The sequence below is a fragment of the Saccopteryx leptura genome, chromosome 2 (genome assembly GCF_036850995.1).
Source record: "Saccopteryx leptura isolate mSacLep1 chromosome 2, mSacLep1_pri_phased_curated, whole genome shotgun sequence".
Lineage (NCBI taxonomy): Eukaryota > Metazoa > Chordata > Mammalia > Chiroptera > Emballonuridae > Saccopteryx > Saccopteryx leptura.
The window spans coordinates 172,796,460-173,949,892 of NC_089504.1; the positions used below are offsets into that span (position 1 = coordinate 172,796,460).

At 37.6% G+C, this 1,153,433-nt stretch overlaps 1 protein-coding gene and 2 pseudogenes across 2 annotated transcripts; 2 read left to right on the forward strand and 1 right to left on the reverse strand.

Annotated features, from left to right (window-relative positions):
• The first annotated feature begins 121,461 nt into the window (after positions 1-121,461).
• TAFA2 (TAFA chemokine like family member 2) lies at positions 121,462-663,146 on the forward strand. 2 transcript variants are annotated; one of them, XM_066369326.1, is made up of 6 exons: positions 121,462-122,425; positions 236,583-236,744; positions 492,923-493,029; positions 622,204-622,356; positions 623,376-623,500; positions 661,858-663,146. In XM_066369326.1, exons 2-6 carry the CDS (start codon positions 236,737-236,739, stop codon positions 661,867-661,869), a joined length of 405 nt encoding a protein of 134 aa, XP_066225423.1. In that variant the 5' UTR covers positions 121,462-122,425; positions 236,583-236,736; the 3' UTR covers positions 661,870-663,146. The 2 variants fall into 2 exon arrangements, with proteins under 2 accessions (XP_066225423.1, XP_066225424.1); XM_066369327.1 differs by lacking the exon at positions 236,583-236,744.
• LOC136393210 (Y-box-binding protein 1 pseudogene) lies at positions 421,784-425,308 on the forward strand (annotated as a pseudogene).
• On the reverse strand, positions 459,408-460,191 carry LOC136393932 (heterogeneous nuclear ribonucleoprotein A1-like; annotated as a pseudogene).
• Positions 663,147-1,153,433: the final 490,287 nt, after the last annotated feature.

The following is a 1,153,433-nucleotide window of genomic DNA, read 5'->3' on the forward strand; positions in this document are numbered from 1 at the left end:
ATTTATCAGGTCTAGTAGTTTTTTGACTGCGACTTTAGGGTTTTCTATATACAATATCATCTCATCTGCAAATAATGATAGTTTTACTTCTTCTTTTCCAATTTGGATGCCTTTTATTTCTTTTTCTTGTCTGATTGCTGTGGCTAGGACTTCCAGAAGTATGTTGAATAAGAGTGGTGAAAGGGGGCACCCCTGCCTTGTTTCTGCTCTCAAGGGGATTGCTTTTAATTTTTGTCCATTGAGTATGATATTGGCTGTGGGTTTGTCATAGATGGCCTTTATCATGTTGAGGTATGTTCCCTGTATTCCCACTTTGCTAAGAGTTTTGACCATGAATGGGTGCTGGATTTTATCAAATGCTTTTTCTGTATCTATTGAAATTACCATGTGGTTTTTCTCCTTTATATGATGAATCACATTGATTGATTTGCAAATATTGTACCAGCCTTGCCTCCCAAGAATAAATCCCACTTGATCATGGTGTATGATTTTTTTCATATATTGCTGGATCCGGTTTGCTAATATTTTGTTGAGGATTTTCTCATCTAAATTCATCAAGCATATTGGCCTATAATTTTCTGTCTTTGTGTTGTCCTTGCCTGGTTTTGGAATCAGAATTATGCTCGCCTCATAAAAGGAGCTAAGAAGTCTTCCTTCCTCTTGAAATTTTTTGAAATAGCTTGAGAAGGATAGGAGTTAGTTCTTCTTTGAATATTGGGTAGAATTCACTTGTGAAGCCATCAGGCCCAGGACTTTTCTTTTTTGGGAGTTTTTTGATAGCTGTTTCATTCTCATTTGTTGTAATTCGTCTGTTTAGGTTTTCTGATTCTTCTAGATTATTTTTTGGAAGATTATATGTTTCAAGGAATTTGTCCATTTCATTTAGTTTGTCTAGTTTTTTGGTGTACAGTTCTTCATAGTATTTTCTTACAATATTTTGTATTTCTGTTGTTTCAGTTGTTATTTCTCCACTCTCGTTTCTAATTTTATTTATTTGAGACCTCTCTCTTTGTTTCTTGGTAAGTCTGCTTAAAAGTTCATCGATCTTATTTACCTTTTCAAAGAACCAGCTCCTGGTTTAATTGATACTCTATATTGTTTCTTTAGCCTCTATGTCATTTATTTCTGCTCTGATCTTTATTATTTCTTTCCTTCTACTTCCTCCGGGCTTTACTTGCTGTTCTTTTTCTAGTTCTTTTAGATGAAGGGTCAAGTTGTTTATTTGAGCTCTTTCTAGCTTCTTGAGGTATGCCTGTAATGCTTTAAATTTCCTTCTCAGTGCTGCTTTTGCTGTGTCCCATAAATTTTGAGTTGATGTATGCTCATTATCATTTGTTTCTAGGAATTTTTTAATTTCTTCTTTGATCTCATTGTTTACCCATTCATTATTTAATAACATGCTATTTAGTTTCCAAATGTTTGAGTATTTTTCAATTTTTCTGTTGTGGTTGATTTCTAGTTTCATGCCATTTTGATCAGAGAAAGTGCTCGATACAATTTCAATCTTTTTAAATTTGTTGAGACCGCTTTTGTGCCCTAACATGTGGTCTATTCTAGAAAAGGTACGATGAGCACTTGAAAAGAATGTATATTCTGCTGTTTTAGGGTGAATGCTTCTGAAGATATCTATTAAATCGAGTTGATCTAATATGTCCTTTAAGTCTGCTGTTTCTTAGTTAATTTTCTTTCTTGAGGATCTATCTAATGATGTTAATGGGGTATTGAAATCCCCTACTATTATAGTATTGCTGTTGATCTCACCCTTTAAATCTATTGAAGTCTGCCTTATATATTTAGGTGTTCCTATATTAGGTGCGTTGATATTTATAACGGTTATATCTTCCTTTTGGATTCCTCCCTTTATCATTATGTAGTGATCTTCTTTATCTCTAACTATAGTCTTTGTTTTAAAGTCCATTTTGTCTGATATAAGTATTGCTACCCCAGCTTTTTTTTCATTTCCATTTGCGTGAAATTTTTTTTCCATCCTTTTATCTTCAGGTTATATGCATCTTTTGATTTAAGGTGTGTCTCTTGTAGACAGCATATGTATGGTTCCTGTTTTCTTATCTACACAGCTACCCTGTGTCTTTTGATCCGATCATTTAATCCATTTACATATAAGGTTATTATTGACATGTAATTGTTTATTGCCATTTTATTCTTTAAAACTGTATTCCTCTTTTGCTATATTCTTTTTCTTCTTTGATCTGTTTACAACAAGTCCCTTAGCATTTCTTGCGGCTTTGGTTTGGTTGTAGTGAATTCCTTGAGTTTTTTTTTTTTGTCTGTAAAGCTTTTTATTTCTCCTTGAATTTTAAATGATAGCCTTGCTGGATAAAGTAGTCTTGGTTGTAGGCTCTTGTTCTGCATTATTTTGAATATTTCTTGCCATTCCCTTCTGGCCTCAAGTATTTTTGTTGAGAAGTCAGAAGTCATTCTTATGGGGGCTCCTTTGTAGGTGATAGTCTTTTTTTCTCTAGCAGCTTTTAATATTTTCTCTTTATCACTTAGCTTTAGTATTTTAATTATGATGTGTCTTGGTGTTGATTTCTTTGGGTTTCTCCTTAATGGAGTTCTCTGTGCTTCCTGAACATGAGAGATGTTTTCCTGCCTTAATGGAGGGAAGTTTTCAGCTATGATATGCTTGAACAAAGTCTCTATCCCTTGTTCTTTCTCTTCTTCTTCAGGAACCCCTATGATGCGGATGTTATTTCTCTTCATTTTGTCACAGAGCTCTCTAAGAGTTTCCTCAGACTTTTTGAGTCTCGTTTCTTTTTTCTGCTCTGCTTCCGTGCCTTTATTTATCATGTCCTCTAACTCACTGATTTGATTCTCCGCTTCATCCATCCTGCTTTTAATTCCTTCCATTGTGTTCTTTATTTCAGATATTGTATTTGTCATTTCTGACTGATTCTTTTTTATTATATCAATGCCCTTTTTTATATTTCCTATTTCTTTATTTAGGTGTTCGTAATGACCATCTATTGTTGTTCTAATATCTTCAAGCATCCTAACAATCATTATTTTAAACTCTGCATCTGGTAATTTGGTTATATCTGTTTCATTTAGGTCCTTTTCTGGGGATTTCTCTTGGTTCATTTGTGTTGCATTTCTCTGCCTCTGCATTTTCTCTGTGTAAAGGAAGGTTTTGGTGACTGGAGTCCAGTGGGTATGGCCTCTGTTCCCTAGGTATTGTCTGTCTGCAGGCCCGCCACCCCCTTTCTGTTGCTGCCTAGGGATTTTGGGTTTGGGCGTTGCTGGTGCCTGCCCACAGGGGCTGTTGCTCTGGTTTCTACCTCTCCTTCATGGGAGTGGCTGTGCTCACATGTTTGGGTGCACAAACCTTGGTGGCCTTGGCTTTTGCCCCGCCCCCCCATGGGTGGTGTTATGCTCTGTCCTGAGGGCACTGGCAAGCACCTTTGCTCAGCTTCGGGTCTCCGCCTGTTTCCGGGCTTTTGCCCCACCCTTGCAGGTGGAGTGTCTCGTGGAATGGCTGCTAGACTTGGCTCCACTGGCCGGGTGGGACTGCGTGCCCATGGTCAGCTCAGTAGCAGAACTCCGCCTGTTCTGGGCTTTTGGCTCCACCCTCGCGGGAGGAGCCGGCTCCTAAGTCAGGCCACAAGCCTCGGTTCCAGGGGCGGGGCAAGGTTGTGCTCCTGCGCCCTTGCTCAACGGCTGGTCTACACCCTTTCCTGGGTTCCCGCCCTTCTCCTGCAGGCTGGATTACAGGCAGCCCTTAGCTGGGCTTGACCGCTTTTGCACGCCTACTCCTCCCCAGCCAGGCAAGGCTGAGCTCACACGTGAGCCCAGTGGCAGCCAGCAGGCTTCTGCCCCTGCCGACAGAACTGCGCGTCTGCATCCCGCTGTTGTCTGCCCTGGGGCAAGCCCTCAGCCATATTGGTGGGGGTACTGCAACTCAGATCCTAACACTCACTACTGTAGCCTCGAAAGCTCCCTTCTTCTAAGGAACTCTGCTCTCAGTTCCGAAGGGGAGATTGTTTGACTGCTCTCCTGCTTCCCTTTGCTGGTATTGCTCTTTCCAGGGGAAATATTCACTTCAGATTTGGGGAGTGACTCGACCCAGGGGTTAGGGTGGCTGTCTCCCAAAATGTTTCTCCCTGTGCCTCCTAGATTACACTCTCTTCCTGCTACTCTGGTATTCTCCTCTCTTCCCGTCCCCTGAAGCCCTGGGTGAGTGGTTTTGAGAGAGGTTTTCTGCGCGGTCCCTTTAAGAAGAATTCTGGGTCTGAGAAATCAGGCTCTTTCTCACAAACAGTATCCTGACTTGTTTCCAGCTAAATACTGTCCTTATGCCTCTTTTGGGCTGAGGCTTTGTTCCTGGGGCTGAGGACACTCCCCTCTCTGCTAAACTCACTTCCTGCCACGCGAGTCTCTCCCAGCTGCCTTTCGCTCTGGGGAGCTGGGCAGCCCTCTCCATGTTTCTGCTTTTCCTACCAGTCTCGGTGTGGCTTCTTCAGTGTTCTTTGGTTGAAAAGTCCTCTTAGTTTTCCAGATGTGGCTTTTTTGATGGCTCTTCTGGCTCACAGAGAAATCTTTAATAAAAAAAAATAATGTTAAAAATATAAAACATTCTCATGTATTACAATCCATTCATTTCCTACTGATCATGTTCATGTTTGTGGGTGGCTGGAGTCAATCATAGCTGTCCTCCAGGACAACACCAAATTTTTATTGGATAATGCATAACATACACGAATCGTTGTATGGCTCTCATGAAATTACATTTTAAAATATGTGGCATTCATGGCTCTCTCAGCCAAAAAGGTTCCCGACCCCTGATTTAGTCCATAGCAATAGGTTAAGTTACAAATAAGTTGCAATGAAGAAACAATTAATATATTGAATTCCTGATCTGAGAAAATCTCCCTTTATTAATTGACTTTTGCCCTGTAATCAACCATCCATATACTTGGTGTCTTTCAGCAATTAAACTTTCATTACTTTCTTGAGCATCTATTGCTACTGGAAATTGGCAGACCTAGTTTAGACTCAGCTAGCTTTGACTTTAAGGTGCAAGTTGAGTGCAGGTATGCTCTACATTTCTGTCACTGTAAGGACCAGTGGCTACCTGAGGCATGTTATTCTGATAGGAAAAGCTGGAGTACAAGAGAGAAGGCCTAGCCACGCAAACACACTGCAAGCCTTTAGTCCTATCATATCTATTAACTTCCTATTGGACAAAGGATGCAATATGGCCAAGCTCAAAATCAAATAGTGGGAAAGTATATTTCTCTCTGGAAAAGAAAGTGGTGGGAAGGACTATTTATTGAACTATGTGCCAGGGTCCAGCCCCGGGGGGGAATCCAAGGGTCCCACAGGAGGAGACGGCGTCGGCAAAAATCGAGTGAGAGAGCTGAATTCTTTTCTTTCTCTTTATTCTCTGGTTAGCATTTACTCCAGGCATCTCCCTCAAATGCTGGTCTAACATTACTTTTTATGCACACACACTAAGTTACAATCACATGGTATTTTGAATACATTATTGTTTTAGTTTCACTATGGTTACATATTTCCAGATAACAGTTAATTCATATCTATAAGCTACAAGTCAGGTGGTAAGTTATTCAAAGTACAGTTATACAATAACTTGAATAGTAATAACAATATCGGTACAAACTTCTAAAAGATTAGTACTAATTAATAACTCTATTTTACTGTTGTTGTGAGTCAAGGGCACAGAGAGAGATAGCAGACAAAATTATCAAGGACTAGCAAAGGACCACCGCTTGCTCAGACAAATAGCCTTGAGTTCATGTAGTGTCCTAATTCTTTTCTCACAAGACTACAAAAGGCTTGCTATTTAAGAAACTGACATAGTATTAAGAGTAATTTTTACTTAAAGATACATAGAGTGCACCTGCAAGATAGCTAGTAGCAACATAATATCAGAAGGCATTAGTTGCTATTGCTGCTATGAATCCCACCACCTTCCTCTCCTTATTCTTGGAAAATACAAAAATCTCATGAGAATGTTTTACTGAGAAAAGCCCAGCAACTGCCTTCAGTGACAAAACAAGTCTTTTAACAAAACATTCTTTACTAGCCAGCTGCACTCCTATCCAAGGCCACGCAACAGGCCACTCCACTCCACTTTACCTAAGATTCTAATGTCTAGTTAAACTTTATTTATTTACTATATTCATATACTAGCTAAGTTCTAACTTTATTCTTTCTAACATGATTAATAAGAAGAAATTCTCCTACAAACTTAACCCTTTATGAGGGATATCATGGCCAGCCTCTTATGTTTATGAGCCCAGTTCAAGGGGCTTACAGGCTTTTCTGTGGAACTTACACCTTCTGTCTCATTTCCAAAGAAATTATTACAAATCTACAGGGAAAGTACAGTACTATTATCCCTGTGCCATAAATAATAGCACACACCCAGAAAAGGGGGGATATAAGGCCAGATTAATTCAAAAGATTAAAGGGGGAAGTATCGTTGTGCCTTTCCTTTGCGGTGACTTTGTCAACCCGCAGCTGTTGGTCTTTACTGCGGTGACTCTATCTTCTTTTGCTGTGACTTTGTCAACCAGCAGTTGTGGATCTTCTCCTGCTGTGACCTAGTTAGCCAGCATTAGTGGATCGGCTCCCGACAACTATGTTTTAAATCTACTTTAGTATAGTCTGTCCTTTCAGTTGCAAATATTTGTTCATCAATCATATGTAAAATACATTTACTCCCATTTCAACAAAACCTCAAAGTTTTCTTTACCTCAATCATGACATCAGATTTAACCTTTAGAATCACATGATTTATATACAGTATTTCTTTGTGATTCAAAAATTTATAAAAATAAGGTATCAGTTCTCACACATTTAGTATATGATGGTAGAACAAGGATATAATAAACACTCCCATTTGAAAAGGAGAACAATGATTTAAATGCAAATTAAAACCACAATGAGATATCACTTTCCACCTGTCAGAATGGCTAACATCAATAAATCAACAAACAACAAGTGTTCATGAGGATGTGGAGAAAACGGAACCCTCCTGCACTGCTGGTGGGAATGCAGACTGGTGCAGCTACTATAGAAAACAGTATGGCATTTCCTCAAAAATTAAAAATAAAACTGCCTTATGACCCAGCAGTTTCTCTTCAGGGAATATATTCAAACAGACCAAAAACACTGATTCAAAAAATATATGCACCCCTCTGTTCATTGCAGTGTTATTTTCAATAGCTAAGATTTGGAAGCAGCTCAAGTATCCATCAATAGGTGAGTGGATAAAAATAAGCTGTATATATAGATATATGCAATGAAATATTACTCATCCATAAAAAAGAATGAAATCTCACCATTTACGACAGCATAGGTGGACCTAGAGGCTATTGTGCTAAGTGAAGTAAGCCAGTCTGAGAAAGACAAATACTATATGATTTCACTTATATATATGTGTAAATATTTTTTTTAATTCAGAGGAGTGGAGGCAAAGACAGAGTCCTGCATGTGCCCCGACCGGGATCCACCTGGCAAGCCCATTAGGGGGTGATACTCTGCCCATCTGAAGTGTTGCTCTGTTGCTCAGCAACCAAGCTCTTCTTAGCATCTGAGGCAGAGGGCATGGAGCCATCCTCAGTGCCCAGGACCAACTGGCTCCAATTAAGCCATGGCTGCAGGAGAGAGAAAGAGAGAGAAGTGAGAAGGAGGAGGGATGGAGAAACAGATGGATGCTTCTCCTGTGTGCCCTGACCAGGAATTGAACCCCAGGACATCCACATGCCAGGCTGATGCTCTACCACTGAGCCAACTGGCCAGGGCCTGTATGTGTAATCTAATGAACAAAATTAACTAACAAACAAAATAGGAACAGAGTCATAGATACAGAGAACAGAATGACAACTTAGGGGAGGGGATTTGGGGGCTAGGTAAAAAGGTAAAGGAATTAAACAAACAAAAAAACAAACTCATAGACACAGACAATAGTATGGTGATAATTAGAGATAAAGAGGGTAGGGTAGGTAGAAGAGGGTGAAGGGGAGAATAAATGGTGATGGAAAGAGACTTGACTTTGGTGGTGGACAAATAATAAAATATACAGATGATATGCCCTGGCCAGATAGCTCACTTTGTTAGAGCATTGTCCTGAAGCTCAGAGTTTGCCAGTTCGATCCCCAGTCAGGGCACACACAGGAACAAATCAATGTTTTGTTTTTTCTCTCTCTCCCCCTTTCTCGCTAAAATCAATCAACCTATATACAGATGATATATTATAGACTTGTACAACTGAAACCTATATAATTTTATTTAATCAATGTCACCACAATAAATTCAATAGAATTTTTTTTTATAAATTTTTATTAATGTTAATGGGATGACATTAATAAATCAGGGTACATATATTCAAAGAAAACATGTCTAGGTTATCTTGTCATTAAATTATGTTGCATTCCCGTCGCCCAGAGTCAGATTGTCCTCCGTTACCCTCTATCTAGTTTTCTCTGTGCCCCTCCCCCTCCCCCTAACTCTCTCCCTCCCTCCCTCCTGCATCCTCCCTCCCCCCACCCCTGGTAACCAACACACTCTTGTCCATGCCTCTTAGTCTCGTTTTTATGTTCCACCAATATATGGAATCATGTAGTTCTTGTTTTTTTCTGATTTACTTATTTCACTCTGTATAATGTTATCAAGATCCCACCATTTTGCTGTAAATGATCTGATGTCATCATTTCTTATGGCTGAGTAGTATTCCATAGTGTATATGTGCCACATCTTCTTTATCCAGTCTTCTATTGAAGGGCTTTTTGGTTGTTTCCATGTCTTGGCCACTGTGAACAGTGCTACAATGAACATGGGGCTACATGTGTCTTTATGTATCAATGTTTCTGAGGTTTGGGGGTATATACCCAGTAGAGGGATTGCTGGGTCATAAGGTAGTTCTATTTTCAGTTTTTTGAGGAACCACCATACTTTCCTCCATAATGGTTGTACTACTTTACAGTCCCACCAAGAGTGGATGAGAGTTCCCTTTTCTCCGCAGCCTCTCCAACATTTGCTATTACCCGTCTTGTTGATAATAGCTAATCTAACAGGGGTGAGGTGGTATCTCATTGTAGTTTTGATTTGCATTTCTCTAATAACTAATGAAGCTGAGCATCTTTTCATATATCTGTTGGCCATTTGTATTTCTTCCTGGGAGAAGTGTCGGTTCATGTCCTCTTCCCATTTTTTTATTGGGTTGTTTGTTTGTTTGTTGTTGAGTTTTATGAGTTGTTTGTAAATTTTGGATATTAGGCCCTTATCTGAGCTGTTGTTTGAAAATATCATTTCCCATTTAGTTGGCTGTCTGTTTATTTTGATATCAGTTTCTCTTGCTGAGCAAAAACTTTTTATTCTGATGTAGTCCCATTTATTTATCTTTACCTTTACTTCTCTTGCCATTGGAGTCAAGTTCATAAAATGCTCTTTAAAACCCAGGTCCATGAGTTTAGTACCTATGTCTTCTTCTATGTACTTTATTGTTTCAGGTCTTATATTTAGGTCTTTGATCCATTTCGAATTAATTTTAGTACACGGGGACAGGCTGTAGTCGAGTTTCATTCTTTTGCATGTGGCTTTCCAGTTTTCCCAGCACCATTTGTTGAAGAGGCTTTCTTTTCTCCATTGTGTGTTGTTGGCCCCTTTATCAAAGATTATTTACCATATATATGTGGTTTTATTTCTGGGCTTTCTATTCTGTTCCATTGGTCTGAGTGTCTATTTTTCTGCCAATACCATGCTGTTTTGATTATTGTGGCCCTATAATATAGTTTAAAGTCAGGTATTGTAATGCCCCCGCCTTCATTCTTTTTCCTTAGGATTGCTTTGGCTATTCAGGGTTTTTTTATAGTTCCATATAAATCTGATGATTTTTTGTTTCATTTCTTTAAAAAATGTCATAGGAATTTTGATGGGAATTGCATTAAATTTATATATTACTTTGGGTAATATGGCCATTTTAATTATATTTATTCTTCCTATCCAAGAACAAGGAATATTTTTCCATCTCATTGTGTATTTTTCTATTTCTCTTAGCAATGCCTTGTAGTTTTCATTATATAGGTCCTTTACATTCTTTGTTATGTTTATTCCTAGGTATTTTATTTTTTTGTTGCAATTGTGAAGGGGATTATTTTTTTGAGTTCGTTTTCTAATATTTCATTGTTGGCATATAGAAAGGCTATGGACTTTTGTATGTTAATTTTGTATCCTGCAACAATAAACTGTATTGGTTTATTATTTCTAGTAATCTTTTTGTGGAGTCCTTCGGGTTTTCGATGTATAGGATCATATCATCAGCAAAAAGTGATACCTTTACTTCTTCTTTTCCGATATGGATGCCTTTTATTTCCTTGTCTTGTCTGATTGCTCTGGACAGAACTTCTAGCACCAGGTTAAATAAGAGTGGAGAGAGTGGACAACCCTGTCTTGTTCCTGATTTAAGGTGGAAAGTCCTCAGTTTTACGCCATTTAATATGATATTGGCTGATGGTTTATCATATATGGCCTTTATCATGTTGAGATATTTTCCTTCTATACCCATTTTGTTGAGAGTCTTAAACATAAAATTGTGTTGTATTTTATCGAAAGCCTTTTCTGCGTCTATTGATAAGATCATGTGGTTTTTGTTCTTTGTTTTGTTGATATGGTGTATTACGTTAACCGTTTTACGTATGTTGAACCATCCTTGAGATTCTGGGATGAATTCCACTTGATCATGATGTATTATTTTTTTAATATGTTGTTGTATTTGATTTGCCAGTATTTTGTTTAGTATTTTAGCATCTGTATTCTTTAGAGATATTGGTCTGTAGTTTTCTTTTTTTGTGCCATCCTTGCCAGGTTTTGGTATGAGGGTTATGTTGGCCTCATAAAATGTGTTTGGAAGTATTGCTTCTTCTTCAATTTTTTGGAAGACTTTGAGTAGAATAGGAACCAAGTCTTCTTTGAATGTTTGATAGAATTCACTAGTATAACCGTCTGGGCCTGGACTTTTATTTTTGGGGAGGTTTTTAATAGTTTTTTCTATTTCCTCCCTGCTGATTGGTCTGTTTAGGTTTTCTGCTTCTTCATGACTCAGTCTAGGAAGGTTGTATTGTTCTAGGAATTTATCCATTTCTTCTAGATTGTTGTATTTGGTGGCATATAATTTTTCATAGTATTCTACAATAATTCTTTGTATATCTATGATGTCTGTGGTGATCTCTCCTCTTTCATTTTGGATTTTATTTATTTGAGTCCTGTGCCTTTTTTCCTTGGTGAGTCTTGCCAAGGGTTTGTCAATTTTGTTGATCTTTTCAAAGAACCAGCTCCTTGTTTTATTGATTTTTTCTATAGTTTTTCTGTTCTCTATTTCATTTATTTCTACTCTGATTTTTATTATCTCCTTTCTTCGGCTGGTTTTGGGTTGTCTTTGTTCTTCTTTTTCTAGTTCCTTAAGGTGTGAAGTTAAGTGGTTTACTTCGGCTCTCTCTTGTTTGTTCATATAGGCCTGAAGTGATATGAATTTTCCTCTTATTACTGCTTTTGCTGCATCCCAGAGATTCTGATATGTTGTATTTTCATTTTCATTTGTCTGTATATATCTTTTGATCTCTGCGCTTATTTCTTCTTTGACCCATTCATTTTTTAGAAGTACGTTGTTTAGTTTCCACAATTTTGTCGGTTTTTCCCCCTCTTTTTTACAGTTGAATTCTAGTTTCAAGGCTTTATGATCAGAGAATATGCTTGGTACAATTTCAATTTTTCTAAATTTGCTGATATTGTCTTTGTGGCCCAACATATGATCAATTCTTGAGAATGTTCCATGTACACTAGAGAAAAATGTATACTCTGTCACTTTGGGATGAAGTGTCCTGTAGATGTTTATCATATCCAGGTGTTCTAGTATTTCGTTTAAGGCCACTATACCTTTATTGATTCTCTGTTTGGATGACCGATCTAGAGCCATCAGCGGTGTATTGAGGTCTCCAAGTATGATTGTATTTTTGTCAGTTTTTGTTTTAAGGTCAATAAGTAGCTGTCTTATATATTTTGGTGCTCCTTGGTTTGGTGCATATATATTAAGGATTGTTATGTCTTCTTGATTCAGTGTCCCCTTAATCATTATGAAATGACCATTTTTGTCTCTGAGTACTTTTTTTGTCTTGTAGTCAGCATTATTAGATATGAGTATTGCTACACCTGCTTTTTTTTTGGGTGTTGTTTGCTTGGAGTATTGTTTTCCAGCCTTTCACTTTGAATTTGTTTTTATCCTTGTTGCTTAGATGAGTTTCTTGTAGGCAGCATACAGTTGGATTTTCTTTTTTAATCCATTCTGCTACTCTGTGTCTTTTTATTGGTAAGTTTAATCCATTTACATTTAGTGTAATTATTGACACTTGTGGGTTCCCTATCGCCATTTTATAAATTGCTTTCTGTTAGTTTTGTATCTTGTTTGATTCTTCTCTTTTGTTTTTCTATCATTTGTTTTTGTTTGTATTCCATACTTCTTTCCTCTGTTGCTACCTTTTTTAAGTCAAGTGTTTTTGTGGTGGTTTTTTCAAGGGTGGTTACCATTAAGTAATGAAAAGGGTACCTACCATATTCATTGTAGTACCCTATCTTATGAGTATTTCTGCGCTTCATCGTCCTTTGCTACTGTTAATCTCCATCCTCTCCCCCCTTTTTTTCTTTTGTTGTCACAGTATAAATTTGGTTTTATTGTGTTCTTGGTGGAGCTGTTACTTGTGGTTTTGTTTTGTTTTGTTCTATGAATCTGGTTGGAAAACCCCCTTTAGTATTTCCTGGAGTGGGGGCTTTCTGATGATAAATTCTCTCATCTTTTCTGTATTTGTGAATGTTTTTATATCTCCTTCATACTTGAAGGATAGCTTTGATGGGTATAGTATTCTTGGCTGAAAGTTCCTCTCTTTCAGGGCTTTAAATATTGGGGTCCACTCTCTTCTAGCTTGTAGAGTTTCTGCTGAGAAATCTGATGATAATCTAATAGGCCTTCCTTTATATGTTGTACTCTTCTTTTCCCTGGCTGCCTTGAGAATTTTTTCTTTGTCATTGGTTTGTGTCATCTTCATTATGATGTGCCTTGGAGTGGATTTGTTGGGGTTAAGAAAACTCGGTGTTCTGTTTGCTTCTTGAACTTGAGGCTTTAGTTCTTTCCACAGGCTTGGGAAGTTCTCATCTATTATTTGTTTGAGTATATTCTCCATTCCATTTTCTTTCTCTTCTCCCTCTGATATACCTATTATTCTTATGTTATTCTTTCTGATGGAGTCAGACAATTCCTGTAGGGCTTTCTCATTTTTTAGTATTTTTGAGTCTCTTTCTTCTTCTCTCTGTTGTGCCTCAAGTTGCTTGTCTTCTATTTCACTAATCCTATCTTCTATCTGGGCTGTTCTATTAGCTAAGCTTGTTACCTCATTTTTCAGCTCGTGAATTGAGTTTTTCATCTCTGTTTGATTTGTTTTTATAGTTTCAATTTCCTTGGTAATATATTCTTTGTGATCGTTGAGTTGTTTTCTGATTTCCCTAAATTGCCTTTCTGTGTTTTCTTGTATATCTCTGAGTATTTTTTTTTTATCTCTGAGTATTTTTAAGATTTCTATTTTAAATTCTCTGTCATTTGGCTCCAAGGCTTCCAATATGTTAAATCTTTTCTCCATAGATTTTTTCCACATCTATTTGTGTTACCTCTCTATCTTTTGTATCCATAATATTCGATTTCCTTTTTCTTATTGGCATCTGAGGGTGGTCTTGTTGATAGTGTTAATTAGAATTAATAAAGAATAAAAAGGAAAAAAAAAAAAGGAAAACACTCCACAAAAAAAAAAGTAATAATTTATTATTTCCCCCTTTTTTCTTTCTTCTCTTCCCCTCCTCTCCCCTCCTTAGGGAAATATCGTGATGACCTGTGAATTATATTATGCTAAATGGAACAAAAACTGCCTATAACAGAGGGCCTGATTTGGGGTGAAGAGTTCAAGGGGAAAAAAAGGGAGTAGGGACCTACTAAATGCAAAAAAAAAAAAGGAGAAAATCTTAGACAAGCATAAAATGATTTGCTTGTAAGTGATGGTTGACTAAGAGATATAATGAGAGGGATAAGAGGGAAACAGAAAAAAGGAGAAAAAAAAATAATAATTAAAGAAGAAAAAAATAAAAATAATAAGTAAAAATCTGTTGTATTAAGTGGAGCGAAGACTAAATACAATGGAGACCTTGGGTTGGGAGGAATGCTAGTGAGTTAAAAAGCAATGTAAAAAGTACCCAAAATGCCACAGAAACAAACAAATAGAGGAAAACTAAGAACAAAAGCAAAAAAAAAAAAAAAAAAAAAAAGAACCAAAAAAAACAAAAAACTTGAGTCCCAAATTAAATAATTTGTTCGTGATTGAGGATTGAATGGGAGGAAAAGTAAAAGGAGAAAAGAAGAAATTAATAGAAAGGAAAAAATAAGAAAAAGATAGAAATGAAGGAAGAAAAAAAAAGAAAGGAAAAAAAAAAACAAAAGGGGAGAGAGTGAGAGTTAAGGGTTTTGGAGTGTAACCCTAAAGGAGAGTAAGGATGAAGTAAAGAAAGAAAATGTAACACTCATGGGTAGTGTAGTTCAAGAAAAGGGAAGCATAAGATGGGAAGAGAATAAAAGGACCAAGGTGGAGGAAATAGTAATAATAATAAGGGCAATAAGATAGAAGAAAGAAACAACAACAACAAAGAATTAGTGGAACAAGTTATAAAGTCTGTGGATTTTTCTTGATTTTGAGAGGTTAACTTCTTCCTTTTTCTTTTCTCTCCCTCTTCCTGGTCAGTGACTCTGTACCCCAGGCTCTGCCCCTGTGTCATGCTTAGGTAGGGATTTGATGGGATTCTATGGCAATGTCATATAATTGGCTTTAGTCTCGCTGGTAGTCAAGGCTTGTTGGCGTTTGCAGAGTCCAACAATGAGAGAGTTTGCTTTCCTGGAGTCTCTCTCCTAGTTTCCCCTTCCTGAATTAGCAGCCTGGTGATCCAGCTATGAGGCTGCCACTGCTTCTGTCTGGGGAGTAAGAGGCTCAAAGAGCTGGGAAATCCCCACTCTATCCTCACTCAGCGCAAGGCTCTGGGTAAGGCTCTGGCAGTCAGAGCCTCCAGCGTAATCAGGTGGGGCTGGGAGTCAATTGTTGTCAAGGTGACTGTTCAGCGCCTATCAATCAGTTGGACCACTCAACCCAGGCTTTCCACACTTTGTAGCCTGTTTTGGCTGGGAAGAAGAGGCACTAGTCGTTGCTTGCTGTATAGATCTTAATATCTGCCAAGTCCCTCTTGTTAGCATATATCCCTGAATATGGAGGCTCTGTCAATCAGAAGTTGCCCCCGCCCCTTTAGCGAGAGGCACTGAAAAATATCACACCTCTTGTCTTGGATCACTGAACTGGGAGAGATCTTATCAATTAGAGCTCCATGGGTGCTCAGATTTCGTGGGTTAAGCTAATTTCAGTGATTGGATCCGCAGCTGTGCTCCAGAAAGTATTTCAGGCTGCCTGCGCGCCCCTCCCCCAACGCTTGATTGTTAGCTTGAATGGCTGGGTGAGGTGCCCCGCCCACGGAGAGAATCTCCCGATTAGGGAAGACAACCTTGGCGCCCCTCCCGGACCGTGGCACGGGGCGCGCGCGCGGTCTCTCAGGGCACACCGGTGGCTGGGGACTCTCACTTGCAGTGTGCGGGCCGCTGGGGATGCTGGCGGTGCAAGGGGCTCTGCGACCGGACCGCAGCACGGGGTGCGCGCACGGTTTCTCACGGCATGCCAGCGGCTGCTCGCAGCGCCCAGGCTGCCGCTCCCGAGTGTGGGCGGGCAGTTGCACGCATGGGTTGACTCACCACAGGCGTACTCCCTCCTCGGCTTGAATGAACGTCCGTGCGGTAGTTAGCTTCCTTCACACCGTCAGCTCTGACCCGTCTCTCAGATTCAAGTGATAACAGTCCTTTCGCTTTCAGTGTGTGTGTGGAACTCCGGAATGCTCCGAGGATAAATTTTTCTGTTTCTAGTTGATAAATTTGTTGAGATTTTAAGGAGATCTGTCGGATGCGCTGCTCACCGCGCCATTTCCGTGACGTCACTCCTCAGTCTCAATAGAAATTTTTTAAAAAGAGAAAAAAAAGAAGAATGGATACATATAGGTCCACAGCAATTCTGAAATTTTGCTAGGCAAATATCTCCAAGCCCCTCCACCTTGCAGTATGAGATATTCCTTGATCAAGTCCTAGTTCTGTTTCTTGGAAAACATTTTTCTTCTATGCTTATTCATGGCTCTTTGCTCTGCCCTATTATGGGGAGGAAGCATCTTTCCTTTTTTTTTTTTTTTTTTTTAATCATCCTCCTTAATCTTTTCTGAAAAGAGCTTTTCTAAGTGGTTAAGACATTTTTTGGTTTGGCTCCTGTCTGTAGAAGTTTGGGGCCCGAGATTCTTATTATATTTTAAGGAGTCTCAGTTTTTTTGTTTACTTGTTTTTATCTGAGGCCTGTAGTGCTTTTGCTAGTATAGTTTTCAAACAACATCATGGATTTTCTATGTGTTTTATTACACTCAATGTTACATACCAAAAGCCTCACACACAATTCTCTTTGAGATATGGTTATATCACTTTATAGACTTAATTACAGATAATTTGGGTGCATAAAGATTCTGTTGGATTATATCCTTAATCTTTCTTAGGTGCCTTTTATTCAGGTGAAAAGATCTAGTAGATAATGTCAATAGTAGATGCTCTCTACTTAAGCTCATACCTATGGCTACATAATGGATACCTTATGACTAGTTTATAATAAGGAAAAATAGTTGAGGTTTATTTATAAATGGTTCATCCCAGTATGTGGGTATAAACCCAAAAAAGGATGGTGTCTATACTATAGATCCATTCATAGATGGACTTTGATTGGCACACCTTGTCATCTAATCTGCATGGAAAGACAAATTTGGTTAGCGACCTGAAAGAAGAAACACTGTTAGAGTGAGGACTGGGAAAGTTACATAGATTGTCTTAGGGGTATAGACAGAAGTATCAAGACTTTTGCATATGGCATGTGAACTCCACCTATAAAATGTACACTGCAGAAGAGGTATTGAACAAATAAACTGAATGACTCTCCAACAGTTGGCATCAAGTAGCCTCTATTCCCAGAGCTGGAACAATGAGTGCATGAATGGCACAGCCACAGTGGCACAGATGGTAGCTATACAGGGGCCCCACAGCATGGGCTCCAGCCAGAAGTCCAACCTGCCAGGAACAGAAACTAATGCTGAGCCTTTGATATGAAAGCATCCCTAAAAGAGAAACAAATGATGGCAAGTTAAATACATTGGGCCCCATTCTGAAAGAAGCAATAATTTATCTTGATTGGAATTGACATTACAACTATGGATTTTCCTTTCTTATCAACAGTGCCACAACCTTCTCCACCATTACAGGGCTTACAAAGAGTTTTATATCATAGGGTCTTTTATAATATAACAAACAGAGGGCAACCATGCCTAGGTGATAGAAACCATCTAGTTTTAGTGGGTCGGTTGAAGTCTTCTTGTAAACGCATCATAGCCTATCTTCCTTCTCTGCTCATTCTTGCTTACTTTCTTTCTTCTACAGGTGTTGATCCTGAGAATACTTCTTTGCAAGTTAATCTCCATGTCAGGGTCACTTTTATAGCACTCTGACCTGCAATACCACCTTTATCAAAGGGTGTTGCAGTTATAACCCTGATTTGATCTTTACCCTGTGGTCATGTGTTACTGCTAGTAGCCTAAATTTGCTTTTCTCTGAAATTGGGATTTGGTGATAAACAAATATACTGCTCACAAAAACTAGGGAATATTTTATCACTTTATATTCGTTTTGAAATATCCCTTAAGTTTTGTGAGCAGTGTACTTTCATTTGTTTTATTCAACATTTCATTTTTAACCTTGCAAGTTTCAGAATCTCTGGACCCTATATTCCTTCTTGACTCTATTTGTAATCTAGGCAATTCTATTTGAGTTTATCTCTTTCTTATGCCTTTTCAAATGCAGCTAGCAGAAGCCAGCTTTTTAACATTCTGCTTTAAAGTCACCTCATTGAACTTCACGAAATTTTTAAGTACATGCTCTGTTTTCCGTATTATTGCAGGTGACAATTTTCTCAAATGTTTTGCCACTACATAATACTGCTGCCATTTTTCTACTCTCCTAAGGTATTATTGCTTGCTACCCATTCCCAAGGACAATGCAACATATTTTAGGATTTTGTTATAACAACACTTCATTTTAAATACTTTTTTCAGTCAACTTTTTCTATGTTTCAAAACACCCAAAAGCCTAGTGGGAAACAATCAAATACATATATTTCTTATTCATGCATTTCTGGGACACAACTTATTTTCAAGCTGCAGGTTGTATCCAAATCTGCTTAACATATATGTTATTCCTTTCAAGCCAGAAGCTAGTTGAGTCATGTTTCTCATGCAAAAAACATGACATCAAAAGACAAGCCCCTGCCCTGGCTGGTTGGCTCAGTGGTAGAGCATCAGCCTGGCGTGTAGGAGTCCCGGGTTCGATTCCCGGCCAGGGCACACAGGAGAAGCGCCCATCTGCTTCTCCACCCCTCCCCCTCTCCTTCCTCTCTGTCTCTCTCTTCCCCTCCCGCAGCCAGGGCTCCACTGGAGCAAAGTTTGCCCGGGCGCTGAGGATGGCTCTGTGGCCTCTGCCTCAGGTGCTAGAATGGCTCTGATTGCGGCAGAGCAACGCCCAAGATGGGCAGAGCATCGCCCCCTGGTGGGCATGCCGGGTGGATCCCAGTCGGGCTCATGCGGGAGTCTGTCTGACTGCCTCCCCGTTTCCAGCTTCGGAAAAATACAAAAATACAAAAAAAAAAAAAAGACAAGCCCCAAATCATAAGCAGAGAAATATATCTATCCTGTGGAGAAAAGGGAAGTGAGTGTTGAAAAACCTCTAATCTACTATATTACCAGAATGCATAAGAGAGGATAAAGTATTGAAAATATGAAAGCACAATTAAGACCCCAGCCAGTTGCTCAGTGGATAGAATGTTGGCTCATCGGGCAGATGTCCCCTGGTCAGGGCCCAGATGAGAAGCGATCATCTACTTCTCTTCCTCTCCCTCTCCCGTTCTCTCTCTCTTCCCTCTTTCAGCCAGTGTCTCAACTGGTTTGAGCATCGGCCCCAGGTACTGAGGATGGCTCAGTTGATTCGAACATTAGACTCAGATGGGAGTTGCTGGTGGATCCTGGTCAGGAGGCATGCAGAAGTCTGTCTATCTCCCCTCCTCTCACTTAAAAAATTTTTTTAATTAAAAGAAAAACAATTAAGACACACGAAAAATGGACAAGACCCAACATAGGTCTAGTAGAAGTTCTAGAATAAAAAATAAAAAATATTCAGAGATAATGCCTATACTATTTTCCCAGAATAAAAACTTCTTCAGATTTAAAAATTAAAATAAATTTGATGATAAGAAAACAAAAACAATTCTTCATCTACATATATACATACATACTTTCTATATACATACACATCTATATGCACTGAAATTATGAGTTTTATAAGAACAATAAAAATAAACAAATCCATATATATACATGCATACCTATAAATACCTAGACCCATTTTTGTGAACATAAAAATATTAATCTCAGCTTCCAATCAAGATGGCTATATAGGTAAATGTGGTACTTGCATCTTCCCACAACTACATCAAAATTACAACTAAACTATAGAAAAAACATCATTCAGAACCACTAAAATCTAGCTAAACAGAAATCTTACAACTAAAGATCTAAAGTAGAAGCCACATTGAGACTGGTAGTAGGGGCAGAGACTTGGTCCCACATCCATGTGTGGCAGATAAAAATTGAGAGAGCTATCTCAGCTGCAGAGGGCCCCCCTGAAGAACAAGGGGTCCCAATCCCATGCCAGGCTCCACAGCCCAGGGTTCTGGTGCTAGGAAGAAAAGTCCCATAACTTCTGGCTGTAAAAACTAGCAAATCTCTCAAACAAGTGTCTGGCCTTGGAATGTCCTGTACCTTTTGCCATGTGACCCCAGGCCTGATGCTAGTGGCAGCTGGCCTTGCTCCCAGCTTAGACTCTCCTGGGCGCCTTCAAACCCAGCTCAAGTAGCAGCCGTCTGAAAGATTGCTCTGTAGCTCATGCCAGAGGTCCTGGGCAGAAAACAACCTATGGCTGATCTTGACCTGCACCTCCCAGAAGACTCCAGAGCCAGTGGACACAGTGGTTAGCTTCAGACCATGTTGAAGAATCACCCGATTACCTCCACTAGTAACACACTCAAGGGTTGGATTCAGTGGGCACCAGAGCTTGACTGAAGTCCTGCTCCATGGAGTGGACCCCTGAACAGCTGACCCTCCATGGTGGTCGCAGCCAGTCTTTGAAACCGATTGATGTGGGAGTAAGTTCCTCCCATTGATGTGACAACAGCAATCAAGGCTCAACTACAATAGGAGGGTGTACATAGCCCACATGAGGAGGGGATGCATACCTGGAGTCCCATTTGGTTCAATGGGGAGCCGTGCCGCTGGACCCTACAGGACACCTACTACATTAAAGCACTTTACCAAGCTGGGGAGATGTAGTAGTTCTACTGAATACATAGAAAGAAATACAGCAAGGCAGCTAATGAGGAGACAAAGAAACATGTCCCAAATGAAAAAACAAAACAAAACTCCAGAAAAAGAATTAAAATGGAGACAAGTAATGCACTAGATGCAGAGTTCTAAACACTGGATATAAGAATGCTCAATGGCCTGATTGGTGGTGGCAGAGTGGATAGAGCATTGACCTGGGATGCTGAGGTCCCAGATTCAAAACCTTTAGGTTGCTGGCTTGAGCACTAGCTCGTCCAGCTTGAGCGTAGGGTCACCGGTTTGAGCGTGGGATCGTAGACATGACACCATGGTTGATGGTTTGAAGCCCTATGTAGCTGGCTTGAGCAAGGTGTCACTGGTTTGGCTTGAGCCCCTCAGTCAAGGCATGTATTGGAAGCAATCAATGAATAACTAAAAAGTGCTGCAACTATGAGTTGATGTTTCTCATCTCTCTCTCTCTCTACCTGCCTGCCTGTCTGTCTCTCTCTTGCTAAAAAAAAAAAAAAAAAGGTGTGAGTTCAATGAACTTAGTGAGAACTCCAACAGTATAAAAAGGACATGGGAACCATAAAACAGAACCAGTCATAAATGAAGTATACACTAATTGAAGTGAAAAAAAATTTATAGGAAGTGAACAGTAGAGAAGAGGAAGTTGAGAATCAAATAAGTGATTTTGAATATAAGGAAGCAAAAAATAATATATTATTGTGTGTCAACTAATTGAAAAATAAAAAATTGTTTAAGAGTTATGGATATCAGAAAAGTCTTAAATAAAAAAGACAGTTTCTTCTTTAAAAATAACATCATCAGTTATAGTATATGCAAGAAGATATTGGAAGAACATCTTTAAAGTGCCAAGCAGAAAATTACCATTAACTTAAAATTCTGTATTCAGTTAAATTGTTCGGGATGAAGGGACACAAAGAGGTTTTAAGGAAGAGATTGAGTTTATAACACACTGACCTTCTCACAGGCTCTCACACAATGTACTCTAGGAAGATGAAAATTGGACTTAGAAGTTAGTGAATCATAACAGGCAATTGTAAACAAGGAAATAAATAAATATGACCATTGAGTTAGACCAATTTTTTTTTTCTGGCAGAGACAGAGAGAGTCAGAAAGAGGGACAGATAGGGACAGACAGACAGGAAGGGAGAGAGATGAGAAACATCAATTCTTTGTTGCGGCTCCTTACTTGTTCATTGATTGATTTCTCATATGTGCCTTGATGGGGGGGGGGGACTACAGCTGACCGAGTGACCTCTTGCTTGAGCCAGTGACCTTTGGCTAAAGCTGGTGAGCCTTGCTCAAACCAGATGAGCCCATGCTCAAGATGGCAACCTCGGGGTCTCGAACCTGGGTCCTCCACATCCAGTCTGATGCTCTATCCACTGCTCCACCACCTGGTCAGGCAAATAGACTGATTTTGAAGGAGTGATGTTGTTAAGAGAGGTTGTATGTCTTAATCTCTTCTACCTTTTTCAGTCATTCCCCAAAATCCCCAGCCATCTGGTGACCATCAATTTTTTCTCTGTATTATGAGTTCATTTTTTTAAAATTTCATTTATTCATTTTTAGAGAAGAGAGAGAGAGGGGGAGAGAGAGACAGAGAGAGAGGAGAGAGAGACGGGGGGAGGAGCTGGAAGCATCAACTCCCATATGGGCCTTGACCAGGCAAGCCCAGGGTTTCGAACCGGCTACCTCAGCATTTCCAGGTCGATGCTTTATCCACTGCGCCACCACAGGTCAGGCATGAGTTCATTTTTGTTTTGTTTGTACATTTATTTTGTTTTTCAGATTCTACATATAAGTAAAATCATATGGTAATTGTCTTTTTGTTTTTTACATATTTCACTTAACATAATGCTCTCTAGGTCTATCCATGTTGTCACAAATGGTAAGTTTTCATTCTTTTTTATGGAGTAATATTTTATTGTACATATGTACTATACTTTTATCCATTTGTTTATCAATGAACATTTTAGGTTGCTTCCATATTTTGGTTGTTATAAATAATGCTGCAATAAACATACGGGTGCAGCTGGTGTTTGCCAGTTATTAAAGTAGTCATGGGATGTAAAGTACAGTATAGGGAATATAATCAATAATATTGTAATATCTATGTTTGGTGTCAGATGGGTACTAGACTTATTGGAGTGATCACTTCATAAGGTATATAAATGTCCCATCATTATATCATACATCTGAAATTAATATAATATTATATGTCAACTATAGTTGAAAAATACATTTTAAAAAACTTGTATGACTAACCTTTGAGGGCATTTTGCTATATGAAATAAGCCAGTCACAAAAAAGACAAGTACTATAGGATTCCAGTTTGATGAGGTACAGAAAATGGTCAAATTCATTGACAGAGAGATTATAATGGTGGTTGCAAGGTGTGCGGGCCTGACAGAAAGACCCAGGACGTGGACTCTGGTTAACAACATAGACTGCAGAGGCTGTCCAGCTCCCATGCTTTTCTGGGCAGCAGTCCTAGCTCCTACGCCTTTTAGGGCTGCCTGACTCAGCAACTAACAATATTACCTCACTGATGTAATATTGACCTCGTACCACTATTATTCCTAACACTATTGTCCTTAAGTACTATATCTACTCCTCTGGCATTGCTAGGTTAGGCCTAAAAGACTGCAAGACTGCAGGAGTGAGGACTAAGGAATGAAGGAATAAAGCATTGCAGCATTTCTCATCTCCCTCTGGCTCCTCGTGCCTTCTTTACCTTGGGGATCTCCAGGCCTGAACCATCCCTCACAGGGCAGGTGGGCTTATTAGACAATTGGCCTCAGGAACAGGATGTGCACTGACATAAGGGGCTGGGCAAAGGGGGAGGCAGGGAGTTGTTTAATGGGTATAGATTTCATTTTTATAAGATGAAAAGAATTCTGGATATTAAGTATATAACAGTGTCAATGCAATTAAGACTACTGAGCTGTACAATTAAAATGATTAATATAGTAAACTTTGTTTTGTTTATTTTACCTAAATTAAAAAATTTTAAAAAGAAGTGGAAGGGAATAATTTTAACAAGTACAATAAATGGCAGAAGCATAGAAGTTTCAATGAGCTTTAGAAATTATTAAGATAGGTATGTTAAAAATTTAAGGGCAACTATTAAGCAAAGAAAAAGAAAATAAAAAACTTTAAAAAGATTAGAAAAGAAAAAAATAATATTGTAAATTAAGACAATTTAATAGAAGGCAGCCAAGGAGAACAAAGATAACAACAGTAGTGAACAGGGGGGAAAATAAGAAGAAATGCATATAGGCAGCATAGCATATATGATATATGGTATTAGAAATAAAGCAAAATATATTCATAATAAATAAGTAGATGAATTTGATGCCTTAAAAACCAGAGGTTCTTATACATAAGTAAAAAACCAAAAAAAGCCTTAAGCTCTTTTTAAGAGGTACAAAAACATAAACACATAAAAAATTGTTGAACATAAAAGGATTAAAATAACATGCCATGAAAATACCAAAGAAAGTTGTTTGCTGGTTAATATAAATCTATTTTGAGTTTTCTTAGCATCTAGTGTCAATAAAATGCCAACCAAGGTGGATGTTGAGATAAAACAAACAAACAAACAAACAAACCTAAAACAAAAACCTTATTCCAGATGTTACGGTTTCCTTATAAACTGTTTTTTAATATTAAATAGTAACTTCTTTGTATCTAAATGCATGAACTCAAAATATATACAGTAAAGCAAAAAAGCTAAAGAATCATAAATAGAAATTGCATAACTCTTGTAAAAGCTGATAGATCAAGCAAAAATCAATAAAGATACAGAATATTAGGACAGCATAATCAACAAGCTTGATCCAATGATTATATATACGGTATTTCCCCATGTATAAGATGAACTTTTGTTAAAAAAATTTGGGGTCTAAAAACTAGGTGTGCTTTATACAGTGGTTGTATATATATATATATATATTTTTTTTTTGTATTTTTTTTTTCTGAAGCTGGAAATGGGGAGAAACAGTCAGACAGACTCCGCCATGCGCCCGACCGGGATCCACCCGGCACGCCCACCAGGGGCAAAGCTCTGCCCACCAGGGGGCGATGCTCTGCCCCTCTTGGGTGTCGCTCTGCCGTGACCAGAGCCACTCTAGCGCCTGGGGCAGAGGCCAAGGAGCCATCCCCAGCGCCCGGGCCATCTTTGCTCCAATGGAGCCTTGGCTGCAGGAGGGGAAAAGAGAGACAGAGAGGAAGGAGGAGGGGTGGAGAAGCAAATGGGCGCTTCTCCTATGTGCCCTGGCCGGGAATCGAACCCAGGTCCCCCACACGCCAGGCCGATGCTCTACCGCTATGCCAATTGGCCAGGGCCTAGATTTTTTTTTTTTACTTGCATTTCCTGCTTTTTTACACTTGTTTTTGTGCTCATTGTTGAAGACAGTGATTCGTCATCAGACACAAATGAGGACAAGCTAATGGATGAAAGTTTTGACAGTGATGAGGAGTTGTATGAATTTTATGATGTGTCTTATACATAGGAATGTCTTATACATGGGGAAATACAGTAGACACTTCTGCCCAATTAAAGCATACAGATTATTTCAAACAAGAATAAAACATTTCCAAAAATCAAATAGTACAAAGCCATAAAATAATTTTTAAATACCAAAAGTGACATGTCATAAAAATCTCCTTTTCTGAACAAAATCAGAAATGTGTAAGAAAAGAAAGCCCCCAAATACTCTGTGTTTGAAAATTAAATTAAATAGTCCATGGTTGAAATAAATCATAGTTGCAAATGATATAATAGTTATAAAGGAGTAAAAACAAAAATAGGCCCTGCCTTGTTGGCCCGGAGTGTGGAAGTCCTGGGTTTGATTCCTGGCCAGGGCACACAGGAGAAGCACCCATCTGCTTCTCCACTTCTCCCCCTCTCCTTTCTCTCTCTCTCTCTTCCCCTCCCACAACCAGGGCTCCACTGGAGCAAAGTTGGCCTGGGCGCTGAGGATAGCTCCATGGCCTCCACCTCAGGTGCTAGAATGACTCCAGTTGCAACGGAGCAATGGCACAGATGGGCAGAGCATCACCCCCTAGTGAGATTGCTGGGTGAATCCCAGTCCAGAGCATGTGGGAGTCTGTCTCTCTGCTTCCCTGCTTCTCACTTCAAAAAACAAAACAAAACAAAACAAAACAAAATAGTTTGGTGCAAAAATAGAACCAAGGGCAACACACAATTTCTCAAATTCATATCATAAAAAATGAAAATAAATGAGCTAAAATTTCATGTCAGATATTAAAATAATACAATAGGATAAACCACAGAAATCAGTAAATGAGAAAATAGAAACAGAAAGAAGGATTTAAAAATAACCAATATCTGTTCCTTTGAAAATACAGGGATATTTTATAAAATGAGCAGAAAGCTGCCAATGTGCAATGAATACTAAATAATAGCTGTAATGATTAAGATAAGATTGTTGCTGAGCCATCATCTCAGATTTTTGGATTTACACAGTATAATTTCTGCTGGTTCAAGTCCCTGGCATTTAACCACACAATAAAACAGATAATCAGTTCATAAATGGTAGACTTTACAAATAATCATGGGTCTATATTGTTGCTTAGCTTAATCAACTGAATAATGTTTTTTGAAATTACTTCACTTACTTGATAAGCTAAAATGGCTAAGGGCTTCATTCCATCCTAAAGGTATATGATATGCATTTATAATTATGGAATAATGCAGCTATTTTTAAAACATTTTTTAATGTTTATTTTATTGATTTTAGAGAGAGAGGAACAGGGAGAGAGAGAGAGAGAGAGAGACAGAAACATCACTCTGTTCCTGTATATGCCCTGACAGGGGGTCCAACCAGTAACCTCTGCTCTTCCAGACAATGTTCTAACCAACTGAGCTATCTGGCGAAGGCATGCAGTTCTAAAGCCAGGTTTGCTAGTGCTACATTGCAGGTGCAGCATCACGAGTACAAAAGCATATTCTTGCCATGCGTCCTTTATCAGTGATCTCACTAAGTGGAGCAGCTTGACATTCAAATGTAGTCTCTACATGAAAATATATAAAGAAAACTAATATTCTGATAATCTTTCTTGTTATGAAAATTTTTCATAACTTTGGAGGGGTTATTTTCTTAATATCTTAGTATTTAAAATCATATTAACCTACTTAAAACCTTAATGTAGTCTATAGTTTTGCAAAACAATTTTATATAAAACACACATTTGTTATCTACTTTTCAGGTCAGTGACTCATTTAAAAGGAGTTTTAAATGAAAATGGCTTTTGAGAAGAAAGTTGCTTATTTTTAAACAAAAAGTTTTGATGAGAGTTTTACAAATTGGTTAGTTCCTATTACTTATAGATTATGTTTACATAGGGTATGTTCAATTTATGTGAATGTTACTCCAAAAAAAGTAGCTTATTTTCTATACAAAGAACTCATAAAACTCAACAACAAACAAACAATCCAATAAAAAAATGGGAAGAGGATATGAATAGACACTTCTCCCATGAAGAAATACAAATGGCTAACAGATATATGAAAAGATGCTCATCTTCTTTAGCTATTAGAGAAATGCAAATCAAAACGGCAATGAGATACCACCTCACACCTGTTCGATTAGCTGTTATTAGCAAGTCAGGTAATAGCAAATGTTGGTGAGGCTGTGGTGAAAAAGGAACCCTCATACACTGTTGGTGGGAATGTAAAGTAGTACAACCATTATGGAAGAAAGTATGGTGGTTCCTCAAAAAACTGAAAATAGAACTACCTTATGACCCAGCAATCCCTCTACTGGGTATATATCCCAAAAACTCAGAAACATTGATACGTAAAGACACATGCAGCCCCATGTTTATTGCAGCATTGTTCACAGTGGCCAGGACATGGAAACAACCAAAAAGCCCATCAATAGATGACTGGATAAAGAAGATGTGGCACATATACATTATGGAATACTACTCAGCCATAAGAAATGATGACATCGGAACATTTACAGCAAAATGGTGGGATCTTGATAACATGATACGAAGCGAAATAAGTAAATCAGAAAAAACCAGGAACTGTATTATTCCATACGTAGGTGGGACATAATAGTGAAACTAAGAGACATTGAGAAGAGTGTGGTGGTTACGGGGGGGAGGGGGGAATGGGAGAGGGATAGGGGGTGGGGAGGGGCACAAAGAAAACAAGATAGAAGGTGACAGAGGACAATCTGACTTTGGGTGGTGGGTATGCAACATAATTGAACGACAAGATAACCTGGACTTGTTATCTTTGAATATATGTATCCTGATTTATTGATGTCACCCCATTAAAAAAATAAAATTATTAAAAAAAAAAAAGTAGCTTATTTTCTTAGACTAAGAAGACTATTTGTGAATTTGTAGTAACAGATGAAGTGTCTGTGGAAAAATTAAATTTAAAAATTTTAAATATTTTAAAATATAAAAAATTACACAAGGTAATAAAACATACACCTGTGAAATGACCACAAAGAATCATCAATAGTAAACATTGTGCTTAATCTTTTATAATATAGTGACTTAAACATTGAGGATAAGGTTAAGCCTTTGCCCCCCAGTCCTAGTACCATTTCCTTCCCCATTCCCCACAAATTTAATGTAGGTTCTACCATTCAAATTTTATGGTTTTACACATATGAAAATATATTCAGAAAAAATATTTAGTATTGTTTTATGTATGAAACTTTACTTAAATGAATTCACCCTGCATAAGTCATTTTGAATTTGCTTGTATTAATCAGTATTGTTTTTGTGATATACTAAAGTTGAAAATATATAGATAGATAGATATAGATATATAACTAATGAAATGTTTTTATTTGCTATATGGTGTTCTATCACTTAAAGATGCCATGTTTTATTTATTTATTCTCCTTTTGATGGATATTTTAGTTTGGCCAAAACAAACACATTTCCCTGTAGGGCCTGGAGAAACTCGGTTTTTTTGAAGAAGAGGACTTGGGGATCTAATTACTAACTGTACAGTCTAACACGCAATCCCCATGTTCCCAGCCCATTTCTATATCACTGCCTCCAATTCTTGAGTGTTTCTAGGGTCTGAGAGCTAAGACACCTTGCTTCTCTTTGTTTCTCCAGGTATAGGCGAAAATGTACTTTGTGTTGCTGTTTCTTGTTCTCTTTGTTTCTTTGAGGTAATTTTCAAATGGGGAAACAGAAACATCTTACCTTCCTTCTACCATGGATGGTTCTTCCAGTGACCCAGAAATTATACTTTCAGATTCCCAATAACTGCTGTGGCAGCAGTTGATGGAACTAATTAGGAAATTGACTGTTACGTCTCTAAATTTGACTTGAAATTACCTGAAAAAAAAAAAACTAAATAAAATTTCTCCATCAGGCAAGGTAAGGACTTAATGTTGGAAAATTAAATAAGTGGTAAAAATTGATAAAAGAGTAGTCCCTTTCCAACATGGAAAAGATTTTTTCTGGCTTCTCCTTCTGAAAAATCACCTCAAAACAATAAAGAGAAGAAAAATAATAAAACCAAATATTTACCTTTGATGCAACTAAGAGACATTTGTATTTCCAAACCACAGTAAATGAAGACAAGAAGTAGATCAAATATAAATGTTTAAAGTGCAAATACCAAGGTAAGGCAAGTTTGCTGGATGATATGACCCCAATTCAACTCTTTAAATTTATATTTCAGTACTTTCTTACATGTTCAACCCATTTAATCCAAAATGAATCCTTCAGTTTCCCAAAATATATTTTTATCTCATACCTTCTTGCTATGCAAAAGCACATGCTATTCTCTCTGCATAGAAAAATGATTCTCATCCTTGGCTTTTGTGTGTCGGATGGTAGTGTTGAGAATTAAATATTCTTCTAGTAATCTTGTATGCACTGAGGATGAAAAAGAAACACTGTCTGAAATATCCTCACCACTCCTTTTCTCTTCTGCTCTTAGACTTCTCTGTAGCCAAATTCTACTCATTGTTTCTGATCATCTTAAAGACAGCATTAAACTCTTGCTCCTCTTCATCCTCCATTGCCCTAATCAGGTATCATTTCTGTCTCCACTAATCCTCTGAAGTTCTTCATTTGTATACTTTCTATGGCACATAGTATATTATTCCACATGGAGTACTTATACTTATTATTCATTTCTGTCATCCCTAGACTATAAATCCCTGAAAAAAGTGAGCCTCAATTTATTTATTTTTGCATCTCTCAAAGCACCTAGACCAGGGACTTACACATAAGTGGATACTCAAACATTTGTTACATTGAATGATTCAAAACCTTTTGATGAGGTTCTTGTTTTCAACTAAGAAAACTGAGATTTGAAGTCCTGTGTCAGAAAACAACTCTCAAATGAGAGCCACCTAGAATTATTATAGATCTTCATATTCAATAATTAGAGAACCAATTAAGTAGTATTTGTCAACTAAGAAATTACACAACATTGGCCCTGGCTGGTTGGCTCAGTGGTAGAGCATCAACCTGTGTGGCAATCATTGGAAAATGCAATCTTCCACAATGAGGATGGAAACTGAAGAAGCCTAAAGAGCTAATTTTCTTTCCACTGTAGATTTAATAGTTAGGACAAGACTCTGAGGGAGAGATGACTGAAACTGATACAAAGGGAGAAAAAGACAGAAAGCAGCTGCTATGGAAAGAAGTCTGAGAAAATTTCCAAGGTTTTCAAAGAGAATATGGAAGAAGTTTTGCTTTCCATTTCTTAAAAATCTCTCTACATAAAATGTTACCAGAATTGGACTTTTATTTTTTGGAATAGCAAAGATGTATTGTAATTGGCTTAAAGAAAGATTCAGGGACAGGGCAAAAATGATCCAAAGACACTCAGGTCACATTCAGGATATATATAAATATACCAAAAATATACCTATATACATAAATTCTATGTACTATAGTTCTGCTCTAAAATTCCAAATATAGCTCACTGTAGATTGGATTTAGATCAGCAAACATTAAACAGGTTCTTAGAACATTCAGCCAATGCTAGTGCTAGTGTTATAAAGATGAATAAAACACAATCCCTGTTCTAAATCTAGTGGGATGACTAGATTTATAAATTGGGAGTTTCAATTAATATCCTTGAGAATTAAAGATTGGATTGAATTTTAGAACCAAAATGCCTAATTCTGGGAAAGTTACTTATCTCTTAAGCCTCAAGTTCATCATCTATTAAATGGGAAAGTAATAGTTCCTACCTCAAAGAGTGGTTGGGGTGATTAAATAAGATAATTTGGGAAAAACACTTAGCACAATTCTGCACTACCAGAACACAATGTACCAGGTATGGAATAATAAAAAATGAGGTGGGGGCAATGGGTTATGAAAGCCTTATGTCATGCCAAATAGTCTCTAGGCTTTAACCCAGCGGTAGTCAACCTTTTTATACCTACTGCCCACTTTTGTATCTCTGTTAGTAGTAAAATTTTCTAACCGCCCACCAGTTCCATAGTATTGGTGATTTATAAAGTAGGGAAGTAACTTTACTTTATAAAATTTATAAAGCAGAGTTACAGCAAGTTAAAGCATATAATAATAATTACTTACCAAGTACTTTATGTCAGATTTTAACTAAGTTTGGCAGAATAAATCTTTATAAAACAACTTACTATAGTTAAATCTATCTTTTTATTTATACTTTGGTTGCTCTGCTACCACTCACCATGAAAGCTGGAGTGCCCACTAGTGGGCGGTAGGGACCAGGTTGACTACCACTGCTTTAACCTCAAGGCAATGGGGATCCACTGATGGATTTTAAGCAGAAGGTTGACAGGCTCAGTTCCGAATTTTCAATAGATTGCCAAAGTTTTGATAGCCTGATTGGGGGCAAGGCTGGACACAGGAAGGGAAGTTGTTTAGCTGTTGCAATATTCCAGGTTAAAAAAGATAAAAGCTTGAACTAAGCATCAGTATCAAGGCTACAGTGAAAAAGTCAATTTAGGGAAATGTTTAGGAGGTAAGAACGGTACAATTTGATGATTGGCTGTGAGTGAAAATTGAAAAAGAGGGAATTACTGAAGATGATTTCTATAGTTTTTGCCTTGGTAATTTGAGAATTTTGGAAATATAAAAGAATTATTTTGGGGGAGAAATATTTAGTTTTAGATATTGATTGTTTGAAGGGTTTAGGTAACACATAGGTGACTTGATGTAAAAATCTAAAGATGGGGGTCAATGCTGAAGATTTAGGGAGCATTAACATATTGATAATAGTTAAGGTAGAAAGAGGGGATGATTTTGCTTCAGAAGTGTATATCGAAAGAAAGATGTGGAATTCTAAAATGCAATAGCATTTAAGGGATGCGTGTCAGAAGAACTAATGAAGGCAAATAAGAATGATAGGTTAGATAGGAAAAGGAGGTGCATTAGGGATTCAAAGTTCAGAAGCTAAGGCATTAGAGAATTCAAGGCATCAGGAGGACTTCTGGATTGAAGATGGTGGCATAAATAGTTGGAGTCTTCCTTTTCTATTTCTAAAAACCATCTGAAAGCACCGAGGGGAATGAGAAAATAAAAGAGCACAAACCAGAAAACAGCTAAAACTCCAATCTACAAAGTAGATGGAAATGATGGCAAAACTTTTAGAAATTAAGCAAAGCTATTTGTAGGAGAAATCAGAGAATAACTTGTTTGGGAATGGATTGCATGTTGGTAGTGTGAAATCACCTGTAAGACAAGTTGCTATAAGTGGAACTGCTGAATGAAAATGCACGGCCTGACTTGTGGTGGCGCAGTGGATAAAGCGTCGACCTGGAAATGCTGAGGTCACCGGTTTGAAACCCTGGGCTTGCCTGGTCAAGGCACATATGGGAGTTAATGCTTCCTGCTCCTCCCTCCTTCTCTCTCTCTCTCTCCCCCTCTTTCCCTTTCTCTCTCTCTCTCTCCTCTCTGAAAATTGAATAAAATATTTAAAAAAAAAAAAAAGAAAATGCACGAACTTGGAAATTGTTGATAAATCCTGTTAAATTATTCTCCACAGATTTTAAGCTCAATTACACACCAACAACTAATATATAAAAACATCTGCTTCTCTATGTTCTTGCCAAGAATGTATTGTTAAACTTTCTGACCTTTGCCAAACTTAGAGGTGAAAACTGATATTTCGGTGTATCTGTGTATATGTTTCTCTTCTTGGGAGAAAGTCTGTGCATCTTTTCATATTATTTTCCAAGAATCCATTTTTCATATTATTTCTATAATTCTGATTTGGAGAAAATTTTACCCTGTAAGAGAAGTAATAGTTTTTCCATAAATAAGTTGCAATTGTTTTCTTGTTTTGTTCTTTTTCAAAAAACTTTGGTGGATTTTTCCATGTATTTAAAAAAATAATTGTAGTCAAAATCAGTCTTTTCTTTTAAGGCCTTTTAATTTGGAGTCACACTTAGAAAAAATTTCCTCATTTCATGATCATAAATTTTTTTAATTTATTGATTTTAGAGAGAGAGGAAGGGACACAGAGAAAGAGAGAGAGGGAGAGAGAGAGAGAGAGAGAGAGAGAGAGAGAGAGGAAAGGGATAAAACCCACGACCTTTTTTTTTTTTTTTTGTATTTCTCTGAAGCTGGAAACGGGGATAGACAGTCAGACAGACTCCCGCATGCGCCCGACCGGGATCCACCCGGCACGCCCACCAGGGGCAAAGCTCTGCCCACCAGGGGGCGACACTCTGCCCCTCCGGGGCGTCGCTCTGCCACAACCAGAGCCACTCTAGTGCCTGGGGCAGAGGCCAATGAGCCATCCCCAGCGCCCGGGTCATCTTTGCTCCAATGGAGCCTTGGCTGCGGGAGGGGAAGAGAGAGACAGAGAGGAAGGAGGGGGTGGGGTGGAGAAGCAAATGGGCGCTTCTCCTATGTGCCCTGGCCGGGAATCGAACCCGGGTCCCCCGCATGCCAGGCCGACGCTCTACCACTGAGCCAACTGGCCAGGGCCCACGACCTTTTTTTTGGATATTGCTCTAACCGAGCCATCTGACCAGGATAAGATCATAAATTTTTTTTCAGATGGTTTTTTCTATTTTCTTTATAATTTGTATTTGAGTCTTTGATAAATCTGAAAATTTTCTTGGTATAAGATGAGAATTTTATTATTTTCCAAAAGGCTACTTATTGTTCCAAAATCATTTATTAAATAATCCATCTTTACCTACTGACCTAAAATATATAAATTCTCATTATATTTTATCAGTTTCTGAACATTCTAGTTCATTGCTTCCATTTGTTGGTCTATTATTTTCCTAGGACCAAACCATTTAATTAATTGGTTGAACTCATTCCTTTTCTTTCCTTTTTTTAAAATTAATTTTAATGGGGTGACATGAATAAATCAGGGTACATACGTTCAAAGAAAACATCTACAGGTTATCTTGTCATTCAATTATGCTCCATACCCATCACCCAAAGTCAGATTGTCCTCCATCACCCTCTATCTAGTTTTCTTTGTGCCCCTTCCCCTCTCCCTCCTTCCCTCCCCCCCTCATAACCACCACACTCTTGTCCATGTCTCTTAGTCTCGTTTTTATGTTCCATCTAAGTATGGAATCATGCAGTTCTTAGTTTTTTCTGATTTACTTATTTCACTTCGTATAATGTTATCAAGATCCACCCATTTTGTTGTAAATGATCCGAGGTCATCATTTCTTATGGCTGAGTAGTATTCCATAGTGTATATGTGCCACATCTTCTTTATCCAGTCTTCTATTGAAGGGCTTTTTGGTTGTTTCCATGTCTTGGCCACTGTGAACAATGCTGCAATGAACATGGGGCTACATGTATCTTTACATACCAGTGTTTTTGAGTTATGTGGGTATATACCCAGTAGAGGGATTGCTGGATCATATGGTAGCTCTATTTTCAATTTTTTGAGAAACCACCATACTTTCTTCCATAATGGTTGTACTACTTTGCATTCCCACCAACAGTGGATGAGGGTTCCTTTGTCTCTACAGCCTCTCCAACACTTGTTATTACCTGTCTTATTGATAATAGCTAATCTAACAGGTGTGAGGTGGTATCTCATTGCAGTTTTGATTTGCATTTCTCTAAGAGCTAGTGAAGATGAGCATCTTTTCATATACCTGTTGGCCATTTGTATTTCTTCCTGGGAGAAGTGTCAGTTCATGTCCTCTTTTCATTTCTTTATTGGATTGTTTCTTTGTTTGTTGTTGTTTCCATTTAATTAATTGGTTGAACTCATTCCCTTTTTTATTTTTATTTTTTATTAATTTTTAATTTATTGTGTTTACATGGATTCAAGTGTTCCACTGAATACAACTCCTCACCCCCACCCCTGTGTCCCTGTTTATGCCCTCTTTGTCCCTCTCCCCCTAACTCCTCTCCCCCCTTGCCTCTAGGATTTGCTGTCCTGTTATCTATATCTCTGTGTTATATACTGTATATAGTTTCACTAATCCCTTTGCCTTCTCTGATTCCATCCCCTCATCCCCCTTCTCTCTGACTGCTATCCCTCTGGTCCTGTGACCTCGCCTGTCTATACTATTCCTCAGTTCACTTTGTTCATTAGATTTCACATATAAATGAGATTATATGATATTTGTCTTTCTCTATCTGCCTTACTTCACTTAGCATAATAATTTCCAGGTCCATCCATGCTGTCACAAAAGGTAAGATTTCCTTCTTTTTCATAGCCACGTAGCATTCCATTCTGTATACGTACCACTGCTATATAATCCACTCGTCCACTGATGAACACTTGGGATATTTCCAGATCTTGGCTATTGTGTATAATGCTGCCATAAACATGGGGGTGCATTTCTTCTTTTCAAACAGTGCTATGGTGTTCTTGGGATATATTCCTAAAAGTGGTATAGCTGGGTCAAAAGGCAGTTCGATTTTTAATTTCTTGAGAAATCTCCATACTGTTTTCCACAGTGGCTGCACCAGTCTGCATTCCCACCAGCAGTGCAGGAGGGTTCCCTTTTCTCCACTTCCTCGCCAGCACTTATTCTGTGTTGTTTTGTTAATGAACACCATTCTGACAGGTGTGAGGTGTTATCTCATTGTGGTCTAACTTGCATTTCTCTGATGTTTAGTGACGTTGAACATTTTTTCATCTGGCTATTGGCCATCTGTATGTCCTCTTTGGAGAAGTGTCTATTTAGTTCTTTTGCCCATTTTTTAATTGGATTGTTTACCTTCCTGGTTTTGAGTTTTAGAAGTTCTTTATAAATTTTTGTTATTAACCCCTAATCAGAAGTATTGGCGAATATGTTCATCCATTGTGTGGGTTGTCTTTTTATTTTGTTCACAGTAGCTTTTGCTGTGCAAAAGCTTTTTAGTTTGACATAGTCCCACTTGTTCACCCTGTCCTTTATTTCAATTGCCCGTGGAGAAAAAACAGAAAAAATACTTCTCTGAGAGATATCGAACAGGTTACTGCCTATGTTTTCTTCCAGGATGTTTATGGTTTCACAACTTACATTTAAGTCTTTTATCCATTTTGAGTTTATTTTTGTGAATGATGTAAGTTGGTAGTCTAGATCAGTAGTTGGCAAATCGCAGCTCGCGAGCCACATGCGGCTCTTTGGCCCCTTGAGTGTGGCTCTCCCACAAAATACCTAATGATTAGCAAAGACCAGCTTGGGAGTACCCCAATTATGTTAATAACAATGTAACTACCCATATAGTTTAAAAAATTTGTCTCTCAAAAGAAATTTCAATCGTTGTACTGTTGATATTTGGCTCTATTGACTAATGAGTTTGCTGACAGCTGGTCTACTTTCATGTTTTTTTGCATATACTCATCCAATTTTCCCAACATCATTTATTAAAGTGCTTGTCTTTACTCCATTGTATGCTCTTACTTCCTTTGTCAAATATCAACTGACCATAAAGGTGTGGGTTTATTTCTGGGTTCTCAGTTCTGTTCCATTGATCTATATGCCTGTTCTTATGCCAGTACCATGCTGTTTTGAGTTCCATGGCCTTGTAGTACAACTTGATATCAGGAAGTGTGATACTTCCAAGTTTATTCTTTATTTTCAAGATTGCTGAGGCTATTCATGTTCTTTTTTGGTTCCATTTAAATTTTTGAAATATTTGTTCTATATCTTTGAAGTATGTCATTGGTATTTTAATAGGAATTGCATTGAATTTATAGATTGCTTTTGGTAATACTGTATACAGTATGGACATTTTAATGTTTATTCTAACCATGAACACGGTATATGCTTCCATTTGTTTGTATCTTCCTTGATTTCTTTTCTTTTTTTAAAATTAATTTTAATGGGGTGACATTGATAAATCAGGGTACATATGTACAGAGAAAACATCTCTACATTATTTTGACATTTGATTAAGCTGCATTCCCATCACCCAAAGTCCAATTGTCTTCCGTCTCCTTCTAACTGATTTTCTTTGTGCCCCTCCCCTCCCCAACCCCCTCCCTCTCCTCCCCACCCTGTAACCCCCACACTCTTGTCCATGTCTCTGAGTCTCATTTTTATGTCCCACCTCTGTATGGAATCATACAGTTCTTAGTTTTTTCTGATTTACTTATTTTGTTCAGTATAATGTTATCAAGGTCCATCCATGTTGTAAATGATCCAGTGTCATCATTTCTTATGGCTGAGTAGTATTCCATAGTATATATGTACCAAAGCTTTTTAATCCACTCGTCCACTGATGGACACTTGGGCTGTTTTCAGTTCTTTGCTATTGTGAACAATGCTGCCATAAACATGGGGGTGCCTTTCTTCTTTTCAAACAGCGCTATGGTTTTCTTGGGATATATTCCTAAAAGTGGTATAGCTGGGTCAAAAGGCAGTCGATTTTTAATTTCTTGAGAAATCTCCATACTGTTTCCCACAGTGGCTGCAGCAGTCTGCATTCCCACCAGCAGTGCAGGAGGGTTCCCTTTTCTCCACATAGTCGCCAGCACTTATTCTGTGTTGTTTTGTTGATGAGCGCCATTCTGACTGGTGTGAGGTGATATCTCATTGTGGTTTTAATTTGCATTTCTCTAATGATTAGTGATGTTGAGCATTTTTTCATCTGGCTATTGGCCATCTGTATGTCCTCTTTGGAGAAGTGTCTATTCATTTCATTTGCATATTTTTTTATTGGATTGTTTGTCTTCCTGGTATTGAGATTTACAAGTTCTTTATAAATTTTTGTTATTAACCCCTTATCAGACGTATTGTCAAATATATTCTCCCATTGTGTAGTTTGTCTTCTTATTGTTCTTATTGTCTTTAGCTGTGCAGAAGCTTTTTAGTTTGATATAGTCCCATTTGTTAATCCTGTCTTTTATTTCACTTGCCCGTGGAGATAAATCGGCAAATATATTGCTGTGAGAGATGTCAGAGAGCTTACTGCCTATGTTTTCTTCTAAGATACTTATGGTTTCATGGCTTACATTTAAGTCTTTTATCCATTTTGAGTTTATTTTTGTGAATGGTGTAAGTTGGTCTTCTAGTTTCATTTTTTTGCAGGTAGCTGTGCAATTTTCCCAACATCATTTATTAAAGAGTCTTTACTCCATTGTATGCTCTTACTTCCTTTGTCAAATATCAATTGTCTATAGAGCTATGGATTTATTTCTGGGTTCTCTGTTCTGTTCTATTGATCTATATGCCTGTTCTTATGCCAGTACCAGGCTGTTTTGAGTACAATGGCCTGGTAGTATAACTTGATATCTGGAAGTGTGATACCTCCCACTTTATTCTTCCTTTTCAAGAATGCTGAGGATATTCGTGTTCTCTTTTGGTTTCATATAAATTTTTGGAATATGTGTTCTATATCTTTGAAGTAAGTCATTGGTATTTTAATCACTATTGCATTGATTTTATAAATTACTTTGGGTAATATAGACATTTTAATGATATTTATTCTTCCTAACCATGAGCACGGTATATGCTTCCACTTGTTTGTATCTTCCCTGATTTCTTTTATCAATGTTTTATCATTTTCCAAGTACAAGTCTTTAATCTCTCTGGTTAAATTTATTCCTAGGTACTTTATTTTTTTTGGTTGCAATGGTGAAGGGGATTGCTTCCTTAATTTCTCTTTCTGACAGTTCATTATTAGTGTATAAAAATGCCTCTGATTTCTGAGTATTAATTTTGTATCCTGCCACCTTGCTGAATTCATTTATCAGGTCCAGTAGTTTTTTGACTGAGACTTTAGGGTTTTGTATATACAATGTTATATCATCTGCAAATAATGATAGTTTTACTTCTTCTTTTCAAATTTGGATGCCTTTTATTTCTTTTTCTTGTCTGACTGCTGTGACTAGGACTTCCAGAACTATGTTGAAAAAGAGTGGTGGTTGCCGGGCGTGGTGGCGCGTGCCTGTAGTCCCAGCTACTCGGGTGGCTGAGGCAGGAGGATCGCTTGAGCCCAGGAGTTCTGGGCTGTAGTGCGCTATGCTGATCGGGTGTCCGCACTAAGTTCGGCATCAATATGGTGACCTCCCGGGAGCGGGGGACCACCAGGTTGCCTAAGGAGGTGTGAACCGGCCCAGGTCAGAAAAAGAGTGGTGGAAGGGATCACCCCTGCCTTGTTCCTGATCTTAAGGGGATTGCTTTTAATTTTTACCTATTGAGTATGATGTCGGCTGTGAGTTTGTCATAAATGGCCTTTATCATGTTGAGGTATGTTCCCTGTATTCCCACTTTGCTAAGAGTTTTGATCATGAATGGGTGCTGGATTTTATCAAATGTTTTTTCTGCATCTATTGAAATTATTATGTGGTTTTTCTCCTTCCCTTTGTTTATGTGATGAATCACATTGATTGATTTGTGAATATTGTACCAGCCTTACCTCCCAAGAATAAATCTCACTTGATCATGGTGTATGACATTTTTCATATATTTCTGGATCCGGTTTGCTAATATTTTGTTGAGGATTTTTGCATCTAAATTCATCAGGGATATTGGCCTATAGTTTTCTTTCTTTGTGTTGTCTTTGCCTGGTTTTGGAATCGAAATTATACTCACCTCATAAAAGGAGCTCGGAAGTCTTCCTCTTGAAATTTTTGAAATAGCTTAAGTAGGATAGAAGTTAGTTCTTCTTTGAATATTTGTTAGAATTTGCTTGTGAAGCCATTAGGCCCAGGACTTCTCTTTTTTGGGAGTTTTTTGATAACTGTTTCAATCTCCTCTGTTGTAATTGGTCTGTTTCGGTTTTCTGATTCTTCCAGATTAATTTTTGGAAGATTATATTTTTCAAAGAATTTGTCCATTTCATCTAGGTTGTCTAGTTTTTTGGCGTACAGTTCTTCATAGTATTTTCTTACAATATTTTGTATTTTTGTTGTGTCAGTTGTTATTTCTCTACTCTCATTTCTAATTTTATTTATTTGAGTCCTCTCTCTTTGTTTCTTGGTGAGTCTGCTTAAAGGTTCATCGATCTTGTTTACCTTTTCAAAGAACCAGCTCCTGGTTTAATTGATACTCTATATTCTTTCTTTAGCCTCTTTGTCATTTATTTCTGCTCTGATAGTTATTATTTTCTTCCTTCTACTTCCTCTGGGCTTTACTTGCTGTTTTCTTTCTAGTTCTTTTAGATGCAGGGTCAAGTTGTTTATTTGAGCTTTTTCTAGCTTCTTAAGGTATGCCTTAAGGTATGTAATGCTATAAACTTCCCTCTCAGGACTGCTTTTGCTGTCTCCCATAAATTTTGAGTTGATGTATGTTCATTATCGGTCATTTCTAGAAATTTTTAAATTTCTTCTTTGATCTCATTGTTAACCCATTTGTTATTTAATAACATGCTATTTAGTTTCCAAATGTTTGAGTATTTTTCAATTTTTCTGTTGTGATTGATTTCTAGTTTCATGCCATTGTGATCAGAGAAAGTGCTCGATATGACTTCAATCTTTTTAAATTTGTTAAAACCACTTTTGTGCCCTAACATGTGGTCTATACTAGAGAATATACCATGAGCACTTGAAAAGAATGTATATTCTGCTGCTTTAGGGTGAAAGGTTCTGAATATATCTATTAAATCAAGTTGATGTAGTATGTCCAATAAGTCTGCTGTTTCTTTGTTAATTTTCTTTTTTGAGGATCTATCTAGTGATATTAGTGGGTATTGAAGTCCCCTACTATTATAATATTGCTATTGATCTCGCCCTTTTTAATCCATCAAAGTCTCCTTTATATATTTAGGTACTCCTATACTAGGTGCGTAGATATTTATAACGGTTATATCTTCATGTTGGATGGCTTCCTTTATCATTATGTAGTGACCTTCTTTATCTGTAACTATAGTCTTTGTTTTAAAGTCCATTTTGTCTGATATAAGTATTGCTACCCCAGTTTTTTTTTTTATTTCTATTTGCATGAAAAAATTTTTGCATCCTTTTATCTTCAGTCTATGTGCATCTTTATTTTTAAGGTGTGTCTCTTGTAGACAGCATATGTATGGGTCCTGTTTTCTTATCCATGCAGCTACCCTGTGTCTTTTGATCGGATCATTTAAACCATTTACATTTAAGGTTATTATTGATGTGTAATTGTTTATTGCCATTTTATTCTTTAAAACTGTATTCCTCTTTTGCTATATTCTTTTTCTCCTTTGATATGTTTACAATAGGCCCCTTAGTATTTCTTGCAGCCTTGGTTTGGTTGTAGTGAATACCTTGAGTTTTTTTTTTTAATCTGGAAAGCTTTTTATTTCTCCTTCAATTTCAAATGATAGCCTTGCTGGATAAAGTAGTCTTGGTTATAGGCTCTTGTTTTGCATTACTTTGAATATTTCTTGACATTCCCTTCTGGCCTCAAGTGTTTCTGTTGAGAAGTTGGAAGTCATCCTTATGGGGGCTCCTTTGTAGGTAATAGTCTTTTTTTCTCTAGCAGCTTTTAATATTTTCTCTTTATCACTTAGCTTTGGTATTTTAATTATGATGTGTCTTGGTATAGATTTCTTTGGGTTTCTCTTTAATGGAGTTCTCTGTGCTTCTTGAACTTGTGAGATGTTTTCCTGCCTTAAGGGCAGGAAGTTTTCAGATATGATATATTTGAACAATGTCTCTATCCCTTGTTCTTTCTCTTCTTCTTCAGGAATCCCTATGATCTGGATGTTATTTCTCTTCATGTTGTCACAGAGCACTCTTAGAATTTCCTCAGACTTTTTGAGTCTCTTTTCTTTTTTCGGCTGTTTCTGTGCCTTTATTTATCTTGTCCTCTACCTCGCTGACTCGATTCTCAGCCTCATCCATCCTGGTTTTAATTCTTTCCATTGTGTTCTTCATTTCTGATATTGTATTTGTCATTTCTGACTGATACTTTTTTATTATTTCAATGTCCTTTTTTATATTTGCTATATCTTTATTTAAGTGTTTGTAATGACTATCTATTGTTGTTCTAATATCTTCGAGCATCCTAACAATCATTATTTTAAACTCTGCATCTGGTAATTTGGTTATATATGTTTCATTTAGGTCCTTTTCTGGGGATTTATCTTGATTCATTTGTGTTGCATTTCTATGCTTTCTCATTTTGTCTGTGTAAAAGAAGGTTTTGGCCACTGGAGTCCATTGGGTGTGTCCTCTGTGTTCCCTAGGTGTGGTCTGTCTGCAGTCCCACAACCCCCTCTGCTGTTGCTGCCTAGGGCATTCAGGTATGGGCATTTTCAGTGCCTGCCCAATAGGGCTGTTGCTGTGATTTTTGCCTCTCTTACATGGGAGTGGCTGTGATCACGTGCTTGGGTATACAAGCCTTGGTGAACTTGGCCTTTGCTCTGCCTCCACGGGTGGCGTTATGCTCAGCCCTCAGGGCAAAAGTGAGCATCTTTGCTCAGCTTTGGGTCTCCACCTGATTCTGGGCTTTCGCCGCGCCCTTGCAGGAGAAACCCGCTCGTGGGATGGCTGCAAGCCTTGGCTCCACATGCCAGGCAGGACTGTGTGGCCAGGCTCAGTAGGGGGACTCAGCCTATTCTGGGCTTTTGGCTCCAGCCTCGTGGAAGGAGCTGGCTCCCAAGTCAGGCCACAAGCCTGGGTTCTGTGGGCGGGGCAAGGCTGTACTCCTGCGCCCTTGCTGAATGGCGAGTCTCTGCCCCTTCCGGGGCTCCTGCCCTTCCCCCACTGGCTGGATTGCAGGTGGCCTGCAGCTGGGCTTGACCAGTTTTGCACACCCCCCTCCTCCTCAGCAGGGCAAGACTGAGCTCACACCTGGGCCTCAGTGGTGGCCAGGCGGCTTCTGTCCTTGCCGACAGAACCACGCTTCCGTGTCTGGCCACCACCACCCGCCCTCGGGCGAGCCCTCAGCTGTGTGGGTGGTGGCGCTGCAGCTCAGACCCTAACATTCACTACTGTAGTCCCAAAAGCTCCCACCTTCTAAGCGACTCTGCTCTGAGTGCCACGGGAGAGCTTGTTTGGCTGCTCTCCTGCTTCCCTTTGCTGGTATTGCTGTTTCCGGGGGAAATATTCACTTCAGATTTGGGGAGTGACTCATCCCAGGGGTTAGGGTGCTGTCTCTCAAAATGTTTCTCCCTGTGCCTCCTAGATTACACACTCTTCCTGCTACTCCGGTTCTCTCCTCTCTCTTTGTCCCCCGAAGCCTCGGGTGAGTGGTTGTGTGAGAGGTTTTCTATGCGGTCCCTTTAAGGTGAATTCTGGGTCTGAGAAATCAGTCTCTTTCTCACAAATAGTATCCTGTCTTGTTTCCAGCTAAATACTGTCCATGCGCCTCTTCTAGGCTCTGGGGCTGCAGGCTAGGTAGGGCTTTGTTCCTGAGACTCAGCACCCTTCCCCTCTGCTAAACTCTCTTCCCACCATGCGAGTCTCTCCTGGCTGCTGTTAGCTCCGGGGAGCTGGGCAGCCCTCTCTGCGTTTCCGTTTTTCCTACCAGTCTCAGTGTGGCTTCTTCAGTGTTCCTTGGTTGAAGAGTCCTCTTAGTTTAGTCCAAAGTTGGTTTTTTCAGATGATGGTTCTTCAAATTAGTTTGTAATCCACTTTGGTTCTGACAGGTGGGAGTTGGTACATCTGCCTACTCCATCACCATTTTGTCTCCCTTTCTTGACTTCTTTTATCAATGTTTTATAATTTTCCGAGTACAATTCCTTTACCTCCTTGGTTAAATTTACTCCTAGGTACTTTATTTTTTTGGTTGCAATAGTGAAGGGGACTGTTTCCTTAATTTCTCTTTCAGACAGTTTATTGTTGGTGTATAAAAATGCCACTGATTTCTGAATATTAATTTTATATTCTACCACTTTGCTGAATTCATTTATCAAGTCTAGTAGTTTTTTGTCTGAGACTTTAGGATTTTCTATGTATAGTATCATGTCATCAGCAAATGATAATTTTACTTCTTCTTTTTTCAATTTAGATGTTTTATTTCTTCTTCTTGTCTGATTGCTGTAGCTAGGACTTCCAGTATTATGTTGAATAAGAGTGAATGGGGGCACCCCTGCTTTGTTCCTGATCTTAATGGGATTGCTTTTAATTTTTGCCCATTGAATATGATGTTGGTTGTGAGTTTGTCATAGATGGCCTTTATCATGTTAAGGTATATTCCTTGTATTCCCACTTTGCTGAGAGTTTTGATCATATATGGGTGCTGGATTTTATGAAATGCTTTTTCTGCATCTGTGAAATTATCTTGTGGTTTTTATCCTTTCTTTTGTTTATATGATTAATCACATTTGTTGATTTGCAAATATTGTACCAGCCTTGCCTCCCCAAAATAAATCCCACTTGATCATGATGTATAACTTTTTTCATGTATTGCTGGATCTGGTTTGCTAATATTTTGTTTAGAATTTTAGCATCTAAGATCATCAGGGATATTGGCCTATAGTTTTTTTTCTTTGTAGTGTCTTTACCTGGTTTTGGAATAAGGATTATGCTTACCTCATAAAAGGTTGGTTGGAAATCTTTTGTCCTCTTAAATTTTCTAAAATAGCTTGAGAAGTATAGGTGTTCTTTGAATTTTTGGTAAAATTCATCTGTGAAGCCATCTGTTCTAGGACTTTTGTTTTCTGGGAGTTTTTTGATAACTGTTTCAATTTCATTTGTTGTAATCGGTCTGTTTAGGTTTTCTGATTCTTCTAGATTGAGGTTTAGAAGATTATATGTTTCTAGGAATTTGCACATTTTGCCAAGGTTGTCCAATTTTTTGGCGTACTGATCATCATAGTATTTTCTTACACTCCTTTGTATTTATGTGTTGTCAGTTGTTACTTCTCCACTTTCATTTCTAATTTTATTTATTTGAGTTCTCTCTCTTCTTTTCTTTTTAATTTATTGTGTTTACATAGATTCTAGTGTCTCCTCGTTTTTATCCCTCCCTTCCCCATATTTCCCTCAACATCTCCCTTGCCCCTGTTCCAACTGCTCCCTCCCCACTTCCCTTCAGGTTTCATTTCGTTTCTCAGTTCACATTGTTCTTTGGATTTCTCAAATGAGTGAGGTCATATGATATTTTTCTTTCCCTGCCTGGCTTATTTCACTTAACATAAAAATTTCCAGGTCCATTCATGATGTTGCAAAAGGTAATATTTTCTTCTTTTTCATGGCCCCATAGTATTCCATTGTATATATGTACCACTGCTTTTTAATCTACTTGGCCACTGATAGACACTTGGGTTGTTTCCAGATCTTCGCCATTGTGAACAATACTGCCATAAACATGGGGGTGCATTTCTTTTTGTGAATCAGTGATATGGTGTTCTTAGGATATATTCCTAAAAAAGGGATGGCTGGGTCAAAAGCAGTTCCATTTTTAATTTTTTGAGGAATCTCCATATTATTTTCTACAGTGGCTGCCCTAGTCTGCATCCCCACTAGCAGTGCAGGAGGGTTTCCTTTTTCTCCACACCCTTGCCAGCACCTATCATGTGTTGTTTTGTTAATGAGTGCCATTCTGACTGGTGTGAGGTGGTATTTCATTGTGGTTTTAATTTGAATTTCTCTAATGATTAGTGATGTTGAACATTTTTTTCATCTGGCTATTGGCCATCTGTATGTCCTCTTTAGAGAAGTGTCTATTCATTTCTTTTGCCCATTTTTTTTTGTGTTTTTTGTCTTCCTGATATTGAGTTTTACAAGTTCTTTATAAATTTTTGTTATTAACCCCTTATCAGACATATTGTTGAATATGTTCTCACATTGTGTGGTTTGTCTTTTTATTCTGTTCATATTGTTTTTAGCTGTACAAAAGATTTTTAGTTTGATATAGTCCCATTTGTTTATCCTGTCTGTTATTTCACTTGCCTGTGGAGATAAATTAGCAAATATATTGCTGCGAGAAATGTTGGTGAGCTTACTACCTATGTTTTGTTCTAAGATGCTTATAGTTTCACAAGTTACATTTAAGTCTTTTATCCATTTTGAGTTTATTTTTGTGAATGGTGTAAGTTGATGGTCTAGTTCATTTTTTTTTTTTTTTTTTGCAGGTAGTTGTCCAATTTTCCCAACATCATTTGTTGAAGAGACTATCTTTACTCCATTGTACGCTTTTACCTCCTTTGTCAAATATCAGTTGTCTGTAAAGGTGTGGGTTTATTTCTGGGTTCTCTGTTCTGTTCCATTGATCTATATGTCTGTTCGTATGCCAGTACCAAGCTGTTTTGAGTACAATCGCCTTGTAGTGTAACTTGATATCAGGAAGTGTGATACTTCCCACTTTATTCTTCTTTTTCAGGATTGCTGAGGCTATTCATGTTCTTTTTTGATTCCATATAAATTTTTGGAATATGTTTTCTATATCTTTGAAGTATGTCATTGATGTTTTTTTTTTTGTTTTTTTTTCTGAAGCTGGAAATGGGGAGGCAGTCAGACTCCCGCATGCGCCCTACCGGGATCCACCTGGCACGCCCACAAGGGGGGATGCTCTGCCCATCCGGGGCGTAGCTCTGTCGCGACCAGAGCCACTCTAGTGCCTGGGGCAGAGGCCAAGGAGCCATCCCCAGCACCCGGTCCATCCTTTGCTCCTATGGAGCCTTGGCTGTGGGAAGGGAAGAGAAAGACAGAGAGGAAGGAGAGGGGGAGGGGTGGAGAAGCAGATGGGCACTTCTCCTGTGTGCCCCGGCCAGCAATCGAACCCGAGACCTCCGCACGCCAGGCCGATGCTCCACCACTGAGCCAACCGGCCAGGGCCTCATTGATGTTTTAATTGGTAGTGCATTGAATTTATAAATTGCTTTGGGTAATATAAACATTTTAATGATGTGTATTCTTCCTAGCCATGAGCATGGTATATGCTTCCATTTGTTTGTATCTTCCTTGATTTCTTTTTATCAATGTTTTATTATTTTCCGAGTACAAGTCTTTGACTTCCCTGGGTAAATTTACCCCTAGGTACTTTATTTTTTTGTTGCAGTAGTGAAGGGGATTGTTTCCTTAATTTCTCTTTCTGACAGTTCATTGTTGGTGTATAAAAATGCCTCTGATTTCTGTGTATTAATTTTATACCCTACCACCTTGCTGAATTCATTTATTAGGTCCAGTAGTTTTATGACTAAGACTTTAAGGTTTTCTATATACAGTATTATATCATCTGCAAATAATGATAGTTTTACTTCTTCTTTTCCAATTTGGATGCCTTTTATTTCTTTTTTGTGTCTGATTGCTATTGCTAGGACTTCCAGAACTATGTTGAATAATAGTGGTGAAAGGGGGCACCCCTGCCTTGTTCCTGATCTTAAGGGGATTGCTTTTAATTTTTGCCCATTAATTATGACGTTGGCTGTGGTCTTTTTTTTTTTTTTTTTTTGATGAGTCTGTTGAAAGGTTCATTAATTTTGTTTACCTTTTCAATAAACCAGCACTTGGTTTTATTGATCTCCTGTATTTTTTTTAGCCTCTATGTAATTTATTTCTGCTCTGATATTTTATATTTTTTATTCTACTTCCTCTGGGCTTTATTTGTTTTTGTTTTTTTTAGTTCTTTTAGATATAGGGTTAAGTTGTTTTTTAGAGCTTTTTCTTGCCTCTTTAGGTATGCCTGTAAATGCTATGAACTTCACTCTCAGGACTGTTTTTGCTGTGTCTCATAAATTTTGAATTGTTGTATGTTCATTTTCTTTTGTTTCAAGAAAATTTTTTATTTCTTCCTTGATCTCATTGTTAACCTATTCATTATTTAATAACATATTATTTAGCCTCCAACTTTTTGAATATTTTTCAGTTTTTCTATAAGTTGATTTTTCTTTAAGTTGATTTCTAGTTTCATGCCATTGTGATCAGAGAAGGTGCTTAATATGATTTCAATCTTCTTAAATATATTAAGACTCGTTTTGTGTCCTAACATGTGGTCTATCCTAGAAAATGTACCATGAGCTCTTAAAAAGAATGTATATTCTGCTGCTTTGGGGTGAAAAGTTCTGAAGATATTCGTTAAATACAGTTAATCTAATGTGTCATTTGAGGTCACTGTTTCTTTGTTAATTTTTTGTATGGAGGATCTATCCATTGATGTTAGTGGCGTATTAAAATCCCCTGCTATTATAGTATTGCTGTTGATCTCACCCTTTATGTCCATTAAAATGTGCTTTATATATTTAGGTGCTCCTATATTATATATTTACAATGGTTATAACCTCCTGCTGGAATGCTCTTTTTATCATTATGTAGTGACCTTCTTTATCCCATACTATAGCCTTTGTTTTAAAGTTGATTTTGTCAGATATAAGTATAGCTACTGTAGTTTTTTTTCCATTTCCATTTGCATGAAATGAATTTTTTCCATCTCTTCACTTTTAGTCTATGTGTCTTTTGTCCTGAGGTGGGTCTCTTGTATGGGTTCTGTTTTTTATCCACACAGCTACTCTATGTCTTTTGATTGGAGCATTTAATCTGTTTACATTAAGATTATTATTGATATGTAGTTGTTTTTTGCCATCTTATTCTTTAAATTGACAATCATCTTTTTCTCGATTTTTATTTCTTTTCTCTTTTTACAACAGGCCCCTTAGCATTTCTTGTAGCATTGGTTTGGTTGTAGTGAATTCCTTGAGTTTATTTTTGTCTGGGAAGCTTTTTATTTCTCCTTCAATTTTAAACGATAGTCTTGTTGGATAAGGAAGTCTAGGTTGTAGGTTCTGGCTTTGCATCACTTTGAATATTTTTTGCCAATCCCTCTGGCTTCAAATGTTTCTGTTGAGAAGTCAGATGTCATCCTTATGGGGGCTCCTCTGTAGGTAATTAATTGCTTTTCTCTTGTAGCTTTTAGCAGTCTTTCTTTGTCTCTTAAATCTGACACTTAAAATATAATGTTTCTTGCTGTAGGTCTCCTTGGGTTTCTCTTTAATGGAACTCTCTGTGGTTCTTGAACTTGTATGATTTTTTTCTTCATCAATTTAGGGAAATTTTCAGCTATAATTTCTTCTAAAACAGGTTCTCTATTCCTTGTTCGATTTCCTCTTCAGGAACCCCTATTATGTGGATATGTGGATATTGTTTCTCTTCATGTTGTCACAGAGCTCTCTTAGAGTTTCCTCAGACTTTTTGAGCCTCTTTTTTTATTTTGCTGCTCTGCTTCTGTGCTTTCATTTATCTTGTTTTTTAAATTGCTGATTTAATCCTCTGCTTCATCCAGCATGCTGTTAATTTCTTCTAGTGTAGTCTTCATTCCTGATATTGTATTTGTCATTTCTGACAGGTTCTTTTTTATGATTTCAATGTCCTTTTTGGTGCTTGCTATCTCTTTATGTCCATTTATTGTTACTTTAAGATCCTTGAGCATCCTCAGAATCAATATTTCAAACTTTGCCTCTGGTATTTTGGTTACTTCCATCTCCTTCAGTTCTTTTCCTGGGGATTTCTTTTGTTTATTCATCTGGGTCACATTTCTCTGTCTGCCCATTTTGTCTGTGTATTAGGTAGCACTGACTTTAAAATATTTGTGTGGTCTTGCCTGACCAGGTGGTGGCGCAGTAGATAGAGCATCAGACTGGGATGCAGAGGATCCACTTTCAAGACCCCAAGGTCTCCAGCTTAAGCATGGGCCCATCTGGTTTGAGCAGAGCTTACCAGCTTGGACCCAAGGTCACTGGCTCGAGCAAGGGGTTATTTGGTCTACTGTAGCCCCACAGTCAAGGCACACATGAGAAAGCAATCAGTAAACAACTAAGGTGTTGCAATGAAAAACTAATGATTGATGCTTCTCATCTCTCTTTGTTCCTGTCTGTCTGCCCCTATCTATCCCTCTCTCTGACTCTCTCTGTCTCTGAAAAAACAACAACAACAAAAAATATTTGTGTGGTCTTTATGAAGAAGATGGGCTCAATGGTACTGTCCTTCAGGCTACTTGTCTTTCTTGTTCTAGGAATGCTTCTTGAGAGTAGTAGTTACCCTCCTGTTGTATATGAGTATTGAATGCAGTTGGTCCTTTCTTGGGCCTGGTTATTCCTTCAGGCTGGCTGGTTCTAAGGGTTAACCTTGATCATGTGTATTATACACTGTGCAGTGTCTGTCCTTTTGGGTGTACTTATTCTCCACAGTGTCTGGTGCCTGCTAGACTCCACCGTTGGGTGTGCTGCTTATGTAGGTATTAGAGTCTAGAGTGGTGCTGCCACCCACTACCAGTAGTGTTGGCTCTAGTTCTTCTTGGGTTGACTTCAGCTGTTGTTTGTAACCTGCTGTGGGCTACCAGTCTGAAGCTACTGTACTTTTCACTGTTAGTGTCTGCATTTTCTGTGTCTGGGTACTGTGAGAGGGCCCAGCCTTTGTATAAAGATAAACTTCCTCCTGCTTAGAGATGACAATAGCTCCATAAAAGCCCCAAGCTTTGTAAGATTTATCTCTACTTTTCAGCTTCTCTTCCTCCTCTTGCAGCTGCCCGGTCTTTCCAGAGAACCTTCTGTAGTAAGACTGTAGTGTGGGCTCAGGTTGGCCTCACTCAACCAACCTCTCTACAGTTTGCACACTTGGTGGGTTAGGGCAGCTTAGGTTGTGAATACAATGTTTGTGGGACCCCTTACTTTAAGAATCTCTTGGTCAGGAGCTCAGTACAGGGAATGTGGCCCCTACTCTAAAGCTTGATCCCTCAGCTGTTGCTGGATACTCAAATTTTATTTTTCCTCATCAAGGTGAGCAGTAGGTTCAGACCAAGTGTCGTTGACAGTCCTCTCTTCAGAAGTTCTTTTAGCTGTTGAGACCCTGGTCTCAAGGAGAAAGACTGAGAGAATCCTTTCCTGGGGCTGACTGTGCCCCTCCCAAAGGTCTCTAAGCCCCTTGACCAGATCCAACAATAGACTCACAGGGACCCACACTTTAAATGTCCATACTCCAAGCCTCTCTCCCTTCCCTTTGTGGAATCTAGCCTAGCAGGACAGAATATTCAGCACCCAGGCTGGCTGACTCTGAAGCTCCACCCTATCTAATGCACATGAGCTGCTGTGCCAGAGCTGATCAGAGAGAGCGCCTCATCTGGCCCAGTGTGAGAAGCTTTTTTTTAGGATACCACTCTAGCAAGGGTTGTTAGGTCCTGAACCAATGCTTTCCTCAGCTGGCCCCTGGATGTGCCAGCCCTGGGGCTCTGAAGCAGGAACCCAGTGCAGACCAGTGAGAGACACTGCCTGTGACAGGTGCTCAGCAAACTTCTTGGAGCTACAAGCAATTCAGAGTTTGTGGCTGCCTTTGCTGGGCCTAGATGTATATTGAAATACCAGTTGCATACCTAGGCTGGCTTTTACCCACTCTGGTCCTGGGGGAAAGTCTGCTCAAATGGCCAAGTTTCCCTGAGTCTCACCTCCTGAAGTCTGTCTGCTGGCTGCTTGTTGGGCTTCGCTACTAAAAAGACCTCTGCTATAGTCTAGAGCAGGGGGTCTCAAACTCATGGCCCACGGGCCGCATGCGGCCCGCCGAACAATTTTGTGTGGCCCGCAGACTAATCCACGAAGTTCAAATTAGTCTGTGGGCCGCACAAAATTGTTCGGCGGGCCGCAAGTTTGAGACCTCTGGTCTAGAGCCTGTGGCAATTCAGTGATTACGAAGGGTGGTGAATGTGGCTCTGCCCCTTGGCCCCAGTTGTCATCTCTCCAGACCTTTTTCACAGACCTCAGTAGGGTGTGGCCCCAGGAGTCTGGTGGATGTGGCCTCTGAGACCCAGGGGTGTGGTCTGCCCTCTCTGGATAGTTTCAGCTAAGTCTCTTGTGAGGTGGAAGCACCAGTCATAGACTTGGGAGGGTATAGGAGGGAGCTCTAGTCTCAACACCAGAAAACTGAGTCACTGATGCACCCCTGCTTCCTGGCCTCTCAGGATGACCTGTCGCCATCCCTAGGGTAGGAGAGACTCCAAAAAGTGGAGCAGCCGCTTTTCCCCAGGCTGATGCCACTCAGAGGGGATTGTTCCACCCAAAAAAGATGGCAACTGAAGTACTGGAGGATAATTCAGCACAGGGGTTCCAGTGGCTGTCCCCCACCATGTCTCCCTCTGGGCCTCCAAATTTACACTCTCCTCTTATAACTCCAAACCTCTCATCTCTCCTTCACTGGGTAAGTGGCTGTGAATGAGGTTTTCTGTGTGTGCCCTTTAAAACAGAGTCTGTATCTGAGAGGTGTGTCTCTTTCTCTCGGATAGTAACACAGCTCTTTTCACAGCTGAAGGCTGTTTGGGCACCTCTTCTTGGGTCTGGGGCTCTAGGCTGGGGCTCTGGGCCTGGGGCTGAGGATCCACACCTCTTAGGGCAACCCACCCCACCCTGAGGGTCCCTCCGGGCTGCTGCTAGCTTTTGGGAGCAGGGTAGCCCTTTCTGCATCTCTTCTCTTCCTGCCAGTCTTGATGTAGCTTCTTCGGTGATCCTTGGTTATAGATTCCTCATAGTTTAGTCCAAAGTTGGTTTTTCAATATGATTGTTCTTAAATTAATTTGTAATCCAATTTGGTCCTGAGAAGTGGCTGTCGGAATGTCTGCCCTCTTCTTCACCATCTTTCTTGTCCTCTCATTCCCTTTTAATGATCTTGTTTTTCAGAAATTTATTGGCTAGCATTGGTTTATTTTTTAAATTTAAATTTAAAAATTGTGATAAAGTATACATAATATAAAATTTATTATTTTAATCATTTTAAAGTGTACAGTTCAGTGACATTAAGTACTTTTCTATTGTTGTGCAATAGAACTTTCTCATCTTGCCCAATTGAAACTCTGTACCTATTAAAGAAGAACTCCCCAATTCCTCCCTCCCCACTGCATCTGGAAACTATGATTCTACTTTCTGTTTCTATATGTAATACAGTATTTATATTTTTGTTATTGGCTTATTACACTTAGTATTATGCCCTGGAGATTAAAATATTTTTAGCATGTATCAGAATTTCCTTTATAAGGCTGAATAATATTTTATTGTATATGCTTTCACATTTTGGCTATTGTAAACAATGCTACTGTGAACATGAGTGTACAAATATCTGTACTAGTCCCTGCTTTCATCTCTTTTGAATACATATCCAGGAGTGGAATTGCTGGATCATATGGTAACTATTTCATGTTTTGAGGAATCATTATAATGTTTTACAAAGTTGTAATTTTTACATTCCCTTTTCACTCTGTTGATAGTGTCTTTTGATGCAGAAAGTTAAAAGAATTTAAATGTTATTAAATTTATTGGGGTGATGTGTATGAATTTCAAGTATACAATTCTATAATACATCATCTGTATATTGCATTGTGTGTTCACCACCCAAAGTCAAGTCTTCCTCCATCACCATATATTAAGAAGTTTTAAATTTTGGTCAAGTCTAATTTATCTATTCTGTATTTGGTTTTCTGTTCTTTTGGTGTCAAATCCAAGAAATCATTGTGAAGTTCAGTGTTATGTAACTTTTCCCCTATGTTTTTTTTCTAAAAGATTTTAGTTTTAGCTCTTGTGTTTAGGTCAAGACCAGTTAAACAATATTTAGAAAATATCTCACTTATAATAACAGTAAAAAGATAAAGAACATTTAAGAATATATTAAATAAAAAGTATTAATTTAATACTTTTTATAGATGTATAAAGACTATTAAAGTTTATATAAAGACTATATAAAGACTATATATAAAGACTATTTTTAAATACTATTTAAGGACACAAAGAAAGACTTTGTACCACCCAAGAAAGATGGCATCCATAGTATGGGAGAAGGACTCAGCACAGGGATTCTGGTGACTGTCCCTTTAGCTCTCTCACCTGGAGCTACAAACCCCAATCTATCTTCACATGACTCTACTCCATTCTGTCTTTCATCTGCTGGAGCCCAGGTGTGAAGAGGATGCCATCCTGTTCTTATATGACTTGAAGGCCCTTTATGCAGGCATAATTCAGAAGCATCTGATAGTGTAACCTACATGACTACCTACATGTTCACCTATCCGGTACTCAATACTACCCAAAATGTTCTGGACTAGCTATTTACTAGGAGCTGTTCAAGAAGGTGGTTCTCTTTTTCTGGTTGGGCTCTACCTTTTCCTGGTAGGACAAGAGGAGCAAGGAGCACCTGGCACCCACTGTCTTACCATCTTTACACAATCTAACAATGTGGTCAACAGAATCATCACCACCTACCTTGGGGACCCAAGCTCAATTGCTTATGACAGGGCCAATATGGTGGTGTTCTGGATCAAAGTTGCCAAAGAGTGTTGAGGCCTCCGAAACTTCTCCTCACGCAACTCCTTCCTCTGTATCCTGAAGAACTCATTGTTAAAGACATGGGGACAACGTCCCTGCTCTCCATCAGAGCACCATTGTGACCACAGACAACCCCCAGCATGTGGTTGGCAGTGTCCCCTCAGTCAACTGGGATCTCCTGGGAGGCAGCAGACTGAAGACAAGGACTGACCTTATTGTGGGCCTCTCATATTCTCTGGAACTTTAGGTCACTGGTTCACTTCAGGAATCAGTGACATTAAATGTCTGACCCTGAATTGATCCAAGTTGGAGATTTTCATGTCTTTCCTTTGTAGCAAGAGAACTTGAAATTCAACTGAAACTGACACTGGTCAAAACAGATATGCTGAGTGGAAATGAAAATGGAGGTTCCAGATAACACCAGAAGAGCCCCCTTCCCAGTCTCATGAGACCTCAAAGCTCAGAGTACCGACTGAAAACACTCATGCAGACTCTTTGGATCTTCAGGATTCTCAAATAAAAAGGATCCCCCCCAAAAGAACAACTTAAATGAAGAAGCACAGCATATTCTTGGTTAGAAAGACTCAACATCATTAAGATATAAATGTTATGTGATCCCAATAAGAATATGAATAATATTTTTAAGTTAGCTAAGCTTATAGTTGCAGAGAACAAACTGCTGGTTGCCAGAGGGAAGGGGGCTTGGGCAGATAGGTGGAAAAATTTGAAGGGATTAAGAAATACAAATTGATAGTTACAAAATATTCATGGAAATTTAATGTCCAGCATAGGAATATAGTGAATAAAATTGTAATAACTATATATGATGTCAGATGTGTTCTTAAATTATTGGGGTAATCATTTTGTAAATTATATAATTGTCTAACCACTATGGTATACAGCTGACACTAATATAAAACAGTATTGAATGTCAACTGTAATTGAAAAATAAAAAATAATAACAAAAATAAAGCTAATATGTTAGAATCATGTCTATTTTAATAACCTATTCAAGGAGGAAGACTCACAGAGATAGTTCTAACTTAATGCAAGGACTCACAGTATTTATGTACTGGGTGGGTCATTTATAATAAAAGCAATGAGGTTATAGTTAGTTATTTAATTATCATTACTTTGGTGAGAAAATTCAATCCCTGTGACAAAAATTGCTTACATCTAGAAGTGAACAAAAGTTTTTGTTAGCAAATATTAAATGTTTCAAGTCAACAGTCTTGAGAATTTTACTATTAAATTAACTTAGAATATTTTAGAACAACTCTTTGTCCTTGGTATACAGAAATTCCTGTTAATATTGGTTTAGATAAAACACAGATTTAATTTATTTTGTAGTTATTGTATGTAAATATTCTCTAACCTTCTCTTGTATCTAATGCTTTGCATTTTCAAAAGCTCTTGGGTTAACAACCTCTTCATATGAAGCGTTTTTATAAAATACAAATAAAATTGTGACCTACCATGTCAGTAATAATTTTTCCTAAATGTAATTTTCTATTTTCATACTTTAAATAACTAAAATAATTTCTTCCAGTTCTGATTTTGAATTCTTATATATAAATTTACATTTTTATTTTCAGAGCAGTAGCATACTTTTATTGATCCATTTACAGAGAAACATCAATAAGAGAAACTTTTGGATTGTATTTTTCAAAAATGTTTTTTCATTGAAAATTATTCTTTTACTATACTCACATATCTTTTTTTTTTTCCAGGGATACAGAGAGTCAGAGAGAGGGATAGATAGGGACAGACAGACAGGAACAGAGAGAGATGAGAAGCATCAATCATCAGTTTTTTGTTGCGACACCTTAGTTGTTCATTGATTGCTTTCTCATATGTGCCTTGATCGCGGGCCTTCAGCAGACTGAGTGACCCCTTGCTTGAGCCAGTGCCAGTGACCTTGTGTCCAAGCTGGTGAGCTTTGCTCAAACCAGATGAGCCCGTGCTCATGCTGGTGACTTTGGGGTCTCAAACCTGGGTCCTTGGGCATCCCAGTCTGACGCTCTATCCACTGCACCACCTCCTGGTCAGGCTATACTCACATATCTTATACTATACCTCACTTATTGAGTGTCAGGAATTAAAATGTTATTTTGTCCTCATCTTTACTCATTTAGTCCAAATCACAGTTTTCATATATTGCCATTTAATCCCATTATCTGAAGTTCAAAATGCCAAAATATCTATCTAGCTGCTTTGCAAGTATGATACTGTTGAATATCCTATGTAAATGTGAAACTTCTTGAAAAAATGTCTTTCAGCATTTTTTATTTGATAAATAGAAAATTATTCTAATTTAAATGCCCTTTTGATATCTACTCTGATTATCTTTGCTTTACTGACTTTGTGAATTGCAAAGAGGAATCAACAAAATGTAAAAGAAAAGAGGAGAATAAGTGTGTAGGAATAACATTATATCCAAGAATATTTGATACATCTATTTGATTCATAGATTTATAAATGTACATATAGCAAATAGTACTATACTATAGAATATAGAATAGTGCTTGACAGGCCTGACCTAGGGTGGCGCAGTGGATAAAGCATCAACCTGGAACGCTGTAGTCACCAGTTCAAAAAACCCTGCACTTGCCTGGTCAAGGCATAGATGGGAGTTGACACTTCTTGCTTCTCCCTTTTCTCTCTCTCTTTCTATCCTCTCTAAAATGAATAAATAAATAAAAAAGTTAAAAAAAAGAATAGTGCTTGACATATTATAGGTGCTAAATAAATATTTATTAAGTGAATGAATAAAGTTCAGACTTTTCATAGAACGCTAAAGACAAGTACAGTCTGAGTTAACATATTTAGCTTTTCTGAATAGCAAATGGCAAACATTATCCTCCACTTTAGTAACCTGAAAGTGAAGCCTACCCAGTTGACTATATAACATTTCAAGTAATGGGGAAATGTTGAATGTGTCAAACAAAGGGGAGTCTCTTTTACCTCTCCTGTACTTTTCTCTCTTCCTTTCTTCTACTATTTCTCTTTATAAAGTAGAAATCAATTCAATTCAGATTATGAAAAATCCAGAAGTAAAGCTTCTTTTTTTCCTTCCTCCTATACTTTTGCCTAATTCAGTAGAATTTTGGTATGTATCTTTTAGGTAGGTTGGCTTTGGAAAAAGATCCCCAAATGTAGATTTGTTTGCAAGAAGTATAATAGACCATGTATTTGGGATCACTCTCTATGGAGGAGCAAAAGGTGTAAGAATGGCCAGAGGGAGGACCTGAGCTGTGATACAGTTGTGATAATGGCCTCAACCATCTCAAGGTGAACTCTGGAACTAGTATGACCCTTCATAGTTGTTCTATTTTGAAAGAAGTGCTGGGCCTTTATACCCTTGCACCACTGCTGATAGGTAGGTCACAGGGAAAGTGGTTTGATCTTGGCTAGATGACTCTCTTGAGCTGATTTAGAGGAGGTCTGGACTAAAGGTGGGATGGAGAGAAAAGGGGGGCAGAAGATAAAACACATTCATGGTGGGCTTTGGAGAGGAGAGGAGACAAACCTGGAATAATGATTTTTTTCTCCACTGAACTATGGGGAGGAGGGAAGGTCAGCCTCTTTGGATTTTGTCTGATAGGTACTGAGAGGGAATCTCAAAGTGATTGGGTCTCCTGCCAGGAACAGCAGTGAGACAGAGGGGCAGAGAGAGAGATAAACCAAAACAGCCAGAGTGCAGGATCACGGCCAGAGTTCCTGTGGTCTGCCTGCAGCTGGCACTTGGCAGAGACATAAAAAACTAAAGTGCAGCTACCAGACTCCCAGATCCTGCCTCCCTCACTTCACAGTACAAAGAGGGGCAAAGACAAACCCCACTGCTAGCTTTCCAGAGCCACTCTCTCTCCTGAAGAACAGAGGTGCTCCACATCTGGTTTCCAGGTCAGTAGAGACATGGGAAGACATGGAAAGGAGCACCCAGAAGCATGAGATTGCCATTGCTGTAAAGCCAGAAAGCCAAAGCTGTAAAGCTGAAGCCATACAGCTCTCACAACACACTCTACCCACCAACATGACTGCGGCCACGCATACATCATTGCAACAGTAACATCTCAGCAGAGGACAACCCAGGAACTTCACAGAGCTAAAAGTTGTAATATAGCAACACTTATTGGAAGAAACCTGTCAAAATGAAAATTTATTTTTTCTTTTTCCCCCTTTCTTCGTTCTTATTCTTTTTTTCTTATTTCTCTTTTTAATTTCATTTTCTTTAATTTTTATATTTTTTTATTCTTTTTTTGTGGGTGTTTTGATTTTTTTGTTTGCTTTTGATCTTTCTTTCTATGGTGTTTCCTCCTGTCATAATTTTTTAAATTTTAATATTTTTTATTGTATTCTTTTTTAATTTCTTGAATTTTTAAGTTTTTCTTTTTTTTTGCTAAGGTTCTTAACACTACCATTCTCAAATGCCCTTAAGGAAGAATAAATTGGATACTATGGCTACACAAGATGAAGATGTAGTTCACAAAAAAAAAATCTCCAGAAAAAGACCCTCAATTACCTGGAAACTTTGGAGTTAAATGATAAAGAATTAAAAATTGAAGTTCTGAAAATGAACTTCAATGAAGTTCAGTGAGATGCGAGAAAACACCAATAGACAACTTAATGAGCTCAGAAAACAATGAACAAAATGAATATCTCACCAAGGAGATCGAAAAAGAGATGAAGAACTCAATACATGAATTGAAGACTGAGATAGCAAGTTTAGCTAGTAGAACAAGCCAGATAGAGGAAAGAATCAGTGACATCGAAGAAAGGCAACTAGAGATGCTACAGAGATAAGAGGAGAGAAATTCACAAATTAAAAAAACTCAGAGAGCTCTACAAGAATTGTCAGACTCCATTAGAAAGAGCAATATAAGAACAATGGGTATATCAGAAGAAGAAGAGAGGGAGAAGGAAATGGAGAATCCATCCAAACAAATAATTGATAAGAATTTACCAAACCTATGGAAAGAGTTAAGCCTTGAATCCAAGAAGCAAACAGAACACCGAATTATTGCAACCCAAAATGACCTACTCCAAAGCACATCGTAATAAAATTGTCAAAAATCAATGACAAAGAAAGAAACTTCAAGGCAGCTAGGGAAAAGAAGAACATAACATGTAAAGGAAAGTCCATTAGGTTATATTCAGACTTCTCAAGCAGAAACTCGACAAGCCAGGAGAGTGGACCCAAACATTCAAAGTACTGAAAGAGAGCAATTACCAACCAAGAATATTATACTCATCAAAGTTATCCTTCAAATATGAAGGAGAAATAAAAACTTTTACAGACATATAGATGCTGAGGGAATTTATCACCAGAAAACCCCCATTTCAGGGAATATTCAAGGGGGTTATTTGACCAGATACAAAGAAGAAAACAAATCAAAACTCCAAGTAAAAACTCCAATAAGGTCACAATGAAAACAAGGGTAATCTGTGACAACATTAACATAAAAAGGGAGAGGATAAAGATCTGCAGTAGCAAAGGAGGATGGAGTGTAGAAGCACTCATAAGAGAAAAGACTCTTTTACATATAAACATTTTTCTCTTCATAACATAATGATAATGATTCATGAGAAAGCCACTACAGAAACAATCAACTTAAAAAGAGAAGAAATGGGAAATAAATATGGAATACTACCACACAAAAACAACTGAAAGAAACAAAAAAGAGAAGAATCAAACATGACACAGAACTACCAGAAAACAAAACATAAAATGTCTATAGGAAATCCTCAAGTGTCAATAATTACCTTAAATGTAAATGGACTGAACTCACCAATTAAGAGGCACAGAGTAGCAGATTGGATCAAAAAGCAAAACCCAACCATATGCTGCCTTCAAGAGACACATCTAAGCTGCAAGGACAAAAGTAGACTCAAAGTGAACAGCGGAAAAATGATTCTCCAAGCAAATAATATCCAAAGAAAAACAGGTATAGCCATACTCACTGTCAATGCTGACTTCAAGACAACAAGGGTAACCAGAGACAAAGATGGACATTTCATAATAGTAAAGGAGACATTGCATCAAGAAGACATAGCACTTCTTAATATATATACTAAACCAGGGAGCACCAAATATATAAGACATCTACTAACTGATCAAAAAATAGAAGCAGACAAAAACACAATCATAATTGGAGATTTCAATACACCACTAGTGGCTTTATATAGATCACCCAAACAGAAAATCAATACAGAAATATCAACCTTAAATGACACACTAGATGGAATGGACATAATGAACATTATAGGACATTTTATCTCCAAATGTCAGATTACACATTCTTCTCCAGTGCACATGAACATTCTCAAGGATAGACCATATATTGGGCCATAAAACTAACATCAAAAAATTCAGAAAGATTGAAATTATACCAAGCATATTTTCTGATAATCATATAAGGCTTTGAAATTAGAATTCAACTATAAAAAGGAAGCAAAAAACCCCACAAAAATTTGAAAATTAAACAACATAATTTTAGAAAATGACTGGGTCAAAGAAGAAATAAGAGACCAAAAGATACATACAGACAAATGAACGTGACAACATGACATATCAAAATTTTGGGGATGCAGTGAAAGCAGTAATAAGAGGGAAGTTTATATCAATATAGGCTTATAGCAGTAATAAGAGCGAAGTTTATATCATTAAAGGCTTATACCAAGAAATAAGAAATATTCCAAGTAAACAACCTAACATCACCCTTAAGGATATAGAAAAAGAAGAAGAAAGGCAACCCAAAGTCAGCAGAAGAAAAAAAATAGTAAAAATCAGAGCAGAACTAAATGAAATAGAGAACACCATCACCACCACCACCACCAACAAAGAAAACCCTATAGAAATAATTAATACAACAAAAAGCTGGTTCTTTGAAAAGATCAGTAAAATTGATAAACCACTGGCTAGACTTACTACAGAAAAAAGAGAAAGGACTCATATAAACAAAATCCAAAATAAAAGAGTAGAAATTACCACAGATATCACAGATATACAAAGGATCATAGTAGAATATTAAGAAAGATTATATGCCACCAAATTCAACAACCTAGAGGAAATAGATAAATTTCTAGAACTATACACTCTTCCTTGACTGAGTCGTGAAGCAGAGTAAAACCTAAATAAACTTATAAGAAGAGAGAAAATAGAAACAACTGTCAAAAATCTCCCCCAGAACAGAAGTCCAAGACCAGATGGCTACACAAATAAATTCTACCAAACATTCAAAGGAGATTTGGTACCTATCCTTCTCAAAGTCTTCTAAAAAATAGAAGAAGCAGTGCTCCCTAAAACATTTTATGAGGCCAACATAACTCTTATACCAAAACCTGGCAAGGACAACACAAAAATAGAAAACTATAGACTAATATCTCTAATGAATACAGATGCAAAAATCCTAAACAAAATACTAGCAAATCAAATACAATAACAGTAAAAAAAATAATACATCATGATCAAGTGGGATTCATTCCAGGAGCACAAGAATGGTTCAGAATATGGAAATTGATCAATGTAATACATCAACAAAACAGAACAAAATCATATGATTTTATCAATAGATTCAGAAAAGGCATTCAATAAGATACATCCCTTTATGTTTAAAATGCTCAATAAAATAAGAATAGAAGGAAAGTACCTCAACATAATAAAGGCTACACATGACAAACCATCAGGTAATATCATCCCAAATGGTGAAAAAATGAAGGCTTTTCCTCTAAAATCAGGAACAAGACAAGCTTGTGTCCTCTCTCCACTCTTATTCAACATAGTTTTGGAAGTGTTAGCCACAGCGATCAGGCAAAAGAAAGAAATAAAAGGCATTTATATTGGGAAAGAAGAAATAAAGATATCACTTTTTGCAGATGAAATGATCATGTATATAAAAACCCCAAAGATTCCACTAAAAAACTATTAGAAACAATAAACTAATACAGTAAAGTTGCAGGATACAAAATCAATATACAAAAGTCTATTACTTTTCTATATGCCAATGATAAAACTTCAGAAAATGATCTCAAAAAACAATTTCTTTTACAATTGTAACAAAGATAAAATACCTAGAAATAATATTAACAAAGGATGTGAAGGACCTATATAGAGAAAACTACAAAACATTATTGAAAGAAATTGAAAAAGACACAATGAAATGGAAAAATATTCCATGGTCATGGATTGGAAGAATCAACAGTTAAAATGGCCACATTATCCAGAGCAATATACTAATTTAATGCAATCCCCATCAAAATCCCAATGTCATTTTAAAAAGAAATATAACAAAAAATTACCATAAAAAACTCTAAATAGCCTAAGCAATCCTGAAAAAAAAAAAAAAGGGATGAAGCTGGAGGTATCACACTACCTGACTTCAAATTGTACTATAGAGCCACCATAATCAAAACAGCATGGTATTGGCAGAAAAACAGACATACAGACCAATGGAATGGAACAGAATGGAGAGCCCAGAAATAAAACCACATATATATGGATAATTAATCTTCGACAGAGGAGCTGAAAACACACAATGGAGAAAAGAACGCCTCTTAAATAAATAGTGCTGGGAAAATTCAAAAGTCACATGCAAAAGAATAAAATTTAACTGCAGTTTGTCCCCCTGCAAAAAATGGATGAAAGACCTAAATATAAGATCTGAAACAATAAATTATATAGAAGAAAACATAGATACTAAACTGATGGACCTTGGCTGTAGAGATCAATTTATTAATTTGACCCCAAAAGCAAGGGAAGTAAAGGCAAAAATAAATGAATGAGACTATATCAAACTAAAAAGCTTCTGCATAGCAAAAGAAATTGACAACAAAACAAATAGGCAGCCAACTAAATAAAAGATGATATTTGCAAATAATAGCTCTGATAAGGGGTTAATATCCAAATTATATAAAGAACTCACAAAGCTCAGCAACAAACAAGCAAACAATCTAATTAAAAAATGGGGAGAGGATATGAACAAACACTTCTCCCAAGAGGACATACAAATGGCCAACAGATATATGAAAAAATACTCATCTTCATTAGCTATTAGGGAAATGCAAATCAAAACTACAATGAGATACCACCTCACACCTGTTAGATTGGCTATTATCAACAAGACAGGTAATAACAAGTGTTGGAGAGGCTATGGAGAAAAAGGAACCCTCATTCACTGCTGGTAGGAATGCAAATTAGTACAACCATTGTGGAAGAAAGTATGATGGTTCTTCAGAAAATTAAGAATAGAATTATCGTATGATCTAGCAATCCTTCTACTGGGTATCTACCCCCAAAACTCGAAAACATTGGTATGTAAAGACACATGCAGTCCCATGTTCCTGGCAGCATTATTCATAGTGGCCAAGACATGGAAACAACCAAAGTGTCCCTTGATAGAGGATTGGATAAAGAAGATGTAATACATATATACAATGGAATACTACTCTGCCGTAAGAAATTATGACTTAGTGACACTTACAACAACATGGATGGACCTTGAGAGCATTATATTGAGTAAAATAAGTAATCAGAAAAAGCTAAGAACTATATGATTTCACACATAAGTGGGATATAAAACTTAGACTCATAGACATAAGTAAACGCTAAGAGGTTACCAGAGGGAAGGGGATGTGGGGAAGGAAGTAGGGGAGAGGGTATGAGAAGGGTGAAAAGAGGGACAAATATAAGGGGACAGAAAATGATTTGACTTTGGGTTATGGGTATACAAAATAATCAATAGTTCAAATGGTTTCTTGAAACCTATATGCTGTTATTGCTCAATGTCATCCTGTTAAAGTTAATTTTCTAAATAAAATTTAAAAATTAAAAATAATTAATTATTGTATTATTTTCCACACAAACAACTATATACCTATTTTTGCTTCCTGTAAACATGTCTGCTTCAAGTGAATACAAACCATTTCTGACCTTTTTAATAGGTATGAAAATGACAAGTTCATTAGATCAATGATTGTATACCACGAACCTGAGGCCATGATAATCTGCTCTAGCAAAGAGGCCACATTTGGTACAGAAGCTGCAACTGGATTACTTTCTAATAACGTTACTTTATTGTCATCCTCCAAAATACTCCTTTTTTTTGTTTGTTTCAGGTCCAGGCTGGTTAATTAATTGGAGATATGATGAGAAATATCACCATGAATCTTTAAGATCTTTAAGAGTGGCACTAATCTCTGTCACTCCTTTTACCACTTGCTTCAACCCAGGGATTAAAATATTTAAAAAACTCACACACACAATTAAAATAGCAGGAGAGAAGTTTTAGAAGCTTTTAATTGGCTTTCTCTACTACCTAGCTCTTATCCCATAGTCCAGTGAACCAATATAGGGTTCTGTGAACTACCAAGTAGGTCCATTATAATTATGCATTTATGAGCAGGATAACTGACCACTGGATGGCTGTGTGGACCCGCTGTTAGTAGAAATTTGGCCTGGCCTCCATTTATTACTTTACCCTCAGATGCTGGTGCTCTAACAGGGGAACATGATGATGCTTCAGTGTCAATTCAAACCCTGTGTCCAAAAGCCTTTGAAATGTGTGGATATATTCTTAGCTGAGTTCAGGCATTAAATCAGGTCCCTTTGGGGAAGGATTGAGGGCACTGTTAACATCTTCACTTTGCCTGGTGATACAGGTCCTTGGGACTCCCTCTCTCAATGGTTAAAGCCCACTAGTCTTTAGAAATAACAGTTCTTATATAATTTTACTTAATGCTCATCACAATCTTGTAATTAGAATAGCTGTTGTTATATAGGGTGCCCTCTCTCTAAGAATCAAAGTTCAAGGAGTTTAGGTCACACAAATAAGTTACAGAACCTGTATTGGTATTGTGAAACAATGTTCCTTCTCTTAAGCAAAACGCCATCTTGGAAAGACTGTGTCTGTGTAAATTTTTCCCAAGTAAGACTGTGTTCAGATAATTCCTTGTGTCTGAATGCAAAACTGAAAGGTCAAAAAATAGGTGAAAATGTCAGTATATCCCTAGGCTATGAGATGTGCTAGAAATTTTGTTATTTTGTATCCTATAACAACCTGGCCTTTTTCCATCACAGGGTATTCCTGCTGTTAGGGCAACTACTGAGGTAGGAAGGTTTGAATAACTTAGGTATAGGACACATAAAGATTCTTTTGGTGATAGCACATCTGCATGTAATTAATAAATACTTTATGAAAAACTGACATCAATAAATTCAAGTATAAGCAAGTAGAAACTGCATTTTGTTCCCCAATTCAATAATCCAAGGGTATGATTGTTTTGGAAAATTTCACTCTCCTATGTAATATAAAAACACATCTGATGCAAAAAAGATGATTTAATTTTTTAGTTATGTGTCTCAAGTGAGAGTTCTACAATTTCCTTCCTTTTCTATATATGCCCCATTTTTGTCTTGAATCAGAGAAGTAGGTCTTAGCACTGGTGTGGTGGTGAGAAAGTGTGTTAACTTTTCACCATTGAGTGTGGCATCAGCTGTGGCTTGTTGTATATGGCCTTTGTTATGTAGAGGGAGGTATATTCTTTCTATGCCTAATTTCTTGAGAGTTCTTTTTTAATTTATTTTTTTATCATAAAAGGGTGTTGAATTTTTATCAAATGCTCTTTCTGCTTTTATTGAGATGATCATATGATATATACTCTTTATTCTGTGAATGTGGTGTATCACACTTACTGATTTGCTTATGTTGCATCCTTGGGATAAATCCACCTTGATTATGGTGTATAATACTTTTAATGTACTGACGAATTCAGTTTGCTTGTATTTTGTTGAGGATTTTCACATCTGTATTTATAAGGGATACTGGCCTGTGAGTTTCTTTTTTTGTAGTGTCCTTGTCTGGCTTTATAATCCAGGTAATGCTGGTCTCATAAAATGAGTTTTAAGGGTTACTTTCTCTTCATTTCTTTGAAAGAATTTTGGAAAGATTGGTACTAATTCTTTAATGTTTGGGTAGAATTCACTAGTCTAAGCTGTCTTTTCTTTGTTCTTACCTCTCCTCAAGTGCTATAACTAGACTGGTTTCCTCAGTGCTCTGAGGGAGGTGAGACAGAAGTAGGATTTTTGGGAAGTGCCCTGAAAGGCTGAGGATGCTGGATAGACACTTAGATCAGTATTCCCCCTGAGGGAGAAACAGCAGGCTGAGTGAATTTCTTTCAGCCCTGAAATGGGTGACTTGAGGGAAGGGGTAATCTGGATCCAATAAATCTCATTCATTTCAAAGTGGATTTTTTCGATTTTGTGCTCCACTGCAGTGTTGTAAATTCTTACCTGGATTCTGAACATTTTATAAAGGTAATTTGGCCCAAGTGTTGTTTCATCAACATCTCTATAAGGGGAACAAGGACTGAGACTTCCTATTCCACCATCTTTCTGATGTCACTCGAATGTCTAGATTAGACCTTCTTAACCTGATGTGCCTGAATGGTTCAGGGATCACTGGAATCTTTGAAACAGTTTTTAGAATTTTAGAAGTATGACCTTTCATCAGGTTTTCAATGTTTTCCCCAAAGCTCAAGAGTACAAATGGTGCTTATATGCTGGTAGTGATGTCAACCAGGAACTTGATTCAGTATCTCTGTGTTTAATGTTTTTTTCTATTTAATTTTGGTGCACAGGTCTGGGTACCTAATTTCCATTTTAATCATTGTTTCCATGGGATGAGGTCATTCTGAGTTTATAATAACATATAAAAGTTTGAAAGACATCCCATTAGTAAATTAAAGTTACCTACAGTTGGGATAAAGAATTTCAGTGGGTGATAAACATTTTTATTTTTTAGCTTGAACTATAAATTCTAAAAGACCAAACCATGTGTGTATTTACAAAGCATAGTACCACACACAAGAGCACCTTAATGGCAACCTGTACTTTTAATAATTATTAAACAAACGAACTTAAATTAAGTAATCATCCAAAAAACCAGACAGATTGTCCATAAACAGAGCATAGCTAAGGATTTCTCCTCTGAATTCTAAAACATTGCTTTAGAACTATTCTGTTCCTCCTTTTTACCATTTGTGTGACTACGTTCCTTACTGAGTAAGGAGGGATTGAAGGATGTATGGTGATAAATCCAGATCTAAAGGATGTTTCGTCTCAACAAGAAGAGAAGTCAGATATTTAAAGTGGCTCCTGGAGATATGAATTGATTCTGAGTAAGGGGCCAAATTTGTGGCCTCAAAGCTTCCTGGGTTACTGGTATAAGTTCTACTAATAAAATTATTTCACAACTTTTAATATAATTATTTCCATCAAAGAGAACAAAATATATTATTTGTGGCATTTGTTTTATATAATTTTATAGCTGCATTTTTAAAAGTTTTTTCTATTTTTAGGCACTGTAATATTAAATGTTTTAATCTTCTGTAAATCATTTTTTACCTTGGACTTTACATGTCTTGAACTCAAGTGGTTAGATGTGTTTTTAAATTCTCCTTAGCATAGTACAATAGTTAGGAAACCTACTGTATCATCACAGTTGCAATTTATTTTTCTATTGAGAGTTGGATTACACTTTTGATAATTTAGAGTGTCAAATGAATAAAAGAGAAAACATTTTCAAATATCTTACCTTTATTAGTACCTATTTTTTGAGGATAGAGGATATCTCAACTATCTTGACAAGCTTTTAAAGGAAAGCAGTTATATCTGCAAAGGAAAGAACTGATGTTTAGAGAATGGTTCTTAATCAGACAGTAGTAAAGTGACTTTTCCTCCACAGATGTCAGAAGACTTGGGTAGGCTCAGCTTGAATAACTTGCCAACTTACAAGCATCTAATGGTGGCAGAGAGGCAGAGAGTTTTCCTAGAGAATATCCTTGGACAATATAAAACTTGATCATAAGAGATAGAGACTATTTTATTCAAAACCTAAAGAAGACAAAACTGAAAGAAACAGGTTTATTGTGAAATAGAGGGCTCAACCAAGCACCTTCAAGTGGCTTCTTGGAGAAACTGTTATATTTTCATCAGTAAATATACTGCTCACAAAAATTAGGGGATATTTTAAAATAAATATGAAGCAATAAATTATCACCTAATTTCTGTCAGCAGTATATTATTAAAAGAGGGAGAGGTTTTGGGTCTGAGATAGTTTGAGGAAAACTTTTAGAATAAGGGAAAACTGAGTAGTTTTTAAAATTCTTTTCTAAATTCCTTTTTGAATACATCAGATCTCTTTCCATCCACTTTTTTTTCTGATTTGCTCTATGCCTTGAATCACAAGGGATACTTAAATTATATCTTTAATAATATTTATTGCTTGATTACTGACCTTATATAATTGGTGATTGGCTGTGAAATAGGCCATTCATAATAAAGTTACTATTCATAAAGCACTGAACTTTGGTGAAGTATTTATTTTGAAATGGAAACTGGAAAGGTTATCCCTATAATTATATTTTATAATTGCCTTTATTTATTTATTTATTTATTTATTTATTTATTTATTTATTACAGAGACAGAGAGTGAGTCAGAGAGAAGGATAGACAGGGACAGACAGACAGGAACGGAGAGAGATGAGAAGCATCAATCATTAGTTTTTCATTGCGTGTTGCAACACCTTAGTTGTTCATTGATTGCTTTCTTTTTTTTTTTTTTTTTTTATAGTTTCTTTTTTTTTTTTTTTAATAAATTTTTATTAATGTTAATGGGATGACATTAATAATTCAGGGTACATATATTCAAAAAAAACCATGTCTAGGTTATCTTGTCATTAAATTATGTTGCATACCCCTCGCCCAGAGTCAGATTGTCCTCCGTCACCCTCTATCTAGATTTCTCTGTGCCCCTCCCCCTCCCCCTAAATCTCTCCCTCCCTCCCTCCTGCGTCCTCCCTCCCCCCACCCCTGGTAACCACCACACTCTTGTCCATGTCTCTTAGTCTCGTTTTTATGTTCCACCAATGTATGGAATCATGTAGTTCTTGTTTTTTTCTGATTTACTTATTTCACTCGGTATAATGTTATCAAGATCCCACCATTTTGCTATAAATGATCTAATGTCATCATTTCTTATGGCTGAGTGGTATTCCATAGTGTATATGTGCCACATCTTCTTTATCCAATCCTCTATTGAAGGGCTTTTTGGTTGTTTCCATGTCTTGGCCACTGTGAACAATGCTGCTATGAACATGGGGCTACATGTGTCTTTACATATCAATGATTCTGAAGTTTTGGGGTATATACCCAGTAGAGGGATTGCTGGGTCATAAGGTAGTTCTATTTTCAGTTTTTTGAGGAACCACCATACTTTCCTCCATAGTGGTTGTACTACTTTACATTCCCACCAACAGTGTATGAGGGTTCCTTTTTCTCCACATCCTCTCCAACATTTGTTATTACCCGACTTGTTGATAATAGCTAATCTAACAGGGGTGAGGTGGTATCTCATTGTAGTTTTGATTTGCATTTCTCTAATAACTAATGAAGCTGAGCATCTTTTCATATATCTGTTGGCCATTTGTATTTCTTCCTGGGAGAAGTGTCTGTTCATGTCCTCTTCCCATTTTTTTATTGGATTGTTTGTTTGTTTGTTGTTGAGTTTTATGAGTTCTTTTTAAATTTTGGATATTAGGCCCTTATCTGAGCTGTCGTTTGAAAATATCAGTTCCCATTTAGTTGGCTGTCTGTTTATTTTGATATCAGTTTTTCTTGCTGAGCAAAAACTTTTAATTCTGATGTAGTCCCATTCATTTATCTTTGCCTTCACTTCTCTTGCCATTGGAGTCAAGTTCATAAAATGTTCTTTAAAACCCAGATCCATGAGTTTAGTACCTATGTCTTCTTCTATGTACTTTATTGTTTCAGATCTTATATTTAGGTCTTTGATCCATTTTGAATTAATTTTAGTACACGGGGACAGGCTGTAGTCGAGTTTCATTCTTTTGCATGTGGCTTTCCAGTTTTCCCAACACCATTTGTTGAAGAGCTTTCTTTTCTCCATTTTGTGTTGTTGGCCCCTTTATCAAAGATTATTTGACCATATATATGTGGTTTTATTTCTGGGCTTTCTATTCTGTTCCATTGGTCTGAGTGTCTATTTTTCTGCCAATACCATGCAGTTTTGATTATTATGGCCCTATAATATAGTTTAAAGTCAGGTATTGTAATGCCCCCAGCTTCATTCTTTTTCCTTAGGATTGCTTTGGCTATTCGGGGTTTTTTATAGTTCCATATAAATCTGATAATTTTTTGTTCCATTTCTTTAAAAAATGTCATAGGAATTTTGATGGGAATTGCATTAAATTTATATATTACTTTGGGTAATATGGCCATTTTAATTATATTTATTCTTCCTATCCAAGAACAAGGAATATTTTTCCATCTCATTGTGTCTTTTTCTATTTCTCTTAGCAATGCCTTGTAGTTTTCTTTATATAGGTCCTTTACATTCTTTGTTATGTTTATTCCTAGGTATTTTATTTTTTTTGTTGCAAACGTGAAGGGGATTATTTTTTTGAGTTCGTTTTCTAATATTTCATTGTTGGCATATAGAAAGGCTATGGACTTCTGTATGTTAATTTTGTATCCTGCGACCTTACTGTATTGGTTTATTGTTTGTAGTAATCTTTTTGTAGAGTCCTTTGGGTTTTCGATGTATAGGATCATATCATCAGCAAAAAGTGATACCTTTACTTCTTCTTTTCCGATATGGATGCCTTTTATTTCTTTGTCTTGTCTGATTGCTCTGGCCAGCACTTCTAGCACCACGTTAAATAAGAGTGGAGAGAGTGGACACCCCTGTCGTGTTCCTGATTTAAGGTGGAAAGTCCTCAGTTTTATGCCATTTAATATGATGTTGGCTGATGGTTTATCATATATGGCCTTTATCATGTTGAGATATTTTCCTTCTATACCCATTTTGTTGAGAGTCTTAAACATAAAATTGTGTTGTATTTTATCGAAAGCCTTTTCTGCGTCTATTGATAAGATCATGTGGTTTTTGTTCTTTGTTTTGTTGATATGATGTATTACGTTAACTGTTTTACGTATGTTGAACCATCCTTGAGATTCTGGGATGAATCCCACTTGATCATGATGTATTATTTTTTTAATATGTTGTTGTATTCGATTTGCCAGTATTTTGTTTAGTATTTTAGCATCTGTATTCATTAGAGATATTGGTCTGTAGTTTTCTTTTTTTGTGCCATCCTTGCCTGGTTTTGGTATGAGGGTTATGTTGGCCTCATAAAATGTGTTTGGAAGTATTGCTTCTTCTTCAATTTTTTGGAAGACTTTGAGTAGAATAGGAACCAAGTCTTCTTTGAATGTTTGATAGAATTCACTAGTATAACCATCTGGACCTGGACTTTTATTTTGGGGGAGGTTTTTAATAGTTTTTTCTATTTCCTCCCTGCTGATTGGTCTGTTTAGGCTTTCTGCTTCTTCATGACTCAGTTTCGGAAGGTTGTATTGTTCTAGGAATTTATCCATTTCTTCTAGATTGTTGTATTTGGAGGCATATAGTTTTTCATAGTATTCTACAATAATTCTTTGTATATCTATGATGTCTGTGGTGATCTCTCCTCTTTCATTTTGGATTTTATTTATTTGAGTCCTGTGTCTTTTTTCCTTGGTGAGTCTTGCCAAGGGTTTGTCGATTTTGTTGATCTTTTCAAAGAACCAGCTCCTTGTTTTATTGATTTTTTCTATAGTTTTTCTGTTCTCTATTTCGTTTATTTCTGCTCTGATTTTTATTATCTCCTTTCTTCGGCTGGTTTTGGGTTGTCTTTGTTCTTCTTTTTCTAGTTCCTTAAGGTGTGAAGTTAAGTGGTTTACTTCGGCTCTCTCTTGTTTGTTCATATAGGCCTGAAGTGATATGAACTTTCCTCTTATTACTGCTTTTGCTGCATCCCAGAGATTCTGATATGTCGTATTTTCATTTTCATTTGTTTGTATATATCTTTTGATCTCTGCGCTTATTTCTTCTTTGACCCATTCATTTTTTAAAAGTATGTTGTTTAATTTCCACAATTTTTTGGGTTTTTCCCCCTCTTTTTTACAGTTGAATTCTAGTTTCAAGGCTTTATGATCAGAGAATATGCTTGGCACAATTTCAATTTTTTTAAATTTGCTGATATTGTCTTTGTGGCCTAACATATGGTCAATTCTTGAGAATGTTCCATGTACACTAGAGAAAACTGTATACTCTGTCGCTTTGGGATGAAGTGTCCTGTAGATGTCTATCATATCCAGTTGTTCTAGTATTTCATTTAAGGCCACTATATCTTTATTGATTCTCTGTTTGGATGACCGATCTAGAGCTGTCAGCGGTGTATTGAGGTCTCCAAGTATGATTGTATTTTTGTTAGTTTTTGTTTTAAGGTCAATAAGTAGCTGTCTTATATATTTTGGTGCTCCTTGGTTTGGTGCATATATATTAAGGATTGTTATGTCTTCTTGATTCAGTGTCCCCTTAATTATTATGAAATGACCGTTTTTGTCTCTGAGTACTTTTTCTGTCTTGTAGTCAGCATTATTAGATATGAGTATTGCTACACCTGCTTTTTTTTGGGTGTTGTTTGCTTGGAGTATTGTTTTCCAGCCTTTCACTTTGAATTTGTTTTTATCCTTGTTGCTTAGATGAGTTTCTTGTAGGCAGCATATAGTTGGATTTTCTTTTTTAATCCATTCTGCTACTTTGTGTCTTTTTATTGGTAAGTTTAATCCATTTACATTTAGTGTAATTATTGACACTTGTGGGTTCCCTATTGCCATTTTATAAATTGCTTTCTGTTAGTTTTGTATCTTGTTTGATTTTCTCTTTTGTTTTTCTATCATTTGTTTTTGTTTGTTTGTATTCCATACTTCTTTCCTCTGTTGCTACCTTTTTTAAGTCAAGTGTTTTTGTGGTGGTTTTTTCAAGGGTGGTTACCATTAAGTAATGAAAAGGGTACCTACCATATTCATTGTAATACCCTTTCTTATGAGTATTTCTGCGCTTCATCGTCCTTTGCTATTGTTAATCTTCATCCTTTCTCCCCCTTTTTTTTTCTTTTGTTGTCACAGTTTAAGTTTGGTTTTATTGTTTTCTTCGTGGAGCTGTTACTTGTGGTTATGTTTTCTTTTGTTCTTTGAATCTGGTTGGAAAACCCCCTTTAGTATTTCCTGGAGTGGGGGCTTTCTCATGATAAATTCTCTCATCTTTTCTGTATTTGTGAATATTTTTATATCTCCTTCGTACTTGAAGGATAGCTTTGATGGGTATAGTATTCTTGGCTGAAAGTTCCTCTCTTTCAGGGCTTTAAATATTGGGGTCCACTCTCTTCTAGCTTGTAGAGTTTCTGCTGAGAAATCTGATGATAATCTAATAGGCCTTCCTTTATATGTTGTATTCTTCTTTTCCCTGGCTGCCTTGAGAATTTTTTCTTTGTCATTGGTTTGTGTCATCTTCATTATGATGTGCCTTGGAGTGGGTTTGTTGTGGTTAAGAAAACTCGGTGTTCTGTTTGCTTCTTGAATTTGAGGCTTTAATTCTTTCCACAGGCTTGGGAAGTTCTCATCTATTATTTGTTTGAGTATATTCTCCATTCCATTTTCTTTCTCTTCTCCCTCTGATATACCTATTATTCTTATGTTATTCTTTCTGATGGAGTCAGACAATTCCTGTAAGGCTTTCTCGTTTTTTATTATTTTTGAGTCTCTTTCTTCTTCTCTCTGTTGTGCCTCAAGTTGCTTGTCTTCTATTTCACTGATCCTGTCTTCTATCTGGGCTGTTCTATTAGCTAAGCTTGCTACCTCGTTTTTCATCTCTTGAATTGAGTTTTTCATTTCTGTTTGATTTGTTTTTATAGTTTCAATTTCCTTGGTAATATATTCTTTGTGATCGTTGAGTTGTTTTCTGATTTCCCTAAATTGCCTTTCTGTGTTTTCTTGTATATCTCTGAGTATTTTTAAGATTTCTATTTTAAATTCTCTGTCATTTGGCTCCAAGGCTTCCAATATGTTAAATCTTTTCTCCATAGATTTTTCCACATCAATTTGCGTTACCTCTCTGTCTTTTGTATCCATAATGTTCGATTTCCTTTTTCTTATTGGCATCTGAAGGTGGTCTTGATGATAGTGTTAATTAGAATTAATAAAAAATAAAAAGTAAAAAAAAAAAAAAGAAGAAAAAAAGAAAAAAAAAAGGAAAACACTCCACAAAAAAAAAGTAATAATTTATTATTTCCCCCTTTTTTCTCTCTTCTCTTCCCCTCCTCTCACCTCCTTAGGGAAATATCGTGATGACCTGTGAATTATACTATGCCAAATGGAACAAAAACTGCCTATAATGGAGGGCCTGATTTGGGGTGAAGAGTTCAAGTGGTAAAAAAGGGATTAGGGACCCACTAAATACAAAAAAAAAAAAAAAAAGGGAGAAAATCTTAGACAAGCATAAAATGATTTGCCTGTAAGTGATGGTTGACCAAGAGATATAATGATAGGGATGAGAGGGAAACAGAAAAAAGGAGAGAAAATCTATAATTAAAGAAGAAAAAAACAAAAATAAAAACAATAAGCAAAAATCTGTTGTATTAAGTGGAGCGAAGACTAAATACAATGGAGACTTTGGGTTGGGAGGAATGCCAGTGAGCCAAAAAGCAATGCAAAAAGTGCCCAAAATGCCACTAAAACAAACAAATAAAGAAAAACCAAGAACAAAAGCAGAAGAAGAAAAAAAAGAACAACAACACCAAAAAACCCCCCACAAAAACTTCAGTCCCAAATCAAACAATCTGTTCGCGATTGAGGCCTAAATGGGAGGAAAAGCAAAAGGAGAAAAGAAGAAATGAATAGAAAGGAAAAAATAAGAGTAAGAGAGAAACGAAGGAAGAAAAAAAGGAAAGGAAAAAAAAACAAAAGGGGAGAGAGTGAGAGTCAAGGGCCCCGGAGTGCAACCCCAAAGGAGAGCTAGGATGAAGAAAAGAAACAAAATGTCACACTCATGGGCAGTGTAGTTCAAGAAAAGGGTAGCATAAGATGGGCAGAGAGCAAAAGGATCGTGGTGGAAGAAATAGAAACAACAACAAAGGCAACAAAATAGAAGAAAGAAACAACAACAACAAAGAATTAGTGGAACAAGTTATAAAGTCTGTGGATTTTTCTTGATTTTGAGAGGTTAACTTCTTCCTTTTTTCTTTTCTCTCCCTCTTTCTGGTCGGTGACTCTATACCCCAGGTTCTGCCCCTATGTCACTCTTAGGTAGGAATTTGCAGTTGATGGGATTTTATGGCAATGTTATATAATTGGCTTTAGTCTCGCTGGTAGTCAAGGCTTGTTGGCGTTTGCAGAGTCCAACAATGAGAGAGTTTGCTTTCCTGGAGTCTCTTTCCTAGTCTCCCCTTTCTGAATTAGCAGCCTGATGATCCAGCTATGAGGCTGCCACTGCTTCTGTCTGGGGAGTAAGAGGCTCAAAGAGCTGGGAAATCCCCACTCTATCCTCACTCAGCGCAAGGCTCTGGGTAAAGCTTTGGCAGTCAGAGCCTCCAGCGTAATCAGGTGGGGCTGGGAGTCAATTGTTGTCAAGGTGACTGTTCAGCGCCTATCAATCAGTTGGACCACTCAACCCAGGCTTTTCACACTTGGTAGCCTGTTTTGGCTGGGATGAAGAAGCACTAGTCGCTGTTTGCTTTATGGATCTTAATATCTGCCAAGTCCCTCTTGTTAGGAATATCCCTGAATATGGAGGCTCTGTCAATCAGAAGTTGCCCCCGCCCCTTTAGCGAAAGGCACTGAAAAATATCACACCTCTTGTCTTGGATCGCTGAACTGGGAGAGATCTTATTAATTAGAGCCCCGTGGGTGCATAGATTTTGTGGGTTAAGCTAATTTCAGTGATTGGATCCGCAGCTGTGCTCCAAAAAGAATTTCAGGCTGCCTGCGCCGCCCCTCCCCCAACGCTTGATTGTTAGCTTGAATGGCTGGGTGAGGTGCCCCACCCCCGGAGAGAATCTCCTGACTAGGAAGGACAGCCTTGGCGCCCGCGCAGCACGGGGCGTGCGCGCGGTTTCTCAGTACGCCAGTGGACGGGGACCGCTGCACGGGGCGCGCGCAGTTTCTCAGCACGCCAGTGGACGGGGACCGGGCACGCGCGGTTTCTCAGCACGCCAGTGGACGGGACCGCGGCGCGGGGGTGCGCGCGGTTTCTCAGCACGCCAGTGGACGGGGCCTCTCTGGATCGCGGCACCAGGCATGCGGTTTCTCGTCACACCAGTGGTCGGACCGCGGCACAGGGGGCCGCGCGCGCGCGGCTTCTCAGGGTATGCTGGGATGGCCGCCAGTGCCCAGGCTGCCGTCCCCGAGTGTGGGCGGGCAGCTGCACGTGTGGGTTGACTCACCACAGGTGAACTCCCTCCTGGGCAACAGTCCCTCTGCTTTCAGTGTGTGTGTGGAAGTCCGGAATGCTCCGAGGATAAATTTTTCTGTTTCTAGTTGATAAAATTGTTGAGATTTTGGGGAGATCTGTCGGACGCGCTGCTCACGGCGCCATTTCCGTGACGTCACCAATGATTGCTTTCTCATATGTGCCTTGATCGCGGGTCTTCAGCAGACTGAGTAACCCCTTGCTGGAGCCAGCGACCTTGGGTTTAAGCTGGTAGGCTTTTGCTCAAACCAGATGAGCCCACGCTCAAGCTGGCGACCTCGGGGTCTCGAACCTGGGTCCTCTGCATCCCAGTCTGACGCTCTATCCACTACACCACCGCCTGGTCAGGCTATAATTGCCTTTTTACTCACTAGTATGAGCTATGCTTTTGTTAGTGGGAGAGAAAAGGCTTATAGGGAAGAAGCCAGAGATTTTGAATAATACTGGTATATTTATGAGAATGCTTTTCATTACACATCTGGTAACTGATCAAAATGTGGAGAGCTACTTATCTAATTTACAGCCTTGTACACTTGGGCACTGTGTTGGGGCCAATACCATAATAGAAATAGGATTTCAAATAGAGGCTGACCCAGAGAGCCCAAGCATCAACCCTGAATAATTAAAAAAGAAGACCTAGTACCATTAGAAAGTCTTTCCTTATACTCAGAATTCTAGGATTATTTTTCTACTTTTTAAATTTAAAATAAATATATACTCTATAGCAGTGGTCCCCAACCTTTTTTGGGCCACGGACCGGCTTAATGTCAGAAAATATTTTCACAAACTGGCCTTTAGGGTGGGACGGATAAATGTATCACTTGACCGAGACAAGCATCAAGAGTGAGTCTTAGACGGATGTAACAGAGGGAATCTGGTCATTTAAAAAAAATAAAACATCGTTCAGACTTAAATATAAATAAAATGGAAATGATGTAAGCTATTTTTTCTTTCTCTGTGGACTAGTACCAAATGGCCCACGGACTGGTACTGGTCCGCGGCCCAGGGGTTGGGGACCACTGCTCTATAGCACATCTCTAAAAGTCACTCCTCTTTGCCATTTATGTAATTGGATTAATGAGCAAATAGTTTTGTTTTATGGTAACATCATCATTTTTGCTTTATTAGATTATGCTTTCCAAAGGGCAGGTACTATCTATGTATAAATCTGCTTAAATGATGCCCTACTGGATCTCTTCTTGCATGCTGTTCACCTATGTTTGTCATTACAACTTGGTGGAACTTGATTTCTATAGGTTTCCATCACTTGTTTAGCTAGAGATTTTGCTGAATAATTTCAATATTGGCAGTTTCACTAATTCTTTCTGTGGCTCATTACACTGTCTAATTAACTTCTATATTAAAAAATGTGCGAAAAAACTCTGCATATAACTCTTCTTACTTTTGACTTTCTTACATATGATTAAATGTTATAATTTCATTTCCTTTTACTTCTTTATTTTTTTCTAGCATTTTGGAACAGGCACATCTTCACTTATGCTATTTATATTTATCATTTTTAAAAAGTTGGCTCCTCATTTTCATGAGCTTCTTTCTGTTGTGGGAGTATGTTCTGTATGTACAAGTTTACCACTGAATAACTCCAGAACCTCTTTCATGATTTATTTTTGTTGCTGTAAAAGAGAGTGTAGTATTATGCGTATCTGTAGAAACGTTTAGCATCTGTCTGCAGTTGATCCATTTTGACTGGGTGACTGAAATCCATAGAGAATTTGAAACTGTTAAACTTCCACAGGCACTAACTTGATTATATTGGATGACAGAAATCATCCTATATCATACTAAAAATGAGAGAAAATTTTGTACAGGAGTCAGAGATTTTTTTTTTATAAATAAATTTTTATTTTAATGGGGTGACATCAATAAATCAGGGTACATATATTCAAAGAAAACATGTCTAGGTTATCTTGTCATTCAGTTATGTTGCATACCCATCACCCAAAGAGAGATTGTCCTCAGTCACCTTCTATCTAGTTTTCTTTGTACCCCTCCCCCTCCCCCTTCCCCTTTCCTCCTTCCCCCGCCCTCTGTAACCACCACACTCTTGTCCATATCTCTTAGTCTTGTTTTTATGTCCCACCAATGTATGGAATCCTGCAGTTCTTGTTTTTTTCTGATTTACTTATTTCACTTCATATAATGTTATCAGGATCCCACCATTTTGTTGTAAGTGATCCGATGTCATCATTTCTTATGGCTGAATAGTATACCATGGTGTATATGTGCCACATCTTCTTTATCTAGTCTTTTATTTATTTATTTTTTTACAGTTATTAAAGCCTTTAAGAAAACTCTTGGCCAATACAGCAAGAATCCATAAAAGAGTGGTGTCCTTAACATGTTCACCAAGTCCAAGTTGGCCCCAACACCATGCCAAATCCCTGAAAAATGCAACCCAACACCAGTTCAGTCTGTTAGGAACTGTCACAAGGAGCAGGAGTGCAGGAAATGTCCACATCCAGGAAAAGTCCGGATGGCACTGGAATTGTTGTCACAATTCTATACTTTGCAGCTCACGTCCAAGTCCCAATGACTGATGCTTCTAGCTGGTAATGATTCAGGTAGACTGGAAAAGCCATCTGCAGCATGCGTGGATATGGAGCTTCTGTTCTCCTCTGCCTGGAGAGATGAGGCCAGGGTGCTTTTCCCTGGAGCTTTGCAACTGTAGCTTGGTAAAGAGAACCTTGGGATACACTAAGCTGGGTGGCAAAGGTAGATTCATAAAAGAAGTTGGCAAAAGGGGTAAAGAGAGCTCTAAATTAGGAGTAGGTCCCAGCCTGAAATATCAGTGGGGCATTGAGGTAGGAGGAATAAAGGAAACACTATATATTAAACAAAGCAGCAGAAAATAGGACTATCAACACCCACAACAGAGATCTTCGAGGGAAGAATAAAAAACCTGACTATTCAGGCAAGACATAGTTAAGTGGCCCTTGTGCAAATGAGATCAGTTTACCTGCTTCTTGGAAGAAATACCCTAGGCTCATCCACAGTGTCGTAGATGGGGCCGACGGCCCTGGGCACCTTCAGCCTTCAGTGGCAAACCCCAGCATTCTGGGCAAGGTTAGGTCATAGGTGGCTGGAGCAGCGCTGGAAGAGACTGAACCCTCCCTTAGAGGAGCGAGGGGAAGCCTACCTTCCAGTGTCCCTGTTTCCTCACCGCAGAGGTGTGTAAGTCTGGCAGGCTTTAGCTCAATGACCTTCCTTTCCACTATTGAAGCAAGGCCCAGATGGCATCCTATGAGACCCCTTTGGGGTGTTGGAGCCTTTAAGGGTGTATCCTAAAAGCTGGTAGTTCCCCTGATCTCTATTGGGCTTTTTCTGCCTCTAGTTATCTTAAAAGCCATGCTCAGAAGATCTTGCTGAGGGGTTTGAGGATCCCCATCTGCCTATATAAATTTTTTCCATTTATCTGGAGCTATTTGAAAAAAGACAAAACAGTGTTATTAGCTGGATCAAATAAAGAAGGTAGTAGTTTGCAGGAGAAAAAGATTTGGCGTCTCCTGTTCATCAGCATTCAAAAGAATTTTAATTTTTTTTTTTAAGTAAAAAGCATGATATGGTAGACCCGTAGGAGTTCCAGGATATGACTATCCCCTTTTACATTTTTTTTTAAATTGACCTTAAAAATATTTGCTGAGTGTACTTTGATTGTAAGAATGACAAAATACAGTAAATGCTTTTGCTCCATATGCAGGAGCATTTTCAGTTTAACCAGTTTAGGAAATCCAATAATAGAACAATGCATATAGACAATGAACTATAACATGCTTAGTAGCCTCTCCTGTTCTGACAGAGGTTACTATAAATCCAGAATATGTATCCACTGTAACGTGGACATAGGACTGTTTGCCAAATGAAGGTATATGATTAACATCTATTTGCCAAAGTTGTCCTAGTAGGGGTCCTTGAGGGTTAACTCCAAATGAAGGGGCAGATTGTAGTATAGGACCCCTTGGACAGGATTTCCCAATCTGCCGAGCTGCTTCCCGAGAAAGTTGAAACTATTTACACAGAGCTGCAGCGTTCTGGTGATGAATAGTATGAGACTGAATTGTTTGATTTGTCATGGTTGCTCCAAATAATTTTCTTTTGGGTAGCTTGATCAACAAAGGCATTCCTAGGCCCTGGCTGGTTTGCTCAGTGGTAAAGCATTGGCCTGGTGTGCAGGATTCCCGGGTTCGATTCCCAGCCAGAGCACACAGAAGAAGCGCCCATCTGCCTCTCCACACCTCCCCCTCTCCTTCCTCTCTGTCTCTCTCTTCCCCTCCCGCAGCCAAGGCTCCACAGGAGCAAAGCAACCCCGGGCGCTAAAGATGGCCTCGTGGCCTCTGCCTCAGGTGTAAGAATGGCACTGGTTGCAACAGAGCAACACCCCAGATGGGCAGAGCATTCTCCCTGGTAGGCGTGCAGTGTGGGTCCTGGTCAGGCGCATGCGGGAGTCTGTCTGACTGCCTCCCCATTTCCAACTTCAGAAAAATACAAAAAATAAATAAATAAATAAAAAATAAATAAAAAAAAAAGAGGAAAGAAGAAAAAAAAAGGGCATTCCCTTGTGCTAAAGCTCCAGGGAGCATGGAGGCAGCTCAAGTATGTCCTATGAATCATGGAGCTCTATGTTGACATACAAGTCTTTGAAGAAGGAGGAACTGCTGAAATAGTTCATCAGCATTTGTCCCTAAGACAGCAGTCTTTATAGTGGAAACACCATAAATAAATATTTGCTGTCTGTATATAGACTAAAGGGGGAATATGGCAAATGCTGAAAAGCCATGATAATGGCATATAATTCTAGACTTTGAGCTGATTTTAAGTTGACAATTTCAGTATAAAGTTGTTCATTGATTTGCAAGTGATTTGCCATTTAGTGGAAGTTTCCCAGAGCCATTGTTGTTGATCCTCTGAAAAACGGAACAACAATAATTTTGAGGCTCAAAACCTATAAGCTGTGAGGGTCACCTATGCCCCTTGATAATCCAGGAGGCAACAAGATCAAAATATGGAAGTGTATTCCATGGGCTATTAGATGGATCAATATGCCCAAGCTGTAGCTGCTCTTGTACCAATTGAGCAGCTGCCCTAAGTTTCTCCTGAGAAAGGGGCCATTGGTCTACCCATACAGGATTATCTGATTTACAAGTAATTGGGTCTGCACAGTGCATAATTGAGGTAGCAGGAGCTACCAAGGCCACTATGCTAAATTTTAATATCCTAATCCACACCTTCTCGTACTGGGTGCCACTTCTATGGGGGTGAGAATTCCTTGCTGTTCTTTCCCTAGACCCTTGGTAAAGAAAAATCCCCAATCAAGCATCTGAGTACTGACAAAACCATTAGGACTGACAAGCAATAATTCCCATATTTTTCAAAACATCTCTACCTCACAAATTAATTGGCCATCCAGGGAGCACCTAAGGCTTAAAAAATCCAGAATGACCTTCTTAGTCTTCCCAATGTAAAAAACTTGAACTTTGTTGAAGGGATTTACTCTGCCCTATACCTTGTAATTCTGTGGCTGCTGCATGAGTGGGCCAGGAAGGAGGCCAATGTAGCTTAGCAATAACAGATACATCAGCTCCAGTATCTAAAAGTCCTTTAAATTTATGCTCATGTATCATTAGTTCCATTTCAGGGCGTTCCTGACCTATTTTTTTTTTTTTAATCCAATTGGCAAAATCAGAGGAGCCAAATCACCAATTTTCTTGGGGCCCCTTTTGCAGGATGTGGCCTGAGAAGCAGAATTAGCATCCTTATACTATTCTTCTAACTGTCTGAATTAGCCGTGAGACACATTCTTTTTTTTTTTTTTTTTGATTAATTTTGATGGGGTGACATAGATAAAATTGTCTTCTGTCATCTTCTAACTGGTTTTCTTTGTGCCTCTCCCCTCCCCCAACCCCCTCCCTCTCCTCCTCCCCACCCTGTAACTGCAACACTGTTGTCCGTGCCTCTGAGTTTCATTTTTATGTCCCACCTATGTATGGAATCATATAGTTCTTAGTTCTTTCTGATTTACTTATTTCGCTCAGTATAATGTTATCAAGGCCCATCCGTGTTGTTGTAAAAGATCCGATGTCATCATTTCTTATGGCTGAGTAGTATTCCATAGTATATATATACCAAAGCTTTTTAATCCACTCGTTCTCTGATGGACACCTGGGCTGTTTACAAATCTTTGCTATTGTGAACAATGCTCCCAGAAACATGGGGGTGCATTTCTTCTTTTCAAACAGTGCTATGGTGTTCTTGGGGTATATTCCTAACAGTGGGATAGCTGGGTCAAAAGGCAGTTTGATTTTTAATTTCTTCAGGAATATCCATACTGTTTTCCACAGTGGCTGCACCAGTCTGCATTCCCACCAGCAGTGCAGGAGGGTTCCCTTTTGTCCACATCTTCGCCAGCACTTATTCTGTGTTGTTTTATTGATAAGTGCCATTCTGACTGGTGTGAGGTGATATTTCATTGTGGTTTTAATTTGAATTTCTCTAATGATTAGTGATGTTGTGCATTTTTTCATATGCCTATTGGTCATCTGTGTGTCCTCTTTGGACAAGTGTCTATTTATTTCTTTTGCCCAGTTTTGGATTGGATTGTTTGTCTTCCTGTTATTAAGTTTTACAAGTTCTTTATAAATTTTGGTTATTAACCCCTTATCAGACGCATTATCAAATATAGTCTCCCATTGTGTAGTTTGTCTTTTTATTCTGTTCTTATTGTCTTTAGCTGTGCAGAAGCTTTTTAGTTTGATAAAGTCCCATTTGTTTAACCTGTCTTTTATTTCACTTGCCTGTGGAGACAAATCAGCAAATATATTGCTGCGAGAGATGTCAGAGAGCTTACTGCCTATGTTTTCTTCTAAGATGCTTAGGGTTTCACGGCTTACATTTAAGTCTTTTATCCATTTTGAGTTTATTTTTGTGAGTGGTGTAAGTTGGTGGTCTAGTTTCATTTTTTTGCAGGTAGCTGTCCAATTTTCCCAACACCATTTGTTGAAGAGGCTGTCTTTACTCCAATGTATGCTCTTATCTCTTTTGTCAAATATCAGTGGTTGATAAAAGTGTGGGTTTATTTCTGGGTTCTCAGTTGTGTTCTATTGATCTATATGCCTGTTCTTATGCCAGTACCATGCTGTTTTGAGTACAATGGCCTTAAAATATAACTTGATATCCGGAAGTGTGATACCTCCTGCTTTATTCTTCCTTTTCAAGATTGCTGAGGCTATTTGTGTTCTCTTTTGGTTCCATATAAATTTTTGGAATATGTGTTTTATATCTTTGAAGTAAGTCATTGGTATTTTAATTGGTATTGCATTAAATTTATAAATTGCTTTGGGTAATATAGACATTTTAATGATGTTTAGTCTTCCTAACCATGAGCACGGTATATGCCTCCACTTGTTCGTATCTTCCCAGATTTCTTTTATCAATGTTTTATCATTTTCTGAGTACAAGTCTTTAATCTCCCTGGTTAAATTTATTTCTAGGTACTTTATTTTTTTGGTTGCAATGGTAAAGGGGATTGATTCCTTGATTTCTCTTTCTGACAGTTCATTGTTAGTGTATAGAAATGCCTCTGATTTCTGAGTATTGATTTTATATCCTGCCACCTTGCTGAATTCATTTATCAGGTCTAGTAGTTTTTTGACTGAGACCTTAGGGTTTTCTATATACAATATCATCTCATCTGCAAATAATGATAGTTTTACTTCTTCTTTTCCAATTTGGATGCATTTTATTTCTTTTTCTTGTCTGATTGCTGTGGCTAGGACTTCCAGAACTATGTTGAATAAGAGTGGTGAAAGGGGGCACCCCTGCCTTGTTCCTGATCTTAAGGGGATTGCTTTTAATTTTTGCCCATTGAGTATTATATTGGCTGTGGGTTTGTCATAGATGGCCTTTATCATGTTGAGGTATGTTCTCTGTATTCCCACTTTGCTAAGAGTTTTGATCATGAATGGGTGCTGGATTTTATCAAATGCTTTTTCTGCATCTATTGAAATTATCATGTAGTTTTTCTCCTTCCTTTTGTTTATGTGATGAATCACATTGATTGATTTCTGAATATTGTACCATCCTTGCCTCCCAAGAATAAATCTCACTTGATCATGGTGTATGATTTTTTTCATGTATTTTTGGATCTGGTTTGCTAATATTTTGTTGAGAATTTTTGTATCTAAATTCATCAGGGATATTGGCCTATAATTTTCTTTTTTTGTGTTGTCTTTGCCTGGTTTTGGAATCATAATTATGCTCGCCTCATAAAAGGAGTTTGGAAGTCTTCCTTCCTCTTGAATTTTTTGATATATCTTGAGAAGGATAGGAGTTAGTTCTTCTTTGAATATTTGGTAGAATTCACTTGTGAAGCCATCAGGCCCAGGACTTTTCTTTTTTGGGAGTTTTTTGATAGCTGTTTCAATCTCATTTGTTGTAATTTGTCTGTTTAGGTTTTCTGATTCTTCCAGATTGATTTTTGGAAGAGTATATGTTTCAAGGAATTTGTCCATTTCATCTAGGTTTTCTAGTTTTTTGGCGTACAGTTCTTCATAGTATTTTCTTACAATATTTTGTATTTCTGTTGTGTCAATTGTTATTGCTCCACTCTCGTTTTTAATTTTCTTTCTTTAAGTCCTCTCTCTTTTTTTCTTGGTGAGTCTGCTTAAAGGTTCATCGATCTTGTTTACCTTTCCAAAGAACCAGCTCCTGGTTTCATTGATCCTCTGTATTGTTTCTTTAGCCTCCATGTCATTTATCTTTGCTCTGATCTTTATTATTTCCTTTCTTCTACTAGCTCTGGGCTTTACTTGCTGTTCTTTTTCTAGTTCTTTTAGATGCAGGGTCAAGTTTTTTATTTGAGCTTTTTCTAGCTTCTTGAGGTATGCCTGTAATGCTATAAACTTCCCTCTCAGGACTGCTTTTGCTGTGTCCCATAAATTTTGAGTTGATGTATGGTCATTATCGTTTGTTTCTAGGAATTTTAAAATTTCTTCTTTGATCTCATTGTTAACCCATTCGTTATTTAATAACATGCTATTTAGTTTCCAAGTGTTTGAATGTTTTTCAGTTTTTCTGTTGTGGTTGATTTCTTGTTTAATGTCATTGTGATCAGAGAATGTGCTTGATATGATTTCAATCTTCTTAAATTTGTTGAGACCACTCTTGTGCCCTAACATGTGGTCTATTCTAGAGATTGTACCATGACCGCTTGAAAAGAATGTATATTCTGCTGTTTTAGGGTGAAAGGTTCTGAAGATATCTATTAAATCGAGTTGATCTAATATGTCCTTTAAGTCTGCTGTTTCTTTTTTAATTTTCTTTCTTGAGGATCTATCTAATGATGTTAATGGGGTATTGAAATCCCCTACTATTATAGTATTGCTGTTGATCTTGCCCTTTAAATCCATCAAAGTCTGCCTTATATATTTAGGTGTTCCTATATTAGGTGCGTAGATATTTATAACGGTTATATCTTCCTTTTGGATTCCTCCCTTTATCATTATGTAGTGATTTTCTTTATCTCTAACTATAGTCTTTGTTTTAAAGTCCATTTTGTCTGATATAAGTATTGCTTTTTTTTAATTTCCATTTGTGTGAAATATTTTTTTCCATCCTTTTATCTTCAGGTTATATGCATCTTTTGATTTAAGGTATGTCTCTTGTAGACAGCATATGTATGGGTCCTGTTTTCTTATCCACACAGCTACCCTATGTCTTTTGATCGGATCATTTAATCTATTTACATTTAAGGTTATTATTGATATGCAATTGTTTATTGCCATTTTATTCTTTAAAACTGTTTTCCTCTTTTGCTATATTCTTTTTCTCCTTTGATCTGTTTACAACAGGTCCCTTAGCATTTCTTGCAGCCTTGGTTTGGTCGCAGTGAATTACTTCAGTTTGTTTTGTCTGTAAAGCTTTTTATTTCTCCTTCAATTTTATTTTATTTATTTATTTATTTATTTTTGGTATTTTTCTGAAGCTGGATACGGGGAGGCAGTCAGACAGAATCCCGCATGTGCCCGACCGGGATCCATCCGGCACGCCCACCAGGGGGTGATGCTCTGCCCATTTGGGGCATTGCTCTGTCGCGACCAGAGCCACTCTAGCGCCTGGGGCAGAGTCCAAGGAGCCATCCCCATCGCCCGGGCCATCTTTTGCTCCAATGGAGCCTTGGCTGTGGGAGGGGAAGAGAGAGACAGAGAGGAAGGAGAGAGGGAAGGGTGGAGAATTAGAATGGTGCCTCTCCTTTGTACCCTGGCCAGGAATCAAACCCGGGACTTCCGCATGCCAGGCTTACACTCTACCATAGAGTCAACTGACTAGGGCCCAATTTTAAATGATAACCTTGCTGGATAAAGTAGTCTTGTTGTAGGCTCTTGTTCTGCATTACTTTGAGTATTTCTTGCCATTCCCTTCTGGCCTCAAGTGTTTCTGTTGAGAAGTCAGAAGTCATTTTTATGGTGGCTCCTTTGTAGGTGATAGTCCTTTTTTCTCTAACAGCTTTTAATATTTTCTCTTTATCACTTAGCTTTGGTATTTTAATTATGATGTGTCTTGGTGTTGATTTCTTTGGGTTTCTCCTTAATGGAGTTCTCTGTGCTTCCTGATCATGTGAGATGTTTTCCTGTCTTAATTGAGGGAAGTTTTCAGCTATGATATGTTTGAACAAAGTCTCTATCTCTTGTTCTTTCTCTTCTTCTTCAGGAACCCTTATGATGTGGATGTTATTTCTCTTCATGTTGTCACAGAGCTCTCTTAGAGTTTCCTCAGACTTTTTGAGTCTCTTTTCTTTTTTCTGCTCTGCTTCCATGCCTTTATTTATCTTGTCCTCTACCTCACTGATTCGATTCTCAGCCTCATCCATCCTGGTTTTAATTCTTTCCATTGTGTTCTTCATTTCTGATATTGTATTTCTCATTTCTGACTGATTCTTTTTTATTATTTCAATGTCCTTTTTTATATTTGCTATCTCTGTATTTAGTTGTTCATAATGACCATCTATTGTTGTTCTAATATCTTTGAGCATCCTAACAATCGTTATTTTAAACTCTGCATCTGGTAATTTGGTTATATCTGATTCATTTAGGTCCTTTTCTGGGGATTTCTCTTGATTCATTTGTGTTGCATTTCTCTGCCTCCGCATTTTCTCTTTATGGGAGTGGCTGTGATCACATGCTCGGGTGCACAAGCCTTGGTGGCCTTGGCCTTTGCCTCGCCCCTGTGGGTGACATTATGCTCGGTCCTGAGGGCACTGGCGAGCACCTTTGCTCAGCTGTGGGTGTCCGCCTGTTTCCAGGCTTCTGCCCTGCCCTTTCAGGAGGCTCCCGCTCATGGAACAGCTGCTAGCCTTGGCTCTACTGGCTGGGCAGGACTGCGTGCCCACACTCAGCTCAGTAGTGGAACTCCCTCTTTTCTGGGCTTTTGGCTCCACCCCTGCGGGAGGAGCCGGCTCCCAAGTAGGCCACAAGCCTGGGTTTCACGGGCAGGGCAAGGCTGTGCTCCTACGCCCTTGCTCAGTTGCTGGTCTCCACCTTTTCTGGGGTTCCCGCCCTTCTCCTGCAGGCTGGATTACAGGCTGCCGGCAGCTGGGCTTCACCGCTTTGGCATGCCCCCTCCTCTTTAGCTGGGCAGGACTGAGCTCACACCTGAGCCCAGTGGTGACTAGCCAGTTTCCGCCCCTGCCAACAGAACCGCGCTTCCTTCTCCCGCTGCCACCCACCCTCCGGCAAGACCTCATCCGTGTGGGTGCAGGCACTGCAGCTCAGACCCTAACACTCACTACTGTAGACCCAAAAGCTCCGTCCTTCTAAGCAACTGTGCTCTGAGTGCCACAGGGGAGCTTGTTTGGCTGCTCTCCTGCTTCCCTTTGCTGGTATTGCTGTTTCTGGGGGAAATATTCACTTCAGATTTGGGGAGTGACTCATCCCAGGGGTTAGGGTGGCTATCTCCCAAAATGTTTCTCCCTGTGCCTCCTAGATTACACTCTCTTCCTGCTACTCTGGTACTCTCCTCTCTCCCTGACCCCCAGAGCCCTGGGTGAGTGGTTGTGAGAGAGGTGTTCTGCGCGGTCCCTTTAAGAAGAATCCTGGGTCTGAGAAATCAGACTCTTTCTCATAAACAGTATCCTGACTTGTTTCCAGCTAAATACTGTCCTTACGCCTCTTCTGGGCTCTGGGGCTGCAGGCTGGGGCTTTGTTCCTGGGGCTCAAGACCCTCCCCTTTCTGCTAAACTTACTTCAGCCACACGAGTCTCTTCCGGCTGCCTTTTGCTCCGGGGAGCTGGGCAGCCCTCTCTGCGTTTCTGCTTTTCCTACCAGTCTTGGTGTGGCTTCTTCAGTGTTCCTTGGTTGAAGAGTCCTTTTAGTTTAGTCCAAAGTTGGTTTTTCCAGATGATAGTTCTTAAAATTATTCTGTAATCCACTTTGGTTCTGGGAGGTAAATGTTGGTACGTCCACCTACTCCAGCACCATCTTGTCTTCCCTGGAGTCAGAGATTTTTAATGAAGAAATTTTAGGGTTTGAATTTGAGCACTTGTCTGGGAACTAGGAGACATGAGTTCTTGTTTATGTTCTTGAGTAAAAAAATAAATCCAATTATAATTCTGGCTACCCTCACTTTTTAACTGAATTACTTGGACAACTTACTTAATCTCCAGGTTTTAGTTTATAAGTCATAAAATGAGATAATTTCTACCTTACAGATAACATCTATTATCTTAGCTAATATCTTATAAAGTTATTTTGAGAAGAAAGAGATATGTATTAGTTTATTTCTTATTTTTATATTACATTTTTATTAAAAAATTTATAAACATTATCCTCTACTTAGCTTCAGTTAAAAATAATTTTTAATGTGTGGCCAATCAGATCTCACTCCTCTCTATTTTATCCACATTCTGTGGGTAAACAAAACCAGGGATTGTTAATTATCTATTTAGTTAGTAAATGACACAGAAAAATTTGATTTTGAGCAAAAGGCTAGGAGGACCTAGCCTCTTACGTATGGTACTGAAAATTCACTTTCACCTTGATCTTTACCTTTGGAATGCACCCTGTTATGTGAAAGCATTAGTTCCCTGCAAAAATTACAATCTGTCTGCTTATACAACTCTGCTTTGGGGAAGTGAGGAAGGAAAGAGGGCAAAAAAGGACTGAGGGGCCAAAAATAATCTAACTACTCTGATAGATCAGGCAGGAAGAATGAGGATTAGGAGATATATTAATTTTATATGATTATTCCAAGCATGACAGTAAAGAGATAGGTCATCTGGAGCTGGTAGTGCTGGCAGGAGCTGTATATCATACCTCCAGTGGAGACCGAAGGGGGACCAACTCTGGGTGACTTATGAAAATCTTATGAATGAAGACAGCTGATGAATTAAATGAGGTAAACCTGTTAAAGACCCTGGACTTCCTACCTCAAACCAATGGACATTTTTATTTCTGATGGAGGAAGGATATGGAAATTAAGACATCTTCAACTCTGATGTTCATGCCCTCTAATCTATAATGCTGAGACTGGTATATTCATTGTATATCATTATACATTTAGATCATTAACTTCTTGTAGATCTGGATTCTGTTTCTGCGCAGTCCTAGCCCTCTGCTAGCTGTTCATAATAATTTTTTTTAAATAAATTTTTATTAATGGTAATGGGATGACATTAATAAATCAGGGTACATATATTCAAAGAAAACATGTCTAGGTTATTTTGTCATTAAATTATGTTGCATACCCCTCGCCCAAAGTCAGATTGTCCTTCGCCATCCTCTATCTAGTTCTCTGTGCCCCTCCCCCTCCCCCTAACTCTCCCCCTGTCCTCCCTCCCCCCACCCCTGGTAACCACCACACTCTTGTCCATGTCTCTTAGTCTCATTTTTATGTTCCACCAATGTATGGAATCATGTAGTTCTTGTTTTTTTCTGATTTACTTATTTCACTCCTTATAATGTTATCAAGATCCCACCATTTTGCTGTAAATGATCTGATGTCATCGTTTCTTATGGCTAAGTAGTATTCCATAGTGTATATGTGCCACATCTTCTTTATCCAGTCTTCTATTGAAGGGCTTTTTGGTTGTTTCCATGTCTTGGCCACTGTGAACAGTGCTGCAATGAACATGGGGCTACATGTGTCTTCACGTATCAATGTTTCTGAGGTTTTGGGGTATATACCCAGTAGAGGGATTGCTGGGTCATAAGGTAGTTCTATTTGCAGTTTTTTGAGGAACCACCATACTTTCCTCCATAATGGTTGTACTACTTTACAGTCCCACCAACAGTGAATGAGGGTTCCTTTTTCTCCACAGTCTCTCCAACATTTGCTATTACCCGTCTTGTTGATCATAGCTAATCTAACAGGGGTGAGGTGGTATCTCATTGTAGTTTTGATTTGCATTTCCCTAATAACTAATGAAGCTGAGCATTTTTTCATATATCTGTTGGCCATTTGTATCTCTTCCTGGGAGAATTGTCTATTCATGTCTTCTTCCCATTTTTTTATTGGATTGTTTGTTTGTTTGTTGTTGAGTTTTATGAGTTCTTTGTAAATTTTGGAAATTAGGCCCTTATCTGAGCTGTTGTTTGAAAATATCATTTCCCATTTAGTTGGCTGTCTGTTTATTTTTATATCAGTTTCTCTTGCTGAGCAAAAACTTTTTATTCTGATGTAGTCCCATTCATTTATCTTTGCCTTCACTTCTCTTGCCATTGGAGTCAAGTTCATAAAATGTTCTTTAAAACCCAGGTCCATGAGTTTAGTACCTATGTCTTCTTCTATGTACTTTATTGTTTCAGGTCTTATATTTAGGTCTTTGATCCATTTTGAATTAATTTTAGTACACGGGGACAGGCTGTAGTCGAGTTTCATTCTTTTGCATGTGGCTTTCCAGTTTTCCCAACACCATTTGTTGAAGAGGCTTTCTTTTCTCCATTGTGTGTTGTTGGCCCCTTTATCAAAGATTATTTGACCATATATATGTGGTTTTATTTCTGGGCTTTCTATTCTGTTCCATTGGTCTGAGTGTCTATTTTTCTGCCAATACCATGCTGTTTTGATTATTGTGGCCCTATAATATAGTTTAAAGTCAGGCATTGTAATGCCCCCAGCTTCATTCTTTGTCCTTAGGATTGTTTTGGCTATTCGGGGTTTTTTATAGTTCCATATAAATCTGATGATTTTTGCTCCATTTCTTTAAAAAATCTCATAGGGATTTTGATGGGAATTGCATTAAATTTGTATATTGCTTTGGGTAATATGGCCATTTTGATTATATTTATTCTTCCTATCCAAGAACAAGGAATATTTTTCCATCTCATTGTATCTTTTTTGATTTCCCTTAACAATGCTTTGTAATTTTCATTATATAGGTCCTTTACATTCTTTGTTATGTTTATTCCTAGGTATTTTATTTTTTTTGTTGCAATCGTGAAGGGGATTATTTTTTTGAGTTCGTTTTCTAATATTTCATTGTTGGCATAGAGAAAGGCTATGGACTTCTGTATGTTAATTTTGTATCCTGCGACCTTACTGTATTGGTTTATTGTTTCTAATAATCTTTTTGTGGAGTCCTTCGGGTTTTCGATGTATAGGATCATATCATCAGCAAAAAGTGATACCTTTACTTCTTCTTTTCCTATATGGATGCCTTTTATTTCTTTGTCTTGTCTGATTGCTCTGGCCAGAACTTCTAGCACCACGTTAAATAAGAGTGGAGAGAGTGGACAACCCTGTCTTGTTCCTGATTTAAGGTAGAAAGTCCTCAGTTTTATGCCATTTAAAATGATGTTGGCTGATGGTTTATCATATATGGCCTTTATCATGTTGAGATATTTTCCTTCTATATCCATTTTGTTGAGAGTCTTAAACATAAAATTGTGTTGTATTTTATCAAAAGCCTTTTCTGCATCTATTGATAAGATCATGTGGTTTTTGTTCTTTGTTTTGTTGATATGGTGTATTACGTTAACCGTTTTGCGTATGTTGAACCATCCTTGAGATTCTGGGATGAATCCCACTTGATCATGATGTATTATTTTTTTAATATGTTGTTGTATTCGATTTGCCAGTATTTTGTTTAGAATTTTAGCATCTGTATTCATTAGAGATATTGGTCTGTAGTTTTCTTTCTTTGTGCCATCCTTGCCAGGTTTTGGTATGAGGGTTATGTTGGCCTCATAAAATGTGTTTGGAAGTATTGCTTCTTCTTCAATTTTTTGGAAGACTTTGAGTAGAATAGGAACCAAGTCTTCTTTGAATGTTTGATAGAATTCACTAGTATAACCGTCTGGGCCTGGACTTTTATTTTTGGGGAGGTTTTTAATAGTTTTTTCTATTTCCTCCCTGCTGATTGGTCTGTTTAGGCTTTCTGCTTCTTCATGACTCAGTCTAGGAAGGTTGTATTGTTCTAGGAATTTATCCATTTCTTCTAGATTGTTGTATTTGGTGGCATATAATTTTTCATAGTATTCTACAATAATTCTTTGTATATCTATGATGTCTGTGGTGATCTCTCCTCTTTCATTTTGGATTTTATTTATTTGAGTCCTGTGCCTTTTTTCCTTGGTGAGTCTTGCCAAGGGTTTGTCGATTTTGTTGATCTTTTCAAAGAACCAGCTCCTTGTTTTATTGATTTTTTCTATAGTTTTTCTGTTCTCTATTTCGTTTATTTCTGCTCTGATTTTTATTATCTCCTTTCTTCGGCTGGTTTTGGGTTGTCTTTGTTCTTCTTTTTCTAGTTCCTTAAGGTGTGAAGTTAAGTGGTTTACTTCGGCTCTCTCTTGTTTGTTCATATAGGCCTGAAGTGATATGAACTTTCCTCTTATTACTGCTTTTGCTGCATCCCAGAGATTCTGATATGTCGTATTTTCATTTTCATTTGTCTGTATGTATCTTTTGATCTCTGCACTTATTTCTTCTTTGACCCATTCATTTTTTAGAAGTATGTTGTTTAATTTCCACATTTTAGTGGGTTTTTTCCCCTCTTTTTTGCAGTTGAATTCTAGTTTCAAGGCTTTATGATCAGAAAATATGCTTGGTACAATTTCAATTTTTCTAAATTTGCTGATATTGTCTTTGTGGCCCAACATATGGTCAATTCTTGAGAATGTTCCATGTACACTAGAGAAAAATGTATACTCTGTCGCTTTGGGATGAAGTGTCCTGTAGATGTCTATCATATCCAGGTGTTCTAGTATTTCGTTCAAGGCCACTATATCTTTATTGATTCTCTGTTTGGATGACCGATCTAGAGCCGTCAGCGGAGTATTGAGGTCTCCAAGTATGATTGTATTTTTGTTAGTTTTTGTTTTAAGGTCAATAAGTAGCTGTCTTATATATTTTGGTGCTCCTTGGTTTGGTGCATATATATTAAGGATTGTTATGTCTTCTTGATTCAGTGTCCCCTTAATTATTATGAAATGACCGTTTTTGTCTCTGAGTACTTTTTCTGTCTTGTAGTCAGCATTATCAGATATGAGTATTGCTACACCTGCTTTTTTTTGGGTGTTGTTTGCTTGGAGTATTGTTTTCCAGCCTTTCACTTTGAATTTGTTTTTATCCTTGTTGCTTAGATGAGTTTCTTGTAGGCAGCATATAGTTGGATTTTCTTTTTTAATCCATTCTGCTACTCTGTGTCTTTTTATTGGTAAGTTTAATCCATTTACATTTAGTGTAATTACTGACACTTGTGGGTTCCCTACTGCCATTTTATAAATTGCTTTCTGTTAGTTTTGTATCTAGTTTGATTCTTCTCTTTTGTTTTTCTATCATTTGTTTCTGTTTGTTTGTGTTCCATACTTCTTTCCTCTGTTGCTACCTTTTTTAAGTCATGTGTTTTTGTGGTGGTTTTTTCTAGGGTGGTTACCATTAAGTAATGAAAAGGGTACCTACCATATTCATTGTAGTACCCTATCTTATAAGTATTTCTGCACTTCATCGTCCTTTGCTACTGTTAATCTCCATTCTCTCCCCCCCCTTTTTTTTCCTTTGTTGTCACTGTTTAAGTTTGGTTTTATTGTGTTCTTGGTGGAGCTGTTACTTGTGGTGTTGTTTTCTTTTGTTCTTTGAATCTGGTTGGAAAACCCCCTTTAGTATTTCCTGGAGTGGGGGCTTTCTCGTGATAAATTCTCTCATCTTTTCTGTATTTGTGAATGTTTTTATATCTCCTTCATACTTGAAGGATAGCTTTGATGGTATAGTATTCTTGGCTGAAAGTTCCTCTCTTTCAGGGCTATAAATATTGGGGTCCATTCTCTTCTAGCTTGTAGAGTTTCTGCTGAGAAATCTGATGATAATCTAATAGGCCTTCCTTTATATGTTGTACTCTTCTTTTCCCTGGCTGCCTTGAGAATTTTTTCTTTGTCATTGGTTTGTGTCATCTTTATTATGATGTGCCTTGGAGTGGGTTTGTTGGGGTTAAGAAAACTCGGTGTTCTGTTTGCTTCTTGAATTTGAGGCTTTAGTTCTTTCCACAGGCTTGGGAAGTTCTCGTCTATTATTTGTTTGAGTATATTCTCCATTCCATTTTCTTTCTCTTCTCCCTCTGATATACCTATTATTCTTATGTTATTCTTTCTGATGGAGTCAGATAATTCCTGTAGGGCTTTCTCGTTTTTTATTATTTTTGAGTCTCTTTCTTCTTCTCTCTGTTGTGCCTCAAGTTGTTTGTCTTCTATTTCACTAATCCTATCTTCAATCTGGGTTGTTCTGCTAGCTAAGCTTGTTACCTCGTTTTTCAGCTCGTGAATTGAGTTTTTCATTTCTGTTTGATTTGTTTTTATAGTTTCAATTTCCTTGGTAATATATTCTTTGTGTTCATTGAGTTGTTTTTTGATCTCCCTATATTGCCTTTCCGTGTTTTCTTGTATATCTCTGAGTATTTTTAAGATTTCTATTTTAAATTCTCTGTCATTTAGCTCCAAGGCTTCCAATAAGTTAAGTCTTTTCTCCATAGATTTTTCCACATCTATTTGTGTTACCTCTCTTTCTTTTGTATCCATAATATTCGATTTCCTCTTTCTTATTGGCATCTGAAGGTGGTCTTGTTGATAGCACTAATTAGAATTAATAAAGAGTAAAAAGTAAAAAACAAAAAAAAAACAAAACAAAAAAAAAAACAAAGGGTAAAACACCCCACCAAAAAAAGCAGTAATAATTTATTATTTCCCCCTTTTTTTTTCTTTGTTCTCCTTCCCTCCTCTCCCCTCCTCAGGGAAATATCGTGCCTATAATGGAGGGCCTGGTTTGCGGTGAAGAGTTCAAGGGGGCACAAAAAAAAAAAAAAAAAAAAAAAAAAAAAAGGGGAGTAGGGACCTACTTAATGCAAAAAAAAAAAAAAAAAATAAGGAAGAAAATCTTAGACAAGCATAAGTTGATCTGCCTGCGGGTGACGGTCAACCAAGAGATATAATGAGAGGGACAAGAGGGAACCAGAAAAAAGGACAAAAAAAGGAATAATAAAGAAGAAAAAATAAAAATAATAAGTAAAAATACGTTGTATTAAGTGGAGCAAAGACCAAATACAATGGAGACCTTGGGTTGGGAGGACCCAAAATGCCACAAAAACAAACCAACAAGAAAAAAACAAAAACAAAACCGAAAAAGAAAAACAAAGCCAAAAAAAACCTTGAGTCCCAAATTAACTAATTTGTTCGTGATTGAGGATTAAATGGGAGGAAAGTAAAACGAGAAAAGAAAAAACGAATAGAAAGGAAAAAATAAGAAAAAGAGAAAAACGAAGGAAGAAATAAAAAAGGAAGAGAAAAAAACAAAATAAAGCAAAAAAAAAAACAAAAGAGGAGAGAGTGAGAGTTAAGTGTCCTGGAGTATAACCCCAAAGGAGGGTGAGGATGAAGAAGAGAAATAAAATGTAACACTTATGGGTAGTGTAGTTCAAGAAAAGGGAAGCATAAGATGGGCAGAGAATAGAAGGACTGAGGTGGAGGAAATAAAGGCAATAAGATAGAAGAAACAAACAACAACAATAACAACAACAACAACAACAAAAAACCAGTGGAAGAAGCTGCAAAGTCTGTGGATTTTTCCTGATTTTGAGATGTCAACCTCTTCCTCCTTCTCCTCTCTCCCTCTTCCCGGTCGGCGACTCTGCACCCCAAGCCCTGCCCCTGCGCCACACCCAGGCAGGGACTTGCAGTTGATGGGGTTCTACAGCAATGTCACACAATTGGCTTTAGTCTTGCTGGTAGTCAAGGCCTGCCGGCGTCTGCAGGGTCCAACGACGAGAGAGTTCGCCTTCGTGGATTCTCTCTCCCAGTCCCCCCCTCCCGAACCAGCAGCCTGGCGATCCAGCCACAAGGCTGCCACTGCTTCTGCCTGGGGAGTAAGAGTTTCAAAGAACTGGGAAATCCCCACTCTATCCCCACTCAGTGCAAGGCTCTGGGAAGGGCTCTGACAGTCAGGGCCTCCAGTGTAATCAGGCGGGGGTGGGAGTCAAGTGTTGTCAAGGTGACTGTTCAGTGCCTAGCATTCAGTTGGACTTCTCAACCCAGGCTTTCCACACTTTGTAGCCTGTTTTGGCTGGTAAGAAGAGGCACTAGTCTCTGCTTGCGACTAGTGTGGTATAGATCCCATTATCTGCCAAGTCCTTCTTGTTAGCGTTTATCCCTGAATATGGAGGCTCTATCAATCAGAAGTTGCCCCCGCCCCTTTAGCGAGAGGCACCAAAAAATATCACGCCTCTTGTCTTGGGTCGGTGAACTGAGAGAGATCTTATCAATTAGAACCGAGGGTGCGCAGATTTCACGGGTTAAGTTAATTTTAGTAATTGGGTCGCCGCTGTGCTCCCGAAGGTATTTCAGGCTGCCTGCGCACGCCCCTCCCCCAACGCTTGATTGTTAGCTTGAATGGCTGGGTGAGGTGCCCCACCCGCGGAGAGAATCTCCCAAGTAGGGAATACCGCCCTGGGGCCTCTCCCGCTCCCCGTGCGCAGGCTGCTGGGAAAGTTAGCGGTGCTCGGTCTGCGATGCTCGGTCTGCAACCAGACCGGGCGCGCGCCAGCAGCTGCTTGCCGCTCGCTCTGCAACTGACCCGGGCGCTGCTCGCGGCGGCGGCTGGCGGCGGCGGTTGGCGGTGGCGGCTGGCGGCGGCTGCTGCTTGCGGCTTCCGAGTGCGGGATGACTTACCAAAGGCGCACTTCCTCGCGGCTTGAATGAACGTCCCTGCGGTAGCTTCCTCCACACCCTCGTCTCTCAGATTCGAGTGATAACAGTCCTTTTGCTTTCAGTTTGCTCCGAAGATAAATTTTCCTGTTTCTAGTTGATAAATTTGTTGTGATTTTGGGGAGATCTGTCGGACGTGCTGCTCACGGCGCCATTTCCGTGACGTCACTCCATAATAATTTTTTATTTTTATTTTTCTGAAGTTAGAAACAGGGAGGCAGTCAGACAGACTGCTGCATGCGCCTGACCAGGATACACCTGGCATGCCCACCAGGAGGTAATCAATACTCTGTCCATTTGGGGCATTGCCTCGTTGCAGCCAGAGCCATTCTAGCACCTGAGGCGGAGGCCATGGAGCCATCCTCAGCACTCAGGCCAACTTTGCTCCATTGATGCTTTAGCTGTGTGAAGGGAAGAGAGAAATAGAGAGGAAGGAGAGGGGGGAAGGGTGGAGAAGCAGATGAGTGTTTCTCCTGTGTGCCCTGACTGGGAATCAAACCTGTCATAATGATTTTATAGTGGTGTCTGTAAATAGTTTTGGTTTTTTTTGTATTTTTCTGGAGCTGGAAACGGGGAGAGACAGTCAGACAGACTCCCGCATGCGCCCGACTGGGATCCACCCGGCATGCCCACCAGGGGGCGACGCTATGCCCACCAGGGGGCAATGCTCTGCCCCTCCGGGGCATTGCTCTGTTGCGACCAGAGCCACTCTAGCGCCTGGGGCAGAGGCCAAGGAGCCATCCCCAGCTCCTGGGCCATCTTTGCTCCAGTGGAGCCTCGGCTGCGGGATGGGAAGAGAGAGACAGAGAGGAAGGAGAGGGGGAGGGGTGGAGAAGCAGATGGGCACCTCTCCTGTGTGCCCTGGCTGGGAATCGAACCCGGGACTTCTGCACGCCAGCCCGATGCTCTACCACTGAGCCAACTGGCCAGGGCCTGTAAATAGTTTTTTGTTTTTTTTTACTGCTTTATAGTACAGAAGTGAAATGTTCCAAAGGCCAATATTCATAGAACCTACTGTTCAGTACATTAATAAATGGGTAAAATCCATTGACTGCAATCAAGAAATAGTTTCATTTTTCTCTCATTGCCTTGAAATCTTAGGCTACTACCTTGTGCAATGGCCACTTGGTCCATGGAACCAATAAGTCTTTGGACCATGAAATGACAGATTTGCCTCTTGACTATCATATGATCCATATTTTTAACTACTGTTCTTGGTCACTTAAGCCTGCCTCCCACTTTGAGAATTTTTCAGACAAGAAGAGGCACTTCTCTCTTATTTCACATTTGTCCCCAAACTACTGAGAAAAACATGATTGATTCTTTGAAGGGCTCCTTTCCTTTCTGGTCTCCACAGCATCTAGCTAGATGGTGAGATCAAGATTTCCCATCTTACATCATCACTGCCTGTGGCTGACCTTTGTGTTCATAAGGGATGAATATGTCTAGACACTAGTGACCTGAGCTCAACCCCATATCTAAGTTGTCACAGGAAAGGACTTGTACTGGGTTTAACATAAAGCTGATATTGGGTCTGTTCTTTACCTGGCTACTCTGGTAATATGGTCACACTTTGGGAAAAGGTCTATCTGCTTGCAATTTAAATGAGTTGATCAAAAAAGCGGGGGCTTCTGGACTCTAGGGCTATATTTATTTGATCTTGAATTGAGTAAAACATTGTGGAGAAGTGGAACTTCCCTTGTATCCTAGGAATCACTTTGGTTCAGCTATTGGAGCAAACAGTATTTCAGTTACTATTCTAAAACGGGGCTTAATGCTAAAATGTGGAAGCAGTTGAATGTAGGAAATAAAAACAAGCAGGTGAAGCTGTGGTGGTCAGCAGGTTAAAAGAGACCTTAAGGAGTACATATGGGCTTCTTCTCTGGTGTCTGTGTGTGTTTGTGTATGCATGCAAAGACGACTAATTTCACAGACTGTCAGCATTCTTCAAGATTGTGGAAAGTCACTTGAGATCTAACATTTAGATAAATGTAATTCTTGTGATCAGCAGGATGGAGGCTTGAAGTCATTATTGTTTGATATTTAAATAAATGTGACCATATGTTATCCCATATTCTTGTGAATTGAAATATTGACTATTTATCCATCATTCATTCATCCATTCATCCATCCACCCATTGTAATGCTGGTGGTTGAGGCCAGGCAAGTTCGCATTGAATTCGGGAAGGTGGTAGAGGAACTGCAGAGCTGAAAAGTGTCAGCCATATCTGTTTATTGGAGGCTTGCAGAGGCAGGCAAATGAACAAACAAAGGAAAACCTGCTTTTTGCAGTGGAGGGCAAAGAATCAGAAAAACCACCCCTAACGGTGGCAGCTGAGGGAATCAGGAATGCACCTCACAGTGGTGGGAGAGTGAATTGGGACAATTGCTCCTGAGGGAGAACACCCACAGCTTTTCATAGAGACACACATGTGGCTTTCTGCCACGTGCTCATGCACTAATTGTGCAAATTCCTTGTAGCCAGGAAACCAGTGAGCAAACCTAACACAGCTGTTTTCCCCACATTCCACCCATTTAAGGTTGCTTGCCTCACAATCTACATAACAGGTCTCTTCTGCGATGGTTCCAGGCTGAGGAGTGAGGTACATTACATTACATAAATATAAACAGTACAGACTACAGCAACAGAATTACAAAAACACAAGCTATGGGCAAAACAAGAAAGTTGTCAGCAGCACCAGGAGAGGCAAATCTTTCCCTTCTGGCAGAATACAGGCCAGAGTTCTGTCTACAGATAGCACAGTAGCTGGTACCAGAGGCCACCCTCTGCAGGTGTATCAAACCTTATTGTCCTGTATACCAGGATCTGCTGGTTCTATGTGCAACAAAATGGGAGAACTTGCTCCGAACCAATGCAGCTAATAATTCCAGGTCCTGAGTGGGAACAGTGCGGAATTAAGAAAATAGGCTTAAAGAGAAAAAGGATGGGATTGGGATGCCTCTGCAACGCTGATGGCAAGAACAGAGCACATTCTCCACTCATAATCCTGCTTTATTTATAGGGCAAAGTGAGGCTATTAGCAAATCAAAGAGATCATTAAAACAAAGTCACATTTCCAAGGCATCCCAAGAATTCTACCAAGTGCAGAAACCCCCATCATACATAACATCTTAATTTCACAAAACAAAGGATAAAAAGGAAATTGCCTCAAGTCTTTCCGAGGGACATGGGGGATAGGACTAGTATAAACAATCCAGTACCATAGCTAACATGAAGGTGTAGAAAAAAATAGCCGTTAGCAACTTCATAGAACAAGTGAGGTGGGGGGTTGGGCAGACTGTCAGCTTACTGCCAGTTTCCTGCACCTCTGTCCCCCAAAAATATAAACTGCAAAGACCCTGTTGGCTTGCTGTCCCCACCAAGAACTCATTATTGGTCATAAAGAAATTACAAAGCTGCCCTTCATAATGCTGTCTCCCTGAGCACTCAAGGGATAATACACTTCTATCTAAGGTAGCCAGGTGCTGGTTGCCCAGGGAGTTAACTGGAGGTCCACCTCTAGCCCCCTACCTCACGGCCCCAAAAAGGTGAGGGCCTGTACAGTCCAGGACAATGTCCATTGAAGCTGTTGGCCTTTAAGGAGGGCTGTTAGGGCAGGCAGGAGTACATTGCCCTGCTGTCCAAAGCCCAGCTTGAGTAACTCATCCTTGGTGCATATCTGCAACCAGATGGGAGCAGCTGCCCGGTGCAGGAGGGTCTTCACTAGAGCTGCCCCCCCCCCTCCCGTCAAGGTCTCTCATTTAAAATCTGAAGTACCATCCACAGATGATGTGTCAATCTAATAAGGGAGCTGGTGTCCCCCTTCTGTCACAGTCCCTGCTTTAAGAGTTCATTATACCGGCCCTGGCCGGTTGGCTCAGTGGTAGAGTGCCAGCCTGGCATGCAGAAGTCCCGGGTTTCATTCCCGGCCAACTGCACACAGGAGAAGCGCCCATCTGCTTTTCCACCCCTCCCCTTCTCCTTCCTCTCTGTCTCTCTCTTCCCCTCCCGCAGCAAGGCTCCATTGGAGCAAAAGATGGCCCAGGCGCTGGGGATAGCTCCTTGGCCTCTACCCCAGGCGCTGGAGTGGCTCTTGTCACAACGGAGCGATGCCCCTGGTGGGCAGAGTGTCGCCCCCTGGTGGGTGTGCCGGGTGGATCCCGGTCGGGCACATGCGGGAGTCTGTCTGACTGTCTCTCCCTGTTTCCAGCTTCAGAAAAAATACAAAAAAAAGAGTTCATTATACCACTCAGTGATACCAGCAGCCTTTGGGTGGTAGGGAACATGGTACTTCCAGTCCACCCCCAGGTCTTGAGCCCATTGCCTCAACCCATGAAATGGGTACTGTTGTCACTTTCAAGGACCAGTGGCTGCCCATATGAGCACTCAGGTGGTCCCCAGCCTGTATGGCTGCCTTCTGGGTTACAGGTGGGGTAAGAAGCAAGCAGATTGGTGGCAGTATCTTCAAAGGTGACTGCATAGTGGTACCTGTCTGACTTTGGTAAGGATCCAAAAACATCTATCTGCCACTATGTCAGTGGAACACCACCTCTCTGGGTTTGTCCAGGTGATGCCAGTTGTCTCCTTGGAACACACAGCACATTGCTCACAAGCTGCAAGTACCTCTGCATAGGACACAGGCAAGTTCCACGCCTTAACCGTAGCGCACATAGTTTTCTGTCCCACATGGAACAGACGCTGGTGGAGCCACTTTACCATGTCACCTGTGGGCACAGTCTCCAACCATCGCACCCTTGCCAAGGTATCTGCCTCATCATTCCCAGGATAGGCTAGAGGGGCAAGCCCTGTGACATGATATACTGTCACCTGCTTCTGGTGTCCTGTTTCTCATAAGTCCTTCCACATGGCCTGATCCCATAGTAGATGGTCAATTTCCATACACTGGTTAGTGTGCCAAGTAGCAATTCAAAGGGTCAGTCCATGATAGATACCCCAGCCGTCAATGCAAATCACCAGAGGTGAAGGTTGATTATGGGCAACTAGCCATATGGCTCTTAATTTCACCTGTTGGCTGCTTTGGCCTGTACCTGTATCCATCCAAATAGTCTCAGTGGCTGGATGGAAGGCTCTGTCCATCCACTTGGCAGGTTGGCCCCTGCTTGAACCATCAGTATACCAGGCATCCTTGGGGATGGGTGTCTGACCTTCCTGGTAGGGACCAACTTCAGGTTCTGTCTCCTGAGCCCCAGCTGCACCTGACGCTAAGGTCACCTAACTGACTGAACCCAAGAGTTCCTGCAGTTCAGCTTGCAATGGGCTAGTGATAAGAGCACAGCATTGTTGCAAGTATGCACCTTACTTGGCCAGGATGGAGGTTTGAACTTTACCACGATGTGGTTTGGTTGCCCAATCTCTCACCCATCCTGCAAAAGGGTATGTTGTCTTAACCATAACTAGAGTTGTGGTTGTAATACTCTCAGTGGCTTGGAGGGCAGCATACACAGCTGCCAACTGTTTCTCCACTAAAAGAGTAGTGAACTTTAGCGCCTTTCAGCAATTGAGACCAAAACCCAATAGGTTGTTATAAGGGCTTTGTCTGTTGCCATAAGCCCCATTCAAACCCCTCAGAGGTTACATGGCCAACAAGCTCACAGGGCCTGGCAGGATCAAACACATTCAAGGCCTGTGCCACCTTGACAGCTCTCTTAGCTGCTGCAAAGGCACCATGTGCCTTCTCAGTCCAATCCGAGCAATCCCCCTTCCAAATAAGGTTCTATAGGGGGCACAGTAACTGAGCCAAATGGGGTATGAATGCTCACCAATACCCCGACAGAGCTAGGAATTCCTGTAACTGTTTTACCATAGTGGGCACAGGGTATGCTTGGATCTTATCTATAACTGCATCAGGGATAACTCTGTCTAACCCGACCAGACAGCCTCCAAGAACTTAACAGATAATTTCGGTCCTTGTAATTTGCCCTTGTTGACCACCCAGCTACACGTTTTTAAATGGGATGTCAGGGTAGGGACTGCTTGCTCAAATTATGCAAGAGAGTCATGGTTAGCATAATATCATTGATATAATGGTACATACAAACCACTTCTGGTTATTTTATGTAGTCAGGTCAGTAGCTACTAGCACATGACACAAAGTGGGGCTATGCAAATAGTACTGCAGTAACACTGTAAAGGTCCATTGCCGCTCTTCCCCAGATGAAAGCAAATTGGTCTTAACTCTGCAGCCAAATCAGTAGAGAAAAAGGCATTAGCCAAATCTGCAACAAAGTGATAAGTGATATGTCCCCAAATCATGGCTTTGCCAATCCACCAGGTTAGCTATTGAGGAAACAGCACCGTGCAAAGGGGGAACAACTTTATTAAGTTCTCTGTAATCCACTGTCATTCACCAGGTTCTGTCTGGTTTGCACACAGGCCATATCGGGGAGTTGTAAGGGCTGTGCACTGGCTGGATGATCCCGCCTTTTCTAGTTTGAGGATTATCCCCGTGATTTCTTGCTAGTCACACACTGAGGAATGGGTAAATGCAAGGGGGAATGTGCTGCATGCCCCTGCAACACTGCCTTCATGACCAGGACTCTCAGGTGAAACTCCCCAGCTGTGGTTTCCAACCACAGTTCTTGTAAGATATATACCTCTAAGTTATTTAGGAATAGGAAATATATATATACCTTGTATGGCTTAGAAGGCAGTCTTTCTATCCCCAATGGGATAGTTATTGGCTTCCCTTGCATTGTTTGATCCCCATAACCATCAATGGCCAGTGGGGTCATCTGCTCTGGATTCCCATAGAGGACGGGACATTCTGCACCTGTATCCACCAAGGCCAACATCCATTGTACATTAGAAGGGCACCAGTGGATTGTCAGTTCCATGTGGAGCCTCTGGTACCTGCCTATCCCTGTTAGGCAGGTCCCTCAGCCTTCCCTCTATTCCAACTGGAACAATGAGTCTTGGGAATCCTCCTTTCCCTCAGCTGTCTCCATCATATAATCTGTATCCATGCTACCTGTGCACCAACCATTTTATTGGTAGCTGCTAGGGATCTTCCCTTCAGTGGCTGGAACTTCTGTTCTGGTTTAAGATGCTGCCAAAGCTCCAAAAGAACTTTATTAGACTTGTCATATAATTTCTCCTTATCTTCCCTGGCTGTAATCAATTCTACACACATCAGTGTCCAGGTAACCTTTACAGGCCCGTTTCTCTTGTTAGTTGATGGGTGGGGGCAGCAGGGCAGCAGCCCTCACAGCTTTATGATTCCATTCTGCCTCCCCCTCACCCAAATCTTCTACCATCTGTGTAACCATTTTGATGGGCTTCATCACATAGGGGCTCAAGATAGCCACTAGTGACCTAAAATGGGCTGATGAGGTGCTACAGAGAATAAGGTCTCTCATCCCTGTTGCAAACTCTACCTCATCTGGGCCACAGGACCACAGGTTAGAAGTAGCATTCTTCATACCTAGTTCCTGGAGGACTCAGGGAACCTCTTTATATGTCTGCCACTGACTCATTGCCCCTGGCAAGTCTCCAGCATTCCACCATACAAATGGCAGCCATCACCCATTCTAATGCAGGCACCCCTAAACTATGGCCCATGGGCCACATGCGGCCCCCTGAGGCCATTTATCCAGCCCCCCGCTGCACTTCTGGAAGGGGCACCTCTTTCATTGGTGGTCAGTGAGAGGAGCACTGTATGTGGTGGCCCTCCAATGGTCTGAGAGACAGTGAACTGGTTCCCTGTGTAAAAAGTTTGGGGACCCTTGTAATAGGGTATGGTTTTCTGAGTTGTCCTGGCAGTTCTGAAGAAGGTGCACAGGCAGCAGTGTGTGGTAATGGCAGTCAATTACTCCATCTCTGTTCTGGAGAGCATGATACCAACCACCCCCTATGTCCCACAACCACAGCAACCAGGTTGCCAGGGGCTCATTGGGTTTCAGCCTGTATTTTGCTCCTAACTCCATCAGCTCTGCCTGGGTGTAGGGCCAGACCACAGAGCACTCTACTACCTGTGAAGGAGGTTGTGCCTGCCTCTGAGGGATTTCTGGCTGCTGGGTTTTTACTTTCAGATGACCACTGGCCAAGCTCTGAGTCTATGGATGGCAGTTAAAGCCTAAACGTCCTCCTCAGAAGAGGAGGAGTTGGAAACACCTGCTCCCACTGACTCAGAGCCACTCCACTGGCAGGGATACAGCTCCTTCTTCAGTGCCTGCTTTGGCTCCTGAGGCTGCCAGCCTTTGGCCTGAAGCTAAAGCTCGAGCTCTTAACAACTGTCACTGCTAATGTCTAATTTCAAGGACGATTGCAGCTTGTGAAGCCATAATTCTTTCTCCAGTGACTGTTACATTTCCTGGCACCATTGGTGCCCAGCTTGCATCTCACACTGCAGCTCTCAAGAGCAGTCAGCCTCCATCTCCAGCACTTGTTCCAGTTCAAGCCGTCACTGGTTATCAACCTGTAGCCTGTTCTGCAGTTCTCAAATTGCAACTCTTTCTCCAGTGACCGTTCTAGCTCCTTCTGTTATTAGTGCTAAGTCTGCAGCTCATCTGGAGCTTTTGACCTTGGGCAGCCTCTCACACAGAGCTGTGGTTTCTTCTCAGAGGGCTGTAGAAAATACCCAGCCATAGTTCCCAAGGACAGCTATGGGGAACTATATGCTGGAGAAAAATGACTACTTCTCTGCATCACCCTTCAAGGGTATTCGTACCTTCATACTGATCTGATCTAAATCCTGTCCATAATGCTGGTGGCTGAGGTCAGGCAGGTTTGCACTGAATTTGAGAAGATAATAGAGTAACTGTGGAGCCAGAAAGCATCAGACCATATGTGTTTATTGGAGGCTCACAGAGATAGTTGAGTGAATAACAAAGGAAAACCTGCTTTTTTCAGTGGAGTGCAAGGGATCAAGAAAACTTCCCCTCATGGTGGTGGCTGAGGGAATCAGGGAACCACAGCTCACAGTGGTGGGAGAGTGATGTGGGAGAGTTGCCAGCAAGGGAAAGCACCTATAGCTTATCATAGAGACTCACACATGGCTTTCTGCCACGTGCTCACGCATTAATTGTCCAAAGTGTTTGCAGCCAGGAAACCAGAGAGCAAACCTAACATAGCTGTTTTTCCCACATCTATCCATCCACCCGTGTCTGCAGCTTCACTAGGTGAGAACAAAGACATACACAACCACATGCCTTCAAGAATTATATGATACAATCTAATGTGGGATAATCTATAAAAAATGAGTCAACTATAATAATGTAATAAATATTAAGAGGAGGAAACCAACAAATATTTGGGAGCATAGGAAAAACAGTACAGTGGATCAAGGAAATTGTAATGATTTCTTAGAGGAGATAATTGTTGTCTTGAGCCTTAATGAATGAGATGGAATTAACTAGGTAGAGATTGTTACAGCTATGGTGTGGTGGTACCAAGGGTTTCAATCAAGTCCATTTGGGAAGCCATTTCTAACAGGTGTTATTTATCTCAACTCTTTGGAACATGGTAAAAAAAAAATCAGGAAGTAAGCCAATAAAGTCTATGAATACCCAAAATAGATGATGTCAGGTCCGTGCACCAGAGATGACATAACCATTGCCACGTACACATTGCTAGTGATTTCTAGCTTAACAAGTCATATTTTATAATACTGATAAATATGAATTGTAAAATAAAGCCATGGGATTAATTCAAAGGCTAATGTGGGAAGTAGATAAAATTTATGCTGTCTATGAGACAAAGAATTACAAAGACATGTTCCATTGTACTGGTGAAAGTTGTTGGATGGACTACATCTTTTAACCTGATACAAGGAGTGAGTCTGGAGACTTGATAATCTGGACAAACATCTTGCTCTTATCCAAGATAGGTGTCCTCTAATTTGTGATGAGAATGTTCTGCTTTACACAGGTCAGCCTACAGGACACCTGCTGGGTTCAGCCATTGGTGGGTTAAGTCTAGCAAAAAGCTAGACTTCTCGGATAACTATTATACTAGATTGCAAAAATGAAAACAAACTCTTTCCCTGTACCAGGTTATTGAATGTATTTTTGTAGCTCTACTCACTAAGAGCCTTTCTTCACTCCTTGAGTGTGGGCTGGCCTAATAAACTGCATAGCCAAGGGGGCTGTAGCAAACACAGTGTAGGCAGAGACTTGAAAAGTGCTTGGGTATTGAGTCTTCTCATGTTACAACCCTTGAAAACCCAGTGACTGCCACTATGTTTAAAAGCTGGACTAGCCTGTTAGATCAGTGGCCCCCAACCCCCAGGCCGCAGACTGGTACTGGTCTGTGGACCATTTGGTACCAGTCCACAGAGAAAGAATAAATAACTTACATTATTTCCGTTTTATTTATATTTAAATCTGAACGATGTTTTATTTTTTTAAAATGACCAGACTCCCTGTTACATCTGTCTAAGACTCACTCTTAATGCTTGTCTTGGTCATGTGATACATTTATCCGTCCCACACGAAAGGTCGGTCCGTGAAAATATTTTCTGACATTAAACTGGTCCGTGACCCAAAAAAGGTTGGGGACCACTGTATTAGATGATAAGAGGTATGTGGTCTAGTTAGCCCCCAAGACTCCAGTGTCCAGTCAGCCAGTTGTCAGACTATAAGTGAGGCACTGTTGGGTTCGAGTTCGAAGACAAGGGTCAAAGGCTGCAGGGGGAGTGGGCCAAGAGCTGGAAAAAGATGCACTGAGCTTTAGGCAGATAGGACATTAGCTTATTGGCAATGGCAACCGTGTGCAGTGAGGCTGCGGCAATATCAACAGCCTGACGCAGTGTGTACGCATTTCTTAGTAACATTACACAAAAGTGGCACCAAGCCATGATTACAAAAAGGGGGGGGGGATAACACCAGTTCTATAACGTGGGCATGCATGCATTCCGTCCCCGGCCTGTTTCCCTTAGTCATGCATGGCCGGATCTGATGTAGCTGACCTGTCCACATTGACTCCATGTTGGGCAGGCTGTTTACCAATGCTGGGGAGACCAAGTTCCCCACAGGCACCATACTGCCACTTGGTCTCAGATACATAAGAAAACTCAGCTGAGTCCAGAGGAACTGTCCAGCTCAGCCTAACTGAGCTCAACCCAAATTGCCAATCCATAGAAATGTGAACTAAATAAATGTTTGTTCTTTAAGTCACTAAATTTGGGGGTAGTTTTTTCTACTTGTCTACCTGCTACTTGCAGGACTTTTTTTTTTTGCCTCTTACTGTTCTGTGGAGTAGTTCTCTTGATTTATTTCCATTTCATGTGACTGTCACTTGACCTGTTTGGTTTCCTGATTACTGACCATAAAGTATTTATAGACTATTTATGGTATGTTAGGTACTGTGCTACGTGATAGGGATACTAAAAGTTAATAGCATGCCACCTTGGGTTATATGGAATGAATTCTTTACTTCCTTCTCTTCACATAATTACATGAAAAACACTTAAAAGATGAATTGGACAAAGATAGAAATAAGGTTGTTAGCACCAAAGAAACAAAGCAAGAGGGTACAAGTGGGCTGAGTAGCTCATGTGTAGTCTTAGGAATCAGAATTTCATTCATTTGTTTTAATACCACCCTACACCCTGGAATAAGGGAAGTTGCTGTTAATATTTTTCTCCCTGTCTTTGTCACTAACAACCTCCATTCTATGCCCTGGCTGGTTGGTCCAATGGTAGAGTGTCGGCCTGATGTGTGGATGCCCAGGTTTGATTCCTGGTCAGGGCACAAAAGGAGAAGCAATTATCTGCTTTTTCACTCCTCTCCTCCCACCTTTCTTCTGCTCCTGCAGCCATGGCTCAATTGGTTTGAGTGAATTGGCCGCAGTGCTTCGTGGCCTCCATTCAGGTGCTAAAAATAGCTCCATTGCAGAGGGAGCAATGGCCCCAGATGGGCAGAGCATAACCCCATGGGGGGCTTGCTGGGGAGATCCCAGTCAGGGCGCATGTGGGAGTCTATTTCTCTGCCTCCCCTCCTCTCACTTAATAGAAAACAAACAAACAAACAAAAACCCCACAGAAAAAAAAACACAACTAAAGCTTTATTCTATTATGAATGGACCCAAGTCCTCTGGCTAAGGCTTTTCCATATCCAGGTGTACATCAATTTCAATTTTTTGTAATATAAAAGATTGCATGTTTTAGTGATGATGCTGGGTAAGATAGGGAAAAAAAATCAAAGCCAAAATCAAGCCAAACAAAAAACAAAAACTGGTTTTAGATTTCAGTACATCTGGTTTGAATCCCAGTAGTGCTATTTAATGACGGTGAAATTGTCTGTGTTTTTCATATGTAAAATGTGGTTACGCCATCTACTTTATGAGATGTAAGAAATTGGGGTAAGGATTTGAGGTCACACATAAAACCTCTAGAAGAAAGCTTGAAGTGCTCCAAAGTGACATTTTATTAAGCCCTCAGAATATGGAGAGCTACACATGGAGTTACGATCCAGGAAGGTTCAGCCTTCAAAGAGATTATTTTTTACTGCTTAGATGGGAGGGGGCAGTGAAGATAAACAGAAGCAAAGAAATATCATCTCAAGCTTTCTTACAGATGAGGAAGGTATTTGCCATTTTTTTTTTTTTGGAGGGAAAAACAGATTTTGTTTTTTAAAGTCTAGGAAGTGCCAGTAATAGGAATATCTTGATCTAAAAATCACTGGGAATTATTTATCTGAATATTTATAAAAACAACAACAAAGGTTATTACAGAATTTGAATATTATATGACTTTGGATAAGAAATTCTAAATTTTGCAATTAATTTATACATATGTTATCTTTACTAACTTTTAAACATATTTTGTAAAAACTGGGTTTCATTAGGAAAATGTTACATTTAACCAACAGAAATGAATGTTTTTTGTTTTTCTTTTTAGCTTGAGAGAGAGTGAGAAAGACAGAGAGAGGGACAAATAGGGACAGACAGACAGGAAGGGAGAGAGATGAGAAGCATCAATTCTTCGTTGTGGCACCTTAGTTGTTATTGATTGTTTTCTCATATGTGCCTTGACCAGGGGTCTCCAGTAGAATCAGTGACCCCTTGCTCAAGCCAGTGATCTTGGGCCCAAGCCAGAGACTTTGCACTATAGCTGGTGAGCCCACGCTCAAGTTGGCAACCTTGGGTTTTGAACACAAGCCAATGCTCTATTTACTGCGCTACCTTGGTCAGGCGAAAATGAACTTTTAACAATAGGATAAAATTATAGTTTTCCCCACAACCACAGAGAACTAATGAATTAGAAGCTAAAAAGATTATAATTCATGTTTTATATTTCTTATGGGAAAGGACGGCCAATGTTCTAAAGTGGATTTGTAAATGGCTATTCTTCCCAGCACAGAGCCTGGGCTTCCAATGTCATTCCTGTTTGGATTCCGTCCCACTACTTAACATAGCAGACAGAGAATTATTGTTACATTTGCAAAGAAATAATAGTGCTTGGTAGTTTAAAATGTAAATTTTACTTCCTGAGGAGATAAGTTGCTAGTTAAGAGGAAGAAAATAAAAATTTTTGATCACATGACTTGAGATTTTTGGACTGTATGCTAAACTGATTAGATTTAAATCAGTAGATTTATTATTTTTATTTTCTTTTATTTTTTTAAAAAGTAATTTTATTTTTTTAATGGGGCGACATCAATAAATCAGGATACATATATTCAAAGATAACAAGTCCAGGTTATCTTGTCGTTCAATTATGTTGCATACACATCACCCAAAGTCAGATTGCCCTCTGTCACCTTCTATCTAATTTTCTTTGTGCCCCTCCCCCTCCCCCTTTCCCTCTCCCTTTCCCCCCTCTCCCCATAACCACCACACTCTTATCAATGTCTCTAGTTTCACTTTTATGTCCCACCTACGTATGGAATAATGCAGTTCCTGGTTTTTTCTGATTTACTTATTTCACTTCGTATCATGTTATCAGGATCCCACCATTTTGCTGTAAATGATCCAATGTCATCATTTCTTATGGCTGAGTAGTATTCCATAGTGTATATGTGCCACATCTTCTTTATCTAGTCATCTATTGACGGGCTTTTTGGTTGTTTCCATGTTCTGGCCACTGTGAACAATGCTGCAATGAACATGGGGCTGCATGTGTCTTTACGTATCAATGTTTCTGAGTTTTGGGGGTATATACCCAGTAGAGGGATTGCTGGGTCATAAGGTAGTTCTATTTTCAGTTTTTTGAGGAACCACCATACTTTCTTCCATAATGGTTGTACTACTTTACATTCCCACCAACAGCGTATGAGGGTTCCTTTTTCTCCACAGCCTCTCCAACATTTGCTATTACCTGTCTTGTTAATAATAGCTAATCTAACAGGTGTGAGGTGGTATCTCATTGCAGTTTTGATTTGCATTTCTCTAATAACTAAAGAAGATGAGCATCTTTTCATATATCTGTTGGCCATTTGTATTTCTTCCTGGGAGAAGTGTCTGTTCATGTCCTCTTCCCATTTTTTATTGGATTGTTTGTTTGTTTATTGTTGAGTTTCATGAGTTCTTCGTATATTTTGGATATTAGGCCCTTATCTGAGCTGTTGTTTGAAAATATCATTTCCCATTTAGTTGGCTGTCTGTTTATTTGTTATCAGTTTCTCTTGCTGAGCAAAATCTTCTTAGTCTGATGTAGTCCCATTCATTAATTTTTGTCTTCACTTCTCTTGCCTTTGGAGTCAAATTTTAAAATGCTCTTTAAAATCCAGGTCCAGCCCTGGCTGGTTGGCTCAGCGGTAGAGCGTCGGCCTGGCGTGCGGGGGACCCGGGTTCGATTCCCGGCCAGGGCACGTAGGAGAAGCGCCCATTTGCTTCTCCACCCCCACTCCCTCCTTCCTCTCTGTCTCTCTCTTCCCCTCCCGCAGCCAAGGCTCCATTGGAGCAAGGATGGCCCGGGCGCTGGGGATGGCTCCTTGGCCTCTGCCCCAGGCGCTAGAGTGGCTCTGGTCGCGGCAGAGCGACGCCCCGGAGGGGCAGAGCATCGCCCCCTGGTGGGCGTGCCGGGTGGATCCTGGTCGGGCACATGCGGGAGTCTGTCTGACTGTCTCTCCCCATTTCCAGCTTCAGAAAAAAAAAAAAAAAAAAAAAAAAAATCCAGGTCCATGAGTTGAGTACCTATGTCTTCTTCTATGTACTTAATTGTTTTAGGTCTTATGTTTAGATCTTTGATCCATTTTGAGTTAATTTTAGTACAGGGGGACAAACTGTAGTCCAGTTTCATTCTTTTGCATGTGGCTTTCCAGTTTTCCCAGCACCATTTATTGAAGAGGCTTTCTTTTCTTCATTGTGTGTTCTTGGCCCCTTTATCAAAAATTATTTGACTATATATATGTGGTTTTATTTCTGGACTTTCTATTCTGTTCCATTGGTCTGAGTGTCTAATTTTCTGCCAATACCATGCTGTTTTGATTGTCGTGGCCCTATAATATAGTTTGAAGTCAGGTATTGTAATGCCCCCAGCTTCATTCTTTTTCTTTAGGATTGCTTTGGCTATTCAGGGTTTTTTATAGTTCCATATAAAACTGATGATTTTTTTGCTCTATTTCTTTAAAAAATGTCATTGGAATTTTGATGGGAATTGCATTAAATTTGTATATTGCTTTGGGTAATATGGCCATCTTGATTATCTTTATTCTTCCTAACCAAGAACAAGGGATATTCTTCCATCTCATTATATCTTTTTCGATTTCCCTTAACAATGGTTTATAGTTTTCATTATATAAGTCCTTTACATTCTTTGTTATGTTTATTCCTAAGTATTTTATTTTTTTTGTTGCAATCGTGAAGGGGATTATTCTTTTGAGTTCGTTCTCAATTGTTTCATTGTTGGCATATAGAAAGGCTATTGACTTCTGTATGTTAATTTTGTATCCTGTGACCTTACTGTATTGGCTTACTGTTTCTAGTAGTCTTTTTGTGGATTCTTTGGGGTTTTCGATGTATAGGATCATATCATCTGCAAAAAGTGACACCTTTACTTCTTCTTTTCCGATATGGATACCTTTTATTTCTTTGTCTTGTCTGATTGCTCTGGCTAGAACCTCTAGTACCACATTAAATAAGAGTGGAGAGAGTGGACAACCCTGTCTTGTTCCTGATTTAAGGGGGAAAGCCTTCAGTTTAGTGCCATTTAATATGTTAGCTGATGGTTTATCATATATGGCCTTTATCATGTTGAGATATTTTCCTTCTATACCCATTTTGTTGAGAGTCTTAAACATAAAATTGTGTTGTATTTTATCGAAAGCCTTTTCTGCGTCTATTGATAAGATCATGTGGTTTTTGTTCTTTGTTTTGTTGATATGTTGTATTACGTTAACCGTTTTACGTATGTTGAACCATCCTTGAGATTCTGGGATGAATCCCACTTGATCATGATGTATTTTTTTTTAATATGTTGGTTGTATTCGATTTGCTAGTATTTTGTTATATATTTTAGCATCTGTATTCATTAGAGATATTGGTCTGTAGTTTTCTTTTTTTGTGCCATCCTTGCCTGGTTTTGGTATGAGGGTTATGTTGGCCTCATAAAATGTGTTTGGAAGTATTGCTTCTTCTTCAATTTTTTGGAAGACTTTGAGTAGAATAGGAACCAAGTCTTCTTTGAATGTTGGATAAAATTCGCTGGTATAGCTGTCAGGGCCTGGACTTTTATTTTTGGGGAGGTTTTTAATGGTTTTTTCTATTTCTTCTCTACTATTAGGTCTGTTTAGGCTTTCTGCTTCTTCTTGACTCAGTCTAGGAAAGTTGCATTGTTCTAGGAGTTTATCCATTTCTTCTAGGTTGTTGAATTTAGTGGCATAAAGTTTTTCATAATATTCTACAATAATTCTTTGTATGTCTACGGTGTCCGTGGTGATTTCTCCTCTTTCATTTTGGATTTTGTTTATTTGAGTTCTTTCTCTTTTTTCCTTGGTAAGTCTTGCCAAAGGTTTGTCAATTTTGTTGATCTTTTCAAAGAACCAGCTCCTTGTTCTATTAATTTTTTCTATAGTTTTTCTGTTCTCTATTTCATTTATTTCTGCTCTGATTTTTATTATTTCTTTTCTTCAGTTGGTTTTGGGTTGTCTTTGTTCTTTTTCTAGTTCCTTAAGGTGTGAAGGTAAGTGGTTCACTTCGGCTCTCTCTTGTTTGTTCATATATGTCTGAAGTGATATGAACTACCCTCTTATCACTGTTTCTGCTGCATCCCATAGATTCTGATATGTTGTATTATCATTTTCATTAGTCTGTATATATCTTTTGATCTCTGCACTTATTTCTTCTTTGACCCATTCATTTTTTAAAAGTATGTTGTTTAGTTTCCACTTTTTTGTGGGATTTTTCCCCTCTTTTTTGCAGTTGAATTCTAGTTTCAAGGCTTTATTATCAGAAAATATGCTTGGTACAACTTCGATTTTTCTGAATTTGCTGATGTTGTTTTTGTGGTCCAACATATGGTCAATTCTTGAGAATGATCCATGTACACTGGAGAAAAAAGTATACTCAGTCACTTTGGGATGAAATGTCCTGTAGATGTCTATCATATCCAGGTGCTCTAGTGTTTTGTTTAAGGCCATTATGTCTTTGTTGATTCTCTGTTTGGATGACTGATCTAGAGCTGTCGGCGGTGTATTGAGGTCTCCCAAGTATGATTGTATTTTTGTCAGTTTTTGTTTTAAGATCAATAAGTAGCTGTCATATATTTTGGTGCTCCTTGGTTTGGTGCATATATATTAAGAATTGTTATGTCTTCTTGATTCAGTGTCCCCTTAGACATTATGAAATGGCCATTTTTGTCTCTGAGTACTTTTCCTGTCTTGTAGTCAGCATTATCCGATATGAGTATTGCTACACCTGCTTTTTTTTGGAGGTTATTTGCTTGGAGTATTGTTTTCCAGCCTTTCACTTTGAATTTGTTTTTATCCTTGTTACTTAGATGAGTTTCCTGTAGGCAGCATACAGTTGGATTTTCTTTTTTAATCCATTCTGCTACTCTGTGCCTTTTTATTGGTGAGTTTAATCCGTTTACATTTAGTGTAATTATTGACACTTGTGAGTTCCCTATTGCCATTTTATATATTGCTTTCTGTTAGTTTTGTGTCTTGTTTTATCCTTCTCTTTTGTTTTTCTATCTTTTGTTTTTATTTGGTTGTATTCCATACATCTTTCCTCTGTTGCTATCTTTTTTATCTCATGTGCTTCTGTGGTGGTTTTCTCAATGGTGGTTACCTTTAAGTAATGAAAACGGTTCCTACTCTCTTCATTGTAGCGCACTATTTTGTGAGTACTTTTGCACTCCATCGTCCTTTGCTACTGTTAATCTCCATCTTCTCCCCCCCTTTCATTTTGTTGTTGTCACAGTTTAAATTTGGTTTTATTGTGTTCTTGGAGCATTTACTTGTGGCTTTGTTTTTTTTTGTTCTTTGTATCTGATTGGAGAACCCCCTTTAGTAATTCTTGGAGTGGGGGTTTTCTGATGACAAATTCCCTCATCTTTTCTGTATCTGTGAATGTTTTTATTTCTCCTTCATATTTGAAGGATAGCTTTGATGGGTATAGTATTCGTGGCTGAAAGTTCCTCTCTTTCAGGACTTTAAATATTGGGGTCCACTCTCTTCTAGCTTGTAGAGTTTCTGCTGAGAAGTCTGATGATAATCTAATGGGCTGTCCTTCATATGTTGTATTCTTATTTTCCCTGGCTGCCTTGAGAATTTTTTCTTTGTCATTGGTTTGTGCCAATTTCATTATGATGTGCCTTGGAGTAGGTTTGTTGGGGTTAAGAAAACTCGGAGTTCTGTTTGCTTCTTGAATTTGAGGCTTTAGTTCTTTCCACAGGCTTGGGAAGTTCTCATCTATTATTTGTTTGAGTATGTTCTCCATTCCATTTTCTCTCTCTTCTCCCTCTGATATACCTATTATTCTTATGTTATTCTTTTTGATGGAGTCAGATAATTCTTGTAGGGCTATCTCATTTTTTAAAATTTTTGAGTCTCTTTCTTCTTCTCTCTGTTGTGCCTCAAGTTGCTTGTCTTCTATTGCACTAATCCTCTCTTCTATCTGGCCTGTTCTATTAGCTAAGCTTATTACCTCGTTTTTCAGCTCGTGAATTGAGTTTTTTATCTCTGTTTGATTTGTTTTTATAGTTTCAAACTCCTTGGAAATATATTCTTTGTGTTCATTGAGTTGTTTTCTGAGCTCCCTAAATTGCCTTTCTGTGTTTTCTTGTATATCTCGGAGGATTTTTAGGATTTCTATCTTAAATTCTCTGTCATTTAGCTCCAAGGTTTCAAATATATTAAATTTTTCTCCATAGATTTTTCCTCATCTAGCTGTGTTACCTCTCTTTCTTTTGTATCCATGATATTCGATTTTCTCTTCCTTAATGGCATCTGAGGGTGGTTTTGTTGACAGTATTAATGAGATTTAATAAAGAATAAAAAGTTAAAAAAATAAAAAATTGAAAAGAGTTGTTCTTTTAAAAAAATTAATAATGAAATAAAGAAAAATTAAACAAAATTAAAATTAAAAAAAGGAAATTATTCCCCCCTCCTTTTTTCCTCTCCTCTCCTCTCCCCTCTTTCTTGAGAAAATCTTGTGGTGAACTGTGAATTATATTGTATTAAATATAACAAACAATGCCTGTAATGGAGGGCCTGAATTGGGGAAAAGTAATAAAGGGGCAAAAAAAAAAAAAATAGAAAAAAGAAGGGGGTATGGACCCACAAAAAGCAAATAAGAAAAAAATTTGGGTCAAGATTAAAATGATTTGCTTTTAGTTGTTGGTTGATTAAGAGTTATGTTGAGAGGAATAAGAGGGAAACAGGATAATGGGGGGACAAATTAAAAAGTTACTATTGTATTTAGTGGAACAAGAACTAGATAAAATGGAGAGCCAGGGATGGGAGCACTGCTACTGAGTTAAAAAGGTGAATTAAAACCCCCCCAAAATGGCCCTGGCTGGTTGGCTCAGTGGTAGAGCGTCGGCCTGGTGTGCAGAAGTCCCGGGTTCGATTCCTGGCCAGGGCACACAGGAGAAGTGCCCATCTGCTTCTCCAGCCCTCCCCCCTCCTTCCTCTCTGTTTCTCTCTTCCCCTCCCACAGCGAGGCTCCATTGGAGCAATGATGGCCCAGGCGCTGGGGATGGCTCCTTGGCCTCTTCCCCAGGCGCTTGAGTGGCTCTGGTCGTGACAGAGCAATGCCCCGGAGGGACAGAGCATTGCCCCCTGGTGGGCATAGCGTCGCCCCCTGGTGGGCGTGCCGGGTGGATCCCAGTCGGTCACATGCGGGAGTCTGTCTGACTGTCTATCCCCGTTTCCAGCTTTGGAAAAATACAAAAAAAAAAAAAAAAAAAAATAAATAAATAAAAAAACCCCAAAATGCCACAAACATAAGTTTGAGTCCCAGATAAGATAATTTGTTCATTATTGAGGTTTGAATTGTAGGAGCCATACAGGAGAAAGGAAGAAACTAATATAGAGGGAGAAAAGAAAGAGAGAGAGAGAGAGAAAAAAGAGGGAACCACTAAAAGAAGAAAAAAGAAAAAAGAGGAGAGAGAGAAAGAGAGAGAGTTAAGGGTTTTGGAGTGCAACCCTCATAGAGTGAAAGGAAGAGGAAAGAAAAGATAATGGGAGATGTAACACTTATGGGTAATGTAGTTCAAGGAGAGGAGAGAGTAAGACTGGCAGAGAGTTAATCGACCAAATTGGACGAGGAAAAAGAAAATATCAAGAATGAAGATAAGAGAAACAAACGAACAAATATAATAAAATGGGATAGGTTATAAAGTCTGTGGATTATTCTTGATTTTGAGAGGTTATCTTCTTGCTTTTTCTTTTCTCTCCCTCTTCCTGGTCAGTGACTCTGTACCCCGGGTTCTGCCCCTTTGGCACGCTCAGGTAAAGGTTTGCAGTTGATAAGTCTCTATGGTGATGTAATTTATTGTGCTTTAGTCTCATTGGCAGTCAAGGCTCATTAGCATTTATAGGCTCCGACAGTGAGAGAGTCCGTGTTCCTGGAGCCTTTCTCCTAGTCTTTCCTTCCTCAATTAGTAGCCTGATAATCCAGCTATGGGGTTGCTGCTGCCTCTGCCTGGATAGTAAGAGGCTCAAAGAGCTGGCACCTCCCCACTCTATTCCCACTCAGCACAGGACTCTGTGTGAGGCTCAGTCAGTCAGAGCTGCTAGCATAATCAGGCGGGGTTCCCGCCCACTCAAAGACCTCTGGCTCTGCCACTCTGTCTGGTAACACGGGTGGGCGCCCACTCCCAGGGCGCTTGGAGGAAACTCTCGCTCACTATCTGTGCGCGCAGACCAGGATATCAGGCCGGCCACCTCACCCTCTGAGTGAAACCCCCACCCGCACGGAAAAGTTCCAGCGTTGGAATTAGTTCTCGCTCCCTCCCCATGCGCAGCTTTTTAAGGTGCTGGGGCGGTCCAGAGATTCCGCTTTCAGCCCACACAAAGGCCTCTGACTCTGCCTCTCTGTGGGATAACACGGGCGCCCACTCCCGGGGCTTTAGAAGGAATCTCTCGCCCACTATCTGCACGTGCCGACCAGGGGATCGGGGAAAATGGCTGCCCCACTTGTCTTTCTTTGGGTTTGGCGCGAGTGTTAGCTTGTATTGCCCGGGTTGCCACAAGGAACAGTTTTTCCTCGGCTTGGATCTCCGTGCTGCGGCCTGGATCTATTCACCCCCTTTGCCCGCCTTAGTTTCTATATTCTCAGTTCCCAGTGAAAGCCGCACTGTTTAGGTTAGTGAGGAAGGCAGAGCATTTCTTACTCCCTATTTCCTTCGGGGTTTGATTATATATTTAGCCAATTTTTCGCTCGACCATACTGTCGGGTGTATTGCGAAACATCTGGAGGGTCCGAGGATAGGTTTTTCTGTTTCTGGTTGAAGATCTTGTTGAGTTTTGGGGGCGATTTATCGGTATCGCTTCCTACCCTGCCATTACTCTCTAAATTAGTAGATTTAAAATCAGTACTGTAGTAGATTTAACTATATAGTACAAATAGCTAAATTAGCAAAACTTACATGATTTACCTTTGGCTCCTTGTTTTAAATTATTTTAATCAGTATCAGTTACTTTCTTATAAATTTTTTTCTTTGAGCCTATATGAAATTAGATTAATATAAAATAGAATGGCTCCAAAAATTCTGAGTGAATGGTGAATGTGAAGGACTTTAATCATAACTTTAATACATATTTTACAATTTGTAAACATACAGAGACATTTTGAAAGCAAACTTTTAAATAGTAATTTCATAAAATCTAAATATTAAAATTACAGATGGGACCTAGCTTGAATTTGACTAAAGTAACAAAATATTATAGAATTTGTGGTACTATCTTTTATTACAATAACCACCCAATCTAGTTAAAATAATTTATGCCTTTTAGATACAAAATATGGTTGAATTACAAAGCATGTTAAGATAAAATCACTAAGAAGGGAAACATAATTCATATTTCTTTGTAAATATGATACCTAGTATTACTTTTATTTATAACTGGTGGAGAGAACATGTGATACCTATTTTGTCAATGATTTCAGTGAATCAGAGCTATAAAAACATAAAACTTTAGAGTTGCAGGAATCTAGTTACCTTGACAATTACTAGTCTAGTTGATTAAGACGTATGAATATTGGCTCCAAAGCAAGATCTTTGCGACATTCTTAGCTGTAAGGGACTTGTAAGATTTCCTGGATCAGCATCGTATTTCTTTGCTTCAGACATTTTTTCTTTTTCTAAATCCATTATCAGTACTTATTCATTTTGCATAATCTTCTAATCACTATATTAAGGTTTTACTCATTGTCAAAGCGATCATAGTGAGCCTAAGAAGACCCTTTTTTTGAGCTTATATGCACATAGCTTAAACCAAAATCCAAACCTGTAAGGACATGACCTTCCAGAGTCTTACTATTAAATTTCTGTTAAATAGCACAAGGTTCTTTTATCGAGGACTATCGTTACATAGGTCTGCAGAGCAAATTGTCTCTCTAAATCCTTCAGAGGTTGGAACTGATAAAAATACAAAATTCCCTGAAACTAGATACTGTTTTCTTTCTCTTTGTGGAAAAATCGCGATCCTTGTTATAGTCAGCGAAGTTTTCTAACCCAGTTCTTCCACTAGAGGGAGACATCGTCCAGCTTTTAACCAATTGCAGCTCTCTCTCCTTTTTTACTGTGTCTTTTTCTGCAGGACCTCAGTTTGCTCTCAGCAGCAGCTGCGGCTGCTAACAGAACTGGCTGATGGAAGGGAGACCGAGGGAGTCAACGCTGCCTGGTCCTGCCATCCCATTTTATTGCTTAACTCAACCTGGAGTGTTGAGACCTATTCTCTCCCGGAGTTCTCCTTGCACTTTCCTGGGAGGCCAGTCATTCTGTACTCCCTTGGACAGCCAGGCTGGGTGGAGCGGGGGTGTGGGTGGAACAGGGTATTCTGCCCTTTATGGTGACTTTTTAAAAGCTGCCATCGGTGTCTTTTGACAGTATAGCGCTTAGGAGAAGAGGCTTTGATCACTAAACCGCTTACTTTTTTTCCCTTTGGTAATTTGGGTTTGTTTCCTTGGTCCCGCCCCTCTCTCTCCCCTCTCTCCCCTCCCTCCTTTAGCGAAGTGACACAGGCAACACTTGCTCGCTCGTGTTGGTGTTGGAACTCACACCTCGTCAGTGACCGTGCCAGGTACTGGGTAGAGTGGGACAGCAGCGATTTCCCCTCCTTCCAGCCACGATGCCTATAGGGGCAGCGGTTGGGCTGCACGCGGCTCAGCCCGCAGCACTTCTAGGCGGGATTGAGGCGCTGCACCTGCCTAGGAGTTGCTGCTAATTGTACTCGGCGCAAGTCTCGGAGAGGGCATCAGCTGGGACCTGTCTGCTAACAGCGGGAACACGGGCGCCTGAATCCAGGAATCTGGGCAGCTTGCAGGCGGGGAGCTCCAGAGCTCAGAGACTCTCCTTCTTTCTGCCCCGAACCTGTCCAGCAACTCCTCCACGTTGGAGACCCGGGACCAGCGAGAGCCAGGGAACAGGAACGGTACGTGGCAGAGGCTGATTTCCTGAAGGCGAATCGTTCCGTCCAATTGCCTTTCCCCAGAGAACAAAAGGGAGGGCGGGAGAGAAGGAACAGAGAATTAGTGAGTGTGTGTGAGAGGGAGAGACGACGTGAGGCGAGAGGAAAAGTCTGTACTCGGCGTTAAAAGCAAACAAATCATTGATGGAATAAGGGCGGTAACTGCTGCAAGACCGCCTCGATTCTCGCAGCAGGGGGAGCTGAGCGCACCGCGCGCATCGGGCGAGGACAGCGGGCGACCGCGGGAGCTGGCAAGGGCTCCGGGACTTAGGCTTGTCCGCGGTAAACACATCTTTTGATTACTTTGACACTGTGGAATAAAGAGAGGGAAAAGAGACGAGGTTTAGCACCACTTTCCATCCGATTTAAGGGAATTCCAGTGTAAATGTCAAGAGATTCCTGAGCCCACTTTGCCCATCAGAGAAGGAAATACACAGTCGCGCGCGCGCGCGCGCGCGCATACAGGCACGCTCCGGACCTCACTCACAAGCCCTCCACAAGCACACACCACCAGACTCGGGTTCCCTATGCCCCTGAATCGGGACGGCGGATTGGTATCTTGGAAGCGATGCAAGAGCGATAAGGCTGGCGCGGGCCCGCGGAAGCTGCAGGAGCATCGCTAGGTGTTGCCGCCACCAGGAAGCCGGGCTGCAGGTAGGTGCGAGCTGTGCCTCCCGCGGGAGCTGGGGACTCCGGCAGCAGCTCTAAGACCCATGCCCGGAAGCCCCCCCCCCCCCCGGGGGGTACGGGGCTATAGGGGGCTCCCTGTGGAGGCGAGAGGTGCGAGCAGATGCTGGTTGGGCAGCCTGTATCTCCCTCACGGGCATCGGGGTAGGGGCGGGGGCTGAAGGGCGCGGAAAAGGGATCAGAGCACACAATCGAGGTTCTGAGAACGATGTCCTCCCTCCTTTTCTGCCCCATTTCTCCTAACATTGCGAGCGACCCGGTCGAGGATTAAAGTGGGTTTTAACTCGATCCCTCGATCATATCCGTCCGGGCTGGTAACCATTTTGGACTCTTAACTAGGAGTTGGGGGTCGCCTGCGAGGCAGGATCAATGAGATGTGTTAGGTCGCCTTTCTGAAATCCCTACTTTCTGTCCACTTCTGATTAGTTAATTATCGGGCCTGTCGGCATACAGTGGGCGTTTCAATAAGGTTCTTCATTTCTCCGCCGCTAACTATTCTCATAAAGAATCATCGTGCTAAGTTCCAGAGCCCCTTCTATTTAAAGACTGATTTCGATTTGGGAACAGACGCTTTATTACTGAATGAAATAAAGCTTTGATAAAAGGGTACTACAAGAGTGCTTTAGGAAAAGTATCAGTTTACGAACAGCGTTCAAAAAAGACAAAAACAGAACTGCTTCGAGAAACTAATTGTTTTTTATTTTTTTATGAATATAAGCCTCCCAAACGGTTTTTCTGCCTCGTTGCTTTGCTGTCCCTTCTCCCCTTCTGTTCTAAAAGGCCGGTTTCCTCTCTAGAGGTGTTTCCTAAGCTATTGATCTTCCCTTGCCAGTGGGAAACGTGTTGTTTCCAGAAACCGTCTTTGCAAAGGAAAGTTTGAGATCTTCCGCCCGATTTCTCTTCGAACTGCAGGCTGCGCTATCTAGACTCCACTTGAAAAGGAAGAATTGTGGGTTCTTGCAGAGGCCCTGGATAAAAGCGACGCTTTCCTGTTCAGTATTCCCCTTCTGACCAAGTGTTAAACAATTGCCTGAAGCGTTTGGAATCAAATGTGTAGTTACTCAGTGGCTCGCTAGCCTCTCTTCAAACGGTGCTGAGGGAGTTTAGCGTGACAATGAAACAGAAAAGAAAATATCTTCGTTTTGTGAGTGTTAATCCTCTCTTGCATTTTGCCGAAATCGTTTTTTGAAAACAGAAACAAAACTATGCAACCCTTACTCTAAAAAGTACCGCTAAAACAGTCAGTATATGAGTCCTTCATGCAGGACAGGGTGAATTTCAATAACTATTGACTGAAAGATAGTTATCTGGCCCCTCCCTGTCTTCCCAGCTACATAGATTGTTTGAGACATTAACGTTCAAAGTGTTATCAAGTAACACATTAAAACTGATTTATTAGGCAATGCAAGTTAAGACAATTGAGTAATTAATTTAAGATTTCTGTGCTAAATGACAATAACTTGCAAAGAAGATTGAAAACATTTCTCAAGCCTTTAAAAAGCCAGAGCATTAAGATTGTATTTACTTCCAGCCGTTCTATGTTTCTACATGTATTCCCAGACTGTTGAATCTTTTACAATTTCAAATTCGGCACCTAAAAGCCTTAAAAATGATCAAACACATGTAATTTAATTTTCTCTTTTTTTTACTTCATTATGTTCTGGTTCTCATCCTGGGTCAATTGTTTGCATGTTGGTCTCTGTTTAGAATCCTAATCTTTAAAGTCATCAGTAGCCATTGAAAGGCCATTGGTAACTACACTGGGCTTATTTTATTTTTGTTTTCTTAATTTTCATAAAAAATGCATTGTATTATTTATAGATATAATACTATGACAGCAGTGTCATGTTAACGTAATGCTTAGGCATGGTGACTCTTTTAAGAGGCAGAGCACAATTTTAGCATGTTGCTTTTTATTATGCATTTTTTAGATTAAAATTTTGATTCTTTTTGCACCTTTAATAAAATTTTGTAGTTTAGGATGCTTAAACTTATTTATTAATATAGTGCCATGATACATGTCTCTTAAAGAAGAGCCCACATTAATGCTACAAGTTGTGCTAAAGAGAATTGAAGCCTTCTGAGTTTATGTGATTTTTAATCTGAAAAATATTAGCTATTTTCACAATGACAAATTGGAGAATGAGGATTTATTGAGATGCCCATGGATCTATGTCAAAAATGATACATGTTGCTTAGAGACTGAATTATAGTATTTACTAACCACCAAATTATAAAATGTGATGACACAGCTGTAAAATGTCTGTTTTTAGACAATGGTTACTTTTCCTTTTTAAGAGTTTATAAAGAGATGAAACTTAGGGGGTTAATACAAGATTTTATTAAAATTGTTTTGTGTATTATCAGAAAATTTTAGTGGTCCTGGATCCAGTATCTGCAGTGGAGCATTTCAATAAATGGTTCTTTTACAATGTGTTTTTGAACATTGAAATGTTGAAAGTGTATTTTAGGGTTGATTTATCACTGATTGCAGGTTATGGATTGCCCTGTACGAGTAGGGTAAGATGTGCCTCTCCAGCATTTTCCAGGCATTTCTTATCATGGGCCTTAATAGAAGGTACTGCCCAAGTTCAGCTGTGGCTGCAAACTGATGAACATTTGTCTCTCTAATGCATATCTTAAACTAAGAATGTTCCAAAGTGTCACAGTTATTTTTAATGTATTTGAGAAGATGAAACAACCAGAGTGCAAACAGTTAGTGCCCATGCTTTTACTTCTGCAGTATTTTATTAGGGATGCCTCATTAAGTCATATTATTCTGCAGCTGTTATGTTCATTAAAGATTCAAGTAAAAATAAGGAATTTTACTGTGCAATGCAGTTTTGTTTCTTTGGTAAAAAACCATAAGTTGAAGTAAAATAAGCATGTAACAGTCCCCCTTTGATCCATGCCTGACATTTACAAATGTAATTCATCAACTTGTTATTAGTAGGGTTCATAAAACTACAAAGAAACATGTTAACATGGATGCTGGTAGACATGAAGGCCAAAAAGCTGAACCAACCTCATATCTGGTCCACATATTTGCACAGTATTTCCCATGATAAATTTGCATATAAAGCATTGATTTTTTAAAATGCCATGTAATACAATGAATTTGCCATTTTATTCAAAAATTCTTTGGTTAACTTTATTTTGAGCTATAGTATTTGGAGCATATTGAACCATACCACACTGGAAGAAGAGGAATAATTTTATAATGAGGTACCATAAGTCTTTTTAGAGACAGTTTTACTTTAGGTTTGGAGAACAGACTGAAACACGGAAGGAGGAAAGATTGGCTTGGCAAACAGAGACCTGGAAGTTAGTTTTTGTTTTTTTAGTTGTCATTGACCACTGATTTATTGGGTCATTTTTAGAGAGTCTGATTCTATTCATTTGGCACAAGGATTCAGTATCCTTGTCAATGAACTATAAATAAAAATTGTTGTCTTCTGCCCTGGCCGATTGGCTCAGTGATAGAGTGTTGGCCTGGCGTGCGGAAGTCCGGGGTTCGATTCCCGGCCAGGGCACACAGGAGAAGCGCCCATCTGCTTCTCCACCCCTCCCCCTCTCCTTCCTCTCTCCCGCAGCGAGGCTCCATTGGAGCAAAGATGGCCGGGCGCTGGGGATGGCTCCTTGGCCTCTGCCCCAGGCGCTAGAGTGGCTTTGGTCGCAATAGAACGAACCCCCCCCCCCCCAGGAGCAGAGCATCGCCCCCTGGTGGGCGTGCCAGGTGGATCCTGGTCAGGCGCATGCGGGAGTCTGTCTGACTGTCTCTCCCCATTTCCAGCTTCAGAAAAATACAAAAAAAAAATCTGTTGTCTTCTTATTCTTAACAGAAATTTTAAGAGAAATGGTTAGATTTTTTGGAACATAAAAAAATTACTATTTAAATACATATCTCTGCAATATCTATCTAATATCTATATCTATACATATATATATGCAAATGTATACTTACAAATGCTTTTAAGGCACTCATACAAAATGCTAGTTTTGTATTGAAGTAGGTAAAAACAACTTTAAAAAATGTTTCCATTTTTAGGTATGTAGTTTTTCACTATTTTACATGATTTGACCTACACTGCAGCTGTATCCATGGCTTAACAATGTTGTTTATAATTGAGTTTTATTGTATGAGCCACTGTTAAATGCAGTGTATTTTTCCTCTTTGGTGTTTCTTTTGGAGGTATTTTTCTTTTTAAGATTTTTTTTATTTATTGATTTTACAGAGGTGGGGGAACAAGGATCAACTCATAGTTGCTTCAGTTTCGTTGTTCCTTGCTTGAGGTATGTGCCTTGACCAGACAAGCCCACGGTTTTGAACCAGCAACCTCAGCATTCCAGGCTGATGCTCAGTCTACTGTGCCACCACAGGTTGGGCGGAGGTATTTTTATTAATGGTGAAACATCATCAGCATGTTATTGGACTTCCATTTGACAACCTCTGTACTTAAGTTCTGGCTAAGAAAGAATTCAAAGCCAAAACTCAAAACTCAAAATACAAGCAAAAGTTAGTCACAGAGGTAGAAGAAGTGAGCCATGAAGAACTGGGGCAGCTGGGCTGGGTGGGCTCCGGAAACAAGTTATAGAAGCAAAAGAAGGGCCCTCGGAGCTTAAGAAAAAGAAAACAAGGATATATGTGCCTGAGGGATAGAAAGGGGGGAAGGTTCCCTGTGTGATCAGAAAGAGCTGAAGCTTGGGATAGGGGGAAGTCGGGAAAGGGTCAGGGTCACAGCCTTTGCTAATTGGTTGGTGCCAGGGCGTTGGGGAGGGGGTGGTCCTTAGTCATTGCAGCTGGTCCTGATGTAGCCATGGCGTCACCCTGTCTATCTCTGTTGCTTTTCTGGGCCTGGAGATGACACACAGCTGAGGCCTAGATGTTATCCCTAGTTTGACCGAAACTCTCTGTGGTCAACTGACCTGAGGCTTTGTTCCTAAGATTATTTGATCCAGGTCAGAACCTCATTGTCCTGAGGGCTTAATGCTTAAGGGAGCGGTCATGCAAGGGCTTGTATGGAAGTCATATGAGGCTATTCCCTGGCTCCCGTGTTCCTCCTCTAACGGGCTCTACCACATGACTGGTGACATATCGGAGGAGGCAAGTTCAGGGGAGGGTCTGAACCACATGACCAACGATATGCTGGGGAGGAGGAAAGGTCACTCTGGGGGTGAGGTTCCAGCCTACAATTGTCCCTTTCTAGGTACCCAGGGCTTCCTGCCCTGTTATCTAATAAGCCCCGCCCACTGTCCTTGCTCTGATCATACCTGCCTACTACATTTCTATTTGTTAGGCTAGAAATGCAAAAATCAATTTTGTCTTCTGTGTAAGGATGCTTTGGGATGTGTTTATTGACACTGTGACTAGGAATTTCAACACATTTTAAACACTGGGTATATGTGTATGCTGTCTTTATTAAATACGCACCTCCACAGTGAAAACATAAGCCATGCATTACATTAGAGCATACCATTCTGGTTTGCAAATGATATTGACATATTTTCCAGAAACATATTGATATTATACTCCAAATTTATGTTAGATTTCCAAAACCCACCCACTTCCAATGTGTATACCACATGTATATGTTGGATTTCATCCTGTGCTGTAATGATAGGCAATCTAGTCCCTGAAATCAGTGAAAATCTGGCCTCTTTAGGCAATTGATTGTTAAGACTTGGGATTCAGATAAAAAACGAATATATTAGCTATAAGAATAACATTCCATTTTGTTCCCAGTGATCCACATGGGGTATGAGCACTAACTAAAAAATCAGAGCTTGTAGTACCCTTTTATTAGATAAAGCCCCTTTCATCAGTTCCTTCAGTCTCCTGAATACTCCATTGTAGCTGTAATTGTTTTAAGATTTCCTCTGACTGACCAGTTAGTGAAGATTTGTCTGTCTCCCTTCCCCCTAGCAAAAGTACAAACATATCATTCAATTAAATTTATCTTTATTTTAGAAAGTCTACACTAAGATTGGATATTGTGATAATGTTGCATTTTTAGCAATTATGGTGGTAGGCTGAATTTAGTACTTTGACAAGATGGGGACAAGAAGCCAAACAAATCTCTTTTCCTCCTTTAATCTCCTGTGCTCTGTAAAGCTAACTCTTCATATAAAGCCTGGAGAGTGCGAAGTAGCTTTTGATGAATGTAAGCTTTGTTTTACTAAATATTTTTATGTTTTTTTTTTCTTTTATGACCTAGTGACTGTATAATTGCATGCATGTGAATGGGCAACTCTGTTGTCCTTTAAAGGTCATGCAAAGATTCTCTACCCTTCAATTTACAGTGTTAATTGCCTATGGCCTCCTGTTGCTGCATATGGAACTTTCTGTTGAGTTTAATAGTAAAGTCTAATGCTTTGGCTTTGTGTGGTGGATTATGCAGCTCTCTATAAACATATTTATAAAGGTATGTGTTAGTAGGCATTATGATAGAAGATTTTTGGAAAAGATTATTTATGCTTTGGAATTTAAGAAGGGCCTGGGCTGTGATGAGATGGACAGATTTCTGGAACAGAAAAAATTTATTATTCAACATTATTATCTATATGTAAAAACTGTGCATAGTTTTATTTAATCCTGGCTGAATTTTTCATTTTTAATGTCCTTCTTGAAGATTGCAGAAAAATTGTACTTAAATATCAGAGGAAGGAAATATTGCTTTTTCTCTCCTGCTCTATTATGAAAAATACCATATGCATGATCAAAGCAAGGTGTGTTGTTTGTTCCAGTCTGCTTTTTCTGGCTTCATATTCTTTGTCTTCGTGGGTTGTAAAGTAAGCAAAAGCAGGGAAGTAAAAAAAGGGTTAATATGGTTGTAGGAATCCTAACAAAACCTCAAGCTAGTAGTAATAGGACACAGAAACTCTGTTAGAATATACTTTTTGAGAGGGCAGGTTTTCTTCAGCTCTAAAACTTGTTCTAAAACAATAGAGCTCTATGCATTGATACAGTGAATTTGTGACTGCTCAGATTAGTCAAGAATTCAGAAATAGCCCATAAAGATTGAGGAAAACAGCATAAACACATTTTTTAAAAATTCATATTAGCTTATGTACAGTTCCAAATTCATTTAAGGTGGACAAACCTGGTTATTGTTACCACTTCTTTTTAGTTTAGTTTTACCTTGTTATAGGTGTATAGTGAATGGCACGCTCACATTTGTTGGTTCTGGAGAGTTCAGTAAGTTTCTTCTTAGAATGACTAGCAGATGTGTTAATATCAGTGACCTGGTTCTGTTTTGTTAGTGTTTTCTTCAGAGAGTTGAGTGGAATTGAGCGAAAGAGTTCTAACTTCAGCTCTTCTCTTTTATGGCATACAAGGAGAAAGGAGGTCGGTGAGCTATCTTTCAGTCAGGCGGTCCGGAGGCCAAGGGCAGAGTGAAAGGGAAAGGCAAACCATTTTGGATGGTTTTAAGTTCAAGAAAAATTTCCAACCTAATAATTTTTTTTCAGCTCTAGTTCTTGAAATGTTATATCATTATAGTTTGCTGCTAAAATACATATTTAGCATTCTTGAAAACACCTTTTAGATTGATTGATGGTGCGTTTGTAAGTATGCTAGAATTGGGTCACAATTTAGATTTTGCGATTTGAGGATATATTTGCTCATCCCATCATTTGTTGAGTGGTTAAAATTAATTGGCTTGCATTTTGGTTAGTAGATACATTTTGAAAATGACTATCATGAAACCAGTGTGGTCCAGTGGCAAGAGCTCTGATGATTTTGTAGTTCTAATAAAGAACCATGTAACCACAAAAAATCACCTCATTTCTCTGTGCCTCAGTTTCTTGGCAATTTATTTTTTTGGTTAAGTTTTCAAGACAATTAAAAATATTTTCTCCTTTCTTTAGCCCTGCTAAGGATCATGGCATGGAAGGTACAGTCATAGTATTTAAGGCATATCTTTTAGTGAGGAAGTCAAGGGACATCTAGCACCTGGTTCCTGGCACATCAGTAAATGTTTCATAAATGCTTTTTAATAAGTGACTCATAAAAGTTGTCCAGCTTTATAAGATTGGGATGATGATGATAATGATGATTATGGTGATGACTAAAGACTATTGATGTGGGAATGTAAAATTGAATCAGACTAAATCTTATAATTCAGTTTAACTATCTTGTCTAATTTGTATCATGTTGTTTTGTTGCAAAAGAAGTTGTGATGTTGTTAAGTACCTGTACCTCAATTTTGCGGGTTTACGTAGAGACACCAAGTCCAGATGAATTTTGGAGAGTTTTATTAAAGGAGGAGATTTATTAAATATGCTGGCCACATATGGCTTACATGGGGCAATTGCAAACCCAGATCATGTGCGCCAAATACATTTCAGGGGCTGCTTATATACCCTTGATCACACACGGGCGGGGGAGAGCATGACATCATGGCACAAGCTTACAACATTTGTTTAGGGGATACACAGAAACATTAAGATTTTTAAGGTAACACAATCAAAGATGTTTACAAATCTTTTAGGGTTCCTCTTCCCTCCTTTGCCTAGGGGTATGTTACTCTCAAAATTCCAGGGAGGGGGAGGAATTACAATCAATGTAAGGTGGTATGTTAATTCTGTCTTTTATTGAAAGAGAAGAAGTTTCTAGGTTAACCTTTATTTTAGATTTAAAACTAAATGACCCATTGTTCTTGCAAGCCAGAAACTTCTGTATTCTTCTCCCTCCCCTTCGCAAAGTTAGGACAGACAGAAAAGCCTGACCTTTCCTTCTAGAATATTAATATTATTTTTTCAGCTTTTTGGTACCTTACTACAGTAACAGACCATGAGCCTTAAGCTTTTTAGGGTTACATGTCTTTTCTTTATTGATGGTTTCATAGTCACTGGAATAAAATAAACAATCAAAATAGAATTAGGCTATCTTCATATACCCATTGACAGTTAACACATGCATTCAAAATCTGTGTATGAATTTTTGAGAATTTATAATTCTTGGGAAAAGTTTGTTTGTTAAGTATTTATTGAACAATTTCAGGGTATTTGAGATCTCTCAGTAAATAAAAAAGACAAAGACACCTGTCTTCTTGTTTATAACTCTGAAGTACAGTTCTGAAAAGAAATAGTTTAAATAGTTAAAATGACTGAGTTGGAATGAGTTGTGTAGGAAAATAGCATAGTATATATTTAAAATGAGGTAGTGTGTAATTCAGTGGATTGATTCCCCTCACAAGGTCTATGATCAAACAGTAGCTCCTTTTCCTCAATTAGACACATGAAAGAATAAATTCAGATAGGCTGAATGATTCAAGATCAGTGACATGATGATCATAGAACCTCTTAAAAGGGTGGCAAATTCAAGCGCTAATGGAGTCAAGCTGGGAATGTGAATGGGTGAAGCACATTAAATTGAAGATGACAAATGGCAGCTGACACTCAGCCTCAGCTACAGTGTGAGGGAGACCATAGGGAGTGGTGGAGATGCCGGCCAACATCTATGTGGGACAGCTAAACCTTGGCTCCACTTATGGCCATGCCAGGTGTAGGTCTGGTGCCGCCAGATTTTCTGATTTGTAGAAGAGAATTTAGATATGCCAATTTTTTTGATGTGAAAGTTCCAGATTTATAAATGATGGTATTGAATTCAAAGTTTAAAATTTTATGTGGGCCAACAGACATATCTGCAGGCCATATGCAGACTGAGGGATATGAGCTATTGACAGAGGGAGATCTGAAAACAGCTAGTTATGGAGATTTGTATATGCCTGCCGCTGCCATCTCTAGCCATAATCCTCCAACCCCACTGGCATGTGGAGTCAGACTGGTTGCCAAAAGGAGCAGTTCAATCTCATCTCTGTTTTTAGTTTTTTTCATATGGATTCATTGTGCAATTGCTGCTGAACCCACCTTGAAGTTGGTGGTATCTTAAAGGGTTTAAGAGATACAGTGGGAATGCAGAAGTTTAAATTTATGCCAAATATTTGGAATGTGCTTTATAGTTCTGTAATACCTTATTTCTTTAAATTAGTGCTTCTTAAACTTCAAAATGGTCACAAATCACCTGCGGAAATTTTGCTAAAATGCAGGTTCTAGATTGGGCCCTGAGAGTCTGCATTTCTGTCATGCTTCCAGGTAAAGCGAATGCGTTTTGCCCATGGATTAGTTTGAGTTGCAAGGTCTTAGAGAGTTTTTTTGCCTTTAATTTCCATCCATGCATGCAGAAATGTAGGAGGCCTCCAACTCTTACCTTTCTGACAGGTTTCTCCCTGTAGTAACAGCCTAAACCCGGCCACTGGCTCTAAACACTTTTCTGAAAGGCTCTTTAAGCTGAGCACAGAATTTATAAGGGCTGTTGCTTATTTTTTCTAGCCTTTTATTTAGAGAACATCCTTTCCCCCTGAAGTATTAGTCAGAAATTGTCTGTTCCTCATATATTAAGGCAAGGCTGATTTACTTCCCACAGCTTGATGAAATAAGTTTATTTCTTAACTAAGGCATTATATTGTACATGGATATATTTTCACATCCAAAGTCAATTTTAGTTCCCTAAATCATTTTTTTGTAATTTCAACAGTTATTTCCTTCCTTTTAAGACTTAAATGTCAAAATTTTGGCCACAATGTCTAGATTTTTATTCTACTTAAGTAATTATGAGTGGGTGAGAGGATAGATTGGGGAAAAAAGATGGTTTTCCTATGTGTTTAGTGGGCTTACAATTTTAAAGTGAGTATCTTTTCTTTCTTTTTCTTTTTGCTCTGCTAATTCTAACTACCTTTCCACAACTGGCCTCTTTGACTCTGCATAGTGAGTTATTTTCATGCTTGCTGACCCCTGGGAGTGAGTTTTTTTTTTCTTCAAAAAATGAAATTAGTTCCAGTTACAATTGTCTTAACTTAAAATCATGTTTGTTAGATAATTAATTTATAGAAACAAGAAGAACATACATTTGACTTTTTTTAATGTTGCCTTACACGTTTAAAATAATTTTTTTTTATCTCATGCAATTCTCACCTCCCATCTGTAAATCAAAAAGTATTGTTATTAGCAGAATCTCAAATATGTACTTGCATATGATGATATTTTTAGGACAATTTATAGGTAAAAATTTATTCCTTACATTTAAAAATTTTTCGAACTGTGGTATTCCTCAAAACACAGATGCAGCAAAGTGGTTAGTTATGTTCAATGCTCATCAATCACCCTGTGTGCCTCCGTTAACGTCCTTTCTTGTAGCACACTGACATACGAAGCATTTTGGTTGTGTCATCCTTTGAGGCTGTTGTAGGGACTGGCTTTGGGAAATGACGCCCTGAAAGACGAAGGCTGTCTCCTACTGACGATGGTTGGCCTCCTCTGGGTGATTTCCTCTCTTTCACAAACTCCTCCAAAAGCTGATCAGTGAGCTTCAATCTGAAGTCAAATAGCCGTGGTCTTCCTGTCTTCATCTGATACACAGTGTATGAGTTAAAAACAGCAATGTAATTTCATGAAAAAAGGGTGTTATATACCATTTCATGGTTTTTCTTACATTTCCTGTGAAACTTATTTGCATGTCAGCCTTGTCAGTCAAACCCATATTCTCATTCTACCTGACCACACTTAGTGGCTTGGTAATGCTTTGCCCAGTAGTGCAATCACTTTTGCCAGTTTCAATCATCAAGTCCTCATGAACTGTAGTTAGCATGTTGACCTCTCTTTTGTCACGCCATTTTTGAGCTAACATGATTTTAGTATGTCTTGAGATGCATTCACCCTTTTTTATATTCTTAGGAAACTCACGCATTCCCTTTTGATTTTTTCCAGTGGTTCCACAAGCACCAGTTCTGTTTTCATGTAAATATTCAAACAAATTAGGACTTGTATACCAATTGTCAAGGTAGACATTATGGTTTTTTCCTGTGTAAGGAGTAAGTAATGTATTCACCATAGAACCTGAGACTCCAACTTTACTGCTCCAGCTCAAAGTTTAAAGAAGTACATGTACGATCATACTCTGGATGGTCAGGAGGCACGAGGACGTACATGAACATTTGTACTACTACTCAAAGGGGTAAGATTGAAGACATAATGACATATTTTGGGGAGTTTTACTTATATATCACTGGCATTTTGTCCCCTATACCAGCTTTACTTATGCCAAGTGTCACAGCTAGGTCTGTGACTCTATTGTACCGCAGTATGACTGGGTTTCAGGTCACAAGCTCAATTCACCAGGTAAACTATTGAATATTTTATTGTCAGTTTTACCAATGCCCTGGAAGTTCTTATGTTTCTTATGCTGGCATATTAATTATAAACTGAGATTGGATTTAGACAGGTCAGTCTGAGGGAGTGAAGCAGTTTGGTTGCAAGTTGTATGATTAATATAGTTTGCAATAGTAATGCTTTTAAATCTTACTCAATTTCTTTTGTTTAAGTGCTTAGAAGTTTCTGTTATATAAAATAACTTGGCTTAAATCTGAGTAATGATATGAATTCATTGTACTGAGTCTGTTTGATTGTAAGCTCTGTGAGGTGGAACCATGTTTCTATTGATTCCAGTGCTGAGCATAGTATCTGTCACATAATAGGTATTTGATAAATTTAATGGGAAGATGATCAAGAGTTGATATTGATAAAATGTCTTTTTGCATATTTCTTCAATAGGTAAGAAAATATTTTGTGAATCATTGTCATTTATTCTGTCTAACTGTGTTTGTGTTGTGTCTATGAAAGAGAACTTATTGGACAAGAGAGAGATGAGAGAGTGAGAACAAGTGTGTGAGCGATGGAGAGGCTATTTTGAGCTACACTTGAAAGATATTTTAGCATTAAAAAAGTGCACGTATTCTGGGCAAAATATCAAGGACAAAAACAAGGATGCTGACCAATAATCCACAACTTATTGTAACCTGAAGGTTTAGAGCCTACATTCGCTTGTGATTCTACTTTTGTATAAGTGAAATAATATTTGTCTATGTCAAATTATGTGTTGCTAATCACATATGGAATATACTTTACTCTTGTCAGTGACTTGACTCATCATTCATAAGGGAATTTAAAGCCATTTATTCTTATCTACATAATTACCATTTTCATAATTTAACATGAACCAAATTTACTTTTTTTTTACCTTCAGGAACACTTTTGACTGTGATAGCATTGTTCTTGGCTTTAATGATATTTAAAATTATTGGTGTTCTAAATTTTAAATGCTATTTAGTATGGATAGTATGCATTCAAATATTTTAGTTCCTCTGGGTCAAGTAAAGCTTTTAAATGCTTTCGGCCATAGAAGATCTTACAAAATTAAAACTCTTTGACTATATTTGATTATTAAGGAAACCCATGTGCATAATAAAATGAAAAAATTCAACTCATTAGAACATTAAAAACTTAGTTGAATTTTTTGTCTCCTTTATTTTAAAAGGTTGAGCTAAATTGTATAAGCATCCTTATATGCTTAAAAAAATTCTTAAGACCCTTGAATATGATGTCTTCTTTGAAGTATAACAGGTATTTTTGGAACTCCTCATGAGTCAAAAGACAGACTTTGAATTGAATGGACCTGTTTTTTCCCCTGTATTGTCTCAGAACACTGAGGCATATATAATTAAGATTTAAGGTTATTGGGCTAGGGCTACTGTGGAACTTAATGAAAAAGATTTATTTTTCTTCCACAACTCAATCCCAAATATAAGATTAATAAAAAATTTAGGGACTTTATAGTATTGGAAGATTTTCAGAATCACTCAGTGGAATTAAAATCAAGTTATTATATATTGGTGATTTTTACCTTGGAGTAAAATTTCTAGGAGACTGGGTGCCCTATGGTTTTTCCTAGCAGCTGATTATCTCTAGTCTTTAAGGTGGACTTCAGGGTTTGTGGCCAATACTTCACTTTGTATTTTGTGCAGTCTGTTCAAATTCACTGGTAAGAGGTTATGGCAGACTTGAGTGAAATGAGAGAAAAAAAAAGGAGTAATTGGCAGTCAGGGGTTGAGAAGGTTTGTATTTTGTAGGATATGAATGAGAAGAAGATTTAGGTTGGGGGCCAGATGGAGTGACAGGGAGAAAATAGAGGTTGGAAGGGCTGTTTGTTTTGGCTAGCATTTTTTACATAAAAAAAATACATAATAAAAAATAAAATAAAATGAGAGAGAGAGAGAAAGAGAAAATTCTTGGCCTTTGAGAGAGGTTAGAAGTTAGACAAAGAATAAGTCTATTGCAATTCTTGGGGAATGAAGAGGTGAAGTAGCACTGAATGGAAGTAAGATTATAGAGAGAAAAATGCCTGGTGCCAAACCAACATTTCCCCCTGGTCTTATAAAAACTTTATCGGGGAATAAGGAATTTTTGTCAAGGCATTTTACCAAACTAAAAGTCTGAGAGAATGTTACTAAACATTTTTGTTATCAGTTTCTCATTGGTAAGTTGGGTTTAATGATTATTTACATCCCTCCAAGCTCTGTGAGTCAACGATGACCCAAGATCATCCTTCTATGCTTCTGTTCTGTCATATCAACGTATCTTAAACTCTGTCCTTTCTCTCTGTTTCTTCCCTACACTGAAATTTTTTAGGTCAGAGAATCTGTTGTACTCTTCACCATGGACCACCCAAGCCTAATCTAGACATTTAATATGTATTTTATTAATTTATCCTTAATTTTTTATTCTAAAATTCTAAATTATTTTCATCTTTCATTTCCACAATAAACAACAAAGTGTGTCCCAGAAGCATACATAATAACTATATTTTCAGAGTGCTGTATTGTTTACAAAAACACTTTCATGCGTTTAATTTCATATACTGTGAAGTAGTTGTTTGTTGGGGATGAATGATATCTTCAATTTTGGGTGAGGAAACTCTGGTCAAGAGTGGTAAAAACCATACAGGTAGTGAGTGCCAAGAGGCAGGTTTGAATATAAAGCCCGTCTGCTGGAAGACAATTCTCCATGGGTCACTCAAGACATTAACTGCCCTTTTGTTCCATAATATCCGTTTAGGGATGTTTAAAGAGTGAACTCACCACCTTGGAAGATAATGTCTCCCTAATGTCCAGCATAGCCAAAACAAATTCTCCCTGCAGGACAAAGGGAGGTCAGCTTGTAACCCATTATAGTATATCTGGGTTCACTTAGCTAAAGGTTCCACAAACCAATGTGTGTACAACATCTACATGAGCTGCTTTGCATTACACCTGTGGGTTGTGGGGTCAAGGAAACTGACCAAAATATGATGTTCATGCTATTTGCTGTGCAATGAGGAATAAAGCCTTTTGTTTCTGACCAGGAGTCTCAGGTCTTTTGCCAGCAACCATAAAATATGGTAGGCTAACTTGTAATATTGCAAGCAGGGTAAAATTCTCAAACAGTTCTAGGAAGTATATATTTCTGTCACATCAAATGGTGTCTCTTTTTCTTTGCTTAGTTTATGTCCACTTTCATAGCTATCCTGAGTTGTAACAAAAATGAGTGACCTATTTTACTGCTGCTGGGCTTTTAGTACTCCCCACTGGGATTCCTCTTGAAACCCATCCTCCTCTGATATTTAGAAGGTTCCTTAAGTGGCAGTAGAGAGGACAGGTTCCATAGTGGGTGGAATAGATAGCCAGGAAGACCAGCGAGAAAGGCATTTTAGTGATTCTGGGGAGAACTGGAAACAATTTGAAGAAAAGAGTTGAAGAAAAGAGTTGAAGAAGGAAGGAAAAAAGACACAATTCAATTCAGATGTGGAAAACGGAGCCAACTGGTCTTCGAGACCAAATGTGTGGGAGGGAGAGAGAAAAGAAGTCAAGAGTAGGTCCTGGCTGAGGTGATTGGTGGTGTTCATACAGGAAGATCCTGAAACCTATTGTAGTCTATCTAGATCAGGGGTCTCAAACTCGCGGCCCGCCCACCAATTTTGTGCGGTCCGCATTTGTGGATTAGTCTGCGGGCCGCACAAAATTGGTGGGCGGGCCGCATGCGGCCCGCGGGCCCGAGTTTGAGACCCCTGAATTCTAGATGAAGACAATAGGTTTAATTTTAAGCGTTTTGAGTTTGAGAGGCCTTTGGGATATCCAAAAGGAAATCTAAGTAAACAGTGGTAAATTTGAGTTTGGCATTCAGGATGGAATTATGGGTTAGAGATAGAGGTTTGGGAGTCATCAGTGTACATATGACAATTGAAACCTTCTAACTGGGTGAGATATCCAGAAAGAGTGTGTAGAAAACACCAAGAAGAGAATCCTGGGGAACATTAATATATATATATATATAAATCACGGATCTACTTACTGCCGAAAGGAAGAGTCACCTTTCTCTCTGTTGTTCTCTCTCTGGGTTTTTGCCCAGTTTGCAGCAACTTGACCTCGTAAGCCATGGAGTCCACCTTTTCTGCAATGACCTGCTGCCTAGAGAAGCTGGTGGCAGCAGGAAGGAAGAGCAATGGACAAGAGTGGGTAGCATGCTCAGAGTTCCCTATTTCCTTTTCTCTTTGCTATGCCCTGAATATTATTATGTGCTAAGACTGTACCCCTGTTAGCTGTCACAGACAAGACCACTGTCAGGGGACAGAGACTTTTTCCCTTTGGTTTTTATTCTCCACAGAGCTCTATAGACATTTAAAGAGTTCAAAACTCAAGCATTTATAATGTGCCAGCCACTGTGCTAAGTACTTTACATGAATTATCTCATTTAATTCACTCAGTAATTCCAGAGAAAGGTATTACTGTTAACCATGTTTTTATAAAAAAGTGGCCTGAGCAAGGTCACACGGCTTATAAGAAGTGACAAATTTTGAATCACATCCCTTGCCTTAAAGTACTGCATCTCAGTCATGCTTGTTGGACAATGAGACTCATTCTGCTGAACCGAGGCTGGTAAGAGAATTACTTGTCTTGGTTTAAATTATTTACATGTAGATATCCTAAGTATGTCTTGTTTCTTCAAGCTTAGAATAATACCATTCAAGTTATACTATAATATCCATAGCCTTCTTTGAATATGTCACAGATTTCTCATAGTGTCTTTCTATGACTCTCCTATTTCATTTGATAAAAAATTTTATTTAATAAGCTATAGAACTAGCATTCAAGAAAATTAAAAAAATTATATACTCAAGTATTTACTCCTTTGACTTGAAAAACAAAACAACTCCAACTCCTAAACAAATGTGAGCTAAAGTATCAGGAATTTAAATTCAGGCTGAAATAATTATTTTCACTTATCTTACAAAAATCTCTTGGTCTCTTCACTGTATCAGAAATGGGAATCTCGGGAGCAGGGTGGGAACAGCCTGTGCAGCAGCCCTGTTGCAGAACTCAGTTGCATTTGTAGAACATTGATGTAAGATACTCAATGCTTGCTGAGTATCGAACATTGCAATTGTCTAATATTCTAATTAATGACACAGCCTTACAAAATCATTCATTATATTGACAGAATTCAGACAATCTTTTTTGAGTAAACAGTAAATATATCTGTAAATGAACGTTTCCCCTAATAATATTACAGTATAATACAGGCAGCAGACATTCTATGGTAATGTGAATAGTAGGTTCCTGTTCTTGAATATTACAGATGTTTTTAATATGATGACAACATCCGAGGAGGAGTGCTATATTATAGCTACCTTGTATTTTTCTTTTGATTCTGTCTTTAGAACTCAATGTTGGAAAAGAATGGGAACAGACTTTTTTTTTTTTAAATGAGAGGTATAATATAATGCCTCTGAATATATATATATATATATATATATATATATATATATAAATATATATATAAGTAAAAATATATATTATATGCTCTTTGTGTACTTGATTTCACTTTCTTGGTCTGAATTTTAGTTGTTGCTTATAGAATGTAATAGTAATTGGTGATAATTTGTCTAAATTAGCAATAAGTTAAGTATTACTATAGATTGTACTTTAAAATTATAAATGGAAACAAAACTTTCTAGATAGGGCTAAGAGAAAGGCCTTTGTGAAGAATAAGATTTAAAATCATAACAACTATATAATTTCATCTGAAATTTGTTGAAGATGACAGGACAGTTTTTTTTAAATGACTGAGGAAATGCCGATGAAAATGTATAAAAGGCGTTTATGGTAAATATAGAATAACTGGAAAAGAAAAATGTGAAGTTTGAAGCAATGATATAATTAGAGCAGTGAGTAGACATTTCAAATATTTTTCTTTATACATTTTATTATAACATCTACACATGATTTCCCCAACCCAATAATCTTACAGTTTTGTTTTTTTTTTGTATTTTTCTGAAGCTGGAAACGGGGAGAGACAGTCAGATAGACCCCCCCCCCCCATGCGCCCGACTGGGATCCACCTGGCATGCCCACCAGGGGCGATGCTCTGCCCACCAGGGGGCGATGCTCTGCCCCTCCGGGGGATCACTCTGCCGCTACCAGAGCCACTCTAGCGCCTGGGGCAGAGGCCAAGGAGCCATTCCCAGCCCTGGGCCATCTTTGCTCCAATGGAGCCTTGGCTGCAGGAGGGGAAGAGAGAGACAGAGAGGAAGGAGGGGGGGTTGGGGGTTGGAGAAGCAAATGGGCGCTTCTCCTATGTGCCCTGGCCGGGAATTGAACCCAGGTCCCCCGCACGCCAGGCCGACGCTCTACCACTGAGCCAACCGGCCAGGGCCCAATAATCTTACAGTTTTACACTAGGAAAATATTTTTGGAGTGTATGGAATCCAAAAGTCTCACTCCGTAAATGAGGTCCTGATTCCCCAAAGTAGCCAGATTTGCTAAAGAGCAGAGATGTTGGGCAGACCCAGATCTGGAACCCAGGTTCCCTAGTTCCCAGTGGGATGTTTCCACTACAAATCATCTTTGTAGTCAAAGTTTTTCATGTAGTCAAAGTTCTGGAAGGGAGTTTGAGAGGCACCTAATCTATCCTGCTTTCTTACACTGATTTAGAAAGTTACACGAGTATTGATCCAATTAAGGAAAAAACCCCAAAGGGAAAGGAAAGCTACAATTTCATTCAATAATTTATTTTAGAGTTTAAAACCCTGTTTATCAATATACTTATTCATTTAATTTTTATTTATGGAGCACCTACTATGTGTCAGGCGCTGTGATGCAGATAGTAAAGCAGAGCGTTTCCTTGGAGTTTATAATTTAGTGGGGGAGACAGCCAATGAACAAATACACATTGCTGTATGTATGCACCCAGATATGTTTGTGGATCAGGATAAGTGGTATATCAAAATTTATCTTAGAATATTTAGAAAACAGTGTTTATCAGTTGACAGACATACAAGAAAAAAGATTTTGATTCAAAATGAGAGAAAATTTGTAATTGTTGGAGCTGTCCAAAGATTGAGAATTTTAGAAAATGGTAAATATCTAACACTGGGAGTGTTCAAGAAAGTGCAGCTTGCCAGCTCCCAGGAGAGCATAATTTGGGGGGCATTAAACATTAGATGGACTCTTTTGTTGTCTTTCTTTGAATTTCTTTATGAGTACATTAAATTATTTATCCAGTGAATTTTTTAGGTCTCATTTTATTTAATTTCTCTGACATTTTATCTAGAGATAAGCACTCTATTTTTATTTCTCCAACTCAACTCCCCTCTCCTATGGGCTTATTAAATAGTATTTATGATTCTCTTCCTACTTTTATGATCATTTCTTTAGAACCTCTTTTGCTGGCCTTTCCTCTTTAGCCTTTCCTTGAGTTACTGATGTTTTCAATACTTTGTTCTTGTAAACATACTCATATTTCATGTTGATCTCATTTACTTTCATCACATTACTAGTGCCTATGTGTTGATGGTTTCAAACCTGAGATTTTTGGCAAGACCTTTTCAATCTGAAGGTGCCTCCATCTGTAGGTCTTAGAGGAATCAATCTCAACACATCACACGTTGAACTCATTCCCTACTCTTTCAAAATTCTTTTTCCTCTGGTCATCAAGTAGTATTTAAATCTGTCAAAAGAGTAAAAATTGTTTCAAAAAGTGGTATATTTCCAACACTGGAGGTTGTTATGGGTGCTTATCATCCACCAAGTCATTTAGATCAGAAAGTTGAGCACAGGTTGCCCTGGCCAGATAATTCAGCATCGCCCCGAAGCACAGAGGTTGCCAGTTCGATCCCCAGCCAGGGCACATACAGGAACAGCTTGATTTTCTGTCTCTCTCGCCCCTCTCTTCCTGTCTTGCTAAAATCAATAAGTTAAAAAAAAAAAAGAAAGAAACTTGACACAGGTTTCAAAGACACTGATATGGGACATAATTCATGGCATGTGGTAGATACTTAATAATTGTCAAATGAATGAATGGATAAAGTTTATGCTTGACACTGATGCCCCTTTCTTTCCTGCTTTCAAGGGAGATTAAATTCTTTGACTAAGGAAAGTTGTGAAATAACCGTTTCCACATATTTTCAGTTGAGAATATCTTAAAAGGAAATTGATGAGAAGAAACTCCAAGATTTTTTTCCAGATAGGAAATCTTATTTATTCCATATATTTAATGAGGACTAACATTTATTGAGTATCATATATTGAGCCAAGCTTTGAGTTAGGAACCTTCATATATACTGTATTAAATTTATTTATTCCTCACAATGATCCAAGGGTTCATGGGATTAGTATCAATATCCTCATCCTCATTTTATGACTCACCAGTGAAATGTCTAAGAGGTTAGGAACCCGCCTAAAGGCCACTAAGCTTATTAAGTAATTAAACTCGAATTTGAACTTAGGATATATGAATTTAAAGGCAAAGCATTCCTCCAGTTTTTATGTATATTTTGTTTATATTTTCAACTTCTAAGGTCATTGGCATTTTAATTTTATCTTTATATGTGGAAATATTTTGTATGTTTATCTAGCTTTGAGTGTATAATTAGTATGTATTAAACACCTACTTTGTGTTTATAGTGAGTATTACATGCAGTAGGAGGATGCAGAAGTCAGCCCTTGACTTGAAAGAACTTTTGACATATTGCCTACAGTCTCCCTGAGCATGCTGTCTGGTTTATCATGAAGGTTGTAGAAAACATTTTAAACTAGTCAGTATTCAAGATTAATGCCCGGAGCACTTCATTTTTTCCTGCTGAATTGTAGTTACATGATCTTGGAAACTCTTTTTTTGGTTCACTGATGAATATATCATTCAAGCAAGCAATGTCAAGAGAATCTTCATTCTAGATGTAGCTGTTGGGTCCTTCTTTTGGTCACTTACACAACTTTGATTTATAGCTATTAATCCATCCACCTTGTTGAAATGGAATTACTTGTTTGCCTTAGTCACTAGATTATATGATTCTTGGGAACAGGGACTGTTCTTTTCCTATTTCCTGGCACTTTGTTGTCCCTTAGTAAATGTTTGTTGGGGGATGAAGAAAGAAAGGGAGGGGGAAAAAAGCATCATTGTCTTCTAGTTCCTGACCCTATGGTTTTGTCAAATAAGAATATTAAGCTTGTTTGAAATGTTTTCTAATTTTAAGGAATGGTTATTACTATATGATCTATACTGTTTTTCTTTTTGACAGAGATTTTGTGATTTGCTTCAGTAGGTTTCCAGTTACATTAAAGAATATATGAGTGACAATACAATTACATTTTGATCATCTTCCTAATCCTTTATAATTTTTTTAAAATGATAGATGTGGGTCTGTGGCCAATTTCTTAGTAATATAATAGATTTATATATTTGTTTTTACTTGATATTAGTATTACCAGTATGCAATGCATTAAAAGGGAAGAAAAGACATCCTGTAAAATATCTTGTAAAATTTTTTGGGTGTTCCTTTTCTTGATGATTCATTATCTAGGGAATGTCATGCAGCACAGGTTTTTTGTTATTGCTGCAGCTTTGCTCTAGTCACAGGTATAATTTTCTTTTGGTATGGGCAGAGTACAGGGCCTATGTTTCAGAATTTGGAATTGTTCTGTAATGTAAAATTTTAGGAGAGTGGAGCTCCAATATAGCACATGGAAAATTTCTCTTGCTTATGTCCTCTTTTTTCCCTTCAAATATATATTGTCTGCATGAATTAGATATCAGAGAAGTAATGACTAATAAAATATAACAGTGATTAATACTAAAATAATAGCACTAATATTACATATAATTAAAGAGATTATATGACACCTTAAATGTGGTGGGTCATAGCAAAGTGAATAATCGAATGTTGTGAGGTTGCAAACCACTTACTGGTTCCAAAGTATTGATCGATCAATAAATGCTACAGTTGCCTAAGTATTAAACTAAGAATCAACAGTTTAAAAAATTGTGGATATAAAATGTTCTCAACCAGAGACACAATGACACCCAATAGTAGCTAAGATAGTCTGCTACTGATAAAACCCATATTGCAGTTGGGGTTTATAGCTCTCAATGGTCCCAATTTAGTAAATCCTATACAGAAGTAATAAACAAATACATAACTCTGGTAGAGCAAACTTGGAAATAGAAGGGCATAAAAGCAGAATGATCTATCTCAGGAACCTGGTTGACTTGATATACAAGTTGGACAAATTTCAAAACCAGTATTTCTCTTTCATGTCTTGGCAACATTTCAGAGGGAGGGACATTTTGACACTAGCTGCCTCACTAGGAAATTTCTTTCCTTAAAGAGATTGTCTAAAGTACTCACCCAGTGTGACACTAATGTCTTAACATAAGATTCACCTGACTTAAAAAATACCTTTACTTAGAATTATGATGATGATAACACTGGACTCTGACATAAAGTTTCTTTTGTTCGGCATTTTAAAAAGGGATATCAATTATTTTAGGCCTCAAGGGTACTGTTTAAGTCTTGCCCTAGAGTTCTTGGTACTGCAATTTTCTCTTCTGGCTTCATAAATCTCTGGCACAACAAGATAAACAAGTTGACAGTTATGGTTCTTGTGAAGAACTTGGAAAACCAAACAAGATATGCATTGTCTTAGAATCAATTTATTTTTAGATATGTGCTTATATTGTAAGCTTATTTCTATTATACACCTCAGAGCCATTTATATTATATAGGTGTTATTGATTATAAATATAATATACTAATAAAACACTTAAAAGAGATCTACTTATTTAAAAATATCTATTTCTTGTATTGTTTTCTCATTTACCACTTATCTAGTTGGCTTTATTCTTTATTATAATCCACATGCACTTACAAAACTTTTGCTAAATGCTTATTTAAGGCACAGAAAACCCTGCAAAGCTAATCCACTAATACCTGTAGTACAGGTAGTCATTAATTTATAAAAGGTTGTGTGCAGGTGTCTGTATAGTACATTTGAGAAATATCTCAGTGTATCAGTTGATCATAGACTTTGGAACTAGACAACTAAGTAATTAGAGTTGTAGCTCTGTTGCTTACTAGCTGAATGATATTGGCCAAATCACCTAGCTTTCATAAAACCTAAAGCTTTGAAATTCTTATGAATTGGGTAAATGAGGAAGGAAGGAGAAAGTAAACCCAGAAGGAATACTGGAAAGATAGGAGTTAGCAATGTGTGGTCCCTCAGGGTAAAGGTGATGATATTGAATGTAGCCAAGAGGCTAAAAGGAGATGAGAAAAGAATGTGAGAAAAAACCAAACTCATTCTGAAATTAAAGTTCATCAGAATGGAAATTGAGAATGCTTTCTACCTGAAGTTAAGTGAAGCCTAGCCCTTCTATATAAGGGTATTTTATATGACAAAATAGCTCATTATAATTGAAAAACATATTTCCCTCAAAGTATTGGGAAACAGTATTAGACTTGTTAGGTGGCCTGCATTCCAATTTTAGCTCTGCCACTAACTATCTTTGTTTATAACCTTGGATGAATCATTTAATTTCTCTGGCTTCATCTGTAAAATAAAATGTTAGGTGAGGACAAGGGTACATGATTACCATTGTTACAATTACTAATACACTATTAAATTGCCAGCTATTGTTCATTGAGCCCTTTGTGCCTGGCCATGTTTTAATCACTTTATACCTATTCTTTCATTTATGTGATACTTAATGTTCCTTTTATCTAGAATTTCATGATTTAGTCAGAAATACTCAGAAGCACTACTCTGAGCTGAATTAACCAAGATTATATCTAAAATATTTTTCAATTAAAATTTTAAATTTCCAGTGGATTAATTACTGGGAAGAGTTAAAAAGTAATTATTTTAAATCTTTAGTGACTCATGTGTATATTAATGTCTAAGACCTGAACCATGGCTAAATTTAAAATTTCTACCCTCCCTTGGGAAATAGGAACTGTATTTTTTGGCATATTTCTTTCACTAAAGTCAGACATGCTCATTAGGAAGCTAAATGAAATATTTTTTTAAGAAGAACTCAATGTCTCAGTAAGTCTACCTGGCTTATGTCTTTAAGTTTCAGCACATTGATGTTTTGGGTATAAAATGTATCTTAAATTCTTTAGGAGCAAGATAGATGCTCTCAGGTTCGAGAGAGAATTGTTGAAAAACTAAGTGAAACTTTGGCCGCCCTTCAAAAACCTTAGGTTTACTAAATTGCAGATCAATGGATACAGCTTTTACTAAAACTTCTAAGGGAGAGCATTATACAGAAGGATCTATGATTGTCATAAGCACAGATATTCTTGTGAAAAACCAATTAAATACCATATTTCTTGTTCCACTCTCTTTGATTGCCTGAAATAAGACTATTTGTAACATTTTCATTCTCTCTGTTTTTCAAAAATAAATTAGATCTCAGTACTGCTTATAAAAGCATCTGTTGAAGTGAAAATTCCTTTAATGAAGTTATGAGAAAGATTTAAAATGCAAACCTTTCCTGACTTCTTGTTCCCAATCCTTGGGTTTTTAATATACCCATCAAAAAATGTGACATGTTAATCCAAATGGTTATTGCTGCTGTCCATTTCTCACTTTGCTAGGCTTTTTGAAGATCCATTGCAATTATGGTAGGCCAGTGAGAGATTTACATTACTTGGAAAACAAATATATTTGCCATACTTAAATAACAGCCTCTCTCTAAAAGCATCTGTCTTTGAAAGCAGATTTTACAAATGAAGGAGGACATTCTGTGGGTTCTTACATTTCTGTGATTGCTCACTTGGTTTCAACAAATCATCTTTAAATAGGTAAGAGCCTCCCTGAAGATGAGAGGGAAGGTCAAAGAAAAACTAGAACCACTGCTATTAGCCACTGTGAGAAACAGCATACGAAAAGCGAAAGAAGAGATTATTTCTGTCCCAGAAGATAAGGAATTGAGAGCAAAAAAGTGGTTCTTTTAAATAGCCATGCCATCTTAATAACAACCCCCTGAACTGCTGTTAACTGTTACAGAGATAAAATAGGTAATTGTGATCAGATAAAAGACGAGCTTCTAAAAGCTAGGAAAAGTTGTGCATTTTTTTTCATTCATTCATTCATTCATTCATTCATTCATTCATTCATTCATTTATTGGTGTTGGAGATTTTTGAGTGGAAATGAGGCTCTTTTGCGCAGAATTCTTTTGTTAAGGGAGTGTAGGACTGAATACACCCTTTCATATTTTTCATGAAAGATCGTTGCTAATTCATATATGTTGCTTCTTTTAGAGACAAGCTGGGTCTATTTTGTCTGTTTAGAAAATATTTTAACTCTTTTTTTCTAGCATTCAGATATCTGTACTATTGTCCTAATTTCCACTGCTGATTCTGTCTTCTAAGCCCCGACACACACTCAACATTTTAATGTGATTAGACGTCTCAGTTGTCATCATTTTGCTTTTCCTCCCGTGCTTTGTTTAACCCGCATCTTCAATTGCAATGCCACGTTTTTATTTCCAACTTTGGAGAAATCTCTCCCTTTCCTAGACCTTTGTAAAAAAAAAAGCTGGGCTTTTTTTTTTTTTTTTTTTTTTTTTTTTGTGGAATGCCACTTAAAGACATTCATATAATTGATGGAGAATTCTTTTAGGTGACATCTAAATTCTTTTCAAATTAGAAGATTTTATTATTTATAACTTTAGAAACCAAGGCAGAATCCCAGCCAAATGGACGAGGCATATTTATTTGCTGGGGCCAGAGAAAGGCTGCAGCAGTGCACTAGGCATCTCAGTGCCCAGAAGTCACTTAGCACCCTACTGGGGAATAATTAAAAATAACATCTCCTCTTAATTTAGAAAACCTTTCCACAAAGAGGAGAAAGAAAAACAGTTTTGTTATTTAATAAGCATTAAATTAGAATGCAAAGCTCATCACAGGCAATCTGCTATGAGATTGCGAAGACAGAGATCTCAGTCTTTATGGCCAAGCAGACACGAATCATTATGTACACATGCTCCAGAAGAACAAGAACTAGTCCTCAAGTAGGAGGACTTGACAGCACCACTTGTCAAGTACAGTCCATCCTATGTTCACCTGATGATTGCAATGCGCATCTGTGTTAGCTAATTGGTTTTATTGGGAGGAGAAGCAAACTTCTCGTCTTCCTGAGAGGAGGTAGTTTTGCAACTTGGCAAAAAGAACCCACCAAATTAGGTTCCTGCCCTCCCACAGACACTGGGAGATGAGGGCACTATCTTTCTTGATGTTGAATATTTCAGAGACACAGCTCCCAGGTCCTTGATAAAGGCATTCCTGGGTCTTAAAGCCAGCAAAAGGCTTATTTAGCTTTTAAAAAGATTTACATATATTTCAAAAAACAGAAAAACTTACAGTTACAAGTTTTCTTAAGTAAATAAGAATAAGGATGGTGTGGGGAAAAGATGTCTCTTCCTTTATTTCTTCTATTTTCTTTTTATAATTCTAAGATGTTAAACATTCTTTAGTATACAGAAGAGTTGATCCTTTCACTGATCGTGCTGTTGCTGTACATATACATTCAGACCATCATCACTAATTTTCTTTTCCAGTTGTATTTTATACATCAGAATGTTGACTTTTTTTATTGTGGTAGAATACACATAACATAAAACTTACTATCTTAACCATTTTAAAGGGTACGATTCAGTGGATTCAAGTGCTTTCATACTGCTGCTTAGCTATCACCACCATCCGTCTCCAGAATTATTTTCATCTGGCAAAACAATCTCTGTATCCATTAAATAATGATTCCCATGATGTCCTCCTCCCAGCCCCTTCCTGGACACCACTTTTCTTTTCTTTTTCTTTTCCTTTCTTTTCTTTTTTCTTTTCCCCTTCCCCTCCCTCCCTCCCTCCCTCCCTCCTCCCTCCCTCCCTCCCTCCCTCCCTCCCTTCTTTCTTGCTTGCTATTTTTTTTAATCTCCCATTTTCTCCCATGGCCCAGCCTCTGGTAACCACTATTCTACAATCTGTTCTATGAGTTTGGAATATATATGCAGGCATACATATATGCCTGTATGTGTATATATATATTTATATGCCTGTGTGTGTGTGTGTATATATATATATATATATATATGTATGTATCATATAAGTAAGGTCATGTAATATATTTCTTTCTCTGATTTACTTCACTTAGTATATAATGTCCTTCAGATTTGTCCATGTTGTCACAAATGGCAGAATTTCCTCCTTCTTTGAGGCTGAATAATATTGCATAGTGTATGTGTAGTTGTATACCTACTGTCTATCTGTTCATTATTTCAAATTTTTATTTTTCCTTTCACTACCACCCCAAGAGCAAAAAGATTAATTTCACACACCCATCCCAGGTGACTAAGGGCCGCAGAATTGGTTAAAACCATACCCACAAGAGACAGACCTGCTTCCCCAGTCATTCGTTAGTACTTGCAGCTGGTCCTATTAAAGATGTCAGAAATTGGCAGGAAGAATTTATACCTTTCTCTTAAGACACATTGCTTTCTGTTATGTGTTAAGTTATTTATCATCTCCATTGTATGACTTGAAGTCTCAGATGGCAGAGAGAAAACAATTTCATCTTATTTTCTAACTCATTCATGTTTAGCAACATTTATTCAGTACAGGCAATCCCCAGGTTACAAACAAGATAGGTGCTGTAGGCTTGCTCTTCAATTGAATATGTATGTAAGTTGGAACAGGTACATTTACCTATTAAGTGCAACTGAGACAGATGTTTGTCTTAACATAGTATTCATTTTTACCTTTCTGAGCATATAAATATTCAAACATTTTCAAACCTATAGATCCTATCTCTTTTTTTTTCCCTCTCCCTTTCCCCCCTCCCCCCGTAACCACCACAGTCTTATCAATGTCTCTTAGTTTCACTTTTATGTCCCACCTACGTATGGAATAATGCAGTAGAACCTATCTCTTTTATAAGTCGAGGACTGCCTGTATTTACCATGACAGGTTCTGTGTTAAGGCCAGGGGTACAGAGATAAATATGGAGAGATCAGAGTTTATTAGAAGATACCAAGGAATTGCAATGTAACTGGCCAAGGCCTTTAAGAAAAGTATGAACAAAATGCTCTGGGACTTTAAAGAAAGGAGTGGAGTGAAGGATTCTGGAAAGATTTCCTTAGGAGTTATGATGATTAATTGTATATGTCAGTTTAACTTGGGCTATGGGATACCCAAGTTAAACATTATTTCTGGGCATGTCTAGGAGGGTGTTTGTAGGTGAGATTAGTGTTTGAATCAGTGGACTCAGTAAAATATGTTGCCTTCCCCCCTCAGTGTAGGTAGGCACCATCCAATGTGGGGCCTGAACAGAACAAAAGATAAAGTAAGGAGGAATTGTCTTCCCTGCAACCCCACTGTTTGATATAGAACATAACATCTCATTTTCTTCTGTCCTCAGACTGGGATTTACCTCATTGACTCTGCTGGTTCTCAGGCTTTTGGACCAGCTTGAATTATACCACGGGCTTTCCTGGGTCTCCAATTTGCAGCTTGCAGTGGATCGTGGGACTTGTCAGCCTTCATAACTGAATAAGCCAATTCCTCATAATAATTCCCCTTTTATATCCTATTGGTTCTCCTTCTCTGGAGCACTTTGACTAATCCAGAGGTTACACTGAACCTTGGTAGAAATATCTGTCAACTGCCTACAATCACACTCATAGACTTAATGAGTTTTTCTTGTACCTAATCATCTTCTGGGATCATAGTGCTATTAGGGAGAGAAGAAGACCAAGAGAGACATCCCTGAAGGGGGAAAAGACAATGGCATGGTCAGAGTCCCTTGAGATTTTCTTTTTCTTTTTTTTTTTTCCCCATGAGATTTTCAAAAAGGATTTTAGATACAGGCTCAACACCAACAATTTTGCCTTTCTGAGGTCTAAAAATACAGGACCTGTCTCAGACCTGGCACACAGAGTATGTTCAATACTTATTTCTTGAGCTGAATGACTTGTGTAAGGTGGGAGAGGTGAAAGGAGAAACTTGAAGAAACAGAGCTCCCAGGGCAGAGCATCCCAGAAGTGCAGGAAAGCTAAAAGCATCAAGCACTGTCTCTCTCTACTACTTTGCTTTATCGCATTGAGCTTAGCTTGAAAACTGGGACTTGATTGAAAATGCAAGCATTATATTCAACTTCTACCATAAAAAATATTAACTGTTGTTTTCTATTAAAACAACTTGGAGTTTGACACTCAGAGGACCAGACTGTTCATTTTAAAATATTTCTTTCTGAGTTATAATTTCTGGATGGGGGAAATGCATCTTACAAGATACTTAAGAGTTTTATGCTTTTCATTGAATCACCAAAGTATACTCAGTTTATAGTGGCAGTTCTTCTGTAATGATAGATTGAATATTTTTATTAATGGCCATTACATTGAATGTTAGTTTCTTCAGAATTATTAAAATCTTTGTTTAGTTATTTTGTTTTTGTTTTATTTTTCCCTGATCCTGCTTTTTGGCAATCCTTCTCTTAGTAGACTAATACCATTAGATTCACTCTAACACCATATGGGCCAATACTTTAAGGAAACAACGTAAGCATTAAAAATGTCTTTTATCCACATATAACACATTTAAAGAAACAGAGGAGTTCTTTAGTGCTATGTCAAGTTACACCATGGGACAGTAGGAAATTATCTTTTTTTCTATAATGAGTCTTTTGATAGCCTGAGCTCTAATAATTTCTTTTACAACTCCATATTGAATTAATAATTCAGTTGGCATATCTGTATAATATGTAAAGTTATTACCCTTTATTTTTAACCTGAAGTATTTCAATTAAATATGAACATTTCCTTTTTCTTGTATTAAATAAATTGAATAAGGAATCACATGCTTATCTTCCACTGCCTTTTCCTTTTCCTTTGTCTGGGTCTTTAGACTGTGATTGGAAATACGTGAACCTTGTTGACGTGATGGAGACAATGAAGGAGATGAACATTCGGTTTTTCTTTTAACTAGATATCTTACCTTCAACATCCTGTTTTGAAAACTAAAGGGGAGACAATAGTCATTTATTGTAAAAAAAAAAAAGGAACATTCAAAATAAGATGTTATATTATCACAACAGCATCTAAATAACTGGGCTAGGTAGGAAGAAACAGAATTTTAGGGACTGAGACCTTGGTCTAAGACGCAAGATGCAAATTTTAGGGGATATAGCAATTCAAGAGTCCTTAGTCTAAGCAATTTAGCTTATAGTTCTGAGAAGACTTTACTTTATTTCCGTGTAGAATTGACAGTCTCTGGAAAAATATGTCCTTAAGTGTTAATAAATTGTGAGGAACTCCCCAGGAAAATGTCTAGGTGAGCTCTTCAGTTGTTTCCTTGAGGTATTAGAATCCTTCTCTCAGTAGACTAGTACCAATAGAATGCTTTAATGAAATAGTATATGAAAAAAAATTAGTATTTACAATTTGAGATACTACCTAGTATATACACCTGTATGCAGCAGCTTAGTCCTTTCCAATGATCTTTTGTTACTCTTTCATAGTTACAGATGAAATATAAATCAAATTTGAATTAATGCAATTCAGCCATTAATTACTAAGATCTAATATGTGTCAAAATTCTGTTTAGGTTTTACTAAGTATAAAATGTTGCTCGTAGTTTAAATAACTTATTTGAGATAAACCTTAAAAGTATTACATTTTTTTTTAGAAAAGTTTATAGGAATACAGTTTAACTTATCAGAGCTACTATATCTGTTTTTCACTCAACAAATATTTATGGGGCACTTGCTTTGTGATGAACCCTGTTTGAGGTACTGGAGATAGAGCTATGAACAAGACACAGCGCTCCTGCTTTTGCAGAGCATATTTTGGTTTAGTAGGAAGGCATAGGATAAACAAAACAAATGAAATATGTCAGATGATTATAAATGCTATGAAGAAAAAGCAAGGTGACAGGAAGTGAATCTCAAGGTCAGGATGTTCAGAGATGGCACCTCTCTGGAGGCAACATTTGAATCAGCACCAGAATGATGCGGACACAGCTGTGTGGAGAACGGGGGAGGTGATAGCACATGCAGAGCCATAAGGTGGGAGAGAACTGGGGTGATTCAGGGAGGCAGAGGTGTAATGATGGGCAGGCCTGAGCACAGAGGTCCTGTTGGCCGTGCTAAGCTGTGGGTAGGCGTAAGTGTAGATGTATGGAAGGTGTTTTCTGAGGCCTTTCAAACAATCTGCTCCTTAGTATCATTAATGATTTTAACATTATATATGTTCAAATTGAATTTTAATGTCTATTTGTACTCTTATGTTTAATAAAAATCAAGTTACTTTGCCAACTACTTCTTCACAGAACACTGTTGTTATTTTCTTACTGAGGCAGAATATTTTCCTGGTTCTTTCCTGAATTGAGATTTTAATTATAAAAATCATTTTTTCCAAACTATTTCATAAAACATGAAAGATTCATAGACTCTTGAAAGGAAAAATACAATCTATTATGGTTTAGGAAACCAAAGATAAATAATTTTAAAATTTGTGTTTAAAATTTTTTTATAGTTTTTTAATTTTTTTTGAAGGAGAGCCTAGTGCTTCAAGACATTTTAATTTGGAAACTACATATTTACTACTTAATTTTATCATATATAGAAGAGGTAAAGGCATATGTAACCCATTCTTAGAGCAAAAAATTGAGTCTTCAAAGGTAAATATTAAAAAAAATTAAGCAGAGTTAAAAGTTTTATAGTTTGCCTTAATGTCATAGATCATAATTGGATCACATATGTTTTAAATTTATATTGTCTCAAATACAAAAGGAAAAGAATTTCATCCCTCCAGTTTGTTTCAGGGGGGTTATGTGCACATGTGTGTGTGTGAGAGATCTGATGTGCTATATATTAGGAAATATACAGTATTTATATATTAGTTAAAATATATATTTTATCTAAGAGTCCTTTTCCATAATGTTGGATGTATATGAAAATAGTATAACATTAATTGTACTTAAAAATCAACTGGGGTTAATAAAACACTTTCAAATATCTTATCTCATACAATGCCTTAAAAATTTTTTTTATTGATTGATTTTAGACAGAGGAAAGCATTCATTTGTTGTTCCACTTAGTTGTGCATTCATTGATCGCTTCCTGTATGTGCCTTGATGGGATCAAACCCGCAACCTTGGTGTTTTGGGACAAAGCTCTAACTGACTGAGCTAAACTGGCCCAGGGCTCATATAATTTTTTTTTTTTCTTTTTTTTTTTTTTTTTTTTCTGAAGCTGGAAACGGGGAGAGACAGTCAGACAGACTCCCGTATGCGCCCGACCGGGATCCACCCGGCACGCCCACCAGGGGCGACGCTCTGCCCACCAGGGGGTGATGCTCTGCCCCTCCGGGGCGTCGCTCTGCCGCGACCAGAGCCACTCTAGCGCCTGGGGCAGAGGCCAAGGAGCCATCCCCAGCGCCCGGGCCATCTTTACTCCAATGGAGCCTTGGCTGCGGGAGGGGAAGAGAGAGACAGAGAGGAAGGAGGGGGTGGGGGTGGAGAAGCAAATGGGCGCTTCTCCTATGTGCCCTGGCCGGGAATCGAACCCGGGTCCCCCGTACGCCAGGCCGACGCTCTACCGCTGAGCCAACCAGCCAGGGCCTCATATAATTTTTAACATTAACTCTGAAAAGAAGATTGAGGCAGACATTTCTAGTTACCTATTTATTCCATTCTCCCCTTCTTTACTAACATATTCCTGATTTTAACTGGACTGGCAATGTGTCCAACTTCAATAAACATACATTTTCAAACCTCCCTTTCTACCAGTGGCATGTGACACAATTCTAGCTAATGAACTATAAACAGAAGTCTTAATTGGGTCTAGAGAACTTTGTCTCTTCCAATAAAGTTTCTGTCCCATTCTCTTGATCCTTACCTGTTTTTCTTCCTACTTTTATCACAGAAATAATTGTTAGAGCTGTCTCAAATTTCTTGGGACCAAAGGAAAAGCCTAGAGAACTCTGGTGACCATGATCCTGACATCCTTAAATCACCAAACTAACTTCAGCAACTCCATACATCTGGACTTCTTGTTTTGTGAAAGCAAATGACCCCTACACTGTACCTGCATGCAATATGTTACTAATAAAAATATATTACTAGTATTCTCATGTTAGAGATTCAGTGACTAAGAGCACACAGCACATAATTGGCAGTTTTTGGGATTAAACATAGGTCTTTATACTCTAACACAGTGGTCCCCAACCCCCGGGCTGTGGACCGGTACCAGTCCGTGGGCCATTTGGTACCGGTCCACAGAGAAAGAATAACTTACATTATTTCCGTTTTATTTATATTTAAGTCTGAACGATGTTTTATTTTTAAAAAATGACCAGATTCCCTCTGTTACATCCGTCTAAGACTCACTCTTGACGCTTGTCTTGGTCACGTGATACATTTATCCGTCGTACCCTAAAGGCCAGTCGGTGAAAATATTTTCTGACATTAAACTGGTCTGTGGCCCAAAAAAGGTTGGGGACCACTGCTCTAACATACACTCTTTTGCACTGTACTATGTTTTCTAATTAGAAACCTTGTCTAATTAGAGTATTTTCTAGAGCAGAGATTAACATTCCTCTTTACCTGATACAGTAATGGGATGTGATAGGGTAGGGCTCAATGTGTCAAACAAATGCAGCAGTAGCAGATAAATCAATTTTTGTTGTAGTCACCACTCTACTTTGGACAGCACCACCATCCACCTGTCAGAAGAACTATAGCTGGCCCTTCTACCTTTAAATCCAAGCTTTTTAATTTTAATTCTAAAAGTAAGTACAGGAGGTCTTCGGGTTATGACATAGTTCCAATCCTATGACAGTGACATAAGCCTGAATTTTGGTGTAAGTCGAAACACACCCTAGCCTAAGCCACTTACCTCTCCTAACACACTTGTAAAATCATAATCTAGAACATAAAAACACAACTAAGCCAGAGAAAAAGAATACTTACTCTTCCACTGCATGCAACCAAACTAATTTGCCCATGTAGTCCGTAGGTACGACGCTAATGACATAAGCTGAATCTCTCATTCCTCAATTTTTTAAAGCTTTTATGGGAGTGACCATCATAAACTTGAAACATCTGTTGAGACTGTCATAACCTGAGGACCCCATGTAGTTGAATGCATGCATTATAAATAAAATGATTGAATAATAAACATTAATAGATTTTTACTGCAGTGTATGTGGTTAGCACCCCTCTTGTCTGTCATGCTGAACATCAATATATCATAACACTTGGGCACATTTTGCCCTATAGCAAGGGTTCAACACATTCTTGAAGCTTGATTAAAATTAAAACATGAATATTTTCTGGCTCTATTTTTGTACTATAATTTGACACTTCAGTGGCTTTTAAATCTATATCTCTAGAGCCACAGTTATGCTGTCGATTTGGGCAAAAACGATTACCCATGCAAGTAGCTGCAGCTGTGTACAAATAACCTAAAATTATTCATTGCTCCTATCAGAGCTTTATGCCTCCCTTTTATGGGATAGTGACCCTGAATTTAAGAATAGCATAACACAGATCCTTAAACAGAAGATGAATTATCACGCAAAGGAGAACATTGTCAGAATGTTCATGTCTATCCTTCATATCCAGATAAGGCAATTTTGGGTTCCAGGTTTTCAGAGTACTTGGGACCTCTTTATGCCACAGGCAATCAAAAAATAAGTAAACTCTCTAAACAGTGAATAATTACATTTTAGTGCAATCATTTGGGTCAAGAGTGAATTCCTAAGTTTGAAGCGTGTCAATGTGCCTCATCTTCCTGGGGATTTTCTTACTCCTAAGCAGCTTTATCTGTTTAAGGCACTGACATCAGTTCATATTTTCCCAGTAGTTCACAGGAAATCATATTCACTTTAAGTTTTTCCTCCACATTGTTCTCTGTGCATACAAATTAGTAATCTGAGGATGTGAATGTAATTAAAAAATTCTCTCTAATGAGCATGGCAGGAGGAAATACCTTCCAGATATCATTTTTCCCCCTGTAGATATACTTGACTGCAGTATAAGTTGCTTGTACATTTTCCAAAGCAATATCATTCAGCTGTGTATTTTACGGATTGGCCTGCTGGTGCTGAGGAATGTACTAAATCAGAAATGTCTGCTTTATTGAAAATATTTTGCACTACAGTTTTGCATAGTGTTTCCTATTTCTCCCTAGAACCATAAACATCTTAAAGGCTAACATCACTTTGTTTCACTTGTTCACTGGGTAACTCTATCTGATAACTAAATAAAACATAACTGAAGAATTTATTTCTTGAGTCTTGTTATTATTCCTAACTCCATAAATATACTTTTCTAAATAATAGTCTATTCTAATGTATGGCATTGAAGCCCCATTGGGCTCAAGCGTATATAGAAATATAATAGAGATTTCTCTTCTATGTACAAGATACACAAATCTGGAGGAGTAAGAAATTAGCTTACTAACACTTTTATGGTTAGAAAAGTGAAAAAATTACAGTTGAAATCAGAGTAAACTGTCTAAAGGGTTTTCCTCTGCAAGACAATATATAATTGCGCTACGAAATTGCTACTAATGTCTTACCGTAAAGTATCAGGTCTTTTCTACATGACACTAAATATCCATACACACATCAGATACTGCAAATGGGACATGTATATTGTCATTCTGGGCAATTTTCTGCATTTAAAGTAAAGAAGACCTTTTTTTTAAAATAGAGAAAACAATACATTAGAATATTTTTATTTATTGATTTTAGAAAGAGAAGAAGGGAAACAGAGGGAGAGATACATCGATTTGTTCCACCCACCCATGCATTCTTTGGTTGATTCTTGCATATGCCTCCCACCTGGGATAGAACTGCAACCTTTGCATGTGGGGATGATGCTCTAACCAACTGAGCACCCAGCCAAGACTATAGAGTACACACTATAGGCTTCTCTGCAAGTCACAAAATCTAGGAACACTATCTTTCTGTGTGGAGGCTTTCAACTAAAGACTAAACTGCAGGGGGCAGCAAGAGGAATGCACTTATGGGTGGTGGACAGCCACTGTGGACGGCCTTCAACGCTGGCTCATGGGCCTGTGACATGCTTCACAGGGGCACCACGGAAGGAAGCTGAAACCAGCAAGATGATGCTGACTGGCTGCCAGACCTTGGACCCTGGTTTGCTAATGTCGTTGAATTTGTAAAGGATAAAAAGACTACGTGGCCTGCCTAAAAGAAGGAAACTCATCTGCGTCTCTAGGTACCTCTTGGAGCCCCTCTGGCTCTAGGAGTCAGAGTTGAGGCATATCTGAAAATAAAAATAGAAACTGCAATCAGCCCTCCCCTCCCCTTTCGGTAGTGATGGTGACATGAGTGTGCACAAACTTCTGAAATAAATAACCTGCATGGTGGTTATACAAGGTCCCAAATGGGTAAAGGTAAGTTGGACTTTAGGTGAAAGCTTGCATCATGTCTGTAGTCACTGTTCCATCTATCTATCATATCTATCTATCATCTATCTATTATCTATCTATCTATCTATCTATCTATTTATCTATCTATCATCTATCATCTATCTATTGAATATCTCTTATCTATCTATCATCTGTCTATCTATGACAGGCCTTTAGTACTTGAATGTGCCTATTTCAGTCTAGGATGGATTGCCCAGTTCTAGTCCTTCATAAGTACATACAGGGAACAAAGGTTTCCTATTTTCTGTGACAAACTACCTCTGACTTGCAACTTTTTTTTAAATTTTGAGGATAATCTGTGTGGTGTGGCAATTAATACTTTTATATAGATGAATGACAGGATTAGAAAAGGCCTATTAGGAAAATTAATCTGATGATTATAGGATGGGTTCAAAGAGAGGGTCAGTCTTTGAGATGATTTTAGAGGCTAAGAGAGAAGAATGTAATTTGTTATTGGCTCCTCTGGGCAAATTTAAATCAATGCTCTTTCTAGAACATACTAATTCAATTCATTTATTTACCTATAATACCATATCTGTTTTCAAAACCAAGTATGAGACAAGTTACAAATAAATGTAGATATACAGAGAGGTCAGGAAAATAAAATGAAAGAATAGGAACCATTAATTGAGTTCTCTTTTAGGGATGGCGTGATGTTTTGTAATCTTGGTACTTACCGCAGTGCTTGGCATGGAAGTACTCAGTTAATGTTGGCTGGATTTAATGGAGAGTGGATGATAACTGATAACTGGGCAAGAAAACATAGCATCCTGTATATAGATCCTTCCCTCTAACCTTGTGATTTCAAACATCAAATTTAACTTTCAGTTTACTGGCAGCCAACAGCAAACCTAAATCACAAGTTCCATGGCATCTTAAGAAAAAGAAAATTTAGAAGATTTTTCTATGTTTTTCTAAGGGGGAGTTTATTGAATGTAAATACAATCAGGAGACTTTCTTCAGATGATGAGACATTATGGGAGGCTCTTCTACAGGAGGGCCTGAGTATTTTGAGGGGATAACAAAGGCTGCTCCTCTCGGAAGACTGTGGGATTATACTAGAGGGAAGTGGGAGGTAATATAACACGGTGTATCCATCTCTTGCTGAAAACATTGTTAGGTACAGTTTTAAAGAGAACACTTTTTAGGTTTCTTTAAAGCAAAGGAATCTGGAAAGACAGATCTGTATGGCAAGTGGTCTCTAGCACTGAATGCCTGGATTTAAATCTTGGCTGAACCCTTAGTCACAGTGTAACTCTGAGCATGTTCTTTGACTGCCTATGTGTTTCACTTTTTCCCACTGGAAAATGGAGATACTAGTAGTAGTTATATACTAGGGTTGTCATAGGGATTGAGTAGTACGAACGTTCATGTACATCCTCGTGCCTCCTGACCATCCAGAGTATGATTAATTTATTTTAAAAATGTGTAAGGCAACATTAAAAAAAGGCAAGTGTATGTTCTTCTTGTTTCCATAAATTGGTTATCAAACAAATATGATTTTAAGTTAATAAAACTGTAACTGGAACTAATTTCATTTTTTGAAAAAAAAACTCCCAACAAAACAACTCACTCCTGGGGTCAACGAGCATGAAAAAAACCTCACTACTCAAGGAGTTAAAGATGTTAATGCACATGGTTAAAACACTGCCAAGAAAAGTTACAATTCAGTAAATATTAACTATTTAAAAATTATCTCAGGAACTCTGCCTTTACAAAAAGTGGATCTGTGTAATTGGATTTCTTTGGGAATCCACCTAAAATGTAAAGGGGATTCTAATGATTTAATTATAGACTGTTCTAGCTTCTTTCCGCAAATGTCATAGGTTTGGACTGTGGATTTTATGGAGTGGCCTGACATGAGTAGGACTTCTACTTTTTTCTCAGCTGCTCTGTACTATTGGGTAGTGGAGCATGGAAGACACTCTGAATTTCCATTGTGGTATGTCTTTAGTTAGACTCCAGATTGTTCTGGAAGCATAACAGTGCATTTATCTGAAAAATGATACAGTGCAGTGAAAGGAATTTAGGCATTTGGAGACTGAGAGACAAACTTGGAATTCCTGGCCTGCTACTTACCAATGTGTTACTCTAGATAACAGTAATAGGGCAGCCATTAGCCATGGTTTGTCCTAGTTGGTTTTCATATGGTATTTACAATTCTCATGACACTTAACCCTAGTGCCTTTCACTTAGACAACAAATGCTAATTGAAAGCCTAGTGTGGGCCTGGCAGAGAGCACTAGGGGAGTGGGCAGTATACCAGACTCTGGTAGTTACTATTGTTTTTCATTTTATATACTCTAGAAATGGCTTGGATGGGTGAAATACCTTCCCTAAGATCACAAGTGTATAAAGTGGCAAGTTACTTAACCTTTATGCACCCTCATTTCTTCTTTTATAAAAATGAAAAATAAGAACTACAGTGGTCCCTCATCTATTTCAGGGGGTAGATTCCAGAACCCCCTGTGATAGGCGAAAGAAAATCTGAGAAGTAGCGACCTTATATTTATTTTATTATTTATATGTACTTTAAGGCTTTTTTTCGATTTAATATTCTTTTAATGTTTTAATTAAATTTTTAATATATTTTATATTGTTTTCAAAATTTTAGGCTAGAAAATGCTATTTTACCGCAAAATAATTAAGATAATAAATATATAAAAATGCCTATATACCACAAAATCCCATGATACAGCAAAAAATCGCGATACAAAATTAGATATACAGTATATAATCTAAAAATCCGCAATATAGTGAGACCACAAAAAGTGAACCGCGATATGGTGAGGGATGACTGTACCAGTAGTTAGCACATGTGGAGATAAAAATGCTTCTTTTGTTGGATGGTGAGGATAGTGTTAAAGCCTGGTTTTCATGGGCACTCAATAACTTGTTGGTTATAACAATGGGAATCTAGTATGAAGGCCAGTTTCAAAGCATTTCCACAAGAAAATTTTCTCCTAAATTGGCAGAATCAGTGATGAACATAGTTCTGTCAATTTTTCTTAGCTGAGTTTAGTGTTTACCTAGGAGCTTTTTAAGGGTATAGCAAAGGTCTATGCAGAATTAATTATAGAAAATAAGTGATTAGTTTCTTTTGTTTGGAGCATGCCTCTTCTCAAAATTGCTTTGCTTGCATTCTCTTATTGTGTACAGTTAAAAAAATTTAAAAACCAGGTAAGTTAGAGCCAAATAAAAGAATTATTTATGGAAAAAGACAAAACCATTTGTGGGGAAAACAGCTGTGTTAAGCTTATTCGCTGGTTTCTCGGCTGCAAGCACTTTGCACAGTTAATGAGTGAGCATGTGGCAGAAAGCTACATGTGTGTCTTTATGAAAAGCTATGGGTGTTCTCCCTCGGGGCGATTCTCCCAGATCACTCTCCCACCACTGCTAGGTGTGGTTCCCTGATTCCCTCGGCCACCACCATGAGGGGAAGTTTTCCTGATCCCTTGCCCTCCACTGTAAAAAGCAGGTTTTCCTTTGTTTATTTGCTCACCTGTCTCTGTGAGCCTCCAATGAATGGGAATGGCCGATGCTTTCAGCTCTGCCGTTCCTCTATTGTCTGCCTGAATTTAATACGAACCTGCCTGGCCTCAACCACCAGCATTACACCATTAAATTGCAACATTGAGAAAAATTTAAATAATGAACCAGCAGTCAAAGGGGCAGGATTTTCTTGTTCGATGCCATGAATATCAAGTTTTAGGTTTATCCTCAAAGTGGGGAGTAGAGGCATGTAAGATTTCAGGTGAAACTTCTGAAAATTGAAGCTAGATGAGATACCATTGAACAGCACTAGAAATTGGATCCTTGTAGGCAGGCTTCAACTGAACCACTTCAGAAAAAGGCATACTCATTATCTGAGCTAAGTAAACCCCAATGCCCACAGTGTTCCTGGTCAGGCTAAATGGAACACACAGGTGTCAAAATGCTTTGACTTTTTCCTCCCGAGATGCTCAGGGGCTTTAATCGACCTTCTGTGGGTGAAATGAGGGCCTTTGTTCATTGTAAAAAAAATTCAAGCATCTATGATGAAGTTGGTGACTGTGAACAATTTATTTAGCTTCTCTGAGGCTGTTCTCAAAACTGTAAAACTGGGATGACTAAAACTTACCATGAGAAGTTGATCATAATAAAACACGAACAGAGGGTTCTCCCCTGCTGTCCACCTCTTGGGCCGTCTGGTCTCTACAGTCAAGGCTGTTTTCATTTAACCCCGTGTGCTAACTTTTTATTCAACATGAGCAATGCCTATAGTCTTTGATCAGCTAGTCTTTCCATTTCCCTGTCCCTACAGGAAATAACCTATTTCTGACTTGACTTGTTTACAGTCAGCACTGGGAAACTGGTCATAGTATGAACTGGGCACCATTCAAGGTTGGCTGAAAGCTGGTTGTTAGTGGAGGACATATGTTGTAGTTTGGATTGAGTGGAAGCAGTCACGGGGTGGGGTGGGGGGCAGATATTTATTCATGATCAACACCTGTGAAGGGAAAGAGGAGGAAGGAGGATTGGGTGGAAGGAGAAGTTAAATTGTGATGGAGAAGTAACAAAGCCTTGCTCCCTTAGCGATGCCTCTGAATCAAGTATTGTTTGTCATAGTTGTCTTGCATTGGCCAAACTGTCCCAGTTTATATGCACCTCGCTTGGACCCCAGATGTGGGTGGCAGCAGAGGGCTTGAGCTCCGGCAAGGCACTTTTCTGCAGGTGAAGGGAAGCCAAAGGAGCTGACAGCTGAAGCTGTTCTTTCCTGTTGGGCAGGAGGAAGCCCTTCTTGGAATGTCGACCATTATATTCTTTAATAAAGAAAGCCATCATTTCTGTTACAGGCTCTCCCTCACAAAATCTCTTATAATCTACAGACATCAGCTTGTAGAGTCTGGGATAAAAATTTGATCCCACAACTAAATAATAGGAAACTGCTAAAATATTTACAGTAAAATCTGCCAAGTTCCTAGGACAAATCTCTTCATAAAACACATTACCCAAGAGCACATCATGCTCTGGGGAAATAAAATCCACATGCTGCTCTGGTATTGTCTTTCTAAAGTCTTTATTGTAAAGAAATACAAATAAACAATAATAAGTGACAGTGTCCTTTCTGTCTTTCTTCCTGCTGCTGAAAAGAAAGGAAAACCAATATTTATTGAGTACCCACAATGTAGTACAAAGATGATTGGGTTGGGGTTTAGGAGACTTTATTTTAGTCCTGGCGCAGTCACTGTGTGACCTTGGGCAAGTCACTCAAATCCAAACCTCAATTATCTTGTCTGTGTAATGACAAAATTGGCTAGATCCCTTCCAGTTCTGGTAAGACTGTTTTGACTTTTTTTTTTTTTCATTTTTCTGAAGCTGGAAACAGGGAGAGACAGTCAGACAGACTCCCGCATGCACCCGACCGGGATCCACCCGGCACGCCCACCATGGGGCGACACTCTGCTCACCAGGGGGCGATGTTCTGCCCATCCTGGGCGTCGCATGTTGCGACCAGAGCCACTCTAGCGCCTGGGGCAGAGGCCACAGAGCCATCCCCAGCACCCGGGCCATCTTTGCTCCAATGGAGCCTTGGCTGCGGGAGGGGAAGAGAGAGACAGAGAGGAAGGCGCGGCGGAGGGGTGGAGAAGCAAATGGGCGCTTCTCCTGTGTGCCCTGGCCGGGAATCGAACCCGGGTCCTCCGCACGCTAGGCCGACGCTCTACTGCTGAGCCAACCGGCCAGGGCTGTTTTGACTTTTAAATAATGAGAAAGCCTCTTCCCAAAGTGTTGGATCCTTAGTCTTTTTATGACATGCTATGTGATAAAGCATTTTATTACATGCTATGTGCCAAGCAATGCTTGTTACTGAGATGTATGTCTTTGGTATAGACATTGACTAACATCCATCTTCCCCTCCCCAATCAAGAGAAAATATATTAATTCATTCTTTGAACTGCTATGTTTAATTTTATATCAAATTAATGTGTAAAGTACTATAGAATAGTAAGCATAATCTTCATATTCTATCATAACATTTTGCATTTTGTTTTTCCAGTAAGAACAACTTGTAGTGCTGATACTTTGGGGTATAATGTTTCAGTTTATATCACTTCTTTGTAATTACTATCCCTAAATAGGGGAAATGAATCCTATAAAATACTTAAGAATTTTATGACACTCAGTAACTCAATGAAGAGGAGTCCTTTTATAGTGTTGGCTGCATTGGTTGTGGTAGCACCAAGTAATTAAAATAATGGCTGTCTTGTTTACTGTTAGTTTCTTCAAGAGCATTAAGCACACTTGTACCCTGGCCAGGGAGCTCAGTTGGTTAGAGTGCTGTCCTGGTACACCAAAGTTGCAGGTTGGATCCCTGGTCAGGCACATAGAAAAATCAACCAATGAATGCATAAATAAGTGGAACAACAAATCGATCTCTCTCTCTCTTTCTCTTTTTCTCTTCTCTCCTTCCTCTTTCTCTGAAATCAATAAATAAAATTAAAAAACCACATATTTGCTTACTTATTTGTATTTATTTTATTTTCCCCAAACTCACCTTTTAACAAGTTATTGACAGACCGCTGCTTAAGTTTGTATTAAAGGCTAAATAGCTTTTGGAGAGTGCCCCCTTTCACCCTTTGCCATTTAAGCACATCTAATAATTTCATAAAATCATATGATTTCTTTGTTTATATGTCTCATTACTCCATGAGCAAGGACAAATTATTTTTTCACCCTCTTGCTGGTCTTTGGGTGGCATGATATGTATGAATTCTTTTGGCATTCATTATTGAATTAAGGATTCAGTTGGCAAGCCTGTTTAAAATGTAAAGCTCACACCTCTTCTGAAAAAGGTCATTTTAAATTAAAATGAGTGTTTCTGTTTCCATTGTTTTAGGTGTCTTAAGTGGTGCACTGAACTGAAAAGAGGATGTGAAGCAGACATTTGGTTATACCAGGGGAAACCAAACTTTGCTGAGCACTGCAAACACACGCAAAGGCTGCATTTAATTGGCATGCAGTGCAGTGGAGCATTGCAGCAGCCATCATCCAAGTAGGCTCTAGAAGACTGAATAGGTCATTGTCTTCTGTTGGTCTTCCACCTGAGACTTGAAGTAACAGTGACCATTTCCTCATTCATTCATTCATTCATCTATTCTTCAAATGCTGACTGTACACCTACTATGTACTACTTGGCATTGTCTTAGGAACCAGAACTCCAGTAGTAAACTGTCAGACAAAAAGTCCTGTCTCTGTGAAACATATTCTGCAGGGGGCAGAAAACAGAACACAAGCAAAAAGTAATATTAACAGTATTTCAAATGATAGTGAGTGCTATGGGGGAAAATAAAGGGTAGGTGAATAAGGAATGTTGAAGTAGGGGGTGGTGTGCAATTTTAAATAGCATGGTCAAGAAAGACCTCACAGAAGGGTGGCATTTGAGGAATAGGCTTAACAGATATTCAGAGGTTTATGATGGGGAATCTGGGGGAAGAACATTCCAGGCAGAGGGAATAAGCAGTACAGAAGTCAAAAGGTCCTTCAAGGAAACAAGTGTAGCTAGATTGGAGTGATCCATAGGAAGGAATTGCAAAGATTCGTGATAAAATTAGAGAGACAGGTACAGGGCTTGATGGAGTTGGACTTTGTTGGCTTTTCTAAGACATGCAGTTTTTATTCTGAATATGTTGGGAGCCACTGCTGGATTTAGTGTAAGAATGATGTTCTAAGGGTCTATACTCTAAAAAGATCACTTTGGTTGCTGTGTTGAGAATAGAGAATATGGGGGCAAGAATGAGAGCCTGGAGACTGATGAGGAGTCTATTATAATAATTCTTATAGCAGGGCGATTGCAGTAGAGATGGTGAGAAAGGGTTGGGATTCTTTTGTATAGATTAGGTATGTAGTCCAAGAAAGAGGCCCTGGCTCTGACTGTATTCCTAGCACTATGAGTGATCATGCTATTAGCTCTGGGGAAGTAGGATATAATAGAGAGAATGGGCTTTGGAATTAGAGAAATCTGAGTTAGAATCCAGTTTCTATCATCTACCAATGGGTTGACCCTTTATAGCCACTGTTTTTGAATAGGAATGTTACAGTCTGACTATTTGTGTTTCCCCAAATTCAAATGTTGAAATCTAACCTCCAAAGTGATGGTATCAGGAGGTAGGACTTTGGAATGTAATTAGGTCATGAGGACGGAGCCCTCACAAATGAGATTAGTGCCTTTATGAAATAATGTCCTCCAGAGAGATTCCTTGCTCTCTTTCACTTGTGAGGACATACTCAGAAGGTGCCAGCTATGAACCCGGAAAAGTGCTCACCAGAACATGTCCATGTCTGATTTCTTCACTTGACATGCCTTCACTTGACTGTCTTACACTGCTGGTGCTTTAATCTTGGACTTCCCAGCCTCCAGAGCTATGAGAAATAAATTTCTGTTGTTTATAAACTACCCAGACTGTGGCATTTTGTAATAGCAGCAAGAATGGACTAAGATGGAATAATAACTAACTTCTAGGGTTTTTATGAAGATGTAATATGGTAAGATGGTGAAAACAAGTTGTAGAAGGTTTAGCATATCTAAGTGCTTCATAAGTATTAGTTATCTTTTATTTCTCATTAGGTTAGAGATGATCATTTACAATGTACATTCATTAGATCACAGCTCCTTTGTCCATAAACCATACATTTGTTCCTCTGACTCTTTGGGCAGAGTCTGTGCAAGGCATTTCCTAGTACATCTGTCCTTGAGGAAGCAGGATGAGAAAGAGGAACTTTTTTTCAAACAGCTGCAACTGTGTTGAAGACAGATTCCTAATTCAATGCTTTTTTTCTTTAAGTTTCAGTCCTACATTTATGGTGAGGGCCCTCTCCAAAACAGAGACTTCTACTGAGGGATGAGAGGAATTTACAAGGATAGATTTAGAGACTCGGGGAATTCCCTCAAATTTTATAAAAATGTTGTGCATTAGCATATATTTTTTCTGGAAATAAGAAATTGAAGATGATAAGATTCTTAGAGGTTCATGAACCTTAAAACATTATCAACTGCTTTTCTAGAAAGTTTAATGGTATTCTAACACCACTCCCTCCCACTCTAACCCCACATAAGAGAAATTGTTGCCTACTCTTGCTAATTCTCTTAACAAATATTTCACCACAAAACACTTTGTGGTTAGAGGATGTAAACCTGGCTTCTTATATTTCTCAGTCTGTCAATATCTTCTGTCTTCAGCTCTCCGGCCACTGCTAATTATAAACCTCTGCATATATACTGTTTACAGAAAAAGCTTAGGATGTCTTTATATTTTACACTTATTGTTGTGAATTACAAGGATAGCTCATTTTGTGTGTGTGTGTGTGTGGACTGTTTCCCCAACCCCTGAGAGGGGGAATCATATTCTGAAAATGTTTGTCCTCTGCTACTTGAATTTGTTGAATATTGGAATAGAATAGAGTGTTATAGAGGGAAAAAGCAGATAACTTTTTTGAAAATTATTAGGGTTGACAGAAGAATCACAAAGGAGATGAAAACTGCCACATTCTGTCTGACTCATGATTTATTTCTAACCCACCTGTATCCATGCTTATATTAAATGATTTGTAACAATTGTGGATTACTGTATTCAATAAAATAAATTTGAGATTCTTGGATCTTCTAAACTGATAAAAAGAATGTATATTTTCTCCTAATAAAAATCTCTATAATTAAGACAAAAACCTTGTTAACTAAGACTCATACCCCAAATACTGCCATGTGTGCAAGCCAGTGAATACAAAGTTGAACAAGTGCAGGCAGAATAATAGTCATAAGTGTCTAAGCAGTGATGAATCAAACATTGTTTCATCCACATTCATCATAATCCCTTGGCGGGAGAAAAAGCATTCTTTTCCTGAGACCCATGGAGAACAGAGAAACACCCATCAGGTATGCATTCCTTTTTATACGTGCATGATTTCTCCTGAGATTTACATTGTTTATAAATTCACATTACAGACCAAGTAAAATGCTCATTTTTTAACTGGCTATTGACCAGTCAAGAGATAAGCTCTTCTAATGGCACTTTATTTGGTTTTTCAGTTTATTGTACAATGCAAACTTTGTTACCAACCTAAATGAGCTGATGGTATCCATAAGTGGAATAATTCAGAGGTGGTAAATCATCCTCTAAACTTGCTTACTTAAAAAAAAAGCTTATTTTCTTTTTAAATTTGGCTGTTTTACTATGATATATAAAATTTATTTTCAATACATTTTTTTCTAATGTTTATTTTTATTTTCAGATAATCCTTTGTTTATATCTGTAGTAAATTTTCCAAATCTTACCTGTAGTAGTAAAACTGCTGGCTCTATAACCCTGTGATAAATAGGTTTTCCTTCTGATGAGTAGTTGAGTTTCCAAATCATAAACTGGATGACAGTCTTGTGATGCCTGTCACTATAGAGTGCTAAGCTATTGAACTACTCAGTTCTTCAGAACTGGAATTTTGCTTGCTATCAAGTTAGATGAGTCAGATTTTGCTAAGAATGTGGCTTAGCTTGGGTCATTTGAGAAACAAACAACTGGCTCCTCTTCTTGCTAGCAGTCTTATTGGATGCAGTAGGAAAGGGAATAGGCCTTGCTAAACAACTACTATGTGCCTGTAACTGTGGCCAAAATATAGTCCTTCCCTCCATAGAGCTTACAGTTTGCCAGAAAAAGAGATAATTAAATTATTGTTATAGCTATCATTATCATTATCATTAATATTATGACATAGCATTATTGCAGTGGGTCGTAGGAGGGTTTAACCTAATATTTGGGATCAGGAAAGGCCTTCTGGGTGAGAATGATATTAAGATAAGACCTGATAGAACAGTAGAAATTAAGACAGATGAATGAAGATGGGATCTGGAAGAACTGCAATGCTGGGATGGAAGAAGATTTCTGGCAAGAGAAATAGCATGTACAAAACATGTTGGAAAGAATTAAAATAAGTTCAGATAGCTACAGAACATAGAGTTTGAGTGGCACTAGGTGAGCTGTGAGCTGGAGAAGTAGGGACCATTCATTTGAAAATTAAGTGGTAGGTGCTAGTAATAGATGAATTACATAGACATGCTTTTTGCCCTCATCAAGTTTACTTTCTAGTGAAAAGGACACCTGATAAATAAGGAAACAAATGAAAACCCAAATTAGTATAGATTGTGTTAAGTGCAATGAAAGAAATTAAGGGTATGTAATAGTGGTGTGAACACGGCTACAAGGTTGTCAGGGATGACTCGGTGGAGGAAGTGACACTTACATTGCACCATGAACCACCAGGCAAAGCCAACTCTTAAGAAGGGGAAGAGAAAGAGCATTCCAACAAAGGGAATAATTTTTGTAAAGATTATCTGGAAAAGAGGGTGGGACATTTGAGGTTTTGCAAGAAGGCTAGTGTGGTTAAAGCATAATAATCAAGGAGATATAAATTGTAAGAGGAAGATGAGAGGTAGGTAGGTAGACCTGTCCACAGTTTTACAAGTAAGGAATCTGAGAGGCTATTTGCCTAGGGTTATCCTATGTAATGAATGTCAAAGTTTTGAAGGCAATGCAAGCTTATAGACTTCACATTTGTTTTTCCAAACCTGTGTTTGTTTATTCATTCAGCTAAACGTTTATTGGAAGTCAGCATGCTATGCTCTTGGGACACAATATTGTATTAGATACTCAAGATCCTTGCCTTCAGGGGGCTATGTTTTGCTCTTTTCCCTGAGATGTGTTACATTCTTGAAGGGCAAGGGGAAGACAAGAGAGTTTCCATCCCTAAGTAGTGGAAAAACAAAGGTCAATATAACTTACATATTAAAGGAGAATGGTTTGCTTGTGTAATTAAAATAAGGCTTCCAGGATGATTGAGTAAATCTTCATTTCTATTTTTTTTCCTACCCTTTTCTTGATTCGGTTTTGCCCAATTCCAGATTTTGTACCCACCTATCATACTGTCTAAAAAAAGAAAGGATTCCAGAATTTTCATCATAAGGTTTGAATTTTGTGTTGATTTTATTGACCTTGATAGAACCAGGAGAACATTCTCACTGACTGGCTTCCGTATTTATTCTTGAACAGTGTGTTAAGGATCTTCTTAATGGGGAGTGATACTGAATGTTGGGGGTGTGTACGTGGAAACTTAGGGAAAGGTGTGCAGAGAAACTCAAGTAGACATTGTGTTATCACAGTGAAAGAGGGGGCAAAACAGAGTTATAGATGTGGGCCAGTGATGTTAGAGGCCTTTGATGTGTAGGACAGGCCTGTACCACAAAGAAGTGTCCCACATTCTGTACACCTTTTGGATGTTCTTCTGTACAATATATAGCTGCAAAATTTCATATAATCATCTGAAACTAGAACTTAGCTCTTTCACATTTAAACACTAAGTGAGTTTTTTTTTTTTTTTCAGGGACAGAGAGAGAGAGAGAGAGAGGGATAGATGGGGACAGACAGACAGGAATGGAGAGAGATGAGAAGCATCAATCATCAGTTTTTCGTTGCGACTCCTTAGTTGTTCATTGATTGCTTTCTCATATGTGCCTTGACCATGGGCCTTCAGCAGACCGAGTAACCCCTTGCTCGAGCCAGTGGCCTTGGGTCCAAGCTGGTGAGCTTTTTGCTCAAACCAGATGAGCCAGAGCTCAAGCTGGCGACCTCCGGGTCTCGAACCTGGGTCCTCCGCATCCCAGTCTGATGCTCTGTCCACTGCGCCACTGCCTGGTCAGGCAGCACTATCTTAATATATACTGAATTTTCAGTAAATGCAGTTATTATTTATATTGTGAGAATATTGTACATTGTTCAGAATTTTTTTCAGGATTTGTTCACCCATTTGAAAAAATATTATGTAACAGTTGGGATGATGCTTGGATATTTGAATTGTGTATGTAATACACTTTATTACCTGCATCTGTAGGTGTCTCATTTCATGGTGAGTCCATGTCAAGCTGTAGGCATTTGACTACATTTTCATGCCTGCATATTTATGTATTGAAATACATTTGTTTTATAAATTACTTTTATTTCTTCTTTATGTTTTATTTGGAGCATTATATTGATTTTTGAAATTATGTATGGCAATAATTATATTTACTTATGAATTTCAGTATAGTAGTAGAAGGGATATTACAAAATATTTATTATATGTAGAGGCTATTGAAATTACTGGTTTCATCAGAGCCCACCCCTGGAGTTGGGGATGGGGTCAGTACCTGCACAATGTGGTTAAAATACATTAAGGACATGGTGGAATGGATATTGGGGAGTTATCACAACATACTAGACACTCATTTATTCTTAAATATCAGCTTTTCTCAAGACAGAAATGACTAAAAGTTAATATTTTTTTCTTTTTTTTGTGACAGAGACAGAGAGAGACAGAGAGAGGGACAGATAGGGATAGAAAGAGAGAGATGAGAAGCATCAATTCTTTGTTCCGGCCCCTTAGCTGCGGCACCATAGTTGTTCATTGATTGCTTTCTCATATGTGCCTTGATGGGGCAGAGGGGCTACAGCAGAGCGAGTGACACCTTGCTCAAGCCAATGACCTTGGGCTTCAAGCCAGCGACCTTTGGGCTCAAGCCAGCGACCATGGGGTCATGTCTATGATTCCATGCTCACGCCAGCTACTCCATGCTCAAGTTTGTGAGCCCACACTCAAGCTGGATGAGTCCATGCTCAAGCTGGTGACCTCAGGGTTCCAAACCTGGGTCTTCTGCATCCCAGTCTGATGCTCTATCCACTGTGCCACTGCCTGGTCAGGCTAAAATTTAATGTTTTTAATGTTACATATGCACTGAGGGAAAATCCAGATTAAGGCAATTTTCTGTCAATATGGGCTCACATTGTTTATTTTTAAAAGCAAGTTAACCTGGGATGAAATGCAATACAAATTTCATTTACATTGCAAAGTTTATCAATGTAGACTTCAGGTACCCTTTTTTCACATAATTCAGTTTTGTGTAGTCATCTCTCATTTGTTCACTGCTTTAACTCACTCTGTCTAATTTTAATATTGTGAACTAAATGCACACCTCCAGCATCAAGAAGGGTTCTTAAATCTAAAACATGACTTGTCCATAAAGTTGTGAATGGGAATGGCTGAAATACTAATTCCTGGTAAAAAAACCATCATATAAACAATAAAAGTTAGAATAAAAGGTAGCAAATGCAGAAATGGAGAATAGTGGTTTGGTTTATTTAATAGGCTGAATTGTTGGAATTATAACTCATATTGGAGTTATATAAACACATATAATTCCTTCAAAGCAAGGTGTTAAAAAGAACATTGGGAAAATGGCCATTTTAGATGTTGGGTATACATTCTTTTTCTATTGCTTCAAAATTCACACACCGTGAACTCTTTATCTATTTCCTTGAAGTAAACTGAAAACCTAAAAGGCATTTCTATTGCTTTAGCTGTAATGTATCTGGTGCAGAGCACCTCTAGCCAATGGGTGCTCCAGGAGCACTGTGGAGAGTCATTTGAATTTTGCAGAGGGATTTGTGGAGGGATACTAGTTAACACTCCCAAAGCTCTTCTTTTCCAGGACTTATTACTCAGTTTCTATAAAATAACTGACTTACACCCCAAACCTTTACATAGGTAGGAACTAACTATCTATTGCTGTTGAATCAGCTTCTGTGCATAGAGAAAGTGCAAACATTCCCTGTTTTTGCTTTCTCCCTGTGTGGATGCCACCAGAGTCCTTACAATTTAAGGGGTGGTAGGTGATCTTTTTATGTTGCAATTACTTACCAGAGTACTGACTCTTTTGTCCCCTAAATTTCCAGCTCCTCTAGTGAACTGCAGTACATGTTTTTGCATTGCTTCCTGTGTGACATTCTTTCCACAAAGGCCAATGAGCTATACAGCATTGTCCCTTTTCATTAGTGAGGTTTTCCATTTTAACATGTTACTTTATGTCAGCTGGATTTTTTTGGTTTCACATCAACATTGTAATCAGCTAATGTTTTGTTAAGCAATTTGTTGATGCTTGTCACTTGTCAGGTTTTCAGTTTGCTAACTGCTGACATGATTTTCCCTTTTCTGTTAAGAAAAGGATTTTTACAGTTTAATAAAATATTGCTCGGCATACATTTTTCTCTTCCTTCTCTTTTCCCTTTCTTAACCCTATCCTTTCAATTGGTACATCTCCCTGAAAGAAAACATATTATGTTTGAAAATATGAACAATTAAAGCATATCAAATATGGGTCAGTGGATTTCTAGTTCTACTTAGAGAGAAGAACATTATGTGGAGGGTGTCATACATCTCTGTGCAGAAATGCTTCTAACCTCTGTCAACATCCCTAGCATAGTGACTGCCACTTGGTGGGTGCTCAGGAAATGTCAGGTGAGATAAAACGAGGAACACATTCAAATAGTCACTTTCTAAGTTTAAGTAAAAGAAACTTCATTTTCCACTCATTTTCCTACTACAGTATATCTTAGAGCATGGGTTAATCAGTAAAATGTCATGAACTGGTTTTACTTTATTTGCAATATTAGTTACCTATTCGTTTATTTCTTATCCCCTTAAACTGTGTACTTCATTTTTATCACTTTAATTTTGAGCTGAATGTAGCGTTTTCTCCTTTGTGTGAATTTGAGCAATTGTAGGAGTAACTCTGAAGGCTTGTTGATAGTAGTTGAAAAGTTATGGATTACTGCGTTTACTGAGGGTAAAAGAAAAGTTAATGGGGGTTTTATGTGCCACACTACAACCATGGTTGTATAGTGCCTCAGGTTTCCTAGGCACCTGGGACAGTGGAGGCAATTTATCAGAAGCAGTCTCCCCTGCCTTCCAATTTACCGTTAAAAATAGCTGTTATGCCTGACCTGTGGTGGCGCAGTGGATAAAGTGTCAACCTGGAAACGCTGAGGTTGCCGGTTCAAAACCCTGGGCTTGCCTGGTCAAGGCACATATGGGAGTTGATGCTTCTTGCTCCTCCCCCTTCTCTCTCTCTCTCTCACTCTCTCTCTCTCTCTCTCTCCCCTCTCTATAATGAATAAATAAAATCTTAAAAAAAATAGCTATTAACATATAAGAAAGTTAAGTTCATAAATAGAATAAATACTTTGGACTTACATTTATCATTTTTTATAAAAAGGAAATGGGTTTATGGGTTTATCTAATATGATGGTTATTGGAATATTACAAAAGCCTAACACAGAAGCTCCTAGTTTACCCAGAATGGTTGGGGAGTGGAATATTATAGTTTTCTGGATCTTCAAGAGTTGCCATGCATTATACATTCTATAGCAGTGGTTCTCAATTGGGGCAATTTTGCCCTCTAGGGCAGTGATTTTCAACCTTTTTTGAGCTGCGGCAAATTTTCACATTTACAAAATCCTGGGGCATACCACCTACCAAAATGACACAAAATGATACGCTAACACAGTACATATTATACATATAGTTAATAATATAGTTTCTAAATGTATTTATACTCACACCTGACCATGTCTCACGGCACACTAGTGTGCCGCAGCACACTGGTTGAAAAACACTGCTCTAGGGGATGTTTGGAAATACCTGGAAACATTCTTGATTGTCAGAGTGGTGGAAAGAAGAGGTGCTACTAGTATTTAGTAGGCAAAGTCCAGGAATCATACTAAGCATCCCACAGCGCATAAGACAGTTCTCACAAAGAATGATCTGGTCCAAAATGTGTGTAATTCTGAGTTTTAGAAACTCTGCTCTGCAGGTTAGCCCTTTTTATCAAGTTAGAATTCAATGATGTTCAGTTAAACTTTAAGATGACAGCCAGCATTTTTGGTGATTTAGAATTTTAGTTGATAATTTAGCATCTTCCAGAGATTTCAGTGTCTTTATCAACATTAATTACCACCATATCGGTTGAATGTAGAAGTGTAGACTCCTGGTTAAGAGAGATGTTTTTCTGTGGTACAATTATCTGAAGAGGATTAATTAATTCTTATGTTTTAACAGTCATTTGAGTTAAATTGCTACTTTTTTCTTATAGAGAGGATTATTTACCTTTTACATTACAATAGAATTGAAATATAACTTGATCTTCATTAATGAGTTTTAAATATATGTTAAAAATAATAAGTGGCATTGTCTTGAAAGAATACTTCTGTCAACACAGCTGTTGTAAGAACACCCTATGCCTTTATTTTAAGCCCATGGAGGAAACATAAGAAAATAGATTTTCCTTTTACTATTTAGATAAAGTTTATTTGTGTGCACAGTCCAAGAAAAATACCCCCTTCTGAGTAGAAAACCAAAGGAATCTGTTTATTTATTAGTCATTGAATTAAATATTTATTGGGGACTGTCTCATTCACATGCTGGGGCTAATGCAGTAAATAAGGTAAAAGTTTTTATGATGTCGTTTACTGAATTATTTGGAAAATAATAAAGGTTGAAAGCTTGGTACTGAATTTAATTTTATGTTTGTAATAACTTCTTACACACATGAATTCAGTTGCAATGTATGATATTTACAACTATAGAGACTTAATAGAAACCTCCTATTGTGTGACCCTAATCTCATCCTTAGAACCACTCGTTGAGTTATGATGTGATTAAGTAGCTTATCTCAGTAACTGGGTTTATGCAGTCAAGGATTCCTTTTTTACTAAGCACATGTTAAACATCTATATGTGTGATGCTGTTCTAGGAAGAAGGGACATGAGAATGAATCAGAAATAGTCCCATCCCTTCTATGCAACTGCAGGAAGAGGTAGGTGGTGGGGACAGGGAACAGAGGTAGGGAGGGGGACTATTGAGAGGACTGAGTGGAACGAGAGCAGTGAGATGAGTCATGGGAATAGTAATGTTATAAATGGTAAAAGAGGATGAACAAAGCATGGAAGGCATAAAATTGGTCACTTACACCTGTGCTGACCTCCTGTTCTTTACCTGGATTTGTTTTTAACCCTTTCTTTTAGAGACTGTTATTTCCCATCTGTGTTGAATAATTGGCCTTGGGACAGGCAGAGTAAACACAAGCTTAATTTATGATTGTTTCACAACCTCTGAGTTTCCAAGGAAATGAATTATCTGAGGGCAAACTCAGTGCATTGATGAGCCACACTTAACAATCACAAGGATGTGGCTTCCAAGGCCCTTTCTCTGAATAGATTTCACATTGAATAAAGAATAAAAATTCTTGAGCCTGCATTTTCTGCAGTTTCTATTTCAAAGTATAATCCTAATTCAACTTTTAAATATTTTTTTTTTGTCCTAGAAGACAGCAATAAAATTTGTTCAGTGGCCTGAACAAACCGCTAAGATAGAAGAAAAAGGAATGTAATTCGGGCACCTTAATCTCAACATGTCCAAAATAGAATGCATTATTTTCCACCATATTCTTGCTTCTTACTCCCTAGCCTTTGTTTCGTACCTTGTTTATGCCTCCAGTACATTTCTTTCTTGTCAGTCTTGATACCTCATTGCTGTCAGAGTGGTCTACGAAAACTACAAATATGAAGGGAATAATATTACCAGATATAGCCCTGGCCAGATAGCTTGGTTGGTTAGAGCACTATCCCAAAGCACAGAAGTTGCTGGTTTGATCCCTGGTCAGGGCACATACAGGAGCAGATCAATGTTCCTGTCTCTCTGTCTTTCTCCTATCCTTTCTCTCTAAAATCAATAAAATTAATATTATAAAAATAATATTAGCAGATATTCAACTGAGCACTTACTGTGTACTTGGTCTTCTCAGTGATCAATATTCAGTAACTCCATTTTCACAATAGTATGATGTCAGAACTATTACAGTGGTACCTTGAGATATGAATTTAATTCATTCTGTAACCGAGCTCATAAGTCAGTCAACTTGTATATCAAACTGCCGATACTGGACCCGTGTGCCAACGCGCCAACTAGCAGCAGCTTCTCGTATCACAACTCGTACTCGGAATTTTGCTCAGATCTTGAACAAAAGTACAGACCGAGTCACAGCTCATATCTTAAAAAATTTGTATGTTGGTCTGTTCATATCTCAAGGTACCACTGTATTACCTTTGTTGTACCGACAAGAAAATCATGGCCCAAGAAGAAACTTTCTCTGGGGACATACACTATGTGGTAGAGCCAGGATATAACCACGGTATTCCGTCTTGGGAATGCTAGGTCATAACTGCCATGCTCTGCTCTCTTGGCTGAGACATTTGTTGTTTTCTCAGAGCCTACCACAAAATATAAAGTAACTTATCTTTTATTTAATGAATAACTTATTTTCTTTAAGATAACCTATAGCTAAATGAAAAACTAAAAGTAAAAAATAATTTATTAAGTTTAATGAGAACAATTATAATGAGTTTCATCCCAGTTTAAGAAACCTAAACAGTTTTCACAGGTAGAAATAGAGCAATTCAGCAAAGAAAACAGGTTTATGTAAATAATAAAAATAAACAATGATTGGAAAGTAAAGAAATCCAATTTTTATGTAAAATAAACATGTATTGTACTTGACCAAGAAGGAAGAGAAGTGTTGGGAGTGGGTGGGGAATGGCGGGCGTGGAGTGCCATGGAATTGGACTCTGGAAGGTACAATCTTCTTTATGTCCTACTTTCAAGGTTGTATTCAAGGTTCACTTTATAAGTGATAGCACAAAAAAACAAGTTTAGGGCAAAAGAATGTCTAAACCCAAGGCCACATCTAACTCATGAACCCATGATGAAACTAGAGCACACATGCACACAATAACTAATGCCATTTCTTCACCTCTCTTTAAAATTTTTTTTGATTCACCCAAATGTGGTACTTCATTCAAATGTATTCCATAAGATACTTTCCGACTAAAAATCAAATTAGTCAAGTAAGTTGGTCAGTATATCTCCCTAAGACAGGAATATCTGTATATCATGGCCTACAGTGTATTTATTTAGTGGGTACTGGAAAACAAATGTTGTTCTATTGAAAAGATTTGTTAAAAAATGGCGTAACTTTCAAGAGCCACAGTGGTGAAAAAGCATTAGGTAAACAGTCATCATGAAATAAGGTTATACGTGGCACCCAGTCCCTTATCTTTCCCCACTTCCTGTTTCACGCCTTACTTGTTGCATTACTGCAATATTTCTAGTTGTGTGTTCGTACGCTGCTGTTGCAGACCTCAGTTCCCTTGCATGAAATGTCTACTTTCCCCTCTGTACACACATGGTAGGTTTGTGGCACAACTAAAAAACTGTAAAAATTGGAAACCTCAGTCTTTTAAAAGGGCTGCTAACAAACTTGCCCAGACTTTTCCCTGGAAAGACAAATTATCTCTATTATTCTGGTCAGAAAATTAATTTGCCCTCTGCCCTATACAGAGAGATACTTTTATCTTCCAAAGCTGTTTGGTATACAAACATTCCTGAACATTTAGTCTGAAACAAAAGATCTGTGAATGTCTTTTCTCAGAAAGCGCAGAAACTAGAGAGGTCTATGGAAAGTCGTTTACTTAGCACATTGTATTAAAATTATTCTTTTAAGTGTCTGGTGAGCTCACTTACAGCAGAAATTAAATGAATAAGTAAGTAACTTAAAAATTCTAGAGCACGTGGGGCAATACCAAAAGTTATTTTATATAAGATAATCCAATCAACCACACTAAGCACTACTGAAGTTTAAATGCTGGGTAGTTCATAGACCACTAACTTTTTTTTCATGACTCAGACTCTAATACAAATAAAAAATTTCTTATATAATGATAAAACCAAATCCAACATTTATTACTGTATTTTTACTCCATAAGATGCACAGGCATTTTCCCCTCCACTTTTTGGGGAAAAAAGTGCATCTTATGGAGTGAAGAAAATGGTATTTTATTAAATATTTTAACACACCATTTGGTTCAGAATATTTTTTTTCTTATTTTCCTCCTTAATACCCTAGGTATATCTTATGGTCAGGTGCGTCTTATGGAGCGAAAAATATAGTATGTACCATCAGGGGTCTCAAACTTGGGCCTTCCACGAAGTTTGATTAGTCTGCAGGCCGCACAAAATTGGTGGGCGGGCCGCATGCAGTCCGCGGGCCGCGAGTTTGAGACCCCTGATGCACTGAGTTAAACTCTTTAAAAGTAACGGTTTGGCCCTGGCTGGTAGGCTCCACAGTAGAATGTTGGCCTGGCCTGTGGAAGTCCTGGGTTCAATTACTGGTCAGGGCACACAGGAGAAGTGACCATCTGCTTCTCCCCCCTCCTTCTTCTCTCTCTTTTTTCTCCTCCTGCAGCCATGGCTCAAATGGTTTGAGCAAGTTGGCCCCAGGTGCTGATAATGGCTCTATGGCCTCACCTCAGGTGCTAAGATAGCTCAGTTGCTGAGCAACGTAGCAGCAGCCCCAGATGGGCAGAGCATCACCCAGTAGGGGGCTTGCCGGGTGAATTCCTGTCAGAGTGCATAAAGGAGCCTGTCTATCTGCCTCCCTGCTTCTCAATTAAAAAAAAAATTAATGCTTCGATATACAGGGGGCCCTTGGGTTACTACAGTCTTGACATACAATGTTTTGAGTTTACAATGCTCACTTTCATAAAAACTTAAAAAATTGAGACATGAGTCATTTTTTTTCTGTTACTACAGTACAGTGTATAGTACAGTATATTTATGTCCTTTTTCTTTTTCTCTGGCTTAGTTGTGTTTTTATGTTCTAGATTATGATTTTACAACTGTGTTATGTTAGGTAGGTGACTTAGGCTAGGGTGTGTTTCGACTTAGACCAAAATTCAGGTGACATCAGGGATGTAGGAACGGACCTGTGTCGTAATCTGAGGACCCCCTGCATTTCCATAAGCAGCCCTATGAAGTATTAGTATTATCTGATATTGGCAACAGAGACTCAGAAAGGTAAAGTAACTTGTTCAAAGTCACACAGGTAGTCAGTTGCCTTGGCAGTATGGCTTGGTTTGTTATAGCACTATCCCGATGTGCAAAGGTTGCCAGTTTGGTCCTAGGTCAGGGCACGTTCAGGAACAGATCGATGTTTCTATCTGTCCCCCCCTCTCCCCCCTTCCTCTTTCTCTTAAAAAAAGTCACACAGGTGGTCAATGGTAGAAATGGGGTTGAACCCAGGTCGTTTGACTCTGGTGGTTGTGTTTTTAACCACTTAAGTTATATAGCCACTCACAGGAAAAGAAAAAAAGATGCGTTTGTTATCTTAGATTCTTTCAGAAGATACTCTGTCTCCAAAACCAAATTTGGATAGACAGAACAAAAATATACCCTATTAAAAGGTTCCAGATTGCATTTGGGGCACTAAACTGAGCCATATTGTTTTAGTAAAGATGTCTTTGTCTTGCCAAGAAAATTCTGTGAGGATGGGAAGACAAGGTTAACATTTTTGCCAGTGAGTGCTGGGAATGAAGGACCCATGAAGACATCATTATTGCTAATCTCCAGCTCACCCAGGGCTAGAGCATGCCAGCTTCATGGGTGTGTGACCTATGCAGGCTCATAGGACCTTACACTTAGAAGGGCTGTGCTTAAAAGGGTTTAATTGGTTGGTTTCCTGCTCTGTTGTCGCTGTCTTGAAAATTTTATTCTGTTTGAATAAGGAATTTTTAAAAATTTGTCATGGGCTGAAGTCTTGGTTAACCCTTTATGGCAGCTCATTATTTGGAGAAGGGAAGTAGACAGGCAATACCAGAAATGCTGCTGGCAAAGGTTTTCAGTAACCTGAAGTTCTGCCAATATCCATACTGGAATCTGGAGAGATACTCAGGTCTTGACTTTCTAGGCTGTAAAATATCCAATTCCCTGATTATTTGGTTGATTATATAAAATCACTTTTAAGATATATTAAGGAACTGATTTAAGATATTTATTGGCAAAATATTAGTCTATCTTAAAGGAAAAAATATGTTACAGACAGTGTTGTTTTCCAGATTCTTAAAGGTCTTAGATTGATTTTCATTCTTTATCCTAGTCTGAGAGTTTGTTTTATGTCAATCTAACCATTCTCTTTTATAATAAGCACCAAATCAATTAAATAAGGAGTAATATTTCCTTTTAACAGGAATCAATATCTACCATTTTTTTGTTTTTGTTTTGTTGTGTAAGTTACATTTCTATTATCCTAAGTAAATGTACTTCGTGATTTTAAGGTTTTTTTTTTTGGTTGTGTGTGTGTGTGTGTGTGTGTGTGTGTGTGTGTGCGCGCGCGCGCTCAAATACTCTATTGCATCAGGTTTGCCAGTATATAATGTTGATAACAGTGATACCAAAAACCTTGATATTTAATACTTCAGTAATATTACCTAGCTGCTACTGTTGCTTATTTCTCCAGAAACCTCTTTTAGAGACTTCATATGGCCTTCAGTCATATTCATCTGCATTTGCTTTTGACAAACATACATAGAATACAGATTTTGTTGATGTGATTTTCTTTTGCATAGTTCACATCATTTCTGTAATCTTTGAGAGCTCCTGCTGAGTTCCGCCATTCTACCACAAATGAAAATAAGTGGGGGAGAAAACAGAGATTTGTATAATAGTTTCTGAAAAACCACTTGTCTTGACTTATTGTTACTATATTTTGTTGGATATTGAGTTTAATTTTAGTTAAAACAAATTCTGTGGGGAATGAGTTCCATAACCTCCATTTCTGCAGAATTATATGTTTTACTGCTGCAGATCCAGCAGAGGGAGCCGAAGTTAATCAAGGAAACGAGCTGCTTTGATGATTCAGAACCAGTAATTCATAGTCAAAAGGTGATTTTTGGGGGTGTGGATTAGGGTGAGGGGAGTCAGGATGTTTCTGTGTGTAAGTAGGTGTGTTAGAGAGAGTAGACGGAGGAAGTAAAATAGAAGGGGCAAGACATGGAAATTTTAAGATGCACTGAAAATGTGGAATGTATATTACATCTTTGAAGGAAAATGACAGAACTGACAGAAGTATTTGATTTTTCAGATCCTGAGAAAGTACTTTAAGGCTAAATGTATAACATGACTTTTTCCCTTTTCCAGTTAGCCAGTTTTCCCTTTAAAACTGTTTTTAGATTGAATTGCTATATATTTCTGTTTCTTGTGATTTTTATATTTAGGGTAATTTCCCAGTGAAAGTTTTTTGAAAATTTCCTCCTTCAGTCCATCAGCTCACTGGCCTGCACATCGTGTCTGCATGTATGTCTGAGTGTTGAAAGTCTTGGAGAGTGTTTAAATTTAGGTGAATATTTATTCAATAGATTAATCAATTACTCCACTAACTAGCCAAACAGTATTTATTGAACTTCTAGTACCATATGAGGTGCAGAATGTGTGTGTCTGTGTATGGAGGGCAGCCAGGAGGGGGGATCTAAACTGTATTCTGTTCTCAAAGAACTTACAGGTAGCTGAGTGAATAAATACATTTGGTTAAAACGAAACATCATGTAGCCAAATGCTAAGCTGCAGTTCAAAGTCCCCCAAAGTAAACCGAACATAAAGTAGGTGTTCATAGAAGAGACATGCTGGTCTGTGAGGTAGCTGAAGAAGTCCAGAAAGATTTCAAGGAGGATATGGCTAGGTCTGAATGATGAGTGGTTTTGTGAATGGTGAGGGGAGAAGGCAGAAGGGCTTTCCTTGGTGGAGAAGCTGCATGAAAAGACTGTGAGCCAGAAAAGTGTGATTATGATGAAGATACAGGGTCAGTGTGTGGAATGATGCTTTTTGTGTACTGTAGACCCCTGAGGGCTGCCATTTGCACCCAGTCTAGGTCTGTGGTGCTCCTGGAGGCACCCAGAGCCTGAGAGCAAGTTCTGGAGTTACTGTGGTTACGGTGCATAGTGGTTCCTTACCCTTTGTATATTATAACTATCAGTCACTCTACTGAGAGGAATCTGTAAAGAGACAGAAGAGCACAGCAGATATAGATTGGACTGTATAATCAGGAAGCCTGGATTTGAATCCTGGGCACATCAGAAAATAGATGTGTGACCCAGGATACGTTTCTTAATCTCTTTATGTCTTATTTCCTTCATCTATAAGATGACAAGATAATAATAGTACCTACTTCAAGGAGTTGAAATGGTTAAATGAGGCAGAAATATCATCTGCTTAAAGCGGTGTCTAAAGCCTAGTGAGCTCTGAGTGTCACTTGTTACTATCAAAGAACTAATGTGTCACTCAAACAAAAGAAAACAAATATTCTACTTTTTTATATCTATTTTTTTAAGTGTAGAAATATAAAATTTCTAGGTTTTGTCTAGACTATTTTGTTTTTTGCTGGTTGAAAATGAAGCAGATTTTATGGTGTAAGATTACTCTGAAAGATGTGGTACATATATACTATGCACTACTACTCAGCCATAAGAAATAATGACATCGATCATTTACAACAACATGGATGGACCTTGATAACATTATAATGAGTGAAATAAGTAAATCAGAAAAAACTAAGAACTGTATGATTCCATACATAGGTGGGACATAAAAATGAGACTCAGGGACATGGACAAGAGGGTGGTGGTTTCCTTGGTGGGGGGGGGGGGAGAAGAGAGGGGGAGAGGAGGGGCACAAAGAAAACCAGATAGAAGGTGATGGAAGACAATTTGACTTTGGGTGATGAGTATGCAACATAATTAAATGTCAAAATAACCTGGAGATGTTTTCTCTGAACATATGTACCCTGATTTAATAACATCACCCCATTAAATTAATAAAAAAAGAGATTACACTGGTTCCACAGGCTGATTTATGGAAGTAAATCAGTATGGCCTCGTTTTTATAAAAAACAATGACACTCATTTCAGTAAGAGTCATGCTTACCTGGCAGTTCGGTGGCCCTGCTTGAGCTTGCAATGTTTCCACATTTCCCAGCTGTTTTGAACCATGGACAGAATCAAAGTTCACTGTTGTATCTTCTGTGCCTGGCATTGACTTTTTTCTTTTTTTTTTTTTTTTTTTGATGAATGGGTCAATGATCAAATGGAGACAAAATTTTGAAAATAATCCCTGTCCTCTCCTACACATTTGTTGCAGTCCTTTCCTAGTGCAGGTGGAGTAGGCATGTCTGCAGAATGTCTTGAGGGCTGTCTAATTAAATATCTTCCCTGCTGGTTTATCATTGACAGAAAATGAAAGTCACTTCTATTTTAGATCACTTTATAGTTTACAAGTACTTTCTTACACTTCATGTAATTTTCTACAGCATTCATGTGAATTTGTTATTATTTCTTCCATTGAATAGACTGAGTAATTTACTAATCTCAGTGACTGGCTTAAGTCTCATACACAAATTATTGTAGACTTTAGATTTGATCCGAGGTCCCTTGACTGAGGATTTTCTTTAGGTTTCAGTGATAACGTACTTTTTTCCTACATGAATTAAAAACCTTTTGATTATATGTACTCCCTCAGGAAGGATGGGGCCTCTCTAAATTTTTCATATTGGTGTACAGTATGTGTGAGGTTGGGTTAGAACTGCTTTGGAAGATACCCTGAAGTTCAAAGAGGAGGTAATACTGGGCAGAACCATGAGGTGAGAGAAAGAGTGGGTGGAGTTAGAATTTACCTTGAGTAGCTCATACTGGTAATAAGCAGAGACCTGGATGTGATGCTCCCCTAAAGTTTCTGAATAAAGGTAGTGGGAGTGTGGGAAACATACAAGACAGTGAAGACTAGCATGTCGAGAACCTAGAGCAGGTATTACAAATCTTCATAATTTTATGCAGAACTGATTTTACTGTTGGTGCAGGTGGAAACCTAAAGCCAAGTAACTGAGGAGGCCGGAACTCTCGGCTCCGCACAGAAGACCCGCCTCTTCAGTGCTTCCTCTTGTCTCTTGAGTTTGGATAAAAGCCTTCCTCAAATATGTTGGCCACATTCACCATCTTTTTTATTTATTAAAATTTTTTGTTATACTTTACATTTAATATTATTTTGTATTTCTGGCATAGCATCATCTTCTATGTCAGTGTTTATGTTATGGTCTGAGGCGTCCCTATAAATAGATTTTGCTTAACAAATTTTTCTACTGTTGACTGTTTCAATCCTAAATTTCCAACATTGTGAAATTACTAAATAAACTCTAAAAAGAAAAAAAAAGCCTATTTAATGAGACCATTGAAATGGCATATTCTCGTATGTGCTTAGTAATTACGTATAAACGTAATCAGATTCACGTATAAACGTAATCAGATTCAATCAACATTTGTGGGTACTTCTATTACATATGTTATCATAGTTAGTCCCATTTTAAATTTATTTGTGGCTCCCAATTAGTGAGCAGACTTGTATTCTTTATATAGTCTAGTGCAGTGCTTTGCTATATTAGGTGTTTAATAGATGTTTGTTAAGTGGATTGGAAGTTAAACTCTTTTACTTCTATAGAGTATAATGGAGAAATAGAGAAATAGGAGCTCCTCTGAGATAGCGGAGATTTGGCAATTAACTAACTTTTTCAACATGCCATTTCTTTCTTTGTGAACCAGTTACATATAACGTAGAAGTTAAGTCAATTTCATTTTAGAGCAGAATTCAAAACACTAATATAAAAAATGATTGTAAGACAAATTAAATCATAGTAGGAATGCAAAATGAAAATGGAAATTGATATGTGGAGCAATGGTTACACTTGCCTTTTCTTCACTGCCATTGTTTTCTGTGTGTGTGAATTTCTGTGTGTTTCAGTTAGTCAAAATAGATTTCTAAAGTGCTATGGTGAAGGGGTTGGGAAGCTTAGTTGTCAGAAAAATTATCTTCCTGTTTCTCTCCTTTTTATAAGTATTCTTATTGTATGTGATGGAATTAGCAACCTCAATTTCTACTGTGCAAGATTTTCTTTCATTTGCAAAAGTACTGTATAAGTAATGCATATATCAGAATTTTGGGATAGTTTATTTTAGAATCATGTAATAGCAATTTTCTGTAACTAGAGATCAATACCTGAAGAGTAAATAGTTCACTAAGTGTCAAAAAATCATGGTTAGATCCTTACCTCACAGTATATAAAAAAATCAACCACAGATGGATTATGGATTTGAGTTTCAAAAGCAAAACTTTGAAAAAAACAGTAATAATTATAGATAAATTTATTTATAGATGAATAAGTATAGATGAATATAGGGCTAGAAGTAGGAAAGTATCCTTAAAGAAGACATAAAACATTGACTATAAAAGGCAAGACATAAATTTCACTATATGAAAATTAAAAACTTTAATTCACCAAGAGTCCACTTAAAAAAATGAAAAGTCCATCATAAACTGGGAAAAGATATTCACAATATATATAACTGTGAAAGGTTTGGTGTTAAAAGCACAGAAACATCTCCTACAATTTAGTAAAAAAATGGGCAAAAGTACTTAATAGACATTTCACAGAAGAGTAACTCATGACCAACAAACATATGAAGATATGTTCATCATATCACATCATATCCATTAGTGATCATGGAAGTGCAAATAATGACAATGATAGACTATTATCACTTTACATGCTTCTTTTAGAAAAAAATTAAAAACCTGATAATATTAATTGTTGGAGAGGAAATAGATCCACTAGATATTTACTGCTGGTCAGAGTGCAAATTGGTACAATCATTTTAGAAAACATTGAACATTTTTGGAAAAAATTGCATATTCATATATTTTGTGACTCAGGAATTTCACTGCAAGGTATCCCATAAAATTCATTTATAGGTACAACAGAAAACACTTCCTTTCCGTGCTACTTAAACAACTACCTGGAAACAATCCAAATGCATGTCAGTGGGAGAGTGGATGAATAAACTGTGATAGAGTCACAATAAAATATGACAGTATTGGATGAAGTGTACAGCATTTACAAATATGAATGAATCTTGGCAATGTTATACTAAGTAAAAAAAACAGCAAGGACAAAATACATGTTGAGGTCTTGATGATTCAAAGATGGCAACAAAGTAGGCGGATATTCCAACTGCCACCTCCCAAGACAAAATTGGATCGCAACTTAATTTAAGTACAATCATCTTGAAAAACCAACTTTGGACTAAATGAAGAGGAGTCCATAATCAAGGGTCACAGAAGAAGCCACACCAAGACTGGTAGGAAGGGCGGAGACATGGAGGGGACTGCCCTGTTCTAGGAGTGAGTGGCAGCTGAGGGTCCGGAGGGACTCTCACTGCAGGGAGGGTTGCGCTGAGAGGGGAGGGTCCTAAGCCCTAGGACTAGTGACCCAGCTTAGAGCCTCAGAGCCTAGAAGACATGCTCATACAGCATTTAGCAATGAAAAGAGCCAAGGTTTCTGTTTGTGAGTAAAAAACAGGAGCTCTAAGAGATGTGGGCTTCATCTTAAAGGACCAGCATAGAAAATCTCAATCACAACCACTTACCTGGGGCTCCAGCAGAAGGATGGCTAAGAGGACTAGATGACCTGAGGAGAGTGTGAAGTTGGTGGCCCAGGGAGAGACACTAGGGGATAGCCCCTGTGCTGAGTCATTCTCCTACTCTGCAGTTGCCATCTTTCTTGAGTGGAGCAGTCCCCTCTGAGCAGCATCAGCCTGGGGAAAGGAACTGCCCCATCTCAGGAATCCCTCCTGCCCCACCCTATGGAGACTGGGTTGTTCTGAGAAACCAGGAAGCAGGGGGCATGTCAGTGACTCAGTTTTCTGGCACTGAGGCTGGATTCCCCGCCCCACCCAAGGCTGGTGCTTCTGCCTCATGGGAGACCTAGTAGAAACTCTCTGAACTGCAGGCAGACCACATCTCTGGGTCTCAGAGGCCACATCCACCAGACTCCTGGGGCCACACCCTATGGAGATCTGTGAAAAAAGTCTGGACACTCACACCTGGGGCTGAGGAGCAGAGCCACACCCACCACCCTTCCTAATCCCTAAATTGTCCCTGGCTCTAGACTTTACTAGAGTTTTTTTTCGGTGGACAAGCCCAACAAGCAGTCAGCAGAGACTGCAGAAGGTGGGGCTCAGGAAACTTTGGCCTTTTGTGGACCTTCCCCCAGGCCCAGAGTGAGTAAAAGCCAGCCTAGGTGTGTGGCTTGGTATTTTCATGTGCACATAAGCCCAGCAGAGACAGGCAAAAACTCAGGATTGCTTGTAGCTCCAAGAAGGTTCCTGAAGGCCAGTCATGGGCAGTGTCTCCCACTGGTCTGCGCCAGGTTCCCTCCAGGGAGGTGCAGGGCTGGCACATCCAATGGCCAGCTGCAAAGAGCATCAGTTTAGGACCCAACAACCCTTGCTAGTTGTGTGTTCTGAGGAAGGGTTCCTCACACCTGGCCCAGCTGAGGTGAATTCTGCTTTCTGTGATCAGCACTGGCACAGCGGCTCATGTGTATTGGACAGGGTGGAACCAGGCCAGTCAGCTGGCCCAGATGCTGAATATCCTGCCCTGATGGGCTAGGTTCCAGAGGGGGGAAGGTAGAGAGAGGCTTGGGGAATGGATATTTAAAGTGTGGGTCCCTGCAAGCCTATTGTTGGGTTCAGTCGAGAGGCTTAGCCACTTTCTGGGGGGGGGGGTGCAGTCAGCTCCAGGGGAGGACTCTCTCAGTCTTCCTCCCTGAGACCAGGGTCTCACAAGCTGTAAGAAATTCTGTAGAGGGGACTGTTGGCTCCATGCAGTCTGAACCTGCTGCTCATCTCTCTGGGGAGAAATAGAATTGGAGTATCCAGCAATGTCTGAGGGATTAGACTCTGGAGTAGGGGCCACTTTCCCCATACTGAGCTCTTGACTAGAAGATCTCTGAAGTAGGGGGTCCCACTAACATTGTATTCACAGCCTCAGCTGCTCTAACCCACTAAACTTGCAACCTGTAGAGGGGTTGGTGAGGTGAGGCCAATCTGAGCCCACACTACAGCCTTTCTATGGAAGACTCTGTAGGAAGACCACATAGCTGAAAGAGGAGGTGGAGCAGTTGAAAAGTGGAGGCAAATCTTATAAAGCTTGGGGCTTTTACAGAGCTGCTATCATCTCTAAGCAGGAGGAAGCTGATCCTTATATATAGTTGGCCCCTTCCACACTACTCAGGAACAGAAAATGCAGACACAAACAGCAAACAGAGCAGTAGCTCCAGATAGGTAGCCTATGGCAGGTTACAAACAATGGCTGATGCTAACCCAAGAAGACCCAGAACCAACACAACCGGTAGTGGGTGGCAGACAGAACTAATGCTAGACTCAGCTAGCTACACAAGCAGTACGCCCAAAGGAGGAGTCCAACAGGCACTAGACACAGAGAAAAATAAATACACCCACTAGGACAGACACCCCACAGACCTAATACACATGATCAAGGTTGACCCTTAGAGCCCACCAGCCTGAAAAGATAACCGTATCCATGAAAGGACCAACTGCATTCAATACTCACATACAACAGGAGGGAATTAGTACCCACAAGAAGCATTCCTAGAGCAAGGAAATCAGGTGGCCTGGAAGAAAGTACCACTGACTCCATCTTTCTCATAAAGATATCACAACAAATTTAAAGTCAGACAGCACTAACTAATATACACACAAAATGGGAAGACAAAGAAATACAACCCAAATGAATCAACAAGAGGAGAGAAGACTTCCAAGCTCCTTTTATGAGGCAAGCATTATCCTCATACCAAAACCAGGTAAAGACACTACAAAGAAAGAAAACTATCGGCCAATATTTCTGATGAATATAGATGCTAAAATTCTCAACAAAATATTAGCAAACTGAATCCAGCAATACATTAAAAAGATCATACATCATGATCAAGTGAGATTTATTCTAGGAGGCAAAGCTGGTACAATATTCATAAATCAATAAATATGATTCATCACATAAACAATGAAGGATAAAAATCACATAATTATATCAATAGATGCAGAAAAACATTTGATAAAATCCAGCAACCATTTATGATCAAAACTCTGAGCAAAGTGGGAATACAGGGAATTTACCTAAGCATAATAAAAGGTCATATATGACAATCTGACAGCCAACATCATACTCAATGGGCAACAATTAAAAACATTCCCCTTAAGATCAAGAACAAGGCAGGGGTGCCCCCTTTCACCACTCTTATTCAACATAGTCCTGGAAGTTCTAGCCACAGTAATCAGACAAGAAGAAGAAATAAAAGGCACTCAAATTGGAAAACAAGAAGTAAAACTATTGTTATTGGCCTGACCTGTGATGGCGCAGTGGATAAAGCGTCGACCTGGAAATGCTGAGGTCGCTGGTTCGAAACCCTGGGCTTGCCTGGTCAAGGCACATATGGGAGTTGATGCTTCCAGCTCCTCCCCACCTCTCTCTCTGTCTCTCTCTCCTCTCTCTCTCTCCCTCTCTGTCTCTCTCCCTCCCTTTCTCTCTCCTCTCTAAAATGAATAAATAAAATTAAAAAAAACCCCAAAATAAAAAAAACTATTGTTATTTACTGATGATATGATATGATATACATAGAAAACCCTAAATTCACAGTCAGAAAAACAACTATACCTGATAAATGGATTCAGCAAGGTGGCAGGAAATAAAATCAATATTCAGAAATCAGTTGCATTTTTATACACCAATAATAAACTGTCAGAAAGAGAGATTAAAGAAAAATCCCCTTCACTATTACAACAGCAAAATAAATAAATAAATAAATAAATAAATAAATAAATAAATAAAGTACCTGGGAGTAAATTTAATGAAGGAAGTAAGGATTTGTACTCGGAAAATTATAAGACATTGAAAAAAAAAATCAAGGATGAAGGTCACTGGCTTGAGCAAGGGGTCACTTGGTCTGCTGTAGCCCCCTGGTCAAGGCACATATGAGAAAGCAATCAATGAACAACTAAGGTGCCACAATGAAGAATTGATGCTTCTCATCTCTCTCTCTTCCTGTCTGTTCCTATCTGTCCCTCTCTCTCTCTGTAAAAAAAAAAAAAAAAATCAAGAATGATACAAACAAGTGTAAGCATATACTGTGTTCATGGATAGAAAGAATAAACATCATTAAAACATCTATACTACCCAAAGCAACCTATAAGTTCAATGCAATTCCTATTAAAATACCAATGGCATACCTCACAGATCTAGAACAAATATTCCAAAAATTTATATGGAACAAAAAGAACCCAAATGGACTTAGCAATCTTGAAAATGAAGAGCAAAGTGGGAGGTATCATACTTCCTGGTATCAAGTTATACTACAAGGCTATTGTAATCAAAACACCTTGGTACTGGCATAAGAACAGGCATACAGATCAGTGGAACAGAACAGAGAACTCAGAAATAAAACTATGCCTTTATGGTCAAGTGATATTTGAGAAAGGAGGCAAGAGTATACAATGGAGTAAAGAAAGTCTCTTTAATAAATGGTGTTAGGAAAATTGGACTGGTACATGCAAGAAAATGAAACTAGACCACCAACTTACACCATTCACAAAAATAAACTGAAAGTGGATAAAAAACTTAAATGTAATTTGCAAAACCATAAAAATCTTGGAAGAAAACATAGGCAGTAAACTCTCTGATATCTCTCATAGAAATATTTTTGCTGATATATTTCCAGCTGTAAGTGTAATAAAGGTCAAAATCAACTAATGGGACTTTATGAAACTAAAAAGCTTTAGCACAGCAAAAGATACCATTAACAAAATAAAAAGACAACCGCACTATTGGAGAACATATTTGCTGATGTGTCTGATTAGGGGTCAATAACCAAAATTTATAAAGAACTTCTAAAACTCAACACCAGGAAGGTAAACAATCCAATTAAAAAATAGAAAAAGGAACTGAATAGACACTTGTAAAGCCAGCAGGCAGGGCCGGGGCCACTAACACAGCAGCCCGGCCCATGCAGGTTCGCATTTGATTCGGACAGTCGGTAAAGAAACCATGGAGCCAAAAACTGGTGGGCCATAGCCTTTAATCCTACCTTGCACCCGGCGGGCAAGTAAAAACATACACTGGGCTCCAAACCCAGTCACACTCAGTGCTCACAAAGCCACTGACTTATCCGAGTTTCCTAGAATCAAAGGTTTCTAGCTCACCAGCCTTCTTCTCCTCAGTTCCCCATCTCCTGCCTTATCCCAGATACAAACTCTGTACAAACTGGCATCTCACTCAGCACTCCGCCATCTTGGCTGCTTCTCCTGGCCTCCTCCATGTGGCCTCCTTTAGCTGCTGGCTCTACTCTCTCCGCTCTCTCATGCTAACCTCAGGAACCAAGAGCCCCAGCTCCCGTTCTACCCCTATTTTATAGTGTAGATTCAAAACCCTTAATCCAATATACAAAATAGGGAAGTCTCTAATATAAAGTCACTTTCTGAGGCATGATTGGATTGTACCACCCCACATCAAAAAGGGTAGGAAAGGCTTAATCCCAAAACCAAGCCCCAAGCTACAAGGATTCTACCTGCCTTTAGCCCGCCCCCAACACATTAATATCACCTGGGCAACGGCCTCCACGTGGGCAGCGGGCACCATCTTTAACAAAGTGAGCATAATACATTTTATCCGCCCAACAACACTTTACCAAAGAGGACACACAGATGGCCAACAGGCATATGAAAAAGTGTTCAGTGTCACTAATCACCAGAGAAATATAAATTAAAACCACAATGAGATACTAACTTACACCTGTCAGAATGGATCTCATTAACAGATCAACACACAAGTGCTGGTGACAGTGTGGAGAAAAGGGAACCCTCCTGCACTGCTGGTGGGAATGCAGACTGGTGCAGCCACCATGGAAAACAGTATGGTGCTTCCTCCAAAAATTAAAAATGGAACTGCCTTTTGACCCAGCTATCCCACTTTTAGGAATACATTCTAAGAATCCCAAAACACTGATTCAAAAGAAGATATGCACTCCCATGTTTATTGCAGCATTGTTTACAATAGCCAAGATCTGGAAACAGACCAAGTGTCCATCAGTGGATGAATGGATAAAAAAGAGTGGTACATATACACAGTGGAATACTATACAGTCATGAAAAAGAAGGAAATCTTACCTTTTGCAATGGCATGGATGGACTCAGAGGTTATTATGCTAAGTGAAATAAGTCAGGCAGAGAAAGACAAATATCAGATGATCTTATATGTGGAATCTCATGAACACAGTGCACTGAGAATGGAATAGTGTTAGAAGTGGGGTCACAGAAAGCAGAGGGACAGCTGTCAGTAGGAAGGGGAGGAAGGGATGAGATTAGAGAAGGTAAAAGAATTAGTGGAATTATATATACATAACATGTTGATACAGATAACAGGACAGCAAATTCCAGAGGGAAGGGGGGGGGTAGGAGGTAGGGGGAGGGATGCAAAAGGGATAATGGAGGCACATTGCTTGGGGGGTGATGGTGTTGTATTAAGTGGGATTCTTTTTTTTTTTGTGTGTGTGTATTTTTCTGAAGCTGGAAACGGGGAGAGACAGTCAGACAGACTCCCGCATGCACCCGACAGGGATCCACCCAGCACGCCCACCAGGGGCTACACTTTGCCCACCAGGGGGCGATGCTCTGCACCTCCCGGGCGTCGCTCTGCCGCGACCAGAGCCACTCTAGCGCCTGGGGCAGAGGCCAGGGAGCCATCCCCAGCGCCCGGGCCATCTCCGCTCCAATGGAGCTTTGGCTGCGGGAGGGGAAGAGAGAGACAGAGAGGAAGGAGGGGGTGTGGAGAAGCAAATGGGCGCTTCTCCTATGTGCCCTGGCTGCGAATCGAACCCGGGTCCCCCGGGCATGCCAGGCCGACGCTCTACCGCTGAGCCAACCGGCCAGGGCCTTAAATGAGATTCTTGAATCCATGTTAACATAGTACATTTAACATAATTAAAGAAAAGCAAGCTAAAAAATGATGTGCAATTTATCATTTTTATAAAGTTAACACAACTAAGATATCTCTTAAAATATAGATTGATATAATAATTCTGTATAACAAGGAAGTTAAGAAAATGATGAAATGCAGTATCTATTGCCTCAGATCTGGGAATCAAAAGGAATGTCATATGAGGTTGACCATGTAGCTGAACATGGGTCGTGTGTGATCAGAGTTCTCTTATTTCTTTTGAGTTGTGAAATTTGATTCCTTATTACATTATTAAAAATGGTTAAATAAATGAATAATTACCAACGCTGAGAGTATGTTTTGATCCAAGGACTTTGATTAATTCAATTTTGCTCTTGGAGTACAAAGGGAAAATCCCAAAATCTATGAATATTAAAGAAATTCAGTATTTAACCATATTTTAAGAGTTGACACAGTAGGCTATACTGTGCTATTCTTTTGATATTATTTATAAATGTAATTTTATATGTTATGAAAGACATTTTTAAGCTCATTTTTACATTATCCATATCTATCACATAAAAAAATAACATAAGAATGTTCTCCACATTTTTTGTGCTCATTTTAATTATATTTATTTTTCATAGAAAAATTAAGGCAGTATTTGAAACAAATTTTTACTGCAAAAGTATTTAGACCTCATGAAGATGAGAAATATCAGAGATAAATATTTTATTTCCTAAATATACAGTTTTTTTAATATTTAGAGAACAAAATTGGAAGCAGCATAGAATTGCAAAATTAAATCTGTTGTGAATCATTATAAATATAATACAATACACATGATATATGCAGATTCAAATAAACATAAGAACTGATGAGCAGCCTAACTAGATGGTGATGCAGTGGATAGAGCATCGGGACACTGGGGGCCCAGGTTCGAAACCCTGAAGTCACTGACTTGAGTGTGGGTTCATCTGGCTTGAGCACAGGCTCACTGGCTTGAGCGTGGGATCATAGACAGGACCCCATGGTCACTGGCTTGAGCCAACCAAGGTCACTGGCTTGGCTTGAGCCTCTCTCTGGTCAAAGCACGTATAGGAAGCAACCAATGAACAACTAAGGTGCTGCAACTATGAGTTGATGCTTCTTATCTCTCTCCCTTCCTGTCTTTTTCACTAAAAAAACAAAACAAAACAAACAAAAACCAATCAATAAAAGGGCTAGAAATTTCATATCACAAAAATAACTGGCAGTTTTAAAAATAGGAAATCCTATTTTTAATGAAATTCAAAATATTCATATTTTTATTAGTTTGCTAGGGCTTTCATAAGAAAACATTACAGACTGGATGGCTTAAACAGCAGAAATTTATTTTTGAAAGTTCTGGAATCTAAAAGCCCAGGATGAAAGTGTTGGCAGGGTTGCTTTCTTTGGAGACCTCTCTTCTTGGCTTGCAGATGACCACTTTCTCTGTGTCCTCACATAGTCTTCCTCTCTGTGGCTCCATTTCTAGCATTATTTTTTCCCTCCTTATAAGGACACCAGTCTTATTTGATCAGGGCCCCACCCAATTGTCCAGTTTTATCTTAATAGCCACTTCAAAGACTTTATCTCTAATACAATTACTTTCTGAGGTATTGGAATGGGAATTGCAACATCTGAATTTTGGGAGAATGCAGGCAGCCCACAACATCATTTTCTGTGACAGATATTCTTGTAGTGAGTGCCCATTTTTCACCCTCTTCTAGGTGTTGGGGGTATAGCAGCAGTAAAGCTTATAGTCTTTTCACAATGGGTATAACAAAGCAGCAGAACCCAAAAATGAAGGGAAAATTTTAGGATATTAAACTTGCAAATGGCATTATCCCCATATCCCTGTCATTTTTTTAAGGGCTCCTCTACCTTAATTGTTTGGAAGAATTAACCACTGGAGCATCCTGTATGGAGTTAAGCACATGAGAATAGCTTAACTGTGTAAGTACACCCACCATGATTAGGTGCACCTGTCCTTGTGACAACTGATTATAGACTAATATTTGGAACCAATGTGTTTTCTCTGCTGACAGATCTTGCTCTATACCTGAGGTGTGTCTCCTCTAATTGTGGTCTTGGGGACCTTTCCACCATGGTGTTAGCTGCTCTAGGAGTCAGCTATCTCTCTCTTTTGAGGTAATCCTTAGTCCCTCAAATGGAATTTTGATTAAGCTACATGGCAGAGATATGAAGTCAAAAGGTCACAGGCAGGCCCTGGCTGTGGTTGGTTAGAGATTTTGCAAATGACAAGATCTCTTTTTTTATGGCTGAATGATATTCCACTGCATCTCTCTCTCTCTTTCTGTGTATGTGTATCACAGTTTCTCCATCCATCCATCCATCCATCCATCCATCCATCCATCCATCCATCCATGGACACGTAGGTTGTTTCCATATCTTGGCACTGTAAATAGTGCTGCAGTGAACACAGGAGTGCAGATATTTTATTGAGTTAGTATTTTTGTTTTCTTCAGATAAATACCCAGAAGTAGAATTGCTGGATCATATGGTAGTTCTATTTTTCATTTTTTGAAGAACTTCCATAATGTTCTCCATAGTGGCTGAACAAATTTATGTTCCCACTAACAGTGCACAAGGATTCCCTTTTCTATACGTCCTCACCAACACTAGTTATTTCTAGTCTTTTGGATATAGCTATTCTAACAGGTGTGATGTGATGTCTCATTGTGGTTTTGATTTGTATTTTCCTGCTAATTAGTGATGTTGAGTATTCATCTACCTGTTGGCCATCTGTATGTCTTCTTTGGAAAGATGTCTATTTAGATATTCTGCTCATTTTTTAATTGGATTTTTTAGATGTTGTGTTGCATGAGATATTTATGTATTTTTGATATTAGCTCCCTATCAGATATATGATTTACAAATAAGCTGCTTTTTTTAAAAAAATTATTCATTTTACATAGGAGAGAGAGTGAGAGAGAGAGAGACAGAGAGAGACAGAGAGAAGAGGGGAGGAACAGGAATCATCAACTCCCATATGTGCCTTGACCAGGCAAGTGCAGGGTTTCAAACCGGCGACCTCAGCGTTCCAGGTCGATGCTTTATCCACTGCACCACCCTAGGTCAGGCTAAGCTGCCTTTTTATTGTGTTCATGGTTTCCTTTGCTATGCAGAAGCTTTTTAGTTTGGTGAATTCTACCTATTTGTTTTCACTTTTGCTGCTTTTACTTTTGATGTCTGGTTAAAAAAATTATCACCAAAACTTATGCCAAGGAGTTTACCATCTATGTTTTCTTCTACGGGTTTTATGGTTTCAGGTCTTATGTTCAAGTCTTTAATCCATTTGGTGTTAATTTTTATGTATGGTGTAAGATAGTGATCCAGTTCCTCTCTTTTGCAAGTGGCTGTCCAATTTTTTTTAACAACACTTATTGAAAAGACTGTCCTTTCCCTGTATATACTTGGCTCCTTTGTCATAAATTAATTGACCATATATGTGGGATTTATTTCTGAGCTCTCTATTCTGTTCTGTTAATCTATGTGTTTGTTATGTTACTATCATACTATTTTAATTACTATATCTTTGTAATATTGTTTGAGATCATGAATTGTGATGCTTCCAGCTTTGTTCTTTTTCAAGATTGCCTTGGCTATTTGAGGTCTTTTATGGTTTTATACAAATTTTAGGATTGTTATTTTTCTGTGAAAAATGCCTTGCAATACCTTCCAAATTTTGTGAAAATTGGCTCAATTATTTTTCAAACACAGACAAAAAGAATAATCTTTAATTATATTTTAAAATGTGGTTGGATGTGATTTTTCTAGATTAGTTAATACACCCTTCCTCTCTCTATACTATTTTCAGTTATTGCCTTGACTCTCCTATATTTGGGAGACGAGGCCATGGAAGGATGCAGAGAGCAATTGAGTCAAGTGACTTTGCTGAAGTTGAGTCCTGGAGAAGTGATGGGGCTACTGTGGATGAGTGTGAAGGAATACCAGGCAATAACGTCCATGGGCCAATGACCAAGGACAAGAAAGGAAGCTGGATGCCTAAGTGTATACCATTGCAGATAAATGGCTTGATCACCTGAGTTGATGGTTTGTGATGTGGACCTGACACTGTCCTTTCCTTATTTTCAGGTTAGTTACAACAACCTCTGCTGACAAGGACTGAAAAAGATTGAGCTGTAGCATGGCTTGATCCAAGGCTAGAGATCACAAACTGTGAAAATCTTACTATAGCTCTTGTAATATGTGGTCATAAATTGAAAAAGAAAAACCCCACATCAGTACAATGTAAAATACTGGCCTTCTGCAGCAGCATGAAGTTATATATAAACTTGGAAAATGGAGATCTGGGGAGAAAAGCGTACACAATCTTGGTGCAAGTGAGAAGTTAACTTGTTAGTCTTCAGTTTGATGATGTTCTGGTTAGATTGAATTTATAAGTTTTTCTTCTAGACTTGAAATTAAAATAAAAATGGAAGATAGCCAAATTACATGGATGGAATTACTCAAAGGAGATCAATAATTTGAAAAATATTTAAAGATAAAGGTGTTGTATTAGTTTTAGAAATTAGCCTTGGCCTAAAAGACCCAAATCACACTGCATTTCAACCAATCCATAATTAGATTAGCTCATGTTTGATTAAATGATACCCTTGAATTAGACTATATCTTGTATCAGAACTATGACAAAATTGTTAATAAATAAAGTTCTTGGAGGACTGACTCTTCAAGGACTTTTAGAGTTATGAATCATACCAAGAAAAATAACCTGTACAATTGCAATACTGACAATAGATATAAATATATCTGGTAATGTTAAGTAGTGGTTAAAATTTTGGGCTTTGTATTCAGGTCAACTCTGATTCAAAAGCTGGCTCTACCATTGAGTGTCTATGTGAGCATGGACAATGTACTTTGTCTTTCTGTAAAATGGCGGTACATTTCAAAATTCCATAGTATTGTAGACATTAAATATGATCATATATTTAATGTACCTGGCAGTTCTAATTTATGTTATTATTAAAAATTTTACTAATTGGAGGTTTTTAGCAACCTGACTCTAGATATAAAATGTTGTTCTTTGTTGGTTTAACCATATATATTTAGTTATTGAGACATTATGATTCTGCATTTCCTAAATAATTTATTTTTGTTACACAGTATAAATTACTGATACATGATAAAATTTTTCTGATGGCTCCTCACAAAAAATCTATGACAAAACAGTGAATAAAAGAATTAATTCTTTAGGGCAATACTCTTTAAGGCTTCTTAAACAAAATAGGCAAAAGAGAAGAAAATTTTGAGGGCCTCTGGCAGATATTAATAATTATTATGTAATAAATGCTACAGTAACATATTCTATTTGGTAGCATTCTAATTTTAGTATTTCAGGAGATTATAACAAAATAAACTGGTGAGCTTTTGTGTCTAAGTGAGGAAAGAGGAGGTTGCTATGAATTTGTCTGAGGGAAATATAAATGCAGAAAAATGAAGAAGTCCATTAATATTATCCTAATGAAATAACTCCTTTTTCAGGCCTCCTATTTCAGTTTCTTCTTTGAATAAAAGCTTTATGGAAGTAATTTAAGTTTCATTAAATAAGAATTCTGAAAATATTGGGATCCCATGACTAAAATGAAGAAAACATGGCTTAAAAATTCCTAAGAGTTCACTACTTAATTTTCACTTTTGAGACAGAATATGGCTTATATGAAAAAATAACAAGCAAGCCAAATTTAGGATTCTGGTAGCACTTATTTGACATTCTCTGTACTTATTCTTCCTTCATTGTCTTTTGCCATTTTGAGAAAACAATGTCTATCTTTTATTTATTTATTTATTTATTATTTATGATTTTAATTTGTGCTTCCATAGATTCAAGTGTCTCACTGAATATATCTCCCACCACCCCCTTATTCCCTTCGGTCCCCCCATGCTCCCTCTCCCCAATGCCTTCCCCCTTCAATCTTTTTTTTTTCCCTAGTAGCTTTATTAATGCTGATTGGTCCCCATTCTCAACACCTTTTTTTTAAAAACACATAGATAAAGAGAACAAACTCATCCACAGTAGCCCCATCACTTCTCCAGGACTCAACTTCAGCAAAATCACTTGACTCAATTGCTCTCTGCATCCTTCCATGGCCTCGCCTCCCAAATATAGGAGAGTCAAGGCAATAACTGACTCTGCAGATGGGAGGAGGTTTAGAGACTGGGTGAAAAGTGGGATTAAGAATTACAAATTAGCCTGACCAAGCGGTGGCGCAGTGGATAGAGCGTTGGACTGGGATGCGAAGGACCCATGTTCGAGACCCCAAGTCGCCTGCTTGAGTGCGAGCTCATCTGGTTTGAGCAAAGCTCACCAGCTTGGACCCAAGGTCGCTGGCTCGAGCAAGGGGTTACTTGTCTGCTGTAGCCCCTTGGTCAAGGCACATATGAGAAATCAATCAATGAACAACTAAGGTGTCGCAGCGGAAAAACTGGTGATTTATGCTTCTCATCTCTCTGCGTTCCTGTTTGTCCCTCTCTCTGACTCTTGCTCTGTCTCTATAAAAAAAAAGAATTACAAATTAGCAGTCACAAAATAGTCATGGGGATGTAAAAGCACAGCATAGGGAATAGAGTCAATAATATTGTAATAACTAAGTATGGTATCAGAATTATAATGGCAAACAGAGGTTAGACCTCGGTCCTTGAGTTTTGGCTAAGAAAGACTTTAGAGCCAAGGCTCAAATAGAAGCAAAAGTATATTTTTAGAAAGTCACAGAGGTAGAAGTGGGCCATGGGAGAAGTGAGCCAACTAGGCTGCGTAGATTCAGGAGACGAGTTACAGAGGCAAATGAAGGGTCCTTGGAGCTTAAGAGAGAGAGTGCAAAGGTGCTCACCTTAAGAGAAGAAAAGGGCAGGCTCAAGAGAGAGAGAGAGCAGAAGCTGTCTGGGTCCTTGTTTTAAGGGCTTTTATCTAGAGCAGTGGTCCCCAGCCTTTTTTGGGTCACGGACCGGTTTAATGTCAAAATATTTTCACGGGCCGGCCTTTAGTGTGGGACGGATAAATGTATCACGTGACTGAGACAAGTGTCAACAGTGAATCCTAGATGGATATAACAGAGGGAATCTGGTCATTTTTTAAAAATAAAACATTGTTCAGACTTAAATATAAATATGATAAAACAGAAATAATGTAAGTTATTTATTCTTTCTCTGTGGACTGGTACCGGTCCGCGGCCCGGGGTTGGGGATCACTGATCTAGAGGTCTCAGTGGAGGATCTTAATAGACTATTCATCAGCTTTGCAGGAGTGTCTTCCCAGGGTCATGGTCTCTACTGATTGGTGGTGGTGTCATCCTGCTTGGACTGGATGCTCTTCTGGGCCTGGAGCTGGAAAATTGAGAGTCTTAGATGTTATCTCTAGGACTTAATGCTTAAGGGAGTGGTTGTGGAAGGGCTTGTAGGAGAATTGTATGAGGCTATTCTCCAGCCCCTTTGTTCCCCCTCTAAGGGGGTCTACCACAGGACTAACAACATGCCAGGGGAGGAAAGGTCACCCTCGAGACAAGGTCCCAGCCCAGTTTTGCCCATTGCTAGGCAACTGGGACTTTCCATCTGCCCTGGTGACCTCCGGCCTATCATTTCTACTCTGTTCATGTTTGTCTAACTGTCTACTATATCAGATGGGTACCTGTAAAGCCAGGAGCCACGGCCAGGGCCACCATCACAGCAGCCTCCTGGCCCATGCAGGTTCGCATTGGATTCAGACAGTCGGTAAAGAAACAACGGAGCCAAAAGCTGATGGGCCATAGTCTTTAATCCTAGCTTGCACCTGGCGGGCAAGTAAAAACACACACTGGGCTCCAAAACCCAGTCACATTCAGTGCTCACAAAGCCACTGACTTATCCGAGTTTCCTAGAATCAAAGGTTTCTAGCTCACCAGACTTATTCACCTCTGTTCCCCATCTCCTTCCTTCTCCAGCGTCAAACTGCACAAACTGGCCTTTCACTCAGCACTCCGCCATCTTGGCTGCTTCTCCTGGCCACATGACCTCTTTCTGCTCTCTGCTCTGCTCCCTCTGGTCTCTTATGCTAATCATCTCAGGAACCAAGAGCGCAAGCTCTTGTTCTGCCCCCATTTTATATTGTAGCTTCACAACCTCTAATCCAATATACAAAATAGGGAAGTCTCTAATACAAAGTCTCTTCTCTGAGGCATGATTGGATTGTACCACCCCACATCAAAAAGGGTGGGAAAGGCTTAATCCCAAAACCAAGCCCCAGGCTACAAGGATTCTCAACACACATTAATATCACCGGGCGACGGCCTCCTCGTGGGCAGCACCATCTTTTTTTTGTTGTTGTTGTTGTTTTTTTTTTTTTGTTGTTGTTGTTTTTTCTGAAGCTGGAAACGGGGAGAGACAGTCAGACAGACTCCCGCATGCGCCCGACCGGGATCCACCCGGCACGCCCACCAGGGGTGATGCTCTGCCCACCAGGGGGCGATGCTCTGCCCCTCCGGGGCGTCGCTCTGCCATGACCAGAGCCACTCTAGCGCCTGGGGCAGAGGCCAAGGAGCCATCCCCAGCGCCCGGGCCATCTTTGCTCCAATGGAGCCTTGGATGCGGGAGGGGAAGAGAGAGACAGAGAGGAAGGAGAGGGGGAGGGGTGGAGAAGCAAATGGGCGCTTCTCCTATGTGCCCTGGCCGGGAATCGAACCTGGGTCCCCCGCACGCCAGGCCGACGCTCTACCGCTGAGCCAACTGGCCAGGGCCGGCAGCACCATCTTTAACAAAGTGAGCATAATACATATTTTATCTGCCCAACAATCCACCCCTATGCTCACTTTACTACCCACAATCTATACCACTGGCATCCCTGTGCAAGGAAATTAGGTACATTACACAAATTATAATTTCAACAATTACAAAGGTACACTTCACCAGTCTCTGAGCACTTTGCCCAAAGTGCAAAATGTCCTCGGCCTATGGGAAAAGCTTCCCGGGGCAGGGGAGTGCTTCCAGCAAAGCCACCCCCCACCCCCATCAGGGTATTTCACATTGTCCAAAATCCATAATCTGTAAGTCCATCCAACAAAGAAGCCAATGCCCACTCCGGTCGTAGTCCAGGAAATCAGTCCACACACATAGGGTGTTAGCCACCCCCCTCATTCCTGCCATCCTGGCAGGTCTTACACTGTCCCAAAGAGGAGCACATGGCAATGGCAGTCAGCATTTCCATCTTGGCTCTGAAGAGCATGATAACATCCATCCTATGTCCCCAAAATCGCAGACTTACCAGGGCCATAGTAGATGCTGCTTCCAGCTGGGCTTTCACCTTCTGGAGACTGTGGATTGCAACTCCAGCCCGATTATCCTCATCTTCCAGAGAGGAACTGAAAACACCAGCTCCTGTTGCCAGTCTCAAGCCCCGGGCTGCTGCAGCCTTCTGCTCCGCAGACCTTGCAGCTCCAGACCCGGCCTCAGCTTCAGCCTCAGCCCCGGCCTCCCGCCGCTGCTGGCTCTCCACAATGTCCAGTGCAATCTGCAACTCATGAACCTGTGAATCCTTCTCCAGTGTTTGCTCCATTTCCAGGCGAATCTCGCAAACCTGGTCGGCCTCCTCCTCCAGTGCTTCCTCCAGCTCCAGGGTCAGCATCGGTTTCTCCTGCGTTTGCTCCAGCTCCTTCCACTGCTCGGTTTGCAGGTCCCAGGCAGCCTCTTCCACAGAGCTCTCAGTTTCCTCACGCATGGCTATAAAAGTCAGCCAGCCTACGGTCCCCAAAAGGACAGCCATGGGGAACCATAACAGCAGCCAGTCCTCTACTCCACCACTCAAAGGTGGTAGTGGCTCCATACCGACCTGTATTGAATCCTGCCGACTATGCCAAATGTAAAGCCAGGAGCCACAGCCAGGGCCACTATCACAGCCACCCGGCCCATGCAGGTTTGCATTGGATTCGGACAGTCGGCAAAGAAACAATGGAGCCAAAAACTGGTGAGCCATAGTCTTTAATTCTAGCTTGCACCCAGCGGGCAAGTAAAAACACACACTGGGCTCCAAAACCCAGTCACATTCAGTGCTCACAAAGCCACTGACTTATCCGAGTTTCCTAGAATCAAAGGTTTCTAGCTCACCAGCCTTATTCTCCTCAGTTCCCCATCTCCTTCCTTATCCCAGATACAAACTCTGCACAAACTGGCATCTCACTCAGCACTCTGCCATCTTGGCTGCTTTTCCTGGCCTCCTCCATGTGGCCTCCTTCCGCTGCTGGCTCTACTCTCTCTGCTCTCTCATGCTAATCATCTCAGGAACCAAGAGCGCAAGCTCTCGTTCTGCCCCCATTTTATATTGTAGCTTCACAACCTCTAATCCAATATACAAAATAGGGAAGTCTCTAATACAAAGTCACTTCTCTGAGGCATGATTGGATTGTACCACCCCACATCAAAAAGGGTGGGAAAGGCTTAATCCCAAAACCAAGCCCCAGGCTACAAGGTTTCTCAACACACATTAATACCACCTGGGCGACGGCCTCCTTGTGGGCAGCACCATCTTTAACAAAGTGAGCATAATACATATTTTATCTGCCCAACAGTACCAAACTTATTGGGATGATCAGTCCCTAAGGCCGTGATGGCGAACCTTTTTATAAAAACCGCCCACTTTTGCAGTGCTGGTCAACCTGGTCCCTCCCGTCCAGCTTTCATGGTGAGCGGTAGCAGAGCAACCAAACAGCACCTAAGGTATATAAATGTTTAATAACTATGTTGTATGCCTGAAGCTAATATATTGTATGTTAACTGTAATTTAAAAAAATAAAGAAAAGAAAAAAAATACCGGCGATATTTTACACTTTTGCCTGAACTATAGCATGACCTTAATTTTTGTTTTACTTTAAACTTTTTATGAATTAGTTTTATTACTGGTGATTTTTAACAGTATAAGAATATGAAAGCAACAATCAGTGCCTGAGGAGTATTAAGAAAGCAGAATGTCTCTTGTTAAGGATTTTGTCTTGACTTTTGTCAATGAGGGGAGCAGCAGCGAAGGAGATAGTGAATAAGTAAAGAAAGGGTATCATGGTTTTAGAGAGTCTTTACAGACGTCAAAAGGTAGTGCTGGTTCTTTGAAAATAGAACATCTATGCAGTAAAGGAAGCTCTCACAAGTCCCTTCATTGCTGCTGCTCCTCCTGACAGTGAAGCTATTTTAACTTCTAATTTGCTGAAATGCAAATAAAAGCAGATGTCTTCACAGTAGGAAGTTAGGGGCAAGTGTAGGAGAAACAGCTTCTTCTTTCACGTAAATTAAATGAGAATATACTAGAGAAAAGTTTGCTGTTACTCTCCAGACTCTCAGAAAGCAGGTCAGCGTGTCATCTTTAGTGATTCTTTTAATTTGCCAAACACATCAGATCTGAGGACAGGTTTTAGAATGACAGCATTGAAGCATCCTTTTTTTTTTTTTTTTTGCCTCTTCCTCTACTTTTCCAAACACTGAAAACCAGAAAACTTTTTGGATGATGTCTGAATTTAGGATTCTACTTATTGTTTTCATTAAGCATTTATTCTTCTCTTTGTGACATTCCTTTTTATCAAAGCATTTTCCTAGAAGAATTGAAGCCCATGTAGCAAGAACTAAGATTGCACCTATTTTTTCATTAACTAGGAGCTATGTTAGCATCTTTGTCAGTGTTGCATGTGATCTACTAATGGCAACAGCGTCTGGATGATTCCTTTTGATGTTGCCCTCTAAAGGTCTCATCAGAAAGCATTACTCTGCATTATCCCCTTCTGACTTTCTGGTGGTTTTGTTTTATTTGGCTATTGATTGGTATTACACATCCCTCTTAATGCTAACATTAGATGATGCTTTATAAGAGCACTTAGTGGAAAATTACCATAGATAGGGAGAAATTTCATGAGATAGTTTGAACTACGTGTCTGGGATACATCATCAGCCAAATATATGTTCTAACTATAGGACTGATTGGGAATTTTGGTAAGTTGATTCATTTAATTTATCTCTGTTATACTTTTTGTCTTTTGTAAGGTAACATGCATTATTTAGATGAATGCAAAACTCCCCTTTGTGCTCAATATAATACATTTTTAATGGCTAATGATTGTATAGGTAATCTCATACAGGGGAGCAAAAGCGCTTCCTTTTGGTTATCATTATAAATTTACCCTTGAACAAATGAAAAATACAATCATCATTCCAGTTAGAAATCGGCAGAAAAACAAAGGCTTATTAGGAATTTGTTTTCCCCTTGGTGAAATATATTACCAATAATCATTGCAGTCCATAATGCATGTGGTTTGGCATGATGTATTAATTTGTGCTGATTTAATGGTTTGGAAACCTTTTTCATTTTACTCTGATTTTCTGGGGCCTTGCAGTCATCTCATATCTTGTGTGAACAAGTTTGTGTTATGGTAACCACAGTGAACCTGGATGGTGTTAGGATAAATACAGATTAGGAAGTTCAGTTCTCCCTACTGAAAATAAGGGAAGAGATGTCTCCTCCTGATATTTTCCTAGAGCATTTATTTTAGCAAGCTTGTGACTTAAAGTACTTTCTCCTTGTTTTCAAATGTATAGGAATCCTAAATACTGGCTAGGTCTTTCCTTAGCTTCGTGACCCAGAGATGTTTTCCTCAAGGACCGGGGAGCCATTTCTTTGAAATGTCATCCTCAAGGAAGAAAGTGTTCCTGTCCTGCCTCCCTTGTGCGTGGGAAAGGGTGGGGCCTAATGTGGTGGGAGCCTTGCAACAAATTGCAAAACTACCTCTTGTCCTAAAGATGTGAGAAGTTTGTTTTTTCTCTGGATAAAGCCAATTACCAGGTGCATTTAAGATGAACTGTGTGTGACAAATGATGCTGTCAAGTCCTCTTACTTGAGGACTGGTTATTGTTTGTCCTGAAGGTATGTACTCAATGCTTTGTTTCTGCTTGGCAATAAAAAAGAATGAGATTTCCTTATATCTTTGCAATCTCTTAGCAGATTGCTGTGATGCGCATTACATTCTGGTTTAATTCTTTCTCAAATATTGAACTTTTTTTCCCCCCTGTTACCTTTGGGGAGAGAACTTCTGAGCTTCTCACAAGAAGATTTTGTTTTTAGTTATATTTCCCCAACAGTGGTCATCGACTATTACAGAAAGTTAACACTCTGGCCAATTTGTGCCTTTGGTTGTGCTGTGTCTTTTCTTCTTTAATCACATGTTCAATTCAGAGAGAACCCTCTTGGCTAAAAAGCTATGAGGATTAAACAGTATTATGTAAAAAGTAAACAAGATATTCATTAGCATATTTTTTAAAGCAAAAGAACAGCCTTTCAAATTCCACTGTGAAAGCTATTGTGCAGATAAACATTAGCTAAGTGACACATTTGTCACTTTTTCTTTTAATTATTACTTAATAAATTCTCTTTAAAAGTCTATTTTTAGGCTAATTTTATTCTTTTAAAGTTACCAATATTGATTTTTAATATCACTTGCTTTCAATTATATAGTTTGTAGAACCCTGCAAAATGTTACACTTGGCATTGCTAACTCAAAGGTGACTTGTGGCACAGGAATGATTTATGCTGTGGAATTGCAGAGGTCTAAAAATAGGGCTTGATGTTACATTAATAGGTACTGTGGTGCACGGGCACAATAGGGTCAGAGGAGGATGGAGTTTCATTCCTGGCTCGCACGGCTTGCTTGCTTTTGTCTCCGAGTCTGAGCAGCTCCGGAATAATTTGACATTGCTCATTTGTTATTTGTATAATTTCCCATCAGTGCATGCCATCCTGCCCTGCCAGCTCCCAGGTGTTTACAAGGAAGCATGTAATCTGTAAATAGCCATTCTGCACAACTCTAGTTGCTGCTTAATTTAGCGATACCCTTTGTAGATTGGACTGGACAATAACAGGCCGTTTCTGCTGGGTTCTGATGGGGTAAGTATGTGACTTGGACCTTAGGATGAGATCGGAAATGAAAGTGGCCAGCTAGATTTACAGCAAATTATAGATTCCAAGAAGGTGTTTCTGTTAGCAAGGTGAAAGCCAGCAGCTCTGGACCAGTGGCATTTCTGAGTGAAAGGCAAACATTTTGGTCAATGTTTCCTCTAGTTGGATACTTCTAATTTCAGATGTAAAGAGTGTGAGATGCTGGTGCTGACAGATGGTTGTGTTCAACCTTTCTGAGTATGCACTCTAATCAGATGAGAGGAAGTCATGTAATTGAGTTTATACCAGGGGGTCCCCAAACTATGACCCACGGACTGCATGCAGCCCCCCTGAGGCCATTTATCCGGCCACCAACTGCACTTCTGGAACGGGCACCTCTTCCATTGGTGGTCAGCGAGAGGAGCATAGTTCCCATTGAAATACTGGTCAGTTTGTTGATTTAAATTTACTTGTTCTTTATTTTAAATACTGTATTTGTCCTCGTTTTGTTTTTTTACTTTAAAATAAGATATGTGCAGTGCATAGGGATTTGTTCATAGTTTTTTTTTATAGTCCGGCCCTCCAATGGTCTGAGGGACAGTTAACTGGCCCCCAGTGTAAAAAGTTTGGGGACCCCTGGTTTACACGTTTGTCAACAGGGCTATAGGTTGCATGAGCATAAGGGTGTGCTGTACAAAAAGAAATCAAGGTTAGTACCATCCAGAATATATACAGGTGACATAGGAATGGGGTAGCTTCTCTTCTTGTTGGATGGACTGTTGATACGACAGAAAGGTGATGGAGAAACTATGCTCAGGATAGCCCCCGTGCCTTCTTTAATGAAAGCTATGAGCACTGAGCATGGTAGCTGTAGGTTCACTTAAATATCAGGAGTTGCTAGCTTAGTTTTCCTCTCCCAGAATATATTTGATTATCTTACTTTAGGTTGATGAGGCAGTTGGGTCCTGTGGGTATATAACTGTCCTATAATAAAGGAATTCTTTAGATTTTGGTGGTAGCTCATAGCTCTAGAATTCTCTAAAACCATAGTAATTTGGAACATTTATGACACTGTTGTTCAATAGCTCAGCTCTTAGGAGTTTACTGGAAAAGAACTCAGGCATCACCATCTCAGCAATTTTTTTACATTTTTGTAATGGCTTCCATGTTGCTGTGGTGTAACAATGTGAAACACATCATACTAGTCACCAGTTTCCAATTTAAATACACACTGGCAAGAGTAACCTAATTTTCAGGGAGTATTAACGATTTTAATAAATGTTGATGTTTAATTTAATTGTGACCTTTAAGCTATACTTTCTGAAAAAAAAAATGGCTCATGTTTTTACAACATAAACTATTGAAAAGTCAAGATACAGTGGCTATTTTTAAAAGTGGACTTAGAAAAATATTTTAAATACAGTAGCAGTTTCTGAATGCAGCTCGTTCCATTTTATCCAAATTAAAACCTCATAAATCTGCTCTGATTACCTACTTTATATTCAAAAAGATACATAATCAAAGAAGGACAAAGCAGTAGTTATAGTGAGAGCAGGAAGGAAAATTTTCTTTTACAGTTAATTATGAAGCAAGGAGAAGCTTGTTCCCACCAGCTTTACCTCAGCTTCTTAACCAGGCAAACTCCTGCTTGTCCCTCAAAACCCATTAGAAATGTTGGCTTTCTTTTTTTCTTTGACTTTTTTCCCAACCTCCTGTTCTATGCACAGGCAAAGATGGTTACTCAATCAGTGCTTTGTTCACATTTTGTTAGCACTGTTATACAGGTTTGAGAATTTTTATTTTTTTCTGTCCCTTGATGTCCTTGAGGACCAGGGACTATTCTTTATTTATTGCACTATACCATTGTCTAATGCTAAACCTAGTATGTCAGCCATGTCACTGTATGGGTCAAGTATGTCAGCCATGACACTGTATGGGTCAAGTATGTATTGGCTCTTGGAGACCTCAGGTAGACATGGAGTATTGGTCAAGAAAGCTGGCTCTTTAAGTTGCCCTTATATATATTTAAGGGATTCCTTAGAGTCCTCAGGACTTTCCTGGCCTTTGTTAATTTTTAGCACGCTTGAAAAACTGACACTGATTCACATTTGTTATTGGATAATCTGCTGCTAACTTGGGCCATTTCTGCATTGAGTGTTTGGACATGTGTGGGTGTCTTTGAGTGTCTGCATGTATGGGTATTGTTTTATGTCAGTTTAGGCATTCATAACAGAGTACCATAGACTGGGTGGCTTCAACAACAGCCATTTATTTCTCACAGTTCTGGAGCCAGGACATCTGATATCTGGCAGCCAGCATGGTCTAGTTTTTGGTAAGGGCTCTACTTTTGGTTTAGTTTTCTGGTAATATCTTCACATGGCAGAGAGGGAAAATGACAGATTGCCAACTATTGTGTTTCTTCCTATAAGGGCACTAATCCCATTCATAAGGGCTCTGCCTTCATGACCTAATTATTTCCTATATATCTCACCTTCTAGTACCATCACCTTGAAGGTTATAATTTCAACATAAGAATTTTTTAGCCTATAACAGATATATCTTGAAGTATCACAATTTAAGTATTCCATAGGAAACTATAGGATGTAGTCTATGATAGTGACTAAGACCTCTTTTTCTAATCTAGTTCTATCACATAATTTTCAAAGCCTCATTTCCTTTGGTTTCTGTAATAATGGCAATCAAAGTAGTACCTACCTTTAAGCCCCTGCATGAGTTAGGCATTGTCCATTCCCAAAGAGCATCATTCATATTGTAGTCTATGTGACTAGCATCCTAAAGTGTGAAGAGCCCAGCGAGTGCAGCCACTACTGGAAGACCTGCTTGGTTATGAGAATTAATAAGTTACAGCACACAGACTGCTTAGCTTAGTGCTTGGTGTCCAGGATGTGCACAACAAATGCTGACTTTCATTGTTATAGGAAGGCTTTCACTGTTCTTTTAAGAAAGCTGGATAAAATAAGGGATGACATGGGCTATCACAAGTGATATTTTATAGCAATGCAAACAGGTGAGTAAAGGATGGAATATATAATCCATTTCATAATCATTGCTAGAGTCTATATTTAGAAATCAGCGTGTTTGTTAGAAATCCCAAACCAAACTATATAAATATATAATTATTATATTATATCCACATTTTATGTATTTGGAGGTGATTATCTCTAATCCTGCTTTCTGAGACATCAATTCTTAAAATATAACTTTTATTAGAAGTAAAAAAAATAAACTGAGGCCTTACCAGGTGGTGGTATAGTGTAGAGTATTGACCTGGGGCACTGAGGGCGCAGGTTTGAACCCCCAAAGTCGCTGGCTTGAGTACAGGCTCATCCTGCTTGATCATGGGCTCACCAGCTTGAGTGCAGGGTCACCGGCTTTAGTGTGGAATCATAGACATGACCCTATGGTCACTGGCTTGAAGCCCAAGTTCACTGGCTTGAGCAAGGGATCGCTGGCTCAGCTGAAGTCCCCACCCCTTGATCTAGGCACATAGAAGAAAGCAATCAATGAACAACTAAAGTGCCACAACTATGAGTTGATGCTTCTTATCTTCCTTTCTGTCTGTCTGTCTGTCTCTCTAAAAAAATAAACGAGAATAAACTGAGGAGGCCTCTGAAACAGTGATTTCAAAGACCATATTATGAAGACATGGACTTGACTTTGAGTTCTTCTAGAATTTTAATGACTCTTAATAAATTTATAATTATTAAACAACATGGTCATTTTGTTTTCCCATCCCAAGAAGACCGAAAGACCAAGTCTACAGGTATGCTGTGTGTGTGTGTGTGTGTGTGTGTGTGTGTGTGTATGTATGTATCACTCACATATATGTGTGTGGAGAGCTACTATTATGAAGAGGCAGTGTTTGTGGTGCATACAATACACAATGACAGCAAATGGAATTATTAAAAGCTTGACCTGAAAGGGTAAAAAAGAAAAATTAAAGAAAAACTCTGTATTGATAATTATCCCTTAGATATTACAAAAATATGTTCAATATTTTCTATTTTAAAAAGACAGTCACATCTAAAATTCACTCCCACTTTATGACCAAATATTAACTAAAACATGATCTACATGAAAAAAATTTGGTAGCTAAAAGAAGGCAGCATGATATGGTGAAAACAGGAGTTGGAGTTAGATTGGATTAACATTTCATCGAGATTCACCTACTTCTAATGCCTAAGGGATGTGGGCAGGTTAGTTAATGCTGTGAACTTGGTTTTCTTATCTTTTTATCTACAAAGTGGAAGTGATACTTCCCACCATGTGGGGGTGCTGCGAGGCTGGGGTGATATATGTCAAGTGAAGCCAGCTAGGGCCTGACATATTGCTCCCTCTCAATATATTATTTGCCTCTTTATCTGCTTGATAAAATTTATTTATCTGAAACATCTCATTCTCAATGAATTTTACTACATTACTATTTCTCTGACTGGAAACTAAATTTATAATGCACATCTCAGGCAATAACTGGTCATTGAACTCAATAATTAGGAACTTTGAGTAATCTAGATATGGCTATAAGCCTGCAGGTATGAGTCTGTGGTAAAGTGTTAAGGGTCTTAAAAGCATTTGTTTTGTAGTTTTGTGAGGTTTCTGGAATGTTATAACTCTCTGTTATGTATGAAGAAGGAAAGATAAATTTTATTTATTGCCAGTGCTACTGGAGTTAAGAAAACTTATCACATTCTTATGTTAAATGCACTTTTGATATAGTTCGGATAATGGTATTGGGCTGAGTTATAATTCACCATATTTTTAATTTACTCTTAGGTACTTCTTGTCATTACTATATATCTTATTAATTTGGAGAATATTCTAGAAACTTATACTATTGATTAAGCAGAATGTTTTTTATATTTTGTGATTTGGCAGTTTTTAGTCTTTTATTATCACTAGAATCAAATTGAAAAGACCTACAGATCCTTCTCTGTCCTAGAATTTTTAATCTTTTATGACATATACAGGATTAAAAAATTTTATGAAAGCTGCCTAATTCCTTTAAATTTATCTAAAGTATGCCATCTGATTTGTAACCTCAAGTCTTCTTATGGTTTATTAAATTTATTACACAAATATTTAATGTGTAAATATAATTTAATAAGCTTCCCACAGGTGTCCAATTAAACTTTAATTTCTGCCACTAGAATTAAATCCAACAAAATGTATGTAGGTCTCTAAGTCATAATAATATCTCTCAATGTTAACTGGTCAAATACAAATTTGTATTTTGGTTTAATTTTAATTTTAATATCTTTAAATCTCTGATGGATTCTGATATCATATTATTACATTAAGGAGATAATTCTGCTTTTGGGGGTTATTTTCAAAGCTAGGACTGATTCTGTTTCAAGTGACTGAGAATTCCAACTCCAGCTAGCTTAACAAAAAAGAATTGATCAGCTCAACTGACTTGTAAGAATACTTGGAAGAACTGGAGAAAGAGAAGAGCTAGTGCCTTAATGAGTGGATTTAATGATGGCAGAAGTCTCTTTCTACCTATTTTATTTACCTTTATTTTTATTTCTTTCTACATTTGTTCTATTTGGGAGGACTTTTCCACGAGGTTAGGGGACATGGTCATTGCAGCCCACACTTAGCAACTCCAGTGTAAACACAGCTTCTTTCCTCTCATGTTCATTTGTCAGGGCCAGGGGGACTCTGATTGGCCAGGCTGGGGTCATGTGTCTATGGGGGTGAGGGCAAAGCTTGCTAGGAACAGGTGGGTTAACCCTAGTCATTCAATCTTGAAACCTACTGAAAATCTGGAGAGAAAAATCTCTAAGTACAAATGGATCGATGTATTTGCATATTCTCTCAGGAAGGTAGTTTATAGTTTCTCCTTAGGGATTTATGGAGTTCAAGTTAAGGACACCTGTGATAAAATGTTAAACATTATTCATCATTGAAATAAAATTTGGCAAATGTATTTTCATTTCCAATTTAGCAAATTCTTTGTTAAAAAATGTGTGTGTGTGTATCTCCAATAGCATTCAAGGATGTAACTCCTTATAATATAAGGGAATGTATAGACTTTATCTGGGGATCAACTGCACAAGCTTAAATCATCAAGTTTTAATGACAAAGCTGCTTCTAAGAACAGTGAACACAGCTGAGAATACCCAAAACTGATTATTTGATTTGCCACATAGAAGAAAAAAGGGATCTCAGTGTCTCTAATAAGTAAAGCTTTATCTTGAAAAGTCAGAGTGGAGTGTAAGTGACTGGTGGAAATAGAAGAAACTGAAAAGAAGTAGGGTCCACCTGGACTACTGAGCACCCCTAGAATGGTCTTCTACCTTCCACTCTTGCCTTATTGTCAATCATGTCAATACTGTTCACTGCCAATCCTTGTGCTAAAAATACTTAATGTGACCTATAGGCCATGGATCTGGCTCCTACTCTTCTCCCTGCTGATGGTATGCCAGTTTCACCTTCTCCATTGACTGGCCGTCTTTCTATTCCTTACATGTGCTGACCTCTTATTGTTCTTCACCCATGCTGCACTTTATTCCTTGGGCATTATTTTCTCCACTTTTTTTCTAGGCTCTGTCCTATTACCCTTTAGGCCTTGATTTAACTGTAACCTATGTGTACATAAAGTCTTTTCTGTTCTTCCCCCAATATTATTGCATTACTGCAAAATGTAAGGATATATATAATTGTTTATGTAATGTCTCTCTCCCCTTTGTATTATAAGCTGTAATACTGGTGGTCGAGGCCAGGCAGGTTTGCATTGAATTCAGGCAGATGGTAGGCAAATGGAGGAACCAGAAAGCATCCAGCCATTCCTGTTTATTGGAGGCTTGCAGAGACAGGCAAGGAAATAACAAATGAAAACCTAATTTTTTGCAGTAGAGGGCAAGGGATCAGGAAAAACACCCCTCATGGTAGTGGCTGAGGGAATCAGGGAACTGTACCTCGCAGTGGTGGGACAGCCATCTGGGAGAATTGTCCCCAAGATGGAGCACCCATAGCTTTTCATAGAGACACACACATGGCTTTCTGCCATGTGCTCACTCACTAACTGTGCAAAGTGCTTGCAGCTAGGAAGCCAGTGAGCAAGCCTAACACAGCTGTTTTGCCCAAATTCCAGCCCTATAGGGTTGCTCGCCTCACAATCTATGTGACGTATTTTTAGCAAATGCTTCCTGTGTGAGGACTGAGGTACATTACATAAACAGAAACAGTATAGATCAGTGGTGGGATTCAAATAATTTAAACAACTGGTTTTCTGCCTAATGACTGTTTTAAGTATAAAAAAATGATATACTGAAAGGTAGTTTATTATTTCATGCATTTAATAATTAAATAAGAACAATAGAAGAGGTACACAAAACTAGATTATAAGAAAGAGTTTTAAAATATTAATGAAAAAATATTAAGTAATTCCTGACAAAAACCAATAAACTGTTATTTAGGATATTTCCATACTGCTTCTTGATTGTCCTACTCACTTGTTACTTTTTTCACCTATGGATGAAATGAACATTACTACAGGTACTTAGAATGCACTGTTGCAGCCCTGTCTGGTTGACTCAGTAGTAGAGCGTCGGCCTGGCGTGTGGATTTCCTGGGTTTGATTTGCGGCCAGGGCACACAGGAGAGGTGCCCATCACTTCTCCACCCCTCCCCCTCTCCTTCCTCTCTGTCTCTCTCTTCCCCTCCCGCAGCCAAGGTTCCATTGGAGCAAAGTTGGCCCGGGCACTGAGGACGGCTCCATGGCCTCTGCCTCAGGTGCTGGAATGGTTTTGGTTGCAACAGAGCAACCACCCAGGTGAGCAGAGCATTGCCCCCTAGTGGGCTTGCTGGGTGGATCTTGGTTGGGTTGTATGTGGGAGTCTGTCTTTCTGCCTCCCTGCTTCTCACTTCAGAAAAATACAAAAAAGACCCCAAAACCAAAACCAAAAAATAATGCGCTGTTGCGCAGATGAACATTAAAAAAGAGTAAGGAATGTAAATTTGTGATTTCCACATTGGGTGACTGCCCAGGTGCCCACCTTAGAGAGAACTATGATTACAAATGTCACTTTAAAAACAGGTTTGCCAAACTCAACAAAAAATTAGGTATCAGTTCTGTCGAACTTGTGCAAACCGGCTGAATCCCACCAGTGGTACAGACTACAGCAACAGAATTGCAAAAGCATAAGCTATGGGCGAAATGAGAAAATTGTCAGCAGCACCAAGAGGGGCAAATCTTTCCCTTCTGACAGAATACAGGCCAGAGTTCTGTTCTCAGACAGCACCGTAGCTGGTACCAGAGGCTGCCCCGGGCACATATACCAAACCCTATCGGCCTGCACACCAGGATGTGTTGGTTCTCTGAGCAGCAAAATGGGAGAACTCATAGGCCATAAAGAAATTACAAAGCTGCCCTTCATAATGCTGTCTCCCTGAGCACTCAATAGATAAGACACTTTTATCTTAGGGGACCAGGTGCTGGTTGCTCAGGGAGTTAACTGGAGGTCCACCTCTAACCCCCTACCCCACGGTTGCCAACACGGTCACCTATCATAGGTGGGAGGCCTGTACAGTCCAGGGCCATGTCCATGTAAGCCATTGGCCTTTAAGGAGGGCTGTTGGGGCAGGCAGGAGCACATTGCCCTGCTGTCCAAAGCCTGGCTTGAGTAATGCATCCTTGGTGCCTATCTGCAACTGGATGGGAGCAGCTGCCTGGTGCAGGAGGGTCTTTACTAGAGCTTCCCCTCCCCCATTGAGGTTTCTCATTCAAAATCCAAAGTACCACCCACAAGCAGTATTCCCATCCTGTAAGGGAGCTGGTGCCCCCTCCTGTTGCAGTCCCTGCTTTAAGAGTCCATTGTATTGCTCAATGATACCAGAAGGTGGTAGGGAGCATGGTACTCCCAGTCAACCCCCAGGTCTTAAGCCCAATGCTTCACCATAGAACCAATTAAATGGGTACTGTAGTCACTTGCAAGGACAAGAAATCACCCATATGAAGCACTCAGGTGGTCCACAGCCTATATAACTGCCTTCTGCTCAGTTACAGGTGGAGTAAGCAACAAGCAGACCAGTGACAGTATCTTCACAGGCGACTGCATACTGGTACTTGTCTGACTTTGGTAGAGTCCAATGTCTGTCTGCCTGCCACCTTGTCAGTGGAACATGATCTTTCTGGGTCTCTCCAGGTGATGCCAGTGGTCTCTGAGGTGCTCCTTGGAACATACTACACATTAATCACAAGCTGCAAGTACCTCTGCATAGGACACAGGCAAGTTCCACGCCTTAACCATAGCCCACACAGTTTTCTGTCCCACATGGAACAGACGCTGGTGGAGCCACTGCACCATATCACCTGCAGGTGCAGTCTCCAACCATCATACCCTTGCCAACGTATCTGCCTCATCATTCCCAGGATGGGCTAGAGGGGCAAGCCCTGTGACATGATATACTGTCACCTGCTTCTGGTGTCCTGTTTCCCATAAGTCCTGCCACATGGCCTGACCCCATAATGGTTGGTGGATTACTATTCACTGGTTAGTGTGCCAAGTAGCAATCCAAAGGGTCAGTCCACCATAGACTGCCCAGCTGTCAGTGCAGATCACCAGAGGTGAAGGTTGATTATGGGCAACTAGCCATTTGGCTCTTAATTTCACCCGTTGGCTGCTCTGGCCTGTACCTGTGTCCATCCAAGTAGTCTCAGTGGCCGGATGGAAGGCTCTGTCCATCCACTTGGCAGGTTGGCCCCTGCTAGAACCATCAGTATACCAGGCATCCTCGGGGATGGGCACCCGCCCCTCCTGGTGGGGACTGACTTCAGATTCTGCCTCCTGAACCCCAGCTGCACCTGACGCTAAGGTTGCATAGGTTCCTGAACCCAAGAGTTCCTGAAGTTCAGTTTGCAACGGGCTGATGATAAGAGCACAGCATTGTTGCAAGTATGCACCCTACTTGCCCAATTTCACACCTATCCTGCAATAGGGTATGTTGTCTTAACCATAACTGGAGTTGTGGTTGTAATACTCTCAGTGGCTAGGAGGGCAGCATATACAGCTGCCAACTGTTTCTCCACTAATGGATTTCAGCACCTTTCAGCAATTGGGACCAAAACCCAATAGGTTGTTGTAAGTGCTCTGTCCATTGCCACAAGCCCCATCCAAACCCCTCAGAGATTACATGGCCATCAAGCTCACAGGGCCTGCAGGATCAAACACATTCAAGGCCTGTGCCGCCTTCATAGCTCTCTTAGCTCCTGCAAAGGCACCATGTGCCTTCTCAGTCAAATCCCAGCAACCCCCCTTCCAAATAAGGTTCTATAGGGGGCACAGTAACTGAGCCAAATGGGTTATGAATGCTTACCAATACCCCGACAGAGCTAGGAGTTCCTGTAACTGTTTTACCATAGTGGGCACAGGGTATGCTTGGATCTTATCTATAACTGTGTCAGGGATAACTTCTGTCTAACCCGAACTGACAACCCCCAAGAACTTAACAGATAATTTTGGTCCTTGTAATTTGCCCTTGTTGACCACCCAGCTACACGTTTTCAAATGGGATGTCAGGGTAGGGACTGCTTTTCTGGAAGAGAGTCACTAGTTAGCATAATATCATTGATATAATGGTACATATGAATCACCTCTGGCTCTTTCTGTGTTGCCAGGCCAGGAGCCACCAGCTGTGACAGATGGTGGGGCTAGCAAATAGCCTTGTGGTAATTCTGAAAAGATCCATTGCTGCCCTTACCAAGTGAAGGCAAATTGGTCTTGACTCTTTGCAGCTATATCAGTAGAGAAAAAGGCATTTAGCCAAATCTGCCGCAAAGTGGTATGTCCTCAACTCATGGCTTCAACCTGATGGATTCATCAGGTTAGCTATCAAGGGAACAGATGCATGCAAAGGGAACAACTTTTTAAGTTTTCTGTAATCTACTGTCATTTGCCAGGTTCCATCCGGTTTGCGCACAGGCCATACTGGGGAGTTGTAAAGGCTGTACACCAACCAGGTGATCCCCACCTTTTCTAGTTTGAGGACTGTCCCAGTGATTTCCTCATAGCTGCCTGGCAGGTGGTACTGCTTTGTGCTAGTCACACACTGGGGGAATGGATAATTGCAAGGGGGGAATGTGCTCCATTCCCCCATAACACTGCCTTCATGACCCAGACCTGCAGGGAGAACTCCCTGGCTGTGGTTTCCAACCACAGTCTTTATAAGATATCTACCATCAAAATATACTCAGGAATAGGAGATACATATACCTTGTATGGGTTAAGGAGGCAGTCTTCCTTATTCCCCAATAGAATAATTATTGGCTTCACTTGAACAGTTGGCCCCCATAACTGTCAATGGCCACTGGGGTCCCAGAAAACCCCTTTGGGTTCCCATAGAGGAGGGAACATTCTGCACCTGTATCCACCAAGGCTAATACCTATTGTACATTAGAAGGGGACCAGTGGGTTGTCAGTTCCACATGTGGCCTCTGGTCCCTGCCCATCTTATTTAGATGGATCCCTCAGCCTTCCCTTTATTCATACTGGAACAAAGGGTCTTGGGGATCCTCCTTTCCCTCAGCTGTCTCCATCATATAATCTTGTAACTGTGCCACTTGCACACCTATTGTTTTATTGAACCTGCAGTTGTTTCTCTAACAGCTGTCACTGCCAATGTTCATCTTCCAGGGCAAATTGCAGCTCAAATCCATAACTCCTTCTCCAGAGATCATTCTAGTTTCAGGCACTGTTGGTGCTCAGCCTGCATCTAACACTGCAGCCTCCTTCTCTAGCACTCATTCCAGTTCAAGCTGTTGCTGGTTCTCAGCCTATGGCCTGATCAGCAGTTCTCTAATCTGCAACTATTTCTCCAGTAATTGTTCCAGCTCATGCTGTTGTTGGCACTCAGTCTGCAGCTCATCCTTGAGCTTTTGACCTTGCGTAACCTCTTGCACGTAACTCAGTTTTTTCTCACAGTGTTGTAAAAAGTACCCAGCCCATGGCCCTAAAAGGACAGCCATGGGAAACCATATGCTGGAGAACGATGACCACTCCTCTACCCCACATTTCAAGGCTGATGGCAGCTCCATACCAGTCTGATCCAAATCCTACCCACTATGCCAGATATAATGCTGGTCACCAAGGCCAGGCAGGTTTGCACTGAATTAAGGCAGATGGTAGAGGAACTGCAGGGCTGGAAAGCATTAGGCCATTCCTGTTTATTGGAGGCTTGCTGAGACAGGCAAGAGAATAAACAGGAAAATTTTTTTTCACAGTGGAGGTCAAAGGATCAGGAAAACTGCTCCTCACGGTGGTGGCTGAAGGACTCAATGAACTGTACCTCTCAGTGGTAGGAGAACAATCTGGGAAAATAGCCCCCAAGGTAGAGCACCCACAGCTTTTCAGAGAGACACACATATGGCTTTTTGCTGCATGCTCATGCACTAATTGTATAAAGTGCTTGCAGCTGGGAAACCAGTGAGGAAGTCTGACATAGCTGCTTTTCCCACATAAGCGCTATGCAATTATGTATGTCTGTTTTGTTCACTTGGTGCCTAACACAGTGCTTGGGACAATATTCCTTTTTATATATAATTTTATTAATGTTAATGGGGTGACATTAATAAATCAGGGTACATATGTTCAAAGAAAACATCTCCAGGTTATCTTGTCATTCAATTATGTTGCATACCCATCACCCAAAGTCAAATTGTCCTCTATCACCTTCTATCTGGTTTTCTTTGTGCCCCTCCCCTCCCCCCTCTCCCTCCCTCTCCCTGCCTCTCCTCCCTCCCCCTCCCTCTCCCTGCCTCTCCTCCCTCCCCCTCCCTCTCCTCCCTCCCCCTCCCCCTCCCCCCTCCCCCCATTGCCACCACACTCTTGTCCATGTCTCTTAGTCTCATTTTTATGTCCTACCTATGTATGGAATCATGCAGTTCTTAGTTTTTTTCTGATTTACTTATTTCACTCTGTATAATGTTATCAAGGTCCATCCATGTTGTTGTAAATGATCCGATATCATCATTTCTTATGGCTGAGTAGTATTCCATAGTGTATATGTACCACATCTTCTTTATCCAGTCATCTATTGAAGGGCTTTTTGGTTGTTTCCATGTCTTGGCCACTGTGAACAATGCTTCAGTGAACATGGGGCTGCATGTGTCTTTACCTTAATATAAGACCTGAAACAATAAAGTACATAGAAGAAAACATAGGTACTAAACTCATGGACCTTAGTTTTAAAGAGCATTTTATGAATTTGACTGCAAAGGCAAGGGAAGTGATAGCAAAGATAAATGAATGGGACTACATCAGACTAAGAAGTTTTTGCACAGCAAGAGAAACTGACAACAAAATAAACAGCCAACTAAATGGGAGATGATATTTTCAAACAATAGCACAGATAAGGGCCTAATATCCAAAATATACAAAGAACTCATAAAAATCAACAACAAACAAACAATCCAATAAAAAAATGGGAAGAGGACATGAACAGACACTTCTCCCAGGAAGAAATACAAATGGCCAACAGATACATGAAAAGATGCTCATCTTCATTAGTTATTAGAGAAATGCAAATCAAAACTACATTGAGATACCACCTCACACCTATTAGATTAGCTATTATCAAGACAAGTAATAGCAAGTGTTGGAAAGGCTGTGGAGAAAAAGGAACCTTCATCCACCGTTGGTGGGAATGTAAAGTAGTACAACCACTATGGAAGAAAGTATGGTTGTTCCTCAAAAAACTAAAAATAGAACTACCATATGACCCAGCAATCCCTCTACTGGGTAAAACACACAAAACTCAAAAACATTGGTACGTAGGGACTTAATTCTTAATAAGTAAGTGCCTTTGAATAATCAGTGAAGAAACAGAAAGGGAATAGAGATTAGAAACAGTTGCAACAGCTAAACACAAAGCTTAGAAATAGCAGTGGGGTGGTAAGCAACAGTAGACATTGTGATGTCAAAAGAGAGCAATACATGCAAAAACCCACAGAACAGCTTTGGGGTCTGGGCACAAGGCTGTGTGATTTCAGGCACGTGTCCCATGAAAACCTGCCCAGGCACATGCACCTCATACTCAACAGCCCCTGAGTGAGTCAGTGTGACATTTGGGAGGCCTGGTAATCAGTACAGCTTAGCAGCCTGGGGAATGGTTTGCACACTGCCTCTAAGTGACGAGCTCAGCCATTTGTGCCTATTGTTCAACACGTGCTTTTCTGCTGATTTGACTTCATTGGTAACATTGAGTTATCATTATTGAAATATTGGAAATTACCTGTACATGTTAGAGGTATTTTCATTAAAAATAATTTACCTTTTTCTGGAGATTTTTACAGAAGGGAAGACTCAATTGTAATCAAGGTTATAAATTATAATAATAATATATGGTTACAATAATAACCGTCACCCAATTTAGTAAACCCTTTTTAATAAAATGAATTTCTGCTTTTATGTTAATATTTTGCATTTTTCTATTTATTAATAGGATCACAATGTGATGGGCTATGTCGTTTTATCTCAGTTTTTAAAAACCCCTTTCCTTTAAAAGTTTTTTTAAAATGTTTTTTAATTGTTGTTGGCATAGAATATTATATTAGTTTCAGGTGTACAACATAGTGATTAGACATCTATCTAACTTATGAAATGATAACCCAAAAGATCTAGGACTCACCTGGCACGTATTACAATATTATTGACTATATTACCTGTAGGGAAAACAGCTATGTTAGGCTTGCTCACTTGCACTTTGCATAATTAGTGCATGACCATGTGGCAGAGCTATGTGTGCATAGCCTATGTGAGGCTATGGGTTCAAGAACTTGGGGGACATCATGGATCACTTGACTGCCACTGAGAGGGGCCTTTTTGCTATTTGTTTACCTGCTGCCATGAGAAGAGGTTTCCTCCCACCATCGGGAGACTCTAATAAATGAGAATGGGCTATTGCTTTCCGGCTCTGCAGTTCCTCTACCACCTGCCCGAATCCTGTGTGAACCTGCCTGACCTTGGCCACTGGCATTACATTGCCTATGCTGTACATTGCCATTTGCAGGACTGGTTTTATAACAGTAATTTGTAGAATTACTCCCCCCTGTACCCCAGCTTCCCGTACATCATCCAACACCAATTTGTTCTCTGTATCTATGAGTTTTTCTGTTTTGTTTGTTCTAAATGGTTTTTTATTTTATTCAGATATAGTTAGAGCAGAGATCCCTCACCTTTCCCATTTTCTGAGTAGTAATTCTGTGATTTTAGTGTTTGTATTAAATATTAGTGATGTGTGATTGCTTGACTTTTGAAAGAGTACATCTCAATCTAAGCAACAACTTTAACATCAAAGATAGGAGTCTTTGGGTCCAGCTGGTGAGTTGGGCTGTGCTTAAAGATATTAAGAGCCCACCAGCAGATAAGAGCCCAAAGAAGAGAACCAAAAGCACCCCTCTGCTTCTTTTGATAACAGCTTTCCCACCTTACTGTGGGATGCTGGCTTCATGGTAGCGGGAAATGGTAATGTAAAAAGGTATTAAGAAAGATTTGGTAATGTGAGAGACATTTGCCAAAGAGCAGTCTTTATAAAAGTTTACTCTTTGAACCAGATCTGTCATGTTCCTTTTCTGGAACCTTTGCATAACTAGCTCCTTTTCAGCTTTTAGATTTCAGGCTAGACATCACATCCTCAGAGAGGCTTTCTGAGGTAGGCCAGTTCTCAAAGACTTGGTTCATACTTGTGGATTGGCAGAAAAGGATTCTTCATCTTTGAGCAATGTTAGTTTTCTTTTGCATTACTATGAATCAGAAAATAACCAATGCAAGTGTGCACATGGTTCCAACAACACATGGGTGAAGGTGTTTGTAGATTCCTGCAACCTCCTGTGTTTCTTAGAGCTTCACCCAAAATTAAGTCAGGTATAAAAGGCCCTTCCAGTAAAAGAGCTTTTTGCCTTTTAACCCTTTTTAGACTAGTTTGAGTGTTGGGCATCTCAACTGATGGGGATCTGCCTTATTAAAATAATTTCATTTGCACCATGCCACTCAGACGTGAGTGCTGGATTCATCATTTTTCTTGCTGTGGCACTTCTGCATTGTACCCACTGCTGTACTGTCTGGCTTATAGGGCTTCAGTGTGTTAGTCCTGACTATGGTTTCCCAGACCTCTCCTAATTGTTCCTTGACTTCTACCACAGAGGCATGCTTACTTCCCTCATAAATATGAATAACAGTCATTTATGTGATTTGTTTACTTGTTTCTTGTGTGTACCTCTCAATCTGTTAACTCCAGCAGGGTGGCAATGAGATCCCTTCTCTGAGGTGCAGCCTAAGTGCTGAGCACAGAAACTGACACTTAAGGACCTTACATTTCATACCCCCATAGTGTGAGGCTTATGATGTTCTTGTCGCATCATGAAGTAGGGAAGTTTGCTAAGAGTATGCAAGCTAGACAGTTTCACTGCATCACTCAGAAACCTTAGCTGGGTCTTATCGATAAGGTCCGGGCCCTGGGATTTGGGGGTAGGTAAGTAGGTATGATGATACTATTAGAAACTAGGCAATTAAGGAGAATTTGCTGAGGATGAATGTTTTACTATTATCTTTCCCTATTTTTGCAAAGTTTAGTACCTCTGAAACATACATTTTTCTAATTTGTCATGATAGTTTGGCCAATATTCTAAGCAGTATAGTATTTCAGAGAACAGACTCTGATCAGATCACCTGTGTTCCCTTCACTGCTCTTCCTCTTTTGAGCTATGTGATACTTGGTGGTTTCTTCATACATATCTTTGATCTTAGTTTCTTTATTTAAAATGTGAAGGTAATTATAGTATATATTTTACAAGGTTCTTGTAAAGATGAAATGAATTAATATGTTCCATGTGTTTAGAACAGTATCTGGAAGACAGCATGCAATGTTAGCCAAAAGAAATAAAAAAATAGACAAATAATTCAGGGATGTAATTTAGATTTACATTTATTCTATTGTTTTCCCTATGAAATGTATCCATTTGAAAATTTAAAAGGTAAACTATTTCTTCCTAAAATTATTATTGCTTTTTGAGAGAGAGACATGAAGGGAGACAGAGGGTGAGAAGCATCAACTGGTAGTTGCTTGCACTTTAGTTGTGCATTGATTACTTTTATGTGCCTTGGGTGGGGCCAAGCCTGTGTCCCTTTACTTAAAACAGAAGTCTTGGGCTTTTCATGCCAGTGACCTTTGGGCTGAAGCTGGCAAGTTTTGGCATTGTATGGATGACTCCTTGGCTCAAAACAGTGACCCCACACTAACGAGCCTGTGCTCAGAGCCAGTGACCTTGAGGCTTAGAACTGGCAACCTCAAGGTTCCAGTTCCCCGTTTATCCACTGCACCACCCCTGGTCAGGCTAAAATTTATTCTTAGTAAAGCCAAGAGCCACTGTAGTGTATCAATGATACAGATACTTTTTAAGTTAGGAGAATAATCCTGAGAAGGATGGGGTGCTCCTAGGTACCAAATTTACAAATATCCAAGGAAGGAATTTTAAAACACAAAAGTTCCTGAATATATAATCAAAGTGATTGATATTTCTCAAACTATTCATCCCTGGAGGCAGCACACCATTCAACCCTGCTGCAATTGCTTAGTTTATGTTAAAATCTCCTCTTTTGGACCTGCCTTGGGAACAAATTTACAATCCCTACAAGAACATCTGCACTTTTAGTTTGTAGTTAAATCTTGTTTTAGATTCCACATAGTATTACTCAGTTTTATCATTCACCTGATTGGACTTGACACCAAATAATTTCGGTTGTTAAAATAAATCCTCTCTCAAAGTATGAACATGTGATCCTCTGAGGATTAGCAAAAGAGTGTGATGTGGGATTTAGTAATGTGTTTGAAGGCGAAGTTCCAAGAAACATATGGCACTATCATTGGAATATGGTGCAGCCTTGTAAGGTTATCATTTTGAGGAGAAAAAACACATATTTGGATGTATAAGTTCTAGCAGTCATTATCTTTATAGTTAAAAGTTAGACTCCCTGGAGAATTTTGTCAATTTTTGCTTTTAAGATATATAACAACTTTGAAGCCAAAATTCATTTGGGTGTGTGAACTCTACTAGCTAGCAATGCCAATATGCAATCTATTTTTTTTGTCATTGTTGGATCTTACCATTAAACATTTATCATTTTAATTACACATTTTTGAAATCTTCATTTTCATCATCAATACTACCTTAATAAACCCACAGCAGGCACAGAAGAGTGGCTTATGTTGAAAACATATAAATGCATTCAGTCATTGATTGGTATCATAACACATTCCTGAAAATGATTCTATAAAGCAGATAATATTTTCCCAAAGGAGCAATATTGTTGGAGGTTTTGCTCCTGGCTAATGACAGAAAATCTGATAAATCCAATGTGGCATTAATGCATTATAAATGCAAAATTATAACAGCCAAGCCTTGCTAATAGTTTAAAATAGTAAAGTTGTGTACTAAGTCATATCAAATGTCTAAAAATGTACTGGCTATATTGATTATAAAGAGGATATAAATGGACTATCAAGTTATTATATTGCAAAGAAAGCTATTAATGTGTGAAGTTGACTGGAAACTAATGTCTGAGCAATAATAAATGGTAATTATTCATTTAATTATAATGGTTTTTAAAATTATATGAAACTTGGAGGGAGATGATTTGGAGGGCCCATGTCTCTGAAACTGTCTAAGGAAATTTAAACATTATACCTTTTTTTCCCCTGAAAGAGTATTCCTACAAAGAAGCAGATATGTAAAAAAAAAGACAAAACAAAATCATACCATTAACCTTGGAGCCATCTCTTCACCTACTTTTGTATATTTTCAATACTTTGTCAATGAGATTGACTGCTTTATTTATTCATTAATTTATTGATTCAAGAGATATATATTGAACATCTACCATGTTCAAGGCTTTGTTCTAGTCATTGAGGAGTTGAATAGGAATCAGTTAAGGAGGCTAAGAGTGAGTGAAAGGAAAACCAAATGAACATTGTATTGGCGAAGTCAGAAAAGCATTTTAGGGTAACTGAGATGACTATTTTTGTCAGGTTATATGAAGAATGAAAACTGACCATGGAATTTATCAAGGTAAAGAGTCATTTATGACCTTGATAGGGGTGGGTTCAAAGGGAATGAAAGCCTGATTGGAGAGAATGGGAAGCTAGACATTGGAGATAGGAGTTTAAACAACTCCTTTAAGGTTTGCTTTAAAGGGTTGGAGAGAAATGAGGTGATTAGGAGATGAAGGTACCAGGGAATGGGGTTTAGGAAGTTTTCTTTCTTTTTTTAAAAAAATAAAATGGGAGAAATCACAGCCTGTTTGTATATCTGTGGTAGTGATCTAGGAGAGGGCAATCTGCTTATGTAAGAGTGAGGGAAGAAGAGCTGGATCAGTGTTCCTAAGTAGGTATGAGGGGATGGGACTAGTGCACAATGCAGGGTAGGGCTTGGCTTGGAGCACAGATGACTCCATATTATCAAGAAAGAAGGTAGAGTATGTGGACATAGATGGTTGGATAGTTGTAGCAGTGAGTATTATTTATCCCTTTAAAAATAATTTTAAATGTTTGAAAGATTTGTATTGTTGCCCAGTATCCCACCAGTTAATGATCAGCTAAAATCCATACGTCATGCAACTTGATACTCAGTTGACAGTCATTACAATGCTTTACACTTCATTGGAAGCTCATTAACAGCACTTAATTGCAACTCTTCAAATGGTGTTTCAAAATCTGCTTCCTAGAGCAAGCAGGTCTGAGACAGTTATGGAAAGGTACTGTGCTTGAACTTGTCCTTTTCCTTCAATTTGACAAGTCATTGAATATGAATAGGTGGGGCTATTAATTTGAGATCTACAAATAATTGCACTGGAGATATGGGTAATGAAGAAAGATCTGAATTACTGGATCAGACTTCCAGTAATTCTAGATCAGCTCTTCATGGGTAGTTTGGTGATCCTCCTCTTCTACACCCTCTAGTGGTAGAAAGATTATAAAGTACACGGTATAAAAATGTGAGGCCTGTGTCTGGAGAATCATTATGTAATGTGTTTCGTGTATTTATGTAAGTATATAGTACATCATGTTAAAGAAGGAGGCAAATTAATATTTGTGTACTGTATGCTAAGCATGTAACAACCTCTGTAATGTTATTTAGTGTCAAATGAACATTCACTGCCTTGAATTAAAAGGAGAAATATCAACATAAAAACTATAGTTGCTTAGAGAAAGAAAAAAAATCATGATAGACTGGAATATTTGCAGAAAAGTTGGATGAGAAATGTCATCTTACTCTGGGACTTTAAGCCAAGTTTTTGTCTTGGCACCTGAGATAAGAAAAAAATGTATCTGTACCTAGCTAAATGTTTGACATGTATTGAGCACTTAACATGCCTGTATGATTAATTTTGTTATATTATGTATGTGAATATTTAAGTATTTTGTTCAGATTGCTTCAAAATGTCAAAACAATGGAGAATAGGCACAAATGTCTGTATGTATGTAGTCAAGAGTCCAACTTTGCCAGCATTATTCAGTCTTAATTAGAAATCTAATTTAGGTCCAAACTGGCTATCTTCTGGATTTGTGAAATGTTTTTAACAAAAGTGGCAGTTTTCTGGAAAGGCCTAAACAACCAAAGAAGAGATTCCTTTGCTCATTTATCTTGATCTAACTGGGAATATTTTCTCTGGAAAATGAAAGTTGCAATTGGAATTATTCATTTTTTTATTTAGAAAAATATTTGTTCAACAAGAAAAGGGAATGCTTAAATGATTTTGCAAAAGGGGTAGAGAATAGACTAGTTTTACAGTTGACCTTGAGGCTCTAGCACTTGGATTAGTGGTGACTCTTTCCAATTTTTCTTTGTTGCCAAAGGAAAATGTCTTAGTCACAGCATTGAAGCAAGCAAGCTCTTTCTCTTTCTAAATCAGCAGTTTGCTCTAAGTGATGCCTACTGGTCTGTTCAAAAACCCTACTATTCTTTAAGCTGTAAAAGTATGCTTCTATTTTCCAAACCAGAAACATATTTTATTTTCTATTTTCTTGGATTTTGCAGTAAAATTTTGATAACTTTGTGGGAGAATGTGAAAATATTCTATTAGATTATGCATGTATAAATGACTGCCAGGAGGTTTTGTGCACAGTCCGATTTTCTATAGCTCATCCCTTATTTGTAGAGAAAGCTTTCGAATCAGTCCATTAAGTATCATTTTTAAATAAATTCCCCAAGAGTTTAACTCTTCCAGACTAGACATTAGAGACTATTTTGAAGTCATGTTGAAATTGAATCCACTGATGAAGCCAAGATCCAAATTGGAACTGAAACAAAGGAGGACTCTAATGTTAAGTAAAATGAGCAGTCACTGCAAGGGCTTGAAGGTAGCTATGTGTGGAACACAATATTTAGGCAGCCTTGTGAAAATTGATATTATTTAGGTAGCACCTAACTCCTAAAGGATAACATCTAAATGATATTTAGCTTAATTTAGAGTACAGGGTACAATGATGTGTGAGGTTTCTGGAAATATCTGTGATTAAAGAACTCTGTTAAGAGAATAAAAGCAAGACAGTGGCAAGTTGAGAGAGATTTGCACATAGGCAGAAGCCTAATTCAATGTACCCACAGCTGTTGATTTGAAAACCTGAACAAATAGTGGACTTCACCTAACTTTCAATTCTCATGTTTTTTTAGCAATTACTTTTTCAGTTCAGTGGTTTTTAAAAGATAATTGGGATACTTCTGTGAACCATATATATTTAAAAGATTGAACCAAGTCCACAGGAATGTAGAGTAGATTCAATTAGCCTAAAGGGATTCATACTCTCTCTTCTTCCTTCCTCCTCATGATGTTACAGCTGAATTTAGACTTGAGTTAAGTCCTGCTGCTCTTCAATCCTGTTTGGCTCATCCCAAGGCTATCAACTGACAAAACCAATTACCAAAATTAAAGAAATCAGCATCAAGCCCTTGGGCATTGCTAGGGTTCTTCCATTTAGGGTAATACTGGAAATCATAGTAGGTGGATGGTTCACAAAACTGAGGCTTAAAATAGTCTAAGAGTTATGGGTAACAGTTGAAGTGCAACAATTCCTTTTGAAACACAACTAATCTTTCCATTTGCTTCTTTACCTGGCATGTAAACTGACAGTCTCCGGTCAATTATCCATCATAGTCAATGAGCCTGTATATATATATATATATAGGTTCATTTTATAGTAAGAGGTTTTAATCTTAACTGGCTTTTAAATATTAATAAAGGGAAATGGTTCTAGTAGTAAACTTTGGTGTTAATTTGGTTTAAGAATTACCTCACAGTTGGTTTGAAATTCTCTTTTGGCCTTGAGGAAATCTGTTGAACTTTAGAATTAAGAAGAAGCTGTGGAGGATTTTTTTTTTCCATTACTGCTGCTCTCCTTTGGATAAAGGGGGAAAAAGCAGTAGCTGTGTGTGTGTGTGTGTGTGTGTGTGTGTGTGTGTGTGTGTGTAGAGAATAGATAGTAGTTATTTATTCAGGCCACATCACCTTGGATTTTTTTCTCAGAATGCAAAATCATATTAAATCTTTCATTTCGTGTCTCAGGAAATGACAGCTTACAAATATCCAAACACATTTCTTGACTTCTAATTTACACAGGGCTATCTCCATCACTTCGATGTATCTAGACATAAGATGTTCCTGTGCCATTATCCTTCTTCTAAAGAAGAATTCTTATGTAGCCTTTGTTCCTCACTTTTAATGTGTGTGTGTGTGTGTTTTAAAAACCCATGACCAGTGCCATGTTTTGTGGAAGCAAAGCAGTTTCTATTTAGGATTCTTTCCCCTAAGATTTTCCCCGAGAGTCTTACCTTCTACTCATTTAGTAGTACACACTCATTGCAGACTCCAGGCTAGAGCTCATTCTTACAGCCTTGCCCGACCGAAGATTACTGTCCATGAACTTGATCACCACATGAACAGAAGTACTAGGGGGCATCATGATATCTACTCCTGTACATGCTGCTTCCTCCTGAAAATGGTTCTCTTTTTCTTAATTTTCTGGCCAGTTACTTGAGCTATCATTTTTTACTTGGCTATTTAATTTGCCTTATTTATTTTTTTTCCTATTGAAGTTTTGAGATGCTTACATATCTACTGAATTGAAATGGAAGGAGGAATATGGTACTGATGACTGTGAACACAAAAGAGTCATGAGTATAACACGGGATACAAAGTTCTGACTATATTTTATCCTTTTTGATACTGTTAATAGACCATCTTTGAAACAAATACCATAAACTTCTTGTTACTCAAGCTGAAGAGTCATTTTTGAATCTTCTTTTTTATTTATTCCCCAATAGCCAGGGCAACTCTGTGATTTATTGTTCAAACTGGGGTTATGTTGAGAATAAAAGAGCCACTAACTCTAAAAGGCACTGGGACAATAGACAGAAATCGGTTTTGTCCCAGGTGAACAGGCAACGTATGACTACCCTATCCATAAATAAATCAGAAAATTTTGTTGGCTTTGCCATCCAAACATATGAATATATATTAAATAAATTCATTTATTCATTTATATTCATTTGTCTTCATTTCCACTGCTAGCATCTATTCTAAGCCATCATCATGTCTGCTCTATACTAACCCCTAATGGATTCACTTGATTCTTGCCCTCCTGTGATTTGTTTTCTACACAGCTGCCAAAATAATCTTTTACAAACAATTACATCACGTAATTCCCTTTCTCTCAAAGGTATCAATGTCCTTAGAAGAACATTTACTGCTTTTCTGGCCTACCATACCTTACCTGTTGGCATATCAATATATTCCTAGGACGCCCTCTACTGGGCCTTCTTTCTAGTTATTCAGATGTGACCTCATGTATTTGTTCTCTCTGTCTGAAATGCTCCCCCAGCCCCAGGTCTTACCTTTCTGAGTTTTATCATCAGAGATCAGAAATATGTCACATCTTCTGCGTATTCCAACTTATTTTAATGCTGTCTTCATCCTTTCTCTTATCATTTTGTCATACTGTACTATTTTTCTTTATAGCCCTTCTCAATATCTGAAATTATCCTACTCTATTTTTAAAGGTTGTGGTTTTAATTGATGTCGACATGTCTTTAATATAACTATTCTGCCTTACCTATGTTTTTTGAAATATGAGATTTATTTTTAACTTTACAAATTATGAGTAAAAGAAAAAATAAATTCTCTGAGTGGTTTTTAGAGTGTTTCTCAAAGCTTTCCATTCAGATATGTGTCTGATATCTCTACTACTTCTTTGTCCAGTTATTACCTCTAGGCATGAGTGTTTATGATAGTCTAAGCATGAGATTAGCTAATTATGAAGGAAAAATTCACCAGAAGTAAATGAACCACTGGAGGAAGAACTTGCCTTTGACTCTTCCTTTTCCCTGTTTGGGGAACAGAATTTCCCTTCTCATAAAAATTATTGAAGACTCATGCCCAAGACTCTCAGATTTTGGAAAACATTTTTTTTTCTTTTTTCTTTTTATATTTTTCTGAAGCTGAAAACGGGGAGAGACAGTCAGACAGACTCCCGCATGCGCCCGCCCAGGATCCATCCGGCACACCCACCAGGGGCGATGCTCTGCCGCGACCAGAGCCACTCTAGTGCCTGGGGCAGAGGCCAAGGAGCCATCCCCAGCGACCGGGCCATCTTTGCTCCAATGGAGCCTTGGCTGTGGGAGGGGAAGAGAGAGACAGAGAGGAAGGAGGGTGGGGTGGGGAAGCAAATGGGCGCTTCTCCTGTGTGCCCTGGCCGGGAATCGAACCCGGCCAGGCCGACGCTCTACCGCTGAGCCAACTGGCCAGGGCCTTGGCAAACATTTTTAACTGTGCATTAGTAAATATGTCAAGAGACCTCTCCCACTTCTTGTGACTATGGCTTTGCTCTTTTCTATTCAGCCTCATTTATGTTATGTCTCTACCTTTGTACTGTGCTATTATAATTAGAGAAGAGCAAATGGAAAAATGTTAATGATTGTCATAATTGGGTTCATTATTTAAACAAGTATTAGATAAGCTGTTAGGTATTTAAGTGTTAAGCATATAATTGTAAAGTGGCTTTATGCTCTCCAAAGCTTTCCTGTAAATTTGACTTGAAAATTGTTGGAGGGAATGGAACAAAGAAAGCTGAGAGAAAATGAGAAGAATGTAGCGCAGTTGCCAGATAGTTTTGTCTCTCTTTGCATACCCAAGTACAGAATTTGATGAAAGGTTGGCTTTTTGAAAATATACTCTGTACTCATACTTAAGCCATAAATCTCTTGAATTTAGTTTAGTTTAAAGATACCATGGGAATACTGATGCATCTCTTCTTATATATAAATATATTTGTTTTGAAGCACACACACACAATGAGAATAAAACATTCTCCAAGTATCAGGCAGCAGGTGGGAAGAACTGAAATTAGATGATAAAAAATAAAAAAGGTCAACATAAACTCTAAGACTATTAAAGTTGAAATGTTCTAGATATTTGGATGACCAAGATAGTCTGTTGAGACTCTAGTACACTAAAGATACTTCTACGCTAGTTTCTCCACTATCTGGCCTTTGCTACATAAAAAGAATCTTTAAAATATATACCACATATTTTTCTGCTGTATGCTAAAACTGTGGGACACAAACTAAAGTTCTTAAAGGAAGAATACATTTTTATTTGTAAAGGATGATTTTGGTTTGCAGTTATAAAAATATTGTTCAAACTCAGATAAACAAATACTCACCCCTACTTAGGTTTGCTTGGCTTTGAAGGTGGGGAGAGGAGGTATTATTTAAAGACAGAGGTTTGGAAAGATAAAACCTGCTATATTTGGCATGTATCCCAGAGAAAAATTTAATTTGATTTTGATTGGAGGGGGGTGTCCAGTAAACATTTTTTCTATTTTATGTAACTCCTTTATAAATGAAAACTCTCTTATAAATAGCAGGAATGTTAGGAGAAAGAAGCAGGTACTATCACTGTGAAAACTGTAGAAACAGTAACAGTGCATTTTCTATTCAAAGATACGATTCAGATCAGATTGTATCATAGTCATATTAGATCATACTAGGTTTATATCAGATCAGATTACTGCTTCAGTTTATAACATTCATTAATAAACATAAAAAATAAGTTCCCAGTGCCTTGAATTTACTTTTTGTTTTTTTAAATTTTATTTACTGATTTTTGAGAGAGAGAAAGAGGGAAGAAGGGAAAGAGAGAGGGAGGGAGAGAGAGAGGGAGAGCAAGCGATATTGCTTTGTTTACTTATCTATACATTCCTTAGTTGATTCTTGTATGTGCCCTGACTGGGTAGTAACATGCAACCTTGAGATATTGAGACAATGCTCCAAACAATTGATTTTGGCCAATTTTCTTCTTTAGTTTCCTCAGTTTAAAATTGATAATAATAATAGCACCTAAAGATTTGCTGCAGGGTTAAGTGGAAAAAAACCATAACTGTAGAACATGGTGGACCCATAATCACTATTATGTGTTAACTTTTTAGTGAGTAAGTGACCCAAATTATTCTCAGAGGCCATATTTTAAAATTATATTGGCTATTCTTCAGAATTCAAATGAAATGTTCCACTGTGATGAATTTATGACTGGTTATTATTTCAATATATGATGTAATTACTGTCATTGCTTGACTCCATAGCCCACGTCAGGACTGTTTGTTCTTGGGGGTACAGCTGTTCCCTGGAGACCGAGTCAGAAGTCACTGTTCTCAGAATTAATATCAGGACTTGATAAGCTTCATGCGAGCAGGGCTGTGTCTTGTGTTGGGGCGGCCCCAGCGCCCCCTCCTGGAACTGTGTTTGTCATTTGGCAGTGTTCAGTGTCTATCTCAACAGCAAGCATTGGCCATGCTATGCCCTGTGCAAAGCAAGGGAACCAAGATAGGATGTTTGTACACTTAAAACAAAACGGTGTTTCCTAATAAAGATTATGTATCAATCGTGGAATAGGAAGTACCTCAGGCCAGAAGAAAAATACACTGAAATCTGGTCTTGCTTCTGTTCCTAAGTTGTTGAGGAAAAAATCATTTAACTTTTCCCAAACTCAGGTTTTTTTCCCACTTGTGTAATGAGAAACGTGATCTATGCTCTATCTATTTTACAAGGATTTTTAAAATTATAAAATTAATGTGACTGTAACTTAAAAAGTTAAAATGATAAAATATTTGCAAAGATGTGATAGTAATTCTACAAATAGAAGTAATACTTCAGAGAAGGTTTTGATGCAAAGAGCAAACAGACCATTTGTCAAAGACGTAGGAGTCTGCTTTTTCATTAACTGGTTGTAGAGGCTACTATTTGTGGATATTAACATGATTGAGACCATTTCCCCCCCTTTTCTGTCACCTAGTAAACTTTATAATATAAATATGTGTGAATGTGTGGTCATACAAAGTGAGAATCATTGTTTTATAAGTTATGAACCTGAAGGCCAGAGAAGTTGAGAAATTCAATAGTTGCACATTGAATGCTGTGTAGATTTTAGAATTTTGTCAAGTTCACATACGTGGCAAATGAAAGAAGCCATTACAGTTGCACACATTTTTCTTTCTCCCCATGTCTGTTGTTCCTTTTTCTAGTTTTTCCTCCTGTCCCTGACCAGGGCATAATTCAATCTAGTGCATGCTTTTGTGATAGGAAAGAATTGTTATAAGTAGGAACGGTAATGTGGTAGACAGAATTTTAAGAGGTCCCACAGGATTTCTCCCCTCTGGTGTACATTGTTAATTCCATCTCTTCAAATGTAGGCCTGAACTATGAATATAATGGGGCTTTAAGAAAAGGCTGTTATCCTTGGTGAGCCTGCTCTCATCAGGGACGGCACTCTTTCTAGAGAAAGATTCAGAGTGAGTGGAAATTTTTTTTCTTTTTCTTTTTTGACACAAGCAAGAAGATCTGTTCCTTGTTTTAAATAGGAAGAGGGCCATATGGATAAGAATGGGAGTGGCCTCTAGGAGCTGAGAGCAACCTCCAGCTGACAGCCAACAGAGAATTAGGAAGCACAGTCCTACAACGGCAGCGAGGCGTTGAATTCTGCCACGTGGTCTTGGAAGAGGAGCTGAGCTCCAAATGAGAAGGTGAGCTGGCTAACACCTTGATTTTAGTCTCTGTGCAGCCTGAACCTTGAAACCAGTGTCTTTGTGCTTGGTCTTCTGACCTCTAGAACTCTGAGCTAATTAACTGGTATTGTTTTAAGCGGCCAACTTTGTGGTAATTTGTGATGCAGCAGTAGAAAAGTAATGCAGGGAGATTAATTGGTTTTGTCATTAGTGTGCTACTTGATTTACTTTTTGTGAGCAGCTTCTTCTGAAGAAAGTGATTAAATTGGACCAGATTAACTTGAATATCCTGGAAGCATTTTGAGTTTGGAATACTAATTTTAGATCATAGATTTAGCAACATACTGTTAAATATTTATCAAGCCACAATTTTGACCCTAACCCCGTAGACCTTTCAGAAATATTAAGTAATTGAAAAATTAGTTGATAAAGTGTCTGTTTATAAATTTGGACATTTTAATTTCATATTATTTTTCTCATGTCGGTTTCCTGCCTGCCTCTGTGACAGTGACGCAGGTGAGTGAGAGATGATGGGAAATGCGAACTCCGAGTTTGCAGAGGACTATGTGGCTGTGTGGCTGTGTGGCTGTGATGGTTGAGATGAAATAGATTCAGATTTATTTGGGGGTCTGAGGCCAGAAGTTCGCCTAGGCTTCTGTTTGCACGAACAGACTATTTGGAGAAGGTGTTTACAGAGAAGATGTCAGTGTCTGGTTTCTGGAGACCGGCAGTTGCAAATGAGGACTTGGCGTGGGGAATACAGCCTGACTCAGACTACCTATGACCCCACAGAGAGCAAGGCTACCATTTTTAAATACTTGTGAAATATGCATATAAATTGGGCTTCATAGATCTCCAGAGGCCAAAGTGAATTACAGTGGGGGATGTTAGGGTTCTTGCCTCCTTCCTCGGGAAGCATGGCATTGCTTTGGTAATTGTAAGGCCATGGGTACACATGGATGTACCTACAGCACTGAAGGAGAAGAAACCATTGATTGAGAGAGAATGCAGGAGGGCCAAGTGATTATTTCAGTGTGGGGTAGGAATTAGAGATAATAAATTTGGAGCATGTTGATTTTGAGATCCCTGTTACATAGAAAAAAGGTTTAAAAAATATGTACTGAGATATTAGAATGAGGTTTATGTTGAAGATGTGACTTTGGTAATTAGCATATTGGTGGCAGTTGAATTCATGGGCGTGGATAGATCATCTTGCAGGGGTATATGGGATAAAAGCTCTGGGGACAGGCAATACTGCAAAGTAATGATAAATAGTCTAAGTTTGGAAGAGAATTGGAGCGAAATGGGGTCCTGGCAGCTAAGGGAGAAATGAGATGTATATTTTGATAAAATTTCTTCATGATTTGTAAATACTTATTTCATAGCTTCAGAGAGATTTAGTGCTCCAGTCATTAAAATAAATTTCTTCTCAAAAATGAGCCACACTCGATACTGATCCTCATTTCTTCAACAACACAATTATTTTCCTTTAACATCACAGAAAGAAGTTATCAAGCATTTCCTCTTTTGTAATTAAACAATTATTACTTGCTAATTTAAAAGGAAACTTTAATTTTTAATTTACTCTTATGTAAGATAGCTTATACAATGACTTTGAGCCAAAATATCAGTAAATATTTTTTTTTTCAGTTAATGAAAACAGAGCACAGAATAAAAGCATCTCCTCACACCATGTTCCTGTGTTTTGTAGCCTCTGAAATCACTAATGTCAAATTAATTCAAAGAACTGTCTTCAAACTGTTGGTTTTAAGGAGAGACCTAATCAAGTCAGCCAACAATAATTTTCTAGGTTGCTGATTAATAAATTTAATGATTTAGCTAGTGTTGAATAATTCCTTTTATGGTGGATGGATTCATAAATAATTATCTAGGACTTGAAAAATATGCAATATTTTTATTTATATTAAATATCTCAGAAAGTTAATTATCTAAATCTAGACTGATATATTGGAAGAATCTAAAATTCATTGAAGTTTTATTTCTAGCAGAATTGCACTTTTGAGCTCTTTTTTCCTCCTTGGAGGTTCCAGTTTCATATTATTTTTTCCCAGAGACTTTGATGCTGCCCTGAGCAACTATTTACATCTTTAGAGCCTCCAGAAAAACTATCTCATCTGAATTCTAGCCCATAAAGATACTTATGGGTATAAGAAATAAGTTATATCTTTATTTCTTCAGCCTTTTGTATTGTATAGCATAGAATAGCTGATTAATTCTGTGGAATAAAGAATTGGGAAAAGTTCTTGTTTTACTTTCATCTTTTGGGAGGTAGGAAAAATATTGTTTAAATATGAGATGAGATTGGTGAGGAATGCTTCTGGCAGGTTCCTGGCCAATACACAGAGAATTATAAGTGGCCTCTAACCTTAGCAGAAGAAGAATTTGGAAGAGTTATAAGGAGAATCTTGGATTTTGTTGAGGAAGATACCTGGAAAATCCTAAAAAACCTTAGGAAGTAGAAAAAATATAACTGTCCCAATTGTTAATAATATAGTAATACAGTTTTTCTGAAATCCAGGAAAGAAAAGTGATTTTCAAAAAAGTTATACATTGCCTGACCAGGTGGTGGCATAGTAGATAGGCCTGGGATGCTGAGGACCCAGGTTCTAAACCCCAAAGTCACCCATCTTAAGCTCAGGTGCATCCAGCTTGAGCTCAGGTCACCAGATTGAGTGCAGGGTCACTGACTTGAGCATGGGATCATAGACATGACCCCACAGTTGCTGGCTCAAGCCCAAAGGTTGCTGACTTGAGCCTAATGGTTGTTGGGTTGAAACCCAAGGTCACTGGCTTGAGCAAGGGGTCCTGGCATGGCAGGAGCCTCCTGGTCAAGGCACATACGTGGAAGCAATCAATGAACAACTAAGGGGCTGCAACAAAGAGCTGATGCTTCTCATCTCTCTCCCTTCTTGTCTCTCTCACTAAAAAAAAAAGTTGTACAGATTTTGCATTGGAAATATTTATTTATTTAAAACATCAATTTCTATTTCTAGTTCCTTAAATCTCACTGTATTACCTTGCTTACAAAATCTAAGAATTTTTCCTAAGAGACTTTAAACTTGAAAGTTCTTTACTTTTCTTTGCATATTTCTTTACATACCATATTTCCCCATGTATAAGATGCCCCATGTATAAGACACACCTTAATTTTGGGGCCCAAAATTTGAAAAAAAATGTATTACATAAAGTTATTGAACTCAAGTTTCATTCATCATAAAATACATACAACTCTTCATCACTGTCAAAACTCCCATCCATTAGCCTGTCCTCATCTGTGTCTGAGGCCAAATCACTGTCTTCATATACTGCCTTGTTCTCAGTTCCATCTATGGCATTTGAAATGCAAACCACTGTATAAGATGCACCCAATTTTTAGACTTCAAATTTTTTGAAAAAGGGTGTGTCTTATACATGGGGAATACAGTAAGTCTGGTGGGGTTTTCAGAATAATATAAATTATAGACACAGACAACAGTATGGTGGTTACCAGAGTGCGGCATAGGGGTGGGAGAGTAGTAAAGGTAAAGGTGATGGAAAAAGATTTGACTTTGTATGATGGACACACAATGCAATGTACAGATAATGTAGCATAGAAATGTACATCTGAAATCTATTCATTTTATTAACCAATGTCACCCTGATAAATTTAATTAAAAACAATACAAATACACCAGGTATACTCAACTATATGAATGTAGGAAAGTTTGATCTTAGCTAATTTTAATAAAAGAACACCAGGCAAATTCACTTTCTTTTGAAATTAACAATACAAATTAGGTGAATTTATTGAGTCAGACATTAGAAATAGCAGCCAAAACGTGCCCCAAAGAGCACAGATTTCTGTGTAGTGCCTTCTGTGTCAAATGAGGGATCTGTACTAGTTGGCAAGTCACTTCACTGCTCTGAATTTTATTTTGTGATCTAAAAAGTTAAAGGAGTGTAATGAAGATTAAGTGAGAATATTTTTGAAAATGTTTCATAAACTATAAAATTTTAGCTCAAAAATATATAATTGCAATATTATCGTCATTGACCATATAATCAGAAAACGATAGTTTTATTTGCAGCTCATGTGGGTGTTCTTGGTATTTTGGTCTGTACTTACTCTTACAGAACTTAATAGATTAATAAGCCTGCAAAAATTAGAAAAGATCCTGGCGGTTGTTGACTATAAAATGCACACATATATATATGTGTATGAATGAATATACATACATACCCACGAATATATGTGTGTACACGACCTTTTAGTTAAAGTAGGATAAGCTGCTACAACAGATAGACATAAAAATAGTGGTTAAATAACAGTCCTAAATTAAATGTTTCTATCTGGTTGGCAGTTCTGCTCCTTAAAGTCAATTAGGAACAGAGCTGAAATGGCCATTGTAGCTATAAGAAGGGGGAGAGTCTAATATAATATAGAATCTGGATCCACTAATTTTCACTCAACAAGTGAGGTGGAATTTTCACATATTGCTTCCACCCACACTCCACTGGCAAGAGCTTGGGTACATGGCCACGTTTTCAACTGCAAGGGAGCCTGGGGATATACAGTGTCTACCTTGGCATACATGCCCCGTCTCAAACTATACTACTACTGGAAGAACAACTGATTTTGGTGGACAGCTAGCATGTCCACAATGATGGCCGCTGCTTTTTTCTCATTTCTCTTTTAATGGAATAGTTAGCACATTGACTGATGTACATATTAAGGAAGATACATACAGATAACACATTTGTGCCTGGCATATAGTAAATACTCAAGTGAGAGATACTATCATTATACAAACATTTCATTTTATAATGATGAACAAGAATGTTGTAGTCTTGGTACAGTCCTTGATAGCTAAAAATATAATAGCACATGTCCATCTTTCATGTGTGGCAAGTTTCCTGTAGTCATTAAATATTTAAAAATTATGTAGATAAAAGGATTCTGGATGTACTAAATGTGAATATTGCATATATAAGCTTGTTTAATGCTATTTGTGAAAATAAATTGATGATCAAAAGATGTGGTTTCAAAAGCAAGAGGGAAGTAGAATTTCTTATTTTCAAAGTGTTCTGTATCTATTGATAGTGATGAAACAACTTTGTCAATATATAATGTCTTACTGAAAATGCTCCCAAATTAACAAACTTATCACCATCTATAAATTTTCATGAATTATGTATGCATTCAGAAGATATATTTCCCAAACAATTAAATTGCATTAGAGACTAGAATTTGAGGGGATTAAAAAATTCTTTCTTTTAAATGAGCTCTTCTATTTCAAAATTAAGCAATATTAAGTATGATAATTTTTGCAGTGCAAAAATATTTACTTAATAACATATGCCAGAAAAATTCTACACCTGTGCTGGTTGGAATGTTGTGGTGCCTAGTGGTATATATATACTACCTGGGTACAGAAATCCAAAGTTAATCTTGGCTTTACCATATAACATATTTCTCTCTCTCTCTCTCTCTCTCTCTCTCTCTCTGCCTCCCCCAACCCCCTTTACACTCTGTTAACTCTAGGAAATAAATGGGTAATAACATAATCTCTAACCACTGTTGCATCTACTAATTGTACATTTAATGAAAAGTAGGTGTTACTACAAAATGCTCTGCTAGCCAAGTCAATCAAATGATAACAAGTTTGCACTCACCAACCCAACCTCACATTCAGCAGAAACATAAAACATAGACATAAAAAAGTGTCTATCATAAACACATAATATAGTTAAGACATAAAGGGACCCAATTTGTTTTAGCAATATGCAAATATGAGGGCTGGTTTATATCAATTTAAACAGTCCTTGCTTTATCACCAGTTTATAGGAGAATTTATTCTTGTCTGTATAGTCATGGTACAGAAAGATCTCAGTGCCACTGGAGTCCACCTATCACTTTATAAATGTGGATAACTGAACATGTATACCTGCTATGTAAACAGAAACGTATTTAATAAATTAAAAAAAAAATAAGGGTGCTGACATGAATTGAAGTTAACAGACTTACAGTCAAATCCTGGCTCTATCACTTAACTGTGCAATGCTACACAAGCTACCTTCTCTGGATTTGAGTTTTCTCATTTATGAGATATGCCTTTCTCACTGAGCTGAGGTGAAGAGTAAATGGAAGAAGAGTAACTTTGAAAAACGTCTGGTACATATAAGGGACAAGACTAGAGTAATGGTGAAATCGGCAGTCAGGAGTGTTTAGGCTAAGGTCTTGGTAGTATTTTGTGGTTGTTGTTGCTCAGATTTCAGTCTCTATTTTTTTTTATTCTGTCCACCAATCTACATTGCTTGTCTTTGTTTCCCATAATACCACAGTTGGGATGTGGCACTTCCTGGTATCAAAAGCAATTTCTTGGCTTAGTTATTTTAGCACTTGCCTTGTGCTCTGTGCTGTTCTGGTGGGAGAGATTGTAAAGGACTCAGTGGCTTCAGATGGGAACAAGAACACCCAAGAACTATATTCTCCACACTGATTTCTCTTTGAAACTAAACAGTTTCATCACACATAAATGACCTGTGCTAGGATGAAAGTCAGCTTGGTTGGCTGATTTGGGGAATTTGTTCTTTTTACATTGGTAGATCTGTTTTGCTCAGTCAGTATTTTCATCTGGAGAGTAGATCATTTTTAACATTAAGTGTATAATGTTACCTTTCAGTTTACCCATCCCTCTCCAGAGATGCAACTTTGTCTCAGCCAGGATGCTTAGAGAACAAGTGTGATAAAATGTTGGCTAAAATGTAATTAAAGAAGTTTAGTCTCACTTTCCTTTAATTTTCATAAACAAGAGGGTAGTGAATTATACTGCTTAATAAAACATCAAGAACTGGTGTGCCTAGGCATCTTAAACAAAACATAGTGTTGGGCAGATAAGTTAATTTATGCTCACCTCATTAAAGATGGCCACTGCCAACGTTGGGCAGCTGATTGCCTTTCTTGCTTGGGAAGGGAATTAGTTATGCTAATGTGTACTGGAAGAGGCGGTTGTCCCACCAAAAAGTTTTAAAAGGAGGAGCTAGGAGACCATTTTGGAGAGAGAGATCACGTTGTTCCAGAGGAGAGAGAGTGACCACGTTCTTATAGAGAGGAAGAGCCTGTGGGGTAGCAGGGCAGGGAGATCACGTTGTTCCAGGGGAGAGAGAGAGGCCATGTGGGGGAGAGGAGGCAGCCAAAATGGAGGCAAAGAGGTGGGAGCCTTTGATTCTAGAAAAACTTGGATGAGTCGGTGGCTTTGGGAGCCCTGAATGGAAAGGGAAGTGTTTCCCATTGTGTGTATTTTCTCACCCACTGGGTATGACCTAGGATTAAAGGAAAATGGACCACCAGTTTTTGGCTCTAAAATTTCATTACCATTTTTCCGGATCAAATGCAAACCTACAAGAGCCAGGCATCTGTGATAGTGGCTGTGACCACTGGCTTTACATTTGGCATAGTCTGTGGCATGATTCGGATCAGATCGGTGTGGAGCCTCCACCACCCTTGAGTGGTGAAATAGAGGACTGGCTGCTGTTGTGGTTCCCCCTGACTGTCCTTTTGGGGACTGTAGGCTGGCTGGTGTTTACAGCCATGTGTGAGGAAACAGAGCTCTGTGGAAGAGGCTGCCCAGAACCCGCAAACCGAGCTGCGGAAGGAGCTGGAGCAAGCGTGGGAGAAAGAGATACTGACCCTGGAGCTGTAGGAAGTGCTGGAGAAAGAAGACCAGCAGGTTGGAGAGTTTTCACCTGGAAAAGGAGCAGCTGCTGGAGAAGGAACCACAGGTGTGTGAGGTGCAGATTTCCGTGGAGATTGTGGAGAGCCAGCAGCAGCAGGAGGCCCGGGCTGAGGCTGGAGCTGGAGCTGGAGCTGGAGCTGGAGCTGGAGCTGGAGCTGGAGCTGGAGCTGCAGTCCACAGGCTTCATAAGGTAAATGGTGGCGGCTGCAGTGGAAGGATGGATGGATAGCCCGGGAGCTGGGCTTGCACCGCCGAGTGACTGCTGGAACTGTGGGGAGTGCCTGCTAAGCCGCTGGTGAGTTTGCTGAGATTTTGGGGCAAAGGAGTGAATACTGGCCATACAACATGGCCAAAATAAAACTCTGTTAACCCACACCCACAGTTACTTCTTCTAATCTTCCCCATTTTAGTACTAGCGCTATTATCCTTGATCTCCACGTTATTTCTATCAGCCAGTTATGATTAACCCCACATTCAAAACCTATTCCATATCTGTCTTTTCTCTTTCTCCTAATATCCTAGTCTAAGTCACCATGATATCTCTTTGGAATTCTTGCTTGAATATCTCCTTGGATTGCTGCTACTCAATGACTTATCCTCTATGTAATATCTAGAGTAATATTTTGAAAATATAATGAAATCATGTCACTCCCTCTCAAAGTTCCTCATGTAGCATGGGACAAAATCCACTGTCCTTATTGGGGCTTACAAAGTGCTACTTGACTTGCAGACATCTCTGAGCTTATTTTGTGTTCCTGTTCTCACCGTAACTCACTTTGCTCTAGCCACACGCCCAGCTTATATGAACTTAAAGCCTGTGCATCTAGTGTTCCCTCTGGCTAGAGAGCTCTTCATCTTTATCTTCATAAGATTGTTTCCTTCCTGACATTCTCTTGGCAGCCTAAATGCCACCTTCTTAGAAAGGACTTTCCTGCCTGACCTGTGGTGGCGCAGTGGGTTAAAGCGTCAACCTGGAACACTGAGATCGCTGGTTTGAAACCCTGGGCTCGCCCAGTCAAGGCACATATGGGAGTTGATGCTTCCTGCTCCTCTCTCTCTCTCTCTCTCTCTCTCTCTCTCTCTCTCTCTCTCCCCCCCCCTCTCTTTTTCTCCTCTCTGAAAAAAGAATTGAATAAATAAAGTCTTTAAAAAAAAAAGAAAGAAAGGACTTTCCTGTTGCTTTCCTTCACATTGCTACTTTTAGTCCTTCGATAGCATTTCTCACCCCCTGACCTGTTAGGCTTTACGCTTCATGAGAGGGGCTTGACAAGTTTTCTTCATCACAGGACTTAGAATAGTGCCTGTCTACAACAGATTTAATGCACATTTATTGAAAGACTATTGTCTTTTGCTTTTTACTTGAGTATAATTTTTTGCAGTGTGTATCTTCAATCAGACTTAACTTCAATTAATTGTATAAAGACACTAACTAATGGTAGGTTTTGTCTGTTTGTTTCATATGTTCATATTTGTTCACTCTATTTGAAATTTGGTATAGCTGAAACATTCATGTTTTATAACCAAGAGAAGGTTGATGAGACTAATAAATTATACACTGATCCCTGCAAAAAACCCACTAAAGGGTATACTGACGCCTCATGATGCACTAAAATGATATTCATGGTTATTTAAGCTCTGGGTCAGGTAGTCAGAGTCCATGATAATAAGGGGATTTTTTTTTGGTATTTCTTTTGAACTACAAATAATTTCTGAATATGAGTTCAGGTCACCCTTAACTCATTGGTTACTACTAGTGTAGCCCTAACCACTACAGGTAGGTAGAGCCCTAACTACTCACAGAGGCAAGAGAATGGAGCTGTGCCTTCTCCATCAGTTAGAAGGCCATATAAATTCCCTAGCCAGAGGGGTGCCACCAACAGTCTGAATTTTAGTTAAATTAGGTGAAATATCAGATTGTTGAGTATATTTGCTTTTATGGTTAATGCTCTTGGTTGGCATATTTTAAAGCCTACTTTAAAATAGGTATTTGGTGAGTTTTGTAGCATATTCTTTCTGTTTTGTTCTGTCTCCCCCTGCCTCATTTTTCTCCTCCTCCTCTCTCTCTCTCTCTCTCTCTCTCTCTCTCTCTCTCACACACACACACACATACACACATACACACACACACACACACACACACACACACACACACACACACACACACACCTTTATGGAAAGAATTATATCCTTTGAGGTTTGCTCAAAAAAGGAACCAGTTCTGTCAGTGTTTGAAAGAGATTAAGAAACTCTCTGCTGTCCATTACTAATTCTTATATATTATTTAATACACCTTTTAAACTCAAATTTTCCCATAATATTCTAAAAATAAAGCAGCACAAGAACAATAATATCTTAAAATGAAACTGACTTTTTTGCCTTTGGAATTCCCTCTAGTTTCTTGCTTGGAGCTTCTCTCTGATGGCACGTGAAAGAATGCATGGATGGAAAAATTAATATCACTCCTAATACCAGCAAGCGTGTAAATGTTTTTAAGAAGTAAGGCCACCTTGCAACACTATAAATATTAGAAAGAACTCTACATATGTGCTATAATAAGCATGATTCTTAATACAGATGAATGTTTTTTAAATGTGATAGTGAATGTTTTCAAAGTTAATGAGGAATGCAATGGACATGCACATGGAAGCTGAAGCCATGTCCGTGTTCACTGTTGTGTTGTTCTGGACGTGTGGAGGAACTAGAGCTCAAACATCCAGGGGATTCCCAGATGCCTGCAGAATGGGTAGAAGATACACTTTCATGCTCCTGGTGTCAAGCCAGACTTACAGCTAAATTATAAAGCAATCGACCTGAATAACCAACTGCAGTTTAGCTGAACTGAAATAGTATAACCAAGGATTTACAGAAGAGCCCACATAGAGACTGGTAAGAAGGGAGGTGATACAGAAAGTGCTGGCCCCCACACCCATCTATGGTGGCTGAGAAGTCAAAGGGATATCTTGGCTGCAAAACTCTCTCCCTGTGCAGGAGTGTGGTGGGGTCTCAACCCCATACAGTGGTCCCCAATCAAGAGCAACAGAGATGGGAAGATGAGCCCACATAGCATCTGAAGGGTGAAATTCAGTGGGGATCTAGTCTGCTTGGGAGAGAAGAGAGTCTGCTAGAGACCCAGCATCACCTTCCCAGGGTTGAGCACTCCTATTGTTACAGCACCAGCCTTGTGACACCACTCTGCCATGCCTGGGTCCTGCAAAAGAGTCTGCTGGCTGCACCTAGGAGGGACCTTTGAGGTGCTCTTTTTATGAAGAAGCTCTTGGAGCAAACTCAGACAGTGATTGAACTGTGTAGATTTGGAAAGGGGACCATTCTTTTCCACCTTGAGTGCATAACCAGCGCACTTCCCCCTCACCTGTCAAATCACTTGGCTGCTCTTCCACTCCCTGTGGCCCTACCCTGATGAGTTCAGTCCCTGAGGGGAGCAGAGTGCCGTGCAGAGCTGGGACTTTGTGATGTTTCTCCCCAGGATGCTTTTGTCCAGGAATCAGATGAGTGAGACCTGGATTGTGTGGCTACATCATGGGGTTGGAGGGTCACTCTTATCTTCCCTGTGAGCTCCACCTGTACTGTTCCCCCAGTGGGAGACATATTTGGCCTGCCTTTCAGCAGTTGGGGACCCATTCCTGCTGAGCTCAGTCCTGCAGGGTGATCTGAGAGCTGCTCATAGTTGCGACCTTCACCTTTTGTGCATGTTGCAGGCTTTTGCCAGGAAAAGGGAAGAAGCGCCTGGCCCCTTCCTACAGGCTTGCTGGCACCACTCCCAGTGAGAGACAGTTTGGATCTGCCCTCCCAAGTCCTGGTGGCCCTGCCCTGCTGAGCTCAGCTCTAAGAGGGGGAGGGAGAGCTGCTTGGAGCTAACATTCATGGTGTGTCTCCCTCAGAGGCTATTGTCTGGGACCAGAATAAAGTGCTTGGACTCCTCCTGCAGCTTTGGTCAGCACAACCCACATGGGAGACTCTTTTGATCTGTCTTCTTCTATCCTGCTGACCTTGCCCCTACAGAAGGGACAGCTGGCTCCACCCAACCTGAACCTGTGTCATGTTTCTCCTGGGAGAGGTAGATTGGAGACTGTGGCAGAGACTCAGTGGTATGATTCTAGGGTTGAGGTCACTTTCCCCTTGTTGAATGCCTGACCACATAGCCTCCAAGTAGGAGACCCAAGAGCCCTTTCCTCCAGATTCATTACAGCCTGCTCTAATAAACTTGTGACTTGTAGAAGGGTCTGTGGGTTAGGTCCAGCCTGGGCGCACCCTAGAGTCCTTTTTTTGGAAAGCTCTGGAGGATGACCAGGCAAACTCAGGGGGAGGCAGAGTAGCTGACTGGTGTAGGAGGACCTCAGGGAGTCTTGGACCTTTTATGAATCTTCGCCAGCTATAAGCTAGAGGAATCTGACCATTTTATACAGATTGGCCCCTCTCACACATACCCAGCCCTGTTAGATGCACCCACAAACAGTGAAAAGCAAGGTAGCTCCAGTCAGGTAGCCCAAGGCTGGTTACACACAATGTGTGATATTTACCTGTACTTGAACCTCACCCAAGTGTACCCAGAATCAACACAACCAGCGATGAACTTATGTCCATACAAGAGCTGGACCCAACTAACCACAGAAGTGGCACATCCAAAGGGGGATGCCAATAGGCACCAGATCTTGCTGGGAACAACTCAGCCTTGGAGGCAGCCCCTAAAATAGTAACTCCTACATGGTTATTGAGGTTTATCCTTATAGTCTACATGGTTATTGAGGTTTATCCTTATAGTCAGACTGACTGGAGGGTTAACTCCACTTATGAAAGGGCAAACAGCATCAGGACTTAACTACAACAAGTGTGTGCATATACACATAAGAAACATTCCCAGAGCACTGAGTCAGCTGATCTGGAAGATTGTACCACTTTGTCCAACAAATCACCCACACTATAAAGCCATCCAAATAATTTTAAGAGTAATATCAGATGTACCTAATGTACAGAACAAAATGAGGAGAAAAGAAATATTCCTCAAATGACAGAATAACAGAAATCCTTAGAAAAAGAATTAAATTAAGTGGAAACAACCAAAATACTAGATGTGGAGTTTAAAACAACAGTTACAAGGATGCTCAAGGACCTTAGGGGAAGAATGGACAATTTCAGTGAGAACTTAAACAAAAAGATAGTAAGCACTAAAAAGAACATAGAAACCATAAAAAGAACCAGTCAGAAATGAAGAATATAATATCTGAAATGAATACACTGGAAGGAATCAACTGCAGGTTAGATATAGCAGAGGATAGAATCAGTGATTTAGAGGATAACTCTAAGTACCCAAGCACAGCATCAGAAATAAAAGAGAATTTTTAAAAATGAAGAAAGTCTAAGGGACCTTCCGGACAACATCAATACATGACAACATCCACATCACATCAACAGAAGAGAGTGAGCAATGGATAGAGAATCTGTTTGAAGAAATAATGGCTGAAAACTTCTGTAACTTGGTGAAGGAAATAGTCACACAAGTTCAGGAAGCACAGAGATTCCCAATCAAGATGAACCCAAAGAGGCCAACACCAGGACATGTTATAATTAAAATTGCAAAGATTAAACACAAAGATAGAATCTCAAAAGCAGCAGGGGATACACAGTTACCTACAAGGAAGCTCCCATAAGGCTGTCAGCTGATATCACAAAAGAAACATACCTCAATATAATACCTCACCATAATAAGGCCATATATGACAAACCCACAGCCAACATCATACTCAATGGGCAAAAACTGAAACCGTTTTTCTTAAGATCAGGAACTAGACAGAGATGTTTGCTTTCACCACTCTTATTTAAGATAGTACTGGAAGTCTAGGACTTCCACCAATTTATACCACAATAATCAGACAAGAAGAAGAAATAAAGGCATCCAGATTGGAAAGGAGAAAGTAAAATTGTTATTATCATCATATGACATAATGTGGTACATAGATAACTAAAGACTCCACCAAAGAACTACTGGATCTAATAAATGAATTTGTCAAAGTAATAGGATGCAAGATTAATATTCAGAAATTGGTGGTATTTTTATATACCAATTTTGAACTATCAAAAAGGAAAACTAAGAAAACAATCCCATTTATTACTACAACAACAACAAAAAATTAAGATACCTAGAAATAAATTTAATCAAGATGGTAAAAGATGTGTACTCAGAAAATTATAAGATACTGAAGAAAGAAACTGAGAAAGATACAAATAAGTGAAAGAACATGTCATGTTCATGGATAGGAAAAGTTAACATCATTAAAATGTCTATACTACCCAAAGCAATCTACATATTCAATGCTATTCCTATTAAAATATCAACGTGTATCTCACAGATCTAGAACAAATATTCCAAACATTTATATGGAACCATAAAAGACCCCAAATAGCCTCAGCAATCTTGAGAAGGACAAAGTTGGTGATATCACACTACCTGCTAACAAGTTATACTATAAGACTACAGTAATCAAAACAGCATGATATTGGCACCAGAACAGATATATAGATCAATGGAATGGAATAGAAAGCAAAGAAACAAACCCATGCTTTTATGGTCAATTAATATTTGACAAAGGAGGCAGGAACATGCAATGGAGTCAAGACAGTCTCTTCAGTAAGTGATGTTGGGAAAATTGAACAGCTACACACAAACCCCTCCTCCGCCCTCAAAACAACAAAATAATCTAGATCACCAATTTATACCACATACAACAATAAAATCAATATGGATTAAAGACTTAAATATAAGTCATGATACCATAAAAATCCTAGAAGAAAGCATAGGTGGCAAAATTTCAGACATTTTTTTTTTTGCAATATTTTTGCTGATCTATCTCCTCAGGCAAGGGAAACAAAGGAAAAGATAAACAAATGGGACTACATCAAACTAAAAAGCTTTTGCACAGCAAAAGAAACCATCAACAAAATGAAAAGGGAACCCACTGAATGGGAGAACATATTTTCCAACATTATTTTGGATAAGGGGTTAATTTCCAAAATAAAAAAAGAATTTATACAACTCAACACCAAGACAAATAATCCAATTAAAAAATGAGCAAAGGGCCTGAATAGATACTTCTCCAAAGAGGACATACAGATGGCCAATAAACATGAAAAGATACTCACATCACTAATTATCAGAGAGATGCAAATTAAAACAACATGAGATATCATCTCATGCCTGTCAGAATGGCTGTCATCAATACATCAATAAACAACAGTGTTGGTGAGGATGTGGAGAAAAGGGAACCCTTGTACACTGTTGGCAGGAATGTAAATTAGTGCAGCCAATACGAAAAACAGTAAGGAGTTTTCCCCAGAAATTTGCTTAATATGGAAAACAGTTTGGAATTCTCTAAAAAAATTAAAATGGAACTTCTGGGAATATTTCTGAAGAAAACCAAAACACTAATTCAAAAGTATAAATGCACCTCTATGTTCCCTGCAGCATTGTTTACTATAGCCAAGATCTGGAAACACCCTAAGTGCCTGTCAGCAGATGAGTGGATAAAAAAGCTGTGATACATTTACACAGTGGAATACTATACTGTTCAGCTGTAAAAAAGAAGGAAATCTTACCTTTTGCGAGAGCATGGGTTGATCTGGAGATTATGATACTAAATGAAATAAGACAGTCAGAGAAGACAAATATCATATCCCATTTATATGTGGAATCTAATGAACAAAATAAACTTATGAACAAAACATAGCATGGATACATGGACACAGACTGTCAGCTGTCATAGGGCAGGGGAATACTGAGGGGCTAGATGAAAGAAGGGTGAAGGGGTCAGGCAGAAATTCCTACACACACACACACACACACACACACACACACACACACACACACACACACGGGTATATATGTGAAAGGGGGATAGGGTGTTGGTGGAGGTGGGCAAAGTAGGATAAATAGGGACAGAAAGAGACTTTGCTTTGGGTGATGGGCACATGATACAGTGTGCAGACGGTATTTTGTTGAATTGTACACTTGAGATCTGCCTGGTTTTGTGAACCAATGTCACACCAATAAATTCAATTAAAAAACCCCCAAACATCCAAGGTTGGCAATCGGGTCCTGAGAAGTGATATGTTATTTGGTTTTTTTCAAGTATAAGAAACAAACAGTTGAACACAGCGTGTGTATGTTTACACGTTCTCCTTTCACTTAGAAACAGCTCAGCATGTTAGCTGGTGTCGTTAAATTGTTTAAGGCATTTCTTGTCTATTGTTTGTTTTCCTTTGGAAGTTGTTCATGCTATTAAAACACATTTTGGGTGAACTCTTAAGGCATGTAGTTACTGGAAGTGGCTACTATAAAACCCAGGAAGGTGTAGTTCAGCATGCTCTTAATTTTGGTGTTATGTGTGTATAGTGTAAAGAATTTGTTACTATCCCTGTCCCCTTGGACTCATAATAAGAACTCCAGATGAGTGATTTCTAGAAAATAAAACAAACCTTTAAAGAAACTTGTGTTATTTTCTGCCCCTGTGCAACTAGCGATTTTTTTAGGTCATAGTTATACTACAAAGAGTAACAGGCTGTCATAGAGCAATATGAAAAGCAGTCAGACTGGAGAGCAGGTGGCCAGTGTGGAGCCCAGAGTCCATTTAATGATGGGCTTCCAATAATGTAAGCTAATCCTTTCTGTGAAAACTGTGATATAAAATCACTCTACTTATTTTGTGATTGAAGTTTTCAAACTGGTTTGTTCATTTCTAGGGAGTACATACTTTGTGATTTCTCTACACAAGAAAACTTTCAAAGATGGAGATAATTGGTGACATTCAGGCTCTCACAGTTTCTGAGTAGTATCTGTGTATTAGTGTGGGCACTGATGTTGGGAACACTTATGACTTTACTTGGTAGGAATTCATCATTTCTATTTTCAAATGATTACCTATGAGTATCAATATTTCTGATGGATGCAATATGCAGCCTGCAGGTTCACATTTCCTGGTGGCTCTTAACAATGAGTGGTACAAAACATCTGAAATCCTCTTTGTAAAGTAAAAGATAATATTTGGCTTGCTGAAGGAGAAATCCTCTAAATTGAATTTTTTGAATAATATTTGAAGTCTGAATTTTTCCATTTCTGTATTCTTACAGAAAATGAGCCCATCTGATGATTTGACTGACATGATATATGAGCCCCTTGCTTACCTATTGTAAGACTTATTCCAAGGAGGCAGGTGGAAGATGGGATAATTGCTCTTAGGGTACCAGCAGAGGAAATAGCTTAGCTTTGATATTATTCAGCTTTTCAAAAGCGAGCAGAGGTAGGCTTTGAAAAGAGAATTCCATCTCATCTCTTTCTCCTACTGCTTCCTCCTGCAACTTTGTTAGTGCCAAAATGCCTATGTGTGGATTCACACAAGTGACTGCTGACGTGCCACTGGGATTAAATAGAGGCCACTGAAAGAACAAGTCAGCTCTTGTTGGGGTATTTGTAATTTAAAATTTTATGAAGCTTCACTTTTACGGCTTATAGTTTCTTCCTTTCAATTGCTATTTACAAGGACATCACAATTGTTTATCACAATGTTTCCTGTATTAAAATTGAAATTAAGGCTCTGACCAGTTGGCTCAGTGGATATAGTGTCAGCCCGGCATATGGACTTTCTAGGTTTGATTCCCAGTCAGGGCGCACAAGAGAAGTAACCATCTGCTTCTCTCCCCCTCTCTCTCTTGCTTCTCTCCCTCTTCCCCTCCTGCAATGAGTGGCTCAATTGGTCTGAGTGCCAGCTCTGGTGCTCAGAATATCTTGATTGGTCCGAGCATCAGCCTCAGGTGCTGAGGATAGCTCAGTTGATTGAGTATGAGGGTTGCTGAGTGGATCCTGTTGGGGTACATATGGGAGTCTGTCTCTCTATCTTCCTACCTCTCACTTAAAAAAATTGAATAAAAATTTGCACAGAGATCTGCTTGAGTTGTTTGTAGTTTCAAAGTGAGGGGGATAAATAAGCCATATTATTTCTATTTTTCTGGAAGCCAAGAAAAAAGGAATTATTGTCCAGTGGGTATAGAATTGAGCCACTGTGGAATAGAGCTTGTAGAATTGAAGATCTGATACTTATCTTCCTTTCTATTCAGAAGAACCTAAACAAATCAAAAAGTAAAACCAAAATTTATGATAAGGATAGTAGAAAAGAGACACCTAGTCCAGTTGAAATGAGTCAATTTTTACCATTAAAATGCAAATCTAATTGAGAAGTGTGATGTTTTATTTGACTTTTCAATGATACCTAGATACTTAGAAGAAACCTGAATATTTCTTGGAAGTACCTTGTGATATTCTAAGGAGAGTAATGTTTTGTCTGATGCTCTATCATTTTAAAATTTTTGGATATTTTAGGAAAAGAAAGGGTTATCAGCTTTTATTTGTATGGGGAATTCTCCTGTTTTTACTTTGCAGTTATAATTTGCAGTATCCTTTCTCTACAAAATTACTGTTCCTAGTCAGATAGAAATGATAGGATTTGGCCCTGGCCGGTTGGCTCAGTGGTAGAGCGTCGGCCTGGTGTGCAGGAGTCCTGGGTTCGATTCCTGGCCAGGGCACATAGGAGAAGCACCCATGTACTTCTCCAACCCTCCCCCTCTCCTTCCTCTTTGTCTCTCTCTTCCCGTCCCGCAGCCAAGGCTCCACTGGAGCAAAGTTGGCCTGGTCGCTGAGGATGGCTCCATGGCCTTTGCCTCAGGCGCTAGAATGGCTCTGGTTGCAACAGAGCAACGCCCCAGATGGGTGGAGCATCACCCCCTGGTGGGCATGCCGGGTGGATCCAGGTTGGGCACATGCGGGAGTCTGTCTGACTGCCTCCCGGTTTCCAACTTCAGAAAATACAAAAAAAAAAAAAAGAAATGACAGGATTTTCCTCAAGACTTTTTACATACATTGGCGTTCCTTAGATTACACTGACATTAATAATTGCAACCAGCTGTTTTATAAAGGGGTGTGGTTCTGGAGGATTTTGGTGTGTTTGTTAATGACATATAACGACTTTTTAAAATAAATCATTTTGTGGATGAAAGGCTGAGCACTGGTACAAATTATATTTGAGATGAAATCTCATACATGCAGAACTCAGAGTTCTAGTTTCATCCCTATCAGTCATAACTCATGCACACGCGCACACACACACACACACACACACACACACACACACACACACATACATACATGGAGGTGGGGAGGAGAAAGAAAGAGAGAGAGAGAGATTGAAAGAGATTTTTTTTAATCAGCATAAATAATGCTTCTTGCTTAGTCATGCTGTATGATTTTAACAGTTGACCACACCTGATAGGACAGAGCTTTCTGGGGCCTTTATATATATATTTTAAATAAGGGCACTAAACTCTTTTGGATGATAGAGGCCAACTAAGAATAAAACAAACAAAAAAAGTTTTGTAATATATGAACCTCTAGGCCTTTATCCAGATAGTATGGTACAGTTTTCAGTCTGAATACTATTTTTGCAAGTCTGGATAGGATTGGAGTTTTCTTTCTTTTTTTTTAAATTTAGTGAGAAGAGGGGAGGCAGAGACAGACTCCTGCTGTGCCTTGACTGGGATCCGCCCAGCAAGCCTATTAGGAGGGAATGCTTTGCCCATCTGGGGCCCTTGCTTTGTTGCAACCTGAGCCAGTTTTTTTAGCACCTGAGGCGGAGGCCATGGAGTCATCTTCAGCGCCCAAAGCCAACTCGCTCCAATCGAGCTCTGGCTGCAGGAGGAGAGAGAGAGAGAGAGAGAGAGAGGTGAGAAGGGGAGGAATGGAATAGCAGATGGGTGCTTTTCCTGTGTTCCCTGGCCGGGAATCCACTAGGGACATCCACATATGGGCCGATGCTCTACCACTGAGCTAACTGGCCAGGTGGTTCAGAATTTTCAACTTCACCATTTTTCAATGTCGTCATGGTATTTTCATTGGTAAGACTAGGTAGAAAAGAAGAGCCTTTTACATTATGATCAGTGGTTGCTCATAGAACTTTAGTTTGGAAAAGATTTCTGGGTATTTGATTTTTTAATTCAGAAATTCCTATTTCTGTTTACTCACAATATAAATATTGTTGATATTTTGACTGCTGTGTGGTTGGAAGTGAGGTGTATCACTTTAATGAGGCTTTCTTAGTAAAATATGTATGTTTTGTATTCCATTATGATTTCATGCAAAGCTTGTACTCATTATGAAAATAACTTGCAGAAAATGTTTGTACCATGATTGGATTTGGGAACTCAAATCCTTGGAGGAAAAACAAGGCTGCATGATTTGCTAATCTTGAGGGAGTGCTTTTAGGCATAGTATTAAAATATAGCAAAAACAGCTATTTAAAATAATATTATATGTAGCATTCAACTATGGTGCTGAATATTGTTAGTTAAAATAGTAAAACTGATATCGATGATGGGAAAATATAGACAACATAAATGAGACTTCTAGCTTATAAAATTGTATAAATTCAATAGAAGACATCATTGTATGATAGTTACCGGAAGTTCTGTGAATTATATGGAAATCATGTGCACTTATAGTTGTGATTTACCATCATTTTGTTTCAAGTTTACAGATGGATCAGTATATAGTGAACCAGTATGTATTTTAATATCATTTATAAGGGGATACAATTTGGTGACATGAGTCAGTTTTTTCTCTAAAATTGTATTGTATATGAAACACATGGAAAACTTAATGATTATATTGAACAGAAACATATTTTTATTTTATCTGGATAATTTTAGTATTGGCATTCTCTCTGTTGAGTCTGCTGAAGGCGTATGTGGAAGCCAGAGTCCAATGGATTTGGGTGCTGTATATTTTTCCTTTTATTCTCCTTCTATTGCTTTTGGCTCCCAAGCTGGCTCTGGGCTTCCTCTTACTGTTGTACTGGCGATCTGTTAATAAGAAAGCATAGGTAAGCTGTTTATTATCTGACATGTAAATGTTTTTGTCTATGTGTTCAGTGACATGACATGGAAAAATTATGTGTTCTAAAAGTACAGAAAATAAAAGTATCTTTCCCCCAGACATTAAAGAAAAACAGTGTTTTCAACTGTCAGCTAAAATTTTTAGTGAACCTTAGAAAAAGCATGAACTTTGAACTCAGACTCAGTTTCAAAAATCTTAACTTTTACACTTATTTGTTATTTGACCTAATGACCAGGTGATGACGTAGTGGATAGAGCATTGATAATTGATTCTGGGAATGCTGAGAACCCAGGTTCAAAACCCCAAGGTCTCCGGCCTTAGTGTGGGCTCATCTGGCTTGAGCGTGAGATCATAGATATGACCCCAAGCTCACTGGCTTGAGCCCAAGGTTGCTGGCTCTGCTGGAGCTCCAGCTCAAGGCATGTATGAGAAGCAATCAGTGAACAACTGAAAGTGCCAAAACTATGAGTTGATGCTTCTCATCTCTTTTGCTTCCTGTCTGCCTCTTCCCCTGCTCTCACACACAAAAGAAATAAAAAATGTTGCCCCTGAGCCTGTTTCCTTATCTCCAAAATGGTTTCATGACGTAAATAACAGGAGTTGTAGGGAATGTATTAATAATGTATACAAAGCACTTAGCACTCTCACGAACAGAGCAAGTGAACAACAGTAGCTCTCATTCTCGCTTTTCTACAAAGTTGCTTCGCTTTCTCTTAAACATTACAAATACCCAGTCGACTTTGTGTGTGTGTCTGGTCACCTTTCCTAGGTGTGACAACAAAAAACTATTGGTTTCCTTTGTATTTGTATTAATTTCTGGGATTATCAATGTCATTAATGATGATTAAATTTGGTTCCTAAAGGTTTTTCTTTTTTTTTTTGTATGTTTTTCTTAAGTGAGAAGCGGAGAGGCAGAGAGACAGACTCCCTCAGGGGCAATGCTCTGCCCATCTGGGATGTGGCTCTGTTGCAACCGGGGCCATTCTAGCACCTGAGGTGGAGGCCATGGAGCCATCCTCAGTGCTCGGGCCAACTTTGCTCCAATGGAGCCTTGGCTGCAAGAAGGGAAGAGAGAGACAGAGAGAAAGGAGAGAGGGAAGGGTGGAGAAGCAGAGGTCCCAGGACTTCTACATGCTATGCTGATGCTCTACCACTGAGCCAACCAGCCAGAGCCCTAAAGGTTTTTGATTACAGTAAATCTACATGTTGTATTAGCCATATTTCGGTATATTAAAATACCTTATACTCATTTGGATAATGAATAATTTACTATGTGAGTTGCACTCATTGGCCAAATAGACAGAAAAATATAATCTAATTAACTATTCTGCCTTTCTATCAAAGGTGTTGTTTCTAGGACGCATTCTGAATGGATTTCATGGCTATAAAAAGATCCCAAGGGCATTGACTAAAGGTTAGCCCAAACTATATGTGGAATACATTTTTTTCCCCTCAGATAAACTTTAGCAGATAACTGAATAAGGATTTTATGGTAAGTTAGGACTCATGGATTTATTCATAACACAAAATGCACACATAAATAGCCCAATTACTATATTGACTTAGCTTAGCACCAAAATTTGCAGAAATATTTTGTGTTAACATTTGGGGAAAACTTTAATAGTCAGAGATTATAATCAATTTTATTTTCTATAAAACAACTCTCATAAAAAGACTAAAATGACTAATTCTGAAAAAGAAATTAATCTTCTAATGTGTATAAATAATGTCCTCTGAAATAAAGAAGAACAGTTTTAGATTTTTCATTTCAAGTTAAACGAATAGGAAACATCTGTATCACAAGAAAAGACAATTATCCTGACATGATAAAGTATCGCAAGCATACACCTAGAGAAAGAAACAAAACAAATATATTATCATTATTAAAATTTTTATGGAAACAAATAATATTTCCATATTGTAACATGGTGTGATATTATAGATTTGGATTATTTTTGTTTCATAAAAGCATTTTAATGATATGCAGTGGGAACTAAGTAGTACATAGCTTACAAAGTTATTGTTAGTTCTGCCCAAAATAAGAGTATTCCAATAAAAAGTTCTATTTTAGTTACTTTAGGCAGTTTATTTCCTTCTTTGAAACTTTCTAGAATTGCTTTTTTATAATAGTACTTTATAGCAATTATTTGAAGCTTCCCATATTGTACTATGCATGACAAAAAGAAACCATTAGTAAAACTTCTTCCCAACCCAGCCTCTGTTTGTAGCCAATATAACCTTTTTGCTTAAGGACTATCATGGAACCAAGTCCTGGGCCTGTGTGGTATGCAGAATAATGGCTCCCCAAAGATGTCTATATCCTCATACTCAGAACCTGTGAATATGTTGCCTTATATGGCTATCTTAGTCAGTTTGGGCTGCTTTAGTAGAATAGCATAGACTGGGTGGGGCTTATAAATAACAGAAATTTATTTCTAACAGGTCTGGGGGCTGTAACTCTGAGATCAGGGTGCCAGCATGGTCAGGTCTGGAAAGGACCCTATTCCAGGTTGCAGATTACCACTTTCTTATATCCTTACATAGTGCAGAGGGTGAGACAGAGCTTTCTGGGGCATCTATTTTAAGGGCATTAATTCCATTGATGAGGGTAGTGCTTGCATGATCTCATTACCTCTCAACAGGCCTCACTTGTTAATATCATCACATTGGGAGGTTAGAATTTCAACATATGAATTTTAGGGGTACACAGACATTTATTCAATAACAACGACAAAAGAGACTTTGAAGATGTGGTCAGGAATAAAGACTTTGAGATAGGAGATTTTACTGGGGTATCTAGGTGGACCCGGTCTAATTACATGAAATCCTTAAGAGTGTAACACCTTTCCTTGCTGGGTCTGAGAGATGAGATGGAAAGAAGAGGAGGACAGTTATCTAGTGTGAGAGGCACTCAACCTGCTCTTGCTGGCTTTGCAGGTAGAGGAAAGTGGCCATGAGCTAAGGAACATGGTGGCCTTTAGAAATTGGGAAAGGCCATTTGTTTAAAACCAGCAGGAAATGAAGACCAAGTTTTACAACTGCAAGGAACTGAATTTTGTCAACAAGCAAGAAATGGCGTTTCCTTTCCTGTCTCTAGGAAAGAATGCAGCCTGCCAGGGCCTTGGCTTTTTGATGCTGAGATGCAGAACTGTAAGGGAATATGTTTTTGTTTGTTGTAAGACACCATGTTTGTGGTCATTTGTTATAGCAACAAAAGAAAATGAGCGCAGGTGGATATACCTCTCCACACCATTTTGAGCAGAGGGCCGCGGATTGGACCTCATTAAATTTAACTTCAGCATGGAGAAGGCTGAGTTGGCCTGGAATCTGTCCTGCTGAATTCTTGAGAAGTCCCCCACCGCAGGGGCAAGATCATGGGGAAACTTGCAGATGAGCTACTTTGATGTAGTAACTCCTTTTGTTAGTACGTATAAATTTTGGCTCCAATCCACTGGTCCTTAAATTGGACTGGATTGTGCATGAACTTCCAGCACCCCATGTCTTTCTGAAAAAAGGCCTAAAACAATGCCACTGTTCTTCTTGTCTGTCTCCTCCAGCTCCACACCTTGCACTTAACCTTTGAGGTCTTACCCCTAACATGGTATGAGGTAAGTAAGGAAAGGTGAACCCAAGGAAAAAGGCATCACATTCCTTCCAGAGGTTTAGAGCTACAGTGGTCTACTGGCCGAGGGACTGGGCGAGTGGTCCTCCTGACTAAGCGGTCTGAAGACTGTCTCTCCACTCCCAACTGCATGGTAGCACACATTTAGAATAAGACTTAGAGTCAAGATAGAAATAGTTTTAAACAAGAAATTCAAAGTGTTAAGAGTAACTCTATGCACAAGAGAAAAGGCCTCTAACTTTTCAATTCACACTGTAAGTCTATCTCTATCTCCTATTGTTGTTTTATTTAATGTATTTAAACTAAAATAGCCCCCCAAATAACAATTTACCTATTTCTCTCACCCTCCAACCTCCTGCCTATGGCAACCACGAATCTGTTTTCTGAATCTTTAAGCTTGGTTTTGTTCTGTTTTAAATTATTATTAGAGTTTTACATTGAAGATAAAACATATATTTCTCTTTTCTGTCTGATTTATTTCACCTAGCATAATGCCCTGGTGTTTCATCCATGTAGTTGCAAGTGATAAGATGCCATTCTTTTTTATGTCTGGATAATATTCCAGGATATGTGTGTGTGTGTGTGTGTGTGTGTGTGTGTGTGTGACATACCATCACACCATAGTTTCCTTATCCATTCATTCACTTATGGACAGTTAGGTTGTTTCCATATCTTGGATATTGTAGATAATACTGCAGTGTACATGGGGGGTACATATGTCTTTTTGAGTTAGTGTTTGTGTTTTCTTCTGTACTCAGAAGGGGGGTAGATGGATCATTTGGTGGTTCTATTTTTAATTCTTTGAAAAAAACTTGGGGTGTTTTCAATAGTTTTCCATAGTGATTGCATTAATTTTTATTCTCATCAATGGTGTATAAGGGTTCCCTTTTCCCCACATCCTTGCCAATGCTTATTATTTCTTGTCTTTGATCACAGTCATTCAGATAGGTGTGAGGTGATCTCCTGGGGTCTGATTTGCACTCCCCTGGTGATGGGTAATGTAGAGCACCATTTCATGTACCTGTTGCTTAATCGGAATGTTGTCTTTGGTAAAAGACCATTTTTAATCAAAATTTTTTTTTTGCTATTGAGGTGTATGATTTCTTTATATATTGATATTAGCCCATTATCAGATATGTCATATGCAAATATTGTCCTATATTCAGTAGGTTGTCTTTTCACTTTATTGATGGTTTTCTTAGCTGTGCAGAAACTTTTTAGTTTGATTTAGTCTCACTCTTTTATTTTCCCTTGTGTTGCTTTCCTTTTTGGTGTTAGATTCAGAAAGTCATTGCCAAAATCTATGTCAAAGAGCTTAATAGCTAGGTGGTTTTATGGCTTATAGTAATTTTATGGTTTCATGCCATGTTTAAGTCTTTATTTTAAGTTAATTTTCATGTATGGTGTAAGATAGCATTCAGTTTCATTGTTTTACATGTGACTATCCAATTTTTCCAACAATGTTGAAGAGATTGTTCTTTTCCCATTGTATATTCTAGACTCCTTTGTCCTAAATTAATTGACAACATGTGTGTGAGTTTATTTCTGAGCTTTCTATTTGTTCCATTTGTCAGAAGAGATAAGAATTTAATCTTATCATCCTTCAGTGCTCCCCATCCAGATGCTAGAAGCGTGAGTTCCCCTTACAGGACATAGTCTGTTATTAACAGACTTAGCAAGCATTTTAAGATGGTAGATTTGATCTTGAAAATGAAGGGTCTGATCTTATTCTAAGTAAAGTGCCAAGTAGGAGAATTTTATGTTTTATATTTCTTTTTTTCTGAGCCTCCTTTGGGCTTCTTGGTACCACATCTTTCCCACCTTTACAAGAAATGGCTTAATGTCTTTATGCTTACTAAACTCTTTACTAGATTGTAAGTTCCCTATGGGCAAGGAGCTTTGTCATTTAGATTCATTGATGTATCACCAAAAGCTAGAGAATTGTCTGATTGGATATCTTGTAGGTGCTCAATAAATACTTGTTGAGTAAAATGAATGAATGAATTATGTCATGTTACTTTTTTTTTGAGATCGAATAGCTTTTCATTTCCTGCGGTGCCTCCAGTTTCCAAAATAAATCCTATACTTCATAATGTGAGTAACTTCCTAGTGAAAATCTGATTAAATTATGTGAAAAGGTTATACCAAAATGTAGCATTTTTCCCCCTCACAATTTATGACTGCCCTTTCACCACCCCAAAATAGGATACATTTAATACTTACAACATCACTAGAGGCCCTGCTTATAGGAACTTCTTTTTGATGGCTTCTTAAGGGAAAGGACAGGAGACGAAACCCAAGGCCCACTCAGAGTGGGCAGTTTTAGAAACCAAAGCAGTGCATCCTCAGTGAAAGAGTAAACCAGTCAACAGCCACTGTGCAGAAAGACAAAGCAAGAAAAGATGCTTGTTTTGACATGGTTGCTGGGTAGTAGAGAGAAAAGAAATCCTTCCTGAGAATTTGTAAAACAATGTGGCTCTCATGTTAGTTTGAAATTTGAATTCTTGCCACTCATGTGGTTCATAAAAACCCTTAGCCAGAAGCTAATTCAATGTGTTCTCAATTTCTTTTTTTCCTGAGAACAGGTAAAAGTAAAGCTATATCTTCTCTAGAGGAGCTTTCTTCTATTTATGCCTCCAAGAATTTCCTTAAGCAAGGTAACATAAAAATAACCTCAAAGTTGGAACAAGGCCTCATTTGAGAGAACCAGCCAAAATACAGGTATTGATCGACTTATGACCTATGCAACTTAGGACCATTCGACTTTACGACCACAATTGCTAGCCACGACTGCCCCGTGTCTGGCAGCGCAAGCGTTGCCCAGCTGGGCGTATGACAGTGCTGGCCAATAAAATGTTTCGTACATGTTTATATATTTTGATATGTTTTGCAATTGGGAAAATGTTTCCTATGGTATTTTTTACACTTGTGTTTTGTATTTTTGTATGCACCTATATTTTGTAATTTTGTATGTTTTGAAAATATTAAACCAGTTGTACTGGTAATACAGTGTTTTACTTAAACCAGACGAATGTAAAAATAAGAAACAAAATGGTGTAGAGATGATACAAATGGCATAAAATTAACAAAGAAAATTATGATATATAACAATAAGGAAAGAAAATTATGATAAAATATGACAAAGGTTTTTATAACATCATTTCACAGTACTGAACATATACCAAATTGTGTTTGACCAGTCTGTCGGAACCAATCGTGGTCGTTAAGTTGAGCACTAGCTGTAACAGGAAACAGAATCAGAACCAGTGGCAGGCAGACTGGATGTGACCCCGTGACCCCTGCTTCTCAGTATCCACATCCTCGCGTAGTCTCCTTTCCTTGACATGAGTGGGGCCTGTGACTCTTAATCAGTAAAATATGGCAAAGGGGATGGATTGTCATTTCTGTGATTGTGTGCATAATATTATATTGTACATCTTTTGAGGAGACGCTTTCCCTTAGGGCCTTTGAATAAGCAAGCCTCTATGTAGCGAGGTATCCTCTGGGGAAGGCCACAGGGCAAGAATCTGAGGGCAGTACCTAGCAAAAAGCCAGCAGGAAAGGGAGACCCTCAGCCTGGAAGACTGCAAGGAACTGAGTGCTGCCAATACCCATGTGAGCTTGGAAGTCGGTCCTTCCCTAAATTGAGTCTCAGATGAGATCACAGCCCTGGTTCCCACTTGGTTGCAGCTTTGTAAGACCCTAAGCAAAGTACTCGGCAAGGCCGTGCCCAGAGTCCCAACACTCAGAAACTGTGAGGTAACAAATCTGTTTTATTTTAAGTTACTGCATCCTGCTATGCAACAATATATAACTAATCCTCAAAATGTCAGGCATTAGAATTATCAGACACAAAATATATAATAAATATGTTTAATATAGTTTGGAACAATAAGTATGGGATTAAAGTATGAGCAAGGAATAAGGGACTATAAAATGATTGAACAGATTTAAAAAGTAAATAGAGCTTCTAAATGAAAAATATAAAAATTGATATGAAAGCCTTAATGGACAGCCTAAAACAATGGATAGAACTGAAACTGGAATTAGTGGCCTATAAGGGAGAGCTGAAGAAATTATTCAAGATGAAGCTACGTTGGCTCTTGCTGTTTCTTCTGCCTGGAATACAATACTTCAGATGGTTACATAGCTGCTCCTTGACATCTTTCAGGTTCTTGCTCAAATGGTACCTTATCTGGGAGGCCTTCCCTGATGACCCATGATAGAAGAGCAGCTCCTGCTTGCCCCTATATATCTGCTCTCTCTTGCCATGCTTTGTTTTCCTTCATAGTATCTACTATTCAGTGACATATTATTTATTAACTTACTTACTTATTTATTTATTTATTTATTGTGTGTCTCCCCATATTCTACCCAATACACTGATCTTTATGTTTAGTATAGCAACCCTGGGACCTAAAATAATGCTTGTTCCCCAGTAGATACTTAAAATTCTTCTTGAATAAATGACAAAATGAAAGGGGCACAGAGGGAAAAAGTGAGAACAACACATGAAAAGTAGGCTACGAGATGAAAAATACCTTATCAGGCATACTATAATGTAGTTATTTATTTACTGTTTGCCTTGACCTCTGAGACTTCGAAGGGCTTTGAGTATGTTGTACACCACTGTATTCCCAGTGCCTAAGACAGTGGCTGGCACCTAGTGAGCACTTAGACACTGCTTAATGAAATAACAAATGAAAGCTCTAACATCTGTCTAGTCAGAGTTGTGGGAGGAGGGAGGAGAGAGAATGAGGAAGAGGCAAATTTTGAAGAATAGGAATTTTTCAAAACTGATAAAAGAAAAGAAAATTGCAGTTCTTTCTCTTTCAGGAACTACATAGAAAAGCCCTGAACAAAATACTAATTTTATTTTGAGAAAGAATTAGAAACCATCTCATTCCCTCCCCCCAGTCTTTCGTTTAAGACATAAACTTTGCTTCTTTTGTTTTGTTTTGATTTGGGAGGATTATATTTGAGGTTTAGCCCCCTAGGGGCGAACACATGAGTTGTCTCTGAGGTGGTTCTTGATTTTCATTTTCCCTGGATCGTCAAACATTTGTGACCTGAATGTTTTTGGGAGATTGTGGTTAAAGAGTTAGTTCATCCCCAGGTAATGAGATCTATCAGGGCCAACGAAAGTGTCCAGTGGTGCCTTAGCTCAGCCCTAGAAAGAGACGTGGATTGCTGCGATGAACTCCAGGAGAATGAATATGTTGTGAGAGAAGTGAGGTGGGTAGGGGAGCCTGTGGACCACAAACTCCCAGGTCTCTGAAGTTTTAGAATAGTTTTTTTCTGCTAATACACGATCACTATCAGTGACTGCTTAGACCAGGCACTACAACTACTACTGATTATTATTATTCATTAATTATTATATGCCACACACCAGGTTTATTTTTCTAAGTTATGTTCAGGGATTCTGTTTACTTTTATAGAATGATATTCGAAACACATTTTTGAAAAGCAGAGGGAGTACTGATAATTACAATAGCATATTGCCAGACTGAAGAAGAGACAGTTTTAAACTTTCAGGAAGCAAGCAAGCAAAATCACATGTGGGTTGCCTTTTGCTCTTCCTGTATCCTCTCTCCCCACCAACAGCAAGATAAAAAAGGAGTTAGAAGTTAGAAGAGGAAGGGGGCAGAGCAATGAAAGAGAAAATCTTTCTTTCCAGTTTTTAAAAAATGTAAATCATAATATCAGGATTAAAAATTTGAACTTTAATGCATGGAATTATTTTTCTATGTTTGTTAGAACTTTAAAAAATTTTTTATTTATTAATTATAGAGAGGAGAGAGAGAGAGAAGGGGGAAAAAGCAGGAAGCATCAACTCCCATATGTGCCTTGACCAGGCAAGCCCAGGGTTTTGAACCAATGACTTCAGCGTTCCAGGACAATGCTTTATCCATTACGCCACCACTGGTCAGGCCTGTTAGAACTTTATTTTATTTTTTATTTATTTATTTATTTTTTAATTTTATTTTTTTAATGGGGCGACATCAATAAATCAGGATACATATATTCAAAGATAACAAGTCCAGGTTATCTTGTCTTTCAATTTGTTGCATACCCATCACCCAAAGTCAGATTGTCCTCTGTCACCTTCTATCTAGTTTTCTTTGTGCCCCTCCCCCTCCCCCTTTCCTTCTCCCTTTTCCCCCTCCCCCCATAACCACCACACTCTTATCAATGTCTCTAGTTTCACTTTTATGTCCCACCTACGTATGGAATAATGCAGTTCCTGTTTTTTTCTGATTTACTTATTTCACTTCGTATAATGTTATCAAGATCCCACCATTTTGCTGTAAATGATCCGATGTCATCATTTCTTATGGCTGAGTAGTATTCCACAGTGTATATGTGGCACATCTTCTTTATCCAGTCATCTATTGACGGGCTTTTTGGTTGTTTCCATGTCCTGGCCACTGTGAACAATGCTACAATGAACATGGGGCTGCATGTGTTTTTACGTATCAATGTTTCTGAGTTTTTGGGGTATATACCCAGTAGAGGGATTGCTGGGTCATAAGGTAGTTCTATTTTCAGTTTTTTGAGGAACCACCATACTTTCTTCCATAATGGTTGCACTACTTTACATTCCCACCAACAGTGTATGAGGGTTCCTTTTTCTCCACAGCCTCTCCAACATTTGCTATTACCTGTCTTGTTAATAATAGCTAATCTAACAGGTGTGAGGTGGTATCTCATTGCAGTTTCGATTTGCATTTCTCTAATAACTAACGAAGATGAGCATCTTTTCATATATCTGTTGGCCATTTGTATTTCCTCCTGGGAGAAGTGTCTGTTCATGTCCTCTTCCCATTTTTTTATTGGATTGTTTGTTTTTTTGTTGTTGAGTTTTATGAGTTCTTTGTATATTTTGGATATTAGGCCCTTATCTGAGCTGTTGTTTGAAAATATCATTTCCCATTTAGTTGGCTGTCTGTTTATTTTGTTATCAGTTTCTCTTGCTGAGCAAAAACTTCTTAGTCTGATGTAGTCCCATTCATTAATTTTTGCCTTCAATTCTCTTGCCATTGGAGTCAAATTCATAAAATGCTCTTTAAAACCCAGGTCCATGAGTTTAGTACCTATGTCTTCTTCTATGTACTTTATTGTTTCAGGTCTTATGTTTAGATCTTTGATCCATTTTGAGTTAATTTTTGTACAGGGGGAGAGACTGTAGTCCAGTTTCATTCTTTTGCATGTGGCTTTCCAGTTTTCCCAGCACCATTTATTGAAGAGGCTTTCTTTTCTCCATTGTGTGTTGTTGGCCCCTTTATCAAAAATTATTTGACTATATATATGTGGTTTTATTTCTGGACTTTCTATTCTGTTCCATTGGTCTGAGTGTCTACTTTTCTGCCAATACCATGCTGTTTTGATTGTCGTGGCCCTATAATATAGTTTGAAGTCAGGTATTGTAATTCCCCCAGCTTCATTCTTTTTCTTTAGGATTGCTTTGGCTATTCGGGGTTTTTTATAGTTCCATATAAATCTGATGATTTTTTGCTCTATTTCTTTAAAAAACATCATTGGAAGTTTGATGGGAATTGCATTAAATTTGTATATTGCTTTGGGTAATATAGCCATCTTGATTATATTTATTCTTCCTAACCAAGAACAAGGTATATTCTTCCATCTCATTATATCTTTTTCGATTTCCCTTAACAATGGTTTATAGTTTTCATTATATAAGTCCTTTACATTCTTTGTTATGTTTATTCCTAAGTATTTTATTTTTTTTGTTGCAATTGTGAAGGGGATTATTCTTTTGAGTTCGTTCTGAATTGTTTCATTGTTGGCATATAGAAAGGCTATTGACTTCTGTATGTTAATTTTGTATCCTGCGACCTTACTGTATTGGCTTATTGTTTCTAGTAGTCTTTTTGTGGATTCTTTGGGGTTTTCGATGTATAGGATCATATCATCTGCAAAAAGTGATACCTTTACTTCTCCTTTTCTGATATGGATGCCTTTTATTTCTTTGTCTTGTCTGATTGCTCTGGCTAGAACCTCTAGTACCACATTAAATAAGAGTGGAGAGAGTGGACAACCCTGTCTTGTTCCTGATTTAAGGGGGAAAGCCTTCAGTTTAGTGCCATTTAATATGATGTTAGCTGATGGTTTATCATATATGGCCTTTATCATGTTGAGATTTTTTCTTCTATACCCATTTTGTTGAGAGTCTTAAACATAAAATTGTGTTGTATTTTATCGAAAGCCTTTTCTGCGTCTATTGATAAGATCATGTGGTTTTTGTTCTTTGTTTTGTTGATATGGTGTATTATGTTAACCGTTTTACATATGTTGAACCATCCTTGAGATTCTGGGATGAATCCCACTTGATCATGATGTATTATTTTTTTAATATGTTGTTGTATTCGATTTGCTAGTATTTTGTTTAGTATTTTAGCATCTGTATTCATTAGAGATATTGGTCTGTAGTTTTCTTTTTTTGTGCCGTCCTTGCCAGGTTTTGGTATGAGGGTTATGTTGGCCTCATAAAATGTGTTTGGGAGTATTGCTTCTTCTTCAATTTTTTGGAAGACTTTGAGGAGAATAGGAACCAAGTCTTCTTTGAACGTTTGATAAAATTTGCTGGTATAGCCATCTGGGCCTGGACTTTTATTTTTGGGGAGGTGTTTAATGGTTTTTTCTATTTCTTCTCTACTAATAGGTCTGTTTAGGCTTTCTGCTTCTTCTTGACTCAGTCTAGGAAGGTTGTATTGTTCTAGGAATTTATCCATTTCTTCTAGATTGTTGAATTTAGTAGCATATAGTTTTTCATAGTATTCTACAATAATTCTTTGTATATCTACGGTGTCCGAGGTGATTTCTCCTCTTTCATTTTGGATTTTGTTTATATGAGTTCTTTCTCTTTTTTCCTTGTTAAGTCTTGCCAAGGGTTTGTCAAATTTGTTGATCTTTTCAAAGAACCAGCTCTTTGTTCTATTAATTTTTTCTATAGTTTTACTGTTCTCTATTTCATTTATTTCTGCTCTGATTTTTATTATCTCCTTTCTTTCGCTGGTTTTGGGTTGTCTTTGTTCTTCTTTTTCTAGTTCCTTAAGGTGTGAAGTTAAATGGTTCACTTGGGCTCTCTCTTGTTTGTTCATATATGCCTGAAGTGATATGAACTTCCCTCTTATCACTGCTTTTGCTGCATCCCATAGATTCTGATATGTCGTATTGTCATTTTCATTAGTCTGTATATATCTTTTGATCTCTGCACTTATTTCTTCTTTGACCCATTCATTTTTTAAAAGTATGTTGTTTAGTTTCCACATTTTTGTGGGATTTTTTTCCTCTTTTTTGCAGTTGAATTCTAGTTTCAAGGCTTTATGATCAGAAAATATGCTTGGTACAACTTCGATTTTTCTGAATTTGCTGATGATGTTTTTGTGGCCCAACATACGGTCAATTCTTGAGAATGATCCATATACACTGGAGAAAAATGTATACTCAGTCACTTTGAAATGAAATGTCCTGTAGATGTCTATCATATCCAGGTGCTCCAGTGTTTTGTTTAAGGCCAATATGTCTTTGTTAATTATCTGTTTGGATGACCGATCTAGAGCCGTCAGCGGTGCATTGAGGTCTCCAAGTATGATTGTATTTTTGTCAGTTTTTGTTTTAAGGTCAATAAGTAGCTGTCTTATATATTTTGGTGCTCCTTGGTTTGGTGCATATATATTAAGAATTGTTATGTCTTCTTGATTCAGTGTCCCCTTAGCCATTATGAAATGGCCATTTTTGTCTCTGAGTACTTTTGTTGTCTTGTAGTCTGCATTATCAGATATGAGTATTGCTACGCCTGCCTTTTTTTGGATGTTATTTGCTTGGAGTATTGTTTTCCAGCCTTTCACTTTGAATTTGTTTTTATCCTTGTTACTTAGATGAGTTTCCTGTAGGCAGCATACAGTTGGATTTTCTTTTTTAATCCATTCTGCTACTCTGTGTCTTTTTATTGGTGAGTTTAATCCGTTTACATTTAGTGTAATTATTGACACTTGTGAGTTCCCTATTGCGATTTTATAGATTGCTTTCTGTTAGTTTTGTGTCTTGTTTGATCCTTCTCTTTCGTTTTCCTATCTTTTGTTTTTATTTGGTTGTATTCCATACATCTTTCCTCTGTTGCTATCTTTTTTATCTCATGTGCTTCTGTGGTCGTTTTTTCAATGGTGGTTACCTTTAAGTAATAAAAATGGTTCCTACCCTGTTCATTGTAGCTCACTATTTTGTGAGTACTTTTGCACTCCATCGTCCTTTGCTACTGTTAATCTCCATCCTCTTCCCCCTTTTTTTTTGTTGTTGTTACAGTTTAAATTTGGTTTTATTGTGTTCTTCTTGGTGCTTTTACTTGTGGCTTTGTTTTTTTTTGTTCTTTGTATCTGATTGGAGAACCCCCTTTAGTAATTCCTGGAGTGGGGGTTTTCTGATGATAAATTCCCTCATCTTTTCTGTATCTGTGAATGTTTTTATTTCTCCTTCATATTTGAAGGATAGCTTTGATGGGTATAGTATTCGTGGCTGAAAGTTCCTCTCTTTCAGGACTTTAAATATTGGGATCCACTCTCTTCTAGCTTGTAGAGTTTCTGCTGAGAAATCTGATGATAATCTAATGGGCCTTCCTTTATATGTTGTATTCTTCTTTTCCCTGGCTGCCTTGAGAATTTTTTCTTTGCCATTGGTTTGTGCCAATTTCATTATGATGTGCCTTGGAGTAGGTTTCTTGGGGTTAAGAAAACTCAGAGTTCTGTTTGCTTCATGAATTTGAGGCTTTAGTTCTTTCCACAGGCTTGGGAAGTTCTCATCTATTATTTGTTTGAGTATGTTCTCCATTCCATTTTCTTTCTCTTCTCCCTCTGATATACCTATTATTCTTATGTTATTCTTTCTGATGGAGTCAGATAATTCTTGTAGGGCTATCTCATTTTTTTAAATTTTTGAGTCTCTTTCTTCTTCTCTCTGTTGTGCCTCAAGTTGCTTGTCTTCTATTTCACTAATCCTCTCTTCTATGTGGCCTGTTCTACTAGGTAAGCTTGTTACCTCGTTTTTCAGCTCGTGAATTGAGTTTTTCATCTCTGTTTGATTTGTTTTTATAGTTTCAATTTCCTTGGACATATATTCTTTGTGTTCATTGAGTTGTTTTCTGAGCTCCCTAAATTGCCTTTCTGTGTTTTCTTGTATAGCTCTGAGTATTTTTAGGATTTCTATCTTGAATTCTCTGTCATTTAGCTTCAAGGTTTCCAATATATTAAATTTTTTCTCCATAGATTTTTTCCTCATCTATCTGTGTTACCTCTCTTTCTTTTGTATCCATGATATTTGATTTTCTCTTCCTTAATGGCATCTGAGGGTGGTTTTGTTGATAGTATTAATGAGATTTAATAAAAAATAAAAAGTTAAAAAAATAAAAAATCGAAAAAAGTTGTTTTTTTAAAATTAATAATGAAATAAAGAAAAAAAAATTTTTTTTTTAAAATTAAAAAAAAAGGAAATTATTCCCCTTCTCCTTTTTTCCTCTCCCCTTCTCTCCCCTTCTTCTTGAGAAAATCTTGTGGTGAACTGTGAATTATATTGTATTTAATATAACAAACAATGCCTGTAATGGAGGGCCTGAATTGGGGAAAAGTAATAAAGGGGCAAAATAATAAAATAAAATAAAAGTAAAAAAAAGGGGGGTATGGATCCACAAAAAGCAAATAATGAAAAAATTGACTAAGAGTTATGATGAGAGGAATAAGAGGAAAACAGAAAAAATGGGGGGACAAATTAAAAAATTACTATTGTGTTTAGTGGAACAAGAGCTTGATAAAATGGAGAGCCAGGCATGGGAGCACTGCTAGTGAGTTAAAAAGGTGAAGTAAAAACCCCCCAAAATGCCACAAACATAAGTTTGAGTCCCAGATAATATTATTTGTTCGTTATTGTGGTTTGAATGAGAGGAGACGTAAAGGAGAAAGGAAGAAACTAATATAGAGGGAGAAAAGAAAGAGAGAGAGAGAGAGAAAAAAAAGGGGGAACCACTAAAAGAAGAAAAAAGAGGAGAGAGAGAGAGAGAGAGAGAGAGAGAGTTAAGGGTTTTGGAGTGCAACCCTCATAGAGAGAAAGGAAGAGGAAAGAAAAGATAATGGGAGATGTAACACTTATGGGAAGTGTAGTTTAAGGAGAGGAGAGAGTAAGACCAGTAGAGAATTAAACGACGAAATTGGAGGGGGAAAAAAAAAAATCAAGGATGAAGATAAGAGAAACAAACGAACAAATATAATAAAATGGGATAGGTTATAAAGTCTGCGGATTATTCTTGATTTTGAGAGGTTATCTTCTTGCTTTTTCTTTTCTCTCCCTCTTCCTGGTCAGTGCTCTGTACCCCGGGTTCTGCCCCTTTGGCACGCTCAGGTAGAGGTTTGCAGTTGATAAGTCTCTATGGCGATGTCATGTATTGTGCTTTAATCACGTTGGCAGTTGAGGCTCATTAGCATTTATAGGCTCCGCCAGTGAGAGAGTCCGTGTTCCTAGAGCCTTTCTCCTAGTCTTTCCTTCCTCAATTAGTAGCCTGATAATCCAGCTATGGGGTTGCTGCTGCCTCTGCCTGGATAGTAAGAGGCTCAAAGAGCTGGCCACTCCCCACTCTATTCCCACTCAGCACAGGGCTCTGGGTAAGGCTCAATCAGTGCTGCTCACATAATCAGCCGGGGCTTCCGCCCACTCAAAGACCTCTGGCTCTGCCACTCTGTCCGGTAACACGGGCGGGTACCCACTCCCGGGGCGCTTGGAGGAAACTCTCGTTCACTATCTGCGCACGCAGACCAGGATGTCAGACCGGAAGTCTCGCCCTCTGAGTGAAACCCCCCCGCCCGCACTGAAAAGTTCCAGCTTTGGAATTGGCTTTCGCTCCGTCCCCGTGTACGGCTTTTTCAAGGCGCTGGGGTAGCCTGATATTCCACTTTAGGCCCACACAAAGGCCCCTGACTCTGCCTGTCTGTGGGATAACACGGGCAGGCACTGCCGAGGCACTCAGAGGAATCTCTCGCTCACTATCTGCGCGCAGACCAGGATGTCAGACCGGAAGTCTCGCCCTCTGAGTGAAACCCCCCGCCCGCACTGAAAAGTTTCAGCATTGGAATTGGCTCTCGCTCCGTCCCCGTGTGCGGCTTTTTCAAGGCGCTGTGGTGGCCTGAGATTCCGCTTTAGGCCCACACAAAGGCCCCTGCCTCTGCCCCTCTGTGGGATAACACGGGCAGGCACTGCCGAGGCACTCGGAGGAATCTCTCGCTCACTATCTGTGCGCAGACCAGGATGTCAGACTGGAAGTCTCGCCCTCTGAGTGAAAGCCCCGCCCACACTGAAAAGTTCCAGCATTGGAATTGGCTCTCGCTCCGTCCCCGTGTGCAGCTTTTTCAAGGCGCTGGGGCGGCCTGAGATTCCGCTTTAGGCCCACACAAAGGCCCCTGACTCTGCCCCTCTGTGGTACAAAACGGGTGCACACTCCCAGGGCTTTGGAACGAATCTCTTGCCCACTATCTGTGCGTGCCGACCAGGAGATCAGGTAAAATGGCTGCCCCACTTGTCTTTCTTTGTCTGGGTTTGGCGCGAGTGTTAGCTGTATTGCCCGGGTTATCACAGGAACAGTTTTTCCTCGGCTTGGATCTCCGTGCCACAGCCTGGTTCGGCCGTTTGTGCCACGGCCTGGATCTATTCACCCCCTTTGTCCACCTTAGTTTCTATATTCTCAGTTTCCAGTGAAAGCCGCCCTATTTAGGTTAGTGAGAAAGGCGGAGCATTTCTTACTCCCTATTTCCTTCAGGGTTTGGTTATATATTTAGCCAATTTTTCGTTCGATCATACCTTTGGGTGTATTGTGAAACATCTGGAGGCTCCAAGGATAGGTTTTTCTGTTTCTGGTTGAAGATCTTGTTGAGTTTTGGGGGAGATTTATCGGTATCGCTTCCTACCCCGCCATTACTCTGACGTCATCCTTGTTAGAACTTTAGATGTCATAGAAGTATATTAAATTCTTGGGTTTGTGTGGGAAGTAGACCATATAGATAAATTGTAAGCCAGAGTAAAGAGTTTTACATTTTACTTTTATACTTACATTTATATTCAATACATAATAGCTCTCTATTGATTTACTAAGTTTTCTGGCAGTTACTTATAATAAACAGATTTTAATTACAATTGAATACACACACAAATACTCTTGTTGATGAAAAATACATTTTATGAAAAGATGCTCTTATTGTAAATGTGATAGACTTTAATATTTCCATTCTTTTCTTTTTTATTCTATCATTGAAGTTAAAAATGCAGGTTGTGAACTACTAAATTGATTTGGGGACACACTACTAGGTCATGACTTACAGTTTTAAACATACTATCTAAACTCTAATTAGATTGCTAATATCCATCTCTTCAGCTAACTATTAATCTATATTATTGAAAATTATTTAAAGTCAATTGAAGTATTGTTTTTTGCTATCTTTCTAGTTTGTCATAGAAATGGTGGCAGAACAGTGATTGTGACCCACATAACACATAATTGTCTTTGATAAGTTTAATTTTGCTGCTGAAATTTGTAATTAATCCCAGTGGCAACTGCATGCAGAATATCTATACTTATCATTGTAGTAAGTGGTATGGGGTATGTTCAGATAGAGGAGTTCTTTTCTTTCTTCCTTTAATTTTTTTAGGTGAGATCAGGGGAGATAGTGAGGCAGACACCATATGTGCCCTAACCAGGATCCACCCTGCAACGCCACATGTGGACGATGATTGAATATCGAGCTATTTTTAGCACCTGAGGATGATGTGCTCAGACCATCCAAACTATCCTCAGTGCCTAGCAAGGGCCATGCTTGAACAAACTGAGCTGCTGTCTGTGGAAGGGGAAGAAGGAAAGAAGGGGGAGAGGGAGATGATTGCTTCTGCTGTGTGCCCTGACTGGGAATCAAACCCAGGAAGTCCATACACTGGGCTGACACTTTATCCACTGAGCCACTGGCCAGGGCCGAGGGGCTCTTTTCTATTGTAAGTAATTTTTTTTATCATTTTGGAATATATAGATTAAATATTAATTGCAACAATGATCCAGGAAAACCTATTATATACATGAAAGTAACTTTTGTACCTTAAATATATTTAGAAGATAAAACTGCTATTTTAAAACCATGCTTTCATACTTTGAATTGTGACACTGTTTTATAATTTAGTTACAACATCACCAATAAACACAGGTCCAGAAAACAATGCATTTTAAAGTGCCATGAATCGTACCTGAATGTTAAATGTTAAGAACCCAGCTTTCTACAATAGAATATTGTTTTATGTAATGTAGGAGCTTTTCCACTTCAAGTGTCTGGAAGAGCTTTATAAAACAAAGCATTTAGTGTGAACTGCTCATTTTTATTCAAAGTTATGAGATTCCAGAAGTACCATTATATTGCCTTTTCTTTAAAATGCAGTTCACTCTAAAATACACATTCCCTTTCTTTTAAAGTAAGGCTCAGTGAGTTAAAGCTGTAAGTGACTTGTACCTTGAACACACTTCCTTTCCACTGAAGACACTGAAGATACTCAGATTTTGCAAGGTCTAAAACTTAGATTTATGTGTTCTGAAACTTTATTTTTGAAATGTTACTTTGATGCCAACACAATGAGGTGGTCTTTCTATTAAATCTAAGGCACTAATGATAAAAGTGGCTGAAAAGGCACTGTACAAATCTTTTACTATCACTGTCATATTTGAGTTTGTGTGCATGCAGACACGTTTTCTTATTTGAATTGTCGTTGTTAACCATAGACTCTGTTACTGTATGCAATTTTGCTTTTAGGATTTCTGGTCTGCTTGATGTCACTGGCCCCAACTGGCTTTGGAATGCTGCCTGCCCTACGCTAGTGCCACCTGGAAGCCACTGTTGCTCACCAGAGGTGCACAGCTGTGATCTGGTGTGTTTCTCTGGTCCAAACTGCTTGAAGCTAATTTCATTTTTTGTCTTTATATGAAGCTATAGTTTCTTGTTTGTCATTTGTGAGGTCAAGTTTTAGTAAATAAAATGATATAGAACCAAAAAAATGAGCCCATTACCAATGGCTAATATTTAGTCTACATTTTCTAAGTATTAAGCTCTATTTATAGTGATTATAAATATTATCTCAGTTAAGTCTCATATCAGTTTTATGAAGTAGGTTCTAATATTATTCCCATCTGATAGCAGAGCAAATTGAGACCCAGAAATGCTTAAGTAATATGCTCAAACTCATTAAGTTACTAAGTGATAGGACCCAGAATTTGCCTTGGGGAATCTCAGTTGACTGTGTAGTGCTGTTTTTCAATTTGCAACTAAGTGAAAAAGGATAAAGAGTCCCATCAACATTTTTCTAATAAATTAAGTTATTATACCTATATTGTTAATGTTTTGGTTTATTTTCTGTTAAAATACATTTCTTAGTAAATAGTATTTTAGATAGGATCATATCATGTAGCAGAAATTACAAGTTTTATAACTTAATTGATTTTATTTCAAATTTAGTAAATTATGCATTTATTATATTCATATCCATAAAACAATCTTATGTATACACTGCATGTTAGTTTTTCTATACAGGTTTTTTAAAAATTTTCCATGTGTGTAAAGGTACTCTTTCAAACTCACAATGGAAGGATAACTAAAAATATTCTGAAAAACAGTATCTTTTACTGACCAAACAAGTAAAAATCTACTACTGAGGAAATAGTAATCTGGGTTGTAATAATATATGTGAGAGTTGGAGAGAGAAAAAATTATGGATGATGTCAGAGTAATGGCGGCATGAGAGGTACTCCTGATCTCTCCCTTTGAATTTTCAACAAATTTAACAACTATAACACATTCTCTCTACTCTTATTCAACATAGTTCTGGAAGTTTTAGAGCAATCAGGCAAGAAAAAGAATTATAAGACATCCATATCGGGAAAGAAGAAGTAAAAGTATCACTTTCTGCAGATGACATAATCCTGTATATAGAAAATCGCAGAGACTCCACCAAAAAACTATTAGAAACAATAAACCAATATAGTCAAGTGGCAGGATACAAAATCAATATACAAAAGTCTATTGTTTTTCTATATGATGACGATGAAATATCAGAAAATGAACTAAAAAAACAAAAAACAAAACAATTCCTCTTTCAATTGCAACAACAACAAAATACCTAGGAAGAAACTTAAGAAAAAATGTGAAGGACCTACATACTGAAAGTTACAGAACATTATTGAAAGAAGTTAAAAAAGACACAATGAAATGAAAAATATTTCATGTTCATGGATTGGAAGAATCAACATAGTTAAAATGCCATATCACCCAAAGCAATATACAAATTTAATGTAATTCCCATAAAAATCTTATGTCAGTTTTTTAAAGAAATAGAACAAAATATTACCGGGTTTGCATGAAACCATAAAAAGCCTTCAATAGCCAAAGCAATCCTGAGGATAAAGAACGAAGCTGGAAGTATTACACTAACTGACCTCAAATTATACTCTAGAACCCTGATAATCATAACAGCATGGTATTGGCAGAAAAACAGACATAGTGACCGATAGAACAGAAATGAGAGCCCAGAACTAAAACCACTTATATATGGAAAAATCATATATAAGTCCAAAGGAGCCAAAAACAACGATGGAGAAAAGAAACCTCTTTAATAAATGGTGCTGAGAAAATTGGAAAGCCACATGCAAAAGAATGAAACTTGACTACAGTTTGTCCCCTTGTACTAAAATTAATTCAGAGTGGATCATAGACCTAAATATGAGAACTGAAACAATAAATTACACAGGAGAAACATAGGTACTAAACTCATGGACCTTGGCCATAGAGAACAATTTATGAATTTGATCCCAAAGGCAAGGAAGTAAAGGCAAATATAAATGAATGGGACTACATCAAACTAAAAAGTTCCTGCACAGCAAAAGAAACTGACAACAAAACAAATAGGCAGCCAACTAAATGGGAGATAATATTTGCAAAAACCAGCTCAGATAAAGGGTTAATATCCAAAATACATAAAGAACTCACAAAACTCAGCAACGAACAAATAGTCAATTAAAAATGGTTAGAGGGCCTGAACAGACACTTCTTCCAAAGGACATACAAATGGCCAACAGATGTATGTAAAGATACTCATCTTCATTAGCTATTAAGGAAGTGCAAGTCAAAACTACAATGAGGTACCACTTCATATCTGTTAGATTGGTAATATCAACAATACAGGTAGCCTAACCAGGCGGTGGCGCAGTGGATAGAGCATTGGACTGGGATGCAGAGGACCCAGGTTTAAGACCCCAGGGTCGCCAGCTTGAGCTCAGGCTCATCTGGCTTGAGCAAAAAAAAAGCTCACCATCTTGGACCCAAGGTTGCTGGCTTGAACAAGCAGTTGCTCAGTCTGCTGAAGTCCCATGGTCAAGGCACATATGAGAAAGCAAGCAATGAACAACTAAGGTGTCGCAATGAAAAACTGATGATTGATGCTTCTCATCTCTCTCTGTTCCTGTCTGTCTATCCCTATCTATCCCTCTTTCTGACTCCCTCTCTGTCCCTGTAAAAAAAAAAAATTTTAAAAAACAATACAGGTAATAACAAGTGATGGAGAGGCTGTGGAAAAAAAGGAACCCTCATTCCCTGCTGGTGGGAATGTAAAGTGGTACAGGAAGAAATTATGGTGCTTCCTCAAAAAATTAAGAATAGAACTACCATATGACCCAGCAATCCCTCTACTGGGTATCTACCCCCAAAACTCAAAAACATTGGTACACAAAGACACATGCACCTCCATGTTCATTGCAGCATTATTCACAGTGGCCAAGACATGGAAACAATCAAAATGTCCCTTGATAGAGAATTGGATAAAGAATATGTAGTACTTGGCTGACCTGTGGTGGCGCAGTGGATAAAGCATCAACCTGGAATGCTGAGGTCACTGGTTCAAAACCCTGCACTTGTCTGGTCAAGGCACATATGGGAGCTGATGCTTCCTGCTCCTCCCCCCTTTCTCTCTCTCTCTCTCTCTCTCCTTTCTAAAGTGAATAAATAAATAAAAATTAAATAAAAAAATAATATGTGGTACTTATATATAATGGAATACTACTCAGCCTTAAGTAATGGTGACATATTGATATTTACGACAACATGGATGGACCTTGAGAACATCATACTGAGTGATATAAGTAAATCAGAAAGCTCTAAGAACTGTAGGATTTCACATATAGGTGGGATATAAAACAGACTCATGGACATAGATAAAAGTGAAGTGGTTACCAGGCAAAAGGGGATGTGAGTGAGGTTTGGAGAAAGGGTATAAAGAGGGACAAATATAAGGTGACAGAAAATGATTTGACCTTGGGTGATGGGTAGACAACATAATCAACAGTTGAAATGCTATAGAATGTTTACCTGAAACCTATGTACCCTTATTGATCAATGTCACCATGTTAAAGTTAATTTCCAAAGTAAAATTTAAAAATTAAAGAAACAACAACAACAAAAATATTGCTTGGGGTAAATGTACTGTTTGTTTTTTATATTTTTTCATCATTTTGATTTAAATGACAATGAATTAAATTAACTCTGATTTTTGGAAATCTTTATGATGCCATCAATGATGTGTTTACTACTCCGAGGTGATTAAATTTTGAATCTTTGCAATGTCTTGGTTTATTGCTCAATTAGACATTTTTGTGCAATAAAAGACAGACACTAAACTTCGACCTTTTCTCTCCATCATCTTTTGCTTCTCATAAGAGCCAATGCTTGTTTACTTAATTTATGAAAAAGTCAGAATAAACTCAGTAAACTTTCTGAATAAACTTTCAAATAATACCCAGCCTGACCTGTGGCAGTACAGTGGATAAAGCGTCGACCTGGAAATGCTGAGGTCGCCGGTTCAAAACCCTGGGCTTGCCTGGTCAAGGCACATATGGGAGTTGATGCTTCCAGCTCCTCCCCCCTTCTCTCTCTCTGTCTCTCTCTCCCTCTCTCTCTCCTTTCTAAAAATAAAAAAAAAAAAAAATAAATACCCAAATAACTTACTTTATTTTATTTTATTTATTTTTTGTATTTTTCTGAAGCCAGAAACGGGGAGGCAGTCAGACAGACTCCCGCATGCGCCCAACCGGGATCCACCTGGCATGCCCACCAGGGGGCGATGCTCTGCTCATCCGGGGCGTCGCTCTGTTGTAACCAGAGCCACTCTAGTGCCTGAGGCAGAGGCCACAGAGCCACCCTCAGCGCCCAGGCCAACTTTGCTCCAATGGAGCCTTGGCTGCGGGAGGGGAAGAGAGAGACAGAGAGGAAGGAGAGAGGGAGGGGTAGAGAAGCAGATGGACACTTCTTCTGGGTGCCCTGGCCGGGAATTGAACCCAGGACTCCTGCACGCCAGGCCGACACTCTACCACTGAGCCAACCAGCCAGGGCCTAAATAACTTACTTTAAAGACAATCTTGTTTTAAGCCTGTACTCTCTATTTAGGAAGTAGTAACCACTAGTGCTTGAATACAGTTTTCATTTGTAATTAATAGTCCCCACAAAAGCTGCTTTTTTTTTTTTTTTTTTTTTTTGTATTTTTCTGAAGCTGGAAATGGGGAGAGACAGTCAGACAGACTCCTGCATGCTCCCGACCGGGATCCACCCGGCACGCCCACCAGGGGGCGATGAAAAGCTGCATTTTTTTCCCTTAAAACCTACTTTGCATTTATGTCTTGATTCAGATCCTGAACTTCTAAATTAATTACAAGTTAGGTAGAGCAGCTTTCATCATTTTAGTAGAACCTATAGAACCAATTGCCTGTACTAAGGTCCTGCTATGTGTTTACTCACTGCCAGGTGCTAGGAAGACTGAGAGAGGTGAGATTAATTTATGAATGTGTGTAATCACCAGTTGCTGAGAATGCACATTAAGACAGTCTTCCCTGACCCTGGCTGGTTGGTTTAGTGGCTGAGTGTCAGCACCACATGTGGATGTCCTGGGTTTGATTCTCAATCAGGGCAGACATGAGAAGGCACCATTTGCTTCTCCACCCCTCCCCCTCTCCATCCCCCCCCCCCCCCCCCAGCCTTGGCTGGATTGATTCAAGCATGTTGGCCTAGGGCACTGAGGATGGCTCTATGGCCTTGTCTCAGGGCCAAAATAGCTCAGTTGCTGAGCAAGGCAGATTTCCCAATAGAGGGCTTATGGGGTAGATCTCCATCTGGTGCATGCAGGAGTCTGTCTCTCTGCCTTCTTGCGTCACACTTGATGATGATGATGATGATAATAATAATAATAATATAATAAAAAGACACTCTTCCCTGAATAAAGAAAAGATGAAACAAGGAAATATTGGTAAATGTCATAGGCATCTATGAAGATATTTGAGTCAGCTCAATTTTCAAAATTGAAATTGGGTTAGGCAAAGTATGGCCTACAGGCCACTTCTAGCCCACTGCCTGTCTTTGTAAATGGCGTTTTATTGGAGCTTGGCATGCTTGAGAGTTTACATATCATCTGTGGCTGCTTTCTTACTACAAAGGCAAAGTTAGTTGTTGCAACAGAGACCATATGGATGGGAAAGCCTAAAATATTTACTATCTGGCCCTTTTTCAAAAATATTTGCTGACTCCTGGTCTAAATTTTATATGAAAATTATTTGCAAGTTCCCTTCTAGATATTGTATGTATGCATATAAATGGATATAATTATCCTGCAGTGTGAGTATTGTGGTTTGGAATTAAATCTTTAAAAAATGTCACACTGAATAATTGTTAAATTATTTATAATGTGAGAAGATATGTTCAGGAGCTATCTTTGGAAAATGTATTTTTTTTTTGAAAATGTATTTTGTGTTACTGTAATTCAGCTGTTTTAAGAACAGATTGTTGTGTATTCCTTTGGATGAAATGAGCTTTTGTTTTGTATGGAGATTTAATTCTTACCAATTGGATAGTTCAATTATGTTTTTTTTTTTTTTTTTTCTGAAGCTGGAAACGGGGAGAGACAGTCAGACGGACTTCTGCATGCGCCGGACCGGGATCCACCCGGCACGCCCACCAGGGGCGAAGCTCTGCCTACCAGGGGGCAATGCTCTGCCCCTCCGGGGCGTCGCTCTGCCATGACCAGAGCCACTCTAGCGCCTGGGGCAGAGGCCAAGGAGCCATCCCCAGCGCCCGGGCCATCTTTGCTCCAATGGAGCCTCGGCTGCGGGAGGGGAAGAGAGAGACAGAGAGGAAGGAGGGGGGGCGTGGAGAAGCAAATGGGCGCTTCTCCTATGTGCCCTGGCCGGGAATCGAACCCGGGTCCCCCGCACGCCAGACCGATGCTCTACCGCTGAGCCAACCGGCTAGGGCCTAGTTCAATTATGTTTTAATGAAAATTGAAATATTAAGTTTCTTTTTATTTTGCTTATGGCATTTGTTAGTGGGAGTTAGGATATATTAATTTTCTCATTTACAGAAGATTTTAGCTGGTCATAAATTACAAGATATCAATTGAATGTTGCTTTGACTTGGTAGCAATCTGTGGTTTTAATGTGTGACTTACAGAAGTTTCCTGTTATATGAAAGTCATTAACATTGCAACATACGTCTAGTAGTTGAAAGAGAAGTGCTGTGTTAGAATAACTGGTTCATTTATTTTTGAAGGGGACAGATAAATATTTTTGAAAGAATGCCAGCTTGCATATGTTTTGGTTTTATTTAATTCATTTGATTATTTTTTTTTTCCTGGCCATATATGATGCAGTTCTAAGAACTGCTGAGTGTTATACTGCTGAAGTTATACTGCAGTATAACTTCACTGACTACATGTTTGCCTCTCTCACTGTATCTCTATTCTTATGAACAAATGATAGGTATACACAGTGCTTGGCTCACTGTGGTCACTAAATAAATGAATTGCATGGAATGGAATTATCCATGTAATGAGAAGTTGTACACTTTTGAAACTCCAAATGTTCTTTGCCATTTTAACTCTTATTTAAAATGCAATGTGAAGCAGCCACTTGTGTGTCTGTTTGCCACACTTGATCTTGCAATCGCCAAAAAGAGGGACTGTGCTTGATCTATCTTTGTACTGTAAGCACCTGGCACAGGGCGTGGAGTGTATATTTGTGTGGCGAGGTTATTCATCATATGAGTGGCATTCCATATCATAAAACAGTGAGCATCTGTTTCTGGATGTGGATCAAGTCCTTTTGCACGAAGCAGGCAGGAGTAGGAGGAGTAAGGAGTAATCTGGTTGCCTCACTGGGTTGAAGGTCTAAATAGTCAAGGATTGCTGAAGGATGAATGCAAGAATGGTAGTTAGACTCCTGGCTGTCAGGAAGCACAGAACTGAAATATTAGAGCAGTTCCAAAAGCTGATTTAGCAAAAAAGTATTTTCTTTCCTGTGGTGTAATTTAGTAACACTAAGGATGCTGTTCAGGTATATTCCCTTGGAGGAAGTGAACTTTTGGACTTGAAAATGTTGGCATTTTGGAAATTCTGGAAAACTCTTCTAGACAGAGAGGGAAAGTCTGCTTTTTATAGCATTGACACAAGGGTGCTTATCAATCATAGTCTGATAAAGCTTTAACAGCTGTTCTCTAGAAGGGGACAAAAACTTTCCTTTGTGGTGTCTTCTAGTTATGTGGTATAAATACTCCCACCATGACTGAGTTAAGCTACTGATTTGACATACTGAACATGGAACAGGAGAGAGATACATACGTTGACTCTGTGGAGTCAGCGCTGGCCAACTCTAGTACAAAGCTTATTAAAGTAAATTTAGCCTTTGTTGTAGGGGTTCATTGCCAGTTTACCAGGAACTATATGGAGATGTTTCATGTTATTAACTAATAAGTTTAGATGTGACCATTTGTTTTACATACATGGGTGAGTGTGGAATTGTGAAAAGTTTGTAATAAACTTTTGTTCTTTTTATTTTTGTGACATATTGGCAAGAGATGCAATTATAATTTCCAAAATTTGCATTTCAGGGAGGGCAGAGGGCATGGTCTCAGGCATTTTTCCCTTTTAAGTATTGATAATGGTAAAGGCATTTTAGACTTGTCTTTCCGAAAGAATGGACTACCTCCAAGGTACAAGAGTAGACAGCTTTGGGAATATTTTCTCTACTCCGCAATGAGCCAGGATCGTGCATTTGCTCTAGCCAACATTAGTTTGGGTTTACACTTGTAGATCTACACATTTTCTGAAGATAATTCACACTTAACTAAATTGTTCATTTTTGACATTCAGGTGGCAGCTTGACCATTTTTCAAAACTGCTTTCTTTGACAGGCAACTGATAACAAAGCTTCCCCTCAGCACCTGTTTGTATATTAGGCATGGACGGTTTGCCTTAGTCCTGCAGTTTCTTGGTAAGATTCTGACTTACTCCTTTTTGTTGTCAATAGGTTACTCAAGAAACTTCATAGCATATGTGTATAATATATATAAGTTGACTTCATGTTGCAAACCTGCATTCATAGCCTCATGTTTCCCATATATGTTAACTTTCTTCTAAGGTTATTTATGACATTGAAGATGAATTAAAACATTTCTTCATAGTCAGTTTTTGTGGAAAAGGAGTTTACATTTACCTTGTCTTCATAGTCTCCATTTCCACCTGAACTCAGTGTGAGTTGGCTTCTTTGCCTATTATTAAACTAAAAATGTTTCATTTAAGGAAATTCTGTCATCTTCTCTTTGTCTGCTGGTTCCCAAACTCATGCATGGATATGGCCGCTTCCTTTCTATTCTCACTATTATCTATGGAGTTGGGTGCAAGGTATTTCTTGCCTGGGTAACTGCAGGTATCTGCTAATATCTCTCTGTGATTTTAAGTGTCTCCTCTCCAATCCACAGTTCTGCCAAAGTGCCCCAATCTAAAATGAAATTCTGATCATGTTAGGTGGTATCTGGCTGCCCTGGGAGGGCAATAATTTGGTGCCCTTTCTAGATATTTCTATTTCTTGCCTAACCAGGTGGTGGCGCAGCAGATACAGTGTTGGCCTGGGACTCTGAGGACCCAGGTTCAAAACCCCAAGGTCACCAGTTTAAGTGCAAGGTTGTTAGCTTTAGCATGGGATCATAGACATACCCCATGGTTGCTGGCTTGAAGCCCAAGGTTGCTGGCTGATCAAGGAGTCACTGGCTTGGCTGGAGCCCCCTAGTCAAGGCACATATGAGAAGCAATCAATGAACAACTAATGTGACACAACTATGAGTTGATGGTTCTCATCTCTTTCTTCCTTCCTGTCTGTCTGCCCCTGTCTGTCGCTCTCTTGATTTCTTTGTCTCTTTCTAAAAAAAAAAAAAAGAAAAGAAAATTCTATTTCTTTAGTCAACAGTTGTTTGGTTGGGTGCCATGGGGGATGTGATGGTGGGAGGAGGGGAGTGAGGGTGGGAGGAGGGAACCCTAGCGTACTCAGTGAGTTGTTACCTACATCTCTAAAAGCTGTAATTCCAGAGCTACAGTATTTAAATAGTTCCACTGTGGGATATACCCCACCTCATGGGACTCATTGAAGTATTCTTTTCTATAAACTCACTGAGAAAACTTTGTGTAAATATAATTTCCTTCATCTTGTTACATTTCTAATGATAGTTTCTTAATAACATGAGCAACTGCATGACTACTCAGCTTGTTAATGTGGTTCTGTATGCAGGCATTTATTTGTATTATTAAATCTTTGGGTGATATATTCCTCCCCATTGGCTTTTGTATGTCCAATGTGTATGTCATGCCCAGCTGAAATATTCACACTTGCTAATGGGCATTGTTCTTCACTATGAAATAACTCATTTCTGAGAACAAATTTTAGGCTTTGAGTTATGCAAAATAATTTAGTTCTTTGTTTTGTTAATTCTATTATTTGGACAATTTGCATATTGAGTTTACTTATAATACAGCTTATTTATAATAATATAATGAAATTTTCAGGGGCAAAAGTAATAATAAATTTTATATAACAGTATTATGGTCAGAGGCTGAGCAGTAAATAAAGAGGGGAACTGATGACAAGTGAAGGTGCAGAATTAGGGAAATATAACTGGGAAAAGTGAACTGCTAAGGAGATTCTACTTTTCAGTATCCTGAGGGTACTGCTATTATCTTATATTTTTTTTTACTAAAACTGTTCAATGCAGATATTTGAGAGATAATTTTCCTGATTGAAAGCAAACTCTAATTTAAAGTGATCACCAAAATTATTTGAAAAAATTTGCTTCAGACATCACTTTATCAGCATACATTGTTTTCTCTAAAGCAGGTTTGGTTTTTATATTTTCTTGTGATATTTTGAAGATCTACACACCAAAGACTTGCGAAGAGGTCTTGTTCAGGAACTTTCTGACTGAAAAAACAGTTGTATAGTTTCTATTTTAACCTCGTAGCATTTCAGGAAATCAAGAACTAGATCATTCTTGAAGGCCAGGAGGCTAAGGTGAGACTAATGGGTCATTATTTATTTATTTTAACAAATCATAAGTAGTAGAATGACAGTTTCTTTACATTTGTGGCTATGTGTATGTACCTCAAGGAAAAAACCCAATTTATTGATTATTTGGGTAAATAAAGTTTTTCTATTTAATAGGGATTTTATTTAAAAAATGCCAACTAACACTTTGGATAAAAGTTTGAAAAATCTACACTGGAAATTAAATTAATGAAACTTAACAGTACTCTGTGATCAAATAAACCCAGCACCTAATCGAATTTATTCTTTATTATTTCTTATTGTTTCCTCTGTTGAGCTGAATATTGGTAGTAGTAATAAATTTATATTATATAGGGCTTTATTATTTGTAAAATAATGTCACTTACACCATCTAATTTAATCATCATTATACTCCTGGAACATTAGTTGAACTTATATGTTAAGGGAAAATTAAGTTTTAGAGAGATTATGACATGCCAAATATTATACCATTTATAAGTGGAGGATATAAATCCAGGTGTTCTGACACTTGGCCTTCCTTTGTACTCTCTTTCCTCTTTCCCTCCCTCCCTCCCTCCACCCCTGCCTTATTTCTGTCTTAAGAAGATTACTATCACTGAAATGATCAAAGACTCTTGCTGAGAAAAGGTTTATCACCTATTAATAAGTCAGCATATTTGTTGATGCTTCAGTTTCTGACCTAATTATTATTATTGCTATTTTACTTTACTATCTTTTAGATAATCTTAGTGTTCTTACATGTATTTTTCTATTTGTGTTAGCCTAAGGAATAAAAATAAAAGTATAATTTAAAATTCCTGGGATTTTGCAGATATTATGTTGAAGTATTAACATCCTGTCATGAATCTGTTAATTATTGGAGCAAGACAAATCCCTCAATCCACATGGTATTAGTTATTCAAGTGTTATTCTGACCAGTGCTCTTGATGATTTTAGTAAGGTGTAGGCAATTAGAACAAAGTGGCCAAATAACAATTTTAGTAACAATATTTACTCAATTTTGTACAGTATTTTATACTTACATAAATGTTTTTTATTTACATAAGAATATCTCAATATTGGAATGTTTGCTTTATGTAGATAGCCAAAGTAAGGCATTTTTACATTTATTTAAAAAGTATTTTTATCAGTTGGATAACAATACACCAAAATTCAGAGGAAACATGTTTAAATCTTAACATTTGCTTTTTTCCTCTTACCACTTGCAGTGATTTATAACCCATACTAAATTAGGTTCTGCATACATATCTTTATGTGTAGTTGGTTTTGATAGAAGATTGTAGAAGTTTTAGCCTTTATAGTATCCTTTTTTCCTTTAATCTTTGTTTCTGATCAGTGAGCTGAAAGCTTCCTAATTGGATGGCAATAAATCACTGCAGAAGCTGACTTATCTTGACTCATTTTTCTAGCTCTGATATATAACAAACATGGGAGCAGGTTGCATTTGGGGTCAAATAGTATAAGAAACACACTATATCTTTTAGTGCAGTCTTAGTTTTTAAAGAGCAAATTGCAGAATTGTTGCTTCCTGAACTCATCATTGTGGCCATGGGTTACTTTGACCCTGGCTATCTTGTGTCTCTTATTTCTCTAGCTTGTTTTCTTCATTTCAGATTTCACCATTCATCTTGTTTTCCTTCTGATTTCCTTTGTATCACAGTTCTTGTTCTTAAATCCTTAGTCAGTTGTCAGATCTCTTGCTCTGGTCTTTTTTTTTTAAGCAATAGAAAGAGAGAGATATATATATAGAGAGACAGGAAGGGAGAGAGATGAAAAGCATCAACTCATAGTTGCAGCACCTTAGTTGTTCACTGATTGCTTCCCATACATGTTTTGAGTGTGTGTGGGGGGGTGGTTTCAGCCAACCCAGTGACCCCTTGCTCAAGCCAGGGACCTTGGGCTTCAAGCCAGTGACCTTTACATTCAAGCCAGCAACCATGAGGTCATGTCTATGATCCCACGCTCAAGCTGGCAACCATGTGCTCAAGCTGGATGAGCCTGCGCTCAAGCCAGTGACCTCAGAATTTTGAACCTGGGTCCTCAGCATCCCAGGCTGACCCTCTATCCAATGTGCCACTTCTTGGTTAGGCTGGTCTTTCTTACTGTAAGCATTTTGCATTCTTTCCTGTCTTTGGTTGACTCTCTGCATGCAGTGGTGGTTTGGGAAGTCTTCCTGTTGTTTGCTATATAGGGTTGGCAAAAGTAGGCTTACAGTAGTTCATATGGAAAATAATATAGTAATTAATAAATAATACAAGAATAAATTCTGTAGTTTGCATAGCCACAACTTTAAACCTACTTCTGCCCCCCCCCCCCATGTGTTGTGAAGGATGAGGTTTCTTATGTTTTCCTGGTAGCCATTATAATTTGATTGCTTTTGGAAAGGGGTAAGGTAAAAAAAATTGTCATGTTAGAACCTATTATATATAATATTTCTCAATCTCTAAAAGCAGAAACATTTAAAATGGTGCCAGGTTAATAGCTGGCACCTCAGCATAGGTTGAAGTTTTCTAAAGAAGACATGACAAAAGTTTGTAGAGTGTAATTCTGAAAGAATAATATCTTTACAAATAAATATTTTTCTTACTATATATTTTATTTTTGGCTGTAATTTTCACAATCTGCATTGCTTTGAAAGAAAGGGATAAGCAGCTTAGTTTGAATGGTAGCATCTCTTTGGGGAGTATAATGTGTGCATTGTATGATGAAATCTAGATTTGTCTTTTATAAGTTATTCCTAGGAGAGCATGAAAATATTTTTATCATTTGGTTATATTCCAACTAGAAGTATATAGTATTTGATGAATAACTAATACAGATAATTAACAGATTAAGAGAATGTGTGAGCCCAAGCATGAACAGAGAAGTTGGGAAGGTGGTTATCAGCATAAAAAAAAAAAAAGGTGAAAATGAAATGAACAGTACAACTGGAGCATGCATAAAATCAATTTAATTTGTGGGAACTCATACTTCCTTAGAATTATATTCTTATTTCTTCCTCTGTATGACCTAGGCTGTGTCTACATTAACTAAAGAGCATCCATGTCTCAGATGTCTGCCCAATGGGCTAGTTTAAGACACTCAAAAAGAAGAAACCCAGGTCCTGGCCAGTTGGCTCAGTGTTAGAGCATTGGCCTAATGTGTGGAAGTCCTGGGTTCAATTTCTGGTCAGGGCACATAGGACAAGTGACCATCTGCTTCTCTACTCTTCCCCCTCTCCCTTCTCTCTATCTCTCTCTTACCCTCCCACAGCCATGGCTCCATTGGAGTGAGTTGGCCCAGGTGCTGAGGATGGCACCATAGCCTCACCTCAGGCACTAAAATGGCTCCAGTTGCAACAGAGTGACCACCCAGGTGGACAGAGCATTGCCCCCTAGTGGACTTGCAGGGTGGATCCCAGTTGGGCGCATGTGGGAGTCTGTCTCTCTGCCTCCCTGCTTCTCACTTAAGAAAAATACAAAAAAAAAGAAAGAAAGAAACCCATTGCTATCTTGGATGAATGGTTAGTCTGTTCTTCCCTTTAAAACGAGTGTCATCTCTGGTATGCAGGACCTTAAAATGTCAGGCACAGTGGTTCTCAGAGGCTCAGGAACACAGGTGGAGACCTTTGTCTGCCAAATGTGGGAAGCAAACATCAGCCTGACCATCGTAAGTTTTGTCCTGTTTGCACATGGTTTGGAAGCTTGAAGGAGATGGACTGCTTGCCTTCTCTTTCCATTATACCTGGTGGAGATTTTTAGGCTCAGCTGATCAACCAGCATTTGAATAGCAATACCTCAAAAGGATGAAAAATAAAGATAAAAGACTCTATTTCTCTCAGACTTTTCCAAAACCAATTGGCCTTCAAGATGCTTGACACATAGAACAATGTCTGCTAAGGACCGATGATTCACTAGCAGGTAGGAAGCAGACACTGGAGCCAGAATAAAGGAAGGTCAGGTCTGAGCTAAAGACCACTCGCCACTTCTATGTTTATTAATGTGTGGTGTGCTGGTCCTGGTGATGCCTACCTGCTGTGAACTGGAGTCCAGTTATTCAGGAGTTCCGCATTCCTGGTAAGTGCACCTGATTGGCCTTGCTTTATCCCCAGAATCTGGTGTCCTTTCTTCTTTTTTTGGTGGCACCTTTCCCCAACTCAGATTTCTGGTATCCTCCTGATTTATTTCCTCTCATCACCTTCTGTATCTGCAGAATGATTGTTATTCCAAGTTATGTGGACACAATGGCAGCTTTAAAGTGTTAAAATTCCCCAATTATTGTCAGTTACAGTAGTATTAAGAACTTCAACTAAAAAGCTTTGGGTAATTCAAACAATAGGAAATATATGAGGGGAACTGAATTTGGAATCTGAGATTTCCTGGCACTTCAAAAAAGGGAGGGGGGAGCCAAACTACAGCTCTTCACACCCGCTCTCCTCAGAAGAGAGAGACCTCCCTGTGGGATCACACTGTCCCTGGGTCTTCAATACCTTGGTGTCTGTCTCTGAAAGTGTGCATTTCAAAGATGAAAAAGTTTTGCAAATTGTTTAGAACATTACAGGTCTCATGAGTCATTTATAGAAGATTTTTGAATTGAGGAGGATTGTATTTGATTTAGAATGTTAAAACAAGCTCCAGTTGTTACTTTTTAGTGTTTATTCTTTGTTCTATTTTTCCAAAGTGATTAACATAATTGTTAATACTGCATTTAATGTGATGGCAGCAAAGCTTTTACCAATCTTAATGTTCCACTGTGTGGCTTAAATCAATGTGTAGGGATTTATGGATTTAATATGGGATGGATCTATCACATGTTATATGTAAGACAATATAGACCTTTCCTTTGAAGAACTTAGACTCCCTTCAAGGTACTTAATATATGACACATTTCTAACATTATTTGAGGCAAAACAAAACACCAGCAAGTAAAGATTTAAAATATATGAAATTTAATTATTGAGATTCAATTACCATAACTTTAATTAATTACAAATAACATTTATCTCACTGAAATAAGGCAGGATCTAAAACATATGTTGAAATATTATTAAAAATGGCATATTTTAAATTTCTATTTTTAGAATAAAAATATACTACTTATAAATATATGTTACTTCTGCCTTTATCATTTATGGCTGATGGCTCCATCTTCCACCTCCCTCTTTTTTTTTTTTGAGGTTCTCATTTTTACTAAAACATTGAGATCAGAAATTCTGAAGTTTCAATGATGAGGACCCTAAAGGGGAGGTAAGACAAGGTTCTGATAGTTCTGTATTCGAGTGGAGCCAAGAAGTGGTCACCCCAATAGATTGTGCTCAGGATTGAGCTGGGTTAGCACAATTAACCTTGGCAGGGCAGAGTATACTTAAGGCAACTCTACGATAATGTGTGGTTCAATATAGTTAATAAGATGCAAAGCCCTTTATAAAAAAATATATTAGCAAAGTATAGGCTCAACATGGAGTTTTAAGTATTTTCATAGGTAAGATAATATAATATAATACAAATACTTAGGAGTCCAGGCAGACCTGTAGGCTGGTAAGATCTGAGAATACATTCAGCTGATTGTAGGTTTTCATCCACTAATCTTGAATTCAGGGCAAGACTCTCTTCTGGAGGGAGATGAGCTAGATGAAGACAAAATCACGATTCTGGGGGAGTACGTGCACTATGTATGTTATAGAAAGAAAGACTTGAGTGCAGCAGAAACTAGAACTAAATCCAGCTGATCAAAATTGAGCCATGAGCACCTGAACTGAGATAGCAGCCAGGGAGACTTAAGCTGATTCTGTTTGAACCTAAGTTTTAAGCTGGAATTGTTCATAATGTTCCTCTTTAAGATCAGGATTGGCCTGAATACTGGGGAAGAGTTGAGACTTGAAGTACTCTTGGTTGTAGGAAAGAGAGAACTCGGGGACAGGTAGAACATCCCATGAAGGAAGGACTGCCTCTGTCCTGGGAATTTCTTTTAAATGTAGAATGGACTTCATGGTGGAGGCAGCTGTCTGAGAGACTTTTCATCATGATCATTATCTAACACACACACACACACACACACACACACACAAATATATATAGGGTATTAAGATTACATAGATAATTAAATGCCTCTTGTATGTCCTTTATAACTCTGTGATTTTGAAAACATTTAATACTAAAAAGAATGCTCTATCATTTTCTCTTCTACATTCTTGGATTTTAAACAATGTTGAAATCTTCTTTCAGAACGTATAGAAAAAAATGCCTTAACATGAGTATGATAGTATTAGAAAATAACGTTCTAGGGCTTATGAGAAATCTTTATTAAAGCATAAAAGCTTTATTTGATCTTCAGTGAAGTAAGAAAGTATGCTGTTGTTAAACATGCTTAGATTTCATATCATAATGTACCATATGGTTTTTGTCTTGGGCTGATTTTTCACTCTTTATAAAGAAGAATAAGTAAGTGTACACATGATTCTGGAAGTAACCTCTAACTTCTACTTTGAGATTTCCTAACTACATAGCCAGTTAAAGTCGTTCACCTGACCAGAAAGGCCTTAACTAATGCACATGGGTGGGGAAATAGATTTTATTTTGGCAGCAATAAACTCTGATTACTTCTGTGTGAATGGTTTCTTCAGCTACTTTATGCATAAAGGTCTTTCAGACGAGAGAAATATCTTTTAACTATTTCGGTGAAGTTAGGAAGCTATAGTTTAATAAGTCCACTTTCAATACCTGTCTTATTTTAATAACTATTTGCTTAGCAGTCCACATGGAGGCTAGTTATCATGTATACTGCTCACAAAAATTAGGGGATATTTCAAAATGAATATTGAACAATAAAAAAAAGAAGCATTTGATTTTTTATTTAACAAAAACATCAGAAAAGCAAATGACAGGTCAAAGAAAGTTTTTTGATTATGCAAACAAGATGCAAAACTAACTTTTATTTTATTGGTGAAAATGCACCATACAAAAGGCTGAAAGTACTGGAGTATCTGCATGTTCTCTGATCCCCTAATTTTTGTGAGCAGTGTAGTAGAAAGAGCTTGAGTTTTGGAGGCAACAGATACAAATTTGAATCTTTTTTTAACCTCTTACCAACTGTGATTGTGGACAGTTTACCTAATATTTCTATGTTTTCTGACCTGTGAAAGTTGGATAAGTCACCTCCCTCAAAAGCTATTGTAGATATTAAGTAAGAAAACATTTAAGATAATGGCTGCACATTTGACAATTTCATTTAAAGTTTAATTCCTTCTCAGCCTCAGCCCCCTGTTTAAACAATGGAGACAGTGTCCCCCCTCATCAGATTGTTCTGAGAATTAATGATAAAAACATTTTGAACAGTAAGGTACTATAGACATGCAAGGGGTTCTTCATTATTCTTTGCTACTAACAACTGAAATCTCAAAAATGTTTTGAGATTTCTTAATCACATGGCTAGCTAAACTTGTTCACCTGAGTGGAAAAGTCATTTTATAGAGAAAAGAATTGTTTAAGTAATTTCTATTAAATTCGTACTTGTTTCTCTTTATTTAAATTCAGTTTGACTTCTTTCCCCCTTGGTCCAAGAATGAAGCTCTCCTCCTCATTTACAGTGGCCATTTAGCCTCTGAAGCTGGCACTTCTTTTTGTTCCACTGAATATTGGTGTGTTGGTTTCCTAGAAATGCTGTAAAAAAGTACCCTAAACTGAGTGGCTTAAACAGATATTTATTGTCTCACAAGTTGCTAAAACTTCAAAATAAAGATATCTGCACTTGCGCTCTTTCTGCGGCTCTGGAGGAGAACCCTTCTGTGCCTTTTCCAGCATCTAGCAGCACTGGTGTTCCTTGGCGTTTCAGTCACTCAGCCATCTTCTCCCTGTGTCTTGACATCATTTCCCCGTGTGCGTGTTGTCTCTGCATTTAAATTTCCCTTTTTTATAAGGACATCGTTTATATTGAATGAGAGTCCATCCTAATCTGATTTTACCTTATCACCTTTCTAAAGACTATTTGCCAATAAAGTCACATTCTGAGTGACTGGGGGTTAGGAGTTTAACATAACTTATTTGGAGGGGGCACAACTCGACCCGTAACAAATGGCATTCTCAAGGGTTCTAATCTCAGCCCCTTTTGGGGTCCTTTCTTTGTAAGTAATTTCATCTTCTCATGACTTTAATGACAACTGTGGTGTAGTGAAATAAATATGGCCTTTGGATCCTAGCTATTTTACTTTCTAGTGACACTAGCAATCTAAACATTATATTTATGGAGGTCTGTTGAGTGACATTTTCCTATTCTGGGTTTTTACTGGGGAAATGCAGGATCCAAAGTGCTATAATAAAGGCCAATTCCCCAGTGAGGTTGCTTTCAGCATTCTTAGCTTACCAAGCTAATATGTACACCTAGAAACAACCCTGAAGAATAAAAGCAATCAGAAAAAAATCACTTGGAGGAATGTCACCTAAGGTGTGGTCCAGAGACCAGATGTATCTGCGTCACCTGGGAGAGCTGACAATGTGAAAGCCTGGGCCCGCCTCAACCTAATGAATCAAATCCTCTGGAGGTCGGGTTCTGGTATCTGTTTTAAGAAGTTTTGTAGGTGATTCTTATGCACTTTGCAGGTTGAGAAGTACTGAATTTGATTGAGTTAGAGGACTGGACAGGAGCCCTGGTGATGGTGGTGGGCTTTCTGAATTGATTGTACTAGTGTATATGCATCTCAGGACTTTAAGCAACAGGTGGTGAGGCCACTCTTCCCCTTTAATTCTCTTCCCTTGAGTTCTTAGCAGCACTCCCTGGCATACTAATGGAAAAGATGGCATTGCTATCAGGGCAACTGTAACGTAAATTTCATCTGAGTCACTTGTAAATGTCCTCTTCGAAGCTCCATTTGGCAACTGATCTGTCTTAACATTGCTTAATGCTCTGCTCTCAACCATCAAGTTTCTGTTTTACACTTGCTTGTCCAGGGAATGAGAATCAGTAAAAGGCATTTCCTTTTTTTTTCTTTTTTTGAGGAAATATGTTATGCACATCAGCCTCTTATTATCCTGTTCAAGGGAAAGTGTGCCACATAAATTATAGTGATTTATTAGGAAGGAAGAACCTATTCTCGTGGCCTTACTCAGCAGTTTTTATGGAGTATTCTGTAAGTAGAAAAACATTTGTCATTTTTTGGACAGATTGCGAATAAATAAAATAGAGAACTAGTGTAAGGTGCATAGAGTTTTACCTTCAAAATGTTTGAAATAATGTTGTTGCCAGCATGTACTTGCATAGGTAGGCCTGGGGTGCTTGTTTCTGTATTGAACATGGACAGACTTTTTTTTTCTTTCATCAGTATTCCCTAAGGAATATTGGAGAACAACTATTTAGACAGCATATACGTTGTTTTTGATGTTATAAGTAACCTAGAGATGACTTAGAGTATATGGGAGGCTTTTGTAAGTTATATGCAAATACTGTGCTATTTTATAGAAGGGACTGGAGCATCTGTGGATTTCAGTAACCACAGGGACTCTGGAACCAATCTCCCTCAGATATGGAGGGATGGCTGTAATCTAATCTTTTCCTGGGAGTTTTATGAATTTTATGTATAACATGGCTTATTTTCATATCTTTTAATAATCAAGACTTAAAATGCACTCAGGTTAGAAAAGATGGGTAAGAGGGACATAGATTTTTTCCTGGGAACCTGGTACATTGCATTTTCTTACAGAGCATTTCCAAGTGATAAAATGAATCAAAAGGTCCTGGCATTCATTTTTTTTCTTTTCCTTTGTGCATGTCTAGAATTTCTTATGTAAAAATAAAGTGAGAAAACTGATGAAAGTGGGTATTTTTGTATGTAGATATGTATGTATTCTTTTATATAAAACACACTGAGCACTTGCTGTATAACTGGATCTGGGATACAGAGGTGATTAAGTCATTTTGTTTCCTCAAGAGAGATTTCAGTCCAGTGGAAGAGAGGGTGAAATCATCTGGAGTAAAATAAATTTATGTTCTGAATTATATTTAGCTATCTCTGAACAATTAATTAATTATATGGCCACCAGTAATTATTGCTTTAGTCTATAAAGTAATTGTTCTTGAATTTTAGTGTACATCACAATTTAATGTGCAGGCTGTTTTTGGAATTTTGTTGAAATTACGGATGGTGGGCCCCTATCTCTCATTAGCCGTGTTCTACAAGTCTGTAGTAGGGCCCAGGTAGTGGATTTGTAAAAGGCAGTGCAGGTAATTCTGATGCCTACTACAACTCAGGAACCACTGCTGCAGGTGCTTAGAAGCAGGCCCGTTAGACATTGTTTACTTGTGGCACAAGTGGATTAAGAATCATGTGGTTTTGTAAAAATCAGGAAATTGCCTGGAATTTGAGTCAGAACTCAAGTGAGAGCAATTTAATAACAGCTTTGGCTGTTGGAGACTTTTCCTGGTTCATGGGTCTGAGGACTTCCACTGGCAGTGTTTTTCCACTTCAGGATGCTTAAGGACATTGGCTATAGCTTCTTGGTTATTGGTTGGAATGGAACTCATCCTGCACAGATGGACCATGGATTATGAGGCCGGACAGAGAAGGAACCACAGGTTCACTGACAGAACCAACACATGGAAAGAGGAGGAGAGAAAAAGACAAAGGCTGGATGTAGAGCACGGAACAAAATCCACATCCACCTGGTCATTGTAAAAAATGCTCCCTTCTCGTAATGTATCTTAATAAGGGTGTGCATATAGCAAGTTAGAAGCTCATCCAGATTTCCCTTATTTATGATCTTTAAAATTATATAATAAATACCTTCCAAGCTTTTATTTAAATAAAAATAACAATGGAGCAGAACTGAAGCAAAAAGAAACCACAGTGACAAATTACATGTTTTTTTCCTAAAGAGCAGAAGGAACTGAATTAAGGATGGAAACAGTTGACTGACTTTCTGTTCTCACCAATATAGGTCTCAAGTAGTGGAGTGTAACATGGAACTTCTGAAAAGAGAATGAGTTATTCTGGTGGTACGACTTCTTCATTTTCAGTATTTGATACTTTCTTTGGTTTTGAGACTTGAATATTTTTCTAGTTTTGTTCTAACAATACAGATATGAGGATATACTTAAAGGAGCATGAAATATAACCACTGCTACATAGTCTATATCTTTAAACTCTTCATCTACAGTTTATTCTTTATATTATTTCTTTATCTAACCACTACCCACTCTCACTCCCAGTTTGCATATCAGAATTCCAACAGTTAATTGACAAAGGTTTGTTTAGCAAACAGCATGTAGAGCATTAGTGCCAGGCTGTGTGGTGAACACAGATGCACAAAAGGCCTGTAGGTCTAAGTCTTCCAGATAAATAAGTGAACACTGGGGAGAGTAGAACCAGTGGCCCGTTCTCACTTCCAGTGCGGCAGCTTTCCTAATTCAGAACATCGTGGGAGCGGTCGGCGACTCTTCCATAGGCTTAGACAGCTTGCATTTCTCTGGCAGCTATAGAATTTCAGTCTTTTAATTATTTTTCTCTTGCCCTACACAGATTGTTTGAAAAATCACTTATTTGCATGAACTATTCAGTGTCTTGTTGCTTTTAGGACAAAGGCCAGTTATTAACATCACCTCCAAGGCTCGATGGCAGTGGTTCTGAACTGGGGATGATTTTGTCTCCAAGAGGACATGTGGTAAAGTCTGGAGACATTTTTAATTCTCATAAGGCATCTGGGGGTGGGTAAAGATACAATTGGCATCTAGTGTTCAGAGGCCAGAGAGGCTGTTATACATCCTTTTTATTTATTTTAGTTTTTGTATTTTTCTGAAGTGAGAAGCGGGGAGGCAGAGAGACAGACTCCCGCATGCGTCCGACTGGGATCCACCCGGCATGCCCACCAGGGGGCGATGCTCTGCCCATCTGGGCCACTGCTCTGCTGCAACTGGAGTCATTCTAGTGCCTGCGATGGCGGCCATAGAGCCATCCTCAGTGCCTGGGCTAGTTTTGCTCCAATAGAGCCTTGGCTGTGAGAGGGGAAGAGAGAGACAGAGAAAGAGAGGCAAGGGGGAAGGGTGGAGAAGCAGATGGGTGCTTCTCCTGTGTGCCCTGGGTGGGAATCGAACCTGGGACTTCCACACGCCAAGCTGATGCTCTACCACTAAGCCAACTGGCCAGGGCCGCTGTTCTACATCCTTTAAAATTCAGGACAGGTCCTTACAAGAAATAATTATTGATCCCAAATGCCAGTAGCATTGAGGTTCAGAATCATTGTTCTATGGCATCTGGCTGCTGCTTGCTTCACCAGCCTCATCTTGGGCTACCCTCCCTTTGCTCTTTCCACTCCAAGCACACTGGCTTCCTTTCAGTTCTTTGAATAGCTTCTGCTGCTGTTTTATTTCCGGGGATTTTGTATTTGTGATTTGCTGTACATGGACACTCTTCCACTTCTTTCATTTGCTTACTCCAAATCCTTCCGAGCTCAGCTAATAACACTCAAAGAAGTCTTTCATCCCTCTCCCACTAGGTTAGATTGCCTTATGCTTCAGGAACAACATGCAGTCCTGTGCCTTCAGCCTCAGTGACACTATAATTAATAGTTTATTTTTTAATTGGTTGTTCATATCTTACCCCCCCCCCCCATTAGAGTATAATCTCAAAAGGGCAGGTCCTGTTCACTTGACCAACAAAGATTGTTTGAAAAATCACTCATTTGCATCATTTTATCCCCTGTGACTAGAATGGTGCTTTGCACTTGGTAGTCTCAATGAATATCACCTGAATGAATGAGTCATCAGATAAAATAATGACAATGATTTACCAAGAATTAGACCTATGACTTTTTGACATATCATCGGGAGGTGACTTCTTACTCTGAGTCTCTAAGGAATTTTTATTTAAACCAGTATCTGGTATTAACCATATGTGGTTTTGTATACTAGTTATAGACAAACTAGGATATTTTGGTTGTGGCTTTTTAGATGTCATTTTGATACAAGTGCCACGTCACCATCCCTTGCTCTCCTTATTCTACCTCTTTCATGCCAATTATAGATAACTTTCAACTTCTACTTTATTTTTGCATTGTTAAACTTTTAAAAAATGAATAAATATTACTTTTATATACAGAATAATGATTAAAAATTAAAAATTCTATTGGAACTGGATTGGATTCTGAGATTCTATAATCCATTTTCCGACACTATAATAAATAAGAGTATAATAATGTTAATATAACATATAGATACTATTGGCTATGGGAAAACCTGTGGAAAATTTAATTAAAGATTAACAGTGCAATTTGGAGTTGAGAATAAGGGATCCTGTTGTGATCCAGCATCCTGCTTGGCTCACTAATATATACTCAGTCAAATATGGCTAGTGTAAGTAAGCAGTCTACACAAAGCAGAGGTGTTCATCCTCTAGATTCTTCAAACGGGAAACAGACTGAATATCCTTATTAAATTGATTAACCCATTTATTACCTGAAACTAATTTGAATGAACATTACAGCTAAAGAGAATAATAAGAAAATTTGAATTATAGATCATTTATATGAATAAATTCATAGTGAATGAGCTGACTCTGGCCCTTCATGATGTAGGCCAGTCTAGTAAACATTTGACTCACATTTATGTGTTTTTCTGCCAACTGACGCCTTGCCTTCATCCTGCACCTGTTCAGGCTGAGGGGTTGGTATAGGGGGTTGTGCTCAAAGAAAGGTGAAGACGTCTGCTGCTTACATTGCTTGATAATTTAAAAATGTGTGCTCTGGTTTTAGCTGCCCTTAGCATAAAATTGTTGCTCATAATGTCATGTGCCTATAATACACATTTGTGTGTTAACTGGATGTGATGATCTGTAAATACACACATATTTGTTCCCAAATTTCTTCTATCTTATGCTATTAAGTTAATTTTTTTGAATAAATGTATCAGTTTCAACCATATAAATTGTCAATATTCAACTGTTTTTGACTTACAAATATGACATTTTTTATTTTGTTCTGTTTCATATAAATGAATGAATAGATAAATTTTGAGTTTATTTTTCCATAGAAAAAATGTTCTAATTAAGAGTAAAACAAATTTGAGGCCTGGCTGCATAGCTCAGTTGATTAGAGTGTCATACCGAAGTGAAGAGGTTGCTGATTCGATCCCTTGTCAGGGCACACACAGGAACAGAATGATGTTCCTGTTTCTCTCTCTCTCTCTCTTTCTCCTTTCAACTCTCACTAAAATCAAGAAATAAAAATTAAAAAAAATTTTCTGTCTCTCCCTAAACCCACCGTATCACTTACATCCAAAAAGATTAAAAAAAGAGTGAAACAAATTTGAAATAGCACTATTTGTACTTTGTTTAGGTACATAGTGGTTCAAATAGATTTTGACAGGCAAGCCGGAAAAGCTAACCATAATTTAAACCATTGATTCTGTAGAAAAATGCATGTCAACCACAAAACTCAACTTAAATATGAACATTTGGTACACATTATATTCATAGATTGGTGACATAAATCATAACACCTGTAGGAATTACCTTCGTATTCTGACAGAATATTTGATCGAAACTTCTTTCCTAGATGTTTGGTTTAGGGCTAGCAGTTAGGGATGGGTAGAGAATTAGGTGATAATCGTCAGTGTTGTTAGAGTCTGTGTCCTTCTCTTGAGGCATTCATTCATTAATGGAAACCTTTGACACTAGGGAACGAGATCTTTGGTATCTGACAAAATGTAGGGAAAATGTGCAGAATCATACAAAGCAAACCTTTTCCCTAGGGTCTGCTATATTTTCTATCAGTGATCTGCAGTGAATGAGGGTGATTTTTCATCATTATCTATTTTCTGATCTTAGGCTTTTGGGAATTCCTTAGCTCATGGACTTTTAATTTTCCAGACATGCAAGAATATATGAGTTTTCGTGAAAAACCTCACGATGTGAGTGGGCATCTGGTAGTGTTTCATAAGGACACACAGGAAGGGTGATATTTCTGCCAAAGGGTGATGTAATCTACCATAATGTCAGCCTTTGAAAAGGAAGGGTAACAGCTGAGCTCAGTCCTGCTCCACGGAAAGTCTAGATAGATAAACTTTCCAGGTGCCGGTCTGACATGGCTTTGGGGGCTGGTGGTCCGTGTACATGATTTCCTTTAGGGAAGGTTTTTAGTTGGGGGAGAGGTCAAGATAGAAGTTTGGGTCATAAATTTTTATTTACTCTTTAAATCCCTTGAAGATAAAATAATAACATCAAAAATAATTTTAAAAACATGAAGAAGTCAGAATTATTGTGAGGGAGAGGATATTCTCAGGTGAGAATGTTGCTTCCTTTTTGGATTTTATTTTTAGATAAATAGAGGAATATAGAAACATCCACACACTATACTCTGTTTCTGTTTGTCTGATTAATATAAAGCAAGAGAATCTAACAACTCTCTTGATGTTCATAAATATAAGAAACTCCAAGCAGGCTTGTTGTTTTTGCCTTGTTAAAAAGAGACCGTGAGATTTTATTTATTAATACATCTAAAAGTCTTATATGAGAGATTTTTTTTAAACAACCATTAATACTATGGAACCTAAATAATTAAAAAAACTAGTTAATGAAAAATATGATGGCCAGTGTCAGGGAGTCTTGAGACTGTAAATACCATATTGGTCAGATTAGAAATAATACTGAAATTATTATTATATTTATAAATATAATGATAATATAAACATAATTCTTTTTATTCCTTATAACTCTTTCACACACATTGAATTTGCAAAATAGTTTCAGTACTGTTGTCATAGATATTAGCACAGTTTGATTAAATCTTAATGTTCTATTCATGTCAATTTGTGTTATTGGATTCAGCAGTGAAATTTTGGGTTGAATGAAATTGGGATGTGTTATACCACTGAAGTTCTGGCCTGAACCTTCTCTTGGGCATGGTTTTTTTCCTTCCTGCTTCATGTGTTCAACATCATTTTATTTGTTAAAATTACCAGCAGAGGTTTTTGTAATTGGTCATTCACCACTGATCTCTTGAATTAACACTTGCTTTGCATTTCCAGGTTAGTATTATGCCATAATAACTGCTTCTTAAGTTCACTTTTTTTTTAAGTTTAATGTTACTTAGATTATGGACCATATTTCTTAATCTGACAATAGAAGGCAAACACGGTCTAATTAAAATCTTTGCTAATGATAAGAAGAATTCACTTTTTGTTTCCTTAAAATATTCTTCATACTATATTGGCTATTTTTTTTTAATCAAATAAAAAATTAAATTGGCCTGGAAAATTCATCCTGATAATATTAGAATGCACTCAAAACTAAATAAGATTAATAATAAAGTCAGCCACTATAAATATTTGAATTATGTTCCAAATGCTGAAAAATCTATATCATCAGAAGTGACATTATTTATGCTGGACCATGAAGATCTCTGTAAAAGAGAGAAATTTGTCCTGGCCAGTTGGCTCAGTGGTACAGTGTCAGCCCAGTGTGTGGATGTCCTGGGTTTGATTCCTGGTCAGGGTACACAGGAGAAACACCCAACTGCTTCTCCACCCCTCTGCCCCCCTCTCTATTCTTTCTCTTCTCCTCCTGCAGTCATGGCTCAATTAGAGTGAGTTGGCTCCGGGTACTGAGGATGGTTCCTCTGCCTCAGGCACTAAGAAGAGCTCAGTTGCTGAACAACAGAACAATACCCCAGATGGGCAGAGCATCACCCCCTCGTGGGCTTGCTTGGTGATCCTGGTCAGGGTGCATGTGGGAGTCTGTCTCTCCACCTCCCCTTTTCTCATTGAACTAAAAAAAAAAAGAAGGAAAGAAAGAAAGAAATTTATAGTGTAGACAACTAGTAATCTTTTATTTCCCAAGCTCTCAAGGTATATATACATTCTTTATAATTTTTTATAGATTTATCTGGCCTCCAGGACCTCGGCAGCTAAGAGGTCTTGGCTCTGTTACACAGGTGCCACCCCTTGATCTCCACTCTGCATCTTTCTCTATGTAGGTGAAGATCTCTCCTTCCTAAAGCAGAGAAATGATAGTCCATGGTTCATTTGTTCTGGAGCTTTAAGAACAGAGTAGAGTCAACTCTATTATTGAAAAGTATTAAAATGAGATTGACAGTAGTACCTCATATCTAGGTCCATAGTGAGGACTGGATGTGCACTGAGACTAAGCCCAGACCTCCCTATTCCTTCTACCTGCAACACACATAGCTTCACCTTCACCATCTGCTTTGAATCTATTGGGACAAATCTTTTGTTCTTAATCTTAAAACAGTCATAATAAGAACTTTGTCTCCCAGGTCACATCCCATCATGTCCCATACTCTAGTTATTTTGGTGTCTGTACATCCTCTATCCTGTTTCCTATCACCCTTCCCTGCCTCCTAAAACCCCTTTCTTTATGCTTTCTAGAGCCTATGGACTGTTAGTAAAATCTGCGATAGTTTCAGATTTTCCTCTGAATAATTGGCGGTTCCTGACTGCCACTTTCAGACCGTGCTCCTGCCCTTCTCTTAAGCTCCTTTAAAATATCCTTACTTGTTTCTTTTTCCTACCAATCCTGGGTCTTCTCTCCTCATTTCTTAACCGTTTCCTTTTATGGCTCTTTCACTTTCTTCAGCACAACCCCATCTTAATTACATACTTTCCATTGAGATAAACCCACTGATGACTCTTCCAATACCCTGGCTGCTCATTTCCTGAGAGTCTACTTCTCCATGATCTCATCTTCCAGTCTCAGTCACCCACTTACACACTCATAGCCAAGACCTCGTTTTTTCCTTTAATTGCAACTCCTCCTTAGTCTTTGGGTCCCTAAGAATTTGAACCTCTCTGAGCTTCCTCTTTTCAACAGTGAACTAATGAAAATGAGAAAAGGGTGGAAATAAACATTGGGAATTTTCCTGTATGTTAAATTGTGAACCTTTATGTTGCTAAAAGAAAGAATTGTTGTGATTACTCTCTATTTACATGAGGGGTCAGATGAAACCTCAATGGGAGGTGAACGAAGTGCTGAAATAGTGCCCTGTGGTAATTCTGAGGATGTTTATTTTGTCACTTTTTTCTCCAGAAAATGCTATGCTGATGCTACTGCTATGTTTATGCTGATTCTCTAGAAACTTTTCTAGATTACTACATGGTGTGTGTGTGTGTGTGTGTGTGTGTGTGTGTGTGTGTGTGTTTAGTGAGAGAGAGAGGCAGGGAGGGGAGACTCTTATGTAGGTTCATCTATGTGGCCATTATCATGAGGGGGCTGGAGTCAACTTTCCTCACCTGGATTCATTGTTATTCAAGAGAAATCTTGACCTATGCTTAACTAATGAGGTGATTTAGAAGTATGCATTGATTGCACTTTCTCTTGCCTTTATAGTCCACATTTTGATGTTTTGGCTTTCTTCTTTTTTTTGACGGGGTGGGTGAGGGGGAAGAATAATTTGTCCTGTTAATCCAGGTTGCTTTGCTGTATTGTCTGATAACTTAGGCACTTTCTCATAAATTTAAGTTTGTAGATATGGGACATTGAAACTATATAAAACATAGTTTACTGGAATTGGAAACTTTGCAAGCAGAAGACTAGCTAATTATTAGTTGTATGACCTTAAATGAGTTGCTAACTTCTCAAACATACAATTTTTATCTTTAAAATGGCTCTGATAATACCTCTTTAACAAGTATAATATTAGTGTTACAAACATGTCATACAGGTGAACTTGTCTAGCACATCAGAAACTTGCTTTGTTTTCCATAATTTGATAGTTTTAAATGCTTTAAAAGATTTTTTCCATTAATTTCAGAGGAGAGAGAGAGAGAGAAAGAGAGACATAGAGAGAGAAAGAAAGAAATATCAACTCACTGTTTCATTTTGTTGTACCACTTAGTTGCATACTCATTGATTGCTTCTCATATGTGTCCTGACCAGGGTTGATCCCATAACCTCTTGTTTGTGAGTCAGAGCTTAATCCACTGAGTCACCCTGCCAGAGTTGATATTTTTCTTTCTTCCTGTCATCTCACTGACCACACAGTGCTGCCACCAGGTGTTTCCTCTGTAGATTAGAAAGCCTAACTGAATGGTTTGATATAATTAGTCTGATTTCATTTAGCATAAAAATATAAAAGGATTGTTTGAAACCAATTAGTGGAGGGTAAATGTTCGGCCAAAATTTTAGTTTAAAAATTAAGTACATTGACAACATTTTTCATTTTCAATATATAACATATTATTTGGTCTTTAAATATTCATTTCTATAAAATTTCTAATGTATATTTATTTATTACACATTAAATACTTAGTTTTAATTTTTATTTTTTTAGCGAGAGGGAAAGAGAGAGAGAGAGAGAGTGAGTGCTAGAGAGAGGTACAAACAGGGACAAACAGGCAGGGAGAGAGATGAGAAGCATCAACTCGTAGTTGTGGCACTTTAGTTGTTCATTAATTGCTTTTTCATATGTGCCTTGACCAGGGGATTCCCGTTGAGTCAGTGACCCCTTGCTCAAGCCAGAGACCTTGAGCTCAAGCCAGCAACCTTGGGCTTCAAGCCAATGACCTTTGGACTCAAGCCCAGTGACCATGGGGTTATGTCTATGACCCTGTGCTCAAGCTAGTAAACCTTTGCTCAAGCAGATGAGTCTGCACTCAAGCCAACAACTTTGGGTTTTCAAACCGGGTCCTCAGCATCCCAGGTCGATGCTCTATCAACTGCATCACCACCTGGTCAGGCTAAATACACGTTTTAAAAGAAAATATTTATGCTATGGGAGCACATTATTGTTATTACAGTGTGAATAATAGATGGCAGAGACTCCTGTATTAGATGTAGAGGAGCATTGAATGAAAGCAACCAGGAACTGGGAAGTAGTTTGGTCCATAGTTTGTCCTTTGGGGTGGTTGTACTGGCTGATGTGGCAGATGTCCTTTTTCCTACTTAATAAACTGAGTTGATTTTACTCACATTTATTCTTGGCTCTTACCTCACAACAGGTGGCCAGTAAGTCTTCAGTTGACTCTGCAACTGCTAGCTGTCACGAACTTTGAAAACCTTCTATTATGATTAAAGCAATAGTTTAGAGGAAACTTAGGAAAATTAACTGAGCTGACACAAATTGTATAAACTAATTTGTAAGCTGAGGTGGCTTCTAGTGACTCATGTGATACTTTTTAAAATTCTGTGTTGGCATGTTTGGCCATAGATGGATCTAGAATTAGCCATGTAGTAAGCATTCAGTAGTTGGCATCTGAAAACTATATCGTAAATGCCTGTGCTTTGAGCTTTTGGCAGAAGAAGTCTTTTTCAAGGCCTACTAAATTTCTCTTTTTGCAGACACTGAGATTTAACCTATCTTTCAGAGGTTAAAGACAGGGAAGGAGAGGGGTGAATCACTGTGAAGGAGGGGAATAACTGTCTTCCTGCTCCTTCCTGGTCTAGCTCTTGGTAGATTGACTAGGTCCTTGAGCCCTGCCCAGCTTGCCATAGTAGAAGACTAGACTAAATCAATAGAAAACAAATATACTGCTCACAAAAATTAGGGGATATTTTATCGCTTCATATTCATTTTGAAATGTCCCCTAATTTTTGCCTTTGTACACATTTCTTGAGAACTTGATATAGTGCTAGATTAGCAGAGAAATATTTTGGAAATTTTCTCTCTTTAAAAAATGAAAACATAAGGGGCATTGTTTTCCTCAATCCATAACATGGCATCATGGGATTTGAACCCAACTAGTCTGACAACAGAGTCTGCCTCTACAGCAGAAGAGTTAGGAACTAAAGACAGCAGAACTCCTGAGCTAGTGTTACTGTTCTTCAAAGAAACTGTTGATGGAAAAGCATTAAAACATGGCAGTTAAGCCTGCTAATTCTACAGGTGTATACCTGGATTAGAATCTCTGCTTTACCATTTTTTACCTTTCACAAGTGGGAAAATTAATTAACCCTTGTGTACTTAAATTTATTTATCTCTAAAATGGGAATAGTATCTGCAACATAGAAGAGTTAGAATAAACTTCAACCCAGGGCTGGCATATGGCAAAATAGCACACATGAGGTTATTTTTTGGGGGGGTGTAAGTTCTGTAAAGTAGGATAACATTGATGTTCTGTGCAAGAAAAGAAATCATTAGATTGCTCTGCGATTCTTATATAAAAATGCTACAGAATTATAAATATTATTTATCATTAACAATGACAAAAAACTATGAATACTTTCTTACTTTGCTTATAGCAATACATTTCACTTCCTTAGAAACTTTACATTTATATAACTTCTCTTAAAGATACTTTTCTCTAGTAGATTTTTTCTTCCTTGCTCATTTCCCCGTGAACAACTTTATTAATATGATAGAATGTAAATGCTCTCCTCTTAGCTCCTATTCTGTGTCTAGGGCCATGCCAAAAGCCGTGTGCTACATGCTCATTCTTTATCTTGAAATTACACAAAATTCAACTCAAAATAGTAACTTATACGTAAGTCCTGGCCCAACCTAGAAAATTTTCACTTCCTTTTTTTTTTTTTTTAAGCGAGAAGAGGGGAGATAGATAGACTCTTGCATAGGACCCGACTGGGATCCACCCAGCAACCTCTGTCTGGGGCCGATGCTCTGCCCATGTAGGGCCATGCTTGCCACCGAGCTATTTTCAGTTGCCATCCTTAGTGTCCAGAGCCTATGTGCTGGAATCAATCGAGCTCCAGCTGTAGGAGGGGAAGAGAGAGAGAGAGTAAGAAGGGGGAGGGGGAGGGGTGAAGAAGCAGATGGTTGCTTCTCCTGTGTGCCCTGACCAGGAGTTGAACCCTTGACATCCAGATGTGGGGGCCAGTGCACTCCCATTGAGTCTGCTGGCCAGGGCCTCATTTACTATTTCAAATTAGTCTGCTTTCATTTCAATGGTTTGGCTTATACACTTGAAATCTATCTAATTTTATTAACCAATGTCAACTCAATAAATTCAATAAAAATAAAAAATTAAATAATGACTTATGTTGCTTAGCTAAATTTAAGAATTAAAAGTAATTATTATAGAAATCGTGCCTTTATAAATGTCATTCTGTGAACCACGGGAGTTATTATTCAAAGAGAGAATTCCTTGGGAAAAAAACGTAAGTTTTGAGCAACTGGTTTTTAGAGGAAAGACCCTAAAATTATTATGAAATTAGATAAATTAGGACTATAATTTCAAGCTGTGTTCTGATTTATCTCATGCTGTTTGATATTGCCACATAAGTATTGCCAGCATGGTCAAGTGTTCAAATGAAAATTTATAATTCTAAATGCTTTCCTATGTTGGAGGCATTTTATATAAGCTTGAAATCCCCAAAAGATCTATCATGATTTTAAATACTTTCTGAAATAGAAAGTGATTAAAAATAGGAGATGCAGAGAATGAACTGAATAATAGCATTATTCTCCAAATTCAAAACATGAGCTATCTCCCAGGCTCTGCAACAAAAATCAAGTTGAAAACGTGAGTACTGTCTGCCAGAGGAGAGAGGAGCTGGATGTGTTTGTGAGACAAAGGAGGACATGTGCAATATGAAAGGTCAAGTCCAGCGTGGGCTAGAAGAAAGAACAAATCAGACCAGTAAGCTGACCAACCTGCTGTAGTGACAAGGGATGTTTCCAGCTTTGCCAAGAGACTGGAATTTAAGTTAGTAAGAAAGGAGAAAACATAACATGGGTTTACCTTGGTGCAAATGGTGGGGAAGCCCGGTCAGGGGCTTTCAGGTTCCTTTCTCTCCTCTCTGTGTGCCTTCTTTGAATGGTTACATCCATCTACTCAGGTAAACCTTCTTGAAACAAGTGAACAGTGACAACGCACACAGATGGACTACCTAAGCCACCTTCCCATTCTACTAGTGATTTATCAGAGGTCAAGAGGGTTAGAGAAAGGCAATAGACTAAATTTAATTAATCTTCTTCATGGTTAGAGCTTATGTTTATCAAAAAAGGATGATAGGAGCTTCTCCATTATGACATTGTTAGTAGATATTTTTCCCCTTGGAATATAAATTAGTAGTGGTTCTCATTGAATGGGTTCCTGCATTCAGTGAAATATGCATTATATAAAAAAAATGAAGCAGTTGACTATTTGTCATGTTGATGTGTCTTACCAGTTAATTTAGAGTCTTGGCTGGACGACTTATTTATCTTGGGTTCTTGAGGTGGTCAATATTATTTATTAGAATTTTTTCTTTAAGTGAAAGAGCTAGTTTGCATTGTAATTAGGATGAAATAAAGTTTAAAAAAATCAAAACCAGAAAATGAAATTTGAATTAGGCTATAATTTGTCTCATAAAAACATATTCTTTGCTATTAGATGCCTTTAAAATGCAATGCTTCGTATGCTCCACTAAGTATGATGCAAAACAAGTTAAAAAACAGATTATTTTTTTTACAATAAACAGCAACGATAAAGTGTTCTGGCCAAATTGTACCTGATTGCTTGTCTGTGGATGAGAAATATGTAGAAACACTTTCCTGTAAGAGTAAACAGTCCACGGTAACATTTTCCAGCTTCATGTCACACTGAGAGAAAGCTGTCGAATATTAGTTGTCATTACGTAGATATCAGAATGGTTTCTCATCTGGGACGTTAACTTTAGCTGCAAAGTGAAAACAGCCTGCAGAGCCTGTGCTCTCATCAAGCGGTGGGCCCCTTGGACTCCATCACTGAGTCATTTTAGAAGGAGTTATGCATGATGAGACCCATAGTTTTTCCTCGACAACTATTCATCTGACTCTCCAGAACTATTTATTTTTCATTAGCATAACACAGTCTGGTTACTTTGGCTATGTGTTTTGGAAGTTTGTATTTCCAGTAGTATATACCGGGCTTTGCAGAAAGTGAAGGAGAGTGAATGCTGACACCATGGACCTGTTTGTTGACTTTCCCAGTGGACCCAAGGATGATTATATCAAATTCTGGTGTGGTGGGAGGGTGAAGGGGGTGGGGGGACCTGCCTGATGCAGAAAATATCTCCATATCAGTAGTGGGCAAGAGAAATAGAAACAAGAGAAATAGGAACAAAGAATCTCTTAGCAGTCAGGCAGCTGACCTTGATACTGGAAAACTTTTCTTCACATCAGACACAGAAAGATACTTGAGCATTAATCAACACTTCTGACTTTTCACAACCTTAACAAATGTCTACTTAGCTCTGCTAGAACCCTTCTAATGAGGTAACAGGTTAGCCACCCGAGATGATAATGTGCAGTGAGGAAAAAAAGTTGAGAGAGAGGTAACTATTTGTGGGAAGCTTTGGGGAGAGACCTGTGGGAAAGACCCTACCCAAGTTTTTCCTCTTTCCTTTTTCTTCTTCTGTTTGACCATAGGTCAAGTTCAGACTGTAAGGAGTGGATGTAGTAGTAAAGCTGTCCATCTCAGGGGAATTGAAAAAGCACAGAGTATGAAATGCTGTCATTCCCTGTTGGTGCTGTTCTAGTGAATCCAAACGGAGTGTTGCTGCTGTAGGAAGTTGAGAGGAAATTCCAGGTACACTTGACCATTTTTGTTACCAAACCATGGTTTCTAACCATAGTCTTGGTTTGTAAATCTTGTGTTGTGTGCGTAGTGCTCCAATAAAGTGGTAACTTCCTTGTTTGTTATCTGATTTTTATCTTATTTATTGTAAAGTGATTAAGCCTAAAAAACATTGCCCTGGCTGGTTGGCTCAGTAGTAGAGCATTGGCCCAGCATGTGGAAGTCCCAGGTTTGATTCCTGGTCAGGGCACACAGGAGAAGTGACCATCTGCTTCTTCACCCTCCCCCATCCCCCTTCTTTTTCTCTCTCTCTCTCTTCCCCTCCCACAGTTAAGGATTGACTGATTCAGTACATAGGCTCCAGGGGCTGAGGATGGCTTCATGGCCTCACCTCAGGCACTAAAAGAGCTGGGTTGCCAAGAAACAGAGCAATGGCCCCAAATGGGCAGAGCATCACCCCCTGGGGGGCTTGCTGGGTGGATCCTGGTCAGGTCACATGTAGGTGTCTGTCCTGCCTCCCCACCTCTCACTTAAAAAAAAAAAACCCAATAAAACACTCTATCCTATAACCTAGATGTATTATAAATTTAGATCTGAACTCAAAAGCAAATGGATTTACATTAGCAAATATTTAGAGTTTCTTCCCCTTTTATGGTATAATGAGGTAAACGCTGCATATCACCAGAGTGAGGCCCACCTCTTCCTTGCAGTACAGTGTTCACCAGCCCCACCATGCCCATTCCTCTCTATTCCTAAAGTAGTCACCCCAGATAATATTCCTTGTTATTTGATCACTTTTGCTGTTGGGAAACAGGCCCAATATATCATGTATGAAGCATTGATTCCTGTTCTTTTTGGCTTTGTTCTCATCACCAATGCTCATTAATTCTTTTTTTTTTAATAAATAAATTTTTATTTTAATGGGGTGACATCAATAAATCAGGGTACATATATTCAAAGAAAACATGTCCAGGTTATCTTGTCATTCAATTCTGTTGCATACCCATCACCCAAAGTCAGATTGTCCTCCGTCACCTTCTATCTAGTTTTCTTTGTGCCCCTCCCCCTCCCCCTCCCCCTGCCCCCCGTAACCACCACACTCTTGTCCATGTCTCTTAGTCTCATTTTTATGTCCCACCAATGTATGGAATCCTGCAGTTCTTGTTTTTTTCTGATTTACTTATTTCACTCCGTATAATGTTTATCAAGATCCCATCATTTTGCTGTAAGTGATCCGATGTCATCATTTCTTATGGCTGAATAGTATACCATGGTGTATATGTACCACATCTTCTTTATCCAGTCTTCTATTTTTTTTACAGTGATTAAAGCCTTTAAGCAAACTCTTGGCCAATACAGCAAGAATCCATAAAAGAGTAGTGTCCTTAACATGTTCACCAAGTCCAAGTTGGCCCCAACACCATGCCAAATCCCTGAAAAATGCAACCCAACCCCAGTTCAGTCTGTTAGGAGCTGTCACAAGGAGCAGGAGTCCAGGAAAAGTCCACATCCAGGAAAAGTCCGCATGGCACTGGAATTGTTTTCACAATTCTATACTTTGCAGCTCACATCCAAGTCCCAATGACCGCTGCTTCTAGCTGGTAATGATTCAGGTAGATCATTAATTCTTTATCTCTGTTTCTGTATCTCTCTCCTTCTGTCTTTCTCCCTTCTCCCTTACCAGAACATCTACCCACAAAACTATTTAGAAGGTGGATGCTTTAATAAGGATTTTAAGGCTTAGGTGTGTTCAACGGTGTAATCCTGGGTTGATGGATGACTGTGTTTCAGCTGTGAGATTGACTGTATGCTTGCTTTCCCCATTCAGCTGTTGTAACCCTCGGACTGGAAACTCCTTGCTGGTGTACACACTGCCTCCAGCAGAGTTCCTGAGGCATGACAGACCCTTAGTGCATAGTTGTAGCTGAATGAATGATTACTTAAAAAGCTGTCTTGTTTGACAAAGGGAGTTAAAGTTATGCTACAATTATTCAATATATTCACCTAGAAGCAGAGCACTCATTTAACCACTAGGAGTGTTTTCATCCAGAAAAAAGGTTAAATCACATTGATCACATTGCTTTTTGTATCAGGTTCACCACAAATAACTTGCACAGGCCATATGAGTGAGGACTGGTGAGTTAATACATTGAAAACACTTAGCAAGTGCTGGACACACTGGAACCCTCAAAAAAGCTCCAGCTGTTGTTGTTCGCACTTTACTAAGAGAGAGAAAATAAATAGGAGAAATGATTGCCTGATAAGAATCCTCACAAGGCTCTAGCTGGTTGGCTCAGCAGTAGAGCGTCGGCCTGGCGTGTGGGGGACCAGGGTTCGATTCCCGGCCAGGGCACATAGGAGAAGTGCCCATTTGCTTCTCCACCCCCCCCCCCTTCCTCTCTGTCTCTCTCTTCCCCTCCCACAGCCAAGGCTCCATTGGAGCAAAGATGGCCCGGGCGCTGGGGATGGCTCCTTGGCCTCTGCCCCAGGTGCTAGAGTGGCTCTGGTCGCGGCAGAGCGATGCCCCGGATGGGCAGAGTGTTGCCCCTGGTGGGCGTGCTGGGTGGATCCCGGTCGGGCGCATGCGGGAGTCTGTCTGACTGTCTCTCCCTGTTTCCAGCTTCAGAAAAATAAAAAAAAAAAAAAAAAAAAAAAAAGAATCCTCACAAGTTCTTCCCAGAGCAAATACTCCTTATGCCCCAGTGCTGTTTGCTGTGCCAGAAAAAGGCATAGAATACAAGTAGATATGTTGCCATCAGGATGGTTGTCTTAAAAGACAAGACTGATTATGTCATAGGCGTTCTGAAAGCTAGGCAAAGGCTTATTACCATTGCCTTCATAACTAAATCTTAAGTTTTCTGCACGACATGTAAAGCTCTTTAAGATTTGATCTCCTAATTTAATCCAATTTCATGAACATTTCACAGTCCCTTGCTACAGTTTGGGCTATGTGGCCTATGTGCTCCTACAATATTCAGAGATTCTTTGTTCCCCAGTACTTATCACACTGAGTTGTACAGATCTGCTTCCTTCTTCTCCGCAATGAGACCTCATTTTTTTTTGCCATCATCTAGAACAGGGATCAGCAAACTTCTGATAGCTTAGTGAATTCTTAAGGCTTGTTGTAAGTCAAAAGCAGTCATAGACAATATGCAAAGAAATAAATGTGACTGTGTTGCAATAAAGCTTTATTTATGGACATCAAAATTTGAATTTTATATAGTTTTCATTTATTATGAAATAGTATTTTTATTTTTCATTTATGTAACAATGTGAAAGTTAGTCTTGTTTGCAGCCATACAAAAACAGGCAGTAGGAAGCATTCGGCCCCTGTGATGTTTGCAGACCCCTGGTCTAGTAAAATGCCTGGCATGGAAATGAATGAGGGAGTGAAGAGGTATGTTTTCCCTGGAATCAGTTTCAAAGGGAACAGATGGGGAAAATTAACGTGACCAACTGTGGCCTGTATTAGAGTCTGAACTCCTTAGTGTGACATTTCAGAATCTCTGTACTCTGGTTGGTAGGCAGCTGATCTCCACTTTGATCTTAGTATCTGACTGTCCCTTAGGCCCCCTTCCCAGTGTCACCTATGCTGCAACTCACTGAGATGACCAGTTGACACTCTGAGACATTATGCCTCTTTCTACCTCTAAGCCATGTGTCTTGCATCTTTCTTTACTGGGAATGTCTTTTCTTTTTTTTTGTATTTTTCTGAAGCTGGAAACGGGGAGAGACAGTCAGACAGACTCCCGCATGCGCCCGACCGGGATCCACCCGGCACGCCCACCAGGGGGTGACGCTCTGCCCACCAGGGGGTGATGCTCTGCCCCTCCGGGGCATCGCTCTATTGCGACCAGAGCCACTCTAGCGCCTGGGGCAGAGGCCAAGGAGCCATCCCCAGCGCCCGGGCCATCTTTGCTCCAATAGAGCCTCGCTGCGGGAGGGGAAGAGAGAGACAGAGAGGTAGGAGAGGGGGAGGGGTGAAGAAACAGATGGGCGCCTCTCCTGTGTGCCCTGGCCGAGAATCGAACCCGGGACTTCTGCACGCCAGGCCGACTCTCTACCACTGAGCCAACCGGCCAGGGCTGGAATGTCCTTTCTTGTTTATTGTTTGTTTGATTGAATTTTCTGCTTAGTGAGCTATTGTTTGCTCTTCAAGATTCAGTTCTTCAGATGTGGGGACTGTCATGAGCGCACATTTCTCTGTGTTTTTATGGTGCTTGTATATACCACTAGTGTCACATTTTCATATTGTATTTTAATTCTTATCTTTGTGTGCTGCTCTTTCTCACCTTTCTTTCTGAAGTCTTATCATATGCTTAATTCCAGTATAGAATTTGGCTTTGGTTGTTTAGTAACAACTTAACAAAATAAAATATATTCATGTAAAAGTAAATTCTCAATATCCTGTTAGACTGCTTTATATCAGTCTAATGCAAAACGATGAGACTGTCTTTCCATATTTATGACGAGGTACCCTCAGTATTGAAGATGGAAACAAATGCAATTAAAATGGAATAAAAATGTAAGTATTAAGAAATTGTAAATAAATTGGAAACACAAGAACTATAAGCATGTAGTATAAAACATCAGCTTTATAACTTAATTTCAGGTTTAAATTGAAATCTCTAGATGTATTTAAAAATACTGTCTTTAAGCCTTTGCCTGGTTTCTTGTGGATAAATGGTCATATCCTTTACTCATATATATGTATTGATATTCTTTCTTTTAAGAATGAAGAACAGTGATAGTACTAGAGATTTCATGGTGAAATGTAATGGATTTGGAGTAATGATTATGATATTTTAAAGTTAAGTGCTTTCAAATCTGCACTCTGATGGCATTTACCTGGAAGAGGTAGGAGGCATTTGTAATGTGTATTATTTACTGTGTCAGATATTCTGTTAGTATAAATTCTTTCAGACATTTTATATGTGCTCAGTACTTATTTACTGCAGGAATACCCAGGATCTTATATCATATATCACCTTATTTCCCTGGGGAAATTTCCAGCTTTCTCCTAAACTATAAAATTTTCTATTGAGATCAGTGTTCTGGGTAGATTTCACCATAAGTATCTTGGGAAATCTCACTAGGAATTGAAAGCACATTGCCATGTGAGATGAATAAGAAACTTTTTCATTATCGATCATTTTTTTTCATTCATTCTGATAATTACAACAGCTAATACTGAGTTTGGATGATGGTTTAGGTTGCTGTTATAAGCAGAATGTCAGAATGCTGGCTGCTTGTCTTTCATTGAGGGAATTACCTATCAACGATTGGAAATCAGCATATGTTCAGCTGGTACAGGTGTTTATAAAATATATGGCATGTTAATATGGAAAACAAGAGCAGCCATGCTTGGGTGAACTTATCTGGTCTGTAACTTGTAGAAAGCCCTATTTCACAGGGGAAAGGTTATCCGGCAGTTATGGGACAAAATAGTGATGGAGATTGTAACAGAATACACTCCCGAATAGGGACACTTCACACGAAGCCCTAATCTTTAGGCCGTAGGTTAGTTGCCTTAATTTTAAAATAGAATATATTTTCTCATAAATTCACTGGATTGCAAACACCCTAATCATACAAATCATGTCGTATATTTTTGTGTACATTGCAGTGCTTGGTACAGTGTCTTGTGTGTAATAGGAACACATGTATTTGTGGAATTAAATTGTATTTATAAACAGTTTAGACAGTATGTTTTTAAAAAAGAGTGGTCTCTAAAATGCTTCTCTAGAATATCTTTTATAAATATGTGCTATTTCTATGAGCATATAACAATTATATGATGGTATCAGCATTTATTCCTTGAGAGTCCCAGGTGTGGGGCGCATGCGGCCCGCTGAGGCCATTTATCTGGTCCCCGCCGCACTTCCAGAAGGGGCACCTCTTTCATTGGTGGTCAGTGAGAGGAGTACTGTATGTGGCGGCCCTCCAACGGACTGAGGGTCAGTGAACTGGCCCCCTGTGTAAAAAGTTTGGGGACCCCTGGATGGTATCTTAGTTATTTTTTACACATAAAATCATTTAATTTTCCAAACAATGGTATGAGGTTTGTATTAATCCCTCTTCTCTGCACCCCACCCCCACCCCAGGAAACTGAGGCTCGGGGAAATTAACTTGAGTTTATGTGTCAAATAACAGTAGTATTTTTAGAGTTTGTAAAGATTAACTGGTATTATAGACTGAACTTCCTGGTGTGTGGTAAGCCCTCATTAATTTCTCTGTTATTATTAAGGTCATGCAGCTAAAATGTTGTAGAGTTGGGATTACACCACCCATCTGTCTCACCCCAGGGCCCGTGTTCTTCTCATCATTGCATTCAACTCCCTGGCCAAAATATATATTGTACAATGCCAAATATATAATCCCAAAACAGCATTGGCAAATATATATTGTACAAATCATTACACTTCCCATTATGACCTCCTGAAGAGCACAGGGTAGGACCTTTGGGCCATCTACTAGTATCCTGGACACACAATAATGAAAGGTGACAGCCTGGCTGGCTTGGTAGTGAAGCTTACTGGTTTATATTTCGGTATGACTGATTGGTAGGACTGTTGATTCTGAGATGGACTCAAAGGAATGTTACAGTATGTATTACATTTCATTTTGATAATTGCTTTTTTTTCTTTTCCTCACTAATATACCACCTGCATCTTGGTTCTAAATTTTGTTTCTCTTGTGCCTGTGTGAACAAGGGACAGAAAACAGTGGGAGTATGCTGGCAGAGTTACCATTTCCAATGAGCTTTGCCAGTGTTTCTCATTTCATCCCGAAGTCATTTCTCGTGGTCACTCCTGAGAATTTTCAAAGTAAGGCTTTTTCACTTGAGGAGTAAAACTTTGTATTTTGGAGATGAGAGATTTTAAAAAACAAAACAAAACAAAACAAGAACCACTGAGTCTCTTAGCTCTGGAGAGCTTCCCGGAAAGGGAGTTAGAGGAGAAAATGATCTGTCCTTGAGGTTCCTTGCTAGTTGCATAATGATGCCTCATTTATCAAATTGGTTGTCTTTTTTTATTGAAGCCCCTGCTGTTGATAGTGTGTCTCCAGACTTGTGCATGTGTAACTCTATAAAATACTTAGGACTAGTAGTTTTGTACAAGGTGCTGAATGACCACTATCCTGTTAGAAGGTATAGTTGCCTTTTGTGACTCAAGTTTCTTTTTTTCGTAGGTTTTTATTGTGTAAAGTATAGCTAACATAAAAGTTACTGTTTTGACTATTTTTAAGTGTACTGTTCAGTGATGTTAACATTATTATGCAACCATCACCGCTATCCATCTTCAGAACATTGCATGCTTCCAAGCTGAAATTCCATGCCCATTAACCAGTAACTACTCATTCTCTGCCTGCCTCAGCCCCTGGTGACCACTATTCCGCTTTCTGTCTCTGAATTTGACTGCTTGTGTTTCAGTTTTATAACTCCATGATTTATTGGTTTAAATTGAGGTCTACTATCTTCTGTTTTCCCTTGTTGGGTTATTATCCAATTACTGAGATTCATGTTCCACTGCTAGATCTATGCGAGGATGTGAAGAACTTAACGCAGTTCTCTTGCAGTTAATATTCTCCTTTGCTTCTCTATAGAGTAACCCCTTAAATTTCATTACTATACCACGAGGGCAAGAACTGTATCTGTTCTTTCTCACCACTATGTCACCAGGGTCTGGTACTTGTTTGCACTTTGTAGAAGAATATATATAATATATATACATATATACTAAACAAATGCTGCTGATCCTTATCTTCATCACTGAAAAAATTATTTATGTAAAAAAATCATTTAAACATATTTTACTGAGATTTTCTATTATGTAGGAGACCAGCTCAAACAGGAACTTACTCTTCTTCTGTAACTATCTGTTAGTTATGGTGTTCTAAACCAAATGACTGTAGGATTTTCACCTCCACCCCATGCCAATAATTTCTGTTGTTTTAAATGTACTAACCCATCAAATGTTTATTGAGTACCTGCTGTGTTTCAGGTGCACTAAATGGCCATGGTCCTTTCACTCTTGGAGAGAGACCTAGTGGAGAACACAGGCTATAAAAAAAGTGGACACACCAATGACATAGTCAGTATAAATTTTTTGAAGAAAAAGCTGGGATGCTACCAGAAAGACTGATCGTGGGTGAACAACTTTAAATTGTGGTTGGTTGAGACATGATAACCATTTTCATGTCTGTAAAGAACTGTGCTCTCACATCAGAGAGCAAAAGGGCTTGCTTGACTCAAAGAGGTAGTGCGACAGACATCTTAGAACATAGATTCTGGCTAATTACTGAAGAATTTGCTGGTAGAGCTCTTCAAAGATGAAATATATGCCTTTTCCAGGTTTTTTGCACTACCACTGGAGCTGGTTGGACAGAGCATTGTGAAGGTACTGTACTCTAGCACTGGCAGGTCATCAGAATCCCAATTTATGTGGAAAGGTCCAGCCCAGTGCTTGGTGTTTAATAGTTCTGCTTAATAAATACTAGTGGAATCTAACTTTGTGTTGATTTTTGGTGCATTTAAGAATGGCATCCAAGATTAAAAGTATTGGAAAACTGAAAATTATTTTTAGCCCCTGAACAGAAACATAATGACTCAGCAACATTGGGTAATACACTACCTGATTGGGTTTAATGTTGGTATCTTGATGTCACTTTAGTCCTTTAATGTGTACGGTCACATGGTACCTTGAGGATGCTTTCTAATTAGTTGCTTCTTGATGTGTAACATAGAATCAAGATATGTGATGTTATTAGGGCCTTTCAACTTAATATATGTTTATAGAACCTAGTGGAATAATATGTATGTGAAAGATTTGGTTAATTTATTTCACAGTGGCTCTCTCAGGTATTAGTCAACAATCAGATATAAAGTATTTAAGAAGCATTCATTGTGTCCCAGGCACTATTTATGAAAATTAGAGAGACTGGTAATTTTCACTCTGCATGTATTGAGACCAGTCGGGTAGGCTTTGTAAGAGAACCTGTTGGCATTGTATCAATTAATGTGAAAGTGCAATGGTGTTTTAGCAGTTTATTATGCTATATTTGAGGGTGATTTTACATTATTGTTTAACTTATAACTGATTTGTCATAATTATATATTGAATTTCACACCATGCCTAGCTGTAGATAGTCAAGATTTGAAGATTGAAGAGTTGAGTGAATAAGATAGGCTATTAAATGAAACAACCTGGCTTCAATATATTTTACTGAAAAGCAATTTCATATCATTGCAGTTTGTTAAGTGATCCTATACAACTTACAATGCAGTTCATTACTCACACTGTGGGACTAGGCTAGTCATAGGGTGATTTTTATAATAGAGTAAGTCCAACAGAGCTACCATGCTGTGTGATGATGATGTGAGTTGTGTTAAATATCTAGGTGTAGTGTTTGCCTGAAAAATTAGATATTGAAATTATAGACTTACTATGAACTTAGGCCCCAAGTTGCACCTTTTAGCAACAGAAAGGTCTTTTTTCCTTGTTGTGTGTTTATTAATACATGTACTTTAAAAATACGTTAACCAGGACAATTGTGTTCTATAATACTTGACCCTGCATTAGTGCAAACCTGTTACTATGCTTAGAGATCTGTGAGTAGGTAGTGGTAGGAATTGGTTTCTATTGTGATACCTTTACCCATAAATACCATGTTTATAAGCTACAAAGGTTGAATTTATCTCACTGATTTCCATGTAGAAAAATTCTATCTCATTTATAGTCTGATAACCTAATCCTTCTCAAAAAGAAATCCTTCCACTGAATTTACTGATTTTTTTTTGTCCTTAAACTGCAAATGCTCAATAATAGGCTAAATTTGCATGACAGCATCTGCAGATAATCTAAGTGTTCTTTTTGTGAACCTGCAGGATTTTAAATATGGGACTATGAATGCTTCTTGGGCAAGGAATTAATTTCAAGCATTTTAATAAGGAGGATGTGTAAGTGCGTTGAGGCTCTGAACTCTTGTGAATGGGGCAAATTTCAGGGAGATGTTAGTCTACAGCATGAGTGCACTTACATTATTTTCTGCAAACTGCATTTCCTTCAGTATTTAGATTTAAGATATTTTTTTTCTAACCTTGCAATAATCAGAAAAAGAGGATTTTATTGTTTTCTCTTCTGAGTGCTTTTCATTGTGCAATATTACAGTATCAAAACATACTGATTACTTTTTTGTAAGGTTAAATTCCAAGTACTGTGTTTTTTTTTTTTAAAGGTAAGATTTCCTTTTTTTTTTTTTTTTTTTTCAGGAACAGAGAGAGTCAGAGAGAGGGATAGATAGGGACAGACAGACAGGAATGGAGAAAGATGAGAAGCATCAATCATCAGTTTTTCGTTAACGACACCTTAGTTGTTCATTGATTGCTTTCTCATATGTGCCTTTACTGCGGCCCTTCAGCAGACCAAGTAACCCCTTGCTTGAGCCAGCGACCTTGGGTCCAAGCTGGCGAGCTTTCTGCTCAAGCCAGATGAGCCCGCGCTCAAGCTGGCGACCTCAGGGTCTCAAACCTGGGTCCTCTGCATCCCAGTCTGATTCTCTATCCATTGCGCCACTGCCTGGTCAGGCCCGAGTACTGTGTTTTTGATTGGATTCTTATTTCTCATTAAACTTCCAAATATTTGTTTCTTGAGAATAATCTTAAGAATAAGAAAAAGAAAGGCTGAGATAATATAATTCAGATTGTTTCACTCCTGTAGAAATTTCTCTACTTTTGTGCTATGAGAAAATTCAGTAAGAGTAGAAATTACGGAAATTGGAAGGTACTAATAAAAATGGAAAATATCTTCTTTTTGACCACAGGCACCTTTGTGCCTTCACAAAGAGTCTATAGACATTAAAAGGACAATGACAACAATACTCTATTAGAAAGCCAGTTTGTTATGTTGAAAATGCTGAGGTATGGGAAAGATGATGTGTGTGCTCCTACTGGTTTCAATATGGTACATTCATCTCAAGGAAAATAAAAGTATTGAAATAGAGTTTATTTTTTACTTTTTTACACACAAAAAGTTTTTTTTATACTTGCCTTAAGAGAAGTATAGACTTATCAACTTTTAATGATGTGACAGTCAGATAATTAACATTTATTGATGATTCTCTGTGTCCTGATGTATATCTGTGGATTCTTACTCTCACTGCTAATTCACTTTTATTTAATGTCTACTGGATATGACTACAAAATTTAGGCCTTAGAGAGTCTAGGTTTCTACAGATTCTAACTGTAATGTTGAGCATGCACTGTGAATAACTTAAGAACACTTGGAAATCACATAAAAATGTATGGTTTATTTAGCATTCATGTACTGTGAGCTTCACCAAGCATTTTACAATGTGGTAGTGGGTACTGTCTCCATTTTACAGATGAGGGAAGCTGAAGTTTAGTGAAGAGCTCAGTACAGTTGCTGGGGTTTTAACTCTGGTCTATATAATGCAGGCCCAAGAGCTCACTGGCTGTCTTATACTATAGTCTCCAATTAATGTTTTCATATAGAAGTTTTGAATGCTGGAAATTATACTAGGAATATCTAAAAATTAATGGAGAATTATGTTTCTAAGACTTACAATGAAGCTACCTTGATTGGCGAGTCCTTTATGCTTTTGTGGCACTGGGAAAAGTATTTGGGGGACAGTTTCCTTTCCTTTTTCCTCCCCCTTCCCCCTCCCTCCTCCCCTCCCCTCCCCTCCCCTCCCCTCCCCTCCCCTGCCCTCCCCTCCCCTCCCCTGCCCTCCCCTCCCCTCCCCTCCCCTCCCCTCCCCTCCCCTCCCCTGCCCTCCCCTCCCCTCCCCTCCTCTCCCTTCCCCTCCCTTCTTCTCTTCTCCCTTCCTTTCCCTTCCCTTCCCTTCCTTCCCTTCCCTTCCCTTCCCTTCCCTTCCCTTCCCTTCCCTTCCCTTCCCTTCCCTTCCCTTCCCTTCCCTTCCCTTCCCTTCCCTTCCCTTCCCTTCCCTTCCCTTCCCTTCCCTTCTTCTTTTTCTTTTCCCTCCCTCCCTCCTTTCCTGGAAACTATGAGAGAAAGTTTATTTAGAAAGTCACAGAGCTAGAAGAAATGGTCTCAGGAGATAAGATACTGAGGCCAACCAAGGGGAGTTTAGGAGAGACAAAGAAACCGCCTGTGTGGGGAGGGGGAAGGAGAAGGGGCTGTTGTGTTCCTGGAGTGAGAACCTGGAGGGAGAGCGCTCTGGGTCCTCAGTCCTCAGGGCTTTAAGGGCAGGTAGTTTAGGGAGGCTCCAAGGGAGGATACAGTGGAATATCCTCAGTGTTCCAGGTGTGTCCTTTCAGAGTCATGGTCTCTACATACCATGTATCAGGGTATCAGAGCATCAGGGCAGGGGATCCTTAATCAATGCAGGTGGTCCTGAAGTCAGCATACAGTGGTTTGTCTGGTTTTGCTGCTTTTTTAGGGCCTGGAGCTGCAACACAACTGAGGTCTGGCCTGTTGTCCTTTGTCCTTGCTTTGGTGACCTTCTGTACCTGGCCCATCATCCTTGCTTCGCTCATGCTATCTAACTGCCTAGACATTCCCCCCCTCAGGGATCTTGGATCTGAATTCTTTCAGGGAAAAGGGGCACAAAGTTTCTTGGGGGCAGTTTTCAAAGTGCTTTGAGACTTACTTTAATTACACTACTTTGTTACTAAGGAATTCCTATCGGTGTTTGGAGAGGGAAATGGAAGGAAGATTAGTTTGTTTTGTATGGTCAGATAAATTGTTATACTAGGAAAAAGCATGGGCTAGGAAGTAACAGACAGGAGTTCAGATCTAAGATCGGCTCTTTTTTTGATGTTGTAGAGGGTCACAATTTTCAGAGTATTGGTTTCCTAATCTTCAAAACAAGGCATATAATTCTCTTATTTCCAGAGGTGATAAATGGATAGAATAACATAATGTATCATTTCTGATGACTCAATCATTTGAAATTATATCAGACTTTCACATGATTGTATTTTTTAAATGTCTGGAATGGCCAAATGAATTGCTCCATTCTAATGTTTAGTCTTTTTTGGCTTTTCTTTGGGAGCTCTTCATAATGGTCCCATTATCCCTGAAATCTGATGTTCTCTGCCCTGTTATTGCTTCTGTCAGCCCCCAAACATTGAGACTGTGTATCATTTTTATATTCCCAGCAGCCTTTAGTTCCTGACACATAGTAGGCACTTGTGGAATGCTTATTTGTGAATAAATGAAGAACTATATCTAAGGAATTTGAGGGTTTCCTTTGCTTTTTTATATCTCTATAAGAAGAATGGGTACCAGCGAACATGAAGATCTTATGATTAAAGGGACCTGCATTACCTTTTGGTCTTTGATGGTTCTAAAATTCATTTAATTGATTTTTAAATAATGTAGTACTTCGCAAAATATTACAGATATCTGAAACTCTTCATTCAATATGATTTTTCTACATATGACAAGATACTGAAGTTCCTATGGCTTTACCTTTTGTTCGTTTAAGCTGATTATACATGCTACAGAATTCCCCCTTCTGTAATATAGACTTTGGTGGGAGATTTTTACTGAGGAGCCCAATTAGAAAACATGAACTTATTGATTAGAAAAGTTGGTTATTTGAGAAGATGATCCAGATATAGCTGCAACCACAGAGTCCTTTCTATCTGTCTCTGTCATTTTATGTTTCTCTATTCGACTGCACAATTTTCTTTCAAAGGTCAGTTCTCTCATCAGGTGCAATGTGGGGCCTAAAATGTTGGCAATAAGATGGATAGTGTCAGGCATTTTTCAAAACACCAAATGACTGCAATCATTTTTCTTGTGTGTAATCCTGATGCATCTAGACTGACAGCCCTGACAGGAAACCAGCTCAGAATATTTGGACATGTTGACGATTTCCTCAATTTGCCAACTCCTTAGTGGTTCCAAGCATATTTGAAATGTATTTATTCCTAAAGTTGGGTTTTTATAGAGTATAATATTTTTATATATATATTTAAAAGTATAATATTTCTTTAAGATGAATTCTAGGCATATTATTTTTGAAAAGATTTAGAAGATGATATAGAGTGTCATGGTAGTGTGTTAAAATACTTCTATTTTAATAAGGCTTGGTAGTGTCATAATAAAAAAAGGTAGGTACTAGCATATGCTCCCACATTGGAGTTTTATGTCTTTTTTTCTGTTACTGCTTTTTCTTTTTTGTTCCTGAGAAGCATTATTATATGCTTAATTTTAAAGAGTAAAACCTGTGTGAAATATTTAACATTTAACCACTTCATCATTTTAAGGAATGTGGTATTTTTATAGCTCTTTTGGGTTGTTCTACTCTGTCCTCAAATGCTTGATCAAACAAAAAAGATGGCAATCCAGAAGGAAAATATTTTACATCGTAGTGCATTTAAATTTTTAAGGACTTCTGAAAGTACTGTCTTAGTAACTAACTAGAAAATCCTAGGGTCTGTTGATGTGCAATGATTTTAATTATAAAATCTCAGGATGGGGCTCTAGACGTCACTGGACCACATTCTTTCATTCAAAGCAGAAATGACCTCTCTAATATCCCTCATAGTACATTTATTTATTCATTCAGCACATACGAATTGATTGCCTTCTATGTACCATGTACTCTGCCAGTCAGTCACTGTGAATGGAGCATAACCGAGTCAGCAAAGTCCCTGCCTCACAGAGCTTGCCTCCTCATGGGAAGCTGTGGGCTAGAAACAGAACAGAATCCCCGTAATAACAGGCAGCAGTGAGTGCTGGGAAGAAAAGCAGGGTAAAGGAATTGGGTATATAAGGTGATCAGGGAAGATCCTTTTAATGTGGCTGTATCTGTAAAGAATGCTACAGTCAGGCGGTTAGCAAGTGTAGAAACCTCAGGGACATGGTGAGCTTAGCAGAGGCTCAGGGTGGCCGTAGCAGAGGAGAAGGGCAGGAGATATTGCCAGGTGACAGATCACATGGGACAGTCATCATCATAGCATGTCTCTTATGCTTCAGGGGCAAGACCTCTTTCTCAACACCTATAATAAGGAATGTATACATATTTTCATTTAGTTCACAAAACTACCTTAGGAGGTTAGAAAAATTATCCTAAGTTTATAGCTGTCAGTGTAAGTAATTTTCCCAAGTCCAAAGCATACACTAATAATGAACAGTGGGTGGTCAGTTGAGGATCTCTCTCTCTCTCTCTTTTTGCTCTCTCTCTCTCTCTTTTTGCTTTGCAAGCAGATATTAAATAGGTTTGTGGGGAGTTATAGAACACTGATTGAAAATGGTTGGAGAGGCCCTGGCCAGTTGGCTCAGTGGTAGAGCGTCGGCCTAGCGTGCAGAAGTCCCGGGTTCGATTCCTGGCCAGGGCACACAGGAGAAGCGCCCATCTGCTTCTCCACCCCTCCCCCTCTCCTTCCTCTCTGTCTCTCTTTTCCCCTCCTGCAGTCGAGGCTCCATTGGAGCAAAGATGGCTCAGGCGCTGGGGATGGCTCTGTGGCCTCTGCCCCAGGCGCTAGAGTGGCTCTGGTCGCAACAGAGCGACGCCCCGGAGGGGCAAAGCATCGCCCCCTGGTGGGCGTGCCGGGTGGATCCCGGTCGGGCGCATGCGGGAGTCTGACTGTCTCTCTCCGTTTCCAGCTTCAGAAAAATACAAAAAAAAAAAAGAAAAAGAAAATGGTTGGAGAGATAATATATCAGTCACCAACTTTGGTGACTTCCACTAAAGGACAGTATCAGTGCTTGCAATCATTATTTTGTAATTGGTAAGCAATTGAGTTTGCTTGGCAAAGTATGGTGGAAAACTGGAATGGCTCATCTACGTGACAGTAATTTTACTTTCTCTTTCTAGCTGTAGACTCTGTTAGACTTAGTAGTAAAGTAAAAGTAATGTCAAAATAAATTTAAATTCTGTGATTCAATTTGTTTTCAGTATAAAATTAAGTGTTCATATTATAACATAACTATTATTTTAAAAATTAATTATTTGTAGACTCCTATATTTTAGATCTTTAGGTAATACCAGATATTCACATAATTCACAGGATCTCTTTGGGTAAAGTATGACATTTTCCTCTTTTCACCAGCAGAGGGCACACTACACAACCCTGTTTGCCTTGGTCAACAAAAAGCAGAGATGAATTAGAAAGGAAGGTTAAACAAAAAAACAAAACCTTTCAGAAACAATAACCTTACAAATCCTCTGTACCTTGTTTACAAAACAAATGGAAAGTCCATCATGTGCTATAAAAAAATGGAAGGGAATTTAGGATCTAGTCAATACTCCTATTATCAGGCTAGATTTTATACTGGTTCAAACTGTTTTTATAAATCAAAAGACGAAAAGTACAATAATAAATTCTTGATATGAGTCTTAAAAAGCAACAGGTTTATTTTGAGAGAGCTTGATATGAAAATTATAAAATGCATTTTTTTTTTTTTAATTTTTTTTTTTTTCTGAAGTGAGAAACCGGAAAGCAAAGAGACAGACTCCTGCATGTGTCTGACCGGGATCCACCTGGCACGCCCACCAGGGGACGATGCTCTGCCCATCTGGGGCGTTGCTCCATTACAACCCGAGCCATTCTAGTGCCTGAGGCAGAGGCCATGGAGCCATTCTCAGTGCCCAGGCCAACTTTGCTCCAATGCAGCCTGGGCTGCGGGAGGGGAAGACAGAGATAGAGAGAAAGAAAAGGGGGAGGGTTGGAAAAGCAGATGGACATTTCTCCTGTGTGCCCTGGCCGGGAATTGAACCTGGGACATCCACAAACTAGGTTGATGCTCTACCACTGAGCCAACTGGCCAGGGCTAACATGCAATTTTTAATAAAATGATCCAAGATTAAATGGCTCATGGTTGTTCCTCTTTCAGACATGATTTGCCTTGGGCAGGTGTGCATAGAAGGAACATTGAACTTGAGTTGGGCTGCTTACTCTTTGTTTAGCTTAGGACACATTACTTGTCCACACTTCACTTTCCATATTTGTAAAATGCACGTAGAAATGCCTGACTGATTTACTTGTGTGGATTACTGGAAAGAAAGCAGCATGGGCAGAGAGGGAGCCTGCATTTTAGGCTCACTTTGTGACCTGAGACAAATGATTGGCTATTTCTGGACTTCATTTTCTTGTTCTTAAAACAAACAGTTTGAACCAGACTATCTACAATATAGATGGTATGTGATGCCTGAAAATAGTTTTGATACTGAAATTTCACATTAAAAAATGGCTAATAAACTGGAAAGTGCTATATAAATGTAACTGACTGTAAAATCATGTATTCGCCTATATGTATTTGAAATGAACTTATATTGTATGTAAATTTTCAGAAATGTCTGTATTCACAATGATCTGTATTTAAGATTCTATTGGAAGGAGAGAAAGAAGCAAGTCTAATGTGGAGACAATGCAAATAACATTAGAACTCTTAAAAGGTAGCCAGTATGACTGACCAACAGAAATATAACACCACTTCTGGCACTTTTGTTCCCAGAGTGAAAGCAATCCTAGAGTTATATGAACTTATGAACTCATTCACTATTCACTGATTCACTAATTGAACAGTTATCTTGCTCATTCTGCTTACCCAAAGGCAATTTACACACTGTTACATTTTCCACCAGATTTGGAAATACCCCTCTACCCCCTTCTACTCATGTCTAAGCTGAGAGGAGATTCTCCTTTCTCATTTAAAATACACTTATTTTCAGCTCAAGTAATTTTCATTCTTTTTACACCATTTTGTTTTCCTCTTTCCAGCTGTTGTCCAGTAACATCAGAAACACCTGCTCTCCACTCTTTTTATTTCATTTTGATGAGTTGAAAAGACCCTTTAAGAGCAGTGCTGGTGATCCACTTTTAAGAGGGAGAAGGGAAACCATGCAGGAAAAATAGACACAACAAAGAATACATTTCTAGTAACCTTGAAAGAGCCGTGAGGTCCCCTTCAGTGTTGGTGTAAAAGATTTGGTCTTTTTCCTCTCTTTATTTAATTAAATATAGCTGCTCTTAAGTTTTGGTATTCGAGATAGAATCATACTTTTCATTATTTGTTTTGCTTTTTAAAAATCAACTTTATTAATATATAATTGATGTACAAAAACTGCACATATTTCCTGTATTTCCTGTGTGCAATCTGATAAGTGTGGACATAGGCCTGTACCATGACACGTTGCCACGATCAAGGTAATAGGTATAGTCAGCACCTCCCACATTTTCCTGTGTTTTGTATTTCTGCTTAATTAATTGATTTTGAGGTTTAATTCATTGTTATTCTTTTTCAATAGGTAATATTTTAGATAATTAAGTTAAATATAATTTTATAGACTGACTTTGGGGTTGACAATTAAAATATTTGATACCTATGGGGGAAAATGTAGAAATGAACTTCTGGACAATAACATATGGGTCAATTAGGAACTTTCTATTCTTTTTGAGCCCACTTCTTATAGAAAGATTGCAAATGAGGAATCTGGGAGTTTTTACTACAATCTAGTTCTGGTTCTATTGAAGTCCAGCAAGTCACACATAGAGAAATATTATGTTTAATTCTACCCTATACTAGGCATTGCTCTAGGTAGTTGGCATAAACAAGCAAACAAGACAGATGTGAAGCCAGTAGCCAGGGCTACCATCACAGCAGCCTGGCCCATGCAGGTTCTCATTGGATTCAGATAGTTGGTAAAGAAACAATGGAGCCAGAAACTGGTGGGCCATCATCTTTAATCCTAGCTTGCACCCGGTGGGCAAGTAAAAACACACACTGGGCTCCAAAACCCACTCACATTCAGTGCTCACAAAGCTACTGACTTATCCGAGTTTCCTAGAATCAAAGGTTTCTAGCTCACCAGACTTATTCACCTCTGTTCCCCATCTTCTTCCTTCTCCCTGCACAAACTCTGCACAAACTGGCCTCTCACTCAACATTCCACCATCTTGGCTGTTTCTCCTGGCCTCCTCCACGTGGCCTTTCTCTGCTCTCTGCTCTCTAATGCTAATTTCAGGAACCGAGAGAGCAAGCTCCTGTTCTGTCCCCATTTTATAGTGTAGAAATCAAAACCTTTAATCCAATATACAAAATAGGTAAGTCTCTAATACAAAGTCACTTATCCATGCATGATGGGATTGCACCACCCCACATCAAAAAGGGTGGAAAATGCTTAGTCCTAAAAGCCTTAGTCCAAGCCCCAGGCTACAAGGATCCTGCCTGCCCACAGCCTGCCCCAACACACATTAATATCACCTGGGCAGCAGCTTCCATGTGGGCAGCGCCATCTTTAACAAAGTGAGCATAATATATTCTATCTGCCCAACAACAGATCAAAACATTTGTCCCTGATGGAGTCTGAATTCTAGTGGTAGACAGGACAAGAAAAAGGTAGCCAACAATAATTAAGTTATATCATACAGTAGACAGTTAAAAATACAATGGTAAATAGAAAAATAGAGCAGGGTATAGAGGATTGTGAGTTCTAGGCTGGGGTGGGGATTTGCAATTTTAATCAACTGTCATATGTGTCTTGACCAGGCAAGCCCAGGGACCTCAGTGTTCCAGGTCGATGCTTTATCCACTGTGCCACCACATGATTTGCAATTTTTTTTTGTGTGTGACAGAGACAGAGAGAGGGACAGACAGACAGGAAAGGAGAGAGATGAGAAGCATCAATTTCTCGTTGCAGCACCCTAGTTGCTCATTGATTGCTTTCTCCCATGTGCCTTGACGGGGGGAGGGGGCTACAGCAGAGCGAGTGACCCCACCCCTTGCTCAAGCCAGCGACCTGGGGCTCAAGCTGATGAGCCTTGCTCAATCCAGATAAGCCCCTGCGCTCAAGCCAGAGACCTCAGGGTTTCGAACCTGGGTCCTCCATGTCCCAGTCTGATGCTCTATCCACTGTGCCACTGCCTGGTCAGGTGGGGTTTGCAATTTTAAATAAGATTTCAAGATAAGCCATATTTAGAAGCTGAGATCTGAGCAAAACTTGAAGGCAAAGAAGAAATCAGATTGATATATTGAGGACAAGAGTATTCTAGGCAGGGCAGATAGTGCAGAAGCCCTGAGACAAGAGTATACCTGGTGGGTTTGAGGTAGAGTGGGCGGACTAGTGCTTTTGGCCTGGACTGGGTGAAAGAAGAGTAGTGGGAGGGGAAGCCAGAAATAAGATAAGGGACATGGATCCTAAGTAGACTTGTAAGCCATCACTTGACTTTGAATTTTACTCAGAGTGAAATGGAAGCCACAGAGAGTATTGAATAGAGAAATGACATGACCTCATTTACATTTTTAAAGGACCCTCCTGGGTTGAGAATAGATTATCAGTGAATAAAAATAAAAGCTAGGGGAACTGTTAGAAGACTAAGGCAATAATGCATGTGAGAGATGATTGATGGTGGTGGGAGAGAAGAAGAGTCAAGGATATATGCAAAGAAGTGATTATAATGTTTGCCATGGAAAGGGTGAAGGACAGTGAAAAATTAGCAGGATTAATGTTCTGCCAGTCCCTGCAGGGTTTAAGCTTTGTTGGAGGGAACTGAGGTACTGGAAGGAAGGAGCTTGAAGGAGGACTGGTCAGGAAGGGAGATGTGTGGAGTTTAGATTGTGGAGGGCTGGTAGATAAGTAACAAGGTGAGTAACATGACTTGAGAGCCAGTAACTAGGATAAGGTGTAAGACGTGATTATTAGTGGAGAGAAATTCAAGAAGAGGCCAGGTGTTAGAAGGCCTATGTATATATGAATTAAAGAAGACAAAAATTAAGATAGTAGTTGAATTTTACAAAATCATAGTGAATTTTATAAAATCATAGAGCTTAAATTGTCAGACAATGAGTCGGAATGACCCTGGTATCAGTAAATGACAGCAACAGTGAGGGCTTGGTGGTAATATCTGATGAGACTCTAGCTAGGACAGTTTATGGAGGAGAGAGGAAGGATGTGATTTAATATAATGAGACTAATGTGAGAGGGAAGCTGCAGTGAGAGGTGAGGAGCACACCTACCTCATCAAATGTTTTTTTTGTATTACAACCTCTTCACAGTATCTTCACTTAGCAGCTAATTGTAGCTCTCCATAGTTTTTTTCTGATGTTTATATATTTTTTAACTAGTTGTCATCATAATATATTTTTGTGTTACTTTTCACATACAAAGCCTCATTATGCATTGTGCTGCCCAAGGGATAAAAGAGATCATTTTATTTTTTCCAGGTGAGTGAGCACAGAAAAGTTTAGCAACTTGACTAACCCACAGAGTTAGTTCAAGAACACAGCAGGTCCCCAAAGAAGGTTCTATAGGCCAGTGTTTTTGCTGTGATATTCTATTCTCTGTCTTTTATAATTCCTATAGAACACTCATAAATTATCGTGATTGCAACAGGCAGAGAGAAGAGAGCAGTGGAGTACAGTGATGTTGGTCCTGAGGCTTTTTATTTACAGAAATTATTATTTTTTATTACTAGTATCTAAAAGTCTCTCCTATGTTCTTTTCCCCAAGGCTTTTATCTTTATACATTCATTATACCTGTTTTTACCTTTATATAAATTGAATCATAAATATGATCCTCTTTGGGTCTGGTTTCTTTTGTTTAACATTATGCTTCTGTGAGTCACCATTTTTGATATAGTTTAATTAGAATCCATAGTTTATTTTCATGGCTTCACAGTATTCCATAATATAAATATTCCATAATTCATATATTTATTGTATCTTGGAAGACATTTAGATTGTTTCAGTTTTGGATTATTCCATACAATTCTGCTTTGAACATTTTGTGCATTTTTGTGTGTGTGCACATATTTATGCATATTTGTTGAATATGCTCTAGTAGTGGGAGTGCTGTGGCATTAGGATTTGTGTATGTTCAGTTTTTGTAACTACTGCCAAACACTTTTACAAAAGTGGTTGTTCCAATTTTAACTCTTTCCTATAATGCATGTGAGTTCCATGTGCTCATCTTAGCCAAGGCTTGATATAGAGTCTAGCTCACAGCTACCATGGTCTTATCAAAGTACTATCTACTATGTACTGGAAATTTTAGCAAGCATTGTAGGGAATAAAAAAGAAAGTAGATCATGTAGCTTCTGTCTTTGAGCTTCTAATCTAGTTGGGATAGCTAAAAACCTGTGAAGAAACTGAAGGACTACATAGCCAGTATATAATAGAATGCTAATAGGGTTAGGATAATAATGGCTGCATTAATTGATTTTTTTGTGATTTAGTTTTGGTTCTTATATTTGGTTTTCTTTTTTGTTTAAGTATAAGAAACAAGAAATGATGATGTTATTAATGGAAAAATGAACTAGTTTGTTAATCCAAACATTTGATCAAATGTATTTTTGTAAAGCTCTTTCTTGTTTGTCAGATTTTTTTCTAGTAAATACCATATTTTACCATGTATAAAACACTCCATTTTCTAAAAACTTGGTGTCTAAAAACTGGATGCGTCTCATACAGTGGCTGTAGATTTTCTTTTACTTGCATTTCCCGCTTCTTTGCGCTTGTTTTTGCACTCATTGTTGAAGACAGTGATTCGTCATCAGACACAGATGAGGACAAGCTAATGGATGGGAGTTCTGACAGTGATGAGGAGTTGTATAAATTTTATGATTGAATAAAACTTGAGTTCAATAACTTTATGTAGTACATTTTTTTTCAAATTTTGGGCCCCCAAATTAAGGTGCATCTTATACATGGGGCGTCTTATACATGGGGAAATACAGTATATGAAAATTTCTGAGAACAGGCTTTTTTTATATCAGCATATAGGTGTTAGATGGACTTACATTAATCAAGATGCTATCTCTTTATATAATCTCACAGTTTTGGCAAGAGTTTTATCCATCATTTCTGATATATGTCATCTAAACTGTGGTCCCCAACCTTTTTTGGGCCACAGACCGGTTTAATGTCAGAAAATATTTTCACTGACTGGCCTTTAGGGTGGGGTGGATAAATGTATCACGTGACCGAGACAAGCGTCAAGAGTGAGTCTTAGATGGATGTAACAGAGGGAATCTGGTCATTTTTTAAAAATAAAACATCGTTCAGACTTAAATATAAATAAAACGGAAATAATGTAAGTTATTTATTCTTTCTCTGCGAACCAGTACCAAATGGCCCACAGACAGGTACTGGTCCACGGCCCGGAGGTTGGGGCCACTGATCTAAACCAGCTCTCCACCCTTGTGGTGAGAGGAGCTCAATCATTATTAGATTGGTCTAATTGTAGTTTTTTTTTTCATTTTTTTGAGAGAGTGACAGAGATAGACAGGGAGAGAGATGAAAAGCATCAACTCATAGTTGTGGTATTTTAGTTGTTCATTGGTTGCTCTCTCATAGGTGCTTTGACCTGGGGGGCTTCAGCTGAGCCAGTGATCCTGTGCTCAAGCTGGGAAGCTCGCGGTTTTGAACCTGGGACCTCAGCATATCAGATTGATGCTCTATTCATCGCGCTACCACCTGGTTAGGGGCAAAGTTTTATAATATTTATTAAAACCCTTTGTGCAAGGCACTATGCTCAATCCTGGCATATAATGCCTCATTTAATCTTCATGATAATTCTGGGATATAGGAACTATATAGATAAGGAAATTGATGCAGGTGGTTAACTAACTTGCTTGGGAATTTCAAACGGTTCTCTATGGACCTCTATTGATTATTATGGAACTGGGCCCATGTCAGGTTTCCGTAATCCAGCTCAATGATTGATTCACTTTCTGTGGACAAATGAATGGTTTGCTCTTCACTTTTATGGAGCCATATCTACATATCTTCTCCATGTTTCACCTACTTATGTGATCCCGTGTAAGAAATTAAAAAAAAAAAAGATTTTATTTATTGATTTTATAGGGGATGGGAGAATGATAAGTATCAACTTATTGTTGCTTCACTTTCAATTGTTCATTGGTTACTTGCCATATGGGTTTCAAACCAGCAACCTCTGTGGTCCAGGTTGATGTTTTATTCACTGTGCCACCACAGGCCACTTATGAACTCTGTCCTTTTGCTTCTTTCTTTAGCAAATGCAGATACTAATATCTGATGAGTCTTCTATGTTGGATTTTTATGCAGTTAAATATGGGTACTGTAAGATAACAGTCATTGTTTATTTAAAAAGTCACTGCATTATTTTAGTGTGTTAAGGCAATTGCATGAATCTTGGGAATGTCCAGGTCGATTTCTTGAGATGAGAGCTAAAAGGCCCTTTTGAAGAAGAGGGCATGCTTTGGTGAATGGTATTTTGAATTTGTCATTCAGTTAAGTTGGAGGGGAAAAAAAATGCCTATAATTAAATAGAATTGTTTCCTCTTATATTAAGATCCTCTGATGGCAAGGGAATTTTCTCAGTCTTAAGTGAAATCCCCTGGAAGAAGTAAGGAAGCCTTGTATTTGAAACCAGATCTTATTCACACGCTGCTGAGTAAAAATCCAGCTTCTTGGGCACAAAGCCCTGCTGTTATTATGAGGCAGGCTAGCACTTGACGGCTACAGCTGGAGGAAACCCTCAGAATATGAGAAGCTGCCTCTGATACAGGAGGTGAATCACACTTCTAGGAGAGATGTTTGACAGGATTAGAAAATGTCACTGGCGTCTTCCCGACATGGTAGAATTAGCTTTTGAGGAGAGATATGTATCTTCAGCCCCTCAGTCATTTTTTTTCAATAGCATCCTCTAGGTGCTGCTTTCTCCACCTCCTAAACCAAGCTGCCATCCATACAGCCCAGAAAGAGGTGATGTGAGCAGTGGTCAGGAGCACAGATCCAGACTTCCTGGGTTTGAATTTTTGCTCCCAGCTGTGAGGCCTAGGCCAACACATTTAACTTCTCTGGGGCCTCCATTTCTTCATCTATAAAATGGGACAAATAATAGTACAGTACATGCCTAATATAGCGGTAAGAATGAAATGCATTTATGTATGTAAAGCACTTAGAACAGTGTTTAGCATATAGTAAGTGCTATTTATGTGTTGGCCATTAAAATATGAAGTTTTTGTTAAAGAAAGAAAAAGACACCTATGTCATAAGAAGAAAAGTACTGTTTGCATTTTGACATCTGGGTTTAATCTTTGTGCAAGTGCTGTCTTTTTTAAGATGTAAAAGGAGGAGATAAGATAAATGAACAAGGAAAGAATGTCTCTAAAATACATTTTGTGGAAATAGTTTTAAAGTACGCTCTTTACATTTATTAAAAAAATCTGTAGATCTGAAATCTTACCATTTCTGTTGAAACCTCTGATTCCCACCCCCCCCCATGCTGATGTCCTTAATAACAAAAATTGGCAATAATACTTTTAAGAAAAATTTCTACTCTGCTTTTAATTGTGCTGATTTATCCCTCAAATTCCTTGGTTACGGGAGAGCCTAGGATTTCTTTTCCCTCCTGAAGTATGTACTTTACATCTGACCTTGTACTTCCTCCTGATTGTGACTGGCTGGGTGGAGGGGAGTCTGTTCTAAGTTCACTCCTTAAAATAAATGCTTAACAAATAAGACTCTGCTTTTCTTTGTAAACACTACAAACACCATGTAATATTGCCGAACAGTTTTATATTTTCTGTAAAAAATTCATTTAAAATTTACTTTGGTTAAATATGAATAGCTTTTGTCAAAATGTTAATTTGCAAGAAAAACAGTGCTTCAGCAGAGCTAACATGTTTACTTTTCTTCCAGGTGCTTGCTTCATTTGAGTACTTCCTCCCTCCCTGTCTCTGCTCCTCCTGTCATACCTCTCTCCGGTGACTGTTACAGCTCATGGGCGCCTCCCTCCCTGCTTCCCCCTCTGCCCTCCCGCAGCCAATTCACCTCACGACTGCTAGGATGATCTTATAGAAATGTAAAGTCAATCATATCCCTGTCCCTTTTTAAAACTCTCCAATGTCTTCCTTTTGCCTTCAGAATAAAATCGAGCTTCTGTCCCTGGCCTTCGAGAGCCACTCTGCCTGTTGCTTGCTCTTCCAACCCCAGGTCTGCTGCCTCGTTGCTCTCCTTTGAATATATCAGCTTCGTTTCTAACTGCAGGTCTTTGCCCTGCTGTTCCATAAGCCTGGGACAATTTTCTCCAGGTAGTTTTGGGACTGATTTTCTCACTTCATTCAGATCTCTGCTCAAATATCACTTTTTTTCAGAGATTCTTTCTGTGGTTGCAATCTCTTCTCATCATTTGTTACCACTTCACTCTGTTTTATTTTTTATTATACCTCTTATCACCACCTGGCATATCATATATTTACTTGTTTATTATTTTTTTCCCACTAGAATATAACATTGAGAGAGTGCAAATTTTGTTATGTCTACTGCTGTATTTCCAGAACTTAGAAGAGAGCCCGGTTTATAGTGGACAATCGGTATTTAATGAAGGAATAAATGATTTTGAATGAATTAGCTTGGCAAGTGTGTAGACCTAAGCAGAATTTATGGCTATTTTATTTGATTGACATTATCCATTCTTTGGATGCAGAAGATTTGGTTCCTCTTGTTTAGGTGATGGGAACAGAGAAGCAGACTTTGTAAATTGCTTGAAACTGAGGCCCCTTTACTTTCCCAAAGCAGAACCTGAAACAAGGGCTTTTCCAGGTAGTATATTTTGGGAAATAATTCTGGGACAGAAGTGGAGCACTTGGAAAAGAGAAGATGGAAGAAGTAATGGCCTATCCAACATACATTTCTTAGCTCTTTACTGCTGTGGACAATTATGACTCATTCCCACTGGGCAAACTTTGAGAAGTGATATATAATAACCCTTGAGAATTGTGCACATAAGACACAGGAGAATGGATATGTATGCATCAGCTCCCCTGTGGTCCAGGCTTATTCTAGTTGTTAACGCCCACCTACTTCAGCTTTGCATGCATGTTGGAATGGCTGAGCAGTTCTGCAGTGCCCCCTGTGGCTTCCCTGCTGGAAGCTGTGGGGAGAAGTCCTTAGGTTACATCTGTATACTGCTAGTTGCTAAAGCAGCAGCTGGAGGAAAACGGGTAGAGGAGAATGGGAGATGGGCTACAAGAGGTTTCTGATACAGTGATCCTCACTATTATCATCTTAATCGTCTTAATTGAGATTAAGTTGGCTCTTCAAACTCTTGAAGGACAGGGTGGAGGCATTTTTCTTCTTGGTTACCTCTAATACCTTGCACAGTTTATAGTAGATGTTGAATAAATACTTCTTTGTTATTTGACTGCCTTATTAGCACTACCTGATATTTATTTAATTTTGATAGTACTCTTAAATGTTATAAAAATGAGTAAAATATAGGTTAGTATACATCATTTATCAAAATGTAAAAAAGCCCTAAATCAGTCAACCAATGGATTAATCAAATGTATTCTTTCTTTGGGGGGGGGGGGAGTGAGGGAACAGCATTATTAGTACATGATTCATATACTGTACAATTCACCTATTAAAATGTACAATTTAATAATTTTTGTACATTTGAAGAATTGTGCAACCATCACAAAAAACCTCTCCCAAAAAGTCCTGTACTCTTTAGCAGTCATCATTCTTTCCTCTCATTGACCTCAAGCCCTAAGTGACCACCGACTTTCTGTTTCTATTGATGTGCCTATTCTGGATATATCCAATAAATGGAATCATATAATTTATAATCAAATGAATTTGCAAGTCTTGCACATACATATTCATTGATTCATTAAACACATATTTCCCAAGTATGCACTCTGAACCAGGCACTATTCTAGGCATGAAGGGGGCACAATGTTGAAAAAGGCAAATCTGGTCCGAGCCTACATTCTACTGGAGAAGACAGATAGACACAAATAAAAGACAAACACCTAAACAAACAGATAAAAGAATTACTGGGATAAATGCTGTAATGAAAACGTAGTATACAAACAGAGAAAACTAATGGTGGGGAAAGTACTTTGATTGAATTGTGAAGTCATGAGAAAAAGTCTCTAAGCAGGTGACATTTCTGCTGAATATGATGGAACTGGCCACATGGAGATGGGAGAAGGGCAGTCTATGAAGTGGAACAGCATTTGTAAAGGCTCTGCTATGCCAAAGAATTTAGTTTATTTGAGGAACTTAAGGTAGACTATTGTGACTAACAAAGCACAAAATATATGTATTATGTGCATATACAACTAATGGAGTTACCTAAAAATGAGCAAATTTATTGGCCTAGAGTCTTAGTTACACAGTTATGGGCCATCAGTTTGTAGGAAGTAAGATTCAGTTGTGAGGAGTTTTCTGTGTTGAATTGAGAAGCCCAGACTCCATTCTATAGGTAGTAGAGAACTGTGCAGAGTTTCATAGGAAGGCGAGTGATATTAGGGAAGTGGTGTTTAAGGAACATGAGTTTTCCACCTGCCTTCAGTGTAGATTTGAAGTGAATGGAATAGAAACACTCAAGAGGCAAATAAACATTCTGGTAACACATACACTGTAGTCTCTGTGTTGGAGAATTATTTAAGCTCTGTTTCAGTAACTGGACCTAACAGTGACCATTTGTGGAGTGCCCTCCGTTTACAAATGGGGAAACAGGTTTAGCAGTACTAGAGAGAAAATCCTGATTGATGAAATTTTCATCTGTCTGAGCAAATGGGGATCTACTGTCTGTGATGGTCTGTCCCCTGATAAGGATTTTTGAAGGCATCAATGACGTCTGTAGCTTCTCACATCTAGGTACCTTGTACTCTTTTACATATGTATTTGTGTGTCTTTAGGTTAATACATCACGTAGGAAAATTCTCACTGGCCAATATATGAGGCAGAACTACATGGTAATGAGGTAGGTTTTAAAATAAAGTCCTGAATTGTATTTGTTTGGGTGGATAAAAATAACACAAACAAAAAAAAATTTAGAAAATTATGGAAAAGCTTGTATATTTGAGAACATTGTGGTACTTCATAAACTTTAAGCATTTTAACCCTAGGAATGGAAACAATGATACAAATTGAGATGGTTGATATGGATAAATGGAATGTTGAAATGAAAAGGAAATTACTAAGAGAAGACTGATTTATAATAAAAATCTGAAATTTAAGGTTGGAAGGCGACTTTCCAGATATGGTATAGAAGTGATTGTGGATTACTTAGCGAGTAGAGGGGCCACATTAAAAGAGCACAGACTCTAGTTAAAATCTCAATGATGCCATTTTCTAGCTGTGCGACCTGGAACATGAAATATAGCCTTTTGGGATTTGGCATCCTCATCTGCATTATAGGAACAGTAACGCTTGTCCTCAGAGTTTTCGTTGAAGGTTTAACATAGTGTAGGCATTGAGCTTGGCACTCAATATGTAGGAAATATTGTTTATGGAACAATAGAAAGAGCAATTCATTATTAGTTCAGTCAGTTCTTTAAATGCATATATGAATGTGCTAGACACTCTTCTTGGTTCAGAGTATACAGCAATTTATAAAACATATAGTTTTTCCACTCATGGAGCTTGTATTCCTCAGGATGGATGTATGGTGGGAGAAAAGAAAGGGAAGTGCAGCTGAAGTGGCTAAAGAAGGTTGAAGGAGTTGGTAAGGAGTTATGGATGAGGTCAGAGAGGCAGCAGTGGCCAGATCATACAGGGCTGTAGTGAAGGCACTGTGGAGGGCTGTGGTGAAGATAGTGGATTTGACTGAGTGGAAAAGGAAAGCATTTAGATATTTTTAGGGGAGTGGTGTCATAATTTGATATATGTTAAAGGCTCACTCTGGCTGCTCTATTGGAGCAACCAGAGGGAGACAAAGGCAGAAGCAGGGAGGATCTTGCAAAAAGTCCAATTGAGACGTCAAAAGGGCTCTTGGGTAGGTAGCAATAAAGCTCTAAGATCCGGTTGGATAGAAATGTTGCCAACAAGGAGTCAACATAATTTGCAGACAGAGAGGATATGAAGTGTGAGAGAAACGATAATCAAGGAAGACTTCTGAATAGTTTCCATTTACTGAAACTAAGGAGATACAGGTCATGGCAGGTATGAGAGGAATAATCGAGTTCTGCAGGACATATTAACTTTCAGACCTTTGAGGCTTTCAAATGAAACCAACAAACAGAAGCTGGATGTGTGCCTAGTTTTCTGGAGAAAAACCTGCACTTAAATAATTAAAAAAAATTCAATTAGAATAGATCCAACAGATAATGCAACAGGAAATTTAGACAGCAATACAAATAATTATTTCAAGAAATTTTGCTATAAAAGAGAGCAAAGAAATGAATTAAGCAAGTTTTAACAGTTTTTTAATGAAGGGGAGATACAGTGTTGTTGTGCTCACCTAACTAGTGTGTCTCTCCATTTTTATTCTACAAATTATATTTTATTTATTATAACTCATGCTATGTATATCATTGTACATGATTTACGTATTTTATGTACAAATTCTGCTTATATTCCTTTAGACCCCTTGATGTGCTGGTTAGATGCAGATTGAAGCATATTAGAATGCTTTTTAAATAATAGTTACTTCATAACTGTACAGTACTTTATTGTTTATTAAGAACTACCACATAAACAATTTCATTTCTTACAACAACCCTGTATGTTAGAATAGATAAAAATATTGTCCTATAAACAAATGAAGAATCAGATTGATGGGAATTGGCACGGGGTTTAGCTCTGAGTAGACACTTAACAAATAGTTGAATAAAAGAATAAATGAACAAATGGTCCATAGTCATAGGATTTGGAAGAACAGAGCAATAATAGAAAGCTGAGACTCCTGACCGCCTGGCCAGGGCTTTTTTCATTACACTGTGGTTGTCTTGAATTTTTTTAATCCTCATTTTAAAATAAAATACTTTGGCTTCCAAGTACTAGAAGATAAAATATAATCAAAGTGTTGAGATGGAATTCTTAACTTGCTGTATCTCAATTTTGAACTGGTTTTTGATTGGAGAGTTGTAGTGATGCGACAGGTAGCAGATATTTTTTTTGGGTCAATATTCAATTAATCTCTCAGCAGATTGCTAATGGAGACTGAGTTGTAGGGAGTGCTGATTTAGAGGTGAAAAAAAAACAAATAAAAAGACAATTCTCAATTATGGAAATTATTAAAATATTGGGGGTGATCATTTATACATTTAGGGTGTGTTAGTTATTTGAACTTGGGCATACTCCAGCCTGGATAAGTGGTATTTCTCCTTTATGTATCCTTCTCTTCATTCATTTTAATTGGTTATAAGGGCAATATGCTTTCTGGCAATCTATTTTGGAGCAGTTCTTTACATTTGCTTCAAATTATTAGATCTGCCAGATGCCACTCTTGAACTATGTCTGTTCTGAGGGTGGGTAAAAAAGCGTAGCTTCTCACATCTGTCTTCTACCACAAGCTACGAATTGGCTCTGGCTTCTTGTCTCTGATAAGGTGGGCTGTAATGCTATTTTTGGATGAGAAAGGCATTTCTGTGGTGGTGCTGAAGAGCTTGGTAAAGAGAGAGTGGGAAGCTCATATTTTTATACTCTTGATTAGCCAGGAATGATTCCACATAGCCAAGTAACTGTTGGAATGTTATGGGAATTTTCAAAGCCAATGCCATGTATGATTGTTAAACTTTTGCTCTGTAGGGGAAAGTTCAAAACACAGTGATCAAAAATCAAAAAAACAAAATTAGAGCACCCACAAAAAATAAGAATAAAAAATATAAAAATTAAAGAAAATGAAATTCAAAAGAGAAAAAGAAAAAAAGAATAAAAAGAAAAAAGGAAAAATAAATTTAAGTTTTGAGAGGTTATTAAAAATAGGTGTTGATGTATTACAGCTTTTAGCTTTGTGAAATTTCTGGGCTGTCCTCCACTGAGATGTTGCTATCACAATGATGTAGGCTGAGCCACAATTGTCTTGGTGGGTGAATTATGTTGTGAGGGTTTTATGACTTTGACTTTAAGGCTTCAGCTTTCTGGCTTTCTGGCTCTAGCAATGTCAATCTCAGGCTTCTGGGTGCTCCTTTACATGTTTTAACAGACCTGGTAACCAGACATGGAACACCTCTGTTCTTTAGGGGAGAGAGTGGCTCTGGAGAGCTAGCTGTGGGGTTTGTCTCTGCCACTCTTTGTATAGCAAAGTGAGGGAGGCTAGATTTGGGAGGCTAGGGGTCTGCAGTTTAATTTTTTTCATCTCTGCCAACTGTGGGCATCAGGCAGTCTGTGGGAACACTGGCCATGATCCTGTGCTATGTTTGCTTTGATTTATTTCCTCTTCTGCTCCTCTATCTCAATGCTACTCCTGCCAGAATGAGACCCAGTCACTTCAGATTTCCTTCTCTGTACCCCTTAGACAAAATACAGGCAGCCTGAGCTTCCTTCCTCCCTGTAGTTTAGCAGACAACAAATAAAACAAAACAAAAACTTACTCGGGTGTTGTCTTTTCTCCAGAGCCCACCGCAAATAAGTTTTATCTTCTGCCCCCCTTTTCAACCCATGCCACCTTTAGTCCATTCGGTGCATGGATCTTTCAGGCACACCTGTGAGCCCAGTTTGAGATTCCTTCCCTGCATTATAGTTGTTCGATTGTTAAAATTTCAAGGGGAGAGCTCAGGAGTATCTCTCACACTGCCATTACTCTGAAGTCATTCCACATTAGATGGTTTCCTTTAAAATAAGGATGAAAGCTGTATTCCTAAGTATCAAAGTAGAATGTCTACATCAATTGAAAACTTGTCCTTCCACATAGTGCAGCACTTAGCTAAAAGCCCTTGCTTGCATAGACTGCCTCCTGATGAAGCCCTTTCTTGCAACAGTATTTTGAGAAACATTTCAGTTCAAGGGACACACTAACCATTCAGTAAATACTGAATAGTCTCTAAACAGTGTTGCTGGGGTTAAAGTACATCACCAGAATACAATATGTCTTCATTAAAACTAGTTTTCAGATAGAATGTATTTTGAAGAATATAATTAAATGTTATGTCCTTGGCTTTGGTCAGAGGCCAAGTTGAGTAACTGATTTGAAGAATATTTCTTAAACAAAATTGCAGAGTACATAGCAGAAGCTTTCAATAAACAATTGTTGACTTAATAAATGATGAAGATATATGTACTCTGCTTCTTAGGGTTCCCCACAAGAAGCATCATGTGAAAAACTCCAAGGTTTATTACCGGGAGAATTTGTCTTTTCATATGGGTTCACATACTTCTCCCTAAATGGGTTCACTTCCATTACTCCCTAAATGGTTTCTGATTCATTTCAATTTTTAACTCAGTTTAATATCTTTTAATATTATAAAAAATTCTCTAGATTCTAAGTCTTGGAGCATTTTAAAATTCATTTAGCCGGCCCTGGCCAGTTGGCTCAGCGGTAGAGCGTCGGCCTGGTGTGTGTGGGACCCAGGTTCGATTCCCGGCCAGGGCACATAGGAGAAGTGCCCATTTGCTTCTCCACCCCCCCCTCCTTCCTCTCTGTCTCTCTCTTCCCCTCCTGCACCCAAGGCTCCATTGGAGCAAAGATGGCCCGGGCGCTGGGGATGGCTCCTTGGCCTCTGCCCCAGGCGCTAGAGTGGCTCTGGTCGCGGCAGAGCGACCCCCTGGAGGGGCAGAGCATCGCCCCCTGGTGGGCAGAGCATCGCCCCTGCTGGTCGTGCCGGGTGGATCCCGGTCGGGCGCATGCGTGAGTCTGTCTGACTGTCTCTCCCCGTTTCCAGCTTCAGAAAAATACAAAAAAAAAAAAAAAAAATCATTTAGCCTTTCACTATATCTGCTGCTTGAAATGCTTCAAATCCCATTGAGGAATGAAGAGGGCATATATGATAATAAAAAAGAAACTAACAACAAAATAGTTTCCCACAAACATCTCCTTCAAGAGAAAGAGAGCGTTCCATTGAAATCTGTGAATGAAGGTTCTTCATTCAGTCTGGGGCACAGGATTGGGCCATGTTGGCACCAACATATAAACTCCCCCCAAAATTTCAGGCACTTTGAGGGCAATCCTACAAACTGGCCATAACCCAGTGTATATATCAGAAGCACCAGTTCATCTACTATGGAGAAGACTAATTGAAAGAAGGGTTTATTATGATGATAATTTATAATCTTTGACTTATTTTATGTGATTTAAGCCTTAGGGGAAATTTATTGATTTTAGTTTGCTTCAGCAAATATTGGTTGAGAATCTTAATTTAAGTTGGGCAATTTACACGAGCAGATCTCCCCCCTGAGCTTTCTGAGTACACGATTGTGGGGCAGCATTTCTGGGTTTATTCACTTTCTTCCACCAGAGAGACCCTTCATAAGATGCTACATTATTTTATTTATATATTTTCATCATTTACTTTAGGTAGAGAAGCAGCCAGAATAATTTAAGTGCTTTTAGATTAGCATATGCTGGGTTTAGATGTTATTGTATTCTCAGAAGTACAGCTTTCAACATGTCACCTGTAATTTAGGAAGGTACAGATTTTCTTGAACTCTTCAGGTTAAAGGCTTGCAGGAGATATTTCTTGTAAGTTTTTAACCAAGACAATCTAAATTTTGGATAAGCAAAACACAAATTATGCATGATATTCAGGTGGTGCAATAATGGTACCATACCCAGAGAGGAGTACATTAGAGCATTGGCTCAGTGATGACATGACCAGAACTATTTATTCCTTTGTCCTGGACCTTGATGAATTACTGGCTTGAAATGCAGGCAGAGATCTGTAGATACAGCACTCATGCTAACAGAAACCACTGTTACTATTGCTCACCTTTACTGCTTTTTTTAATTCAGCTACATGTAAAGAGGATGCTGCAAGGAGGCACATTTGGTTTATGTCTTGTGGAGCCTGCTGTATTAAGATTCTTAAAACCATACTGCAAACTTGTTTCCTTTGAATTTTAAAAAGAAAAAGAAAGATATTTTTCTCTCCTAATTTTTAAAATTGTATGCTTAAAAATTATAGCAAAGTTATGGTTTTAATGACTCAGTTTGTATTTCAAGGAGCAAATTCAGCTATATAAGATGAATTGCTGAAAGGAAATAATTTGTATGTTTTGTTTGAAACAATTCCCCATGATGTGGATCTTCTGGAGTTTATTTTCATGACCAAGACATTCACTTTGTAGCAGATTATGGCTTTAGTGGTGAAGAGTATTGCCCGTGACCTGAAGACCTTGTCTTCTCCCTGGTTTTACTTCTGTCGAGACCAGTTTATATGTCATATCACTATGTAATTAATTCAAAATTTGAATGATTTTAGTTTTCAACCATAAAAGAAAGTTGATATTCTTTTGACTCTTATACATTTATAAATATACTTGTTGGAATTTTAAAAAATTTAAAATTATCTCTTGTATATACCCTTGCTTCTAGAAGTCTGAGAGAAACAACTGTGATGAAGAGAAAGGTAAAAATTACCAATACATTTGTGTTAAGTGTTTCACCAGAACTCTATTTCTGTAAGGACTTTATTTGATTTCTACTTGAATGAATACCATGTACCGAAGATCTAATTAAATTTGTGGTTTCATCACTATTGACCAACTAACTACATACATACAAACATACAAGCATGTACACACATTCTTTCATATGATATAATAATACCTTTTATTTGATCCAGTGAGCCCTGTTAAAAAGCTTCCCGTTGAAGAGGTAAAGTAATTTTTTTCCAGGTCTCAAGACCAGTAAGTGATAGACCATTTTGTAGACCTTAGATCATTTGACTTGGATCCTGTTACTCCTTCACTTAGGAAATACACTAAACATAATCCAATAGATGGTGCGTCATGCAGCTACTGTGTGTTCTCTTTAAATAGTAGTAACCACGGAAAGCCATTAGATGATTATTATCAATGCTGACATTTATTTTCCTTAAGAGCTCAGGATTAGAAGACTGTGGCCTAATACTTGGTCCTTTATGGCTCTCAGGAGATGAAGTATACAGGGAAAAATAAACTTCTAGTGAAGATTATTTGCAAACTATTTCTATGTTCTTTCATTCACTCATATTTACATCACTAGCTACCATGAGCAAAATGGTATCAAAAGTTTATGGATTTAGGCTGAGTTGGGGAGGCAAGCTGGTAGGCTGAGTTAGGGGGAAGCTGGTAGGCTGAGTTAGGGGGGAGCTGGTAGGCTGAGTTAGGGGGGAGCTGGTAGGCTGAATTAGGGAGAAGCTGGTAGGCTGAGTTAGGGGGGAGCTGGTGGGCTGAGTTAGGGAGAAGCTGGTAGGCTGAGTTAGGGGGGAGCTGGTAGGCTGAATTAGGGAGAAGCTGGTAGGCTGAGTTAGGGGGGAGCTGGTGGGCTGAATTGGGGGGAGCTGGTGGGCTGAGTTAGGGGGAGCTGTTGGGCTGAGTTAGGCGGGAGGTGATGAACATGCTCAGTGGTCCCTGTTGTCTGTGATTCTAGTGCGTGCTCCATTCAAAACCAAACATAACCAAGGGGTATGCAGATTTGTCTTTCACATCTGAGTATAAATATGGCAATCAGAAAATAATTTTATAATCATAACACATGTATTTAATCTAAAAAAGAGAAAAAAAACTCCTTTGTTAGTTCTGAAAATTATATATGGTGGAAATAAGTGCAATTGATTCCTTTATCCACAATGCAAAATAGGAGCAGTAAAGGAGAGAGAAACATATTGTTAGAAAGTTAAAAATATCAGGAAAACTTCTGAAGAGGAAGGAGCTTAATGGTGTTTTAAGTATGTAGTAACTTATTCTATTTTGCGTAAAAACAGGAGAGGTTTGTGACTCACAAGTAAATAGAGAAATCTGAGGATCTGACTTTTTACCAGGAAACATTTCAATTGAGACTTTCAAAACAACTCATGGCTGGCTGGTGGGGAAAATAGAGAGAGGTTGGTAAAGGGCAAAAACTTTCTAAGATGAATAAGGTCTAAAGATCTAATGTATGATGTGGTGACTATAGCTGATAGCACTGTATTGTATAAATTAAATTTGCTAAAGAAGTAAAACTTAAAATATTTTTACACTCTCTCTCACCCCACAAATCCAGATAAATATGTGAGATGATAGATGTGTTAATTAACTGGATGGGGGAAATCCTTACAAGGTATATATACATATACAAATCATCATATTATACACTTTAAATATCTTACAATAATTTTATTGGTCAATTATATTTTAATACAGTTAGGGAAAAATGAAAGGTTGTAAAGTATTTCATTAATTTTCATATTGACAACATTAAATTGATAAAGGTTTGGATATATTGTGTTAAAGATATGATTATAATCAAAACATAAATAAAAATAATTCCATAATTATACAGAATACTAATAACAATTCAGTATATTTTATAGTAATTGTGCAAAACTAACTGATATTATTTTCCTCACTTCAAGAGTTTAGGATTAAAAGACTGCTGCTTAATAGTGTCTTTTATGGTTCCCAGGAGCTGAAGTATACAGGGGAAAATAAATATCTAGTAAGGATTATTTTCAAAATATTTCTATGTTTCTTTATTCATTCATATTTAGGTCAATATTATACAAGTCAAAATAAGCTCAATATTCCTGCAGTCCTAGGGTATGGATCCCTAATCTCTCAGCACAGGAACCAGCCTGTTTAATTGGATTTCTCTCGTGTCAGACCACATTGTCAGTCAATGGGAATGAACAGAGGCTTCTAGAGAGTAAATTGCATGATCAGCCCAACTTCACATTCAAAGCAACTTTCACCCTGTATCTTTCTCTCAATTAAGTTCTAGGACGATGTTTAAAACTTCAGTTCCTTTCACTTCCTTCAAGTTTAGTTAAGGAGAGTCTGGCTTAAAATACAAAATAGAATATTTCTACTCCAATGTATACAGACTGAACCTTTATGTTTTAACTTGCTTGCTAAACACTATCACAGTTCTAGCAAGAGTTGGTAGATAACTGCTTTCATTCTGTTAGAAAAGCAGCATCATGACTTAATGAGGACAAGTTATATAACCATTAGAATATTTCCAAATTATCAGTTCTGTACCCATTGTTAAACTATACGTAAAGTTATGTTATGTGTAAATTTATGGCATCGATTAAATCACTACTGTTATAATTTATTAAAAAATCTAAAAACTATTTCATATATAAAAAGTACAACTTAACGTACAGAAACCACTATAGTTCAGAGTTCAGTGTCAAGTTCTGAAGATGCTGCTCAAAGGAAAAAGTGGGGGAGCAGCCTCTTGGAGTAATAGTTCTGACAAGAAGTCTCAGGGTCCCAAAGATGGTGGCACTGAAACATGGGTCAGACACATTCTGTGCGAAAAACATGGAAAAATCATGGAAGCTTTGGAGAAGTTAAAATCTGGAGTGAGAGTCAATGAAGTGATTGCACAGTATCATGAAGATAAAGCCAGGCAAGTGGGCAGTTTGGGGTGGATGACCAGAGGGTCTGTGATGAGACCATCTGAAGGAGCAGCATTTGCCTTGCCTGTTAAGTGGGCTGAACAGCCTGTGTTTATTCTGCTATTAGTATTGAAGGGAGAAAATTAAATTGTATGGAAGCAGAAAATAATGCCACTGAAAATGCTTTCAGAAGACTAAAATATCTGGAGAACCCTCATGGCTACTTCTGTGGCCTCTGATCTGGATGGGTCTCCAACAAAACCAGAGAAAGGCTTTGAAAATACATGATGGAAAAAGGTGACTCACTCGAAGTTTCAGCTTTCTTTCCTCATGCTTACTAATGCCTTCTCTTAGCTGCTTCTAAATAATTGAATGCCATCTTTTGTACCTTGTTCTGCATGGCACTGGAAAGAGCTGAGACAGAAGACCTGAGCTTTGCAATTTTTACAGCCTATTGGTCTGTTCCCCCTACAAGAGTGTGAACTCCAAGCAGGCAGAGAATGAACTCTTTTTTTCATTATTTGACCTTCAGCATCTCTCATAATCTAAATTGATTTGATCTACAAATATTTAGGTACCTTTTTGGGCCAGACATCATTCTAGATGCTGGTAATAGTATAGTGAAAGAAACTAACAAAATCCTTGCCTTGATGGTGTTGATACTCCAGTGGGAAGATTGAGATTAAGTGCTTTGAAAGATAAAAGAGCAGAGTGTGAGGTACAGTGCTACAAAGAGTGGTGGGGAAGCCCTTTCTGCTAAACTGGCATGGGCGCAAAGCCAGGGGTCAGCCATATGAATATGTGGGGATAAAAAGTTCAGGGCACAGTAAGAAGCAAGAGACCCTAGGATGCTTGATGTGCTCACAGAATAATAGTAATAATAAATACAAACAAAATGAATACGCCTGAGATCATAGAAGTGTTTGTATCAGGATTTGGAGCTGTTAACTTTGTCTATTTAATAGTTGGTTTTAAGCTTGTTTTCAGCCTCTGATACAGGATATTGCACTGACTATGCTGGTTTTTAAAGGGGCTTCAGACAGATTTCTATAGGGCTGATGAAAATCCTAAGGACCTAAGAACTCAAATTTTACCCTCCCCAGTTTTTATTACTTGATAATAGCGGAAAGTTTCCCAGGCTGAGTCAACAGATCTCTGAATGGGAGATTTTGTTTGTTTTCTGTCTCAAGGGTGTCATTTTGGATCACACAGGGTACCAATAGCAGAACCGATTTGTATCAAATGTAACTGATTGTGAAGGAAAATAGTGTGTTCCATAGAAAACATATCATATTCCAACATTGTATCTTTTAGCTTTCCAACAGTCTATTCCTTGGCTGAGCCTTTGTAAACTATAGCATATTTTATCTCCTATTCTACCCAAATTACTACATTCTGGCTGTTGACCTTGTGCTTTCTAAAATAAGCCTCCTTTCCTTCTTCCTTCTCCTCCTTCTTTTCTCCTTTTTAAAACTTAATTTGAAGAGTGTTGATCTACAGGGTGGGGAAGAGAGGTAAGAACTTCTAAATATATGAAAAGTACCTGGGACAGAAAAACAACAACAAAACAACAACAAAACACCCAAGCACTTTTTTTCCCTCACTCATTTACTGGTGGGAATATAGTCATTTTGTAAAGCAATCTGGTAGTGTTTAGTGAAATTATGTTAGCATATGCTCAATGACTACTCATCTCAGCCTAGGTATACCCCATAGAAAAACTCTAATGAAGGTAAAGGAATAGATTTGGTAATTATCTTTCTCTGTCATCTTTCTATTTTGGTGATGTTGGGAGTGTACTTGAGAGAGGCAACAAAGATGTCTGACTACTAAACTGAGTAAGTGTGCACGATGTATACTTAACAAGAGTACTTCAAAGCAACAAAGTAAATATAAGTAGAGCAACATGAGTAGATATTAATAACTCAGTTGGTTAGAATGTCATCCCCATACACCAAGGTTGTATCCAGTTCAGGACATTAGTAGTTCAGGTCCCAGTCAGGGCACATATAAGAATCAATCAGTGAATGCATAAATAAGTAGAACAACAAATTGATGTCTCTCTTTCCCTCTCCCTTCTTCTCTTTTCCCTTCCCTCCTTTCCCCCTCTTCCTCCTTTCCTCCTTCCCTTCCTCTTTCTCTCTAAAATCAATAAAAATCAATAAATTAAAAAAAGAACCTTGATAGATGTTAGGAAATTTAAAAAAGAAAATATGAGATGCATAGTATAACACGTTTTTATAAAATGAACACATTCATACAAGTTTATTATTTTTATATAGATATGGGCATATTTAAGGACGTATAGCAAGCAGTTTAGGAGTGGGGGACAATGTGACAAGGGAGGATTAGAAATAAATTGGAATTTAAACTAAAACAAGAGAGAGGCTTTACAATGCTATGAACTGAGGAATATAATTAACTCACTTTCTTGCACCTAAGGTTCAAAGACAAGGGAAAGTCATGCTGTATTATTTGGAAATTAGAGTCTTTTCTGATGCTACAATACTCTATTGTGATTCTAAGGACATATTTCTATGGAAGAAAGAGTAGCTGGGAGTAATTCACAATTCATTAGCATGAAATATCCTGTAAAAAAAACACCTATGAAAGAAAATGACAAACTGTTTTCTAAATTAGCATTATAAATCATGCTGCCAATCAGTGTGGCATTTAAGATGTTCCTTTATAGGGTTGGTTAAGACTTGTCTGTGGGATATGGGGTAGGGATGGACATACAGGGCTATTAATTTCTCCTATTTATTTATTTATTTATTTATTTATTTATTTATTTTCATGATGCTTCCTTTGGGAGACTTCTCTTCTAGTCTAGTTCCCCAGGTCTACATCTTTAGCTGGTGTTGCATCCACCGGGTACGAGAACAAACGTCGGAGACTTTCAGGAGTTTAGATGTTACTTTATTGGCCAGTTTAACCTGCGCAGGGGCAAACTCCTAAGATGTCTGGAGACACTGTACTCACAAGGAGCTGCAAACGAGAGTCACACCTGGTGTTTACAGCTAGGTCCTTATATATCCTAAGTGAGCAAGCAGTATACAGAAGCAGATGTGGCAGTTAGCTATTCGCTAGGGAGGTCGCACGCAGCATAATAACAGGGGCCGAAGCATAGTAACAGGGGCCGGGTTTAGCTTAGTGGCGAATTTCAAACATAAACTTCTTTGTTCTCAGCCTCAAAGGGGCCCTATCAGCACTCCCTGTTCCTGCTCCTTCAATAGTTACACTCTGGCAGCCACAGCACGCCTCCCTGAATCTAACATTCCCCCATCTCTTTTGAGCATAAATCAAACCCCTGATTCTTCATCAGTGGGGAGAATGGTGTAAGGTTGGGACAGAACCATTAACTTTACTACATCTACCCTCTTCTTTATGAACGCAAGGAGCTTATTAAGGATTATTGGTCCAAAGGTAAGAGCCAATAAGAATAATAGGAGGGGTCCAGCAATTGCAGATATGAGGGTAGTTAACCAAGGAGAAGTCTTGAACATAGAGGCATACCAGCTAGGGCTGTCTTCTTCTAGGTTCCTATTCTTTAATCTGTTTGCAAGTATCTTGATATTCTCTCTAATTACTCTAGAGTAGTTAGCGTAAAAACAACATTCTTCTCTTAAAGCAGCACACAGTCCTCCTTGCTCAAGGAGGAGGAGGTCTAGCCTTCTCCTATTCTGAAGGGCTACCTTGGCTAGGGAGTCTATTTGCTTCTCGAGGTATACTACCTGGTTTGGGAGAAGCACAATATCTTTGGAGAATGTCTTGGATAGCTGTCTGAGGGTAAGTTCCCCTTGAATGAGGGATTCTGTCCCTACTGCTGCTGACCCTACAATTCCTATGGTAGCTATGATAGGGATAAGGAGTGGAGCTCATTTTGCCCACCTAGGGGGAGCAACAAGGAATTCGGGCTTTCCCCTATACAGATATACCTGTGGAATAATATAAGCACTTACACAAAGTTCAGGATGAGTGGGGGCTATACACTTGAAGATACCTTGAGTGCACACAAACTATAGTCCTTCAGGAGCCTTTGTTACTTTTGGGCCTTCTAGGGTGGCAGGTAGGGTTTCTTGGTTAAGGCAATAGTCACTGTAATTGGAATTACCTAAGGTGAAATTTGCCAGGAGGTAGCAGGTTCCTTTCCTAGATGTTATTCTGTGCTATAACTGTGCTATCTGCTGTCCTGATGAAAACCTATTCCTGCAACTCTAGTCCCTTTCTAAGTAAACAATAAAAGGTCATTAGTCCTAAGTGGAGGAGAAGGTGAGCTTTAGAGGCTCTCCAGGGGTCTGCTTGACTTGCCATCTCCAAGATCCTTCTTTGGGTGGTTGGGCCGGCTTCACGTGGGAGAGGTGGACCCAGTAGGGCTTTTCAGCTATCTTAATAGCTGTGGGTGTACTCAGGGTCACCTGGAACGGTCTATTCTACCGCGGGTTAAGGTTGCCCCATCTGTGGTTGAGAATCCACACCTACTGTCCAGGCTCCGGTGGCTCCGGTAGTCGGGAGCTGTGTTTCGCATTCCATTGAGCTGATCTCTGGAGGGCCTGCACCTCACTTCTGATGTGTTGCAGGGCCTGCAAGGACTTGAGGAAATTATGATTAGAAATCTCTAGTTCCCCTCTGGTCAATCGAGGTAAAAGGGGCACAGGTTGCCCAAATAAGATTTCATAAGGGGTCCATTTATTGAGATAGGGGGTACATCTGGTTCTAAAAAGGGCGAAAGGGAGGAGCTCAACCCAGTTTTCACTGGTCTCCCCTCTCAGCTTAATTATAGTTTCCTTCAGAGTCCTGTTTATTCTTTCTACCTGTGCTGAACTTTGGGGCCTATAAATGCAATGCAATTTCTAATTAATACCTAACTTAGTGGCTAATTCTTGAGATATCCTGGATATGAATGCAGATCTATTGTCTGATCCTATGGGGGAATGCTATATCTAGGTATGATTTCCCTTAATAAGACTTTGCAGACTGTGGAAGCAGCCTCTCCTCGCATGGGGAATGCTTCCACCTATCCTGAGAAGGTGTCTACTAATACTAATAGATACTTATAACCTGACTTGCCAGGAGTCATCTCTGTAAAATCTATTTCCTACAGTTCTCCCGGAGCTTTCCCCCGATACCTCACAAAGGGGGGGTAGCTTCTTATTCTGCGCATTTACTCTGGCACAGATGCTGCACCTCGAGACAATGGAGTGGACAATATCCCTGATGTTGGGCCCTACATAATACTTCTTGATAAGTTGTTCTAGCTTGTTTTGTCCTAGATGAGTACTAGTATGAATATCTCCTACTATTTCTCTTACTATTCCCTGGGATAAATACAGCTGGGAGTCAGGAAACTCTATCTATCTCTGCTGATTTTTCTTCCCTTTCAACTGCATCCCTTCCTGCTCTTCTTCTGGGGAATATCTAGGATCCGGAGGTAGTGTTGGCTTAGGCAGCAATGGCAGAAGGCTTTCTTGTGGCCCAGTGGCTGCCTCTCTTGCAGCTGAGTCTGCTAGGTTGTTACCTTTTACAATAGGAGAGTCCCCTCTCTGGTGTCCTTTGCAGTGAATGATGGCAACTTTGGTAGGTAGACAAATGGCGTTTAGGAGGGCAAGAATTTCATTGCGATTTTTGATGTCTTTTCCCCCTGCTGTCAGTAAGCCTCTCTCCTTGTATATGGCTCCGTGGACAAGGGCAGTGGTGAATGCATACCGGCTGTTAGTGTAGATGTTGGCAACTTTTCCCTCTGCTGTCTGTAAGGCTCGGGTTAGTCCTATTAGCTCCGCCCTTTGTGCAGATGTTCCTGAGGGTAGTGCTTTTTGCCACAGGACCTTATTTTCCATGGTCACTGCTGCCCCTGCATGTCGCTGTCCATCCTTAATAAAACTGCTCCTGTCAGTAAAGAGGGTCAGGTCTGCCTTCTGTATGCTTGATCCCTTAAGTCCAGGCGGGAGCCAGTCACTGTATCAAGGATTTGTTTGCAACTGTGGACCGAAGTGGAGTCCGGTATTGGCAACAGGGTCGCTGGGTTCAGGGCAGCAGTTTTGAGGAACTGAACAGATGGAGGGTTCAGCAGCTGAGCCTGATACTGCATTAGCTGCGCATTAGATAGCCACCTGTCAGGAGGTGCTCGCAGCACTTGCTCTACATAGTGTTCCCTAATGACTTTGATGTCCTGCCCTGAAGTTAATTTACTAGCCTCCTTGACTAGTATGGAGTTGGCAGTAAGTGCCCTCAGACATGTTGGCCATCCCGAGGCTACAGGATCAAGTTTCTTGGACAGATAGATGACAGGCCTCTTCTATGGCCCAAGTTCCTGGCTCAGTACCCCTAAAGCTACCCCTCCCTTTTCTGCTATAAATAGCTGAAAGGGTTTGGCCAGATCTGGCAGAGCCAAAGCTGGGGCAGTCACTAGGGCCTCTTTAAGCGCTTGGAATGCTTGCTTCTCCTTATCTGTCCATGTGAACTGCTCTTCATTACCCCTGGTTAGTTCGTGTAGGGGTTTAGCTAGTTCTGCAAAGCCCAATATTCACAGTCGGCAGTATCCTACTGCACCTAGGAATTCGTAGGCTCAGGGATCTGCAAGACTGTCTGAATTCGCTGGCTGGACAATGTCCTTTGCCCTCCCTGTAAGTTATACCCCATATAACTTACAGTTTTCGTCACAATTGGGGCCTTCATGGCAGAGACTCAATATCCCATTCACCCGAGATCTTGTAGCAGGTCTGAGGTAGCTTCCTCACACTCTCCTTCATCCTTGGCAGCTATAAGGATGTCATCCACATACTGGAGCAGTACGATCGATGGATTGGAGCGGAAAACCTGCAGATCTTTGCTGAGGGCTTCATTAAAAATGGTGGGGGAATTCTTAAACCCTTGTGGTAGTCTGGTCCAAGTGAACTGTCCCACCAGTCTATTACCTGGGTCATTCTATTCAAAGGCAAAGATCTCTTGGCTCTGAGGCGCCAGGGGAATACAAAAGAAGGCATCCTTCAAATTCAGGACAGAATAATAGGTATGGGTTGGGGGCAATGAGCTTAGTAAGGTATACGGGTTGGGCACCGTGGGATGAATAGTCTCTACCTGCGCATTCACCTCCCACAAGTCCTGGATCAGATGATAGTCTTGTCTTCCTGGTTTCTGGACAGGAAGCAATGGGGTGTTCCAGGCTGATTGGCACCTTCGAAGGATGCCTGCCTCCATCAGGCATTGCAAGTGCCGGGCGATTCCCTGTCTAGCTCAGGCTGGGACCGGGTACTGCCTGATCCTAACCGGTCTAGCAGTGCTAAGCAGTTGCACTAGGACTGGCGGTTGGTGAGCGGCCAAACCTGGGGGGTTGGTTTCCGCCAAAACCTCAGGTACCTGGGCACGCAGGGTGTCTGGAACCCCTTCCTCAGCCTCCTTACCTTCTAGGATGGTGGCAGGTAAGTGTTCTTCAGACAGTGGGACAGTTACTTCCATGCTGACCTCTGCCTCTTTGTTCCCCATAGGGCTTTCATCCCATTGGAAGGTTATGGTGGCCTGAAGTTTCTGCAATAAGTCCCTTCCAAGCAGTGGGTAAGGGCAGTCTGGAATGATTAGGAAAGAGTGGGTGATGGTGCCTCAACCTAAGTCAGTAATTCTTGCGGTAGCCCATGGGTAGGCTTCTGCTTTGCCTGTTGCCCCATTATCTTAGTAGTTGCCTTCTGCATCTGGCGCTGTGGTTTCTTTAGGACTGAATAGGTCGCTCCCGTGTCGACTAGGAAGTCTAATGGTTTTCCTTCGACTGTTAAGGTGACCATGGGCTCCTGGGAGCCGACGGGAATGGGGCCCTGGCCCCGTCAGTCTAAGGTTTAAAGCAAGACCTCTGGGGCTTGTTTTGGCCTCTGGCTGTCGGCCCTCAACTTTGGGCACTCTCTCTTCCAGTGCCCTTTCTCCTTACAATAGGCACATTGATCCTTGTCTATTCGCTGTCCTTGGCCCTTCCTCTGCCCCCCTTTTCCTTTGGGGGGAGGTTTCTGAGCAGCAATCAGGATCTTGGCTACCTCCTTTGCTCTGCTAACCTCCGAATCATCCCTGTTAATATATACTTTCTGGGCTATTTCTAATAGCTTACTCCTATTCTCTCCTTCAAATCCCTCTATCTTCTGAAGCTTATTCCTAATATCTGAAGTGGCCTGAGTCACAAAGGCTATATTTACTAGTCTCCTGTTCTCTTCTGCCTCAGGATCTAGAGGGGTATATACTCTATAAGCCTCTATGAATCTTTCTAGAAAGGCTGCCAGGGATTCCTCTCTTCCCTGGATGACTTCACTTACCTTGTTAAAGTTGATTGGCTTTCTAGCTGCTGCCTTGAGCCCCCTCAACAGAGCCCGGCGATACTGGAGGAGCGTGTCCCTTCCCCCAGCGGTATTAAGGTCCCAGGTAGGAAGTTGAGATGGGAGAACATCTTCTATTTCCCTTCTTCCCTCCCGAGTTTCCCTTTCTTCTCCCAATACCGCCTTAGCAGCTTCTCTTTATTATTCTGTCCCTTTCTTCTGAAGTGAAGAGGGTTTGTAAAATCTGCTGACAATCGTCCCATGTGGGCTCATGAGTCCTAAAAATGGTCTTAAGGAGAGATATTAGTCCCTGAGGTTTCTCGGAAAATGGGGGATTCTGATGTTTTCAATTGTATACATCACTAGTGGAAAAAGGCACATAGATGAGGCGAGGAGGTGCCCGTGGGCCAGCATCTGGTGCCGGTGGCACCTCCCGGAGAGGCAAAATGGCTGCTCCTCCCAGAGAAGGAGGAAAAATGGCTGCGCCTCCCGGAGAAGGAGGCAAAATGGCTGTATCTACCCACACATCCAAATACAGGTATTGGGCTGGGTGGGGAGCCCTGGGTGGGGAGCCCTATAGACTGTGGCTCTGACAGCAAACAAAGTTGGAAGGTCAAAAGTGCCCTCTGTGGGCCATCCCACATTAAATGTAGGCCATTCCAGCTGGCTCAAGGTCTGGAGGAAACCTGGACTCGGCTGCGGACCTCCGTACCCCTGAGCTCTCTTCTGGAAATCAGAAAAATTCTTCAACAGGCACTCAAGCGGGGATCCCGGCACAGACTCCTGTTGTCCTATCCTAGATGACTCAGGAATAATGAGAAAGGGTAGGATACAGGCAACACACACTATTAACACAAGGAACACACTTGTCTCTCTCACATTCAACTCAGTCATTCGAGCTCAGAAAAAACGCAGCGCAGCTTGGCGCAAAAAGGATTCTTAATGTGACCGGTCACTCCTAAAGTTAACAAATCCAAATATCCAAATTTCAGAGAGCGGCGTCCCGCTTCTTAAAGCCCTGGGTAGGTTACCGGCAGCGTCCCACCTACTACCTCAGGATTGTGTGCTCCGGAGCCCAAAAGCCAAACCAAATGAGGATCCTCCGTGAATACTTACTCAGCTCGAGCTGTCCTTCTGGTCTCTGACCCAAAACTCCGCCAAGGGAGAATCCCGGGCGAGCCCCCAAAAATGTTGCATCCACCGGGTACGAGAACAAACATCGGAGACTTTCAGGAGTTTAGATGTTACTTTGTTGGCCAGTTTAACCTGCGCAGGGGCGAACTCCCAAGATGTCCGGAGACACTGTACTCACAAGGAGCTGCAAACGAGAGTCACGCCTGGTGCTTAGAGCTAGGTCCTTATATATCCTAAGTGAGCAAGCAGTATACAGAAGCAGATGTGGCAGTTAGCTATTCGCTAGGGAGGTCGCACGCAGCATAGCAACAGGGGCCGAAGCATAGCAACAGGGGCTGGGTTTAGCTTAGTGGCAAATTTCAAACATAAACTTCTTTGTTCTCAGCCTCACAGGGGCCGTATCAGCACTCCCTGTTCCTGCTCCAAAATGTTACACTCTGACAGCCACAGCATGCCTCCCCAAATCAAACAGCTGGCCTCTGTCTAGCTGCTGTTACTAGAGTGATGAAACTGCCCTGGTGGGGGCACTGTTGTGCTCTTATTTTGTCAAAATAGTGCTTTTGTCTTTGCGATTGGTTTTTCTTTTCTTTCTTTTCTTTCATTTTCTCTGTTATTTCCCTAACTTTCTCCACAAGAATAGTGCTTCTTTTTCCAATTTTGCTGACACTTTATCCAGTTCAGGACATTATCTGGGCAGTACATCAGTGAGTTGCTGGAACATATATGATCTCCCTCCCGCATTCTTCCTATGCCTTAGCTCAGAGGTCCCTAAACTTTTTACACAGGGGGCCAGTTCACTGTCCCTCAGACTGTTGGAGGGCTGGACTATAAAAAAAACTATGGACAAATCCCTATGCACATGGCACATATCTTATTTTAAAGTAAAAAAAAACAAAATGGGAACAAATACAATATTTAAAATAAAGAACAAGTAAATTTAAATCAACAAACTGACCAGTATTTCAATGGGAACTATGGGCCTGCTTTTGGCTAATGAGATGGTCAATGTGCTCCTCTCACTGACCACCAATGAAAGAGGTGCCCCTTCCAGAAGTGCGGTGGAGGCCGGATAAATGGCCTCAGGGGCCGCAGTTTGGGGACCCCTGCCTTAGCTATATAGAGTCACTTGGATTTTAGCACTTTTAAAATAGAAAGGTGAACTTATGCTGCCAGCTTTAAATCCTGAAATGATGATATGGTAGCTGAATCAACATTACACTAAATGTTCTCTCTTTGACTTTGTTCCTTCTTTATTCAGGTGATAAAATATAAAACCCATGACTTTTGAGATGTTCTTCAGTGGCTTAATTATAAGGCCTTCACTGAAGGTCTCCTTTCCTCGTTTATCCAGTAAGGCAGCTCTTACTTTTACCATATGCAAATTGTGCTTAGTTATTGGTTCCTCAAACGATAATTACTATTTATTTAATTATGTGGTAAGTGCTACACAGTGTCAGCATAATTAAACAATGTACAATTGCATAGTAACTGTGGTATTTTGGGGGAGTTTGTGTGACCAGAATTCATTTTAATGATAATTCATTTGATACTAAAAGAGAATAGCATCAAGTTATTTGTAGGAAAATGGCAAATGCCATTTAGTTTCACATTATAACCTATCATAGTTTAGCACTGAAGAAGCAAAGTGTATTCTCCCGTGAAAATGAATTTCACACACTTGCCTGATCACTGGAGAAACCAGGCCCTTGGTTTTTCTGACCTGGAAGGAGGCAGTTGCAAGTGTTCAGTGAGGAAATATTGATCACCTCCATGTATGCCCAGTTTGAAAAGCAAGGCAGATGTAGGCAGGAATGGGCAAGATTTAGCAAGCACACAGCTCATGCTCACTTGGGACATCAGTTGTTATAGTTTCTTGAAGTTTGGTACATGGACTACTGGCCCCAGTCTCTGGGGGGACTTGGAGCATAGGAGGGGGTTCTTGTCAAATGTCAATTTTTGGGCTCTACCTCTTTCCCCCTCAAGAGGTTCTAACTCAGTCTAGAGTGAGGCCCCCAAATCTGCCTTTTATCCATGTAGACTTGAATGTCTGCCAAGTGAATCCAATGCATATTTAAATTTGAGAGATGCCAAACACCTAGAGAACCCTCAGGCTTGATGTGTGTGGTGTATTTGGACACCCGGGGGCTGTTTCTTCATTCCCCTCACCTCCAAGTACTTCTGTCTAATATAGGTGTGTGCCATCCCCCTTCTCATATAGTTATCTTCCTCCTTTTCAATTTCAAAACACATTTTCATTTTGGGACTTATTAAGCCCCCAATTCAAGTACTTGTCACAAAATATTGAGACATCAATAGGTGTGTATGTTGAAATGTGGAACGTGATGAATATGATACATATAGATAAGGATCTTGGACTCACCAAATTCATTTGGAAGACATTTGGAGAAGATGCTAGGTCTTTCGGAGATCTTCATTCAATTCTGCTTTCAAAATAAGTGTTAATTTAATCGGGCAGTTACTCAGGTAGGTCAAGTATTTTATATTCATTATCTCTTTTACTCCAACATCTGTTAGGTCATTCTGAGGAGGAAGCCAGGCCAAGCATGGGGATAAAACAATTTATTGGGGCATCTGCAAATAGCTAGGCTGAGACCCTAGTGGCGTCAGCCCCAAGTATCCGGGGATTCAAGCCTTTATAGGGTTAGTGAACAAGACTGGCTGGGTGGTTAACCTTGACGGGGAGTCCTGGGACAGGGTGATAGGTGCTCACTAGCAACAGGGTATTTAGATAAGTGAGGGGAGGAGACGACAGGAACCGCCTTGGAGCTACGTCACATCAAGTTTCTCCTGGCAAATTGAGGCTTTGATAAGGGGCCCTGGGCCTGAACCTGACAACAGCCTCCTTTAGTGAAAAAATATTGTTACTTATTTTTACATAGGAAAATGGGTCTCAGAGAAGCTATGTAACTTTCCCAAAGTCACACATACTTCATATATATCATTGCTAAGCAAAATCTCAATAATTCTGCTGTGGGAGAGGAAGAATAATTTTTCCTCTACCTTTCTAGGTTGTTGGCTGAGACACCCACTATAATAAAAAAATGGATTGACAGATGAAAGACTAACAGAAGTTCACTAACATATATACCTCTTGCATACATATACATGCAAGATACCCAGGAAAATGGAGTAACTCCCCCAAATGGCCCAAGCCACCACTCTAAATATTATCTCTAGCTAAGGGCAAAGAAGATGTTGGGGAGAGGGTGGGGGGCTCCAGTTATGAGGGGTTACCAGGCAAAGCACACCAATCAAGGATATAGTTGTTATGCAGACTTAAGTCCATGCTTTCTCCATTGATAAGAATTTCTAGCAATTTAGAGTCCTCTTCCAAGCACAGAGAAGGAGGCACTCTTATAAATGGAGATTTTCCTATAAACATAACTTCTCAGTTTTCAGAGCTTTCCTTATGTCTACTGTTTATTATAATTCATCAGCCTAAAATAATCCTTATGCCAAGGTGACATATTTTGGGGGCAAATTTTCTCTCCTTCACTGCTTCTGAGGACTTTGATCAATGTCCAAGTTGTAGGAATATTTTCATGATTCTTATAAACAGAATTATTCATCTAAAAGAAGGCAAATCTTTAATCTGTTGCAATCTGTGTCATGATTTCCTTCCTATCCTCTTTCTGTTCACCCCTCCCCCTTCACCCCCCCCCCCCTCCCCCAGCTAAAGGATATCTGAGAACTGATTGAAGAATGAGGACACCACTGTGTTTGCATTATAAGAGCCTGGCTGAAAGAAAGACAGCTGTTTGCAAAAGTGGCTATTTTGCTTTGATTTATCTTATGGTGAGAGACACAAAGAGGAAGAATGGCTGCATATCTTGGGAAAGGACAAGGACCTGTAGAATGAAGTGAATACAACAAAGAGAAAGCTAGGCTTTTAAACAGGAAGACAATTTTACTTCATTGGTTTACCACTGTAAGACATACAAATGTAATTTTATTCTTTTAGAGGCAGGTACATGGGTTACTAAATGAGTTTTACAAAAGAGGAGGTTTCAGTATGAGAGGCCTAGCTGACAGCAGCACATCTATTATCTGATCTTAGCAATGGAAACCACCAAATTCAGCATACACTTTATGAACAGCACCAAATAGGAAAGTCAAACAATAAGGTATCTTTGTTTCATAATTTGTGAGAAAACTCTATAATATTTCTAGCATGAATACAAAAAGCATAGACCATCTTTCAGGGAAATATTTTAAAATGTGAAGACAAAATATGTTATTTATCCAAAATTCTTACTAAGAGGAGAATTGAAATGCTGATCACATCAACCATTTAATAAGGTTTATGCAGAAGAGTTTACTTGACTCTTTCATTTGGGATTTAAGTATATGTAGTTGATAATGCAAATTAATGTGAAAAGTTGCAAAATGTTTTGTGCTTACAATGATTTTTAACTTATCTTATTTACTTTATAATTGGATTATAATACCTATTGCTGACCACTGTGAACGAGAAGAAAAATTTCCTTCTTGTCTCTCTTAGTTCTTCTGGCTGGTCTAATAAGCAAATTAACATGAGACTTATTAACAGGAGAAAATAACCAAATTTAACTACATATGTACATGTGTATATACATAAGAATTTGGGACCCAAGGACAGTTGAGGTTTTTATGCCATTCTGGATTAAGAAGGAGGCAGGGGTCTGGGACTTCAAAGGGAAAGCAGTAATTAACAGGTAAATAAGAAAGAGCAAACATTTGGTAAACAAATTCTTCCTGGACCATCCAGAAACAACTGACATAGAAAGGAATCTAACAGACTCTATATTTCTCCCTGTCTGCCACACTTGGGTCATGTCACAGAGGACAGCTTCCTTCTATGAACAGGTTTTTCTATCTAAATACCTTTAGGCTGGTAAGGAGGGAAAAAAAAGCTCTTCTTGAATTTGTTGTGGCCCTGGCAGGTTGGCTCAGCGGCAGAGCATCAGCTTGGCATGTGGAAGTCCTGGGTCGATTCCCAATCAGGGCACACAGGAGAAGTGCCCACCTGCTTCTTCGCCCCGCCCTCCCCCCTCTCCCTCCTCCTCCTCTCTCTTCCTCTCCTGCAGCCATGGCTCAATGGTTCAAGCAAGTTGGTCCCAGGCACTGAGGATAGCTCCATGGCCTCACCTCAGGTGCTAAAACCCAAGCAATGGAGCAGCGGCCCCAAATGGGCGAGCATCGCATATAGGAGGCTTGCCTGGTGGATGCTGGTCAGGTCGCATGTGGAAGTCTATCTGTCTTCCTTTCTGACTCTCACTTAATTAAAAAAAGAAAAGAATTTGTTGGGCCTTGCTTGTCTCTAGCTTGAAATAATCCGCAGCCATTGTGGCACATTCTGGGGGGACTAACCAGCTTAAAATAATCAATATCCCTGGAAAAGCTCTTCCTCACCAGATTTAGAGTAAAAGCTGATATAGGTGATTACTGTGTGATTCCTAATACTTGCTAGGAGTACAGATTTTTAAATTTATTTAATTATTTTTTAGAACTTTTCAATTACAGTTGATATTTAACATCATTTTATATTAGTTTTAGGTGCACAGCAGAGTGGTTAGATATTTGTATAATTTTCAAAGTGACTCTCACCTTCCCCCAACAAGTCTAGTACCCAGCTAGCATTATACATAGTTATTTATAATATTATTGACAAATTTTCTAGGCTGTGCGTTGTATCCCTGTGATAATTCTGTAACTACCAATTAGTACTTCTCACTTCTTTACCTTTTTCACCCAGCCCCCCACCCTCCCTCTCATCTGGCAACCCTTAACCTCTTCTCTGTATCTAAGAGTCTGTTTCTTGTTTTGTTTGTTTGTTTTTAGCGAGAGAGATAAACAGGGACAGACAGACTGAAAGGGAGAGAGATGCATCAACTCATATTTGTGGCACCTTAATTGTTCACTCATTGCTTTCTCATATGTGCCTTGACCCGGGGGCTATAGCAGAGCCAGTGACTCCTTGCTCAAGCCAGCAATTTTGGATTTCAAGCTAGCAACCTTTGGGTTTCAAGTCACAAGTCAGTGGCCATGGAGCCATGTCTATGTTCCCATGCTCAAGCCACTGCACTCCAGCTTGTGAGCCCACGCTCAGGCTGGTGACCTCTGGGTTTTGAACCTGGTTCCTCAGCATCCCAGGCAATGCTCTATCCACTGTGCTACTTTATGGTCAGGCTGTTTATTTTCCATTTTAAAAAATGAAAAGAGTTCTGGGAATGGATAGTGGTGATGGTTGCACAACAATGTAGGTGTACTTATTGCCACTTAACTGAAACATGGTTAAAATGGTAAATTTTATCTTTCATTATATTTTATCACAATTAGAAAAATAGAGTAAATATTCTCTAGAGCCTGGAGGAGGCCCTGGCTCTCCATTCATCAACTGAGTGACCATGAGCACTCTTCTTAAATTCTTAAAGAACTTGTTCCCTACAATGAAAACTGGTTCTACACATGAGCTGCTTCTGCAGTACCTCCAGGGTACTGTGCTCAGGCTGGCTTCATGGCTAAGCTAAAGGAAGGAGGGCAGAGAAATGGTGTCACTTCTAGCTACTTTAGCAGAGACTCCAAGAGTGTGGTCTGCCAGGTCCTCCAGGCCCTAGAGTGGCTGAAAATGGTGGTATAGGACCAGGTTGGGGTCCACAAACTGACACGTCAGATCTGGACAGAATGTCTGGACAGGTGGCAGTTGCCAACAAGAAGCTTTAGAACAAATGATACTGGGTTAATAATTTGCCTCATTCCTTAAAAACACTGTTTTTATGATTTTTTAATTTTCAAAGTTATGTGTGTTAAAAGTTAAAACATATTAAACATTTTGAATTTAATTGAGCAATAATCAGTTCTAATCTGTTTATTGAACTAGAAATGATTAGGAGTCATTTATTTATGATTTCACTTATATGTGGACTTTAATGAACAAAATAAACTAACAAAGCAAAAACAGACTGAAAGATACAGAGAACAGGCTGACAGTTGTCAGAGGGGAAGGGGGCTGGGTGAAAAAGGTAAAGGGATTAAGCCAAAGAAAAAGACAACCTCATGGACACAGACAACAGTATGATGACTACCAAAGGGAAGGGGGTGGAGGGAGGGAGGAGAGGACAGAGGGAGGATCAATTGGGTGGAGGGAGACTGGGGTGGTGAACACATAATACAATATTCAGATGATGTATTATAGAATTATACACTGAAACCTATATAATTTTATAAACCAATATCACCCCAATTAAAAAGAAAGGCTGAAGGTATGGAAGCAAAGAAAGGAAATTATTTGATTGGCTATAGCTTAAAGCCTAGTTGGCTATTTGTGATTGGCTGTCCTGAGGTTTTGTTTTGTAACTTGAAGGTATTTACAGGCTTAGATTTGAGTCTGCTTACTTATTCCACCATAGCCTTGGAGCAGGGGTCTCCAAACTATAGCCTGCGGGCTGCATGCAGCCCCCTGAGGCCATTTATCCGGCCCCCACCACACTTCCGGAAGGGGCAACTTTTTCATTGGTGGTCAGTGAGAGGAGCACTGTATGTGGCGGCCCTCCAACGGTCTGAGGGACAGTGAACTGGCCCCCTGTGTAAAAAGTTTGGGGACCCCTGCAGAGCTGCCAAAGTCTAGTGGCCTCCTTGCTTAATTAATTTAACAGTAACAACTCCAATTGTTGGAAGAAGCATCTTGCCTTTTGATTGGGTAACTGGTGAGTCCAATAGTGGCTCAATGAAAAAGTTAAAAAGAGACATCATCTTTAATTTTTTCATCTATAAGAGAGTATTCCAAGCCAACAAAGAGGGAAAGTGATTTTTAAAGGTTTGCCTCTTGATTCCCTCTTGATGGTTAGGGTAAGACTACCAGTCTAGAATTCCCCTAAGTCTGCATTAGAAAATCTGTGGATAATTTTGAAATCTGTTGATACATCTGGCTTTGGCATTTGTAATAACTATACTGCTCACAAAAATTAGGGGATATTTTATTGCTTCATGTTTATTTTGAAATATCCTCTAATCTTTGTGAGCAGTATACTATATCCTCCCCAAATGATTGGCTGTCTAGATGTTTGCACGTAACTTTGTCTTAAGCATATCCTGTCAATTGGTAGTGCATGCTTAGCTGTTGCTTAGATGAACTGGTGATAACTAAGACATTTTTTTTTTTTAAACTAGGCAGTCAATTTGCAAAAGTAAAAAAAAAAAAAGGGAAATGACTTTTTCTTTATTTATGTAGCACACAGTTGTTTTTTTTTTTGTATTTTTCTGAAGCTGGAAACGGGGAGAGACAGTCAGACAGACTCCCGCATGCGCCCGACCGGGATCCACACGGCACGCCCACCAGGGGCGATGCTCTGCCCACCAGGGGGCGATGCTCTGCCCCTCCGGGGCATCGCTCTGCCGCGACCAGAGCCACTCCAGTGCCTGGGGCAGAGGCCAAGGAGCCATCCCCAGCACCCAGGCCATCTTTGCTCCAATGGAGCCCCGGCTGCGGGAGGGGGAGAGAGAGACAGAGAGGAAGGAGGGGGGGGGGGGTGGAGAAGCAAATGGGCACTTCTCCTATGTGCCCTGGCCGGGAATCGAACCCGGGTCCCCCACATGCCAGGCCAACGCTCCACCGCTGAGCTAACCGGCCAGGGCCACAGTTGTTGTTTTTTTTTTTTCACCACAGGTGTAATGCTGGTGGCTGAGGCCAGGCAGGTCCACATTGGATTCGGGCAGACGGTAGAAAATCTGCGGAGCTGGAAAGGGTTGGGCCATTCTGTTTAATAAAGTCTCAGAGTGGGGACAAGCACACAGGCAGGGGAAACCTCCTCTCAGGCAAATGAACAGGAAACTGGCCCCTCACAGTGGTGGGCAGGCAATCTGCGAATCAGCCATCCCCCTGAGCGCAAGCACTCACAGCCTTACATAGGCCACACACACGTGGTGCTGCCACATGCTCACGCACCAATCAGGCAAAAGGCTTGCAGCCGATAAACCAGTGAGCAAACCTAACACAGCTGTCCCACAACAGGAAACTGCATTGATAAATAATTTAAATACTAGTCTCTCTGCAAGTCTTTAATCACATGTACTGTGATTACATTCTGCTGTGACTGGATACATTCTGCTGCGAGATTTGCTACTGTAACAGTGTGAATTGCACTTTTAATTTGTCTTCCCATCTGACAGCACATCTAATTATACTTTATAAAATATGTTTTAAATGATACTTAAACCATTGAAAAATATTTACAGAATAACAAAGATTAAATAAATATTTAAAATGATATCGGCTGACCAGGTGGTGGTGCAGTGGATAGAGCATTGGCCTGGGATGCAGAGGACCCAGGTTTGAAACCTTGAGGTCACCATCCAGCTTGAGCACAGGGTCTCCAGCTTTAGCATGGGATAATAGACATAACCCCATGGTTGCTGGCTTGAAGCTCAAGGTTGCTGCCTTGAGCAAGGGTCACTCACTCAGCTGGAGACACCCCCCCATCCCCGATCAAGGCACTCTTGAGAAAGCATCAATGAACAACTAAGGTGCCACAACAAAGATGCTTCTCATCTCTCTCCCTTCCTATCTGTCCCTATCCGTCCCTATCTCTCCCTCTATCTCTCTTGCTAAAAAAATATATATCAAATCATCTTAATTCAGCTACCCTTTGGGTTGCATTTGAAATGTAATAATCATTTTGTTCTTACTGAACTAATCTTCAACCAAAGCAGAATGGCTAAGAACTACTGATTAGAAAGGTAGTGAGAGATGAGAGATGACATAACCTTTCCTTGCTTTGAAGTTATTCAGTCACTTAATTTACATATTTGAGTATTTGGAAACCTTTTTCTACCACTAAAATTCTTTCTGAATTTTCTCAATTACACATTTGACAATAATAGTGAATAGGATAGGAGCATATTCTGTTAATGATACAGAGATGGATTCAATCGCACATCTCTTAATGGCAATAGGTTCCAATTCTTTTTCTCCCTTTGTCTTATTTAGTCTTTTTCTGTTTCTGCCCTAATTTTTAATATTGTTAACATAGTAACTGATCTACTTACTAAAGCATCCTTATCTTTACATAACACAGTTCACATTTTTTTCTTTTCTCCCTTATTTTTATTTCAGCTTTAATACGAACTTTTATTGTAACAATGAAATTCTTCCAGACACATAGTGATTTTGATTACTATTACAAACCATCTTCTCATTTAAAGCATTGGTTCTCAAACCTGGAGGCTTAAAAAACAGTTTATGGCTGGCTCTCACCCCTCGGAGATTGTAATTTAATTAGTCTGGGGTACAGCTGGCTCTTACCCCTCAGAGATTGTAATTTAATTAGTCTGGGGTACAGCTGGGGTCTAGGGATTTTAGAACTGCCCAGCTGATTCTGATGTGTATCGCAGTCTGGAAATGCTGTTCTCCAGGGCAGGGCAGGTTTCCTTTAAAGAGTTCTCTGTTAACACAGTAGTTGCTCACTAGTCTGCACATTGATATCACCTGAAAGCTTCAAAAAATAATGATGCTTATTACTCACCCACAGAGGTTGAATAGCTCTGGATTTGGAATTTTAAACAATCCACAGTGGTTCTAATATGAAGACAAGTTTGGAAACTACTGTGTTAACCTATAATATAAAAAATAATCTGAATGATATTTTCTAAGAAAATCAGAACTCATGTGTTTGCAGCATGTAGTCATCTATGGAGGATGTGTACTTGATTAAATAAGATATGCAATATTCTTTCCTCTAGACTGTTAATGGTATATAAGTAATAGGATTAGAGGCACTTATAATATTTTTGTAGTGCACTTTTAATTTGCATTCATGTGTATGCTTCTTGGCAGAAGAAATGGACTCCAATGGACAGGATCTATAATCTATCTGTCTTTAACAAAAATATGAAAACATGCATTTTCAATGGTTTGCTATATGTCTGAAAAGGAAAGAACAAATTGTTCTTTTATACAGTTCACATGAATATTTTTTATCGGTGTGGTAGTATGGTAAATGTTCTATTTTCTGGTACTAGTATTTGAATGGGATATTGAGGTATGTGGAAAAATTAAAGAAAAGAATTATTTGATTGGGTCAGTAGACTTTTGTGTAAGGTAGATTCTACTTCCCAATTATGTTTTAAACTTTCTAATCTAGTTGCCCCAGTTTTATGCTTACCTCTGTTCAAAAACGAAACAAAACAAAATTCAACTGAGTAAATTTAAAGATTAAATCGGATTTATTGAACGATTCGTGAATTGGGCAGTATCCAGTCTACCAAGCAGAAAGCTCTGAGGTGCTGTACAAAATGAAGGGCTTTTATAGGCAGAAGGGGGCAGAACAAGAAAAGAGTGGATTACCTCATTGTTCTCTGGCAGATGGACAGGAGTCTATGTGGCACATTACCTCTCTAGTGCTGACTGGTTAAGATTCATTCTGCACAGAGGCTGAAGCTGCAGTTAGGTTAGGTATTAAGTCTTAGTTTGGTGATTTAGGCTTAGTATCGGTGATTCCAGTTAGGCCTTATTTTGTTGTTTCTTTTTTTTTCCTTTTAATACCTCCTACTTTCCCTAAGATAGTTCTTGAATGCTTCTTTCTTTTGGCTTCTCGTCTGCTGCTGCCTGGCTCCTGCTCCAGATGATTTACTGCTGCAGTAATCTTAGTCTGTTTAAACTGTCTTCACTAAGTAGTTTTTTCTTTTTTCTTAGGTACAAGTCATTTGATATTTTAGAAAAGTTATTCCACTTGTTGTTCTTCCTCTGTTACAGATGCTTTCTCCTTTCCCTTTCCCATATCTAGCTTCCCAAAGCTTTTCAGACCCACACTCTTATACACTGCCCCTCAGGCAGGGTGTCGCCAAGAAAACAGAATTCACTCTTACTTTCTATGTGTGGAGACTTTAATACAAGGACCGAGAACTCATAAGACTTTGGAGGGCCTGGGAAAGGGAAATTACCACCACTTTGATATACCTCCTAATTAAAATAATTTGATCAGTTTAATTTTCCTTCTCTATGGGCAATGTTGATGCCTTAGTTCAGCTGCTTGACCTTTTACTGGATATAACTTCTATTCCTCTATTAATTTCTCTTATTGTGAGAGCATAACAGACTTTGAATAGATTCAAGAGTATTGCATAATTCACCACTTTCTTTTTGTATATTTGACTCTTTCCCATTATTCAAGTCCCAGATAACTTTCCCTTCCACTTCTTTTTTTTTTTTTTTTTTTTTTTAGGAAGTTTCTGATCACCCTTTTCCATGTAGTTTTGAATGTGTGTTCTGTATCTATTATCTTTGTCTTTGATTTTCACTCCTTATTTCACCTTGCTTTTTATATCATCCTATTGTCTTTTCTTCTTTTAGGTTCATAATGGCATGTTTTGTTATATCCAGGGACTTTTTTTCAGTCTTCGTTTACCTAGAACTAATGAGTCACTGGATATTGTGGGTTACTATCTCATTTTTGAAATACAGGTACACCAGAAAAGTATCCTTCAGCATGCTATTTTTTTAACCTATGTAGAATGAATCAGTGAGGACCCTTTTTCATCTCTTAAAATGCTCTTTGAATTTTTCTACCTTCCATTCCCAATGCAACCATTATATTGTGGGTGTTCATGATGACTTTTGTAGGAGTTTGCCAAATGATGCCTCTTAACTTCTGAGGTCACTTCTCAATGACCCCTCTCTACTGATCCATGGTAGGCACTCACTGCATGTTTGTTAACTAATAAATTATAGTAAGTAATGAATAGTGCTTCTGTTGTATCATTTTCTTTCAGAAGAACATAGTTTTTGTTATTGCCAAACTTTCATTGTTCCGAAGTTCTTCAGACTCTCAATTGATTTTTTTTTTTTTTTATAATTTTATTTTTTTAATGGGGTGACATCAATAAATCAGGATACATATATTCAAAGATAACAAGTCCAGGTTATCTTGTCGTTCAATTATGTTGCATACCCACCACCCAAAGTCAGATTGTCCTCTGTCACCTTCTATCTTGTTTTCTTTGTGCCCCTCCCCACCCCCTATCCCTCTCCCATTCCCCCCTCCCCCCCCGTAACCACCACACTCTTGTAAATGTCTCTTAGTTTCACTATTATGTCCCACCTATGTATGGAATAATACAGTTCCTGTTTTTTTCTGATTTACTTATTTCGCTTCGTATCATGTTATCAAGATCCCACCATTTTGCTGTAAATGTTCCGATGTCATCATTTCTTATGGCTGAGTAGTATTCCATAGTGTATATGTGCCACATCTTCTTTATCCAGTCATCTATTGATGGGCTTTTTGGTTGTTTCCATGTCCTGGCCACTGTGAACAATGCTGCAATAAACATGGGGCTGCATGTGTCTTTATGTATCAATGTTTCTGAGTTTTTGGGATATATACCCAGTAGAGGGATTGCTGGGTCATAAGGTAGTTCTATTTTCAGTTTTTTGAGGAACCACCATACTTTCTTCCATAATGGTTGTACTACTTTACATTCCCACCAACAGTGGATGAGGGTTCCTTTTTCTCCACAGCCTCTCCAACATTTGCTGTTACCTGACTTGCTAATAACTGCTAATCGAACAGGTGTGAGGTGGTATCTCATTGCCGATTTGATTTGCATTTCTCTAATAGCTAAAGAAGATGAGCATCTTTTCATATATCTGTTGGCCATTTGTATTTCTTCCTGGGAGAAGTGTCTATTCATATCCTCTTCCCATTTTTTTATTGGATTGTTTGTTTGTTTGTTGTTGAGTTTTATGAGTTCTTTGTATATTTTGGATATTAGGCCCTTATCTGAGCTGTCGTTTGAAAAAATCATTTCCCATTTAGTTGGCTTTCTGTTTATTTTGTTATCAGTTTCTCTTGCTGAGCAAAAACTTCTTAGTCGGATGTAGTCCCATTCATTAATTTTTGCCTTCACTTCTCTTGCCATTGGAGTCAAATTCATAAAATGCTCTTTAAAACCCAGGTCCCTGAGTTGAGTACCTATGTCTTCTTCTATGTACTTAATTGTTTCAGGTCTTATGTTTAGATCTTTGATCCATTTTGAGTTAATTTTTGTACAGGGGGAGAGACTGTAGTCCAGTTTCATTCTTTTGCATGTGGCTTTCCAGTTTTCCCAGCACCATTTATTGAAGAGGCTTTCTTTTCTCCATTGTGTGTTGTTGGCCCCTTTATCAAAAATTATTTGACTATATATATGTGGTTTTATTTCTGGACTTTCTATTCTGTTCCATTGGTCTGAGTGTCTATTTTTCTGCCAATACCATGCTGTTTTGATTGTCGTGGCCCTATAATAGAGTTTGAAGTCAGGTATTGAAATGCCCCCAGCTTCATTCTTTTTCTTTAGGATTGCTTTGGCTATTCGGGGTTTTTTATAGTTCCATATAAATCTGATGATTTTTTGCTCTATTTCTTTAAAAAATGTCATTGGAAGTTTGATGGGAATTGCATTAAATTTGTATATTGCTTTGGGTAATATAGCCATCTTGATTATATTTATTCTTCCTAGCCAAGAACAAGGTATATTCTTCCATCTCATTATATCTTTTTCGATTTCCCTTAACAATGGTTTATAGTTTTCATTATATAAGTCCTTTACATTCTTTGTTATGTTTATTCCTAAGTATTTTATTTTTTTTGTTGCAATCGTGAAGGGGATTATTCTTTTGAGTTCCTTCTCAGTTGTTTCATTGTTGGCATATAGAAAGGCTATTGACTTCTGTATGTTAATTTTGTATCCTGCGACCTTACTGTATTGGCTTATTGTTTCTAGTAGTCTTTTTGTGGATTCTTTGGGGTTTTCGATGTATAGGATCATATCATCTGCAAAAAGTGATACCTTTACTTCTTCTTTTCCGATATGGATGCCTTTTATTTCTTTGTCTTGTCTGATTGCTCTGGCTAGAACCTCTAGTACCACATTAAATAAGAGTGGAGAGAGTGGAAAACCCTGTCTTGTTCCTGATTTAAGGGGGAAAGCCTTCAGTTTAGTGCCATTTAATATGATGTTAGCTGATGGTTTATCATATATGGCCTTTATCATGTTGAGATATTTTCCTTCTATACCCATTTTGTTGAGAGTCTTAAACATAAAATTGTGTTGTATTTTATCGAAAGCCTTTTCTGCGTCTATTGATAAGATCATGTGGTTTTTGTTCTTTGTTTTGTTGATATGGTGTATTACATTAACCGTTTTACGTATGTTGAACCATCCTTGAGATTCTGGGATGAATCCCACTTGATCATGATGTATTATTTTTTTAATATGTTGTTGTATTCGATTTGCTAGTATTTTGTTTAGTATTTTAGCATCTGTATTCATTAGAGATATTGGTCTGTAGTTTTCTTTTTTTGTGCCATCCTTGCCTGGTTTTGGTATGAGGGTTATGTTGGCTTCGTAAAATGTGTTTGGAAGTATTGCTTCTTCTTCAATTTTTTGGAAGACTTTGAGTAGAATAGGAACCAAGTCTTCTTTGAATGTTTGATAAAATTCGCTGGTATAGCCGTCAGGCCCTGGACTTTTATTTTTGGGGAGGTTTTTAATGGTTTTTTCTATTTCTTCTCTACTGATAGGTCTGTTTAGGCTTTCTGCTTCTTCTTGACTCAGTCTAGGAAGGTTGTATTTTTCTAGGAATTTATCCATTTCTTCTAGGTTGTTGAATTTAGTGGCATAAAGTTTTTCATAGTATTCTACAATAATTCTTTGTATATCTACGGTGTCCGTGGTGATTTCTCCTCTTTCATTTTGGATTTTGTTTATATGAGTTCTTTCTCTTTTTTCCTTGGTAAGTCTTGCCAAGGGTTTGTCAATTTTGTTGATCTTTTCAAAGAACCAGCTCCTTGTTCTATTAATTTTTTCTATAGTTTTTCTGTTCTCTATTTCATTTATTTCTGCTCTGATTTTTATTATCTCCTTTCTTCGGCTGGTTTTGGGTTGTCTTTGTTCTTCTTTTTCTAGTTCCTTAAGGTGGGAAGTTAAGTGGTTCACTTGGGCTCTCTCTTGTTTGTTCATATATGCCTGAAGTGATATGAACTTCCCTCTTATCACTGCTTTTGCTGCATCCCATAGATTCTGATATGTCGTATTGTCATTTTCATTAGTCTGTATATATCTTTTGATCTCTGCACTTATTTCTTCTTTGACCCATTCATTTTTTAAAAGTATGTTGTTTAGTTTCCACATTTTTGTGGGATTTTTTTCCTCTTTTTTGCAATTCAATTCTAGTTTCAAGGCTTTATGATCAGAAAATATGCTTGGTACAACTTCAATTTTTCTGAATTTGCTGATGTTGTTTTTGTGGCCCAACATATGGTCAATTCTTGAGAATGATCCATGTACACTGGAGAAAAATGTATACTCAGTCACTTTGGGATGAAATGTCCTGTAGATGTCTATCATATCCAGGTGCTCTAGTGTTTTGTTTAAGGCCACTATGTCTTTGTTGATTCTCTGTTTGGATGACCGATCTAGAGCCGTCAGCGGTGTATTGAGGTCTCCAAGTATGATTGTGTTTTTGTCAGTTTTTGTTTTAAGGTCAATAAGTAGCTGTCTTATATATTTTGGTGCTCCTTGGTTTGGTGCATATATATTAAGAATTGTTATGTCTTCTTGATTCAGTGTCCCCTTAGCCATTATGAAATGGCCATTTTTGTCTCTGAGTACTTTTCCTGTCTTGTAGTCAGCATTATCCGATATGAGTATTGCTACACCTGCTTTTTTTTGGATGTTATTTGCTTGGAGTATTGTTTTCCAGCCTTTCACTTTGAATTTGTTTTTATCCTTGTTACTTAGATGAGTTTCCTGTAGGCAGCATACAGTTGGATTTTCTTTTTTAATCCATTCTGCTACTCTGTGCCTTTTTATTGGTGAGTTTAATCCGTTTACATTTAGTGTAATTATTGATACTTGTGGGTTCCCTATTGCCATTTTATATCTTGCTTTCTGTTAGTTTTGTGTCTTGTTTGATCCTTCTCTTTTGTTTTTCTATCTTTTGTTTTTATTTGGTTGTATTCCATACATCTTTCCACTGTTGCTATCTTTTTTATCTCATGTGTTTCTGTGGTGGTTTTTTCAATGGTGGTTACCTTTGAGTAATGAAAAGGGTCCCTACCCTGTTCATTGTAGCGAACTATTTTGTGAGTACTTTTGCACTCCATCGTCCTTTGCTACTGTTAATCTCCATCTTCTCCCCCTCTTTCTTTTTGTTGTTGTCACAGTTTAAATTTGGTTTTATTGTGTTCTTCTTGGAGCTTTTACTTGTGGCTCTGTTTTTTTTTTGTTCTTTGTATCTGATTGGAGAACCCCCTTTAGTAATTCCTGGAGTGGGGGTTTTCTGATGATAAATTCCCTCATCTTTTCTGTATCTGTGAATGTTTTTATTTCTCCTTCATATTTGAAGGATAGCTTTGATGGGTATAGTATTCGTGGCTGAAAGTTCCTCTCTTTCAGGACTTTAAATATTGGGGTCCATTCTCTTCTAGCTTGTAGAGTTTCTGCTGAGAAATCTGATGATAATCTAATGGGCCTTCCTTTATATGTTGTATTCTTCTTTTCCCTGGCTGCCTTGAGAATTTTTTCTTTGCTGTTGGTTTGTGTCAATTTCATTATGATGTGCCTTGGAGTAGGTTTGTTGGGGTTAAGAAAACTTGGAGTTCTGTTTGCTTCTTGAACTTGAGGCTTTAGTTCTTTCCACAGGCTTGGGAAGTTCTCATCTATTATTTGTTTGAGTATGTTCTCCATTCCATTTTCTCTCTCTTCTCCCTCTGATATACCTATTATTCTTATGTTATTCTTTTTGATGGAGTCAGATAATTCTTGTAGGGCTATCTCATTTTTTTTAATTTTTGAGTCTCTTTCTTCTTCTCTCTGTTGTGCCTCAAGTTGCTTGTCTTCTATTTCACTAATCCTCTCTTCTATCTGACCTGTTCTATTAGCTAAGCTTGTTACTTCGTTTTTCAGCTCGTGAATTGAGTTTTTCATCTCTGTTTGATTTGTTTTTATAGTTTCAATTTCCTTGGACATATATTCTTTGTGTTCATTGAGTTGTTTTCTGAGCTCCCTAAATTGCCGTTCTGTGTTTTCTTGTATATCTCTGTCATTAGCTCCAAGGTTTCCAATATATTAAATTTTTTCTCCATAGATTTTTCCTCATCTAGCTGTGTTACCTCTCTTTCTTTTGTATCCATGATATTCGATTTTCTCTTCCTTAATGGCATCTGAGGGTGGTTTTGTTGATAGTATTAATGAGATTTAATAAAGAATAAAAAGTTTAAAAAAATAATAAAAAAAATCGAAAAAAGTTGTTTTTTTTTAAAAAAATTAATAATGAAATAAAGAAAAATAAAATAAAATAAAAATTAAAAAAAAAAAAAAAAAAGGAAATTATTCCCCCCCTCCTTTTTTCCTCTCCTCTCCTCTCCCCTCTTTCTTGATAAAATCTTGTGGTGGACTGTGAATTATAACAAACAATGCCTGTGATGGAGGGCCTGAATTGGGGAAAAGTAATAAAGGGGCAAACAAAAAAAAAAAAAAGAAAAAAAAAAGAAAAAAGAAGAAAAAAAAAAGAGCGTATGGACCCACAAAAAGCAAATAAGGACAAAATTTGGGTCAAGAATAAAATGATTTGCTTTTAGGTGTTGGGTGTCTAAGAGTTATGATGAGAGGATTAAGAGGAAAACGGAAAAATGGGGGGACAAATTAAAAAATTACTATTGTATTTAGTGGAACAAGAACTAGATAATATGGAGAGCCAGGGATGGGAGCACTGCTAGTGAGTTAAAAAGGTGAAGTAAAAACCCCCCAGAATGCCACAAACATAAGTTTGAGTCCCAGATAAGATAATTTGTTTGTTATTGAGGTTTGAGTGAGAGGAGATGTAAAGGAGAAAGGAAGAAACTAATATAGAGGGAGAAAAGAAAGAGAGAGAGAGAGAAAAAAAGAGGGAACCACTAAAAGAAGAAAAAAGAAAGGAGAGAGAGAGAGAGAGTTAAGGGTTTTGGAGTGCAACCCTCATAGAGAGAAAGGAAGAGAAGAGAAAAGATAATGGGAGATGTAACACTTATGGGTAGTGTAGTTCAAGGAGAGGAGAGAGTAAGACCGGTAGAGAGTTAATCGGCCAAATTGGAGGAGGAAAAAAAAAGTATCAAGAATGAAGATAAGAGAAACAAACGAACAAATATAATAAAATGGGATAGGTTATAAAGTCTGCAGATTATTCTTGATTTTGAGAGGTTATCTTCTTGCTTTTTCTTTTCTCTCCCTCTTCCTGGTCGGTGACTCTGTACCCCGGGTTTTGCCCCTTTGCCACGCTCAGGTGGAGGTTTGCAGTTGATAAGTCTCTATGGCAATGTCATGTATTGTGCTTTAGTCTCGTTGGCAGTCTAGGCTATTAGCATTTATAGGCTCCGACAGTGAGAGAGTCCGTGTTCCTAGAGCCTTTCTCCTAGTCTTTCCTTCCTCAATTAGTAGCCTGATAATCCAGCTATGGGGTTGCTGCTGCCTCTGCCTGGATAGTAAGAGGCTCAAAGAGCTGGCAACTCCCCACTCTATTTCCACTCAGCACAGGGCTCTGGGTAAGGCTCAGTCAGTCAGAGCTGCTAGCATAATCAGGCGGGCTTTCCGGCCATTCAAAGACCTCTGGCTCTGCCACTCTGTCCGGTAACACAAGCAGGTGCCCACTTCCGGGGCGCTTGGAGGAAACTCTCACTCACTGGCTGCGCGCGCAGACCAGGATATCCGGCCAGCAGTCTCACGCTCTGAGTGAAACCCCCAACCGCAGGGAAAAATTGCAGCGTTGGAATTGAGTCTCGCTCCGTCCCCGTGCGAGAATTTTGCAAGGCGCTGGGGCGGCCCGAGATTCCGCTTTGGCCCACACAAAGGCCCCTGACTCTGCTCCTCTGTGCGATAACACGGGCGCGCACTGCCGAGGCACTCGGAGGAATCGCTCACTCCTTATCTGCGCGCGCAAACCAGGATATGAGGCCAGCCGCTTTCCCTCTGAGTGAAACACCCTCCGGCAAGGAAAATCTCCACCGTTGGAATTAGTTCTCACTCCCTCCCATGCGTGGCTTTCCCAGGGCGCTGGGGCTGCCCAGAGACTCTGCCCTCGGCCCACAGAAAGGCCTCTGACTCTGCCTCTCCGTGAGGCAACACGGGCACTGACTCCTGGGGCCTAGGAAGAAATCTCTCGCCCACTAACTGCGCACCAGCCAGGAGACCGGGTAAAATGGCCGCGCCGCTTGTCTTTCTTTGTTTGGGTTTGGCGCGAGTGTTAGCTTGTATTGCCCGGGTTGCCACAGGATCAGATTTTCCTCGGCTTGGATCTCCGTGCCACAGCCTGGTTCGGCCGTTTGTTTCGCGGCCTGGATGTATTCACCCCCTTTGCCCGCCTCAGTTTCTATATTCACAGTTACCAGAGAAAGCCGCCCTGTTTAGGTTAGTGAGGAAGGCGGAGCATTTCTTACTCCCTATTTCCTTCGGGGTTTGGTTATATATTTAGCCAATTTTTCACTCAATCATACCTTTGGGTGTATTGCGAAGCATCTGGAAGCTCCAAGTATAGGTTTTTCTGTTTCTGGTTGAAGATCTTGTTGAGTTTTGGGGGAGATTTATCGGTATCGCTTCCTACCCCGCCATTATTCTGACGTCATCCCTCAATTGATTTGCCATTTAATTCTTAACACTATAACTTCTGAAGAAAAATTTTATTTTGGCAAAACTGATTTATTTCTTATATCCAAGATATGTTAACCCTCCTTTTTTTATTTAAATTTTGCCTATCTTTTTAAGCCAGTTTTCTTATCATATACAGTGTGTCCGTAAAGTCATGGTGCACTTTTGACCGGTCACAGGAAAGCAACAAAACATGATAGAAATGTTAAATCTGCATCAAATAAAAGGAAAACTCTCCTAGTTTCATACCTATTCAGTGCAGTTCTATGTGGGCTCACACACAGATTTTTTACGGCTCCTTAGGTAGCTATCCCGTATAGCCTCTACAGACTCGTCACTGACTGATGGCCTACCAGAACGGGGTTTCTCCACCAAACTGCCGGTTTTCTTCAACTGCTTAACCCACTGAGTAGTGTTATTCCTATGTGGTGGTGCTTCGTTATTAATGCGCATATATTCATGTTGCACTTCGGTCACGGATTCGAATTTAGCAAGCCACAGAACACACTGAACTTTCCTCTGTACCGTTCACATCTCGACTGGCATGGCCGTGGGCTGCTTCATTATATACACGGTGTTACATCATCATCTGCACATGCACACATACTGCCACATCATCCTACAGAGACTGGGAGGGTTTTCCTTTTACTTGGTGCAGATTTCACATTTCTGTAGTCTTTTGTTGCTTTCCTGTGACCGGTCAAAAGTGCACCATGACTTTACAGACACACTGTATAACAAATTACAGCTTCTGACATTGTGTTTTTTCTAGGTGGCCATTTTTTCTAACAGGTCCAGTATTTGGGGATCATATAATATTCAGATATAAATTTATTAAGAAAATTGGGTTCTTCTATCAATTTTCAGTGTTTGTAAATTTTATCATGTGCCATTTTAGCCATTGTCAGTTTTATTCTTATTTGTTAACTACCGGTGATTTCCATTATCAGTTAAATGATTTTAAATTATTCTTTTTTATTCTTAGTCTCAAGATAAAAATAAAAGACATTGTATCATATATATGAATGAAAAAACAAAGGCACAGCAATTGAGTGTACGACTGGGTTAAAATAGCAGAATATAAATATTCACAGGATGAACGGCAGAGTGCAACTTCTGCTTTGACTTTATGCTTCTAGCCTGGCTGTGAAGGTCTTTAAGGGTCTCTGACTCTTTGTTCCTTTTCTATCCTATCTCAGACCATACATCTTTATTTGCCTTTTAATTTACCCATGGATTTTTTGACATCCTCTGAACATATTGCAACATAATTTTTTCATGCGTTTATGCCTCTGTCCCCACAGTGTCCTCTGTGTGAAACATCTCTATGTCTCCTTTGCCTTGTGAATTGTACTATTCTATAAGGCCAAGTTCAAATCTGTGTGGAGTTCTAGATTTCTCAAGCTTAGTGACTATCTCCTTCCTTTGTGCTTTTATATCATTATTTTTGTATCGAAGTATTTACCACATTATGTTGATACATGTTTTCTCTACTAGACTGAGTTAATCAGGATACATCTTGATTTATTTTTCATGCAATAGCTAGCAGATTTTTTTAGCAGAGGTGCTTATGGATGCATGCTTTATATATCTTACACAATGCATAAAATTAGAATTTCACAGCAGACCAGGTCCTATATATTTTTAAAAGTAGTCTAATAGCCATAAACTGGGCTGGGATTCTCCTCTTCAGTCATTGGTTATGTCTCCAGACAGTGTGTTAAATAGTCATTTTTCATATCATTTGCATAGTCTTGCTAACAGATAGTAGTGGACTCCAAATTTAGGGGAATAAAGAGTTTAAAGTAGTTTTGAAAAAGAATCTTTTTAAAATCTCAAAAATGGTTAGTATATGAATATATATTTTTTTCTTAATAATAAATGTATAAAGAATTTATTATTTGTGATAGCACCATTATACTGGAAATACTACAGTACACCATTGTCATAAAGATATTTCTTGACTTGAAATGCTTCCAATTTACTTGAAAAGAAAGGGGAAAAGAATAATTTCTAAGTGTTTACTGTATGAGAGTCACTTTCCTTTGTATTTCATATACATAGTTCTTGTTAGTATTCATAATCATATTATTTCATTGCTAAAAAAATGTTTCTCAGGAGGATGATGTCAGAGTAATGGCATGGTAGGAAGCGATACCAATAAATCTCCCCCAAAACTCAACAAGATCTTCAACCAGAAACAGAAAAACCTATCCTTGGAGCCTCCAGATGTTTCGCAATACACCCGACGGTATGGTCGAGCGAAAAATTGACTAAATATATAATCAAACCCTGAAGGAAATAGGGAGTAAGAAATGCTCTGCCTTCCTCACTAACCTAAACAGGGCGGCTTTCACTGGGAACTGAGAATATAGAAACTAAGGCAGGCAAAGGGGGTGAATAGATCCAGGCCATGGCAAAACGGCCGAACCAGGCTGTGGTACAGAGATCCAAGCCGAGGAAAAACTGTTCCTGTGGCAACCCGGGAAATACAAGCTAAGACTCGCGCCAAACCCAGACAAAGAAAGATAAGCAGGGCAGCCATTTTCCCCGATCTCTGGGTCGGCGCTCGCAGATAGTGGGCGAGAGATTCCTTCCAAAGCCCCGGGAGTGGGCGCCCATGTTATCCCACAGAGAGACAGAGTCAGAGGCCTTTGTGTGGGCCGAAAGCGGAATCTCCGGGCTGCCCCAGCGCCCTGAGGGAGCCGCGCATGGGGAGGGAGCGAGAGCCAATGCTAACACTGGAACTTATCCGTGCAGGAGGGGTTTCACTCAGAGGGTGAGGTGGCTGGCCTGATATCCTGATCTGCACACACGGAGAGTGAGCAAGAGATTCCACCGAGTGCCTCAGGAGTGGGCGCCCGTGTTACCCCACAGAGGGGCAGAGTCAGAGGCCTTTGTGTGGGCCGAAGGCAGAATCTCCAGACTGCCCCAGCGCCCTAGGAAAGCCGCGCATGGGGAGGGAGCAAGAGCCAATTCCAACGCTGGAACTTTTCTGTGCGGGAGGGGTTTCACTCAGAAGGTGAGGCGGCTGGCCTGATATCCTGGTCTGCGCGCACAGATAGTGAGCGAGAGATTCCTCCGAGTGCCTCGGCAGTGCGTGCCCGTGTTATCCCACAGAGTGGCAGAGCCAGAGGTCTTTGAGTGGGCAGAAGCCCCGCCTGATTATGCTAGCAACTCTGACTGACTGAGCCTCACACAGAGCCCTGTGCTGAGTGGGAATAGAGTGGGGAGTTGCCAGCTCTTTGAGCCTCTTACTATCCAGGCAGAGGCAGCAGCAACCCCATAGCTGGATTATCAGGCTACTAATTGAGGAAGGAAAGACTAGGAGAAAGGCTCCAGGAACACGGACTCTCTCACTGGTGGAGCCTATAAATGCTAATGAGCCTCGACTGCCAACAAGACTGAAGCACAATACATGACATCGCCATAGAGACTTATCAACTGCAAACCTCTACCTGAGTGTTCCAAAGGGGCAGTACACGGGGTACAGAGTCACCGACCAGGAAGAGGGAGAGAAAAGAAAAAGCAAGAAGATAACCTCTCAAAAACAACAATAATCTGCAGACTTTATAACCTATCCCATTTTATTATATTTGTTAATTTGTTTCTCTTATCTTCATTCTTGATTTTTTTTTTCCTCCTCCACTTTGGTTGTTTAACTCTCTGCCAGTCTTACTCTCTCCTCTCCTTGAACTACACTACCCATAAGTGTTACATCTCCCATTATCTTTTCTTTCCTCTTCCTTTCTCTCTATGAGGGTTGCACTCCAAAACCCTTAACTCTCTCTCTCTCTCTCCTCTTTTTTCTTTTTTCTTCTTTTAGTGGTTCCCTCTTTTTTTCTCTCTCTCTCTTTCTTTTCTCCTTCTATATTAGTTTCTTCCTTTCTCCTTTACGTCTCCTCTCATTCAAATCTCAGTAACGAACAATATCTTATCTAGGAATCAAACTTATATTTGTGGCATTTTGTGGGGTTTTTACATCACCTTTTTAACACACTAGCAGTGCTCCCATCCCTGGCTCTCCATTTTATTTAGTTCTTGTTTCACTAAATACAATAGTAATTTTTTAATTTCCCCCCCATTTTCCTGTTTCCCTCTTATTCCTCTCATCATAACTCTTAGTCAACCAACACCTAAAAGCAAATCATTTTATTCTTGACCCAAATTTTTTCCTTATTTTCTCTTTGTGGGTCCATACACCCTTCATACACCCTTTTATTTTTCTTTCTTTCTTTTTTTTTGCCCCTTTATTACTTCTCCCCAATTCAGGCCCTCCATTACAGGCACTGTTTGTTCTATTTAGTATAATATAATTCATAGTTTACCACAAGTTTTTCTCAAGTAAGAGGGGAGAGGAGAGGAGAGGAAAAAAGGAGGGGGGGAATAATTTTTTTTTATTTTTATTTTATTTTATTTTATTTTTCATTTCATTATTAATTTTTTTTAAAAAAACAACTCTTTTTGATTTTTTATTTATTTTAACTTTTTATTCTTTATTAAATCTCATTTATACTATCAACAAAACCACCCTCCGATGCCATTAAGGAAGAGAAAATCGAATATCATGGATACAAAAGAAAGATAGGTAACACAGCTAGATGAGGAAAAATCTATGGAGAAAAATTTAATATATTGGAAACCTTGGAGCTAAATGACAGAGAATTTAAGATAGAAATCCTAAAAATCCTCTGAGATATACAAGAAAACACAGAAAGGCAGTTTAGGGAGCTCAGAAAACAACTCGACAAACACAAAGAATATATTTCCAAGGAAATTGAAATTATAAAAACAAATCAAACAGAAATGAAAAACTCAATTCATGAGCTGAAAAACGAGGTAAGAAGCTTAGCTAATAGAACAGGCCAGGTAGAGATGATGATTAGTGAAATAGAAGACAAGCAACTTGAGGCACAACAGAGAGAAGAAGAAAGAGACTCAAAAATTAAAAAAAAATGAGATAGCCCTACAAGAATTATCTGACTCCATCAAAAAGAATAACATAAGAATAATAGGTATATCAGAGGGAGAAGAGAGAGAAAATGGAATGGAGAACATACTCAAACAAATAATAGATGAGAACTTCCCAAGCCTGTGGAAAGAACTAAAGCCTCAAATTCATGAAGCAAACAGAACTCCGAGTTTTCTTAACCACAACAAACCTACTCCAAGGCACATCATAATGAAATTGGCACAACCCAATGGCAAAGAAAAAATTCTCAAGGCAGCCAGGGAAAAGAAGAATACAACATATAAAGGAAGGCCCATTAGATTATCATCAAATTTCTCAGCAGAAACTCTACAACCTAGAAGAGAGTGTACCCCAATATTTAAAGTCCTGAAAGAGAGGAACTTTCAGCCACGAATACTATACCCATCAAAGCTATCCTTCAAATATGAAGGAGAAACAAAAACATTCACAGATATAGAAAAGATGAGGGAATTTATCATCAGAAAACCCCCACTCCAGGAATTACTAAAGGGGGTTCTTCAATCAGATACAAAGAACAAAAAAAACCCCCTAACAAAGCCACAAGTAAAAGCTCCAAGAAGAACACAATAAAACCAAATTAAACTGTGACAACAACAAAAAGAAAGGGGGGGGAGAGGATGGAGATTAATAATAGCAAAGGACGATGGAGTGCAAAAGTACTCACAAAATAGTGCGCTACAATGAACAGGGTAGGAACCCTTTTCATTACTTAAAGGTAACCACCATTGAAAAAACCACCACAGAAGCACATGAGATAACAAAGATAGCAACAGAGGAAAGATGTATGGAATACAACCAAATAAAAACAAAAGATAGAAAAACGAAAGAGAAGGATCAAACAAGACACAAAACTAACAGAAAGCAATCTATAAAATGGCAATAGGGAACTCACAAGTGTCAATAATTACACTAAATGTAATTAAACTCACCAATAAAAAGACACAGAGTAGCAAAATGGATTAAAAAAAAATCCAACTGTATGCTGCCTACAGGAAACTCATCTAAGTAACAAGGATAAAAACAAATTCAAAGTGAAAGGCTGGAAAACAATACTCCAAGCAAATAACATCCAAAAAAAAGCAGGTGTAGCAATACTCATATCTGATAATGCTGACTATAAGACAGCAAAAGTACTCAGAGACAAAATTGGCCATTTCATAATGGCTAAGGGGACACTGAATCAAGAAGACATAACAATTGTTAATATATATGCACCAAACCAAGGAGCACCAAAATATATGACAGCTACTTATTGACCTTAAAACAAAAACTGACAAAAATACAATCATACTTGGAGACCTCAATACACCGCTGACGGCTCTAGATCGGTCATCCAAACAGAGAATCAACAAAGACATAGTGGCCTTAAACAAAACACTAGAGCACCTGGATATGATAGACATCTACAGGACATTTCATCCCAAAGTGACTGAGTATACATTTTTCTCCAGTGTACATGGATCATTCTCAAGAATTGACCATATGTTGGGCCACAAAAACAACATCAGCAAATTCAGAAAAATCGAAGTTGTACCAAGCATATTTTCTGATCATAAAGCCTTGAAACTAGAATTGAATTGCAAAAAAGAGGAAAAAAATCCCACAAAAATGTGGAAACTAAACAACATACTTTTAAAAAATGAATGGGTCAAAGAAGAAATAAGTGCAGAGATCAAAAGATATATACAGACTAATGAAAATGACAATACGACATATCAGAATCTATGGAATGCAGCAAAAGCAGTGATAAGAGGGAAGTTCATATCACTTCTGGCATATATGAACAAACAAGAGAGAGCCAAAGTGAACCACTTAACTTCACACCTTAAGGAACTAGAAAAAGAAGAACAAAGACAACCCAAAACCAGCCGAAGAAAGAAGATAATAAAAATCAGAGCAGAAATAAATGAAATAGAGAACAGAAAAACTATAGAAAAAATTAATAGAACAAGGAGCTGGTTCTTTGAAAAGATCAAGAAAATTGACAAACCCTTGGCAAGACTTACCAAGGAAGAAAGAGAAAGAACTCATATAAACAAAATCCAAAATGAAATAGGAGAAATCACCACGGACTGTAGATATACAAAGAATTATTGTAGAGTACTATGAAAAACTTTATGCCACTAAATTCAACAACCTAGAAGAAATGGATAAATTCCTAGAACAATACAACCTTCCTAGACTGAGTCAAGAAGAAGCAGAAAGCCTAAACAGGCCTATTAGTAGAGAAGAAATAGAAAAAACCATTAAAAACCTCCCCCAAAATAAAAGTCCAGGTCCAGACGGCTATACCAGTGAATTTTATCAAACATTCAAAGAAGACTTGGTTCCTATTCTACTGAAAGTCTTCCAAAAATTGAAGAAGAAGCAATACTTCCAAACACATTTTATGAGGCCAACATAACCCTCATACCAAAACCAAGCAAGGATGACACAAAAAAAGAAAACTACAGACCAATATCTCTAATGAATACAGATGCTAAAATACTAAACAAAATACTAGTATATTGAATACAACAACATAGTAAAAAGATAATACATCATGATCAAGTGGGATTCATCCTAGAATCTCAAGGATGGTTCAACATACATAAAACGGTTAACGTAATACACCATATCAACAAAACAAAGAACAAAAACCACATGATCTTATCAATAGATGCAGAAAAGGCTTTCGATAAAATACAACACAATTTTATGTTTAAGACTCTCAACAAAATGGGTATAGAAGGAAATTATCTCAACATGATAAAGGCCATATATGATAAACCATCAGCTAACATCATATTAAATGGCACTAAACTGAAAGGTTTCCCCTTTAAATCAGGAACAAGACAGGGTTGTCCACTCTCTCCACTGTTATTTAATGTGGTACTAGGGGTTCTAGCCAGAGCAATCAGACAAGACAAAGAAATAAAAGGCATCCATACTGGAAAAGAAGAAGTAAAGGTATCACTTTTTGCAGATGATATGATCCTATACATCGAAAACCCCAAAGAATCCACAAAAAGACTACTAGAAACAATAAGCCAATACAGTAAGGTCGCAGGATACAAAATTAACATACAGAAGTCAATAGCCTTTCTATATGCCAACAATGAAACAATTCAGAATGAACTCAAAAGAATAATCCCCTTCACGATTGCAACAAAAAAAATAAAATACTTAGGAATAAACATAACAAAGAATGTAAAGGACTTATATAATGAAAACTATAAACCATTGTTAAGGGAAATCGAAAAAGATATAATGAGATGGAAGAATATACCTTGTTCTTGGTTAGGAAGAATAAATATAATCAAGATGGCTATATTACCCAAAGCAATATACAAATTTAATGCAATTCCCATCAAAATTCCAATGACATTTTTTAAAGAAATGGAGCAAAAAATCATCAGATTTATATGGAACTATAAAAAACCCCGAATAGCCAAAGTAATCCTAAAGAAAAAGAATGAAGCTGGGGGCATTACAATACCTGACTTCAAACTCTATTATAGGGCCACGACAATCAAAACAGCATGGTATTGGCAGAAAAATAGACACTCAGTCCAATAAAACAGAATAGAAAACCCAGAAATAAAACCACATATATATAGTCAAATAATTTTTTTTTTTTTTTACATTTTTTTGAAGCTGAAAACAGGGAGAGACAGTCAGACAGACTCCCGCATGCGCCCGACCGGGATCCACCCGGCCCGCCCACCATGAGGCCACGCTCTGCCCACCAGGGGCAATGCTCTGCCCATCCTGGGCATTGCCATGTTGCGACCAGAGCCACTCTAGCGCCTGAGGCAGAGGCCACAGAGCCATCCCCAGCGCCCGGGCCATCTTTGCTCCAATGGAGCCTTGGCTGCGGGAGGTGAAGAGAGAGACAGAGAGGAAGGCGCTGCGGAGGGGTGGAGAAGCAAATGGGCGCTTCTCCTGTGTTCCCTGGCCGGAAATCGAACCCGGTTCCTCCGCACACTAGGCCGACGCTCTACCGCTGAGCCAACCGGCCAGGGCTTATAGTCAAATAATTTTTGATAAAGGGGCCAACAACACACAATGGAGAAAAGAAAGCCTCTTCAATAAATGGTCCTGGGAAAACTGGAACGCCACATGCAAAAGAATGAAACTGGACTACAGTCTGTCCCCTGTAGTAAAATTAACTCAAAATGGATCAAAATTCTAAACATAAGACCTGAAACAATTAAGTACATAGAAGAAGACATAGGTTCTAAACTCATGGACCTGGGTTTTAAAGAGCATTTTATGAATTTGACTCCAATGGCAAGAGAAGTGAAGGCAAAAATTAATGAATGAGACTACATCAGACTAAGAAGTTTTTGCTCAGCAAGAGAAACTGATAACAAAATAAACAGACAGCCAACTACATGGGAAATGATATTTTCAAACAACAGCTCAGATAAGGGCCTAATATCCAAAATATACAAAGAACTCATGAAACTCAACAACAAACAAACAAACAATCCAATAAAAAAATGGGAAGAGGACATGAACAGACACTTCTCCCAGGAAGAAATATAAATGGCCAACAGATATATGAAAAGATGTTCATCTTCTTTAGTTATTAGAGAAATTCAAATCAAAACTGCAATGAGATACCACCTCACACCTGTTAGATTAGCTATTATTAAGAAGACAGGTAATAGCAAATGTTGGAGAGGCTGTGGAGAAAAAGGAACCCTCATACACTGTTGGTGGGAATGTAAAGTAGTACAACCATTATGGAAGAAAGTATGATGGTTTCTCAAAAAACTGAAAATAGAATTACCTTATGACCCAGCAATCCCTCTACTGGGTATATACCCCCAAAACTCAGAAACATTGATACGTAAAGACACATGCAGCCCCATGTTCTTTGCAGCATTGTTCACAGTGGCCAGGACATGGAAACAACCAAAAAGCCCGTCAATAGATGACTGGATAAAGAAGATGTGCCACATATACACTATGGAATACTACTCAGCCATAAGAAATGATGACATCAGCTCATTTACAGCAAAATGGTGGGATCTTGATAACATTATACGAAGTGAAATAAGTAAATCAGAAAAAAACAGGAACTGCATTATTCCATACGTAGGTGGGACATAAAAGTGAAACTAAGAGACATTGATAAGAGTGTGGTGGTTAAGGGGGGAGGGGGGAGAGGGATAGGGAAAGGGGGAGGGAGAGTGGCACAAAGAAAACTAGATAGAAGGTGACAGAGGACAATCTGACTTTGGGTGATGGGTATGCAACATAAGCGAACTACAAGATAATCTGGAGTTGTTATCTTTGAATATATGTATCCTGATTTATTGATGTCGCCCCATTAAAAATAAAATTATTAAAAAAAGAAAAAAAATGTGGTTCAATGTGGTTAATGAACTCAATCAGGGCAACCTAGCTTGTGAGGGGCAGAGAAAGAATTTGAAACCACTATCTCTAAAGCCAGTGCTCTGTTTCCAGATACCATCTCTATTAAATGTGTGAGTTTATTGTAAATGTATGCTAGGGCAAATTTCTTAACTTTTTTCTCTATTAGTTTCCTAATATTGTTAATTGAAATACTTATCCTCATGCCAACTCAATGCATAGCATTGTTTCAATGATTGACTAAGATAATATGTGAAAAATGATTAGCACATTGATGGGGACAGCATAAACTCAAAAACTAGAAGCTATTGTGATTATGATCATGATTTATTTAACCAAACTGCCTCTGAAAAAAGAAACAAGCCAAGCAGACCTGTAATAGCCAGACAAACACAAGGAGCTTGAAATGCCAAATGTGGGGCTTGAAATAGTGATGCTGAGGTTGAGGCCCATGCTGAGTGTCTCATATTTTTGTAGAATGGTTTTAAATGAGCAAGCAGCTTTCATGAGCATTACTAAGGCAGGCCATGATGCGTCTGAAGCACAAGCTTACTATACCACAATCTATACTGAGAGTTCTAACGGAGCTCAAAGAAAGTGGTGCTGGGCTTGGAGAATAGAGCGAGTTAGAGAGAATTAGCATTACTGACAAGGTTATCATGTAAGTGCTTACAGAAGATAGGCTTTGTAAGTAAAATCGCATATTGAGCAGGCACTGGAATAAACAAGTTGTATATGGAAGAAGTCAATGAGATCAGCACAGCAGAAATGAAGTTTTGAGTATTGTATTTTCTAAGTTTTAGCCATCTGTTCTGCCACTTAGAAGAACAGCTAATATTTAATATTACCATTTAAAATGGAAATGATATGGTGTGATGATGTCCATTAAGTGAGGAATATGCAATGAACTAACCAGGAGACCTTATTAATTAGTGGTTGCCCATCATGACATTACCAGGCCAGGACCTAGATTGCAGACATGTGGGACTGCAGATCTGTGTATAGGCTTCATTGCTTGCGTATGTATCATCTATGGACTCTTATATTCTTTACTGTAGAGTGGATGACTGTGGTGAAGAGATCATCTTTATCTTCTCTCCCCATTGATATGCTACTACTCCGAAGCAGGAACTCTGGAAGTTCTGGCTTATCAGTTTACTTTCTTCTGATATATTTTTACACCTCCTGCCACTTCTTGATTGCTTTTCAGTTTTTGAATTGAAGTGTTTGGTATTTTAAAGGACCAGACTCCTGTGAACTTTGTTTTGAGTGATTCAAGGTGTTGGTTCATCTTTTACTTCAGTTGCCAACACCGTGTATTATTATAGATTGAAAGAACCGTGCCAGCCTGTCAGTACTTTTCAATATAATGTATGTGTTATGCTGCACGTGTTCCATTGACCTAAAGAAGGAACAATGGGGGTTTAGTGTGTTCTTTAGAAGCAAATTATTGCACTAGATACATAATGGATGGCCACTGGATTCTCTTCAATGTGTTGTTTACATTTAATTTATGGCATTTGAGAATGTTGAACTTCCTCTGGCACTGGACCTCTGTAGACCATGGATGGTTATTTTCAGTGTCTATGTCACTTCTTGGGAGCAGGTCAAGTTTCTTGGGTTCTTCTTTATAATTCATTGGGCCTAGCACAGTTTTTAAATTTAGCAGGTGATTAATTAGTGCCTCTTGATTGAACTGTTGCCTAGTTACAGTAAAATACAGATGCTGCTCTAACTACTTAATGCAATAGAAAACACATACAGAAAGTAGTTACGCTCAAAATATCACCTCCTCACTGAAACCTGACACACTGAAATGATCAGGACCCCCTCAGCAATTCTTAAATTTGAAGCAATTTAAAATTTATTTGTAATATACTAATTAGATATTCTTTATCTCATGTCTACTTCTCATACTTACTTAATGCAATAGAATACACAGGTAGAAAAAGATACATAGGAAAAAACGACTGTTTCATAGATGTGCCAAAACATAAGGAATTTCTATTTATTTTTTTAAATCTCCCACTCTAATGTTTTAAATGTGTCCAGACAGTTTAAAACACCTCAAGTGAGAAAGTAATAGGATAGAAGATGTGTTAGAATAACTGCAAGTGAGAACAAAATGGGCTGTACTCCAGCCCCCTTGAGATGGAATTATACCGTATAATATGCATCTGTTTTCCTTGGATGCTACTGAGCTGAGCTCTTTTCCAATTAAGTTTTGTAAGTATTTATTAAACATTTACTATATGCTTACCCATGGTACTTTCTGATGTGGATTATTAATTTATACCCATTAGATTAAAAAAAATAACCAAAAACAAAATAAGAAGTGTTAGTGAGCATGAGGAGAAACCAAAACTCTTGTGCAGTGCTGATGGGAACAAAAAATGGTGCAGCTGTAATGAAAAACAGAATGGTGGTTTTCCAAAAAATTGAATATAAAGTTATCACATGATCTAGCAATTATATATCATGGAATATATAAAAAAATTGAAAGCAGGGTCCTGAGATTTTATACACCATGTTCATAGCAACATTTATAATAGCCAAAAGGTAAAAATAACCCATGTCCATCCATCAATGAATAAACAAAATGTGGTATATACATGCAATGGAATATGATTAAATCTTTAAAAGGAAGGAAATTCTGATATATACTCTAACATGGGTGACTTAGGAGGGCATTAAGAGGCTGAGGGGGTGAGGGGATGAAGGGAATAGGGATTTGTTATTTAATGGATCTCAAGTTTCAGATATGTAAGATGAGGAGTTTTGGAGATTGGTTATGCAACAATGTAAATGTACTTAACATTGATGAACTGTACACTTAAAATAACTAAGATGGTAGGCCTTGGCCAGTTGGCTCAATGGTAGAGCGTTGGCCCAGCATGTGGAAGTCCTGGGTCAATTCCCAGTCAGGGCACACAGGAGAAGCACCCATCTGCTTCTTCACTCCTCCCCCTCTCTTTTCTCTCTCTCTCTCTCTCTTTCCCTCCTGCAGCCAAGGCTCCATGGGTTCACAGTTGGCCTGGGCGCTGAGGACGGCTCTAGGGCCTCTACCTCAGGCACTAGAATGGCTCTGGTTGCAACAGAGCAATGCCCCAGATGGGTCATGTGTCACCCCCCAGTGGGCATGCTGGGTGGATCCCTGTTGGGCACGTGCGGGAGTCTGTCTCTCTGCCTCCCTGCTTCTCACTTCAGACAAATACAAAAAAAAACCAACCCCAAAAGAGTAAACTTTATGTTTTGTATATTTCACTATCTCTCCTACCCCAAAGATGATCAAGAAATAGTACCTGCTCATGTTTTACAATTCTTTTAGTGGTGATGAACTGAATAAGGCTTTACTTATTTGAGTAGAAAACTAAAGGATGAGTAGGAGCAAGCTGAATATAAAGAGGAGAAGGAAAAAGACACTGCTGACCATTTGTACATGGAAAAACTAGATGCTAGGGTGGCTGAGGTGCAGAGAACATGCCAGGGAGACGCTGCTATCAGATATGCCCGGGGAGAAAGGCAGGGTCCATATTTTTCAGGAACTGCCAGTTCATGTTATAAATTTTACCTTTTAACCACAAGATTGATGGTTATTGAGTGCAATTGAACGTATCTCTGATTAGGTGTTTCAGGCATTGCACAATTTCATGTTATTCTCGGCTTCCCAGAGTTGGAGCCACTGGTCTTCTGTTTACAACCTCTGTTTGTAGCACTTTAGAGCGCCACTTCTGACTGGCCAAGGGGCGTTCATTCCACGATGTTGTCAGAGTGCTCTTGGAACTGGTCCATCCCTAGTGATTGGACTTCTTATTTGTTGCTTCTGAATTTCAGTGCCATCTTGGATTCTAGTATATTTTTTCTCCAGTTTTACTAACATAAAGTGGACAATAAGATACATAAAATGTACAATGTGATATTTGATATATAGTATGAAAAGATTTCCCCATTCAGTTAACTCATTCACCAAGTCACATATTTACATTCTTTTGTGAGAACATTTAAGTTCTAATTTCTTAGAAAAGTTTAATTATATACTATGGTGTTATCAGCTATAGTCACCATGTTATATATTAGCTCCTCAGAACTTATCTTGTAACTGAACATTTGTACATATATAAGTGATACCATGTAGGATTTATCTTTCTCTTATTTCTCTGAAGGTTCATCTGTGTTGTCACAAATGAGAGGATTTTCTTCTTTTTTAAGGCCTAATAATATTTCACTGTGAGTGTGTGTACACTGTGTATACACACTTATATCCCACATTTTCTTTATCCATTCATCCATGGATGGACACTTAGGCTGTTTCCGTGTCTTACTGTTTTAACTAATGCTGCTGTGAACATGGCAGTATAGCCATCTCTTCAAGATCTTGGTTTCAGCTGTTCTGGATATGAACTTAGAATTGGGGATACTGGATCATATAGGTAGTTCTATTTTTAATTTCTTGAGGAAATTGCTTACTGTTTTCTAGAGTGACTACACCAGTTTACATTCCCACCAAGAGTGTAAAATGGTTTCCTTCGCTGCACTTGTTTTCTTTCTGTCTCTCTTTAAACAGTAGTCATCCTAACAGGTGTGAAGTGATATTTCTTTATGGTTTTGATTTGCTTCCCTGATGATTAGTGGTGATTGGCACCTTTCATGTACTTGTTGGCCATATGTATGTCTTCTCTGGAGAAATGTCTATTCAGGTCCTTGTCCATTATAATGGGGAACAAAATTTTTTCTTTCATCCACAAAAACACTTGTTCTTACCTAATTCGAGTGTGCTGATCTCAAACCAGACATTAGTTTTTCTCTGTAAGCTACAATTTTTTTGCGATTCAGGATTTTAGGTTTTCATCTTTTTGTAAATTTTTCAACATTTAGTTTAACATAATGAAGTGGAATGTCTTCTTGGGCATCATCTTTGTAATAATATAATAATTTATATAATGCAGTAAATACACTAATAAACTAAAAGATATAATTGCACCATAATTTGTCTACAATTTCAAAATAGAACATATTAAAACACTTACTTTAATTATAAAATTTGCACAAAACTTATTTAAATTCTACTCAGGCAAAAATTTGCATTTATAGCTCTTGCATTTGTGTATTTGTTGAGGACAATCTCGTCTGATGCTCCGGCAGTAGTCTGCTCATCACTAACAGCTCCAAGATTTTTGGGAAACTTATCAAGGTGACTGTTCAGGAAGTGAATCTTAATGCTCATGTTACATCCAATGTCGTGGAAAGCCAACAGCGTCTTTAAACCAGAAGTTTAGTTTTCTGCTTTTTGTTACCAAGAAAGTTCTTTGTAACTGCCACAAAAGACTGCCATGCTGATTTCTCCTCCTTATTCATCTTCCTGTCAAATGCTTTGTCACGTATGAGGGTTCTAATTTGAGGTCCGTCGAATGCACCTGCTTTTATCTTCTTGAAAGACAAGGCAAGAAAAACAGAAATAATATGTTGAAAGCATTCACTTTCTCTATTCAAAACCTGAACAAACTGCTTCATTAAGCCAAGTTTGATGTGAAGTGGGTGAAAAATGATCCTGTCTCGATTAACTACCGATTCATTCACAGTATTTTGCATCCCTACTTCCAGAGCTTCACATTTTGGCCACTCCTTCTGTGTCCAGTGTTTTTTTCTGAGCTCAGCTGTCCCCCAAACACAGAAAGCAAAGATACTTCGTGAAACCTCTCTGTTGTCCTAAGCAGGAAAGTTACCATTTTAAGATCCACACAAATGATCCAGTTATGCTCCTCATACTTCAGAAAGTCGAGGACAATTTTTATGTCATTATAATCTTCTCACAGATGAGTTGAATAACCAATTGGATCCGCTGCATAAACATTACCGTTGTGTAGGAGAACACATTTCAGACTCCGTTTAGAGCTGTCAAGAAATAGCCGCCATTCTGTTGGACTGTAAGAGGTAACAACACCTAGCTGGCTGAGAAGACTACTGATATCATGACAGTAAACAAAGTGTTTGTTTTGGGAAACAAAGTCCACAAAAATTTGTTCACGCTTCCTGAAATGGGATACTTTAGCTGACTGGTGAAGTATATTCTTTTCTTGAAGCCTGGAGGCTAATAACTTAGCTGCTTTCTTTGATAGACCTAAATCTCTTACTAAGTTATTCAATTCAGGTTGGCTAAACTGCTGAGGGGTTAATGACTGCTTAGCATCAGAAGACCCTTCAGATTCTACAGCCATTTCCTCATGCATCTTATCAAAATACAATTGATCACTATGTTCACTTTCTTCATCCTTAGAAGAAATAAAACCATTGAAAACTGGAACCAGGAGTGTCTCAGAGTGTGGGATAGGTTGTACTGCTGATTGACTATTAGGATATGCAATCATATGCCATTTTTTCTTGCCGATGTCCTTTGTATGGATCAGACAGAAATAACAGTCACTGCTGTGGTCCTTAGGTTCACGCCAAACCATGGGAATACCAAAAGGCATTCCTTTGCATTTTCCTCTTGTCCAGTCACAAAGCATTTCCTCACAATTATGACACACAATATGAGGAGCCCAATTCTTGTCTTGATCGCCAAAAGGAACTTGAAAATAGGCAATATATGCACATGTCACAAATGATGAAATATTGCGCCTTTGACGTTAAAATGTGTAACAGCCACATATATAACAGAAGGTGTCAGGACTATTCTTACATTTACGCCTACTTGAAGAAGCCATGATTCAATTTTAAAACAAAATAAGAGGGTGTTTTTATCAGATAACAATTTTTTACATTTAAAAACTACAATTATGTAAAAGTAATGTTTGTAAAACATTAATTGCCTTGTGGTTATGTTCAATCCAAGAGTCGTTGCCCTTTAACTCCAATTTAAAAACCAATGCATGCCATAAACTATAACAAAAAGAAATTAAAATTCCATAAAAACTAGAGCATGCACCAAAAACCAGATTTTAGATTTGGAATCAGCGATGCAGAAATATATAGAAAAAGTTTTAAAACTTCATGCAACAGAAAAGAAAAAAAAAATTGTTCCCCAGTGTTATTAAATTGGGTTATTTGTGGTTTTTGTTGTTGAGTTGTCTGAGTTTCTGGTATAGTTTGGGTATTAATATCTTATTGGATATTTGGTTTACAAATATTTTCTCCCTTTCTATAGTTGCCTTTTCATTTTGTTGATGGTTTCCTATGCTGTCCAGAAGCTTGTTTGCTTGATATAGTTCTACTGGTTTATTTCTTCTTGAACTCTAGCATTTAAAATAAATCTGCTGGATGACGTCAGAGTAATGGCGGGGTAGGAAGCAATACCGATAAATCTCCCCCAAAACTCAACAAGATCTTCAACCAGAAACAGAAAAACCTATACTTGGAGCCTCCAGATGCTTCGCAATACACCCGAAGGTATGGTCGAGTGAAAAATTGGCTAAATATATAACCAAACCCCGAAGGAAATAGGGAGTAAGAAATGCTCTGCCTTCCTCACTAACCTAAACAGGGCGGCTTTCTCTGGTAACTGTGAATATAGAAACTGAGGCGGGCAAAGGGGGTGAATAGATCCAGGCCATGGCACAAACGGCCAAACCAGGCTGTGGCACGGAGATCCAAGCCGAGGAAAAACTGATCCTGTGGCAACCTGGGCAATACAAGCTAACACTCGCGCCAAACCCAAACAAAGAAAGACAAGCAGGGCAGCCATTTTACCCGATCTCCTGGTTGGTGCGCAGTTAGTGGGTGAGAGATTTCTTCCTAAGCCCCGGGAGTGGTTGCCCATGTTACCCCACAGAGAGGCAGAGTCAGAGGCCTTTCTGTGGGCCAAAAGCAGAATCTCTGGGCAGCCCCAGCACTCTGGGAAAGCCTAGCACGGGAGGGAGTGAGAACTAATTCCAACGGTGGAGATTTTCCGTGCTGGTGGAAGTTTCACTCAGAGGGAAACGCGGCCGGCCTCATATCCTGGTCTGCGTGCGCAGATAGGGAGTGAGAGATTCCTCCGAGTGCCTCGGCAGTGCGCGCCCGTGTTATCGCACAAAGGGGCAGAGTCAGGGGCCTTTGTGTGGGCCAAAGCGGAATCTCAGGCTGCCCCAGCGCCTTGCAAAGGCCGTGCACGGGGACGGAGCGAGAGCCAATTCCAACGCTGCAACTTTTCCATGCGGTTGGGGGTTTCACTCAGAGCGTGAGACTGCTGGACGGATATCCTGGTCTGCACGCGCACATAGTGAGCGAGAGTTTCCTCCACGCTCCCCGGAAGTGGGCGCCCGCCTGTGTTACCGGACAGAGTGGCAGACAGAGCCAGAGGTCTTTGAGTGGGCGGAAAGCCTGCCTGATTATGCTAGCAGCTCTGACTGACTGAGCCTTACCCAGAGCCCTGTGCTGAGTGGAAATAGAGTGGGGAGTTGCCAGCTCTTTGAGCCTCTTACTATCCAGGCAGAGGCAGCAGCAACCCCATAGCTGGATTATCAGGCTACTAATTGAGGAAGGAAAGACTAGGAGAAAGGCTACAGGAACACAGACTCTCTCACTGTCGGAGCCTATAAATGCTAATGAGCCTTGACTGCCAACGAGACTAAAGCACAATACATGACATTGCCATAGAGACTTATCAACTGCAAACCTCTACCTGAGCGTGCCAAAGGGGCAGAACCCAGGGTCCAGAGTCACTGACCAGGAAGAGGAAGAGAAAAGAAAAAGCAAGAAGATAACCTCTCAAAATCAAGAATAATCTGCAGACTTTATAACCTATCCCATTTTATTATATTTGTTCGTTTGTTTCTCTTATCTTCATTCTTGATACTTTTTTTCCTCCTCCAATTTGGCCGATTAACTCTCTGCCAGCCTTACTCTCTCCTCTCCTTGAACTACACTATCCATAAGTGTTACATCTCCCATTATCTTTTCTCTCCTCTTCCTTTCTCTCTATGAGGGTTGCACTCCAAAACCCTTAACTCTCTCTCTCTCTCTCTCTCTCTCTCTCCTTTCTTTTTTCTTCTTTTAGTGGTTCCCTCTTTTTTTCTCTCTCTCTCTTTCTTTTCTCCCTCTATATTAGTTTCTTCCTTTCTCCTTTACATCTCCTCTCATTCAAACCTCAATAACAAACAAATTATCTTATCTGGGACTCAAACTTATATTTGTGGCATTTTGGGGTTTTTTTACTTCACCTTTTTAACTCACTAGCAGTGCTCCCATTCCTGGCTCTCCATTTTATCTAGTCCTTGTTCCACTAAATACAATAGTAATATTTTAATTTGTCGCCCCATTTTTCTGTTTTCCTCTTATTCCTCTCATCATAACTCTTAGACAACCAACACCTAAAAGCAAATCATTTTATTCTTGACCCAAATTTTTTCCTTATTTGCTTTTTGTGGGTCCATACCCCCTTTTTTTTCTTTTTTTTTTCTTCTTCTTTTTTTTCTTTTTTTTGCCCCTTTATTACTTTTCCCCAATTCAGGCCCTCCATCACAGGCATTGTTTGTTATAACTCACAGTTCACCACAAGATTTTCTCAAGAAAGAGGGGAGAGGAGAGGAGAGGAAAAAAGGAGGAGGGGAATAATTTCCTTTTTTAAAAATTTTTATTTTATTTTTCTTTATTTCATTATTAATTTTTTTTTTAAAAAAACAACTCTTTTCGATTTTTTATTTTTTTTATTTTTTTAAACTTTTTATTCTTTATTAAATCTCATTAATACTATCAACAAAACCACCCTCAAATGCCATTAAGGAAGAGAAAATCAAATATCATAGATACAAAAGAAAGAGAGGTAACACAGCTAGATGAGGAAAAATCTATGGAGAAAAAATTTAATATATTGGAAACCTTGGAGCTAAATGACAGATAATGCCAGATAGAAATCCTAAAAATCCTTAAAATCCTCCGAGATATACAAGAAAACACAGAAAGGCAATTTAGGGAGCTCAGAAAACAACTCAATGAATACAAAGAATATATGTCCAAGGAAATTGAAACTATAAAAACAAATCAGAGATGAAAAACTCAATTCATGAGCTGAAAAACGAAGTAACAAGCTTAGCTAATAAAATAAATCTTCTGACATACTGTTTTATAGCAATCTTTTTAAAGTATATTAAAAGAGTAATTTCTAAATTAATGATTCAAAGTATAGTAAATACATAAACCAGTAACAGTTGTTTACTATCAATTATTATGTACTGTTCATATGTGCTATTCTTTTATATGATTGGCAGGAAAGTAGGTTCGTTTACATCAGCATCACCTCAAACGTGAGTGATGTGTTGTACTATGACATTACAACGACAACTGATATACTAGGTCAGTGGTCCCCAACATTTTTTGGGCCATGGACCTGTTTAATTTCAGAAAATATTTTCACAGACCAACCTTTAGGGTGGGACGGATAAATACACAAAATAAAATTATGCGACCAGTGTAAAAACTGTGGTATTTTTAAATATAATTGTCGAACAAGCTTCAAGAGTGAGTATTAGATGGATATAACAGAGGGAATCTGGTCATTTTTTAAAAATAAAACATTGTTCAGACTTAAATATAAATAAAACGGAAATAATGTAAGTTATTTATTCTTTCTCTGAGGACCGGTACCAAATGGCTTACAGACCGGTACTCGTCCATGGCCCGGGGGTTGGGGACCACTGTACTAAGTGATATGAAGTTTCCAGCTTCATTATAATTTTATGGGACCATGATATGAGGGGAATATCCTTTTAAGGCACATGACTATGCACAGTAGGGGAACAGAGGACTATTTAGCATATGGCCAAATTAAGGTCACTACATACATCTCTTAGTGGTTAGAGCATTCTGATAGCTCAGCTTTAGTGGCTCAAAGGAATGATACTTCTCACAGGAAAGAGAGTGGAGAAAAATAATTTTGGAGACTTTAAAAAAGTCAGGTAAATGACAGTCTAAATTAGGTATTAAAGTACATAGTAACAAAGGAGAGACATGATTTTCTGATAAAGAATTTGTATAAGAATATAATCAGAAAATAATGAAATCTGGATATAAACTACATATTGATTATAAAAAAACTAAACAGACAAATAAACAACAAGAAATATCTTATGACTCAGATACTAATCCACTCATGAGAGCATTTTTCAGAATTATGAACCTAGCTATTTGAGCTCTATTAGGTGTGAATAGTCACTAGTGTAAGGAAAAGATGACTAGATTAAGCCTTATATGTAAAAATAAAGACTATTTCAGGGAGATAACTTATTCTCTTTGAGTTCTGCTTTGAATTAACCTCTGAAGCAGATATTTAAATTACTTTTCAGGGGTTTTGGTTAAAATATGAGGTTAAACCCTGGCCGGTTGGCTCAGTGGTAGAGCATTGGCCTGGGGTACAGGAGTCCCAGGTTTGATTCCTGGCCAGGGCACACAGGAGAAGTGCCCATCTGCTTCTTCACCCCTCCCGCTCTCCTTCTTCTCTGTCTCTCTCTTCCCCTCCTGCAGCAAAGGCTCCATTGGAGCAAAAAGTTGGCCCGGGCACTGAGGATGGCTCTGTGGCCTCTGCCTCAGGTGCTAGAATGGCTCTGGTTGCAACAGAGCAACGCCCCAGATGGGCAGAGCATCGCCCCCTTGGTGGGCATGCCGGGTGGATCCTGGTCAGGCGCATGCGGGAGTCTGTCTGACTGCCTCCCCATTTCCAACTTCATAAAAAAAAATGGAGTTAAATAGGAATTCCTGGATGTTATATATGAACTCTAAAGCACATAATCTTTAACAATAACCAATGAATGAATAAAGAATGAATATGGCATTGGGTTGGTTTTAATCTAAATCAATATAAGTAGTGAAGGTATTATAATTGTAACCAACAAAATTCAAATTATTCTGGTGAAAGAAAAAGCCAATAAGTAGCTAAACTTTTTGCTGAGTAGAGGAATTAAGTATTCTGGAATCAAAATGGAGTTGAGTGCTCTCTCCCATTCATTTGTGAAGAGAGCACTAGATCTACTATCTCAAATAGATGGCAAAATAAAAACAAATAAACTTGTGGAATCTTTCTAAGCAAAGCTTTCGTTGTTATAAAAGAGATGGAAACAAACGTGGAAGGCCAGCAGGACATTATCCTCAAAACAAATGAAACCAAGTACAAGAAGAATCTGAAATAGACCTACTTCATAGTAGGGAAGTAATAGACCTACACATGCCATATAATAATACCTAATTAAAACCATAAAGCAAAATTTGAATAAAAGAATAGACATATGTTCTTGCATGGGGGAGGCAATGTCATGAAAATGTCATATTTCTCCAAATGAATATATGTATTTAATGGAATTTTAATGAGATTCCCACTAGATTTTAAAAACTGTATAAAATGATCTTATAATACATATGTTTTCTGATAGGAATTGCCTCTGGAAAATTGTACAATTTTAGTGTTGGGAACTCATATCACAGGAATAAAATCATCTACATATAAGTAAATATTTCTTATGGCAGTTTGTTCTGTTGAAAATCAGAAAAGAAAGCACCCATTAGTAAGGTATATTGTAGGCCCAATAGTCATGGCCGTTGTCGTGGCCATGCAGGTGCAGGTTCCCATTAGATTTGGGAGATGGTAAAGAAACAGCGGAGTCAAAAAATGGTGGGCCATCCCTTTATTCTAGCCTCACTCCTGGCCAGCGAGTAAAACACACACAGAGGGAAAACACTTCCCTTTCTATTCAGGGCTGCAAAAGCCACTGACACATCCAGGTTTTCCTAGAATCAAAGGCCCTCCACCAGTCTCAGTCACCTCTGGTTCCCCATCTGCACACCTTCTCCCTTCTCCTCTCTGCACAAACTGGTTTCTCCTTCAGCACCCTCCATCTTAGCTGCTTCTCCTTTTCCTTCTTCCTCCTTCTAAAGAACTAGCTGGACCCACACGGACCCCTCCTCCAGCACACATTAGCATAACAATGGCCCTTCCTAAGTAGGAATGCAATTAGCAGTTTCAGACCAGTGTCATTTGTAACAATAAAAGTGAGCAAATTCAAATAACAAATTTTACAAACTCATTTGCCCAAGATATATATATTATATATCTCTGTAGTTTGGAATACTATGAAATTATTAAGAAGAACATAGTAGATTTATACTGGATAATTTAGAGGGATTTCCATGAGGTATTAATGTGTGAGAAAAAGAAGTTTAACAATGTGACTCACTTTTAATAAAACAACAAAAAGCAAATCATAGATATTTGTACATATATTTCTGTGCCCATGTACCTCTATATAGGATTGTATGAGACAATAAGCCAAGATACAGACTAGGAGGTTACCAAGCCAGGTTAGCTGAGGAGCAGTGGTCGTGCCCCACTGTAGACGGAGGCTGGAGAAGATGGGTCAGGGACAGGGGTGTGGGAAGGTAAGTGAAAAGGAAAATGAGGAAAGGAATAGTGCCTTCCCAAAATGTGAACTGTGTTTATCCATTATTCCATTATGTGTACGTGTGTATGTGTGTGTGTGTGTATGTGTACTTTAAAAGCATTAACACACTAAAGAAGAAATTATCAAAATGTGAGTGAGAGAATGGTACTAATAGGTAACTGTAAATTTATCTACATTCGCAAAAGAAGTCATTTGTAAATTTAATATTTTATTTCTGTAACAAAATATTTGTGACCCAGCTCAAATGAATCATTATTTAGAACAGGGCTTCTCCATGTTTTTTCACCTCATGGCACATGTAGGAAATGATTTTGCTCACAACACTAAGGTAGTGGGAGAGGCTGTTTGCAACTCACCCCTAGACATGCCGACGGTCTCTGCACTCCTAAAAGCCATGTGCTCTGCTGCCTAGGTAGAAAGGTTCTGCTCCAGAGAACTGGAGAATTAAAATGTTTGTGTGGTTATTAAGAATGCTGTAATTTCTATTTTAATGATAGATTACTTTCTATTTTATTAAACCAGGAATGTTATTGTTACATATGAATTATATTAGCTCATGCTAAATTAAAAAATAAAGAGTAACAAATCCTTATATCCCATAGCCCCATTTCTCCTCTGGGTAGAATGTTCTTAAAACAAGCATTGCATGAATGCTGACAAGAGAGATATCTATGATTCATTCATTCCTTCTTCTTATTTTTTTTTTATTTTTAAATTAAATTTATTGGCGGTGATAATGATTAATAAGATTATATAGGTTTGAAGTATATGTTTCCATGATATATGATCTGCATATTGTATTATGTGTCCACCACCCAGAGTCAAATCATTTCCTGTCACCATATATTTGGCCCCCTTTACCTCATTCATTCCTAATATTTAATTTTTTTAGAATTACCTTTTGAATATTATCTTTCCAGTTAAACATGGAATTTTGCCATGAACACTCTATTATAAGAAGGGAATCATATTTGCTAAATATCTCAAGCAAGGTTGCTTTCATTGTGAATTACAGAAAACCTGACTATAGTGGTTTAGTTTTTCTCACATAATGAGAAGAAAAACCTGGAGGAAGCAGGCCAGAGCTGCATCAACAGTGCCACATTTCCATCGATACCCTAGCCTCCTTCTTTCTCTTCCACCATCTTTAGCATGTGGCTTTAATTCCAGTGGTCAAAACTTGGATTCATTGCATTTAGGAAGAAAATGATGGAAAGAAAAAGTTACCCATGTCAGAAAAATGAGAACATTTTCAAAACTTTCCAACAGACTTTCCTTTTGTAAGAACCATTGTTCAGAACCATGTAATATGTCCCACCTAGTGGCAAGGGAGATTTAAACTTTTAGCTAGATGCATGGTGACAAAGCCTTGTTGGTCAAACGTCAGTTAGACTGCCCTGAGCCCTCTTCTAGATTAGGCCCCTGCTTTGGCTCCCCTCCTGGCTTTGGCCTATCCAGCCCAGTGTTGGCGAAGAACCCTGTCAATCCCTTCAGGGAGATACTCCCCACCCTTCATATCTACTTAAGTTCCTCCTTCCCCACCTTTGATGGTAAGTCCTTAACTTGTCTTTAGCAAGACTTTTATAGGTCAGTTTAGCAAAAATTCTCTTACCCTTGATGTCTCCTCTCTGTAATTTTCTATCCGTTGGCCCTCTCATGCTGTAAATCCCAGCTAGCTTTGCTGATTTGGAGTTGAGTCTGATCTCTGTCTTCTATTATGATAGTCTTGGAGAAAGTCTTCCTTACTATTTTAACAATATCAGAATCATTTTTCTTTAACAATGGCAATCTGAACAGGAGGATTCTGTTGAAAGGAGAAAAAAAAAAGATAATGGAGAACTAACAATGCCTGTGACATCAAAGACCTATTGATGCTAAAACTGAGTCATTTACATTTGAGGATACAATGTGACATGGGGCATAAATCCTCTAAATTTGAAACTTACGTTTAACTTCCATCTCTGCCAGGAATTCAGTAAAATGAAGCTTGTAAAACTTTCCATCTCCATATTTTGTAGAAGTATTTGTGCACTTTAATTAGCTAATGGTTATAAAATGATTTGAAGAATGTCTCTGCAAGTATATACTGCTTTGTTAGATAATATGCAAGTAATTTCACAAACTCTGGATAACTGTCAAGTAATTAAAGGCAAATGCACTGTAGATGCTGTTATGTGAGTTCCATTAGTGTTAATCAGAAGTTGACACACCCATTGAGGAAAAAAGCAGATCTCTAACTGTTCTGAAATGGTTCTTGAAAAATCCTTATTCCTCTCTTAAAATCACTTCCACCATCTGCTAGTAAAAGAATTGAGCTGGCTGCCTCTGTACTCAGCAATTACATGTGCTAATACCATAGCAGGAGAAAATGATTATCACACCTGTCTTTTAAAACAACAAACAAAATGAAATTCCACTACCACCCCCAAACCAAAAACACCAGGTGGTTTTCTGTGAAAACAAAATTTCAGATTAAAAAAAAATCAATCCAACTACATTTTCAGGTATTGTTATGTATAATGAACATGTAATTATTTTACTCCTTTTACCCCTTTTAATTCTTACAAAAATTGGGGTCTCAAGGCAAATCATCAACCAATATTTTTGTGTTTTTTCCTTCCTTTTGAGTTTTGGGGAGATGGTGGAGGGGAAGAAACATGACTGTGAAAGAGCTGTTTCATTTTACTTTGTCAGTGAAATCCTTAATCCACGTACAAAAGACAAGGATTCTGTATGTGTTTCAATTTAAGAAGTATTAGTGTATGAAAATTAACATGGAAAGCCAATAAAAGGATACTTTACTAAAGAATTTACTTTATTAAAGAATCCTCTGAGACAAAATGCAATAAAGTGGACTCCTTTGACCCTGACACAGGTTACTGAGAATCTTTAGCAAACGTAGGACAAATATATTTAAAAAAATCTAACTAGCTAGAATTCACAAATTAGTGGGTTACTAGAACCTGACTTTCTGATAAATGTTATTAGTGTGTTATCACCGACCACAAAACCTCATGTTCTCATCTTATCAGAGAAATCCTAATTGAAACTAAATTTTAAAATTTGTATATATTATTGAGCTATTAAACTTTAAAGTCACTACAATTACATCATGAAATTGGGGACACTATGAGAGTTTTTTGGCACCAGGAAAACTGATATAAATAAAATCACCATATGTGCTTGATTCAGGTTTAATCATATCCACACCTCATTGTCCATGTACCAATGTAAAACTTAAGCAATTTGTGAGATTCATAGATTTTCAATATTGTAGTCCTTTCCAAAAAAACTCAGCCCTCTTTTTAAGACCATGTATTAAATTTAAAATTAATTTGGTACACATTTTTGTTAAACTTATTTTCTAGAAATATCTATTGTATAAAGGTAAACAAGGGAAAACATTGTGTTCTGCTTTTTCATCTAAATGGTATAGTAAACATTAATGTGCTTAACCAATCTATGCTAACGCTTTCTTTAAATTAAACAATAAATATCAGCTAGCAAGTTTATAATCAAGATATTATTTTATTATTCTAATAATATGGAAAATTTAAGATACTATTTTTATTAAAAATAATCTTATTTCTGGATAGAGTAGACTACACTATCCAGACCCTCGATATATTCTTTACAAGGATAATGAAATGTACATATTCACGAACAGTTATATTATCTTAGTACCTGTAGAGTTATAATGTAAATGAAGACTTCAGGTTAATAAATATCTTCTGTGGTTTAATAATTTAGTGTAAATCAAAGAACATGGAAACAGAGCTTACTATGAGAAAAAGTTTCTAAAGTTAAAATATCTGTGGTTATGTAATAGTGTAATAGTTTCTTTTTTTGTTGTTGTTCTCGTTCTGTTTCAGATAAAGTTACTGGTATCATTCAAGTACATGTTTCCCTTTTTGCACAAAATTGAAATTACATTTAACATTGTAATTAGTAGTTCACCTCAATAGAATTGAGCATCATTTGGACAAGGTACCATAAAGGATGCTGATTATCTTCTTGTCCACTTTGTTCACCTAAGTCATATTTTCTTGTCAGCTCAGTCCACCTCACCTGTATATCCCTAAGCAGTAATACCACAGCTATTTTTCCTGTGTGTGTAAAATTTTCTTACTCTAGGATGCTGTTAGGCGGGCTGGGCCAGAAAGAGAGTAATGTCCTGAGTTGCTCCTTAGGGGAAAGATTCAAAGAGCAGGCAGCAGTGGTCTCCTGGATGAAATTTAGACACCTTGAAGCAGCTGGGAGGAACAGCTGGCCCCAAGGATGTGCAATGGAACAGGTGCTTTACGGTTGCTATGTCCTTAGACCTTAGCAGACATGGGATTGAGACCTCTGGCTTGTGAAAATTTGAACTCACAATCCCCGAGTCTTTCGGCCCCTGGAAGATTATAGATGCTATAGATTTTCTCTGACACACGAGCAGTTCACTCCCTTCCCTGTTGTGTGGTTTTTGAGCTGCCTCTCCTGTGCTGCCCTGGGGCCACAGACCCTTCCCCTACACCTGGAAGGGCCTGTGGGGCAAGGGTGGGAGTCAGACGTCCTTGAACTCTGCGGTTTGTATGGTAGGTGGTGTGAGCCAGCCTGATGGAATGAGTCTGGGAGGAGGGAACTGCAGCCCCTGAACACCCAGGTGTTCATCTTCTCAGGACTTCCTTCCCAGTCCTTAAATCTCTAGAGACCTTTCCGGGTGGGGCTTGTTCTGGGAAAAGTGGCCAGGGTTTCAGGGCCTCTACCCAGTCCGCCATTTTCTGACTTGCCCCTGATGATCTGGGCATCCCAGCCCACTCTCCCCATGACCCTCCACCGGGACACAGAAAAGAAAATGAAGTTTATTGTAAAGTTAAACTAGAAACCTGACGTATATAGAAAAAAAATGTTGATAGACAGTGGTCAAATTTATGCTATGTATGAGAAGTCCCCTCGTTTTTTTCAAAAAAGAAATTAAATTTAAATTTCTATATTATAAACTCCAAATGCTAAATAGTACGGATTATGTATTTGTCTCAATTTAAGAAGTATTAGTGTATGAAAATTAACATGTAAGGCCAATAAAGGAATACAGTGCTAAAGAATTCTTCACAAAAGGACTTGCTGAGACATAATTCAGTAAAGTGGAGCCCTTTGACCCTGTCCCCACCTCCCAAAGATAAACGTTCTTCCGAGAATATTGAGTGGAATTTAATTTGAACACTATTAGTTCTCATTAGTAGCTCTGTAGTGCTTGACATCCATACCTTAACTGCAGCATTTCAGTTAAACTGATTTCTAAACTTTCATTTCTAAATAAATTCGGGTAATGGTCAACTTAAGAAAATATGTACCCTTTTAATTTGCTTTTCAAAAAATGCCATTAGTGACTTGTCATCAGTGAAATGCCCTGTCTCTGTGCCGAATTTTGTCACAGTTTGCTCTGTCCTCTCTGTGTCCTTGGGACAGATGAAAGGATGACTGTTTGTGGCACTAAATTTGTTCGAACATGCCCTGGTATTTTTCTGGATGAAGTACTTCCAGGTTGGGGGGGCACAAAGATAGGATCCCCAATTGTACAGTAATCATGAAAATGATGACCTGTGTGTCACTAACAAATATCTTCTTAGGTGAAGCCACTGCTTATTAATCATACACTTTTTGTGTGTGTGTGTGAAGGCTAAAATCTCACAGAAACGCAGCAAATAAATGTTAATGGAAGCCATAAGAAATGTGAATTACCCAGTGAATGATTGGCTATAGTTAATAGTCTCAGGAAAAAGGGGAATCAGAGCTGCATTTCATTTGTTCTTACCTACAATGTAACTTCACTGAAATTATACCTTTTTTCGAGTTACTGTTACTCAACTATTTTCCTGATTTGAAAGCTAGTGCGGACTTATACCTCTTTTGTAATGGATTAGAATCTTTCCTATTTAATTTCTTGTTACAAAGGTCTGCAATTCAACTGGAAGAAGCTTCTGAAAAAATACAGACTGGGTGGATGGTAGCAATACAAAGTTTGGGGGCTTTTTAAAGGAGAATGCCATTTTTTTCTTTGGAAAATGCAAACTGCCATTGCATGGTGCTCTCAGGAGAAGGCAATGGGTTGTTAGCACCCTGGCCCAGCGAAATCATTTATTGCTTCTCTTGACCTCCAGAAGATCCTTATTGCTTCATGGACAAAATGATAAACAGGAAGAGATGAGGTGAAGATACACTTTCTGGTTTTGCTCCGAGTAAATTTTTGTGGGTCCTATTGACTATTAAAGTCTAGGTAGACATTGGTCTTGTCCTGCAATAGTACTCTGATAACTGTGTGTTCCAGTAAAACTACTACCCTGAGCCCCTCAATATGCTCAGGACTTCCAACACATCTTCTTTGCTTTGGTTTATGCTGTCTTTAGCATACACCATTTTCCGTACTGTTTCCATTTGTCACAGTTCCTCTTACCCTTCAAGGCTCATTTAAGTATCACTTCCTGCATGAATCTCTTATCTCCTTCACCAGATATGTTCTTTCCCTCTCAGTTGAACTACTATGATGATGTATTTGTGCCTATCATGAGCATGTATATTCCTCCTTATCTACTATTAATTTATTTATACTGTTGTCTCATTCCTCCCCATGACATATCATAAAGTTTCTAAAACAGAGACCATGTAGTATTCATATTTAAGTACCCAACCAACAGGAACTGAAGGCATGGTCCTTAAGTGAAAACTGTGTATATCCCTATATCTAATAGCTCCAGAAGGTCCCTACACATTAACCATTTCCCCCCCAAATACACATTCGCTTAAGTGCAGTTACTTGTAAAAGACATAGCTTTGTGCTTTTCAGAATAAAATAATATACAGGGGGTCCTCAGTTTACACACAGTTCCGTTCCTACGACAGTGATGTAACCCGAATTTTGGTGTAAGTTGAAACACAACCTAGCCTAAGTCATTTACCTATCCTAACACAGTTGTAAAATTATAATCTAGAACATAAAAACACAGCTAAGCCACAGAAAAAGGAAAAAGACATAAATATACTGTACTATAGACTATACTGTGGTAACAAAAAAATGACAAAAAATTAGTGTAAAAAATATTCCTTACCTTCATTCCTGTGGTTGGCTTGCACACTGGAAGGGACATTGCAAGGTGGGAGAGAGTGACCTATTGGGAGGAGGGGCTGGAGAGGCAGGAGAACCTGCAGAAGGTGCTGGAGATACTGGGTCAGGTGAATCAGGATTGTCTAAGGAACATGTAGGAGACACTGGAGATGATTCTACCTGCACTACAGGTGTTTTATCTTGAGAAGCAGCTGATGTAGAGGGTACAGGATCTGCTGCAGGCCTCTCTAACTTCTTAAAGAATTGTTCCAGGCTAGCTTTGAAGGTTGATGACTTCTTCTAGCCAAGCTAGTTTGTCCACGTTGTTCATAAGTACGGCGTTAATGGCATAAGCTGGATCACTCATGTCTCATTTTTTGTTTTGTTTTTATGGGAGTGAGCATCATAAACTCAAAACATCATATGTCAAGACTGTAGTAACCTGAGGACTGCCCTGTACTTAAAAATTGCTTGTGGTTTTTAGGGCTGTTTTAACAGATCATATCTTTCTATTTTTACCAAATATAAAAGAGGAGATATAATCTAATAAAGTTCATCTTGGATGCAAAAACAGGCACTTGGTTCTAATATGATCACATGTATAATCAAGTAACTATAAAATCACATAGTTAGGGAGCTCACTTGATTCTGAGACATGTAAAACCATGGTGTAGATATATGAGGTATATATGTGCACATGTGACTTGCTTTTCCCTTTTCTATAAATAGTCAAGTGCAAGTGTTATGTTTCTGAAAGCCTTTCTCTTTCCAATAGACGAGTCTGTCAGTTTTTGAATTTTTTGTCTTGATACCAGGAAGATGAGTATTAAATCACTAGAAATCTAAGAAATAAAAGTTAATTTGCATTAATTAAAAGAATCACAAGAAAGGAATAAAAATACAAAACCTCAGAAAGTGGCCTGTGAAGGAAATTGGGAATGGAAAAAATTGATATAAATCTTTAGTATTTAAATTTTACTTTTTATAATCCTTTTTTCCCCACTGATAGTCTCATAGCTTCTTCATTGTCAGAGAAAAAGAATTACCTAATAATACATTGAAATATTGACTGACAGCCTGGACATTTTTACTTGAGAGAGTCTGTGGTGGAATATGGGTAGCACAGATATTTGTCTTGGCTCTATCTGCCTTCCTGTCAATCATCATCTCAGTAGATGGTAGCATTTGCAGAGACTTGGAACTAAGAATGTGCACACAAGCAGAGAAATATGTAGGAGTGGAAATGAGAATTTTTTTTTTTTACAGGGACAGAGAGAGAGAGTCAGAGAGAGGGATAGACAGGGACAGACAGACAGAAACAGAGAGAGATGAGAAGCATCAATCATCAGTTTTTCGTTGCGACACCTTAGTTGTTCATTGATTGCTTTCTCATATGTGCCTTGACCACTGGCCTTCAGCAGATCGAGTAACCCCTTGCTTGAGCCAGCGACTTTGGGTCCAAGCTGGTGAGCTTTTTGCTCAAGCCAGATGAGCCCGTGCTCAAGCTGGCGGCGACCTCAGGGTCTCAAACCTGGGTCCTTTCACATCCCAGTCCGATGCTCTATCCACTGCACCATCACCTGGTGAGGCCGAGAAATATTTTTTTTTGACAATTCCTATTCTTTACCCCTTAGCCATCAATAACACCAGGAAGAAGTCAAATTGCTACTTTGGATTTGGCCATTTTGGTTAGTACATTGCTTAAAATGCTTTCCATTTTTTCTTAATTGTGTATTAATTAAGCTATATTTAATTTTTTTCCTTAGAAAGTAAATATTTCAGGTTATGGAAATTTCTGACTGAAGCCTTAAACATTAAGATAATCCATCTTCCTTAGTAGGTACATATAGTGATTAGTGTGGCAAAGGTGTGCCTTAATAATTTCTGCATTTTGAAATGGATGATTTTGCAAATCTTACTTCTACCTAGGGTTGTGGCATATGCAAAGTAGGAGAATTGCTCTAAGACTGTTTAGAGGTGATGATGAATGACCAAATTGGGAAAGCAAGGTGGCAATCCTAAAGATTAGCAAACTGGCCACAGCAGTATAGTATGGCAGAAAGTGGTCTGGGTGTGACCGGCTAATACTGTTGAGTGACCTTTAGCAAGTAGCTTAAGTTCTTCGGTCTCTGTTTCTTTGTAGTATAAGGGAAGTCTTAATGACATCTAGGACCTCTTTTATTTCTAACATTCTATGAATTAGGGACGTAGGAAAAAAGAATAAACTTTATTTCCTTTGTGACACCATCTTTACCCTTCTTTTTCCTTCGATGCCCTACAACTCCATTTCCTCTAGAGCAGGGGTCTCAAACTCAACTCAGCCTGTGGGCCGCAGAGCAAGATCACAGCCGTTCGGTGGGCCGTACTAGGTTTACAAAAGGCAACTGTTACGCAACACTTTTCTCACTGCAGTTGAAAACAAAAAAAAATCAGTACAACAAGCACAATCGTACGTGCAGTTTACTCAGTGTCACAAAACAACCAGAAACTGTAGTTCGCATCACAACTGCTGTTAACTAAGCTAATATCTAGCTAGGATGCTAGAGAAATGAAAAATACAAGTAGGCCCCTAGGCTTACTTAATTTTATCCAAAATATTTTGAATTTCGTGGATTAGTCTGCAGGCCACACAAAATTGTTCCGCGGGCCGCATGCGGCCTGCGGGCCGTGAGTTTGAGACCCCTGCTCTAGAGCTTTTGTTTTCTAGACATAAAGTTGCCATGGCTTTCCCATGTGGTTGTGATGTCCCCCCAACCTCTCTCATGGTTTGTTTAATTTTTATGTTACATCCAGTGGTCACCTACCATACTAATACATGCTTGTGTACATTTATTGCATAAATTAATTCCTTATTGCATAAATAAACTCATTCTTTGTTAATTATTTTTAGTCTATCATTTTTTTGGGTGGAGAGGAGTCTGTGTTGCTGATACTCTTTTTAAAACATCAGACATTTATTCATTTTGTTACAAAAACTTTTAAAAAATATAGTTGCATATTAAAACACATTTTCTTGGTTAAAAAAAAGGTTAAATTACAAATGTTTGCAAAAATTCCTCTACCTCTGTGCTCCGTGGAGCCCTCAGTGAAGATCTACATGTATCATATAAGGCTGCCTTCTCCTTCACCAAACCTCCTGTTTGCTGTTGAGTGGATTCTTCTGACTTCCTTTTTGTTTATTCTTACTTCAGCAAGTCTTCTCCAGCAGCTTCCTTTTCTCAACCCTTAACTTTTAGTATCTAATTTTTAGTCCTGATCATCTGGGGCAAAACTGTCATCTAGGAAAAGCCAGTTAACATGCTTTCTACATTGTATAGCCAATTAGAAGTCAGTAGGCTCTAGTCCAAAGGTAATCTCACCTTTCCTATAAATAAGAGGTTGGTGCTGGAATGCTGGCTCAAAGCTCATTTCTGCTGTCCTAGCTCTGTAGAATGTGTTTATTATTTGCTCTTCAATTTCCATTGGCTGTCTGCCTACCATCTACTGGTTATTGTTATAGGTTCTGGTTGTGAAGCAGAGAAGAAATAGACATGGTACTTCATGGAGCTTCCAACCTAGTAGTAGAAAAATACCTAGAAACAATAAAGTCATTACAGGGGGTCCTTGGGGTACGACAGTCTAGACATATGACACTTCAAGTTTATGATGTTCACTCCCATAAAAACTTTAAAAAATTGGGTTGTGAGTGTTTTGGCTTATGCCATTAGCATCGTACTTATGGACTATGTGGATGAACTAGTTTGGTTGTGTGCAGTGGAATAATGAACAGTATTCTTTTTCTGTTGCTTAGTTGTGTTTTTATGTTCTAGATCAGGGGACCCCAAACTTTTTACACAGGGGGCTGGTTCACTGTCCCTCAGACCGTTGGAGGGCCGGACTATAAAAAAGCTATGCACAAATCCCTATGCACACTGCACATATCTTATTTTAAAGTAAAAAACCAAAACGGGAACAAATACAATATTTAAAATAAAGAACACGTAAATTTAAATCAACAAACTGACCAGTATTTCAATGGGAACTATGGACCTTCTTTTGGCTAATGAGATGGTCAGCGTCTGGTTCCATATTTGTCACTGCTAGCCATAACAAGTGATATGACGTGCTTCCAGAGCCGTGACATGTGCTTCCCACGTCACCAGAAGTAGTACTGTATGTGAGCAACACCGCACTTTGCGGCACCACCACATACAGTACTTACTCCAGGAGCACAGGATGCCTTGTGCTCCTCTCACTGACCACCAGTGAAAGAGGTACCACTTCCAGAAGTGCAGCGGGGGGCAGATAAATGGCCTCAGGGGGCCGCATGTGGCCCGTGGGCTGTAGTTTGGGGACCCCTGTTCTAGATTATGATTTTACAGCTGTGTTAGCGTCGGTAAGTGACTTAGGCTAAGGTGTGCTTTGACTTACACCAAAATGGGTTACGTCACTGTTGTAGGAACGGGACTGTGTCGTAACCTGAGTATCCTCTGTATTCTCAGAACAAAACAAATCACATATCCTATAAAGAATTAATATGCAAAATATACAAAGAACTTCTACAACTCTAAAAGAAAAAAATTCCAATAATGCAAATTAAAAAATGGGCAAAGGATATGAATAGCTGGTTCTTTGAAAATGTGCAAATGGCCAAGAAACATATGAAAAGGTGCTCAACATCACTAATTATCAAAGAAATGCAAATCAAAAACCCACAGTGAAATACTATCTCACACTTACAATAATCATTAGGCTACTTTAAAAAAATAGTAACCTGACCAGGCGGTGGCACAGTGGATAGAGAGCATTGGCTTGGGATGCAGAGGACTGAGGTTTGAAACCCTGAGGTTGCCAGCTTGAATGCAGGCTCACCAACTTGAGCATGCGATCATAGACATGACCCCAAGTTGACAGGCTTGGCTGCAGTACCGCCCAGTCAAGGCACGTATAAAAACACAATCAATGAACAACTAAGGTGCCACAATGAAGGATTGATGCTTCTCATCTCTCTCCCTTCCTGTCTGTCCCTCTCTCTGTCTCTCTCTGTATCTGTCCCTGAAACAACAAAGAAAATAAGTTATAAATTTGGAGAAATTGGAAATCTTGTGCACTGCTTGTAGGGCTGTAAAATGATGCAGCTGCAGCTGCATGGGAAACAGTGTGGAGGTTCATCAAAAAATTAAGTACAGAACTACCTTATAACCTAGCAAGTCGACTTCCAGGTGCATACCCCAAACAACTGAAAGCAGGGTCTCAAAGATAGTTGGATACCCATGCTCAAAGCAGCACCTCTCAGCATAGTCAGGAGGGGAAAGTAATTCAAGTGTTCATCAACAGATGAGTAGATAAACAAACTGTAGTATACGCATATAATGAAATGCTCTTCAGTCTTAGAAAGGAGGGAGATCTGTCACCTGTCGCAGCATGAATGAGGCTCAAGGACATTATGCTAAGTGAAATAAGGTAGTTACTAAAAGATAAATAGTATATTATAGCACTTACATGAGAGGTATCTGAAGTAGTCAAATTCATAAGAACAGAAAGTAGAATGGACGATTACCAAGGGCTGGGGGGAAAGGGGAGCGGAACAAGAGCACTGTTATTTAGTAATGCAGACTTTCAGTCTTGCAAGATGAAAGAGTTCTGAAGATCTTCTTCACAACAATGTAGATTGATACCGCTGAACTGTACTTAATCATGAAAATCTGAAATAGCTGATGGTGTAGTTCCAGTGTGAGTCTAAAGATCTGGAATTCAGGAGAGCTGATGGTGTAAGTTCCATTGATTGCTGGTTGTCTGGAGACCCAAGAAGAGCTGATCTTTAAGTTTGAGTCTGCATACAGGAAAGACTAATATGTAGCTCAGTGAGGCAGGAAGAAGTTCCCTCTTTCCCATGGGAGGGTCAGTCTTTCTGCTTTATCTAGGCCTTCAATTGATTGAATGAAGCCCACCCAAATTAGGATTTGCTTCACTTAGTCTGATTCACATGTTAATTTCATCCTAAAGTGCTCTCACAGGCACACTCAGAATAATATTTGACCAAATATTTGGGCATCCTATGGCCCAGTCAAGTTGACATAAAATTACCCATCACAAGTGCTAAACAGAAAATGATGGTAAAAAGACAGAGAGGACCAACTTAAATAGGAGAGTTAGAAAGCTTTAAGTGAGGAGATGATATTTAAGGTGAGACAGGAGTGATGAACAAGACTCAGCTATGGAGAAAGACCAGTTAACCTAACTTCTGCCCACTTCTTCCTATTGGTATATTAGAGTACCGATATTATAGCTAAGATGTTAATGTGTCACTATTGTTGTATTTGCATAAAACTTCAAAAGATTTTAAGAATTGCAGTGCAAACAACCATATATGTACCTCCCAGGACAATAAATAGTTTATAACACCCCTGAAGCTCCCCAGGATTATAGTAAAATCTCTTTTCTTAAGGGGAAACCAGTATCCTGTAATTTGTGACAATTATTTGCTTGGTTTTATATTTTTACAATTTAGGCCTTGGCTGGCTGGCTCAGTGGATAGAATGTCATCGGCCTGGTGTGTGGATGTCCTGGGTTCAATCCTTCATCAGGGCACACAGGAGAAGCAACCACCTACTTGTCTTCTCTTCCATCTTCCCCTCTCTCTCTTCCCCTCTCAAAGCTGGTGGCTCAATTGGTTCAAGCTCCAGCTTCAGACACTGAGGATAACTCGGTTGATTGGAGCATCAGCCCCAGATGGGGGTTATTGGGTGGATTCGTCAGAGTGCATGCAGGAGAAGTCTGTCTCCCTATCTCTTCTCCTCTCACTTTTACAATTTAAGTATGCACGATGAAACCATATAGCTTTGTTTTGCTGGGTTTTATATGAATGGACCCATTAAAAATATATAATAATCTTTAAGCTCTCAAGTCTCTGATCATCTTTATTAGCCTTATTTCTAAGATCTCTTGGGGTGTCTTCTATATGCATCTACGGACAATTTTTGCATCTATTTAATTTCTCTTGGCTTTTATATTTGTAAATGTTTGTATTAGAAGTCCTTTGCATTAAGGTTATACTTACTTCAGATTTCAAAATTTAGGGACTGCTTGGATTTCAATCTTGGCTTTGACACTGATTAGCTATGTAATTTTGTTCAAGTTACTTAACTGTTTTGCTCTGTGGGATGGAGATAATAATAGAACCAACCTTATGGATTTGTGAAGATAGAAAATGTAAAGTGTATACCACAGTGTCTAGCAAATAATAACATTCAATAACTGTTAAAGGTAATTATAACAATGAAGGCTTCTTGTGCAGATTAAATGAAAAAAACTGGTCAGAGAGCCTATCTGTCACATCATAGATACTCAGTCATTCTTAGTATATATAGTTGCTCTATTTCCTTTTAGATCATGCGGCTTCTTTTTAGATAATTGAGGTTTCTATAAGTGTAAACAGTTGGATAAATGAGAGCTTTCTTACAAATATGCTTGTATATAGTCTTACATATCTGTACTATTATCATGCCTTATTCACACCTCTTAATTCAACAGGTATTCTTTTGGCTTACCATGTGTCAGGACTTATGTTAAACTCTTGAGACCCAAAAATGAATGACTTATTCTTGCTTTGAAATGGAGAAGCCTTGTAGGGCACACAGATATGAACACTTCATATCCTAGTGCTATATTATCTATATATCAAGGTAACAGGGAGGACTTTGACTTTCACGGGTCAGATAATTCACTTCTTAGATCCTATATTGTTGGAGCAGAATTTTGAGGAATAGATGAATATTGTCTCAGTGAACAAAAGTAGAGTTTTCCAACCAGTGGAAAGAGTACAAGTAAATTTTCAGAGAAGCAACATTTTGTGGTTCCTGGTACTTAAAATTGTTTTTCATTTGCTGTAGAGAGGCTTGTGATGAAACAGGTGACAAAGTTCTTAATTTTAGTAAAACCTTATTTTGTCTATAACATTTTTTTATTAGATCAGTATTGTCCAATAATATAATGCAAGCCAATAGGTAATTAAAAATTTTTTAATAGCCATATTACAAAAGTAAAAAGAAATAGTTGAAAATTTTTTAGTGCTAGATTTTATTTACCCAATATATCTAAAATATTATCGTTTAAACATGTAATCAATATAAAGTTACTATTGTTATATTTCAAGTTCTTTTTTTGGTACTGAGTCTTCAAAATTTAGTGTGCAGTTTATAGTTATATTCAATTCAGATACTAAATTTCCATAGAAAGTATTTGTGTTAATGTAAATTTGATAAAGTCACAGTTCAAATATAGACTCATGCATACTAGTTGTTCAAAACATACATAAAATATTCTAAATAACTGAATAATTTAATATCAGAATTAATTACATTTAAATAAAATAAAAAATTTAGTTTCTAACTCTCATGAGTCATATTTCCAGTATTTGATACCCACATGTGACTAGTGGTTCCCATATTGGGCAACTTGGTATTAAACTATATTCTCATTAAATTAGTAAATACAGTTTCCCCTGATGTAGCCAGATGATAATTTACAACTATATTATCCTACTGGATTTATTAAGTAACTTATAGATATGATTTGTTTTTCATGCTTTTCTTCAGAAGGTACCACATTAGCCACAGATTATAAGGCTCTATTCCTGCTTCCATATGTGTATATTCAAAGATCAGTTATCAGGCATCCTCATATGTGACCACTGCACAGCCTGTGATGCCATGATCTCTCCTCTTTCTCCTGGACACATTTTCCTGGGATTGATGCCATCACACCCTCCCAGTTTTCCTTTAAACTCATGGGTCTGTTCTTCTCAGTTTCCTTTTTCTCTTTAGTTCACTAACTTTGAGAGGCTTCAGATCCCAGCCTCTGGACCATATCATCACTTATTCTTTGGTGATCCTATCCATTCTCATAACTTTAAATATCATCAACATGTTGATAACTCCCAAATTTGAATCTCTAACACAGAGATCTCTAAACTCCAGCCTACTCTACCACCTAGTGTGATATCTAATACATAGCTCTAGTATAATGTTTATATATGTTTCCTGATTTCCCAACAAATTCTGCCAGTCTTCTCCATCTTGGTTAATGGTAACTCTTTCATTCCTGTTGTATGGGCAAGAACTTTGGAATCCTTCTTATTGTCTCTCTTCCTCTTACATCCTCTAATAAAATGATCAGCCAGGCGTATTGGCTTTCCTTTCAAAAATACATCCAAAATCTTACCACTTCTCATCACTTTTTTGTTTTGCTTTATTTTTACTATCCTAATCTAAGCCACCATTATCCTTATCTAGGTAATCAGAGTAGCCTCTAATTGTACTCTCTGCACTCCCATTCTTGCCCAGTTTAGTCTATTCTCAATCCAGAATCCATAACACAATACTTTGTGAAAATCACCAATGGCTTCCCTTGTTTGAATGAAAGCCACAGTTCTGATAATAGCCTTACAGTTTTATGTGCTTCTCTGATTTTATTTTCTGCTTTCTGTCCTCCTTTCTGGGCTCATTGGCCTCTGAGCTATTCCAGAAACAGGAGCAAAGCAGCTGTGCCAAGGGCTTTGCATTCACATTTCCCTTGGTCTAGCTCCCTCTTTTTCTATTCTGCACAATGCTTATCTTTTTAGACCTTTTTAAAGTGTCACCCCTTCAGGGAGGCCTTCTCTGAACAGCAAGTCCATTGCTAGCTTAACTGGCACCTCTGTGTAAATAAGAAAATGGCATCCACCTGGGGGCATGGCTCGTGTTTTACAGATGAATAAGCAGGTGATCTGAGGGACTACCCATCTAAAGATACTTGGGCACAGTGTTATCTATGTGATTATCTTTTCAAGAGCAATCTTCCTGGAGTCAGTTTTGTGTGAAGAAAAGGGCCTCCTTTCTCTAGGTGGTTTTCAGCCTCCACTATACCCCTAAGCTAGATACCTATGTGTGGTGTTCAAAATGCACAATGCCATGTTGAAGCCCTCAGAACTCCTTCTCCTACCTCTCATATCACGCTATCTCTCTCCTCACTTTACTTTTCTCCACTGTCCTGGAAATGAAGATGTGGGCCAGGCCCTGGCTCAGAAGTATTAAGAATTTCAATACTGCAGCACCAGAGCATTAAAAAAAGTTCAGGTTCTTCTGAGCTCAGAGCCCGGTGCAACTGACAGCACTTGAAAGACTATATATTTTACTCACTTTTTCTGTTAATTGTCTGTCTTCTAACTTTAATATGAACTCAATGGGGCCTGTGATTTTTCTGCTCCATTCTGTTACAATTGTGGCAGCTAGGACAGATTATTTGTTGAATAAATAAATGAGTTTAGCACTAGGTTATAGGCTTTAAATATACTACTTCTAAAGCCAATTTTACAGATAAGAAAGTTGAGTAAGACAGCACTGTTAAATCTGTTGTCATACATCTGCATAAGTTATCATATCTCTGCCATTTAGAAAGAATAAGATACTAAGGCTCAGGGAAATTTTGTAATTGGCCCAAAAGTACACAGTTCAAAGCCAAAGTATCACTCTTTTTCTTTGGATCCTACTTTAGGCAACAATCTATCTTGGCTTTTTGCTTACAGTGGGTGAAGGGAACAGTCACTTGAGGAGAAGTGGCCACTGAATGCATTTTCTCTTTCTGTCCTTTTATTTGAACATGCCCTTGATAATGACATTATATATTTTTTCTTTTTTCTTTTTTTTAAATTTTTTGTATTTTGCTTAAGTTGGAAACAGGGAGACAATCAGACAGACTCCCACATGCGCCCGACCGGGATCCACCTGGCATTCCCACTAGGGAGCGATGCTCTGCCCATCTGGGGTGTCACTCTGCTGCAATCAGAGCCATTCTAGTGCCTGAGGCAGAGACCACAGAGCCATCCTCAGCACCCGGGCAAAGTTTGCTCCAATGGAGCCTTGGCTGCGGGAGGGGAAGAGAGAGACAGAGAGGAAGGAGAGGGGGAGGGGTGGAGAAGCAGATGGGCGCCTCTCCCGTGTGTGCCCTGGCTGGGAATCGAACCCAGGACTCGCACATGCCAGGCCGACGCTCTACCACTGAGTCAACCGGCCAGGGCCTCTTTTGTATCTCATAAATAATCCTATTTGCTCCACAAAATGTCTGTGAAATAGACAAAAATGGTTCTTTTCCTACTTTATGGATGTGGAATTTGAAAACAAAATTGGCTAAGATCACGCAACTTAGTGAAGAATGGGGCTGCCAAACCTTAAGTTTTTGTCTCTGTTTCTTTGTTTTGATTAAAAGATGATCTTTAAAAAAATGATTCTTGGTTATAGTAATGGTGGTGTTAGAGATACTCCTGATCTCTCCCCTTGAAATTTCAACAAATTAAACAACTATAGTGCAGCAAAGAAACTCCAGCTGGGCTCACAGGCGTGCCTGAAAGATCCACGCACCTGAATGAACTAAAGGTGGGATGGGTTCAAAAGGGGGGCAGAAGATAAATGCATTCATAGTCAGCTCTGAGGAGGAGACAAACCCAGACTGGGATTTTTATTCCTCTGCTGGACTATGGGGAGAAGGTAAGCTTGGGCTGTCTGGGTTTTGTCTGACGGGTGTGGGAGGGAAACCTGGATTGACTGGGCCTCCTTCTACTGGGAGGAGTGATGAGATAAAAGGGAAGAGGGGAAGAGAAACTAAAGAGGAAGCAGAGCATGGGGTCACAGCCAATGTTCCCATGGTCTGCCTGCAGCCCACACTTGGCAGAGACAATGAAATAGAAAAATATTCCATGTTCATGGTTTGGAAGAATCAACATTGTTAAAATGGCCATATTACCCAAAGCAATATAAAAAGTTAATGAAATTCCCATCAAAATCCCAATGTCATTAAAAGAAAAATAGAACAAAAAAATCACCAGGTTTGTATGGAACCATAAAAATCCCCGAATAGCCAAAGCAACCCTGAAGGGGAAAAAATGAAGCCAGAGGTGTCACACTACCTGATTTCAAATATACTATAGAGCCCCAATAATCAAAACAGCATGGTATTGGCAGAAGAACAGACCAATGGAACAGAATTGAGAGCCCAGAAATAAAACCACATATATATGGACAAATCATCTTGTGACAGAAGAGCCCAAAACACACAATGGAGAAAAGAAAGCCTCTTCAATAAGTGGTGCCAGGCCGACACTCTATCCATTGAGCCTCCAGCCAGGACCCCAACTGCTTTTCACTTTTCACCTTGCTAGCTACTTCATTTCCCAGCCTCGGAAAGGGAAATTACCACTCCCACTCATGGGTCACCACCGTAAAGTTTCCTTTCAAAATTGGAACCCAATTGGAAAAGGAAAATAAACTGCATCACGTGTGTCACAGCCCCTTGCCTTTTGCTGTGAAGGGATCCGAGGACTTCATGTGTGGTGGACCTTCAGACCATTCTCCAAGTAGGAAAGCCCACAAACTGTCATCTGCCCTTTCCAATACCATTTAGGTGCTTTTTGTTTACCATATTCCCCCATGTATAAAATGCACCATTTTTCAAAAAATTTGGGTTCTAAAAACTGGGTGCATCTTATACAGTGGTTGTGGCATTTCAAATGCCGTAGATGGAACTGAGGACGAGGCAGTATATGAAGACTGATTCATCATCAGACACAGATGAGGATGGGAGTTTTGATAGTGATGAGGAGTTGTATGAATTTTATGATGAGTAAAATCTGAGTTCAATAACTTTATGTAATACATTTTTTTCCCCAAATTTTGGGCCCTAAAATTAAGATGCATCATATATATGGGAGAGTCTTATACATGGGGAATTACAGTATGTATACCAATAATACAAATTATTTTACTACTTTGCTAAGAGTATTCATTTTCTGGTACAAAATTTAATTTGAAATGAGTCAATAATTTACAATGTTATTTGATGTAGCCGACATAAAAAAAAAGATATGATGTGAAGAAGGGAATTTATGCTTAGATACAATATTTGCAAGGAATGAAAACATTGGTGAAGCCAAATTGTCATCAAATATTTTTGGAGGCAGGCAAGAGTCCTATATACAGAATTTTGATTATCAATAGAAATTTTCCTGGTGCAAACTTGATACAAAAATTGGCTTGCTGTATATTACTTTTTTGTGTTCCTGATTTCCCAAAAAAGGTAATTAATCTGATAAAGTTGCTATATAAGCCCACTGCACATTTTAAAATGAAAGAGCTTGTAATATTATGAAATGATCGTGACCACAAGGACGTATGCAGCTAGAGTTAAACAAGACCTTCCATTTTGGAGTTTAAAATAGCTTATTTCTCTTTAGTTTTTGAGACTACTAGAAGAAAGAGAGCAGATCCAAGATTTTGTATGTCATGTGATTTTAAAAGACCACTGGCAAGCTGTGATGAAAATTACATGGTAGGAGCATATATTCCTCATTCATGAGATTCATATAATATATGTGTTACAGAAAGGCATTAAAAGGTACCCACTTTCAAATTCGAGGATGAGACCCAGCAGCTGCGTGCCACCCCACCCCCACCCTCAGTGCTGCAGACACCAAGCCCCACACCACCCGGAGCCGCAGGGAGTGGCGCCCAGCGGCCTCACGTCAGGGCCTCCTGCAGGCAAGTACAAGAAGGTCATGGCAAGGAAAGTTTGGGGAACAGTTAAATGGTTCAGTGTAAGGAACGGATATGGTTTCATTGATAGGAATGACACCAAGAAAGATGTATATGTACACCAGACTGCCATAAAGAAGAATAACCCCAGGGAGTGCCTTGGCAGTGTAGGAGATGGAGAGACTGTGGAGTTTGATGTTGTTGAGGGAGCAAAGGGTACGGAGGCTGCAAATGTTACAGGCTTTGGTGGAGTTCCAGGGCAAGGTAGTAAAATATGCAGCAGATCTTAACCATTACAGACACTATCCACCTTGTAGGGATCCTCCATGCAATTACCAGCAGAACTACCAGAATAGTGGGGGGGGGGGGGATGAGGGATCAGAAAGTGTTCCCAAACCGGGTTCAGTAGCACCAGCCCTACCGCAGGTGATGGTTCCCATCTTACTACATGTGGGACTCTAGGGGCGTCAACCCTCCTGTGCCGGGGAGATGTGATGGAGGGTGCTGAAAACCAGGGTGCAGGAGAACAAGGTAGACCAGTGAGACAAAATATATATTGGGTCTATAGACCACTATTTCACAGTGGCCCTCCATGCCAAAGACAGTCTAGAGAGGACGGCAATGAAGAAGATACAGACAATCAAGATGAGACCCACAGTCAGCAGCCACCAGAAGGTCAGTGACCCATAACTTCAATTACCCTAGGGCGGACACCCAGAAAACCCTAAGCCACAGGACGGCAAAGAGACAAAGCAGCCAATCCACCAGCTGAGAATTCATCCACTCCCCAGGCTGAGTAGGGTGCGGCTGAGTAAATGTTGGTTTACCATCTCTACCATTGTCCAGTTTAGTCATCCAACAAGAATATGAAATGAATATGAAATTCCAGCAATAAAAAATAAACAAATGATTGGAGCTGAAGACCTTAAGTGCTTGCTTTTTGCCTGTTGACCAGATAACTAGAACTATCTGCATTATCTATGCAGCATGAGGTTTTAATTATTTTTATCTAAAGATGTCTCTTTTTGGTAAAGACAAACATGTTTCTTAAAAAAAGAAAAAGCTTGGTTTTTCTCTATACACCTTTAAAGGTTTTTAAAATGTTTCATACCTGGTCAAGTTGAAGTTTTTAAGAACCTCATTTTTAATTTGTAATAAAAGTTTACAACTTGATTTTTTTTCAAAAAAGTCAACAAACTGCAAGCACCTGTTAATAAAGGTCTTAAAAAATTGTTTTTTGCCTGTCCAGGCGGTGGCGCAGTGGATAGAGCATCAGACTGGGATGCTGAGGACCCAGGTTCGAGACCCTGAGGTTGCCAGCTTGAACGTGGGCTCATCTGGTTTGAGCAAAAGCTCACCAACTTGGACCCAAGGTTGCTGGCTCGAGCAAGGGGTTACTCGGTCTGCTGAAGGCCCATGGTCAAGGCACATATGAGAAAGCAATCATTGAACAACTAAGGTGTTGCAATGCGCAACGAAAAACTAATGATTGATGCTTCTCATCTCTCCATTCCTGTCTGTCTGTCCCTGTCTATCCCTCTCTCTGACTCTCTCTCTGTCTCTGTTAAAAATAAATAAATTAATTAATTAAAAAAATTGTTTTTGTGTAAAAAAAAAAATGTATCCAGTTTCACAGAAGTCAGACATGCTCCCATGATGTAAGGTCATGCATTGTGCTCTTAATTACATTGATTTAAATTGGAGTACTATAGTATTTGTATCTAAAATTTAAGTAAGTACTTTTACATATCAAATGAACCAAGGATTCTAAAATTCTCAATCTAATAGGCATACAGCACAAGGATTAATTTTTGGTGTGTTTATAGCAGGAATTAATCTTGAAAGCTAAAAGACAACACTTGGAATGGATCAGAGTTTCTAGTTATCCTAAAATTGAATAAAGTGATAATACTCTTTAACTAGAATTCCTTATGCAAAGTACAGCTATTTATGATAATGATTACGCTGATGGTGGCACGAGGAGCAAAACACACTGAACATTTCTTTATAGCTACTTTGACGTGTAAGGAAATATAGCAATCCTCTCATCCACAGGTGATAGGTCCCAGTGTCCCCTCCACAGTGTATGCCTGAAAATGCAAGCTGTACTCAACCTTATACATGATATGTTTTTTCCTACACATACATACCTATGATAAGGTTTAACTTATAAATTACACACAGTAAGAGGCCTTGGCTCTTGATACTGAATTGCTCATCCAATTCCACTGGCCTGTTGACACCATAACCCTTGCAAAATGTACTTAATGAGATTATCTTTATCATTATGATTATTCGTGATGCTACTCTTCCAAAAGACTGTTCTAGAGATAAGCATAACACACACTGAATAAGGGTGTAAAGGACAGCTTGTGTAACTGTAAATCTCTTTAGGACTATGATGGTCAATGGGCAGTTGGTGATGAAATCTGTAAAAGCAAGTTTGATTAAAAATTACTATATCTACAATTTTACTTCAAGTTTCTATTTCCAAATCCCATATTCCTTTCACTGTTGCCATCACCACCTCAATTTTTAAAAAGGATACATTTTTGTATATACTAACTTTTACTTTAAATTTTAAAGGGAGAGCCTGCATTCCACCAACAGGAGAGTTAAAATCACTGTTGGTCCAGACCTCCTTGAATCCACCGAAGGCTCAAGAGAGAACCCTAGATTGTTTTTCCGCTATTTCCAAACACCATCAGCCTCACTATCACATTCTGCTTTGAGCTCATTAGGTCAGGATTCATTGCTCTTTATTGCTTTATAGTTATTTTCCATGACAGAGTCCAGACCCCTCCCACATTCTCATTTCCATTAGGTTTGTGTATCTCCTATTTTGTCTCCTCTCACCCATCCCCATCTTCCAAAACTTTTCCACTGGGCCCCTCAAGGTTCATCAAAAGCACCGCTACCCCCATATTCTCAACCTTTTCTCTGAACATCTTGTACTAATAATATCCTGGCTCTTGCTTCACAGGGGAAGCAGGATTCTTCAAACAAGAATTCACAGGGACATTCCCTTATGGATATCTCAAGTTGTGCCCTTTTTTCATCCCATAGCCCTTCTACCATCACAGCTGGAAGTAAGGAAGGCTTCCTAGTTTTACCACTTTGGATTATTCTCCCTTTGCCCTCCCTGAAAACACCCCAGTGTCAAGTCTCATATCGGTAGACTGACTATGATCCTCTACCTCTCAATGTTTTTTATCAACTGATCCTTAAATTCTTCTCCCACATTTCTTGATGATTTTATCTGCTGCCACTGTACATTTCTATTCCTGTTTTAATTCATGGCAATTTTAATATATATATATGTATATATATACATATATATATATATACACACACACACATACACACACACACACATACACACACACACACACACACACACACACACACACACATATATATATATGTATGTATGTATGTACATAATGCTTCCAATGCCTCGGCAGTTCAGTTTCTTGAACTTGCCTTCTCCAGTAGTGTTGTCCTGCTTCCTATCTCAGTCACTTAATCCTATGGTCCTTTTCTGGCCTTTGCATTACCAGTGACTGTAACCCACACACAATTCTAATATCAGCTTTGCTGCTCTCTGACTACCCTTTATGACAGGGGTCAGGACCCTTTTTGGCTGAGAGAGCCATGAACGCCACATATTTTAAAATGTAATTCCATGAGAGCCATACAGCGACACGTGTACATTATGCATTATCCAATAAAAATTTGGTGTTGTCCCGGAATACAGCTGTGATTGGCTCCAGCCACCCGCAACCATGAACATGAGCAGTTGGAAATGAATGGATTGTAATACATGAGGAGGCCTTGCTTCTGGTGAATTTGGTTTGCTGCTTCTTTGAGGTTTACTGTGTCCTTTTCAGTGTCCTATTTGTTTGCAATTTGATTGCTCACTTCCTTCTGAGAGCTTTGCTTGTAGTTTCCTGGCTGTTATTTTGATGTTTGACTTCTCAAGTTCTCTATATCTCTCACTTAGACACTTTGTAATCAATCCTGATTTTACCCCTACCTTTATTTGTGGCTCACTCTCTGGGCCTGGTGTGAGCTTTCCACATCTGGCACCACCCCTGATTTTGTTCTTGCTTTGCCCCAGGAAACAAAGACGGACAGACAACCCTGATCACTGCATGAGTAAGAAGGGTGGGCTTTCTGAAGATTGGGGTGCTTTTCAGTACCTGCACTACAACTGACAGTGAATTCCTAATGGGATTTAATTTGGTAGCTGTTGGGCAGATAAAATATATTATGCTCGCTTTGTTAAAGATGGCACTGCCCACGTGGAAGCCGTCACCCAGGTGATATTAATGTGTGTTGGGGCCAGGCTGTGGGCAGGCAGGATCCTTATAGCCTGGGGCTTGGTTTTAGGACTAAGCCTTTCCCATCCTTTTTGATGTGGGGTGGTGCAATCTCATGAGGAATTCCATTATGCTTCAGATAAGTGACTTTGTATTAGAGACTTCCCTATTTTTTATATTGGATTAAAGGTTTTGATTTCTGCACTATAAAGTGGGGCAGACCTGGAGCTTGCTGTCTTGGTTCCTGAGAGAGAAAGGCCATGTGGAGGAGACCAGGAGAAGCAGTCAAAATGGCGGAGTGCTGAAGGAAAAGCCAGTTTGTGCAGAGTTTGTGCAGGGAGAAGGAAGGAGATGGAGAACAGAGGTGAATAAGGCTGGTGAGCTAGAAACCTTTGATTCTAGGAAATTCGGATAAGTCAGTAGCTTTGTGAGCACTGAATGAGTGGGTTTTGGAGCCCAGTGTGTGTTTTTACTTGCCCACCATGTGCAAGCTAGGATTAAAGATGATGGCCCACCAGTTCTTGGTTCCGTTGTTTCTTTACCATCTGTCCGAATACAATGTGAACCAGCATGGGCCAGGCAGCTGTGATGGTGGCTGTGGATACTGGCTTTACAATAGCCAAAGCAAACTAATTGAAGTGCTATGTGAGTGCAAAATGTCATGAATTAATTGAGATATGCAAAGAGTTAAACACAGTTTAGCTTGATTGTACATGCACCTTGCTTGATTAGGAATAATGAATGTAAGAGAAATGGTAGTGTCAACACAAAACGTTGGAATCCATGGGGGTCCGAAAGACCAGAGTAACAGGCTTTATTGAAAGGAAGAAAGGAACCCTGCCAGGCACTTCTTCTGGGGAGAAGAGCACCGGTTACAGACTAGGGGTGAGTTATATAGTGTTTGGGAGAGCCTGAGGGGATACTGAGGCAAAAGTCCTGGTATGTCCGGAATGCTCCTCCTTGGGGGCTTGGAGCATGTGGGTGTTGAATCAAAAGTCCTGGTGTGTCCGGAGCCCCTCCTTGGGGCGGCTTCTCAGCTTTTTGGAATTCCTTTGTCTCAGGGGTGATAGTCCAGTAAGGGTGAGGTCTGACAGATAAGCAGAACATCAAGAGGGCAGTTTGGAATTTACAAATCTATCATTTCTCAACTCTGTGGTTACATATAAAAGAAAGGCAGTTATTAATTTTATAATATATGGTGAGGGGTGATGAGGAGAAAGAGGAGAAAAATTGGAAAATTATTTCTCCTTCTGGAGAGAACTCAAGAAGGGAATCTTGCCAAGCCAAGTCCCTCATCCAGTTAAGGAGGTCGCCAGTTTCCATGCTGTAGGGTCTGAACCAGGCGATGTCTCTGAAAATCTGAGTGAGGAAGTAAAAAAATTTTGCGAGATAATAATTGTTAGTTGCTTGCTGCTAGCGCCAAATGAACAGAGTGACATGGTGATACATGGTCTCCTGGTTGAGCCTCATGAGATGTGCTGGTCTGGTTCCCCTCGAGTGGGAGGACATATGGAGATTTTAAGATACAGGAAACCTGTTGGTGTAAGTTTTTTAGAAGGATTGAATATGTGTGGTTAAAAAGGAAGGGGGTTTGGAGAACATTCAGGAGGGAACTTCTCGGGTTGAGGGGTGGCTTCTTCCTGCTGTCATCTCTACCTATTTGATATTTCCCTCATGAAGTTCTCCTTGGGGTATTGGGGAAAAGGAGTGTAGGAGCATTTGATTGTAGGTAATCCTAGAGATTTCTCTCATCCTGGCCTGTAGGAACTTAATAAAGAAAGAGGCAGATATTTGGAGATTATCAATGCAGAGATAAAGAGGGTTGTATAGGGGTGTGTGTGTGAAAGTTCTTCCATGGTAAAGTTAGAGATATTTTTTTTTCCTGGCAGCCCTGGAGAGAGCAGTTAGCTTGAGCTAAAAGAAATGTTTCATGTCCATTTGTAGGCTCTTCTTTAGTCAAGAAGACCCAGCGGTCTTGTGCTCTTACTATGTGAAGGGTAAAAAGACTCAAAAGAATTAAGAGGTGAATGTTATTCACTCTCCTAGTTCTTCAAGGATATGGGAGAGCGTTAGGGTTAGGGGACCTGTAGGGGTTGAAAGATAGGATTTAGGAGGTTTGCTGGTATAGGGTTTCAGATTTTTCTATTTCACGAGGGCAGGTTTCAGGGTTGGTGTGTAGGGTTAGGTAGATTTTTCCAATTTTCTGATTCACGAAGGTTTGCATGCAGTTTTGTAAGAAACTAGTGAACAAATGTAAGAGGCAGGGTTTAAAAGTTATAAAAGTAAATAGGAGAGTGATTGGACTAATGAAAGGCTATAGTCAAGACACCTAGTTTGTGTGAAACCACTGATTCCATGTTTACGAATTCGCTGGCCTTCAGAGAGAGAGAGAGAGAGAGAGAGAGAGAGCAAATAAGAATAAGACAGGGCAGTGTGGCTAGTTCCCCTGTCCCTAGATCTACTTTTGTAGAGATTTCTAAAGCAATAAGAAGAGAAATTACCTGTATAGCTCATTTGGTCCTTACATTGATGGATAGTGTATTAGGAACTGGAAGAGGCTCATGGGGTGGGATTAGGTTGATGTTTAGGGTGAGATAGATTAGGGTACAGATTTTTGTCTAATTAGTATGGAGACACAGATAGTTGTTGGTCCCACACGAGTAGAAAGTTCCTGATTTGGTGAGGTAGGTTGAAAGGTGCAGAGGGAGTGAGTTGTCAGAATTACGATGTGTGGACCTGTCCATGTGAAAGTCAGTCCTTGGGTGATGTAATGCTGGAAGTGCCTCTTGGACAGTCTTTGAACAGTTTGCTGAGTGACCTGTAAATCCTGCAAGTACTTAGGGAAAGGGTGGTTACATTTCTACACTTTGCAGTTAGAGTTTAAGTCCTAGTGACCACTGCTTCTAGCTGGAATTAGCAACAGGTCCCAGCCTATAATAGGCATGGGGCATTGGATAAGAGGAACAAAGGAGATACTAAACATTAAATAAAGCAATAAAATCAGACTGTCAATACCCACAGTAGAGATCTTCAAGGGATAAATAAAATTTAAGTATTCAAGTGAGGCATAGTAGATGGCCCTTGTGTTTACAAGAAATGAGATTAGCTTATCTGCTACTTGGAAGAAATACCTTAGGCTCATGAGTGAATGATGTCCTTGGGCCTTCAGTGGCAATTCCCAGCACGCTGGGCAAGGTCAGGTCACAGGTAGCTGGAGCAGGGCTAGAAGAGACTGAACCCTCCCTCCATGGAGCAAGGGGGCAGCTTACTTTCTTGTGTCCCTCTTTCCACAGCAGAGGTGTGTCACTGGTGGGGCTGGGAAGCCTGGCAGGCTTCAGTTCAATGACCTTTCTTTCCACTCTGGAGCAGGGCCCTGATGGAATTCTATGAAGCCCCTTAGGGCGCTGGAGCCAAAAGCTGGTATTTCCTGACTTCTTTTGGGCCTTATGTGCCTTTTCTGTTATTTCCTTGGTCATTATAGACCTTAAAAGCCATGCTCTGAAGATCTCACTGAGGGGCTTGACTAAGAGCAAAATTGGGAATTCAGTGTTTAAAGAAGCCTATTAGACTGAGGAAAGAAAAGATTTGATCTGTGGTGGTAGGTGGTTGGAGACTGTAGAGGGTCTGAGTTTGATCTAGTCTAGAGTGAGACTTCAGGTGGTGGGGGTTAAGGCGATGCCTAGATAGACTAGGGGCTGAGAATAAAGTTGAGCCTTAGCAGAGAAGACACGATATCACTTCATAGTGAGGAAGTTAAGAAAGGTGGTGGTATGTCTCCTTGAGGCAGGTAGGGAGGGGCTGCAGAGGAGTAGATCATCTACATATTGTAAGAGAGTACTAGTTTTGAGATTGCATGCTGCTAAATCCTGAGCTAGTGCCTGCCAAAACAGGTGTGGGCTGTTTCTGATCCCCTGGGGTAAAATAGTCCATGTAAATTGCTGGGCTGCATTAGTGTCTGGGTAAAGGCAAACAGAAAGCAAGAGTCAGGGTGTAGAGGAATGGTAAAAAGAAGGCATTCTTGAGGTCTAGGACCATGAAGTGAGTGGTGTTTGAGAAAATGTGTGACAGTAACTTATAGAGATTAGGGACTACTGAATGGAGGGGAATTACTGTCTCATTGATTAGGTATAAGGCTTGTACGAGGTGATAAGCTCCTGAAGGTTTTCAAACAGGAAGGTTTTCGAACAGGAAGGATGGGGGTATTGCAGGGAGAGTCTGTGGGAATGAGTAAACCTGGTTTAAGAGGTGGGCAATTACTGGTTTAAGGCCTTAGAAACAGACACAGTTACACATTAAACAAAGACTTCACATATTATGAATTAAGAAATTTAAATGAGAGCACTTTACTTGTTTCAATTCAAATTATACTAGAGATATTTTCTGACAAAGAGACAAGACAGATTACTTACTCACATAGCTTAATATACAATTCTGCTTTTTTAAGGTTTTCGAGATGGCAGGGAGTTGCCAGCATAGAGGGGAGGAAGAGAGAAGGCAGATGGATGGACAGTGTGAGCAGCTGGATGGAAAGAAGGAGGGTCAGAATCTGCAGGAGGAGGAGGTTAAAGTATTGGTATGGTGCCACATGGTCAGAGGAGTCAAAAGGATTTAGAGCTCTGAGGAGAGGGGAGAGGACGAGGAGGAAAGAGGCACAGTCACAGTTTGTAAGGAAGGAGGAGGGGTCAGAGAGGAGACAGACAGAACTGCAGTTTGTAAGGAGGGAAGAGAGGTCAGAGATGAGACAGGCAATGCAGCCTGAGCCACAGCTTCTAAGGAAGGGGGAGAGGACGAAGAACACAGTGGAGAAGGGAGAGGCCCCCGGCCAACAGGGGAGGAGAAAGAGAGACTGGTGAAATGAGAAAACAGAATTTAGTGAAGGGAAGGGCTTTCTGGAGGGAAGAGACTCCAGCAAAAAAGATTTGCTGAGAGACTAGAGAGGGGTCCCGAGAGAGGGGTGCCCTGAGAGAGGGGTGCCCCAGGGGTCAGGCAGGAGAAGGAGAGAGTTTGGGAGTCCGCAGAGAAGGAAAGATTAGGAGCAGAGGTTTTAGGTGAGGTTTCTTTGGCCAAAAACGGCCTGTGTGTAGAACAGAAGGCACAGAAATTAAGGACAGGAGAGAAGGGAGAAGAAAAGCCTGCATGTAAGGAACTTCTGATGCCTTCCCCATCTGGTGGCAAAATTGTCAAGATCTCTTATGATATTGTAATTGAACGTTCCGTTTTCAGGCCAATGGGAGTCATTGTCTAGTCCAGGGGTCTCAAACTTGCGGCCCGCCCACCAATTTTGTGCGGCCCGCAGACTAATCAAACTTCGTGGATTAGTCTGCGGGCCAGTCTGCGGGCCGCACAAAATTGGTGGGCGGGCCGCATGCGGCCTGTGGGCCCGAGTTTGAGACCCCTGGTAGTCTGTACTGAGGCCATGCCATGTTAGAGAAGAAGATTAATTTCTTCAGTTTGAGGTCTGAGAGACCGAGTTTGGTGAGGATTTTTATGAGACATCCTAGAGGTGTCTGGTCGGAAGGTTTAGACTCTGAAGAGCCCATAGTGGAGACAGGTGAGCAAGAGGAGGCGTCCCCACCTTTTTTCACTGTCCCAAGAGGAGAGTCTCCGTGTAGGGGAGTCGTCCCTGTTAGAGGTCCGAGGACAAGAAGTCCGAGAGAGTGGAGAGGTTTGGCTAGGCGCCTAGTCTTCCATGCAGTCCACTGAGACTGAAAGTCAAACCCCTCAAAACGTGAGGCGTGTCAGAGAAAACTGTCCGACCAGAAAGGGGTGTTTTTAGAGAGAAATTTAGAGGCCAACCAGGGAAGGGGAAGGGAGAAACTCCTTACCTTTCTGGTTCAGCATGGGTTCAAGACAGGGTTAGACTGCCGGCCAATCAACCCACAATTACACGTTCAAACAGAATCAGGGAGTAAGCCCGGGAAGAGCTGCTGCTGCCCATTGCTTCCCTGGTTGTAAGTTTGGACGGCAAAGAGGGATCGTCCAGGCAGTTAGTACCCTGTCCCGGGTTTCGGCACCAAATGTTGGAATCCATGGGAGTCCGAAAGACCAGAGTAACAGGCTTTATTGAAAGGAAGAAAGGAATCCTGCTGGGCACTTCTCCTGGGGGAGAAGAGCCCCAGTTACAGACTAGGGGCGAGTTATATAGTGTTTGGGAGAGCCTGAGGGGATACTGAGGCAAAAGTCCTGGTATGTCCGGAATGCTCCTCCTTGGGGGCTTGGAGCATGTGGGTTTTGAATCAAAAGTTCTGGTGTGTCCGGAGCCCCTCCTTGGGGCAGCTTCTCAGCTTTTTGGAATTCCTTTGTGTTGGGCAGATAAAATGTATTATGCTCACTTTGTTAAAGATGACACGAGGAGATGTGTGTTGGGGGTGGGCTAAAGGCAGGCAGAATCCTTGTAGCCTGGGGCTTGGTTTTGGGATTAAGCCTTTCCCACCCTTTTTGATGTGGGGTGGTACAATCCAATCATGCCTCAGAGAAGTGACTTTGTATTGAGACTTCCCTGTTTTGTATATTGGATTAAGAGTTTGGATTTCTGCACTATAAAATGGCGACGGTGCGGGAGCTTGCGCTCTTGGTTCCTGGGATGATAGCAGGAGAGAGCAGAGCAGAGAGCAGAAGGAGGCCACGTGGAGTAGGCCAGGAGAAGCAGCCAAGATGGCGGAGTGCTGAGTGAGATGCCAGTCTGTGTAGAGTTTGTATCTGGGATAAGGAAGGAGATGGGGAACAGAGGAGAATAAGGCTGGTGAGCTAGAAACCTTTGATTGTAGGAAACTCGGATAAGTCAGTGGCTTTGTGAGCACTGAATGTGAGTGGGTTTTGGAGCCCAGTGTATGTTTTTACTTGCCCGCCGGGTGCAAGCTAGGATTAAAGACTATGGTCCACCAGTTTTTGGCTCCATTGTTTCTTTACCGACTGTCTGAATCCAATGTGAACCTGCATGGGCCGGGCTGCTGTGTTGTTGGCCCTGGCCTCTGGCTTTACACCTTTGTCTCAGGGGCGATAGTCCAGTAAGGGTGAGATCTGACAGATAAGCAGAACATCAAGAGGGCAGTTTGGAATTTACAAATCTATCAAAAACAACTTTCCAACCTGTAAAAATTTTATGAGTTTATTTGAGCCAAACTGTCCACAATTGCTGGGAAGCAGTCTCAAGGGATGGAGAAAGTGCTCCAGAAAATGGTGATTTCACCAGGTATTTATACATCAGAGTCAAATAGGAGAAGATGTAAGGGGGTTACAGGAAATTGATTGGTGATAGATTAGGGAGGCAGGAGAAGGCGAAGGGAGGGAAATCTCTGGGATTGGGTAAAAAGTAAAACTGTACATGCTGAAACTTCTTTTACAAAAACAGGATCAAGACAGTTAACAGTAAGTGAGTCATTTGATAACTATAACAATGAGGGTGTTTGTTGGTTCCTGCTCTGGTGGGATGTCTGCCCTGAGGGGGCAGGAAAAGAGGATGACCCTTACATTCCAAAGAGGTTGTCAGGTAAGTTATAGTATATGCAAAAAGAAAGCCTTGAGTAAAGTAAGCATTGACCCTTGTTTAGAGACAAATACTTTCCTAGTACAGGACTACTCACCATGAACTGCTTTTAGTTAGAAAGTTTTAATTTCAGACCACCCTGTGTGGTTGCTTTAGGTCTCTGAGTCTGCAAGGCTCACTTGAGCTTGTCAGGTTTAGTTTATGGCCACATCATTTATTTTTTTTCATCCACAATAGGGCTGTTGATTGTTTAGAGTTTTTGGAGGATTGTGCCAATTCTGATGCCTCTTTCTTTGAAATGCTGCCCAAAGCTGGGGTGAAAGCAGGAATACAGAGTAGAGAATCGAGGGAAGAAAACTTCCTGCTGCTGATTATAACAGTGTTTATTATGGTAGATTGCTATGGTATTCTGTTTTTTCTTTTTTTAAGGTAAAAAGTGTAGATCCAAAGAAGCTTTCCAATCCAATCTTAAATGAATGGCTTAGAAAGTATCACAGAAAGTAAACATGCCTATTTTCTTCTGAAAATTCTGAGGACAAGATACCAATAAATGCAACTGTAAGGTATTTTTCCCTGCCGAGAAGGAAGGAAGGGGCCGGAGCCACAAAGTGTGGAATAGCAAAAGGCTTTATTTTTTTATTTTATTTTTGTTGTTTTGTTTTTTGTTTTTTACAGAGACAGAGAGAGAGAGTCAGAGAGAGGGATAGACAGGGACAGACAGACAGGAACGGAGAGAAATGAGAAGCATCAATCATCAGTTTCTCGTTGCGCGTTGCGACACCTTAGTTGTTCATTGATTGCTTTCTCACATGTGCCTTGACTGTGGGCCTTCAGCAGACTGAGTAACCCCTTGCTTGAGCCAGCGACCTTGGGTCCAAGCTGGTGAGCTTTTGCTCAAACTAGATGAGCCCGCGCTCAAGCTGGTGACCTCGGGGTCTCGAACCTGGGTACTTCCGCATCCCAGTCCGACCGCTCTATCCACTGTGCCACCGCCTGGTCAGGCAACAAAAGGCTTTATTGAGTACAGAGCATGCATCTCACCCGCCCAGCGAGGTTCCCTGGCCCCGAGGAAAGATGGAGGCCAGGGAAGTCGCTAGTGGTGACCTGTGTGGGAGATATTTAAAGGGTCCCTAAGGTGGTTGAGCTAATATGACGTGGTGAAATCTCACTGGCTGGCAGACAGTTGCTGTTTTCCAAAGGGCTCCCGGGAAATTTCTTTTGGCATGCTTGGTTGTGGGCAGTCCTAGCCAAAGTTTGCGGGTCTGACCTTTCCCACTATTCACTGACCTTACAACAACCTTTGTGAACATCTATATGTGATGTAACTTCTCAGCCAGGCAGGAAACTTGTAGGCAAATTACTTTTGCAAGTCCTGAAAACAAAGAAATAATCAAACATTGGATCTTTGAAACAAATGCCCCCTGAAATAGAGCTGTCCTAACCATCCTCAGAGGTAGGGCTGAGAGTTACCTGCTTTATTGAAACACAGCTGGGCAGAGCTGCGCAGGGTGAGTCTATCAGCAGTATTGGCACAAAGGGGACTAGTTAGGATGGGACTGGCTTTTTTTTGCCATGCTGCCTGGAATCTTGACCTTTGCCTAGTTTTAAGACCCAGCATAATTCCTGTCTCTTCCACAAATTTCCCTTAAATGCATTCTTTCGTCTGATTTCCTCTATACATTTTCATTTCCCTCTTTTATATTTCAGTCTATAGCCTAAATTTGGCAAGAATTATGCACAACCCTGAGCCAGCTTCTCTCTAGCTGTCTTGACTAGCTTATAAAATCTGTCTTTTATTTAAGGTTTCTTATGGTTATGTTTTATTTTTCAAGGACATTGAGAGCCCCTTGAGTAAAGAGACTATTATTTATGCCACTGTACCCCCAATCCCTACAGTGAGGATGTTTGTTGATTATGTTTCTGTTGGAGTAAGCCTCTGGGGGAAAGGTCCATTGAGTTGAGAGACAGGCAGAGTCGCAGCCTTTCAGCTGCCCCGGCTTCTTCAGTTGTCCATTGTCTTCAGCTCACTTGGTGGAAGTCCGGGGGGAGCAACCCTTTCTAGCATGTCTAGTTCATCATGTAAGTTATGTTCCTAACTCTAAAGTTATAATACAAGTGAATAAAATAGTGGGACGTTTCTTTTCCAGCTGTGGATTGGTACCCTCAATTCCATGAATCGTTTTATTAGTGTATGCCTGTCTCCTGAGGGACCAAAAGAGAAAAGGGTGTTAATGGAGCAGCATAACCAGCAACCCCCCACCCCCGCCAACGTGGACACAGATGTGAGCACCTGCACACACACACACACGCACACACACACACACACACACACAATTCTTGTGACACTTTTGGGGCCCAGTATTGCATTGTATTGGAAATTATTTACACAGTTACATTTTTGATGCCAGATCAGAGATTTATCTTATGTATCCTTGTGCTTTCCCATGATGTTCTTTCATAATTATTTGTGGAATAAATATATCATCTTTACACATTTAGTAGGCAGTAAGTATATCATTTTTTTCTTTCAGTGGCCTAGAAAATTTTTTCTTAAGTAAATTACTTAAGATTTCTTTATGCAGATTAGTAGTCACTCAGTGAATATTCCCGACTTTCACCATTCTCTTCAAGACCATACTCAAATTTTCCATTTTGATTTTCCACAGTTTACTGTGCCTTTGAATTTATGGAAAACTAGAAACCATTCGGTGTGACCACTCTCAATTCTCCCCTTTCCCCATTGTATAAACATTTAGTGATTAGTTTCTAATCTCTTCGCTGCATTTGCCAGTGTTACTTAACTTCTTCTCACATGACTCTCTTAACCCTTGCACGCTCCTTGCACTTCTCTTTTCCTTTGCTCCCCCTATATATGACATTTTTCTAGGCATTTGTCTTTTTTACATCTGGTGACAAGAAACTCTTTCCTGGTTGATCTTTTCATGTCTCTTAGTCCTAACCATCCCCCTACCCACTGCTGTGACTCTCAAATGTGAATTTCTAACCTAGATGTCCCCTCTGATGCTCAGAAAAGTATCTTCCTGATGGTCTGTGATACCCATGGGGGGTGGGGTGTCTGTGCCTTACTTCACCTTGCAACCTGAGGAATTAGTAGGATGCTCTAAAATTGCGTGATTTTTCTCATACTTTGGTAATTCACTTCCATTTTTATGAACAAGAAAACAGCTTTGAAAATTTGTGACTTCAAGGTCAAAGTGCTTGTTATAGTTTATGAATTTGTGACTGACTCCTTACCCTGTGCAAAGCCTTGGATGCCATTCTCTGCAGGTTTGCTGATCTGTGAACATCCTTCACTGTGTCCATGGGATTACTAACTGTCATCTCTGGTACCTTACTGACAGTGACATGTAGGCTTGTTCACGCAGAACTAGCTTCCTAAAATTGTACCATTGGATCATTCTGGGATTAAAAATTATACTCTAGGCTAGGGAATAAACTGGCTTTGGGGAAAGTTAATATCAGTTTGGCTTATGTTTGCAAGGAATGCAGTATTCTGACCACACAGTGAAATATAGGGGTTGAGAAAGACCATGAGGTATTATCTAGTTTATTTCTTTATTCCCAGATATTGGCAAAAATGTGTTTATGTTGCTCTATAAAGAGATTTTCCTACATTTTCATTGAATAGGTCCATGTTCTTTAATGATATTAAATGGCTCATCAGTTGGTGTAATATTTTTGGTGTCTGTGCCTATGCTACTTTTATCTATATATCTATATCTATATCTATGTATCTATCATCTATCTATTATTTTGAGAGAGAGAAAAATATATATAGATAGATAGATAGATAGAGAGAGAGAGAAACAGACAGGGACAGACAGACAGAAAAGGAGAGAGATAAGTATCAACTCATAGTTCTGGCACCTTAGTTTTTCATTGATTGCTTTCTCAAATGTACCTTGACCAAGGTGAGGCGGGGGGGACTACAACCTAGCTTGTGACCCCTTGATCAAGCCAGAAACCTTGGGCTTAAGCTAGAGACTTTGGGCTTCACACCAGCGACCTTTGGGCTCAAGCCATGACTAGGGTGTCATGTCTATGATTGCACACTGAAGCTGGTGAGACCACACTCAAGCTGGATGAGCCTGTGCTCAAGCTGGTGACTCTGGGTTTTGAACTTGGATCCTCAGCATCCCAGGCTGATGTTCTATCCACTGAGCCACCACCTGGTCAGTCTACGCCTATGCTTCTTGACAACCTTGAAGTTCTGGGACATTTTGTATCCACATATTGCTGGGTTGACACTTTCAAAATCTGTATCCTTTGTATTTTCCAGAGTCCCTGCAACCCACACTCTTGTAGTAGGGTTTATGACATCCTTATAGCCTGCAGACAGATATTCTGCAATGTGGTCAAATATAGGTGACTTTGCTGCATTTTGAAGTTAATATTCAATTTTCAGAGTAGTTATACTTTTTCCTGACAATCTATCAAGGACCAACTTATGTCTGTTGTTACTCTGAATCAGGTAGTATACTTTCTTTGTTAAAAGGGAGAGTGGAAGTAGTCAAGATGCATGTTAACAACATGATTCCTGAATTCAGGCTTTCTCCATGTGTACTCAGATGAAGCACTGGAAAAGACAGAGTTTCAGGGCCTGTGTGTGAGATAGTGTCTGCGTGCCTGGCTGCAATAGGTAGATCTCAGAGGCATTTTGTTCAGTCTTAACAAAATGAGCATGTGCCTTTTGGTAATTTTCAAATAACTATTATCCCCTGTATAGAAGAGAGGAATTTTGCATTATGCTTTCCTTTCATAACTGAGGAGGGCAAGAAGCCTTTTTTATTTTCTAATTAAAATCTCATTTTGTACTAATTTGATATGAGGACATTTTTTCCTGGAGACCTCAGTAATCTTTAGTATACATAGCAATGGTTTGTTTGAGGATACTGAGACTATTAATAATACTAATGTACACATTTATTTAGCACTTTGTACTTTACATATTCACTTACATACAATATCAAGCTTTATCCTCAATGTTGATGAGATAATATATCAAGACCATCTACCTTGTGAGAGGTTTGTTAAATATTTATTTTCTTTCATTTGGATCATTATTGTTATTCTAATTAATAAGTAAATTAGTATCTTGATACTAGTAATGTTGGGTTATTGAACTGTAGTTTCAAAATAACTGGCAATTTGTTGTTCTTTTGTTTGTGGTACTTCTTGTGTCATTGCAATTAATTAGCAATCTTATTAAAAGGCCTGATAATGAAAGGCTTTTGAACAATAATTTCTTACTCCATGAGAAGATAAGAGATTACCTTTTTAAGATAAAGTAGTTCTGTTATAATGTAAGGAGTATCATGTGCTGATGAATTAGATACATTAATTCTTAGTGAAACAATAATACTTCTTGGCTATATTCCTGGATTAAACCAATTAATTGTTATGAAATGAAGAACCAGAAAAAAAAAAAGAATCTTAAATCTTCAGTGAGTACTGAATGCACCCTTTCTTCTGATCACTTTTTAGCATCTGATTTGAATGGCAAACTGCTGAAGATATTACAGTAAAAAATTCTTGGTTGTTAAATATAATCAACATTGTAGATTTTTGTACTTTTTGAGACCAAATGAAACATATAATAAAACCTTTAGGCACCGTGAAAATTTATAAGTAAATCTGTTTTTTTTTTCTTCTATCTTTCATTTTATGCTCAAGCCAATGATGTGATTCTTGCCAATGGAATTGAATGAGTCTAAATTTTCATTTCAAATGTTAACTATAAATCACTAGAAGAAATCATGTAGTCCCTGGGTTAGGGTAGTCTATTTGAAAATTATTAAACACATAAGAAGGTGTAGAGAGATGTATTGTAGAACTGGGCAGCTGAAAACTATATACAGTGGTACCTTGACACACGAGCACTTTAAATCAAGACCAATTTGAGAGATGAGCAGTCACTTGCGGGATTTTCTGCTTTAAGTCATGAGCGGATATTTGACTCATGAGCATCTACCACCCTCCACTAGATAGTCTGCTGAACATTCTGAAAGGGAGGAAGAAACAAACTTCCATGGAAAGGTTTTTATTGAAATGGCCTCTAAGTGAAAGTGAGGAAAGTGTGGTGAAAAAGCAAAAAGTCAGTGAAGAAAATGATGATTGTTGGGCAAATGAGATTGTAAAATTTATATGTTCTGAGTTTGCTCACTTTCATTGTTAAAAATGGCACTGGGCAGCTGTCTGTGAAATTGCTAATTACCTTCCTGCTTGGGGAGGGCCATGTTATGCTAATGTCTCCTCCCCATCTGCTAGCATCTTTGCTTGACCTTGAAGGTAAATATACTTCATAAACCAGTTTATTTCTTTACATTCTCTCTTATTATATATATACATATATACATATATATGTATGTATTTGTTATTTATAAAGTACATTTTCTTATTTAAAAGCATATAAAACAAAAAATTTGTGTGTTTTTTTTGGGCTGGAATAAATTAACGGCATTCACATTAATTAATTAATTAATTAATTAAATTTATTTTATTTTTAATTTTTTTGCATTCTCATTAATTTAATTGGGGAAATTCAATTTGACACACAAGCAAACTGAGTCACAAACTTGGCCATGAAACTAATTAAAACTTGTGTGTCAAGGTACCACTGTAATTATGTCAAGCAGTTTTACCCCAATAAAATATTTTAGAAAAGAAAATTATAAACACTATGTTATTTATTAAAGTGTTTCATGCTAAATATGTTGTCTGTTTTATCTTGGTTGATCATCAATGGAATTAGTATTATTTGCATTTTATCTAGGAGAAAATGAAGGCTCTAAACAGAGCTTCTAAACTACTGCAAGGGCTTATGTTTAGATCTAGCACCGAGTTCAGCCACTGGCAGAGTAAATGCTTAGTGAATATTTGATAAAGGAAAGATGTAATATACTCAAGTACAAACCAGTAAGAGTCAGTGCCAAAGTCTGAATTTATATCTTGAATTTCTCTATACTCTCACTTTTCTACTCTGCCTCATAAATACCTGAGTTTTTTGGAGGGGGTGGTAGAGTGTGTATGTCCCACCAGGAAAAACAATTCTGTAGTATTTTTTATTTAAATGTCTACACTTTTATTTGGAGATTGTTTACCTTCAACTGGGTATGAATTACTGCAAAGGCAAGAGGTTCTTTGTGAGCGTTATATCTTTAAATCATCACCAATAACTGCCCAAGTGTATTAATGCTGACCACATTTATATTTTTCCTTACCTTATTATTAATATAGTTGATACAGATGGATGGCAGTTTTTTAAGGTACCCAAAGCATGGCTTTGAAGGTACAGAAGTCTTCAGTTATTTCTGATGATGAATCCTAAAAAAATAGGACTTGAAAAAAGCAAGGCATTTTTTTTCCAAATCATTATTATTGCATTGTTTGAAAGGAAGATAATTTTAATGAGAGTTGTTGGGCAGATAAAATATATTATGCTCACTTTGTTAAAGGTGGCGTTGCCCACATGGAGGCCCATTGCTCAGGTGATATTATTGAGTGTTGGGGGCAGGCTGTGGGCAGGCAGGATCCTTGTAGCCTGGGGCTTGGTTTTAGGACTAAGCCCTTTCCATCCTTTTTGATGTGGGGTGGTGCAATCCCATCATCCCCAGATAAGTGACTTTGTATTAGAGACTTTCCTGTTTTGTATATTGGATTAAAGGTTTTGATTCCTACGCTATAAAATGGGGGCAGAATGGGAGCTTGCTCTCTCGGTTCCTGTGATTAGCATTAGAGAGAAGAGAGCAGAGAAAGGACACGTGGAGGAGGCCAAGAGAAGCAGCCAAGGTGGCGGAGTGCTAAAGGAAAAGCCAGTTTGTACAGAGTTTGTGCAGGGAGAAGGAAGGAGATGGGGAACAGAGGTGAATAAGGCTGGTGAGCTAGAAACCTTTGATTCTAGAAAACTTGGATAAGTCAGTAGCTTTGTGAGCACTGAATGAGTGGGTTTTGGAGCCCAGTGTGTGTTTTTACTTGCCTACCATGTGCAAGCTAGGATTAAAGATGATGGCCCATCAGCTTTTGACTCCGTTGTTTCTTTACCAACTATTCGAATCCAATGCAAACCTGCATGGGCCAGGCGGCTGTGATGGTGGCTGTGGATACTGGCTTTACAGAGTAAATGAAAATCGACTTTGTAGAGAAAAGCTTTTGCTGTTGAAGTTCCACAGAAGTAAAAATAAAAGTAAAATTTTTTACTTCATGAGTGCAATTGCACTTTTGACTCCTGTAAGAGTTGACATACAGAGAAACTAGAGATTTTAAGTGTTTCTTAAAACCAGAAAGTAGGGCACAAATCAAGGAATTTCTCCAAGACTAAAAATTCTGATAATAGTATATTGGTTGTACTTTAAAAACTTTTAAGTGTTGCAGTGGTAAGATTTGCATGTAAAAAAGAAAATGATGGCTATCTATGTTTATAGGAAAAAAATACTATGGTGGAAGAGTGGAAGCAGAGGAACCAAACAGGAGGTCATTATAGTAAAGGTCAGACTTGGACAAGAATGGAGATGGAAAAAAATGGATACATTTAATATATATTTAAAATGTTGAGCTCAGGATGTGCTGAAAGTTTAGAAATGGGGGTCAGTGAAAGGAAGAAATCAGAAGTGACTTCTGAATTCTTTGCTTGGCTTGATGGTGGTGCAGTGAATTTGGGACAGGATCAGATGGTTGGGGAGAAAGTTTCTGGCTTGCAAGAACAATGGGTCATTCAGTTTTAAATCTAAAATAAAGGTTAACCTAGAAACTTCTCTTTCAATGGGAGACAGAATTTATATACCACCTTACATTGATTGTGGTTCCTCCTCCTTCCTGAAATCTTGAGAGTAAAATACCTCTAGGCTGGTGAGGGAAGATGAACCTTGAAAGATTTGTAAACATCTTTGATTGTGTTACCTTGAAGGTTTAATGTTTCTATGTATCCCCTAAACAAAAGTTGCCAGCTAGTACCATGATGTCATGCTCTCCCCAGCCCATGTGTGAACAAGGGTATATAAGCAGCCCCTGAACTATTTTTGGGGCTGCAGGATTTGGGCCTGATGCCCGCTGTCAGCCATATGCAGCTGGCATATTTAATAAATCTCCTCCTCTAATAAAACTCTTCAGAATTCATCTGGACTGGGTATCTCTACATGAACTCAAAATGAGGTACAGTGCCTTTCAGAATCTGGGGTGTGGTACTTTATAACAATATCAGTTATCCATCTAATTAAAGATGCTAAATTCTCAATTGAATACAGAAGTCTGGCTCAGGTAAGATGTCAGGGTTGGAGGAAAATTTTGTGAATTAACAGTGGAGAGACATCTGGGAGAAATGGTGAACAGAAGGCTCCAACACAGCCCCGAGGCACTGAAGCGACTGATCAGGGGTCAACCAGATGGGCAAAAATCAGCAATGCCCCCTGAGAGTGGCAGGCCAGAAAGGTAGAAGGAGAACCAAGAGTGTGAGAGCATTCAGTTCCTCATCCCAGAAGAGAAAGTGTATCAAAAAGAAGGGTGTGCTCAGTCATATTTGTGTTACTGAGAGAAGGGAGGCTGAGAAGAAAGAGGACAGTGAAGTTATTGTAGCACAAGAGGTGGTTTCTGTGCTGTATTTGAACTGAGCATTGATGGGATGCGTTTTCCAGCTTTGAAGTGGATGAGTATTTAGAAAGTAGTCATGGCATTAATGTAGTATTTTTTTTTTTTTACAGAGGCAGAGATAGACAGGGACAGACAGACAGGAACGGAGAGAGATGAGAAGCATCAATCATCAGTTTCTCGTTGTGCGTTGCGACTTCTTAGTTGTTCATTGATTGCTTTCTCACACATGCCTTGACCGCGGGCCTTCAGCAGACCGAGTAACCCCCTGCTGGTGCCAGCGACCTTGGGTCTAAGCTGGTGAGCTCTTTGCTCAAGCCAGATGAGCCTGAGCTCAAGCTGGCGACCTTGGGGTCTCGAACCTGGGTCCTTCCGCATCCCAGTCCGACGCTCTATCCACTGCGCCACCACCTGGCCAGGCTGATGTAGTATTTTAAAGGTAGTAAGAGTTGGTCATTTTTTTAAAAGTAAAGGTGTATACTGAAGTAATATACAGGGTTGGCAAAAGTAGGTTTACAGTTGTTTTTATGGGAAAAGACATGCAAGTTATGGTTATTACAACAGTCTTATTAACTCACAAGAATGTCACAATAGAATAGTGCACTTAGGTAGAGTCTTGTAAATGCTCAAATTGCCAGCCTTCATTATTTACACATTCTTATAACTTTGAACATCAGTAAACAACCTGAATTTCAGTGACTTGCTTGGGTTAGCCCCACTGACTCCTGAGGTGGTGAAATTAAAACCTGCTTTTTCCTACTACTGTGTATTTCCTACGTTCCATAGTTTGGACTAGAATTCTTAGATTGCATTATTCTGTGGACAGTATAGATTTAATAGGTTACTAAGATATTGGATTCCTATAGTACCATACCAGAAAAACACAGGTTCTTTAATGTTAATGCCCGATGGCTAAATCAATAGGTTGCAATGAAAGGAAGGGTTTCACTGGTAGGGCTGCAGGCTAGAAGCCCTATCCTCAGCCATAGACAAGTGCAGTAAAAGTCATTAAACTTTATTTGATAGAAGGTGTGTTGCTCTCTTAATCATGTGCAGTAAATAAGGAAAAATTGCTGCCTATTAGTGAAAATCTTTTAAAAAACTGACGCCATTCTGAGAAATGATAACATGGAAGATATGTAGCAGGATGTATGACTATATAATCATCATCATTAACTGACATGGTTTAACAATTTAAAATCGTCTCTCCTTGCTGTGGGAGACATAAGGTGACTAATGTGTACAGCTCCGAAAGGGTTCCTCAGCATGGTGCCTTCAATTCAACTTTAAACCTCATTCTGTTTATTTGGATCTTATCTAAGAAAAATAATCAATTTTTATAGGCCAAAATACATGTACTTTTTTCAAGTGGCCTTTTGAGAAAATCAAGGTGTTTGCACTGTAATCATATTTCTTCAATTCAACTTTAAATCCCATTCTATTTATTTCTATCTTATCTGAAAATTTTTTTCCATAGACCAAGTACATACGCATTCTCCAAATGGCTTTCTGAAAAGAAAAAATCAAGGTTTTTGTACTGTAATCACATTTTATGTGTCTTTTTCTACTGTAGGAGTACTATATATAATATTTGTTTTGCCACAGTTAGCAAGTGATAATAAAATTTAGAGAATATTTTTAAATTACAAAGGAGGAAAATAGAATTCAAAATTATTTTAAAAAGTAAAATTGAAGAGTTAAAACTTGGGAAACAAGTTTGGAAGCATTAGAATAATTCTATTTAGAAAATTTACAAAGCTCTATTGGGAAAAAAATATCAAAGAGACATATGTAGGCACATATTTTGCAAATATAATGAAAAAGTGACCAGCAGCTCCTTAAAAGAACCTAATGTATATGTTATAAAGTAGGCCAGAAACTGATAATCACATTCACAACTCAAAATTCAATACTACCAGCACTAAGTTATCGGAAACCTTGATGTGATGATCTTGGTGCTTCAGTTGTGGAAACAAAGGAATGACAGTGGTGTTTAGGTGGAAATCTATTAATTGTTCAGAAATGAATGGATATCAATGAAAGTCATGAAGTTAAAGGCATTGGCTAATATAATGTTATATATCAATTATATCTCAATTAAAAAAAAGACAAATGCAAATTAAGACCAAGAATGGATGCCTGTTAGAATGGCATAAATATAGAAGCCTTTCTATATATATTAGATGTTGGCAAGTATGGGGACTAATGGAAAATCACCCACTGCTATTAATGGGAATATAAATTAGAACCACCACTTTAGAAAATAGTTTGGTTTTCCAAATGACCAACAGTTCCTTTCTTATATATAAATCCTTCAGAAACTCTGTTTGTATGTGTTATACAAACTGAGAGAAATGTATAAGAATATTTCTAGTTGTATTACCTACAGTGGCAAAATACCTAGAAATAACCCAAAGGACAAGTGATAAAAAATGGATGAGCATTATTTGCTAAAATTACACAACAGGTTATACAACTTTGAAAATGAATGAACTACAGTTGGATGCAATGATATCTAAGGAATATAATGTTGAGTGAAAGACAAAGTTGTAGGAGATAACACATAATATAACAACACATTTATAAAGCTCAACCATGCCAATTGAAATGATACATTGGTTAAAGATATCTTGTAAAACTATTTTTTAAATAGGGAAGTCAGCAATTACTTGTGGATGAAGAGAAACAGGAAGAGAGCTGGGAAGGAGCACAAATAGATAGCTTTAAGAGAGGGGTAATGTTTTGCTTCCTAAATTGGTGCTGGGTTTAATAGGTAGTGGTTCACAACTCTTTTATTATTATGCTTCCTTACATACATTACCTGTCTTTATATGTATTGAATAATATAGAAAGGTAATATTGAATCAGTTATTATTGCAATCATCTTTACTGACAAAAGGAATAAGATGCTATGTATGTTACTGTGTTCTCAGGTAACTCTATCCTTCATTTGCAATATCCTTCACTTTAACAATAGCTTGAAGGTAAGCAAAAAAAAAAAGAGGTCAGGCAATCCAAAAGTTCATCTCTCTTTGAAAGCTTACCTTGGTCACTGGAGTTTTACAGAAATCAGAACACGTATTTACCATTTTGGTTGGCGATGAGACGTGGTTTGGTGCATGCTGAGCCCTATTTCTTTATTCTTTCATTCAGTTCTAGCAGTGCTGGCAAGATAAAAATAAATAAATCATCTGTCAAACGGCTCACCTGTAAGGTGTAGGCAAATAGTGCAGGAGTACTGATTAAAGCAAGCAGATTGAAACCTGATAACCTAAATCTCTCTAAAGTACAGAGATTAGCATGAGAAGAGCTTCCAGCATTTGAAGGAGTCCCATCTGATCAGGAACAATGATGTGAGTGTGACCCTAAGCACTTGTCAAGGGCTGTGTATTTAACTGAAGAGATAATTGTATGCAAGTCTGTGGAATCCCTGGGAAAATGAAAAACATGGAGTTTGGTAGAATATTAAATATTTCATAAAGTTTTTTACTTTCATAGAAATATAATATAATTAGATCTTAGCTTAGTTTGTGCTTTTGACTGCCACTGTTAATATTTTACATTTCAGAATTTTATTAACTCTCCACCCCAGAGTCATTACTTTCCTGTGTACTTTATACTTAACTTTGGTAAAGTTTAAGGCTTTAATTGCTATAAAAAGAAAGAAGTGAAAAGTAAAATAAAGAATTGGTTCCTTTTGCCTTATTTATGAACATAGATTCTAGGTTTCTTTCCTTCCTTCCTTCCTTCCTTCCTTCCTTCCTTCCTTCCTTCCTTCCTTCCTTCCTTCCTTCCTTCCTTCCTTCCTCCCTCCCTCCCTCCCTCCCTCCCTCTGTGACAGAGAGAGAGACAGAGAGAAGGACAAACAGGGACTGGCACAGGAAGGGAGAGAGATGACAATCATCATTCCTTTGTTGCAGCTCCTTAGTTGTTCATTGATTGTTTTCTCATATGTGCCTTGACCAGGGGCCACAGCAGAGTGAGTGACCCCTTGCTCAAGCTAGTGACTTTGGGCTCAAGCCAGCAACCTTTGGGCTCAAGCCAGCGACCATGGGGTCATGTTTATGATCCCACACTCAAGCCAGCAACCCCATGCTCAACCGGTGAGCCTGTGCTCAAGCCAGATGAGCCCATGCTCAAAAGCCAGCGACCTTGGGGTTTTGAACCTGGGTTTTCTGCATCCCAGTTTGACGCTCTATTTATTGCACCACTGCCTGGTCAGGCAGTAGCATTCTTTCTTTAAAATTTTTCTTATTGAGGTAAAATTGGTATATCACACTAGATTAGTTTTAGGTGTACAACATAATAATTAGAAATTTGTGTATGGTACAAAGTGCTCACCACATGAGTCTAGTTACAATCCCTCACTATGCAAATGACCCTCATCACTGATTTTGCTCAACTCCTTTCCCCTCTATAGCCACCAAGATGTTCTCTATTTCTATGTTTTGTTTTGAATATTTATCTAAAAGATTCCACACGTAGTGAATTCAGACTTATTTCACTTAGAATGATGCCCTCAAGATCCATCCATATTGTCGTATATGGTAAGATTTCCTTTTTTATGACTGAGTAGTATTTAATTGTACATATGTACCATTTTTCCTTATTCATTCATCCATCAATGGACACTTTAGGCTTTTTCCATATCTTGGCTATTGCAAATAATGCTGCACTGAACATAGGGTTGTGTAGATATCTTCTAATTAGTATTTGTGTTTTCTTCAGATAAATACCCAGGAATGGAATAGTTGAATAATATGGTTTTTAATTCTTTGAGGAACCTCATACTGTTTTTCAGAGCGGCTGTACCAATTTACATTCCCACCAATGGTGTACAAGGGTTCCCTTTTCTCCATATTCTTGCTAATACATTATTTCTTGTCCTTTTGATAATAGCTGTTTTGACAGGTGTGAGATAATACCTTCTTGTGGTTTTGATTTGCATTTTCCCGATAATAAGGAAGGTTGAACATTTTTTCATGTGCCTGTTGGCCATTTGCCTGTAGTTTTTGGAAAAAATACGTATAGTTAGATCCTTTGCCCATTTTAAAATCAGATTGTTTATTTGTATTTTGTTTTTGTTTCTTTGCTATTGAGTTGTTTGAGTGTGTATGTGTGTGTATAATAGTATCTCCTTATTGGATATTGGGTTTGCTAATACTTTCTCCCATTTAGTGGGTTGCTTTTTTATTTTGTTGAGGTTTCCTTTGCTGTACATAAGTATTTTAATTTTCTGTAGTCCCCCTTATTTATTTTTGCTTTTGTTGTCTTTGCTTTTGGAGTCAGATCCAAAAATTCAGTACCAGTGCTGATATCAAGAAGCTTACCACCTATGGTTTCTTCTTACCTCCTTATGGTTTCAGGTATTCTATTCAAGCATTTAATCCATTTTTCAGTTAATTGTATGATGTAAGTTAGTAGTTTAGTTTCATTCTTTTGTATGTGGCTGTCCAGTTTTCCAACACAATCAATTGAAGAGACTGTTCTGTCTCCATTGCATATTCTTGGCTCCTTTTCCATATATTAACTTACCATATATGTGTGGGTTTATTCCTTCTGTTTCATTGACCTATATATCTGTTTTTCTGCTAATACCATACTGTTTTGATTACTATAACTTTGTAATATAGTTGGAAATTAGGGCGCATAATACTTCCAGTTTTGTTTGTCTTTCTTAGAATTCTACGGCTGTTCAGTATATTTTGTGGTTCCATAAAAATTTTAGGATTGTGTTTTCTATTTCTGTGAAAAATACCATGAAATTTTGATAAAGATTGTGTTGAATCTGTACATCACTTTGGGTAGTATGGACATTTTAATAATATTAATTTTTTGAGTCCATGAGTATGGAATTATCTTTCCATTTATTTGTGTCTTCAAGTTCTTCATTAGTGTCTTATAGTTTTTAGTGTACAGGTCATTCATTTCCTTGGTTAGATTTATTCCTAGATATTTTATTCTTTTTGATGAAACTAAAAATAGAATTGTCGTCTTATTTCTGTTTCTGATAGTTTATTATTAGTTTATGGCATCACAATTGATTTTTATTTCTTGATTTTGTATCCTGAAACTTTGGTATAATTCTTTTATTCTAATTTTTTTTGGTGGAGTCTTTAGGGTTTTCTATATATATTATCATGTCTTTTGCAAACAGAAATAGTTTTACTTCTTCCTTTATGACTTAGATGTCTTTTATTTTCTTTCTGCCTAATAGTTCTGGCTAGGACTTCTGCCTAATAGTTCTGGCTAGGACTTCCAGAACTATGTTGAATAAAAGTGGCAAGAGTGACATCCTTGTCTTGTTCCTGATTTTAGAGGAAAAGAGTTCAACTTTTCAACTTTAAGTATATTAGCTTTGTGCTTGTCATATATGGCTATTATTATGTGAGGTATGTTCCCTCTAAACTAACTTTGTTGAGAATTTTTATAAATGGATGTTGAATTTTGTGTTCTTGAGAATAATGTATTCTGCTACTTTGGGATGAAATGTATATAACTATTAAGTTTAACTGATGTAATGTCTTATTTGAGGTCAACGTTTCCTTATTAATTTTCTGACTGGATGATCTATCCATTGATGTAAGTGTGGGGTATTAAAGTCCTATATTATTATTGTAATACTGACACGTTTTCTATTCAGGTATGCTAATATTTTGATATACCTATGTTGGCTACAAATGTTATATCCTCTTGCCTGTATCCTTTATTGTTATGTCTTGCTCTTTGTCTTTTGTTATAGTCTTAAGTTCTATTTTGTCTGGCATAAATATAGCTACACTAGCTTTCTTTTCTATTCTATTCTCAAGGAATATCTTTTTCTACAGGGGGTAACAAATCCTTCCCTACTCAGGGAGAAGTAGAAGACACCTGAGATCCCTCTCTATTGTATGTTACCACCCTGGGGGTGGGGTTTTAGGCAATATTACATCTCTGCCTCTCCTACCCATCTTGATGTGACTCTTTTACTCCTTGTTGTGGAGGAAGCGGTTCAGCTAGTTTTCAGGTTTTTTTTTTCCCCAGTAAAAATATTTCATATATGGTTGTACATTTGGTGTGTCTGTGGGAGGAAGTGTATTCAAGTTCTTCCTGTGCCAGCATCTTGTTAGGTACGACCCTGCTGACTCATCAGTATTTGATAATAGTATTCTTTCTTTCCCCTCCTTTTGATCTTTCTCTTTTCCCCCTCCCTCCTATTATTCTCTCTTTCCTCTGTCTTCCCTCTCTCTAACTGTTGCATAGATTTGTCGTCTGCTATCTGAAGAAATCCTTTGTGGAGAAGAGATAACTTCTATAAAAAAATCAAATGTGAGGAATTTGAATAATCTGTTTTGTAATATATTATATAGTAGATTACCAGGTTGTCTTCCTCTTCCTACTGTAGTACTTGGACATGTATGCTTTCATTATTTCATACGTTCCTTCGTCTAATAAACATATAAATTAAGTACCTACTATATGCCAGTGCTGTGGCGGACTTCTGGGACACAAAGCTGAGAATAACATGGTTCCAGCCTCCAAGGATTTCTCTGTATGAAGAAATTGCCCTAATATTTTTGATAGGTGTGAATTGTCAAAGATCTGAACTGTTGAGGTTATTTAAAAAAAAAAGCGTCTGTTATTTTTAGGGATATTGGCCTTTGTAATTCTCTCTTTATTACACTGTTTGTAATCACTTTAAAACCTTTGGGTAAATCCCAGGTATCAGATTTTAAGTTTATTGCAGTGTTATTTACTATAGCCAAGACATGGAAACAACCTAGTGGATAAAGATCCATTGAATGCAATAAAATATACACAAGGAAATATTATTCAACCATAAAAAAGGTAATTCTTTCTTTTTTGAGAACATGGTTGAACATTTAATGCATTATGTTAAAGTGAAATAAAGTACAGAAAGACAAGTACTATAAGATCTCGCTTATATGTGGAATCACAATAAACAAAACTCATAGAAGCAAAGAATTGGTGTTTGCCAGGGATTGGTGGGTGGGGGAAAATCAGGAGATGTGGGTCAAAGGGTAGAAACTTCCAGTTATGAGTAAGTGTTGGATGTCTAATATATAGAATAGTGACTATAGGTAATAACATTGTACTGTACGCTTGAAAGAGACTAAGAGAGTAAATCCTAAATATTCTCATCACATGCATACATGCATGTACACATACAAAGGTAATTAATTACATGAGGAGATGAATGTTTTAACTTTATTATGGTAATCATTTATATATATATATATAAATCATCCCATTATACACCATAAATTTACATAATATTATATATTAATTATATCTCAAAGCTGGAAGGAAAATATATCAGCAGAACCTAGAGTGTCATTGGGTTTTTGTGAGACCTGCTATAGTTTTTGAGTATGTGATTGGGTAGACTGGAGAAGGGAGAGTGTATCCTTTGTAGGGTGAAAGACTATAGAAGGACTAGGGTTTTTAAATGGAATTAAAATATTTGTCACTAACTTGTGGCTTTAGGGATAGCAGGAAGTTCTTGAGAATATTTGATACTTAGAGAAATGTTCTAAAGTTATCATATTTATTTAAAAATTTCTTTACTGTTTCTTTCTGTGCTCCCCCAAATGCAACACTGTTTCTTCGCTGCTGAGCTGCATGGTAGCTGTGTCACTGAACACTTGATTTTTGTTTTGGAGTCAATCCAGTGCATATATCCACATTAATGCAACACATAGAAAGGTCCAAAGGTCCAAAGAATGATTGCCTCAGCCACGGACTTTGTTTCTCTGGCAGCATTTGCTATTACTTTGTATTAGAAGAACTTCTCTACTTCATGATGCATGGCATGGAGCCATCGTTGTGGGAAATGCTATTTAGGAATGTCTGGTTTCCATTAGAAAAACTTCAATTTTGATGTCATAAAAGTTTAGAGGCTATTCTGTACTTTCCATATTCTTGAAAAATAAAGGCAACAATGGGAAAGTAGAAGTGAATGCATCTTTTCTTTTCCTAAATGACTATCTAACAATAATTGATGTAGCTATCAAAACATCTTAAAACAAGCAACTTATTTTGATTATGTTTATATGAGTATTTAATAGTGAGGTAATTTTGAACAAACTAAAATGTAGAAAAGTACTTTATTATGAATAAAATATTCTTGTCTAAATCTTTATAAATGGAGTCATTTATAAAAGTTGAAACAAACAGAAACCACACCCATATCTGCAATCAACTTTCTGGAAGAATTGTTTTCACTACTGTCAAAATTCCACCCATCCATCATGGTTTGGATCTCATTTCCTCTTAGGGGATTTGGTCCTCCCATTTTCCCCCTCACTTCTGACTCATGCTGTTCTCTCTCTCTACCCGATCATTCCCATCAGCATACATACATCTTCCTGCATGTATGTATGTATGTATGTATGTGGCCTACTCCCTAAGCTACCACCCTATTGTCTTTATTTACTGTCTCCAGCTTTTCATCTCTTTATTACACTCTAGTGGGTCCTCTGTTCCTTTTGTTTTTCACTATAGCTGCTGTTTTCAAGGTCAGCAAGGCTTGCTTCCAGGATGCCAAATGTCATGGTTACTTGTTGAGCTCTTGCTATTCAGCCCTAAACAGCAGTACAAACGTTGAATTCAGCTGAGTATTTCTTCCAGTTATTAGTAAATTTTGGGACACTTTTTTTTTTTTTGGTGCCTTTGACACTACACTCCCCTTATTGGTCCCTTCTAAGGCTCCTTATAAATGCTTCCGAAACCCTTCTGCCTCTGATTCATGTCTACAGTTTGGACTATACCAGGTCTTGGTCTTTCCTGTTTACAATATCATCCTGACTTAGGATTTCCATATTTAGCAAATAAAAATATAGGATACCCAGTAAACTTGAATTTCAGATAATCTTTTCTTTTTAGTGGTATGTTTCATATAGCACACACACACAAACACATCTATCTATGTATCTATCTTTCTATCCATCTCATATACATTGGGATATATTTTAGTACAACCATATTCCATGCATGTTCAGGACATACTTATATTAAAAATTATTCATTGCATCTGAAATTCAAATTTAATTAGTGTCCTGTATTTAATATGTAACCCTATGCAAGGTAAGCTTATTTAGTTACTTTGATATTAAATACTATCTGTGTGCCCAAGCTTTTACCAGTCACTAAGCTCTAGTTTTGTGCTCTCAACTTCTAAAGTAATATCTTGGATATCCACCTTCTCACTCTTAATATTTCCAAATGAGAATTGTTTATTTTTATCCCCTCTTCATCTTACTAATGATATCAATGTTCTTTTTTATCATTCTTTCATTAAATCTTTGGACATATCCCAAGGTTTATATATTCACAAGTATCACAAGTATGTGTATTTTTTTTTAAAATCTCTCCTGATACCACCTAGGTGAAGTCATTATAACTCGCCTGGACTATAACCCAGCTGCCTTGCTGTTGCCCCTGCTTCTACTACCTCTACTGCCCATGGTTTATTTATCTATACAAAGACAACTTTTATCCACATGAAGACACTTGTAAAAGAGGCCTTTAAATAATGTCAATCAGATCACGTCATTTGCCCTGGTGTTTCCCAGCTCCCTCGACTACCACTTTCAATGGTTCTCACTGTACTTTGGATAAACCCGAATTCCTGATTACAGCCCACAAGGCCTCTCTCTTCTGAGTCTTGCTAATTCCACTCTTCAGACTCCTGCTTCCCTCCTCCAGCCATACTACTTCCTCTCTGCCTTCTCTCTCTATTTTTATTCCCTCTTCCTCATTTTTTTCTCAGACCATGCTTTCCACTCTTTTTATTTTTTATGGTTTGTTCCTTTGGCTAATATCTTCCTCACTATTCTATCTCATGTTGCTTTATAACCTCTGTCACTATCACTTAACTCTGTTTTGTATTTTTAACTTCACTGATCCATACTTAAAAATGTCATGTTGTGGTTTTAGGTATTCATTTATTTCTTTCTCTTCTGGAACATAAATTCAATGAGGAGTAGCACCTTGTTTCTTTTGTTGATTATTTTAGCTATAGCTCCAGGAATAGAACACATAGTAGGTACTCAAGAAATATTTGTTGATGTTGACATTTGAATTTGTGGTTTTCTAAAATAGATTTGAACTATAATGTGTCATGAACATCCCAGCATATTATATTTCCTCTATTTTGAAAACAGTCATAGGATGAAAATATTTCCACTGCTTTTTTTTTCCTACTGGCACATATGTTGTGATGTTGAGTTGGAAGTATTGGTGGTATAAAAGCAATCAGCACGATCGAAAACACTGAAATGGTTTCATCTGCTGGTATGAGCCGGCTCTGTCCCCGAGGAGAAGCCTGATGTATTATTGCCAGTCAGAATCCTGCAGGGGACTGTCCTTCAAAGTCAAATTTCAGCCTGTCAAGAGGTGGAGAAAATACTTGTGACCTGAAAAGATGGTAGATTAATATTTCTGAAACACTGTGCTAAACCCTCTGTAGCTACTTGTTTGTTCCACTATTAAGACCTCCCTCCCTCTGGTATAGGAAATGCTTAGCTGGAAACAGCATCTTTGCTGTGTATGTCGACATTTCTTCTGCCCTGAGATGGGGTTTCCCAGTGAGGTGTAATGTTCATTAGTCCCTTTGGGCAACACAGTTGCTGAACCAGACTTGTGTCTTTATCTCACAGCTGTATTTTGGAGTCAGAAGGTGCTGATGTCTGGGGGAAACTGTGATGTATGAAGCAGGAAGAAGATTGATTTTCCACAAGCTCCCTTGTACCTGGAGTAACGAGAGTGGCACATTACTTGGTCACTGAGCAAACATGACAGGAATATCTCAGAGCAAATTTATATTTATGCAAACATACTGAGGTCACGTAGGTGGGAATTCCACAAAGTGACCTATCTCTAGAAGACATCCCTCAAAATCACCACCTTGTACTACTGGGAAGGCGATGCTCAGCAAAAGCTGTGTAATAGCTGCTTAAAAAACAAGTCCTTCTAATGAATAATATAATGCTCATGGTACAGTAAGAAATAGGATAAATTGTGGTGCCATTTTAAAGTGAGAGTCTTCAACTCACCGGCTATTTCTGGCATTCATCTTGGATTTTGGGACAGTGGAACATAAAACATCTACTTTAATAGAGTAAAAGAAATGGAGCGATTTATCCTAGTTAGGGATGCCTTTAGAACCTCTCATCTGGTAATGGAAAAAATCAGTGGTTGATGGGGAAGCAGATAATTTTTCTATGTTTAGGCAGTGCAATGCATAGAGAGCAAGCACATAAGCTTCTCAGAATATATAGGGCAGACAAAAAATTTTTAAAAGTCTTTAAGAGATGGAATGAAGTGGTGGTAATATTCTGTTAAAAATTTCTATTATTTCCAACAGCTCACACAATTCACTTTAAGAAGCAGTGCTACTGCTTTTAGTTGTAAACCATTAAAAAAGAACATTAAATGATAAATTTAATGATAAAATGATAATTTTGTTTTGTTAACAAGTTTAAAAGCTTGCTGACTTTAGCAAATAGGTCTGGATGTGAAATAATCTTTTTCTTGTTTGATACTAATTTGTTAATTTTTCATCATTTATTTTTTGAGATGTTGGTCTGTGCCTGGCACAATGTTAAGTGTAAAGTACAGCAGAGATCACAGGAACTGTTCATGCTCTCAAGTAGCTCATTCCTAGTAACCCAGATTGGAATGTGAAATAAATCCAGAGAAAATGAATCTTGTTAAGCCTAGTTGCAGAGGCTGAGTCTGGTGAACAAGGCAGAACACAACATGTTAAAGTGTTTTTTACTTGCTTTTGCCCGCATTGGTCCCCAGGATATTGATCAGAATAGTCAGTGAGGTCCAGTTAGTCAAGATAGTCATAAACAATAAATGGTGACATCCTTTAACTTGATACCTTATGGGAAGACAGAATGCATGTGTTTTTTATAAGTTGTGCCCCATCCTAAGTGTTTCCTTTGTGGTAGCTAACTTAATAATCATGCTAGTCCTGTTAGGTGGACTCCAGCATTAGCTCCACTTTGCAGACAAGGAGACAACTGGAGAGTGAGATGAGATAACTTTGCCAAGGTAACACAGGTAGTTAGTAGTCAAACCTGATCTGCTGTACAGCCTTCTCTGACCGCAGGGGAGTTTAACCTCTACTGGTGAGGAGGCGGATCAGAGAGCTGTGGTTGAAAATAACTGAACCTCTATTTGAAATAAGAAACACTGTGTATGCTCCCATGTATAAGACGCATCTTAATTTTGGAACCCGAAATTTGAAAACAAAATGTATTACATACATTTATTGAACTCAAGTTTTATTCATCATAAAATTCATACAACTCCTCATCACTGTCAAAACTCCCGTTCATTAGCTAGTCGTCATCTGTGTCTGATGACAAATCACTGTCTTCAATAATGAGTGCAAAAACAAGTGTGAAAAAGCAGAAAATGCAAGTAAAAAGATCTATAACCACTGTTTAAGATGCACCTAGTTTTTAGAACCCAAAGTTTTCAAAAAAAGGTAAGTGTTATATGTGGGGAAATATGGTATACTCTATTGTCGGGGCCAGAGCTTCTGTCCCCAGAGAGTCTCCTTTCATGAGTACAAAGTTTGAAGATCAAGTGTTGTAATTGTTATAATCATTGTAGCTTCCTCTATCTCTCAAATTGCTTCCATCATTATTACCAAATCCATTATAGTCATGCCCACTGAAATCATATCCATCATCACTGCAGTTTCCCCAAAGTCACCTTGATCACTGAAGTTTCCTATATGACCAAAGTTGTCATTCCCACCAAAACTACCTCCATGACCACCTCAGAAGTTTCCAGAACCACTTTGACCTCTTTGGCTGGTTGAGGCACTAGCCATCTCTTGCTTAGGTAGGGCTTTTCTTACTTCACAGTTGCACCCATTCACAGGATGAGATTTCTGAATGACAGTCTCTTCTATAAAGTCATGGGCATCAAAGGTTACAAAAGCAAAGCATCTCTTTTTGCCATTGCCTCAGTCAATCATGATTTCAAGCTCTTTCATTTTCCCATACTGTTCAAAATAATCTCTTCGGTGATGTCCTTCAATGTCTTCTTTAATACCACCGACAAAAACCTTTTTCACAGTTAAGGGGCACCAGGTCTCTCTGGAGACAGCCCTCTTTGGTTCCACACCTCTTGCATCCACTGTGTGTGGCCTTGCACTCATTGCTGCATCCACCTCCTCCACAGTGGCACACGTGACAAATCCAAAGCCTCTGGAGGGCTTGGTGTTTGGATCTCTCATTACCACACAGTCTGTGAGTGTTCCTTATTGCTCAGAATGGCCCCTCAGTTTCTCATCAGTTGTTTTAAAACTCAAGCCTCTAGTAAAATGCTTCTTCAGCTGTTTGGGCTCTTTGGGAGACCGACTTAGACACAACAACTGCAGAAGGAAAGACTTGAACGAGGTTTACTTGGCAGCATCAGGCAGGAAGCAGTGGCAGGAGGTTTTAATTACTGCCAGAAAACAAGGCTTAGCTGGAGAGGAGAGCCAGAGAAGTGACAGGGATGCTACAGGTTACAACAGATTTGTGACTCCTCTGAGCACAGCGGTGATACGGCCTAGCTGCTACAGAGAAGGCATGTTTTAGACAATACTCCTGTGAACTGGCAAAACACTTGAGGATTGTATTTGTGACTAATTGTATAACAGGTTATTTTAGTTTCCATTCAGCATCCCAACAAAGGGTTTTAATGTGGACTTTTTTGCATTCATGTAGTAGATTGCTAAATGTAGTACTTTGATCATGACACTGAATAAATGTCTTTTAAAAAAATACTCTAAATTTTATTATATGACTAAGACATCTTCATATACAATTACAAATAGTATAGAGTAGAACTTGGACCTAGTCACTAAAAATCTGGTAATATCTACACTTTGGTCCACTTTTGATCCTTTTTTGTGTCTTTACTATTTTTGTCTCATACCAATGTATTTCAGATTGCTGCATTCTTGCTTGGTGCCCCTAATTTTTATTCTAAGAGTCTTTTTATCCACTTGATATTTTAAAGTGCAGTCTCTCATTGAATTTCTAAGAACAGTTGTAGCCCTCAAAAACTTTGCACAATGCGAGTTATTTATTTATTTATTTATTTATTTATTTATTTATTTATTTATTACAGAGAGGGGAGAGAGAGAGAAAGAGAGAGAGAGAGAAGGGGGGAGAAGCAGGAAGCATCAACTCCCATATGTGCCTTGACCAGGCAAGCCCAGGGTTTTGAACCGGCAACCTCAGCGTTTCCAGGTTGATGCTTTATCCACTGCGCCACCACAGGTCAGGCAATGTGAGTTCTTATATGTATTTATTATCCTTGCTTTTCCTGCTTTTGTTTTAAGAGGATGTGGTTATGATTGCTTCCTCCGGATCTGAGTGATCTTTCTCATGCGGTGTGTTTTTTAGGCTGCAATTAAGATTTAAATTTACTTTCAGTGGGAAAAGTCCTGATTAGAACCGGAACTAATGACAAACTGGCCATTTTTCAGGAACACGAATTCCTCCTGGTTCTATACCTTAGGGACATCTGGTTTCATCATTTCATCTTTCTAGTGTACGGGCTACACTAATAATAGAAATTAGCTAACACTTCAGTGGTTTCTATATGTCAAGCACCATTTTATAGTGCTTTATATGTCTTAACTAATTTAATAATGAGGCAAACACTTTCAGAGAAGACACACTATTTTCTGCATTTAACAGATAAAGTACTTTCACACATGTAGTAAGCTGTTCAGATAGACCCAGAGCTCCAAACCTCCCTGCTAAACAGTTACTGGTATATTGAAGATAAATTCAATTTGTCCTGGGGACAGTCAAAGAAGTCTTTTTGAAAGTGTTAAACAGCAGTTGATTTCAACACAGCACTGATTTTTCTATTTTATCTTCTCTATGACTCTTGTAAGTATTTGTTAGATATGGTAGCCTGTATCTAATTGTTGAGCATTCATTATGAGTAAGGTCCTCCTCTAAAAAGTTATATGTATCAACACATTTAGTAATTATTACAACTGTTGAAAAAGGAATCATTTCCCCCACTTTATATTTGAAGAAGTTGAGGCACTTGTTAATTTTGTCCAATGGCCCAAAGTTGGTAAAAGTCAAAAACTAGAGTTTGAATGTGGGAAATCTGGCTCCTGAGATATGTGTCCGCTATTTAATATTGCAACTATGCTGTCAATCTCAAGTAAATTGGCCATAAGTAGAGCTGAATAATGTATACCAATTTGTGAACCACACTCTTTTATTATTTGATATTTTAGATGCCTTTAAGAGCTAACAAGATAAAATAATAAAAGTTAAGAACTAATCTTTTTTTCATGAAAAATTTTAAAAATTAGACTATAAGCGTCAAATGATCAATACCAGCAAGTTGACACAGATAGGGACAGTTGGGACCCAGAACTTGACCTTGCCATTCTGAGGGCCTGGTGATGTGATCAGGGCTGGCTTGGGTCCTGAGGGGAGCTTCCATTCTGATAGGGGAGTCATGGTGTCTAGGCAATAAGGCAAGAACACTATAGCCCAGATAATTTTTGTCGAGAGCAAGAGAAATATAAATAAGCAATTAGTGCCTGGGACAACTGTCAGGAAGTAGTAAAGTCTAGGGCTGAATTTCAGGGACAGCATTCCAGGTGTGTATGTTGGGGGGAGGAGGTGAAGGTGGGAGGCAAGAGCCAAATAGAGTCTTTCCCAGCGACTCAAATGGAGTCGGGTCTGGGAAAAATGGTAGAAGCTCAGTTTCCAGAACTGGGATGCCATGAGAGAGACAGATTGACAAACGTGATGAGTCCCAAGGTACTTGGCCAGATCTCTTTAAAATTCATGTTCCAGCTGCTAGGACTGATCCTAATTACTGGAAGGAGGTCTGAGCCTTTCTCATTATCAGAGGGAGGCCTTACGATATCCTCTTTCACATGTTAACCAATTATTTGTCATCACTGTGGTATTTCCAGATTTATGTACATTCCATTAGTTATACTTACAAAGTTCCTGATTGGTTCTTTTTTTATTTTTTCTCTTTACAGAGACAGAGAGAGAATCAGAGAGAGGGATACATAGGGACAGACAGAAGGAACAGAACGGAGAGAGATGAGAAGCATCAATCATTAGTTTTTCGTTGTGACACCTTAGTTGTTCATTGATTGCTTTCTCATATGTGCCTTGACCATGGGGCTACAGCAGACCGAGTAACCCTTTGCTTGAGCCAGCGACCTTGGGTCCAAGGTGGTGAGCTTTGCTCAAACCAGATGAGCCTGTGCTCAAGCTGGCGACCTCGGGGTCTCGAACCTGGGTCCTCCTCATCCCAGTCCAACGCTCTATCAACTGCGCCACCGCCTGGTCAGGCTGATTGGTTCTTGAGATAGAGTGAAGACAGTATTCTTGGACATACTGTCTACCTTACACTGGAATATAAATTCTAAAACGAGAGGAAAATCATTCATATCAATATTATTATCTACTGTCAGAGAAAGGTGGGAATTTAGCCTGTTTAGACATGGCAGAACACCAGTTATTAAACTGCGGGCATGAATGGAAGACAAGAGTGATGCCTGTAAGACCAAATAGCAGAGAGTCCAAAATTATTTCTATTTACCATTGGGGACCCTTAGGTAGTTTTCCAGCATACAATTACCTTCTTAAATACATTTTAATATAGTGGTCAGTTTTCATTCCTTATACCTTACAAAAAAAAAAAAGAATGATGAAGAATCAGGTGAACAGCAGAAGTGACCTTAAGTGGAGGACACATGCTCCCTGACAGTTCTCAAATTGGATAATGTTCCCAAGCAGACTAAAAATTGACTTTATTATTTACTTGCATTCAATGTTTGTACAATGTGTTGTCAGCAGATGGTGTCAGGGGTTCTGTGAACTTGACGATTTTTGTACAAGGAATAAAGGCACAATGCCTCCCTGTGCCTTGGCTCTGTCACTCTTCTCCTTTGTGCAAAATGGCAACTAATGTGAAAGCCAGGATCTCTTTCTCTGCTGTTCATCTGGTGCATAACATGTCCACAGATATTGCTGTAGGGTGATATGGTAGAAGGAACAAGAAGGTTGTGATCAGAGGACCTGGATATGGGTCCTAAAGCTATGACTTCAGGGTGTGTACCTATTGGATGAGTCACTTCACCTCTCTGCGCCTCAGTTTTCTCATTCTTGAAATACATTGTTTCAGATGTAACTCTTATTACTTTATTCCATAGTTTAGAATGAAGCCAGATGAGACTGCTTGCTTTTCATTCCTTGCATGTTCCAGTTTTTATGTCTCTCCTAAACTGTTCCTTTGATTTGGCATGCCTTTTAAAAATCATCTCTGCTTATTAAAATCTTACCCATGGTTCAAGGTTTAGTTTGATTATTTCCTACTTCAGACCCAGGCTTAACACTTTTTGAGGATGTTCTTAAGTGTCAGAAGTAGTGAAGTCCCTGGCCAGGCAGCTCAGTTGGTTAGAACATCATCCTGATATACCAAGATTTGATCCCCAGTCAAGGCACACAAAGGAATCAACCAATGAACGCATAAATAAGCAGAACAGCAAATCAATGTTTCTCTTTCTCTTTCCCTTGCTTTCTTCTCTAAAATCAATTAAAAATGGTGAGTATGCTTTATATATTATATCTAATGCAACTACCAAAATTGTGCAGTAAATACTATTTAGATAAATCAGTTTATTCTATCCTGAAATTTTTTTTTCAAAAGGATTTGAGAAGGCCAGAGGGTTGGTAATGTTTTATTTTTTTATTTCATTCATAGATAATCGTCTTGAAACAATTTTCTTTAGTTCGTAGAATCAGACTTAGGTAAAGATATGATTAGCTTCTAACTCAAATTTTTGGTTACTGGTTTGGCATTTTGTCCAGTCTGTCAAAATTTTATGAAGGTACTTCAACTCCCTAAGTTTGATCTGTTTCTCTAAACTGTTATAATCTTTTAATACTCATGCATTAGTCTCTGATTTACATGATCTTATGAATGTTACTTCTGTTTCTCTCTTATGAGGCCTTTGAAGTAAGGAAGAAACTGGGGCTTGCTGATCTTGGTAAGACAATGCTCACCATAGGGTCTTGCATAAAATAAGCACCTAGTAATAGCTATTTTGGATGAATCCATGGTATCTCCCTTAGGCAAACTTTGAGTAAGCAGCACCATTTTTCTTAAGAGAGTCTGATAGCAAGTGTGTTTGTGATGTTTAATAATTACTATGTACCAGTGACACATGTATTGTATAATAAGCAATACACTGACTATGAGATTTCAGGCTAAGTGTCTTTCTGAATTTAATTAAGATATGCCATTATATTCTTTTCTTTATGGAAATTAATGAAGAACAAGCAATACATTATCATAAACTTACTTAAAATCAATTTTTGGCTGAAAGATGAATTATTTTGTTTACGATGTTATTGTCAAAACTTAATTTAAGAATTTACAATGTTAATCAGAATGTAGGCTCCATGTATGTAGGATCTTGCCTGTCATTTTCATAGCTATATCACTAGTATTTACAATAATAGTAGATGTTTATTTTTATTTGTTGAATGCTCTGTGAGACTGTAGGTTTCATTGGATGATGAACCTTTGACTCTTTCAATAATATATTATTGGGGTTAAAACTTGTGAGTCATTATTATAGAGGTTATCTCTCTTGATCTTCACAACAATCCTGTGAGATATTTAAGAAGAATTTTATTACTTTCATTCTACAAAAAAAAAAAATAAATAAATAAAACGCTGAAGCTCAGTGATTAAATGGCTAAAAATCATCCACCTAAGCAGTAGCAGGTGAACAAGACTTGAATTGAAATATTCTTAACTGCAAATTCAGCACTCTTTTTGTGTTTTCATATAGACAGTAAAGAATATAAACATTGGATAGAATGTTGACTCAGTAATCATGTTAGTTACCTCTTTAAGACTGCAAAGTATATGTGATAAATTGAAGTCACTTTTGCATCTGATTGATGGCACCACAAGGAAGTAGCGTTACTGAGTTCTGTGAGAGAGTGAATTTGAGGCAGTTCTGAATGGTCTTTGAGCCTTATATTAGGAGAGAAACAGTACAATCATTTAATTCTTCATATTCTTTTTTGGCCACTTATTTTCCAGCTTGTCTGAACCATAGGCTATTTAAAGCCTCAGACTTTTACCAGTCTTCTCAATATCCTTTTGTACTCTGTCATTTTTGTTCTTACCAACTGACTTCTTTGGTATTTTTATACCTTGTGCTTTGTTGTTTCCCTCCAGTGTTTTCCACCCGCTGCCCAAGTGCAGATGCTGTGATTGCTACTTCTAGCTCAAGACATTTGCTTTTTAGTAGGTTCTTTTCTTTCTTTCATTCCTCATTACAATCTATATGTATTAATACCATTGCTAATGTTTAGCATCAGATCTTGCCCCTGCAAGAATGAATACTCTGTTTTCAGCCTCTGGATTCTCCCATGGAAGGCAATGTTAGTTTTCATTTACATTAGTATACTAATCATCTTCAAATCTAAGGAAGGACCATAAATAGTCATAAAAGCATAGATATTTGATATAAAAGCACTCATTTAAAGCCCTGTAAATCTAGGCATAATTTTCAATGAGAGTAAATAAAAAATACAAGGGAAATAACTTATTCATTCAAGGTCATTTTTGTCTTTATATGCTCCCTTCCTGCTTTGCTTTTTCTGATCTAAGTCAGAGTTTATACAGCTTATGACTAGAAAGTACTATCTCTTCTAAAACCTACCCAGAAAAATGATGGTTTAGATTAGAGGCCACACACTGGCTGCGCACAGGCTGTATTTGGCATGCATAATGTTCTTTAAAATGGGATTAATTGAGAACATTGAAAAATCGAGAGAGTTCAGATATGATTCTGAATTCCTGGCTTTTTAGAGAAATGGGATGCTACATATGTGTCATCAGTGGGCTTGAGCTGAATGTTTTCTGGTGATGAATTGGAGGATAAAATTTGACCATCTTTTCACTTACCTGTCTGATCCTACTGGCTCCATCAGAGACCTCTCAACAACTATTAATAGTAGCTTCCTCCATTCCTCCCTGTTTCTTCTCCCGCTTCCTCTTCCTCTCCCTCTTTCTCTCCCTCTTCCTCTTCCTCTCTGTCTTTCTCTCCTTCTTCCTCTCTCCTTCCTCTTCCTCTTCCTACAACTTCTTTCTCTCTCTCTTTCTCCCTCCCTTTAGCAGTGTATGGGCCAATAGTTAGCTAAATTTATTTTCAAACATGTATAATTTGCCTCTTTTTGAGCATTTCTGAAAAATCCATGGTCAGGATATCTTTTATTACAAGACAAGAAGAAAATATAGTAGGAAATGTTTTTAAGTGTTCTATTTTAAAGTATGGAAAATATGACATTCACACTGCTTTTTTCATTATCAAACTTTTTTTTTTTTTTTTTTTTTTTTTTGTATTTTTCTGAAGCTGGAAACGGGGAGAGACAGTCAGACAGACTCCCGCATGCGCCCAACCGGGATCCACCCGGCACGCCCACCAGGGGCGACGCTCTGCCCACCAGGGGGCGATGCTCTGCCCCTCCGGGGCGTCGCTCTGCCGCGACCAGAGCCACTCTAGCGCCTGGGGCCGAGGCCAAGGAGCCATCCCCAGCACCCGGGCCATCTTTGCTCCATTGGAGCCTTGGCTGCAGGAGGGGAAGAGAGAGACAGCGAGGAAGGAGGGGGGGGGGGTGGAGAAGCAAATGGGAGTTTCTCCTATGTGCCCTGGTCGGGAATCAAACCTGGGTCCCCCGCACGCCAGGCCGACGCTCTACCTCTGAGCCAACCAGCCAGGGCCATTATCAAACTTTTAATAGAAAGAATTTTGGACCTGTAGCTAGAATACTTAGTTCTGGATTTGCCATTTGCTAACTTTGACCTTGAACTAGTCATTTAACTTCTCTGAGCTTGTCTCCCCTCCTTGCAAGGTCATGATTATGTCTGAGAGATTCATAGACATGTGTATCAAATGTAATCATGAGTGTGAAAGTTCTTAGTATGCCATATGGCACTATGCAAGGGTAAGATATATTATGGAGAAGCAGAACTATAGCATCTGGTTTCTCAATGAGCAAGGACTCTGGCTACAGAGACAGAACTAACATATAAGGTAAATAATAGTTGAAAGTATTCTTCTGCCTATGAAGGATGGAAGCATTAAATGTTATCAGACCTCAGAAAAAGTAGACGACTATGCACTCAAAATTAAAGACATATATAGTATTTCTTCCATTTATTAATTCATTGATTCCACTAATATTTATTCTGCAACAAAAAAAATACTAACTGCTGGAGATAAAGTATTGGAGTAGAAGTTCTAGGCTCTTGTTCTTATAAAATTTGTAGTCTAATAGGGAGAGAGAGGTACAATAAAAAAGCAGATCATTGTAATTTCAAAAACTGTTTAGTTCCAAGAAGAAAACAAATGTAGGTTATATGACAGCTGATGAGCAGAGCACTCACCATTATGACTCTTGCCATGTTTCTTTTTTCCTTTACTTTATTGTGATAAAATACACATAACATAAAATTTATCATTTTAACTGTTACAGTGGAATTAAGTACATTGACAATATTGTACAGTCGTGAGCACTATCCACTCTTAGAACTTTTCATCACCCCAAACAGAAGTTCTATATTCATTAAACAATAACTCTTCATTTCTTTTTTTCCTCAGTTCCTAGAAACCTCCATTCTGTTTTTCTGTCTTTATGAATTTGCCTATTCTAAATATCTCATATAAGTGGAATAATATATATTTTTACTTTTGTGTCCAGCTATTCCACTTAGCATGTTGTAACATGTATAAGAATTTCATTCCTTTTAAAGGCCGAATAATATCATACTGTATCTATACATTATAGTGTTTATCCATTCACACTATTACCTATTTTAACATGACTTGGTAATAAGTCTAATTTGTAGAAAACTTTGCAAAGCACCATAATATCCATCATACAAAGCAAGAAATAGTGTTAACTCAGGGATTATTAAATTGTCACAAAACTGTGGTGTTACCTAACACAGTTTTTATGTAACATTCTATCTGATGCATCTTGAAATCTTGTTACGAAAAATGAAGTAAGAGTATATAAATTGGGAGGAAATAAGGTTAATGGCTTTTCAGCAAATGTGAAATGACAATGGCTATAGTGTGAACCAGTCCTACCTATTCCTTTAATGTAGGGCTTTCCTCTACTCAGGTTTTTGGAGCATTTTTTTTTAAAATAGATTTAGAAAATAGGCTTCAGCCCTGGCCGGTTGGCTCAGCGGTAGAGCGTCGGCCTAGCGTGAGGAGGACCCCGGTTCGATTCCCGGCCAGGGCACACAGGAGAAGCGCCCATTTGCTTCTCCACCCCTCCACCGCGCCTTCCTCTCTGTCTCTCTCTTCCCCTCCTGCAGCCAAGGCTCCAATGGAGCAAAGATGGCCCGGGCGCTGGGGATGGCTCCTTTGCCTCTGCCCCAGGCGCTAGAGTGGCTCTGGTCGCAACATGGCGACACCAAGGATGGGCAGAGCATCACCCCCTGGTGGGCAGAGCGTCGCCCCTGGTGGGCGTGCCGGGTGGATCCCGGTTGGGCGCATGCGGGAGTCTGTCTGACTGTCTCTCCCTGTTTCCAGCTTCAGAAAAATGCAAAAAAAAAAAAAAAAAAAGAAAATAGGCTTCTATCACCACCTTGGGGCATAATTTTACAATCTAATAAATTTCATCATTGGAATTTTTTTTTTTAAGATTGCACATTTAACCACTTGAGTGCTGCTTTGCAGTATGATTGTTTACTTCTGGGAAATACCTACTCTGTGATGAAGGAAGCCAAGTTCATTCATAACAAAAATGTTAGCAGTGGAAAGAAACAGTTGATGGCATAGAGAAAGTAGAGTTATTGTACACAGCAGATTCTCAAATAACATTTTCTCATTCAAGGTCATCACCTTATAACATTGATGGGATGCCATAGCTAATTGTTTGTTTATATCAATTAGCCTTTGGTAAAACTGATTTTGTTTTATGTCATTTAGCTTGATGTCACGGAACTTGTCGACTACATTAAGTGAGGACTTGACTGTATTATGTGATTGATTTTATTCAGGATTGGAAGTACCAGGTATTAGAAAGGGTTAAAAAAGTGAGATTGAATAAGGAGCTGAAGTGTTGCAAAGGGACAAGCTGAAAGAATATATGACGGAGCTTACTGTAAACTGAGTTTTATAGCACACAGTTGTTGCTGGTTTGATTTTTTTTTTTTTTTAACTAGAGGAAAGGAGATAGTGAGACAAGACTCCTACATGCACAGTACCGGGATTCACCCGGCAACCCAGTCTGGACCAATGGTAGAATCAACCGAGCTATCCTCAGCACCCAGGACAGATGCTCTTGAACCAATCTAGCCACTGGCTGCAGGAGAGGAAGAGAGAGAGAAGAGGGGGAAGAGAAGGAGAGAAGCAGATCACTTCTCATGTATGCCCTGACTGGGGATTGAACCAGGGATGTCTATATGCCAGGCCAATGCTCTGTCCACTGAAGCAACTGGCTAGGGCTTGCTTTGATTCTTAATCAGTTGAGTTCTCGGTTGCTGGCTATAACTGAAAGCTGGCTATAGTACTTCACTTCATTAAAATCTGATAATGTTCCACTCTGATCAAAATGAGCTCATTATAGTTAAGTATGTACACATATCGAATACATACAAGATGTGTGGGTAAAATGTAGTTATAAAAATGCAAATGTCTCAGGATCACTGTTCTTCATCATGCATTGTGAAGTTGTAGTGTTTGGAGTTTAATGCTGGTACACATGGTCCAAAAAACTTGCTTAAACTATTATTCTTAGAGCAAAGTGCAGGCAGACTTTAATGAACTATATTAAACAGCCTCTGCTTGAACCTTTTTTTATTGGTTTCTTTTGAGGACATACAATGGCATATCTTTCAACACGTAGTTGCCATTGTTTTTTCAAAATACATTTACTTTTATAAGGTTTGATGGTAAGGTGAAATGTGTTAATGTTTGTGCCTTTTGGGGCAAGGTTATATGAGAGGAGGCCTTCATATTTTAGCCTTTCAGTTCACTTCAGGGGTCCCCAAACTTTTTATACAGGGAGCCAGTTTACTGTCCCTCAGACCATTAGAGGGCTGCCACATACAGTGCTCCTCTCACTGACCACCAGTGAAAGAGGTGCCCCTTCTGGAAATGCGGCAGGGGTGTGTGTGGATAAATGGCCTCAGGGGGCCACATGCGGCCGTGGGCTGTAGTTTGGGGACGCCTGATGGGAGGTCATCCATGTTGCAATGGTTTATTGGTAAAGGTGTGTTTTTCTCCTTATTGCATGCTGTTATTTAGTGTTTGACTTTACAGAGGGAAGAATTCCTCATACCTGTAACTATAGCCACAGTGAGAATATGTATTTCTTCTGTGGCCTTATTACCTAAGAGAACACATACACTAGAATAAAAGTTCTTAACTAGTGCCAGTGGTAATACAGTGTGTCTGTAAAGTCATGGTGCACTTTTGACTGGTCACAGGAAAGCAACAAAAGATGATAGAAATGTGAAATCTGCACCAAATAAAAGGATAACCCTCCCAGGTTCTGTAGGATGATGTGGCAACATGTGCACATGCGCAGATGATGATGTAACACCGTGTATACAGCGGAGCAGCCCATGGCCATGCCAGTCGAGATGTGGACGGTACAGAGGAAAGTTCAATGTGTTCTGTGGCTGGCTATATTCGAATCCGTGACCAAAGTGCAACATGAATATCGAATATCGGCGCATTTATAATGAAGTGCCACCACATAGGAATAGCATTACTTGGTGGGATAAGCAGTTGAAGGAAACCGGCAGTTTGGTGGAGAAACCCCATTCTGGTAGGCCATCAGTCAGGGACGAGTCTGTAGAGGCTACACGGGATAAGTACCTAAGGAGCCCTAAAAAATCTGTGTGTGAGCCCACATCAAACTGCACCGAATAGGTATGAAACTGGGAGAGTTTTCCTTTTATTTGGTGCAGATCTCACATTTCTATCATCTTTTGTTGCTTTCCTGTGACCGGTCAAAAGTGTACCATGACTTTACGGACACACTGTAGAGTAGACAAATATTTAAAAATGATTTCATGACCATAAATTGTTTGCATTAATAACTATAAAGGTTTTATTTAAAAAAGGAAAGAAAATATTTTATTCCTGTTTGTGGGACTTAGATGCTGTGGGCTGAGCTACCTCTGTTTTTGCCATAATAACAAAATTAAATGCTAGGATTGTGATTTTGCTACCTATAAAAGGGTACATATGATTAAATGTTTTCTTTCTTATTTTATTTAGTGATACTCTACCCAAGAATTGTGAAATGTAGCTATCTTAATATTATTTATAAGTGGCTGCTTTGAGGGTTGTCTACACACTGCCAGTCTCCTACCACCTACACCAGCACAGTGAGGGACATAGCATGACGTGGCTGTAAGAGGCTAGGAGAAGGTAAATGAAAAACTTCCCAGTTGTTGACATTTTGCTTGAAGTTTTTCTAGAAGAGGAGACAGAATAGTGTCAGCTATTTTTTTTAAATTAAATAGCTTTATTACATTTTAAATTTTAGCTTCGTTACACTCAAATTTGCTCATGGCTTGTTTGACATCATATATTGCTTGTTACAGGGGGTTTAGTATGAAATTTTGCTTACATTATACTACATAATTATACTCCTTTTTACCTTTGGGAAGAACAGTTTTGGGTCCTGGAAACAATAGTTCATAGTTTAAAAAACAAAACAAAACAAATGGTAAGGATAGGGCACTGAATACAAAACAGAAATACAGAGAAAGAATGTAAGGTTAATATTGTGAAATGTGAAGAGATATAAAATTTAAATCTGAGAGATTAAACTACCCTCAAACTATTGTAACTATAGTTATTGCGAGAGAGTAAAATGACTTAACAGGGAATGTAAAATAAAGGACATGTGATTAGTGTTTTCTTGATGCCTTGTGGTACTGTACTTATAACATAGAAATAGAAATCAGTCAACTGATTATTCCTTATTGAATAAACAAGTTAATCACAGAATAATTTTGAATGACTACTGTGTCATAGCTAGCTTTTATATATTGCTTACTATGTGCCAGGATCTATTCTTGGAACTCCACATAGATTAACTCATTTAATATCCCAACAGCTCTTTGAGGCAGGTTTTGTTATATTTCCATATTATGAAAGAAGAAACCAAGGCTTTATGAAATTAAATGGCTCTAACAGCTAGTATGTAGTGAATCTTGACATCCAATGTCTGAATTTAAACCACATACTCTCAATTCCCTTATAAAACTAAATTTGCTACATTTTAAATCAGAAGATATAGAGCAAGATCTTCAAAATCAGCCATTAGAACTACAGACAGTTTGAAGTAGTTTTCAGACATCTCTTCCTGGGTCTGTAGTAGAAGATAGTCAACCAAAAAGCAATTAAAGATTATATTATTTTAATCTCCATTATTTACTATGAAAACTTAGTTTTATTTTTCTTTAGACAAGCATGTTTCAATCAAAAAGTCAATGGTAGTTTCTTTTTTCTTTTTTTCCTTTTTTTTAGAGAGAGAGAGACAGAAAAAGAGGGAGAGATGAGAAGCATCAATACATAGTTGCATCACTTTAGTTGATCATTGATTTCTTTTCATGTGTGACTTGATAGGGGAGCTTCAGCTGAGCCAGTGACCCCTTGATCAAGCCAGCAACCTTGAGGTTCAAGCCAGTGACCTTTGGGCTCAAGCCAGCAACCATGGGATTGTGTTGATGATTCCACACTCAAGCTGGTGACCCCATGCTCAAGCTGGTGAGCCTGTGCTCAAGCCAGATGATCCTGAGCTTAAGCCAGTAAATTTGAGGTTTCACACCTGGGAACTCATCATCCCAGGTCATCACTCTATCCACTGAGCCACCACGGGTCAGGCCAATGTTAGTTTGTTGCTTAAAATAATATAGTTGAAAACTAGAGTTGGCAGATGGCAACTAAAATTATAGTACTCTCAGTTAAATGTGAATTTCAAATAAATTGGATAAGTGGTTAATGTATAGAATATATAAGGGTCTTCTAGAACCTAACAACAAAGAGAAAAGATTTGAAAATGGGCAGAAGACCTAAATAGACATCTTTCCAAACAAGACATAAAAGTGGTCAAAAGGTACATGAAAAGTTGCTCAAGGTCACTAGTCATCAGAATACAAATTCAAACTACAATGAGCTATCACCTCACACCTGTTAGGATGATTATTATTAAAAAAACTCCAAAAGATAAGTAAAGTGTTAGTGAGATGTGGAGAGTATGGATCCCTTATATATTGTGCTAAAAATGTAAAATTGTGCAGCCACTATGGAAAACAATATGTAGGTTCCTCAAAATTAAAAGTAAAATTGCCTTATGACCACCCCCCCCCATCCCAATGTGGGTATATATCTAGAAGAATTAAAATCATGATCTTTTTAAAAATTTTTTTTTACAGAGACAGAGAGAGAGAGTCAGAGAGAGGGATAGACAGGGACAGACAGACAGGAACACAGAGAGATGAGAAGCATCAATCATCAGTTTTTTGTTGTGACACCTTAGGTGTTCATTGATTGCTTTCTCATATGTGCCTTGACCATAGGCCTTCAGCAGACCGAGTAACCCCTTGCTCAAGCCAGCGACCTTGGGTCCAAGCTGGTGAGCTTTGCTCAAACCAGATGAGCCTACACTCAAGCTGACGACCTTGGGGTCTCGAACCTGGGTCCTCTGCATCTTAGTCTGACGCTCTATCCACTGCACCACTGCCTGGTCAGGCTGAAATCAAGATCTTAAAGAAATATTTATGCTCTCACATTTGTTACAGCATTACTTGCAATAACCAAGATATAAAGACAACCCGATAGTCCACTGACAGATGAATGGATAAGGAAAATGTAGCATATACATACAATGAAATATTATTTAGCCTTAAGAAAGAAGGAAATCCTTCCATTTGTGATAACATGGATAGACCTAGAAGACATTATGCAAAGTAAAGTAAATTACTCATAAAGGGTAAATACTACATGATTCCACTTATATGATGTCTCTAAAATAGTCAAAGTTATAGAAGCAGAAAGGAGAATGTTGGTGTCAGGGTGTAGGGGAGGAGGATATGGACAGTTGTTCATTGAGTATAAAATTACGGTTATAACAGGAGTAACTTCTAGAGGTCTGCTGTACAATATAGTACATATAATTGACAATATGATGTGTACTTCAAAATATGTTAAGAGTGTAGATGTCATGTTAAATGTTCTTAACACACACACAGAGCAAAATTATACAAGGAAACTTTTGGAGGGCACTGATGTGTGTGTATACCTTGATAATGGTGATGTATTGTGGAAGTTTGCATCCTAAGGCATATTGTGTACATTAAATATACACACTATTTTTATATATCAATTATATCTTAATGAACTTATAAAAAAAGGATAGATTCCAATTTAAGTTGGAATTCTGTATTTTATCTAACAACCTTATCTGAGGTTGCCACTTCTGCTATAGCGATTCCATTAGATCTGATCTCAGTAGACAATTGTCTAGTAGACAATGGACACTTAACTGAAAATTTCAACTCACTTCCACCAGACCACTCAGTGAATACAAATGGTAAAAGGTGCACCATTTAAAGGATGATCATTTTATAGTCCACAGAGCACAACAATGAGATACAATAGTATACCCTTTATCCAGTAACTTGGCAATGAGGTGATTTTCTTTTGATAATTTCCTCAATAATTGAAAGCTAGAACTTTATTTTAGTCTTTTTAAGTGCACACTTGTCAGGATGCATCACATACTTTTGAAGGACCCTTTACAGAAGCATTGCTTAACCACTGTTGTGATGAAAACTGAGCCAAAGGGCAAAAGATTTGGATTTAAGACCCTCCTCTGCAACTTATTAGTTGTCTTCAAATTACTCTTTCAGATTCTATATGTAATCTGGGAACATTAGTATATGCAGAGCTTAGTTTTTATGAGTATTATTAAGAATTATTATGATGATTCAATAATATATTGAATGAGCTAGTACTTTTAATACTATAAAAACATGCATAGTAAGGGGTCGTCAAACTTTTTATAAAAACTGCCCACTTTTGCAGTGCTGGTAGACCTGGTCCCTACCGCCTATTAGTGGGCGTTCCAGCTTTCATGATGGGCCAATCGCAGCGCTGTTTGGTTGCACGGTAGGGACCGGGTTGACCAGCACTGCAAAAGTGGGCGGTTTTTATAAAAAGTTTGATGACCCCTACGAGGCATCTGAGGAATATTTGTTCTTCTACTTAATGATTCTGTAATGCTGTAAATTTATAAATTTGATGTCTGTTCTCTGATACCCAAGTGTCAATATTTATTTAGTAGAGCCATCAAAAGACTATTAATCAGCCCTGTTCCAGTTTTAGCTTTTTGCTTAGTATTCTTTTCTTCCAATTCTATAGACTCAGTATTAATTCCTAAAAATAGATTCATTTTTCACCTGTGATTAAAACACATGAACTCTTTTAGTTTTTGCTCAAAGACTTTTTTTTTTTTAATAATTTTATTTTTTTAATGGGGTGACATCAATAAATCAGGATACATATATTCAAAGATAACAAGTCCAGGTTATCTTGTCATTCAATTATGTTGCATACCCACCACCCAAAGTCAGATTGTCCTCTGTCACCTTCTATCTTGTTTTCTTTGTGCCCCTCCCCACCCCCTTTCCCTCTCCCATTCCCCCCTCCCCCCTGTAACCACCACACTCTTATCAATGTCTCTTAGTTTCACTTTTATGTCCCACCTACGTATAAAATAATAGTTCCTGTTTTTTTCTGATTTACTTATTTCGCTTCGTATCATGTTATCAAGATCCCACCATTTTGCTGTAAATGTTCCGATGTCATCATTTCTTATGGCTGAGTAGTATTCCATAGTGTATATGTGCCACATCTTCTTTATCCAGTCATCTATTGATGGGCTTTTTGGTTGTTTCCATGTCCTGGCCACTGAGAACAATGCTGCAATAAACATGGGGCTGCATGTGACTTTACGTATCAACGTTTCTGAGTTTTTGGGATATATATCCAGTAGAGGGATTGCTGGGTCATAAGGTAGTTCTATTTTCAGTTTTTTGAGGAACCACCATACTTTCTTCCATAATGGTTGTACTACTTTACATTCCCACCAACAGTGTATGAGGGTTCCTTTTTCTCCACAGCCTCTCCAACATTTGCTATTACCTGTCTTGCTAATAACAGCTAATCGAACAGGTGTGAGGTGGTATCTCATTGCCATTTTGATTTGAATTTCTCTAATAGCTAAAGAAGATGAGCATCTTTTCATATATCTGTTGGCCATTTGTATTTCTTCCTGGGAGAAGTGTCTATTCATATCCTCTTCCCATTTTTTTATTGGATTGTTTGTTTGTTTGTTGTTGAGTTTTATGAGTTCTTTGTATATTTTGGATATTAGGCCCTTATCTGAGCTGTTGTTTGAAAATATCATTGCCCATTTAGTTGGCTTTCTGTTTATTTTGTTATCAGTTTCTCTTGTTGAGCAAAAACTTCTTAGTCTGATGTAGTCCCATTCATTAATTTTTGCCTTCACTTCTCTTCCTGTGGAGTCAAATTCATAAAATGCTCTTTAAAACCCAGGTCCATGAATTGAGTACCTATGTCTTCTTCTATGTACTTAATTGTTTCAGGTCTTATGTTTAGATCTTTGATCCATTTTGAGTTAATTTTTGTACAGGGGGAGAGACTGTAGTCCAGTTTCATTCTTTTGCATGTGGCTTTCCAGTTTTCCCAACACCATTTATTGAAGAGGCTTTCTTTTCTCCATTGTGTGTTGTTGGCCCCTTTATCAAAAATTATTTGACTATATATATGTGGTTATATTTCTGGACTTTCTATTCTGTTCCATTGGTCTGATTGTCTATTTTTCTGCCAATACCATGCTGTTTTGATTGTCGTGGCCCTATAATATAGTTTGAAGTCAGGTATTGTAATGCCCCCAGCTTCATTCTTTTTCTTTAGGATTGCTTTGGCTATTCGGGGTTTTTTATAGTTCCATATAAATCTGATGATTTTTTGCTCTATTTCTTTAAAAAACATCATTGGAAGTTTGATGGGAATTGCATTAAATTTGTATATTGCTTTGGGTAATATAGCCATCTTGATTATATTTATTCTTCCTAACCAAGAACAAGGTATATTCTTCCATCTCATTATATCTTTTTCGATTTCCCTTAACAATGGTTTATAGTTTTCATTATATAAGTCCTTTACATTCTTTGTTATGTTTATTCCTAAGTATTTTATTTTTTTTGTTGCAATCGTGAAGGGGATTATTCTTTTGAGTTCGTTCTCATTTGTTTCATTGTTGGCATATAGAAAGGCTATTGACTTCTGTATGTTAATTTTGTATCCTGCGACCTTACTGTATTGGCTTATTGTTTCTAGTAGTCTTTTTGTGGATTCTTTGGGGTTTTCGATGTATAGGATCATATCATCTGCAAAAAGTGATACCTTTACTTCTTCTTTTCCGATATGGATGCCTTTTATTTCTTTGTCTTGTCTGATTGCTCTGGCTAGAACCTCTAGTACCACATTAAATAAGAGTGGAGAGAGTGGACAACCCTGTCTTGTTCCTGATTTAAGGGGGAAAACCTTCAGTTTTGTGCCATTTAATATGATGTTGGCTGATGGTTTATCATATATGGCCTTTATCATGTTGAGATATTTTCCTTCTATACCCATTTTGTTGAGAGTCTTAAACATAAAATTGTGTTGTATTTTATCGAAAGCCTTTTCTGCGTCTATTGATAAGATCATGTGGTTTTTGTTCTTTGTTTTGTTGATATGGTGTATTATGTTAACCGTTTTACGTATGTTGAACCATCCTTGAGATTCTGGGATGAATCCCACTTGATCATGATGTATTATTTTTTTAATATGTTGTTGTATTCGATTTGCTAGTATTTTGTTTAGCATTTTAGCATCTGTATTCATTAGAGATATTGGTCTGTAGTTTTCTTTTTTGGGCCATCCTTGCCTGGTTTTGGTATGAGGGTTATGTTGGCCTCATAAAATGTGTTTGGAAGTATTGCTTCTTCTTCAATTTTTTGGAAGACTTTGAGTAGAATAGGAACCAAGTCTTCTTTGAATGTTTGATAAAATTTGCTTGTATAGCCGTCAAGACCTGGACTTTTATTTTTGGGGAGGTTTTTAATGGTTTTTTCTATTTCTTCTCTACTGATAGGTCTGTTTAGGCTTTCTGCTTCTTCTTGACTCAGTCTAGGAAGGTTGTGTTGTTCTAGGAATTTATCCATTTCTTCTAGGTTTTTGAATTTAGTGGCATAAAGTTTTTCATAGTATTCTACAATAATTCTTTGTATATCTACGGTGTCCGTGGTGATTTCTCCTCTTTCATTTTGGATTTTGTTTATATGAGTTCTTTCTCTTTTTTCCTTGGTAAGTCTTGCCAAGGGTTTGTCAATTTTGTTGATCTTTTCAAAGAACCAGCTCCTTGTTCTATTAATTTTTTCTATAGTTTTTCTGTTCTCTAATTCATTTATTTCTGCTCTGATTTTTATTATCTCCTTTCTTCCACTGGTTTTGGGTTGTCTTTGTTCTTCTTTTTCTAGTTCCTTAAGGTGGGAATATAAGTGGTTCACTTGGGCTCTCTCTTGTTTGTTCATATATGCCTGAAGTGATATGAACTTCCCTCTTATCACTGCTTTAGCTGCATCCCATAGATTCTGATATGTCGTATTGTCATTTTCATTAGTCTGTATATATCTTTTGATCTCTGCACTTATTTCTTCTTTGACCCATTCATTTTTTAAAAGTATGTTGTTTAGTTTCCACATTTTTGTGGGATTTTTCCCCTCTTTTTTGCAGTTGGGTTTCAAGGCTTTATGATCAGAAAATATGCTTGGTACAACTTCAATTTTTCTGAATTTGCTGATGTTGTTTTTGTGGCCCAACATATGGTCAATTCTTGAGAATGATCCATGTACACTGGAGAAAAATGTATACTCAGTCACTTTGGGATGAAATGTCCTGTAGATGTCTATCATATCCAGGTGCTCTAGTGTTTTGTTTAAGGCCACTATGTCTTTGTTGATTCTCTGTTTGGATGACCGATCTAGAGCCGTCAGCGGTGTATTGAGGTCTCCAAGTATGATTCTGTTTTTGTCAGTTTTTGTTTTAAGATCAGTAAGTAGCTGCCTTATATATTTTGGTGCTCCTTGGTTTGGTGCATATATATTAAGAATTGTTATGTCTTCTTGATTCAGTGTCCCCTTAGCCATTATGAAATGGCCATTTTTGTCTCTGAGTACTTTTCCTGTCTTGTAGTCAGCATTATCCGATATGAGTATTGCTACACCTGCTTTTTTTTGGATGTTATTTGCTTGGAGTATTGTTTTCCAGCCTTTCACTTTGAATTTGTTTTTATCCTTGTTACTTAGATGAGTTTCCTGTAGGCAGCATACAGTTGGATTTTCTTTTTTAATCCATTCTGCTACTCTGTGCCTTTTTATTAGTGAGTTTAATCCGTTTACATTTAGTGTAATTATTGATACTTGTGAGTTCCCTATTGCCATTTTATATCTTGCTTTCTGTTAGTTTTGTGTCATGTTTGATCCTTCTCTTTCGTTTTCTATCTTTTGTTTTTATTTGGTTGTATTCCATACATCTTTCCTCTGTTGCTATCTTTTTTATCTCATGTGCTTCTGTGGTGGTTTTTTCAATGGTGGTTACCTTTGAGTAATGAAAAGGTTCCCTACCCTGTTTATTGTAGTGAACTATTTTGTGAGTACTTTTGCACTCCATTGTCCTTTGCTACTGTTAATCTTCATCCTCTCCCCCCCTTCCTTTTTGTTTTTGTCACAGTTTAAATTTGGTTTTATTGTGTTCTTCTTGGAGCTTTTACTTGTGGCTCTGTTTTTTTTTTTTTCTTTGTATCTGATTGGAGAACCCCCTTTAGTAATTCCTGGAGTGGGGGTTTTCTGATGATAAATTCCCTCATCTTTTTTGTATCTGTGAATGTTTTTATTTCTCCTTCATATTTGAAGGATAGCTTTGATGGGTATAGTATTCGTGGCTAAAAGTTCCTCTCTTTCAGGACTTTAAATATTGGGGTACACTCTCTTCTAGCTTGTAGAGTTTCTGCTGAGAAATCTGATGATAATCTAATGGGCCTTCCTTTATATGTTGTATTCTTCTTTTCCCTGGCTGCCTTGAGAATTTTTTCTTTGCTGTTGGTTTGTGTCAATTTCATTATGATATGCCTTGGAGTAGGTTTGTTGGGGTTAAGAAAACTTGGAGTTCCGTTTGCTTCTTGAACTTGAGGCTTTAGTTCTTTCCACAGGCTTGGGAAGTTCTCATCTATTATTTGTTTGAGTATGTTCTCCATTCCATTTTCTCTCTCTTCTCCCTCTGATATACCTATTATTCTTATGTTATTCTTTTTGATGGAGTCAGATAATTCTTGTAGGGCTATCTCATTTTTTTTTAATTTTTGAGTCTCTTTCTTCTTCTCTCTGTTGTGCCTCAAGTTGCTTGTCTTCTATTTCACTAATCCTCTCTTCTATCTGACCTGTTCTATTAGCTAAGCTTGTTACTTTGTTTTTCAGCTCGTGAATTGAGTTTTTCATCTCTGTTTGATTTGCTTTTATAGTTTCAATTTCCTTGGACATATATTCTTTGTGTTCATTGAGTTGTTTTCTGAGCTCCCTAAACTGCCTTTCTGTGTTTTCTTGTATATCTCAGAGGATTTTTAGGATTTCTATATTGAATTCTCTGTCATTTAGCTCCAAGGTTTCCAATATATTAAATTTTTTCTCCATAGATTTTTTTCCTCATCTAGCTGTGTTACCTCTCTTTCTTTTGTATCCATGATATTCGATTTTCTCTTTCTTAATGGCATCTGAGGGTGGTTTTGTTGATAGTATTAATGAGATTTAATAAAGAATAAAAAGTTAAAAAAAATAATAAAAAAAATAAAAAATCAAAGAGTTGTTTTTTTTAAAAAAAATTAATAATGAAATAAAGAAAAATAAAATAAAATAAAAATTTTTAAAAAAGGAAATTATTCCCCCCCCTCCTTTTTTCCTCTCCTCTCCTCTCTCCTCTTTCTTGAGAAAATCTTGTGGTGAACTGTGAATTATAACAAACAATGCCTGTAATGGAGGGCCTGAATTGGGGAAAAGTAATAAAGGGGCAAAGAAAAAAAAAAAAAGAAAAAGAAAGAAAAACGAGAAAAAAAAAAAAAAGAAAAAAAGAACGTATGGACCCACAAAAAGCAAATAAGGAAAAAATTTGGGTCAAGAATAAAATGACTTGCTTTTAGGTGTTGGTTGTCTAAGAGTTATGATGAGACGAATAAGAGGAAAACAGAAAAATGGGGGAACAAATTAAAAAATTACTATTGTATTTAGTGGAACAAGAACTAGATAAAATGGAGAGCCAGGGATGGGAGCACTGCTAGTGAGTTACAAAGGTGAAGTAAAAAACCCCCAAAATGCCACAAACATAAGTTTGAGTCCCAGATAAGATAATTTGTTTGTTATTGAGGTTTGAATGAGAGGAGATGTAAAGGAGAAAGGAAGAAACTAATATAGAGGGAGAAAAGAAAGAGAGAAAGAGAAAAAAAAAAGAGGGAACCATTAAAAGAAGAAAAAAGAAAGGAGAGAGAGAGAGAGAGAGAGTTAAGGGTTTTGGAGTGCAACCCTCATAGAGAGAAAGGAAGAGAAGAGAAAAGATAATGGGAGATGTAACACTTATGGGTAGTGTAGTTCAAGGAGAGGAGAGAGTAAGACTGGCAGAGAGTTAATCGGCCAAATTGGAGGAGGAAAAAAAGTATCAAGAATGAAGATAAGAGAAACAAACGAACAAATATAATAAAATGGGATAGGTTATAAAGTCTGCAGATTATTCTTGATTTTGAGAGGTTATCTTCTTGCTTTTTCTTTTCTCTCCCTCTTCCTGGTCAGTGACTCTGTACCCCGGGTTCTGCCCCTTTGGCATGCTCAGGTAGAGGTTTGCAGTTGATAAGTCTCTATGGCAATGTCATGTATTGTGCTTTAGTCTCGTTGGCAGTCGAGGCTCATTAGCATTTATACGCTCCGACAGTGAGAGAGTCCGTGTTCCTGGAGCCTTTCTCCTAGTCTTTCCTTCCTCAATTAGTAGCCTGATAATCCAGCTATGGGGTTGCTGCTGCCTCTGCCTGGATAGTAAGAGGCTCAAAGAGCTGGCAACTCCCCACTCTATTTCCACTCAGTACAGGGCTCTGGGTAAGGCTCAGTCAGTCAGAGCTGCTAGCATAATCAGGCGGGCTTTCCGCCCACTCAAAGACCTCTGGCTCTGTCTGCCACTCTGTCCGGTAACACAGGCGGGCGCCCACTTCTGGGGCGCTTGGAGGAAACTCTCACTCACTGGCTGCGCACGCAGACCAGGATATCCGTCCAGCAGTCTCACGCTCTGAGTGAAACCCCCAACCGCAGTGAAAAGTTGCAGCGTTGGAATTGAGTCTTGTTCCTTCCCTGTGCGCAGCTTTTGCAAGGCGCTGGGGCGGCCCGAGATTCCGCTTTGGCCCACACAAAGGCCCCTGACTCTGCCCCTCTGTGCGATAACACGGGTGCGCACTGCCGAGGCACTCGGAGGAATATCTCATTCACTATCTGTGCGCGCAAACCAGGATATGAGGCCGGCCGCGTTTCCCTCTGAGTGAAACCCCCTCCAGCACGGAAAATCTTCACCGTTGGAATTAGTTCTCACTCCCTCCCGTGCGTGGCTTTCCCAGGGCGCTGGGGCTGCCCAGAGACTCTGCCCTCGGCCCACAGAAAGGCCTCTGACCCTGCCTCTCCGTGGGGTAACATGGGCACCCACTCCCGGTCCTAGGAAGAAATCTCTCGCCCCCTAACTGCGCACACGCCAACCAGGAGACTGGGTAAAATGGCCGCCCCGCTTGTCTTTCTTTGTTTGGTATTGGCGCGAGTGTTAGCTTGTATTGCCCGGGTTGCCACAGGATCAGTTTTTCCTCGGCTTGGATCTCCGTGCCACAGCCTGGTTCGGCCATTTGTGCCACGGCCTGGATCTATTCACCCCCTTTGCCCGCCTCAGTTTCTATATTCACAGTTACCAGAGAAAGCCGCCCTGTTTAGGTTAGTGAGGAAGGCGGAGCATTTCTTGCTCCCTATTTCCTTCGGGGTTTGGTTATATATTTAGCCAATTTATCACTCGACCATACCTTTGGGTGTATTGCGAAGCATCTGGAGGCTCCAAGTATAGGTTTTTCTGTTTCTGGTTGAAGATCTTGTTGAGTTTTGGGGGAGATTTATCGGTATCGCTTCCTACCCCGCCATTACTCTGACGTCATCTCGCTCACAGACTTTTTTGTTCCCTACATATTTCTAGCCAGGAGGCTATTTTTCAGATATTATTAATAATATATATTAATGTCTATAGTTTGAGTGTTTATTCTGGCTTTGAGTTAAATGCTTTATATACATTATAATTATTTCTTACAAAATTTATTTCTTACTACCAATGTGTAATAGTATTTGTGCATTCCATATATGGGTGTGAAGGCTGACGTTAAGTAAACTGGGACAGATTCACCTAACTGTTGTGTTCTGAAACCAGAGTCACACTCAGGCACCTATTTCTGACTTGCAAGCCCATGGTCTGAGAGTAGGACTTCCAAAGAAATAGTAACACCTCTGATTTACTTAAGTCCAAATGGTCACATGATTTCTTGTTAATTATAATGAGACTTCTCTTTGAGAAATAGATGACATTCCCATTTTATAGATAGAGATTCAGTTGTAATAACAAATACATAACATTGTGGTTTTGGGTAGCCTTGATCATTTCAGGTGTCTTTCTATTGCTATCATAATCTCAAATATGGCTTTATTTTGCTTTTAACATTTTAATCTGTTTGGGGTATTGGAGTTTTAGAATGTTGTATGCTTCTGGAGAAATCATTTAAATGACAATACATTTCTATTTTCTGTTACTGTAGCCTGCAGGTAGCCGAGGCATTTGTACAAAATCAGCACTTGGGCTGTACATTGTTAAGTATAATGCAAAAGCACTCCTGGGTTTTTGTGCCCACCCACATTGCAGTATTGTGGGAAATAAATGGAAGTATACAATTTGGGTGAAGATAGGTGGTAATTGTGGTCCTTAAATGAGGATTGTTTTTGCTGCCAGGTAATCTTTAGAAACCAATGTATATTTCTTGGCTAAATCTCCAGGGTTGACTTTTTAATAGAATGCAATCTAAAAAGTAGATTTATCATGAAACACTGATTTTTCAAAAAAAGATGAGAATTTTATTTTATTTAATTTTAAAGATTTTATTTTTATTCATTTTTAGAGAGGGGAGAGAGAGAAAGAGAGAGAGAGAGAGAAAGAAGGAGGGGGGGGCTGGAAGCATCAACTCCCATATGTGCCTTGACCAGGCAAGCCCAGGGTTTCAAACCAGCGAAGTCAGTGTTCCAGGTTGATGCTTTATCCACTGTGCCACCACAGGTCAGGCAAAAAAAAAAAAATGAGAATTTTAAAATAGTTCTTTCAATTTAGAAAAAGTTGAGAAACTGATTTGGATTTCAGTTCTTATTCAATAGTTACCTGAAAAAAAATATGAGCTTAATTGGGCTAATTGTATGACTGGCATATGAAATTCCAAATCTGTAAACTTTAGATGATAATTTACAAGATGGGAAATCCAGTTCTAATTGTTCAACAGGGAAATTCTAACTCAAATAATGCACATGGTAAATGTGGTGTGAAAGACTATAATGTGATGATGTAAAATAAAAACAAAATGAATTGAAATAATAAAAATAACTGGAATTGACCACCTCAGCTTCTGGATAATATAACACACAATGTAGTATTACTGGTAGGGTTACATGATTATCTTTTAAATTTGTTACTATATATTCTTATACATACAAAGCACATACACATATAAGTCCTTTATACGTTAATACATGTCTATATCTACTTAGTCTTTATCTCTCAATCATCTATCTATCTATAATCTATCGTCTATCTATATCTATTTATCTATCTATGTCAGTACTGATATTATCTATTGCAAAGATAATTGCTTTTTTAGTAAATAATTTGGATGTACCAGGCAGTTATAATCTTTATAATAAAATTGTAGCCAAGTGGGACATTATTATTGGATAAAACCAACAATGTGGTGAAACTTGTGGCTTTAGATCTCCTATTTAGTAGGATTATTCTGATAACCTAACAACAAACAAAGAATGACTTAATTTTGGAAGATATATTTGTTTCTATATAAAATTGGAAATTAAAAGTAATAACAATAATAACTTATTATAATTGTAATAATATTGTAATAACATACTTGTAGAAGGTAAAATTAGTTTACAAAAACTTTTTAGTTCACCTTCACTTTGGTATCTTTAACTTCTTTCTTCTCTTTCCCATCAATTTATTAAAATCTCTCTAGCTACCACTGTACCTTTATTTCCTTTCTTTGTGTGTTTCTTGAATTATTAACCTAGACTCTGCTTTTTTTTTTAAATTTTTTTATTTAAGTGACTTTGTTGGAGTGACACTGGTCAACAAAATCATAGAGGTTTCAAGAGCCCAAGTCTACAGCACATCTCTGTACACCAACCATATTGTGTTCACCTCCACAAGTCAGGTTTTCACCCATCACCTTTATCTCCCCCCTTGCTCTTCTTCTCACTTCATATTCTATCACTAGTGGTGGGATTCAGCCAGTTCACATGAGTTTGGCAGAACCAATACCTAATTTTTTATTGAGTTCAGTGAATTTGTTAAAATGGCACTTGTAATCAGGGTTCTCTCTAAGGTGGGCACCTGGGTAGCCGCCCATTGTGGAAATCACAAATTTACATTCTTTACTGTTTTTTAAAGTTTATCTGTGCAACACTGTATTCTAAGTGCCTGTAGTAATGTTCATTCCATCTATAGCTGAAAAAAATTGCAAGTGAGGATGCCAATCAAGAAGCAATAATGGAAATATCTTAAATAACAGTTTTATTGTTTTTTGTCAGGTATTACTTAATATTTTTACATTAATATTTTAAAACTCTTATAACATAATCTAGTTTTATGTTCCTCTTTTATTGTTCTTATTTAAGTATTAAATGCATGAAATAATGAACTACCTTTCGGTATATCATTTTGTTATACTTAAAATGGTCATTAGGGCAGAGAACAGGTTGTTAAATTATTTCAATCCCACCACTGTGTATAACTTCACAAACATGTATGCTGTTCTTGCCATTGGCATTCCTAGCTGATGAATAAAATAGAAATTTGTTTAAATTAAAAGAAGTAAAGAAACTTTTCTATTAAAAGGGATTCATCTATTCTGTTATAATTATATATTCAATACACACATTTCTTCATTGAACATGCAGTGTATTCTACATTTTAGATATTGTTTTATTGCTGGAGTGATGGTTAATAGACAGATTCTGCCTTTGTGGAAATTACATTTTATTGCAAGAAAAAGAAAGTAAATGCATAAATGTGTAATATGTAAATAAGATAATTTCATATTATAATAAATAAAATGCTCCATAGTATTGGAAGAAAGAGGCTGTGGGGTCGGTGTCTTTGGACTCTGGAGGGCAGGATGGTCAGGAAGGCTCTCTGGGGAGGTGATCAGAAACAGAAGCTCACTGTGTGAAGACTGGAGGAAAAGCCTTCAAGGCAGAGCTAAAAAGTTCAGTGTTTGGCACTAGGGACAGAGGGCTGGCCAATGTGGTTGAAGTATCAGGAACAAAGGAAACAGGATTGTTAAGTCAGCTCAGAGAGGGGGAAGGTTGAGCCTTTTTTCCAGTAAGAAATTTACATTTTACTCTCTTTTCAATGAGTAGGTGAATTTGGGATTTTAAGGAAAATATAAAGTGGAGTAATGTGATTTTATATAGATCATTCTGATTCCCATGAGGCCAAAAGGAACAAACCTTATCAATTGGAATATTTTACCTCAAGGGTTGATTCCTGGACAGGGGATCCTTGGGTTACTACACAATTCTGTTCTTACGGCAGTGATATAACCTGAATTTTGGTGTAAGTAGAAACACACCCTAGCGTTAGTCACTTGCCTATCCTAACACAGTTGTAAAATCATAATCTAGAACATAAAAACACAACTAAGCCACAGAAAAAAAGAAAAGGACATAAATATACCATACTGTACACAAAATAAAATGACAAAAACTGTAAAAAAAAAATCCTTACCTTTACTCCTGTGGTTGGCTGCACACTGGAAGGGGCATTGCAAGGCGGGAGAGAGTGACCTATTGGGAGAAGGGAGCTGGAGAGGCAGGAGAACCTGGAGATACTGGGTCAGGTGAATCAGGATTGCCTAAGGAACGTGCAGGAGACGCTGGGGATGATTCTACCTGCACTACAAGTGTTTTATCTTGAGAAGCAGCTGATGTAGAGGGTACAGGATCTGTTGCAGACCTCTCTGCCTTCTTAAAGAATTATTCCAGGCTTGTCTGTAAGTATGACATAGTCTGTTAAGTACGATGCTAATGTTATAAGCTGAAACACTCATGTCTCAGTGTTTTAAAGTTTTTATGGGAGTGAGCGTCATAAACTCAAAACTTTGTATGTCAATACTGTTGTAACCTGAGAACACCCTGTACTAGTTTTGGCTTTTGAAATTCATGGCATTGTAATTGATTAACACCAGGATGGTCTGAATCAATGTAGAGAAATGTCCTAAAAAGTCTTATATATATACACATGCAGTATATATAAATTGCTTTATATTCATTTTTAAATATCCCCTAATTTTATTTATATATATATATATAATATACTTGATATATATACTGCCTTAAATGACTTTTATTTCCACAGAAATGACTTAAGCTCAAAGGGAAAACAAATGGTTGGATTCTATCCCCAGAATTCATTGCCTTTCTATATGTTACTCCTCCCTCTTTTTTTTTCCATTTTGTCTTCTTCAGATCAGTTGAATTTACTTGCTATTTCTATGGAGAAATTATTTTTTTAATAGCATAACAGTTTTTCAGTTCTTGCTTATTCGTGATTACGTGTACTCCTGGCATTGGTGGGAGGGGATGGGTTCAAAATCATCCAGAAGTCTAAACCTCAGTGAATATAACTGTGTAATACAGTGGAGAAGAGTACAAAGCAGTCTGGAGATTTAATTGTCAGTCCTCCACTTTGACAACTTTTCACTTCGGCACCCTTGACTGCCAAGGTTACTATTGATATTTCTCAGTTGTCCTGCTTCTCTTGGCTCCTTGCTGCTGCTTGGGGAGCGATTTCAGGTTTTCTTTCTCTCTGTGTATTTATCCTTCAGTTTCCTGTTTCTTTTCCCCTCAGCTTTTGCTGATTCAAAACTGATTTAAAGTTTACTGTTTTTATAGGTGAATGTGAAAATTCTGAAAGTGCATTGGGCTGTTGACTGTGGTGGAAAATTGTACTGAGACTTGGTGTTTAGCACATTGGATGGGAAGTGAGCGCACCCTCCTCAGTGCTCCAGTACAAGGTCAAAAAGAAATGTGCCATGCAACTTTCTTTTTCTTTGGTTTCTCTTTGACATTGCCCCCTTTGTCAAAAATCCCCTACTGCTACATTACACTTCAATTTGCTCAAGTTTGATTGTTATTTAAAAATCAGAATAAGACTGCCTGACCAGGTGGTGGTGCAATGCATAGAGCATTGGCCTGGGACACTGGGGACCCAGGTTTGAAACTCTGAGGTCGCCAGCTTGAGCGCAGGCTCACTCATAGACATGACCCCATGGCACTGGCTTGAGCCCAAAGTTCGCTGGCTTGAAGCCCAAGGCCACTGGCTTGAGCATGTGGTCACTGGCTCAGCTAGAGCCCCTGGGTCAAGGCACATATGAGAAAGCAATCAATAAACAACTAAGGTGCCGCAACAAAGAATTAATGCTTCTCGGCTCTCTCTTTCCTGCCTGTCCCTGTCTCTCTCTCTGTTTTTTTCTCTCTCATTAAAAAAAAATCAGAATAAGACTTATTACAAATTGGATTTCTCTCTGCTTATTTTCTTTTTGTCCAGTTTGCTTATTCTGTCTCTCCTCACCCACCTCTTTCATATATTCTTCTTCCTGTTTCTCCTTTTGCAATTCCATCCTAAGGTAATGACACATACTTCTTCTACTCACATTGACACCTACACAATAGCTTTGGTGCCAGGGTACCACCAACATTCAACATTCAGCACCAGTTGTTAAGAACAACTGTGGGCCAAGCCCTAGGTATTCACAAATGTGTTGGACACAGTCCCTATCTTTAGGAACGTTAAATTTGAGTGGAAAGTTATAATACAGTGTGGCCAGTGGTTGTTGTTCATACAAAGGTGTTGGACACATCCTGTGGGAGGAATTCTAATGTACTCCCTGATCAATGAATAGAAGTTAGTATTTCAAAGAGTGGATGGAGGATGCAGTGTGTGGCTGATATGTCTCAAGTAACAGAGGTGAGCTCTACTGGAAGACTTTGAGGCAACTTAGTAGAGTTAAAGGAGGAGGAACAGCATAAAATCAAATTAGAGTTATAATGAGGCAAAACTAATTTCTTTTTACTAACACTGATACAAGTTTTTGTACCTTGCTCAAGGTCATAATCTTTTTCCCTCTGCACGTAAAGGGAAATCATGGGAAAGTTTTAATCTTTTGAAAGGTGTCTCATAATTGTAGTTACATATCTGGCTACACCATAGAGACTGCATTACATTCAGTCAACAGTGTTCATCAGGCACTTAGGAAGTACTAAATACTGCAGATATAGTGGTGAAAAAGGCAGACGCTGACCCTGCCTTTAGTTCCTGAAGATGGCATAATTGATGGCAGGAAGTCCAGTTAGGGGGCTGTGGTCTGTGAGAAGTTTTGGTGGTAGTCTGCACTGCAGTATTGGTGTAGAGATAGAAGTAAGTGTATACATTTAGGAGATACTGAGGAATTAGTATTAAGAGAAGATGGTAATTGACTGGTTAAGGGTGGGGTTTAGATGAGAAGGGGAAGGCATGGGCTTTTTGAGACTTCCAAATGTTGACCTTCCAAAAGTTGCATCCTTTTTTAGTTTGACAACCAGGTGACATGGTGGGTGTTTCTATTTCCATATGTCTAGTTATAAGTTTGACCAGCTGTCAGCTTTGTCATCTTGCGTGGTGGGTGCACAGTGGGATGGATAATACAGTGGGTCACTGACCTTGCAGCAAAGGCTGTTTGCTGTGGGAAAGCTATTATCAAGAATTATGCTAAGCAGTTCTTCTTGTCAGATGAGTTTTGCTAAACTGCTCATTCTTGTAGATGATATGCAGTACCATGAGTTACAGGATTGGATGTAGAGGGGAGGCAAGATGGTTGGAAAAGAGTCTATAACAAAGCTAGTAGTCCAAAAGCTGAGGGGAAACTAAGGCAATAGAACGGGAGACTTTAAGTGGTCATTTGTCTACTGAGAGAAGAGTCCTAAAGCATATTTCTCTAAGAGGCTTCCTGAGGACACGAGTATCCTGTGTTACTCTGTGGAGAAAGGTTTCTGGAAAATGCTACACAGTTAGATATGCTTCTTGTTAAAAAAATAAAAACCTGGCTAAATTTGTTGAAGCCAGAATTTTACAAATATATTTGCTCCTTGAATTTCACTAATACTGTATTAGCATTCTTGGAACTGGTTTCACAAGGCACACATAGGAAAATGCTCATTTAACCATAACTCAGCATTTATTGAGAATTTACTCTCTTCTATGCATAGTGTTAAACACGTTTCATGGATTTTGCTTACCTCTTAGCAATGTCGTAATGTAAGGATTTTAGTATCAGACAAGTCTGGGTTTGAATTGTTAATCTATTCTATTGTTAAATGTACCTCTTGCAAATTTCCAAATTTCATCATTTTTAAAATGGGGATAGATATACCAACATCCCAAATTTGTTCTGGAAAGCAATTAATGTTCTATAAAACAAGCAATTAATGTTCTGGAGAAAGTAGGTGCTAAACTTTTATTATATGTAGCTATTATTTTATTACATGATTTCTTTGCATTCCTGAGTTTTGTGGGCTCAATTTAAAAATGTTGGTATTTTTCTACCTGCTTTTCCATTTTTCTCCTACTTTTAATAAGTACAGCACAGTGGAGTCCAACAATATTAAAACATCTGCATCTCTCCAGCAGTAGTGATGTACACAATAAAATGTACTGGCTGTTGTACCTGGTTATTTTTTAAAGCACATTAAGAAAAATAGATTTGAAGTGATTTTATTCTGTACAGGAATCCCTCTAATTCATCTTATTTAACCTGCTTACCCTGACCACTTGACCTGGCACTGAAGAAGGAATCTTTAGAAAATACAATAAGATGTCTATTTAAAGATTATTCAGCCTGACTTGTGGTGGTGCAGTGGGTAGAGCGTCGACCTGGAACGCTGAGGTCACCGGTTCAAAATCTGCACTTGCCTGGTCAAGGCACATATGGGAGTTGATACTTCCTGCTCCTCCCCCCTTCTCTCTCTCTGTCTCTCTGTCTCTCTGTCTCTCTCTCTCTCTCCTTTCTAAAATGAATAAAAAAATAAAGATTATTCAAACAACTCAGTCTTGGATTTTGTGACTATATTTATTTATATTTATCTTATGTATGGAGAGAAAAAGTGTAGTATACCTCAATTGATTTAGCCTACTGTTACATGAATGAAGTCTGATTCAGGTGGGAACGAACCTCTCTTATCCCCTGTATCCTATGAAGATACTTTGTTTGGAAAACTTTTTTTTCTCTTCATAGTTTATAAACAATGAATAGCATTTTAAATATAAGCAATGCAATTTGTAGTAGTTAAATATGTAACGTCTCATGAAAAGCTTTAAATGTAGCATAATTATAATGGAAAAGCTTTGGTTTCACATACTTAGAATTATTATTTTATTATTTTTTTTGTAGGATGAGTAAGAGATATTTACAGAAAGCAACAAAAGGAAAACTGCTAATAATAATATTTGTTGTAACCTTGTGGGGGAAAGTGGTATCCAGTACAAACCATCACAAAGGTAAGCTCTTCTGTTTTCTTTCTCAGCTCTCTGTAGAAGGTGACTCCCTTCAGCCCAGACTGTTGTGTTCTTTCTTCACAGGGGTATTAATTTTACTAGATATGGCTCCCTCCTGGCAAGCCTATTTAAGTAAAAATGCAGACCTACTTATTCTTAATATGGCTTTGATAGGGGAATCATGATTATTTAAATATTTCCAGGATAACAGCCATTCCCACAAATAGCGTCAAAGGGTATAGAATTGTGACTCTGACTTCCCCTTGTCATTTATATTTTAAAGATAGTGATGTTATAATGTCGAGTTGACATGTAATGAAGATGAGTTTCAGATTGCAGGCATCCTCATAATGAAAGAATTTTAAATTATATGTATCTTAATATATGTAAATATGGAAATTTTCTTTCAGTGTTTTTTGTAAATCATATTTCTTCATACCATATACCTTTGTAACTACATTTGGGCTCTGCATCTAGTATAAAATTTAGCAGGCTTAATTCTGACAAGGATAAAGAATGTTTGTTTTATACATGTTTTCAGTTTGACAGCTCAAAATTATGTCCTGTATGTTCTCTTTCCTGAGCATAATACCCAGTGTAATGAGTAACTGCTTTTTTCCAAATTAATTAAAATGGGGCTTTTTCCTGAACTGTTCCTACCATAATCATGTATTTATAATCTGAGAAGTCAATTTAGATTTTTCTGGGAAATATGACTTTACAGTTTAATTTTCAGTCCTCTGTAAACTCTAGAAGCTGGCAACTTATTTATCTCGGGGTGAAAGGAGAGTTAAGATAGCCTTGAATTTTGTAACACTTAAATTAGTTACACAAGTGTATTTAATTAGCATTACATGAACACTAACACCAGGAAGAGGAAAGATGTGAAGGAGTGATTTCTGTCAAACAAAATATTCTCCTTTGTTTAAACCAGTGAACCAAACAATGTTAAATGCTCACCTCTTAAAAAGAGTTGAAAACCACTGGGGCCAGACCTCCTGCCTTGGGGTTAAAAAGAGAAGACGTCATCTGTACTCTCCAGAGGATGGTCACCCTAGTGTCCCTTCCCAGCTAATAAAACAAATATCTAGTTGAGAGAAAATTGGGAGATTTACAGTAACTGTGGGTATCATCCTGGTGAAGCGAGAGTTTGCGAAAAAGATGCTTTTTGTCTCCAAAGGCAACTGATGAGATCCCTAAGAGAATGACACATAAAGACTGCCCACCGTGAATATGACATATAATTTTTAAAGCTACTTTTGAGAATTTTTAAGTTGTATTACAGTCTATGCTAGCTCTGAAACTGAAATTTTTTACTTTTTGCCAATAAAATAGTTCTTGAGCATAGTAGATTCTCGTTGTCTCGGAAAACCCACTTGGAGTGCTGAGCCCAGTTCATTGCAGAAGATAGAAATCTGTACTGCTTTGGTTTTCTTTCCATTCTGCCACTGATATTTTGGATGAAGATTTTAGAAAAGATTTCTCCATAACCCCCTTTCCTCCTCCTCCTCTTCCTTCCTTTCTTTCTTTTCTTTATATTTTTCATAGAAAATGCCCCTTTTGTTTAAACTAATTTACACTGAAAATATGAAGTGTAATGCATATGTATGTCCATTTCAGGGAATGTTCACAAAATGGGCACCAGTGTGCTCAGCACCCAACTGAGAAGTATAACATTTCTAATACCCTTAAAACTGCCTGTGTCTGACACTCTGATTTCAGTCCTTTGCCTCCTTACCCAAAATAATCACAATTCTAAATCTTGTGATTATAATTTCTTTGCTTTTGTTTATAATTACATCACAAATATATGTCTCTCCAAATGGCATATTGCTTAATTTTGGTTGTTATTGGATTTACATAATAGTATTATACTGTATTTTTCTCTAATTTTTAACTTTGTTTAATAATAAATTTGTGACATTTATTATAGTTGATGGCATGTAGCTGTAGTTATACATATTATATATATATTTTTTCTTTTTTGCAGTTGCTCCATATTTTATTGTATGAAGTCACTACAATTTATATATTATTCTCTAGTACATAAACATTTGGTGTTCTATTTTCTTGTCATTATGAACAGTCTCTCCTGGTGCATATATGCAAGGGTCTCTCGAGAGCACATTCTGAGGAACAAACTTGCTGGATCACTGGTTGTGCTGATCTTCAGTCTCACTAGATTAGGCCAAATACACTGCTCACAAAAACTAGGGGATCAGGGAACGTGCAGATACTCCAGTACTTTCAGCCTTTTGTATAGTGCATTTTCACCAATGAAATAAAAGTTGGTTTTGCATCGCATTTGCATAATTGAACAACTTTCTTTGACTTGTCATTTGCTTTTCTGATGTTCTTGTTTAATTAAAAAAATCAAATGCTTTTTTATCACTTAATATTTATTTTGAAATATCCCCTAATTTTTGTGAGCAGTATAGTTTTCCAAATGGTAGTACTTAGATAGTTAGTTGTTCAAGGTATTCTCTTACTATCTTTGTCATCTGCTGTACCTGTCTCCTTCTATCTTAATGGTGCTCATTTATGTCATATCTCTTTTTCTGATTGGTCTCCTCAGAGTTGGTTCATCTTACTAGTTTCAAAGGACAAACTTTTGTATTTATTGATACTTGCACTTGAATCTTTTTGTGTTTCATTACTTTCTGCTTTTATCTTTATGTTATTAATTTTATTCTTATTTATATAACAAACCCTTAGGTTACACTTAATAATACTGGCTAGGCACTGTGTGGAGGTGAAATGCCTCTGGATTTCTCCGTGCTTCTGTAGGAAACCCAGACTACTGAGACACATAACATGTGGACTAGATCTACAGTCATTTGTGTCATTAATTTTTTGGATTCAAAAGGAGAATAAAACTCTCATCTCCCCATGAAGGCTAACTGTTTACAGCTTGGGTTAGGTCCAGAGGTTACGCTCTCAGTGTGCCAGAAAGGTAGGGACACTCGCTGCCTACATATGAAACCCCTGTCTGGGAGACACTTGGGGTTTATCTGGCCCTTGGAAAGATGTATTCATATTCCGCAGGTTAAAGTGAGAACCTCATGTCCTCTTTCAAAGGAGCCAAAGATATTTTTTTCTCCTTTTGGAGGAGAGTCGCTATCTTTGGCTTGCATAGAAGTAGAAAAAATCCATTGTTATCTGTCACTCTCCAATCAAGTATTCAGCTTCTTGTGTAGGACATTCGTCCTAGTTTTTATCATGGGTAAGGCTTAGGGTAAGGGGGGGGACAGTCACTTATTTTTTATTGTAAAATAATAAATAAGAAATCTGTCTCTGATCCAGAGCACATTATGCAATTATTAGAGATAAAAGTACTAAAGATAAGCAATAGCCCTGGTCAGGTAGTTCAGTTGGTTAAACCATATTGCTGAGGTTGTGGGTTTGATCCTTGGTCAGAGCACATACAAGAATCAGCCAGTGAGTGTGTGAATGAGTGGAACAACAAGTCAGTGTTTCTCTCTCTCTCTCCACCTTCCACTCTCTCAAAAAATCAGTAAATCAAAAAGATAAATAATAAAACCCAACAACTTTATTCTAATAGTTCTACAGATATTAACTCATTTAATCTGCACAACATTCTGTGAGGTAGGTACTATTTACTAGTAACCCTATGTCACAGATCAGAACTATGGCAAAGAAAGGTTAAATAACTTGCCCCAGGCTACCCAATGTAGAGACGGGATTCAAATCTAGGCTGTCTTACTCCATAAAACAAGATATATACAGTTGTGACTTTCTTTTTATTTATACTACTTGAGACTTAGTTGAATTCATAAATCCATGTTGGTGTCTTTCATAAACTTTGAAAAAATTTCAGGCATCATCTCTTGAAATATTGCTTCTATACCATGTTTTTACTAAACTAGGACTTTGGTAAGGTGTGTGTCAGCTTTCTTTCTCTGTTCACCATTTATTTCAGCCTTTATGTTTTCTACCTTCAAGTATCTCTGCACTTTTTTCTGGGATAGTTATTCAGATAATCTTTCTACCACACAAATTCTGTGTTCTTTTGGAACGATCTGTTTTTAAATCTATATGAATTTGAATTTTATCCATTATATGCTACCAAAATTGTTTTAAATTGGGTTGGCTTTTTATATATATTTGTTTTTATTTCCTCTTTTTATACATTAAATCAGTATCAAATTAAATACATTACATACATATAATATTGTTATTGGACTTCAACAGGTTGGAGATTCGGGTCACCAGTTGCCACAATAGCCAATAAGCAGAGACTGAGTCTGAGAGGCAAACAGGCATCTTTAATCAAGATTCTAGCAACTTGAGAAGACAGGCAGCAGCATATCCTAGCGTAAAGCCTGCCTTACAATCTCAGTTGCGAGGGCTGATTACATACTTTTTCAGGTGAAGTTAGTACAATGAGGGGCATGCTGTTAGTCATCAAGCAGGATATCTGGTTTCTGGCATTGTAAGTCATCAAGCAGGATGGCCGGTTCCCAGGACCATAATTTAATTTCCATGGCATTCTGATATAATCATAGTCTTTATTGCTTCTTGGGGTCAGTCATCTCCTCAAGGGCATGGGAGCATCTGGCTTCAGTAGTTCTCTTTAGGGGCATGGGAATGTCAGGTTTCAGGAGTTCTCCTGCATTCGTAGGTGGGGATTCTGAAGAAAATCTAGGAAATAGGCTACATGTGGTGCACTAGAAATCATACACACACACACACACACACACACACACATGTATATATACACACATACACATATATACATACACATATATGTGTATGTATATATATATTATATACACACACACTATATCCATACCCTATCAATATAATAGATATTATAAAAAATATATATTATTTGATTTAATAATAGGAAATTTTTGTATTTTCTTCCTGGTGAATATCATTTATGATATTTTACTTATTTTAGGGTTTGTGATTTTTAAAAATTTTGTGAACTAATGGTCATTGTAATAATATCGGCGAGAACTTTAAAGGCCTATATGCTCAGGAAGCACTCTTTCAGAGGTGAACTGCATATGCCATGTGCCTTAGGTAAGGTTCTTTAGAAGCAGAACCAGGTCAGAAACTCTTGTTTATGTTCTTTATTGAAAGTGTGCTCTCAGGAGCAGGAGATGGTGGGCCAGGCAGAGCGGGAGATAAAGGCTAAACACAAACGGAGTCTCAGCTGAAGAACAGCCTGTCAGGTCCTGGGGAGGCTCTGAAACATGAACTGCTCCACAGAATTCATCCCTGCTTGAGGTGAGATGGACAGCCTCTTCTACCCTTGTGTCCATTTGTCATTGGCTGTGGTTCTTTTTCCTTTTTTCTTTTTTTTATTAAGTGAAAGGCAGGGAGGCAGAGAAAAACTCCGGCAAGTTGGACTAGGATCCACCCAGCAAGCTCTAGACAATGCGTTGCCTGGCTGGGCTGCAGCTCCAGTTGCTTGGCAACCAATCTATTTTAGCACCTGAGGTGAGGCCATGGAACCATCCTCAGCACCCAGGGCCAACTTTGCTTGAACCATTTGAGCCATGGCTGAGGGAAGGGAAGAGAGAGAGCAAAAAAAAAATGGGGGGGGGTGGAGAAGCATATGGTCGCTTCACTTGTGTGCCCTGACCAGGAATCAAAACCAGGACATCCACATGCCAGGTTGACGTTCTACTGCTGAGCCAACCAGCCAGGGTCAGCTGTGGTTCTGTTGTCCACGGTACAGAGAAACCTCATTGGGAAAATGGCTACTCTTTTGGCAGAAGGTGAGTCTCCAAACAATAAAGGGACCATGAACTGTAATCCACTAACCTTCACAGCAAGTGGGAAAAAGTGGGTGAGCAGCTAGCTGATGGCCTAACTGGTGGTGGCACAGTGGATGGAGCATCAACATGGGACACTGAGGTCCCAGGTTTGAAACCTCAAGGTTGCCAGCTTGAATGCAGGGTCACTGAATTGAGCTTAGGATCATAGACATGCCAGCCATGGTCACTGGCTTGAGCCCAAAGATTACTTGGCTTGAAGCGCAAGGCTGCTGGCTTGAGCCCAAAGTCTCTGGTTTGAGCAAGGGGTCACTTGCTCGGCTTGACCCCCCCATCAGAGCATATATGAGAAGCAATCAATGAACAACTAAGTTGTAGCAACTACGAGTAGATGATTCTCATATCTTTCTTTCCTCTCTCTGTCACACACACACATGCACACAAAGATGCACAGCTGATGGACAGGATCTAAGGAACTAGCCTGTACTCCACCGAAGTGTGTTCCTTGAGCCCCTCAGAGCTGCTTGCCTCTCTCACTTAAGTTTATTCCATCCCTCCAAAGCTTATCAAAGATTCTGGTTGATTGCAATTTCCAAGAAAATGTTCTTGAGGGAAGGTGAGGCCCCTGTTAATGCATTTGGTATGAGGGCCATTACTGATGCTCATCTGCCCATGCCCTGAGCCATTTCAGGTTCCCCTATATTTCAGCTAGCACTCAGCTCATAGGGGAGGCTTGCCTGATGTATTATCTGGATCCTATACCTAAGCATTCCGAGACCCGGATTATCATGCGTTTAATACTGTGGTTATTGTACTTAGATGTTTATGATTATAATTAGCTATGGTGATGCCAAGAAATGCCCACTGGATGGTCCAAGAGCCTAACGTTCTTCCCTGTCCCAGTACACAGCTGCTACCCTTTGCTCCTGACCATCAGGGTCCTTCACCTCATTGCTATCTAAATCCTTTCTTTTCTTGCTGTCCATGGGGATGATGAACAGCAGCTGTAGCCTTATGACTTGTGAGACTCTTACTCTTTCCCCTAATAAAAGTATCCCCCTTCTGGGAAGCAGAGTTTATTGGCAGTTTTCACAAGACTAGTTTAGACTGGATTATTCTGATGGAAAGTTTGTTTTTCTCAGTAACTTTTGAGTACCTGCAATGAGAACTGAGAATATAGAAGAACATAAATAAAAGAGGCAAAATCTTTGTCTTTATGGAGTTTTTGTCCTAGAGGTGGGAAGATAGATAATAAAAAGAAAAATAAAAGTGTTGCAGTAAAATGGTGTGGAAAAAACAAAGGAATATAGAGGCATAAGAAGATTTCAAGAGGGACTGTGGTTTTAAATAAAGACTTTGGGTAAGACCTAAAGTGTCCAATAGAACCAGCCATAAATACATTTAGGAGAAGAGTGTTCCAGGCAGAGCAGCAATAGTATGAACGCTTTCAAGTAGGAGCATGCTTGCAGACAACGAGAAATGACAAGAAGGCTGGTGTGAATAAAACAGAGCATTTTAAAAAGAGAGGTAAGAGATTAGATCATTGCAGAGCAAGTGAATGTAGGAGATGAGGAAATGGAATAAATAGTTCTTCAAAATACCAGTGCGATAACATTGTGCTCTCAAGAGCAACTTGATGCAGAATTGTGTTATTTTGATTTTTAAACATCACACAGAAAAACTTGTCGAAATACGGAGCATTTGGATTTGAAAAGGATATATTTAAAAATCAGAAAATGTCACCTGTTTAACAAAATTTTCTGAGCTTTGGAAACTAAAGATTCCTCACACAGACGAATTAATCTACTGGCCAAACTCCCATAGAGATTTGGTCCTGAATTCTCACAGTTGTTTTCAGCTGGGCATTTTGGAGGGGATGGTGATTAACTCAGAGCAGCATGACAGAGAGTCAGAAAGTATAAGCAGTATTTTCCCCTTGGAAGCAATTACATTAGGTACAGCTTCTGATTCAGGGAGGAAACATTTCCATTTAGGGCTCCAAATTCTAAACAGAAAAATAATCATTATTCTTGCCTTTTCTTCTTCTACCCATTGTATCCAAATTAAATTTAAAAATCATGAGCCATTATTGGATATTTGGGTTGAAAAAGGACCTGTATGTAGCATGAAAGATGTATAAACAGGCGAGAAATTTCATTTGATTAGCTGATATTGAATATATGTTAACCTCATTATCATACAAGGTAATTAATAATCTGAGTTGAAACTTTTGATTAAATGAAAATTTTTTCAAAGAAAAACAAGGTTTAAACTAAAGTTGATTTTTAGTTTAAAACCTATATGAGAGAGTAGCCGTTTAAGGTTTTTGGTAGCTCTTTGTTTGTTGATTCATTCGATAATTGTCTCATTTATCCAACCAACTACCTAGTAAACAAAATATGTATGTATATTGTCTGTTAAGTGTTGGCCATTAGGTTTAGTTCTGGAGATATTTAGGTGACCAAAACCAACACAATCTATGCCCTGTGAAGCTTACAGTATACAAGCTGTCCACGGGTTACAACACAGTTCTGTTTCTAAGACAGTGATGTAACCTGAATTTTGGTATATAAGTCAAAACACACCCTAGCCTTTGTCACTGACTTATCCTAACACAGTTGTTAATTCATAATCTAGAACATAAAAACACAACTAAGCCACAGAAAGAGGAAAAGGACATGAATATACTATACTGTAGTAACAGAAAAAATGTCAAAAAATGAGTATTAAAAAATTCCTTACCGGCCCTGGCCGGTTGGCTCAGTGGTAGAGCGTCGGCCTGGCGTGCAGGAGTCCCGGGTTCGATTCCTGTCCAGGACACACAGGAGAAGCACCCATCTGCTTCTCCACCCCTCCCCATCTCCTTCCTCTCTGTCTCTCTCTTCCCCTCCTGCAGCCAAGGCTCCATTGGAGCAAAGAGTTGGGCCGGGTGCTGAGGATGGCTCCATGGCCTCTGCCTCAGGCACTAGAATGGCTCTGGTCGCAACAGAGCAGCACCCCAGATGGGCAGAGCATCGCCCCCTGGTGGACATGCCAGGTGGATCCCGGTCGGGTGCATGCGGGAGTCTGTCTGACTGCCTCCCCACTTCCAACTTCAGGAAAAAAAAAAAATTCTTACCTTTATGCCTGTGGTTGGCTTGCACACTGGAAGTGGCATTGCAAGGTGGGAGAGAGAGTCCTATTGGGAGGAGGTGCTGGAGAGGCAGAAGAACCTGCAGAAGGTTTTGGAGATACTGGGTCAGGTGAATCAGGATTGCCTAAGGAACACACAGGAGATGCTGGAGATGATTCTGCCTGTACTACAGGTGCTTCATGTGGAGAAGCAGCTGATGTAGAGGGTACAGGATCTGTTACAGGTCTCTCTGTCTTTTTAAAGAATTGTTCCAGGCTTGTCTGGTGGGCACCAACTCCCTCACTTATATCTCGTGTTATGCACATTCTTCCGCCATGCACAAATGCCATGTGTTGAGACTGTTGTAACCTGAGGACCCCCTGTAGTTGGGAAGAAAAAACATTCATTTGACAACCAAATAAATATTTACTTATAAATGGTATTAAGATGCTGTTAAATTTAATATTCTAGATAAAATATACCATCAAATGGATGCAGAAGGCTTAAGGAAATCTCTTCTCGGGAAGAGACATTTGAGCAAAGATCTGAATGGGGAGTGGACGTTAGTAGACAGACTACTCTGGAGCTAACTACAGTCACTGTCTGGTAGGTAGAAAGCAAGGAGGGTTGTGGCACACAGTTAGCTGAGTGAGGAGCTGGGGCACATCCTCTGGGGCCATATTCAGAATGGTAGTGGGGTTTTTTTGTTTTGTTTTTATGTATTTTTCTGAAGTTGGAAACAGAGAGGCAGTCAGACAGACTCTCGCATGTGCCCGACCGGGATCCACCAGGCATGCCCACCAGGGGGCGATGCTCTGCCCATCTGGGGCATTGCTCTGTTGCGACCAGAGCCATTCTAGTGCCTGAGGCAGAGGCCATGGAACCATCCTCAGTGCTTGGGCCAACTTTGCTCCAATGGAGCCTCGGCTGCGGCTGTGGGAGGGGAGGAGAGAGACAGAAGGAAGGAGAGGGGGAGGGGTAGAGAAGCAGATGGGCGCTTCTCCTGTGTGCCCTAGCCAGGAATTGAACCCAGGATTCCTGCACGCCAGGCTGACGCTCTACCACTGAACCAGCTGGCCAGGGCCCAGAATGCTAGTGTTTTTACAATTAAAATTGTTTGATCCAATTTAGCTAGGATATTACTAGGTTCTCTTGGACTTATTTGTAGCTATGATGTACAGCAAAGTTTAAGAATCTGATTTATAAATTATACTGTTTTAAGCATCATGTTTATGAATACAATCAGATTGAGTAAGGGAAAGAAAAACGGCCACAACATAAACTGACTCAAGTTTAGACTTTTAACAACACACTTCATGATACATTTTATTTATTTATTTATTTATTTATTTATTTATTTATTTATTTATTTATTTTAAGTGAGAGGAGGGAAGACAGTGAGACAGACTCCTGCATGTACTCTGACTGGGATCCTCTGAGCAATCCCCATCTGGGCTGATGCTTGAATCAACAGAGCTATTTTAAGCACCTGAGGCAACCACTTGATCTAACCGAGCTATTCTTAGTGCCTGGAGCTGCTGTTCAGATCAACCAAGCTATTCTCAGTTCCCAGGGCAGTGCTCAAACCACTCAAGCCACTGGCTGCAGGAGGGCAAGAGTGAGAGAAGGGGGAGAACAGGGGAGGGGGAGAAGCAGATGGTCATTTCTCCCACGTACCCACTAGGAATCAAACCTGGAACATTTACATGCTGGGCTGACACTCTATCTACTGAGCCAACAAACCAGGATATGATACATTTTATTGAATTTTCAAGTGTTACGTGTTTAATTGAGAATTTTGATTAGACAGGAAAATATAAAGAAGAGAAAGACACCCACTTTCTATATAAAATTATTAGATAGCATTTATGCATATTTTTTTCTGGTTTAATTTATGAGCATATTAAAATATTAGAAATCTTGGTCTTCATTTGCTTATTTATTTATATGTTTAGTGAGATAAATGAGGTATGGGAGAGATAGTACTGCTCTGTCTAAGCTGGAGAGTCTGCTTTAAATTATGCAGATCACATTCCTGTTTTCCTGTTTATCCTTCAATATCCTGATTTTTCTTCTCTTTTTTATTTTAAGATATCTCATGCTTACAGGATAGTGCATGAAACGCATATATATACTCAAAAGAATAATTATAAGGCAAATAACTGTGCATCCACCAACCAGGATGAGAAATAGAATATTTTCAGCCTTTCAAATCTATGCCTCTCCCTGATTACAACCCCTTCTCCCATAGAGTATCCCTTTTCTGACTCACTGTGCCTAAACAATAGATATTGTTCTGTCTTGAGTTTCTTTTAAAACTGATTTTGGAGAGAGGGGTGGGGGGAGAGAGACATCGATTTGTCCCACATATTTATGCATTCATTGGTTGGATTCCTGTATGTTCCCTGACCAGAACTGAATCTGTAACCATGGCATATCAGGAAGTTGCTCTAACCAATTGAGTTACCTGGCCCAGGCATTAAACTGTTGTTGTTTTTAAAAATTTTCCAATGACTTGAGAGGGTGCAGAAGGGGAGAGAGAGAGAGAAAGAAGAATCAACTTGTTGTCTCACTTAGTTGTTCCATTTAGTTGTGCACTAATTGGTCGCTGCTTATATGTGCCCTTACCTGGATAGAACCTGTGATCTCCACATACCAGAACGTCGCTCTACCCACTTTGCCACCTAGCCAGGGCTTGTATTGTTTTTTAATTTTGTAAAAATGGAATCCTACTGTGGGCATTTTTTTAGTGTGATTTGCTTCTTATCATCAACAATTTATTTTGAGATTGACCCCCGTTGTGACATAGGATTGCATTGTATGAATACACTGTGATATATTTATCTTTTGTTTTTGATGGGTTTGGGTCTTTCCCGTGATTATTGACAATATTTGAGTCATTCTCGTTTTTCTTTGTTATTGACAATACTGCTGTGAACATTATTATACATGTATTTTTATTCACATATACAAAATTTCCCCAGGGTATATTTCCAAGAATGGAACTTTATGTGTTACATGATAAGCACATATTCAACTCTTCCCCCCACATAGCAGTACAATTAGCAGTAAATGATGTGTACTTATACTATATCTACAAACTATCCATAAACACATATTTAAATTGGAACATGAAAAAACATTATAATAATGTACCCTAAGTTACTTAGGAAATTCTTAGTTGTTAGTTTCTTTTTGAGATTATTTTGTTTTTTAATACTAAAATAAAAACCTTTGGGCAATAATTGTTTACACTTAATATTACTTATTAATTAAATTTATTAATATATTTTGTTCATATTCAATTTCTTTATATAGTCAACCCAAATGAGAATTTTTGAGGTAAAAAAATATTGAAATGGTGAAATTCATATCATGCAACATTCATTTAGGAAAAAGGAAATCACACTAGGGTAGTTTAAAATAGGGACTTGGTTATAAAAATGTTACAATGATTGGTGGAAGAAACAGGGAATAGCAATACTGTTACCCAGACACTGGTGATTGCAGAAAGCTACCCCTGCCACTAGATCTGGAAGAGTAGAAGGCAAACCAGTGTTCCTGGGTGTGTTTGTGCTGAGTTCGCTGAACTGCTGCGGCTGTGTTGGTAATCACTTCCACTGGCATGGAGCATGAAGCCTGGAACCAAGTTCCTCTTGAAATTATTAATTCAAGAGCTGGGAAGGCTGTACACTTTCTGCTAATGCTGCTAATGCCCACAGGCATCCACATTATTCTCTCTTTGCACTTCAGAAGCCAGAAAAAAATAGATGGCTTTGTTTCCTTCTTCAATCTTTCTTTCTTATGAGTGTTTTCCTCCAAGAAGCAGACTCCAAGATGGAATTCAATGAGCAAGGAATTTTGAAGAACAACACTTTTGAAGTACAAAGAGGGATGGGAGAGAAGGAGGAGGTTGAGACTTCAGGCCACACAGAAGCTCTGACACCTGTGAAGGAAGAGAAGGTAGGAAGGAAGAAGGATTGAGCAGGAAGTGCCTCACACTTCAGTGTAGTTTGGGAAAAGTCTTGGCCAGTCCAGTCTGGAACCCTTGAAAAATGGCAATTCTAGGGCTGATGCTAGAATATGTTTATAGGTGCTCTGATTGCTTATCTGGCATGCAAGACAGATAGACATCTTTTCTGTACTTATTAATGCATTATAAAAATTATTGTGGCTTGACAGCCTATATACCTTAGCATACCTTCTTCAAATTATTAAGATTTGGGGCTGAATTTTTCTTTTGATCAAACAAATATACATCTTTACTTCTAGCAGTGTTTTTCTCAATGATTAGATTCATATTCAAAAATACCTTTGAAAGATGAGTGGGAGCCCTTATAATACTTCTACCAAGGTGATACAGCATTTTTGTTAATGAGTAAATTTCTTAAAAGTTTATTTGATAAATAAGATCACAGCCCCAAAACAGTTCAAGTAAGAAAACCGTGAAGTAGAACTGTTTTTAAATGTGTCCATGGTATAAAGATGACTAGAGTAAAGCTATTGTCTTAGATTAAGTAACTGAATATTGTTTCAGTTAAAAGTGAAACTTGATTTGTGACTAAATAAGAACACTAATTACAACCTAAAACAACTGCCTGATCAAAGACAGCTTTGAGAATGACAGTCACATGTTTGATGAAGGTATTTAATTTTTTTCCTTAAAAATATAAAGAGATTTTAACAACTAAGTTAAAGCAGCTAATGTTCTGCAATTTCAAAATTCAAGCTGTTTCTCCAACTAAAGACTAGTTCATTTCCCAGAGGTATTTCATCAAACAAGTATTTTGTGATCTTGGCTTGCAGTTACCCTTTCCTCCTTACTTCCTACACAGATTTCTCATAATTCTCTTAACTTCCTTTCAACCACCTACACTTTCCCTCCCAGATAGGTCCTTTACTCATCATTACAACATATCATCTTCTATTTTACTGACCCTCTCAGGCTGACACATATTTATGCACTTTCGAGTAATTTTATTTTTATTCAACATTAAGTGGACTTGTCTATTATTTCTTCTGTTTTTGGTATTATATATAGGTACACATGCTTTGTTCTTGTCTTTTTGTGAATACATGCTATTAAATACTCCTTGCATTCATTTTTGTTGTACAACTGTGGTTTTGTTGTTATTGATGATGAGTTCCTTGATAGCAAAATGATCTAATTTATTTCGATGTTCTCTTGGTGCCTAAGCAGTAGTATCTGGCTTATAATAAATGCTCAACCCCTATTTGTTGAGTAAATGAATGATAAATAAATTACCAGGAAAAAATATTTGGAAGGAAAGAAACCAATGAGAATTTGACATTATTTCTGACAGTCTATAAGAGAAGTATGTTAGGATATAATTATTTATGTGCAACATGCCTAACCTAAGAAGAGTGAAATCTCTTTAATTTTTAAAAATGAACTCACAGAGCTCAGTTAACATTAATTTAGGAGAGGGTGTGTATGTGTATTTAAGAAAAAAAATGTCTTGCCTATCTTTAACCTCAATGTCTTCCAGTACTAGCATTTAAGAGAAATATTTGTTACAGTATTTTATAACAGTGTTAGAGTAGCATATCTTTGTTAAACAAGAACAATAGTAAAGATGATTGTACTTAAGTAACGTACATTGTGAGATAAAACATTTGCAGAGTTAGAAAATAACACACTGGCTGTAGCTACTACACAAATAACCTAATAACTTTAAAAAACCACTATTATTGAGGCTGCCACTTTTATCTATAGTTGAGTTCCATTTCCCTTTATAACTCCAATGCAATTTGTTTTAAATCTGGAAAGTATTTCTTCAATTGATTGATTTTCTCAACATTAACCTTCAAGTGAACTAATAGTTATAACATAAGAATGCATTATAAAGCAGCTCCTTTTCCCTACTAACAGGTAATGTTCAGTTTCCTCAAAATACTTCCACACATACACTTTTACAAAATAATATTAATTTCATATATGGGAAAATAATTGAGGGGCTGATTATAATGTGTATTATATTGTCTTTCAAAAAAGCAAGAAGTTGTTTTTTAAATGACTCCAGCTTTATTTTTTATCTATACATCAAGCCAGTGGAGAAAAATTAGCACCTATTATTTCACATAACACATAGATAAAGACAACAGTATGGCAGAGCCACAGGGATGGGGGAGATAGGGAGCAAAGGGCAGGGGGTGCGTGGGGGCAGAAGGAGACTTTACTTGGGGCAGGGGGCACACAATGCAGTGTGTGGGTGGTATTATATTGAGTGTACACTTGAAACCTGTATGGTTTAGTGAACCATGATATTCCAATAAACTAAAAGTAAATATTTTTTTAAAAAGAAACTAAAATTTCAGAGGTAATAGTTTTATCAAAGGGCATTCAGCTCAAACCGTAAATTTGTCTGACTCCAAATTGTGTTCTCTTTTCACCACTCTGATCAGATAAGTATCTTAAATACCAATTAAAATTAATCTTTTTCATTTGTTTATCCTACAAATGCAGTCTCCCATGCTCATTGTGAACTTTCGCAGAAGTGGGCAAAAATAGGATTATACATAGTTCATACAGAAAATAACACAATAATTAATAAATAATAATACAAGAACAATTGTATTGTGTACTCACAATGTAAACCTACTTTTGCTTAGCTCTGTATTTAAGGGAAAAAGGTTTCTCATATATCTTGCAATTTATTTTATTCATTTTTTAAAAATGTGTCATTAAAAAAAGATGATGGCCTACTGAAGTTCTTAAATTTTTGTTCAGTCATACCTAGCCTTTTGCCTTGGTCCTGTGAATACTTTTATCAAGTCACCAAACCATAGTGTTCTAAAATTCTTTTTTTTTTTTTTTTTTTTGTATTTTTCTGAAGCTGGAAACGGGGAGAGACAGTCAGACAGACTCCCGCATGCGCCCGACCGGGATCCACCCGGCACGCCCATCAGGGGCGATGCTCTGCCCACCAGGGGGCGATGCTCTGCCCCTCTGGGGGGTCGCTCTGCTGCGACCAGAGCCACTCTAGTGCCTGGGGCAGAGGCCAAGGAGCCATCCCCAGCGCCCGGGCCATCTTTGCTCCAATGTAGCCTCGGCTGCGGGAGAGGAAGAGAGAGACAGAGAGGAAGGAGGGGGGGGGGTGGAGAAGCAAATGGGCGCTTCTCCTATGTGCACTGGCCGGGAATCAAACCCGGGTCCCCCGCATGCCAGGCCGACGCTCTACCGCTGAGCCAACCGGCCAGGGCCCTAAAATTCTTATAAAAATATAATTTTTAATTTTTTAAATTTTTTGAGGAATCTCCATACTGTTTTCCACAGAGGCTGCACCAGTCTGCATTCCCACCAGCAGTGCAGGAGGGTTCCCTTTTCTCCACATCCTGGCCAGCACTTACTCTGTGTTGTTTTGTTGATGAGCGCCATTCTGACTGGTGTGAGATGATATCTCATTGTGGTTTTAATTTGCATTTCTCTAATGATTAGTGATGTTGAGCATTTTTTCATATGCCTATTGGCCATCTGTATGTCCTCTTTGGAGAAGTGTCTATTCACTTCTTTTGCCCATTTTTTGATTGGATTGTTTGTCTTCCTGGTGTGGAGTTTTATAAATTCTTTATAAATTTTGGTTATTAACCTCTTATCAGACATATTGTCGAATATGTTCTCCCATTGTGTGGTTTGTCATTTTATTCTGTTCTTATTGTCTTTAGCTGTGCAAAAGCTTTTTAGTTTGATATAGTCCCATTTGTTTATTCTGTCTTTTATTTTACTTGCCCGTAGAGATAAATCAACAAATACATTGCTGCGATTGTTGGGGGGGGGGGGAGAGGGAGGGGGTGAGGGGAAGGGGCACAAAGAAAACCAGATAGAAGGTAACAGAAGACAATTTGACTTTGGGTGAGGGGTATGCAACATAATCAAATGTCAAAATAATCTGGAGATTTTTTTCTCTGAACATATGTCCCCTGATTTATCAATGTCACACCATTAAAATTAATAAAAAAGTAAAAATAATAATACAATTTTTCATCCAGCTTTCATGGTGGGTGGTAGTGGAGCAACCAAAGTATAAATAAAAAGATAGATTTAACTATAGTAAGTTGTTTTATAAAGATTTATTCTGCCAAACTTAGTGAAAATCTGACATAAAGTACTTGGTAAGTAATTATTATTATATGCTTTAACTTGCTGTAACTCTGCTTTATAAATTTTATAAAGTAAAATTACTTCCCTACTTTATAAATCACCATTACTGTGGAACCAGTGGGTGTTTAGAAAATTTTACTACTAACAGATACAAAAGTGGGCAGTAGGTATAAAAAGGCTGACTACCCCTGGTCTATACTTTCTACTTTTTCATATTGTGAGTTCCATTTCTGTATCACTAAATTGTATGTCTCTGTACTAAGAAGTTATTTACTTAGTAATTCAAATTTTGTGATGATATTTGGATGTGAATTAAATAAGTAGGACACAAGACTGGATATAAAATTACCAAACAAAATGACTATTTAGCTACTTACTCATGATGAACATGTCTTCTTCCCCAGATAAATTTTTACAGGGGTGGGCGAATGTAGGTTTACAGTTATACATATGGAAAAATATAATACAAGAATAAATAATAATACAAGAATAAACTCTGTTTCATGTACTCAGAACTATAAACCTACTTTTGCTCACCCCTGTATTATCTTGTGAAGTGGAACAAATCTTATTTTATGTAATAAATTCTGTGGTAAGTTTAACACAACCATTCCATCCTGGTATTAGTAAAGGAATCATACTCTTGTAAAATGGGATTAGGCAAACGTTTATCTATTCTGTGAATAGGAACATCTTGGACTCTCCATGTGGTATGTTGTACATTTTGCATTTTTTATAAAATTTTGTTTTGTGGATCCTTTTTATGAATACTGTCGGCAAAGGGCTTTAGATTTTAGAGTTTTCAAATGATTGCACGTGCCTCTGGAAACACTGGGGAAATTTTAAATTGGTAATCTTACCAGAGGGGTACGGACCTGTCTCCTTCCTCTAAGGGATTTTCTTTAATGTCTCAAAACTGGCATCTTGTAAAGTCTTAATTCCAAAATCTCACAGGAAAATTTTCTGTGCTAAAGATCCAGTTCTTGTTAATAAATCAGAGGTTCATTGTGGAGTCACAATGTTTCATGAAGCAATGTTTCAAGATCTCTTTGTCACCTGTCTTATGCCCACAAGACATTGAGAAGTTTTGGGTTTAGAATATTGGAATCCAGAACCTGGGGTTCACCAAGCCCAGGGGAGAATTTGGATTCTCCATGTTCTTTTTTTGTTTTCTTTTTCTTTTTCCTAGAGACAATATCTATGACTGAGTAAACAAGGTAAACAAGGTAACCTAGGTAAAAACTGTTAAGAATAATGTGAATTAAAATTTAAATATATTTGAATTATTGTAGTCTCACTGAATGAACTGTGTCACAATAAAGAAACACCTATATTTTTGTTCACTGCTGTGGATAGTCAGGTTGGATCTCTCTCCAACACCAGAAATATAAAATACCTACTGAACTATTTGGAGACTTTTTAGTGCACCATTTGCCTTTCTTTGTGAAATGTCTTAGTTCTCTACTACCTGTTTTCCCAGGAACCCATAACTATCATGTCAAGCAGACCATCCCATCATACTTACTTCCTATGACTTGTATTCATTTCTGTCACTGAACCTGTAATGAGTGCAATGTAATAGCAACTTGCTTTAGATTTTAGATAGTTTGTATTATATTAGCATATAAATACACACTGAGTGGATGCTTCTAGGTTTTGTAATGCTGACTGATGCGGTTGCTTTCTGGAGTGTTTTCAAGGCAGGCAACAACGTACACCATCTCTGGATGAGGAAACATCATTACTCCTTGAAGATAAAGATGATTTTCTATGAGCTAATAATGGATTCTCACATGGCTGATAATTGTTCATGAGTCATGCTTTCTAGCCAATTTGTTATCTCTCTGTAACTCTGTTTTGGATATTTTATTGAAGCACAGTGACTTCTTATTTTAGCAGAACAAAATTATTATTTCTGTTTACTTTCATTTCGAATTTGATCATAATGGAGATCTTTGAATGTAATGAGCTTTAAAAACTAATTCCTGTAAAAATGATCCATTTTAACTTATCTTAATCTCGGTAATATAAATTTTTGTATTGCAAAAAAGTAACCATTTGAAAATATGTAGAAAATGCTGCCTTCTCTTGTGCTATTATATCAATAAAGTAAGCTTTTCCATCTATAATATTTTGACAAGTGACTTCACTTGTAGGATTCAGTTCTGAATGTTGAAACATTGAAACTATACTTGACCAGAGTTCAATCTTGCTAAAAATGCCTTGAAATATTTTTTAGAAAACCACTTAGATAAGAATCTTTTTCAAACTGGGGATGGCTGCCATACTCAGTGTCAGTCTTAAGCTCAAGGCTGCAGAATTTCTTTATTGGCTGAAATGTAAAAACAGTTTAAAGTGGAATTCGAATTTGGCTGGCCACAAAAAATTTAATAAATAAATAATGAGACAGTACAAGTTTATAAAACTCATCTTTTAAAGCACCGCCTGCCCCAATAATCTATATTTATGCCTAAATTGTTAAACACTTTTAGAACTACCTCTTTTTTTTTTTTTCTTCTTTTCCAAGTGAGAGGCAGGGAGGTGAAGAGACAGACTCCTGCATGCGCCCTGACTAGGATCTACCCAGAACCCATTTGGAGCCATGCTTGTAACAGAACTATTTTTAGCACCTGAGGTGGAAGTTTCACAGAGCCATCCTTAGTGCCTGGGATGATGCGCTTGAATCAATTGAGCCATGGCTGCAGGAGGGAAAGAGAGAGAGAGAGATAAGAGGAAGCGGAGGGGTGGGGAAATAGATGGTTGCTTCTTCTGGGTGCTCTGACCAAGAATCACACCTGGGATATCCACACACTGGGCTGAAACTCTACTGTTGAGCCAACTGGCCAGGGCTTAGAACTACTTCTTATAAGCAAGGCATATATTATTTTTTCAGTACTATTAAAACAGAACATTTTCTCTTCCCAGGAAACCAATTAACCCTAAATTTCACAGTTAAAAAAGTACTTGGAGGCCATATACTTCTTACCAGTAATCAATACATGACTCCTTTTTATAATACTTGTAATAAGTCCTCAGCTTTTTAAAAATATATTATCACTACTTGCTGCTCCACAATTCCACATTACTTCATTTTTTTTAAACACCAAATTGTCTGAACTTGTTTGAAAACTGTACATTTGTTTACCCGTTTATGTTTGTATAATACACCCACTTCTAGAATTAGAAGTAATAACATCTGCTGTATAACTTCAACCAACTGAAAATATATAACAAGGCATGACATGACTGTTCTTTTATTTTTTATCAAGTGAGAGGAGGGGAGATAGAGAGACAGACTCCTGCATGTGCCCCAACCAGGATCCACCTGGCAACCCCCCATCTGGAGCTAAGGCTTTGCCCATCTGGGGCTGCTGCTCTGTTGCTTGACAACTGAGCTATTTTAGTGCCTGAGGCAAGGCCATGGAGCCATCTTCAGTATCCGGGGCAAACTTGCTCATTTGAGCCATGGCTTCAGGAGGAGAAAAGAGAGAGAGAGAGAGAGAGAGAGAGAGAGATGATGATGAGGAGGAGGGATGGAAAAGCAGATGGTCACTTCTCTTGTGTGCCCTGACTGGGAATCAAACCCAGGACTTCCACACCCCAGGCTGGCACTCTACAGCTGAGCCAACTGGCCATAGTCTATTCTTTTTATGTAATGATCTTTTAAACATTTTCAGAACTCCTGTCTTATTTTAGACTTTTTTTCTTAAGAATTAATATCCCCCAATTTTTTCAATTAATCTTCAAAATCAGGCTTTTACCTTTATGATCCTTTGAGGACTTACCTCTATGTATTACATATTAACTATGAGCTACCTGAAACAGGAGGCACATTGTTCTTAATGTTTTTTCTATTGCTGTTTCTGCAATTGTTTGGTCAAATTCACTTTTCCACCTTCTCCAGATATAATTTTCCCAATATCTAGAGTCCTATTGCTTCCTTCACAGTATACCAACTTTGTTTTAATAACAATGAAGTAGAGCAGTTCAGGAAAGACTCAGGGGTCTCAGATTTGTAGTAATAGAAAGAAAAAAGCTTTTCTGAAATAACGATTCACAATTGCTGTCTTCTTCCTCAAATACTTTTAGTGAGGTAAATTTGTTCTGAAGTTTGTCTCAATTCTCCTGCAAGGCCTAAATTATGTACTCAGATAAAAAGGGAGCTAGCCATTCCCTTAGGCCCTCTTCTACGTGGCGACTAATAGCTCTTTCCTGCATTTCTGGTCCTTCTTCCTTCTGTGGACCGCTCTGCTTCTCTACGCATGTGGCCACACTTCCGCTCTGAAGTGCATTCGTCAGCTGCAGCTGCACACTGAACCTGAGATTAGTGAATTTCAGTATCAAGTGAAAATTTCTGAGAGATGCCCTAAGTAACTGTGGCATAAGTTTAAATATGACTTGTGTAGGACATTTCAAAGAGAAAGACTGCCTTGTCCAGTGTTGAATAGCTCTTTGGTTTCTCTCACTCTTTCAGTCCATGGCTACTACTTTGTAGTTTCCCTTTTTGATGAAATTAAAACGCCATCAAATATTTAGAATTGCTCATGCTTTGACGAATTGGAAAAGATGAATTTTCTGGACCTGAAATGTATGCTTTAATTTGATTTCTAGAAAGTATTATATTTAAGTGAATCCACTGCACCTTGACATGAGACTCCTCTAAAAAGGTTCATTATAAAAATTTCACAAATCTTTCTAACATGGCCTTTTAGTCTTCATACAGATTTATGCAAGCTGTTTTTTGTAAATTCAAAATGTCATACATTTAAGAGAATTTGTATCTGATATTAAAAAAATAGTTCAACTTAAAAGAAAATGTCAAGAACACACTGTGCCAAAGTAGCATCTGCCATTAGAATGGAGGAACTTAGTTGCACTTGGTATTAGCCATGTGACCTCCCCTGAAAATAAAGAGCAAGTTTCCTCATGTGTGAGAAGCTGTTAGATTGAGAAAACCTGGCTATATTACGTTTTTTTCTTTTTTTGGTTTCTTTGTGCTTAGTAAACCTATATAGGTGGTGATATAATATTAAGTATAATTATTTTCTATACACCTTTGAACCATGAGAAAAAAAATTGAAAACCCATGCTACTTTTATTAAAGCTTAAGCTTTATTTGGCATTGACCAATCTTTAAGTAAGTGGAGGGTCAGAAACTCAAATCATGACTTGGTGGATTGGGCTCCATTTGGCCTTCCATCTCCCTGTATTATCTTTCCTGACCAATTTGGATGCCCTATTTATGAGTCATTTGGCTTTTAAACTTTCTTTCTACTCTTGAATCAGTCTCATTGTTATGAAGAATACTGGTTTGAGACAGATTCTTCTAAAGCATGTTCCTTTTCAGAGAAACCTATATTGACTCTTCAAATTTTGAATAAAGGGAGAGAGCCTTTGACATAATCTAATGCACCGGTTCTGCCTGGGGCTGCTCTCACTATGGTTATCTCACTATGGTTATGCATGGCAGATATGGTGCTCATGGACCTCACTTACACTGGGACTCTCCTACTGTTACAAGCAAACTGTGGCCTGACTTCTCACTAGTCTTGACCCTTGATCCAGCTGGAAATGTGGATATGGATAGTGTGCTGTGTAGGAATACTGGGGACTTCATCAATCAATCTTTGTTGAATTAAATTGAAGAGGCTTTGTGTTAGTATAAGATCTTTTATTACAACTGGGATTTGGATTCTTTCATGCTGATGGTTGACCTTCTTAGCCTTGATTTCTGAAGACACCTCTATAAATTTTGGCTTCTGACTGCTGGCTTTGACCTTACCTAGGTTCAAATTCTCTCTCATGATTTCTGCTCTTGGTTTCTCAGGAGTCTAGCTGTCTACCGCCATCCTCACTTTCCCACTGTCTTGGTATGACTGACAATCTCGGAAGAGAAACTAATTAAAACTTTGTAGAAAAGAAACAAGTCATTATTTTTCTTTGTTCCTTTACTAGAAGGCTGGTCATGAAAATAGTAATTTTTTTCTTTAACTGGAAATCTTGAATATTTAAAGAGAGTAAAAGACCTTTAAGAAAAGAAAAAGGCCTTAAAAAATTTCAAAGTATAATTGATAGTGAAGACAACAAGCTGTTTTAGGGGTTACCTTAGCAACACAGATAATCCCTGGCAACTGGTATCAAATTAGTTTGCTCTGTACTTGATATTTCTTGGGTAGCTCATTTGTTTTGTCATCTCTTGACCAGTCCCTTTTAGTTAGGCTTCTGTTCTTAGAATCTGGACAGCTTATTTGTCTACTCTCTGGTTGAAGAGTGCATATAGAAAATTAATGTGAATATAAAATTAAAGGAAGTTTTGTCAAGGAACAATGGAGAGAGATGTTTAATATATACATACAGCCTTATCACCAAAGTAAATTTAAGAAGTTCTAAAATATGCGAGGTTGCTTCCTTGTATCAGTCAAACTGACTAGTTGTGAAACATGTCAAATAACATCACTAATTCATCATGCTCTCAATATAAATATGCAGGCACAGTGAAATACAGCACTGATGCACTTTAGGCACATATGTAAAAATAGACTTGAAGCATATTAAGTCAGAATTAACCTAAAAATGCCACTGCTTCCCATTTTAAAATATGCCAAATCACAACTCGCTGCTTTGCTAACTTGACTGCTGCAGCCTTTTATTCACATTTGAGAGCAGCAAGGACTTACACCTCCACCGCTTCCTCTCGGGGCCCTACCTCTTTCTTAGCACTCTGCTTCAGACACTGGGAGACTTTGACCCATAGACATTCCATATGTTCTCACAACTCCAGAACTTTGCGTATGAGGCTCCTTCTACTTGAAATCTTTCCCCCTGCCTGTGCCAACTTTGCCTGCCTAATTCCTTCTCATTTGCATACTGATTCTAATCTGTCTGTTATCTTCTTAGTCAGCAACTGTGACATCTCTTCCCCAGAAAGTGTTCCTTGATCCCCCTAGACTGGTTTAGATACTCACTGCATTGTTCCATAGAACAGCATTGCTCATTTGTATCTTAGTATTGACAGCATTGTTCTAGTCACATCTTCTGACCTGATTCACCCCATAGACTTGAAGTTCCTAGAAGGGACAAGATTGCCTGCTTCAGCCCCAGAGGCATAGGCAAGTTTTCCCATCTAGCAGAACAAGCCCTTTCTCTACGTGTCTAATAATCGTGATATCACCCTGTTTCCTCTAATGCAGGGTTTCTCAACCTAGGCATTGTTGATATTTGGAGATGGATAATTCTTTGTGGTGGGACCTGTCTTGTGCATTGTAGGGTTTTAGCAGTTTTCCTGATCTCAACCCATTATACACAAGCATCTCCCCATCTCAAGTGTGACAACTAAAATGCATTCACGCATTGCCAGATCTCTCTAAGAGTGCAGGCTGGGGTTTTTCCCAGCTAAGAATCAGTGCTCTAAGGTTATTCACCATAATCTTTAAAAATGTTCTATTGCTTTAAAATGGTTTTAAAATGTGCCATTTAAACAATGTTTTCAGGGTAATCAAATGCCTTATTTTATTTATTTATTTTTTTGCTGCATCAACTCTCTGCTATACTTCTGTAATATTTGGCTTATAATAGGTACTAAAAATGTTGGCTGAAAGTATTAAAAATGCCTGGGAAGAACACATTTCTCAATCACTGAATTGTCTTTTTATTTGTTTGCTCCTTTTTCTGCTTCAGAGCAAATGTGAAAATTGTTTATAGGTCACGCCCCTAATCCCATTGGCCTATAAGGCCCCACATGATTCTGCCTCTCCCTTCCTGACTAGTCTCATCTCAGATGGTTTTTTGTTCCACCTTGAAGGATTCCTTTTGTCTGCTGTGAGCCTTGGTATATGATTCCTTTTCCATCTGGAATATACTCCCTTCCTCTTACTTATCTGATAATGTGAATGAGCATGCCTGTGTAGAAAGTTATAAAAATTCATGCTCAACAAACTTTGGAAAAATAGAGGGATTTATTGGAAGCATGCTACAGAATTGGACAGAACTATAAGAAGGGCAGGAGATATCCAGGCCTTGGGAACAACTGGCACAAGAAACTTAAATGCTGCCTGAATCCCCTTTCTGTCTCTCCTTCTCATGTTCCTACCTCTCTGATAAAATTTCATTTTCTTCTCCTACAACATCCTTCCTCCACATATGGAGAACAGAAGCACAGCAACATGCTAAGTCTCCCTCTGGTATTGACTATTCTACCCCCAGAGTGGAACAGATTCTCTTCTCTTAAATTATGCTCCAGAATTGGCTCACCTTGGATCAAATGTCCATGTCTGTTTTAATGAGCTCTGGCTGTGGGCTAAGCTCACATAAAACAGACACAGCAGTACAGAGTTATTTCTAAATTTTGTGAGCCACCCTGCCAACTCAAATGTTGTCTACTAATTATTTCCATGTTGTACTGGCTAATTATTTCCAATCCTTCAGTGCTCATCTCCAATATCATTGCTTCAAAGGACCCTAATTACAAGCTCTTGTAGAACTTTTCACTTCTTCATAACACGTACTAAAATTATGATTACTTTTTGATTGGTATAATTTGTTTGCCATCTCTCTCTCCCACTAGAATGTAAGCTTTAGGAATGCAGCAACTGTGTCTATTTGTTCCATGTTATTTTCAGCAATTAGCACAGTCTTGCTAAAAGAACATATTTGATTAGTAGTTGTTGAATAGAAATGAATTCCTGGACTCACAGATTTCTAAACCTATCAAATCGGACATAGAAATGGTGTACTAGAGTGACGTCAGAAAAATGGCACTGTGAGGAGTGCTCCTGATACCTCTCCCTGCAACTTCAACAAATTCAACAATCAGAGACAGAAAAAAAATCTCATGAGCATCTGAAATACACATACATCAAACAAAGGTACAATTGGGCGAAAAGGTGGCTGAATACATAATCCACTCTGAAGAAAATAAGATGGAGAATGGAGTATTCTGCTTTCCTCACTGAACTGAGCAAAGGCTGCTTTCACACGGAACTGAGAGGAAGAGAGGGCTGGGGGCACGGAAAAAGCTGGGCTATGGCAGAGACGTTCAAGCCCAGGAGAGAGTGTGCCTGCGGCTCAGCCCATGCAGAGCTAATGCCAGCGGCATACCCAGGCAGAGGTAGGTGAGCAGTTGCCTTGTTTACTCCTGGTATCCCTGTCGGTAAACGCGGGCAGTGTATGAGTGAATCCACCTGGCGCTTTGGGCGTGTGTGCCCACATTTCCGGACAGAGAGGCTGGGTTGGAGATTGTCAATAGTGACCCTCTGTGTGGGCTGTGACCAGAGTTTCAGAATAATCCTGGCTTTCCAAACAACAGCGCACGGGAAAGCCGGCTTCCCTACACCCGGACCTGTCTGGGTGCGGCACCTCCGCCAGCTATACAGGCTAACAAAGCACACTCCTGGGGAAGAGAACTGTGGAAGTGGTGGGGGGAAGGGTGCACAGGCAGGTTGCAGAGAGCCTCTGGAGAGCAGACATGTGGATTGCTGAGGCATACTAGACATGCCCGGAGGCTCATAGAAAGACATTTGAAAGGCAATCGGCTCCCAGCCCTGCCTGATTATGCTGGTGGCTCTGGCTGGTAAAGCCTTACCCATAACCCTGCATTGAGTGGGGATAGAGGGGGAATTTGGCAGCTTTTAGAGCCTCTTGCTCTCCAGGCAGTGGCAGGGCCAACTTCACAGCTGGTTCCCCCGGCTGCTGGTTCAGGAAGGAGAGATTTGAGGAGAGGCTCCTGGAAAATGGACTCTTCCATTGTCAGAGCCTACAAACACTAACAAGCCCCGCCTACCAATCGGACTGAGGCCTAGTTTATGTTATCACCATAGCGACACAACAGCAAATCTCTGCCTAAGAGTGCCACAGGGGCAGAACCTGGGGTACAGCACCACCGGCCAAAAAGAGAGAGAAGAAAGAAAAAAGAAGATAACTTCTCAAAACCATGAAATATCCACAGTCTTTATAACTTTTTCCTTTTTTTTCTAGTATTTTTAATCTTTTTTTTTCCTTCAACCTTGGTCATTTTATCCTCTTTCCATTTTATTCTTCTCTTTTCATTTTGAGCGTTATTACCCATAGGTGTTACATTTTCCATTCTTTTTTTTTTCTGAGTGTTACATTCCAAAAAAACTCAATTTTTTTCTCTCTCTTTTTGTCTCTACTTTTCTCTTTCACTTTTCTCTCATTTGACTCTCACCCACAAACAAATTATTTTATTCTGGATTCAAATTTTTTCTTTGTGGCATTTTGTGTGCTTTTTATTTCACTTTTTATCTCTTTAGCATTTCACCGAACTCCAGCTCTCCACTCTATAGTTTTTGTGCTACTTAATAAAATAGAATTTTTATTTTTCACTGTATTTTTTCTTTTTTCTCTTTTTTTCTTTTCTCTTACACTATTTCTCTCATTCAACCATAATTTACAAACAAATTATTTTATTCTTGATTCAAATTTTTTCCTTATGGCATTTTGTGGGTTCTTGCCTTGTTTTTTGCCTCTTTGTCACTCCCCCCAACCCAGGCCCTCTGTTCTACATATTTTTGTTCCACTTAACACAATAGAATTTTCAGTTTTTCACTGCATGTTCTCAAAAAAAAATTATCAACTCTTATTAATACCACTCTCAAATGCCATTTAAGAAAAATAAATAGAATATCATGGATATAAAAGACAGTGATGTACCTCAGATAGATGAGGAAAAATCTATAGAAAAAAATTTTAATAGCTTAGAAACTTTGAAGTTAAATGACAGAGAATTTAAAATTGAAGTCCTAAAAATACTCAGGGATATACAACAAAGCACAGAAAAGCAATTTAAGAAGCTCAAAAAACAATTCAATGAACAGAAAGAATACTTCACCAAGGAAATTGAAACTATGAAAATGAATCAAATAGATGAAAAACTCAATTCATGAACTGAAAAATGAGGTGACAAGCTTAGTCAACAGAACAGGCCAGATAGAGGAGAGAATTAGTGACATAGAAGACAGGCAATTAGAGGTACTACAGAGAAAAGAGGAGAGAGACTCATGAATTTAAAAAAATGAGATATCCCTATAGGAATTTTCTGACTTCATCAGAAAGAGCAACATAAGAATAATGAGTATATCAGAAGGAGAAGAGAGAGAAAATGGAATGGAGAACATATTCAAACAAATAATAGATGAGAACTTCCCAAGCCTGTGGAAAGAATTAAAGCCTCAAATTTAAGAGGCAACCAGAACACCGAGTTATATTAGCTCTAACAAACCTACTCCAAGGCACATCATAATGAAATTGGCACAAACCAATGACAAAGAAAATATTCTCAAGGCAGCCAGGGAAATGAAGAATACAACTTATAAAGGAAGGCCCTTTAGATTATCAACAGATTTCTCAGCAGAAACTCTACAAGCTAGAAGAGAGTGAACCCCAATATTTAAAGTTCTGAAAGAGAGGAACTTCCAGCCAAGAATACTATACCCATCAAAGCTATCCTTCAAATATGAAGGAGAAATAAAAACATTCACAGATACAGAAAAGATGAGGGAATTTATCACCAGAAAACCCTCACTTTAGGGAATACTAAAGGAGGTTTTCTGACCAGACACAAAAAACAAAACTAAAGTAAAAGCTCCACCAAGATCGCAATAAAAACAAGATTAATCTGTAACAAAGAAACTAAAAAGGGGAGAGGACAAAGATTAACAGTAGCAAAGGAGGACAGAGTGCAGAAGCATTCATGAGATAATGTACTACAATGAACATGATATGTATGCTTTCCATTACTTAAAGGTAACCACCCCTGAAAAAACCAACACATAAGTACATGGCTTGAAAAAAGAAGTAACAGCAAAAAGAAGTATGAATTACAACCAAACAAAAACAAATGATAGAAAAATAAAAGAGAAAAACCAAACAAGAAACAAAACTATCAGAAAGCAATATATAAAATGGCAATAGGAAACCCTCAAAGGTCAATAATTACACTAAACATAAATGGATTGAACTCACCAATAAAAAGACACAGAGTAGCAGAATGGATTAAAAAAAGAAAATCCAACTGTATGCTGACTACAAGAAACACATCTAAGCAACAAGGATAAAAACAAATTCAAAATGAAAGGTTGGAAAACAATACTCCAAGCAAATAATATCAACTAAAAAAAAAGCAGGTATAGCAATACTCATATCTAACAATGCTGGCTACAAGACAGCAAAGGTAATCAGAGACAAAAACGGTCATTTCATAATGATAAAGGGGACATTGAATCAAGAAAACATAACACTTCTTAATATATATGCACCAAACCAAGGAGCACCAAAATATATAAGATAGCTACTGACTGACCTAAAAACAAAAACTGACAAAAATACAATTATACTTGGAGACCTCAATACACTGTTGACAGCTCTAGATCATTCATCCAAACAGAAAATCAATAAAGAGATATTGGCCTTAAATTAAACACTAGAACAATTGTATATGATAGATTTCTATAGGTCATTTCATCCCAAAGTGCCAGAGTATACTTTTTTTTTTTTTTTTACAGAGACAGAGAGAGAGTCAGAGAGAGGAATAGACAAGGACGGACAGACAGAAACAGAGAGAGATGAGAAGCATCAATCATCAGTTTTTCGTAGTGACTCCTTAGTTGTTCATTGATTGCTTTCTCATATGTGCCTTGACCACGGGCCTTTAGCAGACCAAGTAACCCCTTGTTCAAGCCAGTGACCTTGGGTCCAAGCTGGTGAGCTTTTGCTCAGATGAGCCCGAACTCATGCTGGCAACCTCGGGGTCTCGAACCTGGGTCTTTCGTATCCAAGTTTGATGCTCTATCCACTTTGCCACCGCCTGGTCAGGCTGAAGTATACCTTTTTCTCTAGTGTACATTCTCAAGAATTGACCATATGTTGGGCCAAAAAAATAACATCAACAAATTCTGAAAAAATTGAAATTATACCAAGCATATATTCTGATCATAAAGCCTTGAAACTAGAATTCAACTGAAAAAAAGAGGTAAACAAACCCACAAAAATTTGGAAACTAAACAACATACTTTTAAAAAATGAGTGGGTCAAAGAAGAAATATGCGCAGAGATCAAAAGATACAGGCAAACGAAAATAACAATACAACATATCAGAATCTCTGGGATGCAGCAAAAGAAGTAATTAAGAGGGAAGTTCATATTACTATGAACCAATAAGAACAAACAAGAGAGACCCCAAGTAAACCACTTAACTTCACATCTTAAGGAACTAGAAAAAGAAGAACAAAGACAACCCAAAAACAGCAGAAGAAAAAAAATAATAAAAGTCAGAGCAGAAATAAACAAAATAGAGAACAGTAAAACTATAGAAAAAAATTAATAAAACAAGAAGCTGGTTCTTTGAAAAGATCAACAAAATGACAAACCCTTGGCAAGACTCACCAAGGAAAAAAGAGAAAGAACTCATATAAACAAAATCCAAAATGAAAGAGGAGAAATCACCACAGACACAGTAGATATACAAAGAATTATTGTAGAATACTATGAAAAACTATATGCCACCAAATTTAACAATATAGAAGAAATGGATAAATTCCTAGAACAATACAATCTTCCTGAGGATTGCTTCCATGACTTAGTCTAGTCATGAAGAAGCAGAAAGCCTAAACAGACACATAAGCAGGGAGGATATAGAAACAACTATTAAAAACCTCCCCAAAAATAAAAGTCCAGGGCCAGATGCCTATAATAGTGAATTCTATCAAACATTCAAAGAAACTTGGTTCCTATTCTACTCAAAGACTTCCAAAAAATTGAAGAAGTAATACTGCCAAACACATTTTATGAAGCCAACGTAACCCTCATACCAAAACCTGGCAAGGACAACACAAATAAAGAAAACTACAGACCAACATCTCCAATGAATACAGATGCTAAAATACTAAACAAAATACTAGCAAATCGAATACAACACATTAAAAAAATAATTTATCATGATCAAGTGGGATTCATCCCAGAATCACAAGGATGGTTCAACTTATGTAAAACGGTTAACGTAATACTCCATATCAACAAAACAAAGAACAAAAACCATATGATCTTATCAATAGATGCAGAAAAGGCTTTCGATAAAATACATCATTTTATGTTTAAAACACTTAACAAAAGGGGTATAGAAGGAAAATATCTCAACATAATAAAGGCCATCTATGATAAACCATCAGCTAACATCATATTAAATGGCATAAAACTGAAGACTTTTCCACTAAAATCAGGAACAAGACAAGGTTGTCCACTCTCTCCACTCTTATTCAACATAGTGCTGGAAGTTCTAGCCAGAGAAATCAGAGAAAGAAATAAAAGGCATTCATATTGGGAAAGAAGAAGTAAAGGTTTCACATTTTGCAGATGATATGATCCTGTACATATAAAATGCCAAAGACTCCACAAAAAGACTACTAGAAACAATAAACCAATACAGTAAGGTTGCAGGATACAAAATTAATATACAAAAGTCCATTGCCTTTCTATATGCCAACAATGAAACTTCAGAAAACGAGCTGAAAAAAACAATCCCCTTCATGGTTGCAACAACAACAACAACAACAAAAAAAACCTAGGAATAAACATAACAAAGAATGTAAAGGACCTATATAATGAAAACTACAAAGCATTGTTAAGGGAAATCGAAAAAGATATAATGAACTGGAAAAATATTCTTTGTTCTTGGATAGGAAGAATAAATATAGTCAAAATGACTATAATACCCAAAGCAATATACAAATTTATTGTAATTTCCATCAAAATTCCAAAGTAATTTTTTAAAGAAATGGAACAAAACATCATCAGCTTCATATGGAACTATAAAAAACCCCAAATAGCCAGAGCAATCCTAAGGAAAAAGAACAAAGCTGGGGGCATTACAATATCTGACTTCCAATTATATTATAGAGCCACGACTATCAAAACAGCATGATATTGGCAGAAAAATAGACACTCAGACCAATGGAACAGAATAGAAAGCCCAGAAATAAAACCACATGAAAATGGTCAAATAATTTTTGATAAAGGGGCCAACAACACACAATGAAGAAAAGAAAGCTTCTTCAACAAATGGTGCTGGGAAAACTGGAAAGCCACACGCAAAAAAATGATACTCGACTGCAGTTTGTCCCTTTGTACTAAAATTAATTCAAAATGGATCAAAGACCTAAATATAAGATCTGAAACAATAAAAGTACATAGAAGAAAACATAGGTACTAAACTCATAGGCCTTGGTTACAAAAAGCACTTTATGAATTTGACTCAAAAGGTAAGGGAAGTGAAGGCAAAGATAAATGAATGGGACTGCATCAGACTAAGAAGCTTTTGCACAGAAAGAGAAACTGACAACAAAACAAACAGACAGCTAACTAAATGGGAGATGATATTTTCAAAGAACAGCTCAGATAAGGCCTAATATCAAAATATACAAAGAACGCATAAAACTCAACAACAAACAAGCAAACAATCCAATTAAAAAATGGGAAGAAGACATGAACAGACACTTCTCCCAGGAAGAAATACAAATGGCCAACAGATATATGAAAAGTAGCTCATCTTCATTAGCTATTAGAGAAATGCAAATCAAAACTACAATGAGATACCACCTCACATCTGTTAGATTAACTATTATCGACAAGGCAGGTAATAGCAAATGTTGGAGAGGCTGTGGAGAAAAAGCAACCCTCATCCACTGTTGGTGGGAATGTAAAGTAGTACAACCATTATGGAAGAAAGTATGCTGGTTCCTCAAAAAAGTAAAAATAGAACTACCATATGACCCAGCAATCCCTTTACTGGGAATGTACCCCCCAAACTTAAAAACACTGGTACGTAAAGACACATGCAGCCCCATGTTCATGGCAGCATTGTTCACAGTGGCCAAGACATGGAAACAACCAAAAACCCTTCAATAGATGACTGGATAAAGAAGATGTGGCCCATATATACCAGGGGTTCCCAAACTAGGGCCCGCGGGCCACATGCGGCCCCCTAAGGCCATTTATCCAGCCCTTGCCACACTTCCAGAAGGGGCACCTCTTTCATTGGTAGTCAATGAATGGAGCACAGGATGCAGATGCTACACAGTACTACTTCCGGTGATGCGGGATGCACGCGTCATGGCTCCGGAAGCATGTCATATCACTTGTTATGGCTAGCAGTGACAAATATGAAACTGGACATTGACCATCTCATTAACCAAAAGCAGGTCCATAGTTCCCATTGAAATACTGGTCAGTTTGTTGATTTAAATTTACTTGTTCTTTATTTTAAATATTGTATTGTTCCCGTTTTGGTTTTTTAGTTTAAAATAAGATATGTGCAGTGTGCATAGGGATTTTTTCATAGTTTTTTTTTTTTAGTCCAGCCCTCCAACGGTCTGAGGGACAGTGAACTGGCCCCCTGTGTAAAAAGTTTGGGATCCCTGATATATACTATGGAATACTACTCAGCCATAAGAAATGATGACATTGTATCATTTACAACAACATTGATGGACCTTGATAACATTATACTGAGTGAAATAAGTAAATCAGAAAAAACTAAGAACTATTTGATTCCATACATAGATGGAACATAAAAGTGAGACTCAGGGACATGGAGAAGAGTGTAGTGGTTCGGGGGGAGGGAGGAGAAGGGAGGAGATAAGGAGAGAGGAGGGGCACAAAGAAAACCAGATAGAAGGTGACGGAAGACTATATGACTTTGGGTGATGGGTATGCAACATAATCAAATGTCAAAATAATCTGGAGATGTTTTCTCTGAACCTATGTACCCTGATTGATTAATGTCACCCCCATTAAAATTAATAAAAAAAAGGAAAAAGAAATGGTGTGTTAGAGAGAAAGTGCTAAATGATTGCAAATTAGTTTCATTAAAATAATATTAGTAATTTCAAATGTATACATACTGTCTATACCCAGATTATGACTCATATTTAATTACTATTGCTAAGATGATTATATGTCAGAAAATGCTTTGCAGTTTATGTAACCGTAAGGTGGCATCAGTGGTTTAGGGTTATAATGTGAATAAAGAATAATGTTCAGTTTTATTCTCATGAAAAGAATGTTCTCATGAGCAGGAATTACATATGGAAGTAACAAGGTGTGCCACAGAATCTTTGGTTGGTACAAACTTAAAGAAATAGTAATAAAATTTAAAGAAAATAAAAATAAATTTAAATGGATCTGTGAATAGAATAATGATTGCAGTTTCTATCAAGTCTGTTGGTTGTTATGCCATTTACAAGATATACAAGTTTAGAGATGAAAGATAAAGAAATGATCAATTTGAGTATGTGAAAATGAAAAACTTTGGTCAGTTAATAAAACACCACACATAAAAATAAAATGCAAAAAACAGACCTCAAAAATATTTATGACAGATCAAGGTGTAATAGTTTAAATACACTGAAGATCTTTTATGCATCAGTAAGGAAAAAACTGCACTTTTCTAAGTTAGCCAGAAATTTATAATGGAAGGAGTACAAATTCCCAATTAGTATATAAATATTTAAAACTGGTTCAATTTCACTATTTTATAATTTGCATAAAAGCATTTTATATATTATGTAAAAGCAAAACTGAGCAACAGAGACATATATGTATAATTAGCAAAGAGTCTGAATACTAAGAACCAGCTAATTTATGGTAAAAAGACACTTATGAACTAGTTTTGAGGGATATCATTAGAAAAACTTTCAAAGAAACAGTTTGGTGCTATTTTGAAAGAGCTTTGCTTTTGTTAGGGAATAGTTTGCTTATTCAGTGTCACTGAGACCAGCAGTTATGTGGCAAACCGCTTAGTCCAAAAGCTGGTTTAAGGAGAAAACTGTATAATTAAAAACTGGCAAAAAATATATACATTCATTCACCCAGCTGTTATGAAGGAATAAAGGGTTTTCTTTGAGGTGGGTCCTCTGAACAGAGTTTGGCCTTATCATCCCTGTATAAACAGCACGTATAATGAACCACCGAAATTTCCGGGGGGGGGGGGGTGAAGAATCTAAGACACATGCAAAATAATCTGTTTAGAATCTTTCCAGGTATCATTTTCCCTAATCTTTTATGTATTTTTTCACTCAAATCTACCTCCTCAGAAATATATATTTTAGTTACTTTTCTTTTTGAATCTTACCAAAGCTTTCAAATAGCATCAGTTTTTAAAATATTTAATTAAATTATGTAAGTGCAGTCACAAGTACAACTGATATAAACATGTTTGGGGATACATACAACGAATTTTTGATAAATACACAATTTAACCAGTAGGATCAAGTAGTCGTTAGTTATTCGATAGTATGCTACTCTTGGTGTTGGGGAATCCATTCTTCAAAAGCTTGGACTTGAGGATCTAGAGTGGTTCACATGGAATTTAGTTAAGGGAATGTCTATTAGTACTTACCATTGTTTCAATACTGAAGACATTAAATGTAACTATACAATTGTTATATTTCCTGCTGAACTGTAGGTCCCTTAAGGATGGCCATACATCTTTTCCATAGTACATTTCTATAGCCTATCATAAGATCTGGCACAAAAGAAGAATTAAAAACCACATTTTTTAGGTAGAACAAAAGAAGAAATAAAATGTGCTCTTTCAGTAATACTTTACTTCTATAAATCTGTCTTAGGAAAAATTCAGACCAATATCAAAGATCTACGTTAAGAATGAATATTCAGAGTTCTTTATGACAGTTTAAAAATAGTTATAGGGTTACTTATTAAAGTATTGTTTATAGTAGTAAAAGATGAAAAATAGCCTAAATAGTATGAAATTAATTAAATTAATCATGATGTGCCTGGTAAAATATTATCATTATTAAAAATAATTTTTTTCAAATGTTAAAAATCTCCTTTTTCAAGGAATATGGTAAGTACTAAAATTTGATATGTTTTTTTAAAAATTTCAGTAAAAACTGTACAGCATTATTCTAATTGTCTAATATAGTTATCTATATCTGCATATGTCAAAGCCTGCAAGGAAAAACACATTACTGTTAACAGTGGCTCCGTCTGTATTCTGTGTAATTTTTTATTTTATTTCTTTCTGGATACCTGTTCACAGATTTGATGTATTATTTTACAATCAGAGGAAGAAAGTGCAATTTGAGGTGGAACTGATTTTTTTCCCTCAGGGCATGAGAGAAAATGGATTAGCATGTAGTTAGAAATGCAGAAAACAGTCAAGACAGAGCAGCTGAGACAACGAAAACAATTAGGGAAGATTACAGTCACAGAGAGAGAAAAATTAAGAAAATGACAAATAAAAGAGGTCATGTTCCAAAAATTAAGTTTGGAGTGACTAGAACCATGAAAGAAATAAATTATGTGATGTGATGTAAAGAGTAATTTCTGTGGCTTCAATAAGTTATACAGCATTATTGATTTTATTGAATGGAGATGATAATAAAGAGAAATAGTTGTCATTTAATCCAGAAAAAATAAGAATCCAGTCAAATGATAAGATCAGCTATTGGTAGGATTTTCAAGCTGGATATTTCTTGCAGTTTTCCACCTTATTTTTTATCTGTAGCATTTGTTCACTGTTTGAAGTTACCTAATTAGGATGGTCTCTCATAAGTGGATGTCTTCCCTGAGAAGAGACTTGGGAAAACATGTATTGACCCCTTTGCAAAATATTGCACAAAGCTCCATACACCAGGTCAATACACAACTGTATAGAGACATAACCTGTAGATCTGCTCTATTGGAAATGAAGCTGCAGACTTGTTCGAAGGCCCTGTCAGCCTGCCAGTTTTTCCTCTACAGAAGCCAAAGTCACTGGATCAGGCTAAGGTCAACATTGTGAATCAGAGGAGTTATTCATAGCAGAAATAAGAGCTGATGTGCAGGTAAGAAGTCTGGAAACAAGCTGCAACACCAGAAAGCCTGATGCTATTAATTTTACTGACTTCCTGTTCATGCTGCCAAATTCTCATTCCTCTTCAGTGGAAAAAGCAGAATCTTTATAAGCTGGACACATGTCCACAGCTGGGCACGAGAGCAAAGCAATGGGAGTAGGAGAAATGCCATATCTAAGCTATGTTGATTTCTGGTGAGGATTAAGTGAGCTAATGTGTATGAAATCATTGAGATCTGTGCCTAGCATATAGAATAAACACAGTGTTAGTGAGAAAAGGGAATGGTGAATCTCAGCAAGAAGGGATAATAGTAAAGAGACATTCCCTGGATCTTGAAGGACGAGTGGGATTTTAATGGGTTCAATAGATACAGTGATTTCCATTCTTGTTTTAGGGACCAACTTTGGCTGTATAAGAATCACATGGGAAACTGACTAAGAATAGAGAATCTCTAGGCTCTACCCTAGATCCTGCAACAGAGCTACATAATATGTATTTGAAACCCACACAAAGTATTCTGATGCACAGTCGAGTGTGAGATAATTGAAGTCGGAGCTGTAAGTAAAGTATAACAGCATAATGAAATGGTTTGTGTGATATTTGGAGTAGAACATCACCCCAGTTATTGTTTTTTGGAGACTCTCTTTGTTCTTTACAAACTTCCCTGCCATCCTTCCTCAGTTCTCTCAAAGGATCCTTCTCGTTATTCTGGCTCAGTCCTTGCACCTTGTTTTTCTCTTTCTCAACTCCCATGGTATAGTCAGTCAGTCCCATGGCTTTGAATACTATTTATAAACTCGTGACTTCTAATTTTTAAAAATTCTCTAGCCCCAACTTTTCTGTTCATTTACATATCTAACCCCTTAAGTGACTCTCCCCTTAAGTGACATCTGATACACATTTCAAACCAAATTTTTTAAATAATATGTTTTGACTTCCTACCTCCTGATGAAAATCTATTCTTGCCTCAGCCTTCCCCATCTCCACTCTCTAGTTCCTGAGATGAAACATTAGAATTATCCTTGACACCTCTCAACATTTAATGTAGAACTATATCACTCATATATTCTCTTACACTCAACATTTAATGTATGAGTATATCCTGTTGATATCTTCAAAATATATTAATTATTAACCTTCTATAAAGCTACTGTTTGATTTTCCAAGGCAGTCCTAGTTCATGACTGCTAATAGCATTTTGTTTTACTTTCAAAGGTGTCCTAATTTGGACAATGGTCATATTAGTTGCCACCTTAAAGCATTTCACTATCATTTCTCTCCTGGACTATTGCAGTTGGTTCTCACTGCTCTCCCTACTTTGCATTCTTTCCCCTACAGTCTATATCCACCAAATAGACAATATCTGCTTTTCAAAATACGTTGTCATTTTGTGCCCAAAACTTCCAGAGACTTCCATCCTGTCAGGGTAGGCTGGATTATACTACTGAAATACATCCCCGTAGTGAACCCCACAAAAGCTTTCACTCATACAGCATGTGCATTGTGTGTCTGTGGACCTAAGCTTATCGAGACTCGTCCTTGTTGTAGCTCAACCAACTGGAACATACACCCCTCTCGGTTGCCAAGGCAGGTGAGGGAGATACAGGTTGAAGAATGCATCATGATATTTTTACTGCTTTAGCTCAAAGGTAACATGATACTCCCACTCATATTTCATTAGTTACATCTAGTCAAAAGTCTTGCCCAAATAAGGAGTGTGATTTTCTATGGCCCAAAGGAAGAGGAGAACTGGAAAAATTTCAACGTATATCATGTTTCCCACATCATCTGACCCCAAATAAAATCCAAAGCCCTTGTGATAGCCAAAAGATCATATATAGTTTGCTTCCTAGATAACTCTAGTGCTACAACTTTTACTACTATTTCACTTTCTCCCTCTGTTTTAGTTATTCCTCTCCCTTGCTGTTTTTGAAAGCCATGATCACATACCTCTTACTGGAACGATCTCTCTAAAAGCAGGACTAGATCCCTCATTTTATAGAGGTATCTGACCAGATATGTCTTATTAAAAATGTCTTCCATTACCACTCTATAAAAAATAGTACCCCTCTGACCTTTTCATCCTGCTTTACATATCTTCATGGAACATGCTTCTACTTGGGCTATTATTTATACGCTAAGTTGTTTATTTTCTGTCTATTCTTACTGTAATATACCATCAGAGGAAGGATGTTGTGTGTTTGGTGTACAGCTATATATAATCCAGTCCCTAGAACAATGTCTACAGTAATTATAGGCACTCAACAAATATTTATTGAATGAATTATGAATAAAGATGTGATAATTTAAATCCTAACTGTGGATGAGCTACTCGAGAAGAGATAGCTGAAGAAATGACCTTTGGCATTGCCTTCTCTGGAGAGTTTGCTAGAGGAAATGAAGCTGCTGAATAAGATGGAGGTTGGAAGAGAAGAATCAGAGTTTATTATGTCATGAATGTAAAGGTGGGGTGCTTGCCAGGTTGAAAATGATGAAAAATGTGCAGAGGATATTCGATTTAGTAAGTAAGAAACTATGAATATTCCCATGATCTGCTGCATAATCAGTCATTTCAAGCTTAGTGGCAAAAAAAAAACAACAACCCATTTTGTTTGCTTATGAATTTTTTTGGATCAGGAATTTGGACAAGGCATAGTGGAGATGACTTATTTGGGCTCTTGGCTGGAAACACTGGATTGGCTTGGAGTGACTTGAAGATTGGGGCTGGAATCACCTGGAGGCTTTGTTCACATGTCTGGTGCCTGGTCTGGCATAATTGGAAGATGAGGGTCAGCTGGGACTGTTGACCAGAGGATCTGCAAGTGACCGCTCCTCTGGCTTGGGCCTACCACCAGTTGGTGTCAGGGTTGTCCCGAGAGGGAGTGTCCAGAGAGGGAACATCTGGTAAGAGAGCTGTCTAAGGGAAGCAGATGTAAGTTGCATGGCCTTTGAGGATCTAGCTTAGGAAACACAAAGTGTCATTTTGTTGCTCTATGGCATCAAATACAAGCAAGTAACTAAGGCCACAACAGGTAAAGGAGGATAGAGTCAAGGTGAGGGGAACTAGACTCCATCCCTGGATTGGTGAGTGGCAAGACCACACTGCAAACGAGCATGTGGGAGGGGAGATTTCATTGCTATCATCACTGAAAATATAATTTGGCACAACTGGTAATATTTGATAAAACAATTTATGTATGTATAAATTTCTTCAAGAAGTTTGGTGGTAAAATAAAATAAAAGAGATGGAATAGATTAGACCAGGGTGGTTAACATGGACCAGCGATTTAAAAACACTGGAACATATTTAAATGAACTATTTCAAACTTCTCATTTTCAAATAAAGCAAAAACTGAAGAGTTTAATCAAACAAGTTAAGTGACCTGCACAAAGGCACACAATTTGGGGGAAAGCTACTTTCCAGAAAGCAGTACTGATAAGTCTTCATGCTTTCTACTTTCCACTCCATAATGATATCCTGGAATTCCACAAGAGTGGGTTGATCCAGAATCCCCTGTGCTCAGAGTAAAGAGGAAAGGAACAGATAGATTCAGGGCCCTGCGCGTCTGCTTCAACCAGAGCACCTCTGAGTTGATCAGATTTATATTGGGGTTCCATGTGAATTTTTATTTTAAAAAAGGATTTTACTGCTAAAAATTTTTAAAAACAATTTGATAGATTCAAAGTCCCCTTATGTTCCTATCTTCTATGTTTCTATTTTTCTAATTTCTGTTTGGTCCATAGACTGACAATGGCAGAAATTCCAAACATTAAAGAGATAGACAAAAGGAAGAAGAGCATGGAAAGTACCATTTGTTGAAAATCTTTACATACCAAGCACTGAGGTAGGATGCTTAACATATGTGATCCCATTAAATCCTTTCACTGCTGCAAAGTAGGTGCTATTATCCAGCGCTTATAAGAAACCAAAACTCAAGTCATTTAAATTACTTGTCTAGGTCACTTGGTGACTCAAAGCTAAACTGGTTAGTCTACAAAGACAGTATTCTAATAAAAATGGAGTTAAAAAACTTTTAAGAGCCAAATTTGGAAAAAAAACATATATTTTTTGGGAACTAATTGATATAAATAAAATACTTGTTTATATGTGAAAATTCTTATATATTTGATTGGTATGCCCTGGATATATATTTGGCCCACTGCAGCCCAGGCCAAAGTTAAATTTCACAATCATAGAATAAAATTTTGTGGTATTATCATAAATCTAAATGTTTATAAATTTTGAAGTTAAATTTTATTATTAAAATATCAAGAACTTAAAGCACTTAAATGTTTCACATTACAGTACAAGAACAGTAACTTCTTTGTATTCTCATCTTTTAGAATGCTTCTGCAGACACTCTACTGAATTATTTATGATGTAACAGAGATCCTCACTGCCTACCACAGTAGGTGGATGGAGCACGATGTTTTGGTGCGCTACATTTTTCTCTTAGACCTTCTTTTTTGTACTTTGTGTCCTTTGTATTTGGACTAAAACTGATTTGAAATAATTGAAGATTTTTGATGTTATCAATGCTTATAGCCTAAATAATTCCAGATAATTTAAAATTATATAATCCCTATTATTCTACTTTATTATTTGCATTTTATAAAAACTTTCAGATAAAAAATTTATTTTTCTTAAAGTTATCTAGTTAATATTTTTTTCCTAAAATCTATTAAATACATGTTTTTGTTTAATATTTTAAGTAATTGTTGACATATAGTTAGTAGCTTTACCTATTAAATAATAGCAGGTTTGGGCTTAATACCAAGGATGAAGCCAAACTTTAGCACATTCCTATTAAGCGCCCACTCCTTGTAAAAACCTAAGTGTCTTAAGCAGCTCAGGAACCAAATGTATCCTAAGACCTTTTTATTAATAGTTTTAGATGAAATTAATTAATATTCACAAATATCTTACCAATGTGATAAGACATTTGAATAAGTTTAATTTGAAATTGTTATTGGGAAAAGAAACAAGAATGTTACTAATTTATTCAAGAATATATTCATATTCAGAATCAAGCAATCCATGTGGAGTTGTTAGATGGTTATTCAACAGTTTATATGTTACTCAGGGTTCAGTGGAATCACTATTCTCTTTAATTAAATTTCTGACACTGAATGTTGAGAGCTACCATTGTGAGGCCCCAGAGATTTGAATGAAATCAATTTGATTAGTTAAATTTATTGAATGCAGCTTAAAAAAATATTAAGAGCCTGACCAGGTGGTGGCGCAGTGGATAGAGCATCAAACTGGGATGCAGAGGACCCAGGAACACCAAGGTTACTGGCTTGATCACTGGCTCATCCAGCTTGAGCGTGGGGTTGATGGCTTGAGTGTGAAATCATATCCATGACCCCATGGTCTCTGGCTTGAGCCCAAAGGTCACTGGCTTGAACAAGGGGTCATTCACTCTGCTGTAGCTCCTTAGTCAAGGCACATATGAGAAAGCAATCAATAAACAGCCAAGGTGCTGCAATGAAGACTTGATGCTTTTCATCTCTCTCCCTTCCTATCTGTCCCTATCTGTCTCTTTCTCTACTCTGTCACACACACAAAAAAATCTTAAGAATTGTTTATTTGGTTAATTCATGAAAGGGTAGCAAATTAGGTAATTGAAAGCAATGGTAACAAATTGGCCAGGACAACAATTTTATTAAAAAATTGATCAAAACAAATAATTTAGATGCTTTTTTTCAAATATGGTTATATTCATAAAATAATTTTTAATTAGACTATAAAGTTAATCAGTTACTACTGCCACATATATTACAGTGTATATTTATATACACAAAGTTAGTTATACTGTAATTCTACCATTTTTATAGATTTATGTTATTTTTACATTTATAATAAACTATTTTATTAGCATGACTAATGAAAAATTAATGTGGCCCATTCACATATGGATCTATTACCACATGGTAAGGCAACAATTGATTAGGACAATGAATGGGGAAGACTAAATGTGAATTTAGTTATATATTTCTTTGACTTTGCAATTCTTGAATTCTTAGTCAAATGGCAAGTGATAAAATTGGTCATGTTGGTTATCAGAAAATAATTGACTTTTGGTTATATTTTCTATGTTATCAGGTGATTGAGTGAGAGCAAGATTTACTCTGTTTATTCCTTCCTTTCTGACTTGAATTTATCAAATACTGCTGCAGGAGAATTGAAAAACTAGGTAGCTGAAGTATCAGTTGTTTTCAGTAAGTTCACTGAACTCTCATATGCCATCACTAAGCTGGTAAATAATCCTTAATACAGTGTGACAAATGAGGCTGAGGTCCAAAAGTGGACATGAACACATTTAATATAACTAATTAATATCCATCTTAATTAATGTCCTTGTTTTCAAAAGTGCAAAGTGGGTGAAATGAGTCATCTTTTGAAGTAGCAAGCTTTCTGTTTTTGAAAGGTATCTATCTAGTCCTGAATTGAAGAACCATTTGTATTAAGTTTTTGTGCATTATAATAGTGATTTAAAATTCTCCAAAGAATGTTCCACAGAATAGTAGTTAGAAAGTATGTTAATACATATTGTGCTTAAAATCCTTCTATATTTTATTGCCAGAAAAGAAATGTTAAACTCATACCTTTATTTCAGGAATAATCATGTTTTTGGTATGCTAATTTGCCTTATGAATCTTAAAAGAATAAATTTTAGGTGTTTTCCAAACATTTTTGACTTTGATGTCCTATATTCATATCTCATGAGACTACAGTCTATCCAGTTAAATACACATCAGAATATTTTTTACAGCTCTGAGATTATTTGAATATAATCATTTTTTCAAAGTGAGACTAGAAATTTGAACAGAAACTATAATAAAATGAGCATGATATCTAAGAATAATCAATGGTGGAGAGAATCCCATCTCCTCAATAATATACATGATCCTTTTGAAATTATAAGGACATAAAGTTTAGCAAAATGACAATATATAAAATAATGCTTTTTTTTTTTTTAAGTGAGAGGAGGGGAGATAGAGAGACAGACTCCTGCATGAGCCCTGACCAGGATCCACCTGGCAACCCCATCTGGGGCCAATGCTCAAATCAACCTAGCTATGCGCAGTGCCTGAGGCTGATGCTTAGGCCAATCAAGCTATCCTCAGCCGCTGGGGCCACACTTGAACCAGTTGAGTCACTGGCTATGAGAGAGGAAGAAAGAGAGGAGGATGAAAGGAAGGGGAGAGAAGAAAATGATTGCTTCTCCTGTGTGCCCTGACCTGGAATTGAACCTAGGATGTCCACATGCTAGGCTGATGCTCTATCCACTGAGTCAACCAGCCAGGGCATATAATACTGCTTTAAACAAGATTGAAGGCTATTTCTCTCTGATAAAATTAGGAAATGGTCTTGGAGCTCTGTGGAAAGAGCTTATCAAGACTGAGGATTGTTCTCCCTGTTGTCCTAGGCTCCTAGTGTAATTCCTTCATCTCTGTGATTCAAGATGGCAAAAGAGGGGAAAGAGAGGACAAGCTACTTTCTTTTATGGACACAATTTGTAAATTGCAAACAACAGTTCTACTGACATGCCTTTCCCCCAAACTCAATCATATAAAGCTAACTGTATCTGCAACTGACTGGGCTTGGAGAGCATAGGTATTACAGAAGAACCTGCCGTCTCTCTGTATGGCCACATCATCAGTACAGTTAACTTCTGATGACATATTTGCAAGGAAATGTTGCTTCTAGAAATTAAGACTACATTTCTTGATTATCTTCTGTTATTTCTTTAAGTATGTATTCTAATACCCAAGAAAATCTAATAAGGTATAAAATGATTAGATGTTAATAATAAGGGAGGGGAGGATGGGAGGAAAGAGAAGGGAAAGAGAAGGGAAAGGGAAGGGAAAGGGAAGAGAAGGGGAAAGGAAGGGAAGGGAAAGGGAAGGGAAGGGGAAAGGAAGGGAAGGGAAAGAGAAGGGAAGGGGAAAGGAAGGGAAGGGAAAGGGAAGGGAAGGGGAAAGGAAGGAAAGGGAAAGGGAAGGGAAGGGAAGGGGAAGGGAAAGGAAGGGAAGGGAAGGGAAAGGGAAGGGGAAGGGAAAGGAAGGGAAGGGAAAGGGAAAGGAAGGGGAAGGGAAAGGAAGGGAAGGGAAGGGGAAAGGAAGGAAAGGGAAAGGGAAGGGAAGAGAAGGGAAAGGGAAGGGAAGGGGAAAGGAAGGAAAGGGAAAGGGAAGGGAAGGGATGGAAACAAATACAGAAGTAGAAAACAAGGCAGAAAAAAATTGTAATTGAATGAGGAGGTGAGAACAAGCTAGACCGTTCATAATGAATCTTGCTGTGAATCAAAGTTGAGGGTAATATTTTGCATTTAAGGTCAGGTTTCCTGGCCAATGGGAAATTAGTAAGTACTATTTTGAAAAGGCCCATAAGCTGCCTGATTCATAGCCATTCAGCTGTTCTTAAACTATTTGCTTTATGATGATAACTTTTCATACTTTTGCATAACATAGATTCTAAATTTAGAGCTATTTCCAATTTTCTCTTTTTAATCTCAAAAATTTTTTTGTAATTCAGTATTTCTTAGAGTGCGTAAAAAAGGGTAACCCTTAGTTCCTGTCAGGTTTTGTGCTATACATATTTTAAAAATAGAAATGATAGAAAAGAAAATTTTCTACAACAAATGCAAATTATAGGACTAGTGGGCATGGTTGTATCTTCTTGTCTGGATCTAACACTCATCATCAGAAATAACTTGCTTTTCATAGCTGAAAACATAGGTGTTATAATTCTGCATCTATCTGTAATTGCTTCAACTCAAGGTGCTATATTAAGAAATGGAAAGCATGTCAGGAAATTGCCCAAAGAATATATATAAAATAATTTAACATTTGTTTGGACTTTCATCAGTCCTTTCACACTTACCACAACTATACATATATTTTATTTTTATAAATCCAGTGATTTATACTATTATATTCAGAATAGAGATGGAAGGTCTCTTTTTTTTTCCTTTTAATTTCCCATCAGAAAAGGGAGTTGCTATGTTCAAAAGAGTGTATGTGTGCCCCAAATAACAATTATTTTTTAAATTTGTGATTTATTTATTTCTATGGAGGTATTTTTTTTAAATAAAACACTTCTTGTTTTGAAAATACTTAAACCAGAGCACTCCTTTTGAGTTGTAGTAAGAGAAATATCCTGAAAAGCATTTAAGTAACTCCATTCTGCTTCAAATTTTTCCATGTTCTTAGTCAAGATCCTTGTTGCTCTGCCACCTTGAACAGGTGCTATATGTGGTAACTATGTCCACTTTCTCTTTACCAACTTCTTTACATTCAACTGAAACTATAGTGTAGCAGTTTCCTCATTCCTTGACCTCATTCTCCTCACCTTTCTTCTCAAGCCTCCCTTCTCACTAGCCCATTAAATGTAACATGTACCAAATCCAACCATTTTCTCTCCTAATTTTGTTAACGATGCTTCTTTTTCCTTTCATAAAAGTTTGAACCTTCATTTTCAAGTTGTGTCTGTTATCTGTCTCATGCACTCAGTTGTCCTGCTTATTCTGGGGTCCACATCCACAATGTCTTTCTTTTCTGTATGGATCCTGTTCTCTTTCAGTTTGGTCAGTCTCTCATTATTTTTTAATTGACACTGTATGCTGTGCTCTTGTTTTTCCCCAGTTTTTGAAATGTTACCCATCTGCAAGACTCATGGTCACATATCAGACACCAGTTTTTTAAATAAAGATGTTATAGATAGGTTCATACAAGCAATTTTACTCGGCAATAATGAATTAATTTTTCTCTATTCTAAAACTATGATCATTTAAAACATATGTCCTATACTAAATAATTTAAACTCTTTTACATTGACAACACATTCTCAAAACAAAGTTCTAATTTCTCTTAGGCACTAGCCATGTCTTATTCATATATGTGCTCCCTAGAGCACTTTTCACAGTTTCCACAAAAATAGAAATACATTAAGTTTTTGATAAATTAATGAGTGAATGAATTTAAGACTTGTGACTATCAGTGTTAGTGCTCCCTAAATGTAGAGAATGAGCAAAGACCTTGTATGTTGCTTTGAGAATAGGAAATTCCTCATTCATTTTCTAACATGTAGTTTATTTCAGTCTTTTATAATAAAAGGGTATGGGTGTTTTTGGAAATAAGGTAGCTATATCTATTGTTTTGCTAGAGAAGATAAATGAGTCAGTATGATTTTATTACCTACATGTAAGGCACTAATGGAAACCCTACATAAAATGCAGGCATGAAAAGACCAAAATTACCTTCACGGTTGTATTAGTGATCTATTGATGCATAATACATTGCCATAAACTTAGCATATTAGAACAGCACGCATTATTTTATAGTTTCTGTGAATCAGGAGTCAAGACACATTATAACTAGGTTTAGTGCTTCAAGATCCCACCAGGCTGCAATCCAGGTGTTGGCTGGGTCTACAGTCTCATCAGAGGCTCAACTGGGTAAAATTTGTTTGCAACCTAACTCAAATTAATGGCAAACTCCTCTCTGGGCAACCTGGGACTGAGCTGCTCTCTGTTCCTAGAGATGACTCGCAAGTACCTCCAGTGTGAGTTTCTGTTTCACGGAAGTTTGCTTCTTCACAGATGGTGAGGAAGACAGACTCTAGAGCCATTCTGCTAGCAAGAGCATCTCACATAACATAAACATGAAGTCACATTCTGCCATTTTCTACTGGTTAGAAGCCAATAGGCCTCACCTATACTCAAAGGGAGGGTAATCAAAAGTAGCTGAGTATTTTAAGGGCCAACTTAAAGTCTCACCATGATGATGGCTTTTGGCAAGTTCCTATTTGTCCATGCAGAATTCCTGCTTCCGGTTCTGCTGTACATATTATTTTAGAAAGCATCCCTCCTACCTCTGATTTGACACTTTCATGCCTGAATTCCCACTGATTGGATATAAACATTGAAGGACCTGATGCATTCAGAGGGGAAAGGAAGATCTTTATTTGCTGGTTGTTTCAAGGACTGAAACCACTACAAAGTTTATTTATAAGAAGATTCCTGAAGTGGAGTTATACCAATACAGAATGCTATAAGCTGGACAGAACTTGCAAGGTCATCTGGAACAACTACTCATTTTACTGATGTGCAAACACAAGTGCTCAGAAGTGGAATAGTTTGTCTAGAATTAAATCTATGTTATCTACGTGGAGACTCTGAGCTCTTAGGTAGCAAAGTTATTAAGTGCCTGCTCTGAAATTAATTGAGTTAAATATAGTTTATGGAGATTGGCTTTGAGCCAAAGAAGTAGGTTTTGGAACATTTTTATAAATATTTTAAATTGGTATAACAGAGTGAAAATTCTATAGTTATTAGGCTTATTTGGTAAGCAATGAATAAAATTAAAAGATTCCTTGATACAATTTTTAAATGAGATCTTTTGTGCATATGCTAGTTCTTAGATTATTTATAGAGTGAAAAACAACTACCATGATATTTCCTAAGAGAGATATAACTCTATAAAAAACACATATGGAAAAATAAATATTCAAAATTATCAATCATAAATACATGAAACACCTTGATCTGAACTTTGACTATATTCCCAGTTCTTTTCCTTATCCTGGTTAGGCTCTATTCAAAAACTATATTTGTGTTTCCCTTAATGTGACTCATTCATTCATTCATTTACTTAATTACATATTGATGCAGCTTAGTATAAACCACATACTAGATGTTATACTGGCCCTAGTAATACAAAGGTCAAGACTTAGTACTTACTTTTAAGTATCTCATAGAAGGAAGCATAAAAAAAATGATCATACAGTGTACTAAGAGTGTGGTGACAAGAACTAACTGTGGAACAGATCCTCTGGAAGAAACAGTTCCTGTGTCTGGAGAGTTAGAAGGACCATTAGATAAGTAACATCTAACACCAGCAAGATGCACAACAAATATGTTGCCCTTCCTACTAGTTTCTTAGTTTTTTAGAAATTTTACCTTATCTGCATTTTGAGTCTTCAGAATTATATTTTTATTCTGATTTAGGTGGCTTGAAGTTCTCCTAGATTGGAGTTGGGGGAGGGATGCAAGCAACATCATTCATTTACTTTACTACTTGATTCTTCTCCTGATTTAATGATGTTACAACCTTGTGGAAAATGGGCATGTGTCTAATAGGTAGTTGATTTATTTTAGATCTGTGGTGCTCAAGTATAAAGATTTACATGGTGAGGGAACCATTTTTTATTATTTGAATTCATGTTTTCTTGTCATCAGTGAAGAACAAGATGAACATTTTTACCTATACTAGCCACAGATGGAATTAGTACACAAATTACTTCTATCTTTTAGTGTCTCCTTCAGAATGAATGAAAAATATCTGTACAATATATTTAATAGAAATTTATGAACTCTATCATGAATTTCTTGCTTTATATTATAATTTATTTCAGTTCTATCTCATTTTTAATTAACTCATTTAAACATATGTAACTGATTATCTGTGAAACAGGGTTAACAATTCAAATTTAATCTGTAGGTGGATCATGAAACTCAAGGAGATAATACATAAAAATTTTATATAATTTAAAACCTCTACAGAAATGAAAACCATTTAAAATTTGGAAAACTGAATTTGGAATTTTTATTTAAGTTTGGGAACAAGTTTTGAGGCATGGCAAAAAAATGAGTTAATTAAAAACTTTCTCTGAATTTTAATCTCATAAAGTAAGTTTTACATTCTTATAATTAATGTTCTCTTGCAGAGGTACTCACAAAATCTTAAAGATGGAGGACAAAGATTGTCTTATTAGAGTTCTTATAAATTTATGTTAATATGAGTCCCAGTCCAAATGAAACACAAAATATCCTAGAACAGCTCTGGAGTAGCACTTATTTCTTAGGGTCTTTTTCTCTCCTTTCATCCCTGTCCCTCTGTTCTTTCCTTCCTTGTGTTTTTTCTTCTTTTTCTTCCTTGCTATCTCCTTTATTAAAAATAACACTCAATAGGCTATCTAAAGGTGAAATCTCCAGTTTACATTCTGGAAGATGTCTTTTATTCAACTATAGGAGTCTTTTGGTTTTATTTTCTAACCTTTTCCCAGATTAGCTATTAAAAAGAACTAATAAAAACATATTCCATATAATAAAATGTGAGACTTTTTAAGCCATTCACCTATATTATAAATACTTAATCATCACTATGAATATACCAACATTACTCTCTAACTGGAGAACGTAAATTAGGAGATGTTTATTTTACAGCAATAGGTTCAAATTAGAATGTGATGCTTCAGTGCCCTCATTTAACTGTGTGTTGTGAAATCTCAATCAAATGAAGTGTCAACCACTGTAAGGTTCCCTCCCTCCCTCCCTCCCTCCTTCCCTCCCTGCCTCCCTCCCTTGTTCCCTTTCCTTCCTTCCTTCCTTCCTTCCTTCCTTCCTTCCTTCCTTCCTTCCTTCCTTCCTTCCTTCCTTCCTTCCTTCCTTCCCTTTTGTATTACTTACTGTAACAAATATGATTCTGGATATTGGGAGTTCCTAAAACACAATTTGGAAGAGAGAGAGAGAAAGGAAGGAAGGAAAGAAGGAAGGAAGAAAGAAAGAAAGAAAAAGAAGGAGGGAAGGAAGGGAGGGGGGAAGGAAGGAAGGAAGGAAGGAAGGAAGGAAGGAAGGAAGGAAGGAAGGAAGGAAGGAAGGGAGGAAGGAAGGAAGGAAAAAAGAAAGGGAGAGAGATGGGGGAGAGGGAAGAAGAGAGGAAAGAAGGAAAAAAGAATACTATTATTGCTTACTAGCATTACGTAAGAATCAATGAGGGAATGAATGTAGATGTTATAGTTAACTTAAGCTTACATTTCCCACATTTTGGGAGGATATGTTGAGAAGATTTAGGGTTGGAACACTATATAATATTCATTATTGGTATCCAAGTTTAGAGCTGTCCATGCTCATATCACCATTTCATAAGTTTCCTATGTATTAACTATCACTGTATATCACAATTGACCCATAGCATAATGGAATCCTTTCCACAGTAAAGGTTGTATTGGCAACTGTTATAGCAGGAGAAAGTGATGCAAATGCACTTTACATTTCAAATTCAACAATAACTACTAAGGCTTATGTAAACTTTTTTACTTCTTAATGTTTTTTGGATATGATAGTGTGGCTTTTTTCAAGGAGGGCTAAACTTACAACAAAATTTGGAGACTAAGTAAAATTTTATTATTATCCCACAAATTTTCCCATGGATTTTGAAAAAAAAAATATACAATGATTTTGAAACTTAAAACTTTTTTGGGGGGGGATTTTTTCCTCCCAGATGTTTGATGTATTTATGAAATCTAATAAAATGTCATGGAAATGTGCACTGAAAAATTGCTTCTGGAACATTTGTCAGATTCTTAGTATTGATTCATGAAACAGAAACCAGAAGTTGTTCTGAGCTGTAATCATTATGTAATAGAAGGTATACATGTGTTTTTGCAAGTGAATAGTTAGCAAATTAGGCATCTGCATGAAGTGAAAGTTTGCGTTCTAAATTGTATAATTCACCCCTGAATATCTGCCAGAGGAAAACAGCAAAGATAACATAGAATCTAAGGAATGATATAAGCTGATAAATGAGGAATGATAATGCAGTATCTTATGTTTTTGAGTTCAGATCTCTAGTATATCTTCCACAACTGTACTATTTCTGTACTTATAAAGAGATATTTAAATTTGCATAAGAGGTATTCTAAGGACTTGGGATTCAACTGTTCATATAAGAAGAAATCTGCTTGTCTTTACATTTTATCATTGGAAAGCTTTTTAAATTAAAATTTTAATTTATTGTGTTAACATGGATTCAAGTGTCCCACTCAATATAACACCCTCACCCCCAACCATGTCCCCACCATTACACCCTTTTTTCCCCCTCCCCCTAACTCCTTCCCCCATCCCTCTGAGATTTACTGGCCTGTTATCTGTATCTCTGTGCTATGTATATATAATTTCACTAATCCTTTCACCTTCTCTGATCCCATCCCCTCATCCCCCTTCCCTCTGACAGCTGTCCCTCTGCTCCCTGTGTCCCCACCTCTGTCTCTATTCCATTCCTCAGTTCACCTTGTTCATTAGATTCCACATATAAGTGAGATCATATGACATTTTTCTTTTTTGGCCTGGTTTATTTCACTTAGAATAATACTCTGCATACCATCACAAAGGGTAAGATTTCCTTCTTTTTCACAGCCATGTAGTATTCCATTGTATATATGTACCATTGCTTTTTTATCCACTCATCTAATTACTGATTCCACTGACTGACACTTGGGCTATTGTAAACAGTGCTGCAATAAAAATGGTGGTGCATATAACCTTTTGAATCAGTGTTGTGGATTCTTAAGATATATTCCTAAACATAGGATAGCTGGGTCAAAAGGCAGTTTCATTACTAATTTTTTGAAAATGCCATACTGTTTTCCACAGTGGCTGCACCAGTCTGCATTCCCACCAGCAGTGCAGGAGGGTTTCCTTTTCTTCACACTCTCAACAGCACCAGTGTTGATTTGTTAATGAGCACCATTCTGACAGGTGTGAGGTGGTATTACATTGTGGTTTTAATTTTCATTTCTTTGATAATTAGCAACATTGAACATTTTTTTCATACGCCTATTGGCCATCTGTATGTCCTCTTTGCAAAAGTGACTATTCAGTTCCTTTGCACATTTTTTAACTGTATAGTTTACCTTCCTGTTGATGAGTTTTAGAAGTTCTTATAAATTTTGATAATTAACACTTTATCAGATGTGTTGGCAAATATGTTCTTCCATTTTGTGGGTTGTCTTTTTATATTGTTAAAGGTGTCTTTTGCTGTGCAAAAGCTTTTTAGTTTCATATAGTCCAATTTGTTTATTTTGTCCTTTAATTCACTTGCCTGCAAAGATATATTGGCAAAAATATTGCTATGAGAGATATCAGAGAGTCAACTGCCAGTTTTCTTTCAAGATGTTTATGGTTTTGAGACTTAGATTTATCTTTTATCTATTTTGATTTATTTTTGTGAATGGTATAAGTTGGTATTCTAGTTTCATTTTTTTGCATGTATCTGTCTAATTTTCCCAACAGCATTTATTAAAAAGACTGTCTTTACTCCATTGTATACTCTTACCTCCTTTGTCAAATATTAATTGATCATAAAGGCATGGGTTTATTTCTGGGTTCTCTGTTCTATTCCATTGATCTATATGCCTGTCCTTATGCCAATACCAACCTGTTTTGATTATAATAGCCTTAAAGTACAACTTGATATCAGGAAGTGTGATACCACCCACTTTATCTTCATTTTTAAGATTGTTGAAGTTATTTGGGTTCTTTTTTAGTTCCATATAAATTTTTGGAATATTTGTTCTAGATCTTTGAAGTATGCCATTGATAATTTAGTAGGAATTGCATTGAATCTATGGATTGCTTTGGGTAATATAGACATTTTAATGATGTTTATTCTTCCTATCCATGGACATGGTATATGCTTCCACCTGTTTGTATCTTCCTTGATTTCTTTTTTCATTGTCTTATAATTTTCTGAGTACAAGTCTTTTACCTCTTTGGTTAAATTTATTCTTAGATACTTTATTTTTGTTGTTGCAATAGTGAAGGGGATTGCTTCCTTAATTTCTCTTTCTTACATGATTGTTGGTGTATAAAAATGCCCCTAATTTCTGAATATCAATTTTATATCCTGCCACCTTGCCATATTCATTTATCAGGTCTAGTAGTTTTTTGACTGAGACTTTAGGGTTTTCTATGTACAAAATCATGTCATCAGCAAATAGTAATAGTTTTTCTTTTTCTTTTCCAATTTGGATGCCTTTTATTTCTTCTTCTTGTCTGGTTGCTATGGCTAGGACTTCCTGAACTATGTTGATTAAGATTGGTGAAAGGGGGCACCCCTGTCTTGTTCCCGATCTTAAGGAGATTGCTTTTAATTTTTACCCATTGAGTATGATATTGGCTGTTGGTTTGTCATCTGTGGAGTTTATTATGTTGAGGTATGTTGTCTGTATTCCCACATTGCTGAGACTTTTGATCATAAATGGATGCTGTACCTGTCTAATTTTTCTTTTTCATTTTGTTTATGTGTTGAATCACATTTATTGATTTGTGAATATTGTACCAGCCTTGCCTCCCTGGAATAAATCCCACTTGATCATGATGTATGATCTTTTTAATGTACTGCTGGGTCTGATTTGCTAATATTTTGTTGAAAATTTTAGCACCTATGTCCATCAGGGATATTGGCTTATAGTTTTTTTTCTTTGCAGTGTCTTTACCTGGTTTTGGAATTAGAATAATGCTTGCTTCATAAAATGAGCTGTGTGTGTGTGTGTGTGTGTGTGTGTGTGTGTGTCAGAGACAGAGAGTCAGAGAGAGGGACAGATAGGGACAGACAGAAAGAGAGAGAGCTGAGAAACCTCAATTCTTCATTGTGGCTCCTTAGTTGTTCATTGATTGCTTTATCATATATGCCTTGACTGGAGGCTACAGCAGAACGAGTAACCCCTTGCTTGAGCCAGTGACCTTGGGCTTAAGCTGGTGAGCCTTGCTCAAACCAGGTGAGCCCGCACTCAAGCTGGTGACCTCGAGGTCTTGAACCTGGGTCCTCCACATCCCAGTCCGATGCTCTATCCAATGTGCCACTGCCTGGTCAGGCAAAATAAATTGAGCTTTGAAGTCTACTGTCCTCTTGAATTTTTTGAAATAGCTTGAGAAGGATAGATGTTACTTCTTCTTTGAATGTTTGTTAAAATTTGCCTGTGAAGTAATCCAGTTCACAACTTTTGTTTGATGGGAGTTTTTTGATAACTGTTTCAATTTAATTTGTTGTAATCCATCTGTTTAGGTTTTCTGATTCTTCCAGATTGAGTTTTGGAAGACTGTATGTTTCTAGGAATTTATTTATTTTGCCTAGATTGTCCAGCTTTTTGGCATATAGATCTTCGTAGTATTTTCTTTCTTTCTTTCTTTTCCTTCATAGTATTTTCCTACCATCCTTTGTATTTCTGCAGTGTCAGTTGTAACTTCACCACTTCCATTTATAATTTTATTTATTTGAATCATCTCTCTTTTTATCTTGGTGAGTGTGGTGAAAGGTTCATCAATCTTGTTTACCTTTTCAAAGAACCAGCTCTTGGTTTAATTGATCTTTTGTATTATTATAATTATTATTATTATTATTTTAGTGGATATGTCATTTATTTCCACTCTAATCTTTATTATTTCCTTCTTCTACTTATCTGGGCTTTATTTGTTGTTCTTTTATTTGTGCTTTTAGGTGCATGGTTAAGTTGTTTATTTGAACTTTTTCTTGCTCCTTTAAGGTATGCCTGTAGTGCTTTGAACTTCCCTCTCAAGACTTCTTTTGCTGTGTCTCACTGATTTTGGGTTGCAGTATGTTCATTTTCTTTTGTTTCAGGAAACTTTATATTTCTTTCTTAGTCTTATTGTTAACCCATTCATTATTTAATAACATGCTATTTAGCTTCCAAGTGCTTGAATATTTTTCAGTTTTTCTATTGTAGTTGATTTCTTGTTTCAGGCCATTGTGATCAGAGAAGATGCTTGATATGATTTCAATCTTCTTAAATTTACTAAGACTTGTTTTATATCCTAGCATGTGTTCTGTCTTAGAAAATGTACCATGAGCCCTTGAAAAGAATGTATATTCTACTGCTTTGGGGTGAAATGTTCTGAAAATATCAATTAAATCCAATTGATCTAGTGTGTTGTTTAAGGCTGCTGTTTCTTTGTTAATTTTCTGTCTGGGGGAAATACCTATTAATATTAGTGGGGTATTAAAATTCCCTACTATTGTAGTATTGCTGTTGATCTCACCCTTTATGTCCATCAAAGTCTGCTTTATATATTTAGGTGCTTCTATATTAGGCATGTAAATATTTACAATGGTTATATCCTCCTGTTGGATTGCTCCCTTTATTATTATGTAATAACCTTCTTTATCTCTTACTATAGCTTTTGTTTTAAAGGCTAATTTGTCAGATATAAGTATTGCTACCCCAGCTTTTTTGTCATTTCCATTTGCATGAAATACTTTTTTTCATCCTTTCATTTTCTGTTCATGTATATCTTTTGTTCTGAGGTGGATCTCTTGTAGACAGTATATGCATGGTTCCTGTTTTCTTATCCATGAAGCTACTCTATGTCTTTTGAAAGAGTGTAGTGTGGACTCAGACTGGCCTGACCCCACCAACCCCTCTATAGGTTGAAAACATGATGGGTTAGAGCAGCTGAGGTTGGAAATACAATGTTAGTGGAACTCCATTTCCTGGGTTTCTTGTCAGGAGCTCAGTACAAGGAAAGTGACTCTTACTCCAGAGCCTAATCCCTCAGTCACTGCTGGATACTCAAATCTTATTTCTCCCCAGCAAAGTGAGCAGCAGGTTTATTTATTTATTTATTTTAATAAATTTTTATTAATGTTAATGGGATGACATTAATAAATCAGGGTACATATATTCAAAGAAAACATGTCTAGGTTATCTTGTCATTAAATTATGTTGCATACCCCTCACCCATAGTCAGATTGTCCTCCGTCACCCTCTATCTAGTTCTCTGTGCCCCTCCCCCTCCCCCTAACTCTCTCCCTCCCTCCCTCCTATGTCCTCCCTCTCCCCTACCCCTGGTAACCACCACACTCTTGTCTATGTCTCTTAGTCTCGTTTTTATGTTCCACCAATGTATGGAATCATGTAGTTCTTGTTTTTTTCTGATTTACTTATTTCACTCCGTATAATGTTATCAAGATCCCACTATTTTGCTGTAAATGATCTGATGTCATCATTTCTTATGGCTGAGTAGTATTCCATAGTGTATATGTGCCACATCTTCTTTATCCAGTCTTCTATTGAAGGGCTTTTTGGTTGTTTCCATGTCTTGGCCACTGTGAACAGTGCTGCAATGAACATGCGGCTACATGTGTCTTTATGTATCAATGTTTCTGAGGTTTTGGGGTATATACCCAGTAGAGGGATTGCTGGGTCATAAGGTAGTTCTATTTGCAGTTTTTTGAGGAACCACCATACTTTCCTCCATAATGGTTGTACTACTTTACAGTCCCACCAACAGTGGATGAGAGTTCCCTTTTCTCCGCAGCCTCTCCAACATTTGCTATTACCTGTCTTGTTGATAATAGCTAATCTAACAGGGGTGAGGTGGTATCTCATTGTAGTTTTGATTTGCATTTCTCTAATAACTAATGAAGCTGAGCATCTTTTCATATATCTGTTGGCCATTTGTATTTCTTCCTGGGAGAAGTGTCTGTTCATGTCCTCTTCCCATTTTTTTATTGGATTGTTTGTTTGTTGTTGAGTTTTATGAGTTCTTTGTAAATTTTGGATATTAGGCCCTTATCTGAGCTGTTGTTTGAAAATATCATTTCCCATTTAGTTGGCTGTCTGTTTATTTTGATATCAGCTTCTCTTGCTGAGCAAAAACTTTTTATTCTGATGTAGTCCCATTCATTTATCTTTGCCTTCACTTCTCTTGCCATTGGAGTCAAGTTCATAAAATGTTCTTTAAAACCCAGGTCCATGAGTTTAGTACCTATGTCTTCTTCTATGTACTTTATTGTTTCAGGTCTTATATTTAGATCTTTGATCCATTTTGAATTAATTTTAGTACACGGGGACAGGCTGTAGTCGAGTTTCATTCTTTTGCATGTGGCTTTCCAGTTTTCCCAACACTATTTGTTGAAGAGGCTTTCTTTTCTCCATTGTGTGTTGTTGGCCCCTTTGTCAAAGATATGTGACCATATATATGTGATTTTATTTCTGGGTTTTCTATTCTGTTCCATTGGTCTGAGTGTCTATTTTTCTGCCAATACCATGCTGTTTTGATTATCGTGGCCCTATAATAGAGTTTAAAGTCAGGTATTGTAATGCCCCCAGCTTCATTCTTTTTCCTTAGGATTACTTTGGCTATTCGCGGTTTTTTATAGTTCCATATAAATCTGATGATTTTTTGTTCCATTTCTTTAAAAAATGTCATAGGAATTTTGATGGGAATTGCATTAAATTTATATATTGCTTTGGGTAATATGGCCATTTTAATTATATTTATTCTTCCTATCTGAGAACAGGAATATTTTTCCATCTCGTTGTGTCTTTTTCTATTTCTCTTAATAATGCCTTGTAGTTTTCGTTATATAGGTCCTTTACATTCTTTGTTATGTTTATTCCTAGGTATTTTATTTTTTTTGTTGCAATCGTGAAGGGGATTATTTTTTTGAGTTCGTTTTCTAATATTTCATTGTTGGCATATAGAAAGGCTATGGACTTTTGTATGTTAATTTTGTATCCTGCGACCTTACTGTATTGGTTTATTGTTTCTAATAATCTTTTTGTGGAGTCCTTCGGGTTTTCGATGTATAGGATCATATCATCAGCAAAAAGTGATACCTTTACTTCTTCTTTTCCGATATGGATGCCTTTTATTTCTTTGTCTTGTCTGATTGCTCTGGCCAGAACTTATAGAATCACATTAAATAAGAGTGGAGTGAGTGGACAACCCTGTCTTGTTCCTGATTTAAGGTGGAAAGTCCTCAGTTTTATGTCATTTAATATGATGTTGGCTGATGGTTTATCATATATGGCCTTTATCATGTTGAGATATTTTCCTTCTATACCCATTTTGTTGAGAGTCTTAAACATAAAATTGTGTTGTATTTTATCAAAAGCCTTTTCTGCATCTATTGATAAGATCATGTGGTTTTTGTTCTTTGTTTTGTTGATATGGTGTATTACGTTAACCGTTTTACATATGTTGAACCATCCTTGAGATTCTGGGATGAATCCCACTTGATCATGATGTATTATTTTTTTCATATGTTGCTGTATTCGGTTTGCCAGTATTTTGTTTAGTATTTTAGCATCTGTATTCATTAGATATATTGGTCTGTAGTTTTCTTTCGTTGTGCCATCCTTGCCAGGTTTTGGTATGAGGGTTATGTTTGCCTCATAAAATGTGTTTGGAAGTATTGCTTCTTCTTCAATTTTTTGGAAGACTTTGTGTAGAATAGGAACCAAGTCTTCTTTGAATGTTTGATAGAATTCATTAGTATAACCGTCTGGGCCTGGACTTTTATTTTTGGGGAGGTTTTTAATAGTTTTTTCTATTTTCTCCCTGCTGATTGGTCTGTTTAGGCTTTCTCTTTCTTCATGACTCAGTCTAGGAAGGTTGTATTGTTCTAGGAATTTATCCATTTCTTCTAGATTGTTTTATTTGGTGGCATATAGTTTTTTATAGTATTCTACAATAATTCTTTGTATATCTATGATGTCTGTGGTGATCTCTCCTCTTTCATTTTCGATTTTATTTATTTGAGTCCTGTGCCTTTTTTCCTTGGTGAGTCTTGCCAAGGGTTTGTCAATTTTGTTGATCTTTTCAAAGAACCAGCTCCTTGTTTTATTGATTTTTTTCTATAGTTTTTCTGTTCTCTATTTCATTTATTTCTGCTCTGATTTTTATTATCTCCTTTCTTCGACTGGTTTTGGGTTGTCTTTGTTCTTCTTTTTCTAGTTCCTTAAGGTGTGAAGTTAAGTGGTTTACTTGGGCTCTCTCTTGTTTGTTCATATAGGCCTGAAGTGATATGAACTTTCCTCTTATTACTCCTTTTGCTGCATCCCAGAGATTCTGATATGTCGTATTTTCATTTTCATTTGTCTGTATATATCTTTTGATCTCTTCGATTATTTCTTCTTTGACCCATTCATTTTTTAGAAGTATGTTGTTTAGTTTCCACATTTTTTTGGGTTTTTCCCCCTCTTTTTTGCAGTTGAATTTTAGTTTCAAGGCTTTATGATCAGAGAATATGCTTGGTACAATTTCAATTTTTCTAAATTTGCTGATATTGTCTTTGTGGCCCAACATATGGTCAATTCTTGAGAATGTTCCATGTACACTAGAGAAAAATGTATACTCTGTCGCTTTGGGATGAAGTGTCCTGTAGATGTCTATCATATTCAGGTGTTCTAGTATTTCGTTTAAGGCCACTATATCTTTATTGATTCTCTGTTTGGATGACCGATCTAGAGCCGTCAGCGGTGTATTGAGGTCTCCAAGTATGATTGTATTTTTGTTAGTTTTTGTTTTAAGGTCAATAAGTAGCTGTCTTATATATTTTGGTGCTCCTTGGTTTGGTGCATATATATTAAAGATTGTTATGTCTTCTTGATTCAACTTCCCCTTAATCATTATGAAATGACTATTTTTGTCTCTGAGTACTTTTTCTGTCTTGTAGTCAGCATTATTAGATATGAGTATTGCTACACCTGCTTTTTTTTGGGTGTTGTTTGCTTGGAGTATTGTTTTCCAGCCTTTCACTTTGAATTTGTTTTTATCCTTGTTGCTTAGATGTGTTTCTTGTAGGCAGCATATAGTTGGATTTTCTTTTTTAATCCATTCTGCTACTCTGTGTCTTTTTATTGGTAAGTTTAATCCATTTACAGTTAGTGTAATTATTGACACTTGTGGGTTCCCTATTGTCATTTTATAAATTGCTTTCTGTTAGTTTTGTATCTTGTTTGATTCTTCTCTTTTGTTTTTCTATCATTTGTTTTTGTTTATTTGTATTCCATTCTTCTTTCCTCTGTTGCTACCTTTTTTAAGTCAAGTGTTTTTGTGGTCGTTTTTTCAAGGGTGGTTACCATTAAGTAATAAAAAGGGTACCTACCATATTCATTGTAGTACCCTATCTTATGAGTATTTCTGCACTTCATCGTCCTTTGCTACTGTTAATCTCCATCCTCTCCCCCCTTTTTTTTCTTTTGTTGTCACAGTTTAAGTTTGGTTTTATTGTTTTCTTGGTGGAGCTGTTACTTGTGGTTTTGTTTTCTTTTGTTCTTTGAATCTGGTTGGAAAACCCCCTTTATTATTTCCTGGAGTGGGGGCTTTCTGCTGATAAATTCTCTCATTCTGCTGATAAATTTTCTGTATTTATGAATGTTTTTATATCTCCTTCGTACTTGAAGGATAGCTTTGATGGGTATAGTATTCTTGGCTGAAAGTTCCTCTCTTTCAGGGCTTTAAATATTGGGGTCCTCTCTCTTCTAGCTTGTACAGTTTCTGCTGAGAAATCTGATGATAATCTAATAGGCCTTCCTTTATATGTTGTACTCTTCTTTTCCCTGGCTGCCTTGAGAATTTTTTCTTTGTCATTGGTTTGTGTCATCTTCATTATGATGTGCCTTGGAGTGGGTTTGTTGGGGTTAAGAAAACTCGTTGTTCTCTTTGCTTCTTGAATTTGAGGCTTTAGTTCTTTCCACAGGCTTGGGAAGTTCTCGTCTACTATTTGTTTGACTATATTCTCCATTCCATTTTCTTTCTCTTCTCCCTCTGATATACCTATTATTCTTATGTTATTCTTTCTGATGCAGTCAGACAATTCCTGTAGGGTTTTCTCGTTTTTTATTATTTTTGAGTCTCTTTCTTCTTCTCTCTGTTGTGCCTCAAGTGAGCAGCAGGTTTAGATTGAGTGGGGCCGACAGTTCCCTCTGCAGAAGTTCTTTCAGCTGGTAAGACCCTGGTCTCAGGGAGGAAGACTAAGAGATTCCTCCCCTGGGGCTGACTGTGCCCCCCACCCTGAGAGTGGCTAAGCTCCTTGACCAGACCCAACAATAGGCTCTCAGGGACCCACACTTTAAATGTTTATGCTCCAGTCCTCTCTCTACCTTCTGTCTGTGAAACCTAGCCAAGTGGAGCAGGATATCCAGCTTCTGGGGTACTGTGAAGTTCCACCCTGTCCAATGTACATGAGCCGCTGTGCTGGTGCTGATCACAAGGAGCAGAACTCACTTCTGCTGGGCCATGTGTGAGGAACCCTTCCTTAGGATATGCCACCAGCAATGGTTCTTGAGTCCTGAACTGATGCTCTTCACAGCTGGCCACTGGATGTGCTGGCCATGGGCCTCCCTGTAGGAAACCTGGCACAGACCAGTGGGGGACACTGCCTATGACTGGCCCTCAGCAACCTTCTTGGAGCTACAAGCAATCCAGAGATTGTGGCTGCCTCTGCTAGACCCATTGCACATGGAAATACCAAGATGCACCCCTAGGCTGGCTTTGTCCCACACTGTTCCTGAGGGAAGGTCCATAAAATGCCAAGGTTCTTTGATACCCCCCTCCTACTGTATGCTTGTTGGGCTCAACCACTGGAAAAACATCGGGTAGAGTCTAGAGCAGGGGTCCCCAAACGTTTTACACAGAGGGCCAGTTCACTGTCCCTCAGACCATTGGAAGACCGGACTATAAAAAAAACACTATGAACAAATCCCTATGCACACTGCACATATCTTATTTTAAAGTAAAAACACAAAACAAAATAGGAACACTACAACATTTAACATAAAGAACAAGTAAATTTAAATCAACAAACTGATCAGTATTTCAATGGTAACTATGGGCCTGCTTTTGGCTAATGAGTTGGTCAATGTCTGGTTCCATATTTGTCACTGCTAGCCATAACAAATGATATGACACGCTTCCAGAGCCATGATGCTTGCATCCCACGTCACCTGAAGTAGTACTGTACGTGAGCGATGCTGCGCTTTGCATCACTCTCACTGACCACCAGTGAAAGTGGTGCCTCTTCTAGAAGTGTGTCAGGGAGCAGATAAATGGCCTCAGGGGGCTGCATGTGGCCCACAGGCCATAGTTTGGGGACCTCTGGTCTAGAGCCTGCAGCAATTCAGGAATTAGGACAGGTGGTGGATGTGGCTTCTTCCCCTCATCCCCAGGTGTCAGTCTATCCAAACTTTTTGCACAGACCTCAGTAGGGTGTGACCCCAGGAGTCAGGTGTCTATGGCCTCTGAGACCCAGAGATGTGGTCTTCCCACAGGCTGGACAGTTTCTACTGTTTCCCATGAAGCACAGACACTAGTCATAGACAGTAGAGAGTGTGACAGAAAGCTCTGTCCTCAACACCAAATAACTGAATCACTGACACACCCATTGCTTCCTGGCTAACTTCTCAGAACTGCCCAGTCCCAATAGGTTGTGGCAGGAGAGACTCCCAAGCTTGGGGCAGTTGCTTTACCCCAGGCTGATGCCGCATGGAGAGGAATGTTCCACTCAAGGAATATGGTGATCACGGCATTAGAGAATGGCTCAGCACAGGGTTTCCCGTGGCTGTCCCCCACAGAGTCTGACCCTGGGCCTCCAACTTCACACTCTCCTCATACAACTCTAGTCTTCTCAGATCTCCCCTGCTGGAGCCCTGGGTAAGTGGCTGTAAATAAGATTTTCTTCACTGGCTCTTCAAGACAGAGCTTGCATCTCCAAGAGCTCCCGTCCATTTCTAGCAGACAGAAACCTCAGAGCTTTTCACCACCAAATGTTGTGATGGCACCTCTTCTAGGCTCTGTGGCTCTAGGCTGGGGTGCTAGGCCTGGGGCTGAGGACCCTCACCTCTCAGGGCAAGCCTCCCTGCAGTGAGAGCAGCTCTGGGCCCTCTGTCTCACTCACTCCTGGAAACAAGGCAGCCCTTTCCACATTTCCACTTTTTGTACCAGTCTTGGTGTGGCTTCTTCTGTGATCTTTGGTTATACTCTTCTTTGTTTAGTCCAAGTTTAGTTTTTCAAGATGATTGTTCTTAAATTAAGTTGTAATCCAATTTGGTTCTGGGAGGTGGCAGTTGGAACATTTATCTACTCTGTTGCCATCTTGGAATCCTACCATTGGAAAGATTTTATAAGTGCTAGAAATCCTATGTATTCTATGAACTTGATGGTATTGAATGGGTTAGGGGGAATTAAAAATATATCTTTTGAAATAATATTTTCAGGTAACTACAACTTCTGTAGTACATTTAAGAGTCTTAGGTTTGATTTTTTTTTTAAATTTAATGAGTGGAGGGGAGGTGGATAGACACGCACTCCAACTAGGATCTACCTGGCATGCCCACCAGGGGCAATGTTCTGCCCATCTGAGGCGTTGCTCTGTTGCTTAGCAACTGAGATCTTCTTAGCCTCTGAGGCAGAAGCCATGCTGCCATCCTTAGTCCCTGGGGCCAACTTGCTCCAACTGAGCCATGGCTGCAGGAGGGAGGAGAGACAGAGAGAGAAAGAAAGAAGTGAGTGAGGGAGGGATGGAGAAGCAGGTGGGAGCTTCTCCTGTTTTCCCTGACTGGGACTCAAATCTTAGTGGTCCACACACTCCAACACTCTACCACTGAGCCAACCAGCTAGGGCTGTTTTGAAAAATGTTAACTTTATAATTATTAATACCATATTCTCTATTTCTCTCCTTAAGTAATAGCCATTATTTCTTAAGTGCATTACACAAATCTCCTTCTTACTCTATTTTTCACTAAGATAAGTAAATACAAACATCCACCATGGGTTATATACTAAAAACTTTGACAATAAAATATGTAAGAGAATATGGTTAATCAGTGACAATGACTGGATTAGGATAGGTTGGCAAGAGACGATGTGATTTATCAGTAATGGACAATAATGGAAAAAGCAAGGGTTTGACTCCCATCCTAACCTTTTACAAATATATAAGCTTAAACAAGTTATAACCTCTGAGTCTTAGCTTTTCATTAATAAAATATGACTTGGGGGAGGGAATTGAACAAGATACTGCTTATGCAACATTTCAACAAAATAAAACTAAAGTTGGCACACAACAATATTATTACAGTTTCCTTGTTGTTCAATTCTTCTTGCTATATTATTGCATTGACTAGAATCTTTGACTATTAAGAGTCAGCAAGGGACTTATTGATCATTTCGTTCAAAGGTTGTTATGTATTTTTTGGAGACTTGTAAGTTGGAAATATCTCAGGGCCCACCATTAAAAGGGTAGCACTGCATCAGAGGGGCAGGGTTCTGGAATCCCATTCTGACCTAGATCGGCTGGAGCTCCATTAGCAGAGATTTGTTCTATACATTGATACACAATAGAATTTGAAGGAAGAATCTCACTATTTAATAAAAATTGGAATCCACTTATTTTAGTCCACTACACCTCGACTCTACTGATGAGAAGATTGAGGCCTGGGGAGGTGATGTTCCTTACCCAAAGTGAATAATTGTCTTTAGCACAATACTTATTAAGCATAGGCAAAAGAATATGAGCACTGAAATGTGCAATTTTTATGGAATAGCACTTGGGAGATTTTATTTGGTAAAGAAAAATAGAGATGTGACAGTATAGAACAGAGAGAATGAGTTGATTCAATAACAGGTACAAAGGTTAGAGAGGTTAGGACTTCACAAAAATGATTAGAATCAAGTGGCTGAAAGTCCCAATGGAAGAAGATGTTATTTCCATTTTCATGGTGAGGTGTTCTGATGAATTATGAAGAAGAATGACACAGTGATGGTGGACACCTGGGAGAGTTTGAGTTGGCTAGTTGGCTCTCTTGGGCTCTGCTGAGGGATGATGGAAACAATAAGTGATGGTAAGGGTACTAGAAGTTTCCTGGAGCTTTCATTGTAATGTAAAGTTTCTGAGAATAATGTTTGGAGCATTTGAGGAAAAATTGCCTGGAGAAAGGTAGAAGTTGGTTGAGTAGACCACATAATTATGTCAATATGTCATTCTGAGGTGGATGATTTATGTTTATATTGGCCATTTTTATACATCACTGCTATTGCTTTTTTGCTAAAATGTGCTCACTGTTGTCTTTTTATGGCTGCTCTGAGCTGCATTTATCTGCATCCGAACCAGAAAGAGTTATGGCATCAGTCTTTAAAGACCCAGGGCATACCTAGTTGCCACTTAACACAGAAAACAACTTTAAAGCACTAAATTTAAAATAACCTTTGGAGTAGAAAACAATAAAAATCTCTCTGGGGTGGGGGGATTCTTGTCTAGGATTGATTGTGTATGCTTAGAATTTCCAGTAAGTCAAAATCATATAATATAAATTCTTAATATTTATTTTTATAGTATATTTTAGCACTTAGTTGTGTTTTTTTAGGTGAGAAAAGGAGAGATAGTGAGGCAGACTCCTGCATAAAACCCAACTTGGATCAACCTAGCAACCCCATCTAGGGCCAATGCTTGAGTACCGAGCTATTTTTAGCACCTGAGGCTGATGCTATCCAAAAGAGCTATCCTCAGTGCCTGGGTCCATGCTTGAACCATTTGAGACACTGGCTGTGGGAGGGGAAGAGGAAGGGAAGAGAAGAAGATGGTTACTTTTCTTTGTGCTCTGGCTGGGAATTGAACCTGGGACATCCATATACTAGGCTGATGTTCTATCCACTGAGCCACGGGCCAGCGCCAGCACTTAGTTTATCAAAGATGTTTTCCTAATAATAATTAAAATATGTTATCCTCATATGTATTATTTTATTATTAGAATAATTATTGTTTTATTACTTTCACTTTGTGCCTGACTTGGCCCCATGACATGTAAGTAGGACAGGGAGCTATGTTTAATCCCACTTACAGATTAGGAAATTAATCCTCAAAAACTGAGTTACTTGTCATGGTCTCTAATTACATACAAGGTCAGGTTTAAGAATTTTGCCTGCTTATATAAGTTCACTTTTCATTTACTTTGTCAGGATATTTTCATGGAGCATATAATGTAGTAGTAGTTCACATAGTGCTGTGTGAGGGATTGCCTTTCCAATTACTGTGTTTATGTGGTCTCTTCAAATAGATTGTGAGCTATTGGAATGAGCAACAAATCTTATTTGTTTTGGTCTCCCAAACCTAGTAAACAGCAAATACTCATTATTTGTTTGTAATTTTAAAAGACATATATATTATAATACATGTAATAATAATAAGTATCTCAATGCCAGCTTCTGTGAATACAAAAAATTTAGACAATATGTTCATCCCCCAAGTACTTAGTCAGAAGGGAAAAACATGCAATATATTCAACAATATATATGGCTGCTTACTTGTCATTCAGGTTTCAGCTGAAATGCTTTCTCCATAAAGGCTTCTCTGATCCCCAATCTAAGGATGCTTCCTTTCCTAAATTCTAATATGTTTTGTCAATCCCTGAGAAAGACTTTTTCCAACTGCTTTTTAAAATCACCCTGAGACCCAAACCATCTTGTTTTATTTTTATTATAACATTTATTCTTACTTATATATTTATAAATTCATTTGTTTTATACTATATCTCTTTTTACTGGAATAAAATGAGAGCAGGTATGGTTTTCTTCACTGTTGTACTTTCCAATCTTAGAAAAGCAGGCGATTATTCAATATTTAGTGTATGAAGGAATAATTTCATCTAGCCTCATAATTGTAAATACCATCTAAATGCTGATGACTCCAAAATTCTAAGTAAAATTTATATCCCTTACTTCTCTACTGAGCCTCAGGTGAATATAGTCAATTGTTTACTTCTTATCCCCCTCTTGAATGTCTGATAGGCATATGAAACTTAACACTTTCAAAATAAACTTTTTATTTCTCCCCTTTTATTCTTTGTTAAAGTGTTTCTTTTATAATTTTCCCAATTTAATGCATATCTTCATTATCTACTTGTTCAAGTCAAAACTCAAATTTCTAATCCAATGCCAATCCTATCAGATCTGCCAAGAAAATATATATCAGACTTACCCATTTCTCTGCTATTTCTGCCAGCACCATTCTACTGCATTACACTCTCATCTCCCACATTAATTACTTAGTGTAAAGGTCTTATGTATTAGTTGTCTATTGCTGCTATAACAAATGGCCACACACTTAATAACTTAGAACAACCCAAATTAATTATCCTATAGTTTTGGAAATTAGAAGTTCAATATGGATCTCACTGGTCTAAAATCAAGTTGTGGCAAGGCTTTGTTTCTCCAGGAGGCTCTGGGGAGATCCCATTTTCTTGCCTTTTTTTCCTTCTAGAAGTCATCTGCATACCTTGGCTGGTGATCTCATCCTTCATCTTCAAAGTTAACAATATAGCATCTTCTAATCTCTTTTTTTGTGTTTCCATTGTAATAATACCTTTTCTGATTCTGACCTTCTAGTTCCTTCTTATATGCACCCTTGTGATTACATTGGACCAACCTAGATAATCCAGAATAATCTTCCCATCTGAAGATCCTTAATCATATCTTTCTCATTTAAACTCTTATAATGTTCTACAATATTATTATGACATCTACCATATACTGTACTTTATTATAGTTATTTTTATACATGGATTATATACTCTAGTTTTTAATATACTTCATGTCACTAAATATTATTATACCCTATACATAAACACTTCCTAATTGAATGAACAATAAACTTACAAATTTTATTTATTATTATTGGTTTGTATTTTTTTTTTCTTTTACAGAGACAGAGAGAGAGTCAGAGAGAGGGATCGACAGGGACAGACAGACAGGAATGCAGAGAGATGAGAAGCATCAATCATCAGTTTTTCGTTGTGACACCTTAGTTGTTCATTGATTGCTTTCTCATATGTGCCTTGACCATGGGGCTACAGCAGACCAAGTAACACCCTGCTCAAGCCAGCGACCTTGAGTCCAACCTTGTGAGCTTTGTTCAAACCAGATGAGCCCGCACTCAAACTGGCAACCTTGGGGTCTCGAATCTGGGTCTTCCGCATCCCAGTCCAATGCTCCATCCATTGCGCCACCACCTGGTCAGATGGTTTTTATTTCTTAATTCAGTATTCTATTTATTTACTAGCCACACAATTTTCTCCCAATTGATGAATATTTTAAATCCCCACTCTACCTTTTTATACCTATATAATCTTGGGCAAGTTGCTTAACTTGTATATGTTTTATATTTTTCAATTGTAGGGTTTTTCAGAATTAAATATGATAATTCATGTGGAATGGCATATTGTAAACAATCAATAAATTTTAGACAAATTATAAAATAATAATTTGTATATGTTTTATTAATAATAATTGTGTTAATATGTTGGCATTATTAACAATTTAGAAAATCTCCCTTTGAGAGAAATGTTTTCACTTATATGTAAGTTACATAGCATTAATGTAATTTTCATTTACTGTGTAGTAATCTGACTATATGGACTAGTTAAGATTACTCTAGTTGCTGTAGAAAATAAACCATCAAATTTCAGTAGATTAATACAATAAAGCTTTATTTCCACCCACTTGATAGAGGCAAGAATGGTGGTGGATTGGTCTTAGTTTTCACCCAACCTTTTGGAAACTGGCTAAACCTTCCTTCTTCAACACTACACTGGCTTACAATACTACCTAAGGCAAATACTTCCACCTGTCTGATTAGAGTAGGGAAAAAGATCGTTGAGAATTGTACAGGAGATTCTGATGCTCCAGGGCTAGAATCCTGTGTTTTAAATGTCAATATTTCCACTTATACTTAAATACATTTAAGGAGATTAAATGTATCTTTAGATAAAGATTAGATGATTAGGGCCCTGGCCAGTGGTGGGGTTCAAATAATTTATCAACTGGTTCTCTGCCCTAATAACCATTTTAAGTATAAAAAAACTATATATTAAAAAGTAGTTGTTTATTTCATGCATTTAATACTTAAATAAGAACAATAGCCTGACCAGGCAGTGGCGCAGTGGCACAGTGGATAGAGCGATGGACTGGGATGCAGAGGACCCAGGTTCAAGACCCCGAGGTCGCCAGATTGAGCGTGGGCTCATCTGATTTGAGCAAAAAGCCCACCAGCTTGAACCCAAGGTTGCTGGCTCTAACAAGGGGTTACTCGGTCTGCTGAAGGCCTGTGGTCAAGGCACATATGAGAAAGCAATCAATGAACAACTAAGGTGTTGCAACACGCAATGAAAAACTAGTGATTGATGCTTCTCATCTCTCTCCGTTCCTGTCTGTCTGTCCCTGTCTATCCCTCTCTTTCTCTCTGGGAATAAAAAAAGAATAAAAAAGGTACACAAAACTAGATTATAAGAAACAGTTTTAAAATATTAATGAAAAATATTAAATAATACCTGACAAAAAACAATAAAAGTGTTAATTATTTCCATATTGTTTCTTGATTGGAGTGCTCACTTGCAATTTTCTTTGCTTTCATCTGAGCATCATCGACTGGGATTTATCCTTAACCTTCTTTTCAATGTAGGTGTAGGATCCCATTCCTTTAAAATGTAGATTTGTGATTTCCACATTGGTAGCTGCCCAGGCATTCACCTTAGAGAACCCTGATTACAAGTGCCATTTTAACAACTGGTTTGCTGAATTCAACAAAAAAATTAGGAATCTGTTCTGCCGAACCAGTGCGAACAGGCTGAATTCCACCACTGGCCCTGGTCGGTTGTTGAGTGGTAGAGCATCAACCCGATGTGTGGATGTCCCAGGTTCAGTTCCCTGTCAGGGCACAGGGCACACAAGAGAAGCAATCGTCTGCTTCTCCTCCCCCTCCCCCTTTTGTCTCTCTCTCACTCTGTAGCCATGGCTTGATTCAAGCAACTGTTATATTACTTAGTAATGGCCCAATGTGCAAGAGTAGTGAGGCTGGAAATTGGGATATGCCCAAGAAAAACTGTAAAGTGCTTCCTTGAAGTGAAAAGGTAACAGGTTTTGACATAAGAAAAATAATTGTATACTGAGGTTGCTGAGATCTACAGTAAGAATGAATTGTCTGTCTATGAAATTGTGAAAACAGAAAAAGATATTCAGGCTAGTTTTGCTGTGACACTTCAAACTACAGAAGTTATGGCCACAACAGCAGGATTAAATGCTTAGTTAAGATACAAAAGGGATTAAAATCTGTGGATGTAGACATGAACAGAAAACGTGTTCTGATTGATGGCAGCATGTTACACCAGAAAACATTATTCCTACACAAAAGAGTTTAGCAAGTGATCCCAAGATGTGAGTGAACACACACAGAGAACTTTTATTGCAGTATAGTGTTTCAGTTCTATTTTATTATGTTGTTGTTGTGAATCTTACTATCCCTAATTTATATGTTAAACTTTATCATTGGTATGTATGTATTTATAGGAAAAAAATAGTATATATATAGGATTTAGTACTATCTGCAGTTTCAGGCATCCATTGGGGTCTGGGAACATATCCTCCATGAATGGGGCACTACTGTATTAGGGCTGCTATATGATTCAAGCAGCCAGACCTTAGAGGCTGTTAACTGAGCCCTGTGCTCTGTGTCTCACCATAGGTGTGGTCTGGTACACACACATTTTCGAACTATATATTTGCACATAGCTCCAAACTTGGGTGTTATCTGTGATTTGCCTATTTTCTATAACCACCATTTTTAGATGTCTCTATTATAGTTCATTCATATATGCCTTTATTCAATAAACATTTACTGATTGCATATTATGCTTCAGGCCCTGTGTAAAAATGTGAGGCTACAGTGAACATTGATTTGTTTACTCCAGTCTTACCCCTAACCCATCTTGCATTACTCCTTCCAGACTAACAGTCCTTCATTGTTGTTTTCATCCGGAAAACCTAAGCTCTTATGCTTGATCTTAAAGGCTTTTAAAAACATCGATCTTATCTTAATTTCCTGCTAAACTACATGTCCTTTCCTCCATTTCTAGCTCCCTGTCTTCACATACTGCTTTGCTCTTATCTTAACTAAATCCTAGTCATCTTTTAAGGTTAATTTTCCCATGGGATAAGGAATTTGCACACATACATCATTATATACCATTTTTCTTATTGGTATATATCTATACAAAAAGTATAAAATGCAAAGATAAAAATCATATATTCCTTGCAAAAATAGAATACAATGTGGGGAAGTCAGCTCCCTCTTTCAGTTTCTCCATCTCTCACACCCAAGTAAGCAATCTTCCTTCCTTTTATCTGTAGTGATCACACAGCTATATTGTAATATATTTGCAGCTAGAACTGTATATTTGAGTTCATAATAATAAATAATTTAATCTATTAATTTGTTAGCTGCATCAAAATAAAACCATCAGAAATTTAGGGTAAAGTCCCATCTCAGCTCTGGGGGGTCTATGAACAGATTATTGTCATATTAAAAACATATTAATAAGTTTTGCTTATTGGTATCTCTGTACTTTTAAAAAGTACAATTAAATAAGTTGCTAGTTGCACATTTGGTGACTATAATTCCTTTTTTCTGCAGGTCTGTATTAATTCTGGAAATAAAAAAAGCATTGTCTAGGCCAGATATCTCAATGTACACACCCTGCACGAAGGATTACTTAATATGGTCATGAAGTTGACATGATCATCTCCACTGCAATATTTGATTAAATAGTAAAGTGTTTAACTTTTGGGTTATAAACAGAAGATCTTTTAAGTGTTTGGCAAAAATTAAAAATGAACTTTTAAGTGTACTATTTTGTTTAAAAAATAATAAATATACTATTTTAAACCTAGTATTTAATCTAATATGTAATCTTAACATTTATTGATGTTTGAGCTATTGATTCAAATTGGATGTTTCCACGTACAATCATGAATGAGATAAGATATGAAATTTCACTAGTTTGTGCTACAGGTCTCGGTTGCTGTAAGACACCAGTTCTTAGAAATGACAACAGCTAATATGTTTTGACAAATGAATATTTAGTTTTATTCAGTGGCTAAATATTGTGGCCAAATGTTATATATTAGAAAGAATTTTGCTCTTATTTTATCCATTTTGTTTTTTCAGACATCATTTATTTTAAATTACTAAATAATCTTTAACATAAAATTTTGATCATAATACAGTGGTACCTTGAGATGCAAATTTAATTCATTCTGTAACTGAGCTAGTAAGTCAGTCAACTCGTATATCAAACTGCTAATACTGGACCCGTGCACCAACACGCCAACTAACTGCAGCTTCCCAAATCACGACTCGTATCTCAGAATTTTGCTCGGATCTTGAACAAAAATACGGACCGAGTCGCAGCTCGTAGCTTAAAAAATTTGTATGTTGGTCTGTTTGTATCACAAGGTACCACTGTATGTTATCTTTATTACCTATAAACATAAGATATATCTTTTATGGATAGATAAAAATAGAATTGTTAATTGTCCAAGGAATAATCTTAGCATTTATGCTATATATTAAATTATGCTTTTAGATTTAATTGGTTGCATGTGAATGTACATAGTAAGGCTTGTTCTGCTCTCTGGTTTCCCATGTCAGATCATTTTATGTAGAAATAGAAATGTTTGTACATTGTAATAAGGTAGAAAGTCATAGTATAGGTGACTTTTCAAATATCACTGGAATTTTGAAATTTTGTTAATTTGGGTCTTAGTTCTTCCAATTATGAGCTGTATTATTTTTAGGTAAGTTACTTAACCCTTTGAGTAGTATGAACGTTCATGTACATCCTCATGCCTCCTGACTATCCAGAATACTATCGTACATGTACATCTTTCAACTTTGAGCTGGAGCAGTAAATGTATATTCTTCTTGTTTTCATAAATTGGTTATCAAACAAACATGACTTTAAGCTAATAAAACTGTAACTAGAACTAAAAAAAAACTACTCAAAGGATTAATTTGTATGTGCCTCAGTTTTCTTGTGTGAAAAGTCAGACTAGTAGTAGGTATAGGTGTGAAGGGTCAATGTAAAATCCAAATGAAATAATGGGTATAAAGCAGTTAGAAGAATGGGACCTAGAAATTGGCTTCAAAGGTGTTAGATTTTTATTAATTTTTAAAGGACTACCAGGAATAATGATTCCACTAGGTACTTTTTGTAGAATCTTATTTTCTATAAATTTAACTTGGTTCAACAACCTTGGCCCCAAAATATCCCAGAATCATTGTAAAACAAAATGCAATTCCTGACTGATTTTTCTACTCCAACTTCAACGTAATCTATTTTCTGGGTAGCATTAGCATAAGACTGTAAGTAGAAACTAGTTGAAGTACCTTTCTCCTGTCTTTCTCTGCTGGAGAAGTTCAAGGAGAGTTTGCCTGCTGAGCTAATTCAAGTCTCCCTGAATTTTAAATGGTGGGAAGGAGGCAGCATAAACCATATGGCTTTAATAGCAAGTTCTTGACAGATATGCTTGTGAAGGTTTATAATTAGTGACATGTATTTGAAGGTGGACATAATATCTTATGTGTTAGCAACATTTTTAGTAAATTGGCCATGCATCAATTGCTTGTTAAATATTGAAGGGTTACAAAAGAGAAATATGAGTTATAAGGTTTTTAATTTAAAGTATGCAAAGCCATTGTAATCTAGTCTTGACATTGATGGAAAACTGTGGACTGGTACTCCAGGTTTCAGAGGAATTCACGTTGTCAGTATTATCTTTCTTCTTCAGTTTGCTGAGTGAATAATAATGGATTTAGTTATAATATTTTTCTTGTAGGCTTATTATGAGTACCAAAAGAGTTAATATATGTAAGATGCATGAGATTGCACTGGTTCATAGGGATATATAGATCTTAGCTATTGTTAGTGTTCTTATTATTGTGGAGTATGTACTCTATTTTTCTTATTTCAGTGGTTTACAATAGCAAATCCCTTGAGCACTCATTTGGCTAGCCATAAACAAGTAAGTTATTATGCTTTTGATTTTTAAAATTAATAAAATATTAATTTAAATACATTAATGAACTATAGTTATATATTAAAAATTGAGTTAAATCTTAGAAAAAAATAATTCTGTTTTTGTTCTTTTTTATTTTCTTTTTTTATAAATAAATTTTTATTAATGGTAATGGGGTGACACCAATAAATCAGGGTACATATATTCAAAGAAAACATGTCCAGGTTATCTTGTCATTCAATTATGTTGCATACCCATCACCAAAGTCAGATTGTCCTCCGTCACCCTCTATCTAGTTTTTTTTGTGACCCTCCCCCTCCCCCTCTCCCTCCTTCCCTCCCGTGCCCTCCCTCTCCCCACCCCCGGTAACCACCACATTATTGTCCATGTCTCTTAGTCTCGTTTTTATGTCCCACCAATGTATGGAATCATGTAGTTCTTGTTTTTTTCTGATTTACTAATTTCACTTCGTATAATGTTATCAAGATCCCACCATTTTGTTGTAAATGATCCGATGTCATCATTTCTTATGGCTGAGTAGTATTCCATAGTGTATATGTGCCACATCTTCTTTATCTAGTCATCTATTGAAGGGCTTTTTGGTTGTTTCCATGTCTTGGCCACTGTGAACAATGCTGCAGTTAACATGGGGCTACATGTGTCTTTATGTATCAATGTTTCTGAGTTTTGGGGGTATATACCCAGTAGAGGGATTGCTGGGTCATAAGATAGTTCTATTTTCAGTTTTTTCAGGAACCACCATACTTTCTTCCATAATAGTTGTACTACTTTACATTCCCACCAACAGTGAATGAGGGTTCCTTTTTCTCCACAGCCTCTCCAACACTTGCTATTACCTGTGTTGTTGATAATAGCTAATCTAACAGGTGTGAGGTGGTATCTCATTGTAGTTTTGATTTGCATTTTTCTAATAACTAATGAAGATGAGCATCTTTTCATGTCTGTTGGCCACTTGTATTCCTTGGAGAAGTGTCTGTTCATGTCCTCTTCCCATTTTTTTATTGGATTGTTTGTTTGTTTGTTGTTGAGTTTTATGAGTTCTTTGTATATTTTGGATATTAGGCCCTTATCTGAGCAATTGTTTGAAAATATCATTTCCCATTTAGTTGGCTTTCTGTTTATTTTGTTATCAGTTTCTCTTGCTGAGCAAAAACTTCTTAGTCTGATGTAGTCCCATTCATTAATTTTTGCCTTCACTTCTCTTGCCTTTGGAGTCAAATTCATAAAATGCTCTTTAAAACCAAGGTCCATGAGTTTAGAACTTATGTCTTCTTCTATGTACTTTATTGTTTCAGGTCTTATATTTAGATCTTTGATCCATTTTGAATTAATTTTAGTACAAGGAGACAAACTGTAGTCCAGTTTCATTCTTTTGCATGTGGCTTTCCAGTTTTCCCAGCACCATTTATTGAAGAGGCTTTCTTTTCTCCATTGTGTGTTGTTGGCCCCTTTGTCAAAGATTATGTGACCATATATATGTGGTTTTATTTCTGGGTTTTCTATTCTGTTCCATTGGTCTGAGTGTCTATTTTTCTGCCAATATCATGTTGTTTTGATTGTCGTGGCCCTATAATATAGTTTGAAGTCAGGTATTGTAATGCCCCCAGATTCATTCTTTTTCCTTAGGATTGCTTTGGCTATTTGGGGTTTTTTATAGTTCCATATAAATCTGATAATTTTTTGTTCCATTTCTTTAAAAAATGTCATTGAAATTTTGATGGGAATTGCATTAAATTTATAAATTGCTTTGGGTAATATGGCCATTTTGATTATATTTATTCTTCCTATCCAAGAACAAGGAATATTTTTCCATCTCATTGTATCTTTTTCGATTTCCTTTAACAATGCTTTGTAGTTTTTGTTATATAGGTCCTTTACATTCTTTGTTATGTTTACTCCTAGGTATTTTATTATTTTTGTTGCAATTGAGAATGGGATTATTTTTTTGAGTTTGTTTTCTAATATTTTATTGTTGGCATATAGAAAGGCAATGGACTTTTGTATGTTAATTTTGTATCCTGCGACCTTACTGTTTATTGTTTCTAGTAATTTTTTTTATGGAGTCTTTGGGGTTTTTGATGTATAGGATCATCTGTAAAAAGTGATACCTTTACTTCTTCTGTTCTGATATGAATGCCTTTTATTTTTTTCTCTTGTCTGATTGCTCTGGCCAGAACTTCTAGCACCACATTAAATAAGTGTGGAGAGAGTGGACAACCCTGTCTTTTTCCTGATTTAAGGTGGAAAGTCCTCAGTTTTATGCCATTTAATATGATATTGGCTGATGGTTTATCATATATGGCTTTTATCATGTTGAGATATTTTCCTTCTATACCCATTTTGTTGAGTGTCTTAAACATAAAGTTGTGTTGTATTATATTGAATGCCTTTTCTGCATCTATTGATAAGATCATGTGGTTTTTGTTCTTTATTTTGTTGATATGGTGTATTATATTAACCGTTTTATGTATGTTGAACCATCCTTGAGATTCTGGGATGAATCCCACTTGATCATGATGTATTATTTTTTTAATATGTTGTTGTATTTGATTTGCCAGTATTTTGTTTAGTATTTTAGCATCTGTATTCATTAGAGATATTGGTCTGTAGTTTTCTTTTTTTGTGCCGTCCTTGCCAGGTTTCGGTATGATGGTTATGTTGGCCTCATAAAATGTGTTTGGAAGTATTGCTTCTTCTTCAAGTTTTTGGAAGACTTTGTGTAGAATAGGAAACAAGTCTTCTTTGAATGTTTGATAGAATTCATTGGTATAACCGTCTGGGCCTGGACTTTTATTTTTGAGGAGGTTTTTGATAGTTTTTTCTATTTCCTCCCTGCTAATTGGCCTGTTTAGGCTTTCTGCTTCTTCATGACTCAGTCTAGGAAGGTTAAATTTTTCTAGAAATTTATCCATTTCTTCTAGATTGTTGAATTTGGTGGCATATAGTTTTTCATAGTATTCTATAATAATTCTTTGTATATATATGATGTCTGTGGTGATTTCTCCTCTTTCATTTTGGATTTTGTTTACATGAGTCCTTTCTCTTTTTTCCTTGGTGAGTCTTGCCAAGGGTTTGTCAATTTTGTTGATCTTTTTAGAGAACCAACTCCTTGCTTTATTAATTTTTTCTATAGTTTTTTTGTTCTCTATTTTATTTATTTCTGCTCTGATTTTTATTATTTCCTTTCTTTGGCTGGTTTTGGGTTGTCTTTGTTTTTTTTTTTTCTAGTTCCTTAAGATGTGCAGTTAAGTGGTTCACTTGGACTCTCTCTTGTTTGTTCATATAGGCCTGAAGTGATATGAACTTTCCTCTTATTACTGCTTTTGCTGCATCCCAGGGATTCTGATATGTCGTATTTTCATTTTCATTTGTCTGTATATATCTTTTGATCTCTGCGCTTATTTCTTCTTTGACCCATGCATTTTTTAAAAGTATGTTGTTTAGTTTCCACATTTTTGTGGATTTTTTTCCTCTTTTTTTGCAGTTGAATTCTAGTTTTAAGGCTTTATGATCAGAAAATATGCTTGGTACAATTTCAATTTTTCTGAATTTGCTGATGTTATTTTTGCGGCCCAACATATGGTCAATTCTTGAGAATGTTCCGTGTACACTAGAGAAAAATATATACTCTGTCGCTTGGGATGAAGTGTCCTGTAGATGTCTATCATATCCAGGTGCTCTAGTGTTTTGTTTAAGACCAAAATATCTTTATTGCCCTGGCTGGTTGGCTCAGCGGTAGAGCGTCTGCCTGGCGTGCGGGGGACCCGGGTTCGATTCCCGGCCAGGGCACATAGGAGAAGCGCCCATTTGCTTCTCCACCCCCACCCCCTCCTTCCTCTCTGTCTCTCTCTTCCCCTCCTGCAGCCAAGGCTCCATTGGAGCAAAGATGGCCCCAGGCGCTGGGGATGGCTCCTTGGCCTCGGCTCCAGGCGCTAGAGTGGGTCTGGTCGCGGCAGAGCGACGCCCCGGAGGGGCAGAGCATCGCCCCCTGGTGGGCAGAGCGTCGCCCCTGGTGGGCATGCCGGGTGGATCCCGGTCGGGCACATGCGGGAGTCTGTCTGACTGTCTCTCCCCATTTCCAGCTTCAGAAAAAGAAAAAAAAAAAAAAAATATATATATATATATATATATATATATATATATATATATATATATCTTTATTGATTCTCTGTTTGGATGACCAATCTAGAGATGTCAGCAGTGAATTGAGGTCTCCAAGTATGATTGTATTTTTATTAGTTTTTATTTTTAGGTCAATAAGTAGCTGTCTTATATATTTTGGTGCTCCTTGGTTTGGTGCATATATATTAAGGATTGTTATGTCTTCTTGATTCAGTGTCCCCTTAATCATTGTGAAATGACCATTTTTGTCTCTGAGTACTTTTTCTGTTTTGTAGTCAGCATTATTAGATATGAGTATTGCTACACTTGCTTTTTTTTGGATGTTATTTGCTTGGAGTATTATTTTCCAGCCTTTCACTTTGAATTTGTTTTTATCCTTGTTGCTTAGATGTGTTTATTGTAGGCGGCATAGTGTTGGATTTTCTTTTTAAATTCATTCTGCTACTCTGTGTCTTTTTTAATTCATTCTGCTACTCTGTGTCTTTAATCCATTTACATTTAGTTTAATTATTGACACTTGTGAGTTCCCTATTGCCATTTTATAAATTGCTTTCTGTTAGTTTTGTATCTTGTTTGATTCTTCTCTTTTGTTTTTTTATCATTTGTTTTTATTTGTTTGTATTCCATACTTCTTTCCTCTGTTGCTACCTTTTTTATCTCATGTGCTTCTGTGATGGTTTTTTCAAGGGTGTTTACCATTAAGTAATGAAAAGGGTACTTACCATATTCATTGTAGTACCCTATCTTTGCTTTTGTTGTCACAATTTAAATTTGGTTTTACTCTGTTCTTGGTGGAGCTTTTACTTGTGGTTTTCTTTTGTTTTGTTGTTTGAATCTGGTTGGAAAACCCCCTTTAGTATTTCCTGGAGTGGGGGTTTTCTGATGATAAATTTCCTCATATTTTCTGTATTTGTGAATGTTTTTATTTATCCTTCATATTTGAAGGAAAGCTTTGATGGGTATAGTATTCTTGGCTGAAAGTTTATCTCTTTCAGGGCTTTAAATATTGGGGTCCACTCTCTTCTAGCTTGTAGAGTTTCTGCTGAGAAATCTGATGATAATTTAATAGGCCTTCCTTTATATGTTGTATTCTTCTTTTCCCTGGCTGCCTTGAGCCAAGTGAAAGCAGCCTTTGCTCAGGTTAGTGAGGAAGGCAGAGTGTTCCTTTGTCCTACTTATTTCCTTCAGGGTTGATGATATATTTCGTCAAATTTTTTGCTCAATCCTACCTTCGCTTTCAGTTTGTGGAACTCCCGGACACTCCAAGGATAGATTTTTCTGTCTCTGGTTGATGAACTTGTTGAAATTTTGGGGAGATTTGTCAGTCGCACTCCTTACAGTGCCATTTCTCTGATGTCACTCGTGTTTTTGTTCAATTCAACTATATATGCCAGAATAAGGGTGACATAACATGCATAAGCGGATTTAGGCTGATTCTGTCATCCACGAGATGTACAATTATGAACATAGTTTGTTGTTCCTGATTATAGAAAATTCTTATTTAGTGTATGTATATGGAAGAGAACATCAATACTTAAAGTTTAACACAAAGTTGGCTGCAGAAATTGAATGAAATCAACCTTATGTAGGTCAGACATTGTTTTGTGTTACTTGAGCGTTAATTTTACATCTTTGCCATTAGTGAATCTTCTTTTACACTTTCTATTTAATTGCATGATAAACTTACAACTTTAAGTTAACTTCTCCCTTGTCAGAAACTTCAAACTAAAAAAAACTAGTAAATCTTGCCAGTCATTTAATATACAATTTGTTTTACCATTTGTACTCCATGGATAAAGGTATTGATCAGATCTATACTCCACATTCAGAAAAATGTTAAATAGTTATTTTGCCAATGCTATCTATTGTAAAAAAATAGAATATTTAAAGTTCACAAACTGTGATTAAAGAATATTTGAAATTTTAAGTTGTAATACTTGCAGTACAGAACAATGCACACATGGAGCTCTCTGAGACTGAAAATGTCCAACACAGTGGGCTCCTTTGGGGAATTCTTTATAACTGATATGTACTACAGTGATCCTTGCTGCACTTACAGTGTTTTTGCACTAAGAGAATTATAAATGGAGTCTCATTAACTTTTATCTTTTTTGCAATATGTGGAGTCTCTTTATGACCCTGTGACTTGTAAGTGTTCTTTTTAAGGTCAGCCAAGGTTATTTGGCCAGAGTTGTTCACAACCTCCTTCTCAAATACCTGACATCACCAAGTTTTTCCTGTATCTCTGAACATTCCTTCTCTTTTGCTACTTATTCTCCTCCCTTTCTAAAACTTTGCCTTCTGAGCCCTTATCATTGCTCATGCCCTCTCTACTCCTATAACTGTATTGATGTCACCATTGTAGTAAATGACTTCCCAACTCATTTTTCAGGTAAGATTCCTGAATATTTTCCCACATTTCCAAGTTCTAGATGAATTTCTCCAGTACTGGGCTGTTACTCACCTATTCAGTGTGTCCAAATGATATCATTTTATGTTTTCCTGACTTCAGTTATTGTATCAAGTTTTTTCACCTGCAGCTTCCTCCTAATAAATATAAATTGAATAAAGCTGTCAAGCTTATCTTCTCAAAGCAAGTTTCCTATCAGGCAGTTTCTTTCTTTAGCAAATTTTAAGCTAGAATATAGAGTTCTCAGTCAAATTCTTAGAGTTATGGTGAGGATTAAAAGAGACCTCATAGGTAAAGGTAACTAACATTGTTTCTGACAATAGAAAAAGATTCAAGGTATTATTATTTCCTACTATAGCTAATTATGTTATCTTCTGATCACTAATTTTAATTACTTCAAATACATTTTGCTTTTTAAATATTTAAATTAATTTCATGATATCTTCTCTTATTATTCATATAAAAATGTACATTAGTTACCATTCCAAATAATAATATTTATTTGTGAACAGAATAATTTACTTGATTTTAAGCAATATTAATCTATAAGAAATAGGAAGATTAATACCTATCCAGAGGAAAAGAAAACTGTGCTAAAAATACAAAATAGTGTCTTTGTCTAGATCCATCAGTTGGTTAAATCACTTTTCTTTCTGGATCCTTTGTTTTTTAGTTCTAAATTATAGCTTCAAATATTTTATTTACTTTAGAAGGTAGATATGAATATCTACACTATAGGGTGTGGAGACCTTGGATTAATGGTCCTACCCCAAAAGGGTTTTGGTTCCTTTGCCCTCTTGGAAATGTTGTATTCTCTGCCTCAGTTTTCACACAAGGCCCTGTCATCATACTTCTCAAAGCCTAATACTCTTAAGACAAGACCAACATCCTTAATGATAAGGTCTAAATTCTTGAAACTACTTATTGGATGTATTGAAATGATGTTGATGATAATATACTTCTAAGCAGTGAAATATAATACACACACACACACACACAAAGATAAAAGTGGAGAACAAACTTATGCTGTCAGAATCACAGACTCTGTAATACTTTTCTAAATTTTGAAGTGAAAAAATTGCCTTACTCAAATGTTTGGTAATGAAGCATATGTGCAAATTTGATACAATTTTTATGGAATCCAGTGGAGTTGAGAATGAAGGAGGCTATATTTGCTATCTGCTTTTGTTTTTTGGTTGAAAATTGTTCTAGGATATTATATGCTGCTTTTTGTTTAGTTCAAACTGTTGGCAGTTGGCCCTATGAAGGAAAATTGGGAATAGAAATGGCTAATGCCATTTATTTATAAGCAGTTATTTTAGGTAATATTCTATAGAATAGTTTAAATATCTCATGTATCTAGATCTCTGTATCATGGACCTTTACTGTCTTTTTATAAGACATTTAACAATATAATGGGTAAATTTGAGAGACATTTGCATTTTGATGTTGGATCTATTATATACTCATTCCTATTTCATGTAAACATCATGTTCTAAAAATGAAAAAACGATACCTAGAGTAGCTAAATTCATAAGACAGAAAGATAATAGCCAAAGGTTTGGGAGGAAGGAGAGGAGAACAACAGCTATGTTTAATGGATTCAGTTTCAGAAGATGAAAAAAGCCCTAGAACTAAATGATGGTGATGGTCATATGACAATGTGAATGCACTCAATGCTACTCAGCTGTACATTTAAAATGATTAAAGTAGTAAATTTTATTTATGTATATTTTATCAGAATAAAAAAATTAATAACAGTATTGAAGGCAGTATTTTTCAAACTGAAAGCCATGATGCATTAGTTGATTCTGAAAGCAATTTAGTAGGATCTGATAAGCATTTAAAGAAACAAAAGAGAATTGAATTGAACAAAGCATGACTGTACTGCTTACCTTAAGTATTGTTCAAACTTCTGTTTCATAACCAGTAGATATCAGTGTGGTGGTCATGGGTTATATATAGCTGATGTCTTAATCTCTATAATTAATGCCCTATTCTGGTAGATTGAGGCCTGTGACACATTGATTGCTAAATATTTAAAAAATTACCTGTGTATGTGTAATGTACTAGATCATGATATAAGATATATTTCTTATTGGGGTTGTAAGTCAAATAATTGAAAGACAAAAATTTCAGATGGGAGGAAGTCTAATTAATTGATTAACATCAAACTCATATCAACTATGAGTCCAGGGGACTGGTGTTCAGTACATGCCTGCAGGTTTAATTGCAATTAAGGGGAGGTTCTGTAGACTTTGTGGAAGATGACATCATCTATTCAGAGAAACATGCTTTTATCAGTGCTAAAGTACTGACTGAATAAAATGAGTCCCTGTAAACCGAGGAGGCTGAAAACTGGCCAGGATCTCTGCTTCTATGTGTAGTGTGTGTGTGTGTGTGTGTGTGTGTGTGTGTGTGTCTGTGTGTCTGTGTGTTTACAGATTTTTGTGCCCGGCTGAGACTAGGTGAATTTGCCATGTAATCTGTATAAACTTCTTCCTGACTCTGCAGCTCTAAATTCATCCAGCTGTCCATTGCTGTTTATGGACACTGCCCTGGCACTATTTGAGGCTTTACTTTGCTGGATCTTTAGTGTATAAAACCCTAGAGAATGCTTTCATTTTAGTTTTCTTTGATTTTTTTTTCCAAAGAGGAAAAGTCTTCCTTGACAGATGGCTGTTCCTGGTGGCTGACAGGCAAACTGATGGATGAGAATTTTTTTCCCTTGGCACTGTGCAATGGCGCACGTTCTGCAGTGTGGCTGTGGCAAACCATTCATTAGCCTCAGTTTTAATGGCTGCTAAAGATGCCGTTGGTGAGTGATGCTGTGTGAACTCTGCTCACCATTCTGCATCCAACTGCACTAAATAGGTTCATAGCTCAGTGGAATCAGCTCTTCCAAGTTAGCTGGCCAACGTCTCTGTAGTAAACACCGAGAGTTAATCTTGTGAAGTCATGTCTGCTCTCTGTGATTGAGAGAGTTTTGTAACAGCTGCTTGAAAGAGGTATGATGAAGCATGTCCTTTTACCTATACCCCTTATTAGTGGTAGGATGTGTTTCTGCATTTGTATTTATGTTAAATTATGCAGTCAGTAAATTTCAGATCCATAGAGATCCCTGTCTTTTCTCATAATATGGAAACAAGAGGATGCTGAACAAAGTTGTTCAGCAGTACATTTAAGACAAGTTTAATGATAAGTTAGTGTTATCATTTATGGATCACAAAGACAAATGGCTGGACTTGAAACTCGTAAACACTTTTTGAATGACATCACAGTTTTAATAATGATGACTTTCAAATCTCATTTCTTGATTTATTTTTTATTATTTTCATTTGAGTAAAAAATTCCTTTCTTGGATTATGAGAATAATGTAACAATTTTTTACTTGCATTCTTTTTTAAAATCTCTCCTTCCTGCCCCTTCCTACCTCATGCTCATTCCCAATTCCCAGGCTCAAAACTGATTTCTGTCATTATAAATTAGTTTTAATTTTTCTAGAATTTTATATACACTTTTTATTTCTTTTATTTTATTTTTTTAATTATAATTTTATTTGTTTAATGGGGCGACATCAATAAATCAGGTTACATATATTCAAAGATCAACAAGTGCAGGTTATCTTGTCTTTCAATTATGTTGCATACCCATCACCCAAAGTCAGATTGTCCTCTGTCACCTTCTATCTAGTTTTCTTTGTGCCCCTCCCCCTCCCCCTTTCCCTCTCCCTTTCCCCCCTCCCCCCGTAACCACCACACTCTTATCAATGTCTCTTAGTTTCACTTTTATGTCCCACCTACGTATGGAATAATGCAGTTCCTGTTTTTTTCTGATTTACTTATTTCACTTCGTATAATGTTATCAAGATCCCACCATTTTGCTGTAAATGTTCCGATGTCATCATTTCTTATGGCTGAGTAGTATTCCATAGTGTATATGTGCCACATCTTCTTTATCCAGTCGTCTATTGACGGGCTTTTTGGTTGTTTCCATGTCCTGGCCACTGTGAACAATGCTGCAATGAACATGGGGCTGCATGTGTCTTTACGTATCAATGTTTCTGAGTTTTGGGGGTATATACCCAGTAGAGGGATTGCTGGGTCATAAGATAGTTCTATTTTCAGTTTTTTGAGGAACCACCATACTTTCTTCCATAATGGTTGTACTACTTTACATTCCCACCAACAGTGGATGAGGGTTCCTTTTTCTCCACAGCCTCTCCAACATTTGCTATTACCTGTCTTCTTAATAATAGCTAATCTAACAGGTGTGAGGTGGTATCTCATTGCAGTTTTGATTTGCATTTCTCTAATAACTAGAGAAGATGAGCATCTTTTCATATATCTGTTGGCCATTTGTACTTCCTCCTGGGAGAAGTGTCTGTTCATGTCCTCTTCCCATTTTTTTATTGGATTGTTTGTTTGTTTGTTGTTGAGTTTTATGAGTTCTTTGTATATTTTGGATATTAGGCCCTTATCTGAGCTGTTGTTTGAAAATATCATTTCCCATTTAGTTGGCTTTCTGTTTATTTTGTTATCAGTTTCTCTTGCTGAGCAAAAACTTCTTAGTCTGATGTAGTCCCATTCATTAATTTTTGCCTTCACTTCTCTTGCCATTGGAGTCAAATTCATAAAATGCTCTTTAAAACCAAGGTCCATGAGTTGAGTACCTATGTCTTCTTCTATGTACTTTATTGTTTCAGGTCTTATGTTTAGATCTTTGATCCATTTTGAGTTAATTTTAGTACAGGGGGACAAACTGTAGTCCAGTTTCATTCTTTTGCATGTGGCTTTCCAGTTTTCCCAGCACCATTTATTGAAGAGGCTTTCTTTTCTCCATTGTATATACACTTTTTAAATCTGAATTTTTTCATTCAGCATAATTATATGGGATGCATCATGTCATTGCTTGTATCAATAGTGTATTACTTTTTATTACTGCATCTTATATAATATGATTATACAACAATTGTGTATTCAATCACCTACTGATGGCCATTTGGGTTAAGTTTTTGATTTGAGTATATATATATGTCTTAGGGCAGTGGTCCCCAACCCCCAGGCCGCGGACTAGTACTGGTCCATGGGCCACTTGGTACCGGTCTGCAGAGAAAGAATAAATAACTTACTTTATTTCTGTTTTATTTATATTTAAGTCTGAACGATGTTTTATTTTTTAAAAATGACCAGATTCCCTCTGTTACATCCGTCTAAGACTCACTCTTGATGCTTGTCCCAGTCACGTGATACATTTATCCATCTCACCTTAAAGGCTGGTCTGTGAAAATATTTTCTGACATTAAACTGGTCTGTGGCCCAAAAAAGGTTGGGGACACTGTCTTAGGGTATATATGTTGCCAATGGAAATGGGCTTCTTCCATGAAGTCACAAGAAAAACATTTTGGGAACCCACATATAGGAGGATGATGGATAGTGATAACTGTAAGGTCGGTGGATAATGGGGGATTGTCACGTGGGGAACCCAGACCCGTGAACTTTGGCTAGGACCACCCACAACCAAGCATACCAAAAGAAACTTCCCAGGAGTCCTTTGGAAAAAAGCAATCGTCTGTCAGCCAGTGAGATTTGACCATGTCATATTAGCTCAACCACCCTAGGGACCCTTTAAATATCTCCCGCACGGGTTACCACTTGTGACTTGCCTATCCTCTGTCCTTGAGGCTAAGGGAACTTCGTTGGGCAGGATGCATGCTCTGTACTCAATAAAGCCTTTTATTATTCCACACTTCGTGGCTCCGGCCCCTTCCTTCCTTCTCAGCGGGGAAAAATACCTTACATTTTGGTGCCGAAAACCCAGGAGGAGTTGAAGTCCACAAGGACCACTCCTCTTCCTGTCCCCTCTGAGAAAGAACCAGGATCTCCAACCTTCCACCCACTTCGGCACATGGTGCGGTAAGTCCCCTGCCTCCAGCCACCCTTTAGTTCTTTCCACTAAAACTCCCTATCTGGAAACCATAGCTACGTCAGGGAAGTCATTCCATTCTGGGTGCGTGTGCCTGTAAAGACGTCCTGAGCACATCCACTTTACCTTATCCATCTGTGGCCAGAGTTTGAGTTTTGGGATGCTGATACTCAAATCTGACCACTCCAAGGACTGAGAGCAGCTGTGGGGGCACAGGAATCTCCCTCCCTAAAGAAGAAGAAACTGTTCTTCTTCTCTGCTGTGGCCTGGCCACAGAACCCACTGAATTAGCCTCCTGAAGGACTTTCAGTTTTAACACCCTCACCAATATAACTATCGCCAAGAAAAGCTGGGAACTGATTGGAGATCTCTTACATACATGGCTTCTAATTATTTGTGCACTCGTCCTTAATCTCTGTGCCTCCTGTTCCACCACGCAGGCCCTTTTTCCAGCCAGAGAAACCTCACCTAAAACCTCCACTCCTGATCTTTTCTTCTCCACGGACTCCCAACTCTCTCCCCCTCCTGCCTGGCCCCCGGAGGCGCCCCTCTCTCGAGACTTCTCTCTGGTCCCTCTGTGGACCTCTTTAGGTCAGGTCTCTTCCCTCTGAGAGCCCCCTCCCCTCCCTTTACAAAATCCTGTTTCTTATTCACCACTACCAGTCTCTTTCTCCTCCACTGCTGGCCAGGGGCCTCTTCCCTTTTTCACTGTGTTCTTAAGCCTCTCCTCCATCAGGCCATTCTCCACCTACTATTGGCTCTTACACTGGTTTTCAGGACCCCAAGGCCCAACCCCAATTTTCTTGCAGGAAGTTCTGGCCCTGTCCTGCCTTTGGCTCCAGTGGTTCAAGCTAGATCTGGGTGCCGGGCTCCCCACAAGCCCCCTCCTCTTATTCTAAACCCCCAAACCCCTATCCAGAACCTGTGAACACAGCATTTAAAGTTTTTAATGGTCCCAACTAGTAGAAACAGGCCAAGGCTGTACACCAGGCCTGCATGCAGCAGAAGGTAATACTCCAAATCCAGGCTCTTGTGGCAGCCCTGAGGCTGGCACAGTAACAGATGCAAGGGACAGAAAGTCCAAGCTGCAAAGAGAAATCCCACCAGCAGCTTGCTTTAAGTGTGGCAAGCAGGGTCATTGGTCCTGGCAGGGCCCCTGCCCATGGCTGCCCACTGAGCCCTGCCCTGACTGCAAGCAGCCCACTCGCTAGTGGAGCGATTGCCCCTTTGGGCAACAGGGTTTTCCTTAGCGCCTCTATGTGGAGGACAAGCCGCCCAAATGGGGAGGCCAATCCAGCCAGGTGAGTGCATCGCTCAAACTCCTAGGACACAGCCTGAACTCAGAGAACCAGGGTATGCTGCAACTAGTGAGTAAGTCCATCTCATTTCTTGTGGACATGGGAGCTGCCTTCTCTGTTTTGCCATCACACTCTGGACTTCTAGTTCCCTCACAGGTCTCAGTTATGGGAATGGATAAGACCCCTTCCTTTCCCCTTTTTACCCCACTCCTGACATGCATTTTTGCCTCAAGCTTGCCTCCTTATAGGACCACTGGCAGTCGGAACCACTGGACTCCATCCATCTCCAGATCACCAAAAGGCTGGACCCTGAAAATCCTCCTATTACTCCTCTTTTTTTTTTTTTAAATCCTTACAGGACCACAGCGATGAAGTTTCTCAACTCTCGGCCAAACAGATGTTCCTCCTGACACCCCTCAAAGCCACCACCTTCCAATCTCCCCCTCCCCACGATGCCCCTAAGGGATGTAGCCAGACGAATAAATGGTACCCTATTCTATTTAACACAAAAGGTCAGAATGTAAGGTCAGTGGATAATGGGGGATGGTCACGTGGGTAACCCAGACCCGTGAACTTTGGCTAGGACTGCCCAAAACCAAGCATGCCAAAAGAAACTTCCCAGGAGTCCTTTGGAAAAAAGTGACCGTCTGCCAGCCAGTGAGATTTCACCACATCTTATTTGCTCAACCACCCTGGGGACCCTTTAAATATCTCCCTCACAGGTCACCACTTGTGACTTGCCTAGCCTCTGTCCCTGGGGCTAGGGAACCTTGTCAGGCAGGATGTGCTCTGTACTCAATAAAGCCTTTTATTATTCCACACTTCATGGCTCCAGCCCCTTACTGCCTTCTCAGTGGGGAAAAATACCTTACAGTAAGATTTATTGGAACTGGAGCAAACATGAATGACTGTCTCCAGGTACCCAGTGTCTTATTCATGACCAGGTGGCTTAGCTCCATCTCTCAGTGGAGAAAGTTCAGCCTTATCTTCACTAAGCCAAAAAGAAGGGCCAGAGTTCAGAGATGTGTCATTACCTGGCATCATCAGGGCATATGAAGCTGCCATAGTTCAGTTTAACCATGCCCAAACTTAGTTCAGCTCAGTCTCTGTCCACATCTGGCTAGCTTAATCTATGTTCCAGCTGTGCTCACCCAGTTCTGTGTTTGTATACTGAGGCCTGCACTTGGTACTGACTGGGCCCAGGCAACTGCTGGCACCCAGGGCTGCAGTAGACCTGGGCTTGGAGGTGTGTGGCTGCCAGGACAGAGAATGTTTATTAATGGGAGAACAAAAGGGTGAATGTGCTACTGAAAGGGTCCTTTGTTAAGTTTGGATTATATTACCTTGGGCTTTGGAGAGAGAGGCTCTTTCAAACTAACCAATCTCTTTACTAATCCTTCCCAGGCTTGTGCTGGATCCTTCCCCTCCAGTCTCTTTCCTAGATTTTGGGAGGTGGTGGTTGACACCCTCATTCAGCCTGAACCTATTCCCAGGATAGAGACCTCTCCTTTATAGTCACCATCTTGGCTTCTTCTGTGCCTGACAGATGACTTTCCCCTTTATAGTTTATTCTTCCTCCTGATTATCCCAGCTACCAGGTTGGTTGCTCTACCCCTTCCAGATTGAAAAGCTGTCCTTCCTCCCTACAGAGGAAAAAAGGCGTGTGAATCCTCTTGGCAGTGATTGGCTCTCCCCTAGGGTATATGACTTGTAACTTCCAGATTTAATCCTGATTAAGTATAACTTCTAGATTCAATTAGGCTCAATTAGTTCAGCTCCTTTTTCTTTTGATAACTCCTAGCTGCCTACACTAACATGTGAATCTGTTAAAAACATTTATTTACAAGTTTTATATAGACATACACTTTCATTTCTTTTGGAAAACTCCTAGAAAAATTACTGAGTCACATGGTATATTAAGAATTTTAAGAAATTGTCTAAGTACTTTTCAAAGTGGTTGTCCATATTACATTCCCAGCATTTTTTCCATTTCCTTCACATTATCACCAACACTTAATTTAGTTAATCTTTTTAGTTTTAGCAATTCTAATAAATATGTAATGATATTTCATTGTGGTTTTGTTTGACTATTCCTAATGACTGCTGATACTGAACATCTTTTTATATGCATATTTGACACACATTTTTGTTGTTGTTGAATTGTCTGATTTGCATATGGATAACCAGCACTATTTGTTGATAGGATTATCTTTTCTCCACTGAATTGCCTTTGCATTCTTGTTTAAAAATGATTGTCTATATAGGTGTGGGTCTATTTTTGCACTCTTTTGTTCTACTAATCTATTTGTCCATTTTGATGTCAGAGCTACATAGTATTAATTATTCTAGTTCTATAATAAATCTTAATATTAGAAAGTATTAGTTATCCAAAATTGTTTTTCTTATTCAAAATTATATACTAGGTTCTTTTTATTTCAGCAGTAATTTAAGAAGCTGCTTGTAAAATTCTACAAAATCTTTTGCTAGGCTTTATATTCCAAATAGTATTACAGTGAATGTAAAGATAAATATGAAGGGTATTGATATCTTAACAATATATTTTTAAGTATATGTGTTGCCAAAGTGAGCACTTAACAAAATTATGTGTTTTGTCTCTTGAACAAGATAATATCTTTTCATTTATTTATCTTTCTTAGTTTCTTTCAGCAATGTTTTGTAATTTTCAGTGTATAGATCTCACAGATCTTTATTCAGATTTCTCCATAAAGTATTTCAAAATTCTTGATGCTATTACAATTTTTTTCAATATCTAATTTTTCTTATATATGCAAACATAACTTATTTTTGTATATTAACATTATGTCCTGCAACATTGCTAAATTCACTAAACTCATCTTTTTTATAGATTCTATAGGGTTTTCTACATGTGTGGTTATGTTAGTAAATGTAGTTTTACTTTTTCCTTTTCGATCTGGATGAATTTTATTTTTTTATTTTTTTTATAAATAAATTTTTATTTTAATGGGGTGACATCAATAAATCAGGGTACATACATTCAAAGAAAACATTTCCAGGTTATCTTGTCATTTAGTTCTGTTGCATACCCATCACCCGAAGAGAGATCGTCCTCCGCCACCCTCCATCCAGTTCTCTCTGTACCCCTCCCCCTCCCGCTCTCCCTCCTTTCCTCCCCACCCCCCGTAACCACCACACTCCTGTCCATGCCTCTTAGTCTCACATTTATGTCCCACCAATGTATGGAATCCTGCAGTTCCTGTTTTTTTCTGATTCGCTTATTTTTTATCTTGTCTGATTGTACTATCCAGAATTTTCAGTAGAATGCTAATAGAAGTGGTGAAAGTGGACATCTCTTTCTCTTGTTCCTTATTGTTGGGCAAATAAAATATATTATGCTCACTTTGTTAAAGATGGTGCTGCCCACGTGGAAGCCCATCGCCCAGGTGATGATATTAGTTGCCCTTATCCTTAAAATGGGCGTGATTGTATTAATATGTGTTGGGGGCGGGCTGTGGGCAGGCAGGATCCTTGTAGCCTGGGGCTTGGTTTTAGGACTTAGCCTTTCCCACCCTTTTTGATGTGGGGTGGACTTTGTATCAGAGAATTCTCTATTTTGTATATTGGATTAAATGTTTTGATTTCTGCACTATAACGTGGGGCAGACCAGGAGTTTGCTCTCTTGGTTCCTGAGATTAGCATTAGAGAGGAGAGCAGAGAAAGGCCATGTGGAGGAGAGGAGAGAGGCAGCCAAGATGGTGGAGTGTTGAAAGAGATGCCAGTTTGTGCCAAGTTTGTGCAGAGAGAAGGAAGGAGATGAGGAACGGAGGTGAATAAATCTGGTGAGCTAGACCTTTGATTCTAGGAAACTTGGATAAGTTAGTAGCTTTGTGAGCACTGAATGAGTGGGTTTTGGAGCCCAGTGTGTGTTTTTACTTGCTCGCCAGGTGCAAGCTAGGATTAAAGATGATGGGCCACCAGTTTTTGGCTCCATTGTTTCTTTACTGACTGTCCGAATCCAATGTGAACCTGCATGTGAATGGCCACGATGGCAGCTCCTGGCATTACATTTGGCGTAGTCAGCAGGATTCGATACAGATGAGTATGGAGCCACCATCACCTTTGAGCAGTGGAGTAGAGGACTGGCTGCTGTTATGGTTTCCTATGGCTGTCCTTTTGGGGAATGTAGGCTGGCTGACTTTTACAGCCATGTGTGAGGAAACCGAGATCTCTGTGGAAGAGGCTGCCTGGGACATGCAAACTGAGCAGTGGAAGAAGCTGGAGCAAATGTAGGAGAAAGAGATGCCAACCCTGAAGCTAAAGCAAGCACTGGAGAAGGCCAACCAGGTTTGTGAGATTTGTTTGGAAATGGAGCAGATGCTGGAGAAGGAATCACAGGTTCGTGAGTTGCAGTTTGCCCTGGACATTTTGGAGAGCCAGCAACAGCAGGAGGCCGGGGATGAGGCTGAGGCTGGGTCCAGAGCTGCAAGATCTGTGGAGCAGAAGGTTGTGGCAGCCTGAGGCTCGAGACCAGCAGTGGGAGCTGGTGTTTTCAGTTCATCTTTGGAGAATAAGGAGAATTGGGCCAGAGTTGCGATTCGCAGACTCCAGAAGGTAAATGGTTGCTGCTGCAGCAGGAGGATGAATGAATATCCCGGAAGCCAGACTTGCATCGCTGAGTGGCCACTGGAACAACAGGGAGTGCCTGCTAAGCCACTGGTGGGTTCGCTGACATTTTGGGACATAGGGGTGAATGCCATCATGCTCTCCAGAGCAGAGATGGAAATGCTGACTGCCATTGCCACGTGCTCCTCCTTGGGATAGTGTAAGACCTGCCAGGATGGCAGGAATGGGAGGGGGGTTGATGCCCCATGTGCATGGACTGATTTCTTGGACTTCAACCAGAGTGGGCACTGGCTCCTTTGTTGGATGGACTTATGGATTTTGGACAATGTGAAATGCCCTGATGGGGGTGGGGGGCAGCTTTGCTGGAAGTACTCCCCTGCCCCGGGAAGCTTTTCCCATGGCTAGAAAGAAGGCCAGGACATTTTGCGCTTTTGGCAAAGTGATCAGAGACTGGTGAAATGTACCTTTGTAATTGTTGAAATTGTATGATTTGTCATGTTGTAATTTATGTAATGTGCCTAATTTCCTTGCACAGGGATGCCAGTGGTGTTGATTATGGGTAGTAAAGTGAGCATAGGGGTGGATTGTTGGGAAGATAAAATATATTATGCTCACTTTGTTAAAGATGGCGCTGCCCATGTGGAAGCCCATCGCCCAGGTGATGATATTAGTTGCCCTTATCCTTGGAATGGGCATAATTATATTAATGTGTGTTGGGGGCGGGCTGTGGACAAGCAGGATCCTTGTAGTTTGCGGCTTGGTTTTAGGACTAAGCCTTTCCCACCCTTTTTGATGTGGGGTGGACTTTGTATCAGAGACTTTCCTATTTTGTATATTAGATTAAAGGTTTTGATTTCTGCACTATAAAATGGGGCAAACTGAGAGCTTGCTCTCTCGGTTCCTGAGATTAGCATTAGAGAGGAGAGCAGAGAAAGGCCATGTGGAGGAGAGGAGAGAGGCAGCCAAGATGGTGGAGTGTTGAAAGAGGTGCCAGTTTGTGCCGAGTTTGTGCAGAGAGACGGAAGGAGATGGGGAACAGAGGTGAATAAGGCTGGTGAGCTAGAAACCTTTGATTCTAGGAAACTCAGATAAGTCAGTAGCTTTGTGAGCACTGAATGAGTGGGTTTTGGAGCCCAGTGTGTGTTTTTACTTGCCCGCCGGGTGCAAGCTAGGATTAAAGATGATGGGCCACCAGTTTTTGGCTCTGTTGTTTCATTACCATCTGTCTGAATCCAATGAGAACCTGCATGGGCCAGGCGGCTGTGATGGTAGCCGTGGATATTGACTTTACACTTATTTTAGGGAGAAAAGATTCAGTTTTTTTTTTTTTTTTTAATTTTAAATTTATTTAGAAAATTCACTTTAACAGGGTGACATTGATCAATAAGAGTACATAGGTTTCAGGTGAACATTTCTATAGCATTTGAACTGTGGATTATGTTGTATACCCATCACCCAAGGTCAAGTCACCTTATATTTGTCCCTGTTTACAACCTTTCCCCCATCATCCACATTCACTCAAGTCCCTTTCCTCCTCCCCCATGTTTCCTTCCACCTGGTAAACACTTCACTTTATCTGTATTCATAAGTCTCAGTTTTATACCCCACCTATGTGTGAAATCATACTGTTCATAGCATTTTCTGATTTACTTATTTCACTTAGTATAATGTTCTCAAGGTCCAAGTTGCCATAAATGTCACTACATCATTGTTTCTTATAGCTGAGTAGTATTTCATTGTGTATAAGTACCACATCTTCTTTATCCAGTCATCTATCGAGGGCCACTTTGGTTGTTTCCATGTCTTGGCCACTGCGAACAATGCTGCAATGAACATGGTGGTGCATGTGTCTTTACATACCAATGTTTTCAAGTTTTGGGGGTAAATACCCAGTAGAGGGATTGCTGTGTCATATGGTAATTGTAGTCTTAATTTTTTGAGGAACCACCATACTTTATTCCATAATAGTTGTACTAATTTGCATTCTCCCAGCAGTGAATGAGGGTTCCTTTTTCTCCACAGCCTTTCCAACACTTGTTATTACCTGTCTTGTTGATAATAGCCAGATATGAGGTGGTATCTCATTGTAGTTTTGATTTGCATTTCTCGAATAGCTAGTGAGGATGAGCATCTTTTCTTATACCTGTTGGCCATTTGTTTGTCCTCTTGGGAGAAGTGTCTGTTTAGCTCCTCATTTTTTAATTGAACTGTTTGCTTGATTGTTGCTGAGCTTTGTGAGTTCTTTATATATTTTGGATCTTAACCCCTTATTGGAGCTGTTGTTTGCAAATATTATCTCCCATTTAGTTGACTGCCTATCTATTTTGTTGTCAGTTTCTTTTGCTGTTCAAAAGCTTTTTAGTTTGATATAGTCCCAATCGTTTATTTTTACCTTTACTTCACTTTCCCTTTGGGGTCAAATTCATAAATTTTTCTTTATGACCAAGGTCCATGAGTTTAGTACCTATATTTTCTTCTATGTAATTTATAGTTTCAGGTTTTATATTTAGGTGATTGATTTATTTTGAATTAATATTTGTGTGGGGGGACAAACTGTAGTCAAGTTTTATTCTTTTGCATGTGGTTTTCCAATTTTCCCAGCACCATTACTGAAGCAGCTTTCCTTTCTCCATTGTATATTTTTAGCTCCTTTGTCAAAGATGATTTGTCCATATATATGTGGTTTTATTTCTGGGCTCTTGATTCTGTTCCATTGGTCTATATGTCTGTTTTTCTGTCATTACCATGATGTTTTGATTATAGTGGCTCTATTATATAATTTAAAGTCAGGTAGTGTGATACTTCCAGTTTTATTCTTTTTCCTCAAGATTGTTTTGGCTATTTGGGGTTTTGTGTTGTTTCAGGCAGACCTGGTAATTTTTTGTTTTATTTCTTTAGCAAATTACATTGGGAATTTGATGGGAATTGCATTTAATTTGTATATTGATTTGGGTAATATGGCCATTTTAACTATGTTGATTCTTCCAATCCATGAATAGAAAATATTTTTCCATTTCATTGTCTTTTTCAATTTCTTTCAATGTTTGTAGTTTTCAGTATACAGGTTCTTCACATCCTTTGTTAAGTTTATTCCTAGGTACTTTATATTTTTTTTCCAATTTTAAAAAGAATTGGGTTTTTTAGTTCATTTTTCAAAGTTTTATTGTTGGCATATAGAAAAACAGTTGACTTTATATATTGATTTTGTAATCTGTTACTTTACTCTATTGGTTTATTGTTTCTAATAGTTTTTGGGTGGAGCCTTTGGGGTTTTATATATACAGGATCATGTCATCCATAAAAAATGTTACCTTTACTTCTTTCCTGAAATGAATGCCTTTTATTTCTTTCTCTTGCCTAATCACACTGGCTAAAACTTCCAGAACTGTGTTGAATAAGAATAGAGAGAGTGTGCAGGCTTGTTCCTATTTTTAGAATAAAAACCTTTATTTTTTCACCATTTAGTATGATATAAGCTGATGGTTTGTCATATATGGCCTTTTTTTTTTTTTAAGAGATAGAGAGTCAGAGAGAGGGATAGACAGGGACAGACAGACAGGAACAGAGAGAGATGAGAAGCATCAATCATCAGGGTTTTTTTTTTTGCAACACCTTAGTTGTTCATTGATTGCTTTCTCATATGTGCCTTGACCACAGGCCTTCAGCAGACCAAGTAACCCCTTGCTCAAGCCAGTGACCTTGGGTCCAAGTTGGTGAGCTTTCGCTCAAATGAGATGAGCCTGCACTCAAGCTGGCGACTTCGAAGTCTCGAACCTGGGTCTTTCGTATCCCTTTCTGACACTCTATCCACTGTACCACCACCTGGTCAGGTGATATATGGCCTTTTTTATGTTGAAGTACTTTCCTTCTATTCCAATTTTATTGAATGTTTTTAACAGAAAGGGATGTTATATCTTACTGAATGCCTTTTCACCATCTTTGATGGGATCATATGTTTTTGTGCTTTGTTTTGTTGATATGGTGTATTACATTGATTGATTTCCATATGTTAAACCATCCTTGTGCTTTTGGAATGAATCCCGCTTGATTGTGTTGTGTTATTTTTTTAATGTGTTGCTGTATTTGATTTGCTAGTATTTTGTTGAGGGTTTTTGCATATGCATTCATTAGAGATATTGGTCTGTAGTTTTCTTTTTTGGTGTGTTGTTCTTGCCAGGTTTTGGTATGAGGGTTATTTATGTTGACCTCATAAAATGTGTTGGGGAGTATAGCTTCTTTTTCTACTTTTTGGAAAGCTTTGAGAAGGATTGATACCAAATCCTCTTTGAATGTTTGGTAGAATTCACTAGTGTAACCATCTGGTCCTGGACTTTTGTTTTTTTGGATATTTGGGAAAGTTTGTTTCTATTTCCTCCCTGCTATGGGTCTATTTAAGTTTTCCACATCTTTGTGAGTTAGTGTAGAAAGATTGTATAGTTCTAGGAATTTATCCATTTCTTCTACATTGTTGAATTTGGTGGCATATAATCTTTGGTAATATTCTACTATGATTCTTTGCATATTTATGATGTCTGTGATAATTTCTCTCATTTCAGATATTGTTTATATGAGTCATTCCTCTTTTTTCCTTAGTGAGTCTAGCCAGTGGTTCTTTTGTTTTTATTGATCTTTTCAAAGAATCAGCTTTTTGTTATATTAATTTTTTATATAGTTTTTGTTGTTGTTGTTCTCTATTTCATTTAGTTCTGCTCTTATTTTTACTATTTCCTTCTGCTAACTCTGGGTTACCATTTTCTTCTTTTTTTAGTTCTTTAAGGTGCGATGTTAGGTTGTTTACTTGGAATCTCTCTTGTTTCTTGATATAAGCTTGTAATGATATAAACTTCCCTCTTACTACTGCTTTTGCTGCATCCCATATTTTGATATCTCATCTTGTCATTTTCCTTTGTCTGTATATATCTTTTGATCTCTGCATTTATTTCTTCTTTGACCCAGTCATTGTTTAGAAGTATGCTGTTTAATTTCCACTATTTTGTGGTTTTCTTTACTTTCTTTTTACAGTTGAATTCTTATTGCAAAGCCTTATGATCAGAAAATATCCATGGTATAATTTTAATCTTCCTGAATTTGTTGATGTTACTTTTGTGGCCCAACATATGGTCTATCCTTGAAAATGTTCCATACACACTGAAGAATTTATAATATGATATTTTGGGATAAAATGTCCTATAAATGTCTATTATGTACACTTGGTCCAGAGTATAACTTAAGGCCAATATTTTTTTATTTATTATCTGTTTGAATGATATATCTAAAGCTGTCAATAGTCTGTTGAAATCTCCAAATATGATTGTGTTTTTGTTGCTTCTATTTTTAGATCAGTTGTACAGGGGTCCCCAGACTACAGCCCGCAGGCTGCATGCGGTCCTCTGAGGCCATTTATCTGGCCCCCGCCGCACTTCCAGAAGGGGCACCTCTTTCACTGGTGGTCAGTGAAAGGAGCACAGGATGCACAAAGCGCTGCATCACTCACGTACAGTACTACTTCCGTTTTGTTTTTTTACTTTAAAATAATATATGTGCAGTGTACATAGGGATTTGTTCATAGTTTGTTTGTTTTTTATAGTCCAGCCCTCCAGCAATCTGAGGGACAGTGAACTGGCCCCCTGTGTAAAAAGTTTCGGGACCCCGATAGTAGATGTCTTATACATTATGGTGCTCCCTGGTTCAGTGCATATATATTAAGAAGTGTTATGTTTTCTTGATACAATGTCTTCTTTATAATTTGGAAATGTCTGTCTTTTTCTCTGGTGACCTTTGATTTCTTGAAGTCAGCATTGTTAGGTATGAGTATGGCTACACCTGCTTTTCTTTGAATATTATTTGCTTGGAGTATCATTTTTCAACTTTTTGCTTTGCATCTAGTTTTCTCCTTGCAGCTTAGATGTGTTTCAGAAAGCAGCATATCATTGGGTTTTGCTTTTTGATACAATCGGCTACTTTGTGCCTCTTAATTGGTGAGTTCAGTCCATTTACATTTAGGGTAGTTATTGACACTTGAAGATTTCCTATAGCCATTTTATGTTTTGTTTTCTGGTAGCTTTGTGTCTTGTTTGGTTCTTCTCTTTTGATTCTGTCAGTTTTGTTTGTTTAGTGGTATTCCATACTTCTTTCTCCTGTTTCTTCATTTTTTAAGCTGTGTATGTCAGTAGTGGCTTTTTCATGGAGAGTTACCATTAGATTAAGTAAAAAATGTTTATATGTACAACAGTCCTTTATCAAATGAGTGCTTCTGCACTCCATTCTCCTTTGCTACTGCAGATCTTTATTATCTCCGCTTTTATGTTATTGTTGTCACAGATTATCCTTGTTTTTATTGTGACCTTGTTGGAGCTTTTACTTGTAGTTTTGATTTGTTTTATTCTTTGTGTCTGGTCAAATAATGCCCTGCAGTATTTTCTGCAGTGGTGGTTTTCTGGTGATAAATTCCCTCAGTTTCTGTATGTCTGTAAAAGTTTTTATTACTCCTTCATATTTGAAGGATAACTTTGATGAATATAGTATTCTTGGCTGGTAATTCCTTTCTTTCAATATTTTGAGTGTTTGGGTCCACTGTTTATTGGCTTGTACAGTTTCTGCTGAGAAGTCTGATGATTATCTAATGGAGTTTTCTTTATATGTATTGTCTTCTTTCTTTCTTACTGCCTTGAGGATTCTTTCTTTGTTATTTATTTTTGGAAATTTTATCATGATGTGCCTTGAGTAGGTCTTTTGCAGTTGAGGTAACTCAATGTTCTGTTTGCTTTCTGGATTTGAGACTCTAACTCTTTCCATGGGTTTGTGAAATTCTCATCAATTATTTGTCTAAATAGGCTCTCCATTCCCTTCTACCTCTCTTCTTCTTCTGATAAACCTATTATTCTTATATTGCTCTTTCTCATGGAGTCAGACAATTTTTGTAGAGCTGTCTCCATTTTTTAAATTCATGAGTCTCTCTTCTCTTCTCTCTATAGCATCTCTTGTTGCCTGTCTTCAATATCATTGATTCTTTTCTCTATCTGGCTTCTTCTATTAGTTAAACTTGCTACCTTAGTCTTCAATTCACATATTGAGTTCTTCATCTCTGTTTTTAAAGTTTCAATCTGCTAAAAAGAATAAAATTCAAAAATAAAAAGGAGAAAAAAGAATAATAAGAAAAAATTGCAAAAGTAAAAAGGGAGAATAAAAGAAAAAGAAATTTTGGTTTTGAGAGGTTTCTTCCAGAAGGTGTTGCAGTACTACAAGTTTTAGCTCTGTTAAGTTCCTTGGCTGTCTGCCAAGATGTTGCTGTCACTGTTGCAATGATGTAGGTGGGGCTGCAATTGCATTGGTGGGTGGAGCATATTGTGAGGGTCTTATGTCTTCAGATTTAAGGTTTTGACTATACAGTTTCGACTCTTGGGCTTTATGATTCTAACAATGGCAATTTCAAGCTTCCACGTGCTTCTTCCCACATCTCAATAGACCTGGTGACTAGAGGTAGAGCACTTTTGTTCTTTAGAGAGAGAGTGGCTCTGGAGAGGTAGCTGTGGGTTTTTTCTCTGCCACTCTCCCTATGGCAAAGTGAGGGAGGTAGAATCTGGGAGTCTGGGGGGCCACTTTTTAGCTTTCTCTGTCTCTGCTAAGCGGGGGCTGGAGGCAGACTGCAGGAACACTGGCTGTGACCCTGTACTCTGGCTGCTTTGGTTTATCTCCCTTTCTGCCCCTCTGTGTCACCGCTACTCCCAACAGAAGGAGACCCAGTCACTGAATTTCTCTCTCATACACCACAGACAAAATCTGGAGAGCCTGAACTTCCCTCTTCCCCATAGTCCAGCAGAGAAAAAAAACAAAAACAAAAACCCCAGTCAAATCAGGCTTGTCACCTTTCCTCTCCAGAGCTCACTGCAATTGGGTTTTATCTTCTGCCCCCCTTTTCAGCCCATCCTACCTTTAGTCCATTCGGTGCATGGATCTTTCAGGTGTGCCTGCAAGCCCAGCTGGGGTTCCTTCACTGCATTATAGTTGCTCTATTTGTTGAAATTTGAAGTGGAGCAATCAGAAGTATTTCTCATGCTGCCATTCCTCTGACAACCTTCAGTTTCTTATAATTCTATGTCATTGTTGTAGGTTTTCTATGAATGTCCTTTTTAAAGTTTAGAAAATTTCTTTATTCCTAATTTGCTGAAATTTTTAAAAATCAGGAATAAATGTTGGGTTATTTTTCAAATGCTTGTTCTGTACTTACTGAAATCATTTTTCAGTTTATTAATATGGTACATTGCATTTATTTTTCAGATCAATGCATTTCTCAGATAAACCCCACTTAGTAACTTTGTATCATCATTTTTATATATTGTTAAATTTGTTTTGCTAAAATTTTGTTTAGAACTCATACTTCTATTTCATGAGGGATATTTTTAAATAATTTTCTTTCTTGTTGTATGTTTGCTGGTTTTAACAGGGCAATGTAGACCTCAGAGAATGAATTGAGAAACAGTCTCTCCTCTTCATATTTCTGAAGGAGTTTTAGTACAACTGCTATTTTTCTTCCTTAAATATATTATAGAATTAACAGTTAAAACCACCTAGGCCTACCGTTCTTATTGTAGAAGGTTATTAACTAAAATTTTAATTTATTTAATAGATATGCACTATTTTTTTTTAAGTGAGAGGAGGAGAGATAGAGAGACAGACTCCCATAGTCCATGACTGGAATCCACCTGGCAACCCTTATCTGGGGCTTATGCTAAAATCAACCAAGCTATCCATAGCAACTTGGGTCAGCGTTCAGACCAACTGAGCCACTAACTGAGAAAGAGAAGGGGGAGAGGAAGGGGAAGAGAAGCAGATGGTTGCGTCTCATGTGTGCCCTGACTGGGAATTGAACCTAGGATATCCACAGGCCAGGCTGACACTAACCTTTTGAGCAACCAGACAGGGCTAGACATGAATTATTTAAGTTATCCAGTTCTTAATTGAAGTTTAGTAGTTTTTTTTTCAAGGAATTTCTTCAATTTATCCATTTCATTTAAATTATTAAAATAATTGGTGCATATTTATTATTTTTACTTTTTCTCTTTTAATATCTATAAAATCTGTAGCAAAGTCACATCTTTCATACTTGTACAGGTAATTTTTTTTTTCCTCACATTTGTTCCTGATAACCCAGACTAGAGGTTTATGAATTTTATTGAATTTCTCAAAAAATAGCTCTTGTTTTTTTGGTACAGTCATCCCTCATCATATCATGGTTCGCTTTTGCAGTCTTGCTGTATGGTGGATTTTTAAATTGTATATATCTAATTTTGTATTGCGGATTTTTTGCTATATCACGGAATTTTGTGGTATATAGGTATTTTTATATATTTATTGGTTTAATTATTTTTGAAGTAAAATAAACATTTTCTAGCCTAAAAAATTGAAAAGGTTTATAAGAGTGTGGGGAATGTTTATAAAGCCTTAAAATATATATATAAATGATAAAATAAATAAAAGGTCGCTACTTCAAGGATTTTTGCCTATGCGGGGGTGGGGGGTCGGGTCTGGAACTTAACCTCTGCAATAGATGAGGGACCACTGTATTCTCTATGGTTTTTACAATTCTATAGTTAATTAATTTTATCTCTAACGTTTATTTTCTCTCTTTTGTTACTTTGTGTTTAATTCCCTCTTCCTTTTGTAGTTTCTTAAAATGGAAGCTGAAGTCATTGATTTGAGATCCTTATTCTTATTTAATATAGGTGCTTAGTGCTATAAGTTTCTCAGCATTGCACACATTTTTTAGATTATATTTCCATTTTTGTTTAAAATTTCAATTAAAAATAAGTTTTATTTTCTCTTTTGATATCTTCTTTGACCCATGAGTTATTTAGAAATGTGTTATCTTGTTTGCAATCATTTGGGCAATTTCTAGATATCTCTCCATTATTGACTTGGAAATAGTTTTATCCTCTCTGGGTTGTGCTTTTAAGATTAGTAAGCAGGACCAGAGCAGCATTTAAACTATAACTAATTATCTCCTACTATTGAGGCAAGACACTTCTGAGTATTCCGTGCAATGCCTCATAAATTGTAAGCTTTCCCAGTCTGCACTATTCCTGGTCTTGTGTGATCTCTGCTAGTGTTTCTTTTAACTCTCTGAGTTGTTTCTTTCCCATGGCTCCAGCAGTTTCCTTATAAGCGAGTGCTAGTTGGAACTCTGACTGAAGACTCAAGTTCTTTCTCTGTATCAATTCTCTTCCCTGGTAAATTGTTCTGAACCCAAGCTGCTTTTACTCCCCAGACTCACAACTTTGTCTCTTCAATGTTGGGAGTCAGTCAGGTGTCTGGGTTCTTCCTCTCTATTTTTTTTAAGTTTAATTCTTTGTTTTGTAATATGATTCTCATAGGGAGTAAACTGTTCTTATTGAAAATTAGTTTCCTTTGAAGAAAACATAAAATTTCAATTTCTTTAGTCACCTACAATTTTTAAAGTAACTTCCAATATAAAATTAGTTTAGGTCTTAAAACAAATATCTAGCCATTGAGTGATTAAACCATTTTCAACTGTGTAAAACTAGTACTGTATTTGAAAACTGAAGGCCTGAGTTTCTGTCCTGGCTGTATCACATACTAATGCTGTAACCTTGAACAAGTTGCTAAACCTCTCTGAGCCTCAGTTTCTAAAAGTATAAAATGTGACAATTTTTTCTATCTACATCTGTATATAGTTATGAAGTTAATATGATATAATAGATATGAGAACAAATTTATTATGCTATTTTGGACCCTTCTTAAGGTTAATATTTGGGTTTTTGGAGTATCAGTTAAGGAAAAGTATCTGTTTAGATGGTAATATACAGAAGTACTCAATCATTACAGATAAATTAAGTATAAGTGACTAATGCAGAGGCTTAGAGAAGAAATTTATCTTTATGCATGTTTTTTATTTTAGTTCTATAACAGCAAGTTTTTACTTTTAATTTTTATTTATTGATTTTAGAAAGAGCAAGAAGAAGGGGGAGATTTGTTGGTCTACTTATTCATGCATTCATTGGGTTATTCTTGTAAGTGTTAGAAATTATTTTTAAGACTTCAGTCCTTTTGTCAACAAAATATTTTGGTAAAGCACTTTCCCCATTTTGTGCTTAATTTTTAATTTTCTCATATTTTATAATATCTTTTTATTTGTTTTAAGTGAGAGAGAGAAAAAAAGACAGACAGGGATAGACAAATAGGAAGGGAGAGAGATGAAAAGCATCACCTCAAAGTTGCTGCATCTTAATTGTTCATTGATTGCTTTCTTATATGTGCCTTTATCAGGGGGCTCCAGCAGAGCCGGTGACCCCTTGCTCAAGCCAATGACCTTGGGCTCAAGCCAGTGACCTTGAGCTCAAGCCAGATAGTCCATGCTTAAGTCGGATGAGCCTGCACTCAAGCCGGAAGGCTAAAGCTGGAGACCTCAGGGTTTTGAACCTGGGTCCTCAGCATTTCAGGCCGATGCTCTATCCACTGTACCACCATGTGGTCAGGCATAATATATTATTTTTATTGATATCCTATTTCCAATATTTCTTGGATAGAATTTTGAGAGGAGCCATGTGTATATACAAGGCTTTTATTTATTTACTTTTGCTTGTATCTAAGTCAATATTTTGGAGTCAACAAACAATATAATACCAATTTACTCTTATACTAAAAGTGCAGAGACATTGTACTTCAAATCTTTACAGAAAATTTCAGGCATTATTGGCACTTCATGCACTGCAAAAAGGTACAAGAGGTACACTTTCATATTTATTGTTATTTTTTTGCCAGCAAGTACAAATAACTTGTGTGTTGGTTCCATGGAGAAACTACATTATAGCAAAATAAGATGAAGTTTTTATTTCTTATAATTCTTTCCTTACAAGTCAGAAAATGAAATTTAAAAAGGAAAGATAAAAGTAAATATTTTCAACTGAGGAAATTTAAGAAAGACTAAATATATTATTAAAAGCTCTTCTATGTGAAATAAATTTAAAATAATTTTTTTTAAAATGAAAGGGAGGTATGACACATAGAAACTTCCATTTAGATTAATTAGAATTAGTGAGGAACTGATTCTAGGAATCATTGAACTTTATTGTCTTTTGATGATAAAAAAAATTCTTGAACACTCCAAATTTATCTCTAAAATATTCTGACCCCTGTACTGGACTGTGAGAAATTCTCTCCCCAAACTGTGTATTAGAACCACTTCCATGGAGGTAACACTGTGCCAATGAAAGGGGAATGAAGATACTCAACCTATAAAGCCTAAAGCCAGAGAGGGTTTTCCTAACCTCTGATCTTAGACACTATGAGCACCAGAGGTACATCACACCCCATTCCTTTCTGAGGGGCTTCTTCTACGTTGCTTCTCCTGATGTGCTTGGCAGTGTTTGCTATGCTAATCCCTCTGTTCCCTCTTTCAGAAAGAAAGTAATTTCTCACACCCTCTCCAGTTACCCAACCTTCAAATGATTTAAAATAGGAGATAGTCTCTGCTATAAACAGACTTCTTGTCTATTTTCCATCCCCCAAATTCACATATTGAAGCTCTTAGTTCCTGGTATGATGGTATCAGGGCAGTGGTCCCCAACCCCCGGGCCGCAGACCAGTACCGGTCCATGGGCCATTTGGTACCTGTCCGCAGAGAAAGAATAAATAACTTACATTATTTTCATTTTATTTATATTTAAGTCTGAACAATGTTTTATTTTTTAAAAATGACCAGATTCCCTCTGTTACTTCTGTCTAAGACTCACTCTTGACGCTTGTCTTGGTCACGTGATACATTTATCCGTACCACACTAAAGGCCGGTCTGTGAAAATATTTTCTGACATTAAACCCGTCCATGGCCCAAAAAAGGTTGGGGACCACTGTATTAGGGGGTGGGCCTTTGAGAGGTAATTAGGCCATGAGGGTGGGGTCTTAATGAAGGAAATTAGTGATCTTATTAAGAGAGACAAGAGAGAGATAACTTCTCTCTCAGCCATCTGAGGATAGAGTTAGAAGGTAGCTAGCTGTTTGTGAGCCAGACACCAGATCTGACAGTGCCTTGATTGTGAACTTCCCAGCCTTCACAACTGAGAAATAAATGCTTGTTGCTTAAGCCCATTCTATCATATATTTTGTTATAGCAGCATGAACTAAAACAGGTTCTTACTCCTTTCGTCCTTTCCCCTCTTCCTTGCCTATACTTTTTTTGTGTAGGATGAATTTATCTCCAAACCAAACCACCCAAAAGAATTAGAGTATGACCTTTCCTTCTCCCCTACTTCCTCCCGCCTTTCCGCTGAAGGCCCCCATCTCACAGGAGACAGCATGACCACCAAACAAAGCTTGATGACAACAGTATATTCTTTTTATAAGGTTAGTTGTGCTGTTTTTATACCTTTGACTTTCATTTAATTTTTCACTTATAGATAATCTAAAGTTAATTGTCTGGGTTACTTAAATAAAAATACCAGTATATTAATCTCCTGACTAAATGAGCTATTAGTAAAAGCCTTGAAATGGAATATTAAGCTACAAAATAATAAAGGACATGCTTATTTCCTCCTTAATGACACTGAATTTTCTTTTTAAAAATGTAAATATAGAGTGCTGAATTATGCAGTTTTTAGTGGGCTCTTGTTGATTTTATCTTGGAACTTAAGAATCCCAATGAATTAAATTTAAAATAATTTAAAATCATTGCTTTACGACCTTAAAGAGCAGATCCTCTTGCCCACTTCCCTTTTCTGAACTAATTTTCTATTAATGAAATCCATACTATGTCCAGGATAGGAAGTGAAGACTAGTTTGTTAGCTTACTGTATGGCATATCCTTAGTATTTTATTAATTTCAATTCAATAAAAGTTTACTGAATATATACTCTGTGCCAAATTTAAGAAAACCTTGTCTTAGAGGATTTCAATTCAAGAAGAAGCCAATTCTTACAATGGAGTTTGACAACTGTCTAAGGATACTGGTGAGACAAAAGAGAAGTTGTCACAAACTTCTATTAATTTTGTTGTCAGAAGTAAACTTGATTCTGTCATATGTGGTTAAATATGTGAAATCAAAGCCTATTTGCATGAATTTGTCTAACCAAAAAAGGGAGGCGTTAAACAACATTTTTATGTAAAATGAATACTAATTTCTGTGTTGCTTACAATATCCCTTTAATAGCGTTGTTTTTATATTTCTGATTGATCTTCTGTGGCCTCCAACCATTTCAAACTTCCTTGCCTAGAGCTGTCCATTGGATAGTTAATGATATGTCAGCAGTGTTTTATGTAAGTAGTTTTCAAACAACTTATTGACTCTGATGTAAAAGTATGTTGAAAACTAAATATGTAAATTATTTTAACATACATTCTCTAACAATAAATATTTTCCTCAACCTTTAAGATTAAATCCTGGAAAAAAATTATAAATGTGAGCTCTGTTTTTTATTACAAGAACTAAAACAGCTCTTTGGAATGCTCTTAGGGGAAACAGATTTGAAGTCTTTGCTAGATATTTTAAATAAATAGGATATAAATACATTTGCTTCACCTAAGCTCATAAATACTACATTACACAAGATGTCAACTTTAGTTAAAACCTCTTCTAAACAGTCCCTGATTTACATAGGAGCTTGAAACCTTATTAAATAAGGTTTTTAGGCCTAGAATTTAACCTTATCTTTGTGGGCTCAAATATCTACATGGAAATATAGACTTTTATAGTCACTTACACCACAGTGTGTAACATACAACCCCTATCTCTAACTCTACTGTTCCTAAAGGAGACCCCAGTTTTGTGGGTGAAAGAAAAATCCAAACATGTAGAACAGTTGTGAGAGCTTTATTGGTTGGCAAATGACATGAAATCTTGTAAATTTTATTTTTACATCTTTAATTAGTAACTATCCCTAAGCAAAATGAAACATTACTGCTCATCATGATTTTTAATTGTAATTGTTGTTATTTTGGCTCAATTACTATGTTGGTTGTAAGTTATTTAATAATATCTATTTTTGTAGCAATATATAATTGTTACAATATTTATTTCTTATGAGACTCATTAATTACTTTAAGATATATATATATATATATATATATATATATATATATATATATATATATATATAGTTCATTTTTAACATTCTTATTGCTGATGGCTGGGTTTTCCTTTTTTTTCCCCCAAACAGCATTATCTATAATGAAGGAGAATTGGCAATTTTTGCTTTGCCTTAGTCTTTGGTTCTCTCTCTTCTCTCTGTCACACATGCACATACTCATTTGATGCATGCCATAGAAAGAAACATGGAAAAACAATGTCAGATTTCAAGTATGGTGATATTCTAAAATCTAAGCTACTTTACAAGAAGTCAGAAGTGAATAATGAAACAAACCCTATACATCATTCATCAAGCCAAGTGTGGCATATGTGTGCAGCTGCATGACAGTGATACCTCAGCCCCCAACTTCTTTTATCCCAGTCCTGTTGGAGAGAGATGAGGCAGACTCTAAGCAAAGCTGCAGCTCTTGGGAATTTTTTTCTTCACTCTAATTTTTCTGTTTTTTTTCTTTTCCACATGTCCTCATTGTCCTTCTATTCTTCTCATGCTTCCTGCTCCTCAATCCAAACAGGAAAATCTAATTTATACTTGTTGATTGACTGATAACACCATGGCTGAGATACTTTCCCGTTGAAGCATTACCTCACCCAGCTTTTTTATGTCTGATTGTACTGGAGAGTGATTCCTTGTTAGAAAAGCTGTTTCTTCTGCAAGCTGGTGAGGAGATTGTTTCTGAAGAATGTGGTAGGAGGAGGTCCTTGGGAGCTCTGAATTCTCAGGCAAATTCAGTTCAGAACTTATGATGTTTTAAGCAGATGCTCTATAGTAAACCCCTGTACAAGAACAATTGTATTACACACTTGTTAAAAATAGCAAGGAAACTTTATTCAAGACTATTTTGTGAAAGGGGAGAGAAATTGAACTCAACTCCATTGAAATGAAAAGCTGGATGATCTTTAAACATGGGCTGAGTTAGCACACAGGTCCTGAAGGACACCTGGAGACTGGTCACTGTAATAGACCGTCTGCATTTGATAATTGGTGCATATCAAAGATAGGCTCTATCCCTCTCACAGGGATGGCTCTAGGGTGCTTGACTAAGACCTTCCTGGGTTGTAAAACTGGCAAGAGATTGGGAAAAGATTTACATCTCAGAGGTGAAGAGAAAGAAGTGCAAAATTGCTAAAGTATATAAATTCTATAAGAAAAGATAGGTCAGGGGCCTCTGATCTGGGAAAAGCCTGTCTTAAGTTTAGTCAAGCTGGGAACGTGAAGGCCCTCTTCGTTATTCACTTTCCACAATCTTAACCCCACCTGCAAGCTCTCCAGTTTGTCAAAACTGGTTCTTCTTAAATTATGCTTAAAAGGTAGTCAGTCTGAGAACTACATTTTTCTTTGGAGTTAGTGGTGTGTGTGTGTGTGTGTGTGTGTGTGTGTGTGTGTGTGTGTGTGCCAGTTTCTGGTTCTTACTGAATTTGACTGAAGTTGACCTAATGTCTGTGAATTATTAGTTACTTCTATGTGTGACATGTCTCCTGCCCTAGCACAGGCATGCCTGGTGGCATTTGTCCTCTCTCAGTACCTTGAATGCCCTCTCTCTAGATTTTAATCTCATTTCCGCAGTCTCTTCCATATGCCCTGTGGCTTGGAATCATATATGTTAAGCCTAATTCGGAGGGACCCGAAACATTGAAGACAGGAACAAGGTCCATCGTTTGCACATCAAAACTTTATTGTCTAGCTTGGCCAGTTGTCTGAGGGAGAGCATGCGCTGGCCTTTTGTTCTACTTAGTTTTTTATAGTTTTGTAAGTGGGAAGTACAGAAGCAAAAATTGCATTTAGGAGCCCCTTACCACTATTGGTTATAGTCATATGTCCTTTAACATGATAGGACCACATTCAATTTGCAAGCCATACATTATTTTGGAGAAAACAAAATTTACAAGTCAACACAATGGCAGAAAGATATCTTTTTACATATTAAAAGGCATTCCCATATTATCTAGTGTTCATCTGCTGTCTCTCTGTCCAGAGTCACTCGTGTTAACTACACGCATTTACATAGGAGAGGTAGTTTCGGTGGGGACAAATGCCCAGGAATGGCTCATTGCTATGAGAAAAGGTTTATTTTGGCTTTTCTCTCCCTGCACCTGGCTAGCCATTTACCCTTTTCCCCATAGACGTTGTGGAATGTCTGGAGATCCATGTTTTCCTCCCCTTTGCATTTACAATACAATGCCAAGGGCCATCCTGACTATGCCAATCACACAGTACAGAGACTATTCTCACAATTTCTCTGCACACCTTAACCCAAATTAATAAAATGTTCTTCAAGCCTCCCAAAATATTAATATTAATTCTGTAGCTTTTGGTACTTTACAACAGCTGCGGGTGAAGTGGCTCAGTGGCTCCTCAATATACATTTGTTTTGGGATATTTGACATTGCTTTTATTTCACTTAATGATTTTCATATCATAATGCTCCATATCTGATGTCCTCAAACACACCTCCAAGCACAATATTATTTGTATCCCTGGTCATGGAGTTTTGTCTAAAGTCAACATAGTTGGGCTGCATTCCCTTCATTAATAGAGATGTTATCATAGTGAGGATTAGTATTTGTAGTCACATAACCAAGGGAAAGAACAGATCCAGTTCAGAGACTCGGTCGCTGCAGCACCTTGCCTTCTGAGGGTGAGGGGAAACCACCTGCATTGTACCTGGGCAAGCCTCAGGCCCACCACATACTAAATAGTCCTTTCAGAGAAAGAGAAGGCAACTGATTTTTCAGAGTGCCAATTCCCGATCACCACTAGGAAAACCTATTCCCTACCAACTGATTCCCTACCTCTAGGGTTTTAGTTTCTCCTTATCCCCACCAGGATAGTTCACAGGACACAATTATTCATAGCAGCACATTTTCAAAAGCCTAGGTAGTTAGTAAGACCATAGCTAGTAAGAACAGGCTTTAGCAGAACAGTTCAGGGTGAGCATTGGGGTAATTATATGTTCCACTTTGTATCCAGACCAGTTAACACCCATTATTTTAGCATAATCATTAATAGCAAATCCTTTTACTCTCAACTGGGCCCTGGGTTGCATAACAAATTATATAGAGAGTTGAGCTTTGCCACTGAGTTTTTTTATCTCTTCTGAGGGTCTTCTATCAGTGTGTAGTGAAGCTATACCTCCTCATTGTATTTAGCCTGCAGATATTTAATTATTGGGTTAAACTCTCTCATTCTTGTACTCTTTTTTTCTCACAAATGAACACATACTCACACACATATGCACACACACACACCACTAACTCCAAAGAAAAATGTAGTTCTCAGACTGACTACCTTTTAAGCATAATTTAAGAAGAAAAATGTTGCCTTAATATACCAGGGTACCTGCCCAGAGTGAACCCAGGGCACAGAGCTTCACATTATGATGCTAAGCATGGTTCATTTTCCAGTGGGGAGCATTGCTTTGTGTTTTCAGAAAGCAGAGATGTGGTGGTGACCTTTTATTTATAGAAAGATCTACCAGAGCTTTGAAAACATAAAATTTTCTTCCTTTTTAATAGATCACAGTTTAAAGCAAGTTATCTTCTTCCATCAGTCTCTGTAAGCAAAGGGTAACTGGAAAAATAATTTCTTTTCGGTCTAGGGCACATTCCCAGAGGCAGGTAGTGTGTGTGGGGGGGTGATGGGGGAGGGTATTGTTTTACTTACAAGTGGGCATCGGTATTCATATTTCGCAACAGCAGAAATTGAATCTTAGGACAATTACATAATTCATTCAAGACACAGCCAATAAGCAAGGGGGCAGCGGCTGATCTAATTCCATATCCTGAATCCTGAATGAATCCCCTCTACCACCTCCAAGCTATAACATAGTTTGTTCAATGTTTATCTTCCTGAGGAAAGCAGGGACGTTGGCTTTTCTGTGTTTAGCATATCTTAGGCATTTAATATATGTTAAATGGATGAGTGACTGAAGTGGTGCATGTGAGGGAGAAGGAATTTAAATGAGAATTAGAGTAACAAGGAAGTACTGTGTTGGATATGAAAGGCAAAGACAAAGGTGGTGGCAAGTGTCTGTCAGCACCTGTTTGCAAGGAATCTCTAGGACTGTTGCTAAGAATCCTCGGTCAGGAGCTGGTTCAGTACTGGGGGTGATATAATGAGGCAAAAAGTTCAGGAGTCACGGTTTGGTGACAGAATAGCTTGATAGGTATTTCCGAGCACCAACCTTGTCCCTTCAGCTAGAGAAACAGTGCAGGGCAGTGGTCAGGGTGTGGGCTCAGATTCAGTTATCTCTAGGGTTGAGCCTTTAAAAAAATCCTTAGAGGTAATCAGCCACTTTCAGGATCCCATTTTGTCTTCGAGACAGTTGAAGGGGGATACTACTATTTCCATTTTATGACTAAGCAACCTGACACTTTGGAGTGAAATTATCTGAATAAATTTATGCACAGCAGGTCAGCTTTCTAATCAGGGTCTCTCCTGACCCTGGAGATTGAGCTCTCAGCTCTCCTTTTACTCAGGAGGGCTTTATGAAAATGCTTTTACCACCAGCCCCACCTTGATGACATTACCTCCTACATCTCCAAAGGTGTTACATAAAGTGTGATTTTTATCAATTGTAAACATTAACAGAATACTTTTTGTGACCAGATAACCATTGTGATTGCTTTACATCTGTATATATTATTTATATATTATATATATGGCAAATATATATTAAGTAAATCCTTAAAACAATGCTGTGAGGCAGATACCAGGATTTTTCCCTATTTCTACAGATAAGGAAATCTAGGACATACTCTGGGTTAAGGAACTTGTCAAACATTGTGCAGCAAATAAGTAGTGGAGCTGGAATTTGAGTCGAGTAGTCTGGCTCTAGAATTTGTGTTCTCACCTACTGTGCAACCATTTATGTTCTCTGCTGACTCTTAGATAAGAAGGTAGCTAACTTGCTGAGGATTAGACCCATAAGTTAATTTCACTGAAAATCATTGCCACCTGTCAGGCTGCTCATCCTGAATGACGTTTCCACAAGGATAAGAGTCCCTGGATTTGTAAGAAAGATGATTATAAAAATAGCCAAGAATCACTGAGCACTCTTTGCATGCTGGACACAGTTCTGAGAGTTTTCCCTGTGTAATGCTGCTGACCAAGGCCAGGCAGGTCCACACTGGATTCGAGCAGGTCGTAGAGGAACTGCGGAGCCGGAAAGCACTGAGCCATTCTCATTTATTAGAGTCTTGCAACCAGAGGCAAATTAAATTTGGTTAAGGTCCCGGGCGTAGAAGAAAATATTGGGCACCATAATACAAAAGAGAGACAAGGAAAATAAAAATACTTTACATGTTAACCATAGTTTTTTAAAAAATTAAAAATATTATGTACTATTAATGTTAAAATTGCACATATAAAACCAAACTTGGTGTCATTAGAAAAAACTATAAAGTTGGGGTTTTGCGGGGTGTTCAGAAGTCAGGACCCAGAGCGCACGCCCGGTGCGCCCGCCATTAAATCCACCTCTGCTTGCAACAGCAGGTGACCAAACAGGCAGGGGAAAACCTCTTCTCATGGCAATAGGCAAATAAACAGCAAAAACAGCCCTCACAATGCTGGGTAGACACTGCCCTGAGTCACAATGCACTGTCCTGAGTCAAACCACCCTTAGCCTTACATAGGCTATGCACACACGGCTCTGCCTCATGCTCACACACTAATCATGCAAAGTACAAGCAAGCAAGCCTAACACAGCTGTTTTCTCAATACCCTGCTTTCTCTTAATCTTCCAAATAATAAAATAAAATAAAATAACATAGGTGTATCATTCTTGTTTCATAGATGAAGAAACTAAAGCATGGGTGTAAGTAATTTACTCAAAGTCAGGCAGCTAGTAACAGCTGTGTAAGACCGGCTTCTGTCTCATTTCCTAGTGTAACCACCAAACCCTCTGCAGCCTTCCCCCAGAGGCTGCTTTAGGGTTTGATTCATTAATTAGATTTGCTGGATGGTGTCTATTTTACACTGCCCTGGAGGGCATGTTACTGTATGTACTCACTTCACTTTCAGTAAAAAAAAGGCAAATTATCAAAAGAACAAAGTAACACCAGGGACCTTTGCAAGGAAATTAATTCCTGGGATGTAATTTGGTCAGGATCCACCTACTGCTAAAGTTTTTTTTTTAATTTTGCATCTGCATAAAGCTACATTTCCAATATACTCCAGGACTTGATGCTTATAATGACATCCCAGATTAATATCTAAAAGTTTAATGATATTTAGGAAATACTGTTTAAAGAAGCAAGGTAAGTATTTTAGAAAGCTTTATATCAGGAACATTTTAATAGAGGGTGTTGAATAATATACATACTATGATTAAACATATACATGTGTAAACAAAACATAAACATATTGTTACCAGACTACAACCGGTCTGGGGTTCAGGTCACCTGCCACTACAATAGCCAATAAGCAGATACTAGGTCTGAGAGGAAAACAGGCATTTCAAATCGAGATTCCAGCAACTTGAGAAGCCAGGCAGCATATCCCAGCCCAAAGCCTGCCTTCCAATCTCAGTTACGAAGGCTGATTATATACACTGTTCACAAAAATTAGAGGATATTTTATCGCTTCATATTCATTTTGAAATATCCCCTAATTTTTTGTGAGCAGTATACTTTTTCAGGTGAGGTTAGTATGATGGGAGGCATGCAGTTAGTCATAAAGCAGCTAGTTCCCAGCATTGTAAGAGTCATGAAGCAGGATGGCTGGTTCCTGGAATCCTAGAATCATAATTTATTCTCCATGGTGTTCTGATACAATCAGAGTCTTTACTGCTTCTTGGACTCCAGTCACCTCCTAAGGGGGATGGGAGTGTCCAGCTTCAGCTGTTCTACTGCATTCCTGAGTAGAACGTTCTCCTGCATTCCTGTGCTAAAGACAATCTAGGAAGTAGGTTGTATATGGTGCATTAGCAATTATATATATATATATATTATTTGTATACTATATCAATACCCTATCAATATGCCTTTCTATATTGTTTTTAAAAATATACATAAAATTATAAAAATTTAGAACCAGAGAGGAGTTTAGAGATCATGTGGTCCAGATTATGAAACTAAGTGAGGCCAACGTTGCTAATGTCATGTGGTGAGCTTTCAGACATCTTGCAAAATTTTAGATTATGCATCATGTTTTTATGAATTCTATCTTGATCTCTCTACTTGTACTTGCCCCTCACTGGGTGAAAATGACTTTTTGTTTTGTTTTTACATCTTAGCATATTTGATGTCTATTCCATCATGGCTACTATATCATGTTTACTTTTTGCATACACAAAGTCCTCAAAGTACACAAAACAAAGCTCTCTTCCTCTACTGACATTTAATTTCTTGAAAGCAGGGATGTTTATTCCTTTGGCTTTATATTCTTGGCAAATAGCCCAATGCCTGTGCGGGGTAAAATATATTAGTACTTTTCTTTCCACCTTCTAAATTCTTCTAGCTGGGCTAATAACCAAATTAACAGAGAGGAGATTAACAGGAGAAAATTTCAAGTTTAATACATGCACATGGGGACTCCACATAGACATGATTGTTCCATGAAAATTTCAAAGCCAGGAAGGCCACATTTGCTATATAAGACATTTTTGGAAAAAAGAGAAGGGTGGGCATTAGATTTCCGAAGTGAGAATGGGCAATTTACAGGTAGTTGAGGAAGAGTGAACACATCTGGCAGGTAAATCCTTGCTAGGGTACTCAGAAACTATGGTGTTTAGCCAACAGGCATCTTTCTGCCTCAAGCCCTTTTGTCTATCCTACTTAATTCAAATTAGGTTAAGGCAACATCCTAAAATCTGCTTCCTGAAGCAGGTTTTTTTTTGTTTGTTTGTTTTGTTTTTTTGTCTGAATATCTTGGTCAGGGAAAGAGGAAGTGTCAAAAGTTCTTTCTGAGTCTTTTATTTCTTTCTTCTTCTTCTTTTTTTTTTTTTTTTTTTTGTATTTTGCTGAAGTTAGAAGTGGGGAGGAAGTCAGACTCCAGCATTCGCCTGACCGGGATCCACCCAGCATGCCCACCAGGGGGCGATGCTCTGTTGTGGCCAGAGCCATTCTAGCACCTGAGGCAGAGGCCATGGAGCCATCCTCAGTGCCTGGGCCAACTTTGCTCCAATGAAGCCTTGGCTGCAGGAGGGGAAGAGAGAGACAGAGAGGAAGGAGAGGGGGAAGGGTGGAGAAGCAGATGGGTGCTTCTCCTGTGTGCCCTGACCAGGAATCAATCCCAGGACTTCCACATGCTAGGCCGACGCTCTACTGCTGAGCCAACCAGCCAGGGCCTGAGTCTTTTATTTCTTAATAAACAACTTAGAATCAATGTCCCAAAAAGCAGCTTCAGGGTGTCAGAATTTTGATCCCTTCACCTGGTACTTAATCAATAATAGATCTTCAATCTGTGAATGAGTTGGCAGAGATCTCACAATGAGATAGCAGTGGAGTGCAAAAGAGGACACAAGTTTCCCAACTTGCCAGGAACCAATGAGCTTTCTATTATATATACTTCCCTACTTCTTTATTCTCATTTGATTTTCACATCATGAATGCATTATAAAGTTATTTTTAAAAAGGACATTTTCAGAAGTTATAAACAACAACAAAAATCTTAATTGATATAACAGTATAAAATCCTTACCCAATGAATGGGTACTACAGAATATAATTTTTCAATGAGCTACTAGAATTTTTTTTTTTCCCCAAGTGAGAGGAGGAGAAATAGAGAGACAGACTCCTGCATGTGCCCCAACCGGGATCCACCTGGCAATCCCATCTGGGGCCATGCTCCCAACCCAGATATTTTTTAGCAACTGAGGCAGAGACTCCACAAAGCCATCCTGAGCACCCAGGTGATGCACTTGAACCAATCGAGCCATGTCTATGGGAGGGAAAGAGAAAAGAGAGAGAGAGAGAGAGAGAGAATGGGGGAAGGCTGGAGAAACATATAGTAGCTTTTCCTATGTGCCCTGACTGGGAATCAGCCCCAGGACATTCACATGCCAGGTCAACACTCGACTACTGAGCCTACCGGCCAGGGTGAGTCTTTCGTCTAAAATTTAAAAAAAAAAAAAAAAAAAAACTCTACTTTCCGTAATAATTTGACTTAGAATTTATATGCTTTTGATCTAGAGTGACACTCAGAACCTAGAAATTCCATGTTGAAATGGCTGAAGTGTAGAGGGAAAAGATAACTAAATTTGCTTTTGATGTCAATCATGGGCTATGAAGCACGACTTCCATGTGTGAGAAATAATTTCGTTGAAAGGGAGTGATTTCATTCACTCTTGAATAATAGTGATTTATTCTGTTTATAGGTGTCATGCTAGCTTCAAAGAATACCCCAGATTAGAAAACAAAAATGTATAGAATTATAACTGCATAATTAGATATGGGAAATAGAAGTTCATCCTTCTCTCAGGGGATAATTATTTCCTAAAAGTAAATGACTTTAGTAACTCTAGATCCATTTAGATTGTACATAACACACCATATAATACATTTTCAGAGCAGAAAAGAAACTTTGAGATCCTTCTAATTTTGTAGTTGATGAAAACTAAAGTCCAGATAAAATGATTTTTCAAAAATTGTCCTGACCAATACTTGACCAACACCAAGATCCCCTGGGTCAGAATACAATGTCACACTGCTTCTGTGATAGATAGGCTTTCATTGATTCTATCAGACTTTCATTTCATGGGACAAATGCTATGGGTTGAAATACTTTTAGCTAACATTATGTTTTTTATTTGTTACATGATATTAAATGTTCTCCTATCATATATGTCCAACTTTTTTATTTTAGAGATGATGAATTGTGATTTAGGAAGATTAACCAATTTACCAAAGATTAAATAGTCTATTTGTGGTAGTACTGGAAACAGAACCCAAGACTTCTGATGTACCAATACAGGGCTCACTGAGTGTATCTCCCCTCCTAAACCCATACTTACCTCTCCAAATGAGCAAATTCAATACATGTACACACATATCCAAAAATTAATAAGGTCAAATATATATATTTTTAATTTTCAGTAAGTTTATCTAAATCTGAACTTGAAAATTTTTTTTGACAACTCTTATAGTAAACTGTTTATTTTTTCATTTATTCATCAAGCATATTGATTTTTTTATTATAGATCTCAAATTGTAACCTCAAGCTGTAGAGTTAGAGATGAATAATCATGAATTTGGGCCTCACAATTTAACAGAGGGAAATAAGGAGTAAATGTAAAAAACTATCACAGGAATTGCAGAAAAAGAAAGAAAATATTAGAGGAGAGAAGACGGGTCCAGTCTCCCCAAGGGTCTGATTAACAGCTTCACAGTGTAGGTATTGCAATGTTTTGAAATTGAAAGATGGGCTAGATATTTCCTAGGGAGTAAAATTTGAAGCAAAGATTCAAGAAAAAGAGAGAGGTGGTCTGAGCAAAGAAATAAGATTCTAAAAATAGTTTATATGACTCTAGTGTAGGTGCAACAGAACACACAGGAAAGTGAGGCTGTAAAAGTCAGAGATGCGCTGATGGAAGGATGCTTGGGCTCTGCCTAGGATTTAAATTTATTCTATGAATAATGAAGAGCTAAGAATGGTTTTATACCCTGGGCTTAATCGTAGAAAAATCCACCATGGTAGAAAATGTGTATTTATATGTGTGTAAGGGAACAAGCTAGCAAGTGGGAAGACCAGTCAGGGGTCCCTCATGGTTATGCCATGAAAAGATGGTAAGAATGCCTAAGTTAGAAGTAAAGTTTCAGAGAAGGGAGGGAAATCAAGATGAACAGGAAGAAGAATGAGGGAAATTTGTGAGCAGAGAGATGTGGCAGTAGGTAATGAAAGTGACCTTGAACTGAGAATTAAGGAAGCTGAACCTAATTATGGATCTTCTACACTCTTAACTGTGATTTTGAACTAGTGAGTATTCTAGATACTTTCAAACCATCAGGGTTTTTTTTGTAATATAGCGAAATGGGACTTTATTATTATTATTTTAAATTTTTATTTTGACAACTAAGTTTAATAGGATGACATTAGTCAACTACAGTATGGACTTTATTATATTTAAAGTCTCTAAAAGTCAATGATTCTCTCTTAAATGTCTGTGTTATATAAATAAATTCAAGAGTCTAAGTAAAGTTTTCTTAGTCTCTATAATAATTATGGCTAATATTTACTTTTTATCAAATATAAGCATCATTACGAATGCTGACTCAGTTGATCCTCATTTCATCCCTTTATGATAGATATTATAATTTCTATTTTACTGATGAGAACCTGAAGCAAACAGTGGCAAAATAATTTTTTCAAATTACATTCTTTGTTGTTTTTTGCATGTCTTAGTCCGTTTGAGCTGCTATAACAAAATACTAATAATTGGGTGGCTATAAACAAAGACATTTATTTCTCATAGTTCTGGTGGCTAGAAGTTAAAGATCAGAGTACCAGCATAGTTGAGTGAGAGTCCTCTTCTGGGGTGCAGGCTTCACGCTATGTCCTCATATTGCAGAAGAGGGCCTATTTTATACTCTTGGGGGCCTCTTTTATGAGGATACTAAACCTAATGACCCTCTCTCTTAATACCATCACCTTGGGATCTAGGTTTTTATCATGTGAATAATGGGGAGACAAACATTCAGACCATATACTGCTTTATCTACCCACTGTGCAATTTCCCATAAGGAGCATTTGAACTGTACCTGACTCCTTCCTAGGCCTATTAATAGGAATATTATTGCATATTACTTAATACTTGCTATTTTAACAGACAACACCTTGAAATCTCATTGGCTTAACATAGCCTAAGTTTATTTCTGGTGCATATGAAACCAATTAATGTCGGGGAATAGATCTCTCCTCTATGCAGTCATTCAGGGACCCACGTTGATTGTGGCTCTTCAAGGTCACTGTAAGGCCAGGGGCCACCACCATCATCATGGCCATTCACGTGCAGGTTCTCATTAGATTTAGGCAGACGGTAAAGAAACAGCGGAGCCAGAAGATGGTAGGCCATTCCTTTGTTCTAGCCTCGCACCTGGCCTGTGAGAAACACAGAGAGGGAAAACACTTCTCTTTTCATTCAAGGCTCCCAAAGCCACTGAATCATCCAGTTTTTCCTAGAATCAAAGGCCCCCACCAGTCTTAGCCACATCTTGTTCCCCATCTGCCAACATAACTTCTTACTCTGCAAAACTGGCTTCTCTTTTCTTCCCTTTCATCTTGGCTTCTTCTTTCTCTTCCCCTTCTTCCTCTTTCTAAAAAACTACCTGGGCCCACAAAGACCCCTCCTCCAGCACACATTAGCATAACAAAGCCCCTTCCCAAACAGGAAGGTAATTAGCAGTTTCACCTGGGCAGCACTATTCATGTGGGCAGCGTCATTTTTAACAAAGTGAGCAAACATAAAAATCACATTTTACAAACTTATTTGTCCAACAGTCACCTTTGGTGATGACGTCTAACTTACAAAGAAAGAGAGAGTAGATGATGGAGGAGGTTTTTAAAGGCTCAGTCTTCAGAGAGTATAACTTACTTCTGCCCACATTCCATGTGTCCCATGCAAGGGAAAATAGAAAATAAATATTAGTTGTGTGTCTAGGAGGAGAGAGAAAGTTAGGCACCCCTCTTCTAAAAGCTGGGATTTGAACCTAAACTATCTAACTTTAGTATCCTCACCCAAACCACTGTGCAAAACCATCTTTTGTACTTGATTTCTCTCATGGAATCAACAGCAATTAAACTGTTTTATGTATAAAACAATATGAGGATGTAGGTTGACTTTATAGTTAATATTATACTGTGCAGTTAAGATTCATGGCTTTATACAGGTAAGAAATATAACCAGAATATAGATAAATTTCATAAACTCCCTTCTGTTTTTTATTTGGTGTAGAAACTTAATGAAGTTAATTTGTTAGTCTAAAGTGATTTAGAAATCTGTTTTACTTTGTTATTTTCTAATAGGTCTAATATACTGTTCACAAAAATTAGGGGATATTTTATTGCTTCATATTCATTTTTGAAATATCCCCTAATTTTTGTGAGAAGTATATATTGTGCCCTTTATAATGACACTTAATCATTTTATATGCTCATAGAATTTTAGAATTGAAAGTAATCTTTAAATCAACTAACTCCAAAACTAGTCTGATTTCTTATTTTGCAGAGAAGGAAAAAGACCCAGAGACGTAAATGACTTACTCAAGATTATACTCTTTAGGGACAAAGAACTATGCATTTGGGCCCAAATATCTAATTTCTTTTCACTGATCTTTCTACTCATTGTTATTTTCTTTAGGAGCACTTGGCTGTGCTGCCTTTCCTAGAAACACTTATGGGAATATTATTAATCATTAAAGAAGAGTGTGACTCATATAGTGTAGGAATTAGAGATATTCTGACTGTTCACATTTTTTGTGTGTATAATTGGGATTATTCAAGAACTCTGCTTTTACCTTTTGCCATTAGAAACATTTTAAAAACCATATTCCCTTCATAGTAATTTGAAATAGTCTTAATATCATCATTTGAAATGTCAATTTTCACTATGAGTTTCAAGTAGAAAGTGTGGCTGCTAGATTATGAATTTCCTGGGTACTTTGACGGTAGAAATTTCTCTTGCTCTTTGTTTTAAATTAATTTTATTGGGGTGACACTGGTTAATATAATTACACAGGTGTCCTATCCTACAGCACATCATCTGTAGACTATATTGTGTGTTCACCCCCTTTCCCAAGTTAAGTCTTTGTCCATCACCTTTTTCTTTTAAAAGTACAGGTAAAGAATCCTGCTAATAATTTTTGTTCATTATAACTTTAATTAAAAAAAGATAAATAACAGCCTGACCAGGCGGTGGCACAGTGCATAGAGCATCAGACTGTGATGCGGAGGACCCAGGTTTGAGACCCCGAGTTCACCAGCTTGAGTGTGGGCTCATCTGATTTGAGCAAAGCTCACTAGCTTGGACCCAAGGTCGCTGGCTCAAGCAAGGGGTTACTCGGTCTGCTGTCGCCCCACAGTCAAGGCACATATGAGAAAGCAATCAATGAATAACTAAGGTGTCACAACGAAAAACTGATGATTGATGCTTCTCATCTCTCTCCATTGCTCTCTGTCTGTCCCTATCTATCCCTCTCTCTGACTTTCTCTCTCTGTCTCTATAAAAAAAAAAGATAAATAACATAATCAGCACAGTTTTGGGTGTTAAAGAACAAAGACATCATTGGGTTTCCTCAAGGGAAAAAAGGGAGTTCATTGAAACTTATTGTTTAAAATATTTCAGGAAGACATCACAAAGGGCAGACACCGAGGCAGCGGGTGGGACTACCCAATTATCTGTTATCTGTCTTTGCCCCTCTCCTGTCTGCTTCCTTTGAAACCTCCATTTCTCAGCACCATGAGGTGCACAGAACGCTCCATAGGTCACCTGATTCCAAATGTCAGGTTACCTTTGGGAGCAGATGCCCATTTCCATGTGACAATTCTGACTTTTAGTTCGAATTTCCAAAGGGAAGGATTTGATACAATTCTTGTTTAAAATGAGGATATACAAGATGTTCATGTTTAACTGAGGGGAAATAAATCCAAAATTCTTGCAAGATCAAATCTTCTGTTCAGCCCTTTTCTCTTAACATAGACTGAGCATATCCTCTGGTTGAGAGTTTACTTTTGTTAATAGAGACTGTACTGTTATTAGAGTTATTCTTTAGTGGTGATCTATCTGTCTTTCCCCAATAATTTTATTTTTTCTGTATAAAATTGGAGAAGTTTCAAAAAACAGGTTTTGTAAAAATGTCACTGGTACTTGGCTGTTTCCTTCCTGATCATCCTGACTCCATAAATTATGCAAATTTTTGAAATTTCATTGAGCTATTTAAATGACCATTTCTTTTCATTAGACTGCTTCACCAGAAAGTCTAAAACTGTGCCCTAGTTTCTCATTCTAATGAATTAAAGTGAGAAATTAGCTGTCTCAGAAAGTTTTTGTTTCAGCACATTTTTTTTCATTTAAAGTGATTTACAGCAACCTAAATCCATTAACTAACTTGCATTTTAGATGCTTATTTTGGTGCATGTAGGTGACACTTTATTTCTGCTTAGAAGGTAAAATGCAGACTCTATGGGGAGCTAGTTAATTTGGGTAAAACTATTAAATAGAAGTGTATGAAGACAAAATATCAGAAGCAATAAACAAATCAGTAGAAATAAAAACTAAAATTCAATGGAGAGGAAACCAGGTAGGTACAAGTTTATAACTTAATGATAAATTTACTCTCTCTAGCTTAAGTATCAGATTTAATTTTTCTTTACACCTATCGTGTCAATACAAGTATATATAGATTTTTTGAAAATTAGAACTTTTATAAAATCGAGATAACTTTTCCTAACAGCTGCCTTTGTAGTTTATATATAATGCATTATTTTGATTTTCACTGATTAAAAGTAAAAATTAAGATAATTAACAAGGAAGTTGCTAAACAATTGAAAAATAATTTCACGTATACTGTCTCATTAATCTTTGAAAGGACTCTATAGAGCCTTTTAGACATGAAGAAACCAGTTCTTTGAAGATGAATAGACTTGTTTAAATGTTTACTCAGTCTAGTAAAGGTGAAAATATGCCAAGACTGAGGTAGTCATTTCCAGAGCCCATGTCTTTTCCAGGCTACCAAGCAGTGCATGTGGGGACAGTGATATACTTCCTGCATTTTTCCACATCATCTGGAACTGTAGTGTGTTGCACATGTGGAGCTCTGTAGAACAGGAACTAGACCATAGTGTTTAAGGTCATAGTTTCTGAAAGCAAACTATGCTTGGACTTTCATCTCTGGTTTTGTCTTTTACTAGCTATAGTACCTTGGGCAAGCTACTTAACATTTCTGTGGTTCACTTTCTGCATCTGTAAGTTGGGGATAATTATAGTTTCCCTTGTAATGGTTGCTGTGATAATAAAATGGAGTAATGCTTGGCATACAGTGAAAATTTAGTAAATGTTAACAATCACTGATAGATATTCCATAAATTGTTTCCAGAGTGAATGAATTGTTCTTACATACAGAATGTGATATGTATAACTTATGCTCTTATTAACCTATGATCTGGAACTTCTACTCAAGGTTAATGGATTTGCACACATTTTCTATCATCAACCCATTTTTCATAACTATGTATTTATAGTTGGTTCACAGGTGATGAGTAAAATATGACCATATTAATATATATAAACATATGTATACATAAAATTATGTGTATGTGTGATGTTAAAAAATCTATGCATGCTTACAAATTACATGGTATTTAATTTAGATTTTGCCCCCTTAGGAGTTCCTATTAATAGGTAAAAAAGCATTTAGAAACAAAAAAGCAGTTGGAAAAAATGGCTTATAGGACTTCATGCCAGAATATGAGTCATAACAGGTTTGCAAACCATTTAGGAATCTTAAGATATGATTTAGGTGGCAGTTACTTAAGGCCATGTTTCTGGGGCATTCTAGGGCCAATGATCCTATTGCTGAAATAAAATATAAAGGTAATAAGCTCGGAAGGCACCATTAGAGATGGGTAAGACTTTTTATCCCTATTTTTATAAGAATTAAACTGGTTTGTCTTGTGTCATTTCACAAAATTGGAGGTGGCAAATTTGTGTTTTTGCATCACATCCAGAGAAGGAAAAATAGCAGAATAACAAAAAGGTTTTGTTTTTTTTCAACTTGGAAATTCTGACATAAAAAATAAAAATGTGTTTGTTCTTTTCTCATTTAACTCTTCTCCGGGTTATCTTGCATCATTTTATTATGATACTACCTGATTATCTGTGAAGTCTATTTTGTTAATTTGGAAGGCCCTGATGTTTGATTAGGTTAGTATATCATGAGCTCTGTCTGAATCTGTCTATAGAGAATTCTAGTAACTGCTTGAATTTCTTACAGTCTCATTAACCTTTTAAGAGAAAACCACAGGAATTAGTTTTACCTTCATAAAAGTATTTGTTTAGGCCCTGGCTGGTTGGCTCAGTGGTAGAGCGTCAGCCTGGCATGCAGGAGTCCTGGGTTTGATTCCCGGCCAGGGCACACAGGAGAAGCACCCATCTGCTTCTCCACCCCTCCCCTTCTCCTTCCTCTCTGTCTTTCTCTTCCCCTCCCGCAGCCAAGGCTCCATTGGAGCAAAGTTTGCCTGGGTGTTGAGGATGGCTCCATGGCCTCTGCCTCAGGCACTAGAATGGCCCTGGTTGCAACAGAGCAACACCCCAGATGGGCAGAGCATCACCCCCTGGTGGGCATGCCGGGTGGATCCCGGTCGGGCACATGCGGGTGTCTGTCTGACTGCCTCCCCGATTCCAACTTCAGAAAAATAAAAAATAAAAAAGTGTTTGTTTACACTCTATTAAACACATACCTCATACTGAGCAGTTTACATGGAAAATTAGACTTTGTTCACAAGAATGTGGTTATCATAAGAGATTAAGCCATACACACACACACACACACACACACACACACACACACACACACACATATACACATGCTATGCTTAGGAGAACTAAATTCCGCTAGAAGATTCATTTTCCTTTTTGAGGTATCATCTCATTTGGCATATCTGCCAGCACAGATAAAGTAATACTGAACTGTCAGGACTCTCCCTACTTTTGACTCTCTCATTCCCCCATAATAAGCTTTACAACTTCAGTTTTAATAAGAACAACAAAGGCTGAGGGAGAGTTTTCACGAAATCCTACTTCTCACCAGAAGACTAAACCTGTGTGTCTGAGTTGTATTCATAGGCAAGGAAGGGCAAGTTCAGGGCAGGCAAGCCTTGTGTCTGTCAGACTTGCTCTCCCTGGGCACCTTTATTATTAATCCCTTAATACTTAGTACCGTGTTCTCTGCAGGGGGCCATGCCTCTGTCCTCCCAGTACAGTTCCTATCTTATCCTTCTCTTTGTTATAACACATGGACATCATTTTACTTCCTTTCTTCTCAAAGAAGAAAGAAGCACACTTTCTTCACTAGAGCTCTGAGATATGAAACTTAGGTAATGTAATTATTCAATTGTGGAATTATTCATTATAATCCATTGAATTTTATAGATATCTAAACTTTTTAAAAAATATTTATTCTTCATTGACTCAAATAAGGTAGAATGATCCAGATTTTGAGATATCATACTTAACTGAATTATCCTCTAACTAATATATCTGGCAGAATATACTGCGCCATCTAGGAAGCAGTTGAAAGCAGTACTGTGCAGCCAAGGTTAGCTAAGTTTTGGAGTAATAACAACCAACCTCCACATTTTAGAGACCTGTCAAGATTTAAGGGTTATCTCTCATGCGTAGGTCCATTGTGGTTGGTGGGGACTCTGTTCCATGCCCATTCAGTTGGGGACTCAGCTTGATATAGTTTCCACTATCAGGAACATAATCGGTCTTTCTGATGGTAGGGGGAAATGCGGTAAATTACACACCAGCTTCTTTATATTTTTAGTTTATTTTTCAGTTACAGTTGACACATATTATTAATTTCAGTTGTGCCACCTAGTGATTAGACATTTATGTACCTCATGAAATTATCCCCCAATAAGTCTAGTGCCCATCTGACAGCACACATAGTTATTACAATATTACTGACTATATTCTCTATGTTGCACTTTACATCCCGTGACTATTTTGTAACAAATTTGTTCTTCTTAATCCCTTCATCTTTTCACCACTAATTTGTCCTCTGTAGCTATGAGTTTCTGTTTTGCTTACTCCTTTATTTTGTTTTTAAATTCCATATATGTCTATTCATACACCATTTGTTTTTTTCTTTCTGATTTACTTCACTTAACGTAATACCCTCTAAGTCCATCCATGTTGTTGCAAAAGGTAAGATTTCACTCTTTTTATGATTATTCCATTGTAATATGTAACACAACTTCTTTATCCATTTGTCTGTAAACCTTTCCATGGTAATTTGGTACAGTCTGTGGCTTGAAATAACACCTATTGTTTTAGATTTCTTGAGTTTGCTTCTTCCTTAAGCCCTATTTCTTAAATGATGCTGCCTGATTTATATCTCTGAGTGTCTTATAAGGATCTCACATTTAACACAAACAATAGAAAACTACAGATATTATAGCTCAACCCACCTTTTGCAAAATTCTCCTTTCCCCAAGACTTCTGTATCTACTAGCACCACCAACCTCTAATTGCTCAGGACAAATTTAGGAGTAATCCCTAATTTCTTTCTCCCTCACAGCTCACATTCTATCCATTAGCAAGTCAAACCAACTCTACTGAAATATCCCTAACCTGCTACTTCTCCACAATTCTGCTCTTAGTCAAGTCTAAGTTTCATCATTTACACTTACTGCAATCTCTTCATAATTAATTTTTCTGCTTCCACTCTGGCTTCCTTCAATTTATTCTCTAAGAAGCAGCCTGAGCAAACTTCTAAAGTGTGAATGAGATTATACAATTTCTACACAAAGACTTTCTTGCTCTTACTGTGGCATAGCACCCCCTACATGATCTTCCTACATTTCTGACACATTTCCCTTTGCCTCTCAATTGTTCAACCATACAGGTCTTCTTGCTGCCCTGAGAGCATACCATGCTCTGCCTCATGTCAGCACCTTGTCCTTGCTGCTCCTTCTCTTTAGAGGGCTCTCTCTGTCTTAGAGCTCCATAATGGATGCCTTTCTCCTTACTCAAGTCATCATTCTGGGACCTTCTGAGAGAGGTCTTCCTTGAGACTCTTACTAAAATATACATTCTCTCCCTGCTCAATTACCCTCAAATTACATACTGCGTCTCCTTCAAGGCATTTACAAATCTAATATGGTCCTATGGATCCATTAACTTAGGTACTAACTGTTTTCTACAAAAGAATACGAGCTCTTTGAAGGCAGCGTCTTTGTTTCTCTTCTTCACTTCTGCTTCCCCAGGACTCAGAACCGTGCCTGGCATGTGGTACTGACTCAATTAAAATGTGACCAAGTACAGTGTAGAAAGCAGTACAATGGCTTATATAATACAAAACAGTCAATAAATTAAAACAAATGGAAGCATCCTTAGCTTAAAAAGTACTTTCCAGAGCATGAGAGGATAGGAACAGAAGTCTGGCTCTTATGTTTTTAGCTGTTGTAGAGATAGCTTTATGTTTGAATCAAACACAGAAAAATCCTCATTTGTGTCCACAGTGGCAGAAAAATCTTCATGACCTTGGAAATGGTTTTTGCTTCTTGAAAGTTCTTTTATTACATGTCAAAGCTATATGTCATATCAGAGTTTCTTGGTCTCACATTGAGGAATGAGGTGGACCATATGAGTGATTTGCTCTCTTTCACAAGAAAAACCTAAACAGACTATTCAACCTAACTTCTTGCACATTGGTTCCTCATCTCTCACAGGAAGATTATTACAATATAAATGCATAATGTGCTGATCTCATTTACAATGGGCATCAATATGTTTATGACATTCATTTCTGTTTTTACGGCAATCACGATCTTAAAACTTCTGAAAGTGTAGGATTTCAACACGTTTGACTCTAAGCTATTTTTATTTTTAGCAAAAACTTTTGCTTTATCATTTCACAGTAGGGTTAATACTTTGAGGAAGAAATACTAAAAAAAAATAATGATGACAGCACACTAGAACCTTATCATAATGTGATCAGTCAGGTCCAAAAATTTCAATCACCCCCACATTTCACCTGTGTAGCCTTACTGAAAGGTGAATGAAACGAGCAGGAAGCCTCACAGTGTTCTGGATTGGGTTTCGAGCTGGATGTCAATCCACCCAAGTTCTGACTGCACTTGGTGCCATTTGTGGCAGTTGTTCCCTCAGGCAAAATGAGAAGAATTGATGTTTGGGTCCTGAAACTGACTGGAAACTTTGGGACAATAAAAGCCTTTTCAAGAATTAAACACTTAGTTCATTTCCAGGGAAATTGTGCAGATGAACACTAAATAAGGGGGGATTCCCCATTCATCATAACTTCTTAAAAACTGGTATTCATCCTGACTTTACACTCAACCCCAGAAGAACCTCATATCACCCCTCAGCCACATTGTAGTGTACCTTTTCCAGGGGTTTATCTTAATTTAACATGTTGATCAAAAAGGTGTGAAAAGAAGTCACATGCAAATAAATATGTTTTTGATGGCATCATACATTGCCTCTATATTTTAGATTGTCCTAACAGATTATTTCAATATAGTCATTAATTTTCCTGCTTTACCAAGCATTTACTGACAGAAATGGTCTTGCCACATTTGGGGAGGAAAAAATGAAATCTGCCGTATGGAGTCAGCATCATTGTATTTCTAGTTTCATGCATGATAGGTCCCTCATAGAGCTATATATAATGCATTTCTAACTAAAAAGAGGGAGGAAGTGTCCAAAGCTTTCTCAAAGTTGTCTCATCTTTTGTTTTTGTTTGTACAGCTCACCATGTTAAAACGGGCACTTGTGAGGTGGTGGCACTCCACAGATGCTGTAATAAGAACAAGATAGAAGAACGGTCACAAACTGTCAAGTGCTCCTGCTTCCCCGGGCAGGTGGCAGGCACCACGCGAGCTGCTCCATCTTGCGTGGACGGTGCGACCTTTATATTGCTCATCGTGGTAGTGTAGCTGGGGACTGCTTAGAACCGGAACCCACTATAATGCTGTTAATTGGTGTCAATTCTGAGGCACTACACTATAAATCATGTGGTTGGCGTGAGGTTATTTGGAAGAATGTCTAAGATCTTGTGCAGTTTAGTAACAAAAGGCATTATAATGAGGTTCCAACAAGTCCATGTGCTTCTTGCTTTAATACATGAAATACTGATTTGCCAGCTGAGGATGTATGTGTATCAATTAATTGGGAAAGAAAAAATGAAAACATATGATTAAATAATATAAACTTCCAAACCCATGGATAGTTCTTAAGAATAAAAAAATAAACAGTATATATAATATATATGTTTAGTTGTGGATTTCCATAAAATCCATTTATTATAAAGATGCATCAAAATATTACTTGACTGTTCACCTAATGAAAATAAGATATAAATCTTTATATGAATTATTTAATTGATTTTACCATAAAAAATCATTTAATTGTTCATGTTATCATTTCTTGTGACGATGGTTACTGCCCACAGTAAAAAAAAAATTGCTTTAATCTAATGCCTTCTTGATTTTCAGCCTACTGTGGGAAATATAACATTTATTTTATAATATCTACTCTAAATTGGTTAAATATTATTTTTTATGTTTATGTAAGTCAGTGCATGCCTACATACTCATAGTTTCTTTCAAATATATTAGTTTTCATGAAAAATCCTTCAACAACATGCTTATAGTTCACACTACAGTATTGTACATTTAAAACTTAAGAGGGTAGATCTTATGTAAAGTGTTTTTATAACAATAAAGTAAAATTTAAAATTAAAATAATTGTTCTCAGAAAATGCAGATTTATCCATCTTAGAGAAAAAAGGAAGCAGGCCTCACAACCCAGTCTGTCCAGTGGTGGGAAAAATTAGTGGCTTTGTTTTTCTTTAAATATGCACTCAGGGAATGAATGCACCTGAATAGAAAACATTGAATCAATTTTTGTATACCCTGTAGCTTCAATAGTGGAACAGAAGTGGTGGTGTCACATGCAGCCATGTCTTGAGGGAGAGGAATGTAAAGTTCTTCCGGATCGGAAAGGATGGAGCTGTTCCTCTGGGAATAAAGTGAAAACAACTAGGGTAAGTGGACAGCCAGCTTGGAAAAGCAAAATGTCTCTGAACTAAGAAAGCATGGAGAGTGTGCAGTGACATCTTTAAATTGTGGTTATTGAATGAGAATATAATTTTCCATAGTATATTTTCCCCATTTTCTCCCTAATTCATCTTTTTCATAGCACATGGTAACTTCATTGAGAATAACATCTATAGATTGCCATCAACTTTCATGTTATCAAGTAAACGCTGTTCCTTCATGAGATACTGATATGTGAAACACCACAAGGCTGCATATTAAAAATGCTGGGGGTGACCTCAATCCCTTCTTCTTCTCATGGATAATAATCTGAATAGATTCTCAAAAAGAAAAAAAAGATTTTGTTATATATATGACTCAATAAAATTTGCCAATCAAGATTCTTTCATTTTTATGAAAGTAATTATTTTGATCTCCCTGATTTCTGGATCGATAGTTTTCTAATAAAAATGTCAATCTTGAAATGGGCCTATTTAATTGATCTTACCATAAATAATTTGTTAAGTGCTCAAGTTGGCATGGTATATTTTAGGAGTCAATATTAAAAGATTATATTTAGGCAATGAGGTATTTCAGCTTGCAATGACTGACTTCTGAAAAATGGGAGAAAAGTGAAAACATTATTCTTTAATTTCCTAATTAGCTGAATGGATATTTTCATTTGACAGACTTTTCTTTTCTTTGTAGAATCAGCTAGTGAAAGTTCTGTCTTGTTTTGCTTTTTTGCTCTGGCAATTGATTAGAATTGAATACTTGAGTACTAAAACAGAATAATGGTATAAGGGGATGTTTTATAAAAAAAAAAAAAGTAACATAAAACCAGATACCAGTTAATTTATATTGTTTGACAATAGCAATTTTTAAAAACCTTTCTTGGACTTATTCCAGAGGATTATTTTATAATCCCATCAGATATATACATAATTCAGTCAGTCTACCAAGTAATGAGTGTTCAGACACAAAAGTAACCAATTTTCCAAATCATAAATAATACCTTTTTGTCAGTTTATTCATGACTCTAACTTGACTAGATTCTGGCACACTCTTCCAAAATCCACAGAGTACATGATCAGTTATTAAAACTACTATATTATTTAGTTATTTAGCATATGGTATAATTCATATTGATTTATTAAAAACATTCTGGCTATATAAAACTTCTTTATAAGCTATTTATAACATGAAAATATTTTTCCTAATACTATGAATCTTAGTCCAAAATAACACTCGTGGAAATTCACTGAAGGTTTGAGATTCTAAAACAATATTTTAAATAATAGTGAGTTGTCTATATATAATATCATGCTTTTATTACTTTAGTGAACATGAAGAAGCTAACGTTTATTGTATACTTAAAACATATGTCACATACTGAAGAGAGTGCTTCATGAATTAGCTCATTTAATCCTCTTAATAGCTCAGTGAAAAAGATAGTCTTCTTTTTGCAGATAAGTAAACCAAAACTTCAAAATGTTAAGTGACTTTCCAACATCATCTAGGTCAGTGGTCCCCAACCCCCGGGCTGCGATCCAGTACCGGTCCGTGGGCCATTTGGTACCAGTCCTCAGAGAAAGAATAAATAACTTACATTATTTCTGTTCTATTTATATTTAAGTCTGAACGATGTTTTATTTTTAAAAAATGACCAGATTCCCTCTGTTACATCCATCTAAGACTCACTCTTGATGCTTGTCTCCTAAGTTCTACAATTATATTTAAAAATACCACAGTTTTTACGCCGGTTGCATAATTTTATTTTGTGCATTTATCCATCCCACCCTAAAGGCCGATCCATGAAAATATTTTCTGACATTAAACTGGTCCATGGCCCAACAAAGGTTGGGGACCACTGGTCTAGGTAGTTAATGCAGAAGCGAGGTTCAAACCACTCAGTCTCATTCCAGACCTAACCTTTTAACCTGGACTTTGTATCAGATAATTTACCTTATTAAGTCGGTCATAAAAGATGCCCATAGTTATTTTCCTATGAGGTAGACCTTTAACAATTACCATTTTTGATCATTGAAATGAAAAGTTTAGATTAAGATGATGTGATCTAAATTCTCATAGTAAATTGTTTTACAAGTGTTGCTTCCCTCCCTCTTGGGTCATATTCTGAATGGTCAGATATTTCATAATGTGAAACTAGATGGAGAAGAGACTGAGAACTCATGAGTTCTCAAAGACCACATCTAGGTCCTCTAGTTTATTTTAGTTATAAGGTATTATGCCACATGTAGTAGGTTACACTTCCTAATTTTTTGTTCACTCCTTTTATCCTGAAGTGCAGCTGATAATGGAGGACCTCACTGAAGATATTATAGAGAGGCTTCATGCAACAATAGATGTTTGGATTAAATTACTTTTAAGATTTCTACCAATTCTGAGAGTCTCATTTACAAAGGAAAAACCATCACATATAAGAGAAGACAAGAGGGCTTGAAAGAAGGAGATTCTTAAGTACAGTCAAAGTAAATTATTGTCCTTTTCTCTAGTTTACAAGAAAAGGACTGCTAGTGAAAATGAAGCCACTTAGACATTTTTGACTAAAGGAACAGTGTGGCATTCCAAATGCCCAGGCAAAAAAAATGTACAATTGTGAATGTTAGTTTAGCTCACAAAACAACCTGGAAAAACCCCGTGAGGTGATAGAGAAGCAAAGTTTTGAGGAACTTCCAGTCAAGATGGTGGAGTAAATAAAGGCTGTGCTTGCTTCCTCCTCTACATCAAAATTACAACTAAATTATAGAGCAGTCATCATTGAGAACCACTTGGAGACTAGGTGAACAGAAGTCCCAAAACTGAGGATATAAAGAAGAAGCCCCAATTAGACATGGAATGAGCAGGTACTATGCCCATGGTGTGAAATTAAGAACTGGGAGAGATATCTCAGCTGTGGAGGTCACCATGGTGAGCGCAGGGTCCCAGCCTCACACTGGGATCCCCATAACAACTGGCTATGAAAATAAGCAGGGATTGTATCTGAGTAAGACGGAGGGCTGCTAGAGTCCCAGGCATTACTCTTGAGGGGTCACCACATGAACTCGCTTAAAACGTGCCAGTGACAGGTGGGGAGGAACTGAAATGACTAGCTTCAGGATAAGAACTGGAGGGAGCAGGGATTGGGGCAGCTCTCTCGAGGGACTAAAGCGCCAGAAGGCACCATTGCTGTTTGGTTGAGCCCTCCCCCAAATAACCCTTCAAGTGCCAAATATGCACTCTCCATAACATGACTACTATGTTCTCCTGCTAGAATAACTCCTTGAGACTCTGCTCCACCCAACTAACATGGCTGGCTCAAGCTACTTCCAGTGGCTTTTGCAGGGGAACAACCTGACTTGGTGCATGTTACCGACTCTTCTCAAAGGTCCACAAGCCCCAGACAAGCAGCCACCAACCTCAGCGCATCCTCTACCCCTTGCTAAGCAGCCCAAGTCTGATACAAGCTGTAGCCAGTGTTGGCTTGGAACTTACCTTTAACTAAGTGGCCACAAGTCCAACACAAGTGGTGGCTAGCTACAGGGTGACTACCTAAGTATCCCAGGCCCAGCACAAGTGGCAGCCATCCTCAGCTCACAGCACAGCCTCTTCCAAGCAGCAACCAACAGTAGGTCACTTGGTAGCTCCTACCAGGTGGCCCCAAGCTGTGCACAAATGGCAACTTAACTTGGCCTGAGTTGGATCCCCTCCTCAGAATTTGGAAAGTCAACACATCAGGTGGCTGGCTTCAGGCCACACCACAGAACCACTTAACCAGCTCCACAAATAACATAGCCAGCGGACAGACTCAGCAGGGACCAGACCCAGCTAAAAGGCATTTGTGTTTCTTATGCATGATATGTTGGGTTTATGGGTTTATCACTGCATGCAAAGTGGCCCAAGAAATTATTAAAATTTGCAATAACGTATACCAGACCCAGCTAAAAGGCATTTGTGTTTCTTATGCATGATATGTTGGGTTTATGGGTTTATCACTGCATGCAAAGTGGCCCAAGAAATTATTAAAATTTGCAATAACGTATACCCTACCTTATAATTGCCCATATCCAGTCTGGAGTGCTCTGGTAAACCTAATGTTAGAAAAAGCATTCAGCCAAAAACAGCAATGAGGTTTGCTTGGCTTCCGAAGAGACATGTGGTACCTTCGAGAGCTGACTGCAGTTCCGAGGCTGGGTGAACTCCTCATTTAAGACTAATTTGGAACTTACAGTGTACTTACTACTATAAATGTGCGTTAGATCCTCCTTCTGTCTTTGCACTGGACTCAGGAAGCTTATTGTTCTGACCCATTTTCTAAAAAAGGCAACAGACATTAATATTTTGCAACATGTTTTTCAAAATCTCAAACATGTAATCTGTAGAGAAAGGAGGATGAATGTTTGTTTCCCAAACCCTATTTCTTCTCACTTTAAAGGTGGAAACTTCTATGATATTCTTAGCCATCTATTGAATTACTTTTAAAAACTCCTAAGTTGAAAATAAAATTAAAGTCATAAATTCCTTTTGATTTCAAACTTACTTTAAAGATAAATAATAAAGAACTTTTCAAAGAGTCATTAATAAAGCAAGAGTCTTTCAAGTGGGAAAGAGCACATATCTACATGCTAATTATATAATATTGAAGAAGCAGGGGAGAAAGGTGCTATGGAGCTTGGAAGACTTAAAGAAAAGAAATCTTTGATAACATTGTTATAATCCTCAGGAAAAACAGACTGTAATTCATTTCTTTTAATGTGATATTTTTTGGGAAACATCTCCTAAAGGAAGTTACCTTCTGCTTTTAGCATTTATAGCTCTTTGGCCATTGGCGTGGACTTTAAATTTCAGTGGTGCAACTCTTATGTCTGATTCTTACTTAAAATAAAGTGAACTTAACTTCATATTATATAAGATTTTATATCTTCATTAGAAATATTATTTTTGGGCCCTGGCTAGTGGCTCAGTGGATAGAGTGTTGGCTCAGTGTGCAGATGTCTTGGGTTCAATTCTGTTCAGGGTCCATGGGAGAAACAATGATCTGCTTCCCTTTCCTTCCCACTCCCCCTTTTCTCTCTCTTCCCCTCCAGTAGCCAGTGGCTCTATTTGTTCCAGAGTGGTGCCAGGCACTGAGGATAGCTCGGTTGGTTTGAGCATCGGCCCCAGGCAGGGGTTGCTGGGTGGATCCCAGTTCAGGGCATATACGGGAGTCTTCCTCACTATCTCCCCTCCTCTCACCTAAAAAATAAATAAACAAAAATTAAAATTAAAACAATAGTTTTTATGAATCATAAATCCTATGTCTCTTTGCTTTTCCTATGTTGAAGAAAAATTTTCTGGGTAATTTTTTTTTTCTTTCTTTTTTTTCTGGGTAATTTTTAACTAGTTAGAATTCTTTCATCTTGTCTCATTTATTTAAAATGCCTTAAGCAAATTCTGTAATTTTTGAATGTCTGTTCAAATATAAATGGATTTTAAGGACATGAAATGTTTTTATTTTGTTCTATAATGCAATGAAAATAATAAGATATTAAAAGTTCCTGTGCATGAACGTTTTTTAAAACCAAAGCTACAAAAACAAATATGAGAGCATTTACATAGCTCTTACAGGGTGCTGTGAACTCTGATATTTCAGATATTATCTTATTTAATTTCCCTAGCCACCATAAGCACTAACAAGAGTACAAAGATATATGGCATGATCTCTGCCCCTCAGCAGTATGCCCATGAGTGGAAGAATAAGTAAGTGTACAGTTGTGTTATTCTCTTCATCTTCATCTTTATACAGTGCACTTACAATACACATTGGAATCACTGGTAAATATGTCAAGAGCAATATTTGATCAGTGGGGATAGCATAATCATTTAGTTTATCTTCTTCATCTGTGCCCGAAAAAATGAGGATGTTCAGCTAGATTTAATTTTATGTTCTTCTAACCAACATTCATTTTTTGGTTCCATGTGCTAAGAGTATTTCTAACTTCCTTCTCAGCTAAGTCTATGTGACACTAAAAACTGGCTAATCTCAGACGATAGATAAGCACTGAGTTTCTAGTCCTTTCCCTGTCCTATGATGATTTGCTGATTCAAGCCTAAGCCATCTTCTTCCAGATATTGCCTGATTGTATACCAAGACTCAGTGACTGTACTCTGTTGATGGTGCTTACAGTTGCTATTTCAGGCTCAGGGCCAAGGAAGAACATAGGAGGAGGCAGAAGGTCCATTTCCTCACTTTAAGGTGGTGCAATTGGTGTGACTTCTTTAATCATAGTGTTCTTCCTAACCTTACAAATTTAATTATAAACTTAGAATAGTGTACTTTTTTCTTCACAAGCCATTCTTAACAGAGACATTCCACCATTCATTTGTCTTTATCTCACCTCAGGTCAGGCCCTAAATTGCACCCTAATCCACAGCACAGAGCATGTTGGACCTTTAGAACTCTGATTTTCAAATTATTTGTATGGTACCTATTGTAAGAAGCACATCTTAAGTTGTAATCTAGCATACAGACAACAAATATATCTCCAGACAGTTATACACACCACAGTAAAATTAAAGTTCTGATGTTTGGTTTCTATTTCCTTCCATCTTTCCTATCTCAACCTATAAATTGATTTTATGACCTGCCAGTATGTTACAAGATGCACTTTGAAAATCACTACTTTAGGAAGTGGTATGTGATCGCTTCCTGTGTCTGTTCTATGCACGCTATGGCACACCACTAATTTGCAGAATTACAAAGTACAGAATAGACAGTTTTTAAATCAACTTACCTTTTACATTTTAATGTTAATTAAATATTTTGGAGCAAAAATGTCATAAGATCTTGTAAAGCATAGATTTCATGTAAAAGAATGTATGTCCTATATATAAATACATATGTTAATTCCGCACGTGTCTGAGTGTTTATGATCGCCAGCTGCTAGCTCAGGTTCTTGAGCTCAGCGCATAGAAACAGATAAGAGCCCCTGTCCTGATAAGGCTGTATTCTGAGAGGGTGTATCAGTTTTCTGTTGCTGTGACTTTAGTGACTTAGCACAAATTTAGTGACTTAAAATTATTTCTGATCTGTAGGTCAGACATACAGGCACAGCCAGCTATTTCTCTGCTCTGTATTTCACGTGTCTGAACTCAAGGGTCTGTGTGTGTGTGGGGAGGTGGCAGGGGGTGAATCTGCTTTCAGTTTCCCTCAGGTGATTGGCAGGATTAGGTTCCCTGTTGAATGTGGGAATGAGGTTCCTACTCCCCCAGTGGCTGTCCTCTGGGGCAGACTCTCCCTTCTTCAGAACGCCTGCCTGCTTTGTCACGTTGCCCCCTCCATCTCCGAACCAGCCATGGCATGTTGAGTCTTTCTCACACTTTGAATCTCTCTGATGGCCCATTCCCCATCTCTCCTCTGCCTTACTCTTCTACTTTTAAGGGCTCAGGTGATTACATTGGTTCCACCCAGATCATATAGGATGATCTCCCTATTTTAAGGTCAGCTGATTAACAACTGTAATTACATTACACAGTACCTTCACAGCAGTGCTTAGATTAGTGTTTGTTTGAACAGGGGACATATATCTGGGAGTATATCTTTAGAATTCTACCTACCAAACAGGGAGAGACAAAAAATAATTGTATGACCAGTGGCGGTAGATGCTATGGGAAAAAGTAAAGCTGGGAAGGGAAAGGGGGGAGTTCTGAGCAAGGAAGCTTGCAAATTAATTTAGGGCTTGACAGAGATGAGGGGAGGAGCCACAGGGCTCTCTGGAGGACAGGTGAAGGGAGGAATAGTAAAAGTGCCTGAGATGGGAGATGCCCGGGAATATGATATTCAAGGGATAGCAGTGATGCTAGTGTGGCTGGAGTGAACAAAGCAAGTGGCTGAGCTTAGGTCAGAAAGGTAATATGGGGCATTTGACAACTGACTTAAATGTCTGCCCTGAGGAAATAGAAGGAGGAAGTTGCCATTAGATGAGCTGGGGCTAACTGTGGGAATAGCATGTTGTATGTTTTATGTTAATGTCCACTAATTCTAGGTCATTGGGCTTAATGGAAGCTTAAATATGGTATAACATCTTGAATTTGATGTTAATGATGAAAAGTAGGTAATTTTTTCTTTTTTACTATGGTAACAAGAAATGCAGCCCTTGAATGAAATTCATATTAGAAAAGACTCAAAATCTGAAATGATGTGGACATTTGAAGAGAAAGCAATGAAATAACTGTATAATTACTATAATAATAAGTAGGTTATAAAGAGATGTGAACAGAAATGAATTAGTAAGTTGAAGATATTTTTACCCTCAAGTAGATATTGAGTCCAAAGGTACGTAGGACATTATGTTAGGTGTCCAGGAAGTAGCACTAGCAAAAGTAACTCTTTAAACTGGGTATTTTAAATTTAACAGCTGCTTACCTTATTAACTATGTATTATACAATAGAACCCAAACTGTTTTCGTTGGTATTTGCTTAAAATTATTGGATATTCATGCAAAGACTTTTTAAAAAATGTATCATCAGGGCTGTATTTCTAAGACTTGGCCTATATTGATAAGCAATATAGAAGTGTTTGGAAGTTCCAGTAACATTTAAATGCTTGTGTAGTATTTGATCCAGGTGTTTATTTATTGGTGTTACTCTGAATATTATGCTTCTAATATATATATTAATGGTGAATGTTCACATATTGTAACAGTTTAGTTTGGGCATCATAGGATTTCATTGGCAACAATAAGGTACATCTTTAGGCTACTGTTTATCTCCTGTGGATGAACATCTGAGAACAATATCCCTCTTCCTTAAGGTCTGAGGGTTAAAATTTTGTCAGGGATTTATTTTTAATGTTGAAGCACTCCATATTTATTTAGAGTAAGTGTTCCTGGGAGAGGCAGCACTTCCATCTGTTTTTGGAGCCTTAATAAAAGAGGAATAGCACCTCATTGGACTTAAAGAATGGAACAGGAAGTTCAAAGAACCTCGCTAGTGGGGCTTCCATGCCTACTCCTCTTTCTATGTTGGGTGGCAGCCCTGCTGTTTGAAACACAGTGATCTCTTTGTGTGCCTTCCATCATGGCTCTTTCCCTCCTCTACTCCACACACAGTTCCTGTGCAATTTAAATCCCTTAATGAGTGAGTTGCAATCCAATTTTATTTTCTTTTGAGTGCAGAGTTGAGAAACAAAATAAAATTTCCCCACAAGCTCAGAATTCTAAATGCTTTATGATTTGTGTTGAGATCATGGAGGAAACAGACCTGTGGTCTAATTCCCAACTCTGTCTAGGATGAGAGGGAATCCCAGCTCCGTGCTGGGTAATCCACCACTGAATACTGGAGAGCTAGTGGTGAGGTATAACTAATACAAACACAGAGATGAGTGCACTCCAGAACAGTCGACCTTAGCTGGAGTACCCAACACATTTCTGGACATTAGCTCTGAGGGGGCTGGATGAAAGGAGGCTTATGTAAAGGACTTTGTGGATATTTACCTCAGATAATAGAAGCCCTAGGATAACATGTTTTAGATCATGTTTTAGATTATTTGAAGACATATCATGGAAAAGAAAAAATTTGACTTATTCTGAGTGGCTATAGGAATACAGTTAAAGCTGAATTTTATATCTCTTCTTCTCAGCTCTAGATGGTGTTGAATGGGATGCCTTGGAAAATAGTAAGTTTTTCACCTCTGGACATCATTAATCTATGTCTTAAAGGATGTGCAGACATTCAGAGTTGACTAGTGCACTTTACCACACACATAACAACCCCTCCCCCAACAGAACAGCCTATGTAAAGGCATGGAAGTGTACTAGATCATGGCTTATTCATGGGGCAGCTTCATCTGTATGAGGGAGCTGGGTTGATGGGGAATTCCTGGAAGGGCATTCATGGTGGGCTGAGCTTATATCATGATAACCCTTTAAATGCCAAGCTAAAATATTTGGATGTTATTTGCTAAGCAATGGTAGAAAATTGAAGAATCCTAAATAGAAGAGAAGGGTCTGATTTGTACTTTAGAAAGTATATTTGGATACAATGTGTCAATTGCTGAGAATTTAGGGAAGTATAAGATGAGGGGCCTGAACTCAGGAAAGTGATTTAATGGAGGTGTGGAAGGCTAGGAGGTAGAATCAAATAGGGCTTGGTAATTAAATATGAAAACTGAATGAAAGAAAAAATTCCAGAAAGATTAATATTTCTGGCTTGACCTGTTTGGTGGTATTTATTAACTGATGTGGATATGAAATAAATAGTTTGATATGTTGCCCTAGAGATCAAGATAGAAGCCTGAGAATAGTTTTCCCCTAGATGGTGTTGAAATAATTGAGAAGGCTTTCTCAGAAGGAATGTATTAAAAGGGAGAATCAAAGACATTTTAACAGCCAATATCGACTAAGGAACATGCAGTGTGGACAGAGAGATGGGAAAACCAAGAGAGACCAGCATCTAAGAAAACAGAACAAGTTCTAGGGAGCCGGGTCTGTCAATTGATACGAAAATATGGAAACTATAAACAGATTATGTGGCTTCTTAGCCTCTTTCTGAACAGGATATTTTCAAGACAGTGGATGTTCATGATTAGTTAGCATGATATTCACTATTATCAGATTCTTATAACACTGTAGACTAAGCATCTATTTAACATAGAATGCAGTGTTGAAAACATTTTAAAAATAAGAATAAATATAAATCTATTTAACAGAATTAACAATTCTGTTCAAGGGAATCTTGTCCATTTATTTGTTCATTCTCTCTATACAGAGAAATTGAAGATCTGCTATTCATTTAAATGCCTGATAATGAAGTAGACTTCAGGGATTCAGATTTTGAAAATTCATGACACTTTATTGTTCAAGAGCTCACAGTTAATGGATAGAAAGTCAGTAAATCATTACCATGCGCATGTGTGGTAGCACAGAGGTTTGCTCAGATACCATGAGGACAACATTAACAGTTTAATATTACATAACCCTTCATCCTCCTAAAACTCATGAATAGAAGATTTGATGCTTTTCAAAGGAAATTCAATAATTTTTCTCCAGTATATAGTGACAAAGTATGATGTTCTGTGATGTCAAGATTCAACTGAATTGTTTTTCACTTTTTATCTGATATTGTACTACCATAAGAAAACAAATATCCAATAAAATAATTTCTCAACTAGACTAGTTTCCTAATGATGAACTAACTATTCATAGAGAAAAATGCAACTCTCGATAAATACTTTAGGTTAAACTTTTTAACCATTTAACATTTCTCTCCCGAAGATTAAATTTGTGAGAGAAGAGAGGAGAGAAGAGGGAAGAAATTTTGTGTACAGGGCCATAGTAATAACTGTAAAGTAAAAATAATTTAAGATTACCAGCAGCAAATGAGAATACTGGAACCTTATAACATTGCATATATTTATTAATGTGTGACGTTTATAGAACCCCCAAAATCTTTACCATATATTACTTACAGCAAAACCAGCCATTGAATTGAAATGTGATCTAAGATATAAAAGTTTAATTGCCAAATTAAAAAAAGAAATAAAAATTTTTATAGTTTATACTAAGCCAGGGAACTCCATTAAACATTAAAATAGTTAATATTGAATTTATTAAAAATGAGAGTTATTTAGCTGTTGAATGTACCTTTACCTCTTGTGGCTCCGTATTATTGTGTTTTGCTCCTATTAAGTAGCAGTGTTGGCATCCCATGACTTATGGTGGGATTAGCCCAAAGTCAATAAAGAACTGTTTTGTTGAGGTGCTGCTTACTTCTGACTATTTACCTTTATCTTTTATTGCTTATTCCCTTCTGGTAGCAAACATATTTTACCTTTACCTTGCATCTCCTATTCTCTTTCCAGTATTGTTAAAAGAAAACTAGGGTGAGAGATAGAGACACAGACTACGTTATACCAGGGAGAGCAGTGCAAATTCATTTTCAAAGGATGTTTGCAAATAATTGCATGCAATCTCTGCTTTGTAACTTTAAAATACCCTATTCTTGAAAGGGATATTTGAGGAATTGTGGGGAGAGTTGATATGGTCAGCATGTTTCTAGGATTTATATACTGAGAAGCTTTTATCCTATCTTGTAAGAAATAAAATCAAATATTCTTAAGAGAAACTTTGGCTGACAGTCAGAAAAATTCAAACAGGTATCATGATTGGAAATCACAACCTCCAACTTCAATTTTAACATGTGATCAATTGCTGAGATTACTAAAGTCAGGTCTCTGGCCATTCAACCATTGTTTGAGATTAAATTTCACAAATGAGATCAACTTGTTGAGAGCAACCCTACATATATAATAAAGATGTGCAATAGCTGCTTCCACATTATAACTTTGGGGATTTCTTATATCAGTTGTAAAGAAATTTCATGTGAGTAAAGTTTCCTTTTTGTGTGTGTGTGACAGAGACAGAGAGAGGGACAGATATGGACAGACAGAAAGGAAGGGACAGAGATGAGAAGCATCAAATCTTTGTTGCATCACCTTAGTTGTTCATTGATTGCTCTCTCACATGTGCCTTGACCGGGGGGCTACAGCAGACTAAGTGACTCCTTGCTCAAGCCATGCTCAAACCAGATGAGCCCACGCTCAAGCTGGTGACCTTGAGGTTTCAAACCTGGATCCTCTGTGTCCCAGTTCAATACTCTATCCACTCGCTACCGCTTGGTCAGGCCATGTGAGTAAAGTTTCTGATAAAAGCTATTGAAAGTAACTTTTGACATATTTATATTTTACCTATGTAATGGTCTAAGGAGGCACTATTCAGTGAAATTGGATCACACACTATATGTTACCAAAGATAAAGATACACACTCATAACATGAAAGAGAAGTGTTCATACCAGTGGACTAAAAAAATCTAGGGCGGAAGTATTTTTAGTGGTACCTAAGGGTAGAAGTATTTCTGGTAGCACCAGTAACCTCTCACTAAGGACTTAGCCTTTCTGAGGTTACTGAAATTACAGAGACACAGAAATATTGTCAGGATAGAGCAAGTAATATTTAATTCTCCATTTCACCCAACATGGCCGGCCACTAGTGATTGCTACCCAACTTGTCAAGATCCCACAAGACCTTTTCAACCTAATATCATACTCTCATTTTTTCTGTACTGCAGTTCTCTCAGCTTCATCCCCACACATGTACACCAAATGCTTACATAGTATGCTCAGCTCTTTCACAGTACTACTGGGTGAATTTTGCTGATAGGATAGAATATTAGTGATGCTACCATCCTGTGCTTATGTGTAATAAAGTGTGCCACTCAAATTGAATCTTACTGATGACTTATGAACAATTTTTTTTCTTTTTCCCTTTTATGATTTTATATATATTTTAGTTTGGAATAAGAATACTTGATTCTCAAGGACAGTTGCCTTCATTTCCCTTCTTATCTACTATAAAATGAAAGTTCCATAAACAACACATGAAAATTAATTCCTGTTCAAAATGCAGATGCCAGTTACCTCTTTATAGGTCTTATAAGAGGAAGGGTCACAATGAGAATGTGTTGCTTTCAAGCTCTACTAGTAAGATGATCAAGAAATATTGTACGTATTGCTCAATTGTCAAATAACCTTGTTTATTCACAGGCAATAAAGTATAGAAATTAAATGTTTAGAAAGTCAAGAGCAAAGTATTACCTGATGTGATGTGTCAACCTGGCTGGGCCACATCTAAATATTTGGTCAAACATCATGCTGGATGTTTTTGTGAGGGTATTTTTTGGATGAGATTTACACTTAAACCAGTGGACTCTGCATAAAGCAGATTGCCCTCCATAATGTGGGTGGACCTCATCCTGTTAGTTGAAGGCCCTGTTCTATTGGTTCTATTTCTCTGGAGAACCCTGACTAATTCACTTGGATATTTTAATATTTTCAACAATATCCAAAACTAGATAGAAGGTAAAGATAGTAATAGTAATAATTTTGATAATACTAATAACTTAGTTTTGTTTAATGACAACTTTTGCCAGGTGCGGTGCTATATGGACTAAGAGTTACTATAACTGGTATTTTAGGTTTTATTATTCTTTAGTACAGATGAGAAAAAGAGGCTCAAAAAGTATAAGTAATTTTCACAAAGCTAGTTAGTAAGTGGCAGATGTCTAATACAAATCTGTCTGATGACAAAGTTTATACTCTTTCCAATTAAATATATTGTTTCTTAAGAAGTATAAAAACTCTAAGTGCCATGTAAACTTTACAATATAATTATATGTTCCCCAACATTTTCTTAGAAAGTTTTGAATAATATGGACATGACCATCAAATGTTCTTTAAATGTTATGACTACTTAGAAGTGCTGAATGCTCAAAATTGGATATGTGCATGTTTATTAATCTTCCATTTACAATGACAAAGATCATAAAACTCAATCCATCAAAATAAGCCAAGGTATTCCTACAATTAGAAGCCAGATGAAAGACTGGTAGTAGAAGAAGAGTCCAAGATGATAAATAGCAAAGCCCTGATCTCATGTCCTCCCATGAACACACTGAATATACATCTAAGGATAAAGTAATTTTACTTGAATTACAACTGAGAGCTTATTGAACAGCTTCTGTACAACAAGTAAGAGAAGGACCACATAGAGAAGGTAGAAGAGATGAAGATCCAATAACTCTAGGTACTCCACCCCAACAGGACCACAGAAGGGCTGTGATGGACAGACTTGCCTTCTCCAGGGCACAGTGATGAAACAATGATTTAAAAAGCACCTATACTCTCTGTGATAAAAATCTATTTAATTAACCCTAACACATCCACCAAATAATGTGAACACCCTCTGGTATCTATGGGAACTCTTTGGGATTGTACGTGCTAGTGAGTACCATTTTTTAAATGCTCCCTCCACCAAGATATTACAGTATCTAGGAGCTCAGTCCAGGTTCTCTAGCCACACTGCAAGACCTCCACAGTGTGCCCCAAGCCATCTTAACCAATGTCCACTGCATCCCCAGCCAGTGACCTCTTAGGTCACTTCTGGAGCCCAGTGCCACCGGCCTCTTCAGCAAGGAGCCACTTCAATCCTGGCTAACTCACACACTCCCCAGGATGCCCTGAAGACATGGATTGCCCCAGTCATTATCTACTGAATGCCTGGTCATAGCTTACCAGGCACTCCCGGTACCACACATACCTACTTCAGCTCCCAGTGGCCTGCCAGAACCACCCAGTACAGCCAGTCTATGCAGAGGTCACTCCTACACAAGAAAACTCCTTCAAGATTGGAGATGCCACTGGTTCATAATTCATAGAAACACATACAGAAAATTAAACAAAAGGATACAGTAGAGGACTATGTTCCAAATAAAAGAAAAAGAAAATAAACAGGAAAGCACTCTAGTGAAACAGAGATAAGTAATTTGCTTGAAAAATAATCCAAAGTAGCAAATCATAACGATGCTCACTGAACTTTGTAGAATAAAAAAGAAACTCAGTAAGAACTTCAACAAAGAGTTAGAAAATATAATTAAAAACCAACCAGAGTTGAAGAATACAATAACTGAAACAGGAAAAAAATACACTAGAGGGAATTAACATCAGCTTAGAAAATACAGAAAAATGAAATAGTGACCTGAAATACAGAATAGTGGAACTCATCCAATCAGAACAGTAAAAAGAAAAAATAATTAAACAAACAAAGAAACAAACAAGGGACTTCTGGTACAATATCAAGAGCATAACATTTGCTTTAAGAATCCCAATAGATGAAGAGAGAGATAAAGGGGCAGAAAAAGTATTTGAAAAATTAATGGCTTAAAACTTTTATTGCCTGGGGAAGGAAACAGACATCCAGGTCCAGGAAGCACAGGGAATTCTGACAAGATGATCATAAGGAGGCCCACACCAAGGCATACTGTACTGTAATTAAAACAGCAAAAATTAAAGACAGATTCTTGAAGGCAGAAACAGGAAACAACAAGTCATATGAAGGAAAACCACATAAGGCTTTCAACTGATTTCACAACAGAAACTTTGCAGGCCAGAAGGGAGTAGCAGGATATATGCAAAGTGATGAAAGAAAAGAACTTACAACCTAGAATACTGTATCCAGCTGGGTTATCATTCGGAATTTAAGGGGAGCTAAAGAGTTTTCAGGAAAAGTAAAACCTAAAAGAGTTTATTACTTTGAGCCCTCTGAAAACTATAAGGTAATGATGTAATCAAATGAAGGGAACATAAATAAATGGAAGGCTAGCTCATGCTCATGTACTGGAAAGGTTAATATCATTAAAATGACCATACTACCCAAAAGCAATCTACAGATTTCAGAATCCTTATAAAAATAGCAATGACATTTTTTACAGAACCACAACAAATAATTCTAAAGTGTATATGGAAACACAAATGACCCAAATTGCCAAAACAATCTTAAGAAAGAGGAACAAATTGGAGGCATTATGCTCCCAATTTCAAATGGATTCCAAAGTTATAATAATCAAAACAGTGTGGTATTGGCACAGAAACAGACAAATCGATCAATGAAACAGAATTGAGGATGCAAAAATAAACCCATGCTTACACAGTCAATTAATCTCTGACAAAGGAGACAAGAATATACAATGAAGAAATGACAGTCTCTTTGATAATGGTGCTGGGAAAACTGTATCGATACATGCAAAAAATAAATCTGGACTACTTTCTTATACCATATAAAAAATAAACTCATAGTAGAGTAAAGACTTAAATGTAAGGCCTGAAATCATAAAACTAGAAGAAAACATAGGCAGCAAACTTTTTTTTTTTTCCCATTTTTCTGAAGCTGGAAACAGGGAGAGACAGTCAGACAGACTCCTGCATGCGCCCGACCGGGATCCACCCGGCATGCCCACCAGGGGCGAAGCTCTGCCCACCAGGGGGCGATGCTCTGCCCATCCTGGGAGTCGCCATGTTGCGACCAGAGCCACTCTAGCGCCTGAGGCAGAGGCCACAGAGCCATCCCCAGCACCCGGACCATCTTTGCTCCAATGGAGCCTTGGCTGCGGGAGGGGAAGAGAGAGACAGAGAGGAAAGTGCCGCGGAGGGGTGGAGAAGCAAATGGGCGCTTCTCCTGTGTGCCCTGGCCGGGAATCGAACCCGGGTCCTCCGCACGCTAGGCTGACACTCTACTGCTGAGCCAACCGGCCAGGGCAGCAGCAAACTTTTTGACATCAATCTTAGCAATATATTTTTAGATATGTCTTCCTGAGTAAGGGTTAAAAAAATTATCAAATGGTTCTACACCAAACTCATTTTTGATTTGCTGTACAAAATCATTTTTGCACAGCAAAGGAAACCATCAAGAACACAAAATGACTGCCAATGGAATAGGAGAATATATTTACAAATGGCATATCTGATAAAGGGTTAATATCCAAAATATATAAGGAACCCATATAAGTCAACATCTAAAACCAAATATTAAAAATGGAACAGAAGAACAGACATTTCTCCAAAGATGACATACAAAACATTTAAATAGATGATCAACTACATTATTCAGCAGTGGAATGCAAATCAAAACCACAATGAGATATCGCATCACAATTGTCAAAATGGCTAATATCAAGAAGTCAACAAATAACAAGCATTGGCAAAGATGTGGAAAATGGAATTATAAATTGGTGCAGCCACTATAGAAAACAGTATGGAGATTTCTTGAAAAATTAATCAAATAATTATGATATAATCCAGCAATTCCAATATTGGGTATTTATCCGAAGAAAACAAAAACATTAATTTGAAAAGATAAATGCACTCTAATGTTCACTGCAACATTATTTACAATAGCAGTGATATAGAAATAACCTAGGTGTTCATCAATTGTTGAATGAATAAAGAAGATATATACACACATACACATATACACAATGGAATATTATTCAGCCATAACAAAGAATGAATTTTTTTCATTTGTGACAAAATGAATGGACATAAAGTATATTGTTCTAAGTGAAATAAGACTGAAATACCACATGATTTTACTTATATATAATCTAAAACAAAATAAAACAGAAACAAACTCAAATTCAGAGAACTGATGGTTGCCAGAGGGACAGGGATGGAGGGATGACTGAAAAGGTGAAGTAGAGTAAGAGGTATTATATTTCTGTATAAGCCACAGGGATACAAATGGTGACAGATGGTTACTAGACTTATTGTAGTGATCACATTGTAAGGTATATAAAAGTAGTACCACTATATTGTATACCAAAACTAATATGATATTGTACATAAATTATACTTTTCAAAAAAAGGACTAGTAGCAGCTTTACAGGGTATTCTATGAGGAATTGGTAGCTTCCATTGTAGGAAGAATGCCATCCATCAGGATCCATCTAAAAGGCCTAACTAAAAAACAGAAGGCTAGTGTGTTCCAAAAGGAAAATTTATTTTAAAAGTGCCTGGGTGCAAGCAGGCTGAGGCCAACAAAGGTTGTCAGTCTGGAGGGAGGGGTAGGGCAGGGGTTACATAAAATAATCAAGGGCCTGGGGCTAAAGCGGCTGACATTGCTGCATCTGCTAGTGTAAGACAGTTTCCTCTGTTTGTGGACTGGAGTGGCTCCACAGCTCCTCAAAATCTGGTTGTACCCTGACTCAAACAGCTGCAAGGGGGGATTTGGGTGGGGTTCTAAGTAAGCCAGTCTGTCTTCCTCCTCCAGACCTGCATTGTTCTTAAGATGGCAGCTGAGTAGCCATTTTATCTATCATCACCCATCCATTATGTGCATCCATAGGGAAGTACTTCTTGTACTGAGATGAAAACAAGGGAAAAAGTCGTATGTATCTGATAAAACAAGGTACTCTTGAATTAGGCATAGGAATGCAGAGTTATACCCATTGTACCAAAATTAAAAAGTAAAACAGTAATTTATAAAGACTAGACTTATACTGTAAGTGCTTTGAATAATTTTTTCTCTAGGACTTTCAGCTGCACTGTTGTTTGTGCTTCCTGGAAGGTCTGTACAATATTTATCTATAATTGCAATTCAGTGCCTCCATTGTAGGCTCCAACATAATAACCCCTTTTGATCAGGTTTCTAAATGAAACATTTTGATTTGCATTTTTTGTGAATTATGGGAATTTCCAATGCTGTTTCTAGACTGTTTCCTAAGATTTTAGGTATTGTACATCATTTTGATGATGTTCTGAAACAAATAAAACTGTATTCTTTTTAGTTATTAAAATCATATTCAACAACTACTACTATATGTGGGCTGTGTGCTAAACCCTGAGGACACATAAATGAGTAATAATGTCTGCCCTGGAGAAGTTCTCATTCACGATCTAATGGGATGGACTTTACATTAGACTGGGTTAAACAAATATTTAAAACAAACAAACAAACAAGAAAAACAATCTTCTAATCTCAGTAGTTTAAACAAAGGTTTCTGTCCTACTCAGACTATATTGACACCATAGGTGGCTGTCAATTCTAGGTCTTTCTCATTCTAGAACCAAGGCTGCAATGCAGACATGATCTGGTATACAGGGTGGGCAAAAGTTGCTTTATAGTTATTTGTATGGAAAAAGACATGCAGGTTATGAAAATAATAATACAAGAATAAACTCTGTGTTTTATGTACTCACACCTGTAAACCTACTTTTGACACCCCCCCTCTATATTGTTGGTGGCCAGGATAAAACGAAAGATAACTGGAGGGTTTAGCAGTAGCGATTATATTATCAGCCCTGAAGCAAAACATCTCACCATCATTCTTGACCAAAACTATCTGGATACAGCCATTCAAGTTCAGCTGATTCCCAAAGTAAAGTGTTTCCACCAGTCTAGGGGATGTTTTTGGGGGATGTAATTTTGGAATTATATGTGAAAAATTTGGAGAATTTTTTTACTCTCTATGTTGTACCTGTGAAAGGACATATTAGAACAAAATCATATCTGAATTATCAACTTGATAAGCATTTATTAAACATGAATTTGATGCCAGCCACTGTGTGAGAAACTAGATAACCATAGACAAATGGAGTCACAAATTGTTCCGCTAAATGGCGATACTACTTCAGATAACAAATATACTTTCTTACCTCATCTACCGTGGAAGTTTTGACATCAGTTTTATGATCTACCTCTTCACATTACATATCTCTTTTACAATATGTATCAATACAACATTCAAGTAGTTAAGAAATTTGTCATTCTAAACCATCTATGCCTACAGGATACATTTTTATAAGAAAAACCTGTTATTACATCAAAGAAAATCTCAGTCTTTAGTCATACCACATAAATCAAAGCTAAGAACTGCAGTCATAAAATTTTTTTTTGAAACTGTGCCTAGCTATTTAGCCTAATGTGTAAGTAAGAAATTCTTGTTTTATGGGAGGAGAGTAATAATCTATGTTTAATTTAACAAGACTTTTTCAAGGAAAAAAATCCTAAATTGCTGAAGACTCCAAAATGACTCTGAAAGTTCTGTTAGCTTTACTTGAATCACTCTCAATAGCTACACACTGCCAGAGCATCCATCCATTCCTCTATCCCTCAGTTCCTTCATCCATCCATCCATCCATCCATCCATCCATCCATCCATCCATCCATCCATTCATCCATCCATCATCATAATGAGTCCCATTTGCCTCAGTAAATAATGGCTGCTGTGTTTGTTGAGAATATATTCAAGATGATGTAATAATTAAGAAGCCCATCTCCAGAGTCAGAATACTTGCTTGCGTTCATGTCCTGACTGTGCCACTTATTAGCTGATAGCCTTCATCAGTTACTTTACATCTATGCTTCTCAGTTTGCACGTTTGTGAGATTGATATAATATACCTACTACACAATTTCCTTATATGAATTAAACAAGTTAATATTTGTAAAGTACTTAAAAGTTTCTGGACAAATGCGTTATATGTACTTGTTAAGTAAAATACATCAATCAAGCAAATTTTTGAATAGGCTCATGAATGGGCCAGCTTTCTCCGAATTTAAGCATGAACATTATTTTTCCACAGTAGTCAGTCTGATTCAATAAACACTAATGTAGAGATATCACAAGGCTTCCTTTACTACCTCCATTCATATTTAAATGAAGGCTATAAAGAGAAAGTACAAGTCCTTTGAATGTTGGTCTGTCTGCAAGAATTTCCTTTTGGTTTAGCTACAAAAATACATTCTAGACAGAAAGCATAGAGATGGAATAAATGGATCCTGTGGCTGTAATGGTTACAGGATCTGATTCATTCGTTACCTATCACAGATGGGCCAGATAGAAGCTGTGATATTAATCCAACGCAAAGGCATTTTCCCCGGATTTATCCTGCAAGAGCAGAACTAGTTCCATTTATAGCCACCAGACATTGGATTTTTAGCAACATTTCCTGAGAACTTATCAGAGCTACAAAATGAACGAGGCATATCTTTTTCTGGCCATTGCAATTGTTGCTACTCACTCAACTAGTATTTCTGTATTCTCTGGTACAATTCTCACAAAAAGGTATCTGTTTATGGTTAAATGTTTTGGTAACTTTAGGGGGAGGGATGTTAAGCTGGGGTCTATGTACTGGATTTGTGGGACATTTTTTCACTTTAAGTTTTTTGTGTTTGTTTGCCTGTAGCAATTTAAGATGAGATTAGCTTGGAGTAGTTGGTGCATCATTAAAGGACTATTTTATTGAACACTAAGCTACCCTTGCTCGTTTTGCTATTACTAATACACCATTAATGTTCTTACTAAATCACAAAACACCATGCTGAAAGCATTTATAGATATTATGCAATTAGCAGAGGCCAATAATTCCTATTTATGTAATAACAAATAAAACCTAAGTGATTTCTTAAATCTCATTACATTTCAAATACAATGTGTTATATGTAAATTTTTGCTTATAGGAAATTAAAAAAATTGTGTTAGACCTTATGTGCATAAAATACCATTTTTATAATTTATTGTGACTCTAGTCTAACCTTTGAAAATAAAGCATACTTTGCACAGGAAATACATAGCTTTCGAAAGGGCAATCATAGTAATCAGAGAGCCAGAAATATATGCATAATTAATGCCTTATATAATTAGAGTTAATATTTTATAATAACAATGGAATAATGAGAATAACCTTAAGGATAAACTTACATTTTTGAAAGTATTTCAAAGTACTGTCTGAAAGTGTTTAAGATTTACTATTTATTGTATTTTTACTACAGGCATTACCGCATTTAACCTTTACAGTAGTGTGATAAGGCGTTTTGTTTTTGCAGTGAAATAACAGGACTACACAGTTAATACATAGCCAAACAGGATGAGCCCTTGGCTGGATGATGTTCTTAACCCCTTATTCTTAAGCATTTTTTGTAACTACTACCTGCCTGATTCTTAAATTCATCATTTTCTTCATCATCATCATCAGTAGATAAACATTGAATATCTATAAGATATATTACTTCTTATCCAACTATTTATCCAATTATTCATGGTAAAAATAATTAGGGAAAACTGAAATTTACAGGTAATTTTTATTTTTAAATTTGAGTAAAAATTAGAAATTTTTCATCATAATTGAATTTTTCATTATAATATAATATAAATAACAAAAATCCAGAAAAATGAATCCTATACTTGAGATTATTAGTGTTTAAAAGTAGATTTAGATTTTGTTAAATTTTTTGTTATAACAAATCTTTTATCTCAAAGATCATAGTGTATGCCATGGCTTTAATTAGATTATCAGAGTTTATGACTTTGGATTACTATACTAACTAAAAATATTAGAGTTTTTCACATTGTACTGTCCATGTCTCATGTGTATGATGGAGAAGTTAAAGAAATCACTACAGTGCTCTACCTATGAACCTTTCCTTATATCCAGCCTTAAAAATTTACTAGCAATTTGATCCAACTTGACTTTCTGAAATGTTTTATGCTTAAGGAATGCTCATTTTGCCTATTGCAATAGTTGAGATTCTTGTTTTAGAGAGCCATTCATTCATAGCTTGAAGATTACAACATTCATGAATTATTTACTAAAATTTAAATTTCCACAGTAATAATAGCTACTTTCTGTGAATGATGATGTAATTTATTGTCCATAGTAGGACATATTTCCATGATAAACCCAAGTTAGAAAAAATCATGTAAATCAGCATTTTCCTAAGGACACTGGATGGTATAGTCGCCCCAAGTATAAGTAACTGCTAACTTACTCCTGTTTTAATCATTAAGTGAAAGCAAGTATGGAGAGAAGACTCCATCTCAACATGGTTGTAATACAGATGTACGATATAGATTAGAATATCAAAGATGAATTTCAAATATTACATAAATTTGGTGAATGACTAATCATCATCAAGTTCAACAGTAAAATTGAACTCACTAACTTGACTTTCACTTTTGGTAATGGACATTTAATCATATCATCAAAGTGCCCCCTCTTTATCCTCCCTCCCTAAGTGAGACTGAAGAGTTTAACAAGATATAAGATGGCACATTTGGAGGCATTGCAAAGCCAACAAGAAAATGAAGAGTTACTGCTCCAGAATCTCAGGGTGAATGAAGACTCAGAGATAGTCCAGTTTGGGGAGTTTCTCAATCCATGGAGGCACTTGTCAATGTTAGAGAGAGCACAAAAGGAGGCAGAAAAGGAAAGAAAAAGGAATCTAGAACAAGTAGAATAAAATCTCCTTGGTAGACTTTAACCCAAATTTATAACATTATATTAAGGGCAAATATCCAATTAAGAGGCAAATACAAAGACTGTTGATCTGGATCAGAAGATCAAAACACAAGTATGTACTATTTAACAGAGGTTCATCTAAAGCAGGGCTAGTCAACCTTTATATACCTACCGCCCACTTTTGTATCTCTGTTAGTAGTAAAATTTTCTAACCGCCCACTGGTTCCACAGTCATGATGATTTATAAAGTAGGGAAGTAACTTTACTTTATAAAATTTGTAAAGCAGAGTTATAGCAAGTTAAAGCATATAATAATAATTATTTACCAAGTACTTTAAGTCAGATTTTCACTAAGTTTGGCAGAATAAATCTTTATAAAACAACTTACTATAGTTAAATCTATCTTTTTATTTATACTTTGGTTGCTCTGCTATCGCCCATCATGAAAGCTGGAGCGCCCACTAGTGGGCGGTAGGGACCAGGTTGACTACCACTGCTCTAAAGTATAATAAAAACTGAATGTAAAAAATAATAGAAGACAAAGGGATTAGCCAAAATCATATACACATAACATATATATACAGACAACAGGGTAGCACAGGCCAGAGGGAAAGAGGGGTTGGAAGAAGGGGGATGATAAGGGGCAAATGGAGGTGGAAAGAGACTTTGCATGAGGCATGGGGTGCATGATACAATGTGTAGAGGGTGTTATATTGAGTAGGACACTTGAAACCATGTCAACACAATAAAAATTAAAATTAAAAAAGTAATGGAAAAGATTCACTATGCACACTAACCTAAAGAAAGCTGATATAATGATATCAATATTAAAGAATAATTATGGCAAAAACCATTGCTAAGAAGGAACATTTTCTAATGCTAGAAGGTTTAGTTCCTCAGGAAGAAACCACAGGGTAAGTGACTTTCTGAAGTTCTCTCTATGGTCAAGCGTTATAAGCACTTAACATGCACTAGTTTACTTAATGCTCATAGTGACTCACTCCATGAGATAGGTTTGAATATTTTCATTTGAAAAATGATGAGATTGAGAAATGAAGAGATTGCCCAAAGTGACATAGCTAATAAGCACTGGATCTAGGATTAAATTTAGGTAGTTTAGCCTCCAAATTATGAGAATAAATATTTGAGTAGGAAAAGCCTAAATAGACCAAATAAGTTTTGTTTTCCCCTCTGCTACACATTGAAAACAAGTTTTCTGTGGAAGGTGTACTGCCTAAGATATTCTCTTCTTCAGATATTAGTTCCAATTTTTCCCCATCTCTTCCTTCTGGACCCCCTATAACCAGAGATAATGATACTTTTTTCTCATGACTGAACTCACATTTCTCTTAAACTTCATTATGTCAAGGATAGTTGACTAGTTTGGGAGAGGACATCCCTTTAATGTGCTTCCCATAGCCAACAATAGCTAAAAGCTACAGAGGAACGATCAGTGGCCTTTTTATTCTGGAGTGGTTTTCTACACTAGGGGATGTCCCCATCTAGCTAGACTGTAAGTCAGGGGTCCCCAAACTTTTTACACAGGGGGCCAGTTCACTGTCCCTCAGACCATTGGAGGGCCGGACTATAAAAAAAACTATGAACAAATCCCTATGCACACTGCACATCTTATTTTAAAGTAAAAAAACAAAACGGGAACAAATACAATATTTAAAATAAAGAACAAGTAGATTTAAATCAACAAACTGACCAGTATTTCAATGGGAACTACGGGCCTGCTTTTGGCTAATGAGATGGTCAATGTGCTCCTCTCACTGACCACCAATGAAAGAGGTGCCCCTTCCGGAAGTGCGGTGGGGGCCGGATAAATGGCCTCAGGGGGCCGCATGTGGCCCGCGGGCCGTAGTTTGGGGACCCCTGCTGTAAGTGAATATAATTCACGCATGTGGAAATTATTGGCCACTAGTCAGCTGAAAACATTTGCCAGGAAAACTTTCCATTGCTTCACACAAACCTCCTTCCCTAAACTTTGCAATCCTTTGCTGTAGGAAGGGAGAGAATAGTGGCTTTCAGGGCCCATAAAAAGAAGTCACTGTGTTCTCTGGTGTCCATTCAGGTTCTATCCAGTTCCACCTTCCAGGAGGAAGGCTTCTGAAAGGAGGAAGTCATGAAGCCATGTGTGTTTCTGGTAACCATAGTGTAGTTCCTGTTTGTGTGCAATCATGACTACAATGATCATATCTGCTCTTGTCTCACTGTTTATTCTCCATAAGGAAAATAGTGACAAAAATAACATCTGTGCAATAAACAAAGAAATGAATAAATAAATGAATGAACCTGTGTGACCTCATCTTTTACTACTGTCCCTGCTGCTTGCTTCTCTGCTGCCACACTGCCCTCATTACTCTTCTTGTCCCAGGTCATTTTCACCTGCTATTTATTTCTTCTGCATGAAATGCCCAGCTCTTAGCTTGATTCTCTCTCTTATCTCTTTATAAGTTTTTACTGAAGTCTCACTTTCTCAGCAAGTCTTCCCTGTCTATGTCAACTAAAATTGTACACCCCTGCCTCAAAAATCCCTCTCTTCCCCTTGACTGTATTTTTCTCTTCACATGGCCTAACATACTTTAAAGTTTTACTTTTGTGTCTTTGCCCCTCTAGATGGTCAGTTCCACAGGGCAGTGATTTTTGTTTTTGTTTTCCTCCATACTTAGGGAAGTGCCTGACATTTCATATGTGCCCAGTAAATATCGGTCCAATGAATGAATGAAAATAACAGATATGCAGGACCTGTATCACTAGGTTTGAAGCCCCAAAATGGGGACCTCAGTCTGCAAACTATCACTACTGCTTATATGCATCTTTGAGAAGTTTCACTTAATTTATTGGAGCTTCAGTTTCTTTAACTGTAAGGGGATAATAGTAATTAGAAACAAAGACTAATAATAAATAGTAAACAGGGACAATCTCACAGAATAATTCTGAGGGTTACAAGAGAATACAGATGTGCAGTGAGTGGTCTATGGATGTGAGCAGTTAATATCTGAGAGGCAGAGGCAAAGGAACGGTGAGGAGGGTTCCAGGTTTACCTCAGCAACAGAAGTATCAGCCATCTCTGACATTCTAGCCTTAACTAGAAAATATAGTCTGCTGTGTTTTCTTGAGCAAAAACGAACTTTTCTTTGCCTTTTGAAATACCAGTCCTTTATATTTGAAAAATCAAATCAAGGGGAGGGGAGTTAGTCAGGCATCCTGAACTTAAATATAGAGTGCAGAGGATTTTCGGGTTATGACATAGTTCCCGTTCCTATGACAGTGATGTAACCCATTTTTGTGTAAGTTGAAACACACCCTAGCCTGAGTCACTTACCTATGCTAACACAGTTGTAAAATCATAATCTAGAACATAAAAACGCAACTAAGCCACAGAAAAAGTAAAAGGACATAAATATACTGTACTGTACACTACTGCGTATTCTTCCACTGTGCACAACCAAACTAGTTCACCCACATAGTCCGTAAGTATGATGCTAATGGTGTAAGCCAAAACACGACTCAATTTTTAAAAATTTTTATGGGATTGAGCGTCATAAACTCAAAATGTCATATGTCGAGATTGTTGTAACCTGAGGACCCCCACTGTATATAATTTAATATAGAGTGCATGAAAGAGAGATAGATTGCAAGCACAGTATTGTTTTGAGGTGAATCAGTCATGGCAGTATTTGCTTACTTTGTTTCATTATAAGAAATTTGATACTTCATTTGTACCACCAGACATGATGTCAAGTGATCATGTAATACCTGGGTGTAAGATAATTGTTACAACAGAATAGTTCATGAGAAAATTCTCTTGACAGTGTTAAACAGCAGTATGTAAATTGCTAGAGAAAACTGCATTTTTTTAATTGGGATAACTTCTATTTGAAATATTAACTGTAATGAATATGCTGTAATCAACCTTGATGTATCTATTTGGACATTTTCCACATCCCCAGTGGTTAGTCTAATACCAATTAATGCTTCACAGATTGCTGTTATCTTCTTGCATTATTATTTTCATGAATTAATTTTGTTTAAAATAATTAAACCTTTTCCAAAAGAGAATAAATTTAAATATCCAAGGTGCAACTGTGAAACTTATGTCAGGACTCATGCATATCTCTAATTTCCAATTCTCAAACCACAGAATCAGGAGAATAATCCTTAAAAAATTAAAAATGGAGGAACTGGCCTTTTGGGTCACTTAATCATTCATCTTGCTATTCACAAAGAATCCAGATAGTAACTCTTGTCTTCCTCCTTCTGGAGTTATCACTTTCCTCATATATTCATTCATTCATTCATTCATTCATTCATTCATCAATCTATACATCTCAATTCTTTATTTACTAGATATTAAGTATCATTTATATGCCTGGGATGCTGTTTAGTGCCAAGGAAACAAAATATAAGCTAATATTCTTTTTTTCTAGTACATCATAGTTTAGTGGGAGAAATAAACAGATTAATAAACAACGATAATATGATCTATCTTATAATAGAAGTAAGGACAAAGTGTTTCCTAGTTGAATCACAAAGACTTGTGTATAAAATATGAAGTAGTAACATATATTCTGATGTTTGGAAGAAGAATATTTCAGGCAAAGGTAAAATGTACATAAGGATAAGGAGATAGGAATGGTCAGACAAGTCCTATGGATATTATATAGTTAGGTATGGCTGGAGTTCTGGCTGCATGTCTCTGAGGGGCTTTGGGAAGATGGAGAGATAAGCTGGGTGGGTTGAGGTCCAATCGTGAAGAACTTTCTGTATCACTAGCAAGAATTTACATTTTTTTCTGTAATAGGACACTGTTAGAGATTTTTGTGTTCAGGATAATGGTGGTGACAAAGAGGAAGATGACTGTGAGGGACAAGACAAATCAGAGAGACAACTTAGGAGGTTATTGTGACTATACAAACAGATAAAATAAAGGCTTCAGTTAAGATAGTAACAATGGACAGAGAGTTGGGAAGCATTTAAAAAGATATCTAGGGTCTAGAAACTGATCAAAGGTCAAACATATGGAGAAAATTTATGTTATCATTTTAAAGATAATCAGTGAGGATATATGAAATAAAAAACATCAAGACTTTCCATGTATTTGAACACTGTGAAGAAGATGGATAACTAGACATGTTAAGCATTATATTTCTCCATCTGCTCCATGCTTTTCCTCAAGGACAGGAAGCTCCTCTATGTTTTCTCCACCTTCATTCTTTATCTTTAGTCACATGTGTCCACAGCGACTCATGACACTGACCCATTTCATGACTGTGTTGGCTCTTATATATCTGGATAAAGTCAAGTAAATACAATGACCAGAACTCAAAAGTTTTGCTCTTTTTCAGACCATCATTTTAGTCTTATATATTCTGGTTAGGTAGGAAGAGGCCAGAGTGATAGGGAAAAAGGGGCCTGTTCTTATTGCTAAAAGACTATTTTTTTTCAAAATTGGGAAATAGCTTTTCATATTATGACAGATTTTTTTTCTGCTATTAGTTATAACTACCATGAGCTCTCAAATTTATGTAAACAGTGTTTTCCTTTACTTTTGATTCATATTACCAAAACCCTCTGTTAACTGATTCTAAATGACAAGCCACTCCTCCATATGATTATTGTTATTTTAAATTATTTAAATATTTTAACTTGAAATAGTAAATGCTGTATGTAATATCTAAAATGCTTTGGGCAAGAGAAATTAGAAAACTTTTGAAAATCTGTATGTATAAAATATGATAAATTACAACTGAAAAATGTTATGGATCCCATTCTGGCTGTTAATGAGAATTACATAATTGATGTGCAGAGAACAAAGCTGGCTTGAGATGAGAGTGCCTGGGGGTGCGAGACCCATACAGCAGTTAAATGACGTGGCCCCACTTATCAGATTAAGGTGTGTATGAGTTAGGTTCATACTTTACCAAATTATAAATTTTTATAGATGTGAATATTCAGGCAAGCCTATAAATGTTTAAGATTGCAAGTATTAAATCTTTCACTTCTAATTGAATATCACAACATAACCTTATTTCTACATTATTTTACTCTTTTATGTTAAAGTGATTGTTGTTTTCTATGTACTTTCTCCCTTTAAAAATGAAGTTTTTTCTTAAGTTTGTGCAGAATGTCTCCAAATATAGTAATTAGAAGTGATTACTATCCTTGTATCAATGTCTTGTAACACCTGTTATTTTAGGTCCCATTTATAGATATGTGTTTCTCTGAAATAAAAATATGTTCTAAGAGTTTGTAATCCTCTAGGAAAGATACAAAATTATCCTCATTGTGAGCTTTTATAAAGGTAAAGGAATTATTGTCTTGCTGTTGAAATATTCCCTATCTCCCTGTAATAATAATAATCTGTTGAACAGTGGAGTTTCTGACATGTGTTTGTTTCTTAGGCAAACATGTAAAACTCTTCAAGTCTGAGTGGAAAACTAGAAAGAGTTTTTGCTGGGCCTGATGACAATTTTTGTATATCCACACTCAAAAAATTTCGGGCTCCACGTTGGAGCTCTAGTGTGGTGAATCCTAGTGGTGGTTGGATTCTAAGGAAGGGACTTAAGTTTTGCTGAGGAGTAAAGAATCAAAACAACTCCAGAAATGAAATCCATCCACAGAGCAGCAGGTGTGTACATTGTGTTACAGGATTAATAGAATGAACTGTAACCCACTCTTTCTTAGAGTTAACCATTAGCATTCCTAGTATTCCTGATCTCAGAGGAATGATAAACTCTGTACAACTTTAGGGATCAAAGGGCAATGAACTATCTGTGCAGTCAGTAGAGAAAGGCATTGAATTATCTTTATTAAAAGAAGGGGGCATCATTCTTTGAACAGGTAAGATTCTCACAAATTGAACAAATTGGCCACAAATAGCCAATATGCCATTTTTTGGTGAACCTACAAAGTCCTGCAGTTAACATATTATTTTCCCAAGAATAGATAATGGATAGTACAAAACTCTAGGTATATTAGTGGACCTCTGTCAGTATTCAGTCTGCCTATTAATTTGAAAATTAGCATAAAAATACTGAATCAGCTATCTAAGCAATTAGAAATAGCTGAAGTTAAAGATTCTTATTTTGATCAACTTTGGAAATTTGAGGCTACTGAATTTTGATTATTTAAAAAAATACCCAGAGAAAAATATATCTGGGAAATAGAGGGGAAAATAAAAAAAAACAAACAGCAAAAGCACCAACGTATTAAACATCACTGACTATATAGTTTCCTGTCTTTTAGAAATGGCTGTAGTTTAGCTACTTGGCAGAAAGGGAATTTTTTACAAAGGTATATTTCTCATATGGAATAATCATCTCTAAACTTCATTTTATGGGAAAAAACAGAAATGGAGAGGAGAGAGGAGGTGCTTTTGACTTCCTCAAGTTCTTTTCAAAGTGGCAACAAAACATTCTTTATTCAGTCAGGTACCTCAAAAAAACATTACTAGGAACCACTTATATTTCTAACTCAAACCAGTCAGGTGATTTGGAGGAAATGTTGCTCTCTTAGTAATCTCTAGGCCAGGGGTCGGGAACCTATGTCTCGCAAGCCGGATGTGGCTCTTTTGATGGCTGCATCTGGCTCACAGACAAATATTTAATAACAAAAAATAATGTTAAAAATATAAAACATTCTCGTGTATTACAATCCATTCATTTCCTACCGCTCATGTTCATAGTTGCGGTGGCTGGAGCCAATCATAGCTGTCCTCCAGGACAACACCGAATTTTTATTGGATAATGCTTAATGTACACGGGTCGTTGTATGGCTCTCGTGGAATTACATTTTAAAAAATGTGGTGTTCATGGCTCTCTCAGCCAAAAAGATTCCCGACCCCTGCTCTAGGCTACTAAGAAGAACTTCTTCCAAGTTTCAGCCCTTATTCCCCCAAAACTCCACTTAACTTAAACTCAGCTTTTAAGCATAATTTTTACTGCTTATTTCTGCTAGCCTTTACATGTAGTGAGGCTGAAATTCTTGAGAAGTGTGATACTTGAGCAGATTTTAACTTTAAAATTAAGACTTAATGACAGAAAGTGGACAAAAAAAATATGCATTCACAAATGAGAGGTAATTCTAAAAAAATGAACCCACTCTCAAATTTAGTACTATCAACTCAAAGTACCTTTTAATTGAATTTCGTATCTCACAGTCCCTAAAGATGTGTGAACTCTTCTGGTATATGGAATAATATCTTAAAAATATATTCTGATTCCCTCAACCATTCAAAATAATTATTTTCACATTTTAAAGATTTTTATATTCTGAAGGAAACATAATTCAACCCCATGATTCAGTTGTCTTTCAAAGTTATCTTAATTTTGGTAGGGGCTCATTTTTGATCTGAATAAACGGAACTGTGCGATGGGGGTCCAGGGAAGGAGAAGGAATATTTTAAGTTTCCTTCTGTCCCAAAGAAGTTCATTAACTTGAATTGAAAGCAAGGACTGTTTTGCTAACTGTGGATGCCATCATCCAGAGAGAAACAGCTGATCCTTTTCTGAGTGGATGAATGTGCATAAATGGCGATGCAAACAGTCATCTGTTTCCGTGACTCACATAGAAGAGTTCATAGACAGCACACTGTAAAGCTTTCAATGTTCCAAGAAACAGTGAAGATCCATCTGTTCAAAAGATTCATTTCCAGTCAAGGTCTTCATGTGAACAGCATAGGAAGCTGAAAGCCTTTGACAGATATTGTATTTATGATAAAAGCTTACAAGTTATACATTCTAATGAGTAGGCTTTTAGTAAAAATAAAGTCTATGTAGGGGTTTTAGCACTGATGAACTTAGCTATTCAGGACAGAGTTTTATCCCATTTGGAATTATTCCTTCTTAGGAAAAGTCAGTAGTTTAGGGATAGAAGGTAATTAGGAAGTTAGAAGAGTACTGAGTCCAACTGACTTGCTTGGCAGATAGGAACCCCGGAGATGCAGAGATTTTTTAGTTGACTTGTCCAAATTTTTTTTTTAATTTTTTTTAAATTTATTCATTTTAGAGAGGAGGGGGAGAAAGAGAGAGGAGAGACAGAGAGAGAGAAGGGGGGGAGGAGCTGGAAGCATCAACTCCCATATGTGCCTTGACCAGGAAAGTCCAGGGTTTCGAACTGGCGACCTCAGCATTTCCAGGTTGACGCTTTATCCACTGTGCCACCACAGGTCAGGCGACTTGTCCAAAATTTTAAAACCACTAGCAGGTAGTAACACTGGTACAGAACTCTTATCAGCATAAGTCTTCCTCTGTCTCCCTCTACAGTTATGTTTGGTGTTCTGGTTCTCTCCAAAAATCTAGGAAATTTATATGCCATTTGCTGCTTCCACACTGAGTTACACTTTGTAAGGCCGGTGGCCATCACCATGCTGATTTGCACTGAGTTCGGGTAGACAGTAAAGGAACTGTGGAGCCATTCCTTTACCAAAATGGTGGGCCATTTCCTTTACTAGAGTCTTGCAATAGCCGATGAGTAAGCAGGCAGAGAAAACTGCTTCTCTCTCTCAGGGCTGACAAGCAAACGGCTGAGGGAAAAAACCCTTCTCTGGCAAACAATAGAAAAAATGGCCCCTCCCAGTAGCAGCAGGCAATCTGCAATCTACAGTCTGCTGCCTTGAGGCAAGCACCTGCAGCCTTACATAGACATGTGGTGCTGCCCCACGCTCTTGCACCAATCAGGCAAAGTGCAAGCGAGCAAGCCTAACACACTTGTTTGCCCAACACACCTAAATATAATCAGTTAGCTACTGAAATATTCTCTGTTGGTTGAAATGATTGTTGTCCCAATTACCCAAGCTTGTGAAGAATTTTAAAGAATTTATAGAACAGATAACAAGGTCATTTAGTGGAAATACTGACTATAGCTGAAGTATTAAACATATTAACTTTAATGCCCCAAATGTTAAAATCAATGATCATGCCAATTCAGTACTTACTATTCTTAAAGAAAATTAAATTGTTGTATGAAAATGCAACTGTTTTCAGAGCTGTTAGAATCACCCCATCACCATGAAAGTAAATTATAGGCTAATTTTTTGTATAGGTGGTATATTTATGAAGGTGATTCATATGTCATTGACTTACAGAGCCTCATTTATACCTAAAAAACTATCTGGTCAGGCCCTGGCCAGTGGCTCAGTAGATAAAATGTTGTCCTGGCACACCAAATTTGCAAGTTCGATCCCTAGTCAGGGCACATTTGAAAAGCCATCAGTGAGTGCACAGCTAAATGGAAAACTAAGTGGAACAAGAAATTGATGCTTTCTCTTTCTCTCTCTCCCGCCTCCCATTCCCTACCCCCCTCCCATCTCTGTCTGTCTCTCTCTTCCCCTCTCTCCCTCTCAAGTCAATGGGAGAAAAAAACCTGTCTGGTCAGCTTGCTCTTTAATGATTATCCCAGATGGACAGGTGTCTCTCATTTTGTAATACCTCACTGTATAGGGTGCTTTAAGATAGGACAAGTGCATTCATGTACATTTATGGCCAACTCAATGGCAGAAATTTCCCCAGCTTAAATGAGAAAACCTGTTACTGCAGAGTAATTATGTCTTAATTGCAAATTTAGTACACAAAAAGTGAAGAGCTTAATTCATGTACTTGTAAAAGCTACATTAAAAAAATACATTTGCAGTGAAGCAGCAATTATATTGCAAGCAAGAAGAAGTGCATTCAAATCAGCAGTTAGAATTATAAAGGTATTCTATTCTTCCCTTTATCTTTCTCAAATATGTCAAACTTATTTATTGGACTGTTAGTTGGAAATGGTGCCTAGTTGCAACATTATTAAGGAGCTGTATTCAAAAGATTGGACATGCCCTGCATTTAAACCTGCCACCCCCTTTCAGAAATAGTGCTATACATATCTTGTCTTCCAATTGTTTAAAAAAGAATGTATGCTAGTCCAAAAGTAAATGTTCCCCTAACAATATGGTTATCTCAGTGAAAATTTAACTCTTTGAAACATAAAATTGATTTGTTATGTTCATAATGCATTGCCTTCTGTTTTGTGTATGTGATTCATTTTACATTCACAGGCATGTAAATATTATTCAATTGTTCCTCTTAATAAGATTTTAATGACCATACTGAAGAAGAAAATATATTGTTAATTAAGCTAATATGATATAAATTTACATTGATGCCATGTAAATTTGATGGTGATTTCACAATTTTATGATGACTGGAAAACTGAATGAGGTTCAAGAAAACTCAAAGAAAAGCAGTATCAGAGGAAACGTCAATAATGAATAGAGAAATATACAAATGTGATAGGGGAGACCAAAAGTTAGAAATTTGGATTTTGTAATAGTAACTTTTAGTTGTAATGAATAGGAGATATGAAAGGGTTAGGAAATAGTTAATCTGCTTGCTTTTCCTTTCTAATGGCTCCCTGTCCTTTACTTTGAAATGTAGCAAAAAGTTTACCTTTGCAGGAAAGTCAAGAAAAGTTTACATTGGGGAAGGGGACTTGACAATTAGGAGAGTTTAAATCACAATTGTTGTTTATAAAAGCCTAGCCACAGGGTTTTCTGTGAAAAGTCAAGGCCTATACCTTAATTAGAAACTTAGTTCACCAATCTTTACCTTTACTTTGTATCCTAAGAAAACAGGGAGCCTTTTCACAGTAAATTCAGAGGCACCAGGTGCCAACTGTTCCTGGGAGACACCCCCCCACCACACACACACTATCTTGAAGATTTACCAAGGACACCAGATAGGACCATGCTGATTAGATCTGTGCTACATCAGTAGGATTTGCAGAGGAGACATTCCTACAACTGAACCCCCAGCTCTTGTGCAGTGTTATGTGACTAACGGCATGGACGTTTGTCTTTTTTTCCTTTTACCCCTGAACCCTATGAAAACCTCCAGCACCAAGAGAATGTGAAGTCAGCTTTGTGGGCAGAATCCCCTTGCTTTCTCAGGGCTACCATTTTTCCTAATAAAGACACACCTTGTATCCACTCTGTCCTCATTTCTCTCTAAATTGGCAAAGTAGGTGATGGGTAACACAGAGTTCAGCTTTGTTTTTTGTTTACACTTTCATTCTACTCTTACCAGCTTTCTTGTTATAGATTTATGCAATTAAAAAAATAAAAACCCTAGTCCCTGTTGGGTGGCTCAGTGGATAGAGCATTGGCCCAGTGCAGGGACATTCCAGGTTCAATTCTCAGTCAGGGCACAAGGAGAGGCGACCATCTGTTTCTTCTCCCCTCCCTCTCCCCTTTCTCTCTCTCTTCCCCTACCACAGCCAGTGAATCAATTGGTTCAAGTGTGGCCCTCATCACTGAGGATAGCTCCATTGGACTACATCCACTTTAGGTGTTAAAAATAGCTTGGTACTTGAGTTGAGCACTGGCCTCAGACAAGTTGCCAGATGGATCCCAGTCTGGGCGTATGCAGGAGTCTGCCTAACTAACTCCCCACCTCTCACATAAAAAAACCCCAACCAAACAAACAAAAAACAAAACCCCTAAAACTTTTGTTTTTATAGTCCTTCAGTCCTCAAGGCTAGGTTTTTTTTATAAATATTATAATATTTTATCTTTACCACCCCTGTGCATTTAACAGGATTATCTCCTATGTACATGTGGAAAACTTGAGGGTCCCAGAGGTTACATGACACATCCAGTGTGAATAGTATTACTGCCACTGGCCTAAATCCAGAATGCTGAACCAAATGGTCTTCTGATAAAATCAAATACATAATTTACAGAAATCAAATCTAAAACAAATCTCTGCTTTCAACTAATATCAGAAACAACTTATGCACTATTCTTCTCATAATATGTGCAAGGATATTTTTAGAATAATTAAACTAGGAATATTTTGTAAAATTGGAGTGTGAAAAATTGTTTATTTTAAGGTTTCAATCCATGCTTATTTAAACAATTATTTCTTTTAGTCAGATTTAAGTTTTGGTTTTCTAGCAATTAATTTAGCTGATATAAACTTAGTATAATAAGAATATATGCTTATGATATTCCTGGGTTGTATAATTATATGTGTTTATATGTTCATGTATATACTTATATGTGTTCTCTACCAAGATGAAGAAAAAAAAAACTGTTTATTGTAGAATGCCTTTGATATTGTCCTGTCAATTTGGATGTCTGTTTTTAAAGTTGTTTGAAAACAAATGTTTAATATATAATTAGTTGAGATGATCACTCCTCAGATTTATATAAAGCAGCAGAAGGAAATGCTTAGATTGGAATAAAAATGTAAGAGTGCATCTATCATACTCACCAACAAGTTACTGAGAAACTGAGCTTTAAATGACTCAAGTGGACTTTCAGAGTCATGGTACCATGTCCCTCCAGTTGCCTATGCTGCTGAATCTAAACCATCGGTTCTCTTGCAATCTTCCCCTCTCTCTCTCTGTCACTTCCATGCTTTTTCTATCACTTCAAGCATGAGTTTTAGAAATATGGTCTTATATTATGCTTCATAATATTTTCTACTAAAGACTTTCAGCAGAGGCTCATAGATCTTTCTCAGCCAATGGAAGTCAAAGATGTGTTAAATTAATGTTTATCTAGGAACTTTATCATAATAAAGTTTTTATATTTTTCACAATAATCAGTTACCTCCATTAGCAATTTGTGACATAATGTTTATAGAAATAGTCCTAGTCCCTTCCCAAGTTCTTACCCTGACACTCAGCTGGAAGCCATTCACGGAACCTGTGCAAAATGACCACTGAATGGCAAATTGATGAGTTGCTGCTCTACCAAGATTTCGCTGCTCCTAAAATTTCTAGAGGCCAGGGCCCTTTATGTATGTGTGTGTAACCGTCCATCCTTAGTTCAGTTCCTCCCAGACTTCCTCTGTGGATGTGTGAGTAAGAAGTAAGAAGTTTTGAATATACAGGCAGAAGCCCCTTTCTTGGGAATGAGAGCTGCCCAAAGGAACACAGATAAGATGGCTCCTTCATGCAGAAAATACGTTTTTGAATTTTACATCTTTATTTTGTGATATAATTTGAGACTAGCTCTGGCAGAACAAAATCTAGAACTAGCTTTATTTTTTGTTTGTTTGTTTGATGTTTCTCTTTCATAGTTGATTTAAAAACAAAACAAAGCAAAGGAAAGCCTTTTGTGTTTTATGAAAGGGAATTTAAGGCAATAAAACCAAAGAATTCAATATAATTTTTAAGAATTCTGTTTTTGTTATAAATATTGCTAGAAAAGAACAGTGAGGCAACTCTAAACACCCTCATGAATAATTATTTTTTCTGAAATATAATTGAGTCAAATAAATACTCAATTTTTAAACTATTATATTTCAAGAGTGGATGTTATGGAACTCATTGCCATGTGCTTTCTTGAAGACGTGGTCTTACTGTATTCCTGTGAACAAAGGTCTTTCTTCACTGAGGCCTGACACAAGTGTTTATGGTCTCTGAGTTATGTCCACTAAGCCTGTGCAAAGAATAGGGGTTTCAGACTCATTCAAGTCTGAGAGGGATAGGAGAGGTAGCATCATCAGTTAAGGTCTTCCTGGTCACAGTTGTAGTCATTTAGATCATTGTGCAAGTGGATCTAAAAATTTTATGAAAATGATAGAGAAAAATATGGGTGTATTTTTCTTATAATCTGGAAGCACCTGAATATGGTGCTTTTTTAAAAATTAACAATTTTATATAGCAAACATTTTGAATTAAATATTAATTTCTAATACTAATTGTGTTTTGAGCTTTAAGATTATAGCTGTTTTATGAAATAATTATATTTTCTTCTTCCTTTGTAGGTAACCCATTAACTAAGAATAAATCAAGTGGTCCTCAAGGTTGATTACAGTGAACACATGCATAGAACCTTAACTTCTAAGGTGATCTTGAAGGAAGATTTTTATACTGTTCAGAAGAGGCACTCCAGACTCTTATTTCCAAGGGATTTCTTGGCTCGTAATCAGCATCTTCTCAAAAGCAAGACTTTTAAAAAGTTGAACATGAACTTCTATGTCATAAAGAGTTCATCAGATTTGAACTGTGTTCAACTTGTAAAATTGCACTTGCTAAAAGAATTTGAAGGCACCATTTGAAGAGCTTGTGTTTATCAGAGACGCTTGCCTTTGGGGCTCTTGGCTCCAAATGTGACTGCATTTGTTTCTGAAAGTCTCCCAAGTGCACTGGCCTTCTGTCATGGATGTGTTTCTGGGTCAGGTCCTGTGTTCAGTGGCTAGTGGGACTGTATATGGCTTTAGTGACATTTCCTTTGAAAACTTCTCTGGCATGGAGTGAACTGAGATCATTTTATCTGTATCCTAATCTTGGAACTTGAAAGCCTACATGTTTTAACATCTTAAAGTTGCTTTTGTTAAAGGAATGGAAAAATATATCCATTGATAATAATTATTGTTGGCAAGTAATAGTTACCCAAATACATCAATCATATACAAATGTATAGACTAGCTGACATGTTTTCCCAAGGCTAACGTGCTACTGCAGCTCTCTGTTGGTTAAATAGGTCGTAGTTAGGACTGAATTACCATTTTCATTATATACTATTTGTACCTTTAGAGAACTCTCCTTTCTGTTTTTCCTTTAAGAGGGCTTTTTCTTTCCTTTTTATGTTTCCTTTTTCTGTCACAGAAATCAGCAGTGAGCAGTCAAGTATTTAGGTCGCCTTCAATTTTAAAAAATTGCCAGGGATGCATGTGGGTTTTTGATTTCTTAGCCTGAAAGTTATTCACTTACATTTCTTTTAATATTTTTTAACTGTCTTTTCTATCTCATTTTTGTAGACTGTCTCTTGCTTGATTCAAATGACTGTTTGAATGCTATTTGTTCAGTCTGTTGATAAAATAAATTGTTCATTTTCCTTGGTCTCAAATTTCTAAAGATTTGCTTATAGTTGTTCCATTGGAACAATTTCTTAGATCAGTTTTTGCCCACATTTTTTTAGTCATTTTAACATTTGTGGTTTTCAGTTCTACAGGAAAGTCTTATAAATATTTAAAGGCCTTAAACATGTGTATAACTTTTTTCCTAAGTTATTATAGAATGTATCATTTTTACTATATTTCTTTTTTGTTTATGATGTGAGGGAAAAGAAGAATGGGAATCTCAAAGACATTCTGTAATAATATTGTGTAAACCTACAGTTTGAAGGAATGGAAATGGAGGGACTTTTGTGTTTTACTCATGTTAGACTAATAGAAAGATACTTCAGAAATTGTCATATTAGAAGTTCCATTATATTAGAGAAGGTGTGGGCATCTTTTGTATATCTAAAACTCACTGACATGGCCAATTAGGTAATTGTTGGTTTCTGTGATGGAGGCTGAGACATCCTGGAGACCTCCAGTCTATTAGTTGGTAACAACTTTCAAAGACTGATACATTATCCATAATCTTTTCTTGGCAGAACAACTAAATGTGTTAAAATTTGTTAAATTTGTAAAATATGCTTTTGACATTGAATTAGAGTATATTGCCCTACAAGTCAGTAAAATGACTTCCTCCTTTCATTTGAATTATGCATAAAACTAATTGGATGACTCCAGGTAGATATTGCAAAGGTTCAGTACTGCATGAACTCTAAGACAGAAATAACAGTTGCACTAGAGTTTCTGCATTGATTATATTGTTAATTTCTTTGGAATAAAGAAGAAAACCGTATTATTTTGGAAATTATAAATTTGTCCTAGGTTTGTTTAAAATTATAGACCATGCATCTCATTTATTAAACTATGTCCTTTAAAACAACACTGAAAAATCTGTATTATATATATATGTGTAATACATGCATATCAATAGAAAAAATAAATGGAATTTTAAATATACTAAATAGATTATCCCCAGTAGATTAATGTTGTGACTATTCATAAAAGATGAATAAAATTGCGATATAAAATGGACTCTTTTTCATGAGTTACATTTGGAGAATCTGTAATCTAGTGTTTTATTTTAAAAGTATTTCTTTTACAATCCAGGAAAACTTCTGAATTCTTGTGGAAACTGACAAATTCTTCAATCTTTTTTTTAAATTTATTTATTCATTTTAGAGAGGAGAGAGAGAATGTGTGTGTGTGTGTGTGTGTGTGTGAGAGAGAGAGAGAGAGAGAGAGAGAGAGAGAGAGAGAGAGAGAAAGGGTGGAGGAGCAGGAAGCTTCAACTCCCATATGTGCCTTGACCAGGCAAGCCCAGGGTATTGAACCGGCGACCTCAGCATTCCAGGTCAATGCTTTATCCACTGCCCCACCACAAGTCAGGCCTCTTCAATCTTTTAAAATAAAAATCCTTGGCAAATTTTGCCATTTACACAGGTTCCAATATTTGATAGTTTTAAGATTTGGAAGAAGTTACGGAAATAGCACAGAGGACCCCATGTACCCATCCTCTCCCATCCTCCTCCAGTGATGACACCTTAAACACCATGGGATTGTCCACTAAGAGTCTGGTATTGGTACAGTAATACTATTAACTGAAATAAAACCTTATTCAGATTTCACTAGTTTTCACATGCAGTGTGTGTGTGAGATCTTATCCTTTTTTAGACACTTGGTACCCATCCACTGTAGTATGCCATAATGTGGATGAGTATGAGAGCCTGGATCAATATGTAACCGAGACAGTGCCGTATATGATTTTAAATTTGGTATTAGCTTTAATGGGTGGGTAGGAGGAGACAGAGAATCTGTGGCTATGATTGAGTTCGATCCTGTTCTTTGTTTGCATTGGCAAATCCTGTGCCACTATACAATGCTACATAGGTGGATTGTGGCACTGGACGATACACATTAGCTAATAGCGCAGTGATTAAATGGGACTTTTTAAAAGTTTTAATTTTCTCAATTTATAGATAATACATGAATCTGAAAGAATAATCTTTGCAAAGATATCAAAGAGCATTTTTCATCATCCAGTCCTTCCTCATTTTGACACTGTTAAATTGAGAGAATTAAAACGATGGCAGATACTTTGCCTAGAGCAACTGAAAAGCTGGGAGGCAAATATTGGCTATCTCCTGCTCCTTTACCCAGAGAACTCATAGAACATGACTATTTTTATCAAGATGAGAGTTTGTCTGTCAGCCTTCCTTTCCTCCTGGTCTTCCTTTCTCCCTTCCTTTCCTTCTCTTTTGTTTTGTATACAAAATGCTTTGAAAAAAGATAGAAGTAGCAGGTATCTTTTTTATTGCACTGACTTGTACTGTGTGAGACTATAAAAAGTAGTGTAGATATTACAATTTTCTGTCACTTAATTGACCATTATTAAATTTTTACTAGTTACATGCATATCTGGCTAGATTGAATTTTGGAGTTAGAGGAAGTTTAGCCTTAAAAATGACCTTCAGAAAATCGAAAAAGATATAATGAGATGGAAGAATATACCTTGTTCTTGGCTAGGAAGAATAAATATAATCAAGATGGCTATATTACCCAAAGCAATATACAAATTTAATGCATTTCCCATCAAAATTCCAATGACATTTTTTAAAGAAATAGAGCAAAAAATCATCAGATTTATATGGAACTATAAAAAACCCCGAATAGCCAAAGCAATCCTAAAGAAAAAGAATGAAGCTGGGGGCATTACAATACCTGACTTCAAACTCTATTATAGGGCCACGAAAATCAAAACAGCATGGTATTGGCAGAAAAATAGACATTCAGTCCAATGGAACAGAATAGAAAGTCCAGAAATAAAACCACATATATATAGTCAAATAATTTTTGATAAAGGGGCCAACAACACACAATGGAGAAAAGAAAGCCTCTTCAATAAATGGTGCTGGGAAAAGTGGAAAGCCACATGCAAAAGAATGAAACTGGACTACAGTTTGTCCCCCTGTACTAAAATTAACTCAAAATGGATCAAAGATCTAAACATAAGACCTGAAACAATTAAGTACATAGAAGAAGACATAGGTACTCAACTCATGGACCTGGGTTTTAAAGAGCATTTTATGAATTTGACTCCACAGGCAAGAGAAGTGAAGGCAAAAATTAATGAATGGGACTACATCAGACTAAGAAGTTTTGCTCAGCAAGAGAAACTGATAACAAAATAAAAAGAAAGCCAACTAAATGGGAAATGATATTTTCAAACAACAGCTCAGATAAGGGCCTAATATCCAAAATATACAAAGAACTCATAAAACTCAACAACAAACAAACAATCCATCCAATAAAAAAATGGGAAGAGGATATGAACAGACACTTCTCCCAGGAAGAAATACAAATGGCCAACAGATATATGAAAAGATGCTCATCTTCTTTAGCTATTAGAGAAATGCAAATCAAAACGGCAATGAGATACCACCTCACACCTGTTCGACTAGCTATTATTAGTAAGACAGGTAATAGCAAATGTTGGAGAGGCTGTGGAGACAAAGGAACCCTCATCCACTGTTGGTGGGAATGTAAAGTAGTACAACCATTATGGAAGAAAGTATGGTGGTTCCTCAAAAAACTGCAAATAGAACTACCTTATGACCCAGCAATCCCTCTACTGGGTATATACCCCCAAAACTCAGAAACATTGATACGTAAAGACACATGCAGCCCCATGTTTATTGCAGCATTGTTCACAGTGGCCAGGACATGGAAACAACCAAAAAGCCCATCAATAGATGACTGGATAAAGAAGATGTGGCACATACACACTATGGAATACTACTCAGCCGTAAGAAATGATGACATCGGAACATTTACAGCAAAATGGTGGGATCTTGATAACATGATACGAAGCGAAATAAGTAAATCAGAAAAAAACCAGGAACTGCATTATTTCATACGTAGGTGGGACATAAAAGTGAAACTAAGAGACATTGATAAGAGTGTCGTGGTTACTTGGGGGAGGGGGGAAAGGGAGAGGGAAAGGGGGAGGGGGAGGGGCACAAAGAAAACAAGATAGAAGGTGACAGAGGACAATCTGACTTTGGGTGATGGGTATGCAACATAATTGAACAACAAGATAACCTGGACTTGTTATCTTTGAATATATGTATCCTGATTTATTGATGTCACCCCATTAAAAAAATAAAATTATTTTAAAAAAAAATGACCTTCAAATTAGTTCAGTAGATGTTTCGAGTGCCCTATATCTACATGTGCAGTATGCTGACAAATAGAAAGTGGGCACACAGAGGACTTACAAGCATTTTATTTTTGTTTTGACCTTTTTCATATGTGATTTTCTTCATTATATTGAAAATTATTAAATAGTATGTATTGTCTTAACTATTGGTTAAACTTTATTCTAGAAGTTATATGAACAGGGCAATACATGTCCAAAGTTGTGTTTTACAGTTTTTAGCAAGAATGTGACTGCAAGTCCTAAGACTGATAGCTTGAAGAAAAATTAGAGGGAACTAAAATAATTCAATTGAAAGCTAATGTGGACCTTAGTTTGGGCTATTACACTGAAGAGAATGTGAAACAATGGGTATCAATCCTGGTTGCAATTTAAATTACTTGAACATACTAAAAATTATCCAGGCCCTATTCTACCCTCTGAGATTCCCTTAATTATCTAGGCTTAGAGTCTAGGTATGAGTGTTTTTTAAAAAAGTTCTCCAGGTGATTTCAAAATGCATCTGGGGTTAAAAACCACTAATTATGTAAGCCCTGGTGGGTAGCTTAGTTGGTTAGAGTGTCCTTCCATATATCAAGGTTTCAAGTTTGATCACCAGTCAAGAAACATATAAGAATCAACTGATTAATGCATAAATAAATAGAACAACAAATCCTTCTCTCTCTCTCCCCCCCTCTCTTTTTTGTCAAATCAATCAATAAATTTTGTTTCAAAAAACCACCAATTAAGGGTTTCCCCAAGGTGAAAATCCGGAGTTGGGTAAAAAGATGGGATAAGTGAAAGGGAGATGAGGAAGAGAGCTCCAGAAATGTATTAATCTACTAAGATGGGATAATAGAGCTTCAGTTAAATGTAAGATAAAAACATGAATGAAAAGCAAACTGACTGGCAAGTGGAGACAATGAGATTATTTTTTAAGCACATTGAGTTTAAAGTGCCAGTAGTACTCTCAAATCATGTCAGAAAGAAGTGAACAGTTTTTATTTGATTTGTAATGAGATATTATTGTTGGTCTTGAAAAGAGCAGTTTCAGTGAAGTTCTTATTGTAAAACTGAGATTTCAGTGGGTTGAAGATTGCATGAGAGATTTGAAAATGGAAAAAGTACAGGTAGACTTTTCATTCATTGGGGAATTAAAAAGAAAAGTGGAGTAGCGGTTATGCAGAATTAAAAAAGTGCATTTTTCTTAATAGAAAGGAAATAAGAGTATGCTTATATATGCTGCAAGGAAGAGAGAAAGAATCAGTTAAGAATGCAGGAGAGGCCCTGGCCGGTTGGCTCAGTGGTAGAGCGTCGGCCTGGCGTGCAGAAGTCCCGGGTTCGATTCCCGGCCAGGGCACACAGGAGAAGCGCCCATCTGCTTCTCCACCCCTCCCCCTCTCCTTCCTCTCTGTCTCTCTCTTCCCCTCCCGCAGCCGAGGCTCCATTGGAGCAAAGATGGCCCGGGCGCTGGGGATGGCTCCTTGGCCTCTGCCCCAGGCGCTGGAGTGGCTCTGGTTGCGACAGAGCGACGCCCCGGAGGGGCAGAGCATCGCCCCCTGGTGGGCAGAGCGTCGTCCCCTGGTGGGCGTGCCGGGTGGATCCTGGTCGAGCGCATGCGTGAGTCTGTCTGACTGTCTATCCCCGTTTCCAGCTTCGGAAAAATACACACACACAAAAAAACAAACAAACAAACAAACAAACAAACAAAAAGAATGCAGGAGAAAAAAAAGAAAGAAATTGATGAAGGCAAGGGTATCCTCGTAATGTATAAGGAGTGAGCAGGACTAAATCCCAGTGTTGACTTGTACCGGGGCTACTGGGACTCCTAAAGTTAATGATTCCAAGATCATAAATAGATAAACAAGAGAAGAATTCACTAAGTCTCAGTTATACTTATTTTTAAAATGAAAATACTGCACAAGAGAGTTTTGAATAATCAATGAGTATGTAAAGTGCTTAGCATAGTATCTACTGCATAGTAAATATTTACTAAATGGTGTTTCCTCAGTTATGAAAGATGTCATAGTTCTGTTTGTTCTGAAATTATGCACAATCATGCTGATAGAAAATAATATATATGATCTAAAAGGGTTTGGGGCCTGCTGGTATATGTGTTAAATAGAAGAGAAAGATATAGAGGCATTATATTTAAATCATTATTTTCTAAAATCAAATAGCTATAAGGTAAGTAAAAGAGTAACAGTGATAGGCTAAGTAAAAATATTTTTTCTGACAGGAGAGGACAGAAAGGGTAATAGTATGAGTTCATGGAGTCAGCACAGAATGAGAAAATTATAAAGGAAGAGATGAATTAACATCCTGAAGGAAGAAGAAATAGGTAGGGTTGGGAATATTAAGTAGAAAGGTTAGTGTGAGTAGAATAACATCTCTTCTGTGAGAGAAATAAACAAAGAGGGTGAAGGTAGAAGTTTAAAAGTGAGGCCAAGGGAAAGAATGCTAAGGGGAGATCCATCAATTCATTAACAAATATTTTTGTTTTTCTTTTATGTGCCAAGAACTATGTTAAATGCAGTGAAAAAAAGTTAAATAGTAAGCTTTACCTATTTTTCAAATGATAGCCCTCCTGATGATTAGCTTAAGACTCTTCAAATAAATTCCACAAAGCACTGAGGTTGCATAGCAGAGAGAGAGAGGGAGGCAGTTGAAAGTAAAATGGGGAGCCAGTGGTCCAAAAACAAGCCCACAGTTTTGTTGAGGGTAGGCCATATTGATAATTAAGAACCTCAGTAACACCTGAGTATGTTACCTAGGAAGAACTTTAACACATAGTTGATGTTCAACATATGAAAGTTTATGTTTAGTTAGTATTTTTTTCTTTTTCTTAAGTGAGAGGAGGGTAGATGGTGAGTCAGACTCCGGCATAGGCTTCAACCGGGATCCACCTGGCAATCCCATCTGGAGCTGATGCTCGAGTACCAAGCTATTTTTAGCAGTGATGTGCTCCAATGGAGCTATCTTCAGTGCCCAGGGCCAATGCTTGAACCAATCAAGCCACTGGCTGTGGGAGGGGAACAGGGAAAGAATGGGGAGGGAGAAGGGAGAGAAGCAGATGGTCATTTCTATGTGCCCTGACTGAGAATCAAACACAGGGCATCCATATCCTGGGCCAATGCTCTATCCACTGAGCCAGAGGCCACAGACCAATTTGTAATTTAAAATGAGGTTTTCTGTTATTGTGTTCTTTCACCAAGAGAGGGTTTGATAGTGTGATGTCTCAGTTGCCCACTGCTGTGTAATACACAATTCCAGAAACAGCAACATAAAACAATAATTCTCAATTATTGCTCCTAAGTCTATGGGTTATCTGGAGGGTTAAATGGGCTTGGCTGGTTCACATCTGAGTCAGCCAGTAGCTGTGGTTGGACAGGCAGTGCTGGATTTGTCTGGACTTTCTCACATATGTCTGGGGTATCTGGCTGAAAGCTGACCTAAGATGATCTAAATTGGAACAATTGGGCTACTACCAAATGGTGTCTCGTCCCCCACAAACTTGGCTTGTTCTCATGGCAGAGAGGCAGGGCTTTAAGAGAATGAAGATGGACAGGCCAGAGTCAGAACTGACACACTTTGGCTACATTCTGTTGTCAAAGCAAGTCACAAAGCTAGCTCATGTGCAGGAGTGGTGAATGACTCCACCTCTTGGTGAAAGTTACTGCAAAGTCACTTTGCAAGGTTAGATACAAGATAGAATAAATAATTGGGGTCATTTTTTCAGTCACTATTGGTGACTTCATCATAGTTTTACTCAATACAATATAAACTTTAATACAAACTTTACTTGTTTATCTGACTAATATATTCAGTCCTAATGTGATTTTGATACACGTTAACTCTAAATTCTTCAATGGCTCTCTGTCATCCTCATAGGAAACCTGTATTCTGTGTCAAATCTAAATGACATTCTACTCTCTGGCCCCCACCTACTTCTTCATACCCCCAGTGTCGATACAGTGCTACTAATCCTGTCCCACTCAAGTCCTTGTTTGTTGTTCTTAGAACATACTCTGCTTCTACAAATGCATGTTTTGTCTCTGAAGCTGAACTAGTCCTCCATTTTACCTGTTACAGCAGCGGTTCTCAACCTGTGGGTCACAACCCCGGCGGGGGTCGAATGACCAAAACACAGGGGTCACCTAAAGCCATCGAAAATACATATTTTAAAAATGTATTGTATAATAAATATGTATTTTCCGATGGCTTTAGGCGACCCCTGTGTTTTGGTCGTTCGACCCCCACCGGGGTCGTGACTCACAGGTTGTGAACTGCTGTGTTACAGTAATATAATGTTATAGTAATTAAATATATAGAAATATAGAAAAATATGGAAGATATATAGAAATAAATTAGAATATAATATTAAAAGCAATTAAGGAAAGTAAAGGAGACTATGCCGTTTGGACAGGAGTTAATCTAGTGCATATAGATACGATAGGCAGACTCTGCCCTTCCTGCAGGGACCAGTCAGTGTGTGTGTGTGAAGTTATATACAGATAAGAAGTGGCTTGATATCATAACTCTGAAGGTTAACATAAACAAGAAGCTTCCCTAGGAACACCTTAAACATGGCTTGATGTGACATTTCAGTAGATTAACATAAAAGGGCTCTGTGCTGGGAATTCTCCAAAAGGTGGTTTGAGATGATAACCCTGTAGATTGACACCTGTTAGAAGGCGTTGGCCAGAAAAGGTACTAAGGCCAAGGGGCCCCCAGCTGCAGTTAGTCACCCAGACTCCAATGTTGACCTTGAACTGTCTCCATGCTGCTGTGACCAAGGACAGCTGAGGGGAGCACACCAACAGGACCTCCTTAAGCTGTACCCAGGCACGCCAAAAGGATTTGTGAGTAATAAACTGCCTGTGTGATTCTTGCAACTAACTTGTTTGTCAGTAATGTCTTGCCTCTGGTGGCAATTGGTCTTGGCACTGATAAGTAGCATCCTCACAGCTGCCTCAAGAGTAGTCTAGAAGAGGCTGCCAGCCCTGCTGATAAGCAGGAGTATCCCACTGTGCAGGGAAGTCAAATTAGGGACGCCTGATCAATGTAAAGCTTGGGCTCTACTGGGACATTACCCCAGCTTTCCCAGCAATCTCCTTCTCATATACATAAGTTTAAATTATTAAATTCTATTGATTAGTATTTCCACCATACAATTAAGTGGATAAATATTAAATATTTGGATGTAGTTATAAGATTACTGTGAACAACAACAACAAAAATTAAATAAATAAAGATGGGGCCACAAACTAAACCTGACAAGTTCAGATGAGCCCTTTATAGTGATCTTACAAACTCAAGAGACCCATAGTAAACACACAGGGTGGTCTAAATTAAACCTTTCTAACTAAAAGCAGTTTATGGTAGGTAGTCATGTCCTAGTGAGGTATTCTGTCATTCTCTTTCTAAACAAAAGTCAGTATTTACTTTTACTCCAGCCTGTCTGTTGTCTTTTGCATTTACAATAAATGTACCTGGTAACACACCTTTGGAATGTAAGGGTCACATTCTTTTCCTGCCCCCTCAGGGCAGGCATCCCACCAGAGCAGGAACCAACAAACACCCTCATTGTTATAGTTATCATGTGACTCACTTACTGTTAACTGTCTTGTTCCTGTCTTTGTAAAAGAAGTTTCAGCATGTACAGTTTTACTTTTTATCCAATCCCAGAGATTCCCCCGCTTTACTTTCCCCACCTCCCTAATCTATCGCCAATCAATTTCCTGTAACCCCTTATATCCTCCCCTTTGATTCTGATGTATAAAATAAGTGGTGAAACTGCCATTTTCTGGAGCATTTTATCAATCAGTTGAGACTTTGCTTCCTGGCAATTGTTGACAATTTGGCTCAAATAAACTCAAATTCTTACAGGTTTGGAAGTTGTTTTTTTGTTTTGTTTTGTTTTTGTTTTTTTGTGGGAGAGACAGAGAGAGTCAGAGAGAGGGACAGATAGGGACAGACAGGAAGGGAGAGAAATGAGAAACATCAATTCTTCATTGTGGCTCCTTAGTTGTTCATTGATTGCTTTCTCATATGTGCTTTGACTGGGGGCGGAGGGACTACAGCAGACCGAGTGACCTCTTGCTCGAACCAGTGACCTTGGGCTCAAGCTGATGAGCCTTGTTCAAACCAGATGAGCTTGTGCTCAAGCTGATAACCTTGGGGTCTCGAACCTGGGTCCTCTGCATCCCAGTTTTATGCTTTATCCACTGCGCCACCGCCTGGTCAGGCTGGAAGCTGTTTTATGTGAACATTACTATTGGTAAGATAGTTTGGAAACAGTCTTTCAAAAAATCAAACTGTCAAGAAGGACTTAATTCATGCTTCTATTTCATCTTAGTTATATATTTTTTTCTGTTGATATTTTATAGCTGAATAGAAAAAGTTTTACATAGATATTTTTTCTAAGTGGCTTAAAAGGAAATTATTTGTATTTCATTCTCAAGTCTGTTTTTTGTTTTTGATTATTTTTGTAAAATAATATTAGTAAGAAAAAATAGCTTAAAGCTTTTCATCATAATGCATATCTTGGCCAAGTCTCCTCTGACCCCTACAGCCTTAGGTGGCTTTTCTCTTTGTTCCCATTGCTTTCCTTTATAATGCTTTTTTGCTATCTAGTAAGGTGGCCAACTTTTTTACAATGAAAAGAAGGACAAAAATAAATTGAAGAAAACAATATTGTAAATAAGAAACATTTTATACATTGCAACAATAATACACTATAATATGATAAATGCATAATAAAACATTTGTAATATTTTATATTGTAATTGTGCTTACATGCCTATTAATTTTTAATAATAATTGTAAGAAAAAAGTACTCATTTAGATACAAACACTTCACATCACACGCAATGGATCGACTGCATCTATCGAATACGGACATTTACAGATTAGTCTTCCAAAATCAAAAAGGAGGACATGTAGGATGACACTTTTTTTTTTTTAATTATTCTGAAGCTAGAAACTGGGAGAGACAGTCAGACAGACTCCCGCATGCACCCGACCGGGATTCACCCGGCACGCCCACCAGGGGGCGACACTCTGCCCACCAGGGGGCGATGCTCTGCCCCTCAGGGGCGTCGCTCTACCGCGACCAGAGTCACTCTAGCGCCTGAGGCAGAGGCCAAGAAGCCATCCCCAGCGCCTGGGCCATCTTTGCTCCAATGGAGCCTCGGCTACGGGAGGGGAAGAGAGAGACAGAGAGGAAGGAGAGGGGGAGGGGTGGAGAAGCAAATGGGCGCTTCTCCTGTGTGCCCTGGCCAGGAATCGAACCCGGGACTTCTACACGCCAGGCCGACGCTCTACCACTGAGCCAACCGGCCAGGGCCAGGAGGACACTTTTGAGGGAGGACGGAACTTAAAAAAGAAGGACTGTCCTCCCTAAAGGAGGATGATTGGTCACCTTATATCTAGCTAACCTCTGCAGTTCTTGTCTTTTTCTCTTGGTAATCTTATTGTGTAACAGTGCCTAGAATGCAGCAGGCAATGAGACATTGTTTATTAAATGAATCATTGCATGATTTAATATACACCATAAAGACACATTTACTAGTAACTGAGTTTGTTGCTTGTAGACTAACTTCTTCCTAACACCCAAAATCTGAGTAGTCAGCTGTTAAAGAAGATTCTGACAAAGGAAGCATGATTGTGATTTGTAGTACAGATGTCATGTTAATCTTTTTTGTTTTCTGGCTGATAGTTTAAATCTCATGTCCTATGCATCAAAAATGTCACAGCTAAACAACTTGAGGGATTAAAAGGCTTTTCCTAATTTCTGTGGTGCTAAATAGCATAAAGGTATGACCTAATCACTGTTGTCAGTCTTTGCTGCTGAGTAGTCATGGGAAACATTTTTTCTTTTTTTTTTCTTTTTTTTAACTTTGAAACCTTAGGAACACACTCAAATTACAATTTAAATGTTGTTTATTCTGGAATATACAAACTACTGCTATTTCATTGTCAGACATTTCAATTATTTTACTAAAATTGTTGCCAACATTAGTCACCTTTTATTTTCATCTGCAATGCTTTATTTGTGAATTTCTTCTATGCTAACTTTTACAAAGTTGATTTTATAAATATTTTAATTCTATGGTCTTCCCTCATTATAGCTAATGATGTATGTTGTCAACTTCTCTGAACACTAATAGACACTTAAACATTTTTTGTTGGCTTAGTTATTTCTTGCAGCATTTCTAATGATATTATGTCACTTATTTGACCCTCTTCATTTCACCTCACATGAATCATTAAGCTTTGTTTCTTGTCTTGTAACTCCTAGTTTTCAAAAGATAAAATAGTCCATTTACTCTTTTGAAAGACTCATTACTGTATCCAGTTTCAAAGAAAACCATGTGTAGTTGTTGTAAAGGGAGGTATGAGATATTTCTTTGTGTCTCTTACAGGTTTATTGAAAAAGAATACTTGAGAATGGATTATAGACAATTACTTCACAAGGAGTTTCTAAAAATCCAATTGCAAGATTTATAATTTAAGTAAAAAATGCAAAAAAAAAAATAAGTTCCAGGCTCACTTAAATGTAATGTGGTATTTTGCAGAATATCAAGTCCATCTTGGAAGTTTGACTGTGGGAGGACTTTGTAATAGCACTGTCTCCCTATAACACAATTCCATAGATGGCATTATGATGAATCTCCTGTATGTGTTCATTTAATTTCAGGGGTTGCTGCACTAAACAATAAACCAAATTTAAGAGCCTAAATCCAGATATAACTTGTCACTTTCTTTACCGGTCAGTTCAATCAAATGCCATTCTATTCCACTGAATATGGACAGGATGAATTTCAAGTGAGAGAAAATTCAACCTGAGTGACAGATTTCCTCTTAAAGTTACTTTTTTCTTTATTTCATTTTTGTTCTTCTTTGATGTGAAACTACACAATGAAATGGAAATCGGAATGTCAGCTCTACTGCTGCTTGTTGCTTCTGACTTAGGCTTTTGGATCAGTGAAACTAGTTGCTTCAGAAGTGCCTTGTGGGGTCCTATAGGCTGTACACTGCACAACTTCAGGGAGCACCATTTACATACATCATTCTGTGAATGCCAGTCCCTAGAGTTGTGCAGTCTCCCTCCAGCACACCTGTAAACAGACACTGTTGAGTTTCTGCCTTGTGAAAAAGGTATTTGCCTCCTGCTTTGCTTCAAAGGAATATAGGGAATAAGAGCGACAGAAGTTTTTGATTTATGATTCAGGCACTATATGAAGGCACTCCAGGGAACTGAACCATGAACTGATAAGTTGTGACCCTGGGCAAACAAATTGCTAATCTCTTTGAGCCTCAATTTTCTCATCTGTGAAAGATAAATAGGCCCTGGCGAGTTGGCTCAGTGATAGAGCATCAACCTGGTGTGTGGATGTCCTGGGTTCGATTTCCAGTTAGGGCACACAGGAGAAGCACCCATCTGCTTCTCTACCCCTTCCCTTCTCACTTCTCTCTCTCTCTCTCTCTACCTTCTGCAGCTATGGCTTGATTGGAGCGAGGTGGCCCCGGGTGCTGAGGATGGTGCAATGGCCTCTGCTTCAAGCACTAAGAAGAGCTTGGTTGCTGAGCAACAAAACAATGCCCCATATGTGTAGAACATCACCCCCTAGTGAATTTGCTGGGTGGTTCCCAGTTGGGGCACATGTGGAAGTCTGTCTCTGCCTCCCTTTCTCTCACTGAATTAAAAAAAAAAGATAAATAATAATATCTTTTTCTTTTTCTCTGTTGCCCAAGACTATGGGAAAGATTAAGTGAAAGACTGGTTCTCTGCAAAGTTGAAACTGCTAGACAGATATGTTCTACTATTGTTACCCTTATTAGAATGTGCTGGAGAAGACACAGACACGTGGTGCTTGATGTTTTTGGTGAAATGTACATCACATGTTCTATCAGTGAGAGCGCTAACATTACATTGTTCATTAAAACAAGGTCATATTACACTGTGGTTCTCCCAAGTGTTTTAATACTATTACAAATAGAAACATATTATCTTTTAAACATTTATAGATTTGAGCAAATACTACATTTGTATGGCATTCTTTTTTTTCTTTCATTTTTTTGAATTTTTCCAAAGTTAGAAGCTGGGAAGCAGTCAGACAGACTCCCGCATGAGTCTGACTGGGATCCACCAGGCATGCCCACCAGGGGGTAATGCTCTGCCCATCTGGGGCATCGCTCTGTTGTGGCTGGAGCCATTCTGGCACCTGAGGCAGAGGCCATGGAGCCATCCTCAGTGCCCAGGCCAACTTTGCTCCAATGGAGCCTTGGCTGCAGGAAGAGAAGAGAGAGATAAAGAGGAAGGAGAGGGGGGAGGGTGGAGAAGCAGATGGGTGCTTCTCCTGTATGCCCTGGCCGGGAATCGAACTCAGGACTTCCACACTCTTCACTGACGCTCTACCGCTGAGTCAACCAGTCAGGGCTGTATGGCATCCTTATAGTATTTTAAGCATTGAATCATATTATATTTGATCTTCTCCTAATTATAAACAAGATTTTTTTTTTTTCAAAATCAAATCTTTAAGTCAGTTAGCCTCATTTTAAAGACACAATTAAAACAGTCACTTGTTTTATTTAAGTATTTCCTTCACAAACATTTATTTGGAGGTGACTATGTGTTATGTATAGTTTTGCCCTTTATAAATTTTAACTTATTTAATCCTCATAGACACTTCAAGTAGCAGGTACTGTTATGTCTGCATTTTGCTGATGGGAAACTCAAGCAGCAGCACTTAAGTAATTAGCACAGGTCACTTAACTTGTTAAGTGGTAGAGCAGAATTCATATCCTGGGTATCTGGTTACAGAGTTTGTGCTTCTAAGCACTGACTTGTTAGTCATGGCATTTCCTTTAGCCATGTATAAGAAAACAGCATAAATTGTAACATGCTGAGTTCTTCAGTTAGGATAAACCACCTTTTTGTGCCAAAGTCTAACTGTATGCCAGTGGTTGTGGCCACACAGGTTCACTCTGGATTTGAGCAGACAGTAAAGGAGCTGGAGGATAGTGGGCCATTCCATTTATTAGAGTCTCTCAACCGCAGACAAGTAAGCAGGCAGGGCAAACTGCTTCCTTCTCTGTCAGGAATCAGAAGCAAAACAGGCTGGAGGGGTGGAATTCCTTCACTGGCAAATAATAGCAAACAATGGCCCCTTCCAATGGCAGCATGCAATCTGTAATTTACAATTTGGTGCTCTGAGGGCAAGCATTTGCAGCCTTACATAGATTATACACATGTGGTGCTGCCTTGTGCTCATGTACCAATCAGGCAAAATACAAATGAGCAATCCTAACACACTCATAACACACTTGTTTGCCCAACACCAGACATTATTATTCTTTCAACCTTTCAAGATCAGAACTATATTTATCCTCCTTGGTCTTCCAGTACTCTACATTATTCATGATTACTTAATGATTAGTATTCAAGGATTTGGTGCTGTAATCTCTGAATTGTTTTAATAATTCTCAGAAATGGTCCATGTGAAATAGTCATGAATTCACTTAAAAAATCTTAAATATGCTTCTGATACCTTATTCTTTATGTTAATTGTTCCTCTGCAGCATAAGAGTGATTCTTTTGGGGAGAGTAGAAAAAATCAAAACAGGAATTAAAGAAGGATATTGTATTTTAAAATAAACCTACTACAATATTGGACCCTTGATCTTTTTTAATTTTTATTTGATACTACAGTCATGCAAGAGTGTGCATAATCACTGTGAATATTTAGGGGGTATAGGGTTCTGAATTCAACTATTCCAGGACTATAAACTCGGTATGTGAAAGAGTTGAATGACAAATCTAATCATTCACAAACTCCAAAATATGTATACTTTGCATTATATTTTATAATATTCTTAACAAGCACCATTTAACATATCAGCATCTCACCAAGACAGAGACATTTTAGTTTTCTTATAAGAGAGATTAAAAAGATTATTTTGTTTTACAAAAAATTTCTTGCATGTCTCAGTTCTTGATGTCCACTTCATATTTATACAAATTGATACTACACAAATCTATACTTCAAGTGTCCTCATGTTTTGCACATCTCTCTCTTTTTAAAGTAATTGAAGCTCATTATTGAGCTCTCTGTATAGCTACATAAATATTTCAAGTTAAATTTTTCTTCCCATTTTGAATTGCTTATTTTTGAAACAATTTTTCTTTTAGTCTGTAGCATTGATTTTCTCCCAGTGTGCCATGTCACACTGGTGTGCTGCAAGAATTTTTAAAACATGCAATACCTGACTGTTTAGTCAGAGGCACCGACCTCTTTTCCCTTAGACTGTCAAATAGAAAATTGACAAAAGTTAACACAATAATAGCTGCTGGTATGAATGAATCAAAATTATACTTTTTTTTCTTGTCACATCAGCAAAATTTATATTTTTGGTGTGCCACAGAATTTTAGTAGCAAGTTTATGTGTGCCGTGACATGACAAAGGTTGATAATCAGTGGTCTGTAGGGATCCAGCAATATCTTTGACCAAGAATTCTTAAAAACAAGTTTTGATCCACTCCAAAACAGACTTGAATCTTTTTACTACATTCAGAACTAATCCACTAACTCTTGATTTCTTTGAAACACATAAAATGTGAGAATTCATTGAGGTATTGAGTGGTGCCTTTAGGTAGAATCATAGTTATTGATTTGAAAATTTATGTTTGACCAATAGTATATTTTGTTTATTTTCTGGAGACTATCTTTGAAAGATTTAGAGTCTCCTGAAGCTACTTTAAAAAAAGAAACAAAAAAACTGGGTTCTAGTTTTGTAGGTTCAATAAGACACATACAAGATTCTAACCTAAGATCTGCTATCATTTCATTTGGATCATAAGTAATTTCTTAAATAATAAATGTATAAAATAAAATATATTAAAATATTTAATCAAAGATTCATGTTCAATATAATAATTAAATAGAATTATAGGCTTTTTATTTGAGGACTAAAATAAAATTATAAATGAAAGAGAACACATTACAACAGATACTACAAAATACATAGGATCATAAGAGACTACTATGAATAATTATATACCAACAATTGGACACCTAGAAGAAATGGATCAATTTCTAGAAATATACATCTTATCATAATTTACAGGAAAACCTGAGTAGGCCAATAACTATAAGACTGAATCAGTAATCGAAAACCTGGCCAAAAACCAAATTTTTAGGACAAGCTGGCTTACTATTGAGTTATAACAAACATTAAAAGAACTAATATCAATCTTCAAGTTCTTCTAAAGAAAAGAAGAGGAAGAAATACTTCCAAACTCATTTTACAAAGCCAACATTACCATCACAAAACCAGAAAAAGACACTATTAGGAAAAAAAAGTTATTAGCCAAAATCTCTGATGAACATAGATGCAAAAAACCTTAACATATATTATAGCAAACCAAATTTAAAAACACATTAAAAGGATCATACACCATGATCAAGTGGTATTTATTCCAGGGATATAAGGATGGTTCAACATTCCTAAATCAATCAATGCAACACACCACATTAATAAAATGAATGATAAAAGTTATGTGATCATCTCAAGAGATATAGAAAAAGCAACTGATAATATCCAACATTTATTCATGATAAAGATTCTCAGCAAAATGGATATAGAGAAAACAGGTGTACTTCAACATAATAAAGATCATATATGACAAGCCCATAGCTAATATCATAATCACTAGTGAAAAGCTATAAGCTTTTTCTGTAAGACAAGGAATACGGATTCTCACTTTCAGTACTTTTATTTAATTTAATATTAAAAGTCACAGACAGAACAGTATGTCAAGACAAAGAAATAGAAGTCTTCGGAATCAGAAAGAAAGAAGGAAAACTACCTCTATCTGCAGATAACATGACATTATATATTTAAAATCCTAAAGATTCCACTATAATTAATGAACAAGTTCAGCAAATTTGCAGGAGACAAAATATACAAAAATTAGTTGCATGTCTATATCCTAAAAACAAACTATCAGAAAGAGAAATTAAGAAAATATCTCATTTACAATTACAGTACATTAGAACAAATAAACTATTTAGGAATTTAACCTGGAAGATGAAACACCTGTGTATGAAAACTAAAAGTCAGTGTTGAAAGAAATTAAAGGCATTAATGTAAAGATATTTATTGCTCATGTACTAGAAGAATTATTATTCTTAAAATATCCATACTACCTGATTCAGTATAATCCCCATCTAAATTACATAGGCATTTCTCATAGAAACAGAATAAACAATCCTAAAATTTGCATGAAATCACAAGACCCCAAAGAGCCAAAGCAATCTAGATAAAGAACAAAGCTGAAGGCATCACACTTTCTGATTTCAAACTATATTACAAAGCTATAATACTCAAAGTAGTATGATATTGGCATAAAAACAGACACAAAAATCAATGCAACCACAATAGAGTCTAGCAACAAACTAATGAACATTTAGATAATTAATTTATGACAAAGGAGCTAAGGTGAACCATAAGGACATATAGGGATAGGTGAGTCAGGATTGCCTAAGGAACATGCAGGAGACTCTGGACATGATTCTACCTGCACTATAGGTGCTTCATCTTGAGAAGCAGCTGACGTAGAGGGTATAGGATCTGTGCTGGCCTCTCTAGCTCTTTTGTGTGTGTGTGACAGAGACAGAGAGAGGGACATATAGGGACAGACAGACAGGAAGGGAGAGAGATGAGAAGCATGAATTCTTGTTGTAGCTCCTTAGTCGTCTTAGTTTTTCATTGGCAAAACATTGTCTTTTCAATAAATTGTGTTGAAAAACTGGACAGCCATAGGCAAAATAGTGAAATTAGTTTTCTGTCTTATACTCTACACAAAAAAATCAACTCAAAGTGGTTTAAAGATTTGAGATAAAAGAGCATTTTATGAATTTGACTCCAAAGGCAAGAGAAGTAAAGGCAAATATTAATGAATGGGACTACATCAGACTAAGAAGTTTTTGTCAGCAAGAGAAACTGATAACAAAATAAACAGACAGCCAACTAAATGGGAAATGATATTTTCAAACAACTGCTCAGATAAGGGCCTAATATCCAAATATACAAAGAACTCATAAAACTCAACAACAAACAAACAATCCAATAAAAAAATGGGAAGAGGACATGAACAGACACTTCTCCCAGGAAGAAATACAAATGGCCAACAGATATATGAAAAGATGCTCATCTTCTTTAGCTATTAGAGAAATGCAAATCAAAACTGCAATGAGATACCACCTCACACCTGTTAGATTAGCTATTATTAACAAGACAGGTAATAGTAAATGTTGGAGAGGCTGTGGAGACAAAGGAACCCTCATCCACTGTTGGTGGGAATGTAAAGTAGTACAACCATTATGGAAGAAAGTATGGTGGTTCCTCAAAAAACTGAAAATAGAACTATCTTATGACCCAGCAATCCCTCTACTGGGTATATACCCCCAAAACTCAGAAACATTGATACGTAAAGACACATGCAGCCCCATGTTCATTGCAGCATTGTTCACAGTGGCCAGGACATGGAAACAACCAAAAAGCCCGTCAATAGACGACTGGATAAAGAAGATGTGGCACATATACACTATGGAATACTACTCAGCCATAAGAAATGATGACATAGGATCATATGATGGGATCTTGATAACATTATACGAAGTGAAATAAGTAAATCAGAAAAAAACAGGAACTGCATTATTCCATACATAGGTGGGATATAAAAGCGAGACTAAGAGACATTGATAAGAATGTGGTGGTTAAGGGGGGCAGGGGGAGAGGGAGAGGGAAAGGGGGAGGGGGAGGGGCACAAAGAAAACTAGATAGAAGGTGACAGAGGACAATCTGACTTTGGGTTATGGGTATGCAACATAATTGAATGACAAGATAACCTGAACATGTTTTCTTTGAATATATGTACCCTGATTTATTGATGTCACCCCATTAAAAAAATAAAATTAAAATAAATAAATAAATAAAATTAAAAAACAACAACAACACATAGTTAACAGATAATACAAATGACTGATGAAACTGTTTTTTACAATGAATAAATTATGTAGAATTTTTATAATTTTAGGAAATAAACATTTTATTTCAGAAAAAAAAAGATTTGAGATAAAATCTGAAATAATGAAATTCAAGCAGAAAAAACAGATAAACTCTTTGACATGTCTTGGTATTGTTTTTTTAGTTTGACACCACAAGCAAAGGCCCTAGAACCAAAAATTTAAAAAAATGGGACTACATCAAACTTAACAACTTCTGCCAGAAAAGGAAAAGTCAACAAAATAGAAAGGCAACTATGGAATAGAAGAAAGTAATTGCAACTATCACACAGTTGACTTTTGAACAATGCAAGTGTTAGGGGAACCAGTCCCTCATGCAGTGAAAAAATCTGTGTACAGGTGCCCTTAGGTTCCTACACAGTTCCATTTTTATGACAGTGACATAACCCAAATTTTGGTCTAAGTCGAAACATATTCTAGCCTACGTCACTTACCTATTCTAACACAGCAGTAAAATCATCATCTAAAACATAAAACACAACCCCAGAAAAAGCAAAAGGACATAAACATACTGTACTGTACACTGTACAGTAGTAACAGAAAAAATGACAAAAAATGAGTGTAAAAAACTTCCTTACCTTTATTCCTGTGGTTGGCTTGCACACTGGAAGGGACATTGCAAAGTGAGAGAGAGTGACCTATTGGGAGGAGGGGCTGGAGAGGCAGGAGAACCTGCAGAAGGTGCTGGAGATACTGGGTCAGGTGAATCAGGATTGTCTAAGGAACAAGCAGGAGACACTGGAGATGATTTTACCTGCACTACAGGTGGTTCATCTTGAGAAGCAGTTGATGTAGAGGGTACAGGATCTGTGCTGGCCTCTCTAGCTCTTTTGTGTGTGTGTATCAGAGACAGAGAGAGGGACATATAAGAACAGACAGACAGGAAGGGAGAGAGATGAGAAGCATGAATTCTTGTTGTAGCTCCTTAGTCGTCTTAGTTTTTCATTGATTGCTTTCTCATGTGCTTTGACTGGGGGGCTACAGCAGAGCTAGTGACCCCTTGCTCAAGCCAGCAACCTTGGGCTTCAAGTGAGTGACTATGGGTCATGTCTATGATCCCACACTCAAGCCAGTGACCCCGTGTTCAAGCTAGTGAGCCTGTGCTCAAGCTAGATGAACCTGCACTCCAGCTGGCAACCTCAGTGTTTTGAACCTGGTTCCTCTGTATTCCAGTCCAATGCTCTATCCACTGAGCCACTGCCTGGTCAGGCAGCCTCCCTAACATCTTAAAGAATTATTCCAAGGTAGCGGGAAGGTTGATGACTTCTTCTCTTCCAAAATCTGGTTATAGCATTGCAAGACATTCATAACAGCTGAAACACTCACCCCTCATTTTTTTTGTTTGTTTTAATAGGAGTAAGTATTGTAAACTCGAAACTGTCATAACCTGAGGACCCCCTGTATAACTTTTGACTCATCAGTCCCTCGATAACTATGAGAGATTTGTTCCAGGCACCTCAACAGATACAAAAATCTGTGAATGCTCATCTCCTACGTAAAATGGTATATAAATCAATGCATACATTTGGCCTCTGCATGTGTGATTTCTAAACACAGATCAAAAATCCTGTTTGGAAAAAAGTTCACATATAAGTGGACCCACACAGTTCAAATCCATATTATTCAAGGGTAAACTGTATACAATAAGGAGTTTTATTCAAAATATATAAATAGTTCATAAAATTAATAGCAAAAATAAAGCAATTCAATTTAAAAATTGGAAGAGGAACTGAACAGACACTTTTCCAAAGAAGACTTTCAAATGGCCAACTATTACATAAAAAGGTTCACAACATAAATAATCAACAGGAAAATGCAAATTAATGTCACAATAAAATCTCACCCCATGCTTGTTAAAATGGCTGTCATAAAAATGACAAGAGATAACAAGTGTTTGTGAAGATTTGGAAAAAGGGAAACACTTGTCCCCTGTTGATGAGAATGTAATTTGGCGAAGCCACTATGGAAAACAGTAGTTAATTAAAAATAGAATTACCATATAATACAGCAATTCCACATATGGGTATTTATAAAATCATCTATCTTAAAAAGATAGCTTTTTTAAAAAATAATTTTTAAAATTTATTATGTTAACATGGTTTCAAGTGTCTCAATCAATATAACACCCTCAACCACCCAACAATGTGCCTCCATTACACCCCTTTTGCTCCCCTTTCCCTGAATGCCTCCCACTTTTTTCTGGGATTTGCTTTCCTGTTATCTGTTTTTATGTGTTTTTATATATATATATATATATATATATATATATATATATATATATATATATATATATATATATATATAATTTCACTAATCCCTTCACTTTCTCTGATCCCATCCACTCATCTTCCTTCCCTCTGACAGCTGTCCCTCTGCTCCCTGTGACCCTATCTCTGCCTCTATTCCATTCCTCAGTTCTCTGTATTTATTAGATTTCACATATCAGTGAGATCATATGATATTTTTCTTTCTCTGCCTGGCTTTTTTCACATAGCACAATAATCGCCAGGTCCATACATTCCATCACAAAAGGTAAGGCTTCCTTCATTTTCGTGGCTGTATAGTATTCCATTCTGTAAATATACCACTGCTTTTTTATTCATTCATCCACTGATGAAGACCTTGGCTATTTCCAGATCTTGGCTATTGTAAACAATACTGCAGTAAACATGGGGGTGCATTTCTTCTTTTGAACCAGTAATTTGGGATTCTTAGCATATATTCTTAAAAGTGGGATAGCTGGGTCAAAAGCAGTTCCATTGTTTATTTTTTGAAGTAATGCCATACTGTTTTCCACAGTGGCTGCACAAATCTCCATTCCCACCAACAGTTCTCCACACCCTCATCAGCCCTTGCTGTGTGTTTATTTGTTAATTAGAGCCATTCAGACAGGTGTGAAGTGTTATCTCATTGTGGTTTTAATTTATATTTCTCTGACAATTAGTGACATTGAACATTTTTTCATATGCCTATTGGCCATCTGTATGTCCTCTTTGGAGAAGTGTCTTTTCAGGTTCTTTGCCTATTTTTAAACTAGATTTGTTTACCTTCCTGGGTGAGTTTTAGAGGTTCTTTATAAATTTTGGTTATTAACCTCTTATCAGACATATCAGTGAATATGTTCTCCCATTGTGTGGGTTGTCTTTTTATTTTGTTAATGGTGTCTTTTGCTGTACAAAAGCATTTTAGTTTGATATAGTCTCATTTGTTTATTTTGTCCTTGTTTTCATTTGCCCATGGAGAGATATTGGCAAAAATATTACTATAAGAGATGGACAGTTTATTGCCTATGTTTTCTTTTAAGATTTTTGTGATTTTGTGACTTAGATTTAAGTCTTTTATCCATTTTGAGTTTAGTTTTATGAATGGTGTAAGTTGGTGATATAGTTTCATTTTTTTGCATGTTCCAGTCAAATTTTCCCAACACCATTTATAAGACTGTCTTCACTCCATTGTATATTCTTGCCTCCTTTGTCAAATATCAATTGACCATAAAGGCATGAGTTTATTTCTGGGTTCTCTGTTTTGTTTCATTAATCTGTATGCTTGTTCTTATGCCAATACCAAGCTTTTTTGATTATAATGGCCTTGTAGTGTAACTTGATATCAGGAAGTATGATACCTCCCACTTTGTTTTTCATTTTAAAGATTGCTGATTCTTTTTTGGTTTCATGTAAATTTTTGGAATATTTGTTCTAGACCTTTGATGTATGCCATTGGAATTTTAATAAAAATTGCATTGAATATATAGATTGCTTTGGGTAGTATAGACATTTTATGATGTTTATTCTTTCTATCCATGAACAAAGTATATGCTTTCACTTGTTTTTATCTTCCTTGATTTCTTTTTTCAATGTCTTATATGTCTTATACTTTTCTGTATACAAAGCTTTTATCTTCCTTGTTAGATTTACTCCTAGGTACTTTATTTTTTTGATGCAATAGTAAATGATATTGTTTCTTTAATTTCTCTTCTGACAGTTTATTGTTGGTGTATAAAAATGGAACTGATTTCTGAATATTGATTTTATATTCTGCCATCTTGCTGAATTTATTTATCAGATCTACTAGTTTTTTAACTAAGATTTTAGGGTTTTCTATGTATCATGTCATCAGCAAATAATGACAGTTCTATGTTATTTTCCAATTTGGATGTTTTATTTCTTCTTCTTGTCTGATTGCTGTGACTAAGACTTCTAAAAATGTGTTGAGTAAGAGTGGTGAAAGGGGACACCACTGTCTTCTTCCTGATCTTAAGGGGATTGCATTTAATTTTTGCCCATTAAGTATGATGTTGGCTATTGGTTTGTCATAGATGGCCTTTATCATGTTGAGGTATGTTCCCTGTATTCCCACTTTGCTGAGAGTTTTGATCATAAATGGGTGCTGAATTTTATCAAATACTTCTTATGCATGTATTGATATAATCATGTGATATATATCCTTCCTTTTGTTTAATGAATCATATTTATTGATTTGTAAATATTATACCAGCCTTACCTCCCCAGAATAAATCACACTTGATAATGATGTATAATCTTTTTAATGTATTGCAATATCCTATTTGCTAATATTTTGTTGAGAATTTTAGCATGTATGTCAATCAGGGATATTGGCTTATGGTTTTCTTTTTTATTTGTAGTGTCTTTACTCAGTTTTGGAATGAGGATAATGCTTGCTTCATAAAATCAGTTTGGAAGTCAGCTCTCCCTTTGAATTTTTTGGAATAGCTTGAGAAGTATAGGTGTTTGTTAAAATTTGCCTGTGAAGCCATCTTATCCAAGACTTTTGTTTGCTGGGAGTTTTTTTGATAACTGTTTAAATTTCATTTGTTGTTATCAGCCTGATTTTTCAAGGTTTCTGATTCTTCAAGATTGAGTTTTGGAAGATTGTATGTTTCTATGAATTTATCCATTTTGCCTAGGATATCCAATTTTTTGGCATATAGATCTTTATAGCAATTTCTTACAATCCTTTGTATTTCTGCAGTGTCAGTTGTTATTTCTCCACTTTCATTTCTAATTTTATTTATTTGGGTCCTCTCTCTCTTTTCTTGATGAATCTGATTAAAGTTTCATCGATCAAGTACCTTTTCAAAAAACCAGCTCTTGGTTTCATTGACGTTTGAACTTTTTTTTTAGCTTCTATGTTATTAATTTCTGCTCTACTTATTATTCCCTTCCTTCCACCTATTCTGGACTTTGTTGTTCTTTTGCTAGTTCTTTTAGGTGCAGGGTTATGTTGTTTATTTAAACTTTTTCTTGCTTCTTTAGGTATGCCTGTGATGCTATGAACTTTCCTCTCAGGACTGCTTTTGCTGTGTCCCATTGATTTTGGTTTGTCGTATGTTCATTTTCATTTGTTTCAAGAAAATTTTTTATTTCTTTCTTGATCTTGTTGTTAACCCATTTGTTATTTAATAACATGCTATTTAGCCTCCAAATGTATAAGTGCTTTTCTGTTTTTCTATGTAGTTGATGTCTAGTTTCATGCTATTATAATCAGAGAAGATGCTTGATTTGATTTTAATCTCCTTAAGTTTACTGAGACTTGTTTTTGTCCTAACATGTGGTTTATCCTAGAAAATGTATCATGAGCATGTAAAAAGAATGTATTCAGCTGCTTTGGGGTTAAATGTTCTGAAGGTATCAATTAAATCCAGTTGATCTATTGTTTTGTTTAAGATTGCTGTTTCTTTGTTAATTTTCTGTCTGGAGGATCTACTCATTGATATTAGTGGGGTAATAAAATTTCCTCCTATTATAGTATTGCCTTTGATCTCATCTTTTATGTTCATCAAAACCTGCTTTATATATTTATATGCTCCTATATTAGGTGCATAAATATTTACAATGCTTTCATCCACCTGTTGGATTGCTCCCTTTATCATTATGTATTAACCCACTTTGTCATTTACTATATAGCCTTTGTTTTAAAGTCTATTTTGTCAGATATAAGTATTGCTAACCCAGCTTTTTTTAAATTTCCATTTGCATGAAATTTCTTTTTCATCCTTTCACTTTCAGTCTATGTGTATCTTTTGTTCTGAGATAGGTCTTTTATAAATAGCATCTGGGTCCTGTTTTCTTATCCATGCAGCTACCCTATGTCTTTTGATTGGAGAATTCAGTCCATTTACATTTAAGTTTATCCTCTATATTTACTTATTTATTGCCATTTTATTTTTTAAATCTACAATCCTCTTTTTCTTGATATTTTTTTCCTTTGCTCTGTTTACAGCAGGCTCCTGAACATTTCTTGCAGTACTGGTTTAGTTGTAATGAAGTCTTTGAGATTTTTGTCTGGGAAGATTTTTATTTCTCCATCAATTTTAAATGATAGTCTTGCACACTTCTCCCAGGAAGAAATACAAATGGCCAACAGATATATGAAAAGATGCTCATCTTCTTTAGCTATTAGAGAAATGCAAATCAAAACGGCAATGAGATACCACCTCACACCTGTTCGATTAGCTGTTATTAGCAAGACAGGTAATAGCAAATTTTGGAGAGGCTGTGGAGAAAAAGGAACCCTCATCCACTGTTGGTGGGAATGTAAAGTAGTACAACCATTATGGAAGAAAGTATGGTGGTTCCTCAAAAAACTGAAAATAGAACTACCTTATGACCCAGCAATCCCTCTACTGGGTATATATCCCCAAAACTCAGAAACATTGATACGTAAAGACACATGCAGCCCCATGTTTATTGCAGCATTGTTCACAGTGGCCAGGACATGGAAACAACCAAAAAGCCCATCAATAGATGACTGGATAAAGAAGATGTGGCACATATACACTATGGAATACTACTCAGCCATAAGAAATGATGACATCGGAACATTTACAGCAAAATGATGGGATCTTGATAACATGATACGAAGTGAAATAAGTAAATCAGAAAAAAACAGGAACTGTATTATTCCATACGTAGGTGGGACATAATAGTAAAACTAAGAGACATTGATAAGAGTGTGGTGGTTATGGGGGGGAGGGGGAAATGGGAGAGGGAAAGGGGGTGGGGAGGGGCACAAAGAAAACAAGATAGAAGGTGACAGAGGACAATCTGACTTTGGGTGGTGGGTATGCAACATAATTGAACGACAAGATAACCTGGACTTGTTATCTTTGAATATATGTATCCTGATTTATTGATGTCACCCCATTAAAAAAATAAAATTATTAAAAAAAAAAGAAAAAAAAAAAAGAAAAAAAAATGATAGTCTTGCTGGATAAAGTAGTCTTGGTTGTAGGTTCTTGTATCACATCACTTGAATAGTTCCTGGCAATCCTTTCTGGCATCAAGTGTTTCTGTAGAGAAATTAGATGTCATCCTTATGGGGGTTTCTCTGTAGGTAATTAACTGCTTTTCTTTTGCAGCTTTTAGTAGTTTTTGTTTTTTAATTTTGGTATTTTAATCATAATATATCTTGGTGTAGGTCTTCATCTTAGTGAAGGGCTTGAACCCTTGGTGTAGGGTTCAGCTTTAGTGGGACTCTCTGTGCTTCTTGGACTTGTGTGATTTTTTCCTTTATCAATTTAGAAAATTTTGCAGCTATGATTTCTTTAAATGGGTTTTCTATCCCTTGTTTGTTCTCTTCCTCTTCAGAAACCCCAATGATGTGGATGGTGTTTCTCTTCATGTTGTCGCAGAGGTCTCTTAGGTTTTCCTCAGTCTTCTTGAGCCTCTTTTGTTTTTGCTGCTCTGCTTCAGTGCTTAAGTTTATCTTGTCCTCTAAGTCACTGATTCCATTCTCTGCTTCATCCAGCCTGCTGCTGATTCCTTCTAGTGTAGTCTTCATTTCTGATATTGTATCTGTCATTTCTGACTAAATTATTTTATGATTTTAATGTCCTTTTTAATGCTTGCTATATCTTTTTTTAAGATCTCATTTTAACCATGCCTGTTGCTCTGAAATCCTTGAACATCCTAAAAATTATTATTTTAAACTGCATCTGGTAATTTGATTAATTCTATTTTATTTTGTTCTTTCTCTGGGGATTTCTCTTGTTGATTCATTTGGGTCATATTTCTTTGTCTGCTCATTTTGTCTGTGTATTTGGTAGCTCTGCTCTGATTTGAAATTTGTTGTGGTGTCTTTATGAGGAAGATGGGCTCAGTGGTAATAACCTCCAGGCCACCTGAGTTTCTTGCTGTAGAACTGCACTGCTTTTTGAGGGTAATATTTACCCTCCTGATGTATGTGAGTATTGAATGCAGTTGGTGCTTTTATGGGTGCAGTTATCCCTTCAGGCTGCCTCTAAGGTTCAACCTTGATCATGTGTATTAGACCCTAGGCAGGGTCTATCCTTTTGGGTGTACTTATTCTTCACAGTGTCTGGTGCCTGCTGGACTCCTACTTTGGGTATGCTGCTTATGTAGCTAACTGAGTCTAGCATTGGTACTGTCTGACACCCACTACTGTTTGTATTGTTTCTGGATCTTTTGGGGTTATCATCAGCCATTGTTTGTAACCTGCCATGAGCTAGCTGTCTGGAGGTACTGCTCTGTTTGCTCTTTGTGTCTGTATTTTCTGTGCCTGGGTAGTGTGGGAGGGGCCAACCTGTGTGCATGGACCACCTTTCTCCTGCTTAGAGCTGACAGCAGCTCCATAATAGCCTCAAGTTTCATAAGATTTGCCTCCACTTTTTATCTTCTCCAACTCTTTTTGTAGCTGTCTTGTCTTTCCAGAGTCTTCTGTAGAAAGACTGTGGAGTTGCCCTCAGACTGGCTTCACCTAACCAACTCATCTACAGGTTTCAAGCTTGATGAGTTAGAGCAGCTGAGGTTGTAAATACAATGTTAGTGGGACCCCTTACTTCAGGGGTCTCTTGGTCAGCAGCTCAGTACAGGGAAAGTGCCCCTACACCAGAGCCTAATCCCTCAGACACTGCTAGATACTTCACTTCTATTTCTCCCCAGCTAAATAAGTAGAAGGTTCACATTGGGGTCAGCAGTCCCTTCTGCAGGAGTTTTCCAGCTGTTGAGACCCTGGTCTCAGGGAGGAAGACTGAAAGAGTCCTCCCCTGGGGCTGACTCTGCTCCCTTAGAAACTTGCTGAGCCCCTTGACTGGACCCACACTTTAAATGCCTATGTTGCAAGCCTCTCTCCCTTCCCCCTATAGAATCTAGCCCAGTGGAGCAGGATATCCAGCATTCAGGCCTGCTGACTGTGAAGCTCCACCCTTTCCAATGTGCATGAGCCACTGTGTTTGTGCTGACCACAGAAAGTGGAACTCACCTCAGAAGGGCCCTGTGTGATAAGCCCTCTTTTAGAATACTCCATTAGCAATGGTCGTTAGGTTCTAAACTGATGCTCTCCACAGCTGGCCACTGGGATATGCCAGTCCTAGGCCTCCCTGGAAGTAACCTGGTGCAAACCAGTGAAGAGGGCCTGTGACTGGCCCTCAACAACCTTTTTGGAGCTACGAGCAATCCAGAGTTTGTGGCTGCCTCTGCTGGGCCCAGGTGCACATGGAAATACTAAGCCACACACCTAGGCTGTTTTACCCACAGTGGGCCTGTGGAAAGGTCCGCTTAAAAGGCCAAGGTTCCCTGAGCTCCACTTCCTACAGCTTGTGTCTGCTGGCTGCTTATTGGGCTCCACCACTGAAAAAACCTTTGATAGAGTCTAGAGCCTGGAGTAATTCAGGGATTAGGAAGCATGGTGGGTGTGGTTTCTGGCCCTCATCCGCAGGTGTCAGTCTGCCCAAACTTTTTTCACAGACCTCAGTAAGGTATAGCCCTCAGAAGTCCAGTGGGTGTGGCCTTCAAAACCCAGAGATGTGGCCTGCTCACAGTCTGGACAGTTTCTACTGACTCTCCCTTGAGACAAAAGAACCAGTCATAGACTCAGGAATGTGTGGGGAAAAGCTTCAGCCTCAACACCAGAAACCTGAATCACTGATGACCCCCAGCTTCCTGGTTTCTCTGACCCAGTCTCTATAACATGGGGCAAGAGAGATTCCCAAAGGTGGGGTAACTCCTTTGCTCCAGACTGATACTATACAGTGGGGACTGTTGCATCCTTGAAAGATGGTGATTGCCATATTGGAGAATAACTCAGCACAGGGGTTCTGGTGGCTTTGCCCCATGGTGTCTCTACTTGGGCCAGCAGCTTCACACTCTCTATTTCTCTCAGCTCTTCCTCTGCTGAAGTCCAAGGTAAGTGGCTATGAATGAGATTTTCTGTGTGGGGCCTTTCAAATGGAGCCTGTGTCTCTGAGAGCTCCATCATCTTCTCATAGGCAGAAATATCGACTGTTTTCATGCCAAATGCTGTGTGAGTGCCTCTTGTAGGCTCTGGGGCTCTCGGCTGGGGCATCCCCCACCTCTCAGGATGAACCTCCCCACAGTGAGAATCCTTCCAGACCCTCTGCCAAGAATTGCTCCTGGGAGCAGGGCAGCCCTTTCCGCATCTCTGCCCTTTCTACCAGTCTCGGTGTGGCTTTTTCTGTGGTCCTTGGTTATAGACTCCTCTTCCTTTAGTGCAGGGGTTGGGAAACTTTTTGGATGAGAGAGCTATGAACACCACATATTTTAAAATGTAATTCTGTGAGAGCCATACAATATGTTTAACACTAAATACAAGTAAATGTGTGCATTTTATGTAAGACCAACACTTTTAAAGTACAATAAGTCTCTGAATTCTTTTTAATAACATTGTTATGCTGTTGCTAACCAATAATGAATAAAGTACTTCTTACCATTAATGCGAATTCTGGTGCTGCATGGTTTTGCTGATGGCTTTGTAGTCTGGTTGATACATGGTGAGCTTAAGCTTCATGCAGGCGTTGAGACTCCCATCCATTAAATGTGATCATAGGTTGGTCTTAATGTTCTTTAGATGTGAGAAAGACAGCTCACATGCATACATAGAGCCAAACATTGTCATCACAGCATACTCACATGCTGCAGTGCATGGTATGTGATGAGAAGCGCGTCCTAAATTTTGACAATCAGCTGGTCCGCAGGTTGAAGTTTTTTCATTTCTCTCCACTTGTGTTTGCTCGCCAACTCTGCTTGCTGTTGTGAAAGTCTTTCCAAATCTTCATTAAGTGACTTGAACTTATTCACCCACATGTCTGAGGCCTTCAGGTCAGCAGCTTGTAGCTCAAAATCTCTGACGGAGATACTGAGAATGTAACTCAGGTCGGCGCTGTCCACTGCACACTTGTGTGGATGGGTGATGAACTTAAAAAGATGAGTGTACCCACGAAATTCTCCAAAACGCGCTTTGAATGACTGCAGAAGATTAGATGTGAACCCTGCTAGCTGCTGGAGATCAAGATGTTGAGCAGGGTCACTTGCTGTGCATGCATCTTGAAACTCTCCCAGTTTTTCAAAGTGTAGTAAATGACCTGTTTCAATGTTGGCGATGAAGAGTTCCAGCTTGTTTTCAAATGCAAACACTGCTTATTGAAGGGATAAGACTGTATTTCCAATGCCTTTCATTTTGAACATTGAGCTGGTTCAGATGTTCAGTCATGTCCACGAGATAGAAGAATTTCAGGAGCCACTCAGTGTTAGCTAACTCAGAATGCTCGATGTTTTTTATTTCAAGAAAAGTCCAGATTTCGCTCAGACAAGCTGCAAAATGGCTGAACACCTTCCCTCTTGACAACCAATGCACATTGCTGTGCAGAAGCAGACCAGGATAATTATTTCCAACTTCATCCAGCAGTGTTTTAAACTGGTGATCATTTAAAGCTCGGGCAACAATAAAGGTTACCACCTGAATGACCAGCGACATTACCTCACCAAGCTGCTTACCACACATCTGAGCACAAAGCACCTCCTGATGTAGGATGCAGTGAAAACTTAGAATGGGTCTCTTTTCATGTTCATGAAGAAGTGCTACGAATCCTTTGTTTTTCCCCACCATGCACGGAGCACCATCAGTACACACTGAAATAAGTTTATCCATCGGTAGATTTTTTTCTTTAGCAAACTCGGTGAAAGACTTGAATAAATCCTCCCCTCTTGTTGTCTCTTTCATAGGCAAAACAGCAAGACTTTCCTCACGTAGTGTGTCACCGACTGACAGCATACCTTGCAATCACGCTGAACTGGGATAAATGGCTTATGTCTGTTTACTCATCCAAAGTGAGAGAAAAGAATGGTGATGCATTTATGTCCTTCACTTATGTTGCCTCAATTTGCTTTGCCATCATGATGGTATGATCGTGAACAGTTCTTGCTGACAGAGGCATGTCTTTTATTTGTTTGATTATCTTGTCTTTATTCAAAAAGTCATCAAAAAGTTCATTGGCAACACAAGCATGAATGTTTTGGCATACTCCCCATCTGTGAATGGCTTTCCATTTCTCACAACTGCTAAAGCACCAGCAAAGCTAGCTGAATTCCAGTCACCTTGTTGGGTCCAAACATGAGTTGTTGCTGATTAGCTTGCACTCTGCACAGTAGCTTTTGACAAGCTTTCTTCCTGCTGTCCCCTGCTAGATATTTCAATGCAAATGTAGTATGGTGTGTGTTGAAGTGCCGTTTTATATTTGACTGTTTCATCGATGCAATTTTATCATTGCATATTAGACACACTGCAGAACCTGCTCTCTCCACAAAGGCAAACTCCTCTGTCCATTCCTGCTGAAAAGTATGATACTCCTCATCTTTTTTTCTTTTAGACATCTTCTTCGTCAAAAAAAAAAGGGTTTCTGCAATTAGCTAGCTGATTACTTGATTAAAAGGAGGAAAGTTTACTTCCTGACCTCCCAACGACCCATGTACATTACAAATTATCTTTTTTTTTAGATAGTTTCATTTATTTATTTATTTATTTATTTATTTATTTAACAGAGACAGAGAGAGAGTCAGAGAGAGGGATAGATAGGGACAGACAGATAGGAACGGAGAGAGATGAGAAGCATCAATCATCAGTTTTTCGTGGCGACACCTTAGTTGTTGATTGATTGCTTTCTCATATGTGCCTTGCCTGTGGGCCTTCAGCAGACTGAGGAACCCCTTCTTGGGGCCAGAGACCTTGGGTCCAAGCTGGTGAGCTTTTTGCTCAAACCAGATGAGCCCGCGTTCAAGCTGGCGACCTCGGGGTTTCAAACCTGGGTCCTTCTGCATTCCAGTCTGATGCTCTATCTACTGCGCCACTGCCTGGTCAGGCACCAATTATCCAATAAAAATTTGGTGTTGTCCCAGAGGACAGCTGTGATTGGCTCCAGCTACCCGCAACCATGAACATGAGTGGTAGGAAATGAATGGATTGTAATACAGGAGAATGTTTTATGTTTTTAACGTTATTATTTTTTTATTAAAGATTTGTCTGCAAGCCAGATGCAGCCATCAAAAGAGCCACATCTGGCTCATGAGCCATAGGTTCCTGACCCCTGCTTTAGTCCAAAGTTGGTTTTTCAAGATGATTGTTCTTAAATTAAGTTGTAATCCAATTTGGTCCTGGGAGGTGGCAGTTGGAATGTCCACCTACTCCATTACCAACTTGGAATTACTCAGGATTGCTGAATTCTTATGGTCACTGATGCATTATTTGCAATAGCCAAAACTTGGAAACAACCAATGTCCATGAGTGGATAAATTGATAAGGAAAGTATGATGTAAAATAAGAAAAAACTTTTGCTGATCAGGTAGTGGCATAGTGGATAGAGTGTTGACTTGGAATGCTGAGGACCCAGGTTCAAAACCCCAGGGTCATTGGCTTGAGTGCAGGCTCATATACATGGTCACTGGTTTGAGCCCAAAGGTCACTGGCTTGCGCCCAAAAAGTCTCTGGCTTGATCACAAGGTTACTGGCTTGAGCAAAACTTCACTGGATCAGCTGGAAGCACCTGATCAAGATACATGAGAAAGCAATCAATGAACAGTTAAAGTGCCATAACTATGAGTTGATACTTCTCATCTCTCTCCCTTTCTATTGGTCTATCCCTGTCTGTCCCCCCAAACCCACTAAAAAAAAAGGAACTCTTGCCATTTGTGACAACTTACATGAGGCATTCTGCTAAGTGCAAAATATCAGATGGAGAAAGAAACAGTGTATAATAGCTTATGTGTGAAATCTAAAAAAATACATGAACTTATAGCTACAGAGAACATTTTGGTGGTTACTGTTACTATCAGTGGGTATAATGAGTTAAGGTGCTCAATAGGTATAAACTTCCTGTTATCCTGTTATGATATAAATAAGTACTAGGTCTATAATATAGAGCATGGTGCCTATATTTGACAATATGGTGTTGTATATTTGAACACTGCTAAGAGAGTGATCTTAAAAGTTCTCATCACAAGAAACAAATTTATAACTATGTGTGATACATGTTAATTAAACTTATTATGATAATAATTTCACAATATACACATATATATTAAATCATATTGTGCACCTAAAACTAACACAGTTATATGTCAATTACATCTAAATAAACAACAATAACAAAAAATCACAGTAAAACTCCAATAATTCCAAGTAGAAAATTGAGCAAAGACGTGAATAATTTCTCTAAAGAGAATATGACCATGGCAAATAAGTATATGAAAACATGCCAAAATCATTTAGTAACTAAGGAAATTAAAATCACAATGAATATCACTATAAACACAGAAAGAAAATACTAGCTGGGAAAAGTGGGTGAATTGCACCAATGTCAGTATTCTGGTTGTAATATTGACTATAGTTTGTAATACATTACCACTGTGAAAACTTGTTAAAAGGTACAGGGATCTCTCATTTCTTATAACTGCATGCGAATCTACTATTGCTTCAATAAAAAATTCCATCAAAAAGTATTAAAAATATATAAATAACTCCTCTGAGAAAGTCTTTTTAATGGTCTACCAAACTTAATATAATAGAATATATGCCATATTTCTTCCTCTAGCTGTTCCCACTGTCTGAAAAGGTCCTCCTGATACTCGCCTGGTCATCATCTTCCTACATGTGATCTATTTTTCCTCTCAAAGCCTTCCTCTGAAGAGACACCTTTCCTAACTACTGAATCTGAAGTGGGCAACACCCTACTCTGTCCATTCACTCCACCACTTGGCTTTATGTCATTTTCCTTAAAGTTTTATCAAAATATATTATCTAGTTTTATTGCATTGCCTTTCTACCTTTCTCTTCCTTTTTTTTTTTTTTTTTTTTTTTTTTTTTTTTTTTGTATTTTTCTGAAGCTGGAAACTGGGAGAGACAGTCAGACAGACTCCTGAGTGCGCCCGACCAGGATCCACCCGGCACGCCCACCAGGGGGCGACGCTCTGCCCACCAGGGGGCGATGCTCTGCCCCTCCGGGGCGTCGCTCTGTTGCAACCAGAGCCACTCTAGCGCCTGGGGCAGAGGCCAAGGAGCCATCCTCAGCGCCTGGGCCATCTTTGCTCCAATGGAGCCTTGCTGCGGGAGGGGAAGAGAGAGACAGAGAGGAAGGAGAGGGGAAGGGGTGGAGAAGCAGATGGGCACTTCTCCTGTGAGCCCTGGCCAGGAATCGAACCCGGGACTTCTGCACGCCAGGCCGATGCTCCACCACTGAGCCAACTGACCAGGGCTTATACCTTTCTCTTCCTTTTGATGTAAATGTAAACTAATAAAAGTAAGATTTTATTTTCTTCAGCTTAGTTTCCTCAAACCCTAAAACAGTGTCTGGCAAGTAGCAGATCCATATTCCCACTTGTTTAAATGATGAAATGGGAGGGATGGGGAGAGAAAGATAGGGAGAGAGAGAAGGAACGAAAAGCTGGAATAGCCATTTGCGGGAATAGTTAAATCAAGATACAGGCCCGAATGAAGACTGTATCAATGGTGTCAAGGGTTAAACACCAAAGAACAAACTGAGGATTGGCATATAATCAGTAAATTAAATGTATATGTATTGGTAAGCAGCACTGAACACACAGAAGTATGATGGAAGGCAGTATTGAGTTGCTCATCCTAGGAATGTGCTCAATAATACTTGTAAATGAGTAAATTGATGAGTGAATATGTGTCTGTGTAGCTGGAGTGTGGGATCAATGGCAAGTGGCACAATCACTACCGTTAAGGCTCTGGAAGGGTAGAGGGTGTGGAGAGTCACTTCTTACTACATTACATCTCTCTACCACCCGTCTCAAAGGTATGAGGGTCCTCTTCATTTGAATGAAGGAAAAGCAGTTATAAGCTGGGAAATGTCTTTATTAAACCAAAACTTGTTATTCTGCCAAATTCTCATAAGTATTTTGAGGAGCACACATAAAATACTCAGAAATACAGGAGTTTAAATGGTGTAGAACTAAATGCACCAAATCACAAGTTCTAGTGATTCCTTTCATCGAGTCATGGATTGAGCTTAGTGGCAGAGACATGTTTAATAGGCAAAAAAAAGTATGTCCTCAAATTCTGACAGAAATTTTTCCCTTTTTCCACTATCGTTGTCAGACAAAGCTGGAAACAATAGCTTGCAGTTTGCAAATGAGGATGCAGTAGAATTTACAAGCGGGGGTTGATAACTGTTGTAGCCTCTACCACCAGGCAACCTTGCTGCTTTGCCTAGAAATCATGGCAAAGTGACTTGAAAACAATGTCTCCATATGCTACTGTGGCTGAAATTATTCCTCAGATAGATTCCCCTGTCATTTTTCACATGTAGGAACTCATTAGACACCCACAGGATGAACATATGGAGAGAAACAATGATACTATTGGTAGAAAATGCTGTATAATACTGTATTTATAATCTAAAAGGCCTGCAAACAGCTTTCTAGAAGTAGTAATGGCTGCTCTTTTGTGTAGTAGGTAATGACATCTTAAACACAAAGCACAAACATATTCTCAGTCTAAGTAAAATATTTACTAGCTTCCTGGCCAGAGGAGTTGTCATTCTAATTTTCTCTTTTAGTACTGAAAGTCTAGTTGGTGAATTTTAGAAATCTTAATTCTTCTGTAAAAGAAAGGATTCTACTGAATTTTCTTTAGCTGTGATCCTGGAAAAAGTATGAAAAGACAGAGGTGATTTAGCTTGTGGTTCAGAGCTTAGAGTCTGAAATCAGAAATACATGGGTTTCAGTAGTTGACATAGTTATTTATGGTCTCTAAGTCCTAATTTACTCATCTATAAAGTAAGGGCAATAGTACCCAACTCTGAAGTTGTGAGAATTTAGTAAAACAATTATGTCAAGCAGGTTCTGGCAGATAAATTGTCATTGCTATTATCATCATTGAGCTGTTTCCTAACTAATTCTTTTTTATTTAAAAAGTACTTTTATACTGTTAATTAAAAGGTAAAATAGAAGGACATTCAAATAATGAAAACTTCCATTTTTTCACCAGTGACAATAATCAGCATGAACAAATATATATTCAGGTTCAAATTTTCTGTTTTTTCTTTTTTATTAAGTGAGAGTCAGGGAGGCAGAGAGACAGACTCCTGCATGTGCCTTTGACCAGGATTCACCCAGCAAGCCCACTACCTGGTGATGCTCTGCCTATCTGGGGCTGCTGCTCCATTACTCAATAACCGAGCTTTTTTAGCACCTAAGGTGAGGCCATGGAGCCATCTTCAGTGCCCAGGGACAACTTGTTCAAACCATTTGAACCATGGCTGCAGGAGGAGAAGAGAGAGAAAGGAGAGAGAGAAAGAAAGAAGAAAAAGGGGTAGAGAAGCAGATGGTTGCTTCCCCTGTGTGCCTTGAGTGAGAATCATACCTAGGACTTCTATATGCCTGTCTGATGCTCTACCGCTGAGCCAACAGGCAGGGCCTCAAGCTAAAAGTTTTATAATAGAATTCATTGGTTGTTACTGAGGGTTGACTCTTTAATATTTGTAAGTAAGATTTGTTGGATATTACTGTCATCTATTTATATAGTATGAGTCATAATTTCTATCAATTAGTCTACAAGAGACCTATCTCTTTGGAAACTGGCTATTTTAGTAGTCAAAGTCTTTGCAGTGGCACAATTGGTAAAGAAGCCTTACTGCAAATGTGACAGAAGAGCCAATCTGATTTTTGCTGTTTATTAATTCTATTAATTAAAACCCTTAGCTCTCCCTCTGTCACTGATGTTAATGGAAAGTTTTCATAAGAACAATAATCTCAGTTAGAAATGAGAACAGGAAAACAATTCAGATTTGAAAACCAAATATTCATGTAAATGTTTATAACATTTGCAAATGCCAAGTTCCAAGATCACTGTCTTCCTTGACTGACATTGGGCTTTCCCTAGAGTCCCAGTAAATTGGATGATAAGTTTTGTTTCCTTTTTTTTTTTTTTTTTTTAGAATCTGGTTTTGGGAAGCTGAGGAAAGTAGAAATCTGAGACCCACATATTTAATATCACAAATATAAGTTTAGATAAGGAATGTGAAAAGTGGGTTATTTTCTATGACTATACTTTGATCAGATCAGCTAAGCATCTACCAAATTCCCACTTTTTCAAACCTTTGTAAGGATGGGCTATAAGCAGATATACCAGGAGACAAATCTCACACACTTTTCCTCCCTGTTGAGTACATTAAAGGAGAATTGTTTCTAGTGACTCACTATATAGATGAGTCTTGAACAATTAAGGTACACAGATTTTTCAATTTCTCTGTCTAGTCTGGAAAAGATACATACCACCATAGGCTTAAATATTAACCTGAAATTTTAAATAAATCCAGAGTAAACTAATAATCACTATGTTTGTTATGTGAAGAAAATGCAATTGGAAGAAAGATTGGGGCTACTTCTCAGGGATCATGAGTCCAAAAAAAAAATCATGTAAAGAAAGACAGTTAAGTCCCTGGCCAGTTGGCTCAGTGGTAGAGCTTTGGCCTGGCGTGTGGATGTCCCGGGTTCGATTCCTGGTCAGGACACACAAGAGAAGTGACCGTCTGCTTCTCCACCCCTCCTCTGCTACTTTCTCTCTCTCCCTGTCGCAGCCTTGACTCGATTGATTCAAGCACAGTGCCCCAGGTTCTGAGATGGCTCTGTGGAGCCTCTGCCTCATGTGCTAAAAATAGGTCAGTTGCTAGCATGGCCCCAGATGGGCAGAGCATTGGCCCCAGAGGGAGCTTTCTGGATGGATCCTGGTCTGGGTGCATGCAGGAGTCTGTCTCTCTATTTCCCCTTCTCTCACTTGGAAAAGAAGGAAAAAAAAAAGAATCAGAAATATGGTTAAACAGCCACCAATGGCTTACTAACTAACACATGCCAAGTGAAATATAGAATTGAATTAATTATGCAAGTAGTTTTAGCTAAGAAGTAGTTTATTGTAACTTTTGCTTTTCAAGTATAAATCAGTTTGGCAAAGGAAATTTCATAATTAAAGAGAATATCAAAACCACCGAGCACTACTTGCCTGAGAATAAAGGGGTTTAGAATTTGGTAATATTCAGGTCAATAATGCTAAAGGCTGATTCTCATGTTAAATACCTTTTTTTTTTCATATGAAAGGGTGGTTATACTTAAAATTTATGGCACTGCTTATGGAAACAAAAATGATAATGCAGAGGAGAAAAAATGTCAAGATAACCATTGGCTTTATCATATAATAGCAGCATAAAGCTGTTTTATGGATTTATCATAATGGGTTTAAAAGGTCATTTAAATATGAAGACAATTGTCAGGTTTGGCCCTTTAAGAATTTGCTTTCAGCAAAATACATTAAGACTTATGTTAATGGAACTTCCAGACCAAAACTAGGCCTATACTTGGATCCGGATCCATTCAATATTTTCACCCTTTTGCTCTGATCTCCTGGTTTGGAGTGACGACTCCAGTTCAGTCTGCTAATGGCCCTGCTGATATCCTGCCTCCATGCCTCTATGGAAGAAATAATGCCCAGGAAACAATATACCTCAGTTTTTAAAGAAAATTCAGATTAAAAAAATATCCCCCTCTATTTTCTTCATAAGCATACTGGTATGTGTCACACTATACAACATTATTTTCAGTTTTGGTAAATAAAATCACCACTAATATATACTAATAAAAAACATTCAAAATACAGGGGTTGACCAAAGTACATTTACAATTATTCATATGGAAAAAAAGACATGCAGGTTATGATTAATAATACAAGAATAAGCTGTACTTTGCATACTCATAACTGCAATCCCACTTTTTTTTACCCCTCTATATAGGAAAACACACACACACACACACGAAAATATATAGAACACAAATTCTAAAATCTCATCTAGACTTTCAGTGCTATAGCAAGAGCCTTAAGGTATTAATTTTTGTTTTCGCTGTGCTTTATATGAAAGAAAGCAGTAAGTCTAAGTAAAAGGATGTGTAAAAAAAGAAAAAAATCCCTATAATCTATCATGTGAGCATGTGTATGTGTGAGATAGAAAGAGAGAGAAGAAGAGAGAGGGAGAGAGAATAACTGGAAAGAAACGGACAGCATCTGTCTATAGGCAATACTGCTCTGTAGAGAACTATGTTGAAAAGGGATTCCTAAAGTCAGTAGGTTCTGGAAAGTGCAATGGGACATGTGCAGTCACTTCTGAGACACCTGGGACAAGCCTGACCGGTGTGCTTAGAGCCAGTGTGCAGGATTTTACATATTGCCAGTTCCATGGGCCCGAATTTACTAAGAGGTCCTGTAGTTGCTTCCACCAAAACAAGTTATTCCGGAACTATTTAATAAAGCAACTCAGCTTGCCTCATAGGAAGCTCAGAGGGATGACCACAATGAGTTGACTTCAGCATCTTTCCCTGTATTTCTGTCACTTCCAGAAAAACGTCATGTGGCAAGTAAACAGCACTTGAACTTAGACTTTGAGGCTTGTGCAAGTTTAATTTAATTTTAAGCAATAATCACCATGCCATGGAAATGTTAATGCATCAAAGCAGGAACACATTATATTTTATTAAATTTAGGAAAATCTGTTGGATAGGCGATAAACATTAAGGGTAAGAGTTATAATTTTTATGAAAAGCTCCTTCATTTGCATTGTTGGGTCATATAGCATTTCCTACATGGAATATAAATGTCAATAATATTGAGCCAGCAGCTTAATTTCTGTTCAGATCATTAAAATGGAATTGTTACTTACACTAAATTTATAAAGCATTCTATATATTTATGACTCAAAGCAGTTTTCTAAAAAATAACTTTTATAATGTAAAGTGCTGCCATTTCCTGGAGTATATGAAAAAATAGTAATGACAATGTTCAAATATGGGACTACATTAGAGATGCCAAATGGTAAGTTGATATAATTATGTGTTTAATTCAGGGGAAAAAAGATGCTTTGCCAATGAACTGTACATTAAAGTGGCATGCTTAATTTTCTGTATTCCTTGTAGTTTTATTTTTTAAAAAATTTTTTTTGCTATTATCTAATTTGGCTAGTGCAACTCTAAACACCAGAATACTTAATACACCTAGTTTTCTAATACCTATTGTGTACTATTACACAATAACAAAACCCTCTAAGTAGTCCCAGAATTCTTACAAAGGATCAATAATAAGCATTTCACTACTTCATATTTTAGCGACATTGCAAGAGACCCCAAAATAACATAAACAATTTGCATAATACCTAGAGAAACTAGGGTTTAATTTTCTTTTATTCCTAAGTATGTATATTTGATCATAATCGACAGAGAACTAAAAACTCCGAAAAGAATTTCATTGATTTGTCTCAAAGCTGGAATATACTTCAATATATTTTGTTTGGTGAATAGATATAAAGTCATTCATGTCATTCACAATAAAAGCTCTGGTGCCTTAGCTGCTTCCCCAGTTATAGGATTGTCAAGGTGACTTCTCTTTCTGTTTCAATTACTCAGCTTTGCCATCATTTAACTGTTACAGTGATGGAAGGCTTGCACTACACTTATTTATAGAGGGTGACATTTCAGGAGAGAGAAATCTCCCTCAGTGAGTGTGGAAGAAAATGTTACATTAATGGATGCAAAATGAATGGTATAAAATAGTGGACTGAGTAGATTCTATTTTGAAAGATTTGGAAATCACAAAAACATCAATTATTCTTTTTACGTAATGAATCGTTAGTAGAGACTCTTTTTCTTAGCTCACTTTCCACCATTTTGTTAGGGACATATGCTTTTACTCTGTAAACTGGTGACATTTTCCTCATGCCCTTGAGAATAAGTAAGTAATGGAGCCTCTTAGATCTGTTTTACATGGCGTTTAACTTAAAATACAATAGAGTTGGAGATGACATTTGGAATGGGCTAATACATTTTGTTAAATGGCACTTTCAATAAGCTCTATAAGCTTCATTACCAGTTTTTGAAGCATACTGAGTCTCGGATATTTGGACCATCAGTCACCACTGAAACATATAGGAAAACATTATTATCTTGAAATGCTATGGAAATATACATTTTTACAACCATTTTAAATACTAATGAAAGACGTTGTGGATTGCAGGCCTGGGAAGAGACCACAGCAGTATTTTGCCATAGTTTGAAAAAGTGGTCATTCTTCTTTTTTTTTTTTTTTCTTTTTCTGAAGCTGGAAACGGGGAGAGACAGTCAGACAGACTCCTGCATGCGCCCGACCGGGATCCACCTGGCACGCCCACCAGGGGGCGACGCTCTGCCCACCGGGGGTGATGCTCTGCCCCTCCGGGGCGTCGCTCTGTTGTGACCAGAGTCACTCTAGCGCCTGGGGCAGAGGCCAAGGAGCCATCCCCAGCACCCGGGCCATCCTCCCTCCAATGGAGCCTCGCTGCAGGAGGGGAAGAGAGAGACAGAGAGGAAGGAGAGGGGGAGGGGAGGAGAAGCAAATGGGCGCCTCTCCTGTGTGCCCTGGCTGGGAATTGAACCCAGGACTTCCACACGCCAGGCCGACGCTCTACCACTGAGCCAACTGGCCAGGGCCAATGGTCATTATTCTTAAACCCCAAATCAATCAAAGGGTAAATAACAGTAACTGCAGAATGCTTAGTGATTGTTCATCACATGTCAGACTCTGCTCAAAGTGCTTCTCATGTATTCTTTATTTAATTCTCAGACTATGCTATGAAATAAACATGATAGTCCTTTTACAGACGAGGAAACTAAACCCTAGATTCTTTAAACAACTGGATCAAATTCAAAGCTCCCAACCAGTACACGCATATCTACTGGTCCACCTGCAAAGCTGCTATGTTTAACTAGGATGTAAGACTATCTCCTTTATTTTCCTTACTGTGTGTTGCTTCATGCAAGTCATACTGATATACAAATAAAAACTTTACTGCAAGAAATTTATTTTTATAGGATTGAAGGAACAGTTTTGTACTAGTAAAATGAGATTAAAGCCCTAAGACATACTATAAGAGAAGCTTCTTTTAAAAGGGTGTGATCTTGGCCTGACCTGTGGTGGCGCAGTGGATCAAATGTTGACCTGGAATGCTGAGGTCGCCGGTTCGAAACCCTGTGTTTGCCTGGTCAAGACACATATGGGAGTTGATGCTTCCTGCTCCTTCCCCTTTCTCTCTCTCTATCTATCTCTCTGTTTCTCTTCTATAAAAAATGAATAAAAAAAATAAAGACTTTAAAAATAAATTAATAAATAAAAGGGTGTGATCTTGTTTCTGTGCAACTTTCTGCAGATGCTGTCACTCCTTGTAGGTCAGCAGAGTTCTAGAAAACTATTTTTGAGAATATTTTATTCCCTTTATTTGGATGTTGCTGAGGTCAACATGATAGGAAAACAAAAGGGTGGTACTTGGACTCTATGATTCTCAAATGGTTTAGTACAAAAAACTCACATTAAATACGCTCTTTAACCTCTCCTTCCTGAAAGATTGTCTTAAGATTAATGGCATAATCACTCTAGTATCAGATCAGAAAATCCTAAAATTGTCATTTCTAATATCTTATTAGTAAATGAATGGTAAAAGTGAATGGATCAGCGACACAAAAGCAGTTAGGATTCTGGCTTTAAAGTACATGTATATAAGTAAACATCAATCCTTATAACCTCTTACTGCTTTGCTTTCAGCAAGAAGAGCAATTTTTGTGGACAAAATGCTTAGAGCTCATTTTCAAACCTTGCTCTACTAAAATACTAGTCTTAAGTTTATTTACAGGTAAACATAAAGTCTATTTTTAAATATATTTTTATCCTTTCTGATTCTTTTTTATGATTTCCATGTCCTTTTTGATGCTTACTATCTCTTCATTTAGGTCAGGGGTCCCCAAACTTTTTACACAGGGGGCCAGTTCACTGTCCCTCAGACCGTTGGAGGACTGGATTATAAAAAAACTATGAACAAATCCCAATGCACACTGCACATATCTTATTTTAAAGTAAAAAAAAAAACGGGAACAAATACAATATTTAAAATAAAGAACAAGTAAATTTACATCAACAAACTGACCAGTATTTCAATGGGAACTATGCTCCTCTCACTGACCACCAATGAAAGAGGTACCCCTTCTGGAAGTGTGGTGAGGGCCGGATAAATGGCCTCAGGGGGCTGCATGCAGCCTGTGGGCCGTAGTTTAGGGACCACTGGTTTAGGTGCTCATTATGCTGATCCATTGTTTTTCTGAAATCCTTGAGCATCCTAACAATCATTATTCTAAGCTCTGTATCTGGTATCTTGGCTATTTCCTTCTCATTCAGTTCTTTTTCTAGGGATTTCTCTTGTTGATTCATTTGAATTGCATTTCTCTCTCTTCCCATTTTGTCTCTGTACAGACTGCTCCTTTGGATGTGTTGTTTGTGTAGCTAGCTGAGTAGAGGGTTGGTTTTGTCTGCCTCCATCTTTCACTTGTGTTGTTTCTAGATCTTTTGGGTTGGCCTCACCTATTATTTGTAATCTGCTGTGGGCTACTTGTCTGCTGCTACTGCTTTTTTTTGCTATTTGTGTCAGCGTTTTCTATGTCTTAGCTGAGTCAAGTGTAAGGAACCTTTCCTTAAGATACTACTTTGACTAGGGTTGTTAGGTCCTGAGCTGATACTCTCTGTATCTGGCCACTGGATGTGCCTGCCCTGGACCTCCCTGGCCAAACCTGGCACAGACCAGTAGGGGTCACTGCTTATGACTGGCCCTTAGCAACCTTCTTGGAGCTACAGGCAATCTAGAATTTGTGGCTGTCTCTGCTGAGCCCTAATGCCTTTGTAAATATCAGCTGCACTCGTAGGCTGGCTTTTATCTACTCTCGGCCGGTGTGTAGCCTCTCTATTCCTGAGATGTATTCTTTCCACAGGCCCCCCCCACTGCAGTAGCCTCCTCAGGCAGTTGGGCACCTACACTGCCAGGCCATGGCTCTGGCTGTCCTGCGGGGCTGCCTTGTGGCCATGGGGACTCCTCGCCTCGCTGGGCTCTGACCCCTGCTGGTGCATGGGCTGCCTCTCCGGGCTCTGCCCTGCAGGTGAGCAGGATGCCTCTCTATGTTCCTCCCCTTTCCGACACATTGCGGGCTACCGGGCTATACCCCTGAGAAAAGAAGATGGGATTGGGAGGACTCTGCAATGCTGATGGCAGGAACAAAGGCCTTTAAATATATTTTAAATAAAAATTATATAAATTTAAGGTTCACACATGGTGGTTGGTAAATATACATATATAGTGAAATGATTACTATAAGTAAGCTAATTAACATATTTTCTCACACAGTTACTATTTTATTTTGTTATGAGAGTACCTGAAATCTACTCTCAGCATATTGCCAATATTCAGTGTTATAAACAAGAGCCATCATGCTGTACGTTAGCTCTCTAGATTTATTCATTCTGCACAACTGCAACTTTATACCCTTGGAGCATGTCTACCCATTTCCCCCAGCTTCTAGTCTCTGGTAAATGCTATTTTACTCTCTGCTTCTATGATTGATTTTTTTAAAGGATCCACATATTGATACTACATATAGTATTGTATTTTACTGGCTATTTTAGTTAGCATAATGTACTCCAGGTTCATCATGTTGTTACAGGTGGTAGGATTGTTTCTTTCCCATGGCTGAATACTATTCATACACACACATAAACACAAACACACCCTGCATTATTTTTATCATTTATCAGTTGATGGACACTTGGGTTATTTCCATATCTTGGCTATCATGAATAAGGCTGCAATAAACATGGTAGTGTACATATCTTAATATACTAATTTCATTTTTTTAGGATATATACCTGGAAGTGGGATTGCTAGATCATATGATAGTTCTATTTCTAATTTTTTGAGAAACCTTTATTCTGGTTGAGAAAACTGATGTAATAAGCCACATTAAACTAGCTCACAGATTCTTTGAAGGAAAACTGGTACAGATGAAAATAATGGCTCTTCAAACTTTTATAGCTATATATCACTAAATTGACATTTTTATTTACTATAATTTTTAATGATTCCATATTATTATTATTTTTGTTTGTTTTATCCAAGCTGGGCCCTAAAGTTTTTGTTGGTTAGATTATGGAAAGGAAAAGTTTAAGTATACCAGCTGGACAACTCAGTATCAGATAAGGTCATATTTGCATTTTGATTTCAGGCCTTAATGCTCTAATACTCTACTATTAATTAGCAAAATATTCCAGTCTTTTCCTTGTTTTATTTCCTCAGACGTTTTATCTAAACCCCAAAGAGACTCATTAACCTAGGAAAGATTTATCACCTATAGTTGGCCCTGGAAGCCAGTGATTCACTTGATATGGAACTCACCAACGAGAGCTGGCCAGAGGCACCACTGCTGCAATCATGTGACCCTTACTTATCTCAGAATTCACCATGCCTATGGGAACATCTAATGCTATGATGCTGCTGGGGAAGTCAGAAGACTACGAAGTGCTAAATAGTCTTCTATGCCCAGGTTTAGCAAAATGAAAGAATGATCCTGAATTCAATCAAAGTATTTCCTGTAGTAATCTTTCCAGTCAACAATGGCGTTCTCTCTCTTTGGTGGTTTTGTCCTTTGATGTTACCCTAAGATATCTGGAACATTCTAGAGACTCAGGGCAGCATGGATTCCATTGCCAGACCCCAGTGTCTCCTTCAAACATGCGTGGGTCTAGGTGCTGCAGCCAGGTCATTATTCTAGGCTTCTGTTATGTGGATTTTCTTCTTAGGTAATGGTATTCATTTTGAAGTTTAGTCTCAATGGGTTTATTTTGGCTCATCAGAAATATTTTTTGTATTCATAAACCTCAGAGAGAATCTTGATTCCCTTTTTTTCTGGGATACTTTTTAGCCTCCCAAGAAGGAATACTTGCAAATACAAACTTTCAAACAAGAAGAACATTCTGCTCTACTTATAAGCATCCAATATTTTAATAAAAATTATCCAGCGATAGGTGATAAAAGTGATAGAACTTTTATCAGAAACAATCCTTTAGAGTCAGAACATAAATGAGAAACTAAAAAGTTTTACCATTCTAAATAACTAGTAAATTTGGGAGAAAATTCATTGAAAAAAGGTTTAATAAAACTTGGCACTTTGAGTTTCTTTCTCTAGTATTATTAAAAGTTATGTGTGTATGTCATCATCAATAGGTATTTATGAAATGTTTATTTGAGCATGACAGTGTTGTGAGTGCAGTTTGAACTGAATGAGAAATATACTCGAAGTACTTATAACCTTGGAGGAAATTTTTTTATGGGATAAAATTCACTTAAATCCATAACTTTTTTTTTGTTAAATCCATAATTTTTATATTCACTAATCTTTATATTCATTCGCCAGTCTGGTTACTACAAAAAGTATTAATTATTTTTCTCTTCAAAGACTTCTCTATATCTTTTCTGTGACTTGGTTGAGAAGAATGACTGAATAGGAACACATTAAATTATTGCATTAATTAAGAATGGTATAGGACACAATTTATAATCATGGGCAATTTACCATCATGTGTGTAAATTACCATTACCATAGTATATCTCACTTTGCAAAAGCAAAGTTATTTTTCTCAGTAAAATCTATATATGTGAACATAGGATAGAAAATAGAAAAGACAGAATTTATGATTTTATAGCAACAAAGGTAAGTTAAGGCAACTGTCGATTGAAATGTGATTGGGAATAGTGCTGTAATTTCTGTGGCTATGCAGGTACGGTGAAATGTATCTGGTGACATTTCAGAAGCTTTGAAACTATCCTGAGACAGTACATTTCCATATTAAAGAGGAGAGACATGTCCATCTTACCAAGACTGGTTGAAATGTGGCCTCTCCTACTGTTTTTTCTCTGCTGCTTCATGGTGGCTATGTCATTACAGAAAGATTTTTGGTAGTCACAATGTTTTCTATTTTTATAAAGTGAGTTTCAAGGACAGCCCAAAATTGTGCTGTAATCACAGAATCTTTGAGGGAAAAACACCAACTATTTTAGGATAAAGAAGTGTTTTCCTCTTAGTGGTTAAAGAAAATGTCAATTTATATATGGTGTGTATAATGAACTTGAATGAATTAGTGAGCTGGCAAATAACATAAAATGAACTCTTTAAAAAATGACTTTTACATCATACTTTAAGCAAAATATTTTGTCCAATTGTATATTCTTCACAGGTTTTCTTAAAAAAGGAAATAACAGAAAGTCACTGTGAGTTCAAGCTAGGTCTGACAGAGTTGTACTGTATTGTTTGTGAGTGAAATATCTCCTTGGTGTTGATCCCAGCAATGTCTCCCTTCTCTGAGGACTAGTGTCCTTTGCTTATGCAATCAGTTCCTCACCTCTGCCCTTCCAAATGGTCTTTCATGCTCTAGTTTTCTCTTTTGACTGCTCTTTCCTTCCAAGACCCATGCAAATCTATTCTTATCTTGTCAGAGTGGAAGTGAATGGAATAATCTGCTACAAAAGTGGGCCTACCCTATGGTGTAACTGATACAAGAAATTTGCATGTTCTTTCTTTGAAAGCATTTGTATAAGCCAAAGGAATAATTTCTAATGGTGGAAAAAGACATCTACAGTAGGCCTGTTAGAGATTTTAGTCAAGAAGGTTTATTTCTTTTCAACTTAGACTGGCTCTGTTGATTGTATGTACGAATAGGATGATCAATGTCTATAGTACTTTTTCTTTTAGTTTATAAGAACTTCTTAATGTGCAAGGCCTTAACCTTCACAATAGACCTTTAACTTAAATATTATGAAACACTTATGTTACTGATGATGACACTAAAAAATAATGAGGTTTAGAGGTTTGTTTATACACAGGAGGGATTGGATGCAAAGCCAGTTATACAGATTCCAAGGTTATATTTTTTCTATTATAGCACTCACTGTCTTAATACTATTCCCACTGCTATTTGTATTAAAAAAACAAAAATTTTGACAATCAAACCTATTTTTATTACTAATGACTTTTAATTACTGAGTGGATGTCATATGCTTGGCATTTTCCTAAGTGTCTTGCACATTTGTTACTTACAACTCCATGCCCTCATTCCAATTGTTTGAAGAGAGAACAGAGGCCAGAGACCTATGGGTAATGAATTTGTCTATGCTGACAAGGAGATGTAATCCATAATAAGTATGTTCAACATCCATGGCTCCCATTTTTTTCTCCTAACTCCTTTGTTCCCTGATCCCTAATTCAGATACATTACTACTGGTCAAAGTCTTAGCAGAATGTTTAGGGAACTGCAGAAATCTTTGGAATTGTTCATCTGCTGAGGATAAATTTCCAAATCTTGGAAGAGGTAGATTGGGGGAGGGTAGATTGAATACATAGAATAAAGAGAATAAAGTAATATAAGTACAGTGGTATCTTGAGATGTGAATTTAATTCGTTCTGTAACCGAGCTCATAAGTCAGTCAACTCGTATACCAAACTGCCGATACTGGACCTGTGTGCAAATGCACCAACTAGCAGCAGCTTCCCGAATCATGACTCATATCTCAGAATTTTGCTTAGATCTTGAACAAAAATATGGACCAAGTCGCAGCTCGTATCTTAAAAAAATTCTTATGTTGGTCTGCTCATATCTCAAGGTACCACTGTACATGGAAAGCTAATGCCTTGGGTCACCCTTTCTGAGATTCTCTCCCCTCTTATTCTTTCTTTTGACATATTTTTGTTGAGTTACAGGATACTTGATCCATAGTTGTTTGAGATATTTACTTGTTTATGCCAACTGGACTTTCCCAGGCAATGCAAAGCAAATAAGGAAGGGCTTTGACTTCACTTCATCATCCAATTTCAATCACTGTAGGGAATTTTCTATTGTTAAACTCACTCTTGAAAAGCTTCTAATTTCTTGTATTATACAGAACTTTGAACTGAATGGTGTAAAAACATATAATTAGTAACTGTGAATGCAACTGGCATTTGCAAGAAACACATCTGGATCCATTTTGGTAAAATTATTCAGTTTGTACTTGGCAGCCTTGTGTGTGTGTGTGTGTGTGTGTGTGTGTGTGTGTGTTGTGTGTGTGTGTGTAATTATGCTCAAACTGTAGCCATTCATATATAGCTTGGGAATACCTGCATATAAGTTGAGTGTAATTACAGGTTATAGAGAAGAGAACAATAGTAGAATAGTAAGAATATCTCTAGCATTTTGTTGTTATTATCATTAAAAGTCAAATTTGAGTCCCTGTTTAGCCATTTATGAACCTTATAAGTTACAAGTTTTGGATAATAACTTAATGCTCTAACTTCCTTTTACACATTTGTAAAGCAGGAACCAAAGTAGCTATAAAATCAAATGCTTTAAATTACATTACAGTTCTTGAATACAACAAAATATAATCCAAGGATATTTTTTCATTGTTTGATCTTGACAGGATAAATATGTGTTACTCATGTCCACACTATTCTACTAGTTCTAGCAAACATTACTAATTGACTATGGTAGTCTTTTCAAGGACTATGTATGTATTTAGGTGCATATCTATCTGTCAATCTTTAGAGACCTTCTCAATATTTCCCCTCCCCATTTGGTCACTACCAATTATCTGGAGGTGCACACTAAGTAAACTTTATTCTTTATTTGGTCTAATTGATAAAATTTTATTTGTATTCAGAGAAATGATAAGTAATTCAATGAGTCAGAAAACATTTATCAAGTAATTGGAAAGGTACTGGATGCTGATAACAGAAATATGAATAGAATATTCTGGAATCTCTTAGTCTGATTGAAGACCTGGTGGAAAAGTTAGTCACTATTATAGTAGGGTACAGGTTGAAGAAATATTTGATAGTGAAAGGTAATAGGCTAGTGACAGTGAGAAGAAAGAGATTAAAAATCAAACCAGCAGGCCCCAGATGGGCAGAGCATCGGCTCTAGATGGGGATTATAGATGAATCCCAGTCAGGGCATGTGCAGGAGTCTGTCTTTCTATCTCCTTTCCTCTCAACTTGAAAAAGAAGAAAAACAAAAAAACAACAACAACAACAAAAAACTACCATAAAAATGACAAATTGTAAAATGACACTCAAATGACTGTAGATTCTGGTCAGCATAATTATTTTTTCCAACAAATTAATAAAAAATAAGGTTATTAAAGACATAGGGTTCATCTACATCTGTAAGAAGATGTCTTTTTGGCCCTGACCAGGTGGCTTAGTGCATAAAGTGCCATCCTAATGCACTGAGGTCATAGGGTTGATCCCTGGTCATGGCATGTACAAGAAGCAATCAATAAGTACACAATTAAATGGAACAACTAAGTGGAAGAACAAGTTGATGCTTCTCTTTCTCTTTCCCCTTTCTCCCCTCTCTTGCCTATCTTCCTCCCTCTTCACCTTCTCCTCTCCCCTTTCCTTACCCTCTTTCTCTCTCTCAATTAAGGGAAAATAATTTTTTTTAAAAAAAGACCACTTCTTTTAAATAGCATATTACACAATAGCTGTGCCTGTTCTAACATTAATTTGCAATGGGAGGGGTGCCCCCTTTCACCACTCTTATTCAACATAGTTCTGGAAGTCCTAGTCACAGCAATAAGACAAGAAAAAGAAATAAAAGGCATCCAAATTGGAAAAGAAGAAGTAAAACTATCAATATTTGCAGATGATATGATATTGTACATAGAAAACGCTGAAGTCACAGTAAAAAACTACTAGACCTGATAAATGAATTCAGCAAGGTGGCAGGATATAAAATTAATACTCAGAAATCAGAGGCATTTTTATATACTAACAATGAACTGTCAGAAAGAGAAATTAAGGAATCAATCCCCTTTACCATTGCAACCAAAAAAATAAAGTACCTAGGAATAAGTTTAAACAGGGAGATTAAAGACTTGTACTCAGAAAATTATAAAACATTGATAAAAAAAAATCAGGGAAGATACAAACAAGTGGAAGCATATACCATGCTCATGGTTAGGAAGAATAAACATCATTAAAATGTCTATATTACCCAAAGCAATTTATAAATTCAATGCAATACCAATTAAAATACCAATGACTTACTTCAAAGATATAGAACACATATTCCAAAAATTTATATGGAACCAAAAGAGAACACAAATACCCTCAGCAATCTTGAAAAGGAAGAATAAAGTGGGAGGTATCACACTTCCGAATATCAAGTTATACTATAAGGTCATTGTACTCAAAAGAGCCTGGTACTGGCATAAGAACAGGCTTATAGATCAATAGAACAGAACAGAGAACCCAGAAATAAACCCACACCTTTATGGACAACTGATATTTGACAAAGGAGGTAAGAGCATACAATGGAGTAAAGACAGACTTTTCAACAAATGGTGTTGGGAAAATTGGACAGCTACCTGCAAAAAAATGAAACTAGACCACCAACTTACACCATTCACAAAAGTAAACTCAAAATGGATAAAAAACTTTAATGTAAGCCGTGAAACCATAAGCGTCTTAGAAGAAAACATAGGCAGTAAGCTCTCTGACATCTCTCACAGCAATATATTTGCTGATTTGTCTCCACAGGCAAGTGAAATAAAAGACAGGATAAACAAATGGGACTATATCAAACTAAAAAGCTTCTGTACAGCTAAAGACAATAAGAACAGAATAAGAAGACAAACTACACAATGGGAGAATATTTTTGACAATGCGTCTCATAAGGGGTTAATAACCAAAATTTACAAAGAACTTGTAAAACTTAATACCAGGAAGACAAATAATTCAATCCAAAAATGGGCAAAAGAAATGAATAGACACTTCTCCAAAGAGGACATACAGATGGCCAATAGGCATATTAAAAAATGCTCAACATCACTAATCATTAGAGAAATGAAAATTAAAACCACAATGAGATATCACCTCACACCAGTCAGAATGGTGCTCATCAACAAAACAACACAGAATAAGTGCTGGCGAGGATGTGGAGAAAAGGGAACCCTCCTGCACTGCTGGAAATGCAGACTGGTGCAGCCACTGTGGAAAACAGTATGGAGATTCCTCAAAAAATTAAAAATTGAACTGCCTTTTGACCCAGCTATCCCACTATTAGGAATATACCTCAAGAACACCATAGCACTGTATGAAAAGAAGAAATGCACCCCCGTGTTTATGGAAGCATTGTTCACAATAGCGGAGATATGGAAACAGCCCAAGTGTCCGGCAGAGGATGAGTGGATTAAAAAGCTTTGGTACATATATACTATGGAATACTACTCAGCCATAAGAAATGATGACATCGGATCATTTACAACAACATGGATGAACCTTGATAACATTATACTGAGCAAAATAAGTAAATCAGAAAAAACTAAGAACTATATGATTCCATACATAGAAGGGACATAAAAATGAGACTCAGAGACATGGACAAGAGTGTTGGGGTTACAGGGTGGGGGGGAGGAGAGGGAGGGTGTGGGGGAGAGGAGGTGCACAAAGAAAACCAGTTAGAAGATGATGAAAGACAATTGGACTTTGGGTGATGGGAATGCAGCATAAGCAAATGTCAAAATAACCTAGAGCTGTTTTCTCTGAACATATGTACCCTGATTTATCAATGTCACCCCATTAAAATTAATAAAAAAAAAAAAGAATTTGTCTCAGGGCTAATTCAGGCAGTTAGAAGAATAGTATAAGAATGCTAATTCTGCTTCTCAGACCACATCCTGCAAAAGGGGCCCTAAGAGAATTGGTGATTTGGCTCCTCTGATTTTGTCAATTGGATTTAAAAAAATAGGTTAGGAATGCCCTGAAATGGAACTAATAATACAAGGGCATAAATTTAAAGGACTTTTAGATACTGGAGCTGATGTATCTGTTATTGCTAAGCTACATTGGCCTCCTTCCTGGCCCACTCATGAAGCAGCCACAGAATTACAAGGTATAGGGCAGAGTAAATCCCCTCAACAAAGTTCTAATTTTTTACATTGGGAAGATTAAGAAGGTCATTCTGGATTTTTTAAGCCTTATGCGCTCCCTGGATGGCCAGTTAATTTGTGGGGTAGAGATGTTTTGAAAAATACAGAGCATTGCTTGTCAGTCCTAATGGTTTAGTCAGTACTCAGATGCAAGATCGGGGATTTTTGCCCACTAAGGGACTAGGGAAAGAACAGCGAGGAATTCTCACCCTCATAGAAATGGCACCCAATACCAGAAGGTGTGGATTAGGATATCAAAATTTAGCATAGGGGCCTTGGTAGCTCCTGTTACCTCAATAATGCATTGTGCATACCCAATTACTTGGAAATCAGATAATCCTGTATGGGTAGACCAATGGCCCCTTTCTCAGGAGAAACTTAGGGCAGCTGCTTGATTGGTACAAGAGCAGCTACAGCTTGGGCACATTGAACCATCTAATAGCCCATGGAATCCACTTCCATATTTTGATCTTGTCGCCTCCTTGATTATCAAGGGGCATAGGCGACCCTTACAGCTTATAGGTTTTGAGCCTCAAAATTATTCTTGGTCCTTTTTTCAAAGGATCAACAACAATGGCTCTGAGAAACTTCCACTAAATGGCAAATCGCTTTTGCAAATCAATGGACAACTTTATACTGAAACAATCAACTTATAATCAGCTCAAAGACTAGAATTATATGCCATTATCATGGCTTTTCAGCATTTGCCATATTCCTCCTTTAATCTATATACAGACAGCAAATATTTACTTATGGTTGTTTCCACTATAAAGACTGCTGTCTTAGGGACAACTTCGGATGAACTATTTCAGCAGTTCCTCCTTCTTCAAAGACTTGTATGTCGACATAGAGCTCCATGTTTTATAGGACATACTCGAGCTCACTCCATGCTCCCTGGAGCTTTAGCACAAGGGAATGCCCTTGTTGATCAAGCTACCCAAAAGAAATTATTTGGAGCAACCATGACAGATGGAACAATTCAGTCTCATACTATTCATCACCAGAACGCTGCAGCCCTGTGTAAACAGCTTCAACTTTCTCGGGAAGCAGCATGGCAGATTGGTAAATCCTGTCCAAGGTGTCCTATACTACAATCTGTCCCTCCATTTGGAGTTAACCCTCAAGGACTCCTACCAGGACAACTTTGGCAAATGGAGGTTACTCATATACCTTCAGTTGGCAAACAGCCTTATGTCCATGTTACAGTGGATACTTATTCTGAATTTATATATCAATACATAGTGACCTCTGCCAGAACAGGATAGACTGCTAAGCAGGTTATAGCTCATTGTCTGTATGAATTTTTCTATTATTGGATTTCCTAAACTGGTTAAAACTGACAATGCTCCTGCATATGTAGCAAAAGCATTTACTGTATTTTGTCAAACCTTTCAAATTATGGGTATTTCTTACAATCTTTAAAGTCAATGTATTATTAAAGTGTACCCAGCAAATATTTTAAGGTCAATTTAAAAAAATTTAAAAGGGGGGAGTTATATCCTGGAACTCCTATGGGTCTACCATATCATGCTTTTTACTTAAAATTTTTTAAATTTCTTTTAAATGCTGATGAACAGGAGACACCAAATCTTCTTCTCCTGCAAACTTCTACCTTCTTTTATTTGATCCAGCTAATAACACTGTTTTGTCTTTTTCCAAATAGCTCCAGATATACAGAAAAGGTTTATATAGGCATATGGGGATCCTCAAACCCCTCAGCGAGATCTTCTGAGAATGGCTTTTAAGGTATCAAGAGGCAGAAAAAGCCCAATAGAGATCACGTGAACTAATAGCTTTTAGGATACGCCCTTAAAGGCTCCAATGCCCCAAAGAAGTCTCATAGGAATTCATCTGGGCCCTGCTTCAATAGTGAAAAGGAAGGTCATTGAGCTAAAGCCTGCCAGGCTTACATGCCTTTGCTGTGAGGAAAAAGGAACACTGGAAGGTAGGCTTCCCCCTCGCTCCTCTAAGGGAGGGTTCAGTCTCTTCCAGCCCTGCTCCAACCACCTATGACCTAACCTTGTCCAGAATGCTGGGGTTTGCCACTGAAGGCTGAAGGTGCCCAGGGCCGTTGGCCCCATCTATGATACTGTGGACGAGCCTAGGTTATTTATTCCAAGAAGCAGGTAAACTGATCTCATGTACACAAGGGCCACTTAACTATGTCTTGCCTGAATAGTCAGGTTTTTTATTCTTCCCTCGAAGATCTCTGTTGTGGGTGTTGATAGTCCTATTTTCTGCTGCTTTGTTTAATATATAGTGTTTCCTTTATTCCTCCTACCTCAATGCTCCACTCATACTTCAGGCTGGAACCTACTCCTAATTTAGAGCTCTCTCTCCCCCTTTTGCCAACTTCTATTGTGAATTTAACTTTGCCACCCAGCTTAGTGTATCCCAAGGTTCTCTTTACCAAACCACAGTTGCAGAACTCCAGAGAAAAGCACCCTGGTCTCATCTCTCCAGGCAGAGAACAGAGGCTCCATTTCCACACATGCTGCAGATGGCTTTTCCAGTCTACCTGAATCATTAACAGCTAGAAGCGGCGGTCATTGGGACTTGGACATGAGCTGCAAAGTATAGAATTGTAACAACAATTCCAGTGCCATGCGGACTTTTCCTGGATGTGGATTTTTTTCTGGACTCCTGCTCCTTGTGATAGCTCCTAATGAACTGAACTGGGGTTAGGTTGCATTCGCAGGGATTTGGAATGGTGTTGGTGCCAACTTGGACTTGGTGAACATGTTAAGGACACTACTCTTTTATGGATTTTTGTTGTATTGGCCAAGAGTTTGCTTAAAGGCTTTAATCACTGTAAAATATATATATATATATGACTGGATAAAGAAGATGTGGCACATATACACTAGGGTATACTACTCAGCCATAAGAAATGATGACATCGGATCATTTACAACAAAATGGTGGGATCTTGATAACATTATACAGAGTAAAATAAGTAAATCAGAAAAAACCAAGAACTGCATGATTCCATACATTGGTGGGACATAAAAATGAGACTAAGAGACACGGACAAGAGTGTGGTGGTTATGGGGTGGGGAGGGAAGGAGGGAGAGGGGAAGGGGAGGGGGAGTGGCACAAAGAAAACTAGATAGAAAGTGATGGAGGACAATCTGACTTTGGGTTATGGGTATGCAACATAATTGAATGACAAGATAACCTGGACATGTTTTCTTTGAATATATGTACCCTGATTTATTGATGTCACTCCATTAAAATTAATAAAAATAAAAATAAAATGCAATGAGAATATAGAACTTGACAAAAGTTCTTCAGTTGTTAACACCAAAAAGAACAAATTAAGCCCAAAGTTAGCAGAAGGAAGAAAATATTAAACATAAGTGTGGAAATAAATATAATAGAAACCAGAAAAACAATAAAAAGATAAAAAAATGAGAGCTGTTTTTTAAGGAAGTAAAGAAGATTAACAAACTTTTAGCTAGAGTAAAAAAACCCACAAAAACTAAAATGACTCAAATAAATAAAAATAGAAATGAAGAGAGGAAGTTATAAATGATACCACAAAAATACAGAGGACCATAAGAGACCACTATAAAAAATTATATGGCAAGAAATTGGATAATATAAAATAAATGGATGATTTGTTAGAAATAACCTACCAAAACTGGATCATGAGGAAATAGAAAATCTGAACAGACCAATAATTAGTAAGGAGATTGAATCAGTAATCAAAAATCTCCCAAGTCCAGGACCAGATGGCTTCACTGGAGTATTGTACCAAACATTTAAAAAAATTAACTCTGATCCTTTTCAAAATCATCCAAAAAATTGAAGAACAAGAAACAAATCCAAACTCATTGTATTAGGTCTGCATTACTTTGATAACAAATTCAGATAAGAATACTATAAGAAAAAATTATAGACCAATATTCTTTATAAATATAGAGGCAAAAATTATCAACAAAATATTAGTAAACCAAATTCAACAACATATGAAATGGCCCAGAAACCATAACCTAGTTGGATTTATCCCTGGGATGAAAAGACATCCAAAATATATAAATCAATAAATGTGGTACACTGCATTAATAGAGCAAAAGATAAGAATCATATTGCCATCTTAATAGATGCAGAAAAACTTCAATAAAATGCAACATCCTTTTATTAAAAAGCTCTCAATAAATTGGCTATAGAGGAAAGATAGCTCAACATAAAAAAGGTTGCTATTATAAACCCAAAAATAAAATTATATTCAATGGTGAATGGTTGAAGCTGTTCCTTAGAGCTTGGGAACAAGACAAGGGTTCCTACTCTCATGACTCTTATTCAACATATACTGAAAGTCCTAACTAAAACAGTTAAGAAAAAGAAATAAAAGGCATTAAAATAAAAAAGGAGACTTGATTTGAGGTAGTGACTATACAATACAATATACAGATGACAAAAGAAAGTAAAATTGTTGCAGTTTCTAGATGATATAATCTCATATATTGGGTTGTTGAGTTATATATGTATATATCTCCTGCCATTTGCAACAACATGGATGAACCTTGAGGGCATTATGCTTAGTGAGATAAGCCAGACAGAGAAAATCAAATATTGTATGATATCACATATGTGGAACAATAAAAGCTAAACTTAAAAAAAGTAGAATGGTGATTGCCCAAGTCTAGGGGATGGTGAATTTAGAAAGATGTTATTAAATGCTACAAACCTGCAACTAGTAGATAAATAAGTTCTGAAGATCTAATGCACAAGATAGTTATTTTAGTCAATGACATTATTATTTAGTTCAAAATTGCTAAGACCCTAGACCTTAAATGTTCTCATCACACAAAAGAAATAATTATATGCCATCAGAGAAGTGTTAGTTATAAAGCTACTGTGGTAATCATGGAGCAATATGTAAATATATCAAATCAAAATGTCATATACCTTTAAACTTATACAATGTATGTTAATTTTTCTTTTTTTTTAATTTTTGTAACAGAGACAGAGAGAGAAACAGAGAGAGGGACAGACAGACAGGAAGGGAGAGAGATAAGCATCAATTCTTCATTGCAGCTCCTTAGTTGTTCATTGATTGTTTTCTCATATGTGCCTTAACAGGGGTGGGGGTGGGCAGGCTACAGCAGAGAGAGTGACCCTTTATTCAAGCCAGTGACCTTGGGCTCAAGACAGTGACCTTGGGCTTCAAGCCAGCAACCTTTGGGCTCAAGCCAGTGACCATGTGGTCATGTCTATAATAAAACACTCAAGCCAGCAACCTTGCATTCAAGCTGGTAAGCCCATACTCAAATGGGATGAGCCTGCACTCAAGCCGGTGACCTCGAAGTTTTGAACCTGGGTCCTCTGCATCCCAGTCTGACACTCTATCCACTGCACCACCACCTGGTCAGGCCAATGCATGTTAATTATATACCAATAAAAACAATATCTATCAGATAGTAGTATATTCTAAACATTTAGGATATAAATATGAGTTAAACAATCCCTTTGATGTCAGTGCATTTACTGAAGAGAGATGTTTAAAACAATAAACTTTTGTTAATTTCCAAAATTCATTGTAGTAGATATTGAGTGAGAATTTTTCACTGTGATTCTTTTCTTTTTTTAAATTAATTTTAATTTATTGTGTTTACATAGATTCAAGTGTCCCACCAAATACATCCTCCCCACCCCTGTGTTTCCCTCAACATCCCCCTTGCACCCCTCCCACAGAGCCCTCCCTTCTTCCCTCCAGGATTTGCTTTCCTGCTCTCTATAACACTCTGTTGTGTATATATAATTTCACCAATCTCTTTCCCTTCTCTGATCCTATCCTCTCATCCCCCTTCCCTCTGTCCACTTTCCTTCTGGTCTCTTTGATCCTTCCTCTGCCTCTATTCCATTCCTCAGTTCATTGAATTCCTCAAATGAGTGAGGTCATATGATATTTTTCTTTCCCTGCCTGGCTTATTTCACTTAGCTGGTGGGAATGCAGACTGGTGCAGCCACCGTGGAAAACAGTATGGATATTCCTCAAAAAATTAAAAATGGAATTGCCTTTTGACCCAGCCATCCAACTTTTAGGAATATATCCTAAGAACACCAAATCACTGATTCAAAATAAGAAATGCACCCCCTATGTTTATGGCAGCATTGTTTACAATAGCCAAGATCTGGAAATCTTGTGTCCATCAGCCCAAGTGTCCGTCAGTGGATAAGTAGATTAAAAAGCAGTGGTACATATATACAATGGAATACTATGCGGCCGTGAAAAAGAAGGAAATCTTACCTTTTGTGACAACATGGATGGACCTGGAAACTATTATCCACTGTGATTCTTATGTATCCTTGTGCCTCCTCTCTTTCATAGCTGTTCTGTGCCACCCTCTTTTGCATAAGAAATTTGTCTCTGACTTTGTGATAAACCCCTCATCCTTGTTCTCTGTCAGTAAAGTCAAAATTGCCCGACCATTGCTAACACACACACACACACACACACACATTTCTTGATTTTGGGAGAACTTCTTTTGACCAATTGTTGTTAGAGAAATAATAAAAAAGAAAACCTGCTAACTCCCAAAACCTCTTCACAAGGATAATTTCTTTAAAGTTTTATTATAAGCATTAAGCCTGAATGTGATGTACCAAAGACAATGTGCTAAGAGATTGCAAATAGAGAAAGAAATCTTATCCTTATATATAGGCAAGCAGATACAACCATTGCATGCCTGTCCTAAAGATGATAACTAGGCCTCATGTAAGAGTACTTGGCAACACCATCTGTCACATATAGTTAGTTCATTCAAATTAACCAGGTATTGGGGTGACCATCTGTATTTGTTAATTGCTTTTATACAAAGTGAAAATAAACATTTCATAATTTCATAACAGGGCTACTTTTGGAACTTGGAGTCAGGCACTTGCTAAAATGTTCGGCCCCCTATAGTCCCACAGAAACCGGGCAGCAGGGGTGCTAGCTCTCTTGATATTTACATTTCACAGAGATGATTTCAGGTCCTTGAAAAAGATATTCCTGGGTCATAAAGCTAGCAAGATGCTTAATAACCTCTAAAAAAATTGAGATGCACTTCAAAGAGAGAGAGAGATAATTTACAAGTTTTCTAAAATCAATGTTCTAAAGAAAGGGAAAGCAGAGAATCTCTTTATTTTCAAGGAGAATTAAACCTTTTACATTTAATTTATACTTGCCCTTACGCTAGTCTTAAAATAAGTTGAAAATTATGTAAACCTTCCTGCTAATATTCTATAAAATTACTGCCCTTATTAGGATTCTTTGAAGCCTTCTCCTGTTAAGCATTTTTTGAAGTCTTATTTTAATTGTACCATGATTGATTTTCCTCTTTCTAGCTATCATGTGGAGTCACGGTTCTTAAAGTATAGCTCGCATTTGACTTAACATGCTTTCCATAGATGATGGTCAATGCCTAGAAATGTATTTCAGCTGTTTCTACATTCTCATGAGTATACTGTACTTGATTTTACCTCCATAGTTAGTGGAGTTTAGGGATTCTCTTAGAGATCCATCCTCAATGTTCCTGCTATGTACCCAGGCATCCCAAATATGGATTCTGTCCCCAGGTGCAGAACATATATTTGATATTTGGAATGATGGACAAACCAGCATTATATCAATGAAATCAGCTTAATATTAATCTTAAAATAATTCTGTTTCTAAGTCCCTCAGCAATATTCAAAATTTTAGTTGAAATCTTCTATATATTGTATTTTTTCTCCCCCTCCTCTCTTCTTTTCTCTTTACTTCCTACCAAAAAATTTCTCTTCATTGTTAATGAAGAACAATTTGAGGATCGCTTTTGTTGTCTTGAAGGCTGCCAACACATGCCCATAGGAGCCTACCTTTTCTTCATGGCTTAAAAATGTGCTTCCTAATTATTTTCTCTACAAGTATTTCGATACTAGCTTTCAAAGTTAATACTGCTATATTTCTTTATTTGAAAAATGTATTCCCATAACACGACAAAGTAAAACAAATTAAGCAAAGGAATGAGGCTATGAGGGCACGTGAGTTATCCTAAGCTGGAAACAATTAAAGTATAAGGTTACTGTACAAAATGCATAGTCTGTGGTCCTGTTGGTTTCTTGGATGAGGATCAAATTGTTTTGTTCTGCAGACACTTTTCATGCTGTAGCCAAGAAAGAGGTGTGCACATGTAGCAGAAGAGCAAGTGACAAACTAGGGGGGTCAATCAGCACAGGTAAGGCAGAAATGCTGGTTCCTCTCATTGGGCAAACAATATTTGAGCTTATCAGGTGCAGAGCCTGAGATAGCACTTCCAGGCGAAGTCTTGCCCATAGTCCTGCTGCATAGGTTCAAGGAGCATCAGATAGACCAGACACACTTTGGAAGGCGTAGTGGTGGTTGATTGAGTGGGGAGTGAGCAATAAGGTCAGCAAACAAACAGGCCTGATCATGAAGGGCCATGGGTGCATAGTAAGGTGCTTAGTATTTATCTTGAAGTCAGTGGGGGGATTACTGAAGACTTTTTAAGCAGGGGAGAGACGTAAACAGATCTATACTTGAAAAATTTTCTTTCTAATAATTTACAAAATATGAGTCCTTGTCTATAAATTATTTTTGAATTTCTTTTCTTAATTCATAAGCACAATTCTCTATACAGAAAAAGTAAAGAAATATGTGTGTTCATTTGTGTATATGTGTGTAACTCTAAGCAAGAATTGTAGTTATAATTTAATTTAAACAGACAACATTCACTTTTAGTTAGAGTTAAGCTTTCTTGGTTATCAACAAAACATGGACCACAAAAATTATTTTTAGTTTAATTCTGATATCAAAACCAAAAAGTACAGGGTAAAAATGTCAGGTACTTATTTTGAAAGCCTAGGTAACATGAGTTTAAAACATTTAAGTTGTTGGTGCTAGGTTTTTGACAATTCATTCAAAAATGATTGTATTTTTATTTTCTGGGCTTCTATAAGAATATCTCTTTTCTTTACTATGAGACAAAGCTGCTAAATTACTAAATATTGTTAACATAGCAGGCTGAAAGCTTATAGCCATAAAAAAGATTATTAGCATTTTCTAAGTAACATATTTGAAAATTCTACAATCTCTTCCAAACAATCCAGTTTTACTAAAAACTGAAAGTATTTAAAGATTCTGTTCTTAAAAATGATTCTTTTCAGCATCTTGAATAAAGTTAATCGAAGCCGTGTTATTCATGGTAACAGAAAATACTGCAAGATGTTAGCAATTATCACATTCAAGCAAGAAATAGGTTGCATCTGGTTATTTGATCTATTCATATTTTATAGAAATCCTAGATTAGCTAGAGAAATGAGCTAGCCAAGAGGAAAGTAAAATTATTTCATTCAAAAGGGTTTAAAACTTATTTATAATGGTGTCATCGGGGTTGGAACGTGTTATTTGCAGAGACCAAAATCCAACTGGGGAAAAGATAGGCTCAAAAGTGACACAGACACAGAAGGAAACACTCATACTGACACAGTAATAGTATGTCTAAAAATCATATTTTTACTTCCTGACATGTAATGCAAAATATGAGCTAACATATCATTAAGAATGTTGGTTTTGTTAGGTAAAGTGAATTATAACAGTATGGAAAGGTAAGGACTAATGGTGCACTAGAAAAGAACATGATTATATCATAATTCACTTTTACTTACTGGTTTCTGTTGATGAGGAGAAAAATATTAAGGGAAAGATCCTAGCCATTTGTGTCCTCTTAAGAAGTAATTGTTTATTTAATTATCTTCAGTAATAATTTGGGTAATGTTTGGATTAATCTTTTTATAATGTCAAAAATATTAGAAACATGAAGCTAAATTATGCTTATATGGATGGGTGAATTTGATTGTAAATTCCTGCTTTTATTGACATATTATTAGAGGTGCTGCCTACCCCATCTTGGTGCAAATGGAATAAACTCAGGAGGCCCCTGAAGCCCACGTGTAAGGCTAAGTAGATATTCTCCGTCAGAGTCTGTAATACACTAGTGTGTGTTGCTGGTGTGCTGAAGTAATTATCCCTTGGCTCTTGTGGCCTGGGGGTATTTCAGACAGATAAAGCCCCAGAATACTGAGCAAATAACACCTATCTTTGTCTACAGCTGAACAAATTTCACTATGTTTAAAGGTTTGGGATGCCCTGGAAATATACTTATGGTGAACATAAGAAAAGCTGAGGTGAGACTGCCTGTTCTAGCAAAGACTATCAATGAATAGAAAAGAGCTCAGCTTGGGTCTTGATTCACTTTCATTTGTGAAACCTCAGTTTTTTCACCTGCGAGATGGTGCACAACTTTTTTATTTACCCCAGAGTTCATTTTGAAAATGAGAAGAATGTCTGAAAACTCCTTTCTAAGTGTAAATACAGGCAGCTTGAAACTCTTTTCAGGTCCAATACCTGATCAGAGCAAAACAGCAGTTGCAGGAGTGTTCACCAATGGTTCACAGGTGAACAGGTATGCATGCCTGTTATTAAAATTCAAGTGGTTGCATGGAAAGGTGTATTTGCAGTGGAATAAACTTAATTTTAGATGTTGGTTCTGAACAGCTGAGAAAAAGCAGACAATTAAAATATAATTTGAGGCCTGACCTGTGGTGGCGCAGTGGATAAAGCGTCAACCTGGAAACACTGAGGTTGCCGGTTCAAAACCCTGGCTTGCCTGGTCAAGGCACATATGGGAGGTGATGCTTCCTGCTCCACCCCCTTCTCTCTCTCTCATTCTCTCTCTCTCTCTCTCTCTTTCTCTCTCTCTCTCTTGCCCCCCCTCCTCTCTAAAATGAATAAATAAAAATATATATATATATATATATAATTTGAGCCCTGGACGTTTGGCTCAGTGGTAGAGCGTCGGCCTGGCGTGCGGGGGGACCCGGGTCCGATTCCCGGACAGGGCATATAGGAGAAGCGCCCATTTGCTTCTCCACCCCCCCCCCTTCCTCTCTGTCTCTCTCTTCCCCTCCCGCAGCCAAGGCTCCATTGGAGCAAAGATGGCCCGGGCACTGGGGATGGCTCCTTGGCCTCTGCCCCAGGCGCTAGCGTGGCTCCGCTCTCAGCAGAGCAACGCCCCTGAGGGGCAGAGCATCGCCCCCTGGTGGGCAGAGCGTCGCCCCTGGTGGGCGAGCTGGGTGGATCCCGGTCGGGCGCATGCGCGAGTCTGTCTGACTGTCTCTCCCCGTTTCCAGCTTCAGAAAAATACCAAAAAAAAAAAAAAATATATATATATATATATATATATATATAAAATTTGTAGCATTATTTATAATGTTTAGAATGGTCTCATTTATATTGAGAGGGACACTTGAATTCATGTTAACACAATAAATTAAAATTAAAATTAAAAAAGAAAGAAAATGAATAAAAGGTCTCTTTACCATCTACCATATATCTATCTGTGCATTCACACACAATGCTTTTTTCATGTGTTAATGTAAGTACTAATAATTACATGACAAGATTATTGTGATCCTGCACTCAAGCCGGCGACCCCATGCTCAAGTTGGGTGAGCCTGCACTCAGGCCAGCAACCTTGGGGTTTCAAACCTGGGTCCTCAGCATCCCAGGCTGACGCTCTATCCCCTACACCACCATCTGATCAGGCGAGAAGCAGTGATTTTAATTGTTTTCCTATGAGTCAAAAATCTGACTTGGCATCATTACCAAATAATGTCCTTGTATTTCACCTATTCCCATCACTGCTATTCTTCAGGTAGAAAACAATAGATGATAATTAAACTCTTTTATTAGCGTAAGACTGATAACTGGACTCTAACACTTTCATTATCATATTATTATCATCATTATCATTTTAATTATTACATTGGGTAAATTGAATTAATGTTTTGATTATCTGATTAATTGATCTCTGAAATTAACTCCATTAAAGACGACCATGTGTGTAAGACTAAAAATAAATTACAATAGCCTTTGATCATACAGAGCTGAAGATGTAATACTGTGGCATATTTTGCTATTTTGGAATAGAATAGTCCTAGCTATCATGAACTGGGTCGAGTTCTCCTTGCTATCTATGTCTAGCACTGTGATGCTGATTCTGCAGCAATAAGAACATTGGCAATCAATCCCCTACTGTGCAGTATTGGCTTCTAAAACAGAATCAGGACTGTCCCCTCCCTTGTTCCCATTAATACATTCTTACATTGTTTGGAGCCTATATCTACTAGGAAACAACAGAACAGGAAGTAGAAGATGGTGCATAGTGGGATACAGAATTCTGATATATATGATTTTCTTATATTAAGCACTGTAGATGATAGGGGCGAACAAAAGATGTATATGTTTAGCATATGCTTGAGGATGTCTTTTGTGTACTAAATCTATGTAAGAAAGAAATACAGACTGTGTTGGTGAAATAATTTATTTTTGTTTCTGATAGAGAATAAAAGAGTTAGGGAGAGATATACCTTTGTTTAGCAAGGTCATACCAGATAAATCCCAATGGATCAGCACAGGTGGGCTATGTATTTCTTACTATATCTGTTTACTTTAAGATTGACAGTGGTCATTTTACAATAACCTAATAACTGAGGAGCAGAATAATGGGTAATCTGTATTCTCTTTCTACTGACAATCCTGAGCCAGGCTATTTTTTTTCTTATTAAAAAGAAACAATATGGTGATGTCCTCAAGATGGCAGAATAGCTGGATCTTGACATCAGTTCCACTCACAGAAAAACCAACTAGCAACTATCCATATATCAGACACCTTTGTGAAAATCCCAGAACCCAGAGGTTAGGCAGTGGCTCCTTCTTGGACAACATAGACTGGGAAGAACCATATTAGAAGGGTAAAAAGAGTGGTTCCACTTTGACCTCACTGTTCCTCCCTCAAGGCAGCACAGCAACACACCGAGAGGCCACACTTCAGCTGACTGTTTCTCTAGTGGGTAAGGAGTCCAAGGTGAACATCCTGCTTCCCAACAGTGTGGAATGCTCTTGGAGGACCACTGGTTCTTGCCTCATGGGGATTATTGGGTGTACCCCTACCATCAAGGATCAGATAGGGATGCTAAAGGGGGATTTGCCTTACGGCAACCAGTGGGTAGACAATGGAAGATCATGTTCCTGCTTGAGGTGGTGCTCAAGCTCAGATCCCAACTGAGGGCTTCATGTAGCCCAGGAACTTATTTGGCAGTTCTGCCTTGGCTGAGTCCACAGCCAATGGTCATATCAGCTGTGAAACCCATTATTCAGCCCCACATGACCAAGAAAGCATGTCAGCAGCCCTGTCCATCTGCTGAATATAGCCTCCAGTCATGCCCAACCAGGAAGTTTGGGCATAGATGCCATGTAACTGTAGAACACATTCCATGGCATGCCTAGGCAGAGAAGCAAGTCAATGTGCCCACCCAACTGCTGAACATAACTTCCTGCCCTATCTGACAGGAAGCCCAAATAGTAATCTAAGAAAACTTTGAAGCCCAACCTAACGTACTGCCTGGCCTTAGAGTACAGCCCAAACATGGCCTCGTCCAATCATTATTCACAGCCTGTGTATCCTCTCCACCATGGAGTTTTGATAACAACCCCACACAGCCACAGCCTCTAGCCCCACCCAATTTCAGGGCACAATCTGATGGATCATGTTGATCTATCTTCATCCCCACCTGACTGCAGAGTCTAGACATGGGGAGCATATCCTGTGGCCTCAGGTGACCAGGAGTAATTCAGGACCTCAGCTTACAGCACTGACTAACTGCAGATTCCAATCAGTGGTATCATCCTGTCAGAGAATACAGCCTGTGACATCATCCATCTAGAGATGACTGTCAAACACACCTACTTGACCAATTTAATTTAGGTTGTTATAAGATATTTTATGTAGCCTCATGACAAGCACAAAGGAAAACCCTGTAGACTAAATAAAAGACTAAACTAAAGGAATCAAAAGAAGCTACAACAAAGTTATATCACAAAGGAAGATAGCAGGGAAAGAAAAAATGAAACTAAAAAAAATAAAAATTGTTAATGTTAATTGTAGGTTCATATCTATCAATAATAACTTTAAATGCAAATAGCTTAAAATTTCCAATCAAAAGACAAGGTAGCTGGGCCCTGGCTGGTTGGCTCAATGGTAGAGCATCGGCCTGGCGTGCAGGAGTCCCAGGTTCGATTCCTGGCCAGGGCACACAGGAGAAGCGCCCATCTGCTTCTCCACCTCTCCTCCTGTCCTTCCTCTCTGTCTCTCTCTTCCCCTCCCACAGCCAAGGCTCCATTGGAGCAAAGTTGGCCCAGGCGCTGAGGATGGCTCTGTGCCTCTGCTTCAGGCACTAGAATGGCTCTGGTAGCAACAGAGCAATGCCCCAGATGGACAGAGCATCGCCCCCTGTTAGGCATTCCAGGTAGATCCCGGTCGGGCGCATGCGGGAGTCTGTCTGACTGCCTCCCCGTTTCCAACGTCAGAAAAATACAAAAAAAAAGACAAGGTAGCTAAATGGGTAAAAAAAATACAATGATGTGCTGCTTACAAGAGACTCAATTTAGCCTTAAAAACATACACAGACTGAAATTAAGAATATAAAAAAAGATATTCCAAGCAAATGCTAACCAAAAGAGACTAGCAGTAACTACACTTATATCAGAAAAATAGAATTTAAGCTAAAAGCGGTCACAAGAGACAAAATGTCATTAGATAATGATAAAGAAGTTAATTCATCAAGAAAATATAAGAATTGTAAATATTCATTCTACCAATATTGGGTCACCTAAACATGCAAAGCAAATGCTAACATAACTAAAAGGAGAAATAAAAGCAACATAATAATAGCAGAAAACTTTAATACACCACACTGAACAATGTATAGACAGAAAAATCAATCTGGAAATAGATGAACAACACCATAAAACAAATGTGCCTAACAGACATATACAGAACATTTCATCCTATAGTATTTAAATAGATAGTATTTTCAAGTAAAGATAGAATATTCTTCAGGATAAATAATATGTTTGGCCATAATTGTAACAAATTTGAAAAGATAGAAATTATAGTAAGTATCTATTATTGTGAACACATGATATAGAATAGAAATCAATAACAGAAAGAAAATGGAAAATTTACAGATATGTGGAAATTAAACAACACACTCCTGAAAAACCAATGCTTCAAAGAAAAAATTCAAAAAAGAAATAAAACATAGTACAACATACCAAAGTAAAACATACCAAAGCTTATAGGAAAAAGAGGGAAGTTCACAGCTATAAAGAGTACATTAAGAAAAAACAAGTCTGACTAGGTGGTGGTGCAGTGGATAGAGTGTTGGCCTGGAATGCAGAGGACCAAGGTTCGAAATGCTGTGGTCACTAGCTTGAGCATAGTCTCATTTGGCTTCAGCTCAGGGTTACTGGCTTGAGTGTGGGATCATAGACATGACCCCATGGTTACTGGCTTAAGCCCAAAGGTCGCTGGCTCAACTGGAGCTCCCCGGTCAAAGCACATATGAGAAAGGAATCAATAAACAACTAATGTTCCGTAATGAAGAATTGATGCTTCTCATTTTTCTCCCTTCCTGTCTGTTTGTTTCTGTCTGTCCCTCTCTGTCTTTCTGTTTGTCTCTCTCACTAAAAAAACAAACAAACAAAAAAATAAAACTCCTCTAATAAACAACTTAACATCACACCTGAATGAACTAGAAAAAACTAAGAACTAAGCCAAAAGTTAATAGAAATAAAAATATCAGAGTAGATAAATGAAATATAGACTAAAAATTGGAAAACTAAAACCTTGTTTTCTGACAGAAAACACAATAAACAAAATAGAAAAAACCTTTTTAGGTAAATTCACCAAGAAAGAAGGCTCAAATAAATAAAATTAGAAATGAAAGAGTAGACATTACAACTGATCCACAGAAATATAAAGGATAATGAGAGACTTTTTTGCAAAACTATATGCCAACAAACTGGAAGATCTAGAATGAGTAAATTCCTACAAGTATACAATCTACCAAAACTGAATCATGAACTAAAAAAACCTGAATAGACTAATAACTAGTAAGGGGACTGAATCAGTAATCAAAAACCTCCCAACAAGATGACTTCTGGTAAAAAATGGTGGAGTAGGTAAACATTGTGTTCATCTCCTTCCAAGCCACATCAAAATTACAAATAAATGATAGGACAATCATCATTAAGAGCCACCTGAAGACTAGCTGAACAGAAGTCCTATAACTAAGAATAGAGAGAAGAAGCCATGTCAAACTGGTAGAAGGGCTGGAGGGCTGCTGGAACCCCAGACACTGTATATCTTAAAGGGCCTGCATACAGACTTACCTACACACAAAATCCAAAGCACAAAATAAAAAACTCACTCAATTTTGTAGGTAGAGTGCAGAACACATTCCTAACAGCTGTGGCTGATGCAATGCTGTGAGAACACTCCAGCACCCGAATCCTCCTAGGCACACCCAGGGGGAGCTCACCCGCTGTAAGGAAGTAACTCAGCGCCAGCCAACCAGGCAGCTCCCTGACCTTTTCAGCCATTGGCTTTGAAGAACATGCTGTAACACCCTATAGGCTGAACCTGTGTATATAAGCTAGCTTACTTCCTGAATAAAGCAAATCTGCGTCCAGACCACTGAACCTGGTCTCCGGAGTCGGGTCTCTGTGTCTCCATCATCCTCACCCCCAGTGGGCCTTGTCCACATTCTGGCACCTGGGCAGGGACCTAACTGGCATCCAAGGGACGGGTGAGTGACCCTCTGCAATGGGAAACCTTCTCCCTTACTCCCAAGCCCTGCAAGCTCGAGCCCTCTATGTCCTATTGCAGAGTAGGCAAGTTAAGTTAGTGAAAAGGATCTTTGTACCTACTGGGAAATCCTCTCAGTAGGTACAAATCCCCTTGGCTCTGGGTTGCTGTCTCTTTGGGACCCTGATACTTGGGCCTGCGCTTTCTGGCGCGTCCTTTCAGCCGATGTGCATGAAGGACAAACCTTCCCTCTCGGCCTCATTCCTGCCCTGCTAGTGATACATGCCTGTCTGACCAGTGCTCCTGCTGGGGACCCTCCACCGGTGCCAAAAATATTACTACCCCTCTCTCTGGGCCTCTACCTTCCTATTTGCCCCTCTCCACTGAGGAGGAAAGTAGTTTAGCCTTTGAGTTTAACAAAAATCGTGGCTGAGCGTGTAGAAATGAAACCAACTGAATTGCTAACTGCGCCATCAGCTCCACCACCTGAAAAAGTGGAAGCTGCCGCTTCCACAGTACCTATTGGGGCTCAAGGCCCCCACTCCCATTCCTCAGACTATAAACCTAACCTGTGTTCCTGCTGTAGACCCATGGGCCAGCCTATACGCACCCATGTGTCTTTTTTCTTTTCCCCACTCATTTGTCTGTCTTGTCTATTTTTTTGTATCTCTTGCTCTCTTTCTCTCCCTCTCCCCTCTCTCTGAAATGATGCTGGAAGGACCCAGCCATGGCAGAGTGGCGGGGACCACACCCTCTTCTAACTCAAGGGAAAGGTTATGCTTCTGTTTTTCAGCCAATTTGGATCCCAGGAACCCCCTAACGTGCTTGACAGGGTTTCTTGGGCACCAACTAAGTGGCTCAGTCTTCACCCATCCAAAGCCACAGCCCTGGCCTCCTGCATACCGACTACACCTGAGGGGAGGAGGTCCTTAGCGCTCCAGAAGACCTTGCAGCCTGTGTGCACGCCCCATCACCTGGGGGGATATGAAGGCTTTGGCGGGGTGGGCCCAGAGTACCAGGCCCTGGTGCTCTGTTCCTGTTTATGTGTGCTATATATAACTGCTGCTTTTCCCCACCCTGGCATTATCCTGCCCATAGAGACAACTACAGCAAGGTGTCATTCATCAAGTCCAACTGGCCCTAATTAATAGAGAAGGGGGATTTCCCTTCTCTATTAATGGTAGAGCACAGAGCACATTCCTAACAGCTGTGGCTGATGCAATGCTGTGAGAATACTCCAGCACCTGACACCCTCCTAGGCACACACAGGAGGGAGCTCACCTGCTATAAGGAACTGACTCAGCACCAAGCAGGCAGCTCCCTCATCTTTTTATTCACTGGCTTTGAAGAACATGCTGTAACACCCTATAGGCTGAACCTGTGTATATAAGCTAGCTTACTTCCTGAATAAAGCAAATCTACATTACTGAACCTGGTCTCCAGAGTCGGGTCTCTGCGTCTTCATTGTCCTCACCCCCAGTGGGCCTTGTCCACACACTTTGGCTTCCAGAGCAGATGCAACAGCTTGAAAAGTGCCAGGCACATAGTTACAGGAACTAATATGACTAGCTTTCATGTGAGGGCTGGAGAGGTGTAGGGAATCACTCATCTTATATTGAACCCTCTAAGACTTGGATTGGGGAACTTTAGTTAAAAGCCCTTGGATGCAAACACCAAGAAGCTGCGTGAATGAGTGGCCTTTGTGCAGACACAAAGGAATGCATGTGAATGGGCTTTAGAAAATTAGCCTAGAGGCTCTATTTATTTTTCCTTTTTAATTTTTTAAAAAATTCACTCTTTTCCATTTTATTTTAGATTTTATTTATTCATTTTTGGAGAAAAAGGAGAGAGAGAGTGAGAGAAGGGGGGAGGAGCAGGAAGCATTAACTCCCATATGTGCCTTGACCAGGCAAGCCCAGGGCTTTGAACCAGCAACCTCAGTGTTTCAGATCAACAATTTATCCACTGTGCCACCACAGGCCAGGTAGCCTAGAGGTTCTAGATTGCCCCTTTGTTCTTGTTAATTAGCAAAAGAAAAGGAATGTCCTGAACCAAATTAGCCCTTTCTCCATGTCAGCAAGTGGCCATTAGTTATTCTTTCTTCTTATCACCTGGCCTCTCTCCCTTGTAATACTGTTACCTCTGTTCTGTTTTTCTGATCATTAAAAGCTAAAGGAGAAAGAAATTCAGGAAATCTTCTTTGCCTCCCTTGGCAGGACCCCCCCTTTTCCTCTTGACATAAGTTTGTGTCTTGAGTAGGTTTCTTCCACGTGACACTGGTAGTTCCCAGTGGGCTGGAATTAGTACAGAGGGGTCAAGAGAGCCCACCCTGGGATGAATGTGCTGGGAAGTGCCATTGTTCATTTCTAGAGTCCTCCCACCACCCAGCTCTCCAACCACCTGGGTGCCAAATCTGAGCTCTCCTTTAATCTGCTAACAAAGTGTGCTTTGCCCTGACAGAAGAATCAACAAGGAAACAATGGCCCTAAGTGACACATTAGACAGATGCATTTAATTAATATTTTTAAGACACTTTAACCCAAAGCAACTGAATATAAATTCTTTTCATAGGATATAAAACTAAAAATCAACTATAAGAAAACAACTGAGAAACCCATAAACACATGAGGCTAAATAACATGTTACTAAGCAATGCATGGATTACAATGAGATCAAGGAAGAAATGAAAAGCTACGTTGAGACAAATAAAAATGTAAAACAATAATTCAACACCTAAAATCTTAGGACACAGCCAGCCAAGCAGTCCTAAAAGAATTCATAGAAATTTAGGCTAACTCAAGAGAAAAATATCTCAAATAATCTAATTTTATGCCTAAAGGAACTAAAAAAAGGAGAATAAACAAAGGCCAAACTGAGTAGAATGAAGGAAATAATAAAGAGGAAAAATTAACAAAAGAGAGTTTAAAAAGTAGAGATCAATAAAACTAAGAGTTGTTCTTAGAAAAGATAAGCAAAATAAGTAAATACTTAAGACTCATTCAGAATAAAAAGAGAGGGCCCCAAAAAATTAGAAATAAAAGAGAAGTGAGAATCAATACTACAGAAATACAAATGATTATAAGAAAATACTAAGAATAATTGTATGCCAATAAATTGAACTTTTTTGAAGAAATTTCTAGAAACATACAATCTTCTAAAATTAAATCAGGAGGAGGCAGATATTTACCTGCAATTCACTGAGTTGGTGGGTTTTGCTAGGTCCCTCTATTCTAACCCTATGTGGCCATCTCACTGGCTGCTGTCACTCTTTATCCCCCTACCCAGTTGGATATTATGGGTCCAATCTTAGTGTTATGTTTCCAAAAAACTAATGGAAAAATATAAATATCCTGAATATCCTGGGCCAGTGCCTTCTAAAAGCCCCAAGGAGCTTCACTAGCATCTTGATAAATGCAAAACCCCTGTGGAATCTTTTTGAGTGTGGCTTAGTACTTTAGCATACCAACATGCCAAGGCTCTGGTATGACAGTCTGAAGCACTAGGGGATTTTGCCAAAAGCGTGTATCACATTATTCTGATCTTGGAGAGATCCATTGGAAAGGGAGGTGGCTGCATATGCAGAGAGCTCATGATACATTGCCAACAAATTTTCCCAGTAACAATATGTAAGATCAAGGTAACAGAAGAAAATCAGAAAATACAAACTGTTATCAGAAATTATACCTTAAGTGAAGTTCAAACTGTCTTTAGAGATTTTGTGCAACAGGAAGGAGATAAGGGAGTGAATGGGCTATTGCATGTTTTTAGACTTGGTTCTAGATTATTACTCATGGCACACACCGACTGACAGGTATCTGTGAAGACCCTGAAATCCATAACGTGCTTAAAGATCCATCTGGACTGGAGGATTCCAAAATGGCAACAGAGTAGATGGATGTTCCAACTGCCATCTCCCAGGACCAAGTTGGATTACAACATAATTTAAGAACATTCATCTTGAAAAACCAATTTTGGACTAAATGAAGAGGAGTCCATAACCAAGGATCACAGAAAAAGCCACAATGAGGCTCGTAAGAAGGGTGGAGATGCACATAGGGCTGCCCTGCTCCCAGAAGTGAGCAGTGACTGAGGTTCCGAAGGGACTTTCACTGTGCGGAGGTTCATCTTGCGAGGTGAGGGTCATAAGCCCAAGCCTGGGCACCCCACCCTAGAGCCTAGAAGAGGTGCCCACACAGCATTTGGCAGTGAAAAAAACTGGGTTTCTGTCTGTGCGAAAGGGACGGAGCTCTTGGAGACACAAGCTTGTCTTAAAGGGCTTAAAAGAAAATTTTGTTCACAGCCATGTACCAGGGATCCAGAGTTGGGGGGCTGAGAGGAGTAGAGTTGTGTGGGGATAGTGTAAAGTTGGTGGCCCAGGGAGAGACACCATGGAGGACAGGCACTGGAGCCCCTGTGCTGAGTCATTCTCCAGTACTGCAGTCACCATCTTTCTTGGGTGGAGTGTCCCCTTTGTGAGGCATCAGCCTGGGGGAAGTAACTGGCCCACCCTTGGGCATCTCTTCTGTCTGTCCCTATAAAGACTGGGCTGCAGTGGTGGGATTCAGATGGATTGCATCTGTTTGGCAGAACCAATACCTAATTTTATGTTGAGTTTGTGAACCAGGTTGTTAAAATGGCACTTGTAATCATGGTTCTTTCTAAGTTGGGCACCTGGGCAGCCACCAATGTGGAAATTACAAATTTACATTCCTAACTTTTCTAACATTCATCTGTGCAACAGCATATTCTTTTTTTTATTATTAAATTTAATGCAGTGACATTGATAAATCAGGGTACATATGTTGAGAGAAAATATCTCTAGATTATTTTGACATTTGATTGTGCTGTATACCCCTCCCCCAAAGTTAAATTGTCTTCTGTCACCTTCTATCTGGTTTTCTTTGTGCCCCTCCCCTCCCCTAACCCCTCTCTCCTTCTTCACCCCCTCCCCCCTCCCCCAACCCCCCGCCCCTGTTGCCATCACATTCTTGTTCATGTCTCTGAGTCTCATTTTTATGTCCCTTCTATGTATGGATTCATCTTAGTTTTTTTTCTGATTTACTTATTTCACTCCGTATAATGTTGTCAAGGTCCATCCATGTTATTGTAAATGATCCGATGTCATCATTTCTTATGGCTGAGTAGTATTCCATAGTATATATGTACCAAAGCTTTTTAATCCACTCGTCCTCTGACGGACACTTGGGCTGTTTCCAGATCTTCGCTATTGTGAACAATGCTGCCACAAACATGCGGGTGCATTTCTCCTTTTCGAGCCATTCTATGGTGTCCTTGGGGTATATTCCTAAAAGTGGGATAGCTGGGTCAAAAGGCAGTTCGATTTTCAGTTTTTTGAGGAATCTCCATACTGTTTTCCACAGTGGCTGCACCAGTCTGCATTCCCACCAGCAGTGCAGGAGGGTTCCCTTTTCTTCACATCCTCGCCAGCACTTATTCTGTGTTGTTTTTGCAACAGCATATTCTAAGTGGCCATATAAATGTTCATTCTCTCTATAGGTGAAAAAAGTTTGACAGATCTATGCTTGTAATATTTATTTATTTCATAGAACTCATTATACTTTGATAAAATACTACATTTTAATTCCTTTGTATTTGTTATTTTAGTAAACAAACATATAATGCAAACATTAATGTAAAGAGAAAAATTGCCAAACTATCAGGGTGTGACAGGCTGTCACTGGATATATCTTAACAAACAGTTTTATTGTTTTTGTCAGGTATTATTTAATATTTTTATTAATATTAATATTTTAAAACTCTTTCTTATAATCTAGTTTTGTGTGCCTTTTTATTGTTCTTATTTAAGTATTAATTGCATGAAATAATAAACTACCCTTCAGTATGTCATTTTTTTTATACTTTAAAACGGTCATTACGACAGAGAACTGGTTGTTAAATTATTTGAATCCCACTACTGCTGAGCCATTCTGAGAAGCCAGGAAGCAAGGGTGCATTAGTGACTCAGTTTTTTGGTGTTGAGGCTAGAGCTTCCCTCCCAACCCCTGCACTCTCCCCAGACTATGACTGGTGCTTTCACCTCATGGGAGATTCAGTAGAAACTGTCTGGACTGTGGGAAGACCAAATCTCCGGGTCAGAGAGGCCACCCGAACTGGACAACTGGTGGCCACACCCATCAGACTCCTGGTGGTAACACCCTCCTGAAGTCTGTGCAAAAAGTCTGGACAGATTGACAGCTGGGGCCAAGGGGTGGGAGCCATACCTACACTCTTCCTAATCCCTGAATTGTCCCAGCTCTAGACTCTACCAGAGGTTTTATTTCAGTGGCTGAGCCCAACAAACAGCCAGTAGACAGAGGCTGCAAGAGGCAGTGTTAGGAATCTTGGCCTTTTCTGACCTTCCCCCAGGCCCAGTGTGGGTAAAAGCCAGGCTAGGTGTGTGGCTTGGTATTTCCATGTGCACCTGGGCCCAGCAGAGAAAGTCACAAACTCTGGATTGCTTTTAGCTCCAAGAAGGTTGCTGAGGGCCAGTCATGGCAGTGTCTCCCACTGGTCTGCACCAGGTTCCTGCCAGGGAGGCCAAGGGCTGGCACACTTAGAGGCCAGCTGCAGAGAGCATCAGTTCAGGAACTAACAACCTTTGCTGGTGACATGTGGTACGGGAGAGATCATCGAACACTGGGCACAACTGAGGTAAGTTTCAATTTCTGTGGGCAGCAGTGGCAGAACAGGTTGCATGCACTGGGTAGTTGGCTGGCCCCAGCTGGATATCCTGCCATGCTGGGCTAGGTTCCACAGGGGTAAGGAAAAGAGGCTTGGAGCACAAATATTCATGGTGTGGGTCCCCTCAAGCCACTGGTTTTGGTCTGGTCAAGGGGCTTAGCCACTTTCTAGGTGGGACACAGTCAGCCTCAGGACAGGAATCTCTCAGTCTTACTTCCTAAGACCGGGGGCTCACCAGCTGAAAGAGCTTCTGCAGAGGGAACTACTGGCATCATGCAATTTGAACCTGTTACTTACCTACCTTGGGAGAAATAGAATTGGAATATCCAGCAGTGTCTGAGGAATTAGGTTCTGGAGTAGGGGCCACTTTCCTAGTACTGAGCTCCTAACCAAGAGACCCTGAAGTCGGGGGCACCACTAGCATTGTATTTCCAACCTCAGCTGCCCAAAGCCACCAAGCTTGCAACCTGTAGAGGGGTTGGTGGGGTGAGGCTAGTCTGAGCTCACACAAGTCTTTCTATAGAAGATAGGAAAGACCACACAGCTGAAAGAGAAGGTGGAACAGCTAAAAATTGGAGGCAAATCTTATGGAGCTTGGGGCTTTCATAGAGCTGCTATCATTTCTAAGCAGGAGGAAGCTGATCCTCTTATATAGGTTGACATCTTCTACAGTACCCAGGCACATAAACAGTAAACAGAACTATAGCTTCACACAGGTAGCCCACGTGGGTTATTAACAATGGCTCTGGTCAACCCCAGAAGACCTAGAACCAACACAACCAGTAGTGGGTGGCAGACAGCACCAACACTAGACTTAGCTAGCTACACAACCAGCATGCCCAAAGGAGGAGACCAGCAGGCAGCAGAACTGTTGAGAATAAATACACCCAACAGGACAGACAATGAACAATGTCTAATACACATGATCAAGGTTGATCCTTAGAGCCAGCTGGCCTGGAAGGATAACCCGACCCATGAAAGGACCAAATGAATTTTAATACTCACATACAACATGGGGAAATATTACCCTCAAGAAGCATTCCTAGAGCAAGGAACTCAGGTGGCTTGGAGGTCACTATCACTGAACCCATCTTTCTCATAAAGATGCCCCAACAAATTTCAAAGTCAGACAGAGCACCTAAAATGGAGACAAAATGAGAAGACAAAGAAATATGACCCAAATGAGTCAACAAGAAAAATTCCCAGAAAAAGAACCAAATGAAATGAAAGTAACCAAACTACCAGACAGAGTTTTAAATAATGATTATTAAGATGCTCAAGGATCCTAGAACAACAATAAATGACCACAATAAGAACTTAAAGAGACCTGACCTGTGGTGGCACAATGATTTAAAGTGTTGACCTGGAACTCTGAGGTGACCAGTTCGAAACCCGGGGCTTGCCTGGTCAAGGCACATATGGGAGTTGATGCTTCCTATTCCTCATCCACTCCTTCTTTCTCTCTCTACTCTCTAAAATAAAAAAAAAGAACTTAAAGAGATAAAAAGCTTCAAGAGGGACATTGAAATCATTAGGAAAAACAAGTCAGAAATGACAAATACAATATCAGAAATGAAGTCTGCACTAGAAGGAATCAACATCAGGGTGGATGAAGTGGAGGATTGAATCAACAATTTCAAGGAAAAGATAAACATAGGCACAAAAGCAGAGCAGCAAAATGAAAAGAGGATCAAAAAGACTGAAGAAACTCTAAGAGACCTCTGTGACAATATGAAGAGAAACACCATTTGCATCATAGGGGTTCCTGAAGGAGAAGAGAATGAACAAGGAACAGAGAACCAGTTTGAAGAAATCCTAGCTGAAAACTTCCCTAAACTGATGAAGAAAAAAGTCACACAAGTTCAAGAAGCACAGAGTCTTATTAAGAGAAACCCAAGGAGGTCTACACCAAGATACATTATAACTAAAGTGCCAAAGTTAAGAGACAAAGAAAGAATACTAAAAGCTGCAAGAGAAAAGCAGTTAATTACCTACAGAGGAGCCCCCATAAGGATGGTGTTCGACTTCTCAACAGAAATGCTTGAGGCCAGAAGGGATTGGCAAGAACTATTCAAAGTGATGCAAAACAAGAACTCACAACCAAGACTTCTTTATCCAGCAAGGCTATCGTTTAAAATAGAAAAAATAAATAAAAAGCTTTCCAGACAAAAAAACAACAACAACTCAAGAAATTCATTCAACCAAACCGGTACTGGAAGAAATGTTAAAGGGCAGATTGTAAAAAGAGAAAAGAAGAAAAGAAATTGAGAGAAAGAGAATTGTAAATTTAAAGAATAAAATGGCAATATATAAGTATATCTCAATAATAACCTTAAATGTAAATGGATTAAATGCTCCAATCAAAAGACATCGTGTAGGTGCATGAATAAGAAAACAGGACCCATACATATGCTGTCTACAAGAAACCCACCAAGATACACATAGACTGAAAGTAAAGGGATGGAAAAAAATATTATATGCAAATGGAAATGAATAAAAAGATCAGGTAGCAATACTTATATCTGACCAAATAGCCTTTAAAACCAAGGCTATATAGTAAGGGACAAAGAAGGTCCCTACATAATGATAAAGGGAGCAATTCAACAGGAGGATAAAAGCATTGTTAATATTTATGCACCCAATATAAGAGCACCTAAATATATAAAGTAGATTTTAATGAACATAAAGCGTGAAACTGACAGCAGTACTATAATAGTAGGGGATTTTAATACCCCACTAACATCAATAGATAGATCCTCCAGACAGAAAATTACCAAAAAAACAGCAGCCTTAAATGAACACTAAATCAACTGGATTTAACTGATATCTTCAGCACATTTCACCCCTAAGCAGCAGATTATACATTCTTTTCCAGTGCTCATAGTATGTTTTCTAAGATAGAACATGTTAGGACACAAAGCAAGTCTCAGTAAATTTAAGAAGATTGAAATTATATTAAGCATTTTCTCTGATTACAATGGCAGAAAACTAGAAATTAACTATAATAGAAAAACTGAAAAACATTCAAACACTTGGAGGCTAAATAGCATGTTATAAAATAATAAATGGGTTAACAATGAGATCAAGGAAGAAATAAAAAAAATTTTTGAAGGAAAGGAAAATGAATATACAATAACCCAAAATCTGTGGACACAGCAAAAGCAAAAGGGAAGTTCATAGCATTACAGCCATATCTTAAGAAGCCAGGAAAAGCTCAAATAAACAATCAAACCCTGCACCTAAAATAACTAGAAAAAGAACAACAAAGTCCAGTGAAGGTGGAAGAAAGAAAATAATAAAGATCAGAGTGTAAGTAAATGTCATATGGTCTAAAAAAAAAAACAAAACAAAAAAAAAACCAAAAAATCCCCCAAAACACCAAACAATAGAAAAGATCAATGAGACCCAGACCAGGTTCTTTATTTAGGAAGGTAAACAATGTTGACGAATGTTTAACGAGTCTCATCAAGAACAAAAGGGAGAGGTCCAAATAAATAAAATTAGAAATGAAAGTGGAGAAGTAACAACTGACAAAACTGAAATACAAAGAATTGTAAGAATATACTATGAAGATCTATATGCCAAAAAATTGGACAACCTAGGCAAAATGGATAAATTTCTAGAAACATACAGTTTTTAAAACTTAATCTGGAAGAATCAGAAAACCTAAACAGACCTATTACAACAAATGAAATTAAAACAGTTATAAAAAAACTCCCAGTAAACAAAAATCCTAAACCAGGTCGTTTCACAAGTTAATTGCACAAGACATTCAAAGAAGAACTAACACCTATTCTTCTCAAGCTATTTCAAACAATTCAAGAGGAGGAAAAACTTTCAAACTCACTTTATGAGGAAAGTATTATCCTCATTCTAAAACCAGATAAAGACACTACAAAGAAATTAGCAAACCGGATCCAGTAATACATTAAAAAACTAATACATCATAATCAAGTGGGGTTTATTCCGTGAAGGCAGGGCTGGAACAATAAACATGGTTTATCACATTAAAAAAATGAGGGATAAAAATACATAATTACATCAATAGATGCAGAAAAAGCATTTGATAAAATTCAGCACCCATTTATGGTTAAAACTCTGAGCAAAGTGGGGATATAGGAAACATATCTCAACATAGTAAAGGCTGTATATGACAAACTGACAGCCAACATCATACTCAATGGGCAAAAATTAAAAGCAATCTCTTTAAGAGGAAATAAAACTATCCAAATAGGAAAAGAAGAAGTAAAACTATCATTATTTGCTGGTGACATGATACTATACATAGAAAACCCTAAAGTCTTAATCAAAAACAAAACAAGCCCTGGCTGGTTGGCTCAGTGGTAGAACATTGGCTTGGCATGCAGGAGTCCTGGGTTCGATTCCCGGCCAGGGCACACAGGAGAAGCGCCCATCTACTTCTCCACCCTTCTCCCCTCCTTCCTCTCTGTCTCTCTCTTCCCCTCCCACAGCCAAGGCTCCATTGGAGCAAAGTTTGCCTGGAGCTGAGGATGGCTCTGTGGCCTCTGCCTCAGGCGCTAGAATGGCTCTGATTGCAGCAGAGCGTCGCCCCAAGATGGGCAGAGCATCACCCCCTGGTGGGCATGCCGGGTGGATCCCGGTTGGGCGCATGTGGGAGTCTGTCTGACTGCCTCCCCATTTCCAGCTTCGGAAAAATACAAAAAAAAAAAAAAAAACCCAAAAAACAAAAACAAAATAAAATAAAACAAAAAACTACTAGACCTGATAAATGAATTTGGCAAGGTGGCCGGATATAAAATCAATATTCAGAAATCAGTTGCATTTTTATATACCAACAATAATCTATCAGAAAGAGAAATTAAGGAAGCAATACCCTTCACCATTGCAACAACAAAAAAAATAAAGTACCTAGAAATAAATTTAACCAAAGAGGTAAAAGAGTTGTACTTGGAAAATTATCAGACATTGAAAAAAGAAATTAAGGAAGATACAAAGAGAAGTGGAAGCATATAATGTTTTCATGAATAAAAAGAATTAACATCTTTAAAATGTGCATACTACCCAAAGCAATCTATACATTTAATGCAATTCCTATCAAAATACCAATGGCATACTTCACAGATCTAGAATAAATATATATTTCAAAAATTTATATGGAACTAAAAAGGAACCTGAAGAGCCTTGGCGATCTTGAAAATGAAGAACAAAGTGGGAGGTATCACACTTCCTGATATCAAGTTATACTACAAGGCCCTTGTAATCAAAACAGTTTGGTATTGGCCTAAGAATAGGCATATGGATCAATGAAACAGAACAGAGAGACCAGAAATAAACCCATGCCTTTATGGTCAATTGATATTTGACAAAGGAGGCAAGGCAAGAATATACAGTGGAGTAAAGACAGTCTTTTCAATAAATGGTGTTGGGATAATTGGACAAGTTCATGCAAAAAAATGAAACTAGATTTCCAACTTACACCATTTACAAAAACAAACTCAAAATGGATAAGACTTAAATTTAAGTCACGAAACAATAAAAATCTTGGAAAACGCAGGCAATAAAGACTTCGATATTTCTTATAGCAATATTTTTGCTGTTATATCTCCACGGCCAGGTGAAATAAGGGACAAAATAAACAGATAGGACTATAGAAAACTAAAAAGCTTTTGCACAGCAATAGACAACATTAACAAAATAAAGGACAACCCACTCATTGGGAGAACATATTTGCCAATACCTCTGATAAGGTGTTAATAATCAAAATTTATAAAGAACTTCTAAAACTCTACACCAAAAGGTAACGATCCAATTAAAAAATGGGCAAAGGGCCCTGGCCGGTTGGCTCAGTGGTAGAGCGTCAGCCTGGTGTGCAGAAGTCCTGGGTTCGATTCCTGGCCAGAGCACACAGGAGAAGTGCCCATCTGCTTCTCCACCCCTCCCCCTCTCCTTCCTCTCTGTCTCTCTCTTCCCCTCCCGCAGCGAGGCTCCATTGGAGCAAAGATGGCCCAGGCGCTGGGGATGGCTCGTTGGCCTCTGCCCCAGGCGCTAGAGTGGCTCTGGTTGCAACAGAGGGACGCCCCGGAGGGGCAGAGCATCGCCCCCTGTTGGGCAGAGCGTCGCCCCCGCATGCCGGGTGGATCCCGGTTGGGCGCATGCGGGGGAGTCTGTCTGTCTCTCCCCGTTTCCAGCTTCAGAAAAATACAACAACAACAACAACAACAACAAAAAAAAAAATGGGCAAAGGACCTGAATAGACACTTATCCAAAGAGGACATACAGGTGGCCAATAGGCATTTTTTATGTTTAACATGAAAAAATGGTAAACATCACTAATATCAGAGAAGTGCAAATTAAAATCACAATAAGATATCACCTCTCACCTGTCAAAATGGCTCTCATTAAGAAATTAACATGCCTGAACAGGCAGTGGTGCAGTAAATAAAGCATCAGACAGGGATGTGGAGGACCCAGGTTTGAAATCCTGAGGTCACCAGCTTGAGTGCGGGTTCATCTTGTTTGAGCACAGCTCACCAGCTTAAACCCAAGGTTGCTGGATTGAGCAAGGGGTCACAGGGTCTACTGTAGCCCCCTGGTCAAGGCACACATGAGAAAGCAATCAATGAACAACTAAGATGCTGCCACAAAGAATTGATGTTTCTCATCTCTCTCCCTTTCTGACTGTTCCTCTCTCTGTCTCTGTCACACATACACACAAAAAGAAATAAACACATAACAAGTGCTGGTGAGGGTGTAAAGAAAAGCAAACTTTTCTGCACTGCTGGTGGGAATGCAGACTTGTGCAGCCACTATGGAAAACCATATGGCATTTATGCAAATTATTAAAAATGAAATTGCCTTTTGACTCAGCTATTCCACTTTTATCAATATAACTAAGAATGCCAAACACTTATTCAAAAGATATGCACCCCATATTTTTGAAGCATTTTTTATAATAACCAAGATCTGGAAACAGCTCAAGTGTTCATCAGAGGATGAGTGGATAAAAAAGTGGTGGTACATTTACACAATGGAATATTACATGGCCATGAAAAAGAAGGATTGCATGGATAGATTGGAGATTATCATACTAAGTGAAATAAACCAGGCAGAGAATGAAAAATATCATATGATCGCACTTATATGTGGAATCTAATGAACATGGTAAACTGATGAATGGAGTAGAGACAGACGCTGGGTCATGGGAAGCAGAGGGACAGCTGTCAGAGGGAAGAGGGATGAGGGGACAAGATCAGAGAAGGTGAGGGGATTAGCTAATTTATATATACATAACACTTAGATACAGATCATAGGACAGCAATTTAGAGGGAAGGTGGGAGGTAGCAGGTGGAGGGTAAAGGTGTTATATAGGGGAATGTTGTTGGGTGTTAAGGGTGTTATATTGAATGGGACACTTGAATCCATGCTAACACAATAAATTAAATAATTTAATAAAATAATTAAACAATATTAAAAAGAAGATATCCATCTGGATTACCTCTCTCTTTCTTCTGAGCTGCCACAGATCTTGAGCCACTTCAGGTTTTACCTCAATGGGGCAGAACAGAGAAACTCACTACACAAGGCTCCCTGGCCACCAGGGGAAAAGTTGACAGGGTAGTCAATGTCTCTAATGAGAATGAAAGAGAAGAAAAGGCCAAGTTCTCAAGAAATACTAATATTTGTACAAGGGCCCTCCCTGTACTCATCTAGATATTTATTGTCTGATGTAGTGCACATCCTTACATGATGGTGATTACTGCTAAGGCTTACAGTGAATGAAAAATGGTAGATAAAGCCCATCCCCTGCTTTGCAATATTGGCATGATTCAATGGGTTTATTGTTTCTATGACCATAGTGACTCAAATGATCCTCACTTCATTTCTAATCCTGTAGAGGTCCCATGTGACCCTGAGTCCATGGAATTTTTTTACAAGTTGCTCTCTCTAATTACAGGGTGTCACTAGTACATTTTATTGGGATTACTTTAACCATTCAAAAAGTACTGGAGGGCACAGGTTGTTAGACTGTTGTGGTTGTTAGACTAGAGGTGATTCCCATCAAAATACCCAGATACTCCAGGCTTATGTCCCTCTGCCCATGATTGCACACCACACATATTAGTTCTTTTCATGTTCTGGAGGCAGTACATCCCTCATTCTCACTAACTCTTCACTCTATACATGCACTCACACATAAGTCTACACCTTCTCCTGGGATGAGACCCAACAATGAGCTTCAGAAGCTGCCCAATAGGCAGTTCAGTATGCACTATTAATCTCACCTGGCTCCACATTTCAAGTGGAGTCCTTGGCCACACATGACTATGCCTCTTGGAGTCTCTTGATGAAACATGAGTCAACCTAGCTTTTTTATGGTGTTTTGAACTAAAGTACCTATCCCCAGTGGCAGTCCAAGAGACTCCCCTCGAGTGCCAATTTTTGGCATTCTGTTGGGTTTTTTAGAAATCAAGGCCCTAACTGGCCCCTACCCTGTAATACTCTGTACCTACCTTCTTATAGTGCCCTGGGTTAGAGGTCCCTCCCAGCATATTTATCTACAGAAAGTAGTTGGACTCACCTATACAATAACAATAAAATATCTGAAAAACAACTAAAGAATACTATCCTATTCACAATACCATCAGAAATAATAAAATACTTAGGAATAAATTCAACCAAGAAGTTAAAAGATCTGTACACTAAAAACTATAAGACTTTGATGAAAGAAATAAAAAAGTCACAAACAAATGGAAAGGTATCCCAAGTTCATGGACTGAAAGAATATTGTTAAATGTTTATATTACTCAAAGCTATCTATATATGCATTGCAAGCACTATAAAAATTCCAATGATATTTTTCACAGAAATAGAAAAAAACAGTTCTAAAATTTGTATAAAGTTACAAAATCCTTGAATAGCCAAAGCAGTCCTGAGAAAGAACAAAGTTGGGGCTATAACATTTTCTATTTTGGAATTATACTACAAAGCTATCATGATGAAATAGTATGGGACTGGCATAGAAATAGACACATTTACCAATAAAACAGAAATAAGAGCCCAGAAATAAAGTCTTGCTTTTATGGTCAGCTAATATTTGACAAGGCAGTCAAGAACACTTAACGGGGAAAAGATTGGCTCTTCAATAAATAGTACTAAAAAAAAATTAAGTAACCACATGCAGAAAAATGAAATTATACCCTTATTTTATGCCACTTGTTGAAATGAATTAAGCACTTAAACATAAGACCTGAAATCATAAAATTCCTAGAAAAAAATATAGAATGAACTCCCTGACATTGGTCTTGGCAATGTATTTTTGGATAGGACACCGAAAACACAAGAATAGCAAAAGACAAAAGGAACAACATCAAAGTAAAAAGCTCTGCACAGCAAGGGAAACAATAAAAAACCCAAACAATAACTTGAGGAATCAGAAAAAATATTTGCTAATCACATATCAGATAGAGGATTACTATGTAAAATATAAAAGAAAACTCATATACCTCAACCAAAACAAACAATATGGTTATAAAATGGTCAGAGGAACTGAATGACATGGATGACATGCAAATGGCCAGCAAATACATGAAAATGTGCTGAACATAACTAATCATCAGGAAAATGCAAATTAAGACCACAATGATTTTTCACCTCACACATATTGGAATGGTTGTTATTAAAAAGACAAGCTTGAACAAGTGTAGGCGTCAATGTAGAGAAAAGAGAACCCTAGTGTGCTGTTGATAAATATGTAAATTGGTGAAGCCACTATAAAAAACAGTACGGAGATTTCTCAAAAAGTTAAAAATAGAAGTACCATATAACCTAGTAATCCCACTCTGGGCATATACCCATGGGAATGAAAACAGGATATCACAGATACAAGTGCACTCCCCTGTTCTTTGCAGCATTATTCACAACAGCCAAGACATGGAAACAATCTGTGTCTGTCAGTGGATTAATGGATGAAAGTAGATATTAACTCATTAATAATATGATATATATTTACAGTGGACTATTATTCAACCATAAAGAAGACAAGTGCCATTTGTAACAACATAGATGGGTCATGGGGAACTTTATATTAAGTGAATTAAGTAGAGAAAGACAAATACTGTATGATCTAACTTCTATGTGGAATTGAAAAAACTGAACTCACAGAAACCGAGAGTAGATTGAGTAGATTGATGTCTACCAGAGGCTGCGCCTGGGGGTGTGAGAAATAGGTGAAGGTTGTCAAAAGGTACTAATAACCAGTTGTAAGATAATTAACTTCTGAGGCTGTAAGGTACAGCATGATCACTATAGTTAACAATATGGAATCCTATATTTAGGACTTGCTGAGAGAATAGGTCTTAAAAGTTCTCATCAAAAAAAAAAAAAGTTCTCATCACAGAAAAAAAATTTAACTATGTGAGAAAACGTATGTCAACTAAACTTATTGTGGCAATTTTACAATATATACATCCATCAAAGCATTATGTTGTACAACTTAACTATATAATATTATATATCAATTATTTCAATAAAGCTGGAAAAATTAAATGCTATATGACAGTCATTTAAAAATATTATATAGCCATTAAAATAATTTCTATGAAAAGTTTTTAATATGTTAGCAAATATGTTAAATAAAAATGTTGGCTGCATAAAAAATATAATGTTAGTCATGTATACACACAAGCACTAATGAATTCACAACATATGTAAATATATTCCAAAATATTAGTGATGGTTCTATCTAAGTGGTGACATAATGACCACATTTATTTTTGTTTGATCTCTTGTTATTTTTCTATGTTTAAAAAATGTACATATATGATATTTAAAACCAGATATTTTTATAGGAAATGAATGCCTCTTTTTCTTGTATAATTCAAATGGATTTTGCCCTTCGTTTAGTGTATGACTTGTGATATGTAAAAAGTCATGGTCACATTTTCACTTCTTTGATATAAAATAATGTCAGGGAAGCAACAAAAGTGGAAGTTCATTCAGAGCAGCTGAGAGAAGTTCTTGGCATGGTGTGGTGATATTTGCTTTGAATGTGTTTATGTTTTAACACCAAAATGAGAAATCTAAACACTAAACTGCTACATCTGGACTTAAACAGAGGATTGTGAAGAGAAAAACTGTACCAAGAGAGAATAATAACAACACCCTTTTCACACCATGGACTGAACTTCACCCATAATGTGGGAGGGGGTGCTTATGATGACCACTTCTCTATTACTGCCTGTCACCTTGTCTAAGCACTAACAATGATTGAGGTGGTAGTAAAGCATGGCTGAGCACTGAACTGCACTAGAGCATTGGGGACTATATCCACATGTATTCTCCTAACTTTTTCCATAGGGTTGTTTACAATGAGTGTGTGAGTCCATATGTTCACCATATTGTGTGCTTTGGGTTTATACTACACTCTCTAACTCTTGTAGTTAGAGTTGGATGGCAGTTCAATAGTTCCAAAGCTGTATTTTTTGCATTTTTGAACTTTCTGTATATTTGAATGTTAAGAGTTATTCAAACTCAAGGGATAGATACAGGATGCATAGCACAATGCTGCTTCAGGAAAAATCAAATTGAATTTCTTCTCAGGATCAACTGAAGGTTCTATTTTTTTTTTTAGGGGCATAAATTCAGACCTACATTTTAAGGCATATGAACTACAGGAGCAGGAGTTAGAATTGTGAATAGCTTGGAGACTTGTTCTCACTATTATTGACCAAGTCCATGAGGTTGTTCTTATAGCAGAAATGTCTTGAGAATCAATCCCATTTTCCTCAAAAGGTTGATTCATAAGTCAATTTTATCTCTCATTTTATAGCATTTTTTCTGGTTGACACATATATGCATATACACATATATAGATGAGGAATACTGTCTTTCTTCTCTTTATCATCTCCTTATTTTCTGTGGCAAATTTTAGTTATAGTTTTCTATTAGTCTTGTTTTTCTTGACATAAAAACAAAATATCTGACATATTAAGGTATTATTATTGTTGTTATTCACTACTCTAGTATTTCTCAGTGCATTTTGGTTTGGAATATATACTCTTTTGAAATCAAAAAAATCATTTCATTCCTTGAATAATCCTATCAATGTCACAATAGAATGGTCAATATAAGCATTGCCTTGAATATCAATATTTATGAGAAATAGAGCAGTAAAGTGATCTTGATTTGAAAGTCAAAGTATTCAGCTTTTAGTATTAATTTATTTTTAATTATGACAATATCAATTAACTTCATGGTTTTTTATCTATTCCTACTCTAAAAAGTTTCCAAAGCTGTAAAAAGATACACAAAATAATCATTTATTTTTTAACCTCACTGACATTGAAGTTGGTTGCTTTTCAATCACCAATGAAATTTTAGCATTGTGCAGGTCTTATTGTATTTACTTTGTTATCAGCTGATAAGAGAAAACTTTAAGGGGTATAAGAAATGAAAGCCCCCTTCTTTCTGACATGGCTATCACTTAAAATACTTAGAATTTTATACTTATATTCACTTAAACCTAAACCACTTATTATAATTTGGTTGGCTAACAAAAACTTTATAGATACCTCCAATTATACCAGATGGTAATATATATAATCCACATCTATCTATCTTTAGGGATATATATGGATATGCATGTATATATGTATATACACACAAATATATTTATATATATATAACCTGCTTTGACACAAAACAAATATATACAAATGTATAGTATATATTACAAATATAATACAATAATACAAGTTTTTGTGACCTTGTAACCTTTTCTCTCTCTCTCTCTCTCTCCCCCTCTCTCTCTCTCTCTGTGTATATTCAAATACCTTTATAGTATTTGATAGTAATGTAAAAATAACCTTTGCACATGGAGTCACAAAACATCTAAATCAAATCAAACTCTTCCTTTATAAAATGCATGGTTTTGGAGAAACTTTTGCATAAATAGTTTATGATCCCTAATGACTAAGTTTTAATTAACTACTCAGAAAGAATTGTTGTCAATATAGTAACAGAAAGTCAGGTCAGTTGCAAAGATTTTCGGATAACTGCATTCAGTATTCTTTTTAGAATTTGATATTTTAAACATTCCAAGTAATGTTTTCACATAGTATCAGGAATAAGAAATATCTGTCACTGAAATTACTCTGATTTTCAAGATTCTGCCTGCAGTCTCCTGCAGCTCACTCACATTATTGATTTCCCAAATTTTTACTCCTCTCATTACTTTTTTGAGTGTGATTTGATGAATGTACCCTCAATCTCATCTCTGAAAATAAGAGCAAATGTGTCAATTGGCCCTGCTGACTTATTCCAGTGTGAGTAGGAGAGTATACCCTGAACTAATTTCTGTGACTTAGAATGTGAGGCGGATATTAGCAATGGTTTGAGAAGGAGATCTGAGTATGCTCTGAGAAAAGGAAAAAACAAACAAAAACTAACACATAGACAAAACTTTTGACCTTTTCTAATTGCCTGAAAGAATTTAGAGGAGACCTGCTCTGGGAAGGAAGCTATTATCATAGGTAACTATGGTTTAATATGCACTAGGTGTGATTGGGAGGAAACTGGTAAAAGCCACTTAATCCAGATCTTCTTTGTCTCACTGTTAGATGGCCCAGCAAATGTTTATTTACTGAACATTTGCATTTCCATCCTCATGTGAATTGTCCTGTTGCCCTTTGAAGTCCCTAACCACTACCTTTTCTTAGTCCAAGGTTTATAAACCTTAACTGCCCAATTTGTCCTCTGGTCCCCCTTACAGACCACATATGAATACACATGTAATGGATATGACTGTTATTTTGACTCATGTTAATTTAATTTAGTCCATCCAGAAGAATTTAGACAGCTATAGAACAGGGATCGGGACACTTTTTGGTTGAGAGAGCCATGAATGCCACATATTTTAAAATGTAATTCTGTGAGAGCCATACAACAACCCGTGTACGTTAAGCATTATCCAATAAAAATTTGGTGTTGTCCCGGAGGACAGCTGTGATTGGCTCCAGCCACCTGCAACCATGAACATGAGCAGTAGGAAATGAATGGATTGTAATACAGAAGAATGTTTTATATTTCTAACGTTATTATTTTTTTTATTAAAGATTTGTCTGCAAGCCAGATGCAGCCATCAAAAGAGCCACATCTGGCTTGTGAGCCATAGGTTCCCGACCCCTGTTATAGAAGGAACATTATTTTTTCCCCCCACACTTGCTAGAAAAAATGCAGGTAAACACATCACAATCCACATTTTTTGTGACTTACAGGACATGGAATGTGAATATTTTAAATATCATGTTTCTTAGTTTCTTCAAACTGCTAATGATGTTAAACAGGAAGTATTTTTTCAGTTTGATAACCATTAGAAGAGTGTGATTTCTGGCAGGAAATCAGAACATACTTTTCCTATTTCTCTCTTCCAACATATTTGATACACTTAGAGCTCCAACAAGGGCAGGAGATAATCCTGCTCTGTTCACAGCTAGAGCCAAGCACAGTGACTTGCATACAAGCAGATGCTTAACACAAATTTGTTGAGTAGAATTTCTGAGGGAAAGAGGTTTGGGGACTAATTCCCAGTTTAAAGGGTTTTTTCTTACATTATGTAAATATTACTTATTTTTTAAATGATCTTGATGGACCCAGCCACAGTGCATACTTGAACTTAACAACATGGACCCATGGGAAGAAGAGGTATGAGATGCAAGCATTAATGGACAAACAAAATAAAAACAAATTAATAAATACAGAGAATATTTTGATCATTGTCAGATGGGAGAGGGTTGGAGTGATGGGTAAAAAGGGGGAGAGATTCATATGTACAAAATGTCAGTTATAAAAAGAGTCACAGGAATATAAAGTATATTTTAGGGAACATAGTTAATAATATTATAACAACTATGTATGGTGTCAAATGTGTACTAGATTTATCTGGGTGACCACTTCTCAAGTTATATAAATGTCCAATCACTATGTTGTACACCTGAAACTAATATGATGCCGTATGACAACTGTAATTGAAAAATTAAAAAATCACATAATCTAATAAAAGAAGCAAGAACTAGCCTGAATTTGAAGGCAAGTAACAGACCTGACTATAGTTTCTTAACTCTAATAGTATATTGCAAGAAGTTAAGTTAGAGTTGTTAGAAGATGTAGGCTTGATTCAGGCAGGTAAATGCAGTTACATAGTTTTGGGATATAAGAACCAATCTGGAATATATTAGATGCTCAGCAAGTACTTGTTGAATCAAAGAATGAGTGAATCTGATAAACAAGTCATAGTAAGATGAGTCCAGGTGACAAAATATATTGACATATATATTGAATACTGAAGTATATTTATAGCCAGGTCAAGTTATGTATAAGATTTATCCTCAAGGGACAATTTCCAACAAGATCTAGATTAACAATCAAAATAGTAAAGTTCAGAGCAGGAGGATTATGCAGACATCCGAGGCAGAAGTCCAGCCATTATACACAGAGCAAAGATACGGTTATATTCCACTATGGAAAACATTGTAGAAGCTCTTCAAAAAATTAAAAATAAATTGCCATATGACCCAGCAATTCTTCTTCTGGGAATATATCCGAAGAAACCCAAAACACTAATATGAAAGAATATTTGCACCCCTATGTTCATTGCAGTATTATTTAGAACAGTTGAGATATGGAAGTAACTCAAGTGTCCATCAACAGATGAATAAATAAAAAAATAACTGTGGTACATACACTAGGGAATACAAGCCAGCCTTAAAAAACAATAAGATCTTACCTTTTGTGAAGCCTGGATGGACTTAGAGGGTATTATACTAAGTGAAATAAAACAAACAGAGACAGACAAATAGCATATGTCTCCACTTATATGTGGAATCTAGTGAACAAAATAAACAAGGGAAATAAATAGAAACAGACTCATAGATACAGAGAACAGACTGAGAGTTGTCGGAGGGTAGTGGGGTTGAAAGTTTGGGTGGAAAAGGTAAAAGGAATTAAGCAATTCAATATGGTAGTTATAAAATAGCCACAGAGATGTGGATTACAGAGTCAAGAATATAGTCAATAATATTAAAATAACTATCTATGGGGACAAGTGGGTAATTTAAGTAACTGGGGACCACTCTGTAAAGTACATAATTTTTTAAACCACTTTTCTGTATGACTGAAATTAATACAGAATAATATTGAATGTAAACTATTATTGAAAAATAAAAATATATCCAAAGCAACAATCTATATCCAAAATTAAAAAAATGAAAGATGAAAAAACTAATGTTGGGTTTTCAAGTTACTGAAGTTCATGTCAGACATGGGATCTTAAAAGAGACATGATTTTTTTTCCTTATTAATGTCAAGCCTACTTTGGTCAGGAATTACTCAAGAATCAGATACAACCAATTCTGAAATTAAAGTCTCATTTATAGTATCTGTGAAGGACTTGTTAAATTCTCCTTTAGTTTCTAAGCTGTAAACACCATGCGAATATATGACAAATGTTTTATATACCATAACATTTATAACAATACCTAGTGTTAAACATCCATTAATGTTAATTTCTTTAGATTTTGAAAATAGAAGTTGATTCCATCTACATGTAAAAACAAGCTAGAATATCTGGAAGATACAGTTATAAGAATAAAAAAAACGCCAGATCTAATATTGTCTATAAATGAGAGGAGTACTTCCTGAGAGCATTATCACTTTAGACAACAAAGGTTCTTTCCTCCCATCCAGATAGTTGAGAACTGAGTTAACTCTTTTGGATAATAATCTACCCAGATCATCCAAAATATATGTGGTGCTACTACTGGAACCTGGTTATACCCTGAATTGCATATGCCAACCATTGTTTACAAATTCACATCCAACATAAAATAATACGCAATTATACTGGTTTCTCTTCTCAAGTTTCATCTGTTAATGGGCCACTATTCATTTTCTTTGTTAGTTTTATTCATTTTTGGCCTTTTCCCATCTTTATATCCTTATCTGTTCAAGTTGTAGTCATTCCCTTAAGCTCTCTCTCAAGTCTGCATGTTATGTGCGTTCATAAACCACTTGCCTAAACTCTTACAGCCAACTCCTAGCTTAATCTCCTGATTTTGGTCTCTCCACCACCAGAATCTGCTGAATGCTTTGTATGTGTGTGTTTAAATTTTAGCTCAAAGTTAAAAAATATATATTTCCAATTCCAGAGCTAATATCATGAGTGAAAGGTTGAAAGCTATTCTTCTGAGATCAGAAATCAATTAAAGCTGCCCACTCTCACCACTCTACTTAATAGAAACTGGAAGTCATAGCCAGAGAAACCAGGCAAGAAAAAGAAATAAAAGGCCTAAAAATTAGAAAGAAAGTAAAATGATCTTTAATTGCAGATGACATGATTATTATATAAAAAAAAATAGAGAAAACTCTACCAAAACGGTTAGATCTGATCAACTAATTAAAGTTGCAAGAGAAAAAATTAACATTAAAAGTCAGTAATATTTTTATACACTAACAACTTATATAAAAAACAAATAAAGGAAAGCATCCCATTTAAAATAGTATTAAAAACAGCAAAAACTTATGAATAAACTTAACCAAGGAGGTGAAAGATTTCCAAATTGAAAACTACTAGACATTGATGAAAGAAACTGAAGAAGATAAATGAAAAATAAATGAAAACATATCCTGTATTTATGGATCAGAAAAATTAATACTGTTAAAATATCTATACTACCCAAAGCTACCTATAGATTTTTTTTTTTTTGCTACTTATAGATTTAACACAATTCCTACCAAGGTTTCCATGGCATTTTTAAATTTTTTACAGAAGTAGAAAAATCAATCCTAAAGTTCATATGGAACCACAAAAGACCCCAAATAATCAAAGTAATTCTAAGAAAGACAAAGCTGGAGGCATCATATGTACTAATTTCAAAACCTACTTCAAAGCTATAGTAATCAAAACAATATGATACTGGAATAAAAAAACAGACCCTAGACCAATGGAATAGAATCAAGGGTCCCAAAATAAACCATGACTATTTGGCAAACTAATATTTGACAAGGGATGCAAGAATACTCTGGATAAAAGACAGTATATTTAACAAGTAGTGCTGGGAAAATTGAATATTCACATGCAAAAGAATGAAACCAGACGTCTATCTTTTACCACTAGCAAAAACTAATGTAAAATGAATTAGAAATATAAGTGTAAGACCTGAAACCATAAATATCCTGGAAGAGAATATCAGGAAAAGCTCCTTGATATGGGTCTTAGCAATGATTTTTTTAGATATGACACCAAAAAACAAAGACAACAAAATAGAAAACAAATGAGACTACATCAAACTAAAAGTCTTTTGTACAGCAAAGGAAACAATCAACAAAATGAAAAGACAATCTATGCAATGAGAAAAAGTATTTGTAAACCACATATTCAATAAAGGGTTAATATAAAAAATATACCAGGGGTCCATAGGTTATGACAGTCTCAACATATGACGTTTTGAGCTTACAACACTCACTCCCATAAAAACTTAAAGAAAATGAGACATGAGTTATGCCATTAGTGTTGTACTTATGGACAACATGGGCATATCAGTTTGGTTGTGTGTGCCAGAAGAGTATGAATTATTATTTTTCTGTGGCTTAGTTGTGTTTTTATATTCTAGATTATGATTTTACAAGTGTGTTAAGATAGGTAGGTGACTTAGGCTAGGGTGTATTTCGACTAACACCACTATTCGGGTTATGTAACTGTCTTAAGAAGAGAGCTGTGTTGTAACCCGAGGGTCCCTGTATAAGGAACTGTTATAGCTCAATAGGAAAAACTACAAATAACCAATTTAAAAATAGGCAAAGGACCTAAATAAATAATTTTCCACAGAAGATATTCAAATGACTATTAGATACATGAAAAGGCACTCAGCATCATTAATCATTTGGAAAATGCAAATCAAAACCATAATTAGATACTAATACACTCCTGCTAGGATGGCTGTTAACAAAAACAAAGAAGATAACAAATGATAGCAAGGATGTGGAGCAAAGGTAACCCTTGTGCACTGCTGGTGGGAATGTAAATTGCTGCAACCAATATGTAAAATAATATGAATGTTCCTCAAAAAATATTAAAAATAGAATTACAATACAACCCAACAATTCCACTTCTGGGTATCTATCCAAAGAAAATGACCTCAACATCACAAAGAGGTATCTGTTCCCCCACATTAATTCATTAATTGAAGCATTATTTACAATAGCTAAATCATGGGAACAGACTGTCCATCAAAAGATGAAGAATATGATATATAATATATATATATAACATATATATATTATATATATATATAAGGTCTAGTGAAAAGTTCTGTTCGTTTCTATCACAAGTTTCGACATGTAAGCACATGTTTATTTGGCGCATGTGTGCCTCTCTATTTTTATCACTTAATGTATACATACTGATGTAGCAAATTAACTAAAACAAAGTTGATTCACGTTAGTCTTATGTGTGAAGTGATAGTGTACCCATGGCTACTGATAAAGTTCATTTATGCCACTGTAATTTTTATGAATTTCAACAAGGAAGAAATGCTACAGAAGCATGTAGAAATTTATTGAAAGTGTTTGGTGAAGGAATAATACCGACTATCACTTGTTTTTGTCCTTACAAAATTTTTTAAAGGGCAAAAAATTGAAAAATGAAGAAGATAACAAACAAGCACTGGTTCAATTTTTCACATCAAAAGATAAAATATTGGCCCTGGCCGGTTGGCTCAGTGGTAGAGTGTCGGCCTGGTGTGCAGAGGTCCCAGGTTCGATTTCCGGCCAGGGCACACAGGAGAAGCGCCCATCTGCTTCTCCACCCCTCCCCCTCTTCTTCCTCTCTGTCTCTCTCTTCCCCTCCTGCAGCCGAGGCTCCATTGGAGCAAAGATGGCCCGGGCGCTGGGGATGGTTCCTTGGCCTCTGCCCCAGGTGCTAGAGTGGCTCTGGTCTCAAAGGAGCAACGCCCCAGAGGGGCAGAGCATCGCCCCCTGGTGGCGTGCCGGGTGGATCCCGGTCGGGAGCATGTGGGAGTCTGTCTGACTGTCTCTCCCCGTTTCCAGCATCAGAAAAATACAAAAAAAAAAAAAAAAAAGATAAAATATTTTTCAAAAATGGGATATACAAATTGTCCTCAGGCTGGCAAGAAATAATTATTAATAATGGCAATTATATTATTTAATAAAGTTTATTGACGGTAAAAAAAATTTGTATTTTGTTTTATTCCAAAAATGGACAGAACTTTCCACTAGACTATATATATATATATAATATATATTATATATATATACACTCTAGACATACATACACACACACATATATATAATTGAATACTATTCAAATATAAAAAGAAGAATATCCTGCCATTAATGACAATCTGGATGGACCTTAAGGACATTATATGAAGTAAAATAAATCACACAGAGGTGATACAAAATAAATACTGTATCACCTCACTTTTATGTGGATTCTTAAAAAAAAAACAAACACAACTCATGGAAACAGATCAAATTTGTAGTCAGCAGAGGCATGGGTGGGGATGGGGTAATGACTGAAGATGGGTGATGGAAGGTGAGTGGATGGAGGTGGTTAATAGGTATTCACTACCAGTTATAGGTCCTGAGCCTGTCAGCATGGTGACGATAGCTACAATTCTGTTTTGCATGTTTGCGTGCTGCTAAAAAAGCAGATCTTCAATATTCTTATCACAGGTGAAAAAACATGATGGATGTCAACTACACTTATTGTGGTAATCTTTTCACAACACAAATATATATATCATATATATATATATATATATATATATATATATATATATATATATATATGAAATCATTATATTTTATACCTTAAAGTTATACCATGTTATATGTTAACTACATCTCAATAAAACTAGAAAACAGCTTCAAAAATTTTTCTCAAATATATTATACGGGAATTTTTACTAAGAAGCATTGCAGATCATTTAAAAATCATTTCTATCCATCAAAGTTAATTTTTCTGAGAGTAAGAAGGAGTTTAATAGGACCTATGGTTTACTGGAGAAAGAGAATTTCAGGCAGAGCCCAACCCACTGCCTCAAAATATGCGTCTTGACAAGATCCCCAAGTGGCACTTGTGCATATTGCAGAATGATAAGCACCGCATGTGGTCTGAGTCTTAGTTTGACTCACATCGGAAGTAGTTGGTGTGTCTTAATAAATAGTGATGCCTGCGTTCTGTCTCTAACAAATTTACTGTATCTCTTTTCTCCAGGTTTATTGATACATAATTGACATAAAACATTATGCAGTTAAAGTTTACAATATGGTGATTTGAGACATATATATTATGAAATGATTGACATAAGGTTAGTTAACACCTCCCTCACCTCACATAATTATCTTTTTTAGTGGTGAGAACTTTTAAGATTTACTCTCTTAACTATTTTTGAGTATAGAATACAGTATTGTTAACTAATTTGTAGATTTTGACCCAAATCTCTCCATTTGCCCCACCCTCCAGCCCATGGCAATCATGATTCTACTCTCTATTTCTAGGAGTTTAGCTGTTTTTTAGATTCCATGTAGAATTGAGAACATAAAAGTATTTGTCTTTGCTAGACTTATCTCACTTCTGCTGAGTACTTCTTGACTATACGCCTTAAAACTACTTTTATGCTGCCATTCTCCACATTACAGGATACACATGTGCCCTACTCGTGACTTCATCAAATCCAAGCTGCTTTATTTGACTTTGAGAGTTTTCAATACCTTAATTCTTTCCATCTATCTTCATTTTCATCTACCCCTGAACTCAATCCTCAGTGTGTGTAAAAACATTTTATATCTGTGTAGCATCTTAAAGTTTAGAGAAAGCTTCAGAAATATATACTTTTCAAAATAAAGTGGGCACGATTGTGTCCACTTCATAGAGAACCCAAAAGGCAATGCAATGTTGCCAGGGTCACAGGAAACAGCAAATGGCAGAACCCCTTTCGCTGCACTATCATATCATAGAGCTCCCGATATCTGTCTTTCCTATGCTATGTTTCTACTCTACCCTTCCAACCACTGCTTCTTTCTTTATGTGGATCTCCATAAACCATCTTAACCCACATTCATCCCTTTGGCGAATTAGTTGAATTAGGTAATTTTTATGTATTTTATTTTTGAAGCCATCACATTTTACAAGCAACAATTATGTCTTATTTAGGGTTTTGAAATCATTAAAATATCTTTTACAGTATTGAGCCATAATTTGTGATCAATAATTTTGGTTAAGTTGCAGTGAACCAAAGACCTACCATGTACATGGCTACATGCTGAACAAAGCAGCTAATGAATAGGTGATACCTGCCCTTGAGGAAATTTTGCCTTTGGGGTTTGGGGAAATACAAGAATTACAAAAAAAATAGCTCTAAGTAAAAGGGAGCAAAATAAAGTGAATAGTAGATTTGAAGTTTAAAACAACTGTTAACATAAAATTGTATTAAACACATAGTATAAGTTGGAAATGAAGAGCTCAAGTCATTGAAACAAAATTGAAAATGTTTAGTAATTATTCGTTCAACAAGAATTTGTAAAACCAAAAATATGTTCCCAACCTTCAGAGAAGCAAAGATCATGAGAGTGGACACTTCATCCAAAGAAATAAGTATAATACGTGGAAGAAAAGACTAGAATTGCAGTGTGTACAAAGTATTGTAGGAGTACTATGGTGAAAGCCATTATCTCTATGTTTCAATCACTTAACACTAAAGTTATGGTGAAAACTAGATAGAACTGGTAGTGCAGCCATGTTGGTTTATTTGTATTTCAACTCTCAGATTGCTGGTTTAAGTGTTCTGAACAAGTGGAGTTCACCAGGCAGACAGGTTGACATATTGCACTCCTTTATTTTGCTAGCGTCGCATATTCTCCCTTAAAGTGGAGCAGGAATTGAGTTCATAGCTCAGCAGAGCTGTTATCTTAGGCTTGTTAACTTCTTGGATGTAGCCCATGAACAGTTATGTTCGTGTGAGAGAGGTTATGAAAATATCTGTAAGTGAATTAAATCAGTGGGGGTTTTCACTGAGAAAAGACGACTTTGGAAACAGGCATTCACTAAAAGGGTCTCCAGTGAAAAACGCTGTAGTGCTGACTGATTTTATTTGGAAGTACAAGCCGTGAGTTTAATAAAAGAATATAATTATTGAACAATTTTGTCATTTTCTGTTAATTTAACTGCGGTAATGGAATTCAAATGAAGCTCTACTGATTTTATTTTTCTGGCAGGTATGTAATATCTGTTTTATATAAATATATGGTAAACTCAGCAAGACACTGCAAAATTCTTATTGGTTCTATTATTAACTGGCTCCTGTGTCCTTATTCGATATGTAAACAATCTCAGCCCTGTTTCTTCCTTACCTGTAAGCAGTTTATTAAATAGACTGGACTAGTGAAAACATCTTGCATTCCAATTTAACCCCCACATAATCAAATATAGTCAAAGATGTACTGGGGGAAAAGAAGTCCTGTTACAGAGTCAGCACCTGTGTTAGCAACCACTCTCCCAAGAGGATCCCTGCAGACTTACACCTTTCTTACTGCTCTTTTGCCAGTGACAGCAACTTGTTCCTTTATGTGTAGTTAGAGGTGGGTCTGGACTGGAACTAGTGATGTGAGTGTGAAAGCCTCGGCACAAGTGCCCTTGTTCACCATGACCTCAGTATGTCCTTTATTCAGCCAACTGACTGCTCCCCTGAGACTTTGAAATGACCCAAGATAGGAATGAGGTTACAACATGTGAAAACACTTTAGGAATACCGCCCCAGTACTTAGTATTTCTTGTCGAAGTAGCTCGGTGAGATATCCGCTCCCCACCCCCTTCCTTCTGGTATTATGGAGGTGGAAGCAAGATTGCTATGAGAAAAAAAGCTTACATAGACTTTGGTTTCACACCGCTGGCTTGTTAAAAGAAAGGGCTGTAGCCTGTGTTCTTTCTCAGTGTTAATGAGCTGGTATGTTGACAGTCGGTGGAGAGAAAGGTTCAAAATGTACCTGTTAAGTTATATTAGCAAGTTATTAGCTATTTGAAATGACTGCAAGGAGTATGTTGAGGTAAGATCAATGGGATGATACTGTTAGTGTGAAGCTTTTATATGAAAAGCAATTCTGAAACATAATTCCTAATAGAAGATCTATTAATGCTGTAAAATAAACCAATAGGTTCATTCCAGGGAGTAGTAAGTAGGTGAAATTTGGAAATGGAAAAGTTTAAATGCAATTAGGAACCCTACCAATGATCCCTGCCTGCCCTGTAGGACACCTCATATTACGTATGCTCAGAGATAAATTGCAAGTTAAAAATATTTTTTAAAGAAAATTTAAATCAAGGGTTTTATTTTTTTTTCCTTTTCATATGTACCACAGACAGTATAATTTCAGAAACCCCTCCAGAAGCCAGCAAAGGAAAATACTGGGGAGAGAGAAATGAGTAGAGTGTATAGGATATTTGTGTTAGTGTGTGTGTGTGTCAGTGTGTGTCTACATCCAGGGAATATGAGTGCACACACACACACACACCTGGGTGTGTGGAGGGAGGGGCTTTGCAGCAGCATGATTCCTGTCTCACCTCACACCACTTGCTTTTAGATCTTTTTTGTATCTGGTTTCTTTGAAAACATGGCAGGACTTCCCAGTTTGCCTCATGGCTTGGCAGGCCTTGTAGAGTACCAGCATTCTAGGAATATGATTTTAAGCTCACAACTTCTCAATGGGTTTCACCTTTTCATGTCTCTCATCTTCCTCTACCCTGTGGAATTTACCTTAGGCGAAAAAAAGAAAAAAAGAAAAGAAAAAAAGAAAATGGAAAAATGTAAAGCAAAAAAAGCACTACAAAATGACTGATTTTGCTAACTTTAAACACTTGAAGGTTTAATACAGATATTAAATTTAAAACAAGTGCTTGCTAATTGGCAATAAAAGATTCCCCTTCAAACATGTTCTGTCATGACTTCTTTCATTTCCTCTTTGAGGTTTCTGATCTTTCAACTTCCTCCTAGTCTCTGCTCCTGGAATGTGTCTTGGAGTTCCACAGCCAGAGATCTGAAGATAGAATTCTCCTCAGAACTGTCCATATGCCCCTGTTGGAGTTACGTTTACTCACATCTCACATCGAGCATAATGATTAAATATATATATGTATTCCTGAACAAGCCAACTAGAATTTTCTAAAGATTATCAGTGTTTAAAATATAAATACTATCTATGAATATGTGACTATAGAAACAATCTCCTTTAATCTAATTAACAACTGTGAGAAATGTATACAACTTCCATTTTTTAGATGAGAAAGCCTCAGAAAGTTCAGATAACTTGTTCAAGGTCACCAAGCCAGTAAGCAGCAGAATCAGGCCTTCAACTTGAGTTTTATTTGGCTTCTTGATTCAGTGTATTACCTCTGTGCCTTTGGACACATTCCTTACTTCTCATTCTCTTGACTGCTCATATGTTAAAAAAAAGTGTTGATGAGAAAATAAATTGCTTGCCTGTACTGGTCACATGTGCTGAATTGGCATTATAATTAGTCTGCCTCTATAGTTTGTTCTCCATTTCAGGGCTTGTCCAACTTTAATGAGTGTTGAAATCACCTGGAATCCTTATGACACTGCATGTGAGATCTAGTACGTACATCTAGGAAGAACCTGAGATCATCTCTGAAAGCCAGTCTACAGGTCACCCACCACTTTGTCAAGGAGAGTTACACTTGAATTGTTCACAAGGAAATGTGGAGGCCAAAGTCCCATTTCTCCTTTGGAAGAATGATTTAGTTATGCCATTTTGGTAGGATACTTGTTGAGATGGTGAGATCTCAGTTTTGCTTTTTGTATCTGCACCTATATTGTCTCCACCCTTATTCCCTTCAAGAAAGTAGCCTGACCCTTTAATTCTCCTTGTTTTGATGGCCTTTTCAGGGTAGGAGGCAAAATAGTATTGGTGATTTCCTTCTTATTAGAATGATATCAATAGCATTCCATTTCCTCTGAAAGTCTGATAAAATTGATTGCTTGACTATACTGGACACTCATTAAAAAGATTGTCTTCCAGGAAGAGCAGTGAATAATTGTCATTAAAGAGAAGGAGGAGGAGAGATGAGAAGCAGGAAAGAGGAGAGAGAGAGAGTGGAGAGGGAGAGAGGGAAGAAAAGGGAAAGAGAGGAGGAGAGGGAGAGAGGGAGGAAAGGGAGGAGAGGGAGAGAGGCAGAGAGGTAGAGAATGAGAGAGTGAGAGGGGGAGAGAGGGAGAAAGAGGAGTGAGAGAAGAGGAAGGAGGGGAAGAGGAAGGAGGGAGGAGAGGAAGGAGAGAGGAGAAGAAGAAAAGAGGAAAAGGAGGAGGAGGAGGAGGAAAGGAGAAAGGGAAGAGAAGAAATGAAAAGAAAAAGGAAAGAGAAGAAAGGAGAAAGAGGAAAGGAGAAATGAGAAAGGGAAGGAGGAGGAAAAGAAAGATGTCCTGTGTAGGAGAGTGTAGAGCTTGGTGAATGCCCAAGTAAAGAAGTCTTGTGCCCACTTTTTTTTTTCTATAGAACTGAAACATGTAGCAGACCTACAAAGATCTATAAACCTGTTGAGGAAGGATCAGAGACAGGACTAAGCATAAACTCTGTATAGCAGCAGAAAGGTATTGAAAAAAATTTATTGAAAATTATAGGCAAATGTAAACTAATTTTATCCTGATACTATTGCCAACAACAGGGGAGAGAGCACACCAAATCTGACTGTGCAGCTAGGAGGAAATGAAGCTGGAGGTGGGGAGTAGTTTTTAAGAGCAAGTTCTAGTTGGCCTTACCCAAAAGAAACAAACTTTAACAGGGGTGGTTTTACCACTTGGAACAAGGCTTCTACCCTCCCACTGAGACTGGGAGACAAGGACTCTATTTTCCTTGATGTTGCATTTCACAGGGATGGCTCCCATGTCCTTGAGGAAAATATTCCTGGGTTATAAAACTGATGAGATTTACATCTTAAAAAGGAAGAGAAAAAATTTACAATTACAAGTATTCCAAGGTGAACGCTCTATAAAAGGGGGAGGGGGAATCAGGAGCCTATAGTGAGGACAAAACCTGTGTAGGGTTAAGTCAAGCCAAGAAAATATTAAGACTGTCTGGGTCAAAGGTTGCTGGACTTGTTGCGGTCCCTTTATTTCCTGTCTGGAATAACCTAACACTCTACCAGCTCTTTTCTCTCTCAAGACCTAATTTATATGTTATAAGAATCTCCAAATATCTCTTTCATATGTCCTAATTCAGTACGTCCAATCCACTGACCAAATGTTTTAGTGACATTGTCCTAGGCTGTTGGAAAGATTCTATGAGGCATTTGTTGAAGTCTTCAGGGAGACAAATCTGTATGCCAAGAATATTTTTTTAAGAAGTCAAGGAAATACATGTCAAACTGCTGTAGAACAGGTGGACCAGCACAGGTTGTCAGATATGTTAGTGAGCTTCCTGAAGAAGAGAGTGACAGTTTAATCTTGTCTAAAGATCCTCTCAGTGCCCATCTTTAATATGTGTTTCTTTGTTGTTGTTTTTTAAAATTCTATTACATAAATGAAATTAACCTCATTCTAATAGGATCATACCACTTCCTTCCAGAATCCATTTTGTTTCCATTACTTAACCTCTTTGTCCAGGTTTCTCATCATCTTATTTAAATGATAATAATTATTTTGACTGCTTTTTCTTAAGTGAGTCTCTTTATTCTCCTCTAGGCAGTCTATAATGTTGAAGACAAGTGTTATTACCAAATGGATAGAGCAACATTGTGAACACAGAGAAAAGACTGCTTTGAACATAGGGAGTAGCGTCAGAAAGGAGAAAACTAAATAAGCACTATGCTTAAATTCCTTTATTTAAGAGTGTTTTTTTTTTACCTGAAGATTTCAAACTATTAATATACTCTAGTTTCATTTACACCACATATGGAAGTACATATAGTTCATTTATATTATGATTTAGATCTTTTGAATAGTTTTAGTCAGCAGAATTTGATTCTATCAGCAATTATTAACAATAGTAATAATAGCTCTGTACTTTAAGGAAAAGGTGATTTCTCTATTTTTTTAAAATAAATTTTGTTTATTGATTTCTAGCAAGAAAGGGAGGGGAGAGAAAGAGGACGAGAGAGAGAAAGAGAGAGAGGACAGTAACATCAATCTGTTCCTGTGTGTGATCCAGCTGAGGATCGATCCAGCAACCTCTGCACTTTGGGATGATGCTCTAACCCAGTGTTAGTCAACCTGGCCCCTACCGCCCACTAGTGGGTGTTCCAGCTTTCATGGTGGGTGGTAGCAGAGCAACCAAAGTATAAATAGATAGATTTAACTATAGTAAGTTGTTTTATAAAAATTTATTCTGCCAAACTTAGCATAAATCTGACATAAAGTACTTGGTAAGTAATTATTATTATATGCTTTAACTTGCTGTTACTCTGCTTTATAAATTTTATAAAGTAAAGTTACTTCCCTACTTTATAAATCACCATTACTGGTGGGAGGTTAGAAAATTTTAATACTAACAGAGATACAAAAAGTGAGCGGTAGGTATAAAAAGGTTGACTACCTCTGCTCTAACCAATTGAGCTATCCAGTTAGAGCTGATTTCTCTATTTTAAAATAAAATAAATTTGGAGCTAATAGAGGAGGTCTTTCTAAATACAAGGTTACATGTAGATTCAGAAAAATGGCTCTTTTAAGTCAGAGGATATCCAGGAGCCAGGGGGTGATGGTATTATTAGCATTAACTTGCAAATCTTGCCAACATTTATTCCACTCCTACTTTGTTCTAAGTAGTGCTGGGTAGCAGCTATTAATGTTATCATTCAATATGAAGAAGATTAAGAGAGTAAAATATGATTAGTACTAACAGAAGCATAAACCTAATCTCATGGAAAGAGATTAGATATATGAGAGGGGCCAACCAGGATGATTAAACAAGAATGAATTGAGTCTGCTCTGCAGGGTGGAGTTACTTAATTGTCTTTGAGATAAACTACATTTCAAAACTCTTTATTTCACAGAAGTATGAAATATCCCAATAAGGCCAGCAAGTTTTAAATATACTCAAATTCAGCATGCTAATGTGTGGAGGCTGATTTCAGTTCAATACCAACAGAAAGGGCTTAGCAACAGCTTTGTTGGATGGGTGTACCTTGCAAATCATAGGAGTTTGCCCAAATTTGCAATTCTTTAAATTTGGTTTTGTGCTCTCAAGTAGCATAATGATTTGCAGGCTCTGTGGAGATTGCCCAGTTGTGCTACCACGCCTCTTAGGATATTCTGAGCCAACCTTGGATAATGTTGGAAAACCGGTGGATTTGGTAGTAGCCCTACTGTTTCACAAAACTCGATACATTTTTTTCCTTTTCAGATATAAGATTAAGATTCATTATCATGCAGCTGTCATTAGTCATTATCATACAGCTGGCATTGATAAGAGATCAAACCCCTCATCTAATGAATTTATTTTTATTCAAATAGGAGGTGGCACTACTGGAAGGCAAAAATCTGAAAATCTAATACATATTGGAAATTGGGGTCAAGGGCTGAGTGCAAATGATGGTCTTCCTGTGTTTTCCTTTCTTTTTAAAAAATTAATTTTAATGGGGTGACAAAGATAAATCAGGGTACATATGTTCAGAACATATATCTCTAGGTTATTTTGACATTTGATTATGCTGCATTCCCATCACCCAAAGTCCAATTGTCTTCCGTCACCTTCTAACTGGTTTTGTTGTGCCCCTCCCCTCCCCCAACAACCTTCGTTTCCTCCCCCACACCCCGTAACACCCACACTCTTGTCCATGTCCCTGAGTCTCATTTTTATGTCTCACCTATGTATGGAATCATACAGTTCTTAGTTTTTTCTGATTTACTTATTTCGCTCAGTATAATGTTATCAAGGTCCATCCATGTTGTTGTAAATGACCGGTGTCATCATTTCTTATGGCTGAGTAGTATTCCATAGTATATATATACCAAAGCTTTATAATCCACTCATCCACTGATGGACACTTGGGCTGTTTCCAGATCTTCGCTATTGTGAACAATGCTGCCATAAACATGGGGATGCATTTCTTCTTTTGAAATAGTGCTATGGTGTTCTTGGGGTATATTCCTAATAGTGGGATAGCTGGGTCAAAAGGCAGTTCGATTTTTAATTTTTTGAGGAATCTCCATACTGTTCTCCATAGTGGCTGCACCAGTCTGCATTCCCGCCAGCAGTGCAGGAGGGTTCCCTTTTCTCTACATGCTCGCCAGCACTTATTTTGTGTTGTTCTGTTGATGAGTGCCATTCTGACTGGTGTGAGATGATATCTCATTGTGGTTTTAATTTGCATTTCTCTAATGATTAGTGATGTTGAGCATTTTCTCATATGCCTATTGGCCATCTGTATATCCTCTTTGGAGAAGTGTTTATTCATTTCTTTCATCCATTTTTTGATTGGATTGTCTGTCTTCCTGGTATTGAGTTTTACAAGTTCTTTATAAATTTTGGTTATTAACTCCTTATCAGACGTATTAATAGTCAAATATGTTCTCCCATTGGGTAGTTTGACTTTTTATTCTGTTCTAATTGTCTTTAGCTGTGCAAAAGCTTTTTAGTTTGATATAGTCCCATTTGTTTATCCTGTCTTTTATTTCACTTGCTTGTGGAGATAAATCGGCAAATATATTGCTGCGAGAGATGTTAGAGAGCTTACTGCTTATGTTTTCTTCTAAGATGCTTATGGTTTCACGAATGGTTCTTTTCTCCATTTTGAGTTTATTTTTGTGAATGGTGTAAGTTGGTGGTCTACTTTCATGTTTTTGCAGGTAGCTGTCTAATTTTCCCAACACCATTTGTTGAAGAGGCTGTCTTTACTCCAATGTATGTTCTTACCTCCTTTGTCAAACATCAGTTGTCCATAAAAGTGTGGTTTATTTCTGGGTTCTCTGTTCTGTTCCATTGATCTATAAGCCTGTTCTTATGCCAGTACCAGGCTGTATTGAGTATAATGGCCTTGTAGTATAACTTGATATCCGGAAGTGTGATACCTCCCACTTTATTCTTTTTTTTCAAGATTGCTGAGGATATTCGTGTTCTTTTTTGGTTCCATATAAATTTTTGGAGTATGTGTTCTATATCTTTGAAGTATGTCATTGGTACTTTAATTGGTATTGCATTGAATTTATAAATTGCTTTGGGTAATATAGACATTTTAATGATGTTTAGTCTTCCTAACCATGAGCATGGTATATGCTTCCACTTGTTTGTATCTTCCCTGATTTCTTTTATTAATGTTTTATAATATGCTCAGTACAAGTCTTTAATCTCCCTAGTTAAATTTATTCCTAGGTACTTTATTTTTTTGGTTGCAATGGTGAAAGGGATTGATTTCTTAACTTCTCTTTTTGACAGTTCATTGTTAGTATATAAAAATGCCTCTGATTCCTAGTATTAATTTTATATCCTGCCACCTTGCTGAATTCATTTATCAGGTCCAGTAGTTTTTTGACTGAGACTTTAGGGTTTTCTATATACAATATCATATCATCTGCAAATAATGATAGTTTTACTTCTTCTTTTCCAATTTGGATGCCTTTTATTTCTTTTTCTTGTCTGATTGCTGTGGCTAGGACTTCCAGAACTATGTTGAATAAGAGTGGTGAAAGGGGCACCCCTGCCTTGTTCCTGATCTTAAGGGGATTGCTTTTAATTTTTGCCCATTGAGTATGATGTTGGCTTAGGTTTGTCATATATGGCCTTTATCATGTTGAGGTATGTTTCCTGTATTCCCACTTTGCTGAGAGTTTTGATCATGAATAGGTGCTGGATTTTATCAAATGCTTTTTCTGCATCTATTGAAATTATCATGTGGTTTTTCTCCTTCCTTTTGTTATATGATGAATCATATTAATTGATTTGTGAATATTGTACCAGCCTTGCCTCTCAAGAATAAATCCCACTTGATCATGGTGTATGTTTTTTTTCATATATTGCTGGATCTGGTTTGCTAATATTTTGTTGAGGATTTTAACATCTAAATTCATCAGGGATACTGGCCTATAATTTTCTTTCTTTGTGTTGTCTTTGCCTGGTTTTGGAATCAGAATTATATTCGCCTTATAAAAGGAGCTTGAAAGACTTCCTTCCTCTTGAATTTTTTGAAATAGCTTGAGAAGGATAGGAGTTAGTTCTTGTTTGAATATGTGGTAGAATTTACTTGTGAAGCCATCAGGCCAAGGAATTTTTTTGTTGGGAATTTTTGGATAACTGTTTTGATCTCATTTGTTGTAATTGGTCTGTTTAGGTTTTCTGATTCTTGCAGATTGATTTTTGGAAGATTGTATGTTTCAAGGAATTTGTCCATTTCATCTAAGTTGTTTAGTTTTTTGGTATACAGTTCTTCATAATAATTTCTTACAATTTTTTGTATTTCTGTTGTGTCAGTTGTTATTTCCCCACTCTCATTTCTAATTTTATTTATTTGAGTCCTCTCTCTTTTTTCTTCTTGAGTCTAGTTAAAGGTTCATACATCTTGTTTACTTTTTCAAAGAACCAGCTCCTGGTTTCATTGATCCACTGTAATTTTTTTTAGCCTCTATGTCATTTATTTCCTTTCTGATCTTTATTATTCCCTTCATTCTACTACATCTGAGCTTTACTTGCTGTACCTTTTCTAGTTCTTTTAGATGTAGGTTTAAATTGTTTATTTGAGCTTTTTCTAGCTTTTAAGGTATGCCTGTAGTGTTATGAACTTCCCTCTCAAGACTGCTTTTGCTGTGTCCCATAAATTTTGAGGTGATGTATGCTCATTATCATTCGTTTCTGGAAAATTTTTTATTTCTTCATTGATCTCATTGTTAATCCATTTGTTATTAAACAACATGCTATTTAGTTTCCATGTGTTTGAGAATTTTTGAGTTTTTTTGTTGTGGTTGATTTCTAGTTTCATGCCATTGTGATCAGAGAAAGTGCTCAATATGATTTCAATCTTCTTAAATTTGTTGAGACCACTTTTGTGCCCTAACATGTGGTCTATCCTAGAGAATGTACCATGAGCACTTGTAAAGAATGTATATTCTGCTCCTTTAGGGTGAAAGTTCCTGAAGATTTCTATTAAACCGAGTTAATCTAGTATGTCCTTTAAGTCTGCTGTTCTTTTGTTAATTTTCTTTCTTGAGAATCTATCTAGTGATGTTAGTGGGGTATTGAAATCCCCTACTATTATAGTATTGCTGTTGATCTCACCCTTTAAATCCATCAAAGTCTGCTTTATATATTTAGGTGCTTCTCATTTAGGTCCGTAGACATTTATAACGGTTATACCTTCCTGTTGGATTGCTCCCTTTATCATTATGTAGTGACCTTCTTTATCTCTTACTATAGCCTTCATTTTAAAGTCCATTTTGTCTGATATAAGTATTGCTACCCCAGCTTCTTTTTCATTTCCATTTGCGTGAAATATTTTTTTTTATCCTTTTATCTTCAGTCTATGTGCATCTTTTGTTTTAAGGTGTGTCTCTTGTAGACAGCATAAGTATGGGTCCTGTTTTCTTATCCATGCAGCTACTCTATGTCTTTTGATCGGATCATTTAATCCATTTACATTTAAGGTTATTATTGATATGTAGTTGTTTATTGCCATTTTATTCTTTAAAACTGTATTCCTCTTTTGCTATATTATTTTCTCCTTTGATCTGTTTACAACAGGCCCCTTAGCATTTATTGCTGCATTTGTTTGGTTGTAGTAAATTTCTTGAGTTTTTTTTTGTCTGTAAAGCTCTTTATTTCTCCTTCAATTTTAAATGGTAGCCTTGCTGGATAAAGTAGTCTTGGTTGTAGGCTCTTGTTCCGCATTACTTTGAATATTTCTTGCCATTCCCTTCTGGCCTCAAGTGTTTCTGTTGAGAAGTTGGAAATCATCCTTATGGGGGCTCCTTTGTAGGTGATAGTTTTTTTTTCTCTAGCAGCTCTTAATATTTTCTCTTTATCGCTTAGCTTTGGTATTTTAATTATGATGTGTCTTGGTGTAGATTTCTTTGGGTTTCTCTTTAATGGAGTTCTCTGTGCTTCTTGTACTTGTGAGATGTTTTCTTGCCTTAATTGAGGGAAGTTTTCAGCTATGATATGTTTGAACAGTCTCTATCCTTTGTTCTTTCTTTTCTTCTTTAGGAACCTCTATGATGCGGATGTTATTTCTCTTCATGTTGCACAGAGCTCTCTTAGAGTTTCCTCAGACTTTTTGAGTCTTCTTTTCTTTTTTCTGCTCTGCTTTCATGCCTTCATTTATCTTGTCCTCTAACTCACTGATTCAATTCTCAGCTTCATCCATCCTGCTTTAAATTCCTTCCATTGTGTTCTTTATTTCTGATATTGTATTGATATTTGTCATTTCTCACTGATTCTTTTCTATTATTTCAATGTCCTTTTTTATATTTGCTATCATTTATTTAGGTGTTCGTTATGACCATCTATTGTAGTTCTAATATCTTTGAGCATCCTAACAATTGTTATTTTAAACTCTGAATCTGGTCATTTGGTTATATCTGACTCATTTAGGTCCTTTTCTGGGGATTTCTCTTGATTCATTTGTGTTGCATTTTTTTCCTTTTCATTTTGTCTGTGTAAAAGAAGGTTTTGGCCACTGGAGTCCACTGGGTGTGGCCTCTGTGTTTCCTAGGTGTGGTCTGTCTGCAGGCCCTCCACCCCCTCTGCTGTTGCTGCCTAGGGTGTTTGGGTATGGGTGTTACTGGTGCTAGCCCACTGGGGCTGTTGCTGTGGTTTCTGCCTCTCCTTTATGGGAGTGGCTGTGATCATGTGCTCAGGTGTACAAGCCTCAGTGGCCTTGGCCTTTGCCCGGCCCCTGTGGGTGGCATTATGCTCAGCCCTGAGGGCAGGGATGAGCACTTTTGTTCAACTGGGGTCTCCACCTGATTCTGGGCTTTTGCCCCACCCCTGCAGTAGGAGCCCGCTCGTGGACAGCTGCAAGTCTTGGCTCCACAGGCTGGGCAGGACTGTGTGCCCACATTCAGTAGCGGGACTCCGCCTGTTCTAGGCTTTTGGCTCCACCCTTGCAGGAGGAGCCAGCTCCCAAGTCAAGCCACAAGTTTTGGTTCCGGACAGGGCAAGGCTTTGCTTCTGAGCCCTTGCTCAAGGGCAGTTCTCCACCCCTTCTGGGGTTCCCACCCTTCCCCCCGCAGGCTGGATTGCAGGCTGCCTGCAGCTGGGCTTGACCACTTTTGCACGTCCCCTCCTCGCCAGCTGGGCAAGACTGAGCTCACACCTGGGCCTCAGTGGTGGCCAACTGGCTTCTGTCCTTGCCGACAGAACTGCGCTTCTGCATGCTGCTGCCACCTGCCCTCAGGCGAGCCTTCAGCCATGTGGGAGGGGCCACTGCAGCTCAGACCCTAGCATTCACTATTGTAGTCCCAAAAGCTCCCTCCTTCTAAGTGACTGCTCTGAGTGCCATGGGAGAGCTTTTTTGGCTGGTGTCCTGCTTCCCTTTGTTGGTATTCCTGTTTCCAGTGGAAACATTCACTTCAGATTTGGGGAGTGACTCGTTTCAGGGGTTAGGGTGGCTGTCTCTCAAAATGTTTCTCCCTGTGCCTCCTAGATTACACTCTCTTCCTGATACTCTGGTCCTTTCCTCTCTCCCCATCCCCTGAAGCCCCAGGTGAGTGGTTGTAAGAGAGGTTTTCTGTGAGGTCCCTTTAAGAAGAATCCTGGGTCTGAGAAATCAGTCTCTTTTCACAAACAGTATCCTGTCTTGTTTCCAGCTAAATACTGTCCATACGCCTCTTCTGGGTTCTGGGGCTGCAGGCTGGGGCTTTGTTCCTGGGGCTCAGGACCCACCCATCTCTGCTAAACTCACTTCCTGCCATGTGAGTCACTCCCAGCTGCCATTTGCTCTAGGTAGCTGGGCAGCCCTCTCCACATTTCCACTTTTCCTACCAGTCTCAGTGTGGTTTCTTCGGTGTTCCTTGGTTGAAGAGTCCTGTTAGTTTATTCCAAAGTTGGTTTTTCCAGATGATGGTTCTTAAAATTAGTTTGTAATCCACTTTGGTTCTGGGAGGTGGAAGTTGGTACGTCTGCCTACTCCATCGCTATCTTGTCTCTCTCCCATAATATTTTTTATTTATTTAAATATATGGTTAATATGTCTCTGTGTTTTTCTTTTAAGACCAACTTTGATATGATAAATTTTATAGCTATAAGTACTGCATTTGGAAGTTAACATAATTAATATATGTGACTTACAAATTGTTTTGCAAACAAATTTCCACCATCAAAGCCATGTATTTGATTAGAAAGGATATCCTTTCTCCTCATTTTTCCTTTAGCTTGAAAATATGGAATGAGAAATACTAAAAGGCATTGAGATAATGGATCTGAGCTAGAGAATTTTAAATAGGCTTCCAACTTATCAAAGCTGACTTTTCCCCTTCATGATAGATAGGCAGCTTTGTGACACAGAATGAAGAGAAAATGCTCTGTCATAAACACTCCCTAAGGAACCTGTGTCCATAAAAAGATGATTCCTTAGGGAAATTCAAAACTTCTGAGTAATAGGTTGCTCTGGGAGGAACATCAGTAACATATAAAAGCGCATAGGCTGTTTGTCCACTGCATGGAGGATCATTATCACTAGGGCTTTCATCACTTTCATGAGAGTAAGACGGGCTGATGTGTTTTCTTTTAGGTTCAACAACAGACATGAATTCACAGACCTACTGTGTTTTACTTGGCTGAGGGCTCCAAGAAACTGATATGTTAACATACTATTAAACCAGTTCTGTAGGAGAGTGTAATAAAATGATAATACAGTGAGTATTCACTATAAACTCTGCCAACGATATGTGAATATTTCCTGGTCAGTGGAAACAGAACTACTCAATTACAAAGTCAAGTAATTGAACTTTTACAAAGTTTCAATTTCTATCAAACATAATTTTTCATTTGAAGTTTCACTAGAAACTCTTGCCTTTACTTTTAACTTATTCTTTTACTTTCTTGCTTTTACTTTTTATTTCTGTACTAAGTAAGAGCTCTCCCACATTTTCCTCAATTATCTATCTCATATGAACCATTGCCCACCAAATCTATCCCTCTCTCAATAAAGCCCAGTTTGGTCAATGACATAACCCCTTAACCAGCTGTTCACACCCCAAACTTTGGTGTCATCATGAACTCTGCTTACATTATTACTTCAAGAATCACGTCCATTAGCCAATTCTGTCAGTTCTTTTGCAAATTATATTTTGAATCCAGCCACCTTGACCACCATACCTGTTTCCATGTATCCAAGTCACCATATTTCTTACTTCAATTATTGCTAATTGCTTTTTAACTGTTATCCTTGTTTCTGATATAATTTCCTAGAGTCTCTTCTCAAAACAGTGGTGAGAGTCTTTTAAAACACAAATCAGACCATGCTACTCTAGTGCTCAAAACCAGATGGTTTCTATGATATTTAGAATAAAATTCAAAGGTTTACTGTGGCCTACACAATAACTTCTTTGTCCTGATCTCCTTCAACTTCTCTCTTGGCTCAGGGCCCCACTGTCCTTCCTTGCTGGTTCTCCAACATGTTACCCCCTCCCTCCGACTAGGGTAGTTATGCTGACAGCTGCCTTTTCCTGCAGGCCCTCCCTTACCCAGACACTTGCATAGGTCATTTCGCATTTCCTTTGGGTCTTGATCAAAGTCACCTCCTCTGACATTTCTATATGCTCATTGTACCTATACTATCGCTGCTGCCCACCACCCTCTCAGTCCTTTACATCTGTTCTGCTTTCTTCCTGATACACGTCTCTGCCTGTCATGCTATGGTATAGTAATACCATAGCATGTATTATCCTCTTATATGTCTCTTTCACTTTAAGGCAGACTCCTTGAAAGTGGACAAATTTTCTTTTTGATTCCCTATTTTATACCTAAGCTACTAGAAGCAGTGTCTGGTACATAGTATAACAGTCAAAGAGAGAATCTTGAAGAAATGTTACTTTTCTACAATGCTTTTATGTTTTTGAAATTTATTTCCCCTGATTGCTGATAAATTACATCTTTCAAAATCTTCCTACAAAAAACAAATTTACAAACAAGGTGTGACATTTGTTATTTTTAAAATACTGCATTCTAAATGTCCAAAAATCAAAACAAATAATCACAGAATGGAACACAACTTGATTAGGTTAAAAGTGGAATGGCTGGGTCAAAAGGCAGATTCATTTTTAATTTTTTGAGGAATCTCCATACTGTTTTCCACAGTGGCTGCACCAGTCTGCATTCCCACCAGCAGTGCAGGAAAGTTCCCTTTTCTCCACATCCTCACCACCACCTATCATGTGTTGTTTTGTTGATGAGCGCCATTCTGACTGGTGTGAGGTGGAATCTCATTGTGGTTTTAATTTGCATTTCTCTAATGATTAGTGATAAACATTTTTTTTATAAGCCTATTGGCCATCTGTATGTCCTCTTTGGAGAAGTGTCTATTCATTTCTTTTACCATTTTTTGATTGGATTGTTTGTCTTCCTGGTCTTGAGTTTTACTAGTTCTTTATAAATTTTGGTTATTAACCCCTTGTCAGACATATTGTCGAATATGTTCTCCCATTGTGTAGTTTGTCTTTTTATTTGTTCATATTGTCTTTAGCTGTAAAAAATCTTTTTAGTTTGATATAGTCCCATTTGTTTATCCTGTCTTTTATATCACTTGCCTGTGAGGACAAATCAGTAAATATATTGCTGCAAGAGATGTCGGAGAGCTTACTGCCTATGTTTTCTTCTAAGATGCTTATGGTTTTATGGCTTACATTTAAGTCTTTTATCCATTTTGAGTTTATTTTTGTGAATGGTGTAAGTTGGTGGTCTAGTTTCATTTTTTTTCAGGTAGCTGTCCAATTTTTCCAACACCATTTGTTAAAGAGACTGTCTTTACTCCAATGTATGCTCTTACCTCCTTTGTCAAATATCAGTTCTCCGTAAAGGTGAGGGTTTATTTCTGGGTTCTCTGTTCTGTTCCATTGATCTATATGCCTGTTCTTATGCCAGTACCAGGCTGTGTTGAGTATAATGGCCATGTAACTTGATATCAGGAAGTGTGATACCTTCAACTTTATTCTACTTTTTCAAGGTTGCTGAGGCTATTCGTGTTCTTTTTTGGTTCCATATAAATTTTTGGAGTATGTGTTCTATATCTTTGAAGTATGTCATTGGTACTTTAATTGGTATTGCATTGATTTTATAAATTGCTTTGGGTAATATAAGCATTTTAATGATATTTATTCTTCCTAACCACGAACCTGATCTATGCTTCCACTTGTTTGTATCTTCCTTGATTTGATTTATTAATGTTTTATAATTTTCCAAGTACAAGTCTTTAACCTCCTTGGTTTAATTTTCTCATAGGTACTTTATTTTTATATATTTTTTGCAATAGTGAAGGGTATTGTTTCCTTAATTTTTCTTTCTGACAGTTCATTGTTAGTGTATAAAAATGCCTCTGATTTCTGTGTATTAATTTTATATCCTGCCACTTTGCTGAACTCATTTATCAGGTCCAGTAGTTTTTTGACTGAGATTTAGGGTTTTTCAGATACAGTATCATATCATCTGCAAATAATGATAGTTTTACTTCTTCTTTTTAAATTTGGATGTCTTTTATTTCTTCTTCTTGTCTGATTGCTGTAACTAGAACTCCCCGGACTATGTTGAATAAGAATGGTGAAAGGGGCACCCCTGTCTTGTTCCTGATTTTATGGGGATTGCTTTTAATTTTTGCTCATTGATTAAAATGTTGGCAGTGGGTTTGTCATAGATGGCCTTTATCATGTTGAGGTACACTTTCTGTATTCCCGCTTTGCTGAGGGTTTTGTCATAAATGGGTGCTAGATTTTATCAAATGCTTTTTCTGCATCTACTGAAATTATCTTGTGGTTTTTCTCCTCCCTATTGTTTATGTGATGAATCACATTAATTGATTTACAAATATTGTACCATTCTTGCCTCCCCAGAATGAATCCCAGTTGATCATGATGTATACTTTTTTTCATGTATTGCTGGATTCGGTTTGCTAATATGTTGTAGAGGATTTTAGCATCTAAGTTCATCAGGATTATTGACAGTAATTTTCTTTCTTTGTGTTGTCTTTGCCTGGTTTTGGAATCAGAATAATGCTCACCTCATAAAAGGAGCTAGGAAGTCTTCCTTCCTCTTGAATTTTTTGAAATAGTTTGAGAAGAATAGGAGTTAGTTCTTCTTTAAATATTTGGTAGAATTCTTCTGTGAAGCCATTGAGCCCAGGGCTTTTGTTTTTTGTGGAGTTTTTTGATAACTGTTTCGATCTCATTTGTTGTAATTGGTCTATTTAGTTTTTCTGATTCTTCCAGATTGATTTTTGAAAGATTATATGTTTCAAGGAATTTCTCCATTTAACCTAGATTCTCTAAGTTTTTGGCATACAGTTCTTCATAGTATTTTCTTACAATATTTTGTATTTCTGTTTTGTCGGTTGTTATTTCTCCACTCTCATTTCTAATTTTATTTATTTGAGTCCTCTCTCTTTTTTTCTTGGTGAGTCTGGTTAAGGGTTCATCGATCTTGTTTACCCTTTCAAAGAACGAGCTCTTGGTTTCATTGATCCTCTGTATTGTTTCTTTAGCCTCTATGTCATTTATTTTCACTGTCATCTTTATTATTTTCTTCCTTCTACTTCCTCCCGGCTTTACTTGCTGTTCTTTTTTTAGTTCTTTTAGATACAGGGGTAAGTTGTTTATTTGAGCTTTTTCTAGCTTCTTCAAGTATGCTTGTAGTGCTATGAACTACCCTCTCAGTACTGCTTTTGCTGTGTCCCATAAATTTTGAGTTGTTGTATGTTCAGTATAATTTGTTTCTAGGAATTTTTTTATGTCTTCTTTGGTCTCATTGTTAATCCATTTGTTATTTAACAATCTGCTATTTAGTTTCCATGTGTTTGAGAATTTTTGAGGTTTTCTGTCATGGTTGATTTTTAGTTTCATGCCATTGTGATCAGAGAAAATGTTTGATGTGATTGCCATCTTCTTAAATATGTTGAGACTGCTTTTATGCCCTAATATGTGGTCTATACTACAGACTGTACCATGAGCACTTGAAAAGAATGTATATTTTGTTGCTTTAGGGCAGGTGTCCCCAGATTATGGCCTGTGGGCCACATGTGGCCCCCTGAGGCCATTTATCTGGCCCTCATCACACTTCCGGAAGGGGCACTTCTTTCCTTGGTGGTCAGTGAGAGGAGCACTCTATGTGGCAGCCCTCCAACGGTCTGAGGGACAATGAACTGGCCCCCTGTGTAAAAAGTTTGGGGACCCCTGATTTAGTGTGAAAGGTTCTGAAGGTATCTATTTAATCCAGTTGATCTAGTGTGTCTGTTAACTCTGCTGTTTCTTTGTTAATTTTCTTTCTTGAAGATCAATCTAGTGATGTTAGTGGGGTATTAAAATTCCCTACTATTATAGTATTGCTGTTGATCTCTCCCTTTAAATTCATTTAAGTCTGCTTTATATATTTAGGTGCTCCTATATTAGGTGTGTAGATATTTATAATAGTTATATCTTTCTGTTGGATTGCTCCCTTTATTATTATGTAGTGACCTTCTTTATCTCTTACTGCTGAAACAAGAAGTGGAGAGGAGGGGCTGAGATCAGTAAACAAGACTATCACCATGTTAAGAAAACTGAAAAGAAAACAAATAAGTTAAAAACTTCAATGTGGCTCCACTAGAAAAGCAAAATCCAACAAAAAATTACATATAACAGCTGATGCCAACGCAAGAAAAATTAGAAATAACACAACTGAAAAGTGGAGGCAGACAACACCAAGCCTAGACTCAGCCAGCTCTACAAACAACACACCAAAACACACAGATAATAATGAGAAGACAGAGAAGTACAATCTAAATGAAACCACAAGAGAAACCTCAAGGAAATGAACTGAGTGATATAGAAATAACTAAACTTCCAGATGCAGAGTTTAAAATAATGATTGTTAGGATGCTTAGGGATCTTAGAACAACAATAGATGATCATTACAAACACCTAAATAAAGAGATAGCAAGTATAAAAAATATACTTGCTATTGAAATACTAAAAAAGAATCAGTTGAAGATGACAAATACAATATCAGAAATGAAGACCACAATGGAAGGGATTAAAAGCAGAATGGATAAAGCTGAGGATCAAATCAGCGAGTTAGAGCACAAGATAAATAAAGGCATGGAAGCAGAGCAGAAAAGAAAAAGAGACTCAAAATGTCTGAGGAAAATCTAAGAGAGCTCTGTGACTACATGAAGAGAAATAACATTCGCATCATAGAGGTTCCTGAAGAAGAAGAGAAAGAACAGGGGATAGAAACTTCTTTCAATCAAATCATAGCTGAAAACTACCCTATGCCTTTGATTGGATCATTTAATCTATTTACATTTAAGGTTATTATTGATATGTAGTTGTTTATTGCCATTTTATTCTTGAAAGCTGTATTCCTTTTTAACTATATTCTTTTCCCACTTTGATCTGTTTACAGTAGGCCCCTTAGCTTTCCTGCAGCATTGGTTTGGTTGTAATAAATTCCTTGAGGTTTTTTTTTGTCTGAGAAACTTTTTATTTCTCCTTCAATTGTAAATGATAGCCTTGCTGGATAAAGTAGTCTTGGTTTTAGGCTCTTGTTCTGCATTACTTTGAATATTTCTTGCCATTCCCTTCTGGCCTCAAGTGTCTTGTTGTGCTGATTGGAGCTGGAGAGATGTCTGGAGATGGGTCACCTGGAACCGCTTTAGTCTTGTATTGTGTGGAAGGATCAACCCCTACCCCAGCAATGGCCGCCTCTAGCATTGCATGAGTTAGGTTCTCAGGTCATCCCATGCATTCCTCTCCTTGTTACCATCTGTGTCTCTCTTCCCCTTTCCTTTTGAAAGACAAGATAGCCTTTTCTTTCTTTTTTTTTTTATAATAATAATTTTACTTTTTAATGGGGTGACATCAATAAATCAGGATACATATATTCAAAGATAACAAGTCCAGGTTATCTTGTCGTTCAATTATGTTGCATACCCATCACCCAAAGTCAGATTGTCCTCTGTCACCTTCTATCTTGTTTTCTTTGTGCCCCTTCCCCTCCCCCTTTCCCTCTCCCATTCCCCCCTCCCCCCCTTAACCACGACACTCTTATCAATGTCTCTTAGTTTCACTTTTATGTCCCACCTACGTATGGAATAATGCAGTTCCTGGTTTTTCTGATTTACTTATTTCGCTTCGTATCATGTTATCAAGATCCCACCATTTTGCTGTAAATGTTCCGATGTCATCATTTCTTATGGCTGAGTAGTATTCCATAGTGTATATGTGCCACATCTTTATCCAGTCATCTATTGACGGGCTTTTTGTTGTTTCCATGTCCTGGCCACTGTGAACAATGCTGCAATAAACATGGGGCTGCATGTGTCTTTACGTATCAATGTTTCTGAGTTTTGGGGGTATATACCCAGTAGAGGGATTGCTGGGTCATAAGGTAGGTCTATTTTCAGTTTTTTGAGGAACCACCATACTTTCTTCCATAATGGTTGTACTACTTTACATTCCCACCAACAGTGTATGAGGGTTCCTTTTTCTCCACAGCCTCTCCAACATTTGCTATTACCTGTCATGCTAATAATAGCTAATCGAACAGGTGTGAGGTGGTATCTCATTGCCATTTTGATTTGCATTTCTCTAATAGCTAAAGAAGATGAGCATCGTTTTATATATCTGTTGGCCATTTGTATTTCTTCCTGGGAGAAGTGTCTGTTCATATCGTCTTCCCATTTTTTATTGGATTGTTTGTTTCTTTGTTGTTGAGTTTTATGAGTTCTTTGTATATTTTGGATATTAGGCCCTTATCTGAGCTGTTGTTTGAAAATATCATTTCCCATTTAGTTGGCTTTCTGTTTATTTTGTTATCAGTTTCTCTTGCTGAGAAAATACTTCTTAGTCTGATGTAGTCCCATTCATTAATTTTTGCCTTCACTTCTCTTGCCATTGGAGTCAAATTCATAAAATGCTCTTTAAAACCCATGTCCATGAGTTGAGTACCTATGTCTTCTTCTATGTACTTAATTGTTTCAGGTCTTATGTTTAGATCTTTGATCCATTTTGAGTTAATTTTTGTACAAGGGGAGAGACTGTAGTCCAGTTTCATTCTTTTGCATGTGGCTTTCCAGTTTTCCCAGCACCATTTGTTGAAGAGGCTTTCTTTTCTCCATTGTGTGTTGTTGGCCCCTTTATCAAAAATTATTTGACTATATATATGTGGTTTTATTTCTGGACTTTCTATTCTGTTCCATTGGTCTGAGTGTCTATTTTTCTGCCAATACCATGCTGTTTTGATTGTCGTGGCCCTATAATATAGTTTGAAGTCAGGTATTGTAATGCCCCCAGCTTCATTCTTTTTCTTTAGGATTGCTTTGGCTATTCGGGGTTTTTTATAGTTCCATATAAATCTGATGATTTCTTGCTCTATTTCTTTAAAAAATGTCATTGGAAGTTTGATGGGAATTGCATTAAATTTGTATATTGCTTTGGGTAATATAGCCATCTTGATTATATTTATTCTTCCTAGCCAAGAACAAGGTATATTCTTCCATCTCATTATATCTTTTTTGATTTCCCTTAACAATGGTTTATAGTTTTCATTATATAAGTCCTTTACATTCTTTGTTATGTATATTCCTAAGTATTTTATTTTTTTTGTTGCAATCGTAAAGGGGATTATTCTTTTGAGTTCATTCTCAATTGTTTCATTATTGGCATATAGAAAGGCTATTGACTTCTGTATGTTAATTTTGTATCCTGCGACCTTACTGTATTGGTTTATTGTTTCTAGTAGTCTTTTTGTGGATTCTTTGGGGTTTCTGATGTATAGGATCATATGATCTGCAAAAAGTGATACCTTTACTTCTTCTTTTCCGATATGGATGCCTTTTATTTCTTTGTCTTGTCTGATTGCTCTGGCTAGAACCTCTAGTACCACATTAAATAAGAGTGGAGAGAGTGGACAACCCTGTCTTATTCCTGATTTAAGGGGGAAAGCCTTCAGTTTAGTGCCTTTTAATATGATGTTAGCTGATGGTTTATCATATATGGCCTTTATCATGTTGAGATATTTTCCTTCTATACCCATTTTGTTGAGAGTCTTAAACATAAAATTGTGTTGTATTTTATCAAAAGCCTTTTCTGCATCTATTGATAAGATCATGTGGTTTTTGTTCTTTGTTTTGTTGATATGGTGTATTACATTAACCGTTTTACGTATGTTGAACCATCCTTGAGATTCTGGGATGAATCCCACTTGATCATGATGTATTATTTTTTTAATATATTGTTGTATTCGATTTGCTAGTATTTTGTTTAGTATTTTAGCATCTGTATTCATTAGATATATTGGTCTGTAGTTTTCTTTTTTTGTGCCCTCCTTGCCTGGTTTTGGTATGAGGGTTATGTTGGCCTCATAAAATGTGATTGAAAGTATTGCTTCTTCTTCAATTTTTTGGAAGACTTTGAGTAGAATAGGAACCAAGTCTTCTTTGAATGTTTGATAAAATTTGCTGGTATAGCCATCAGGGCCTGGACTTTTATTTTTGGGGAGGTTTTTAATGGTTTTTTCTATTTCTTCTCTACTAATAGGTCTGTTTAGGCTTTCTGCTTCTTCTTGACTCAGTCTAGGAAGGTTGTATTGTTCTAGGAATTTATCCATTTCTTCTAGGTTGTTGAATTTAGTGGCATAAAGTTTTTCATAGTATTCTACAATAATTCTTTGTATATCTATGGTGTCCGTGGTGATTTCTCCTCTTTCATTTTGGATTTTGTTTATATGAGTTCTTTCTCTTTTTTCCTTGGTAAGTCTTGCCAAGGGTTTGTCAATTTTGTTGATCTTTTCAAAGAACCAGCTCCTTGTTCTATTAATTTTTTCTATAGTTTTTCTGTTCTCTAATTCATTTATTTCTGCTCTGATTTTTATTATCTCCTTTCTTCGGCTGGTTTTGGGTTTTCTTTGTTCTTCTTTTTCTAGTTCCTTAAGGTGTGAAGTTAAGTGGTTCACTTGGGCTCTCTCTTGTTTGTTCATATATGCCTTAATTGATATGAACTTCCCTCTTATTACTGCTTTTGCTGCATCCCATAGATTCTGATATGTCGTATTGTCATTTTCATTAGTCTGTATATATCTTTTGATCTCTGCACTTATTTCTTCTTTGACCCATTCATTTTTTAAAAGTATGTTGTTTAGTTTCCATATTTTTGTGGGATTTTTTTTCCTCTTTTTTGCAGTTGAATTCTAGTTTCAAGGCTTTATGATCAGAAATAATTTGCTGATGTTGTTTTTGTGGCCCAACATATGGTCAGTTCTTGAGAATGATGCATGTACACTGGAGAAAAATGTATACTCAGTCACTTTGGGATGAAATGTCCTGTAGATGTCTATCATATCCAGGTGCTCTAGTGTTTTCTTTAAGGCCACTATGTCTTTGTTGATTCTCTGTTTGGATGACTGATCTAGAGCTGTCGGCGGTGTTTTGAGGTCTCCAAGTATGATTGTATTTTTGTCAGTTTTTGTTTTAAGATCAATAAGTAGCTGTCTTATATATTTTGATGCTCCTTGGTTTGGTGCATATATATTAAGAATTGTTATGTCTTCTTGATTCAGTGTCCCCTTAGCCATTATGAAATGGCCATTTTTGTCTCTGAGTACTTTTCCTGTCTTGTAGTCAGCATTATCCGATATGAGTATTGCTACACCTGCTTTTTTTTGGATGTTATTTGCTTGGAGTATTGTTTTCCAGCCTTTCACTTTGAATTTGTTTTTATCCTTGTTACTTAGGTGAGTTTCCTGTAGGCAGCATACAGTTGGATTTTTTTTTAATCCATTCTGCTACTCTGTTTCTTTTTATTGGTGAATTTAATCCGTTTACATTTAGTGTAATTATTGACACTTGTGAGTTCCGTATTGCCATGTTATATCTTGCTTTCTGTTAGTTTTGTGTTTTGTTTGATCTTTCTCTTTTGTTTTTCTATCTTTTGTTTTTATTTGGTTGTATTTCATACATCTTTCCTCTGTTGCTATCTTTTTTATCTCATATGTGTCTGTGGTGGTTTTTTCAATGGTGGTTACCTTTGAGTAATGAAAAGGGTCCCTACCCTGTTCATTGTAGCGAACTATTTTGTGAGTACTTTTGCACTCCATCGTCCTTTGCTACTGTTAATCTCCATCTTCTCCCCCCCCCCTTTCTTTTTGTTGTTGTCACAGTTTAAATTTGGTTTTAGTGTGTTCTTCTTGGAGCTTTTACTTGTGGCTCTGTTTTTTTTTGTTCTTTGTATCTGATTGGAGAACCCCCTTTAGTAATTCCTGGAGTGGGGGTTTTCTGATGATAAATTCCCTCATCTTTTCTGTATCTGTGAATGTTTTTATTTCTCCTGCATATTTGAAGGATAGCTTTGATGGGTATAGTATTCGTGGCTGAAAGTTCCTCTCTGTCAGGAATTTAAATATTGGGGTCCACTCTCTTCTAGCTTGTAGAGTTTCTGCTGAGATATCTGATGATAATCTAATGGGCCTTCCTTTATATGTTGTATTCTTCTTTTCCCATGGCTGCCGACAAGATAGCCTTTTCAACACACCTTGTTCCTAGGTCCCCAGGCAAGTGGCTGTGAGCAATATTTTCTGCTCTTTGCCTTGGAATGAGAGCCTTTCTGGGCTCTCAGCCTCACCCTCACTTTGTTCCTGTAAGCAGGGGTGACCCACCGTTCCTCGGCTCTCCCTACCAGGCTTGGTGTGGCTTCTTCTTTGCTCCTTGGTTTTTGAGAACTGTTATTGTTATCCAGAGTTGGTTTTTAATGCTGATTATTCTTAAATTAATTTGTAATCCAGTTTTGTGGTGTGAGCTGGGAGTCTGTGAACGTGCCTACTCCGTTGCCCTCTTCAGGTCTCAGATTTGTCTGTTTTATGATGCTTTTTTTTTTCAGAAATAATCAGGGTAAAGAGAATAAATGTTTACAAAATTTAATTTTCTTCACTGCCTATTTTTGTGCATTTTTTTTAAGAACACCGTAGAAAATTTTTTTTAACTATTTTGGAAAAGATAGAGCAGCCATCTTTAAAATGTGCTATGCCTTTTTCTGGCAGGAGTGAGGAATTATAGTGAGGTGATTAATTTGAGCTTAACTCTTCTATTTCCTAAGGTATAGGGGGATTTGGAGAGAACTACTTTATTTTAATAGTCTTGATTCAGAACAAATAAAAACTCATCTGGAGCTCATCTTTACAGAGATTTTTACAGTTACTGTTTCTTAAAGCTTCAGGGTGCTGACTCTTCTTTCAGTCTTAAACTGAGATCAGTTGCTTAAAGCTCTAATACTTCCTTTAGTAACACTTTATGATAAGAATTGTTTCTTTTGTTTAGGACATAAATGAATAATTGGAGAAAATAGAATTAGGGTAGTTGCTCGCTTACTGTATATTATAATGAGTGCGATAGCCATTACTTCTTATTATATTTAAAGTGAGGGCTAATTTAGCATTTGGCTTTCTAACACCTTTCCTCTTTGTCATATGATTTATCATTTTCTTACCTCTAATCTTGTTATGTTCTTTCCTAGGACAAGAAACATTTTTTACAAATTGTTTTTGGAATGTTCTTTAGGATCCAGCACAATGTTGAAAACAGATAATAGAAGTAGTAAAGTAGTAGCTCTAACAATAATGGTGATGATGATGAATTAGCCAAATGAATAAATGAATGAATGAATGACTAAAAGGCGTAAGAGAAGGTGTCATTTTTAGCCTATAAGAAAGAGAAAGATCATGGTCTTGAACTTCAAAACATTATTATTATTATTTTTGGATAGGGTACTGTCAGGGCCTGAACTTGTACTTGTGAATCATGATGCTTAAGATTTTAGAACCTAGTAAAATAATATTATCTGTACCTCAGCATTTATTTTTTAGGGTTAGCTCCATGAAGCAAGTTGGCTAGGTCTCTGTTCCCTGTTCTCTGGGTTTGCCAATGAACACTCAATAAAATTGTCTCATTCTAGTTGTGCAGAGAGAGAATGATCTCGACTTGGATTGATTGGAAGATATAAATTTTATGTCCAGGAATATGTTCATTCATTCACAGAAAAGTGGTAATGGGCAATCAAGTGACATCACACTAAGTTAGACCCCTGTCACCACCACAGTGAATGTAATACTGTACCTCTTTTTTTTTTTTTTTTACAGAGATGGAGAGAGAGTCAGAGAGAGGAATAAACAGGGACAGACAGACAGGAATGGAGAGATGAGAAGCATCAATCATTAGTTTTTTGTTGCGCATTGTGACACCTTAGTTGATCATTGATTGCTTTCCCATATGTGCCTTGACCACGGGCCTTCAGCAGACCAAGTAACCCCTTGCTCGAGCCAGCGACCTTGGGTCCAAGCTGGTGAGTTTTTGCTCACACCAGATGAGCTCGCGCTCAAGCTGGCGACCTCGGAGTCTCGAACCTAGGTCCTTGGCATCCCAGTCCAATGCTCTATCCACTGTGCCACTGCCTGGTCAGGCTACTGTACCTCTTCTTAAAGAATTTGTTGTTTCTTGAGAAAAACACTCATAAACTAATAAAGATCACTTAAAATTGTAGGTATGGATTTTTTGGATTAAGCCTCCAGGTTAAAGAGCTTTGGCTTTGGAGAGAGAAAAAACAAATTTTGGAAACTAATTCTAACAATTGTTAGTCTGTGTAACGGAGCAAATTATATAATCTTTTTGAATTCCTGTGTCCTGACTGACATTTTTAAGAATGTTGTGAGAAGTATGACATTATGTAAATCATCAGGCACAAAGAAGATGGTTAATTTTAGCCTTTGCTGATCCCTCCTTATCTGTCCCTCTCTAAGTTGAGGTGTGTGTGTGTGTGTGTGTGTGGGTTGGCATGGGAAGAAGAGTGTTAAAAAACGTAAGGGAAGGAAGTAAAAAGGATGTGGCTTTCCTTTGAAATATATAGTATATTCACTAATTTAACCTACCTTTTTTTGTGGTTAAATGAATAATCACTTAAAGTAAAAATTCCATGGATCTGGGGACAAGTTCTTGGATGTTCAAGATTTACTGTTGAGGCCTGACCAGGCAGTGGTGCAATGGATAGAGCATCTACCTGGGATGCCGAGGATCCCGGTTCAAAACCCTGAGGTCACTGGCTTGAGCATGAGCTCATCTGGCTTGAGTGTGGGCTCATCAGCTTGAGCACTGGGTCGCTAACTTGAGCAAAGGCTCACTAACTCAGCTGGAGTCCCCCAGTCAAGGCATGTATGAGAAAGCAATCAACGAACAACTAAGGTGCCACAACTAGGAGATGATACTTTTTATCTCTCTCCCTTCCTGTCTTTCTCTCTCTCTCTCTCTCTTACATACACACACACACAAAGAAGAAGATAAAATGAGTTTACTGTTGAGGACAGTACTGTTTGGAAAGTACTGTTTGACATAAAGTTACAATCTCTATGTTTACATTTGTAAACATATTTGCTTCAGATGAAGGCCAAATGCACTATGAATGTACTATATGAAAGTTTTGATGTAACTCAGAGATCACCAGCTGGAAATTGAGTTATCATAATAAAGTAGTATAGGCCCTCCAAATGCAAAGAACCTGTGCGGAAATCATACTATATATAAATGTGATCAGAGATATTATAGTAAATTAATTTGAATAGACCAATTATAATGTTTTATTAGCAGTAACTATGGTAGTAAATATTAAACGAATGATGCTTATTTCCCAATTTTATCAACTATTGAATTATAATTCAGCTTAATGCTAATTTAAATGAGAAAGTTTTCAGGCCTATAAACTGACTATTCATATTGGCTTTGAAAATAGGCTTGATGGCCATCATTTGTAAGGGGTAATTATATCAATTTTTTGATACAGCAAACAAAAATGGGAATTATTAAAGTACTCTTACCAAATAGTGTTGCAAAAATCCATTTTCTGAATATTATGAAGTCAAAACTGATAAATATATTATATATAGAAGTAGAACTGAAGCTCCATCTTTTAACTATTAAATTTCAATTTTTGAAATTTAATTCCAGTGACATCATCAATCACAGTAAATAAAGTTTACTGGTTTTGTAGGTGTTTTAGTGTTTAATAGTTCAACTTCAGTTTTATAGTTATTAAGATATAAATATAAGATGAATTATGCCTACTTTTATGTGTGTATAAGTTTTAAATCAGTTTACCAAAAATTAAAATTTAATACTAATAGTCTTTAAGGTTTTTAAAAAAAATTTTAAGTTTTTTCATTGATTTGAGAAAGAGAGAGAGAAGCATCAACTTCTTGCTCTACTTTGTTGTGTACTCATTGATTGCTTCTCATACATTCCCTGACCATGGTGAACCCAGGACCTCTGGTATTCCAGGTCAATGCTTTATCTACTGAGCCACCTTTCCAGGGTCAAGACAATAGGTAATAAGTGTTGGGGAGGTTGTGGAGAAAAGGAATCTTTATTCACTGCTGGTGGGAATGTAAACTGGTACAGCCATTATGGAAAACAGTATGGCAGTTTCTCGAAAATTAAGAATAGAGTTATCATATGACCCAGCAATCCCTCTACTGGGTTATCTACCCCCAAAACTCAAAATCATTTGTATGCAAAGACATGCACCCCCATGTTCAATGCAGCATTATTCACATTGGTCAAGACATGGAAACAACCAAAGTGTCCCTTGATATAGGACTGGATAAAGAAGATGTGGTACATATATTCAAAATACTACTCAGTCATGAGAAATGATGAAATATTGTCATTTGTGACAACATGGATAGACCTTGAGAATATTATGCTAAGAAAAATAAATAAATCAGAAAAAGCTAAGAACTATATGATTTCATATTCGGTGTGATATGAAACTGAGACTCATATACATAGAAAAAGTGAACTGGTTACCAGTCATAGGGAGGTGGTTGGAGGGGAATAAAGAGGGCCAAATATAAGGTGACAGAAAGTGGTCTGACTTTAGGTGATGGGGACACAACGCAATGAATAGTTCACATGCTATGGAAATGTACACCTGCATCTATGTTTTCCTATGAACCAGTGTTACCTCATTAAATTTAATTTCTAAAAAAATAAAATTGTTTTTTCCATTGATTTGAGAGAGAGAGGAGCATCAACTAATTGCTCCACTTACTGTTCCATTTAGTTGTGTACTCATTCATTGCTTCTCCTATGTGCACTGTCCAGGGGTCAAACACGACCTCTGGTGTGCCAGGGGACACCTTAGCAACTGAGTTTGTCACCCAGCAAGGGCCAAGACATTTTGTTTATTGAAAGTGCTGGCCCTGGCCAGTTGGCTCAGCGGTAGAGCATCGGCCTGGCGTGCGGGGGACCCGGGTTCGATGCCCGGCCAGGGCACACAGGAGAAGCACCCATTTGCTTCTCCACCCCCCCTCCTTCCGCTCTGTCTCTCTCTTCCCCTCCCACAGCCAAGGCTCCATTGGAGCTAAGATGGCCCGGGCGCTGGGGATGGCTCCTTGGCCTCTGCCCCAGGCGCTAGAGTGGCTCTGGTCGCAGCAGAGCGACCCCCCGGAGGGGCAAGCATCGCCCCCTGGTGGGCAGAGCATCGCCCCTGGTGGGCGTGCCGGGTGGATCCCAGTCGGGCGCATGCGTGAGTCTGTCTGACTGTCTCTCCCCGTTTCCAGCTTCAGAAAAATAAAAAAAAAAAGAAAGTGCTTTGTACATTCCTTTAAGTTTTAGAAACACTGGAAAAATCAACAATAATCAATAGCTAAAAGAATGCAATAATCACCTTCCTTTATAAAAATGGGAAAAGAAAGATGTTTTAAGCAAAGTAAAATTATCTAATGCTACCTTAATTACTTTACATAAAGATCTTCAAAGGAAACAGCCAACATCATTTAGGCTATCAGAAGTCCTTTAAAGTAATAACCCACTGAAGAGACAGTATTAAAACCCCTGGTTGAACCTGCAAAAGTAACTGAATCGGAAACACAAGGATTAACTTCTTAGCCCGAGAATCCAGTACTTTGAAATATAAGCCCCAGAAGCTTGGTTTAATCACATGTCACTACTACAACAGTAGCCACGATAATCATGAGGCCCAGATGCCTTATCAAGCTCTGTCTATAAAAGGAGGAGTTAGGATCAATGCAATAAAGTGTTTAAAGGAGAAATTATCTCTTGTCTCTGTAATTATTGAGCATCTTCACTTCTGTTAATATATTTCTGTTGGAGAATATGAACTATGGGGATTTAAACACTGTCATTGAAGAAGATCACTACCTTTGCTTCAGATACATGATTCCTTGGATTTTTCTAAATCTGCTACTAGATACATTAGTTGAGATTTACCTTCAAACCACCAGCAAATGATCAGAAGATATTGATAGCAAGTTAAAAACCATCTTTTTATAATACAAGGAAGACAATTATTTTAAAATCATGTCCTTTAAATCACCTGTAATGTTATAGAGATTAATGAGTCATTTTACAGCTATATTCATTTACAAAATGAAGGTTTCTACTTAGACAGCTGAGGGCAGCAGCATTTGTTGTATTTGAGATTATAAGTGATAAAATATGAAAATTAGAAATTACCCAAATAGATTTGAAAACCAAATTACATTTCTCAGGCTGTAAGTTTATATTATTAAAGTATTAGGCAATTAATATTTGATGTAAACAAGTCCTAACTTGTCTATTGATGCATTTCTTTCCACTAGCCAATAGAAAACACTATACCCTGTGTAGCTATAGTTATTTAATTGCTTCTTAATCTGCTTTATAAAAATTATTATTTGATAGTTTAAGTACATAAACTTCTTTTATATTTTATTTAATTTTGAAAATGTTGAATAGTTCTTTAAAGTTTTAATTTTCAAAATCCCTCTACTTGATGGTGGCAAAGGTTTCATGATATGAAAACAGAGGTACTTGGTAAGGCATGTGTCTTCATTACCTAGCCTTTCTATATTTCTATAGATCCAAGCTGTTTAACAATTATTTGTCTACCTTTGCCAGGTGTGGTTCTAGGCTTTGGAGATATAGGCATTCATAAGAAAGATTTCTGCTCCTGTGAATTAATATTCCAGTGCAGAGAGATAGAAAAAATAAAATAAAGAAAATGTCAGACACTGAGTGACATTATAAAGAAAATAACAGTGCCTCCTATAAGTGGTAGAGGAGGACGGTTTACTTCCTAGATCAGGTGACATTTGAGATGTGTCTCTAACTAAAAAGGAGCTGATTTAGCAGAAATCTCCACCTAAGCCAGAGCCCTTGCTCTGCTTGGCGGAGAGCTGGACTGTGGGCAAGTTCTTTCCAAACCCAGAGACCCCAAAGAGCAGGGAGAGCCTGCGCCGTCTGCACCCATTTCGTCTCCCAATTTTCAGATCTAGTAATTGAACCTACTTCTGTGGAAAGGATTTTAAAATGAAAGAAAACCCTAAGAAATTTTTGGTATAACCTTTCATGAAACCAGAGAAGTTGAACAGATATGTTCTTCCTCCTCTTAAAGATACAAACAATAGAAAAAAGTGTGAATTTTATTCCAAGGGCAAAGAGAAGCAAGCCACTATAAAAATTGAGTCAAGAGAATAACATGATTTGCATTTTTAAAGGCTCATTCTGGCTGTAGTATGAGCATTAGATTAGAGCAGGGCAAAGAGTAGTAGCAGGGAGACTGGTTAGAAACTATTGGAATAAACCAAGTGGAAGATGAGGTGGCAAAGTCAGGGTGGTGACAATGGATGTGCTAAGAGGTGGTTGAAGTCTATGCTAGCCATTTTATCAGTGTCATGACCTCATTGAAGCCCTAGGGGCTCCAGTCTAAACCTTTGAAACAGAAACAGAGAATACATATTAGAGATTCCAAGTTAACTCAAGTAGGGTAGAGATGGAGAGAAGCAGAAAGGTTTTGTTCTAGAAGCTAAATTGAAAGCACTAATGCCCATGTTGTGGGGTGAGAGAAAAAGCATTCAGGGCTCCACACACCCCTTGTGAACTGGCCACCACACTGACATCTCTATCATTTCAGATTCTGCTATGCTTTCTCCTGTTTCCAAGGCTTGTGCGTGTTATTCTGGCAGCCCGGATCAAGCCTTCTCTAACTTTCTGCCTGGTTAAAACCCACTGATCCTACAAGTTGTGATTAAAATGTCACTTGCTCTCTGAAACCTCTCCAATCTAAATGAGATACTCCTCTTTGACCTTTGAAAGACTCCATGCATGTACTTCTCTGAAAGCGATTACCATACTGAATTACAATGTTGGTTTACATTCCAGACTCCCCTAAACAGCCCAGTGTGGGAGTGTGTGATAGGGAACAAGCAGTGTGCCTTTCTCCCCTATACTTCTGTTCTCTTACATTTTACCTCTACTATGCTAGAAACAACATATTGGTTATGCAATTTAATAGACAAATTAATTTATGGGTACTGTCTTCAAATCCACAAGGCTCATAACTTTGTTGTGGTGGTGGCTGTTATTATTACTCGAAAAATTGCTCCCTTCTTAGTACTTTTTAAATTTTTTAACTGTGGACATGTTAGAGAACAATATCCTTTTAGTAATAAATTACATAACTGGATGTTTGTCTATTATCAAAACAAATATTGCATTGGATAAAGTTAAACAGGCTAGGAAGCTTTATTCAAGATCATTGCAGGAAAGACAACAGAACACAATCTGAGCTCAACTCAGCTGAAACAGGGCTACAGGGTGTTTACAAACTGAGATTAGAGGAATCTTAGGCCACTGCTGTTTGCTAATTAGCCTTACCAAAAAGTAAACTTTCACCTATCTTCATGAAGGAAGTAGTTTTACCACTTAGAAACAGGTAACTACAGAAGTTAGGCTCCTGTCTTCATACAGAGACCAGGAAATAGGGGCTCTATCTTCCTTAATAACTTCATTTTAAAGGGATGGGTCTGAGGTCCTTTAGAACAACATTTCTAAGTTGCAACACTAAGAAGTTTTAAGAAGCTTTCACCTTCAGTAGATGAAAGGAATAACTCACAATGCAAGTTTTCTAAGGTAAATTCTATAGTAAAAGAGAATTCAGGGTCTAGAGTCAAGAACAAGTCCACTTTCAACTTTTAATCAAGCAACTTTAATCCAGAGAAACCTTAGGCTGCCTTAATTAATACCATTTTTAAAATTCTGCTATTGTTATGTTATCAGAACACAAAGATTGTTAGATTATTATTTTGTTAAGATGCAATTGTTAGTGCACATACTTTATATCCATTATCGGAGATCAGGACATATAATAGCCATTTACTGTTCAAGTGGGCATTACAGACTTCTGGGTGCTGCAGAGAAATGTGATGATGGTTTTATTGTCTGTGAATTGAGCAGACCATCTGATTTACAGTTCTCAAAATGATGCATACTTGGTAGATTTGTTCCTGATGTTTCTAAAACCAAGATGCCATAAAACTGAAAGTAAAGACTGCCTTTATGACTGCTGAGAGTTGTAGCAACCTTGATTTAAATTTCATGCATTTCAAAATGTCCAGAAAAGACAATAACCACTGGATTCAAAGAGTCTATTCTATTGACAAGGCCTTTGGTGAAAATTTTGTTTAAGGTGGTTTCAGGATCAGTCTTACTAAATCTGCAAAAAGGAAAGCTCTCAAAATTCAGAGCACACCTTCCTGTGATGTTAATAAATAGACTTGTTATTTATCACGATGGTGTGCCTCTCCATTTTTTGTTGCAGTGTTTGTAAAGAGAGTGGTTTGGGAAATGCTGTATATTTGCTTTGAATGTAAAAAATGTGACAGAGTTGAAAGAATATTTGTTGAATCCCCCTATCTCTCATTCCCATATTTACTTGTTGGAGACTCAGCACTTTGCAGGCTCATTCTGAAAACATTTCTTCTCATTACCACAGCACTGCTGTGTCATCATTTTGATACTGGAGGGCCAGATTGTATGACCGATGGGTGGTCAAGGACTGCAGTAGCTAGACTGGAAGGCATGGTTTCTCATCTCATTTCACAAGGAAGAGTGCTTAAATGAAGGATTCAGATTGGATCTTTGGTCCTAGAGTATTTTAAACTCACCTACCCAGCGGGTCTAAAGGAAACCCAGAGAAGCCCCAGACATCAACAAAAGAGAGGGGGGCAAGAGAACATGGAAAACTACGTTCACTTGTTTGGCTGGACTCATTTGCCTTTCTGGCATCCCTCTCCCTTATTAAAGAAAAAGGAAAATTGTTATTTTTAATGATAGTATTGTTGTTGAAGGTGAAAAGCTAAATGCTTGCTAGGAGGTATCCACTAGCCTTGCTACTCAGTGTGGTCTTCAGACCAGCAAGCATTGGCATCACCTGGGAGCTCATTAGAAATAGTCTTGGCCCCACCCCGGACCTACTAAATCAGAAACCTTAGACATTTTGATGCACATTCCAGTTTGAGAAACACTGCACTGTGGAATAGACTTCTTTGCCTTATTAGTAAAATACAATAAACAGATCATTAAAAATAGCAACAACAACCATGTTGCATCAAGATTTCACTTAGGTTTGAGCAACAGAAAAGCTGGCAAAACAGATGTTTAATCAAATATTGGTTGTGAAAACAAATGAAGACTACCCAAAGGAGAACAAACAGCTAGTATTAATTTAGAATTTTATTGCAAGGGAGTTGAACACCATCGTTTGCACTTGGCAAGGACTCCAGTGCAATTAGAGAAGTGGGAAAGCTCTATCATAGAAAAATTACAGGTTTTCAGATTGGAGGTTGTTGGTGTGAGGAAGCTGGAGGTGAGTAACTAGAAGTAGAGCATCTTATGTGAAAATACAGGCTTTCTCTGGTTGGTCCTGAGTTGCAAAGAGAAGAGGAAGCAAAAACAGTTGTCAGGGACCTTTGACAAAGTCCTAGCATTCTGGGCTTATTGCTGCAGATTGTGGTTTGCCTTCCTGGGCTTTGCATGTGCGTCAGAGTTCTACTGTCACATATAGTCTGGTCTTGTCTGTATAGTCAGCCTCACAGGGTTAGTGTTTCTCACATAACAAGAAGTCTAGAGTGGGCATCAATGTCTTCTATAGCCATACAATGAAAGTCTTCGTGGAACCTGGGTCTTTTCGTTGTCTTGCTCTACCATTCTTAATTAAGTATGTGGTTCTGGATCTTATTGGATACAATTGCTTCTACACTCACAGGCATTACATCTGAATTCTGGGCATGGAAATTCAGCAAAGGGTTAAATAACACACATCCTAAGCTTTCCCTCTTGTAAGGATTCGTCTTTTGATTTGGTAAGGGAAGCCCTCTCAGAAATTTCTGCACCATTGTCATAGGCCAGAAATTAGTCTCCTCATCATTTCTGGTTGCTAAAAAGCTTAGAACCCTTGTATTCATCACTCAAACTCATATTTGGGGCAAGACACATATTTGGGGAAGAAAAATAATAATTGGTATCTTCCACACAGATATATAAAAACCTCTCTAGCCTGACCAGGCAGTGGCACAGTGGCTAGAGGATTGGCCTGGGATGCAGAGGACCCAGGTTTGAAACCCTGAGGTCACAGGCTTGAGTGCAGGCTCATCTGGCTTGAGCAGGGGCTCACCAGCTTGAGTACAGAGTTACTGGCTTGAGCATGGGATCATAGACATGACACTATGGTCACTAACTTGAAGCCAGAGATCACTGGCTTGAACAAGGTATCACTTGCTCAGCTGTAGCCTCCCAGTCAAGGCACATATGAAAAAGCAATCAATGAACAACTAAGGTACCATAAGAAAGAATTGATGCTTCTCATCTCTCTCCTTCCTGCCTGTCTGTTCCTTTCTCTGTCTCTGTCTTTCTTGCTAAAAAAACCAAAACACACACACACACAAAAACAAAACAAAACAAAATCCTCTCTAAAGAAACATAATTTAACCAAAAATGCAAAGGTACTGCAAATAATCTGCAATTTTTTTTTTTTTTTTTTGTATTTTTCCGAAGCTGGAAATGGGGAGAGACAGTCAGACAGACTCCCGCATGCGCCCGACGGGGATCTACCCGGCACGCCCACCAGGGGCGATGCTCTGCCCACCAGGGGGCGATGCTCTGCCCCTCCGGGGCGTTGCTCTGTTGTGACCAGAGTCACTCTAGCGCCTGGGGCAGAGGCCAAGGAGCCATCCCCAGCGCCCGGGCCATCTTTGCTCCAATGGAGCCTCGGCTGCAGGAGGGGAAGAGAGAGACAGAGAGGAAGGAGAGGGGGAGGGGTGGAGAAGCAGATGGGCGCTTCTCCTGTGTGCCCTGGCCGGGAATCGAACCCGGGACCCCTTGCACGCCAGGCCGACGCTCTACCACTGAGCCAACCGGCCAGGGCAATCTGCAATTTAAAATAAAATAAACCCCAGATTTCATAACACCGAAGTTTTAGTTTTCACTCAGAGTTGACAAAATTCTGCCCACAAATTTCTTTCTGAATCATGTGTCATAACATGTATCAGCTATATTCATTTACATGCCTCTACATTTTGACACATTCATATATATATATATTTGTATTTTTCTGAAGTGAGAAGCAGGGAGGCAGTCAGAGAGAGTCCCGCATGTGCCCAACTGGGACTTACCTGGCATGCCCCCCAGGGGGCGATGGTCTGCTCATCTAGGCATTGCTCTACTGTGGCAGAAGCCATTCTAGCACCTGAGGCAGAGGCCATGGAGACATCCTCAGTGCCCAGGCCAACTTTGCTCCATTGTAGCCTTAGCTACGGGAGGGGAAGAGAGATACAGCGAGAAAGGAGAGGGAAAAGGGTGAAGAAGCAGATGGGAAGTTCTCCTGTGTGCCCTGGCTGGGAATTGAACCCAGGACTTCTACACTCTGGGCCGACGCTCTACCGCTGAGCCAACCGGCCATGGCAACACATTCATATTTTTATTCCCACAACAACTTTATCAGGTATGTATTACAGTTATCCTATTTAAAAGATTAAGAAAATGAGGGTAGTCAAACAATTTGTTCAAGGTCACAAAACTAGGAAGTTGCAAGTCAGGATTTAAACCTAGTTGGTCTGGCTTTGGAGCCCATGTTTTTAATCACACTGCTATGCTTCCTTTCATTAAATATATAGTTGCATATATGACGAATGGAAATAAATAAGTTCTATGATGGAAAAGTATAGAGAGCCATGAGAGTATATAATGGGGAGCATAGACTAAGTTGAGGTGGTGGAGGGAAAGCGTTTCTCAGAAAGCTATGCTTAGCTGACAGCTGAAGGATAGGGTGGAACAGAGCAGACAGAGAAGTGGAAGAATTCCTGATAGAGGGGAAAACTCCAGTGAAAGGCATGAGAATGAAAATGCTGGGAATGAAAAGACATGTGCAGTGACCAGTCCTACGGCTGCCAACTATGCTGCATGGCTTCAGGAGGCACCATTTCCTAGACGCCAGTGGGACCTGGTCTGGGCACAATGATGAAGACGTGATGCAGAGCTAGTATCCTAGAGTTTCTGAATATGAACTCATTACACAGGGAAATCAGAGCTGAAGATGAGAAATTCAAGAGCTGAGATCTGAGGTTCTTCATCATTGAGAGTTTGAAAATAAAACAGGAAACCCAGAAGAGATGGAAATGAAACAGCCAGAGAGATAAAAAGAAAACCAAGCAAGTCTGGAGAGGCAGAGACAGCTTATTTCCTCCAAATCTGTTTAGCCTTCCTTCTCACAGCAAAAGAGCCCTCAATTTTCACCCAATCCATGGTTTTCCTGGGAAAAATCTAAGCAAATCAAAACATGCTGTATTTCTCAGCTCTCCTAGTAGGAGTGTGTTGTCAGTTGAATAATATCATCTCCAAAATTTACATCTGTGACCTTAATTGGAATAGGCAGTGATGGGAATCAACCAGTTAACACTAGTTTGGCAAAACCAATACCTAATTTTTGTTGAGTTTGGCAAACCAGTTGTAAAAATGGCACTTGTAGTCAGGGTTCTCTCTAAGGTGGGCGCATGGGCAGCCGCCCAATGTGGAAATCACAAATTTACATTTCTTACTCTTTTTTAATGTTCATCTGCACAGCAGCATATTCTAAGCACCAGTAGTAATGTTCAATCCGCCCACAGGTAAAAAAAAAAATGCAAGTGGGGACACCAATCAAAAAGCAATATGGAAATATCTTAAATAACAGTTTTACTGTTTTTTTTGTCAGGCATTATTTAATATTTTTCATGATATTTTAAAACTCTTATAATCTAGTTTTGTGTACCTCTCTTATTGTTCTTAAGAATTAGGTGCATGAAATAATAAACTACGTTTTGGTATATTGGTTTTATATACTTAAAATGGCCATTAAGATAGAGAACCAGTTGTTTTCAATCTCACTGCTGGAAATAGGGTCATTGCAGATGTAATAAGTATCTCAACATGAAGGTCGGGGTGAGTGTAGGGTGTGTGTGGCCTAAATCCAACAACTGGTGTCCTTATAAGAGAATTGCAGGAACAGAAATGTGCAACAGAAAAGAGGGCAGTGTAAAAATGAAGAAGGAGATTGGAATTATTCTCACAAATCAAAAATGCCGAGAGCCATCACAAGCTAGGAGAATCCATGGCTTTCCTGGTGGGGGAGAGGGGAGAGGAAAGGCTTCCTTCTCAGAGCCTTCAGTGAAAGCATGGCCCTGCTGTTCATTTGATTTCTGAATTCTGGCCTCCAGACTTGTAAGAGAATAAAGTTCTAAATTTTTACTCTCTTCTAGATTCACTCATTAGATGATCTCTTCCAGGAATATGTATGTACTTCATTTTTATGTTTGGATATATAATATAGCCACAAAAAGTAACATTTACAACACACAAAAGAATATACACTAAAAGTTTCTCTCCAGCCATTATTCCCAGCCACAGAAATTTCATCCCAGGAGGTGATTGATATGTTACTTCTGCAGATAGTCTGTGTATTTATAAGCAAATGCATGCCTATATATGTGTGTGATGGGTTATGCACATTTGTATATGTGCACCTAATTTTTTAAATAAATATCAGTTCAGACCTATATGGACTGTCCTGCATGCTGGTTTTTCAATTAAAAATATATTAATCAAATTATTTCATGGTATTTTGCCTCATTATTTTTCCTTATTGCTCAGTATCCCATTTTATAAATCTGTAAAAATTCACATTTATTGCATCAATTCCAACTAATGGGCATTTAGATCATTTCCTTGTTTTAAATTTATTAAAAATTGAAATAATATTATTTAATAAGTTAGTTTTAAACTTATGTGAGAATGTCCATAGGCTAAATTCTTAAGAAGAATTATTGTTTCAAAAGGTATATGGATGATTTTGATAATCATTACCAAGTGGCCTTAATTTATTGAAGGTTGTACCAATGTTGACTCCCAATAGCAACACCTGAGAAAACCTGTTTCACCACCTCATTTCAATTTCAGCATATTTTTCATCATTCTATATGTGTTATCACACATTGATATAACTAATACACTGATAAATATTTTATCTTTGGCAATTGGACAGGTGAGACAAGTTATTACTCAGCATATTAAGTTTATGAGTTATTTGCATTTCTCTATAGTGAAAGCTGTTTATTTTTCTCATTTTTTCTATTGAAGTTTTGGAATCTTTCTTGTTGATACATGGGAGATTTTTACTTTAGGGGAATTAGCTATTATCTATGATATGAATAATATGTTTTTTCTTGTATTTTCTTTTGACTTTACCAGTTTTATGATGCATACATTTAAAATTATAGCTCACTTATACCAATCTTCCCTGTATGGTTTCTGAGTTTTAAATCATTCTTAGAAATGCCATATTCCTATTATACGTACTCCTGATACTAAGAATTTGTTATTAAAAAGGAAGAATTAAACATTTTTCTGGACTTGTTAAAAATCTAGGAAGAATAACAAAGAGACCCAGCTAATGAAAGAAAGGAAGGAGGGAAAGAAGGTTGGTTTATAGTTGTCAACTGTGAACTGTTCTTTCCAAAATATTTAACCTAAGACTTTAGACCTAACATTTCACATAAAATATAAAGGAAAAATAAATTAAGTCATGGGGAAATAATCAGATAAGCCCAGAAATAACCCAAGACAGTCAGACAACTTGATTTTTTTAAAAAATCAGTGTAATTAAAATATATGTGCTCTTCCTAATAAAAGGTTTGAGACATAACAACCAAATGCAATCTGTCATATTTGATTTGATCCTATTCCAAAATAAAGAAAAGCTGTATTTATGGCTTGCTGAAAAAAAGCATATATAAATTTAGAATTCTGTAATGCTCAGATTGTTTCCTAATATATATATTAATTGTATTAAAACAAATTCATGTTTTCAGAATAAACTTTTGAACATAACTCATTTTATTTTCAATTTTCTTTATTGTGATAATCACAATAAGAAAAATTGTGGTTGTGTAGGAGAGTATACTTGTTTTTGGAGAGGCACGAGCAAGTATTTAGTGGTGAAGTCAGCTCTACAATTCACTTTGAGATGATTGAGCAAAACACAACATAAACAATATGACATCTAGAATTGTTATATCTAAGCAGTGGGTATATTGATGTTCATGAAAAAAAACTTTCTACTTTTTTTAAAAAAATACGAATTAGTTTTCTATTGCTCTGTAACTTATTATCCCATAGTAAGTGAGTCAGAAGACCATGTACGAAGTAGTTCAACTATGACCTCTCCTTAGAGTATCACAAAACCAAACCCAATTAGTCAGCAGGGCTGAGTTCCTTTCACGAGGTTTGGGAGAGTAAATTTTCTTCCAAGGGCATTCTGGTTTGTCGCCAGATTCATTACTTGCTGCTACAAAACTGAGCTCCCGGTTTCCTAGCTGGCTGTTAATTGGGCCCCGTCTTTCCTGCTGCCACAGCCCTTCTGCTTCCCCGTGGCCTCCTTCAGCAAAAGTGGACTGAATCTTTCTCACACTTTTAATCTCCCCATCTTGTTCTGCCACGTTAACTCCAGCCAGAGAAAGTTCTCTGCTTTTAAGGCTTGTGTGATTAGACTGGTTCCTTGTGTAATCCAGGGTACTCTCCTTATCTTTAAATGCATTCCCTTGATTCTATCTGCCAAGTCCCTTTTGCTCTGTAAAACAATATAATCACAGGATCCCGGGATTAATGTGTAGACATCTTTGGGGACTATTCTGCCCACCACACAATATATATGAAAATGTTTGTAATGAAAAGGTGGAAACATACAAATGCTTCTTCACTACAGAATAACCATTCCCACCATGATAACATTCTATGTTGTTACTGTCAGAACTTTTACATTTTTTTTTTAACATGAAAAGTGTTTGATCCATTTCTCACGCATTCCTCTTCCTCTTGCATGGGCTTCAGGGAGAGGGGTGACACATGCTCTCAGCAGCGTCACATTACCCGTTTCTCTTAGCGGGAGGCTGTCATGTTGCTCTGGCCACTCTTCAGCATAACACTTTATTTTCTTGCAGGTTCTTACACTGGGGTTTCAGCTTCAATTAAAGCAGAAAAAGACATTGCCCATCTTATGAAGAAATCCCTTCTGCTGGTGCTTAGTTCAGTTCAAAAAAGATGAACACTTTAATATTTCTTCCCTGTACCTGCATTGATTGCCTTAAATTATTATTTTTTTTAAATCCAAACCTGCCTGTTTTTTTGTAAACTGAATTCTTAGGATATATTGTAAAGGCAATTGGGCATTAGGCCTCCTTGGATCCTGGCTTGCTCTTTATTTCCTTAATTAGATCTTGCTGGGAATTTAGAGCACAGGAGGGGAAACTCTGGGTGACAGGAAGGTATGTGATTTACCCATGATGCTCTGACAGAACGAGCACGGCGGCAGTTGGAGCGTCGAATGAGTGGTATGGAGGAGAAATAAAATATGAAAGGAGGACATAGATATTAATAGAGAAGGAAGATTTATGGGAGACCAAGATCCCTGTGGATTAGTGTGTCAGCAGAAATAAAGGACTTTTATAAACATGGTAGTGAGCATTGACATATTTCTGGTAAATGAGAGTATTCAACTGGAAAAGGTTCTGGAAAAGAAAGAAGGCTTTCTTAAGACAGTGCACGTGGGGTTGGTGGCATATTTAGTTAGATCAGGGCTGAGATCCAACCAGGTCAATTACCATGACTCCTTGCTCTTACCAAGCTGGAGAGTTATATCATCTACATGTTAACTAGTACATGTTCAAATGCCACATTTTTAAAATTTAACCTTTGGCTTTAAAATGTGTAAACCCCAACTTTCCACATGCTCACAAGCCTCCCCACCCCTAATAATCCCACCGAGGGTTTACAATAAATGCAGGGGCTTTCCGTATACCGTTGGAGTTTCCAACCCGTGGGACTGACTATAGCTTCTGGCAAGATGAGACATGCCTTACCTCACTCACAGCTTTGCTAATGGTTGGCCCTAGAGAAGAGGTAAGGAAATTTGGTTAGTGGGTTTTAGAATATATTGATTTGGAATTCAGGATATGGAAAATATGTAGTTTTTAGCAGACTCAGAGATTTTATTACAGAAAAAAAAACCCCAAAATGGAGACTATAGAGCAAGCATTTTTTATTAAAAATGGAATAGTAAGTGTGAGCCAAATTTAGAACAAAAGAAAAATTACTGGTGCACGTGTGTTTCGAAAGACATAATAGCATTGGCATAGTCAGGGAAAAAACTGCTACTACACTGTAGAACAGCTGTGGCTTTTTATCAGGCCACTTCATGATATTCTTTTCTTAGCTTGACAGGCCTCTTTGTGTCCCTTTGTAATATGAAAAGCATTAAAATTCTTGACCAGGCTGCTGACCTCAATAAAAGTATATACCAAAGTCTCATTTTTTTCTCCTCATTTTTATGTTTTCTTATTTCCTTCTACCCTTCTGTATTTTTCTTTTATTTCTCCTCCCCATATCACCTTACTTTCATTGTTTTAGTTTTTGATAAAACTGAAAAATAGACTTTTACATATGCCTTAGAAACATATTATGATAACGAACAATACCTCTGTACCTGAAATTAAACATCTGTCAAACACTACAGGCAACATGTTTTTTTTTGTACCATGATTCGATTTTGTTTTAAAATCCAAATCTGACTGTTTTTTATGAGTGGTGCTCAGACCACTCAATGTGTTGTTAATTTATTACCGCAACAATAGAGAACCATCACAAACTTAATGGCTTAACTAAGTAACATAAACTGAGTACTTTATACATCAATGGGCAAAAATTAAAAGTAATCCCCTTAAGATCAGGAACAAGGCAGGGGTGCCCCCTTTAACTACTCTTATTCAACATAATTCTAGAAGTCCTAGCCACAGCAATCAGACAAGAAGAAGAAATAAAAGGCATTCAAATTGGAAAAGAATAAGTAAAACTATCATTATTTGCAGATGATATAATACTGTATATAGAAAACTCTAAAATCTCAATAAAAAAACTACTGAACCTAATAAATGAATTCAGCAAGGTGGCAAGATATAAAATCAAACTCAGAAATCAGAGGCATTTTTATACACCAACAATGAACTGTCAAAAAGAGAAATTAAGGAAACAATCCCCCTCACTATTGGAACCAAAAAAATAAAGTACCTAGGAGTAAATTAAAACCAGGAGATTAAAGACTTGTACTTGGAAAATTATAAAACATTGATAAAAGAAATCAAGGAAGATACAAACAAGTGGAAGCATATAGCGTGCTCATGGTTAGGAAGAATAAACATCATTAAAATGTTTATATTACCCAAAGCAATTTATAAATTCAATGCAATACCAATTAAAATACTAATGACATACTTCAAATATATAGAAATATATTCCACAAATTTGTATAGAACCAAAAAAGAACACAAATAGCTTCAGCAATCTTGAAAAGAAAGAATAAAGTGGGAGGTATCAAACTTCCTGATATCAAATTATACTACAAGGCCATTGTACTCAAAACAGCCTGGTACTGGCATAAGAACAGTCATATAGATCAATGGAACAGAACAGAGTACCCAGAAATAAACCCACACCTTTATGGACAACTGATATTTGACAAAGAAGTTAAGAGCATACAATGAAGTAAAGACAGCCTCTTTAACAAATGGTGTTGGAAAAATTGGACATCTATCTGCAAAAAAAATAAAACTAGAACACCAACTTAAACCATTCACAAAAATAAACTCAAAATGGATAAAAGACTTAAATGTAAGCCATAAAACCACAAGCATCTTAGAAGAAAACATAGGCAGTAAGCTCTCTGACATCTCTCGCAACAATATATTTGCCGATTTATCTCCAAGGGCAAGTGAAATAAAAAACAGGATAAACAAATGGGATTATTTCAAACTAAAAAGTTTGCAAAACTAAGGACATTAAGAACAGAATAAAAAGACAAACTACACAATGGGAGAACATATTCGACAATACATCGAATAAGGGGTTAATAACCAAAATTTATAAAGAACTTGTAAAACTCAATACCAGGAAGACAAACAGTTCAATCAAAAATTAGGCGAAAGAAATGAATAGACACTTCTCCAAAGAGGACATACAGATGGCCAATAGGTTTATGAAAAAATGATCTACATCACTAATCATTAGAGAAATGCAAATTAAAACCACAATGAGATAACACTTCACACCAGTCAGAATGGCACTCATCAACAAAACAACACAGAATAAGTGCTGTCAAGGATGTGGAGAAAAGGGAACCCTCCTGCACTGCTGGTGGGAATGCAGACTGGTGCAGCCACTATGCAAAACAGTATGGAAATTCCTCAAAAAAATAAAAATTGAACTGCCTTTTGACCCAGCTATCCCACTTTTAGGAATATATCCCAAGAACACCATAGTACTATTTTAAAAGGAGAAATGCACCCCATGTTTATGGGAGCATTGTTCACAATAGCGAAGATCTGGAAACAGCCCAAGTGTCTGTCAGAGGACGAGTGGATTAAAAAGCTTTGGTACATATATACTATGGAATACTACTCAGCCATAAGAAATGATGACATCGATCATTTACAACAACATGGATGGACCTAGATAACATTACACTTGAGTGAAATAAGTAAATCAGAAAAAACTAAGAACTATATGAATCCATATATAAATGGGACATAAAAATGAGACTCAGAGACATGGGCAAGAAGGTGATGGTAACGGGGGTGGGGGGTGGGTGTGTGTGTGGGGTGGATGGGGCGAGGAAGGAGATTGGGGGTGGGGGGAGGGGAGGGGCACAAAGAAAACCAGATAGAAGGTGATGGAAGACAATTTGTTTTGGGTGATGGGTATGCAACATAATCAAATGTCAAAATAACCTGGAGATGTTTTCTCTGAACATATGAACCCTGATTTATCAATGTCAAGCCATTAAAATTAATAATAAATAAAAAACAAACAAAAGAACCCTTTTTTTCCTTCACTGAGGCATTTATTCACTGATACTTTATTTAATGAGACATTTATTTTATTTCTAGGTTTCAGTTTGACCTCTTGGAGTTGTCTTTGAAAATGAAAACATTCTTTTTGTCTCTTTTTTTAAAAAAAATTTATTAAGTGAGAGGCAGAGAGACAGGAAGACAGACACCCACATGTGCCCTGACCGGGATCCACCTGGCAAACCCACTAGGGGGCCATGAGCCATCCTCAGTGCCTGGGACCAAATTGTTGGAACCATACAAATTGCTCAAACCATTCAAGCTATGGCTACAGGAGGGGAAGAGAGAGAAATGGAGAGAGAGAAAGAGAGAGAGAGAAAGGAGAGGGGGAAGGATGGAGAAGCAGATGGGCGCTTCTCCTGTGTGCCCTGGCCAGGAACCAAACCAGGACTTCCACATGCTGGGCCGATGCTCTACCGCTGAGCCCACCAGCCAGGGCTGGGAAAATGCAACATTCTTTGGAGAGATACTACACTGAACATCTATACAGTAGAAAACTATGGGGTGGGCAAAAGTAGGTTTATAGTTGTGAATACCCAGAACACAGTTTATTCTTGTATGGTTGCATATTTATTAATTATTGTATCACTTATTTTCATTATTTTTCTTCTTCTTATTACTATTATTCTTACTTTGTATCCTTACTTATTTATCTTTTAGGTAATGATGGCTGGTAATTGGACCTACTTTTGCCCACTTTTGAGTATTTGTCTATTCCTCCAGGTTAAGAGAGCCTAGGAGGAAACAAGGAATTGTTATAAGAATGAGAGGAACACAGAAAATGGAAGCTGGGCATTCCTAAAAGCTACTTCACATTTTTGCCTGTGATCCCAGAACAAGATTCTGTACACAGGCCAAAAGTTCAATGGGAGATATCATCCCTCAGTATCCATTTTCCACTTTCTGAAAAGTAAGGCACATGCCTTCCAAATGTTGTGGTATTAAGTTTCCCAGGAAAAGACTAAAGTTTTTAGCTTCCTTTGTATCCTCATGTGGCCATGTGACTATGTTCTTTGAATCTAAGAGGAAGTGATGTGTCCTCAGAGAAAGACAAACCTGTGTCCTTCCTTTTCATTCTCTTAGCTCCAACATGCAGATATGCTGGGCTGGCCCAGGAGGCTTGGCTGAGGGTAGAATCTTCCTTTCAAGAATGAGAGAGCAAAGAACAGAAGGAGCCTGAATTATCCACAACTCTGAACTGCCTGATTTACATGAGTGAGAACTAATTTTTTTTTCTCTATTAAACCACTATTAATTTGCATTTTCTGACACTGGTAGCTGAGCTAAATATTCATTAAACAGATACCTTAATAACTCATAATTCTTTTTAGTATTAGTTTAGGATCAAACACTACCTGAAAAAAAAATAGTGTCAGGTGAGTCAGAAGCAGTGGGTGAGCATGCTAAATGAAATGAAGGTAACTAGAGGCAGCCCTCAGGTTATAAACGAGATAGGTTCTGTAGGTTTGAAAATGTTTAAGCATTTATATGCACAGAAAGATAAAAATAAATACCATATTAAGACAAATATCTGTCTAACTTGCATTTAATATGTACATGTACCTACCTGTTCCAACTTACATACAAATTTGACTTAGGTACAAACCTACAGTATCTATTTCATTTGTAACCTGGGGACTACTAGTATTTCATTTGTCCTGTTTTCCTTCTTTGTTTTAGCCATCCATTATCCCTGCTTCTCTCCACTATTTTCTTGCATCCCACAGACTCTTACAAGTCTCTTTGTGTTCCTGCTCATACATAGGGAGTCATTTGTTTATATACCATTTGTTGAACAACTATCGAGTTTCATAGCATTTGGATAATATGAAAGGTACACAGACAAGTTTCACAATAAGGCATACATGTTATCTAGGTAGCCTTCACATTTCTTCAAATTATAGGGCTGCAACTGATGTTAGAAACCAAGAGGTAGAATGCCCTCGTTTCACTGCTGAGGAAACTGTGACTCAGAGATACTCTATGTTGCACAGCCAGTGGTGGGAGACTTGCTGAACCCTGAGGCTCTCACGTTTGTGACCAGCATTCTTGCCACTGGACCACAATTTTATTTCAAGGGTTTTCATGGAAAGGGGACTTTCTCTACTTTTGAGGTGACATTTAATCATATTTAATTAAGTATAAAGAACAATGCTCTAAATTTTGCCTTCAGCCAAGTCTAGTTGAGAGCTCCACATAAACTCTGCCCTCTGTAATTATACATTGCTTCCCAATCGTGTGCAGGTGTGTGGGTGACGGCCGTTTTGGAGCCCTACATTTCAAGAAATATGGCGATACTCTATCACCCTAATAGCAGTGATTTTAATTGGATTTGTGCAATGGTGCATGGAAATCTTAACAATGTCAATGTAGGTTGGTTAAAAATTGAGTTGCCAAACTGGAAAGTACATAGCTTCTAATTTTCCTGCCTGTAGAGCTGAAAGGAATCATTCAAAGTGGTAGAAACACCCTGGATTAATTGGGAGGTTTGAATACAGAAATCAGAGCAGAAACAGCTATTTTTCACATCCTGTGGCTGTAATTTTCCTATTCACCTTCCCCCTGCAGTGAGGTTTTAATGAATTGTTATGAAGGGGGAAGTGGTTTGAATCTCAAGAAAGATAAAACCGTTGGGCTTCAAGAAAAACAACACAGATGGCATGCCTTAAAATTTTTGCTTTCATATTTCAATTATTCAAAAATACCTTCTGTAAAGCTGGTGTCTGTTTAGTAAAGGGCGTTTGCACAGTAAGGAAGTTGCTAAATGAGTTGGGAAAAGCAGATTAGACTGCTGAAAGCATTTTATTTTTATTACAACAGAAAATACTTTAATTAGTTATTTACAGTGTTTCTGACTTAGAAATGGCTTTAGGTGGCAGAAAACACTCAACCTCCCTCAGTAAATATGGGCTGATTTCTATCATGTTTTCCTATTTTGAATGCTATTTTATTTTATTTTTAAAATTTTTAAATTGAATCTATTGGGGTGACTGATTCACAAAACCAGTGGTTTCAAGTGTACAACTCAATAAATCATCTGCACAATTTATTCAAATATTTAATTACAGTTTAAAATTCTATTGGATTTTTAGAGTAACAAATTTTATTCAAATTTTTAATATACTTTATATATACTTACTAAATACCTGTACTGGGCCCACAAGCAATTCTGAGCATCTTTGCATTCTGTATAATGATCTGTGTTAGATTATGAGAATAAAAGTTTCATGATCTCAGGAAACTTAGTCTCATGGGGAAGACATGAACTACTAGAAGAGAAAGGGGGAGGGACTAACTTTCTGTAGGAACAGAGAGCTTTATAAAAGAGTGAAGAGCTGAAGGATCACGGATTTACAAGGCAGACAAAATGGGTTTGGAGAGAATAGTCTAGACAGAAAAAGCAACAATAAAATCATTAAACCTGAGTGAGTATATGACATATTTAAATTTAAACATTTTAGGGTGGTTGGAGAACAGAATACTTGGAGGAAACTGGAAGAAAATAAATAAAATAGGATGGCTAGTGAAAGACTTTTCTTCCACATAGGAACTATTTAATGTCTTTACCAAGCTTCCATCCCACCTTCTTGAGGCTCAGCTCATAACCTTGCTTCACATTACAATGAGAAAGTAGAAGTAGTCTGATAGGCACTTCATCTTTCCATCAGCAAATCAATAAATATACCTCAGCCAGTCTTCATCATCTCCTTTTATAACACTGCTGCAACAGGCAAAATGTCAGAGGTCAGTTTTTTCCCATGTGTTTTGGATTTTATCCCCTTTGCCTTCTCATGGAATTTTGTCTTCCAAGATTTCCCTTCTCTGCTGCTTCTACTTCTCTCTTCCTCTTTCTCCTTCCTAGACTATTCTCATCAGATAAAAAAATGTGTTCTAATATCTCCTATCTTATAAACAGATGAAAAAAAAAATATTGACCTTGACCACACATGCTGCTTCAATGTTTGTGGTAAAGTAGTATGTGTGCACCAATTATTTCAAGTGCTCCCTTAAAATTCCAAACTTTTCTAGGCCATCAGATTAGTTCTTGCCCATGGATCATGAGTAAAAGTAATATGCAACTCTGGGAGTTGCTGTACCTTCTCCATAGATCCTTTCTCTCACTGTGAACTTTGAGGCCACGTGATCCAGATGGTATAACTACTGAATGGGGGGAGTGTAGGGAGGTCATCAGTGAAAATTGAGTGAGATATAAATATTTATTGTGTAAAGCCATTTGGTTTGTCTATTATGAGCAATTAGCATAAATACCCGGATTAACAGAGCTACTACACTATTCCTTCACCTCTTTCTAAGTTCTGTAAATACTTTTGAAAAAACTTTTTTCTTCACATGCATGGCCCTTCAAATTCACTATTCTCTTGCTAGGGTTACTGATGACTCCCACAATACAGAAGAGGATAAATAGTTTTTGTATTTGTCTTACTAGATTGAGCAGAGTATAATATTGTTGATCACTTCTCTTTAAAGCTGACTTTTCTGTCGTCTTCTATTGGTCTTTCTACTCTTTTGGCTTCTTTTTTTTCCATCTCCTTTGGTGACTTTGACCCCTTTCCCATATTCTTAATAGCAGAGTTCCTAAATAATTGGTCTTAGATCCTCTTAAATTCCATTTCTGTACTCTTTTCCTAGGTTGTTTAAGACATGGCTTACAATGCAATTTATGTAGTGGTAACTCCCAAATTGCTCTAACTCAGACATTTGCTCTGAGTTCTCCACTCCTCACTGATAACAGTAAAATATCTGCCATTTTCTTTTTTTTCTTTTTTTTTTTTTACAGAGACAGAGAGATAGGGACAGACAGACAGGAATGGAGAGAGATGAGAAGCATCGATCATCAGATTTTTGTTGCGACACCTTAGTTGTTCATTGATTGCTTTCCCATATGTCCTTGACCATGGGCCTTTAGCAGACCGAGTGACCCCTTGCTTGAGCCAGTGACCTTGGGTCCAAGCTGGTGAGCTTTGCTCAAACTAGATGAGCCTGTGCTCAAGCTGGCTACCTCGGGGTCTCGAACCTGGGTCCTCCGCATCCCAGTCCAACGCTCTATCTACTGCACAACTGCCTGGTCAGGCATATTTGCCATTTTCACTAGCACTTTTCAAACTTAGTATACACAAACAAACTCTTTATTTATCCCTATATCCCAAACTCTTTGTCTTATCTTTCCACACAAGAAAGTTCCACCACATTGATAAAATTTCTCCAGTCAAGAATAGCAGTCATTCTTGACAACTATTACCACACACTTTCAGTTTATTCATGGTTCCTTGTCTGTTAAATTCAAGTAAATTTAAGGTCAAAGTTCTGATTTTATAATGTATTCCTCCAAGTTCTATGTACTAATTAATTTTTCATTCTATAGTTAGACTTTTAATTTTTTTAAATTTCTGTTTAGGACAATTTCATCTATTTGAGGAGAATATGTAAATACAAATAACTACTATAAGAAGATTATTTTAAATAAACCAATAACAATAAAGGTAATGTGAAGAGATTATATGACTAGGATGGTCAGAAAATGCACATTAAGATTTTATTTAAAGCACCACCAATATGTCACAGTATTAGTATAAAGATAAAAATTTATTATTTCTCCTAGACTATTACTTTTGTATACAAGTAAAATAAATTATATTGTATCTTGCTCAGTTAACAAATTTCCATCTAAATATCACAAATTATAGCAATAAAAATGGGATCTTTTGATTTGACAGTGAGGTATACTTAGCTTTGTATATTCCAGATATTGAGTAACACAAGTTATTCAACATGAGTTATCTAATAGTATTGAATGCCAATTGCCATTTGGGTAATTTAATAATGCCCATTAGTACTGAACCTAACAAAAATAGAATTTAATTCATTTTATAGATTATGGTCCAATTAGTTTTGGTAGACTATAACATTTTAGCATTATACCTAAGTAATAATTCTGAACTTTCTGAGGGTCACAATTCTTTGAATATATTCCCCAGGAAAGTGAACATTCTCACAGATACATGTTTTTATCAGTTTTGTTGCTCTTTTTAAAGACTGCTGTAGTACCAAATAGTCATTTTTGCACAGAGTAGTTTTCAAAGAGGATGTGTGTGTGGTGTGTGTGGTATGCTAGACTAGTGAGAATATTCTTATAAAAGTACACTATCCCTTTTACTGAAAAGACATTTGTGACTCTGAATTTTTCTTATTTGTTAAGAGATATTCTTTTCAATAGTTTTAGAAATTTAAGTCTATTTAAAAACTAGAGTGATATATCACCTCATATTTCTAGAATGGCTATTAACAAAAAGATAAGAGAGAACAAGTGCTGGCATGGGTGTAAAGAGAAGCCCTTGGGCACTATTTGTGAGAATGCAAATTGGTGCAGCCACTATAGAAAAGATTATGGAGGTTTCTCAAAAAATTAAATACAGAACTACAGTAAACCTTTGAATAATATAGGTTTAAACTGCATGGTGTCCACTTATATGTCATTTTTTTTTCAATAAATACCTGCACTGCTTTTGATACATGGTTGGGAGTGTGCGGATGCAAAAGGCTAATTGCATATATTGATCTATATCATTTTATATAGGGTATTTGAGCATCTGCAAATTTTGATATTTGGGAGAGTCCTGGAACCAAAGCCCCCAGATACAGAGGTGCAACTTAAGATTTTGGGGATTCAAAGACCTATGTGAATTTTCAACTGCATGGGGGTTTGGTGACTCTAGCTCTCATGTTGTACAAAGGTCAGCAGTTACATATGATTCAGCAATTCCACTTCTCATTATATATCCCAAAAAACACCAAACAGCTATCTCAAAGATACATCTCCATCCCTATGTTCGTTGCAGAATTATTTATAATATAGTATATAATAGCCAAGACATCAAAACAACCTAAGTGCCATTGACTGATGAATGAATAAAGAAAATGTGATATATATCAATAATGGAATATTATTCAGCTACATGAAAGAAGAAAATCTGCCATTTGTAATAACATGGATGGAGCTTGAGGGCATTATGCTAAGTGAAATAAATCAGACAGAGAAAGACAAGTACTATATGATCTCAGATTTTTTTTTGTGAAATCTAAAAAAGCCTGAACTCATAGATATAAAGACTTGTGGTTGCCAGAAGATAGAGGTGGGTGGTGGGGAAAATGGGTGAATGTGGTCAAAAGATACAAACTTCCTGTAATAAAATAAATAACTTCTGGAGAAAATGACTATAACTGACAATACTATATTGCGTATATGAAAGTTGCTAAGAGAGTAGCTCTTAAAAGTTCTCTTATCAGAAGAAAAAAAAATGTGACTATGTGAGGTGATTGATGTTAACTAAACTTATTGTGGTAATGATGTTACAATATATACATATATCATATTATAGTGTACATCTTGGACTAATTTGATGTTCTATGTCAATTATATCTCAATAAAACTGGAAAGCAACAGGATTTAAGTCTTTTGCACAACAGCAAAAAGAAAGAACTCTACAATGTAGACCTCCAGATGCATTTTCAAAGAAAAACATCACTAATAAAGGGGGCTGTATCTGTGGTCTCTTCCACAGCTTGTGCAAGAACAGACCTTGGAAACTGAATAAAAAATAAAATTAAAATTGTCTTTAGAACTCTCTCAAGCACTAGGGCCGCAAATGCTGCCATCTCATTTTCTCTCCTTTAGCCAGAATCTATTTCTGGATTTTTGTTTTAGGAATATAAATGTAGTAATAGACTTTCTTACTCTGAATGGTTCAGGCTGATTATACTTGTCAGCTACTTACAGTCATTGTCATATATTTCAGTTTTACTGCAACGTTCCAAAACAACTGATCTTGTTGGGTTTTTCTACATTGTTTTCCTGGAATTTTAACCACTCAAGTGGATCTGAGATGAAGTATTGGTGTAATGGAGAAGAAAGAAATTAAATTCGTCCACCATGACTAAGAGACAGCTGGATGGTCATGATATATACAATGAACTTGTTGTCAGAATATCTAAATATAAATCATGGTTTATGTCATTTCTAATCACCACAAGATTATTTTTCTACAGTCTCTGACATTCTGTTTTTACCTTAAATATGTAAAATAGAAACAATAATATCTACTTCGTAAAACTGTTGAGATGATAAAATGTCTAATTTGGGAAAAACAATTAGCATGATATCTTCTATTCAGTGGGTTCTCAAAATATTTTACCAAATCTGGATCAAAATTCACATTATTGATACTAATTACAATTCATGTTCATTGCATTGTGGAGTTAGATAAAAATCTCATGTAGTTTTTACCAATTCACTTATTTTGTAGAAAATCAAAGCCAGTTGAATTGACCTGCTTTGATGACACAGATATGGTCAGTTTTAGGATTGAAGTCCTGGTTTCCTGTGAGGAGCCCTGTGGGCTTTTTATTGGTGGATCCTGTTGTGAGAAAAGTGACATTTGTCACTGGGTATGACCAAACATTGTGTGTTGTACAGAATGCATTTTTCTTAAAAGAAGAAGAACATTTAGCAATTTTATAGCAGTGGTGTATAGAGGCTTAAGTTCAAAATGGGTCTTCTGTTTGCTAACAATGATTTCTGGTAAGTCACTTCTTAACTCTGAGCAACAATCTTCATAATATTATTCTTACATAACTGTTGCATCAGTTAGATTGGGAAAAGTTATATGAATGTACCTAGCACAAGGTTTTAAATACACAGTGCTCAATAAATAAATATTTGTAAAATTTATGCCCATTTTGTAAATTCATTAAATGTATTCTACCACTATAATTTAGATGAAAATTGTTTCCCTCAAATGATCTTTTCCCCAAGTTACAATTCTTTGAGCTCTCTGGTTCTCAATGCTTATGGAAGTGTAGCCATGATAAATTATAATAATAGTTAACTTCCTAAGGTCACACTTTAGCAACAGAAATTGAATTACAACATCCAAGTAGTTGTCATGAGCTTCCTTAAGTAATCTATTTGTGATATGAAACTTAATTCGATTCATTTCATTCTAGTTACTCATTCTACTGAAAAGCTATCGAAGGCTAGAGCAATTTTTTTCCCCCCAAACCTTAGTCATAAGATAGGCAGATCTGCCTGCCTGTCTTATTTTAAGGCCAAAGTGACCTTCACAAGGGGACTGCTTTTAATTGGATCTATTTATATTCTTTTTCATTTTGGCTGGAGCATTGACCCATGCCAGGAACACTTCTTCCCAGTGGCCTGCCCCAAATTGACATGATACTTGACTTGTTACACTCCATTTCCAGAGCTACAATCCTGATAGACTCTATTTCCATAACCCTCAGAACCCTCACATGACTGGGATGACAGAATTTTTCTTTAACAATTGTCTTCCCTAAAGCTAGCTTTCAATATACTACTCTATTATGAGCAATATATTTTTCGTTAGCTATAAAATCATTTTATGCTCCACAGCTACATGACTGTGGAGTATTTCCTTATCAAAATCCTTTAAATTGGGGTTGTCATATTACCTTTAGACCTGTGCAGTAGTGAGTGACTCCAGCTGGAATTTTGCTTTCCTTCTTCCAATTGGTAGGCATTATAGTTATTTTTTTCCCGTGGTCTTTGGTAACTTATTAAATAGAAAGATTAGTAAAAATTTAGTGAAATCTTGAGCAATACTCAGTTTCCATGATGGTCATATGATTTTATAAATGGTTGCTAGTTTAAAAACAGATTTCTCTGCTCTTAAATGGATTGTGGTAGACCCATAGGCCACAGGAAAATGTACAATTCATATTGCTCTGTTGTAAAGTGAAAAAGAAATTAAAACAACATGCTTAGAAAAAACTCATATTTGATATACACATACAGTATATCAGTATAGATTAAAATACAAATGAAGAGAGAGAAAAAGACCTGGAAAATAATGCAGATAGTGTTAACAGTAGTTATTTCCATGGTATGCAATTAAGGAGGATGTTCCCTATTTTATGTATTTCATAATAGTTTGAATATTTGCAATGAATTACTCTTTTAATAACTTTCTGAAATCAGAATGCATTTTTAGACATTAAAAATTAACAAAAGAACTGGGAGATGGTAAGCAATCACACTGTTCCAGAGGGATGCTTTACTCTTCTTAGTGGCCCTGTGGGGAGGAAGAGGCATGTTAATGTTCCTTATAGATATTTCTGAACATTAAAATTTTGTTGCTAAACTAAGTTTATCTACTATGGGCTCTCCCATCCATCTATTATATAAAATAATTATTTTTGAACACATGTTTATACAATTTAAAATATTTAGGATTGTTTAGTTGGTCCTATTTAATGTAAATATTTTAGTCTCCTCCAACATTAAATGGTTTATCTACATGTACAGGGGGAATAGTAGGGGTTAAATATATGTTATGTTTTAGCTAAATATATAACATACAAAGTTTTGCATTGTAGACTTCTTATTTGGATGGTTTGTAATATATTTTATATAGTTCCATAATGTAGTATTGTTTCATTATGTTTGCCAAAGCAAATATTTTAGATACTATCACGTAATCTTTTTTTTTTTTTTTTTTTTTTTTTAATGGATAGGTGTAAGCAGAAGCTTTCTGCAAGTTAGAGTCTGTGAACAAAAATTTTTTCTTTGGACAGTTGTTAAAAAGAACAAGATAGATTTTATTCAAACTGCTCCAGTAGGAGAAAGATTCTTCAATATAGAATTGAGCTCAGCTCTGCATACAAAAACAAACAAACAAACAAACCAGCTGGAAATTTATAGTCAATAAGCAGAGTAAAGCAGTATGTGGACAGAAATTTATGAAGTGGAACTTGATTAGATATCAAGAGTAAGGGGATTTTTGCTAAAATGGCTTAACAAGATTCTTGCTAAAGGCAGACCACAATAATTAGCTTTCAAGGGTAGTAGATTGCTTGATAAACTGATTTAGTAAGCTTCTTGAATAAAAGTGGGCTGGCAGGCAAAAGTTGGGGCCTGGTCAAGTAAGTAGGGGGCTCAGAGAAACCTGACTAAAGTCTGGTAGAGGTGTGAGTCTTTGTCAGGTCTCATAACTGATATGTGTTTATCAGGATGCGACCTATTACTGCGGCTCCAGAAACGAAGATTTTATTACTAAGAGGTTCGTCATGGTATGTTGAAGGGATCCAGTTTTCTAACTAAGATTGTTAGTTTCCTGCATACTTAAGTGAATTTCTACATCATTGCACTGGCTTATGAGAGGAAAGTGATATGTGCACTTCCTTGGCCTATGAGAGAAGTGCACAAAACTGATTCGTTCAAGTGCTCCAAGCAAGCCACTCTCCTGTGGACAAGAGAGTATGTCTCAGAGTGCCGGCTCTGCAGCCAGGCTTCCTGGACTCCCTTGCATCTCAGCTCTAACCCCTTGACAGCTCTATGACCTTGTATGTACAATTTCTAGGCCTCTGTTATTTGGTTGGTAAATAGGGAAAATAGTGGTAACTATCTCATTAGAGTTCAACTGTGTAAAATACCCAAGTCCACAGTAAATCATCACAAGAATTAGATATGTTTATAGAAATAGGTGCTTTCGATATTATCTTGCCTATAGTAAGTGTTCAAAAAGTATTTCCTCTTGAATATATAATGCTAGTTTTCTTCCTAGTGAGTTTTACTTAGACTCTATTTGGCATTTTCCTTACTAGATCTATAGCTATATACCCTGCTTCACAAGTCTAAGATTATTCTCTCCACCATTTCTAGAAGTAGATCTTATTTATTTTCTGTTTGGTGGCATATAGAGAGTTTTTTACAATGGCTAAAATATTTCATTATGCTGGGCAACGGGTATGAGAGAACTAGGGTCACTATTTAATTATGGGAAGTTGGGTTCCCATAGCACATATACTTGATTATTTCAATTTCTTTATAGAATATATATGCAAATTGAATCACATCAGTCCCCTACTTTAAATCCTCTGATGCATCTTATTGTTTGTACTTAAGATTAAACTCTATAGCCTATAATGTCCTACATGATTTGAACTTTCCATTTTGCACATTAAACCCTCTAATCACGTGCCACATTAGGGCTTTTTATGGTTCGTTAAATTTGCAGATGTCATTTGGCCTTGGAGCCTTTGCATGAGCTGTTCTCTCTGCCTGGGGTACATTTCCTTCAGTTCTTTGTGTGGAAGGCTCCCCTCAGACCTTCTGTCTTATTTAATATATTACCTTCTCATAGAGACTGACCCTAACCACCCTCGATTATTCTCTGTAGCATTTCCTTTTTCTGTGTTTTACATGAGACTTTCATTTTAAAATACTTATTGGTTTGCTCAACTGTTTGTTTTTTGTATCCGTCACTAGAATGTAATGTGTATGGTTCAAAGTATACATTTTAAAATGATTATTGATGACTTTCTCATTTTTTATTTTTCTATTTTCTTAGACATAATGGAAAGTATTACTTCAACTTTCATTTTGCAAATGAATTTCATAAACTTTAATAATATTGGAGGGAAAGCTATCATTAATTTTTAAAACCTGTGAAGATCGTTTTCATTGAATCAACAAATTCCCTGCCTTGTCATGAACCCATGAAAAATCTATGCTGTGATCAAGAAGCAAAACTGACTGCTTAGAAAATTTCAATGAACTTGTCTATTTTCATCTTCTAGTTTGAGTTAAAAGGGGGAAAGTGTTAAATCAAAGTAAACAGAATATTTACTCTGCTTTCAGTTTTAATAATTAAATGTATTCCCAGTTAAGAAATTTTACTAATACACACTTTCCTTCCCTGTTTTTCCATGATCCTGCATATAATTTTCTTTTTATTTCCCCCCACACCTTCTTATATCTCCCTCACCTTTAAATAAATAAATCTATATAATATATATATTTTTTTGTATTTTTCTGAAGCTGGAAACAGGGAGAGACAGTCAGACAGACTCCCGCATGTGCCCGACCGGGATCCACCCGGCACGCTCACCAGGGGGCGATGCTATGCCCACCAGGGGGCGACGCTCAGCCCCTCCAGGGTGTCGCCCTGTTGCGACCAGAGCCACTCCAACGCCTGGGGCAGAGGCCAAGGAGCCATCCCCAGCGCCCGGGCCATCTTTTGCTCCAATGGAGCCTCGGCTGCGGGAGGGGAAGAGAGAGACAGAGAGGAAGGAGAGGGGGAGGGGTGGAGAAGCAGATGGGCGCTTCTCCTGTGTGCCCTGGCCGGGAATCGAACCCAGGACTTCTGCACGCCAGGCCAACGCTCTACCACTGAGCCAACCGGCCAGGGCCAAATCTATATAATATTTTTACACATTTAATTGCACTTTCCTCCACAAAGTCTATTTGTTGATGTATATTTAGACTCACAATTTATATTTGGGTCTTAATTCTATTGTTTATATTTGAAAACAAATTATACATTTTGTGGTGTTATATGGTTATATTTACTTAAAATTTCAATAACAAATTAACAAATGTGTCCTAAATATCTCCCATGGCCAAAGCACTGTGCTAAGTGCAGGGTATATGTTGGTGAATCAAAAAGATACACGTTTTGGATAAATTCACCCTAGTATTCTACTAAATTAAAGTGACCATTCACCACTGAAAGGCCATATTTTAGGTACTTCAAAAGCTAATTTACTTTCTCTGTCTGATCACAGGGCAAAGAAGAGGGGTCACCAAGGCTCTTCTGATGGTGTAATGGAGATCAGCATTTTCACCTGTCCAGCCTTCCTTTTTATGATATAAGAGAACTCATTATTATTTTTTATAATTCATATTGTTTGATTGTGACTGATGTGGGCTTCTGAAATGGACACATATCCATATCCTTGACAAAGAGAATAGAATAATCTAAAGACATAATGTGCAGGTTAAAAGTAGATATGTGTAATCCAGGAAGTCAATGTCAGTCCCAGAATTGTGCTAGAACTAGAAAATGAGTGCTCTTTTGCCACTGTTTCACTTTTCTGGTAGAATGTAGGAGAGCTGCTACCAGAGAATAAAGCCAAAACAGGGTCAAGTGTAATGTATAGGTTCCTGACGGCATGATTAGCAGCCTTGAATCAGGCCTGAAGAAAGATTTTCCCTTGATCTTGCCACTTATTTGAACCGATACATTCTTTTTAATTTAAGCAAGTTTCTTTTCAAATTTTATAATTAAAAGAGCTTAGAAAAATATACATAATAACTACTGACTTCACATTGAACCATTATCTATAAAGAAATGCAAATAAATTGGGAATGTGCTCAGAAAAGTTATAACTACAGTTGACCCTTGAACAGCACAGTCTGAACTGCGTAGGTCCACTTATATGTGGATTTTCCTTACTAAATATGCAGTAAGTCCTCCACATCCCTGAGTTCTGTGTCCACAGATGCAACCAACTGCATATGGAAAACAGTATTTTCAATCTAAGGTTGGGTATCCATGGATATGGAAGGCCAACTGTAAATATTAATCCATATCATTTTATATGGGAAACTTGAGCATCTGTGGGTTTGGTATCCTCAGGGGTCCTGGTGGGATCAGTACCTGCAGATACTGAGAAGTGACTATAGGTAAGTTTTGGGGGTGTCAAAAGTTATACATGGGTTTTAGACTGCATGGAAGTCAATACCCTAACCCCAGCAATGTTCAAATATCAGCTATATTTCCTATGATGATTGCTTGTAGGAACTGAATGGTCAGCTTAGAGAGAAATATGGAGAGAGAATTAAATGATAACAACTGGAGTAAATAGCTGTGGAAGACCTAGAGAACATTATACCAACAGCTACTCACAGCCTCATTTACATTGACCATTTGGAAGCAAACTCAAATGTAACATAAGAGTGTTTTGGTTTTAAATTCTTAATAAAGAGACATTTTAACAGATACATAATAATGTCCAATAATACAACTATATTGAAGAGGAACCAGCCTTTCTCTGCGTGCGTTAAATAGGACAGTTGGGACCAATGACTGGGAGCCACAGAAAAAGACTGGTTTGAAAAGAAGAAGAATTTTCTTTCTTTCTTTTTTTTAGAATGTTTTATTTATTTTTTGGAGAGAGATGAGAGAGGGAGAAAGAGAGAGAGAGAGAGTAAGAAAGAAGGGGAAAGGCACTGGGAGCATGAACTCCCATATGTGCCTGGACCAGGCAAGCCCAGGGTTTCAAACCTGCAAGCTCAGTGTTCCAGATTGATGTTTTATCCGGTGTGACATCACAAGTCAGGCAAAAGGAAGAATTTTCTAACCGAGTTTTCTGAAGAGTAATTGATTCTCTTTTTTTTTAAGTGTGAGAGATAGATGGACAGACTGGGACAGACGGGAAGGGAGAGAGATAAGAATCATCAATTCTTTTTTGTGGCACCTTAGGTGTTCATTGATTGCTTTCTAATGTGTGCCTTGACTGGAGAGCTCTAGCCAAGCCACTGACCCCACTGGAGAGCTCTAGCCAAGCCCAATTGACCTTGGGTTTATACTAGTGGTCTTAGGCTTCATTTATATATCAGATAACCACTAGGTATGATGTTGATAGGCAATAGAAGCACATAAAAGTAAGCAGGATATGAATCCCTTTCCTAATCTGTCAAATCCTTAGATGAAAGTTCAATAAAATAGTGGTCCAGATTGATTTGGAAGTTGTTCTACCTAGATCATTGAAACACCTATTCTTCCAGGAAGAAGACATTCAATTAACTATAAATTGCATCTCTCTCCCTCTTTCTATTGAGCTATGCTAAGATACAGAGACATGGCCCTCAGAGACATAATGTCATAATAAAGTTTTATTTTATTTTATTTTTTAACTGAATTTATTGAGGTGACATTGGTTTACTAAAATTACATTGGTTTCAGGTGTACCATAATCAGTACAAAACAAAATAACAACAACAAAAAGAACATTTGAAAAACTTTCCATCTAGATTTCAAAAAGGAGTGGAAATCAGGCCATCTTCCAACTAGTTGGGTCAATTGAGATGCTAGATTATAAGATTCAAGTAATTAAGTGCTTTGGATTTTTAAATCAATAAAATTAATCTTGCAACTAACAAATCCTCACATTCTATCATGTGGATCATTGCTTTTCAGTTGCACTGTAGCTTTTAATATGTGAAACTATTTTATAATTAAAATTCTGTTTAGTTATTAAAAGTAATAAGAACATGCTCTTTTAACTGTATAACAGAATCAATGTAGGATTCTTGGCTTGAATACATGCTTCTGTTTTGTGGAGAGAGCATGAGGGCATATCATAAGATTATAGTTCAGAGAGTAGATTTTAAAGTAAGACAGCCTTTGGTTCAAATCTTTGAGTAGTAGTTTTATAGGTAAGTGACTATGGGTAGGTTATTAATTTTCCTCAGCCTCAGTTTCTCAGTAAAATGGGAATAATTTGCTCACAAAATCTATCCATATTCTAGTTTTCTAATCTCAATTCATTTTAACTCTCTAGATACCTTAGTGTTTTTTTGTTTGTTTGTTTTTGTTTTTTTTGTTGTTGTTGTTGTTTTTTTGTATTTTTCTGAAGCTGGAAACGGGGAGAGACAGACAGACTCCTACATACGCCCAACCAGGATCCACCTGGCACGCCCACCAGGGGGCGACGCTCTGCCCACAGGGGGCGATGCTCTGCCCCTCCGGGGCGTCGCCCTGTTGGACCAGAGCCACTCCAGCGCCTGGGGCAGAGGCCAAGGAGCCATCCCCAGCGCCCGGGCCATCTTTGCTCCAATGGAGTCTCGGCTGCGGGAAGGGAAGAGAGAGACAGAGAGGAAGGAGAGGGGGAGGGGTGGAGAAGTAGATGGGCGCTTCTCCTGTGTGCCCTGGCCGGGAATCGAACCTGGGACTCCTGCACGCCAGGCCGACGCTCTACCACTGAGCAAACCGGCCAGGGCTAGATACCTTAGTTTTATACTGTGTATTTACTTCTTATTTTTCATCTCTTCTTTAAGTCCTGTTCATTATTTAGGGCTTTGCCTAACTATCTCCTTACCCATAATCTTGGTCTCTGTCATATCCATCACACCAACTTCAACCGTCTTTACAGTAATTACTTTAATTGTAATTTAACCTATTTTCTTATTATGATTTTAATGTCTCACTTTTTGTATTTTTTTCTGTAAATCATTTTCTCACCTCATGCCTAGTACATAGTGGTAAATAAATATTAGCAAAAGAATAAAGGATTTTTACAAAAATTCAATGAGCACCCTGAAAACATTTTTTTTATTGTATCAAACTATCATATATTAAAGCTTTGTACTTTGGCTCCTTTATTCCCAGAATCTTCAATATATAAATAATATATAGTATATATAAATAATAACTATAAGTTAATTCCAATATATATTCATGAAAATTCTTTCACAGAACTTACAAAAGTCATATTTTTAGAGGTACATGTTTATATTATTCAGCTGTCTCTGTCTGCCACTAGATTTTAAACTCCTTGAAAATTGGGTCTATGTCTGCCTTATTCTTTGTTGTACTACTGGTTCATTTTACAGTATTATGTCACAGAATTTAAGATTTATTCTAAGGTCAATGAATCTCTTAAAGTATTTCAAAGAGGGGACTAACTGTATCAGACTTGATAACTTAGTGATTAGTCTATCTACTGGATAGAGACTAGATTAATGTGGGTCAAAGTATATGTGGATAGAGCAGCTATGCAGCTATTACAGATTTTGTGAAAGACATTTGAGTGGTTCAGAATTGGGTGGGTGCTAGTGAATATACAAAGCCATAGACTCAAATCATATTATGGAGATGGAATCAACACATCTGGATAATTACTAGGTAATGGTGGTAAAGAAGAGAAAGAAATATATTATTATTAACAAAAATAAAAATTAAGTTTAGATGGTCAGTAGCACATATGTACTATGAAGGAAGAGGTTATCAGAGTATAAATGATAAAATACCCTCTGTAACAACATCAGAAAAGTGAATATAATTAGCAGCTGGTTTGTAAGTTAGATTTTTGGCATTTTTTAAAATCTCATCCAATATCAGGGTAGGAGAAAAGCTTCAAATTTAAAAAAAAAGGCAACATTAAGGGCAAAGTCACATTGCCCCCAACTTCAGTGAGGTATTTAAAGTGAAACCTGTAAGATGACATCAGAGTAATGGCAACGTGAGAGGTACACCTGATCTCTCCCCTTAAAATTTCAACAAATAGAACAACTATAACACGGCAAAGAAACCCCAGCTGGGCTTGCAGGCAGGCCTGAAAGATCCACATACTGAATGGACTAAAGTGGAACAAGGTGAAAAAGGGGGTGGAAGATAAAACAAATTGCCAGTGGGCTTTGGAGAGGAGAGGAGACAAATCTGGAGTGGCTGGGTATTTTTTTCTCTGCTGAACTACCAGGAGGAGGGAAGCTCAGGCTCTCTGGGTTTTGTCTAAGAGGTATGAACAGGGGAATATGGAGTGATTGTGTTTCTTTCTGCCAGGAGGAGTGGTGAAACACAGGGTCACAGAGGGAGATAAACCAAACCAGCCAGAGCATGAGGTCATAACCAGTGTCCCCGAGGTCTGCCTGCAGCCTGCACTCAGAAGCAACATTTCAGCAGTGGACAGCCCAGGAATTTCACAGAGCTAAAAGTTGTAATATAGCATGCCTACTGGAAGAAACCTCTTGAAACTAAACTGCCTATTTTCTTTTCTTCCTTTTTGCTTTTTCTCTTTAGAATTTCATCTTCTTTAAATTTATATTCTTTTATTCTTCTTCTTTGTGATGTTTTATTTTTTATTTTTTGTTTGCTTCTGATATTTTTCCAGTGGTTTCTCTTCTTGTCATAATTTTATAAATTTTTACTGTATTTTTCATTGTAATTTTTTTATTTCTTTAGTTGTTATCCTTTTTTAGAGTTCTTAACAATATCACTCTTAAATGCCATGACAAAGAAAAAATTAAATACCATGGCTGCACAAGACCGAGATGTAGTTCAGAAAGAAAATAAAAAATCTCCAGAAAAAAATCTCAATCACATAAAAGTGTTGGAAGTAAATGGTAGAGAATTCAAAACTGATTTTCTGAAAATACTCAATGAGATGTGAGAAGATACCAATAGGCAACTTAATGAACTCAGAAAACAAATTAATGAATTAAACAAATACCTCACCAAGGAGATTGAAACTTTCAAAACAGAGATGAAGAATGCAATACATAAATTGAAGACTGAAGTAGCAAGTTTAGCTAGTAGAACAAGCCAGATAGAGGAAAGAATCAGTGACATTGAAGAAAGGCAACTAGAGATGCTGCAGAGATAAGAAAAGAGAGACTCACAAATTAAAATAACTCAGAGAGCCCTCTAAGAATTGTCAGACTCCATCATAAAGAACTATATAAGAATAAAGAATAATGAGTATATCAGAAGAAGAAGAGAGGGAGAAGAGAATGAGCTTATTCAAACAAATAATTAATGAGAACTTCTCAAGCCTATGGAAAGAGTTAGAGTTTCATTTCTAAGAACCAAACAAAAGTCAAGTTACTGCAGCCCAAAAAGACCTACTTCAAGGCACATCATGATAAAATTGTCACAAATCAATGACAAAGAAAAGATACTCAAGGCAGCTAGGGAAAGGAAGAATGTAACATATTTTAAAAAAGCTTATCAGACTTCTCAGCAGAAGCTCAACAAGCCAAAAGAGAGTGGATCCCAACATTCAAAATACTGAAAAAAAAGAATTACCAGCTGAGAATACTATATCCATCCAAGTTATCCTTCAAATATGAAGGAGAAATAAAAACTTTTACAGACATACAAAGACTGAGGGAATTTACTACCTGAAAACTCTCACTGTAGGAAATATTCAAGGGGCTTATTTGACCAGATACAAAGAACAAAACAAATCAAAAATACAAGTGAAAGCTCCAACTAAGTCACAATAAAAACAAGGATAATCTGTGAGAACAATAACATAAAAGGGGAGAGGATAAAGAGCTACAGTAGCAAAAGAGAATGGAGTGCAAAAGCACACATAAGACAGAGGTCTCTTGTACATGGGAGCATTTTTCTTTTAATAACCTAATGGTAACCACCCACGAAATAGCCACTAATGAAACACACAGCTGAAAATAAGAAGAAACTGGAGAAAGAAGTATGGAATATCACTAAACAAAAACAACTGACAAACAAAAAAGAGAAGAACCAAATAAGACACAGAGCTACCAGAGAACAAAACATAAAATGGCTATAGGAAATCTTCAAGTGTCAATAATTACCCTAAATGTAAATGAACTGAACTCACCAATAAAGAGGCACAGAATAGCAGAATGGATCAAAAAGCAAAACCCAACCATATGCTGCCTTTAAGAGACACATCTGAGTTGAAAGGAAAAAAGTTGATTCAAAGTGAAGGTTGTAAAATGATTCACTAAGCAAAAAATATCCAAAGGAAAGCAGGTATAGCTGACAGTGCTGACTTCAAGACAAGAAAGGTAACCAGAGACAAAGATGGACATTTCATAATGATAAAGGGGACATTGTATCAAGAACACATAACACCTCTTAATACATATGCACCAAACCAGGGAGCACCAGAATATATGACATTTACTAAATTATCCAAAAATAGCAGATAAAAACACAATCATACTTGGAGATTTCGATACACCATTGATAGCTTAAGATAGATCATTTAAACAGAAAATCAATAAAGAATATTGCCCTTATATGACACACTGGATCAAATGGACATAATAAACATTTACAGGACATTTTATCACAATATTTTTCTCCAGTGTGCATGAAACATTCTCAAGGATAGACTATATGTTGGCCAGAAAACTAACATCAACAAACTCAGGAAGATTGAAATTATACCAAGTGTATTTTCTGACCATAATGCTTTGAAATTAGAATTGAACTGTAAAAAGGAAGTAAAGAAAAACACAAAAGTATGGAAATTAAACAACATACTTCTAAAAAATGAATGAGTCAAAGAAGAAATAAAAACAGAGATCAAAAGACATATACAGAGAAATGAAAATGATAACATGACAAAACAAAATTTTTAGGAAGCAACAAAAGCAGTAATAAGATGGAAGTTTATATAATTACAGGAAATAAGAGAGATCCAAGTAAATGACCTCACATCACACCTTAAAGAACTAGAAAAAGAAGAACAAAGGCAACCCAAAGTCAGAAGTAGAAAAAAAATAGTAAAAATTATAGCATAACTAAATGAAATAGAGAAGAAAAAAACTATACAAAATTAATACAACAAAGAGCAGGTTCTTTGAAAAGACCAATAAAATTGACAAATCACTCGCTAGAATTACTAAGGAAAAAAGGACACATATAAACAAAATTCAATATGAAAAGGAAGTATTACCACAGAAATCATAGATTTACAAAGGATCATTGTAAAATATTATGAACGATTATATGCCACCAAATTCATCAATCTAGAGAAAATGGATAAATTTCTAAAACTATACAATCTTTCTAGTCTGAATCACAAAGAAGTGAAAAACATAAATAGACCTAAAACAGGGAGGAAATAGAAACAACTATTAAAACCCTCCTAAAAAACTAAAGTCCAGGACCAGATGGCTACTCTGGTGAATTCTACCAAACATTCAAAGAAGATTTGGTACCTATCCTTCTCAAAATCTTCCAAAAACTAGAAGAAGACGCAGTGCTCCCTAACACATTTTTCTGAGGCCAACATAACCCTCATACCAAAACCTGACAAGGACAGCACACACAAAAAGAGAAGTATAGATCAATATTTTTAATGAATACAGATACAGAAATTCTCAACAAAATACTAGCAGATCAAATACAACAACACACTAATAAAGTAATACATCACGACCAATTGGGATTCATTTCAGGAGCACAAGGATGGTTCAACCTATGGAAATTGATCTACATAATACACCACATCAACAAAACAAAGAAAAAAAATCATATGATCTTATCAATAGATGCAGAAAAGGCATTTGATAAGATACATTATCCCTTATATTTAAAACACTCAATAAAATTGGAATAGACGAAAAGTACCTCAACATATTAAAGGCCATATATGACAAATTATCAGCTAATATCAAACTAAATGGTGAAAAAATGAGGCTTTTCCTCTAAAATCAGTAACAAGACAAAATTTCCCATTCTTTCCTTTTTTATTCAACATAGTTTTGGAATTCTTAGCCACAGCAATAAGGCAAGAGAAAGAAATAAAAGGCATCCATATTAGGAAAGAAGAAGTAACGGTATTACTTTTTGCATATGACAGGTTCTTATATTTAGAAACGCAAAAGATTCCACCCAAAAACTATTAGAATAAAGCAATAGACTATTGTTTTAAAACAGTAAAGCAATAGACTATTGTTTTAAAACAGTAACTATTAAAAACAGTAAAGTCACAGGTTACAAAATCAATATATAAAATTTTACTGCTTTTCTATATACCAACAATAAAACATTGGAAAATAAACTTGAGAAAACAATTCCATTCACAATTGCAACAAAGAAAATTAAAAAAATTAAGAATAAACTTAAAAAAGGTTTGAAGGGCCTATATACTGAAAACTACAAAACATTATTGAAAGAAATTGAAAAAGACACAATGAAATGGAAATATATTTCATGTTCATGGATTGGAAGACTCAATGTAAAAAGGCCATATTACCCAAGCAATATACAAACTTAATGCAATCCCCATAAAAATCCCAATGTCACTTTTTAAAGAAATAGAACAAAAAATTACCAAGTTTGTATGGAACTATAAAAAGCCCCAAATAGCCAAAGCAATCCTGAGGAAAAAGAATGAAGCTGGAGGTATCACACTACCTGACTTCAAATTATACTATAGAACCACAATAATCAAAACAGCATGATACTGGTAGAAAAACAGACATACAGATCAATGGAACAGAATCAAGAACCCAGAAATAAAACCACATATATATGGACAAATCATCTTCAGCAAAGAAGCCAAAAACACACAATGGAGAAAAGAAAGCCTCTTCAATAAATGGTGCTGGGAAAATTGGAAAGCCACATGAAAAAGAATGAAACTTGACTATAGTTTGTCTTCCTGCACAAAAATTAATTCAAAGTGGATAAAAGACCTAGATATAAGATCTGAAACAATAAATTACATAGGAGAAAACATAGGTACTAAGCTCATTGACCTTGGCTGTAGAGAAAAATTTATGAATTTGACCCCAAAGGAAAAGGGAAGTAAAGGTTAAAATAAATGAATGAAACTATATCAAACTAAAAAGTTTCTGCATTGCGAAAGAAACTGATAACAAAACAAATAGGCAGCCAACTAAATGGGAGATGATATTTTCAAACAACATCTCCCATACGGAGTAAATATTCAAAATATATGTATATAAAGAACTCACAAAGCTCAGCAACAAAGAAGCAAACAATCCAATTAAAAAATGGGAGGAGAATCTGAACAGACACTTCTCCCAAGAGGGCATACAAATGGCCAACAGATATATGAAAGGGATGTTTATTTTCACTAGCTATTTGAGAAATGCAAATAAAAAATACAATGATATACCACCTCACATGTGTTAGATTGGCTATCATCAGCAAGACATGAGTCAAGTATGGAGAGGCTGTGGAGAAAAAGAAACCCTCATTCACTGCTGGTGGGAATGCAGTTAGAATAATCATTATGAAAGAAAGAATGGTGGCACCTCAAAAAATTAATAATAGAACTACTTCATGACCCAGCATTCTCTCTACTGGTTATCTACCCCCCAAACTTCAAAACATTGGTATATTAAGACACCCATGTTCATTGTAGCATTATTCACAGTAGCCAAGACATGGAAATAATCAAAGTGTCCCTTGATAGAGGATTGGATAAAGAAGATGTGGTACATATACAATGGTATACTACTCAGCCATAAGAAATGATGACATAGAGCCATTTATGACAACATGGATGGTCCTTGAGAACATTATACTGAGTAAAATAAGTAAATCAGAAAAAGCTAAGAATTATATGATTTTACACATACATGGGATAATAAACTGAGACTCATGGACATAGATAAAAGTGCAGTGGTTACTATGCAGAGGAGGATGTGGAGGGGGGTGTGGGGAGAAGTTTATAAAGAGGTATAAATATAATGTGACAGAAAATAATTTGACTTTAGGTGATGGGTAGAAAACATAATCAATAGTTCAAATGCTATAGAATGTTTACCTGAAATCTAGGTACTCTCATTGATCAATGTCACCATGTTAAAATTAGTTTTCTAAATAAAATTAAAAAAAAATTTTTAAATAGTTGTTTGTAACCTAAACCACTAGACCATCTTCTTATTTCTTTCACTGCGCATAAACACCTGAGACAAGGTTTGGTCTAGCAGATGTACTTGTGGCCTGCACAGTCTGAATGACTGGCATAGCCAGAGATCAATGAGATCATGGAGTTAATTGACATTTATAAGACAGGCAGCACTTATAAAAAGAAAATACAACTTGGCAAAAAGGCAATGGTAAAGAAAAAGAAAGAAAGAAGCTATGTGTGAGAGTGAGCTCAATGCAATGAACACAGCATAAGAGAAACTAAGATCAGTAAAAGTGATATGAACAGCATTGGGAGGAACATAAACTGAGTGGAGCATGGGGGAAGATGAGGGGAGGACTGGCAGCGATAGAGCCTCTCCTCTGTGGTGGGTGCTGCGCCAGGTGTTTGTGTAGCTATCATGTTTAGTCCTTGTTACAACCCTGTAAGATGCATTTCATTTCTATTTCCGTTTTTCAGAAAAAGAACACATTGAGCCAGTTTTGTCATTTGCCTATGCTCGTGCATTAGTCAGTGACAGAGGCTGGATTACTTCCCAGGTTTGTCTAACTTCAAAGCTTTCTTTCTTTCTTTCTTTCTTTCTTTCTTTCTTTCTTTCTTTCTTTCTTTCTTTCTTTCTTTCTTTCTTTCTTTCTTTCTTTCTTTCTTTCCTTCCTTCGTTCCTTCCTTCTCTTTCTTTCTTTCTTTCTTTCTTTCTTTCTTTCTTTATTTATTTATTTCTATTTCTTTCTTTCTTTCTTTCTTTCTTTCTTTCTTTCTTCTTCTTTCCTTCCTTCCTTCCTTCCTTCCTTCCTTCCTTCCTTCCTTCCTTCCTTCCTTCCTTCCTTCCTTCCTTCCTTCCTTCCTTCCTTCCTTCTTTTCTTTCTTTCTTTCTTCTTTCCTTCCTTCCTTCCTTCCTTCCTTCCTTCCTTCCTTCCTTTCCTTCTTTCTTTCTTTCTTTCTTTCTTTCTTTCTTTCTTTCTTTCTTTCTTTCTTTCTTTCTTTCTTTCTTTCCTCCTTTCTTTCTCTCTTTCTTTTTTTCTTCTTCTTCTTCTTCTTCTTCTTCTTCTTCTTCTTCTTCTTCTTCTTCTTCTTCTTCTTCTTCTTCCTTCTTCTTTTTATTTTTTAAAATAAACACATTATGGTACAGTTCCCAATTCAAAATCTTTCAGGGCCAGGCTGGTAATAGAAATGAGTAAAATTGGCTGGGGTGTGAGGTGTGAGACACTGGAGTGGAGGACGCTTTGGCAAAGCAGACAGTATATTCTCCATTTAAAGGAGGTAGCATCCATTTGGCCCCAGGATGATGCTGCCACATGTGGATATGTTCATAGTGTTGTCAGATCTTCAAACTTTGTAAGACAAACTGAGAAGTTATATTTTTTATGTGAAATATCTTAATTTGTAGGTTCCACTTATGTATTCAATATTTCAGAAAACTTTTGGCTAGTAAAACAAAATTCTGAAGGCTGAATCCAACCTGATGACTGTGGGTCGGTGACCTTTCTGTTACACCCTACTGTTTGGGGCTCACTTGGCAGTTAGCACAATAAAATCTTTTGTGACATAATGACCAGTGGAGATTGTCTAAATACATAGGCAATCAAAAGACTCTAGTCAAATGGACCCAAAACAGGTAATAAATGGGAAAGCAAGAACATGACAGAAGTAACCTCTGCCCCGTCACTGTAGGGATTCTGGTTGGGCCCAGCATGAAGGACAGTATACGTAGAGAGGTTTTTGTGGGGTTGGCTCATACCTACTCACAAGAGCCAAATGTTAAACATTCAGTAATTGTGTTAACTAGTGTTAAAACAAAGCCTGAAATTCTCACAGTTGTGGGAGAATTTACACCACAGAAAGGGGCAAACACTAAAAATCAGAGCTCTACCCCTCCCCCCGAGTCAGGTTGCCAGTATATCAGTGCCTGTACTTTACAAAAATATTTAATTATTTACTAAAAAATACACTGAAAATTTATTTATACTATTTGATAAACTTGGAGGGGATATTTCTGATTAAATCAGCCTGCACACAGATTTATCAACAAGTACAAGAGGTAATAATAGTTGAGCACCAAGCACAGTTCCTGTATCACATGGGTAATATAAATGAAATTTCATTCCTTTTTCTTTCTGAAAGATAAAAACATTTTACAAAATCATTACCTGAACAGAATTGCCAAGTTACATCTCCACACACTTAATGTATCTTAATGCAAAATAAGAATGAAACAAGTTGTTCAAATTTATATAATAGCAAACATTCAGGTATTTGGAAACAATTGGAAATATCCTTTTTTTCCCAATAAGATCTCCTTTTCTTTTCTTTTCTTTTTATAATAATTTTATTTTTTAATGGGGTGACATCAATAAATCAGGATACATATATTCAAAGATAACAAGTCCAGGTTATCTTGTCGTTCAATTATGTTGCATACCCATCACCCAAAGTCAGATTGTCCTCTGTCACCTTCTATCTTGTTTTCTTTGTGCCCCTTCCCCTCCCCCTTTCCCTCTCCCATTCCCCCCTCCCCCCCGTAACCACGACACTCTTATCAATGTTTCTTAGTTTCACTTTTATGTCCCACCTACGTATGGAATAATGCAGTTCCTGTTTTTTTCTGATTTACTTATTTCGCTTCGTATCATGTTATCAAGATCCCACCATTTTGCTGTAAATGTTCTGATGTCATCATTTCTTATGGCTGAGTAGTATTCCATAGTGTATATATGCCACATCTTTATCCAGTCATCTATTGACGGGCGTTTTGGTTGTTTCCATGTCCTGGCCACTGTGAACTATGCTGCAATAAACATTGGGCTGCATGTGTCTTTACGTATCAATGTTTCTGAGTTTTTGGGGTATATACCCAATAGAGGGATTGCTGGGTCATAAGGTAGTTCTATTTTCAGTTTTTTGAGGAACCACCATACTTTCTTCCATAATGGTTGTACTACTTTACATTCCCACCAACAGTGTATCAGGGTTCCTTTTTCTCCACAGCCTCTCCAACATTTGCTATTACCTGTCGTGCTAATAATAGCTAATCGAACAGGTGTGAGGTGGTATCTCATTGCCGTTTTGATTTGCATTTCTCTAATAGCTAAAGAAGATGAGCATCTTATCATATATCTGTTGGCCATTTGTATTTGTTCCTGGGAGAAGTGTCTGTTCATATCCTCTTCCCATTTTCTATTGGATTGTTTGTTTGTTTGTTGTTGAGTTTTATGAGTTCTTTGTATATTTTGGATATTAGGCCCTTATCTGAGCTGTTGTTTGAAAATATCATTTCCCATTTAGTTGGCTGTCTGTTTATTTTGTTATCAGTTTCACTTGATGAGCAAAAACTTCTTAGTCTGATGTAGTCCCATTCATTAATTTTTGCTTTCACTTCTCTTGCCTGTGGAGTCAAATTCATAAAATGCTCTTTAAAACCCAGGTCCATGAGTTGAGTACCTACATCTTCTTCTATGTACTTAATTGTTTCAGGTCTTATGTTTAGATCTTTGATCCATTTTGAGTTAATTTTTGTACAGGGGGAGAGACTGTAATCCAGTTTCATTCTTTTGCATGTGGCTTTCCAGTTTTCCCAGCATCATTTATTGAAGAGGCTTTCTTTTCTCCATTGTGTGTTGTTGGCCCCTTTATCAAAATTTATTTGACTATATATATGTGGTTTTATTTCTGGACTTTCTATTCTGTTCCATTCATCTGAGTGTCTATTTTTCTGCCAATACCATGCCGTTTTGATTGTCATGGCCCTATAATAGAGTTTGAAGTCAGGTATTGTAATGCCCCCAGCTTCATTCTTTTTCTTTAGGATTGTTTGGCTATTCGGGGTTTTTTTATAGTTCCATATAAATCTGATGATTTTTTTTCTCTATTTCTTTAAAAAATGTCATTGTAATTTTGATGGGAATTGCATTAAATTTGTATATTGCTTTGGGTAATATAGCCATCTTGATTATATTTATTCTTCCTAACCAAGAACAAGGTATATTCTTCCATCTCATTATATCTTTTTTGATTTCCCTTAACAATGGTTTATAGTTTTCATTATATAAGTCCTTTACATTCTTTGTTATGTTTATTCCTAAGTATTTTATTTTTTTTGTTGCAATCGTGAAGGGGATTATTCTTTTGAGTTCGTTCTCATTTGTTTCATTGTTGGCATATAGAAAGGCTATTGACTTCTGTATGTTAATTTTGTATCCTGCGACCTTACTGTATTGGCTTATTGTTTCTAGTAGTCTTTTTGTGGATTCTTTGGGGTTTTCGATGTATAGGATCATATCATCTGCAAAAAGTGATACCTTTACTTCTTCTTTTCCGATATGGATGCCTTTTATTTCTTTGTCTTGTCTGATTGCTCTGGCTAGAACCTCTAGTACCACATTAAATAAGAGTGAAGAGAGTGGACAACCCTGTCTTGTTCCTGATTTAAGGGGAAAAGCCTTCAGTTTAGTGCCATTTAATATGATGTTGGCTGATGGTTTATCATATATGGCCTTTATCATGTTGAGATATTTTCCTTCTATACCCATTTTGTTGAGAGTCTTAAACATAAAGTTGTGTTGTATTTTATCAAAAGCCTTTTCTGCATCTATTGATAAGATCATGTGGTTTTTGTTCTTTGTTTTGTTGATATGGTGTATTACGTTAACCGTTTTACGTATGTTGAACCATCCTTGAGATTCTGGGATGAATCCCACTTGATCATGATATATTATTTTTTTAATATGTTGTTGTATTCGATTTGCTAGTATTTTGTTTAGTATTTTAGCATCTGTATTCATTAGAGATATTGGTCTGTAGTTTTCTTTTTTTGTGCCCTCCTTGCCTGGTTTTGGTATGAGGGTTATGTTGGCCTCATAAAATGTGTTTGGAAGTATTGCTTCTTCTTCAATTTTTTGGAAGACTTTGAGTAGAATAGGAACCAAGTCTTTGAATGTTTGATAAAATTCGCTGGTATAGCCGTCAGGGCCTGGACTTTTATTTTTGGGGAGGTTTTTAATGGTTTTTTCTATTTCTTCTCTACTGATAGGTCTGTTTAGGCTTTCTGCTTCTTCTTGACTCAGTCTAGGAAGGTTGTATTGTTCTAGGAATTTATCCATTTCTTCTAGGTTGTTGAATTTAGTGGCATAAAGTTTTTCATAGTACTCTTCAATAATTATTTGTATATCTACGATTTCTGTATGATTTCTCCTCTTTCATTTTGGATTTTGTTTATATGAGTTCTTTCTCTTTTTTCCTTGGTAAGTCTTGCCAAGGGTTTGTCAATTTTGTTGATCTTTTCAAAGAACCAGCTCCTTGTTCTATTAATTTTTTCTATAGTTTTTCTGTTCTCTAATTCATTTATTTCTGCTCTGATTTTTATTATCTCCTTTTTTCGGCTGGTTTTGGGTTGTCTTTGTTCTTCTTTTTCTAGTTCCTTAAGGTGGGTAGTTAAGTGGTTCACTTGGGCTCTCTCTTGTTTGTTCATATATGCCTGAAGTGATATGAACTTCCCTCTTATCACTGCTTTAGCTGCATCCCATAGATTCTGATATGTCGTATTGTCATTTTCATTAGTCTGTATATATCTTTCGATCTCTGCACTTATTTCTTCTTTGACCCATTCATTTTTTAAAAGTATGTTGTTTAGTTTCCATATTTTTGTGGGATTTTTTTCCTCTTTTTTGCAGTTGAATTCTAGTTTCAAGGCTTTATGATCAGAAAATATGCTTGGTACAACTTCAATTTTTCTGAATTTGCTGATGTTGTTTTTGTGGCCCAACATATGGTCAATTCTTGAGAATGATCCATGTACACTGGAGAAAAATGTATACTCAGTCACTTTGGGACGAAATGTCCTGTAGATGTCTATCATATCCAGGTGCTCTAGTGTTTTGTTTAAGGCCACTACATCTTTGTTGATTCTCTGTTTGGATGACTGATCTAGAGCTGTCAGTGGTGTATTGAGGTTTCCAAGTATGATTGTATTTTTGTCAGTTTTTGTTTTAAGATCAATAAGTAGCTGTCTTATATATTTTGATGCTCCTTGGTTTGGTGCATATATATTAAGAATTGTTATGTCTTCTTGATTCAGTGTCCCCTTAGCCATTATGAAATGGCCATTTTTGTCTCTGAGTACTTTTCCTGTCTTGTAGTCAGCATTATCCGATATGAGTATTGCTACACCTGCTTTTTTTTGGATGTTATTTGCTTGGAGTATTGTTTTCCAGCCTTTCACTTTGAATTTGTTTTTATCTTTGTTACTTAGATGAGTTTCCTGTAGGCAGCATACAGTTGGATTTTCTTTTTTAATCCATTCTGCTACTCTGTGCCTTTTTATTGGTGAGTTTAATCCGTTTACATTTAGTGTAATTATTGATACTTGTGAGTTCCCTATTGCCATTTTATATGTTGCTTTCTGTTAGTTTAGTGTCTTGTTTGATCCTTCTCTTTCGTTTTTCTATCTTTTGTTTTTATTTGGTTGTATTCCATACATCTTTCCTCTGTTGCTATCTTTTTATCTCATGTGCTTCTGTGGTGGTTTTTTCAATGGTGGTTACCTTTGAGTAATGAAAAGGGTCCCTACCCTGTTCATTGTAGCGAACTATTTTGTGAGTACTTTTGCACTCCATCATCCTTTGCTACTGTTAATCTCCATCCTCTCCCCCTCTTTCTTTTTGTTGTTATCACAGTTTAAATTTGGTTTTATTGTGTTCTTCTTGGAGCTTTTACTTGTGGCTCTGTTTTTTTTTTTTGTTCTTTGTATCTGATTGGAGAACCCCCTTTAGTAATTCCTGGAGTGGGGGTTTTCTGATGATAAATTCCCTCATCTTTTCTGTATCTGTGAATGTTTTATTTCTCCTTCATATTTGAAGGATAGCTTTGATGGGTATAGTATTCATGGATGAAAGTTCCTCTCCTTCAGGATTTTAAATATTGGGGTCCACTTTCTTCTAGCTTGTAGAGTTTCTGCTGAGAAATCTGATGATAATCTAATGGGCCTTCCTTTATATGTTGTATTCCTCTTTTCCCTGGCTGCCTTGAGATTCACAGTTACCAGAGAAACCCGCCCTGTTTGGGTTAGTGAGGAAGGCGGAGCATTTCTAAGTCTTTATTTCCTTCGGGGTTTGGTTATATATTTAGCCAATTTTTCACTTGACCATACCTTCGGGTGTATTGCGAATCATCTGGAGGCTCCAAGTATAGGTTTTTCTGTTTCTGGTTGAAGATCTTGTTGAGTTTTGGGGGAGATTTATCAGTATCGCTTCCTACCCTGCCATTACTCTGATGTCATCCTTTTTTTTTTTTCTGAAGCTGGAAACAGGGAGAGACAGTCAGACAGATTCCCGCATATGCCCAACCAGGCTCTACCCGGCACGCCAACCAGGGGGCAATGCTCTGCCCACCAGTGGGCGATGCTCTGCCCCTCCGGGGCATCACTCTGCCATGACCAGAGCCACTCTAGTGTCTGGGGCAGAGGCCAAAGAGCCATCCCCAGCGCCCGGGCTATCTTTGCTCCCATGGAGCATTGGCTGCGGGAGGGGAAGAGAGAGACAGAGAGGAAGGAGAGGGGGAGGGGTTGAGAGGCAGATGGGCTCCTCTCCTGTGTACCCTGGCCGGGAATTGAGCCTGGGACCTCTGCATGCCAGGCCGACGCTCTACCACTGAGCCAACCGGCCAGGGCAATAAGATCTCTAATGTTATAATTTGAAATCTATCTCTAAACCCTTACAATGATTTTCCTATAATTTCCTCCTTCCCTTTTAAAGAGAAAGTAAATTATATAAATTACCTCTGTGCGTAAATTTATATGGTGAGCCATACAATATCAAGTATTATTAAGCCCATATTTTTTATGCTTTACTAATGCAGTTATTAGTTAACCACTGAGATGAGAGCACACTCAATTGTTGTAGGGATTCTGAGAGATAAGTTTGTTTACTTATGCATGTGTGTTGTAGACATTATTCTGGAAAACTTTTATGTTACATTGCTTTAGACAGAGTTTTAATTTCTCAGTGTCTCTGAACATAAACTTCTTTTATACTGATTTACAAAAATGGCCATAAATATGGTATTAATTTTGTACTTACCAAAATTAATTTGAGGCCAAGAAAAGAATATTTGCTTTCTAAATTTGTCAACTATCCAAAGGCCTTATTTTCTTTTTTTTCTTTTTTTTTTTTGTATTTTTCTGAAGCTGGAAACAGGGAGAGACAGTCAGACAGACTCCCGCATGCGCCCGACCGGGATCCACCTGGCACACCCACCAGGGGGCAACGCTCTGCCCACCTGGGGGCGATGCTCTGCCCCTCCGGGGCATTGCTCTGTTGCGACCAGAGCCACTCAACGCCTGGGGCAGAGGCCAAGGAGCCATCCCCAGCGCCCGGGCCATCTTTGCTCCAATGGAGCCTTGGCTGTGGGAGGGGAAGAGAGAGACAGAGAGGAAGAAGGGGGGTGGTGGAGAAGCAAATGGGTGCTTCTCCTGTGTGCCCTGGCCAAGAATCGAACCCGGGTCCCCCGCACACCAGGCTGACGCTCTACCACTGAGCCAACCGGCCAGGGCCTTATTTTCTTTTTTTTAAAAAATTATTATTCCATACTAAATAGTAAATTTGATTTGATTATGTCATTTCTGTAATCAGGGCTCACAGATTAACCTATATAAAGGGAAATAATCAGTCCCTTTATTAAATGGAATGACATTTGTGAAGTGCATTGTTGCAATGTAAATGATCTATATCTACTGAATGCTATGAAAAGAAAATATGAGAATGCCCTATATCTTTCAAGGAGGCTTTGGAAGTAAGATTAAAAAATAATTGAAGGAGTGACGTCATAGAAATGGTGCCGTGAGGACATGGACCGAAAAATCTCCCCAAAATTTCAACAAGTTCAACAACCAGAGACAGAAAAATCTATCCTTGGAGCATCCACGAGTTTCACATCCTGAAGGCGAAGTGCTATCAACAAGACCACTCTCAGATGCCATTAAGAAAAAGGAAATCAAATATCATGGATACAAAAGAAAGAGAAGTAACACAGATAGATGTGGAAAAAGTTATGAAGAAAAAATTTAATATATTGGAAACCTTGAAGCTAAATGACAGAGAATTTAAAATAGAAATCCTAAAAATATTCAGAGATATACAAGAAAACACAGAAAGGCCATTTAGGGAGCTCAGAAAACAACTCAGCGAAGACAAAGAATATATTACCAAGAAAATTGAAACTATAAAAACAAATCAAACCGAGATGAAAAAATCAATTCATGAACTGAAAAACGAAATAACAAGCTTAGATAATAGAACAGGCCAGATAGATGGTAGGATTAGTGACATAGAAGACAAGCAACTTGAGGCACAACATAGAGAAGAAGAGAGAGACTCAAAAATATAAAAAATGAGAAAGCCCTACAGGAATTGTCTGACTCCATCAAAAAGAATAACATAAGAATAATAGGCATATCAGAGGGAGAAGAGAGAGAAAATGGAATGGAGAATTTATTCAAACAAATAATAGAAGAGAACTTACCAAGCCTGTGAAAAGAACTAAAGCCTCAAATTCAAGAAGCAAACAGAGCATCGAGTTTTCTTAACCACAACAAACCTACTCCAAGACACATCATGATGAAAATGGCACAAACCAATGACAAAGAAAAAATTCTCAAGGCAGCCAGGGAAAAGAAGAATACAACATACAAAGGAAGGGCTATTAGATTATCATCAGATTTTTCAGCAGAAACTCTACTAGCTAGAAGAGTGTGGACCCCAATATTTAAAGTCATGAAAGAGAGGAACTTTCAGCCAAGAATACTATACCCATCAAAGCTATCCTCCAAGTATGAAGGAGAAATAAAAATATTCACAAATACAGAAAAGATGAGGGAATTTATCATCAGAAAACCCCCACTCCAGGAAATACTAAAGGGGGTTTTCCAACCAGATCCAAAGAACAGAACAAAACAAAACCACAAGTAAAAGCTCCACCAAGAACACAATAAAACCAAATTTAAACTGTGACAAGAAAAGCAAAAAAAAAAGGGGGGGGGGGAGAGGACAGAGATTAACAGTAGCAAAAGACGATGAAGTGCAGAAACACTCGCAAGATAGGGTACTACAACGAATATGGTAGGTACCCTTTTCATTACTTAATGATAACCACCTTTGAAAAAACCGCCACAAAAGTACATGACTTAAAAAGGTAGCAACAGAGGAAAGAAGTATGGAATACAAACAAACAAAAACAAATGATAGAAAAACAAAAGAGAAGAATCAAACAAGATACAAAACTAACAGAAAGCAATTTATAAAATGGCAATAGGGAATCCACAAGTGTCAATAATTACACTAAATGTAAATGGATTAAACTCACCAATGAAAAGAAACAGAGTAGCAGAATGGATTAAAAAAGAAAATCCAACTTTATGCTGCCTACAAGAAACACATCTAAGCAACAAGGATAAAAACAAATTCAAAGTGAAAGGCTGGAAAACAATACTCCAAGCAAATAACATCCAAAAAAAAAAAAAAAAAAGCAGGCGTAGCAATACTCATATCTAATAATGCTGACTACAAGACAACAAAAGTACTCAGAGACAAAAATGGTCATTTCATAATGATTAAGGGGATGCTGAATAAACAAGACATAACAATCCTTAATATCTATGCACCAAACCAAGGAGCACCAAAATATATAAGACAGCTACTTATTGACCTAAAAACAAAAACTGACAAAAATACAATCATACTTGGAGACATCAATACACTGCTGACGGCTCTAGATCGGTCATCCAAACAGAAAATCAATAAAGATATAGTGGCCTTAAACAAAACACTAGAGAACCTGGATATGATAGACATCTACAGGACACTTCATCCCAAAATGACAGAGTATACATTTTTCTCTAGTGTCCATGGAACATTCTCAAGAATTGACCATATGTTGGGCCATAAAAATAACATCAGAAAATTCAGAAAAATTGAAATTGTACTAAGCATATTTTCTGATCATAAAGCCTTGAAACTAGAATTCAACTGCAAAAAAGAGGAAAAAAAACCCACAAAAAAATTTTGGAAACTAAACAACATACTTTTAAAAAATTCATGGGTCAGCCCTGGCCGGTTGGCTCAGTGGTAGAGCGTCGGCCTAGCGTGTGGAGGACCCGGGTTCGATTCCCGGCCAGGGCACACAGAAGCGCCCATTTGCTTCTCCATCCCTCCGCCACGCTTTCCTCTCTGTCTCTCTCTTCCCCTCCCGCAGCCAAGGCTCCATTGGTGCAAAGATGGCCCGGGCGCTGGGGATGGCTCTGTGGCCTCTGCCTCAGGCGCTAGAGTGGCTCTGGTCGCAACATGGCGACGCCCAGGATGGGCAGAGCATCGCCCCCTGGTGGGCAGAGCATCGCCCCTGGTGGGCGTGCCGGGTGGATCCCGGTCGGGCGCATGCGGGAGTCTGTCTGACTGTCTCTCCCTGTTTCCAGCTTCAGAAAAATGAAAAAAAAAAAAAGATGCATGGGTCAAAGAAGAAATAAGCGCAGAGATCAAAAGATATATACAGACAAATGAAAATGACAATACAACATAACAGAATCTCTGGGATGCAGCAAAAGCAGTGATAAGAGGGAAGTTCATATCACTTCAGGCATATATGAACAAACAAGAGAGAGCCCAAGTGAACCACTTAACTTCACACCTTAAGGAACTGGAAAAAGAAAAACAAAATAACCCAAAACCAGCCAAAGAAAGGAGATAATAAAAATCAGAGCAGAAATAAATGAAATAGAGAACAGAAAAACTATAGAAAAAATTAATAGAACAAGGAGCTGGTTCTTTGAAAAGATCAACAAAATTGACAAACCCCTGGCAAGACTTACCAAGGAAAAAAGAGAAAGAACTCATATAAACAAAATCCAAAATGAAAGAGGAGAAATCACCACGGACACCGTAGATATACAAAGAATTATTGAAGAGTACTATGAAAAACTTTATGCCACTAAATTCAACAACCTAGAAGAAATAAATTCCTAGAACAATACAACCTTCCTAGACTGAGTCAAGAAGAAGCAGAAAGCCTTAACAGACCTATTAGTATAGAAGAAATAGAAAAAACCTCCCCAAAAATAAAAGTCCAGGCCCAGAGGGCTATACTAGTGAATTCTATCAAACATTCAAAGAAGACTTGGTTCCTATTCTACTGATAGTCTTCCAAAAAATTAAAGAAGCAATACTTCCAAACATATTTTATGAGGCCAACATAACCCTCATACCAAAACCTGGCAAGGACGGCACAAAAAAAGAAAACTATAGACCAATATCTCTAATGAATACAGATGCTAAAATACTAAACAAAATACTGGCAAATCAAATACAACAACATATTAAAAAAATAATACATCATGATCAAGTGGGATTCATCCCAGAATCTCAAGGATGGTTCAACATACGTAAAACGGTTAACGTAATACACCATATCAACAAAACAAAGAACAAAAACCACATGATCTTATCAATAGATGCAGAAAAGGCTTTTGATAAAATACAACACAACTTTATGTTTAAGACTCTCAACAAAATGGGTATAGAAGGAAAATATCTCAACATGATAAAGGCCATTTATGATAAACAATCATCCAACATCATATTAAATAGCATAAAACTGAGGACTTTCCACCTTAAATCAGGAACAAGACAGGGTTGTCCACTCTCTCCACTCTTATTTAACGTGGTGCGAGAAGTTCTGGAAAGAGCAATCAGAGAAGAGAAAAAAATAAAAGACAACCATATCGGAAAAGAAGAAATAAAGGTATCACTTTTTGCAGATGATATGATCCTATACATTGAAAACCCCAAAGACTCCACAAAAAGATTACTAGAAACAATAAACCAATACAGTAAGGTCGCAGGATACAAAATTAACATACAAAAGTCCATAGCCTTTCTATATGCCAACAATAAAATATTAGAAAACGAACTCAAAAAAACAATCTCCTTCACTATTGCAACAACAACAACAAAATACCTAGGAATAAACATAACAAAGAATGTAAAGGACCTATATAACAAAAACTACAAAGCATTGTTAAGGGAAATTGAAAAAGATACAATGAGATGGAAAAATATTCCTTGTTCGTGGATAGGAAGAATAAATATAATCAAAATGGCCATATTACCTAAAGCAATATATAAATTTAATGCAATTCCCATCAAAATTCCTATGACATTCTTTAAAGAAATGGAACAAAAAATCATCAGATTTATATCAACCTATAAAAAACCCCAATTAGCAATCCTAAGGAAAAAGAATGAAGCTGGGGGCATTACAATACCTGACTTCAAACTATATTATAGGGCCATGACAATCAAAACAGCATGGTATTGGCAGAAAAATAGACACTCAGACGAATGGAACAGAATAGAAAGTCCAGAAATAAAACCACATATATATGGTCAAATAATTTTTGATAAAGGGGCCAACAACATACAATGGAGAAAAGAAAGCCTCTTTAACAAATGGTGCTGGGAAAACTGGAAAGCCACATGCAAAAGAATGAAACTCGACTACAGCTTGTCCCCTTGTAAGAAAATTAATTCAAAATGGATCAAAGACCTTAATATAAGACTTGAAACAATAAAGTACATAGAAGAAGACATAGGTACTAAACTCATGGACCTGGGTTTTAAAGAACATTTTATGAATTTGACTCCAAAGGCAAGAGAAGTGAAGGCAAAGATAAATGAATGGGACTACATCAGACTAAAAAGTTTTTGCTCAGCAAGGGAAACTGACAACAAAATAAACAGACAGCCAACTAAATGGGAAATGATATTTTCAAACAACAGCTCAGATAAGGGTCTAATATCCAAAATTTACAAAGAACTTATAAAATTCAACAACAAACAAACAAACAATCCAATAAAAAAATGGGAAGAAGACATGAACAGACACTTCTTTCAGGAAGAAATACAAACGGCCAACAGATATATGAAAAGATGCTCATCTTCATTAGTTATTAGAGAAATGCAAATCAAAACTACAATGCGATACCACCTCACACCTGTTAAATTAGCTATTATCAACAAGACAGGTAATAACAAATGCTGGAGAGGCTGCGGAGAAAAAGGAATCCTCATTCACTGTTGGTGGGAATGTACAGTAGTGCAACCATTATGGAAGAAAGTATGGTGGTTCCTCAAAATACTGAAAATAGAACTACCTTATGACCCAGCAATCCCTCTACTGGGTATATACCCCCAAAACTCAGAAACTTTGATACGTAAAGAAACATGTAGCCCCATGTTCATTGCAGTATTGTTCACAGTGGCCAAGACATGGAAACAACGAAAAAGCCCTTCAATAGAAGACTGGATAAAGAAGATGTGGCACATATACACTATGGAATACTACTCAGCCATAAGAAATGATGACATCGGATCATTTACAACAAAATGATGGGATCTTGATAACATTATACAGAGTGAAATGAGTAAATCAGAAAAACACAAGAACTACATGATTCCATACATTGGTGGGACATAAAAATGAGACTAAGAGACATCGACAAGAGTGTGGTGGTAACCGGGGGTGGGAGGGAGGGGGGGCATGGAGAGGGAAGGAGGAGAGGGTGAGGGTGAGGGTGAGGGGCACAAAGAAAACTAGATAAAAGGTGACAGAGGACAATCTGACTTTGGGTGTTGGTATGCAACATAATTGAATGACAAGATAACCTGGACATGTTTTCTTTGAATATATGTACCCTGATTTATTGATGTCACCCCATTAACATTAATAAAAATTTATAAAAAAATAATTGAAAAGCAATACAGGAAAGTACTGAGTATTGTGGAGGATATAATAAATAAATTATGTAAATAAAAGAGGAATAACTTCAGTTCAGGTGTCAGGTTTAGCCATTGCCCCAGTTTTAAATGAAGAGATAAGTCAGGACCAAATTGTTGTGAAGGCTTTTTGGAGTTTTCAATGGGAATTGCAAGATGGATAGGTGCTGGATACATAGAAAAGAGGAGGAAATGTCCTCTAGATTGTGTAAATCAATATACCATGGTAGGGATCAGCATTTAATGTGTGCAAGGCAGTGGTGAGCTAGTCTGACTGAAAAGGAGGACTCTGATTAGGAACATACGGCCCTAACCTCTGGATAGCCAAGGGAGGCTCTGTTTTCTTTTCCAAGATATGAATGATTCTGGAATTATAAGCACATAGACCATCTGAGCAAGATTATTTATCTTTTCTTAAAGTTGTAGTCTTAAAAGAATAATGAGAGAACCAGAGTTGCAACCTAATAATTGATTCATTCAAAATGTATTGAGCATCTTAGATGTGCCAGATATTTTTCTATGTACTGAGACATGAAATAGAGCAAACCATATTCTTTATCTTTAAGGAGTTGCCCATTAAGTGAAATAATAGAACAGGTAAAAAAATTATTAGCATACTTTGATATATGTGTTAATATGTGTTTTGATCAAAGAGACATAGGGGTATGGAGAGAGGAGTGACTCATTTTAAACAAGATGGACTGGGTGTCTTTAAAAAGGAATTGATATTTGAATTTGACAAAGGGTGTTGCTGAGAGAGATAGAGAGAGAGAGAGAGAGAGAGAGAGAGAGAGAGAAGAGAGTGCATAAGAATATGAAATCAAAGGCAGGAAGACCCTTTGCCCTAGGAGCAAACTACTGAGCATGGGCCAGGCAGAGATACAAAATAATAGTGTGTGTGTGTGTGTGTGTGTGCACGTGCGTGCTCACAGGCATTTGTGTTGGACTAAGTTCTGAGGAGGGTTGTAGAGAAAGGCTTGCAATGGTGTTGTGCTTTCTTATGATAACCTGCTTGGCCCTGAAGGCTTGAGTTAGATGAGAGCTGGAAGTGAATTAGAGATTGGACACTTCTGCTACATGCTTCTAATCATAAAAGCAATTTATTTGTCTCATGTTGGAAAGAAATGCTGTCAGTGGTGTTATTTCCTTCATTGAACTTGAGATTGACTTTATGCTGTTCAGTTACAAGCATTGTAAACTCTCCTGTGACCTTGTGCTCTAGTTGCATGCAAACCTACTTGGCTGCAATCTGAATATTATTGACAATGCATAATGCATTGCTAAGTCATTGAAAATATGCCACAAGGCTCTGCTCCAAAGAAGTACATTATATTACACTATAGATGACCTTGCACTGATCAGACTACACTGGGAGATTTGAGCTGCCCTACTCTTTCCCCATACCCAGAGGGGTAACAGTTCTGAGACCCTAGGGAGCATCCTTCTGGTATCTTTGAGAAAGCAAATAAATATGCAGAATTTCTACTATAGACCCTCAATGCTATGTGGAGAAACTATGCCACATGTGATGCTGACCTGCTAATTCACACATATATTTTTTAAAAAGAAATTATTTAATGCTCACTGCATGAAATAACCAGGCACTTTGCTTAGTGTTAGGAAATCAAAGTTGGATAAGTCCCAATGTCTGCACTAAGGGTCTTAGGGTAAAATGAAAATATATATAGTATAGTAAGATATTTAGCATAATGGATTTGCACAAAATGTTCATGGGGATGGAAGTAGGAATACTTGAACAAGTCAACCTTGGGGAGTCAGAGAAGACTTCTAAGAGGAGATGATACTTAAGTTGAGACAGAGAAGCCAGATGAGTTTGGGAAACTGGTGCATGGGAAGCTGCTAGGATTGAGACTGGAAGGAATACAGGTATCAGATAGTAGAGGGCTTTATGTGGTCAAGGGATTAAATTATTTATATATAAGAGAATCATAACATAGAAAAGTTTAATTTATTAGGGAAGAAATCAAATTGGATTTTAGGAAGATCATCCTAGCTACAGAGTGGCTAGGGATAAAGAGTGGCATGAAGGACAACAGACTGGGAAATATTAGAACAACTTATATAATACTTCTCGGTACTAATTTCTGAATTGATTCTCATTAGCCCTGAAGAGTCAGATTTAATTCATGTACTTATTCCTAATGGGTAAATTAGGACAACATGTTTTGTGTGGCTTCTCTGCATTTCCTTTTCTGCCTTTATGGATCTAGTTTTCACAAGCAGTGAAACAGCAATGCTCAGTTGTTGATGGAGAAAGAGATGGAGAAAGAGGAAGAGTTGGGAAAGAGGAAGAAACTGAGGAATAGAAGGGGAAGTGAACAAAGAGGGGAAGGGGAGAGAGGGAGAAAGAGGAGAGGGAAGGATTTTATAGTGCTTGGGCTTCCATGGTTGAAAACCACTCAGAAGTAAAAAGTTAACAAATTTCAGTATGGGAAAGAAGGCAATGGTGAATGATTACTTTTGGAGTGAGGTTAATTTAAGTTCTAAAGACCAGCCCACAGGTCATCTTGTGGGTTATTTATTTGAAGCTCAGAAGATAAACTGGTATAAGAAGTAAGAAGGTAAAAGTTGAAAACATAGGGTGTAAAAGAGAAATGAGGTGGCCTTTTTGTTTAGTTTTTACAATGAGAAATATGAGCAAAAAAGGGCAAAAACCTGAAGAATGATAATGCTTCAAAGATCGAGTAGAGAAATAGAAAATTGTGGTTAGAAAATTTAAGTCAAAAGGGGATATAAACCCTATTTAGAAAATTGTGAAAGATATAAATAAGTTAGAAACATAATTTCAGACTTTGTGGAATACTGTATTTTTGAAAAATCTTTATTATAATTGGTAACACTTAAGAAAAGTAATACTGGTCTCTAGCATTGTGCAAATAGAACTTGTTCTTTAAAAATAAGCATACAAACCTGACCAGGCAGTGGCGCAGTGGATAGAATGTCGGATTGGGATTCAGTGAACTCGGGTTCAAAACCTCGAGGTCGCCCGCTTGAACACGGGCTCATCCAGCTTGAGCATGGGCTCACTAGCTTGAGTGCGGGGTCGCTGGCTTGAGTGTGGGATTATAGACATGATCCCCTGGTAGCTATGTTAAGCCCAAAGGTCTCTGGCTTGAAGCACAAGGCTTGAGCAAAAGGTCTCTGGCTTGAGCAAGGGGTCACTCTCTCTGCTATAACCCCCATCAAGGCACATATGAGAAAGCAATTAATGAACAACTGAGGTGACTGAGGTGCCTCAACAAAGAATTGATGCTTCTCATCTCTCTCCCTTCCTGTCTGTCCCTATTTGTTCCTCTCTCTGACTCTCTCTCTCTCTGTCTCTGTTAAAAAATATTTAGGCATATAACTTCTTTATTATAGTCTTTGTAAAAGGTAGAACTCTTTATCACCAGGGGAAGAAAAACCTGGCTCAAATAGGTTGATGGAAACAGGAAAATTTATTAGCTCAAATAAGAAAAAAATAATACACACACACACACATATGTATATGTATGTATATATATTCCGTTAGTCCAAACCACAGGTGCTGGTTTAGGTTAGTTTACCTTGGAAAAACATAGAAGCAGATCTAGCAGTAGACACAGATTTGAGTGCACACTGTTTGTGGCATGATCTCTGGAGGACCATTAGAATAGTGGAGAATAACGTAGGCAAAAAGATGCAAAAACAAGCATGTTATCATTGTGGACAACACCAACAACCTCTGGGACACAGCTAGACTATGCCTGAGGATGTTCTACCTATGAAGTAAAGATGGTAGGATATTCCTGTCCAACGTATTCTGTCATTGGTTGAGGGTTCACAGGCATATTGACCTTCAGACACTTCTGTCTGGCACAAGTACAGGCTGAAAATGCTTTTATGACCAGAGGGAACTCACAGACAGTCCCAGGTTCCTGCAGTTGGAAGTCCTAAGCATGCACTGAAATGTTGATAGCAAAGGGCATATAAAATGGGGGAGCACTGAACTTCACCTGAAGCTCACTCTTGCACTACTTAGACCTACCCTTTCCCCATGATAACAAGCAGCTGGCTATAATTTGTGAAAAAAAAAGAAAGAGAGAGACATAAAGAAGTTAGTGAGATTAGTAGCAGTCACCCTGCTTAGTGAGTTTCAACTTTCTATACTTGAAGATTGGTGAAAATAAGAGAATTATTATTTGGGGGACTTCTAAGGTAGTAATCACCTTGAGCATAAGTGAATTTGAGTAAGATCATTGCATCTATAATCTTCCTACATCAAGGAAATTAACTCCTTCATGGATTGGCACAAAATTTTTGGTGGAGTTGTACATGGATCAGTAGCTTAAAAACACTAATCTAGGTAAAGTGATATTCCCAAGTGTGTCTAGACTATCTCCAAATTCAAAGGGTCTACCAAACATGGACATATGAAACCTCTGTCTATTTTTTTTTTTTTGGTATTTTTCTGAAATGAGAAGTAGGGAGGCAGACAGACAGACTGGGATCCACCTGGCATGCCCACTAGGAGGTGATTCTCTGCCCATGTGGGGCATTGCTCCGTTTCAACCAGAGACATTCTAGCTGAGAAGGAGACCATGGAACCATCCTCAGTGCCGGGGCCAACTTTGCTCCAATGGAGCCTTGGCTGTGGGAGGGGAAGAGAGAGATAGAGAGAAAGGAGAGAGGGAAGGATAGAGAAGCAGATGAGTGCTTCTCCTGTGTGCCCTGGCCGGGAATTGAACACAGGACTTCCACACACCAGGCCAGCACTCTACCACTGAGCCAAACAACCAGGGCCTTGAAACCTTTTTCTTAATGAGAGGAAATAGAAGGTACAGGGTGCATTAGCATCCTTTAACATGAGAGTGTGTCTTAATATGTTCTAGAACTCATTATCCCTAAATATGTATTGATGCAATAGGTTCCTTAATCTTTGTAAGGTTCATCACCTACCCTTCCTTTCACATGTGTGAAGGAATTACCAGGGCATACAGAGTGCTTGTAAGTTTCCTGTTTAGCAGTCTGATTAACTTAATATGAGTACTCAACTATACCAGCATGCTTATTTTTGGAATATCAAAATAAATATGTCTAAAATGATCAAAATACCTTTATACTATGCAGGGAAGAAGAGCAGGAGAGTTAACATAGTCCTGGAGCAAGACTATGAATCTATGCATTTCATGTGAATGAGTTCCCATTGGGTTTGAAAAGATTTCAACTGCCAGACTGGTTTTTGTAGGAACCATAGTGGCATAGTATGTGATAATTGGAAAAGCCATATCATCCTTTTAGTCTTTGTATCAGTCTAAGATTCTGCACTGCATTTGAATTTCTATCTTGTTTGAGTGGGGAATAGTTTTAGAGGCTTCTACTTGGCCTTTACTACCACAACTAATCTGAATCTATTAGTCCAAAACCTGGTGAGGGTTTTACAAAATTCTGAGTATATCTATCTTGTTTCAATATCTAAGAAAATGAACAAAGTGGATGTGTGAACACAGTAGACCCAACCTACTGTGACATAAACTTGGACAAGGACTCCATTAATTGTCTGGCCTTTATATATCCCCACCCTAAGTGAAGGCCATTATATCATTTTGGTATCCATAATAGCTACTACTCATCATCCAATAACTCTCAAATGGCTTAGATATTCATCTATTCTCATAGTCATTCACTAATAAATATTTTTAGATCATGTTGGGAAAGAATTAGAGAAACCATTTTATATAGATTTCCTTTAATATATCAGGGTCCTTCTTCAAAAGGAACTGCCTGCTCTTATATTGAATGCTCTGTGTTTAAAAACTGACTCAGGTCTGGAAACTGGATAAAGAATGAGATTTTTTTCTTTGTTATAGCTTACATCAAAGTTCTGCTTGCCTGATCTTGATCTTTTTTGATTAGTCAAGTAATACTCCCACTGGCTGAGCATCTATTTTGCCCCTAAGGACACCAAAGTTCAGTTAACATAACAACAGGTTCCTGTGAGTGAAGGCATTTTGTTGTCATTTAGAATGTACTGGCTCTTTATAACAGTTACATTCAGCATGACTCAGAGGGTTATGTGTAATCCCCTGGCCTTTGATATTTCAGAATCCTACCATCACCACCAACATTAGGGAGCCCAGTTCCAGAGCACCACCTCCTACTATCATCCCTTGTCTATGGAAGGCACAATTCTCTGAGACCATCAGTGATTCTCGTGACCCCTCACTAGTGCATTATTAAACTAGTAAAGAAACATCCTTTAGATCTTCCTGGGGTAAGAATCAATTGTGGAATAAATACATTAAATAAAATTTTAAAAACCATTTTGAAATGACCACTTCCCTGCATTTTTAAAAATTGTGGTAAGAGACTTAACATAAGGTCTACCATCTTAACAAATTTTGAAGTATACAATATTATATTATTCACTATAGGTGTTATGTTGTGTAGCAGAACTTTATCATGCATAACTAAAATTTCATATTTATTGAGCAACTCCCCCTTTCTCTTACCAGCCCCTTGTAACTACCATTCTATTCTGCTTCTGTGAATTTTGCTATTATAGATACCCCATATAAATGGAATCATGCAGTAGTCGTCCTTCTGTAACTGGCTTATTTCACATAGCATCATATGCTCAAGATTCATCCATGTTGTCACTCCAGGATTTTCTTTTCTTAAGGCTGAATAAAATTGCACTGTATGTTACACCACATTTTCTTAACCCATTAAGCAGTCAATGGACATTTAGGTTGTTTCCATATATTAGGTATTGTGCAAAATGAGAAGTTTCTGCACAGAAAAGGAAGCAATCGAATGAAAAAACAACATTCAAAATGGAAGATAACATTTGCAAATTCTATGTCTGATGAGTTACTATCCAGTATACATAAGGAACTCCTATAAAAATGGCAAAAGAAAAAAACCCAAGTTAAAAAGTATGCAAAAGAATCAAATAGACATTTTTTTAAAAGACATTTCTTCAAAGAAGGCATACAAATGGCCAACAGATAAATGAAAATGTGCTCAACAACACTGATTATCAGAGAAATGCAAACTAAAACTACAATGTGTCATCACCTCACACCACTATAAAAATATAACCATATAGGATGTGGAAAAATTGGAATTCCTGTACTCTGTTGGTGGGAATGTTAATGGTACAACTACTGTGTAAAACAGTATGGAGGTTTCCCAGAAAATTAAAAATAGAACTACCATGTAATACAGCAACTCCACTTCTGGGTATATGTTCAAAAGAATTAAGATCCGGATCTTAAAGATGTACCTACATTCCAGGTTCACTGCAGCATTCCTTGCACATTTTGACCCCTTTCCTCAATCTTCCACCAAGGCAGTTCTCGTCTTATGCTCTCCACTTCTCTATTGAAGATCATTGTTGTTTCCAAGTTTTAGAGAACCATTTTTGCAGAAAATTAGAATCAGTTATAGCCATTCTTTCCTGAAGTTAAGTCTTCAGTTATGGGCATATGCTTTCACCTAAATAAACTCTTCTTCATCTGGCTTTATATTATAATCTCCCTAGATTTTATTTCCTTTTGCTGAAATAGAAAAATACCACAAATTAAACCAATGCAAATTTATATTACAGTCCTGAATGCCAGGAGTCTAAATTATGTCCACAGGGCTGCATTCCTTTTGGAGGCCCTAGGGGGAACTCATTTCCTTACCTTTATCCAGGTTATTAAGGACACCTACATCCCTCAGTTTGTGTATGCATCCTCCAGTCTCAAAAATAACAGGGGAGTATCTTCTCTCCTCTCCCTAATTTTCCTCCTCCTCCTCCTCCTCCTCCTCCTCCTCCTCCTTCTCCTCCTCCTCTTCCTCCTCCTCCTCCTCCTCCTCCTCCTTCCCTTCCCCTTCCCCTTTCCCTCCTCCTCCTCCTCCTCCTTCTCCTTCTTCTTCTTCTTCTTCATCTTCTTTTTTTCTTTTCTTTTTTTTTTTTGTGCCAGAGATACAAAGAGAGACAGATAGGAACAGATAGACAGGAAGGGAGAGAGATGAGAAGCATCAATTCTTCATTGCAGCTCCTTAGTCTCCTTAGTTGTTCATTGATTGCTTTTTCATATGTTCCTTGACCAGGGGTCTGCAGCTGAGTGAGTGACCCCTTGCTCAAGCCAGTGACCTTAGGCTTCAAGCCAGGGACCTTTGGGCACAAGCCAGCAACCATAGAGTTATGTCTATGATCCCAAGCTCAAGCCAGTAACCCCATGCTCAAGCTGGTAAGCCCATACTCAAGCTAGTGGCCTCAGGGTCTCAAACCTGGGTCATCTGTATCCCAGTCCGATGCTCTATCCACTGTGCCACCACCTGGTCAGGTTCTGTCCCCTTCTTTACTTCCATCCTCTCTCTGTGACTGAACATTATGCCTCACTTTTAATTTTTATTTATTGATTTTTAGAAAGAGAGAGAAAGAGAGACAGAGATAGAGGGGAACATCTCAACTTTTCTCTATGTGCCCTGACAGGGGATTGAATTAGCAACCTCTGCACTTTGGAAGGACGCTCTAACTAACTGAATATCTGGCCAGGGTAGTACCTCTTTTTCATAAGGACCCTTGTAATCACACTGGGCTCTCTTGGATGATCCAGGATAATTTCAATTTAAACTCTTTACTTCCCCTACCTCTCTTTTCCTTGTGTAATCACCATACTATTGTCTGTGTCTATGAATTTTTACCTCCTATGTTCAATACAAAAAGATATTAAGAAAAAAAAGAAATGAACAGTTAAAAGATATACCACATAAATATGAATATCACATAAAATAAGAAAACTGGAATTACTACATTATAATGAGAAAAAGTGGGCTTTCAAATAAAAACTACTAATAGAGCTGATGATATCTATTTCAAGTGAAAAAAAGGTCAATTCATCAAGAAAATATAACATTCCTAAAAGAAAATATATCTTATAACTGAGTTTCAAAATATATAAAACAAAAAAAAGCCAACAGAAGTATAACAAGAAATGATAAGCCCACAATTATAGATGAAAATTCTAATATTCATTTCTTCTTTCAGTAATTAACAAATAGAAAAAAATTATTAAGGATATAGAAGGCTTAATTTTTAAATCAGTTTATTTTTTATTTTTATATTTTTGTGACAGAGACAGAGAGAGGGACAGATAGGGACAGACAGACCAGAAGGGAAAGTGATGAGAAGCATCAATTCTTTGTTGGGGCACCTTAGTTGTTCATTGATTGCTTTCTCATATGTGCCTTGACCAAGGGGCTACAGCAGACCGAGTGACCCCTTGCTCGAGCTAGTGAGCTTGGGTCCAAGCTGGTGAGCTTTTTGCTCAAGCCAGATGAGCCTGCACTCAAGCTGGTGAATTCAGGGTTCTGAACCTGGGTCCTCCACATCCCAGTCTGATGATCTGTCCACTGTGCCACAGCCTGGTCAGGCTTAAATCAGTTTATTTTATTGACATTTATAAAGCACTAGACCTCCCAAAGTAAACAATGCATTCTTTTCAGTGTACTTAGGACATTCTTAAAGACAGATCATATGCTTGACATTAAATTTCATGAAATGTAAAAGCACTGAATGATACATTATATGTTTTCTTTTTTTAGTTTATTGATTGATTTTTAAAGAGAGGAGAGAGAGAGAGAAAGAAGGAGAAGCACTAAGTATCCACTCATAGTAGTTGCTTTCTGTATTTGCCTTGACAAGGCAACCTCACTGTCCCAGGTCAACACTTTATCCACTGCACTTGCACAAGTATCTTTTCTGATAAAAGTAATATTTAAGGAAGAAAAACAGGGCCCTGGCTGGTGGCTCAGTGCATAGAGCATTGGCCTGGTATATGGATGTCCCAGTTTCAATTCCCAGTCACAACACACAAGAGAAGGGACAATCTGCTTCTCTCTCCCTTCCTCTGCCCCTTCTCTCCCTCTCCTTCACATAGTCAGTAACTTGATTGGTTTGAGTGTGGCCCTGGGTACCAAGGATAGTTCCACTGGAGCGCATGAGCCTCATGTGCTAAAAATAGCTCAGTTCTCAAACATCTGGCCTCAGATGGGATTGCTGGGTAGATCTCAGTTGGAGCACATGCAGGAGTCTGTTTCATTATTTTTCCTCCTCTCACTAAAAAAAAGAAAAAGAAAAAAATAGTAACAGAAACATATCTGGAAATTAAATATTATATATATATTTAATTATATTATATATTATATATTTGTATTATATATTAAATACAAATATTTAGAAATACTTAGAAATTAAACCACATACTTATAAATAATTATGGATCAAAAGAAAAATCACAGAAAGACTATTTTGAACTAAGTGAAAGTTTTTAAAAAAACCCAGTATATCAAAATTTTGGAAAAAATAAAAAGAATTGGAGATGCAGTGAAAAAATAAAAAATCTTAATAATACAGTATCTATTTTCTAAAAACTGAATTCATATATTCAAAAATTTTCCACAAAGAAAATGTATCCACAAATAGCTACACGGATGAATTCTGTGAATCATTTAAGGAAGAAATACTACTAATCTTTTTTTAAAAAAAATACACAATTTTTTTTTGAACAGAGGAAGGAATCCCTTCCAACTCATGTCAGTTTTGGTCATTTGAGATTGTTTGTGTATCAAGAATTTGTACAGTTTATCTGAATTACTTATTATTTTCTTCCTTCAACTTTCTGGGAGTTTAAGGTACTCTGAATAATAATGAATAGAAATAAAATTTTGGGATGAAGCTAGAGCTGTTCTTGGAGGTAAATCATTTATATTATCAAATGATTACAGTAAACATATCTCAAGGCAAGATACTAAATGCTGATGAAAATTTGTAATAATAATAATAATAACTTTCATATACTGCTAGATAAAAGCTGGAATTGTCTAGTGAAACTTAACATGCTTCTCATCCCTACTACCTAGCAATTTCTCTTTTGATGTGATAGGCAGACTTTTAATATGGTCCCTAATGATCTTTACTACCTAGTATGAGTACCCAGAGGTAATTCCCTTCCATTAAGTGACTTGCTTCTAGAAACAGAATAGAACAAAAGTGTAGGTATACAAACTCTGAGACTAGGTATCAAAAGGACTGACTTCTGCCTAACTCTTATTTTGTCTCTTCTTGGTGACGTGGTAATAGCAAGTTGCTGAAATAAGCTTCCCTATGGAGAGATCCACATGGCAAGGAATTGAGGGCAGCCTCCAGCCAACCACCAGTGGGGAAGTGAGGCCTTCACCTTAACAGCCTTGGAGAAACTAACTCCTGCTTATAGTTGGCTTATTTTCTTTTGACTAATCACAGCAGCCTAGCAACTCTATACTGATTGTAATTTAACACTCTCATGTCTTTCAAAGGCTAGAATATTGCATAAGCCTGTGCACTGCTTTCCTTTTGTACCCCATCATCCCAATTTACCATAGATAAGATTTTTAATAATCTCAATCCTATTTTATGTCAGGGATTCTACTGCACAATCCAACTGTGGAGGCCTTGTTGTCAGTTAGCCACTGAGTAAACCAATTCAAAAATTCCACCCTGAGAGCTTGCTTCCCGGGACTACTCAGACATCAATTGTCAGAAGTTGGATTCTCCCAGAAACAGAGTCCAAGAGAAGGGTTTCTGTACTTTGTACTTCCTGTTGGAAGTCATCTCATTAAGAATTGGTAGCAGAATGGAAAAGTGAGAGAGGAAAGAAAGGAAGACAAAGATGTGCTAACCGTTTATCTCTGTGGAAATCTAAGGCTTAATCCACTTGAAAATGTTGCAAGACAGATGCAGAGTTATCACAACTCCAAGAATTGAGGTAGTTGGGCTATTTTTCTCCAATTCAATTATGGCTGTTCCTGGCGGCAGAGGTGGATTAAAGTTGGTTGAGGTCCTGAGATCAGAAGAAAATATTGGGCCTCTGTCATTTAAAAAAAAGCGTAAAGATGGGGTTTTGCAGGGCCCTCAAAAATCGGGACCCAAGGCGCAAGCCAGGTGTGCCCACTGTTAAATCCACCTCTGCTTGGGGGCTATACCTTCCAAGCACCTCTGACCTCCTCTGCTCTCAAGTGGAGTACGCTCCTGCACCCAGAGACAGACTTCAGGTAGAGAATTGCAGGTGCTGGCAGTAGGAAGTCACAGGTGTACATGACAACCAGAGTTGACAAAAAAATAACAATAATAAAAATAAAAATAAATAAGGGCAAGGCAACAATAATATCTATCACACATATTTTTAAATTTAGGGCTTAAATTATAAACAAGAAAACATATTTGGTTCTATTATCTCTGTCTGGGATAGTTTCATTCCTATGCTTTCTATGGGGGCCACCCACAGCTTCAGGTTTACATTTTTAGTATACTTGGTGTAATAAGAGAGCTTTTCAGAGAACTTAAAACAGGTTTCATTGTCTCTGAATGGTCAGATTCAGGACAAGTATTGTCTCTGAGAGATCCAGTATGACCAAATGGGTGGAATGTATTGCATGATTTAGCCTAGCTCATATATTCCATTCCTCAGACTTGAGAAGGTATTTATGGTACCTCATCCTAAAGGCACAGCATAAAAGCAGGACAGCTTTGGATCCCATAAAGCAAAATTTCTAAGAAAAGAGGTCTTGGGAGCTTAGTAGCAAAAACAACTGTCCACTACAACCTTGTTTAACGATCTCTTGACATCATCTGTAGGTTTTATTTATTTACTCTTCTTTGAGTTTACCTAAGTAAAGTTGTCAGTCCACTACTTGTCTTATCTGCTTCAAAATTTCTATTATACATTTTAGATGCCATATTACTATCAATCATGTCACTTATTTTGGCATAGGATAGTTTTTAGTAAGAATGTTTCTATTATCAGTGAAGGGTGACGTACAACATTCTTAACATGGATTAGATAATCAGATAAACTAATCCGAGCAAGGGCCCCATAGTTTGGGATATCTTGAGGAAATAAAAGAAAATGAACATTTATCAAGCAAATGCTGTTTTCTAGGCTCTGCACCAGGAATTTTGCATATATACTCTTTCATCCTTACAATAATCACAGGAGGAGATCAATAATAGCCATTTGCAGATGAGAAAAAGAAGCTCATGGTGGCTGAGCAACGTCGTAAAGCTCCTTCAATCAGTGTAAGGACACTGATTCCAAACCTGTGATCCCCATGCACAGGCATGCTGTAACATGGACAGGAGGTGAGCAACTGTTAGACTCAACAGCCTGTGAGCCATAAATACAGTATGCATGTAGCTAATAATATTTATTTTAGTAGGCAGCAGGTGCCTTTAAGGGAACTCTAATGTTATCATCTTATGGAGAATGAACTAATGACCTTCAAAATGAAAGAGAGAGACTTTGGGAGTTATTTCCATTTTTTGGCTACTATGAGAATGCGTGTTTAGTGCCCTCCAGTCCTGTGTCAGAAAAAGATTCAATATTTCCTTTTAAGAAAAAAAATGTAATAAACATTTCCTCCCAGAGAGCGTCTGTTGATTTAAGAAATACCTTCCCCAAATACTCTCAGCACATACATATTCATGCACTTTGAAGCATGTAATGCTTATTCTCTACTGACAACACCCAAAACGTTATTTGCATCACTGACCTCTATAGACCTCTATACTACTTTAGAAGATATTGGGGGGGGTATGGTACATATTTTAAGGGTTGTGCTGCATCCTTCATAATTTTAGTGCACATTTGATGCAAATTTATTAGCTCTTATATTGGAGTGCTTTTTATTTCTATTTACTCATTTATTTACATATTTTTTACTGTAATAATTTATACCATTTCTATCTTCTCACCTGTAGTATTTTTGGATGAGTAGGAAGATCACTGAAATGTGACACCAGAACTAGGTTGTCCTCCTGGCTGATACAAATAGTAGTAGTACACCAATCTCAATCATAAAAATACAAAAGCTCTACTATGTGAAAGAATTTTCATTATTAATTCCACAAAATATTTATTGTGTACCCAAAATGTAACAGGTATCCAGGCAGTTTCCTATTCATTGGGTATATAGCAAAACCAAAACAGATACAAATTTCTGTTGCCGTGGCCTACAATGTGGTCTGTGTGTGTGCATATGTACATGTGTGTATACGTGTGTGAGGGGTGAGGAAGCAGACAATATACAAAATAATTAAAACATAGAGTAAATCAGATGGTGAAAAGTATTTGCAGACAAACAATAGGTAGAGGCTGGGGAGTACAGGGAGACATGGGAGGTTTATAGTCTAAAATTGGGTGGCTAGGTAAGTTGCCAAGATGGTGCTTGAGCAGAGAACTCAAGAAGGTAAAAATGCTAACCAGACAAATACCTATGGTGGGAGGTGCTGTCTAGTCAGAGAAGGACTATGCAAAAGTCTGTGTGGCTGACTGGTTGGTGCCCTCTCTTACAGCAATGAGGCCAATGTAGCAAGGGCAGATAAGTGAAGGAAAAATAATTTCAGATACAGTAAAAGATGAAATAAAGGACCAGATCAGATAGAGCTTTTATAGGATACTGTCAGGACCTGGTTTTGACTCTGAGTAAGATGGGATTCCATTGGAGAATTTGAGTTGCTGAATGATATAATTAAATCTTTTTAAAAACATATATAATTTGTATGGCTTGGCAAACCATGTCATTCCAATAAATAAAAAATAAAATTTAAAAATAAAGTAAATAAATAAAAATATCATGAGCTGTTATGTGAAAATAAATGATAAACTCTAGGGGGAACCAATTAAGAGCCTATTGGAATAATCTAGATGAGAGAGAATCATGACTTGGCCAGGTCTTGGTATGCAAGGAGTGAGAAGTATAGTGCTCTGCTAAGCATTTAATAGATTCATTATGAACTTGCTGAAATAATTTAACAAGTCTGAGGGTCATTTTCTCATCTTTCAGATGAGAACATAGAATGGGTTCTATTTCTTAATATTATCTTAAGGATGAACAGTTATAGTTCCAAAAAGAAACATCATCAAGTTGAATCTTCTGACTAAACTATGGGGGATGTAGCAGAATAGAAAGCACTGGAAAAGAGCAGTTACTTGGTAAAAGGTGTGGCTGAAAGGGAAAGTTTTGTGAGAGCCTGTGGGGTCCTGTGAAATTATGTCCAGGTCAAATAAAGAGAAACAATCTCACAAACTGAAGATGAGATTAGACGGAGAGAACAAAAACTAAAGCAGCCTCAGTGTGACAGAACTGCAGAGCAACATAACTGACTGGTGGACCCAGAGAAGCATTTTATAGCCTTTTAGGATCAGAGCTATAGATGAAAGAAAAAAAGCTTACTATATACCCTTGTTATGACACTTCTCACAGAAAAATTGGCAAATTGGTTGTTGCAACAAACCAGCATAGTTCATTCCACAGCAATAACATAGGAAGAAAAGTAATGTTGACACCAGACACTAATATTTTTTTCTGGAAGGTCTGCACTGCCTCATTGATGAGGAAAAATAAGAATCCATAAGAGGAGCAAGAAACAGTTCCCCAGACATCACAAAGTTCATACCCTCTACTGACTGTGTTTTCTATCTTCACAGAATCTGACTGGAGTCCCACAGAGGTAGGGTTTCATTCACAGTTTGTTGGGACCTAGCTGGTGGGGTGAAACTGTGAAATACAGGATGTATGGTAAAATTTAACCCTGTCTGTGTCCCCATATATCTGTAGAGAGGATTGGTATTATTAAATGAATGACTTGAAACATATAAACACTTTATACATAAGTGGTATAATAATAATTAAATCTATAATCAGAACCAAATTGTGAAGATAGGAAGATACAAGTACCTTGCACCTTCATCCCATATGCCATCATTTGACCTCCTTGCTGCCCAGAGACCTCACTAAATGCCTCCATACAGTACAGCCACTGTTTGCCAAACCCCTCACTCTTCTTTCAAAATTTATCTCACCTAATGCCTATTTTCTCCAGTGTTGATCCTTACCACATCTTAACAATGCCTTGCTTTTTAAATCCATCCTTGTAGTGTTGTAGTCAATTGTTTTTCTGGACAACAAGCACTCAGTTTTTCCTACAATTCTGGCTGTTACTATGACATTTCCTTTACATACTCCTGTTTTTCTGTTTGTCATATCATGGTCCCAGTATATATTTTTTTATTACTTATATATTTAGTTTAAAATGCCTATAAGAAATATGTAAGACATGTCAAACAGGTTATGGAATATATGGGTCAATGGGTCTCAGACTCAGTCTGAGCTGGAGAAGTACATTTAAGAATCGTAAAAGAATAGACACTTAGTGGAGCCATGGAAACAGATGCATCATCATGCAGACAGTAAGTAGCCTTGGAAGAGAAACATGCTATGCAGAGACCCCTGGGCATACCTACTTTAAAGAGGAGACTCAGTCAACAAAGGACACTGGAAAGGTGTACCCTCAGAAGTAGAAGGCAACTTCTGAGAACACGTGTCACAGCAAGCAAAGAGAGAGAATGTATCAAGAAGTAGGAATAGTCATCTAGTCAATGCTAATAAGTCAACTGAATAATGTCTATTGGATTTTATGATATTGAATTCTCAGGGAACATGTAGAGACACTTTTAATGAAGCTGGTGTAGGGCAGAAGCTAGGTGATGCTGTGAGGACTAAAAGAGAGAAGAGTATAAACAACTGGAAGTCTGTGTCAGACCAATAGTTATGCAGAAGTACAAGTTGAAAGAGGTGCAAATTTAGCAGTATATTTAAATGCTGATAGAGTTTTGTTGAGGGGAGATAAATTGTTCACACATGCTCACCTCCACTTCTTACAGAAAACCAACTACAATGAGATTAAAGGGATTTAGAAAAATGCGTATCCACGATGGTGATAATGAAAAAGCAACACACTTTTGAAAACTGGAAAGCAGATAGAGAAGTGTTAAGTCATTTAGAGAGCATATAAATTTAGAAACTAGGCTATTGCAAAGGGAGGTACTTAATTTTAATACCCTCAAGTGAGTCACCCCTCCCCCCCAGCTTCAGGTCTGGCGATGACTTTAAAATGGAAAGGAAACTGCAAGTACAGAAATGAAGGAGCATTTGTGGCTGCTGACCCATTGTCCTATCTGCATAACCAGGAAAACCACCCTCCCACAGCAATCCAGGGAACCTTTTCTCTATAGAAATTAAACCAAAAAGGCTAAAGACACCTGGCACAATAGGAGAAGTGTGTGTGTGTGTGTGTGTGTGTGTGTGTGTGTGTGTGTGTAGGTGGTGTAGTGCAGGACTAAAAACAAAGGAACTGAGTAAAAGTTCACATTCTGATGAGTGGATTATCCCAGTTGGTATTACTCATCCTGCTCTTCAAATGCAGTAAGGCATAAACAAACATTCCTGGGAGGGCATTTAGAGGTATTATTTAGCTTGGTAGGGCTTCTATAACAGTGTACCACAAACTGGGTGGCTTACAGAATGTAATTTTATTCTCACAGTTCTGGAGGATAGGCATCCAAGACTAACATGTCAGCAGAGTTTATTCCTTCTGAGGCCTGAAAGGGAAAGTCTGCTCCATGTTGCTCTCTGGTTTTCAGTGGTTTCCTTGCACTCTTTGGCCTTCCTTGACTTCTATTGCATGGCTCCAGTCTTTGCTTAATCTTCACATCATGTTCTCCTTGTGTATGTCACTGTGTTCAAATATGCCCCCTCCCTTTTTAAATTAGGACACCAATTATATTGGATTAAGGGTCCACCCTATGTTAGTTTGGCCTTAATTACCTCTGTGACAATTAAGTTCATATTCTGAAGTACTGGGGGTTTGGCTTCTAACATATAAATTTGTGGGAACTAAAATTCAACCTATAACTGTTGTCAAATTTGAACCAACTCAAATATATTTTTAGAATCCCCAAACAGAAAACTCAGATCACTGTGCTCAGAAGTCAAATACTTTCTGGAAACCTCTTTCCAAGACCCAATGAATCCATTAGGTCCCCAGTGCATTAAGAATGACTCTGTAACCAAAGAAAAAACAATGTACTTTAGGAACCTCAATCATTAAATAGTTCAAAATAAACAAAGAGATGAGAGGATCATGGATATAATAGAGATAATAAGAATACAAAAGTAATCTTCAGAATACTATAATGAATGCCTTTTCAGATTTAAGAAACATTTTCTTATGCCTTAAACAAGAAAAAATAAAACTAAAAAAGAATTATCAGGATCAAGAAATATCTCTTGGCCTGACCAGGAGGTAGCGCAGTGGGTAGAATGTCAGACTGATATGCGGAGGACCCAGGTTTGAGACCCAGAGGTCGCCAGCTTGAGCGTGGGCTCATCTGGTTTGAGCAAAGCTCACCAGCTTGGACTCAAGGTCACTGGCTTGAGCAAGGGGTTTCTCGGTCTGCTGCAGCCTCATGGTCAAAGCACATATGAGAAAGCAATCAATGAAGAACTATGGTGCAATGAAAAACTAATGATTGATGCTTCTCATCTCTCTCTGTTCCTGTCTGTCTGTCCCTGTCTATCCCTCTCTCTGATTCTTTGTCACTGTACAAAAAAAAAAAAAGAAATATCTCTTGGTTGTTAAAAATATACCAGCAAAATCAATAATAAAATGTTTGGAATATAAACACAATTGATTTCTTAGAAATTGGAATGTGAGGGTTTAGATGCAGAAGGGAGAAAGTATAATAATCAGAGTAAGATTTCTAACAAGATCTGGTCAGGAAATAGGAATCTGGAGATAAATAGGTAGATTGTTCTAACTGGAGTTTGGAGAAAAGGATTGGGGCACATGCTTACATTTAGATTTCCTGGTGGGACATGGAGAGAATATCTGTAAAACAGTGTTCATATATTTTTATGTGAAGTAGAACAAATAAGAGCAGATTTTATTGAACCAGAGCTGATTGGATTTGAATCCTGTTTCTGCCTCTTATTAGCTGTGTGACCTTGGGAAGTTGCATATCTTTCTGTGCCTCAGTTTATTATCTGTAAAATATCACTAAAAATGCATACATCATATAGTAACTGAGTTTTTGTTACTAGCGTAACACTTGGAGCAGTGCCTGGCTTAGAAGTGTTGATATATATATATTTAATATGTATTTATATTAATATCAATATATGTCCCGAGTACAGGCCTAGAGAAAGGCATGACAACTGGATTCATACAAGTTGTTGCTATGGTTGGTGCTGATAATGTTTGAGTTTCAGGTGTTCTTAGAGAAAATCAAAGAGACAAGGAAGTTAAGTGCATTGACAAGTAGTAGAAGAGAAGGCCCATGCATTTAAACTGAGCAAGGCAGAAAGTGAACATACATACACAGGGTGATTTTTGATAGGGAGAAGGTTGAGGTGCCAACGGACAAGAGTATTAGCTGGGATTAATAAATAGGTGAAGAAATTAGTTGAAAAACTAAGCTGGAAAACATAAGTTTGTTGTCAGAAGGGGGATGTTGACTATTGTGATAATGGAAGTAGAGCTATTTGGGAGGCTGCCAATGTCAATGTGACTGAAGGAAAGTGTTGGGGAAGGTATATGGACACGTTGCATTATTTTAGTTAAAATTTTTTTGTGTAATTCCAGCCAAAGAATAAAGAAAAGTTACTGGATTATTACATAGTGATAATTCATGGAACAAATTCAAGGGTAGCCTGGAACTAAGCCATGCTATAAAAGTAATTATAACATATTAATATTTCAAGTGATATTCTGTGGCTTTTTTGCTTCTGCTTCAATATTCTCTCTCTAGATTTCACTGTTTGGCATATACAAAAACAAATGAAGCCACTTCACAGATGCAGAGTTTAAACATTTTCTCTAATCAGTTGATGAACTCAATTCTAAATTCTTGGGAGAGAGAATCTGATGGGCACAGTTTTGGTCAAGTATCTTTTCCAACTTAATCAACTATATTCATCAAATATTTTACATACCACTAACATCACTTCCAGGGGTTATATCCCTGCACATAAGGATCAGTTCTTAGAGAAAGGGTATCAAGACAAGAGTAGAAGATCTCTGTAGAAATGTCCATTGGACACCTTCAGGGAACTGAGATGTCAACATGTGGATGGGACACTCAGTTTGCTCCAGGATGATGGTAGGATTTGAAGGAGAGAGACACTGTGAGAAAGGTGTCCACTTATCACTGAGTGAGTGAGCTTGTCCAGGATACTGTAGTAGTTAACATAATGCAAACTTATTCATTCATTCACTCATTTTTATCAGTAAGTATCTATTCAGTACCTAACAAGGGCTAAGCATTGCCATAGTCATTGAAGATAAAAAAGCAATATTGCAAATTGGTGAAGATTGAGAACTTTGGAGGCAGACTTAGGTTCAAATCACTGCTCCACTGTTTACTTGTTATATAGCCTTAAACAAATCTTTTTAAAGAATGCTTTCCCTTTTGAAAATTAGACAAAAAAATATCTATCTCTGACTTCTAAGAATTAAATGGTGCAATGAGGTCTGGTTCTTGGCATGGAAACAGATATAGAAAGAGCTCTTAAAATAGTATCACACTAATAAATCAATGAGTCAAATCGCTCGAGGATAATAGACTAGTAAGTGAACAGTGAAAAGTTACTATAGATTTGTGCACAGTAGGTATTTGGGACACAAATGTGAGAGAGAATTGGGGGGAGGGACCTGGGAAAACTTTCAGGAGATTCTATGCTTGAGTTGTTTTGAAGATTGTGTTGGATGGAGTTAGCTTTACAAACAAAGAGAAAGAACATTCAAAGGTACAGATATATGAAACCATGTGCTCATTCACAGAACTTTAATTGGTGTAATATGACTGCAGCAACAGGCTTTTGTTTGTTTTGTTGTTGTTGGAGAGGAAGGAAAGGAGGCTGGGCTGAAGAGATGGGTATATATTGAAGATAACCTATGGTTTAATGATGTTTAATGTTATCCTGATAAATTAGGACTACATGAAGGTCTTTGGCACAGGGACAGTAGAAGCCCAATTATTAGGCCTATGATAGACAGGGAGGGGTGGGCCTAGGGCACGTGGGCATGTAGTAAGTTGGCCTTGTTACCATATCTAGTGCACAAGATCACATTGGTCTAAGTAGCAAAGTACTTGCTGCTGAACCTAGAAAATTGAGCTTGGAGAGCTCAAACCTTAGATATTTTCCTAGGTCTAGTGATGAAATACTGTGTAGGTCAAGTGGTTCAGTAATCCTAATGATGAAGGGGGACATGGAGATAGAGTGCTTAAGCTTATGATAAAGAGAAATGAAATCTGACTTGTCTATTCCACCTGCAGCCATTCCTTGTAACAAAGAGGGCGTGCCTGGTGCAGTGATGTGGTCCATGCAGGAAGAAGCCCTCTGCAGGCAAGGCCCCCTCAGCTTGAGACGGCAAAGCTGGATGTGCTGATGGTGTCAGATTGCATGGCCAGTCTATCTAATGAGCATCCTCAAACCATGAAAGCACAGAACCCACAACAGTGGCTACTCCATGTATTTTTTTTTATCATTTTTTTATTAAATTTAATGCAGTGACATGATAAATCAGGGTACATATGTTGAGAGAAAACATCTCCAGATTATTTTGACATTTGATTAGGCTATATACCCCTCACCCAAAGTCAAATTGTCTTCTGTCACCTTCTATCTGGTTTTCTTTGTGCCCCTCCCCTCCCCCCACCCCTCTCTCTCTCCTTCCTCGCCCCTTCCCCCCTCCCCCCCAACTCCCCACCCTCATTACCATCACATTCTTGTTCATGTCTCTGAGTCTCATTTTTATGTCCCATCTATGTATGGATTCATATAGTTCTTAGTTTTTTCTAATTTACTTATTTCACTCCGTATAATGTTATCAAGGTCGGATTATTTACTCCATGGATTTTTTTTTTTTCCCGAAGCTGGAAACGGGGAGGCAGTCAGACAGACTCCTGCATGCGCCTGACCGGGGTCCACCCGGAATGCCCACCAGGGGGCGATGCTCTGCCCCTCTGGGGCCTCGCTCTGTTGCATCCAGAGCCATCTAGCGCCTGAGGCAGAGGCCACAGAGCCATTCTCAGCGCCCGGGCCATCTTTGCTCCAATGGAGCCTCGGCTGTGGGAGGGGAAGAGAGAGACAGAGAGGAAGAAGAAGGGGAGGGGTGGAGAAGCAGATGGGCGCTTCTCCCGTGTGCCCTGGCCGGGAATCGAACCCAGGACTCCTGCACGCCAGGCCAACGCTCTACCACTGAGCCAACTGGCCAGGGCCCTCCATGGATTTTTGCTGAACGAATATTTGGTTTATTCAAGTCTTTCAGGAATATTTCAAGGGGAAATAAATGCAGCCTTCAACGAGGTTTCTTTTCGCCTTTGCAAAAAGAGTTTCTTAATGACTAAACCTTAGGCACGTTAGAGGCTTTACTATGGAAACCAGAAAACAGGTGAAACAATTTAAGTAATAAATGTAATGGGGTAAGGATGTATAGAAATATATTTTAGCACAGAGTGTCCTATGTAAGAACTAATTATTTACAGGAGACCTCATGACAGCCTTCATTGATTCTTTTCTTAAAACAAACCATTTCTTAATTCATTTGTTCGTTTAGCTCGAGGTAACATCTTGCAGCTACAAAGACTGTAGCTATGGTAAAATTTATTGTGGCTTAAGTGTTTGGAGAGGTATAAATTGCTAATTTTTTCTCTCCCCCTTTCTGGGTCCTCATCCCCATATCTCTGAAATTTGGTCTCAACTTAGAATCAGGTCTTTTCTTTTATGTTCTTTACTTGTTTGCACTCAGTCAGGTCACATTCTACATAAACTTTTACAGAAAAAGAAGTTCCATTTCCTGATTGTCTGAGAACATTTAGAATTTAATCTTAAAAGTGCTGATTACCAGTTCTCTGATTTTTCTCTGGGGTGTTAAAAAAACCTAAACATTGAAAAATATTTTGAGGTTGGTTTTTTTGTTTTTGGAGTTTTTGAAAATACACTAGAATTTGAAAGTGATATTTGAGAGACTTTTAATCTATTTTTCTCTTAAGACCTAAATTCTTATTTACAAAGCCCAGTTTAGCTTTGTCCTCAAAAGGATTGTGATTTGGAGGAAGTATTTTCTTATTCCCTCATATACTGCAGCTACTTTTAAAAAAAGGCATCTGAAATGTTCCTTTTCTTTATTTTTTCATTTTCGATTCATGCTGTTGTGTCACATCTTTTTCCTCTTCTTTTCTCCCCTTTATGGCCACCGGCTCTCCCCAAATTATGTCTGGAACAAGAGTATTATATCATGTAATCTCCTTTTATGAGGTTTTCTTGTCAGAGGCATCAGTGGAAGTTGGGCATGCAGAGCAGTGATTTACCACCATGCAGTGCTGAGTGATTTAATGTATTCATATGTCTTGAAGAGCACGGCTATTAGACAAATGTAAAAATACCAGGGAATGATAATAGTTGGCCCACTCACTAATCACGGATGGCATGGCAATTTGGCTGAGGAGGTAAATGAATGGAGCTCACTTAGTCACATGAACAGTTTTGGGAATTTTGGTAAGATGTCATCATATTTGCTGCAGTGTTAGAACACGGTAGAAGGTACTGTCACCTGTACAGTGAGGACTGACTCACAGTAGTTAGTGTGAGAGCTCCGTGTACAGAATTGAACAAAGGAAACGTTAAGTGACAGATAATGAGAAGAAACTGGCTTTGCTCTTTAGGAATTCTGAGATAGCAAAGCAGGGTAAACACACACACACACAGTATATTATAGAGCTGAATAAAAAAACATATCTTACTACTCAAATATTTGTTTCATTTTTTACTAAAAACTCATTCACTGAGCTTAAATGAGAGTTAATCTTTTTCATTAAATATTCTTGGTCACAAGACCATCACTTACAATTTTATCTTAGACCGGAGGTGACTGCAGAACGTGGTTTTTGCCCTCTAGGGTGAAGAACTCCCTTTCCTGCGGAGATTCGGTACGCTCCAGGAAACTGGGCCTTTCTTTTCTGTAATGCAGTTTGAGTCAGAACTTGATTCCTTCTTTCCTAGCAGTTCCAGGATTGCCCTTTTGTATTTCCAAGTAACTGCCTCAGCTTTCTTAGAACATTTTTTAACATGTAGTCAGTTAGTGTATCAACTGGGTCAGCCACGGGGGTGCTTTGGGAGCTGTATTTTTGAGCACTGCTCTAGAGCTGTGTGTTAAAACTACCACGAAGTAGAGACTAGGAACCTATATGACAAGCACCCCAGGAGATTTTTATATACACTAAAATCCTGAGCCAACTCTTATAGAAAGAGGAAGAAAAAGAGAACCACATTTGATGAGCACTTGTATTCTTGTCATTTTTCCATGTTCTTTTTGTATATTAACTTTTTAGTCCTTATATACGATGTAAATCAGGCATTATGCCACCAGGTAAAAATGTGGTGAAGCTCCCTTTCTGAAGGTCACAAAGCCAGGAAGTTCAGTACCTCAGTGCAGAACCAGCTTAATTGAGTCTAGTCTTCAAACCTATGTTCTTTTTCGTAAAGCACTGATCTCTTCATCATCAAAGGTGAGCCAGGTCCCGGGAAGTTTTCCAGGTTGTAATGCCATCTAGGCTCTCTGTGCTGAAGATAAATCGACACTTGTCTTGGCTTTGTCTAATCCTAAATCAGAGCATCTCCTTTTGGGACACCACCAGGTGTCTCTTCCAGTGCTTTCATATACAGTTCAAACTAAAAACAAACTCAAGGTGGTGGTTCGACACTAGTAATATGCGGCTACACTGCTCTGCCTACCCAACCATGTGATTGCTGAATGCCTTTACAGCAAATAGTGCAACACTACATTGACCTACTGACTCCTGATGTGTTTCAGTTCATAAGATTTGATTCTCTCATTTCAGGTCTCAGATGGCTAAACCCTGTGATGACCAATGTTATTCTTGAGGCTCTATCTGGTTTACAGACTCAGGCACTATCTCTTAACAAAATGTTTTTTATTCATACAGTGTACTCACAGTCAGTTAAATGTAACGTTTGAAGTCGGGCATTTAAAATGTTGAATACCAATCTCTTGTTCAGACCACAATTTCCTTTCATAAAAATATTTGGGAAATTTGACTTAAACAATATTATTTTGACTTTTAATGTTCTGAGAACTGTCATTCTGAAATTTTATGAGCAAGAAGGTAGAAAGATTAAGGGAAAACATACGTTAGGTTGCTGAATTGTAAAGTATATTAAATATACTACCTAATATATTTATGTACATTTATCTACATAAATATGCAAGTTATGAACCTCTAACTTAGGCTTTCAAAAAATCCTTTCTCCTTTCTGTGTTCTTTCCTTATTGATGTCACTAAATCCTGGGAGACCACTAAAAACTTGGTTGAAAAGGGACTTCTGTGACCAGGTGGTGGCACAGTGGATAAAGCATTGGCCTGGGATGCTGAGAACACAGGTTCGAAACCCCGAGGTTGCCAGCTTGAGAATAGACTCAACAGCTGGAGCACAGCGTTGCTGGCTTGAGCGTGGGATCATAGACATGACCTCATGGTTGCTGGCTTGAGCTCAGAGGTTGTTGGCTTGAAGCCCAAGGTCTTTGGCTTGGTTGGAGCCCCTGGGTCAAGGCACATATGAGAAAGCAATGGATGAACAACTAAGGTGCCACAGCTAGGAAATGATGCTTCTCATCTCTCTCCCTTCATGTCTATCTGTCCCTCCCTGCTGTCTCTCTATCACTAAAAAGAAAGACAAAAAACAAACAAACAAAAAAACCAAGAAACAACAGCAAACAAATGGGCTTCTAAATTCTAAGTATTGCTTATATCCATCCTCTCCTTTCTCACTCCTCAGTCTTAGTGCCGACCTTCAGATTTTCTTCCTGTATTTTTTTTTTAACTGAGAGGAGGGGAGATAGAAAGGCAAACTCCTGCATGCTCCTCAACTGGAATTCATCCGGCAACCCCAGTCTGGGGCCGATGCTTGAATCAACTGAGCTATCCTCAGTGCTGAAAACTGACTCTTGGACCAACCCAGCTGCTGTCTGTGAGAGGGGGTAATGCCAGTGGCCGAGGCCGGACAGGTTCATATTGGACTCAGACAGATGGTAGAGAAACTGCAGAGCCAGAAAGAATAGGGTCATTCCCATTTAATAGAGTCTCGCAACGGCCAGACGAGCAAACCGGCAAGGGGAAAACTGCTTTTCATGGCAGCAAGTGAACAAATAACCCCTCACACTGGCGGGCAGGCAATCTGCAATTTGCCATCTGCTCTGAGGGCAAGCACCCATAGCCTTACTTAGACTATACACATGTAGCACTGTCACTTGCTCACATACAATCAAGCAAAGTACAAGAGAGCAAGCCTCACACAGCTGTTTTCCCAACAGAGGTGAAGAGAGAAAAGGGGGAGAAGGGGGGAAGAGAAGCAGATGGTCACTTCTCATGTGTGTTCTGATAGGGGTATCAATGCTCTATTCACTGAGCCAACTGGCCAGGGCCTCTTTCTGTAATTTTGCTGAACCTCTTAACTGTTCTCACTTTGGGCTTGCCATCTTCAATTTATCATATATGCGTCTAAAAGAACAACCTTACCTTTTGCTTCCCTGTTTGAAATCCTTTAGTGATTTCCAGTGCCCATGTACCAGGCCCTCTATCACTCTACCATCCTGTCTTCATCGAGTTTAATAGTCTCTTAACTGGACAGTATCAGCACTGGCTTCAGTCCAGACCTTATGTCATACTAAAGCTAGTGTAATATTTTTTAAATCTGATCCTGTTAATGCTTCTGTAACACATATTAATGTTCTTAAGACCACAAACAGTTTCTTAGTATGGTCTCTGGTCAGACAGGGTCTGGTGCCTGTCTCAATACCTACCTTCATCTGATACCATGTGGCTGCTTGCTCTCTGCTCTTTCATAATACCAGCCTTCTCTCCATGAGTCTTTCCTATCATGCTCTGTCTCATCACAGTGCCTTTGCACATGCTGCCTTTCTTTTTTTTTGTCTAAAAAGTTTTTCTCTCTCTACTAGTTAATGTCTATTCCTGAAAATATTTTTATTATTACTGGCTGATTAGGAGTTTGTCTGACTAGAAATTAACTCTGTTGAAACTTCTCAGTAGTCTTAGCAGCAGGAGAATTAGTCCTGTGTCAATTGACTTGTGAGTTCAGGACTCCTCTTCAACCTCTGGCTTCTGAGCCAGCCCTAAGATTTTGGGCTTGGCTAAAAACTCACATTGGGTGCCCTATTTCATTTACAGTTTAGATCCTGAGGAGTGCTCATTTTTATATCATTCATTCCTATTCTTTTTGGAGAATAGAATATATATATATTATATTCAACTCAACTGAGCTTTTTACATATTATATATGAATCATAATATATATAATTGTAAAATTATAAATAGATATGTATAAATATTAAAATAGTTGTAAAATTTCTTATTTTTATTTTTAATTGAATTTATTAAGGAGACGTTAGTTAATAAGTTATATGGGTTTCAGATGTACCATCTATAATACATAATCTGTACATTGCAGTGTATATCTATTACCACAAGTCGGGTCTCCTTTCATTACCATCTACCCCTCCTCCTTAACCCTTCTTTACCTCTCCCCATCCCATTTCCCTTCCATATCACCACACTGTTGTCTGTCTACAATTTCTTTTTTTTGGTTAACCCCTTCACCTTTTTTACGCATCCCTCAACCCGCTTCCTTTCTGACAGCTGTCAGTCTGTTCTCTAGTTATGAGTCTCTTTCTATTTTGTTAGTTCATTTTGTTCATTACATTCCACAGATAAGGGAAATCATATGGTACTTGTCTTTCTCTGACTGGTGCAGCTCCTTTTTTAAGTGAACTCTGTTCTTCCACATATAAGGCAGAATGGACCCATACAAAAGCATGGATTTTCAGGTGGATGGAGCAGCTTCCTCATTTAGACCTTGATAAAGTTAAGGACCATGTAGTCCTGGGAAGGTGACAAGAAAGTTAATTTTTGTGTGTGTGTGTATTTTTCTGAAGCTGGAAACAGGGAGGCAGTCAGACAAACTCCCGCATGCGCCCGACCGGGATCCACCCAGCATGCCCACCAGGGGGCGATGCTCTGCCCAACCAGGGCATCACTCTGTCGCGACCAGAGCCACTCTAGCGCCTGGGGCAGAGGCCAAGGAGCCATCCCCAGCGCCCGGGCCATCTTTTGCTCCAATGAAGCCTCGGCTGTGGGAGGGGAAGAGAGAGACAGAGAGGAAGGACAGGGGGAGGGGTGGAAAAGCAGATGGGCACCTCTCCTGTGTGCCCTGGCTGGGAATCGAACCCAGGACTCCTGCACGCCAGGTCGATGCTCTACCACTGAGCCAACCAGCCAGGGCCAAGAAAGTTAATTTTGAAGATAGCGGACTTCTTTAAAAAGTTGCTAGGTGGTATAAAATGCTGGATTAAAAACAGATTTGACTGTTCAGCCCCCTCTGAGAATCATAGCATTAGAAAACCGGTGTGAGAAGAGGAGGAAAGAATGGGAAAGCAGTACTAATAGACTGGGGGGAGGGGGTAAGGAATGTGGAACAAATAGTAGTTAAGCCAATGCCGTCATAGGCACCATGGTAGATATGTTGCTAGCTTCCTGGAGGGCTCTTTTCTGTGCACTCATCCACAAGATTAAGAACTCCCAAAGAGTCTAAACTAAACAACTACACATCTCTTTAAAACATATTAAGCATAACTTTGTGAATTCAAAATCTAATATGACAAAAATACCTTTGTACACAATTTCTACTTATTCTCACTATCCTCTCCCTTGAAGGACAAAACTGAGCTAAGTTTGGGAACTCTTTGAATTGTATCTTGTATCAGTTGTTGTGTCCAGTGTCTACACCCTGCCTACCCTCACCCCAGACATGAAGATTTAGCCACACGCTGGAGTTTTGATGTAACTAAAGTTGTCATGCTCTCTCTCTGCCTCTAGTAATGAAAACAGGAAGAATCTAACTATTGCCTGACACCTTGCTGAAGGACTGGTTGTACTTTAGCGTGAATGAGTTTAACATAGTTAGCTTTGACATCTTTTATAAAGTTTAAGTCTATCATCTTTTGTTATAGAATAAATATCTTGTTTCTTTCTCAGAAAATATAAGATTCAGCAAGTAGATAAGTCTTTTTTTTCATAATTTAGACAGAAGTGTCCTAAATAATATGGAATATACCACATTGGAATAACGTGCCTTATGGACTTGTTATTCTTCCCTGGTAGATTCTTCCTTCCTTCAGGAAACTGGCCATGGGCCTTTGCACAGGATGATACTGAGTCCTACAGGCTCATTGGAAGGCCAGCTGTTTATCAGCCTTCCTGCTTTCTCCTCCCCACTTCCCCTCTTCTCTTGTTCTTTCTCATCTCTACCCTTTCTTTTAGCATTTCTTTCTCTGCCACTGTTCAAAATAAAATTTGTATTTCATTTTAAACATATAACACATAATTTTAGCCAATATTTAATATAATTATACTGCCTTTCTAATGAAATATTAAATATCACAAGGTGTGTGTATGTGTATATATAAAAATATTATGTGTGTGTATATATATATATATATGATCTATATTTACTCTCATTTGTTAAGTCATTATGTGCCAGGCACTATATACTTTACATGTCTTTTCTCATGTAATTTAATGCAGTAAGTACCATCACACCTCTTTTAGTTGAGGAAATTTAAGTATAGAGCAGTTAACAAACTTCGTACGCAGATGGGATCCAATGATGAAAAAAACAAATTTAAGTTTGATTCTTGCCTTAGTAAATAATTTAATTAGAGAAATAGGCAACTCAATAGGAAAGAGGTAAAGATTCAATATATTGTGATCAGTTCTTTGCTAGAGAATCATATATAAAGAAGGTTCATCTGAACAAGACTTGGGAGAGAATGGGTGCCTTCCCAATTATGTGATGTGTAAGCAGCAACCCTGAATCAATAGAAGTTAACCAGCAAGGGCAAGGTGTAGACCAAAGTAGAGGAGTAGAACTCAAAGAGAATATTGTTTTGTAGGGGGTGATAGTAGTTTATAAAACTGGTGTATGAGTTTCAAGGGGAAAACAGTTATCAAGGGTCTTTTGGGTCATTGATAAGTTAAATTATATACTCAAAATAATGAGAAAATGCTGTTAGATTTAGTCATGGAGAATGATAAAATTAAATTTATCTTTCAGGAGGATCAGGTTTATGGTACTGGAGTGAATAGTAGAGAAAGAAGAATGAAGATAAAAGACTAATTAGGAGGCTGTTTCACGAATACAGGTAAGAGAAGGTGGTGGGACTTGATTAATATTGATAATAGAAAGAAATGAAAGACTTAAGGGATTTTTTTAATTGAAATACAGGACTGGATATTTAATCTAGGGGAGAGTATAGTCTTTATTATTTATGTGACCTGGGAACAGAGGTTTTGGGATCAAAGTCTACCTCTACCATTTATCATCTATATTGCCTTGGTAAAGTCAGTAAACTGTTATAACAAACTGTTAGATACCTCAGTTTCCTCTAAATGTATGGTAGCAAGGGTCGCCTAAACAAATGTATGTAAAGCACTTACAATAGTATGTATGCAACAACAGCGGGCCCTTAAACATGTTAGCTATTGCTTTTTGTCCCACAGTCTAGCCCTCTGACATAAAAGCTCATTCATTCACCAAGTCTGTATTTAGTGCCTACTGTGTACCAGGGGCTCATTCACTCTTTCAACTTCAGTTTTCTCATCGAGGAAGTGATTGCCTTGGAGAAGCGGTCTAGGTTACCTCCAGCTGAAATTTGATTGGACTAATGTTAATTAGCACTGAGACTACCATGCTGATTCAGTTGCAGTTAAGGGAAAATGGACTCATTTCACTAACCAGGCCTCTGTGTATCATTTGTCAGTTCTTTTCTGTAGAGGGCGGCAAGGGAGCAGGAACATAAATAACCCCACAATTCTTAATGACTCCCTGTTAAACTGCAGGGCAAGAGGATGTTTTTAAGGACTTGGCAAGATTGTGACACAGGAAAAGAAAGTTTATCTGCGCTCACACAAGTTTCCTTCCTGAGATGTCATGACAGCACTCTACACAAAGTGGTGCACGAGTGGGGCAGAATATGAGAAGCATAACCAGTCCCTGTGTTGGTGCCAGAGCCTCACAGGAGCAATGCAAGGCGGCTCTCCTGCTGCTGGGATCACTTGTGCAGTTAAACAGTGGAGCTGGGGAACGTCAGAGCGTTAACAGGATTTGCATGGATTTTCCGCCGAGCTGAATAATGCCAGCTGCAGCTTTATAGTGTTAAACATAGTGTTTCTTGTTCTCCAGAGGTTGGGAAAAGCATGATTAAAAAGTAAAAACTTTACAACAAGGTGGAATATTAGTTCTCATGTGTTTAGCATTTACTACAAATCACATTTTGTTGCTTCACATTTATATTTAATCAAAGCCCTTATATCAGTCTTTCAAATTTAAATTATTATACTTAATTTTTGGATGAGTAAACCAAGGTTCAAAAAGCTTATGTAATTTAATGAACTCAGGCAGCTAACAGTGGGACACAAGATTGATTAACAGTCAAGATGATACGCCTCTAATGTACTCACTCTTTCCACTACTATGCATCATGTTTAAATCATCAATTACTTCATTCAACTCTTCTATTTTCACTGACAGTGAGGCTATTTTGTTTTTTAAAAAAGAGAAAACATAAAAATATCTATGAAAATCAAATCTCTGATCATTCCAACACTTGATTTAATTACTGATAATTCTGAGGCATATCTTTCTAGGTCACGTTTTTCTTTAAAAAAAACACTATTGACATATGATTGATTTGTAGAAAGTTGTACATATTTAATGCCTAAAATTCCATTTGTTTGAGGATACTACATACCTCTGGAACCATCACCACTATCAACACCACAAGCATATTCATAGCCTCCCAAAATTTCCAACCTCTCTTTTTATTATTTATTTATTTTAAAAAGAACACTTAACATTTATTTATCCTCTTAGAAAATTTAAAGTATAAAAACCAGTTAGTGGTATAGTGTGCTCTGTAGTGGGTATCCAGGAGTACTTATCTTGCATAACTGTAACTTTGAACCCTTTGGCAATCACTTGCTCATTTCATCATCCCTTAGTCCCTAGCAACTGTGATTCTACTCTCTGCTTCTATGAATTTGGTTATTTTAGATTCCACATATAAATGAAATAATGCAGCATTTGTCTTTCTGCATCTGGTCTTTTTTCAGTTAGCATAATGTTCTCCAAGTTTAGCCATGTTGTAGCAATTCTTTATGTACAGATATTTTAAATGTTATAATTTTATTTGACTTTTTCCATTATATTTAATGACAGAAATTCTCTCTTAAATAGATCTATTTTCATACACACACACACACACACACACACACACACACACACACACACACACTAGATATATCCTGAATTATTCCTTTTCTTAAAATGAAAGGAGGAATTAGGAAAAATAAGAACGAACTGGATGGGTGATAATTTTCTTAGCAGAATGGTGCTCAGAAGTTATTTCTTTCTGTCTCTAAAAAGGGTGAACATGAGAGTCCAAAAACTGGTACCTGGCAGGAAGCTGTGATAGTGAGATTGAACTACCGATGAAACAGGAAGTTGTGGCCACCTGAGGAACCTAAAGGAAAGAAGACAGGGTCCAACATAAGGTCCTGGGACTAGGGCAGAATTCTCTTTGTTTAAGGAATGTGACCAGGGATATCACTTCCGTTAGAGCACTGGTAAATTTAAGACTGTACCTAAAGAAAACTCAGTCCTGAAAAACATGATAAAAAGCAAATAAGGTTTAATTAACAAAAAATAGAGATACTGAAACTTTTGAAAATTAATATAGAATGACAAAAAATAAAAGGCTGGTTTCTTGAGCAGACACCAAGATGTGTCTGTCTGTTATATAAATGCACACACATGCTAATGCAGATCCCAAAATAGGCAAAAGTTAAGAGTAACTGTCGTAGAATGCTAACAGAGCTTTAAGTAGAAATCTTTATCTATTAAAATCAAGGATTTATGATGAACGCCATTGTCAGCATAATTTTTGAGGTTATTTTTATTAGTGACCAACGAAGTCAGTTTAAATTAAGCAGCTAGGCTTCACGACTAGGGCACTGCTAAGGAGCACTAGGATCAAAAATGTAACTCAGTTGCTGGTAATAATGAAAATGGTGTCACTGCTGTGACAATAGTATGGCAATTATTTAAAAATTATTACAGAATTACCATATGGTCTAGCAATTTCACTCATGTGTATATACCCAAAAGAACTGAAAATAGGGACTCAGATATTTGTATACCAATGTTTATAGCAGAATAATTCATAATAGCCAAAAGATGGAAGCAACCCAAGATGTATCTATTGACAGATGAATGAAAAACAAAATGTGATACATACACACAGTGAAATATTATTCAGCCTTAAAAAGGAAATTCTGACACATGTTACAACACAGATGAAAGTTAAGGGCATTTGGCTCAGTGAAATAAAGCAGTCGCAAAAGGACAAATAATGTATGACTCCACTTAGATGAGGTTCCCAGGGTGGTGAAATGCACAGAGTCAAAAAGTAGAATGGCAGTTGGGGTGGGGGGGGGAGATGGGGAGTTGTTTGTTTAATGGACACACAGTTTCAGTTTGGGAAGATGGAAAAGTTCTGGAGATGATGGTGGTGATGGTTGCTCAACAATGTGAATGTACTTAATGCCACAGGTCTATAGCACTTAAAAAATGGCTCCAGTGGTAAATTTTATGTATGTTTTCCCACAGTAAAAAAGTGGATGTACATATTTTGAACTCAGAGCTTTCATCATAGAAATATAGTATGTATTATACATACATTGAACATATATTTTGTTTAGTAAAATATCACAACTATTTCAATGATGCAAAATTAGAAATTATTGGTTTGATATTTTTAGTTTTTGTTTGTTTTATACATTTAGAATATCTATTTATATATAAAATTTCTGACTTCATATAGGTGATATATTTGTATAACAAAATAGTTATAAGTTTGTATAGCAAAATAATTTAAGTTAAAAAATGTAACTAGGCACTTGTAAGAAAAAGTAAATTGGGAGCCTAAAAATGTGTTAAAGTAGAATTTTGTTTTGTTACTATTTTATTATTCCTATACATATAATACTTGTTTATATACTAACTTTCTTAATTATTCTTGACTATTTTTACAGTAATTTTAGGTTTACAACAAAATTAAGAGGATCTTTGTTAACTATTTGCTGTTTTACTAATTTATATTGTTAACCAGGGAAAATCTAAGGCTGTAAGAAAAAAATTAAACATTATTTTGGTGTCTTAAAGGATTTAAATTCAGGACACACAGATTCAGGCAGCAACCAAAACTACTCTGGAAGAAAACAAAGAAAGGCAGATGTATAAAGGCAAAAACCCCCAAAGTATAATTCTTTTATGCGAATGGAGGATTGCTGACTAGGTTGACAGGGATTGGATAATTCCTGTATGCAAACAGTGTGGTGGGGAAAACTATGGGGAAGTCCATATAAATCCATGTAGCAGTTGTTGTTCCAGGATGTTTAGGGCTGGGCCTTGAGCCGAGTTTAGCAACACGTTTTAGCAACTTATTATCATAGTAGCTCTGAGAACTGAGGCACCGGTGAGCATAGGCCCCTCTTCCCTCATAGCCTCCAACTATTGCATGTGATTCTCTTTATTTCATATTTTTTTCCATTATCAATATTCAGTTCATCAATTATTATGTTTGGGTCATCTTAATTATGTCCTTTATCTCCCAAATTATCCTTAGGGAATTAATTTGAAATGCCTGATATTTTAGATACAATACTTCTCTGATTATAGGTATGTCTGGGAAGGTACTAACCACAACTGAATCAGCCAAGTCCCCACTGATACTGAGCAGGCCTTAGTTACCCTAATGGTTGTTCATCAGAAGTTGTCCCACCCATGGGGAACCCATCTTGCAAAAGTTTCCATGACCAGTGCTTGTGACTGACTGATTCGGCTACCCAGATTGGTTCTTACAAAAGACCCCTGCAGGTTGCACATAGAATTCTGATGGAGGCAAAGCATATTTGCTTCCCTAATTATTTTCACTCTTGCAACCTGACCACAGAGCATAAAGGGGTAAACTTATCAAGTATGTAGGCAACTGTGAGCACTATAAAGTTTTAGAAAAACCCTGCTGCTAACCAAGAAGAAGTGATTGAAGCCCTTATTTATTAGTAATTTTTTTAGGTAGGTTAGTAAAAATGTTGCATTTTTCTTTAATGGCTTTATTTTCACTGATGACATTGAGTAACCCCTGCATTCCAGAAATTATTCAAAAATATAATGAAAAAAAAAGTTTAAGACACTTACTGGTCACTGATTTTTCAATCAAGATAGGGAGGTTGACAACTTTAAATGTAAAAGGAAAACTAAGTATTGGCTTTCAAAAAAGTTAATTGATAATATTAATGATTCGACCTGTGGTGGCGCAGTGGATAAAGCATCGACCTGGAATGCTGAGGTTGCTGGTTCAAAACCCTGGGCTTGCCTGGTCAAGGCACATATGGGAGTTGAAGCTTCCTGCTCCTCCCCCCCTTCTCTCTCTCTCCCCCCTCTAAAAAATGAATAAATAGATAATATTAATGATTCAAATGTGTGCTATTCTTCACCATAGCACTTACCCATTGTATCTGGTTCAAGACAGCATGTATTTTGGGTGAGTTTTTATGCTGTGATCAATAGCTATAAGCATGTAGTTTTAAAACCAAATAAATATTGACCCTCGAATATTCAAAAATTGAATTATAAAATCAGGTTACTCATAAGTCCATTTAGGTGATCAGTATGTTTCACATTTATAACTCAAAATAGGTTTAAATCTTTAATATGTCTTTATATACTTAAAGTCAAATGTATATTTCTTCTACTTACTTCTGCAGCTACTTATAACTAGATCTCTGTAAGATGTTTATTCAGCACAGTGCTTTTTTTTTTCTTCATATTGTGCTGGTTTCTGGATCATACAAGATAGACATAACAATCTATTTTTAAAATATAAAGTATCTTGAGAGTATTCTGTCCCTGTGCATATTAGTGGTTTGGCCCTGTTAGGTTGGCAGAATCACATAGTTGAAGACCTCAGGAATGGCATTAGGCACACACACTGCTCCAGTGTAGAGAAGCGAGATGGCAAGCGATTTGTTTTCCTCAGAGCTGACTTCCCTTAGCTGTGGACTAAGTACAAACAGTTTATGTTAACACTTGTTTTCACCAAATCTAATGACTATTAATAAGAGAGTGTATTAGCCACTTGCAGGAGAGGGCTACGGAAACAAAACTTTTCTGTTGTGTGAATCATTCAGCAGAAGTAAAAGTGTATTACTGCTTTATTACCCACTGTGAGCTTACCTTTATTAAACCATGAAACCCAGTGATAATGCATGATAACTTTTTAGTTTAATACATTTTCTCTTTCCCTCCTTTTCCCTATTTCTCCTTTTTTTTCCTACTTTCTCTTTTTTCTTTCTTTTAATTAGAGCAGATAAATCTTTTAAAACCACATTGTCGCTTTGGCTAGGACACTAGTACTTTGTATTGTTGTACAAACTGGGACTAAAGACAGAAGGGAATGGTATGAAAATAATCAGCTTAGTAGTTAGAGGGCCATTATGTATCAGTAAGACCTTGATAATGTCATCTACTCTTTCTGAGCCTACATGTCATTATCTATAAAATAAAAGTATTTGTCAGTATTAATAGAAGCATCTGTAAGAATTTCAAAAGTTATAGTAAGTAGCAACCATTTAACAAATTTTGACTGTGTGCTCTGTGTTTTTCTGGGTACATTGATTGCAGCGATTAACTCATTTAACTTTCACAACACCGTTTTCATTTAAGTACTTGAAAAAATTAAAGAAGATGTTTTTCTAAATGATAATATTATATGGTTAAGATTGCCACAAAAAACAGAATGCCTAGTTAAGTTTTAATTTCAGCTAAACAATGAATACCTTTTGGCATATTTATGTCTCAAATATTACACACAACATACTTATAATAAAATTATAATGAAAAATAAATATTGTTTATCTAAAATTTAATTTTAAATAGGTAATTCCATATTTTTATATGCTAAATCAAGAAACCCCCTATATGGTGATGAAAAATTTTCAGGTAATCTGGACAAGACTGGTGTTTAGTCTCAAACACTAATTTCAATTAGTGACAAGAGAGACAGAAAAAGTAGATATAGTAGAGAGAAGGGAGAGCATCACCAAAAGGAAGGGGGATCAAGATTAGGATCAAGACACCATTCCAAAGGTAGTTATTTTTCCTGCTTTATAGTGCGTAAAACAAGACAGAGTTAAGTTGTTAAAGATCATACAGCTAAAAAAATAGAATCATAGAGCTTATAAGTGAACAAAGCTTGGAATTGAATCTTTGACCCTTAAACCATAGTATGCTTTTTAATTGCCACGAAGTTTTTTTTCTTTCAAAGGCTGATGGAGAGGAAGAATGATTTTTCCTCTGATAGATGGAGAAGGGTAAGAAGCTTATTGAGATGTTGAGAAAATTTGGGGTGAACACGTAGAAAGATGAGGTAGTCATAACAGAACTTTTTCATTAAATTATAAGGTTGTTATCATCACAGAAAGTGAAGATGATAGAATTGGAAATCAGGACTTAAAGAAAAATAGAAAATGCCTTGAAAATAGCCATGTGGATACTATGTAGACACCAATTGAGATATTTCATGATCAATTGTTTTGTGAAAGGGCTAGTTGAAAGGCAATTCTTAACTTTTCAGTTGGAGTGAATGACTACTTGTGATTCTGTGATATAAAGCTCAGAAGAAAAGCATATGAGATTTATGAGAAGAAATATATGCAATATGTTTTATAGATCTATGGTCATAAAGTCATCCATGTGGAGACATTCAGGAGGCAGATTTAGAATTAAATAAGAAAGAACAGTGTTATAGAAAGACAACTATAAAAAAATAAAAGGAAACAAGAAGTGAAATAATAAAGTGATAATTTATTCAGCATATACTATGTGCAGGTATTCTCTATATGTCTCTTATCATTGAATAACCCTATAAGCAGGCATTGTGATCATTTGGGAAATACAATCATGCCAAACAATTTGACCAATAATATACAATTTTTGATTGCCAGAGACAGAATTGAAACTTGAGTGCCTCTGTGTGCCAAGCCAGTGCCCTTTGAAACAGTATATAGAGGAGAAACAGATCATATGCTGAAAAAAAGAATGTTTATACAAAGTTAATAAAGCTATTGTAGTAATGATAACTGTATGCCTTTCCATACAAACAACTGTAAACCTACTTTTACCCACCCCTGTATTTAAGGGATCATCAGTAAAAGATGGGACAAGAAAAGAAATCAGGAATCTAAAGCAAATTAAAAGAGACCACTAACCTAGATATATTTATTAGCTTGAGTGGGGTGATTTTTTTCACAATATATATGTATATCAAATCTTCAAATTATATACCCTAAAATAAATACATATAATTCTGTATTGTTAAATATACCCAGTGTAAGAGAGAGGGAAGAGGGAGAAAGAGAGAGAGGAATAATTCAAAGATGTGGAGAAGAAACCATTCAAGAAGGAATGTTGGGAATGTTGGTCAGTAGAGTCAGTTAATATGTCTGTATTTCATGTGTAGGAAATGAGAAGTAGAGATATGATTTCTCCACTAACAAGTCATTTGATGGCCTTTTAGAGATCAGTTTCAGAAGGCCTGTGTAAGATGTCATACTACAGAAAGTTGTAGATTTAAATGTGTGAAGAGGATGAATTTTCAGGTTTAGATTACTCTTTCAAGGTAACAGAAAAATATGTGTATGTGTTGGGACATGGCATGCATAAGTCTGCTGCTTTAAGATGCCAGGTTACAACAGACAGGCCGTGTACTAGTTTCATACTGCTGTTATAACATTACCACAAATTTAGTGGCTCAAAGCAACACAAATCTATTATGTTACCATTCTGGAGATCAGGGGTTTAAAATGAGTTTCACTAGGCTAAAATTAAGGTGTCAGAATGGCTGAGCTTCTTCTGGAGGTTTGAAGAGAATATTTCCCTTGCTTTTTCCACCTTTGGGAAGCACACCATATTTCTCAGCTTATGATCCTTTCTTCCAGCTTTAAGTCATCAGCATAGCATCATTTCTCTTTCTGACTCTCACCCTCTTGCCTCCTCCTTTGTTTTATAATATCTGTGACTATATTAGGTAATCCGAGATAGTCGACCCACTTCAACACCCTTAATTACATATCAAGAGTTCTTTTTATAATATAATATTCACAGGTTTCTGGGATTAGATGATTAGGACATGAACATATTGGAGGCTATTATCCTACCACAGTCTGTCTGTCTGGTGACAACTCTCCTGGGAGTAGCTCTTCTTCTGGAAATAGCCCTTCTATTAATTCCATTCAAATAAGCACTAAGGAAAATGTTATATTCTTACATGAATCTGTTGCCTTGATTACACTTATTGGGCACCAAATCCAAGCTAAGTCACTGCCTTGGAATGTAGCGAGACAGTCCAATGAATTGCTTAATGCCAAAGCACTCAAACACCTACCTTGAGGGTTATTGGAAACCATATGTTTTGCCTTGTGCACACATTATAAGTCCGTAATGAGAAAGAACTGGTATGCAGAAGTAAGCAGGGCTCAGGCCTGGGGATCATGCTGCAGGGGCCTGATTTCTCACTCCTCAGCTTTCTGTGCTCCAGCCCTCACCACAGAAGCTCATTTACTCATTTGGTCTTGTTGTTCAACTCTTTTGTGAGGAACTGGAGTTTCTATCCAATCAAATCTTCTTTTTTGCTTAACCTCTTTTGAAATGGGTTTCTTTGTAATCAACAAATTCCTTTTAAATTCTAGAGCCTGAGTTATTAAGGTCTTTTACAATGGGGATTTTGTTTATAAGATAATTAAGAGTCACTAGAAAGATTCCTTTTTAATCAATAAATCAAACATCTTTGTATTGTCTCAACCACATTTCTGATTTTCTTATTTAAATCAATTTGCTTTGTCATTGAATTTATTGGGGTGATGCTGGTTAACATAGTTATACAGGTTTCAGGAGCCCAATTCTATAACACACCTCTGTACAGTCTATTGTGTTCACCCCCCACTGCAAGTCATGTCTTCATCCATCACTATATCGCCCTATACCTTCCTCTACCTCCCCCATCCTGGTAATTACCATACTTTTATCCAGGGGTCCCCAAACTATGGCCCATGGGCTGCATGCGGCCCCCTGAGGCCATTTATCCAGCCCCCGCAGCACTTCTGGAAGGGGCACCTCTTTCATTGGTGGTCAGTGAGAGGAGCACAGGATGTGGATGCTCCTGGAGCACTGTATGTGGTGGTGCCACAAAGCTCGGCATCGCTCACGTACAGTACTACTTCCAGTGACGTGGGATGCACACGTCACGGCTTCGAAAGCACGTCATGTCATTTGTTATGGCTAGCAGTGACAAATATGGAACTGGACATTGACCATCTCATTAGCCAAAAGCAGGACCATAGTTCCTATTGAAATACTGGTCAGTTCGTTGATTTAAATTTACTTGTTCTTTATTTTAAATATTGTATTTGTTTCCATTTTGTTTTTTTTTTTACATTAAAATAAGATATGTGCAGTGTGCATAGGGATTTGTTCATAGTTTTTTTATAGTCCAGCCCTCCAGGGTCTGAGGGACAGTGAACTGCTCCCCTGTGTAAAAAGTTTGGGGACTCCTGCTTTAATCCATGTCTCTGAGGTTTTTTTGTTTGTTTGTTTTGGGGTCTTTTATTAACAGTAAATGAGTTTTTCTTTATTATAACCCTCAGGTCTTTTCTTCTGTTCTTCTGGTACAAAAATAGGGCAAAATTACCTTAAATGCTTCAAAGGTGGTCACTTTTTTTTTTTTTAATGAGTAAAGGGCATCAATAAGTATCATACCTGTTAGGGTCTAATTTTAAGTGGAAAGCAAAGCCAGATTTGAGGTTATCTGCCACTCTAATGCCAATAAAGAGAGATGAAGACTGAGTAGGTATAAGGTCTGTCATCAAATTGCAGCAACTTGATAAGGCAGATGAATCCTGTCCAAGAGCACTGACTTAGGACTCTGCTAGTGCTGGTGGTTTATGTAGGGTTTAGGAGAAAAAAGGGGGAAAAAAAGGAAAAAGTCCGTGCAATTAGTCACATAAAAATATGCTAGAGGTAGAGGTTCAGCTGCAGAAACATCTTTTCTTCAAGTTCTTTTGATGTAACACAAGGCCAATCAGAATAGTCCTATCTAGTATCCTCAGTAAATCTTCAAGAGAGCTGAGATGAGGTGTCTCTTAGGAACAGCAGGATTTGGCACCTCTGGGACCTTCTGCCCCTGGAAATTATCTGTGAAAAGACTGTTTTCTTAAGAAATATTTAAATATTTCTTAGTAAATATATATTTAAGATTGGTGAACTGAGTTTCTGATTAATTTATAAGCCTTGCCTTTACTCAGTAAATCCTGTGGCTAGGCTTTTATAAATAACTATTGTGATTTAAACTCCCCTAATTTTCAGGGTCCATCCCCAATGTAATCATCTCCTTACATTCCTTCAAAGGTAAACTTTTTACTACATTTCAAAGTAAAAGCCAGAGACCAATTAAGAGAGACTGGCAAACAGATTAACTATTTCCTAATCCTTACATTTCTCTTATTCATTACAACTGACAGTTACTATTATTGAGGCCAAATTTCTAACTTTTGGGCTTCCCTACCATTATTCTGGGGTTTTTCTCTTTGCCTCCAGAATCTCCTTATAAGTAAAATAGGTTTCTTTTTCCAATTCTTTCTTCTTAAAGATTTCTGAAGCTCAAAGATTTTATAACTTTTTTTAATAAGCAATAACAAAATGGCCTATTGTGAATTAAAAAGATTTAAAAATTTTAAGAATTCCTTTAAAAATCTTATTTTAAATTATTTAGTTTAATTGTTGTGTAGATAATCAAGATCCCATATGATGTTTATTATGCTCATAGAATATATCAGGAACTGTCAAAAGGTCCTGAGTCCTCAGTAAATGCTTATATGGATATGATAATAATGACAGAATTTTATTAAGTATCTACTACCCAATTTATAGAAACAGAAAGGTCAGTTACTATCTCGACAAATATTACTGTCTACATTGCCTCTAAAAGTCTTGGTGTTCAGATAAACTGGGTCCTAGGCTTTCCAGCATTCCTGGCTCAGATCAGCTCTGTGACTTAATAAACTTTTCATATCATATTAACTCATGTATTCATTTTTAAAATATTTGGTAAGGACATACTATGTGCTGAGTGATGGAGATATATTGATGACAGATTTATGGTTACTCTTGCTGTGGAATTATGATTGAACTGGACGGGCCAACAAACAGGTGCCAGAGAAAAGTTGGTATGATCCCTCCTAAGATTTCAAAATGTTCGAGAGCTTCAGAAACATGGAGGGAGCCAAAGATTTGTAATCACTGAGCTGGGGGTAAAAGGATCCAAGAGAGACTTGGAAAAGCAGATACAATGAAACACTGCATTCTTGCCCTGGTAGAGAACAAACATTACAAGAATTACATGCATGATAACCAAGAAGATCACTCTCATAGACTTAGCCCCTAAGGATCCTGGTTCTTGAGCACATGCTCAAATTTCTACTTCATCTTACTGTGTTATCATCTGGAATGATTAGTGTGTGTGTGTGTATGTGTGTGTGTGTGTGTGTGTGTGTGTGTGTGTTGGAGGGGGTGCAGCAGGAGAGTATAATACAGATGGACAAGCTGTGGCAAGTTGCATGAGCAATGTTAATCAACAAAATGGTGAGCTCTATCGGAGACATACTACTTGCTGTAGGATCTTTGGAAATTTACTAAATCTTTCCGTTCTCATTCCACTAACTTATGTATGAGAGAATTAATTCTCTGTTTATAACCAGAGACACTTATAGCTCCAAGAGGACCTATCCTTAGCTTTTTGGCAGTATTTCCTGCACTAAACCTATCTCAAAAGCTGGCCCTGATAAAAGGGGGATAGAAATGCACAACAGTAAGTATATATCCTTTTCCCACTCCACTCTATTTTGAGAACTGTAAGTACTGTAATAAAAAGAAAATCTGGTTAGCATTACCTAACGAGGTGTTTCCCAAATTTAGTAGGCCAATAAGTCTTTTCCTTTCTTACTTAGAACAATCCTTGTCAAAATAAAAGGAGTTGAATTTCTAGAGATCACAATTTAGGGTCTCCATTGACAGGAAAGAACAGACATAAACTGATTATGTATCATGTGGCAGCACTCTGATAGCAGATGAGAACACTAAAATGGAAGTATGGATCTCTGCCTTCATGAAATTTATAATTCTCTGAGGGAGATTCATATCATAAATGCCAAAAATGCATTTTCAATGACAATTTGGATAAAATTCTAATGCAGTAAGTTTTGTCTTACTGTATTTTTGCCCACCGCTGTATATGTGCAGAAATATATATAGGTGTGTTTGAACCAATATGGGTTTATGTCTTTATATATGATCTGATTTAAGCCTCATAGTGTTATTAGGGGGTAGAGTTTATTATCTGTGTACACTGTCCATGGAGCTCAACTCAATACTCAGACTTACGGGACTATCATAGGTCAATTCTGACACTGGAATACCCAGATGGATATGCAGAACAGGGGCACAGAATGCCAACAGGGAAGCACATATACTTTCCTCCTGTGGGAGACCATGCAGCAGGCCAGCAGACAGCTCACATGTTAGGAGATGTGATTCAGCAGAAGGATGAAAGATGGATCTCACTTGGAAGCCTTATGTTCCACAGAAGTCAATAGCCCTTGAACAACTCCGAAAGCACTGTTTTCAGGGTTTTTGTAAGAAAGATGACAGTTTTTACATTTAGGAAAGTTCATAATATGACTTCCCCATAAGGTGTTCATAGTATGTTTATAGTTCCCCCCGTCCAGATGCAGCTTACTACACAGGAGTCATTTGGCTAGAGTTAAACAAGGGGCAAATTTCCATGCTATAGCGAAAATAATTTTACAAACTGTACCTACAGGTGCAAGCTGACTGAGTCATTTCCCTAAGGTCACATCTCAAGGAATTAGAAAGCAATGAGTTATGAAGTTCTGAACACAGGTCTGATAGTCCTGAAATTAAATCTTTTTCAACTCTTTGCAGTGCCTTCCATTAGAGAAAGACTTCTCTAAAAATAGATAAAAGCATACTTAAGATAGAACCATTAAGCTTGAAAAAGGCTAGAAATAATTTCTCTTTTGAAACAGGAGGGAAAGAGGAGATGAGAAACTAAGTTTTAGATAATTAAAAATTGATAATGTTATTTTCAAGATTTATTAGTTTTAGAATGACAGGCTTCAAAACATCCTAGAATCAGTTTTATTGATAGGTAGAAGAATAAATACCTCAATGTAATGCATTTATTTCTAATTAAATTTAGGGAAAAGTTAGTTTTCCCATTAGAGGTGTAAGTGTGCACTGACTTAAAATTAGAAGTTATACACCTCATTACATAAACTGTAGCTTAACAGTTCCAATTTTTTTGTTTCCTTCTTGTATGAATGGATACCACAATCCCTTCATATTATCAGTTGCATACTGTTGGTAATAAACTACCCACAATAGATATCCTTTAGATATTCAATATAATTTACAAGGTCACTGGACACAAAATATTTGCGCTAACTCAAGTCATTTGGTTTAGAGCCAAGGAGAAAGAAAGTATGTAAACAAAATGTGCCTTTAAAAAGTGGTAATATTATGTAGTCGTCTTGAGTTAGTGTAATGGAATCCATTCATTTAAGGAAGTAAGAATGTATTTTGTCAGATTTGGTAGTTTTCTGAGCACTGAGATAGAACATGCCTCACAAATACTTTAACGGCTGTCATGGATTGCCAGGAGTGCTTGTGCTTTTTCCTGTATTGGTTCTATTCAATTACAGAAGTTAAATGTATGCAGTGGTTTAGTGGGAAACAGAGGTGTTTAAAAATGCTGAAATGTGTGTATTCAAACATTGCTTGGTTTAAAATGAAACTGCAGCAGTTTTCAAAATGACATTCTTACTCTATTAAAATGCAAATAAACAACGTCTGTTTTTCCCCCCTGCCATCTTCCCAGACATTCGAGCCTAGTTATAAAATAGCTGTGAAATACATTAGATCTTGTCAACTTATGAATTTTTTTGTGTGCTGAAATTTATTAACAAATTATCAAAATATCACCTTCCTTTTTTCCTTTGTTTGTAGAAGGAAACTGGTCAGATAATGTTTAAAGACTGATTTTGTTTCTAAATTACAAATAAATAGAGGAGATTCCGAGAAGAAATAGTAACTCCGGGTAAGTGAGAAAGAAGTAAAGCCTCCGACATCTAAAAAGTTGACTTTCTCTCAGATGACAGGTCTCAGTATGCTGTTAGATTAGGCTTTCAGGTGAGTCCTTTTTTTTATTTTACTGTATCTCAACTCCCCCAAATTAAGTGAAAAAGTGAAACTCCTCTTTGCTGATTCTACAACGTCATAGATGTAAGCAACTAAAAATTTCCATTCCCAGGCTAGTTTTTTAAAAAAATTCCATATCCTATTTGTATACTGCTCACAAAAATTAGGGGCTATTTGATAGCTTCATATTTACTTTGAAATAGCCCCCCTAATTTCTGTGAGAAGTATGTATATGTGGTGGTGTTCAGTTCATAGCAGGTGTTTTATTCTTGTTTCCAGATGGCTAGATAAACTGAACTGGTCTTAGAAAGCTGTGACTGAGAGTGTGTTACTTCTCTGAGTCTAGACTTCACTCACCTTCAACCCTCCTGAGCTTTCTACCTGAGTCCTAAATTGATGCTGGGGATGGTACTGCTACTGCCAGTGTGGCTACTCTGTTTCCTTGTGAGCAATCACCCATGTTACATTTTAATACCTTTGCTAACAGACTCTAAAACTGCAATGTACTGGAATCATTTCCGAAATTATTATTCAATAATGTGCTAGAGGCACTTTCCAAAATATAATCCCTAATATTGGCATATCCTTTATCAGAGGGAATGATAAGTAAATAGATAAATCCACAGCATGGTGCAATTTTTTTCCTGGACTCGTCTATTGCTATGTATTCAAATGGACACTTTGGAGTCTCTTTTTCTCTCCTTTCTCTCCTCTTCTCTGCATGTTTCTTTTTGTAGTTTCCACCATTAGACTGTCCTAAAATCCAGACTGCTTTATTTAAGGGATAGGCAAAGTTCTTCCGCTTTTCTGTGTTATTGAGGCAGAAGAGGCAACAGATCGTCCAGGTTCTTACACTGAGTATGATGGGGAAATCTATATCTTTTGCTTTTTCCAGAAGGAAACACTTACAAAAACAACAATACTTTATCTTGTTACTTTTGACTGCCTCTCTTAGTTAGCTCTTTTGTATCCATTATAAAGCAAATAGGGTCTCTCTTATTTTTCTTATCAAAGCCTTCTTGGTTGGGTAGGAAGTGGAAATAAAACCAAGACCTTGACATGCCTTATTTCAAAATTATCCATTGTATCTCTTATCTATTACTTGTAATCCCAAACTTCAAGGCACAAAACCATTGTTTTCTTGGGTTCGCAGATTCTGTGAACCAGAAGTCTAGAAAGGGTGCAGTGTGGATAGTTTGACTCTATAGTGTCTGGGGCATAGCTGGGAAGACCCACAAGGCTGTGCGTGACTTGAATGACTGGGGATTGGAATTATCTGGAGATATCTTCACTAGGATCTCTGGATGGTTCTCCTGGTGGCTTTAGGTTACTTTACAACATGGAGACTTCAAGGGAGTCAGACATGAAACTTGGGGCTTCAAAAGTGAGTGTTCCAGTAAAAAAAAAAGGCAAATCCTGAATATTTTATGAACTATCCCCATAAATCATATGATGTTATGTATATCATACTCTATAACTATCAGTCACAACTCTACCCAGATTTAAAGGGAAGGGACCTATCTCTTAATAGATGGGGTGTTGAATAATTGGTGTCCATATTTAAAAATTATACTCATATTTTTTGGTATATTTATTTCCTTTTTTTTTTCAGATCAATGAATCTCTTCTGAGCAACCAGGCAAGGTTTAATACCTCCATTAAACTATATACACAATCATCTACTCTCTCAACTTCCATCTAATTTTTTGGGCCAACTTTGAGTACCTTGAACATATCTCCCTCTATACTACTTGAAATATTAAAAGGGAAAATATTATTAAGCAGCAGCTTGGGGAAATTTTTCCTGTGAATTGGTTGTCTGTCCCACTTGTTCAGTCATAATATCTCTCCTAAGAACCCAGAGAGATAGGTCTAAATTGACAAGACACTATTATGTAGAGTCTGGCTCTATCTAGTAACTTTGTGTCTATTAAATGAGAATTTATAGAATTAATCCCAATAAACATGAAAAAATGTGAAATTTTAGTTAAATTATGAGAACTATTACAAACCCAAGCTATTATGGATAGCTGCATATATATATATATATATATATATATATATATATATATATATATATATATTGTGTTCCTATATTAGTTGAGAAAAAAATCTCTTTGCTCACTTTTTTAGACTGAGCAGTGACTGATATTGTAACTAACATTTATTTAGTACATTGTAATTAACAATTATTTAGTAATTTGATTTATATAAAGAATGGCAAACATTATAGTATTATCTTTTTTCATTTACTATTTTAAATTACAGTAATAAAAATATGTGAGCTCACAAATTTTGGGATTATTTTCCATATAAAGTTGTATTTAGTAAGACAGCAAGAGGAAATTTTAATTAGACTATTATAGATAAATATTGTGAATCATGGAATGTCACTACTATATAAAATGACTAAATTTTTCAAAATAAAAACCAGGAAGCATGTCTTGACAATATTTAACATTTGGATTGACCTGGAAATTTTGGATTGTATGGTCTATATAGCTATGTAGGAGAATCACATAATTATTTAAATATATCTTCAGGCATAACTCAGGCTAAGCTAAATTTAATGTAAAACTGCATTGACTCTGAGCATAGCTAGTGATTAATAATAATACTTAACTGTATTCAGCAGCTTTTTCATGACAATTCAAAATTATTCCAGCACAATACTATTAGTTTTTATTACCTAGAGAGATAAATGAAAAGATTATACTTGACTATAAAAGGTAGTCATACAGATATGTGCTATAAATCTTTTTTAACCATAAATAAAAAATTTGGAGCAAAAACATATGCAAAAATTTTATCTGCTCTAAGTCTAAAATCTTGTACTTCAAAAAAAAATATTAGTCCATCTAATATTTTTACTCTTTTACTATATTATTTCAAGAAAGAGGGTGACGCTCTACCCTAGGGTGGTCTCAACTATTAAGGATCCTCTTTGTGAACAGAAGTAATGAAACTTTTAATCCTGTTTTTCTATCACCAATAAACATAATGTGTTACTGTACTTTTTATGTTTTATATATTAAAAACTATCTATAAAGCCTATGCAAAACATAATAGAATTATCTGATGCATTTTCCCTTGGCTTGTCTCTTGGTTGTAGGTAGATGTCTCTTAGGCCACCTGACCAGATTGCCAATTAGATTGATTGTTAAATTGGCCATTCATCCTGTGCTGGATCCGAATCCATTAATTTGGCCATGGAGAGACATAAAGTAGGAATGACTGGTACTTATTTCACAGAGTTGCTGATTTCTTGCTTAGGTTCAAATTGCCAAACATAGGGCAAAGTTATCGGTGGGTCAAATAAAAGAAGAAGATTCTTAAAGCACTCTAGTATAAATGGTGATTTTACCCATGTTCTATTCAGTTCCAAGATTTGTGAGTTGCAGAATGGAATGAACTCTGTGAGATATTTGTTTGAGGGCAGAAGTATAGTTCCTAGGGATATACCCATCACATTATGTATTATTATTTAGAGGAAAACAAAGGAGAAATTTGTTGCACATAAAGTAGTTAAATCTTTTCTTGAATTAGGATTTGGAATTGTTTGTACATGACACTGGGGAGAGGCTGCTTGCAGATGTCTTCTCTTTCACGGTGTTAAAAATTGAAGTGAAGCTGGAGTGTGAGTATGAGTGTGAGTGTGTCTGTGTGTGATGTTAAGTTGTCTGTATGTGGAGAGTGTGCCTCATAAAAGAAAAAAGAATATAAATTTAATAAGAAAATCAAGGATTTTTCTGTGATTTAAAAATTGTTTTACAACTTTATATATTGTAATGGTGGTCCTATATACAAGTATTTTATAGAAACAACATGTTATAAGTTCCATTTATTAATGATTATATATTCAAATTAGTTTCTAAATTAATAGACAAAACTATACATTATAGATATATTTTGTTATTTAATTTATTGATTGATTTTAGAGAAAAAGGAAAGAGAGAACAAGAGAAACACTAATTTGTTGTTTTATTTATTTATGCATTCATTGGTTGCTTCTTGTATGTGCCCTAACCAGGGATCAAACCGGTGACTTTGGCATATCAGGACAATGTTCTAACCAACTGAGCTAGTGGGCCAGAGCCTATTTTTCTATTTTTTAATTATAGTTTTGTGCCAGAATTAATTGACTAATTTAGGCTGGTGTGTTTTAATTAAATATGTCCCAACCCTTTGACATTTGCACCAATTGTAATCAATCACATTTAAATTATTAAAATAAGAGTTTTTTAAAATAATATTTGTTTTAGGAGTATGTACTGCCAGTAATATTAATGTGTGATTTTGATATGTCTATAGGGAAAATAAAATACAAGATATAGGCCCTGGCCGGTTGGCTCAGCGGTAGAGCGTCAGCCTGGTGTGCGGAGGGACCCGGGTTCGATTCCCGGCCAGGGCACATAGGAGAAGAGCCCATTTGCTTCTCCACCCCCCCCCTCCTTCCTCTCTGTCTCTCTCTTCCCCTCCCGCAGCCAAGGCTCCATTGGAGCAAAGATGGCCCGGGCACTGGGGATGGCTCCTTGGCCTCTGCCCCAGGCGCTAGAGTGGCTCTGGTCGCGGCAGAGCGACGCCCGGGAGGGGCAGAGCATCGCCCCCTGGTGGGCGTGCCGGGTGGATCCCGGTCGGGCGCATGCGGGAGTCTGTCTGACTGTCTCTCCCCGTTTCCAGCTTCAGAAAAATACAAAAAAAAAAAACAACAACAACAAAAAACAAACAAACAAAAAAAAAAACCAAGATATAAAAGGAATCATGTAAAAATGTAAATCAATTATAAGAAAACATGTTTATTAATCAGCTACCCCGAGGACCTAAAATAAAGATATCTGATGAATTGTCATCATCTTTTTTTATATCTTTAATCAATTCTCTATTAACTAATGCTATCTTTTATATATTAAATTTAAGTCAATCAATTTTGTTTTCCACTTTATTTTTACCTTCGCTAGCCAGAAAATAATGCTATTTGCTTTTTGTGGATGAAGATTTTTTAATGTAGAGTCTACATAAAATCCTCATTAATCACAAAATTCATTTCATGTTATAAAATTTCATCAAGGTAATAAATGGAATAATTGAAGCCTTTTCAATTTTCACTTTCAATTCAGCAGAATGGGCCAAAGAGCCGATAGCACTGGGCTCTGCATTTTTCATTTGCATCGAGTAATAGCCTCTACAGAGGAACTTTAGAGTCTATCTTTCCATTAACATTCTCTACAATTTCAAGCTTTATCAGAGAGCCGTCTTTGAATAGGCAGTGTGTGACAGATGCACTCATCACTCAGCCAGGTAACCGGGGCATATTTCTGTCTCCTAGCTTGTGTATGATTTAAGAAAAGAAAATAATGGTAATCAGTGATTTCAGTTTCTGATATTTTATAATAAATAACATTGCTTAAGATAATTTAAATTTATTTTTCCACATGATGAAATAATCTTATTCACCATTCCTTTCCAAATCAAAGCTAATACACAGTCAAAGGTGTGAGTTTTGCTAGTTGACGGAGAGCCAGGTTTTTGTTGGCTTAGTAAATTTACACAGAAAGTTTCATGGGATCAACAAGTTTGCTCAAAAAAAATACATACATTTATAAAATACATAAGTATAGAATACCTATTTATATTTATAAATACAGGTAATTTTAAAAATAAAATAATGATTAATCAGTGATCTAATTTTAATGTGCGTCAAGCAAAACAAATGCTAAGAATACAGTAAAAATCATTTTGCATATCAAAAAAATTTATTTTCCTTATGGCTTCCTCAAATTTGAGCGTACAGCATGGAACAAAAGTAGGTTTACAGTTGTGCATATGCAACACTGAGTTTATTCTTTTATTATTTATTAATTGTATTATTTTCCATATGGATAACTGTATTTTTCCATATGAATAACTGTATACCTACTTTTGCCCCACCTTGTATAATGGTACATCTGGAGTTTGCTTAAGAATTGAATGTAGGTTTTTTATTTAGTAAGATAAAGTTGAATAATTCTATTTAACTTATAGAAATTTGTAGAGTGGTTGCATTGTATAAGTTATTTGATAATTTCAGAAATTACTTATAGAATATAGGCAGGAGGAGAAATGTTTCACTTTTTAGCATATCTTATATGCTTAAATTATCCACTATGTTCTTTGGATATTAGTACTGGTTGAGGCATTTGGATCAGCTATAAGTGTCATGGACAGACACAATGTTTCAAAAGAGGATAAACTCAGATGACTCAGTGTGAAGATGTTCTGCTCCAGATTCTGTGATGAAGCTGCATGCTAAGTAGGTTTGATGGCCTGATACTGAAGTGGCTACAGCTTTTCTATCAGACATTTTTCTACAGTAGAGATTATGCTGCCATCTTATCTGCACTGAAGTAATGTCTTAGTGATAGTGGTTTTCTGCTATAAACCCCACAGCAGCAACCAAGGAGACATGAAATAAAATCTCCATTTAACCAGAATTCTATTTAATTGAAAAATAGAATAGATAAATTGCCAAGCCTGGCAGTATTCATTAGCCTTGCTGAAACCACGCTTTACAAAATAAATACACCTACTCCCAATTTAATGCTCTTAATTTTTTTCCTCCAAAAAGAAGTATGAGGTGAAAAAGACATTTCTTAAAATAACTCTTACTGTAAAGCACATTCAGTTAAAAAGTGCTGCTTGTATCAAATTCAAACTTAAAAGTAAACCTTTCTCACCACACAAGGAAAATGGTTGCTCTGGTTGCTACTCTTCACTGTCTCATTTTCTTCTGCTCAGCTTTTCTGAAACCTTTCCAAAGAGGGCATTTCTCTGCACTCTCTCAGAAGCACTACATCCCTTTTTAAAAAAAAAAAAATTTGGGACTATTTTCATGGCAGATGGCAAAAATAATGTTTGATGTAGTAAACTCACAAATACACAACCTCAAATATGTTTACACGAGTAAGCTCAGAGTGAAGAAGACAATGCTTGTGAGCTGATGCTGAATTCTAGTACTACGGGGAGTTTCTCTGCAGAAGGACAAGTCTGGCTAGGCACAATATTGGGATTGGATTTAGAGTTTAGGATTTATTTCTATTTTGCTATTGAGAAAATTTTTTGAATGGGCACAGAGTGTAATGATTCAGAAGTGCTATTCCAAAAATATCAGTGCTTGTTAACAGAGGGAAATTTATAGAGATCAATCAATGTCTACGTACAAATCAGACAACTTTTTTCCACTAATAATTGCTTTTCATTGTTTTACATAGTCATTTCAACTTCTGGTTAAAAACAGCAAGTTGAACACACATTTACTTTTATTCTACACATTTACTTTTATTCTCTGCAAAATCCTATTAGAATAGTAGAGATTTATAACAAGATATAAAACCACTTCTTTTGAGAGCATTAGATCTGGAAATCTGTGGTTAAATGGTTATAATTTATCAGATTAGAAAAAGGATTCTCAAAGCAGTGATAGGAAAATTTGAGAACTAACGTAAATTAAGAAATTTGTTTAAAAGTAAGTTCGACACCCAGATCTTCTCCCTAATTTATTTCCTCCCTTCCAGACTGAAGAATGAAGTTTATTTCCAGAAAGCATAAAGCAGAGTGGTGGATGAAAATAGTTTATGAAAGCTCTTTAGTAAAAATTTAAACTGAAGGTTAAAATTCCCAGCCATCTTCTCTGGTTAGTCAGATATGCATGTACTTTTCAGGCAAGAGATCTGACAAATTCAAAATATTCAATATAAAGATGCCATTCAGAGTTCCCAATGAAATGGCCTACAGTGAAGTATGCAAATAGGAAAACCCTTGGCATGCGTAGAATTTCCAGTCAACTTTTTGGTTCTTCAGAAGTAGATTTGAGCACACAGTTGGAGATCACCAGCTATTTAAAAAAAATAGTTTATGAATGGCAAAGTCTAAAACTAAAAGTGGAGAAAACAAATACATAATCAGCTTCTCATGTAACAAAATATATGGGGCTAAACTTATATCAAGCATTGTTGTAAGCACTTTATAGGTATTAATCTATAGTATTCAGAACAACTCTATCATGTATAATTTTTACAGATAAAGAAACTGAGGCACTGAAAGGTTAACTAATCTTCCCAAACTTATACAACTTATAACTAGTAAAGTGGGACTTGAATAGAAGCACTACATTTCTGGAATCCATGGCAATAATCACTATATTATACTGTCTCTCAATTTAAAATAAAAAGGGACTTTTAAGGGAGAAGAAAATATTTAAAATAATAATATTTTCAGAGCAATAAGAAAATATATTATATTCATAATATAAAGAAGATATGCTACAAAAGGAACATTTAGCTATAAAAGTGAGCTTCTGATTATTGAACATATTCTAGAAATGAAAACAAACAAGAGGAAAAAGATAAGATTTTGAAACTCTAGAAAACAGACAAACAGAAAAAGATATAAAAAGTTAGAAAGAAATAAGAAGATTAAAGGGCAGGTCCAGGTTAGCCAACATCAGAAGAGTGTGAGTGCCAGAAAGAGAAAACAGTACAAGAGAATAGAAAATCATCAAAGCAACAACTCAAGAAAAATACATAGACATGAACATCAGATCCCAGAATGAAAATTCCTCAACCAGGGTTATAGCTCATTGGATAAAACTGACCCATTGGAATGCCACCCACTCTAAAATTTCCAAATAATACTAACAAGTGTATCAAAAATTTCAACAATCAGATTGGAATTAGATAATCTCCACAGACACACTGGAAATTGAAAGATAATAGAGCAACGGCAGCTTTATAATCTGATAAAAATCATTTTCTATACATTCAATCTTAACCATAAGGCTGAGAAATGATAAAAATTATTTTCTATATAGATTTTGTTTTTATTTCCAACTAGGGCAAGAGCTGGAATGAAAAAATGCAGGGTTCCAAAACTGAAGAGAAGCAAAGGAGATGCACAAGATATCAATGAGAAAAGTTTCTGAGAAAAATAACAATGTCTCAGGTTCAGAGGATAACCAGCCTAATGCAGGGCAAGCAGTTCTGAAATGATTTATTTTCAAAATGAAAGTCATACAATAATTAATTGTTTCAGTGTGTTCAGGAAAGGGTCACACATCTGGAGAAGATTTAGGGCATTAAATCAATGGTAAGTGCATATAAACTAAGAGAATGAGGGAAAATTAACTATAGGAAAAACAAAATATTGTTTAGGAAATCAAAAACAATCATGGCAGAAAACAGAGTTTAGCTGTGACTATCATGAATCTAGTAAAGTAAAACCAAAAATATTTATCTTAACCAAATTTAGAGGTTAGAGGGTTGGGAAATGTGTGTGTGTGTGTGTGTGCAGAAATTTTCTACTTATTTTATTATAGTCCTTAAAAATAGGGGAAAATTAAAGTATTATTATGAGCAATAATTTAGGGATTAGAAAGTAAATATGCAGAAATTTAGCTAAAATTAATTATCTAGAGAAAGGAAATGCACAAAAAGTGCTGTTTTTTAAAATTCTTATAGAATTTTGTGTTTCTTTAAATTATGTGTATACTTATCTTTATAAAAAACACCAAATTAATAAGTTTTTACTCTCATGTTGTGATGTCTAAAAGGGAAGACAGTTGAATATTTTTATCATGAATTCATAAGAAATAAGAAATCCTTCGGCAATCTACAGTTCAGTAACTTGTTTGTTTTTCTTGAAATGAATGTAGCTATTTCTTCCAACTTGTTTTCAAAATTTTAAAGGTGTCTCTGGAGCTTTAGGTCATTGCAACAGCAAAAGTTTTTGTAGTTCCTGGTATAGGGCCCTTAGTTACCTTAGTTTAGAGGATCACTTGTGACTGTTTTCTTTGGCATGCGGATAATCTAATAATTTCGAACATGTTCCAGCTCCCTTGTCTCCATGATTGATTGTGCCTTTTATATATTGATAGTTAAGTGAGCAGAGAGAAACTCTGTATTTTAGGGTGTTGATGACAGTTTTGGTTTCCTTAAATGGAAAGAAACCTCAATTTTATTTCTAGATCTTTCCAAGATTATTCCCTCTCTGTACATCAAAATTTTAACAGGGTTTATTGTGAACTAAAATTTGTAGGCATTTATTTTCATTGCAAGCAAAACTTTTATAATTTTCTTATGACAAGGCTGTTAATGACAAATAATTTACCTACCCAACACAAATCTCTGAGAAAACTAAGTAGCTTTTATCAAATCATAAGAGCAATAAAGTATTGGAAATATGTTAGAAAAACAGACTATTTATAATTCCAGTCTTCTAACATAATTTTAAATTTCACAAACTAACTGACAGTCATTTGAACTGTATGTAATATGTAATTACAGTCACAGTGTAAATTCCTTTCTTCATTTATTTTGATTTTTATTCTTTTTTTATTTACACCATAAACTTCCTCTATGTTTTTACATAATTGTCAAAATTATGATTTTAATACTTGCATAATATTTCTTTCAGGGTCTAGGCTGTGAGTTACTTAAAAAAATAGAAAGTGTGTACGTGTGTGGATATGTGTTCCTGTGTCTGGTTAATACTTGACAATCTGTGCTGACCTTTCTATCTACAAATCTTCTTTTTTTCATTTAATTATCTTTTTGAATCTATTGAGATAGCACTGGTTAACAAAATTGATACAGTTTTTCAGGTGCATAATTTTACAACACATCATCTGTACACTGTATTGATGTTCATAATACAAAAAAAAAGTCAGGTCTCTCTCTATCAACATTTATGCACTCTATTCTCTCCTCCATCTCCCCCACCCTTGGCAATCATACACTGTTGTCTGTGTCCATGAATCCCCCCTCTCTTTTTTTTGCTCAATCCCTCTACTCCACACCCAAGCCCAACACCTGACAGCTTTCAGTCTGCTTTATCTATGAGTCTATTTCTATTTTGCTTGTTAGTTCATTTCGTTCATTAGAGTCCACATATGAATGAAATCATATGGTACTTGTCTTTCTCTGACTGGATTATTTCACTTAGCATAATGCTTCTCAGGTCTATTCATGCTGTCACAAAGGGTAAGATTTCCTTCTTTTTAACTGCCAGTAATATTCCATTGTGTAAATGTACCACAGCTTTTTTACCCACTCACCTATTGATGGGCACTTGGGCTGCCTCCAAATCTTGGCTATTGTAAATAACACTGCAGTGAATATAGGGTTGCATATACAATTTTGAATCAGTGTTTCAGATTTCTTTGGATGTATTCCTAGAATTGTAATCTCTGGATCATAAGGTAGTTTTACTTTTAATTTTTTGAGGAAACTCCATATTGTTTTCCACAATGGCTGCACCAATCTGCATTCTCACCAATAGTGTAAAAGTGTTTCCTTTTCTCCACATCCTCACCAACACTTGTTTGCTGATTTATTGATAATCATTCTAACAGGTGGAGTTGATCTCTCATTGTGGTTATAATTTGCATTTATGTGATTTTTAGTAACACTAAGCATCTTTCTATATGTCTATGGCCATCTGAACATTCTCTTTGGAGAAGTGTCTGTTCAGGTCCTTTGTCCATTTTTTAACCGTATTATTTTTTTGGTGTTGAGATGTATAAGTTCTTCATAAATTTTATATATTAATCCTTTATCAGATGTACCACTGGTGAATATGTTGCACCACTGATGAATATGTTCTCTTATTCAGTGGATTGCCTTTTTATTTTGTTGATGGTTTCCTTTGCTGTGCAAAACTTTTATTGTGATGGAGTCCCACTGGTTGATTTATTCTTTTGTTTTCCTTGCCTGTGGAGGTATATCAGAAAGCATATTGCTGTGCAAAATGTTCAAGATTTTACTGCCTATATTTTCGTCTAGGAATTTTATGGTTTCAAGTCTAACATTTAAGTCTTTAATCCATTTTGAGTTTATTGTTTTATATGGTGTAAGAAGATGGGCTAGTTTCACTTTTTCATATTTGTCCAATTTTTCCAACAATATTTATGTTTTTTGCCTCCTTTGTCAAATATTAATTGACTATAAAGGCATGGGTTTATTTCTGGGCTCTTTATTCTGTTCCTTTGTTTTATATGTATATTTTTATGCCAGAATCATGCTGTTTTGATTACTATGTCCTTGTTGTATTATTTGATTTCAGGTAGTGTAATTCCTCCAATTTTGTTCTTCTTTGTCAAGAATGCTGTTGCTATTCAGAGTCTTTTGTGGTTCTATATAATTTTTTGAAGTATTTGTTCTGGTTCTGCAAAATAAACTATTGGTATCTTGATAGGAATTGCATTGAATCTATAGATTGCTTTGGATAGTAAGAACGTTTTAATGATGTTTACTCCTATCCATGAACATGGTATATGCTTCCACCTATTTGTATCTTCTTCACTTTCTTTAGTGCCTTATAATTTTCTAAGTACAGCCTTTTTACATTCTTGGTTAAGTTTATTCCTAGGTATTTGAATCTTTATGAAGCAATTGCAAATAAAACTTTTTAATTATTATTTATTGTTTAATTTTAAAGAGAGAGAGAGGACAAAAGAGAGGTAGAAACATTGATTTATTGTTCTACCATTCATTCACTCATTGGTTGATTCTTATACGCCTTGACCAGGGATTGAACCTGCAACCTTGTCATATCAGGTGGGATTGTTTTCTTAGTTTCCCTTTCTGATAATTCATTACTGATGTTCAAAATGCAACTAAGTTTTGGATATTTATTTTGCATATCACTATCTTACTGAATTTATTTATCAGTTCTAGTAATTTTTTGGTGGAATCTTTAGAATTGACTGTCTGTAGTATCAAGTCATCAGCAAATAATGACAGTTCTACTTCTGCCTTTCCTATTTGGATGGTTTTTATTTCTTCTTCTTGTCTGACTGCTGTGGCTAGAACTTTCAGTACTATGTTGATTAAGAGAGTGGTGAAATCATACATCCCTATTTTGTTCTTGATCTAAAGGAAAAGGCTTGTAGTTTTTGCCATTGAGTATAATGTTGGCTGTAGGTTTGTCATATATGACCTTTATTACATTTAGGTATGTTCAGTCTATTCTCACTTTGCTCAAAGTTTTTTATCATAAATGAGTACTGGATTTTATTAAGTTTTTTTTCTGTATTCATTCATATGAGCATGAGATTTTTCTCCTTTATGTTGTTTATTTTTTGTTTCTAGGAATTTATCCATTTTGTTCAGATTGTCTAATATTTTGACATAGAGTTGTTGGTAAGGTTTCCTTGTAATCCTTTGTATTTCTTTGATGTCAATTGTTACTTCTCCTACTTATGATTTTATTTCTTTTATTCTGATTTTATTTATTAAAGAGTGAGAGTCTTTACTCTTTTTTATGATGAGATGGTTAAAGTTGTCAATCTTTAATTTTTTCAAGACATAGCTCTTGGTTGCGTAATCTTTTGTAGTTTTTTTAGACTATTTTGTTTAGTTTTGTGCTGATCTTTATTATTTCCTTCATTCTACTTACTTTGGGCTATGTTATTTTTTCAAGTTCATTTAAGTATAAAGTTAGATTGTTTATTTATTTTTTGCTTCTTTAGATAGACTTATAATACTATGACTTTCTCTCTTAAGAGTGCTTTCACTGTGTCCCATAGATTTTGGGTTATTGTGTTTTCATTTTCATTTGTTTAATGACATCTTGTGATTTGTTCTTTGATATGATTGTTAAGCCATTTATTGTGTAGTAACATGTTGTTTCACTTCTGTGTCCTTGTATGTTTCTCAGTTTTTTTTCTTGTAATTCATTTCTATATTCATACCATTATGGTCATAGAAGATGCTTCAGACAATTTCATCTTCTTAAATTTATTGAGACTTGTTTTGTGGTCGAACATGTAATTTATCCTAGAAAATGTCCCATGTGCACCTGAAAAGAATGTATATTCTGCTGCTTTGAGGTGAAATGCTCTGAAGATATCAATTAAATCCATCTGTTCTGGTCTGTCATTTAAGGCTGTCCTATCTTTGTTGATTTTTTTGGGAAGATCTGTCCATGGATATCAGTGGGATGATAAAAATATCCTACTATGACTATATCACTGTCAATTTCTCCCTTAGGTCCATCAAGAGTTGCTTTACATATTCAGTTGCTCCTATGTTGGATGCATAAATATTTATAAGGGTTATATCCTCTTGTTGGATTGCTCCCTTTATCATTATGTAATGTCTTTCTTTGTTTCTTACTATAGTTTTTCTTTTAAAGTCCATTTTGTTAGACATAAGTATTGCTACCCTAGCTTTTTGTTAAATTTCCATTTTCATAAAATATTTTTTCTCATACCTTTACTTTTGTCTGTATTTTTTGTTTTGAGGTGGATCTCTTGTAGACAGTATATATATATATTAGTATAATATATATATTAGTCTTGTTTTCTTATTCCTTAAGCTACCCTATGTCTTTTGATTGATACATTTGATCCATTTACATTTGAAGTGATTATTAATAGGTACATATTTATTTTTTCTTCTTTTCCAAGTGGGAGGAAGGGAGATACAGAGACAAACTTCCGCATGTGCCCCTACAAGGACTGACCTGGAAACACCCATCTGGGGCTGATGCTTTACCCATCTGGGGCCATGCTCGTAACTGAGTTATTTTTAGCACCTGAGGCAGAGGCTCCACAAAGCTATCTTCAGCAACCGGGGCTGATGTGCTAAAACCAATTGAGCCATGGCTGCAAGAAGGAAAGAAAGAGAGGGAGATAGACAGAAGGGGGATGGAGAGCAGTGGAGAAACAGATGGTCACTTCTTCTGTGTGCCCTGACTGTGAATCAAACCTGGAACATCCACATGCTGGGCTAACACTCTACCACTGAGCCAACGGGGCAGGGCCGATAGGTACGTATTTATTTCCTTTTTTTTTTTTTTTTTTTTACTGTGTTTCTCTTTTCTTCCTCTTCCTCTCCTTCCACCTTCTCCTCTTCCACATTTTTGGTAATACTGATTTGGTAGTAACAAAGTCTCTTACCTTTTTCTTGTCTGGGAAGCTCTTTATTTCTCTTTCCAATTTAAATTATAGCCTTGTTGCGTAAAGTAGTCTTGGGTGTAGGCCCTTGTTTTCATCACTTTGAATATTTCGTACCAATAACTTTTTATTTATTTATTTATTTTTAGCAAAAGAGACAGAAGGAGAGAGATAGAGAGAAGGACAGACAGGGATAGACAGACAGAAATGGAGAGAGATGAGAAGCATCAATTCTTCATTGCAGCACCTTAGTTTATTGATTGCTTTCTCATATGTGCCTTCACCCCTTGCTCAAACCAGAGACCTTTGGGCTTAAACCAGTGACCATGGGGTCATGTCTATGATCTCACACTTAAACCAGTAACTCCAGACTCAAGCTTATGAGCCCTTACACAAGCCAGATGAGCCTGTGCTGAAGCCAGTGACCTTGGGGTTTCAAACCTGGGTTCTCAGCATCCTAGTTTGATGCTCTATCCACTGTGCCACTGCCTGGTCAAGCTCAGTTGACATTCTAATAGGAGCTTTCTCTTGTGGCATTTAAGATTCTGTCTTTAATCTTTGTCATTTTATTATGCTGTATATAGTGGAGGCTTCTTTGGGTCTTTTTTTTTAATACTCTGAGCTTCCTATATGTGTGTGTCTTTTTCCTTCAACAGATTAAGGAATCTTTTGGTCATTATTTCTTCAAATAGGTTCTCTCTCTCTCTCTCTCTTTTTCTCTCTCTCTTCTTTATCTGGAACCCCTATGGTGCAAATGTCATGTTTCAGGCCATGCTTAAGAAACCACTGGTTCCTTATACCAGTGTTTTTCAAGCTTTTTACACTTGAGGGATCATTCTGTGGACTAAACATTAAAAAAAAAACCAAAAAAATTTTCTTTCACTATCCTCATTGTTTTTAATTCTTTTTTCCTTTTTCTGCTATGATTAGGTGTTTTTCTTCTACCTTGTCAACCAGATCACTGATTTGATCCTGCTTTAGCCAACCTACTGTTTATTCCTTCCAGTCTCTTCTTCATTTCTATTTCTTATGGTTTCTGTATCCTTTTTAAGCTGTTGAGCATCCTTATAACCATTACTTTGAGTTCTATGTTTCATAAGTTACTTGTTTCCATTTCATTTAGATCTTTCTCTAGAGATTTTCCCTGTTCTTTCATTTAGAACCTGTTTCTTTGTCTCCTTATTTTGGCTGCCTCTTTGTGTTTTTATGTATTAGATGGAATTGTTATAACTCCCAGTCTTGGTATAGTGGCCTTATGTAGCAAGTATCCTATGGGCAGTCTTCTTCATCACCTGAGCTGGGTATTCCAGGAATGTCCCTTGTATGGTTTATGTGGGCCTTCCTGTTGTAATTTGGTCTGGATTGCTATTGGCCCATTTATACATTGAATTGACCTTCATTGTGAAGCTTAACCTTGACCAAGACATGCAAGACATTGTGCAGGTGCTGACCACATGAAGTGGAATCTGTCTCAGCAAGGTTTGGTTCCTGCTGAGATCTCCCTTTGTACATGCTACTGTAATCTTATTGGATCCTGCTCTGATGTTGTTTAAAGCTGGCCACCTGTTCAACTATTTTTATAATAAATTCTCAGAGGTAATAGTTCTGGGACAAAATGAACATTTTTTATACTTATTATAGTCTGTTATATTACTTGCCTAAAGAGTTTTGCCAACTCAAATTCAAAAAGCATTGTATTAGCATATCTGATTACTACATAAATAGCTTAGTAGAACACCCCTTCCCACAACTTAGAAGAGTTGAAATGGTATTTTAATTGATTTTATATGCAATGTATTTTAATTGATTTTATATGCATGTTTATCAATGAGGATAAATTATTTTCACCTTTACAGTATTTGTATTTTCTTGGTTATTGATGATCTAATCATAATTCTTGCCTATATATCTGTTGAGTGTCTTGATATTTTTCTCATAAATCCAAATGTAATCTAAGCATAATACAGGCTTGGGCAAAAGTAAGTTCATAGATATTCAGATGAAAAATAATTTAATAATTAATAAGTAAGAACATAACAATATGCTCTGTGTTTTACATACAATTAAAAACCTACTTTTACACCCACCTCCCGTATAATCATTAATTCTTTGCCATCCATAAAAATATACATATTTTAGGATTTTCCTTTCCGTTATTGCCCAGTTTGTCTGGTCTTCATGATAAAGTTTCATCTGAAGTTTTGAAACTGCCAATGATTCACAACTTTTAAAATTTTTTTCCAAAGATGAGAAAATTATTACTAATCTCCAGGTCTGAAAAATATTTTACTGTATTGTTCTGCCAACTTTCCTATACTTTGTACTTGTATTTTAACATTTTAATACATTAACAACCACTTTTGGAATATAATCAGTAAAAATTGGAGTGCTAGGTTCCTTATATCCTGAAAATGAGGGAGTGGGCACTACCAGGATATTGCTGAGAAAGAAAGCATCACTACAGCTGATTGGGGAGGGGGCAGACTATTCCTTATCTCAACTGCAGGTAAGGAGAGTGTTATGATATACATCAAGTGACACCAATGTTTGTTCAGGTGTGGAAAGAACTTTTCAAACTACTCTCAGTGAAGATATCTGACCCGCCCAATTATTAAGGGAATGGATGGCTTCGGCCCAAATGAGAGACAAGGGCTAATCGAAAATCCTGGTAAAGTAAGTTGATAATTTGAGATAATGGGAGATGTTACTGTCGAGTAGGGTGAACAGAGAAGAAGTAGAACACACCTAGCCTAACTGCTCTACCACGAGAGATTCAAGGATACAAAATCTGTGTACCAAGGAGCATGGATGACTTGTGCATTTGCAGAACTCTGTGGCCATTGGCATTCCTTTGGCATTTAAAAACATTTTTCTTTAAAGCACTCATTGAAGAAACACACATTATACATAGAATTATTTCAAAAAATTAAGTAATATCTGTGCTTTCCATTTTCCAATATAAACAAATTAAAATTAAAGCAGAGATAATCAAGACAAAAAAATATTTACAGTTTTTTAAAACTAGATCAGTTTTTTGAAATATAAAAATTTTCTGCAATGATGCACTCTTAAATTAAGGAGTGTTTAGTCATAGATTGTGCCAGTTACCAGTTTATAAACCCTCAGCTCCAAACTCATGCTGTTCTTCCCTGCACTGTGACACAGAAGCTGGACTTTGTTCACAGCGCTTCTCTATTCCCAGTGAGCACCACATTTGCTTTATCGGGGTAAAGGGTGCTGGAAGAACCATGCAAGTGGCAGAACCCGCTTTCTCTTTTCATGTTTTTGCTGTATGTCTTGGTCATATGGCATGGCTGCCTGAAACCCAATTGCCAGGTGTGGTTTCACTGCTAATGATAGGCAAGCTTAGTGGTACACAGTTTAGCTTCATTCGTATCCCAGCTAGCTGTTTTCAGCTCTCCAGCCCTACTCTGTAACCTTTAGCAGTCTTCACTGACATCCCCTGGACCACAGCCCCTCCCTCTCTTCAAAGAGGTCTAGATCTCAGGCTGGAAGAGTGGGACTCCTACAGATTTGTTTCTTCTTCGTGAGTTCTCCTTCAGCCTACAGTTCGTGTTTTATTTTCTTACCTTGATGTTCCTGTGGTCTTTAGAGTTTTGGTACACCTTATTAGTTAATGTCTTATGTTTATTTAACAACTCATTATGTTACTTTCCTTTTTAAATAACTGCTTATTAACTCAGTTACAGGTTTTTAAACTTTGTGTATTGGTTTTTGTCTTTGTAGATAGAATAAATGGGAATTTTATAACACTCTTCTGAAAATTAAGTAGAAAAATGCACATAAAACACTTCTTGTAGTTCTTTAGTATAAACTCAGCAGACCTTAATAGTTGTGGTGATTATTGTGGTGATTATAATTGTTGGTGTTAAGTACCTCAAGAACCCTTTGGATTAAGATCTTCAGAGTAATCAGTTCATTCCAATGCATTTCTTCCTTCCCCTTTTTCTCCATCCCAACCTCATTTTTAAAAATAAGATCTATTATCTATATATTTGAGAAATTGTAAGCTATATTCTCATCTATCCCTTTTTTAATGTTTTCACCTCCTTTTGTTATTTAGGGTGAAATTATATTGACATTTGCCATGACAGTTTTATGGTTACTTTCAATGACCATAAAACTCACCTGTCTTGCCATTGATCCCTAAAATAGTATAAAAAAAACTACTGTGAGAACTTGATTGTAATTTTAATCTCTTAATTTTTTTACGAACTCTTCTGTGTACCAGATCATGGACATTTAAAAGGACTCTCTCTAATGTTGGCAGAGTGAAGAAGAGCATAATCTTTTGCTCATGGCCATCTTAGTTGTGAAGGGTTTTCTCAAATCTTCAAGGATTATCACATTAAGATAAAAATTTAAGCATTCTATTGTTTTAAATTATTTTCTCTTTTTTAAGGAGTGTTCCTTATGATCATCAATTATTTAATATATAAACTATGCCCTAAAACTTGACTTAAATCCTTTTTTCTTCTTTTTTCTTCTCTTAACCAGATGGTAATACATAATGATAGTTTCACTCTTTACCAAGTTGATAAAATGTCAAAGAAAATTTGAATTCACTGAATATTTTTGAGCTGTGAGGAGCCACAAATATACTAGAAGAAATGTCTTAGAAATGTTTACATCTTACTGACTGATTAATCAATCAACTGTGGTCCTTCAGGGAGAGGAATAAATAATTCAAGTCTGTAGGAATCAGTTTTTTCAATGGAAACAATCAGGGTGACCCAATGTCATGTCTGGAAGCGGTTTAGTCATTCTTCTGCTAAATTGACCCATTCCTTGTTTTTTCAGAATCTTTTCCTGTCTTACAGTTTATGTTCCCTCATTTACTTTTGTTTTCTTTTTATCATTTTTTTGTAAGTTTGTTTATTTTATGCCTTCCTTATTTTCTATTCAGAGTTTTCAAGTTGCTGTAGAGTTTTTGTTCTTTTTATGCTGAATTTTGCGTTTAAGACTGTCTCATGTGCAAAATATAAAAGAATCTCTACCAAGGAGAGAAAAATTCATTATTAATGATACACAGAGGAAATAGATATTTATAACAGTTTTAAAAAAGTGTAGAAACTGGCTGTGCTTCAGATGCCAGCACTATGGTCCCAGACCTAAGAACATTAAACCAGTTTGCCCTTTCAAGGAGTGTGTTTTAAAAATACTTGAAGTTCTTGAAATGTAAAACAAATAACTTGTAATGAAAAGTTAATAACCAGGTTAATTTATAATGTGACACATTATTTTTCTCCTTTTTAAATATATTTATTATCTCTTTTTTTTTTTTTTTTTTTTTTTTTTTTAGATTTTATTTTATTGATTTAGAGAGAAGGGACAGAGAGAAAGAAAAAAGCAGAGAGAAGGAGGAATGGGAAACACCAATTCAAAGTTGCTTCTTATATGTGCCTTGACCAGGCAAGCCACGGGTCTTGAACCAGCAACCTCAGCATTTCAGGTTGACATTTTATTTACTGTGCCACCACAGGTTAGGCTCTTTCTCCTTCTTTCTCTCTGTTTTCCTGCCTATCTCTCTCCTTCAACTTTCTACTCTCTTCTCTTTTTATTCCTATGTATGTTATGAATACTAATATATGAAAAAGAGAAATCAATGATATAAAATCACTAATTGGAGTCAACTGGCATATTTCCAGAAAGTAGATGTTTCCTTTGAAATATAGTTATTACTGCTTATTATTAGAAAAATAAGGAAAAGGAAATATACTTTCTTCTATTTCTTAGCCATAGACTATCTTTAATGTTAACTTTACATACTAATAGTATTAGGGACACATAGAGTCAAAATAAACAAAGTCTGCTCAGATTTTTAGAAATAATGCATAATTTATCTTTAGATGTAGGCATTCAACACATGTCTGTACCCAATTTTAACTACATTTCATAGTATTTTGGTTATGTACTTTGGGTAATTTGAGTGATCACTGAATAATTCATTTTGATTTCAATGATTTGCTTTTATGAACTTTTACTTTTATCTTTATTTTCCATTTTGGTTCCTTTGACTCACTGGTCTGTTTTGGACTCTTCTTTCTTTTCCCCTTGGCATGTACTAAGAGTTCATTCACTTTCTTACACTTATCTCCCCTTGTTCCTAATCTCTTTCCCTTGGGATTTTTTAGTGAATGAGCATGCGTCATGCTCTATAATAATATTTCATTGCAAATTTAATTATATCTATCTCTGAAGTCTGAGCCAAAAAAGCAAAAATCCTGATAGATTTGTCCATGTGGAATTGGTCTTAATGTAGTATTTTCATATCAGATCTTTTTTAATTATAAGAATCCATAGCTCCTGATTTTGGTGTGCTAAGTAGAGATGTAGTGATGGGAGTTCTGATTTTAATCAGATCTCCTTCATCTCTACTTTAAATGATAGACATTCTTTGTTTCACTTCAAGGTTATTTTCTTTTGGCTAAAAGAATTGTAAGACTGCCTGACCAGGTGGTGGTGCAGTGGATAGAGCGCCGGACTGGGATGTGGAGGACCCAGGTCAGACCCTGAGGTCGCCAGCTTGAGCACGAGGTTATCTGGTTTAAGCAAAGCTCACCAGTTTGAGCCCAAGGTCACTGGCTCGAGCAAAGGGTCACTTGGTCTGCTGTAGGCCCCCAGTCAAGGCATATATGAGAAATCAATCAATGAATAACTAAAGAACCACAACAAAGAGTTGATGTTTCTCATCTCTCTCCCTTCCTGTCTGTCCCTATCTGTCCCTCTCTCTGTCTCTTCCACACACAAAATAATAATAATAATAATAATAATAATTGTAAGACTACTTCATCTTTCTTCATCTTTCCAGGGCAGATTAAAAAAATATATATATGTGTATATATATATACATATAAAGAAAAGAAAGAAAATTATAAGAAAGGCCACAATTAATTTCTTGTTTAGAGAATATGTAACACATAATGTTAGAAGATTTGGGGTTAGTTTACTCACTATTTTAGAAAATTATAAATATTCTGAAAACAAAATAATAAAGGTTATTTTGTTTTGTCTTCCTCTGATATGCTTACTTTTAAATTTATTTCATGCTCATTTAAGAGGGGAGAACATTTCTGTCATTGATACAACAATCAGAATTTTGAGTGTCCTGAAATTTTTTCCAAACTTGTCATGGGCTGTGAGTTCTATGACTTTCCTAAGACACCCTGAGAAAGAAGAGCATAGTCTGGACAAACGCAGCTAGACAAATGTTGACAAAAATAGCCCGAATGTCTGTGCTTGTCTTCTTATCAGCACCTGCCAGCCCTGCTCTCTCTTTGTTCCTTTGGGACTCTTATTAGTCCCTTCTCAGATTGGCTTCTATATTTAAGTGTGATTTTCAGTGAGTCTAGGCCTCTGATTTTACTCCAAACCATAGACTTGAGCATGCCAGCTCTTTTTACTCAAGTATCTGAGATGTATCAGATTGCTTTAGGCTCCACTACTGTAGTATGGGCTCAGAAAATTGTGAGGGAGCCCAGTTAAAGATCTGGTCTAATACAAGAAAGGATACGTTGCTCAAATTAGTACATCACTTCCTTTCTGTGTAAACCTATGAGAAACATTGCTTATACAAGACTGCTCTGCTGTCCAAATATTATACATTTTTAATAATATAGTTCTTAATAAAAACACCCTGTTTTTTTCCATTCTAGCATCCTCTTTTATTTATTAAATATTTAATAAGTTTTTAGTAAATATCATGCACTATGCAAAGTAATATGTACACAGCGGTGAACTAAACAGCTAAATTTTTTACTTCATTAGTGCTTTTGCATCCCCTTTGTGAAATCTTCCTTCTAATCTAATTAATTATAGTTGGAGATTTATTGAATATATAGAGCTTTTCTCTGGTTCACAACTCTGGTCACAATTATAATTAAATAAGTCATTATATATTCAGTAGTTTCACATCTTTGTCTTCTGGTAGAATGTGGAGTTTGTGTAAATAACACTACATCAGTCTTTATTTCCTCTTTATCCCCACTTGCTAGCCCATAGCCTTGAAAACAGTAGTATTCAACAAATATGTGGTGAATGATTAGATAACTCCTTCAGCCTGTGGTTAGTGAGGCTTAAATTCATGATCAGTATAAATACTTGCTAAAGTAATGCTGCTGTCCAACCTAGTGTACAGAAATAGAATTTTCTCAATCTCAATCTCTAGGCAGGATACACTTTAATTTGGTGACCAAACAGTAAAATCTTGGCGAATACTCGGTTATTAAAATTGTTAAAATTGGTCTGACCTGCGGTGGCGCAGTGGGTAAAGGCATCGACCTGGAACACTGAGGTCGTGGGTTTGAAACCCCTGGCTTCCCTGGTCAAGGCACATATGGGAGTTGATGCTTTCTGCTCCTCCCTCCCTTCTCTCTCTGTCTCTCTCTCTCCTCTCTCTAAAATGAATAAATAAAATCTAAAAAAAAAATTTCATAAAAAAAAATTGTTAAAATTGAGTTCCAAAAAGACAGTGGAAACAGTTTCTATTAACCCAGCACGCCTTATCTCACACAAGAAAGATTCAGTAAATGAACCTCTTGTGGAGGGCAGCATCCCCAACTTAAGAGAAACTAGACGTTTGCATTAGTTCCACACCATTCATGTATATTCTGTGGCAGAGAGGGTATTGAATCTTATTTCCACGCTTTGTAGGACTCTGAAAAACTGTTTCTGTCCTGTTCAATCAAAGGAAGAAAGACATTTAATTAGCATTGTGGTAGAGATAATTGTCCACCAAAGACATCTATGTTCCAAACCCTAAAACATTTTTATATGTAGGGTTACACGGTAAAGGGGAGATAAGGTGTAATTAAGGTTGTAGGATATAATTATGGTTGCTAATCAGCTGACCTGTAGATGAAAAGATTATTCTGGATTATCCAGGTATGTTAAATGTAATCATAAGTATCCTCATTAGTGGAAGAGGGAGGCAGAAGAAAGAGAACCAGGGAGGCAGGAGTGTGACAAGCACTGAGATTATTGTTGTTTTTGAAGAAAGAGAGATGGGTCTATGAGCTAAAGAATATGGGTAGTCTCTAGTGGTTAGAAAGGTTAAAAAACAGATTCTCACTTAGGGCCACCAGAATAAAAATAGAATATGATTAAACCAATGACTCTAGTCTCTGTCCTCTTAATGGCATTTCCTGAATATGTTTAATATAGCACTTTTCATTTGAATTTTTTCCATGTGTCTTTCTAATTAAACTGTGAGCAACTTGAGAGAAAGCATAATTTCTTATTTATTACTGCTTCCCTGGCACTTAGTATAGTGCCTGGCACAGTGTAGGTCTTACTTAGTCACTGTTTGAGAAGTGATGCTAAACTCCATGTTGGCACTTCAGATAATGGGAAAATTGATATGGGTTAGAATGCTAACAGAAGCTTCTTGAAGAAAAGGAAGAGTTAGAGACGGCTCCTGAGGGAAGTGGGTAAACACTTCAGCCACCAAACCTATATGGATGAAGGAAAGAAGGCAGCATGAGTTTAGCTATTTGCAGGGAAGACATAAATGACAAAAGTATAATGAGAATAGAAAGTTTGTGTTGACAATATAAGGTTTTGCTATAGTATTGATACCATTTGAATTACTTAATATTTATTGTGCAAAAAGACTATTCTGTTTCTCCTTTCTGACCCTTTTGAAGTCTTGGTGTTTACTTTCCTGCAAGTTCTACCTATTAAATATTTTAGTGCATGCTCAAATTATGTATATAAATTCCATTTCAGCTGTTTCATTTGGGAGAACATATTCCTTGTTGAAAGCTAACTTACTCAGTTATTCAATTGTGGCCATATCTCGTTAGTTGTTTTTAGGTGAATTCTTAAAATTTTTGGTAAAATATAATCTGTAAATGCTTTAAGGATAAAAAATAGAGTTAATTATAAACCAATAATGTTTTGAGGTTCATATACTAGCCTTTAAAACTTTTTATATGTTAAGAATTAAGATGTAACTATAGCTATTCTGTTCTGTCAATAGGCATTTTATTAGTGAATACTGAAGATCAACTTTTTAAAACATTTTCAGGTATTATGTGTACAGTGGGGTATTATTAATTTTTTTTTTTTTTACCATTTCCTGGATTAAAAAAGTAACAAAACAAAGCAAGTTGAAACATACATCTTCCTTGGTGTAGTGTTTATAGATGTCTTTCTTACACTGTAGCATCTGCCAGAACTGTTTCTTTCTCTTCTACACACTAATTCCATTCTTCCTTTGATTCTCACACTAGCCATAACTTTCTCCATAGAAGCGTTCTCTGAAAGGCAACATTCCCTCTCACCAAAAGCTTGCATGGCCAAGGAGACTGTCTTTCATGAACCCTGAGTTTATGACTATAGGAGCAAATGTTACATCCTTTGTTGTAATTGCTGGTTAACTTGTACATAGACTCAAATAACATTCATTTTTATGTCATCAACATCTACCTCGTACATTATCTGAAACACATTAAGCATTCAAAACTATTGTTGAATGAATAATACAGTATTGATTGAGCAAATTTTGGGAACAGTAAAATAAAAAAATTATGACTAAATTATTGGTCATGATGCAAGTTACAATAAAGAATAAGACTAAAAACAAAGAACTTAGCATAAAATATTATTTATTATTTGTAAATTTTTTTTTTTGTATTTTTCTGAAGCTAGAAACGGGGAGAGATAGTCAGACAGACTACCTAATGCACCCGACCGGGATCCACCCGGCACACCCAACAGGGGGCGAGGCTCTGCCCCTCTGGGGCATCGCTCTGCCGCGACCAGAGCCACTTTAGCACCTGGGGCAGAGGCCAAGGAGCCATCCCCAGTGCCCGGGCCATCTTTGCTCCAATGGAGCCTCAGCTGTGGGAGGGGAAGAGAGAGACAGAGAGGAAGGAGAGGGGGAGGGGTGGAGAAGCAGATGGGCGCTTCTCCTGTGTGCCCTGGCCGGGAATCGAACCCAGGACTTCTGCACGCCAGGCCGACGCTCTACCACTGAGCCAACCAGCTAGGGCCATTATTTGTAAATTTTAAGGACATGGAATACATTTGGGATTAAGGATCATCTACAGCCATTGTAAGTTTCCAGCTGCTGAAGCACATTTGGCAGTTTCTTGAATTATTCAGGTTGTAAATTAGTATACTTAGTTAAGTTTTGTTTAACTAAGTCTGAATCAGATATTACTTTTTATACCTACATAACTTATTCTCAAATAAAAAGTGTACAGAACTGATAGGAAGAAAATAATAACTTTCTGATGTTCTGAGAGACTACTCGAATATAAAATACACCCTTTTTTTGGAAATAAATATTAAATCTAGTAATATATCAATTTTCTCTAAACAAAACTGTAAATTAAATGTAATCCTAATCAGCTCTGGCCAGATAGCTCAATTGGTTAGAAAGTTGTTCTGAACTGCAGAGGTTACTGGTTCAATCCCTGGTCAGAGCACAGTACAGAAACAGATTGATGTTCCTATCTAACCTTCTCTCTCTTTTCCTCTCTCACTAATGTTAATAATTAAAATTTTTTTTAGAAAATTTAATCCTAATCAAATATCTTTTAGAATTTTTTGGTATTTGAAAAAATGCTTATATGACCAAATCCATATGTGATGGTATTTAAGAAAATTATGATAAAGAGTGATGACGGATGACAGAGTAATGGCGGGGTAGGAAACGATACCGATAAATCTCCCCCAAAACTCAACAAGATCTTCAACCAGAAACAGAAAAACCTATACTTGGAGCCTCCAGATGCTTCGCAATACACCCGAAGGTATGGTCGAGTGAAAAATTGACTAAATATATAACCAAACCCCCAAGGAATTAGGGAGTAAGAAATGCTCCGCCTTCCTCACTAACCTAAACAGGGTGGCTTTCTCTGGTAACTGTGAATATAGAAACTGAGGCGGGCAAAGGGGGTGAATAGATCCAGGCCGCGGCACAACCGGCCGAACCAGGCTGTGGCACGGAGATCCAAGCCAAGGAAAAACTGATCCTGTGGCAACCCGGGCAATACAAGCTAACGCTCGCGCCAAACCCAAACAAAGAAAGACAAGCGCGGCAGCCATTTTACCCTATCTCTAGGTCGGTGTGCAGTTAGTGGGCGAGAGATTTCTTCCTAAGCCCCTGGAGTGGGTGCCCGTGTTACCACACAGAGAGGCAGAGTCAGAGGACTTTCTGTGGGCCAAAAGCAGAATCTCTGGGCAGCCCCAATGCCCTGGGAAAGCCACGCATGGGAGGGAGCGAGAACTAATTGCAACGGTGGAAATTTTCCGTGCTGGTGGGGGTTTCACTCAGAGGGAAACGCGGCCGGCCACATATTCTGGTCTGCGCGCGCAGACAGTGAGTGAGAGATTCCTCCGAGTGCCTCGGCAGTGCGCGCCCGTGTTATCGCACAGAGGGGCAGAGTCAAGGGCCTTTGTGTGGGCCAAAGCAGAATCTCGGGCCGCCCCAGCGCCTTGCAAAAGCCATGCACGGGGACGGAGCGAGAGCCAATTCCAACGCTGCAACTTTTCCATGTGGTTGGGGGTTTCACTCAGAGCGTGGGACTGCTGGCCAGATATCCTGGTCTGCATACGCAGATAGTGAGTGAGACTTTCCTCCAAGCGCCCCGGAAGTGGGTGCCCGCCTGTGTTACTGGACAGAGTGGCAGAGCCAGAGGTCTTTGAGTGGGTGGAAAGTCCGCCTGATTATGCTAGCAGCTCTGACAGACTGAGCCTTACCCAGAGCCCTGTGCTGAGTGGAAATAGAGTGGGGAGTGGCCAGCTCTTTGAGCCTCTTACTATCCAGGCAGAGGCAGCAGCAACCCCATAGCTGGATTATCAGGCTACTAATTGAGGAAGAAAAGACTAGGAGAAAGGCTCCAGGAACACGGACTCTCTCACTGTCGGAGCGTATAAATGCTAATGAGCCTCGACTGCCAACGAGACTAAAGCACAATAGATGACATCACCATAGAGACTTATCAACTGCAAACTTCTACCTGAGCGTGCCAAAGGGGCAGAACCCGGGGTACAGAGTCACCGACCAGGAAGAGGGAGAGAAAAGAAAAAGCAAGAAGATAACCTCTCAAAATCAAGAATAATCTGCAGACTTTATAACCTATCCCATTTTATTATATTTGTTCATTTGTTTCTCTTATCTTCATTCTTGATACTTTTTTTCCTCCTCCAATTTGACCGATTAACTCTCTGCCGGTCTTACTCTCTCCTCTCCTTGAACTACACTACCCATAAGTGTTACATCTCCCATTATCATTTCTCTCCTCTTCCTTTCTCTCTATGAGGGTTGCACTCCAAAACCCTTAACTCTCTCTCTCTCTCTCTCTCTCCTTTCTTTTTTCTTCTTTTAGTGGTTCCCTTTTTTTTTCTCTCTCTCTTTCTTTTCTCCCTCTATATTAGTTTCTTCCTTTCTCCTTTACATCTCCTCTCATTCAAACCTCAATAACAAACAAATTATCTTATCTGGGACTCAAACTTATGTTTGTGGCATTTTGGGGGATTTTTACTTAACCTTTTTAACTCACTAGCAGTGCTCCCATCCCTGGCTCTCCATTTTATCTAGTTCTTTTTTCACTAAATACAATAGTAATTTTTTAATTTGTCCCCCCATTTTTCTGTTTTCCTCTTATTCCTCTCATCATAACTCTTAGACAACCAACACCTAAAAGCAAATCATTTTATTCTTGACCCAAATTTTTTCCTAATTTGCTCTTTGTAGGTCCATACCCCCCCCTTTTTTTTTTCTTTTTTTTTTTTTGCCCCTTTATTACTTTTCCTCAATTCAGGCCCTCCATCACAGGCATTGTTTGTTATAATTCACAGTTCACCACAAGATTTTCTCAAGAAAGAGGGGAGAGGAGAGGAGAGGAGAGGAAAAAAAGAGGGGGGGGGAATAATTTCCTTTTTTTAAAATTTTTATTTTATTTTATTTTTCTTTATTTCATTATTAATTTTGTTTAAAAAAACAACTCTTTTCGATTTTTTATTTTTTTATTTGTATTTTTTAACTTTTTATTCTTTATTAAATCTCATTAATACTATCAACAAAACCACACTCAGATGCCATTAAGGAAGAGAAAATCGAATATCATGGATACAAAAGAAAGAGAGGTAACACAGCTAGATGAGGAAAAATCTATGGAGAAAAAATTTAATATATTGGAAACCTTGGAGCTAAATGACAGAGAATTCAAGATAGAAATCCTAAAAATCCTCCAAGATATACAAGAAAACACAGAAAGGCAATTTAGGGAGCTCAGAAAACAACTCAATGAACACAAAGAATATATGTCCAAGGAAATTGAAACTATAAAAACAAATCAAACAGAGATGAAAAACTCAATTCACGAGCTGAAAAACGAAGTAACAAGCTTAGCTAATAGAACAGGTCAGATAGAAGAGAGGATTAGTGAAATAGAAGACAAGCAACTTGAGGCACAACAGAGAGAAGAAGAAAGAGACTCAAAAATTAAAAAAAATGAGATAGCCCTACAAGAATTATCTGACTCCATCAAAAAGAATAACATAAGAATAATAGGTATATCAGAGGGAGAAGAGAGAGAAAATGGAATGGAGAACATACTCAAACAAATAATAGATGAGAACTTCCCAAGCCTGTGGAAAGAACTAAAGCCTCAAGTTCAAGAAGCAAACAGAACTCCGAGTTTTCTTAACCCCAACAAACCTAATCCAAGGCATATCATAATGAAATTGACACAAACCAACAGCAAAGAAATAATCTCAAGGCAGCCAGGGAAAAGGACAATACAACATATAAACTAAGGCCCATTAGATTATCATCAGATTTCTCAGCAGAAACTCTACAAGCTAGAAGAGAGTGTACCCAAATATTTAAAGTCCTGAAAAAGAGGATCTTTCAGCCACGAATACTATACCCATTAAAGCTATCCTTCAAATATGCAAGAGAAATAAAAACATTCACAGATACAGAAAAGATGACGGAATTTATCATCAGAAAACCCCCACTCCAGAAATTACTAAAGGGGGTTCTCCAATCAAATACAAAGAACAACAAAAAAAAAAACAGAGCCACAAGTAAAAGATCCAAGAACACAATAAAACCAAATTTAAACTGTGACAACAACAACAAAAAAGAGGGGGAGAAGATGGAGATTAACAGTAGCAAAGGACGATGGAGTGCAAAAGTACTCACAAAATAGTTCGCTACAATGAACAGGGTAGGGAGCCTTTTTCATTACTCAAAGGTAACCACTATTGAAAAAACCACCACAGAAGCACATGAGATAAAAAAGATAGCAACAGAGGAATGATGTATGGAATACAACCAAATAAAATCAAACGATAGAAAAACGAAAGAGAAGGATCAAACAAGACACAAAACTAACAGAAAGCAATCTATAAAATGGCAATAGGGAACTCACAAGTATCAATAATTACACTAAATGTAAACGGATTAAACTCACCAATAAAAAGGCACAGAGTAGCAGAATGGATTAAAAAAGAAAATCCAACTGTATGCTGCCTACAGGAAACTCACCTAAGTAACAAGGATAAAAACAAATTCAAAGTGAAAGGCTGGAAAACAATACTCCAAGCAAATAACATCCAAAAAAAAGCAGGTGTAGCAATACTCATATCGGATAATGCTGACTACAAGACAGGAAAAGTACTCAGAGACAAAAATGGCCATTTCTTAATGGCTAGGGGGACACTGAATCAAGAAGACATAACAATTCTTAATATATATGCACCAAACCAAGGAGCACCAAAATATATAAGACAGCTACTTATTGATCTTAAAACAAAAACTGACAAAAATACAATCATACTTGGAGACCTCAATACACCACCAACAGCTCTAGATCAGTCATCCAAACAGAGAATCAACAAAGACATAGTCGCCTTAAACAAAACACTAGAGCACCTGGATATGATAGACATCTACAGGACATTTCATCGCAAAGTGACTGAGTATACATTTTTCTCCAGTGTACATGGATCATTCTCAAGAATTGACCATATGTTGGGCCACAAAAACAACATCAGCAAATTCAGAAAAATTGAAGTTGTACCAAGCATATTTTCTGATCATAAAGCCTTGAAACTAGAATTCAACTGCAAAAAAGAGGAAAAAAATCCCACAAAAATGTGGAAACTAAACAACATACTTTAAAAAAATGAATGGGTCAAAGAAGAAATAAGTGCAGAGATCAAAAGATATATACAGACTAATGAAAATGACAATACGACATATCAGAATCTATGGGATGCAGCAAAAGTAGTGATAAGAGGGAAGTTCATATCACTTCAGGCATATATGAACAAACAAGAGAGAGCCCAAGTGAACCACTTAACTTCTCACCTTAAGGAACTAGAAAAAGAAGAACAAAGACAACCCAAAACCAGCCAAAGAAAGGAGATAATAAAAATCAGAGCAGAAATAAATGAATTAGAGAACAGAAAAACTATAGAAAAAATTAATAGAACAAGGAGCTGGTTCTTTGAAAAGATCAACAAAATTGACAAACCCTTGGCAAGACTTACCAAGGAAAAAAGAGAAAGAACTCATATAAACAAAATCCAAAATGAAAGAGGAGAAATCACCACGGACACCGTAGATATACAAAGAATTATTGTAGAATACTATGAAAAACTTTATGCCACTAAATTCAAAAATCTAGAAGAAATGGATAAATTCCTAGAACAATACAACCTTCCTAGACTGAGTCAAGAAGAAGCAGAAAGCCTAAACAGACCTATCAGTAAAGAAGAAATAGAAAAAAACATTAAAAACCTCCCCAAAAATAAAAGTCCAGGCCGTGACGGCTATATCAGTGAATTTTATCATACATTCAAAGAAGACTTGGTTCCTATTCTACTCAAAGTCTTCCAAAAAATTGAAGAAGAAGCAATACTTCCAAACACATTTTATGAGGCCAACATAACCCTCATACCAAAACCAGGCAAGGATGGCACAAAAAAAGAAAACTACAGACCAATATCTCTAATGAATACTGATGCTAAAATACTAAACAAAATACTAGCAAATCGAATACAACAACATATTAAAAAAATAATACATCATGATCAAGTGGGATTCATCCCAGAATCTCAAGGATGGTTCAACATACGTACAACGGTTAACGTAATACACCATATCAACAAAACAAAGAACAAAAACCACATGATCTTATCAATAGACGCAGAAAAGGCTTTCGATAAAATACAACACAATTTTATGTTTCAGACTCTCAACAAAATGGGTATAGAAGGAAAATATCTCAACATGATAAAGGCCATATATGATAAACCATCAGCTAACATCATATTAAATGGCACTAAACTGAAGGCTTTCCCCCTTAAATCAGGAACAAGACAGGGTTGTCCACTCTCTCCACTCTTATTTAATGTGGTACTAGAGGTTCTAGCCAGAGCAATCAGACAAGACAAAGAAATAAAAGGCATCCATATCGGAAAAGAAGAAGTAAAGGTATCACTTTTTGCAGATGATATGATCCTATACATCGAAACCGAGAGAATCCACAAAAAGACTACTAGAAACAATAAGCCAATACAGTAAGGTCGCAGGATACAAAATTAACATACAGAAGTCAATAGCCTTTCTATATGCCAACAATGAAGCAATTGAGAATGAACTCAAAAGAATAATCCCCTTCACGATTGCAACCAAAATAATAAAATACTTAGGAATAAACATAACAAAGAATGTAAAGGACCATTGTTAAGGGAAATCGAAAAAGTTATAATGAGATGGAAGAATATACCTTGTTCTTGACTAAGAAGAATAAATATAATCAAGATGGCTATATTACCCAAAGCAATATACAAATTTAATGCAATTCCCATCAAACTTCCAATGACGTTTTTTAAAGAAATAGAGCAAAAAATCATCAGATTTATATGGAACTATAAAAAACCCCGAATAGCCAAAGCAATCCTAAAGAAAAAGAATGAAGCTGGGGGCATTACAATACCTGACTTCAAACTCTATTATAGGGCCACGACAATCAAAACAGCATGGTATTGGCAGAAAAATAGACACTCAGACCAATGGAACAGAATAGAAAGTCCAGAAATAAAACCACATATATATAGTCAAATAATTTTTGATAAAGGGGCCAACAACACACAATGGAGAAAAGAAAGCCTCTTCAATAAATGGTGCTGGGAAAACTGGAAAGCCACATGCAAAAGAATGAAACTGGACTACAGTCTCTCCCCCTGTACAAAAATTAACTCAAAATGGATCAAAGATCTAAACATAAGACCTGAAACAATTAAGTACATAGAAGAAGACATAGGTACTCAACTCATGGACCTGGGTTTTAAAGAGCATTTTATGAATTTGACTCCACAGGCAAGAGAAGTGAAGGCAAAAATTAATGAATGGGACTACATCAGAATAAAAAGTTTTTGCTCAGCAAGAGAAACTGATAACAAAATAAACAGTAAGCCAACTAAATGGGAAATGATATTTTCAAACAACAGCTCAGATAAGGGCCTAATATCCAAAATATACAAAGAACTCATAAAACTCAACAACAAACAAACAAACAATCCAATAAAAAAATGGGAAGAGGATATGAACAGACACTTCTCCCAGGAAGAAATACAAATGGCCAACAGATATATGAAAAGATGCTCATCTTCTTTAGCTATTAGAGAAATGCAAATCAAAACGGCAATGAGATACCACCTCACACCTGTTCGATTAGCTGTTATTAGCAAGACAGGTAATAGCAAATGTTGGAGAGGCTGTGGAGAAAAAGGAACCCTCATACACTGTTGGTGGGAATGTAAAGTAGTACAACCATTATGAAAGAAAGTATGGTGGTTCCTCAAAAAACTGAAAATAGAACTACCTTATGACCCAGCAATCCCTCTACTGGGTATATATCCCAAAACCTCAGAAACATTGATACGTAAAGACACATGCAGCCCCATGTTTATTGCAGCATTGTTCACAGTGGCCAGGACATGGAAACAACCAAAAAACCCATCAATAGATGACTGGATAAAGAAGATCTGGGACATATACACTATGGAATACTACTCATTCATAAGAAATGATGACATCGGAACATTTACAGCAAAATGGTGGTATCTTGATAACATGATACGAAGCGAAATAAGTAAATCAGAAAAAACCAGGAACTGTATTATTCCATACGTAGGTGGGACATAATAGTGAAACTAAGACACATTGATAAGAGTGTGGTGGTTACGGGGGGGAGGGTGGAATGGGAGAGGGAAAGGGGGTGGGGAGGGGCACAAAGAAAACAAGATAGAAGGTGACAGAGGACAATCTGACTTTGGGTGGTGGGTATGCAACATAATTTTTTTTTTTTTTTTTTTCATTTTTCTGAAGCTGGAAACAGGGAGAGATAGTCAGACAGACTCCCGCATGCGCCCGACCGGGATCCACCCGGCACGCCCACCAGGGGCGACACTCTGCCCACCAGGCGGCGGTGCTCTGCCCATCCTGGGCGTCGCCATGTCGCGACCAGAGCCACTCTAGCGCCTGGGGCAGAGGCCACAGAGCCATCCCCAGCGCCCGGGCCATCTTTGCTCCAATAGAGCCTTGGCTGCGGGAGGGGAAGAGAGAGACAGAGAGGAAAGCGTGGCGGAGGGGTGGAGAAGCAAATGGGCGCTTCTCCTGTGTGCCCTGGCTGGGAATCAAAATATGCAACATAATTGAACGACAAGATAACCTGGACTTGTTATCTTTGAATATATGTATCCTGATTTATTGATGTCACCCCATTAAAAAAATAAAATTATTATAAAAAAAAAAAAAAGAACACATGTGTGAACACACAAATATGGATATGTGTGGCAGAATCATCCAGAAAAATTAATACAGAAAAAAGACAAAATAGACAAGTGTAGGCAAATAATTGAATCAATGGTGTAGCTTTTACTCAATGAAATATCGAACAGTTATTAAATATGTGTCTAATCAATAGCTATTCACATGGAAGAATATCCAATATATACTGTTAAGAAGACAAAGAAATTTCAATATAATGTGTACTAAATGGTCTTATTTTAATAAAAACCAACAATTGCAAAAGTCAAAGCACCATTTATAAGGGTTAGTGCATATTTATATAAGCATGAGAAAATTGTGCATGGATCAGGCCATTAAAAATGGTTCTTTTGAAGACAAGGGTAAGATAGTGATAACAAAATCCATGTGCAATTTGAGAACAGTATTTAATACAGTAAATATAAAAAATTAATAAAAATAAACATAGCATTTCACTACCTGGTATTTAATTTAATGTTATAAGAATGGAGGTTGGACTCAAATCTTAGTTTATTTTCCCAAAAATTAGTTGTCTAAGCATTATTTATTAAATGATGCATATTTTCAACCATTTATTTTATATGTTATCTTTCTCATGATATCCCCATATTGCTCCATCTCCATGTGTACTACTACCACACTGCTTTCATTTCTGTAGCTATATGAGACAATATGTTCTATAATTAAAAAAAACTCTGTCATAACTCTTTTTTTGTTAATAATTTTATTTTTTTAATGGGGTGACATCAATAAATCAGGATACATATATTCAAAGATAACAAGTCCAGGTTATCTTGTCATTCAATTATGTTGCATACGCATCACCCAAAGTCAAATTGTCCTATGTCACCTTCTATCTTGTTTTCTTTGTGCCCCTCCACCTCCCCCTTTCCCTCCCCCATTCCCCCCTCCCCCCCGTTACCACCACACTCTTATCAATGTCCCTTAGTTTCACTTTTATGTCCCAACTATGTATGGAAAAATGCAGTTCCTGGTTTTTTCTGATTTACTTATTTCGCTTCGTATCATGTTATCAAGATCCTACCATTTTGCTGTAAATGTTCCGATGTCATCATTTCTTATGAATGAGTAGTATTCCATAGTGTATATGTGCCAGATCTTCTTTATCCAGTCATCTATTGACGGGATTTTTGGTTGTTTCCATGTCCTGGCCACTGTGAACAATGCTGCAATAAACATGGGGCTGCATGTGTCTTTACGTATCAATGTTTCTGAGTTTTGGGGGTATATACCCAGTAGAGGGATTGCTGGGTCATAAGGTAGTTCTATTTTCAGTTTTTTGAGGAACCACCATACTTTCTTCCATAATGGTTGTACTACTTTACATTCCCACCAACAGTGTATGAGGGTTCCTTTTTCTCCACAGCCTCTCCAACATTTGCTATTACCTGTCTTGCTAATAACAGCTAATCGAACAGGTGTGAGGTGGTATCTCATTGCCGTTTTGATTTGCATTTCTCTAATAGCTAAAGAAGATGAGCATCTTTTCATATATCTGTTGGCCATTTGTATTTCTTCCTGGGAGAAGTGTCTGTTCATATCCTCTTCCCATTTTTTTATTGGATTGTTTGTTTGTTTGTTGTTGAGTTTTATGAGTTCTTTGTATATTTTGGATATTAGGCCCTTATGTGAGCTGTTGTTTGAAAATATCATTTCCCATTTAGTTGGCTTTCTGTTTATTTTGTTATCAGTTTCTCTTGCTGAGCAAAAACTTTTTATTCTGATGTAGTCCCATTCATTAATTTTTGCCTTCACTTCTCTTGCCTGTGGAGTCAAATTCATAAAATGCTCTTTAAAACCCAGGTCCATGAGTTGAGTACCTATGTCTTCTTCTATGTACTTAATTGTTTCAGGTCTTATGTTTAGATCTTTGATCCATTTTGAGTTAATTTTTGTACAGGGGGAGAGACTGTAGTCCAGTTTCATTCTTTTGCATGTGGCTTTCCAGTTTTCCAAGCACCATTTATTGAAGAGGCTTTCTTTTCTCCATTGTGTGTTGTTGGCCCCTTTATCAAAAATTATTTGACTATATATATGTGGTTTTATTTCTGGACTTTCTATTCTGTTCCATTGGTCTGATTGTCTATTTTTCTGCCAATACCATGCTGTTTTGATTGTCGTGGCTCTATAATATAGTTTGGAGTCAGGTATTGTAATGCCCCCAGCTTCATTCTTTTTCTTTAGGATTGCTTTGGCTATTCGGGGTTTTTTATAGTTCCATATAAATCTGATGATTTTTTGCTCTATTTCTTTAAAAAACGTCATTGGAAGTTTGATGGGAATTGCATTAAATTTGTATATTGCTTTGGGTAATATAGCCATCTTGATTATATTTATTCTTCCTAGCCAAGAACAAGGTATATTCTTCCATCTCATTATAACTTTTTCGATTTCTCTTAACAATGGTTTATAGTTTTCATTATATAAGTCCTTTACATTCTTTGTTATGTTTATTCCTAAGTATTTTATTTATTTTTTGTTGCAATCGTGAAGGGGATTATTCTTTTGAGTTCCTTCTCAGTTGTTTCATTGTTGGCATATAGAAAGGCTATTGACTTCTGTATGTTAATTTTGTATCCTGCGATCTTACTGTATTGGCTTATTGTTTCTAGTAGTCTTTTTGTGGATTCTTTGGGGTTTTCGATGTATAGGATCATATCATCTGCAAAAAGTGATACCTTTACTTCTTCTTTTCCGATATGGATGCCTTTATTTCTTTGTCTTGTCTGATTGCTCTGGCTAGAACTTCTAGTACCACATTAAATAAGAGTGGAGAGAGTGGACAACCCTGTCTTGTTCCTGATTTAAGGGGGAAAGCCTTCAGTTTAGTGCCATTTAATATGATGTTAGCTGATGGTTTATCATATATGGCCTTTATCATGTTGAGATATTTTCCTTCTATACCCATTTTGTTGAGAGTCTTAAACATAAATTGTGTTGTATTTTATCGAAAGCCTTTTCTGCGTCTATTGATAAGATCATGTGGTTTTTGTTCTTTGTTTTGTTGATATGGTGTATTACGTTAACCGTTTTACCTATGTTGAACCATCCTTGAGATTCTGGGATGAATCCTACTTGATCATGATGTATTATTTTTTTAATATGTTGTTGTATTCGATTTGCTAGTATTTTGTTTAGTATTTTAGCATCTGTATTCAGTAGAGATATTGGTCTGTAGTTTTCTTTTATTGTGCCATCCTTGCCTGGTTTTGGTATGAGGGTTATGTTGGCCTCATAAAATGTGTTTGGAAGTATTGCTTCTTCTTCAATTTTTTGGAAGACTTTGAGTAGAATAGGAACCAATTCTTCTTTGAATGTTTGATAAAATTTGCTTGTATAGCCGTCAGGGCCTGGACTTTTATTTTTGGGGAGGTTTTTAATGGTTTTTTCTGTTTCTTCTTTACTGATAGGTCTGTTTAGGCTTTCTGCTTCTTCTTGACTCAGTCTAGAAAGGTTGTATTGTTCTAGGAATTTATCCATTTCTTCTAGGTTGTTGAATTTAGTGGCATAAAGTTTTTTTTTTTTTTTTTTTTTTTTTTTTTTTTTAAATAAATTTTATTGATGTTAATGGGATGACATTAATAATTCAGGGTACATATATTCAAAGAAAACATGTCTAGGTTATCTTGTCATTAAATTATGTTGCATACCCCTCACCCAGAGTCAGATTGTCCTCCGTCATCCTCTGTCTAGTTTTCTCTGTGCCCCTTCCCCTCCCCCTAACTCTCTCCCTCCCTCCCTCCTGAGTCCTCCCTTCTCCCACCCCTGGTAACCACCACTCTCTTGTCCATGTCTCTTAGTCTCGTTTTTATGTTCCACCAATGTATGGAATCATGTAGTTCTTGTTTTTTTCTGATTTACTTATTTCACTCCGTATAATGTTATCAAGATCCCACCATTTTGCTGTAAATGATCTGATGTCATCATTTCTTATGGCTGAGTAGTATTCCATAGTGTATATGTGCCACATCTTCTTTATCCAGTCTTCTATTGAAGGGCTTTTTGGTTGTTTCCATGTCTTGGCCACTGTGAACAGTGCTGCAATGAACATGGGGCTACATGTGTCTTTATGTATCAATGATTCTGAGGTTTTGGGGTATATACCCAGTAGAGGGATTGCTGGGTCATAAGGTAGTTCTATTTGCAGTTTTTTGAGGAACCACCATACTTTCCTCCATAATGGTTGTACTACTTTACATTCCCACCAAAAGTGTATGAGGGTTCCTTTTTCTCCACAGCCTCTCCATCATTTGCTATTGCCCGTCTTATTGATAATAGCTAATCTAACAGGGGTGAGGTGGTATCTCATTGTAGTTTTGATTTGCATTTCTCTAATAACTAATGAAGCTGAGCATCTTTTCATATATCTGTTGGCCATTTGTATTTCTTCCTGGGAGAAGTGTCTGTTCATGTCCTCTTCCCATTTTTTTATTGGATTGTTTGTTTGTTTGTTGTTGAGTTTTATGAGTTCTTTGTAAATTTTGGATATTAGGCCCTTATCTGAGCTATTGTTTGAAAATATCAGTTCCCATTTAGTTGGCTGTCTGTTTATTTTGATATCAGTTTCTCTTGCTGAGCAAAAACTTTTTATTCTGATGTAGTCCCATTCATTTATCTTTGCCTTCACTTCTCTTGCCATTGGAGTCAAGTTCATAAAATGTTCTTTAAAACCCAGTTCCATGAGTTTAGTACCTATGTCTTCTTCTATGTACTTTATTGTTTCAGATCTTATATTTAGGCCTTTGATCCATTTTGAATTAATTTTAGTACATGGGGACAGGCTGTAGTCAAGTTTCATTCTTTTGCATTTGGCTTTCCAGTTTTCCCAACACCATTTGTTGAAGAGGCTTTCTTTTCTCCATTTTGTGTTGTTGGCCACCTTATCAAAGATTATTTGACCATATATATGTGGTTTTATTTCTCGGCTTTCTATTCTGTTCCATTGGTCTGAGTGTCTATTTTTCTGCCAATACCATACAGTTTTGATTATTGTGGCCCTATAATATAGTTTAAAGTCAGGTATTATAATGGCCCCAGCTTCATTCTTTTTCCTTAGGATTGCTTTAGCTTTTCGGGGTTTTTTATAGTTCCATATAAATCTTATGATTTTTTGTTCCATTTCTTTAAAAAATGTCATAGGAATTTTGATGGAATTGCATTAAATTTATATATTACTTTGGGTAATATGGCCATTTTAATTATATTTATTCTTCCTATCCAAGAACAAGGAATATTTTTCCATCTCATTGTGTCTTTTTCTATTTCTCTTAGCAATGCCTTGTAGTTTTCGTTATATAGGTCCTTTACATTCTTTGTTATGTTTATTCCTAGGTATTTTATTTTTTTTGTTGCAATCGTGAAGGGGATTATTTTTTTGAGTTCGTTTTCTAATATTTCATTGTTGGCATATAAAAAGGCTATGGACTTTTGTATGTTGATTTTGTATCCTGTGACCTTACTGTATTGGTTTATTGTTTCGAGTAATCTTTTTGTGGAGTCCTTTGGGTTTTCTATGTATAGGATCATATCATCAGCAAAAAGTCATACCTTTACTTCTTCTTTTCCGATGTGGATGCCTTTTATTTCTTTGTCTTGTCTGATTGCTCTGGCCAGAACTTCTAGCACCACGTTAAATAAGAGTGGAGAGAGTGGACAACCCTGTCTTGTTCCTGATTTAAGGTGGAAAGTCCTCAGTTTTACGCCATTTAATATGATGTTGGGTGATGGTTTATCATATATGGCCTTTATCATGTTGAGATATTTTCCTTCTATACCCATTTTGTTGAGAGTCTGAAACATAAAATTGTGTTGTATTTTATCGAAAGCCTTTTCTGCGTCTATTGATAAGATCATATGGTTTTTGTTCTTTGTTTTGTTGATATGGTGTATTACGTTAACCGTTTTATGTATGTTGAACCATCCTTGAGATTCTGGGATGAATCCCACTTGATCATGATGTATTATTTTTTTAATATGTTGTTGTATTGGATTTGCCAGTATTTTGTTTAGTATTTTAGCATCTGTATTCATTAGAGATATTGGTCTGTAGTTTTCTTTCTTTGTGCCATCCTTGCCTGGTTTTGGTATGAGGGTTATGTTGGCCTCATAAAATGTGTTTGGAAGTATTGCTTCTTCTTCAATTTTTTGGAAGACTTTGAGTAGAATAGGAACCAAGTCTTCTTTGAATGTTTGATAGAATTCACTAGTATAACTGTCTGGGCCTGGACTTTTATTTTTGGGGAGGTTTTTAATAGTTTTTTCTATTTCCTCCCTGCTGATTGGTCTGTTTAGGTTTTCTGCTTCTTCATGACTCAGTTTAGGAAGGTTGTATTGTTCTAGGAATTTATCCATTTCTTCTAGATTGTTGTATTTGGTTGCATATAGTTTTTCATACTGTTCTACAATAATTCTTTGTATATCTATGATGTCTGTGGTGATTTCTCCTCTTTCATTTTGGATTTTATTTATTTGAGTACTGTGTCTTTTTTCCTTGATGAGTCTTGCCAAGGGTTTGTCAATTTTGTTGATTTTTTCAAAGAACCAGCTCCTTGTTTTATTGATTTTTTCTATAGTTTTTCTGTTCTCTATTTCATTTATTTCTGCTCTGATTTTTATTATCTCATTTCTTCGGCTGGTTTTGGGTTGTCTTTGTTCTTCTTTTTCTAGCTCCTTAAGGTGTGAAGTTAAGTGGTTTACTTCGGCTCTCTCTTGTTTGTTCATATAGGCCTGAAGTGATATGAACTTTTCTCTTATTACTGCTTTTGCTGCATCCCAGAGATTCTGATATGTCGTATTTTCATTTTCATTTGTCTGTATATATCTTTTGATCTCTGCGCTTATTTCTTCTTTGACCCATTCATTTTTTAGAAGTATGTTGTTTAGTGTCCATAATTTTGTGGGTTTTCCCCCCTCTTTTTTACAGTTGAATTCTAGTTTCAAGGCTTTATGATCAGAGAATATGCTTGGTACAATTTCAATTTTTCTAAATTTGCTGATGTTGTTTTTGTGGCCCAACATATGGTCAATTCTTGAGAATGTTCCATGTACACTAGAGAAAAATGTATACTCTGTCGCTTTGGGATGAAGTGTCCTGTAGATGTCTATCATATCCAGGTGTTGTAGTATTTCATTTAAGGCCACTATATCTTTATTGATTCTCTGTTTGGATGACCGATCTAGAGCCATCAGCGGTGTATTGAGGTCTCCAAGTATGATTGTATTTTTGTCAGTTTTTGTTTTAAGATCAATAAGTAGCTGTCTTATATATTTTGGTGCTCCTTGGTTTGGTGCATATATATTAAGGATTGTTATGTCTTCTTGATTCAGTGTCCCCTTAATCATTATGAAATGACCATTTTTGTCTCTGAGTACTTTTTCTGTCTTGTAGTCAGCATTATCAGATATGAGTATTGCTACACCTGCTTTTTTTTGGGTGTTGTTTGCTTGGAGTATTGTTTTCCAGCCTTTGACTTTGCATTTGTTTTTACCCTTGTTGCTTAGATGAGTTTCTTGTAGGCAGCATACAGTTGGATTTTCTTTTTTAATCCTTTCTACTACTCTGTGTCTTTTTATTGGTAAGTTTAATCCATTTACATTTAGTGTAATTATTGACACTTGTGGGTTCCCTATTGCCATTTTATAAATTGCTTTCTGTTAGTTTTGTATCTTGTTTGATTCTTCTCTTTTGTTTTTCTATCATTTGTTTTTGTTTGTTTGTGTTCCATACTTCTTTCCTCTGTTGCTACCTTTTCTATGTCAAGTGTTTTTGTGGTGGTTTTTTCAAGGGTGGTTACCATTAAGTAATGAAAAGGGTACCTACCATATTCATTGTAGTACCCTTTCTTATGAGTAGTTCTGCGCTTCATCGTCCTTTGCTACCGTTAATCTTCAGCCTTTCTCCCCTTTTTTTTCTTTTGTTGTCACAGTTTAAGTTTGGTTTTATTGTTTTCTTGGTGGAGCTGTTACTTGTGGTTATGTTTTCTTTTGTTCTTTGAATCTGGTTGGAAAACCCCCTTTAGTATTTCCTGGAGTGGGGGCTTTCTGATGATAAATTCTCTCATCTTTTCTGTATTTGTGAATATTTTTATATCTCCTTCATACTTGAAGGATAGCTTTGATGGGTATAGTATTCTTGGCTGAAAGTTTCTCTCTTTCAGGGCTTTGAATATTGGGGTCCACTCTCTTCTAGCTTGTAGAGTTTCTTCTGAGAAGTCTGAAGATAATCTAATAGGTCTTCCTTTATATATTGTATTCTTCTTTTCCCTGGCTGCCTTGAGAATTTTTTCTTTGTCATTGGTTTGTGTCATCTTCATTATGATGTGCCTTGGAGTGGGTTTGTTGGGGTTAAGAAAACTCGGTGTTCTGTTTGCTTCTTGAATTTGAGGCTTTAGTTCTTTCCACAGGCTTGGGAAGTTCTCATCTATTATTTGTTTGAGTATATTCTCCATTCCATTTTCTTTCTCTTCTCCCTCTGATATACCTATTATTCTTATGTTATTCTTTCTGATGGAGTCAGACAATTCCTGTAGGGCTTTCTCGTTTTTTATTATTTTTGAGTCTCTTTCTTCTTCTCTCTGTTGTGCCTCAAGTTGCTTGTCTTCTATTTCACTAATCCTATCTTCTATCTGGGCTGTTCTATTAGCTAAGCTTGTTACCTCGTTTTTCAGCTCTTGAATTGAGTTTTTCATTTCTGTTTGATTTGTTTTTATAGTTTCAATTTCCTTGGTAATATATTCTTTGTGATCGTTGAGTTGTTTTCTGATTTCCCTAAATTGCCTTTCTGTGTTTTCTTGTATATCTCTGAGTATTTTTAAGATTTCTATTTTAAATTCTCTGTCATTTGGCTCCAAGGCTTCCAGTATGCTAAATCTTTTCTCCATAGATTTTTCCACATCTATTTGTGTTACCTCTCTATCTTTTGTATCCATAATATTCAATTTCCTTTTTCTTATTGGCATCTGAAGGTGGTTTTGTTGATATTCTTAATTAAAATTAATAAAGAATAAAAAGGGGGGAAAAAAAAGAAAAAAAGAAAAAAGAAAAAGAAAAAAAAACCAAAAAAACACTCCACACACAAAAAAATTAATGATTTATTATTTCCCCCTTTTTTCTTTCTTCTCCTTCCCTCCTCTCACCTCTTTAGGTAAATATCGTGATGACCTGTGAATTATATTATGCTAAATGGAACAAAAACTGCCTATAATAGAGGGCCTGATTTGGGATGAAGAGTTCAAGGGGCAAAAAAGTGAGTAGGGACCTACTAAATGCAAAAAAAAAAAAAAAAAAGGGAGGATATCTTAGACAAGCATAAAATGATTTGCTTGTAAGTGATGGTCGACTAAGAGATATAATGAGAGGGATAAGAGGGAAACAGAAAAAAGGAGAGAAAAAATAATATTTAAAGAAGAAAAAAAAATAATAAGTAAAAATCTGTAGTATTAAGTGGAGTGAAGACTAAATACAATGGAGACTTTGGGTTGGGAGGAATGCTAGTGAGTTAAAAAGCAATGTAAAAAGTACCCAAAATGCCACAAAAACAAACAAATAAAGGAAAACCAAGAACAAAAGCAGAAAAGAAAAAAAAAAAAGAACAAACAACAAAAACAAAAAAAACTTGAGTCCCAAATTAAATAATTTGTTCGTAATTGAGGATTAAATGAGAGGAAAAGTAAAAGGAGAAAAGAAGGAATGAATAGAAAGGAAAAAATAAGAAAAAGAGAGAAACATAGGAAGAAAAAAAGGAAAGGGAAAAAACAAAACAAAAAGAAAACAAAAGGGGAGAGAGTGAGATTTAAGGGTTTTGGAGTGTAACCCTAAGGGAGAGTAAGGATGAAGAAAAGAAATAAAATGTAACACTCATGGGTAGTGTAGTTCAAGAAAAGGGTAGCATAAGATGGGCAGAGAATAAAAGGACCGAGGTGGAGGAAATACAAATAAAGGCAATAAGAAAGAAGAGAGAAACAACAACAACAAAGAATTAGTGGAACAAGTTATAAAGTCTGTGGATTTTTCTTGATTTTGAGAGGTTAACTTCTTCCTTTTTCTTTTCTCTCCCTCTTCCTGGTCGGTGACTCTGTACCCCAGGTTCTGCCTCTGTGTCACGCTTAGGTAGTGATTTGCAGTTGATGGGATTCTATGGCAATGTCATATAATTGGCTTTAGTCTCACTGGTAGTCAAGGCTTGTTGGTATTTGTAGAGTCCAACAATGAGAGAGAGTTTGCTTTCCTGGAGTCTCTCCCCTAGTCTCCCCTTCCTGAATTAGCAGCCTGGTGATCCAGCTATGAGGCTGCCACTGCTTCTGTCTGGGGAGTAAGAGGCTTAAAGAGCTGGGAAATCCCCACTCTATCCTCACTCAGCGCAAGGCTCTGGGTAAGGCTCTGGCAGTCAGAGCCTCCAGCGTAATCAGGTGGGGCTGGGAGTCAATTGTTGTCAAGGTGACTGTTCAGCACCTACCATTCAGTTGGACCACTCAACCCAGGCTTTCCACACTTTGTAGCCTGTTTTGGCTGGAAAGAAGATGCACTATTCGCTGCTTGCTATATAGATCTTAATATCTGGCAAGTTCCTCTTGTTAGGTATATCCCTGAATATGGAGGCTCTGTCAATCAGAAGTTGCCCCTGCCCCTTTAGCGAAAGTCACCGAAAAATATTATGCCTCTTGTCTTGGATCGCTGAACTGGGAGAGATCTTATCAATTAGAGCCCCGTGGGTGCGTAGATTTTGTGGGTTAAGCTCATTTCAGTGATTGGATCCGCAGCTGTGCTCCAGAGAGTATTTCAGGCTGCCTGCGCGCCCCTCCCCCAACGCTTGATTGTTAGCTCGAATGGCTGGGTGAGGTGCCCTGCCCACAGAGAGAATCTCCTGACTAGTAAAGACAGGTTTGGCGCCTCTCCCGGACTGCGTCACAGGGCGCTCGCGCGCACGGCTTCTCAGAGCACGCCAGTGGTGGCCGGCACTCCCCGGGACGCGGCTCGGGGCGCTCACGCGGGGCTTCTCAGAGCACGCCGGTGGTGGCCGGCACTCCCCGGGACGCGGCTCGGTGCACGGGCACGCGGCTTCTCAGAGCACGCTGGTGGTGGCCGGCACTCCCCGGGACGCGGCTCGGGGCGCGGGCGTGTGGCTTCGCAGAGCACGCCGGTGGTTGCTGGCACTCCCCGGGACGCGGCTCGGGGCGCGGCCGCGGCTACTCAGAGCACGCCGGTGGTTGCTGGCACTCCCCGGGACGCGGTTCGGGGCGCGCGTGCGCGGCTTCTCAGAGCACGCCGGTGGTTGCTGGCACTCCCCGGGACGCGGCTTCTCAGAGCACGCCCGTGGTTGCTGGCACTCCCCGGGACGCGGCTCGGGGCGCGTGGCTTCTCAGAGCACGCCGGTGGTTGCCGGCACTCCCTGGGACGTGGATCGGGGCGCACACGCGGCTTCTCAGAGCACAGAGCACGCCGGTGGTTGCCGGCACACCCCGGGACGCGGCTTGGGGCGAGCGCGTGCGTGCTGCGGCTTCTCAGAGAACGCCGGTGGTTGCTGGCACTCCCCGGGACGTGGCTCGGGCAGCTGCACGTGTGGGTTGACTCACCCCAGGCGTATTCCCTCCTCGGCAACAGTCCTTTCGCTATCAGTGTGTGTGTGGAACTCCGGGATGCTCCGAGGATAAATTTTTCTGTTTCTAGTTGATAAATTTGTTGAGATTTTGGGGAGATCTGTCGGACGCGCTGCTCACGGCGCCATTTCCATGACGTCACCGCATAAAGTTTTTCATAGTATTCTACAATAATTCTTTGTATATCTACAGTGTCCGTGGTGATTTCTCCTCTTTCATTTTGGATTTTGTTTATATGAGTTCTTTCTCTTTTTTCCTTGGTGAGTCTTGCCAAGGGTTTGTCAATTTTGTTGATCTTTTCAAAGAACCAGCTCCTTGTTCTATTAATTTTTTCTATAGTTTTTCTGTTCTCTAAATCATTTATTTCTGCTCTGATTTTTATTATCTCCTTTCTTTGGCTGGTTTTGGGTTGTCTTTGTTCTTCTTTTTCTAGTTCCTTAAGGTGGGATGTTAAGTGGTTCACTTGGGCACTCTCTTGTTTGTTCATATATGCCTGAAGTGATATGACCTTCCCTCTCATTACTGCTTTTGCTGCATCCCATAGATTCTGATATGTCATATTGTCATTTTCATTAGTCTGTATATATCTTTTGATCTCTGCACTTATTTCTTCTTTGACCCATTCATTTTTTAAAAGTATGTTGTTTAGTTTCCACATTTTTGTGGGATTTTTTTCCTCTTTTTTGCAGTTGAATTCTAGTTTCAAGGCTTTATGATCAGAAAATATGCTTGGTACAACTTCAATTTTTCTGAATTTGCTGATGTTGTTTTTGTGGCCCAACATATGGTCAATTCTTGAGAATGATCCATGTACACTGGAGAAAAATGTATACTCAGTCACTTTGGGATGAAATGTCCTGTAGATGTCTATCATATCCAGGTGCTCTAGTGTTTTGTTTAAGGCCACTATGTCTTTGTTGATTCTCTGTTTGGATGACCGATCTAGAGCCGTCAGCGGTGTATTGAGGTCTCCAAGTATGATTGTGTTTTTGTCAGTTTTTGTTTAAGATCAATAAGTAGCTGTCTTATATATTTTGGTGCTCCTTGGTTTGGTGCATATATATTAAGAATTGTTATGTCTTCTTGATTCAGTGTCCCCCTAGCCATTAAGAAATGGCCATTTTTGTCTCTGAGTACTTTTGTTGTCTTGTAGTCAGCATTATCAGATATGAGTATTGCAACACCTGCTTTTTTTTGGATGTTATTTGCTTGGAGTATTGTTTTCCAGCCTTTCACTTTGAATTTGTTTTTATCCTTGTTACTTAGATGAGTTTCCTGTAGGCAGCATACAGTTGGATTTTCTTTTTTAATCCATTCTGCTACTCTGTGCCTTTTTATTGGTGAGTTTAATCCATTTACATTTAGTGTAATTATTGATACTTGTGAGTTCCCTATTGCCATTTTATAGATTGCTTTCTGTTAGTTTTGTGTCTTGTTTGATCCTTCTCTTTCGTTTTTCTATCTTTTGTTTTTATTTGGTTGTATTCCATACATCTTTCCTCTGTTGCTATCTTTTTTATCTCATGTGCTTCTGTGGTGGTTTTTTCAATGGTGGTTACCTTTGAGTAATGAAAAGGGTCCCTACCCTGTTCATTGTAGCGAACTATTTTGTGAGTACTTTTGCACTCCATCGTCCTTTGCTACTGTTAATCGCCATCTTCTCCCCCTCTTTCTTTTTGTTGTTGTCACAGTTTAAATTTGGTTTTATTGTGTTCTTCTTGGAGCTTTTACTTGTGGCTCTGTTTTTTTTTTTTGTTCTTTGTATCTGATTGGAGAACCGCCTTTAGTAATTCCTGGAGTGGGGGTTTTCTGATGATAAATTCCCTCATCTTTTCTGTATCTGAATGTTTTTATTCTCCTTCATATATGAAGGATAGCTTTGATGGGTATAGTATTCGTAGCTGAAAGTTCCTCTCTTTCAGGACTTTAAATATTGGGGTACACTCTCTTCTAGCTTGTAGAGTTTCTGCTGAGAAATCTGATGATAATCTAATGGGCCTTCCTTTATATGTTGTATTCTTCTTTTCCCTGGCTGCCTTGAGAATTTTTTCTTTGCTGTTGGTTTGTGTCAATTTCATTATGATATGCCTTGGAGTAGGTTTGTTGGGGTTAAGAAAACTCGGAGTTCTGTTTGCTTCTTGAACTTGGGGCTTTAGTTCTTTCCACAGGCTTGGGAAGTTCTCATCTATTATTTGTTTGAGTATGTTCTCCATTCCATTTTCTCTCCTTCTCCCTCTGTTATACCTATTATTCTTATGTTATTCTTTTTGATGGAGTCAGATAATTCTTGTAGGGCTATCTCATTTTTTTAAATTTTTGAGTCTCTTTCTTCTTCTCTCTGCTGTGCCTCAAGTTGCTTGTCTTCTATTTCACTAATCCTCTCTTCTATCTGACCTGTTCTATTAGCTAAGCTTGTTACTTCGTTTTTTAGCTCGTGAATTGAGTTTTTCATCTCTGTTTGATTTGTTTTTATAGTTTCAATTTCCTTGGACATATATTCTTTGTGTTCATTGAGTTGTTTTCTGAGCTCCCTAAATTGTCTTTCTGTGTTTTCTTGTATATCTCGGAGGATTTTTAGGATTTCTATCTTGAATTCTCTTTCATTTAGCTCCAAGGTTTCCAATATATTAAATTTTTTCTCCATAGATTTTTCCTCATCTAGCTGTGTTACCTCTCTTTCTTTTGTATCCATGATATTCGCTTTTCTCTTCCTTAATGGCATCTGAGGGTGGTTTTGTTGATAGTATTAATGAGATTTAATAAAGAATAAAAAGTTAAAAAAAATAATAAAAAAAATAAAAAATCGAAAATAGTTGTTTTTTTTTTTTAAATTAATAATGAAATAAAGAAAAATAAAATAAAATAAATATTTTTTAAAAAAGGAAATTATTCCCCCCTTCCTTTTTTCCTCTCTTCTCCTCTCCCCTCTTTCTTGAGAAAGTCTTGTGGTGAACTGTGAATTATAACAAACAATGCCTGTGATGGAGGGCCTGAATTGGGGAAAAGTAATGAAGGGGCAAAAAAAAAAAAAAAAAAAAAAAAAAAAAAGAAAAGAAAAAAAAAAGAGCGTATGGACCCATAAAAAGCAAATAAGGAAAAAATTTGGGTCAAGAATAAAATGATTTGCTTTTAGGTGTTGGTTGTCTAAGAGTTATGATGAGAGGAATAAGAGGAAAACAGAAAAATGGGGAGACAAATTAAAAAATTGCTATTGTATTTAGTGGAACAAGAACTAGATAAAATGGAGAGCCAGGGATGGGAGCACTGCTAGTGAGTTAAAAAGGTGAAGTAAAAATCCCCCAAAATTCCACAAACATAAGTTTGAGTCCCAGATAAGATAATTTGTTTGTTATTGAGGTTTGAATGAGAGGAGATGTAAAGGAGAAAGGGAGAAACTAATATAGAGGGAGAAAAGAAAGAGAGAGAGAGAAAAAAAGAGGGAACCACTAATAGAAGAAAAAAGAAAGGAGAGAGAGAGAGAGAGAGAGAGAGTTAAGGGTTTTGGAGTGCAACCCTCATAGAGAGAAAGGAAGAGAAGAGAAAAGATAATGGGAGATGTAACACTTATGGGTAGTGTAGTTCAAGGAGAGGAGAGAGTAAGACCGGAAGAGAGTTAATCGGCCAAATTGGAGGAGGAAAAAAATTATCAAGAATGAAGATAAGAGAAACAAACGAACAAATATAATAAAATGGGATAGGTTATAAAGTCTGCAGATTATTCTTGATTTTGAGAGGTTATCTTCTTGCTTTTTCTTTTCTCTCCCTCTTTCTGGTCGGTGACTCTGTACCCCGGGTTCTGCCCCTTTGGCACGCTCAGGTAGAGGTTTGCAGTTGATAAGTCTCTATGGCAATGTCATGTATTGTGCTTTAGTCTCGTTGGCAGTCGAGGCTATTAGCATTTATAGGCTCCGACAGTGAGAGAGTCCGTGTTCCTGGAGCCTTTCTCCTAGTCTTTCCTTCCTCAATTAGTAGCCTGATAATCCAGCTATGGGGTTGCTGCTGCCTCTGCCTGGATAGTAAGAGGCTCAAAGAGCTGGCAACTCCCCACTCTATTTCCACTCAGCACAGGGCTCTGGGTAAGGCTCAGTCAGTCAGAGCTGCTAGCATAATCAAGCGGGCTTTCCGCCCACTCAAAGACCTCTGGCTCTGTCTGCCACTCTGTCCGGTAGCACAGGTGGGCGCCCACTTCCGGGGCGCTTGGAGGAAACTCTCACTCACTGGCTGCGCATGCAGACCAGGATATCCGGCCAGCAGTCTCACGCTCTGAGTGAAACCTCCAACCGCAGGGAAAAGTTGCAGCGTTGGAATTGAGTCTCCCTCCGTCCCCGTGTGCGGCTTTTTTTTTTTTTTTTTTTTTTCATTTTTCTGAAGCTGGAAACAGGGAGAGACAGTCAGACAGACTCCCGCATGCGCCCGACCGGGATCCACCCGGCATGCCCACCAGGGGCGACACTCTGTCCACCAGGGGGCGATGCTCTGCCCATCCTGGGCGTCGCCATATTGCGACCAGAGCCACTTTAGCGCCTGAGGCAGAGGCCACAGAGCCATCCCCAGCGCCCGGGCCATCTTTGCTCCAATGGAGCCTCGGCTGCGGGAGGGGAAGAGAGAGACAGAGAGGAAGGCGCGGCGGAGGGGTGGAGAAGCAAATGGGCGCTTCTCCTATGTGCCCTGGCCGGGAATCGAACCCGGGTCCTCCGCATGCTAGGCCGACGCTCTACCGCTGAGCCAACCGTCCAGGGCCCCGTGTGCGGCTTTTGCAAGGCGCTGGGGCAGCCCGAGATTTCGCTTTGGCCCAGACAAAGGCCCCTGACTCTGCTCCTCTGTGCGATAACACGGGCGCGCACTGCCGAGGCACTCGGAGGAATCTCGCATTCACTATCTGCGCGCGCAAACCCGGATATGAGGCAGGCCGCGTTTCCCTCTGAGTGAAACCCCCAGCAGCACGGAAAATCTCCACCATTGTAATTAGTTCTCACTCCCTTCCATGTGCGGCTTTCCCAGGGCGCTGGGGCTGCCCAGAGACTCTGCCCTCGGCCCACAGAAAGGCCTCTGACCCTGCCTCTCCATGGGGCAACACGGGCACCCACTCTCGGGGCCTAGGAAGAAATCTCTCGCCCACTAACTGCGCACCAACCAGGAGACCTGGTAAAATGGCCGCCCCGCTTTTCTTTCTTTCTTTGGGTTTGGCGCGAGTGTTAGCTTGTATTGCCCGGGTTGCCACAGGATCAGTTTTTCCTCGGCTTGGATCTCCGTGCCACAGCCTGGTTCAGCTGTTTGTGCCGTGGCCTGAATCTATTCACCCCCTTTGCCCGCCTCAGTTTCTATATTCACAGTTACCAGAGAAAGCCGCCCTGTTTAGGTTAGTGAGGAAGGCGGAGCATTTCTTACTCCCTATTTCCTTCAGGGTTTGGTTATATATTTAGCCAATTTTTCACTCGACCATACCTTTGGGTGTATTGCGAAGCATCTGGAGGCTCCAAGTATAAGTTTTTCTGTTTCTGGTTGAAGATCTTGTTGAGTTTTGTGGGAGATTTATCGGAATCGCTTCCTACCCCGCCATTACTCTGACGTCATCTCCTGTGCTTGTTTTTTTAAATATTAATTCTTGTATTTCTGTGGGAATGCATCCTAAACTTGGCAAATTTAAAACTTCCATTCACTATTAATACATATTTCCAGACTAGTCTCTAAAACATTTGTAGCAACATGCCCTTTGGTTAGTAATGAATTAGGAGGTATATTTATCCGTGTTCCTACTAGCACTGACTGTTGTATCTTAATTTTCTGCCAATCTGATGGTTTAAAAAACAAACCTTATTGTTCCTTTTATTTTCATTTTCCCCAGGCTCTGAATGAATTTAGGATTTCATAGATTATTTAGATTTCTACTTCTATGACATAGTTATTCACACCATTTATTGATTTTTATTTAGTTTTTGGTTATTTTCTTCTCAATTTATAGTTATTTGGTGGTGGTAGGATAATTGACCATTTATATGTCCCATTTTTCTAATTTTATCATGTCTTTTAACTTTGTTTATAACATATTTATTATATCCTTTTTATTTCTTTTTATTACAAATATATCTGTATTTTATGTTTCTACATTTTGGGTTTATTATCTTTGTAGAAAATTTTTGACATTGCAAATTTACACTAATAATCTAACTTTTCTTCTAACATAGAGCACATCAGTAAAACAAATAGTGGCTTTCACAATTACTGCCTCACTCCTTCAATTAACAAAAAACCTAACATACTAACTAGTCAATTAATTAGAAATTCAATATATTTGCATACTCTAAAACATCTACATTAATGATACTATAATTTGAGCATAATTCTGTTCTAATAAATGTTTATAACCATTCCTCAAAACAAAATATAATCTTATTCTTTAAGCCTGAGAAAATAATGTTTTCAATAACACTCAGGCTTTCTTTCATTTAATTAATTGTTAAGATGACCAATTCTCAAATGCTAATGCACTAACATCAACAACAAATTTATAGAGATATAAACATAGAGATGCAAAGAAATATAGGAGAAATTGTAGGATTTTGTTTAAAAGACCAAGTTTGAATTTCTGTTACCCATTTCTCTGAATATGAAAGAAAGTTCTTTAATTTTATGCTGTGGATATTTAAATACAGTTTCTCTGAGATATACTATTGAGGATTTTCACAGGATTTATTTCACATTTGAGAGCAACACTGTTATAGCTCTTCTAGATCTAGGCCACAGCTGTTCACTCAGCTATAGTTTGGCACTTTCTTTAATTTTATGTTGTGCTTCTCTTAATTCTTGAACCACTGTCTGCTTTATTTATTTATTTTTTTGGGGGGGCTTATAATTGTTTATTTTTGAAAACCATTTCTTTCTTATCAGCTGATTTAGTCATACAGAATTTTCTATAAAAGTTAGCATAAAGCCAAAAATGCCATGTGTAGTTGAATGCATTTATGCTTACTTTTTTTTTATAAATAAATTTTTATTTTAATGGGGTGACATCAATAAATCAGGGTACATATATTCAAAGAAAACATTTCCAGGTTATCTTGTCATTTAGTTCTGTTGCATACCCATCACCCAAAGAGAGATCGTCCTACATCACCCTCTATCCAGTTTTCTTTGTACCCCTCCCCTTCCCCCTCCCCCTCTCCCTCCTTCCCTCCCCCCACTCCTCGTAACCACCACACTCTTGTCCATGTCTCTTAGTCTCACTTTTATGTCTCACCAATGTATGGAATCCTGCAGTTCTTGTTTTTTTCTGATTCACTTATTTCACTCCGCATAATGTTATCAAGATTCCACCATTCTGCTGTAAGTGATCCGATGTCATCATTTCTTCTAGCTGAATAGTATACCATGGTGTATATGTGTCCCATCTTCTTTATCCAGTCTTCTATTTTTTTTACAGTGATTAAAAGCCTTTAAGCAAACTCTTGGCCAATACAGCAAGAATCCATAAAAGAGTAGTGTCCTTAACATATTCACCAAGTCCAAGTTGGCCCCATCACCATGCCAAATCCCTGAAAAGTGCAACCCAACCACAGTTCAGTCTGTTAGGAGCTGTCACTCGGAGCAGAAGTCCAGGAAAAGTCCACATCCAGGAAAAATCCACATGGCACTGGAATTGTTGTCACCATTCTATACTTTGCAGCTCATGTCCAAGTCCCAATGACCACTGCTTCTAGCTGGTAATGGTTCAGGTAGACTGGAAAAGCCATTTGCAACATGCATGGATATGGAGCTTCTGTTCTTCTCTGCCTGGAGAGATGAGACCAGGTTGCTTTTCCCTGGAGCTCTGCGACTGTGGCATGGTAAAGAGAACCTTGGGATACACTAAGCTGGGTGGGAAAGGTAGATTCATAATAGAAGTTGGCAAAAGGGGGAAAGAGAGCTCTAAATTAGGAGTAAGTCCCAGCCTGAAATATGAGTGGGGCATTGAGGTAGGAGGAATAAAGGAAACACTATATATTAAGCAAAGCAGCAGAAAATAGGACTATCAACACCCACAACAGAGATCTTCGAGGGAAGAATAAAAAACCTGACTATTCAGGCAAAACATAGTTAAGTGGCCCTTGTGCAAATGAGATCAGTTTACCTGCTTCTTAGAAGAAATACCCTAGGCTCATCCACAGCGTTGTAGATGGGGCCGATAGCCCTGGGCACCTTCAGCTTTCAGTGGCAAAACCCAGCATTCTGGGCAACGTTAGGTCATAGGTGGCTGGAGCAGGGCTGGAAGAGACTGAATCCTCCCTTAGAGGAGCGAGGGGGAAGCCTACCTTCCAGTGTCCCTGTTTCCTCACAGCAGAGGCATGTAAGCCTGGCAGGCTTTAGCTCAATGACCTTCCTTTCCACTATTGAAGCAGGACCCAGATGGCATCCTATGAGACCCCTTTGGGGTGTTGGAGACTTTAAGGGTGTATCCTAAAAGCTGGTAGTTCCTCTGATCTCTATTGGGCTTTTTCTGCCTCTAGGTATCTTAAAAGCTATGCTCAGAAGATCTCGCTGAGGGGCTTGAGGATCCCCATCAGCCTATATAAATCTTTTCCATATATCTGGAGCTATTTGGAAAAAGACAAAACAGTGTTATTAGCTGGATCAAATAAAGAAGGTAGTAGTTTGCAAGTGAAAAAGATTTGGTGTCTCCTGTTCATCAGCATTCCAAAGAAATGTAAATTTTTTTTAAGTAAAAAACATAATATTGTAGACCCATAGGAGTTCCAGGATATGACTACCCCCTCTTAAATTTTTTTTAAAATTGACCTTAAAATGTTTGCTGAGTACACTTTAATAATACCTTAACTTTAAAGATTGTAAGCATGACAAAATACAGTAAATGCTTTTGCTCCATATGCAGGAGCATATTCAGTTTAGCCAGTTTAGGAAATCCAATAATAGAACAATGCATACAGACAATGAGCTATAACATGCTTAGCAGCCTCTCCTGTTCTGACAGAGGTTACTATAGATCCGGAATATGTATCCACTATAATGTGGACATATGACTGTTTGCCAAATGAAAGTATATGAGTAACATCCATTTGTCAAAGTTGTCCTGGTAGGGGTCCTTGAGGGTTAACTCCAAATGAAGGGGCAGTATAGGACCCCTTGGACAGGATTTCCCAATCTGCCGTGCTGCTTCCCGAGAAAGTTGAAACTGTTTACACCGGGTTAAAGCCTTCTGGTGATGAATAGTATGAGACTGACTTGCTCGGTCTGTCATGGTTGCTCCATATAATTTTCTTTTGGGTATCTTGATCAACAAGGGCATTCCTAGGCCCTGGCCGGTTGGCTCAGTGGTAGAGCATTGGCCTTGTGTGCAGGATTCCCGGGTTCGATTCCCAGTCAGAGCACACAGAAGAAGTGCCCATCTACTTCTCTACCCCTCCCCCTCTCCTTCCTCTCTGTCTCTCTCTTCCCCTCCTGCAGCCAAGGCTCCACCGGAGCAAAGCCATCCCAGGCACTAAGGATGGCCCCATGGCCTCTGCCTCAGGCGCTAGAATGGCTCTGGTTGCAACAGAGCAACACCCCAGATAGGCAGAGCATTTCCCCCTGGTAGGCATGCCAAGTGGATCCCGGTCAGGCGCATGCGGGAGTCTGTCTGACTGCCTCCCCATTTCCATCTTCAGAAAAATACAAAAAATAAGTAAATAAAAGAAAAAATACAACCAAAAAAAAGAAAAGAAGAAAAAAAAGGGCATTCCCTTGTGCTAAAGCTCCAGGGAGCATGGAGTGAACTTGAGTATGTCCTATGAAACATGGAGCTCTATGTTGACAAATAAGTTTTTGAAGAAGGAGGAACTGCTGAAATAGTTCATCAGCATTTGTCCCTAAGAAAGCAGTCTTTATAGTGGAAAAACATAAGTAAATATTTGCTGTCTGTCTATAGATTAAAGGGGGAATATGGCAAATGCTGAAAAGCCATGGTCTTTGTGCCCCTCCCTTCCCCCAACCCCCTCCCTCTCCTCCCCCCACCCTGTACCCTCAACACTGTTGTCCATGTCTCTGAGTATCATCCCACTGTCTGCTTTAAACTGACACAGGCAGTGTTAAGCATAAAGTACTTAACGGAGAACTTCTGTTCAACTTCTAAAGACTATAGAGAATGTTATTTTCTGCTAAGTTAAAAAAATTAGTATATCTGAGGATATTCAGAACTCACTGAAAGGTGGTTGACACAGCAGAAAATTAGTTGCAGTGGGTTCTGTTTACACTGATAAAATGCTCACATTTGGTTTGCAGAGGCAGAGACTAGGTTTTCAGGATGTGGTAATGGATTGAGAGCTGGAGGATTAGAACTGGTAGGCAGGGCTGAGTGAATGCATTTCTAAGACTCAAGGTTCAGTAAGGTCTAGAGTCACAAGAGAGAAGTCATCTAAAAGAAAATTGAGAAATCATTAAGTTGAAAATCCTCCAAATAATAGAAAAGCTTAAAATATAAGTGCCTAAAGTTAGAGTAGAAATCTAATTTGTACAATGCTTAAAATAAACAAAAACAAATAAAAAACAAAACCGCTACCCTAGGATCCAGGGATATACTACCAATGACAGAGATTGCAAATAGGGCCACTAGGATGGATCAGAGGCAAATATTTAGAATATTTGTCCAGGCTCTGGCTTTATAGCTTGTTTCAGTGGTTCTCAAACTTTTTGAAGTCAGGGTGCACACTATATACAAATTTCTGAGAAATATGTCATAATAATTAAGTCAAATATTAAAAATATGTATATAAAGTCCAAGTGTGCTTTTATGGTAATTAAACAAAATAAATATGACAAAATTAAATTTATTCTGACATTAAAAAACATTTTTATGTTATATGTTTTGAGTTATGCTTCTTAGAATTCATTTTAAATGGGTTAAAAATTAAAAATGACACAAAAGTTATCTTTATGTATATATAGATACATTCTTAGTAAGATTTAGTAAATTCAGCAGGTCCTGGCACAAATGTGTTAAGTTTTTTCATTCTTGTGTTTATGAGAAACATGAGCCTGATGTGTCCTAGTGACTTCTTCAATGTTTGGGCATATATTTGAGAGGCAAACTCTTATTTCTTCATCAATAGATTGAAGAATTCCTCTTTTTTTACTCTTAATTGTGTTGAGTGCAGAAAACCCCACCATACATATTATCTTAACTTTACACCACACAAAGGATAGAAGAAACTTGCCTCCAGTCTTTCCAGTGAACATGGGGAGTAGTGTAAACAATTGAGCACATAGCTTAACAGCCTTTTGCAACCTAATCAGGCAAATGAGGTGGGGGGTTGGGCAGACTCTCAGTTTACAGCCAATTCCCACACCTCTGTCCCCCAAAAATCTAAACTCCAAAAACTGTTGGATTTTTGGTCCCAAACAGGCACATATTTCTCTGAAATACCATAGGGCGCACCTGGAAATCTTCTAGGGCACACCAGTGTGTCCTGGTGTATACTTCAAGAACCACTGGATTGTTTAGTGGCTTAAGGATAATGATGCAAGGTTGTCATTTCTTATTTTCCTTCCTAAAATTTCCCAAAAGCAATAATAAATTACAAATACAAAATTAACAAATCAACTTTTGTGAAGCTAAGAGACAACTCAGCTCTCAAAATAGAACTGGATGGGAGGGTTGACCAAGCCTGTAAGGACTGAGCAGGAGACCCTGTAGGCAGAGGTGGAGAAGGCCACCATCTCTGTGGCCTCAGGAAGAGGGGGCACTCATGATCGGGAACCAGGGCTGCTCCCTGAGACGCCAAACCCTAATTTTTTGTCTACAACAGCATGAGCAAGTTGCTTGCCTGTTCTTGTAGTTGAAATGCTCCTCAACCAAGTTCAATGCTTAAAAGCAGATGAGAAAGGGCTTTTGGAGAAATTATACAAGCTGTATCTGGAGGGTTCCCTCTGTCTCTTTGGCAACAGGGAAGCAGAGAATTTGAGCACTGCATACAACTCCGGGGCAGCTGTTGCACACACACAAAAGCCTGGGTCAGAGAAAAAATTTTGCTCGCTGGAAGCATAACCTTCACCCATCTCCAAATATTTAGCTGGGGCCAATTAAGTGCTTTATAACTAGAGAGAATGAAATAAGAGTTTACAATATTCTATAGACTCAATCATGATTTTAAACAATCCAAATACCAAAATATCTAAAATTACTGTAATTATAACCTTTAATCTGGTATTTGTCAAAATATAAATATACTTTTAGTTCAAAATGTTTTAATATCTTCAAGTGAATATAAATATTCTCACAATATTACTGAATATGGATTTTTCCATAATAAAGAAAACTTTATATTTGTGTGTGTGTGTGTTTGTGTATACTCTTTGAAAATACCTAGTTAAAAATCCAAGCAAATATGATCTTATAAAGCATCTATTATTATTTATGGATAAAAAGACAAATTAAACGAGAAATAGGAAAAATGCTTTCTTTGATAGCTCAAGTCTCCATGATCATGTCTCCATTCAAAAATATTTAAGTGCCTATCCTACATATGTTCGAGGAAATAGAAAAATGCAATACTATCCTTGGCTTCAAATAGCTCACAACTTGAGAAATTAAGGTGTTTGTATACATATACATTCTTGAAAAGGATGGTGTTTAAATATCAATGTAAGATCTCTCATACAGTGGTATAAGAAAAGGGATTAAGGTATACTCATAATTTTAACCACCATGTTCTTCACTCCAGACAGTTTAGTGTACTTATTTTCTTTTCTTTTTAAAAATGTTATTTGAGTCAAGCAAATTAGAATGATCATGTTTCATTGAAGCTAAAATGTCATTCTTTTGTGGTAACAGGTACCATAGTGTCAGAGATGGTAAAATGTGGGGGAAAATGTTCATCTAGAAATACAGCATTAAGGCTCTTGCACCTGAAACTTTCCTTATGCTGGCACAGTGTATAGCCAATAGTGGAGTCTTGGACCATTTGTTGACTGAAGTGATTAACTGCTTTCTTATATGGTCCAGTTCACACAACTGTACTGCCTTTAAATGTATCAGGTATTGTTAACATTTCACAGTAGTCACTCAGCCTGTATGAAATGGAGGACTGACTATAACCTACTGTTTTCTTGACACAGTGATGGAACAGAGACCATGTTGTTTCTGAACAAGAAATAACTTGTTAAATATATAGTTTCTTTTTTAAACACACATATATTTGCTGAATGTGCTTTTAAAATTATGAGTAATAGCCTGACCAGGTGGTGGCGCAGTGGATAGAGCGTCGGACTGGGATGCGGAAGGACCCAGGTTCGAGACCCCGAGCTCACCAGCTTGAGCGCGGGCTCATCTGGCTTGAGCAAAGAGCTCACCAGCTTGGACCCAAGGTCGCTGGCTCCAGCAGGGGGTTACTCGGTCTGCTGAAGGCCCACGGTCAAGGCACATGTGAGAAAGCAGCAATCAATGAACAACTAAGAAGTCGCAACGCGCAACAAGAAACTGATGATTGATGCTTCTCATCTCTCTCCATTCCTGTCTGTCTGTCCCTGTCTATCTCTGCCTCTGTAAAAAAAAAAAAAAAAAAAAAAAAAAAATTATGAGTAATAAACAGCCAAACTCTCATTTCACAAATTTTTGATAGTGTATGCAATTTCTGTGGCTTCCTATTGTCTTGAAATATTAAATAATTTAATACTTTCCATTAAGTGTGTGGTTCAAGGAAATATAATTTATAGTTACTACCAGGAACTAATGCAAAAGAAAAAAATTTGTAAGGCTTCTTTTTAAAAGGTTATAACAAATGGGAAAAATCATACTAGTTTTAAATCATTTTGTAGTTAGATTTATTTAAAATCCCTAGTAGGTAAATATTTGTTTATTATATTTGAAGGCCAACTTGTTCAATAGTACTATTTATGTATTTAAACTGACAGCTTGGTAACACCTTTCTTATTAAATAGTTCAAAACCAGAATAACTAATAATGCGTTATAATCCAGTTGCTTTCTACAATTTGTATATGCAGCTTAATAATATAAAAATATATTTTTTTGAAAAAGAAATCGGTTAAATTTCTATACAAAATCTGGACTGTGACTGAATTAAATAACTCAGTTCTCTATCACTTCACGATGAGTGTGTGGGCTTTCTTACAAAAGTGTCAATTGTTGGTAATATGCTGTTAGGTTAGAAACATGATATCTGAGTATTTATACTTTAAAATTCTGCAGCAAAACTAAATGGAGCAAGTAAAAAACACAAATATATATATTTAAAGATAAAGAAACCTATAATTTGATACTGGCTGTGATTTTATTTCAAAATGTTTCTTTTTTTAAAATTTTATTTAGAAAATTAAATTTAACGGGGTGACATTGATCAATAAGAGTACATAAGTTTCAGGTAAACATTTCTATGGCATTTGAATTGTTGATTATATTGTATACCCTTCGCCTAATTATTTTTTGTCACCTTATATTTGTCTCTCTTTACACCTTACACCATCCTCTCTCTCACCCTCTGCATGTGCCCCTTCCCCCTGGTAACTACTTCACTTTTCTCTGTGTCCCTGAGTCTCACTTTTATATCCCACCTATGTGTGAAATTGTACAGTTCTTAGCTTTCTCTGATTTATTTATTTCACTCAGTATAATGTTCTCAAGGTCCATCCATGTTGTCGTAAATGTCACTATGTCATTATTTCTTATTGCTCAGTAGTATTCCATTCTATATATGTACCACATCTTCTTTATCCAGTCATCTATTGTGGGACATTTGGGTTGTTTCCATGTCTTGGCTACTGTGAATAATGCTATGATGAACATTGGGGTGTATATGTCTTTACTTACCAATGTTTTCTAATTATGGGGGTAGATACCCATTAGAGGGATTGCTGGGTCACATGGCAGTTCACTTTTTAGTTTTTTCAGAAACAACCATACTTTCTTCCATAATGGTTGTACTAATTTGTATTCCCACCAGCAGTGAATGAGGGTTTCTTTTTCTCCACAACCTCTCCAACACTTGTTAATACCTGTCTTGTTGATAACAGCCAATCTAACACGTATGAGCTGGTATTTCATTGTAGTTTTGATTTGCATTTCTCGAATACATAGCTAGTGAAGATGAATATCTTTTCATACACTTGTCGGCCATTTATATGTCCTCTTGGAAGAAGTGTCTGTTCAGGTTCTTTCCATTTTGTAATTGGATTATTTGCTTGTTTGTTTGTGAGCTTTGTGAGTTCTTTATATACTTTGTATATTAACCCCTTATCAAAGCTGTTGTTTGCAAATATCATCTCTCATTTAGTTGGCTACCTTTTGTATTGTCAGTTTATTTTGTTGTGCAGAAGGGTTTTTTTGTTGTTGTTACAGGGACAGAGAGAGACAGAGAGAGAAACAGACAGACTGGGAGAGATAGAGATGAGAAGTATCAATTTTTCGTTGTGGCATCTTAGTTTCTTATTGATTGCTTTCTCATATGTGCCTTCACTGGGGAGCTACAGCAGACTGAGTGACCCCTTTCTCAAGCCAGTGACTTTGGACTCAAGCTGGTGATTCTTGCTCCAACTAGATGAGCCCGCACTCAGGCTGGAAACCTCGGGGTTTTGAACTTGGGTCCTCTGCGTTCCATTCCAACACTCTATCCATTGTACCACTGCCTGGTCAGGCTAGTTTGATATAGTCCAATTTACTATTTTTGCTTTTACTTCCCTTGCCTTTGGAGTAAAATTCATAAACTGTACTCTATGTCCAAGGTCCAAGAGTTTAGTACCTATATTTTGTTCTATGTAATTTATTGTTTCAGATCTTATATTCAGATGTTTGATCCATTTTGAATTAATTTTTGGGCATAGGAACAAACTGCAGTCAAATTTCATTCTTTTGCATGTGGCTTTCCAATTTTCACAGTACCATTTATTGAAGAGGCTTTCTTTTCCCCATTGTATATATTTGGCTCCTTTGTCAAGGATGATTTGTCCATATATGGTTTTATTTCTGGGCTCTCAATTCTGTTTCATTGGTATGTATGTCTGTTTTTCTGCCAATACTATGTTATTTTGATTATTGTGGTTCTATTGCATAATTTGAAGTCATGTAGTGTAATACCTCTGACTTCATTCTTTTCCCTCAGGATTGCTTTGGCTATTCAGAGCTTTTTATGGTTTTATACAAACCTAGTAATTTTTTGTTCTATTTATTTAAAAAATGACATTGGGATTCGATGGGGATTGCATTAAATTTGTTTATTGCTTTGGGTAATATGACAACTTTAACAATGTTGATTCTTCCAATCCATGAACATGGAATATTTTTTCATTTTCTTCTGTCTTTTTCAATTTCTCTCAATAATGTTTCGTAATATTCAGTGTATAGGTCTTTCACCTTCTTTAAGTTTATTTTTAGATATTGTTATTTTTTTGTTGTTTGCAATTGCGAAAGGAATTTGTTTTATGAGTTCATTTTCCGAAGTTTTATCACTCTTTTATAGGAAAGTAATAAACTTTTGTATGTTGACTTTGTATTCTGTGACTTTACTGTATAGGTTTATCTTTTCTAATAGTTCTTTTGGTGAAGTCTTTGGGGTTTTCTATAAACTAGATCATGTTATCTGCAAAAAATACCTTTACTTCTTCTTTCACGATTTGGATGCCTTTTATTTCTTTCTTTTGACTGATTACTGTGGCTAAAACTTCTAGAACTATGTTCAATAAGGATGGAGAGAGTGGGCATGCTTGTCTTGTCCTTGATTTTAGAGGAAAAACCTTCATTTTTCACCATTTATAATGATATTACATAATGGTTTATAATATACAGTCTTTATTATATTGAAATAATATTCATACATTCTTATTTTATTGTTTTAAACATAAAGGGATGTTATATCTTATCAAATGTCTTTTCTGCACATATTGATTGGATCATATGACTTTTTGTTCTTTTTTTATGTGGTTTATTATATTGATTGATTTTTGTATGTTGAACTATTCTTGAGCTCCTGGAATAAATCCCATTTTATCATAATGTATTATTTTTTTTAATGTGTTGTTGTATTTGATTTGCTGGCATTTTGTTTGAGATTTTTGTGTCTGTATTCATTAGAGATATTGGGCTGTAGTTTTCTTTTTTTGTGTTGTCCTGAGGGTTATGTTGGCCTCAAAAAAATGTGTTAGGGAGTACTGCTTCTTCTATTTTTTGGAAGACTTTGAGAAGAATTGGTACCAAATCTTCTTTGAATGTTTGTTAGAATTCACTAGTGTAGCCATCTGGTCTTGGACTTTGTTTGGGGGGAGGTTTTAGATAGCTGTTTTAATTTTCTTCCTGCTTATAGGTCTATTTAAGTTTTTCACTTCTTTGTCACTCAGTCTAGGCAGATTGTATAGGTCTAAGAATTTGTCCATTTACTCTAGGTTGTTGAATTTCATGGCATATAATCTTTCATAGTATTCTACTATGTTCCTTTATGTATCTATGTGTCTGTGGTAATTTCTCCTCTCACGTTTTGGATTTTGTTTATATGAGTTCTTCCTCTTTTTTCTTAGTGAGTCTGGTGAGTGGTTTGTCTATTTAATGGTCTTCCCAAAGAATCTGCTCTTTGTTGCATTAATTTTTTATACTTTTTTTTGGTTCTCTTTTTCATTTAGTTCTATTCTAATTTTTACTATTTCCTTTCTTCTGCTGAATTTGTGTTGCCATTGTTCTTCTTTTTCAAGTTCCTTAAGATGTGATGTTAGGTTCTTTACCTGGGATCTCTTTTGTTTCCTGATGTAAGCCTGTAATAATATAAAACTTCCTCTTATTGCTTTCACTGTATCCCAGAAATTTTGATTTGTCATTTTGTCATTTTCCTTTGCCTGTATACATCATTTGACCTCTGCTCTTATTTCTCCTCTGACCTAGTCATTTTTTAGAATTATATTGTTTAATTTCCACATTTTTGTAGCTTTCTTTACTTCCTTTTTGCAGTTGAATTTTATTTAAAAACCTTATGGAAATAAAAAATGGCAGGTATAATTTCAATCTTCCTGAATTAGTTGATGTTAGTTTGGGGGCCCAGCATATGATTTATCCTCAATAATGTTCCATACACACTGGTGAAGAATGTATTATCTGATGTTTTGGGATAAAATGTCCTGTAAACACCTATTATGTCCACTTAGTTCAGTGTGTTATGTAAGTTCGATATTTCTTTATTGATTTTCTGTTTAAATAATCTATCAAAAGTCATCAATGGTGTGTTTAGATCTCCAAGTATGATTGTGTTTTTGTGTGCTTCTATTTTTAGATCAGTTAATAAATCACCTCTATATTTTGGTGTTCCCTGGTTCAGTGCATATATATTAAGAAATGTTGTCTTCTTGATACAATGTCCCCTTTATCATTATGAAATGTTCATTTCTGATTACTTTTGTTGTATTGAAGTCATCATTGTCAGGTATGAATAGGGGATGGTGTCAGAGTTATGGCAGCATGAGAGATACTCCTGATCTCTCCCCTTGAAATTTCAACAAGTTGAACAACTGTAACATAGCGAATGAATCTCAGCTGGGCTTGCAGGTGTACCTGAAAGATCTATATACCAAATGGACTAAAGGTGGGATGGGTTGAAAAGGGGGCAGAAGATTACATGCACAAACCCTGAGTGACTGGTTGTTGTTGTTTTTTTCTCTGCTGTACTGTGAGGAGGAGGGAAGCTCAGGCTGTTTGGATTTTGTCTGAGGTATAAAGAGGGAAAACAGAGTGACTGTGTTTCCTTCTGCTAGAAAAAGTGGTGAGTCAGATGGTTAGAGGGGAAGAAACTAATGGTCAGAATGCAGGTTCATGGCCAGTGGTCCCATAGTCTTCCTGTAGCTTGCACTACTCAGACACAGAGTAAACCAAAGTGTGGACCTTCCAGCCCTCCAGATTTCACCTCCCTCAGCTCACTGTATGGACAGTGGCAGAGACAGACCCCACAGCTACCTCTTCATAGCCACTCTCAACCCTGAAGAACAGAGGTGCTTTATGTCTGGTCACCAGGTCTGTTGAGACATGGGAAGGAGCACCTAGAGGCCTGAGATTGCCATGTCTAGAGCCATAAAGCCATAAAGCTAAGCCATAAAGCCCTCAAAAAACACCCCACCCACCAATGTGACTGTGGCCATGCCTACATCATTGCAACAGCAACACCGGGTAGAGGACAGCCCAGGAGTTTCACAGAAATAAATATTGTAATACAGTGACACCTACTGAAAGAAGCTTCTCAACACTGGAATTTATTTTTCCTTTTTTAAAAATTTTCTCCATATTCTTTTTTTTCTTAATTTTTTGTTTTCTCTTTTGAATTTTACTTTCTTTAATTTTTCTATTTTATATTCTTAATTTTTGTGGTTGTTTTATTTTTGTTTTCTGTAATTTTTCTCTTTTATGTGTCATAATTTTTTAAATTCTTGTATTTTTATTATATTTTTATTTCAATTTTTTATTTTTAGTTGTTTTTTGTTAGGGTTCTTAACAATACTACTCTAAAATGCTATCAAAGAAGAATAAATCAAATACCATGGCTATATAAGACAGAGATGTAGCTCAGAGAGAAAAAGAAAAATCTCCAGAAAAAATCTCCATCACATGGAAACCTTGGAATTAAACAATAGAGAATTCAAAATTGAAGTTCTGAAAATACTCAACAAGATGCAAGATAACACTAATAGGCAACATAATGAGCTCAGAAAGAAGATTGAAAATTTAAAAACAGAGATGAAGAACTCAACACATGAAATAAAGACTGAGGTAGCAAATTTAACTTATTGGACAAGCCAGAGAGAGGAATGAATCAGTAACATTGAAAACAAGCAACTAGAGATACTACAGAGAGAAAAGGAGAGAGACTCATGAATTAAAAAACTGAGAGAGCTCTACAAGCATTGTCTGACCCCATCTGAAAGAGCAATAATGGGTATATCAGAAGAAGAGAGGTAGAAGGGAATGGAGAACCTATTCAAACAAATAATGGATGAGAAGCTCCAAAGCCTAAGGAAAGAGTTAGAGACTCGAATCCAAGAAGCAAATGGAACACCAAGTTACCTCAACCTAAACAGACATACTCCAAGACACATCATAATAAAATTGTCAAAAATCAATAACAAAGAAAGAATTGTCAAGGTAGGTAAGGTAAAGAAGAACATAAACTGATGACGTCAGAGTAATGGCGGGGTAGGAAGCGATACCGATAAATCTCCCCCAAAACTCAACAAGATCTTCAACCAGAAACAGAAAAACCTATACTTGGAGCTTCCAGATGCTTCGCAATACACCCAAAGGTATGATTGAGTGAAAAATTGGCTAAATATATAACCAAACCCCGAAGGAAATAGGGAGTAAGAAATGCTCCGCCTTCCTCACTAACCTAAACAGGGCGGCTTTCTCTGGTTACTGTGAATATAGAAACTGAGGCGGGCAAAGGGGGTGAATACATCCAGGCCGCGACACAAACGGCCGAACCAGGCTGTGGCACGGAGATCCAAGCCAAGGAAAATCTGATCCTGTGGCAACCCGAGCAATTCAAGCTAACACTCGCGCCAAACCCAAACAAAGAAAGACAAGCGGCGCGGACATTTTACCCGGTCTCCTGGTTGGTGAGCAGTTAGTGGGCGAGAGATTTCTTCCTAGGCCCCGAGAGTGGGTGCCCGTGTTGCCCCACGGAGAGGCAGGGTCAGAGGCCTTTCTGTGGGCCGAGGGCAGAGTCTCTGGGCAGCCCCAGCGCCCTGGGAAAGCCACGCACGGGGACGGAGTGAGAACTAATTCCAACGGTGGAGATTTTCCGTACTGGAGGGTGTTTCACTCAGAGGGAAAGCGGCCGGCCTCATATCCTGGTTTGCGCGCGCAGATAAGGAGTGAGCGATTCCTCCGAGTGCCTCGGCAGTGCGCGCCCGTGTTATCGCACAGAGGGGCAGAGTCAGGGGCCTTTGTGTGGGCCAAAGCGGAATCTCGGGCCGCCCCAGCGCCTTGCAAAAGCCGCGCACGGGGACGGAGCGAGACTCAATTCCAACGCTGCAACTTTTCCCTGCGGTTGGGGGGTTTCACTCAGAGCGTGAGACTGCTGGCCGGATATCCTGGTCTGCGCGCGCAGCCAGTGAGTGAGAGTTTCCTCCAAGCGCCCCAGAAGTGGGCGCTCGCTTGTGTTACCGGACAGAGTGGCAGAGCCAGAGGTCTTTGAATGGCCGGAAAGCCCGCCTGATTATGCTAGCAGCTCTGACTGACTGAGCCTTACCCAGAGCCCTGTGCTGAGTGGAAATAGAGTGGGGAGTTGCCAGCTCTTTGAGCCTCTTACTATCCAGGCAGAGGCAGCAGCAACCCCATAGCTGGATTATCAGGCTACTAATTGAGGAAGGAAAGACTAGGAGAAAGGCTCCAGGAACACGGACTCTCTCACTGTCGGAGCCTATAAATGCTAATAGCCTCGACTGCCAATGAGACTAAAGCACAATACATGACATTGCCATAGAGACTTATCAACTGCAAACCTCCACCTGAGCGTGCCAAAGGGGCAAAACCCGGGGTACAGAGTCACCGACCAGGAAGAGGGAGAGAAAAGAAAAAGCAAGAAGATAACCTCTCAAAATCAAGAATAATCTGCAGACTTTATAACCTATCCCATTTTATTATATTTGTTCGTTTGTTTCTCTTATCTTCATTCTTGATACTTTTTTTTTCCTCCTCCAATTTGGCCGATTAACTCTCTACCGGTCTTACTCTCTCCTCTCTTTGAACTACACTACCCATAAGTGTTACATCTCCCATTATCTTTTCTCTTCTCTTCCTTTCTCTCTATGAGGGTTGCACTCCAAAACCCTTAACTCTCTCTCTCTCTCTCTCCTTTCTTTTTTCTTCTTTTAGTGGTTCCCTCTTTTTTTTTTCTCTCTCTCTCTTTCTTTTCTCCCTCTATATTAGTTTCTTCCTTTCTCCTTTACATCTCCTCTCATTCAAACCTCAATAACAAACAAATTATCTTATCTGGGACTCAAACTTATGTTTGTGGCATTTTGGGGGGTTTTTACTTCACCTTTTTAACTCACTAGCAGTGCTCCCATCCCTGGCTCTCCATATTATCTAGTTCTTGTTCCACTAAATACAATAGTAAGTTTTTAATTTGTCCCCCCATTTTTCCGTTTTCCTCTTAATCCTCTCATCATAACTCTTAGACAACCAACACCTAAAAGCAAATCATTTTATTCTTGACCCAAATTTTTCCCTTATTTGCTTTTTGTGGGTCCATACGCTCTTTTTTTCTTTCTTTCTTTTTTTTTTTTTGCCCCTTTATTACTTTTCCCCAATTCAGGCCCTTCATCACAGGCATTGTTTGTTATAATTCACAGTCCACCACAAGATTTTACCAAGAAAGAGGGGAGAGGAGAGGAGAGGAAAAAAGGAGGGGGGGAATAATTTCCTTTTTTTTTTTTTTTTTTTTTTTTTTTTTTTAATTTTTATTTTATTTTATTTTTCTTTATTTCATTATTAATTTTTTTTTAAAAACAACTCTTTTCGATTTTTTTTATTATTTTTTTAAACTTTTTATTCTTTATTAAATCTCATTAATACTATCAACAAAACCACACTCAGATGCCATTAAGGAAGAGAAAATCGAATATCATGGATACAAAAGAAAGAGAGGTAACACAGCTAGATGAGGAAAAATCTATGGAGAAAAAATTTAATATATTGGAAACCTTGGAGCTAAATGACAGAGAATTCAAGATAGAAATCCTAAAAATCCTCCGAGATATACAAGAAAACACTGAAAGGCAATTTAGGGAGCTCAGAAAACAACTCAATGAACACAAAGAATATATGTCCAAGGAAATTGAAACTATAAAAACAAATCAAACAGAGATGAAAAACTCAATTCACGAGCTGAAAAACGAAGTAACAAGCTTAGCTAATAGAACAGGTCAGATAGAAGAGAGGATTAGTGAAATAGAAGACAAGCAACTTGAGGCACAACAGAGAGAAGAAGAAAGAGACTCAAAAATTAAAAAAAATGAGATAGCCCTACAAGAATTATCTGACTCCATCAAAAAGAATAACATAAGAATAATAGGTATATCAGAGGGAGAAGAGAGAGAAAATGGAATGGAGAACATACTCAAACAAATAATAGATGAGAACTTCCCAAGCCTGTAGAAAGAACTAAAGCCTCAAGTTCAAGAAGCAAACAGAACTCCGAGTTTTCTTAACCCCAACAAACCTACTCCAAGGCATATCATAATGAAATTGACACAAACCAACAGCAAAGAAAAAATTCTCAAGGCAGCCAGGGAAAAGAAGAATACAACATATAAAGGAAGGCCCATTAGATTATCATCAGATTTCTCAGCAGAAACTCTACAAGCTAGAAGAGAGTGGACCCCAATATTTAAAGTCCTGAAAGAGAGGAACTTTCAGCCACGAATACTATACCCATCAAAGCTATCCTTCAAATATGAAGGAGAAATAAAAACATTCACAGATACAGAAAAGATGAGGGAATTTATCATCAGAAAACCCCCACTCCAGGAATTACTAAAGGCGGTTCTCCAATCAGATACAAAGAACAAAAAAAAACAGAGCCACAAGTAAAAGCTCCAAGAAGAACACAATAAAACCAAATTTAAACTGTGACAACAACAAAAAGAAAGAGGGGGAGAAGATGGAGATTAACAGTAGCAAAGGACGATGGAGTGCAAAAGTACTCACAAAATAGTTTGCTACAATGAACAGGGTAGGGACCCTTTTCATTATTCAAAGGTAACCACCATTGAAAAAACCACCACAGAAGCACATGAGATAAAAAGATAGCAACAGTGGAAAGATGTATGGAATACAACAAAATAAAAACAAAAGATAGAAAAACAAAAGAGAAGGATCAAACAAGACACAAAACTAACAGAAAGCAAGATATAAAATGGCAATAGGGAACTCACAAGTATCAATAATTACACTAAATGTAAACGGATTAAACTCACCAATAAAAAGGCACAGAGTAGCAGAATGGATTAAAAAAGAAAATCCAACTGTATGCTGCCTACAGGAAACTCATCTAAGTAACAAGGATAAAAACAAATTCAAAGTGAAAGGCTGGAAAACAATACTCCAAGCAAATAACATCCAAAAAAAAGCAGGTGTAGCAATACTCATATCGGATAATGCTGACTACAAGACAGGAAAAGTACTCAGAGACAAAAATGGCCATTTCATAATGGCTAAGGGGACACTGAATCAAGAAGACATAACAATTCTTAATATATATGCACCAAACCAAGGAGCACCAAAATATATAAGACAGCTACTTATTGATCTTAAAACAAAAACTGACAAAAATACAATCATACTTGGAGACCTCAATACACCGCTGACGGCTCTAGATCGGTCATCCAAACAGAGAATCAACAAAGACATAGTGGCCTTAAACAAAACACTAGAGAACCTGGATATGACAGACATCTACAGGACATTTCATCCCAAAGTGACTGAGTATACATTTTTCTCCAGTGTACATGGATCATTCTCAAGAATTGACCATATGTTGGGCCACAAAAACAACATCAGCAAATTCAGAAAAATTGAAGTTGTACCAAGCATATTTTCTGATCATAAAGCCTTGAAACTAGAATTCAACTGCAAAAAAGAGGAAAAAAATCCCACAAAAATGTGGAAACTAAACAACATACTTTTAAAAAATGAATGGGTCAAAGAAGAAATAAGTGCAGAGATCAAAAGATATATACAGACTAATGAAAATGAAAATACGACATATCAGAATCTATGGGATGCAGCAAAAGCAGTGATAAGAGGGAAGTTCATATCACTTCAGGCATATATGAACAAACAAGAGAGAGCCCAAGTGAACCACTTAACTTCACACCTTAAGGAACTAGAAAAAGAAGAACAAAGACAACCCAAAACCAGCCGAAGAAAGGAGATAATAAAAATCAGAGCAGAAATAAATGAATTAGAGAACAGAAAAACTATAGAAAAAATTAATAGAACAAGGAGCTGGTTCTTTGAAAAGATCAACAAAATTGACAAACCCTTGGCAAGACTTACCAAGGAAAAAAGAGAAAAAACTCATATAAACAAAATCCAAAATGAAAGAGGAGAAATCACCACGGACACCGTAGATATACAAAGAATTACTGTAGAATACTATGAAAAACTTTATGCTACTAAATTCAACAACCTAGAAGAAATGGATAAATTCCTAGAACAATACAACCTTCCTAGACTTAGTCAAGAAGAAGCAGAAAGCCTAAACAGACCTATCAGTAAAGAAGAAATAGAAAAAAACCATTAAAAACCTCCCCAAAAATAAAAGTCCAGGCCCTGACGGCTATACCAGCGAATTTTATCAAACATTCAAAGAAGACTTGGTTCCTATTCTACTCAAAGTCTTCCAAAAAATTGAAGAAGAAGCAATACTTCCAAACACATTTTACGAAGCCAACATAACCCTCATACCAAAACCAGGCAAGGATGGCACAAAAAAAGAAAACTACAGACCAATATCTCTAATTAATACAGATGCTAAAATACTAAACAAAATACTAGCAAATCGAATACAACAACATATTAAAAAAATAATACATCATGATCAAGTGGGATTCATCCCAGAATCTCAAGGATGGTTCAACATACGTAAAACGGTTAATGTAATACACCATATCAACAAAACAAAGAACAAAAACCACATGATCTTATCAATAGACGCAGAAAAGGCTTTCGATAAAATACAACACAATTTTATGTTTAAGACTCTCAACAAAATGGGTATAGAAGGAAAATATCTCAACATGATAAAGGCCATATATGATAAACCATCAGCTAACATCATATTAAATGGCACTAAACTGAAGGCTTTCCCCCTTAAATCAGGAACAAGACAGGGTTGTCCACTCTCTCCACTCTTATTAATGTGGTACTAGAGGTTCTAGCCAGAGCAATCAGACAAGACAAAGAAATAAAAGGCATCCATATCGGAAAAGAAGAAGTAAAGGTATCACTTTTTGCAGATGATATGATACTATACATCGAAAACCCCAAAGAATCCACAAAAAGACTACTAGAAACAATAAGCCAATACAATAAGGTCGCAGGATATAAAATTAACATACAGAAGTCAATAGCCTTTCTATATGCCAACAATGAAACAACTGAGAAGGAACTCAAAAGAATAATCCCCTTCACGATTGCAACAAAAAAAATAAAATACTTAGGAATAAACATAACAAAGAATGTAAAGGACTTATATAATGAAAACTATAAACCATTGTTAAGGGAAATCGAAAAAGATATAATGAGATGGAAGAATATACCTTGTTCTTGGCTAGGAAGAATAAATATAATCAAGATGGCTATATTACCCAAAGCAATATACAAATTTAATGCAATTCCCATCAAACTTCCAATGACATTTTTTAAAGAAATAGAGCAAAAAATCATCAGATTTATATGGAACTATAAAAAACCCCGAATAGCCAAAGCAATCCTAAAGAAAAAGAATGAAGCTGGGGGCATTTCAATACCTGACTTCAAACTCTATTATAGGGCCACGACAATCAAAACAGCATGGTATTGGCAGAAAAATAGACACTCAGACCAATGGAACAGAATAGAAAGTCCAGAAATAAAACCACATATATATAGTCAAATAATTTTTGATAAAGGGGCCAACAACACACAATGGAGAAAAGAAAGCCTCTTCAATAAATGGTGCTGGGAAAACTGGAAAGCCACATGCAAAAGAATGAAACTGGACTACAGTCTCTCCCCCTGTACAAAAATTAACTCAAAATGGATCAAAGATCTAAACATAAGACCTGAAACAATTAAGTACATAGAAGAAGACATAGGTACTCAACTCAGGGACCTGGGTTTTAAAGAGCATTTTATGAATTTGACTCCAATGGCAAGAGAAGTGAAGGCAAAAATTAATGAATGGGACTACATCAGACTAAGAAGTTTTTGCTCAGCAAGAGAAACTGATAACAAAATAAACAGAAAGCCAACTAAATGGGAAATGATTTTTTCAAACGACAGCTCAGATAAGGGCCTAATATCCAAAATATACAAAGAACTCATAAAACTCAACAACAAACAAACAAACAATCCAATAAAAAAATGGGAAGAGGATATGAATAGACACTTCTCCCAGGAAGAAATACAAATGGCCAACAGATATATGAGAAGATGCTCATCTTCTTTAGCTATTAGAGAAATGCAAATCAAAACGGCAATGAGATACCACCTCACACCTGTTCGATTAGCTGTTATTAGCAAGTCAGGTAACAGCAAATGTTGGAGAGGCTGTGGAGAAAAAGGAACCCTCATACACTGTTGGTGGGAATGTAAAGTAGTACAACCATTATGGAAGAAAGTATGGTGGTTCCTCAAAAAACTGAAAATAGAACTACCTTATGACCCAGCAATCCCTCTACTGGGTATATATCCCAAAAACTCAGAAACATTGATACGTAAAGACACATGCAGCCCCATGTTTATTGCAGCATTGTTCACAGTGGCCAGGACATGGAAACAACCAAAAAGCCCATCAATAGACGACTGGATAAAGAAGATGTGGCACATATACACTATGGAATACTACTCAGCCATAAGAAATGATGACATCGGAACATTTACAGCAAAATGGTGGGATCTTGATAACATGATACGAAGCGAAATAAGTAAATCAGAAAAAAACAGGAACTGTATTATTCCATACGTAGGTGGGACATAATAGTGAAACTAAGAGACATTTATAAGAGTGTGGTGGTTGCTGGGGGGAGGGGGGAATGGGAGAGGGATAGGGGGTGGGGAGGGGCACAAAGAAAACAAGATAGAAGGTGACAGAGGACAATCTGACTTTGGGTGGTGGGTATGCAACATAATTGAACGACAAGATAACCTGGACTTGTTATCTTTGAATATATGTATCCTGATTTATTGATGTCACCCCATTAAAAAAATAAAATTATATAAATAAATAAAAAAAAAAAAAAAAAAAAAAAAAAAAAAAAAAAAAAGAAGAACATAAACTATAAAGGAGAACCCATTAGGATATCATCAAACGTCTCAGCAGAAACTCTACAATCCAGAAGAGAATGAACCCAAACATTCAAAGTACTGAAAGAGAGGAATTACCAGCAAAGAATACTATATCCATCAAAGTTACCCTTCAAATATGAAAGGGAATTAAAAAAATTTTTGCACACTTACAGAAGCTGAGGGAATTTATAACCTGAAAACCCCCACTGCAGGAAATACTCATGGGGGTTATTCAACCAGACTCAAAGAACAAAACAAATCAAAAGTACAAGTAAAAGTTCTAAGACCACAATAAAAACAAAGATAATTTGTTACACAATAACATAAAAGGGGAGAGGATAAAGACCTGCAGTAGCAAAGAAGAATGGAGTGCAAAAGCACTCATAAGACAAAAGACTCTTGTACATATGAACACTTTTCTCCCAATAATTTAATGGTAACCACTCACAAAAAAAACACTCTTGAAATATACAGCTTAAATAATGAAGAAACAGGGGAAAGAAGTATGAAATACCACCACAGAAAAACAACTAACAGAAACACAAAGGAGAAGTATGAAACAAGACACAGAGCTACCAGAAAACAAAACATAAAATGACTGTAAGAAATCCTCATGTCAATAATCACCCTAAGTGTCAATGGACTGAACTCACCAATAAAGAGGCACAGAGTAGCAGATTAGATCAAAAAGCACAATGCAAATATATGCTGCCTTCAAGAGACATATCTAAGCTGCAAGGTCAAAAGTAGGCTCAAAATATTTTTCATTTGGAGAAAATACCTGAGTTTAATTTCTATAATAGCACCTTGGGAAAATCAACTCTTTTTTTTAAATTTTTTTAGTTTCTACTGATTGCTCTGTCACACAAAGGATCAGAGATGAATAAAATCTAATCAACCTGATTATCACCATGGAGGACTGAGAAATTGTAAAAGGCAGCTAGTCTTTAATAGGTGCTTATATATGAGAAGTGATACAAATAACAAATGACATTTTCTACAGCATACATGATCAGTTTTGACCTGAACACTCCTGTGAATGAATTTAGATGGGCAGAAATTCATATCCTAATTCTATCACCAGAAAAATTGAGATTAAGAGAAGTTCTTATTTGCATAAGGTCAAGGTATTAAACTAAACTTAGAACATTTACCTCAGAATAAATTTAAGTAATGGTAGAAGAGTTCTAAACAATAATATTTTAATCCTTGAACTTTATTCTGAAATGTATGATGTCAGATGTTAAAAATAAACAGAAGGTAATTAGAGAAAATTTGGGAGGTGAAGTAGAGTTAATATCTGTCTTCTGTCTCCATTCGTAGAAGCCAACAAGAGCCAGGTGCAACAACAGTCAGAGAGATGAACATCAAATATCACTTTCATAACAGATACCTTAAACTTGGCCTGACTTTCAAAATGTATCCAGAATCTAAGCACTCTCACATGTCTTCTACTAAGGCACTAGTTCAAGCCACTAACATCTCTTCCTTATGATATTGTAACAGTCTTGTAACTGTTCCCCCTGCTTCTCCTTTACTCTCTCGCTGAACATAACAGTATGAGCAAGAGCAAGGCTTTTTTTAGGATGTCATCAGTGGCTTCCTTTCTCACTTAGAGGAAGAGCACCATATTCTTTCAGTGTCCTGGTTCCTCTCTACTACTTTTTATTCACTGTTCAGTCACCTTAACATTTTTTAAGATCATACCAGGTATGTTCTTACTTCAGAATATTTGTATTTGCTGTTATCATTGCCTGGGATATCTGTTATCCACATAGCTTCATCCTTCACCTCTCTGGGATTTCTACTCAATTGTCACTTTTCGTGTAAAGCTTTTCTGTTATCCTAACACTGTAGCCCTGCTTTCTCCTATTTCCATGCTTTTTCTCCTTAGCATTTACCACCACTTAACATGCTATTTCACTAGTTCATTTTCTTTGTTATAATTCTCCTGCTTAACAGAAATATTAAAAGAAACAGAAAGCTTTGTTTATTTTATTCAGTTCTGTATCCTCAGAGCCTAAAACAGTACCTGCTATACATAAGTTGCTCAACTATGTTAGTTGCAAAAAATATTTTAATGGGGAGTCATTAAAGCTGTATCAATACAAAAATTCATGGCAGAAGAATTGGATGGAAGTTCAAAAATAATTGGGTGTTCCAGCATGGTATATTTGAAAATTGGCATTACTGCTCCCCCATCTTCATTCAACAAAAATCTCAATGCCCTGTGACACTTTTTATAGTCAGCCAAACCTCCCAAATCACCATCCTACTCACTAAATCTTTACTGTCTAGCTGACTTTTTCAGAGTCAACTAGAAATTGCCTCAATTTTTTTTCCTAAAGAAAATAATGACTTGTAACATGACTTGAGCACTTATCATGCAATTAATCACTTGATATATATTATCTCAATTAATCCCATTTCACTCTATTTTTCCAAATAAAAAACAAGAATGAACCTAAGTAGTTTTCCCAAGCAATGTGACTGAAATTAGAATTACATTGTCTCTCTTCAGAGCCCTGACTTATATAACAATATTATTCTTCTGTATAATAGAGAACATTAAACATAAACTCCCAAATGACTCTCCATAATTTTTTCTTTCTTTCCTTCCATCTTAGACCAAAATGTTGTCCTTTTTCTTATTTATTTATTTATCTTTATTTTTAAAATTAATTTTAATGGGGTGACATTGCTCAATCAAGGTACATAGGTTCAGAGAAAACATCTCCAGGTTATTTTGACATTTGATTATGTTGCATACCCATCACCCAGTCAAATTGTCTTCTGTCACCTTCTATCTGATTTTCTTTGTGCCCCTCCCATCCTCCCACCCTTTTCCTTTTCCCCCTTCCCCTCTTCTGCCCCCCCCCCATAACTACCACACTCTTGTCCATGTCCCTGAGTCTCATTTTTATGTCCCACCTATGTATGGAATAATATAGTTCTTAGTTTTTTTCTGATTTACTTATTTCACTCCGTATAATGTTATCAAGATTCATCATGTTGTTGTAAATAAACTGATGTCATCATTTCTTATGACTGAGTAGTATTCCATAGTATATTTGTACCATATCTTCTTTATCCAATCATCTATTGAAGGGCTTTTTGGTTGTTTCCATGTCTTGGCCACTGTGAACGATGCTGCAATGAACATGGGCTGCATGAGTCTTTACGTATCAGTGTTTCTGAGTTATGGGGGTATTTTCCCAGTAGAGGGATTTCTGGGTCATAAGGTAGTTCTATTTTTAATTTTTTGAGAAAATCCATACTTTCTTCCATAATGGTTGTACTACTTTACATTTCCACCAACAGTGGATTCCAGGCTGATCACACCATCCATATTTTAGAAGCCCATTCTTCTTCTAACAATATCTTACATTATTATGAACTTTAAACCTGATCTGTATACGGATGCCTTTGAAGCAGAATACAGACCTAAGGGTCTAATTGAAACAAGAGAAAACAAAAGTACACAAAAACCTGTTTCATCCTGCACCTATGCCTACCTCCCCAGCTTTCTTCATCATTCTGTGGTTACAGATTTTATTCTGTACCTTTTTTTTATGTCAAGTATGAACTACACATCCAAACCATGACTGATCTATATATCTCCATTGTCACTGCCATTTTTTAAAATCAATTTACTCTTATTTAGCCTTGCAGATTCTGTGCCCAACATCCTTCTTAAACTATTCACACTTTCTAATTAGAAATGACTGTCACTATATTATGTATTTTTTCTGAGATCTTATCCTCCCTTATGTAACTAAGTCCTCAGTCTCTCCTACACCCTTTTATCCCTTTTGGACAGTTCAGTCTTCATTCTTCCAGGCATACTCTGCCACCACTTGCCCCTTTCATATTGGGATAACCGGGGCTCAATCCTCAGCTTGAAACTGCCCTCTTCTTATCTAAAATTCCTTCCATTCCTTGTGACCCCATAGCTTGAAGTTCAAATTTTATGACTCTGATTAATGTTTCTAATATCCCTCATTCATACCTCTCCATTCAGGCCCACATCTATATTTCTCACTGCTTATTAGGCATCATAAACTAGATGGCAATAAACATCTCAAAATCAACATGTGCAACAATAAAAAAATGATCTATCCTGTCACTATTTCTCCAATCAAAAAATATACTTTCTCCATTTTTCCTGAATCTGAGAATGTCCACCTTACCTTTAGTTGCACAACTCAGAAATATGAGATTCACCAAAGATTCTTTTTTTATTCACATCCACATTAAGTTGGTCCCCATAAAAAACTCTACCTCTCAAATATTTATTTAATCTCTCATTTCCTCTTTATTCTTCACTTTTAAAATTGTGGTAAGTATAAGATGGATTATTTTAACCATCTTAAGTATACACTTTAGTAGTGTTAAATGCTTTTATATTGTTATGCAACCATTACCACTGTTTGACTCCATAACTCTTCATTTTATTCTCATTTTCTCTTAATGCTGTCAGTAGTGCTTAACTGAAGCACAGGTTAACTCTTGATTCAATTATTGCAATATTCAAGACATCCTCACTGGTTGGATTAATTTTATTTAAATCTATTCCCAATTCATCTATCTTTTATTCAGGTGTTAAATTTTTCAGAAACCAACATTGTTCCTCTAGACCAGTGGTAGTCAACCTGGGTCCTACTGCCCACTAGTGGGCGTTCCAGCTTTCATGGTGGGTGGTAGCGGAGTAAACAAGTATAAATACAAAGATAGATTTAACTGTAATAAGTTGTTTTATAAAGATTTATTCTGCCAAACAGTGAAAATCTGACATAAAGTACTTGGTAAGTAATTATTATATGCTTTAACTTGCTGTAACTCTGCTTTATAAATTTTATAAAGTGAAGTTACTTCCCTACTTTATAAATCACCATTACTGTGGAACCAGTGGGTGGTTAGAAAATTTTACTACTAACAGAGATACAAAAGTGGGCAGTAGGTATAAAAAGGTTGACTACCCCTGCTCTAGACTGACTCTTGACTGGCCTCTATGTAATCTTCAGGATAAAGTTCAAATTCCTTAATTGGCCAGGTAAAGCCAGTTTAATAGGTCTCTTCCCTTCTTATCTCTGTAGCTTCATGTTTTATGACTTCCCTACTTTCCCCCAATGCACACAGCACAAACCTCACACAAAAAATGTGTGCGTGCATATGTACAATTTTATATTCTATCCATACTTAAGTTAAACAGTTTTCTGATGTATCAGATTCTGTTTCTTGGCTGCATGTATTTCTATTAAGCTTCTTCAAATCCTAAACACACAAATATACAAACACAATCTAAAGATAAAAATTTACTATTATAAATTCTTAGGTTGTGATACCACTCTGATGTTTTCTCTAGAAAGAATGAGCATTTGCATTCACAATAGACTGATTTTTAGTCCAACTTGATATTGGTAATGTGTCTCAGCAAATGATCACAAAGCTGTATTGTTTTTATGATTCCTTTTTTTTTCAGAAGATATTAACATAGTTTTTCATCATCTCCTTTAGAATGCCAACAAATTTTGCAATGGATGTCTCAATTCCAGACTTTACTAGGTATTATTAATTCTGTTGGTACCTGAACTCACCATCCCATTTTTGCTTGCCAGTAATGGGAGGAGGAGAGAATTTATTATGCAGTAAGTGAAACAAGGACATTTTGAGTGTCTACCTTCCACTTCTGTAGAAACCTTGATACTACTTCAAATAAATAAACAGTAAGAGACATTAGGATCAGAAACAATAGATGACTCATGTGTTACCTCACTGTAAACTCACCAGTTTGTGAAGGGTCAGATAGAAGACCTTAAATATCTCACAGCAATGTCAAGGACAGAGCAAGACCTGACAGTCTGTTAAGCTTGCCAAACAAGAAATAGCTTTTTCCTCTTCTTCTTTAATGCATGCATGATATTCTTTTGTAACAGGTGTTTTATTAGTGAGACATGGCATTAGTAACATATAAATGTAAATCTTTTTAAAGAAAGAGAGAGAGACAGACAGGAAGAAAGGGAGATGAAAAACATCAATTCTTCATTGTGGCACCTTAATTGTTCATTGATTACTTTCTCATACGTGTCTTGACCAGGAGGCTCCATCTGAGTCAGTGACCCTTGCTCAAGCCAACGATCTTGGTCTCAAGCCAGCAATCATGAAGTCATGTCTATGAGCCCACACTCAAGCCACTGACCTCATGCTCAAGCTGGATGACCTTGGGGTTTCAAACCTGGGTTCTCAGCATCCCAGGCCAGTGCTCTATCCACTGCACCACTGCTTGGTCAGGTTGTAAATTCTTAATAAGAAACAAACATTATGAGTTACATTGGCATCAGGCAAGCCTGAAAGAGAATAATTTAACTCACTTGATGGTTACAAGTTGGAATAAAGCAAATAACATTTTTTGCTATGGGCCACAGGCAAATGTACCCTCTCCCTCCATATCTACTTAAATAGACTTCTTTCTACAAAAGCTCAGGTTCCATATTATAATCACTTCCAAAGATCCTTCTCTGACTTTTTGATCTGAATTAGAAGATGCCGTTGTGCATATCTATCATATGTTTAGCATACTGTGCCATACTTTTAGTTAACTTTTCTGTTTATCAGAATATCATAAAGAAAATATATTTTATTCAACTTATGCTCTCAGGGTCAAACAGTATACCTGAGCAAAGTGTATAATTATTAATAAAATAAAAGCACAAATGATGTTAGAAAGTGGAGAGGAAAAGAAGAGAGGGAAAACAGAAAATAAAAAATAAAAGTAAGGAAGTTAAGAAAATAGATTTATGAATGTATTTATTATTAATAGTATTATTTTAGGTGAGAAGAGGAGAGATAGTGAGGCAGACTCCCACATGTTCCCCCACCAGGATCCACATGTCAACCCCATCTTGGGCTGTTGTTCAAATACCAAGCTATTTTTAGCAACGTAGGCTAACATGCTTGGACCAACCAAACTATTGACAGCACCTAGGCTATGCTTGAACCAATTGAACCACTGGTTATGGGAGGAGAAAAGGGAGAGAAAGAAGTGAAGGAGGAGGGGAGAAGCAGATGGTCACCTCTCTTGTGTGACCTGACTGAGAGTAGAATCCAGGACATCCATACGCCTGGCCAACACTCTATCCACTGAGCCACTGTCCAAGGCCATAAATAGATTTAATTCATTGAGGATTCAGTAACCCTACACTTTAGCTTCCAAGCCATAATTGGAATGCCAAAAATGCCAAATATGCCATAATTTTTCCAAGCCAAAATTACCTTGACAGGTAAATTTATTCCTATCATGACATCTTGATGTCACACTGTTGAAAAATGAGAAGTTTTCTTGCCTAACCAGGCAGTGGCGCAGTGGATAGAGTGTCAGACTGGGATGCAGAAGAACCCAGGTTCTAGACCCCGAGGTTGCCAGCTTGAGCACGGGTTCATCTGGTTTGAGCAAAAGCTCACTATCTTGGACCCAAGGTCGCTGGCTTGAGCAAGGGGTTACTCGGTCTGCTGTAGCCCGCAGTCAAGGCACATGTGAGAAAGCAATCAATGAACTAAGGTGTTGCAATGAAAAACTGATGATTGATGCTTTTCTCTCTCTTCGTTCCTGTCTGTCTGTCCCTATTTATCCCTCTCTCTGACTCTCCCTCTGTCTCTGTAAAAAAAAAAAAAAAAAGACATAGGGCAAGAGTGAACTGTTAATTCTGCTATCCAGTTGATAACTGTAGTAATGATTACTTACTTTTCTGTAACAGTTCAAAGAACTAGTAATTATAGATTAATGAAAGTCTTTAAGTAGATATCAGATGATATAACTATAACTCTACCAAAGAAACTGTTACAGTCAATTAGGTGAATAATTGTTGCTTTAAAAAGTTATTAAATAGTTTAATGATGGACATTAATAACTTCTTTAGAGCTATTAGATGGATCAATAACTCATATTTTTAAAATATTCAAAGTACATATTTTTTACATTAGATAATTATGGTTTCTTCAGTTAAAATCTTCTGAGAAATAGATTTACATAGTTGTCAGTTTTTTAAGTAGTTCAATATATTTTTATGTCAATCAAATAAACTATGATAATTATAATTAAACAACTCACTCCTTTTCAACCTCTCTGTTTAATTGCAGAAATAACAAATATGTAGAAACTGAAAATGTTAAAAATTATTGTTTTAGCCTGATCAGACGGTGGCGCAGTGGATAGAGCGTCGGACTGTGATGCAGAAGACCCAGGTTTGAGATCCCAAGGTTGCCAGCTTGAGCGCAGGCTCATCTGGTTTGAGCAAAAGCTCACCAGCTTGAACCCAAAGTCGCTGGCTCGAGCAAAGGGTTATTGGGTCTGCTGAAGGCCCGCAATCAAGGCACATATGAGAAAGCAATCAATGAACAACTAAGGTGTTGCAACGTGCAACGAAAAACTAATGATTGATGCTTCTCATCTCTCCATTCCTATCTGTCTGTCCTGTCTATCCCTCTCTCTCACTCTCCTCTCTGTCTCTGAAAAAAAAATTGTTTTATAAATAATTTTCAATATTTCATACATTTAACTAAATCATAAAAATTTATAATATTGCTGGTTGTTAGCCAATTTTTCTTTAAATAGACTTTTTAAACCACTTAACAAAGTTGTAAAATCCCTTTGACTCCTTACTTAATTGCCCTTGGCTTGCAGAGTTTATTTTGGGATTATTTTTGTGTTTCTAAGAATCATAATCTTTTTCAATTTAGGAAATATTTATAAATTGCTTACTATGAGGAAGCCATTGTGCAAAGCTTTTTTTTATTCATAACTTACAAACATAACCAAGTAAATAACCAAGAATGTTTTATATTGTGAGTTTTTTAAATTTCCCACTGAAAAAAATATGGTTCAGAGGACTTTCAATGACTCTCATTATCACTTATACCAGAACTTGGATTTAAGTTATCTGATCCCAGGTTGAGTGTTTTCTCACTGCTCTGGAGCTGCCTATAATTATCCTTCACTACATCAGGAATGTTGACAAAACTCTGAGTATCACTGCCAAGTGCATGAAGAACTCGGGACTCTGAATTACTGAAAGCTCCTTTTTCTTTTCCATTCGAACAATAGCACTAAAGCAAAAGGTAGACTTTACTAAAGATTTTTCAGATCTGTCTATTGCACACCTTAATACAGACCACTTAAAAGCTCCCATTTCTTCTCCCTTTCAAATATCCTCATCACCTGTTACTCAAGCCAATTCTACTTTTCTTTTTTAACACCTCTCATTTCCCCTTAAACCTACAATTCTTGCCTTTTGTGAGTGTTTACATATCTCTTGATTGCATTATTTTCTCATGTGCTTGATTTAATCATGTATTGTTTTGTGCAGTAAGCTGTCAAATGAGCTTGTAGCCTAGGGGCAATAAGCTATACTATATAGATTAGGTGTGTAGTAGGCTATTCCATCTAGGTTTTTCTAAATATACTATATGATGTTCACATAACAAAATAACCTAAGAATGCATTCCTCAGAAGGTACCCTCATCATTAAGTGGTGTATCACTGTACTGGGAATGTATTTCTATAATTTTCTTTTTTCTTTTTTTATTATGTTTTTAAAAAGTAGCTATATAGGGCCCATTTCCTTTTTGGTAACGTGTGTGTGTGTGTGTGTGTGTGTGTGTGTGTGTGTGTGTGTGTGATGCATAGAACAAACCTCAGAGAAATATTACCTGGAGTTATCTTGGAAATGATACTCCAGATGCACTTTATTTTCTATTTTGTGTATCTCTCAATGCATGAATTTGTCTACAGTGTTTGTATGATTCTTCAGAGTTAACAAAAAACTATAAATGCTCAAATAACAAAATAATTACTTAATTGGTAAAAAAGTATCAATCTAAGAGACTCTTTTTAATAAGTGAAAGAAGATTCAATCTACAGAGACATAAGTTTATGCCACAGAGAGGAGCCCCTAAAACCAATGCCTGAATAAAATATTATTTTCATATAGTGTTTTGCAAAGTGATCCCCAAGGAATAAATGGTGAGGGACAGTGGGACTGAATAGAAAAGGAGAGATAACAATGATGCTTATCATGTTGTCCACCATGACTGGTGCTCAATCCCATAGCTCCCTCTAAAGAGCAACAGAAAATATGTCTAAGAACTATCTGGAAAGAGGATGAATGGATGAGATTTATTCATCTGTCCTCAATTCTTACAGACAAAGTGGGCCTTATTATTTTGAACTTATGGCCTGTGTGAGAGCTGACATGGTGACCCTGGGGTTTCTGTGCTTGCACATCAGAGAAGACCCAGGATGAAAGGTAGAGCACAGCCTGAGGTGAGGTGTGGGATCTATACTACACAAGCCAGATGAAGCCCACACAAAACTGCTCAGCCCTCAGCTGTAAAAGGGAGCCCAATAGAACATGAAATGATACTTATGTCCTTTATAAAATCTTAAATATCACTGGGTCCTTTGGACAAGGCCCACCGGGGGTGAGGATGACAGAGACGCAGAGACCCGACTCCGGGGACCAGGTTTAGTGACACAGATCCACTTTATTCAGAAAGTAAACTAGCTTATTTACATGAGTTCAGCCTATAGGGTGTTACAGCGTGTCCTTCATAGCCGATGGCTGAAAGGATCAGGGAGCTGCGTGGTTGGTGCTGAGTCACTTCCTTACAGCAGGCGAGCTCCCTCCTGGGTATGCCTAGGAGGGTTTCAGGTGCTAGAGTATTCTCACATCACTACATGAGCCACAGCTGCTAGGAATGTGCTCTGCGCTCCACCTACAGTTCCCCCTTCTCTTTTAATTAGGACTTGAGGAATGACAGCTTGCTGTTGTTATCTCTATGGGCAGGATATTGCCAGGGTGGGGAAAAGCATCCCAGATGTGGGGATCCACCCACGTTTGGGAGTCAGTGGTCACTATAGCACACACAAGCAAGAACAGAGCACCAGGGCCTGTGGGCCCATCAGGGGCCATTCTCTGGGCCCGCCCCGCCAAAGCCTCCACATCACTCCAGGTGATGGAGTGTGTACGCCAGCTATGAGGTCTTCTTCTGGAGTGCTAGGGACCTCCACCTCTCAGGCATATCGGTGTGGAGAAGGCCAGGGCTGTGGCTTTGGATGGGTGAAGACTGAACCACTTAGTGGGTGCCCAAGAAACCCTGTCAAGCAGGTTGGGGGGTTCCTGGGATCCAAATTGGCTGAAAAACACAAGCATAACCTCTCCCTTGCGTTAGAAGAGGGTGTTATCCTCGCCACTGTGCCATGGCTGGGTCCTTTCAGCATTATTTCAGAGACAGGGGAAGAGGAGAGAGAGATAAAGAGACACAGAAAAATAGACAAAACAGACAGACAGACAAACAAGGGGGGAAAAGAAAAATAACACATAAGGGCATATAGGCTGGCCCATGGGTATACAGTGGGAACACATGTTGGAGTTAAAGCTGGGGTAGAAAATGGTGTCTGAGAGGCTGGGGTGCGGCATTGAGCCCCAGCAGGGAATGTGGAAGTAGTGACTTCTGCTTCTTCGGGTGGCGGAGCTGATGGTGCGGTTTCTAATATATCTAGTTTTGTTTCTGCACGCTCGGCTACAAGTCCATCAAACTCGGTGGCTAAACTACTTTCCTCCTCAGTGGAGGGGGGCAAATAGGAAGGTAGGGGCTCCCCAGAGAGAGGGGTAACCTGTAATATTTTTGGCACTGGCAGAGGGTCCTCAGAAGGAGCACTGGTCAGGCAGGCATGTATTGCTAGCAGGGCAGGAATGAGGCCAAGAGGGAAGGTTTGTCTTTCATGTACTTTGGCTGAACAGCTGCGTGGAAAGCTCAGGCTCAAGTATCGGGGTCCCAAAGAGGCATGTCCTGGAGGCAAGGGTTGAAACCTGAGAGGTACAAAGATCCTTTTCACTAACTTAACTTGCCTACTCTGCAATAGGGTATAGAGGGCTCGAGCTTGCGGGGCTCGGGAGTAAGGGAGAAGGTTTCCCATTGCAGAAGGTCACTCACCCGTCCCTTGGATGCCAGTTAGGTCCCTGTTTGAGGTGCCAGTATGTGGACAAGGCCCACCAGAAGTGAGGATGATGGAGACACAGAGACCCGACCCTGGAGACCAGGTTTCAGTGATGCAGATCCACTTTATTCAGGAATAAACTAGCTTATATACATGGGTTCAGCCAATAGGATGTTACAGCATGTCCTTCATAGCCAATGGCTGAAAAGATCAGGGAGCTGTGTGGTTGACACTAAGTCATTTTCTTAAAGCGGGCGAGCTCCCTTCCTGTGTGTGTTCAGGAGTGTTCTGGGAGCTGGAGTGTTCTCACAGCATTGCATCAGCCACAGCTGTTAGGAATGCACTCTGTGCTCCACCCACAGGGTCCTCTTTAACTTGTGCCAACCATAAACTCTCTAAGGACTTAATATAAGAAATTTATTGTAAGAACAGTTTCCTCTGATACAGAGACTATAAATAATATAATTCATTTTCCTTCTCCATTAGTTGTTTCAGATATTCTTCACCATTGACTGGCACATTGTCTTGTTTAAATGTTTGCCTCGTAGGATAATCTCAACTAACCTGAGGAAGGAAATATTATGTGAATAGTGTGACAACAGATAAAGCATTCCTTATGTTCTGTTACTGCTGGCAGAAAAACTGTGGGCAGGGAAGGTAATACATGTCCATGGTACGTGTCAGTTTTCATAAAGATATATCAATGCCTCTTCTGGGGTATAAGGGGGTCCAGGCAATAAACCTGCTCCTAAGATGCTGAGTAATCGCCTTAAGGAAGGACAGTGTATTGAAGGCTTATTGCTAATCTTCACGGTGAGACTTGTGATTTTATTAGTGGCAGTAGCTTGATCAGCTTTGATAAAACAGAGCCAATTCTGATGGGCTCATGCATAGCCTCTTTCTCTGCCACTAATGTCAGTCTATTAATAGGCCAATAGTGCCAGTGCTGGAGTGGCTGAGGAAGGAAGATGGCTGAGTCATTTTGCCCACAGGGTTTTGTACTGCCTCCTCTGTGTTGTTTGTTCTCTGGTGATACTGACATGCTACGCAAAGATCCTAACACTTGGACTTTCTCTCAAATGTCTTAGTACATGCCTGTTTCCCAAATTTCCTATCTTAGATCTCTTAATCTTGCTCTTTTAGTCCTCTTAATCAGACAATCCTTTTGGTACTATCCAGAGGTTTTTATCTTATTTCAGGCCACTTCTCCCAAATTGAATGATCAGATGTGCTTCCCTCAATTCTTCCAATGGAGGGGAGCAGGGGATGGAATTTCCATGCTCCACTGCTCTTAGGCCCACTTCTGGGAGGACTCTAGTGTGGCCGCATTGCATTGAGGCAATGACCACACATTGTGTTGATCTCTCGGGGAACCAAATAGGCATTCTCTAAATTCTGGTGCTCTTGGCAGATGAATTGTGGGAAGGGAAGATAAATACATATTCATGGTGGTGTCAGTTTTGATAAAAACTTTTTTCCTCTCCTCTATCTTTTGGATATAAAAAAATACCCCATGTGGCCAGTGACTAAATTGAAAAAGTTGTCAGGGCAGCAGGGATGGTGACATGGAAATACGAGCTACTTGTTCGTGTGATTTATTCAAAATTTCTGTGCTTACCAGGACCCAATTTTAAGTGTACAGTTTCAACTGTACAAAGAATTGCTGCTGACCCTGGCCAGTGGGCTCAGTGGTAGAGTGTCAGCCTGGCCTGCAGGAATCCTGGGTTCGATTCCTGGCCAGGGCACACAGGAGAAGCGCCCATCTGCTTCTCCACCCCACCCCCATTCCTTCCTCTCTGTCTCTCTCTTCCCCTCCCGCAGCCAAGGCTCCATTGGAGCAGAGTTTCCCCGGGCGCTGAGGATGGCTCTGTGGCCTCTGCCTCAGGCACTAGAATGGCTCTGATTGTGGCAGAGTGACGCCCCAGATGGACAGAGCATTGCCCCCTGGTGGACATGCCGGGTGGATCCCAGTTGGGAGCATGAGGGTGTCTGTCTGAATGCATCCCCGTTTCCAACTTCAGAAAAATACAAAAAAACCCAAAAAATTGCTGCTGAGTCCATCTATTGTTATGACTTGGAATCATATATTGCGGTATTATAATAACCAGTTCCTAATGTTTTTCTTTTTGTCACATGATCACATGTCTCATTACCAGAGACTCTGTCTTTACTAGTTATTACTAGCACTGTTTAAATTACTGGAACAGTTTTAAAAAAATGTGAACTGTTCTTTAAAGGAAAGCATGGTCTTCCTCCAAAATTCTAGACGTATGTTGTAAAATTTTCCTATTCATGCTTGTCAGAAACTCCACAGTATCCCATATATTATGGCTGCCCATATATATTATCACTACCAGACATTGGCCACATTGCTCAAATGACAAAACAGCACAGATGAAACTGCTATAGGGCCTTATCTTCTCTAGACCCCAGTCAACATTGGCAGTCTTGTAGTTCACCTAAAAATGGATAGAGCACTATTCCAAAGTGTGATATGTTCTGCTTCTAGAATGCAAGGAGATTTACCAAGTGTCTTTTTCTTTTTTTTTTTCTTTTCTTTTTTTTTTTTTTAATAATTTTATTTTTTTAATGGGGTGACATCAATAAATCAGGATACATATATTCAAAGATAACAAGTCCAGGTTATCTTGTGGTTCAATTATGTTGCATACCCATCACGCAAAGTCAGATTGTCCTCTGTCACCTTCTATCTTGTTTTCTTTGTGCCCCTCCCCCTCCCCCTTTCCCTCTCAAATTCCCCCCTTCCCCCCGTTACCACCACACTCTTATCAATGTCTCTTAGTTTCTCTTTTATGTCCCAACTACGTATGGAATAATGCAGTTCCTGGTTTTTTCTGATTTACTTATTTCACTTCGTATCATGTTATCAAGATCCCACCATTTTGCTGTAAATGTTCCGATGTCATCATTTCTTATGGCTGAGTAGTATTCCATAGTGTATATGTGCCACATCTTCTTTATCCAATCATCTATTGACGGGATTTTTGGTTGTTTCCATGTCCTGGCCACTGTGAACAATGCTGCAATAAACATGGGGCTGCATGTGTCTTTACGTATCAATGTTTCTGAGTTTTGGGGGTATATACCCAGTAGAGGGATTGCTGGGTCATAAGGTAGTTCTATTTTCAGTTTTTTGAGGAACCACCATACTTTCTTCCATAATGGTTGTACTACTTTACATTCCCACCAACAGTGTATGAGGGTTCCTTTTTCTCCACAGCCTCTCCAACATTTGCTATTACCTGTCTTGCTAATAATAGCTAATCGAACAGGTGTGAGGTGGTATCTCATTGCCGTTTTGATTTGCATTTCACTAATAGCTAAAGAAGATGAGCATCTTTTCATATATCTGTTGGCCATTTGTATTTCTTCCTGGGAGAAGTGTCTGTTCATATCCTCTTCCCACTTTTTTATTGGATTGGTTGTTCGTTTGTTGTTGAGTTTTATGAGTTCTTTGTATATTTTGGATATTAGGCCCTTATCTGAGCTGTTGTTTGAAAATATCATTTCCCATTTAGTTGGCTTTCTGTTTATTTTGTTATCAGTTTCTCTTGCTGAGCAAAAACTTCTTAGTCTGATGTAGTCCCATTCATTAATTTTTGCCTTCACTTCTCTTGCCTGTGGAGTCAAATTCATAAAATGCTCTTTAAAAACCCAGGTCCATGAGTTGAGTACCTATGTCTTCTTCTATGTACTTAATTGTTTCAGGTCTTATGTTTAGATCTTTGATCCATTTTGAGTTAATTTTTGTACAGGGGGAGAGAGTGTAGTCCAGTTTCATTCTTTTGCATGTGGCTTTCCAGTTTTCCCAGCACCATTTATTGAAGAGGCTTTCTTTTCTCCATTGTGTGTTGTTGGCCCCTTTATCAAAAATTATTTGACTATATATATGTGGTTTTATTTCTGGACTTTCTATTCTGTTCCATTGGTCTGAGTGTCTATTTTTCTGCCAATACCATGCTGTTTTGATTGTCGTGGCCCTATAATAGAGTTTGAAGTCAGGTATTGTAATGCCCCCAGCTTCATTCTTTTTCTTTAGGATTGCTTTGGCTATTCGGGGTTTTTTATAGTTCCATATAAATCTGATGATTTTTTGCTCTATTTCTTTAAAAAACGTCATTGGAAGTTTGATGGGAATTGCATTAAATTTGTATATTGCTTTGGGTAATATAGCCATCTTGATTATATTTATTCTTCTTAGTCAAGAACAAGGTATATTCTTCCATCTCATTATAACTTTTTCGATTTCCCTTAACAATGGTTTATAGTTTTCATTATATAAGTCCTTTACATTCTTTGTTATGTTTATTCCTAAGTATTTTATTATTTTGGTTGCAATCGTGAAGGGGATTATTTTTTTGAGTTCGTTCTCAATTGCTTCATTGTTGGCATATAGAAAGGCTATTGACTTCTGTATGTTAATTTTGTATCCTGCGACCTTACTGTATTGGCTTATTGTTTCTAGTAGTCTTTTTGTGGATTCTTTGGGGTTTTTGATGTATAAGATCATATCATCTGCATAAAGTGATACCTTTACTTCTTCTTTTCCGATATGGATGCCTTTTATTTCTTTGTCTTGTCTGATTGCTCTGGCTAGAACCTCTAGTACCACATTAAATAAGAGTGGAGAGAGTGGACAACCCTGTCTTGTTCCTGATTTAAGGGGGAAAGCCTTCAGTTTAGTGCCATTTAATATGATGTTAGCTGATGGTTTATCATATATGGCCTTTATCATGTTGAGATATTTTCCTTCTATACCCATTTTGTTGAGAGTCTTAAACATAAAATTGTGTTGTATTTTATCGAAAGTCTTTTCTGCGTCTATTGATAAGATCATGTGGTTTTTGTTCTTTGTTTTGTTGATATGGTGTATTACGTTAACCGTTGTACGTATGTTGAACCATCCTTGAGATTCTGGGATGAATCCCACTTGATCATGATGTATTATTTTTTTAATATGTTGTTGTATTGGATTTGCCAGTATTTTGTTTAGTATTTTAGCATCTGTATTCATTAGAGATATTGGTCTGTAGTTTTCTTTCTTTGTGCCATCCTTGCCTGGTTTTGGTATGAGGGTTATGTTGGCCTCATAAAATGTGTTTGGAAGTATTGCTTCTTCTTCAATTTTTTGGAAGACTTTGAGTAGAATAGAAACCAAGTCTTCTTTGAATGTTTGATAATATTCGCTGGTATAGTCGTCAGGGCCTGGACTTTTATTTTTGGGGAGGTTTTTAATGCTTTTTTCTATTTCTTCTCTACTGATAGGTTTGTTTAAGCTTTCTGCTTCTTCTTGACTCAGTCTAGGAAGGTTGTATTGTTCTAGGAATTTATCCATTTCTTCTAGGTTTTTGAATTTAGTGGCATAAAGTTTTTCATAGTATTCTAAAATAATTCTTTGTATATCTACGGTGTCCGTGGTGATTTCTCCTCTTTCATTTTGGATTTTGTTTATATGAGTTCTTTCTCTTTTTTCCTTGGTAAGTCTTGCCAAGGGTTTGTCAATTTTGTTGATCTTTTCAAAGAACCAGCTCCTGTTCTATTAATTTTTTCTATAGTTTTTCTGTTCTCTAATTCATTTATTTCTGCTCTGATTTTTATTATCTCCTTTCTTTGGCTGGTTTTGGGTTGTCTTTGATCTTCTTTTTCTAGTTCCTTAAGGTGAGAAGTTAAGTGGTTCACTTGGGCTCTCTCTTGTTTGTTCATATATGCCTGAAGTGATATGAACTTCCCTCTTATCACTACTTTTGCTGCATCCCATAGATTCTGATATGTCGTATTGTCATTTTCATTAGTCTGTATATATCTTTTGATCTCTGCACTTATTTCTTCTTTGACCCATTCATTTTTTTAAAGTATGTTGTTTAGTTTCCACATTTTTGTGGGATTTTTTTCCTCTTTTTTGCAGTTGAATTCTAGTTTCAAGGCTTTATGATCAGAAAATATGCTTGGTACAACTTCAATTTTTCTGAATTTGCTGATGTTGTTTTTGTGGCCCAACATATGGTCAATTCTTGAGAATGATCCATGTACACTGGAGAAAAATGTATACTCAGTCACTTTGCGATGAAATGTCCTGTAGATGTCTATCATATCCAGGTGCTCTAGTATTTTGTTTAAGGCGACTATGTCTTTGTTGATTCTCTGTTTGGATGACTGATCTAGAGCTGTCGGTGGTGTATTGAGGTTTCCAAGTATGATTGTATTTTTGCCAGTTTTTGTTTTAAGATCAATAAGTAGCTGTCTTATATATTTTGGTGCTCCTTGGTTTGGTGCATGTATATTAAGAATTGTTATGTCTTCTTGATTCAGTGTCCCCCTAGCCATTAAGAAATGGCCATTTTTGTCTCTGAGTACTTTTCCTGTCTTGTAGTCAGCATTATCCGATATGAGTATTGCTACACCTGCTTTTTTTTGGATGTTATTTGCTTGGAGTATTGTTTTCCAGCCTTTCACTTTGAATTTGTTTTTATCCTTGTTACTTAGGTGAGTTTCCTGTAGGCAGCATACAGTTAAATTTTCTTTTTTAATCCATTCTGCTACTCTGTGCCTTTTTATTGGTGAGTTTAATCCGTTTACATTTAGTGTAATTATTGATACTTGTGAGTTCCCTGTTGCCATTTTATAGATTGCTTTCTGTTAGTTTTGTGTCTTGTTTGATCCTTCTCTTTCGTTTTTCTATCTTTTGTTTTTATTTGGTTGTATTCCATACATCTTTCCTCTGTTGCTATCTTTTTTATCTCATGTGCTTCTGTGGTGGTTTTTTCAATGGTGGTTACCTTTGAGTAATGAAAAGGGTCCTACCCTGTTCATTGTAGCGAACTATTTTGTGAGTACTTTTGCACTCCATCGTCCTTTGCTACTGTTAATCTCCATCTTCTCCCCCTCTTTCTTTTTGTTGTTGTCACAGTTTAAATTTGGTTTTATTGTGTTCTTCTTGGATCTTTTACTTGTGGCTCTGTTTTTTTTTTGTTCTTTGTATCTGATTGGAGAACCCCCTTTAGTAATTCCTGGAGTGGGGGTTTTCTGATGAAAAATTCCCTCATCTTTTCTGTATCTGTGAATGTTTTTATTTCTCCTGCATATTTGAAGGATAGCTTTGATGGGTATAGTATTCATGGCTGAAAGTTCCTCTTTTTCAGGACTTTAAATATTGGGGTCCACTCTCTTCTAGCTTGTAGAGTTTCTGCTGAGAAATCTGATGATAATCTAATGGGCCTTCCTTTATATGTTGTATTGTCCTTTTCCCTGGCTGCCTTGAGATTTTTTTCTTTGCTGTTGGTTTGTGTCAATTTCATTATGATATGCCTTGGAGTAGGTTTGTTGGGGTTAAGAAAACTCGGAGTTCTGTTTGCTTCTTGAACTTGAGGCTTTAGTTCTTTCCACAGGCTTGGGAAGTTCTCATCTATTATTTGTTTGAGTATGTTCTCCATTCCATTTTCTCTCTCTTCTCCCTCTGATATACCTATTATTCTTATGTTATTCTTTTTGATGGAGTCAGATAATTCTTGTATGGCTATCTCATTTTTTTAAATTTTTGAGTCTCTTTCTTCTTCTCTCTGTTGTGCCTCAAGTTGCTTGTCTTCTATTTCACTAATCCTCTCTTCTATCTGACCTGTTCTATTAGCTAAGCTTGTTACTTCATTTTTTAGCTCGTGAATTGAGTTTTTCATCTCTGTTTGATTTGTTTTTATAGTTTCAATTTCCTTGGACATATATTCTTTGTGTTCATTGAGTTGTTTTCTGAGCTCCCTAAATTGCCTTTCTGTGTTTTCTTGTATATCTCGGAGGATTTTTAGGATTTCTATCTTGAATTCTCTGTCATTTAGCTCCAAGGTTTCCAATATATTAAATTTTTTCTCCATAGATTTTTCCTCATCTAGCTGTGTTACCTCTCTTTCTTTTGTATCAATGATATTCGATTTTCTCTTCCTTAATGGCATCTGAGTGTGGTTTTGTTGATAGTATTAATGAGATTTAATAAAGAATAAAAAGTTAAAAAAAATAAAAAATTGAAAAGAGTTGTTTTTTTTTAAAAAATTAATAATGAAATAAAGAAAAATAAAATAAAATAAAAATTTAAAAAAAAGGAAATTATTCCCCCCCTCCTTTTTTCCTCTCCTCTCCTCTCCCCTCTTTCTTGAGAAAATCTTGTGGTGAACTGTGAATTATAACAAACAATGCCTGTGATGGAGGGTCTGAATTGAGGAAAAGTAATAAAGGGGCAAAAAGAAAAGAAAAGAAAAGAAAAGAATAAAAAGGGGGTATGGACCCACAAAAAGCAAATAAGGAAAAAATTTGGGTCAAGAATAAAATGATTTGGTTTTAGGTGTTGGTTGTCTAAGAGTTATGATGAGAGGAATAAGAGGAAAACAGAAAAATGGGGGGACAAATTAAAAAATTACTATTGTATTTAGTGGAAAAAGAACTAGATAAAATGGAAAGCCAGGGATGGGAGCACTGCTCTTGAGTTAAAGAGGTGAAGTAAAAATCCCCCAAAATGCCACAAACATAAGTTTGAGCCCCAGATAAGATAATTTGTTTGTTATTGAGGTTTGAATGAGAGGAGATGTAAAGGAGAAAGGGAGAAACTAATATAGAGGGAGAAAAGAAAGAGAGAGAGAGAGAAAAAAAGAGGGAACCACTAAAAGAAGAAAAAAGAAATGAGAGAGAGAGAGAGAGTTAAGGGTTTTGGAGTGCAACCCTCATGGAGAGAAAGGAAGAGGAGAGAAACAATAATGGGAGATGTAACACTTATGGGTAGTGTATTTCAAGGAGAGGAGAGAGTAAGACCGGCAGAGAGTTAATCGGCCAAATTGGAGGAGGAAAAAAGTATCAAGAATGAAGATAAGAGAAACAAACGAACAAATATAATAAAATGGGATAGGTTATAAAGTCTGCAGATTATTCTTGATTTTGAGAGATTATCTTCTTGCTTTTTCTTTTCTCTCCCTCTTCCTGGTCAGTGACTCTGTACCCCGGGTTCTGCCCCTTTGGCATGCTCAGGTAGAGGTTTGCAGTTGATAAGTCTCTATGGTGATGTCATCTATTGTGCTTTAGTCTCGTTGGCAGTCGAGGCTCATTAGCATTTATAGGCTCCAACAGTGAGAGAGTCCATGTTCCTGGAGCCTTTCTCCTAGTCTTTCCTTCCTCAATTAGTAGCCTGATAATCCAGCTATGGGGTTGCTGCTGCCTCTGCCTGGATAGTAAGAGGCTCAAAGAACTGGCAACTCCCCACTCTATTTCCACTCAGCACAGGGCTCTGGGTAAGGCTCAGTCAGTCAGAGCTGCTAGCATAATCAGGCGGGCTTTCCACCCACTCAAAGTCCTCTGGCTCTGCCACTCTGTCTGGGAACACAGGCGGGCGCCCACTTCCGGGGCGCTTGGAGGAAACTCTCACTCAGTATCTGCATGCGCAGACCAGGATATCCGGCCAGCAGTCTCACACTCTGAGTGAAACACCCAACTGCATGGAAAAGTTGCAGCGCTGGAATCGGCTCTCGCTCCGTCCCCATGCGCGGCTTTTGCAAGGCGCTGGGGTGGCCCGAGATTCAGCTTTGGTCCACACAAAGGCCCCTGACTCTGCCCCTCTATGCGATAACACGGGCGCGCACTGCCGAGGCACTCGGAGGAATCTCTCACTCACTATCTGCGTGCGCAGACCAGGATATGAGGCCGGCCGCGTTTCCCTCTGAGTGAAACCCCCACCAGCACGGAAAATTTCCACCGTTGCAATTAGTTCTCGCTCCCTCCCGTGCGCGGCTTTCCCAGGGCACTGGGGCTGCCCAGAGATTCTGCTTTCGGCCCACAGAAAGGCCTCTGACTCTGCCTCTCTTTGGGGTAACACGGGCACCCACTCTCGGGGCTTAGGAAGAAATCTCTCGCCCACTAACTGCACACCGACCTGGAGATCGGGTAAAATGGCTGCCCTGCTTGTCTTTCTTTGTTTGGGTTTGGCGCGAGTGTTAGCTTGTATTGCCCGGGTTGCCACAGGATCAGTTTTTTCTTGGCTCGGATATCCGTGCCACAGCCTGGTTCAGCCGTTTGTGCCGCGGCCTGGATCTATTCATCCCCTTTGCCCGCCTCAGTTTCTATATTCACAGTTACCAGAGAAAGCCGCCCTGTTTAGGTTAGTGAGGAAGGAAGAGCATGTTTTACTCCCTAATTCCTTTGGGGTTTGGTTATATATTTAGGCAATTTTTCACTCGACCATACCTTTGGGTGTATTGCGAAGCATCTGGAGGCTCCAAGTATAGGTTTTTCTGTTTCTGGTTGAAGATCCTGTTGAGTTTTGGGGGAGATTTATCGGTATCGCTTCCTAACCCGCCATTACTCTGACATCATCTTGAAGTGTCTTTTTCTTAGAATCTGGGTTATACTAGTTGAAACACTTTGTATTTTTGTGTGCTCCAGATTCTTGCAAGCCTTAGTATCTCATCAGTATGGTTATTTCTGAGTATATTTAAGATTTATCTTCTATGCACGGGCATGCATATGTTTTATTAGGGCATCTATAGTAATTCCATATTTGCTCAACAAGTCCTGTTAACATGATGCTATCAATTTAAGAACAACATGATATTCTGTGTAATATCAAGATAATTAAGGAGTATATTGTGGCAGAGCAGATGAATATGATGATGGAGCAAAGGGAGTGTTTTTCTATGAGGAACAACTGCTTTTGAATCTCATTGTTGATACAGATTTAGAAAAGTAGATTGACCAGATCAATAACTATGCACCTAGGACCTTAAGCTCTATTATTCTGTTCAGTGAAAATAACTTATTTGGCATAGCAGTTGTGATTGGGTCCACCACTTGGCAAGAATAATAGAACTCAACATCATCTGCCATTATCCATGCAGTATTTGTAGGGTCCAATTATTCTCTTATTTGAGAATATAATGGGTATTGCCATTCCTAAATCTTTCATGATGACATTAATCACTACATTTCCTTTTGGAATGTATTATTGCTTTTGATTTAGTATATTGATGGGTGAGGGAAGTTTCAGGAACTTCATAAGAATAGTTTTATAGTCTTTTCAATTCCAAGTTGTTGCATTCATGGTTATAATGGAACAACAGAATATTGATAGTCACCCAATTAGATCACTTATATTTGATTTATATGCTTCCTACACAGGGGTGGGATCAAATAATTTAACAACCAGTCTCTGCCCTAATGACTGTTTTAAGTATAAAAAAATGATATACCAAAAAGTAGTTTATTATTTCATGCATTTAATACTTAAAAAAGAATAATGAGGCCCACAAAACCAGATTATAAGAAAGTTTTAAAATATTAATGAAAAAATATTAAGTAATACCTGACAAAAAACAATAAAGCTATTATTTAAGATATTTTCATACTGCTTCTTGATTGGCATCCTATGGACAGAATGAACATTATTATAAGTGCTTAGCATATGCTGTTGCACAAATGAACATTAAAAAAGAGTAAGGAATGTAAATTTGTGATTTCCACATTGGGCGGCAGCCCAGGCTCCCACCTTAGAGAGAACCCTGATTACAGGTGCCATTTTAACAACTGGTTTGCCAAACTCAACAAAAAATTAGGTGTTGATTCTACTGAACTGATGCAAACTGGTTGAATCCCACCACTGTTTCTGACTGAATTGTGTGAAAACAATACTGTGTCATCTTGATTATTAGGGTAAATTATTCCCCCAAAGAAGATCACTTCTCCTGTATGTTCGTTCCCGGACAGAAAGAGTACCTAGTATCTTGGTGGACACCATAGTTCTTTCAATGAGAACTTTTTGTGTACCCTGGCAAAATTGTACCTTCTTTGGATACCAGGATCTCTAATCCCACAAGGCCCAGAGTTGTGAGAATCACAAATATTAAGTTCCTCAGTAGATCTTTAAAAATAAAAACACACTCCTGTTTCTATCCTTTTGTTCCTGGGTTCATGGTGTCTTTTCATTGGAGAAATAGCATACATGCCTCTGATTTAATGCCTATCTTGAAGCATGGCATGATGTTCTTCCAGAATATGCTTTTGGACTGGCACTCTTGGGGTGCTTTTGGAAGGACAGTGAGGTGTTCTGTAAGGCTAGCTTCTTCTGGATGGTTCCATATGTGATATAGCTGCTTGATTTTATGGTAATGGGCTTACTCTCATACTCTCTTTGCTGTGAAACACATCCCTACCTTAGATGCTGTGTTTTTTGGATTACATATTTGTGGATCAGGTATTTCAATAGTCCCCAGACGTGGTGTTATCTAAGTCCCTGGAGACAGGAAACGCCAGGACATACCTGAAATAGGTAGTTATCTCTATGAGGATAAAATAGCCCTTTCATACATAAGAAGGCCACTTTTATCTACCTGCCACTACAACAAGGGCTCAGTGATTGTTTCTACCCTTGACAGGTTGGACAGAGAGGCATCAGCATTGGATAGACCATGACAAAATGCAGTTTCTGCTGTCTGGCCCATGCTTAGCCTTCACATCTGCCACTGAGTATACTCTATTCATCTATCCATTATGCCAGTTCTAGGGTGCTTATGATGAAAGCAGACTAATCATCTTGTCTATCTGGTTGTTTAGTGCTTCCTCGATGATGGCTGCTATCCAGTTACACAGACACCTTCACGTGTTTTGCCAACTCCTATTTGTTCATTTGAATTTCTCTACCCAGACTTCCTTATTGCTGGTCTTCCAAGTTTTTCCTTTCAAGCACCTGCTCAGATGACCAGAACACAGGCCATTTCCCAGGATGATTTATATTCCCACTTCAGGTCTCCACTTTTTTCATACAAACTCTCCTTTCACATGTGTGAGCGCCAAGAGGGTTTTCATGGGTATATTACAATGAAGCATTCTAGAGCTTGAGAACAGAAAATGATAAATGCTTGATGCATAGCTGAGGAAAGAATATCTAGATTTCATCTGATTGAAGATTGCTAAATTTCATGGAACTTGTAACTGCTCAAGTGGCTGGAATAAAAGCAGTGCTGGGAGGGTCTGAAGTCATACACGAGATGTGTCCTGCTCTATCATGTGGAACAGACCACACCTTAAATTGAACTGAAATTCTGTAATGCAAACGTCTTTCTGAAAGATTAAAATTTTTGCCATTGTTAACTTAAATTAACCACTGGCATGGCTAGTTTAGTTCTCTTTGAACAAGGCTCTATTAGTGAAATCTAGGGAAGACCCATGGAGAGAGAATGAAAGCAGTAGTATGGATAAAAGTGGTATATGCTGGGAAGAAAAAAGTAATGGTCTTCACCAATATTAGGACCATCCTGGCAGATTTACCTGTCACTGATGCCATCATATTTTTTATGATTTACTTATTGTTTGGGTACTGACATTGTTATGGGGATTTGATGATAATATAAGTATGAAAGTCTTTGGAAGAGTTCTAATTGCAATTAATGTTTTTATCCAAGGAGCATTTTTAAAAAAAATGTAACAATTGAAGAGAGACAGGTAAAACCTGCAGGACCTAGTTAATTCATAAACTAACCCTTGAGTAGCCCAGAATAGCTTGCATTTCCGCCTTATTTGGATGATCATATAATCCATGTGGAGATGTCAGGGTTTTCAGAAAGTTTGAGGTGATTGGTCTTGACAATGACTTCCAATCTTCCCACGCTGTAAATGGGATGAGGTAAGTGAAATGACAGTTTGCACTGGGTTGGAGAGAAGCTTTCCATCATTTAGCTCTGCCCTGGGATATCATAATTGCCATATCATTTAGGTCTCACTGCTTCACAGAAACTCAGTTAATTAATTGTGATTGGTTGTGATTTGAGCATTCACTATAATTTGCATTTTTTTGGCATTTAGAAGACAATATCACTAATGGTAAATGAGTACACTGGGCTTTGTAAAAAGAGAATAAAAATATCAGAAGAACTCAGAATTCCAATTGAGGCTTACCCATACTGGTTATACATTAATGTTCCTTTATCAAGCAAACTTCCCAAATGAAGTACTGTCATGGGGTTTTCACAGTGTGTTTGAAAGGAATAAGTTCTCAGTAAAGATGGTATAGCAAATGTTTCTCTGAGACAAGTAGTCCCTTAAGATAGCTGAATGAATACAGGACTTTTGATGTCATTTCCTCTTTGTATAAGCAGTTTACAGAAGTTTGGCACAACCACCAAAAGAAAAAATAACTGGTCTGACTTCTAGGAGGTGGCCTTTATTGCTAGGGCTAGCTTTTACACTGTGCAGCATTATTGACACTGCACTGAACCTGCTCACAGGCCGCTGGAACTGAGCTTTTATCTGAAGGCTGGTGTTACACAGAAGCATGATGCTTTATGGGGGCTCCAAACAGTGGGGATTCTCCTTTCTCCAGCTTTTTTTAGATCTCTTACTTTTTGTACCATTAATAGGGATCTGGATTCTATGATTACTCCAGTTATGGTCTGAATGAGATAGTCTACTAATGCACTTTGCATTTCATGAGGAAATACTCTGTAAATATCCAAAGTCTTGTTTGTTGTAGATTCAGCACTCACTGCTTTTTTTTCACTCTTTTGTACACACATCACACAGAGCCAAACAACCTGAAAACATAGTGATTTCAGGTTGATTATATTAAGTGCAAATAAATAATCTGTGTATTTTACAGTACATTTATAAACATGTTTATGTTGAAATTTCTTTGCAAATATGACAGATTCCGGTACTTTGGGTCATTATAGATTCCATTATCCACTCAAATACTGAGCAAGGAAATAATTCTCTTTTATCAAGTGGGCCAATTGTAAAACAACTGGTGTCAGTAGGTTCATTTGTTCAAATGCATTTGATGAGTAAGAAGGTATTAAATTGAGTTCAATGGAAAGATAACTAGAAAGGTTGGCTCTTTATTGTGACCTGGGGAATGTTTGCTTTTAAGTGTCTTGCTCTGGCAGAATTGTGAGAAAGTTGTATATTTTTGTATAGCTAGCTATTCGTACTTAAGTAATGTCAAAGACTTCTAGAAGGCATTTCTTTCTTCAGTTATTGAATATTCCAAATAAACAGCATCACAAACAAAATTTTGAAACCAAATATATATATATATTTTTTATAAAGGCAGCTGATTTTTATCTTTAAACATTATTTTATTCATTTATTTTTAAAACAGCATTAAAGTCAACTATTGCCTTAAGAATATTTCTCCAAATATTTCAGATGGGAAATAAAGATGATCTTAATGAATTAGATTATTTTAAGTTCACATGGATTTGTTAAAAATGAAAGTAAATTAATTCTATACTACTTAGTTATACATTTGAAGTGGCTTTGGTAGATGAGAAAAATGCATTACTGATATTAATTTTACTACTTAATAATGCACTGATATTTATATTTATATTATATTGTGATTACTAAATATATATTATTTTATTTTCAAAGTATCCAATAAGTATTCACCATAAATAGGTCATTGCCACTGATATTCTTAGGAGGCTGCTGATGTTCTAGGTAGGCTCTGTAATTTATTAGGAACTGATCTTGAAAAAGAAATAAATTGCTAGATATAGATCATTTTGTAATAAACTTATATAAAGACTAGCCATGAAAGACCTTATAACACAATCATCAGTTATTAAAAATACAGTACTCCTAACGTTTGGTAGTTTGACAAGAAAAGTGTTAGAGACAGAGACAAGGTGCCAGTTATCAGATTATGGACTCTCAGCTCTAAAAGGCCCTTCTGTGACACTGACAAGTCTCCTGGGCCAGCTTGCCCAGTGTTAAGCTTTGCCCGTGGAGGGTATGGGAGGGACGCTGCAGGAGGAAGGGAGTTTCCCAACTCTCTACTGTGCTTCTCTTCTTACCAGCTCTGTGATGCTCGGCTGGCATGTAGAGCACTTCTGGAGCAGCTTTCCTGCAGGTTCCTCAGGACCACACCTGGCTTCCTGTCCAGCACTCCACAGGGGCATCGTTTTTGAGTTCCTCAGGGCCCCATACCCAAGTTCTCACTCAGACATAACTTCCAGAAGCTCCCCATCCAGCTTTCAGATGAGTTGAACAGCATCTTCTCATTCCCTCTTATCTCCACAGCAGTTTCTGCAGGAGTCCAACCAGCTTCCCAGTGAGCAGAACTGCTCCCAACTAATGACTTCCCAGTGGATGCCATTGGCATCATCAGGGAGTTCTTCACCTACCAGCCTCAGATCACCGACAATGGACTAAGTACAGTGACGTGGTGAGGAATGCAGTGAGTATTTCCATCTTCAGTCTTTTCAACCTAACTTTGTGCATCAACTAAACTCCACCCTTGGGAAGAGCCCCCTCTCCAAGATTGTTTCACTCTTGGTACTCTTTTTCAGCTCATGTGGATTTTTTAGAATATTCATTTTCTTTTTATCCTCTGGAGTAGCTAATCCCTATAAGTAGTTTATATTCCTTTATATTAAAATTTGCTGGTTCAAATTACTGTCTTCTGATTGGACTCTGACAAATATGAGGGTTGGAGAGAATTACTGAAAATTTTACTAAGGATGTGATTTTTTATTTTGTTTAGAGAATTCTTCAATTTCTTTGCTCTGATGGAATAGATGACTATATTTTTGAAAGTTTTTAAAAACTAGGGGCAGCTAGATATATTTAAACTAGTAAATGTGGTTATTTTACTATGATTGAAATTTTATTTTTCAAATTTTATTTTCTTATTAGCGTATAGTTCATTACTATATCTTCCTGTTAACCCCCTTCTAATATTTGATGTAAATCTTGTTTATATTTTATGAATACTTTGTATATTTAGGTATCACTTGTCTTTAAATATAACAAATACTCTCCAATGCATGCATCATTACTCCATACTTCTTGGATATTCCCATTTCCAGAAGTAAGTATTTGATACTATGAAATACTATTCCCTAATATACATGCTTTGAAACATGAGTTTTTCTTCTATGTAATGATATTAAAAAATTATTCTTAATTTGCAGTCAGTTTCCTACTTAAAATTATTTTGACATAAAAATGTGAGTAGTTTTTTTAGTTCATTTTAGTAATACCTGTTTTAATGTCCAACAGTCTTTTTAATAAAGTAAAATTTTATTTCCAAACACATGTGCGCCATGTAGCCATAACAATGAAATGGTAATTTTTGGTTTAGTTTTTCCCCTTTCACTACTACATTTTATGTTCAAAGCTGTCTACATCAGAGAGTAGACTAAGGTGATGATATAGTAGGTTACATCCATAACTGAAGCTACAGATGTGATGACGCCCACACCGCGACACTCAGGATAACTCCAGCTTCAGGTCCCATTTTCCTTTTTAAACCTATATGTTTGATCTTCTTGACTGTCCCCTCATTACCTTATCTTGTCACTTTAAACCTAGTTTTCACTTCTCTGCCCAGCCTCAGATTGAAATTTGTTTTCAAGTATTTGATCACTTCTTGTCCAGGAGTTGATTTCAGAAACACTCTTTCACATTCTGCAACCTGCAGTCCAGACATTATACTACCCCCTCATAGCTGACACTTGATCTTAGAGAGCCAGCTAAAAAAGAAGGGGCTATTGGCTAGAATGTTATTTTTTAAAATACTTTAAAATTCATATCACCATGGCAAACCAAACAAATGTCATGGCACTTAAATAAATTATTAAGTTATTCAACTGTGTGGGTCTCTCTGAATAAGTCCAAAAGCATGTTTCAAATACTTATTGTGTATTCTCGCTCTCTCTCTCTCTCTCTTTGTCTCTCTCTCTCTCCTTCACACACATACACATGCACACATACAATACACACACACTTAGATTCACACTAATACACATGCAGATACACACATACGGACACATACTCACAGACATGTGCTGCTAATATAAATGCCTATAATCATAAGTCTTCCCTGCTCCTTGTCTGAGAGTGTTAATTTTTGAAGCCAATAAAGATGTCATAGCTAGGGAAAATGAAGAGACATCTCAACAAAAATCAAAGAGTGGGAGTGAACTGTTCTTCTATATCAGTGATTCTCATCCCTGGCTGCACAGTGGCATCACCTGGGGAATTTTGTTTATTCAGTAGCAGAGACAGACACCCACATGTGACCTGATGGGGATCCACCCAGCAAGCCCACTAGGGGGTGATGCTCTGTCCATCTGGGGCATTGCTCCATTGTTCAGCAACCAAGCTCTTCTTAGAGCCTGAGGAGGCCATGGAGCCATCTTCAGCACCTGGGCCAACTTGCTCCAATTGAGCAATGGCTGCAAGAGGGGAGGAGAGAGAGAGAGAGAAGAGAGAGAAATGAGATGGAGAGAGGTGGAAAAGCAAATGGGAGCATCTCCTGTGTGCCCTGACTGGGAATTGGACTTGGGACATCCACATGCCAGGCAGATGCTCAAGCACAAAGCCAACTGGGCCCACCTTGGTAATTTTAAAAAGTTAATGTCTAGACCCAACTCTAGACCAATTAAATTAGATTCTCTGGTGGCAGGGTCTACGTATTAGCAGTGTTTTACTTAAGAGTTCTATAAGTATGAACTACTACTAGTTTGTAGCCAGGGTTGAAGACTGTTGTGCTACTCTCCTATAATTTTAATTCTGTTGCCTCCAATGTTAACACCAGCTAGGCTTGCAGCATCAGCAATCACTTCCTTTTTTGGCTGTTGTATGGATAAATTCACCATTGCATTCTTGCTTGCTAACTGTTGGTCAGCAAATATTAGCACATTCTGAGCACCTATATGTTTGGGGTTCTGAGGATACAGAAGGGAATGAAACAAGGACCCAGCACTTTTGAGCAATGGGTAAATGCAGACAATAAACAAACATGCAAATGCACATTTAGTGTGCAAGTACTAATAAGTGCTATGAAGAAAAATCAGTAAAATAAAGGGATAAAATGATGAGAAGAGAGAGTAGGTAAACTATTTTATACAGTGTGTCATAAAAAGTGTCTTTCATAAGATGGATTTCAACATAGGTCTCAAAAAAGTGGCTGCATGAATTTTGTTTTATTTTGGGCAAGAGCACAGTAGGAAAAAAATTTAAAGATCCCAAGGGAACAGACTATTTTAAAAAATGTTTAAGTGGTATATTCGCTAAGAATGTAGGTCATCTTTGTAGAAATCTTGTTAATTAAATTTTTAAAAAATCTTTTTTAACATTATTGAGTTATAATTTACATTCATGAAATAAACATAAGTGTATATTTTGATAAATTTTGACAAGTGTATTTGCCCATTTAATTATGACCAAAACACAGTATTAGAAAATTTTACTTTTAAGGAAAAAAGTTACCTTTTTTATACAAATTCCCACCCCTATCTAGGTCAGCACCATCTTGATTCTATTATTATAGATTCATTTAGTCTGTCTTAAAGAGTCATTGAAATAAAATTATACAATATTTACACTCTAATGTGTATGATTTCTTTCAGTAAGCATATTTATTCTGAAATTCATCTACCGCAATGCATGTATAAATAGTTGTGTCTTCATACTGCTGAGCAGGATATCATTGTACAAGTACGTCACTGTTTAACTATTTACATATTGATGAACATTTGAGTTCTTTTTGTATTTGGCTATTATAAATAAAGCTGATATAGACATTGATGAATAAGTTGTTTTGAGAACATAAGTTTTCATTTCTTTTGGATAAATACGCAATAGTAGAATTGCTGTGTCATATGGTAAATATATATTTAATTTGATAATAAATGTCAAACTTCTGTTAGAATAGTTGTATTAAATCTGATTACAGGCCCTGGCCACTTGAATCAGCGGTAGAGCGTCGGCCTGGCGTGCAAGGGGTCCCGGGTTTGATTCCCGGTCAGGGCACATAGGAGAAGCGCCCATTTGCTTCTCCACCCCCCCCCCCTCCTTCCTCTCTGTCTCTCTCTTCCCCTCCCGCAGCCAAGGCTCCATTGGAGCAAAGATGGCCCGGGCGCTGGGGATGGCTCCTTGGCCTCTGCCCCAGGCGCTAGAGTGGCTCTGGTCGCGGCAGAGCGACGCCCTGGAGGGGCAGAGCATCGCCCCCTGGTGGGCAGAGCGTCGCCCCTGGTGGGCATGCCGGGTGGATCCCAGTCGGGCGCATGCGGGAGTCTGTCTGACTGTCTCTACCCATTTCCAGCTTCAGAAAAAAAAAAAATCTGATTACAATACCAATGTATTAGTATTGCAGTTTCTTTGTCAACAATTGGTATTTTCAGTGTTCTGAAATGTAACCCTTGTAATGGATATAAAGTTATATATTATTGTGAGGTTTTCTATACTTGTAGAAACCTTAATTGGACTCAAACCTCTATTGGTGACAGCAACAGGTTTATCTCTAATACATAGTAGTATGATGATCTTGTTGATCTTGTTTACATTAATTGCATTAAGAATGATATCATCTTTAATTAGAATTGTACAGCAGTGTCAAAAAGAAGGTTAATAACAGTCACAAGTGTTTCTGAGCATTCAAGATGAGATGAAGTCTCATTCAGGCTCTCCTACTTACTAGATGTTAAGGCCCAGGAAAGTCACTTAATGTTTTTGAGCTTCATTTTTCTAACATGCATAATTGATTTAGTACATAGTAACTTAATGACTTTTTTGTTCATATTTTTTGTAATGTATATCGTATTTTTCCATGTATAAGATGCTTCCATATATAAGACGCACCTTAATTTTGGGGCCTGAAATTTGAAAAAAAGACAATAAGCATGAAAAAGTGGGAAATGCAAATAAAAAAATCTACAACCACTGTATAAGATGCATCAAGTTTTTAGACCCCAAATTTTTTTAAAAAGGGTGCATCTTATACATGGGGAAATACAGTAAAGCTCACATCTATTGAATGATTTCTGTAAAATAGGCATTGTACAAAGCATTTAAAATATATTATCTTATGTCATTCTCTAAACACCTCTGAGTATGGTGTATGATTATCTTTGCTTTCAGACGATAAAACTGATGAACCAAGAGTGGCCTGATTAAAGTCATTTAATGTTCAAGTAGCAAGAAGAGGTCAGAGTTGAAACCCAGAAGTCTAAGTCAATCACCTGAGTACTTAAACATAACGTTTACTATATCAACATCTAAACCAATCATTTTATTTAGAACAACAACTGTCTTTGTTTAGAAAAGTAAAGGCTAGAGAAACGAAGTGAAGGCTGAAAAACAAAATCTGCAAAGAAAAGGTCTGAATCATGCAAAAATTTGGGAGAGTATTGTTGTTTTTATTGTTGTCTTCATTGTTTTATTAAATAGGAGAAGAGTCAGAGGAAGAAAAAAGGATGGCTGCAAGTATTAAGTGATTAATTGGAGCTTTACTGGGACTCGTTGAATGAAGGGCCATTGAAACTCCACTGAACAGGATTGCTGAAAGACATGTTGAAAGCAATAATGCCTATTTTCTCACCTGAAATTATTTGCATTGCTATTAAATACACTCTTGCATATCCTCCCTTATTTTGTGCACTGTAACAAGCTAAGGGCCAGGTAAGATTCAGAGGAATGTGTCTTTATTAATAAAAGCTTACATGACTTTTGCTGCTAACTAAGTGTGAACAGTGACCAGATTTACTCTTCCACCTGAAATGGCTAAAAACTTGGAAAACAATATATATATGAGACCTCTATTTTTAGACATTGGTAGCCTTCCTAAATTGAAGAGATTGAGTTCAGAGTCCAAGAGGGGCAAAGTAGTTGGAATTCATGTAGCAAAGGACAGTGTCTTATAAAGAGTAAGAGAGAAACAAAAGAGAAAGTGAGTTTCAAAGAACTTCAAAAAATATTCTTAGGGTCTTCAGCTGAGCAATAATTAGCATTTGCATGTGTGGAAATTACATAAAGCAAGGGAATGAACCATATGAAAAGAGAAGAAATAATCCCTATAAACTCACAACAGCCAAGGTGCAGCCTCTGTGGAAAACAGTATGGAGATTCCTCAAAAAATTAAAAATGGAACTGCCTTTTGACCCAGCTATCCCACTTTTAGGAATATACCTTAAGAACACCATAGAACTGTTCCAAAAGTAGAAATGCACTCCCATGTTTATGGCAGCATTGTTCACAATAGCGAAGATCTGGAAACAGCCCAAGTGTCCGTCAGTGGACAAGTGGATTAAAAAGCTTTGGTACATATATACTATGGAATACTACTCAGCCATAAGAAATGATGACATCAGATCATTTACAATAACATGGATGGACCTTGATAACATTATACGGAGTGAAATAAGTAAATCAGAAAAAAAACTAAGAACTATATGAATCCATACATAGGTGGGACATAAAAATGAGACTCAGAGACATGGACAAGAATGTGATGGTAATGGGGGTGGGGGGTGAGGGATGCGGAGGGTGAAGGAAGACAATTTGACTTTGGGTGAAGGGTACGCAGCACAATCAAATGTCAAAATAATCTGGAGATGTTTTCTTGGAACATATGTACCCTGATTTATCAATGTTACTGCATTAAAATTAATAAAAATAGATAAAAAAAAGAAACACTATGAGAGAATTCTTACCCAAGGTTCAAAACCAGTTTTTGAAAGAAATCAAATCAGAGCCCATCCATCACTCCCCTCCCCAAGCATTTATTGAAGACTGACATGGGGTGGACCAGCAACACTCAACATTCTTCATGAAAACATTTATATTAATGGCATTGCATTTCTAGGAAGAAAAATATTGTCCCGTGTAATAAAATCATGCTCTCCTATTGTGTTCTGTTTGTGCAGAGCTGAGAGTTCCTTCATGAAAATGCACAACTTCCTGAGGGCAGAAACCTATCATGTTCAACAACATATGAGCCAGTATCTAGCAGGGTGCTTGGCAAATAATAGATGTTTGTAAAATAGTGATCGAGTAAATGAATAAATCTCAGAGCTCTCATATATCCTTAAAAAAAAAAAAAGTCCCTCCTCCATCACACATTAGTATAACCAAGCCCTTTCTAAGCAAGAAGGTAATTAACCAATCACATGAGAGCATCATCACGTGAGCAGCAGCCATTTTTAACAATAAGAGTGAGCAAAACCAGAAAATACAAATTATACAAACTCATTTGCCCAACAATACCCAAAATGGAATTTCCTGGCATATGGTATGTGCACCTTTCACTTTGCTCGACAATGCCAAAATATTTTCCAATGTTATTGTATGAAGTCTCCTCCTCCAGGGGTGTGTAACAATTTCTGCTGATCCATATCCTCCACAAAACTTAGTACTTTTATACTTGTTCACTTTTTTCTGTTTTTGCGTGTACAATATTATCTAATTACAGTTTTTATTTGCAGGTTGTATTTTCTTACACTCATTTTCTCAGATGCTAGAACAGTTCCACTGAGATTCAGCTGGGTCTTTATTTATCATTGGGTCTTTATTTGTTGACTGGACAAATGAAGTTCAGGATTCAGTACTGGTTGATAGAGAGAATGTTGAGTCTGTTAATAGAAATAAAGAAAGGCAAAGAAATATGAGAAAATTGTTTCTATGAAAGAGAAGATTTAAAAATGAAAAATAAGACTGAAAACTTTATTGTCAATTGAAAAACTCACTGGCCAGGTTAATTGGAAAAAGTCATATATTATTGCTGTTTTTTCTTTGTATTATTGGCTCACAAAATTAAGTCATAAAATAATACAATTATTTGCTACAACTTATTTTAAGACTAATTATGTTCTTCACAGTATACAGTATATGAAGATTATCATCTTACATTACTTTAATATTTTAAAATCTGTTGAGAAAACACATGTGAGTTGTGTATGTGTCTTTTTAGCCATCATTGGTATTGTCATTGAGTTTTCTTTTTCTGATTAAGACTGCATACTGAGTTAAATGAGTCCTTTGTAAGAAACCTGTCCTGATGATGAATCACCACTGTTTCAAAGAGAAGACAGAAGCATTGCTAATGCATACTTCAATGTAAGCACTGTTTCACTATTTTAAAAAAGAAAAAAAAGTGCCCTTAGAAGTTAGAAAAAATAAAACAAAAATCCTGAAGCCAGAGCATGGGTTTAGTTGTTATAGCTTATAAAGCTAAGCAGAGTTTTATAATTACCAGCAGATTAATACATGCTTATATAACTGGATATTTTAATTCACTTAATATATTTATACTGACTATGTGACGAGCTCTTTATTCAATGAATAATTACTTAGAGTTTCACTTTAATTTGGTTATGCTTGCCTGAGTAATATAGCATTTCAGCATGTCATTCAGATTGTCGTCACACAGACATACATGTTTTCCTATGAAAATAATGGTTTGAGTGATTTACTATTGTGCTTTTCAAAGTTGAAAAAGGAAGAATTCTCTAAATATATTATGTTAAGGTTTGTATAATCTTAAACCAAAATTGTAATCCCTTTTGATATTTAGATGAGAACTAGAGTTCTGTAGGGAATGAAGTTTGTGGTTGGCAAATAAAAAAAGCAGCTTTATAAAAGATCTTAAGTATTTGTATTTGTTCATTTGTGTATTTGCATAGCTGGCTTATTAGAGTCATTAGTGTTGGCAAAGTAAATCTGACTTTCAGAGGATAAGCCATAGGATTGAAAAAAAAAAGAAAAAAGAAAGAAGAAAAGGGAAACTAGGAGCAGTCATAGTTTATACACTCATTCACATATTTCTTCATTCACTTTTAATGTCTCTCTTATAAATTTACTAAGTTTATATTATATTCAATGTTCTATGTTAGTGTTATGGGTTGAATTGTGACCCTCCTACCCCACCCCACCCCACCCCACATTACGTATACTGAAGTCTTAACCCTTAGTAACTCTGAATGTGACCTTATTTGGAAATAGGGTCATTGCAGGTGTAATTTATTAAACTAGAAAGAGCTCATACTGGAGTAGAGTGGTGCCGTAACCCAATATCAGTGGTGTCTTTCTAAGATGAAGAAAATTTTGGCACAGACCTATACATAGGGACCTGTACCTTATAAAGAAAGATTGGAGTTTGGTGCCACAAGCCAAGAAATTACCAAGTGAGAATAGAGGCCTGGAACAGATCCTTCCCTAGCAACTTCAGAGGAAGTACAACCCTACTGACACTTTGATTTCAGACTACTGGCTCCAGAACTCTGAGACAGGAAGTTCTGTTGTTTTAAGTAACCCAGCTGATTGTTCCTTGTTATGGCAGCTCCAACAAACTAATATAGCTGCCGGCTGCTGCATTGTAAAGAAGTAATTATCTCATTTAAGGAGATACACATATAAAATTAATTGCAGCTAAATATACCACAAATAAATTGCTTAACAGAGTGGTACAGAGAAAGAAAGCATATACTGTATCGAAATGACTTCACCTCCACAGTACCCAGTTATACTGGATGGTACTGAGATGCTTGTTTGAACTTAGAAATAATTTTGCTTTTTCTGAGAAATAACTTGATTTTATTTTCCAGAATTTTTTTTTACATTTTTACTCTGCTAGAACCAAATTTGTGCCCACCTGTAGCATGCTTAAGGGCCTTTGCAGTATACATTTTTGTATTTCCTAACAGTTTTAGATTCCCTGCCATTTTATTTTTCTGTCTTGCTTTTCAGCTTCATGTTCATTTTACCTAGGTGATGTTTATGTGTCCTTAAAAGATACCCTTAAATTCACTCCAAAATAGGAGGTCAGATTTGGAAATATAAATAAAAGCTGGGAATGAAGTGAAATCAGTACAGTACAAGAATAGTAGAAGAGGTTACAGAACAGGATAGGTATGTCCAATGAGCTGCTGTTGCAGGGGAAGTTGACACCAGGCTTCCAGAGGAAATGTTAAATGTTTAGGTCAAGGACAGCAAAATATAGCATTGGGGTTACATTTTTCTCTTCCATACCAGGTATCTAATAATATTTTCCCCTTTTACTCCATTAGAAGTTATGTAATTTTATCAACCAAGAAGTAAGGTAAAAAAGGCCCACAGTTTCCAATTTATAAAATAAATGAGACTTCATTTTCATCGGTGGCTGAGATGAGAGAGGATAGGATAAACTATGGAGCATCTATAGGACTAGTTTAAGAAGAAATCACTGTCGCTAATAAATTTCAGCAGATTTAATCAGAAAAACAGTTAAATTTAGAGAATTAAAAATGTGCATAAATGCTCTAAATGTTTTATTTTAACCTAGAACATAAAATATAAATTTATCAATTTTCTGATACCCAGTCTTTTCTTTGTCACTAATTGAAATTTAACATCACTCTTTTGGCATAAACCATATATGTAAGGCATCATCTAAGATTTCCAGTTTGAACATTTTTAAATACACACACACATTACATACTGAATAACTAATTCTAAATATTTATGACATTTCTGCTTTTAGTCAATAGCAATGTTTGTACATATCAATTTCATTTATAAAGTCTTTCTATATTCAAATTAGCTTTCACAGAAACAATTTTTCCTTTTCACATTCATATCATATTGATTTACATAGTAAATTTATTTATGTAATGACACGGGCAAGTCCAACTGACAAAGATATATTGGGAACCAATGCTCTTGATTTACTTGTAGAAGGCAATAAGAATGGTAGCATGTAGTCTCACAGTTGTGAGATTTCAGCAGTCTCTAGACATCAAGCTTTATAGAGGGAAAAAATGACACCAGTTAATCTAAAAAGTTGAATTAATAGATATTTATTAAAAGATTGGCTACTAGTATTTCAAAGAGCTAAGTTGTCAGAGAAGACAAAATTGGTGAGCAGAAGGGGCTGAACAAAATCTATAGCAATTCACAAATATGCATTAAGTGTATATACTACATCAGTTTATACATTCTATATACTACATTGTCTTCCTAAAACAAGGAAGGAAATAAACAAAGTCCCTACTCTAAAGGAGCTTACATTATTAAAAAACATAGAACCTATATAATTAATCAAGGTATGATGCAGGCTGAGGAAAAAAATAAACCATATAAGGATAGAGAAAATGCGTGTTATTCTAGAAGTTTGTTAATAAAGACTTCTCTGATAAGGTAGGATTTGAGTAAATAAATTAAATTTATTTTTACTTTTAAATTTTATTTAGAAAATTTACTTTAACAGGGTGACATTGATCGAAAAGAGTACATAGATTCCAGGTCAACATTTCTATAGCACTTGAACATTTGATTATGTTGTATACACATCACCCAAAGTCAAATCATTTTCTGTCAACTTATATATGCCCCTTTTTACACCCTTTCCCCACCTCCTCCTTCCTCACTGTTTACTCAAGTTCCCTTCCCCTCCCCCATGTTCTCCTCCCCCTAATAACCACTTTCCTTTTATCTATGTCCATAAGACTCAGTTTTATATCCCACCTATGTGTTATAGTTCTTAGCTTTTTCTGCGTTACTTATTTCACTCAGTATAAGGTTCTTAAGGTCCATCCATGTTGTTGTAAATGTCACTATGTGATCATTTCTTATGTCTGAGTAGTATTCCATTGTATATATGTACTACATCTTTATTCAATACTCTATCGAGGGACACTTTGGTTGTTTCCATGTCTTGGCCACCCTGAATAATGCTGTGATGAACATGGGGCTGCGTGTGTTTTTACATACCACTGTTTCTAAGTTTTGGGAGTAGATACCCAGTAGAAGGATTGCTGCATCATATGTTAGTTCTATTCTTAATTTTTTGAGGAACCACCCTAATGTCTTCCATAATGGTTGCAGTAATTTGCATTCCCACCAGCAGTGAATGAGGGTTCCTTTTTCTCCACAGCCTCTCTAATACTTGTTATTATCTGTCTTGTTGATAACAGCCAATCTAACAGGTATGAGGTGGTATCTCATTGTAGTTTTGACTTGTGTTTCTCAAATTGCTAGTGAAGATGAACATCTTTTCATATACCTGCTGGCCATTTCTCTGTTCTCTTGGGAGAAGTGTCTGTTCAGGTCCTTTCCCCATTTTTTATACTGCTCACAAAAATTAGGGGATATTTCAAAATGAATATGAAGCAATAAAATATCCCCTAATTTTTGTGAGCCGATCATAGGATTGCTTGCTTGTTTGTTGCTGAGCTTTGTGGTTTCTTTATATATTTTGGATATTAACCCCTTATCAAAGCTGTTATTTGCTAATATCATCTCTCATTTCATTGACTGCCTATCTGTTTTGCTATCAGTTTTTCTTTTCTTTTTTTAAAAGCTGTGCAGAAGCTTTTTAGTTTGATATAGTCCCATTCATTTATTTTTGCCTTTACATCCCTTCCCTTTGAAGTCAAATTCATAAAGTGTTCTCTGTGACCGAGGTCCATTACCTTAGTACCTATGTTTTCTTCTATGTAATTTATACTTTCAGGTCTTATATTTAGGTTTTGATCCAATTTGAATTAATTTTTGTGCAGAAAAATAAACTGTAGTCAAGTTTTATTCGTTTGCATGTGGTTTTCCAATTTTTCTAGCACCATTTACTGAAGAGGCTTTCTTTTCTCGATTGTGTGTTCTTAGCTCCTTTGTCAAAAGTGATTTGTCCATATATATGTGGTTTTATTTCTGGGATCTCAGTTCTGTGCCATTGGTCTGTATGTCTGTTTTTCTGCCAATACCATGCTGTTTTGATTATCATGGCTCTATAGTATAATTTAAAGTCAGGTACTGTGATAACTCTGGCTTCATTCTTTTCTTTAGGATTACTTTAACTATTTGAGGTTTTATATGATTCCAGACAAACCTGGTAATTTTTTATTCTATTTCTTCAAAGAATGACATTGGGATTTTGATGGGGATTCCATTAAATTTGTATATTGCAATCAGTAATATGGTCATTTTAACTATGTTGATTCCTCCAATTCATGAACATGGAATATTCTTCCAGTTCATTGTGTTTTTTTCAATTTCTTTTAATAATGTTTTGTTGTTTTCAGTATATGGGTTTTTTACATCCTTTCTTAAGTTTTTTCTTAAGTACTTTATTTTTAATGTTGTAATTGTAAAAGGATTTTTTTTAGTTTATTTTCTAAAGTTTTATTGTTGGTATATAGAAAAGCAGTAGACTTTTGTATGTTGATTTTGTATCCTGTGACTTTACTATATTGTTTATTGTTCCTAACAGTTTTTTTGGTGGATTCTTTGGTATTTTCTATGTATAGGATCATATCAACTATAAAAAGTGAAACCTTTACTTCTTCTTTCCTAGTATAAATGCCTTTTATTTTTCTCTCTTGCCTGATTGCTCTGGCTAAAACTTCCAGAACTATGTTGAATAAGAGGGAAGAGAGTGGGAAGCTTTGTCTCATTCCTGATTTTAGAAGAAAGCCTTCATTTTTTCACCATTTAGTATGATATCAGCTGATGGTTTGTCATATATGGCCTTTATTATGTTGAGATACTTTTCTTCTATTCCAATCTTATTGAGTGTTTTAAACACAAAGTGATTTTATATCTTATAGAATGCCTTTTCTGTATCTATTGATAGGATTATATGATTTTTGTTCTTTGTTTTGTTGATATGGTGCATTACGTTGATCCATTTTACTATGTTGAACCATCCTTGCGCTCCTGAAATAAATTCCACTTGATTGTGATGTATTATATTTTTAATGTGCTACTGTATTTGATTTGCTAGTATTTTGTTTAGAATTTTTGCATCTGTATTTATTAGAGATATTGGTCTGTAGTGTTGTTGTTTTTTTTTAGTGTTATCCTTGCCAGGTTTTGGTATGAGTGTATGTTGACCTCATAAAATGTGTTGGCAAGTATTGTTTCTTCTTCTGTTGTTTGGAAGATGTTTAAAAGTTTAAGTACCAAATCTTCTTTAAACACTTATTGGAATTTACTAGTATAGTGATCTGGCCCTGGACTTTTGTTTTTTGGGAGGTTTTTGATAATTGTTTCTATTTCCTCCCTGTTTTAGGTCTATTTATGTTTTCTACTTCTTTGTGACTCAGTCTAGGAAGATTGTATAGTTCTAGTATTCTATCCATTTCTTCCAGGTTATTAAATTTGGTGTCATATAATCTTTCATAATAGTCTACTATGATCTTTTGTATATCTATGATGTCGGTTGTAATTTATCTTCTTTCATTTCAGATTTTGTTTATATGAATCCTTCCTCTTTTTTTCTTAGTGAGTCTAGTCAGTGGTTTGTCAATTTTATTGATATTTTCAGAAAACTAGGTCTCTGTTTTATTATGTCTTACTATAGTTTATTTTTTGTTCTCTATTTCATTTAGTTCTGCTCTAATTTTTACTATTTTCTTTTTTCTACTGACTTTGAGTTGTCTTTGTTCTTCTTTTTCTAGTTTCGTAAGGTGTGATATTAGGTCATTTACTTGGGATATCTCTTGTTTCTTGATATAATCGTGTAATGATATGAACTTCCCTCTTATTACTGTTTTAACTTCATCCCCAAAATTTTGAAATGTCATTTCATAACTTTTATTCATCTGTATATATCTTTTGGTCTCTGCTTTTATTTCTTCTATGACCCAGTCATTTTAGAAGTATGTTGTTTAATTTTCATATTTTTGTGGATTTCTTTACTTCCTTTTTACAGTTGAATTTTATTTTCAATGCCTTGTGATTAGAAAAACTGCTTGATATAATTTTATTCTTTCTGAATTTGTTGATGTTAGTTTTTGGCCCAACATATGGGTTATCCTTGAGAATGTTCCATGCACACTGGAGAAGAATGTATAACCTGACATTTTAGAATTAAATGTCTTATAAATATCTGTGATGTCCATTTGGTTTAGAGTGTCATTTAAGGCCAATATTTCTTTATTGATTTCTATTTGAATGATCTATCTAAATTGTTAGTGGTGTGTTGAAATCTCCAAGTATGGTTATGTTTTTGTCTGCTTCTATTTTTATTTATTTATTTCTTATTTATTTATTTTCTTTTTCTGTAGTGAGAAACGGGGAGGCAGAGAGACAGACTCCCACAAGCACCCAATTAGAATCCACCTGGCATGTCCACCAGGGGGTGATGCTTTGTCCATCTGGGCCATTGCTCCATTGCAGCCAGAGCCATTCTAGCGCCTGAGGCAGAGGCCATGGAGCCATCCTCAGTGCCCCGACCAACTTTGCTCCTATGTATCCTTGACTGTGGGAGGGAAAGAGAGAGACAGAGAGAAAGCAGAGAGGGAAGGGTGGAGAAGCAGATAGGCGCTTCTTCTGTGTGCCCTGATAGGGAATCAAATCTGGGACTTCCACATACCAGGCCAACGTGCTACTGCTGAACCAATCAGTCCGGGTTGCTTTTATTTTTAGATCAGTGAGTAGATGTCTTATATATTTTTGACCTCCCTGGTTCAGTGCATATATATTAAGAAGTGTTGTCTTTTTGATACTATGTCCCCTTTATCATTATGCAATGTGCATCTTTGTCCCTGGTTACCTTTGTTGTCTTGAAGTCAGCATTGTCAGATATAAGTATGGCTACACCTGCTTTTCTTTGAATAATATTTGCTTTGAGAATTGTTTTCCAACCATCTACTTTGAATCTACTTTTGTCTTTGCAGCTTAAGAGTGTCTCTTGAAAGCAGCATATTGTTGAGTTTTGTGTTTTTTATCCAATCTGCTATTCTGTGCCTCTTTATTGGTGAGTTCAGTCCACTGACATTTAGGGTGATTATTGACACTTGAGGATTTCCTATAGCTATTTCATGTTTTGCTTTCTGGTAGCTCTGTGTCTTATTTGGTTCTTTTCTTTTTTTGTTTCTGTCTGTTGTTTTTGTTTGGTGGTATTCCATACTTCTTTTCTCTCTTTCTTCTTTTTTAAGTTGTTTTAGTAGTGGCTTTTTTGTAGGCGGTTACCATTAGGTTAAACAAAAATGTTCGTATGTACAATAGTCTTTTGTCATATGAGTGCTTCTGTACTCCATCTTCTTTTGGTACTACAGATCTTTATCCTTCTCCCTTTTATGTTATTATTATTGCACATTATTCTTGTTTTTTTATTTATTTATTCATTTTTAGAGAGGAGAGGGAGAGACAGAGGGAGAGAGAGAGAGAGAGAGAGAAGGGGGGGAGGAGCTGGAAGCATCAACTCCCATATGTGCCTTGACCAGGCAAGCCCAGGGTTTCGAACCGGCGACCTCAGCATTTCCAGGTTGACGCTTTATCCACTGCACCACCACAGGTCAGGCACATTATTCTTGTTTTTATTGTGACCTTATTGGAGATTTTACTTGTAGTTTTCATTTGTTTTCTTCTAGTTTGTAGAGTTTCTGCTGAGAAGTCTGATAATGCCTTAATGGTCTTTCCTCTATAGGTGATGTTTTTTATCTTAGCTGCCTTGAGAATATTTTCTTTGTCTTTGATTTTTGTCAATTTTATTACAATGTGCCTTGGAGTAGGATTGTTTGGATTGAGGCAACTCAGCATTCTGTTTGCTTCTTGGATTCGAGGCTCTAACTCTTTCTATAAGCTTGGGAAATTCTCATCAGTTATTTGTTTGAATAGTCTCTCCATTCCCTTTTCCTTCTCTTGGTCTTCTCATATACTTATTATTATTTTTTCTTTGATGTTTGTATTTTATTTATTTATTTATTATTTTAATTTGTGTTTACATGGATTCAAGTGTCCCACTGAATATATCTCCCCTAACCCCCTTATTCCAATCAGCTCCCCCTTTTCCCCCTCCCCCCACTGCCTTTCCCCCTTCCCTCCAAGATTTGCTGTCCTATTCTCTATAATGCTGTGTTATGTATATATAATTCATTAATATTTTTCCCTTCTCTGATCCCATATTCTTTTCTACTTTCCCTCTGACCTCTTTCCCTCTGGTCCCTTTTATCCTGCCTCTGCCTCTGTTCTGTTGCTCAATTTACATTGTTCATTGGATTCCTCAAATGAGTGAGGTCATATAGTATTTTTCTTTCTCTGCCTTGCTTATTTCACTTAGTGTAATAGTTTCCAGGTCCATAAATGTTGTTATGAAGGTAAGGTTTCCTTTTTCCTCATGGCCGCGTAGTATTCCATTGTGTGTATGTACCACAGCTTTTAATCCACTCGTCCACTGATGGACACTTGGGCTGTTTCCAGTTCTTGGCTATTATTGTAAACAATGCTGCAATAATATAGCTCTTTCTGATAGAGTCAGACAATTCTTGTAGAGCTCTCAGTTGTTGTTTTTTTGTTGTTGCTGTTCATGACTCTTTTCTCCTCTTCTCTCTGTAGCATCTCTAGTTGCCTGTCTTCCATGTCACCGAGTCTTTTCTCTACTCTGTTTGTTCTATTACCTAAACTTGCTACCTCAATTCATGGACTGAGTTTTTCAACTCTGTTTTTAAAGTTTAAATCTCTCAGTGAGGTATTCATTTTGTACATTAATTTGTTTTCTGAGCTCATTAAGTTGCCTATTGTTGTCTTCTCATATCTCATTGAGTATTTTTAGAACTTCAATTTTGAATTCTTTATCATTGAATTCCAAGGCTTCCATGTGATTGAGATTTTTTTCTGGAGATTTTTTATTTTCTTTCTGAAATATGTCTCTGTCTTGTGTAACCATGATATTTGATTTCTTCTTTCTTGATGGTGTTTGAGAGTGGTGTTGTTAAGAACTCTACCAAAGAAACAACTAAAAAATTAAAAATTAAAAAAATAAATAGAATTAAAAAATAAAAAACATAAAATTTAAAAATTTGAAAATATAAAAAGTTTAAAAATTATGAGAAGTAAAGGGGAAAAGCCTCAGGAAAAAAGATCAAAAGTAGAGGGAAAAAATAAAACACTCACATAAAATAAGAATAAAAATTTTAAAAAGTGAAATTCAAAAATGAAAAAGAAGAAGAATATGAAGGGGAAAAGGCAAAAAGGGGAAAAAGGCAAAATAAATTTTAGTTTTGAGAGGATTCTTCCAGTAGGTGTCACTGTATTACAACTTTTAGCTCTATGAAGTTTTTGGGTTGTCTGCTGAGATAATTATTTTCCCAATGATGTAGGTGGGGTCACAGTTGCTTTGGTGGGTGAGGCATGTGTGAAACTTTACAGTTCTAACAATGGTGACCTCAAGCTTCTAAGCACTCCTTCTCATGTCTCAACAGACCTGAGAATCAGACATAGAGCACCTCTGTTCTTTAGGGGACAGAGTGGCTCTGGAGAGCTAGCTGTGGGGTTTGTCTCTGCCAGTTTCCATACTGTGAGGTAAGGTGGCAGGTTCTGGGAGTCTAGCAGGCTCACTTTAGTTTTCTCTGTCTTTGCTAATTTTGGGCTGTAGGCAGACCATGAGAACACTGGCCATGATCTCGTGCTCGGGCCACTTTGGTTTATCTTTCCTTCTGCCCCTCTGTCTCACAACTCTTCCAGGCAGAAGGAAACCAAGTCACTCCAGATTTCCTTCTCCATACCCCTCAGACAAAATCCAGAGAGCTTGAGCTTTTCTCCTCCTCATACTCCAGCAGAGGAAAAAACAACAACAACAACAAACCAGTGACTCCAGGTTTGTCTTCTCTCCTCCCCAAAGCCATTCCCAAGTGCATTTTATCTTCCACCTCCCTTTTCAATCAGTCCCACCTTCAGTCCATTCGGTGCACATATCTTTCATGCATGCCTGTGAGCCCAGGTAGGGTTCCTTTGCTGTGTTGTAGCTGTTCAATTTATTGAAATTTCAAGGAGAGAGATCCAGAGTATCTCTTATGCTGCCATTATTCTGAAAGTAGTAAACTAATGAAGTAATTTATGAGGATATCTGGAAGATAACCTTTCAGGCAGAAAATGGAATTGCTTGATATAATCACTGACAAGTAAGAAAACCACCAGGTCAGAAGAAAGTGAGCAAGGTGGGGAGTGGCAGGAAATTGCAGCAGCAGCGCAGAGGCTGGGCACTAGGTGGAGAATGCATATTATGTGAGACATTGTAGGAAGATGGGAATTCATTGGAGGAATTTTAACAGACATAAAAATGTTCTGCTTATATTTCAAAGCAATCATTTTTTCTGATGTGTGGAAAATAAATGGGGGATGAGATCTAGCAATAGCAGAAACTGTGTTTATAAACCAGACTCTGTCAAACCCAGATTGTGCTTGGTTGATCCCCAATCAGCTCAGAGGCATCTTTAATGAGGCACTCTTATTCCATCCTCTCTTAGTATCCTCCAAACCAGCTTTAACTCTGGTGTATCCTGCATCATGGCATGGTCTTCTCAATCTCCTCGTGTACTGATATTAACCTAAAATTCACTCCTTACTCTATTTGTCATTGCTCACACCCAATCAGCTTCTAAGTCCTAGTCTCTTCTGTCATTTCCACTGTTGTGAACTGGTCTAAAAGACTCTCACCTCAGGCCCCTAACCCATGTCTCAATGTCTACTCTTGCCTTACTCTAATATATTCTCAACTCTGCTGCCAGATTGAAACTTAAAAAGCATAAATCAGTGAGTTTCCTAGAGTGCATTTCATTATCCTGCTTCAAAACCTTTCTCTCTTAAAATGTTTCCCATTTTGGCTCTGGCCAGTTGGCTCAGTGGTAGAGCATCGGCCTGGCAGGCAGAAGTCCCGGGTTCGATTCCTGGCCAGGGCACACAGGAGAAGCGCCCATCTGCTTCTCCACCCCTCCCCCTCTCCTTCCTCTCTGTCTCTCTCTTCCCCTCCAGCAGCGAGGCTCTATTGGAGCAAAGATGGCCCGGGCACTGGGGATGGCTCCTTGGCCTCTGCCCCAGGCACTAGAGTGGCTCTGGTCGCGACAGAGCAATGCCCCGGAGGGGCAGAGCATCGCCCCCTGGTGGGAAGAGTGTCACCCCCTGGTGGGCGTGCCGGATGGATACCGGTCGGGCGCATGCGGGAGTCTGTCTGTCTATCCCCATTTCCAGCTTCAGAAAAATACAAAAAAAAAAAATGTTTCCCATTTCTCTCAATATAAAGACCAACATATTTAAGTAATCCGCAGGCCCCCTTGTGATCTTGTTCTTCCCTGCTCACCTACCTCTTATGCCTTATAGCTGCCACTCTTCCTATTCAGTATGTAGCTACTATCAGGTCTTCTTTTGTTAAACATTCTACTATTTTTCCTTACTTAGACCATTCCACTTTAGTATGGAAGCATCTGCATACCCTAGTATCTCCTTCTTATTAAGTCTTATTCTCTAATCTCAGTTTTATTATTGCAAGAGTCCACTGATTTATGTGGACCTGGAAGGCAATTATGTTTCTATTATAGCATGTAGATTGAGCCTTATAGACTCTAAGCTCTATGAAGACATGGGTCATAATTTTTTGTTCCCCAGAATCTGTCAATGTCTACATTGTGGTAGAGTTCAATAAAAAAATAATAAATGAATAAATGAAGGTGCTCTCTCTGATTCTATATCAGCAGTGTTTACTGATAAATCTTTATGTCCATGATCTATTTGGTATCAAAAATTTCTTTCCTCCATGAGAAGACCATAATTTCTCTGTCATTATTTTTTCTGAAAGTCTACCATACAAAATCAAATCCTGAATTTGGTATTAGAGTAGGAGAAGTAATACAAGTATGGTAATAATTATCATGCAATGTATTTTCCTCTTCCTCATCAGAACACTGGAGAAAGAAGAGAAAGAGATATTCTCTATTTCTTCAATTCTTTGCTTAAATAAGAGTCCCTAGTGGGCATTTCCCTACTATGTTATTTAAAATTGCCACCTTCCACATATTGTAATATTCTAGCCAGATTTAGACCTCTTTCTAACAGTCTTTTCCTTCATTTTGGTGGAATTCTTAAGATATTCTGGGTTCTACCTGACACTCATCCTGTACCTTCTGCATACTTCCAAACTCTGTTCTCCTACATTCCTTAATCTGCTTTCCCTTTAGACCTCAGAATCAAGCATGTAACTTAATTCTATATGTTGAATTCTTTTTCACACATGATCTTTAAGTGCTGATGATAGTTCAGGGAGATCATGGTAGCTCTGCCCACATACTTGTGTTTTTCCTGGCTTCTAGTCCTTATTGCTCACTAATCACTCACGGAATGGTCAGCACATTGGTGTTAGCTGGTTTGTGTACCAGATGCCTGATCAGGGCTAAATCTTCACAGGTGGGTTGGGGAATAAGTTCATAGCGTTTTTATATTTTCTTTTATTTTACAACGATTTGTTTGCTGTTTGGCAAAGGGTAAATATTCATTCGATAAAACTCTTTCTGCTCTACAAGACTATGTTAATTGTATTTTTGAGTTATTTAATTTTTTATTAGTTTTGGGGCTTAGAAATGGAATACCCAGGAGGCAAAAATCAACATTTTCGACACTTGCTCTTCTTTGCTTTTCATCGAGGTCAAAAAGCTGCCGAAGCAGCCCGGGACATTTGCGACGTGTATGGAGAAGGTATCATAGGCGAGTCTACAGCACGGAAATGGTTTGCAAAGTTCAAAAATGGCGACTTTGACGTCGATGACACATGCCGCAGCGGAAGGCCTTCTGAATTCGATGAAGAATTGGGAAATGCTCGAAAAGAATGCCACGGTCAACAAGGAGCTCTACATTGCCCAGCTACACCACGTGAATGAGGCTATTCGACTGAAAAGACCTGATCGACATGGTCAAACCATACTCCTTCACGGCAACGCCAGGCCCCATGTTGCACAAGTCATCAAAGCCGCACTCCAAAAGCTCGAATGGGAGGTCCTTCAGCAACTGCTGTATTCTCCGGACCTTGCACCGACAGATTACCATCTTTTCTGCTCCCTGTCAAACCATATGAAGGGCGTTACCTTCGATAACAAAGAGGTCCTTAAAAACTGGCTCAACAACTTCTTTGACACCAGACCAGGCGATTTTTGGCGGAACGGCATCAACAAATTGGTCGAGAGGTGGGAAGAGGTTGTAAACAGCAACGGCGAATATATAATTGATTAACTTATTGATATAATTATTGTTTTTTGTTTAAATAAAAGTCTTCGGTAAAAACGCTACAAACTTATTCCCCAACCCAATACTTAACTCTATGGTGCCTTTTCTAGCCATTCTTCTTGCACCCATATGTTTTAGCCTTGGATCTAGTGATATACATGACTCATTGGATTTATTTTGTGATCTAAAATGTAGAAATGGGGAGAATTAGTTGGAATTTATTATGAATGTTTACTGGGGTACATTATGAAGCAATTGTGGAGATGCCTATATGAGGAAGGTGAACATCTAGTAGTTGACAGAAAAGCAAATAAGGTCTCTGTAACAGGAACAGAAACCAGAGTTACTAAAGCAATCTTACTGGGATGATTTGAGTCTTTAGTATTGTTGTATAATTTCATAGAGGTATTATCAATTAATCAATCATTCTAGCTTAGCGTGATCTCTTCTTCTACTAGTCTGTTGTTGGTTGAGATGTACTAACATTAATTGTTATTAAAGTTCTTATGGAATTATATCTTGCCTCTTTAATTGTAATTTTTTTATAAGTAAGCAAACTTTCAGCAACAAAGTACATTTCACCTGACAGTGATCAATAAATACACATTTACTGGTTCAATACTCCTCTGTGATAATGGTGACTATAGTGCAAACTTGGAGGATAACTTGGTGTGACATTTTTAAAAGACATTGAATATTCAAATTGAACACTATTGCAGTTCACATAATTTTATTCTCACATTTGTATATTGTTGTATGTGTCTGCTAGGAAATACTATTCAGGAAACACCACAAGGTCACATAGAAAGCAGTTCAGGGCTGGTTGGAGTAAAATTACTTATTTTAAAGAAACATAATTTGATGAGTTCAGTGGTCTCCTTAAGCACAATTTATTTTATAATTTTTTTTTTAACTTTGTAAGTAGAATATGATAGAAGCAGCAAAGTTCCATTTTTACGGGCATGTCTCTCATCATTTCTGAGAAAGGATTTAGGCCAAATGTAAATTTAGGGTAATATGTAAGTGGTACTAAGTTGTCTCACAGTAAATCTGTGATCTTTATGCTAGCCAAACTAGGAAATATAGAACACAGGCTATTTTAGTTCAAATTAAAGAAGACCTGTCTCACTGAAAGGTTGCAAAGAGGCATTCTATTGAATATACAGGATTTTTAATGAAAGTTTGCAACTCATCCTTCTTGCCTTTTTTTTTATTGATTATTTTTAATGCCAGAAATGCTTTCAAACTTCTGTCAGAAAATGAGTTTCTCTGAAGGACTACAAAGCTCCTTTCAGTATCATATTTAAGATATCTGACCAAGATACTATCAGTAACCACAGACACATGTTTTCAATTGCTTTTTAGCATTCTTGCCTGTTGTAATGGTTCTGTGTTTTCAAGTACCTTTCTTCAAATTTAAAATAATATCAGAAGAAATCTTATTCCAAAGTGAGCTACTCCTTTACAGAACACTTGAATTCTCAACCTAGAAAATGAACACTAGTTAATACAAAACACAATAACTCTTTTTTCAGCAAACACCTTAACTTTTCTTAAACATAGTTATACAGTCTCAAATCTTTGGGTAATAGTGTTCATCACTGACTTGCTGTTCTTCCTCTGCATATATTGATATACCTGGGATATATGATAAATATACGCTGAATTTTATAACAGCTGAATTACTTTCCTAAGTGGTTGTGCCATTTTACACATATTTTTTCTTATTCCTCAGCCTTTCCTTTTTATTTACTTATTTATTTACTTTTAATTAACTTAATAGGTTGGCATTAGTTAATAAAATTATACAGGTTTCAGGATTCTATAATACATCATTTGTATATTATGTTGTGTGCTCGCCACCCCAAGTCAAGTCTCCTTCCATGACCATTGATCTCCCCCTAAAACTACTTCCACCTCTTCTAACCACCCTTTCCTCTGGTATTCACTACACTGTTGTCTGTGTCTACGAGGTTTTTATTTTTTTAAATCCTTTCATCATTTTCATCCAGCCACCAATCCCCATCCCCTCTAACAATTGTCAGTCTGTTCTCTCTCTATATAAGTCTGTTTCAATATATTTTGTTAGATCATTTTATTTAGTAGATTCCACATACAATTAAAATCATATGGTACTTGTCTTTCTCTGAGTGGCTTATTCCACTTGTATAATACGCTCCTGATTCATCCACACTGTCACAAGGGTAAGATTTCCTTCTTTTTAAAGGCCCATTAGTATTCCATTGCATAAACATACTACAGCATTTTTTATCTACTCATCTACTGATAGATACTTGGGCTACTTTCAAATCTTGGTTAAATAACATTGCAATGGATGCATATATTCTCTTCAGGATTTGCTTTACATATATAGGTGCTCCTATGATAGGTGTATTAATATTTACAAGAGTTATGTTCTCTTATTAGATTACTCCCTTCATCTTTATGTAATGTCTTTCTTTGTCTTTGACTATAGCCCTTCTTTAAAATTCTATTTTGTCATATATAAGCATTGCTATCCTAGCTTTTTTTTTCCTTTCCATTTGCATGAAATACCCTTTTCCATTCCTTCACTTTTACTCTGTATGTATCTTTTTCTGAGGTGGGTGTCTTGTACACAGCATATATATTAATCTTGTTTTTTTAGTCCCTTCAATTACCTTATGTTTTTGATTGGATCATTTAAGCCATTTTCTTTTTTTTTTTTTTTTTTTTTTTTTTCCCTGTATTTTTTAGAAGCCGGAAACAGGGAGAGACAGCAGACAGACTCCCGCATGCGCCCGACTGGGATCCACCCGGCACGCCCACCAGGGGGTGATGCTCTGCCCACCAGGGGGTGATGCTCTGCCCCTCCAGGGCATCGCTCTGTTGAGACCAGAGCCACTCTAGCACCTGGGGCAGAGGCCAAGGAGCCATCCCCAGCGCCCGGGCCATCTTTTGCTCCAATGGAGCCTCGGCTGCGGGAGGGGAAGAGAGAGACAGAGAGGAAGGAGAGGGGGAGGGGTGGAGAAGCAGATGGGCGCTTCTCCTGTGTGCCCTGGCTGGGAATCGAACCCAGAACTTCTGCACGCCAGGCCAATGCTCTACCACTGAGCCAACTGGCCAGGGCCTTAAGCCATTTACTTTTAAAGTGATTATTAATAGGTACATATTTCTTGCTATTTTATTCTTTTAACTATGTTTCTCAAGTTTCTCTTCTGTTCCTTTTTCTTCTGTTTTCTTTTTTGTTTTCTCCTCCTCCTCCTCCTCCTCCTCTTCTTTTCCTTTGATTCTTTAACATTTCTTTTGATACTGGTATGGTGGTATAAAAGTCCTTTATATTTTTCTTTCTGGGAAGCTGTTTATTTATCCTTCAATTTTAAATTCTTTCCTTGCTGGGTAAAATAGTCTTGGTTGTAGGGCCTTTCTTTTCATCACTTTGAGTATTTGTTACCAATACCTGCTGGCCTGCAAAGTTTCTGTTGAGAAATCAGTTGGCAGTCTTATGGAAGCTTTCTTGGAGTTAACTAACTGCTTTTCTCTTACTGCTTTTAAAGCCTGTCTTTCTCTTTAACCTTTGCCATTTTAATTATAATGTATCTTAATGTCACTCTCTTTGGGTTCATCTTGTTTAGAACTCTGCACTTTTTGGGCTTGTGTGTCTTTTTCCTTCACCAGGACAGAAAAGTTTTCAGTTATTATTTCTTCAAATAGGTTCTCAATCTGTTGCTCTCCTCCTTTTATTTCTGGTACCCTTATAGTACAGATGTTATGTTTAATTTTTTCCCATAAGTCCCTAAAATTCCCAATGTTTAAAATTATTTTTTCTTTCTGATGCTCTGATTGGGTATTTTCTGCTACCTTGTCCTCTAAATCACTTATTCAATCTTCTGCTTCATCCAACCTACTTGTTATTTCTTATAGTGTATCCTTCATTTCAGATATTTTATTTTTTAATCTATGGTTGGTTTGTTTTTATGGTTTCTATATCTTTTCATTTTGTTTTATTTCTCACTAAGATCCTTGAGCATCTTTAAAGCAAAATTTTTGAACTCTATCTGATAAATTGCTTGTCTCCATTTAATTTAGCTCTTCTAGAGATTTATTTTATTTTTTATTTAGAGCATGTTTCTTTGTCTCCCCATTTTGGCTGGCTCTTTGTATTTTTTTATGTATTAGGTAGATATGTTATGACTTCCAGTCTTGGTAAGGTAGCCTTATGTAATAGGTGTCCTGTATGATCAAGTGATGCAGTCTTTTTGATCATCTGAGCCTAGTGCTTTAGGAATGTCCCTTGGTGGGTAATATGGACCCTCCTGTTGTAACTGAGTCTTGATTTCTGATGCCCATTTATGTGTGGGGTCAGCCCTCAGTCTGACAGACTGTAAGAATCAACCCATACTGCAGTGCACAAGCTTCTGTACAAGTGCTGACCACATGAAGCGTAATTCACCTCAGCAAAGCCCAGGGCCTACCAAGAGCTCCCTTTGAATATGCTTCTTATAAAGATCATTGGATTCTGCTCTGATGTTGTCTGAAACTGGCTTCTGGATGTGTTGGTTCTGACACTTCTAGGGAGGGACTTTGTTGCATCCAATATCAATGCTGCCTGTGACTGGACCTGGGAAACCTGTTTGCTACAACAAAGTGATTCACAGTTTGTACCTGCCTTTTTTTTCTGCCTATGTGTACATGGGAATCATTAAGCTGCACACCAGACCGGGGGTCAGGTCAGCAAGGTCCCAAGGCACTCAGAGACCTGTGTTTGCCTGTTGGCTGCCTGCTAGGTTCAGTCATTGAAAGAGCCTCTGGTGATAGTTGAATTGCATAAGATAGGTTCTCAAGGAGTCATCAGGTAGGGTTGTGTGGTGTTCATCAGATTGATTCAGGTTCACACATAGTGTCAGTACTGGGTCTGAGGCCACTCAGCAAATGTCCCAGGTTATACCAAGTCTAGCTTCCACACTTTAGATACATACACACCTTTGTAGTGGAGCAGGAAGTTATCAGGGTGAGGTCAACAGGGTCTATCAGGCCCAAACAGACCAAGACTTGTCCATGTGCAAGGAAGGCTCTGCGTATCTATTGTGTGAGGGAAAAATACCCCCTTCCAAAGCCACACAGCTTGGTCTGTCCCAGGTTCTGTCTAGAGTCTGATCTCAGCAGAGTAGAAGCACCAAGATTTGATAGGGTGGGGCTAGTGGATCTCCCATGACAGGGAGGTGATGGGCAGGCTTAGAGGAAGGTGGAAGGGGTGGCCTCTAATCCAGAAATACAAAAGTCAGTCTGCCCCTGATTTTTTCCAGATCTGAGCAGGGTGAAGCTACCAGGAGTTGAGAGAATGGAGCCACTGGGGGCCTAGAATGTGGGGCTAGCAGGTCTCCTGTGAGAGGGAGGCTCCAGTGAGGTTTATGGGATAGTGGGAGAATGACCCTCACCCCAAAGAAACACAACTCACTTACTGACACCTCCTAATTCTGTCCAGACCTCTACACCATGGCCCAGGCAGCTGGCTCCTCAGCAGTATGCAAGTTTGACAGGGGTCACTACTGGGAGTCCAGAGGGTGGGCTGTTGCATTCCACTAAAGTTATGTCCTGTGAAAGGTACTGCTCCTGACAAAAAATATGGCATCTGTGGTGTGGGAGAAGAACTCAGCTCAGGGATCCTGGCAGTTGTCCCTTTAGCTCTCTCCACAGAGATAAATCCCAGTGTCTCCTCACATGACTCTAGTCTGTTCTGTCTTCTCTCCACCATGGTCTAGAGTGAGTGGCTGTGAAGGTGATTTTGTGAATTGTTCCTTTAAGAAGACACCTGTGTCCTAGCTTACTCCCTTCTCTCCCTGGTGTACAGAATCTCCACTAATTTTTATAGCCAGATGTTATGAGGGCACCTCTTATCAGTTCTGATGCTTCTGGTTGAGAGCTTGGGATTGAGACCCCACACTTCTCTAATGGAACATTTTAGCTGAGCTATTTCTTCAGAATCGCTGCCATTGCCTTTTGAAGCAAGGCTAGATATTTTTGCATCTCTGCCCTTCCTACCAGATTTGATGTGTCTTCTGTAAACCCTTTGTTATAAGACTTCTCTTCAGCTAGCCCTCAGTTGGCTATACAGGTTGAATCTTCTATATTTCACTTGTAATTTCTTTTTTGTCTTGGAAGGAGGTGAGTTTCACATCTATCTAGTCCACTGTAACCTTGTGTCCTTCTCTGACTTTACATTTCCACCAGTAGTGTGTGTTCCAGTTATTCTATATCCTCAACAATTGGTATTGTCAGTCTTTTTAATTTTGGCTATTCTAATAGAAGTATAGTGATAGCTCATGTAGTTTTACCTTGCATTATTCTAGTGGTTAATAATGTGGAGCACCTATTCAAGTGATAATTTTTCATGTGTTTCTTTAGTGAAATGTCTTTTAAAATCTCTTGCCCATTTATTATATTTTGTTTCCTGTATACAAGCCTTTTATTTGAAATATAATTTATAAATATTTTTCTTCAAATCTTTGGCTTGTATGTGTGCTTTCTGAAAAATGAAATTTCTTAATTTTGAAGTCCAACTTATCATTTGTCAAACAAAATGAACCCAAAGATAACTATATCAAGACACATTATAATTAAAATGTCCAAGTTTTAAGACAAAGAGAGAATCTTTAAAAAAGCAAGAGAAAAGCAGTTAGTTATGTACAACAGAGCTTCCATAAGACTATCAGCTGATTTCTCAATAGAAACTTTGCAGGCAAACAGTAAATGACACAAAATATTCAAAGTGATAAAAGGCAATGACTTACAACCAAGATTACTCTACCCAGTAGGTTATGATATAGAATTAAAGATGAGATAGAGTTTTATAAACAAGAAAAAGCTAAGTAAGTTCATTACCACTAAGCCAGTAGTACAAGAAATGTTAAAAGAACTTTGTTAATTAAAAAAGGAAAGATGAAAAATACAAGTAATAAATACAAAGAAATTTTTACTAATAAAGACAAACTCAGTAAAAGAAGAGAATCAACCAACTACAAGGCTAGTACAAAGAATAAAAGACAAAGTATGGAGATCATGTGTAATTACAACAATAAATTAAAGAATACACATAAGCACACATATACAAAAAAAGTAAAAAATAATGACAAAAACATAGTGTGGTGTGGGTGAGTAAAATTTGTAGAAACTTCAGAATGTGTTCAAATTTAAGTGGCCATAAACTTAAAATAGAATGCTACAAACATAGCTTGGTATATCTAAATTATATACAGTATTCTGACTATATATTTTTATACTTGATATCTTTAGTTTGGTAAAACTGGAATTAAACAAGTTGGTGGAATAAACTAATATGTGATTTATCTTAATTTCATTGTTACTTGAAAATTATCTTCAGAATTATCTATTGCACGTGACTTGACTCACAAGATAATTAAAACTTTGTGGAATAATTGAGTAAATTTCAAGTGTTTTAAATATCATTTATTTTCCGCTACTTCTTACTATTTTTTAATATGTAATCCTGTGTATTATTAAAAACTCAGACTGAATAGAAATCTACTTCCTATATTTTCATTCACCAAATTCAAGAATTCAAGAACATTTTTATCTAAAATATTTTGTGTCATGCGCACATCACTGAAATAGAAAGAGTAAAAAAAAAAAAAAAAAAAAAAAAAAAGCTTGTATCATCTATTTTGTTCTCACAGGAAAAATTTACTGTCAACCCAAATGGAAATAGCTTAACTTGATGAATGTTTCTTAGAATTGAGTCTGTCCACCCAAGGTGGACATTCTCTCATATACTGATACAAACATACCCAGCATCACCATAAACATTTTCACTGATATATTGTTGGTAGCACCCATCAATCTACGAGCTGCATTGAGATATCAGTGAAATTTGATAGCCTTCTGATTGCATTTTCTAAGGCCTGATTTTTTTTTGTTTTTTATCCTTCCCACTTTAGTCTCCAGCCAATTTTATCTCAACATCTTGCTTCATTGCATTTTGTAACTACTTGCTATATCTTTATGTTTTCTGTTATTTATAGCAATGCTTCATGTTTTAAGCCTCATAATGGTGATAATATAAAAGACTAAAGGATATAAACCTTCTTCTAAAATTTATGTTTTTCTCTTTCATTTTATCCCCAAAAGCTAAAGATAACTCTGTTATATTATTCAATTCAGAATATGTATTTGGTAAACATTTTAAAATTATTTCTAAAACCCTTTTGCCATTTGTTTTCATATTAAAGTTTATCAATTTTGTTTTACTATGCCTTATAACTAAATAGAAGGAATGCCAAATTATCTCTGAATTGAGGTTTTAGTTACAATTTAATGCACAATATTATGAATTGACTACCAAGTTAAGCTAATATTATATTAAGAAATAAATATATTAGAACAGCCTTTTATTGTAGGCTAACTTAAATAAATGCCACTCAAAGGATTTTTTGTAGAGGGTACCTATGCCTGATAGTTCAGCAGTGAGTGCAGGGATCCTCTTCAAAGGAGGATGACAACGCATTTATGAACACCTTCCTGGTTCAAATATGAATTTGTATGTCACCTTTTTAATTTTAATATTTCTAAAACATATTTACATGCATTCCCTATTTGTGAATTGTTACTGGGATATGTCACAATAATAATTATAGCATTGTAACAATTAAATAACAGCTAATCTTTACTGGAAACTTACCATTTGCTTGGCCTCTACAAAAGATTTTATACAGTGTGTCTGTAAAGTCATGGTGCACTTTTGACCGGTCACAGGAAAGCAACAAAAGACAATAGAAATGTGAAATCTGCACCAAATAAAAGGAAAACCCTCCCAGTTTCTGTAGGATGATGTGGCAGCATGTGCACATGCGCAGATGATGATGTAACACTGTGTATACAGCGGAGCAGCCCACGGCCATGCCAGTGGAGATGTGGACGGTACAGAGGAAAGTTCAGTGTGTTCTGTGGCTTGCTAAATTCGAATCCATGACCAAAGTGCAACGTGAATATCGGCGCATTTATAACAAAGGGCCCCACATAGGAATAACATTACTCGGTGGGATAAGCAGTTGAAGGAAACAGGCAGTTTGGTGGAGAAACCCCGTTCTGGTAGGCCATCAGTCAGTGACGAGTCTGTAGAGGCTATACAGGGTAGCTACCTAAGGAGCCCTAAAAAATCTGTATGTGAGCCCACATCGAACTGCACTGAATTGGTATGAAACTAGGAGAGTTTTCCTTTTATTTGGTGTAGATTTCACATTTCTATCATCTTTTGTTGCTTTTCTGTGACCGGTCAAAAGTGCACCATGACTTTACGGACACACTGTATAAGCTTTTCAAGAGCCCTATGAAGTAAGTATATTATTATACTTATTTTTCAGAAAAGGAAACTAAAGCTAGAAAAGGTATCCTATTATATGAAGAATATATGAAATATACTAGGGGAATAGTGAACAGATTGACTCATCTAAATTTACTTAATATAGAACAATAACCAATGAGGAATCAAGGTGGGTAAATAGTTGGAATAAAAGAAAGTTTTTGAGAGCCAGAATAAGGTTCTTGGAGAGAAAGCAGAGGATGTTTGATTTTTAGAATCAAACCAGGATTCCTATCTTTATAACTTATTACTTAAATGACCTTGGGCATTTTTAACTGGGTGTAAAATAAAGGTATAACTCATACCTCATAGGATTGTTGTGAAGATGAAATAAGATGAATGAGAATGGATAGTGGGAGTAATTAACATGATTAATAACTCTTAGTCATTGACCGTGATTCAGTAGTTAAAGGATAATCACTGAAGGTTTTGAGCAGGGTATAATGTTGCAGAAAAAGTCCTTAAGACATCTCTCTGTTGTAACTAAATTAGAAAAGACATGACTGGATGCAGAAATGCCTGTTAAAAGGGTGATGGGTACACAACACAATCACCAGTTCAAATGTTATAGAAATGTTTACCTAAAACCCATGTATTCTTATTGATCAATTGTCACCTCATTAAATTTAATTTTCTGAATAAAAAATTTTATAATGTTGAACTGCATTAATTACTAGAAATCTTTTCTTTTTTTAAATTTATTTATTAGATTTAATGCAGTGACATTGATAAATCAGGGTACATATGTTGAGAGAAAACATCTCTAGATTATTTTGACATTTGATTGTGCTGTATACCCCTCCCCCAAAGTTAAATTGTCTTCTGTCACCTTCTATCTGGTTTTCTTTGTGCCCCTCCCCTCCCCCAACCCCTCTCTCCTTCTTCACCCCATTCCCCCTCCCCCCACCCCCCACCCCTGTTGCCATCACATTCTTGTTCATGTCTCTGAGTCTCATTTTTATGTCCCTTCTATGTATGGATTCATGTAGTTCTTAGTTTTTTTTCTGATTTACTTATTAAAAATCTTTTCTTTAGGTCCTTGTAATGGCAGTGAAATGAAATCTAATGACAAGCAAAGGAGAAAATAAAGACAGGGAAAGGGAAAATGGGAAAAGGAAAAGGGAAAAGAAGGGAAGGAAAGAAAAGGAAAGGACATTGTGAAACATCTCTTAAGTCTTGGACAAAGTCTGAATAAAGAGTTAAGTTTTCCAAACTTAAATAACCACAGATTTTTATAGATAGACTTTCTTCTAAACTCACCAAATGCTGTAATTTCAGCTGTAACATTCCTGCCAACTAGTTATAGAACATATATTGAACAAACACCCTGTTGACAGGAATAAACTCTTGAATATATTATTACTTCAGCAAACTTTAACTGTATAAAAATAAGTGCCTCATTATAGTGACCTGAAATATATCTAGCACCTCTAATACAGATGTCTGTATCTATGCTATCTGATTCCACTTCCACACATAGAGAACTTCAGGTAACCAAACCCACCCTTGGAATTTTTTACAGTGTTACTTGGTCTATTCAATTGTTCATGATCTGGTTTTGAAAATCTCCTTACTTTTCTTTTTCTTTCTTAATGAGCTCTTGTCTGTCATGTTTTCTGTTAAAGAATGGAGAACAATATATGACCCTCCACTTGAAAAGTATTCACGGTTTAGTGTGGTGTAGGGAAGTTAAACCCTTATGTAACTGGAGTGTTGTACCAGAGGTGAGCTCAATGTGCTCAAGTAGAGAGGTATCAACTCACATTGACTAGAGAAGAGTGATTTACATGAGGACAGAAGTCTTTCACAATGGAGTAAGATTGAAACTTTGATGATTAGAAAATAATAAAGAGAATGACATCTGTTCACATCTTTCAATAATTGATGTTTAATGAAAATGTACACCATGCTAAAGAAAAACTGACTCCATGGAGGATGAATGAAATTTAGAATTCATGAAGAATTTTGTTGGAAATCACAGTTGGAAAAAAAGGTGAGAACAGGCTGTGAATGACCCTGTATAGTATGCAAATAAAGTGGCACAATAATATATGTTATATAAAATAGTTTATTATTATTTCTCTTAAGATAACAAAAATTGCTAATTCATTTTATTCATACTTGTTTCTCCTATCAACCTATGTTTTACACAACCTGAATTTAAGCACTTTATTCAGTGCCCTTATTTATTTATCCAACAGATAAATCATCAGTTAAACATATTACATTTTTTCTATCATGATGCTGTCATATATTATTTTTACCTTCCTATATTCCTATGTCCCCAAATTTGTTCATCATGTTGTGACATAAAGTATAGTGTTTAGAACATAATATTAGATATTCAGGGTAATATAGCATATATCACATACAAAAATTAAATCAAAGTGGAGCATAGACTGCAATGTAAATTTGAAACTATAAAACTTTTAAAAAGATATATAGGAGAAAAATTTTTGTAAAATTGGGTTAAGCAGTAGTTTCTAATATACAACACTAAAATCAAAAAAGAAAAAAAAAAAGCCTGGCCTGTGGTGGTGCAGTGGATAAAATGCTGACCTAGAACACTGAGGTTGCTGATTTGAAACTCTGGGTTTGTCTGGTCAAGACAAATACTTCCTGCTCCTCCCCGTTTTTGTCCCTCCCTCCCCTCCCTTCCTCTCCTCCCTCCTTCCTTTTCTCCCTCTCCTTTCTTCTCTCTTCTCTCTCTAAAATGAATAAAGAAAAAAAGATAATTTGTATTTCATCAAAATTAAGAAAATTTGCTGTTTTAAATCTTTTTAAGTTTATTTTTAAATTATAGTTGATATACAGTATTATATTAGCTTTGGCTATACAACATAGTGATTAGATATTTATATACCTTATGTAGCAATCTAATATTTATCTGAAAACACACATATTACAATATTATTGACTATATTCCCTTTACTGTATTTTTCATGCTCATGTCTATTTTTATAACTGGCATTTTGTACTTCTTAATTCTTTCCACCTTTATTACCCATTCTGCCAACTCTCCTTTGATCTCCTAATATCAATTTGTTCTCTGTATTTATCAGTTTGTTTCTGTTTTGTTTGCTTATTTATTTTGTTTTTTAGATTCCACATACAAGTGAAATCACATGGTATTGTCACCAATGGTAAGATTTTATTCTTTTTATAGCTGAGTAAATATCTATTGTACATACATAAGTCCATCTTTTTTATCAATTCATCTACTGCAAATAATGCTGCAGTCAACAAAGGGGTGCATATATATTTTCAGATTAGTGTTTTGGATTTCTTTAGATAAATATCCAGAAGTAGACTTTCTGAGTCATATGGTAGTTATGTTTTTACTTTTTTGAGGAATTTTCATAGACTGTTTTCCATGTGGCTACACTAGGTAACTATCCTACCAAAGGTGCATAAGAATTCTCTATTGCCCATATCTTTCCAACATTTGTTTTTTGATTTATCAATGATAACTATTATGTGTGAGGTGGTATCTCATTGTGGTTTATATTTGCATTTCCCGAATGATTAGTGATGTTTAGCATATTTCATTTCTGTTGACCATCTGTATGTCTTCTTTGAAGAAATGTCTATTTAGATTCTTTGCTCATTTTTAATCAAATTTTTGGAAATTTTTTGGTATTAAGTTGTATGAGTTCCTTATATATTTTGCATATTACCCCTTCATTAGATATATCATGGGCAAATATCTTCTTTGTTTCAGTAAATTGCCTTTTCATTTTTTAATAATTTTTTTCACTCTGCTAGACTTTTTAGTTTGTTTTAATGCTATTTGTCATTTTTTTGTGTGTGTTTGTTTTTTTTGCCTGAGGAGACATATCCAAAAGAATATAGTAAGTACAATGGCAAAGAGTTTACTGCATGTTCTCTTCTAGAAATTTTATAGTTTCAAGTCTACATTTAAGTCTAATCCATTTTATCTTTGTACATACTGTTAAAAAGTAGTCAATTTCTTTTTCTTTTCTTTTCTTTTTTTGCATGTATCTGTCCAGTTTTTTTCCAATATCATTTTCTGAAGAGACTGTCTTTAATCCATTGTATAATCTTGCCTCCCTTGTCATAAATTAATTACCATATAGCCATGTGCTTATTTCTGGGCTTTCGCTTCTGTTACATAAACCTATGTCTCTGTTTTTATGCCAGTACCATGCCGTTATGATTACTAAACCCTTGTAGTATAGTTTGATATCAAATAGCATGATGCTTTCAACTTTATTCTTCTTCCTCAAGATTGCTATGGCTATTCTGGGTATTTTGTAGTTTCATATACTGTTTAGAATCACTTGTTCTAATCCTGAAAAAAATTACACTGGTATTTTAATGAGGATTACATTGAATCTGTAGATTACTTTAGATGTGTGGACCTTTTAACAATGTTAATTCTTCCTCCAGTGAGTACAATATAATCTTTTATTTGTATCTTCTTCAATGTCTTATAGTTTTCAGAGTACAGATCTTTTATATCCTTCATTAAATTTATTCTTGGGTATTTTATGCTTTTGATGTAATTGTAAATGGAATTATTTTCTTAATTTTCTGATAGTTTGTTATTGGTGCATAAATGTGTAACTGATTTTTTATTATTAATGTTGTATTATGCTTCTTTACTGAACTTATTTGTTATAATAGCTTTTTGTGGAATTTTTAGTATTCTCTGTATATGATATAACCTCATCTGCTAATAAAATTACAGTTTTACTTCTTCTTTTCCAAATTGAAAGACTTTTATTTATTTTTTTCTTTACTGTTTTGATTGGGACAATCTATGTTTTAAAAAAATGGTGAAAGTGAGCACCCTTGTCTTGTATCTGATTTTAAGGAAAAATCTTCCACCTTTTTAACATTAAATATGATGTTAGCTATGGTTTTGTGATATATGGCCTTTATTATGTTGAACTATGTTCCCTGTACTTCCACTTAGCTGAGTTTTTATGAATATTGGATTTTGTCAAATGTTTTTTCTGCACTAATTAATATGATTATATAAAAATTGTTCTTTTTTGTTTGTTTATGTGGTATATCAGATAAATTGATTTGTGGATATTAAACTAACCTTGCATTGCAGGAATAAATCCCACTTGATCATGGTGTATGATTTGTATAATGTGTTGCTGATTTAGTTTGTTAATATTTTGTTATGGATTTTTTCATCTATATTCATGAGTGATATTGGCCTACATTTTTCTTCTTTTGTAATACCTTTTTATGGTTCTGTTATCAGGGTAATGCTGGCTTCAAAAATTCTCTTTAATTTTTTGGAATAATCTGGGAAATATAGCTATTAATTCTTCTTTGATTGGTAGAAACTCCCTGTGAAGCTATATGGTCCAGGACTTCTGTTTTTTGGGAGAGTTTTTAAATTACTCATTTAATTTTGTTAGTAGTTAATGGTCCACTTGGAATTTTGGTTTCTTGTTGATTCATTCTTGGAAAAATGTATATTTGCAGTAATTCATCTATATTGTTCAGGTTCTTCAGTTGACATATAATTGCTGTTAGTATTTTTATGGTGTTGGTTGTCACTTTTCTTTCACTTGATTTTAATTAAGTCCTCTTTATTTTTTTCTTGATGAGTCTGGGTAAAGGTTTATTTTTTTTTATTCATCTATTCAAAGAACTAGCTCTTGATTTCATTGACATTTTCTATTGCTCTTTCACTTTATTTTATTTATTTTTGTTGTTGTTGTTTCCCAAGTGAGAACAGGGCAGATACAGAGACAGACTCCAGCATGAATCTGACTGGGATCCACCTGGCAACCCCATCTGGGGCTGATGCTTTATGTATCTGGGTCCATGTTCACAACTGAGCTCTTTATAGTGCTTGAGGTGGAGGCTACACATAGCCATCCCCAGTATCTGGGGCCAATGTGCTTGAATCCATCAAGCCATGGATGTGGGAGGGGGAGAGAGAGAGAAGAATGAGGGGAAGTGGCAGAGAAGCAGACAGTCACTTCTCCTGTGTGCCGTAACTGGGAATGGAACCTGGGACATCCACATGCTCAGCCAGTGCTCTACCACTGAACCAACTGGCCAGAGCCTATTTTTGTTTTAATCTTTTAATTGCCTTATTATTGCCATCCTTCTATTCAACTTGGACTTTGTTGTTCTTATTCTAATTTCTTTAGGTGTAAAATTAGATGATTTATTTTAGGGTTTTTCTGGTTTTTGAGATAGGTCTATATTGCTATGAATTTTCTTATTATAACTGCTTTGGTTGTGTTCCATAAATTTTGGTCATTGTGTTTTCATTTTTATTTGTTTCAATGTATCTTGATTTTTTTCTTGATCTCATTGTTATCCTATTTCTTGTTTGGTACCATGTTGTTTAAACTCCATTTGTTTGTGTATTTTTTAATTTGTTTCCTGTAATTTATTTTTAGTTTCATACCATTGTGATTAGAGATGATGATATTATCTCAGTCTTCATAAATGCATTGAGACTTGTTTTGTGACCTAACATGTATTTTATTCTGGAAAATGTTCTGTGTGCACTTGAAAAGAATATATATTCTGCCACCTTGTGGTTAAGTTCTCTAAAAATATTAATTAAGTTCATCTGGTCTAATGTGTCATTTAAAGCCCCTTTGTCCTTGACTTTCTATCTAAATATCTATCCACTGATGTCAATAGGGTGTTAAATTCCCTACTACTACTATATTATTTTCAATCTCTTCTTTTATGACTATATATATTTGCTTTATATAATTAGCTGCTCCTACTTGGGTGTGTAGATATTTACAAGGGTTGTATATTCTCATTAGATTAATCTTTTTATCATTACGAATTGCTCTTTTTTGTCCCTTGTTATAATCTTTGTTTTAGAGCGGTGTTTCCCAACCTGGGGCCCACGCCCCACAGGGGGGCAATTCGATAGTTAAGGGGGGCAATTTGAAAATGGACTCGACACAACTTTAACTCTTTCACCCGGGCCATTTAAATGCAATGCTAGATATCTGTGCCAAATTTAACAAAAAATGCAATTCTTAAATAATTGCAGTAAATAATTATTAAGTATAATTTCATTTGACGAGACCAAAATATCAACTGGGTGATTGGCGTCGTCAAGTAAACTTCATCCTGGGTTCACCGCGGAGCGTGCCATCTGCCGCGGGGAACCCAGGACGTTTTAAAAACTTGCTAAACAACACAGTTATTCTCACCTAATTGGCCCATCAAAACTTCTGTAGTGTTTCACAACATTCAGTTGGTGTTAATTTGAAATAAATGTCAGTCAAAACTGTTGTAAAAGCTCGTTGATTTAATAAATATACATATATATATTGTATAGATATAATTGGTAAGTATTTGATTTTATTTTTATCAATATTAAACTCTTTATTAAGTACTTCTTGCATCGGGGCTAGAAAGCACTAATATTTTATAAATATTATTGGGGCTATAATAGTGCATGCACGACAATTTTAATTTTAGAAGAATAACTTTCCAGAAAATTTTGTCAAGTGGAAAAAATATAGATACCTTTTGATTTGCGGTGGTAGTGTAGTAAATGTGTTATATACATTTAAATAAATATGAATTTTTAGTATACGTTTACTCTATGTCACATTGAATATATTTTAACACATATTTTAATATTAGTTTTTAATTGATCTTATTTTTATTTCTTATAGCCCATAGTAAAATGAGTGGTGCAAGCAAGAAAAAAACTCGTCAAATTCGGAGGAATATTTAAAATTTGAGTTCATACCTGCTGTTCATGATGAGTGGATTCCTTTTTGTCTTTTATGCCAGCAATGCTTGACCAACGAATCAATGAAACGAGGTCGTCTTGAGGCGCATTTGAAGGCGAAACATAGTGCTCATATTAATTCAGATTTGAGTTACTTTAAAACTTTAAAGAAAATTTTTGAAAAAAGAACAACATTAAAGTCTCTATTTACTGCTCATACTTCAACTAATAATCATGTTCTTGAGGCTAGTTATCAAATTTCTTTATTCATCACTAAAACTGGAGAAAATCACACTATAGGAGAGATTTAATAAAACCATCAATATCAGCATTTCTTAAAACGGTTCTTGAAAAAGATGACAAAGAGGTAAAAGCTATGCCACTCAGTGACAATACTGTTAGCAGAAGAATAGATGAAATGAGTGAGGATATTGAAAAACAACTTATTGAAAAGCTGAAAACAAGAAAACTCTCCTTGCAAATGGATGAATCAACTTTGAGAGACAGTGAGGCAGTATTGATAACTTACGTAAGCTATATTGATAAAGGACATTTTGCTGAAGAAATATTGTTCTGTAAAAGATTAGAAAGCACCACTACCTCCAAAGATATATATAATAAGCTAAAAAACTACTTAGATGTCAATGATATACCAATGAAAAATATAACATCTTGTGCTGCAGATGGTGCTCCCAATATGATGGGCAAGAAAAATGGCTGCTTAAAATTGATGAAAGATGCGAATCCAGAAATGATTCTTGTGCATTGTGTTATTCATAGGGAAAACTTGGTAGCTAAAAACATCTCGCCTGTTCTGAATGAAATATTACATACAGTAATAAAGTGTGTTAATGCTATTAAAGCTAGTGCCAAATGTGAGCGTCTTTTCAAGCTATTTTGTGAAGAACAAAATGAAGACCATGTGAGACTTTTACTTCATACTGAAGTAAGATGGCTATCTAAAGAAAACTGTTTGAAAAGATTTATGGAACTGTTTGATACTCTTAGTGATTTTTTAAGCGACAAACCTGAAATGAAGTATCTGTTAACAATAGATGGTAAAGCATTTGTGAGTTATTTAGCCGATATCTTTGAAAAACTAACTATATTAAATAAGCAACTTCAAGGAACAAATAAAACTCTTGTCGATGCAAAAGCAAAGATATTTGGTTTCATTACCAATATTGAGTTATGTCAGAAACATATTAACAACAAAAACTTTAAACAGTTTCATTGGCTCCAAAAATGTGAAGTAATTGATACTGCTTTACTTGTTATTGTCAATCATTTGAATAATCTATCGGCTGATTTAAAAGAAAGATTTTCTGCTTTAAAACAAATTGATTTCCCAACATGGATGATACAGCCAATGTTAGTGGATTTATCTGATATATCAAATATGCAGTATCAAGAAGAACTTGCAGAATTGCAAAATGATGAGTCAGTTAAAGCTTTATTTAATATCAAAGGAGCGATGGCATGGCTTTGTGAGGAAACAGAAATCAAATACCCAAATTCAACCAAATGTGCAAGAAAACTATTGCTACCGTTTCTATCTTCATTTTTAGCTGAATGTGGATTTAGTGCTGTAAATGATTTACTGGTAAAAAAAAGAAATCGGCTGGATATAACACAACGTGGAGACTTGAGACTAAAGCTAACCAAATTGGAACCTAATATAAAATCTCTGTGCAGCAAGCATCAAGCGCAAGGATCACACTAAATTAAAATAATAAATGAATATAGAAAAATCTGTATTAAAATTATTTGGAATTTAAATTTCTGTTTTTCATTATATGTTTTGAAATTTTACTTACTGTGTTTTGTTAACAATTTCATAGTGATTTCTTCCTAGAACCTATCATTTATGTTTATTATGTGAACAAATCAATTTTTTAATGTTAAAAATTATGTATGTTACATAGGGGGGGACATAAAAATTTTAGAAAGGTTAAGGTGGGGCATGGCACAAAAAAGGTTGGGAAACACTGTTTTAGAGTCTATTTTGGAGGGAAAGATGATGATGGATAACACTTGACTTGGGGAATACTGTGAGCACACAATACAGATATCAAAGATGTTTTGTATAATCGGGCACCTGAAACCTGAATAATTATGTTAACCAGTGGGACCCTAATAAATTAAATTTAAAATAAATAAATTCTATTTTGTTTGATATAACTATTGCTACCTAGACTTTGTTATTTTTATTTGCATGAAATATGTTATTCTCTTTACTGTTTTTTTAATTCCTTTAAGTACTATATGTTTTTTTATTAGATCAGTTAATCCATTTACATTCAAAGTAATTATTAATAAGTACAGTGGTACCTTGAGATATGAGCAGACCAACATACAAATTTTTTAAGATACTAGCTACAACTCAGTTCGTATTTTTGTTCGAGATCCAAGCAAAATTCTGAGATATGAATTGTGATTTGGGAAGCTGCCGCTAGTTGGCGTGTTGGTGCATGGGTCCAATATCAGCAGCACAACATCAGCATCTTGTTCTTTCTCACATGCTATCCGCTGACTCAAGTCTAATCTTGTGTGCTGTACTCATTCTTGCATCATTTTTGCATTTTTTTACTAACTTTTCTAGTGTGCTATCATGGGGCTGAAGAAAGTGAGTGTAAGGACAGTGGTGAGAAAATGAAGAGAATGATGTTGATGGAAGTAAAGCAAGAAATAATAGAAAAACATGAGCGTGGTGTACGACTGATTGAACTGGCAAGGCTGTACGACCGCAATACATCTACAATTTGTACCATCCTTAAACAAAAGGATGCCATCAAAAGCACAAATTCAGTGAAAGGAACTATAATTCTGTCCCAATTAAGGACAAATATCCAGGAAAAAATGGAGAAGCTTCTGCTGGTGTGGGTGAAAGAGAAAGAGCTGGCAGGAGATACAGTGACGGAGACTGTAATATGCAAAAAGGCATGTATTATTTATGGCAACTTAAAGAAGAAAGAACCATCAACCTCAAAAGAGGCAGCAGAAGTTTTTTGTTTTTTTTTTTTGTATTTTTCTGAAGCTGGAAACGGGGAGAGACAGTCAGACAGACTCCTGCATGCGCCCGACCGGGATCCACCCAGCACGCCCACCAGGGGCGACGCTCTGCCCACCCGGGGGTGATGCTCTGCCCCTCCAGGGCATCTCTCTGCTGTGACCAGAGCCACTCTAGTGCCTGGGGCAGAGGTCAAGGAGCCATCCCCAGCGCCCGGGCCATTTTGCTCCAATGGAGCCTCGCTGTGGGAGGGGAAGAGAGAGACAGAGAAGAAGGAGGGGGGGTGGAGAAGCAAATGGACGCTTCTCCTATGTGCCCTGGCTGGGAATCGAACCCGGGTCCCCCGCACGCCAGGCCGACGCTCTACTGCTGAGCCTACCAGCCAGGGCCTCAGAAGATATATATTTTTTTTATTATAATTTTATTTTTTTAATGAGGCGACATCAATAAATCAGGATACATATATTCAAAGATAACAAGTCCAGGTTATCTTGTTTTTCAATTATGTTGCATACCAATCACCCAAAGTCAGATTGTCCTCTGTCACCTTCTATCTAGTTTTCTTTGTGCCCCTCTCCCTCCCCCTTTCCCTCTCCCTTTCCCCCCTCCCCCCGTAACCACCACACTCTTATCAATGTCTCTTAGTTTCACTTTTATGTCCCACCTACGTATGGAATAATGCAGTTCCTGTTTTTTTCTGATTTACTTATTACACTTCGTATAATGTTATCAAGATCCCACCATTTTGCTGTAAATGATCCGATGTCATTATTTCTTATGGCTAAGTAGTATTCCATAGTGTATATGTGCCACATCTTCTTTATCCAGTCATCTATTGATGGGCTTTTTGGTTGTTTCCATGTCCTGGCCACTGTGAACAATGCTGCAATGAACATGGGGCTGCATGTGTCTTTATGTATCAATGTTTCTGAGTTTGGGGGTATATACCCAGTAGAGGGATTGCTGGGTCATAAGGTAGTTCTATTTTCAGTTTTTTGAGGAACCACCATACTTTCTTCCATAATGGTTGTACTACTTTACATTCCCACCAACAGTGTATGAGGGTTCCTTTTTCTCCACAGCCTAGAAGATATTTTTAAGGCAAGTCATGGCTGTTTTGAAAATTTCAAGAAGAGATCTGGCATCCACTTGGTGGTGAGGCATGGTGAAGCTTTGTGAGGGCTGACGTTAAGGCAGCTGAGGAGTACATCACACTTTTTGCTGTGCTTATCAAAAGGGAAGGCTACATCCCCAACAAATGTTCAACTGTGATAAAACAGGATTTTTTTGGGAAAAAAAATGCCCCAGAGGACTTTCATCACTGCAGAGGAGAAGAACTTGCCAGGCCATAAACCCATGGAAAACCGTCTGACCTTTGCATGTGTGCAAATGCTAGTGGTGACTGTGAAGTAAAGCCACTGCTAGTGTATCATTCTGAAAATCCTCGAGCCTTTAAGACTCACAAAATTCTTAAAGAAAAACTGCAGGTTATGTGGCACACCAATGCTAGGGCATGGGTTACATGGCAGTTTTTTATTGAATGGGTAAATCTTGTCTTTGATCCTGCAGTGAAGAAATATCTTCAAGAAAATAAACTCCCGCCTGACCAGGCAGTGGCACAGTGGATAGAGCATTGGACTGGGATGCGGAGGACCCAGGTTCGAGACCCTGAGGTCACCAGCTTGAGCGCAGGCTCATCTGACTTGAGCAAAAATCTCACCAGCTTAGACCCAAGGTTGCTGGCTCGAGCAATGGGTTACTTGGTCTGCTGAAGGCCCGCTGTCAAGGCACATATGAAAAAGCAATCAATGAACAACTAAGGTGTCGCAATGAAAAACTAATGATTGATGCTTCTCATTTCTCTCCATTCCTTCTTGTCTGTTCTTATCTATCCCTCTCTCTGACTTTCTCTCTGTCCCTGTAAAACAAACAAACAAACAAACAAAAAAAAGAAAATAAACTCCTGATGAAAGCATTACTAATCCTTGATAATGCTCCAGTCCAACCACCTGGTCTTGAAGATGACATTTTCGATGAGTTCAAATTTATGAAAGTCCTCTTCTTCCCACCCAACATGACTTCAATCTTGCAACCTATAGATCAGCAGGACATTTTCAACTTTAAAAATCTTTACACAAAACACTTGTTCCACTGCTGCTTTGAGGTGACTGAGAATACAATTCTAACCCTTCAAGAGTTTTGGAAAGATCACTACAACATCATGATATGTTTACACATTATTGACTTGGCATTGCAAGAAGTTAAAAGAAGAACCTTGAACTCGGCATGGGAAAAGTTTGGCCTGATGTTGTTGCAGACAGGGACTTTGAAGGATTCAAATCAGAGACCAAAACCTAGGTAAAAGCATTGGAAGAGATTATGTCCCTTGGAAAGTCGATGGGTCTGCAGGTAGATGAGGGTGATGTAAATGAGCTCATCGAGGAACTTGAGGAGGAACTCAACTGAGGAGTTGAAGGGTTGCAACAGATGATGCAACATATGGAGCTTCTGCAAGAGATTAATAGTGAGGAGGAGGTAGAGTTGGAGGAAGTGATTTCTACAAGTGAAATTAAATACATGCTGGCAATGTGGGAGAAACTTTTAAGTTTCATTGAAAAGAAACACCCAGAAAAAGTTTCAACTGGTCATGCTTCCGGACTTTTTAATGACACTTGTTTGTAACATTTCTGTAACATTTTAAAAGGCAGGCAAAGCAAACCTCTTTGGATAGATTTTTATTCAAAACTCCTGCAAGGGAAAGTGTCTAAATTGCAGCCCAAAAGGCAAAAGCAGGTGACAATTAAATGAAAATACGTAATGTTAAGCTTAGGGTAAGTTTAAAGTTAAGTAAGTACATTTTTTTTTACAATTAAGTTTTTGTAGTTTCATTTTAAGTAAAGAAAGTGCAGTTTTAGTTTTGTTTAAAGTAAAAAAATGCAGTTTTAGTTTACATTTGGTGTTAAGAAAGTGCAGTTTTAGTTTACGTGTCTACAGTGCCTGCATCCCTTCCTCCCTCCCTCCTCCTCTGCCATTCACCTTCATTAGCTGCACTCATCTGTCTCCAAGGTAAGAATACAGTAATAAATAACACTTTTTTTATTTCATATATTTTGTTATGCATTGGTAAAGTATACATGTGTGTTTCTTAATTAAAAACATGTCTTTTTTTTATAATTTAGGATGGGTTGGGGATGTGTCACAGTGCTGGAGCTGATTAAATCTATTTCAGTTATTTTAAATTGGAGAAATTTGTTTGATATACAAGTTGACTGACTTACAAGCTCAGTTACCGAACGAATTAAACTCGTATCTCAAGGTACCACTGCACAGTAAAACTATTTCAAATAAATAATAGTACATGGAACATTGAAATTTGACTATATATAACTAGAAAGCCCGGCGGTCATATGAAATGACTGCTGTTCTAGATATTATAAATTGTAATTAAAATGATTTGTGCAAAGTTGTTTGCTAATTCAAACTGAATTACCCAGGGCAAGCGGCGAGGATGCCCCTTTGCTTACTGCCCCATGGGGTTTCCCCCTTCTACTTGCTTAATTGCTTAAAGTAGAGTGCAATGAAGGAAACCACTGGAGGTACATTTCTTAAGAGCCACCGCTAGCTCAATAAATAAAGGTTATTTAAATAATAAAATGTTAATTCACATGTCAAAGATCTCTTTGTACACAACATTTCTTGTGTAGATCTTTCCATCATTTTTAAGCTCGCCTTGCAGAGGACCATCAATTATTTTTAATTTTATGTCCGTTCTTTCACGAACTCTTGAACAGGCAACATAAAGTTGACCGTGTCCAAATGCAGGCTCAGGTAAAAAAATGCCAACACACTTAAGCGTTTGGCCCTGAGACTTATTGATGGTCATAGCAAAGGCAAGTTTTACAGGAAATTGTCTACGTCTCAATTGAAACGGCAACCCTGTTTGAGATGGAGCCAAATCAATTCTTGGAATGACATGTATTTCACCTTTAGAGGAGCCAGTCAAAGACTTAGCTATTATGACATTATTTTTCAATTGGAGAACCTCTAGTCTTGTACCATTGCAAAGACCCCTTCTGGTGTTAAGATTTCTTAACAGCATAATAATTGCTCCAATCCTTAACCTCAATTTGTGAGGTGGCATGCCAGAAGGCGGGACTATTTGAATCCTGTGGCAACTTCACCCCATTGGCTAGTACAGTTACACAAGCAACCAATAAGTTATTGGCGACAGACACTTAAGCCGCATATAATAAAGATTTTTGGTATAGTTTTTAAATTTTATATAAAAAAAGTAACTTTAATACAGTGACATTGACAAACAAGAGTACATACGCTTCAGGTAAACATTTCTATAGAATTTGAACTGTTGAATACCCATCACCCAAAGACAAATAATTTTCTGTAACCTTATATTTATTCCTTTTTACACCCTTCCACCCACCCCCTTTTCCATACCCCTCCCCCATACCCACTTTTCTCTGGTAATCACTTCACTTTTATCTACATCTCAGTTTTATATCTCACCTATGTGTGAAATCATGCTATTCTTGGCCTTTTCTGATTTACTTATTTCACACAGTATAATGTTCTCAAGGTCCATCTATGTTGTCATAAATGTCACTGTGTCATTGTTTCTTATGGCTGAGAAGTATTCCATCGTATATATGTACCAAATCTTCTTTATCTAATCCTCTATTGAGGGACACTTTGGTTGATTCCATGTCTTGGCCACTGTGAATAATGCTGCAATGTACACGGAAGTGCTTGTTTCTTTACATACCAGTGTTCTCGAGTTTTCTGGGTAGATACCCAGTAGAGGGATTGCTGGGTCATAAGGTAGTTCTATTCTTAATTTTTGAGAAAAGACCATACTTTCCTCCATAATGGTTGTACTAGCTTACATTCCCACCAGCAGCGAATAAGGGTTCCTTTGTCTCCACAGCCTATCCAAAACCTGTTATTACCTGTCTTGTTGATAATAGCCCATCTAACAGGCGTGAGGTGGTATCTCATTGTAGTTTTGATTTCCATTTCTCAAATAGCTAGTGAAGATGAGCGTCTTTTCACTTATCTGTTGGCCATTTATATGTTTTCTTGGGGGAAGTGTCTGTTCAGATCCTCTCTCCATGCTTTAATTGTATTATTTACTTGTTTCTTGCTGAGCTATGTGATTTCTTTATATATTTTGTATATTAACCCCTTATTGGAGCCATTGATTGTAAATAACATCTCCCATTTGATTGGCTGACTCTTTGTTTTGTTGTCAGATTTTTTGCTGTGCAAATATTTAGTTTGATACAGTCAACATTCATTTATTGCTGCTTTACTGCCCTTACTATTGGGGTCAAATACATGAATTGTTTCCTTTGCCCAAGGTCCATGAGTTTAGTACCTATATTTTCTTCTATGTAATTTATTGTTTCAGATCTCTTATTTAGATATTTGATCTATTTTAAATTAATTTTGTGCAGGGGACAAACTGTACTCAAGTTTCATTATTTTACATGTGGCTTTCCAATTTTCCCAGCAACATTTATTAAAGAGGCTCTCTTTTCTTTATTGTGTGTTTCTGGCTCCCTTATTGAAGATTATTTGTCTTATGTAGGTAGTTTTATTTCTGAGCTCTTGATTCTTTTCTATTGGTCTGTATATCTGTTTTTCATGCTTTTTTGATTATTGTGGTTCTATTGTGTAGCTTGAAGTCAGGTAGTATGATACCTCAGGCTTCATTCTTTTTCCTCAGAATTGCTTTGGCTACTTGGGTTTTTTTATGGTTTCTTACAAACCTGCTAATTTTTTGTTATATTTTAAAAAAAAACTGGCATTGGGATTTTAATGGGGATTACATTTAGTTTGTATATTGCTTTGGGTAATATGGCCATTTTAACTATGTTGGTTCTTCCAATCCATCAGAATGGAATATTTTTCTATTTTATTGTGTCTTTTTCAATTTTTTTCACTTATGTTTTGTAGTGTTCAGTATACAGATCATTCACATCCTTTGTTAAGTTTACTCCTAGGTATTTTATTTTATTTTTTGTAGCAATTGTAAAAGGAAGTGTTTTTCTGAGTTAATTTTCCAATGTTTTATCATTGGTATATAGAAAAGTAGTGGGCTTTTATATATTGATTTTGTATTCTGTGACTTTACTGTAGTGGTTTATTGTCTCTAATAGTTTTTTGGTGGAGTGTTTGGGGTTTTCTATTGTACATACATGATCAGGTCATCTGCATAAAGTGATACCTTTACTTCTTCTTTCTCAGTATGGATGCCTTTTATTTATTTCTCTTGCCTGATTGTTCTGGCTAAAACTTTTAGGGTTATGTTGGGTAAGAGTGGAGTTGCCAGCCCTGTCTCTTTTCTGATTTTAGAGGAAAAACCTTCATTTTTGCATCTTTTAGTATGATATTGCCTGATGGTTTGTTATACATGGCCTTTACTTATGTTGAGGTACTGTCCTTCTATTCTGATTTTATTGAGTGTTTTAAACATAAAGGGATGTTGTATCTTGTCAAATGTCTTTTCTGCATCTTTTGATAGGATCATATAATTTTTGTTCTTTGTTTTGTTATATGGTATATTACGCTAATAAATTTCCATATGTTAAACCATCTTTGTGCTCCTGAAATGAATCCCACTTGATTGTGATGGATTATTTTTTTGAAATGTTGTTGTATTTGATTTGCTAGTATTTTGTTGAGGATTTTTTGCCTCTGTATTCATTAGAGATATTGGTCTGTAGTTTTCTTTTTCTGTGTTGTTCTTTCCAGGTTTTAGTATGAAGGTTATGTTGTTCTCATAAAACTTGTTGTGACGTATTGTTTCTTCTTCTATTTTTTGGAAGACTTTTAAAGGTCAGGTACCAAATATTCTGAATTCACTAGGGTAGGCATCTGGTCCTGGACTTTTGTTTTGGGGGAGGTTTTTGATAGTTGTTTCTATTTCCTTTCTGCTTATGGGTTTTTTTAGGTTTTCCACTTCTTTGTGATTCAGTGTGAAAAGATTGTATAGCTTTAGAAATTTATCTTTCCCTCTAAGTTGTTGAATTTGGCAGCATATAATCTTTCAAATATTCTACTATGATCTTTTGTATATCTATGATGTCAGTGTTAATTTCTTCTCTTTCATTTTGGATTATGTTTATATGATTGACTCTATTTCAGGTCAACTTCTTCAATAATATATTTTTAATGAGTCTGAGCAGATTAATTTACAAAATTTGAAGGATATCAACTTATTTTTAACCAGAGTCATCTGGTCTCAGTTGTTTTTGTACTTTGATTACTATGCTAAGACCTGCCCATTAGCTGAGAGGCATATCTGGAAGTTTATTTAGGGTGTTGTAATAAAAAACATTAGTCGCCTGACCTGTGGTGGCGCAGTGGATAAAGCGTTGACCTAGAAATGCTGAGGTCGCCGGTTCGAAACCCTGGGCTTGCCTGGTCAAGGCACATATGGGAGTTGATGCTTCCAGCTCCTCCCCCCTTCTCTCTCTCTCTGTCTCTCTCTCTCCCTCTTTCTCTCCTCTCTAAAATGAATAAATAAATTAAAATTAAAAAAAACAAAAAACAAACCCCCCCCCCCAAAAAAAACATTAGTCATCATACTTAGAAAAGTAGAAATGCCATGTAAAACTCTGTCCACTCCAAGTAAGCATAAGAAATAAAATATAACAACCAAATTATTAGTATGTGCATATATGTATGTGCATAGTATATTTTCTAACTAAAATTCCTTAAAATGTTCAGTTTTGCTGGTAATATATTTATTCAGCTTTCACTTTTCTGAAAAAGGTTATTATTTGCCTTAGTTTGTTGAAGAATATTTTTACTGGATAAAATTTCAGGCTTGTGGGGTTTTTTTTGTATTATTCCAATATTATTTTAGTTTGCCAATTTCATGAGAAGTTTGTGATCACTATTATTTTTGCTTAACTATATATGAGATGTTTCTCTGACTTCTTTTCAATTTTATGTTTTTGTTTCTTAGCTATTTGATTATAATATGCTTTAGTATGGCTGTTTTTGTTTTGTTGATCTATGCCTTTGATTAAATTAGAAACTTTCAGTCAGTATTTCACTATATATATATAATTCCTTTCTACCTCCCAGGTATTGAACTACTTGATAGAATTCTTGAAACTCTCATTTGGGTCACTGAAGCCTTTTAAAATTATTTTTTTTATTTTTATTTTTTTTAATAATTTTTTTTTAATGGGGCAACATCAATAAATCAGGATACATATATTCAAAGATAACATGTCCAGGTTATCTTGTCTTTCAATTATGTTGCATACCCATCACGCAAAGTCATATTGTCCTCTGTCACCTTCTATCTAGTTTTCTTTGTGCCCCTCCCCTTCCCCCTTTTCCTCTCCCTCTTTCCCCTCCCCCCATAACCACCACACTCTTATCAATGTCTCTTAGTCTCACTTTTATGTCCCACCTATGTATGGAATAATGCAGTTCCTGGTTTTTTCTGATTTACTTATTTCACTTCGTATAATGTTATCAAGATCCCACCATTTTGCTGTAAATGATCCGATGTCATCATTTCTTATGGCTGAGTAGTATTCCATAGTGTATATGTGCCACATCTTCTTTATCCAGTCATCTATTGAAGGGCTTTTTGGTTGTTTCCATGTTCTGGCCACTGTGAACAATGCTGCAATGAACATGGGGCTGCATGTGTCTTTATGTATCAATGTTTCTGAGTTTTGGGGTATATACCCAGTAGAGGGATTGCTGGGTCATAAGGTAGTTCTATTTTCAGTTTTTTGAGGAACCACCATACTTTCTTCCATAATGGTTGTACTACTTTACATTCCCACCAACAGTGTATGAGGGTTCCTAAAATTATTTTTTCAGTCATTTTCCTTTTTGTGCTTCATTATGGATAACTTTTATTGTTATATCTTCAAGGTCACTGATATCTTTCTTCTGTAGCATCTAGTCTGCTGCTAATACTTTGTAGTCAAATGTTCATTTTGTCAAAAAATTTTTATTTTGAGAACTTTTATTTAGTTGGTTGTTTGTTTCTTATTTCTCTTTTCATTATGTCTATATTTTCCTTTGTATAATGCCACATATTGACAATAACTATTTTAAAGTTCTTGTCTGAAGTTCAGTAAAATGGCTACATGGGAATTTCTCCTCCAACTGCAGGCTCAGAAGACACTTTTACAAGAGCCAAGGGTTCCAGGTAAGAACCTAAGAGAAGCACAGAAATTAAAATGACCCACTGAACATTTTGTAGAGTATATTGTTTATCAACCACAATGCTGTACACCTGACACTAATACAGAATAATATTGAATGTCAAGTATAACTTAAAAAATATAAAACATGATATATTGAGGGGGGTAGTAAAGATAGATTCACAATACTCCCAGTATACCTTCTCCATATCTAGGCATCACAACATAAAAGAAACACCTTTCTCATGAGAGAAGAGTAGAGTCAACCCATGCAGTCACCACAGACCTTGGAGCTGGCCTGTCACAGCACCAAGCTGATTCCTGTGGCCCTCAGTGGCTCCTCATTGGCTCCCACAAACTGAGCCCCTCCTCACAACTCTGCCTAAAAGCTCCAACAACTCAAGCAGCTGTCTGGATTTCAGGTATCTTCCACCACAAGACTCCTTGGACACTTCTGGGAACCGGGCTCTGTATCACCCTGGTGCCTTCTGGCTTCTGTGGCCCTCAGAGAATCCCATGACACTGGACTCTGGTGGGTTCCCATGAATCAAGCAACTGGCTCAACCCAGTGCCTCCCTACTCCAGGCCTTCCCTGCAACACCTCACCTGGTACCTGATGATTCAGCAGCCCCAGGTGGTGTAATTGGTACCAGATCCTTGTCAGGTCCTAAGAGTCCAGGCTTCTAGCTCACTGGAATGCTGGTGGTTGAGGCCAGGCAGGTTCACATTGAACTCGGTATGATGATAGAGGAACTACAAAGCCGAAAAGCATTGAGTCATACCCATTTATTAGAGGCTCACAGAGACAGGCCAGAGAATGAACAAAGAAAATCACTTTTTTCAGTAAAGGGCAAAGGATCAGGAAAACTGCCCCACACAGTAGGGACTGAGGGAATCAGGGAACCGCAGCTCACAATGGTGGGAGAGCAATTTGGTAGAATCACTCCTGAGGGAAAGTACCCATAGCTTTTCATAGAGACATATATGTGGCTTTCTGCCACATGCTCATGCACTAATTGTGCAAAGTGCTCACAGCCAGGAAGGCAGCAAGCAAGCCTAAAACAGCTGTTTTCCCTACATTCCACCCCTTTAGGGTTGCTCTCCTCACATCCTACACACAGGTATCTCCCTGTGAGAGGAGTGGGGCACATTACACGAACACAGAGACTACAGACTACAGCAACAGAATTACAAAAGCACAAGCTATGGGTGAAATTAGAGTGGTCAGCAGCAACAAGAGAAGAAAATCTTTCCCTTCCGGCAGAATACAGTGTGTCTGTAAAGTCATGGTGCACTTTTGACCGGTCACAGGAAAGCAACAAAAGACGATAGAAATGTGAAATCTGCACCAAATAAAAGGAAAACCCTCCCAGTTTCTGTAGGATGATGTGGCAGCATGTGCACATGCGCAGATGATGATGTAACACTGTGTATACAGCAGAGCAGCCTACGGCCATGACAGTTGAGATGTGGACGGTACAGAGGAAAGTTCAGTGTGCTCTGTGGCTCGCTAAATTCGAATCCATGACCAAAGTGCAACATGAATATTGGCATGTTTATAACAAAGTGCCACCACATAAGAATAACATTACTCGGTGGGATAAGCAGTTGAAGGAAACAGGCAGTTTGGTGGAGAAACCCTGTTCTGGTAGGACATCGGTCAGGGACGAGTCTGTAGAGGCTATACAGGATAGCTACCTAAGGAACCCTAAAAAATCTGTGCGTGAGCCCACATCAAACTGCATTGAATTGGTATGAAACTAGGAAAGTTTTCCTTTTATTTGGTGCAGATTTCACATTTCTATCATCTTTTGTTGCTTTCCTGTGACCAGTCAAAAGTGCACCATGACTTTATGGACACACTGTATATAGGCCAGAGTTTTGTCCACAGACAGCACAGTAGCTGGTATCAGAGGCTGTCTTGGGAAAGCATACCAAAGCTTATTGGCCTGTACACCAGAATCTGCTGGTTCTGCGTGTAACAAAATGAGAGAACTCATTATTGGTCATAAAGAAATTACAATGGTGTTCTTCATAGTGCTGTCATCTCCCTGAGCACCCAAGGGATAATACACTTCTACCTTAGGTGGCCAGGTGCTGGTTTGCCAGAGAATTAACTAAAGTTCTACCTCTAACCCCTTACCCCATGGTCCCAACAAGGTCACCTATCTTAGGTGGGGGCCTGTACAGTCCAGGGCCATGTCCATTGAAGCTGTTGTCCTTTAAGGAGGGCTGTTGGGACAGGAGCATGCTGCCCTGCCTTCCAAAGCCCGGCTTGAGTAAAGTGTCCTTGGTGCAGATCTGCAACTAGATGGGAGCAGCTGCCTGGTACAGGAGGGCCTCTGTCAGAGCTTGGCCCTCCCATCAAGGTCTCTCATTCAAAGTCCAGAGTACCATCCACAAGCAGCATGTTCATCTAGTAAGGGAGCTGGTGCCTTCTCCTGGCACAGTCCCTGCTTTAAGAGTCCATTATACCACTCAGTAATACCAGTGGACTGTGGGTAGTAGGGAGCATGGTACTTTCAGTCCATCCCCAGTTCTTGAGTCCATTGCTTCAACATAGAACCAGTGAAATGAATGGGTACCATTGTCACTTTCTAAGACCAGTGGCCACCTATACACAACACCCAGGCTGTCCAGAGTTTGCATGTCAGCTCTCTGGTCTAGGTTACAAGCAGGGAAAGCAGCAAGAACACAGGTGGCAGTATCTACACAGCTGACTGCATACTGGTATCTGTCCAACTTTGGTAAGGGTTCTATGATGTCGATCTGCTACCATGTCAGTGAAACACTACCTTTCTGGATCTGTCCAGGTGATACCAGTGGTCTCCGAGGGTGCTCCTTGGAACACACTGCACATTGATCACAAGCTGCAAGTACCTCTGCATAGGATATAAGCAAGTTCCATGCCTTAACTGGAGTCCACATAGTTTTCTGTGTTTCATGGAGTAGATGCTGGTGGAACCACTGCACAACATTACCTGTGGGCATAGTCTCTAACCATAGCTCCTTTGTCAAGGTGTCTGCCTCATCATTTCCAGAATGGGCTAGAGAGGGATCTGTGACATGACGTACTGTCACCAGCTTCTGATGTCCTATTTCCCATAAGTCCTGTCACATGGCCTGAACCCATAGCGGATGGTGCATTACTATCCACTGGTTAACGTGCCATGTAGCTATTTAAAGTGCCCATGATAGACATCCCAGCTCAGTTCAAATCACTAGAGGTGAAGATTCTTTACGGGAAACTAAATATCTATATATGGATTTTAATTTTTCCCATTGGCTGCTTTGGCCTGTATCTGTGTCCAGCCAAATAGTCTCAGTGGCCAGATGGAAGGCTGTAGCTGTCCACTTGGGAGGTTGGTCCCTGCTAGAACCATCAGCATACTAGGCATCCTCAGGGATAGATGTCCACCACTTCTGGTAGAGAATGACTTTAGGTTCTGCCTCCTGAGCCCCAGCTGCACCTGACTCTAAGGTCGCATAGGTGACTGGACCCAAGACATCCTGCAGTTCTTCCCTTAATGGGCTGGTGCTAAGAGCACAGCACTGTTGCAAGTATGCACCTCACTTGTTCAGGGTGGAGGTTTGGGTCATTTCATTATGTGGTTTGGTTGCCCAATCTCTCACCTATCTTGCAATAGGGTATGTTGTCTTGACTATAACTGGAGTTGTGTTTGTAATACTTTCAGTGGCTAGAAAGGCAGCATACACATTGCCAATTATTTCTCCACTAATGAGTAATAGACTTTAACGTCTTTTCACAATTGGGTCCAAAACCCAATAGGTTGCTGTAAGCACTCTGTTCATTGCTATAAGTCCCATCCAAATCCCTCTGAGGTCACATGGCCATCAAACTCACTCATAGGGCCTGGCAAGATCAAACACATTCAAGGCCTGTGCCACCTTGACAGCTCTCTTAGCTGCTGCAAATGAACCTTGCGCCTGCTCAGTTCAATCCCAGTGAACCGCCTTCCAAATAAGGTTCTATAAGGGGCGTAGTAACTGAAACAAATGGAGTATGAATGCTTACCATACCCCAACAGACCTAGGAATTCCTGTAACTGCTTTACTGTAGTGGGCACGGGGAACACCTGGATCTTATATATAACTGGCAAGGAAAACTGTTGTCTTAACCAACCGGACAACTCCTAAGAATTTAACAGGTAATCCAGATCCTTGTAATTTGCCCTCTTTGACTGCCCAGCCACAAAATTTTGAATGGGATAGCAGGGTAGGGACTGCTTGCTCCAATTCTGGAAGTCATTGATTAGCATAATATCATTCATATAATGGTACATACAAACTGTCTCTGGCTGTTTCCATTTAGCCAGGTCAGCAGCCACCAGCCCATGACATAAGGTAGAGCTAGGCAAATAGCCATGTGGTAATATCGTTAAGATCCATTGCTGCCCTTCCCAAATGAAGGCAAATTGGTCTCGACTGTCTGCAGCTATATCAATAGAGAAAAAGGAGTTAGCCAAATCTGCTACAAAATGACATGCCCCAACTCATGGCTTGGCCAATCCATCAGGTTAGCTCTCAAGGAAACAGCAGCATGCAAAGGGGATCAACTTTATTAGGTTCTCTGTAATCTACTGTCAATTACCAGGTTCTATCTGGTTTATGCACAGGCCACACTGGGGAGTTGTAAGGGCTGTGTGCAAGCTGGATGATCTCCACTTTTTCTAGTTTGAGGATCATCCCAGTGATTTCTTCATAACTGCCTGGCAGGCAAAACTGCTTCATGGTAGTCACACACCGGGGAACAGGTAATTGCAAGGGGGAATATGCTGCATGTCCCCACAACACTGCCTTCTGGGTCCAGACCCACAGGAAAACTCCCCTTATAAGACATTGACCCCCAAAATAATTTCAGGAATAGGAGATACATATATCTTTTATGGCTTAGGAGACAGTCTTGCTATCCCCAGTGGAATAGTAATTGCCTTCACTTGGACAGTTTGGCCCCTATAACCATCAATGGCCACTGGGGTCCCAGTGAACTGCTTTGGGTTCCCATAGAGGAGGGAACATTCTGCACCTGTATCCACCATGGCCAACACCCATTATACATTAGAAGGGGACAAGTAGATTGCCAGTTTCACATGGGGCCTCTGGTCTCTGCCTGTCCTTGTTAGGTGAGTCCCTTGCTCTTCCCCCTATTCAAACTGGAACAACATGTCTTGGGGTCTTCCTCTCCCTCAGCTATCTCCGTCATATAATCATGTAACTGTGTTACCCATGCACCAACCATTTTATTGGTAGCTGCTGGGGCTCTTTGTGTCAGTGGCTAGAACTTCTGCTCTGGGTTAAGCTGCCACCAAAGCTCCAGAAGAACTTTATTAAACTTGCCATCTAATTTCTCCCTATATTCCCTAGCCACAATAAAATCTACTCACATCTGTGTTTGGGTAGCCTTTACAGGCTCGTTTCTCTTGTTAGTTGGAGAGGGAGGGGGCAGCACAGGTAGCAGCTCTCACAGCTTTATGATTCTGTGCTGCTTCCAGCTCTCCCAAATCTGCTACCATTTGTGTAACCAGGTTGATGGGATGCCCCATATAATGGTCCAGATAGCCTCTAGTGACTCAAAACTGGCTGATGAGGTGCTACATAGAATAAGATTCTTCATCCCTGATGTAAACACTTCCTCATCTGGGCCATGGGACCTTTTGTTGAAAGGAGCATACTTCATATCTAGTTCCTGGAGGACCTGGGGCAGCTCTGTATATGTCTGCCACCAACTCACTGCCCCTCAAGTCTCCAGCTTTCTGCCAGAATATAGGAATGGCAGCCATCACCCATTCTAATAGGGTATGGTTTCGTAGTTTGTCCTGGCAGTTCTGAAGACACTGCCTCACGGAGCAGTGTGTGATAATGGCGGCCAATTTCTCTATCTTTGTTTGGGAAAGCATGATGCCATCCACCCCCTATATCCCAAAACTCCAGCAATCAGGCTGCCAGGGACTCTGTGGGTGTCTGCCTGAATTTCACCCCCAACATCATCAGCTCTGCTTGGGTGTAGGTCCAGAACACAGAGTGCTCCATTGCTTCCAGGGGTTGTTCTACCTGCCTCTGAGGTGCTCTTGACTTCTGGGTTTTTATTTTCTGGGTAATCACCATCCAGGCTCTGAGTCCGCAGATGGCAGCTTCAGCCTGAGCCTCCCTTCAGAAGAGGAAGAGTTGGAAAAGCCTGCTCCTTCTAACTCAGAATTACTATGCTGGCAGAGATGCAGCTTCCTCAGTGACCATTTTGGCTCCTGTGGCTGCTGGCTCTTGGCCAGAAGCTTAAGCTTAAGCTCTTGAACCTGAAGTTGTTTCTCTAACAACTGACACTGACAATGTTTAGCTTTTGGGGCAAATTGCAGTGCAAACCCATAATTCCTTCTCCAGAAACTGTTTCAGTCCCTGGCACTGTTGGTTCTCAGCATGCATTTTACACTGCATTTCTTGAAAGCAGTTGGCCTCCTTCTCTAGTGGTTGTTTCAGTTTGACCTGCAGTTCTCAAATCTGCAACTCTTTCTCCAGTGACCATTCCAACTCATGCTGCTGTCTGCACAGAGTCTGCAGCTCATCCTGGAGCTTTTCACCTTAGGTAGCCTCTCATATGGAATTCTTGGGTTTCTTCTCACAGGACTATAAAAGGCACTGAGCCCACAGCCCCCAAATGGACAGCCACGGGGAACCATATGCTGGAGAACAACAACCACTTTTCTACCGCACCCTTCAAGAATGTTGGCAGCTCCAGGCCAGTTTGATCTAAATCCTGCCCACTATGCCTGATGTAATGCTAGTGGTTGAGGCCAGGCAGGTTGTCACTTAGTTCAGTCTGAGGGTAGAGGAACTGCAGAGCCAGATAACATTGGGCCATACCCATTTATTGGAGGCTCGCAGAGGCAAGAGAGCAAATGAACAAAGGAATACCTGCTTTACACAGTGGAGGGCAAGGGATCAGAAAAATTGCCCCTCACAGTGACAGGCTGTGGGAATCAGGAAACCTCTCAGTGGTGGGAGAGTGATCTGGGAGAATCGCTCCAGAGGGAAAGCACCTATAGTTTTCATAAGATACACACGTGGCTTTCTGCCATGTGCTAATGCACTAATTGGACAAAGTGCTTGTATCCTGGAAACCAGCAAGCAAGCCTAACACAGCTGTTTTCTCCACACTCATCCGGATGATTGTTCACCATAGCAACATTAGGCAGCACCCAAGCCCTTTGTGGGCTTCCACCAACCCAGGCTCCCAGCTTCTCCGGATGCCTGTGAACTGCAGCAGCCCCATGTACCTCGCATAGATCCAGGTGCTTTTTGTAACACCAAACTTTCTGCAGGTGCCCGGAATTTCATGGCCCCTCTTACCCTGCTGCTCCCCAGCTTCAGAGACCCCAAGCTGCTCCTGGGCTCCAGGCAATTCCCATAGAACCAGGGTCCCAGTATACCCCTGAGCCTTTAGGCCCTAGCACACAAGAAGCTTATATGGCTTCAGGAGGCCACATGGAAACTAGGCTCTCAGTGTGCCCCTGTAAACATAGGCTCCTGGCCCATTCACTGCTGGGAAACTCTCCCAGCCCCAGGGGGCTCAGTGACCACAGGTGCTCCCATCATTCCTGGCAACTTTGTAGGCCATGCTCTTAGAGGGCTGATATGACTTCAGGGCCACAATCCACTTAAGTATCTGCCTGCTACTAGAGCTTCAGTTGGCTCTAGTGGCCCAAGCCACTGGCCCACCCCTGTGTCACTCCTATGGCACCAGGAGCACCCATGCTTCTGGCTCACCCTGGCACCTGCTTAACTTCTGTGGCCCTGGGAAGCTCCCATGAAGTTCCAGTAAACCCAGGCTCCTGGCACATCTATCATTGACTGACCCCATGGCCCTGGGTAATTCTTGTAGGCTGTGTTAGAAAAAACAGCTGTGTTAGGCTTGCTCACTTGTACTTTGCCTGATTAGGGTGTGAGCACATGGCAGAACCACATATGTATAGTCTATGTAAGGCTATGGTGCTTGCCTTCACGACAGATTGTGGATTGCCTCATCTGCCATTGAGACTCTATTAAATGGGAATAGCCTAATGCTTTCTGGCTCCACAGTGTCTCTATCATCTGCCTGAATCCAGTGTGAACCTACCTGAAGTTGGCCACTGGCATTACACTCCAGCTCCCAATCAGTGTTCAGGAACCTAGACTCTAGGAGGCAGCTGTGAACTCAGGGGCCCAGAGGGGCCCAACACTGACCTAACTACCACCCTTCTAGACTCTTGACCTATCCTAGAACAAGGCTACCCACAGACTCCAATACCAAGCCTAAAAGCTACTTGATAAAGGGTTTTGCCTGCAAAAGCCAGTCTGTAAGGACTACAAGAAGTGCCTACTTCCTCACCTGACCAGGCAGTGGCTCAGTGGATAGAGCATCAGATTGGGATGCAGAGGACCCAGGTTTAAAACCCTGGGGTCACCATGTTGAACACAGTCTCATCCGACTTGAGCATGGGCTAACCAGCTTGAACACAGCATTGCTGGCTTGAGTGTGGAATCATAGACATGACTCCATGATCACTGGCTTGAGCCCAAAGGTCACTGGCTTGAAACCCAAGGTTGCTGGCTTGAGCCCAAGGCTTCTGGCTTGAGCAAGGGGTCACTTGTTTTGCCGAAGCCCCCCAGTCAAGACACATATGAGAAAGCAATCAATGAACAACTAAGGAGCTGCGACAAAGAATTGATGCTTCTCATCTCTCTTCCTTCCTGCCTGTCTGTCCCTATTGGTGTCTCTCTCTGTGTCTCAATTCTCTTGCTAAAAAAATAAGAAAAGGAGGTGCCTACTTCCTCAAATATGTAGGCACCAACGTAAAACCACAAGGACAATGAATAATCAAGGAAATATGATACCAACAATGAAACAAATAAAATACTAATGCCTTACTGCCAAAACTAGAGATTTATGACCTGTTGGACAATGAATTCAGATTTATCTTATTTATTGTCTTAAGAAAATTCAGTGAATTATAAGAAAACACAGGGAGATAATTAAATAAAATTAGGTAAACAATGCATGAACATATAATTTCAACAAAGAAATAGAACACATTAAATCAAACAGAAATCCTAGAGTTGAAGAATTGTAGAATGGAGAATGATTGAACTGAAGAAATAGAAAGCTTCAACATCATTTGACAAAATTTAACATCTTTCATGACAAAAGCTCTCAACAAATTGGATATAGAAGAAACATACTTCAACATAATAAGTGCCCTGTATGACAAATCCACAGAAAACATACTCAATGGTAAAAGATTGAAAGTTTTCCTGCTAAGTTAGGGAAAAAGGCAAGGGTGTCCACTCTCACCACTCCTATTCAACATAACAGTACTGGAAGTCTGAGCCAGAGCAATGAAGCAGAAAAGAAAAAAAGAAATAAAAGGCATCCAAATCTGATAGATAGAAGTAAAACTCTAATCCCTCCAAAAAAGAAAAAAACTCTCTCTGATTTCAGATGATATGACTAATACACAGAAAATCCTCAAGACTCCATCAGAAAACTATTAAAACTAATAAATTTAATCAAGTTCTAGAATACAAAATGAATACACAAAACTCAGTTGCATTGTTATACACTAACATAAAACTATTTAAAAAATAATTAAAAATCATGGTGAAAGGTTTGTATACTGAGACTTATAAAACACTGATGAAAGAAATTAAAGATAATACTAATAAGTTCAAAGATACTCCATGTTTATAGATTGGAAGAATTGATATTGTGAAAATGTCCATACTACCTAAAATAACCAGTGCATGATTTCAAAACTCCAATGGTAGTTTTTACATAATAAAATAAGTCTAAAATTTGTATGGAATTGCAAAAGACCCCAGATAGACAAAGCCATCCTAAGAGAGGAGAACAAAGCTGGAGGCATCATGCATTCTAATTTCTAACTTTATTATGAAGTGATAGTAAAATAATAGTATGGTATGGCATGAAAAATAGACACATAGGTCAGAGGAACATAATTTAGAGCCCAGAAATAAACCCATTCATAAATGACTAACTAACATTTGACAAAGGAGTCAAGGAGATGCAATGGGAAAATGATAGTCTTTTCTATAAAACTAAATAACCAATGCAGAATAATGAAATTGGACATCTGTCTTATACCACTCACATAAATTAACTCAAACTAGATTAAAGACTTTAATACAAGATCCTAAAGTGTAAAACTACTAGCAGAAAACATAAAGGAAAAACTCCTTTACATTGGTCTTGGCAAATATTTTTTTAATATGACACCAAAGTATAGCAAAATAAATAAGTGGGACTAAATGAAAATTAAAAGCTTCAGCACAGACACACACAAAAAAATCAGCAAAGTAAAAAGGAGTGGGGAACATATATACAAAACATCTATCTGATAAGAGGAATCCAAAAGGTATAAGACACTCATACAACTCAATAGCAAAACAAAAACAAAACAAGCAACCTCCCCCCTCCAAAACACAATATAATCCAATTTAAAAATGGGCAGAGGAACTGAATAGACATTTTTCCAAATGTTTAACAGGTACATGAAAAGGTCATCACTAATCATTAGGAAAATGCACATCAAAATACTATGAGCTATCACCTCACACCTGTTAAGATGATTATTTTCAAAAAGAAAAGAAATAAGTGTTGGCAAGGATGTGGAAACCCTTGTGCTCTGTTGGTGAGACTGTATACTGGTACAGCTGCTGCTATGAAAAATACTGTGCAGATTCATAAACATTTTAAAAATAGAACTCTCATATAACCAGCAATCCCACTGCTGGCTATACAGGGTGAGCAAAAGTAGGTTTACAGTTATAATACAAATACCTAATACAATAATTAGTTAATAATAAAAGCATAAACTGTGTACCCACAACTGTAGAACTATTTTTGCTCATCACTGTATATATCCAATGGGAAGCAAAACTATCTCAAAGAGATATCTGCATCTTCATGTTCATTGTAGAATTGTTCACAATGGATAAGACATGGAAGTCACCTAACAGTCCATCAAAGAATAAGTGGCTAAAAAAGATATGGTCTACTATGTATATACAATGGAATATTATTAGCCATAAATAATAAGAAAATCCTGACATTTGTGGCAACATGGATGAATATTAGGGCATTGGGCTGAATGAAATAAGTCATGCAGAAAAGACACATGCTGGGTGATCACTCACACATGGAAGCTAAAAAAGCTGACCTCATAGAAATAGACACTAGAATGGTGGCTGACGGGCAGAAATGGATGGCAGAAATGGGGAGATATTGGTCAAAGGGTACAAACTTATAGCTATAGTACAAATAAGATTTGGGGATCAAATGCACAACATAATTAATAATACTGTATTATATACTTGCAAGTTGTTAGAAAAGTAGATATTAAATGTTATCCCCACATACATACAATTGTAATTATGTGAGGAGATGGAGGTGTTAACTGATCTTACTGTGGTAATTATTTTGCAATATATATCTGTATCTAATCATCAGATGTACATCTTAAAATTACATATTATATGTCAATATCTCAATAAAGCTAAAAAATAAAGTTCTTGTCTGTTCATTTATCATCTCTGTTATTTTTCTGTTAGTTTCTATTTACTGATATTTATCTTCTTAAAGGTCATATTTTCTTCTTCAGACATAGCTTGAGTTTTTTATATGGTTCCAGATTATTGTAAATTTTGTATTGTAGAGTGCCAGATTTTACCATTCTTTAAAGTTTATTGAACTTTTTTCTGCCATGTAAAGTTACTTGCAGGATGAAATTGTTTCATTTGAAACTTGTTGTAAAGCTTTGTTAGGACAGATTTAGAGTAGCCATTATTTTCAGAGCTGCCCAAGAGCTGGTAGCACTCTTTAAGAATATATTTTTATGAGGCCACTATAAAGAAATATATCCAAATATACATTAAAACATTAAAGGGCTTATGTTATATATGGAATTTATTAATCAATGAATATTTAGAATAATAGCTAGAGAAGAAATGCTTATGTATTTCAGTTATGTAATCAAGGCTTGTAAAGGCCATTTATTGGTATAGGCATGAGCTTTTTTTTTTTCAGGTTGAGAAATCACCATTTTTTTAATTTTCAACTCTTACACTCCTTGCTAATTTCTTATCTCCCATCATGAGTAAAAGGTGACAATACTGGTGTTATAGTGTCATGAGTCTTTGGAATATATTAGTCTCTGTAGTTCTCTCATAACATTTAATGCAAAATTATTTAATACATGACAAATTATGAATCATGAATGATGCTGCATCATCAAATATGACACCTATAAATGCTAGCTTCCAATCACTTTCTCAAATGTTTTTACTACTTTATATTAATTATGAGTACAAATCAAAGTCTTATTTGGAGCATGCAGGAAAATGCAAATAATTTTTTTCTGATTATGTTATATTTACCTTTCAGAATTTTATAACATAACTGTAGAACAGCACACCTTCCAAATGTTTCTTCTATTGTATTCTCTAGGTTGTACTGCTTGCATTTTTTTAATTAATTTTTTTTCAAGGTTGAGAATACTCTTGACTTCCATTCATTGTCATAAATGAAAAGAATGGATGAATATCTCAAGGAATGTTTGTTATCTGGAACAGCAAGGCCAATGCCGGAAAGCACAACAACACCATGTAATCTGGAGTCAAGAAAGGGCATAATCAGAAGAGCCTATTGATATTGCAAAGCAAAGGTATGACAATTCTTGCAAAATAGAGGTATAGCCACCCCAGAAGTCTGAGTGATGCATGATCCTGTGGCTATAATGGAGTGACTGCTGTGGGTGCCAGAGGTGATGGTAAAATGAATAGGGTAAGGGATACCTGCTTCTACCTCACTACCCTGAAAAACTAAAACCAGAAGTGGTGACATGTGGTTGGGAAAACATGCACTGGCTCGCATAGCTTCGCAGCTCAAGTGTTAGTGGTAAGGGGCATTTAGTGGATCCTACACATGGAAAGGTTCTGAGGCTGTTGTTGCTTTCTCTCTCTCTCTCTCTCTCTCTCTCTCTCTCTCTCTCTTTCTCTCTACCTTCTCTTTGATGGGTAAATGCAGCTAGATTTCATAAAAGCATTACAATTCTATTTTCTGTATTATGTCCCCACTAGTATTTGAATAATCCTCTTATTTATATCATGTTGCTTATGACCAATGTGAGAAATTAATTGTATTCCCTATGACAGTTCATTCTACCTTGTTCTATATTATTCAAAACTATACTCCAATCTCAAGCTTGTATTTTAGGGAGTAGACTCATTTCTTATCTCACTGTACCACAGAAATATTATATGAGTCTCATTTTTAACCCTGTTTTCTGAAAATATCTGTTTCCTTTCTCATTCTCTTTTTTTAGAACAGCCTTCATACTTTCAATAGCTCATCATTTTCCACTTGAATTTTTCCTTATCTTTTATGAATCTACATTTTTCACGGTTCTCACCATTTATACAACAAATGTAGGTGCTGTGTGTGTATTACACATATAAAATGCTGTTTCTTATGGCACCCATTGACTTGTCAAGCCTACTAAAGGAGACCAAATCCTACTAAAACTGCTCTTGAAAGTTCCCAGTAACCACTCAGTTGTCATAAGCTTGGAAAGGTTCTGAGAGCCCCAAATGAAGATATGGGGACTAAAGCCCACACACATTCCGCTCAGGGATCAAGGTTATCCCACTCATAGTCTCAGCTGTTCTCAGGCAATAGAGAAAGACTTCCTTTAAAAAAATGGAAACTCTCCCAGTCTGAGGCATGGGACCAGGAGCAGGTGCTTCCGTATCCATATCTAAAGACAGTACTCTGTTTACTCTAGTACAGAGTTTCTAAACTCAGCATCATTGATTTTTTAGCTGGATAATTCTTTGCTGTGAAGGATTATTCCATGCATTGTAGGATGTTGATCAGCATCCCTGACAACTAAGCAGAAGTCAGTTGTACTATCCATACCCAAAGTGCCAGCAACAAAATAAAGTCTCTAGACCCTGGCCAGTTAGCTCAGTTGGTTTAGGCAGAGTCCTGAAACACTACAGTTGTGGTCTCAATCCATAGTCAGGTCACATACGGGAAGCAACCAATGAGTGCAAAATTAAGTGGAACAACAAATGAATGTTTCTCGCTTTCTCTCGCTCACTTTGTTCCTTCTTCTCTCTGTCTCTCTAAAATCAATCGTTAAAAAATATGTCTCTAGATATTATCAACAGTCTTCTGGGGAAGTAAAATCATTCCTAATTGAAAACCACTGTATTAAGGTTTGTTTAGTTCTACTAGTAAAGTATGATGCTTCTAGTGTTTCTATTGAATCTTCCGGGTTTAAAAGAATACTCTCCTTTTTATTGTCCAGAACAATATTGTCTTTTGGAACTATATTTACTCTGGAAATTGTTGTTTTTAAAGTTTGCTGGAAATTTATTTTAGTTATCCTTGTGGAGCTCCCACCTATGCATTTGTGGCTGAAAATTCAACAGCAGAGTCAAGGAACGCCTTGTGCAGATTTCTTGAGCTCTCTCCTTCTGTAGCGTCCTTCTTTCTGTTAATTTATTCTTCAAATTTCACCACCACCCCTTACTGAAAGTTCATCTCTATGTCCTCATTTCCAGAATGTCTTAGGCCAGGCAAGGCCAACATATGGCCCATGAGCCAGATCCGGCTTATGTAATGAGTTTATGCAGCCCATGGTTAAATTTTTAATATTCTCTGCTACTTTAAAATCTCAGCTACTCAGAAGTGGAAGCATCTCTGATTATTGAAAACTGAGATATTTAAGAAGATAGTGATACACGGAAAAGAATTCCGCATGTGATTAATCTAGGGTTAACTTCCAATAATCGGTAGAATGGATTTGCGATACTTCTTTATTTTTTTTTTTAATTTCATTATAAAACTTTTCAACCTTTGTACTCATCTGTACTCGATATAAACTGTTTGACTTTTAGCAGCGATGTGAAACCCACATTCTTTTAGGCGGAGTTTGCCAGTGCGCACCCAAGGTCAAACAATCTGTTATTTTTGTGGTCAAGTGTGCTGAATCAAGTGGCCTTGTAGCATGGACAATAGCTGCAGTTGATAACTGAAAATGTGTCCAGGCTGTTTGTAAAACAATATAATTGTTTTACTTGTGATATAACCCTTTCAAACTCATTCTATTAATTAAATATTGTTTTGATTGATTGTGATACAGTTTGGATATTTATACGGTATGTAATTATATTTTTATTAAAATAATATTGTATATTAAAAACTTTTTCACTCATATTTATTAATAAACAAATTACATAACAAAATTTATTTACTTAAATGAATCATTTTTGTATGTAACATTTTTTAATTTTAATATTTCGTCCAGCCCTTGAATAAAATGTTCTTTCTAATCTGGTCCGGGGGCAAAAACTGTTGGCTATTCCTGTCTTAAGTTATTCCTTCTTGTCAAGAAATCTCTAGACAGAAAAGCATGGCAAATGTAGGTCACACCTTATTCTTTCCTGGGTCACAGTGCAGACCAATGCCTAGAAATAGTTGATCCATATTCTTTGTCTAGTGTTCTAGTTGTTTACACCAAGAAAGTAAATTCAGTTCCAGTTACTTCATAATAGCTGGAAGAAGAGTCCCCCATTCCCCTGCCCCTTCCTGAGATAAATTTCTTCACCATGTTTTAAACTTTTTCAACATTTATTTCCTCGCTCCTGCTTTCACCTCAATCCATTCTAATTGGGTTTTCACTTTCATTTACTCTGCTGAATAATTTTATGTAGATTATTAAATTACTTTTATATCTTTAAAACCACTTGGCATTTTTTCAGGTCTCAGTGTATCTGAACTGTCATCAAAGTTAGGCATTTTAGATTACCATATCCATTCTGAAAGAAATGAAATAAAATTGAACAAAAGCGAACTTAACTTCCCTTGCTTTCATGACACTCAATAACCTGGGTTTCCTGCTATATTGTTGACCAAAACTTTTCAGTTTTATTATTTTCACCCAACTATAAGAAACCTCTCAGCTTGGACTTACAGCAGTATATTCATTTGCTACCTTGATATCATGAAATCTCAAAGGAAAACCAAATGTGATTTCTCAAAGACAAAGCACTTCAGTTCACTTGCTCCAAAACATGACGTTCTTCCTGAGTTCCCTATCCCAATAAAGGATACCATCACTCATCTAACTGTGCTAAAAAGAAGAAAAAAAAAGATATCTTTGACAACTTACTCACCTTAAAGTCCATACCATCCATCACTATGTTTAGTCAGTCAATTGAACCTCCTAAAGATCCTACACATTCATCAAATTCTTTTCCTCCCAACCTTTGATTGAATCAGTTTCATATCTTCTGGCCTACTGCAATACCTTACTAAGTAATCTTTCTTTATTTTCACTGGCTGCTGCATAATCTTCTCCACCCTGCAGTCAAAGTAATCTCAAAATACAATCTTGTTATGATAACTCTCACTGAAGTGGATTGCTTGATATACAATTGCTTTTAGAATAAGACCAAAACCTTTAATACAGCTTACAAAAACCTACTGTATCTCTCTGCCTAGCTATTCCTGCACTTGAATCATACTGGACTATTTTCAGTTCCTTAAACCAAGTACTTGAAATATGTCTTTCTTTTTTAATATTCACTTTGTTGGCAAACAATGACATCTGTTTTTAGAACACATCACTGCTTGTGACTAACCTTCACCTCTCGCCCAGTAACAAACATAAAATACATTTGTTTTCTCATCTGCAGTTCTCAGGTCAGTACAGTTTCCTAAAGAAATAGTTTGCCTTGGCCCTGGCCGGTTGGCTCGGTGGTAGAGCGTCGGCCTGGCGTGCTGAAGTCCCGGGTTCCATTCCCGGCCAGGGCACACAGGAGAGGTGCCCATCTGCTTCTCCACCTCTCCCCCTCTCCTTCCTCTCTGTCTCTCTCTTCCCCTCCCACAGCTGAGGCTCCATTGGAGCAAAAGATGGCCCGGGCGCTGGGGATGGCTCCTTAGCCTCTGCCCCAGGCGCTAGAGTGGCTCTGGTCCCAACAGAGCAACGCCCCTGATGGGTAGAGCATCGCCCCCTGGTGGGCATGCCGGGTGGATCCCGGTCGGGTGCATGCAGGAGTCTGTCTGACTGCCTCCCCATTTCCAGCTTCAGAAAAATACAAAAAAGAAAAAGAAATAGTTTGCCTTGACCAGGTCCTCTTCTTTTGTCTTAAGCTCTTATGGAAATTTCAGATATCCAATCTCTGCTTGTCATCACTTAGTTTGTGTTTGTCTCTGTAGCTACATAACAAACAGCACCTGTTTCCTATGTAAGGCATGTTTTCTGGTGTAGTCCTTAGAACATGGTACATAGTGAATTTATTAGATGAATTGATTTATGAATGAATAAAAGATGAGTCATCTTAACTTACAATAATGAAAGTCAAAATCATGAAAATGTATAGGATTACCCAGATATTTATTTAAGAGCAGTAAATCTTGCAGCACTTATGATATGTTTTAAAATTATCTTTAATGCATTCTATGGAAAAAATTGATCTGACTTTTCCCTGCTTATTTTTGGGTGATTTTGATTTGTGGTTTGAATTAATATCTTATTTCTATAAAAGAACAGAAAGAAAATATTTTTAAAAACATTCTATTACTAAATACACCTAATACAAAGGATTCAGCTCCTCAGCCTCATCTAACCTACATTTGAGGAGCCAACTCTGGTTGTTCCTTTGCTTCTCCCATTCCTTTACTACTGCTAAACCAGTTTTCTGCCTGATTTTGTGATCCCTACACTCTTCTGCCTTTTCTCAGGTCTATCACTTTTTTCCACCTTCTTTTGTTTCTATTCCTAGTCATGGTTAGGGACATTTATTTGTTATAACTCTTCAAGTCACATTAGACAGAATACTTATCATTTCTGCTTTGTGAACACCCAACCAAGGTACTCAGGCTATTGTTGCCTCCCTCTTTTTTTCTCTCTCTCTCTACCTTCTCTTTGATGGGTAAATATAGCTAGATGTCAAAAAACCATTACAATTCTATTTACTGTATTATGAGACCTCACTAGTATTTGAATAATCCTCTTATTTATATCATGTTGCTTATAACCAATGTGAGAAATTAATTGTATTCTCTGTGACTGTTCATTCTACCATATTCTATATTATTCAAAATTATACTCCAATTTTGCTTATATTTTAGGAAGTAGATTCATTTCTTATCTCACTGTACCACAAAAATATTATATGAGTCTCATTTTTAACCCTGTTTTCTGAAAATATATCTAAGATTCTTTTCTTACTCTCTTTCTTTTTTTTTAGAACAGACTATACTTTCAATGGCTCATCCTTTTCCATTTGAATTTTTCCTTATCTTTTATGAATCTACATTTTTCATGCTTTCTCACTGTTTATACGACAAATTTATGTGCTGCGTGCATATTATACATATAAAATATATTTCTTATACCACTCGTTGACTTTTAAGCCTAATAAAGAAGACCAAATCCTAGTAAAACTGTCCTTGAAAGTTTCAGTAACCACTCAGTTGTCATACTTGTTCTCTGACTTCACTCTTCTGAAACTTCTGGTGATACTTGTCAGCGATGGGCACCCCCTCTTTTATGAAAATATCTGCCTTTGTTTCTACGGCTCCATACTCACCTACCATCACCCTACATTTCTCATAAGATTTCATTCCTCTTTGCTGGATTTCATTACTAAGGGGTTTCTTTGACTTCATTTTTCTCCCTTATAGTCAGCCAATAAGTCCTGATGATTTGACTTCTGTACCATTTATATGTGCCACACACTTTCCCAAATACATTGCTTAGGCTTTCATTATCTGTTGTGTAGACTGATTCTGATACTTGTATACAGTTAGTCTTGTAATTGATTCTCTTACTTTCATTCTTTCCCTATTTTAATCCATCCTAGATTGCAAATTAAATCAATCTTGCTAAAATGTAACTTCAATATGCCATTTCCACAGCTCAAAAAGGAAAAAAAAAGATATTTATTAACAGTTTCCCCGTCACTGAAGAAAATACACTCTTCATCCTGGTCTATAAAACTCGAAGCAAATGGTATTCTCTTATTTACCCTCATCCTGTGATGCATGCCCTTTGCTTCCAATTACACTATTCCTAAGTCTATGGACACACTCGGACTCGTATTCCATCCTCATCAACCTGAGACCTAAAAGTCCAGCTGAAGAAGCATCAGTAAATACATTTTATCATGGAATTACAAAACCTGCAGGGAAAAAAAATGTTCCTTTTACTCTTCTGGACCTTTTCTTTGAAGCAGTACTTGTAATACTATATTATGTTATTTTATAATTATGTAGCTTCCTAACTAACCTATAAAGTTTTAAAGGTTAAAACTAATAACTACTCATCTTGGTATTTCTTTTTTTTTTAAATTTTTTTTAGATTTTATTTATTCATTTTAGAGAGAGGAGAGAGAGAGAGACAGAGAGAGAAGGGAGGGAGGAGCAGAAAGCATCAACTCCCATATGTGCCTTGACCAGGGAAGCCCGGGGTTTCAAACCCACGACCTCAGTGTTCCAGGTCGATGCCTTTACCCACTGTGCCACCACAGGTCAGGCCTCATCTTGGTATTTCAATTATTTTCCAGTTCAGTAACTGTCACAAAGAGGCATTAACTTTTTTTTTTTAATGAATTTAGATAGTTAAAGCCATTGGGTACAGTACTTTAGCTTACTTCTAGTCTCAAGTGCTAATAATTGGTTAGCTAAGAACAAGAACTTAGGTATATGTCTTTAGCTGGTATATACCTAAGAAAAAAAGTTGCTAAAAGATTTTATGAGAATTTTACCAGAAGATTTTTTTGAAATAATAATAATAATTATAGCTTAGGTTTCTAAAGCTCTTACTATTTTTAATGCTTGAGATATATTCACTCATTTAATCTTAATAGCCTAACGTAAGTAACATTATTATCTAAATCACATATTAGGAATTTGAGATATAGAGAAATTAAAGGATTTATAAATAGTCACAGAGTTGATAAGTAATAAATTCAGAATTCAAACCCATTTTAATATTATTGCATTTACCTATATCTCTGACTTCTTTCTTTATTAACTTAGAATGAATAACATTTTTTACTTGTAAAATAGGTCCACCCACAGAACTATTTTCTTACCATTGAAATGTTAATATTAAATTGATTAATTCTTGAAAATATTTGACAAAAACAGTTGGGCCCATGGCTCTAGCAGAGTAACACCCTCTCCTAATTGTATTTTTTGGCTTAATTAAACTATAAAATTAAGACTATATGAATTAACACACATTTTAAAATTACTAATTATATAACAAACAGTATTTTTATTTTGGTGATTTGATACAGATTATTTGTTTTCCACATAGGGTGCACTTTTCCTAAATCATTCACATAATGATTAATTTACAAACATTTATTTTGTTAGCTTTAAATACTCTTGCATATTTGTGTTGAGAACACACTAAACTATTGCATATTTTATTGTTAATCACTTAGTCTCCAAAAGTTTGATATTCTTTTCCCTTGACCCATTTGTAAACTAATAGGAACAATAAAATCATAATGATTTAAAGCCAGTGAAAGCATAAGTTTCACTTCAGCAATATACAGGGTGGAACAAAAATAAGTTTATAGTTGGAGTGCACAAAACACAGAGTTTATTCTTGTGTTCTTATGTATTCATTATTGTATTATTTTCCACACAAATAACTGTAAACCTAATTTTGCCCCACACTGTATATAAATATAAAAGAAATGAATAATTACCATACTACACACACTCAACCCTTTAGAAACATACCTACCTACCATAATGTTATATTGCATTTTCAGATCTGATGTAAATTCATGAAGATAGACTAATAACTAATCAGAATACATTTTTTGTGGAAGTTGGGTATTATCTTGAGGCATTTGGCTCTGCTTTAGTGAACAGTCACTGAGGCATTGTTGTACATAATTTTAGCCTTGTCCTCACATCTCTTTTTTTTTTAATTTTTTTAATTTAGTGAAAGGAGAGGAGGTGGAGACAGACTCCCTCATGCACTCCTCCAGGGATACTTCCTGCAAGCCTAGGGGGCGATGCTCTGTTTGTCTGGGCCATTGCTCCATTGCAGCCAGAGCCATTTTTTAGCACCTGAGGTGGAGGCCATGGAGACATCCTCAGCACCGGGGGGCCAACTTGTTCCATTGAGCCATGGGTGCAAGGGGGTGGAAGGAGAAAAGAGAGAAAGAGAAAGAGAGAGAGAAGAGAGGGAGGGGTGGAGAAGCAGATAGGCACTTTTTCTGTGTGCCCTGACTGGGAATCTAACCCAGGACATCCACACACCAGGCAGATGCTCTACCACTGACCCAGCCTGCCAGGGCTGTCCTCACATTTCTGATGGTAGAGTACTGGCATTTAAAGTCCTGTATTCTGGTTCTTGATATCTATGATATTCTCTTTTGTCATGCTAAGCTAACATGGATAATTTTTTTTTCTTTTCTCTCTTTTTTATTATTATTAATTTTAATGGGGTAACATTGATAAATCAGGGTACATATGTTTGGTGACAACATCTCCTGGTTAGTTTGACATTTGATTATGTTGCATACCCATCACCCAAAGTCAAATTGTCTTCTATCACCTTCTTCTTTTTTTTTTTATTTATACTTTAATGTTAAATTTTTTTATTATTTTTTTTTATTTTATTTATTTTTAATGGGGTGACATCAGTAAATCAAGATACATATATTCAAAGATAACATGTCCAGGTTATCTTGTCATTTAATTATGTTGCATATCCATCACCCAAAGTCAGATTGTCCTCTGTCACCCTCTATCTAGTTCTCTTTGTGCCCCTCCCCCTCCCCCTTCCCTCTTCCTCTCCCCCCTCCCCCCGTAACCACCACACTCTTATCAGTGTCTCTTGGTCTCACTTTTATGTCCCATCTACATATGGAATAATGCAGTTCTGTTTTTTTCTGATTTATTTATTTCACTCCGTATAATGTTGTCAAGATCCCACCATTTTGCTATAAATGATCCGATGTCATCATTTCTTATGGCTGAGTAGTATTCCATAGTGTATATGTGCCACATCTTCTTTATCCAGTCATCTATTGATGGGCTTTTTGGTTGTTTCCATGTCCTGGCCACTGTGAACAATGCTGCAATGAACATGGGGCTGCATGTGTCTTTACATATCAATGTTTCTGAGTTTTTGGGGTATATACCCAGTAGAGGGATTGCTGGGTCATAAGGTAGTTCTATTTTCAGTTTTTTGAGGGACCACCATACTTTCTTCCATAATGGTTGTACTACTTTACATTCCCACCAACAGTGGATGAGGGTTCCTTTTTCTCCACAACCTCTCCAACATTTGCTATTACCTGTCTTGCTAATAATAGCTAATCTAACAGGTGTGAGGTGGTATCTCATTGCAGTTTTGATTTGCATTTCTCTAATAGCTAAAGAAGGTGAGCATCTTTTCATATATCTGTTGGCCATTTGTATTTCTTCCTGGGAGAAGTGTCTGTTCATATCCTCTTCCCATTTTTTTATTGGATTGTTTGTTTGTTGTTGAGTTTTAGGAGTTCTTTGTATATTTTGGATATTAGGCCCTTATCTGAGCAGGTGTTTAAAAATATCATTTCCCAATTAGTTGACTGTCTGTTTATCTTGTTATCAGTTTCTCTTGCTGAGCAAAAACTTCTTAGTCTGATGTAGTCCCATTCGTTAATTTTTGCTTTCACTTCTCTTGCCTGTGGAGTCAAATTCATAAAATGCTCTTTAAAGCCCAGGTCCATGAGTTTAGTACCTATGTCTTCTTCTATGTACTTTATTGTTTCAGGTCTTATGTTTAGATCTTTGATCCATTTTGAGTTAATTTTAGTACAGGGGGACAAACTGTAGTCCAGCTTCCTTCTTTTGCATGTGGCTTTCCAGTTTTTCCAGCACCATTTGTTGAAGAGGCTTTCTTTTCTCCATTGTGTGTTGTTGGCCCCTTTATCAAAAATTATTTGACTATATATATGTGGTTTTATTTCTGGGCTTTATATTCTGTTCCATTGGTCTGAGTGTCTATTTTTCTGCCAATACCATGCTGTTTTGATTGTCGTGGCCCTATAATAGAGTTTGAAGTCAGGTATTGTAATGCCCCCAGCTTCATTCCTTTTCTTTAGGATTGCTTTGGCTATTTGGGGCTTTTTATACTTCCATATAAATCTGATTATTTTTTGCTCCATTTCTTTAAAAAATGTCATTGGAATTTTGATGGGAATTGCATTAAATTTGTATATTGCTTTGGGTAATATGGCCATCTTGATTATATTTATTCTACCTAACCAAGAACAAGGAATATTCTTCCATCTCATAATATCTTTTTTGATTTCCCTTAACAATGGTTTATAGTTTTCATTGTATAAGTCCTTTACATTCTTTGTTATGTTTATTCCTAGGTATTTTATTTTTTTGTTGCAATCGTGAAGGGGATTATTCTTTTGAGTTCATTCTCAAATGTTTCATTGTTGGCATATAGAAAGGCTATTGACTTCTGTATGTTAATTTTGTATTCTGTGACCTTACTGTATTGGCTTATTGTTTCTAGTAGTCTTTTTGTGGATTCTTTGGGGTTTTCGATGTATAGGATCATATCATCTGCAAAAAGTGATACCTTTACTTCTTCTTTTCCGATATGGATGCCTTTTATTTCTTTGTCTTGTCTGATTGCTGTGGCAAGAACCTCTAGTACCACATTAAATAAGAGTGGAGAGAGTGGACAACCCTGTCTTGTTCCTGATTTAAGGGGGAAAGCCTTCAGTTTTGTGCCATTTAATATGATGTTAGCTGATGGTTTATCATATATGGCCTTTATCATGTTGAGATATTTTCCTTCTATACCCATTTTGTTGAGAGTCTTAAACATAAAATTGTGTTGTATTTTATCAAAAGCCTTTTCTTCATCTATTGATAATATCATGTTTTTCTTGTTCTTTGTTTTGTTGATATGGTGTATTAACATGGATAATTTGAGAACAGTTTCCAGGTTTTAATTCTTCACCTAGAAAACTTAGATATTTGTATCAATTACAGGTAAGTCTCACTTTACACAGGTCCATCATAACTGAGATCAATGTGAGGACATGGTTTCTACATACATGGGCTAAGTAAGCTAAATAGTAACTCAAAAAAATGTTTGTCCATGTCCTAGTCCATGGGACCTGTTATTGATAGGAAAAAAGGCCTTTTCCATTGTAAATGAAAGATCATGAGATGAGAACACTTTGGTTTCTCCAAGTTGGCCCTAACTCATGTGAAAAATGTCCTTATAAAAGAAAGACAGTTAAATTTGAGACAGACAGAATAGAAAACAGAGAGAAAGAGGAAGGGGTGTTGTGATCATGAAGGCAGAGGTTGTGAGTCAGGGAGTGTTGGTAGCCATCAGAAACTAGAAGAGGGCAAAGGGGAGATTCTCCCCTAGAGCTAGAAGGAATGGAGCCCTGCTGACGGCTTGACTGTGGACATTTGGCCTCCAGATCTAAGGAAGAATAAATTTCTACTTTTTAAGCCACAAAGCTTGTAATTTCTTATGGCAGTTATAAGAAACTAAAGCAATGTGTGCCATTTACAAGGTACCGTGCAATATTGAAGACTCCATGTATTAGTTATTATGTCATTTTGTCTCTTAGTCTCTAAATCCAGAAGTCAATGTTAGGGGCATGTATTTCTTTACATAATATTAAATTTATAATTCTTATCTAATCATCTCAATCTATGTGAAAGAATTTTCATAATTCATTAAAAAGGTATGTTGGTATTGAAAAGACTTAAAAAAATTTTTTTTGAGGCAGCATTTTACATTTTGCTCACTTGTATGTTTATTTAGATGGAAGACAGGAAGCAAACAAGTCACAACACCTAAGCCTTAAGTGATCCCTCACGGTCAGCTTATCGCCTCTAGGCTAAATGCTCCCAATTACTTTAAGTCTTTTTAATTGGCCAGACTTCCAAACAGTTACTCATTATTCTGCTCTTCTTTTGCCAATTTATTGGCTTTTTTGAGGGGGCATTCTGAATCCATATTCATACAAACATAGGTATTTCAGAACCCATTCTAATTGCTATCTTTGGCCTGACCTCAGCTAATCTTAGTTCTTATATACTATATAAATATAACACATATTGTCTAGAATACATTGTATTGACCTCATATTTCTCTCTTAGTTTTCCCAATGCTCACTAAAACATAATTATGGAAAAGAGAATCTACAAAGATGAAAATCATAGAGAGACCTGTGGATAAGACAGTTGATACACTTTTGTGCAAATAAATGTGTGTAGGGAAAGAATGAAGGTATAGAATATTCTCACACTGACGCATATGAGAAGTAAGTTGGTTAGACTCATTGAATCACAAAGATGTTTTCCATCTCAAAGATGCTACTTAAAATAGATATCAGAGACAAGTTAAATGAGTTAATATGCAGACTGCTTGGAAATTAATATTTGGGAGAATCAATGTTTTCTCTCCCTTAACCCTACTCACAGATTTGATAGATCTCAAACGACTGACTACAGCCCCACTCTGATAGAAATAAAGAAGGAAACTCTAAAATCTGAGCTATAAATAGAAACAAAAGGCAGAATTTAATATATAGAGGTAAAAAAATAAAAAACGAAGTACAGACCTCTATCTATATCAAATAGTTCATTTCTAAGATCCACACCCTCAACCTTCAAACAAAATGCCAACAACCTGAAATCTACACTTTCCAGAGTGTAAGGTATCCCCCCCCCCCTCCCCCCCCGCCAAGAAGGAAGGAAGGGGCCGGAGCCACAAAGTGTGGAATAACAAAAGGCTTTATTGAGAACAGCGCACACATCCCGCCCAGCAAGATTCCCTGGCCCCGAAGAAAAAAAGATGGAGGAGATGGAGGCCTGAGAAGTCTCAAGGATTAAACCGCGTGGGAGCTATTTAAAGGGTCCCTCTAGGGAAGTCAAGCTAATATGATGTGGTGAAATCTCACTGGCTGGCAGACGGTAGCTTTTTCCAAAGTGTTCCTGTGAAGCCTCTTTTGGCGCGCTTGGTTGTGAGCGGTCCTAGCCAAAGTTCGCGGGTCTGGGTTCCCCACGTGACCATCCTCCATTATCTATCGACCTTACACAGAGTTTCTAGAAAAACCAACACCTGGAATTTTCCAGTAAAAAAAGTACTCTTTTCCTAAGTACACTTGCTATAGACTTTTCTTCTTTCCAAGAACTTTTAGTCAATTTTTTTAACTATCTCATTATTAGTATAGTAGTCCTTTGTCAATCCACGGAGGTCAGGTTCCAGAACCCCCCATGATAGGTGAAAATCCACAAAGTAACAACCTTATATTTATTTTATTATTTCTATATATTTTAAGGCTTTATAAACCCTCCCCACACTCTTATAAACCTTTTCCACACTGTTATTAACCTTTCCCACACTCTTATAAACACTTCCTATACTCTTAAACACTTTCTACACTCTTAAACCTATGCAATTTTAACAACATATATGTGTACTCACCAGTGAATATACAGTAGTATTCTTTTAATATGTTTTAATTAATAGCTTTTATATTTTTATATTGTTTTCCAGTTTTTAGGCTAGAAAATGCTTATTTTACCACCAAAATAGTTAAAATAATAGATACATAAAAATACCTATATACCACAAAATCTTACAATATAGCAAAAAATCCGTGATACAAAATTAGATACAGTGTATATACAATTTAAAAATCCATGATACAAGCCCTGGCTGGTTGGCTCAGCAGTAGAGTGTCGGCCCGGCATGTGGAAGTCCTGGGTTCAATTCCCAGCCAGAGAATACAGGAGAAGCACTCATCTGCTTCTCCACTCCTCCCCCCTCTCCTTTTTCTCTATTTCTTTCTTTACCTCCTGCAGCCAAGGCTTCACTGGAGCAAAGTTGGCCCCAGCACTGAGGATGGCTTCATGGCCTCCATCTCAGGCGCAGAATGGCTCCGATTGCAGCAGAGCAATGTCCTAGAGGGGCCAAACATCACCCCCTGGTGGGCATACTGGATGGATCCCAGTCGGGCACATGCAGGAGTCTTTCTGCCTGCCTCCCCCCACCACTTCTCACTTCGGAAAAAAAAAATCGATGATACAGTGAGATCATGAAAAGTGAACTGTGATACAGTGAGGGACAACTGTATGATAGATGAACCAATGATTACCAGACAGTTGAGGAAACCCTTTGACTTGAGCAATAATAAAAAAACAAATCTGGAAGAAATATTATTTTCTCACAGAACAAAAGGAAACTTTCATCTTCTTTACCGTACAAAAGGTTAAAAAAATCCAATTCTTATACACCTTCAAGGTTTATGAAATAATTGCATAAATAGAAAATAATACAATTACTTAAAAAATCAGAGCTCTTGGAAGTTGAATATATAATGGCTAAATAAAATCAAAATTTAACAAAGATTTGAATAAAAAATCAGAAATTTCTTAGAAAATAGAATAGAAAACAACTATGAGAGAAACAGATAAAAAAAACTGAGTCTGAGTATAATATGCTATGAGATTCAGTATCAAAAAGGGCAGAAAAAATGAAACAAACATAACATACAACAAATATAACAGATATTTTATCAGAACTGAGTCTGTCAGTCATCTGAATTGAGAGCTTAGTGAAATACATGAAATATACTCACCACTCAGCATTAATCACATCTAGTAAGACTTCAAGACAAAAATTTTAGGACTGCATAAAAAAAGTAGAAGCACTCATCATTATTTTTCTCATGATAGTTCAAAGGCTGATGAATAATTTCAATAAAATGAATTACAATATTAGAAGAATAGAAGAAATATGGAGTTGAGTGTGAGCCAAATAATCATCTATAATAATGGAGAGTTAATAGATAATGTCTAAACTTTACAAATCAATAAATATTATAAGTATATTTTATAGAAAGAACTGGGAAAATAAAAAAAAAGTTCTTCTGAGTAGCTGAGTTACTACGTCACTCAATTTGTATAAGTTACTTTTTACAACAATACAAAGAATTGCTTATCTTTGCTTGGACATATTTCTGTGCTATTTGATTTATCTAAATATATATATCATTTTAATTTAATTTAAATTTAAATTATTTTTAATTAAATAATATGGAGGAAGGGAGGAATAAGAAACAAAATGATGATGAAGTGCATTATATATAGCCTGACCTGTGGTGGCGCAAGGGATAAAGCATCAACCTGGAACACTGAGGTTGTCGGTTTGAAACCCTGGGCTTGCCTGGTCATGGCACATATGGGAGTTAATGCTTGCTGCTCTTCCTCCCTTCTCTCTCTTGCTCTCTCTCTCTCTCTTTCTTTCTCCACTCTAGCTAAATAAATAAATAATGTCTAAAAAATGGGTTATATAAAGAAAATATAAGCATTCAAGACTATAACTGCTTACTGTATGAACATTTAGATTTTCATTCTAACATTGCTTTTCTCAATTTCTCATTTAGTCAGACATAAAACTTCATTATGAATATGCAGCAGTGTTATTCAATAGCAAACATCAGAAAACCAGTCAAATAATCATGTTTTCCCTAATAGAACAATAATTCTAGAAGGAGGAAATACAGGTATGGTTCAGAAACTAAGTGATTCTCTTAGGAAAGCAAGCTTTTTTCTGTCTCTCAATTCCACCCTCCTCAGCATGTTATCTTGTTTTTCAGTGACTGAAAGATGACTATAATCTGATACCACCTCCATGTTTCAGACAGGAAGAAGAAAAGAAGGAAAAAGTATAGTTAGACTTCTACATATATTTTATTAGAACTGTTACATGGTTTCTCCTAATTGTGTGAGAAGTTAGAAAATTGAATTGTTTACTTTTATAGCTTCTAACAAAAAATCAGACACAAGGGAAGGGGTTTCGAGAGGAAAGTTGATCAGCTATTTGTTATAGATTTCATGGTTTTATTATTTTAAGGTGAAAGATGAAAATGATAATGAATAAACTTTGTAAAAATTATTATACTGTTGAGGCTATCCAACTGTTTAGATGGTTTCCCACTGGAACTTAAAAATAGACTTGTTAAAAAAAAGGTGGGGAAGAAGACAAACTAAATTTTACATTAGTAGCATATCTGACAATTGGTAACAAATTATATATATTATTTAATCTAATCTTTACAATAAACATACAAAATTTTTTTTCTTCATTTTAAAGATGCAAAACTGAGAGTCAAATATATTAAATAATGTATTTAAAGTTATAGAATTGGTAAGTGATATAGTGTACAAGGGAAAACAAGACTTCCTCCAATATCTGAGATTTTACAACTAGTAAAAACTAGCTCACATTCCAAGAATTATAGATTGAATTTTTGTTACTAGTGCATTGACTTTCTCTTTCTTTGCTGACTCAGTGGTGAAGAATATATTTTACATTGCCATTCAGGGTTGCCTATTCTTTCATATCACATCCAAAAAGCAGTTGGAAAGTGTCACCTGAAATACCAAATCCCAACCATCTTCTGACATATGATGGATAAACACTGATAAAGAAAATGTGAATATTTCCAGTAGATATAAAAGCCTGAGTATGAGCTGAAAAAAATTAATTTAAAGGAGATGTGTCCATCTTTTTTCTAGAGAAGTTTCATAATTTGCAGTAGAAGATGGATCATAAGATAAGAACTAGTTACAAATATAAATAATAAAATAGTTAATTACTATTTAGTGGATACTTCCTAAGATTTAAGACTTTTTATTTATTTATTCTTGTCAATTATCAGTACTATCCTGTGATGACACAATTGCTAACGTTTTATGTGATATAATGCAAGTTCTTAAGGGATAAATGATTTCTTTACTAAGTATAATAGTAAGATTAGACCTTAGGACTCTAATGCTATTTTTAGGTCAAAAACTTTTATTTTCTTAGACCACAATGGAAAGAAAGTTTGGTACTTTATTGCTGGTATATGAACTGGTTCCCAATAATAGCATGGTTGAGAATAAAGAATAAAGAACAATATTAACAGGTTCTGCATTATTTTTTCTTTGAAATTGTGTAGCATTTCTTGTCATCTCAGAAGAATAGAGTGAAAATCTTAGAAAACCTTTAAATTAAAGATAAGCATCTCTGTCTTATTATGGGACCAAAATAAAATGTGATTAAGAGAGAGCTAAAGCTAAAGAATGAAAAATACTGGTAGGGGTGTGCAAAAAAAGTAGAAGAGCAGAAATTGAGATTCCATTACACTGGGGAACAAATTTTTCTTTTTTTAGTTTTCTGTTGCATGAGGTTTTAGAACTGTTTCTATATACTTCTGCACCACTGATTCCAAATTTGAAATCTAGTTTTGGTGCATGCTCTACTTTTTATGCAATTTTAATTTCTTTTTGTTATAGTTAATGGCATGCATTGGTTTTTAAATTGAAGTTAAAGGTCAACGACTCTTGGAATGAACATAACCACAAAGCAATTAAAGTTTTATAAACATCAGTTTTACATAATTATAGTTGTTTTTAAATGTAAAAAATTATTATCTGATAAAAACACCCCCTTATTTTGTTTTAAGATTGAATCATGGCTTCTTCGAGTAGACGTAAATGTAAGAATAGTCCTGACACCTTCTGTTATATATGTGGCTGTTATACACTTCAACATCAAAGGCGCAATATTTCATTATTTGTGACACTTACATATATTGCCTATTTTCAAGTTCCCCTTGGTGATCAAGACAAGAATTGGGCTCCTCATATTGTGTGTCATAATTGTGAGGAAATGCTTTGTGACTGGACAAAAGGAAAACGCAAAGGAATGCCTTTTGGTATTCCCATGGTTTGGCGTGAACCTAAGGACCACAGCAGTGGCTGTTATTTCTGTCTGATCCATACAAAGGGCATCGGCAAGAAAAACGGTATATGATCACATATCCTAATATTCCTTCAGCAATATGACCTATTCCTCACTCTGAGACACTCCCAGTTCTAGTTTTCAATGTTTTTATTTCTTCTAAGGATGAAGAAAATGAACATGGTGATCAAATGTATTTTGATAAGATGCATGAGGAAATGGTTGTAGAATCTGAAGATCTTCTTCTGATGCCAAGCAGTCATTAATCCCTCAGCAGTTTAGCCAATCTGTATTAAATGGCTTAGTAAGAGACTTGGGCCTATTAAAGAAAGCAGCTAAGTTATTAGCCTCCAGGCTTCAAGAATATACTTCACCGGTCAGCTAAAGTATCCCATTTCAGGAACCATGAACAAATTTTTGTGGACATTTTCTCTGAAGAAAAATACTTTGTTTACTGTCATGATATCAATAGTCTTCTCAGCCAGCTAGGTGTTACCAATTACAGTCCAACAGAATGGCGGCTATTTCTTCACAGCTCTAAACAGAGTCTGAAAAGTGTTCTACACAATGGTAATGTTTATGCAGCAGATCTAATTGGTTATTCAACTCATCTGTGAGAAAATTATAATGACAAAAATATTTTCCTCAACTTTCTGAAGTCTGAGGAGTATAACTGGATTGTTTGTGTGGATCTGAACATGGTAAATTTGCTGCTAGGACAACAGAGAGGTTTCATGAAGTATCCTTGCTTTCTGTGTTTGTGGGACAGCCGAGCTTGGGAGAAACCCTGGACACAGAAGAAGTGGCTAAATTGTGAAGCTCTAGAAGTAGGGATGCAAAATATTGTGAATAAACCTGTAGTTAATGGAGACAGGATCATTTTTCTCCCACTTCACATCAAATTTGGCTTAATGAAGCAGTTTGTTCAGGCTTTGAATAAAGAAAGTGAATGCTCTCAACATATTATTTCTTCATTTTCTGCCTTGTCTTTCGAGAAGATAAAAGCAGGTATATTAGATGGACCTCAAATTTGAACCCTCATATGTAACGAAGAATTTGCCAGGAAGATGAATAAGGAGGAGAAAGCAGCATGGCAGTCTTTTGTGGCAGTTACAAAGAACTTCCTTGGCAACAAAAAAGCAGAAAACTATAAATTTCTGGTTCAAAGTATGCTGTTGGCTTTCTGCGACATTGGATGTAACGTGAGTGTTAAGATTCATTCCTGAACAGTGAAGTTTCCCAAAAATCTTGGAGCTGTTAGTGATGAGCAGACTACTGCTGGAGCATCAAACGAGATTGTTCTCAACAAGTACACAAACACAAGAGCTACAAACGCAATTTTTTTTTTTTTTTTTGTATTTTTCCGAAGCTAGAAACGGGGAGAGATAGTCAGACAGACTCCCGCGTGCATCCGACTGGGATCCACCCGGCACGCCCAACAGGTGGCGACGCTCTGCCCACCAGAGGGCGATGCTCTGCCCCTCCAGGGCATCGCTCTGTTGCGACCAGAGCCACTCTAGCGCCTGGGGCAGAGGCCAAGGAGCCATCCCCAGCGCCCGGGCCATCTTTGCTCCAATGGAGCCTCGGCTGTGGGAGGGGAAGAGAGAGACAGAGAGGAAGGAGAGGGGGAGGGGTGGAGAAGCAGATGGGCGCTTCTCTTGTGTGCCCTGGCCAGGAATCGAACCCGGGACTCCTGCACGCCAGGCCGACACTCTACCACTGAGCCAACCGGCCAGGGCCCAAACGCAAATTTTTGCCTGAATAGAATTTAATTAAGTTTTGCACAAATTTTATGATTAAAATAAGTGTATTAATATGTTCTAATTTGAAAATGTAGACAAATTCTGATGCAATCATATTGTTTAGTGTATTAGTATATTTACTGCATTATATAAATTATTATATTTTTACAAAGATGATGCCCAAGAAGACATTCCACTTCATTATGTTTAACTAAATGTTGAAAATTTTACAATAAGATGAAAACCTAAAATCTTGAATTGCAAAAAAACTGTAGTTTACAGAGAAAATCTAATGTCAGATTTGGGATCAGCACACCTGAATTAGGTAAGAACAAGTATTTTTGTGGGTGCAACAAAAATTTTGTTTCCCAGTGTTATTTATGAAAGATTATTAAAAAGAAAATACCTTGTAATGATTATTGGGGGTACAGCTTATTTACATCCCTCTACTTAAAAGATAGCAGAAGCAGACATAGGTCAGGGGTCAGGATCTGGGCCAAGTTTTCATCACTGAAGGTGTCAGGTAATGTTCAGATTTGCTAGACTACAAAGGATGAACACTGGAGAAAAAACAAAGCAATAGTGTCTCACCTAAACCTATGAAGTCACATTTTGATATCCATGAAGAAAATATTCAGAAAGATAAACAATATTAAAAGTCAGGAGAAGAATTTAATGTGATAAATGGGGAATAAAGAGAAATCTTAAAGTGACTTAAAGTAAACTTGTCAGGAATAATCCAAGACAGAATAATATAAAATGAAACAAAATTGGTCAGAAACAGGATAAAAAGAGAATATAAAGAAGAATCAATAACAATTACTGGAAATAAAATCAAAAGTTCTTAAACGAAGAGAATAAATTTGAGTACAGAGAAAACATAATTTAAATCTATCATCACTGTAGTGAAAAAAATCAGACCCACATGGGATATGTTTTGGTTATTTAGTACTATAAACTTCATGAGAAAAAGGCATTTTGTTAAAAAAAAAAAACAACCACCACCACCATCTGGGCCTTTGTTCATGCAGAATAAAGATAACTAAAATTTTAACCCCAAAATGTTTGCGTCTTTTTAGTTCTTTATGAAACAAGAAGGTAAATGACATGATTTAGTGGTACGTGAAACTTCGTTTGGGTAAGTAACAGTCAAGATTTCTCTATAAACATTTTCTCCATTTGAAAACATTACTTTTTCTTAGACATTATAGAACAAAATGTTTTGCTACATTAAAATAAAAACAAAACTTATTCCCCATGTTTAGAAGTTTTTGTTCTCTATATTCCAATGTATTTGCTGGCTTTTATGAAGACAGGATCTTGGTCAGAGATTCAAACAAGGGCATTGGAAGAGAGGTCAGTTTTCGATAATGGTTATATTGTAGTTATTTTCCCCACATTTTCTTTCTTGCATTGTGAATGCCTAAATAGTAAACCCTAGTGAATTTGTCCATATACTTCTTGTCCATATACACTTGAAACTGTTGTTATTATGTATCCCTGAATTAAATATATAATGTTTCCAATATAAAACACTTTAATTATAATACAAATTATATGGTACAATCATGTAGCAGTAAACAAAGAACTAATTTGTGTTCTTTCTGTACTTATCATTTGTTGACTAATTAGTTTCTTTGTGAGAAAGCAAGTGACTTTTATAAATACAAGTCTCCTGAGGATATGAAGGTTAATTTTGAAGTGATTACAAATACCCTAGTAACATAATTAAATGTTACATTTGTGATATAGAAGTCTTCTAAGCACTAATCAGTAACCTTTGTACATTAGTACAGATGGTTGACATCATTTAGGATGCCTTTGCATTATCCCTTTCAGTCAATTGAGTTTCAGTGTGAGTAGGATCAAATCTTAAAACCATAATTATTCTAAAAACATGGCCCTATATGCATCTCTGTGTGTGTCCATTCATGTGTGAGACACACATTGATAAACACACATATTGTGTCTATGTATGCTATAAATTTGTACTATCAGCTTGAACCTGAGCTATGACAGAACATGTGTTAGAATAATTCACTAAGTCATGGCAAAGAGGTTTATTTATATGAGGTACACAGATGAGTCTTGGAACAGAATTTAACCTATGGAATAAGAGGGTCATAATACCCTCTTCTAGAGCCATCCATGCTGTTGCAAATATTAAGATTCATTCTTTATTGTGGTCATATAAACAATTTCACAAAACATTAGTGAGAGAATGATTCTCAGAACAAACAGGTATCTACCATTCAGCTATAATTCTTTTCTTTCTTATTTATTTTTTTTTTTGTAGTTTTTTGAAGTTGTAAACAGGGAGGCAGTCAGACAGACTCCTGCATGCGCCGACCGGGATCCACCCAGCATGCCCACCAGGGGACGATGCTCTGCCCATTGCTCTGTTGCAACCAGAGACATTCTAGCACCTGAGGCAGAGGCCATAGAGCCATCCTCAGTGCCTGGGCCAAATTTGCCAAATTTGCTCCAATGGAGCCTTGGCTGCAGGAGGGGAAGAGAGAGACAGAGAGGAAGGAGAGAGGGAAGGGTGGAGAAGAAGATGGGCGCCTCTTCTGTGTGCCCTGGCTGGGAATTGAACCCGGGACTCCTGCACACCAGGCCGACGCTCTACCACTGAGCCAACTGGTGAGGTCAGCTATAATTCTGACCTTAGCTTACATGAATTTATAAATAGGCCTTAGGAAGTAAATGGTCTATTACTAAAAGTTAAAACTGGAGTGTTTATTATTTTTTTCTTCTAAAACTTCTGCAAGACTGATTTTAAAGTACCACCAATTGGATTTCACTTTACTTTTTAGTTCTTGACTTGTGATAATTGTTAAGGGGTCACATAAAATATTGTTCTAGTACTAGGAAAAGTATTGCATTTGGTACTGATGTGTGTGTGTGTGTGTGTGTGTGTGTGTGTGTGTGTGTGACAGAGACAAAGAGAGTCAGAGAGAGGGACAGACAGACAGGAAGGGAGCGAGATGAGAAGCATCAATTCTTTGTTACGTCTCCTTAGTAGTTCTTTGATTGCTTTCTCATATGTACCTTGACTGGGGGCTACAGCAGACTGAGTGACCTCTTGTTCAAGCCAGCAATCTTGATTCTAAGCTGGTGAGCCTTGCTCAAACCAGATAAGACCACACTCAAGCTGGTGACCTCGAAGTCTTGAACCTGGATCCTCCACGTTCCAGTCTGATGCTCTCTCCACTGTGCCACCACCTGGTCAGACCATTTGGTACTGATTTAAAACTTATTTTACACTATTTTTATAGTCATATAATTTTATATATCAATAGACTTTCTAAGTGGGTCAGAATTAAGTCAACAATGGTCATCAAAAATTTGGCATAATTTGTATCCTATTTTTACACTACCATAGCCTATAGTTACATAGCATTAATAGAGGCAATTATTATGTAATATTACTTCTCTTTCCTTCTAAGTTTTATCAGGAAGTAAATTATAAATAAGAGCAAAAGTTGATTATGAACACATGATTTAATTAAATCTCTTCTGAGATGTCCAACTGGAATCTTAAATCTAGTAAGTCTAAACTGCCTCTCCTGTAATCTACCCCTATTTTAGTTATTGCCAATTTCATCTTTCTAGATGTTCAGGTCAAAATCCTGAGACAAATTGCGTTTTCTCTATTTCAACCCACTTCTAATATGTTAGCTCTAAATTAAAAATATATATGTAAGAATCCAACCATAACTCCACCCCTTGATAAAGCTTCTTACATAGATTATGGCTATAACCTCCTAATGATGCTCCTGTTTGTGTCTTTGCTCTCATCAAATCTACACTCGATTCAGCAGCTTGAGTAACCATTTAAAATATAAATTTGATCATATTTCTTTGCTCAAAATTCTGTCTTTCAAATTTATTTAAGAATAAAAGCCAGCCCTGGCCAGTTGTCTCAGTGGTAGAGTGTTGGCCTGGTGTGTGGAGGTCTTGGGTTAGATTTCTGGTCAGGGCACACAGGAGAAGTTTCCATTTGCTTCTTCACCCCTATCTCTTGCTTCTCTCTCTCTCTCTTTCTCTTTTCCTCCTGTAGCCATGGCTCAATTGGAGTGAGTTGGTCCTGAGCGCTGAGGATGGCTCCATGGTCTGTGCCTCAGGCACTAAAAAGAGTTTGGTTGTTGAGCAATGGAGCAGTGCTCCAGATAGGCAGAGCATCATCCCCTCATGGGCTTGCTGGGTGGATCCTGGTCAGGGTGCATGCGGGAGTCTGTCTCTCTGCCTCCCTTCCACTTACTAAATTAAAAAAAATAAAAAGAGTAAAAAGCCTTTAGTTTGACGTACAATGCACTACATTATCATGCCCTTATTACTTCTTTGAAGTCTCCTCTCCTGACTCATCTGCTCCAAACACACTAGTTTCCTTGCTGTTTTAAAACCCACCCAGTCATTTTTTGTATAAAGTCAGTTTTTTTCAAATGAAATCCTATTTATTATATTTATTTATTTTATTTTTCAATTACACTAACATTCAATATTATTTTGTATTAGTTTCAGGTGTACAGCATAGTGGTTAGACAATCATGTACCTTACAAAGTGTTCTTGATAGTTCAAGTACCCACCCGGCACCATACATGGTCATTACAATATTGACTCTCTTCCTTATGCTGTATTTTATATCCCCATGACTATATTGTAACAATCAATTCATACCTCTTAATCTCTTGCCCTTTTCGCCCAGTCCACTAAGCCCTAGCCCCTCTGGCAATCATCAGTTTGTTCTTTGTATCTATAGTTCTGTGTTATTTGTATTTCCTTGTTTATTCTGTTTTTAGATTCTACATATAAGTGAAACATATGGTATTTGTCTTTTTCTGACTGACTTTTTTTTTTAGCATAATACCTTCTAGGGCCATCCATGCTGTTGCAAATATTAAGATTTATTCTTTATTGTGGTCAAGTAATTATATAAATGTACATTGTATAAATGTACTACCACTTTTTTATCCACTCGTCTATTGATGGGCACTTGAGTTGCTTCTATATCTTGGCAACTATTATAAATAGTGTTGCTGTGAAATACTGAGGCACATATTCTTTATTATTATTATTGATTCTTAGAGAGAGAGAGAGAAAAATTAATTCATATTTCCATTTATTTATGTCGTCATTGCTTAATTTGATGTTCACTGACGGGATTAATCCCACAACCTTAGCATGTCAGAATGATGCTTTAACCAATTGAGCTACCCTGCAAAGACCTGCATATATTTTTTCAAATTTGTGTTTTGTGTTTCTTTGAATATGCACCCAGAAGTGGAATTGCTGGGTCATAAAGCTGTTCCATTAAAAAAATTTTTGATTAATTTTAATGGGGTGACATTGGTAAATCAGGGTACATATGTTCAAAGAAAACATCTCTAGGTTATTTTGACATTTGATTATACTGCATTCCCATCGCTCAGAGTCCAATTGAATTCCATCACCTTCTAACTGATTTTCTTTGTGTCCTTCCCCTCCCCCAACTCCCTCCCTTTCCTCCCCACCCTGTAACCCCCACACTCTTGTCCATGTCTCTGAGTCTCATTTTTATGTCCCACCTATGTATGGAATCATATAGTTCTTAGTTTTTTCTGATTTACTTATTTCACTCAGCATAATGTTATCAAGGTCCATCCATGTTATTGTAAATGATCCGATGTCATCATTTCTTATGGCTGAGTAGTATTCCATAGTATATATGTACCAAAGCTTTTTAATCCACTCGTTCACTGACGGACACTTGGGCTGTTTCCAGATCTTCACTATTGTGAACAATGCTGCCATAAACATGGGGGTGATTTCTTCTTTTCAAACAGTGCTATGGTGTTCTTGGGGTATATTTCTAAAAGTGGGATAGCTGGGTCAAAAGGCAGTTCGATTTTTAATTTCTTGAGGAATCTCCATACCGTTTTCCATGGTGGCTGCACCAGTCTGCATTCCCACCAGCAGTGCAGGAAGGTTCCCTTTTCTCCACATCCTTGCCAGCACTTATCCTGTGTTGTTTTGTTGATGAGCGCCATTCTGAATGGTGTGAGGTGATATCTCATTGTGGTTTTAATTTACATTTCTCTAATGATTAGTGATGTTGAGCATTTTCTCATATGCCTATTGGCCATCTGTATGTCCTCTTTGGAAAAGTGTCTATTTATTTTTTTTGCCCATTTTTGGATTGATTATTTGTCTTCCTGGTATTAAGTTTTACAAGTTCTTTATAAATTTTGGTTATTAACCCCTTATCAGATGCATTGTCAAATATATTCTCCCATTGTGTAGTTTGTCTTTTTATTCTGTTCTTATTGTCTTTAGCTGTGCAGAAGCTTTTTAGTTTGATAAAGTCCAATTTGTTTATCCTGTCTTTTATTTCACTGCCTATGGAGACAAATCGACAAATATATTGCTGCGAAAGATGTCAGAGAGCTTACTGCCTATGTTTTCTTCTAAGATACTTATGGTTTTATGGCTTACATTTAAGTCTTTTATCCATTTTGAGTTTATTTTTGAGAATGGTTTAAGTTGGTGGTCTAGTTTCATGCTTTTGCAGGTAGCTGTCCAATTTTCCCAACACCATTTGTTGAAGAGGCTGTCTTTACTCCAATGTATACTGTTACCACCTTTGTCAAATATCAGTTGTCCATAAAAGTGTGGGTTTATTTCTGGGTTCTCTGTTCTGTTCCATTGATCTATATACCTGTTCTTATGCCAGTACCAGGCTGTTTTGAGTACAATGGCCTTGTAGTATAACTTGATATCAGTTACGGTGCAGTGTGATACTTCCCACTTTATTCTTCCTTTTCAAGATTGCTGAGGCTATTCGTGTTCTCTTTTGGTTTCATATAAATTTTTGGAATATGTGTTCTATATCTTTGAAGTAAGTCATTGGTATTTTAATCGATATTGCATTGAATTTATAAATTGCTTGGTTAATATAGACATTTTAATGATGTTTATTCTTCCTAACAATGACCACTGTATAGGCTTCCACTTGTTTGTATCTTCCCTGGTTTCTTTTATCAATGTTTTATAATTTTCCGAGTACAAGTCTTTAATCTCCCTGGTTAAATTTATTCCTAGGCACTTTATTTATTTGGTTGCAATGGTAAAGGAGATTGATTCCTTAATTTCTCTTTCTGACAGTTCATTGTTAGTGTATAAAAATGCCTCTGATTTCTGAGTATTAATTTTATATCCTGCCACCTTGCTGAATTCATTTATCAAGTCTAGTAGTTTTTGACTGTGACTTCAGGATTTTCTATATACAATATCATATCATCTGCAAATAATGATAATTTTACTTCTTCTTTTCCAATTTGGATACCTTTTATTCCTTTTTCTTGTCTGATTGCTATGGCTAGGACTTCCAGAACTATGTTGAATAAGAGTGGTGAAAGGAGGCACCCCTGCCTTGTTCCTGATCTTAAGGGGATTGCTTTTAATTTTTGCCCATTGAGTATGATGTTGGCTGTGGGTATTTAAAAATTTTTAAGAAAACTCCATACAGTTTTCCATAGTGACTGTACCAGTCTGCATTCCCAACAACGGTGCACAAGGGTTCCCTTTTCTTACATCCTCAACAGCACTTGTTATTTGTTGATTGATTGATGGTAGCCATTCTGACAGGTGTGAGGTGAAGTCTCATTGTGGTTTTAATTTACATTTCTCTGATGATTAGTGATATTGAACATCTTTTCATGTGTCTTTTGGCCACCTGTGTGTCCTCTTTGGAGAAGTGTTTATTCAGGACCTTTGCCCATTTTTAACAGTTTTCTTTGGAGGGGGGGGATTGGTGGTGAGTTGTATAAGTTCTTTGTAAATTTGAATAGTAACCCCTTATTAGATGTATTATTAGCAAATAAATTCTCCCATTCAATAGGTAGTCTTTTTGTTTTATAGATGGCTTCTGTTGCTATGGAAAAACTTTTTAGTGTGATGTTGTACCATTTGTTTAATTTATTCTTTTATTTTCCTTGTCTGAGGATATATATCAGAAAAAAATATTGCTAAGAGAAATGTCAGAGATTTTACTGCCTATGTTTTTCTCTGGGAGTTTCATGGTTTTGATTCTTTACATTTAAGCCTTTTATCCATTTTGATTTTATTCTTGTAATAATGTAAGAAGAAAGTGATCACTCTATTTAAAATTGTATTCTTTCTCTCCTTCAATCCAATTCACCTTCTCAGCTTTAATTATGTTCCATTTAGCACTTATAAAAAAGCTATATATTTGATTTATTTTTCTTCTCCTTCTCCCATAAAACACAAGCTCTAAGAGTTTTAAACTTTTGTGTTCTTTCACAATAAACAGTGTCTAGCACACAGAAAATGTTCAACATATATTTTTAAAATAAAAATAGTATTACCTTACATTTGAGTAAGAATGATGTTAAACTGATTTCTTTAAATGAATAAACATTTCACTGGGTAAATAAAAGCCATCAAATGCACAATACAGGTGAAAACAGCAATTATACTATATGTTATGGCTTAAAAAATCAATAAAAATATATATTGTAATTTTAGGTAATAATATGTTAACTATTTATTCTTCAATTGTTCATACCTAGTCATTTTTATTGGTATTACATGTGGAGTCTTGAAAATATTAAAACTTTTTAAATAATATTTTGCACTATCCATTTATTTTTATTTAAAGAATACTAATTTTAATCTATTTAAACCTTTTATTTATGTTTAAGCTTATAACATTAATTTAATAAGTAAAGGCCCCATTGGGGCATACTTTTTGTTTACTTTCCCACCAAAAAGTGTCTCTTTCTTTGATCAAAATGTGGATATGTGCATGAAAGTAGGTCATTATTTGAACATGATCTTTCATTGGTGTCTCATGGAAAAGGATGTCACAGAGTATCCTCCTCCCAGCTACCACAATTTGAAAATAGAAAATTATTCCATTGTTGTTCCAAGTATTGAGGATAAATGGGCAGTATTGTTATTAGAAAAGTCAAGCTACCTTGTCCTCTCTGAGCTCTTTTTTCTGCCCAACTCAGTAAGATCATTACATTCTGTATGGATTTCCTTTCCATTTCCAGATAATTATCTGATATAATTATAGTCCTTGTTTAGTTTGTTTCCTTTCTCATAAGGACCATAGTGTGGCAGTGCTATCCCTTCATGTCTAAACACTTTTATTCCTTATGGTATTTTATATTGTTTATGGTAAGAGAGGTTAAATATCTATTATTGCTTCTTGGAAGTCAATCATTAATTTATTAAAATACAAGTGACTATCATCTATATATAGACAGAGTAGACCTATGACTCAATAAACATAAGATGTTTAAGAATCTTAAGGGCCAACGGATACATTTTAATGCTGGAAAATCCAGGGATCTTTTGCAAAGAGACAAATTCAAGAATTATGTGTGAATTTGCCAAGCATCGAAGTTTATGCACTTCTTATTGTCTTACAAATCTTTTGGTTTCTCTTTAATTCTTTTCTGTTCTGTGTATTAAGAAATAAATATTAGACTATGTCATGTACAGAAATATAATTAAATGTCACTTTGACATTATCTGAATAATATAAAAGGTTGTTTATCTTTCACTTTGGGTTTTAATTTTCTTACATGTAGAATGTAGTCCTACTTTCATTTTCCCATTCATTTTATTAGACTGCACACAGATATAATGAAGCTTAAGTAACATATTTATAGAACTTTCAAAGTCATACAATTATATATATGTGCAATATATCATTCTGCTTTAACTAGGGCTTTAGTAGTATTTCAACCAAGCAGGACAAGGATGGGAAATGCAATTTTTGTATTAAGAAAACAATTCTTATATATTTTAGACAATCCAAACTCTTATTTCAAAATATACCCTCTTTACTCTTCCCCCCCAAAAAAAGTAAAAGTAATTCCAGCTGTCAGAACCTCCAGTGAATCTGATTATCTGTTAAGTAAAAGGATTATCTGGTGATTGCTTAGCCTTACAATCCTATCACAAGAATGCAGACAGTCAGCACAAATGTCCAGTGTGCAGTTCTTTTATTAACAGCAGTCATGGATGCTTTCCTTGATAACGTCAATATTTATTTCAGGTAAAAACAATTGCTAGTAAAATGCTTCATTTATTGCTTGATGTCATAATTTTGCTAAGAGGCAACTTCCATTTTAGGTACTTTAAGTGAATGTGTTTTCTGAAAAGTATCCCCCAATGTAAGAGAGGAAAGTGGTGAAAGGAAGACTAGAAAGGTTTTATTTTATGAGAATAGTTATACTCTCTCCTTCTACTTATAGGCCAGCTAGAAGGAGTGTTTGTCTCCATTATTTTATATAAAAGCACAGAAGTGAAGTTAATCCCAAATGCAAGGGGGCATGTGACAATATAACACAAAATCCTGGTGAGACTGAAAGTGAAAATATGCTTTTTCTCAAAGTGACTGTCAGGGATCATTTACCAGTAGGACACAGCAAACAACCATGTAATATAACAATTCTTTGTAATAAAGGAACATTTTTCTTGTAGTTCTCAGAGCTTATGTTATTACCTTTATTAAATACCCAGAGAATCCAACAAAATCCTACAGACTTCAATAGCTAAGAGCAGCAGGTTCGAACAGAGCATGTCCAACCACAGAGGGGAGCAAAGCTCTGGCATTTCATTATTGTTCAGTGTTGGTACTTTGTGTGCCTGCTTGTATGCTTGTTTCTGGTGACTAATAAGGACAGATATCACTAAAGCCATATAAATCATAGTAACATAATCTATAATTTAATGCCTAAAAAACAGAGCTATTATAAATAACTAGCCTATATGTAAAAAACATCAAATCTATATTAAAATTGTACATTTTGATAGCTTACAACCACTACAGTTATTAGTTCTAAAACTCAAACCTTCAACAAAAATTTTCTGGAAAATTCTTAGGATTTTTTATATAATATTTTACAAGTATTTAAAATTAGGTTCACTCAGGTTCCTCAACCCTGACCGTTCCTGGAGAACCTCATGATGGTACTGTGACTGGTCCCCACAAAGAGATTGTTGTCTTGCCATGACACTGATGAGTGTCCTACCTCAGAGTGTTTCTCTTCCTGGACCACTCAGAGCCTCAGTATGCCACAGCTTTCTAGACCTTTCTGTGAGATCTGATAGGAGCTGGTTCTCCTCAGTTCTGTGTTTCTCATTGTTTCTTGACCTTAAAGCAATAATAGGTATTAAACCAGCTCCCTTAACTTCTCCTCTAGTTGAACTTATGGTTGGTAGAATTATAAACTGACTCAAAAATTTCCTATCTTTTGGTGTATGCCCAAAAAATCCCTCCCCTGGAGTGTGGGTGGGACCTAGGAATAGAATAGAATAGTCACTTCCATAATTAGGTTATTTTTCATGCAAAGGTGAAGGGATTTAAAAAAAATATCTTAATTGAATTTATTGGGGTGACACTGGTTAACATGATTATATAGGTTTCAGGTGCCCATTTCTATAACACATCTCCGTACTCTGGACTGTGTGTTCACCCCCTCCAGTCAAGTCTTCATCTATAACCATTTATCCTCCTCCATACCTTATTCCACCTCCCTCCCACAATCATCACACTTTGTCTGTATCCATTAATTTTTTCTTTTTTTTTTTTTTTGTTCAATCCCTCCACTCACCTCACCCAACCCCACCAGCTGTCAGCCTACTCCCTGACATGTATGAATCTGTCTCAATTTTGCTTGGCAGATCATTTTGTTCAATAGATTCCCCATATGAGTGAAATCATATGGTACTTGTATATCTCTGATTGGCTTATTTCACTTAACATAATGTTCTACAGGTCCATCCATGCTGTTGCAAAACATAAGATTTTCTTCTTATTAACAGCTCAGTAGTATTCCATTTTGTATATGTATCATACCACAGCTTTTTATCCACTTAGCTACTGATGGGCACTTGGGCTGTTTCTAGATCTTGGCTATTGTAAATAACACTGCAGTGAACACAAGGATACATATATTCTTTCAATTTAGTGTTTCAAGAGTTTTAGAATATATTATCAGAAGTGGAATTGCTGGGTCAAAAGGCAGTTCCAGCCCTGGTTGGTGGCTCAGTGGATGGAGCGTTGGCCTGTCAAGCAGATGTCCCTGGTTCTATCCCTGGTTATGGCACACAGAAGAAGTGACCATTTGCTTCTCCCTTGAACCTTATTCCCATTCTTTCCCTCTTCTGTTCCAGCAGCCAGAGGTTCAGTTGGTTTAAGCATTGGCCTCTGGCACTGATGATAGCTCAGTTGGTCTGAAAGTGTCAGCTTCAGGTGCTAACAATAGCTCAGTACTCAAGCATTGGCCCTAGATGGAGTTGCCAGATGGATCCTGGTTGGGGTGCATGCAGGAGTCTACCTCACTATCTCTGCCCCATCCCTCACCTAAAAGAAAATAAAAGATAGTTTCATTTTTTATTTTTTTGGGTAACTCCCTACTGTTTTTCATAGTGGCTATACCAATCTGCATTCCCACCAATGGTGCACAAGTGTTCCCTTATCTCCACACCATAGCCAATATTTGTTATTTGTTGACTTATTGATGGTAGCCATCTGACAGGTGTAAGGTAATATTTCATTGTGGTTTTAATTTACATCTCTCTGATGATTAGTGACATTGAGCTTCTTTTCATATGTCTATTGGCCACCTGGATGTCCTCTTCAGAAAAGTGTTTATTCAGGTCCTTTGCCAATTTTTAATAAGATTTTTTTTGGTGTTGAGTTATATAAGTTTTTCATAAATTTTGCATATTAATCCCTTATCAGATATATTGGTGAATATGTTTTCCTATTCAGTGGGTTGTCTTTTCATTTTGTTGTTGATTTCCTTTGCTGTGCAAAATTTTTTTTAGTTTGATGCAGTCCCATTTGTTTACTTTCTCTTTTGTTTCCTTTGCCCAAGGAGATATATCAGAAAAAATTGCTGGTAGGAGAAATATCCATAGGGTGCGGCGAGAGGGAGTCCCAATGGTAGGGCAAGTGCTTTCTCCCAGGCGATGCCCTATGAAGGGGAGTGCTCCACACAAGAAAGACGGTTACTGTGACTCAGCACAGGGATCCTGGTGGCCGTCCTGCACCCCACCCCTGTCTCTCCACAGAGCCACAAACCCCAGACTCTCTTCAAGTGACTCTAGTCCGCTCAGTCCTTCTTTTGCCAGAGTGCCCAGTAAGTGTCTGTGAATGAAATTTTGCATGTTGGCCTTTTAAGAGGACACCTGTGTGTCTGTGAACTCCTTTCCCTTTCTGTGGACAGAGACCTTGCTGCTTTTTACAGCTGAATTCTAGGTGGGCACCTCTTCCTGGCTCTGTTGCTCTAGGCTGGGGGCCCGACTTGGGCTTTAGGACCCACACTTCTCAGGGGGAGTCCCCCAAGGTTAAGATATCTCTCCAGAACTTCAGTTGTCACTTGCGCAAGTGGGCCAGCCATTTTTATGTTTCTGCCCTTTCTACCAGATCCAATGTGCCTTCTGTAAATCCTTGGTTATAAGATTCCTCTTCATTTAGTCTTCAGTTGATTATCAGGGTAATTGTTCTGAACTTTAGTTGCAACTCCAATTTGGTCCTGGGTGGAGGTGAGTATAACATCCACTTACTCCGCTGTCAACTTGATTCAAAGTTTTGGGGATTTTTGCAGCAGTAATTAAAGTCCCGTATCAGTTAACTTTGAATTAATAAAAAGGGAGATTACCGTGAGGGGACCTGTCTTAATCATATAAGCCATTAAATAAATTCTAGAAGTCAGAGATTCTCCTGACAGCTTAGAGGCCTCCATGAATTCTACAACATTGGGGGCTTCTTAGAAAGATATCCCAAATTTTAGAGGAGACCTTAGACTAGACATGGCCAAACATTGATCTCAAATTTATGAGACCCTGAGCAAATAATTCACTGAAACTGTGTTTGAACTTCTGACCTACAGAAGCCATGGAATTATTAATGGTTGTTGTTTAAGCTTCTAATTTGTGGTTATTAAATACAAATATACTGCTCCTCATTTGTAGCACCTTAAAAAAAACAATTAAAGGGACAATGTCTTCTTAATTTCCTACTTTTATTCAAACTCCTTTTCAGGTACTTTCACTAAAAATTATTTTCTTTCTTTTCTTAGCCACAATTAAAGCATTAATGCTCAACAACCATTCTTAAGTATCAATTCATATCAAGGGACAGCAAAAAACCTCACTTTCTTTATGTACATCTCACAAAACCCATATATGTATATACATGCACACACACACATATATGCACGCACATGCGTACAACACAAAAAATCCCAAAGTAGACTCAACCTGGACTATATTGCACAGATAGAAATGGAAACTGAGACTTCTTTAATACAAGTAAATGACAAGTCTTATGTGCACTGATGTCAACTGTTATAAAATGCAGTATTTTTCATAGATTCAATATAGCATAAGAGAATAAGGACCTTATTTAAAGTAGAGAGAGAAAGAGAACTTTCTAGTTATTCTAAACAATGTTAGTTAGGGTGAGGGTTACGTTTAGGGTTAGGGTTACTCAGAGATGCTAAGTGCATATCACATGTGCAGCTACTTGCTATTCTTATACTCATGCCAGACAATGCAACCGTCTTCCCAACTAAGAGTCAATACAGACTCAGAATCTTTCTCAGAATATCAGTCTATCTTCTACTAATTTATTTTTTAACATAAGAGGAAATAATATTTATATCATATTAACATTAAAAATTTCACTTGTGTACTATAATAAAGATAAAGTAATCACTAATGCTATACATTTGTTTACCCCTCCCCAAACATTTGTTGAACACCTATGAGATAATGATATATTAAGCACCAAGAATACCATGATGAATAAGATATGCTGGACCTGGCCTGTGGGGGCACAGTGGATAGAATGTTGACCTAGGACTCTGAGGCTGCTAGTTTAAAACTCTGGGCTTACCCAGTCAAGGCACATGTGACAAGAAATCAGTGAACAACTAAAGTTAAACAAATATGAGTTGATACTTCTCACTCCTCCTCCTTCCCTCTCTATGAAATCAATAATTAAAATCTTTTAAAAAAATAAATAAATAAAAGACATATAGATAAATCTATCCTTGAGGTGTGCACATTTTTTGGCTCAGATGTACATTCTTTAGTAATCAAATATAGTTTATGTTATAAAGTGCAAAAAATTCCTAATACTTTTTTTTCTATTTAGAATGTGAATTAATAAGAGTCCCTGAAGTTTTATGTCCGAATTCCATAAAGTGACTATGAATATTCTTGGTAAATTATTTGAAAAAAAAAACTTATGCTATTAAAATCAGATGGGTGGTCAAATTCAGTTCTCTAAGGAGTTACATGAGGCATCTACATTTGGGATATGTTTCTGATTTCTGGTCCCTAAAATAAATGGAAGCTATTAAAATATCATCAGTGACATTTGATTTTAAATTCACATCAAATCAAAGCTCATGGGTGTGCTGGTAATCCTGAAATGAAAATAAATGAGAGAACAAGGGGCATAGCTAAAGGAAAATCTTTGACACGGCAGAGAGAAAAAAGTGATATAAGCTGATGAAAAGAGGTTGATGGAAAGAAAGGGACCCAGAGCAGAAGTGATTATGGTTCAGAGTTTCTCATCCCCTGCACTACTGTCATTTTTGACCTAATAATTTCTAGATGTAAGGAGTTGCCTGCACACTGAGTATGTTTAGCAACATCCTTGTCTTCTACATGAGATTCCAATATCACCCCCGACCCCAAATTGTGACAACTGTAAATAAATATCATCAGAGATTGCCAAATGTTCCCCTGTTGTGTGTAGGGGTGAACCCTTTGTGGACACTGCTGTAGGTGTATAGTGTTTTTAACTAAGGTTAAAGTCAATGTTGTGGGAAATCAAACTTATGAATAAGACATTTCATAATTTTTATTTTTGGAAATTCATTCATTCTTCATCCAACAATTATTTGTTGAGTACTTACTATGTGCTAGGAGCTGTTTTAAGTGATTGAGACTCATTAGGCAACAAAATTTTTTGTTTCCAATAGACATAATGCTAAGTAAATCTTACAGTATAGTAGGAGGTGAGGGGTGATAAGAAAAAAGTGAAGCATAGTAAGGAAGATTAAGAGTGTGGTGGAGCTTGACCAGGTGGTGGCACAGTGGATAGAGCATTGGACTGGGATGTGGAGGACCCAGGTTCAAGACCCCGAGGTTGCCAGCTTGAGCGCGGGCTCATCTGGTTTGAGCAAAGCTCACCAGCTTGGACTAAGGTTGTTGGCTCAAGCAAGGGGTTACTCTGTCTGCTGTAGTCCCACAGTCAAGGCACATATGAGTAAGCAATTAATGAACAACTAAGGTGTTGCAACGAAAAACTGATGATTGATGCTTCTCAACTCTCTTCATTCCTATCTGTCTGTCTCTATCTATCCCTCTATCTGACTGTCTCTCTGTTTCTGTAAAAAAAAAAATGTTGTGGAGTGGTAATAAAGGAATCAGCAGTTTTAAATATGTAGATGTTGAACTATAAGACTGAGATTTTTTTAAAGTATATAACTATATTGTTTTTTGTATCCTTTATAGAGCTGAATAGATTATGCACAATAGTTACACAACGTATTACTTCCTCATTAAGCAATTATGTTTTGAATTGCCGTTGATTTTCCAGACACTTGAGCCAAAAGATGAAGATACAATGATGAGCAAAATAGATATGGTTACTTCCCTCATTACATCTACATTTATGTGAAAGTACCATACTAAACACAAAATAGATATAAATAGCTTGAATAAGTCTATAAAGAAAGGGGGTATGTAATTATGAACATAAATCAGATGTAACTGAACTAGTGAGTGAAGAAGAATGTATGTAAGTAAAGATTTTTATAAAGAAGTGCTATTTTAGTTAACTTTGCAATAGGGAAAGAGGTACTGACAAAAGTTGTGAACAAAAAGAAAAACATACACAAATCAGAGGTTAAGATCGCTCAGAGAACAAGGAGGTATTACAGAATAACATGAGGAATGAGAGTTGAATTGCAGCTACATGATGTAGAGCATGTTGTAAATTTATCCCTTTATATTAACAGCAAAAAAAAACCCCAAAAAAACCCAATGGCCTGTTAGAGGGAACATGATTAAATTTGTGTATTGAAAAGATATATGTAGCTGTGGGTAAAATAACTAGTTTGAGGGGACAAGATGGGATGGATTGTGAATAAAAGGAATTTGGGCAGCATGTTTGGATTAGCAAATTGACAATCACGGTTGGGAGAAATAGGTGGATTCTATAGATGTTTAGATGTCAAAGGTGATAGATCTTGGTAATTATCTGGATGTAATGATGCTACGGGGAACAAGATTGAAGTTTAGTCAGGGACTACAAGTACTTTTGGTGACTTCAATGTAAAGTACCAGATTTGGAGAAATTCATGAGCTGAGTTCCAGACCTATTGATGTTAAGGTTTTCTTGAGACACCTAAAAGAAATATTTAGAGAATATCATATGTTAGATATGAAAGTGAACCCCAAAGGATTGGTATGACTTGGACATATATATTTTTGAACTGAATTCAAAAATTGATGGATGAAGTAAGTGATGCAAAAAATAATATTAGTTTCAAAAATCTTATTTAAGAGGTGATAAAATGGGACTGTTAAAGGATGGCCAAAAGATTTATCTCATTTCACCTGGGGAAATGTTTGTCTCAGACACAAACTAGATTCACCAAGCTGTGTCAGGGTTAGTGCCAACAGTATTGTACTCTTGCTCACATGTGGCCTTTGATAAGGTTAGTGGTAGAGCAGGACCCAGGGGCTTCAGTATGAATCCACAATTAATCTTTGTTGTTGGCACTCCTCAGACCATGAAGGTAGAACCAGTCTTTCTTCCTTAAGCCACAATGATATATATTAACTGGCCTTTATCATATTTTCTGAATGAATTGAAAACCAAATTAAGTAAATATATTTAGTTTTGAACACTTTATTAAAACTTTGTACAATATATATTTCATGACTGTCAATATTATTTATTGCATTGTAGGAAATGTACACATACTACACTGTTTCAGGTTTTAATTTTTTATTTCATTGTTTAATATTTATTTAGTTCTACCCTTTGTCCAGAATATGAAAGTGTTAAAATTTCCCAAACTAATGGAAAGTATGGTAGAATTGAAAAGGAAATTCTTCACACACGGCAAGCTAAGGATAGAAACCATTTTAAAATACCTTTCAAGAGGTGGTTAAGACAGGAGAATTTTATGGAGCTACACACCATCACCACACACACGTGCACACATGGACATCCTGGGTTGGATTCCTAGTCACACAAGAGAAACAACTATCTGCTTCTCTCCCTCTTCCACTTCTCTCCCTTTTTTTCTCCCTTAGCCAATGTCTTGATTGGTCAGAGCACGGACCCCAGACACGGATGATAGCTTGGTTGGTCCCAGCACATTGGCCTTAGGAACTAAAAATAGCTTAATTGATTCCAGTATAGGCCCCAGATAGGGTTGCTAGGTGAATCCTGGTTGAGACACATGTGGGAATCTGTCTCCCTATTTCCCTTTCTCTCACTTGAAAAAAATAAAAGAAAGAAAGAAAGAATGTGCAGAACCTAATATGTCAGGGGTTGCTGAAACATTTATACATCCTTGTTGGGAAAACAACTGTGTTAGGCTTGCTTGCTTGCTTGTACTTTGTGTGACTGGTGCATAAGCATGTGGCAAGCCATATGTGTATAGACTATGTAAGGCTATGGGTGCTTGCCCTCAGGGCAGACTGCAGATTGCGGATTGCCTGCCTGCCACTATGAGGGGCAGTTTTGCTGTTTGTTGTGAAAAGCAGTTTTCCCTGCCTGTATGCTCGTCCGCCATTGCCAGACTCTAATGAACAGGAATGGCCCAACACTTTCTGGTGCCACAATTTCTATACTATCTTCCCAAATTCCATGTGAACTTGCCTGGCCTCATCCACTGGCATTATATCAATAGTTCTTATAGTGAAGTATGTGAATTAATGAAAGCTCTGAGTCAAGTTGAATTGTTACATTACTGACAACTCTGACCTCCCCCATACCTGTCTACATATGCAATAACTGTATTTGTTATGTGTTTTCTAATTCATTCATTCATTCTTTTGACATCAACCACATACTTTTACTAAATATATTCTTGTAATCCAACCTAGCTGCTTTGTAATTACAAGATATTCAACAGTGCAACAAGAAGAATGTTGTCTCATAACAGGTATATTTGAACATTTTATGCATAACTTTTTCCTTCTCAATTTCAAATATTTTGTAATAATTTATGTTTTACATTAAAAAAATACTTATATGGATGTCAGAGATATGCTAGTATGAGAAATACTCCTGGTCTCTCCCCTTGAAATTTTAACAAACTCAACAACTATGCGCAGAGAAAACCCCCAAAACACCTGAAATATACACACATCAGATAAAGGTATGATTTGGTGAGAAGCCGGGCTGAAGATAGAATCCACTCAAGGAGGAAAAAAGCCAGAGGATGGAGGTTTTCTCTTTCCTCACTGATCTGAGGGAGGCAGGCACTTTTAACGTAGGTTTAGTTTTGGAGCCCAGAGAAGTGGAGAGACTGAGGGGCAGAAGGGAAGGAGCTGAAGTAGGATTGGCATGTAAACAAGAGCAGGAACATGGCCGTTCACAGCTCAAGGTGTCTGCCTGCACCACTGGGCTCACTTGCAATCACAGGCGCTGGGCAGTCACATAACTTGTGGCGCGCTCCCAAGATCCGGGCGTGACTAGCCCGTGAAGATAAGCCTGCAGTGCACTGAGGCGTGCTCCACGTGATGCAAAGGTGCATTTGATGTGAGATCTATGTCCCGCCCATCCAGCTCCCCATGCACAGCCCCTGCCCTGCCCAAGACCATACTTTCAGTGGTATCAGAAGAAGGAGCCGACTGTGTTTCCCATTTATCCCAAGTCCTGCATTGCTGTCTTACTGTGAGAACAGTAGTGGTAGTGGATCTCGCACAGCTGAGCCTCTGGGCTGCTCACTCCTCTGATAGGCAGAGGTGCCAGGTGTTTGATACCTTGCTCTGTTGGGACATAGGGAGAGGTGCTAGAAGACCTGAGATGGCCATTGCTAGAGCCATAAAATTACAAAACCTTAACAACAAGCCCCTCCTACCAATATGACTGCAGCCCTGCCTACATCATTACAACAAAAATGCCTCAGCAGAACTCCACTCAAAAACCTCACAGAGGCAAAGTCTGTAGTATATATAGCACTACCAGCCAGAAAAAGGAAAAAGTTACTTCTCAAAACTGGAAAATTCATTTTGTTTTTCTTTCTTTATTTTATTTTTTTTTGCTTTTTCTCATTTTTGCTTCTTTCTTTTTTCTTCTATTTTTCCCATTTGAAATTTATTATCCTTAGTTGTTATATTTTTTACTCTTGTTTTTTTCTGAGGGTTTTATTTCTGACACTTTCTCTTTTACTTCTTTCTTCTGACACTTTCTCTTTTACTTCTTTCTTTCTCTCATCCCTTTCCTTCTTCTTCCTTTTTTTCTTTTTTCCTGTCATCTGAATATTATTTTTTGTCAAATTATTATATTTTGGACTCATACATTTTTTGTGGCATTTTGCTTGTTTTTGGCTTCATTTCTCTCTCTCTTTTTTTTATTTCTCCAGAGTTTCTGCTCTTTATTCTCTGTAGTTTTGGTTCTACTTATCAATATTTATAGAATTTTTTTCACTGTATTTTTTCAAGTTTTAGTGTTTTTGTTGTTATCTCTTGTTAGTGTTATTAACAACACCACTCTCAAATGCCATCAAGGAAAAATAAATCAAATATCATGGATGCACAAGACAAAGACATAGCTCAGATAGATGATGAAAAATCTCCAGAAAAAAATCTCAATTACATGAAAACCTTGAAGCTAAATGACAAGGAATTCAAAATTGAAGTTCTAAAAATACTCAATAAGATTTAAGAAAACACTGAAAGGCAATTTAGTGAGTTCAAAAAACAATTAAATGAACAAAAAGAGTATTTCCCAAAGAAATTGAAACTATAAAAGAGAACCAAACAGAGGTAAAAAAAAAAACAACCCTCAATACACAAACTGAAAAATGAGGTAACAAGTTAGGTAATAGAACAGGCCGGATAGAGGAGAGAATTCGTGACATTGAAGACAGGCAACTAGAGATACTACAGAGAGAAGAAGAGAGAGACTCAGAAACTAAAAATATAAGAAGGTCCTACAGGAATTGTCTGACTCTATCAGAAAGAGCAATATAACAATAATGAGTATATCAAAAGAAGAGGAGAGGAAAAAGGGAATGGAAAACATATTCAAACAAATAATCAATGAGATTATTTCCAAGACTTTGGAAAGAGTTAGAGCCTTGAATTCAAGAAGCAAACAGAACATCAAGTTACCTCTACACAGGCAGACCTATTCCAAGTCACATCATAATGAATTTATCACAAATCAGTGACAAAGAAAAAATCCTCAAGGCAGGTAGGGGAAAATATATATATATATATATATATATATATATATATATATATATATATATATATATATAACATATAAATGAAGGCCCATTAGGTTATTATCAGATTTCTCAGCAGAAATTTTACAAGCCAAAAGAGAGTGGACCCCAACATTTAAAGTACTGAAAGAGAGGAACTACCAGCCAGGAGCACTATATCCATTAAAGATATCCTTCAAATATGAAGGGGAAATAAAAACATTTACAGATATAGAGAAGCTGATGAAATTTATCAGCAGAAAACCCCTACTTCATGAAATACTAAAGGAGGTTATCCAACTAGATATAAAGAACAAAACAAAACACAAGTAAAAGCTCCAACAAGACTGGAATAAAAGCAAGAATAATCTCCAACAACAATAACATAAAAGGGAGAGGACAAAGATCAACAGTAGCAAAGGATGATTGAATGCAGAAGCACTCATGAGATAATGGACTCTAGTAAATATGATAATTTTTTTAAATAACCTAATGATAACCACACCTGAAAATGCCACTATTAAAACACATAACTTAAAAAAAAAAGAAAAAACAGAAAGAAAGTATGGAATACCACCAAAAAAAAGCAAATGACAGAAAAGCAAAAGAGAAGAACCAAACAAGACACAGAAGTATCAGAAAGCAATATTTAAAATGGCAATAGGAACCCCTCAAGTGTCAATAATTACATTAAATGTAAATGGATATAACTCACTAATAAAGAAACACAGGGTAGCATAGTGGATCAAAAAGCAAAACCCAACTGTATGCTGCCTTCAAGAGACACATCAAAGCTACAAGGATAAAAATAGATTCAAAGTGAAAGGTTGGAAAATAATTCTCCAAGCAAATAATATCCAAAGAAAAGCAGGTGTAACCATGCTCCTATCTGACAATGCTGACAACAAGACAACAAAGGTAACCAGAAACAAAGATGGAGGTGACATTGTATCAAGAACACATAACACATAATGACAAAGAGGACATTGTATAAAGAACACATAACACTTCTTAATATATATGAACCAAACCAAGGAACACTAAAATATATAAGAAATCTAATAACTGATCTAAAAATAGAAATGATAAAAATATAATTATATTTGGAGATCTCAATACACTACTGATAGATTAAGATCATTTATCCAAACAGAAACTCAAAAAAAGAAATATTGGCCTTAAATTAAACACTAAAACAAATGGATATAATAGATATCTACAAGATAAGACTTTTCTTCCCAGGACATTGGAATATGCATTTTTCCCCAGTGTACATGGAACATTCTCAAGAATATGTTGGGCCACAAAGTTAACATCAACAAATTCAGAAAGGTTGAAATTATACCAGGCATATTCTCTGACCATAAGTCTTTGAAACTAGAATTCAACTGCAAAAAAGGAGTAAACAGATGTACAAAAATGTGGAAATTAAACAGCATACTTCTTTAAAAAGGACTGGGTCAAAGAAGAAATAAAAACAGAGATCAAAAGATATTTACAGACAAACAAAATGGCAACACACCAGACCAGAATCTCTGGGATGTGGCAAAAGCAGTAATAAGAGAGAAGTTTATATAATTACAGGCTTATATAAAAAAACAAAAGAAAGCCCAAGTAAACAACCTAACATCACAGCTTAAGTAACTAGAAAAAGAAGAACAAAAGCAACCTAAAAACAGAAAAAGTAGTAATAAAAATTAGAGCACAAATAAATAAAATAAAGAACAGAAAAATTATGGAAAAGATTAATACAATAAAGAGATGGCTCTTTGAAAAGATCAACAAAATTAACCAACCCCTGGAAAAACTCAGTAAGGAAAAAAGAGAAAGGACTCAAACGATTCAAAATAAAAGAGGAGAAATTACCACAGATATTATAGATATACAAAGGATCATTGAAGAATACTCTGAAGAACAATATGCCACCAAATTCAACAATCTAGAAGAAATGGATAAATTCCTAGAACTATACAGTCTTCCTAGACTGAATCACAAAGAAGTAGAAAGCCTAAATAGACCTATCAGTAGGGAGGAAATAAAAACAACTATCAAAAACTTTCCAAAAATAAAAGTCCAGGGCCAGACGGCTACACTGGTGAATTCTACCAAACATTCAAAGATTTGGTTTCTATCCTTCACAAAGTCTTCCAAAAAATTGAAGAAGCAATACTTCCGAACACATTTTATGAAGCCAACATAACTCTCATACCAAAACCTGGCAATAACAATACAAAAAGAGAAAACTACAGGCCAATATCTTTAATGAATACAGACGCAAAAATCCTAAACAAAAGACTTAGCAAATTGAATACAACAACACATTAAAAAAATAACACATCACAATCAATTGGGAATTATCCCAGAAGCAAAAGGATGGTCCAATATATGTAAAACAATAAATGGAATATACAATATCAACAAAGAACAAAAACCAGATGATTCTATCAATAGATGCAGAAAAGGCACTTGATAAAATACAACATCTTTTTATATTTAAAACACTTAATAAAATGGGTATAGAAAGACAATACCTCAAAATAATAAAGGCCATATATAACAAACCATTAGCTAACATCATACTAAATGGTAAGAAGCTGAAAACACTTTCTGTCAAATCAGGAACAAGACAAGTCTGCCCACTCTTTCCACTTCTATTCAACAAAATACTGGAAGTTCTAGCCAAAGCAATCAGACAAGAGAAAGAAATAAAAGGTGTTTATATCAGGAAAGAATAAGAAAAGGTTTCACTTTTTGCAGATGACATGATCCTGTATATAAAAAACCCCAAAGATTCTGCAGAAAGATGATTAGAAACAATGAACCAATACAGTAAGGTAGCAGGATACAAAATTAATATACAGAAATCTTGCTTTCATATATGCTAACAATGAAACTTGGAAATATGAAGTAAAAAAATTCCTTTTACAGTAACAACAACAACAAAAATACCTACATATGAACATAACAAAGAATGTAAAGGACCTATATACTGAAAACTATAGAGTATTATTAAAAGAAATAAAAAAACAATAAAATGAAAAAATATCCCATGTTTTTGGATAGGAAGAATATAGTTAAAATGGTCATATTACCCAAAGCAATATATAAATTTAATGTAATTCTCATCAAAATTCTAACGTCACTTTTTAAAGAGATTGAACAAAACATTATCAGATTTCTATGAAACCATAAAAAAACACTGAGTAACCAAAGTAATCCTGAGGAGAAAAAAAAGCACAAAGCTGCAGGCAATACAATACCTGCCTTCAAATTATACTACAGAGCCACAATAATCAAAACAGCATGGTATTGGCAGAAAAACACACAGACCAACAGAATTGAGAGCTCAGAAATAAAACCACATATATATGGGAAAATCAACTTTGATAAAGGAGTAAAAAACACACTAGGAAGAAAAGAAAGTCTCTTCAATATATAATGCTGGGGAAACTGGAAAACCAAATGCAAAAGAATAAAACTTGACTATAGTTAATCCCCTTGCACAAAAATTAATTTAAAATGGATCACAGACCTAAATATAAGACCTGAAACAATAAATTACATAGAAGAAAACATAGGTACTAAACTCATGGACCTTGGCCATAGAGAACAGTTTATGAATTTGACCCCGAAGGAAAGGGAGGTAAAGGCAAAGATAAATGAATGGGACTACATCAAACTAAGAAGCTTCTGTATAGCAAAAGAAACTAACAACAAAACAAACAGACAACCAACTAAATGGGAGATGATACTTGCAAACCACAGCTCAGATAAGGGGTTAATATCCAAAGTATATAAAGAACTCACAAAACTTAGCAACAAACAAGCAAACAATCCAATAAAAAAATTGGGAGAAGACATGAACAGACACTTCTCCCAAGAAGAAATACAAATGGCCAACAGATATATGAAAAGATGTTCATCTTCACTAGCTATTAGAGAAATGCAAATCAAACCTACAATGAGATACTACCTCACACTTGTTAGATTGGTTATTATCAACAATACAGGTAATAATAAGTGTTGGAGAGGCTGTGGAGACAAAGGAACCCTCATTCACGGTTGGTGGGAATATAAATTAGTACAACCATTATGGAAGAAAGTATGGTGGTTTCTAAAAAAATTAAGAATAGAACTATCATATGAGCCAGCAATTCCTCTACTGGGTATGTACCCTAAAAACTCAAAAAAATTGGTACATGAAGACACATGTACCCCCATGTTTATTGTAGCATTATCCACAGTGGCCAAGACATGGAAACAACGAAAGTGCCCTTCAATAGAGGATTGGATAAAGAAGATATGGTACATATATACAATGGAAAACTACTCAGCCATAAGAAACAATAACATAGTATCATTTACGACAACATGTATGGACCTTGACAACATTATATTGAGTGAAATATATAAATCAGAAAAAAAGCTAAGAACTGCATAATTCCATACATAAGTGAGACACAAAATTGAGACTCATGGACATAAATAGGAGTATAGTGGTTACCAGTGGGAAGAGGAAGAGGGTGAGGAATAGCATGGAGGAGGGGGAGGGACATAATGAAGGACAAATATAATGTAATGGAGGATAATCTGACTTTGGGCAGTGGGTGTACAACATAATCAACTGTACAAATGATGTGGAGATATTTGCCCAAGATCTATGTACTCTAGTTGACCAATGTCACCTTGTTAAATTTAATCATCTAAATAAAAATTTTAAAAAATTGTACTTATGTGTAAATTTTTTATTATATATTTCTTAAAGCCTTTATTTTTATTATAAAATATATTTTATCTAATAATTTTATGAATTCAAACCAATACTAACCCGATTTTTAATGGCTAATAAATGGATCTTACAAATTTGATTCAGAAGTTCCTCTGGGCACAAAGATATTGAAAAGGAAAAACAGTAAGAATAGCTTGGCTCTGCCACAAAATCAGCTGTTATTTAAAGTTAGATTCTCTGTTAAATCTTTCTTTAATTCTATGTTACCCAATCTCTTCACAGGAATATTAAACAAGTGGTATAAGAGTAGAAAGAATGGGGTAGGTCGGTGGTATGGCAGAGTGGGTTGAGAATGACTAGTTATATATAGGGAGTTAGAGTATGAAAATTTTGGCATTTAAAAATGTTCAAGGGAATAATGGACTCTTCTATAGATAAATGATGTTGAGATAATTGGCTATTTATTTGTAAAAAATGCAATTCTGCCTTAAACCAAATGGAATAAATTAGAAGTTGACTAGCAATTTAAATGTAATACTATAAAAGGAAAAAAAACTTATCTCTGCTAGTAAATTGCACAGGACTGATAAATGTGTTTTTCTCCAGGGAAGGGAACTGCAAGGCATGGGTTGAGGTTGTCAAGAAACGTAATTGTTACTATTGCTTTTTGCATGGTTTAAATTATTTACCATTATTTGTAGTGTTAAAACAATAAAGTTAACACACTCTCTGTGATGCTGCTTTGAGGCATTAAACCTATAAAAATAAGATAAACATCGATAATATCAACCTATCCAAGTACTAGAAGAAATTTTATAATTGTGAAAATAAATAAGGCTTCCTAATGCTGTTAATCTCTTAGTGATAAAATAGTAGTCAGATTTGACTTAAAAAACTTAAATGTTTTTTTGCTTCAAAAACATACACAAAGTTAATAGTGAAGCTGCTATCAGGAGAAGTCCTGAAACTTAACTAGAGCTCCTTTGCCTTATTACTATTTAAGGTCCATGGAAGAATCCAGACCACTGCTCAACACCCATGCACAGGAAAGACAGTTAACCAGATTGTCTCCTCCCACCCAGCATCAGGGGTTGGTGGCAGTCTTTCTAAGATGTTGGTAACAATGGGACATTTTTCTAACTGCTTCTGGCTCCATGTTTCCACACTCAAACTTCATGTTCCTGTGACAGGGAATGTAATTAGCTCATCATCAGTACTGTCTCTTTTATCAGTGCTGTCTTCTAATCTGCCACATGTGACTACTGAGCACATGAAATAAAGCCAGTATACTGAGAAGCAGAATTTTAAATTTTATGTAACTTTATTGTTTTAAATTTAAATAGCCACATGGACAAGTGGTCAGTGCAACTCTACTGTGAATGGTGCAACTCTGTAGGCAGAGAGGAATAGTGTAGCATATTATAGGATAGATGAGGCCACTCCAGAAATCCTCCAGAAGGGAAATTACTATGAATTTGGTCTACTATATATAGAGTTATGTGTACTACTATATGGAGATAAAAATAATCATAACCACTCATTGACTGATACCCTCTGCCAAGTACTCCAACAAAATTTTTAATGAGGATTAATTTAGTTAATTTATAAAACACCTAGTAATTAGGAAGTGTTATAATAATATTAATTATAAAACTGAGCCTTTGAGAACCTAGTGACTTACTCTTGGTGGTAATACAGCTACTAAAATAAAAAGCTTTCATTTCAGTCTAAATAATCTAACTGTGGAATACAGCCTTCAGGATCCCTGCCCTAAAATTGCAGGTTCTGGTAGCAGGCTTGCAGCAAAGCCTTTATTCTAAGACACCACTTTTCTATTCTTTTGTGTATTTCTCAGATCATTTTAGCTTATCAATTTCTATTTAAAAGTAAAATTAAGCCTGACCTGTGGTGGCGCAGTGGATAAAGCGTCGACCTGGAAACGCTGAGGTTGCCGGTTTGAAACCCTGGGCTTGCCTGGTCAAGGCACATATGGGAGTTGATGCTTCCAGCTCCTCCCCCCTTCTCTCTCTCTGTCTCTCCCTCTCTCTCTCCTCTCTAAAAATAAATAAAGTAAAATTAAAATAAGCTGACTGTAACATCAATCCCTTCTTTTTTTGGATTATCTGGTTATCAGATTTTATTATTATTTTTGTTCCTTTAGTCTTTCATTTTAAGGAGCATATCTTTAAAAAACATTCTGAGAAAGTTTGAAAATATCACATTAATGAAAAATTAACACCTCAGGTGTGGGTATGGAACTTTAAATTTATATTACCTTATTGCTAGTGTATCTTTAAGGAGCTATTGGCATTACAATGCTCTACAATTTTCCCAGTACTAAGGAAGTATATAAAAATGAATGAAAGTCAATAAATCCTTTGTTATAAAGTGTCAAAATGCTATATCTAGGTAAGCACAGAAAGGAAAAGAGCACTTTGTTTTTCTTGTTACTATCTTATTCTGTTAAATCTGTAAAATTGAAAAAGATTTAAATCTCTAATATCTACTTTTATTTTTTTTTATTTTATTTTTTAGTCAGAGAGAGGGATAGATAGGACAGACAGACAGGAATGGAAAGAGATGAGAAGCATCAATCATTAGTTTTTCATTGTGACACCTTAGTTGTTCATTGATTGCTTTCTCATATGTGCCTTGACTGACCAGGGGGCTACAGCAGACTGAATAACCCCTTGCTCAAGCCAGTGACCTTGGGTCCAAGCTGGTCAGCCTTGCTCAAACCAGATGAGCCCGTGCTCAAGCTGGCGACCTCAGGGTCTCAAACCTGGGTCTGTCACATCCCAGTCCGGTGCTCTATCAACTGTGCCACCACCTGGTCAGGCCTAATATTTATTTTTAAAAGAAAAAAATTTTTCCCTGGCTGGTTGGCTCAGTGGTAGAGCATCGGCCTGGTGTGCAGGAGTCCTGGGTTCAATTCCCAGCCAGGGCACAGGAGAAGCGCCCATCTGCTTCTCCATCCCTCCCCCTCTCTTTCCTCTCTGTATCTCTCTTCCCCTCCTGCAGCCAAGGCTCCATTGGAGCAAAGTTGGCCCGGGTGCTGAGGATGGCTCTATGGCCTCTGCCTCAGGTGATAGAATGGCTCTGGTTACAACAGAGCAGTGCCCCATATGGGCAGAGCATCGCCCCCTGGTGGGCATGCCGGGTGGATCCCGGTCGGGCACATGCAGGAGTCTGTCTCACTGCCTCCCCGTTTCCAACTTCAGAAAAAATAAATAAATAAAAAATTAACAAGCTAAAGCTGTAATTCAAGGACTTTAAAGGGAAAAAAAAGCAAAAAAAAAAAAAAAAATCCTAAGAAAGGAAGAGAGTAGAGATAAAAAAGAAGGCAAAAATTAATGGCAAAAAATAGAGTAGATAACATCACTAATGAAATTTAAAAAATTTTAGAAGCTAATGATATAGACAAAATTCTAGGAATACTGATCAAGAGAAAAAAAGGAAGAAATAATTTAATACAATTATACTGATAAAGCAAAATTTCATATAGAATAAATTAAAATGCATAAGAGGCATTATGAATAATTTCAAGCCAATACTTTTGAAATTTTATGTATGGATTTTGAACAGAAAATGGGTGTGGTAGCTGACTCCTTTGCCGCAGCCATTTCAGAGTAACTTGACTTTTCTTGTTCTTACTTGATTTGTCTTCATTTATTCCTGCATATATCAAACTTTAATTTTTAATATGTTCTATTTAATTATGTATTCATTTTTAAACTCAGAATTTATATTATAGTATGTTATTTGGTTTTCATACTTAGTGACTTTTTTGTCATTCATTAAAAATGAATCTGTAATTTAACTATAAAATACTGAATTTTGCTTTTTGTAGGCTTCTTTTTTGAGCCTTAGAATATAGTTCTCTTTTTGTGAATGTTCTATATATTCTTGGAAAGAAAGTATATTCTCTGATTGTTGGTGTAAAATTCTATAAACATATAAGAGCTTGAAATTAATTTGTATCATTTTCATATATCAGAGATTGGCTAACTCTTCCTGTAGCCAATATTTTTGGCTTTGTATGACAAAGTTGTCACACTTAATCATCTGTCGTTGTAGTGTTAAAGCATCCATAGACAACACATAGACATATGAATGGCTGTGACCCAATAAACTTTATTTGAAAAACTAGCTGGCAGGCAGGATTTGGCTGACAGTATGTATGACAAACTGTCATCTAGATTTATTGAAATCTCTCCACCCATATCAGCTTTTGCATGATATAATTTAAAGCTGAATTTTTAGGTGTTTATATGACTAGAGTGGTTAAATCTCCTGCCCAATTAATCTTTGTAAAAGCAAACTATGTCTGTCTTTGTCTATTATGAGGTTTTTTGCCTAAATCTCTTCTGTATTAAGATTTCTTTTGTATTTAGATTAATTCTTGCCTGTTTATTTTCCCCCTTTATTTTCTTTTTTTTTTTTTTATAAATTTTTATTAATGTTAATGGGATGACATTAATAATTCAGGGTACATATATTCAAAGAAAACATGTCTAGGTTATCTTGTCATTAAATTATGTTGCATACCCCTCGCCCAGAGTCAGATTGTCCTCCGTCACCCTCTATCTAGTTTTCTCTGTGCCCCTCCCCCTCCCCCTAAATCTCTCCCTCCTTCCCTCCTGCGTCCTCCCTCCCCCCACCCCTGGTAACCACCACACTCTTGCCCATGTCTCTTAGTCTCGTTTTTATATTCCACCAATGTATGGAATCATGTAGTTCTTGTTTTTTTCTGAATTACTTATTTCACTCTGTATAATGTTATCAAGATCCCACCATTTTGCTATAAATGTTCTAATGTCATCATTTCTTATGGCTGAGTAGTATTCCATAGTGTATATGTGCCACATCTTCTTTATCCAATCTTCTATTGAAGGGCTTTTTGGTTGTTTCCATGTCTTGGCCACTGTGAACAGTGCTGCTATGAACATGGGGCTACATGTGTCTTTACGTATCAATGATTCTGAGGTTTTAGGGTATATACCCAGTAGAGGGATTGCTGGGTCATAAGGTAGTTCTATTTGCAGTTTTTTGAGGAACCACCATACTTTCTTCCATAATGGTTGTACTACTTTACATTCCCACCAACAGTGTATGAGGGTTCCTTTTTCTTCACAGCCTCTCCAACATTTGTTATTACCCGTCTTGTTGATAATAGCTAATCTAACAGGGGTGAGGTGGTATCTCATTGTAGTTTTGATTTGCATTTCTCTAATAACTAACGAAGCTGAGCATCTTTTCATATATCTGTTGGCCATTTGTATTTCTTCCTGGGAGAAATGTCTGTTCATGTCCTCTTCCCATTTTTTTATTGGATTGTTTGTCTGTTTGTTGTTGAGTTTTATGAGTTCTTTGTAAATTTTGGATATAAGGCCCTTATCTGAGCTGTCGTTTGAAAATATCAGTTCCCATTTAGTTGGCTATCTGTTTATTTTGATATCAGTTTTTCTTGCTGAGCAAAAACTTTTAATTCTGATGTAGTCCCATTCATTTATCTTTGCCTTCACTTCTCTTGCCCTTGGAGTCAAGTTCATAAAATGTTCTTTAAAACCCAGATACATGAGTTTAGTACCTATGTCTTCTTCTATGTACTTCATTGTTTCAGATCTTATATTTAGGTCTTTGATCCATTTTGAATTAATTTTAGTACATGGGGACAGGCTGTAGTCGAGTTTCATTCTTTTGCATGTGGCTTTCCAGTTTTCCCAACACCATTTGTTGAAGAGGCTTTCTTTTCTCCATTTTGTGTTGTTGGCCCCTTTATCAAAGATTATTTGACCATATGTATGTGGTTTTATTTCTGGGCTTTCTATTCTGTTCCATTGGTCTGAGTGTCTATTTTTCTGCCAATACCATGCAGTTTTGATTATTGTGGCCCTATAATATAGTTTAAAGTCAGGTATTGTAATGCCCCCCAGCTTCATTCTTTTTCCTTAGGATTGCTTTGGCTATTCGGGGTTTTTTATAGTTCCATATAAATCTGATGATTTTTTGTTCCATTTCTTTAAAAAATGTCATAGGAATTTTGATGGGAATTGCATTAAATTTATATATTACTTTGGGTAATATGGCCATTTTAATTATATTTATTCTTCCTATCCAAGAACAAGGAATATTTTTCCATCTCATTGTGTCTTTTTCTATTTCTCTTAGCAATGCCTTGTAGTTTTCTTTATATAGGTCCTTTACATTCTTTGTTATGTTTATTCCTAGGTATTTTATTTTTTTTGTTGCAATCGTGAAGGGGATTATTTTTTTGAGTTCGTTTTCTAATATTTCATTGTTGGCATATAGAAAGGCTATGGACTTCTGTATGTTAATTTTGTATCCTGCGACCTTACTGTATTGGTTTATTGTTTCTAGTAATCTTTTTGTGGAGTCCTTTGGGTTTTCGATGTATAGGATCATATCATCAGAAAAAAGTGATACCTTTACTTCTTCTTTTCCGATATGGATGCCTTTTATTTCTCTGTCTTGTCTGATTGCTCTGGCCAGAACTTCTAGCACCACGTTAAATAAGAGTGGAGAGAATGCACACCCCTGTCGTGTTCCTGATTTAAGGTGGAAAGTCCTCAGTTTTACACCATTTAATATGATGTTGGCTGATGGTTTATCATATATGGCCTTTATTATGTTGAGATATTTTCCTTCTATACCCATTTTGTTGAGAGTCTTAAACATAAAATTGTGTTGTATTTTATCGAAAGCCTTTTCTGCATCTATTGATAAGATCATGTGGTTTTTGTTCTTTGTTTTGTTGATATGATGTATTACGTTAACTGTTTTACGTATGTTGAACCATCCTTGAGATTCTGGGATCAATCCCACTTGATCATGATGTATTATTTTTTTAATATGTTGTTGTATTTGATTTGCCAGTATTTTGTTTAGTATTTTAGCATCTGTATTCATTAGAGATATTGGTCTGTAGTTTTCTTTTTTTGTGCCATCCTTGCCAGGTTTTGGTATGAGAGTTATGTTGGCCTCATAAAATGTGTTTGGAAGTATTGCTTCTTCTTCAATTTTTTGGAAGACTTTGAGTAGAATAGGAACCAAGTCTTCTTTGAATGTTTGATAGAATTCACTAGTATAACCATCTGGACCTGGACTTTTATTTTTGGGAAGGTTTTTAATAGTTTTTTCTATTTCCTCCCTGCTGAATGGTCTGTTTAGGCTTTCTGCTTCTTCATGACTCAGTTTAGGAAGGTTGTATTGTTCTAGGAATTTATCCATTTCTTCTAGATTGTTGTATTTGGAGGCATATAGTTTTTCATAGTATTCTACAATAATTCTTTGTATATCTATGATGTCTGTGGTGATCTCTCCTCTTTCATTTTGGATTTTATTTATTTGAGTCCTGTGTCTTTTTTCCTTGGTGAGTCTTGCCAAGGGTTTGTCGATTTTGTTGATCTTTTCAAAGAACCAGCTCCTTGTTTTATTGATTTTTTCTATACTTTTTCTGTTCTCTATTTCATTTATTTCTGCTCTGATTTTTATTATCTCCTTTCTTCGGCTGGTTTTGGGTTATCTTTGTTCTTCTTTTTCTAGTTCCTTAAGGTGTGAAGTTAAGTGGTTTACTTCGGCTCTCTCTTGTTTGTTCACATAGGCCTGAAGTGATATGAACTTTCCTCTTATTACTGCTTTTGCTGCATCCCAGAGATTCTGATATGTCGTATTTTCATTTTCATTTGTCTGTATATATCTTTTGATCTCTGCGCTTATTTCTTCTTTGACCCATTCATTTTTCAGAAGTATGTTGTTTAGTTTCCACAATTTTGTGGGTTTTTCCCCCTCTTTTTTACAGTTGAATTCTAGTTTCAAGGCTTTATGATCAGAGAATATGCGTGGCACAATTTCAATTTTTTTAAATTTGCTGATATTGTCTTTGTGGCCCAACATATGGTCAATTCTTGAGAATGTTCCATGTACACTAGAGAAAAATGTATACTCTGTCGCTTTGGAATGAAGTGTCCTGTAGATGTCTATCATATCCAGTTTTTCTAGTATTTCATTTAAGGCCACTATATCTTTATTGATTCTCTGTTTCGATGACCGATCTAGAGCCATCAGCGGTGTATTGAGGTCTCCAAGTATGATTGTATTTTTGTCAGTTTTTGTTTTAAGGTCAATAAGTAGCTGTCTTATATATTTTGGTGCTCCTTGGTTTGGTGCATATATATTAAGGATTGTTATGTCTTCTTTATTCAGTGTCCCCTTAATCATTATGAAATGACCATTTTTGTCTCTGAGTACTTTTTCTGTCTTGTAGTCAGCATTATTAGATATGAGTATTGCTCCACCTGCTTTTTTTTGGGTGTTGTTTTCTTGGAGTATTGTTTTCCAGCCTTTCACTTTGAATTTGTTTTTATCCTTGTTGCTTAGATGAGTTTCTTGTAGGCAGCATATAGTTGGATTTTCTTTTTTAATCCATTCTGCTACTCTGTGTCTTTTTATTGGTAAGTTTAATCCATTTACATTTAGTGTAATTATTGACACTTGTGGGTTCCCTATTGCCATTTTATAAATTGCTTTCTGTTAGTTTTGTATCTTGTTTGATTCTTCTCTTTTGTTTTTCTATCGTGTGTTTTTGTTTGTTTGTATTCCATACTTCTTTCCTCTGTTGCTACCTTTTTTAAGTCAAGTGTTTTTTGGTGGTTTTTTCAAGGGTGGTTACCATTAAGTAATGAAAGGGGTACCTACCATATTCATTGTAGTACCCTTCCTTGTGAGTATTTCTGTGCTTCATCGTCCTTTGCTACTGTTAATCTTCATCCTTTCTCCCCTTTTTTTTTTCTTTTGTTGTCACAGTTTAAGTTTGGTTTTATTGTTTTCTTGGTGGAGCTGTTACTTGGGGTTATGTTTTCTTTTGTTCTTTGAATCTGGTTGGAAAACCCCTTTTAGTATTTCCTGGAGTGGGGGCTTTCTGATGATAAATTCTCTCATCTTTTCTGTATTTGTGAATATTTTTATATCTCCTTTGTACTTGAAGGATAGCTTTGATGGGTATAGTATTCTTGGCTGAAAGTTCCTCTCTTTCAGGGCTTTAAATATTGGGGTCCACTCTCTTCTAGCTTGTAGAGTTTCTGCTGAGAAATCTGATGATAATCTAATAGGCCTTCCTTTATATGTTGTATTCTTCTTTTCCCTGGCTGCCTTGAGAATTTTTTCTTTGTCATTGGTTTGTGTCATCTTCATTATGATGTGCCTTGGAGTGGGTTTGTTGTGGTTAAGAAAACTCGGTGTTCTGTTTTCTTTTTGAATTTGAGGCTTTAATTCTTTCCACAGGCTTGGGAAGTTCTCATCTATTATTTGTTTGAGTATATTCTCCATTCCATTTTCTTTCTCTTCTCCCTCTGATATACCTATTATTCTTATGTTATTCTTTCTGTTGGAGTCAGACAATTCCTGTAGGGCTTTCTTGTTTTTTATTATTTTTGAGTCTCTTTCTTCTTCTCTCTGTTGTGCCTCAAGTTGCTTGTCTTCTATTTCACTGATCCTGTCTTCTATCTGGGCTGTTCTATTAGCTAAGCTTGTTACCTCGTTTTTCAGCTCTTGAATTGAGTTTTTCATTTCTGTTTGATTTGTTTTTATGGTTTCAATTTCCTTGGTAATATATTCTTTGTGATCGTTGAGTTGTTTTCTGATTTCCCTAAATTGCCTTTCTGTGTTTTCTTGTATATCTCTGAGTATTTTTAAGATTTCTATTTTAAATTCTCTGTCATTTGGCTCCAAGGTTTCCAATATGTTAAATCTTTTCTCCATAGATTTTTCCACATCTTTTTGTGTTACCTCTCTGTCTTTTGTATCCATAATGTTCGATTTCCTTTTTCTTATTGGCATCTGAAGGTGGTCTTGATAATAGTGTTAATTAGAATTATTAAAAAATAAAAAGGAAAAGGAAAAAAAATAAAAAAAATAAAAAAGGAAAACACTCCACAAAAAAAAGTAATAATTTATTATTTACCCCCTCTTTTTTTCTTCTCTTCCCCTCCTCTCACCTCCTTAGGGAAATATCGTGATGACCTGTGAATTATATTATGCTAAATGGAACAAAAACTGCCTATAATGGAGGGCCTGATTTGGGGTAAAGAGTTCAAGGGGCAAAAAAGGGAGTAGGGACCTACTAAATACAAAAAAAAAAGGGAGAAAGTCTTAGACAAACATAAAATGATTTGCTTGTAAGTGATGGTCGACTAAAAGATATAATGAGATGGATGAGAGGGAAACAGAAAAAAGGAGAGAAAAAACAATAATTAAAGAAGAAAAAAATAAAAATAAAAATAATAAGTAAAAATCTGTTGTATTAAGTGGAGCGAAGACTAAATACAATGGAGACTTTGGCTTGGGAGGAAATCTAGTGAGTTAAAAAGCAATGTAAAAAGTGCCCAAAATGCCACAAAAACAAAAAAATAAAGGAAAACCAAGAACAAAAGCAGAAGAAGAAAAAAAAGAACAACAACAACAAAAAAAACCCCACAAAAACTTGAGTCCCAAATTAAATAATTTGTTCATGATTGAGGCTTAAATGGGAGGAAAAGTAAAAGGAGAAAAAAAGAAATGAATAGAAAGGAAAAAATAAGAGTAAGAGATAAACGAAGGAAGAAGAAAAGGAAAGGAAAAAAAAAACAAAAGGGGAGAGAGTGAGAGTTAAGGGTTTTGGAGTGTAACCCTAAAGGAGAGTTAGGATGAAGAAAAGAAATAAAATGTAACACTCATGGGTAGTGTAGTTCAAGAAAAGGGTAGCATAAGATGGGAAGAGAGTAAAAGGACTGAGGTAGAAGAAATAGAAATAATAATAAAGGCAATAAGATAGAAGAAAGAAACAACAACAACAAAGAATTAGTGGAACAAGTTATAAAGTCTGTGGATTTTTCTTGATTTTGAGAGGTTAACTTCTTCCTTTTTTCTTTTCTCTCCCTCTTCCTGGTCGGTGACTCTGTACCCCAGGTTCTGCCCCTGTGTCACTCTTAGGTAGGAATTTGCAGTTGATGGGATTCTATGGCAATGTCATATAATTGGCTTTAGTCTCGCTGGTAGTCAAGGCTTGTTGGCGTTTGCAAAGTCCAACCATGAGAGAGTTTGCTTTCCTGGAGTCTCTTTCCTAGTCTCCCCTTCCTGAATTAGCAGCCTGGTGATCCAGCTATGAGTCTGCCACTGCTTCTGTCTGGGGAGTAAGAGGCTCAAAGAGCTGGGAAATCCCCACTCTATCCTCACTCAGCGCAAGGCTCTGGGTAAGGCTCTGGTAGTCAGAGCCTCCAGCGTCATCAGGTGGGGCTGGGAGTCAATTGTTGTCAAGGTGACTGTTCAGCGCCTATCATTAAGTTGGACCACTCAACCCAGGCTTTCCACACTTGGTAGCCTGTTTTGGCTGGGAAGAAGAAGCACTAGTCGCTGTTTGCTTTATGGATCTTAATATCTGCCAAGTCCCTCTTGTTAGGTATATCCCTGAATATGTAGGCTCTGTCAATCAGAAGTTGCCCCTGCCCCTTTAGCGAAAGGCACTGAAAAATATCATGCCTCTTGTCTTGGATCGCTGAACTGGGAGAGATCTTATCAATTAGAGCCCCGTGGGTGCGTAGATTTCGTGGGTTAAGCTAATTTCAGTGATTGGATCCGCAGCTGTGCTCCAGAAAGTATTTCAGGCTGCCTGCGCGCCCCTCCCCCCAACGCTTGATTGTTGGTTCGAATGGCTGGGTGAGGTGCCCGCCTACGGAGAGAATCTCCTGACTAGGAAAGACAGCCTTGGCGCCCCTCCCGGACTGCGGCTCGGGGCCCGCGCGTGGTTTCTCGGCACGCCAGTAGCCGGGGACCGCGGCACGGGGCGCGCGCGCAGTTTCCCAGCACGCCAGTGGACTGGGACTCTCTGGACCGCGGCACCGGGCGCACGCGGTTTCTCGTCACGCCAGTGGTCGGACCGCGGCACTGGGGGGGGGCGTGCGCGCAGTTTCTCAGGGTATGCTGGGGCGGCTGCCAGTGCCCAGGCTGCCGTCCCTGAGTGTGGGCGGGCAGCTGCACGTGTGGGTTGACTCACCACAGGTGTACTCCCTCCTCGGCAACAGTCCTTTTGCTTTCAGTGTGTGTGTGGAACTTCGGAATGCTCCGAGGATAAATTTTTCTGTTTCTAGTTGATAAATTTGATGAGATTTTGGGGAGATCTGTCGGACGCGCTGCTCACGGCGCCATTTCCGTGACGTCACTCTCCCCCTTTATTTTCAATTCTCCTATTATTCTTTATAGTTATGTCCCTTGAATGCAAGATATGGTTCAATATGATTTTATTTTGAATTTTACCTGGGACCCTGTAGATTTTAATGAACAAGTTTAATAGATAGGTAAGTAGGTAAATAGATAGGTTATAGATAGATAGATGGATTAGATACATAGATGATGGATAGTAACTACTTTTATCTTAGACTTCTGTCATCTTTTTTGCTAATTTCCTACTTACTATACATTTCTGTGTTATGAGACTAATGTTATGAAACCATAAAGGCATAAAAATAATTTTAATATGTTCTGATTTTCAAATAATAATTTGATGAACATAAAGTTATAGGTTCAAAGTTTTTTAAAAATCATAATTCATAATTATTTTATACCCAAACATGCTGTTGAGCAACAAAATGTTGAACATAATGATTACTTGTCTTTTTTGATGTATCTTTTTCATTTTATTGGAATTAATGACTGTCTCATTATTCTTTTTTTAGATTTATTATTTTTCATTATTTTCAAATTTTATTTTAAAAATTACAATTAAGGGGTAATATTGATTAGAGTACACAGGTTTTAGGTAAACACTTCTATAGTATTTGAACTGTTGATTATGTTCTGTACTCATCAACCAAAGTCAAATCACTTTCCTTCACAATATATTTGTCCCTCTTCACACCCTTTCCTCACACCTTCTCTTCATTCACTTAAGTTTCTTCCACTTCCACTTTGCTAAATCCTTCATCCCTTGGTAACCACTTTACTGTTATCTATGTCTGTCAGTCTCAGTTTTATATCCCACTTATGTGTGAAATCATATAGTTTCTAGCATTTTCTGATTTCCTTATTTTACTCAGTATAATGTTCTCAAGGCGCACATGTTGTCGTAAATCGCACTACATCATTATTTCTTATGGTTGAGTAGTATTCCCTTGTTTATAACTACCACATCTTCTTTATATAGTCTTGTATCAAAAGACATTTTGGTTATTCCCATGCCTTGGCCACTGTGAATAATGCTACAATGAACATGGGGGTACTTGTGTCTTTACACAATGTTCTCAAGTTTTTTGGGTAGATACCCAGTAAAGGAATTGTTGGGTCATATGGTACTTTTTAATTTTTTGAGGGACCACCATAATTTCTTCCATAATGATTTTCCTAGTTTGCATTCCGACTAGCAGTGAATGAGGGTTCCTTTTTCTCCACAGCCTCTCCTACACTTGTTATTACCTGTCTTGTTGATAATAGCTAATCTAACAGGTGTGAGGTGGTATCTCATTATAGATTTGATTTACATTTATTGAATAGCTAGTGAAGATGAGCATCTTTTCATATATCTGTTAGTCATTCGTATGTCTTTTTGGGGTGTTTGTTCAGGTCCTCTCCCATTTTTTAATTAGATGGTTTCCTTGTTTGTTGTTGAGCTTTGTGATTTCTTTATATATGTTGGATATTAACCCTTTATCAGAACTGTTCTTTATGAATAACATCTCTCACTTGATTGGGTGGCTTTTTGTTTTGTTGTCAGTTTCTTTTGCTGTGCAGAAGTTTCTTAGATTGATATAGTCCCATTCCTTTATCTTGGCCTTTGCTTCCCTTGCCTTTGGTGTCAAATTCATAAAATGATCTCTACCTCAAAGGTACATGAGTTTAGTACCTATGTTTTCTTCTAAGTAATTTGTTGTTTCAGATCTTATATTTTTATCTTTGATTCATCTTAAATTAATTTTTATGCAGGGGGATGAACTGTAGTCAAGTTTCATTCTTTTACAGGTCGCTTTTTAATTTTCTTAGCACCATTTACTGAAGAGGCTTTCTTTTCTCCATTGTGTGTTTTTGGTTTCTTTGTCAAAGATTATTTGTCCATATATAGGGAGTTTTTTTTTCTAGGCTCTTGATTCTCATCCATTGATCTGTATGTCTGTTTTTCTGCCAACATCATTCTGTTTTATTTATTATTTTTTTCCCATTTCTTTTTCTTTTTTTGTATTTTTCTGAAGTTGGAAACGGGGATGCAGTCAGACAGACTACCGCATGCGCTTGACTGGGATCTACCCGGCATGCCCACCAGGGGGCAATGCTCTGTCCATCTGGGGCGTTGCTCTGTTACAACAGGAGCCATTCTAGTGCCTGAGGCAGAGGCCAGGGAGCCATCCTCAGCACATGGGCCAACTTTGCTTCAATGGAGCCTTGGCTGCAGGAGGGGTGAGAGAGACAGAGATGAAGGAGAAGGGGGGGTGCAGAAGCAGATGGGCACTTCTCCTGTGTGCCCTGGCCAGGAATTGAACCCGGGAGTCCTGCACACCAGGCCGATGCTCTACCACTGAGCCAACTGGCCAGGGCTAACCAACACCATTCTGTTTTAATTATCATGGCTCTGTAATATAATTTAAAGCTAGGTAATGTAATACTTTCCGCTTCACTCTTTTTTCACAAGACTCTTTTAGCTATTTGGGGATTTTTATGATTCCATACAAACCTGGTGATTTTTTTGTTCTATTTCTTTAAAAAATGGCATTGTAATTTTGATGGGGATTGCATTAAATTTGAATATTGCTTTAGGTAATATGTTTATTTTAACTATGTTGATCTTTCAACCTATGAACATGGAATATTTTTCCATTCCATTGTGTCTTTTTAAATTTCTTTCATAATGTTTTTCAGTTTACAGTATATATGTCCTTCACATCTTTTGTTAAAGTTATTTCTAAGTATTTTATTTTTGTTGTTGCAATTCTATAAGGTTTTATATTTTTAGTTTATTTCTAAACTTTCTTTTTTGGCATATAGGAAAGCAATAGATTTTTGTATGTTGACTTTGTATCCTGTGACTTTACTGTATTGTTGTGTTGTTTCTAATACTTTTTCAGTGGAGTCTTTGGGGTTTTCTATATACAAGATCTGTTCATCTGAAAAAAGTGATATCTTTACTTCTTCCTTCCAAATATGGATACTTCTTATTTCTTTCTCTGCTCTGGTTAAAACTTCCAGAATTATGTTGAATAAGTATGGAAAAAGTGGACTGCCTTGCCTTGATTATATTTTAGAGGAAAAATCTTTAATTTTCACCATTTAGTATAATATTAACTGATGGTTTGTCATATATAGACTTTATTGAGTTGAGGTACTTTCCTTCTATATCCATTTTATTGAGTATTGTAAAAATAAAGAGATATTGTATTTTTTCAAATGCCTTTTCTACATCTATTGATAGAATCATATGGTTTTTGTTCTTTGTTTTGTTGGTATGGTGCATTAAATTAATCATTTTATGTATATTGAACCATCCCTGTTCCTCTGGGATAAATCCCACATGATTGTGATGTACTATTATTTTAATGTGTTGTTGTATTTGATTTACAGGTATTTTGTTTAGGATTTTTGACTCTATTCATTAGAGATATTGGCCTGTAGTTTCCTTTTTTTGTATTGTCCTTGCCAGATTTTGGTGTGAGGGTTATGTTGGCCTCATAATATGTGTTAGGAAGTATTGTATTTTCTTTTATTTTTTAGAAGACTTTGAGAAAGATAGGTACCAAATTCTCTTTGAATGTTTGGTAGAATTTACTTGTGTAGCCATCTGGCCCTGGACTTTTGTTTTGGGTGAGATGTTTGATAGTTGTTTCTACTTACTCCCTGTTTATCGGTCTATTTAGGTTTTCCAGTTCTTTGTCACTCAGTCTAGAAAGACTGTATAGTTCTAGGAGTTTGTCCATTTCCTTTCGGTTATAGAATTTAGTAGTATATAATCTTTCAGAATTTCTTCTATGATCCTTTCTATATCTACAATGTCTGTGATAATTTCTCCTTTATCATTTTGAATTTTGTTTATATGAGCCATTTTTCTTTTTTTTTGAAGTGAATCTAGCTATCGGTCAATTTTATTGATCTTTACAAAGAACCTTCTCTTTGTTGTATTATTTTTTCTATAGTTTTTTGTTCTCTATTTTATTTAGTTCTGCTTTAAGTTTTACTATTTTTTTTTCCTTTGTTGACTCTGGTTTGCCTTTGTTCTTTTTTTTTCTAGTCTCTTAAGGTGTGGTATTAGGTTGTTTACTTGGTATCTCTTTTGTTTCTTGCTTATAAACCTGTAATAATACAAACTTTTCTCTTATTACTGCTTTTGCTGCATCCCTGAAATTTAGATATATCATGTTCCCATTTTAGTTGTTTTTTTGTTTTTTGTTTTGTATATATCTTTTAACCTCTGTTTTTATTTCTTCTTTGATCCAGACATTTTTTGGAAGAATGTTGTTCAATTTTCAAAATTTTTGTGGATCTTCACTTCCTTTTTGCAGCTGAATTCTAATTTAAAAGCTTATGATCAGAAAATATGCTTGGTATGATTTCAATCTTCTTGAACTTGTTGATATTAGTTTTGTGGCCAACATATGTTCTATCCTTTAGAATGTTCCATGCACACTGGAGAAGAATGTATAATCTAATATTTTTGGATGAAATGTCCTGTAAATGTCTATTATGTCCATTCTGTCCTCTGCGTTGTTTGAGGCCAAAATTTCTTTCTTGATTTTCTGGTTAGATGATCTATCCTAAGCCATTGATGTTGTGTTGAAATCCCCAAGTATTATTGTGTTTTTGTCTGCTTCTATTTTTAGATCAGTTAATAGATATCTTACATATGTTTTTGCTTCCTGGTTCTGTGCATATATATTAAGAGCTATTATGTTTTCTTGATAGAATGTCTCCTTTATCATTATGACATGTCCATCTATGTCTCTGGTTACATTTGTTATCTTGAAATTAGCATTGTCAGATACGAGTATGGCTAGACTTGATTTTCTTTGGATCTTATTTGCTCGAATAATCATTTTTCAACCTTTCACTTTGTATCTACTTTTGTCCTTAAAGCTTAGATATGTCTCTTGAAGACATCATATGGTTGGGTTTTGCTTTTTGATCCAATCTGCTACTCTATTCCTATTATTGTTGAGTTCAGTCTGTTTAGGGTAATTATTGATACTCAAGGATATTCTATATCCATTTTATGTGAAGGTTGTCTTCTGGTAGCTCTGTGTCTCCATTGGTTTTTTTCTTCTGTGTTTCTATCAGTTGTCATTTTGGTATTCCATACTTTTTTCCCATGTTTTTTTTTAAGCTGTGTGTTTCAGTAGTGGCTTTTTCTTTGGTGGTTGCTGCAAGGTTATTAAGAGAAAAATGTTCATATGTACAAGAGTGCCTTGTCTTATAAGTGCCTCGGCACTATATCCTCCTTTGCTACTGCAGATCTTTATTCTCTCCTCTTTTATGTAATTGTTGTCACTGATTATCCTTGTTTTTATTGTGACTATGTTGGAATTTTACCTGTAGTTTTGATTTGTTTTGTTCTTTGTATCTGGTTGAACTATCCCTTTGAGTATTTCCTGCAGTGGGGGTTTTCTGGTGATAAATTCCCTCAGCTTCTATATGTTGGTGAAATTTTTTATTTCCCTTTTAAATTTAAAAGATAACTTTGATGGATATAGTATTCTTGGCTGGTAAGTCCTCTCTTTCAGTACTTTGAATGTTTGGGTCCACTCTCTTCTGGTTTATAAAGTTTCTGCTGAAAGGTCTGATGATAATTTAATGGGCCTTCCTTTATATATTATGTCCTTCTTTTTACTGGCTGCCTTAAGGATCCCTCTTTTGTCATTGATTTATTGACAATTTTATTATAAAGTGCCTTGAAAAAAGTTATTTTGGGTTGAAGTAACTCAGCATTCTATTTGCTTCTTGGATTTAAGACTCTAACTTTTTCTATAAACTTGGGAGGTTCTCATCAATTATTTATTTGAATAAGCTCTCCATTTCCTTCTCTTTCTCATCTCCTTCTGATATATCCATTATTCTTATATTGCTTTTTCTAATGGAGTCAGACATTCTTGTAGTGCTCTCTCATTTTTCTTTTTATTTCATAAGTCTCTCTCTTTGTAGCATCTCTAGTTGTCTGCCTTCAATATCACTGATTCCTTCCTCTATCTGGCCTGTTCTATTAGCTAAACTTGATACCTCAGTTTTCAATTAATGTATTGAATCCTTCATCTTTGTTTTTAAGTTTCAATTCCTTTGTGAGGTATTCATTTTTTTATGAGCTCATTAAGTGGCCTATTGGTGTTTTCTTGCATCTCTTTGAGTATTTTCAAAACTTCTATTTTGAGTTCTCTATCATTTAACTTTCAGTTTTTATGTGCTTCAGATTTTTTTTCTGGAAATTTTTAATTATTTTTCTGAACCATGTCTCTGTCTTACGTAGCCATAATATTTCATTTCTTCTTTCTTGATGGCATTTGATAATGGTTTTTTTAAGAACTCTAACAAAAAACAACTAAAAAAATAAAATGTAAAAGTGAAGACTACAAAGAAAAATATAAAAATTTAAACTACAAGACAAATAAAAAGGAAAAACCACAAAAAACAAAGAGCTAAAACACAAAAAATCAAAAACAAACAAAACACTCATCAAAATAAGGAAACAATATAAAAACTAAATAAGATAATATTAAAAAGATGAAAAAAAATATTGCAGTTTTGAGAGATTTTTCTTTCTTTTTTTCCCCTATAGTTGGTACTGTATTGCAAGTTTTAGCTCTGTGAAATACCTGGGCTCACCTTCACTGAGATGTTTATTTTGCAATAATGTAGGTGGGGCTGCATTTGCATTGGTCAGTGGGTAGTGTTGTGAAGGCTTTACAGCTTTAGCAGTAGTGATCTCAGGCTTCTGAGAGCTCCTCCCTGCATCTCTACAGACCACAGAACCAGACAGAGAGCACCTCTGTTTCTTAGGGGAGAGTGTCTGTGGAGAGTTAACTGTGGGGTCTGTTACTGCTACTCTATGGATCCCGTGAGATGGGATCTGGTAGGCTGGGGAGCTGCACTTTGTTTTTCTCTGTCCTTGTGCACAGAGAGGGCTGTCAGTAGGTTTTGTGGTCACTGGTTGTGACCTCTCATTCTGCTACCACTTTGGTTTAGTATCTCCTCTGCCCCTGAATCTCTCTACTTCTCCCCACAGAAGGAGATCCAGTCACTCTGGGCTTCTCTCTTTCCCATAGGCCCAGCAGACAAAATTCTTACAGTCCAAGCTTCCGTCCTCTCTGGAGCCTGGCAAAAAAGAAAAACCAAGTTACTTCAGGCTTCTCTCCTCTCCAGAGCCCCAGCAGATAAAATTCCAAAGAGTCTGGGGCTCTCTCCTCTAAAGAGTCAATCACAAGTACATCTTATCTTCTATCCCCCTTACCCTTCCTACCTTTAGTCCATTTGGTGCTTGGTTCTTTTAGGCACACCTACGAGCCCAAGTGGTGTAGCTTCATTCTGTTATAGCTGTTCAATATGTGAAAATTTCAAGGGGAGAGAAAAAAGGTATCTCAAATGCCACCATTACTCATTGGAGGATGACATCATCCTCTAATTGCCTTGTTTTTTTATGTTTTGTTCCCTTTTTATCTGATAATATTTTTCCCAACAGTCTTTGCCAGAGATATAAAACACCTCTGCATACATACAAAATATATAATACTATCTAACATGCCTATTTTTCACTCCCAGAAACATCTTTTCTGGAGTTCCAAATCCTTTTCCTATCTGGACTGGTTCATCAGTAAGCCTCACAGACAATTCTTATCCTCAGGTTTTTCCTTATGCCTTTCTCTGATAATTTGCTTAGCTTTACATCTGTGCTGAATTTCTATATTCTAGATATTATATTTTGGCTTCAGTCACTCATTTGGAAGAGTACAACCTTCCCATAATAGTTCTTTTCCAGAAAAAGACAAAGTTAGCATGTCTGCCTGTATTTCAGTGTGTGTGTGTGTGTGTTCATGTATGTGTAAAGCCATTATTACATCAACTTACAGTTCATATGTAATATGATAGGGCACCTTCAAGCCTTCCCTGTTTCTTATTTATAATGCTTTATTACAGTAGCGAGAAACCTGGTTCTTATTATGCACTACATTTTGCTCAAACCTAGACTATGCATAAAATAACTTCAAAACTACTAACCCATATCTCTGTGATAAACCTACCAACTAGAGTAATATATCTGTGTGTAGTTCTTTTTTTATGTTTAGCCTTAGAGAGTACAGTCAAAATATTGTTTTAAAAAATTATTGTATTGATTGATTTTCCCCTGCACCATCAATGAGTTATATTATTTATTTACAGTACAGCCAAATTTACTTGTTTCTGGTCTTATTCCATTTTGGCCTCCAAACCCCATCTCTATTAATTTTATTTATTTATCTATTTTAATGTCTAAACCATTTATATGATTATAAGAATCAGAAGTATAAAGAAAGATTTACTCACTGCAGTATCACAACCCCTCTTATGATTTCATCTAAACCATTCTCTCATTCTTTCCACCCAGTTTCTATGCATACCCCTGCAGACAGTTCTAAACCTCTTCTGTGTGCATTTTATTTTATTAATTTCTTATTTATCCCTCCTATGTTTCTCTTTAAATAAATGAGCCGATGGATATATTTTGTTACTTTTTCAAATTTCTTTCATTAAACTCTTTTGTCCTTAGCTTTCTTCATGTAATGTTAGAACCTGAAATCATACCCTGTTAGTTCAGAGTGATTGTCTTTTTTTTGTACAGATGCATAGATCTCTATAATGTATAGTTATTATACTTCGTTCAACCATTCTTTTGTGTATGGGCATTGCTGTGGTTGTGTCCAGTTATAGTTAAATACACTGCCGGAATGAATATACTTGTACATATTAATTCTGGGTAAATTACTAAGTATGAGATTGCTGAGTTAAAAGGCAAGTGGGTATGTAATTTTGATACACTGTGCTAAATTGTACTTTAAAGTGTTGTACCAGGTTGCATTTCTACCAGTAATATATAGAGCTTGTTTCCCTCTAAAGCCTAGATAATAAATTATGTTCAGACTTTTTTTGTTTCTGCCTATTTTTGATATAAGAATCAGGTTCTCAGTATAGTTTTAATTTATATTATGGGCACAATTAAATGTAATAATTTCTCTTTTAAGTTTAAGGCACATTTTATCTCTATTTTGTAAATTATCTCTACCTATCTTTTTTTATTGGATTTTTGACCACTTACTCATCAAGTTTTATTGGTTCTTAATATGTTGTTATTAGCATTTTACCTATAATATATGATGTAAATATTTTTCAAATTTATTAATTGTCTTGTGACTTCATGAATGCTACTCCTTTGCACAGCAAAAATTATAAGTAAATAAACCAAAAGAACCACAACAGCAAAAAAAAAAAAAAAAAAAAAAAAAAGACAACCGACCAAATAAGAGAAGATATAAGATATTTCCAAACAATATTTCCAATAGGGGTTAATATCCAAAATATAAAAAGAACTCTTACAATTCAACATCAATAAAAACAATATTTTTAAAAATGTGCAGAGAACCTGAATAGATAGTATTCCAAAGAAGACATACTGATGATCAAGAGAGATATAAGATGATCACCATCACTAGTAATAAGAGAAATGTAACTTAAATTCACAATGTGATACCACCTCACAGTTGTTAGAAATGGCTAGTATCAATAAGAAATAAATAATGGGTGTTGGAGAAGATGCGGAAAAATGTGGGTTTTTGCATGCTGCTGGTGGTGCAGTCATTATGGGACACAGTATGGAAGTTCTGCAAAAAAGATAAGAGTTACCATATGACCCAGCAATCCCTCTTCTAAGTACCCCAACTAATTAAAAACACTTATTTGTAAAAATATTTGTACTTCTATAGTCAATGAAGTATTATTCACAATAACCAACACAGTAAAACAAACTATGTATCTTTTGACTGATGATTATATAAAGAAGTAATGGTACATATATGCAATGGAATACTACTTGGCCATAAAAAAGATGAAGCATTGCAATTTGCAACAACATAGATGGATCTTTTTTTTTTTTTTTTTTTTTTTTTTTTTTCATTTTTCTGAAGCTGGAAACAGGGAGAGACAGTCAGACAGACTCCCGCATGCGCCCGACCGGGATCCACCCGGCACGCCCACCATGGGGCGACGCTCTGCCCACCAGGGGGCGATGCTCTGCCTATCCTGGGCGTCGCCATGTTGCGACCAGAGCCACTCTAGCGCCTGAGGCAGAGGCCACAGAGCCATCCCCAGCGCCTGGGCCATCTTTGCTCCAATGGAGCCTCGGCTGCGGGAGGGGAAGAGAGAGACAGAGAGGAAAGTGCGGCGGAGGGGTGGAGAAACAAATGGGCGCTTCTCCTGTGTGCCCTGGCCAGGAATCGAACCTGGGTCCTCCGCACGCTAGGCCGACGCTCTACCACTGAGCCAACCGGCCAGGGCAACATAGATGGATCTTGAGAATATCATGTGAAGTGAAATAAATCAGATGGAAAAATACAAGAACCATATAATTTTATTCACATGTGAGATATAAAACAAAGAGCCACATTCATTTTTTAAAAAATGTAAGTAATTCAATCCTTATCTTATTCTTAGTTTTCTTCTGAATTTTGATTTATTGTTACTAAGCCTTTTCTAAACTAAGATTAAACAAAAATTAACTCATGGTTTTTCTTTTTTTAAAATTTTTATTAATTTTAATGGGGTGACATCAATAAATCAGGGTACATATATTCAAAAAAAACATGTCCAGGTTATCTTGTCATTCAATTACGTTGCATACCCATCACCCAAAGTCAGATTGTCCTCCATCACCTTCTATCTGGTTTTCATTGTGCCCTCCCTTTCCCCTCTCCCTCCCTCTCCTCCCCCATCCCGTAACCACCACACTCTTGTCCATTTCTCTTAGTCTTGTTTTTATGTCCCACCTATGTATGGAATCATGCAGTTCTTGTTTTTTTCTGATTTATTATTTCACTTCGTATAATGTTCTCAAGATCCCACCATTTTGTTGTAAATGATCCAATGTCATCATTTCTTATGGCTGAGTAGTATTCCATAGTGTATATGTACCACATCTTCATTATCGAGTCATCTATTGAAGGGCTTTATGGTTGTTTCCATGTCTTGGCCATTGTGAACAATGCTGCAATGAACATGGGGTTGCATGTGTCTTTACGTATCAATGTTTCTGAGTTTTTGGGGTATATACCTAGTAGAGGGACTGCTGGGTCATAAGGTAGTTCTATTTTCAGTTTTTTGAGGAACCACCATACTTTCTTCCATAATGGTTGTACTACTTTACATTCCCACCAACAGTGGATTAGGGTTCCTTTTTCTCCACAGCTTCTTCAACATTTGCTATTACCTGTCTGGTTGATAATAGCTAATCTAACAGGTGTGAGGTGATATCTCATTGTGGTTTTGATTTGCATTTCTGTAATAACTAATAAAGATGAGCTTTCATATATCTGTTGGCCATTTGTATTTATTTCTAAGAGAAGTGTTTGTTCATGTCCTCTTTCCATTTTTTAATTGGATTCTTTGTCTGTTTGTTGTTGAGTTTTATGAGTTTTTTGTATATTTTAGATATTAGGCCCTTATCTGACTGTTGTTTGAAAATATCATTTCCCATTTAGTTGGCTGCCTATTTTGTTGTCAGTTTCTCTTGCTGAGCAAAAACTTTACAGTCTGATGTAGTCCCATTTATTTTTGCCTTCACTTCTTCACTTCCCCTGCCTTTGGAGTCAAATCCATAAAATGCTCTTTAAAACCAAGGTCCATGAGTTTAGCACCTATGTCTTCTTCTATGTACTGTATTGTTTCAGGTCTTACATTTACGTCTTTTATCCATTTTGAATTAATTTTAGTACAAGGGGACAAACTGTAGTTGAGTTTCACTCTTTTGCATGTGGCTTTCCAGTTTTCCCAGCCCCATTTGTTGAAGAGGCTTTCTTTTCTCTATTGTGTGTTGTTGACCTCTTTATCAAAAATTATTTGACCATATATATGTGGTTTTATTTCTGGACTTTCTATTCTGTTCCATTAATCTAAGTGTCTATTTTTCTGCCAGTACCAAGTTGTTTTGATTGTTGTGGCTCTATAATATAGTTTGAAGTCAGGTATTGTAATGACCCCAGCTTTGTTCTTTTTCTTTAGGATTGCGTTGGCTATTCAGGGATTTTTATAGTTCCATATAAATCTGATGATTTTTTGTTCCATTTCTTTAAAAAATATCATTGAAATTTTGTTTGGAATTGCATTAAGTTTGTATATTGCTTTGGGTAATATGGCCATTTTGATTATATTAATTCTTCCTATCCACGAACAAGATATATTTTTCCATTTCATTGTATCTTTTTCGATTTCCCTTAACAATGCTTTGTAGTTTTCATTATATAGATCCTTTACATTCTTTGTTATGTTTACTTCTAGGTATTTTATTTATTTTTGTTGCAATTGTAAAGGGGATTATTTTTTTGAGTTTGTTTTCTAACGTTTCATTGTCGGCAAATAGAAAGGCTATGGACTTTTGTATGTTAATTTTGTATCCTGCAACCTTGCTGTATTGGCTTATTGTTTCTAGTAATCTTTTTGTGGAGTCTTCGGGGTTTTCGATGTATAGGATCATATCATCTGCAAAAAGTGATACTTTTCTCCTTTTCCGATATGGATGCCTTTTATTTCTTTATCTTGTCTGACTGTTCTGGCTAGAACCTCTAGCACGATGTTAAATAAGAGTGGGGAGATGGACAACCCTGTCTTGTTCCTGATTTAAAAGGGGAAAGCCTTCAGTTTTATGCCATTTAATATGATGATAGCTGATGGTTTATCATATATGGACTTTATCATGTTGAGATATTTTCCTTCTATACCCATTTTGTTGAGTGTTTTAAACATAAAATTGTGTTGTATTTTATCGAAAGCCTTTTCTGCATCTATTGATAAGATCATGTGGTTTTTGTTCTTTGTTTTGGTGATATGGTGTATTATGTTAATTGTTTTACGTATGTTGAGCCATCCTTGAGATTCTGGGATGAATCCCACTTGATCATGATGAATTATTTTTTTAATATGTTGTCGTATTTGATTTGCTAGTATTTCGTTTAGTATTTTAGCATCTGTATTCATCAGAGATATTGGTCTGTAGTTTTCTTTTTTTCTGTTGTCCTTGACAGGTTTTGGTATGAGGGTTATGTTGGCCTCATAAAATGTGTTTGGAAGTATTGCTTCTTCTTCAATTTCTTGGAAGACTTTGAGTAGAATAGGAACCAAGTCTTTTTTGAATGTTTGATAGAATTCGCTGGTATAGCCGTCAAGGCCTGGACTTTTATTTTTGGGGAGGTTTTTAATGGTTTTTTCTATTTCTTCTCTATTAATAGGTCTGTTTAGGCTTTCTGCTTCTTCTTGACTCAGTCTAGGAAGGTTGTATTGTTCTAGGAATTTATCCATTTCTTCTAGGTTGTTGAATTTAGTGGCATAAAGTTTTTCATAGTATTCTACAATAATTCTTTGTGTATCTATGGTGTCCATGGTGATTTCTCCTCTTTCATTTTGGATTTTGTTTATATGAGTCATTTCTCTTTTTTCCTTGGTGAGTCTTGCAAACGGTTTGTCAATTTTGTTGATCTTTTCAAAGAACAATCTCCTTTTTTATTAATTTTTTATAGTTTTTCTGTTCTCTGTTTCATTTCTTTCTGGTCTGATTTTTATTATTTCCTTTCTTTTGCTGGTTTTGGGTTCTCTTTTATCTTCTTCTTTCTCTAGTTCCTTAATATGTGAGGTTAAGTGGTTTACTTGGACTCTCTCTTGTTTGTTCATACAGGCCTGAAGTAATATGAACTTCCCACTTATCACTGTTTTTGCTGCATCCCAGAGATTCTGATATGTCACATTGTCATTTTCATTTGTCTCTATAGTACTTTTGATCTCTGCACTTATTTCTTCTTAGACCCATTCATTTTTTAAAAGTATGTTGTTTAGTTGCCAAATTTTTGTGGGGTTTTTTCTCTTTTTTGCAGTTGAATTCTAGTTTTAAGGCTTTATAATCAGAAAATATGCTTGGTACAATTTTGATTTTTCTGAATTTGCTGATGTTATTTTTGTGGCCCAACATATGGTCAATTCTAGAGAATGTTCCATGTACACTAGAGAAAAATGTATACTCTGTCACTTTGGGATGAAATGTCCTGTAGATGTCTATCATATCCAGATGCTCTAGTGTTTTGTTCAAGGCTAATATATCTTTATTGATTTTCTGTTTGGATGAATGTACTAGAGCCGTCAGCAACATATTGAGGTCTCCAAGTATGATTGTATTTTTGCCAGTTTTTGTTTTAAGGTCAATAAGTAGCTATCTTATATATTTTGGTGCTCCTTGGTTTGGTGCATATATATTAAGAATTGTTATGTCTTCTTGATTCAGTGTCCCCTTAATCATTATGAAATGACCATTTTTGTCTCTGAGTACTTTTGCTGTCTTGTAGTCAGCATTATTAGATATGAATATCGCTACGCTTGCTTTTTTTTGGATGTTATTTGCTTGGAGTATTATTTTCCAGCCTTTTACTTTGAATATGTTTTTATCCTTGTTGCTAAGATGTGTTTCTTTTAGGCAGCATACAGTTGGATTTTCTTTTTTAATCCATTCTGCTACTCTGTGTCTTTTTATTGGTGAGTTTAATCCATTTACATTTAGTGTAATTATTGACACTTGTGGGTTCCCTGTTGCCAATTTATAAATTGCTTTCTGTTAGTTTTGTATCTTGTTTGATTCTTCTCTTTTGTTTTCCTATCCTTTGTTATTTGTTTTGTTGTATTCCATACTTCTTTCCTCTGTTGCCATCTTTTTTAAGTCCTGTGCTTCTGTGGTGGTTTTATTATTTTTTTTTGTTTGTTTTTTTGTATTTTTCTGAAGCAGGAAATGGGGAGAGACAGTCAGACAGACTCCCGCATGCGCCCGACCGGGATCCACCTGGCACGCCCACCAGGGGCGACGCTCTGCCCACCAGGGGGCGATGCTCTGCCCCTCCAGGGCGTTGCTCTGCCGTGACCAGAGCCACTCTAGCGCCTGGGGCAGAGGCCAAGGAGCCATCCCTAGCGCCCGGGTCATCTTTGCGCCAATGGAGCCTTGGCTGTGGGAGGGGAAGAGAGAGACAGAGAGGAAGGAGGTGGGGGTGGAGAAGCAAATGGGCACTTCTTCTGTGTGCCCTGGCTGGGAATCGAACCCGGTTCCCCCGCACGCCAGGCCGACGCTCTACCGCTGAGCCAACCGTCCAGGGCTCTGTGGTGGTTTTTTGAAGGGTGGTTACAATTAAGTAATGAAAACGGTACCTACCATGTTCATTGTACTTCTTGTTAGTACTTCTGCACTCCATTGTCCTTTGCTACTGTTAATTTCCTTCTCCCCCCCCTTTTTTTTGTTTTTGTTGTCACAGTTTAAATTTGGTTTTATTATGTTCTTGGTGGAGCTTTTACTTGTGGTTTTGTTTTGTTTTGTTTTGTTTTTTGTATCTGGTTGGAAAACCCTCTTTAGTAATTCCTGAAGTTGGGGATTTCTGATGATAAATTCCCTCATCTTTTCTTTATCTGTGAATGTTTTTATTTCTCTTATTTCCTTTGGGGTTGATTATATATTTAGTCAGTTTTTTGTTCAATCTTACCTTCGTGTTCGATATATGGTACTTCTAGATGCTGCAAGGATAGATTTTTCTGTCTCTAGTTGAAGAACTTATTGAAATTTTGGGGAGATTTATCAGTATCGCTCCTCATGGCACCATTTCTCTGACGTCACTCAACTCATGGTTTTTCAATAACATTATTCTCCTAATATGGCTTTAGATTACTGATTTAATTGAAATGTATTCTTAAGTATGAAGTAAGAAATAGATTTAATTTTATATTTTTTAAAATGGTCCCCCTAGTTGTCCCAACACCATGTATTAGAATATCCATGTTTCCTTCAGTAATTTCATTCATGTCTAATAAATTTTCATTGATTGGGTCTATTTGAGGTTTTTATCTTCTATTCCAGTGACTTGTTTATGTACTCATATGCTAATGCTGAACTGCTTTAACTACAGAGGGTTTCTAGTATATTGTAAAAACTGTAAGATGAATCTTCCTTTTTAATTTTCTTTGATATTTACCTGGTTATTTTTTTCCCTTGTCCTGAATCTAGCATGAAATTATCTAATAGCATAAACAGCTTATTGTTAATTTAATTGGGATTGCATTATGTTTATAAAATTAGAAGGAGTTGATGTATTTATAATATTCAGTTATATTCAGTTATTCCATCCAAGAATAATGGGTGTCTGTCTATTTTATTTGTCTAACTTTGTATCTTTTATAAGTGTTGTAAACTTTTCTTCACTTCTGTTTTTAAAAATATATTTTTTTGTTCTAAATTGGATTTATTGAGGTGATACTGGTTGGCACTGCTTTTAAAAAATATTTTTAAGCTAAGAATTAAACTATTAATATTATTTAAATTGCAAGTAAGATTTTGTTTATCATCATGCCCTTTAATTGGTTATTGAGAGTCAAATGTTAACTCTAACCAGTTATGTCAAAAACTCTTGTTATTTTGGATCTCCAAAATGTTAGTATGTGCACATCTTCTCTCTTAGATTGTTCAGTTCCCTCAAAAACCATTTAACCACCTCCTGCCAGAAATATATAATATTGTTCACTGATATTAGTATTCTAACAGTAAAATAGTAAAAGAGACTGTGGATTTCATCACCAAAATGCAGAGTTACACTTAATTCCTTTCTTTTAAATGTACTGTCTCATTCATACACAACTATATACCTAGTTACTTAAATAAAAAGCAGTGTTTAGTGTTTCTGTCTTTTCCTTCTCTACCTCTGCAACCTTTTGCTCTATCTCCTCTTTCTTGATCTTCTCATTGTTTTCTAAATTTTCAGAACATCTTTTTTTCTTATAATGTTTTTTCTTGGAAAACAATATACATCTTTTCATTCTATATAGTTAATGTTTCCATACTAACATTTTATTTTTCTATTAAAACTTAACTATTGATTCTTCCATTTGGTTTATTTTTTGGTGCAACTAGGGGAGGTATAAGAAAAGAAAGAAAGAGAGAGAGAGAGAGAAAATAAAAGAAAGAAAGAAAATAAAATAAAAAAGAGGAAAGGAAAGGAAAGAAAGAGCAGGAGGAGAAGGAACAAAAGATTCTCATCTTGTAATTTATCTGGCAACCCTAGGTATAACTCTTATTTATAGATTGGTTTTTCTTATTCTTTGTGTTAATATTTTTTCTTTTTCTTCTTTCTCTTTCTGTATCTTTTTTCAATACCTTTTAAAGCATCTATACAGTATTCTGCAGCATCACATATTCTCTTGATTCATAATAATTATCTTTATTTGAGGCCTAGCCCCAGTAATCAGACAAGAAAAAGAAATAAAAGTTATCTAAATTGGTAAGGTAGACTTAAAATTGTCAAAATTTTAGATAACATAATGTATATAAAAAACCCTTAAGGACTCCACCAAAAACTTTATAGGAACAAATGCATGCATTCATTAAAGTTGCAGGATACAAAATCAACATGCAGAAATAGGTTTTGTTTTTTATAACCAATAATAAATAATCAGAAGAAGAAATTTTTAAAATCTCATTTATAATTGCAAAAATACCATAGAATTCTTAGGAATAAATTTAAATAAAAAGATAAAAGACCTGTACTTTGAAAATTTTAAGACATTAAAGAAGGGAATTGAAGAGGAGACAAATAACTATTCTTCCATGCTCATAATTGGAAGAATAAATATTAAAATGTACTTACTATCTAAATCAATATACAGATTCAATGTAATTCCTATTAAAATATGAAGGACATTCTCTCAGAACAAGCATTAATTCTAAAAGTTATTTGTAACCACAGAAGACCAAGAATAGCCAAATGAACCTTGACAAAAAAAACAAAGTGAGAGGTATGACACTTAATCTCTGAATTCAACTATACTACGAAGCTACAATAATTAAAACAGTATGATACTAGACTAAAAACAGAAATATAGATCAATATAATGGGATAGAATACAGAGCCCAGAAATAAATATTCACTTATATGGTCGATTAAACTATGACAAAAGAGGAAAGGATATATAACAGGGTAAGGACAGCCTCTATGTAAGTGGTATTGTGAAAACTGGACAGATACATGCAAAAAATGAAATTGAGCCACATTCTTATACATATACAAAAATAAACTCAAAATGGATTAAAGATTTAAATATAAGAACTGAAACTATAAGTTTTCTTAAAAAAAGCATTAGCAGTATTCTCTTTGACATAGGCCTTAACAGTATATTTTCAGGAATGTTTCCTTAAGCAAGGGCAAACAAAAGAAAAAATAAACAATATTAAACAAAAAAGTTTCTGAAGAGTAAAGAAAACTATCAAAAAAAGAAAAAAACAAAAAAGAAAAAGAAAAAAACCAAACAAATTAATGGGAGAAAATAGCAAATGATAACAGATTAATATTTAAAATTGTATGAAGCTTATACAACTTAACACTAAAAAAATCAAAGTTTTAAAAATAAATATCCAAAATACTATGAAAATATATTCATGTGTTTGTTCCACAAATAATTATTGAAGCTCAAATTAAAATTTTAATTACCTATTCGTCATTCACATTCTTGGGTGAATTTTTATCTTCATTGTGAGATTAGGTTTTCTTTTTTAATATAGGTCCGCAATCACATGGTTCCAAAATTAAATTTACATAAAAAAGCATATATTGGAAATCCTCCCTACCATTTCTACAGCTGCATACTATTTCAATGTCTACCATAATTTAATCAATAAGGGTCATTTCTTAGGGAGAGATTTTGGAGCCTGGAGCTTTCTGAAAGGAAGCCTTGGTGGGTCACATTTAGAAGCAGCAAAGATTACTGGGGAGCCAAGGAGTAAAAGAGCAAAGGACAAGATTTGAGGAGGTGCTACTCCACTAACTTGGTGATTTTCTCAGAAGCCTTAGAAAGGATTTTATTTCTCAGGCTAAATCTGGGTAACTCTGATAGTGTTTGCAGAGGAAGAGACCTGTCTCTGGGATTCGTTTATTCTATTCATTTAACAGATACGTATTAAGCCCATATTAGGTATCAGGCCCTATGTGAAGGTTAGAGGGAACATGAAGGCAAAAACTCCATTTTGGTTTAGCTGGAAGCTGACGTGCAAACTGTGCAGGCAGTGAAGCTGGTGTCCATGGAGGAGCCAGATTAAGTGCTACGGGGAGATCCAAGCAGGGAGAGCTCATGGAGGAGAAGGCCGGTTATCAGATTCAGACCCTCACTGAGATGTCAGATCCCCCAGAACCTTTTTTATCCTACACACATAACTCACACACAAATAAACTTTTAATGACTACAGGTCCTGAAAAGACATTTCTGCAAAAACGACTTATAGATGGCCAACAGACATATGAAAAGATGTTCAATATCTTTTTTTGGCAAAGAAATGCAAATCAAAAACATAATGAGATATTACCTCACACTTGTCAAAATGGCTATCATTAAAAAATAAACAAATAAGTGCTAGCCTTGTACACTATTGCTTGGATTTTAATTGGTGCATTATGAAAAACAGCATGGAAATTCCTCAAAAAATTAAAACTAGAGTTGCCATATGACCCGGTATTATAACTTCTTGGTGTTTATCTGAAGAAAACAAAAACACTAATATGGAAAGATATATACACCCCTATTTTTATTGCACCATTATTTACAATAACCAAGATATAAAAGCAACCTAACTGGCCACCGACAGATGAATGGATAAAGATGTGGTACATATAGACAATGGAAAATTATTCAGCAATGAAAACAATAAAATATTGCCATTTGCAAAAATATTATTAGATAATATCTAATAATAATTAGATATTATGATGCTAATTGAAATAAATAGGACAATACTAGTAGTGTATGATTTTACTTCTATATAGAATCTATAAAACAAAATAAAAAGCAAAAACAAATGTACAAACATAACAAAACAGATACATAGATGCAAAAAACACATTGATAATTGCCAAATAGGAAGGGACTGAAGATGAGTGAAAAGGAAAAATAAAAAATGAATGAATTAATTAAAAAAATAAATAATGATCATTTGTTTTATGATATTTAAGCATTTCTTTTTTAATGGGGCAATATTTTCTCTGTCCTTTATTTCAGCTTATTTTTGTTTATTCCTTCTAATTTTTGTTTTATTGACACTATTTTGTGCATTCTATTTGTCATTTCATATTCCTTTTGAAACTAATACATGATTGTAAAGAGTTAAAAGTGTTACTCTGTTGCCTGCTCTACATAATTTGGGTGTTCTCTTCTTTCTCTGAGTTTTCAAAGTAATGTATTTTTCCCTTGTTCTTCAGGGTATTTTTGTAAATTATTGTTACTTTTTCCCCCTCTCATTATATATTTATAAATAAGGGATATTATCTACATGTAGTAAATTCGTAGGTGAATGCAATATGTGAAATATGATTGCCTCTCCCAACAATCCATTTGAATGAATGCAGATTCATTTATTCAGATTAAAATTTGGAGGAGAGTGCCTGACTTTAATTCTAATTTTTTTTAGTCATTTATCATGTGCAGGTTAAAATTCTTTCATAATGTTTTATAATTTCTGGTTATGATTAGATTAAAGACAACCTATAGTTCTTTGAAATAACTACGACACCTAAAATCTATTCCAAGCACACTCATGTATGAGTGATATTCATTAATCTTTATTGAGTTGTAGAAATATATGAATCTACTATAAATTACAGGAAGGTTTATGTCTCCAATAGCCTTCCCTTTCAAAACCATATTGTAATTCTGGAGTTGAAATTTTAAAATACATATAACATAAAAATAACAGAGGTGAGAGGTTATGAGACACAATGAAGAGTAAAAAATTATTTGCAGTGCAGTAAACTAGGGTCTCATGGTTTTATTTTTACACATTTATAAACTTTTATATATTCATAAAACTATTTCTCTCATTTGTTTTGTTTTCTCCTCCACATGATTATAGAGAACATGAAATCATTTTATAAAACATTCTTCTGTAATTAAATACTGAAGTTAAATTGATGAATGTGGTGCTGTATATTACCTTGAAAACTATTTGGTTAAAAGCTAGCTTAACAGAATCTAGGGTATAGTTGTTATTTTTGGAAAAACATATCCCAATATTTATTTATAGTATATAATATTTTGAATTTTTATGTGCTTTAACATACTTTAAAGCTTCTATGTTCCTTGCAGTGTTATTAACAATAGCCAAGATATGGAAGAGGCCCAAGTTCCCATCAGTAGATGAGTGGATAAAAAAAGCTGTGGTTCATTTACACAATAGAATACTAATCAGCTGTAAAAAAAAAGAAAAGAAAATCTCTGTGTGTGTCTGTGTGTGTGTGTTTGACAAAGTCAGAGAGAGGAACAGATAGGGACAGACAGACAGGAAAGAAGGGAGATGAGAAGAATCCATTCTTCCTGCAGCTCTTTAGTTGTACATTGAGTGCTTTCTCATAAGTGCCTTGACTGGGAGGCTACAGCAGACCGGTGACCCCTTGCTCAAGCCAGAAACCTTGAGCTCAAGCTGGTGAGCTTTGCTCAAATCAGATGAGCCCGCGCTCAAGCTGGTGACCTTAGAGTTTGAACTTGTGTCCTCTGCATTGCAATTTGTTGCTCTATCTACTGCGTCACTGCCTGGTCAGGCAAGAAGGAAATCTTAACATTTGCAATAGCATAGATGGAATAGGAGAATATCATGCTAAGTGAAATAAGCCAGTCAGATAAAGAGAAGTGACATATGATTTCACTTCTATGAGGAATCTAAAAAAAAATTAACACTAACAAACAAAATAGAAACAGATTCATAGATATAGAAAACAGATTGACCACTGTTAGAGGAGATGGGGTTAGGGGGCTGGTAAAAATAGTGAAGGGATTGAGCAAAACCATAAAACCTCATAGACATAGATAATAGTATGGGGATTATAAGAGTGAAAGAGGTTAGGGGAGGTGATGGATAAAGACTAGACTTGGTATGGTGGACACACAATACAATATACAGATGATGTACAAGAATTATAGAAGGTGACGTCACGGAAATGGCGCCGTGAGCAGCACGTCGAACAGATCTCCCCAAAATCTCAACAAATTTATCAACTAGAAACAGAAAAATTTATCCTCGGAGCATTCCGGAGTTCCACCCACACACTGAAAGCAAAAGGACTGTTGCTGAGGAGAGAGCACACCTGTGGTGAGTCAACCCACATGTGCAGCTGCCCGCCCACACTCGGGGACCGCAGCCTGGGCACTGGCAGCCGCCCCAGCATACCCTGAGAAACCACGCGCGCGCCCCGTGTCGCGGTCCCCGTCCACTGGCGTGCGGAGAAACCCCGCGCGCGCCCTGTGCCGCCGGTCCCCGACCACTGGCGTGCGGAGAAACCCCGCACGCGCCCGAGCCGCGGTCCGGGAGGGGCGCCAAACCTGTCTTTCTTAGTCAGGAGATTCTCTCCGTGGGCGGGGCACCTCACCCAGCCATTCAAGCTAACAATCAAGCGCTGGGGGGAGGGGCGCGCAGCTGCGGATCGAATCAATGAAATTAGCTTAACCCACGAAATCTACGCACCCGCGGGGCTCTAATTGATAAGATCTCTCCCAGTTCAGCGATCCAAAACAAGAGGCGTGATATTTTTCAGTGCCTTTCGCTAAAGGGGTGGGGGCAACTTCTGATTGACAGAGCCTCCATATTCAGGGATATACCTAACAAGAGGGACTTGGCAGATATTAAGATCCATAAAGCAAACAGCGACTAGTGCTTCTTCTTCCCAGCCAAAACAGGCTACCAAATGTGGAAAGCCTGGGTTGAGTGGTCCAACTTAATGATAGGCGCTGAACAGTCACCTTGACAACAATTGACTCGCAGCCCCACCTGATTACGCTGGAGGCTCTGACTACCAGAGCCTTACCCAGAGCCTTGCGCTGAGTGAGGATAGAGTGGGGATTTCCCAGCTCTTTGAGCCTCTTACTCCCCAGTCAGAAGCAGTGGCAGACTCATAGCTGGATCACCAGGCTGCTAATTCAGGAAGGGGAGACTAGGAAAGAGACTCCAGGAAAGCAAACTCTCTCATGGTTGGACTTTGCAAACGCCAACAAGCCTTGACTACCAGCGAGACTAAAGCCAATTATATGACATTGCCATAGAATCCCATCAACTGCAAATTCCTACCTAAGAGTGACACAGGGGCAGAACCTGGGGCACAGAGTCACCGACCAGGAAGAGGGGGAGAAAAGAAAAAAGGAAGAAGTTAACCTCTCAAAATCAAGAAAAATCCACAGACTTTATAACTTGTTCCACTAATTCTTTGTTGTTGTTTCTTTCTTCTATCTTATTGCCTTTATTATTATTTCTATTTCTTCCACCTCGGTCCTTTTACTCTCTGCCCATCTTATGCTACCCTTTTCTTGAACTACACTACCCATGAGTGTTACATTTTATTTCTTTTCTTCATCCTAACTCTCCTTTAGGGTTACACTCCAAAACCCTTAACTCTCACTCTCTCCCCTTTTGTTTTTTTTTGTTCCTTTCCTGTTTTTCTTCCTTCTTTTTTCTCTTACTCTTATTTTTTCCTTTCTATTCATTTCTTCTTTTCTCCTTTTTACTTTTCCTCCCATTTAAGCCTCAATCATGAACAAATTATTTAATTTGGGACTCAAGTATTTGTGGGGTTTTTCTTGTTGTTGTTCTTTTTTTTTTTCTTTCTTCTTCTGCTTTTGTTCTTGGTTTTCCTCTATTTGTTTGTTTTTGTGGCATTTTGGGCACTTTTTACATTGCTTTTTAACTCACTAACATTCCTCCCAACCCAAAGTCTCCATTGTATTTAGTCTTCGCTCCACTTAATACAACAGATTTTTACTTATTATTTTTATTTTTTTCTTTTTTAATTATTGTTTTTTCTCTCCTTTTTTCTGTTTCCCTCTCATCCCTCTCATTACATCTCTTAGTCAACCATCACTTACAAGCAAATCATTTTATGCTTGTCTAAGATTTTCTCCCCTCCCCCCCCTTTTTTTTTTTGTATTTAGTAGGTCCCTACTCCCTTTTTTGCCCCTTGAACTCTTCACCCCAAATTAGGCCCTCCATTATAGGCAGTTTTTGTTCCATTTAGCATAATATAATTCACAGGTCATCACAATATTTCCCTAAGGAGGTGAGAGGGGGGGAAAAGAAGAAAGAAAAAAGGGGGAAATAATAAATTATTACTTTTTTTTTTTTTTTTTTGTGGAGTGTTTTCCTTTTTTCTTTTTTTTTTCTTTTTTTTTCTTTTTATTTTTTATTAATTCCAATTAACACTATCATCAAGACCACCTTCAGATGCCAATAAGAAAAAGGAAATCGAACATTATGGATACAAAAGACAGAGAGGTAACACAAAAAGATGTGGAAAAATCTATGGAGAAAAGATTTAACATATTGGAAGCCTTGGAGCCAAATGACAGAGAATTTAAAATAGAAATCTTAAAAATACTCAGAGATATACAAGAAAACACAGAAAGGCAATTTAGGGAAATCAGAAAACAACTCAACGATCACAAAGAATATATTACCAAGGAAATTGAAACTATAAAAACAAATCAAACAGAAATGAAAAACTCAATTCACGAGCTGAAAAACGAGGTAACAAGCTTAGCTAATAGAACAGCCCAGATAGAAGACAGGATCAGTGAAATAAAAGACAAGCAACTTGAGGCACAACAGAGAGAAGAAGAAAGAGACTCAAAAATAATAAAAAACGAGAAAGCCCTACAGAAATTGTCTGACTCCATCAGAAAGAATAACATAAGAATAATAGGTATATCAGAGGGAGAAGAGAAAGAAAATGGAATGGAGAATATACTCAAACAAATAATAGATGAGAACTTCCCAAGCCTGTGGAAAGAATTAAAGCCTCAAATTCAAGAAGCAAACAGAACACCGAGTTTTCTTAACCACAACAAACCCACTCCAAGGCACATCATAATGAAGATGACACAAACCAATGACAAAGAAAAAATTCTCAAGGCAGCCAGGGAAAAGAAGAATACAACATATAAAGGAAGGCCTATTAGATTATCATCAGATTTCTCAGCAGAAACTCTACAAGCTAGAAGAGAGTGGACCCCAATATTTAAAGCCCTGAAAGAGAGGAACTTTCAGCCAAGAATACTATACCCATCAAAGCTATCCTTCAAGTATGAAGGAGAAATAAAAACATTCACAAATACAGAAAAGATGAGAGAATTTATCACCAGAAAGCCCCCACTCCAGGAAATACTAAAGGGGGTTTTCCAACCAGATTCAAAGAACAAAAGAAAACATAACCCCAAGTAACAGCTCCACCAAGAAAACAATAAAACCAAACTTAAACTGTGACAACAAAAGAAAAAAAAAAGGGGAGAAAGGATGAAGATTAATAGTAGCAAAGGACGATGAAGTGCAGAAATACTCACAAGAAAGGATACTACAATGAATATGGTAGGTACCCTTTTCATTACTTAATGGTAACCACCCTTGAAAAAACCACCACAAAAACACTTGACTTAAAAAAGTTAGCAACAGAGGAAAGAAGTATGGAATACAAACAAACAAAAACACATGATAGAAAAACAAAATAGAAGAATCAAACAAGATACAAAACTAACAGAAAGCAATTTATAAAATGGCAATAGGGAACCCACAAGTGTCAATAATTACACTAAATGTAAATGGATTAAACTTTCCAATAAAAAGACACAGAGTAGCAGAATGGATTAAAAAAGAAAATCCAACTATATGCTGCCTACAAGAAACTCATCTAAGCAACAAGGATAAAAACAAATTCAAAGTGAAAGGCTGGAAAACAATACTCCAAGCAAACAACACCCAAAAAAAAGCAGGTGGAGCAATACTCATATCTAATAATGCTGACTACAAGACAGAAAAAGTACTCAGAGACAAAAATGGTCATTTCATAATGATTAAGGGGACACTGAATAAAGAAGACATAACAATCCTTAATATATATGCACCAAACCAAGGAGCACCAAAATATATAAGACAGCTACTTATTGACCTTAAAACAAAAACTGACAAAAATACAATCATACTTGGAGACCTCAATACACCGCTGATGGCTCTAGATCGGTCATCGAAACAGAGAATCAATAAAGATATAGTGGCCTTAAATGAAATACTAGAAAAACTGGATATGATAGACATCTACAGGACACTTCATCCCAAAGCGACAGAGTATACATTTTTCTCTAGTGTACATGGAACATTCTCAAGAATTGACCATATGTTGGGCCACAAAGACAATATCAGCAAATTTAAAAAAATTGAAATTGTGCCAAGCATATTTTCTGATCATAAAGCCTTGAAACTAGAATTCAACTGTAAAAAAAAGGGGGAAAAACCCACAAAATTGTGGAAACTAAACAACATACTTCTAAAAAATGAATGGGTCAAAGAAGAAATAAGCGCAGAGATCAAAAGATATATACAGACAAATGAAAATGAAAATACGACATATCAGAATCTCTGGGATGCAGCAAAAGCAGTAATAAGAGGAAAGTTCATATCACTTCAGGCCTATATGAACAAGCACGAGAGAGCCGAAGTAAACCACTTAACTTCACACCTTAAGGAACTAGAAAAAGAAGAACAAAGACAACCCAAAACCAGCCGAAGAAAGGAGATAATAAAAACCAGAGCAGAAATAAACGAAATAGAGAACAGAAAAACTATAGAAAAAATCAATAAAACAAGGAGCTGGTTCTTTGAAAAGATCAACAAAATCGACAAACCCTTGGCAAGACTCACCAAGGAAAAAAGACACAGGACTCAAATAAATAAAATCCAAAATGAAAAAGGAGAGATCACCACAGACATCATAGATATACAAAGAATTATTGTAGAATACTATGAAAAACTATATGCCACCAAATACAACAATCTAGAAGAAATGGATAAATTCCTAGAACAATACAACCTTCCTAGACTGAGTCATGAAGAAGCAGAAAGCCTAAACAGACCAATCAGCAGGGAGGAAATAGAAAAAACTATTAAAAACCTCCCCAAAAATAAAAGTCCAGGCCCAGACGGTTATACTAGTGAATTCTATCAAACATTCAAAGAAGACTTGGTTCCTATTCTACTCAAAGTCTTCCAAAAAATTGAAGAAGAAGCAATACTTCCAAACACATTTTATGAGGCCAACATAACCCTCATACCAAAACCTGGCAAGGAGGGCACAAAGAAAGAAAACTACAGACCAATATCTCTAATGAATACAGATGCTAAAATACTAAACAAAATACTGGCAAATCGAATACAACAACATATTAAAAAAATAATACATCATGATCAAGTGGGATTCATCCCAGAATCTCAAGGATGGTTCAACATACGTAAAACGGTTAACGTAATACACCATATCAACAAAACAAAGAACAAAAACCACATGATCTTATCAATAGATGCAGAAAAGGCTTTCGATAAAATACAACACAATTTTATGTTTAAGACTCTCAACAAAATGGGTATAGAAGGAAAATATCTCAACATAATAAAGGCCATATATGATAAACCATCAGCCAACATCATATTAAATGGCGTAAAACTGAGGACTTTCCACCTTAAATCAGGAACACGACAGGGGTGTCCACTCTGTCCACTCTTATTTAACATGGTGCTAGAAGTTCTGGCCAGAGCAATCAGACAAGACAAAGAAATAAAAGGCATCAATATCGGAAAAGAAGAAGTAAAGGTATCACTTTTTGCTGATGATATGGTCCTATACATCGAAAACCCAAAGGACTCCACAAAAAGATTACTAGAAACAATAAACCAATACAGTAAGGTCGCAAGATACAAAATTAACATACAGAAGTCCATAGCCTTTCTATATGCCAACAATGAAATATTAGAAAATGAACTCAAAAAAATAATCCCCTTCACGATTGCAACAAAAAAAATAAAATACCTAGGAATAAACATAACAAAGAATGTAAAGGACCTATATAAAGAAAACTACAAGGCATTGCTAAGAGAAATAGAAAAAGACACAATGAGATGGAAAAATATTCCTTGTTCTTGGATAGGAAGAATAAATATAATTAAAATGACCATATTACCCAAAGTAATATATAAATTTAATGCAATTCCCATCAAAATTCCTATGACATTTTTTAAAGAAATGGAACAAAAAATCATCAGATTTATATGGAACTATAAAAAACCCCGAATAGCCAAAGCAATCCTAAGGAAAAAGAATGAAGCTGGGGGCATTACAATACCTGACTTTAAACTATATTATAGGGCCACAATAATCAAAACTGCATGGTATTGGCAGAAAAATAGACATTCAGACCAATGGAACAGAATAGAAAGTCCAGAAATAAAACCACATATATATGGTCAAATAATCTTTGATAAAGGGGCCAACAACACAAAATGGAGAAAAGAAAGCCTCTTCAACAAATGGTGTTGGGAGAACTGGAAAGCCACATGCAAAAGAATGAAACTCGACTACAGCCTGTCCCCGTGTACTAAAATTAATTCAAAATGGATCAAAGACCTAAATATAAGATCTGAAACAATAAAGTACATAGAAGAAGACATAGGTACTAAACTCATGGATCTGGGTTTTAAAGACCATTTTATGAAATTGACTCCAATGGCAAGAGAAGTGAAGGCAAAGATAAATGAATGGGACTACATCAGAGTAAAAAGTTTTTGCTCAGCAAGAGAAACTGATATCAAAATAAACAGACAGCCAACTAAATGGGAACTGATATTTTCAAACGACAGCTCAGATAAGGGCCTAATATCCAAAATTTACAAAGAACTCATAAAACTCAACAACAAACAGACAAACAATCCAATAAAAAAATGGGAAGAGGACATGAACAGACACTTCTCCCAGGAAGAAATACAAATGGCCAACAGATATATGAAAAGATGCTCAGTTTCATTAGTTATTAGAGAAATGCAGATCAAGACTACAATGAGATACCACCTCACCCCTGTTAGATTAGCTATGATCAACAAGACGGGTAATAGCAAATGTTGGAGAGGCTGTGGAGAAAAAGGAACCCTCATTCACTGTTGGTGGGACTGTAAAGTAGTACAACCATTATGGAGGAAAATATGGTGGTTCCTCAAAAAACTGCAAATAGAACTACCTTATGACCCAGCAATCCCTCTACTGGGTATATACCCTAAAACCTCAGAATCATTGATACGTAAAGACACATGTAGCCCCATGTTCATAGCAGCACTGTTCACAGTGGCCAAGACATGGAAACAACCAAAAAGCCCTTCAATAGAAGATTGGCACATATACACTATGGAATACTACTCAGCCATAAGAAATGATGACATTAGATCATTTATAGCAAAATGGTGGGATCTTGATAACATTATACGGAGTGAAATAAGTAAATCAGAAAAAAACAAGAACTACATGATTCCATACATTGGTGGAACATAAAAACAAGACTAAGAGACATGGACAAGAGTGTGGTGGTTACCAGGGGTGGGGGGAGGGAGGACGCAGGAGGGAGGGAGGGAATGGGGAAGGGGGAGGGGGAGGGGCACAGAGAAAACTAGATAGAGGGTGACAGAGGACAATCTGACTCTGGGCGAGGGGTATGCAAAATAATTTAATGAGAAGATAACCTAGACATGTTTTCTTTGAATATATGTACCCTGAATTATTAATGTCATCCCATTAACATTAATAAAAATTTATTAAAAAAAAAAAAAAAAGAATTATAGAATTCTACACCTGAAACCTATATATTTTTATTAACCATTGTCACCCAACAAATTCAATACAATTTTTAAAAATTAAATTAAGTTAAAAATAAACTATTTTTTAATTAGTTTTTAAAATTTTTTTAAATTTAGTTTTTAAAATTTTTATTTATTGATTTCAGTGAGAAAGGAAGGAGAGAGGGAGAGAGACAGGAACACTGAGCTGTTCCTATATGTGCCCTGACTGGGAGTCCAATCAGCAACCTCTGTGCTTCGGGACAATACTCTAACCAACAGAGCTATCCGGCCAGGGCAAAACTTATTTTTTTGATAAAAATGTTTTAAGTATAAAAGTTATACCAGATTTCATTTCAATACATGCTAATAATAGATATATATAGATATCTAATTACCCTCCATAGGTTAAAAATAAGTGGCACCATACATGCAGAAAGAGTTGTTTACCTGAAGATGTATTTGGATGAACTAAAGGGATATACATATTAAATGATGAGAAGGCATCAGAGAGACACTAAATGCAATGACTACATCCAAAGTGGCCAGATAAGGAAGTATCTGTTGGTTCCTGGAAGATATGATCAAGAAACAGTAACAAGCAAGAGTGATGTAACTTTGGCAAGAAAGAGAGTAAAAGCATTTTGTGTTGTCAGTGCATATGTAAGGGGTGTGGAGACTCGATCCACATTAAATCTTGGCATAAGGAAAACAATATGGACTCGCTAGGGACATAGCTTTAATAAACATAAATGGAAAGCAATCAGCTCATCATCTTGTAATAAGAAGCAGCCAGATAACTGCTTTAATCCTCAGAAGTTAGGCATGACTTCTCATTAGTGGGTTTCAAGAGTGTTTTAAAGAACTACAGCTCAAGTCGGTTAGAACTCTTAGAAAGAATGATTTTATTGAAAGCTTGTGCAGACAAAAAAGGTTCAGTTCAGGGTGAATTTTTCTCCAGAAGGCAAATTTGGCCAAGGGGAAAACTTACATACTGTCAGGGGGAGAGTCAATCCCATGGCTTATTTGGCTTAAGTACTTCTTACATTTTATATCTTAAATAGTCAAATCTCTGAACACCTGCTGTATATTTAATAGGACCCATTATGACTATAGAATGTCCTTAAAGTTAACATTAAAAAATGAACATGCTGCAATGAATATGAATTTTTTCTTCAGATATTATCAGATTTTTTTTTTAATTTTTAGGACTTCTAACTAGTCTCTTGAGGATCTGTGCTTTGAATTTTTTGAAATGTCCTAATGTAATTGCATGCTTTTTGATTTTTTTATATACTATATTTAACCATTAATAGCTATTATAGTAAATAATGTAATTAAGAATATAGTATAGTTTGTAAATATAATAAGTAGATGTTTTGATACATTGTGGTGACTTCAGGCATGTAACAAATTTATAAATGTAAAAATTATACAATTTCCTTTTATTTTAAACATACTATAGACATGTTGAGACTTGAATGATTTCCTCAAGTATTTATGAAATTCTGTTGATAATAGTGGATAAGTCTAAGAAAGAGGACAATATGAAATATGGTTTTGCAAATTAAGGAAATGAATAAGTTGATTGTTTTTGTATTGTATGCTCTTTATTGTCACCAAGGGTTAGATACTAAAAAGGTCTCTTTTAGAACATTAATTATGAGGAGATAATTTGGTGGATGCCTATTTTCAATTAATGAAGAAAGACATTCTTACAGTATAGAAAGTTTCCAAAAAACAAACACATTTCTTTTGACAATTAGGTTATTTGAACAAAAAAAAATAAGCCAAAAAAATCTAATTTTATTCAGAAGTTTCAACCTCTGACTCCTACTAAAATTATTAATTAGCTAAATTGACTAATTGTATTTTTTCATTTTTGACTTTTTTTCCCCTATACTCTGGGAAAGTTCACAGTAACTAGAAAAGTGGGTACGTGACAAGAATAGAAAAAATATATATATTACTGGAGACATAGTTAAAACTGATAATAGTGGATCTAATTTTACATGAGGTACTGAAATAGAACAACTAATGGGTTATGTGAAATCAGACTTTTAATATATGGAGTTATGTTTAGGGGAGGCAACTTAGATGGTAGTGTATCTGACACTATTAACAAAGATCACTATTACAATATGAGTGAAACTATGTAACCACTAAATAAAATGCCTAAAAAGGTAAGTAGTATAATTTGACTTTAAATTTACTTTGTTGAACAGAAGTAAAATTATGACGATGATATATATTTAGGAGTTATTAAAACATTTCAAATTATTATTGATACAAAAGATACATGAAATTTTAGAGATTAACTTTAATGAAAACATTTTACTTATCTGTTAACCTTTTATTTATCATAACACTTTATTATAAAGGTGATCCCTTCATTTTTTCCTCCCAAAAAGTAGTCAGCACTTTTGATCCCATATCTCATTATCTTGATCTTAACTCTTCTGGTTAAAATTCTCTTGGCTGCTTTTGAGGGCCACAGGAATGCTTTTTCTCATTCAGTCATAGGCATAAGTGCTTGCCAACATTCATGTTTTACTATATATAATCATGTGGATTTCCTTCTTATTTCAAAGGTAAAAATTTATAAGAGTATTGTAAAAAAAATTTATTTGCAAAGTTTGTTTTATTATAAATATACTTTGGTTGAATAGAACAAAATTGTAATGCCATATTTGAGAAATAATTTAATTAAAATACATTCTAATTTATGTCCAAAGGTTCTGATTCAAAGAACACTAATTTACCGTAGGCAGGCAAAACTTTTTAAGAACTGATTCATATACCTACATTTTCTAAAGCAATCACATACCTAAGCAGAGTGCTTTAGTTGCTATTTAAATTTATTATGAGTCATCAGTAAAAGTTCAATTATACTTGATATATTCTATTTACTAAGGTAGTAGTCCTCAAAGTGTGTGCCAGGATGCACTGGTGCACCCTAGAAGATTTCCAGGTGTGCCTTATGGTATTCCAGAGAAATATGTGCCTGTTGGGGACCAAAAATCCAACAGGGATTTTGGAGTTTAGATTTTTGGGAGACAGAGGTGTGGGGATTGGCTGTAAACTGACAGTCTGCCCAACCCCCCACCTCACTTGCCTGATTAGATTGCAAAAGGCTGTTAAGCTGTAGTGCTGGATTGTTTACACTACCCCCATGTTCCCCTGAAAGAATGGAGGCAAGTTTCTTCTATCCTTTTTTTGGTGTAAAGTTAAGATGATATGTATGGTGGGGGTTTTCTTCACTTGGTAAAATTCTTGGGTTGGCTTGGAAACTTGATCAGAGACCATTGATCTGCTAATGGCCTCACTTTGCCATATAAATAAACCAAGATGTGATTTTTAGACATGCTTTGTTCTTGCCAGCAGCAATTATAAGGCCCTTCCGACCCTGTATTTTCTTAATTCTACATATTTTTTTAATTCCACACCATTTCTATTTGAGACCTGGAATTACTAGCTGCGCTGGTTCACAGCATGTGCCCAGAATATAAAAATAAATATAGTTAATCTATTATAACATTTCATTATGGAAATGCTGCTCTTTTTGTTAACACATTATTATTATATTTATTATTAACACATCATTATATTATTTTTAGATAAATACACCCAAATAAAATGGATAGATTTCTCAAAAAGAAACATGATATTGAAGAATTTGATTCTGGAAGTGAGCAAAAGTTAGGTATAAATAAAGTAGGACTTAAAGGCTGATGGGTAGAATTTAATTTACAGCATTTTCCATCACTTAACACTGAACAATACGATTGGATTAGAAAGCCATTCATGGAAGCTTCAAGTGATTTTGGTTTAACATTAACAGAAGAACTGGCAGCTACATCTACTGATCATGGACTGATGATTAAACATAAGGAATTGTCTCTTGAAGCCTTTTGGATTTCTATAAAAGAAGAATATGTGGCAATATATAAAAAGGCTTTGAATATTTTACTACAATTTTCAACATCCTATTTATGTGAATTAGGATTTTCTACCTTCAACACAATAAAGAGTAAAAAGAGAGGAATTCTTCAATGCTTTGATGAGGAAATGAGAGTTTGCCTTTCAAATAGATGCTCAAACATTGAAGAAATCACTAGGACACATCAGGCTCATGTTTCTCGTAAACATAAGAATAAAAAAACTTAACACTTTCATGCTGGGACCTGCCAAATTTACTAAATCTTACTAAGAATGAATGTGTATACATAAAAAGATAACTTTTTGTCATTTTTTTTTATTTTTAACTCCTCTTTTTTACAAATTCTAAAAAGCAAAACTCAAAAAATGTAATATTAAAATGTTTTTAATCGCCCTGGCCAGTTGGCTCAGTGGTAGAGCGTCGGCTTGGCATGCAGGAGTCCTGGGTTCAATTTCTGGCCAGGGCACACAGGAGAAGCACTGATCTGCTTCTCCACCCCTCCCCCCTCTCCTTCCTCTCTGTCTCTCTCTTCCCCTTCCGCATCCAGGGCTCCACTGGAGCAAAGTTTGCCCAGGTGCTGAGGATGGCTCTGTGGCTTCTGCCTCAGGTGCTAGAATGGCTCTAATTGCGGCAGAGAGATGCCCCAAGATGGGCAGAGCATCGTCCCCTGGTGGGCATGCAGGGTGGATCCCGGTTGGGCGCATGCGGGAGTCTGTCTGACTGCCTCCCCATTTCCAGCTTCAGAAAAATACAAAAAAAAATGTTTTTAATGTCAGAATAAATTTAATTGTGTTGTATTTATTTTATTTAATTATCGTAAAAGCATAGTTGGGCTTTACAGTTTTTTAATATTTGACTTAATTATTATATCAGAATTTTGTAAATAGTGTGCCTACAATTATTTGTATGATTTTAAATGCACCCCGACTTCAAAAAGTTTGATAACCACTGTACTAAAGGATCATTATATCAAAGATTTTTTTTATCAGATAACGTAAAAATAAATATTTGCAAAAGAGAATCTTCGGCAACTGGAAAAGAAATTCCTCCTCCAAAACAATGCCTTTGGTCACGCCAGACAAAATAGGTGTTTTTGTTAAATTTTTCCAGGCATTCTTTTTTTGTGTGTGACAGAGACAGAGAGAGAGACAGAGAGAGGAACAGATACGAACAAACAGACAATAAGGAAGAGAGATGAGAAGCATCAATTCTTTGTGGCACCTTAGTTGTTCATCGATTGCTTTCTCATATGTGCCTTGACCATGGGGGGGCTACAGCTGCACGAGTGACCGCTTGCTTAAGCCAGTGACCTTGGGCTCAAGCTAGTGACCTTGGTCTCCAACCAGGGACATTCACAGTCAAGCTAGTGACTCCTTGCTCAGCCAGTGACCTCAGGGTCACCTCCTGGTCATGAGTTCTGTAGTTCACATCAGAATGCATGGAAGAATGCCTGACCTGGCAGTGGCACAGTGAATAGAGTGTTGGACTGGCACAAAGAGAACCCAGGTTCAAAACCCCAAGGTTGCTTGAGCAAGGGGTCACTGGCTTGGCTGGAGCCCCCCAGTCAAGGCACATATGAAAAAGCAATCAATGAACAACTAAGGTGTTGCAATGAAGAATTGATGATTCTCATAACCCTCCCTTCCTATCTCTCTGTCCTTATAGGTCTCTCTCACTAAAAAAAAAAAAAGAAT

Excerpts from the sequence above, each read along its gene's own strand:
- TAFA2 (XM_066369326.1), top strand. Across the intron at positions 493,030-622,203 it reads CAGTACAAACCATCACAAAG|CTCACCATGTTAAAACGGGC; the intron begins GTAAGCTCTTCT and ends TTGTTTGTACAG. Across the intron at positions 622,357-623,375 it reads TGCTCCATCTTGCGTGGACG|CTTCAATAGTGGAACAGAAG; the intron begins GTGCGACCTTTA and ends TATACCCTGTAG.